The 1,153,433-nt window shown below is 46.7% G+C and overlaps 3 protein-coding genes and 1 pseudogene across 8 annotated transcripts; 2 read left to right on the top strand and 2 right to left on the bottom strand.

The window, feature by feature from the left end:
* Nucleotides 1–11,806: 11,806 nt before the first annotated feature.
* FBXO40 (F-box protein 40) lies at nt 11,807–94,006 on the bottom strand. 3 transcript variants are annotated; one of them, XM_069635825.1, is made up of 3 exons: nt 93,978–94,006; nt 70,543–72,438; nt 11,807–14,516 (listed from the first exon to the last, which is right to left on the bottom strand). In XM_069635825.1, the coding sequence occupies exons 1-3, from the start codon at nt 93,978–93,980 to the stop codon at nt 14,310–14,312; spliced, it is 2,106 nt and encodes a 701-aa protein (XP_069491926.1). In that variant the 5' UTR covers nt 93,981–94,006; the 3' UTR covers nt 11,807–14,309. The 3 variants fall into 3 exon arrangements, with proteins under 3 accessions (XP_069491926.1, XP_069491927.1, XP_069491928.1); XM_069635826.1 differs by lacking the exon at nt 93,978–94,006 and adding an exon at nt 72,721–72,952; XM_069635827.1 differs by lacking the exon at nt 93,978–94,006 and adding an exon at nt 72,814–72,952.
* Nucleotides 94,007–198,892: 104,886 nt separating this feature from the next.
* Nucleotides 198,893–933,944, bottom strand: NDC80 (NDC80 kinetochore complex component). 4 transcript variants are annotated; one of them, XM_069635822.1, is made up of 18 exons: nt 933,643–933,830; nt 916,973–917,078; nt 855,209–855,307; nt 801,741–801,827; nt 755,090–755,210; nt 725,048–725,220; nt 701,157–701,259; nt 638,782–638,862; nt 613,430–613,523; nt 576,267–576,373; nt 571,916–572,060; nt 529,457–529,662; nt 438,758–438,910; nt 405,836–405,925; nt 348,320–348,412; nt 273,285–273,415; nt 240,953–241,055; nt 198,893–199,363 (listed from the first exon to the last, which is right to left on the bottom strand). In XM_069635822.1, exons 3-18 carry the CDS (start codon nt 855,298–855,300, stop codon nt 199,223–199,225), a joined length of 1,920 nt encoding a protein of 639 aa, XP_069491923.1. In that variant the 5' UTR covers nt 855,301–855,307; nt 916,973–917,078; nt 933,643–933,830; the 3' UTR covers nt 198,893–199,222. The 4 variants fall into 4 exon arrangements, with proteins under 4 accessions (XP_069491923.1, XP_069491921.1, XP_069491925.1 ...); XM_069635820.1 differs by lacking the exon at nt 916,973–917,078 and having other exon boundaries at nt 933,643–933,944; XM_069635824.1 differs by lacking the exon at nt 240,953–241,055 and having other exon boundaries at nt 933,643–933,780.
* On the top strand, nt 701,909–702,389 carry LOC138526506 (cold-inducible RNA-binding protein B-like; annotated as a pseudogene).
* Nucleotides 933,945–934,494: 550 nt separating the features above from the next.
* Nucleotides 934,495–1,014,163, top strand: TAF13 (TATA-box binding protein associated factor 13). Its single transcript, XM_069635819.1, has 4 exons — nt 934,495–934,606; nt 960,615–960,693; nt 993,919–994,016; nt 1,013,498–1,014,163. Exons 1-4 carry the CDS (start codon nt 934,580–934,582, stop codon nt 1,013,666–1,013,668), a joined length of 375 nt encoding a protein of 124 aa, XP_069491920.1. The 5' UTR covers nt 934,495–934,579; the 3' UTR covers nt 1,013,669–1,014,163.
* Nucleotides 1,014,164–1,153,433: the final 139,270 nt, after the last annotated feature.

Genomic DNA, 1,153,433 nt, shown 5'->3' with positions numbered 1-1,153,433 from the left:
CATCCATAACTTCTTCCTCTCCCTCTTTCCGGTGTTCCCAAACAACCTCTACCCATCCAACCATCGGACCCTAACCCTCTTTCCCCCAAGGGTCAAGGCGGCCTGCGTTACTTGCTCCCAGGTACCAAGACCCGACGGGGAGGGAGGTGTTCTAGCCGCGTTTGTGCTGCCTCTGCGGAGAAGTAAGAAGTCTGACAAATTCTTTTATATGTCCAAATCCCTTATAAACTGTGCTTATATTTTATATGTGTGAAATGAAAATACTTTAATTTAAAGGAGCCAGTCTGGAGCTAATCAACTATTTAATTCTAATCTGACAGCCCAGCCTGGGAAAGATTCACACTTCAATTTGACAATCCCTTGCTACGGGAAGGCTAATGGCTGCTTAATGGTTCCCGCATAATGAAAACAAAGAGAGCATCAGACATTCGTCTCTGGCTGAGCCAAGAACAATGGCAAGCTGCCCAACTGATCTCTACAGGGGAGCTTCCCTCTCCAGGAAGGGGACACACCTCTCTGATCAAAGGACTGTGACAGCTGCTGCCTAGGAAGGGGAGGTTACAAAGGAGAACTTTGATGTTAAATCCTTATTTGTGATTAAAGTTTAAAACTCTTTAGCTGTGCAACCGAAAGAAGGATACATCTGAAAATGTGTAGAAATTAACCTAATTTCAGGCTTTTGATTTGAATACATTGATTAAACCTGTACCATTTAAGGAACCAAAGTTATAAAAAAAATCTTATTGTAGCAGAACTGTTAATGTTGCAAGCCTAAGATTGTATGTACATGATCCACTGATAAGCGCCCAGAGGTGTACCGAATTTGAAATTATGAATCCAAACTGTTATGATTAAAATTGATGAAATCCCATAAAACGAGAAAGACAGCTCTCACAGAAATAGGAATTGGACGCCAGGATAAACCATAAAAATGTAATGCATGTGTCTTATTTTAGTAGAGGACATAATTGTAAAAATGTGTATTTATGGGAAAGCTAAAGTGTGGTCAAAATCAATATGGGAGTTCCTAAATCCTAAATCGCATCATAAAGATGACAGCTCTGTCAACCAAAACAAAGCATGTGCCTCCACCACTCACAGCCATGGGGGTGTGTTTTGAAATTTTTGCCCACACGATAAACTTAGGTGATGGCATTTGATAGTATAAATATACGAACTTCACAACACATAACACACACTGCTTCCAGAACCCATCCAGATTTCCGAGCAGCACCTGGTTCCAGAACTCTTCATCTTGTAGCTGACTCCAGACTTCTTTGAAGATCCAGATTTCCTTGCAGAATCTAAACTTTAGTATTGCTGAACTCTTGCTAGCTAGACCCAATTTCAAAACATCCAAAACTTAAAAGAATAATTCTGATTCAGCTTGGCTTGCTACCATTAAGGCTTGCCCACTGAAATCTGCCGTGTCCAGTGACCAGAAGGGCCCATCCAAATCCAGTCTGAGGTGCAGTCCAAAATTGACCAGAACCGTGCCGCTGATCCAATCCCTCCAGAGGTGCCCTGCTGCTGGTAGACCCAATGACCAGAGCTGACGGTCCAATTTAATTACAAAGGACTGTAAGTATTAACAGGAAGAACAGTGACCCATAGTATATCTGCATTGTATCATCCCAATCTCAACCCATCCCATCTTTAAATTCAGAACCTTAGTATTGTTAGAATACTTCTTGCGCTGATTTTTCTCATCTGTGCTACAACACCATAGCTCCTTAGTGATTTTGAGTAACTAAAGTAAATCCCAGAACGAAATCAATAATCCACCACATGAATGGTTGCGCTGGCCACGTAGCTGTGAAGATTCATTTGTGGCCTCCACTTTTTCATAGTCATTAATATAGTGTAATAAAACGTATCTGTCATTTTTAAAACCGAATTCCTGTTCCATTTTCGCGCCTGTTTTGCAAAAACACCTCTCAGTAAAACCTAACTTCTTCAATTTTAAAGTTAGAAATGAAATTTCAACTCTCACTGATACCTAAGACACTTAGCTGCATCCACAACTAAAGAACGCATTGTGGAGCAGTGTATTTGACCCATTTGTCTCAAATATTGCATAGTAAAAGTTTGCCGCGAATTTGCCGTTTTCAAAAGTTTCCCACATGTCTTTTCCCATCCAAAGATTTCTTCAACCCCATCCTGATCTAAAGTGTGTACTGTTATTTATATTATAGTTCATTTGTGTTAAAACATGTATAGTGTTGCTTTCCTCAGAATTTTTCTCCATTTAAGCGTTTTTGCACCCTTTGCATTATTTTACAAAGCAATTTTCACCGGTCAGTTTAAAAATTTCATTTTCCAAAAACGGTTTTCTGTCTTAGGGAAGATTGTATCTAAACTCTAGACTTTGTCTTTCATTCATGAATATCTGCCGATTACTCACATTCCGATTACTCACATTTGTGTAGGATTGCTCATTTGTATTTAAACAAAACTTTGTAGGGGGAATATTTTCCTAAACGCTAGCTGTTCACAAACCAAAACTGTTCTTTTCCTGTTTTTTATTCTGCATCATTATAAGTGAATTCAATTGCTTTGCTCTTTTCTGAATTGCATTGTCACTGTTATATTGCTGTCCCACATATATATATATATATTAAACTTATGTGTGATTTGACTATTAAATAAATAAATAAATATTTACCTTTACAAACTAGCCTGATTCCTGATCCAGTGTGACGTAGGGGGTATTTTGAGATGGGTGTGATATGAGTGGTATATCATTCAGAATATTGAACTTATAGACAAAAATAAAAAAGGGTTTCATCGCGCACTACATGCTAGGCGAGACCTGGGTGTGTGCCTGATTGAAATCCCTTACAGAATCGTGGTAGGTGCATGGGAGTGCAGGGACAAGAGCAGCGGGGTGGAAAGACAAGTGCATAACGTCACTAGACGGGGCAAGGTGCTAAATATGATAATAATTGAAAGACTAGGCAATCGAGATTTAGTGACTTAAGTATATGTTATATTATGTTATTTGACATTTATATAGCGCTCTATATATCATTGGTATGACCTCAAAGCGCTTGTGGGTTGAACGCCCTTGGGGACCGCAGTCCAGGTCAGTCGAGAGAGTAGCGTATCGTATCGTAGGGTGCTTGCGTGGGTGCATTCAATATGTGTGCAGCTGGTGCGATTGGCTGATGGTAGCTGCATCCTAACATTAGGTGTGGTGGCATTGAGATCAGTCAAATGTGTGCAGTTTGGAGGTTATGCTCTGAGACTGGAGACTGGCTGCGTTAGACCTATGTAGGACGCTTATGTGTGCTGCTAGGCCAATGATTTTTCATGGGTATAGGTGCGTTCTAGTAGGATGTTGAGGTGTTCATGGAGTATTGTTCATATGTGAGCAGGTAGGCCGAATAGATCGTGGGGTGTAGCTGTGCTCTATTGTGTGTTGGTGTAGTGTAGAAAGTGAGCATAGTGATGAGAGAGGTGAGTTTCTGGAGTGGAGGTTTTATACTTACCAGCCCACTGCTCCGGATTGAGGTTGCTGTATTCACAATTCTATCTAAATGTGGCAATGGCTAACATCTACAATTCAATCTAAATGTGGCAATGGTGAGCATTCACAGTCATGTCAAGATGTGACACAGTATTCACAATTATAGCTAAATGTGGCACTTGCTCATATTCAGAATTCTACCTAGATGTGAAGCAAGCCAGCATTTATAATCCTGTCAAGGGGTGAGCTAATGTTCACATGCAAGTCTATCTAGATGTGGCACTGGCTAACATTCACAATCCTGTCTAGAAGTGACGCGGGCTAATTTTCACAATTCTATCTAAATGGCGTGCAGTAATAAAATTGCAGCAAAAATGTGGCCTGTGCAAAAAATCGCGGCAGAAATGCGTGATTTGACTTGGTAAAGGTGTACCCTGTTATACCATTTAAAGGGAGCTGGGGCTGCGGGGGTGTCCCCCATTCCTCTAAATGGTATAATGGGTTTGGGAGTTGCAGGGGTGTCCCCCGCATCATTTACATGGATTGCGGCGGCAAAATCACAGTCTTTTTGCCACGATTTTTTGTGTAAACTGCCATTTTTGCCGCGATTTTAATACATGGAACCATCTAAATGTGGCAATGATTAACATTTACGATCCTGTCTAGATGTGATGCAAACTAATATTCACGATTCTATCTAAATGTGGTACTAGGTAATTATATATTGTGTAATCTATATATTGGCAGATTGAAATGAGAGTTCATGGTGATACCAACATCGGCCCTGCAGTTGGGGAATCCCATGGGCCGCTCCACTATGTGCTAAACTGCCTTCCAGTAGTTTCTGACTAAAATAAAACACTCATTCACACACAACCAATTTAAAATAATCATGCTTTATTATCCAAAAAGATGGACTAGAGATACAAGACGTGTATACATTTAAACACATTTTAAAAATGTTAAACATAAGTCTTTGGCCTTTTGAGCAGTAGCCTGCATATTTTGCATAATAGGAAAAGTGCTTTTCGTAGCGTCCTAGTTGAGAATAGAAAATGTTGTAGCCTTCTAGCACATGCTTTTATGGATGTAGAAATGTTAGCCCCTTAAAGCATTGCCAGACAGCACTATGTTTGTAACTCAAACAGCAAAAGGAGGGTCAAATTGGCACTAGTATGGTATTTGGCAGCAGGGATTATTCCCACCCTTTGCCTAGAGACTAAATAGTGGCTGGCTGGTCGGTTAGGGTACCAAACAATCCTTTAGCCGGCATCTTAGTTTATGGGCTGGTCAGCAATTAATTTACCCCAGAACTGTGGGTAAATTAATTCAGAATCTTCAGAGGGGAGTGCAGGGTGATGTGGTGACCTCTGTCAACAGACTCATGCTTCCGATCTTGAACTTGGTATGGGGGGGTATTTGTGAAGAACATTTGTTTACCTGACTCGGGCATCTTGGGGCGTATAGACATTTGGGCAGTGTGGGCAAAAAGGAAAATCTTCCTTCTACCAGGGTAGTAGTGGAGAAATCTCCCCGCTGTCTTTCTTGATTTGTGGACAAGGTGCTGAAAAGCGTCCTCAACAGGTAGCTGTCTACTCTGGATGCAGCGCTGGCTGCTATTTGCTGTGGCTTTTCCAATAATTAAAGAGCGGTAAGCCCGAGTCAGAAGCGTTGAAGGTGGGGGTTCATCGATCAGTAATCTTCTCTGGCTTTATACAAATATCATGTCTCATTTTTGCTTTCAAATCAAATAGGTAGTGCAATGCGCTGGCACCTGTGAGAAACCTGAAGGTATGCTCACATTTTCTCCCTCTGGGTCCTTTGCTCAGGTGGCCAGGGAAGGGCCATCACACTTGGATCCTGAACCTGGGGGCGGACAAGTGAGGGAGGATCACCTGAGTAGAGGGTCCTTGGGGAGAGGGAAGAGCATGCCCGAGGGTAACAAACAGTATCCCCCCTTCGCAGTTATCCATCACCCTACTCTCCCTCAACCTTATAATTATGGTTATAATTGGTTATTTATAACACGCTAAATACCCAGAGGTTTCTAAGCGCTGACCGGGGATCGAACCTGTGTTGCTCCGCATTGTCTTGCTTCCAAGGCGAGCGTGTTGCCCCTGAGCTATCCTCCCGAGCTAACCTTCATGGGTAGGATGCGGTATCCCAACGGGATGATAGGCGAGGAGGAAGAAGTCCCTGAAGCCTTCATGGGATATGCAGGTTCTGCTGTCCCTGGCCCAAGAGGGAGGCCGGAGGATTGTCCCAGAACAAAAGACAGCCGTAAGGAGGATCAGATGGGACAAAGGCCTAGCCTTGACTTTAGAATATATCCAACTCCCCCTATTTCAGATCATAGGTTGTGCTGTGAAAACCAGTACCTTCATAACAGAATACCAGGGGCCGAGACTGAATTTAACCCTTCAAGCGCCAGGCTAATATGCAAGTCGATGCAAAAAGGACGACCATACTCATCCTTGGCACTAAAGGGGTTAAAACGGGAGAATCACCCCAGTCACAGAAAACCAATGCCAGGGGATTCCCTTTTCTCTTCTTGTCATCACCCTGTTTATTGGGCCCACAAACAGTTTCAATCTCATCCCATCTCCCCTCCCCTTTTCCAACTGGGACGAGGAAGAGGCAACCGAGAGTAATGAGGAGTACCCACAGGAACAGCATGGAGATGCAAAGAGGCTTACTACATAACATCATTAGGCTGTCCCACTAATAGGGTCAGGCACTTTACTACAACTGTGCACACCTGACTCCACTTGACTCCACTACACAATAAAATTTGTCGGTCTGCCAGAAGCAGTGAGCGGGCTGGCGTTGCTGGTTGGAATGTGGAAGCCAGGGAACAGTAGACGGCAGCAAGAGCAGCCTGGGAGATCCAGAGGAGAGTGGGATGTCAAGACACTGACCCAGTGTGTCAGAGGAGTTGCAGTGTGGTGAGGGAGCCGTGTCTCCAGGGAGCCAGAGTGAGGTGTGCTGCAAGCTGCTGGCTGTGTCCAGGCCAGTGCTTGTTCCCCTGTGATGTGTGCCAGTCCAAGGGGTGTCTGAGGGTCAGGTGGTAAGACCCTGATCTCAACGTACAGATCCCAATGACCTGTTCGCCAGTGCTGCGCTACCAAGGTGAGTTTTGCAAAGAAAGAGAGAAGCTCAGTAGTGTGCGGGATGGCTAGAGCGGGAGCAAAAGTGATGAAAGATTCAAGCAGCGTGTTAATCGGAAATCAGAAAGCTAGTGGGGAAAGCAAGAGAAACAGTGCGCTAGTGGAGCGAAGACAGAGTGAATTTAAAGGGAGCAGAATGCAAAGAGAGGGTGAGAGCGACCCGAAAGCAGGAAAGAGGGCGCAAACAACCCGAAAGAAGGATAGAGTGAGTGGAAAGCAAAGAGAGGGTACAAGCGGCCCAAAAGAAGGAAAGAGGGTGCGAGCTACCCGGAAACAGGAAAGTGGGTGCGAGAGACCCAAAAGTAGAAAAAGGAAGGTGAAAGGGTGCACGGTCAAAGCAAGAGGAGTGTGCAACAGGCACAATAAAGGGAAAATGAAGTGCAAGAGTGCACAACAAAATGGAAAGAAAAGTGAAAGAGAAACAACTGTATAGAGGAAAAGGCACTGGAGGAAAAAGGTGCCAGAAGAAAGATACAAAGTGTAAAGAGAGGGGTCAGAAATCAGAGTGGTCATGAAGGGGAGGAGCAAAAGCCTGACGTATTTTAAAGTCTCTGACACTGTCCAATGAAAGGACTATGTGTTGAAAGGTACATACTGACAAGGTGAACTTTTGTTTGAAACCAGAGGGGCCAAAGCTTGGGGAAGGGAACCCTGAGAGGTCCACAGAGAAATGTTGAACTTTGCAGTAGAGGCCAAGTGTTGAGGAAGGGAACCCTAAGAGGCCTAACAGAAACAGTGTCTTTTTGTTTGGAACTGGAAGGATCGAAGCTTGGGAAAGGTAACCCCAGGAGACCCAGAGACATTGGGAACTTTAATGACTTGCTGCAAGAGCCCTGTGTGGAAGGTTCCGAGAGCAACCCTTTTGAGTTGAACTATTTTTGAAACTGGCAGAACTACACCTGATGGTAAGGCTACCTGAAACCAGTCTTGGTTTGCATTTTGTTTTTTTGAGCTAGCATTTTAAGACCCCAGATCACATTTTGTTTAAGAGTGAGGGCAAGCATAGGTTGTGACACAGACAGATTTTGGTTTTGGATTTACGGACATCGACAGCCCTAAGAAACATCAGTTGGGTGAACAAACCACTTAGAGTTAGGGCCAGTAAGGCATTACACCAACCCAACAAAGTTTTTTAATAAAGGTTTGGAAACTGTTACTTTTGAGTCTGCGTCTCTCTTGATACCATGCTCGTCTCACATACCCCTGTGGTGGGAGGTCACATCAACATTTGCTCCTCTGCAGAGAGTTGGGTTCCATGAAGACGCATCCCTGCAACAGGAGATGGCATCGGCGTTCTCTCCTCTGCCAAGTGCCGGGGGGCAGCATCCTTGAGTAGGATGGTGAGCAACAGAAGGGTGCCACACGGATTGGCCCAAGAGATACCAGAGCTGACGCTGCAATGGCAAAGAGGTTGGGAATGCCCATCGCCTGAAGCGTAAGCGCCCCAAACACTGGCACTAGAAATGCTGACTCCTTCACAGTGGTTCCAAGAGCTGAACATAATCCCTGTGGAGCACATCGGGAGATGATACTTACCTGTTGGGTGGAGTAGAGAGTGGTTCCTGAGCTATAACCCTAAAAAGAACCAAAGAGGAGGGCACAGCCAGAGAGGGAAATCCTTCCTTCCTTCTGGAAACCAAAGTGGTCACACAGGATTTGTACATCTGAGGACTTCTGGGGGGGGAAAGGAAGGTCAGGCCCAAGAGCGAGGAATGTAAAAAGAACCGTCCAACCAATGGAGGGTATGGAAGGAAAAAGAGCACCAATAGCAGGGAATCTGGGTGAGGCAGACATGTACAGGTAGTTCCCAGGGGACAGAATGCCAGGAGGTGTTGTAGGAGAAAGGAGGCAAAAGCTCAAATCAAGTGTGTTTTTGGTGCAAACTACATCCTCTAGGTGATGTTATCTGGCATCTGAATAAATGCCCTTTCAGGTGAAGATTCTGCCGGAATAGTGAATTCCAAAACCAGCTGAAGCCAGATCTCATGGGTATAAGAGACCATGGTTTCTAAGACCAACGCCTCCGCCTTGTGCCATGCCGAAGGAGAAGGAAATCGCACTACTACCAGACCCTTTATTTCCAGAAGAAGCAGGTCCCATTCACTTTGATCATTTCGTTGGCATCTCTTTACATCGCTTCACTAACATCTAGGTGTCTTTCCAATCAGTGCACTTACATTGGTGCATTTGCTTATTTTTTTTAATCTTTTTTCAGGGAGCACGATGTATACATATAAGAAAGGGTAAGTGGGCTTAGCTGGAAAAAAAAGAGGAAGGAGCGTTGGAGAACCCCCCCCCCCGCCCCAGACCACATTTAGAGAAAAAAGACAAAACAAATGCCCTCATGTAAATGCTCCGATGGAAAGACCTACAGATGTGACTACAGCAATGTAAAGGCATTGGACCGCAATCTTCTAAATATGTCACCAACGATACCAACATCTGGTCACTGGCACCTTTTTCTTTGAGAAGGTAAAGACACCACTGGCGACAAGTGATATTGTCAGAGTTTAGGTGATATAGTGCTAAATGCCCAAAGGTAACACTCCGATCCAGGCAGGACGGGGAAAGTTGGAATATGATCATTCTTGAAAAAACTGGCGAAGAAAATCCAGTTATATATTAATGTTTAATGCACAGGATATTTTGCTGGTTTATAGTCAAAATATCGAAAACAAAATAGTCGAAAGTCAAAATATTGAGAAAAAAAATGTCAAAAAAAAGTCGCATTTCTTTTTTATTACGTTTTTTATTCGAAATGGGGGGTTCCCCCCAGCCCCCCTTTTTTTGTTACCTTTTTTTTTTTACACGCGAGAGGCAAAAAATAAATATAAATAAAAACATTTTAAAATCTACTTTTTTTTCGGCATTATTTTTTCGATTCTTTTTTTTGTTTTTTGTCTTTCGACATTTTTTTTCGATATTTTGACTCCACACCTATTTTGCAATCAGAATAGTTAACACTAATCGATAGAGAAGAGGTTCCATTTGTCAACAAGGAGTAACCTCTGAAAAAACTCCATGGTGAATCCAAGCGAGTCAAAAATCCTGTTAGAGGTTTTGGAACAATGGGATACAATTGTGGATAGTTACTTTAACCTGTTTTCGTCGGCATCACAAAGGAGTACAAATTCGATTTTCTCTTGCACTGGAGTCTAGTGGAAGGAGAGTCAGGCAGGGCTAATACTGCCCCACCATTGGACGCAGTGGCTTCTCTTTGTCCTATGAAGATTCAGCACCAAGCAACCTGGGATCTTCAAACTCCTTCCTATTCTTGCAACAAGATGAAGCCTTTGGAAGTTCCGCAAGCAGGTAGGGTTAATTTGGTGAATTAAATGACTTCCTTGCTAAGATTAAATTAACGTGCCATTCCATTGGCAAATTGCTTTCCAGGCGAACGTCTATTGTTTAAGGGTCAAGGGTGATGAGACGGGATTCAGTTATCATCTAAATGGGAAATCTCCCTACCGCGCTCTAGAAATGGTAAATGGTTGTGCCCCTTCTATGGTCCTAACACTGTCGTTTCCTTGGCCCCATAACCTCTGAGTCAATTTACCTAACTTTTGTGATGATCTGCACCCACTTTCAGAGTGTTAATGTCATTGAAAAAGCAATCAAATAGGCAAAGGGCTTTCTGCCACACAGTAGCCATGTGTGGGTTCAAAAGGGTTAACGGGCCCTTGTGGAGACTGAGTGCCAGTGTGAATGATGTATAGCGGTCTGGTCGAATGATAGGTTGAGGGATAGAGATGCATTGTGTTTGGGCTCTGAGCAGGGGTCTGCAACCTGCAGCTCTTCAGATGTGTTGGACTGTGACTCCCATGATCCTTTACCATGGACTATGCTTGGTAGGGCTGATGGCAGTTGAAGTCCAAAACTTCTGTAGAGCCAAAGTTTGCAGACCCATGTCTTAAGAAACTGAAAGGAAGAGAAATTTAAATGTTTGGGGCAGGTAGGTATTTTTTGAACTGCAACATGGCCCTGCTGTTCAGACAATAACAGAGTTTTCATTTTGGGGAAGGGGCCTTGTCTCCAATCCTGTATCTCCCCCAAAGAGCCAGTAACGACTCCAATGAGAAATCTGTGCCACGCAAAGTTGATTTCCTTGGCCCCCAACCAGGCATATGACCCCCATATGCACATGTTCGATAGCCAGTAAGGCGGGGCGGATCCCTAGCGTTCAGCGACAATCCGACATAATATAATTGAGAGCCAATGGAGTACAGGGTCCATTTCTGGCACCCATTCCATAAAGTTAAATACAGCTGAAATGTTTAGTAGAGCAAGGTGGGCAATATACCAGTGGCGGAAGTCATAGGAGACCCTTTAAAATACCCAACCAGAGATACCTTGGTCCCCATCCCTATCTTGACCATCTTGAGTCAATCTGACCATATTATTATTTTCTGAATGTGTTTGCTGTTACAAATATGAAATACTATTCTGCAAGACTAATTTATCCACATTTGGTCATTTAGCAGCCTCTTTAAAGTGAGGCCCAGGGTGCAGTGAACAAGCTATCCACCTGTTTTCTACGCTGTAGGCCACTTTCATGGGATTTCGTGAACGGGGCTAGGGCCTGGTGTGTAAAGTCCTCTCTATCTCTTGCTGAAGCTCCGTCCAGGACATGTCTCTGCCCTCATCTAATTTTGATACAGGCAGACAGTCTTGAATTCCTTTGGATTGCGCCTATACATAGGGATTCATTTTAATGCCGGCTGCCGTGCATGTGGTTTAGGTCTATTTCATCGAAAATATTTGACCTTTTCCAATTTGACCTAATTGTTTTGGGTCGTTTCTTTGGTCGAAAATGCAGAGGGAAACTCCCCGTAACCCCCACCCACTTACACCCACCTTAACCTATTCCCTTACCCCTGCCCATTTACTTATTTTATTTAATTTGACTGAAACAACTATCAAAACATTCAAACAAATTGAAAATGTCAAATGTTTTTCGATCAAGTATGTTAATACAGTGCATGTACATGGGATCCAGCATTAACACTTCTTTGGTGTTTGGGGAGTCAAAGGGTGTGGCAACCTAGGACCTCCTGGATTTCCGCACCTTTTTTTACAGCCCTAAAATGAAAGAATCAAAATGACACATAGGGCCTCATTACGAGTTTGGAGGCAGGCATGCCCTTAAGAAGGGCATGCCTGCCTCCAAACTCGGGTCCGGGTTCCCTGAATGGGGAAATACCGGGCCATTCCGACCTTGGAGAGCCCGGTATTGCTCCATTCAGGGAACCCGCACCCGGACCATCCCCATTCCCATTTGAGCCCCCATAGGGGTCAGTGGGAATGAGGAGCATGCCAACAACAGGCCCGTTAATGGGGGGCCGTTGTTAGCATGCTGGCCCCCTCACGGGACCCGGTAAGGACGTCTGGTAAACCCAGATGTCCAGAGCAGGTCCCGCAAGGGGACCTCGTAATAGGGCAGTAGGGGGGAAACGGCTCCGGCGCCTTTACCGGTGCCGTTAACCCTTTACCGCCGAGCTCGTAATGAGTCCCATAGAAGTAGAAACACAAGTTTTAGGGGCTGTGGTCCTTTCTTTGAAATATAGACCACGTTTAATATGACCTTTATAGATGTGAGTAACTATGACCCCAGATTTCAACTGATCTCATTATTGCTTCTGTATGCCAATGGATATGGTATCCTGTGTTTCAACACCATGAATTTACTTGGAAGTAATGACTGGCGTTGAAATTACATGGAACCCTGGATACACTGAGCATGATCTAAAAACAAGCCCACCTTTGGTGCAGCGATAGCAGAGACTACCCAAATAGTGGATAGAGCAAACAAAGAGGGATGGAGAACCAGAATGGAAATGCGACAGCTGATAACATTTTGGAGACGTTGGCATACTGTCACCCATTACAATGTTTCCATGTTGCTCGGTGCTATCACAGTACCCCTTTCGGAGAGAAGATGCTGCTGGGGCCAGCTTGGGGTGGACCTCAAATTCTCACCCCTCTCAAGCTCTGAATTGGAGCAGGATGTTTTATTTTCAATGCACCTCATTAGCATTGAAGAGCATGACTTCAAAGAATTGGCTCCATAGACAATGTCATTTCAATGGCTTACCTTGGATAGGTTCCTTGACGTAGGGCCTCATTACAGCCTGGGTGGTCATCTTACAACTGGCAGCATTTGCTAAGTACCAGCTGTTCTACACCCTCTGCATTGCAGCTCTGGTTGATAATACCACAGCTGGTATTTTAAGGGAAAGTCACCAGCGATAAACTCTGCCCTATTAAAAGGTGGTATTTCACCTGGAAAATATGCCAATTTTGACCTCCATGCCAGAGGTGGAGCACACATTGTACAAAGTCCCCAGAAGTTTTCAAAGGTTTCTCTTTCCTCTACAGGATAGAAGTGCAATCGCTCTGCTTTAATAAAGGGGGGGAAGACATTTTGAATGGGTGGGGAGGTGCGGGGGAATTGTAAGGGCACGAAAACGTGGACATCCTAGATGGCCACCTTCTCACAGTTGCATGTCATTTGATCGTGGGATGTTTTTTCGAATATTTTTTTTTTGAGGGGGTTCCTCCAAGACCCCCATCGCCGTTGTGTGCTATTCCCGAACACCCACACCCCATATATATATTTCTCTAACCCCCTCCTAAAAATATCTGCGTTTTTTCGTTAAAAACACTGCTGTAAAAACTCTGCTGAAAACACATCCCACGATGAAAGGAAGTCGTACCCTTCTCACCACCTTGTAGCAAGTGAATACCACAGTGGTAATCCACAAGAAAGCATTGCTCCTACTACTGGGGGAGTTTGAATTCCTCAGTTGGTCAGGTTTCTTTTAGTACCACTGGCAGTAATGTCAATTCAGGCCACAATATCCACCCTGGAGGGCTCAGGACGGGTACCAATACTGCAGTAGCTGCCAGTGCCTTGCGATATTGCCGCAGGGGAGATCGAATGACCTATCACTGTGCCAGATGCATTCTTTAAGGCTGTGCCTTACTGCCCCTTGATAACCTAAATAAAAGCTGTTAAAAAGTGGCACTCACTTTTAATTTACAAACCCTGCATCATCCAGCAGACCTCCAGCTGATCTTCAAAGCTAAGGGTAACTATGAAAAGGCTAACCTGCAAACGTAGTGTACACCGGGACCTCTCCTATGAGGATGGCATCACTTGTTCTAGAAGGCATGGTCATGCATTTCATCTCCACTAAAAGGCACAACCCATTCGATGCATGTCTGTTTGAGTGCAACCTACTGTTGCCCTTTGTGTCTTAAATTCCACAATGGGTAGGAGGTGCAAAGCTGGGAAACGATCTATGCTACAGAGTTTATATTACAAGGGGTGTTATTGGCAACAATCATACACATTGATTTTTGAAGCGTACCATAGTTTGCTCCTTCCACCACCGCTTCTGTCTTTTAGGAGCAGTATTTTAAGGTTATTACCCATTGTCGTCATTCAAAAGCAAGCCATACTTTGTGGTGTGCTTTTTTCATGGCTAACCTAATACTCGTAAATGTCATACTTATGCAGAACCAACCATAAGGCCAGGTCCATGGCAGAGTAAAATGCAGTGTGGGTCTTGTCAGAGGTCTACACCAAAGAGATGTTGAATGTCTTCTTTGTTGCTCTGCTGCCAACTTTGCTTCCGGCGTCTGACACAGGGAGTCCCTCAATGCCTCTCTGCCTATACTCTCTGCCTGAAGTTGACGAGGCGGTCCTTGAAAGGTCTCCTGGCCCGTTCTTTGGGCCCGCGCATGCTTGTTAGTGGGAAGGGATCCGTCTTGTGTTCCACAGCATAAAACGGGCAGGTCTTGAGATGTTCGGACATGGGCGGGATGTCTTCAAACTGCCACTTGGACACCGTAGAGAAGAGGCTGCTGAACTGCCAAACCTGGTTGGAGCAGAAAAAAAGTCTAAGTAAGCTCAGGGAGACAGAATGAAAATCATTTAGCCTGGAAGCTTAAGGATAACAGTGACCCTATATCTTCTTGCTTATTGATAAATAACATTTTTACTCAACACACCAAGGGAGTCAGCGTATCAGAGGCAGATTTTTTCTTATCTTATCCTAAATGATAACACAACAAATCCACAACACTAATCTCACTGGGTGTATACATAAACCACGTCCAACTGCTGGGATATAGAATAAGGAAAAGGGGGTTAGTTGAATCAGCCTGGGAGAAAAGCTCAAGGCAAGGATCAATGGGTTGCGTCAGAATGCAGCTTCCATTCATTGATTCTAGCGTTGTAGCGCTCAGTAACTTGGATTGGACAAATAGGCCTTAAGCACCTGATCCAAATCATTTGTAAAAGTAAAACCTAGTGTTGGGGGGAAAAAAAGGTGACATGGGGTCATTTGGTCACCCTTCAGACACGTGGCTTTGGCAAAACTGTACTTTTCAGTCAGATGACAGTCGAAAGTACTTGGAGTTTCACAACCTATGACCTGTTTAGCATAACAGGATTCCTAGGTAACTGGGAGCCTGATGGTGAATATTTGTGCAGATAGAGGGGTGTCACTTTAATCTACTACTTGATGAATGGGTAGCCATGTACAAAATCACTAATAAAAACATAACTAATCCATAGTGTGGTTGTTCCAGTACTGACAACCAATACCTTGTCATGGATATCCTACTGGTCGATTTCACAATTCTCACATTCCTATATCATTGCCTCGGTTCTCCATTTCTGCCTTAATGTGCAGGTTCACCAGTTGCAATTGTTCTTCCCGGAGCTGCCCTTGGCATTTATTGACGCCTAGATGGGCTGGGACCGGCTTAGAGTTTGATAGAATGTGTTGATTGGGCTGTACAGCGAGGGCATTGGGGATCTGTGGTCCAGGCGGCCAGGACACAACCATTGCTTTTGGATCCAGTTCCTGGGGCTGGACCAGATCGGGAGGATCACCTGGTTGAGGGGTCTTTGGGGAAGTGGGAGTGGGGCACCGGAAGGCGAGACGTGGTATCCCTCCCCCTGTAACACCTTTATCCCATCCTACCAGATGTACCGGAGTATTTGGCTGCTTGGCATTATCTCCACTCCACGGGTTTCAACCATTGCCAGACCACTCCATGTCTATTTGGCAAGAGAATTTGCTGCCCCATATCAGCTGAGAAGAGTACTATTAGGAAGGGCCCCCTTGGTCTAATGAAAAGTACATATCGTTTCTGTAGCATTGCATAAACTTGCCAAAAGGAGAGGTGTGGGAATTCCATATGGCCGTCCATATATATTTGTAAAATGTCATGGGTGCCTCTCTCACATGATCAGTGGATAATGTTCTGGTTCTCTGAGAAGATGATCTTTTCGATGATGGGATGTTCCGTCAATGGAAGATGTCAAGTGGCGTGGTTGAATTTCTGTGCTTGATGCATTTGTGTACTTACCTTAGGAATATTCGTGCTGAGATTTGCATCTCAACACAGCATCTATGAACCATTAGCACTGATTGGGCCTCATTACGACCCTGGCGGTAAGGGGTTAGCGCCAGCGTTAGCTGCGCCGACCCCTTACCGCCAATTACGGGGTCCCTTAGCGCCATGGCGCTTTCAACACCTGCTTTTAGCGGGTGTTAAAATCCATGGCGCTAAGGGACCATGGAGTTAATTACGCCACCGTAATTTACGGTGGCGTAATTAACGCCTTCCCCACTCCCATTATGCCCTATGGGGCAAAAATGGGAATGGGGAAGGGTAAATGGGGATTGGGGACTTACCGCCCCGCCAACCTCGGAATGGGGCGGTAAGTCCGCCAACCACCATGGCGTAAACGTAGTTTACGCCATGGTGGTAAAGTCACGGCCCAGGCGGTAACTTACCGCCTGGGTCGTAATGAGGCCCATTGTCTCAATGTGAGGTAAGTGCAGACTGATGTTCAGTTTAGATAGATTGCTAATCGCCTGGTGAGAGGTCTCACCTGTGGATGAAGGAGGTATGGGAGAATGACTTAGGCACTGTGTTGGGACAGATAAAAGAACTGTCAATGCATTCGTTTCCTTTAAGCTTATGCCCAGAGTTTACAGTCAACCCTGACCTTACTATCCGCAACAACAGACTAGGCACCAGACTCCCCAGAACACTCAGCAAGTCTTCTGCAACACCCAAGATTAAGGCCAACAATAAGGACACCGCCTCTAACAAGCCCAAATCCTCCCACTTAAAAGGTGCCCTACTTAATGTCAGGTCACTTGTTGCTCACCCCACAGAAATTGCCGACATCATCCTATCTGACGATTTGGATTTCCTCGCCTTAACAGAAACATGGCTACATGAGGCAACAGGACCGTACCTAACCCTAGCTGTTCCCGACAATTACTCCATCCTCAGAGCTGACAGACCGAATGCTCGAGGAGGATGTGTAGCTATCATCTTTAAATCCTCACTAGACCTCAGATCAGTTACCTGCTCTCCACTTAATTCTTGTGAGCAAGTTACAAACCACCCCTAAGAGCACGATCACCATGCACTTAGTATACAGACCCCCAGGTCCGCCTGGAACCATTGAGGAAGACTTCACCTCCCTAATAGCTGAGAACTCTAAACCCTCAGAACAAAATATTATCCTTGGAGATTTTAACCTTGACCCCAATGACACCCCAGCCTCTTCCCTGGCTAATGCTCTAGCGGAGCACGGCCTCACACAATTCAGCTCTCAACCCACTCATCAGAAAGGCAGAATCATTGACTGGGTAGCAGCTCTCAATTGTAACCTCACTTGCAAAGCCCCCCAACCTCTTGCATGGACTGACCACCACCTTATCTCTTTTGATATCAATATCAACAACTTAGCTCCTAAACAGCGCCCCCCTGCACCAGCCTGTCCAACTAGGAATAAACGTAACATTACCGCTGAAGCCCTCATCCCTTTGTCCTTCCCACTCTCAATGCTCACCCAGCCACTGCTGACCTTAATTCACTGGTTAACATTTACAACGACTCCATGGTTACCGCCATTGATACTATCGCCCCACTAAAACTGCTTAAAGGCAAACCCAGAGCTCACTTGAACTCCTGGTACACCCCTGAACTCAAAATACTGAGGAAAAAGAAAGCTAAGCTTGAAATACTATGGAAAGCGACACCTTCGACTGAAAACAAAACCAATCTTACGTCTATCTCCTCCCTATACAAAAAGGAGATAATTTGTACCAAGAAAGAAGCTTACAATGTTAGAATAAATCAGGCAGGATCGTGTACTAAAGAACTTTTCACTATCCTAAGGAATTAGAAAATCCCAACCCACCCTCTTATACTTGCTCGAAAGACAAACCTTGGTGCACCAGTATCCAGAATGCCCTTGCCAACAAAATCACAGGGCTCAAAACCAAAATTGAGGTTAAATGACAACAACTTACCAGTAGCAAGCCCACTAGCCCAAGTACACCACCACGCTCAGATATAAACTTAGGCTTCATGTTCAAAAAGGTAACTATACCAGAAGTCCAAAAAATCATTACCTCTTTAAAACCTTCTAACTGCATAGGGGATAGCTGACCTGCCCAGATTATAAAAGATGCAGCTAAAGAGCTCTCCCCTTTCATCACTAAACTATTACATTTCTCATTCTCCTGTCCCTAATTCAGACCCAGCAATCTGAAACAATTTTGGGTCCTCCCACTCTTAAAAAAACAATCACTAGACCCAGCTATTCCCACTAATTACAGACTCATCACCACGGTTCCATTCTTGCTAAAAATTCTTGATAGAGTGGCCTACCTGCAAATTCAGGATTACCTAGAGACTAACCAGCTGTTTGGAATACATCAATCCAGCTTTCAACCTCAACACAGAACAGAAACTGCCTTGTGGACCTCAAAAGTCAGATTGATGATATTAAAGATAAAAGTAACACCGCCATCCTACTCCTTCTAGACCTCTCAGCAGCCTTCAACCCTGTCGACCATAAAAGTCTCTGCAACCACCTCTCGTCAGCTGCTCACCTCTCCTCCTCTGCCGTCATGTGAATACAATCATTCTTGGCTAATAGAACCATGAGGGTTTTTTCCTCAATGGCGGCAGCAGACCCCATCCCTATCACCTGCGGTGTCCCACAAGGTTCCTGTGTCTCCCCCACTCTGTATAACATATTCACAAACTGGACCATCTGGGTGTCACCTACACCAATTACGCAGATGACACCCAGATACTCCTCACCATTTCAGGTAACTATAACACTGATGTCACCCGGATCAATGAAATCTTCTCCATCATTCAGGGATGGATGGCCACACACAGCCTCTGCCTGAATTATGAGAAAACTGAGCTTCTCCTTATCGGCTCACCTCATAACCTGCTGAAACTTAGCCCCAATTATAATAACATCATCGTCAATGGTAACACAATTCCCATTGTTAAAAATGTAAAAACCAGGGGGCGCTGTTGAGCAGCCGACAAGATGGCCGCCTAGCTACGGAGCTCCGAGACCCACAGATCTACATCGGCGGACAACGGCGGAATCCGTACATCTCCGACCCAGATAACCGTACTGGATAACTCCCTTAGCCGCGGGGCACATACTGTGAAAAATCAGCTGCCTGGGACTTAGCTGCTGCTGAGATACGACCGACTGTGCCGGCCGGCCCTGTACGGCTGTTGGGCCCGCCTCCTGGACCTCGGAGAGCGGGGCACTGTGGCACCCGTGTGCGCCGCCGCCGGGCCGGAGACCGCGCTCCCACCCTGGGACAGCGGGCAGAGGAGGTGAGTGCCTGGGGGCGGGTTACGCGCTACCAACCATCCTCTGCCTCGCCGGATCTCCCGCGGGCCCGGCTTCATCGCTGAGGTGGCTGCGGCTCGCTCCCATCTCCCCCCTCCACCTCGACATTACCTGCTGTTCCCCCTCTGGGCGCGGCGGTGGTTTGTCGTACTCGGTGGCTGCTCCCCGACCCTAACGCCATTGGAGGCAGCGATGACCGCTGCCGCATGAAAGCCTCCCCAGCACTTCCGGACTGGGATCACCACTTGAACAATCGCGTGACTGCTCCCCACGGCGTGCAATTCCTTTAATCCACCTATGGGACATATGCAACCAGGGAGCTGAAACAGCACTATAAACTACGAGGGGGGAGGGCACCCTTCACTATTAGTGGCTACAACTGGTATCAAGAACGACACTACGCCCAGGAGGGCCCTACATTCATTGATCTTACCCAAGTGAGCCTCAACACCACCAAACACATTTCTGGCTACTCTGGAGCCCATCGAACCTCTCTCCAGCTATCTTCGCCGACTGTACCTTCGGCGGTCACAGTGATCCTGCTAACCCCACTTTACACGCCAAAACTGCTGGTCAGCTGCCGCCCCCACTACTGCACTCCTGTACTGAGTTCACTACCAATCTGCCCATCTGAGACAGCAATGTCGAACAGAGCAAGAGGAGCGAACAAGATAGGCGCCATGGACAAGTTCACCAAGGCGGCGCCCAGGTCACACCAGGCGTTGTCCTCCATGGTGCAAGAAGATGGCGATGCCCTGCCGGATCCACCTCTGCCTGACTTAACTGTAATGATGGAGTCTATGGCCAAAAACTTCGCAGCCTTCCATGAAAAACTGGACGATATAAACGCTAACGTAGCCTCCCTCAGAGCCAAACTGGACCAACATGGTGCAAAAATCACGGAGGCAGAGCAAAGAATAGGAGTCAACGAGGATAATGTTCACACCTTACAGGGCACCGTCGCAGAGCTCGTCCGAGATATGAAACAGGTCAAAGCCAAGTGTGATGACCTCGAATCGAGGTCACGGAGAAACAATATACGCATAGCGGGGGTTCCCGAAATGGCTCTAAAGCGTCGCATGGAACTGGTGGTCGAACAACTCCTCAAGGACCTACTTGGCAACCCAGAGCTATCGCCATTCTTCACCGTGGAAAGAGCACATCGCTCCCTGGCACCCCGACCTAAACCTGATGACTTTCCCAGACCAATAATTGCAAAACTGCTAAGCTACAAAGACAGAGACCATATACTCCGATTAGCCAGAGAGAAAAGGGAACTAAGGCTGGACTCACAAACAATTAGAATCTTCCCTGACTTTTCTGTGGGAGTGCAGATGGAACGTCGTCAATTTGGAGGAGTCAAAAAGATGCTGAGAGAGAGGAAAATAGAGTATGCGATGCTCTTCCTGGCTCGACTAAAGTTTGCCCATCGTAACAAGATATACTTCTTTACTGTTTCAGATGAGGCAGTTAAATTTATCGAGGCGCAAATCCCGTTAGCTGACCAAATGGAGGAACCAATGAATGATAACTGACACTCAAGGCTGTATGACCTTACTATTGACTTTATCAGCTATGCCTCTTCCAACTGGTCTCGAACCTCGTCACCTCAGCCTTCCTTGTAACCCTATGTTTCATTAGCCGTATAAAATATTTATTATGTATCATCATAACATGTGTTAACAAATGTGGGTCTTCAGCAGCGGTAGCCCCCACTGCAGCTGCAATGCCTTCTGAGGCGAAGTGTTTATGGTTGAGCCCCCGTTGGGCTGTTAGTCAAGCGTTGCCAAATTGGTAACGGCACGCGGTTGGTTGTATTGGGGGAGGGTATTATCACACTGCTAGTTCCTTCCGGGCGGTGAGGGTGGGGGGCGGGAAAGTTGTGGGAAGTTATAAGAAAATCGGTAAGAAAGTGAGGACTAGGTTCGAAGTGAGGCGCAACAATGCCACAGCTGCACATCTTTTGCTAAACAGACACAGATTCTTAAACTCTCACAATTGGGATGTCCCATAAAATGTCAACATGGCTATTAAAATGTTAACATGGAATATCTGGGGACTGACAAATTTTACAAAGTCCCGTAGGATCACAGCATATGCACAAAGACACGGGATTAAGGTACTCCTGCTGCAGGAGACACACGCTCAGAAACTCCTAGCATCCAACCTTGCACTATCCTGGGGCCCCAATAGATTTTATACCCAATTCTCCACTCAATCCAGAGGAGTCCTAACACTCATTCACAAATCGGTGAAATTTAAACTCCATGCATCCCACATTGACACGGAGGGTAGGCATGTGATCCTTCATTGCACCCTGGCTAACGAGGAATGCCTACTCGTGAATTCTTATGCCCCTAACACCGACTCCCCCGAATTTATAGATGCTGTGACCACCATTATCATGAAATATGTGGAAGTTCCCATTATATGGGGTGGGGATATGAATCTTATACTTGACAATGACATGGACAGGACAATCTCGACCCGTAGGAGCGTGTCCCGAGCCGCCAAACGGCTCCTCACACATATGAATTCCCTGAACTTACATGATATGTGGAAAACGCATCATCCCCAGGACAGAGATTACACCTTCTATTCCTCAGTGCACGATAGCTCTTCACGAATAGACTTGTTCTTATTGTCGGGGTGTCAAGTGGGTAGGGTGTCAGATGTTAAGATTCTCCCCCACACACTCCCCCGTGCTGCTGCAGATCCAAATGGGTAACACTCCAGCCACAAGATCAGCCTGGCGCTTTAAGCCGGAGGCCTTGTCTGACATCGTCTTCAAAGCTGAGATATTATCGGACATAAACACCTTTTTCGAAAACAATAACACGCAAGACACACCTGAGGGGACCCGCTGGGAAGCATTTAAAGTTTACATCAGAGGGATCTGTATCTCGAGGGAGGCTGAGGTTCTTAGAGCCATAAGGCAAGCCCTACACTGCTCCAAAACGAAGCTCAAAATCCTAGAACAACAACATGCTTCTGCCCCAACCCCGGCCACCCTTGCAAAAATTACAACAGAACTAGAAAGGTTTGAATCCCCCGCCTTGAGCGAGGTGCGTTATTTTGCTCGCCCCGTGGCCGCCCGACGGTACGGCGAGGGCGACATACCTGGCAGAACCCTGGCCAAACTGGTACGTGCGGAGGGTGGCAGATCCCGGATAGTTAGCATTCTAGATGAACAAGGCGAACGACATTGGTCCGACCAGGCCATAATTGACATCTTTGCTGGCTTCTATGCCAGGCTCTATGGCCCCCAACCAGAACACAATGCTCAATCTAGAGGACATGTTAGAACGCATCCCTATGACCCTCATCTCCCAGAGTACCAGGGAACAACTTGACATCCCGTTCACTCTGGAGGAGATAGTCCAGGTGATCTCTGACCTTCCGAAAAATAAGGCTCCGGGTCCCGATGGGCTCACATCTGAGTTCTACCGTGAACACATCGCTGTCCTAGCCCCCATATTGCACGGGGTCTGGACCGAATCCCTTCGATTGTCCACTATCCGCCCCCTCTTTAAGGGAAGCCCTGATCACCGTTTTTCCCAAACCTGGGAAACCCCCAGATGAATGTGCATCCTATAGGCCCCTATCACTTATCAACACGGACATGAAAAATGTTGCCAACATAATTGCGAATAGATTCCTCCCATTTATGCCCCATCTGACCCATGCAGACCAAAGTGGATTTGTTCCAGGTCGATCCACTGCTCTCAACATCCGCCGATTATTCAATATAATGTCCAGAATTGACCCAAAGGCGGACGTAGTGGCGGTAACACTAGACGCCCAGAAGGCATTTGACATGGTTTCCTGGAAATACCTATGGGCCATACTGGAAAAAATGGGAATAGGTCCGAACATGCTTCCCTACATAAAATTGTTATACACTAACCTGAGGGCCAAGGTGCTTGTTAACTCCATCGTCTCCTCCCCCTTTGTGTTACACAGGGGCACCCGTCAGGGATGCCCGTTCTCCCCCATCCTTTTTGCGCTAGCCATCAAACCCATGGCAGATCACATCAGGGACAGACATACTCGCAAGGGTATTCGCCTACAGGGCACGCCGGAAATGATCTCATTGTATGCCGATGGCGTACTTCCATATATCAGAGACCCCTCCACACATCTTGACCCGATTATCCGAGACATAACCAAAATAGGAACGTACTCTGGCTTTACCATCAATTATTCTAAATCCGAGATATTCCCCCTTACTGCAGCAACCCAGCCGCCAACATGTGAATTTCCCCTACGAAAACCCCGGGAGGCATTAGGTACTTAGGGGTACAAGTTTCACTGACCAAAGCCTCCTTACTGGCTGATAATTATGAGGCAACGGCACAGCACATTGAATCTAAGCTGCTCAAATGGCGCAACCGCCCTCTGTCTCTGGCAGGCAGACTGTCACTAGTCAAAATGATTGCGGTCCCTAAACTCCTTTACATTTTTGCTAATGTTCCAGTCTGGCCCGGGAAGCAATATTTTAAGAGACTCCACGCTGCGTGTGCCCAGTTCCTCTGGCATTCTGAGGCAGTCCGCAAAAAGTGGTTACACATGACCCCTCCCTATGATAAGTGGGGTTTCTCAGCCCCAGATCTAACCCTATATTGGATTGCGGCACAGGCCCATCACTCCACACCTGAACCCACCTCCACACGTCAAATTGGAGGAACTGGCGGGGGACGGGATCAATATTATGACCCTGTTGTTACACCATACGTTCCAGACCGAAGCACCTGCAGACCCTGTGGCCACTACGATTAGAGCATGGAATATGATTTTGAACCCAGCACAAGGGCACCGCCCATACTATACATGGCTACCCTTACGTCAATTCCCAGGTCTCTCCCCCACGCACGATCACCATTTCATCCAACACTGGGAAGCCCTGGGATACTGAGCACTCGCAGACCTGTATCCAGATGGTAAATTCATCACCCCCCAAACATGAAGACCCGGGCACTCTAACTTAGCACTTGAGCTACTACAATACTTTAGGGTAAGGGCGGCGGTCCACAGGTAGTAGGGATATAGTGTCCTCCCTGTATAAAATGCAGCTAACCAAGCGAGAGAACACGTCCCTCAAACCACGGGAAGCCTGGGCCAAAGAGCTGGGATTGGAAATAACTGATGGCATGTGGTACAACATATGCGCGCACACGCGCAGAGTCTCCCTAAGTGCTAGATTCCGCTTAATACAATATAAATTACTCAATAGACTTTATTACACACCGCTCAGAGTAGCGAACTTCACACGCTCCCCTACCCACAAGTGCCCGAAATGCAACTCTGAAGAGGCAGATCATATGCACATGTTTTGGTCCTGTACTGTGCTGAGGGCGTTCTGGCTGGAAGTAACGAGAGCGCACAGAGATAATTTGGTCCCCAGTAGACCTCGACCCGCTGGCCCTGTTGTTTGGAATATGGTCTGGAGAAAATGCTAAAAAAATGTCTAAATTCTTAAATGTGTGTGCTATTGTTGCTAAAAGATGTATCTTGCAAGGTTGGACAGGCGGCTCTCCCCCCACCTTTGGAATGTGGTTGAAGGCCCTCACCTGGATACAAACCTATGAGGAGGAGTATATCGGATCCTTGCCCAATCCATTTCGTCCAAAGAATGTGTGGACGGAATTCTGCACCTATCTGAACAATAAAGACGAGGTTGAGTGGGGCCCCGCTCCCCCGCCGGATCAGCCTGACACACTACCATGAACTAAACATCTTGCCTCCCCTCGAGTTGTCAATACCCCCCCAACTCTGGAGCCATCTCAAAATGTATGATATAATTCCCAACTGTGCTGTTGTGATTTTTGTGTATCTCTGTGCAAATGTGCTATTCCTGTCTTAACTTTCTGCCAATAAACAAAAGGTTAAAAAAAAAAATAATGTGAAAACCCTTGGTTTTTATCTCAACGCCAACGCCAACCTATCCAAACAAGTCACTATGACTGCATCTCCCACTGCCTACACTGGCAAATTGATCAGGGCTTGCAGACCTTTCTTGTCCACTAATAGTTGCCTCACGCTGGCCAGGGCTCTAATACAGTCTAAACTGGATTATTGCAACAGCCTCTACCTAGATGCTAACCAATCCATAATTAACAAACTAAAGGTACTTCAAAACAACGCGCTACACTCAGCATTAAATATCCCTAGGCGAGAGCACATCTCCACCACCAGAAAATTCTGCAAATGGCTCTCTATACAACAACAAATCGACTTAAAAACCATATGTCTCACATATAAAGCCCTTAACCATCTAGCCCCACCCTACCTCACCAACAAATTTACACTGAAATCGGCTACCAGAGTTACCAGATCTTCCAATACGCTATGCCTTACAGTGCCCAGATTCACCTTAAAAAGAGCCAGAGGATCCAGCTTCACGGTTCTTGCCTCCCTACTTTGGAATTCCCTACCATTCAACATTAAATCGATTGAATCCTTTCAGTCTTTCAGGAACTATGTTATTAGATGGTTACTGGAGAAAAATTAAACTTCTCCACCCTCTATCTCATATGCTTATTGCAAACTGTATAAACTGTACATATTTCATAAATGTATATCTGCAAACTGTATATACTATGCTGTAACCTGCCGAAGCGCCCTACTACCTCTGGGTCTGGAGCGCTATACAAATAAATAGAACAAACAAACAAACAAACCACTCTTCCTAGAGTTCGCATAAGATTTTCCCAGTGGTAGTGGATAATTGTGCTCATTGTGGAATGCTGAATAAAGGTTTTTTACTTTTGACATGGGCCTGCCCAAATATTGCAGAATTCCAGTGTGGGGTGTACAAGGTTATTGAACAAATTGTGTGGTGGTGAGGCATATTACACTTGCCTCCCTGTTCTCATATTAAGCTTTAGCAGTGATCTCCCAAAGGCTTTCGAGGCTAGTGGGACTTGATTGCCTACTGGCAAAGGGAAGGGTGGTCATGCCTTGGTATCATGGCCCTGTTCCTAACCTGTTCCTAACCATGAAATTTGGCTGAAGGACGTCACCCTTTGCCGTTCAACTGTGGAAAACTATTGTTAACCGATTCCCACTGTGTAGGCACCCAAAGATACGTGACATTTGGTAATGTAAATGTCATTAGCATGAACAGAATAACAAGCAGTCCTTTTTCCCAGGTTGGAAACAGAATGGGAGGATTTTTTTTATTGTGTATGGTTTTAAAATACCTTTCTTTTAATTTATTTTTTAAACATTTGTACAAAACATACAGAAAAGTATCTTAATAAAGTCTAGATTAAAACGTAATTCTTGTACACAAGATTACAAACATTTCCATACAAACTACATATTAATAATATACAATAGAATCCCAGTTTCATAAAAACGAATATCACACATCATAAGCATTTTGAACTCTTCAAAACAAATTTCAAAGTGTTTTAGTGCAGATAATTCTGAGAATTTTCAGAGTTACTCTGAATTTAAAAGTTACTCTACAATTTCCAAGTTAAAAAAATGATTAAAAATAGGAGAGTCCATAGGTACAAGTACCTAATGAAGTCCAGCACATTAACTAACTCCCTAAAAGATCCTGCATCCCTCTTAATAAGGATCTGTAGCATCATTTCCTTGTCCCGCTGAAGTAACTTTGGGCTTTGACTTTTACAAAAAAAACATAATCTTTTTTTATTTTCTTACACATGCGTACTTGTACTTCAACTTGATGGGTGAAGGATTTAATTTCTCTAATGGACTCATTTCCCTCTTTTTAGCTGCGAATTGTTCATCAAATGCACGCATATGTTGTTTTTTCATCTTCCCACTTTTTGATGATCTTTTACTCATTACATTATTCAACAACTCAATCAGAAAAGTATCGAAGTTATCCACGTGAAACACTGCTAAGTTCCATTTGAACGTGGATTTCATCTTTGTCCTGGTTAGATTTTGATTTAGAAGTCTAATATTGTCTGGTGTCCAGCGAATACTATCCCACCCACCATTTGTCCTCAGTGGCAGGATTGTAGATTGTGTCTGACAAACCTATGAGTAACAAATACAGATTCTGTTCCTCTCCCTTGACAAACACCAGTCTGTATTGAATCCACACCGAATATTGAGTTGTTGAATGTCCTCCACTTCAAGCCACTGAATCGGAGAAGGCAAGTTGGAAATCTGCAGAACATCAGCTTCACCACGAATGCCTTTTTATGATCGGAGAGATGGGGCGTGATCTGCAGATGACCCAGCGTTCTGCCTGTTCCATGAGCTCTTTGGTCCACCGGCCTAATGCATCATCAATGTAAACTGAGACCACACAGCAGAACTGTGAAGGACTCTGTTGGCAACTGTGACACCCTTATTGGTGTTTGTCAGCCCAGGACCCTCTGCAGCACACCAAGGCTAGACCACCATAGAAAATGAGACGGCACTGCCCCCAAAGAGAGTGGGTCCAAATCCACACACCTATGGACCTGCAAGCTCTGGTTCATCTTATTTGAACTCACGCAGGATGCTATCTTGAAGATGATGGAGAGAGCCGTGGGCGCATACCCATATCTGCTAAGCACCTGAGAAAGGAAAGCTCCAGGGCAGTGGAGTTGGGAGACCCACGACACAGTACTGGAAAGTGATTGTGTGGGCAATGGAGCAATTGTCCAGGGGCAGCAGTGCAGCGTTGAGAGCAGAGGCACCAGAAGAGGCATTGGCATGTGCCCCATTTTACCCAGAGATGCCATGCAACAAAAGGCAGACAGCTGAGAACACCAGGCATGCAGCCACCACAAGGGATTAGAAAGTCTCTGTTTCTGTACCAAGCGAGGCACTGGAAGGGGTTACACCTGGAAGTGGGACAAAGTGTAACTATCTCACAAAAAGGCCACTTGTGCTGATTCTGCTAAAGGGGCCTACATTATGAAGGTGCTGGCGTGCAACCCATTGAATACAATGGGTGACAATTTGATAAGTGGCACCATTGATGGGGGGTTATAGTATATCGGTTCCCAAACCCAAAACAGAGCGCTTCTGGGTATGTAATGGGTGGAGCATGCTGGGCAGAGTAGACCTGGAATTGCTGTAGGACCAGGGTTGCCTTGGAGACCCAAATAGATGGGTGACTGAGGAAGATGGCTCCAAGCATGGCACACCCTCATCACTTTTTTGGGTATAGTTTGTCTCCCTGTGTGATCGAGGGTATGGCCAGAGGTGGGTCCCTTGCTCGCTGCACCATAGGGAACCAAGCGGCACCTCACTATTGAGGCCCAACAAGGCCAAAACATGTCTGGGGCTACTCGTTTTTCCATGCTGAAGGGACCTGGTCTAGCAGTTCAAGCTTCAGTCCCATTGGTGGCAGTGCCTGACTGATTTGCATATGGCCGGATCCCTTTTGCAATGGTGAAAATGGGCTGAACAACTGTGGTGTGGAAAGTTGTCCAGAGCAGTGCCAGTGATTCAGATATTATTCCAACCCTCCACCCATCACTTTTTTTTCGGGTGCATCCTGGGGCCTCGACAAATCATGCAACATGGTTACATTTCTTTATATCGAAACATTTTATAAAGAATGAACATATATCAAAACTTTTATAATGATAAATATCACAAATATTTTTTTCCTACCCCTAACCCCCCCAACCGTTTCCCCACAACATTTAACCCTTTACCCCACCCCTAAATGCATTCTTCATAATGTTTTTCGTTATATGTTCATTCTAAGTGCCAGGCTATTATGGAAGGCTATGCAAAAAGGACGAGCATAGTCGTCCTTGGCACTTAAGGGGTTAAATCATTTTCTATACAAAGACTGCATACCATGAAAAACATACCCGAGAACTGCGAGCTTAAGCCAGGTTCACCTAAGGACTTTCCTTAGCCAAGAAGAGTAAACGACAATGTAAACAACAATGTAAATGCAAATGTTAGGGCAAAGCGTGTCACATCCACCTTTACTTGATCCAGTGAAAATGTCACTCCCAACACTCCCACTGACAGCCACTAGCCTACACTTTCCACTTGCTCCTTCCTGATTTCGGTGGATTACAAATATACAAATTGCGTCAATGCTCGACCTACAAAATATGCTAATAACAACAACATCTCAATCACTGATCCCATTGTGGGATGCATTGACCCACTAGGCACTGCCCTGTGACTTCACTGTGTGCTGGTGGCACCAGAACCAACAAAATGGCAGCAAAAAGGCCTATGCGCGCTAAACCTCTGAGAATTGCGCCGTGAAACCAGAAAGTTGGCTGCCAATCTACTTTGCCTGTGTCAGTAGTGGAACAGGAGATCACGCTACTGAAATCTGTCATTGGGCTGACCACAGAGTGAAAATGGAAACTACATGAAAGGCAATGCTTCATTGCAAGGAAACCCGGAAGTGCTCTAAAATCCGTTTTTCCTCTGTTGCTGAAATCACAAAATAGTGGTTCCCAGACATCAGAAAAGATCCAACATCCTTGCTGGGTGTTACCCGTCACTGTATTTAAAGAATCCACATAAGCACACAATGTCAGGAGAAGCAGATTTCATCACAACAATATTCACATTAAAAAAGGTGCTTGCCTGTGAAAATCTGTAACATATGGGCGCAGTACCGCCGGCCGCCTGTATGAAAGCTGTCATTTAATTACAATGGAAGCTTGAACTTGTACAGTAAAATCAAATGGTTGAAATGAAGTGGCTTGCTATCAAAAGCAATATAGGTTGCAACTATTTAATTTCTATGTTTAATAAGACTGGAATTAGAGATTTGTTTGCCTGTTTTAAAAATTGTAACTTTCATTTCAACAAAGAACAATGTAACAATTTACTTTAAAGTAACCTGATTCAGCAAAACTTCAAAGAAGCTTCCCCCACTGGGAAACACACCCTTCTGCTTCTCACCAAAAGGACAGGAACTCCTATTTATGTGTTGATGAAGAGGGGAGGAGGTTTCACTCTGCTGTTCTGGGGAGAGACAAAAGACTCCCTTGATTGAAAAGATATGCAGAAGCAACTGTCAACAGAAACTCCTGCCAGGGGATTGGAGGCGGGACAGACAGTTATGTGTATTCTTATAGCACAAGAAGTATACTGACAGAGGACTGTGCAAAATTGTAAAAATTTGTAAAAGAACAGTATTGTTAATATGAAAATTCTGGTCACGGTTTAAAACTACTCAGAACTCTGTGCTATGTTCAGGGACAAGACTACAGAATTTGTAGTTCTGAGCAATTGTGGTGATGCCAGAAACATGAATCTTCACATGATTATGCCCAGATGTCATGCACACATATGTGTAAAAATGTGGACAAATCTGACATTGGGTACCGGACCAAAAGTGCGAAAAATTGCCAAATCTAGACCCAAGCTCTCACCATGACGGGGCTCGGATGAATACCTGCTCCAACAAATATCTGATATAAATATGCTATTGGTATTAAGGTTGCAAAATTGTAAATATGTCTTGTATGAAAAATAGATTTCATGTGCAGAAACAAAGGGGAGGTTCTCCCTGGATTATAAAATACATTGTCATCATGACACCAGGTTTTCTTCTCAAATCAGGGGAGAGGAAATACCCTAACCAATAGAATATCTAGGGGGTGTGCCTAGTAGAAGTCAGCATACCCACCCTTTTGGAAAATACATAAATAGAGACAGTTTAGGACCTAGTGACACACACATCCACTCCCCATCCGATTGCTGGTGAAGCACTTTGCAAGAGAAATCCATATTCCAGATTCAAGAACTTTGAAAGCAGAAAGGCCCACTTCCAAAGCTGAACCATTCTCGCTTGGCCTTTAACAAATCCTGAAACCAGATTTTACCCCAGACCTCCAAGGGGAACAACAAAAGAAACAGCCTGGCTGAGCTGTGCGGCTTTCTTGCTAAGAATTCTTGCCAGAATCCAGAGATCTGACCCAGTAGAGCAGAGCTGTGACCAGATAGCTGTCAACCAGAACCAACCCATCAGATCCAGTCCAATATCGCTGTGCAGTGTCCAGAGTGCCGTGCTGAGTGCAGAACCAGAGCGCCTTGAGTCCAGTCCGGTGTGCTAGCAGAATTCCAGTCCAGAAAGTATCCCTGACCAGATCTCTCACGGGTCCATTCCAAACAGTGGTAGTGAGTATCCATAGCACAGGATTGTCTCTAGCATAGGTATTATCCATAAGTCATCCCTATCCAAACCCACTCTCTTATATCCAGAACTGCATTGTAGAAAATCTTGGATCTTACCTGAATCTTTCTCTCATCCCTATAGTCCTTTGGTAATAGTAGTGTTAAAATCATCTTGGCGCTAATATATTTGCTGAAGAAAGACAAGCGTCTCGGCGGGCAAAACCAGCCAGAGGCGTCACTGGACTGGTGGCTGTGCTGTCGTTTAGTTTGTGGCTTCATAGTCTCCCTAGTATAAAAAACCTTGTTTGTAAGTTTAAAAAGCGCAACCTTGTTTTACGAATTTTGACTCTTTCTGAAAAAACAGGCTTCTACAAAAACCTTCATAACTAACATCCTCAGCTTTCCAACGAATCCAAAACCGCATCACAACTCCTTATAGTTTTTCCGCAATCGCACTTAGCGCACGTGGAAAAGTTTGACGCAATTATTTTGTTTGGCTCAAATCTATCACGTGTGAAACAGCTGTACATTGCATCCGACCTCAGAATTAAGTTTTCAACTTGCTAGTTACTCAATAATCATTGCTAGTGTTTATCTGAAACTATACAAAGTGGCTCCCACTAGTATTGAATCAATTTTAGTGAATTAAATCCATTTTCAGTGTTTGTACCGTTCCATTCAAAGCCACATTCAAAACCATTTTGACAAGTTGCAATCATTCCTGTTTTTCTCTGTGTTTGCTGGGGGAAATTGGGATTGATACTGTATTTGTTGAGTGTGTATTCCTGAAACCTGTTTTCTCTCCTTCTATCTCTTTCTATTGCATATTGGGGGGATTGAGAAAAAGAAGAGGATAATAAATTAATGTTAAATTAATGTTAAAAGACCTGGACACGCAGGCAGAATTTGATGAAGACCGCCAGAAAGCTGGTGCACTCCAAAGACAGAGGGACAACCTGGCTGCACAGAGGCAGTCTCTTGTTCAGGAAAGCGGCACCTTAGGCCAGGGGGCCAGTTACTTAAAAGAGAAGATAGAAGAAAATCTGGTCCTTCAGGGACTGGGTGACCTCCAAAAAGACCATGAAAAATTGTTAGAACACACCAGGAGGGCGGAAGAGGCTCTAGCAAGGAAGGACCAGGCCAGTATTGACAGGACTCAGAAGGTAACCCTCCTGCAGCAAAGACTGGCCCAGTACTCTAAAACAACACAGGAAGCACAGAGAGATAATGAGGCTCTTTGTGAGAATAATGACACGCTCCACAGACAGGTAGCTCTGCAAGAGCAATTGATAGAAACTAGCAAGGCCTTGATAGGGGAACAGAAAGCTCAGGTTCTTGCATAGTAACAGGGAGCAGGGGCTGAGAGAGATGAGGTTCGCTGGGAAAGGGAAACACCTGAGCATAACCTCAGGAATCATAGTACCAGAGGCCTTCATCTCTTCCAATCTCTGGACTCTGCCAACCCCATGTGCACTGGCACTCATGAGCCAAGGGCCACGGGGATGGCAGACTTCAATCCAATGAGGAACATGGGCTCATGGATCAGCGCCTCCCAGGAATGGATGGGCAGGCATCTGGGTATGGGTTCCCAAGTACTGTGAACTTTAGTGGGGGAACTCCATGAGTGTAGGCCCACTAAGGGCATCCTGAAAACCTCTGCCCAGCTAGGACATTGGGGGGGTGGTGGTACTCATCAAATCCTGGGAGCAAGGAGGAATCAGAAGACTCCTCTGAGCGCCCCGGGACTCAGGAAACTAGCCCCACATTCTGCCAGCCATTCCCAGGCTTGCAGAATCCGGGAGAGCCTAGGAGACCAGACGGGCACCTCTGGGAGCAGTGTCTCTGAGTCAGAGGAGGAGTGGACCAGGGTCACCCGAACCAAAAAGGACAATGAGGTAAAAAGGGCCTTGCTCAAGGATCACCTAAAACAAATCAAAGCGATAAGGAGCGTCATAACGCCCTAGTATAAGAACGCAAAATATTCTGTTTGGGAGCACCTAGAGCTGAACATATGATGGAAACTTTCCATTTCAAGGACAGCAAAAGCTGTATTCAGTATGTGAAATGGACCTTCTCTCCAGAGTACTCCAGCTTCTTTCCGGGGCTGGAGGACCAAAATCATTCTAGATGGTCCACCTATAGGGCGGCCATCTTGAAACATTTTTCTGTGCACAGAAGTCCTCAGGAGGCTCGCAAGACAGCCTACAACTTGCAATGTGGGGAAGATCAGGCACCACAAGAATTTGTTCAGGAATTAAAGCGTGCCTTTGCGCAGACAACCAGAAGGGTGCGCACTGACAGCAAAGAGTTTGTGAATACTTTTTTCCACGCTCTCCCCAAGTACATCATGACCCAGCTAGTGGGAGACTTTCATGAGAAAACATCACTAGACTGGGTCATTGAACAGGCCACACAAATTTATGAGGTGCAAAAGCCCATAGAAAACAAAAATATTCCAAAAAGCCCCAGACCAACCAACACCCCTGCTGCTGCTAAGGTGGCAGAGGTGAAGGTTGCCCCCATTTTAGATTTAGAGATGGGGGGCATAAAAACCTGCCTGCACAGAATCAGAATAATCCCAAGCACAGAAGGCCCTCGGGCCTGTCACAAACAGGCAGCCAGGGAGGCAATCACACAAATGGGTCCCCTAACTCCCCTGACTACATCAGTCCCCGTTACAAGGGGAATAGACCCATCCTGGGTTATGTGTGGACTCCTCCAGCCGAAGGGGGAGGGTATCTAACCAAACAGCAGCTAACCCAGGAAACTTCCCTTCTCACTTCCCCCAGGAGGGCAGTAATTCCCCAAATCCTGGACAGAACTTCTTCCCCAGGTACCCGCAAAACTTTCAACCCCAGAACAATCCATCCTTCTTTCCCCAATTTCCTGAGCCCAGACAACCAAATCCTGGAGAGGGGAGGCCAAGGGTGGAGGGGTACCCAAATTTTCCAAACCCGGGGTATTTTGGGAGAAGGGATAGCTACCCTTCCTGGGATCAGCCCAGGGGAGAAATGAGAACCCTGTATCAGCCTGAGCGGGTGTCACAACTAGAGCGCCAGGTCCAAAACATGGCACAGGATTTGGGACGCATGCTGAGGGCTCAACAGAACCCTCAGATGAGCATGGCGGAGCAGAATGCCTCAAACTCAGGACCCGGTGCTCCAGAGCAATGAGGGGGGAAGAACCCCGACAACCCACCGGTTCCCAGGGAGGAGGCACAAGGGGAAGGGGGGTGTAAAGCCTTGGAGGAAGCTTCCTTCCCCACTTGTCAAAAGCCCCTGGAAACCTAGGAACCGGAACCAAAATCTCATGCCCCTGAAAGTCTGCAACCCAAGGAGCAGAGGGGGTTGGGGGGTAGGAGAAATAAAGAGCCCAAAAAGACCCATTTTGAGGAAGAGGTACACATCTTCCAATGTGAAGGAGAGGGATCCTCAGAGGATCATGAGAAAAGGATCTTCTCCTTCAGAGATGGGGAACTCTTCCCGAAGAAAAATGGGTCCCAAAAGATCCAAATCTAGACTGGGTAGATGTGGGGACTGAGCTAGCGCCGCCCATCATCCAACCCCAGAACCAACAACATGAAGATCCCCTGGTTCAAACCCATCCGGGTGACTGCCTCCAAAAGGGGGGAGGGCAGCCCAGAACCAGAACCAGGGGAACCCAAAACCTCTCCCATATCTAGCTGTCACCTTTTCTTTTCAGATTCCAAAGACTCCAAACTGAATTCTGCCCAAATCACCTCGCTATCCGTATCCAAAACCAAGAAACTAATCCACCAGTTGTCCAAAAATGTACATTATCTGTGCCCCCTTGAGGAGAAGGAGGGAAGATTCTATGCCCCGGTCCAGATACTGGGGCAGTGTACAATTTTGGCACTGGTGGACACTGGATCCCATGCTAACCTTCTGTCAAAAAGGGCCTTTGATAAACTTAATTTGGGAAGGGGGGAGAAATACCAAATTCCTCTCACCCCTCTTCCTGGACAATTTCAGAACTTCGACAGGAAGGAAATTCCCATCGAGGGGACTGCGGATTTGGACATTAAAATTGGGCAACTCAAGGTGAAGCACCCGGTCATATTTGTAACTCCAGAGGGCACATCTTGTTTACTAGGGAATGACCTCCTGCGAAGGTTGTCGCCCTTAATAGATTGTGTAAACAAGGTTCTCTGGACCCAGACTAGTCAACCAATAAAATTAAACAGAGTGTCAACTATGTTCGTTTAAACGGCACATGCCACATGGTTGAGCAAAAATATGACCAAGTAGAATTTCACTTCCAGACAACCAAATCCCAGACGTGACAGTAATAGCAGTAGGACAACAAGCTGGTGATGGGGGTCCTCTCAATTTCTGAAAATCAACCTTCCTTCCAGTCTAAGGTGGCATTCCACACTGGAAGGAAACACTCTGAAATTCTTTACAACTTCACAATCAGAAAATCCCACTCCTATAGTCCAGAAAGATGAGAAATCAGCTCAGAGCCTGGCTGATGTTCAGAAAATTGGAGAGCAGTTGTTCATCCCTGTTCTGTTGAATGAAGGGAAGGACTCTGTTCTCGCCCGAGTGTGTGTGAACAACGGTAAGAGCTTCATCAGCAAGGCCATGTTCCGCAAACTCCCATAAGATCCAGCCATTCCCACATTTAAACTGATAGACAAATGGGAAATGGATCTGGAAACACCAAATTCCAAACATCTCCTACCAAGCAAGTGTATGCTCAAAATCTCCATAGGCAACAATAGCATAGTCCATAATTGTTGGGTCGTGCGACATGTCACTGCCGCCTTTTACTTAGGCAGTGACATTCTCAATCGCTTTGCCATTCGTTTGGACCTAATAAACTTCAAAGCTTGGTCCCGACTAGCGGATAATCACATGGGCTTTGATGACCCAGAGAAAGCATTTAGGTCAGCTCAATTGCTGCCTTATGCAGTTGAAATTCAGATTGGAGAGGAAGGCACCATCCCAGAAAGGACATGACAATTCTCCCTGGAAGTGAAAGTTAAAAGAGGACAGAAATTGAAAAACCCTGACGCCTATATTCATCTTAATGCTTCTCTCCAACAGCAAGGGTTGGGGGTAAACCCAACACCACTAGTCAATATAGAACATGACACTATTCCAATAGAGGTGGATAACAGCGACTTAAAGGGTATAACTATAGCCGCAGGCACCTTTATTGGAATGGTGGTTGATGACTGACATTTGTCCATAGATTTACGCAATTAACTGTTAGGACCAATCCCCAAGGACAGTTTTGACAGTGATAGTGATGACCACACAACACCAGACAGGATCTTTACCCGGCATGGGGGGAACTTCCTGTTGTACACTTCCTGCCCTTATGGTAAGGAAGATGTGACCTGTGACTTCAGGAGGGATGAGGTGATTTTCCAAGTCCATGAGGACTGTCTTCCCCACCTGAAGCCACCAGTCCAAATCAGCACTTTGACTAGGGACTTCTCCACCCAGCTGGAGGAGGCCGCTGAGATAGCAAAACCGGAAGTCTTTCCAGGCTTCATGCCGATGGTTGAAGAGAGGGTCAACCTAACTGATGCCTGTGAGACTCTGGAGCAAAGGCAAAAATTGAAACAAGTTTTCTTAGATATTCAAGATCTCTTTGCGGTGGACTCATATGACTGTGGTCGCACCGACCAATCCCCAAGGACAGTTTTGACAGTGATAGTGATGACCACACAACACCAGACAGGATCTTTACCCGGCATGGGGGAACTTCCTGGTGTACACTTCCTGCCCTTATGGTAAGGAAGATGTGACCTGTGACTTCAGGAGGGATGAGGTGATTTTCCAAGTCCATGAGGACTGTCTTCCCCACCTGAAGCCACCAGTCCAAATCAGCACTTTGACTAGGGACTTCTCCACCCAGCTGGAGGAGGCCGCTGAGGTAGCAAAACCGGAAGTCTTTCCAGGCTTCATGCCGATGGTTGAAGAGAGGGTCAACCTAACTGATGCCTGTGAGACTATGGAGCTAAGGCAAAAATTGAAACAAGTTTTCTTAGATTTTCAAGATCTCTTTGCGGTGGACTCATATGACTGTGGTCGCACCACAGTCCACAGCACCTTCAATAATACGGTGCTGGGGATTTTGAAGCCAAATGGCCAGTGCAGACTTTGCGCCGACTTAAGGGAGCTCAACAAACGGGTCCATACTTCCCGATGGCCTCTTCCCTACATAGACCAAGGGCTGGCCCAGATCCAGGGGTCACAGGTTTTCACTGCAATAGACCTGACCAATGGGTACTGGACTGTACCTGTCAGAAGGGAGGACCAATACTAGCTGGCTTTCACCTTCGGGGGGCAGCAGTACACATGGACCCGTACTTCCTTCGGATACATCAACTCCGGCAATGAATTCAACATTTTTCTACATAAGGCCATGCCCGACCTGGGTGCGAGGGGTAACCTGGCTTATGTAGATGATGTTCTCATCAAAAGCTCAACTGTGGAGGAACACATAGCGGATATCCGTTATGTTCTGACACAGTTGAGGGCTGCCGGAGTAAAACGTTCCTTCCAAAAGGCACAGTGGTGCAGAACCCGTGTCAATTTCTTGGGGCATGAGATTACTCCTCAGGGTCTCTGCCCCCAGGAAAAGAAAGTGGAAGCACATTCCAGAAATTGAAAGACCCCACAACTCTGCGGGAACTAAGGAGCCTCCTTGGACTGACTAACTACAGCAGAAAGTTCATTGAGGACTACGCAGAGATCACAAGACCCCTGATCCATCTTTTGAAGGGGGGTCAAGTGGGAGTGGGGTCCAGAACAAGCCGAGGCAGTAAGACAACTCAAAAGAAGCCTCTCACAAGCGCCTTGCCTCACCTACCCTGTCAAAAACAAGGAGTTCTTCTTGGAGACAGGGTCGTCAAATACATGCTTGACTGCAGTATTATACCAAAAGCATGACAAGGTCAATAAAGTAATCTCCTATGCGAGTAAAACGTTATCCTCTGTGGAGGAAAAATTCAACGATTGTGAGGAGGCACTCCTGGCAACGTTGTGGGCATTGAAGAATTACCACTGTTTATCCAGGGGGAACATATCATCGTGGAGACTCCACACCAGCCTTTGCAATATCTCCAAAGTGACAGAATCCGGGCCGGAAATGTAAGTAATTCCCGAATTACTTCTTGGATTCTGTCAATGCAAGGCTTTCCTGTGGAGGTCCGATATGGCCAAAATAAGAAGAGTCTCCTCGCGCAAGGTCTGGCTGACTTGCATGATTGTGCCAGAGAAAACTGTCTCGAGGACGAAAGTCTAAAAATCAATGACAACATGGAGGCATACCTTAATTCCCCAAACAAAGTCTTTGAAGAAGACAAGTGTGAGGGAATGCCCACTGTCTATGTGGATGGATGCTCCTACCATGTTGACAACAATGGGGAAAAAGAACTTGTGGCTGGCGTAGGGAATGCCTGGGTGAATGAGGCCCCAGAACCCTCAGCTGGGTACAATATTGGTCCCCGAAGTAGTCAAGTGGCACAGTTGATGGCTGTGCATCAAGCCATCCTCACTGCTGTTCAACACCAACTCCACGAACTGGTCATAATCTGTAACGCTCACCTGGTTCCCACAGAGGCGCGGCGTCGAAGGCGCAGAACTCTGAAGATGGACAGGAAGGGCCCCTCTATTCTGGCTTCCCTGGCTCGTTGGATACCCTCCTGTGCGTGAAAAGGGAGTATTACCAACTGTGGAACAATGCTCAAGCCTCCCACTCCCTTCCAACCCTCCACGATACCTCCTCCACGATTCCCCGTGAAGCCTCACCTTAGGGTTTGGAAGGATGAGCTCTCCATCCTTCTTCTGATGCAGGGGCGCGTTGAAACCCAGTTACTTCACTGGATTGAGGATTGATGGGAGTTCAGGTAAGCTTGACTGTTCAGGTAAGGCGCTGTAAAAGTTCTGTTCAAAAGTTCAAGCTTAATAATAATGTTCGTTGTCTAATTGCAGCAAGCGCTAATGCTTATGTCTTTTTCCCCTTAGGGGCCGGGGTTCGGAGTGCCGGAGATATGGCGCCGACCCGAAGTGAAACAGCTCTGGATGAGCGCTCAGGTAATGTCTTTGCATTCGCTCATTCAATGTCTTTGTCTTTTTTCCCCATAGGGGCCGGGGTCCGGAGATGCCAGGAAGCGGCAGGACCCGAAATGCAGTGGGAATAATCCAACAGGTAAGACTTAAAAGGAAACTGAGCTTTCCTTATTCCTTTTCTTCCTCTCACCTTTGTTCTGGTCTTTTTTCCTCTTCTCCCTCTCACCTTTGTCCTTGTCTCTTTTCCTCTAGGTGCAAAGGTGAGTAAAATGCAGCGCTGCAGCGATCGAAACGAAATGCCTTTAAAATGATGTCTTCCTTTTCAGGGCCGTTGGAGAAATGACTCCGGGATGCAGATTTAGCAGGTAAGGGCTTTTCTTCTCCTATTCTCTTCCTTTCTCCCCTTGCAGGTGTTCCAGGATGCTGGCAGGCGTGGCTGAAGTCTGGATGCAGGAGCTGACACGGTGAGCGTCCAGCTGCTAGGTGCAGAACAACGCGAAGCATGTGTGGCTGTTCGGGTGGGGTTTAAATAGCCTTGGAAGAAGTTCCTGGTATGTATCCTTCCACCAATCAGGTATGTATCCTTCCCCGACCACACCCGGGTGGTGAAGTAGTCCTACAGGTTAAGTAGTCCCATTCAGGCCTCAAGAGGGCCTGGATGAAGCAGCAAGGTCTGCATCAGGTAAGTGTGCACCCAAGCACTTAAACACATGTCCTCTTCTATGAGCCTGGCGCCTAAGGCGCCAGGACTGGGGTCCGCTATGAGCCTGGCGCCTAAGGCGCCAGGACTGAGTCCAAAGGGCCCCGACTTGGGCCCGCTGAGACTTCCCTGGGGAAAATGATGTCTGCCTCTGGGGTTGCTGGGCCCGGCCTGGCTCCTTAGAGGTAGGCATCATGACATAATCACTTATTCGGATTATGTACGGAACGGGTTTGTGGAGCACCTGGTTAACTGGAAAACCTGAGGCATGCTATGTGCTAATAACAAACCATTGAAACATGGGAAATTAATCCAAAATATTGATGATCTGGTCACCTCAAATGGGATGACCATCTACTGGAAAAAGATCAAGAGTCATTCTAAAGTAGAGGGACCAGACAAAACTGGAAATGACCTAGCTGATCAGCTGGCCAAAACCGGAGCCATCCAAGGGGATCTACTTGAGATCGAGTCCCTGTTGGGGGAAATCCAGGTCACTGATATCACTAGGTCCCAGACAAATGCTCTCAATGAACTCTCAACTGCACAATGGAGTAAGGAGACCCCAGATTCTGATTTGATTACGGCTCAAAAAGGGGATCCAATAATTGGTAAATTGTATCAACACATTGAGGACCCTGAGAATTTTCCCCTGATGGATACAGATTACATAGGGAAAGAGGACCTCAGAGTTTTGATGAAATGTCCAAAAATGTTCCGAATCCAAGACGGTTTGTTGGTAAGGAAATCCCTAGCTGGACATGATCAGTGGGTGGTCCCTACCTCATTCTGAAGCCTGATGTTAAGTCACGCCCATGATGCGGCCACAGCCGGTCATAGGGGGTTTCATATAACACTTGAAATCTTAAGAGAGGTTGCATACTGGCCACACATGGGGCAGGACCTCGACCAATACTTGAAGGAGTGTCTTGTGTGTGCACAATTTCAGCCAACATCCCTCACACACCGTGCACCTCTCCAAAAGAGGGGGATGACACTGCCATGGATAGATTTGCAAGTCGATTTTATCGGGCCCGTGATTCGCTCCTCTAGGGGGAACAAGTACATGTTGACCGTGACATGCTTGTTTACTAAATGGGTGGAATGTCTCCCGGCCCCAAATTGCAAGGCAGAAACAGCAGCTGCCCTGATAATCAACCACATCTTCTGAAATCTGTAATTGGGCTGACCACAGAGTGAACATGGAAACTACATGAAAGGCAGTGCAAGGAAACCCAGAAGTGCTCTGAAATCCGTTTTTCCTTGGTTGCTGAAATCATAAAATAATGGTTCCCAGAAGAAGTCAGCATACCCACCCTTTTAGAAAATACATAAATAGAGACAGTTTAGGACCTAGAGACACACACATCCACTCACCATCCGATTGCTGGCAAAGCACTTTGCAAGCGAAATCCATATTCCAGTCCCCAGAACTTTGAAAGCAGAAAGGCCCACTTCCAAAGCTGAACCATTATCAGCTTGGCCTTTAATAAATCCTGAAACCAGATTTTACCCCAGACCTCCAAGGTGAACAACAAAAAGAACAGCCTGGCTGAGCTGTGCTGCTTTCTTGCTAAAAATTCTTGCCAGAATCCAGGGATCTGACACAGTAGAGCAGGGCTGTGACAAGATAGCTGTCAACCAGAACCAACCCGTAAGATCACAGTGTTTGGCACTTGGCGCCATTATGCCCGACAGCTCACAAACCGGTCCTCAGACACGGTTCAAATCCCTCCTTTCCCGTTGGAAACATCTGCCGAAATCCTTAAAGGAGGTAAGACAAGCTGATTTGATTGATCTTGAGGATGGAGCAGAGACGGTGGGGGGAGTGGTTCCTTCCTTAGCCTCACTGTCTTTAATATCATTGGGTGCCATCGGCCTTATACCCTCAACGTCTTTTGACTCAAAGTTTCATCATGGCGGCAGAGGCGCTGGGAGTGAGAAGGAGTTGGCCGTGCTGCCGTCTCCGTCTGTGTATGTTGATGCTAGTGATGTGGCACAGGTTTCTCCTTTTGAGCTAACAGACTCTGATCTGCTTGCTATTAATCTCCCGAATGTCTTGGGCCAGGTGGAAGTATTTGTACCTTCGCCACTACCTGCAAAGTTGAGTAACTCACATAGCTTGGAGGTGCTGCCTGAGCCTCATGTTTTATGTTCTTCCTTTACCCCAAGAAAGTTGACAGCGGTGGATTTGCCATTGCTGTATGTGACGAGTATGGCAGATAATATAGTCCCATCACCTGAAAAGAGACAGGGGAAGGGAGACATAGTGTTCCCCAAAACGCTGAACTGGTTAAAAGCACAGCGCATGATATGGGAGTGCCCAACAAGGCTAATGTCATTGTGGTGCCAGAGACCGACTTGAATCAGATGCTGCCTCATAGTTTAAAGACTACCACCATGGACATGTCATCTGGAATGACCCTCCCAGATGGCGTTACTACTGAAATGTCAGCGCGTGAAGTACAGCTAACAGCCAGATTAAAAGCTGATTTTATGGCTATGTATGAACATCTAAACGACAGCTTCTTGCAGAATTATCAGACACCAGCAAAAATAACGGCGCACAGAAGGAGTAGCTCTCCAGCAACCCCAGGTGACAAGACATTTGTGCCTCTGTCTCAGAATACATCAAAGACGACATCGTGCGCCAGACTATGTAGAGACAGGGAGGCCAAAATTGTCATGGAAGTTGAGAAGTGAGCCACAGCGAAAGACCCCAACGTGGCAGGCTTAACGCCTGAGCTCTCTACCAACAGCACACAGGATAAAGTGGCCTCAGAGGATGCAAAAACTGACATACTTTCCAAAAGCTCCGTATCTACGGCTGCTGGTATTCAAATACATAATAATGTGCTTGCTGCAACCTAAATCGCTTTATTGCCCTTCATGAAGCTCTATGAATCCCTACATGATGCTGTTCGCGATCAAACGGCTATGCTAGTTTCTATCAATAACAAGATCTCAACCCTAGAAGCTTTTTCTGAAAAAAATACGCAAAGACTGGATTACGAAGCTGAAACTTCCCTAAAATGGCAAAATAGATTGTGTGATCTTGCTCAGCAGTCGCATGGAGATCAAGCAGCCCTAATGGAAGCGGTCATCGAATGTACTAAATGGATGCGCTTCAACACCACCTCAAAAAAGCGAGTTGAACATGACACTCATGAAGCTCTTGTAAGACCCACAGATGCTCCAAATGGGATTTCTACAGTGGCTCATAAGGCAACTAACATGGTTCATCAGATGGATGGTGTACCAATTGGTGGAGTGTGTCCAGGCAGCTCGAAGAGCAAATCAACAGCTCCCTTAAAGGCAACTTCTAGCCTTCAAAATGGCAGTTCATTGAGAAAAAAAAATGGACCCAAGCATAAGCTTCCTGGCACCTCTCATGAAATGCCAACACAGCCTGACAGTGACATATTAAGAACGGATGGAACATTACCTGCCTCATCCGCGCAGAGCATTGAAAGCAGCAACAAGCTGCCTGAGCCGCGGGTGGTTGTTGTAGAGCCAGATTCCTTAACAAAGAAACTATCGTTTGGCATTTTTAATAAATCAACCACACCGATGCAAGCAAATGCTCATCAACTACAACACAAGAATGGGCGTCCATACGTCCACCAGCGACGGCCAATACTGATACAGGTAGCAAAACGAGCACGGACAAGTGGTGTTAAAATATTTTTAAGGAATCTCTCTACTCCTCCTCATCCAAAGTTAGTTTCTCAAGCCGAGAAATTAAATGAGGCACCACCAAGTTCTATTAATATTCCTGAAACACTAATCTCTCCACAGAACTGTGCCAAAAGAAATAGAGATACCTTTGAAGATGAAGATGAGGCAATCTCCGAAGACTCGCTAGAGCCATGCGAGTACTCCACGTACTCAATTGATGACGATGTCGAGGTTGCTGCAGTCACTGTGGCGGAAGGCTTATCTATTGCATTAGATAAAGCTAAGACTATCATACCCGTGGCTGCAGATGTGCAGGTTGCCTTTCCTCGAGGGGGCGGTCTGGTAAAAAAGCAGAAAATGATGCCGCTCTCCTCATCATTGGTTGTCAAGGATGCAAAGATACAGAGTGGAGAGGTGAGAATCTCGTCCTCCCGTCTAATGTTCTGTGTGAAATACTTAATCCGAAACAGACGAGAGCTCAGGTTGAAAAACTTGAACAGAGCTCAAGTGATAAGATCACAAAACATCACTCATCATTAAATCATGGGTTGTGGCGAGTCCAATTTAAAAACATCTTGCCGGAACAAAAAGAAGTGAATTTGAATCGGCAGAATATTTTAAATCTGCTTTATTGTATTCCAACTCTGCATGCAACAAAATCGGAGGATATTGTAGTGGTTGAATACATGTCCGAAGATCATCTGGACTGGGTGAGGCTTCACCTCAAATCACGGTCCTTACTGTCGGCCATAAAGGAAGCCGCTGAGGATATTCTGTTCTTTGGCTTTAAAGTTCACTGTGAGGACGACCAAGATGATGAAAGAGAGCACTGTTCTCCAGTGGATCTAACTGTGAATGAATCAAGGAGGAATGAGTTATGGGCCCAGATGAGCTTTAAGCCTACACCGAGCAGGAAGGCCCCACCCTATAACAGCAACTAGCAAAAGGAAAATAAGACGGACGCCTTTCATCAGCTTCTGTCGTGGAACACTTGCGGATTTGTGCATCTTTTTCAAGACCAATGGCTTTTCCCGGACCACGTTTCCATATTGTGCATGCAGGAGACTTGGCTATGTGAATGTCCAGTATGCGATGGCTATACTGTTTTGCTGAATCCTGCAGGCAAGAACCTGTTTGGGCGCCCTTTTTCAGGTCTTATAACACTGGTTAAAAACAGTCTGGAATGGAAGATTCTTTCCTCCAAAAACACGAATATGTTTGTACAAGTCACAACGATCCAAAAGAGCGAGTCAATAAGCACACATGATCAAGTGCTATTGATAATTAACTTGTATTGGAACCCGGCAATGATTTCACAAATTGCTTTCATTGCGGCGGTTATGGCCGCAGTTGACGAGTGTCTATTGTCTTTTAGTGACCCAACAATTTTGATATGTGGAGACTTCAATTACGCTTGGCTTAACAACCAATTGATGAAAAGTAAAACATCTGATTGTAAATCAGGAACTACATCAATAGACCAAGTTACCCGATGGATAAACGAAATTTCCCGGAGAGGTTGCTCAATGTTGAATGGATGTACACAAGGCGACATCCCCCCAGGGTTTACCTGGAAACGGGGAATGAGTAAGAAGACACTTGATTATATCTGGTCGTCCAGAAACCTTCTAGATCTGATCATAAGTCTAAAAATACTAGAAACTGACAATAGCGATCATGATGCGCTGGTGTTGTCCTGGTTAAAGGAACCAAAAAAACAAAATATTAAGTATAGTTCCAACATCACAGTAAATAATCGAACTAATCATTTACGAATGAATGCTCCTCAGTTGGCCCAGATGACATCGACTTTTCTACAGTCAAATTCGTCCCTCTCAAGGATAAACTATCCCATTTTGCTGCATCAATATAAGGTGATGACTAAAATCCACAATGGTAATGTGACAGAATTGAACCACCCTTATAGTGCGGCAATAGGGAGAGCAAAGAAATAACTACGAGAGGATCTACGTGTCCTGAAGCAAACCCACCCCAGTAACATCCTGGATTTAATTAAATCTCGGTGACAGCAATACCGTAATTGGATAAAATCCTTCAAAACGATCAGAATTCAAGACCAGGCCGAACAAATGTTAAAGCTAATCTTACAAAAAGATAGTAGACACATCTGGGAGATTATCAACACAGGTGGCGTAAAACATTCTTACGCAATGTCAAATGGTGTGAATGGAGTTACATGGGTGGAACACTTCTCTAGGGTATTTGACGACCACAATTGCATTGATGTTCCATAATTGATCTTGAATACATCGAGGTGGAACGTGGCCGACTCTGAAGAGGATATTGAGCGGGCAATCCAAAGATTAAAGTCATCACGAGCAGTTGGTCCTGATGACATCTCCAATGTGACATTAAAAACCAACAGTGCCTTGTGGGCAAATTTCATGGCCATCCTCTTTGAACGAATTGCCGGCGAGAAAGTGCTACCTGATTCTTGGCTGAAAGCGGTAGTGGTGCCCATTTTTAAAAAGGGCAATCGGGACGATCCTAACAACTATCACCCGATTGCCCTTTTGGACACAATCGGCAAAGTATTTTCCTCTTTCCTTCAGAAACGGCTTGCGACATGGGCCAATGATGTGGGAGCGGTTGACGTACGTCAAACAGGATTCACAAGAGGAGTGGGTGTAGAGCTCAATTTGGTCCTCTTGAACAGTCTGAAGCTTGACTCCTTGATGCGGAAAAGAAGCTTGTTCTTCGCCTTTATAGATCTGAGTCAGGCGTTTGACAGCATAAACCGTAATCTACTATGGAGGAAATTATACGACTGGAAATGCCCTAATGAGTTGTTGTCTCCGCTGATTGCGCTCCACACAAAGACTTCAATTAGAGTACGGCTAAATGAGCAAGGTGACTTATCTGATGAAATCTTTACTAAAAGAGGAGTGAAACAAGGTTGTCCTCTGGCGGCACAACTATTCAAGTTATTCATCTCAGACCTGTCGTTGTCCTTAATTGGTCAAAGGGTGTTCCCACCGTTAGTAAATGGGCATCAACTAAGCTGGGCCATTTACGCAGATGACATTGTGCTAATAGACTCTACCCCAATAGGACTCCAGCGTTTGCTTAATGCATTTCAAGAATATTGGATGCATAATGATTTACGGATCAACACAAAAAAGTCAAAGATCATTGTGATGGGTAATTGCAACTCGAAGAAATCTAATAATTTCTCTTGGAGAATAGCATATGAACTTCTTGAGGTGTCAAATAACTTTCGGTATCTAGGGGTACTGTTCAATACTTCAATACGGGAATGGGACTGGACCCAAGATCTGTTGGCCCGTATGCAGATGTTTGCGTTGCAGGGAGCAAAATTGCACGCAGAGTTTGGAAAATTTACCCTTGGGCCAGTGTTATCATTTTACCTTCAGAAAGTGGTGCCAGCAATAACATTCGGTAGTGAATCAGGTTGGAACATCTCCCATGAATTGTGGGATAGGTTAGAAGGCAAATTCTGGCGCAAGGTTTTAAGATTGCCAAAAATCATGTCAATTTCTGCAATACGGTATGAGCTATGTATTTAATCTCTTTATGGGGTTGTTCAGTGGAAATCTGTTTCCACCCTAAGAAAAATGCGGTTGAATCCAGTTGCTAAACCTTATGAAATCTTGCATACAATTTCATCGCACCCCTTGGCTCATTTGTTGAATGAGTGGAAGGCAAGACTGATGTATGCTTTGGATAAAGTGGATGTCACCATTGAATCAGTGTTGTAAGGCCGCAAGAAGCAAAAAAGAAACTGCGGTTGGGAAACTGGATAGCAAACGAAGAAAAGCGGATGAAACTTGCAACATCGCTCGATTTGGGTAGTGTCTTGAACCAACTTGCTGTGCTCCTGAAATATTTGAAGCAATTTCCCTCTAGGTATCATCGAGATATGTTCCTTCGGTTACGTCTTAACCTCTATTACACCAAAGATATACAAATGTTGAAACGAGACCCGAGTGTACATGACTCATGGTGCCGGTATTGCAAACAGGAAGTAGAATCTTTGAGACATTTAATCACCAAATGCGTGAAGATTACAAGTCAGCGCTCCTTCCATTGAGCTCAATTTGCACCTCTGTCTGGTAATATGGATGCATGGTGGAGCTATTTGATTGGAGGAGGTAATACTCAGTTAATATGCGCCACAATAAAACTTTCTGGATGCCCTTATGCTAAATAATAAGGAGCAGTAAAGTCTCAATTTTAGGGAAGTAAAAGGACAATCATAATAGGTGTAAAATCTTGAAAGAATTAATCAGAAAATATTGTTTTATATTTTATGGTTGGATGAACTGTAACTTAAAGTTTTTCTTTTTGTATTAAAACTAATGTTACAATAAAATAATTAAAAAAAGAATCTTTCTCTCATCCCTATAGTCCTTTGTTAAAAGTAGTGTTAAAAACATCTTGGCGCTAATATATTTGCTGAAGAAAGACAAGCGTCTCGGCGGACAAAAACCAGCCAGAGGCGTCGCTGTACTAGTGGCTGTGCTGTCGTGTAGTTTGTGGCTTCATAGTCTCCCTAGTATAAGAAACCTTGTTTCTAAGTTTAAAAAGCGCAACCTTGTTTTACAAATTTTGACTCTTTCTGAAAAAACCGACCTCTACTAAAACCTTCATAACTTCTTCACCGTGTATGCTAGAAACGAAATTTCAGTGTCTACTTCAAGCTAACATCCTCAGCTTGCCAATGAATCCAAAACCGCATCCCGTATAGTTTAAAGCCTTGTTTTACGGATTTTGACTCTTTCTGAAAAAACCGGCCTCTACAAAAACCTTCATAACGAACATCCTCAGCTTTCCAACGAATCCAAAACCGCATACCAACTCCTTATAGTTTTTTTGCAATCGCGCTTCCAGTGCGCGGAAAAGCTTGCTGCAAATTTGTCGTTTGGCTCAAATCTATCACGTGTGAAACAGCTGTACATTGCATCCGACCTCAGAATTAAGTTTTCAACTTGCTAGTTACTCAATAATCATTGCTAGTGTTTATCTGAAACTATACAAAGCAGCTCCCACTAGTATTGAATCCATTTTAGTGAATTAAATCCATTTTCATTGTTTGTACCGTTCCATTCAAAGCCACATTCAAAACCATTTTGACAAGTTGCAATCATTCCTCTTTTTCTCTGTGTTTGCTGGGGGAAATTGGGATTGATACTGTATTTGTTGAGTGTGTATTCCTGAAACCTGTTTTCTCTCCTTCCATCTCTTTCTATTGCATATTGGGGGGATTGAGTAGTGGGCAGGGGGAAAGAGTGATCACATTGCATTTTTGATTGAACTCACACAAAGTATTATTCTATGCTGAATTATTTTCCTTATTATTACTCCGTGTGATTAAAGAGATTTATTGTGACATCACCCCATTGGTGATCATTCTATAAATATTAAATAGTGTGATATATATATTGTAAAATACATAAAATAAATCCTTTTAACTTTGCAAAACAGCCTGCTTCCTGGTTCAGGGTGACCGGGGGGGGGGGGATTCGAAGAGAGGGGCGTGATATAAGGGTATATCATTCAGAAACAAAAGAACTTATAGACATAAATAAATAATGAAGGGTTCCAGCTATGCATCACACGCTAGGCATTGACTTAGGTGGAGTGCTGGGTTGAAATCAATTACACCATGCATGAAATTGCAAGAAGCCCTAACAGAGACAATAAAGGACCAAGCAACCCTACTTGCATTAATACATTCTAAACAAACTTGCCAGGATACATACATGAAGAAATTACAGGAGCGCCTAGACATCAAAGCCTATGCCAGTCAACTTTGGCAATCCTGACTAATCGACATTGCAAGGAGCGAGAGAGCCGAAGAATCAGATCAAACGCATGCCCTGATAATGATGATGACTAGAAGGAATAATCGATCAACTCAAACTAAGAATGATAGAACAGAAGAAAATCAAAGCAATAAGTCAGCTACAAACAAGATACAAGAAGTGGCGTTAGAGACATTGTGCAAGGAGACTGAACGGGCACACAAAGAATCACACAGGACATTCTAGTAGAAAATCTGATAGATCTGACTGAAAATCCAAGTAGCCTCACAAACCCTGGGGAAATCAAACTGGGGAAACCAGAAAGCTATGACATTTTCAACAAACGAAACAGAATAACAACAGAGAAAGATAAGCTAAAAGTAGGAACTAAAAATAAAAGTAAAAGACAAACAGGCTTGCGTGCCTTTTTGAGAAACCTCACTATTCCAGCAAAAGAAATGCCAGATAAAATAAACAAAATGGAACAGATGACAAAAATCCCCCTACAACTGAAAAAGAGGGAGAGCCCGACAAAAATAAAACCGCCACAACAGGAAGAAAATACGGAAGAAAGAATAGCAGAAGAACTAATGGACATGTCAATATATGCGGAAGAAATTAGCAACTTATCTGAGGAAGCTCAAATTCAAACAAGTAAAGCCTCTATGATCAATATGAGGAGAACCACCTACAGGATTCCACAAGATATGACTACACACTTGATGAAATTTCAAATGAAGACTTAAAAGACGAAACACAAATGACAGATAGGAACGAAACAAGTGCGACAAAGGACAGCACTGACGAAGGACAAGGACTAAACAAGGGGAAAAAGTACTACAAAAAGTGAAAAACATCCAAGAGTGAAGAACAGAAATTACAGCTTCTGACCTTCATTGACCCATTGAAAAAATCTAAAACCCGGGAGTATAAGATAAAAATACAAAGAATAGAGAAACAAAATGACAACTTAATATTAAATCGTACAAATATATTGAGGCTGATGCACGTAATACCGAAAATGAAAGAAATTTCGACCTAGCATATTGATACCATTGAATTCATAGACAGTGCAACTACGGATCAAGTATGGATCGACTTCACCAACATAAAAGCTCTTATGACAACAATCGAAAATAGGGCAATCTTCGAACAACTAGGATTCAATCTTGCAGTCAACGACCAAAAAAATGAAGACGGAAGAGAACAAACACCCACCTTGGATAAACAAGTGATGACACACCAAAAGCACCACGAATACAAGGAAAGAAACGAAATAGAATGCAGAGTAAAGGAGGTGTACCAAAAAAGGAGAGATAATGAAAATGGAAGAAAAGAAGTAGAACACCAGTCGAAGTGGCAAGACCCACGCAACAAACAAGGATTATGGAGACAACTTGACGAATCAAATTTGACTGAGCAAGAGAGTCCGAACCAAAGAAGATAACAACTAAAGAAAGAGAGGCTAACTACGCTCTCACTATGTTCATGGAACACGCGTGGACACAGACATTTATTTAGAGATACAAGAGAAGATCAGTACAAATGCGATGTAGTATACATACAAGAATCATGGCTAGTAGACCAACCAATATGCGACGAATATGTGGTCCTGTTCAATCCAGCGATCCAAAGGAAAAATGGGTGCCCATTAGCCGGTCTCTTGACCATGATAAAAAGCGCAAAACAAATACAAATAATCGAGTCGGAAAATACACTTCCGTGGGTTCAAAAAACCACAATCAAAATTAATGTAACACACACAAAAAGTGACTCAACCAACCGTCCTGGGAAGATCCGAAGATGGCGCATTATTAACGCATATTGGAACCCAGCCGCCATAACAGAAGAATCCTTTATCGATACAGTGTTCTCCGCAATAGACCAAGCCAAAGCAAGACACGCCGAAACTGAATTCATTATATATGGAGAATTAAACATCCATCTATGCAATAAAGATGCCGAGGAAACAGTAGAATCCAGATTGGAAGCAAGAGCTAACAAATGGAACAAAGAAATAGCAAATAGACAACTGCTCAGATCAGATTGCCATGACAAAGGAAGTGGCTGCATGACGGAATCCTGGGCAAACGCTAAAACAACCGCAATAATTGATTACATCTACATGTCCAAAGGAATACATGAAGAGTTTAACAACGCTACAAATCTTAAAACCTCGAACAACGACTGCCGATAAGAACACTGAATGCTGCTGCAAAGAAGAACGAAGTCAGTCTCCTACCGTGCTTGGAGATAAATAGTGGAATTAATAGACTAAGGATTAGTCAGTACAAGATCGGAAAATTGCCAAGTATAATGTCAAATGCAAACCTTGACGATAAACAAAAAATGAACTACGGATGGTTCCTCCTCCCATACAGGAAAGAGATAAAAAGAAACCAACTACCAATACAGAACCAACCTGCACGCGTACAATCCTCAAATTGTACAAAGGAAGAAGGAGCTTAGGCAGATAATAAAAGCCATAAATAAAGACAACCCAGGAGACAGACAAAAAAAATTGAAATATGCAAAACAACAACACAGGAATTGGATGAAAAATAACAAAGCAAGGATACTGCAAGAGGACACGGAGACAATGATACAAGCCACGAAAAACCGGAACACGAGACAATTATGGACACTGTTAAACGCCAAGAATCAGAACCAAGATGCCATGATCACCAATGTCTCTGAAGCAAGCTGGATACAATATTTTACGGCCCTTTACAGTGATAATCCATAGAATGAAGACAATGAAAAACGACCAAAGAATGCTTCATAGCATTTTATCTGGGACTTGGACGACATAAAGGAAGCAATCAAGAACCTGAACACATCTAGAGCACCAGGACCCAACGGCCTATCCAACATGATAACCAAACAGAACCCGGATTCCTTGAGCTCAATATGCGACAGCATATTCACACTTATACAGAAGACCAAAAACATAGCAGAAACGTGACAGCAAGCAATCATAATCCCAATATTTAAAAACAGCCAAACAGGAGAGCCATGCAACTATCGCCCTTTGGCCCTATTGGACACATTAGGAAAAATATTCGCGAAAACAACTTGAACAACTGGGCCACCAGAGAAGGAAAATACGCGAAGAGACAAACAGGATTCGTAAAAACCTTAGCAACAAACATCAACCTCTTCATCCTAAATTTGTTAAAACAAGAAGCGATACAATCGAGAACACAAATATACGCAGCATTTATAGACTTGAAACCAGCTTTTGACTCTGTAAACAGAACACATCTCTGGAAGAAACTAAATGCATGCGATTGTCCGAATAACATCCTGGAACCGATCAAACTATTATACCAGAACACTACCATAAGTGTCAGAATGTTGAAGGAAGGCGCACTCTCAGAGCAGATAAAGACAAGTAGAGGCCTAAAGCAGGGCTGCCCTTTGGCGACCACTCTGTTCCATCTATACATCTCAGACTTGGAAACAAATATATACACACCACAGATGAATCCCCCGAAACTAAACGGCACTACGATAACATGCATCATGTATGCTGATGACATCGTAGTACTGGCCAAAACACCAAGAGGGCTGCAGATCGCCTTGCGAAAACTACAGACTTACATGGCAAACAACCAGCTTGAAATAAACGTGAAGAAAACAAAGATTATGACACTGATGAAGCAAAGCAGAAAGAAAGGGGCAGCAGCGGCTTTCTACATCGGAAAGGAAAAAATTGAAGAAGTAAAAAAGGTCAAATACCTTGGAGTATGGCTAAACCAATCCCCAACAGAGGCAGACATGATACCGCTCCTCAAGACCAAAGCACTATTACTAGCCCGACAAGCAAAAATGATACATCTGAAATATGGAAAGTTCTCGATGATTCCAGTAATATCGTATTACAGACAAAAAGTGATGGCAATTCTGACTTATGGCGCAGAAGCGATGATAAATATAGAAAATACCATTTGGATACAAGTGGAAGGACAGTTTTGGAGGAAGGTTCTAAATCTACCAGCTTCATTTCCAATGCCTCGCATTCGGGCAGAATTAGTGCTACAATCACTGCATTCCATCGTTGTATGGAAACAAATGGATCTATACAGGAAGATATCGAGTGATACTTATGCACCACCGATATTAATCATACAAAGAAAGACCACTGGGAAACACAAACAACCCCTGCAAATATGGAAAAATGCAATAGAAGCAAAATGTGAGGCTGAAGGTATTTCCAGAGGCATGCTCCTTAATAGACGACAAAGGGCGAAAAGAAGACTGATTGAAAACGACTGGATAAAGACAACTGAGATCAGGTCAAAATATACGCTGGACATCCCCTGCAAACTGGACATCAGACCAATCAAAAAACTACCTGAATACCTAAAATCGCTTTCCTCTTCAAAAATCAGAGACACTTATATGAGAATGAGACTGAATATACTGCCCAGGCGTGAAATGATGGCAGCCAGGAGAACAATTTCTGATAATGAAAAATTCTGCAGGTTTTGCGGTGATGGGGAATCGATTGAAAGGCTGCACCACATTATGATGCTATGCCCTGCACTCAGCGAGAAAAGAAATCTAGCCAGAGGCTGGTTCATGCAGAACCAAATGGTATTCTCACCTGAAGATCGATGGGCACTAATATTAGCTGGAAATGAGAATAAATTGATATACGCGGTAGTAGCATTCTGGAACAACATCATGGAGAACGCGCAAAGTGGATAAGAAATGAGAACAAAAGAAGATAACGCGACAGGCCACTCACTAATGAGCGCACGATAACATTTTTCTAATAAACACAATGAAACACATGAAGTAACACTTGGGTAAACTGACAAGATGAAAGGTTTGAAATGCAAACCAGAGCATTTTAATAATTAAAAAAAAATATATACAAATTGCAGTTTCAGAACAACTCCAGGACTCCAGGACTGAGACAAATGCAAAAGCTTGACAGGACCTAGCGCAAACCATCAACACTTTCAACAAGCACATGGAGGAAGCTGAAGGTAGAGATGGCTGCTTTAGCGAGATAAGAGGAGCAAGTGGGGAGAACTGGAGGATGATGGGGCGCATGGAAGGAATCGAGGGCCGGGGGGATCCTTCCAAACTTGGCTGAGGAAATATCTTCGCACATAACCCCTGACTGTAAGCTCAAGGCATCTCAGCCCACCCTATCTATCTATCTATCTATCTATCTATCTATCTATCTATCTATCTATCTATCTATCTATCTATCTATCTATCTATCTATCTATGTATCTATCTATCTATCTATCTATCTATCTATCTATCTATCTATCTATCTATCTATCTATCTATGTATCTATCTATCTATCTATCTATCTATCTATCTATCTATCTATCTATCTATCTATCTATCTATCTACCTATCTATCTGTATTCTTGTATTGTGTCACTAACCCTAAGGCCTCAGAGCGCACGCCCTGATGTCCTGATGGATCTCCATTTGTACATGGTCCATGAAAGGCTACAAGAGAGAAGGGTCCTGTGACTTTCAACAGGCACTCTATCGCCTTTTCCAGGCAGTCCCAGAAATCATTCTTCAATAGTAATAATATTTATTGTGATATAGTTTACGTTCAAACTTTACACATGAATACAACTTTTACATAAAAAGAGCAAAAAAAAGAACATATATAGAGTAAAAATTATCATTAAAAAAAAGGAATATATACCAATTTATCATCAAATTCCCTAAACAATCAAGCCATCATATCTTCATCCCATAGCTTTAGGAGAACAATAGTTACAGTTTAAAAAAAAGCATATAATGCCTCATAGTAGGAGCTAATCTTCAGGGCGAGCTTCCAGCATATAGTTAACATAGTAGTTTTCCGTTATAATAGTTTTTGCTTAGATGCACGCCCATAATAAATGTCAGAGCCAAAATAGGCTTAAACAGTAAACAAACAAATCATCCTTCAGAAAATGATCTCTGGGAGATATGCCTACAGGATTTTAGTTCCCATGGTGTCTTGCCGCAGGTCGGTTTTACAGAAGCCGGTCTTTCGAGACCCAGCATTCCTGCCGCAGCAATACACCATTTTAGCCACCTGCTTCACCCCCATATACCAATGCAGGGGACACCACATAGAATCCCTGTTCTAGGTTTCCCTAGTTGAGTGAGGGAGTCACCTCAGGTCTCCGCCACAACTGATAGTATTTCCTCCTTCAACTCGTGCCCTTCCCCATACCCCCTTCGGCCCAGATCACAATGCCACCCCCATTAACATCTACCCAACTCCTCCACTCAATCCCGTACCCCTTCTTACCTTACCAGAGCCACTTTCTGCTCCCTTCCATGCATTCATGATTAACACAGGGAATATTTCCTGGCAAGCCTCTGTTTGGGAAAGGCGGTCTGTCAGGAAATGGTTTCTGGCATAGCTGGGCTAACCTGCCAATTGTTTCTTCTCCCTCTCCCCTGTTTTTTGCTTCCCACTGCCTTGTATTGATCCCTTGCAATCTGCTTCCCTCCCCCTTAACTTCCCCCTATGACTTGTAAAGCGTTCTATCACTTCCTGTAGCTAGGTTCATGCTCAATAAATACCCTCATCATAATACAGTAATTACTGAACCTCATAGTGTCTCTATGGACATGGCGATTAACAGGGATGTCTGCAAAACCTTTCTGGTTACCCTACATTTACTTCATGCAGTAACAGAAAATGAGATGGATGGTATTAGCAGAGGTACTACCGCCAAACCTATAATCAGACCATATATCTAGGTGGATATATGACCAATCTCATAGGAGTAGATTTCCTGCTCACCCGGTCACTTGTTTTTGGCGAGTTGATATTACAGCAGTTTGTTGCCTTCAGCTACAAGACCTCACATCAGAGAATGGGAGGCAAACTCTTACATGAACTAGGACTGAACTAAACAATAAAACTATAGATTTCCTGGACAAAAAGGGCCAGGATGGGTGATTTGACTTAAATCCAGGGAAATGCCTTTGCTGAGAGGACCCTGCCTTCTTTGTCCAAAGCAGTGTCCCTATCCTTCTACATCACAAGCTCCTGGAGCGTCCGCAACCAGGAGAGCATCCTTCAAATCACTCAGTCTCAGGGAAGCTTTACACGCCAGAGCACGCTTCTTCGGCTTGGCCTTATTAGTTGATCCTGAAGTTGGGTAGCCTCCTGGGATGAACTCAAAATGGGGCTAGACTGGTTTCATTACACCTCTTGGCCTGTGGGGCTTTTCAAGCTTTACCAAGGAGAGACCTCTAGCTTTGCCTCTTGCCCTGTAGGTTCTTGATGCTTTACAGAGGAAAGATCGGTAGCTTCCCTTCTTGTCTTGTGGCTGCTTCTAGGTAGGGTTTTCTTACCCTACCCACGTATTTGTCGGGCTACAGTAATTATGACCCCCGCTCTCTGTCCCAAGTCCATGTTTTCTTCCGAGAATGCAATGCCTTAAATTGGCGCTGGTGGTTTTGCAGCTACTGTGGCAGTATCTGGGGTGGAGGGTAATCTCCAGCTTTGCCTTTTCCATTCCTGGTTCCTGCCAGCCTTTGGACCATGGATTTCTACAGACGTTCTGCTGTAGCCTTTACTCTAAGGCAGAGGTCTTCAAACATTTTTATGCTGAGCCCCCCTTGAGTAAATCTGTTGTTTCCGGGTCCCTCCACAAGCCGTACATGCTTATATTTTCTATTAAATGCTCATATTTTCTATTATAGTCACTGTAATCTCATTTTAAAGAGCCTTGCACCCTGCCCCACATAATCCTCCCTGGACTTCCTTCAGGACCCCTAGGAGGCCAGCTCCACATTCTAAATACCACTTCTCTAAGGCTTGCATGCACTACAGTGGGAACCCACTTGGCTTACCCACCACATGTTTTGAATCTCTATGTGGTAGATTGGGGTTGGCTACCATATGTTTTCTCTCTCTGTATCTCTGCTACACCATTGACACTCTGAAACACTGTCCTAACACCCTCAAAGTCAGAAGGCTTCTACCTCTATTTACAGGTCAGCTTTGGCAATAATTGCTTTAAAGCGTGTTCTGCCTTGTTGCACCTGTTTCTCTATTAAGTTTGGTGTTTGTGATTGATGCATACCTAATAATTCCACCTCCACCACAGATGGCTACCCCGTGGTTTAACATATGGTCAGTTGTTTTGTACGTTTCAATAAGCTTGTTCAGTCCTTGCCCCAGTCCTAGTGGTCCGAGGTCTGAAATAGCATGTCGGCCATCTTGGGATCAGGCAAAAGTGTCACTGAGGTGAAGCAATGAAGTGTTCCCATGGACAGCACTGCAAATGAGAATGCTAGCTCACGAGTAGTGTGTACGCAGAACGTGTTGCTGACTGGCAGGGTCATTTTGTAAAATGTGTTAACTTCATGCCAGGGGACCATGATTGTTAGCATTACATGCTGCTTGCTCCCGCGCATGCAAGAAAAACAGGCAATACATCCCTTTTTTCGAAACTCTAAGTATCTTTCCTGGCATGGGTGTCTGCAGGGCATTTAACGGGGCACTGGAGGGAGGACGTGGAGCTCTGGGCGATCCCACATATACCTCTTCTAGCGGGTGATCACACAGCTAGTGGCTGCACCAGAGTTCCTCCATTACTCCGTAATAGGCACATCAAAGGCACTTCAAAGGTGACGGTCACAATACTTATCAAAACCAGCCAGTGAGCAGTGACTCCAAGAAATATTTTTCATTAGCCGTTACAGTCTCACATAGCCATTACATTGCAACTCTGTGAGAGATTTGGTTATTTCCTTGTTACAGTCGAATACATGTTTGCGGGACATCTGTTTTATATGGCCACACAAAATAAGAAAAGGAGGTAGGGTTTGAAAGGTACTTCCTCTCTTGAGTGGAGATAGTGCTTTGCTTCCTGGATGAACCCCCCAGCCACCTAGTGACATGTATCCCTGCAGAGAATGTAGGAAGGAAAGGGGGAGGCCTTGAGGAAACAGGCCAAGCACAGCCAAATGGGATCCCTGTGAGGTAATTATATTGGACGGACCTTAAGAGGCAAAGAGTTGGTACATCTGCATTCAGGTCTCTAGTAGGTAACCATAGCGGGCTGGCCTTGGATCGTACAGATAGGATTTCTTTTCACCTTTTTCTGTTTGCTTTGCAATAGTCCGGTTATTTGGCCCCTGACTCCTCTGGGTGGCACAGTCCCTCCAGAGACTCTGCCTGGGGGGCCTCCAGACAACTTCTCTCTCGGCTGGCTCTCCAGGTAGGTCAAGGCCATGACACAGCTCTTGATAGTATCCCTAAAGTAGCAGAGATGGCACCAGGCTTTCCATTATGGGGGGGTCTCTATCACAAGCTTTTCATTTGCCTTCACCTTCTGCTGCAGGAATCATGGAGGGGAGGAACCCATGGTCAAAGCTAAAACGCCAACCTGATGCTCCAACCCTCTCTTGACTCAGACTCTATCTCCTTCTCACACACACATCAGCACACTCCCTTAGGCTTGGTCATCCCACCCACATATCTGAACAACCCAGACTGCTCCAGGCTCCCCTACATCATCTGCCAGGATGTTGCTGGGGAAATTACTTCACATCCTGATCTGAAACAGAAACTCTGGTGGAACACTGACTGCCAACCCTTACATGAAAACCCAGACCTTCATTTCTGGAGCAAGGCTCTGCAAGCAGACCAAACAGGTACTCCGATGTGCCACTGAACATTACAGGTAACTCCAAAGACCTGCTAAGGCCCAGACATACCTTCCTGCAACTACCAGACCTATATCGAGCAAAGGTTACAGTTCTAAGGTTAAACATTAGGACACACAACTCCCTTATTAAAACAATTAAACTCTTGAAGGTCCTTCAGGAGTAGGAACTCAATGTGGCGTTTAGAATGAAGGGAGTTGGCATGGTATTATGCAAATATTTCCTGTTGGCCCTGAAGGCGAATATTTAGGTCTAGAAGATGAGCTATATAGTAATCAAGTGGTACTAAGAGGGGTGTGTGTGGGGGTGGTGGTATATTAATCACTATATACTCCTAACTCTACCCAGAGGAATTCTTTATACAACTTTTGCTATCGTAGACTTTGTCCGGATAGAGATTAAATTAGGTAAGAATTGTAATGTGATCATTAATGCGCAACTGGACAGGGCGGCCAACAGGAGATGGTTGACCAGGTTAACAGAAAAATAAATAAGAAATTAATCACGGGTAGTATAGATCAGTAGCAATGTGCTTGTCTTGGAAGCAAGACGACACAGAGCAACACAGGTTCGAATCCAGGTCTGCGCTTAGAAACCTCTTCGGTATTAAACACGTTATAAAAACAATTCTAATTATAATCAGAGAAATAGTCTGGTTAATGTCATGAGGGAGTTCTACCACTGTCAATAGAACTTTACGTGTTTCTACCATTACCTCAATTCATAACCTTGAATTACTTATTTGTTAATAAAGAAATAATGGTCCAGGAATTTAAGATCCAAAGTATCACCCTCTATGATTCCATGTATTTGCTCGGTATGCTTTCGTGCCTTGAAACACTTGTGTATAGGCGCATTATAAATGCCATATCATATCATATCATGCTTATTTTCTGTGTATATTCAATGTTATTTAATTGCGATTTAAAAAAACAATAGGGGTTCAGTCACGCAACCTCTTATTCACTGTCTATTGGGGCCAGACAGGGTGTTTGCTACAGTGCAATATTTTCTAAACACAGCTATGGGGCACCACAACAGTCATTCCACATATTAAGTGTCCTCCCCAGCCCCCACCGATTAGGAGCAACATCTTCCCATTTTCCCAAGGAATGGATGGTGCTAAGGCAGAGTATTCCCTTAGAGGTGCAGATGCAAGGCAATAACTCTTGAGAAAGACTGCTGCCATTCAACCAATGGAACTGGAAGAATGGAAGATCTGATTATTTCCGGATCTGAGGGACTAATCGAAGATATTGGACTTGTGGAAACAGTTGACTGAGTTACGGGGGGGGCATCTGTGTGGAAACCAGTAAAGCCTAGTAAAGCCTAGTGGCTACTGGGGCACAAGACATTCTGGAACCTGATGTGGCTGAGGACTTTCTTTGGGGGTTTGTCTGAAACGGAGTCCGGTGGGGGAGGCTATTTTCATTATAGTGCCGCCTGATAGGCAAGATGGCTTCATTTGGGTTGAGTGTGTATATTGTTCGACTTGGACAAGTTATGGTGCTGGAGATCCTTTGATTTGGGGGGTATGTTCATGATACTTTGTTTTGTTCTGTTGATTTCCTCCTCTATTAGTTCACCTTATCCCTTTTACTTTCTTTCTTCACCTTCTCAACATCGTCTACTCTTTGGTTCCCCCTCCCTTTCCTTCTTTGGCATTGTTGCTACTTTGGAGGTTGAGACCATTTTGCAACAGCTTCACTTTAAATAAAATCCAATCCAGCTGTACATCTGCTGAGGGCTTTCCTATGCCTAATGAAAACAGTTGAAAAAAAAAACATGGCGGATGAGACTTTTAAGAGTATAATCGTGTTCTGCTGTGTTCCTGCACAGAAACATTGACCACAGGTGTGCAGGAACAATGTTACCAAGCAAACCAATTGCAGTCCCCTATGCCTAATCTGGTGTGGCCCTCGCTTAGGGGAAACACAGCCCAGAGGGTGTGAGAAACCGGAAGGCACTCTCACAGCTACTCCCCAGGGATCTTCTACTCAGTTTGCCAAGGAAGGGCCACAGCTTTTGGATTCCGACTGTGGGGGCGGACAAGCGAGGGAGGATCACCTGGGTGGAGAGTCCTTTGGAAATGGAGAGAGGGTGCCGGATGGCAAGACATGGTATCCCACTTTCCTAACACTGGCTTGCCTTCCCTTCCCTCAGCATTCATGGGCTATTTCTGCTCATGTCCTATTTTTCCCCATAAGTTCCCACAAAGTACTGAGAAGAGGATAAAGCCTCGAAGAGAAATTAACACTTCCCATAGAAAACACCTCTCTAGTACTGGGACGAAGAAGAGGGATTTGGGGGAAGTTCAGGCATATCCCATTCATTGTACTAACTACAAACAGGCAAAAGAGGCCAAGGACTCACAGCGGAAACTCCTTGATAGGGCGCAGGTGCATAAAAGGTAGAGCACCCAGCAGAAGGGAGTTCATCAGGAGAGAGCAGCAGGGAAGCCGGTCCAGCCTGTAGTAAACCTGTGGAGAAATGAGCGCCGGGAAGCTGAAGATGTGCAGAGTGTGGCAGTCTGCAGAAGTGGGGCAAAGGAGCGTGTGTCCAGGGTACTAGCGAGGTCGGAAGAAGGGAACCGTTGTGATTATCGCTCCCTTGGTTGTGGCTGCAGAGTGCTTGTTTACCCAGGTGGAGGAACCGACCCAGGAGTGTCTGAGGGGTAGGAGGTGAGACCCTAACGTCAACCACAAGACATTGGGGGTCATTACGAGGTTGAAGGTAGCCATGGCGCTAATAGCACCATGGCTACCCCCTTACCGCATTCCGGGTCTGGGTTCCCGGAATAGGGACTTACTGGGTCATTCCGACCTTGGAGGACCCGGTAAGTCCCCATTCTGGGAACCATTCCCCATTCCCATTTGAGCCCCAATAGGGCTCAAATGGAAATGGGGATGGAGCTAATAACGGGCCCGCTATTGGCGGGCCCGTTATTAGCTCTGAAGTCCCTTAACGGGTCCCTTCCATAACGCCTGGTAAAACCAGGCATTAAGGAAGGGACCCCCTAAGGGACCTCGTAGTAGGGCGGTAAGGGATTACTGGCACCGGTGTCCTTACCAGTGCTGGTAATCCCTTACCGCCCACCTCGTAATGACCCCCATTGTGTGAGAGGAGAAGCCGTGGGAAGCAGCAACGCGAACAGTGAGTTTCAAGTCATGCTAGAAACCCGGTGCATGAATGCATGAAAGCTAAAGTGGATTAGATTGTATCGGAGTGGTCGGGTACAGTATGTTTTTTCTCGAAAGCCTATGAACAAGAATAATGAGAGAACAAATCAATGTGAGGCAACCAATGGACTGTCTGGAAACTACGTAACAGAGTGGCTACAGATAACAAATGTATATGATGTGATATGATATTTATTTATTTATTTGTATTCATTTATTGCATTTGGTTACACGCCCAAACCCTTAGGTATCACAGCGTACATACATCTTATACATTCATCTTACATTGCTTAGTAAAAAAAACTTTGTTTACAAACAGCACGGATATGTTGCATCTTATTCATACATCTTAGATTGCATCATCATAAAATCTTTGGTTACAGGCAGCGTGGTTATATTACATAGTACAATCAAGTAGTTAGCGTTGGCTTAGGTGGCTAGTATTTATTAAATAGCCAGGTTTTTAGTTGTTTCTTGAACTTCTGGAAGGAAGTCTCGTTGGTGAGGTGGGTGGAGAGTGAGTTCCAGATGCACAGGGCTGCTATGGGGAAGCTGGTGTTGCCTGCTCTGGAGGTGGTGAAGCGTGGGATGTGGAGGTGTGTATTGTTGCTGGATCTGAGGGTTCTAGTTGTGTTTTTGTGGGAAATGCTATGACTGAGTCCGTGTCCCAAATGCATTTATGGGTGATGGTGAGTGTTTTGTGAAGGATTCTCGCTTGTACTGGTAGCCAATGAGCATCTCTTCTATGTTGGGAGATGTGTTCTTTTCTATTAATACCTAAGGCTGCTCTAAGGGCTTTATTTTGAGGTGCCTAGCAGTAGAACATTGCAATAATCTAGCTTTGTGAGGATTAGTGCGCTGGCGAGTGTCAGGCAGTTTTTGGGGGAGAGGAGGGGTCTACTAAGGGTAATGAGTTTGGCTGTGTATGCCGTGGAGGAGGCAAGAGCGCTAATATGGTTTTTCATAGTGAGATTGGAGTCGAGGTGAACTCCTAAGGTTTTGACTTTATGTGATATAGTGATGGGGGTGCCATCTATCAGGATGGAGGTGTAGTCAGGAGGGAGTTTGCTGAGTCTGGCTGGGGAGCCGATTATGAGGATCTCAGTTTTTTCTCTGTTGAGGCAGAGACTATTATTCGCCATCCAATTTTGGATAAGGGAATACTTTGGGTTGATACATGCTGTATCCTGTTCAAGGTTACCAGAGATGGGGATAAGTATTTGGGTATCGTCGGCAAAGTTTGTGTAAATTACTCCCATGGCATCTTGTGCCGTGAAGAGTGACTTTGTGTACGCATTGTATAGCGTTGGGGAGAGGCAGGAGCCTTGTGGTACTCCCAGTGGTACGGGATGGGATCGGCTGCTTCTTCTCCTAGGGCAACTCTTGAGGTACGGTCTGAGAGAAAGGATTTTATCCAAGTTGTGGCTTTCTAGGAGAAGTGGAAATTGGAGGATAGGGTAAGGCATAATTTGTCGTGGTCGACTCAATCAAGCGCGGCAGAGAGATCTAGTAATAGTAGGGTGCCCAGTTTACCAGAGTCCATCTTGTTTTTTAGGTCAAGGAGGGCGGTCTCCGTGCTGTGGCTGGCCCGGAATCCTGATTGTCTGTCCCCTAGCAGATGGTTCTGTTCTAAGTGGGTTTGCACTTGGGTGTAGGGTATTTTTTCAATGATTTTAAGAAGGAATGGTACCGTTGTTATGGGCCTATAGTTCGTCGGGTTGGTTGGGACTAGTGTAGGTTTTTCAAGTAGGGGTGTGACCCATGCTGATTTGATAGATGCTGGTATTTTGCTGGATTTGAATGATTTATTAACAAATTTGGTGATGATGGGTGATAATGTATTGGTGGTCTTTGACTACTTTAGCAGGGATGTTTTCTCCTTTACAGTTGGATGGCTTAAGGGAGGCTATGTTTTTAAGGACTTGATCATTGGTAACTTGTTTAAAGTGGAATTCAGGTACATCCGATCTTGTGATGGCGACTGGTGGATGGGATGGATTATTGATAAGCTTAAGGAGTTTTTTTTGTGAAGCTATTTTACTTTGGAGTGTGTTCACTTTGGACGATAGAGCATCCTGTATGGTTGTACGCCATGGTTTGCTGATGGTAATGGCGCTGATGGGTTGGATAGGGGATTCAAGTTCTTTAATAATAGTGAATTATTCTTTAGTTTTTGAGGCTGCGTTGGCAATCCAATTATTAAGTGAATCTGCTTTTTGGGAGAGTACGTTATGTTTGTAGGCTTTGGAGATCTGTTGCAGTTTGATTTGGAGTTCTGGGGAATGGTTTTTTTCTGATTAGGTGTTTTAGGGCTCTTTTTTCCCTTCTGAGTTCTATGAGCTCGTCATTGAACCATGGGGAGCGGCGTTTGGGTTTGGGCATTTTACTTTTGGGAGGGGCTACTTCGTCTATTGTGGATTTTAAGCACTGGTGGTAGTGGTCTGAGATGCTTTCGATATAAGTGTAGTCTGAAGGTTTGGAGTTCAGCAACTTGCTGAGTAAGGTGTTTGGGTTTTCAGGGGTACGTTTGCGTGCATTTCTGACCTGAATAGGTGCTAGGCTAGGAGTTTTTGTTATTAGAGTTTAGGTTTATGCTGAAATGGATTAAATGGTGGTCGGTCCATTGCATCTTGAGGATGTCTACTATGGTTACCGTGGTGTTCAAGGTAAGTATCCTGTCAAGGATTCTTCCTTTGGAATGGGAGGGGGCATTCACTATTTGAGTGAATTGCATTTCACAGAATGCCTTGTGGCAAGCTGTTGCTTTGCTGTCTTGGGGGTCATTGAAGCCTAACTTGAGGTCTCCTAGGAGTATATACTTGGTTTTGGGTTTGAGCGTAGGTGTGATTAGTAGGGGTAGGTCTATGTCAGGGCTGTTTGGGGCACTTGGTGATCTGTACACTATTAGGAATTGGCATTTATAACGCGCCTATACACAAGTGTTTCAAGGCACGACAAGGCAAGGGAGGGGGAACAGAGGGAAGACAGAGACAGCGACCTTACTAGGTCAGGTGACATTGAGATTGCGCAAGTGCAGGGGATGGGGGAAAGGGGAAAAGTGCAGGGGGAAATGGGATGGGGCAGTGCAGTACATAGGATAACAGTAAAAAAAAAAGACAATAAATAAAAAGTGCGGCCAAATGGTGGCAAGTGCAAGGGTAAGGGCATACATCAGGTGTCAAGTGCTGGTAGGGGGCTATAGGGATACAGAAACAGTCCCCGAGTGCAAAGTTGCCATGGGGCAGTGCAGGTGTGCAACTGGTGGGGAGGGGACCTTGGCCCGGGATTAGAGGGTGGCCAGGTCACCAGTTAGGTTTCAGTTTCAACAAGTCTGAAGGCCTTTGAACAATTGTCTGACAGTGAACGGTGTTAAAGAGTAAGAACTTGATAAAGAAGATGTTAGTAAACAGCAGAAGGGTGAGCGGTGAAGTGTGAGCAAACATTCGGTCTGTAGAACCCATTAACCCGAATAAAGGGAGTAAGGGCCTAACAGTGGAAGCCGGAAAAATAGAAAATATAAAAAGAGTGACCAAGAAAGCCAGTCATCTAGCAGTTAATATTTGGACAAAAGCTTGGGCAAGAAAGAAGCCAAGTAAGGAAGTTATGAAAGGAACTAATTAAGAAACTACAAGGGCAACTGGTTGCGCAACTTGTAGTGGGTGAACCGTGCGGTCTGTCAATTGTGCTAAGGCCAGGGAGCCCCAGCCATCCTATAACAGATGTTAAAGGAAGTCATGAATGCTGCACTTTAAGAAAGAAGTGTTTTGAGCTTGGGAAAAGTAACCCTGAGCTCTTATGGAACTTTGTGAAATGAACTAAACATTGTACGTCAAGAACACATGTGTTTTGGACTTGGGGAAGGGAATCCCAAGGTTAGGCGAATTGGCTGACACAAGCATTTGATGGAACTGTATCCTGAACTTGGGGAAGAGAGCCAGAGGCAGCTCCATCTTTGTTTCTGGATACTGTTTAGTTTAACTAGGAACATTCCTACACTGTGTTTAGTATTAGACGTGAGGGCAAGCATAGGCTTTGACACAGACAGCTTTTTGGATTGGATTTACAGACACAGTTTATTTAACACAGTTAAATAAACACAGACACAGTTTATCCTTAGTTTATTTAGGTAGGGAAACCCCAACCTTAGTCGTATGGTAAGATCGGCTTTATACCAACCTAAAACTTTCAATAAAGGTTTTGAGAAACTGTTACTCTTGTTGTCTGTGTCATCTCTTGATACCATGCCAGTCTCACAGGAGGGACAGAGGTTCAATAGAAAGTCACAAAGCTCACAGCTTCAGTGCGAGTTTGAGGAGCTGGAGAGAGAGGAACAGAGATTGCAGGAGAGGGAGGCTATAGAAGAAACCAGGAAAGAGGTGAAAGGGCTATGGAGGAAAAAGGCTTGCTGGAAGAAGGAGAAGGGTGGAGAAAACCTGAAGGAAGGTTGAAGAGAACAATAAGGAAACAATGGCTAGGTGTTGTGGTGAAGGGGCCCATGGAGTTTCATGAAGGATGGAGGAGAAAAGCACCAGAGAAGAGCTGCCAAGGAGTTGTGGAGAGCAGAGCACCAGAGAAAAGATGACAAACGGTTGCGAGAGTTGTGGTATAGGAAGACCGGGAGAAGGGCTGCCAAAGAGTTATTAGGAGAGTGGTGGTGAGAGAAGCAGAGAAGAGGTGGCATGGAGTTGTGAGGAGTGTCGTGATGGAAAAAGCATTGAAGAGGAGGTGCCGAGGAGTTGTGTGGAGGATGGTGGAAGGAACGTGGGTAAGAAGGTTGACAAGTGCTGTGAGGAAGAAGCTAGAACACGAAGGAAGAGGAAGAGGCTACCAAGAAGGAGGCTGGTTGGAATATAAGGAGGAAGTCTGGAGTATTTTATGGGCACGGATGTTACTTCCCACCGCCTCCCACAATCAAAAAACCTCCCACCCAGTCTCCTGACCTCCGGTACTGAGTGGCGGGAGGTAGGGGCACACCCTTTATTCCGGGATGGTCCTGAAAGAGTAGTAGAATCATTACTGTTGAGAAGTGGTAGCATTATGTATCAAAAGCAGCTTATGCAAGTGAGCACTGCTAGACCGCAGGGCAGGAGCTGGTGTTAGCCCGCACGACCACTATGGAGCAAGGGCCTGTTGTATTGGAAGAACAGTTTTAGAAAAATGCTGCTACACGTTCTTTGCTTCAGTGTACACATTTGTTGAACTCCAGAGAAGCTGATGTTCGGAGGCTGTCCAACCAACTTTGTAATGTATTGTTCTGTGTGAACGCTAACAAACAACCACACATTTAGTAAACCATGTGCGCATGTTGTGTTAAGACCCAAGAAACGAAAGGCAGAACCTATGGGAGTCGACTTCAGAGAAAGACAAACTAGAGGACTGGAACTATTTGGATCTGGTAATCTAAGACTTGGAATCCAGCAAAAGGAAGGTAGTAGACACGCTTAGTTTCTTAGCCACAGAGTAGGTACGCAGGGGCAAAAATGTACTTCACGTGAATGAGTCCGCGTCTTCTATACAAAGAGGTCCTATTGCTTCTAACGCTGCAATGCGATGGTCCTTCTGGGAAAGCTAGCCGGAATACTGATAGGTGATGCTCAGATATAAGTGCTTTGGGCGCCATTGAATAGGGCGGAGAACCAAACTCTAGAATTCTTGAAGAAGTTGGACCTGTCATTCCAGAAGATGCCCGTGGGAGGAAACAACTCCAGATGTCTTCCTAGGTTGGAATGGAATAAAAGTCGATGCACGGCACTGGAGCTTGTACAAGAAGGAGGCTGCCTCCTGTTGCATTATGAACTACCAATATGTCGGTCAATTCTCCAAGGCTTTCTAAGTGTCCCTCTCCTCTTTCCTGCTAAGGAGGAAATGTCCCAACTCCTGGTGCCATACAAGAGGTGGTACTAGCACGGAAACTAACATTTTCCATCGGCATGGATTTAAAATGGTTCCAGTGTTTTGAGACACAGGTTAAGGTTGTCAATGCCGGATATGTTACTTACACTCTTGCAATTTTTAACTGGAAGAATTCTTTGAAAACACAATTTTGTGTTTTTGGTTCACTGGAACACTATAAAGGGTCACCCAACTTCTTCCTACAAACCTAGTAAACATAAGGTAGCTTAAAGAGCCAATCCAATATGAAATCTAAAATATTAGAGGCTTTGTAGGTTCCATTGGCACAACTGCATGCATCAAAAGGCCCAACATCCATAGGTATCCAGCCATTATATCAAAAGGAAAGCCCATCGTTGGGAAATGGTCTTTTTTCTCTCCCACTGTCCAGCACTTTCTCCACATATTCTAGGACTGGCGTCAGTTAATATAATTACCACAGTCCTAGATTATGTTGAGATTGCTGATAAGTAATATTGTTGATCCGGAAAACGTTTTTTCTGGGGATGTAAGGACTTTGAACTGAAACCATGACATGTCTTTACATCAGTGCTAAGTATGAATTAGTATTAGTATTAGTGTTAGAGCAACAGTGCCGGGGTATTGTTTCTCATATTCTTCAAGGAACAAGAAAATAGATAGGAAAAAGGGTGGGGGCCGTAGTAAAATAAAAGGGAGAGTGTACGGCAGGTAGCCCTCCCCCCCGCCATTTTAGAAAAAGAATGGATACCCCCGGACTGATGTTTTTACACTGATTCCAAGACGTAGCAACATAAGGACATGGAATCCCTAAATCAGTGATACCCAGCGATACCATCACCGCAACAATTGAAATGAAATGAAATGATATTTTATTTATATCGTACTCATACACAAGTGTTTCAGAGTGTGACCAGGCAAAGGGAGGGGAAACAGGGGAGAACAAAAAAAACAACGATCTTGCTATGCCCAGTGAAATTAAGAGCGTGCAAGTGCATGGGAAAGGCAAAAGGGGGAAAGTGCATGCATGGAAGGGGGGAGATGTGGAAAGTGCGGAACAGAGGAGAGAACAGAATTATTAGTAGGCTAAATAAATAAATAAATAAAAGTGATAAACGGTGGTAGTGCAGCCAGCAAGTGGCAAGTCCTAGGTTAGTCAGATAGGGTATATCTGATAAGTGCAGAAGAAAAGTGGGTCGGGGACTGTATGGGTACAGATACAGACCCCAGTGCAAGGGAAGGCCCGGAGGCAGTGCAGGAGGGAGGCAGGGTGATCAGGTACCTAGACCCGAAGGACAGAGGGTGGTCAGGTGCACGGTGCCGAGAGAGAGAACAGATCAGCAAGGGGAAAGGCAGAGCCGAAGAGGAAGGTCTTGAGGAGCTTCCGGAACTAGAGATGGTTCTCCTCAAGTTTCAATGTGGCAGGGAGACTGTTCCAAAGGGAGGCCCCAGCCAAAGTCAGAGATCTACCCCCGGCACGTTTCTTAGAAAAACAACTGACCCTGAGGGATTTAGAAGTAGAGGATTGAAGGGCTCGAGAGGGGAGGAAAATTAATAATAAAAACATTGATATAGTACCAGCAGCAATATTTTTATTGCTTGGGTATTTACCCACAAATTATTCCATAATCACAGACAGAAAAGATATATATTTCTTTTTAAACAAAAAGATGGTGAGAAGGATGGGGATCCAGGGGGAAAAGGGGAGTCTATTGGCACTATAAAAAAACAGGTATAAAGAAATACGCTCACCACGATTTTTGAAAAATGGCTAATATGAGAATGTCCATACTGATAATGGGCAAACCAGATATTTTCGGGTGGGACAAACCTGCTCGCCATTTTGGTCAAAAGTAAATTGATCAATTTTGTTTGTTACCAAATGTTTTACAGAATTTCTTTATACTGCAAATAGGTAGATGGTGGATTGGGGTTAGGTATATAGAAAAGGGGGTGGGGTGTAGAGATGGGGCGTGTTGGGGGCTCCTACCCACAGTTTGCACTAAAAACCTAAATAGAACACAAAAATCTACCAAACAAATTTAGTGATCTAACATAGAACCGGATCAATCCCTTCTAGAAAGTAGATCCTTTGAATGTGTTACCCTTGGGTATTGGTGGATTTGAATCATCAGCATATGCACTATAGCAGGACATTAAGGAGCTTTCCATTCCCCTATTGTGCTTGCTCACCTTTGAACGTGGTTTCCACGAAGCGCCTCCGTGGGAGTAGCTCTTCCTCTCCCACTTGAGAAGGACCATCCCTCTCTCTTGCAGCAACACAGAGCTGACATCTCTCATCAGACAAGACACCTGCGACAGCTGGGACAAGCTGAAACTATCCAGGAAACTAGCAATGTGGTGCAGGATCTCCAGCGGTAGGACGCTCAGCGCGTCCTTGCTTTTTCCATGACGGCTCCTGGAAAGGTTGGCCTTCACACCCTGGCAGAGGACTGGTGAAACGTGTGGCTTATTAGCAAATGTTTGGACCTCTTTGCTGTAGATAATCTTTGATCGTTGCCCCGAAGGGCGGAACTGGTTCTGAACGAAGGTGCATCCCAAGTAGGAAAGTGGGCAACGCAACTGGAACCAGCCATTGAGAGAGGATTGGACGTCAGAGTGGACGTTCTTGAAGTGGGACGGGAACTCGTCTCTTCTGAAGAAATGATTGCAGGTGAAGGTGAAAGAAGAACTGTTTTTGTTATGCCTTCTGGTCACACACTCACTCTGAAGTCCCAAGTGGAGCCTGTGGCTGTTTTCGGTGTTAACATCAGCGAGGACTGTCGTAGGCAAGAATGGTGCCAAGCCAAAATCGTACGTCTGGGTTGCAATATCAATTAGCAAACCATCCATGACGCTCATCTGAGATATTGAATTGACTTTAAGCTCTTTTTCCAAAGAACAAATCAATGCTGTTTTGATGGCATCACATTTAGGTTTCTCGTCTTGCGTTATTACTAGGTCGGAAGTGTCTACGCCTTTGTGTGCCTTCTTCCTCCTGTAGCCCTCACTGCCTATATGTAATCGGCAGCCGCTCCTGTAGCTGGTGGGAACTTTGAAGGTGGAGACAGTCTTTAACTCTTGTGCCTCCAGGTTGCCATACACAAAATCTTTCTCTTTGGGGGTGCAGGCCGCCATCTGTCCAAAATGAATGAGCATCCGTCCGTGATGGACAAGATACATGTTGTATTCGCTCACAGGAGCTTCTTTTTTTAACCTGTCCAACACCCCATCTTGCCATGGTGCGAAACCTGTTTTCTCTACCTCAATGTTTCGTTGCTCCTCTATCTTGGGTTCCGCGGCAGTAGGTTCTGCCTCCTTTTTGCTGATGTCTTCACTTGCACCTGGAACATTCTTGGTCTCATCCTTTTCCTTTTTGGAATTTGCTTGTTTGCTGAAGTGCTCTGCTGCGGAACGCTCTTTACTAAATATCACCTCCCATCTCTGGTATTGTGAGAGGTCCATTCCTTCCTTGCTCGCGGCCAGTTCTTCGTAGTCCGACTGGCTGAGCTCAGACTTCATCTCCAGGCCACCAGCTTCATCTGGGCCACTTTCTCCTGGTGGATAAGCCGTACAGCCGGTGGCTCCTTCTTCTAGGTCGGTGTCTCCATTGATATCTTCCAGCTTTGAACTTCTCTCTACAAGCTCCGGAAAGAGGGAAGACATTGTCAGGGACTCAAAGAGGGTTCTCTGGTCCCTGAGGGCCAGGGCAGTGTCCAGGCATTCCTCAGCGTGCTCCTCCCGCATGATATTCTCATGCAACGTAACACACGAGTCTATGTTGGGGAAGCGGTTCCACTCCATGGAGCAGCACACCACGCTGGCGGGGCAGACCTTCAGGTGCTTGGCGAGCTTGTAGCGGAGCATGGAGAAAGGGCACCCATAGGCCGAGTTGATGCATGGGACCTGCACCATGGGGCAGAGCAACTGGTGCTCCTCCTCTTTGCACAGGTGGAAGGTGGCGCCGCAGTGGGAGCGGCATTTGACCATCACGCAGGAGACGGCAGGATCCACTGGTGCTCGGCAGTGACTGTTGAAGCATTTATCACAATGCCGATGCTGGCCCGGATAGGTCCTCTGTGCTCTCCCCTAATAACGAGTAAAAGAAGGAAGGAGAAAAAAAGTGAGTTGTTTTTGTGGATTTGTGTGTTACACTGCGGTTAAATATTGTGGTCTTATTTTTTATTTTATTTTATTTGGTCAAAAATATCAACCTTTCAAATCTCGACATACAAATAGAAATGTCATTACATTCAAATTTCAACAATCAGTATTATTATAATTACAATTAATTGTGGTCTTATTCCTGTTTATAATATTATGCTATCCTCTACACATTTGCCTAAGGTCATGTCCACCTGTTGGACTTACCCTATTAATGTTTTCGCCCTCCAATGAAAATGATTAAGTGGACCACCAGAGAAGTCCAAAAACAATTCTGAATTCTAAACTGCTCAGACGCACCTTGGGGTCTCCCACTTCGAGGGCTTTTCTCTTTTTGTATCTTGCATTCAAAACGGCAGTAAATAAACATATGTTATAGTGGCGTTTTTAGAGTTCATTGGAAATTGGCACCCTTTAGAAGAAGAGATGGCATTGAACTGGCGCAGCTCAGTGACGTCACTACACGCGCTGGGCGTCACAATGCCCTTGCCATGCACATCACACTGCATTGTCCCTACTGGGGGTTGTGGATGGCACTCTCTGAGAACTCCTGTTCCTGTAAATGCTTGTGGCCACACAACAATGAAGCGATTCTTCTAAGTGTACACGCAGCTTCTCCAATTGTAATTGGTTATTTATAACGCGCTTAATACTCAGAGGTTTCTAAGTGTGGCCCCGGGATCGAACCTGTGTTGCTCCACATATTTCTTGCTTCCTAGAGCAGTGCGTTGCCCCTAGCTATCCTCCTGAGACAAACCCACTCGCCCATGCCTATAACACCCAAATCCCTGGGTTCTGGGAGGGTTTCATATGTTATATGCCATGGATATGACCATGTATTCCGCCCTGTAATTGAAAGCTACATATTTGTAATTGTCAATGAATGCCATACTTACTTCCCAACCCTATCCATATATGGCCCTCGCTGCCATTATACTAGTTAAATAATGGCCTGTGGGCCTCATTACGGGTTTGGAGAAAATCCTCTGAAATACCACCAAACTGATTTACCGTTACTGCCACTTGGTCTGGTGGAATTTCCGCCTGATCACAAGTGGTGGTAGTGTTGTAAATCCCCATTTATTTTGGGTCCTTTGGGGCTTTTTGTTGCGGAATTACCGAGGTGTATGTACCGCTGCAGCAATTCCGCCAATTCTCCCGATTTATGGCCATTGAGTGGCAAGATTTACCTCCAGGGTTTTGCTGGAGGTAAATATTCCACTCAAAGCCAAACCTCATGATTTGGCATAGTGGTAAAATTGGAGGTAACTCAGTTGCCTCCAATTTTACCACTTTTTTTTGCCTATGTAAATTACTTGCCTGAAGCATCCCATTCCGATTGTTCTGGTGCTGTGTTTCCTCCTTAACTCTTTCACCGCCCTTAGGACTTACGTATACATCCATTCTAATTTCCACAGGAACGCGTTGACATCCCAGCAGTGAAAGGGTTAAGTTGGTCTAGCCCTGTGTTCAGGTGATGCACCTCTCCATGCGGTGCTAAGAAACTTTTTAGGCTATGTGATGTGACTTTTGCCACCAAATCCTGCCCCCCTCTTCCCTAGATGTTGGGATGTATGTGTTGATTGCTGTGTCTTAGGCAGCTGCCTTCCATTTCCTTGCCTAAGCACCGGCCATGCCTCCTTGGACCATATAGGGTTGCTTCTCTTCCCTTTTTGCATTTCCCAGGCACTGCCATCCTGCAATTAACTGGCCATCAACGGTGGCAGCTGCAAAGTGGTGCGTGTACCTGGGCATCTAGTAGCAGTGCCTGGCTATACGCAAGTCAAAACTGTTGTCTTTGCCAGACCTTGTTTTTAACAGGAGTTCGGTGAAGGACACGCATAATGCTTATAAATCGAGTAGCTGAAGACAGACCTAGTTAAGACCTTTTTATTACACTGGTAGAGCCTTTACAGCTCAAATTAACCTCTCCAAAGACTGCTTTAAAAACCCTGTCAGGCACTTCCAGCACAAAGGTGAGGTTTGCTAAAGCTAGCTCAAAGAGCCCCTTTGAGGATGCGTTTTGGGCTGGAGAGGGGCAGGAAGTGGGTAGGAATGTCCACAGGGATTAGCATGTCCATGGGCAAGCAATGGGTGGGTAAATAGCTTGCACTCAATGAATGCCTAAGGAATTGCAACATGTGCCTGACACTTAGGTTTACATGGCAACACCACCCTGCCTTCGTAGCCCTCCCTGGGGTTCAAGGTCAGTAAGGAGGTCTGGACACAACAGGGCTACACGCAGTGTGCATGACTGTAACAAAACAAATGCACCTCACTAGTGCAGGGAGCTGTCAAACGTGGTGCATCTCCATGCCAGTGCCTCTTTAGGGAGCCATTTATGCTTAGCAAGAACTCACACACTGATGACCCTTTAGACTAGTGGGCTCCCCTTTGTGGCAGGTCTATGGCAAGGGAAACTCCCAGAAGTCTTACAGGAACTGAGGAACTCCTCAGCTGCGTGCCCACGGCGTCAGATGTGTAATCCTGCGGCCACGAGGAAGAAAGTGTAGATGATTTAGTTTGATAGGTTATTTATAACGCGCTTAATACCCAGAGGTTTCTAAGCGCGGACCCGGGGATCGAACCTGTGTTGCTCTGTGTAGTCTTGCTTCCAAGGCGAGCACATTGCCCCTTGAGCTATCCGGCCGAGAGTGGCGTTCTGAGAGACCTTACCAGGACCCTGGAACAGGGAGAGGGCAGGACAGTGGAAGGAGAGCCTTGAAGCAATCTAAGGTTACTAGTCTCCCTGGTGGGCGCTATGTAGTTTCACCAACCACTATTCTGCACCAGCCGCTAGCCTTGTACATCCCTCATGTAAAGACAGACGGGGGGCCCAGAGATATGATAGGTTATTTATAATGCACTTAATACCCAGAGGTTTCTAAGCGCGGACCCGGGGATCGAACCTGTGTTTCTCCGACGAGCACGTTGCCTCTGAGCTATCCTCCCTAGACAAGCAGGGAAAGGAGCCTTACCAAAATTGGCAATGAGAAGCAGAAATCCAAAAGCCTGACACATGGAGGAAGTGTGGGAACAATTAAAACTCCGAGGACTCTGAGCGACTTTGAACTAATCATGAACCAGGGAATTAAACTGGATTTCGATTTGCTAGTTAGGATTTGAACTGTTCATCCCAAGGAGAACCCATCCTGGTACTGTTAAAGTTTTATATTGCATTCATCCTGTTTGCTACTTCCCTGTAACTTGCCCTAAGAATCCATTGTGGGAACATAGGGCCTCATTACAAGTTTGCCGGTGCGGGAAAAGTGCAGGTAAAATTGCCGGTAATTCCAGCACTGGCACTTTTACCGCACCAGCAAACTACAAGTACAGCTCTTGGCTGGAGGTAAATCAGTCAACCCCAACCGGCAAAAAATAGCCAGTTTTACCAGCGGCCTATGGACGCCATGGAATGGGGATTTACCACCCTTTCCGCAGCTTGTAATATCCTGCTACTTGCGGGATATCAAGCGGTGGAATCGGTAGATGCAGTTTGCCGGTATCCGGCCAGAAGTACCGGCGGGATACCGGCAAATTTGTAATGATGCCCATAGACCCTTGTGTGTATCTCGTGTTAATCCTCCTTAGCTTTCCGACACAACGCATCGCCACTCCTGCCTATTCTATGGCAGTTGAGTGGCACAGAAATAGTCAAGAAAAAAGGGGTGTACAGATGAAGGCAGACTACTCAGATTGCCGTCCTCACCACCCATTATCTAGAGGCATATGTAACATAAACAACTCCCCAAAACGGTATTCATCTACTCAGCAGTCGCGGTTCCATGTAATAATGTTGCCTCAAAAATATCGCCATGCTTAAAAATCGCTGCAAAATTGCTGTTTTTTGAAGGGACATTACCATGTGGGGACACCCCTGCAACCCCCAAACCCGTTTTTTTCTTTCAAGGGGCTAAGGGGGGACACCCCCGCAACCCCTGCACCCTCTGTCCCTAAATATATGGTCACCTATATATTGTCGCCACAAACTTTTACCGGCGACATTATATATGGCGACCATATATATAGGGATATTACCTGATACCGCAGTCGCTATATCTTGAGGCTTGGGTACCATTCAGCAAACAGCAGGTTGCCAGGAAGACAGCTTTGCAAGATGGATGCTGGACCGTCTACTTTTTTTATTTTTTTAGACAATTGTAATTGTTTTACATGGATCAAAACATTCACAATGTATCAGTTTATGCAGTCACATCTCTTGTGTATCAATTCGACCAGTCTAATAGATTTACAACATGTACATTCTGTTATATACCCAACCCCACTCCAAGTAGTAACCAACTTCCACTAGCCTCTAATAGTTCGTAACACCGAAGTCCCTTTTTTTAAAGTGGGAAATAGGTGTTAATTCCTAGGTAGTTTCATTTTAGGATTCAGCCTTCGCAGGTGCAAACATAGTCTGTGTTAGCATTCGCTAGGATTCAATATCATCATTCAGTTCTTTCCGTCTCTGTTGTGCTACCCTCCGCCAGACAGATGTGTCCACTACTGTCCATTTCTGTACGTCTTTCCACCACATTTCCATCATAGGACCTTTCTGAGACTTCCATGCCATTGCTATTCTGCGCTTTGCCAATATATATATCAGATCTTTCATTTTGTTTATATATTTTGTATTTTTCGGGCATGGGAAGATGCCCAGGAGACATGTTGCTGGGGATTGGTCATTTAGTAATATTCCGCAAACGGACACTCTGCCTGCTGTTTCGCCCCAGTATCGTTGTGCTGTCGGGCAAGACCAGAAAACACACCTGAGGGTTCGGTATGCACGTGGTGAAGAGTAGCAGACTCGGGCATAGAATGAGAAAACACAAGAAGAGGTAGTACTGCTACTCAGAAAGGCTCAAACCAATTTTTGTCAGTGAATGAAACAAAACATTTAGGTTATATTGGGGAGTCTTTGCCAGTTATACTAATGGAATGTATCCCAAAGTTTGTAGCCCATGAAATTGTCCAGGAAGAAAAAAAAACACACACACATCCGGGGCTGTGAGTATAAATTATTTGTATTGAGACAAAAAGTTTTCTTGTGAACACTTACATATATAACAAAATTCCAAATTATAGACGAAAACATATAATGGAATCACAAAAATAAAACAATGCGAACCGTGTTGTGACCCTTGAATTCTCAACATTTAAGCAAAAGGTTTCAAAATCACAGCAAAAAACATAAAAAGAACATGTATAGATCAAATGCACAAGTGATTCAGTGCCTGTAAGAATCTGTGAGACTCTTTGTCTTTAAGGTAATGCCCAGGTTTAAAGTATCTGGGACATAACGTAGCATGGGGTGGATGAACGTAGCAGGGGGTAACTGTTTGGATTCATTACCAAATATGCTATAAACACATGAAAAGTATTAGTCAAGATCCCCCAAACAATAGGTTAATTTGTCCCCCTTGCATGAATTTGACGTTTCGGCAGCAAACATATCCGTCTTGGAGCTGCATCAGAGGGATGTGTATTTGTATATGATAGCCGCCTCCATCAGGGCGAGTAAGCGGCCCCACAGAAAACTTGTGAAAAAACTCTCAGTGGGGCAGGCTCCCTGGTCGGGAGTCCACAGTCAACAGAACTGTTCACCAGAGTTTGCGGAAGAGCAGCCACGCTGATCTGGATGGAGAAGCGCGGGTCCAGGGTCAGATTCTGAGTTCTGTAAATCTGGGACAAAGTGGGTCCACTCCTGGATACTCGTGATATCCCTCAGTCATGGGAGTCGGGACAAACCTCAACTCTTGTCTGGATGTCAGGGAGGGGTCTTTTGCTCCAGAGACTCACGGTCTGTGAACCCCTGGGAGAACTCGGGGGCGTTTGTCCTGAGTCCTGTCCTCCAGCGAGGCTGACTGCGTGCTCCAGAAGGAACACAGTGCCGAATGCGCCCGCGGTGCTGGTCGGTTCTTGGGAGCTGTGAGGAAAGCGTCAGCAGTGCAAGACCAGAACATGCGTATTAATCCAGCGTTTTCATGTTGACATTGAGGGCAGTATTGTGTGCTTGAGCCCATACAACTGGAAATCTTTTGAGGTGTTAAGTACGCTCTGTGTGTAATCTGTAATTGTATAAATTGCAATTTGGCATTTATGGAAACCTGTCTGTGGTATTGTAGTACATTCCACCATTCACTATCATTGAGGGGTGTTCCCAAGTCCTTATCCCATTTCTGTCATACATTCAGTTCCTCAGAGGACTGGGCGAGCGAGAAGTAGGTCATATATTGCAGACACAACATGACCTCCTTCAGACATATCATACATAGTTTCTACAGAAGTATTTGTGTCTATGTGGTCAAGCAGTGACAGCCATCTTTGTGTAAGCGTGTTCACTTAAAGTTGGGAAGTCCATCAATATGTCTTCATGAAATAGATTGCCCACAGTCACAACTCCACAGGGCTCCCTGTGTTTGTGTATACTTAGCGACCATTGTTGTCTCCTTGCCATCCATGCCACTTTAGGGATCTGTGGGGAAAGGGGATCAGCGATCCTGAGTATCTCATAGGTTCTTTGCCAAAGTTTTTTGCCTAGACTCAGCAGGTGTGGTAGTTGACCCAAGTTGGAGTTCACCACTCATAGAACCTCCTTCTAGTAAAAGGGCCTCATTCCGAGTTTGGAGGTAAGTAACCGTCCTTACCGGCCTGGAGCAAATACTGTGTCTGTGTAGTCAAGAGCCCGCTAATAGAGGGCCATTATGAGTATGCGTGCACAAGCTTTGCGCCATGCCGGTAATGACATTACCGCCATGCCGTTAAAGTCCTAAAAATGGCCCTTAGCGACATCATGTAACGCGCAGACAGCACTACCAGCATAAATCAAAACGGCATTAGCGGCGACCGCTAATAACGGTCACCATAAATAAGTGGAACCGGAAGTAGCGTCATCGCACAGGAATGGGAGAACGGCGGCCATCTTTAAAAACACAATCCATTGCCAACCTCAGTACCCAGGACCTGGAGTATATTGCTGTGTACCTACATCCACCCAGAACAACTATATAATGCCCAAGGCAGTGAAAAAAGGGTCCTCCCGCCAGCGCAAGGAGCACTTTAATGAAGACGAGCTCACCATGTTGGCTGAGACCCTGGCTGAGAATGCCGATGTTGTACTTGCTCATAGCCTCAAGAGGGAGGCAGACATCAAGAAGAAGGAGATCTGGGCACTAGTTGTAGAAAGAGTCAGCGTGGTAGGCAAAAACCCCGCACAACTAAGGATGTCCGCAAGAGGTGGGATGACCTGCGCCTGCGAGTCAGGAACATCCTGTCCGCAAACGGGAGCCAGGCCATGGCAACTGGCGGAGGAGCAAGCTCACCGATAAAGCTGTCCGGTGGGAGGAGGTATGTGCCAGCACGATTGGCATAGAGGCCATCGAAGGCGTGGGTGACATGGAGTGTGGCCCACCCCATCGGCGGAAGGAGGTGAGTGTCCTAAGAAAACACTGTAATGCAGTCTGATGATAGTCCACCAATATGTCTGTCTAAAGAGGCAAGCCATGCCGCAATACACACACATTCCCAGCCTAGTTGTCGTCCGCAGCACAGACACATGCAGATATCTGCAGCAAGGCAATGCCATACCTGACACACACTACACTAAGATGTTAATGACCTAAGTCACGCTGCATGCAGGCCGCAACAGATATGCATGTCACATATCGTACGTCCGCCCCAACATGAGTGACCCCGACGGATGCCTGCATTACCCACCCATATAGCAAGCAACGTGATCATCCAAACTGCACTGCCCATTCCCCTCTATTGTGTAGATGAGCAATTATACAAATGTATGCATGGTGCTTCTCAAACCATCACTCATGCCGTCCCTCTCTTTGACCCCCACAGGCTCAGATCCTGACAGCGAGGCGCGGGACTCACCCCCACAGCCGACTACACCCCGGAAGAGGGCCAGGGATGAAGGCAACAGGCCTTCCACCTCCAAATCCCCACACAAGCTACGGCAGGCGCTGAAGAACAAACCACCTCAGGATGCCACGGCACTGGTGCCGCCAAGGCCCAACAACACTGTACCCACAACTCCTGTGACACCGGCACAGGAGACAGTTGAAGTGGCACTCTCTGCAGAGAACAGCTCTGTCAGGGAGGTGGCAGCTACAGCATCCCCTGACTGATGACGACCTGCAGGGACAGGTGTGTGTGTGCCCGTGGAGGACGACTCCTCCGACCTGCCTGCCACACCAAGTCTGGCACCATCCCCCCAGCACACATCAGTCGACTCCGACCACGGCACCACCCCGGAGCAGTCTGGCGGGGAGTACATCCAAGGGAGCATGAGTCCCATAGAGGACCCAATTGCAAGTGAGCATGACACACAAGCACCCTCCACCTCCACTGGTGTACCGGCGGGGGTGCAGCAGGCAGGGCAAGCTTTGCAGCGGCAGGAGGAGCTAACTGCCCTGGTGAGACAGTTTGTCACAGACAGTGCACAAGCAAGGCATGAGTGATGCGAGAGCACCGCCTCCCTGGGTAAGATCATCACGGATAGCACTGGTAGATTGTGCAAGGAGGTGTCTGCCCTGGAGGCTGAGCGTCCGGCCCCCCGAATGGAGCAGGCGGCCACCCCATCTTCCTCAAGCTCCACGCAAACCAGCCCAATACACAGGTCGGTGCGCACCCTGCACCCCCCAGACATGCCGCCACCAGGTCCAGGGAGTGGCAGGATGTAGACTGGCCATCCTGATGAAGGCTATAGACAATTGCTTGGACACCATGTATGGGGGAGTTGTGGGGGGAGGGGAAGGGGGTGAGGGTGTGTGGGAGAGTTGTGGGATGAGGGGGAGAGGGGTGAGGGTGTGTGGGGGAGTTGTGGGGGGAGGGGAAGGGGGCAGGCTGTGTGGGGGAGGTGTGAGGGGAGGGGGAGGGGGGTGATGGTGTGTGGGGGTGGTGTGAGGGGAGGGGAGGGGTGTGTGTGTGGTGTAGGGCTAGTGCACTATCATCTTTATTGGACAGTTAAATACACCCGTTGTGTGAAAAAAATATCTTGAGTGGACATTCCTCATTGCGCATGTGTTAGAAATATTGTGCAATCACTGACTGACGCACAGCACGTCCCTCCTGTGCATCGGCACCGCGATGATGTGCAGCCACATCTTCTTCATCCCCTTCATCATCACCAAGTGGTAGCAGTTCAATGTCAGGGGGCAGGGGCACGTTCCGTCGGATACACGTGTTGTGCAGCATGACACATGCCATGATGATCTTGGCCACCTTCTCCTGACTGTAGAGGAGTGCCCCACCCTACGGGCTAAGGCAGCGAAACCGTGCCTTCAACAGGCCAAAGGTCTGCTCAATGACCATACGGGTACAGGTATGGGAACGATTGTAGTCCTCCTTGTGCCTGTTATGTGGGTTTCGGACAGGGGTGAGGAGTCACGGCTTCAAGGGATAGCCACTATCACCTGCATGGGAGGCAATGAAAGGTATATGTCAGTCGATTCATGATATACAGCTGTACTAGTCACACATGCCTGCAGATTATCGTTGGTCACATGCACATGTCCTTGGTTGTATGCACGCCATTTTAATTCCCTCATTGTGTCCTGTGCCATGGACTTATGGTGTGGGTTGCTTCTCCAAGATGATACACGGTGTGCACTGCCTTTGTTGTTCATGCATCGTGGACACATACAGCTGTGTTTGTGTCAAATTTGTGATGTGTTGTGTTCTGTAAGATTTTCTGACTGGCAGCGTTGGCAGTAGGCTCTGCAATAGTAGGCATTCAGCGCTCATTTTTCCCATGGTGACATGCTGCACTCCTGTGGTTGTGGCGGCCCTGTGACAGACAATGGATTCCCTTGGTGTTTTTGTTCAATGCACTCCCATGGATGCTTGTCCTGTGTGGTGATTTGCTGGAGACAGCAACATAGTGCATATTCACTGCATGTTGCTGGATGATGTTACGGAGGGTGAGGTCCGCTGATGAGTGGTGCACGTGTTGCAGGATGTCGGATGGTTTACTGTTTGGCATGTTGTGATAGGTGTCCACCTTACTTCATTCCTATGGGATTTGGTTGTCATGTTCTGTTTGGGATGCTTTGAGGCACAGTGTTTAGTGATGTACACATCGTGCTGTCACATCATCAATGACACCATGGTGGTGTGTGCATCTCTCCCCGCATTTCACTGACATGTGCCTGTCATGCAACTTACCAAGCAGCCAGGCACGTCGTCCTGCATGTTGCTCCATGTAGCGTGTAGTTCCGCAGGACCATTGAGTCATGAGTTGATCTGGGATATTGGGCACAACAATGTGTGATGATCTTGCTGGCGTCACATACCATCTGCACATTGATGAGTGGTATTGCTTGCAGTTGCGGTACACCACCTCCATAGCATGCGGGATCACCAACTCCACGTGGGTGCAGTCGAGGGCACCTATACAATTTGGCATGCCTGCCAGTGCATGGAAGCCAACTTTTGTATCAGAAATCTCCTGGGGAGTCCGTGGTAGGGATATGTAGTCCCTTGTGTGCTTGAGGAGGGCATCCTGCACTTGGTTCAGAATGCAAGAAAATAAGGGTTGTGATATGCCATGCATGTGCCCCACTGTGTGTTGGTAGGTGTCTGTGGCAAGGAAGTGAAGCACCAACACTACCTTGAGTAGAGGGGGGGTGGCGGTGCGTATTTCAAAGAGGCTGACAATGTCATTGTGTATCATGTCCACGATGGTGGCGATGGTGTCCCGGTCCAGACGGTACAGGGTGTGGATCTGCTCAGGAGTTAGGTTGAATGGACTGGCTCTGATGCGAGGGATAGGGGGCTGCCTGTGTGGTACCACTGGCTGCACTGGTGGGGCATGCTGGGCCTGTCTCACCCTCCTTTTCCTCCTGCGTTTCCTCTGTGGTGCCCGCTGTTGCTGGTGTTGTTGTTGTTGGTGTAGCAATGCATGCATGTCCTCCACCCCCAGTATTGCTACTACTAGTGGAATCATTTTGGTGTGGGAAGGGGTGTGGTGTGTGGGTGTGCTCATTTTGTGCTGGCCCAGACTCCATTGCCTCCACCTGTGCTGATTGTGTGCACCTGTGGCAGTTGGGAACACGGCACATAGCATTTTATGGTTGGGTCACGATGCCGGTATTATCGGCATGCCGGTATCCCCTATAAGCGCCTTCTTGATGCCGGTATTTGCATGTCTGCCTGACTTGTGATGTCCTCCCATTAGCGGCATGCCGGTATTGGTGGCATGATGGGCCGCGTGCCTGCGCCCTTGCCGCTATTAGAGGCACCGTTATGAACGGTGCCTCTAATACCGGGGTCTTAGGTCGGAATAGCCCAGAGCGGTAGTCGATGCCGGTAATCCTTTACCGGCATCGTTTTTCCATTACCTCCAACCTCGCAATGACCCCCAAAGTGTTTAATGGCTGGTTGCAACAGTGAGATATCCAATGTTGGTTCATCGGCTAACCAGCCTGTTACAAATTGTAGCTGGAAAGCTAGGAAGTAGAGCTCAAATTGGGGTATTCTTATACCACCTTCTTCGTATGACCTCTGGAGTGTGCTCAGGGCTATCTTGCATCTATTATTCTGCCATAGAAATCTTCTGCATAATGTGTCTTGTGTGTTAAAAAAAAGTGCTTAGGTATGTTGTATGGGATCTTAACAAAATAATGTAACAATCTGGGCAGACCACCATTTTCAGCAGAGCTGATCTCCCCATTACTGATGAGGACAATCTAACCCAAAATTCCATGGATCTTGTCACACCGTCTAGCGTTTTTTGTGTATTGTGAGTGTGTTCCAGAAGAGGATCATGATATATATCTATTCCAGATACCTAAATGAGTCTGTGTTCCATTTCAGGGATAGGGTGGTTAGTATTTTTTATTTTTTTTCCTAGTCAGGACTGCTAATGGGAACAGACATGATTTTTCCTTGCTGACAGTGATACCGGAGGGTGTCCAGTTAAAGGATCGAATGTAAAAGGATCGCGCAATAGGGCCGAAAACAAAAGGATCGAATGTTTTTTTTAATTATATTTTTTTTGGTTTTCGTATAGTTAAAAAAAAGAAAATGTTAAAAAATAAACATTTTTTCGATCCTTTTTTTTCGATCCTTTTGAATCGATCCTTTTACCATTCGATCCTTTGACCAACAACCATACCGGAGAGTTCTGCTAATTTATCTAGAACGTCCAGTAAGTACTGCAAGTTAGTTTCTGGCTGTTGTATATAGAGTAGCATATAATCAGCGTACATGGATATTAAGTTTTGTACCCCATTTATACTAATGCTTGCGTCTTGTCATTCATCTCTGAGGAACACCCCAATGGGCTCCAAAGCGAGGATAAAAAGCATTGAGGATAATGGGCAACCCGGTCTCGTACCCTTTTCACATTCCCATATCTCTGAGAAGTGCTGACCAGTTTTTACTCTGTCTAAACTGTCTAAAGGTTTATTGTATAGTAGTTGCACCCACTGGGCGTATCTTTGACCAATTCCGAATCGCATTAAAACCACATACAGCCATTCCCATCTAATGGAATCAAATGCTTTAACTGCATCCAGGGAAGCCACTGCGTAATATTTAGTGCTAGTTTTAGCACAATCTATAATATGATGTAAACGCCATAAATTCCATGATATGTTTCTGCTTGGGACATAGCCAGTTTGGTCTGGATGTATAAGGTTTGCTACTACTTTTTTGAGTCTATTTGCTAGTAATGCGTTGTTAGGGAGAATTGTCTGTAAAGGCTCATTTCCCAAACCTAGTGAGTCCCCCAGCAGCTTTGCTGGATTTTTGGGGTTTATTTTTTTCTCTCCTGCTAAGAGTGAGATTCTTTTACTCCCACTCTTAGACATGATTTGAGGTGTTCCTTTATCTTTGCATGTGTTTTATGGGCTACGGCGTCTTTTACTTCATAGGGTCTCATCTGTTTTTGATGTGGGTTACACAGCACCTCTGTGCCGTAACCCAGGGGTGTCGTAGCGACCCCCCAACATAGACTCCATACCCTGGGACTGACTACTGTCTCCCAGGGCATGTAAAGTCACCATTGGCTTTACTAGTCCCAAATTATGAACAGAAACCAGTACAAACCATCATATTGTGGATGTACTGGTCGGGGCAATTCGATTGCCCCTGGGTCTGTTGTTCGAGGGGGCACGTCTCCGTCCCCCCTGATCAAGTTTTGGCTGGTGGCAGTGGATACTACTTTTTATATTCGACCGCGAATATATCTCTATGGGATTTTCCCATTGTTCGAGGCTACCAACTTTAATTATTTAATTCTTATAGCCTCGAACATACCGCCGGTTTATTTAATTAATATTAATTCACCGGTTGGTATTTTCTGAAATTCTAAAATGGTGTTTGTGTTCTCTTCTGTGACTCCAACCCAAGTCGAGCCCGTTGTTCCACTTTTTGGCGGGCTTCTCCACAGAAGCCTCCAAAAGTGGTGCCACTCTGTCTGGGTACCACAGGAGATGTGGGAGGGGTTTAGGCACCCTGGACTGAGTTAGCTTGGTAACCCAAGTCGCACTCTTGTGTGATTGGCCCAAGTGGTGAGCCGGCCGGCTCACCACTTAGCATGTTTGATTGACAGCTAGGCTGAGTGAATGGGGGTGTGCTGCATAAAAGCAGGGCTTTGGGGACTGGAACTTGAGAAGTCACCACAGGACCTAAGAATCCGAGGAGGGAGAAGCTGCGCCGACCTGCAACGCCGACACCACCGGTGGAGCCCTGCTGAACCGTCTCACCACTTTTCCCGACGACAGAGGAGATCTCCAGTTAGGGGAGTCTTCTTCCTTTGACTGTTGGGGATAACCAGTTTTGCCTTCTTTTCACCTTCCTGGAGCATCTCGTGGCTGCCTTGCCCGTGCCAAGCACCCCGGCAACCGGAATACCACGGTTTACCACTACAGCGAAGAGAAGGGTAGTACCTTTTAACCGAAGAACTCCGCGGCTGGTTTCTTCCCTGGCAGTGCAACGACTTTCATCTTTCCTCCACGGCGAGACCTCTTCTTCCTCTGGACGAAACGCCGACTTGCACCTGCTGCCAGGAACAACTGCCCCTGCTGGAGCTTCCCTCACACTTAAGGTACTGTGTCCCGCCTGGCGTCCCTTGCGACAGATCGTTCGGGGTGACAGTAAAGCCTCGACTTTCTAACCTGGGCTAGCCTGGGACAACCTAGCTAACTTAACCTGACTTTAATTTCATCCTTTTTGTGCGAACTATCTACAAGACTCTTTGGGCATAACCCCACTGTGTGAACCTGGACCCCTTCTGCTTCTGGACCCCTTCTGCTTGCTCTCTCCAAGAGTGGTCCTTGCAATTGACTTCCTGGCTCTCAAGTAGAACTCTGCCTATCCTGCCTTACTGTGGTTCTTTTTAAAAGTGTTGAAACGTGTGTGCTTCCTTAACTCTGCCTTTTTCCCTCCCTTTCTTTATAACTTGTTAGAGTGTCATCTTATGTTAAGCGCTCACCTCTGTCTGAAAATAAGTGGTGTTTCTCACTAAGACTTGTCTAATAAGTGAATAGGGTTGTATATATATGATAGTGACTGTGTGCTGAATTTACTTACCTCGTTTTTTTGCTAGTGTAAATCCCAAGTGTGTCTTTAAATAAATAATGATATCTCTTTTACACCAAGCCCTGGCCAGTGTTTATTTGTTCTACTGTGTTCTTTTGACCCATTGTGAATACTCTGTATACTGCCTAACTCTTCTTGAGGGAAGTCTGACTGCTCAGCCACAGCTACCAAGTGAATCCGTTTGGTACAGACTGCTACCAAGTGGGTTTACTGCCAAACACCTGTAGACTTAAATCTTTTGCAGTGGTTCCTAAGGGAACTGCACAGGTTTCTGCCTATTATGCGGTGAGTTTCTTGATATTCTGATTTAATAAGTACAAGGGTCTCTAGGAGCCACGCTTCATTGTGGGTCTGTTTGGTTTGGGAAGGGGTTTTATTACTGATTCCTGCAGACGTGTGGAAGGGAGAACCCAGCTCGTATCCTTCAGTTAGCATGTCTAGTAGCGCCAGAGCGAGAACATCTGCAAAATCTTAGTAGAATTCGCTTGGTAGGCCATCTGCACCAGGGGTTTTACCCGTTGGTAGGATTTTGATTGTGGCCAATATTTCTTCCAAGTTTATAGGGGCATCTAACCGCCCCGCTGCCTCTTTATCTAGGCAAGGGAGGTTAATCTGGTCTAAGGCTTCTATAATGTCCGAATGACTGACAACCGATTTTTCTTTGTGTAGAGAGCTATAATAATTGAAGAAAGTATTATTTACTTCCGCTTGTTTATTATTGGGGATGCCGTGACTATTCAGGATCGAGAATATCATTTCGCGTTTGGTGTCGCTTTCATAAAGCCATGCAAGAAGTCTGCCTAGGTTGTCACCTTCGGCATGTCGTTTTCAATGTATTTTGTGTAATTTAATCTTCCTAGTTCATCCCAATGTTGTAAACACTTTTGTCTTGCCTCTATATTCTCCTGTAGGCCAAAGCACATATTATCCGTACCCTTTTCCAAGTTTTCCAGGTCTTGTTCTGCTTTGGACAGGTAATGTGTGATTTCTGCTTGTATACCTCCGGATTTGGGAAAGGCCTCACCCGTGATCACTACTTTAAAAGCTTCCCAAAGTGTGGCCACTTTATTAACACTACTGATATTCTATTTGAAATAGTTTTGAATACATTCTTTTAAATGGTCTCTACATATCCTGTCCTGTAAGGACTTCTTAACTTCTATGTTGGTATACTTGCTCTAGGCGGGGTCACTTGACATGTAATAAGAAGTGGGGCATGTTCTGCAAAATGCGTGCTCTGTATTCTGCAAAAGTAAAGTCGCTTGCCGATTCTGTGCCCGTGAAGTAGTAGTCTAATCTGGTATATAAATCATGTGCTGCTGAGTAATGGGAGTAGCCACGAGATGTTGGATGCAGTACCCGCCAGATGTCAGATAGTCCAAAAGATTTTATTAGGGTGTTTAACGTGTTGATGTGGGGGCAGGCAGCGTACATTTATTGTCTGATCTATTTAAGATTCGACTTAGAGTACAAATAATATCTCAACCCCATATTTGGATGCTGCTTCAAAAGCGGCTTAGTCTAGCGTACAATGATCGGAAAAAGGTAGTGCCATCATGATTCGGGGCATATGTATTGATGATGCATATTTCTTTGTTTTCTAGGAAACCGTACATTAGGACCATCCTACCTTCGTTGTCTGTTTTAGTCTGTAGCATCCTGAAGGGTACTGATGGTGCCACCCAGATTAGAACTCCTCTGCCATAAGTTGAGTATGTTGAGTCTGCAGTGCTTCCTCCCCATTTCTTTGCAAGCGTGTCTTGTTTATTCTTAGTAAGATGTGTCTCCTGTAGCAGTGCTATGTCTATTTTGTGTCTGCGTAAGTATGCCATCACTGTATTTCTTTTAATGTAACTGTTTAGACCCTTAACATTCAAGATCACCATCCTTATGCTATTCGTCATCGTGTGCAATAATAGTGGGTCTTTTGAGTCAGAACCTTGACTATTCCTGAAGGTAACCACTTTGGGCCAATAGACAAGCACACATGGCAACTCTGCCCCTCTGAGTGTCACTCTTTTAATTTTGCAAGTTTTTCAGCGTCCATCCAATCATGTGAATCTTCGGGGCTATCAAAGAAAAATGAGCGTCCTTTGTGTAGGACATTTAAACGAGCGGGGTACATAAGCATGTACTTTAGGCCAGTTCTTCGTAGTCGTTCTTTGGTGGAGCTGACTGAGCCCTACGTCTTTGTACTTGAAGTGTGTAGTCAGGATAGACTGCTAGTTTCGCCAATGCTCTTTGGATTGCATCACCTGATCTCGAGAATGCAAAAATGTTTTCTCTGTCTTTACGGCCTGAGGGTGCTCCATGTGGAGGCTTCTTGGTGAAGGATCTGTGTAACCGCTACACTGTAAAACCTTGGGTAAGATTGCCCGGGTCCATGTCTTGCAACAGTATATTATCTACGTAGGCTGTAGGGTCTGCTCCTTCTGCCCCTTCTGAAAGGCCAATTATTCTGATATTATTCCCTTGGGTGCGACCTTCTGCGTCTTCAGTTCTTCAGTTCTGTTTTCCAACATTTTCACCTTCTATTGCAGTAATTTGACATCTCCTTGTGTTGTTTGTATGCACTGCGTATTATCCATGATTTGTTTTTCTATTTTTCTGGTTCTTCATGCTAGTGCTCGGACGTCTTGCCACAAGAGTCCTACATTTATCATTACAGCGTTTATTTTTTATTCCAAGGAAGATTTTTAAAGCTACAATGGCCGTGAGAATTTGATGGTCACTCTGATTTCGCTCTTTTGTTCTTTCCAACTGTGGTATCATCATGTCCCCTTCTTGCACAGCTGGCGTGTTTTTGGTGTAGGTTTCTATCGTGGTCTGTATGACCTTACCTTTGGCAGATCTATTAGACATGAGGAGTGTGGGGTGCCTGTGAGCGTGCTGCCGCTTGTTGGAGATTTGTTTGGTTTTGCTTTAAAGGTGCCGATTCCACGGCCTGAAGAGGGGTGACTTCCTAAGAACATTTGAACCACAACAGTGCAGATTCCCCGGACATGAAGAGAGGTGAAACCCTATGAACACTTGACCTAAAATGTGTAGCTGCCCTGGGTCCTGAAGAGTGGGTAAACATTGAGACGACTCAAACTTGAGAGATGCAGATACCATGAACTTGATGGGGGCAGAACCCTGAAGGTGTTTGAATCTGAGAGATGTTGATGCCCAGAACATGCAAATTGTAAACCCAGAGAGGACTTGATCGTGAGAGGAGAGGTGTGGTTGCCCAGAGTCCAAAGGGTGGTGAAACCTTGATAGCACTTGGAACTATTGAGAGCCCTGGAACTTTAATGGCCTGATGTGCTAAGACCTTGAGAAAGACTGGTATGTTGGTAAATGGCATGAACAGTGAAGATCATCAATGGGATTGAGAATCATGGCCGAAGCAAGACGATGCAGAGCAACACAGGTTCGAATCACGGGTCTGCACCTAGAAACCTCTTTGATATTAAGTGCGTTATAAATAACCAATTATATTATATTTATATATTATAACACCTTGTTACAAGCTGAGTGGTAGCTGTAAAAATAGGCAGTAACACTGTGTTCACCTGTTTTTAACTATCCACCTCATTATAGGTTTGATTTACAACCACCTAGATGTGCATGGCTGTAAAACCTCCAAATAAATGGCGGCAATGGTACTGGTAAAATATACCATCAGCGGCAATACCCTCATTCGATATTGAAGTCCAAAGGGACTTTGGAATGGGGAATGTCGAATGTCATAATGAGGCAGTTACTCCACTATTTTAAATGTGACTGTTAAGAATGCCAGATAGTGAGACGGGGACACAAGGACCTGCTGCTGAGATCAATTATGTGACCCTATCTTTACAGAATAGTGGTCCTAGAAAAGTTCTCCAAACCTCGGCACTATAACCTTGACAGCTGCAGTCCCCAAGCCACTTGGAACCTTAGATCCGCTGAGCGCCTCGGTGTCCTTGCCTGCCCTGCATACCAAGCGAAGGATGCAACAGGCTCCATTCATATCTATGTGATCCAGAAGGAGAAGATGTTTTGGTGGAGCGGTGACTCTACTATCCACAAGAGATGGACATATCCGTGTACTGGAATTAAACACAAGCTGTTGTTACATTCTGTGTCATGTCGCCCGGTGCAGTGCAGGTGTGAGCCCACTCCACTTCATTTGCACCCTGTCTGCCCTTATCAAGCAGACGAAGGACTGGGGATGTACCGGAGAGCGTGTTACTATGTGGTCTGGTCTGAACCTCAGAGATCCTCAGCTCCTGGGCAACAGCAGCTCATCATTAAAGGTGGGGTCTTCCACCTTCTTCTTAGCTGGTGCTAGGGGCTGGATTTCTTCTCCCAGCAGGTGCGGCGGAAGTAATGTCATTCTCCCTGTTCAAGGTGTGGGCTGAGGACTGCACAGGTGCTGGGCAGGAGGGGATGGCGCGGCACGGCATGCAGTGATTCTGCACTGGCATGGTTACACTACAAAGCTAGGCAGTCCCGAAGGCTGGATCCCGGTCAAATTTCCTCCTAGCCGCATCGCTACTTGTGCTCCACATGACGTGTGCTGGGATGGGGTGCTGGACTTCCCATGTGTCAGGGATGCCTTCATTTTGGAGCCCCATGTAGCCATTTGAACCCCGCTTGGGAGCCCCGTTACTGGACAGGCCACACACTGAACTACGCATGCACAGTGGGGCGGTCTCCAAATATCGCTCACTTTGCACATGCACAATACATTCTCCATGTTCATGAGACGGGGCATGATGAATAAATGAATCAGGCTTATTGTCCCTCACAGACATAGAATAGACATCACAGGGAATGGGAGTATGTCATTACTCTGAAAATATCCTTGCATGATGAATATAAAAAAGAAAAAAAACTTTCTGACACCAAATCTGGACTTTCTGATCGAATAAAAAAAGATAACTCATAGACATTCCCCTGGAAACCATGAACACAGTCTGATGTACAGTGATAGCTGGTTGCGCCATGGTAGCGTTTGCTGATAAGTCGACCGATGATATCATGGACACAATATTTTCCTTTGGCATTTCAATGTCCTGGATTACTTAACATAGCAGATTGAGGGGAGCTGGTCTGGAGCTTCAAGCCTTAGACAAGCAGTGGGCATGCACCTGTCCTGAGTGAAGCTTGCTTGAGGGTAGATGTTCCGTGCCTGGGGTTACGTACCATCTTGCTTTTCCCCAAAGGGAAACCGTCAAGATGCTTAGGCAAACACCCCCAGTCAGTGGCCACGGTGAAGGTGCAGAACCAGCCAAGCAAGGAGTCCTGGTGCCCGGCCCAGTGTCGACGGCAGATGCACACTAAAGGAGATGATAGTGCCTTTAGGAGCACGGTGGAAGGGGATATTATTTATTTCATTTCTAAAGCGCGCAAAAACCCGTAGGCATCAAAGCGCCTATATTACATCAGGCTTTCTTGGTCATCTACATATGTGTCAAGAGGGGATAGAAGATTCTCGGTTTTTGGACCTAGACTTTGGAACAGCCTACCGAGGGAATTTAGGACTATGGATAAACTGTGTCAATTTCGTAAAGCCCTGAAAACATTTTTGTTTATATAAACTCTAGTCAGTTTTGTACAATGGTCATGTCCTCTGGACGTAACTGTGCTGCACTTATGGATGGAATGTGATACTATTACAATTTTGGATACTCGTTTCAGCAAAAGTCATCTGCGCCATTATACGGTTTGTTCTGTTTTGAGCGCATTACAAATTCCCAAAATCAAATTTAAAAAAATCAGTCATTGAGTATGTAATTTCATAGCACTCGAGAAGAAAAAAACATTGGTGCAAAGCAATGTAAAGCTCTTGTTCAGTTTCTGCTCCACTCTTCTCTACTGCCCAATTACTCTAAGCAGATGGCACTTCAGGGGCAGGGGAGGATTGAGTTGAAGTTGTTGTAAGCCATTATATTCTCTTCCTCCTTTCTCCCCCTTGTGGCATTTGCCACTTGGGCGCGTATCCTCTGTCCCCCCGGCGAGCACTTCTACCTCTCTGCACCAAGAACTCAAAATGATCTGCTTGATGTAGTCCCACTTGTATCTTGTCTTCCCTTCCCCAACCCCCATCCACTTGGGACGTCATACAATTCAACAATAAGCAAATAAAACCATTGGCTAACAGCAACAATGAGAAATACTGAGCCGCTTGGTCTCTACTGCTCATACACAAGAGGTCTTTGATAACAATCCAGTTGGAAAAAGGTTGGAACTCTTAGTTGGCACTTACTACCATGCTTTAGAAATTCCACCCTAACCTAGACAGGAGGAATCAAGCCTCTGCCTAAGAACACATTGACCGTAAAGACCTTTTCCAGGAAGTACATTCACTGATCAGACAGTGGTCTTCAAACTGTGGGGCTGGCCCTTCAATGGGGGCCTGAAGGATGCCTGGGGGGTGCGAGGGTCTTCAAAAAAGGGATTACGGGGATAGAAAATATGGCAGATTTGGCATGTATGGGACCAGCAACAATACGTTTACTCAAGTGGGGGCTCAGCATAAAAAGGTTTGAATACCACTATTGGAAATATGACCCCAAAAAGATCTATCGCTCTGCAAGTGTCATGGTACCCCGGCCATTCCCCAATGGGCAAGCATGGGGTGGATTGAAAAGAGGCCTGTGCAGTGAAGGGTGAGGATCAATAGGGCAACGCTTGGCAGGTACAGCCTACCCTGGGCATAAAACCCTTTTCACTGACCAGATTCTAGGATAGCATTATTTTACATGGCCCAGGCATGACACATGTTTATGGGTAGTGTGCCTGTGAACATATCATCTAATATCTGGAGCATGTGCAGCTCCCTTCATTGATGTATGCCTGTTCACTGTGCCAGAGCCTCCGTTGCAATCACCCGTCATCCGCTCTTCCCAAGACACCATGAGCGTGGTGGCACTTACCATAGCGCCGGCCGTCTGGCGATCATGCGACCCCTGTGAACCAAGATTGGAAGACATTAGTGGATGGAACTCACAGAACTCAACGTATGTTCTTCAGCACGTCATGGAGGAACATGTGTTTAGTTAAAAAGGTCATTTCATCCAATTAAAGCCATGCCAACATCAGAACATCTGGCATCGCACACACAGCTAACCTGACCAGCATGTGAGCCGCTGCCCCTTTAAATGAACTAAGGCTCATAGCTCACAGAAATGGTCACTCCTTGAGAAGATGGCCCACAAACTCAGCAACATTTTGGAAGGAATATAAACATTTTGCCGTAGTGTCCAAAGGAGTCGCTGGAGGACTTTGTGAGGTATCTGGTCTTTCCTTCTAATGCCATTGCATCTAATTTTTTCCATCTAAATAAATATGCATCTAATGCATATTTTTGGGGGGTAAAGGGTTCATTTTTGTTTAGGTGCATTATAAAGGGTAAAAAACAAGGGTTTGGGGGGACCCCCCCACCGCAACAAAATAAAAAAAAAAATGCATTAGATGCTAATTTTTTAGATGGAAAGAATTTGATGGAATGGCATTAGATGGAAAGACCATAAACCCTTTGCGATAGTGAACAGCTTGGAGTCATGTGGATTGTATCATCCTACACAAGACATACACTTCCGTGCAGCGCAATACGCTTCTGAGTTGGCCACCTCATACACAGGTTATTCTTTTCCTCATCATTGAGACACCTGAAAGAAAGCTATCTGCACCTCTTCTTTCTGTCTTGCGTCATGGCGCTCCACGCAAACAGCGCTGCACTGACACTGTCGCATTATCTACAGGCTTGAAGTTTAGGCACGCCATGCCTTCTCCTAGATGTGCCCTGGTGTCTAGTGACATCCCATACTGTCTTTGAGCTTATGTATTCTCTTGTGTGCTTCTCAATCAGAGCATTAGTAGTCTACAGCCTTGAGAGTTGGCTTCCGAACCTCTCCACTAGTGCTTTACCTTTTCATAAAAATGTGAACCGTTACAAACTAAACTGGCCCACAATAAAATAACCATAATACAGAAAGCTGAACCAAATTACGATTTTATATCTTAAACAATGGACGAAAACAAAAAGGAGTAGCTACAGCCGATGGGTTCAAACATCTGCACCACTGCTCGACATTTTTTCCCTTACTTTGTTAATGCAAAGTGACCACCTGTCAAATTGCTGTAATTATGCAAGGCCATCTTTGGAAATTAAGGGCACCAATTTGTTGCAAGAATCCTTCGCCAGAACACATTACTGTGTCTGATGAAAGGACTAATCTCCTGCACACTCTACTGCAGACCCCCTCGGCTTCCAAAGCTCCAGGGGCATGGTAACAATTACCTTTACTAAAAGGCCTTTAGCAAATGTATTCACCGGTCTGGACCCATGGTGCGGCGGACATGTGTTGTGACTGGTCCTGCGGTCACACAGGGCAGTCCGTCCATAGTTGGGGGCACCCAGCACATACCTTGACATCATTGTTGTGGGACTGGTGGGGGCACTCACCGTGCTTAGTTGATGGGTAGTGATTACACGGACCTGGACAATGGCCTGGGGGCACCCAGGCTGACACACAGGATAGCACCAGAATTGCCCAGCAGGAGCTCTGTTGGTTAACGCAGGTAGAGTTGCCCAACAAGGGCTCTACTAACATGAGTGTGAGCCATCATGGACAGTGATGCCGAGCAGGAGCATTCTTCTGTTGAAGGGCCCTGCAGGGAAGGCCCTCAGCCAGCCACGCAGTGCTTGCATGGTGCTGGCAGTAACGGCACTGCACACCAGGGTCAGTTGGTCCAAGACTCACGAATGGGATACGCTCATTCCTTTTATTAATCAGGCCATGTGGTCACTGACACTGCCATGAACACAAGCCCTGGGAGATACCATGCTCCCAGGAGGGGTGACACACCATAACATGGCCAGTCTTTTTCAACACTCCTGATCTTTTCCTTCCAAGGGTCAGCGGGATGAGCAGAGAAACTGACAAGACAGCACTGGAAGGCATAATGAACGGGGTGATGGCATAGACGCCGCTTATGTTTTTTGCCAAATCAAATGTATGATTTGATTGCCGGATTTCTATCTCCCCACTATTCCAGGGAATCCAATATGGCACCTTCCTTCTGCGTTGAGCTGAGTCGTAGGTAGTGTGAGAAGCTGTGGTAGCGCTCTGTGCCGTGGCTTCCTGCCAGGTGTCGCGGTTGGGCCTTCATAGAGAAATGCCTCCCATCATGCTTCTGTCTTGTCTGCATCCTTGCAATGGGCCTAGGGTTCAAGCCGATATAATGTCTTTTCCACCAATCAGTAATTTATTTGCAGGTAACTAAATTTACTGCAAGGGCGTGCACCCTTCTTTTAGTGATAGGTATTATAACGTAATGGTGGTCATTATGAGTCCGCGGTAGCCGTGCCGGTAATTCATTTTATTTTTCGGTGCCCAGCAATGGAGACCTATCGGGGCATTACAGCCCCTGTGGTCCCAGTAATTCCCCATTGCCGGGAGCCAGAAAATATTACTCCCCATTCCCATTTGAGTCCCATTGGACTCTATGGGAATGGGGAGGACGGATGCACCGGCACCATTCATGAATGTGCCGGTGCATCCTTGAAGGTCTGCGAGCAGTTGCCGTTCCGCCCGACAGGTCAGACCTGGTGGGTGAAAAGTCACCAGCTTGCAGAACTCGTAGTTTGCTGGTCCGGAAACAACGGTACCGGCAAGCTAGTCGATTACCGTGTTTCCGGTCCGGCAACCTTACAATGAGGCCCAATGTGTTCTCTGGTAGCATTTGTCCCAGGAGGATGGCTCAGTGGCAACGTGTTTGCCTTGGAAGCAACACAGGTTCGATCCCCAGGTCCGCGCTTAGAAACCTCTGGGTATTTAAGCGCGTTATAAATATGCAACTAAGACAACAACAAAGCAAACAATTCTGTAACAGCGCCTCGATGCCCCCGGGCTGTGTGAGTGCTTTAAAAATGCAAATAAATAAAAAAAATATATATATATATATCTTGCACTGCCAGGTGAGTTTACAGTGTGAGGGAGAAAGGGGATATTGCCGGCCAACTCGTGTTGAATAATGTTACCATGGTTCTCAAAGGTGCGATAAAGAATTACTGCCAGTATATTTGTCATAGTAATGCCTAAATGTTTAATCATTTTGTATTCACATATAAAGTGTGTGGCACACACTACAACCTTTCTGATCCCTTCCCACTCACATTCTCACAAGCACAAAAGCAACATTTTATTGCGACTCCAAAAGGCCCTTGAAATCCTGTTATTTGCATGGATATCTGGAGACTGGCAGCTGAATGAAAGTTCTAGGATTGGCTAGTGGGCCGTTGCCACCTGTAATGCCATAGACAGAACTCTCTGTACTCTCCTTCAGCTGTCAACCTCCTCCGTTATACAGAGCTGCTGCTCCTTGGAACAGTGGATCCTGGCTCTCTTCACATTAAAGCCCCAAGTTCGCAACCTAGGAGTTACCTTCGATAACAAGAAAATAGTACGGGGGCCCTAGAGGCGGAACCAACCTTGCTGAGATCTATTTTAGTATGTTTGTTTCGTGTGATTATGGTGGCAAGGTCACAGGTTTATGTTGAGGTGTAGCCCACACCTCATTTGTTTAGTAGAGCGAACGGGGTTTAACCTGGATATCTCGCATCTGTTTTTTCAAAAAAAGAAGTAGTTTTTCCACGCAGTTATGTCACGTTTTGTACTTGGTAGCAAGGGGGTTTTTGTTTAATTTCGTCTTATTGTTTTGAGAACACCTCTTATAAATACAGTGGCGGTTCTTATGTCCCGAATGTGGTCAGCCGACACGTGTTTCGACCCGTAGGTCCTTTTCAAGGCTCTGTAATGCGGTCCGGCGCCCCCTATGGGGTCCTTGTGTGATAAGTTGCGTAGGTTCCTGTAATTACAGCTGGGCTCTTGTTGGGCCCTAGTATTCCATGTTGCTCCGCGTAGTTGCGTCCTGCATGAGCAAAACCCCTCTTGCTACCAAGCACAAATCGTGAGATAACTGCGTGGAAAATCTACTTCTTTTTTGAAAACACAGATGCGAGATATCCAAGTTAACCCCCCCTTCGCTCTACCTTTGATAACAACTTGACCTTCACACGTTACGTGAACGCGGTCACAAGGTCAATTCAACCGCTCTTCAGAAGCTCTTGTGTGGGATCCTCCTGGTTCTTTGGTTGTCTCAAAGAACCACACTTGCCGATGCAGTTTTTATGTCCCGGATTCATTATTACAGTCCTCTCTACTTTTCCCGCCTCATGTTCAGTCTCACGAGAATCAATGACACCACTCAGGCCATGAAAACCCTTCGGTGGTTACTGACCAACCATTGCATAGAGTTCAAGATCCTGTGTCCTGCCCACAAGCTTAACACATCATTGCCTCACCAAAGTTCTACCAATCAATCATCTGACCGGACGGGGCTAGCTCACTTTACCACAGAAATGTTTCTGCAGTAAAGGCTTTCACGTCCCGATTTTTTTTAAAGTGCGTCTCGGGCATGTCCCATGCAGTGGGAGGGCGGTATGACAGGTGACTCCGGCCGAACCGTATAGGGGGAGGCAGGAAGTGGAGCAAGGAAAAAAGTCCCTGAAACAATGACTGGCAAAATAGTGACTCCAATACAACCAATCACCCAGGATCAGCTTCCAGAATCCAACTGGTATGACGCTTGCTGTAATGTGGTTGTATTGGGGTAGATCCCCTCCCCTACCAAGGCCTTTGCCTGTGAAAGGCTTTATTGCTGCCTCTATGACTAGAACCTGACCATATCAAGTTTTGAGAAGCACACAAGTCTCAACAGCAGCATATTCTTGCTAAACTAGATATTTATTTGCCTTCCCCTTCTATACCCACCACCCCCTCTCTCCTGCCACATCCTTCCCTTGGAGTTTGCATTGACTTGATGTGACCTGCCTTGTTACAAGCCTCAAATCTTGCTGGTTTATGTTTATTTTCAGTTTTATGTTTTTTTTAAGAGTACACTACAGCCCCTACCATGCTTCTTGGCACTTGAAGGAAGACGCATAGAAATGACATGATTGTAACTGAAAGCACGAGATACAAAATGAGGCAATAGTGAAGACTATGCAATGATAACAAGTAGAGGAGTAAAAGAGTTCATGTGAAAGGCTGCAGTGGTGATAACATCGTGGCTTCCCCCCCGGAATATATGATCGGAGAGTAGCCCCTGACCTTCGACGAAGCTGACATACGAACCGTAATCCTAAAACTCGAAAACTCTAGGGACCCTGGCCCCAATGGTTTGGCCAATGTGGTACTAAAACAGAACCCTGCTCAGTGGTCCAGCATATTAAAAATCCTTTTCGATAAGGTATGTGTGACACAAAGTATCCCGGTATCTTGTCAGAAGTCTGTACTTGTCCCGGTTTATAAGAAAGGAGATAGCTTATTGCCAGAGAATTACAAGCTGCTGTCATTATTAGATGTAACAGGGAAAGCCTTCTCAAACTTTGTCCTGAAAGCGCTTCAGCACTGGGCAGAGGAGTTCCAAGTACTGCAATTTATGCCGACGGGATTCCGCCCAGGCTGTTGCACGTCGCATAACCTCAGGATCTTAGATTCGCTGATTAGGGGGACATTGTAGTCTGGTGGGCCCACATTATATGTCACCTTTGTCGATTTTAGAGCAGCGTTCAACAGGGTCAACTGTGTGAAAATGTGGGGCAAATTGTTATTGTGGGGGGTGCCCTAAGTGGCTTGTAAATGTGTTGAAAGGTCTACGCTTGAATACCCAAGCTCATGTTTGCCTTAATGAAGAGTGGGGAGTGTCTGCCCCAGTTACGATCGGTAAAGGGGTGAAACAGGGCTGTACGATTGCAACATTGCTGTATAATCTATAAATGGCTGATCTTCCAGCCTGTTTTACACCAGGTATTGGTTGTTGCCCAAAAATAGGGGGTAGGACTATCCTCTGAATGCTTTATGCTGACTAGCTAGTTAAGCTAAATTATACTTATAGCATAGTTAAAGCTGAGTTTCATACCGTGATTAATTATGCGGCAGAAAATGAGTTGAGTATCAACATGGGGAAGACAAAGGTTTTGGTAGTCTCCTCTAAAAAAGGTGAAGTGCCCCAGTTCTATTACTCTTCTTGGAAAGGTGGATTATGTTGTATCATACCCTTACCTAGGCTTGGATATGAGTAGAAGTAGAACCTATACGTACATAGTGGCAGCCAAGAAGGCCAAGGCCTTACGTATGACCCAGCAGATTCTTAACTTTGCGAGAAATACTGCTGGATTTTCCCTCGAGGGGATCATTATTCTCTACAGACGGTGCTTCTGCCCCATGGTTTTATATGGGTTGGAGGCGTTAGCTATGGGGGATTTGCACTGGCTGGACGTTATCAAGGGACTCTTCTGGAAGCGTATTTTCAGGCTATGTGCTTCAACCACAATTGAATACATCCGGCTAGAGGTGGGGCTGGTCTTGCTTAAAGGCAAGCTGCTTATTAGACGAGGACTATTACATATGAAAACTCATATGAAACCTAAATGTCAACTGCTCTTGTTACTGGGGCAGGGAGATAATCGGTCCTATGGCAGTGGGGAAGAGAGATTTGATATAAGTTAACTGCTAACCATTATAAGAGCATTGGATGGTTCCCTGACTTCCCTTGAGGAACAAACTAGGGCATTCTAAAGCACATTTTTAAATGCAGAGTTAAGCAGTGGGCCTGGATTCATAACTATGCGCATTTGGCCTCACTTTGTACTTATTCTTATGTCTCAGGGGTGGTGCATAAGGATCTCCAACCACAGAGATATTTAAGACAGTGCCCGAACCCTTCGGTGCAGAATGTCCGTTTGAGGCTGTGTATAAACCAGTTGACAATATACGTTTTCCTTGCCGCCCACCTGGGGATTCCAGTTAACGGTGCTGCCGTATTTGTAGAATTCCAGGAAAAGGGGAGACGGCAAAACATCGCTTTACTCAATGTGCAGCTTTGGGCCCTGAATACATGACCATCCTGGGTAGTCTGGTACATTGCTATGAGTCGATAAGGGAAGATGCCTTTTGGAACTATTGCCTCAATACCGAGACCAAAAGCGTACACATTACACTGTATCGACTATGGGGTATTATTAAAAAACGCCTGCCCAATGGTAATTGATTCAACTGATTCATGTGGGTTACCATTGAATTTTACTTGAATTTTATTTGAATGGCCTTAGGCAATGTCAATATTTTATAATTATTTACTGTTTTATAACTTGTATAATTTGTGTGTATTGTGTAATAACTGGAATGCTACGATCATGTAACACACTAGACTGTAGATGGTTATAGGCAATTTCTTTTATAATACACACAGATGTAGCAGCAAATGTCGTGAGATCCTGATTTTAAATTTTTTAATGTATTATATTGACTATTGGGCATGGCCAAACACCTAACATCAAACCCCTAACACCAAATAAAGATAGTCATGTGTTATGTACAAGTGTATATGGTAGTACGCTCTTTTGGTCTGCATAGTTCATGTTGACCCCTGAGGACTCTGTGAATCTGTAATTTGCAACCTGCAATTTGTTTTATATGTACATGTGTATTGAGATTTTATATTTTGTAAAAGTTCTACTGGAACTAAATAAAAATAAATACATAAAAATTAAATTAAAAGAGTTCATGTCACATTTGATACTACAGGCACAGTGAATGGGAGCAGTTAATGTTAAAGGATATTTGTACCGCGCACTATCACCACCGGAGTGGTCCTAAGCATTCCCGGGGAATCCTGAGGTTACGTAGTTGGCAAACTAGGTACGAGCAGGTAGTTGAATAGTCACTGTTGATTCCGGTGACATAATCACATTCCTCAAATAATCAAGCGTGATGAGGGGCCCATGGTGGCAGATCATAGTTTAGTGAGGCAGGAGGTAACCATGAAGCAATATGGGGTGGAGTGGGAATAGGAAAGTGAGGAGCGGGATAGAAGTACTAATGTATAGGAAAGTGAGGAGAGGGATAGAAGTACTAATGTATAGGAAAGTGAGGAGAGGGATAGAAGTACTAATCACAAATCCTTCAGATCTCTTCATGCAATCTGGGAGAACGTGGCGGTGGGGGAAGGAAAGAGCAGGACACAACAGCAGTAGGATCCATGCACATAACTAGTTCTAATGCCATTGTCTCAGTGCATTCTCCACCTCACGCGTAGGTTTCACAAATCCTACATCTATTAGTCATGGCCCAAGCTGCCAGAGATGGCTGCAGAATCTGCCAGCGCTCAGGGGAATCCCCCAGGTAGCAGCAACCGTACAACCTGGCCACTACGGGCCAGCCTGTAGTCCATTGATGCAATCAACTAGCACCTCCAGCGCAGCACCATGCATGTAGATAAACACATTAACACATCCTCCAAAGAACTGCTGCGTGTTTCTGCACCATGTGAGAAGCTGGAATCAACCAGTTCCCCCTCCCAGTGGCCTCCTCCAGACATCTTGCTGGACACCAACACCTCTATCCCAACCATGAAAAGGCAAAATCATCATCACAGAGATGCCGCAGCAGCTTGCAGACCTCTAAAAACCAGCAGATGCCGAAGCCACGACCGAAACAACCATGCAAAATGTCTACAGTGGAGGGGAATATCTTTCTTGCTGAACATTCCTCCATTTGAGTGTGCCTGCAGCCTTTGGCTACTGGCGCAGTGCTTGTCCCCCTTTCTCAAGATTTTGTTTCCATTAGAAACTGCAGTGGTCCCGGTTTTTTATAGTAGGTCTTCATAGCTGGCAGGCAGGAATGCTCAATCTCGCACAGAAGAAATGCTGCGTTTTACACCTTAAAATAGTGTTCGTTTGTGATAAATACATTTTAATATGTGTTTATTTGAACAGTAATACTTAAACCCCCTTCTCCCCCAAACTCTACTGAAGTGTAGTGACTTGACAACCACTTTCAAGAGTTAGTCCTACTTTTATGTTAGTTACCTTGTCTCAGTTTTTTACTTTTTAAATCTGGTCACCCAGAGCACTCCTGTGTCGCTTCTTCCCGATTCTCACCTTACTAGTGCAGTGCACAGCTAACCCCCCCCCCCACACCTCCACACACACAAACACAGATGCTCTGTAAATTCCTGCCTGCCAAGATGGCCGATTTCCATCCTCTGTGTTGTGCAGCTCTCGCTCTATCAGATGGCTCCCCAAGGAGCCCATCAATTGCTTATGAGGGGCCCAGTCTCCCTTGAAACCACAGGTACCTCATAGGCTACAGGGTCCAGTGACGGTTGGGGCAGCAGGCTCTGGGATGTATTCTCAGCATAGAACCTACATATTGTGAAACCAAAAATCCAGCTCTGCTACTTTGGCACGAGACAGGGCCCCTTTATTTCTCACCGTTTCCTGCCTTTCTTACCTGACATTTTCTCTGACGAGCCCTCATCAGGGGGCCTCATTTGAAAAGCAGACACTGCAAGTGGCCCCTGTGGTACCCTGCGTTTCCTGACTGGGTTTCCTGGCAGGGTTGATTGTATGGGCTTCACAGAATGGCAGCAGCCTCTTCCTCATTCTAGGGTGATACAGTCTGCTGCTCCCTAGGGAGCCCATGAAAATCCCAGTGTGGAGTTCAGCAACCAGACATTGTTCCTGTGAGCCAGTGAATGGGATACAGATGTTGTCATACCTGCATGGCTACCGCCTCACTCGTAGACCGAGGGGTTCAGCTGCTGCCAGGGCCACCTCGGCCAAGTTTGTGAATAGTGCCTGGGACTAGAATCTAGATGCACACCTGGGAAGCCCGGGAAGGACCCTGTGATTGGGGGGCCTCCACAATGTCCAAAAGAATGTAACCCTCGGTTGAGGCCTAGCTTCCCCCTCTCACCTAACACAAATTCCTCATTCGCATGGAGGGCTTGACCCATTACTATGTAGAGACTTGGGATGAGTGCTGAAACAGAGACGACGGCACCAACGCAAAGATCAGATCTGAGGAGGTCCTGTTGAAGCCTGCATCCTTCAAAGACACTCGTAATGGCAAAGCTCTTTCCCATAAAGGCTCCAAAGTGGAACTAAGGCTGGAGCTCTCTTTCTGTGACCAAATAAACCCCAGCTAAGTCACAAGCTCTGTGCCCCACCCGAAATATTGCTGTCAGTTTCCTGCACAGATAGCAACACAAAAAGGCAAGTGCACCAGCAACGGACATCGTCTGAGACTTACAGCTACTGAAAACCAGGGACTGCAACTAACCTACGCAAAAGAACCCAAAGTGAGCATCAAAACTCTGAGGAGTTCTTCACCTTATACCATCGGAGCTGCACCTCTCCCGATACTAGAGAGCTTGCACTGAACCACTGCTTAAGCAGTTACTCATCTTCAGTAAAACCTCATCGCCAGTGTCTCCTCAGCTGTCCTTCATTGAAGATCCTCCAAAAGCTACACCATAAACCATCACCGTGGGCCGTGATCTTGTACAGACCATAGCGATGACTGCCTGTTGGTCTCAGCTCTACTACTTTGACCCATGTTGCTTTTTGCTTTTTCACCTCCTATCCCCTTCACCCCTTCTCACAAAGTGCCTCAGCCCCAGCTTACTCCTTGCCTTAAATCTCCCCGTATTTGATGTTGTAAAGCTAAATGCACATGGAAGAACACCCGAGCTCTTTCTTTTCACTGTCTTCCTTCATCCCTGTCTTTTTTTTTTAACTCTTTATTTAAGTTATTCAAAAATAAGTACAATTCAGAACAGGCCATCAAAAATGGAACAAATAGAGCATAACAAAATATCAAATGTGATAACTAAATCAAGGCAAATACAGTGAGGAAAATAAAAAAACTCTAGAAACTTTAATTGCCAATTCACCACTAACCAATTATCCTAAACAGCACTTTTACACTTAACTAACAAAAATACAACATCAAGGACACCACAAACATAAAGACACCACAAACATCAACCCTCCCCTCCCACCTTCCACTGCCCAAAAAAATAAAAATAAATAAATAACACATTCTGACAAAGCATCAGTCATAAAACTCCATTGTTCATTGTAAATTTCCTCTTTGTGTAATCTACCCAATTTCAATTTCTCAAAACGAGAAAGAATTTGAAACTGAACTAACCAATCATCTACACATGCTCCCCCTGCTCCAATCATAGCCCTGCCCCTAACCAATCATCTACACATGCACCCCCCCTGCTCTAGGTAAGCTACTACTGCTACCGTGCCGCATAATCGACCATTAGTTGGAACCCTATACCTCCTTGTTCCCACACATAATGCAACTCCTCACTATACTAACTAAACTCTACTCTAGGTTACTCATTCACCCCCTGTGCATTCTGCTAGTGACCCATTGCCTGTGCACCCTGCTATGTTTTGTGCCTGAATTGCCAATATCAAATCTAGGTGACCCACTGCCTGGGCACCCTGCTATGTTTTGTGCCTGAATTGCTAATATCGAATCTAGGTGACCCACTGCCTGTGCACCCTGCTATGTTTTGTGCCTGAATTGCTAATATCGAATCTAGGTGACCCACTGCCTGTGCACCCTGCTATGTTTTGTGCCTGAATTGCTAATATCGAATCTAGGTGACCCACTGCCTGTGCACCCTGCTATGTTTTGTGCCTGAATTGCTAATATCGAATCTAGGTGACCCACTGCCTGTGCACCCTGCTATGTTTTGTGCCTGAATTGCTAATATCGAATCTAGGTGACCCACTGCCTGTGCACCCTGCTATGTTTTGTGCCTGAATTGCTAATATCGAATCTAGGTGACCCACTACCTGTGCACCCCGCTTGCGCCCTGATTACTATAATCAAATTTAGATGACCCACTGCCCGCGCACCCTACTAGCTACCCAGGCTGATGCTGTGCTTGCATTAGAGCACTGCCTGCCTGCACTGGTTTATTGCTCCCAGTCCAGGTGCCTAGACAGCTCACTGAACTCTAGCTCTACCCACCCAGCACCCACTAATATAATGCTAGCACTCCTCACATTCATCATGTTCCCTTTTTGCATAGTCCCTAATGTTACACCATGCACCAGAGGACACTTCATCAAGGTTGGCGATGGATTAGTTAGACCAGGTTGTCCACGCCACTTCCCCATCCCCTGCCCCACCCCTTTCCTCCCCACACTCCCCCCTTTCCCCATACCATCTCCTCAGACCCACACCATGCCCATCACCATCAAGAAGGCAGCAGCCTCAGACATCCCGTGCCTTAGTCCCAACCCGCCTACATACAATCACACCATACCCATCTGCATTAATGACACAACCACACCCATCCTGGGCATCGAAAGACTCAATAGACTCATGTCTAGAACCCAAATGTCCCTACGAGCTAACTCCCTCACCACTTCACCCAATACACTGATCAAACCAAACACCACGCCCACCAACTTCCAACACATAAGATTCCACAACGCATCACTCAAACACCTAACCAATAACAAAACCGCTGACTGTTCCCCCATCAAAGATAACACACCACCCCCTGCCCCTACCTCCACCCTCAAAACTACACTCATCAATGCCCGCTCACTAGGTGCCCATGCTATAGATATCCATGACCTCATTGTAGACCAACACCTTGATATGCTGGTGGTCACTGAAACCTGGCTTCACCCAGCAGCAGGACCACTTCTAGCCCTTGCCATTCCCCCAGGATTCAGCATCCTGAGAACAGACAGGATAAATACCCAAGGAGGCGGAGTTGCCATAATAGCCAATACCACCCTGGAAATCATAGCATGCCCAATAGAACAGATACAAGGTTATGAACTCCTACTAGTCAAGTATACCTCCAACCCCAAAAGCACCACCAACCTACTAGTGGTGTACAGATCACCCAACAAAAACACACACCCTGACTTGGACATCCCACTACTCCTAACGCCCCTCATCAAGCCTAAAACCAAATGCATAGTCCTCGGTGACTTTAACCTAGGATACAATGACCCCCTCGACTCAGAAGCATCTACATTTTATACAGCCATGTCAGAGATGAACTTCATACAACTGGTAGATAAACCCACCCACTCAAAAGGAAGAACCTTAGACTGGCTTCTCACCCTTAACTCTCTAGTCACCATTGACTCCATCCTACCACTCAATTGGTCAGACCACTATGCAATTAACTTCACCATAGACAATGCCAGTACCGAACACATCACCCCTAAAAAACCAGAAACATTTGAGACTAGAAATATCAAAAAGCTCTCTTCCGACAAACTCACTCCAGCCCTGTGTGCCTCCTTTGCCCATATGGTTCTAGGCACCAACAACCCCTCCTATCTAGCAGAACAATACCAACAATGCCTCACCCAAACCATCGACCTACTTGCACCCATCACCACTAAAACCCGTAGACCTGATAAACGCTCCTGCTTTTGGTTTAATGAAGAACTTATAGCCTTAAGACGCACTAAAAGATCACTTGAACACCTCCATAAGAAAAACAACACCCCAGATTCGGCATCAGCCTTCGCTGAAGCCAACAAAACTTACAAATCAGCAATAATCACTCAAAAAGCCAATGCCTTCAACCTCCGCATTGCTAACGCGTCCTCAGACAGCAAAGAACTCTTTACCATTCTTAGAGAGCTCGAAAACCCCTGTCAAATCTCAGCACCTTCAAACGCTAGCAAAGACTGGTGCACCACCATTCAAAACGCACTCTCATCCAAAATCCTCCTACTACAAAACAAAATCGATAGTAAAAAAACACACCTAGCTGACAAAACTCCACCCACCATATCAACGACCATCTCAAACGCCACTACTGGTCCCCCATTCCAATTCACACCAGTGACTAACAAAGAAGTTTTCGACACTATAATGAAACTCAAAGCCTCCAACTGCAAGGAAGACCAATTCCCATCCCATCTAGTGAAGCTATGCGCCCCCACTCTCACACCTATCATCACTGAATTCATTAACGCCTCTTTCCTCACAAACACAGTCCCCACCAGCATCAAAAAAGCTTGGGTGACACCACTTCTAAAAAAACCTTCCCTGGATCCAACAATACCCACTAACTACCGACCCATTACAACGGTCCCATTTCTCCTAAAAATAATCGACAAAATAGCCTACTGCCAAATTCAGAACCACCTGGAACAACATCACCTACTAGGAGACCGCCAGTCAGGTTTCCGTCCCAACCATAGCACAGAGACAGCCCTCCTTGATCTGAAGATCCAAATGGATGCCACCAGAGAAGCAGGTAAACTCTGCCTTCTGATGCTCTTGGACCTCTCGGCGGCCTTCGATCTGGTTGACCACGACAAACTCTGTAACACTCTAGCAAACAACTTCAACCTAGCTCAGAACGCTACCAACTGGATCAAATCCTTCTTGGCTGACAGAACTTCCAGAGTATCCATCGGCAAAGAATCAGCAGACCCAGTGTCTGTCCCTGCAGGTGTACCGCAAGGCTCCTGCCTATCCCCCACTCTGTATAATGCCTACACCAAGCTATTATTTGCAGCCTTGGATGCTCTGGGTGTCATCTATACTAACTTTGCCGACGACACCCAAATCCTCATTCCTCTCACAGGTAACCATGAACAAGACTCCCTCCTGGTTAACCAAATCTACTCACTCATCCAAAACTGGATGGCTAACAACAGCCTCTGTCTCAACGACGACAAAACCGAGCTCCTCATACTAGGCTCCTCCAGCAAAATCAACACCCTTGAGCCCGCCTTTAAATCATTCACCATCGATGGAACCATAATCCCTGTTCTTAAACAAGTCAAGACCCTCGGCGTGTACTTAGATGCCACACTATCCATGTCTAAACAAGTAAACACATTAGCCTCATCCACTTCCTACACCTCTAAACTCATCTCCCTCAGCCGTAAATTCCTCTCTACCAGCAACTGTGTTACTCTAGCCAGAGCACTCATACTGTCTAAGATAGACTATTGTAATATCCTATTCCTTGGCACCTCCAAAGCCAACATAGCTAAACTTCAACTCATGCAAAACAAAGCCCTCAGAGCAGCTCTAGGCATCAAAAAATCTGAACATATATCCAACACCAGAAGAGACCACCACTGGCTCCCCATACAAGCCAGAATTCTATTTAAAACCCTGAGCATCACCCACAAATGCAGGGCTAACAAAGCGCCCAAATACCTCAACAACACAGTCATGATGAAGCCCCAGACCAGACTCCTAAGGTCCAACAAAAACGCCTTCCTTGAAACCCCCAGATACAAAAGAGAGAAAGCAGGGGGCAGCAGCTTCAAAACACTGGCCCCCAGACATTGGAATGCGCTACCTACCCACATTATGAATGAAACCTCATTCCCCAAATTCAAAAGCCTTTTGAAGACTTGGCTCTTCAACAAGTTCTAACTGAACCAGTGCACTAATCCCCTCCAATCAACTTTTTTACCTGACTGCTTTGTATATTAGTGTATTTTATTGATTCCTATTATTGTACATTTTTGATTGTTATACTTTTACACCTCTATGTTTATTCTAAGATTGCATTATCCCATTGTCTGTAACTACGCCGTGATACCCCCGTGTCTGGGCGTATAACAAATGTAATAAAATAAAATAAAATAAAAATAAAATAAAATAAACACATGGCTTTTTCCTAGTCTTCCAGACTCGTAATATCAGTCTGACAGCAACTAGAAAGACTTTATTAATCCAACACAACGTCCGATATGCAAGATGTCTCACACAACTCCAAGATTTCAACTTTCCACATACTTTCCCAATCATTCAAAGGTATAACCTCTCCAAGTTCCTCAGACCATGTGCATCTCAATTTATCCCAGAATACTAGGGAACAATTTTCAGTCGGAAAGAGTTTTAAAAAACTAAACACCCCATGAGGAACAATAGAGAGAAAATCACACCTCTCAGGTCTCTGCAATAGAGGCAAATCAATCATCTGACTCCTCTCCATCATTAAAGCAGCCAACAAATTATATCTCTGTAGTTCCTTTGGATGCAAATCAAACATAACCTTCAAATCCTCAAAAGACCTCATACCCCCATCATACCAGATATCTTGTAACAGTAAAATGCCCTTATTAATCCAGCTTCTCCAACACAACATCCGATTATTAATCTGCAAACCCGGATTCTGCCAGATGGAAGCTTCCTCATATAAGTATAATCCTTGTCCACCACCGGTAATCAGAGAGATAATAGCATCTTTAGTGACCATCACAGATTGCAATTTAGCCACTTGCCTAGGCAACCTACCAAAAGAGTATAAACTTCCAATATGGAAAGGACTCAGTATATTTTCTTCAATTCAAGCCCAAAGTGGAACCATAGGACTATTCATAGAGAAATACACAGACGATTTCTTTAAAAGAAAGCCATTGAAGTAATTCTCAAGGATGGGATATCCAAAACCACCTTCAGAAGTCCCCCGAATCATTAGACATCTCGGTATCTTGGGCCTTTTCTTAGCACCCCATAAAAATTCCTGAAAAACTTTATCTATTCGACCAAGAGTTTTTTTAGAAAATCTTAATGGAAGAGACTGAGTAATGTATAAAACCTTAGGTAAGAGTACCATCTTGATGGCATTAACTTTAGCCCAAACCGTCAATGGTAGCCTTTCCCATTTACGAATGTCCTTCTGAAGGGTTTCAATGACTTTATCAACATTGAACTCAACCATCCTCTTCATCTCTCTAGCGAGATATACCCCCAGATATTTCACAGAACTATTTTCCCATTTACAATTCCAATTTAACAATTGATCACGTACAGGAGTGTCACAGACCGGGAAAACTATAGTTTTTTCCCAATTAATCCTATACCCTGAGAGTTTACCCACCTCCTCAACCATATCTTGAAGTATATTACCACCCGTTTCAGAATTACCAAGGATGATGGTAACATCATTAGCGTAAGCCAACACCTTAATCTCAATTTCTCCCATCCTAAATCCTGAAAGGTTCTTAGATTGTCGAATATAAAGCAAAAACGGTTCCAAAGCCAAGTTAAAAAGGTAGGGCGATAAAGGACTGCCTGCCTTTTCTTTGATCTGCACTTCCCACTTTCTCTTGGTGTTCCCGACCCTACTTGCTTTTCCTATCTCTGCCTCAGATTTGGCTTTATCTTTCACCTCTAAAACTAAGAAACTTCTATCATCTTTCGCTTCTCCCTCACTGCCTCAAACTCCATGTGCCCGCATTCAGGTACTTGCTTCTTACCATGCTTTTCCCCACTGCCTGTCTCAATTGAGCACGTCTCTGCTGCTCCCACTGATCTCCTTCCTTCCACCTTGGTTCTTGACCCTTTTCCTTATCTGCTCTTTTTTAACCTGTCCCTCTCCTTTAATACTACACTCTCCCAAGCATCCTCCTGGTCTTCCTTTTGTCAAAACATTTTGCTTGGACCCTTAGTCCTAGGCTAGCTAATGTGGAGGGAAAATACAGTTGTATGTAAATGAGGGCCTAAAAGAGCATATACTGAAAAGCGATTGTAAGTAACTCTAAATGAAAAAGAGAAAATTATAATCATGTATGAGAACTAGGCCCTACACTCATCATACAGGCCTAGTGTAACTTAGGGAGACTTCACTTTGAATCCTATGCATGCTGTCAGAATGGAGAACAGAAACCTGGCACACTGAAGCCACATTATACTGGCACACTAGCTTTCTGCAGCCTCACCATATGTTTTCACAAACTCGCTTACACTGCGAGGAATATATTTTTGTACTACCCAAAAGTGCTTCAAACGAATAGTGATGAGAATGTGTGCGCCTTAGTTGAATTATCTCTCAAAGGCGGCGGGAGTTCCATTGGAAATGCCCATTGTACTAATTAGAAGGCATGAGATCCTCCCTAGTGACGTTATACAATCTTCCCTTCACTGCATAGGAGCCCATGTACTTAAACATCTATTTAAGTTGTAGTGATGGGGGTAACACAGCGTTGGGATTGTTTGTAGATCATGTACTTTCCATTTTTGTGTCCACCCTGCAGTGCGGCTATTAAAGATTTGCTGAATTAAGCTCACCCAAGATTCGATTTCACAGTTGGATTTCCTGTACACTACCATCCCATATCTCTCCTCCACTTCCTTTCTAAGCGTATTGAACAGGCTGTCTATAGCCAGTTAGGATGAAGTCACATTAGGGGTCTCTAAGGACCAGAGGTGCCCACCTGCCGTGCAATGTACTACCACGCAGAGGGAAAATGGGGAATTCCAAGAGCCCTTCCCCTTGTTTTTCATTCCACCCAGAACAGATATTGTTAAAATTTCCCAGCATGCCTGTTTATGCTTTAGTCAAAGTGAAGGCCTTTCCTTAAGCCCCTTTTCACATTGCTATTTGGTGGCATACTTCCATGTTCTCTCACTCTCCTGTCAAGGTCTGTGAATCTCTCTTGCATGTGTAAAGTTTATATTCCTCTTTGTTATTGGTTGGGGGTTATTTCCCCAGCATGGGTCCCAGCCCCCCTTCACTTGTATGTTCTCACAGTTCTCTTTATTTATAGACCACAACCTTGGTTTACTCTCCTGCCAAGGTCGGTGGGTGCGTCTTAAATATGCAGAAATGTTATTTCTCACTGTTCAGTGTTTACCTTCCTACCATCCTTCGTGTAATGATTCAGCCTCTTTGCTGCCTCATACATCTTGCCTCCTGCCCCATCTGATTCGCCCCAACCTTGGGGTCAGCCACCCTGGCACTTGTAGGGTCTGGGCTGTCCCTCTCGGGTTGCTCGCAGGTCTCTGAGGGGCTTCAGCGGCTTCCTGGGCTTTCCGGCATCTTAACCGACCTTCTGCGTGCTTCTTCTGCTGTTCGGCATTCATCTCCCTGCACTCTCGCGGCTCTGGTTCCCAGCAAGCAGCTTTCCTTCGCTCTAGTCTGCTTCCCGTGCTGCAAGCCTTCTGCGACACAATGTTCTTCTCCCAATGGCCGGCCTCCACGGCTCCTCGTGGTCCACAGCGGACCAAGAACAAAGATGCCATCCTGCAGTTCCCTCTCTGACAGCGGGTCAATCGGGTCCTTGCAAAGGCTAGAGCATGTACTGTCGTTCGTGTTGGTAATCATCATTACTCGTTGCCTCTTCCTCGTCCCAGTAGTTATTACCTGGAATGGGTTTTGAAGAAGGGTATGGGGGAGGGATATTGTGTTCTCCCAAGTTGGTCACAACTATCAATGGGGTCCTCCCTCCCTATGAGATCCTCCTGCTAAGCACCACCCCCAGGGGGAATATCAGGTAGCGCCCTCACCTCCCTGGCCTCATTGAAAGGGGCTCCCCCATCTAAAGCAGTGACGACCCCGAGATTCTTCACAACAGCTGGGACTGAGCGTCCAAGGAGCGAGAAGAGCACTATATCCCAGAGACTGTATATTAGAGGGAAGACCGCTATTCCCTTAAATAGGCCCTTTCTGCGTTTTGAGTGGTCGCCTCCTGCCACCTTTGCTACTGTGATGCTTATTATTTCTAGTTGGACAATATTATTTCTAGTTGGACTATAGGCGGTGATCCCACCCATCCTGACCAGGTTTATACAGGTCTGTTGAATGTCACATGTATCAATATATAGTTGTTATGTGTTCTGTTGAACTTGTATCACACAGCTGTCTAGTTAGTTGTGCTGTACTTGCGTTTCTCTTCCCTTCAATCTGGCTCTCGTCCGGCTCACTGCCGGGCGACTGCTCTTCTCTCGGTTGCTAACCTTAACATTCGCTTTCTGTAAACCATTCTGGCCTGCTTACTATATGTCATCTGTCTGCCTCTATGGGTATGGACCATTCTATTATTTACTTTTCATTCTCTTGGCATCTCAAGCTCATGTCTTCTCCTGGCTTCACTCGTACACTCTCTAACTGCCTCGCTTGTCCCGCTTCTACTTTTCAGTTCTGGGTTGCCCCTGGGCCCTCTCCGCGGCTTCCATTTATTGTTGGTCTACTGTACTACTCAGGGTGCCATCTTTTTGTCTTTTGGTCTTTATTCTCAATTCTGTGCAGACGACACACATATTTGTGTCATTCTGCCCCTAGTATGACTTTCTCTGCACTACTAATTCAAACGAACTCCCCGCCATGCAGCACTCGGTGGCCTTTCACTCCATTAAAGGAAAATTCATCTTTTTCCATATCCCACACCATGGTATCCAGTTACAATTTCGAATGAACAATTTCGAATGCCTTTTTGTCGAAAAAAAAAAATGTTGAATATATTTTTTTGGGTTTTATATTTTTTTTGGGTTTAGTTAGTAAAGAAAGGGTCAATAAAAAAACAGGCGGTTGGGGGGAACCCCCCCCATTAAAAAAAAAAAAAAACATTTGACATTTTTATCCCGGCATTTTTCATTCGAGAAAAAGGCATTCGAAATTGTGACATTCGAAAATGTCACTATAAACCCCACACCACACCTCTTCTCCACCTCAATTTATTGCCTTTCCCCACCCTCTTTGCTCACAATCTCGCCATCCTCTTTCTCTTTTTTATCTCACATTTCCAAACTCAACTCTGACATTTCTAGCTTTACAATATTAAACAAAAAGCACCCTTTTCTAACTTTCTCCGCGACTAAAACACTTACTTTAACCTTACTTTTTCCCTTGGCAGACTACTCATATGCTCTCCTTTTTGGCCACCGGGTTAGCATACTGGCATCTCTCCAAGAAATATGCAATTCCTTTTTCACCTTCCTCCCATTGCCAACAATTCCCCCAACTTTTTCCTCATCCCATAAGAAGGGAGAATGAAGGATTTGGGGGTGGGGGCATAAGGGTTGTGTGACATGACCCTTCCCTCATGCTTCCCCCCTGACGATGTTTAAGGGTCACGACTGTCCCACCTAGCATAATTAGAATTGTTCTTTTATAACAAAGACCAGTTTCAAAGTGCGAGGCCGGGATTCGAACCTGTGATGCTATGCGTTGTATAACAGATATGGGGAACTCGAGGCGCACATACTATATTGGGCAGGTTGCTGAGGGTCCAGAAGGGTCTGTGAGGCACAGCCATTCTCCAGTTAGAAAGAAACCCCAAGAATATATGCCCCTGGAAATGTGATGTAGATGTCTGAACTCCAACTCATTTGCCATACAGTTTTGTTCCCAACCGCGCTCCATGTCAGGAGCAGGACTTGTTATTTTATTGTTCTCAGATCTGTCAATAAATAGGCAATACTTTTTCTGTACACAGTTAAAATAAAACCAAGAAATCATCAATATGACAGATAAAGTGAACAGGTGCAATGACCACTCCTGTGTGATTACCATTTCATAAACGACACCAGAGACCTGTGGAGTTTAGAGTTGCAGGTGTGTATACAATTGTCCTTACTAATCTGTGTCAAAGGTCCTGAGATTTTGTTAGCATTTTATGATATCATGTTTTAAGGTCTACATCACTGTCGAACATTTGCATAAACGGTGCACTCGCCTTCTCCCAGGATCCCCGACTTCTAGGGGGGCATTAAAGATTGCATCTGAAATGCATGAATGTCGTTCTATACTTTCAATCTGGAAAATATTTAGGAAAAGAAGCATACTTTCTGGAACATTCCTATATTCCTTTCATAAAGCATACTTATAAAGCGCCTCTTTTGTTTGCACCAATCATATTGTTGTAATGTGTGTTTCACCTTACTTGGATTGCATGCCAACAACTCCATGCTGCACCCTTTTCCATGAAGTACCAAGGAGCATGTCCTCTTAAAGTTATTAAGTAACACAGATGTGCCATTATTTAAGAAATGGAGCGATTCATATAGAGTACCTTTGTGAGGATTTAAAACTTTATGCAAAACCATTAGCTTCTTAAAAAGAACAACACAATAAATCAAGTGGAGTCCTGGTTCTAGTCCGATTGCAACCATTCTGAGGCATATTGGTGGATTTAGTATATTTTTCCAAATTCTGCCGGCCAATGCATTTTAATTTTCTTCCCCTTGTGTATCCACCATTTCTAATCCATAAATAAGTTAGAACAATTTTGGATTTGTAAAATGTTAATGAAGACAATAATGAAAAGGAGCAATATTTAGATTTCATTTATTTTTCATTTGGACTATTAGCAGTGTGAGTTTTCATCTAATTCTCTCTATGGCTGCTTTAGTTTTTATTGAACAATGAATAGGATAACTTTCAAACATCATCGATAAATAAAAATCAGAACAAAGGTAGATAATCTTCCACCGTTCATAATCAAATAAGAACGTGATCAAATAGATGAAAATTGGCAGAAATTGACTTAATGCTATTTGAAATTGATGCTAAACCATATAAATTCACATAAATATAAACATATCAAATAGAGGCATAAACATAAGATCTTATTGTGTTTGCATAGAAGCGTGCAAATTGGTGCACATTGATGCAAATTGGTGCCAAACTAAAATAGAGATAAAACGTATCACACTTCCCTAATTGGCACTATCCCAGTACAGCCTAAAGGTTTTAACATAGTAATCGTCACACTCACCTTCTGGCCACTAACGACCCGGTGGTCAACTAATTCAAATTATGTACAAATCTATTAAAGAGCCTACATCTCATGTCGTGGATGGCCATATATTCCGATAACAAATGTTCTTTATTCTGGATTACACCTGCCACTTTACACAATGGACACCGCTTAGTCAATGGGGGTCGCCCCAGAACATATGGAGACAATTTCTTCGGTCAGGATTACATATATTTGGAACCTAAGGAATTGCAGTCTCCAAAATGGGTTCGGAAACTTCTCAAGATATTTTGGTAACTGACCGACCGGTTTATCGTAACAAGATAAGTTATTGTAAAGTCTATAAGTCCTCATATGACTAATTGTGTCTGCCCAATCTTTGCGAAAGAAACATTTTATTGCCAAACCCAGGACTGTCACCAGAATATCAGGGATGACACTAATATCAGCCCGAATGGAATTGGCAAATATACAGAAAGAACTAATTGGGTCACCCACATTTTTCTCTTGCACCTCCTTTAGAAAGACATCAAACGGGGACCCCTCAGGAGGCAGTTACAATTTTCTGTATATTGTTATCTTGGAAAGCAAGCGGGTAAGTTAAATACTTTACGCCCAATAGGAAACTTAAGTCACCTCCTGGCCATATATTATTGCTGGTACAGTTTTCAATTTATAGTATTCCAGCAATATTCTACTTGTAAATCGACAATATCTGGAATGCAGCCATTGTAATTGTGACGCATCCTGTAAAGCTTCACACCTATGTCTATCATTGGCTTTGCATTTTTCCATAACAGATGAGAACACGTCCCTTAAAATGTTAAATCTGGTGAAGGAACAATGATAGAATCTTCCACCTTCCATGCAAAGGCATAGGTTCTATTAAATCGACTAGAAAATCCGATAAAAATCGTTTTTTTGCTGCTGTTAATCAAATCATTTTCTCTGGCCTATTGGATGGTGTCATGTATTAGTCTCGGTAGACCTATCTGGGTTTGGTCCGTCAGGATAACGTTGTCTGTGTTTTGGCAGCGTGAAAGCAGTTACCTGTCATGACTTTAGATCAGCCAGGTAGAGGGTGAAAAGGTAGGGCACCAACCTACAATCCTGATGGAGTCCTCGAGATGTTTTAAATTCCTCTGTCAGGTGTCCCTGCCCATTCAACAAAAGTATTTGTAGCACTGAGGGCCACCGAGTACAGTAGCAGTTTCATCTAATATAAATATCCCAGATAAGAAAGATGCATTGACAGTGTTGCAAGTCAACTAGCTGTGCTGTCTGCTTTACAAACAAAAAATTAGTTCGCTCCTTGTTCTAAAAAAACTCAAGCAGAAATCTCACTGTTGCAATGTTTTTAGTCTAAAGACACGAATGTCCTGTTATATGCTTCCGGTCGTCAAATTCCAATCCCATTGGGCAGACTAAATCTCTCATCCTGCACAGGTTAATTAAAACGTACCAATAAACTTTGTATCCCATAAACATGATGAGTGCAGCTCATGGCGTATCAAGAATGAGACAAGAAGACCTCTTAAGGAATGTGATTGTTATTGACTGTGCCCGCTAGGTCTTGTAAGGGTGCAGAAGATGGAGACTGGCACACAGTGGCATGTTTGTTGGCATACACTTTTATTGTGTGAGAAAATAAAGAGAAAACCTACCTCTCTCTGACTCTATGAGGGGTTTCCCTACCTCAACTAAAATACTAAAGATTCAGTCAGGATGTCTGTGTAAATCAAGAGTTCACCATCCTGTATCTAAACCCTGCTTCTATCCCTTAGTCTTGTAACTAAACTAAAGAGGTAGTGGATCTTCATGGTCCAGAAGAATGACTCATTTCTTCTGGACTATGGATCACAGTTCCAATTGTAGGTGGGACATTTACCTGAGGGAATGGCTTCCTTGGTCAGGTCTCAATCCCTTTTCAGGATACACAACAACATTCCAACAACATTCCATCAGTTCAACTCAAAGGAGTACAGTTCCAGTTTACACAGCAACATTCCTTACTGCCCATAGTTATTTTTGACTACTGAGTTGCTCAATAATGTATCTCATCTTCAAGTATCTTGTAAACTTGAATTACAAGAGAATGACTCACTTCCTCTGGCTCGCTGTAATTTCCTTTGCATGCAGTCAGGGGGAATTACTCTTCTCCTGGTCTCTCTCTTCACTTGGCTTCGCATTTTTACAATTTCAGGGTAATGACTCCCTTCCCCTGGCCTTCCTTAGCTGTGTTCTCTGACTTTCTTGGGTCTAACTTTCACAGTTTATAATGCATGGGGGAATGACTCCCTTCCCTGGTCTTTCTCAGGATTCTTAGCACAATTCACAACAGCTGGGGAATGCCTTCCTTCCCCAAGCCCTTCTCAGGCTTCTTATTACAGTTCACAACCGTAGGGGCAATGTCTCCCTTCCCCTGGCATTTCTCAGGCTTTGGCAGACCTGGTTTACTGCCAGGTACTGCCTTGAAGATGATGACTGGCAAAGGTTCCCCTGGGTTTTGGCAGACCTGGTTCACTCTCCTGCCAGGTACTGCCACGAAGAGGATGACTTGGATGACTCTTTTTGCATTTTGGGTGTGTGTCCCAAACCCGTATTTGGTTTTTTTTCCCCAGGGTTTCCGTTCTCACCCCAGTTCGGTATTTGTGGAGTTTTTCACAGCCCCCTTGCACACTTGCCAACCTTCCCAGCAACCCAGATACCTTTAGGGTTCTTTCTCGCTTCCTCCAGTTGACCTGAGGATCTCCGAGCTTCAGCTTTGGTCTTCACCTGGCTTCTCTGGCTTTCCCGGCGGGCTGCAGTGTTCCCACAGTGTGCCTCTTCCTTCCACGTGCGTGTTACAGCTTGCGCGTACCAACAATATTCTTCTTGCGCCTGGACCTTTTCCTGGCCAGGCTTCTGTTCTGTTCGTCTTCACTCAAGGGAACTGTGATGTCTTGGTTCTCTCGTTCATGCTGCACTCGCCTGCTTGTTCCGGTGCTCTGCCAAACCGCTTCCTCACGGGCGGGTAATCTAGGGAGGGTTTCTCAAAAATCTAAGTCCTTCTTTGGTTTTTATGTTTGAATTATCAAAATGACTAGAACGTGTGTGTACGTTCTCTTGAGGGCTTTGTATGTCCTCCTCGTCCCAGTACCATCCAGGGAGATCTTTCTGAGGCCAGTCCGATTCTTCCTCATTCCAGTATCTTCCAGGTTATAAATGCTACAGAAACAAATGGAAGTGTGGGATACAGATGGTTGAGTGAAGAGAGAGGAAGATGTTTAGGAGGTGAGTGGAGGTGATGAAGGGTTGGAAGGTCGTCCTTGTCCCTAGAAGCATAGTCTCTCCCCATGAGCTCCTCCCACTGAAGACCACCCCCATGGGGACTATTGGGTAGCAGCCTCACCTCCCTGGCCTCATGCGTAGGGGCTCCCCCTTGGGGAGAAGTGAGGACATCCAGGGAGTCATCACAGTCTACACAATAGAATACTACAAACGAAAAGATGCAAACTTTTAGTCTGAATATTTACTATGTGGGAAATACCCCAGAGGTGGAATTGAAAGGGGCTTTGCACTTCTGAGCATGTAGAGATGTGAATCTCCGGGCTGGTTTTAGTGACCTCCTGTTATTACTGCTTTTTGGTGTTTTTTTGTGGTCAAAGCAGGCATCTTCTCTCGGACTGGCTGGTGGGGAGGGCGGGGTGTCGAGTGTTAGTTGAATTGAGATGAGTTGCTCAGTAGGTGGTCACATCTGACACGTGGAAGTTTTGCAAGACGGGCACAAGTACCAGTGAAACCTAAAGCCTGCGAGTGAGGAGTTCTTCTCAAAAGTGTGTGTGCTGAAGGACAACTCCACTTCCCTTAGTGTTCAATAAAGGTCTCACAATTTACTAGGCATGCTGATCGCCACCTCCTCCTCCGCCGCCGCCCCTGCGCTTTGCACATGGCCACGGGCCAGTCCACTGTAAATAATCTGATACACTTCCACATCGGTGGCGATCATTACAAAGGTGTGATGAGGCATTGCCATAATTTAAAAAGCCACTTTGGTTTTGTGAAACACTTAAGGAACATTTCAGGTTTTTGAAGTTTAAATTAGTTGTAGAAAGATATGACTTAAAAATCAAGTGGCAGAAGGTGCCCTTGGTTAAGACATTTTTATTACACAAGGAGTGGATTTACAGCTGCAAACAACCCATTACTTTTCAGAACCCTCAGAATCAGATCTGCTTCCTCATATGTAACATATAACATTTGTGACACCCCCGCTTATCTCGACCGCCTCCTTTTCTCCCAACTTTTTCCCAGTGGTTTAGCACCAATTTTATAGTCTAACACCACCATAACACCCGTGCCCTTCTGACCCTTTTACCCGACAGACCTTCAAGGAACTTGTACCTCTCACCGGATTCTACCACTTTTCTCTTTTCTGCTTGTCTCCTTGTCTCTCTCTCTTTCTAGCAATATTTACAGCCTGCTTCAAGGTTTCATCAGTTTTACCAATCCCAACGAATCCCTATGCTGACCCCAATAATCCTGCCAACTATTTGCCTGTATCTCACCTCCCTCACTATTCTACAATCCTTGAATGACTCATCTTTGACAAGCACTCCGCATAGCCAGACACTAATGACCTCCCGGATCCTCTATAATCTTGAATCCGCATCAGTCAGTCTGCGGAAATCACTCTCCTCCATGTTTCCAACTTTCTTGATGGTTATTCACTACTTCATTATGTTTACCTCAGCTGCATCCAAGATGGACCTGATTATCAGGAGAATCCACCCTTCTCATGTTCAGGTTTGCCTCAACCTTCATACGGACCCTGGTACTCAGTCGCTGGGACTACTGTGCCAGCCTCCTCCTGTTCGACAAAGCACTCCACTTCGCCACCCTTGTACTTGACAATCTTCAATGCTCTTCTTTCGCCTCCAGGCACTGCCTCCATGCTGGTTGCTCCATGAAACATTGGTCCCTGTATAATTTGCTTCTCCTTGTTTTGAAATCTGTGTGTAGGATTGCACCCCCTACCTAACCAGCCCTATCTTCTGCTACTCTCCTCTGTGCAGCTTCTTACCTTTGTTCCCTAATCAGTATGCATTGCCGCCCGCCTGGACCCCGTTCCAGTTGATCTCCCTTCCTTCCTCCCCATGTTCAGAACTATTACTATCCATTCCTATAAATTGGCACTAAAGCATAGCCTAGTCAACCATGAAGGTGCACTCTTTATCACTATAACATTACTCCATACCCTGATTACCCTTTACACAAGTCCATGGATTACCACCATCCATGCATTCGGTCCCCTTCCACCAATGGCTACCAAATATCTTTTTTAGTCCCTGGTTTCTGAAACATGCATTCTCCCACCAGCTACTGGTCAATTAATGTACGTCACCTGATCCAGGATTGCTCTAATGTACGTTTCTTTTTGTTCTTGTTTCTGGGCAAACCACGGTGGTCCCTAAATAAATAAATATTAATAGAAGACGGACTAAAAATAACAATGGCATTTTCGCAACAGTAAATAGATGACTGTGAAAGGAGACCTTTGTGAGGGTGGTTTGGGTTGCAGTGGGCCCAAAAAGACATTGCCGTCAGCATGCACAAAAGTGTGCTTATATACCGAAACACCACCTGTGTATCCCCCCTCTCGTGCCATCTTCCTGTAAGCTTCTCTTCCTATGCCAATAGTTTTGGCTCATAGGTGCTGCATGAACACCATCGAATAGCCACAACTAAAACCCGATTTTCCTTTTATGGGAATTGACAGCTACAAATTCATTTGCTAAATGAACAAATCAGATTTTTCCAATTAAAATGTATTTTTACTTACCTGAATATATGTCAATCAGGAATCAACCAAAATCTGTTTACTCTTAACTTGCCAAAATAGGGAGCAAAACTACTTTTTGAAATTCTTATCTGGAGCACTGTACACCACAATTCCGATGACTTCCGGCTATAACTCTAGATCTCCCAACCACTTGCCTCATTCTCATCATTGCCTTCATTGAGCTAAACCCCACTTTCACACAGTGTGTGGACCTTTCTAATGCCAACAAAACACCACCATCAAAGCAGACCTTGATGACCAGAGCCTGGACTACCTCACCCCACGCCCTTGCCATTGGGTGCCAACTCCGACCTCTATCACAAAAGAAGCTCCAACATCTTGGTTTCATCCAACCTTGAACTTCCAGGAAACTCTCCAGCTTCTCAAGCCATCTCATACACCGACAGCCCAAGTTCTCGCCACATTGCACTGTACCTCTCCCGCCCCCTGTCCTGCACCAGCACTTGGCCACATTCCGGCTGCACATAAATGGGACCATAGAACCTCCAGACTTCTTGGGCTCCTAATTGGTCACATTCCACAGCACTTACATTCTTCAAAGCTTCTTAAATTCTCCTAAAGGGGGTCTCTACCGAGAAATCTGCCCCATCGCTCCAGTACACGCAAGGTTTGTGAGGGCTTGCACTCCACTCGCAGCAAAGGAGGTGTAGTTGAATGCCTATTGTGAAGAAATTAGGGTAAACCCTCAGACCTTCTCCAGCTGTGCAGCTGGACTGTGGACCTCTTTTCCCTGCTCCTTCAGCCTTCGCCCCTTTACTGAACTCCAGGAAATAAATAAGAATCCTGCTCTTAAGGCAACATCCCCTTGGCCTCATGCCACTCAAAGAAGTGTGATGCCCTGCATGAAAGCCCAACACTGAACTCTCCCCTCACCAGTTGCCATGCTGTGGGTCTGGTATTTTTTCTTCTGCTGCCAGCTATTCTGTTGTACACACATCTGTTGACCATCCTATCGTGTCTACAGTTGTTACACAACAGGCGCAGCTATACTTAAGAACCTCTATGGGTAAGGTTACCAAGTGATTATGTCACCCCGGCAACCTATTCTGAGCTCTGCTTTCACTTTCATCTATTTTATGCAAATGGTGTGACCCAAGCCTACAACTCCCAGAATGCAACTGATGGAGAAATGCAAGCCCAGGACTGGAATATGGTGGCTCGCAATTACTTGGAGTCATCGGGCAACCTCTATGGACTGCCACCATGTCCCACTGCCTTCACCAGTGTACAAAATCCCCTGCCCTCTACAAATGTAAACAACCACTTGCATAGCCCCTTTGCACGATTGGCTCCCTATGCAAAATGTTACCGACCGCCAAGTCATAGCACTTCCCTGTCTCCATAAAACCCCCTAAATATTGAATTAATAAAAATAGAAAACCATCCTGTGCTAGTATACAGCAGTCTGCAACCTGTGGGATCTCCAGATGCTTGATGCTTGATTCTGCACCATTTGGCTGTGCAGACTAGGGCTGATGGGGGTTGCAGTCCAAAAAATATGCAGAGTCAAAGGTTGTGGATCCCAGCGTACCACAGTATGGTATGTGCCTCACTATATGTCACTCATTATTCACCCATCACATTTACCAGGCTCATGCAGATGTTCAGAAGCACACGAGAAGTCCATTACTAACGTGGAAAAACTAAACTCGAAAGATCCCCACAGACAAACAACCTTCCAGAGTGACATGCAAGGAAGGCATGGTATCAAACACTACGACAGACACAAGTGATCACAGTTCAAGGGTGTTTATTGAACTTCAACTGGGTTTGAAAAACATGCATCTAATCCTAAATCTAAAAATGAGAGCAAGCTACGACCATCAAATGATAATAACGCACTTATAGTGGTGTCTTGTCAAAATAAAAGGGCCTATACTAATAAACCTATTGCCAATCCTTACTTCTGAATACAAATAGCGTGGCAAACAATGTTATGCAAAAGAAAAGTGTTAAAGGAAATATATGTCTGGATATTCAAGCCGTTGGCTTCCTTTCCCCATGTTTTCATTACGGGACAAGGTGGCACACTTGAGCTTTGCACAGTCTCTGGCCTCTCTACCACGAGGATGCAGTTCAAATCTCAGTATCAGGGCCTTCTGTACCAAAGTCTCTTTGCCATTTAAAGTCTCTTACTTCAGAGGGCCTGATACGACAAGCATTCAAAAGTTCCTTTCTCCTTAGGATTCGCATGTACAACTTCTTGGGTGATTTTCGATTCACCCTGGTCCCCCTCCATCGGGCTCGGACCCACTTTAATACAAAATCTTCTTGAGTGATTCACTGTTCACCCCGGATACCCCACTGCCGGGCTTAGACCCACTTTAACACAAAATCTTCAATTGTTCTCCCTGCGCTGGGCTCGGCCCAGATCCGTCTATTTTTCCAAACGTTCTCTATTTCATCAAAATCAAACACTTTCGACTGTGCTTTGGATTTTGCTTGACCCGTCGCAGGACCACTTCGATTCACATTGATTCGTTCACTTTCAAATGATCTCCCTCTGCTGTGCTTCGATCAAATGTATCTACTTTCGTTACTCCTCAGCTAGATACCTTACAGAAACCTTTAACTGAACACCCATGCGGTGCCGGACCGGACCACTCTGTTAAAGGTATTGTGGCTTGCTTTAAAGTTCAATCACTCATCAGCAGTTCAGCTTTACTTGCGTCCCTTATTACATGCATTTTAACAAGGTTCCTTCCAGCACTCGCCATACATTGTTGCTGCTTGCAAACTTGCCTTCAACACCGACTGGTCTCCCCAACTCACCAGCTGTGTTGTTTTCACTTAAGTGGATTTGTTCTTGGAGTCAAGCACAGTACAACGGTGGCTGGTGATTCTCTCCGCCTTCATTATTGACGTGGGAGGGCCCTGGGTATCTCTGACACACAATGCAGGTTTCTTCAGCCTGGTCTTATTCTTTCCAATCTCGAGGACTCATGCAAGCAACAGTTCCTTGTTAAGAAGGTCAAGGGTACTTCGCTCTTCGTGATCCCTTTCTGTTTCGCCATATTTCTTCTCCCGTTAAACTGCCATCTCGGAATTGCTGTTTCCTTGTGTGTTTTGGCACGCGTAGAGTTTGCGCTCGTGCTCTGCCTTTTATCCAAGTGGGGAAGTGTAATGGAAGTCAGGTGCGAGTGAGTGTCGATGATTGCCTGAGTTCGCATGACCATAGTATTGGGACGTGTCAGGTACACGGCTCAGGTGTTAGTCTGTTTTCCCTTAGGGCAGGCTGGCAGTGAGAAAGTGTTTGTGTTGTAAAAGGGGTTGGGGTAGAGTTCCTAAATATCCATATCCAACCTAGTAGGATGGGGTAAAGGTCTTATGGGGAAGGGGATACCAAGTCTCACCATCCAGTGTCCCACTCCCCGAAGACCCCTCACCCAGGTGATCCTCCCGCAGTGGTCCACCCCCAGGAACTGGATCCAAAAGCGATGCCCATGTCCTGTCCACATGGATGACAGATCCCCTGGGACTAGTGGGTGAGACACCTTCAGGTTTCTCACATGCCCTTCCCTATGCAATGTAGCCGCATCTGTTTCACAGGGAAACAGAGAAAGGAAAGTGACATTCCCCTGGTCTTTACCTTTTCGGTGCTCCACAGTGAAAGAGTAGTGTTGCAGGTCTAGGAACCATCGCATGACTCGAGGGTTAGAGTCCTTTCGTTGGCTTATCCACACTAGTGGAGAATGATTTGTACTACCTTTATGATCGGGTTCTGGCACAGGGTTTGTCTTAAGTTGTTGTAACATACATCATCCTCGTCAGTCCAATTAATCTTCTGGGGTTCGGCGTTCTTTAATTTGTCTATCAACCTAGCTGTTCTTTCCAAGAAATTAGGGACAAAACAACAGTAATAACCAATTAATCCTAAGAAGGCTCTGAGCTCTCTCTTGGTTTTAGGCGTGGGGGTATCTAGGATGGCTTTCACTTTTTCTCGTTGAGGCTGGACACTGCCATTCCCTACAGAGAAGCCAAGGTATTTCACGGCTGATTGAGCCAGTTTATGTTCGGATGCATTGGCAGTTAATCCTGCTTTTCTGTGGGCTCTCATAATGGTAAAGAGATGGAAAACATGGTCTTCCCATGTTTTACTATAGATGTCGTCAATACAAGCCCCACATAAATCAGAGTATGGCTGTAATATCCTGTCAATAAGCCGTTGGAAAGTGGTGGAGGCCCTGTGTAAACCAAGAGGACTTTGAACTGGAATAGTCCCAGGGGTGTTGAGAAAGCCATCTTTTCCTTATCAGGTCCATTTACTGGGACCTGCCAGTAACCCTTGGTTAAGTCTAGGGTTCATAGGAAGGTTGCATTTCTCAGTTTATCAATCAGTTTGTCAATGCACAGCATGGGATAGGCATCAAAGTTGGAGATGGCATTGACCTGAAGGAAGTCTATGCAAAACCTACAGGAATTATCAGGTTTTTTTACCAATACTATAGGGGAGGACCATGGGCTTGAAGAAGGTTCGATAATATTTGCCCGTACTATTCTGTTCACTTCCTCAACCACCATCTGTCTATGGGTTTCCGGGAGTCTATATGGTTTCAAATGGACCACCTTTCATTTTGGAGTTCTGATATAATGCTATGTGCCTTGTACTCTCTGTGGTTTCTCACAGAATACACCAGGGTATGTTGTAACTAAATCTTGTAAGTCTTCTTGCTGTTGACTAGATGGCTCTTGGGGAATTAAGTTGAAATGATCTATATCCTCTACTCCAAACAAGACAGTATCGTGGCAGTGGCTTTAGTGGGATTTTCTTTCCATTCTTTTAAGAGATTCACGTGGTTGAGGTGGGTATTTTGTTTCCAGTCATGTACAGGTCCCCGTTTACTCTAATATTTCATATGAGCCATGCCACTTTGAGACAAGTTTATTTTCGGAGGTAGGTAAGAGGAATAATACCTTTTGTCCTATTGAAACAGATCTTAAGTTTACCTTTTTGTCATAGGTGGATTTTTGTTGTGCTTGGGCTTTTTGCATGTGGGTATACACTAGGTTTTAAACAAGTTTCATATGCTCCCGCAATCTGGTAGCTCTTTGTGAGAGGCAAATAGGTGCCTCTTCTCTTTCTTCCCAGGTCTGCCAAAGCATGTCTAGGAAATTTTTTGGTTTTCTACCAGAGTAGTTTAAAAGGAGAGAATCCAGTGCATGCCTGGGGGGTCTCTCTTACTGCATGTAGGACCCAGGGAATCATGCGATCCCAGTCCTTCCAGTCCTTGTCTACCAACTTTCTTAGGATCATCTTAAATGTTTTGTTAAATCTTTCTACCAATCCATCCGTTTGTGAGTGGTAAACTGAGGTTCTTAAATTGGCAATATGGAGCAATTATTTGACTTCACCCATGTGTTTGCTCCTAAAATTGAATCCCTGATCCGTTTGAATTTCCTTGTGAAAACCAACCCTGGAAAAATATGGCAATAGATGTTTTAAAATCTGTTGAGTTATGTTATTCCGCATGGGGAATGCTCTAGGTATCGGGTGGCATAATCAACGATCAAGAGGACATACTTGTTACCCAGTTTATAGGTTTCCAAAGGTCCAATGATATCTATCCCAATCCGGGAGAAAGGGTTTTCCATTATTAGTAAAAGGTTCAGAGGGGCAGGTAAGGGAATATGCGTACTGGTTTTCTGACATATTTCACATGTCTGAATGAAGTTCTTCATATCAGCATGGATACCTGGCCAGTACAACTTCCCACTGATGTGCACCTGGGTTTTAGATTGTCCTAAGGGTCCCCCTATCAAATGTAAACGTGCAATCTCTAGCACAACCTACTGATGGGTTTTGGGGATTACTAACTGTGTTTTACTTAGGCCTTCTGTGGAGATTTCCTTTCTGAACAGTAATCCTTGTTCTAGGAAGAAAAAAAGGACTTCCCTTCTCCAATCCTTCCTCTTCAGGGATTACCTGTAAGAAAGCCTCTGCGAGTGCTGGATCATTTCGCTAGGCAAAGGCTTGGTCGGCAAGGATGGTAGGTTCGTCTTCCTTTTTTGCCTCTGTGATAGATGGTTCATCAGCTTCCCCAAAGCCTAAGGTACTTCTCTCAGTTTCATCTGGTTCACTCTCTATAAAACGGGTAAATAGAGCCCTTTCAAGAATTCCCTGTGCAATTTTGTCGCCACGATGTACTTCAAACAGACTTTCATTATGGTCTGTCGGAGAACCTTTATGTCTACCCAGAAGTCAGGATCTATGACGCCCGCTAGGACATCCAGACCGAATTTCCAGGCCAGGACAGAATTTGGAACCAATCTTATAAAACACCCAGGAGGGGGTATCAAGACTACGTCTGTGGGAATCATTCCCCGTTTCCCTGGATGGATGGTAGCTGGATTCTTTCATGGTGATAGAGGGATCTGAGGCTCTATGACTAAGCTTCTGGAATTTTAGGGTTCCTCAATTTGTCTCAATTGAGTCATATCCCACTGTTAACACCATATATAAGGAAGGCATGGTATCAAACAGTAAGACAGACACAAGTGATCACAGTTCTAGGGTGTTTATTGAACTTCAACTGTGTTTGAAAAACACCTATCTAATCCTAAATCTCATGATGGTAGCAAGCTACAACCATCAAATAATAATACCACGGGAGGATAGCTCAGCGGCAACGTGCTTGCCTTGGAAGCAAGATGACTCTGAGCAACACGGGTTCAATCCCGGTCCGCGCTTAGAAACCTCTGGGTATTAAGCGCGCTATGAATAACCTATCATATCATAACACAGTCCTAGTGGTGTCTTGTCAAACTAAAAGGGCCTATACTAATAAACCTATTGCCAATCCTTACTTCTAAAACCAAATAATGTGGGAAACAATGTTTTGCAAAAGAAAAGTGTTCAAGAAATTATATGTCAGGATATTCAAGCCGTTGGCTTTCCTTCCCTATGTTTTCAGCACAGGACAAAGCGGCACCCTCGAGCTTAGCACAGTCTCTGGCTTCTCGGCACGAGGATGCAGTTCAAATCTCAGTACCAGGGCCTTCTGTACCAAAGTCTCTTTGTCATTCAAAGTCTCTTACTTCAGAGGGCCTGATACGACAAGCAAACATTCAAAAATTCCTTTCTCCTCGGGATTCTCATGTACAACTTCTTGGGTGATTTTTGATTCACCTAGGGTCCCCCTCTACCGGGCTCAGACCCAGACCCACTTGAATACAAAATCTTCTTGAGCGATTCACTGTTCACCCCGGACCCCCCTTTGCCAGGATCAGACCCACTTTATCACAAAATCTGTAATTGGTCTCCCTTGCCGGGCTTGGCCCAGATTTGTGTACTTTTCCAAATTTTCATTAAAATCAAACACTTTTGACTGTGCGCAGGATTTTGCTTGACCCGTCGCAGGACCACTTTGATTCACATTTATTCATTCACTTTCAATTAATCTCCCTCCGCCGAGCTCAGATCAACTGTATCTACTTTTGTTACTCCTCAGCTAGATATCTTACAGAGACCTCCGATTGAGCACCTGCACGGTGCCGGACCACTCTGTCAAAGGTATTGTAGCTTGCTTTAAAGTTCAATCGCTCATCAGCAGTTCAACTTTACTTACATCTCTTATCACACGCTATTTAACAATGTTAGTTCCAGCGCCAATGCCATAAAATGTTGCTGCTTGCAACCTTGGCTTCAATAGAGACTGGTCTTATATCAGTCTCCCCAACTCAACGGCTGTGTTGTTTTCACCAAAGCAGCTTTGTTCTTGGAGCCAAGGACAGCACCATGCTGGCTGGTGATTCGCCCCACTTTGATAATTGAGGCGGGAGGGTCCCGGGAATGTCCGACACACAATGCAGGAATCTTCAGCCTGTTTTCCTGGTCTTATGCTTTCCAATCTCGAGGACTCATGAAAGCAATAGTTCCTTGTTGAAAAGGTCAAGGGTACTTCCCTCTTCATTATCCCTTTCTGTTTCGCCGTCTTTCTGGTCTCATTAAACTGCCATCTCGGAATTGCTGTTTCCTCATGTGTTTTGCCTTGCTCACAGTGTACTCTGTGCTCTGCCTTTTATCCGCGTCGGTAAGTGTAAAGGAAGTCAGGTGTGAGTGATTGTTGATAATTGCCTGACCTTGCCTGACCATAGTATTGGGACATGTCAGGTCCATGGCTTGGGTGTTAGTCTGTTTCCCTTAGAGCAGGCTGTCAGTGAGAAAGTGTTTGTGTTGTAAAAATGGGGCGGGGAGAGTTCCTAAATATCCTGGTAGGATGCGGGAAAGGTGTTATAGGAAAGGGGATACCGCGTCACACCATCCGGTGTCCCACTCCCCGAAGACCCCACATCCAGGTGATCCTCCCGCACTGGTCCACCCCCCAGGAACTGGATCCAAAAGCAATGGCCGTGTCCTGGCCACCTGGATGACAGATCTCCGGGACTAGTGGGTGAGACACCTTCTGGTTTATCACAGACACCAAAAAGGAGGAATGTTCCAGCATCAAGCAAAGCACAGGTGGCATGTAGAATTTGCAGTCATAGCCTAGACCACCATAGCCCAGATACCATCTGTCACCCTCAAAGTCTTAATCTTTTGCTGGTCTAGTCCCACCCGTAGATCACCCTCACTATATTTCACATTCTCAGAGATAATATTCAGCAGGCAGACTTAACAAGACCACACAAATCTGTTCAAAACCAAACTAAAAGCATGCCTCCTCACCTCCGATTTATCCTCTTATGTTACCTCTGGTTCCTAGTCATTGCATCGACTGCCAAACCGTTGAATGCCATACCATTGAAAAAAATGCATCGGAAAAAATGCATCGAATGCTTTGTTTTTTATGGGGGGGTTCCCCCTAGCCCCTGTTTTTTTAACCTTTAAAACCCATTATGATTAAACTAAACCCTTTACCATTTAAAAAAAATGCATTTGAGGCTTTTTTTCGATGCATTTTTTTCAATGGTATGACATTCTATGGTTTGGCAGTCAATGCAATTACCAGATACCCTTGACCTCATCTGCCTGCTAGCTAACATTATATCCTCGCCTCTAACCTGCCTCTGTCTCTCACTTCCTCTGCCTCCATTCTAGCAGTTTACCCATCATAGTCGCAACTTAAGGACAGCTGACCGTACCGCCTATCTGCACTTAAAAATGTCCAATGTTCATTGCCCTTAACCTACGTATGTCCACTAATGTATTATCCCTGGTGACTGTTCCATTTACTCCCTTCGACAACCTGGTCAGAATGTCCCTCTAACTCGCCCCATTTTAAGAAGCTCCCTGTTTCCCATCAAATCTTCTTATTTCTTATCTACTGTACGTTCTTTTGAGATCAAAAGAGCATTGTTCCTCTTGTATATATAAATACATACATACATACATAAACTAGAGAAGCTTCTAAAAGACCAAAATGTACCACTGAGTGATTGTGGATGGTGAAAGATTTACAAAAGATCAGACACTGTATTTTACTGCTGAGCCGAGGCTTGTATTTAATGTGTCAGCGACCATGCACCCTCTTCAAAGAGGGATTTAAATGTCTCTGCCTTTGTGTCAACCTTGACTGGGTAAGAGACCTACCCTTATGCTATAAATGAACAACGTAGTCCTTCAAAATGAAGGACACAACGCAAACTGACAGTCAAAACGAAAGAATAGTCAAAAACATAGGGCAGCTAAAATGCAAGGTAATCCCATCAAAGAACTGTCCAACTACAAGGCTATCAAAACAAAGGACTACTTAAACAAAACTCCCAAAAAAACAGGAAAGCCAAAGCAAAAGAGTGTCTACAGACAGGGTGAGCAAAGTAAGGGGAGACAAAACATGGGGGTACCAATGCACAAGACAACCCAAACACAGGGAAAACAAAGGAAGGCCAAAACAGAGCATTTAGAACAAAGGACAGTCAAATTAAAGGACAGCAGATGAAACTCAGAAAAACCAAAACAAATGACCATTGAAACATAGGACAGGCAAAACCTAAGCCAAACAGGGAACAGCCAAAACAGTAGTCAGTTAAAACAGTGTACCAGCAAAACAGTTGACATAAAAACACAGGGCAACAAAAACATAGGACTGTCAAAAGACAGAGCTTCAAAAGAAGAGGAGCGCCAAACACAGACCATCAAATTGCTGGAGAAGAAATACACAAGGCAGTCGAAACAATGGGAAACTAAAAACTGTGCAATCACAAACAGCGAAGTAAAATAATAAGCTAATCAATGTACAGAACTACAACATGGAATAATCAGATCACATAACACATAAAACGCAGGACAATCAGAAAAAAGCCAGCAACCACAGTACAACCAAACAAATGGACAAATAAAACAGTGGAGAGTCCATACATTGGAAATTAAAGATAAGCAGAGTTAAACCAGTGAACAGTGAAAACACTCAGTTAAAACATATGGCCATCTAAACATAGGACAGTTAAGAAACAGGAGTACCAAAAACCGGTCACGGCTATAGAACAAAAACAAAGAGCAGTACAAAAAAAGAGAATCAATACAATTGCACATTCCAATCAGAGATCATCCTAAAAACAGGACAGTCCAGGAGTAGTTCAACTGCAACACATGACAATCAAATTAGGGAACAGGTGAAACACAGGACAATCAAATCAGGGGACGATGAAACACAGGGCAATCAAATCAAGGAACAGGTGAAACACAGGCCAATCAAATCAGGGGACGATGAAACACAGGGCAATCAAATCAAGGAACAGGTGAAACACAGGACAATTAAATCAAGGAACAGGTAAACAACAAGACAATCAAATCAGGGAACCAAAACAAGACAGAAGGGTCAAAATACACCATAAAGAGCTAAACCAATAATACAAAGACGGAAAACAAACAGGTCAATCAAAAAAAAGGACTGGTAAAACCACAGTATGACCAATGTACAGCGTAGTCACTCTATATTAAAACAAAAACACAGGCCAATCAAAATATGAGACCACCAAAGCATAAGAGAACCAAAACAACGGACAGTCACGTTGCATTACAACAAAAATACGAAGCAAGGCAGTCAAAATAGGGGGCAGTCAACACACGCCAAGCAACTAAAGCACGGTGAGAACAACTGCTATTTAAATCTCTTAGGCCCGACAGCGTTGCCACCATTTAAACACGATAACAGGACTGTTTTCCGCAGTAGAGTTCATTGATTTTTGTAATCGAATTTTGTCCAAAATATATGGGGGCGGGGGAGGTTTAATGCAAATAAAACATGTAGGGGGATCAAGGGGGGGGCTGCAGAGGGTTTCCTTATGCATATAATGGTGGCAAAATCGATCCGTAAAAAAAATATTTTCGATGAATTATTTTCAATAAAATCTCATAGAACCCGAAACCCGCGTCCAGGGTTTTGGTTGGTAGTCCGCCCAGGGTTTCGGTTGGTAGTCTGCCCATGGTTCTGGTTGGTAGTCCGTTGCAGAGGAGATTACCTAGATTTGGGTGCTAGATTGACTTTATGGGCGAGACCAGACTGATATGCAAGTGGTTACTTCTCCTCTGGAGAGGCATGGGGAGCTAAAATGTGTTTATAGACCCTCCTGAGTGGCCACCATCTCATAGAACAGGTCATTGGGCCTTGTTAATTCTTAGTAGAGGGCCGCTCCCACCTTTGGCAACCACCACAGGTGAAAGGGGGAGACCCCCTAACTTTGCCTTAGATTAGTGATTAGCTGTGGATTTCAGGTCAGTGAGATACACAGCTTCTGGGAACAAGGCCACCGTGAGAACACACAGCCACAATAACACCAGCTCCACTGCTGGCAGGTCTCCTTCCCTCTGAGATGTCAGACGTGCATCTCAACAGCCAACGAGAGCTACGATACCATGTCAAACTCGGTGTGTTCCGCCAATGGCTTCTGCAGGTCTTGAAGCCCGACGGCGATGAATGCGCACTGTACCGCGGACTTGCATCTCAACAGCCAACGAGAGCTACGATACCAGGTTAGACTCGGTGTGTTCCGCCAATGGCATCTGTAGGTCTTGATCCAATTAATTGACCTTGAGGGAGAACTTCTGTTGATGTATTGGACTCAAATCGATTACCCTTCTTCTCAATCTATTTTGTTTTCCTGTTTGGTAACTATGTATATACTATTTTAATTTTCTCTTAGCATCTTCTTTTAATTATGTGAATTATGTGATTACTTGAAATAGTTTTTTGTAAAAGTTTGAACTAACCAAATACAATAAAAATATGTTTTTAAAAAGTAGCTCTTGGACCCCAACATCGATGAACGCGCACTGTACCGCGCAAAGCAGTACCATGGAATACATCTCAAACCAGCCGCCTGCTTCCTTCAAATCTTCCGGAAGCCTTTCCAGATTTACGGGGGGATTTTCAAGTATTTTTGCATGCCACTTCGTTAGTGGGTCTATCCCATGGCCAAGCAGGTCCATACCTTAATAATACATTTTCGAGCGCTACTTTCTGGAGTCCTGCCACTTCTAAGTGCTGTAAAAACAGCTGTGACTTCTGCCCAATGCAACGGTACTGAATGTGCCCACCTCAGAGGGATGCAGGGCTGAGCTAGGCCTGCTGCAGGATTCGGACTTGCAAGGTGCAAGGCTGGTACCGGGTTAGAGGAGAGCCTTTACCTTGTGTGCCCTCTGCCCGGGCCCTATGCCCTTCCAAGGACAGCCTCCTCTTTTAATGGCCACATACTGGGATCTATGTGATTTTAACGAACTAAAAAGCAGAGTATGAAATAACTAAACTTTTATAACAAAATATCGTTTTTTAAATGTTTTATTTATTTGGTGTCGCCTCCCCATCCCCCAAAGACCTCCATGTCCCCATGTTAAACCCACCCTAACCCCCTCCCCATCTGTTTTAACCCCTTACCCCACCCCTATATATATATATATAATTATTTTTTTATTTTATTTTGATATCGATATTTTGTCATTATTAATGTTATGCTTTGTTTTCTATTCGGTATAATTACTGGATACCCACATACAGTGATCTATTCAAGATGTCCCAAATTCCAAACGGGTCTTGGAGTTTTAGGGGTCTTCCACTCAAACCTGTCAATGCCCAATGAACGTTTATCTTTTCATCCGTGCTATTTTTTAGTGGACTTTGGCAAAGGGCCAATGCAACTTGTCCTTTTTTTAAAAAAACGTGTTTTTCTACCGTGTGGTTGGTTTGAAGCGACCCAGGTTGAATGTGCACAGTAAAAAAAAACACTGGAAAAATGCATCTGTATAATGACAGGTCACCAGGAATATTTTCTTCTGATCACATCTGTTCTTAGTTCTCGTGATCGTGTTTGTGTGTGTAGCACCTTTTCCCATTAATATGGTCTCAAGGCACTTGCGGTCCTTCACACAATACCCCCAATACGTTTTATTTTGTTAACTCTTCCTTGGCTGCGGCGATCCCTCCCTGTTGTGATAACGTCTCACTGGTTTAACACAACCCAAGGGGCATAACCTGAGCAGACGTGTGGTGGTGGTCCTGGTGCTTGCAAGATGACAGAAACTCAATAGAAATGTGCCCAACATGAGATCAGATCACAGAAATGTGTACCCTGGTGCAAAAACATTGGGGCCGTATTAGAAACCCTTTGCCCCGTGGCAGATGCATTTTTGCATGATATTATAGCACTACTGCAAAGTTTGCCGTTGAGCAAAAAAACGACCCATGTTTGCACCAGGGCAAAGTTTGTCCTGGTGCAAAAATGCTTTGAACGTATTGGTTTTTAACAGCGGGGCAATGCTTGCTCTGGTGCTAATATCATGGACATGTGCACTTGCACGGGGGCAACGTTTGAGTAATCTGGCCCATTGTACTCCAGCATCACACTCAGCTCATCACATTTCTAGCACCAATGCCTAAGGAATTTAGAAGTCACTGGCAGGCCACTATTCCAGTCATTGCCTTGCATTTAACCAATGCATCTTGGGAGTTGTAGTCTTGGTTAACTTCAACCAAACACTGGATAGCAATGATTTGTAACGAGGGTTCGATGAGTGGTTCCCTGGCGACCTCATGTCATCAGGTCACGTTAAACATGAAGAGTAGGCCTGGTGCGTGCTAGGACCTTTTATTCTCTTCAAATGAAATGGACCCCACTCCTTATGTGGGGGGTGATTCTGGTCAAGAGTCTTAAGTGATGTTTTGGGGTTTCAAATTCTCCGCTGGCTGTCGCTCGGCCTTCTGCTGTTCAGAGGGCAATAAGCCTGTCCATTGATAATCTGCAGCCACTAACTCCCTCCCTGCATTACTTTATCTAGGATTTTTCCGAGCCATGAAGCGCAGGGTGGGGCTCCTGGTATGCACATAGTCCCTAAAGAAGCACCAGTTTTCACAGACTAAAAGTTGTGCAATTTTAAATGTGTTTTTGACAGCCAAAGGCAAACCTCTCAATAAGGTGTCCAATACTAACTGACCAGTTTTGCCCTGCTTTTAGCTGTCGAGTGTAGGGCAGGGACTATGCCTGGAGGGTAACGAAGCTCAAAGTGGGGATCCTGGTATGCAACCTCAATGATACAACCTGGGAAAACACCCCTTGGAATGTGCATTAGAAAACATATTCTGTATAATAATGTCTGCACAGCACAGCTGCCTCCACAACCCATGTGTGGTTGTGTTGAATTCATTCTTCCCATTCCTACATCATACTGATTGTGTGATTCAATGTGTGCTCCTGGGGATGCAAAACTGCAACCCCCGAAACTGTTTCGCCTCAGCGTACTTTGATTGGATGAAATCAAAGCCCTACGTGGTTTTTAAAGATTTTTTTTCTGACATGCAAATGAACTGTGCTTGATTTCACTATTTTTATTTTTTTATAACAATACCTGAGTTCGTTTTCTAAGCACGGATCCAGGATTCGAACCTCTGTTGCTCTGCCTGGTCTTGCTTCCAAGACCAGCATATTGCCCCTGTGCTATCCTCTGATCACGAATACTGTCATGGAATATGCATTTGTATAGCACCTAATCCCACCAGTGGCGCTTAACCTTGAAGAAGCAGGTAGACCCTTACTCAGCCAGAAATAGGGGCAAGCCCCAGGACCAGACTGGGTTCCAATCGATCTGTGTACTAGCGAGCCAGCCATTTGGATCCCATACCTAACCAAAAACCATTGAATGCAGTCCTTAAATACAATCTTGTCCCCGCATCATAGGTCTGCCCAGAGATAGTCTGTCCCCATATACAAGAAGGAAGATCGAGAACTCCCTGCTAACTATCATCCAATGTCGTTATTGGACGCGTGTGGGGAAAATGTATGCAAGGGCAATATTACTCCACCTTGAATCCTGGACCAACGACAATCTTATCAAGTTATTTTGTATCTTCGTCAATGGCGTAATTGAAGAGATGTTGGGCTCACAGAGATGCCCCTATGCCAGTTGGAGACAAGATCCTGGCCCTATTGTTTGCTGAGGACGCAGTCTTGCTGTCATTAACACCTACCGTTGCGTGCAAACACCTGGGGATATTTGTAGATTTCTGCAAGAAAAATGGTCTGGCACTGATCGTAACCAAAATGGAGTCCATGATATTCAGTACCAACACCAGGGGGAAACCCGGAGGACTTACACTGGCTCTGGATGAAGGGTCAAACAGGTACATTTTTACGATTACCTGGGGATGAGTGTAATGGCGTCCTGTAGTTGGAGCATGCAACTGGACTAAGCCAGGGTCACACTGGTCAGGTACAGTGGTGCCCTTGCTAGGTTCACCACCGAACAGGGCGATGGTGCGGTTTGTGTCTCGCTTGTGGCTGCAATGTATGGGGCAGAGCTATGGGGGCAGATGAGAACTGCCTCCCAGGCGACCGTGGAAAATAAGTACCTCAAGAATATTCTGGGGTTACCACTTTCCATGCCCAATTTACCATTACTCCTAGAAACAGGCATGCAAAGTATTGAGCCCCTTTGTCAACTTTGTCCAGTGTTCTACTGGGTTCGGTTGTGGTCGAATGGTTCCCTATCTAAATATAGCAAAGCATTGATGGATGTAATTACTCAAGCAAGGGCTTCCTCCTTAATGTGCGCTGTCCATGTCAAGAGACTGCTGGGTGACCTGGGTCTTAGAGAGTATTGGTCTAATCCAAGCGTTATATCCAACTCTCCGAATGCTGTGATAAAGACCTCAGCGTGGGAAAGGCTTCTGGCTCATCGGGCCTGTTACGTTAATGTAGCATAAGGTGAAAGAGGGTTAGGAGGATTATTTTAACCCAAGATTTGAAACCACCCCATTTACTGAGTTGAGTTTAGGGATCTTACCAAAAGCAAGCCTTAGACACAAATGGAACAGTAATGTCCCTTCCGTGTGCCTGTTGTGCGACAGTTCATCTTTTAATGATATGCTCATTTACACTGCTGCTGAGGAAACACTACTTTAAGCCATTGTTCCTGGCTCAAGGCTGCCGGACGGCAAATGGGGCCAAGCAATCTGTCTCAATTCTAGCGATACGCCTGCAGTTTATGCTACTAGAAAATATCTATTGTCGGCATGGAGATTAAGATTGAAGAAGGTATCGATGAATTCTTAACGTTGCCAGGATATAACTTTTTATTGATGACGTTTTAAGGAATTTTATATCTAGTCATTGGGAAGTCATCCTTTTTTTTTTATGTGGATTATTTTAATGAATTTTAATAATGTACGATTGCTTTTGGTTGAAATAAAGCGTTATGTAATGAAATGATTTGGGCGTCATCTGCGTACTTGCAGCAAGACCGGCCATGCGAGCGAATGACAGCAGAGAGCGGGCTCGTGTAGAGATTCAAGAACAGAGGAGAGAGAGGCGCCCTGTGGTACTCTGTGAGAAACAGGGCAGGGAGTCGAGGAGAAGGGAGGCATGCGTACAATTTGGGATTTGTTGGAGATGAATGAGGAGATCCACTTCAAGGCTGCATCCCCGATGCAGAGCGAGTGGAGTCTGTCCGTGTGGGTGAGGTGGTCAATGGCATTGAAGGCAGCTGAGAGATCGAGAATGATTAGTGCTGCACAACCTTTTTCGTCTGAGGTTCCCTTTGAGATCATCCCAGATGGAGACTAGGCACGATTCAGTCCCTCTAAGGGATCTGAAACTAGATTGGGCAGGGTCGAGGAGGTTGGTTTCTCTGAAAAGGCATAGCTCTGAACAGGCTGTTCAATTAGTTTAGCTATGAAACGGTTGTTTGAGATAGGTCTGTAGTCATCTGGAAGAAGGTGGGTCAAGGGTCGGTTTTGTGGGCAGAGGTTTGCTGCACAATGTTTGGACGGTGCCAGAAGTGGAAGATGAGTTAATGATCGATCATGCGATGTTGCCGGCACAGGTGGAGTATAGGATTTCTTTTGGGAGGGAAGAAGTGGGCCGTGATCTCCAGGGGATCTTGAAGGTCGGCTGTTAGCTAGTAGCTCGAGACATTTCGGGTGGGTGATACGAGAGCAAGAAGAGAAGAGCGAGCGGGTGGTAGGTGGGTGGGTCTGAGAGCCCAGATATGGATCCAGGGGGTGGGGTGAGAGAGATGCTATTTTAGTGCTAACAGTGAGGTTTCTTTCCTGCACTATGTTGTGGAAGTGGTCAGAGAGAGCCACAAAGTGTTTGGGTGTGTGATGGAGAGGAGACGATGCAACAAGGGGCCTGGAATTTGGTGATAATCTTGTGGAGTTCCCTATGGGTGTTTTGGACATTGGTCCTTCTATTCTAGTAAAAGGATTTTTTGGCCTTGCTTATATCCGCCCTGTAGGTTTTGAGCTTCTGGGCGTAGTCTGTTCTGTTCAGCAGTGATGGGTCAGCTCGCCATCTGCGTTCAAGGATGTGGTTCCAAAGGACATACAATAGACACATTTACCATTTCCACTGCCTGAAAACAACCCCAGATCAGTGTAGTTTTGTTAACATATGCAGGAAGTATTTCCCAGCTCTACTCAAAGGGCCCCCCCAAACTTCATTTTGAAAGAGAAGGGGGACTTGGACTAAGGTGTGCCATGTTACTTGGATCTTTGTCAAAATCAAAGGAAAACGCCTATCCCGCCTTACTGCTAATAAGGGAGGTTCCCTGCCTTACCAACTAAAAGTAAGGGTGCTCTTCAAAGTCCAAAAAGAAAAAAAGTCCTTCGTCCAAATCCTACAAGCTATCTAGTCCCTACCCCTTCAGAAACATACAACAGAAAAAAGGAAGCCCAGGCAATGGGCTCCGTTTTAGGCTTCTGCCTGGCCCAATCACTTAGATCTCCTTCCCAGGACATTGAAATGTTCATCAATTGTTCACAGTACCATCCGCAACCTGTCTGAAAGTTTGTATGGCAAACCTTGATTCCATACGGTTCCTTCTTTCCAGGAAGAAAGGTTTTCTTCATACGATACCCCCAGCTTGTGACTTGGGCCTTGACAAAGTTCTGGTCCACTTAATGACTGGAACCCTCCAGGATCTCCCTCTCATTCTCTCTCTCTCTCTCTCTCCAGTCCGGACCGTCTCTGTTTGGCAGGGCTCTCCAAAGCCCAATGGCCCTCTGTTAGATTTGCTTTCTTTCTATTCGGGGTTACCTGGTTTCCGCAACGCTTGCAGCTTTCCCAGTCTCCTCAAAAGTCTCTTGGTTTCTCAGAGCTCTCCAAACTCCTTGATAGGCTTATTTTTATCTCTGTTCGGGTTCATCTGGTTCCCGTAACCTTGGCAGCTTTCCCAGACTCAATAATCTCTCAGGACTCTCCAAAGTTCTAGGACCCTCTAGTAGGCTTGCTTTAAATCTCTGCCTGGTTTGGTCTGGCTCCTGTAACCTGTGTGGCTTCCCCAGCCTCAAAAGTCGATCTTTTTCATGTTTTATTATTTCTTTATCTAAGTGCATATGGTCAAGAAACAACCTTTCACACTACACAGTTAAAAGAAAACAATATACTCCAACATTTCTTCAACAATATACATTAATAACATTATATTTTATTACACCAATATCATATTAATCATCTACTAAGTAAAACACTGTACAGCACCTAAGAAACCTGAAAACAGTTCAAAACTAATTTCAATTGGATGTTCTCAGCTACTCAGGGCTCCCCAAAGCCCACTGGCCCTCTGTCGGGCTAGCTTTCACAGGGCCTCAGCCCGTTCGGGTTTTCCAGGCTCCTGTAACTCTTGTGTCTTGTTCAGTCTTGAAGGTCTATGTTCGCCTCTCCCCACGGCGGTATGTCTTTGGCAGCGTTTGCTTCCTTTCTATTGTTTGGCTCTGCAGCGAATATACTTCTCGAGCGGGGCTCAGCGGTCCAGGCTCTCTGCTGCATTCTGGTCTTGGTGTCTGTTAACGGGCCCCAGGCCCAACACGTCTTCCGTGTGGTCATGGCACCAGACCAGACGGTCGCTTCCCAGTCTCCGTCTCTCTCCGACACTGGCTTCTCAGTTGGTCAGGACGCCACTGTCCATGCTCCCGCTGGCTTCGCATTCTAGCGCGGCTCTGCCCCTCCAGAACATCCTCCTGTTAGAGGCTCACCTCTGCGTCGGATTCGCTTTTCCCGATTCAAAGTTGCTCATGGTTTTATGTACATCATTAGAAACAAAAGGCGTGTCACCGCTCTTTGATTTTGTGGAGTTCAGATGATAGCCACAGAGTTTGAGGAAATGTCACCGTTTGGTGGAACCATCTTTCACATTCTCATATAGGCAGATAATGCACGCTGGACCGGAAGTTCCTTATTGTAATGGGAGTTCTGGTGCCCAAGAGGGAAGTCACTCCCAGAGAGGTCCCACTTGCCATGACCGCTAGGGAGGGTCTTGCATAGCGGGTTCACCTCCCTAGCCTCGAAGAGGATGGCTCCCCTCTGCGGAGAAGGGACGAATGGTCCAGGTTCATCACAGCCCCCACCCCTCGTCAGCCCAGTCCCTTTGGCTGTCCCTCAAGGCTTGTGGGGGTGGAATTTGGCTTTGGGCACCCCACGATTGACCAGCTGTCCTCTCTTAGTGCTGCCTGCACACAAACGATCAGCCAGTAACATAGCTCAGCAGGTTGAGCGCTTGCAGCTGCGATCTGTAGGTCACGTTTGAAATCCAGCAAAGCCAACTCAGTCTTTCATCCTTCCAAGGTCGATAAATGAATACCAACTTCGGTTGGGTGACATTGCATGTAAATACGTTCTATGTAAAGCGCCTAGGCAAAAGCGCTATACACATAACACACATTACACTATGGCCCTAGGCGAGAAGTACCAGAGAAACTGTTCATTTAACAAAACGAAGTTAGCATCTCTAAACTCAGCCTATCCAAGTCTATCCAACTATGCCCTCCACGGCAGAATCTCAGTGTCTCCTGCACTCTGGGTTGTGTTTCTTTTTGCAAAGCAATTAAAAGCTGAAAAAAGTCATTAAGAAAACGCAATATTTTGGAAACACTTAATGCCTTGAGTGCTGAAGGCGTGCATATAAATTGTCCTAAAGAACATGACCAATCACTGACGTATCACACTTAAGAGGTTAAAGCTCCTAGAAGCAGAACCCATTCCCTCGGCAGAAGCCGGCGCCTCGCCTGAGCCGACAGGTTCCCTTCAGAGCGGGCTTGGCAGTGCACCTCTGAGGTTACACTAGACTAGGTGAAAGTGAACCCCGACCTAGCGCTTCGTGGACGCTTCATTTCCCCCTTTCAGGAGCCTTACCTCGCAGCCGTGCACCCACACTCCCGTCCCTCTGCCTCGGTGCAGGGGTTTCTAGTGCAGCAGCGGCAGCAGAGCAGGGAGGCGAGGGTGACAAGTGCAAAGTTATTTCGAGTGTTTCTGAGGTTAAAAATAATCGGGGCCCGCCGAGCAGCGTGACCGCGCGGCTCGGTTTACCGGCTATTCTTCTGGGCGCTGTGCATTCACGCGCTCACAGTCGGGGTGGCGCTTGCCAGGGACGCAGGGCATATCTGGAACAGCGTCACGAGGGAGGATGGAGAGCAGGACACAGGCCGTGCTGCCAAGCTGGGCCCGCTGCCACATACCCAGCCGGCAACGTAGCCCAATGGAAGTCCTCTGTGCCCTCTGCCCAGCCAGCCTCTGCTTCTGGGTGCCCTCGCCACCCATATCCTTTCTGATACCAACAGCAGGCTTCAGCCGCCCTCACCCCGTGCAGGATGGCAAGCAGTGCCACTATGTAGTGCTATAGGCCCTGTGCGATGGGTTATCTTTGTTGGAGGTAACGCAGTGTGGGCTCCCCTTGCTCCCATTGCCAGATCCCTACCCAAGTAATAACATCACAGACCAATTATGTTTGTGGAAAATGTTTCCTTTTCTTACAGTAAATACATAACAACAAAGCAATACACAGTCATATGCTTTTGGGCACCTTGTGTCCAGTTTCGGAGTTGCCCAAGGCTCCTCCCGAGTCCTTGTTACCCTTGGGCCTTCGTTCCCGGGCACATACCACCTACGACGTGCTTTGGAGAAGTACTCGGCGTTCCTGCTCCTGCCTGCTTCCTTCTTCTTCCGTTATCTTTCTCCCTTATCCAGGTCCTAGGAGCTTACCCGAGAGAGGTGAGCTCCTTACCTGGTTTGTACGGCCTCTCCTTTTCCCGGGTTACTTATCCCCCCCCCCCCCAAGACCTTATGTTCCTTCCCTGGGGGCTGGGGCTTTCCCCAGCCCCCTGCTGTTACACTTCGCACCTTTCCCAGGTGCTGTTTCCTGCCCTTTCCTGGGCTTTTGTTTTTGTGGTGCCATTCGGACGCCCCTCCCTATGGCTTTTACACCGTTTACCCCACACCCCGCACCTAAATTCCCAGGCCCTCCATCAGCCCGCATTTCATGCGACCCAGGGCCTGGGGCATCGTCACCAGAAGCCTTAATTACATGTTCCTGTATTGAGAGCAGGCACCTTCCGGTCACTTTCACCTTTGGGCAAAGGACCACAAACACAACCCAACCAGACTCCCCCCCTCCCCCCCCGCTGCGCATAGAGGCGACTGCATGCAATGCAGCGCTACAGAGAGGCCACCCCTTCTTCCACGAAGCAAAGGCCCACAAATAAGGTGTCGGAAAACAGCACGTGTGGGCGGGAGGGGCTAGGGCGCCGATAGAATAGTTGACAGAGGAGTGAAAGAACGAACTGCCGCTGCCCCCGCCCCCGCCCCACTATAACGAGGTCTTTCCAAAAAAGTAACAGTGAAAGAGTAGCAGCCCTGAACTCCAAGCTTCTGGACTGCAGGCCCTGCTCTCCAGTACAGCACTGCGGGTAGCTCAGCAGGCTCTTGCACCTACGTCCCTCCCTCCCAGGAGTGGAAGGCCGAGGAAGTCTAGAAGCTGGTGTTCACATACGTTCGCCCAGATCGTGACAAGGTGTTTGTCTGGGCCTTGGCTGCATACTCTCAAAGTGCAAGAGAGATATCAAATCTATACTGGATGGAATCTGATGGCCCAGTTCCGGCATACCATAGGTGTACTACCATAAAAGAAGCGCGCTTGAAATGGCCTCGACACTCAATGGGTAATGCTTTATTCCATGTAATATAACATACAAAGTGTCAGCAGGGGAAGCCAGTGGCCAGCCGTCAACCAGCAGCAGCCACCAAAGTAAGTGTGGCATGGGTGGAGTAGAGCAATGCCGGTACTCCAGAAAACCCCTGCCACTCGACATTACCCTACCCCAGAACTGTGAATACTAGCATGTGCCACACTTTGATAAACATTGTGAACATTAGCCTAAGCCACATCTAGATAGGACTGTGAAAGTTAGCAAGTGCTGCACTTAAAACTGTGAATACTACCATGTGCCACACTTAGATATCGTTGTGAACATTGGCCTGTGTCGCATCTAGATAGGACTGAGCGTTGGCCTGCGTCGCATCTGGATAGGTCTGTGAAGGTATGCCTGGTATGGCCTCCGCCTCTGCCTATCATATGCGGAAACCCGCTTATTGTGGAACCGGGGCCTTTGTCCCATTTTACAGGAATCTCAACTCAGGGTATAGCCTCCATCTTTGGCAATTGTATGGTGAAAAGTAGTGCATTATGAGACCTGGGCCTCTGCCCCACGACACAGGATTCTTAACTCTAGGCACATGGCCAAACTGCAAAGGTCAGCTTTGAGACATATCACCCACTAACCAAAAGAAAAAGATCAAATTATGCATACCTAACTCATAGAGAAACCTACACAACCACCTCTCGCACAGCAAGACGCACGCACTTCACCAAACAGCAACAAACAACACATAAGCCGCACCAACAGCATACGAGGCCTGGCTTCGATCCGATACTCACACCAAAGCTCAGCGCCCAGTGTATACCGAAGTGAAGCCGCCAACAGGACACCGCTTCTCTCACTATCCTACTCCCTCTTCACCTTACTAACCCAACCCGCCTTCTCGTTTACAGATCCCCCTGAGCGTCTGGGGACCAATTCTGTTTTGGACAGTGCGCTATACAAATACCTTTAACATTAACATGTGCGAGGACTGTGTGTCGGTAGCATGCCCTCACATGCCAGCGCTACTGTGGCATGCATCAGGCTCACTGCTTCACATAGGTTGAATGGGGGGTGAAGAGACCAGTGACCTCAAGAGTTATCCATTTACATGATTAGTTAATTGCACATCAACTTCCCTGGACGAGGCTGGGTGTGGCATTTTATTGGCTACATTTCGATGGACATGTTACCATGGAGACTGAACTTGACATTTTGAAACAGTGGTTGCACCCTAGTTTTTCTTCCTCCAGGCCCAGGAACTATTCGAGCCACTCACACCGTGCTATTTGTTAATATTACATTGTGGAATCCACGGCTGTCGGGTAGGCAGTTTTTAATCTTTATCCTGGGTAGGGCGCTCACAAGAGAACAGGGGGTAGAGACCCCCAGATGCTTCCCATTCTAACTGCCCCCTTAGTTTCAAACAGAACATCACCGTCGGAGCAACGATAAGGCATTATAACATGGAACGAACGGTAAACCAGGTTTTATACACCACACTGTTCAACTGTGTAACAGTTAAGCACAGCCCTATATAAAAAGGAGACAACTTGGAGTCAGATTCTCAGGCGATGCACTATGCAGGAGTCCTCAGGCTGCCATCTTGTTCAAGCAACGACAGCGAGGCAGGCGTCATTACCGCGGGCAGCATCACGCGCAAGAATGGATGGTTTGAAATGTCTACAACTGGAAAAGGTAAACAGTGTCCGATGTTACTACATAATGGGGGTGTCGAGCAAGAGCTGAATGTCCACCAGTCCTTATCAGAATTAATTTCTCTCAGGATCCCACCCCATCTTCAAGATGCATGCATCGCCAAAACAATGCATGACTGGGGTTATCTCCCGACTCCTGCTGTGCGACCCCGTTAATGTTCTTTCTATGGATTCTCTGCTCACAGATTCCTCATTGGACTAGAGATCTTCAAGCGCCTGCTGTTCTTGGAAAATCACAGCAGGGGGCGTAGTGTGGCTGGACAACATCTCATTGGCTCTCGAACACCACGTGACACTGATGGTCATACAGCATGCATTACACCCCCTCTCTCAGTTACTCACCTTTTCGATCTGTGCTCAGCAGCCTAGGAAATCAGTTGCCGAACAGAGGAAAAATAAAATGTTGAAAAATTTGGAAACGCTGCTCTTTTTTGGTGAGGTACACTCACCAAACTTTATAGCCAAGTACCATCCATTCCAAACTGGTGCAACCTAAACACACGAGTCAACCACAAAAAAACACTATGTGAAAAAGCTTGGGAGGGTGATGTGAAATCTCAGAGGAGAATCCATAGAAAGAACATTACCAGTAAGTAACCCACAGATTCCCACAGATTCCTCATCCGGATAGGCTCCCAGAGCAGTAAAGCCGGAGGCGGGCTGAATGTTTTACACTAGAAAGCTTTGCAAAACTGCCCTGCCAAAGCAGCCATGAATGCTCCTGGACAGAGCCAAGTTGTTATATTTTATGAAAGTATAACGCGACAACCCATGTGGCGGACTGGCAGATTTCCTATCGCGATTAATTAGGCGGTCACTTCCAACACAGGGAGTCCCACTCCCCCCAAAGCAAGGTGGAACGCACCCAAAGCACTTATACAAATTCAACTTTAGAGAGGCCTCCCACTTATTTTGCATCACCCCAACAAATACCCTGTGTACCACCAATGAGCTAGGAACCAGGCTGGTGTATAGTAAGAATATAGATTTATTTAAGGTTTGACAACAAAGATTAGCAACCAAAACTTCAACCACCAATGCTGTGGCACTACACAATATCGCACATTCAAAGTTCTTGCACCAATTGACTAACATATTTCTAATGAACTTACAGATACTACAACACACAGGTACACTTTAGAGATGGACAGTTATAACTGTACATCAGATTTATTGCAAATTAAACACACAGTGATTGTTTAGTTTGACACAATACTCCTTTCTCCCAGCAACCTCCACCCTCCAGGCATCAATTAGATAGGACTCCTCTGATCTGAAGGCAAGGTACAGGGAGTGGGAGCCAGTAGCAACATTGTTTTGGGGTTTTTATTTGAAAGGCAAAGTCAAGAAAGGAACTCAATGGGAAAATCGATTTTGCTGTCTGTTTATTTGCATGAAATGCAGGGCTTTGGGAAAATCGTTTTGGGATGCAAGTAAATGAATGGGAAATTTCGTTTTGCACACATTACGTTCACTTGCATGCAGTGTTTTAGGGTTCTTTATTTTGGGATTATGGACAATCCCTTCTGTACAAAAAGGTAGTCTCACCCAAATACTTTATCGTCTATACCGTATCTAACACACTGGGCATGAACTCTGTTAGTTTGGAACTCTATTAACACTTATTCCTGTGATTTTCTATATAGGAATTGATTTAAATTAAATTCAATGCACTAAGGATCTAAACAACCCCCCCCCCTCCCCACATTTAATGGAAAGGATTAAGGCAGGCATTTCCCAACACAATTCAATTTAAATGGATAAGGTGATTTTCTATAGTGGAATTCATTTGAGTTGGATTTAATGAAATGTGCCAAGGGTCTCCCCAGTTCTACCCTCTCCCCGGTATGCGAACTGGAGATAAAGGCTGACAGATTCACCCCACGCTTTTGTTCGCATTCAGATTAATCTGCTTACATGGGAGGCTTTGATTATCAGGCATCTAGGGAAAAAGCAGGGCTCATCTGAGGACAGCACAGATATGGTCACAGGCTTCAGTCAAGGGTAGTCCCCAGCACCCGGACTTCCTCGGACTCCTCAAATGGCAGGCCCAATTAGCTTCTAGATTCCCAGTCTCTGTCTCCCATGCAATGCTTAAGGCCCAGCAATAGAGCTGGAAAGTCAAGGGAAAAATCAAAAGTCAAAAGAAAGGTCTCAAGAATCGAAAGGTCAAAGAAAGATCAGCAAGTCAGTCCCTCGCAGATAGAAAACTGGCCTCTCATAGGGCTGGTGACACTCCATTATTATCACTCCATATATTTCCCATGCTATGGATTGGCCAGTTTTCTCCCTTCACCTCCCAAAAAGACACCCACTGGCTGCTGATAGGACCAGAAGTTAGAGGCTATGGGTTATGGAAGCTGAGGGAGAAGGAAAAAATACATCATTTCAAAATGGCAGGTAGTTTTAAACTTTTGGGTTCTGAAAATCTAACAACTTGGCAGCTACCCTACTTCTTCAGACAAATGCTGGCCTATATATATATTTTTGAGTTCTATATTTTATGGCGAGTCAGAAAATACACATTTTATTTCAGCACGCCCTTCCTGGGTGGAGCTACCATTTTTCACAATTTGCTCCTGAGCAGTAATAGTCACAAATCTGCCCCTTCCTGATTCAAACCTTACTTCCATAACCTATCACCACAACAACTTTACATTCCCTCGGAATTATGAGAAGGCCGGAATCATAATTCTTCTCATAACTCAAGTTGTATACATCACACAAAATTCATTTTTACATGGTCCTGACTGGCTTTTTATCCCCTTTAAAATGAGTCTGGGGTGAACTCAGGGAAACACATGATGCTCTTCATTTAAGAAAATGTGTTCAATGTTGAACATATGGCAATGCATTACATGTGAGGTAACTCCATATCTAGCACCCACCTATTCTTAGGTTTCATTTCCCTTCTATGGCCTGATCAGGACATCTGGCTGGCTTATGTGATCATGCCCTCCCCTCCTGGGCTTCAACGGTTTTTGTTCGAAGCGAATGCACAGTTAATGGGGAGACCTGACCTTAAAGGTAATTTCTGCTGGCTATTTTATCTGCATCACCGTAGTTCAAATCTCTCTTGCAACAGTTCTTTATATTTTTAACTGAAGCTCCAGGTCTGTTTCCTGTGCATGGCCTGTCACTATTTCTTAACAATTCTGTTTCCTTGATAAACCCATCCCAAATTGTCTGGAGGGGTCACCGTTCCAGATACAACCAGTTCAGTTAAATGCAAAATTCTGAGAAATAGCATGTACACTTAAGAAACATTTACACAGGACATTGTGTATTGCATCCAGGCTTGCTGGCAATAAATAAACTCTTTCTTTACAGAATGCTTGAACAGAAATAAGTCCACTCTTGGTATTATTTACACGGATAGGCCATAGTTACATAAGAAACCAGTGTTCACTGCTACAAAAACGAAATAGGCCTTTCTCTTTACAGGCTGTCATTTTATATGATGAAAATTAAGTCTTTATTCCTGATAAATGCAATCTGTCACTTGACTTTATTTCTTAAATGCCAGGCATCATTCCTCCTTGGTATTTTTCACATGCCTATCGTTTCATAGTATATTTTCACATGTGTACTGCAGCAGTTTTGAATTTGCAAAAATGTGCCTTTTCCCAGTTTACACATAGTAAGCATCTGCAGCACCTGTGTCTTTTTGTTTGCCTCCAATGGACACACTTACAATTACAGTTCTAAGGCACACTCTCCTTCAACTCAGAGTCTTTGTATTTTACTGAAGTTGCAATAGGCCCCTTTTGTTAATTCACTAGCCTTATATCGGAAAACAATGTTTTGTACTGGCTTTTATATTTCAATGGAACGCCACATTAGCCTGCTTCATTCACACAATACGGGCCTAGCATGGCCTCTCCATCTCTCGCTCTGGGGCTGTCTTTTTACCCCACACTCCACTGGCACCCCTCTTTGCAGAGCAAAGGAGGTAGAGACCACACTTGGGAAAAGGGCCAGGAGACCCAATGGAACCCCTCTTCCCACATTTTTGTAACACTGTTATGCATAGGATGATCCATCGAGACATGGTCTGTTTTGTCACCGCATGGCGAACCGTGCATGCAAAAATGCTACAAACAGCATGTTTCTGGGTACAGTAGCTCAAAGCCAGTTTTGGATCCAGTCTGTGGAGCCTCTCCTCCCCTTTGGATGGGCGAGGTGGTGGAAAAAAAACACTAGAAAATTGATAATCTGGGAAATATGAAATTCTGAAACAACCTTTGGCAAAACTTTCTCTTAAAAAATAAAATGAAGAAATGGGGCCTTACATGTCAGTGCCTGCAACTTACTTACACATCTGGCCAATGTAACTGCCACCAGAAACATAGTCTTCAGCATGAGACTCCTGATCAACGCAGAGTGCAAGGAATGGCTGTTAAAACTAGGACATTCTTCCCCCAAAGGGACGGTGCAAAAGCCATCAGCCACAGTCCGACAGCTCACAGCCCCAACAGATTGATGTGCCATCAACACTCTACCTGGGACCAAAGACCGCTAATGAACTATGACCGCAGTAAGAACCCCAGATTTTCAGGACAACGTCCTTGATAGCTAGGATCCCCAAAATGTTTCCCCTGCCATCATATACTACAGGACAGACCACCATGACAGATTGGTGGCCACTGCCCTCCAAATCCTGAGGAAAACCGCCACCATTCACCTCAGAGTACTCACTGTAGGGGATGCATCATCAGCCTGCCCACTGGCATTATGAAAATGCAGGCTTCCATGAGAACCAGAAGGTGGAGAAAGGCGGAGGCTGGTAGCTTGTTTGAGTTCTGGAACAGTGTGACCATTTGACCAATGCTGGTGACTCTTTCCTCGGGGAGCGGAGGGGCATGTGTTAAGATGGATTTCTGAACTCTGACCTGGTGGACAGATGTTCAGAAGGCCAGCCTAGTTTCTTGGAACAGGGTAACCTCTGGACAAGCCAGACCAATCAAGGTACCTATTGCAGGCGGTCAAGACTAAGTCTCAGGAGGGGTGAGGGTGACTGAAAGACATCAATGAGCACACAGAGCAAGGACACTTACAAATTACTTCAGACAGGTTTTATATAAAAAATATAGACACATTTATTACAAGGCCTTTGTAACATAGACCATAGCAAAAGAATCACAGTAACACTAAGTAAACCAACTCATCACAATCAATACAATATATATACACAAGACCATTGGGGTCTAAAGGGTTAAAAGCACAAAATATGTCGACAACCTAGAGGGGAAGAAAACAGGCAGTGCAGATAATCTTTAGGCCCAGTTCGTCATCAACAATACACCTAATTAAGAGGCAGTCCAAGCGTAAGAAGAGAGGAGCCTTGTGCTCAATAGTACATGCAATGCAAGTGCATGCGGTTTTGCCAATGGGCAGAATAGGGTCTCTTCAGGGGTCTCTAGCAGCTCGGGAAGGTGGATGAGGTGATGCAGAACAAGGTCCCACTATTCAAGAAGGACCTCTACTTGAAGGCAGAGGCAGTTCGAGAGTGCGAGATGGAGTCGCTATTTCCCAATAGCGGTGGAAAGGAGAGGGACCCTCGAGGGCCACTCGTGTGTAAAAATGGGCCCTTGCGCTAGGGACCACTGGTTGGGGTATGGGGTACTCACTTGTCCCCGGCACAAGCGGACCCAAACGTCGCCAGTTCAGGCCACTTCGCTTGCAGGTTCGAATGCGGCAAAAAGACTGTCTCGACACCTTTCAGTCCCTGAGATATAGCGATGATTCCCAAACGGGACAGTGGCGATTTCTCTGCTCCGGGTGGATGAATCAACCCAGTTTTACTGCAGCAGGCTTCAGGGGCAAGAGGGTCACAAATGCAGCAGACTTGCAAAGGACGTTGCCGCGACATGGCAACAGGGTAACCGCGTTCACTACGGTACAGGCGCCCTCGTCTCTCTTCGGACCTGGGAACGCCAAGTGTACGAAATTCGGTGTGAGGGTGCCGGGGACACAGAGCTAGCAGTATACCAAGTTTCGAGAGCCTCCTCGAAACGGTGGCGGCGACAGAGCAAAGCAACTGGGTAAGATGGTCGGTCCACTGGTTGGCCCAGGGAAACTTCCGAAAGAGCTTACTTGCAGGGTTTGATGAAGGTGCCGAGAACAGTTGGTCCCACTATTCCAATGGGTCTATGGGCCATGGGCTGCGGCCCTGCTTGAGAAAGACTCAGACACACGCACAGGCAGGTGAGGTACCCTACTGTTTCTTAATGTTTGTTCTGCCTCTCAGTCTCTGGGGCTGCAATAGCCGAACTGGGGTACAATAAGAGCAAATTGAAGCTGTTGGAAGTTCGTGTATTGTAGGCTGACCATGCTCATATCCAGCTGATTTGGTGTTGTTTACATCCAGTTGGCATTAACCAAGTCCAAAACCCCAGAATGCATTTTAGTTTCATTGAATGAGGAGCAGGACTATGAGCAGCGCCATGGAGTTACTTACCTTGGCCTCCGACCTATGATCCGGTGAATTAGTATGAGGGAGATGTTTACCCTTGTACATTCCACCTGCGTCTGCTCAGTCTACATACCTTCAATGACTGAGAACAATCTTAACTCTGCTTTAGGCCCTCTGTAAATGAGTGTTCAAGCTGGCAGGGCTCAACTTCGGTCCAACACACCCAAGGCTGTCAACGTGTATGGGTGTTCGGTGTAACTGGCACTGGCAACAGTGGTTGTAACTGTCCCTCAGTTGGTTTATAGCTGATGTTGAGTGAAGCTTTGCATCAGGCATTAAGCCCAATTAATTTTGCATTAATTTGCTTTGGAATTGACTTTGTTGGTGAGATTTTATCTTAATATCTCATAGCGGCTCATATGGCTAAATGAAGGGACAAGGCCGATACAATTGTAACTTAACTAACGTGGCCTCAAAGGTAAGCATGAGTGAGCTGGTTTAGACCACACAAAGTGGGAAACAAAAATTCCTAATGAGCTGCAATATCAAGTGAGAAAAAATTCGATTGGGCCACAGACATTTTACAAAAAGCGCACCAAACCAATGCTAAGGTTTTCGGATCAAACCTTCCAATATGCTTAGCCCTCTGCACTTTAGCTTTTTCCAAGAGCTGCCCCAAGGTGTCCTGGCTGCATCTGGACCTCACTGATCAGATTGTATTAATTTTGCTTTTTAAAAACAACTGTCCAGTCACTCACTAATCATGAATTCCTGTAAATGGTGTTGGTGACTATGTCGGCATTTTATTTAACCCTCTACATCTTCATTCCCCCTTTTGACTTTCCCCTTGAGCATTGCAGGATGCTTCCTTTGTCTGCATACAAACTTACGAAAGGTAATGACTTGATAGCAGATGTAAATCAGATTCTAATTTAACCTAAATGTCATAAGCAAGACTGCCTTCTGGTACTAGAGTTAACCAATTTGCGTGCTTGCATTCAATTCCTGTTAAAATGAGCTTTAGCAAGGCCTATAGTGTGACGATTTTATAGAAACATATCATTTGCCTGGGACTGTCATCATTTGCACATAATCCAAAACTGTTGGCTTGGACAATGCTTAAACGTGAGGCGCACTGGTTTAGCCGCGATCACCGACATCACGTTTCCCTTGAATGAATCTTTGGAGACTGTGTTCTCTGACAAACGGTTCATCAACGCATCCAGTGCGATGCTAGACTGACCTACAGGGAACTCCCGAGATTTCTAGGTTGGCCTCTGCACTGTGGGCCCCTTTTGTGAAGAATTTTTTTATAAAGCTTCCAGTATGTTGTTCCTCACTCTTAACAAATGTTATATTGCTCGTTTTTCTGCGAGGAAAGTAATTTGACAATCATATGAACGTTTTGTGCTATTATTTTCTATTTTGTAATCCTTACTAGGACAAATGTGCTTCAGAATTCACTATTTAGACTCATTTGTCTAAATGTTATTGGACGAGATCCCCCAAGCCCTATTTAGAAGGGTTTTGCTTGTTTGTACGGTGTAATATGTGACCCCTATGAAAAACATTTCCACTGCTACTTTTGATTCACAGTACATCACTGATCCAGTGTTTCCTAAAATTCTGAAACCGCTGCACTATTAGAACGTGGGCAGAGAAAATCAAATGTGTCGGCAAAAACAGCTTGAAAATGTGATTTACTATACAAATGCTAGCATACTTTTACTTGAACCTAGTGCCGAAAGAAGCCAGGCGAGCAAGTCACTAGACGCTTTCGTGATTGCCCCGTCAACAAGTCACAAAGACATAACTACTCAACCTCTAACCCAGAGGAAGACTCCCATGATGAAGAAACCTTGTGCTCGCCAGCATACAGCAGTGACAAGGAACACAATGGGCCTCCTTACAAGTCCAGCAGTAACCCTGCCGGTGCTTCTGGCGGGTTGCCACCAGACTCTTAACATTTTACCAGCACCTAGCTTCCCGGTGCCATTAGATAAGTCCCGGCGGACCGGGAAGCTAGGTGCCCGAAAATGTTAGTCCCGGTTCCCATGGAGTCCATAAGATTCCATGGGAATCGGTTAACGGAAGCATCAGCACCGTTACGAACGGTGCCAATGCTTCCGTGACAAGTCTGCCTACCGGGGCTGCTGCGCCCGACAGGGTCAGACCTGTCTGGCGCAGCGGCCCCAGCAGACAAACTCTTAGTGTGGTGGTCTGGAAACAAGGGTGCCAGTGAGCTTACTGGCACTGTTGTTTCCGGACCGAGACACTCATAATGAGGACCATAATATCTCCATAATCTCAAAGGTGAGCAGGAAAGAAGAGACAAAAAAAGTAGGAAGAGAAGTAATGAGGAAAAACCAGGCAAGACCATCAGATGATGGAATCGACCCAGACACACCAATGCACCCAAGATCCTCTGAGTGGGAGACACCTGAAGAAACAGCTCTGCACGGCTCTCAACCATGAAGCTAGGAACAAACATGCGGCAGAGTAGCCAAGGCTATTACTGGACAAACTGCTGGACGTAGTCGGCCTCCTCCCAGAAATCCCCCAAATGACACAAGAGACTGAGCCACCAGTAGATCCTCACATCCTGGGGATTTGGGTGCAAAGACAAGGACTTCACTTCCTGTTTTTATTTCTCATTAAAACAAAAAAAAACATGCCAGTAGTGAGGACCACAGAATTAATGCCATTGGGTTCGGAGCACCTTGAGAGGGCATTTGTGGCAAGCCAATGTCTACTGGCACTTGTGGGTGACAGTGGAAGGAAAAGGCAAACTAAGGTGATTAATTGCCACTCAGGGGTGGGGTCCCCTGGAGTGCACACCAATATTAGCGGGATGCCACAGAGAGGCACAGTACACAGGGCATGGCACCCAGCTCATCAGATGCGGCAGGTAAATGACGCTCTAGATGGGCTGCAGGCTTGCTCCTGGGCCTAGGAGCCTTCTCTGCTCCAGGGTGGACAGCTCCAGGGCAGGTCTCAGCATGGCAGGGGAACAGTGCTTCTTCTGGCCATCCAAAGACTAAGGCTATGGGAATATCTCAGATACCGATCAAGATCATTAGGAAACAGAATTTCAAGACAATGAAATAATGACTCACACAATTTATGACCAAATGCAATCCAGTCCAGGGTCGTGACCCAATACTGTTAACATGTAGTTGTAGATGCGCCAGTTTCCAATGAAGCATGGAATACACTCATAGCAGTGAAGTATGTGGCCCCTCATGATTGGATGTTAAATGCAGCTATGAAGAAAGCTTATGCAGGGTCTCTGGTCTTCCTGGCCAGAAGTTAACAGCCCAGGCTATTCATAAAGTTCTCCAGACGATTTACTCCATAATGGAGAAGAACAAGTTACTTTCTTACCTGGTAACGTTCTTTCGATGGGATGTTCCTCCGACGTATTCCTTATCTTTGATGTTATCCATTCCAGCTTGGTGCTTAGGAAATATTTTTCAGTAGAGGGAGCTGCGCGTCGACGTCCTTCGAGTCGGTGTCCCTCGACAGCCTCCGTATCGGCACCAACGTCATCATGAGTATAAATAGACTCATGCAGCGTTCGTTGCTCAGTTCCGTTTTGAAGCTTAAATTTGCTTCGCATTAATTGGTTAGTAACCTTGAAGGAGCGTAAACTGCAACTACAAGGAAAGTTTTACTGCAGGGATGGATGGGAGGGGCGATGAGGAATACGTCGGAGGAACATCCCATCGAAAGAACGTTATCAGGTAAGAAAGTAACTTGTTTTTCAAAGGGATTGTGTCCTCCGACGTATACCTTATCTTTGATAGACTCCCATAACAGTAGTGTAAAGAGGCGGTGGGAGTAAAAATTAAATATTTCCCTTTAAAGATGTACAGAATGTAACACAGCTTTTCCAAATCTTGTCTCCTGGCTAGAGGAGGAATCCAGGCTGTAAAATTTGGTAAAGGTATGTGCGGACGACCATGTGGCAGCCGCACATATATCTTTAATTGGAACCCCTCTTTGGAGAGCCGAAGAGGCTGCGATACTCCTGGTTGAATGAGCCCTAAAATGTTGAGGGGGTTCTTTTCCTGCCAATGTGTAGCATTCTAGAATGGTTAAAATGATCCACCTTGAAATCGTCAGTTTCGTGATTGGCAACCCCAATTTGTGTCCTGCGTATCCTACAAATAATTGGTCTGCTTGCCATCCTACAAATAACTGGTCTGCTTGCCTTATCCCAGTAAGTCTGCTAATATAAAAACTCAAGGCACGCTTTGGATCCAGCCTGTGTAATCTCTCTTCCTCTTTCCCTGGATGGGTAGGAGGATAGAACGAAGGTAAGGTTAGTTTCTGAGTAATGTGGAATTCAGAGACCACCTTTGGGAGAAAATTAGGCTTCACTTGTAAGACAACCTTGTCTTTATGAAAGATTGTATTAGGAGGTTTGCAAGATAGAGCTTGCAATTCGCTCACTCTTCTGGCGGATGTTAGAGCCACTAGAACGACTGTTTTAAGAGTGAGAAACCGTAATGAATGGGAGTGAAGTAGTTCAAAAGGAGTACCCATCAGAAATTTTAAGACTAGATTTAGGTCCCACAATGGAACATGAAAAGGCTTTGGGGGATAAACATTAGTTAATCCTTTCAGGAATTGGATTACCAAGGGTAATTTGAAATATGAAGGCTCCTCAGCAGTACGCTTAAAGATTGACAGCGCTGCAGGGTAGCCCTTGATCGTACCAATTTGAAGACCTGAATTTGCTACACCATCTGCAAACTTTGTTCAAACGGCAGCGGTATGAAGTCTTTATTGCTGGCCTTCTGGCTGAAAGCAACACTTCCATGACGTCATGCGGGAGATCCCAATCCCTGTATCTCAGCCTTTCAGAAACCACGCGTGAAGGTTGAGGGTCCTGATATCCAGATGGAGAACCCGACCTCCCTTCTGCCAGAGAAGATCCTCTCTTTGCGGAAGACGAATCGGAGGGTAGATGGACATACCTAGAAGGTTCAGGTACCACGTTCTCCTAGCCGAATCCGGGGCAATTAGGATCATGGCTTTCCGGAATCTTCTCAACCTCCTGATCATTTGAGGAATGACAGGGACTGGAGGAAAAGCGTACAGAAGTGGAAACTCCCAGTCCACTACGAACGCGTCCCCTAGAGCTCCTCTCGGGGGAAATTCCCTTGAACAAAACTGATCGCACTTCCTGTTGATGCTGGTGGCGAACAGATCCACTTGAGGGGTTCCCCAAAGGGGACTTCCTGAGCTAGCTCCCACTCGTGGGAGACTGTGCTCTGCCTGCTCAGAGCGTCCGCCGTCAAGTTCTTCTCTCCGGCCAGGTGAACTGCTGATGGAGAGATTCCTTCTTGAATTGCCCAAAACCAGAGGTGCATTGCATCTCTGCACAGTGGCAGTGACCCTAAGCCTCCTCTTTTGTTGAGGTAGTGCATGGCCACTGTGTTGTCTGTCATTATCAGGACATTCTTTCCCTGTACTGATGGCAGAAAAGCTTTCAGCGCTAGTCTGATTGCTCTCAGCTCCAACAGGTTGATATGTAGTCTGGACTCTGATGGAGACCAACGACCGCTGATGGTCAAGTCGTTGGCATGGGCTCCCCACCCCGTGAGTGAGGCATCCGTGACTACTGTTCTCTCCGGCCATGGTTGCCAAAACTGTTCTCCTTTCAAGATGTTCTCCCAACACGCCCACCACTGAAGGTCTCGAGCTACTCTGTCCGGGACTTGAAGGAGATTTGACATTCTTCCTGAGAATTGCGACCATTGGGGTCTTAGTGCCCACTGGAGGGATCTCATTCTCAGGCGAGCCTCTGGCACTAGGAAGATGCAGGATGCCATGAACCCTAGCAACCTCAAAAAGTCAAAGGCTGGTAAACGTTGGGCATTTTGAAACTTGGTGACCATCTGTAGAATATCTTGAGCCCTCACCTCTGGTGGTGAGGCTTTTCCCAGGGAAGTGTCCAGGACTGCTCCAATGATCTGGAGTCTCTGTGATGGTATCATCTGTGACATCTTTAAGTTGAGGGAGAAGCCCAGCTTGTGAAGGAAGTGGCAGACATAATCTAGCTGGATCTGAGCTTGTTCCGAAGATACTGCTCTGATCAACCAATTGTCCAGGTAGGGGTAGATGTGGATCCCTTACCTCCTTAGACTTGCAGCCACTACCGACATTAGCTTGGTAAAGGACCCTCGGGCGGAGGTCAGCCCAAATGGCAGAACTCGAAATTGATAGTGAGAGTTGCCAATTGTGAACCTCAGGTATTTCCTGTGTTTGAGATGGATTGGCACATGGAAATAAGCATCCTGAAGATCTAGAGATACCAACCAGTACTGAAGCTGGAGGGCTGAAGGATCTGAGAAAGGGTTACCATCTTGAACTTGTCTTTCCTGAGGAATTTGTTCAATTCTCGCAAGTCCAAGATGGGTCTCAGTCCTCTGTCCTTCTTTGGTACTAGGAAGTAGGGGGAATACCAACCCTTGTTCCTCTCCGCTACGGGTACCGGTTCTCTAGCAGGTCTACAATCTCCTGCATAAGGAGCGGGTCTGGAAACTTCCAAGAGTTGTTCCCCGGTGGATGACTGAGGAATGTGTAGGAAGGGCAGGCAGTAACCTTGGGCAACTGTTTCCAATGCCCAAGCATCTGACGTAATAGCCTGCCATTCTGCCAGATGTTGAGTTAACCTCCTCCCTACTGCTGTCTTGTGAGAGGAGACCTCAGAGCGGTTTAGGAGCGGCTGACTCAGATGCCGAGGGTAAAGTGGCACCTGCTGCTGCGGCTTTTGTACCTTTGACCCGTCCACCACGGGTGAATCATTTCTGGCCCCTTTGAGCTGGCCGTCCTCTGCCTTTTCCGAATGCAGAGTAAAAGCGAAAGGACCTACCCCTCCAGGAAGCTCCTGAGGGGCAATTTGGAGTCTGCCGGATTGCAGCCCCAAGCAATTTCGCTGCTGCCTTGGATGTTTGTAATCTCTCCAGGCTGTCGTCAGTCTTCTTACCAAATAAAGAAGTGCCGTCAAACAGCAAGTTCAGAAGTTTGGCTGTCAGCAGAATCAATGTCTGTTTGGAGGCACTCGCACATTGCATCCTTTCCATCCCTGATGATGTTTAAAAATGCTTCCTTTTGGCTTACTGCACAAAAACCCAGACTCATTTAAAGTGGAAAAGGTTGCTTTAATGTGACAGGCCAAAGCTTACAATTAACCGGTTACCTGGCTCCATGGCCTTACAGACTAACAATATTTAAAACAACCAATTCATGATTAAACATTTTCATTTTCCCCAACAATGAAATAATTCCACTTCCTCCCTAACTATCCCTTGGACCCTACCGTCTCCTTACCACTTCTCCAGGCGTCCCACTTCCTCCCCGGGGCCATGCCCCTCCAGGTTCAATACCTGTTCCCCCGGAGTGGCCCGCTTGTGTAAACAGCACCACCCCATCCTTTCCCGCGCCATTCCCCCATTGTGCTTCCCTCCCCCCACATCTAAAGGGGCCATGCCACCGGCAACCCAAACAACTTCCAAACCCTTAAAAAAAAACCTCTACGCCAATATCCCGCTTCCTATGACCTGCAGCCAGTCTGACCTGCTACAATAGCAACAAGAAATTTCACATCACAACTCCATTAGTGCCCTAACCGTTCACACAAAACTACAAAACAAAGACCTTGAACAGAAACTAGAAACCCCGTAACACCTTGACATGGAGGGGATAACCCAGAAGAAACCCAACTACATGGACCCCCCCCCCTAGAGAGTAAAACCAGCTACCTGTCATAACCCAAAAAAGGGGGTGGGAGGGCAGGTCAATCTCACATCCAACTGTCGCCTGCTTCCCGAACCTTTCCTGCCACCTTAAATACCCCCCAGAGACGCTCTTCCCCACCGGCCAACTCGCTGGCCGTGTGCAGCACCAAAATATACCCCAGGGGGGAAACGCTTTGCCTTCCCTCCGGGGTCCCGCTTTTGGCTTACTGCACAAAAACCCAGACTCATTTAAAATGGAAAAGGTTTCTTTAATGTGACAGGCCAAAGCTTACAATTAATCGCTTACCTGGCTCCATGGCCTTACAGACTAACAAAATATTTTAAACAACCAATTAATAATTAAACATTTTCATTTCCCCCAACAATTAAATAATTAAATAATTCCACTTCCTCCCTAACTATCCCTTGGACCCTACCGTCTCCTTACCACTTCTCCAGGCGTCCCACTTTCTCCCCGGGGCCATGCCCCTCCAGGTTCCATATCTGTTCCTCCGGGGTGGCCCGCTTGTGCAAACAGCACCACCCCATCCTTTCCCGTGCCATTCCCCCATTGTGCTTCACTCCCCCCACATCTAAAGGGGCCACGCCCCCGGTGCCAGAAAAACCCTCCCCGAGGTGTTCTTTCTGCCACCCCCCCACCATTCCTTTATACTTCCAACTCTTTACCATATCTCTCCCCACCAGATCAATTCCGACAAATAATGAGTATTTCCAAAAAATGGACAAATAGACCCCATCCTCTCTAAATATCATGAAGCCTTCTTAACTACTTCCTTGTGGTCCCAACCTGTACCGCTGCCGAGGCCCAAAACTTTACCAACTCTCTGTTTATCCCCTTCCTTGCCCGACCTAACGCTCCCTCACTTCTCGTTCCCCTCCCACCTCTCCGAGGAAATAACTTCATCCAAACTACACATGTTTGAGGCCCCATTTCTCGGACCCCTAGCAAATCCCTTTTCATTTTCTAAGGAGAGCCACACCTGTATCTCTTACCAAGACATTTTCCCCCTGCAAGAATGAACACCCCCTCTGGAGACCCCTAGCGTTCCCTCAACCCCTCCACCATAGGCAGCAGCTGATCCCATCGAAGCCCCCCTAAACCGAACCATCTTACCAATGCCCTTTTGTAGCTGCAACCCAATTGCCTGCCAAAAGACCCTTTTCTCTTCCGCCTTCCCTGCCCACTGAACAAAAGCGTGGCCCACAAACCAAGGCTGCGGCATCTCCCCCGAACTCAAACAGAAATTACAATGTCACTATCCATTCACGACCACCCCACCACATTCTGCCCACCCCCAGACCCCTGACCGTATTTCAAACAGCCCCCTTTTACCCAAGCCTTAATATACCCTGTACTTCCCAGACCTCCACCGACCTAAAGTCTTCACCTTATGAACCGATAAGCCCCAACCAGCTAGTTTCAGGACCCTTACTCATTCTAAATAATGAATTCCACACTCCTAACCTTTCCCACACAACTAGTAACACCTTCCTCAGGAACCCATTCTCACCTGGCCATCTCCTTATCCCTCTACGGAAACACCTGCGGTCCTCTCCTACCTGTCCCACTATATTTCACACCTATCCTTTAAACAATGCACCAAATCCCACGTAGACCTCCTTTCTCCTCTATCCTATTACCCTCCTGCTCACCCATTGCCCCACCACTATCCCTCATCTCCCTACTACGGCCCTGTGTTACCCACCCGGCACCGGGGGCCCACGTGCACCCCTGTCCATGCAGGCCCTTTCTTTATTACTCCTCTCCGCCACTGCACCAGGGGTCAAACCTGCGCCCCTACCTATGCAGTCCGTCCATTCCATATAACTTAATCTTCCAGCTCCTTGCGTCCATTACCCAGTTTACCACCTGCACCAGGGACCCTAGTGCACCCCCGTCCATGCAGGCCCCTTTTCTTCCTTACTCCTCTCCACTGCTGCACCAGGGGCCAAACCTGCGCCCCGTCCATGCAGTCCATTACATATAAATTACTCTTCCAGTACCTTGCTTCGTTGTTCAATTTTTTTTTTCCTCAGCTGAACCAGGGGCCTAGTGTACCCCTGTCCATGCAGACCCATCTCATCACTTCCCCCTGCTGCACCAGAGGCGCTCCCACACCCCGTCCATGCAGCCTAAAGCTTACCTTGTCATGCGGCAAGCGTGAGGGCTTTGCCACCGTTGTCCATGCCCTCCAAACGACGGCCACCACCCCTTAAGATTTTCCAGTTACATCCCCCTGCGGCCCTCCCCTGCCCTACCCAATCGTCTTCCTCCTCACCCCTCTCCTATCCCCTTTGGATCACCCCCAAAACCTCTCATCAAACCTTGTGCCCCCCTCCTTTTCCGATAAACTGAGCGTGACCTACCAGAACACCCCAATTTAACTGGCATGCGGTCCTTCCCCCCCCACCTCCTGGCCCCGCTCCTCACCCTGACCCACTGTCCCCTGCCTGAAAATCTGTAACCGGATGCCGACCCGCACACCTGCTGCACACGTGTTTAAATTTGCACACCCACCTCATGCAGCCTTCTTTATTGAAAGCCCAACATGCTGCTGAACGCTGACCCCTGCCTCCTAGCCCCACCCCTTCTGGGGCGGGGCGACCAAGAAAGGGCCGGTAAGGCACGGGTAAGCCGCTTGCCATATGTACCGTTGGAGCTGGCCTCGTCGGCGCCATCCATTGCAACCAGAGATCCATATCTATCTCCCCCCAAACTGCCTGACTGTCCTCTGCAAACCTTGCTCTAAACTCCTCGTCATACCTGACCCAAGCGAAGCCCCCAAAACTCGTAAATGCCTTCCTAATTACATCCATATATTTTAGCAGAGCCACGCATCGCTCCGGGAATTTCTCACAATATACATTGGCGTAAATAATAAATGCTGATGTCCAAGTTTCAATCGTCACTGGGACCCTTGGGTGCGCAGCCAGATCCCTCTCTTCTTCCTTAGACCCCTCCTTTGCTCTCACTTCCCTATGGAGCAGCTTAAAAACATCCAACAAATTCCCCCACCTGAATCTTAGCCCTGGTCGCTACCATCAAGTGTTCCCCCAAAGGTTTTGTGATACCCATGTAAGGTAGTTTTTTCCCCTTGCCCTTCACTTCAACCTCCTTTTCTTTTGCCACCTGTACCTCGAGCGCCAATGGCTCCACCAACTTGTCCGTTTGAACCTCCACCGAGCAATTGCCCTTCTCATCCCCCAAGGCTCCAATAGCCTGTAAACCAATCTCCCTCCTTACCCCTTGCAAACCAGACCCTTCATTTTCTGTCCCGCTTCTCGAGTCCCCCCTCTGCCATGCAGATGACTATTCCCTTTCCCGCTCACCTCTTTCCACTCAGCCCGTCTGCCCTCCACTCTGCTGCTCATCTCTTTTCTTAACGGGCTCCTACTGCGGGGACAAAACATGTCAGCAGTCTCACCCAGCCAATTGTTCCCTCGACCTCTTGCCCCCCCGACCGCCCTGCACCTGTCTTTCACAATCCCACCTCAGACTCCTTCTCTCCTCCCCCCTTCTCCTTACAGCCCTATAACCTTCTTCCTCCCACTGCCCCACATAATCCTCCAATCCAGCTTCATCACCCCTTAAACACCATTGTTGATGCAAGCTCATGCTCGGGTTGAGTCGATCCTCTTCTTGCGAGCCCAGGGCGTCCGCCCCACCACTCCTTTGATGTCTTCTCGGCGGGGCCTCAGAAACCCCTTCCTGGTCCTCTTCTCTCGGGCAAGGTGTGCACTCCTCCACCCTGTAATCTTCATCGCTAGGGGCCGTGCTGCACCCTTTAGACTCTCCTCTCGCTGACCGAGGAGGGGCCGTTCCTAAACCCTCTCCGTCCTCTTGACCAGTGGGGGCTGCGCAGCACCCTCTGCCCACACTCCTCCCAACCGGGGGGGGCATTCCGCACCCCTCCCCAACCTCAATTTATGGGGACCTCTCTCTCCTTCTCCCACCTGCACGCTTCCGCAGGTATTTACCCCCTTTTCCCCTCTGCCCTGTCAGCCCCTTCTGCACCCCATCACCCCCGCACTGGGGTTCCCATGACCCACCCCTTTTTGAGCACTCCTAACCTCCCCTAGCTCCCCTTAGCCATCATTGACTCCATCCCTCTCTGGCTCCCCACCCGAAATCATGTCTCCCCTAGATGCTCTCCTGTCTATCTCCCTCCTCATCTTCCCGCCCCTGTATTCCCAAACCTCCCCTCTCCCCGCCGCGGGGGTGCAAGCCACCACTGCCACGAGAGCCCCATCTGCTTAGCTCTACGCTGCGGCCTACCACCACCCAACTCCACCTCACCCGTGACCTCCACCACCGCCCCTTCCAGCTGGGCCTGAGATGCCCTGCTGATAATTTCCAGGGCCTCCCTTAGAGCCCTATCATCCATCAAACCAGTCTTACTAGCTCCCTGGCCCACCATCATGCACTAATACTCTTAATGTGCACTACAAATATGCCCCTTGCAGCTCCACTAGCTAAGCTAAGCCCCAGAGCCAGCACCTACCCGTGGACAAATACCCCTAGGAATGAGAACCCAGCCAAGAAAATTGTGCTCTAAAAGATAATCTCCCTGATAAGAGTAATTAAACACTATAAATCCTAAAATATGGAAATATTAACAATTATAAACCTAAATGGATTCTTTTTTAAAAAAATATATTTTTATTTACCCCCCTACCAAAAATACCCCTGTCCTCAAACAGCCCCCCCTTTGCTTCTGACCTGCCCCCAGAGAAGAGACACTAAAAATCAGAAGCCCACATTCACATGGGGCCAAAAACAAAATTATCACACTGCCCCCTAGTGTCTCGCCGGCCGCACCGCACTAGTAAAGAAATGCAGCTGTCCCATTAAGGGAACTGCAGTGCCCCCTCTGCCGAAAGCCAGCTACCGAAAAGAAATTAAATTGCAATAGCTATTTATTTTTATAATACCCCCCAACAACCGTGCCCTTGCCCTGGAAAAACCCCTACCCTATCTCCTAGACTGCCCCAGGTGCCAGAACACCCAAAAACAGAAGCCCAGTATCAGTTTAGGCCAATAAAATGGCAGAAAAACACTGCCCCCTATCGAGCGGGGCGGCCGCACTGAAAGGCACTGATAACTGTAGCGGTCCCTTTAAGGATATCACACTGCCCCCTCTGTCCTTTTTTCCGCTACCGCACCGGAGCCACAAAGCCCGCAGCAACTCCCCACGGGCACCAGACAGAGGCTGAAATAACTCCCTTACCCACCGGCACAACGAAGACCCGGGACAGGGAAGTGCGGGCTCTCGCTACAACTGAAGCCGCTCCTGCCAAAACCCACATTCCTGTATGTTCTACCTACACAGGCGGCCACAACACGTATAGCCTGTCACGAAAGACCCCGCACCCACGACCACGGCCACTACCTAAGGAGGGATGGATGCGGTAAGAGGGGGGGGGGTACCTTATCAACGGTACCCCCAGCTATGAGGAATTTTTTTTCTCTAAAATAAAGATATGCTATTATAATTATAGTATTATAACTATGCCTAACCTCCCCCAATGAACACTCTAACCCCACCTCACCTACACTACCTCCAGCAACGAAGGCCCAGCTACAGGGAAGGCTCGGGAGCAGGCAACCAGGACTGATCAATCTCACGTCCAACCGTCGCCTGCTTCCCAAACTTTCCCTGCCACCTTAAATACCCCCCGGAGGCGCTCTCCCCCACCGGCCAACTCGCTGGCTGTGTGCAGCGCCAAAATATACGCCGGGGGGAAACGCTTTGCGTTCCCCCCGGGGCCCGCCCTTTCTTCTCCTTCTGGGAGACAGTCAGCTGCAGATGAAGCACACTCCCAAAGTGTGTGGCTGAATCTTGCTAGCGTGCAAGTGGTGTTGATAGACTTAAGCGCCATGCTACATGCCGAAAAGACTTTTTTTGATATGGAATCAAATCTTTTATCATCCATGTCCTGTTGAATAGTAGGGTATGCGGACCTACTGTTGGATGAAGTTCCTGCTTGTACAACTAAACTCTCTGGAGTTGGATGCTTGCTCAGATATTCAGGACAGCATCTGAGGCGGATACCCTGTATTTAGCAGAACGTTTTTTATTTACTGCAGGGATAACTTCAGGAGTTTCCCAATTTGCAGACATTTTTCTTTGCAGAGCAGTATGAAAAGGAACAGTATCCTCCGGTGGACCCTTATCTAAAATATCAGTAAGGTCATCCTGCTTAAAAGAAGGTTTAGGTGTAGACCACCCCATGAATTCAATTATTCTGGCCATCAGAATCCTATAAGGGGTCTCAGCATGCTCTCCAGGGTCTGGTTTAGCAAACTCTACTTCTGGAGAAGTATCTAAACCACTTGCCTCATGTACAGTGTCTTGGAGGTCTTTTAACCTGTTCTCCTCAGAGATTAATTCCTCTGGCATGGGTATTGTAGTCCTTTGTAAACCAAAGGGTCTTTCATAGTCGGAATCCACCCCTTCCTCATATATAGAGGACAAGGCTCTAAAGTAGTCAGACCTAGGATATGGTTAAAAAACCCATTTCTAGAGCAGAGGGAGCTAAATTAGTTGTCACTGCCTGAGAAAACATCGAGGTTGTCGACGTGGAAGTCATAGGCTTCAACAATCTTGAAAAAGGCGGCGAGAAAGTTTGAAGAGACCTCGATGCACTCGAGAGGATCGGAATCCTACTCGGCGTCGTCGAGATTGTCGATGGCATAATCGACGTCATGGTCGAAGCTTTCGACACCTCTACTGTCTGACGTAGTGACAGTTGTAGGTTTGTATTTTAACGGAGTCGACAGTGGCATCGAAGAAAGCGTTGATGCAACCGATTTATGCGTCGAAGGACCCTTCCACAAAGGCATCGATGACGCAGATTTGTGAATCGAAGAAACCTTCGATGACGGCGTCGATGATGCGGTCTGACTGCTTTTACTCGAGGGTTCATGACGCTCACAAGTACTTTCGCCGGGTTCAACGACTCGCAGCGTTTTGATTTTTCATGTCTTTCACCCAGGGTATCACCTTTAGACGTCTCCGAGGGGGTCAAGGCCACTTTCTCGAAGACGCTAAGCATTTATTTACGGAATTCCTCCCACTTAGCCAGAGAGCTGTGTTTCGTGGGGCAGGTGACCCTTTCTGGGGAGGTAGAGGAAGAAGGAGATCTACGACGCCTCTTCTTAGAGTGTTTTGATCTCGTAGACTGATGAGAACCGCTTCGAGATCTTGACCGGGAATGTTTCTTTTGTCAACGAGGAGACGAATGTCTCAACTCAGCCGAAGAAACTTTCGAGGGAGTAGAAGGAAGTAGAAGTTTTAAAGCCCTTACCTCTTTTTAACTTCCCCTTATGCTCCTTCAAGGCTTTCGCCGTCATGGACATACAGTCATCACATTCCAAACAGTGATGCTCCGATCCCAGGCACCACAAACAGATACTGTGAGGATCCGTTAACGACATTTTCTTCCCACAGTCACAACATTTTTTGAAACCGGACCGTGGGGTTGATGGTTCGGATGAAGAAGCCATCGTTTTAAGGTAATAATCTTCGAAGAATAAGAAGGTTTTTTCTGAAGAAAGGAGTTGAGCGTTACGTATACGAGGCCCACGAAGCGTGGAAAAAAACTGAACTGAACAACAGACGCTGCGCGAGTCTATTTATACTCATGATGACGTTGGCGCCATTACGGAGGCTATCGAGGGACACCGACTCGAAGAACATCGACGCGCAGCGCCCTCTACTGAAAAAGTTTCTGAGGCAGCAAGCTGAAATGGATAACATCAAAGATGAGGAATACGTCAGAGGACACAATAACTTTGAATGAGGAGGGCTGCAGTAATATTCTCCTCCACATTGAGCAAACATCTCAAATAGTATCCAATACCGAAACTGACTATTTCAGCAGCTGCCCCCAATTGGTTTTGTAACTTCACTGGTTCTCGAATTAATCTAATTCAGGGACTGGAAGACTGATCAAGGCAAAAAGAAGGAACATTGCTTTCCATTAATATTCTTTCTATGGATGGTTCGCCCACAGATTCCTCATCTTGATCGATATTCCCATCAGCGCCAGCTGCTCGGAAAATTTCGATAGGGGGCGTTGTGCAGATCGACACCATATCGATTCCATCATGACTTGACACCTTGATTCTAGACATATTGGCAACCCTACATGTAGTATGAACTATGCCCCACACCTCAGTTCCCCACTTTTTGCCCACCCTCCTCCCTGTATTCAGCAGCAAGGGAAAACAGTTCCCATAACACAGAACTCGAAAAAAGACTTGATCTCTTGCTTTCTCTTTTTGAGAACCAACCAAACTGTTATGAAAGCCCCCAAAAAGAGGATAGGCAACAATGCGTTCAAACACACAACTGCACAAACCACTCACCCCAAAAAAGCATCAGAAACTTTCAGAGCAGGTAAAGAAGGGAGAGCAATGAGGAACCTGTGGGTTAAGAAGCCATAGAAAAGCAGATTTCTGGTACATCAATTTTCCTTCAATGGATTGCTTTCTCCCAAAGATTCATCTTGACAAACTTCCAAAGCCGTCACACAAGATGGAGGAGGGCTGAAAGCTCTAACCCAAAAACACTCTGTAAAATTGCCCTGCCAAAATGGCAATCCCTGCCACAGGCAAGATAAAGGCTGTAATGCTTTGAAGTAGTATCTAATGAAACCCACCTGGAGGACTGACCGATGTCCTTCCCTTGTAACCCCCTGTGCAAGGATGAAGCAGCTACCCCTCTAGTAGAATGCACCTGTAGGTCCAGCATCACTTTCATCCTGGCCTTTTCATAAAATTCTCCTAAACACACCACAATCATACAGGAAATGATTTGCTTAGTCACTGCCGGACCCATTCTTGATTGTGACAAAGCAATGAGCAGTTGATCATCTCTTCAAAAAGAGGCTGTCTTTGAGCCTCTGTTCCACCTCAGAGGGGCGAGGTGGTGGGGTACTTTAAGAAGAAATTTGGGTCTAACTTTCAAAGAAACCGTACCCTTAAATATAACTGGAGGCATGGTGAGCACGCAACACCTGCAACTTGCTCACGCATCTGGCCAATGTTGTGGCCACCAGAAACACAATTTTCAGAGTGAGAAGTCTGATGTATACTGAATGGAAAAGGCTCAAACAGAGCCACTACGATCAGGAAAGGGAACCAAATGGAGGTCCTCCGCTTGGATGATAAAAGGGATTGGAGTAAACATTCACTAGCCCTTTCAAAAATTGGACCACAACTGGAACAGAAAAGAAGGAACCTTGTCCAGGAAGCCTCTTGAAAATCAACAAAGGCAGGACACCACGTAATCATGCCCACCTGTGTGAGCAGGGACAGTAAAAACGTCCTAATCATTGACATGGGACACAATGAGTCTGTGCCTCTCTCTGTACACCATGCCACATACCTTCTCCATCTGCATGCAGAAGACGACCTATTAGAAGGCCTGCATGCAGCTAATGACACCTCCAGAACCTCAGTCATCAAATCCTAGTCTTCATACATCAGCCTCTCAAGAGTCACATATGTTGGTTGAGGGAATCCGTGTTCTGGTGAAGTACACTTCCCTTCAACTGGGACAAGAGGTCCAGCCTACGAGGAAGCTGGCGAGGTGGGAAAACAGCCAGCTCCAGAATGTCCGGGTCCCAACGTTGTCCCTGACCAATCTGAGGCGATTAGGTGAGCACAGAACCTCCTCAACCTCTGGAGAACTAATGTAATGACTGGAATTGGAGAGAATGCATAGTGAAGGTCGAAGCCCCACTCCCCTAGTAAGGTTTCCCCAATGCCCTGTTTGGGGGAAATTCCCTCAAGCAGAACTACTTGCACTTTGAGGTGTCCTTTATTGCAAACAGTTCAAATGATGGTCTTCCGCAAAGAGCAAGGCTCTCCAAAATGACCTCTGGCCATATTTCCTACACAAGAGAAACCAAACCCTGCCTGCTCAGGGCATCCACCAATCCATTCTTCATCCCAGTTAGAAGAGCCTCAGAGATCTAAATCCCCTTCTCCAGCAACCAGAACCAAATCTGCATGGCCTTCCTGCACATGGGCAATAACCACAAACCCTGCTGCTTGTTGATGTAATGTTCACTGTAATGTCAGTCAAGACCAAGAAATCTTTTCCAAGTAGGGATGGCGCAAAAACAGTCACTGCTACGCTGAGTGCTTACAGCTCCAGCAGATTGATGTGTGTTAGGGAGAATTCTCGGTTTAGGCTGAATTTCCTAACCTAGTGAGTCCCCCAGCAGCTTTGCTGGATTTTTGGGGTTTATTTTTTTTTCCTGCCAAGAGTGAGACTCTTTTATCCTCACTCTTGGGCATGATTTGAGTGTGTTACTTTGAATCTAGATAAGTTTAATGGACTAGGGGGTCGTTTACTCCATAGGGCTTCATCTGTTTTTGTGATGTGTGTTACACAGCACCCTCAGTTCAGTAACACAGGGGTGTCATAGTGACCCCCCAGTATAAACTCCATACCCTGGGACTGACTACTGTCTCGCAGGGCATGTAAAGTCACCATTGACTTTACTAGGCTTAAATTCTGAACAGAACCAGTACAAACCATCATATTGTGGACGTACTGGCTGGGGCAATTCAATTGCCCCGGGGTCTGTTAGTCGAGGGGGCACGTCTCCGTCCCCCCTGATTGAGTTTTGGCTGGTGGCAGTGGATACTACTTTTTATATTCAACCGCAAATATTTTCCTATGGGATTTCCCATTGTTTTAGGCTACTATCTTTATTTAATTATTTACGGTAGCCTCGAACATACTGCCGGTTTATTTAATTAATATTAATTCTCTGGTTGGTATTTTTTGCCAAAACTTGATTCTAAAATGGCGTTGGTGTTCTCTTCTGTGACTCCAACCCAAGTCGAGCCCTTGGTTCCACTTTTTGGTGGGCTTCTCCACAGAAGCCCTCCAAAGTGGTGCCACTCTGTCTGGGGTACTTAGGAGGGGCGGAGGGGAATTTAGGCACCCTGGACTGAGTTGCCTAGGCAACTCAAGTCGCACTCCATCCTGATTGGCCCAAGTGGTGAGCCGGCCGGCTCACCACTTAGCATGTTTGAGTGGCAGCTAGGCTGAGTGAATGGGGGTTTTCTGCATAAAAGCAGGGCTTTGGGGTCTGGAACTTCAGAAGTCGCCACAGGACCTAAGAATCCGACGAGGGAGAAGCTGAGCCGGCCTGCCACGACACCACCACCGGTGGAGCCCTGCTGGACCGCCTCACCACTTTTCCCAACGACAGAGGAGATCTCCCGCCGGAGACTCTTCTTCCTTTGACTGGTGGGGATAACCAGTTTCACCGTCTTTTCGTCTTCCCGACGTACCTCGTGGCCGCCTTGCCTGTGCCAAGCACCCCGGCAACCGGGATACCACGTTTTACCACGACCGCGAAACAAAGGTACCACCTTTAACCGGAAAACTCCGCGGCTGGTTTCTTCCCTGGTAGTGCAACAACCTTCATCTTTCCTCCAAGGTGAGATCTTCTCTTCCCCTGGACGACGACGCAACTTGCACCCTCTACCAGGAACAACTGCCACCGCTGGAGGATCCTTCCCACTTAAGGTACCGTGTCCCGCCTGGCTTCCCTTGCTACCGACTGTACGGGGTAGATTTAGCCCCCGGCTTTCGAACCTGGGTTAGCCTGGGACACCCTGGCTAAACTTTCCTAAGCCTCTCTAAACTCTTTTTGAACCCTCTGCAAGACTTTCTAAGCCTAGTGTAACTGTGTGATCTTGGGCGCATTTGTGCTCTGCTCTCTCTAAGAGTGGGCCCAGCCTTTGGACTTTGGCTCACCAGTGACTTTTTGCTCTTCTGCCTTGCTAACAGTGTTCATGAACCTTAGAGTGGTGTATCTTTCCATATTCTGTCTTTTTCCCTCCCTTTCTCACAAACATATTGGAGTGCCATCTAGTAAAGCGCTCACCTCTGTATGAAAATAAGTGGTGTTTTTCAGTGACTTATCTGATAAGGAAAAAGGGGTGTATATATTACAATAGTAACTGTGTTTAGAATATTTTACAATAAGAGTGCTGGAGTGTTTCAAACAGTGTGTTTTTAAATAAATAATTATATACTTTGATACCAAAGCTCTGGTCAGTGTTTGCTTGTATTATTGTATCTGAGTGCCTATTGTGTATACTTTGCATACTGCCTAACTCTTCTTGAGGGAAGTCTGACTGCTCAGCCACAGCTACCAGGTAAATCTGGGTGGTACAGACTGCTACCAAGTGGGTTTACTGCTAACACCTGTAGTCCTAAATCTTTTGCAGTGTTCCCTAAGGGAACTGCACAGGTTTCTGCCTAACGATGTGCCACAGGCACTCCTTCTGGGACCAAAGCATGCTCATCTGCAAATTCCTGCAGTGAGAACCCCCAGCATTTCAGGGATGTGCCAGTGATCACTTAGACCTCCAGCCAGCATGTCCAGAACGGCTTCCCTGCCATGATCTACCTGTTGGCGCACCAAGATGGGTCAGCCAGAGCTCTCAATATTCTGAGGGTATCCAACGTGTTGCTGCAGCACTACGACCACTGGCCCCGAAGGGACCGCATCTCTAGCCTGGTCCCTCGAATCTGAAAAATGCAGGAAGCCATTTGACCAATGCTGGTGACTCTCCTCGGGAGGGGATAAGGGTGGGCGGTGGGAAAGTGTACAAGACCGCTCTGATAAATTGGAGCCTACTCCTGGAGTATCTCAACTCCTTCCTGACCACAGAAGCCAAACGTAGTTGACTTCCCCCCCCCCACATTGTTTTTTAAATTTTTATTTTAATTTACATAGCACCAGTAGCTTGCGAGCATCAGGCGCCTTCACATAAACACAATAAAACATAGGTGGCTTAAAACATATACACACGACTGATGGTAAACCTCACAAAGAATGGGTGTGTGTCTAGCTAGAGCAGGGGTTAAGATCATTTAAACACATGGGTCTTCAGTTTTTTACGAAAAGTTAAGTATTTTGATTCCAGTCTTAGGTTTGGTTGGCACAGGCTCTGGATTCTTGCTAACAGATAACCTCGAGGCAGGAAGAATGTTATGGAGAAGTGGATAGGGAAGGGACTGTTAGGGTTACAGGAGAGGGTTAGGATTTGTGTAAAGGATGGGTAGTGGGGTTTGAAAGGAAGGAAACACAACATAGACCATGAGAAAACAGGAATAACCCTCTTAATCCTTGGGTTTCTTAATCCTGAACACACACTCCTATTCAGCTGAACACACTCCTTATTTAGGAATGTGCCTGTATTATATTCCTACATTCAATGAATCATAACCTAGCTTGTAAGCGAGTAACATGAGCACATAGCATCCAGGTACCTGGACAAAAGCAATAGCACAAACAGAAACAAGAACTTCAGCATGACACTTGAACATGACAGTTAGTTGAGCAACCTGCCCCAACAGACTCCTGAAAATGCTTTCCACGGGAGCTAGTTCCACTGCTCCATAATCCTCCCAAAAGCAAAGTATGTGTGTAGCAAGCAGCGGCAAATATAGCGTGCCCTCAACATATGTCTTAACTCGGCATTCTTTCCAGTAGCATTAATACGCTTCCAGCAATATTCTTTCCCCCAGTAGCGTTCATGCGCTTCCAACAATGTTGCATTCCCCACGCAGTGTTCATGCACCTCTGCATTTCTCTCTCCCCCCTCCCGCTCTCTTTGCTCGTTCATTAATCACAAATTGTAGACACTTAACTGAGACTTGGGGGGGTGGGAGGATCCGGATGGCCCCACCCCAGGCGAAGATGAACTTGCAGGGAAACCTTGCGGTCTCATCAGCGTTAACCTCTCATGCAGCAAGGGAGGGAGGGATAGCGGATGTAGCCTGTCATTCCTCACTGTGTCTCCAACACGTCAGCCTCCTTCCATGCTCACCAGCAACCCTTCCGGCTCTCCTTCATGCCCTCCCCAAGCCCATGCCTGCAAATGCCAAAATCACCAACAAGTAGCACGGGCTGAGGAGGATTTTATAGACACCAGCATTGTGCGATTGCGCGCACTCCAAAACGCCCATGATGCTCATGGGAAATTGAGTCTTTTGGGCTTCTCGGCCCGTGAATGGAGTTTCCTGCCCCAGCAGACCCCAGATACACCCTAACCCCCATTTACTCACATTACCATCCTCCCCCAGGCTCCTTTTTTCAGGACCTGGCTTGTCTAGATGAACATGATGAAAATCCCTCACCAAGCGTGTGGCGTGAACTGCCGCCAAAGGCTCCCAAAAGTCATCTTCCGGACCATAACCTACCCAGGAAATCAAATACCAGAGTTTCTTGTAACGCCACTTGGAGTTTAAATTCTGCATACCTCAAAATCTTCCCGACCATCCTCCACCACCCCAGGAGACTTCTGTGTAACTACACCAGGAGTTGCGGGTTTAACCAAAGAAACATGGAAGACAGGGTGTATCCTCATATGAGAGGGAAGCCGTAAATAAACAGCTGTTTCTGAAATGCATTTCACACCATAAGGACCAATAAATCGAGGTACAAAATGTACTACAACAAAAAACTTGATATGTTGAGTGGACAACCAAACAATTCCCCACAGCATATTTGGGATTCTCCAGTCTTTTCCTGTCTGCTTGCTTCTTATAAGCCACCTTTGCCCTGTGATATGGCATGCCCTCTCTCTTATGTCCAGAAGCTTCTGTGTACGCTCAATAAGAGCGGGATTCTATTGTTAGCTGAAAACTCCTCATGCAGCAGCTTATGTTCTCACCCATACAAACAGAAATGTGGAGACATTCCTAAAGAATCATGCTTCGTATTGTAACACAAAATTCCACCAGCCCCAAGGTCCGGACCCATGATGACTTGCCATCTGCCATAAAACAGCACACGTATTGCTCCATTGTTTGATTACCTCTCTTGGTCTGCCCATCTGTCTGGGGATGGTAACTTGTTGATAGAGCACAGGGGATTCCGAGCATTTTGCAGAAAGCATGCCAAAACCGAGATGTAAACGGAGATCCTTGATCAGATACTATGGCCCTTGGCAACCCATGCAACTTCACCACATATTGTAAAAATAACTCTGCCAACGTTCCAGCACTTGGAATCCCTTCAGAGAATGAAATGTCCACAACCACCAAGATTGTGTCATAATTCCCATCTCTGGACAGTTCTGTAACAAAATCCATAGGCAGGTCCAAGGCCCTTCAGGAGGGAGTAAAGGTTGCAAATACCCTGCCTTTTTCGAATGATCTGACTTGGATCTCACACAAGTCTCACACAATCATACATAATCATGAACATCAGCAGTTAATCATTCCAACCTAAAATAACGTTGCACCATGTCCCAAGTCTTTCTGACCTCTGCATGGGCACTTGTGGCACCAAACAAAGCCTTCCTTCACAATGTCTCAGTGTGGCGACCCAATTTCCCCTTATGATAGGGCAACCCATCCCAAATGCCCCTCACCTGGTTTCCCCTCATCCATCCCAGCTACTCCTTCCTGTGGAACCCTTTGCGTACTTCATAAAGCATATCCTTCGTTACTGCACCCACAATCTTCTCACATGTATGATGCTTCGCTCCACCAGAGTCTGACCTCACATAGTCTCCTGTCTGGACAGTGCACCTGCCTTCCCATTGCTTGAGTGGTCCGTGAATGGAGTTTCCTGTGTTTTCCTGCCCCAGCAGACCCCCTATACACCCCCAAACCACATTTCCTGACATGCATGCAGTGATGTGTGTCATTTCTGAAGATTCAGGGTGAAGCACTGAGCAAGTAGCCTCAAGGTGTCACGGAAACTGCTCTGGGGAGCAGTTTAGCCAGTCGTCCACTTCTGGGAAGACAACAATCCTGGACCTTATGAGGTGGGCCACCACTACTGCCATCAGATTGGTGAACACACTCAGTGCAGATATAAGCCCAAAGGGGAGCTCTTTGAGCTGGAAATGAGTGTCCCCCAATAACAAATTTCAGTAAACATCGGTTTCTGGTGAACCGGGGTGTGAAATTCGGCAACCTGTAGGTCAGACGACTCCAGCCAATCCTGCAGTTGTAGAGCCTGGAGAATCTCTCATAACATCACCATGTTGAACTTGTCCTTTCTCAGGGACTTGTGCAAGGCCTGAGGTCCAGGATGGTACGAGTCTTCCCCCTTTCGTGTGCACCAAGACGTAGTGTCAATACCAACCTGGTCTCTTCTCCCTTTGTGGCACTTCCTCCATCACTCCTTTTTGCAATAGGGATTTCAGCTCATCTTGGAGCTCTCACTCCAGTTGCCAAGAGAAAAGCCAGCAGTCTGTCCAGGGTTTTTCTTGGGAGGGCAGGCAATATCCCCACTTGAACACTTCGAAAATCTATGCATCTGAGGAAGATCTCCTTCCACCTGTCATTATGCCAGGAGATTCTTCCTCCAACTGAAGAAGTATGAAGAGAGAAGTCAAAGGTTTCAAAGCTTGTGGCCAGGGCACAAGAACCTCATCTGGCTCCACTTTACTTGGAGCAACTGCACACTGCTCACAAAGAGGGTATAACAGTAGAAACCTTTGCCGATAGAGCCTAAGAAGGTTGGATCCGTGGTAGGTTGCTGGACTACTAGTCCCAGTGACTTCACTGTGAGTCTTGACTTCTTAAGCTCATCTAGTGACTCGTTAACCTTGGGTCAGAAAAGCTTCTCCCCCTTGAATCCTAAACTGAGGAGTTTTGACTGCACCTCTGTTGAGAACCTGGAGCTTCGAAGGCAGGAAGCCCTACAGCAGACGGTCAACATCTCCATTGCTCTTGTGACGCAGTCCACCGTTTGAGACCAGCCTGAAGGGCCGGACAAGCCGTCTCTTCACTGTCATTCACAATATCTTCGCTGACTTCGCCCTCTTGCAGGTGTATGGCTGCCTCAGAGACCACGTTTCAGAGCACATTGGAGGATTTAGCCAGTGTGCAGGAAGCGTCAATCGCCCTAAGTGCCATGCTCCTGGGTGCAAAAATATTTTTTGCCAAGGTAACCGGCTTTTTCGTGTCCCTGTCCGCCAGCAAGTTTGACTGCGAGAGACTCCATTTCCCATTGCGGTCTGGACCACTAGTCATTCCAGGCTTGGATGCATCAAAGGAAGGGCCAGTTTCCCTGAGCGGGTTTGTACTTTCTAGTCGGTTCCCTGTTGACCGCAGTCATATAACACATCATTGCCACAGGGCCAGAATGGGATCCACTATCACTGCGTTAAAAGGAAGGGCCGTTTCTTATCGTGGGCCCTTATCGGAGATGTCCATTCGTTCATATTGCATCAAAAGACTTGATGGAGCTACCAGACCAAGAGCTACAACCACTCAAGATGACATTAAGTAATCGGGCTTTTGTGTGTGCATACAGCGTTGCTTACTGCAACTAGATGCCGAGAGAAATATCCAGCCTGCTTGCATCGTTAAGGCCCAATACCAGCTCCATGAGGTCTGCTTTTTCTGCCATAAGGTCCAGTCCTGCTCCTGTTAAGGGTTCCAACTCAAAGGGGATGGTGTCTCACTCACCATCAAAGATGGACTGGAAAAAGTTTATCCTGGACTCGAGTGCATAGCTCTGATCTTGCAGTGGAGGTAGTGTTGAATGGAGGTTGCCTGTGGTTGAGCCCAAAGCACCTGTTGTGTTTTGAAATTCTCCAGCTTGAGGGCATGTGACCTTTCTTCACCATCTTTGCAATAGTCACCCCATGCTCAGTCATCGGTAGCATCACCAATGAAGTCTAGGCCAAAGCTGTACCAGTCACAGCTTTGTCAAATAATTGCAGCATTTCTTTTTTAAGCTCCTCCCACTCATTCAGTGCAATCTTAGTGGGATTAGACTTAACCCTTTCCTCAGACAAACTGGAATTTTCTCACTTGTATTGAAGTGTATAAGAAGGAAAAGTGGCAAGACTCACTTTGGGAATAAGATCTCTTTTTAGATCTTTTATGTCACCTGTCTTCCTGCTCATCTTTTTTCTCGGGGTGGGTTCCTTGGACTCTGCCCCAGAGGATTTAACAGCCAACTGGTTGGACTACTTTAAAGGGGATCTTCCAAGCACCGGTTTATCCGAGCATTCCCTCAAAGCATTTGGGTTCGACTGACATTAGCTACACCTGTGTGTCATGTTTCACAACTAAACGTGACACAAATGTTGGGCAGATGTAGGTAATGGACATTTTGGAGTTGCTGTCTTGGCAGTGTTTGAACCACGTAGGCCTGGACCCTGAACACACGGCCAAAGGAAGAATTCATATGAGCCATGTTCTGAACAGCATGTTGAGCGTGTGGAAAAAAGGAACTGAGGTGTGGGAGCATAGTGCATACTTTATGCAGGGGTGCCGTTGTTTGGTCCGGAATGGAGTCAAGACACAATGGTATCTAGGAGATGGTGTTGAGCCACACTACGTTCCCTGTAGACATTTTCCAAGCAGCTGGCTCTGATGGGAGTATCTATCTAGATGAAGAATCTGTGGGAGAAGGCAATCCATTTAACATCTGACTGTATATGGCATTTCTGCATACCATCCTGTTTGGCCTAAAGCTAGATACAACTGTTAAAAAGACATGTGGATCACTTCTACTTGCAATCAATGCAAAGTAAAAGGGAGGAAGCTTCCGCATAGGCAGAATAGACCCATTTGTAAAACCAGAGGTTTTCGTAGGGCCCAGACTTGCCCAAATTTCAGAGGTGGTAATCTGCCTATTAGGGTATTTATTTAGCACAGACCTAGCAACAGAGCACTTTACAAATCACAGTTGGAAGAACACAGTGAGGGAAGCAGAGATACAAGTGGGGAGCTAACTACAGGGGAGAGGGAGGTCAGGCAATATGGCAGCAAGGGCTCTACAAGTAACAAGGAGGAAACCAAGAGGGCAGTAGCTGATCACAGTCTCAGGTTGGGTGGGGAGTGGAGGGCGTGTGGTACTTTGTGTTAGGGAGAAGACAAGAGTAGTGTCTTCAGCTCTTTCCTGAAATGTAGAAGCAAGGGGGCATTTGTGTTGTCTGTTGAATGGCATCAGCAGTGCAGAAGGCTTGTCAACCCTCTACCAGTCAGATGTACTATTATCAGAGCTTCCAAAGGAAGCCCCTATATGGGAGGATTAGACAAAGTTGCCAATTTATCAAAAAACAGGGTGTTCAAGAACAATGATCAAAGAAAATGGCACATTTAATATAAAAAAGACTAAATTCACAACAAAGCCGAATTTTGGCACAAAGGGGAAGACGATTTAAGAATAATATAGCACGTACAGTATGACGAAGTAAAAAAAGCAAAAGGTTATTTACAGCTTGCACAAGTGTGTCAAAACCTTGATAACAAAACATGTGAAGCACAACAGTTATTCTGAATAAATGAGAAGCATCCAAAAGGAAGTCAGGAACACAGTGTAATGTAAACAAAAAACAAAAAAAAGACAGACTGTCGATTTGAATATAGGGGGTTTCAGCTACATGGGCCTACATGACATATGGCAGGTCCATCCTTCTTCAGGATAAACATGAGTCTAACTGTGAAGCGTCCTTCTGGTAAGTCGTGAAAAAGTTAAATGTTCTGAAATAAAAATTGTACAGGGAAATGTAGTCCTATATAGTCGTGCCACGGTTTGGGAAAACAGAATGCACACAGAATGTAATTAGAGCACTTACTGTGGTCGTCCATGTTCAAAGGGCCCCATGTGGATCCCCTATGTGAATGAACCAAGGGTCTCCCTCCCTTCAGAGGGTCTAATGAGAGGGAGGTGAGTGGGCACCAACAACTTTAAAAAATAAATATTACATGAGACGTCTGCATGTACAAAGTTAGTAACTGAAGAATGGCAGATAACCCAGTGGTGTTCGCGGTAGAGAATATGCACGGGAGATTATAGCAGAGTGGCTAGAAAACCGCATGCTCACACCGCCTGCATTCAGGCCCAATACTATACCAATTTAAACAGGTTCATAAGAACATAGGTAGCAACATGCCAACAGAAATGGAATCAAAAACCCATTGAAAACAAATAAAAGGTAGAGGGAAAACATAACAAAGATGCCAATGCGTTTCGGACCTTCCAAAAAATGCTTCATCGGGGCCTATCTTGAAATGGGCCTCCCAGCCAGACCGCCCCCCTCGCCCGATTGGTGGCTGTTCTGTAGTGCTTTGGTCTACTGTCCCTGCAAAGTGCCCCTCTCGCCATTTCTGGAGTTCAGCAGGTGAGCAATAGAGACCCTCCTGGGCCTTTAGTGATTTTGGATTTTTCAAACTCACGCTCTCAGCACTGTTATTTTTCTCCCTCCCACACCCTCTCCTGCATCCATTTTCCTGTTCTGATCCCTCCCGCCTCCTCCCTCGATTGGTGTGCTTGTTGGTCATCACTGACCTTCCCTGGGCAGCCCCTGTGGCTAAGGGCCCCAAGGCAAAGGGCGGCTCCTTCAGAGGCGACTCCAGCTAGTGCGTGCAGGTGTCAGCAGGGGAAGCCAGCGGCCAGTCGTCAACCAGCAGCGACTAGTAAGGTAAGAGTGGCCATGGTAAGGAATAGAGCCTTACTCCACCCTGAATACCCTGCCACACAGCAACCTCACCTGCACTAGAATAATACTGTGTTTTGTTAGCCAGTGCCACACTGGAATTGCGCAACTATTTAAATTTGTTTGTGAAACCTAAGCATTTCTCAACTTTACAGGAGTCTCAGACCTAGGTGTGTTTTTATTTAGCTGCAATGTGAAAGTATTTATATTGCTTTGCGAAACCTAGGCCTTTCTCCCACTTTACAGGACTCTTAGACCCAGGTGTGCTGTCTCTGTTAAACTATATTGTGATAGTAGTGCTCTTTTTGGTTGTCTTCTTAGCAAAGCGTTCACCTAGCAAACTCTTCTACTACTGTCTGAGCCCTTGTCATTTTGTTCAATTGTCTACTATTGTCTCGTCTGCTTGCACCCCTCCCTGCGTCCTTCCCTAGTGTTCCCTCTTCTATCCTCTCCCTACCTACCTACTCTATGAAGCTCTCAGTCTCTCCCATCTTTTCTAACTGCTTCTCTATCGACTATCCTGCTCTCCTCACCAACTCTGGTAGGAAGAAGTTTAAACAGGACATCCTGGTCTCCAACCCAGGCCTCACTATCGCTGACGCCTATACCAGTGCTCACTCTAGGCAAACCCTCACCGACATCCTCTGTCGTCCCCTCGCCAGACTTATGGACACTTCATATGGTCTCTGTGCTTCCTCCTTCCTCTTCTTCTCCCATTAATGGTGGCACCCGGTGGGAGGTCCTCCTGGCCTCTTTCGACTCCTCTAAGGTCATCATTAATGTTTAGCTTAATGGCACCGTCTTGGTCCAAGGCACTCAGGCCAATCTTCTCCTCTTTGATAGACACGTCCCGCACCTCACAATTTCATTCCTTCTCCTGCTGTCCCCGCCACAGCTTCCTTGCCTCCCCCTGCTGCCTCTTCCTTGGCTACCTTGCCCTCTCCTGCCCCCCCTTGGGCTCCTTCTACACCTCTGCAGGGCATACCTCTGATTTGTACCCCGCCCTGGAAGTCTTTCAAGGACGGCAACCTTCTCCTTATTGCCACTCTCAATGCTCACTCAGCTGTCAAACACTCCTATGACATCTGCCATCTCCATGAAGAACTTGACATCGATTTCACCGAGACATGGTTCACGGCCAGCTCTGTCACAAACTTTGACACTCCTCCCTGACTGCTACAAGATCCTCTCCGCGCCCAAGTCCAACCGTTCCAGAGGGGCTGTAGCCCCGATCTTCCCCGAATGGATTTCTGCCTCTGTCATTCCCACACAGGCCTGTTCTTCTTCCGAATTCCTCGTCTGCAGGCTCTCTCTCTCCTAGCCATTCCCTTACTGTGGCTACCATCTATCGGCCACCTGGTCAGATCTCCTTCCTCTCTGAGTGGGCAGACCTCTCCTCTTCTCTCCTGGTCTCGACCATTGAACTCCTCCTTCTTGGAGACTTTAACATCCACCTGGATGCTTCCAGTCCTTCCTCGGGACTCTTGAGACCTCTACGACACTCTCTCACTCGCTATCCTCCCCTATGGCCCAACTCACTCTGCAGAGCACACTCTGGACATTCTGATCTCTACAGACCTTCCCCTTTCTATCCCTCTCACCACTCCTCTCTTCCCGATCACTTTCTCCTTTCCTCCCAGCTCACTCTCCCCACCCATCAGGCCAAGCCAACTCCAGAACTGCCACCTACCTTCTCGGTTATCCAACCCATGAAGCGTGTGTCAGTTGAGGCTTTCGCCGCCACTTTCTCACTGCCCCACACCACCTTTGGCTGACTCACACCCTGACACAACCCTCTCCATGCTCCACTCTGCTATATCTGATACTCTTGATGTTCTTGCCCCTGTCATGAGGATCCACTTGAAGCCCAAAGCCAAGTGCAACTCAGTCCTCGCCATCCTTCAACGCAAGTGCAGGGTGGCTGAGAGGAAATGGAGTGTTTCCGGTACATCCTCTGACAAACTGGCCTGCCACCTGCTCCAAACGCAATACCGGCTCTCTGTCTGCACCAAGAAGAGAGCCCACATCCAAGTCTGCATCTCAGCATCTAACAACTCAGCCAAACCCTTTAAAATCTGCAAGGAGCTGGCCAATCCTGCTGCAGTCTCTACCTCTTACCTCTCCCCCCTCTCCCCTGAAGCACTCCCTTGTGCACCCTCTTCTTAAGAAACCCTCTGCTGACCTGTCCTGGCCGGCTACCTATCACCCAATTTCCATCACTCCTTTCCTGGGCAAACTCCTGGCAAAGCTGGCCATCACCCAGCTTAATCGTCACACTGAATCTGTTGGTGGTTTCCCTGACCATCAGTCTGGCATCAGAGTTGCCAGAAGCATGGAAACTGCTCTCCTGAACATCTGTGAAGACATGCTCTCCAACCTGGATTCCAACACCCCCTGTGTCCTCAACTTACTTGATCTCTCTTCTCCCTTTGACACGGTCAACCATACCATCCTGCTCAACAGTGTCTGTGATAACATGGGTATCACTGATCAGGACCTGGCTTGGCTGACCTCTTTCCTCTCCGATCGACACTCCCAGGACCAACTTGGGTCCTTCCTCTCCTCCATCTCTACCTGTGGTGTTCCCCAGGGGTCTAACCTCCATCTAACTTCCTGGCTGTTCAACCAATACCTGGCACTTCTTTCTCACTGCATTGCCGCTCTCTGCCCCAACATTCAGTGCTATGCGGATGACACTCTGCTCATTTTCAGGCTCCCATCCGTGACTACTTCTACTCTCATCTCTGACTGTCTGCTATCCAGGAGTCGATTGCCGCCAATGATCTCTGCCTTAATGCCAGTAAGACGAAGATTCTCCTCATCGACACACCTGCTCCATCCTTTTCTGTCGCTCTCTTAGCACTCTTCCTGCTCCCACCTGTGAGGCAAAAAACCTTGGGGTCATCTTCGAGTCCACATTCTCCTCTCCCCACATCTCCCACGTCTCTAAGAAGTCACACTACCAGCTGCACCTCCTCAGAGGTATTCTTCCTTTCCTCTCCTTCCCCCAGAAGATCACTGTCTCCAGAGCTCTGGTTCTCTCTAGGCTGGATTACTACAACAGCCTATTTTTTAAATCTGCCTGCTTCTACTCTGCAACTCATCCAGAACAGGACTGCGAGACTCGTCCTTTGCCTCAAGACCAGGGATCGCAACTCTCCAGGACTGAAATCTCTGCGCTGGCTCCCAGTGGCTGCGATGATTAAGTTCAAAACCATCTGCATTGTGCACAAGGCCTTCTGGGGCCCCAGTAGGTGTCGAAGATGAAAACATTTTTGCAAATGAAAGTATTGAAGCGTGCAATAGTTCTTGAAGCGTAAGCATACTCGGAAAAAGTGAACTGATGTCAACGGGTGCTGCGCGTGCTATATATGCCTTCAATTACATCATCCTCGAGACAGAGCCCCTTGAGTGACATTGAGTCGGCTGCATCGACGCACATCACCCTCTGTCAAAATAAATTTCTGAAGCTGGATATTGAATATCAAAGATGAGGAATACGTGGGGGGGGGGAGGGAGGGAGGACATCCAGTCAAAAGAACGTTACCAGGGGTAAGTAACTTGTTCTTCTATGCCAACACCGGGGCGGAACGACACACCAAAGGAACGCACAGCAGGTGCTGCATATGACAACTCCCATTTCTGGCAGCCCTAGATACATACCACTGCTTTAAGAGATACATTCCTTTTAATGATGGGCTGCATCGGTAGACCCTACTATTTGCGATGGGAGGCATGGTAGATCAATAGTCAAGTAAGTATACCCCCTTGCCAATTGTGATTATTCCCACCTGCATGTGGTTTGTTACTTACACACTACAAACACGCTTACAGTGCCTTTGTATGTGCTTTCTGTTTACAACAAGACACAAACTACAACTCATTGCTGTTATTGCTGCATTCACCACCAATGTCCCTAATTACACCAGATCCTATTCACTGCACGGTGTAAGCGCATCAGGATAATGCAGGCAGTGGCTTGTCATCTTTCCACCCATTCATGGACAGTCTAGTAACCTTTTCACATGTTTCTTTTCTTCCCCATCATATTTTGCCCTCTGCCGCCTCCCTTCCCGACACCTTCCTTTTCTCCTCATCTATGGTATTTTAATTTCCTACACCAGTTATGTAACACACTACGGAAAGAGGCTCCGAGTACTGAGCAGACACAAGCAGTAATGCCATGCTCAACGGCTACGCATGGCTCCATCATGCAACCATGAGGAGCTTTGAAGAATTCTGACCAGCAGCTCGAGTCTTTAGCATTCTTGGCCAATGAGCCGATCTGCTCAAACTACACCACAACTGCAGGAGTTTGATAGTGAATTGAAAGAAAATCTCCCAAACAGTCCAGAGCCAGCCAGAGATGAATTCAGCCAGATTAATGAATTGCCCACTCTGGACGCTGCCCTAATGATCTGATATTTATAACGCACCTATACTGAAGTGTTTCAAGGCGCGACGAGGCATGGAAGGGGGAACAGAGGGAAGACAGAGACATCGATCTTACTAGGCCACGTGACTTTGAGATCACTCCAGTGCAGGGGGAGGGTGCAGTGCAATACATGGGATCGAGAGTAAAACAAAAAATGATAAATGAAAATAAGTAAAAAGCGCAGCCAGCTGGTGGCAAGTGCAGGCAGGGGACTGTAGGGATACAAAAAACAGTCCAAGTGCAGGGATTGCCAGGGAGGCAGTGCAGGTGTGCAACGGCGGGGGAGGGGACCTAGGCCCGAGATCAGAGGGTGGCCACATGACCAGTGCAGTTTTAGTTTCAGCCAGGAATTTAGCAGGGCAGAAGAGGAGAGAAAGCCGAAGCAAAGCGGAAGGTTTTGAGGTGCTTCCAGAACCGGAGATGGTTCTCCTCTAGTTTCAGGAAGGCAGGGAGACTATTCCAGAGGGAGGCACCAGCCGATGAGAGATATACCACCAACCTGTTTCTTGGAGAATCGTCTGACCCTGAGGCAGTTGAAGGCGGATGAGCAAAGAGCTCTAGAAGGAAGATATTTAGGAAGAGAGAGCTACCACGAAGACCGGGTTTAAGAAGGGTCAGAAATGCGGTTCCAAGATGTTGATAACCAAACCACATTGAGTATGCTTGTGGTGTCTCGGTGTGAAGCACAAGGCCTTTCGGCCTGCTCGAAATGCCAGGCGATGACCAGAAAAGCTCTGAAGCAGCAAAAGGGGAAATTGGTGGTAGGTAGAAACCCCAAGAAATCCCCAATTGAGTAGCCAGTCAAAGAAACCTTCTTCGGACGATGGGAGAGGCAACCCTCCACGAAGCTAGAAGGTGAAACGGTCAGGTGGAGGAGTGGCTTCCAACACTCCTCATCGTCATGGAAGTCGAAGAAGAGGCAACAACATGTCCTCCACTTTGACTTCTTCGTCAGACTCCACTCCTGAGAGAGCTATATCCTGTCCCACAAAGGCCTCCACTCCAGCCAAATGGGAAGCATTTAAAGGTTAGAACTGCTAAAAATATTGGAGGAACAAAAACCCTCGACAAGCAATGCCCCTACCGTGTCTTCTAAAGCCAGTAAGGAAAGGGCTCGAGCCAAATCCTGCATGCCCTCTAGTCCGGGACGAAGGCCAGACCCACATTGAGAGCCGTCAAGGCCTTGATGCGATGAGAAATCATCTAAGGATCCTTCGAGCCATAAAGGCAAAGAATAAGTTGAGAACATCGACGCCAGCTGCGCCATCAACACCAATGGCACCTTCAACACCATCTATGCCATCGAAGTCAAAAACTACTTCATTGAAAATATCGACGACTCCGTGAGCATAGAGTTCAACATTTTTGAAGCCTTTGACGCCCTCGAAGATGAGGATTACGTAGGGAGGACATGATCCATTCGAAAGGAGACTGGTACGTTTGTGCTAGACAGAGACATGGAACCCTAGTGTATGAAAACAAGGTTTTTCTGAAGACACCATGTTGGATAAGTGCCGGATGAGGGGGAAAAAACTACGGAGAGCAATGCAAAGAACATATATAAGATAAAGCCTTCACAAATGCAACAAAAAGTGTGACTTAATATGTAGAGGAATCTGTTAATTCAGACCTTCAGCACGAGTGCATAATCTGAAAATTCACTTTGTTCAAGTTTAGCAAGGCAGTTAATGTTGCTGTAATTGTTGAGATCTGGTTGCACAGTGTCAAACTATTTTAAGTTTTCTGCACCGTGTCCAAACTCGGAAGTGTTTCAATAACAGCACTTTTATGTTACAGTTTAGGATCAGAGACCGATGGTCAAAGATCCGAATAGGTGCATTACAAGTAATCATCCCAACATACAGCAGGTTGCTGGGGCAAGAAATAATGTCAATTACATTTTGTCTAGCAAGTAGTTAAAGATCTATGTTGCTATGTAATCTTCTCATTTGTGAATGATTTGGTCTTAAATTGTAAAACAGGCAGTACAATGTACACATGGAAAATGCCCTGTGGGTGGTGTTGAACCGGAACCAAAAAATGCTTACATCTCATTGGTGTATTGTGTTTGTAATATGTTGGGCATGTATCAGTTTGTCCTTGACGTTCGAGCCTCATCTGAGTGCAAACATACGTTTCGACTTTGTTAACGCGCTCAAAGAGAGAGTTGACCAAAAACGACTAATATCTTTTTTGACTTACAGAGTAAATCTGGAGTAAGTTGCGACACAGGCACTGAGGGGATGAGTGGAAAGGATCTTTTGAGAGTGTAGAACATCATCTCTGGCAATGTGCCAAACCCATTTTGCTGTTCGTTCCAAGTGCTTAACTGGACTGTCTTGTGCAATATAAGCCAAGATAATACCTACTATGCTCAGAAGAGTGTTTTGGTGGTGCAATTTCTGTGTAAATTGGCTAAATGGCAAGTTATCACTGGGGTTGCTGGCTCATGTAATGTAGGATGGTATTCGTGACGAGTGCTTTTTAAAAATGTTTTACTATGTTAATGTTATGTTAAAGGATATTTGTACCACACACTATCACCACCGGAGTGGTCCCCTGGTGCTCTGGGGGCTCTGAAAAGGGAAAGGGGAGAAGGGGGTGGGGGTGAGTTAGTGGAAAAAAGCTGGAAAAGTGCAAGAGAGCAGTGATGTGCTGTTGGCAGCCTCAGCCCGGTGGGTCTGTTGGCTGGGCTTGGGGTGTTTTACAGTCGGTAGGCATCGTGTGCTGTTGTGCAAGTCTATGTGTGGTTTGTTTTGTTGTTGTAGTGAAGTTTGTGCAGGTTGCTGGGTTTAGGTTTGTGGTTGTGTTTGGTTAGAGTTTGAGGGGTGTATGCAGACTATCAAATTGTTAGTGGATTGGTTAGTTGGTGTTGCTGTCCATGAAATGGTGTCTAGGTGTGATGCTTGCTATCATACACTATTCCATCCGGATGTGGCACTTGCTTATCTTCAATATCCTGTCCAGATGTGAGGCAGGCCAGTGATCACGATTCCATCCAAGTGTAGCACATGCCAACATTCACATTTCTATGTATATGCGATGCGGGCAGAGGTTAAGAATGCCATCCAAGTGTGGCGCATGCTAACATTCACAATCCCATCCAGATGCGACGCAGGCTAATTTCATCCAAGTGTAGAACATGCTAACATTCACATTTCTATCTAGATGCGATGCAGGCTAAGGTTAAGAATGCCATCACAGTGTGGTGCATGCTAACATTTACATTTCTATGTAGATGCGACGCAGGCTAGGTTAAGAATGCCATCTAAGTGTGGCACATGCTAACATTCACAATCCTATCTAGATGTGATGCAGGCTAATCTTCATAGTTCTCTCTAGGTATGGCACTAGTTAACATTGGCAAGTATATTAGTATGTAATGCGGCAACATTTACAGTCCAGCCATGAGTAGATTTAGGCTGGTGGTCACAAATCTCTCTAAGTATGCATGGTGTAAGTCTATGGCAGTCTACGTTATGGAAAGGTAATGTAAGGTAGAGTGGCAAGCGTTTTCTGGAGTAGAGTAATTGCTCTACACCCCAACCATGCCACACTTACAGTTTTTGTTGGTGTCTGTTGACTGCTGGCTTCATTGGCTTCCCCTGCGGACACCTGCAGACATGTCTTGGAGCTTCCAATGTAGAAGCTACCCTTTGCCTCGGGGTCCTTAGCCGCAGGGGCTGCTGGGCAAAGGGCTGCCCTGGGTGGGTGTGCTAAAAAGGGGCGACTAACCAATCATGGTTGATAGGTGGGAGGGTACCGGTCATGGCTGGTACGGGTCCTGTTTCGAGCTGGATGGGCCAATCACAGGGGGGGGGTGAGAGCTGGGAGGCGAGTCCAGGGACGGAAGGGGAGCGAGGAAACGGGGCTGCAGGCCGGGGCCCCCAAAATGTTGTGTCTGGAAGTCTGTCTTGTGACCCAACTCACCTGCAACGCGGCTACAGGGAGTGGGGCTCCATAGCGAGGCTCAGCGTTAGGCTGCCCAATCAGGGATCAGGGGCTGGGAGGCGGGTCGCGGGAGGGAAGGGAAGCCAGGAAACGGGGCTGCAGACCGGGGTAAGAGGCCCCAAACAAGCACCAAAATGGTGCGTCCGGAAGCTCAGGAGGGTCTTCTCGTGCCCCAACTCACGAGCAGCGCCAGATGGAATGGCGGCTGCAGGGAGTGGGGCTCCATACGAGCCTAGCGAGGCTCAGCGTTAGGCTGCCCAATCAGGGATCAGGGGCTGGGAGGCGGGTCGAGGGAGGGAAGGGAAGCCAGGAAACGGGGCTGCAGGCCGGGGCAGGGGGCCCCAACCAAGCACCAAAATAGTGCGCCCGGAAGCCCAGGAGGGACTTCTCGTGCCCCAACTCACCTGCAGCGCCGGATGGAATCTAAAACAATTTCTAAAAGAGTGTTATATAATTTGGTATTGCTGTCAAGGAAAGCAATTGAAGTTGTAAAATTGGATAGACATTTTCAAAATGGGGATTTAGGCTATTGATCCAGTTTGCAAAGGTGTAGAGACAACCTACCATGCCCTCCCAGATGAGAAGGAAGTCGTCAATATACCTACTTCAACTTTTTATGTTGGAGGAGTACAGATGATCAGCAAAGATAAATGCATCTTCAAATAATGCCATGTAGAAGTTTGCTATGCCAGGAGCAAACCGTGCTCCCGTAGTAGTACCTTCGATCTGTAAATAACGCTCGTTACCGAATGTAAAGAAGTTTCTGCCCAGTGCCATTTTTTGACGTTTTATTAAAAATGATGCAGGCACTTCTTGGGGTGTTGGCCACTTAGTGCGCATTCCACAACCTCTATGGTCTCATTCTGAGGGATGTTAGTGTATAAAACACTGCCATCAAGGGTGACAAGTAGTTGCTGAGAAAAATCAAACGGAAGGTGTTCTAGGTTAATGACGTCCCGTGTATCTTCCAGAAAAGCTTCAGTGGTAATTGTCAGAGGCTGGATAAAAAAGTCCAGGTATTTTCCTCTGCATTCTAATATGGATACACAAAGACGATCGGTCTACCTGTAGATTGTTAATGGATTTTGGGAAGGGTGTAGAATTTAGGCTCCTAACATCCAGTGGTAGTGAGCTTCTTTTGGGCTCAAGAAGCCCTTGCGAATGCCACCCAAACATAAGTCTTGGATAAAGATCATAATATCTTCTGTTGGATCTTTGGCCAGTGTGGTGTAATGGTGTGGGTCAAGTAGGAGGTTATGCACCAAGTTCATATTGGTCCGAATTCATTATCACTATACACCCCTACATTGTTGGTGGGTTTAATCACGATGTTGGAGTTTTATTCAAGAGAAGTGTCTTAAGTTCTTGTTTTAAGAGGTTAGGTTTGACAAAGGGTCTGTGATAGAAAATCGTAGGTAACTTGTTGAGAATACATGTCAATTTTAGAAGATGTAAAAAGGGATATGTCAGATAAGTTGGTGAATGCCACCGATGACTCATGTTCAGAGTGTAAAAAGGACGTCCTAAATCGAATTGTCCGAAAGAATTTGTAAATTTCACTCTCAGTTTGACCCACGGTAACTGACTGTTGGAACAAAGGATAATCTTTTTGTGAGAACGGTCAGGTGATCATTTGCGAGTTCTAAGGAGGACAAGTTGCATCTTGTAGATTCCATCTCGGGTAGGCTTGTCTCCTGGTTTGAAAAGTATCTTGACTGCCTCTGTTGGAATTGAGGTTTTGTGGCTGCTGTCGTCTACCATGCTATTGTCCGCGGCCTAAAAAAATTTAGTTGTGTAAAGTGGGATTTTCGTATCAGTCTGATGAGGAGCTGGAGTCTGAAAAGGTTACCCATGTTTTCTTTTTGTTAGAATGTGGGGATATGCCTGTAGAGCAGTGTGTTTACGTAGTATAATCTGCTGTCAGGTAAGGATATGCCTTTTCTCCAGAGAAGGACGCAATGTCTTTATTTGTTCCGCTTTCCTTATCAAGTTGAATTTTTGGAATTCAACTTCTTTGTTGACTGCCTCCAGAGTGTACAGCCTTGGCTTTACATCCTCCGTCTTGCGCCACTCCCGTCCATGGGTTCCAAAAGGGGTTGGCGAGCTTAACATTAAAAGGTCCAACAGGCTGCTATAAAGGCTTTTAGGAGCTCTTGGGTAGAGATGGGAATTCTAGATCATCTTCCACAGGTAAGGCTTTCATCCTTCTCAATCCATCTATGTTCTTCAATGTGACCGTCCACCCTCCTTGAAGCTGGAGGCTTTGACCTAGCCCCCCTTGAGCCTCTAGAAGTTGTTGAGTTGGAATGGATAACTTACAAGACCGTTTTTTGGTTGCCATTGATTCTATTAGCATGTTGTGAGACCTGGAAGCTCTTCGGTGTAGGTCTCTTTTTATATATTATTCCAGCAGGCTTTATTCTTAAGCCAGGCCAGGGTTTTCACCAAATATTTGGGATGCTTTCAACCTGGATCTGAAAGTAGTCCCTCTGGTCCTGGGCTCTTTAGAGGGGGGTCAGAAAATTAAAGAAATGTAGTCCTCCTTTGCATTAGGAAAGCAGTGCTTGATTACCTATATAAAACTGAAGGGTTTTGGTCATGTGACAATCTATTTGTGACATTTTGGAAGTACAGGAAGAGCAGTAAGGCTGCAGTGTCGAGGTGCATCAGGATGATTTTTAAAGCCTACGAATGGGCAGGCATAGCCCTTGTATTCTATTCTTCAAGGGAGATCCTCTCGGGCTGTGGGTGGCTTCTTGGCCAGAAGCCACAGTGGTTCCCATGAGTGATAATTATAGGACATTAACATGTGCCTCCCCCTTCACATTCTTCAACCATTACAAGATCTAGGTGCCGAGGAGACTAATGTGAGCATCTTAATATTTTAGTCTAACTGTTTGAGAGGCACTTCAAACAAAGTGTTGGTGTTGCAGCATATGGTTGAAATGTATCGTTTTCCTTTATGTATCCGCCAAATGCAGGTTTTCTGTATTTCCTCTCATGAGAGGGATGGCAGCTGGGGGCAATCCCCATTACCTCAGCAACCATACCTCGCCACCTTACTCGCATCCCTCAATGTACTCCCCGGTGGGTTTAACAGGTCTCTGCTGTATGACCAGAAGTGAAGTCAGTATGGGTATTCCTATCAGCCCTGGAATAAGGGGACTGTTACAGGTTGGAAGAGGTGAAATCTAAAATTTCTCAGGAGAAAACCCCCTCCTGGCACCACCACCAAAAGGTGATGAGGTATGGTAGCTGAGGTAATGGAATAATCCAACTGAACCTTAGAATTCTCCTCTAGGTGAATGTTCCTGGGTGTGCTTGCACATGGCTTGCTGTTTCCACTAGGCCCGTCTCCTCTTCCCTAGGTTCCCTCTTACTCTGATCATTACTGTTGCCCTCAGCCCCCAGGACATTTGCTCGCTAGGTTGAGCTGGGCCTGGTCGGCTCCCACCATTGTCTCCACTCAGCCTGTTCCAGCCCTTGTTACTCATCTCTGCCTGTGCTTTGTTTCCCATTTTTCCATCTGTGTAGCCGCCCTTTCTCCCAGATCACCTCCTTGTGTACCTGGTGTGGCGTAGCTCTTGTGCAGCGTTTCCTTCTCTTCTCCTCCTCTCGCCTTCCCTTTCTCTTTCCTCCATCACACACACTATGGTGCTGTAAATTTCCTCTATCTTCTCCAACTGCTTTTCTATCTCTTATCCTACTCTTCTCACTAAGACTGGAAGGAAGACGCTCAAGAGGACAGCTTGGTCTCCAATCCAGGCCTTCCATTGCAGACACCCATGTCCGTGCTTCCGCCAGACAGACTCGCCAACATCGTCACCATTCCTTCTCCCGACCTATAGAACCTTCATTTGGTCGCATTTCTCTCTTTCCCTTCTCCCATTAATAGTGGCACGCGGTGGCAGGTACTCTTGGCCTCACTGCAGTCCTCCAGAGTCGTCATTAATGTCTATCTAAAGGGCACAGTCATGGTCCAGGGCCCTCATCTCATCAACTTCCGTCCCTCTCCTGCAATTCCTGCTACCAATTCTCTGGGTCCTCTGCCACCTTCGTCCTCCACCTCTCTGGCTCCCTTGCCATCCACAACCTCTCTGGCTCCTCTGCCATCTCCTCCATTCACTTCCTTCCACCCATCTGGCTCCTGGGCTACCTCTGATGGGTACTCCTCTCCTCTATACATCTTGCCGGAAGCCCGGACGTCTTTCAAAAATGGCAACCTGCTGCACGTGGCTACTCTCAACTCTCGCTCTGCTGTTACACACTCCTCTGACATCTGCCACCTCCTTGAACTCCTGGACCAGGATGTTCTTGCTCTTACCGAGACATGGTTCAAAGTCAGCTCTGTCACAAGTTTTAACACACTCCTCCCTGAGGGCTTCAAGATCCTCTCCTAGCTATCCTAGCTAGCCCAGGCCCAATAGGCCCAGAGGCAGAGTGGCCCTGGTCTTTCCCGAGTGTATCCCTGCCTCCATCATCCCTACTCAGAACTATTCCTCTTTTTAAGGCATGGTCTGCAGGCTCTCTTTCTCCTGGCCACACTCTGACCTTGGCCACCATCTACAGGCCACCTGGCCAGCTCACCCTCTTCCTCTCTGAATGGGCTGACCTCACTTCCTGTCTCCTTTCCTCTACCTCCCAACTTCTCCTACTTGGGAATCTCAACATCCACCTTGACTCCCCCAGACTGCTCTGGGCTTTTTCCTAACCTGCAAGTCTCTTTTCCCCTCTCCAATCTACCCTCTGGTCTGACTCACTCTCTTGTTGGAGCATCTTGGATGCTCTCATCCTTTCAAACATCCCCCTCTCTGATCTTCTTACTACTCCCCTCTCCTGGACTGACCACTTTCTTCTTTCTTCCTATTCCCTTGGCAAAGGCCCACCCAGCACTGCCACCGTCCTTCATGGTCATTAGACCTATGTAGCGAGTGTCAGTAGCAACCTTTGCCTCCATTTTCTCTGCCCCACCTACTCCTGCAGCTGATTCCCATCCTGACACAGCCCTGTCCTTCATCTTTCCATGTCTAACACTTTGGCTATCCTTGCCTGTGTCATGAAGATCTGCCTGAATCCTGCCACCAAGTGCAACTCTTGGTATAACTCCGATTTGGCCACTCTGAAACGCAAGTATTTGATAGGAAGTGGGGTGCTTCAGGTGCACCCTCTGACAAACTGGCCTGCCGCCTGCTCCAAAGACAATACAGATGCCATCTTCTCCAAAAAGAGGGTCCATATTCAAGCACGCATCTCTGCAGCCTCTGACATCGCCGAACTTTACAAAATCTGCAAAGAGCTGGCCAATCCTACTGCAGTATCTACACCTACACCTAGCCAGGCCCTCTGCATGGCTCTGGCTTCTCATTTCACCACAACCCAGGAACATCCCGTCCACACACTCCTCTTCTCATTTCTCTCCATGTACCTCTCTTAGGCCCTCCTTTGCCACCCCCACTCCTCTCCTGTAACACCTGATGTTTCTAGGCAGGTCTGTTCTATGACAGTCTCATCTAAACAGGTGACCTCCTGGTCCTCCAGAACCCTTAAGGACAACATTGGTTCTGTCGCTCCAGCCTTGGCAGATTTCAGTAATCACTCCTTCGCCACTGGATCCTTCCTCGCTCTTCTCCAGCATTCCTTTGTGCAGCCCCTACTAAAAAAGTCATCTGCCGACCCATCCAATTTGGCAAACTATCCCCCCCGATCTCCATTGCTCCTTTCCTGGGCAAGCTCCTGGAGAAGTTGCCTATTCTCTCAGCTAACCCACCACGCTGAATCGGTTGGTTGTCTCCATGACCATCAGTCTGATTTCAGAGCAGCTAGCGGCATGAAAACTGCACTCCTGAATACCTGTGAAGATCTGCTCTCTAATCTTCACTGTAGCTCTCCTTATGTGCTCATTCTCCTCAACCTTTCCTCTGCATTTGATACATTTAACCACAACATCTTGATTACTCATCTCTGCGAGACCCTGGGCATCACAGATCTCGCTCTGGCGTGGCTGACCACCTTCCTCCTGGACTGACCTTACCAGGTTTAGCTTGGATCTTTTCTCTCCACCACTTGTCTCTCCACATGTGGTATTCCCCAGGACACTATCCTGTCCCCCTGGCTCTTCAATGTCTATCTGGTCCCTTTGGCCCCCCTAATCTCTACCTTTTCCTCTAACTTTCAGTGTTATGCGGATGACACAGCTCTCTTTCAGGCTACCCTCGGCCTCCTCCGCGCTCATCCCTGCCTGTCTAGCCGCTATTCAGGCATGGTGCACCTCTAACAATCTCTGCCTTAATGCCAGTAAGACTGAGATCCTTCTCACTCGGACCCATGCTCCCGCTTTTCCTCTGTCACTCTGGCCGCCCTCCTTGGGCCCTCCGCCCTCACCCTCTTGGGAAGCAAAAAAGGTTGGGATCATTTATTTATTTACATTTTTAAAGCGCTCACACAGCCCGCAGGCATCGAGGCGCTGTTCCAGAAATTGTTTTTTTTTAGTTGCTTAATTGTTTTTTTTTCTTTGTCGCTGTATTTATAACGTGCTTAAACACCCAGAGGTTTCTAAGCGCGGACCCGGGGATCGAACCTGTGTAGCTTCGTGTCGTCTTGCTTCCAAGGCGAGAACGTTGCAGCTGAGCTTCGACTCCACTCTCTCCTTCTGTCCACACATTACAGACTTTGCAAAGAAGGCCCATTTCCAACTGTATCCTCTCAGGGGTATTCTCCCTTTTCTCACGTTCCCCCAGAAGCTCACTGTCTCCAGAGCCCTGCTTCTCTCTAGGCAGGCCTACTGCAACAGCCTCTTTCTCAATCTGCCTAACTCTACTCTTCACCCTCTTCAACTCATCCAGAACAGGACCGCAAGACTTATCCTTGGCCACAAGCCCAGTAACCGCATCTCTATGGCCCTGAAATCCCTCTACTGGCTCTTGGTGGCTGCAAGGATCACGTTTAAAACCCTCTGCATCGTCCATGCTTTCTGGGGCCATGACCCTCACTACCTTCAACTCTCTCTGCCCAAGTACCTTCCTCCTAGAGCCCTCTGCTTGTCTACGTCCAATTCTCTGCAGGTGAGTAGCTTCTCTAAGCAGAAAATGGGTGGTAGATCTTGCTCCTCTGCAGGTGCCTCCCCCTGGAATGACCTCCCTGACTCTCTCCGGCTAGAGTCGGATCTCCTAAAGTCCTGCAAGCTCCTCAAGATCTTTCTTTTCTCCTCTTTCCTGCTCCGTCTCCCCTGATAACCTTCCCTTGCTCTGGCTGCTCGGTGTCCTCTGGGTCTTAGAGGACACCAGGACCCCCCCCTGACCAGTCCCCCTGCACTTTCCGTCTGGCCCACCTTGCACTGCCACCAGTCTAACCTTGCACTACAGGGGTGGGATTGCTCCCTGTAGTCCCAGCCTTCCTTGCACTTACCCAAGGGCCCTGCTGCTCTGCGTGCACTGCACCTTGTACCCCCTCTGCCCTGCACTTCTTGTTGCCCACTTGCACGATCTAAATGACACCAGGCCCAGTAAGATCGTTTGACTTGTCCTCCCTTTGTTACCCCCTCCCTTGCCTGGTTGCGCCTTGAAACACTTGTGTGTAGGTGCATAATAAATAACAAATCAATCATTATTCCACATTGCCAGGTTGGGTAAGTAGCACGGGGGTGCCGCCTTCATGGAGTGTCAGCAGCACCTTAGAGGGAGCTCTTACGGATCTAATCTGGCTAACACCACACCCTTTTTTTATACACAACGTCCTGCAAGACCTGCTGCTTAAACCAGTAATGTGAACACCTGAACTACATTTGTCCTATGATAAAGTTCAGTGTACACTTAGCTACAAGTGTATCGAACAATCCTTTACTTGAAGAAGTGGGCATCTAGTGCGGAACATACGTCCAAATACGGTTAACAGATTCAATCAGGCAAGGGTAGGCAATCACACAATTCAGATCACCTTTGTAGGCTGTGTGCTGGAGATACTTAATCAATTGCAACATATATAGCTTGCCTTTAAGTATCTGTTGCATGTGTGACCTAGGTGGCTAGCACCTATAGTTTCAGATTATGTTAATTGCTCAGAGATAACCATTAACATGCGCATGAATCCCCAAACAAATTGAATATGCAGTTTGCGTATGCAGTTGTTTTGAGAAAAATGGTTATAGGGGTGGGCAGGATTGAATTTTGAGGTGGTCAGAGTAGGGCTGGTAGTGGTTGGAAATGGAGGTATGGGGGAATCCCCCTATTAAAATAAAGACATTTGTAGTGATTTTGGTCAAAATAAATTATTCCGAGTAAGTTACTTCAATGAAACGTAGAACCTGCTGTTTGATTAGAAAAAATTGGAAGCAGCTCTAAAAAAATAAAAGAGCAATTCTGCCTGATCCAAATTCTTCTTGCGTTTCCATGTCATGGATTTATTGGGGTAAGGCTCAGGAGAGCTGTGGTCTATCAAACCGTATCAAATTAAACATATCTGGCGTGATTGCTTGTTACTATTTTATAGTAAACCTTTGCAAGGAATAATGTTTGCATGATAAAATACTGTGCCCGTGAAGTTGCATTGTATATTTATTGTGTGCTAGGACCTGATCTCTAAGAAACAATAGATGCTGATCAGCTGAAAAACCTGTGCTTCACACTAAATCTACGCACCCAAATAATTATAAGGGAGCAGAGAGGGTACTGCATAGGGACAATAGTGCTACTTGGAATTTTAAAACACAATTGCCCCCTACAAAACCCTTAAAAGGCTCCACTATCAAAGAAGAGCGGTAATACTATGGGGTGTGTGTGTGTGTATATATAATAAGTGAACAAAATGTTAAAGTTATCAATAAAAAGTAAAATGTACAATTGTTGGAATTACCAATGTTGAGGTTACTATATAGACATCCTATATGCAGTAAATATTCAAACAAGTATCTTGCCCTACAAATGAAAACTCACCACAACTCAACTTTGTCTCTATGCAAGACATATCTTAAATCAGTGAGATTTTAGCCTATTTCTTAAATCCTACCAGATTGGTTGTGATTTAGAGAGGTCTGGAAACCAATGCAACCATGCTGACGCCATTCAAGCCATCTGCTCCTAGGACCGACCGTCCTCCAGAGATGGGCATCTTTCTGGCTAAGTGAACGGTGGCACGGAAGCAAACTGCTTTAAAAGTATAGCAGCCCACTTTGAGGATGGGGTGATAAGGTCATCGTTCCAAGGTGACTGCTGAACTCAGCACAATATGCCCCATCTTATGCCGACATCAAGCAAGGCCCAAAATTATGCAGCACCAATATGGGCTGAGCTACTTGCAGAGTAGACTCATGCCAGGTCTTTGTTCCATGCACCTTTCACGGTCAGACTATCAAGGCCTGTGATGGAAAAGTAACTTCGAGCCCACAATCTGGAAATCCCTTCCTCTGCCATCATCTCCCATTAAGACTAAATATGTGCTTCTCCGACTGTCCTTTCTTTGGATTAGAGTGCTTTACATATTCCACCTGTAGTAAATCTTTCTTAAAGTGATTCACATTATGTTGGTGTTGGGACTAGACTACAAGGGAAAACCCAGACACGTGTTAGTTATTTACAAAGTCCCTTCCAGACATATTTATAAGCACAAATACCACTCAATTCCTAGAGGTCATTTGGCATGTACATAAAAAAGGCTGCTCACAGGAAAAGGGGTAGAACACAACTGATGTACAATACAAGCAACATCTCAATAACTGATAAAAGAAATCCTTGGAAATAGGAAAGTGATTAACAAGTCCAGCCCTCTTAGTGGGCATCTAGCTGAATCAGGTGCAACTTGCAGATGGTCAAATTAGTCCGATAAAGGAATGCGGCAACAGTGTATCCCCAAGAACTGAAGATCTATAGATGCAGCGGAAAGTGTCAATGTAAAGCCTGTCACTTTGGTTGAAGAAGCAGGTTTTCCGTCATCATTTTCTTATATCTCTCGGCGATCTCTCTGAAATCTTTCAACAAATCTTCTTTTTGGGTCTCTTCAAGCTGTTTTGCAACTTTAGCATGATTATCATCCACATATTTCTGAAGAAAAAAAGTGTAAAAAACTGAGCACAAGTTGTACATTTATGCAAGCAAATATTTGTGTTACAATATAGATATGTAAGGAACGTTGCTCCTTTCACAGTATGTTAGTCCACAGTGCTCAGAGAAGCCAATAACAGGTTAAAAGGCATCAGGTCTCAGCTTGCTAAGTGAGGCAAAGAATAGAGAGGGGGCGAGAGGGAGAGTGGGCGAGAGGGCGAGGGAGAGAGAGGGAGAGGGAGGAGAACGTGAGAAGGAGAGGGTGACGGAGAGGGGGAGAGAGAGCCAGAGTACAGCTGGAGAAAGAAAACAAGTGACGGGGTGGAGAAGGAGAGCAAGAGTAGGCGGTGATGGAGGGGTAAAACCTGAAACAGGAAGATGTAGGGGTAGAACAACATGAGGACGCCAACGAAAACATGAGCAAAACAAAAGAAAACTCTGGAGCGTTAACATAGACCAGACCCAGTGACCAGGAGGGGCTCAGCTCCATGCAGCCAGAGTGGGCCAAAACCCAGCTGCGAAGTCCAGGATATGGCTGGAGGATCTGGGGACAGCAGCTCACAAGGACCAATCAGAATATTAGGAATGTTGCTGAAACAAGTCAGGGGTGCTATATCTCCTGCATTGGCAATACCAGAACAAAAATGTGGTGTTCCGACTAAGGTGAAGGTGAACAGACCATTAGCACGCCCCCAGAATTCGTAGTATGGCAAGGGGGCTAGGGGAGCAGGAGGGGAGCCCAATCTAGATCAACTTAGGTGGGAAGCGGAGAGGGCATATGTGAGGTTTGGAAATACAACCCAATTTGTCCCAGCTAAGTACAGGCAAAGTGGATCCCTAGAGCAGAAGAACAAGTTACTTACCAACTGTAACGTTCTTTCGACTGGATGTTCCTCCCACGTATTCCTCATCTTGTGATAATTCGTTATCTCCAGCTTTGCTGCTTCGGAAAAAAAATTCTCGGCAGAGGGCGCTGTGCTCGAGGTCGTGGCGTCGATTGTCCCTCGACGTACTCCGTACTCTGTCGACGTCACCGATGGTATAAATAGCTCGAGCCGCGCCCGTTGCTTCAGTTCTGTTTTTTCGATGATATATATATATATGAGGAACACCCAGGCGTGTCCTATGACCGATACATTCTTCATGAGAGGAAAGTGTAAGAAAATGTAAACTGTACTGTGGGGTAGAATGGGAGGGTCGATGAGGAATATGTGGGAGGAACATCCAGTCGAAAGAACGTTACAGTTGGTAAGTAACTTGTTCTGCGAATGGATTGTGTCCTCCCACGTATTCCTCATCTTGTGATAGGCTCCCATAACAGTATCAATTTTTGGAGGTGGGAGTGCTAATTTCAGTTTTCGTGGACAGAATACAGAACTGCCTTTGCAAATAAACCCTTGTTAGAGGAGGCAGTGTCCAAACAATAATGTTTAACAAACGTATGCATTGTTTTCCAGGTTGCAGCTGCACAAATATCTGCTGCCGGTACTCCCCTCTTTAGAGCTGCAGAAGTAGCCATTCCCCTTGTAGAATGGGCACGAAGCCCATCTGGTGGTTCTTTCCCCGCTAATCTGTAGCATTCAACTATGGCTAATATGATCCAGGGGGAAATGGTCTGTTTTGTTACAGATAAGCCTAATTTATGACCAGTATAACCCTCAAACAGTTGGTCATCTTGTCTCAATTTAGCCATCCTAGAGATGTAAAAACTAAGAGCCCTCTTGGGATCTAATCTGTGTAATCTCTCCTCTTCTTTGCCCAGATGAGGACGAGGATAAAAAGTTGGTAGTACTATGGAAGTCCGAGACTACTTTTGGCAAGAACGAAGGTTTAACTTTAAGGACTACCTTATCTTTATAAAAAATAGTATATGGTGGTTTGCATGAGAGAGCCTGAAGTTCGCTAACCCTGCGGGCTGATGAAAGGGCCACAAGGAGGACAGTTTTTAGAGTCAAAAGCCTCAATGGACATGAGTGCAGAGGCTCAAAAGGTATGCAAGTCAAGAATTTTAATACTAAATTTAAGTCCCAAGTTGGTACATGAAAAGGTACTGGAGGGTATACGTTAGTAAGCCCCTTTAAGAATTGAATTATTAACGGTATTTTGAAATATGAAACTTCTTCCGAGGAGCTCTTGAAAATGGACAGCGCAGCAAGGTATCCTTTGATTGTTCCTATCTGGAGCCCCAGATTGGCTAGATGTAACAGGAAAGAAAGCACCATTGGGGTGCCACACTGAAAAGGGTCCACATCCTTGTCTTTGCACCAGTTACTAAACCTATTCCAGCGACATTGGTACAAAGACTTTGTTGCTGGTCTTCTGGCTGAAAGCAAGATTTCCATTACGTCATCCAGAAGATCCCAATCCTTGTATCTCAACCTCTCAGAAACCATGCGTGAAGGTTGAGTGTCTTGACCTCTGGATGGAGAGCCCGACCTTCCTCTTGCGAGAGAAGATCCTCTTTGCGGAAGACGTATTGGAGGGCAGATGGACATGTCTAGAAGGTCCGGGTACCACGTTCTCCTGGCCCAATCCGGGGCAATTAGGATCATGGTTTTCCTGAACTTTCTCAACCTCCCGATTACTTGAGGAATCACGGGGACTGGGGGAAACGCGTACAGCAGTGGAAACTTCCACTCCACTACGAATGCGTCTCCCAGAGCTCCTCTGAGGAAATTCCCTTGAGCAGTACTGATCACACTTCCGGTTGATCGCGGTGGCAAACAGATCCACTTGAGGGGTTTCCCAAAGGGCGAAGATCTCCAGAAGGAATTCCTGTGCCAGCTTCCACTCGTGAGAGACCGTGCTCTGCCTGCTCAGAGCGTCTGCCGCCGTGTTCTCCTCTCCGGCTAGGTGAATTGCCGACAGTGATTCCTTCTTGTATTGCCCAGAACCAGAGCTGCATTGCCTCTCTGCACAGTGGCAGTGACCCTACTCCTCCTCTTTTGTTGAGGTAGTGCATGGCCACCGTGTTGTCCGTCATTATCAGGACATTCTTTCCTGAGCTAGTCCGATTGCCCTCAGCTCCAACAGGTTGATGTGTAGTTTGGACTCCGATGAAGACCAACGACCGCTGATTGTCAGATCGCTGGTGTGTGCTCCCCACCCCGTGAGTGAGGCGTCCATCACTACCGTTATCTCCGGCCATGGTTGCCAAAAAGACTCTCCCTTGAGAATGTTGTTGTTGCAAGCCCACCATAGAAGATCCTGAGCAACTGCGCTCGGGACTTGCAGAAGATCCGACAGATTCCCTGAGAACTGGGACCACTGAGTTCTGAGTGCCCATTGAAGGGATCTCATTCTCAACCTGGCCTCTGGTACTAGGAAAATGCAGGATGCCATGAGGCCGAGCAACCTGAGAAAATCGAAGGCCGGTAGATGTTGGGCATTCTGGAACTTCGTTACCATCTGCTGGATGTGGAGAGCTCTCACTTCGGGAGGCGAGGCTTTTCCCGATGAAGTGTCCAAGACTGCTCCGATAAACTGGAGTTTCTGGGATGGTATCATGTGGGACTTCTTGAAATTGAGGGAGAAGCCCAATTTGTGGAGGAAGTGGCAGGTGATCGAAAGATGTTCCTGAGCTTGTTCTGGAGAACTTGCTCTGATCAACCAGTCGTCCACGTAGGAATATATGTGAATACCTCCTCTCCTGAGACTTGCTGCCACAACCGCCAACAGTTTGGTGAAAATCCTTGGGGCGGAGGTCAACCCGAATGGCAGAACTCGAAACTGATAATGAGAATTGCCAATCGCGAACCTCAGGTACTTTCTGTGCTTTGGATGGATTGGCACATGAAAGTAAGCATCCTGAAGGTCCAATGATACCAATCAATCTTGGAGTTGGAGAGCCAGAAGGATCTGAGAAAGAGTCACCATCTTGAACCTGTCCTTCCTGAGGAACTTGTTCAAGTCTCTCAAGTCCAAGATGGGTCTCAGTCCTCCGTCCTTTTTTGGGGATGAGAAAATATGGGGAGTACCAACCCCTGTTCCTCTCTGCTACAGGTACCAGTTCTATGGCACCTTTCAGTAGCAGGGTTAAAATTTCCTGCAACAGGAGCGGATCCGGAATTTTGGCGGAATTGGCTCCCAGTGGATGATTCTGAGGCCTTTTTAGAAAGGGGAGACAGTAACCTTGGGCTACTGTTTCCAGTGCCCAAGCATCTGAGGTAATGCCCCGCCATTCCTTCAGATGTTGAGAAATCCTGCCTCCCACTGGTGTTTTGTGTAACAAGGTCTCAGAGGGATTTGGAGGCGGCTGCAGGAGTGGCTGAGGGTACAGATGCTGCTCCTGAGGCTGATTTTGCACCTCTTCCTCGTGCTCCACGAGGGAAGTTTCTTTTGCCCCTTTGAGAAGCCTGTCCTCTTCCTCTACCAAAAGAGGAGTAGTATCGAAAAGAACAACCCCTCCACGAAGATGAGCCGGAATAGGGTTTTAGAGGCTGGCGCAAAGAGGCGCTAATTGATTTAGCTGCCGCTTTCGAGGTCTGAAGTTTTTCTAGGCTTTCATCAGCCTTTCTGCCAAAGAGCCTCGAGCCATCAAAGGGCATGTTGAGGAGTCTAGCTTGCACGTCCGGTGCAAATCCCGACTTCCTCAACCACGCAAATCTGCGTAGCACAACGCTTGCAGCCATCGATCTGCTGATACTATCAGCAGTATCCAGTCCAGACTGGAGGCATTCCCCCATTGCCTCCTTCCCATCTTTGACTATATTCAGGAAGCCTTCCCTTTCCTCGTCTTCCGGAATATGATCAGCCGCCGCCGAAATACAGGGTATGGGTAAACCTGGCTAGGGTACAGGTGACATTTGCCGATTTAAGTGCCATAGTGCCTGACGTGAAAACTTTACGTGCCCAAGAATCAATTTTTTTATCCTCTCTATCTGGAGGGATAGTTGGATAAGCAGTTTGTTTTGAAGTAGATGCTGCCTGAATGACTAAACTCTCTGGAGTCGGATGTTTATTCAAATATTCAGGATCCGTTCCAGCCGGTCTATATTTTCTTGGAAAAGTGTTATCTGCAGCAGCAATAGTTTCTGGTTTCTCCCAGTTTTTCTCCACAGTCCTTTGAAGAACCCTATGAAAAGGGATAACAGGATCTTTCTGAGGTCCCTTGACGATTATATCCGTCATGTCATCTTGTTCAAAAATGGGTGAAGTATTACCCCAACCCATATATTCAACTACCCTGGTCATAAGACCCCTGTACCCAGCATCTGCATGCTCTGCAGGATCAGGTTTGCCGAACTCTAATTCTGGGGATGTGTCAACCCCACTGGCAGAATGTAGAGTATCACTCAGGTCTCTCATTCTAGATTCCTGGTCAATAAGTTCCTCAGGAACTTGTCTTGTACCATAAGTAACTCCCAAAGGAGTAACCTCGTCTTCTTCTGAAGCAGACTCTTCATAGATTGCTGACATAGATTTGAAAAAGTCTGACCTGGGCAAAGGAGTGAATCTCCTTTCTTCCTCTTCCATCTGCTTCGAAGGAAATGGCAAATCCCTCGAAGTTTTCGAGGGAGTCTTCGAAGATGACTTCGATAATGGCGCCAATGACGCATTTGGCTTTGGCGTCGAAATTATCGACGTCGAGGGCGTCAACGAAGTTGTCGAAGTCTTCGACAACTTGTGTTTCTTGCACGGCACTGGAGAGGTGCTCGACTCTCGAAGAGTCTTCGATGGTTTTACGTCGACTCAAGGTTTTTTGTATTCCTCGACGCTACTGGTCTTGGCCATGGTAGCCTTGGACTTCCCTTTGTCGTCCAATGGAGCGACTTTAGGGGTATGGCATTTTCGAGGGTCTTTCGAGGGGGTCGGGCCGCATTCTCAAAAACCTCCATCTTTTTGCGGAATTCTTCCCACTTAGTCGGACAACGAATTTCTTCGGTCGACTATGAAGAAGATGATGAGGGAGATCTAAGTCTCCTCTTCATTTTTTTAGATGACGACGAAGAGTGTCTTGTTCTACTCCTAGATCGAGATCTCTTCGAGTGCCTATGGCGATCCGATTCCTTAGAATCAGTCGCTTTCTTGTGTCTTTTCGACGAAACCTTTTTTGACGCCTCCCTCTCCACCGACAGTTTACCCCTCCTCTCACGAAGAGCTTTTTCGGTCATCGATTGGCAGGACCCGCAGTCGTCGGTTCGGTGACTGGAACCGAGACACCAGAGACAAATCCGGTGGGGATCGGTGATCGACATCTAAGATCCACAATCTGCACACTTTTTAAACCCAGTTCTGGGTGTCGAAGGTGTCGAAGATGACAACATTTTCTTCACAGAAAATAGAAGCGCGCCGTTCTCGATAGCGAAGCGATCGGAAAAACGGAACTGAAGCAACGGGCACTGCTCGAGCTATTTATACCATCAGTGACGTCGACAGAGTACGGAGTACGTCGAGGGACAATCGACGCCACGACCGAGCACAGCGTCTCTGCCGAGAATTTTTTTTCCCGAAGCAGCGAAGCTGGAGATAACGAATTATCACAAGATGAGGAATACGTGGGAGGACACAATCCATTCGAAGAGAGAACTATGCAACTGCCACATCCAAGCCCTAGAGGACCAAAGAACACTGTCGGTAATTACCATCTGAGGAGGCTACATGGCCTGGGCACTGATGGCAAACTATGCCCAGAGTCTCAGAAACCAGATCCTCCACCCCCCATCACCACAAAAAGAGCCCAGTATCCTTTATTTAGCAGAGACTGACTTTTCAGTGATCACACAAGAAACTTGTTTTCTAGATAAGTGCCTGACATTTAATGCCAGGCAGTACATCAGTCTAGAAAAGGGGATAGACATTATTGCTTCTCCCATCTCAGTACGCATTTTCTTTTGTCTGGAAAAAGCCTCAAGTACTGTTCCAGTTCTCCCAACCTCTCCTTATATTTCTAACTATTCGGGCTCTCTGGGCTTGCAGGGTGTTTTGACAGACAGAACTTGGTAAGAGAGATTGTAAGCAGGAGAGAGCTTTCATAGTTTTGCAAGTTACTAAACCGACACCCAAAGGGCTTTCGACTAGTATTCATAGAAGGGGTCCAACAACTCTGGAACTTTCAGGTCTCCGTTTTTCTTTACAAAGCAGTCTCTGGTGGCTCTGTTCCTCCCTCGCCGACTGGTGCCACAGCAACAGATTGTATTTCTATTGGTTTTAGACGTGAACTATAATAAAGAAAACTAAGACTGGTTTTAACAGTGCCAGGCAGCAGGAGAGAGATCGCGCGAGAACTTCTATGGGTGCTCAATCAGATCTAGATGGCCATAAAGCCTCATCCACTCAATTACACTAAAACTGCTTCTGCAAGATAAATCCCTTACAACTCTAGCTCTTCGCGCCTCCACCGTCAACTCCCTCAGGGTCATTTGCTTCTCCAAGCAATGAGTTGGGGATAGATCTCTTTCTTTGGCAGGGGCCTCCCTCTGGAACAGCCTCCCTGCCTCTCTGAAACTTGGGGAGAACCATCTTCAGTTCCGGAACCACCTCAAGCCCTTCATCTTTGCTTCTGCCTTCTCTCTTCCTCTCCGCTGCTGATCTCTGTCCGTTTCGGCACTGGGCACCAGGCTACTCTCCGATTCAGGTCCAGATCCCTGCCCTCCAAGCCGCTTAGCCGCACTGCCTCCTGGCAATCCGTGCACTTGGGTTTGTAGCTGCAACCCTACAGTCCCCTTCCTGCACTTATTAGAAACACAGTTTGTCTGCACCTTATTATTGCACTGCCACCATCTGGCCACACTACCTGTTTAGATCCTGTGCTCAGCACTATCCACTACCCCCTGACCTCTTGCACTTTCCCCCCCTTTCCTCTCCCCAGCACTTGCTTATTCTCAATGGCACTGGGCCTAGTAAGATTGTTGTTTTGTCCTCCCTTGTAACCCCATCCCTTGCCTTGTCGCGCCCTGAAACTCGTGTGTATGGGCGCGATATAAATAAAATCTATCAGAGACCCAGGCATGGTGAAATGCCAGCCATGAGTGCACACAAGCTCCAGAGATCTATGGTGAAAGCTCATTGCAGCTTCTGACAGTGAATCCCCATTTTCCATGCCTAACAAAATCATGTGCTTTCTGTCGCCCCACAGTGGATTTCTAGGCCACCATAATCAACCTTGTGGATAGGAGTAACACAAAGTTAAAAAACACGCAGCCAGAAACAGGAGTCTTCTCTCTGGGGAGTTGCCTTTCTAAGCACTATCGAGGGAAGCAGGGCATCGGTCAGATTTCCCCATCAGTGACATAGTGACCCGCAACAAAATGCTTTCATTGATGGACAAGACCATATCGTGTGACGCTAGGGCTGTGTACAGTGACTGATCAGGTGTATTTCTGCACATGCGTGTCCATGTATGGTATATATTTGAAACTACCTTTCCTGGTGACGACCCCGTTTAAATGCTTTGTTGTAAGCCTAAACAAGTTGTCGAATCACGCTATTAAGTGGCTTTGATTCCATTCTATCAGATCGCCAGCAACAGTTGCAGTTGGGAGAATTTCTTTCAGACCCATTACCCCGGGGATGTAGTGTCCCTCAGGGGTCATCACTGCCTCATTTGTTTTTTAATTTGTATTTGCAACTGTTAATGGATATCCTCAAGAGACACAAGGTCGGCTTTCAATCATATGCCGTCAATACTCAGGTATTCATTAAAATTGATGACTATGAAGATTCTTTTCATAGGGTTGGCCAGTGTCTAGAAGACATCAGTAAATGGATGGCGTAATAGCTGCAACTCAATCCTTGCAGAATAGAAGTGGCCTTGTTTCAACCAAAACAGTCTGCATGGTGACAAACGCCCACATCCACTGTGCTTTTTGGGTTACAGCCTTAGTTTTGCCACCAAAATGAAAAATCTTGGATGTAATATGGCAAGACGATTTGGGCTGTGAACCTCAGGTTGGGTCCAAAGTACAGTCAGTGTTCTATTCCCATATGCCTGCTGCAGCATGCCCCCCCCATTTGTTCGGGCTGAGGACCATGCACTTGTGGTAGGCGCTTTAGTTCATTTTTAGCTGGACTATTGGAACAGTTAACTACCAGGCATTCCAAAATAAGAGCTGTATCAGTTGCAGAAAACACAAAATGCAGTGGTTAGGCAGATTTTTGGAGTTTATTTTAATTTTTTTAAAGCGCTGGCACATGTCAAGGTGGACTGGCCTCAACCAGGTGCATGGCCTACAACCTATCCCTTTGCGCAGGGCAGTTTTCCACTGCGTACATATGGTCCGGGTATGCAGCGGCTCCAGCAGCTCCCGACTACCCAGTCTGTACCCCCCTACCACCTTCTTCCAAAGGTTCCACGGGCTCATGAAGTCACCTCGGATGGGGGTTATCCTCAAGGACGCCATCAGGGAGGTACTCCCTACGATGCTACCGGCACCACAAGCTCATCTGCCAGCACCACCGGTCCCAGCGCAGCCGCTGCCTCCCCAGCCGATTCCTCAGGCTGTTCCGTACCAGCCTCTGCCTCCTCCTCAGCCTGTGGGCCTCAGAGCGCACAAGGAAAGAGATAAAAACAACAAAGCAGGCAGGGGAAGTTCAGAGAGGGAAATAACTAGTCCGCTGAATAAAAGGGGAAGGTTTTGGTGGTTTTCTTGAGTATGGACAAAGATGGAGGATTTGATGGAAGAGGGCAAGGGATTACATTCTTGAGTAGCACGGACTTCAAAGCTTGTGCCTCCGAACCACTCGAAAGCGAGGTTGGTTCAATGAGTTGAGTTGTTAGAACGCAAGGTTCTGGTAGGCTGTGAGGAGGAGATATTATAAGTTACTGACCGTGGTGACTAGTCCCTAGTCCCCTTTCCTTCATACTGCATGGGCGTCCCTTCCAGGGGATGGGAGGCGGAACATTTTTCACCAGAAAAAAACTTCTTCCCCTTTAAATCTAGAGGCGCACGGTGGTGCGGCCCAGGGAGCATGCGCTGCCTTGACTCCGCCCTCCGGTGCCACACCCCCATTAACACGTTGACAATAGATTTAACATTGCCTAAGGACACCAGTATTAGGTGGGAGGATGGTGGGACGTATGGAGGAAAGGGGACTAAGGACTAGTTACTACGGTGAGTAACTTATAATTACTCCCGTCCCCTTCCCTCCATACTGCATGGGCGATTACAACTGAATGTAGCCCCAGGGTGGAGAGGAGACACTCCTCAAGCAAATAGGTTCCTGAGACCCGCCTGGAAAAAGCTGCGTCAGATCTATAGCTGGCATCCAAACAGTAATGCTTGCAGAAAGCCGAGGGAGTGGCTGCCCTGCTTATGACCTGCCCGGGGACATGGCGCTGGAATGTGATGGCCGTGGCCTTGGCCCTGACTGCTTGGGCGTGCATGTTGGCTGAAAGCGGCTTGTGCTGGCCCTCGTACGCTTCCAGTGGGATATGGAGGCTTGATAGCTTGAGCCTCCGAAGGTGACAAACAGGGTGTCCAATTTGCGGAAGCCCTTGGTGTGAGGGAGAATTCTCTTATAAGGCTAATTTCCCAAACCTAGTGAGTCCCCCAGCAGCTTTGCTGGATTTTTGGGGTTTGTTTATTTCCCTTCCTAAGCGTGAGACCCTTTTCCTCCCACTCTTAGGCATGATTTGAGGTATGTCTGACGTGTTTATGGGATATGGGTCTTTATACTCCATAGGGTATCATCTGTTTTAGTGTATGTGTTACACAGCAACCTCAGTGCAGTAACACAGGAGTGTCATAGTGACCCCCAAACATAGACTCCATACCCTGGGACTGACTACTGTCTCCCAGGGCATGTAAAGTCACCCTTGACTTTACTAGTCCAAAATTATGAACAGAACCAGTACAAACCATCATATTGCGGAAGTACTGGAAGGGGTTAATTCGATTGCCCCTGGGTCCGTTACCAAGGGGGCACTATCCAGTCCCCCCTTGTCGAGTTTCTGGCTGGTGGCAGTGGTTACCACGCAAAATATTCCACAGGAATATTTCCTATGAGATTTTCTCATTGATTTTAAACGCACCACTTTTTGGTGCAATGTTAAAGATACCGCCAGTTTATTTATTTAATATAAAATCACTGGTTGGGTCTTTTTGCCAGAACTCTTTTCTAAAATGGCGTTCGTGTCCATCTCTAACTCCAACCAAGGTCGGGCCCTTTGTTCCACTTTTTGGCGGGCTTCTCCACAGAAGCCCTCTGACTGGTGCCACTCTGTCTGGGTTCCACAGGATGTGTGGGTGGGGGAATGGGCACCCTGGACTCTGTTGCCTTAGCAACTCAAGTCGCACTCTGTTCTGATTGGCCCAGTGGTGAGCCGCCCGACTCACCACTTAGCATGTATGAGCGACAGCTAGGCTGTTGAATGGGGTTTTTCTGCATAAAAGCAGGGCTTTTGGGGCTGGAACTTCAGAAGTCTCCACAGGACCTAAGAAATACAAAGAGGGGAGAAGCTGCAACGACGACACCACCGGTGGAGCCCTGCTGCAACGACCTCACCACTTGCCCAACGACAAGAGAAGATCTTCTGCTGAAAGAGTCTTCTTCCTCTGAGCTGGTGGGATCAACCAGTTCGCCATTTCGCCTTCCAGGACGTCTCTTGGTCGAAACGCCCGTGCCAAGCACCCCGGCGGCCGGATAGCCAAGCTTCACCACTGTGACCGCAAATAAAAGGAACACACCTTTTAACCGACGAACTCCGCGGCTGGTCTCTTCCCTGGGCAGTGCAACGACTCAAAGTTTCCTCCTCGACGAGATCCTCTCTTCCCCTGGTCAAAACCACGAACTGCACCCGCTGCCAGGAACAACTGCCACCGCTGGAGCTTCCTCAACTTTAAAAAGGTACTGTGTTTCACCTGGCCTCCCTTTCTACGGTTTGCTAAAGGTGACCCTTAAATCCTTGGCTTTCCAACTGGGTTGGCCCCCAGACCTTCTAACCTTACCTTCTGAATCAACCCAACCTCTTTTGAACATTTTTTACAAAGACTTGAATGCATTTCTAAACGGTGTGATCCTGGGCACATTTCACCTTGCTCCATTTAAAGTGGACCTGGCCTATGAACTTTGGCTCTACATTAGACTCTGCCTTCACTAACTTGTTTTGGTCTTAGAAAAGTGTTGGGAACCGTTTTATTTTCATGACCTGCCTTTTTCTCTCCCTTTAACTTAATTATTGGAGTGCCATCTAAGTTACGCGCTCGCATCTGTTTTGACAAATAGTAGTGTGTTGACTTAGACTTGTCTAATAATTCTTACGGGAGGTGTGTATACTTTTTTGATTGTATTTGAACTTGCTTTGACTTATAGTGCTAGTGTATTTCCTAAAGTGTGTGTTAAATAAATAATTATATACTTTTGATACCAAGCTCTGGTCAGTGTTTGCTTGCTCTGTGTTTTTAGCCCTATTGTGTATCCTCTGTATACTACCCTACTCTTCTTGAGAGAAGTCTGACTGCTCAGCCACAGCTACCAGGTAAATCTGGGTGGTACAGACTGCTACCAATTGGGTTTACTGCTTACTCCTGTAGTCTTAATCTTTTTGCAGTGTTCCCCAAGGGAACTGCACAGGATTCTGCCTAACACTTGGTCCTGTCCAAGTAAAATTTCAGGGCACGCCTGACATCCAGAGAGTGCAGCACTTTGTGCTTCGTCCTTGGGATCAGCAAAGAAGGTAGGAAGGACAATTATTCCTCGTTCAAGTGGAAAGCAGACGGTACCTTGGGCAGAAATGCCGGTTGTGTCCGTAGGACTACTTTGTCCCTGTGAAAGGAAATATATGGTTCTGAGGCGACCAGTGCCTGTATTTCACTGACTCTACGAGCCGAGGTGAGGCCGACTAGCAAGGCCGACTTGATGGTGACCAGCCTGATGTCCGCAGACGCCATTGGCTCGAACGGTTTGTGCGCCAGAGCGTCCAAGACTATGTTGAGGTCCCACACTGAATACGGCCTCTTGCGAGCCCCCGTCAAATGTTTCTGGACAGGATTGGAGGAGGAGAAGATCCCCCCCTCCTCCGAATTCCTGTAAGCCCCGATAGCTGCGAGGTATGCACGGAAGGTGTCCACCTGCACCTCCCCTCCCACCCCCCCGAGTGGGCGAGGTGCGCCGAAAAGGAGAGCCCGTCGTCCAAAGTGCATGCCAGGGGGTCGATTTCCTTGGAGCCCAGTGGCAGAATCTGGTCCATTTACTTTTATACTTGCTCTTTGCGCCCTGTATGATTTCCAGATTAGCCTGGGAGAGGCTGAGGTGCCGCAGCATTACCTGATCAGGTACCACGCCCTGAGGGCTAGTTTCTGTGGTGTTGAGTGGATGACCCTGTCCCCATGCTGCGCCAGAAGATGAGCTGGACCCGTCGAGAGGTGAATTGGCAGCATCTCCGAGAGGCAGAGCAGCTCTGAAAACCATGGCCTGGCCGGCCACCAGATGTTGAGTTGGCGAGACTCCTTGATCTTGCAAATCACTCTGTGAATCAGCGGAGGGGGCGGGACGGCGTAAGCCTTCATGCTGTTCCATTGAAGCCGAAATGCGTTACCAAGGGAGCCGGGGCCCTGTCCCTGCCAGGAGGCGAACTGAGGGCACTTCCTGTTGCGCCAGGTGTCAAAGAGATTCACCTGGGGATGACCCCACCTGTAGAAGATCTCCTGAATGACGAGGTTGTTTAGCTGCCACTTGTAATTGTCTGTTCCCAACCTGCTGAGCCTGTACGCCTCCAGGTTGGCTTCCCCCGGGTGGTGGACTGCCGTGAGGTAGATGTTGTTTTCCAGGGCCCAATCCCACATGCTGATTGCCAGTCTGCACAGAGGAGGGGATCTGGTGCCTCCCTACCTGTTGACGTTGTAAATGCTGGTCGAGTTGTCTGTCTAGATGAGGACAACCTTGCCCCTGAGAAGTGGTAGGAATGTTCTGAGCGCTAGCCAGATGGCGTTCAGCTCTAACCAATTGATGTGGTATTCCTTCTCCTGTCGAGTCCAGGTGCCGTGAACAGAGATCGTCCAGGGTAGCTCCCCAGCCCTCGAGCGAGAAGTCTGTGGTGAAAGTGGTCTGAGGAGTGGGCGGCCGAAAAGGGCTAGCCCGTCCATAGGTTTCAGTCCCTGGATCACCATGTTAGGTCCGGGTGGAGAGATGGAGGAACGTTAATCCTCTCGGATTGAGAGCCCTGCTCCCGGTTCCATGAGTCAGTGAAGTGCAGCTGAATCTTCCTCATCCTCAGTCTCGTGTGTGGGAAAGCTAATAGGACCTCCGCCAAGAGACCCAGGAGATGCTGGTACCACCAAGCCGAGGTCACCTCTCTGCTGAGGAAGTGGGCGGTGGCCTTCTTGATGGCTGAGGTCTGGTCTTCCGACAGAAATACCTTCTCGGAGCATGTGTCGTAGAGGAGGCCCAAGAATGACAGTCTCCGTGGGCTGCAGCTGCAACTTCTTGAGAATGAGCGAGAAGCCCAGATTGTGCTGCGTGTTCATAAGGGCATGGGAGGAGTGGTGAACTGCTTCCGGAGATGCAGCAATGATGAGTCCGTCACTGAGGTATGGGTAGATGTGGAGGCCCTGCCCTCTGAGGAGGGCAACCACTGTATTCATGAGCCGGGTAAATACCCTGGGGGCCAAGTGGAGGCCAAAAGGAAGGACCTTATATTGAAAATGGTAGCCCATGATCCTGGACCGAAGGAAATAATGGTGCTGCCAAATCGGGAAGTGTAGGTATGCGTCCTTCAGATCCAGGGAGCACATCCAGTATCCCTTGCACAATGTCTCTGCTATAAAAGCTGGCATAACCATCTTGAAATTTTGCAGGGTTAAGGAGAGTCTGAGGGTGGAAAGGTCCAGCACAACTCTCAGGCCTGCCTGGTTCTTCTTCTGAAGGGTGAAAATCTTGGAGTAAAAGCCCAAGCCTCGCTGGGAGGCTGGGACTTCCTCCACTGCCTGGCTCTCTACGAGCGTGCATGGAGAGCAAGCCTGCCCCCCACTGGAGACACGTGGACCCGGAGGGACATGTCATGCCTTCTTTCCCTCGGAGGCTGTCACAGAGGAGGGGGAGTGGAAAAAGCCCTTACTCTTCCCCCTCACCCCTCATTTGTTGCTTGCGCCGGTTCTGAGACGGTGAGCGGTCAGGCACCCTGGATCTCCGTTCCTGGAAGCCACAGAACCCTCCGTACATACGCCCCGTGTCGGAGCGCTGCTGTGACTGGGTGTACGAGTTGTGCATGGTCTTTGTCAAGATGGATAAAGACTTGGCCGTTTGTGAGCTGTTTTTCTTCTTGTCCAGCTCTTCGTCCGTGGAGGAGTGAAGAGGTCCCTCCCCCTCAAACTGTAGATCTAATATGCGTTCCTGGACATCTGTGTTGAACTTCGTTGCCCGGAGCCAGGCTGTCCTTCCTATGTTCGTGGCGATACAGATGGCACGGCTAGAGTTGTCAATATGGACCACAGTGGATTCCCTGAGGTCCTGCGCCACCAGGTTGGCCTCAGCCAGACTAGCCTTAAAACGCGATTGGCGCAGTGTAGGGAGTTCCGGGAGAAAGTCTGCAATTTCCCCCCATAACCTTTGGTTAGCAGCAGCCAGCATGTCATCGGCCCGACAAAGATGCAAGGATGCCTTGGAATACAGCTTCTTCCCATACACCTCCAAGATCTTCTCCTTGCCTAGCAGCGTCGACGAGGAGGAAGAGGCTGAGGACGACTGAGGCTTGGAGTATAGTGATGCTGCAGCAATCACCGAGGAGTGTGGCTGAGGATGGGCCGATAGCAAGAGTGTATCCCCCCTCCATCTACCTGTACTTGGCGTCCAGGCGTCGATTGACCGGCTGGACCAAGTGGGGCTTGAGCCAACCCTTCTTGGCCAGGGAGACTACATTGGTTTGCAGTGGAATCCCCGTTTTGGCAGAGGGGCATTGTGTGAGGACTTCCGCGAGAACCCCCTCTGTCAGCTGTTCAGCCTCGGGTTCAGGTACTCCGCCAGCCCTGCAAGACGTTTGTGGAAAGCCCTGGCTGAGGATGGCGTGTCCGGATCCTCCTCCTCATCCGTATCCTGTGGATCAGGAGGATCCTGTGGAGGTGGAGGAGTAGCTGGAGCCGGAGGCTGGGGAACCAGTGACCACGGCCGGAGGCTGAGGCTGGTACGGAACCGCCTGAGGAATTGGCTGGGGAGCCAGAGGCAGCGGCTGCGCCGGGACAGTGGGAGCCGGCGGAGGAGATTGTGGTGCCGGTAGCATCGGAGGGAGCACCTCCCTGATGGCGTCCTTAAGGATAACCCCCATCCGAGGTGACTTCATGAGCCTGTGGAACCTCTGGAAGAACCCCTCTTCACTGGTCGGAGAGGTGGTAGGGGGTACTGACAGGGTAGCCAGGAGCTGCTGGAGCCACTGCATACCCAGACCGTATGGACGCAGTGGAAAACTGCCCTGCACATAAGAAGGATAGGCTGTAGGCAACAAACCTGGTTGAGGCCAGTCCCACCTCGACACTTGTTCTTTGCCAAACTTCTGGAATGGCGGACGGGTGACTGTATGGCGCGGTGGCCATCTTGTCGAGCTGCCTGACACGTGCCTACGACGTGTTGCTCGGCTCACTGGGCCCAGCCTCCTCCAAGACTCTTGCGTGTGGATCACAAGGCCTACCCTGCTCCTCGGGCCTAGACCGGGTAGGTGTGACAACCTCAACCCACGGGTCAGTAGAGCTGCGTTTAGGCGCCCCCTCAGACGCATTGCCGGTACTGGGCGTAGCCCCTCCGATGACAACTGCCACCGGGAGGATCCCTCGGCCGAAGGCCGGTAGCTGTAGCAGCCTTGGTGCATGTGCTAGTACAAGGACATGAACGGTCCCTCCCGCACGGGAGAGTCCTTGGGAAGGAGTCTCCTTTGCGGGGTGCGATGGAGAGTAGCGGCCCTACCTTGGGTCTGGCTCAGTGATTCACAAAGTTCATGAGGTCTTCTGGAGGCGACTTCTGGAAGAGCTCCCTCCACCTGGCTAGTCTGTTCAACGATATCGATGACCGTGAGTCACACGCTGAACAAGCCTGCCAACCGTGGTCTGGGCCAAGGCAACGCAGGCAGAGGGGGTGGGGGACTGAAGTTGGCAAGAGCCCGTTGCAGGATGGACACCTGCTGAACCCTGTGGAAGTCAACATGCGCGGGGAGGAGCGCGACGCTCGAGGACCGAGGACTTGAATTACAAAAAAAAAAAGAAGTATCCGCGTGTGGAATTACATGGCCGAAGCCAAACCCAGGAGCGCTGGTGAATTCGGCCTGTTCCCATCGACACAGAAAAGGGGACTGAGGTGTGGCGCCAGAGGGCGGAGTCAGGGCAGCACATGTTCCCTGGGCCGCGCCTCTAAATTTTAAGGGCAAGAAGGTTTTTCTGGTGAAAAAGGTTCCGTCTCCCGTCCCCTGGAAGGGAAGCCCATGCAGTATGGAGGCAAGGGGACGGGACGTAAGAGTATCTTCTTTACAGGTATTGCGGTGCAGCAGCATTTTGGCATTTGTAAGAAAAGACAGTATCTCGTGTCTGAATCTCTTGAACAGGAAGCCAGTGGAGTCTCTTCCTAAGGTCTGGGACAGGATCACCCTTGGCTAGTCCAAAGATTGCCCTAACGGCGCCATTCTGCAGACCATTCAGTGGTCTGCAGGAGTCTATGATTGGCTTTAGAGGTGTCTATAAGTAGGCTGTTAAACTAGTCAAATCGCGAGTTGATTAACGCAGTGGCAAAGAGATCAATTTTTTGTTGTAAGGTAGGACCTGATCTGGTGGAGGAGTTTAGTAACGTATTCACAAGAAGAGCAGCCATTAGAGAGATGTTTCATACATAGTTCAGAGTGCAGTGTTACACTGAAGGTTTTCACTGATTTGCTGACTGGAATCTGATCACGCACGGTCAAAAGGTGAGAGTACTTGGCATCGATTTTGCTTTGATGGGGGTGCCTGAGTCAAAAAGGATGAACTTGGTTTTGTTATTTAAGGCAGGGGAGTTATCTTTGTAGATGTTATTCACAGTTGGATTCTGTGGCGTAAATCTCCCCAAATTTCAACACTGCACCTATCCATCCACTGGCTGGCAGTGGGGGAGAGAATCAACTTCAAGATCCTGGTTCTGATTTGTAAATGCCTAAATAATCAGGCATCATTATATCTAAAGGAAAAGCTGATTACATATCAACCCAACCGGGATCTACGATCTGGGGACAAACTGCTGTTGGTGATACACTGTCAGTGTCTCTCTAGAGGAGATAGAAGGTTTAGAGTGTTTGGTCCAAGGCTGTGGAATAAGCTTCCCTGGGAACTCAGGAAAATGGAATCATTGTATCAGTTCCGTCAAGCTCTTGAAAAACATCTTTTTAAATGAATTAGGCTGATAGTACGGAGGGGGTGGACACGATCATGGGCAAAGCATAGCAATTCAGGTTTTCCTTAACACTCTGTGCCTAGATGCGGTTTAGTCCTTTCAGTCGTGCATCATAAATACATCAAATATCACCTTGTTTACTCCTATTTAGTCTTGGTCTTTTGCAGAACCAGGATATTGGCCGTTCATGCCTTAGATAGTCTAGACATTACATTGCCCTTGGAGCTCAGATCAGTGATGATCTGGTAAACTACTGAAGCTCGAGGCTCTTTAGGATGCCCTGGCAAGCAGTCCCCCCCAATGCTATGACCATATTGCTGGAACTGCCGAAGAGAGGGTTCATATTTTTCCCCACTCTTGTAATGCTCAGTTTTGATCATAAGAAGTTCCCCATTTGAAGTAAGCCTTCTCTGTAGACCATCTTTGCTGCCTTTAATAAAACCACTCTTCACTGGCCACTCATCACAATATGTCTTCAATAACATCTAATACATAAAAGTATCTGGCATTTTTAGGGCTCGATTTCTGCTCAGTCAATTGATACAGGTTATTGACCTGCAGCTTCACCCTTAGAGTTCACTTTTGTCGCTTGCACACAAAAATGAGTCCATATACATGAATGGTAACCCAAATGTACAGCAGAAACCACACAGATTTAGCAATATTGTTTTGTAATATCTATTATGTTATCCATCTTATCCTACCTTATCTGCTTGCTAGCCAACATTTTTCCCTCGCCTCTCACCTGCCTTTGTCCCTCACTTCCTCTGCCTGCACTCTAGCACTTCACCCATCATGGCCAAATCCCACACACAGCTGGCCATGCCACCTAGCTGCACTTAAAAATGGCCAATGTTCATTGTCCTTAATCTGTGTAAGTCTACTTATGTATTTGTCCCAGGTGACTGTTCCATTTAATCCCCTCAACAGGCTGCTTAGAATGTCCCTCAAACCCAATTGTAAGAAGCTCACTGCTTCCCGTCAAATGTGATTTCTTATCAATTGTATGTTCTTTTGTGATCAAAAGAGCATTGTTGTGTGTGTGTGTGTGTGTGTGTGTGTGTGTATAAATAAATATGGTTGTAACATGTTTAGTGTTTACGTTAGCAAGGGTGAGAAGTTGCTGTTCAATAACATCTTTTGATTTACAGGGATGCAATTAAGCAATAAACTGTCACACACTTTATGCACACATTTTGTATGTTTTCCAGGACATGCAAGTAAGTTATTGAGAACATGTGTGGAGATTATGGTAGTGCAGTGTGGTTTGGTCTATCAGACCCAGGGCATAACTTGTCATTAAACCAGGACGATTACAATGAGATCACCATTGGCTTAGCAAAAAAGTTATTTAGGTTGCAATTCTATTAAAAGATACTTTAACCGTTCCGTTTGATTAGCATCCATTAATACGTTTAATACAATGGAGATTTGTTCTGTCTGATCACACACACAATACACATACCTAACTTGCTTCTGGGATAGAGCTCTAGCGGTCTATATGTTACAGAAAGATGCTTTACTGTGCAGAGCATGTCTTAATTAGTGCAAACCACACATACATAAAGTTAGGCAATATTCCACAGGAATGATTGGTGCAAATACATCAGAGCCCCCTAACTCACGAGGCAACACTGTTCTAATGGGTTATCTGTGGGACTTCCTTTACAGCATCAAACGGTTTTTAATGGCATCCTTGTGATGAGGGACTTCACCATCTGGTCCTCCCACAAAACCACTTCATTATTTCTAGATTCCTGGGATACTCATCTTGAAGGTTTCACAGTCTTTCCACTCAATATCTCCACCACAGACCTTCTATGTACTGACCAATTCCTCCTAATAATGCATTTGACTTGACCAAACAATGTGCTGCCGCTCAGCTCTCACAATCGGCCAAAAATCCTCAGACCCATTAAGAGGGTTTCAACCACCACCTTTGCTTCTACCTTTGTTCCTCCTAGACTTTACTTGGTCATCTTGTCTCTGACCCTGATGCTGACCTTATAGACCACTGTCAGATACATATAGAACGCTGTCCCTTATTAACCCTGAAATTAAAATCCGAAATACAATTTTTGTCACTAGGGTGGCAAATATTGTGCCTTTGTTGACTGCAGAAGACCAGGCCAGATTGATTCATCGAAGAAACCATTCTCTCAATTTACTTAGGCTTTTTCTTGTACTGGACTTTTCAATGCCACTCCTAGTGTTTGCCCGTCTGAATGATGAGAAAGCCTTTGATTCAGTTATGTGTGCAACTCTCCATCAATTCAGAATTGGGCCACTAATGCTGTGATAGATGAAACTACTATACAACAAAGCCACAGCCTAAGTTAGAACTAATGATAATTCTGATAAATTAGTAATTGGAAGCGGTACTAGACAAGGTTGCCAGTTGTTGCCCTTGTTTGCTTTTATAATAGAGCCACTTGCCACTAAACTTAGATCAGACATTTCCAACTACGGTATATCCACTAGCGCAATTAACCATGTATCGTTGAATGCAGATGACATCCTTTTATATATCAGAACCACACACTATAAGGCCACCTGTCTGGTTTACGATTCAGTATTACAGTGAAGGGTCTCTTCATTAACTGGTATAAGTCAGCATTATATCCTTACCAGGCTCAGATAAAACCAGAGTGGAAGATCTGAGCCTGGAGTGCCAATAAATACTAACTGATGTAATATATCAAACAAATCTAGAAAATATGATTATGTTATGTTATATGGCACTTGTATAGCGCCTACTGCCATTGGTATGGCCTAGAAGCGCTGTGGGGTTGAACACCCTTCGGAAGAATGTAGTCTGAGATGTAAGAAGAGGTGAAGAAAGCGTTTCTAAAATGCGTTGTGTGTGCATTTTTAGCTAGCACGAAGGTGGTTAAGGAGTGGCTAGATCCTTGCAGCAACCCACAGTTATTAGGTGTGCGAATGGATGCCCAGGCAAATTGTCAGGGGAGTGGAAGAGTAAGGAGGCTCAGATTAAGTGAATGTTGTCCTGAATTTTGCATAGATCTCAGCTGTATTCTATTGGAGGAGGCGATGCGCCTTTTGGGTGTCTGTAATTGAGAAGTGTTTAGAGATGCCAGGCCTGGCTCAGAGTGGTGGGGTTGCAGTGTTGGAGGGTGCATGGGGGAAGGGGTCCCAAGAGGGGGAGGGTCTGGAGGAGGGGGCAAGTTCTTTGAAGACAACCTGTGGCATAGAGGGAGGGTACTTCAACGAATGGGTGTTGCAGGAGGGAAGTCTTGGCTAGAAGGGGGTGGGGTCAGGACGAGTCATCCCATTGGTGCTAGGTTGGGTAGATGGTGGTGGCATGTAAGGGTGAAGTCTTCCCGGGTCAGTGGGGGTGTTTCTGGTTCACCAGTTGGCGCATCTGATCTTGGTGCGGATAGACATAGCGGGAACAGGCACAGTGTAGCCTTAGCGCATTTTCCATCCCGGATCCTTATGGGAATGTGGCAGTGGAGAACAGTAGCACAACTTAGTAGGGATACCCACACCATGGACCCCAAGCAGAAAAAGGCAAGCTTGACAGTGGAAAACAGTAGCAAACAAAATACAGTTAGGAAACCTACACCCTGGACCTTAATGGAAGAAAGTCGAGTATAGCAGTAGAAAACAGTTTAAATTAAGCAACCAAGTGGATTCATGGAATATTTTACCCTTATAATTGATGGGGAAGAGCGCAATTGTTAAAATAGTGATACTGCCCACACTAATATAGTATTTTCATGTCCTGCTATTATGGGGAAATGGATCCCTCGGATTGCTTGATTAACTATGAAACCAGGGGAATAGTATAAGAACTTTGGCTATATCATTATGCAGTACAAATACAACACATTGTTACATTGTGGGACAAGGGTATGCTAGATTTGTCTAGCACAATTCTAAAGGAGCTGTTGAAGGATCAAAACGTAACATTTTGTATGGGCAGACATGGCCACAACCTTGAAATCCACTTGCATGTCTAATTCATGATATATGGTCTAGAATGATAACGTAGGAAAGGACCACCACTGGTTTCATACAATATTCCATTTTGGGGCAATGCTAACTTTAAATACCCAAAGGGTAATGTTCGTCATAAGATCATAAGATCTGAAAATTCGAGGTTGTAAAAAGCTTGCTGATTTATACGGAGAAGGGGTGGTGGTGCTGTCCTTTTAGGATTTTTGCATGAAATGGAATATTCACAGCAGTCAACCCATCGACATGCAGCATCAGCTTGAAAGATTTAGATACTGAAATTGATTACGCCAATTAGAATCGATTTTGCCATGTTCTCCACCACCTTATACAATATACGTTTTTACATAAAGAGTATATTGAACACCTGCATGGATGCTTAGGTTTGTACTGTTGCCTGAGATGTATAATACAAAATGCTAATTTTATACATATGGTTTGGGAATGGCGGGGGGGGGGGATTCAACCATTGTAGCAACTGATTGTAACATTTTTAACAGACATAATGAAATGGAATCTGTCACAACCCCCTGATGTAGGTCTGAAAAGAAAGGAGGTACTTTATTATCAAATGTATTGCTTTAGGTTTGATGCTTAATAAACAATGTATTGTTTTATAAGTAGAAAAAGGATTTTGTAAAATGGTCAACAGTAGAAGTGAACCTACATGTACACAGTTTTATGAGAGCTGGATAGGATGAGTTCCATCTGATATGGGGACCTTAAAACATGCGCTATATTTTATTAATGAGTTTATGTACAAGAGCGGTTTGATTTGTATCTAATTAACAGAGTGGTTTTATGAACTGTACCAGCAGATTACATAAAGAATGTTGATGATATGTCCACTAGTTGCAGACTTAAACCACTTATTCGTTATGCATAAAGATTTTCAATAAAGTGAAAATAAACGTAAAACAAAATTAACCTGCAGTAAAACATCTTGTTTGACCCTATCCTGGCGAACATTGAAAGAAAACAATGGATAGAAAACTTGAATGCTGTTGCCAAAAATCCAAATCCAGGGATGACAAACTGGCTAGGCTATGCCACCAAAAGGGTTCTCATGCCAGCATTAAAGGGAAAGTTTGATCACAAATTTTAATGGCCGAAGCGATCGGGCATGTATTTTTGAGCATACATCGATCGTAAAATAATTAAGTTACTCACCGTAGTGACTAACATACTCCTAAGTCCATAGACCCCTTTCCTCCACACCGTATGGGTGCCCCTTTCTAGGGACGGGAGACCAAACCTTTTTCAACCCCCTGACCCCCCCCCCAAAAAAATAATCACCTTCCCCTTTAAATTTAGATGCGTGCGGGGGCGCTGCCCTGGGAGCATGCACGCCCCTGACTCCGCCCACGGGTGCCACTCCTCAGTCCCCTTTGACGCGTCGACAATATTACCATTAACTAATGACACTAGCTTTATTAGGGGGAGGATGGTGGGACGTATGGAGGAAAGGGGAATGTGGACTAGGAGTACGTTAGTCACTACAGTGAGTAACTTATAATTACTCCGACGTCCTGTCCCGTTTCCTCCATACTGTATGGGCAATTACAACTGATTGTAGCCCCAGGGTGGAGAGGAGACCCTCCTAGGAAAATAAGTTCCTCAAAACTGCCTGGCCAAATGCTGCGTCTGACCTGGAGCTGCCATCCAAGCAATAGTCCTTGCAGAGAGCCGAAGGCGTAGGCCATGGAGCAGCCTTGCTGATGACCTGCCAAGGGACAGGCCTCTGAAAAGCCACAGCCGTGGCCTTGGCTCCGATAGCGTGGGCGTGCATATTCGCTGGAATAGGTTTGTGCTGCCCCTCGTAAGCTTCCTTGATGGCCGCAACCATCCATCGCTATGGAGGCCTTGGAAGCCTGATAGCCTTGTCTTGACCCACCAAAGGTGACAAACAGAGCATCTGACTTGCGGAAGCTCTTGGTTCTGTCGAGGAAGAATTTTAGGGCTCGCCTAACATCCAGACAGTGTCGAACCCTCTGAGCATCGTCTTTAGAGTTCACAAAGAAAGTTGGCAGGACTACCTCTTCATTCAAGTGAAAAGAGGAGACCACCTTAGGTAAGAATGCTGGGTGCGTTCTAAGCACCACCTTGCCTCTATGGAAAGTAGTATACGTCTCTGGAGCCTGAATTTCACCAACCCTGTGTGCCGAGCTAAGGCCCACTAGAAGGGAGGGCTGTCTTAATGGTGACCAGCAAGATGTCCGTGGGTGCCAATGGCTCGAATAGTTTATGCGCCAGGGCGACGGTAACCACACTGAAATCCCACACCAAGATCCCAGACTGGGTGTGGCTTGTTGATAGGTGGGTAGAGCCAGGTCAGGCCCGCCAAATGTCTTTTAACTACTGGGTTGGAAGAGATAAAAACCTCGTCCTCCGAGTTCCGGTAGGCTCCAATAGCCACCAGGTAGGTGCGGCATGTGTCTAAATGCACCCCCGAGTGAGCGAGGTATGTAGAGCAAGATAGCACGTTGTGAAACGCGCAGGTCTGAGGGTCGACCTCCTTAGAAGCCTCCCAGTGACAAAACCTGCTCCATTTGCTTCTGTACTGTTTCCTGGTAGCATCGCTCCTTGCTACTTGTATGATGTCAAGGTTGGCCTGTGACAGATGCAGTTGCCTTAGTGTGACCTGTTCAGGAACTACAATGCGAGGGATAACCTCTGGGGAGCGGGGTGGATGACCGTGCCTCCCTGCTGTGATAAAAGATAAGCTGGGCCCAGCGGAAGGTGTATTTGTATTTTATTGAATTTATATAGCCCTTTAATCCAAAGTGCTTTACATGAGAACACGCATAATACAACAAGCATAATATGGTAATTGAATCATAACTTGAAAACAGTGTAAAGAACAATTTACAATATTGCAGAGGTGAGGAGGGAGTAGGGAGGGGCAGAGGTGAGTGAGGGAAAGGGAGATGTTAGTGGAGGTAAGAGCAGGAGTAAGAGGGAATGTATGATTGTGAGAGGAAGAGAAGGGAGAAAAGTAGGACTAGAAGAGAGCAGGGAGTGGGGGGGGAAGGAGGTAGGGAGGTATAGGGAGAGTAGTGGTAGGAGGTGAGGAATGAAGAGGAGGGGGACGAGCAAGAGGAAACGAAGGGGGTTAGGGAGGCGAGTGGAAAAGATAAGATTTGAGAGAAGAGCAAAAGGATAAGGTGTATCAGGGACTGCTAGGAAAGGCGGAGTAGTTTCGAGAACCAGGGCCTGGCTGGCCACGACAGAAATGAGGATGATCCGTAGATACTTGGACTCCTGTATCTTGCACACTAACCTGTGGACCGGGAGAGTGGGAGGAAAGGTATACGCGTGAATGTTGTTCCAATGAATCTGCATCACATCACCCAGTGAGCCCTAGCCCTGTCCCTGCCACAACGCAAACTGGGGGCACCTCCTGCTGTGCCAGGTGGCGAAGAGGACCACCTGAGGATGATACCACCTGCCGAAGATCCCCTGAAGGAGCAGGTGGTCCAGTTGCCACTCGTAGTCTGCCCCCAACCTGCCGAGCATGTCTGCCTCCAAGTTGGACTCCCCAAGGAGGTGAGTTGCTGTCAAGTGAGTGTTTTCCAGGGCCCACTCCCAGATGCTGACTGCTAGCGTGCATAGCGAAGGAGACCCGGTGCCCCCCTGCTTCTTGATATAATACATGCTGGTGGAGCTGTCCTCCTGAATGAGGATCGACTTGCCCCCGATCATCGGGAGGAAGGTTTTGAGAGCGAGCCAGATGGCCATCAACTCCAGCCAGTTGATGTGGTCTTCCAGCTCCTGGCGGGACCACACTCCATTGACACTGGTTGTCCAGTGTAGCCCCTGCTCAAGTTGACGTCCGAGCCCTACCAGACCAGATCCTGGTAGAGGTGCTGTGGGATGCTAACTGATTCCGCTTGGGAACGCCTCTCCCGATTCCAAGAGGTTGCGAAGTGCAGCTGCAATCTCTTTGTTTTGAGCCGTGTGTATGGTACTGCCAGGAGACATGCCGCCATAATGCCCAAGAGTTCTGCTGAGAAAATGCCCTGTGGCCCTCCTGATGGCCGTGATCTTGTCCTTTGAGGGGAAAATTCTCTTTGAGCTCGTGTGCCAGGTGCGACCCAGGAAAGTTAAACTCTGTGCGGGCTACAAATGTGACTTGACATTGATGGAAAATCCCAGCTCGTGTAGTGTATTCATAAGAGCGGAGGCGGTGTGGGTGGACTGCCTCCGGAGACCTTGCCCTGGTGAGCCAGTCCAGGTAAATATGGTGCTCTTGGGCCCTGAGGAGGGCCGCCACCGCGTTCGAGTGTTGTAAAGACCCTGGGGGCTGAACTGAGGCCGAAGGGTACAACCTTGTATTGGAAATGGAAGCCCCTGATCCTCAACCTCAGAAAGGACTGATGGGGCTGCCAAATCAGGAAGTGTAGGTACGTGTCCTTCAGATCTAGGGGGCACATCCAGTCTCCCTTGCACAGTCTCTCAGCGATAAGCGCTGGGGTAACCATCTTGAACTTTTGAAGAGGGAGGGAAAGGTTCAAGGTGGAAAGGTCCAACACAACTCGCAGGCCAGCCTGGTTCTTCTTGCGTTTGGCGAAAATCCTAGAGTAGAAGCCCATACCGCGCTGGGAGGCTGGGACTTATTTTACTTCCTGACACTCTACGAGCAATCACATTTCTGCCACCACAGTTGCTGTCCCAATCTGTGGGAGAGGAAGGGAGGAGAAAGTGGAGGGAGGAACCGGTAGCCACTGGACACTACTGAGAGGATCCAGGGGTCCCCGAACCTCCTGCGCAATATTGTGCATGAAGGTCAAGCCTGCCCCCCACCAGACACGTTTACCCGGAGGGGAGTGTCGTGCCTTCTTTCCCTCTGAAGCTGGGGCTGAGGAGGGGGGACTGAAAGAACACCTTATTCCCCGCCTTGTGCCTTTTCCGGCGGTGCTGACTTGGGGATCGTCATGTTGTCTTGATATGCATTCCTGGAAGCCCCAGGATCTGCCAGAGGCCCGCCCCTTGTCTGAATGCTGATGCGTCTGGCTGTACGTCTTGGGCATGGACTTTGTGAGGATAGATGAGGAAAACAGCTCCCAGACTGCAAAATCCTTATCAATTCCTCATCGCTGGTGGAATAAAAAGGTTGCTACCCTTGAATGGAAGGTCCAATATGAGCTCCTGGATGTCCGGGTTGAACTTGGTAGCCCGTAGCTAGACATTCTCCTCATGCCCGTAGCAATGCAGATGGCACCGCCTGAGGTGTCTATATGCGCCACTGTGGACTCCATGATGTCTTGAGACACCATCTTTGCTTCTGCCAGCCCGACTTCGAAGCGTGCTCAACTCTGCACTGGAAGTTGTGGAAGGAAGCTGGGTATTTCCCGTCAAAGCCTTTGATTAATGGCTGTGAGTATAGCATCCGGTTTAGACTGACAAAGGTTCAGCGAGGCGTTGGAATAGACCTTTCCATATGCCTCCAAGATCTTCTCCTTGCCTAGGAGTGCCAAGGACAAGGTAGCCGAAGTAAGACTGCGACTACGAGTAGGGTGAGGCAGCGGGAATCACAGAAGAGTGTGCTTAAGGGTGTGCCGACAACAAGTGTATAATCTCCAATTGCCTGTACTTGGCTTTGAGGCGCCGAATGATATGTTGCTCTGAATGGGGTTTAAGCCATCCCTTTTGGCTAAGGCGACAACGTCCTTCTGCATCGGAATCCCTGTTCTAGTCGCGGGGCGTAGAGTGAGGACCTCGGCCAGGACCACTGCTTATGCTTGATCAACCTCGGGTTGTGGAAGCTCCAAGTATTCGGCCCAACCCACGAGCCGTTCATGGAATGCCTTGGCAGAAGATGGCATGTCAGGGTCCTCCTCCTCATCTGTGTCCACCAGGGTGTCCTGCTGGTCCGGAACAGGTGGAGGAGTACTGGGCGCCAAAGGCTGAGGTGTGCTGACCGGAGCCGGAGGCTGCTGTGGAGGCATGTACGGAACCACCTGGGCTGCAGGAGGCAGGGGCCCCTGGAACCGTGGGGCCCGGTGTGGGCAGTTGGGGCTTTGTGTGGGCCTTAGGCGCTGGAGCCATCGGAGGAATAACTGTGGGCGCTAGCGGCAGGACTAGAGGGAGCATGTCCCTGATCACATCCCGAAGGATGGTTCCCATCTGACGGGACCTCATAAGTGTGAGGAACTTTTTTAAAAAACCTGTCCTCAGAGGTCAGTGGGGCGCTGGGTGGCGCAGGAGGAGTAGGAGCAGGACCCTGCGGTTGCTGAGGCCTGGGCAGACTCCGTCTAGCGGCATGCAGGGTTTATCTGCCCTGCGACGCTGAACGATATACTGTAGGCCACATATCTGGCGAAGACCAGTCCCACCTGGAAATTCGTTCTCCCACCTGCTCCCCAAAGGGGGTGGGAGGTAGCGTCGGATAAGCAGCCATTTTGTTGGGCTGCATGCCACGTGCCTGTGTCGGGGTGCTTGCCGCGCTGGGCCCGGCCTCCTCCTGCACTCTTGGCGGTGGAGCTTGAGGCAAAACCTGCCCCTCATGCTCTCGGCTGAGTCGCCGCTAGTGCTGCATACAGGCACCCCCCTCAGACGTTTGTCCGGTAGTAGGGCTTGTCCGGTAAAATAATCTTGCGGTCCCTCAGCGACATCCCCGGTAGGATCTAGTGACACCCTCAGACTGGCGGCTGGTAGCTGAAACAGCCTCGGTACCCTGTGCTGGTGTTAGAACCTGAACAGTCCCTGCCGCTCTGACGTTTCCTGGGGAAGGAGTCGCCCTTGCAGGGGGCAGATGAAAAAAGTGGCCCTAACTTGGATCTTGACTTGGAGGCGATTCATCGAAGAGCTCTCTCCAATCCAACGAGCTAAAATGTTCAGAGCGCGCAGTGCATTGCACGCGGTACAACCATCCCAGCCGTGATCAGTTCCAAGGCAGCGGAGGCAAAGAGTGTGGATGTCGGACGTAGGGAAGAGCGCCTCGCAGGCTAGACACCTGCTGAAGCCCGCTGACGTCGACATGCGCCAAGGATGAGCGTGACGCCAGAGGACAGAGTACCTGGTTAAAGACCAAAAGACAGTATCCGGGGAAGAGCGCTTGGAATTACAAGGCCTAAGCCAAAACCAGGAGCGCTGGTGAAAGCGGCCCGCTCCCGTCGACGCAGAAAAGAGGACTGAGGAGTGGCGCCGCTGGGTGGAAGCAGGGAAGCGCGTGCCCCCAGGGCTGTGCCCCCACGTGCATCTAAATTTAAAGGGGATGATTTTTTTCTGGTGAAAAAGGTTCCGTCTCCCGTCCCTAGCGAGGAACGCACATACTGTATGGACGAAAGGGGACAGGACGCAGGAGTATATTCAATGCACATTACCTTAGTTCTTCTCACATTTAAACGTGCGAAACAGACAGGTCGAGTACTGCCATCTTTTACTAAACCTAGCCGTAGAGCCATCGCCCTAAGTTCAAGTGCTCTCGCAGCAGTAATTCAGATCACCCGCCCCTCAAACTGACTTCACTAGACACTTTTTCCCCTTTTCACAACGCCAACACACATCTTAGCATGTTCATTCTCCAGCATGTGGCCTGGCATGGATCCACATGCTTATGCATACGATTATACAGCAGTACATATACACAACCACGGGAGGTGGCAAGGCTCAACAGAAGCAATACACTTACCTCTGGAACAGACTCAACCCAAACAAACAGGTTGCGTAGCACCGCCTGGCTGACCCTGGACTCCTCCCTGGAATCCCTCTCAACGTAGTAGAACCTCGTGAAGGTGTGGGTAGATCTCCATGTAGCAGCAGTGCAGATATCAAGCAGAGGAACACTAGTGAGAAACGATATAGTTGCTGCGATGGCTCTGGTGGAGTGGGCTCTCGGCCGGCTTGGTAGCAGTGTTAGCCAGACGATGATAGTGCAAGATGGAGCTGGAGAGTCACCTGCATATGGAAGCCCTAGACAGGGCTTTACCGTGATTCACAGGTCCAAAATGCACAAAGAGTTCAGATGTCTTCCGAAACGTCCTTTCTGCGTGTCACATAAAACCTCAAGGCGCGCGCATCGTCCAGTGAATGCAACGTCCTTTCCGCCGGCGTAGAGGGATTCAGGAAGAAGACTGGCAGAACCAAAGGCTTGTTGAGATGGAATTCTGAAGAAACCCTAGGCATAAAAGTGGGGCATGTTTACAGCACCACCCTCGTAGTGTGGAAAGACAAGTACAGCTGCTTGCAAGAGAGTGCCTGGAACTCCCCGACCCGCCTGGCCATGGTGATGGCCACTAAGAAAGCCGTCTTCTACGAGAGAAACTTCAAAGGGGCCTGATGCATTGGTTCAAATGGGGCACCCATGAGCTTATTCAAAACCACGTTGAGCTCCCAAGACGGAGCAGGAGCCTTCACTGGTGGAAAAGTCCTGAGGAGGCCTTTCAGGAACTCCTTGACAATCCTATGCGGCCACAGGGATGACTTACTCCGGTGCCCGAGTTGGCCGCTGTCGTGAAGGGTTCGATTTGTGGTTGACCGCCGCTTTGCTGAAGAGAAAGTGCACTTGTTCTTGCTGAAGCTCCCACTCGTGGCAGGACCGCAGCTCCCTGCTGAGCGAGTCTGCGATGGTGTTCTTGGTGCCTGTCAGGTAAAATGGGATGAGGAACATGTCCTGAAGAATGGTACAGGGCCACAGGCACTGATCCTCCAGGGAGAGCGCCGGGGAGCGCATCCCACCCGGCTTTTGGGTGTAGAACATTGTGGTGGTGTTAGCTGTGAAGATCATCACCAACCTCCCCTGCAGTTGAGGCAGGAATGACTTGAGGGCCCAGAAGACTGCCTAGAGTTCCAGAGTCGATGTGAAGGTCCTTTTCCTCTGGGTGCCAGAGGCCTCTGGCGTGCGACTGCCCGGTGTGGGCCCGCCATCATTCCAGAGAGGCATTCATGGTGGCTGTGGCCTGGTACAGTGGTATCTGAAAAGCAGCACCTTGCATCAGATATGGGCGCATTTCCCACCATCGAAGAGCTTGTCGGAACATCAAGTTGAGGACAACCTTGTACGTCCACAAGCCTGTGTCTTGCAGCCACCGCGCATCCAGGAACTCTTGAAGAGGCCTCATCTAGAGCCTGCAGAATGGAAAGAGGTGGATGCAGGAGGACAGCATGCCCAACAGCGACTTAATGGCTCGCACAGTCGCGGATTGCGCTGCCAGGTTCTGCACCTTCCCCAAGATGGCCGACTTCCTCTCCTGCGAGAGGGTAGCCAGGCATGCAACCGTGTTGAGACATGCACCCAGGAACACAGAGTTCTGCGATGGATCCACACAGGACTTCAGATAGTTGGAGAATCGGAGCTGTGAGAAGGCGAATGGTCTCTGCTTTGTGCTGGATTGCCAGCATGTGAGCGGATGATCCAGTCGTCCAGATAAGGGTAGAAGTGGGTGCCCTCGAGATGTACGGCTACCGGGGTGCAGCACTTCGTGAATAGCCTTGGTGCTGACTTCAAGACGAAGGGCAAGGCCTTAAACTGATCATGCCATCCCTGGACCACAAACCGCAGGAACTTTCAATGTTTTGGATGAAAGTAGGCGTCCTCCAGGTCCAAGGTAGGCAGGAAATCTCCCCTCCTCCAGCTGTTCGAGCACATGCCGCAATGTGACCTTCTTGAACTTTTGGGATTTTGAATACTTGTTGAGGCACCTTAAGTCTAGGATTGGCCGCCACCCTCCCAACTGCTTCCGTACCAAAAAAATCAGGAGTACACGCCAGAGCCACTGAGGGACAGGCTCTAGAACCCCCTTTCTTAACATGGCCTGAACTTCCTGCAGCAGTTGGGCCATGTGTAGTTCTTGAGACACCACAGGAGAAATGCAAGGACGGAATTCCAGGGTGTGCCTCTAAAGGACATCCGGCACCAATTTGTCTGTTGTGATGGTCTTTGTGATGACAAAGGTTGCTAACGCGCTGCCCACTGGCCCAGATTCATGGCCAGTTCAGGCCTGCTCGGGCGTCTGCGTCCTGGCCTGTGGGCGACAACAACTCTGTCCTCCACTGCCAAAGGCTTGCTAGCAAACCCTTTAGGCTTCTGGGTGGCAGAGCGGGAGAGCTGGCGATAGGCAACATAGCACCCCTTGGAGGACCTGCCCGACTTGCCTCTTGAGGAATGAAAAGACAATTACCTCTGCCTCAGTCAGTCTTAATTGACTGGAGCGTCTTGTCCACAGCCTTTCAAACAAATTGTCCCCATCGAAAGGCATGTCCACCACTTTTGACTGTACGTCTGCCCTGAAATCCATAGCTTTCAGCCAACTTTGGTGCCGGAGGGCCACCCCATTGCCCATCTGATGGAGTCTGCAATATCCAACGCCACCGAGATGGCATGGTCCGAGGTCACTTCGCCCACCTGGAACAGGGCCAAAGCGTCCGGTGTTAGGCAGAATCCTGTGCAGTGCCCTTAGGGACTACTACACACAATTAAGACTACAGGTGGTGATACAAGTTTTACCTTTGGTACAAGCCTGTACTACTATGTCATAGTGGTAGCAGTGGCGGAGCAGCCAGGCTTATCTCAAGAGTATATGAGCAGTAGCAGAGATTACATAAAGGGACCACGATTACTGTGACTCAAGCAAACACTGACTCAAGGTAGAAAAATATTAGTACATTTATTTTTAAACCATTCGTTATAAACACAACACTTCTATTAAACTTCAATAAAAACCACACGTTAAATATACTACAACTAACCAATTCACTTTGTACAGTATGTCTCAAGGTAAGTACCCTGTGTTGGAATGAATGGGGGTTAGGCACAAAACACGTTACCGCGAATACGATTGTGATCACTTTTTGACAGTTCGGTCTACTAAACAAATGCGTATCCGTGACATGAAATGCTAGCGGGGCAAAAACACACTTAGCATCCGAGATACCCAGAGGGAGTTGGAGGCAAAAATCACAGGCAATATTTTGGTTAGGCAGGCAGAATCAAGAAACACTCAGAGACAGGAGTTCAAAAGTCAAAGGGCCGGGGCCAGTTGCCGAAGGTCAGACAGTTCACGATTCAATGCAGCCAAAAGTACTTCGATATTGTCAATGATCGGAAGCAAAAGTTATAAGGAGCGAGGGAAGACAAGGGCAAGCCTTGAAAATGAAGAAAAGGGATTCACCCAGTTTCCTCAACAGAACAAGAACCTTGTTCCAATGGTGCAGCTGGTGCCCTGGCAGTTGTTCTTGTTGGTTTCCCGCAGACCCACGATTCCTGGAGCTTCGTCGAGAAGGACGACGTCTGAAGGGGGTCTGCACCACACAGGTATGAAGCCGGCAGCAGCGACACAGAATAAAAGGTGCGCTCCTTAAAAACAGGAGAGGCTCTTCAGGTGGCTATCCGGACCACTACACCAGTGTGCAGCGATTTCGACCACGGAAGAGGATCCTCTGGCTGAAGAAGATGAGCTTGTTATCCCCACCAAGCTCAAGGGAAGAAGACTCCGGACTGGATCTTCTCTGAGTCGTTGAAGGGCAGATAGCTCAGGACTGCAGCAGGGCTTCACCGGGATGGGGTAGTTGCAGCAGCCGTCATACTCTCCGCTTCTCTTTGGCTCCTTGTAGTTCCAGTGGCGACTCTCTGACTTCTAGCTCAAGAGACCTGCCTTTTATGCGAAAAACCCCCATTCACACAGCCTGGCTGTCAATCACCCAGCAGGGGGGGCTGTCCAGCCCGGACAACTACCCTGGCCAATCATGCCAAAGTGCGACTTGGGTTTCCTAGGATACCCTGTGCAGGGGGTGACTACACCCTCCCTCACATTCAGCCCACCTAGACACCCAGGCGCCTTGAGGAGGGCTTCTGAGCAGAAGCCCGCCAAAAGACAGTGAACAAAGAAGGCAAACCTAGTTTGCTGCGCAAAGTAAAACACAAGAAGGACTTTAACAAAAAGAAATGGCAAATAAACCCAACCGGAGCCAAAAGAAAGATGATTTGGTCAAGCGGGTTTATGTTCGAGGCTAATATAATAGCCGAGAACAGTACCACGTTTATCTAATATAATCGCGGTATAAAAGTTAGGGTAGATACCACTGCCACCAGCCAAGTCTAAACGTTAAATGAGCGAAACAATGCTCTAGGAGGAACAGATAGAGATACGAGTTAACCCTTTCCAGTACTCCATGGAAGATGGGGTGTACTGGATCTGTGGTAGATTGACTAAGTAAAGTTAATGGTAACTTTACCCTTTTCTGGGGGACGGTAGTCGCCTCAGAATTGGAGTCGAAGGAAGTCTCAAAGACAACCCTGTGCCACAGCACTGAAGGTGCTGGGTGACGCACACAAAGAAGGGGGCTACTGAAGTGGTGTACTTCAGAGTCCACAATCACAAAAACAGATGTAAACACATAGCAAAACACAGGTAAGAGTGGGGGAAAAAGCTCTCACTCTTAACAAGTGGAAAGAAATAAACTCCAGAAGTCCAGCAAAGCGGCTGGGGGACTCACTAGGTGAGGGAAATTAGCCATAAATGAGAATTCTCCCCAACATCCGGCAGGAAGTCAAAGCTTATACCAGTGCTCCCGGTCATACCAGGACATGATGGTCAGGGCATTGGTGGTGGAAGCTGCAGCGGAAATGATGCACTTCCCTGCTGCATCAAGCTCCTTCCCCTCCTGGTCCAGAAGCATCATCAATGAGGACGATGGGTTTGACGAGTGCTTCCAGGTGGTGGCAGACACTACAAAGTCAGCAGAAGGTTGGGATCCCAAGCACCTCAGGGCCGAGTCTGGGACCCTGTGGGTCTTCTCCAGTCTGTCTCTTGAGAGGAGCGGTACTTGCAGTCTTGATCAGGGCCAAACACTCCTCCCAGATGTCGTTCAGCAAAGGGAACCATTCCTTCCTTTTCTCCTCCGGCACCAGATTGAAGAGAGCGGATGCCCTCAAGATCATGGCATGAAAAGATCCAACCTCGTCCACAGGTGACGCCCTGTCAAGCACCTCGGCACTATGCATCTCCCTGTCCACTGGGACAAAATCATGCTCATCCGTATGTGTTGCTGTAGTGTACGTGTCAGTACCATGGCCGGTGCGTGGTGGCTGGAGTTAAAGGCCTCTGGGGTGGTGTTGACTGCGGCGGCACCGGCCAGCGATTCGGCTCTGCAGGGCTAGGCTGCCGCTTCGAGCCGATCAGGCTAGGCAGATACCTTGTCTTGGAGGACTACACCTGGGAGGACTTCAGGCTGGTGGTCTAGGAGGGCTATAGACTGGGCCAGGCACAGGGGCTGCCAGCAACCTCTGCTGCATTTCCAACACCAAGGTGTGAGGGTAGTCAGAATGTCCAGTGACTTGTCCCTGTGCACTGGCTGAGGTACAAGAGGAGCCGGTGGCAATGGCGCAGTGGTGGATCAACCGGTAGATCAGTCCCTGGTATATCAATCCCTGTTGCAATCGCGCTTTTGTTCTTTTTCTTTGCTAGCTCCGCTTCACTGGAACGCTCTCCTTTTATCTTCACTCTATTGATTCTTATTCTCTTTTTCGTTCCTCCCTGAACAACTATCTTCTTCAATCTTAACTGGACAATCTAACCTATTTTTTCTTCTCTTCGATTTCCATGTTAAATCTTATTCTTTTATCCATTATGTATTGCATAATTATACATCATAACCATCGTATTGTAAATTGGCATATGTACAGCGCTGTTCTGTAAAGCGCTATATAAATAACAAATACATACAAATCTGGCTCTCTCCGAGGGGACCCTCCCGGGACATGAGAACAAGACCTACTTCATGATCCAAATCGTAGTCTTCGAGCAAATGTTTGTCGCCAGAGCTTGTATAGCTGTGTGGGGACCACATCAGCATTGTCGGGGACATCCTCACTGGCTTGGGGTGGAAATCAATGGGAGTCGGTAGCTTCTTGATCTTGCCCGAATCCTTTGTGAATGAGGTGACGATGGGCACCTGCACCCCGACAGGCCCGTACACCGCGGTCATTGAGCCACTGCATCAGCTTGAGGCCGAGCCATCTGTGGGGTAGCCGCCGTCTTGACCGTAGACACCACAGACAATGCACAATCTCCCCTCGACAAACAAATGATGGTCGTTGGCAGCAGTAGGCGAGGTCATCGACGAAGTCGTGGTCGTCGACGGGGCAGCCGTTGACAAGGTGGGTGTCCTAGAAGACGAAGACATCATCAATGAGGCAGTGGTCTTGGTTGACAAAGGGGTCATCGACTGGGCTTTCGATGGCCCACCTGAAGACCCCCTCCTTCGTAGCCTTGTCCTTGGACAAAGATCAGTGCTTCGAGGGGTCAAACTGGTAGGCTGACTGTGGAGGGAGATCGAGACGGGGAACAGGCTCTACCTGAACTAGGTCTTGCAGCAACTGTAGCAGGATCCTCAGCACAGTGTTTAACTTCTTTTGGATCCCCTGCGAAGGTGCATCCTCAAAAGGACCTTAACCTCTTTATCAGAGGGAGCATGATAGTTGGACCAGCCGGTCCAGGAAAGGGCATGACTGCACGCAGGGGCTGAGTCAGAGGCCTTCTTCTCTTTGAGCCACGCCACCAACCTTCGATAGCGGTCCTGCTTCAACTTTCCCCAGGAATCCACAGCAAATCTTGCATCCGTCCTCGTCGTGGTCTGGATGCAGACAATATAGGCACTTCGACGCGCCAATCCCTGACGTAGACGTTCCTTAGTCCACATTTCACACAGAGTTTGAAGAGACTTCGCTTCTCCTCAGACATTGTCGAGCTGCGAAGTAGGCCCAAGCCTGGACCTTTCCGAAACTTTAAAAGACAATCCGGTGATGAAGTCAGATCTTTGCCTACAGCTGACGGTAGTCAGTCAACGATAGAAAGTTTGAGAAAAAATATCAATTTTATTTTAAAAAAACAGAAAAAACGAGAAAATACTAGAAGAGCAAGACGAGAGGACACCCAGCACCGAAACGTGCAGTAAAAATCTAAAGAAGGCCCACCAGGGGTAGAGCTTAGGGAGACTGTCATTGCATCACACAGTATTATTCAAAGGACAGTGATTGGTTATAGAGGAGAAATGAAGTTTTCAGGCTAAAGCAAAACAGCTTTTTTTTATTACTGAGGGAATATTTATGAGCATGTGTATCCATGCTGGAGAATGGGTATGAGACGTGAGACTTTATTGAATATTAATAATTGTTGATTAATAAAATGCTGTTTAAAAGTAATAAGAAAAGTGATTATTTACAATTAATTTCGACAAATTGGAAAGCATTCACAAACAACCTTGTTGTGTCATTCACCCACACACATGAAACAATGACAATACATCCAAAAACTTTGATTTTAGAAGAATTACATGGAATCTTTCTCTCTCTGAATGGTCTATCTATGTTTTAATAAACTGTTGCTGCCTACCCAAAGCTTAATAGATAAAAAATATATAATCGAACAAACCGTTGAAAGCAACAATTTATTCAAATTCTTTTGCAAGATGATCTTACACCAATTCCCTGTGACTTCTTGCCAGCTCACTCAGTACAATTTCAAATATTTGTTTTAGACGTTAGATCTACACAGTGTTCGACCAATTTAAAATGTTTGCACAAGTGTTTACTAAAACATTTCTTCCAGTGATGTACTGTCTCTATTTTCTATGTATAACTGATGTTGCATAGTCGACAATCATAAAAACTAAATTCTCAAGATGTATTTTTTGAGTTCAAAGATTTTAACATTAAATTGTTTAACCATTAAACCATTTTTTTAAATTTGTTATGAGACATGAACCTGAGGTATACATATGATATCGTAAACGATCAGTTTTCCATTTTTCTTTCCATGTAATTTTTATGATGTGATAATGGTTTTTTATGCGGAAATAAGGTTCCATTTGTAATTGTACATATGCATCTTGAAATGGAAGGGTAAAATTCTTGGTTTCTACATTTTTAAAATTTTCTTTTTCAGTTGGGTGATGAAATCGGCAAATCAACATTCCCTGTACAAAGGCACACTAGGAAAACAAGGGTAAATAAACAGGTTTTTGTTTTTTTAAAGGGGTTGTTTAGAATGTATTTAATTGATATTTAATTTTGAGCTTGAAATTCATATCTTCTGTAAGTGTGCTATATGCATTTTTTTTAATCGATTGGAGGCCTAGGAAGTCGAGAAGCAGAAAGACCCAGACCACACCACAAAGTAATGATGTAGCTTGCCAAACCAATTTCACTTGGAAGAAATTACATTTTGAGGCTCGGTATGCTCGTCTCAAGATTCAGAGTTGGGATGCAGATGTCCAGTTGCCGGAATTTGAACTGAATGTCACCAGTGACCCAAGGAAAGTAACCATGGACCATTGTTACAGCACCAACGTCCCCCAGAAGAGAGAGACAACTCAGAAGATGTTTCAGAATTACTTGCAAACCCGCGCACACAATTCACATCTTCTAAAAAATATAAATCCAAGAAAGACAATGTTCCCAGAGTTCCCCAATACAGTCTGAAAATCTGTAAATATCACAGATTGAAATAACTGAAGCATCTTCGGACTTCATCGACAAATGTGTTCATGATCCAGACCTCACTCTTCCTAGTGTGGAGGACTTGTACACCACCATCGAATCACTATCCACTGTACTGAAGGTCGATTGGCTATTTCGACTGATGCCTGCTACAGATTATCAAAATGATTAAATGCAATCATAAATTACATAGGGGGATTTGTGGGGAGCCACTATTGAAGTTTACTCGTGTAGTCAAAAGTACCAACCTGAAGATCTAGGGTAGCTGTGTCCACCAACTTAACACATTTTCATGGTCCGCTCAAACTATCCTTGGAAAAGTGCCTGTTGGAAATTGACTTTGTTCTTCTGCTTTGTTGTTTGGTGGATCAACGTTCAGTAAAATTTCAAGTTTCTGTACATTTGTGGGACTGGAGTTTCTTGCAAAAACCGCATACGCCAAATATCAGAAACCTCTTGCTCCCCGTTATTAGCCAGGCCTCAAATCTCAAACAGATATCAATGGCCAATGCTCTTGCAGGCAAAAGGCTCAGGCTTGCTGGTGATTGACAGCGCGACAGTCCTGATCTTGCTGCAAAATACTGAACTTATCACTTCCAAGACATGGACAGCAAAAGAATAGTGAGTTCAGTTGTTGTGAAGATGTCTTTATGTACATCTCCTGTTGCCATGGAGAAAATGGCTTCATTAAATCCATTGAACTTCTGCAATCAAGGACCTTTGCTGCCCAAGTCAAAATGTTGATTCTCCCATGCCCCCCACCTGCAACTAGCAGAGTCCACTGCTTCCCTTTCCTCCTTCAACCTGAGCTAGCCGACAGACAAACCCAGTCAGGTTTTGCCCTGTCCAGCCAGAACGTGTTAAGATCTATATCAAGGGCTTGATATTTAACATATATCGGGCGCTGAGCGGGACGCAGAGGGCGTGACATAGTTGCAGAGGAAATTACGCTTATTGGCAGAGGATAGATACAGGAGGGCGTGAAATGTAATGACAATACCAGTTATTCTCTTTTTTGTTGAATTACATGACATTTGAAAGAGCTATGTATTTTAGCGGTGGCAATACCTTGTGTTCAAAACTAATGAAAAGAGGTTTAAAAAAACAAACAAAATTAATTACAGAAATGTGGGGGAAAATCTGAAGTAAAATGGAAAGATTGTGCTTTAAAGCACAAATTAGTCAACTGTGGAAACTCATAGTATTTGACATTAGGTACGTGAATGTACATGAGCCTCGGATGGTGCAGAAAAGCATAGGGAGTTGTTGTGCCCTAAATTCAGATTGGCTGGCATGTGCACAGGTTCCGTAACACTGTGCGAGGATAAAATAAGTTCTTGCCTAATGCCCAGGTATGACTGCCTACATGCACATTAGATCGCTAATGTAGGATTAGTTGCTTAGAACAGTAATAATTACCACATGATTACAGAGTCTTCAGTTGTTGTACCATTAGGTACGATAACACCACGGGATCGATTACGATGCATCAGTGCTCGATTTTTTCCAGCACAAGAATATTATTCATGCCAAGTGGTGCTACTTTCGAACGCATAAACAGCAGGGCAAGTTTCTCAAAAGGTCACATACTGACTTGTCAACACCTGAATGTATAGTGCACCATGGACATGCCCAGGGAGGAACCTCTCAGAAAGAACAGTTATTTATCGCAGTAGGCCAAGTCTGCAGCTGTGTTCGCACAAGCTGCACATTCTATTGTGTGGTTCTCTCCAAAGGTAGACTGCACACAAAAAGGAAGGGAGCTCAGTGTTCTCCGTGTATTTGCCTCTTTTTCTTTCGTCTTTATATAAATGCAATAGTGCAATCACTATATAGAGTGCGTCTGTTTATCCAGCATGTGGTCAGAGACTTCAGAACAAAACCAACACCCCTTGCAACAGGCTATAAAAAGTGTTTCAGTACTAGGGGATTTCTGGGGTTTAGGAGGTGCAGTGACTACTTGCAAACTCAATGAAAATGCACCTTTGAAATAGGCAGGTGGTCTAGAGACAAAGATGGATAAGATGACCAAGGATTCCACAAAACTGGGCTAAGTCCAGCTTCTTAGCAAATGGGCTAGGAGTAGTAGAGACTAAGAGAACCGGGTCAAATTGCCAGAGCTCTACAGTCCATATTAACAATCTGTCAGTCATAGGTTCATCAGTAACATTTTGTGTACTTTAAGAAGTGTCTCCTATAAAGGATTGGCACCATTGATTTTCTCCTTTGAGCTGTGAGTGTCTCAAGAAGAAAATTGGACTGAAGATGGTACCAGCGAGTAGAACTGTATACCGCTTTGGTATTGCAACGGTAGAAAAATTTGCAGCCTTTCAAGTATGAAAAGCTATTTGAAATTGATTCCGGCTCCTAAAAAATGACATACGTAGGAGGAGTTACATTGTCCTCATTGAGGTTCCATTGTCTGGATCCTATGACAATATCCTTTTGGTGTACACAGGTTTGTGTTGCACGGGTCCCCTGCTTCAGCATAGGCAACCAGAGAGGCTTAGGGAAGTCAGATAGGGGAAATAATACTTTAAATATCGGACGATTGGATTGGGTCACCTTTCTGATATTCAGAGTCGAGAATGCAAGGGCACTGATAACATTAATGCTCAAAAGTAATTCAGTAATTGTTAATCTCCTGTGCTGTTAAAGTACTCGGATGCCAAGTCAACAAACCCTCTGACTGTCAGCTTGTCAAGTAAGCGAAATCAAATTATTTTATTTACTTTCTAGTGTACATGCATCATGGCAGCCTAGTTCTCTTTTGTTAAGTATAGGTCGGTCCTTCAACGGTTTAGCATACATTATATAATTAAGTGGCAACAAATAAAACAACACATTGAAAAACTGATAATCTGTAAATGTCCCATATGCTCCTTCAGGTGTACCTCAATTGCCTCCAAGTGTCCGGTGATCGCCTCAATTACTCGATTTAATTTATTCCACAACTGCCTTCCCTCATCAGTTGCTTGTTGCTCTGCCAGCTGCAGTCTAAAAAAATTGATAAGAAAATAGTTGGTATCCCTTTACTTGAAGACATTTATTCAAGACAACCGTCCTTTTGACGAACTGCCCTGTATGAGAAGGACTGAAAAAACTCATAAGAATTGTGAACCCCAAACAAGATTACAGAAGTTAAAACAATAACTTTAATGGCTATTCAGATACTCGCAATACTACACAAATTATTAGGAAGCCCGCTCCTGCAGCTGGCCTGCCTGGAAAACTTCTCCAAAAAGGCTGCCCAATACCTAACAAGTAGGTCTTATGTTCTGATATGCAAATTTTCCATCAGGTGTCCATGCACCACACTTACCGAGTTGACCAACTCAGCAACCCAACTGCTATTTCCCCAAGTTATTACACCAAGCAGCAGTGTAATAGAATGGCCATATGCGCAATGCGTGTTTGTGCCAGAGTTGAGGAGAGAGACGTACAGACTAATAGTACCTGAATCACCAATATGACACATATGCGTCACTCTTTTGTCCACATTGTTCGCCCTCATGCCCAGGTTGTGCAGCAATGATTTACTGGGGAGGAGGTAACGGGCTTCAAGGAAATCGGTTAAACAGTATCAACTCCGGGCTAGAAAAAGCATCCTATCTCTTTAGATCGCTTGACAACGTATGTAGACTCTGGACCCGGAAGGCCATGCAAAGTGTGTGCCTATGAAATGCACAACACAATCCATCCAGCAATGGGTCCAGGTAATATAACTTCATGACTAACAAAGATAATTTGATATGCAAAAAGGTGGTATCCAGTTCAAGTAAATCTTTGAAGTCCAGAGCACATACACATTTTTCACAACCACTTTTGTTGACAAGTAACATGGCCCAGGCAGAAAAACAGATAAGTGTGATGAAGTCCCATGTCCGAACATAGTGAGGAGGGAAGACAAATAGACCAATAAGAATCTGGGGGGCAAGGGTTGTCACCAATCTTTGATGTGACCCATGGAAGATCTTTACAGAGTCCTGCACAACCTTCTCTGCAAAGGCAGCTCCATGTAGGCTGAAAACCCTAGATTCAGACAGGGTGGCTAGAACTGGCTACAGAGACAGCATTAGGAGAAAGCAGTTCACAGATTGCAACGGGAGAAGAGTGGCGGGGCTGTGCTGGTGCCATGACAGTTCCATCATGTAATTATTGGTAATGTAGCGGAGGGGAAGCCACACATGGGGATGTGAGGAGATGAGCACATGGGGCAAAGGCCAATCCCATGTGTCCACAGTTAATGGGGAAAAGGTTTTAAATAATTCAGGGCATTATTGAGACACTTAGACCAAGCTAAATAGTAGAAAAGGGTACAGAAGCAAACAATGGTTGATAGAATTAGGACGATGGTCTAGAGAGACAACAGGGAGCCATACTTCATTGAGAACTATATATCAATCACTGACACTACTCAGCCAACAAGGACAAAACACTACAGAGGTACCTGCGACCACAGACCCTGGCAATTGCCAATGACCCCGTTAGGAAGGGGCCACAGAGCGAGTCTGCTGTGGGAAGAAGCCTAGGAAGCCGACCCTTGGCAGGTGGGTGAGAAACCTTCAGTCTGACAAGCACCCAAACTGGTTGGTGTGGGGAGCAAATTATTGCTAGTTACCATGTAACTTAAGTTAAGGGTGGGTGATAATGTTATATACCTTCAGCAAAACGCTGTATATAGAAATTATACAAATATTACCGAAATTGAATAGCAGCTTGCCCTTAACCCCCTGATCTATGCTGACTGCTATAAGAAGTTCTTGCTGGTACGGCATATTGCATCAACCTTCAAAAAGCCTGGGAAGCTAACCTGCAGGAATAGAATCCTTAAGGATGATCCAGGGAATCCTCCAGACTGAACGGTTTTGAGACTGGGTACTTTTTGGTAGGGGCAGAGAAAATATTTTTCATGGTCAAGAGACCGTCCTCCCAAATCTCTTCGAAGAAAGGTATGGCCACCACAGATTTTCCTGTGTGCTCTCTCTGCTGGTATAAGAAACCTTCCTTCTTCTGTTCCTCCAGAACCAGATCAAACATTTTTCAGCCCTGGAAATGAGGGAGTGGAAGGAACCCATGTCATCAGGGGGAGAGACTGAGCAGAGGATCGTCCGGTTCACCATCCACTGCTATTAGATCATCAAATTCGACAGTTGTGATTGAGGGAGTAGACACACCACCTTAAGCAATGTCATCTTCAGAGTCGGTATCCGTGAGATTGACAGAAGGACGACGAACAGGCGCAGAGACGTGCGAGGGGCGTCCCAGTGGAAGAGCAGGTCATGGACCAGCAGGAAGATCCTGACGAGGAAGAAGAGATTGAGCAAGCAGCCAATGTTGCAATTCAGAGACCAATGTCTGCAGTGTAGACAAAATGTCGATAGAGAGGACACAAGTCTACGGTTGAGTAGAAGCCTGCGTTGGAGGTTGACCAGTAGTAGCAGAACTGGCAGCGGTGGCAGCATGATTGCTGGAGCAACAACTGGACTAGATGTTGTAACTTACACATTTGTGATCAGAAAATACACCTTCAGGACCCTCAAAGTCTGTGTCAATGATATGTTTAAATAGTCATTGGGCGGGGGCTACGGAGGGACCCGGAACAGCAGGAGGTACATATGGAGCCAGCTTAAATAGTGATACGTAGGCCTTGGTAAGGCTGAAAGCATAGATGCCGAGCTTTGTGATTGAGAAACCCCTCTCAGAGGTGCAGACAAGGAGGCATGCAACATGGCCGTGGACAAGGTGGTCGCAGCTGTCAATGTAGGCTGTTTCACTGTCAACAGTCGTCCAGGAGTGGGCGCCGCCGGGACAGAAGACTTGATCTTGGAAATGTTAGTTCCCTCCTCGGGCTTGCTCTGCCCAAAGGAAGCATGACTACGGGTAGACTCAGAGCACCATCGTCTAACCAAGCCACCAACCATCAGTGAGGTCCCGGAACGTCTTTTGTTTGAAAATGAATGGCAAATGGAGCAGTCGTTTATCAGGGTAGACAATAGTAGCTGTCCTCATGAACATCTTCAATATGTATGTTCTTCAGATGTCAAGGAGAACATGCCTTGAGAAGATTATTTTTTCTGGTATCAAGGACACTATCCAAGAGCCTCAACGAAAAGGAAGCTGAAATAGCCCCTACTGAGTCGTTGAGAAGCTGGAAAGGAACCGACGACTCGCTGAGGAAGCTCTCAGCTTCTTAAACGCAGATGAAATACTAGATATTAACGAAGAAATCTAATCAGAGGATGAAGAGATTCTTTATTTTAGGCCTGACCGTGCAGTAAAAAAATCTGAAGATGTCCTGCAGGGGTGGAGCAAAAGGTGACCGGTCTATTTGCTGTGGGGCACAATGACAGTCAGTCACTATAATAAAGCACTAAAGTAGTAGCAGGTTTTAAATTTAACTGTAAACTGCATTAATGTTACCGATGATTCCCAGCCTGATGGGGGAAAATTCAAATGTCATTGCTCATAATTAATATATCCTACCTGTTATTAAATCGATCAGGCAAGCAACCCATGTGTAATGTTAGTGTACATTTCTATATATGCTCTTTTTTTCTTTACCCACATTTTTGATTAAATAAAAACAAATATGAGCACTTGTACTATTCTGAATTCGGACATTGTTTCTTGGGGTCACACCGAACTCTGTCAGACGAAGGAGAATGCAGCTCAAAAGAGATTGTAAAAAAGTTGATGGAAATCGCACAAGCCAATGTCCGCTTACTGTCAGGATCCGGCTTGAACGAATTCCACAGGAGCTGATGCTGGTCCCACAGACCCTCACTAGGAGTTCACCTCTCAACCCTAAAGTAAAGCTGAGCTGAGAACCCCAAGAAAGGGAAAGGGGAATTTGGATAAAATAACAACGGAGACACTGCAGCCCTGCAACCGTCTGGTAGGCTCTGGTATCTGTAGTAAACACATACACTTAGTTACTTATACATTAGTGTAGACTTCTCATCTTAAATTATTTTGGAAACAACTCTAACTTCTTTACCTCTTAAACCTCCGTTTAAGACTTAGAGGTTAATTATCTGCATGGAGTATAGAACAATTGTAGTACTTTAGAGCATATTGTCACTAGCCATTCAAGTCTCTTTAGAATCCTAAGTACTGACTCTTGCAAGCAGTTCACAGACTTAGATATTCTTGTTTGCTCATTAAGAACATTAAACTCTGTGGAGATTTGAGTTTCAAATGCTTTTAAAAAACAATGCAGTCTTTTCTAATGAAGTATTGAATTCCTTTTGCGTGAAGGTTACTTAAATGAAACTCGTTAACTTTCTTGAACGCTGCTGCTCCTGCGTTTGCGTGTGAATCTTTCCTTTTTACAAGTGCAAACGTTTTGGGATGAAAACGCGAATTCACAAGGCGTGAAAATTGTCCTTGCGCTGAAAAAAAAAAATCACACGCGCACTGTATTAAAGAGAAAACACGTACACGCGCTAAAAGCACACGCACACCTTAAATAATTCACGTATGCGTGTAAAACGTGCACGCGATTAAAAATCACACGCGCACCGTAATAAAGAGAAAACACGTACACGCGCTAAAAGCACACGCGCACCTTAACTAATTCACGTACGCTTGTAAAACCTGCACGCTTGTAAAACCTGCACGCAATGAAAAACCACACGCAACGTAAAAAATGCACTCGCGCTCTATCGCAACCAAACACCAGCAGTCGTACGCAACGTCACTCACGCGAAAATTGTACACGCGCTAAAAACAACTTGCGCTCTGTAAAAATGGGCTCGCGCTCTATCGCTCTGCATACCCGCGCGCTTCCATAATGACGTTGCTGAAGTCACGAGGCCTCACGCGCACGCTAAACAGTCTTGAAACACTTTCCATGTAATTTATAACCTTAAAACATGCGCCCAGTCTTTACACTTGTCTGCTTACTGTATTTAAACTGTAAACTTCTCTCAGTTAATTTTAAACTTCTTAACACTTTTAACTTCTTATTAGAAAAGTGGAAATTCTCTGTGAAAATCTTTAAGCTTTAAAAAGAACGATCCCACCTGAGGTCTTCTTGTTCACTCTGGCTCAGCAAACGATTCTCTTACTTCTCTGGTAAATCCTCTGAACTCTGAAAGGCCTTACTTAAGGAGCTTCACAAATGTACAACCAGCCACTGAATTTCTTCAGATGATAGGCAGTTTAGAATCTTGCTCACCTCACAAGAATCAAACCCATTGTCCTTTCCACCAACCAGGCAAACCAAACATATCATTGTTCCTTTAACCAATCAGATTAAGTTTCTTTCTCTCCATCTTGACTTGGGCAAGCACAATGTTAATTCTATGTACAAACTCTTTCTGACTACTACTCAGCCAATTCTATGTACATACTCTTTCTGATTACTAATCCAGCCAGCCCCGACAGATGTACATACTCTTTCTGATTACTAATCCAGCCAGCCCTGACACTTACAAGAGGTTTAATAGTTCTACATTAGATACAATAGTCCCCATACCTCGGTTTGAATGACATCAATCCTTGCAATTGGAAGGGCACAGATATACGGCAGCCATAGAAATGGACACAGTGGGCACAAGATTCAAAGTTAGCTGGTAACATTACCCCTCAATAAAAGCAAAGAATACCGAAAGCATGTTACGCTCCTGTGGTGGAAAATGGCATATGTAAACAAAAACTGACCATGCACTACATCATTCCCAGATTCAAGGTCAAAACCGCGAGAAATAAAACCAAAGACATGATCAACCATGTCCAGATAGGTACACAATTATGCAAGGGTGCAGTCAGCTGTGACAAGATGGAGCAAAGGAGGTGGACGGGGGAGCAAGGGTAGGACAGTATTGTCTCAAAAGCAATATTGAAGAACCCTGTGCCGTGGGTTGGGGAGTGCTTTATTGTGACGTGCAGACAGCATGTACGCCAATCAGAAAATAGGTTGGAATTTGCAATATTTAACTTATCCAGACAATCTTCCAGGTTCTGAAAAATAGTTGAAGAGATTCGAAGTGCCACTATTCCTGCCAGTACAAGTCTGAACTCAGTATTTTGCCAGACCTAAACTCTTAAAGGCAATGTACTCTGAATGGAGACCAAACAGCTCAATAATGGCATGTCCACCCAAAAGCCAAAGCAAAGAGGAAAAACAAGGTTCATGCGCCAGGATACTTTTCAATAGACTCTGCAAGCGGATGTGTCATCTACAATGTGCAGGCTTTAACTGAACAGACTAGGACTGGCTCTTTGGGGAATAAGCGCATTGCCAATACGAAATCGAACTTCCGGCGGTCTGTCTCATTTGGTACTGCATAGGCCATTTTCTTTTATTACTCATTTAAATTAACACTAGCAAAACATTTGTGTGTTTTATTTTCTTTGAGGCAGGCATCTCTGGTGCAGGTGTTAATTGACAACTTCAGGTTGAGTCATACATGCTGTACAGGTGCCGCCAGTCCAGCTCAACATTGATATAAATATTCCAACTTGCTATACCAGGCTCGTACTGCACTTTTGTGCTGTTATGCATGTTCAGCAGGCCCACCTTGAAAATACCACGTGCCATAGGGGCAATTTGAGCCAGCAGAGACTATAGAGAGCCAGCCATGGCTAGCCTGCCATGTAGCAAAAATCACTGCCTACCCCAAGACTGATGGTGGCCATGCAACACTGCATTCCTGTCATGTGAAATCAAATGTGTGCCTCCAAATTTAAAACAAGGCGAGTACCAGTTCAACACTCCCAGGATTGGCTGCTTCAAAACATGCAGGAATAGCTGTCAAATATCATCTGCTTGTCCTTGTATTAATGACAAAATATGGACAACCTTCCACACTGAGTTTAGGATGTTGTGCTATTTGTATGTTGTGCTGTGCACATCACCATAGCGGTCTTAGAGTGCTGGGCCGTGTAAGTGTTGAGGTGGATTGTGATGTTGCCCAGGGTGCCAGCTAGACCGTGGTCTGTGGGGTGAAAAGGAAAGGAGTGAGGAAAAGAGGAAGAATGGGAAACGTCAACGAGACAAAAATGTACAGACAGACTTGTGCGACTGGGTCATGACCATGTAAGGAGGCCTGGGGGATATGGACCTTGTGTAGGCAGCCTATCAGCGTGTCTACCAGAGCCGGAGTAAAATAGTTTAGGAAGGCCCAGACTCTGCCGCACTGGAGTGTGCACTGTATGTGACTGCTGGTACCATCGTCCCTTCCACAATACCTACCAGCTTCTATTTTGGCTAGAGTTCTCTTGTCTTTTTCAGAAACACCATTAGCAGAATGCAGCTGGATACAATCAAGAAACCAGAGAGGGGAATGGAATAGAGATTAGACATGGAACATGCTGTTATTTTACCTGCCAGAAAGGGATTAGACACCAACCGCATGATCCACCAACCCTGGACGGAACCCAAGGGAATGGTGGAGCAGCAGAAAATGCAGGGGGGGCACAAAGCTCACCAGCAAAGGAAGAAAGCCACCAGGAAAACTGGCAACCTGAGCACGTGGCTGCCACCCCAAAAATGTACACTATGAAGGTGGTGGGGCTAAAAGACTTCTTAAAGCCTTCCAGAGGAAGTCCCAACCTTCAGAAGGATAGCTTACCCAGAGATTTGCCAGGTGGAGAATGTGACCAGGGAGTCCAATGGTAGCCAGGAGAAAGTGGGTAGAATGTGCTATAAAAGCACAGTTATCACAGAGAAGATTGACAGATGTTTGGTTGAGGTCAAGTGGAACAATGGTGGACCAAGATGCCAGGCTGCAGACACACACAGCGCTGAGGAGACAGTGGCAGTGTTCTTTAGTCAAAAATATTTTTTATAGATTTCAATACAGACAATTTAGGACAAAAAGCACTCCATTATTAACTTCCTGCAACAGCCTCTGCATATGGCTGAGACTCTTGTGCACTGATTCCCTATCCCCAACCGCCCCCTAAATCAGAGCTGCAAGGAATCGGCTCATCCATATACAACCACAATCAGATATGGACCACCTTCTAGCTCCCCGGGCAGTAATCATTAAGAGGGAGAATTGTATGTTTCAAACAAGCTCAAGGTACTCATTCTGTGGGGGCATGTATCCACCCTACAGTCCTAAATCATACATTTTCTTTTATAAATGCTGAATTGCTATCAGAGAGATTCACAGTCATTTTCTCTATGGCCATTATCGACCGCAACCTCATGCACCATAACTGAATTCTGGCAGATCCGTAACCCAGCAATGTGCCAGCATTACCAGTTTTGCCGTCAAAAGCATTGTCGTGATTATTTTCCTTTTTCTGGCATAAAGGGGTAGACCCCCTTTGACCGATCTCCCCAGCAGAACACTCCCCAGGTCGAAAGGGAAATTCTGCTCCCTCACTAGTGACACATATGCCCGAACATACACCCAGAAGTGGACTATTCTAGGGCACTCCCACCAAACATGCAGTAACGTGCCCCTTCCCCCCACAATCCCGATATGTTCTTATTTGCCCTATTAAGGAGTGACTGTGTAACATACCACCTATATGACCTACATTACTCACCTTAATCGTATTTCTGGTGCTTTTATCCGATTAGATTCACATGCTGTGCATACAGTCCGACATCTAGTGGTAATTGCGGAGTACTGCATCTTTCTTTTGAAGATCGAAAAGGGACGTCGACGTGGGTGTGACTATAACACTATCCTTAATGTGGTGTGAAGTGTACCCAAAATCCATCACGCGTCCATCTGACCGGTTGTTTATGTTCTGCCATGAGGGAGCCTTCTCGAATGCATGAGTACAGACGAAATGAAAGTGTAAGATGTGTATGTTCCTTCTACAAGCACCAGAAATACCATTACGGTGAGTAATGCACGTTATCTGATGCCTGTGAATATGCTTAGAATCACATGCTGTGTATATACTTGCGAGCAGTACACCAGGAGATGCTGGTGGGATGTGTGAAGGAACAGTAGCAAAGAGATGTCTTAGCACCACTTGTCCCACCTGAGAAACAGACTTTGTGTGTCTAAGCACTAATGCTGAGTGAAAGTGTTAACAGAACTCCAGGTAGCTGCTTTGCAAATAGAATCAAGAGGGACCATTTGCAATAAAGGCTATAACTCTTGTGCCTCGAGTAGAATGTGATCTCGGCATAAAGGGTAAATCTCTTTTAGCAAGAGAGTAACAGTGTGATGCATTTAACAATCAATTTAGATATGGCCTACTTCTACTAGTAGGAAGACAGAAGGAATAAGTTACTTACCTGTAACTCCGGTTCTCCAGCATCGGTATCTTTCATAGATTGCTGTGACTATTCCCCATCGTCACGCTGGGAATCCTCTGTAAAATTGAGCAGTTTACGCTTAAACTGAAAACTTTCAGTCCGTTTTGCACTCTATTACAGTCATTTTGGATAATACTGTCCATAGCCAATAGGAACCCCTCCTTTAGCTCCTCCCCCGTTGGCCATCTTCAGATGTTGGCAAGCGCACGTGAGTGGTAGTAAGAGCCAAAAGACTAGTCATGCAGGGTAGACAGGAGGGTCGCATGTGAATCTATGAAGGACAGCAATGCTGGAGAACTGGAGTTACAGGTAAGTAACTTATTCCTTCTCCAGCATTGGATCTTTCATAGATTCACATGCTGTGAATAGATTACAAAGCAGTATTATCACAAACATGGGGCGGAGGCAAGCTCCCAGCATAACTTACCACTGGAGAACTACTAACCTCACGCAAAATGGTTCTGCAGAACAGATTGCCTGACTCTAGACTCTTTCAGAATCTCTATCGACACAGAAGAACCTGGTGAATGTATGCACGTATCTCAGGTGGCTGCACGGCAGATGTCAGGCAGGGGGATTCTGGAGAGAAAAGCAGTAGTTGATGGCAGAAAGAGACGCAGGCTGCAATCCACCTTGAAATGAAGGACTTGGAAAGAGCCTCCTCTGGCCCGAAGGTCCGAATAAAATAAATAGCTGATCCATTGTACGGAAAGACTTAGTACGTGCCACACAGTACTTGAGGGTGCACACAACATCCAGCGTGTGCAGGGTTCGCTCTGCTAAAGATGGTGTGCCAAAAAATACTGTCAAAACCAGATGCTGATTAAAATGGAAAGAGGGTGGCACCTTTGGCATAAAGTTTGGGTAAGTATGCAGAATAGCCTTGCCCTTGTGAAACGTCAAGTAGGGCGGCTTGGATGAAAATGCCTGGATCTCACCCACTTGCCTGGCTGATGTGATGGCCACCAAGAAAGCCATTTTCCAGGAAAGGTGTTTAATGGATGCTTGGTGCATAGGCTCGAAGGGTGGCCTAATGAGCCTTGCAAGTAGCACATTTAGCTCCCATGACGGAGCAGGGCGACGGACAGGTGAAAAAGATCAGGACAGCCCACGCAGGAACTGCTTCACCAGCTGATGGGACCACAGAGATGGCAACCCTGGGCAGCGGCTGTACCTGGAGATCGCCGCCAGGAGCACCTTAATGAAAGAATGAGTCAAGCCAGACTGGGCTAGCGACAACAGATAAGGCAACAGGTCTTCTGGCCGAATGGTTTGCTGTCGCAGTCTATGGTTCCTGCAACATAGTTGAAATCTTTTTTACTTGCTTTTGTAGCACTTCAAGGTGGACAGAGCTCTTGCTCTGGTTAGGACCGCCTGCAAATCTTGTGGAAGGGACAGAGCCACGAATTCTAAGGACACAGGAGCCAGGCCGTCAGAATGAGAGAGGCTGGGTTGTGGTGCAGCACCGCCCCCTGGTTCCTGGAGAAGAGCTATTGGTGCGGGGACAGGTCGATCAGCGCCACTGGCGAGAGGGCAAGGACGGAGTACCAAAACTGTCTCGGCCACGAATATTAGTTTGCACTGATATGGTCTGAAGGTGTGTAGGACTCGAGGCACCAGAGGAATTGGGGGAAATGCATACGGAAATGTCCCCTCGAATGGAAACTCAAAAGGCGCCCCCAGGCTCTACGGGTGGAGAAAGCAGCAGGCAAGTCTTGCAGTGACTGTTGTCATAGGTGGCAAAAAGGTTGATTTCTGGAGTGCCCCACGTCTGAAACAGGTGAAGCTGATCATCGTGCAGCTCCCACTGGTGACAAAAGTGTACCTCCCTGCTGAGGAAGGGTCTAACAGAGTGTTCTGAACACCCGGTAGATGAAGGGGGATGAAAAACATGCTGTGCTGCAGAGCCCAGTGCCACAGAGCTTGGGCCTCTCTGGAAAGCTGTGGGACCTTGTCCCTCCCCGCTTGTGGACATAAAACATTGATGTTGTGCGTCAGTGAAAACCCAAACCACCTACCCTGTCAGGAGGGGGAGGAAGGATTTAAGGGCCAAAAAGATCTCCCGTAGCAGGTTGATGTGTTGGCTCTTTTTTTTTAAAAAAAAATGTATTTAAAATATTTGTTTTTAGTGTAAAACACCTTTACAAAATCACTTCATTAAAATATATTTTTGATAACAAATACAACAAGTATAAAGAAAAATTAGGCTTATATCTGCTCATTATAAAACATGTAAACCTACATTGTACCAAATGAATTTCCCTCAATACATAGTTCATCAGTTAGTGTTTGATCTAGTTCATAAAACACTCTTTTTCCATTTCTTTTCTAATATGCTTAATCAGGCGTACCGTTGCTATTATGGCCGTATTACTCGCTCCCCACATGCAGTGTTTCCAAATACAGTTTCTTGCGAAAATCGTGTTGGCATCTGTAAATTCTTTCAACATGATTACTCGTATATTTTCAAAGTAGGGACAGTATAAAAAAATAAAAATAAATGTTTCAGCGATTCTTTGCAGAATCTACAATCCTGGTCACTTCTCACATTTTCATCATTATTCCAATATCTTGTTCTTACTTTGGTGTGAATTAGATCCATTCTGAATAACATTCTACAAATCATTTTATCTGGACATAACAATAGGTATTTCAAGCGAGGACTTTGGGCGTGAATAAATCCTGCATATTCTTCAAAGGATGTATATGAACGAACTTGTATTATGCATTCTACCCAGTCACATTCAAATAGTTTTTTGTGTTCTGTACGTTTGCATCCAAGTCATCCACTCTCCTATTGATTTTCAACAGGAGATTGTCCATTCTTTCTTTAAATTTTAAATATTGATAGGGGATGATTCTGGGTTAGCATTTTGGCAAATTCTATATAAATCAAATTTCGCGGCAGATCTAGCATCTTCAGATAGAGTGAAAGTAAACGCCAATGATAGCATGCTGCTAAAGATGTTATACCCAGTTCGTGTCTTAGGATGGCATTTGGGAGACTATGAGGCAAACCTAGGGCATTTTTCCATAGTATTCCTTGTATACGATTGAGACAAGGTCCCAGGTCTACTAGATTTAATTCAACCCTGTATAATAGAATTGCTTCTACTTTCTTCCCATAATATATGTATAGGGGAATCAAGGAGAAGGTACAAAATTTATGGTATATCATTTTCATTTGCCCTTTAAGAGTTCGCATTTTCTCCATCAATAGATCTTTAGCTTTTTTTAAGGAGGTATTATTGGAGACCTTATAACCCAAATAGAGCATTTCTGAAACAACGTTTATCCATGTTGTTCCAATAGTCCACGTAAAGTGGCATATTTTCTTTCGATTCGCAAAAATCATGATGTTAGATTTCTGTGGGTTAACTTTGAGATTGTTATTGTTGCAGTACGACTGAAAACTCTCTAGTTTTGCCTGCAGTCCCGCCTGTGTTTTATCGAATAGAAGTATGTCGTCTGCATAGGCTAACCATGATAACTTAAGGTTACCTAATCGTACTGCAAATGAGTCATTTTCATTCCAGATCATGTCCAAGTCAGCCATATATAAGTTAAATAAAATCGCTGCCAGATTACATCCTTGTTTCACCCCAATCCAACTAGGGATAGCATCCGTTAAGGTTCCTTCACAAGTTATTCTCACCTTAAAATTTGTTTTGTGGTGAAGCATGGAAATCAATGTTACTAGGTGTCTTGGAAAATTGGCATTTAGCATTTTTTTCCATAAGATTTCTCTTATAACACAGTCGAAGGCCGCTTTGAGGTCAAGAGAAGCAACAAAGATGGGACTTTGGTCAGGTGTTTTACAAGATGCAATCAGGTGAGCCAGGACACTTGCATTCAATGTAGTTCCCATTGCCTTCCGAAATCCCACTTGTGCTATGCTTAGACAATCGGTGTTACGAATCACTGTCTCAATTTCTTGCAACAACAATATGGAAAAGATTTTGGCAGACACATCCAACAAGACTATTGGCCTAAAATTATTCGGGTTGTCAATGGTTCCTTTTTTATGTATAGGTATTATTATTGATGTACGCCATGAGGATGGAATTGATTTGATGCAAAATATCGTCTGAAAGTTTTGTAAAAGTATTTGTGCCCAAAATAAGGGATCATCTTTAATGACACACATGGGGTAAGCCATCAGGCCCCGCACATCTAGACGCTTTCAACTTATTTATCGCATACAGTATATGTCTTTCATGACCCAAGGACAAATAGCTGGAATATTTCCCATCCTGGGTGCTTTTTCTAAATGAGAAAATGCCACCGGCATAGTATATTTATGTAGGAAAAAGGAAGTCCATGATGCTCCATCAATAGCCGCTTTGAATTCTAGGTTTTGGTCTTTGTGGTTACCTCTTAGATGTTTCCATATGTCTCTAGTGTTACGTTTACATAACATTCTTACCATATTTTTGTTTTGTTTCAATAACTTGTTGGCACAAATTCACGATAGATCGATTTTTAATTGCATAATTATTTTTTTTTATATTTGTAAAATCAATCGCTTCATGGAGCATAAGTGACTTCCTTATTTTCCTTATTTCACTGTTTTTTTGCATTTAAGCTCAGAGATCTCCATTGAGCCTGGGGCCTTTACATATTTATTTGGGTCTTGAGCTGTTTGCTCGTTAGCTATAGAAGTTATATGACCTGATATCATATTTAGATTCCATTGCATAATAGCATCCATCTCCTTTGGTATCTGTTTATTGCTTGTCCATAGGTCTCGATTGACAAGGAGGATATTTTCCTACAAGTATGTTGGTTCCAATTAATAGAAAGCCTTGCTCTGTTGCTTTGAATCAATATTAGCGTAGGGTCACATGCATGTTTGACATAGCTACATCTCATTAAGGAGTTAATCATTAAGTGGTCTCCTACTGCAGGATCCAATGTGCAAGAGGGAGAAATCCACCCAGACAAAGTTTTGGAACCTATCAAATAATCAATTTGTGAAGAGGATGAACCTCTTTTCCAAGTATATGTCTCATGAGTAGCATCCGGTTCAATGGGATAAGTCATAACTTTCTAAATATTGAACCCACTTGTCACCCTTTTCATATGTGTTTCTAGTGTGTGTTTCCAATTTTTGAGTAATCTTAAGTTCTGGAACAGGTGCAAGCATAGCGTTAAAATCACCCCCAATCAAGATTTCTGCGTGTGGGGATTTTTCATATGCCTCTTGTAGAACTACTTCAAATTTTTCGCAAGCTTGTATAAATGACATATTAGATGGGTTCCAATAAAGTGATATTAAAAAGACATTAGAATTGTAAAACTAATCTATTGTCACATCTACCAATAGCAACAGATCTGAGTGGTAGATATGATTCACCTTAAAAGAAAACACATTGTTAATGAGGATAGCTAATTCCCCTGCTGGTCTGCCACCACCTCCAACTACTGCTTGGTGTACAATAGAGGTATAGCCATCAAATTTATTTTCAAACATCGACATGGTTTCTTGGATCAAAAAGATATGTGGCAACATCTCACCATGAGCCTGTCGTAGCCACCTCTTAAGATTATTGAAGCCACAGCAGTTCCACTTGATGATTCTCAAGTCTTCCAATTATGAAGGTGCTTGCGTTAAACTTATTGTGGATCCAGCTTTTATCAAAGGTTCTAACCAGGATAACCCATTGAGTACCGTGGTAAGAGAAGCTAAATGTTCCAACATTTGTTTAGATATATCTGTGTTGGAAGTAACTTGGTTTGTGTTAATTCCCAAAGTTGGCATTGTTGGTGGTTGGAAGTCAAGAAAATCCATTGCCTCCTCTACTGCATAAAATGCGTACAGTTCCAGCCCTAGCATCATTAGATCAGATTTATGTTCCCAGAGTAACTTAGCAATGATAGGAGAAAGCAAGGTCGAGAGCATTTGATTATTATTTATATTAGATAACTGGATACTTTCAATATCATCGGAAACCAAATTTCTTAAAGGAAATATTTTGTAGATGGATTTCATTAGAAAGGAGCGATTGATCCTTTCTTTTCCATTGGTATTAGGATCACTTTGCGAACCAATTGTGGTTTTTATAGCCTCTGGAATTTTGTTGAATGCTATTAGAGTAGCATCAATGATGGTCAAGGGCTGAGAAATTACTTCATTCTCTGCAGTTCCCGGTATTCTATTATTTGACAACAGATTAGTTTCTTGCATATGACAGATAGATGTTAAGTTGCTTGCATCTTGTGGGACTCGTGGTATTATAGAACTATTTTGTGTTTGAATTTGCATATTTGTGGTTTTTCTTTCCAAATTATTCCCATCACTAATTTGCACAAAGTTGCTTATAAGTGTTGGCGCTTGCTTGTTTAGCATGGCTTCAGTTACATTGGGTACTTGTTGTTCTGTCAAATTCACGTGAATTTCAGCACGTGTTTGTACCAGCGTTGGCATTGTCAGGTCTTGGTTCGTCAAGGTATTTAAAACTGCTTCCTTGCTCGTAATGAGGGTGATTTTACATATTCCAGTTGACTTTCTGTTCTTTCTATATTGTCAGTTTTTTTTTATTGTGCTTCGGGAAAATATGCTTTCATTTTTGTTTGTATTGCTTGTACCACCTTGTTTTCTTCCTGGATCGAAGATTCATCTTTTTTCTCCCATATGCAGTTCTCATTCATTTCTTGTGGAGGTGCAATACTATCTTACTTTCCTCGTTTAATTGACTCAGGTTTAAGGCATAGTCATCAGAATTTGTAGGGGTAGGTTGTTTTTGCGTTTTGCCTTTCTTTGCAATTTCATGGAGATTTTTTTTATCTCCATGCTGTCGTCTCAACTTTTTTCTTGTGCCTTCTTTTTAACGCTCTTTGGTAATTTTTTCTTGCTCTTCTCGATATACGATATACCCCTTCTACTGAGTTAATTGTGTTCTCTCCTTCGTCAGTTATTTTTTCCAGCTCTAACTCCTTATCGATTATTTCTACTATCGTTGAAGGACTATCAGGAGAATCATTCTGTATTTCTTGCTCTGGTTTTAGTGGTATCTCCAATTGGGAGTTTTTGTCATAATGCAATTGAGGATTGGTTTGATACACAAATTGTTCCATCTGTAACAGTCATTCATGTTGTGCTTTGGCAATTTCCATGAAATCAATTTGCTCTCCATTACCTTGCATGTATGTGGTTTCAGCTTGTTGACTTGCCATGGTTGCATAGGATTTGGGAACTCCATGGTGCAGTAATGAATCGTTATTTGTTTGTGTCCCTATGGAATTACAAACAAGTGACTTATATGCACTGTATTCTTGTTCAAGTGTTAGCTCCTTACTTGTGGGGCGTTCTGAATGAAATTTGTGGCAAGTTTCTTGTGCAAGGATATATCCTTCTACTTTGCATAATTTTTGGGAGTTAAGCGAGATGTTGTTTTGTATCTCCCTCAGTAGAATATGTGTAAGGTCATGTCCCTTGTCTAATAGGTTAAGGATTCTTGTTATTACTGGAAAGCCATGCGTTTCTATCTCTAAAGCTTCCGAAGCTTTCTCTCTGCCTGCGCTGAAGCCTCCAATGAGGGATTGTTGCTAAATACAGGGAATGAGGTTTGTATATAGCCTGGGGGATCCCTTTCTGATGAAGCCATTTGTTTCCTTCCCAATATTACAGTTGGTGAGCTAGTCGCTTGATATGGGATTTTGTCATTGGATTCCTCCCCCTTTTGGAAGAAGCTGTGTGATAGGTTATTATGCTCTTGCGTGTCTAACTTGTGAAAATGGACATGTTCTCTAAATTGCCCAAATATGGATACTGGTGTCAAAGGGCCCAATGAAAGAAGTACTCTTATCTAAGTCAGCTACAATCACTGGGGCTAACATGGATATATCTGCAGCAGGCATAAAACTTTTCTCTCGCATGTCTACAACGTGTGTGTTATTATTTTCTTTTATTATTTTTTTTTGGCAAATGGATCATGGGTAATATTATTAATCTCTTTCAGCGAGCATATTGCGATATGTTCCTGAGTCTCAGCATTTGAATTCAATTCACCCATATTGTCAGCAGGTTGGCTTGACATTGAAAGAAATTATGGTTTTTGTTTAGGAAGACTTACCGTTTTTTTTTGTGCTAATGGGGTTTATGCCCAGAGGCTCTTGTAAATCAGGTTCCTTAATTGTTTTTCCATTACGCAGTGTGATTTCCATCTTTCTTTTAGCCCTTTACTAAACGCTAGTTACAGTATTTTCTATGTTTTAGATCACTCAAATGCGGGAACTCTTAAGCCGGCAAATGCGTTGGTACACGTGTTATGGATTAGAGCCGTCTAACATTGCTTTTAAGGAAACCACCAATACATGTAAAGAAAAGAAAGATTAGTCACCCCACCAGACCCTGAACCACGAACTGCGAACAGCTAACAGTACTTCAATGTACTTCGCAGGTGCGCGCGCAGGTGCGCTGGGACCAAGGGTTAAGTAGCACAGAGAAAGAAAGCGTCACCACGCCAGGGGGGCGGGTACGCGTGCGAGAGGCGCACCTTGGAGAAGAAAAGGAAACAAAAACAAAGAACGTATAAGTACACGTTTGTTTTCACATATTACAACTAAGCAAGTATGCATGGGGCTGTGGTCAATGTTGCTGAGAAACCACAACGTGCATATCCATTTCTCACAACGTGCAGATGTCCAATGGGATCTCAGTTTTTATATGTGAGAGGATTGGGTACAACGTGCAAAAGTCAAAATCAGTAGTCCGCGCATGAGCCGACAAAACAAATCAGTCACCTCTTTTCCTTATCCTAGGTCAGGCGGCGGGTGTCACGTTTAAATACCTACTCCTCAATCTCAGAGGCAAGTTGAAGGTGCTGTGTTCATAACAGAAGCCGGCACTCTGCGGGTAATCAGACACACGTCCACCATCGTCTCCTGCCAGCTAACAGTACTTCAATGTACTTCGCAGGTGCGCGCGCGGGTGCGCTGGGGCCAAGGGTTAAGTAGCACAGGGAAAGAAAGCGTCACCAAGCCAGGGGGGCGGGTTCGTGTGCGAGAGGCTCACCTCTTTTCCTTATCCAAGGTCAGGCGGCAGGTGTCACATTTAATGACCTCCTCCTCAATCTCAGAGGCAAGTTGAAGGTGCTGTGTTCATAACAGAAGCCGGCACTCTGCGGGTAATCAGACACACGTCCAACGTCGTCTCCTGCCAGCTAACAGTACTTCAATGTACTTCGTAGGTGCGGTGGGTTGGCTCTTTTCTCCATCCGACCAAAGGCCGCTGGTGTGTTGGTCCTGACCTTGCGCCCTGCATCAGATGTTCTCTCACTGGCCACCAGCGAAGACTCCAGCTGAAACCCAGCGTAGGGGCAAAGTGGTCGTCCCAGGAGCCGGAGGCTTGGATACAATGGTGATCAACGGGATGCAGGACAGCAGCATCCGAGCAGTTGCGGATTGGTGTCACTTGGGTGCCGCTGAGCTAGTGCTCCTTTTCCAGAAGAGCAGCCACCCTATCGTTCAAGGGCCTGGCTGTGCAGGTGTCGAGTCTTGCTCAGAGATGGAGTGCATGCTGCAATGGGGAAAGTTGATGGAGAAACCCAGTCATTGTAGACACTGAATGGAGGTTGCGGTGTTGGCCTCTGCCAGCGGATAGGAGGGGGCTCTCACCAACCAGTCGTCTAGATATGGGTAGACGTGGATGCCCTCCGTCTCAGGTGCGCCACCAATGGTGCCAGGCATTAGGTAAACACTGGCGGAGCAGGCCGAATGGAAGGGGTCCGAATTGATAGTGCTCTCCTGCCACCACGAAACGTAGGTAGCGCTGGTGTGAGCGGAGAATAGGGATGTTAAAATAGGTGTCCTCGAGCTCGAGGTACGCCAAGAAATCTCTTTGTTAGTTTGGACACCTGTTGCAGTGTGACCATGCAGAACTTCTGTGCCTTGAGGAACTTGCTGAGCACCCTTAGATCAAGTACGGGCCTTCACCCCCCTGTCTTGTTGTGCAGTGATTCTTCACTCACTAGGAAGTAGCGGCCGTAGACTACTTTGCCCACCATTCCCTAGCAGGCGAAACCCAGTATCTGCGATGTCCACTGAGACCGTTATGGCATGGTTTGACGCGAATTCACCCTCATGGAAGATGTCCATGGCCTACCATTTCTTGTCTTCAGGAAGAAATTCTAGCAGGGGACCCATTTCGTACCATAGTTCATGGTCGTAGCGTGCTAGCATGGCAATTGCATTTGCTGCCTTGATAGTCGTGGCTGTGGTGGCAATAACCTTCTTTCCGAAGGCGTTGAGGCGTTTGCCTTCCTTATTCAGAGGGACAGAGGAGGTGGACGATTGGTAAGCCGACCTTTTCCTGGCTGCTGAAGAGACAAGTTGTGGTGTGGGTTGGGTGCAGAGGCAGGCAGCAGCGCTCTCCGGGGCCCGGTACTTTTTGTCAAACTGGTCCTTTTTTACCACGGCAGTAGTAGGATGTGCCAAGGTGACTAGGCCATCTTCCCAGAGGTCTTCTAACAGCAGCTTGGACATTACATATTTCCTGCGCTGCTCTCTGCGCTGCTACATCACGCTCTCTTTTCGCTGCCAAACATCTTGGCCGCTCTGGAAATGAGCGTGTGAAAGGCCTCCACCTCATCCGGTGGCGAGCCCTTGAGCAGAATGTCATCTGGTTCCCAATCACCTCTGACGAAATAATCAAAATTGATCTGTGAAGGACGAATGCGTGTCAGCCACGTCATCCAACTGGTCAGGATCAGTGTCAGTCCGAGTGTCCGAAAGCCTTTGTGGTACTGGCTGGTGTCCACCCCTTCTGGACATATGCATGAGCACACCTATGATGCATTGAAACCGGGGCTGCTGCAGGCAGCCGTTGTAAGGTTGCCACCAGTGTGGTCAAGATAGATAGAATGGCAAGTGAAATTTTTGTGGCTGCAGTACTGGAGCTTGCTGCATTACAGGCAAACTGCCCTGTGCCGAGGATGAATACAAAGGAGGTAAAGGTAGCAATCTGATCAGGAGTACCTCACACAGCAGTGAACTTGATTGCCTTCTGGGAGACGTTGTGCATGGTGGCTACAAATGATGGTCTCAGCCAGACCCTCCGATAGCGAAGGACTTGGATAGGATACACAGTACCTGCAGGCAACACAGCCACTCCAACGTTAGGGTATGAAGCCCGTGGACAAGCTGTTAAAGCTAACACTGTGCTGGCATGGGTGTCAGCAACATTCATCACAATGGCATTGGTAACCACCCAACGAGAAGGTGCACATTTTGCCCCAGCGAGGGAATAGCAGCCATGGATGTAGATGCTGTCAAGGTTTTCAATGATGCAGTCGTCGACGGTTTGTGTATACAATGTAGTAGTTCTAGTCGTGGCCGATGGCAGCTTAGTCGGCGGGATGCCAGTGGACAGCATCAACTGCTTTGGGGTAGACGACCTGGAGGAAGGCCTGGTCATCAAAAATAACGTACTTGCCTCTGATCACGACGACAGGCCAGCTTTTGAAGCTGAAGGCAAAGAGTGGCCCCCAGATTTGGACGTGGACTTAGATGATGTGGCCTTGGCCTTCCTTCCCTGTCGGCACCTCTTGGGCACAGACCTTTGGAGAAGAACGGTCCTTGTACAAGGATCTTGGTTCATCGCCTGAGGTCTCCTTGGGTCTCCTTTTGCTAGTGGCCTGGAACTTGTGCCGGCTGGACCTCTTAGCAGAGGTGGTTCGGTGTGCCGTTCTGCCGTGTCGTAACAAGGCACGACTCCATACTGAAGCGGAGTCGGAGGTCCTGCCGGCGTCCTCGAGCCACGCGACAAGACGATAATCTCACACCGTCAAGTTTGAAAACGACTGCCAGATTTCGCAGTCCTTGATAACGTGGTGCGGATTAAGGCAGTAGAGGCAGTTGTGGTGATCCTCCACATAGACGTTCCAGTCCACAGCGGGCACAAGTGATGAACAGGCTCTTCCTTGTGGATTCAGTCACCATGAGGTAGGCCCAACTGCGATTACCGGCGGCGGGAACGGTCTATGGAGCTCATACTATCACTGCGCATGCCGGTCATCAAGTGGACGTCAAAATTATATATATTTTTCGTAGAAAGATGTGAAAATGTAAGTTTAATCATAGAAATGTTGAGGAGAAGACTTTTCTGAAGACTGTCGACAGGGTGGGGGGGGGCGCTAAGGGAGGTGTTCCTATTGGCTGTGCGCAGTATGACCCAAAAGGACTAATCTAGCACAAAAGTGACTGAAAGTTTTCAGTTTAAGTGTAAATGCTCTATGTTACCACAGCATGTGAATCTATGAAAGATCCAATGCTGGAGAAACAATTGGTTTGCCTTTCTTTGTGGTTTTGTTTTATCAAGGTAATATACCACTGCTCTTCTAACATCTAGTGTATGGGGGCTTCTTTCAGCTGCGTTCGTGGAATACTGAAACAAAGTTTGATGTTTGATGGATTGGTTCACATGGAACTTTGAAATGAATTTAGGTGCAAAGCGTAGGTGTGTGTGCAGTACCACTGTCTTTATGAATGGTAATAAATGGGCCTTGAAATGAAAGAACCTGCAGGTCACTAACTCTCCTGATAGAAGTAATAGCCACTAGGAAAACAGTCTTATAGGTGAGAGCCTTAAGAGTAGCCTTGTACATTGGCTCAAAGGGAGGTCCCATTAGTCTTGTAAGAACAACATTCAAGTCCCAGCCGGGAGTTGGGTTTGAAATAGAAGGGAGAAGTATTTTTACCCATTCCATGAATGCCTTAATTACTGGCATATTTCACCAGGAAACCTTGCTCTGAGATGCGGTGTACACAGAGAGGGCAGCAAGGTGGACCTTAAGAGAGTTGAAAACAAATCCTGAATCTAAGAGGTGGGTTAGATAAAGGACTATGGGGGTCATTATGACCCAGGCGGTAGGCGTTTAACGGGGCCGGTAGAGATGCCGGCCCCGTTAAACCTCTACTGCCTCATTCCGAGGTCCGCTCGCGGGACCCGCTAAGGACGCCTGGTTTTACCAGGAGTCCTTAGCGGGACCGGCGAGTGGCCCAGCATGCCAACAATGGGCTCGTCATTAACAGGCTCGTTGTTAGCATGCTCCCCATTCCCATTGAGGGGCTTGAAAGGGAATTGGGATGTACAGGGGTCGGCTTCCCTGAATGGGGAAATACTGGGCCCTCCAAGGTCGGAATGGCCCGGTAATTCCCCATTCAGGGAACCCGGACCTGGTACCCGGAATGGGGGTAGTAGCCATGCCGCAAATAGCAGCATGGCTACCTCCAAAGTCATAATGACCTCCAATATCTTTAGGAGAAGAGTCAAAAGGGTGGATGTTTTTAGTATTGCACCGGATGACAAAACGTTTCCATTTATTGGAGTAACCATGTCTGGTGTTAGGTTTCTGTGCTTCTCAAAGAATGTCCATGCATCTTTGAAGTAGTTGGAGGTGCCCAGACTATATAGGTTTGAGCATTTGAGGGCACCGGTATAGCATCTTCCCTTGGTCTTGTGACAGCATGTTGTATGAACAAGGCAGTTTCCTGGGTGGGGAAGACTGGCATTTTCATGCGATGAGAACCATGGCTGTGGAGCCCACATTGGTGCTACCAGGATCAGTGTGACTTGTTCCTGTTGCATCTTCTGAACTTTCCTGCTGAGTAGGAAAAATCGGTAGGGGGCGGGGGTGCGTAGGCAAATCTATTAGGACTGTTTGAGGGTATCTGGAAGCGTAATCTAGGCATTGAGTGTTCTGCTGAGTTGCAAACAAGCCGATGTCTGGATGACCCCATTCTGCAAAGATGTTGTGTAGAATGTGTTCTTGCAAGCACCACTTGTGCTCTACGGGTAGGTGCGAGTCTCTGCTGAGTATGTCTGCCAGAAGATTGTTCCCCCAGAACATGTTGTGATAGGAACATATCGTGTTTGAGTACCCATTTCCAAATGTTCTGAGACAGTTTGGAAAGCCCTGGGGAGTGAGTGCCCCCTTGTTTGTTTGTGTAGTAGATGTCTGTGGTGCCATCTCTAAGGACTAGAATGGTCTTCCCCTGTAGGTGTGTTTGAAAAGCTTTTAGGGCTAACACTGCAAGAGGTTCCAAAAGATTGATAGGTTTGGTTGCTACTGAGGAGACAATATGCTGTGCGATGTCTGTTCTTGGCGATGTGCTCCCCATCCGGACAGGGATGCGTACGTGTTGCGAGTGGCCTCTACTGCGAGGGTGGTAAAGGTTTTCCCCTTCAGAAGGTTTTCCCTTGACCACCACTGCAGAGACTGAACGAGGGCTGTCGAGATAACCACTAGATGGTCCCACTGACCACTTGCTGGACACAATTGGCTTGAGAGCCACTCCTGCATAGGGCACATGCGCAGACGGGCCTGAGGAAAGAGGAAGATGTAGGATGTCATCCCCAGCATCCACATGCCTTTCCGCAAGGTCACTCAATGACTGGCTACATACTGAGGGATCTGAAACTAGTTTTGTAATCCTCTCGTTGAAGCGGAAGACTAGGCAGTCTTCAGTTCAAATTAGTGCTCTTAAAAACTGTTTGACTTGACTGGGGTCCAGACTACTTTCTCGTTGATTGAGAACTCTAGGTTGAAAAGAAGATCTACAGTCTTTTGGGTGTTCTCCAGGCATGCCTGGTGCGAGTTTCCAGTTATGAGCCAGTCATTGAGATAATGGTACACAGGGATGGATTGCATATGCAGGTGAGCTGCTTCCACTGCTAGTGGTTTTGTAAACACCCTTGGAGCTGAAGCAATGCCGAAGGGGAGTACCTTGAAGTGACAGCAAGTATTCTCCATCTTGAACCGGAGGTACTTTCTGTGCACTGGCAATATTGAAATATGAAAGTATGCATCTTTCATATCCAAGGTGGCCATGTAACCCCCTCTGTTGAAGCATCGGGATTACCTTCTGCCGAGTTGTCATCCTGAACTTTTGAGGCTTGGCATACTTCCTAGGGTGAAAGTCTAAAACAGGGCACACGGTTAGATCTTTTTTGGGTACAAGGAAATATATTGAATAAATAACCTTGTTTACCAGACGATCTGGGACAACCTTGATTGCTCCCTTTTGCAGCAGGATCCGGACTTCTTCTAGCACGATGTGTAGATGTTCCGGCGACAGCTGTCTTCTCTTCGGTGAGAGGTATCGGGGTTGTTGCTGGAATTCTATGCAATAGCCGTTGCCAACTGTTTTGAGCACCCACTGATCCGAAGTGATGCTGTCCCATGCGTGGGTGAAAGAAGTTAATCATCCCCCTACCAGGGAAACATGGGAGGGGACCTACACCACCAAGTCTTTTGTTGGCTGGGAAGCATCTGGCTGCTGAGTTTCTCCCCCTACCCATGCCACGCCAAAATCCCTGTTGTTGAGGGGTTTGGAAACTGCTGGAAGTGCCCTGGCTGAAACACCAACAAGACCCTCCTGTTCATTAGGCACCTTGAGAGGATTGCCACAAAAGGAATGGCGGGTGTTAAAGACTCACCGTTGAAAAAAAGGCTTGGCCGAGATTTTGCTCAGTGACTTCAGAGTTTCGTGTTCTTTCTTTGCAATTATGAGGGCCGTCTTCAACAGCTTTATGAATAAGAGAAGCCTGTGTTTTGGGCTTGAAGCCAGAGGTTTTGAGCCATGCATGGCGCTTTAATAGGGTCCCGCCTGCTATTAACCCGTCCTGCTGTCTGTCCTGAATCAAGGATATTTTTTGGTATGTTCTGCATCATCTGACGTCGTCATTCACTACTGCCAGAAGCTGTGATAGAGTAGGCTCTGGAACATTCTGCAGGCCGTCTCGCTCTAGCCCCCACTGTACGTTGTTATAGCTAGCCAGGAGTGTTATTAGCTATACGAGTGCTGAAAGCAGCTGATGTGGCAATATGTTTTCCAAGAGCGTAAAGCTTCTTGCACTCCTTGTTGGGGGAGTGAGGGTGACTTGGATAAGGATCGGGGAACTCCTGCACTTTTTCTGGTGGTTGTCACACCATGGAGTCCAGCACAGCATGTCCTCTGATGTATGAAGAATCTGCGGGCGCAGAACAAACAGTTTTTTCGACTCTCGGGTTGACGGCCCGATTGAGGGTGTAAGTAAGGAGGGGGCAAAAGGGATGACCTGACAGGGAGTTTCTCTTTGAGGATATCCTCAACGAAATCAGAGTCGGGCACCGTCTCTTGTGTCATGATCTTAAAATGGCCAGCAGCCTTTCTGAGAAGGGTGTGCAACAACATTTGGCGGTCAATTGGCAAGGCCTCCCGGGGCTGAGACACAGGAGGAGCATCCAGGAAGATACTGTCTGGGTCAGGCTCATGGGCAGGGGTATTGGGCCAAGAACCCTGGTGTTTAGCAGGGGTCCAGGTATCTGGATCTTGAGAAATTACGTCTCGTGTAACCTGATCCCTATCCGGGACATAAAAGATATCATCTGGGGTCATCTTGGAATATGTCCACAGGAGTCTCAGGTAGGCGTTGTCTAGGTGGAGAGGAAAATGTAGCCTCAAGAGAGGAGTACCTTAGGTACTTTGAAGGTCTGGGGCAGTTATTCATAGACTGTGGTCTTTTTAGAATATCAAATTTATCGGAAGATTTGACACATTCAGACATTTTCTCCATGCAGGCTTCCAATCATTCCCTGGTCCATAGAGAGGAAGAGGATTCATCAATGGGAGGGAAAGAAGGAGTGGTTGGAGCACAGTCCTGCTGTGGGGCTTGAGATAGGGGAGGAGAGGCTGGAGAACACCACTCGGTTAAAGGGGGAAAAGCCTTCTTGAGGCCAAAGCCATGAGAATGGGTCTTGAAAAGCTTCTTGCAAAGCTTTGGAAGTGTTATAACTGGAGAGGCCCGTTTTGGCGCATTCCACAATGACGCCGAAACCTGTGCATCTGTTTTATGGGAGGTGCCCGGTAAGGTCGAAGCCTTAATGGCATTGCGCCAGCCGCAACGTTGGGGGCGCAGTACGCCCTGAACCCAGAGGTTCAGAAGGTCCTGCCGAAACCGTTGATGGGCCTACGGGCGTCAATGGCTTCTTCACACACCCTCGGCCTCCCTCAAGGGATTTGTTGTGCTTGGTTTAATGGGAATGGTGCGTGACTGTCGCCTGGTGTAGACTCCCAACCGCACTGCTGGCAGCATGTTTATTGAGGCTGGGACAGACATGCAGGAATCAGACTCCACGATCACGTCTATGGGCTCCGAAGCGGAGCCATAGCTGCTTATAGGCTCCTCCTCCGAGCCCTGCATGATGTAGTTGACCCAACCTTTGGTGCGCCTTAAGGCTTTTAGGCTGAAAGAGCTTACAGGCCTGGCAATGCTGTTCGTCGTGGTCACGAGGGAGGCACCGATTACACTCTTTATGAGTGTCCTGTGAAGGGACTTTGCCCTTACACGACGGACGAAATTTAAAAGGAGTTTGCTCCATAGTGGAGAGAAAAAGCAGCCAGACGAAAGGACGAGTAGGAGAGGCAAGGAAAAGGCATTCTTAAGAGAATAGTCAGTATAAACAGGTCCCCACTCTCCCCACTGTAAGGCCAGGCGGTCAATCCCGAGAAGCAACAGTGTCGAGTCGCTGGAAGTGTAGCCAGCAAACAGGATCAGCCGCAGAGAGGGTTGTCGAATAATAGTCAAATGGTGTAACGCAAGGGAGGTAGTCGCCAGTATTTATTTGATCATAGTCCTAATTCTGTATGATTTGCTATTCGTAAAGAAATGTATTGGCATTCAAGTAATCCAAGTGACCCTGTCACATGGTCTGAGATAAAAGTACAGAGGCACAGTTACAGTGAAAAAGTTAAGTGGTCTCCAACAAATGCAAACTTAAGCTAGCCTTGTTTCATTGGCTATATCATAGAATGTATTTCATATTTTTCAGTGCTGGTTGTAGGACAATAAAGGTGGTAAAAACCAGTATATTTTATATAAACAAGTGTATCAAAGATACTTTTCATAATTGCAGTGAACGACATTTTAGACAAACAGTTTGTGGCTCCACATTTGAATAAAGGCCTGTACAGGTGGAGGCAGGTGCATACCATAATTTAAACACTATAGTTAACATACAAAATAATGTTAATTACCCAGTGCCTGCTTTGATAGTATTGAACGGGATCTTAATCCCTTGGCCAGAATTCCCATTTGCAGTCCAAAAACGTCTTCACCTCGCTATTCTTAAACAGGTCAGAAATGAAACACCCCCTGTTCTCTCTCCATCTATGCAAAGCTCCTGTCGAGTCTGCTGGGCAAAGTCTGGGCTATCGTGTAAGGGCGTGAACGGCGACGGACATGACATGGAGTGCCGAGTTTACACTATCCCATGTATGTTGACCTACCCCATGTAGTTAGGGTTGACCTAGTGATCGGTTTTAAAGTAGAGAGATTCCGGGCAGTCCATTTTGGAAGGGAAGCCATAATGCCCACCAGAGAGGGATTCCACTAATCGACGTTTTCATCCCCACCACTGCTCGGGAGAATTCAACCAGACACCATTCCCGGAGAATCCCTAAGGTGCGCTGTGTCACAATACACCTGGAGATCAGGGCAGCGAAGTTGCCCTCTTTCCAGTGGTGCAGTAAGGACATGCTTGGAGACACTGCTCCTCCCATCCCTCCAAACGGAGCCCACAACCTCTCTCTGTAATTTCTTAAGTTCATGTGGCAGTGTTCTGAGAAAGTGCGGGTAAGGTATTGTGCGAGAGAGTGGCACCGATCGAGTCTAGGGTGGTGAGGGCTGCACAAAATTAGAGCGAGAAATTGAAGAGGAGAGATTTGTAGGGGGGTTTAGAGAGGTAGTGACAATGTAAATGATAGGGGCTGTGTAGTAGAAGAGTGGTGAGTGTGCGAGGCAAAATTTTAAAAATTCCAATAAAAAGCAATTGATGTAGTGCACACTAGGTTCAAACACTCCTTAATCTAACAAGTTAACATCAGGTAGGTGTTCATCCCGCAACCACCACTGTTCAAGAGAAGGCAGTGTCTGAATGTCTATTTGCCTGAAAGGGCTGTTTATGTTTCACTCTCCAGGGACAGAACTGCAGTGCCACAGCACCAAACTGTAGGCCCAAGCCGGGAGAGGGAGATCATCAAGGTGAGAGAAACATCATGAAATACGTTGCTTATGGGAAGTCCTACATGTCCTTGCAGAGGGGGGAAATGTCCTGCCCAAGAGTTCACAATCTCCCCAAAAAAACCGAGAAACTAGAATTAGACTCTTTGAAGATGAGTGAATAACACAAACTGTGCAGTATATGACATGTGCTGAATAGGTGGTTTGAAACCAATTGTGGTGAGCAGGCTCAAAAAAGTCCGTCGCCCAGATGAAACGCGAGTACTACTACCCAAGACAGGTGGCCACTTCAGCCAGAAACTTGCCCAAAACCCAGAAAGGATGGTAAAGTGCGCAGGCCTACTGCGTGGTAGTGGATCCTTCAGATCCCAAACCTCAAGTACTGCCCATGCTTTGTGTGGATCAGCAGATGAAGGCAGGCAATCAAGAGATGCAGAAACAGACCGTACTGAAGGACCAGGGACTGAGGGATCTGGGCAGGGGTGACCATCTTCAACTTGCCCATGTGCAGGTACCAAAAATAAGGGTAATAATACTATCCCCCCTTCCCCAGCTTCAAGGGAGGCGCCAGCTCTATGGCAGCATTCACTAGGAGTTAGGAAATCTCCTCGAGCAGTGAGCTATCTGAGGCATGGCAAGGCATGGGGTGTTCTTATCCACGCTGGGAGAAAACACCCACTCTCCTTGCGACATATCAATCAGAGATAAATGATGGAGGGGTAATTTAATGAGGGTTGAAGGTGGAACTATTGCCCCTGCAGATAGTTCTCATTTGCTGGGCCTCATGCAACAGCACTAGTGCTGCCTACCATAGGCAACCAGAGGCCTGCATCTGTGGGCAAAGGATACAAAAGGAGCAAGAGGAAGGAGCATATGGGCCAACCTCTAACAAAAGATGGAGGGTTGCTGAACCACCAGGCCAAATGACTTGAGCCTAGCATCGATGCCTTAATTATTTCCAAAGAAACATTGGATTCAGAACGAACAAGATTGGAAAAGAGCATGTCCAATTCTCTAGCTTAGTTACTGGGTGCAAAAACAGCGGTACATGACATATGAAGAACCGCAGTGTACACAGAGTCTTCTATGCAGTTTGTCATGCTTGGACGCATTTGCAAAACTTATTTGGAAGCCTCCTTGCTGTCAGCAACCAGTTTAGTAAAGGACCCCTTGCCTCTGTGGGGGCAGGTTTACAGTAGCCTATTCAACCACAGACCCACAAGGTGCATGAGTAACAGGTTAGGGTGCAGTACGCATTAACCACACACAGGGCCAAAGTGCCAGAGGTGAATATCTTCTTGCAGATCGCATCAGGTATTTGGCTCTGTACCTAGGTCAAGTTAAGGGATATGGCCACACGGACCCCCGCATTAGAAGCTTATATCACCAAATTCTCAAGCATAAAATGAGGCAACAGCTTCGGATGGCGGCGGCAGGGTCAGAAATGGAAAGAGGGTCTCCCTGGAAGGACACTAAAACGTCTGCCAGGTTACACTCTTATGGTCAACAAGGGGGCAGAAATCTCCAGACAGGGGCCAAGCCATGACGACAGCTTCCATTTTATAAACTTCTGCTGAGGTGTCAAGGCTACTTGCATTACGAAAGTCAGAGGTTCAAACAAACTAGATCCTGCTCAAAATCTTCTCCAGGGAAGTGCCAATCTCCCCCTCTTCTAGGGACCCCGGTCAATGGGGACCAGATCCCTTCCTTGTCAAACATCTAGCCAAATCTAATTCAGACATTGACTCCTGGAGGCTGCAGTAGATTTTAGGCTCTTCCAGAGAAGAACTGATGCATAGGAGAGCCAGTGCTACTACACTGGAAGGTGGGGCGGCACAGCAAAGGGGGTCCGAGACCCCCCCCAGCTCTGAGACCTGGACATAGTTAGCAAGCATGCATTGGCAGGCTCCTCTCCTGACCTTGGAAGGTGAAGGGCCCTTGGTTCCATCGCGGGCACTTCAGCAAACACGTCCAGCATTTTCTGACCGAACTCTTTCCATAGCACCAGCAGAGCCATGGTAAGAGGCAATGACGAAAGGACACGCGCACCAACTGAGATTGTGATTCCTCCATTTCCCAATACAGAGAGTGGTTGAGCTGCCAGCGCAAGGATGAAGATGAGCGCGTTAGGAGGAAGATGAGATTGGGGGATAAGACATCTTGCGCCAATTGCAGTTCTTCTCAGACCCCACATAGGTGTATTGTAGCTTCCCCGGATTCATGAAAGATGGACGGCCTCAATTGAGCAGAGGACTTGGTGGGGGGTTTTGCCACTTTTGTGCAGCATGATGAAGTTTTTGGCAACATGCTCCGTAACAGCCCTTGGGTACATAGATTTACCGGATACTCGGTCCGTGGAGTGTTTCAGGGCAGGGTACCAAATTCATCACCAGTGTGTGTCTGACACAGACTTCCCAGAGTCTTCAGGGGATGACCCGACCGTTACATAACTAAGCAGTGGTGTTCCCAAAGCAGCATGTGAGTATAAAAAGGAACGGGGGTTGCGAGACGCTGCTGGCTCCACACAGAACAAGACATCACACCCAGAGTCATGCGTGTGAAGGATGACGAGCAAAGCAGATGCAGAGTCATGGTGCAGTCGCTGGTAGCTGAAAAGTTTCTAATGGCAGATTTGCACCCTAGAGGAGACGAATCTGTGGGAGGAAGGAATACAGTAGAAAGGTTGCATTTTCTTGAAATCACAAAATCAAAACACATTAACATTATAGGTCATGCTCTATATAAAACTAGCATTGGCAAAACCAACAGTTTTGGTTTTTCTAAATTCAGATATTCTATTTTCAGATATTCTAAACATTACACCTTTTATCAATGTTCAAAAAATAATACCAATAAATAGCGGCGGATAATCCATTACCATTGTGACAAACTTTTACAGTAAAAAATGTTACTTTTGCCGGAACCTAAGACCGCTATATGGTGGGGATTTGAACAGTATAAAAACCTTTATAATATAACAAATGTAACAGGACCCTAGATATGAAGCAGCGGAATGGCTACAATTAAACCATTTCCTTTCAGATAGAATAAATAACTTTAAAATCAGCTACACATGACAGAAATTTCAGTAACAGAAGGTTCTACTTGTCATGGGACTGGCATATATGCTTAAGTCCACAAATGCCAGAAGAAAGTGGCAAGCCAATATATTCTTCCTTTGGAGGCAACAATAGAAGATAGTGTTGCAGTTCAGACACCAACATTTGGCCTTGTTACAGCCATATCTGTGTGACACTGGGTAGTAAATGTATAAAAAGCAACACAAATCAGATTCCGTGTCTGCACATCTTGTGGGTGACTGAAACCATGTGCGTGCTATGGAGCACCTCACCTAACGTCTTAACGTGGTCTTGCGTCAGACTAAATCCAATTTAGTGTGCAGCGGCCCTCTATGAAAAACTCGTCACATGTACACAGCCTTGTCTGAAATAGCCCTTTTTGAAAGACTTTTCCATAAAGGGTAATCAGGCTAGCATTTACTGGACCCAAGAAAGTGAGCTGCGTATGGTCAACAAGCTTGGGAACCAGATTGGCTATTGAAAAATAACCATACAACAGAAAAAGGTGGGAAAAATATTAAGTGACCGGGCAAGGCGTGCTGTTTTCCTGGTGGAAAATACAGATGTGCGCAATGAATTGCAGAGCTTATCTGAGAGGAGTCAAGTCTCGGCAAGTAGACAACTGTGGAGCGAAAGCCAAAGGAACAAGGAGTAGTGCAGAACTTCACGCACAGGTGCAATCTTCATTGGTTATCAGATATGCTCAGTCAAGAGGCTGTACAGTACAGGTGTAAGGCACATGGATACCATGCAATATTTGGAAAGGTAGACCAGGACACGAGAGAAAGAAGGGTACCTGCGCTTTATACATTACAGCTGGCTTGAGGGCCTGTAGGCAATACGTTATTTTCTTAAAAGACAGTCTGGCTGGAGTTCTAACAAACCTTTCGTTGCAACAGAACACTTACTGCTGCTGGGCTTCTTGTAGCGTTTGCTGTGCCTCCTCAATTCCTTTACTGAGCCCAGATTCAAGAATCTGCCTGTGCTTCTCAAGGGATTCCATCTCCAATGCAGATTTTTTCTGCTCCTCTTCAAATTCCTGTGAAAATGTTTAATTATATAGAGTAAACTGAAGGATAGGCATAAGGGTTTTTAGAAAGAAAATGCTAGCCTACATTTTTGGCAAACCATTCTATCTTGCTGCGGAACACAATTCGAGAGAAGATTTTACTTTGCAAAAGGTGCACTTCTCTGGTAATGAGTGATCTAATTTTTAGTTCCAAAAGCTTACTTCCATGGCTAATAGTCTGTCATATACATAAATAAATTAATTGCATAATTAGGTAAGGAGGCTCTGTTCCTCAGTTACAACACAATCCTACAATTTGTTAAACCTTAAATTCTGATAAAGTACAATCCCGGAATCAGCATGATCACTTTAAATGGTGGCGTTTAGTGGCATGTTTGGGGTAAGGGTGTAAAAGGGACTGCTGTCAAAGTCTGGACTAAGCAATAGATGAAGAACCACTGGTTTTCTGTGTGTCTGTCAACCACTAGACTAAACAGCCATGTAGTCCATTAACCTTTGGCTGTTTGCTAAAAAAAAAACATAATGTGACCTTTTTTTCAAATCAATGTGTAATAAGGTGAAAATAACTTTTTACAATACAATATTAAACAATCACTTATTCCTTCAAGGCATAAAATGTAAACACGCTTCAAAATAAGTACAAATGGTTATAGATGTGATGTGTTTTAGCGAGTACAATTATATACCCACCCATTTCCACTTCAATGCAATCCGAGCCTGTCATACAATTTGGCATTAGGTCTGCTATTGTCACTGTGATCATTAGATGAGGATCATTAACAATTTTCACTTCAATGTAGCACCAAAACAATTATTGCAATGTGCTTGGCATACTTACAGCACCTGTATTTTGATTTTTGTTATGTTCAATGATTCTCTTTACATAAAGGCACATCACAATTGCTAATGGAAAAAAAATCTCTACAATTTCTTGTTCGAGGATATTCTTTTTGATGTCATCTTTTGGATCACTAGGTAAACACTGAAGTCCACTTAGCCCATGCCAACACTTGCTTCAAGCTTATCCAGGCACGTTTGCAAAGCAGTGAATTAAAGTACCAAAACCAGAACTTTCTAAATATCTTCTTTTGAAATAAGTCCCATTAAAAAATGTATTCTCAAACAAAGTGTTCCAGATGCCGCAAATAAATGAGATCTTTAATCAAATTATGAACAATTGTCAGGACGACCTAAAACAAAGAAAAACTCATTTTTCAGGGATTAAAAATATCACAGAGAAGGAAGGCTGTATGCATTCCAACACATCCGATGATATTAAAATGGGAATAACTACAAAAGACTATGCGCACAATGTATCCTCTGCAGGTTCACAATGCAAATCTAGTGGGAGTGATTAAAAGAATCTGAAAGTTCAGGAGAAAAAGTGGCACAAAAAGTTTCTCTTTTAGAGCCAAATAGCTGGGGTACCCTGTGCTGCCTGTGTCCTGAACGAGTGGTGTCTCATGTGCCCTGGAGGATGTAGCTCTTGTCCTCATGTCAGCAAGTCTTGCTCCAGTTTGCTCTGGCATCTCTTTTGCCCTAGGGAAAGTTGCTCTTGTCCTCTGGTTGGCAAGTCGCGCTGCTGTTTGTTGTTGCGTTTCAGAAGCTAGATACTGATTTTCGCTTTGCATCAGATGTAGCTTTTCCAAGTGATGTTTGTTTCTGCGACATTTTTCAGTCACTTAATGGCTTCAGCACAATTGAGTAAATGCCAAGAAAAATTGATTGATTGTGCTCTCTTCTAGTGAATGAACTTAAGTAAACTGTACCCTTGCCATTTCCCATATTTGGAGTGGCGTGATAAAAAAAGTGAATTCTATTTTTAAATTCCATTTACAAATGCTTTTATAAACAGTTTCAAACTGTATGCAGTAGTAATACATTTTAAAGGAATAACCAACATATTGAACATTCTGCTTCAGACACCTTTCCAAATGTTGCCTCCTAATACCTACTGTAGTGAATTGGGGTGCGCATCACTAAATGAGGGTGTGTACAGAGTACATTTTTTGCATCCAAACAGACTACAATCTTGAGAGAAATCCATGCAAAATGTGGTAGCAGTTGGTTCAACGGTGTGGATTTGTATAGCCGGACAAACATACACACACATACAGCTTTATATATAAAGATAAAAAGATATTGCAAAGGCAAACAGCAAATATCAAAAGCATATCTTTCAAAGAACTAGTAGAAACCCAAGTAATTGGAGAAACAGAAAGTAGAGAAGGTAGGTAATGAACAATAAATTCTAAGTACAGCAAACCCAAGTGGCACTGATTGTCACTGAGCAAACATCAAAACAATTGGTGCTTTATGGATCCCACGCACATTGTAATAAATATGTTGTCTGGCTCAAGTTTTTGGTGCCCAAACAATTGGGAGAACTGTCTGCCCCTAAAAGACCTGGAAATAACAAGCAGTCCAATGTTTCCTTTACCTCTATCTAGGGTTTAGCTTATTAAAAGGTATTGCATGCAATCTCCAATTACAAGATTTACTTTCCCATAGTTACATACAATTCAAGATCACTGTTCCATCAGCACATTGTTAGGCAGAATCATCTGCATTACCCTTAAGGAACACTACAGACAATTAAGACTACAAGTGATAGTACAATTTCACCTTTGGTACAAGCCCGTACTACACAGTAAAGTGGTAGCGATGGCTGAGCAGCCAGACTTATCTCAAGATCAAATGAGCAGTAATAGGAATTACACAAAGGACTACAATTACTGTGACTGAAGCAAACACTGACTCAAGGTTTCTGGTTAAAAAATATAAGTACATTTATTTTTAAACCATCTGTTCACAAAACACTTCACTTCTATGAAATAAAACCACACTTTAAATATACTAAGCACAAACAATGTTTCTGGTGTAGGTCAATTCAAGGTAAGTACATTAGGATTTGACAGACCGGTGTTGTGAAACAAAGACGTTACCGTGGGTTAATATGCGATCACTTTTTGACAGTAATGACAGTCGAGTCTTATGAAAGAAAAGCGTACCCGTGGGGAGAAATGTAACCGTAGTCAAACACACTTAGCACAAAGACTTAAACAAAGGGAATAATGGATAAAAATCATAGGCAATACTTTTGTCAAGGCAATAGAATCAGAAGACGTGTTCTAAGAGGCAGATAAAAGTCAATAGGCGTGCGCCAGTGTCAAATGGAGCAGGGCTCTGTTGTCGAGGATCACACGGTGAGAACAGGTTGAGATAAACGTTGCCAGGAGTACTGGATATTGTCAAAGGGGAAGCAAAAGTTATAAGAGGGAAGGAAGAAAGGACAAGCCTTCAGACAGGAAAAGGGTTCTCCCCGATTCCTCATGGTCGGACAGAGAGAACGACCAAATGGACACAGTACCTTACTCAAATGAATTAAGCTGGTGCTACGGCAGTTCCTGGTAGTTCCTGCAGACTCACGGTTCCTGAAGCTTTAGTCGTGTGGACAAGGAGCACGACATCTGGAGCAATCTGCACTACCCAGGGATGAGGCCAGCAGCAGCAAAGCAACGATGAATAAAAGGTGCGCTCCTTAAAAACAGGAGAGGGCTCTTCTGATGGCTATCCTGACCACTACAGCTCGGTGCAGCGATTTCGACTCAGAAGAGGATTCTCTGGCTGTAGATGGTGAGCTGGTTGATCCCACCAGGCTCAAGGGAAGAAGACTCCGGACTGGATCCTCTCTGTCGTTGAAGGGTAGATAGCTCAGGACTGCAGCAGCCGTCTTCTTCTCCACTTCTCTTCGGTTCTTATAGTTCCAGTGGCAACTCTGATTTACAGCTCAAGAGTCCTGACTTTTATGCCAAAGGAGGGCTTCTTCACAGAAGCCTGCCAAAGGACGAAGAACAAGGAAAGACCTTTCCAACACGAAATGTCGAAAAACCAGGCTAGGACCCAAAATAAAAATGATATGGGGTAGCGGGTTTTATGTTCACGTCTGTCACCACAGCCAGAACATTAACACGGGAATCTGTGTGAAAACTATAGTTACCACTGCCACCAGCCATGTCGAGTTGGGAAGGGGGACACAAAGTGCCCCTTGAGGTACAAAAAGACAGGGGAAAGATATTTCTCTCTAGTACTCCATTGTAAGATGGTTTGTACTGGATCTGTATTTAAAAAGGACTAGTAAAGCCAATAGTGACTTTACAGGTTTCTGGGGGACAGTAGTCATCCCCAGAAATGGAGTTCACAAGGGAACTCTAAAAGACATTCCTGTGTCACTGCACTAAAGGTGCTGTGTGACACACAAATAAAAAGATGATGCCTAGGGAGTTGGCGACACTCCATAGCCCATGAGTACAAAAAGTACAACACACAAAAATACACTGCAAGAGTGGGAAAAAGGCTCACACTCTTACCAGGTGGAAAAAATAAACCCCAGAAATCCAGCAAAGCTGCTGCATGACTCACCGGGTAAGGGAAATTAGCCATAAATGAGAATTCTCCCTAACACACATGCTTCTCCAATTAATCATAATTTCATTACTGCCTCAGCGCATCCCAAAAATCTTCCATTGCACGTTATTGGGCGGAGAATAAAACATCAACTAGTGCTTGGAACCTCTACAATACTTGTGACAAGGCCAGTCCCCTGGGGAAAACTTTTTTTCGCCAGATTAGGGGGGGAAGGGGAAGGAGGTAAGAAGAAATCCAGAGCTAGCCCTAATGCTTAAGGATAACTGAAAGGGCCCCAATTCCTGCATGCACCCTTATGCCAGTATGTTTAAGTATAGCCCATATTCTACTCCAGCCATAGTACCCCCGGTAAAATACTGATCAGTCTATCGCCAGAGAAATTTCCTAGAGAATAAACAAGAATTTAGTACAGAGCGAGGCCCCACAGCAACAGAGAATCCTAAAGCAGGCCCCCAGGCAACCAGCGTGCATCCTTCTCCAGAGTGGAAGAAGAGAGACCCACACATCTATACATAGTAGCAGAAACAGACTTGCAGTATAGTTCAGGAAGCGCAGCGTTGAGACAAAGCGGTCACTGGCTTCCCTAGACCACCACCAGGTACTTGTGGGGAAACAAACCCCCATACATACTTGGGACTTACCGGCAAGGCAACAAGACTGGCTGCAACTAACGCCAACGGAGACAATGGCAGGTCTGTGTGACAAAGGTGGGTGGGGGATTAGCCCGCAATTTCAGAATTCACATGAAACAGCACTGCCCCAGATGGGGGAAGATAGGGCCAGACTGACCAGCGAAAGGAGACAAATCTCAACTAGAAAGGAGGGATAGAAGCATGGAGCCTAGGAGGTGTGGGTTATTTTTGAGTAATAGTTCAATGTTTGTTTTTTGGCTAAGGCACATAGAGGGGTCAAAATCATCAAGTCATGTACTCCATAGGTGTGCTTTGAGGTAGACAAAATGGAAGCTTCCAGCATCTGCTTTCCAGTTTCTGAAGCCAGGATTCACCACAGAAAGCACAAGTTGTGTATTATATAATCTTGTTGGACAATTCTTTCTTGTACGCCTTTAATAAGCAGCACGAGACTATAACCTGTGTGCTTTGGGAAAGAACATCAACGCTTTCATCTGCAAGGCAGCCCTGTTATGGGTTGATTGATTCCATGTGGTGATTCCAATTTAGGTTACTATTTGAGGTTTAGTTAAAAGTGATCTTAGTTAAATCCACTCTCGGGAAGGTAGGAGTAACAAATGTCACTTGTGAGCTACTGGTATAAGGGAAAACACCCTACTATTGGCACATCTGTCAGCACTGCAGTACAAAGGGTTCCATGTTAAAGAAGTCAGTATAGTGGGCGCAGCAATAATAAAGATGTAGGACTTGAGAACTGGGATGAAGTCACATGCTTGAGGCTAGGGGCGAGACAGGGATGACCCTGGTTGTCAAAGAATCAATTTATGTGTGCTGCTCCAGGAAAAAAGTCACAGACCCCCAACCAGTTTGCAGGTTCCTGCAAGAAACAATTCCAGGCGGAGATTCAGAACGGATGGGCTTGTGCCCTTCAGGGATAATTGCTGGAACGGGAGAAGTCAGAGTTCATGGGCACAGGTGCAGTTTAGAGTGTGGGGCACAGAGGGGGAGAAAAACAAGATGGAGCAGGGAAATGGTGATTAGAGCGAAGGAGAGTAGAGAGAAGAAGGCAGAGGGGAAAGAAAAAGGAGTGAAGGTGAGTGAAGTCAAGGTAAAGTGGAGGATAGAGAGAAAGGATGGGAGGAAGTGAAGTAGAGAGGATGTAGAGGAGGTGGAGAAGGGTAGCTGAAAGAGCAGAGAGGAGTAGTAAACCTTGGTGGTGGAGAAAGGGGAGCATGAGGAGGAGAGACAAACAAATTAGGTGGTGGCAGGAACTGTAAGAGCCGAGGAACATCCAAGGAAGGATAAATGCAAGGAAGTGCAGGAAGGAGAGGTTATCTTGAGGAACAAATGGAGATACGGACAGATAGGAAGGTAGTCTTCAACATAGACAAGGATGAAGGGAGACAGTTGGAGAGAGGGAGAAAGGGGTCCCCATGAAAGAAGGCCAAGTTTGGGAAATCCTTCATAACTCAGATGACCAAAATAGCCAAGGTTGGATGGGGACAGAGAGTAAGTGCTTGAATAAAAGTCAATACGTTTAGGACGACTTGAGAAAGATGTTGGTATCCTCATCAGAAGGGGAATGGTGAGAGCACTTTGGGGTCTAATCACCACCAATTTGCCCAGCGCCATACCCCCGGAAGAAGACTTAAGGGAATTAGGTGTGTGCGCCTGGTAGGAGAATCCTGCATTATCAATGCGTGACATTGAGGTCATAGGCCCATCCGCGGAAGACAAACAAGAAAGAAGTGTTTAGTGTACTATAAACCCCGAGCCTGCGTAACTGTTTACCCACTGAGAAGGCAGCGTTGAACAAGGGAGAGAGGGAAAGACTGAGTACTATGTCCCCGAGGAGATATTTGACAGGTGCTAGCCGTAGCCCCATCATGTGGGCTCAGTCAAGTTTTGAGTTGTCTGTGAATCTCTCAGCTGTGCCAGAATTATTGAAAATTAAAGAAATTAACTTCTCTTTTAATATGCCGGGGACTAGCCTGCAGATTTATCATGTCATTTTAACCTATTTGTACAATCCTTTTGATATTATTCCTCCTTTTGTACTTGTTTTATAAGCACATACTTGTCGGGGAACAGCATTCTTAGGCAGCACGATAATCGTGTGCAGGTCGAAAAATAGGATTGGGTGCCATTGTCAGGAAGCCCTTTTTGTTATTCACCAACGTAATCATCAACCATCTGCCAACACTACTTCCCTCTGGACTCCTAGACCATATATCCTTAGCAAAAGACCTGTCTGATATACACAAGGAAATTGATTTCTATTTGTTTTTCCGAAGCTGAACATGCAGCGCCTCCTCATTGTTTCATCCTGGTCTTATTTGTAGTGCTTTTTATTTAGTACATCATTGTCTTCTTCACTATGGCTTCTAGAAGAGTCACTGCTCCTATTAGGCAGTCTGGACCCCTTTTATGGGTTCAGAACATGTGATCTACCATTAGGGTTATTTCTTCATGCTTTGTTATTTATTTAATTTAATTGTTTTCTTATAATAGCAACAGGAAGTTTTGTACTCCCTATTGCTGTTGCCTCACCATGGCTCCTGAACCTCAGAAAAAGTATGGCTGTCATTTAAACCTGCCCCAAGTGAGGGTTCTGACATTTACAACTGCATTTCCAAAGGGTCCACTTACGATTTGGTGGAATAGGAGGAGGATTAAACTAAAGGGACTGAATACAGGACCAATTCTGGTTCTTGTTCTTTGTGCTGCCATTATAATTCTTCTCAAAGCTCTAGTCAAGGTCTGAAAATATAAAAGCAATCTAGTCTGACTTGGCAAGGATTTCAGGAAGTTTTCATATTCACTATTCCAATCAAGGTCAAGACATTATCTCCTTATTCTTTACACTTGTACGTAATGTCAGGAAAGTGTTAGTTGAGCTGGTTTCACTCCCCTTGCACTACAGCCCAGTTTGATCTTTAATTTGTATATGTCACGTATGGGAAACTGGACTGTCTTGCTGCAGACATCAGGTTTATTTCAAACCCTCCATCCATGCTCGCTGCAGGCAGTGTCGCTGCAGCTGTGCAAGGCCTTCACCTCAGAGACACCTACAGTTTCCTCTCCCAGCAGTGTCTTATGCCCTTCCTTTCGCAAATCATCAAGTGTGATCCAGATTGTTTGCTGGCTTGCCAGAAGCACATTGAATTGCTGCTGGAATACAAGGCCTGACAAGTGCCTCTTTCTATTTCCCCAACACTTCCCATTTGCATCGTTCTTGCCCGTCAGATTTCTACTTTTACCTGAAGCATCTTTAGCCTAACATTTGTACACTTATTATTCAGTCTATGTTGAGAGAGTTGGGCCTCTGCCTCATTTACTTCTGATGCTAGGGTCAACATGCTACTGATAACTATCCAATTTCACCAGTTTTGTTCAAGTGTCACTAACCTATCAATGCTCACCGCAATTCCTAAAGTGGTTGTAACATGCTGCTGTTGCTCCGAGGTAGCCTTCAACCAGGTCAGCCTCTCTTTTTCAGAGCTCAACTCTTGGCTGCTTTTTTCAGCGTATGTCGACCTCACTATTTTATCAATCAGGACTCAAGTTGGCTTTCCACATCATGCAATAGTTCCTCCAGCAGAAACCATAATTGAAACTGCAGTTAGAGTCAGAGCAAATGTGGTGCAGGAGTTACTCCAGGAGCCACAGTCTTGTGGATGGGTCTGCTCCATTTGAAGACAGAAAAACAGGATATGCTTTTCGTCAGTCCTGTGCCAAATTTTAAGTCCACCACAAGTCTGTAGTCCGATATGATGGGACACTGGGGTGAAACGATCATCAAGTCTCCAGAGCATAAAGACAGCATGATTTCAGCAACAGAGAAAGACAACCTTTCCAAGCACCACAGCATGGATAAAATAAATATCTCAAGCACAATTCAGGATCAGTACTCTAAACCTCCATCTCAGGAGCCACCATGCTCCCTGGCCCTCTCTTCCCATCTGTTATTCCAATACATATGCAAGGTGGTACACACACCTGAATTATTTGGGGAATGCTCAATTTAACACAACTTGAGACAAGACGAAATACAATAGTCACACGAAATGCCAACTAATTCAGTGCCTTAAAGTCCTGACGATGGACTTTGTCCGAAATGCATTGGCATCTATAATTATGGCACTGAGCAGTCAGGCACACTTTATGCCTCAATTATTAAAAATGTAAGAATATGAATGTGGATTGACCACAATACAGACTGGATTGAAGTTTATGAACATTTAACTTTTTATTCAAATTTACGAGCAACTCCGGAAGGAGGACAAGGAGTGAGCACACTCAGGAGCAGATTGAATTCTGCTTCTTACTTTGATATGTATCCTTGAAGATGAAGACACATTGTTTGATAACCAAAACCCTGTACAAGTTGTGAAAAGTACAACCAAAAAAATTAAAATAATTTAAAAAAAAAATTAAAAAAAAGATCAGCAAACTAGTTTCATTTTTTTTAAATCTTGGATATTTAAGGAAAGCAAACCTAGTTTAGGGAAACAACACCTTTCCATACGTTGCTAAGGGTCGCAGTCACACAAATGGTTACACAGGGAATAAGCTGTACAAAACAGCACATACTACTGGCATACCACTTAGGCCAGCAGGGAAGAGGTAACATTTACAGATTGGGGGGCGCATGCAACTGTACTGAAAGGAGTGGGGGGGGGGGGAGGGGATTAGATGTAAATGGTGGCAGTCAGGAGGATTGGGTGAGATCACGGGGGTTCTCCTAAGGGTAGTGAAGGTGCTCCTTAATGAGGAAGGTCTCTATTTCGTTTCTGATTTACAGGGAACCGGTGGGGCTGTAGGGGAGTTCTAAAGTGGATGGGTAGGCTGTTTCACGGTCTCGGGGAGTAGTAAGAGAATGCAGGTTTAGTGGTAGTGTCCTTTTTGCATTTCTGCTGCTCCAATCTGTCCAGTGGTCATGACCTCTTCTTATGCACGGACTGCCAGAGATGGCGACTCACTGCCACGTAAGGAGGAGCGTCCATGGTGCCAGAGTGCATACAATGCAGGTGGCTTTGAGGGCGATATGTGCTTGTAGGGGTAACCAGTTAAAGTTCAAGGAACAAGTGTTATTTGGATCTATTTCCAGAGACCTCTGGTGAGGCAGGCAGCAGCACGATACGCTGCCCTTTGGGGCTATGGTGGTGGCGGGGAGTCCAACGAGCAGGAGGTTTACTCCATTCTGGTGAAATCGGTCCCAGGCCTAGTCCTTACCACTCTGTCAGTTTCAGTTTTCTGCAAAAAGTGTGTTTTGAAGGAGAGGAGACTATAAGGAGTTCACAGACTTGATGCAGGGTGTCAGCTGTGAGGTGTAGTGCTTAAACTTCATAGCAGACTGTCAGGTCAGCATGTGGGGCGTGCAGAATTTGTGAGGAGCAGGAATCCAGCCATGGTGGGATTCATAAAGTAGTACGTGTTGGACATCCAGGTCTGGATCAGGTTGATGCAGGCCTTGCGTTGGTGGATATCTTTGATGGGTATTTTCAGGAAGAGTTATGCATCATCTGCATATTGGGGAATGTGGATGTTGTGGCTGGCGAGTAGGGTTCCCAGGGGATCCCCAAAGGTTCAGGATTGTGAGTATGAGGATAGATTCCTGTGTGATCCACAGGTGGAAATCTGGAGGTATCCATATGGATGAGGCAATCTAGCAGAGGATGTTTGCTGTGAAGCTCATGCTCTTGTGCAGTATGTTGAAAAGGTCTTGGTGGTCTGCCGTGTCGAAGGCTGTGGAAAGCTAGAAGGGTACAAGGAGGAATGGGTGTCAGTCATCAATCCTATTTGATTGGTTAGTATGCTGAACTTGGCATTGATGCTGGTATGTGCTTGAAGTTAGGTGGAACCCCCTCATAATGTGGAGGCTGTGTCCTTATTCCGGACCAATCAGGTATGTCGGGCATGATCGGTGGACACAGTGAGTTTGCAGCCTAGAAAGTATGTGAGGACCTCCATTGCCCACTTAATAGCCAAGCAATCTAGAGCGGTTTAACATGAGCAGTTTTGGACCCGAGATTGATCCTAATCCTACCTGGGATGTAACAGTTTGTAGGATAAAGGATTCCTGAAAGTTCAGCATACTTAATGGATGGCAGCAGAGTGAGATTTGGTGCTTGAAGGCCATCCCAGCCTGATTGTCCAGCTGATCAGTTGAAATTGGACCCCTTTAGTCGATTGGTGACGAGTCAAGCGATTAAGGAATAATCTGGGATGAACCTTGTAGTAGCCTGTGAAGCAAAGGGAGGCTCTCGGGTCTTCGTCTACCAGAATACTTTGGATATTACTGCCTTGAGGTTGTACCACTCCCTTTCCAAAATGGAAGCCTAGGTACTTGACTACGGCCATAGCCAGATGACATTTTGTAGGGTTGGCTGCAAGTTCGTCTCTTCTCAAACTTTGGGTGACCAGGTACAGATGCTCCAGGTGTTTCCTTAACTGGTGTTTGGATGACTCATCCAAATAATAAATGCAAACCTTTGGTAGGGTCACAGAATCTCACACATCCGTACAAAGTTGAGGACAATAAACAAAGTCCCATATGGATGAGGAACACTGGTTTTAATTTGTTTTCTTCAGCTAAAGGGACCTACCAATACCACTTAGCTGTGTCCAGGGTCGATATTTACCTGGCTTGTCAAACTCTATAATTTCAACCACGTTGTACATTACATAGGCGTTGAAACGTGACATATCTTTGAATTTTCTGACGTCAATACAGCACCTCCATGATGGTTTCAGTAAAATAGGAGCGGATCAGTGATTAGTAGATGGTTCAATTCAGCATGCACTGCACTTCTACCACTTTCCTTCTGGCATCGGGCAGAAGGTATGGTCTCAAACAAACTGACTTGCCTGGGGGCATCTCACTTTGGTGTACAAACTCATTTGTTCTTCCTGGCAGGTTAACAAGTGTTTCAACTAGTTTGTTGAAATATCTGTAGAGATGAGGTCCAATTTAGAATCTTTCTGCTTCAGACAGAGTCTGGATATGTGCCATCAGTTTAGGCTCCTTGTGTTTAACCGTGCCTTTTGCCAATTTATAGGGTAGACTTTGGTTGTCTTCCTTCGATCATTCGGCTGGACTTGTGCGTTCAGATCCAAAAGACCCCCCTTGCCCACATCTCCACCCAAGGTGAGGGCCATGGCTCATCGGGCGTCCCCTCCTTACCACCAGGGCCCAGGTGGTGGATGGCTCACCTGCTGAAGACATTGCCCGCACGTATTGAATTTAGCTAGGCCTCAGAAACCATTTTGTCTACTAAAGATGGTGTGAGCTCAGCGCACTGTAGCGCGGCCCCCACCCTCGGAGAGTCCCAGTTATCCCTGTCGCCGCAGCACCCTGGCAGATCCGCTGCGAGCCCGTTCCCACGAACAAGACGGACATGAGCTAGCGTAATACATTAACATTGTAACATTTCACCTTCCGCAGTGTATCATCGCTCCCAGCATGACCCGGCCAGCGGGCCTGGGCGATGAAAAGAACGGTAAAATGGTCATCAGATGGCAGAAAGTCTTTACATATTAATGCCAAGACCACTTGCAAAGTATGCTTTTCTCCACAAAATGTCTTATATTACAAAAACCTGTAAAATGTATAAACATAGAAAGCATGCTTCCATGATATAAGCAATGGCGAGCCCACACCACTGGAATTGGGTACTAATAATGAAGGAGCGTTCCAGGGATCTATTTGGCACGTGTATCACTGGGAAACTTACACTCCATGGTTTTTGCGCCATAACCGAACTAATGCTGCTAGAGTACACGAGGAGACGAATGTAACCATACAGAGGGCTCATGTGAAGGATGCGCGAGAATGCACTTGTCATGTGTGTATGTCTAAGCCCCTTATGTGCCACCACCGTCACGTACCGTGGCGGGTCATTTTCTATGTACTCCACCCACCACACTACTACCTCACTTACTGCAAATGTATATGCATATAACTAAATACTGTAGTTGTTAAAACATAGTGTACGAATAAGGTGCTCAGGCTGGATATAATCGAGACACATCCAGCAAAGTTGAAATGTATGTTTTAAAGTGATTTGAATAAGTATTATAGAGTGCTCAAATGTTTGTGATGTTTTTACCTAAAGTCGGCAGCATACAAGGAAGATACCTTTTTGAAAATATGTGCAAGGCCATTCCCCCTCCCACCCTGCGAAGACTGCCAACCATGAGAGCAGAGGCCCGCGCCGTGCTGCTCCACCTCCCCCAACCAGACTGGAGCCGCTTCAAAGATTTGGAGCCCCCTCTGCAGCACCCAAGGCCACGGCCCGCCACCTGCATTATTTATAGCACAGCAGTAAACCTCTGCCTGAACACACACTTCCAAAAGGCGCCCCCTCGTAAACCCCACAACCCACCGGATCATCTTAGACTTATGGCCCTGTGCAATCAGGACACCCAATACTTCGACAACACACAGCGGCACATCCATAACAACTTCTAACAAGACAGAAAGACCTGTACCGCCCGTCCCAGGCCCTGAAGCTTAGCACCTCGACCTATGGCCCCGGTCAACAGGACACTGGTAACCATGTCCTGACGTATTACCATCAGACCCCTCACAAGGTACATTCCTCCTGTGTTGCATTAACCTGTAGAATAACCTATCGGAAGATTTACTAAAGAAGATAATATTGCAATGACTGAATGACTGCGGTGTGCATGGCCTAGGGCAAATAAGTCAGGAAAAGACATTCATCTCCAACACTGGCCGCGATGGCACAACAACACCGCCCGGATGAACTCAGCCAACCTGCCAGGCCCAGCCCAACCCACGAGGCTGACCAGTGACGTTCTCCAGCCCAGACCAACCACCTCGCAGCAGCACCTATAGCTAGTCATCGCCACCCAATCCCATTGAACTTGTGCCCCCTATAGTATGTAGGTTCTTATGACGTTTTTTGTAAATATATACGCCTGTCTTTGCTATTGTCAGACAGAGCGCTCTCAGAGTTTGCAGAGTTCTTTGCATGCCCTATTCTGATTGATAAACTCCCATTTACGCTCACCCGCACTCTTGTCTTGGCTTTATTCCCGACTTGGGAGAGTCCTTCATTGTCTCTCATTGCGGGGAGGATCGTGCTGGTTGGGGACGCTTGCCTTCAGTGGTGACCCCGAAAGCGTGATTATTACTATTATTTTTTCCCGACCTAACATTACCGTCCCCTTTTGGCACGAGAATCTCCGGTCGAAAAGGGATACGCACGGTGAGCCGGCTCCGGGAGGCTGCCCGCCAACGGCGACCGGTACACTAAGAAGTGCGCACTCAATAGAGAGAGGGTACGGGATCCCGGTTGAAAAATCCCCTTTGAGTACCGCTCACCGGAGCCGGGGCTGACTGTTGAGCTGACGGCAACACTGCCTGGATGGACCCAGTTTCGGAGACTATCGGTTCAAGACGGGCACGTGAGTATTGAGTGTGAGCGATCATAAAGGGGGTGCAAGAGGAAATTTAGGACAGGGAACGAGGAAGGGTAGAAAGTGGGGCACGTAGGTCTACTAAGGACCATCTTAGACTTTCTTTGCTTTTTCTTTGCATATGGCCATTAGGATTAAGAGGTGAATAAGAGATAAAAGTGACGGGAACCTAGCTCCGAAAGGGGGTGGAAGGCGGCGCCGCCGCATAGTGCTATCTTGACTAGTACTGGGAATATATGAAGAAGTGGATAATAAGTTAAAAGTGTCTGGCAAAGGGGGACACAGAGAATATATTAGTGACTGCTATTCCTTTTTTCTATTCTTTTCTTTAGGGTTGGGGGGGGGAAATAAAGGTGAGATCAGTACAAAACGTTAGAGAGAAAGTAAGAGACAGAGAGTTCTACTAGAAGAGGGAAGAGTAGATCAAAATATATATATATGCGCATCAATATATCTGACTAAGACGGACAGGGACAGCCGGCTAGGGAGGACAGCCTAAATTGTGAATAGAGTGTTACAGAGAGGTGTGTGCACCTCGTATGCGTCAGAAGACAATTTGGTACCGTGAGTGTGTAAAATGGCTATAAATGCATAGTAATTGAATGGTCATGGTAAGTGTGGCCGGATAAAGCTTCTTGAAGACAAAAATGACAAGGTGAAGTGAGTGTGTACCTTTTTGATTTCCGGGTTGATATTGTCAAAATCACTGATGGTTTGCTCTTGTATGTGCCCCCCCCCCCCCAAAGAGGATAGAATAGAAACTGTGTACAGCCAGTTTTGTATTGTGCAGGCAGGGGGAAGAGCACAAAGGAGTCCATTATTGAATGTGAAGTAGAAAACGAAAAATAATATTGGTAATACATCTACATTATAGTAGCGGACACACAGAGACACACAAGTACTAGGAGGGCACAAAGATGGGGGCCGAAACACCCTTATCACATATTTGTAAGAACCTACCAGGGTACGCGGAGCGAATTAAGAAATATCATGACCAATGGATAACAGAGGTGAAGGGAGAGGGGTTACCCCAGATATGGCCCGAGGGAGGGTCATTTGATAAAAGCATTCTGGATATGGTGGCCACATGCATTTATTTGAAATACAAGGGGAAGAAGTTGCACAATAGGAGGGAAATATTAGATCTCTGGAGGTTATTTGAAGAGATACCACCGCCTAAAGCACCAGCAATAAACCCTGACCTACCATCCACCACAGACAATCCACTGATGATACAGAAAGATGCTAAAGAGTTGTCAAATGTAGAGCCACCAATAGAGGTAATAAGCTTGTACCCGATATTAAACAAGCCTGTGCCCGCAGAGGGGTACAGTGACCCCACTTATGTGCCTCCCCCGACAACTACTACACCCCACCCACCAACGGCACCCCCGCCATATTAAAGTACAAGAGAGCGAGCCCAGGCAAGTACACAAAGGGTGGACATAGAAAAGCTAACAGATGATTTACAATCAAGGCTCTCAATAGTGAAAGATGAGCTCTCAAGGATAAAAGACATATGTGAACAAACAGCACTTAATGCAGTAAGATCAGGGCGCACGTCTAGAGTGCCGAGTGAGAATAGAACACTTGAAGACGGGTGGAAAAAAGGTGAGATACTGTTCAGAATTGAGGAAGAACCGACACGAATAATCGAAGTAGGGACACGAGAGGGAGGTATTGATAATGAAGAAAGGCCTATAGGGGACAGAGAGGAACTACTATGTGATATAAGGGACGATTTAGAAGAAAGCGACAGGTTGAGCATGGCAATGGGATGAGGAAGTGAAGGGGTGGATGGTACATGTTCAATGAGAACACTGGATGATGAGTGGACGGGACGATTAAGGAACAGGGTGGGGAAAATGGCATCACTGGGAACATCAGCAGCCAAAACGGGTGCAGATACAACGACAAAAGGAAAGCTATAGCTCCCATTAATACATAGGGGAGGAGGGAGGCCGAATTACATCCCATGGGCTCAGATGGATAAAGCCAATTTATTAAAGCTATTGCCCCCGTTATCGGGAGGGGCAAGTAAATGGATATACGCCTTTGAGAAACACACTGCCGGGGTACCCCTAGCAATAGGAGATGTGAAGAGTTTGCTTGTATCAGCAGTGGGGGATCAGGCTGATAGAGTATGGGTCAAGGCTGGTTTCCCGGGAGTAACATTAGACTGCGACCGCCATGACGGAGCCTCCTTTAACAGAGTGCGTGCCAGGGTGTGGGATGCCTTGCGAGAAACATTCCCAGATACGCCAGACTTACAGTCAGTAATGCAGTGTACAATGAATGATGGGGAGGAGGCTATGGATTACATTTTTCGGGTCCAAGAGATGTGGAGAGCAGAAACGGGCACGCCCTGGTATCAATCGACATCTTTATTTTACTTCATTATAAAAAGAGGGCTCCCAAAGGAAGTGCAAAAAGCGCTCGACAAGATAGCAGGTATTGAAGCAAAGGGATGGCCTGAGATTCAGAGCATAATAGTGCACCATTGTAAGCGAATAAAGGAAAGGGAGAAGGAGGTGGCGCAGAAGAGATTGGCAGACGAAGCAAAACTAGTGCAGACAAAGTTGGTGAAGGTCGCAGCGGCTGTAGCCGCGCTCCCACACAGCAGGGAGGGAGATGAAGAGGAGGAGGGGCTGATAGCAATACAAGGAAGGATGGCAACTAATTGGGCAGGAACAGGACAGCGGCAGTGGAACGAGCAGGAGCAAGGCGGAGGTCAGCAGTGGCAAGAGTGGACCCCTCGAGGGGGACGAGGTGGGTACAGGGGCCGAAGAGGAGGTGGACCGGGGTACGGGGGAATGGGAGGAAGTGGATGGCAGGGTCCTAGAGGTGCACAAGGAAGCTGCTGGAACTGCGGGAGATGGGGGCATTACTCTAGGGAGTGCAGAGACAGACCAAACAACGGGTTCCAAGAGGTAGAACATTATGGCCATCCCCACCCGGGGAGCCCATATGGTCTCCCAATGGGACAACAACAACAACCGATAAACCCAGGCCAAGGAAACAATGAGCAACAACAGAGACAACAGTATAGAACACAGAGCCACCGACAAAACAATGATAATATGCAGTATACGCCAGGCAACCCTTTTGCGACAACAGGAAACGAGGCCCCCGCACCAGCACCCTATAGCGGCGTATCAGTGGTTTCAGGGAGTGTCTTTAATCAAGGGGGGGCGATGAGACACCCCGCATAGGACAGCCCACAGTGAACACTTGCGTGTCCAGTTCTATCTACCACCTACGATGCAGCAGAGGAACCATTGGTAGGGGCGCAGATAGGAGACAAGCAGTTCATATTCATGGTTGATTCGGGAGCGGAGAAATCATGCATCAGAGAGGGCCGGTTCCCGTTATCTAACCGGAAGTTAGAGACGCAGGGGTTCTCTGGGGCTGTAATTGAAGTTCCTTACACAGAAGCATTGGATGTAACAGTGGGGGGTAAGACTGTGAAGACACCTTTACTGTATTATGAACACTCACCAATAAATTTATTAGGGAGGGATCTCCTGAGTAAACTCAACATGACCATATCATTCACTGAGAGGGGTATAGTGTGTTCAACACCCGGAATATGCCCATTGCGTGCAATGTTGTTAGTACAAGCCCACACAACCACACAAGTAGTACGGGGGTTGCCGGAAAACGAGGAAAAGTTTATCAAAGGGCTAAAGACATTGGCCCTCACAATTCCAGAGCTGAGAAAAATGGAATGGAGGATTCCAGCAGAGTTCCTCTTCCGCCCCATAGGGTGCCCCGATACAGCACCAGGGTCAGTGGTATCATTAGACCTGCACGCTGTACAGGTATCGGAGAAAAGGATTGCTGTGATTGGATTAGATATGGAAGGATGTGAGTGGCGTACAGTACTGTGCACGGATGCCAATATCGCCCTAAGAGACTTAACAGACGAGGATCTCTTTTCAGATACAGAGGGGGATGGTGAAATTGTAATGGAAATAGCAATGCCCTGTGACATTTTGATTCAAGCTAGGGAAATCCCCGCTCAACTGATGGCAGTGGTAGGAGCACCGCCGTCATGTTTCGATGATGACATGAGACTCGTACCAAATAATTTGTGGACAACAGGCCCCCATGATGTAGGGCTGTTGCATGGAGTACAACCTGTGATAATAAAACTAAAGCAAGGAGCAATTCTACCACGGGTAAAACAGTATCCATTGTCCTGTGAAGCTGAACAAGGGATAAAAGAAACACTAGATGCACTACTAGCACAAGGGATAATAGTGCCCTCAAATTCCCCATGTAACACATGTATTTATCCAATCAAAAAAGCAAAGGGAGGGTCTTGGAGGATGATACAGGATTTACGCCCCCTAAATGATGTAATTCAGAAGGAGTTCCCTTTGGTCCCGAACCCTGCATCAATATTATGCAGCATCCCAAAAACGTCATCACATTTCACAGTAGTGGACTTGAAAAATGCATTTTTCTCAATCCCCCTGGCTGAAGAGAGTAGATACCTGACAGCATTCACACTGGGGGGAAAAAGATATGAACACTGCAGGTTACCGCAGGGATACTGTGAGAGCCCAAGCATATTCAACCGCATATTGCATGAAGACTTGGGAAACCTATCAGTTGAGAGTACAATCATTCAGTACGTAGATGATTTACTAGTGTGTGCACAAGACAAGGACACATGCAGAAAAGATTCAACAACACTCCTAACACTATTGGCCAACAAGGGGTACAAGGTAGACAAGGGAAAGCTACAGTACTGCATGACAGAGGTCTTATACTTGGGACAGCTGATATCAAAAGATGGAAAAAGAATAATCCCCGACAGGGTAGAAGCGATAAGATCAGTAAGAGAACCCAGCACAGTGAAAGACATGCAGAAATTCTTGGGAATGTGCAACTATTGCCGGGCATGGATATTAGACTACGCAGCATACACGAGGCCCCTCCTACAAGCACTCAAGGAAGCACAACAGGAGAACAAAAAAATAGAATGGTCAGAAGAAATGAGCGCGTCATTCCAATCACTAAAAGAGTTAATTTCAAGTGCTCCAGTACTAGCAAATCCTGATTATGGACGCGAATTTTACCTATTTTCACACTGCAAGGGAACACTCATGACAGCTGTACTGACACAAAAGACGTCCCTAGGACACAAGCCTCTGGCTTACTATAGTGGTACTTTAGATGCCGTGATGCAAGGCCATTTCGCGTGCGAGCAATCGCTCGCTGCAGCCGCGTTCGCGATTGAGAAAAGTGCCACAATAGTAATGGGTTGCCCTGTGACATTGTTTGTGGAACATTCATTATTTGCAATACTCGAGAGGTCAAAAAGCACACTGACAACACAGCGGGCAACAGCCTATGAGATCATATTGTCTAGCGCCAATATCCATGTGGTGAGATGCAAGACAGTGAACCCCGCAACATTCATTACTGAAGCATGCACACTAGAGGACATGCAGAACCACGATTGTGCAACTTACACAGGAGAAAGAGGGGAGGACACAGTGGTGTGTGAGAACGCTCTGAGCGAGGGGGAAGTGTACTTCGTGGATGGGTCTGCATCGATTGACATGGACACGGGAGAGAAACATGTTGGTATGGCAGTGGTGAGGTTAGAAGATGGTGAGTATGAAACACTAGTACAGTACCGCCTCCCATCACATTACTCCGCACAAGCAGCAGAACTGATTGCGCTCATAGAAGCACTACATGCAGCAAAGGGCTGTGCAGTGACAATATACACAGACTCAGCTTACATGACAACAACAGTACATGGAGGTCTAGCAAGATGGGGGCGGAGGGGATTCCGACGGGCAGACGGAACACCAGTACAGCATGCAGAGTTATTGAAAGAGCTAATTGAGGCCCTACAAAACCCTACTGCGGTAGCAATAGTGAAGTGCCAAGCACATACATCCAACACAGACTTTGTGTCTTTGGGAAACGCGGCAGCGGACGTTGCCGCCAAGGAAGCTTCCTATTTTCAGAAATATGAAGCAGGTGAAAACATGTTGCAGCACAAGACAAACGAAGAGCTTCCAGAAGGCTACAGCATGATGCCTATATCACAAATACTAGAATTACAGGAAGGAGCTAGTGCAGACGAAAAATTGATGTGGACAAAAAGAGGGTGCAGCAAGTCGGCAACAGACTTACTGTGGCGACAAAACAACTCCGGGAAAGTGGTAATGCCAATCAAGTTATTAGAAATTGCGTTTCAACAACTACACTTCCCTGCACACAATACCCGACAGCACATCGCAGCAGAAATACAGGAAGAATGGTTCGTGCCCTGTCTCCAGGAGCACGTATCTCGATTAGCGATGGAATGTACAACGTCAGATATACAATTCAGGAATGACATTACGCACACTCCGGGGAACAATTCCAAAACCCATTGGCCCATTCAGAGAGTTACATATTGATTACGCGGACATGGGTGAAAGGTGTAATGGCGCACGATACATGATTGTGGTTGTATGCCTATTCTCAAGGTGGGTGGAAGCAGGACCACGTGCACGACCTGATGCCAAAAGCGCTGCAAAGTTCCTAGTGAGGGAAGTGTTCCCGCGCTGGGGAATTTGTGACGTGATTCGCTCAGATAATGGCACTCATTTTGTAAATGAACTTTTCAAGGAAGTTACTACATTATTGGGAATAAAACACAAGTTGTGTTCGATTTATCATCCTCAAAGTAATGGCGTAGTGGAAAAGATGAACGGACTGTTAAAAGGCAGGTTATCAAAACTATGCTTCTCACTTAAAAAGAATTGGATTTACTGTCTGCCCCTTGCGCTATTTGAGCTGAGGAATCAGCCAAGCAAAGACCACCATTTGTCCCCGCACGAGATCGTGACTGGGAGACGAATGTGCACAGCACACTCTCCACTGCGCGAACACTCAGATGCACACAGAAGCGCTGCGATATTGGGGGATGAGTTTACAGACTATTTGAATAAATTGACAAGGGCAGCGCGCGCGATATCAAAGCAGCTCTCTCCACCCTTCACTAGAGAGGAGGGAAACATAGCAGGGTCTGTCACGGAGCCTGAACAACAGCTACAGCTGATGCCGGGCGACTCAATTTATATCAGAAGTTTTGTGCGTCGATGGAATGCACCACGGTTCCATGGCCCTTACGAGGTAGTGTTTTGCACGCCCACGGCAGTGAAAGTAAAGGGCTTGAGGTACTGGGTTCACTTGACAGATGTACGAAAAGCATATAGTAAAGTGCAGGAGGAGGTAGATGAGGAGGCACAGACAACAGCAAACAATGCAACTGAGCAGGATATCTGAATATGAACTTGTGTATGTGTGTTAGTACTGGGCCTGAATGGGAAAATGACTGATGAGTATACTTGCATTCTTTTTAAGATGTTACTAGAAAAAAAAAAAAAACGTTTTTCCTTTTTTATCCTGCGGACTTATATGTAATTAATAAAGTGATCAAATTATGACATGTTTACACCCTTGTCTGTGAATACCCTTCCCTGCAACCCTACCCGCTTCCATTCCCCGTCAATATATATTGGCACTAATGGTGCCAGCAAAATGTTTACATGCATGCACTTAATGCACTTTTATATCTCAAACAGGAGCTACCATGGCATCTAACGGGCAGCCTGCAACGGATAGAATTAGTAGAATGAGAGAATTAGTACATGAGAGATGCAGATATTCGTATGAGTGTGGACTATCTGTGTGCATTACGTTGTTTTTTATACTAATGTTTGGCCTGGTTACATATTGGTTTGTAGCGTTCATCTCTATCGAGATGAACGAGGGGGGAGGGATTAACAGTACTTGGATTAACAGCACTACTGGGACCAATACAACTGCAAGTGTCAATACTAGGGAGGGTGATTTTTTGGTATGGGACGGAACTAAACTTGTATGGGGTTATCATACCACACCATCCAAAGCTGTCATCTTACAAAAGAAAGAGCCACAGGGTGGAATGCAAAACAACACAGTGTCTCCACCAGGGATATCTAATTACAATGCCCGCAGTTTAAATGACCGAAACCCGTCTGCCATATCATGGTTGTATAACACCCCCACCAGCCAGCCTGCCCCCATACTAAAAAACAACCTGCAAGATAACGTCAGGGACGAAAAGAAAAAGCTGCTAGCAATACACGAAATATTATATGATGCATGGGCCGAGGCGGGCGGGAATGAGAAAGGGGGGTCTATTTTATCCCTCGCCCAGGAAGTTGGGAAGTACATGAGGAACAAGAACAACAGACGAAAGAGGGACGCAGGGAGAAGGAGGTATGACGAGTACTATGGGTTAGGACTAGATAAAATGGAGGACCCACGACACCCCCACCAAACAAATAAATGGTATGCGGATATGAGTGCCACAGCTAAACAAACAACAAACGAGAGCTGTTATGTCTGCTCCCTCATTCCTCACGCTTCAGGTACACCCAAAGTATTGCTACCCAAAGAGTTGCCAATCCTAGATGCCCAATGTCTCCTTCATCTCACGTTATGCAGGATTAAGAACACCTTCCAGGCACATCAAGTTACTTTTGAAATACTGCAGAACGGGAAAACGTGCTATCCAAAAACGGCAGGGGTGGTATGTCTGGAGGAACCATTTTTTGTAATACAAGGGACACTTTTTTCGGACAACAAATGGAAGGATGAAGAAGTAATGTGTAAAGCTGAAGCACTGAGAGGTGTGGCACCAGAGAAATTGCAGTGGATAGAAGCAACATGCACACCAGTGTGGAAGGAACACATTTCTAAACTAACTTGGGTAACCGCCATTGAAAAACCCTTCAAACTGCAGAACGAAATAGACTATGGGCCTCATTACACGGAAGGCGGTGGTCCAGGGTGCTATTAGCACCCTGGACCATGCCGGTAAAATACCTGCACCGCCTTGGCGGAAAGGGGATTTACCGCCCCATTCCAAGGTTGGAGGGGCGGTAAATCCCCTTTCCGCCATTGCCCTTCCCCATTCCCATTTCTGCCCCATAGGGCTCTATGGGACTGGGGAAGGCGCTAATTACGGCACCGCAATTTTGCGGTGCCGTAATTAGCTCCGAGGTCCCTTAGCGGGTTGGTATTTAACGCCTGCAAAAAGCAGGCGTTAAAACTCCAACCCGCTAAGGGACCTCGTAGTACGGCGGTAAGGGTTAACGGTCACCGTTGCCATTAACGGTGACCGTTAACCCTTACCGCCGTCCGTGTAATGAGGCCCTATGAATTATGTTTTAAAGGAGAGGGGAAAACCTCCATGGGGACAAACAAGAACTGTAACAAGACCCTCACCATCCCAGATCTGAGAAAAGGGACAGCGGCCCTGATGGACACGTACTGGGTATGCGGCAACCAGGCATACCTGCACCTCCCCCCGTCATGGAGTGGCAGCTGCTCAATGGCCACTCTGCACTCAGCCCTAATGGTAATACCAGAAAGCCACATCGACGGGAGCAAAAAGACACAGGAACGCATACAACAGAGTGCAGCCCAGCCGACTGCGGAGTCACAAATGTATGTCCTGTCTTCCGGAAACAAGGGAGAGGTGCTGACCCGTAACAGACGAGCATCAAACTACATATCAAAGGCATCATCAGAACTATTGGCTCAGATCCCAGACAAATATCGATTATTCAGCTCAGCAGAAACATTCTTTGCTTCACTCATTTCAAGTGTCCAAGCAAGAGCAAACGCCAAGTGGCTCCAGATAACACGCTGGGAATTGATTCAGCTGGCAAATGACACTGAAGAAGGGTTCAACGTAATAAAAGTGGAACTAAGGGCTTTACGGCTGATGACCATGCAAAACAGGTATGTCCTGGACCTGTTGACGGCGATGGATGGAGGCGTTTGCCGAAAAATAGGAAGTGCCTGCTGCACTTTCGTACCTTCTGAAGACGCAGAGAACGGCTCCCTGTCCCATGTGATCGAAGCAGTCCACAACCTAGGAGAAAAAATGAAAATGGAAGGTGGAGCAGAAGACAGCACGTGGTTTGATAACATCTTCTCCTGGGTCCCCTCATGGCTTGGAACAACTGTGAAATTTTTGATGCCAGCTGTGGTATTCCTCCTTTTAATTTTTTGCCTGTGCCAGGTGGGTCTTCGAGTTTGTGCTAACGCAGTACCAAATGGTGCAATGATGATGGTGACAATGGGCAACACCCGTGGGACAATACAAAACATGCAGGAAGTGCAGGTACAAACAGGAACAGATGACACACCAAGATATCAGCTAGTGCCTATCTATCACGACAAAGATATCATAGATAAAGCATGGCACACCACCATTAGAGAGCCCCGTGTACTAGAATGGTACCAGGAGGTGTGGGTAGATTTGGCGGGAGATGGCGGATGTATATACCTGACTTGTACCCCAGATGAATATGCCAGAAGAGGGGAAAGCTTACGGGGGGTGTGCAGAGCATGGATGCCCATAAAAGGCACACCTGCATGGGACGAGGCAGTGATGGACGAAGCAGAATGTAGAAGGCTGGAGGACTTAAAGTATTCGTTACTTAACGAAAGGGGGGAAATGTAGGGGAGGAGTGGTCCAAAAGACCCCCCTTGCCCACATCTCCACCCCAGGTGAGGGCCATGGCTCATCGGGCGTCCCCTCCTTACCACCAGGGCCCAGGTGGTGGATGGCTCACCTGCTGAAGACATTGCCCGCAGGTATTGAATTTAGCTAGGCCTCAGAAACCATTTTGTCTACTAAAGATGGTGTGAGCTCAGCGCACTGTAGCGCGGCCCCCACCCTCGGAGAGTTCCAGTTATCCCTGTCGCCGCAGCACCCTGGCAGATCCGCTGCGAGCCCGTTCCCACGAACAAGACGGACATGAGCTAGCGTAATACATTAACATTGTAACATTTCACCTTCCGCAGTGTATCATCGCTCCCAGCATGACCCGGCCAGCGGGCCTGGGCGATGAAAAGAACGGTAAAATGGTCATCAGATGGCAGAAAGTCTTTACATATTAATGCCAAGACCACTTGCAAAGTATGCTTTTCTCCACAAAATGTCTTATATTACAAAAACCTGTAAAATGTATAAACATAGAAAGCATGCTTCCATGATATAAGCAATGGCGAGCCCACACCACTGCAGTTGGGTACTAATAATGAAGCAGCGTTCCAGGGATCTATTTGGTACGTGTATCACTGGGAAACTTACACTCCATGGTTTTTGCGCTATAACCGAACTAATGCTGCTAGAGTACACGAGGAGACGAATGTAACCATACAGAGGGCTCATGTGAAGGATGCGCGAGAATGCACTTGTCATGTGTGTATGTCTAAGCCCCTTATGTGCCACCACCGTCACGTACCGTGGCGGGTCATTTTCTATGTACTCCACCCACCACACTACTACCTCACTTACTGCAAATGTATATGCATATAACTAAATACTGTAGTTGTTAAAACATAGTGTACGAATAAGGTGCTCAGGCTGGATATAATCGAGACACATCCAGCAAAGTTGAAATGTATGTTTTAAAGTGATTTGAATAAGTATTATAGAGTGCTCAAATGTTTGTGATGTTTTTACCTAAAGTCGGCAACATACGAGGAAGATACCTTTTTGAAAATATGTGCAAGGCCATTCCCCCTCCCACCCTGCGAAGACTGCCAACCATGAGAGCAGAGGCCCGCGCCGCGCTGCTCCACCTCCCCCAACCAGACTGGAGCCGCTTCAAAGATTTGTAGCCCCCTCTGCAGCACCCAAGGCCACGGCCCGCCACCTGCATTATTTACAGCACAGCAGTAAACCTCTGCCTGAACACACACTTCCAAAAGGCGCCCCCTCGTAAACCCCACAACCCACCGGATCATTTTAGACTTATGGCCCTGTGCAATCAGGACACCCAATACTTCGACAACACACAGCGGCACATCCATAACAACTTCTAACAAGACAGAAAGACCTGTACCGCCCGTCCCAGGCCCTGAAGCTTAGCACCTCGACCTATGGCCCCGGTCAACAGGACACTGGTAACCATGTCCTGACGTATTACCATCAGACCCCTCACAAGGTACATTCCTCCTGTGTTGCATTAACCTGTAGAATAACCTATTGGAAGATTTACTAAAGAAGATAATATTGCAATGACTGAATGACTGCGGTGTGCATGGCCTAGGGCAAATAAGTCAGGAAAAGACATTCATCTCTGACACTGGCCGCGATGGCACAACAACACCGCCCGGATGAACTCAGCCAACCTGCCAGGCCCAGCCCAACCCACGAGGCTGACCAGTGACGTTCTCCAGCCCAGACCAACCACCTCGCAGCAGCACCTATAGCTAGTCATCGCCACCCAATCCCATTGAACTTGTGCCCCCTATAGTATGTAGGTTCTTATGACGTTTTTTGTAAATATATACGCCTGTCTTTGCTATTGTCAGACAGAGCGCTCTCGGAGTTTGCAGAGTTCTTTGCATGCCCTATTCTGATTGATAAACTCCCATTTATGCTCACCCGCACTCTTGTCTTGGCTTTATTCCTGACTTGGGAGAGTCCTTCATTGTCTCTCATTGCGGGGAGGATCGTGCTGGTTGGGGACGCTTGCCTTCACTTTGATGACCCAATAAGGCCCAAACTACTTTGCCAGTATCTTATTCTCAGGTGTAGGTAAGAGGAGTAGGACTCCGTGGCCTACCTGACATTTTCTCAGTCGTACAACAATTGGTTTGAGCCACTTTTAGACTTTGTGCAGCTAACTTTCTGATCACTTGTATATGCGATACCAGACAGCACAGAGGATTTCTTGGGAGCCGCAACCTCGACTCTCACCACCCTCCCAGGACTCTGCCAGAAGTTGTCACTGACATCCTAACAGTCTGCTGCGGACCAGTTGCAACAGGGAACCCTGTGGAAGCTTTAGGAGTCTTGTGCGCAGCAAACAGGGCCCAAGATCTCATCCAAAACCTTTGCATCTTCTGCACCAGCTTTACTGACTGGTGCAAGGTATGACTGAATCGCTCCACAAGCACATCTGTATGAGGTCAGTAAAGGTACAATGAAATGGTGTCCATATGTAGCAGCTGCTTGAACTCAGACCTTCAATCGGGACACAAATGGGGTGCCCAATTTGGTTAGAATTTCTTTTGGGAACGTGACAACGAAGACAACTGGAGTAGAATTGCACAGATGACGCTGTACAACAGAGGAGGATACTTACCTACATATGTGGTGGGAATGCCTTAAGACAGCTTTTGGTTTAATGTAACGGAAAAAACAAATTGACTATGTACAAAAGACGATTAAGCAATGGCTATTGGCTCTGCTTCCATGTAAAAAAAAAAAAAGGTAAAGATGTTTAATACATTGCTGACCTTGGGATTGGTCCTGGCAAAATGCTGGACAACAATGGCATGGGCGAATACGGATGGTCCAATTTATAACTGTTTAATTCGAGATATAACAAAATGGATAAAGGCAGAATAAGCTGTTAAAGAGACACTGGTACAAACTCCATCTGAGGAGGGGGATATAACATCTGGCATATGGTGCTGGATAGGTTGCATTCTCCATTTGAAACCGTTGTGATAAGTGTATAGATATTGAACTGAAAATAGGCTAATGGACCAATGAAATGGTTATTATGAAATGTTACTCACCATAGTGAATAAACTAATCCACAGTTCACTTTCCGCCATACTGTATGGGAGTTTCCACATTGGGACAGGACCGACTGGAACCTTTTACCATCAAAAAAACTGAGCTTTCCCTTTACATTTTCTGGAGCACGCAGAGGCGCAGCCATAACCATGCCTGCTAGCTCTGCCGCCTTAACTCGCCCCCCTGCCCCCTTTTTACATGCCAGGCACCATTCATTCGTGGCTGTGGACACCATTTGCTTGCTTTATTATGGGGGGGTTGGATGGTATGGAGGAAATGTGACTAGGAGTATTTAGTAGTCTCTACGGTGAGTAACATTTTATTACTCCGACGTCCTGTCCCTTTTCCTCCATACTGTATGGGTGATTCCATCGTAAGCCTTAAACTGGGGAGAGGGTTTTTTTATGATCCCTTGCTAGCAAACAGATTTTTCAACACTGCTTGCCTAAAAGCTGCACCAGATTTGGTACAGATATCCAGGCAGTAATGCTTGCAGAAAGCAGATGGGGATACCCAGGTATCTTCTTTGCTAATGACCTCTGTAAGTAAAGAGATCGACCCAGGTGGTATGCTTTGGCCTATAAAATTTTATTGATAACAAAAATGGGATTTGGAGAAAGATCCCAACTTGCCCTAACTCTAGGAGGGGTTTCCCCTGGCTCAACAAAACAAATTATGTCTGTGTCAGAATGTCCCAAAAGAAAAGTTGCCCGTATTGTGTCCAAAATCCAAACCTGACCCTCTCAAGCTAAACACAATATAAAGTGAACAGGGAATTTCTGCGGGCCACTCGCAGCTCTCTTCAAAGTTTCCAACAAAGTTCAAAAGAAGGTGCAAAAACCAAAACAAAGTTCCAGTGGACTACAAGAAAGTTCCCACTTGTACAATCCAAGGTGCCAAAGGAAAATGGGCAAAAAACAAAGTTCAACTCTCAATGCTCTTACCAAGTGAATGGTTTGTCTCTCAGTTTCCTCCACTTACTAAGGTTTGGTTACTGACTTGTCTCCTTTAATTCAATTTCATTGGCTTCTCTATACACAAAGTACTCTGATAAGGAAGATAGCTAGCAATGATGTCCTTTTCTTGCAATCCAATTTAGAATGTAATCTCGGGTTCCCCCAGTGGTTTCCTGATTTTTAGTAGAATTGATTTACTCGCCTGCCAAGTACTACTTATTTTCTTCTCAAAATGGCAGTAGAGGAAGAGCAAGGCTGTTAATCTTCATTGGAGTTCCAAACTCCCTCCCCCCCTCTGGGCTTTGTTTTACCCCATACAATCCTTATGGATTCCCCTCTGCACTGGGAAATCCTCCTCAGTTGAGTAGTATATTTTCCCCGTTTGTACCGTGCTGCCTGCTTTGTTAATACAAGGTTTTAGAGTTGCGTGACTCATGAAAGTCAGGTTTTATGTCCCCAGCACTGCCACCTGACTGATTTCTGTTGGGCTGCTTCTACCGGGTTCTGCCCAGTCTCTAGCCACCCTCTGAACCACTTCCCAGTCTCTGGCTTCACTGACTTGGTGACCTTCCCAACTGCAGCTCACATTCCAGACCAAGTCCATTGTGGTGCTCCGGTGTTTCACCTCGGGGTGGTGGCCCCTCCACTCGAGCGGTTCCCCCAGTGGTACAAGCTTCACGTTCTCCCTCCAGTTGTCCGCTTTGGTTGGGGATCACGGACAACTGCAGGTTTTTCCTTTTTTCTCTCCCATTGCCTTCGGTTCTGCACTCTACTGCCACGGTTTCTCTGACTCTGCTTGCTTCTCCAACTGCTTTCCCTTGGCTCTCGTTCCTCTTTATTCCATAACTGCTCTTACTATGGGATAAAGACTAGAGCACTCATGATAGTTATTGTGTCTCTTCCTTACATCCCCAGTGAGCCTCATCTCAGTAAGTTTACCAAATGTATATGGTTCTATTTTACAAACATATTGGTTACTGCGATTTTTGACTTGATAGAGGAAGGTATGGTGTGGGAGCTTTAAGACCATGTCCTGTTTTTACTGAATGAGAAGGATCTCCTCTCAAGAGATGGGGAAATATCCTTGGATTTGTCACACCTCCCAGGATGCATGTCTTTGGAACCCCAACAGCCGTCGCTTTTGCCCTTACGGCATGCGCATGTATCCCTCTAGGGACCGTCTTGTTCTGTGCTTCGTATGCTTCGTCAATAGCCGAAACCATTCACCTGGCTATGGACGCCTTTCATGCTTGCATGCCTGCCGATGACCCACCCAAAGGTCATGAACAGCACATCAGATTTTCTGAATGACTAATCTGCTGATGTAAAACCTAAGTACTCTGCAAAGGTCAAGAGAGTTCAGAATGTGGATTTGGACAAAAGACCGGTAAACAATTTATCTCCTGGTTGATATGGAATTGTGATACTATTTTAGGGAGGAATTTAGGATTTTGATTTGTTTAAGTTACAGCTTGCACATGACAGAGCAAACCGTATAGAGGCGCAGATTTACCAATCAGATGACCAGGGGCTGGAATGAGATCCAAAAAGTGGATGTGTTCCAAGGACCCTTATGAAAAATCGTCAACAGTTAATATGCCGATAAAGCCTGGATCTTACTAATTCTTTGTGCAATGTTATGGCTAATAACACTGTTTTCAGCGTGACCTATTTAAGGTTTACAGATGCCATGGGTTCAAAAAGCTTATGAGCTAAAGCTGTTAACACCACATTTAAGTCCCATACCGGGTGAGGCCGATGAACCGGAGGAAACATCCTGGACAGACTGAGTAAGTTTTCGGATTGGCAGTAGAGAAGATTGCCCCCTCTGAATGTTTATTTGTTCCAATGGCCGCTAAATAAGTGTGGCAAGTACCAACCTTCACCCCTTACTCTGCCAGGTAAACTGACAACAGGACATAATTTAGGGACAGGTAACCGGATCTACCCCATTATCTTTAGCCCAGAAGCAGACACAAGTCCATTAGCCATTGTATTGGGCGCTGGTTGAACTCTTCCTTGTGCATTGTATAATTTTCAGATGCGCAGATGGCTCCAAGTGGCCTAAAGTCAGCTGATCAGGAGCCAGGCCGCTAGAGCCAGAAACCTCAGGCAGGGTGCGTCACTGCTCCCTGCTGCTGTGTCAAACTGGTGCGATCCAATCGGAAGGAAGCATGGACAGAGGCAGTAAATCAGAGTACCACACCCAAGTGGGCCAGAGGGGAGCTATCAGAATCATACTGCAACCTGCAGTTGATCTGAACCTGCAAATCAACCTCTGCAAAAGGGGAGTCGGGGGAAATGCCAAACACTGTAGGTTATCCCATGGTAACTGGAAAGCATAGGGAGGAAGGATAGCTTGGGGGCAATGAGTTTGTCTTTGAAGCGAAGCAGCAAGACATTGCAGCGCCACACAGGTATGAATCCAGATCCCACACTTAGAAACCATAAATGAAATATATATATATATATATATATATATATGGGATACATTACTCACCGTAATCGTATTTCTGATGCTTGTATCTGCTTAGATTCACATGCTGTGCATAGGCCGACATCTAGTGGAAGCTGCGGAGTATTACAGTTTGTTTTTCGAAACTCGAAAATGGGCGTCGACACAGGCGTGCCAGTAATACTATCCCTAGTGTGACGTCCACTGTACCCAAGATCCCTCACGCGTCTAGGATCCTCAGATTGTATTTTTTCTGACATGAGGAAGCATGAGGAGTAGCGTGAGTACAGATAATCCAAGCAGATAGACAGAAAGGTAAGACTACAAGCAATCATGCGCCTTCTCTCGGAGGGGAGGAAGGGTGGGTCGCATGTGAATCTAAGCAGAAATACGATTACGGTGAGTAATGTATCCCTTCTGAGGCTTGTGGAATCTGCTTAGATCACATGCTGTGCATAGATTAGCGAGCAGTACCAGAAGAAGGAGGTGGGATGTGAGAAGGGTCATGAGCAAACAGGTGTCTTAGAACCGCTTGTCCCACTTGTGTATCTGTCTTGGAATGAGTGTCAATGCAGTAATGCTGAGTAAAAGTGTGAATAGAGCTCCAAGTAGCTGCTTTGCAAATGGTGTCGAGGGGAACATTTGCAATGAAAGCCAGAGTGGCCCCAATTCCTCTAGTAGAATGGGCCCTTGGCGTAAAAGGCAGAGTTTTTTCAGAAAGAGAGTAACAGCTGTATACAGTTGATAATCCATTCCAGATCGCGCCTTTAGAGACGCGATCCCCCTCTCTGCCTGTAGCTACGGAGACAAACAGTTGATCTGTTTTCCTTAGCGGTCTGGTTTTATTTACATAGTAGAGGACCGCCCTACGCACATCAAGGGTGTGTAGTTTCACCTCAGCTGAGCTTTGCGGGTTCTGGAAGAAAGCCGGAAGCTCGATGGACTGGTTTACATGGAACTTAGATATAAATTTAGGTGAGAACCTAGGGTGTGTGCGTAAAACCAGTTTGTCTTTGTGGATAGTAAAGAAAGGATCCTGCACTGACAGAGCCTGAATTTCACTGACCCTTCTTATAGAGGTAATGGCTACTAAGAAGGCCGTTTTATAAGTCAGGTGTTTGAGACTACTTTTATGCATGGGTTCGAAAGGGGGGCCCATGAGCTTAGCTAGCACCACATTGAGGTCCCATCCTGGCGGTGGGTTCGAAATAGGAGGGTGAAGTCTCTTTACTCCTTCCATGAAGGCTTTAACTACTGGTACTTTCCACCACGATACTTTGTTATGGGATGTGGTGTAAGCCGAGAGGGCTGCCAGGTGTACTTTCAGAGAGTTAAAAACCAAACCTGTGTCCAGCAGGTGGAGCATGTATGTTACAACGTTGGAAGGAGTGCAATCAACTGGGTTGATTTGTTTATTCTGGCACCAAATAACGAATCTCTTCCACTTGTCAAAGTAACAGTGCCTTGTGTTTGGTTTCCTGGATTCTTTTAGGATGTCCATACACCTCTGTGGTAAATTGAGATGGCCAAACTCTATGACCTCAGGAGCCATGCTGCCAGGTTCATTGAGTTGGGTTCCTGGTGCACTGTTTGACCTTGTTGCTGGGACAGTAGGTTGTACCAGGCTGGGAGTTTGATGGGCTCGCACACCGCCATCCTGCGTAGGTGTGGAAACCATGGTTGTCTCGCCCACATGGGAGCAACTAGGATGAGCGTCATCGATTCCTTGTTCATCTTGTACACCACCTTCCTGATGAGAGGAGTTGGTGGAAAAGCGTACGCAAACATCCCTGACCAGTTCATCCACAGGGCGTTCCCTTGGGAGTCTGGCTGGGGGAACCTGGATGCAAATCCTGGGCATTGTTTGTTTTCGCTTGTGGCAAATAGGTCTATAGTGGGGAAACCCCACTGAGAGAAGAGATCTTCTACGATATCTCTGTGAAGGACCCATTCGTGTTCTTCTGGGAGGGAGTCTCTGCTTAGGGCATCCGCTAGGGAATTGAGCTCCCCTGGAACATGTTGTGATGACAGGAAGATGTTCCGTCTGAGTGCCCATATCCAGATTTTCTGGGCAAGCTTGGACAGATTTGGCGAACGAGTCCCTCCTTGTTTGTTCAGATAGAACATGGCTGTCGTGCTGTCCGTCCGGATCTGCACCGACAAGTTTAGCAGATGGGGCTCGAACGCCCGAAGCGCTCGGAATACTGCCAGAAGCTCTAGCAGGTTGATGTGGTTCTTGGCTACTGAGTGAGACCAGAGACCCTGAGCTGTGTGGTGGAGATGGTGAGCTCCCCACCCAGTCAGGCATGCATCTGTAGTCACCACTGCATGTACTTCTGGATCGTAAAAGGGTTTTCCCCTTGCGAGATTCCTTCTTGTCCACCAGTGTAAGCTCTGTACGAGTGTTGGCGAAACGACCACTAGATCGTCCCACTGACCACTTGCCTGAGACCACTGTTTCGCCAACCATTCCTGCATGGGACGCATGCGCAGACGCGCGTGGGGGACCAGGTAAATGCATGACGCCATCATGCCCAGTAACCGCATTGCTTTGCGTACCGTTATTTGTTGACCTGACTGATAATGTGGAATTTGCAGTAGTATATTCCGAATTCTCTCTTCCGAAGGAAAGGTCAACCCTTTTTGAGTATCTAGGATTGCTCCTAGGAACTGTTTTGAGGTGCTTGGCACCAGACTTGACTTCTTCTCGTTGATAGAGAAGCCTAATTCGTGGAGGAGGTCGATAGTCCTCTGAATGTTTGACCTGCAAATTCCTGGGGTTTCCCCCGTTATGAGCCAGTCGTCCAGATAAGGGTACACTGGGATTGCCTCCCTGCGTAGGTGTGCAGCTGCCACCGCCAGTACCTTGGTGAATACCCTTGGTGCTGAAGCTATCCCGAAGGGCAGTACCTTGAATTGGTAGTGGCGACTGTCCACCTTGAAGCGCAAGTATTTTCTGTGCGCTGGGAGCATGGAAATATGAAAATAAGCATCTTTCATATCCAAGGTTGCCATGTAATCCCCCTTTTTTAGGAGGGGGATTACCTCTTGTAGCGTGGTCATACGGAATTTTTGGGGCTTGACATACTTGTTGGCAGGCCGTAAGTCCAATACTGGGCGCATTGTCAAATCTTTCTTTGGCACAAGGAAGTAAGTTGAATAGATACCCTTGTTTACCTGGTGTCCTGGGACGAGTTCTATCGCGTCCTTTTCTAGCAGAATGGCGATCTCCTCGAGAAGGATCTTCTGATGTTCTAAGGAGTGTATTCTTTGTCGTGGAGGGTGGTTCCGGGGACGCTGCAGTAATTCTATACAATATCCTGTGGACACTGTTGACAGCACCCATCTGTCTGAGGTGATCCCTTCCCAAGCCTGGGTGAAGTTGGAAATGCGTCCCCCTACTGGGGTTGCGTGAGAAGGGACCTTGAACTGAGCGTCACTGCTTTGGTGGAGGCGTGCCACCTCCCTTGTTGGGGCTGCCTCTGCCTCTTCCACGACCTCTCTTGTTACCCCTGCCGTAACTTTGGGTAGACTGCTGGTTGTTGTTCCATTGTGTACCCTGTCCTTGGGCATAGTTGCCTCTTTGTGAATTTTGGCCGCGTGGGCGACGAAAATTACTGTTCCCCCTCTGGTTAGGGGGTTTGTTGGTAAGCTGGCCAAGGGATTTGAGAGTCTCGTATTCGTCCTTGGCATTCTTAAGTGCGTCTTCGACCGCTTTCCCAAACAATAGATCGGGTTCCACCGGCTTGTCTATTAATGAAGCCTGGGTTTCTGTTTTGAACCCCGACTGCCGTAACCACGCATATGTCTCTTGATAACAGTACCTTCTGCTATCAATCTTCCTGCGTTGTCCGCGGATTCGAAAGTTGCTTTTAATATGCAACCAGACACGGCTCTCCCTTCTGCCGAGATCCGAGCCAACTGGCCCTTTAACGGTTCAGGAGCAGAGGCTATGAGCGCCGCGACCTCTTCCCATTGATGGCAGTTGTAACTTGCCAACAGGGTGGTGGAGTTTGCAATCCTTGCTTGGTAGGCGGACGTTGAGGCTACCTTCCTGCCAAACCCGTACAGTTTTTTGCTTTCCTTGTCGGGAGGAGCTTCTGACGACGATAAGGGTGTCCCAGCCCTCTTCCGAGTGTTGGTAACCACTAGGGAGTCTGGTTTAAGATGTCCTCTTATATAAAGAGGGTCAGACTGGGCTGCCCGAAAAAGTTTTTTGACTCTGGGGTTGACGGCTCTGGTGAGGTTAGGATTCACCAGGGATGGATTTAAGGATAGGGATGGTCTGAGCGACCGGCCTCCTCTCTCCCACCAACTCTTCTGCGAAGTCCCTTTCCTCCTGTACACCGTGGGTGTCGATGTGAAAATGTTCTGCTGCGCGAGCGAGAACTTCATTAAGGAGGGGCTGGTTATCAACTGGCGAGTCGGTAACTGGGGCTTCGCTCTCTACCGGGGAATCTACTCTGTAAATTTCCTGCTCATCTTCTACCTCCTCCAGGTCCTCATCATCCGCATAGTATTCAGTCCCGGTTTGTTCCTCCATAATTCTAAACTCCTGGTCCCCTTCAGGGAAAGGCTGTCCTTGGTATCTGGGGTGTGGAGTAGAGTATGGAGTAGAGTAAGGCTGCACCTCGAAGGGTTCAGGTCTTTCGAACCGGGCCTTTTTACTTAGGGGGATAGGATCAGAGGAGCCTGAGGGTGTGGCCCCTTGAGGGTCATACGAAAGGAAATGTTCTGGGTTTTTGTCATAAAAATCAGCTAAGGAAGACATCCTTGACATGACCCTGCCTATGTCTTCCCTGGCCCATTCTTTGGAACAGGGTATGACTTTAGTAGGCAACTTAGAGGACTTATCAAGGGTACCCTTGCTGGATGTTGATGTCCCAGTAGATTTGTGTTTGTCTGTCTGCTTAGGGTGGAAGGATGGTCTTACAGGAGTGGAAGGCTGTGCTTTCCGCTGTTTCCCCCCCCTCCCCGTGCGTGGAAAAATGTTTTCCCTGCCCCTTGGAGGCCCCAGAGACTTTCGACGCCTGGCGTCGAGGGTCTGGAGAGGTATCTGTGTGTTTCGAGCGTGGGGCCTCGCTGGTGTTAACTGCGGCCTCGGTCTCCTGGAGCGCGGCCTGGGGGTGGAAGTCGTCTTCGTCTTCCGACGATCGAACTTCCGTTAATCTAGGGAGCGAGGCACTCTTGGCAAGAGTGGATGATTGCCTTGCGTCATGAGGCGATCTCGATCGAGAGCGCCCAGAGGACACCGAGTCGGACCGTTCTATCTGTGCCTCTTTCCGAGAAGTCGACGTCGTCGAGGTTCGGTTGGACTTAGTGTGCTTAGTGTGTGTAGGGTGTGTAGCGCTTGCGTCGCCGGGGGTCTTCCCCATAGCCGCCCTGCCGGACAACCTTCCGAGGTCGGGGACCTGCGCTCGGCAGTCTTTCGACGCCGTAATGCCCTCGCCGTCCGAAAGTACGGCGTCGCTGCCATCGCTGAAGGCGCCCTCCGCTGCCATGGCCGCCTGCCTGGCGTGGTGGGCCCAACGCTTTGTCGAACGGTCCTTAAGTGTCTCAGGCTTAAACCTACTACACGCTCTGCAGTTTGCTTCGGGGTGGTCCCTCGGCAAGCAGAGATTGCACGTGGCGTGCCTGTCGACCCAAGGGTATTTGCGGTTGCACTTGGGGCAGAATTGGAAAGGGGTACCCTCCATACGCACCTTGAGGCAGCGGGCTGGTAAGTGTAGGAAATATATAAGGTGTACCTATATACCAAGAGTGAAGAGTATGTACCACCCCCCACTCTCCCTACTTGCAGGGCCGAGGCCAGCGGCCTACTAGGCCCAGGCCGAGGCCAGCGGCCTTCCGAGGCCCAGATCAGTCGTGCAGCAGCCGACGGTCGATGTCTTCTCCAGCCGTCGTCGAGGGTCGACGTTGGGGTGGGGAAGGATGTTAATAAATAATTTTAAACTTCAATAATTAGCAAAAGTATGGCTAAGGCCAGGGGACTCCGCAAGATGCTTCCGACCAGTATGGCGGAAAAAAACAATCTGAGGATCCTAGACGCGTGAGGGATCTTGGGTACAGTGGACGTCACACTAGGGATAGTATTACTGGCACGCCTGTGTCGACGCCCATTTTCGAGTTTCGAAAAACAAACTAATACTCCGCAGCTTCCACTAGATGTCGGCCTATGCACAGCATGTGATCTAAGCAGATTCCACAAGCCTCAGAAATATATATATATTCATAGCCAGTCTGCTCAACCTGTCGCCTCAGTGTTGCTGTCCCCTGGCAGGTTCGGTGAACCACTGAGCAGAATTCTCTGAGTGAGAGCCCATTCCTACATCTCCATAGCCAGCAGGGATAACAGTGTGGACCTGGATCCCCCTTGTTTGTTTATATAAAACATTGATGTCGATCTGTCTGTCCTGATAAGGACAACCCTGCCTTGTATCCGAGGGAGAAGGCCCAACCCAATAGCCATGAGTTCCAGAACATGCATGTGCTGCTTGCTGGCGGTCTTGAACCAAAGTCCATGAATGGAATTGTTCTCCAAGTTGGCTCTCCAAACCTCTAGGGTTGGATCAATTGTCACTACTACTGAGCATTCCGGCTGCCATAGTGGAGCACCAGCCATCACATTGCTCTCTCCCAAACAAGATCCTGATTCAGCGAGAGTGGAATGGATAACCTGCCCACTTGGGACCCCATTTCCTGGTCCCAGGATGCTAACAAATGAATCTGAAGGCACCTCATCATAAGCCTGGAATGTGGGACCGTTAGAATGCATGATGCCAAGTGCCCCAACAGGTGCTGATACCACCATGCTGGCATTGCATCTCTGGTCAAAAAGTGTCCGACAGCCTTTTGAATATCTATAAATCATCTTGTGGGGAACATTTTTCCCTCCAGTGTCCGATCCGACACCCAGGAAAATGATGTTCTGCATTGGAGTCAGCTCTGATTTCCTCAGATTGTATGAAAACCCCAACTCGTAAAGGACATCCAACAACCTCTGGCAAGAATGATGTGCCCCCTCCGGTGAACTGGCCCATACCAACCAGTCGAGGTAAGGATATAGGGGGTGTCACTCGTTCCTGCAACAATGGTGTTCATCAATTTTGCGAAGACACCAGGCACACTTTGTAGTGGAAATGTCGAACCATTACCGTGAAACAGAGGAATTTCCTGTGCATTTGGTAAATGGGGCCATGAAGAAATGCATCCTTCAGGTCCAGGGAGCACATCCAATCTCCCGACCACAGAGACTCTGCTATATGAGCTGTGGTCACCATCTTGAACCTTTCTAGTGGGAAGGAAAAGGTTCCGATAGGATAGGCCCACAACCACCCTCAGGCCTGCCCTCTTTTTATGGGGGAAAATTGCGACGTTTCTGGAATAGAAACTACTGCCTATCCTTCATGAGTTGAATGATTTCTGCAAGTAGTGATAGGGACCCTATCTGGAATAGAAGAGGGGACTCCAGGAATTGTGGTGGGAGGTGGAAGCCCATGGGATTCTGAAGAGATGCCAGTTGCTCAAAAGGAGAGTCAATCTGCCCACCACAGGAGAGCTGTGGACCTGGACTCTGATGCTTTTGCTTATTGTATCAGAGGCTGAGTGAGGGGGTGGGGGTGGTGAGGTGTTAGGGGGGGTGGAGTGGAAAAACCCCTTATTAGACATGCACGGTTTTCTCCAGTGGGTACTCGGAGAGCCGTCTGGCTGGCGAGCCCTACAGATATCTGCTCAGATCTGCCCTGCGACTAAGTGAAGGTTTGACACTGGTTTAGTGAGGATAGACAGGTACTTTGCTGTTTGCGTGCAAGCATTTTTCTTTGCGAGTTCCTCGTCCGCTGAGGAATGGAACAATTCTGACCCCACAAAGAGAAACTAGAATTCTGTCCTGCACATCTGAGGAAATCGTGACAAGCATCCACTGTTCTTCGTATGTCCCCTCCCACACGCACTCTACTGATGGTGTCCATATGAGCCACAGTTGATTCAAGGATGTCTTGTGCCATTACCTTAGCCTCTGAAAGTCCTGCTCTAAAGGCTGCTTGCCTGCCCAAAAGTAAATCTTGGAGAAAGTCTCCAATCCCCCACCACAATTTTTGATTGAAGCAGTGGCCCCACGTAATGAGGCGATGGGTGTACCATTGCTGCAGAGGTGACCCCTCTAAATACAGCGTCTCGAGGGGATTTGTGGTCAAGAGGATGATTGCCGCCCTGCTTGCATCGCCCATTCTGAAGGGAATGACACGCATGACGTGCGGGACTGTTGCTCAGTAACTGTCCTCAAAGTAGTGTTCAGAATAACCAACATTTTACCGACTTGAGGAGTAACATAAGGATTGCGCAGGAAACTGGACTCCAGCACAGGGTCCCTGCTGGTAGGCCTTTAAAGATCTCAAATGTTATTCTGGGAGGTTCTACATCATCAGTCGAAAGACAAAGTCTGGCTTGAAGTGCGTTTAGGTGCCTCCTCAGGCTTTTGTCCGGTTAAAGTGCCAGTTGGCCCTTCAGACATACGTCTGGTACCAGAGCCCTTAGGTCCCTTGGTGCCAGTCACAGAAGGAACACCTGTTTGCACACTGCACAAGTTCATAGCTCTAGAAGCCTGGGGTCTGGCACTGGCAAAAGGATTCAAAGGACCCCTCCCAGCCGAGTAACTCCTAGGGAAGGAATTCCCCTGCTGGGGTGCTTTGGAGAAAAGAGGAATAACCTTGTCCTGCAATTTCGACAATTTGCTCATGAAGGCCTTGATGTGATCCAGCGGTGACCTGGCAAATATTTCTAGCCACCTTGCTAGCCTATTCTTGAGGTTCCAGACAGAGCGCATGGGGGTCCAATGCCAGGAAGGAGCGCTCCCATGATGCTAATTTAGGAAAGCCTCCCGTGACCAACATGCACCGGGGAGGCAAGACACCAGAAGTCGGTGAGTAGTAGACAAAAATAAAAAAGCAAAATGTTTGAGGAAGCTGTTGCGCAGCAAAAAATACTCACGCCAACGCTGGATGGTCCATTCCCGTCCACACGGAAAAGAGGACCGAGGTAAGCCGTCGGGGCTAGCAGACGTGGTTACGGATGAACATTTGCATGCGCTTCAAGATTTAAAGAGGACGCTCAATTTCTTTGCTGGTAAAACGTGCCGTGCTCATGCGGGGACATCCATACAGTATGGAGGAAAGGGAACAGGACATAGGAGTATGCAAGATAATGCACATAGTAAGTGATATGTAAAGATGCTACAGAGAAGTGCACAATACATATGTGAATGTTCATGATATTTGTATGCATTATAACTTGGTTATTGCTGTAGAGAAAAAAAGACCATGTGTTGCCCTGTAAAATGCAGTGATAACTCTCTAGGTCGCAATGCTTATGTTATTGGAAGTATTAACGTGTGACAAGCTGTTAAAGTTACGTTTGTTTCTGTTTCTTTTATGAAAACATTTAGAAAAAAAGATGTTAAAAATTGAATTTCTTTTGGGAATCCTAATGTGCCAAAAGAAAGGGTCCAACTGTTTCAGAAGGTTTTTAGCGGTGCTGGCCCTCATAAGGGAGGCTTCTGGAAACTGTGTTGCATACCCATTAATACTAGGCTATAGATGCCCCCAGAGTTGAAGGGACTAAAGGAAACCATTAAGTTTATCCGTATTCTCTTGTTTGGTATTTCTATAATGGAGAGGCTGTACGGGGGGCCCTTCCCTACATCATTTCAGGAGGTGTTCCGACATGTAGGGAGCTCTGTACAATAGCGATGGATGGCCTTGTGAACCCCCACCCAGTAGAAGCAGGCTATGTTGGCGGTGCTTTTGTGACCCCCTTGATGCCCTGCCAACAGATGGGAATAAACAAGCTCGAGAACAGCAGGTGAAAAGTGGCAACAGATGTTATAAGTGGGTCTGTCCATCTGCTAGGCCCTGAAGACCCTTGCGCATGGAAACAAGGCACAATCAACATACACGTACTGATACGACAGACACGAGGTTCAATTCCCAAAATCTAGGGTTTATTGCAAAGCAAATATTCTCAGTCAGCCGACCGGGTCTCACGTCTCACAACGTAACGTGTGTCACCCAGACGTCGTGAGACGCAAGAGAGCGAGCATTCAACAACAGTATCATATATACAAAGACAACCGTACAATCTGTTTGTGACACATCAAAAACCGCCCATAATGTATCTTCTTGAGCTAGGCTTCGGTGATTTACAATGACAAATATGACAAGGTATTTCTGAATCTATATTACTTGGTTTAGCAACAGTTGCAATTTGCAGGGAGCAGATATGTTTCTTTGTTATGGAGAACATAAAGTACTTGTTTAGCGAGCAAACTATGTTCGTAGGAGACACACATTCCAAAGCATGCTATCGTCTAGTTTCTATTTGTGAACTAGGGGTCAGCCTGATTTAAGACGGGCCCAAAAGGGGGGCTGCTTGAAAAGTATAATTCATGCCTTTAACAGCCTGTTTCTGCAGTTTCAGCGAGACCGGCTGGCACCTGGCTTGGTGATTAAATGCCTCTCTGCTCACCTTCAAGGACTTGTGAGGGAGGAAAACAATGTATTTCTGTACGGCTTGGCATCTCCGTCTAGGCCAGTCTCTCAACATGTCACTGGAGGCCTTGCTTCCAGTTAGAGCAGAACAAAATGAAATACATTTTGCAAAGCGTTTGAACAGAAAGGGAAGGAAAGCAAATGGCAGATCTAGAAATAAAATGGACGCTCTATGGTTACGCTGGCGATTCTGTATTGGTGATGTAGGGCATATGATGCAATTGATTTTCGGCCAACATAATATACCATCTATGCTTTGGTAGGGTAATTTCTAGACTTACACATCCACATGCTGATAGCATTGGCACAATACAGAGACCCATTCTGTTAAACTAATTATGGGGCCCCGTTTGTGATGGTCCTCCAATAATATGGTAGTCTGGAAAGCAGAAGGCAGCGAGGGGGCTGCCCTCTGCACTTCAGCAAATTATGGAGAATAAACCCCTGGGGTGGCTGTAGGTTCTACCTCTGGGGACTCCTCTGCATCAGGAAATAGACAGATTGAACGAAAGTCAGCAGTGCACCTTTCCAACATAAGGCGGGTGCACTGAATACTGCAAGTAGCAGCCTGATGGCTCCCTCAGATTCTCTTAATCAACCTACAACTATCAGGGTCGAGACCAATTCTAATGGTACTAGAGCGGTCGAAATTATGGACATTCCTTGCCGGCAGGAGGTGACCCAACTGGTTGACTGCTCTTGGCTTTCTGGTTCTCTAACCATTTCTTGAATAGCCTGTGATCAGTACATACTCATATATATATATATATATATATATATATATACATACACATATAGATATATAGGACTCAGGCTACCCCTCTCTTCTGACACTGATGGATGATATTCACCACACTTAACAGATATTCATATTTGATCTGTACATATAATAGACCACAATTGCATTTCACAACATATTTTTATTTTGGATAATTTTGTTGTTACCATGTATAGGCATGTAGTCCCTGGATTGAACCGTTATACCATTATAGGCACTAAAAATCAAACAAATATTTACATTCATCTCACACAAGTTTTGATAAAAACCACTGTGAAGGTGTTAGTATTTTTTGTGACTTAGAGTATAGCAATAATGTCCATACGCCTATCTAGTCGGCACCTATAGTGTTTCAAGAACGAACAAGTATTCACTACAACTTCTGTAGTTGGAGTTCTGGTGCTTTCCTCAGGACTGTTGGAGAATGAGGTTGGGGGGGATGTGCTGTAATCCTCCACACTGTTAGTCTGATAGGGAGTCTAAAGTAAACGAGAGATAAAATTAAAATTTACTGTTAAAAAGTGGTGTGTCTATGACGCTGTTTTTAAGAGGCCAGGAGTGTGTGGCGGGATCATACCCATCTCAGGTTGTTTCTGTGCCTTAGGTATACGTTATTTTCTTCCTTGGACCGCCTACAGTGCAGTGTGCGGGGCTCTGTGGTCACCTCTGATGTAGTGGACGCCAGATCTCTCCAATCTGTAAGAGATGGTGCCACTGGCTCATCAGCATTTGTTGCATTGCAGCTACATTATATTGTTTTCTTTCATTTCACCTGTGCGTGTGAGTTACACAGGGATTTGTGCCCGGGAGGTGCAAGGATAACTAATCCGGGTGGAGATCAGCCTGCGGCCGGCTGTGCGCCGTTTACTACTCGTGCCGTGTGCTGAGAATCATCTCTCGGATTCCAATTAATCACTGTGCTATTAGCGTTGTGCGCGTCTGAGGGGGGGGCCCAAATTGGGCTATTTCGCTTACCTGTGCTGGCGCAAGGGGCTGCTGGAGCTGTGCTGCCGAGGAGACGTTTGGCTGTCTGCGTGCATGTGCAGAGACAGAAACACTGTTCGTCCTCTGTAAATGAATGGTTGTTTAGGATGCGTGACCTGGTTGGAGGGTTCAACGTGGCTGCTTTTAGTAGGCGGTCCCGCTGGGCATGTACACTTATGCGCTGTGTTGTGCAGGATCGAATGACCGTATGGTGATCTCTTGCTCTAATCGCGGGCATGCTGTGCCCTTGTATGTGTGCGTGCCTCACAAGGGGTCTGTTGTGAACTTTGTTGCGTGCCGAATTCCATGGTGCGGACACGAATGCTTCACACCTAAAGGACCTAGCATGCATTGTCTAATCCTGTCGTGTACAAAACACTGTAGATGCCCGTATAGAGCAATATAGTTCAAGGGGCCATCCTTGCTGCATATGGTGCATTGGCAAGTGGAGTGTTTATAGTGATGCTCATCTTACGGTGCATTTGTGGATGAAGCCATATTTGTCTTGACAAATCTTTGCAGTGAGCCAAACAAAGGACATTTGTGTAGCACCAAAAATCAAAGAAACAGACATGCAGGTCTATATTACCATTTCGGCCCAATCAATGTTTACATATTCACTTCAACGCATGGTCTGTTACGGCATATATCAACAAGTTATACATATTAGCACCATTTATGGATGAAGCCATATTTGTCTTAACAGATCTGACCAAGGACATTTGTGTAGCACAGGAAATTAAATTAAATAGACGTGCAGGCCCAGTACATAATTAATGTCGGCCCAGTCATGTTTACATATTCATTTCTGAACAAAATCTGTTAAGGCATATATCAACAAGTTATACATATTCGCACCATTTAACTGTTGGTACCGGTTGGCTCATGTGACTCTTGTTAAATGCTGTGGACCTCTGGTTGTCACGCATGGAGATCTCTGTGTGTCCCCGAGGTGGTCCCTAGGTGGTTAGGAGAGAACTGCCTTTCGTGTAGGCTGGCTATGTGGCTAGTCTTGGTGGTTGTGGTGTGATGTTCAGTACATTAGAAAAGAATGTTCCACTCGATGGAGCCATTGAGTCCGTTTTTGACTTTGTCCAGCCGATGGATATATTTCTGTTCCAATTTCCTTAGTTCTAGGTCACGGTCTCCTCCTCTAGCTTTGGCACCGACTGTTTTGATGATGAACCATCGGAAGTCTGTATGCTTGTGTTTTAGCTTCACAACGGTTGCTTCCATGGACAAACGTCCTCTATTGAGTTTTTTAGGCACGATCTGTGTTCACAGATGCGCTGCCCAATCTCCCGTTTGCTTTTGCCTATGTACAGTAGGTTGCACGGGAATTTGATGGCATAAATACTCCATTTGGTGAGGCAGTTGGTGAAGGTTTTGTGTTTCCACAGTGTCCCGTTAAGTACGACTTCTTAGCCTGTGATCAGGCCTTAACAATTCTCTCATGAAACACTCTTATTGCACACCTTCTTGAGGAGGATGGACTGTTTAGCAACCCGACTCTATTCAGGGTTATTGCTTTGCAGGTGTCAGGGATGGCTGGCTGAGTAGTAAATAGGAAGAGTATGTACATAGAATTAACATTGTGGTTGCCCAAGTCAAGATGGAGAGAAAGAAACTTAATCTGATTGGTTTGAGGAACAATGCTATGTTTGGTTTGTCTGATTGGTGGAAAGGATAATGGTAGGATTCTTGGGAGGTGAGCAGGATTCTAAACTGCCTTTCATCCAAAGTAATTGCGGGTGGTTTTTGGCGCGTGTATATTTTTCATGTGAGCAACGTTAAGTAAGAGCGTGTGCTGGATTGCGATAGAGCGCAAGTCCATATTAACTGAGCGTGAGTAGTTTTTAGCGCGTGTATATTTTTCACGTGAGCAACGTTAAGTAAGAGCGTGTGCTGGATTGCGATAGAGCGCGAGTCCATATTAACTGAGCGCGCGTAGTTTTAGCGCGTGTTTCGGTTGGCGATTGCGCGCGTAGTTTTTTCAGAGCATGCACATGTTTCACGTGCGCATGAATTTGTTAAAGCGCGCGTGTTTCACGTACATGTGAATTGTTAAAAATGCATGTTTCACGTGCGTGTGTAATTTTTAGCGTGAGGACAATTTTTCACGTTTTGTGATTTTGCGTGTTAATTGCTTGAATGCAGTGAGAATTCAATACTTCAAGAAAAAACTGTATTTCTCAAGAGTATTTGGAAATGTAAATTTTATGGAGTCAAGTGAACTTAAAGTCAAAGAAGAATATCTAAGTTTGTAAGGTGTTTGCAAGAGTCATCTTCTTCAGAATATTAAAGAGACTGGAATGGCTAGTGACAATATACACCGAAACATTACAAAAGTTTTCAAGATATTCTCTACAGACAATTAACCTCTAAGTTCTAAACAGAGGTATAAGAGGTTAAGAAGTTAGAGTTGTTTTAAAAAGAATAATTTAGAGAAAAAGGTTTACACCGATGTATAAGTAACCAAGTGTGTTTGTTACTACAGATACCAGAGCCTACCAGAAGGTTGCAGGGCTGCAGTGTCTCAGTTGTTATTTTATCCAAATTCCCCTTTCCCTTTCCTGGGGTTTTCAGCTCAGCTTTCACTTTAGGGTTGAGAGGTGAGCTCTTGGTGAGGGTCTGTGGGGCCAGCATCAGCTCCTGTGGAATTCAGTCAAGCTGGACCCTGACAGCAGGAAACCTGGCTGAATGAGGAGGTGGCACTGGATGGTATGATGTGTGTCATTTATAACACGCCTGTAGCCAAGTGTTTCTAGGCGCGACCAGACTAGGGAGGGAAGACATCGGGAGGACAAGACAAACTATCTTACTAGGCCTTGCGTCATTCATATCTCCAGAGATGGACAAAAAAATATACATGTCAGTGTTCAATGACTGTCCTCCCTCCAACTGCCCCCCGCCTCGCCAATGCCGTTAATCCACCTTGGTGAAACAATCCTCGCAGTTCTCCCATGAAGTTTGACTAATCTTAATGTCTCCTCCGAGTAAGTCTTGGGAGGGTTATTAACTGGGAAATTGGCAGAGGGGCAAACATTTGTATCTCTCATGTTCCACCGGGACAAGCACATAAGGGAATTGAATCATCTCATTTTTTTAAATTTAATTACCATCTATTGTGGTGGTAATCAAACCTTGTTGATGCGAGATGTTAATGCTATAATTCGCCCTAATTTCTACTGCCTTCCATTTGTTCCAGAAGCAGAAATGTTACAAATTAAAACTAATCTGAAAGGAATGGGATGGGATGCTGGGTACAGTGAATTTATGCATGATGAATGGCAGATGTACACATGACTATCCAGGCAATTGTTCAAGGGTCTAAAAGTACGGCAACTACTACTGAATATTCGTTTGTTAATCTTCAATGATGGATAGATTTGGACCGGTTAGTTCTTCATAGAGAAGAGAGATCGTTTTCCACTCTTGATATTGTTTGATTTTGACATCACTGTTCCTCTGCTTGACAAGTGTGGGCCGGTTGACACCAGTTTTGGTAAGAATCGTATAGTATAGAACGCCACGAAACGCCAATTGGCCAATCAACAAATGATGGACTTTGACCTCTGCGACTCCTACAGACTTCTGGAAAATATTATGGATCCTAATATAGAGAATACGAATAACACTATGGTACATTCATCGGCTAGTACCCTAAATGAGCTGGCCGAATAATATGCACTAATGACTAAGTTCGTCCTGGATTACTCCAGAATGATTTCAGATATGTTAGACAATTTGGCATCTATGTTGTGTAAGGGTGCAGAAGGCGACGCGGGACACGCTTGTTTGCATAAAATTTTATTTAACAAAAAAATAAGGAAGAGCCCCATCTGTCCCTATAACTAAGAGGGGTTTTCCTGCCTCAAATACAACTAAGGATGATGTCAAAACATCCGTCAAAATCAAGTAGTCCACTGTCCTGCGCCCCAAAGCTATTTCCGTCCCTTACACTTCAATATAAAACTATAGAATAGGCTACACCGTGATTCCAGAAGGGTGGTTCCCTCCTTCTGGATGGTTTTAGGCAGTTCGTGAATGATGGGGGGAAATCCTCCTTCCCCTGGCTCTCACTAGGCTTTTCTTTATAGTTCCACACAGATGGGGCGAGGGGTGGAGGGGTAGGAGCGGGTCTCCATTCCCCAGGCCCTCTCAGGCGATTCTTTACAGTTCAAAAAAGGTGGGGGAAATGCCTTCCTTCCCCAGGCCTTTCTCAGGCTCTCCATCAATATTCTCAATGATGTTGGGATTTTTAGCAGAGGATAAAATGCTCTTCCTGGTCTTCTCTCCTTTTCTCAGGTTTATAATGTCTCTTTATCCAAGCCCGGTTCACTATCCTGCCAGGCATTATCTGGAATATACAATTCTCCAATTCTTTCAACATCCGGGTCCCAGACCCTCATCTCTTGTGTGGTGTCTTTGGGGTCCTCTTACACAGTATGTCTGTTTTGTTTCTGCAAGGAACTCATGGTGGCAACAGTAAAGACAGACACGTGATCACAGTTCAAGGGTGTTTATTAAACTGTATGCAGGTTGGAAAAAAACCTAATCTAAACCTAAATCTAAGATGGGAGCAAGCTACAACTTATAATAACTAATAATAAGGCAGTCCTAGTGGTGTCTTATCAAATATAAAGTGCCTATACTAAAAATAACTATTGCCAATCCTTACCGCTAAGTTACAAAAGAGTGTGGAATAATGTTCACCAGAAAAGAAAGAAGTGTTCACAAAATGATATGGATGGGGTCTCCCTTCCCCACGTTTTAAGCACGGGACAAGGCGGGACTCCTGGGCACCACACACTCCTGGGCCACTCCAGCACAAGGTTCACAATTCCATATAACTATACCAGGAACTTTCTAGGGCCAAGTCTCTTGCCTTAGAAGGCCTGCTGGCCCAAAAACAACGAAGTTCCTTCAATAAATATTCATGGGGCGATTACTCTTTGCCTTTGGATCCCCTCAGTCAGGTACACTATGGCCTTTCACTCAAATCGTAATATTCAAACATCTCAATGTCTTTTTAAACAAACATTCCGTATGGCCATCCCTCAGCCGGGTTCACTCTTGTCAACACAATGTTTGTGGGTGCATTCCTACTCACCATGATTTGCAGGCATACCTCAGCCAGGTACACGTTTGCAAACACACAGTTCACTTTAGTTTTAACACAATGCAGGATTCACTCTCCTTCACTTCCCCTTGGCATCCCTTTGTCAGGTTCACATAGCCATCTTTAACAGTTCATGATTTTCCAACACAGTTCATGATTTGCACATCTCATCAGAAAGAAGGGGTTCCCTTCCCCTAGCTTTCTCTTGGCAATGGGACAGACGTTCGATTGTATAAGGGATTTGACGTGCTCCATGTAGGACCACTGACACCTCACACCGCCCTCTCCTATGGCCTTCAAAGGGGCCAGCCAGAGTTCTTCGAATGAGCACTCATACGGCGCCTGACCTCACGCAGCTGGCCCTTCTCTGGGCTTTGCCAAAAGTTCAAACAGACACAAATTCTTTGCTCACAAGTTCCTTGCGTTCATATAATGTTGCCGATGGCAACCTTGGGCTCAACACAGTTCGATTTGCTATCAGCTTTCTCCGACTCACCAGCTATGCTGAACCTGTTTGCTTGTCTTGCTACTGGAGTCATGGACGGTACCACGGGAGCCAGCGGGCCTCTCCGCCTGTGCTATCAATGCGGGGAGGTCACATTGACATCTGTTACTCCACTCGTCTCCTTTAAATCCCGGACTTATGTTCCTTTTTTTGGAGGCTTTGCAGGTCTGGGTTGAAAAGGGCAGAGGCACTTCCCTCCTTGTCTTTCTTGTAGCTTTCGCCACGTTTCTTCTTCGTTTGAAGTGCCGCCCTGGAATAGCTGCTTTCTCGTGCGGTTGGCCTTGCTCGTAGTGGGCTTGCATGCTCTGCCTTTTATCCCTGTGGGGAAGGTAAAGGGGCATCAGGTGTGTGTAGTTATTGTCAATTGGCCGACTATGCCTGACCCTTGTGTTGGGACAGGTCAGGTAAACGGCTCTGGGGTTAGTCCGTTGTTTGTTACGGTGTAAGCAAGTGTTTGTGTTGGCAAGGGGAGGGGTAGAGTTTCGGAATATCCTATGGGGTAGGATGGGGGAAAAGGGGTGGTATGGAAGGGGGAAAAGGGGTGGTATGGAAGGGGGAAAAGAGGTTGTAAGGAAGGTGGTACAGCATCTCACCCTTCAGCACCCCACTTACACTTCCCGAAGACCCCATGTCCAGGCCATCGGGATTATCGAGGCCGTCCCCACACAACCCCCCCCCCCCCAGGACTGGTAAGTGAAACACCTTCAGGTTTCTCACATTTCTCTGCTCAGTCCCACTGGGACAAGAAAGAAGGGTCTGTGCTTCCTCACAACCAAAGCCCCTAGGGCTTTCCAGCACCTTCCCGGTCCCCCTAGGCGTACCCTCTAACTTAGTCCACGAGTGTTCCGGTCCTCAGCAACCCCGGCAAGCTTTGCTTTTCTGGCTTCCTCTTGGCTCTTGCGGTCTGCTTTCGGCAGAGCTGCCACGCTGGTTGTTGCCCACACGTCAGGTCTCACCTGGACCACTCAGTTGGCTTTCCTGCTGCCACCGGGCGCAGGTTTCCCAGCCTTCAGGTGAATTTAGGCTTCCCTCAGCCTTTTCAGACGCAGACTTCCTTCTCCAAGCAGCCGGGTCTGCAGCGCGTCCTCTCTGCACAGCTTCGCTTCCCAGCTCGATGCTCCTCTGGGGCAGGACTGACTGAGAAAAGTCCTTAACAGTTTTTATGGTAAGTCCGTTCTTGAATCTCGGATAGCATGTTTGTCTTGGTTCCACGTAGGGCTCTTTGTTGCCCTGCTCTTCTTCATGTCAGTACTTGTGGAGCCATCTACTCCCATACTTTCCTCACTCTTCCTCGTCACAATACTGTCTGATAGACAGGATTACTATGCATGAAGTAACTAACAGAAGAAAGAGGAGACATGGAGGATGGGATGCCCTATCATTTTTTTTTGGTGAATAATGTAGGGTAGAATGGCATACTGCGTTCTCCCCCGATAAGTCTTCCCTTCACCCGCAAAGGGGATTCCATCCCATGGTCTTCTCCCACTGAGTACCACCCCCAAGGGGACTATCGCTTAGCAACCTCACCTCTCTGGCTCCATGGGGAGGGCCCCCCTCCCGGGGAGAAGTGACGACACCAAGGGATTCATCACAGTTGTCTCATGGTACTCAGAAGCATAACAGTGGTTCCCATAAGCACAATTATGAAGAAAATATATTGTTAGCCAAGAGAATTTAGCGGAGGGAGTTAAGAGCTATTCTGTCCCAAAAACACGAGGGGCTTGCTGTTGCAGGACTCACAAGGGCAAGGAAGGCACAAGTTACTTACTTGTAACTCCTGTTCTCCAGCATGGGGTCTGGCATGGATTCACATGCTCATGAATATTTCCTGTCAGGCTGTGAATCCTTGGTAAAAAAGACAGCAGTTTCGCTTTAGACTTAAAACCGCGCGTCTCCTCTATAACCAATAACTGTCCTCCGATTCATACTGCCCCCGGCCAATGAGTCTCCCTAAACTCCACCCATGGTGGCCATCTTCATATTTGGTAGAGCATGTAAAGTGGCAGTATGAACCAAGAAGAGCCACAGAGGGGAAGGAGGGAGGGTTTGCATGTGAATAAATACCAGACCCATGCTGGAGAACAGGAGCTACAGTTAAGTAACTTGTTCCTTCTCCAGCATGGGGTCTGGCATGGATTAACTTGCTCAAAAATACGATTTCACAGTAGCACATAAACACAACCATGGGAGGTGAAAAGAATCAACAAAAGCAATACACTTTGAACAGACTCACCTCAAGCAAACAGGTTGGTAGCACTGCTTGGCCGACCCAGCAATTCTTCCCTGGAATGCTTACCGATGCAGTAGAATCATATGAAGATATGGGTGGACCTCCACATAGCAGCCCTGCAGATGTCGAGTGGGGGAACACAAGAGGGAAACGCGGTCATCGCTTTGGTAGAATGTGCTCTCGGCTGGCCTGGAAAAGGTCTGTTGGCGAGACAATGACACTGTATGATACAGCCAGAGAGCCACCTGGAAATGAAAACCTTAGACAGGAACTTCCCATGTCCCACTGGTCCCAAATTGATGAACAATTGAGAGGTCACCCAAAAATCCTTTGTTCAGGCCACATAAAACTTTAAAGCACTAGCAACGTCCAGCGAATCCAATGCCCTTTTAGCCGGTGTTGAAGGGTTCAGAAAGAAAACTGGAAAAACCAAAAGCTTGTAGAGATGGAACTCCAAAGAACCTTTGCCATAAAGGTGGGGTGGGTCCGTAGCAGCACCACCCTTGTAGCATGGAAGGACAAGTACGTCTGCTTGCAGATAGGGCCTGGATCGCACCAACCCGCCTAGGAAAGCAGTCTTCCACAAGAGAAACCTCAGAGGGGCCTAATACATGGGTTCAAATGGAGGCCCCCCATTAGCTTAGTCAAAACCACACTTTGCTCCCAAGCTGGAACAGAAGCCTTCACTGATGGAAAAGTCATGAAGAGGCCTTCAGGAACTCCTTGACATGCCAATGCGATGTACCGGGATATGGCTGCTAGATGCACCTTGATAGAAGCATGAGCCCGGCCCGCCATGGCCAGTGAAAGCAGATATGGGAGCAACTGCAGATGTGTGATTTGCAGAAGCGTAAACTTCTGAGCCCTGCACCACACTGTGAAGCGTTTCCATTTATGCCCGTAACAAGATAGCATAGAGAAAGCTCTGGCCAGGATCTTCTTGCATCCAGCGGCAGGGAATAATGCCCCAACTCTAGGGCTGTAGGAGCCAGGCCGTGAGGCTCGGGAACACTGGGTCGTGGTGCAGTATTGTTCCGTTTCTCTGGAGAGAAGATTGGGAAGTGGAGGCAGTCAAATGGACCGATCCAATGATAGATGGAGCATGTACGGGTACCAGATCTGCTGTGGCCACACCAGAGCAATGAGGATCACCCTGCAATGACAACATCTGAGTGTGCTGACCACACGTAGCAGGAGTAGAATTGGAGGGAAGGGTACAGGGCGAGCCTGTCCCACAGGAACGAGAAGGCGTCGCCAGGCTCCTTGGCTGAGAATACCTGCTGGCGAAATTCTGGCACTTGGAGTGCCGCCATCACGAAGAGGTCGATCTGGAGTTGACCCCACTTTCGGAAGAGAAAACTAGTTACTTACCCCTGGTAACGTTCTTTTGACTGGTTGTTCCTCTCACGTATTCCTCATCTTTGATATTCGATATCCAGCTTCAGCTGCACTTTGGAATATTTTTTCCGGCAGAGGGCGCTGTTCGTCGATGCAGACGACTCGATGTCCCTCGAGGACCTCAGTCTCGAGGATGTCATTGAAGGCATATATAGCACGAGCAGCGCCCGTTGGCTTCAGTTCTGTTTTTCTTACAGTAGAAACTACCCGCATGACCGTACTCAACTTTAAAGGAGCGAAAGCTGTAACAGCATGGGAAATTCTACTGTGGGGCTGGATGGGAGGGCGATGCGGAATACGTGTGAGGAACATCCAGTTGAAAGCATGTTACGAGGGGTAAGTAACTTGTTCTTCGAATGGATTGTGTCCTCCCACGTATTCCTCATCTTTGATAGACTTCCAAAGCAGTATTTGATTTGGTGGAGAGATTAAAAATTTAGTTTTTAATGGTTTTCATGAACCAAATGCAGGACAATTTTCCCAAAGCTTCCATCCTGACCGAGGGAAGAGTGAAGGCATTCATGTTTTGTGAACATCTGAATAGTAGACCATGTCACTGCCTCAAAAATATTTTTAATCGGTACACCCCTTTGCAGGGCTGTAGAGGCAGCCATGCCCCTGGTAGAATGGGCCCTTAATCCTTCAGGAGGATCCTTGCCCGCCCATAGCATTCCGAAATTGCCAGAATGATTCTCCTGGATAAGGTCTGTTTTCTAACAGCTGCACACAGCTTGTGACCTGTATATCCTATAAAAAGCCGATCATCAATATGGAGTTTTGATAGCCTAGATATGTAAAAGCTCAGAGCTCTGCGTGGATCCAACCTATGTAATCTCTCCTCCTTTTTGCCAGGATGAGGTGGAGGATAGAAAGTGGCTAACACAATGTTTTGCCCTACATGAAAAACAGAAATTATTTTGTGTCGAAATGAAGGCTTAACCCTTAGAACAACCCTTTCCTTGTGGAAGATAGGTAAAGGGTGGCTTGGATGAAAGTGCCTGCAATTCACTTACTCTACGGGCTGAAGTTAATGCTACCAGAAGAATGCTTTTAAAGGTTAACAACCTTAATGGTAAAGGTTCAAAGGGTGCACACATTAGAAATGTTAGTACCAGATTGAGGTCCCAAACTGGAACTTGGAAAGGATATTGAGCGGGGTGGCGGGGCTTGGGGGGCGGTGATACACATTGGTGAGTCCCTTTATAAAATGTGTCGCCAGTGGAATTTTCAAATATGAACTTTCTTCCGACGAGCGCTTTTAGATGGATAGAGCCGCCACATAGCCCTTCATAGTTCCAACCTGGAGCCCCAGACTGGCTAAGGATAATACTTCCTGTGTTTTGCACAGAAAAGGGTCTACATTCTTGTCTTTGAACCAGCTGCAGAATTAGTTCCAATGGCAGCGGTTCAAGGACTTAGTTGCTGGCCTTCTGGCCGAAAGCAAAATCTCCATTCCGTCATCCGGGAGGTCCCAATCCTTGTATCTCAGCCACTCAGAAACCATGAGTGAAGGCTGAAGGTCTTGACCTATGGATGGAGAACCTGACCCTCCTCTCACGAGAGAGGGTCCTCTGTTTGTGGAAGACTCATTGGAGGGTAGATGGACATGTCCAGAAGGTCCGGGTACCACATTCTCCTGGCCCAATCCGGATCATGCATTTTCCGAACTTTCTCAACCTCTTGATCATGTGAGGAATGACGGGAACTGGGAGTAAATCGTACAGGAGTGGAAACTTCCCAGTCCACTACGAACGCATCCACTAGAGCTCCTCATGGGGGACATTCCCTGGAGCAGTACAGTTTGCATTTGCTGTTGGAACTGGTTGCGAACAGATACACTTGAGGAGTTCCCCAACGGGTGAAGATCTCTTGAAGGACTTCCCGAGCTAGTTCCCACGAGTGGGAGACTGCTCTGCCTGCTCAGAGGGTCCGCTGCTGTGTTCTGTTCTCTGGGTAGTGTAGGGGAGGACTGGTCCAAGAAGACCCCCCTCGCCTACGCTTTCTCCCCAGGTGAGGACTATGGGTCCTTTGGGCGTCCCCTCATGCTACCCGGGCCCAGGTGGTGGAGGGTTCACCCACTGGAGACATTGCCCGCACGTATTAATTGCCCACACGTATTAAAATTTTGCTAGGCCTAGAAACCATTTTGTCTGGTAAAGATGGTGTGAGCTCAGCGCACTGTAGCGCGGCCCCCACCCTTGGAGGGTTTCAGTCCTCCTTGTTGCCGCAGCACCCTGGTAGATCCGCTGCGAGCACGTTCCCACGAACAAGACGGACATGAGCTAGTGTAATACACTAACATTGTAACAGTTCACCTCCCGCAGTGTATCATCGCTCCCAGCGTGACCCGACCAGCAGGCCTAGGCAAATGAAAAGAACAGTAAACTGGTCGTTATATGACAGACAATCTTTGCATATTAATGTTGAGACTACTTGCAAAGGATGCTTTTCTTCCATAAAATCCCTTATATTACAAAGCCTGTGAGATGTATAATTACAAGAGATCATGCTCCCATGATATAAGCGATGGTGAGCATATACCATTGCAGTTGGGTACTAATAATAACGGAACGCACCAGGAATCTGTTTGTTACGTGTATGACTGGAAAACTTACACCCCATGGGCTCGCGCCATAACTGAACTAATGCTGCTAGAGGACACAAGAAAACGAATGTAACCATACAAAGGGCCCATGTGAAGAACGCACGAGAAGGCACATGTCATGTGTGCATGTCTAGGCCCCACATACGCCACCACCGTCACGGACAAGGGGCGGGTTACTTTCTATGTTCTCCACCAATCCTAACTCTACCTCACTTACTGCAAATATATATGCACATAACTAAATACTGTACTTGTTAAAACATAATGTATGAATAAGGTACTCAGACTGGGTATAATCAAAACACATCCAGCAAAGTTTAAATGCATGTCTTGTAATGTTTTGAATAAGTATTAGAGAGTGTTCAACTGTTTGTGATGTCTTTACCTAAATCGGCAACACACGAGGGAGATACCTTTGTGAAATATGTGCAAGGCCATTCCCCCTCCCACCCTACGAAGGCTGCCAAGGCATGAGAGCAGAGACCGCGCCGCGCTGCGTTACCTCCCCCACCCAGACTGGAGTCGCTTCAAAGATTTGTAACCCCCTCTGTAGCACCCAAGGCCACCACCTGCCACATGCATTATTTACAGCACAGCAGTAAACCTCTGCCTGACCACACGCGCCCCCTCGTAAACCTCACAACCCACCGGACCATCTTAGACTTATGGCCCTGTGCAATCAAGACACCCAACACTTTGACAACCCACAGCGGAACATCCATAACAACTTCTAACAAGGCAGAAAGACATGTACCGCCCGTCCCAGGCCCTGAAGAAGATAATACCAGAATGTTTGAATGACTGCGGTGTGCACGGCTTAGGGCTAACAAGTCAAGAAAAGACATTCATCTCTGCCACTGGCCGCGATGGCCCCACAACACCGCCTGGATGAACTCTGCCACCCTGCCAGGCCCAGCCCAACCCACGAGGCTGCCCAGTGACGTCTTCCAGCCAAAGCCAACCACATCACAGCAGCACCTATAGTTAGTCATCACCACCCAATCCCCATGAACTTGTGCCCCCTATAGTGTGTAGGTTCTTATGACGTTTTTTGTAAATATATACGCCTGTCTTTGCTATTGTCAGACAGAGTGCTCTCGGAGTTTGCAGAGTTCTTTGCATGCCCTATTCTGATTGATAAACTCCCATTTACGCTCACCCGCACTCTGTCTTGGCCTTATTCCCATCTTGGGAGAGTCCTTCATTGTCTCTCATTGCGGGGAGGATCGTGCTGTTTGGGGACGCTTGCCTTCAGTGGTGACCCCGATAGCGTGATTTTATTTCTTTCTAAACTCGTTATAACCGTCCCCTTTTTGGCACGAGAATCTCCGGTCGAAAAGGGATACGCACGGTGAGCCGGCTCCGGGAGGCTGCCCGCCAACGGCGACCGGTACACTAAGAAGTGCGCACTCAATAGAGAACGGGTACGGGATCCCGGTTGAAAAATCCCCTTTGAGTACCGCTCGCCGGAGTCGGGGCTGACTGTTGAGCTGACGGCGACACTGCCTGGACGGACCCAGTTTCGGAGACTATCGGTTCAAGACGGGCACGTGAGTACTGAGTATGAGCGATTGTAAAGGGAGCGGGGAGAGAAGTGTAGGACAGGGAACGAAAAGGGGATACGAAGAGACACTAAAAGATTATTCTAAAATTTCCTTTCTTTTTCTTTGCATATGGCCATTAGGATTACGAGGTGAATAAGAGACAGAAGTGACGGGAACCTAGCTCCGAAAGGGGGTGGAAGGCGGCGCCGCATAGTGCTATATTGACTAGTGCTGGGAATATATGACGAAGTGAAATATAAGATAAAAGTGCTCAGCAAAAGGGGGCACTGAGAATATATTAGTGATCGCTATTACTTCTTTCTTTTCTTTTTCTTTAAGGGTAGGGGGAGAATAAAAACAAAGATTAGCACGAACTTGGGAAGAAAGTAAGAGAAAAGGGGGCCTACTAGGAGGGGAAGAGCAGGTTAAAACATATAAATATATGCACATGCGCATTCATCTATCTAAGTAAAACAGACAGGGACAGCCGGCTAGGGAGGAAAGGGAGGGCAGCGTGAATGGTGTACTGAGTGTTACCAAGAGGTGTGTGCACCTCGTATGTGTCAGGGGACAATTTGAGGTTGCGAATGTGTAAAACGGCTATAAATGTATAGTTGTCAAATGGTCATGGTAAGTGTGACCGGATGAAACTTTTTTGAAGGCAACGGTGGTACAGTGACGTGAGTGGGTACCTTTTTTTGATTTCCGGGTTGCTATTGTCAAAATAAATGATGGGTTGCTCTTGTATGTGTCCCCCAAAGAAAACAAAGTAGAAATTGTGTACAGTCAGTTTTGTATTGTGCAGCCAAGGGAGGGAAAGCCCAACCGAGCATAACATTGAATGTGAAGTAGAACACGAAAAATAATATTGATACTACATTCACATTGGAGTTGCAGACACACAGAGACACATAAGCACTAGGAGGGCACACAGAAATGGGGGCTGAAACACCCTTATCACATATTTGTAAAAGTCTTCCAGGGTACGCGGAGCGGATTAAGAAATATCACGACCAATGGGTAACTGAGTTGAAGGGAGAGGGGCTACCCCAGATATGGCCAGAGGGAGGGTCATTTGACAAAAGCATTCTGGATATGGTGATGACATGCATTTTCTTGAAGTACCGAGGGAAGCAGCTGCAGAATAGGAGGGAAATATTAGATCTTTGGCGGTTATTTGAAGAGGTACCACCGCCTAAAGTGCCAGCACCAAATCCTGATCTCCCATCCACTACAGACAATCCACTGATGATACATAAAGATATCAAAGAAGTGCCAAGTGTAGCGCCACCAGTAGAGGTAATAAGTTTATATCCGATATTAAAGAAACCTGTACCCGCAGAAGGATACAGTGATCCAACGTATGTACCTCCCCCGACAACTACTACACCCCACCGGCCCACTGCACCCCCACCATATGAAAGTAGAAGGGAGCGAGGCCAGGCGAGTACACAAAGGGTGGACATAGAGAAACTCACAGATGATTTACAGTCAAGACTCTCAATAGCAAAAGATGAGCTCTCAAGAATTAAAGACATGTGCGGACAAACAGCACTTAATGTGACTAGATCAGGGCTCACGTCTAGAGCGCCAGGCGAGACAAGAAGAGCTGAAGAGGGGTGGAAGAAAGGTGAGATACTGTTCAGAATTGAGGAAGAACCAACCCGAATAATTGAAATAGAGACACGTGAGGGAGATCCTGACAATGATGAAAGGCCTATGGGGGATAGAGAGGAATTACTATGCGATATAAGGGACGAATTAGAAGAAAGTGACAGATTGAGCATGGCTATGGGAGAGGGAAGCGAAGGGGGGGATGGCACATGTTCAGTGAGAACACTGGACGATGAGTGGTCGGGACGACTAAGGAACAGAGTGGGGAAAATGGCATCACTAGAAGCATCAGCACCCACATCGGGTCCGGGTGCCATAAAGAAAGGGAAGCTACAGCTCCCGTTGATACACAGAGGAGGAGGGAGACCTAACTATATCCCATGGGCACAAATGGACAAAGCCAACCTATTAAAGCTATTGCCCCCGTTATCAGGAGGGGCAAGTAAGTGGATATACGCCTTTGAAAAGCATACTGCTGGGGTACCCCTAGCTGTAGGAGATGTGAAAAGTCTGCTCGTATCAGCGGTGGGCGATCAGGCTGAAAGAGTATGGGTTAAAGCCGGTTTCCCAGGAGTTACGTTAGATTGTGACCGCCATGATGGGGCCGCCTTCAACACAGTGCGGGCTAGGGTGTGGGACGCCTTGCGCGAAACATTCCCAGATACACCGGACTTGCAGTCGGTGATGCAATGTACCATGAATGAGGGGGAGGAGGCTATGGATTACATTTTTCGGGTTCAAGAGATGTGGAGAGCGGAGACGGGCACGCCCTGGTATCAATCGACATCTTTATTTTACTTCATTATAAAAAGAGGGCTCCCCAAGGAAGTGCAGAAAGCGCTCGACAAGATTGCAGGCGTTGAAGCGAAGGGATGGCCAGAAATCCAAAGCATAATAATACACCATTGTAAAAGAATAAAGGAGAGGGAGAAGGAGGTGGCACAGAAAAGGTTGGCGGACGAAGCAAAGTTAGTACAGACAAAATTGGTGAAGGTCGCAGCAGCAGTAGCTGCACTCCCACACAGCAGGGAGGGAGACGATGAGGAGGAGGGGCTGATAGCAATACAAGGAAGGATGGCAGCTAATTGGGCGGGAGCAGGACAGCGGCAGTGGAATGAGCAAGAGCAAGGTGGAGGTCCGCAGTGGCAAGAGTGGACCCCTCGAGGGGGACGAGGTGGGTACAGGGGCCGAAGAGGAGGCGGAACGGGATATGGGGCAATGGGAGGAAATGGATGGCAGGGCCCTAGAGGTGCACAAGGAAGTTGCTGGAACTGCGGGCGATGGGGGCACTATTCTAGAGAGTGCAGAAGCAGACCCAATAACGGGTTCCAAGAGGTAGAACAATATGGCCATCCCCACCCGGGAAGCCCATATGGCCTCCCAATGGGGCAACAACAATTAAGAAACCCAAGCCAAGGTAATGCCAGCCAGCAACAGGGACTCCAGTATAGAACACAGAACGGCCCACAAAACATGCCTAACAACGACAGCATACAATATACACCAGGCAACCCTTTCGCGACAGCAGCAAACGGGGCCCCCGCACCAGCACCTTACAACGGCATGTCAGTGGTCTCAGTTAACGTATTCAATGAAGGGGGGGCGATGAGACACCCCGCATAGGACAGCCCACAGAGAACACTTGCGTGTCCAGTTCTATCTACCACCCACAGTGCAGCAGAGGAACCATTGGTAGGGGCGCAGATAGGAGACAGGCAATTTGTATTCATGGTTGATTCGGGAGCGGAGAAATCATGTGTCAGAGAGGGCCGGTTCCCGTTATCTAACAGGAAGTTAGAGACGCAGGGGTTCTCTGGGGCTGTAATTGAAGTTCCTTACACAGAAGTTTTGGATGTAACCGTAGGGGGCAAGACTGTAAAGGCACCCTTACTGTATTACGAACAGTCCCCGATAAATTTGCTGGGGAGGGACCTTATGAGTAAACTTAACATGACCATATCATTTACCGAAGGAGGAATAGTGTGTTCTACACCCGGGATATGCCCCTTGCGTGCAATGTTGGTAGTGCAAGCCTACACAACCACACAGGAAATACGAGGGCTGCCACAAAATGAAGAGATGTTTATTGAAGGGCTAAAGACTTTGGCCCTTATAGTCCCAGAGCTAAAAAGCATGGATTGGAGGATTCCAGCAGAATTCCTCTTCCGCCCCATAGTGTGTCCAAATGCAGCACCAGGATCAGTGGTGTCATTGGTTTTGCACGCTGTGCAGGTATCAACGAAACGGATCGCTGTGATTGGAATGGACAGAGAGGGATGTGAGTGGCGCACCGTGCTGTGTACAAACGCCAACCTCGCCCTACGCGAGGTAACAGATGAGGATCTCTTTTTAGACACAGAAGCAGATGGTGAGATAGTAATGGAAATAGCGATGCCCTGTGACATTTTGATCCAAGCCAGAGAGATCCCCGTCCAATTGATGGCAGTGGTAGGAACACCACCGTCATTTTTTGATGACGACATGAGGTTAGTACCAAACAGATTATGGACAACAGGCCCCCATGATGTAGGGCTGTTGCATGGAGTACAACCTGTGATAATAAAACTAAAACAAGGAGCTATCTTACCCCGAGTCAAACAGTATCCATTGTCCCGTGAGGCTGAAGAAGGGATAAAAGAAACGATAAAAGCACTACTAGTACAAGGGATAATAGTGCCTTCAAACTCACCATGTAACACATGTATTTATCCAATCAAAAAAGCGAAAGGGGGGTCTTGGAGGATGATACAGGACTTACGCCCCCTCAATGATGTAATACAGAAAGAGTTCCCTCTAGTCCCGAACCCTGCATCAATACTATGCAGTATCCCAAAAGCAGCATCACATTTCACAGTAGTGGACTTGAAAAACGCATTTTTCTCAATACCCCTGGCGGAAGAGAGTAGATATCTTACAGCATTTACACTGGGGGGAAAAAGATATGAACATTGCAGACTGCCACAGGGATACTGTGAGAGCCCGAGCATATTCAACCGCATATTGCATGAAGACTTGGGAAACCTATCAGTAGAGAGTACGATTATTCAGTACGTGGATGATTTATTGGTGTGTGCACAAGACGAAGCGACATGTAGAAAAGATTCAACAACGCTCCTGACTTTACTAGCCAACAAAGGATACAAGGTAGACAAGGAGAAGCTACAGTATTGCTTGACTGAGGTCCTATACCTGGGACAGCTCATATCAAAAGATGGAAAGAGAATAATTCCTGACAGGGTGGAGGCAATAAGGTCAGTAGGAGAAACCCACGACAGTGAAAGACATGCAGAAATTTTTGGGGATGTGCAATTATTGCCGAGCATGGATACTAGACTATGCAGCATACACCAGGCCCCTCCTACAAGCACTCAAAGAAGCACAACAGGAGAATGGAAAAATAAAATGGTCAGAAGAAATGAGCATATCGTTTCAATCACTGAAAGAGCTAATTTCAAGCGCTCCAGTACTAGCAAACCCTGATTATGGACACGAATTTTACCTATTTTCCCATTGCAAAGGAACACTTATGACAGCAGTACTAACACAAAAAACATCCTTAGGACACAAGCCCCTGGCGTACTATAGTGGTACTTTGGATGCCGTGATGCAGGGTCATTTTGCGTGCGAACAATCACTCGCAGCAGCCGCATTCGCGATTGAGAAAAGTACCACAATAGTAATGGGATGTCCTGTGACATTGTTTGTGGAACACTCATTATTTGCAATACTTGAAAGATCGAAAAGCACACTGACCACACAGCGGGCAACAGCATACGAGATCATATTGTCCAGCGCCAACATCCACATAGTGAGATGTAAAACAGTGAACCCCGCCACATTCATTACAGAAGCATGCACATTAGAGGATATGCAAAATCACGACTGCGCAACCCACACAGGAGAAGGAGGGGATGACACAGTGGTGTATGAAAACGCTCTCAGCGAGGGGGAAGTGTACTTTGTGGATGGGTCCGCATCAATTGATATGGACACTGGAGAAAAACACGTCGGCATGGCGGTAGTGAGATTAGAGGAAGGTGAGTTTGAAACATTAGTACAGTACCGCCTCCCGTCGCATTACTCTGCACAGGCAGCAGAACTGATTGCGCTCATAGAAGCACTACATGCAGCGAAAGGCTGTGCAGTAACAATATACACAGACTCAGCGTACATGACAACGACAGTACATGGAGGTCTAGCAAGATGGGGCCGTAGGGGATTCAGACGGGCAGACGGAACACCAGTGCAGCATGCAGAATTGTTAAAAGAATTAATTGAGGCCCTACAAAACCCTACTGCTGTAGCAATAGTGAAGTGCCAGGCCCATACAGCCAACACAGACGTTGTGTCTTTAGGGAACGCGGCAGCGGACGCTGCCGCCAAGGAGGCTTCCTATTTTCAGAAATACGACACAGGTGAGTTTATGATCAAGACCACAACAACCGAAGAACTGTCAGAAGGGTACAACATGATGTCCTCATCACAAATACTAGAATTACAGCAAGGAGCGAGTGCAGAAGAAAAATTGACATGGACAAAACGGGGATGCAGCCAATCAGGAACAGACCTACTATGGCGGCAAAATAACTCAGGGAAAGTGGTAATGCCACTGCAGTTACTAGAAGTTGCATTTCAACAGCTGCACTTCCCAGCACATAACACTAAACAGCACATTGCAGCAGAAATACAGGAAGAATGGTTTGTGCCCTGTCTCCAGGAGCATGTGTCTCGATTGGCAATGGAATGTACAACATGCCAAATATACAACTCAGGAATGACATTACGCACACTCCGGGGAACAATTCCAAAACCCATTGGCCCCTTCAGAGATCTGCATATAGATTATGCAGACATGGGGGAAAGGTGTAATGGCTTGCGGTACATGATCGTGGTGGTGTGCCCATTTTCAAGGTGGGTGGAAGCGGGACCATGTGCGCGACCTGATGCCAAAAGCGCCGCCAAGTTCCTAGTAAGGGAGGTGTTCCCGCGCTGGGGAATTTGTGACGTGATTCGCTCAGACAACGGCTCTCACTTTGTGAATGAACTATTCAAGGAAGTGGCCACATTACTGGGTATAAAACATAAATTATGTTCGATTTATCATCCCCAAAGTAATGGCGTAGTGGAAAAGATAAACGGCCTGTTAAAGGGCAGGTTATCAAAACTATGCTTCTCATTGAAGAAAAATTGGATTTACTGTCTACCCCTGGCGCTATTTGAACTAAGAAATCAGCCAAGCAAAGACCACCATTTGTCCCCGCACGAGATCGTGACTGGGAGACGAATGAACACAGCACACTCTCCACTGCGCGAACACTCAGATGCTCACAGAAGCGCCGCAATATTGGGAGATGAGTTCACAGACTATCTAAGAAAATTAACAAGGGCAGCGCGCGCAATATCAAAGCAACTCTCCCCACCCTTCACTAGAGAAGAGGGAAACATAACAGGACCTGTCACGGAACCAGAGCACCAGCTACAGCTGATGCCAGGGGACTCAATTTATGTCAGAAGCTTTGTACGTCGGTGGAATGCACCACGATTCCATGGTCCATACGAGGTAGTATTTTGCACGCCCACAGCAGTGAAGGTAAAGGGCTTGCGGTACTGGGTGCACTTGACCGACGTACGAAAAGCATACAGCAATGTACAGGAGGAGATAGATGAGGAGGCACAGACAACAGCAAACAATGCAAATGAGTAGGATGTCTAAATATCGACTTGCGTGAGTGTGTATGTCAGCACTGGAATTGAATGAAATAATGACTGACAAGGATATCAAAAAAAAAAAAAAAAAAAAAGTGTGTGTGAGATTTCCTTTTTTTTTATCTTGTTGATTGGTATATAATTAATGAAATAATACTGTTACAACTTCTATATACCCTTGTCTGTGAATACCCCTCCCCCCACATCCCCACCCGCTTCCATTCCCCGTCAAATGTATTGGCACAGATGGTGCCAACAAAACATTTACATGCATGCACTTAATGCACTTTTATATCTCAAACAGGAGCTTCCATGGCATCTAACGGGCAGCCTGCAACGGATAGAATTAGTAGAATGAGAGATTTAGTATATGAGAGATGTAGATATTGGTATGAGTGTGGATTATAAGTATGCATCACATTGTTTTTTATGATAATGTTTGGCTTGGTTACATATTGGTTTATAGCGTTCATCTCTATCGAGATGTACGAGGGGGGAGGGAGTAACAACACTACTCGATCAATTAACAGTACCACCGGGCCCAATACAACTGCAGGTGTCAATACCAGGGAAGGTGATTTTTTGATATGGGACGGAACTAAACTTGTGTGGGGGTATCATACCACACCATCCAGTGTTGTGGCCTCACAAAGAGAAAAGCCACAAGGTGGAATACAGAGCAACACAGTGTCTCCACCAGGGGTATCCACTTACAATGCCCACAGTCTCAATGACCGAAAACCGTCTGCCATATCATGGTTATATAACACCCCCACCAGCCAGCTTGCCCCCACCCCAGAAAACAATCTGCCAGATAACGTCAGGAAAGAAAACGATAAGCTACTAGCAATGCACGAAATATTATATGATGAATGGGCCAAGGGGGGCGGGAATGAGAAAGGGGGGTCTAGTTTGTCCACTGCCCAGGGGGGTGGGAAGTACATTAGTAACAAGAACAACAGACGAAAGAGAGAAGCAGGGAGGAGAAAGTACGATGAGTACTATGGGCTAGGTCTAGATGAGATGGAAGACCCACGACACCCCCATCAAACAAATAAGTGGTATGCAGACATGAGTGCCACAGCTAAACAGACAACGAACGAGAGCTGTTATGTCTGTTCCCTCATCCCCCATGCATCAGGTACACCCAAAGTGTTGTTACCTAAAGAGCTGCCTATTGTGGATGCCCAATGTCTCCTTCATCTCACGCTGTGCAGAATTAAGAACACCTTCCAGGCACACGAAGTGACTTTCAAATGCTGCAGAACGAGAAAACGTGTTACCCAAAAACAGCAGGAGTAGTATGTTTGAAAGAACCATTTTTTGTGATAGAAGGGACACTTTTTTCTGACAACAAGCGGAAGGATGAAGAAGTACTGTGCAAAGCGGAAGCACTAAGAGGTGTGGCACCGGATAAATTGCAGTGGATAGAGGAAACATGTACACCAGTATGGAGAGAACACATTTCAAAGCTAACTTGGGTAACTGCCATTGAAAAGCCGTTCAAACTGCAGAGCGAAATGGACTATAAACTATGCTTTAAAGGAGAAGGGAGAACCCCCATGGGAACAAACAAGAACTGCAACAAGACCCTCACCATCCCAGACCTAAGGAAAGGGACAGCGGCCCTGATGGACACGTACTGGGTGTGCGGCAAACAGGCATACCTACACCTCCCCCAGTCATGGAGTGGCAGTTGCTCAATGGCCACTCTGCACTCAGCCCTAATGGTGATACCAGAAAGCCACGTCGATGGGACACAGGAACGCATGCAGAGTGTGGCTCAACCAACTGCAGAGACACAAATATATGTCCTGTCTTCTGGAAACAAGGAAGAAGTGCTGACCCGTAACAGGCGAGCATCAAATTACATATCAAAGGCATCATCAGAACTATTGGCTCAGATCCCAGACAAATATCGATTATTCAGCTCAGCAGAAACATTTTTTGCCTCACTCGTCTCAAGTGTCCAAGCACGGGCAAACGCAAAATGGCTCCAGATAACACGCTGGGAATTGATTCAGCTGGCGAACGACACTGAAGAAGGATTCAATATTATCAAATTTGAACTAAGAGCTTTACGACTAATGACCATGCAAAACAGGTATGTTCTGGACCTGTTGACGGCGATGGACGGTGGTGTTTGCCGAAAAATAGGAAGTGCCTGCTGCACTTTCGTACCTTCTGAAGACGCAGAGAATGGCTCCCTGTCCCATGTGATTGAAGCAGTCCACAACCTAGGAGAAAAAATGAAAATGGAAGGCGGAGCAGAAGCGAGTACATGGTTCGACAACATCTTCTCCTGGGTTCCCTCATGGCTTGGAACAACTGTGAAATTTTTAATACCAGCTGTTGTGTTCCTCCTTCTACTTTTTTGCCTGTGCCAGGTGGGTCTTCGAGTTTGTGCTAACGCAGTACCAAATGGTGCAATGATGATGGTGACAATGGGCAACTCACACGGTACAATAAAAACGATGCAAGAAGCACAAGTACAAACAGGGATAGATAACTCGCCCAGGTACCAACTGGTGCCTATATACCACGATAAAGATATTGTAGATAAGTTGTGGCACACCACCATCAAAGAGCCCTGTATACTAGAATGGTATGAGGAAGTTTGGGTAGATTTGGAAGGAGATGGTGGGTGCATATATCTAATGTGTACCCCAGATGAATATGCCCGGAGAGGTGAGAGCTTAAGGGGGGTGTGCAGAGCATGGATGCCCATCAAAGGAACTCCTGCAGGGGATGAGGCGGTGATGGACGAAGCAGAATGTAGGAGGATAGAAGATTTAAAGAATTCGTTACTTTAGTAACGAAAGGGGGGAAATGTAGGGGAGGACTGGTCCAAGAAGACCCCCCTCGCCTACGCTTTCTCCCCAGGTGAGGACTATGGGTCCTTTGGGCGTCCCCTCATGCTACCCGGGCCCAGGTGGTGGAGGGTTCACCCACTGGAGACATTGCCCACACGTATTAAAATTTAGCTAGGCCTAGAAACCATTTTGTCTGGTAAAGATGGTGTGAGCTCAGCGCACTGTAGCGCGGCCCCCACCCTTGGAGGGTTTCAGTCCTCCTTGTTGCCGCAGCACCCTGGTAGATCCGCTGCGAGCACGTTCCCACGAACAAGACGGACATGAGCTAGTGTAATACACTAACATTGTAACAGTTCACCTCCCGCAGTGTATCATCGCTCCCAGCGTGACCCGACCAGCAGGCCTAGGCAAATGAAAAGAACAGTAAACTGGTCGTTATATGACAGACAATCTTTGCATATTAATGTTGAGACTACTTGCAAAGGATGCTTTTCTTCCATAAAATCCCTTATATTACAAAGCCTGTGAGATGTATAATTACAAGAGATCATGCTCCCATGATATAAGCGATGGTGAGCATATACCATTGCAGTTGGGTACTAATAATAACGGAACGCACCAGGAATCTGTTTGTTACGTGTATGACTGGAAAACTTACACCCCATGGGCTCGCGCCATAACTGAACTAATGCTGCTAGAGGACACAAGAAAACGAATGTAACCATACAAAGGGCCCATGTGAAGAACGCACGAGAAGGCACATGTCATGTGTGCATGTCTAGGCCCCACATACGCCACCACCGTCACGGACAAGGGGCGGGTTACTTTCTATGTTCTCCACCAATCCTAACTCTACCTCACTTACTGCAAATATATATGCACATAACTAAATACTGTACTTGTTAAAACATAATGTATGAATAAGGTACTCAGACTGGGTATAATCAAAACACATCCAGCAAAGTTTAAATGCATGTCTTGTAATGTTTTGAATAAGTATTAGAGAGTGTTCAACTGTTTGTGATGTCTTTACCTAAATCGGCAACACACGAGGGAGATACCTTTGTGAAATATGTGCAAGGCCATTCCCCCTTCCACCCTACGAAGGCTGCCAAGGCATGAGAGCAGAGACCGCGCCGCGCTGCGTTACCTCCCCCAACCAGACTGGAGTCGCTTCAAAGATTTGTAACCCCCTCTGTAGCACCCAAGGCCACCACCTGCCACATGCATTATTTACAGCACAGCAGTAAACCTCTGCCTGACCACACGCGCCCCCTCGTAAACCTCACAACCCACCGGACCATCTTAGACTTATGGCCCTGTGCAATCAAGACACCCAACACTTTGACAACCCACAGCGGAACATCCATAACAACTTCTAACAAGGCAGAAAGACATGTACCGCCCGTCCCAGGCCCTGAAGCTTAGCCCCTCGACCTATGGCCCCGGTCAACAGGACACTGGTAACCATGCCCTGACGTATTATCTCCAGTCCCCTCACAAGGTGCATTCCTCCTGTGTTGCATTAACCTGTTGTATAACCTATCGAAAGATTTACTAAAGAAGATAATACCAGAATGTTTGAATGACTGCGGTGTGCACGGCTTAGGGCTAACAAGTCAAGAAAAGACATTCATCTCTGCCACTGGCCGCGATGGCCCCACAACACCGCCTGGATGAACTCTGCCACCCTGCCAGGCCCAGCCCAACCCACGAGGCTGCCCAGTGACGTCTTCCAGCCAAAGCCAACCACATCACAGCAGCACCTATAGTTAGTCATCACCACCCAATCCCCATGAACTTGTGCCCCCTATAGTGTGTAGGTTCTTATGACGTTTTTTGTAAATATATACGCCTGTCTTTGCTATTGTCAGACAGAGCGCTCTCGGAGTTTGCAGAGTTCTTTGCATGCCCTATTCTGATTGATAAACTCCCATTTACGCTCACCCGCACTCTGTCTTGGCCTTATTCCCATCTTGGGAGAGTCCTTCATTGTCTCTCATTGCGGGGAGGATCGTGCTGTTTGGGGACGCTTGCCTTCAGTAGGTGAACTGGCGATAGATTCCTTCTTGAATTCCCCAGTACCAGAGCTGCATTGCCTCTTTGCACAGTGGTAGTGACCCTACACCCCCCCCCCCTGTTGAGGTAGTACATGGCCACCGTGTTGTCCGTCATTATCAGGACATTCTTTTCTCGTACAGAGGGCAGAAAGGCCTTCAACGCTAGTCTGATTGCCCTCAGCTCCAAAAGATTGATATGTAGTTCGGACTCCGATGGAGCTCAACGACCGTGGACTGTCAGATCGTTGGTGTGGGCTCCGCCCGTGAGTGATGTGTCCGTCACTACTGTGATCTCCAGTCATGGCTGCCAAAAGGGTTCTCCCTTCAGAATGTTGTCCTTGCAGGTCCACCAAGGAGATCCCTTGCGACCCTGCTTGGAACCTGAAATAGGTCTGACATCTTTCCTGAGAACTGGGTTCCGAGGGCACACTGAAGGGATCTCATTCTCAGGTGGGCCTCTGGCACTGCAAAAATGCAGGTTGCCAAGAGGCTGAGCATCCTCAAAAATAAAATCAAAGGCCGGGAGACGCTGGGCACTCCGACACTTGGTGAACATCTGCAGAATGTCTTGAGCCCTCGGGTGGCAATCAATTGCCCAAGGATGTATCCACTACTGCCCCGATGAACTGGAGCTTTTGAGAAGGTGTCATTTGGGACTTCTTGTAATTGAGGGAGAAGCCCAGTCTGTAAAGAGAAGGTTGTATACAAATTGTTCGTATTACAACTGTTCAAATTACAATTGACCTTTTCACAATTGACTGAATTGTGAAGGTCAATTGTAAATATATTTGTGAAAAGGTCAATAGTGACCCTTTAGAATCGGCCAATTGTTCATTCGAACAATTGTAAATCAACAATTTGGTGTATACCAAAGAGAATGGTATGTCACGCGGAGATGATGCAGGACTTGTTCGGGAGAATGCACCCTGATCAGCCAATTGTCCAGGTAGGGGTGGACGTGAACCCCCCCCCTCTCCTGAGACTCGTTGTCACCACCGCCATCAACTTGGTGAAAAACACACAGGCAGAGGTCAGCCCGAATAGCAGAACTCGAAACTGATAACGAGAACCGCCAACGGCGAACATCAGGTATTTTCTGTGCTTTAGATGAATTGGCAGATGGAAATAAGCACCCTGAAGGTCCAATGACACCAGCCAATCCTGGAGTTGGTGGGCCTGAAGGATCTGAGAAGTGGGACCATCCTGAACTTGTCCTTCCTGCGGTACTTGTTCAAGTCTCAAGTCCAAGATGGGTCTCAATCCTCTGTCCTCCTTGGGGGATTAGGAAATAAGGGGAGTACGAACCCTTGCTCCTCTCTGCTACAGGTACTTGTTCTGTAGCACCTTTTTCTAGCAGGGTCAAAATTTCCTACAAAAGCAGCGGATCTGGAATTCTGAAAGCGTTGTTCCCAAGTGGTTAGAAAAGGAAGGAGGTTACCCTGCCGTACTGTTTCTAATGCCCATGCATCTGAAGTAATACCCCGCCATTCTTGCAGATGCTGCGAGATTCTGCCTCCCACTGGGGTTTTGTGGACTAAGCCCTCAGAGGTTTTGAGGCAGCGGATGCAGCGGTTGAGGGTAAAGTAGCCAGTGCCTGGGTGGTCTTAGCACCTCTTCCCCGTCCACCACATGGGAATCTTCTCTGACCTCTTTGACTCTCAAGTCCTCTCCCTCTTCCAATTGAGTAGTAAAATCAAAAGGACCAGACCCTCCAAGCTGTTCGACTGGGGCGAGTTTACAGTTGTCTGATTGCTGCAGCAAGGGATTTGGCTGCCACCTTGGAGGTCTGCAGCTAGGCTCTAGTCAGCCTTGCTGCCAAATAAATGTGTGCCATTAAAGGACATGTTAGGAAGTCTCAATTGCGCATCTGGCGTAAACCCAGAATCTCTCAACCAGGTAAATCTGCGCATTACAGGGCTAGCCGCCACTGCTCTGCTGATACCGTCCGCAGAGTCAAGACCAGTATGAAGGGATTCGAACATTGCATCCTTCCCCATCCTTAATATTGAAAAAAACGTCTCTTTCTTCCCCTTCTGGGATATGTTCAGCCGCCATTGATATGCATTGTCATTTGGTAAATGTGAATTTAGCCAGTGCACAGGTGGCATTTGCTGACATTAGGGCCATATTTACAGCAGAGAAGACCTTTTTTGCCATGGCATCATAGCGTTTATCATCTCTGTTGGGGAGAATCATTGGGTATGCAGTCTGTTCAGATGTGGCGGCTTGTACCACCAGACTTTCTGGAGTAGGATCTTTGCTTCAGTAAAAGGGATCACTGCTTGAAGCTCTGTCATCTTTTTATTTACCGCTGGTATTAACGTTGGTGTTTCCCAGATGGTATTGACCCACTTTTGTAAGGCCACATGGAAGGGAAGAATAGGGTCCTTCTGGGTTCACATATCTAAAATATCTGTAAGATTATCCTGCTCTAAATGTGGTGCAGGTCTACTCCATCCCAGATAATCAATAACTCTAGACATTAATGGTCTGTACGACCCATCAGCATGGCCTGAGGGATCTGGTCTTCCAAACTCAATCTCAGGAGAATGATCTTTTCCAACCTCAGTTTGTAGAGTCTCATATAGATCTTTTATCTTTGTCTCCTCTGATATGAGAGCCTCAGGAACAACTTGTGTCCCATATTGCAACCTAAAGTGTTGTGAATCAGGTGAGGGTTCATGTTCTTCATAAATAGAGGAAAGTGACAAACTTTCCTTGGAAGTAGGAGAAAAGAATCTAGTTTTTTTCCACTTCCTTCGAAGGTTTTATCACATGCGTCAATGACGGCGAAGTCTTAGACACTGTCGAGGGCTTTGACAACTGATGTTGAAGATTTTCCCTTCAAACAAGTTTTTTCCTCAACTTAATGGAACCTCCAAAGGTTCGAGGAGTTTTCTCCTAGACACCCGGGCCTGAGGGCGCATGGTTTTGTCCTTTGCCTTCTCTTTGTCGGGTTTCTCGACATGGGCATGACCCTTGCTCTTCTTCTAGGGGGTTGAGGCTGCATATTCTAAGACCTGAATCATTTTCAGTCTAAATCTCTCCAATTCAGCCGGTGAGGCCAATTGGTTGGGCAAGCAACCTGTTCAGGGGAGGAACTCTATGACGAAGACAGCAATCTGGGACACCTTTTTTTCGAACGCTGTGAAGACGAGTGGGGAGACCCACTCCTAGATCGAGATCTTTCAGCTATATTCCGACTAGTAGAGTCTCACTTCGACTCGTCGGAGGATTGCTTTTTCGACAGAATCATCAAAGGTGATTTATGTGACCTACCTGCAGCTAATTTCCCTCTACGTCCTTTCAGGGCTTTCACTGTCATCGATAGGCAGGATCCGCATTGCAATGTCTTATGATCAGATCCCAAGCACCACAGACACCACTGATGGGGATCTGTAAGGGACATTTTCGCAGCGCAGTCGTGGTATTTTTTTAAACCCTAATTTTGGAGTCTGTTGCTGACGAAGCGGCCATTATTTTTCACTAAATTCGATGGGTTTCTTGAAGGAACCAAAGCGTGCCAACCTTCCGAAGTGATGGGTCTCGTGGAAAAACAGAACTGAAGCCAGCAGTCGCCGTGCACGCTATATACCAGTGAGGACGTCGACATCGATACAGACACCCTGGGGACCTTATGCGCAGAGCCCCCTGTTGGATATGGATATATCATAAAATGAGGAATACGTGGGAGGACACAATCCATTTGAATGGTAATTTATCAAATGGTGCGACTTTGTTTGGAAGTTTAAAAAGATATTGATGCTGGATCATATATCACAGGTGAAGGGCATTGAGCTGGACAAGGACCCGATTAAGTACATTGACTAATGCCAGTTATTGTCCTTTACAGATATAGAATTCTGTCTATTCCATCCCCCCCACTAAGAAGCCAAACAATTGTGGCTCTTGAGAGTGCAGCCTTTTTCATCTTCCCTCCTGTGTTCCCCGCACTCTCCTATGCATGTCTAATTCTTGGCTCTGGCATCTCTGCCAGTTGACTGATACTCCATGCAAACGGGGGCGTTATGTAAACTATCTGGCAATGATGCCTCGGCACAACAAGGGAAAATGTGAGCACATTTAGGAATTCCTCACAAAATCACTGACCCTCCTCCAGTACCACTGGTCAAAGTATGAGAATTTGCCATTACAGAATATGCTCAGGTTTTTTATGGCCTTTATCTGAGCAGCATTTTGTTTGATCCATTATCAATGATTACACACGCCTTCTTACCATTGTTATTACATAATCCCCCACTCAACCCCCAGTGTTTCTTATCATTTGTATGCCTATTTGTACCCCAAGTCCTCCTCATTTTACCTCACCTCGGCTCCTTACTTTCTTCTGCAGAGTACTGTCTGGTTCACCCTCGACAGGTGCACAATAAGCTACCTTTCGTGTAGCACAAATACATCACAATTTATGGACTGTTGTCAAAGCAGCAAGATATGTTCAAACACCAGTCGACCTAGCAATGGTGATGGCTAAGCAAGACATTGAAAAGGAGTTGACTGATCCAATGGGCTACATACGGGGTTACGATCACAGGGAGCAGAGCACTGAATGGAACTTCAATGAGTGGTGTAAAGGAATAAGAGTGGCAAAGAAAATTGAGACGATATGGGACATATCACATTGAGTATAGGCGCATTATAAATAGCCAATAAATAAAATATATATGGCTAAACCTAGGGTACTGGATATGGGGCGCTGGGGAGGATCGAAAGAACAACTCGAGTTAAAGATACACAGGACTTGCGTTGATTGATTTATGGTTCAGAACAGCAGAACTGGAAAACCTGTAGTTGCTGGTATAAACTGGGTCAAATTGTCTGGCCTGCATTGGATGGTAGATAATGGACGCAAACACTGGACCCATTAATGCTACTACTCCTGTGATTGTTAAGGGGTCTATTAATGTAATCCTGTGTGGTATTGCCTTACAGTATGCCACTACGTTACTCCTTTTTGAAAAAAAGGCAAAAAAAAGTTGAAAGACTGGATTTGGCACTTACCCTACCTACAGCCACCTCATGACGAAATGCAAGTCTTGGCAGCTATTCCAAATTTACCAGAGCCCAGAAGCAATATATACCAGAGTACCATCCAACCAAACCAAGATGATAAACAAGCAACATCGTAGTGCTCCGATAAGTACCCTTAAGTACTGAGGTGCATATTTGTGCACAACAAAAATAAATACAGTAGCAAATGATTGGTAAAAGACATACCAAACCCCTTAAAATGTGGAAAGGATTATTCTAAGGTATTGCAAATGGCAGCATATTTAGAGATTGGTATCAAACGGGACAGTTGAATGTTTAGGTTGCAATATCAATGAGTGGCTATGGATTTTGTGGATGTTGGGGAATACTACATACAATCATGTGAGCATAGAAAACTGAATAGGGAAGCATCTCTGTGAACTAATGCAACTTTTTCTAATCATCTTTTAATCTAATTCTGCCATCCTTACCTCAACCTTCTGCTGATACATCTCATCTAGCTTTTGGAATTCTTCGGTGAGTAGTTTCACATCATGTCTCTTTTCGGCTACCATTGTGTTTACCTTAAAAAAAGGGAAAAGGAATAAAGAAAACTGATTTAAAAAAAAAAAAAAACAGCTCAAACTTCCAAACACCTAATCAAAATAGTGCGTTGTACATCATTTCATATTATAGACACAATGGAAGAAAAGGATATCTGTCTATCCTTGCATCTCAGATTTTTAGAGTGTACATACATCTCTGCTCATTCAATCTCAAACCTGTCAATCTGGAACCCTTCCAGTAGCAGTTTTGTAAAAATGAAAAAGACGCTCTGTATGAATTTATTTAATATACTTCACTCCTCCATTCCTCGAAACTCCCTGTTGGGGTCTACAGGCACTGGCAACAGCTTCTTTCTCCAGACTAAATCTTGAGACCACGAGGAACAAGCCAGTATCTCAAAGCTGTCGACCAAAGGCCAATAATCTGTTTAAAACATTAGGCTCATGGATACTTACTTGGTCCTTGTTATGGTCAGTAATTGCAGAAGTTATGTGCAATCTATCCTAGGCGAGGACCTGCATGCAGGTCTTCAAGCAAAAGAAGCATCCAGCTCTAATAGCAGCAGGACTTCAGCATTAGCAAATGGATTAAGTACGGGAAGTATGCAGGTTTCATACGTTTCAACCAAAGTATGAGAATATTGCTCCAAGACAGAAACCAAGTTCATCTAATATCACACCGGCTAGTTCAGATCCTGATTCTGAAGATCTCTATGATTCAGGTGCTAGTAATAAGGAGGATTTCGAACCAACAACTAAGGGAGGACAACGTTTTTTAGATCAAATTTGCAGACATCAAAAAGGCAACCAAAGATTTACAAACTGCAAACAAGTCAGATTTACAACTCAACTCGTGGCATCAGCCACCAACACCAAATGCCGTACCAGGGGGAGCAGAGGGTGGGGGGGGGGGGGAGTGGAAGTGGAAGCTCTGACGAGGATCACGGTCGTCCAGGGATTCTGACCAGATCAAACTCCAAGAAACGGCAGACGAAATAACTCAGTCTAATTTGGTCACTAACCGGTCAGATAGACATTTAACAACTGTGGAGATTTCTGTGCTTAATAAAGGTATTTCCTTTTCACCCAGTGTGGGTACTGACTGTCTACATTTTCAAATAGATTTCCAAGTTCTTGAGAAAATTGAAATTGAAATTTTTTTTGCAACGAAAGTCCAGACATTTGTGCCCAAGGCCACACTGAACCCTCTTAGCTCTTAAACAATATCAGACATTGAAAACAGAGACTTTAATTACACTTAATCAAGAAACCCCCACAGATACTGATGATATATGCAAAAACGTAGGCGTTAATGTCAGACACTTGGAGATACGAGAACTCATTCCCAAATCCAAGTTCACTCCCCAATTAGGGACGGACAATGTGATAGATACGTTTTACAAAGCAGTCACTAAAGACATAATTGAATATCTGGACAAAAATGTGCATAGCAAAAAGAAACGCAGATACAATCTCAGTTGGGAAGAAGCTAAAGCCCTAGAGGATTTAGCCAAAGATAAATCAATAACAATTAAAGAAGCAGATAATGGAGGAAACATAGTGGTGATGAACACTACAGATTATGTTTCCATGGTCATTTCACATTTGAATACGCCACAATGCTAAACACAGCTAAGAGGATTGTAGCTGGGCTTATGAAACTACTACAACTATGGTACAGTAATGGATATTTATCTGATGAAGAGAAGTCTTTTCTGAGTAATACAGAACCCACTATGCCCACCCTATACTTCCTACCTAAAATTCACAAGCCTTTTGATAATTTACCAGCAGTTAGACCTATAATGAGTGGTATAGGGTGGGCAACAGAGGGCTTATCGCAATATACAAAGCATTAAAACCATGTTTTGCAAATGAAATCCCATACTACAGACGGCACACATATTTTGCAATTTCTCAATACTTTGAAATGGGAGACTGATTTTTTGATGGCCATATTAGACATCTCTGCTTTATATACGAGCATTGACCATGATTTGGCGATACACACAATAGACTATATTTTCAGAGACTCATCTGCATCCTATTTACAACACATTAATGTGATCAAAAGTTTTTTGAAGTTCACGTTGGACAACAATGTGTTAATGTTTAATGATGTATGTTATGCTCAAGTTAAAGGAGTTGCCATGGGTGCCAAGTCTGCTTCATCCCTGGCAAACCTGTTTATGACCTACTTTGAAGAAACCTATATTTATAATCAAGAAGCCTTCAGAATTAATCTTATAGCATGGAGACGTTTTATAAATGACTTATTGAGTGTATGGAAAGGGGCATTGGATTAATTTGGCACTTTTGTTTCTCACATCAATGTTAACAATTTTGGTATTCATTTTACTGGTTCCGCTAGCTCAGCATGTATAGACTTTATAGATCTGCATATTTTTGTGGACAATGGACTGCTACAAACTAGAACCTACCGCAAACCCACAGAAGTGAATTTGGTACGTTTTGGTCAAAGTAGCCACCAGAAGTCCACATTTGACAATATTCCTGTAGGAGAATTTTACCGGGGTCGGAGAAATTGCAGCGGAGATTCAGACTTTGACAAGAATCCAAGGTTCTTACTAGTAGGTTCTTGAATAGAGGTTATCAACCCAATAGCATTAGCAAAACGTTGAACAAGTACACTGACTCAAAGCAGCAGGATTTGTTGAGCGAACACATTAAGTTAAAAGCTGAAACTAAACTTCTTGCTATCATTACCCAATTCTCTCAAGATTCTTCCACTCTGTATTAATTGTTCTCTAAACACTGGAATATTTTGAAACTGGATGAGGATCTGCTGCCCTTTTTGTCGGACACACCTAAAATCACATTCGCAAGGGCACAGACGATCAAGCAGAAATTGAGCCCTTCATTTCTGGTAACCAAAGATGTTAGGCTCAAAGGACAAATGGCTTAGTAAGAGCAATGTTTTTTTTTTACAAATGTGGGAATTGGAATTATTGCAAATATGCCTTTTCCAATTGTAAAATATTCACTAACACCAAGGGGACAGAAATCAAGATTAATGAATTCATCAATTGTAAGAACTGTTATGTGGTTTATGCTTTATTTCCGTCTGTGGGAAAATGTATGTTGGTCGTACCATAAGACAATTAAGAATTCGAATTAGGGAACACTTAGCGAATCTTAGGAGTGTGGACTCTAACCACTGGCCATTCATTGGCAGGAACAACATCAGTGGAGTAATAAAGAAGATATACGATTCATAGGATTAAAGCTAGGAAGGGAAAAAGGTGGCAATTTAAGACTCAAACTAAGGCAATTGGAAAGTAAATTAATGTGTTTTACGATGCACACAGGTTGGCCTCAATTGCGACCATGAAATGCATGTTTTTCTGTGATTTCCTTAGAACCGAGATGCTATTAATTTCAAGGAGTGTGATTACACCAACTATTCTTATGAAATCACTCTGCCTATCCCAAAACATTACCATGTAGTGCAATATGATAAGTAAGGAATCGGACAAAAAGAACAACTGTTCACTATGTTTATCATTTAAGGGACAGGGTATCAATAATTCCAAACAGTGCAGCCATCGGGGTACAGCAAGGTGTGGAACCTATTTGTTAACTCAATTCTGTTCTGCAGATTGGGAGCTGCCCCGTGGCACATTGTTATATTTAGAGTATGATATTAGCAATCTCTTTTTATTTGTCAAGGAAGTTTAAGAAATAATAATACAAAATAAAAGTAAACATTTTCCGAATTGTTTAATTAATGGTCCAATCAAAACTGCTGAATATCTCAGTAGATTCACTTATTGACATCAGATTTTTAGCAACACCTTAATGGAAGCTTTATCAGTGCGATTTTGACTGGACTGATTCGATTTTCTGTTCTATTGAATTAAATCCATTCTTTATATATTGCACTTCATTTCAAAGGACTAACATCTATGGCATTACCTGACATCATTCTAATACATGAATGTAGGGTTACATTTAATATAACCTGATGCCATTTACTAACAGTAAGTGACGTGGGCGAATTGGTATAAAAGGAACAAGTTACTTACCTGTAACTGTTGTTCTCCAGCATGGGTCTGGCATGGATGCACATGCTCATGAATATTCCCCGTCAGGCTGGGAATCCTCGGTAAAGAAAAAATCAGTATCAGTTTTGTTTCTGATCTGTCTTTCTTTGTAGTAACCAATCACCGATCTCTGGGTCATACTGCCCCCAGCCAATGACTGCCCTCTCCCTAAACCCCGCCTCTGGCAGCCATCCTCAGATTTGGTAGCATGCCAAGTGGCAGTATGACCAAGTGAAGAGCTGCAGAGGGGTAGGTGGGAGGGTTTGCATGTGAATCCATGCCAGACCCATGCTGGAGAACAACAGTTACAGGTAAGTAACTTGTTCCTTCTCCAGCATGGGGTCTGGCATGGATTCACATGCTCATGATTAAATACTATATAGCAGTATACACATGCACAACCACGGGAGGTGGCAAAGGCTCAACATTAAGCATTACATCCAAAACTCAACATTAAGCAATTCTTACCTCCTCACCAGGCTCACCTTAGGCGAACAGGTTGCGCAGCACTGCTTGGCCGACCCTGGACTCCTCCCTGGAGTCCCGATCGACGCAGTAGAATCTTGTGAAGGTGTGCGTCGACCTCCACGTAGCAGCCCTGCAGATGTCCAGCAGGGGCACACCAGACAGGAACGCCGTGGTAGCAGCAATCGCTCTGGTCGAATGGGCTCTCGGACGGCCGGGCAGCGGTCGGTTTGCCAACCGGTACTAGTAACAGGAGGGATAGCCCAATTATGTCAGAACAATGGGCTAGAAATAATTGGTTTACAATTGGGGTCTGTTCTGACATGTGATATTTCAGGGGAGCTACTAATTGGTTATAGTAGACCTTATAAAATTTTTTGTGTCTCAAAAAAATACAAAAACGCAATAAATGTGAAGATGTACAATGAGAAATTCAGACAAGAATAGATATGATTCGGACAGCTTTTTAAATTTATTTTGCTGTTTGATGCATTTAGTCGTCATGCAAAATTAGTATTCAAAAAGAGAAGTATTTGTAAAGATAACAGACAAAAATGCAACTAAATTCTTCACAAATACTTGAGTATACAGGGAGGTTAATTCTCAGTTTTAGCCTAACCCTAACACAGTTATAGCAAGGTAAATTGCAAAATAAAGTTGAAAGAAAAAAAACGTTGAAAGAAAAAAACACAAAATAGTACTATAAAGAGCACTATGTAACCACCACCTTTTGTGATAAGCGATTAATGTGTATTTAATACAAGACAATCCAAACAGAAGCAAAAGATGCGAAAACTTTTTGTTGTCTATAGCCAGGCTGAAGGGTGACCTCATACATGGTCGAGTATACAGGGAGGTTAATTCTCAGTTTTAGCCTAACCCTAACACAGTTATAACAAGGTAAATTGCAAAATAAAGTTGAAAGAAAAAAACACAAAATAGTACTATAAAGAGCACTATGTAACCACCACCTTTTGTGATAAGCGATTAATGTGTATTTAATACAAGACAATCCAAACAGAAGCAAAAGATGCGAAAACTTTTTGTTGTCTATAGCCAGGCTGAAGGGTGACCTCATACATGGTAACAGTGCATGATGCAGCCGGAGAGCCATCTGAAAATGGAAGTCTTCGAGAGAGCCTTCCCTTGATTCACAGACCCAAAGTTCACAAACAGTTGTGACGTCTTCCGAAAACTCTTTGTGCGGTCCACGTAGAACTTCAGCGCTCTAGCTACATCCAGCGAGTGCAAAGTCCTCTCGGCCGGCGACGAAGGCGACGGGAAGAAAACTGGTAACACCAAGGGCTCGTTGAGGTGGAAGTCCAACGGCACCTTGGGCATTAAGAAGGGATGCGTCCGCAGCACCACCCTCGTGTCATGAAAAGTCAAGTATGGAGGCTTGCAAGATAGGGCCTGGATCTCTCCCACTCGTCGTGCGGAGGTGATGGCCACTAGGAAAGCTGTCTTCCATGACAGGAACTTCAAAGGCGCCGAATGCATAGGCTCGAATGGGGCCCCCATGAGCCTGGCCAGCACCACATTAAGCTCCCACGCCGGGGCGGGAGCCTACACCAGCGGGAACAATCAGAATAGTCCCTTCATAAATTCCTTCACCAGGCGATGAGACCACAAGGACGCCCGTCCCGTAGTCCTGGTATATCGGGAGATGGCAGCCAGATGTATTTTGATGGAGGCGTGAGCCAGTCCAGCTTTGGCCAGCGACAGTAGGCACGGCAGTACTTGAGGGGCCGTAATCCGCAGAGGGTTAATCTTCTGTGCACGGCACCAGACAGAGAACCTCTTCCATTTATGACCGTAACACGAGAGTCGAGGATGCCCTGGCTTTTGCGAGAACCTCTCTGCAATCAGCCGGTATATCGTACCCTCCAAACTCTAGTACCTCAGGAGCCAGGCCTGCAAGTTCAGCGACTGTGGGTCGTGATGGAGAATGGCGCCTCCTTCCATGGAGAGAACATCCGCGTCCACCGGCAGCTTGACTGGTGGGGACGTTGACAAGTTCAGAAGGTTTGGGAACCAGATCTGCCTCGGCCACACTGGTGCGACGAGGATCATCCTGCACCTGGACTTCTTGAGCTGGTTGATGAGGCGGAGCAGCAACGGCAGCGGAGGGAACGCGTATAGAAACAGGCCGTCCCAGGGGAACGAGAAAGCATCGCCCATGCTCCTCGGGTGTGGGAACCTGCTGACGAACCTCTGGCACTTGGAGTTCGTCGCCGCCACGAACAGGACGATCTGGGGTTTGCCCCATCGTTGGAAGAGCCGATCCACTTGATCCTGTCGCAGTTCCCACTCGTGGCACAAGCGCAGCTCCCTGCTGAGTGAGTCGGCGATGGTGTTTTTTATTCCTGCCAAGTGGAAGGGAACCAGAAACATCCCCTGGGTGATGGCCCAGTGCCACAGATCCTGGGCCTCCTTGGATAGGGCTGTGGATCTGGTGCCCCCCTGCTTCCGTATGTAGAACATCGTGGTGGTGTTGTCAGTGAAGATCCTCACCACTTTGTCCTGGAGGGATGGAAGGAACAACTTGAGCGCCCAGAACACTGCTCGGAGCTCCAGGATGTTGATGTGGAGAGACCTCTCCTCCGGGAGCCAAAGGCCTCTTGCGTGGAGATCTCCGGTGTGGGCCCCCCAACCCTCCAGAGAGGCATCCGTCGTCACCGTCTCCTGAAACGCTGGGGTTTGAAAGTCCGTGCCTGTAGTGAGGTGAGCCCGGGTGCCACACCATAGGATCGCCCGACGGAACTCGTCGTCGAGAGGGATCCTGTCCTCGAAGAAGCCCGTCGCCTGAAACCAGTGGACGTCGAGGAACTCCTGTAGCGGACACATCCGAAGTCTGCAAAGGGGTACAAGGTAGATGCATGAGGACATCATCCCAAGAAGGGACTTGGTGGACCTCACCCTGGCCTCATCCGTGGCTAACAGGCGCCGCACCTTGCCCAGGATGGTCTTGGTCCTCTCCTCTGAAGGGGAGGCCAATTGCCCCACTGTAGCGAGCGTTGCTCCCAGAAACAGTGCTACTTGCGATGGAACCAGGTGGGATTTGGGGTAGTTGAGGGCGAACCCCAGCTCCGTGAGTAACCGGACGGTCCTCGCCATATGTTCGACGGCGAGTTCACTTGTCCTTGCCCGGATTAGCCAGTCGTCCAGGTAGGGGTAGACGTGGATCCCCTGCAGGCACAGCCGCGCCGCCACTGGTGCCAGGCACTTGGTGAAAACCATGGGTGCCGACTTTAATCCAAACGGTAGGGCCCTGAATTGGTAGTGGCGTCCCTGAACCACGAACCTGAGGAACTTCCTGTGCCTTTTTAGAATGGGGATGTGGAAGTAAGCATCCTCCAGGTCCAACGACGATAGGAAGTCGCCTTCCTCCAGCTGTCCCAGCACGTGCTGGAGGGTGACCATCCTGAATTTCTGTGCCTTGATGTATTTGTTTAACCGATGCAGGTCCAGGATGGGGAGCCAACCGCCTGTCTTCTTTCTGACGAGGAAGTACTTCGAGTACACTCCGGAGCCTCCTGGGGACGAGCTCAATGGCACTCTTGAGCATCGCCTTTACCTCCAACAGCAGTTGAGGGATGTGATTCTCCTTCCTGGCCACGGGAGGGATGCGAGGGCACTTTTGGAATTCCAGCGAGTGCCCGTTGGCCAGGGTGTCCAGCACCCAACGTTCGGTGGAGATGGACTCCCACACGCTGACTAACTTCGTCAGCCGGCCTCCCACTGGGGTGCTCCGGTGGGGGCCCGACAACCCGGCCGGGTCAGTCTTGCTTGGAGGCGGCCTTGCCGGCTTGGCCTCGTTGGCGACGACGGCGGGATCCCCCTTGCATACCGCGACCTCTGTAGGCCTCCTGGGAAGAGGAGCGGGCCCGCCTGGCGGTAAGTGGAGGAGCCACCACTGTATCCTTTCGAGGCACCCTGTCTGCCTCCGGAGCTCCGAAAGGGCCGTCACTGTTGAAGCACCCCAAGGGCCCGGGCCGTCTCCGAGTCGGTCTTGATGGCCTGTAGAGACTCGTCCACCGCCTTACCAAAAAGGTTGTTGCCGTGGAACGGCATGTCCAACACTCTGGTCTGGACTTCCTGGCGAAAGTCTGTCGCCTTGAGCCATCCTTGTCGTCGGAGGCAAACTCCGTTGCCCAGTTGGCGAAATCCGGTATCGGCAATGTCCGTTGCCACCGTTATGGCGTGATCCGACGCCACCTCGCCTTCCTGCAGAATTTCTAGGGCCTCTGCCCTTTTGTCATCAGGCAGGAAGTCTAGCAGGGGAGCTATCTTGAATCAGAGCTCCCTGTCATAGTGGGCCACGATCGCTAAGGCATTGGCCGCCTTAATTGTTGGCGCCGCTGACGAGATGACTAGTCGTCCCATAGAGTCCAACTTCTTGCCCTCGCTGTCCGGCAGGGAAGTGGAAGTTGAAGCCGCTGCGCCCGCTGCCTTCTTCTTAGCCACTGCCGAGACAACCGAGTCCGGCGTGGGCTGGGCCCTGAGGCACAAGGGGGCGGCATCGGGGACTCGGTACTTCTTCTCGTACCTGTCCCTCTTGGCGGGTGTCGTGGAAGGGTTGAGGACAGCAAGCCCCTCGTCCCAGATGTCGTCGAGTAAAGGCACCGCGAGGACAGTCTTCCTCTTGGCCTCTCGTCGTTGGTACAGAAACCCCTCCTTTTTCTGTTCTTCAGGGTAGAGCTGGAAGAGCTCGGATGCCCTGGTCATCATGGCATGGAAAGAGCCAACCTCGTCGGCTGAAGACGCCTGCGGGGGGGTGGTGACGACGGGATGTCTGCTGTGTAATCGCCGCCGTCATCGTCCGTCCCCCGTCGCTGTATCCGACGCTGTATCCTCTCTAGGGTCGGCGAGGGGGATGAGGGGTCCACCGGTCTCGCAGGTATGAAGGGGGAGCGGGTGGACTCTCCTCCGCTTGTTTGGAGGGCATCCCAATGGGCCTGGTTCTGGCTCCTCCGTCGGGGTGTGTGGTAATCTCGTCCTTATCTCGGTACATAAGGATTGGATTGCCAACAAAATGGCCGCCGAGCTATCCTGGGGCTCGGACAATGGCTGTGACGGACGGGATGGCCGCTACACTGGGCCCTGTTCGTCTTCATTGTCGCTATCTTCAATCACGTCAGCAGGGACTGTCCCCTGGGATCGAACCTTCTCAAACCTCTCGTTGAGGCCTATGGACCTTTCGTTGAGGCCCTTCTCGGTTTCCACCAGTTCCTCCTCAGAGGCTGATTCCGAGTCCGTAATGGCCACCGCCCCCCCCCCCCCCTCTTTTTCAGCCAGGGGCTTCACTGGGGTCTTAGCGATGGGCTGGAAAGAGGATTTCCCTCCGCCAGGGTCGCAGCGACCACTTCGGTAGAGGCCTTAGCTGGGTGGATCAAAGCCCTCACTACCTTAGATGCGTCCTGGGCCTTCGCCTTGGGGGGAGGGTCAGCGCCTCGCTCCCCCTTCGAGATCGACCGGTTCCGCTCCAGCGGCCTACCCGGGTTCTCGGACTTCCTCTTCCCCGAACCAGAGCGCTGGCTCGTGGTCGAGAGTGCCGAGGAAGTAGTGCCCTGCTTGGCAACCGAAGAGCCCGACCTTTCGGCGCTCCCGGTGCCCGCGGACTCGTGGTGCTTGGCCTTCTGTTGGGCCCCCGTCGCCGGGGTGCACTCACAGGACTTAGAAGCCCGCTCAGACTTCTTCGCCTTCTCACCTGCTGTGCCCTTCTCCAGCCAGGTGGCGAGGCGGGAACAACAATCTTGTTTGGTCCGTTCCGAAAGGTTCTTGCAGAACGCACAGTCTTTCTCCACGTGCGTTTTGTCCTCATGAAGGCAGTAGAGACATTGCGAATGCTCGTCCTCCTTGAAAACGTTATATAATCCGCATGCAGGGCAGTTCCTGAACAGCTTGGATCCGGGCGTCAAGCTTCCCTTGTCCTGGGCCATGTCCGTTGAGGTAGGCCGCAGATCTCAAGAAGTGTAAACTCGACGAAAACTTCACCCTTGAGGGGCGTAGAAGAATTCCGAAACGGGTCCCTGTTATCGAAAGTAGAAACGGTGGAGCTTGAGGCTCGATTAAACCGAAAAAATGAGAAAATCTCCTGAAAAAGCGTGAAAAAAACGAGAGCTAAACACGAGGACTCCCAACACTTGAGCGTGCAGTAAAAATCTGAGGATGGCTGCCAGAGGCGGGGTTTAGGGAGAGGGCAGTCATTGGCTGGGGGCAGTATGACCCAGAGATCAGTGATTGGTTACTACTAAGAAAGAGAGATCAGAAACAAAACTGATACTGATTTTTTCTTTACCGAGGATTCCCAGCCTGACGACGGGGAATATTCATGAGCATGTGAATCCATGCCAGACCCCATGCTAGAAAAAATACATAAATATCTAAAAATACAAATACAAAATAGGTATTGTTTACCACTGACGTCACGCGCGGCTCCGTCAACACGCACGCGTCCGCGATTTCCTTTTTCACAGCAGATTTAACTTTTGGTTTACTAGCGTTGGGAAGGAATCAACCCTACAAGTTGCCATCGCATTTCTGAGTGGGGATCTATCCCATATAAAGTAAGTATGCTCTTTTCAAGCAGGAACATTGTGCCACTTCTTAGTAATTAGTTATCTACTTTTAGTAATTAATTGGTGCCAAGGGGATTCCAGTCCACATTGTCTGTATTGTAGCTCAAATGCTTTAAGTGGTCAGATGATCACAATTCAAAACTATATCTCGTTTTAAATAGCCATGGAACCCCAAGTGGTATCCAGTTTCAGGAATCTCATAGTCAATGGGAAGAAACCAATGTGTTGCCAACTGGTCATGCTGACGACTTAGGATATCATTCTATATTTCTTTAGGTTCTTATGTATGGAAGCTGATCCATGGACATATGCTAACAATCATTTATGACTTAAATGGACAACAGAACTTTAGTTTCAACATAACACTTTCTAAGATGAGATATCTTTCCATAATTGGTTACTATGGTGTGGGACACACACAGGGGAGAAAAACATTTTTGCTAATTAGTCAAGCTGGATATTTAGGACTCCAATCTATATTTCTTCAGGTTCTTGTGTATGGAAGCTGATCCTTGGACATTTGCTATTACGCATTCATGACTTTTTTTGGATAACAGAACTGTCATTTCGATTATTACACTGTTACGCTCACCTGGTTCCCACAGGGGCGTCGATCGGACCCGGACAGCTGCGGTCTCCACCAACGTGATGCGTAGTGAAGAGATGACAGTCTGGACTGGCCCGCCTAATTCTGTCTGCTGGACTCTTAGAAGTATTCTCCTGCAAGTGGAGAAAGGGATTTAGCCACCCGTGGACTTTAGTGATGGCCTCCCACCCCCCCAACTGTTCTCGTTCTCCCCACTAATCACCTCCAATATCCCCTCTTGGTAACCTCATCTTATGTTTTTAAATGATGAGCTCTCCATCCTGCAAGGCATGCAGGGGCGCGTAGATACCAGTTACTTCACTGGTTTGAAGATACTGGAGGAGTTCCGGAGGAATATTGACTCCAGTGTCTATAAAGTTCAAAGAGTTCAATATGTCCGATGTTCACTCTTGTTCCATTCCCTTGTTAGGTTGTAGCTGGGTCCAAAAGAATATTGCCTGGAGGCAGCTGATGGCGTTCAGGTAAGAGTCTGTATTACCAAACACTGTCCGGTAAAAGTTGCACGAGTTTAACTTGCTGTTTTCTCTCCCTTTATAGATGCGGCATAGAAAGATGCAGCAAATTAAAGGATAATACCTCCGGTGGTAAAGCAGGCAAGCCTATGGTGGCAAAGAGATTGTCTTTGTCGGTTTTCTCGGCTCAACTTGTTATTCCTTTTGTTTTCCCCCCAGGTGCTGGGTTTCGACGAAGAAAATGATGGAGGCAGCGCCGAGTTGAAAGATGCGGTGGACTGGCGAGTATAACGCGGCGCTGCTGCTGGCGAAGCGACGTGTGCTGAAATAATATCCTTTCCAGGCTCGGAGATGTGCTGGGTCCGGAATCAGGTAAAGAATCAAATAATGTCCGTGATCTAACCTCTTCTCCTTTCTTTTCCTTTTGTCTAGGAGCTCCGGATTCGAGGCGGGCGTGGCAGAAGACTGGATGCTGACTTGCAGACACGGTGAGCATTACGCTGCTGGATGCAGAACAACACGAAGCATGAGCTGCTGTTCGGGCGTGGTTTAAATAGCCTGCAAAGTAGTCCCAGGTAAGAAGATCCCCAGAACCACACCAGAGTAAAAAATAGTCCCTGTAATAAAATAGTCCCATCCAGGCCTCACGTTGGCTTGGACTCATTTGCAGCATGGTCTGCATAAGGTAAGTAAAGTCTATGAGCCTGGCGCCTATGGCGCCAGGACTGAATCCAAACAGCCCCCAGCCGGGGCTGTTGGGGTTTTAATGAGTATCTGGATGCCTGCTCCCGGGCTGATGGACTCGATCCGGATGCCTGGGGGTAGGCATCATGACATACACCTTCTATGGTGAGATTTCTCTATGCCATCTGTTATCATGGTGTCAGACACTCGAGTGCTATGTATATTCGCATAGAATTGTCCAATGAGGAGTCTCTCATTTTATTATATACCAAGAACGGAAAACCTATGATTGATAGATTTCTCATTTGAAATTGCATGGTATTCGGATACCACGAACAGCCAATACTTAATCCAGAGACAGGAACTGTAGAAATTTTATATTGGGTAAGTATTATATGATACCCCATATACTAATCTTGTTTCAAACTCACACTATGTGATACGACTATTTTGGGTACAAATGGTGAGCATTACTAATATTTATATTACCTCCAATGAGACCGTGGAACTGAAGTCTCTAACATTACTGTACTCAGAATCCTATGACAAGAATACTGAGGTATACAAGTGGTTATCATTGGGCCAGGCAGAATGGTTTCACCAGTCCCCTTTATTAAGTGATGCATGTATTGTTGGCACACATTAAAATTGGGTGTTCAAATGGAATTGTTTCACTAGTTTGCATATCAGCAACCAGCATTTAAATGGCCATTTTAATTAACTTGTGGATTTTCCACTTTCTTATTTCTGTTAATTTGCTATCCAAACAATCTGCTTCCACATGTCATGGTGCGTGCTCCGAAACCCCTGGAACTGTTGGGCCCACCCCAGTCCCCGTCACCCAGGAGGACTTGTCAGGCCCCAAGGGAGTGCCCCAGAGCCTCATGGACTCAGTCCTGGCGCTGTTTGCGCCAGGCTCATGAAATGGGCTGATCTTATGGAACTACTTAATCTGCCCAGTGAGGCTGAGCCTTCTGTATATCAAGGGTGTGGCAGAGGGACTACTTTTCCTGAGAGACAGGGTGTGGTAAAGGGACTACTTTACCTGGAACTACTTGCAAGGCTATTTAAGCCACACCCTGCAGGCAGAACACGCTTCGCGTTATTCTGCACTCCTGCAGCATAACGCTCACCGTGTCTGCTCTGTCCTCGAGTTTCTACAGCCACGCCCGTCAGTGATTTCCATCCATCGGTGCCTGGAAGAAGAAAAGGAGAACAGGTGTTACTACAGCGACAAAGGCCTTACCTGCAAATCCATCCATCGGTCTCGTCTCCAGCTGGTCTCCTGACCGCCGTCCCTGTTGGGAAAGGACTTCCGCGCAGGCATCCAATACTCACCCGGTATTCTGCATTCCTCTGGGTTACTTTGTAGCAGTTCTTCCATTCTTCATCTTGGGGCCGCGCCTGCAAAAAGGGAACAGAAAACAGCAGCTTAGTCGCGCACAATACAAAATGAACAATTGTTCAGCCATCCAGCCCCACTCACCCGCGCTAATACTCACCTGGAGGCAACCAGTTCAGCATCCTAGGAGAGTCAATTCTTCTTCTAGACTTCCGTACGAAACCGCGTCTGCAAGAAAGACAAGGCACATTTAAACCTCGGGACAATAAGACAGAGCATCTAAACCAAGCTGTCATTGGGATAGAGACTCACCTGATTAGTCCAAGCATTCCCGAAACACAGCAACAGCCACTCTGGAACAGTGAAGTAACTGTGCCCAGAGAAAGACTGAGCCTACTGCGCCCCTGCTGAAGGTCAAGCAGGACGGAGAGCCAACCTCACCAAACTCAAAGGTGAGCAGGAGAGGAGTCGGGCATCAGGAGGTTGCAGGTAGTGGGACCAATCCAACCCACTCATTAGCTAACATCTTGTTTCAACATTGCAGGCTAACGCCTCCTGGGGAGATAACAGGGGAGAGGATACCATCAAAACTACACCAGTACAGATATCGGTCATACGACTATGTGCTACGCCCCTGTGGAGACCAGGTGAGCGTGACAGAACGCGAAGCCTTGTACAAATTCCCTACCTGGGCGTCATGGAAACCTCAGAGACAGACCAACTAGCCCAGCTTTTGGGGGATCCCAGGGCCGAGGTAAATTTGGCCCGGCAGGAGACCAATGCTTTAAGGAGGGAATTGATCGTGGCTAAAGATCGTACCGATGAGCTTGGTAAACAATTGCTTCAATCCCAGGCGGGGCAAACACCGTTACCTGGATTGGGGTGAACGGTTCCGACTACACCCAGCAATCCAGTTCAAGTGGTCCTTCCAGGAACCGTACCTTTGGCACCTCCAGAACGCTTTGGAGACCCAAAAAGGTATGCGGTTTTCATGAACCGGTGCCAACTACATTTCCCATGTAGGCCAGGGGCCTTTCCAAACGACCAATCAAGGGTAGCCTTTGTATGGTCTTATCTCAGTGGCAGTGCTGCGGACTGGTCGGTACCTCAAGTCAATCTGGGCGATCCCATCTTGCGAGACTTCCAGAGGTTCCAAATGAATATGGAGAAGTTGTTTGCCCACCACACTCAGGGTCAGGCATTGGATAATGAACTCTTGTCCCTGCGCCAAGGCAATCAAGATCTGTTGACGTACATCACAACCTTTAATAGACTGATAGTAGAAACTGATTGGCCAGACGACAAGAGAACAACTCTGTTTGACTGGGGCTTGAGAGGGGAGTTGAAGGATGTTTTAGCTCAAGTGGTCAACCCTCTTAGTGATTGCGCGGAATACATAGATCTGGTGGTTCAGCTTGATCATAGACTACAGAACCGTAAGGCAGATCGAGCTAGGATGGACACTCGGGTTTTTGTACGCCCAAAGGAGAATGCATCCAAGACTTCCGACTTGGCCGAACCCATGCAGATTGGAGGAGTGCGAGAACCGTTAACCAAGGCTGAAAGAGATAGAAAAAGACAACAGCAGCTATGTTTGTATTGCGGCTCAGCCGGCCACTTCCTTCGAGACTGTCCTGTAAAACCACCCAAGAAGGCAGTCGGAGTTGCCAGCAAAGTGGAAACGGAGCCGGAGTCGGAAAACGTCCTCGCCCGACAAGCTATATCGATAGCGGAGCCATTGGAAATTATATGGATCACGATTTGGCTACAAGGATGAATCTTCCTCTGTGCGAAAAGGCAACTACAGATTTAGTCACCACTGTCGATGGAACTGAGATCGCTTCGGGTCCAGTAACGCACTCGACAACAGAAATGACACTTTTGTGCCAAGACGGACATCGGGAAGACATCGTGTTCGATCTAATCAAGGCTCCAAAATTTCAAATAATTCTGGGAATGACATGGCTAGAATCACACAATCCTTGCATCAACTGCCGTGCTCAGAGGCTGACCTCAGTCAAACGTGCTCGTACCGGTTACCAAACAAAGGAATCTTTGGTAAAGGAAGTCGCAACTATCATGAATCTGCCTAATCCGCTACCACCGGAATACCAAGACTATCAGGATGTTTTCCAGAAGGACCAAGCGAATACTCTTCCTCCCCATAGATTGTACGATTGTCAGATCAACCTTATACCTGGCGCACAGATTCCATGTGGCCGAATCTACGCACTTATGGAACCTGAAAATCTGCATTTAAAAAAGTATCTGGACCAATACCTGGCTAACCGCTTTATCCGCCCATCCAAGTCCCCGAGCAGCCTCGCCCTTGTTCTTCGTGCCTAAAAAAGGAGACCTTAGGACTTGCATCGATTACCACGCATTAAACCAAGTCACAGTTAAAAAACGTTACCCCTTGCCACTAATTCCTGAACTTTTGGACCAAGTTAAAGATGCCTGAATCTATACCAAGCTAGATCTTAGAGGGACATATCTGGTGCGAATAAAAAAAGGGGATGAATGGAAGACCGCCTTCCGCACCAAATACGGATTATTTGAATACCAAGTGACGCCCTTTGCAACACCCCAGCGGCATTCCAGTATTTCATGAATGACGTCCTGCGTGAATTGATTGATGTGTGTGTCGTAGTATACATAGACGACATTTCTGGTATATTCATCGTCTGAACAGGAACATGTGAAACACGTCCGTGCAGTTTTGGACAAACCTCGACAACACAAACTGGAAAAATGCTTCTTCCATGTTACGGAGGTCGAATTCCTTGGGTTTCTCCTAACCGCACATGGTGTACGCATGGATTCACGGAAGGTTGACGCCATTCTCAACTGGCCTTCCCCAACCTCGATTAAAGGAGTTCAGAGTATGCTCAGATTTGCGAACTTCTATCGCCCCTTCATTCCGGGCTTCTCGCAGCTAGTACATCCCATTACCACTCTACTGCGAAAGAACAAACGTTTTCAATGGTCAGAGGAAGCCGAGAAAGCATTTCAGGACTTAAAGCAAAAATTAATCTCAGCCCCGATCCTGAAACACTCACGCCCAGACCTACCGTATGTGGTTGAGACCGACGCTTCCAGTTCGGCAATGGGAGCGGTCCTCTCGCAAAAAGATCCTGAAACGGGTCAACTCCATCCAGAGGCCTTCTGGTCACGGAAATTCACGGCACCAGAATTGAATTATGCCATTACGGACAAGGAACTTATGGCCATCAAGGCTTGGCGGCATTACCTTCTGGGAGCAAGACATACAATTACAGTAATCACTGACCACCGCAATCTACAGTACTTGAAGGTGGCAAAGGCCCAACCTTCCCGCCAACTCCAATGGGCATTATTTTTTGCTGAATTTGACTTTGTGATTACTTACCGACCTGGTTGTCGAAATGGCAAGGAAGACGCTCTATCTCGCATTGGGGTAGAAGAGGAATCCACCAACCCAGACCCAATGCCCATCATTCCCGGAGAAAAGATCTTAGGCGTGACAACGTCTCTAACCTTAGATGATATCCACAAAGAAATCACACATCTCATGGATACAGACACTCTGAGAGACTGGTCTACCAAAAGTGTTCATCATTCTGACTCAAACCACTTACCATATTTTCAGGGACATCTCTACCTACCCAGCAAAGAACTTCAGGAGAGGGTCATCTCGGATTACCACGAATCACTGGTTGAAGGTCATCCTGAGATAGCTAAAACCAAAGCCAAGATCAAGCAATACTATTGGTGGCAAACATGGCGTAAAGGCATCAAGCAATTTGTATTATCCTGTGGAATTTGCGCACAAAACAAGGCCTTGAAGAAAAGATCACCAGGTCAACTGCAACCACTGGATATTCCGCCTACGCCTTGGCATACGTTGTCTCTTGATTTTATAACTGACCTTCCTCCTTGTAACGGGTTCAACACAATTTTGGTGGTGGTGGACTCGTTTTCGAAGATGGCTCATTTCATTCCACTGAAGGGCTTACCCTCAGCTTCAATCTTGGCTAAAGAATTCTTAGAGCAGATAGTCCGGATACATGGATTCCCTTCCATCCTAATTTCGGATCTTGGCAGTCAATTTATCTCACGATTTTGGAAAAAGTGTTGCAAATTAGCGCACATTGATGTAAGACTTTCCACAAGCCACCATCCTGATGGTCAGACTGAGAGGACCAACCAGACTCTAGAACAATACCTCAGATGTATGTTACACCAAACTGAAAGCAGTTGGGAAGACATATTATGGATAACCGAGTACAACAATTGCCCGCACTCTAGCATCGAACAGACTCCCTTCGACACCATTTACGCGTTGCATCCACAAACCTCCAATCTTGACTCGCCTCAACCTTTGGAAATGCCAGCAGTAAGAAGTTTGCCCACTACTATTACTCAAGCTTTCAAACAAGCAACGGATCATCTGAAACAAGCCAAGGAAAGATACAAGAAGTCAGCAGACATCCATAGGAGTGAAGCTCCAAAGTATCAAGTTGGAGATGAAGTCTGTCTGGCATCGAAGCACATACCAATGAAAGGAACCCGAACCTTCAACCCCAGATACAAAGGTCCATACACCATTAAGGCCATCATCAATCCGGTAGCTGTGAAGTTGAATTTACCTTCGCACATGAAAATTCATCCCGCGTTTCATGTCTCACTTCTGAAACCAGTGCAACCAGGAACCCGAGTACTGAAACCACCAAAACCGATCATGGTCGACGGAGAACCCGAATTAGAAGTCAAGGATATCCTGGACTCGAAAATCGTCAAATCAAAACTGTTTTATCTAATAGACTGGAAAGGATATGGACCACATGAAAGATCATGGGAACCTAGTGAACACATTCATGCACCATGGTTGTTTAAAAGGTTTCATCATAGTCACCCGAACAAACCAGGACCGAGGGGAGATCCCGCCATTAGCGGGGATCTAGAAAGGGGGGTGGTGAGTGCTGTCATGGTGCGTGCTCCGAAACCCCTGGAACTGTTGGGCCCACCCCTGTCCCCGTCACCCAGGAAGACTTGTCAGGCCCCAAGGAAGTGCCCCAGAGCCTCATGGACTCAGTCCTGGCACCGTTGGCGCCAGGCTCATGAAATGGGCTGAACTTATGGATCTACTTAAACTGCCTAGTGAGGCTGAGCCTTCTTTATCTCCAGGGTGTGGCAGAGGGACTACTTTTCCTGATGACAGGGTGTGGTAAAGGAACTACTTTACCTGGAACTACTTGGCTATTTAAGCCACACCCTGCAGGCAGAACATGCTTCGTGTTATTCTGGACTCCTGCAGCGTAACGCTCACTGGGTCTGCTCTGTCCTCGGGTTTCTACAGCCACGCCCGTCAGGGATTTCCATCCATCGGTGCCTGGAAGAAGAAAAGGAGAACAGGTTTTACTACAGCGACAAAGGCCTTACCTGCAATTCCGTCCATCAGTCTCGTCTCCAGTTGGTCTCCTGACCGCCGCCCCTGTTGGGAAAGGACATCGCGCAGGCATCCAATACTCACACTGGATTCTGCATTCCTCCGGGTTACTTCGGAGCGGTTCTTCCATTCTTCATCTTGGGGCCGCGCCTGCAAAAAGGGAACAGAAAACAGCAGGTTAATCGGGCACAATACAAAACGAACAATTGTTCAGCCATCCAGCGCCACTCATCCGCGCTAATTCTCACCTGGAGGCAACCAGTTCAGCATCCTAGGAGAGTCAATTCTTCTTCTAGACTTCCGTACGAAACAGAATCTGCAAGAAAGACAAAACACGTTTAAACCTTGGGACAATAAGACTGAGCATCTATACCAAGCTGTCATTGGGATAGAGACTTACCTGATTAATACAAGCATTCCCGAAACACAGCAACAGCCACTCTGGAACAGTGAAGTAGCTGTGCCCAGAGAAAGACTGAGCCTACTGCACCCCTGCTGAAGATCAAGCAGGACGGAGAGCCAACCTCACCAAACTCAAAGGTGAGCAGGAGAGGAGTCGGGCATCAGGAGGTTGCAGGTAGTGGGACCAATCCAACCCACTCATTAGCTAACATCTTGTTTCAACATTGCAGGCTAACGCCTCCTGGGGAGAGAACACCATAATACCATCAAAACTACGCCAGTACAGATATCGGTCATACGACTACGTGCTACGCTCCCGTCGAGACCAGGTGAGCGTGACACCACACCTCCGTCTATGACCTGACCTATGACATTGTATGGTATGGTTTTAAACTTTTCAAATTTTGACACACTTTTGTTTGAATGACCTATACTATAATGGCATGTCATTGTATGTGAGGACTATATAATTTCAATTTTTGGCTGAAAACTTGCCATTAATTCATTTTGTGTGATGTGAACAATGTTAACAGCCCTGAGAACGACCTGTGGGGTCGAAACACGTGTCGGCTATCCACAATTTGAAGAATACTTACCTCTTGAAACAACTGACTCTAGTGATATATGCCTTATACCAGTGAACTCTTAATTACAGGGTTGTTTTTAGTGCGAGCATCCTTCCCGTACTTAATCTATTTGTTCATATATATTGAACTCAGTGGGAAGCTTGAGGGGAGTAGATACTCTCTGCCACCATCACCATTTACTGCAAAAGTACTGAATACTCTTTTTCCTTTGTTATATTTCCTTGGAAGATTGAACTGAACACTTATTAGTCGAGAGTGGTAACTAGCGCACACCCAAAGATCGATCCCACACTAACCTACAGCATTAGCACTCTGGTAAAGAGGGCCTCCATGCAGTTCTGGACCTTTGGGTGGATGTTATGGTAATCAAAAGGCAGGTAGACTCAGATTTCACACCGCCAGCAAAGTTCCCATGCTGTTACCTCTTCCTTGTTAGTTCCTGTGATGAATCTGATGGAGTGATCACTGTTTTCCCGGCAGTGACCTCCCCCCATGTGGCCAGGGGATGGCAGTCGCTACCTGATCCACCCGTGGGGGCGGCTGCATGAGGAAGGATCACATGGGAGGAGACAACCTCTGGGAGGGAGTGGTGGTATCCATGGATGAGACATGGTATCCCCTTTCCCAATGGATGAATCTTCCATACAAAAACACCTAAATGGCCTACTGTGATTCTTTCCCTGCTTCTTCAAAGGAGAGTGCTGAATTTCTCTCAATCTAATCTGCAGATCAACTTTCAAATACGGACTTGCCCTCAAAGCATGATAAAACCATTCCTCCAACGTTTTCGTGTAAGTTAGTTAAAAGGAACTGCGGTTCCCAGAAACACCCTAACACTGCAACGACTAAAGGTAATAAAGGAGTACAGTGCAGGAGAAGCCCAGAGTAAAGGCAGCGCTCTAGTTGTTGGGAGCATGCACCTGTGCCCGGGATGTTTAAAACAAGATTGCCAGAAGAAATGGCAGACTGCTCATGGGAGCGGGCTGCTGCTGCTTCATGTTACTGAGGAACGGAGGGAAGGACGTTGGAGCCAGTCGGGTCAAATATTGACCAGAGGAATGCTGCGCGAAGAAGATTCCTCGCATGAACGCCAGAACCAAGTGCAGGGCTCCTGGGTGTTCACCAGTGGAATGAAGCAGGAAGACACTTACCAGGGACCTGTGAGGGGGAGAGAAGCCCAACCGGAATTAGGGGGAAGCAGAAAAGCCAAAAGCCAGGCGGCGCGAGGCAGAGTGCATCCAGCAGCTGTCATCAGTGGGCTACAAGCAGACCGGGAAATGCCACCAAGAGCCTGTGAGTCCACGCTGGGACAAAGGGAACAATGGGGCGTATTGGAGAGAATGCGCATGTTTAAAGTTGAACAACCCAAAACAGATAAAGAACGTAAGCAGTTTGTTAACACCGAAAGCAAGAAAGTAAAAGTACATTTACCACAAAAGGGAATCTTTTAAGTTAGTCCCTATGGAAACAGAATATGAAACAGTAACAATTTAGTTTTTACCAGACAATGTGAATTAGCCGAAAGAATAACCAAGATTGAAAGTGTGAGCAAAACACTAACTAGACAATCTACTAGGGACAAAAGTAATTAGCTAAAAGGGCTAATGTGGTGAATTATCAAAAGTGGAGTTGCAGAGACGGCAAACTACAAGAGTGTGAATACAGCAAGCCCTGGCAGGGGGGAGTCCCAGGCAATTACAGATAAGCGAATACAAGAAGCCATGGTAGGAGAGCATACCAGGCAATTGCAAGTGTGTGAATATAGGGGAACCGACACACGCTGGCAAGAGTATACCAGGTATTCCAGCAACCCAAAGGCTAAAAATAATTGTGCCTAATTTTGGTATTGATCAAAAAGAAAGATCAGAATTGATATTTTCAAGAAACCATGATTGAGAATCCTGGGGAAGGGAAGCACCCTCTGGATTAAACAGCAACATCCTTGAAAGATTTTTTGTTGAAAGTTATTTATTCGAGAAAAGATAAGAACGGTTTGTAAGAAAACAGGGAAACTGATCCAGGGGAAGGGAGCTATCCTCTGGATTGAGGAGCAATATCCTTGAATAGACTTTTTGTTGGAGTTATTTCTTTCTTTTCCCATTTGAAAATCTTTGAAACACTGAAGGTCAAAGACATTATCATTTTCACTATAAGATTTATTTCCTTAGAATGTGAGGGTCAGAACAGTACTTTGGACACAGGACGGTTTTGTTTTGAACATTCTGACACAAACGGATCCTTGGTTTTTAGATTAGGTAGGGAAACAAATCTAGCACACGGACAGCAAGGCTTTTTTCCAACCCCTTTTATTTACCAATAAAGGTCTTTAGCCAAAACAATATCTAGGAGTTTCATTCCTGACTCATCACAGTTCCGTACAAGAAGTAAGCAAGGCGTCTTGAGGGCAGACATTTCTAGACATGGTTGGCCCCTCCAAGTCAAGGGAGCAAGCATCATCCTTGCTCTCACTGTGACAAACTTGAGGGTGTCCTCACATTTACTGCTCTTTGATCCCCTATTCAGGTGGCCAGGGAAAGGCCATCGCTCTTAGATCCCGATCAGGAGGGTGGAGAAGCGAGCAAGCATTCCCCGGGTGGAGGGTCATTGGGAATTGGGGAAAGGGTGACCCTAATGGAGGCGCGGTACTTTCCCTTTCCATTCCAATATGAACTGTGTGAAACCAGAGGGTGTCTCACCCGCTAGTCCCCGGGAATCTCTATCAGGTGGCCAGGCACGGCCATAGCCTTTGGATCCAGACCCTGGGAGTGGACCTGTGTGGGAAGATCGCATGGGTGAGGGGTCTTCTCATAATAGGGGTGAGATAGCTGATTGTAAGATGCAGTATTTCCTCCTTTTTTGTTCACCTACCCGATTCTATTTTCTAGGATTTTCTGAAGTCCCAACTCACCCACCCACTTTTTACACAAATACTGGGCCGATGAAAAGGGTGACAGAGTAACCAGACTAACTCTCTCACATTGCACTGGACATGTCCCGTTAATCAGGTCAGGCACTTTGCTCTAAGTGCATTCACCTGATACCAATTAGCTCTCCTCACATGAATAAAAGGCAACACCTAAAGACACACTGAGCAAGGCGGAACACGAGAACAAGTAGAACTTTCGGGACGAAGGCACACCTAATGGAGCAGAGCAGCAACCAAGGAACGAGAACAGCGTGCTGAAAACCCCAAGGCTTCCCTACTGGAGGTTGTTACCTCTGACGGACTGCGAAAGACACATGGAGAAGGCCAGATTCCACAACTGAGGATTGCGTGTTTCAAGGACGTCAGAGACCCTCTCAGGTGAGTTGGGGAGGTGAGGTCAAGCCTGTGGTACTACGCTGGACTAAAAAAAAAAAAACAACAAAAAAAACCTAATATCGGACAACACAAAACAAAAAAGAAGCGCACACAGCCGCAACCCCGGAGGTCTCCCTTGCTACCCCTGAGGACTCCACTGCAACCCCTAAACAAAATTTCTTGGGAAAAAAAACGTACCAAAAAAAAATAAAAAAAATACATGTTTTAAATGTAAGCTCCTGGGTGGTGGCCAGCGCCATGTGGCTCTTTATTTTTGGAGTGTCTGGCTTTCTTGTTCAGGCGGGTAACAATTTGAGCAGTGATCCTAAAGAATAGGAATAACAAAAAATGTGTCTTTTTGGAATTGTATACAATAATTGCTAGACTCATTAAAAGTTTATTTCAGGCACACTTCAGGGCGTGAGTCACAGATTTAGTCAGTTCTTAAACACCTCAACTCAGCTTTTCTTCATTCTGAGGTCAATAAATTGGTACCAACACAGGTTGGGTGATATTGTTTGTTTATTTGTTCTATATAAAAATCTTAAGCGTAAGTGCTATATAATAACGGTCCCAAGTGAAAACAGTTGTCACTGGACCAAAAAAAAAAAAAAGGATCAATTTAGAATGACTGCTCTGTGACCGCACAGAGCGGTCATTCTAAATCGAGCTGTCAGCCCCTGCCACACATTAGTGCGCGCAGGGGATGACTGGCTGTCAGGTGAGTGTCTGTGTAGGTGTTGTGTGAGCATATGTGTGCAGAACTGGTGTGTGTTGTGCTGGGGGAGTTTGGGGGCGTGAAACACCCACATTTAACATGCAAACCGGCAGGAGAGGGTGCAAGTGGTTATGAGGTCATCGTGGGGGGCAGGGCGATGTCGTATTGCCGCATTTAAAAGCCAACCCAAAAACAGCCAGTCTTTTAAATGCAGCATTATCACATAGAACCATAATAACACATCATTATTATTTGGCCTTGGACGACTGCTTGCATTCACAGTAAATTGGTAATATGGGCCTATACACACCGATATTAATGATGCATAAATGGTGATCCATTCTTGTATGAAATGTAGAACGATGTCCGCTCATTTGGTCGAAAAAAAAAAAAAAGATCGAATGACCATTTGGTCGAAACCAAATGGTCGAAATTTTTTTTAAAATTTATTTATACATTTTTTTCATTTTGTTTGGTTAAAAAAAATTTAATATATAAAAAAGGGGGTTGGGGGGAACCCCCCCCCCATCCAAAAAAAATGACTGGTAACCATGTAGAACGCAGTGATATCAACCATATTTTCGTAGTGTACTTCCTGTGATGCCACTTCCTGTTTTGTCAAGGGGCGAAAGGTCGTGTTGCATCACGTCCCGTGATGACACTTCAGGGTGGGTGTCAAATGACAACTTCCTGTGATGTCAAAGGACGTGTCATGTCACTTCTGTTACCCCAGGCATTTTGGTGAAATGACGTCCCTGTACAGCCGCTGTGTTGGCAAGTGACCTGAGAGACCCGTGTGTGTTAAAGTGAATGAAGAGGCATCATCATATCACAAGATAAGGCTGCACATGTGTTGATGAGACACGAAGAAAGGCAGACCCGTGAATGTACTTTAAAGAAAAATACAGCTACAAGATCATCGATACTTAGTAACGGAGTGGTCCGGTGAAAGGAAGTAGCCCATTTGAAAATCTCAATGAAAGGTGAATTGTTTGAAGCTAAAGGGTGATAAAAACCAGCAAGAATGAAAGTAAACAGTGAATGATGAGTCCAAGTGGTCCTGCGGTAGTCTTGAAAAGCCACGCACATTCGAAAGACTGACATCCAAAAGTGGTCCGAGCCCGGCAGAGGGAGACCTGAAGTATATTAAGCTTGGGGAATGGAGCCCACTTGCAACTTTGTGTGAACTGTACTGTGAGGTCTGAGCCCGACAGAGGGGGATTTACGAAAACTCTCTGGTAAAATGTCTGTGCCCGGCAGAGGGTGAACGTTTTGGATTAAACATTATTTTGAAAGTCTGAGAAAGGAACTTTAAACATGGAAGGCCAGACGGGCCTCGATTAACGGTTTTGAACGGTGTTCTGTGTTGGAAGCCGGGCCAGAGTGTGTCATCCTGCCTACAAGAATCGCCTTACGCCGTGAGGCCCAACGCGGGGATGAGAGTGGTTCAGCCACATTATAATTGTCATGATCTCTGCTTCCAAAAGGTCAGGGTTTTCCCAACTCCCTTGGAAGCAGATCCATAACCCAGGTTCCGAGTGCCAACCAGTCCCAATTTGGACCAGTGGCACCAGGCTCATAAATATGCCCAGTCCCAGCGCTGGAAGCGCCAGGCTCATAATGCTTGGGTGGACTTACCTGCAGCAGACCATGCTGCTTACTTGCCTGCCAGTTGAGCCTCTGATCCTCTTCTGTTTGGAACTACTTTTCCTGTTGGGTGGGGCAGGAGCCACTCCCTAGGTTCAGAACACTGGAACTCTTCTGGAAAGCAGGAACTCTTTTCTTACCTAGGCCTGGCTGTGGAAGGAGACACCTAAGCACTACAGGAGGCTATTTAAACCACACCCGATGGATGAATCTTGCTTTGCGTTATTCTGCATCCTCTGCAGCAGAACGCTCATCGTGTCTTCTGCATCTGATCCTGGGCCTAAGGAAAAAGGCTTACCATCCTGAATCCAGTCTTCAGCAACACCTATAAAGACAAGAAAGAACAGGTTAGCATTACGGTCTTCAGTGACAGCTCTTCACTTACCTGGTCCATCGGCTGTCACCAACGCCTCGCGCTGCATTCCGACATCTGAAAGACAAAGGCTTACCTACTCTTCGCACGCTCCGGAGGCCTTCGGCGCTGCATCCCGCATCTGAAAGACAAAACAAGGTGCGTTTAAAGACATTGGGGAACTTTAATACTCACGTGCCATTACTCCTTTCCACATCTAACCCAGTGGGTATTCCGGCACCCTGCAGCCGCTCCGAACTTGTACCTGCAAAATAAAAAGACAGTTAGAGCGCATCGTGAAGCAGGCAACAAGCGCTTACTTAAGTGCTTCCAGGCGCTTCTATTCATCACACGGGCTCCATCTTCAACTCACTTCAGCCGTCATCCACCATCGCCGGAACCCTGCAAAACAAGAGACATCATTACTAAAGACTTTAAAGACATTAGAATTACTCGAAACTTACCGTTCGTGCAGTAAACGACGGACAGCAGTCCTCTGAAGTCAAGAGGCCTGCTCCCCTTATCCAGTGAAGAAACTGGTTACAGCACCCTGCCCCGAGGCAGATGGAGAGCACGGTGTTCACTTACCTAAGGTGAGAGCGTTAACCTTCGGGGTTCTACAGGAGAAGAGAAAGGGAAGAAGAGAGAGACATTTAATAACCCAGTACATTAATCCCATATTTTCTATCTGCAGACATCTTACCCTTCGTCAGACATACAGTGCACAGAGGTCCAGCCCAAAGAGCCAGCCGTGTGTTACACATCACCTTTGAAGATACGGTATACGCCCAGTCAAGACCGGCGCCTCTACGGGAATCAGGTGAGCGTTACAAAACGCAAAGCCTACCACAAAACTCCCGTCCAGGCGCTATGGAAACCTCGGATACCGACCAACTAGCCCAGTTACTTGGGGAACTAAGGGCAGAAGTGCATGCAGCCCGTCAGGAAACGAACGCTCTAAGAAGGGAACTGATTATTTCCAAGGAGCGAACAGATGATCTCGCTAGACAATTGCTACAGCCACAAGCCGGACAGACCCAGTTACCCGCATCTGGGGGAAATCTTCCTTCTACATCCTCTATGAATCCAGTGCAGATCAACCTACCTGGGAATGTACCTCTGGCTCCGCCCGAACGATTTTCTGGTGACCCAAAGAGGTTTGCAGTATTTATCAATCAGTGCCGGTTGCATTTCTTATGCCGGCCAGCAGCCTTTCCAACTGATCAAGCTAAAGTAGCTTTCGTACCTTAGTGGCAATGCGGCAGACTGGTCGATCCCTTTAGTAAATCAAGATGATCCGGTCCCCCATGATTTTCAAGCTTTTCAGCTCAGTATGGAAAAACTGTTCGCAAGACATTCACAGGGGCAAGCCTTGGACAATGAGCTTCTTTCGTTGCGACAAGGTAATCAAGACCTTTTGGCTTATATTGCGTCTTTCAACAGACTGATAGTGGAAACTCAATGGCCTGAGGACAAAAGGATTACGCTGTTTTATAGAGGTCTACGTGGAGAGCTCAAAGATGTGTTAGCCCAAGTAGTGAATCCCCCACAAGATTGTTCGGACTATATAGACTTAGTCGTTCAAATAGATCACAGACTGCAGAACAGGACGGCCGATCGTTCCAAGTTTGATGCTCGAGTATTTTCCAAACCGCCAACTCCTTCCAAGGGAGTAGACTCCGGGGAACCCATGCAAATAGGGGGTCTGAAAGGTCCTCTAACACAAAAGGAGCGGGAAAGGAGAAAACAGTTGCAATTATGCCTCTATTGCGGAAACTCAGGGCACTTTCTTCGAGACTGTCCGGTGAAACCTGCCAAGAAGGCAGTAGGAGCTGCAGTTACCAAAGTTACAAACTCTGAGCAGGGAAACGACCTCGCCCGACAAGAATAGAGGTCCTCTTGCCGAGCTTGAAAACCAGTTCCGTGACCTCGCATTTCGTGATACCTATGGGTCCTCATTAGCCCTGATAATCCGGATCGATTACATGCAATTGAAGCTTACGTCGACAGCGGTGCCATCGGCAATTATGTGGATCATGAAATGGTTTTGAGGATGAATCTAACTCTTTGTCCCAAGGCTGTAAAGGACGTCATTACTACGGTGGATGGTACGGAGATAGCCTCCGGGCCAGTAACGCATACCACTCAAGAGGTGACGCTAGTAAGTCAAGATGGACACCATGAGAAGATCGTGTTCGATGTGATCAAGGCCCCTCAGTTTCAGATTATTCTAGGAATACCTTGGTTAGAGAAACACAATCCTCTGATCGATTGGCGAGCAAGAACGGTCCAGTTTCCAGAATGTGTCTCTACTTGTCACCCTCCACCTGGTGCTGCACTGGCAGCAATTTCTTCAGAGACTCCCCAGTTACCTCCCGAATACCTAGAATACCAAGATGTTTTCCGGAAGGATCAGGCTAACTCTCTACCTCCTCATAGGTCTTATGACTGCCGGATAGACCCGATACCTGGATCTACTCCTCCTTGTAGTAGAATTTATGCCCTCACCGAGCCTGAGAACCTTCACCTTCGACAATACCTGGATCAATACCTGGCAAATGGGTTTATTCGTCCTTCCAAGTCCCCTGCTTCTTCAGCTTTGTTCTTCGTTCCAAAAAAGGAAGGAGACCTTAGAACTTGTATAGATTATCGCTCCCTGAACCAGATCACCGTTAAGAATAGATATCCGTTACCTTTGATCCCTGAACTCCTGGACCAAGTCAGAAAAGCATGCATATATACAAAGCTGGATCTTAGAGGAGCTTACCACTTGGTACGAGTAAAAGAGGGCGATGAATGGAAGACGGCCTTCCGCACCAAGTATGGACTATTTGAATATCAGGTCATGCCCTTCGGACTTTGCAATGCCCCGGCCGCCTTTCAATATTTTATGAACGATGTCCTCAGAGAGCTCATAGATGTGTGTGTTGTTGTTTACATTGACGACATCCTCGTTTATTCTTCATCGGAATCTGAACATCGGAAACACGTGAAAATGGTCCTCGAAAGATTGCGTCAACACAAACTTTTCGCTAAGTTGGAAAAATGTGTTTTCAACGTGATTGAAGTTGAATTCTTGGGATTCATATTATCACCTGGCGGAGTGCGTATGGATTCAAAGAAGGTCGATGCAGTTCTCAAATGGCCATCACCATCCTCCGTAAAAGGTGTGCAAATCATGTTAGGCTTTGCTAACTTTTACCGCAGGTTTATCCCCGAATTCTCTCGAATAGTCCAGCCCATCACTGCCTTGTTAAAGAAAAACAAACGTTTTGAATGGTCTATCGAGGCGGAACAAGCTTTCCAGGATTTGAAGACTAAATTTATCTCTGCACCAATCTTAAAACACCCTCGCCCCGAACTCCCCTACATCGTGGAAACTGATGCTTCAAGCCTTGCCATGGGGGCAGTTCTATCACAAAAGGACCCGATAACCAATCAGTTGCATCCCGTGGCATTTTGGTCCCGCAAATTCTCGCCTCCTGAAATCAATTACACGATTACTGACAAGGAACTTCTGGCTATCAAGTCTGCCTTTAAGGCTTGGCGGCATTATCTGCTGGGGGCCCGACACACTGACTGTGATTACGGATCACCGAAACCTGCAATATTTGAAAACAGCAAAAGCCCAATCCTCTAGACAACTCCGTTGGGCATTATTCTTTGCCGAGTTTGACTTCATAATTACCTATCGACCTGGTACAAAAAACGGTAAAGCTGATGCCCTTTCTCGGATGGGAGTGGAAGAACACTTGATCAACCCTAAACCTGTACCAATCATTCCCGAACAAAGAATTCTGGGTGTAATCGCCACACAATCCATAGAGGAAGTTAAGGATAAAGCCAGGCAACTTGTAACTCCAGCAGACTTACAGAATTGGCATCTGCAGGGAAAGGACTTTGCAGTAAAGGACAACTTATTTTATTTCCAAGAACGATTATACCTACCCAGCACAGATTTACAGAAAAAAGTAATCTCTTGTTATCACGATTCTTTAATGGAAGGACATCCCGGTATAGCCAAGACCTCGGAAAAGATCAAGCGCTACTTCTGGTGGCCGTCTTGGAAAAAAGATATCAGAGACTTTATAATGTCCTGTGGAGTATGCGCCCAAAACAAGAGTCAAAAGGAAAGACCAGCAGGCCTCTTACGCCCTATTGACATCCCACCTCGCCCTTGGCATACGCTTTCTATGGACTTCATCACCGATCTACCTCCATGCTCCGGATACAATACGATTCTAGTAATCGTGGACTTATTCTCCAAGATGGCGCATTTCATTCCGCTCAAAGGCTTGCCAACAGCAGCAACTCTGGCCCAAGAGTTTCTCGAAAACATCGTCCGACTGCACGGTTTTCCTTCGGTTCTAATTTCGGATCGAGGTAGTCAATTTATTTCTCATTTTTGGCGAAGTTGCTGTCGGTCGGCTCAAATTGATGTGAGACTATCGACCAGTCACCACCCTCAGACCGACGGACAAACCGAGAGGACCAATCAAACTCTGGAACAGTATTTACGCTGCATGCTGCAACAAACTGAAAAAACTTGGAAAGACATCCTTTGGATAGCCGAATATGCCTACAATAACTCTGTCCATTCGGAAACTGGGAAAACCCCGTTTTTTCTTTTGTACGGCAGTCACCCTCGAACCTCGGAGTTGGATCCTCTCCAAGATCTTGAAACACCAGCAGTAGACTACCTGCATTCTACAATCACCCAAGCCTTTAAGGAAGCTGTTTCTCACCTTCAAAGGGCTAAAGAACAATACAAGAAAGGAGCAGATCAACATCGGAAGGAAGCCCCTCAATATCAAGTAGGGGATCAAGTCTGGTTATCCACCAAATATCTACCTCTAAAAGGGCCACGCACATTCAACCCAAGATACCTTGGTCCCTATTCCATCACTACCATAGTAAACCCAGTAGCGGTCAAGTTGGACTTGCCCCCGCACATGAAGATACATCCGGTCTTCCACGTCTCTCTATTAAAACCCGTGCAACCTCAAACCCGACTAACTAAATCTCCAAAACCTATCCTAGTTGATGGAGAACTCGAGTTTGAAGTCAAAAGCATTCTGGACTCCAAGATCTCCAAATCTAAACTATTTTACCTAATTGACTGGAAAGGCTACGGCCCCCAAGAGAGATCCTGGGAACCTGCTGAATATGTCCACGCTCCTCGCCTAATCAAAAGATTTCACCGAACATTTCCTGACAAGCCAAAACCCCCGGAGAAGCCCGGTTTTGGAGGGGCCTTGAGGGGGGGTACTGTCATGATCTCTGCTTCCAAAAGGTCAGGGTTTTCCCAACTCCCTCGGAAGCAGATCCATAACCCAGGTTCCGAGTGCCAACCAGTCCCAATTGGGACCTTTTGGACCCAGTCCTGGCGCCAGTGGCACCAGGCTCATAAATATGCCCAGTCCCAGCGCTGGAAGCGCCAGGCTCATAATGCTTGGGTGGACTTACCTGCAGCAGACCATGCTGCTTACTTGCCTGCCAGTTGAGCCTCTGATCCTCTTCTGTTTGGAACTACTTTTCCTGTTGGGTGGGGCAGGAGCCACTCCCTAGGTTCAGAACACTGGAACTCTTCTGGAAAGCAGGAACTCTTTTCTTACCTAGGCGTGGCTGTGGAAGGAGACATCTAAGCACTACAGGAGGCTATTTAAACCACACCCGATGGATGAATCTTGCTTTGCGTTATTCTGCATCCTCTGCAGCAGAACGCTCATCGTGTCTTCTGCATCTGATCCTGGGCCTAAGGAAAAAGGCTTACCATCCTGAATCCAGTCTTCAGCAACACCTATAAAGACAAGAAAGAACAGGTTAGCATTACGGTCTTCAGTGACAGCTCTTCACTTACCTGGTCCATCGGCTGTCACCAACGCCTCGCGCTGCATTCCGACATCTGAAAGACAAAGGCTTACCTACTCTTCGTGCGCTCCGGAGGTCTTCGCACTGCATTCCGGCATCTGAAAGACAAAAGCTTACCAACTCTTCGCACGCTCCGGAGGCCTTCGGCGCTGCATCCCGCATCTGAAAGACAAAACAAGGTGCGTTTAAAGACATTGGGGAACTTTAATACTCACGTGCCATTACTCCTTTCCACATCTAACCCAGTGGGTATTCCGGCACCCTGCAGCCGCTCCGAACTTGTACCTGCAAAATAAAAAGACAGTTAGAGCGCATCGTGAAGCAGGCAACAAGCGCTTACTTACGTGCTTCCAGGCGCTTCTATTCATCACACGGGCTCCATCTTCAACTCACTTCAGCCGTCATCCACCATCGCCGGAACCCTGCAAAACAAGAGACATCATTACTAAAGACTTTAAAGACATTAGAATTACTCGAAACTTACCGTTCGTGCAGTAAACGACGGACAGCAGTCCTCTGAAGTCAAGAGGCCTGCTCCCCTTATCCAGTGAAGAAACTGGTTACAGCACCCTGCCCCGAGGCAGATGGAGAGCACGGCGTTCACTTACCTAAGGTGAGAGCGTTAACCTTCGGGGTTCTACAGGAGAAGAGAAAGGGAAGAAGAGAGAGACATTTAATAACCCAGTTCATTAATCCCATATTTTCTATCTGCAGACATCTTACCCTTCGTCAGACATACAGTGCACAGAGGTCCAGCCCAAAGAGCCAGCCGTGTGTTACACATCACCTTTGAAGATACGGTATACGCCCAGTCAAGACCGGCGCCTCTACGGGAATCAGGTGAGCGTTACAATAATTTGAACACCGACTTTTCCTTTTGCATACATTTTCTCCTTTTTACAGTTTTTGTTCAAGAGATAGGGCAGGCATTAGGTTTTTGTTGGCATAGGCCATTTTGATTTGACAGACTCCACTAGGACTGTTTTGTTGATCATTTGACGATCAAGACTACTAACATCTAAGTTAAAGGGCAGAATAGGAGTTTCTCCAATTCAACATTGTGAATAAAGGTTTTGCAAATTGTATCCATTGTGTCAGTGTCAATACTTGTGATACCATGCCTTCCCTACAGAACCTATAGTCCCAGAAGCTTTTGTGGGATGTTATCCCATTTCTCTTGGTCAAGATAGCATCAGGAAGAATTATAAACCTCGTAGACGCCCAAAGAGAAAGGTACACACAGCCGAGCCATGGCATCCCCCTTTCCCTAGTGACAATCAACCCAACCTTTATAAGCTATTGTAAAACCTAGACTCATCATCACCATGTTGACAGAATAAAACACCATTATAGTACTGGGACAAGGAAGAGGGGATCAAAGGAATACTGTTCTAAAGACCAGGCATCTCCACTTAGGCTTAAACAGACAGGCAATGTTCAATGTAGATGTGCAGCTACAGCCAGGTAATCATGAACAGGTGTATAAAGGATGGAAAAACAGTCAGAGGGGAGCATGGAGAGGGAGTAGAGACGCTGAAGGGTGCAACCTGTGAAAACCCGAGACACAGAGAATTGTGAATGCTGAAAGTCTGAGGGGGTTTGGCAAAGGAGAAACAGGATCTCTGTGGAGCTGGTGCCCGAGTGAGAAGGGCGTCAAGAGAAGGAGTCGTCCCTTTTGTAAATTCGCGAACGGATGTTTTCCCGCAGCGCTAGCCAGGTGCAGGAGTGTCACAGGGGTAGGCGAAAAAAAAAAAAATACGATTGCCAGGAGCCTGACAGTTGGCGAGTGGAATCTGAACAGGCTTACAGGGGAGCCCGTTGAGTGTACTGAATGTCAATCCCCAGTACAACTCATACTGCAAGCGTGCCCTGATGCTATCTCATTGTTGAACTGTGAAATCCTGAAATACAAAGTAGCGGAGTAGTCACGTGATTGATGAGTTACCAGAAATATGTAGTAGAAAGTCTCAGAATTCTTAAAGAACGTTCAATTGTGCAAGAGAATGCTGCTAAAGTGGCTGTGCTCCTCAGTGAGAGGAGGGCACATACAGAAAGCTTAAAACAAAGTTTCCCAATTACAGAGACACTGAATATTGTGAATAGATGAAACCAGCGGTCTTGAAGTTTACAAGAGTACGAAAACTAGAAAAGGGGAGTAAACTGTGTGACCTGTAAGGGGTAGACTCTGTAGTTCAATAACTGTGCAAAGGCTGTATACCCCAAAGACACTATCTAAAACCACAGAAGCACACTAAAAAGATTACAGAAACTTGCTAAAAGTGTGGGGGTAACGAACAGTGCCCTTTTTGGCTCAAACTGCTTATGATCATGGAGAAAGGAACCCCACTATCTTTTTGTTGAAAAGACTTGGTTTATAGTCATTAAATCGAAAGCAATAATGTCGAAAGTCAAAATATAGAAAAAATAATGTGGAAAAAAAAAGTCAAATTTCTTTATTAAATTTTTTTTTTCAAAAAACCCCCTTTTTGTATTTATTTTTATTTTACCCCCTTTTTTACTTACTAAACCCAAAAAATACATATAATTAAAGAAAATAAAACAAGACTTTTTTTTTCCGACATTTTTGACATTCGACTTTATTGTTTCGACTTTTTGACTGCACACCAAAAGACTTATGGAACATGCAGTTAAAGTCCAACCAGTTTGTATATGAATCTAGCATTGCCAGAGAAGAGGGGCATTGTGAAACTGTAGTTAAAAGTAACATGTTTTGAATATCAAACCACATAAGAATGATGCAAATGCTTTTGAGGACTGCATTGATCGAGAGAAAGTCAATTACATGTGAACCGTTCAAGAAAATAATTACCTTTGTTTTGTGAGCCATTTCAGAAGGGAACTACCTTTGCTTTATGAACTATATGCGAAACGAGGTGTAGGGAAACCCCAATAAGGAGAACCATTTCTGTTTTGGTGAACTGGTTGGAACTCCTTTGCCTTTAATGTGATGAAACTGCTTAGAGAAGGAAATTGAACTTTGGAATCTGGTTTTGAGCACTATTTTGTTAAAACTAACATCCTTGCACATTTTTGCTTAGTTTATTGTGAAGGTTAGGATAGGTTTGGGCACAGACCGGTATTTGGTTTTGGACTTTTAGACCCAGACTATCCTTAGTTTACTTTAGGCAGGGAAATCCCACCTTGGCATAGGGTAAATTAGGCGTTACACCATCCTGTTATTTGAGTTAATAAAAGTTGTAAAACTTGAATCTTTTGTCCATCTCTCCTTCCATGATGCCAACCTTATATTACCCACATAGAAGTACAAGAGTTTATGCTGCGCCATAAGGAGGACCCTGGAAGAGTTCAGCAGGGTTTTTATATTATGTTTTGCATTTTTATGGGTTCCTCATGTCCAAACATCAGGTTAGCATCCTCTGTTTTCCAGTGATTCTTCTACAGAGTTCTAGAAGGAACTTTTATGGATAGTTTGGCTTCTTGTTTCACCTCCTCTGTGGCCCTCAAATCTTTACGGTTTTATTTAGTATTTCGATCGCCACTCAAAGGACAGCGGCAAAGAAACCATGTGAGCTTCTTCACAGTCAAGCTCTACAAGTATGGAAAGAGCCATTGATCCAGACATCAATCATAAACCAGTCTTATCTAATAATGGCCATTGCTGCTGTGGTTCTACAAAGATGGCATAGCAAGAACCAGATTGCATTTTCCAGACCGCTGGCCCGAAGTGGGACACACGTCGGCTGACGCTCAGTAGGTCATGCTTCCGGCCAGCGGAATGGAGACCAGAAGGAATGAGCAGGGGCCAGTGAGTTAAGTAAGGAGAGTGAGGAACTGTAGGGGAGAGGACAAGGGGCTAGGATCTTGCGCAGTAGCAAGTGGCTGCACCCCTCCCCCAACCATCTGAAATGGACAAGGAAAGGGGGCAGGGGTGAGGCGAAAGAGCGACCTTGCGGGAGCAGCCTTTAATGGGCAGCCTTTCACAATTTCGCTTTCATAAGAGACATTCAGACCCAGATTCCAACAACCATATAACTACTCTTAACCCATTTGCTCTCAGATAGGAGTTTGTGCTATAATTTACAATGGGGTCTCTGGCAGGTGTATCGAAGGGAGTACAGCAGGATGATACTCCTTGAAAGTATCGAATGGGGGTATGTATCCTAACAAAAAATAAAATAAATAAAAAAACATCTATGCCCCTGTCCATCCCTCTAGATCCACCAGAGTCGGCCTCTGTCTATGATTACCCTTCTGTTTCTCTATCACTATGCCCACTAGTTTGCAATATTTCTGTTCTTTCTGTCTGCCACCTATTTCTCCTGATCATGTGGGTGTGCCCCATCTTTCTGTGCACCTGTGAGAAGTTGTTATAACAGAGCTTGGGGCTAAAATGTCCTTTGTGACGAGAAGGGCTTGAATGGTATGTTGGGATTAGAAGCTACTAACAGCTGTATCTCTTTTCCTGTTTTTTGGAAATAAACCCAGCAGGGTAGTTACAGATTAGTTACAACCTTTGTGGCCCTTGCAGTGCAGCAACTAGATTTTACGATATTATGAGTAACCAAATCTCTGGTCTGCGTATTAGGTCTGAACCAGCACGTACGTCCAGGGAAGGAGCCGTTTTATGTAGGTACTGGTTGAGGAGCAGGTTCAGAAAATCAGTTGCAAGGTCTGGCCAATACTACTATCTGTTAGAGGATGAAGAGGGTGGAGGTCGGCACTGGGCAGGATGAGAAAACTGAGGCCAAGGGATCGAGAGGGGTGGGTGACTGGGACACTAGGAGTACTGTTGGGAACCTGGCGATCTGGTTAAGAGGTTAGTTTTAACCAGAGAAGGTGGCTGGGATGGAAGGAGGGATCGGAAAGCACTGACCAAGGTTGCATACCTGTACAGTTGCAATGGTTACTAAGTCATAATGAGGTGATCAGAAAGATGCTCACAAACCTCTCAGGGGAAGAGCACATTGCTGCAAAATACCCAGGAATTCTGTGGCTCAAGGAATGAATGCGGATAAAGTAAAGAATTTTGTGTACCTATGGGACACCTTCCCAAGTTAGAACACCCAAGACCCCAGGAACAAAAAGACTGCAGAAAAGCTTGGCCAGTGAGCCCAGTGTCACAGTCTTGCAACGTCAGTGGGTTCCATTTCCTCAATATTGACTAGCTTTTCAGGGCAAAAGCTGTAGGCTTGTATGCATAAGGGGCACACATCTAGACAACCAGATTTCCCCCTATCAAAGTAGAGTGTGCAAGGAATGTCTCTTGGCCCTACTAGGGGTCCCCAAGAGTACCCCACTGCCAGCGGCACAAAGAAAGGCTGCAGAAATAATGGGAGGCATTTTTTTTCATTAGGCCTTTATTATGGGTACACCTATAGTCAATCCCTCATATCACCGACCAGATCCTGATTAAGCATCCACTTTTACACTCTACTAGCAGATGAAAAGCCTGCATGGCTTTCAGAACCTGGACTTGCTTAGAATACTCTCAGAAATTTGGTAGAAGCACACCCCAGAGCGAATAGGATCTCTTTGAAAAACAAGGTGTAGTATTTCCCTCAAACCCACACCACCTCGGCAGCAATGCTAGTGGAACATGCCCCCCTTGTGTCCAGATGGTGGTAAAGCCGTTCCCCAAAGGCTGGATAAAGAACACAGAAAAATTGGGTTTAGCAGAAGGTTCCCCAAAAACAGATATGAAATTACTACAATCAAAAGGTTTGTAATCACTTTGTAAAGTAAGGAGAGCGTCTTGCAAGAGAAGGATAGAAAGGCTGACTGTAGTCATTCCACTAGAGCGTCCAGGAATTAGTTTGACCCGAGATTGCATGATTTGGGTCAAGACATGTGTAAAACAGCAAAAGGTAATTCCTCAGAAATTGCAAGAGGGTCCTTTAGGCATGGAGTCAGGATTTCCAAATATGGTACTTTACCTTGCTTCCCGTAGCACTCTGTGCTCGCCAAGGTGTGCAAGATATCGTATTTCCCTGTGCCTTTATCGCTGCCAAGGAAAGAACCTTCAGTTGCTGCGCCAAAGTACAAACCAGTTAGCAGTTGCGGGCGCATGAACCCCCCATTCCCTTCCAGGGTAACCAGTAAACCCCTCATGTAGTAACAGGGAAAAGCATAGGGGATCCCAACAATAGCAAACCTGTGGGAAATCCCTCATGTCACAGTCTACATTCTGCTGAAAGCCTCCACCTCACAATGCTCTCTCATGGCAGATAAAAGGCATGCATGGACATGCTCCTCGATTTTTTCTAACGTTATCCGGGCCTCTTGGCACAACCTAACTGGGCGTAGACGCCACGTGTGTTGACATAGTTTAGCCAGAAACCATCTGGAGAACCGGCCCATTGTTCCAAGTGTCAGAAGATTTATGTGGAATCTCAGATCTTTATGATCTAATGGACATGTGGTAAGGGGGTGCAGGATCCCTACAAGGAGGAACTGGGCACTATCAGTTTAATGAAGTCTGTAAAAGCAAAGGACATTCTAACCAACACATTGACCACTTGGGTCCACTAGAGTTTCACTCACTAGTAACATCTACCAACAAGTTTATTGTCCATGTCCACATAAAAACCCCAACTACCCCTGGATTTATCTCATCTGGAGCCCTTCACATAGAACCAATAGAAGCCAGTAGAAGCCAGTAGTGATTCCAGCATATCACCAGAAACACCACCACCATTAGAAGCAGATTTTAATGTTTTAAACTGGGAGAACATTTGAGATTGTACAGCCGGGGCAGTTTCTAGGGACAGGTAATCCGGGCAACGCCATGGTGTGCCGAGTTGGAACCGACACTGCAAAGGCAGTTGACAATCAGTACTTGGACTGATGTTTTTACACAATTAACATTGTAATCTGGCAGTGGCAGAGGACAGATGCTTGCTTAGGTCGGTCTGTTTCACTGTCAGCCTACAGCACATGCAGGCAGCATAGCCTTAGTACATGCACCATTCCAAACATTAGCAACTCCAGCATTGTAAATGACCCTAAAATGTGGATGGGGTAGTGCAAGGTATGGCGACTAGCACCCTGGGAAAACTTGCCAGTACAAAGGGTGGAGGACTGAAGGAGAGCAAAAGAGCATTTGTTCAGAAAAAGGCAAGAAAGTCAAATAACACTAAAGCCAAAGTAAAGTGAGACAAGGGTAGGGGACAAGAGGTTGGAGGTAGGTGAGAGCAAGTGGGGGCAGAACACAAAGAATGAGGTTAGAGTCAAAAAGGAAAGGAACAGAACATGAAAACAGAAGAAAAAGAAAAATAAAGGAAAAAAGCAAGGGGTGGAAATAAGAGTGAAATAAATGTCACATTAAAGAAAGCAGATGGGTATAAGAACAAATGAAAGAAGGGGAATTAACAATAAATAAAAGAAAGGGAGAGCAGAAAAAAAAGTTTGAGAGAAAGAAAGCTGCAGAATGTAAGAAAGTATAGTAGAAAGGGGCCAGAAGAGTGGGCTCTAGGTAAGAGGGATAAAGGGAAGGAAATATGAAAAATGTCCTTCATGACAATACAGGTTATCTAAGTCCTTTGCTCTCCCTCCTTTAAAACTGGCTGAGACTCCTGCATGCACAGACGGGTCGGAAAAAAACCTGACTCCAAAAAAATAGCTATTTCTTAAAGCACTTTATTAAGTTATGGGACCCTTTTACATCCGTGCGTGCCTCCATCGTGCGCTAGTCCCACCCTTCACCCCCACGTCACCAACCACCACGGCCAGATGCCTTCAGTTTTTTTCAGTTTTCACCTACTGCCGGTTGTGATCAAGTATATGCTTTGACTGGTGATGGCTGGGTGGATGTTGTGAAGGAGGGAGAGCATGGACTAAGAACCTGAATCGCTACAAAAGGTAATTTTTAATATCTGTCGTCCTGTACCCCCCTTCCAACAGGTTGGGACCAGATTAAAAAGCCGTGGAGAAGACGGCATACATGAGAATCAAGCGAATACATTGAGAATTACCTTTTGGCCAAAAGTAGCATCTTTCCTAGAAGATGCACCTAGAGATTAATGCTTCCAAAAGGCAAGAGGAGCAGCCAACTTGCAGCCCTACACATTTCTGGAATAGGGATGTGCCTAATAAATGTTACTGATGCTGTCATGGCTCTTAGGGAATGAGCCCGAAGTCTCTGCTGAGCCGAAAGCCCACTCGCGTCATAAGCCTACGCAATGCACGACACAACCAAATCTGACAATTTAAGCTTTTGCAGCTTTATTACCAGGCGAAAGACCACCATATGTGGCAGTTGATGTGTTTTTCTGAACAGTTTGGTCCTTTCTAAATAAAAATGTACAGTCTGATACGTCCAGATTATGGAAGTCCTCCTCAGCTGGTGAGGAATGTGGTCCGGGATGGAAAATTGGAAGCAGAATATCTTGGGTCAGATGAAACTCCGACACCACCTTCGGTAAGAAGGAGGGCACTGTACAAAGGACCACCTTATCCCTAAGAATAATTGGATAAGGTTCCTTTGATGACTGAGCCTGAAGCTCTCTTCGTTGATGGAATAGCAGCCAAAATAGCGGTTTGCCACGTTAAGAGCCATAGGCTCCGAATAGTTTGTACATCAGCTGACATAAGCATATTTAGATCCCACTCAGGTGGATTGTCAACAGGTGGATATAATCGAAGGAGCCCTTCAAAATGCCTCAGAATTGCCGCATTTGATAATGAAAAAGATTTCTCTTCTCTATTCAAATAGGCACCTATTGCTGATAAATAATGTTTACAAGTATCCACTTTCACCACTTTAATTGCCAAAGATGACAAAGGACATTACGTCGTCGACAGACGCTTTCAATGGGTTTAAAACTGATCTAGAGCCCAATGGCAAAACCACAACCATTTGCTTCGATATTGTTTCCTGGTGGATGCCTTCCTGGAAGCTGTCATGATTTCTGGATTCTGTTCCGATAAATTCAACTGAGCGATGGTCAGTTCTTCGGGAACCAACCCTTCAAGTTCAGTAATTGAGGAAAGGGGTGAAGTGCCTGACCCTTCTGCTGAGATTCTGATACCGGTAGATCTACACTTGCTATCACTAAATCCAGTAGATCCACAAATCAAATCGGACATGGCCAGAAAGGGACTAAGAGGATAATTGTATAGTTCAGAGTTGTTTTGAACCTCGGCAGCGTCTTGTGAATCAGGAAAAGTGGAGGAAACACATACCAACGTCTTGTTCGTCAAGTCCAGCTGCAGAGTGTATTCCAAAGAGTGACGTCCCTGTCCCTCACTCGATGCAAATAGAAAGCAAAGGACACTGGGTTTGTGAACAGCTCCACCGCTGGGCGGCCCCACTTCTGGAATAGTATTCTCACAACTGATGTTTTAAGTTTGCTTTCGCCTGAAGCGGATTCGAGTCTGCTCAGTTTGTACACTAAGACTTTTTTCTATCCCTTTAGATGGGACGCTGTCAGAAAAAGATGGCTTCCTATGGCCCAATACTATATTTGTTCCGCCAGAATACAAAGAGAGATTGGGACAGAGTCCCGCCTTTCTTGTTCACGTAAAACATTGCAGTGAATTGTCTGTAAAACGTTTGATCTCTTTTCCTTGAAATGAGGGAAGAAATTTCAGAGCATAAGAAATTGCTTTCAGCTTTAAAACATGTATGTGGTCCTTTCTCTCCTGTTGTGACCAAAAAAAACCTGTAAGCTGTCAAATCAGGAAAAAGAGCATACCACCCGTATTCTGAAGAGTCTGTCGTTACTGCAACCAGATGATGGAGGTAGGAGACATGGGGGTTGAAAAGGAAAACCTATAAACAGATTTCCCGAAATGTTCCACCAAACCAGGGTTTCCTGAACGTGAATCGGTATCGAAATCTCCATGCTCTGGGGATCCAATAGTTTATTCCAAATGCTGGCAAGGTGCCATTGAATGGTTCTTAATCAAAGTCGGTAGTACCACCAGGCCGACAGTGCTTGACTAACCATGAAAAAGGAGATTTCTTGTTGTATTTCCAAAACCCTGTGCAGGGCGGAGGGGCAAGACCTTTTTTAGAGTGGTATCCATCAATGCTCCAATAAACTGAATCCTCTGGGATGGGATTAATTTTGATTTGGCCACATTTATCGAGAATCCCAGCTCGAACAGTCTGTCATTTCAACTGCACCTTATGCAACACTTCTTCCAGGGATCGGGCCTTTATCAGCCAATTATCTAAGTATGGGTAGAGATGTACCTTTCTCAACCGCTGGTGGGCTGCCACTGCAGCCTAGAACTTGGGTGAAGACTCTCGTTTAGTTTAGATCAAACGGAAGACATGTGTACTGGCAATGCACTTTTCCTTTGGCAAACATCTGGTATTGACAGTGTTACCTCAACATGGGCACATGAAAATATGCATCTTGAAGATCTAGAGATGCCATCCAGGCGTTGTGCTGGTGTACTGCTAGAATATGAAGTACTGTTACCATGTGAAATGTTGCCAATAAGGTGAATTGGTTCAGATCTGAAAGATTTAATATTGTCCATATTCCGCCCTTTTTTGGAATTATAAAATACCGGAGGAAAGTCCCAGACCCATTTCTTGATCTGGAACCAATTCTATCGCCCCAAAGAGAGAAGTATTTGAATCTCTCTGAGAAGCTTCGGAGAGGACTTCCGGATCTTTGGTGGGGAACATGGGATGTAGCAGGAAGCAACCCAGACAAATGCCGTTTAATAACAAATCCTCTTGCGTGAGGTTTTCCCACTGATGTAGGAATTTCACAATCCTTCCTGCTACCCAGGGTGTAGTCTCCTTGATGCAGATTGGAGCAGATGGGTTGTACATCCCCGGATGAAGTCAGACTTCTTTGTATCCTGAGATATAGATGTTGAAGGTGTCATTTGTTTTTACCTTCGGTCTGTATCTTCTCTTTTTCAAAAAGGAGTAATAAGGCTTGGTCATAGGTGGAGCATTGACACTACTGGTGGTACACGTTTTGAACAACCTGAATTTTGATGGTAAGGTTGTCTGACTGAAGTGGAACTTAAATACTTCGCTGCATTCACACTTGCCTTACATTTTTTGCAAAATCCCGACAGTTTTCCCATCGAAGGGTAAATCGAACACCTTCTTTTGAACGCCCTGGTGTAAAGAAGTAGAAGACAAATGTGCATATATACGCCTGAAAACTGCCCCTGTCATAGCCCTTACTGTGGTATCAGTCAAGTTTTTGTACCACTAATAGCTGTTGTATAGCAGCCTCTCTCCCTTCTGATACCCATAAGGTGAACTTATCTGCCACATCTTGAGTGAAAGTCTGCAATGCGATCTACATTTTTCCAATTCAGAATAATGAATACTGAAAGTACTGTGGCAGCATTTATCCGTCCTAACTTAAGGGAAGCAAGAGCATACGAAATTTTACCTTGGGTCTCCCAGGCGTTGGCATTCTTGTCCAACACTGTTGAAGGTCATGTGTTGGCCCTTTGCCTTTTGATCCTAAGGCTGCAGACACCACTGAAGACTGAGTTGGTAAGTTTACCATTAGTATAAAAGGATCATCCTTTGGAAACTTGTATTTGGCATCCAGTGCTTTAGAAACAAGCACATCTGAATGGGGTTTTTCCCAATGAATAAACTTGCTTCAACACTGAGGTTTCCATATGTAATAAGGACTTGGCTTGCCTAGAAGGCAGTTTCCCAAACACACTGTAGTTTCCGGATTGACTTTTGGCATAATTTCCACAACTTGCATGGCCTCTGCCAAAATATTGCGAAACAATTTCAGAGGCGAAACAGATGGACATTCGCTATCAAAATCAGTGTCTGTCTCTCAACATTTTCTGCTTCTTGTAAGGAGCAGCATCCCCCCCTAGTCAGTGATTGCTGTTGTAGGAAGTGGTGGTGTTTCTACAGAACCCACCTTTTGGGGGACCTCAGGATATGTCTATCTTGCTCTTAATCCATTGTGCAACATCTCTAGGAAAGATTCAGACAGCATGGTCTTGAGTACAGTAGCTGTGATGTCCTAAGCCATTTCAGAGGGCTCACTTGATCTTTCCCTGCTTTCATAGGAGATGTAGAGGATTCTATCCTATTCAGTGGATTTACTGTATTTGAAGGGTTATAAATATTAAATACCACATCTCGTACCTGAATATTAGTAAACACCAATTGTGGTGCAGAATGATTGGGTTCAGTCAACATTTCAGGAGTCTCAGGAGAAAACTAGGGCAATGTTGCCACGGTTTTGCACATCATTTGAGTGACAAACAGATCCTCAGGTGGAACTGTAAAGAATTTTGGTGGATCGAATTCCTCAGAATCTGAAATAATATCTGTTCATCTGGAACCCACGTTACAGATACAAAATCTGAGCATCTCTCCTTTTTTTCTTGTGTTTCTAAGTCGGTACAGAGCTCTGTACCATTCGATAATGCTTCTTGTGCCTCCTGCAAGAGGTTTTTCCTTTTTTTCGGTACATAAGAACTTGGAGATCTTTCTGCTGTAGACAATTTGGATACCAATGCAGATACAGAGGAGTCAGTCTGTACCAATTCTACCCTGTAGGATCTTGCCCGTTTGGTTGCTCTCTGAAGCACATTAGGCTTTCCCCACACTGTACGATTTTGTCAAGAAGGAACAAATCCTCTTATACGAGGTGGATCTTTTTTGATCCCTTCCCACCTAGAGATGAACAAGTTACTCTCTTACCTGGTAACGTTATTTCGATGGAATGGTCCGACGACGTATTCCATATCTATGACAGTAATCACCACAGCTGTGCTGCTTCGGAAAATCATTCGGTGTCAGCGTCCTGCGTCAATGACGTCGATACGCCGCCCTGGAGGACCTCCTCCGACAGCCCACGTCACTGGATGTTATAAGTAGGACGCACAACGCCCGTAGCCTCAGTTGTAGTTTTTTCCCCAGAATGTGTGCCACCAGTCGTCTGCCAGTCTGACACACAAAGCCTTGCGGAAACGTAAGCTGCAATCGCATAAGAAATTCTGTAGTGGGGAATGTAGGGAGGGAGCGATATGGAATAAGTCGTCGGAACCATCCCATCGTAAGAACGTTACCAGGTAAGAGAGTAACTTGTTCTTCGAGGGGATTGGGTCCTCTGACGTATTCCATATCTATGACAGACTCCCAAAGCAGTACCAATGCAAGGAGGTGGGAAAAGAATTTAGAAAACAGAAATTTAGCCTGCCCAATCAAATTGCAGAGCAAAGGACCGTCTATCTAAAGGCCAGATCCTGCCCCTGGAGGGAATAGTGACGTACAAAAGTATGTACCGAAGCCCAGGTGGCTGCATCACAGATGTTTTGAATAGCAACACCCTTCTGCAGGGCAGTAGAGGCAGCCATACCCATGTTAGAATGGTCCCGTAAGCCTTTGGGCGGGTAAGGTGGGTCCTTCCAAGAAGCAACAATCGCAGGAATAAATGAAGACAACTTGAAATGAAGACACACTTACTGAAGGCAATTAGTGTCAGGCGATGATGGCTCCGATACAGCCCTTGTGGAAGGAACCAAAGAGCTACAGAGCATAGGAAAATGACTTCTGACAGCCATCAACAATCCAGGAAACGTTCTGAGTCGTAACAGCGTGTAGAACCAAAGTCAACAGGGCAATCCGTGAACAGTCCGAGTGGAAGGCAAAGTCGAAAACCAGGGAAACTAAATTGGAAGGTTTGAAGAAGGAATTAGCTCGAGGGCTAAACACGTAAGAGTACGTGTAGACTACAATTAGCAGCACTGAGCCCCGAGAGGACCCGGATTAAGAAGGCAAGGGGCGGGGTATCGGTGTACGCATTGTGCGTAATGCGCGTGTCAGCTGACACGGCCGATACTGATGCCGACGTCCATACAGTCTCCATGGAAACTGATAACGCTGCCACAGCGAGGTCTTTCCCCGGACTGTGTGAGCCGGTGTAACTGCCGAGGGAGACTGACGAGAGCAGCGCTGCCGGAGCGTAACAGTGCCAGTCCCACCCTTCACCCCCATGTCATCAAACGCTACACCCAGTTTCTGCTTTTTTATTTCCCACTTACTGGGCAATTTGTTGGGTTATTACTTTTTGGCTGTCCTTTTTTACTCCGATTGGTTTGTTTTTATTTTATTTTTTAGCGTGGTGCCTCCCTCTGATTCATGCCGTTAACTACAGGTTTGAAGCAATGCATCGGTTGTAGGCAGCATTTCTCTGCCGCCAATCCTCATTATGCCTGCGTCCGATGAGTGGGGATTTATCACCCAGTGAGTTCCTATGTATTTTGATTTGGAATTCCCCTGAAGTCTCTGCAAAGTTAACTTCTGTCCATGGCACAGCTGGGACTGGTACCGAAGGCAACCGAAGGACTTCGTAAGGACCAGAAAGGAGGCTGACATTGTTAAAAGGGAGACCATGTCGGCAGGTGCAGTACGTGTTTCGGCGCCAGCCCTCGGTACCCAGGTGAAGACCGCCATCCCAACAGGACTGTTTAGGGGGAAATCCCAGGCATGTATCTTGCCTCTTTGTGGGAAAACATAAGTTTTGAAGGGATTTGGTCCTCCGACGTATTCCATATCTATGACAGTAATCACCACAGCTGTGCTGCTTCAGAAAATCTTTCTGCGTCCTGCGTCGATGACGTCGATACGCCGCCCTCGAGGTCCTCCTCCGACGGCCGACGTGACTGGATGTTATAAGTAGGACGCACAAAGCCAATAGCCTCAGTTCAGTTTTTTCCGCGAACTCTTTGGAGTTTCTGTTGCTTTCTCAGGTTCTTCGAACCTGTTTGTGAAATATTTCTTCGTGAAAATGTCTACCTTGTCTTCCACACCGCGTCCCGGATTTAAGAAGTGCGGGGACTGTGGGTCCAAGATGTCTGTCACGGACTCGCACAACGCCTGCCTCTGGTGCCTTGGGGAGGCACATGACACGGATGACTGTGTCAACTGCCAGTCGCTCCCGTCGAAAGCCTTGCGGGAGCGCAAGAAGAAGTTATCGGTAGGTAAGGTGTCCAAGCCCCGGAAGTCGAGGTCTGCGGGGCTTTTGACGGACGACTCGAGGGGCGACTCCACGTCGTCGTTGGAAGTCCAGTGGGTCTCGGTCCAGGAGTCGGTCTCGCCACTCCTCTGCCTCTTCGAGGCACTCCCGGAAGCGCCGTCATCGGTCGCCTTCCCCGTCCTCATCCGAGGACTCCGCCCGTCGGCGGGTCGCTCACCCCACCAAGCATGCGACACCGGAGGAATGGGCTTCCTTCGGGAAGAAAATGTTGGCGATTCACGAATCGCAGGGCACTGGTCCGGCCGCGCCTCAGAGTGGGGTCGGTCGTGATCAGCCGAGAGACGCAGCTCGCACGCCTTCGGGCTCTGGTGGTCGTCGCGATTCGCGGGAAGGGTCCCGCTCGGACAAGGGGAATCTTTCTCGGCATGCCCAGTCCAGGTCCCAGTCCTCGATGCGCTCAAGACCGCGTGAACCTGTGAAGTCTTCGAGGAAGACATCGATGCCTGTGGTGCCGAGGTCGTCGACGGACTCTCTCGAGGCTCCGCCTCCGAGGAAGTCGTCGGCGCCCAGGATGTCGAGGGACACGCTCGGGGCTCCGTCTTGGAGGCCTGTATCAACGCCGTCGATGCTGTCGGCGCCTCGTCTGTCGTCGACGCAGATTCTCTCGACGCCGGCGCTGATTCACTCGCCGCCCTCGATGCCGTGTCGACGGGGGTACCCCGTGGCTCGGGGGAACCACCTAGAAAGGCTCTGGCCAAGGTCAAGCCTGGATTTGGTTCCAGTTTGGTGCCTTCTTACCGCCATCTGGAGTTCATTTCAGAGGTGGATGAGGTTTCTGATGATGGCATGGTGCCCGACAGGGTGCCTGACGAGATTCTCTCGGGCCATAGCCAGTTTGAGGACCTGAGGCAGTCCCTGCATGATGCCAGTGGGCTGGACACCTCTCCGGAGGTGGAGTTTTGTAGGCCTGAGCCTGGCATTCATGCCGATTCTTTGTACCAGCGCCTTATGTCACAGGTCACAGAGTACTTAGGATGGTCTGCTCCCCCAGGGGAGTTTGTTCAGGATGACCTTACGGATATCCTCGACATTGGTCCACTAACTGACCCGGTACTGCCATTCCATATGGCTCTGCAAAGAAGGGTGGCAGCGGCTTGGACTGCTCCGGAGAGTCTCCCGGCAGTGAGCAAGTCTTTGCCGCGAAAATACCGCTCAGCCAGTAGTGACCCCTGCTACTTGTCCAAGCACCTTACTCCGGAGAGTTTGGTGGTGCAGGCGGCTACGGCCCCAGCAAAGCAGGCGTTGTACCCTACCATCCTTCCTGATAGGGACAACAAGCGTTTTGACGGCTGGGCAAAGAAAGTGTTTTCTGCAGGGGGTATGGCGCTTCAGGCGGCCTACTCCATTTGTGCCTTGTCTCGTTTCACGCACACCCTGTGGAACTGTTTCCTTGGCGGTTGAACATATTCCCGAAGGGGATGAATGGGATGGTTTCCTTGCCATGGTTCAGGATGGCAAGGATGCCATGTGTGAGGCCGTTCAGTCTGGTTTGGACATGGCAGATTGCGTCAGCCGGTCCATGGCAGCGAGCACCGTGATAGGCAGGTTTGCATGGTTGCCGAAGTCGGGGTTTGCTCCTGATGTGCAGGCCCGGCTCCTCAACATGCCCTTTGACGGGGGAACATCTTTTTGGCAGCAAGGCTGACGAGAGCCTTGAGAGGTTGCAGACCTCAAAAGCTGCAGCGAAGTCGTTGGGCGCTGCAGTTCGACAACCTCTGCATTTTCGTCCTAGGGGACAGCAATGGAGGGGAGGTTCCTTTCATTATTACTCATCCTTTGGTAAAGCGAGAGGAGCTGCCAGTCAAAGGGGCCACCGTAGGAGTACCAGAGGTGGAAAACAAGGTACTCGAGGTGCCAGGGCCGCTCGGGCTGTTGCCTCTTTGCCCTCAGGCAACCCCGCAGCCTCTTCAGCTCAGTCATGAGGCCATGTCTCATGGTTCGCCGGTTGGGGGAAGGCTGGCGCAGCATCTTGCAGAGTGGCGCGCCATTACTTCAGATGTGTGGGTTCTGGAGATCATAACCCACAGCTACTGTCTTACTTTCCGACAGAGGCCTCAAGACAATCCACCGGGGAATCTCTCTTTGAAGAGTCCGGATCTGCTCCTTGCGCAGGAAATTCAATCCCTGCTGGAGAAAGGCGCCATAGAACTGGTGCCTGTAGCGGAGAGGAACAAGGGATGGTATTCCCCTTATTTTTTGATTTCCAAGAAAGATGGGCGATTGCGACCCATCATGGACTTGCGCGGTTTGAACAAACTCCTCAGGAAGGACAAATTCAAGATGGTTACTCTCTCTCAAGTCCTCCAGGCCTTTCAACTTCAGGACTGGTTGGTGTCTCTCGACCTCAAGGACGCTTATTTTCATGTGCCGATCCATCCAAACCACAAGAAGTACCTGAGGTTTGCGGTTGGCAACTTGCACTTTCAGTTTTGGGTCCTGCCGTTCGGATTGACCTGCGCCCGAGGGTCTTCACCAAGCTCATGGTAGTGGTGGCAGCGCACCTCAGGAAAGGGGGGATTCACGTCTTCCCCTACCTGGATGATTGGTTGATCAGGGCGTGCTCTCCCGAGCAAGTCCTGGATCATCTGTCAGTCACCTGCCACTCCCTTCACAAGCTGGGCTTCTCCCTCAACTTAAAGAAGTCCCATTTGACACCAACTCAGAGGCTCCAGTACATTGGAGCAGTGCTCGACACGTCCCTGGGGCAGTGTTTTCCTCCCCAGGTGAAGGCTCATCACATTCAGCAGATGGTGCACAAGTTTCAACTTGCCCAGACTCTCCCAGCGTTCGAGTTGAGACTGCTCGGCCTCATGGCATCCTGCATTCTTCTGGTGCCAGAGGCCAGGTTGCGGATGAGATCTTTGCAATGGGCACTCAAGCTCCAGTGGTCTCTGTCCTCCGGCAGGATGTCGGACCCTGTTCAGGTGCCGTCTTCGTTCGCCCGAGACCTTCTGTGGTGGGCCGACGAAGGCAATCTGATGAGGGGGGCTCCATTTTGGCTGCCCTGGCCGGAGGTGACAATCGTGACGGACACATCCCTCACAGGATGGGGAGCTCATGCCAACGAGTTGACAGTCAGCAGTCGTTGGTCTCCGTCGGAGTCCAGACTCCATCAATCTGTTGGAGCTGAGGGCCGGCAGGCTAGCCATGAAGGCTTTTCTGCCGACTGTGCGAGCAAAGAATGTCCTAATCCTGACGGACAACACAGTGGCCATGCACTACCTCAACAAAAAGTGGGGGGCAGGGTCACTTCCTCTGTGCAGAGAGGCGATGCAGCCCTGGTTCTGGGCAATCCAGCAGGAATTTTCGATCTCTGCAGTTCATCTGGCAGGAGACGAAAAAGAGACGGCGGACGCTCTGAGCAGGCAGAGCGCGATCTCGCACGAGTTGGCTCAGGAGATTCTCATGGAGATCTTCGCTCTTTGGGGGACCCCTCAAGTGGATCTCTTCGCCTCCAGTGTCAACCGGAAGTGCGAGAGGTTCTGCTCGCGGGAATTTCCTCCAAACGGAGCCTTAGGAGACGCGTTCGTGGTGGAGGCATTCCCACTGCTGTGCATGTTTCCTCCAGTCCCCGTCATCCCGCAAGTACTGCGGAGGTTACGGAGGTTCGGTTCCCGGATGATCCTCATTGCTCCGGCATGGGCTCGGAGGACGTGGCTCCCCGGAGCTGTCCATCTGTCTTCCACGTCGTCTTCCCTAGCGAGACGATCTGCTCTCACGGGAGGGGGGTCAGGTTCTCCATCCCGAGGTCAGGTCCCTCAACCTTCACTCTTGGTTTCTGAAAGGTTGAGGTATAAGCATTGGGACCTCCCTGAAGATGTGATGGAGGTGTTGCTTTCGGCCAGAAGGCCCGCAACAAAGTCCTGTACCGTTGCCGTTGGAGAACGTTTTGAGACTGGTGCGGGGTTAAGAATGTGGATCCTTTTGCATGTGAAATTCCCATGGTTCTATCTTTTTTGCTGTCTTTGGCCCACAGGGGCCTTCAAGTGGGTACCATTAAAGGATACCTGGCGGCGCTGTCCATATTTAAGCGCTCGACTGAAGAGTGTTCCTATTTTAAAATTCCTTTAATTTCTCAGTTTCTGAAAGGGCTCACTAATGTGTTCCCTCTGTCACCTTTCCAGGTGCCCAGTTGGGATTTGAACCTTGTTCTCAAGTTTCTGATGGGTGCTCCGTTTGAGCCTTTGCATTCATGCCCTTTGAGACTGTTAACTCTGAAAACTGTATTTTTAGTTGCGGTCACTTCCGCTCGCAGAGTGAGTTACAGGCACTTTCAGTTAAGCCACCCTGCACTGTGCTTCATAAGGTTCGTCCTTCTTTTCTTCCGAAGGTGGTAGCGGAATTTCATTTAGGCCAGAAGGTTGTTCTTCTGGCATCTTATCCTCCTCTACATCCTGGTAAGGAAGAGGCTCCATAGGCTTGATCCTAGGAGAGCGTTAAGCTTTTATATTTCACGCATAATGTACCTTTATTGGCATCGATATAATAAGAACATCTAAATAGCACTAATTGCACAAAGTAAGGCTCACTTCTTGGGTTGGGCTACTGTGTGACTCATATCTCTGAGCACATATTGATCTACACTAAGGTAAGGCAACAGATGTTTTATCAACCAACTGATATGTTTTACACTGAGATGTTTAGCTTAATAGATATAATTACTGAACTATATTTTTGTGGATTGAATTTTGGACAGTGATTCAGCACAGTGAATACACAGTAATACAAGTATGAACACAATAGGATTATAATTCTCAATGAGCTACAACACTGTTAAACTAAGCCATTGATTCATATTTCTCTCATTTGTTCTTTACTTATAATCCACAAATCCTCTTATGGACTACCACTATGTTCGGGTACGTGCAATTTCATAAACTGTCTTTATATTATTGATAATGGTACACTGTACATATGTACAATGGGATATATTGAAATGACTTTGGTCTGGACTTTAATGTGAATATTCATGCAATAGCATAATGTGGACACTGATATATTGAGAATTGATGATTAACAATCAGTGCCTAGCAGCCCTGACGATTGACACAGTCTGAAATGCATTGGCAATGAGAAAACTGGGCACTGAGTTGTCAGGAATGAAAGAAATAAACTAAGACACTGGAATGTCACCATAATGATATATATCATGCTTCACTTTGTTTCATTCAATCATTTAGAGTAAATCTAAACTAACATTGTCTTTGAAACAATCAAATATAACGAGCAGTAACATACTCCGGAAGGGGTAATACGAGTGAGCACACTCCGGTACGGAAGGTTCTCCGTTCTTATGTTTCGATATTTTTGTTCATAACTTGATGCCAACGCTACAGGGTGTGCTTCCATTAGAATTAGTATATACGAAATATTAAGCCGATAGTACTTCAACATTTCTGAATATTGCGATGCCCACCCTACCCCCCCATTTCTACCCATGATACTTTTGCCACTGTCATGAGGGCCTGATTGAAGCCTTCCAAAAAGTGCAACATTTGGTACAACTCTCATCTGGCAGCCCTTCAACGCAAGTGTAGGTCAGCTGAGCAGAAATGGAATTCGTCATGCGGATCCTCTGACAAACTGGCCTGCCGCCTCCTTCAAAAGCAAGATCGACTCTGCATCCACACCAAGAAACGTCTTTATTCAAGCCTACAGCTCCGCGGCATCAAACAACACAGTCAAACCTTTCAAAGTCTGTAAGGAACTGGCCAATCCAGCAGCAGCCTCCTCTTCTGTCACACCCACCAAGGGCCTTTGCTCGGCCCTGGCAGCTCACTTCACTGCAAAAACCCAAGGAATCGTTTCCTCTATCACTTCCACACAACATCATACTCCAACACCTCTAGAGCCTCCCTTGGCCCCTCCACCATTTCTCCTCTCTTCTCTCACTCCCATCACACCTGATTAGTTCCCAGACAAGGCCGGTCTATGAAGGCCTCATCCAAACAGGTGGACTCCTGCCCCGCCAAAACCATTAAGGACAACATGGACTTGCTTGCTCTAGCCTTGGCTGATCTCTGTAGTCTCGCTTTTGCCACTGTTCTTAAGCACTCCCTTTTGCACCCTCTGCTTAAGAAACCCTCTGCAGACCCCTCCATTCCGGCAAACAACTGCCCCATCTCTATCACCCCTTTCCTGGGGAAACTCCTGCAGAAGCTGGCTTTCTCTCAGCTCACCCTCCACCCTGAATCTGCTGGCTGCCTCCACGACCATCAGTCTAGCTTTAGAGCATCCAGAGGCACTGAAACTGCTCTTCTGAACACCCGTGAAGATCTGCTCTCAAATCTTGACACCAACACTCCCTCTGTCCTCATTCCTCTTGACCTCTTCTCTGCCTTTGACAGAGAAAACCACAACATCCTGATCCCATGTCTTCGGCTCCGGCTTTCCCACTCTCTGGCCAGCCTCCCTTGTCCCTGCACCCGCACCCACCCGCGAGGCAAAAAACCTTGGGGTCATCTTTGATTCCACTCTCTCCTTTTCCACTCACATTTCGGACATCTCTTAAAAGTCCAACTACTAGCTACACCTCCTCAGAGGTACTCCTCCTTTTCCCACCTTCCCCAGTGGCTCACTGTCTCCAGAGCCCTGGTTCTCTCAAGGCTGGACTACTACAACAGGGTCTTTCTCAACCTCCCTGCCTCTGCTTTGCGCCCTCTGCAACTTATCCAGAACAGAACCGAGGTACTTATGCTTGGCCTCAAGCCTAGGGGCTGCATCTCGCTGGTGCTGAAATCGCTCCAATGGCTCCACATGGCTGCAATGATCAAGTTCAAGACCCTCTGCATCGTCCACAAGGCTTTCTGTGACCGTCCTATCTGCAACGATGCCTATGTTCCCGAGCCCTCCGCTCATCTACCTCCAACCTTCTGCGTGTGAGCCGGTTCTCCAAGCAGAGATTTGGAGGGAGATCTTTATCTGCAGCAGGAGCCTCCTCCTGGAATAGCCTCCCTGCCGCCCTCTGTCTTGAGCCTGATCTCCTTAAGCTCTGGAAACTCCTTAAGGCATTCCTCTTCTCCTCCTCCTTCGCTCTCCCTCTAGCCTGCTAAACTCTCTCCCTCTGCTCTATCCCTCTCTTCCTCCTTTTTCCACACAGCTTCCTGATCGGCAGCAGGGTGTACCTCAGTCTCACAGGTCCCTGGCACCATCACCAGTCCACTTGCACTGCCACTGGGCCTGCACTTGTCTCATCGATACTGCACTTGGTCAATGACCGATGAGTGGCATTTCTCAGCACTTATCCCAGTTTCTGAGTGGGCGCACTTTGATCCCCCTCCTACAGTACTCCTCCCCCCACCCTACCCGTTGGTCCACTTGCACAATCTGAACGTACCATGCCTTGAAGATTATCTATCTTCCCTGTCTCCCCTCTAACATGGTGGCGCCTCAATGCACTTGGAAAAACTGCACAATCGTCATCAGACCTATTTGCTGTTATCTACACTATTAATTGTATTATATGCACTTACTCTGCCTGTGCAGACTTGTATCGTTCGGAAATTTAAGGGCTCTGAATGACTGTATTTTCCCCTTGTTCCCGCTCTACTTGAGCGCTTTGAAACACTGCCCTGTGTATAAGGCGCTTTACAAATAAACATTACCATTCCAGAAAGGAGGCAAAAACAAAAAAAGAAACTCAAGTGAGACAGTGGGGAGTCAAGAGTGGTGAAAAGCGAAATGGGCTAGGGAGTAGTCGTGTGGCAGGGCACAGTTTGAGGTATGAAAGTGAACTGCATCTATATGGGGTGCATTTTAGGGGTTTGGATTACCCACCATATAGCCTAGAAACTGCCCTGGGCGCACCAAAGACATGCCCTTTCTGAGTCCAAACAGCTTCCCTTCCAGACAAAGATTTTATTAGTCAAAAGTCGAGAGAAGGATACACTGCAACACTGTATAACCTCATATGGGCCACTGCCAGCTTCTATGGGGGCTGCACGCCCTGGGCCATACACGCCTCAAGATACTTATTTGGCTCATCTTTCTGGCTAACTGCAACTTCCCCCTCCACAAAACCTTCCTTTAGCAGAGTCTGAGGCATTGTTGAGCCATATACCAGAGACTTTGGATTCAAGGCCAACAACCTAGCTGCCATCTAGGCGCCTTGAATCTTTCCAGGGTGAGAGTACCTGCCTCTCCAAACAACGTAAACTCCTAAAGGAGTACTGTTAAACTTTGCAAGGCAGGTGGGAAGCTTGACAGCCTCAGGCAGCCATGAACAACTAAAAGCCTCAGATTCAAATACACTAACCACTTGTCCCGATGGTTTTACCTTAAATCCTTACATGGGCTGGATTACCTTTCTTTATAGCTGCCGCAAGTACTTAGATCTAAATAAATGTCCAGTTCTATTTGCAGACAGCTGAGCAAAAGAGCCTCCCAAACAAAACCTTTCTATGGCATCCATTGTTTTGGACTCCCAGTATGGGGCCAATGATGGCAAGATATTCAGTACACAGAGAGTAGCCGCATGAATCAATACATTTTGCATTGGAGGGTCAAAAAATTACAGGCCTGTACTTTCTCAGATTATTCCCGTTTATGAAGCCACACAAGTGGATTTCTCCCAAATGCCCACAGTAGAATTTGTAGAAGATTCTGCAGAAGGACAAAAGGAGACTCTTTGCTTTCTGAAATACATCTGAACGTATGGTCCTACTAACCAGAAATTCCAAACATTGTGCGCTCCTCATCAAGGCCAAATCACAGGTAACCTCAACAGTGGGTATGCTGGGTACCTGCTCTTTCAAAACTGAGTTAGCAGCATGTTCAGCCCACTGACATCTTGCAGTACTGCAGTAGCACTCATCCTGCGGAGGGTCTTTATGAAAGATTTTCTGACCTTAGTATTACAACCCCCACAGTCATCACATGCTATACTCTACCTATGGGGAAGAAGGAGAAGACGTTCCCCTCATCCAGGATCTTTCCAGTCTTCAGGAAAACGTCCACTATCTTCCTGAATATGCAGTGAGCATTCTCAAATGTACACCCCCTCGGCATCTACGACTACGCTGGGATCATCTGAAAGCCATTAACTGTTCAGCGCTCCACCTTTTCAGGACCTCGTACAGCTTTGAACACAGGCATGCAAGTAGGCAGTTTTCTCAGATTCTGGAATATGGAGAGCATCTCTCTATGTGAGCATGCCAAATCTGATGCTGGGACTTTGTCTTTGGCCCTGCAGCTCTTGCTGCGCATCAACATGCTCCTTGGTGGCCGGAGCCCTCTTTGAAAGGACTATGCAAGCGGTTTCAGAGTTCCAATTCTGAAGGGGACTTTTCTCCCATCCAAAAGACTAGTCATGCGTTCCATTTCTCGGAGGGCAGAAAACAGGACTATTCCTGCCTATCCAGCTCTGATTTTGCGGTTTGGGCAGGAAGCGAGGCATACATGTCTTCCATTCCTTTAAGCGTACAGACTAGGAGGGTAATGCACAACAGGTCTCACAGTTTCTACTGCCATAAATGACACACAAGCACTACATATAATGATCGAGGGCAGTCCATGACATGTGTGGACTTGGCGTAAGTTTCGAAGTTCCGTTGCATGCGATAGAAGAAAATAAAACTATCTTGCATGACAAACCAGTTATAATGAGAAGCTTAACACTGCCAGACCTGTGTACCAGAAAAGAAAAGGTTCGACTCTGAGTAAGTGGTGCCACGTATGCCGTATGATGTTTCAAATCTCAGCGGCACAAAACACCAGTGTGGCACCGTTGGATAGAAGTGGTATTTCCAGCAACATGAAAGTGGAAGAATAATTCTGAGGTTCAAGCAAAGCAGGAGGGGCATCTAAAAAGAACATACAGAGTAAACAGCATCCATCAGAAACATTTTAGGAAGAAAATGTTTTCGTCACCAAACCTTCCCCTGCAGAAAATTGATATATTTCTTCCATTTAAAATAAAACTCGTATCAAGCAATACCACATTCTGCCACAAATGTACAACTCACCTGTTCCAGCATATCTTCTAAACTTATTTTACGATTGTTGGCTGTTGCAGTTTCCCCTTCGATGTGGCTCAACAACTGCATCAGAGGAGCCTGGAATTGAGAAAATGGGAAGATCTAGTTTACAGTGTCTACCTTTCATATGCCAACTTTACTTTTTGTGCATATACAGTATTGTACCACAAAGAAACATACATACTGGATAAGGTGATAAACATGGGTGCATCGTAGGTTGCGCGCAGCAGTAGCTCAGACTCCATTTACTAGCCCCTTGCTTCGGCATACACAGAATTGCCATTTCCTTACAAGGATGGGCCAGGATCACTGGACTAGCACAGAAAAATGAAAGCCAACATGCTCATACATTCTACTCCTCTGAATCATTCCCCCACACATACAGCAGTGCCTCAAAGCCCCCGTTACTTTATCATGCCACTGCATTTACATTTAATGTGCTCTTTATAATGCAGACACCAATAATATCTGCTTTTGCTAAACAACAAACATGTAAATAAAGAGCAAAAGGAATGGCATGGAGGAAGGGAGGCTAGTGGGGTCCAAAGCACAAAGGTTACTATGATGAGCAACAAGTAACACTCAGCTTTGCCTCTCCCTATTCCACTCTAAGCTCCCTTTACTACACATGGGAGGATTCTAAAGCAAGAAAGTCTATAGAGGGGGCAGCCGAGACCACGAAAACAGCTATAGCTGGAATAGGTTTCAGCATTGCAACAAACTTATGCAAGGCAGCAGAAAGCATGCAGTGTAGTCCAAGTCTCCTCTTTGCTGGCATCATTGATTAACTCTAACGGCCCACCCATCTTACACATCTGTTCATGAAGATAGAGGAATGGATTGGCCAACATATTACTCTTTAGAATACAACCCAGAGGGTAAAAGCACACCTTGGTGACATTCTTACTAGTAGAACATGCCATTTAAGCTAAGCTAAAAAGTCACGTATGCACACCTCCATCTAGCAGCCATTACTGGGTTCAGCTCCAGATCAGAGACACAGCAATGCACTGTGGGTGTGGGCATTAGCTGGAAAGTTTGCTTTTTACCCCCATATGAGAAACTTGTCGTCGTCGTCGTCTTCTAAAGCATTGCTGTATGATGCATTGCTTGGCCAACCCAATACTTACAGCGCTCATGGATGCAACATTCAAAGCATGGATCTGGCCTGGAGTTGAACTTTTAAGTGATGGCTACAAAGTGGTGCAGGGCAGGAGTGGCTTTCAGCCTAAGGGTTTCTTTCTTGCTTGTTCCCACCAGACCGCCAACTGTCAGTACCCTTTGTGATGGGATTTGTTTTTTTTTAATGTATCGCGCGTAAGCTTGCGAGCTTCGGGGCGCCAACATAAAGAAGTGGGACAAAACAAACGTAGCAGGTCACAGGACAACATAAATCATGTTAATAGTGTCATAAGGGCATTTGATTGACTCCAGGGAGCATTACCTGAAAAGATGGGTCTTGAGTTTTTTTACGGAAGATGGTGATTTTCTGTTCCAGCCTGATAGATAATGGAAGATTATTCCATTTGGAGGCAGCTTTGATGTGAAAAGCTTTACAGAGTCCGTTTGCTTTCTTGAAACTTGCTCTCTCTATTTGGCCTTTAGAATCTGATCTAGGCGCGCGGCCTGGCACATAGGCGACCAGTTTCCTTTTTAGGCAGACTGGGTCTTTCCTGTGTGTTAGGGAGAATTCTCTGTTAAGGCTAATTTCCCAAACCTAGTGAGTCCCCCACAGCAGCTTTGCTGGATTTTTGGGGTTTATATTTTTCTCTCCTGCTAAGAGTGAGACTCTTTCTCCCACTCTTAGACATGATTTGAGGTGTTCCTTTCACTTTGAATGTGTTTTATGGGCTATGGGGTCCTTTACCCCATAGGGCTTCATATGTTTTTGGTATGTGGTTTACACAGCACCCTCCGTGCAGTAACCCAGGGGTGTCAGTGACCCCCAAACAGACTCCATACCCTGGGACTGACTACCGTCTCCCAGGGCATGTAAAGTCACCATTGGCTTTATTAGTCCCAAATTATGAACAGAAACCAGTACAAACCATCATATTGTGGATGTACTGGTCGGGGCAATTCGATTGCTCCGGGGTCTGTTGTTCGAGGGGGCACGTCTCTGTCCCCCCGATCGAGTTTTGGCTGGTGGCAGTGGATACTACTTTTTATATTCGACCGCAAATATTTTCGTATGGGCTTTTCCCATTGTTCGAGGCTACCACTTTTTAATATACCCTCGAACTTACCGCCGGTTTATTAAATTAATATAAAATCACTGGTTGGTAATTTTTGCCGAAACTCTGTTCCAAAATGGCGTTTGTGTTCGCTTCTGCGACTCCAACCCAAGTCGGGCCCTTTATTCCACTTTTTGGCGGGCTTCTCCACAGAAGCCTCCAAAAGTGGTGCCACTCTGTCTGGGTACCACCGGGGGTGTGGGAGGGGGTTTAGGCACCCTGGACTGAGTTGCCTCGACAACTCAAGTCGCACTCTTGTGTGATTGGCCCAAGTGGTGAGCTGCTCGGCTCACCACTTAGCATGTTTGATTGACAGCTAGGCTGAATGAATGGGGGTTTGCTGCATAAAAGCAGGGCTTTGGGGATTGGAACTTCAGAGGTCGCCACAGGACCTAAAGAATCCGAAGAGGGAGAAGCTGAGCCGACCTGCAACGACAACACCACCGGTGGAGCCCTGCTGAACTGTCTCACCACTTTTCCCGACGACAGAGGAGATCTCCAGCCCGGAGAGTCTTCTTCCTTTGACTGGTGGGGATAACCAGTTTGCCCGTCCTTTCACCTCCCCGGATCATCTCATGGCCGCCTTGCCTGTGCCAAGCACCCCGGCAACCGGGATACCACGGTTTTTCCACTACCGTGAATAAAAGGGTCTTACCTTTTAACCAGAGAACTCTGCGGCTGGTTTCTTCCTTGGCAGTGCAACGACCTTCAGCTTTCCTCCACGTCGAGACCATCCCTTCCTCTGGACGACGCTGTAACTTGCACCTGCTGCCAGGAACAACTGCCCCCGCTGGAGGATCCTCTCCACTTTGAAGGTACTGTGTTCGCCTGGCCTCCCTCGCAACGGTCTGTGTGGGGGTGACTCTTAAAGTCTCCACTTACCACTTGGGTTGGCCCTAGGCTGGCTAACTGAACTTTTCTGGGCTGACTTAATGCTTTTCTGAACTCCTTGAAAGACTTTAAGACTAAGACTTTTTAGCTGTGTGATCTTGGGCGCATTGGTGCTCTGTTCTCTCTAAGAGGGAGCCTGGCCTCTAAACTTTTTGCTCACAAGTAGACTTGACTTTCCTACCTTGCTGGGTGCTTTTAAAGTATTGTGTGCTTTTCCTAACTCCTGCTTTTTTCCCCTGCCTTTTTCTTAACTTATTGGAGTGCCATCTTTAGTTAAGCGCTCACCTCTGTCTGGAAATAAGTGGTGTTAACTAAGACTTGTCTAATAAGGAATAAGGGATGTACATCTAGTAATAGTGACTGTGTTGAATTTACTTACCTCTTTTTTTGTGCTAGTGTAATTTATAAGTGTGTCTTTAAATAAATAATTATATACTTTTACACCAAAGCTCTGGTCAGTGTTTGCTTGTACTACTGTGTCTATGTACCTATTGTGTATACTCTGCATACTGCCTAACTCATCTTGAGAGAAGTCTGACTGCTCAGCCACAGCTACCAGGTAAATCTGGGTGGTACAGACTGCTAAATCTTTTGCAGTGGTCCCTAAGGGAACTGCACAGGTTTCTGCCTAACACTGTGTAGGCACCCATGTGTCCGAGTCAAGGCCTTGAATTGAATTCGATCCTCCAAAGATAACCAGTGCAGGTTTCTTCTATCTTCACTGATGTGTTCCTTTTTTGTTTTCCTTTTTATGATCCTCACCGCGCTGTTCTGGGTTATTTGGCACTTGGCAATGTGCCCCTTGTTTGCCTCCAGCATGAGCACATTACCAAAGTCCAATGTGGACAATATGGTTGCTCTTGCAATTGTTGAACAGTTTTCCTCGCTCAGGTAGGGACGGATTGTCCTGAGGAGCCTGAGATAATACGAGCAGTTCTTATTTAGTTGCAGGACCTGTGCCTCTGTGCTCAAGGACGCTTCCACGTGGATCCCTAATGTTTTTACTTTATTAACCACCTTTATTTGGGAATTGTTCATGAGAAAGTATTCATACTGGTGATTAGGTTTGGCCCTAGCTCGGTTTGTACCGAAGAACATCAACTCTGTCATCTTAGCATTTAAGCACAGCCAATTGTTGTTCATCCAATTCTCTATTGATTTATAGAGTGCCTCCACATTTGCACGGTCTTGTGAGTATTTTCCACTCAGTTCAACATCCAGCTGGGTGTCGTCAGCGTAGTTTGTGAAAAAAGCTCAGATTTCGTCAAGGGCCACACATAGGAACCTGGAGTATATGTTATGTTATTTTGCATTTATATAGCGCCTTAGTACCATTGGTATAATCTCAAGGCGCTGGTAGGTTGAACGCCCTCGGGAACCGTAGTTCAAGTCAGTAGAAAGAGAGAGTCATAAGTTGCGTGTGAGCATCGGATATGTGTGTAGCAGGTGTGGCACTCGTATGATAGCTGCTTCTTAGCGGTAGGGAGATCAGGATTATGTGTTCGTTCTGGCAGGGTGTTATCCAGACCGATTCTGCCCTGAGGAGAACACCTAGGCTGGCGGGTGTGTAGCCAGCTGTGTTAAGTTAGGGTGATGGGGAGTATGTGGCAGGTATTGGTATGAGAACAGCTATAACGAATGTGTCATAGTATCGCTGTGTTCTAGTCGAGTGGTGGTGTATAGAAGAGAGTAAGCGTGGTGTTATGATATGGTGGTTTTCGGTAGGTGCTTGAGATCGAGCGCACATCTGAACCATTTATTCAATCTGTTTTATTCACTCAGTCTGTTCAATTGGCTTCATCTGTTCACACATTTCGCCTGGTTCTTTATTTGGTTGATTAGTCATTCCATTCAATCTATCATTCGATCATTCAACTACATAAGCTGTTCGGCCATCTCCATCTGTTCTATCCATCCGTTCCGCCATTTCGGTTCCATCCGTTCCGCCATTTCGGTTCCATCCGCTCCATCCACTCTAACCGTCATATGCATTCTAACCGTCGCATGCAGTCCATCCGTCCCATGCACTTCATCTGTCACATGCACTCCATAGGTTCTAAGTACTCGTCATTTCATGCATTCCATCAGTTACATGATCTCCCTCCATTTTATGCACTCCATCCGTTCTATCTGTAACATCTACTCCATCCGTTCTATCCGTAACATCTGTTCTATCCACTTTATTTGCTCCTATCGTTCGAGGCACTCCATCCGTTCCAGGCACTCCATCCGTTCCAGGCATCTGAGTGTATCTGTTCCATACACTCCATCTATTCCACCCGTTGGAACCATTCCGTTAGTTCCATTTGTTCCCACTATTCTGTCCGTTCGATTCCTCTATGCTTTCCATCACTCGATCTGTTTCACCACTCGAACCGTTGCGTCTACTCCAGCCGTTGAGTCCGTGCCATTCGTTGTGATTACTCCATGCGTTCCATGCATTCCAACCATTTTTGCACAATTTCCATTCCATGCCCTCTTATCAGTTCCATGCATTCCATTCACTCCACATCCGCTCCACGCTTTTCTATCCGTTCTACCCACGTCATTCGTTGCACGCACTCCATCCGTCCCATGCACTCCATCCGTCCCACGCACTAAAATCCATCTCAAGCACTTGATTCATCTATTCCGTTCATTCCATGCACTCTGTCATTCCATGCACTCTATCCGTTTCATGCACTCTATTCCGTGCACTCACATCCGTAACCTGTACTCATCCTTTCCATCCTCTCGTCCACTTCGATCATCTCGTCCATTTCATTTATTTCATCCATTTCCTTAAATTCAACCACTTCACTGCTTTCATACAATTTATTCCTTTCTTCCACTTCACTACTTTCATCCACTTCACTCGTTCTTTTCAGTTTATCCGTTTGAATTTACATTAGCGGATATTAGTTTCCGATTTCTCACTCGGATCATGATGCTGGATTGTTGTTTATGATATAGCAGCTTTGGGCTATGGTCATTGAATTGCTGTTATACAGTTTGAGTTGAGTCGATTTTAGGGGAAGAGCCATGTTTTTTATTTTTTTTATTTTTTATTTTATTTGGTTTATACAAACCTTTAAAATATTTACAAACAACAAAACAACATACATCAATTTCCGTCATTCCACAGCCTCCTCCACTCCTCCCGCCCCAGCCAACGTCTATAGAGTCCAGTCCTCCATTTGGCCAGTGCCTACGTCCTGCCATCATCAACCAAGCTAAGTCGCACTTCAATTATTCGTAAGAAGTTCGTCAGCGGAATTAGCAGTTTTGGATCAATTCCATTGAACATATGACCCCACCAATCATCCGCGCACAATGTCGGATGGCATGCGCTCCACGGACCCAAGTTCAAACTTCTTTCAGGTTTTTGTAGAAAAGGACCAGATGCTTCAATGTTTCTGGGGCTCTTGAGCAAAATCTGCACAAAAGATTTGCGTTTTTGCTGCATTTCCACATCTGTAAACGCTCTTTGGTTTTAAATAGATTCATGCGAAATAACATGAAGCGTCTACATGCGTTGGGATCTGGGAATAAACTGATGTGCGTTGTGCCGTATTGAAGGCATGAGCTTCAGCCGGTACATCTGTCATCAATTTTGCAGCTGCTCTTTGTGCGCAAGTTCTCTCCCAATCTATGCCCAGATTTTTATTTTTGCTGCGTCCGGATTTTCGTGGAGCATATCAGTCTTGATGTCAAATTCAAGTAGTATGCTTTCGCATCTTTGGATCCGCAGAGCCACTAAGAGCCATGTTTTCAGTAATTTGCGGAAAGACATGAGATCCTCCGTGAGTTGGATGTGAGGTGGAAGTGCGTTCCAGAGTGGGGGCCAGGGCTGAGAATGATGAGAATGACCTAACCTGACTGAGTTGGTTTTTGGTACGACTAGGAGGCCGGCAGAGCTTGATCTTAGAGTACGTGGAGGATGATAGGGTTTTAGTTTGTCTTGAAGATATTGAGGTCTGGTTTTATGCATTGCTCAGTGAGAGATGCATAAGGTTTTGATGGTCACCCTTCGGGCAACCGGAAGCCAGTGCAGAGTTTTGAGGGCTGGGGAGATGTGATCTCTTGGGCCAAGTGCTAGTTGCAGTTTGGCTGCGGCGTTTTGTGCTCTTTGTAGTTTAGTCAGTTGGTACGCGTTGACTCCGAGGTAGAGGGGGTTAGCATAGTCCAGTCTTGACATAACAATTGATTGGACCGCGGACGGTCTGTTGGGAAAGGAGAGGTAAGGAAAAATGCTCCTAAGAGTTTTGAGGTGGTAGTGGCAGGACTTGAGACGTTGTTGACTTGGAGCGAGAGGGTTAGGTCTGAGTCTAGGGTGCATCCAAGGTTCGTTACTGAATTAGAGGGTGTTGGCGAATTGCCCATGGCAGATGGCCAGGGTAGCGGGTGCGGAAGAAGTTTTGTGTTGCCACATACCATCATTTCAGTTTTGGAGGGGTTTAGCAAGAGGTGGTTTGTAGTCATCCAGTGATCTATGTCAAGGAGGCAGGAAGGAAGGTCGGGTTGGCAGTTGGGTTTTGAATTCAGGAGTTTTAGGGTTAGTTGTGTGTCATCGGCATAGTTGTAGCACAGGATATTGTGCGAGCGGATTATTCGTCGGAGGGTGGCCATATAGAGGTTAAACAGGAGGGCTGATAGGCATGCTGCTGTTTAGGCATGCTTGTAGAACATAGCCTCCACCCGAGACCACAGGCCCTGCACGCCGTCTAGGTGTGCCCCCCCACCCCAACTGGGAAGTGTCTGTCACAATCGTAAACTGGAACTCCAGTACCAGCAAGTGCATTCCCCTCACCAGATTGGTCGTGCATGCCCACCAGCGAAGGGCGTCCACCGACTTGTCTGACCACAATCCTTGACTCTGCGACCATCTGTCCGTGAAGAATTCTTGCACCGGCCTCATGGAGAGGGGGCATTTGGGCAGAAGAGGGATGCACGATGCCAGAACTCCCAACAGCAACATGTAATTTCAGACCGATACCGCTGCGCCCTCCTTCCACTCGCTTGCCTTGGCCTGCAACTTCCGCACACGCTCGTCGGATGGCTTCACCAATTATAGGTTGAAGAGAAGCTGTGATAGGCTTGCCCCTTGAGGTACTCCACAGCTGAGGATCTCTTCAAAAGAGAAGTTACCACCCCAGTGGACCTTGGACTTTCTGTCTGTGAGAAATTATGTTAGCCAACTGATTGCTTCTTGGAGCAATTAGCGACCTTCTTAAGTGCAAGCTTGAGCCGATTGTGATCCAAAAATCGAACGCTGCACTGAGAGCGATAAGTATAAGTAGCCCAGTGCTCCCCCTATCCACTATGCTTAGCATATGGTACAGTAGGTCCAGCATTGAAGTTTCAGTGCTGTGTGCTGCACGAAAACTGGACTGCTGGCTGTGTAAGATGTCGTTAGCTTCTACATATGTCTGCATTTGGGAGGTGGCGATGTTGTCTAACACCTTAAGAAGGAAATTGCAATTTGTAATTGGTCTTAAATTTCCCAGGTCCCTTTGATCTAGCTCCGGTTTCTTTACCAACATGTAATAGTAAACGTTTTGATTTTGTCCGTGACATGGCCATCCCGAAAAGATGCATTCACCATCTTGGTGAATAGTGGGGCAAAGATGTTTGCATTTTCCATAATGGGTTTGGGGGGGGGGGTGAAGATGTTTACGGCGCATGTGGTGGGTTTAATTGAGTTTAGGGTTCTTAGCATTTCTTCTGTGGTGATTTTTTTGAAGTTGAAAGGTTCCCGATGGCTTGGGATCACGACTCCTAATATAGGATCTGTTCGATCCAATGACTCTTTTTGAGGCTACCTTAGAAAGTTCCTGGCTAATTGTACTTTATCACAGTCTTCATGGGATGGTGAGAAAGATGGACCTTGTGCTTTAGGCTTCAATTGTTTTAAGAATTTCAAACAGTCTACTAGTTGCGTTTTCTGCTGTCTTTATTTGTTCGTTAAAGTTTTTTTGTGTGTTACAAATACATTTTCTGTAGGTTTTCTCATTTTCTTTCCACCTTTATTTTCCTGAGATGGATTTTTTTGCCATCTGTCCCCTCTTCTCTTTTTTGAGTGCAACTAGGGTGGGGTTCAACCATTTCTGAGGGTTAGTGTTGGGTCTTACCGACTTAGTTTTTAGAGGAGCTTTTTGTTCCACCATTTGTTTGGCATGCAGTAGGAAGTTTGCAACCAGTTTGTCACACACATTTTCCTCTGTATAATCTTGTAGTGTTTTCTCAATGCATTGCTCTAGATGCAGAGTGTTTTTTTTATAGTTCCTGTTACTGTTTTCTTTTTGCCTCATTCCCCTTGTTATCCCTCATGGGGATTTTTATGGTCAATGAAAATATCACTGCAGAGTGGTCCGACCAGATGCAAGGTTTGGTTTCGAAGCCATTGGTCTCCAGGTTATTGGTAATAACCCAATCCAGTTGATTGCCATTTTTTATAGTGGAATCAGAGTTCATAACCCTAAAGTCTTAATTGCCTCCTTATCCTTTGTGCTCCCATATCATCTATTGAAGTCTCCTAGTAACAAAGTTGTGGTATAAGTCTCTTTTTAAAGAGTTTAATTGCTGATTGATATCTCCATTAAACTATGAGATGAGAGACAGAGGTCTGTATAGTAGTATGATGTAGATTACAGCAATTATCAGTGGGGGTGTGTCTAATGTGAAGTGTTTTGCAGCCCATGCTTGAGGTGGTAGATGGAAATATATGGATGGTGTCTCTGACAATCATGGCGACCTCTGCCCCTCCCTGGTGCCCGTCTCCCTGTCTTTGTGGTATAACACAGCCGCCTCGGACTGCAATGGAACATGTAGGTCTTATGGTTCCTGCAGCCATGTCTCCGTGATGCAAGCTATATCTATAGCTTCGTCTGTTATTAGGTCATGCACGTCTTGCGCATGTTTATTTAGTGATCAAGTGTTTAGCAGGCAGACTTTTAGTTGCCTTCGATTGCCTTTATTATAAACCCGTAGGGCTTTGTTAACTCTCACAGCCTTTTCCTTATGGTTTTTTCCATGGTGTCCACGCGTTTTTGTCAGATGTGCTGGAGATGTTTTACGAGAGGCTAAGCTGTAAATCTTTTCCATGGCCTGTAGCGCGCAATTATGCACCATTTCTATGCAAGCGTAACGAACAGGGTCAGACCCCGGGGTATTGACGTATTTAATCCCCGTTCTTATCTCTTTATGAGGGGGATTTCAGTTGATGGTTCTTTAGAAAGAAGAACCAAGGTCTGTGGCCTTTGGACACCGTTGACAGCGAGGACCGGCTTGGCTTACGAAGCGTCTGATGTTTCGTGAAAGCCAGGTAGGTATTCTGGGACTTGAAGTCCTTTAGGTGGAGTCACACGGAAGGACTCCAAGGAATACAACCTCTGCTGATGTGCTCTCTAGTTGAAAGTACCGTCAACCTGTGCACTCCGATTATTGTCCAAGCCTAGCGTATAGAGCCAAGCAAGCACACAGGCACTAATACAGAAAGCAGATCACAAATAAATGACTAATTCAAAGTTGCTAGTTTGAATTTTACGACGCACGAGTTAAAGCAACACAGTGCTTTAATTATTCACAGCGCGTGTGTGCGGGTGAAATGCTAAATATTTTCTTTTAGTAGTGGGATGGATGGATCGTATGTTCCCTGTACCTCAAATGTGCAGAAACCTGCAATCCTCCTCAAAATACTGCTATATCCTGACAAAAGTAAACAGGCTCACCAGCGTGTTGCCTAGTGACCCAGACAAACAAACTCCCCTATCAGTGAAGCCTGGCAGCCTTAAAGTGATAGTTTCCCAACCTTTCACAGTAGGCGCCAGATTCCTAGTCTAAGATTCCTAGTCTAAGTTTTCCCTATGTGCACACACTGCACGTTTACAAGTACAAATACAGTCTGAATGCTTCATGGATTTGTTGAAGTTGTGAGGTGCCAGGAATGAGACGCAGAGGACCCATGGTTTTGGTTATACACTTTCATTCAAATCAAAAAGGGGTTGGAAAATGTCTCACTTCCCTAACCTATGAGGCATTTCCCTACCTCAAACAAAAACTAAGGGTGATGTCCTTTGTCAAGTTGTCCAAAGCAAAACATGTTCTGTGTCCGTAATCTATTCTGGCCATCACACACTAAACTAACTCTAAGGTGCAAAAGCAATTGTCTCCAATTCTCAAAAGTGTAAAAATCCAACATAAAAGGTATGATTCAAACCAAAAAGTACTAAATGGACAAGGTTATAGCTCCAGGGAACTTCTAGCTTCCTGTTCATCAATATGCAACAGTTCAAACAATCAATAAGTAAGCTCCTTGTAACGGTGGCTCCCTTCCCCAGATTCCTCCTTATATTCAAGACAACTAAAGATCCCAAAGGCATGAATCCTCCTTGGGTTTCTCTTTCCGATATTTGCAAAATTGGGTGCAGGTCACCTGGTATACTCCCCAGTCAGGTTGGTGTATTCTTCTGCCAGGTCTTGGATGCAGTTTTTCTAATATTTAACTTTCCCTGCTCTACTCTCCTGCCAGGGCTTCTATGTAATCTTTCAACCACTTGACTAGAAGGCTCTGTCAAATGCTTTACTTTGCCTGGTATACGATCTTGCCGGGACCTACATGCAGTTAGCCTTGTGCCCCCCAAAGTGATGTTTGCCCACTGTTGGCTTATCACCTCCAGTTTCATGAAGTTAGTTTCAACATTGAACTTGTACTTTTGTATTTTCTTTTTTCAGTTATAGGCCTAGTGACTCATTTGAGGTATGGTTTAAGACAACGCTAAACCCTTCACCGGTTTCATTCAGCGTTTCTCTCGTTACTTTCAAGGAGCAGCATGCATTCTTAAGCACCTCAGTAACCAGTCAGTCTTACCAGGGCTTACTGGGTGCTTTGAATGCTTCTTGCGCCTCTTCGTTTCTTCTCTGTGCAGCTTGTTGGCTCAGCGGGCGTCCCATCCACCGCTGTAGCTTCGCCGCATTCGGTTAACCTCTGCGCGGCTCCTGCTGACTCTCAGACACAGGCGGCGAGTCCTCTGTCACTTTGTTTTCTCTCACGCTGTCAGGGTTTGCTCAAGCTTCGCTTCCCAGGGTGTGCGCTCCCGTAGCGTTTGTCCGGTCTCTGCGCGGCTTGCAGCATTAGCCAGCTTCTGCAGTTCTCTCTGCACAACCTCTGTCAGCTGTCGTGAATTTAAACCTCCCGTAGAATGGAGCAACTTCCAAAGACTAAACCAATGTATGCTTATCGGTCCCAGTCATCTTCGTTGTTCTGTTTCTCTTTGTCATCTCAGATGTGGTCACGGTGTCCTAGTAGAATATTGAGGAAGCTGACAATGGAACCGACTGGGGAGTAATCTCTACTGCTCCCTGCCTCTTCCTCGTCTATTAGCATATCACTCCATGTCTGATATTGGGGACTGTATGAAGTAGACCTGGCAAGGGTTTGAAGGAGAGGGTTACAATATGCCATTACGGCATGAGGAGGAGAAGCAACATCCCTAAAAGGAAAAGGGGGTGGGGGAGTTATACGACCTACTCCAGCAATGCCATGTCATTCACCCTGGGGTCGCCTCCCCCATGTGCTCCTCCCTCATATAGCCACCCCCAGGGTCAGGATCAGGTAGCGGCTGCCGTCCCCCGACGGCATGAGGAGAAGCCACCTCCGGAGGAAGAATGATTACATCAACAGATTCATCACAAAGTGCATTTGTGTATTCTGAGTACATTTGCAGCTGAGGCGTATGCATCCCGAAGAACGGGCTATACCTCCAGGCTTTGTGGCACTGGGCACAACCAAGGGCACCTGGAGTTCTTTAAAGAAACAGTTATGCAACAGTGAGCACAAATATGTTGCGAGTCATTGCCAGGTTAGACGCTGAGCTACAAATCCCACAGGTCTATTGCTGAAAGGCCTGCAAAATGGCCAGTCAGAGCAACGAACAGGAACCAGATCCGTTAGACCTTCATCCTTCAATATCCTCAGCCCAGTCGCTCTTCTCTTCTGCTCAAAACCCAATGCTTCATTACACTCCTTGTACTCCTTACCAAAGAGCCGGTTTAAATCGGTCTCCCGGGAACACAAACATGTAATATTTGAGTAATTCATAGGACAATCATTACATACGAATAAATATTGGAAGTTAATGGATTTCCCCCCTATACAGTGTACACCTACAAAGTGATTTTCCTCAATAAAAATAGCGTGTTTTAACGTATGCTTAACCAATGCTGTATTACAGCCCATATTTTCATTATTCATAAGGTGCCTATACAACAAATAGTGTTTCCAGGTTCCACAAGACAAACGTGGGGAGGAAGCTATGGGAGTAAATAGGCAGCAACAATAAATATACAATATCGATCCCACTCGGCCTTGTGCCATTCGGAACGTGCAAGTGCAGTGACCAGAGGTGCAGGAGAGAGGGAAGGGACGGGGTAGAAGGGATGGGAGGATCAGGGTATTGGCAAGTGGTAATGGGAGCCCAGGAGAGGAAGTGCCATAGGGTGCCAGGGAAGGGGGCCACAGGCTAAGTGCTAGGGGGGAGGTGTACCAATGGGGGATGCCCAGCCGTACAGCAGTCATGCGGGGGGCCCAGGGGGTAGTGCTGAGTGGGGTTGGGCGCTGATGTCGACTGGACAGAGAGCCTGGTAGCCTATAAAACTCATGAAGGACTGGACTGGCAGTCTCATCGGCATTGGAGGAATTAGCAGGGGAGAAAAAGCGGGGAAGAGGTAGAGAAAAGAGTGTTGAGGAGTTTCTGGAACTTAAGGAGGTTTGGCTCAAGTCTGAGAGGGGCATGGAGGCTGTACCAAAGGGTAGCACCAGCTGAAGAGAGAGATCTACCCCCTACTCTCTGCTTGGAGACACGTTTGATGTGAGGGTGTTCTGTGTTGTGGACCTACTCTGCCAGAGTCTTTCTACCAGCTCTACTTCAAGGGGAGGTGCCGCACTTCTGGGACGGTTTCCTACTTCTACTGCTTGAGCAGAGTGTTCCGTGTTCCCGGGGCTCCAGTGAATGACTACTCTATAGAGAACGTGGACAGACTACTTCGCAGTAAGTCTTGCGTGGGGTACACAAACCCTATTATGTCAGCGGCCATAACAAACTGTACTGATGACAATGCCGCGCTGCTGCCTCAGATGCCAGGGTCCACGATATACAAAAACAGCGTGGCGGATTTGGAGGGATGGTCCTCCACAGTGACACATTCTGAAGATTACGATGCCCAAGTTCTGGCATCAGAATCTCTATCTGTATCTAAAGACTCATTGGTCAGTGTGTCTTTAGGGCCTCTGACCTCTGCAAAATCCAACCATGATCCTATACAGATGGTGCGCTTTGAGCTTAACAATTTTGGAAATAAAGAGCAATCCCCCATTCTCTATGAATCTTTCTTGCGGCTGTGCCATGATATGGAGGTTTCAAACATTCTTAATGAGGAACGTATTCTCAGAAACCATGTCAGGCCAGTGGTCGCAGAGCCCCCAGAAGGTATTATGGATCAGGAGGGAATCTTTACTCAGAAATGTACCAACTTCAATCAGTTCATGCCTTAAAATATTGGGATGCGCAGACAAACATCTTGCCGAGTGTTGATATGTTAGGTCCCACATCCATCTCGGCACTTCATCTAGTATTGTAATCAATGCTCAGACTGTATGATAACATCAAGGATATGGGGGGGCGTGGCCAGCGCTGATGGCGTAAAGACGTGACTGTGTGGAGCTCCCGTCTCGATCCTGGCCTAGATCCTTTATTCGACCTATATTCTTGACCCGATCAAGAGCCAAACTCACACCCAGGAGGGGGAAGTGATTCCGACCCCACCCGGCGCGGGATCGAGAAGAATCGGAACCGGCGTTCCCGAAAACGCAGCTTTTGTATCGGTGCCCCCGGGTGAAACAAGATGGCGGACGGCGGCAGGGCCTGACGGAGGGACGGATCGAGCAAGCAGCGAGGCATCAGGGAGACAATCCATTGGGCGCCTGTCCCTGTGAACTGAGCGGAAGGTCCTCAGTGAGGACACCGCCCGTAAGACCGGACACACTTGCGTCTCCCTACTCCTCGGGGGACGTCCCGCTGCCGGGGACCCCGAACACACGAGATACCCTCTGCATTGTCCAGGGGAGCGGAGGGAGCCATATCCGCGGCTCCGGGACCGTCGCGGAGGAGACGCGGGGTGCGGCCGGACCGCTGCCGCCACCAGGGATACCCGTCGGCGATCTGCTGGCCGCGGGGTGCTGCGTGGGTCGAGGCGGCGGCGACCCGGGCGGGCCCCTGTCGCCGCGGCGTACTACGCGGGCCCTCCTCCTCTCGCCCTGAACGGTTAACCGGGCGGCCGAGGCGCGAACAGCTCATACAAGGATCCACTGGTAAGCCTGCGGACCCCAACTACTGGGGGAATATTCTGAACCGAGCCACACAATTAGCTACACCCCTTGTGCCGCCAAAGAATACCGCTGAACTTCACTGAAACACGCCGTTCTGTGTGGCTCACTTTGCCTTACACTGCCTGGGCGCTGTTTGGGGGCCCATTCCTGCCGCCACACCACCAGGAGGGTCAAAAATGTCTACTTCTCGCAGCAAGAACAGGGGTGCAACAATCATGGACTCGTTCTCAGGGGCCAAACCCAAACTGCCCAGCCAATTTGAGATCCCCACACAGACTGAACCCCCGACAACCGCTGCCGACCCCAGCAACGCCCAGGTGCTACAGGCTATCGCAGCGCTCCAAACGTGCATGGAGACCAGGATAGATGAACTCAAGGTGGACATGCAGCTCATCCGTCAAGACGCCCGCAACTTAGCGGAAAGAATGGGCAAGGTGGAAATAAACTTACAGGACACCACAGATACTGCCAAGGACTTAAAGCAAAAAGTCATCACACTTGAGAGACAAGTGGCTCATCTCGAAGCGAGATCGGAGGAGGCAGAGGGAAGGGCACGCCGAAATAACATCAGAGTCCTTGGCGTTCCGGAGGGGATGGAAGGCACAGACCCCACAGAATTTATCGAGTCCTTACTTATGCAGGAAGTCGGGGCTGGTAAGCTCACACAGGGCTTCTCTGTCGAGAGAGCCCACCGCGCCCTACAAAAGCGACCCCCTCCGGGATCGCACCCTCGCCCAATGATCGCCAAGATCTTAAACTTCCGTGACAGGGAAACGATCCTCAAATTCTCGAGGGAAGGAGGTGTGATCAGACGAGAAGGATCCAAGATCGTAATCTATCCCGACTATACCTCGCAAGTGCAGCGAGCCAGGAACTCATTCATTCCCGTCAAAGCCCAACTGCGGAAGCTTGGCCTCAAATACATGCTCCTGTACCCCTCGCGCCTCAAGATACTATACAAAGGCAAAGCCGTCTACATGGAGACCCCGGCCGCGGCCACCATGTGGATGGAACACAACAATTTGGCAGAGGGAGAGGATTACATCCCGACACCCAACGGCTAACTCCAAATAGCCCTTTTTTACAGCGACAATTGACTGGCTCCTTCAAAGACGGGAGCTCTACGGACCAACCCACGAGCATCGCCACAACCCACCCCAAGCATGGCTGGCCCAAGGCCTACACCACAAACGCACCACATGACCTGGACAGGCCGATGGGTAGCGGTAGCCCCCGAGCGTTGTCCTCCCAGAACAGCTGCTGGGGGCAACACACAGTTAACTTTCTTGTTCAATCCACCTGTTCGAGTGGGAGTTAAATTTGTTCATAAGTCTCCGATTGGCACACCAACGCAACAATCAAGGTCAGCAGGAAGATTGCAGAGCACAGACCCAGGGGGCAGCTGCACAGCGCATGGAGCTGGTTTGAGGAGGGTTGAGACCGCCACGGGCTCAGTGCCCCAGCCCCTTTGCCACCATCATGTCCACACACCTTAAAATCGCCACCTGGAATGTGAGGGGTTTGGGTACCTACTTACGCCGGAACAGAATAAAATCCTACCTACACAGAAAAAAGATAGAGGTGGCCCTATTACAAGAAACCCACTTAACCAAGGAATCCATGGCGGCACTTGAATCATACTGGGGCGGACAGGGGTTCGGGTCCACATACTCCAAATTCGCCAGAGGGGTGTTCACCTGGATCAGTCCCCACATCCCCTTCCAGCTCACCAAGGCTGAACTGGACCCTGATGGAAGGTATGTTATACTCTTGGGCCACATTGAACAAACAGAGATATGCATTGTAAATTCATACCTCCCCAACAACAACATCCCCGCGCACCTCACTATGCTATGCACAAAGATTGCGCCCTATAGAGATGCATTCCTTATCTGGGGAGGCGACTTTAATTGCGTCAGCGACCCTGTGCTTGACAGGTCGGCCCCCCCCCCTTGGCGGGCCCCTCAACCGCTACCACCGCCATGAACGCCACGCTACACCAACTAGACCTGGTTGACATCTGGCGGGAACAACACCCCGGGGATCGGGGCTATTCCTTCTACTCCTCGCCACATAACCTTCACACCAGAATCGACTATCTCTTCACCGGCAGAGAGAGATTCCCCCAGATTGACTCCTCTAACTACCTGGGTCGCACCATCTCCGACCACTCTCCCCTGGTAATTGAATGGAATATCACTGGACCCAGATCTCCCATACCTACATGGAGGATGCCCACCGAGGCACTTAAAGATCCGGAGTTCAAGGAAAGCCTCAGAGAATCTCTAGAGAACTACATCAGTGAGAATAAAGACAGTGTTGACCACCTAAGCACGGTCTGGGATGCCCTCAAAGTGGTTGTAAGGGGAGAGATCATAGCAAAGGCTGGAGGCATGAGGAAACACCTCAGAACCGAACTTGAATTATTAGAAACTGAAATTGAACAGCTAGAATCCAACACCCTGGACTCCCATCCACAGGAGGACAAGCTGGCCAGTGCTAGGGCCGCCTGTAAGGAAGCTTGGGACAGGCTGGCCAAATTTGATTACATCACCAGAACCAACAAAGCGCATGCCCATGCCGACAAGCCGGGTAGGCTACTCGCCTGGCTGTGTAAGAAAGAACACCCTAAGTACTCGACCACAGCCCTAAGAGATGCCGATGGCAAGCCACAACGTTCCCAACAGGGAATTAACGACACCTTCGGGCAGTTCTACACCCGACTATACTCCCACACTGATATGGTGCCCCCCGAGGAAATCGCAAACACCCTGGATGAAATTGGTCTGCCCCTACTCCCGCTGCCACATAAGGAGGCTCTGGATGCTGATATCAACATAGATGACATAAAAGACGCCATCAAGTCTCTGGCTACCTGCAAAGCTCCGGGTAGCGACGGGCTACCCGCCGAATTTTACAAAACCTACGAGCCAGAACTGTCCCCGCTGCTACACGAGGTGTTCTTAGAAGCTTATGAGTCGGGCATCCTGCCTGGGAGCATGCGCGAGACTTTGGTGGTTCCGCTCCTCAAGCCTGGTAAGCCTGCAAATGACTGATTCCTATCGCCCTCTCGCCATGCTCAATTATGATGTTAAAATCCTCACAACCATTCTGGCTAAGCGGCTGTCCAGGGTGATTGGAGAGGTGGTACACCCCGACCAGAGTGGCTTTGTGCCGGGCCGAAACACCACTGCCAACCTGCGCAGATTACAACACGTATTATCACATCCCACTCACACAGGGAAATCCCACGCTTTGCTCTCTTTGGACGCCATCAAAGCGTTCGATTCAATTTTTTGGGAGTGGTTGATTGCGGTACTTAGGGAGTTTGGTTTCGGTGAGCGATTCATTCGATGGATCACAGTTCTCTACACCAAACCGCGAGCACGGGTGAAAACTGGTCGGCTCATCTCCACGGCATGGGATATACAAAGGGGCACAAGGCAGGGCTGTCCGCTCTCCCCCATGCTATATATAATCGGGCTTGAACCCATTGCTATTTACTTTAGGAAACAATTCTTTGATGCTGGTATAAGGATTGACGGGGTGGACCACATAATTTCCCTATATGCGGATGATGTTCTCCTTTATGTGAGGGACCCGCAGCTGAATGTCCCAACCATGTTGGAGGTCCTCGGCAACTTTGCCAAGGTATCAGGAATACACTTCAGCAAACACAAGTCTTGCCTGTTTCCGTTGGGCACCCTCCGGAATACACATGTTGCTGAACTCCCCTCCCTGGGTATAGGCTGGTGTCCCACCACTTTCCGCTATCTGGGCATCAATATTTATCACACGCCTGAACTCATGCACGCCAACAACACGGTAGCGGCGCTGCCTCCCTTGCGCAAGTCAATTGGGTTCTGGGCTCACCTCCCCCTATCCATGATGGGCAGGCCTGCCATCATTAAGATGATTGTTCTCCCCAGATTCCTCTACGGGTTCCAAAACATTTTTTACTACATCAGAACTCCCTTCTTCCGTCTTCTAGGAAAGATACTTAAAGACTTCCTGTGGGGCACTAGTAGGCACAAATTTGCATTATCCACGCTGACCCTCCCTTACGAGCAAGGAGGCATTCGGCTCCCTGATCTGGAACGTTATTACCTGGCTGCCCAACTAAGCTTCGTGGCCAAATGGCTAGATGACGATGTTACCTCCGAAACACTGCTTTTACAACACCCGATTGCTCCATTCCGATTAAACGAACTCATTTGGGCCCCTCAACGTCTTGTAGATGGGATTCCTTTCTTAGCTACCCTGGGCCGTCAGGTATGGCAAAGGGTTAAAAGTCTTCTTCACTTGAAACACCGATATAACCCGGACAAACCGCTCTTAGCCGACCTATGCCAGAACTCGGTGGACCTTGCCTCCATTCGACACTGGGAAAGGATGGGAGTATACACTTGGGGGGATCTATACAATGAGGGCACTTTCCGGGATTTCTCCTCCTTGCAATCTGACGATGGCGTCCCGGCTGGTCAATTCCTCTGGTACATAAAGATACGTAAATTGGCTAAGACTAAATGGGACACGTGGCCTGAGGAGCCTGAAACTGACCCCTTCATAACACACCTATATGGCCTGAGGGATGGATGGAGGCCTGTCTCCCGTATATATAGTCACCTAATTGACAGGCCCAACCCCCGTAGTCAAGATCTCAAAACCAAATGGGAGAGAGACCTAGGTCACGAACTGTCCGAAGCCGAATGTGGCAGAGCACTAGCGTTCCCTAATGCGGTATCCAGAAATTCCAGATTCAAATTGATACAACTCAACATGCTATACAGAACATACTTGACACCGCTTAGAATAGCCAAAATATATCATCTACCCCAACATAACTGCCCATGGTGTGGCAAAGACGGAGCAAATCTTTTACACATGTTCTGGGGATGTGTCAAGGTCCGTCGACTTTGGGCGGGAGTGGAACTCCTATGTAGCGAGGCAGGCATGACCAGATATGAATGGACCCCGAAAGAGTGCCTTCTTGGAACGTATCCCAGACTGGCCAAGTTCAAACACTCAGTCAAGCTTATGGACCTGGTATGCATTCTGGTCAAAAGGACCATTGCTATGGCCTGGAAGCGACCTGGAGGCCCACAATACCAGGTATGGCACAACGAACTGGAGCGCTGGATAGAGGCAGAAACCTCAGCTTGGGAGAACGGCCTCACCACATCCCCTGAAGACACGAGCTTGGGACTTGCTGCCTGGAAAACTCTTACCTGGGCCTTACTTAACCCCTCTAACGATGATAAACCCCCTTGAGCAACTAGCCCCTGTTGACACAAGATATCTGGTAAATAATACTGGCACAGCTCCTAACCTGTGCTCACTTGCTGCTCGACCCCCCCATGTTGCTTACATCATTGACCATATGGAGACTTGTTAATGTTGTTATCGTTTTGTTTTTTCCGTTTAATCATTAATGCACAAGTGGCCTATTTTGATTACTCCTGATTATTACCATTGTGATTGCTTGACTCAATGATTCAACTGTTTTAATACATAAATCCCAATAAAGAAATTTGAAAATAAATCAAGGATATATTAATGAAAACAGTAAAACTTACTGCAGTGGCGATTAATATTCTTTAAATTCATTTGGTTGCTAATGACAGAATTGCTCAACCAGTTTTCCCAGACAAAGAGAACTTGCTACCTGTTGGACTGGAGGTTCCCCCGGGTGAGAATCCTGTCCTTATTACACAAACGCCAAACAGTCTGTTCGTTCTGGCCAAGCAAGAATTCTAATTAAGTGCTTCTCCTGGCTTTTTCGATTCCCCAGAGCCTGAGTGAATTAATGCTCTGGTGGAGTCCGAGAGCCCTTTGAAAAAAGAGGCTCAGGAATGTTTACCACAAGAGGGATACAAAAGCAAACCTAACAAAAAAAAACAATAAAAAGAGCAAAGAAAAAACGAAAATATGCCAGCGGCTAAGGACAGGAGCTCCTCTAACAGGTTTACATCAACTGCCAGTGACTGACAGCATTATTGACTTGGGATAAATCTGAGGAGGGAAGAGACTGGATTCATCTATCTATTTGCCCTCAAATACATGGAGATCACCACAGTGTAACAAACACTGTGGCGACCGGTACTGATCCATGTTTGCCAACCGTAACCGGGTCACAGAGGGAATTGAATATGCCTACGAGTCTTCCCAATTTGGATACCCCGACTATCTTGAAACACTCAAGGGGCCAACATTTTTGGAACTGCCCACAAAATTCAAATAAGGCACAGACTATAGTTAAAGAATCATTATAATTTTGACTCCGGGAGCAGACTGCTCTCAGCTCTGTCCTGGCCTTCCTGGGCTTCAAAGTTGGTCGTCCTGGATGGCTGCAGTTCTGGCATGCAGTGCTTCTTTGGTCTTTTGTGCGTAAGCAGGACCACGCCTCCACAGAAGTCTATAACACTTCAGTTCATTCTTAGTATTTTTTTCATTGATCTTGGTTATATCCAAAAACCTGGAAGGCAGCACTTATATATTCAAAAACATTGGAATCCTAATGGACAACGCACTAACACTAGAACCACAAGTAAACACAATAATCAAGAAATGCTTCTTCCTCCTACACTCAATAAAAACAATCCAACCGTTCCCGTCATTCACCCATAAAACAATGACAATCACCCTCATGTCAAGAATGGATTGTCAACAGCCTCTACCTCAGAATGCCGGAACGCTTGCTAAAGAAACTGCAACGTATCCAAAACGCAGCAGCCAGACTTCTCCTTAAACTATCACAAAGAGACCACATCACCCCAGCTGTAAAAATGTTACACTGGCTTCCCAGTTCAAAACAATGTGCATAACGCACAGAGCAGTCCGCGGCCAAGTAGCAGAATGCCTACAAAAGAAAATAACCATTTACCAACCGACAAGACATCTGCCTGCAACCAAAACCATACACAAGAGAAAAACTTGGGGGCTTCTCTTTCTCTCACCTGACAGCAAAAACTTTGAACACCCTCACAATAGAAATACAAAATACAAAAATGACCACCTTAAATTCAGCAAACTACTCAAAACCTGGCTCTTCAACTCAGAACCAGATGGAACAAAAATAAAAAATGTGATTCAACCACCCCCCCAAAGCCCTAGAACAGGGTCTGTAGCTGGAGACATAGGAGCATTAATCACCAAGTAGCACGCGACAGAACAGGGAGCGCTTAGAATTTGCAGGGAGCGGGACCGCACCCTAGGAGCTAAGTGAGGTGATGCCAGGTAGAGCCTGCTTACGACCAAATAGCAACCCACAACCTTAACAATCTCAACCCGCATGGTGCCGACGGGGAGTAGTCGCCATTATACCCTCTAAACAGTTTGTACCCACTGTGATATGTCAACACCACCTCATGTACTTCACTATGTCAGCTTCCTATCCGTGCCTATCACCCATAGTCAGTATTTAGCTCATTTGTACAAGGTAGCCATCTTGAAATCAGCCTCATTGTGTGAGGTGACCACACTCTACATCATGCCAATTGTGTTATCTCAGCCACAGTTTGCATTTGAGCTAGTAGGAATGGGATAGAATTGCGTATATAAACATACATCACATCACATCTAGACATAATTGTGGAGAAAAGCTTACGTCATATCTAGACAGAACTGTGAAGATAACCATGCGTCTCATTGAGAGAGGGATGCCAGTAACCAACCGTACAAAAAAAAATCTCACCCTTCTAAATCCACCTCTCAAACTCAGACTAAATACAACCATACCTCTTAAAAGCACACCAAACTGCATGCACTTCACTACACTGCAATAACAAAACAAACCACACATAGCCCTGCACAACAGCACAGGACGGCCGCTGACCAAAAAGCACACCTAAGCTCTGCGAACAGTGTTAACCGAACTGAAGCTTCCAATAGGACATCATAGCTCTCTTGCTCTCTCCCCCACTCTGTCCTACTAACTTACCCTACCCGCTCTCCTTTCAGATCCGCCAGAGCGCCAGGGGACCACTCTGGTGGTGATAGTGCGCAGTATAAATATCCTTTAACTTAACAGGCTGGGTCCCACCTCGTCCCAGTACTTGGATGAACTATATTTCGGATGTTGTTCTTCGTCTTAGTACTTTCCAGGACCTTGAGGTAGTCTACAACAGTACAAAGGCCTAGTCTCTTCAAAGAGTATAGCAGAAGGAGAGATTAGTGTGTGTGAGGGCCTGATGTTATCACAAGTGCTAGACCCTAGATGTCGTCCACCCGGGGGGCTGGATGGGGAAGAGTCCCTCCTAATGAGATCCTCCCTCAGTATACCACCCCCAGAGGGAGTATCGGGTAGCAGCCTCACCTCTCTGGCCTCCTGGAAACGAGCTACCCCTCGGGGTGAAGTGACAACATGTAGTGAATTATCACTATCCTCTGGGCTTCCTGATATGCTATGCACCAGTTAAAGACATCTCCCCCGTAATTAACCAGTTTCCTTTCCTACGCTGCATTTTATCAAGTTAAAACAAGGCCAGAGAAGATAGTGAAGTTTTCTACAAGAGGAACATGGGTTCTAAAATAGGATGAGTGTGCCTGGCAGTCTAACAGATAAGGAAGCTCTCAAGGGGTAGTTGAAGCAGGGCGAGAACGGGTAAGGCAAGCATACACGCCCAGGTCAATACGATGCTGCAGGCGGCCTCAGGTGCGACCTCCCTCAAGTGGAGTGTATTTTACAACTCTTGGGCTCACATGCTTGATCATCTTCTTGCAGCTGTGCTAGATTTCATATTGCTCATAATGGTCCGTTCTATAATATTATAATTGGAAGCTTGTTCAGAGCATGTGCTCCTAAAAAGGTTTACAACCTAATCTCCCCCCACCCCCTGTTCCGCTGGGTCAGAAAAATGCTTATTCAGACAATGGCAAACATATATACATAGGCAATATGACTTAGGATTTTTTGAAGGCTCGGTCTGAACTGCTCGTGTTGGGTAATTGAAAGTATTCACTCAGGGTAAAGATGTGCAAGTTCAAATCGATGAAAGCTTGGTCATGGAACATTTTGGTCCTAGTTCCAATACTTCTATGGTTATTACTGGCAAATCTGTGCTCATGTATGAGAGGCATGAATTGCACAGGGTTGTGCTTTGCAGAATGCATTAACGCTGCGACTTCTGTTCTTGCATCTTCAGGTTCTGGGGCAACTGCCCAACAGCTGCTATCCTTTTCCATCCTAGGTTCTGAAGATTGCTAGTCCAGCTTACTACCATAATTAATAACAGAGGTTACCTGAAAGTAAATTGCTAGAATGAAGGTCCAACATTGCCTGCCTAAAGGAGACTCAGGGCAGACTGTTGCCGCATTTAGTCAAGATGGTGCCTGCATCGATTTTTCAACACTACTGCTGATAAGAAATGGGGAGTGGCCATTTTGATTGAAGATAGACTTCATTTTAAGAAACTATGATATTATCAGGATAGAGTACTAGAAATTAATCTTCAATGTGTGAACCAAATCAAAAGTGAAACCTCTGTTCCAAAATGTTCAGCAAATTATTTAAGTTCAAAAAGGAGACTAAATTATAGATGGGGGCTTCAATATAGCACTTCAGCCAGACATAGGCAATTTGCATTTGACCAATTCTCATACTGCAAATTCTCATCGTCTCTTCAAGAAGCCACTTATGACATAAGCTTGGTTGACATCTGGCGGCAGCTCAATCCCACTGTATTGGGCTACACCCACATTTTGCATGTACACCAGATTTTCTGCCTTATCGACAATTTTTGGATATTGCAATAACTCTTACCTTTTATATTATCCTCCTCAAATTAACTCGAATCAGACATTGATCTTCAACCAGTCATGTTATCCCTCAGCATGAGAGGACCCTATACCCACAAAAACTTCCATTGGCACAAACCATTCTATTCTTTGAGATGGTTATCATGGCTTCTCTGGGCTCTGAAATTATGCAATATTTTAACAAGAACACGTGTAGCGTCTTCTTTTGAAAGCCTTTGGAAAGCATTGAAGCCCACTATCGAGTGGGAATCAATTAACCTGGTCTCATATAGGAAAAAAAAAGACATCACAGATCAGCAAATTGAGAAACTGGTTTTAGCCTTGGAATTCCAATACAAAGCCAATACAACCTGGAAAATGGACAGATTTACAAACTACCAGAAAAGCAAGGAAAGCCTTTTGTGCACCAGAGTTCTCATTCAGACTTCTGAAAAACAAGAAATCCTATTTTAGCACCTCAAATAAAACTGCTAGACTCCTAGCAGACAAATAAAAAATGCACCAAACCAAAAACACAATAGATAAGCTCCAAAGTAACGGTGACCAACTGCATCATTCAGACCCTGCCAACCTAAAGATACTTTCCCAATATCATTCTACTCCAGAGGCGTTCCTGCAGAATTCCTATTAACAGACTATTATAGCTCGGGATTCCCTGACTTTGGAAGTTACTATAACTCCTGATAAGGTGATGTTCGCGACAAAAAAATCTCCTTATTAATAGAACACCTGAGCCAGATGGGTTTCCAGCTGTCTTTTATTAAATATTTCCAACACTCCTTATCCCCACATTGGGTCTCGCGCTCTCTAACAACTTCCTAAACACCAGGGCAACAACTCAGTCAATTGGCGAGAGGATTCTTACATTCCTAGCAAAACCAGACAGAGCACACATTATGAATCCTATAGCCCTATTGTTATCCTAAACTACGAAGACAGACTATTTTCCAAGATCTTAATAAATGGTTTGGTAGCAACCCTTCCATATTTAATGCACTCTGATCAAACCAGGTTTATCCCAGGTCGCCAGACTTCCAGTAAGGTCCGCAGAGTGATAATTATAGATCATGGTAAATGACAATTTTTAACAACTTTTTGCCCATTCTATGGAGCCACTAGTGTCATCTAAAGTGAGTACGCTTGAATGAAGCCATTCAGAGAGAACCTTGGTTACTCGCAACATAAAATTGCCTCACAAGCCAGGACAACCTACTCTTTATGCATAATTCCATTTGTATTCATATTTATCCCCTCTGCATGATCTCTTACTTCAAGATGAAATTACATAAAATCACAACAGTGGCTACCATGCAACTCCTATAAACTTCCAGTGGAAAACGGATACAATTAAATATATAGGGGTTATCATTTGAAAATTCACTTTTTTATTTTTAGACAACAAAGCAAAGCTTTTATTAAAGAGGCAATGTGACCTTTCGAAATGAACTAAACAGGAAGCAATTAAAATGACCCTTCTTTCAAGGTTTTTATACACACATCAGACCCCCCCACCCCTCCAAAGGTAATTCCAGAAAAGACCATATATGAAATACAAACACATACTACATTTGTTTTTTTCTGAAGAACCCTTTAGAGTTCCATGCAGCACAATGCTTTCATTCAAACCCAACAGGTCGTCTTGGGAGTCCCAGACTTAAATGCTCAGATGTTTGCTGCCAAGCTGGCTACAGCAGTAGAATGGAATCTTAACGCAAGCACTAAACGCTGCCTAGAATTAGAACACATGCTGGCATGCAAATTGAATAAATGGTGCTGGCACCCCAGTTATATGCTGATCGAGTGGTTATTTGCTCCCATCTACAAACATCACCTTGCACTATTGGGCCCACAAAGCAAAGAAATATGGCCCAATCTTCTTACCTTCGCACCTCACCCCGGTATTGGGAAACTTGGCTTTCTCTCTTGGGCTACTGCCTGTACAATTCTTAAAATGGATAATGTGCTGCTTGGAAACATTGGGACAGCTTTATGAAGAAGGGATCCCCCTCTAGACTTTAAAAGGTTGTAAGCAAGCTTTTTTCGTTCCCGAATCAACTAGATTCACTTACATGGAAAGCAGAAAATGGATCACTAATCCAAATGTCAAAGGAGCAGAGAGGTGGGAAGGAAAGAGACCATCACATTTGAGGATTTAATCATAGGAGACCCCCCAAATTGAAAGATTTCTTCTTTCTACGCCATTCTAAATGCCACTCACAATAAGTCGTTGTTAGGCAGAAACCTGTGTAGTTCCCTTAGGGAACACTGCAAAAGATTTAGGACTACAGGTGTTAGCAGTAAACCCACTTGGTAGCAGTCTGTACCACCCAGATTTACCTGGTAGCTGTGGCTGAGCAGTCAGACTTCTCTCAAGAAGAGTTAGGCAGTATGCAAAGTATACACAATAGGCACTCAGACACACCAATACAAGAAAACACTGACCAGAGCTTTGGTATCAAAGTATATAATTATTTATTTAAAAACACACTGTTTGAAACACTCCAGCACTCTTATTGTAAAATATTCTAAACACAGTTACTATTGTAATATATACACCTCTTTTTCCTCATCAGATCAGTCTTAGTAAAACACCACTTATTTTCATACAGAGGTGAGCGCTTTACTAGATGGCACTCCAATAAGTTTGTGAAGAAGGGAGGGAAAAAGACAGAATATGGAAAGGTACACCACTCTAAGATTCAGGAACACTGTTAGCAAGGCAGAAGAGCAAAAGTCACTGGTGAGCCGAAGTCCAAAGGCTGGGCCCCCTCTTAGAGAGAGCAGAGCACAAATGCGCCCCAGATCACACAGTTACACTAGGCTTAGAAAGTCTTGCAGAGAGTTCAAAAAGAGTTTAGAGAGGCTCAGGAAAGTTTAGCCAGGGTGTCCCAGGCCAATCCAGGTTGGAAATCCGGGGGCTAAATCTACCCCGTACAGTCGGTGGCAAGGGAAGCCAGGCGGGACACGGTACATAAGTGGGAAGGATCCTCCAGCGGTGGCAGTTGTTCCTGGCAGTGGGTGCAAATCGCGTCGTCATCCAGAGGAAGAGAAGATCTCGACTTGGAGGAAAGATGAAGGTCGTTGCACTGCCAGGGAAGAAACCAGCCGTGGAGTTTTCCGGTTAAAGGTGGTACCTTTTTTTCACGGTCGTGGTAAAACGTGGTATCCCGGTTGCCGGGGTGCTTGGCACAGGCAAGGCAGCCACGAGGTACGTCGGGAAGGCGAAAAGACGGTGAAACTGGTTATCCCCACCAGTCAAAGGAAGAAGACTCTCCGGCGGGAGATCTCCTCTGTCGTTGGGAAAGTGGTGAGACGGTCCAGCAGGGCTCCACCGGTGGTGTCGTCGTGGCAGGTCGGCTCAGCTTCACCCTCGTCGGATTCTTAGGTCCTGTGGCGACTTCTGAAGTTACAGTCCCCAAAGCCCTGCCTTTATGCAGAAAACCCCCACTCAGCCTAGCTGTCACTCAAACATGCTAAGTGGTGAGCCGGCCGGCTCACCACTTAGGCCAATCAGGATGGAGTGCGACTTGAGTTGCCTAAATCCCCCTTCACCCCTCCTAAGTACCCCAGACAGAGTGGCACCACTTTGGAGGGCTTCTGTGGAGAAGCCCGCCAAAAAGTGGAACAAAGGGCTCGACTTGGGTTGGAGTCACAGAAGAGAACACAAACGCCATTTTAGAATAAAGTTTTGGCAAAAAAATACCAACCAGAGAATTAATATTCATTAAATAAACCGGCGGTATGTTCGAGGCTACCGTAAATAATTAAATAAAGATAGTAGCCTAAAACAATGGGAAATCCCATAGGAAAATATTTGCGGTTGAATATAAAAAGTAGTATCCACTGCCACCAGCCAAAACTCGATCAGGGGGGACGGAGACGTGCCCCCTCGACTAACAGACCCCGGGGCAATTGAATTTCCCCAGCCAGTACGTCCACAATATGATGGTTTGTACTGGTTCTGTTCAGAATTTAAGACTAGTAAAGTCAATGGTGACTTTACATGCCCTGGGAGACAGTAGTCAGTCACTATGGTCACTATGACACCCCTGTGTTACTGCACTGAGGGTGCTGTGTAACACATCACAAAAACACATGAAGCCCTATTGGGTAAAAGACCCCATAGCCCATTAAACACATCTAGATTCAAAGAAACACACTCGAATCATGCCCAAGAGTGAGGGTAAAAGAGTCTCACTCTTGGCAGGAGAAAAAAATAAACCCCAAAAATCCAGCAAAGCTGCTGGGGGACTCACTAGGTTAGGAAATTCAGCCTAAACAGAGAATTCTCCCTAACAGTCATCTCATTCATACATGCCTCAGTAGGAGGTCGACCCAAGTATCTCAATTGATGACCTTACTTGGCTTGCAGATATTGTCCTAGTGTCAAGGTGAAAAGAAGGCTACACAATACTTTGATGCCATCTCACTTCCTTGCCTCAGAGTAAGATGTTCTCCACAGCTCCTACTCTTTGTTGGCACTGCTTGTGTCAGGCTCCCACTGAGCATTCAAGCTAAGAGAAGGGTCTTGGTACACAAGGGATGTGTGAGGCGCAGGAGAGGTGCAGGGGTCAAAGTCTGTTTTTGAGTATAAGGTGATTTTTAAACATTCTTTTTTTCCTTCACATTAGCTATGTAGGAGAATGGTGTAGTCCCTGCCCAAGATGGTGGGGATGACTGTCAGTGTTGATAGGAATGACAGAGTTTGGAATCTTATAAAAGATTCTAAACTGCCTGTCATTCAAGCCTTGAACAGAGAAGGTCACAGCTACCAAAGATCCAGAGAAATATAGAGGAAAATATCAAGGAAAGTCATCTTTAGGAGAGGGCAATGCAGAAGAAGTTAAGCAGGGCATGTCGGAAGACTTCGGAGGGTTCCAGCAAGACAGAGAAGTTCTGGAATTCATTCAATTGTTTGTAGTTGAAAAAGTTAACAAAGCTAGTTGCTTGGTAATACAGAGCGTTTAAAAAAAAAAAAAAAGTGTTAGTGTTGCAAACCTTTCACATTAGGAACTTAGTGGAGATTATCTGTAAATATGTATTTTCTTGCAAAGCATTGGAGGCGGTGCATGGGCTACCATACTCAAACATCCTTCCCCTGCGCGCAGCGAGGAGTTCGGAAGCTCAAGCAACCAAAGCCGCCCTGCACGCAATGTCCCCGGAAATGCTGCGTCCATTTCTGTGTAAAGGACACATTGACGTGCGCACAGTTCCAAAAGCCCCGAAAGAAGCACTAGTGGCAAGCACACAACACACCCAGCGGCATGGAAAGCACTGTCTCTTCAGGAGAGGCAACCTGCGCATGCATTGGGGTGACAAGTAGCGCGGTAAGCGACGGTCACGCAGAACAGCGCTAGCAGATTCCTTAAAAGTAATACAAGGTTCATAAAGGGAACTTTAATCTCGAACTGTGCAAGAGTCAGAAAAGGCAGAACGTAAAAAGATTCTAGCAGGTGAAAAAAACAGAATTGTGGAGGAGCACAAAATTTACAAAGGATCCTTCTAGCAGCTAGGTAACCAAGAGTACTATTAAATATCATATTGGGAGGCCATAGACATTAGAAATCATTGTACTAACCAATGTATTTATTTTTAGGTCTGTCCCGGTCTTAAGTCTGTGTCCGGGAATCTTCAGGGCAGCAAGCAGAGATCTGACCTTTTTTATTTTATCCACTTCCCCCCCCTTTCACACCAGGATTGCCAATTCTGCAATTAGTAAACCAAGGCTTGTAGAAAAAGCGAGTCCAAGTGGTCTGGAGGATTCATAGTCTACTCCTGCAGGACTGATGAGCTGTGACCTTACAGCTCACTAGCCCATGGTACACTATCTCACATTGTGGCATTGTAGAAAGGACAATTGACATTTTATCTCACTTTAAATTGATCACAGGCATTGATGTTTCATATGACCCCTGTAGGCATTCATTTAGGACTGGAAGTCTCATGGGCACTATCGGATTATGCAACAATTGCTTTAAATTGCTTACTGAGACGAATCTGGTGATCTTGTTGTGATACTTCAGATATGTGTTACTATAAAAATGAGGTCTCAGCTGTCTTCTTCACCACTTCCATTCTTCAAGACATAGTTCGTGACAGCGAGGGAAAAAAAACAAACAGGTAAGTTTTTATTGTGTAGAATGTTCATTTAATTATTTCCTTCCCTATTGTCTTTATTCCAGACTTTGTACTCTCTTTAGTTCTTCTTTTATCAGTCTTTCATCTGTCTTTCATCTGTCTTTTCTGCTCTCAGCTGCCTTTAAGCTTGTTGTTCGTCTCTCCACGCCTTAAATTACCTTGTTAAGGAAATTAGTTTTCACCTCTATACTGCTACACTGAGTTCAAATGAGATAGTACTCTTTCATTAACGCCGTTGGTTTAGGAACGGCTCTGTTGTTAAACAGTCTGCAATATCAGCTGACTCGGCGTGTTTGACAGCTTTTACTGCGTTCCCCTTCTTTGAAACTCCCCTCTCACTCTTTGGTGCTCCGGCCCTACGTTCACTTTTGAGCGGCCGTTCCTCCCCTCATACGTGGCTTCGCCTCTTCGGTCCAACACAAACTTTAGTTCGCTACAATCAGTCTCTCATGCTCCTCTTTCGGTAAGAGTTCATTTAACCGGCTCTCTCCCCCTCCGGTATTGTATCTCAAACTGGTTCTCCTCTTTTCACTCAAGCCACATATACATTACAGTTTTCGGGATGCGTGTGACTCGTCTCCTTTACAACGCAGACGGCAGTCAGTGATTCGGCTCCGCCCCTCTGCCGTTTCTCTGCGACTAACCTGCCGAGCTTGCACTTCTTCTCCTCCAGTTCGGGTAGCCGACTTCGGTCTCCCCTTTCAGGACGCTCCTCTCCTAAGTGACGAAGCGTCACGCGCCATCTCTTTATCTGCTGCCATACGAGCAACAACGGTCGCTGTCTTACTCACTATGTTCGAGCGCAACGGCGCTGCTCCGCTTATTTAATCTCGACGACTTCAGTCGTCATTTCTTTACCGAAAAACCCCAACAGCTGAAGTCTGCGCAACGGCGTAGGCTTAGTCCAGCAAACCCCTATACTCTTCCCAGCTGTTCCTCAATACGCCCAGCTGTAACTGTTGGGATCGACCTCCCCCTCGTCAGCCCTTTGTTTCCTAGGATACTACAAACAGATCTGATTAGAGGAAAGTCCATACAGGTGTTACTTCCTGTATCTATATCCAGGCTCTAATAGGGCTTTCCCACTGTACAGAAGCATATGTAGAGGCATGGACAAACCAGCACATTGTCACATACTCCTGCAGGACTGATGAGCTGTGACCTTACACCTCACTAGCCCATGGTACACTATCTCACATATTGTGGCATTGTAGAAAGGACAATTGACATTTTATCTCACTTTAAATTGATCACAGGCATTGATGTTTCATATGACCCCCGTAGGCATTCATTTAGGACTGGAAGTCTCATGGGCACTATAGGATTATCCAACAATTGCTTTAAATTGCTTACTGAGACAAATCTGGTGAACTTGTCCTGTAACTTGAGGTTCTCATTGCTCTCAAATAGGACCGAGCTAATCTGCGTTTAAGTCAGTCTAGATTTTCATTGTACATGTTTTCAGCTCATCACTCATTGAAAAGTGCAACATATAAATCAAACAAATAAGCTCCCATTAACACGTACATTAATGCTTGTCCGGTACTGCGTGAGAGAGGTCTCATTGCTGTCTGGATTAAAACTGATCTGGAAATCTTGACCATTGGCATTTTCTGCAGTTGAAGGAATCAGTTTTAGTTTCCGGGCCATTTTATGATACTCTATCAGGTGGGCTTCGATCTGCAGAGGAAAGATCACATTTAACAAGGTGTTAACACAATCAGAAAAGCAGTAAACCTATTAGCATAACAAGCCTATAGCTACTAAAATACATGATTATCTTAGAAGCATATGCTCACTTGACACCTTATTTTTTATCTTCTATATCGCTCCTCAAAACTAGCTTGTTCCACTGCTTCAACTCTTGCAATAATTGCAGCAACGTCTTGAAGTGGTCATCGGGTCATTCAAGTGTGCCATATAAAAGTAACCACTTCACCCGATCCAGTACTTGAGCAATATGTCAATTAAAATGAATCTACATATTCATCACTCTGTGACCAAGTCTGTCACCATCATCAAAATAAGTGTATTCAAATAAAATTAAACTATGCATATTTTAAAATTATACTAAATTCACCATATGAAGTTATCATACAAAAAAGTTCAAAATTAACAAATCTTCATTGCATATGCCATAATTTCAAAATTGTTCTGTAGTTTCCATTGTAAACATTGTATGCCAGTCTACAATCCAGCAGAGATACATTCCTAAACACAGGAACAATAAATCTCTGTAGTGCTCTTTAAAGTGCAAAATAAGAGAACATGCAGACTAGATAGATCTGCGTGAGACTCCATCACATTTGTATCTAGAATAGTATTCACTAACAGCCTTTGAACCAATATTATCTGCTGGAATGTGATAAAAATCACATTTTTGTGATGAATGTTCTTAATCTGTGATTAGTTGTAATATTTAGGATCAATATTTTCAATGGTTGGAATACATCATTCATATAGTATGTTCTTACTGTAATTTAAACTGCATAACACTTGTTACAGACTGATCATATCTATAAATTGTTTTTTTCAAGACTTGTATGCTTTCGAAATGTCATACTTATTACAGTAAATTCTCTCCAGCACCACGGACATTACCCAGTTTATTACCTTTATAACACTTGTGTCGGTACATTTTGCTAAAGTACACTTAGGGTTGGATTCTAAAACTTATCTCTTGGTTTCAGAGCCCTAACATCTAATATAGGCCTGTCCTACCCAAGTTTAGTAGAATGGCAGAGCAGCCAGGCTTTGTGAGCTGTGAGGAATGTGAGCTGTGAATCAGTACAAAGAAAATCAGAAGATGCATAGGTCCAAAGAAAGGTTATATCAAAATAAATATATATTTTTTTGTATACCTACAAGGCAATGGGTATCAGTCGAAATGCAGTATCAACTAATAACATTAAACGCACACCAGGATAATAGGAATAAAGCAGGTGGGTAAATCACAATATACTCTTGCAACCAGTCATGAATGACTTCACTAGGTAAGAAAGCATTCTTGGAATAACTCAGCAATACTTTGTTGTAGGTAGTTCAAGAATGGTAGAAACCAACATTAGCAAGTACTGTACCAATTCTTCTTAGGAACTTGTGAGGCTTAAACAGTTTTTCCCTAACTAGAATAGAGTTCTTCAGTTCCGGTTTTGGAGGGAAACCAGCGCTGCCAAAGTCAATAGGAATGGAAGGTTTTCTGTTGGGGAACACGCAATGCCAAAGTCAATGGGTATGCAGAAGTTCTGATGAAAATGTTCTCTTTACAGGTAAGTAACAAACTAGTTAAATTCAAAAAGGACAAAGGGACTTCTGGGAATTCTCCCTGTAGGCTCACGAGCTGTGGGGTGTGGGTCGACTGAATTTGGGAGCTCACCCAACTAGCAGAAACATCACTTCAAAAAAATGGCTCAAGTTAAGTTTACGAACGAAGGACTCAGGCTTGGGCCCTGCATCAGTAGTAAAGAGAGGGACTTGCTAGCAGAGGATTTTTCGTACTCCTGCGTCGTTGGGGTTTTTGCACCTTTTTATCAGCACCAGGAGCGAATGAATGATCACTGCTGGTTGGAATCCTCAGGTTTACTCGGTCCTGCACTCTGGCGAGGGCACTCTGAGGAGAGGGTTCTTGCTTCTGGCGGTTCACACGGATGCCACTGAAGATGCAGGGAGATTCGATGACGGTCAAGACTAAGCACTGCAAGATGGTTGTGGTATCCCGGGTATTGGGGTTGTGCAGCCCAGGAAGGTCGCAGGACGTCGGGGACGGCTCAAATTGAAGGTGGTTGTGAGGCTGGTTATGCCCAACAGAGGAAGTCGCCCTTGCTGGAGCTTCCCTGTTCATCTAAAAATGGGGTGCGGGCAGCAGCAGTGCTTCAGCAGGTGTTGGAGGTGCTGCAGGCAACTCTGGTCGTCGTCTTCGGAGCTTCAGTTGCAGTGGAGCTTAGCCCTCTGTCCCAAAAGCCTCACCTTTTATGCAGGAACCCATTCAATCGGTCCCATGCAGCTGCCAATCACCAGGGGATGTCTGTCTTTGCAGGACAGCCAGCCTCCCAGTTAAAACTGGTTCCAGCGAGGCATACCCTCAGACAAAGGCCAGCAACGTTTTGGGATCCTCCCTCACTTCCTGCCTCAGCAGACACACTGGAGCCCTGGCGGGCTTCACAAAGGAATCCCACAAAAGGCAAAACTCAAAGAAGACCCAGCCCCACCTGGAATGGTAGAAGGGCCAAGAAGGAACACACAAACGGAAAATGGCAAGAAAAGACAGGGGGTATTTTGGGAAAATGGTCACCCATGGGTGCTTCACTGGATCTGTGGAAAAAGCCTGCAAGTGAGTTGCACATAAATGGTAGAAACATGTATCCACTGCCACCAGCCATTTAAGTTTGTTAATGTAACTAAAAGGTTACAGGAGCAGTAGGAAAGGAGTGTAGCCCCTCAGCACTCCACAAAAGGTGGTGTGTGCTGATCCCACAAAAGAAAAGGTAAGATAAAAAATCTCACGACCCCTGAAAAAATGGAAAATAGAATAAAATAAAAAGGGATGCCCAAGGGACTCGCCAGCAACACTGCACATAGGGTGCTTTGTGCTGCAAGAATCAATTACAGACGCCTGTAGTAAAATACATGGAGAAAAGCATGACTCCATTGAATTAAAAATACATTTCAAAAGCAGTGAAACAGGGTTCCCATGTCAGAGCAAAAAGAATGAGTGGATGGGAAACTGTTCCACTCACTCAGGAGAACAGATAAAAAAATGTGCAGTACAAGTGCTGGTGGGTGGGAGGGAATATCTTAGGTTGAGGAGAATTGGCACAGAAAATTAAAGTTTTCCCTAACACACTCATCTTTAGGACATCTTCTATAAGAAGGTTGTGGATTGGACCAGAGAAATTCTGAGACCAATGTTAACGTTACTTAATTTGCCATAGTTTAAATATGGTGTTTGACTGCATTGTATGCATTGTCAAATTCTGGGCATATGTCCGCCATTAACAATTGTTAGTGAAACAAATAACGAGATAGTCAAAGGCGTCAACTTCCTACAATTTAACTTTCTCAATGTAGAGTGTTCTTAATAGCACGCGCCTCCGATTCACAACAACCATGATTTTAGATTTTCACACATTTATTTTCATCTCATGTGCCGACACACTCATCCAATAGCTTTTGCAATGCTATTGGGGTACTCCCGATTAGTACGATATTTGCGACTCCTATGCATGGAATTAGGAGTCGCTCCACACATGGACATCCGATGTCAATGATGGAAAATGAAAGGACAATAAGATACTAATTAAACAGCATTGGGGCTATTACACACCCTTTCCGGACACCACAGTGTATTCCAAAATTAGCAGTTCTCCTTCCTGAATTGTGCTAAAGGACAAATTCATTATCTTTTTTTCAAAGTTTTTTTAAAGGACAACAGCTGTAGTTTTACAGTACAGCAGTTTAATTATACTAATATCTGTTTATATTTAAGGATGTCAAATTATCCTAAAGCAACGAGCTATGTACTGTATCAAATGCCATGGATAGGCCTATAAAAGCCAAATACAAGAAGGTTCCATTGGTTTCCACATATTTATCAACAATTATAGACAAATGCAAACATTGTTTGATGGTTCCTGCTGAAGCACAAAGGCCTAATTGCATGTCCGATATTATATCTCCAGCTTCAGCCCATTGGCGCAGCTCCTTGAACACAAATTTCCGCATGAATTTAAAAGAGACATCGCTCATGGAGATTGGTTTGTAACTCCTATCTAGAGCGGGCTCCCTTTTTAAAAATTGCAACTGTAGCAATAGATAGCCAAGTAACCGCGAGTACTCATATCTTTAGAAACAATTTAAACAAATAAGATTACACTTTGGTCTAAAGAGATGGGACCAATTTATAGATCTCACCAGGAACTCCATGTGGTCTAGGTGCTTTATTCCATGCTAGCTTCTTTACATTACTTTCTATAACTATTGGGTTGATTTCATCATTTAGTACCCGGCGGGTGACAATGGGCTTGTAACAACCAAGCTCAATGGCCATCGTCAGGTTGTTACCAGCCCGACAAAGTCTCTGTCGGGCTGGTCGTAACCACGTCCTGGCAGCCATGGAAAGGCAGAAGGCACTACATGTAGCTCCTTCTGTCGGTTTCCTGGTGGGCAACTTACATTTTCTTTTATTTTTCTCCTTTTTGAATTGCTGCTGTGAAAAGGGAGAGGTCTACGTATTGCACCTTCACCCCGCTCAATGGCAGCCATCTTTTTTCTTTTGAGTTGCGAGACGTATCACAACTTTAAAAAAAAACACTATTAATACCCCGGTTTTATGGACGGGGTTACTAATAGCAATAAGCCCCTCGTTGGGGGGGGCATGAACGCTTCAGGTAATGCCCCAGGGCCAAGGCACTCACTTCGCTCGGGCCTGTAACTATGGGCCGTAGAGCAATAACTGAAGCGGTAATGCCCCCCCCCCCTCCCCAGCTCAGTGCGTATTGCTTAAATAAGTAATCGGGTACAAGGAACAAATTCTGCTTTTACCAATTCGGTCTCATTATTCATACTGGACTCCTTATATATGTTACGGTAATAGTCAAACCATTAGGGTTCTTTAATATTGGATTCTATTATACCAGGGACAGTCTCACCAAACATACCTTTCATAACCAAATTCCAGAAATTCCTTGAATCTTTATTAATACAAGTTCTCTTTAGTTTCTGCCATGTTTTTAGTTGAAAATCTCCGTCAGCTCTCTCGCGTACAGTCTCTGAGCAGCCAGTATTTACTGATGAGTAGCTACGTGGGAGTACAGTTAGGAGCAGGTTTTGTTTAGAAACCTTAAATCAAATAATTGTGATTTCATAAAGTTTGCCTTACTACTATTGAGTATGTGCTGTGAGGGTTATTCATTAATTTCCATAGGAATAACTCATTACTAATTCATCCTAATTCATGGGTAATAGGATTTTGCATGGCTTCTTCCGTAGCAATTGCTGCTCTGTTAGTGCAATTTATCCCACAGAGGGCAGTGTTGCGCTTCGTTCACTCTGTCTCGACAGGCATGTTTTACACTGCTTATTGTTCTGTTCCCACTGACCCGTGACCTTCATTATAAGACATATTGATGTACTGCTTAGGAACATACATGGTTATATCTCTTTTGAACACTGGCTTGGGAACTTGGCTAAGCCAAAGTGTTTTAACCAATCAATGTGCAGTGTTCTGTCTCTTAGCTCTGGGTCTGCAAAACTCTTTGTTGCTCTTTTATGACCGCACTATCGCAACTCAAGCATGGGAAGATATTCACCCCCCCTTGATTAACCTATCACTGTGCAGCATTGTAGTCCTTTGGAAAATTGCAACTTGGTGTGTGTGTGTGTGCGCACTTCTCTCTGCAAGGCCCTGGGCAATGTTTTCTGCTGAGCAGATGGGGTTTTTCATCCTTGTGTGGTGTCCAACTGGATCTTGAGGCCTACATGTACTGTTTGTTCAGTTAGTGTAAAGGGTTACTGTCATTCGTTATATACCTTTTTCCGGATAGAAGCTCCTCTGATCAATTACAATCAACTTCATTTACCATTTCTCCCATATTGGATTTCACAATTTGATCCATTTTAGTCAATAGAGATGTCTCCCAGTTCCAAAGTTCATCTAGTGTCTTAGTGTCAGGTTTCCTTCTCTTATTCAAGTTTCCTTTTTATTATTTATCCTTTTCAGATTAGCTTTGTGTGGGTGGGAAGTTTTCCATTATAGTTGGTTAGGCCTTAACTTGTTGATTCAGAATCCTGGTTCTGACCCAAGGCAAGATGGAGCCTCACAGTGACAACTCTGATTGGCTAAAAGACAATGCTGAACAACAATGAACATTCTAAACTGTCACTCTGTGCCTTTCATCATCAAAACCCCATCTGAGAGGACGTGTTCAGTGGCTGCTCCTGCTTTAGTATTAGGCCTGGTGGATTTTATCCTTCAGATCTCAGCAGTTGAGCGGCTACTTTCTTGGGGGTTTCAGGAGAAGTCTTCAGCTGGCAGGAATTCGTTTTTGAAGATAGGAAAAGCAGGAAATCTTTGTGAATTCGCTCAGGAGATAAGTGACTTTATTTTTACTGTAAATCTGTTCATCTTAATAACATTCTCATTGAAAATTCGTTAAAAGTAGTGTTTCTACTAAAACTATTGAACTACCGGAGTGCGCTTGTGTTTCCAGTGCGGTGTTCCTTAGCGCGAGATTTTGACTGTCGCGTGCGAATTCAAGTGAGCGCGTGCTTTCTAGCGTGTGTATTCCGAGCGCGAGTAGAGGTTGGTCTCGTGCAATTTTAAACGCGCGTGTGTTTTATTGCGCGGGTGATCCTTTGCGCGAGAAACTATACGCTGCGTGAGAACTACAAAGCGCGTGTGAAATACAAAGCGCGTGTGAAATACAAAGCGCGTGTGCTTTTAAGCGCGGGTGTACAAAGCGCGTGTGAAATACAAAGCGCGTGTGATTTTTAGCGCGGGTGTACAAAGCGCGTGTGAAATACAAAGCGCGTGTGATTTTTAGCGCGGGTGTACAAAGCGCGAGAATCTGTTCGTCGCGTGCCATGTGAGTGCGCGTGTGTTTTTTCCATCGCTAGTGATTTTGCGCGTGAGAATCACTTCGTCGCGTTTGAACTCAATAGCGCGGGTGTTTTTATTTCGCGTGTCTCGCAGGAGAACATTATTGCGCGTGTGGACTATTGTGCGTGTGGATTATTGCGCGTGTGGATTTTTAGCGCGTGTGGATTATTTTGATCGCGCGTCTTCATCCGTTTGCGCGTGTTCTTCAACCAGGAAGATTTCTATGAAGTTCATCGATAATTTAAATGGAAATAACCTGCGTGTGCATTTAGCACGTGTTTCCTCTTTCTTCAAGGATTCAAAGACTCAAGATAATTATAAATAGTTTGAAAAGTTTTGAAATGACAAGAAAGAACATTTTAAAGACAATCTAATTGAACTACCAGTGCATGTTGGAAAAAAGACAAACAAAGAGCTAAGACTTCCAGTTTTGCCTAATGTAAGAAGTTGCTGGGAATTTCTAGTATCGCAAGTAAGAGAGATTTTCAGCTTCTTATCCGCTTCTCTAAGAAATTTCAAGAGAAGAACCAGGTAGGATTCTCAATTATTAGTTAAGGATTAATGTCTTCCCATTCATAAGGTTAAGTAAGTGAATTAAGGAAGTGTATATGTTATTCTTTATCCTCTGCAGGTTCAGCACTGATTAGCCTTGACGCAGTCTGCCTGGTGTTGTTTTGTTGTCCCATTCCCCCTTTCCCTTTGGGGTGTAGTTTACAGAGCTGTATTGAAAACTAGTTCTGGGAAATACATCTCAGGGGGATTGTCGGGGGTTCAGCAGCTTCCGCGGATACAGGACCTCTCAGCTTGACACTTAGTTAATGCAACTTTGGAGGAATCACCCAGAAGAATTTCTCCAAAATTACATAGAGCCGTTAACATGACCTTTAATGGTCAATCGTTGACTCGAGTTCTTGGATAATTCCCTCCTCCCTGGCCCTCCAGTAAAATCACTCATTCCATTTCTTAGTTCCATATTAGCCTCATTTGAAAGAACGCATAGGGTTAGTTGTGGCTGCTTTTGGAAATATAGCATCCTCCTCTTGTAGGTCACTAATTTAATAAATTTTAAGTAACTCACCGTAGTGACCAACGTACCCCTAATCCATAGTCCCCTTTCCTCCATACTGTAAGGGCGTCCCTCGCTAGGGACGGGAGACAGAACCTTTTTCAGCAGAAAAATCTTACCCTTAATTTAGATGCGTGCGGGGGCGCAAAGCTGGGAGCATGCGCTCCCCTGACTCCACCCACCAGCCCAACTCCTCAGTCCCCTTTGACGCGTCGACAATATTAACATTGCCTAATGACACCAGTTTTATTAGGGGGGAGAATGGTGGGACATATGGAGGAAAGTGGACTGTGGACTAGGAGTGCATTAGTCACTACGTTGAGTAACTTATAATTACTCATATGTCCCGTTCCTCCATACTGTATGGGCGAGTACAACTGAATGTAGCCCAAGGGTGGAGAGGAGCACTCTTAAGAAAACAAGTGCCTTAACACTGCCTGACCAAATGTTGCATCCGACCTGGAGCCGCATCCAAGCAGTAGTGCTTGCAGAAGGATGAGGACGTAGCCCACGTAGGCGCCTTGCTGATAACCTGCTACGGGACGTGCCACTGGAAAGCAATTGCTGTGCATTTAGCTCCGATTGCGTGGGCATGTATATTTGCTGGCAGAGGTTTGTGCTGCCCCCTCGTACGTCTCCTTGATGGCCGTAACCACCCACCTTGCTATGTAAGTCTTGGAGGCTTGACAGCCAGGCTTTGGCCCACCAAAGGTGACAAAGACGGTGTCTGATTTTGTAGAAGCTCTTGGTCCTGTCCAGGTAGCATCTCAGCACACACCCCACGTCCAGACAGTGCAATACCCTCTGAGCATCATCCTTGGGGTCAGCGAAGAACGCTGGTAGCACCATCTCCTCGTTTAAGTGAAAAGAGGAGACCACCTTAGGTAAGAATGCGGGGTGAGTGCTAAGCACCACCTTGTCCTTATGAAAAGTAGTACAAGGTTCTCGAGCCACCAGCGCATGGATTTCACTGATCCGGCGTGCCGATTAAGGCCCACCAGGAGGACTGTCTTAATGGTGACTAGACGATGTCTGCGGACGCCATAGGTTCGAATAGTTTATGCACCAGGGTGCACAAGACCACATTGAGGTCCCACATGGGTGTGGTTTCTTGATAGGCGGGTAAATCCTGGTCAGGCCCGCCAAGTATCTTTTAACCACCGGATTAGAGGATGAAAACACCTCCTCCTCAGAGTTCCTGTAGGTTCCAATGGCCGCCAGATAGGTGCTGCACGTGTCTACCTGCACCCCTGAGTGTGCGAGGTGCGCAAAGAAGGAGAGCATGTCGTCCAGAGTACAGGTCAATGGATTGACCTCCTTTGTTTCCGCCCAGTCATAAAATCTGGTCCACTTGCTTTTGCACTGGCTCCTGGTAGCATTGCTTCTAGCCCCTTGTGTAATGTATAGGTTAGCGTGTGACAGGTGCAGATGCCTCAGTGTGACTTGTTCAGGAACCATGCCTTAATGGCTAACCTCAGGGGGTGTAACGCTCACCTGGTTCCCACGGAGGCACGGCGTCGAAGGCGCAGAACTCTGAAGATGGACAGGAAGGGCCCCTCTATTCTGGCTTCCCTGGCTCGTTGGATACCCTCCTGTGCGTGAAAAGGGAGTATTACCAACTGTGGAACAATGCTCAAGCCTCCCACTCCCTTCCAACCCTCCACGATACCTCCTCCACGATTCCCTGTGAAGCCTCACCTTAGGGTTTGGAAGGATGAGCTCTCCATCCTGCTTCTGATGCAGGGGCGCGTTGAAACCCAGTTACTTCACTGGATTGAGGATTGATGGGAGTTCAGGTAAGCTTGACTGTTCAGGTAAGGCGCTGTAAAAGTTCTGTTCAAAAGTTCAAGCTTAATAATAATGTTCGTTGTCTAATTGCAGCAAGCGCTAATGCTTATGTCTTTTTCCCCTTAGGGGCCGGGGTTCGGAGTGCCGGAGATATGGCGCCGACCCGAAGTGAAACAGTTCTGGATGAGCGCTCAGGTAATGTCTTTGCATTCGCTCATTCAATGTCTTTGTCTTTTTTCCCCATAGGGGCCGGGGTCCGGAGATGCCAGGAAGCGGCAGGACCCGAAATGCAGTGGGAATAATCCAACAGGTAAGACTTAAAAGGAAACTGAGCTTTCCTTATTCCTTTTCTCCCTCTCACCTTTGTTTTTGTCTTTTTTCCTCTAGGCGCCGGGGCGTAGCTGAATCCGGAAGATCGCTGCTGAAGATGGAAGCGCCTTGCAAAGGTGAGTAAAATGCAGCGCTGCAGCGATCGAAACGAAATGCCTTTAAAATGATGTCTTCCTTTTCAGGGCCGTTGGAGAAATGACTCCGGGATGCAGATTTAGCAGGTAAGGGCTTTTCTTCTCCTATTCTCTTCCTTTCTCCCCTTGCAGGTGTTCCAGGGTGCTGGCAGGCGTGGCTGAAGTCAGGATGCAGGAGCTGACACGGCGAGCGTCCAGCTGCTAGGTGCAGAACAACGCGAAGCATGTGTGGCTGTTCGGGTGGGATTTAAATAGCCTTGGAAGAAGTTCCTGGTATGTATCCTTCCACCAATCAGGTATGTATCCTTCCCCGACCACACCCGGGTGGTGAAGTAGTCCTACAGGTTAAGTAGTCCCATTCAGGCCTCAAGAGGGCCTGGATGAAGCAGCAAGGTCTGCATCAGGTAAGTGTGCACCCAAGCACTTAAACACATATCCTCTTCTATGAGCCTGGCGCCTAAGGCGCCAGGACTGGGGTCCGCTATGAGCCTGGCGCCTAAGGCGCCAGGACTGAGTCCAAAGGGCCCCGACTTGGGCCCGCTGAGACTTCCCTGGGGAAAATGATGTCTGCCTCTGGGGTTGCTGGGCCCGGCCTGGCTCCTTAGAGGTAGGCATCATTACAGGGGGCAGGGTGGATGACTGTGCCCTCCTGCTGAGAGAGTAGGTGTGGTGCGCCCAGTGGAAGGTGCACCGGGGTCTGATCTGATAGGCTGAGTCGTTCCGAGAACCATGGCCTTGCCGGCCACCATGGAGCCATCAGGATGATACGGAGGTGCCGGCTACCCTGATCTTGCATACTACCCTGTGGACCAGGGGAGTGGGAGGGAAGGTATACACGTTCATGTTGTCCCACTGGATCTGCATCGTGTCGCCCAGAGAGGCCCTGCCCTGTCCCTGCTAGGACATGAACTGGGGGCACCTCCTGTTGGACCAGGTGACGAAGAGATCCACCTGAGGATGACCCCAACTGTCGAAGATCCCCCTGAAGGACCTGTTCGTCCAACTGCCATTCGTAGTTGTCAGTACACAGCCTGCTGAGCCTATCCGCCTCTAGGTTAGACTCCCCCCGGGAGGTGGATTGCTGCCAGGTGCATGTTGTTTACCTGAACCCACTCCCAAATGTTGACTATTAGAGTGCAGAGGGGAGACCACCTGGTGCCACCCTACTTGTTGATATAATACATGTTGGTTGAGCTGTCCGTCTGAATCAGGATCGCCTTGCCGCTGATGATTGGGAAGAAGGCTTTAAGAGCGTGCCAGATGGCCATCAACTTGAGCTAGTTGATGTGGGCCGCCTGCTCCCGATGGGACCATACCCCATGGACACTGGCTGCCCAAGGTAGCTCCCCATCCCTCCAGGGATGAGTCTGTGGTGATGGTGACCTGAGGTGCTGGTTGACGGAAGGGACTTCCTATCCGCAGGTTGTTGTCCATGCTCCACCAGACTAGGTCCTGGTGGAGATGATGTGGGATGCCGACCTGTTCTGCCTGGGAACCCCTCTCCTGACTCCAGGAGGCTGCGAAGTGCAACTGCAATCGCCTCATTTTGAGACTTGTATGCAGCACTGCCAGGAGACATGATGCTGAAGAGGTTTCGTTACCACCATGCCGAGGTCACTGCTCTGCAGAGAAAATGCCCCATAGCCCTCTTGATGGCTGTGATCTTGTCTGCTGAGGGGAAAATCCTCTCGTAGCCCGTATTCTAGATGAGGCCCAGGAAGGTTAGACCCAGATTGAAGGAAAATCCCAGCTCGTGCAGTGTATTCATGAGGGCGGAGGCAGTGTGCTGGACTGCCTCTGGAGACCTTGCCCTGACTAGCCAGTCATCTAGATATGGGAAGATGCGATACCCATGCGCTCTGAGTAGGGCTGCAAAAGCGTTCATCAGTCTTGTAAAGACCCTGGGGGCCGAAATGGGGCCAAACGGTAGAACCTTGTATTCGAAGTGAAAACCCATGATCCTGAACCTCAGAAAGGACCAATGGGGCTACCAGATCAGGATGTGCAGGTACGCATCCTTTAGATCCAGGGAGCACACAATGTCTCCGCTATTAGCGCTGGGGTAACCATCTTGAACTTTTGGAGAGGAAGGGAAAGGTTCATGGTGGAAAGGTCCAACACAACTCTTCTTTTTGTGTATGGCAAAAATGTGTAAATAGAAGCCCAGACCCTGCTACGATGCTGGGACTTCCTCTACTGCCTCCCAAAGAGCGAGTGGATTATTCGCCAACAGAGTTGCTGTACCAATCTGTGGGAACGGAGGGGAGGAGAAGGAGTTGTAGGGAGCCGGAAGCCAGTGGATCCTACGGAGAGCATCCATGCGTCCATGAACAATGTCTGCCAGCTGGAAGCGTGAAGGGCAAGCCTGCCCCCCACTGGAGACTCGTGGATCCTGATAGATGTGTCACAATTTTTTGCCCTCCGAGGCTGAGGCTGAGGAGGGGGACTGAAAAAAGCCCTTGTGAGCCGCCTTGTGCTGCTTGCGCCTGTGCTGGCTCAGGGATCTGTCCGGTTGTCTGGACCGCCTCTCGTGGAAACCCCTGAAGTCTCCGTCTGAGCACTGGTGCACTTGGCTATATGCCTTAGGGGTGGACATGGTGAAAATCAATAAAGACTTCGCAGTCTGCGAGCTATTCTTTTTCTTATAGAGTTCCTTGTCTGTTGAATGAAACAAATCGCCCCCCTCGAAATGAAGGTCCAGTATACGTTCCTGGACGTCAGGGTTGAACTTAGTTGCACTTAGCCAAGCCGTCCTTCCCATGTCGGTGCCAATACATATGGCACAACCTCAGGCATCGATGTGAGCCACGGAGGACTCCATTATGTCCTGTGCCAAGATTTTGGCTTCAGCCAGGCCAGCCTTGAAGTGAGCCTCGGCGCAGGAAGCTGTGGCGTACTGACTATCAGTGCCAGAAGCTGCTGCGGCAGCGTGGCCGGTGCTGCCGTGACTTAGACAGGCATGGGAGCCGGTGTTGTGGGGACTAGAACGGGCGCCTGGGACTGCGGTGGACCCAGAGGAGCTGGACCCAAAGGCGGCGTGGCCGTGGGTGCTAGTGGCTGTACCAGAGGGATCATGTCCCTAAGGATGGTACCCATCTGTGGGGAACTCATGAGAGTAAGGAACTTCTCAAAGAACCTGTCTTCACAGGCTGGAGGACTGCTGGATGGAATAGGCATAGGTGCAGGACCCTGAGGTTGCTGAGACCTAGGTGCGCCCTGTCTCGCTGTATGGGGCGAGATGCATCTGCCCTGGAAAGTAGATGGGTATGCGTGGGCCAAGTTACAGGCGTTGCCCAGTCCCACCTGGAAACTTGCTCCCCTACCTGGTCCCCTGAAGGAGATGGTGTCGGGCGAGTCGCCATTTTGTCTGGCCCGGCCGCCATTTTGTCTTGCTGCATGCTACGCGCCTATGCCGTTGTACTTGTGCTGGGCCCAGCTTCCTCAAGTACTGCATCTGACCTGGTGCTTCTCAAGGAACTCCGAGCAACCCGCCAACACCTAATCAACACAGCCAAGGCCTACTATCAGAATACCATAGCAGAAGCTGACAACAAAAGCAGAGCCCTCTTCAAAGTGGTCAAGCACTGCGCCAACTCTCTACCCAACCATGCCATACCACTCCATTGAAAAATCCACTGCCATCAACACCTTTATCATAAAATAAGTAAGTCAGATTCGCCAGCACAGACGCCAGTTCTGCATCCACATACCCACGTCATGTCCCTCCTCGCTCCACACCCTCAACAACATTCAAGACACTATCGACAGAGGACGTGGTAGAAACCCTGGCCGCCCTCAAAGCTGCATCGTATACACATGACATCCTCCCAGCATCCATCCTCAAGACCCTCCCCACAGTAGCTCTCGCTCCCAACCAGGAGATCATCAACAGCTCCCTAACTCAAGGCACCTTCCAATCGACCCTATAAACAGGACAAATCTTCCCTATACTAAAGAAACCCACTCTGGATCCCGACAACCAAGGTAACTATCGCCCCATCACCCATCTTCGCTTCCTAGGAAAGATCATTGAGAAAGCGGTAGGTGCACAACTGCAGCAACACATCGACGCCAACAATCTCCTCCAAACCTACCAATCCGTTATTCAGACCCTGATGCAGCACGGAGATAGCAACCATACAGAGGGTGGACTACACCCTCAACATCCTTGACAGCCATCCCAGTCTCCTGGTTCTATTCAACCTCTTGGCCGCTTTCAACACAGTAGACCACCAGGTGCTTACATATACCCTACACTGGTGCATGGAGATCAGCAAACTTGTCCTACGCTGGAACAAACTGCTTGCGGTTGGTGAGGTAGGAACCTCACCAACCGCAAGCAGTTTGTTCAGATGGACTCCTCTAGATTGCCAATGCTACTAGTCATCTGGAGTCCCGCAGGGTTCCATCCTCTCCCCAGTGATCTTCAATCTATACATGGAGCCGCTGGTAGCCCTCCTAGCCACACAACGTCCACATCCACCAATACGCAGACGACACACAGCTATAGCTCAAGATCGACTCCATCAATCTCAAGGACATCCATAGGCTCAAGACCTGCCTCTCGCTGATCCAGTCTTGGATGTTCAGTGCATACTTGAAGATCAAGCCCTCCCAAACCAAATTCCTACTCCTCACCAACAACAGTGAACACCCAGTCATACATACCTGGCTATCAACCATGAACTCCGAGGGCTTCACAACCAAGCTCACCTCCTGTGCCAAGTCCCTTGGGTGCCACATCGACAAACACCTTTCCTTCAAGACACACATAGCTAAGAAAACTCAGACAACTTGGTATCTGCTCTCCCTCCTTCAAAAAGTCAAGCCCTGGGGGGCGCCGACGAACATGGCCGCCTAGCTGTGTAGCTGCGCCACATACAGAAATCCTTTTGATCCCATCCTGCGGAGCGAGACCTACTAAAGGCAAAACTTGTCTGGACTAAGACTGTTAACTTTGGTGTATGCGGAGCTAAATTTGGGTTCCCGGCTAAGCTGAGACAGCTGAAATACAGCAGGTTCGCCGTGAGTCGCTGTGAGCACAGAAGCGAACACAGGCCGTGGGCCCCACTGGCTGCATCGCAATATTCGAGCGTCGCACTGGGAGCTCGACATCGCCTGCCCACACATTCTGGATTAAGGAAGCAGTGCTTTCGGAAAACAGGACACGGCAGGCGAGCGGCTGTGAACACATGGGTCCTCCTCCTCCCCGGCGCCCGCCGTGTGCGCTGTGTGCGAGCGGCACAGGCGGACGGGTCGAGGGGTACCCAGTGTGTGTAGTCCTCATCCTACAGCGGAGGTACGTGTTGCTAGTCCCCCCCCTGGGCTGGGAGTGGGGCAAGAAAAATGCTGCGGCCTGACGGACCCACTTGAGAGCGGGGGGAGGGGGGGTCGGGCGCTAAACAGTGGAGCTATGGGGCAGGGAGACTAGCACACCCGGGACTGGTGGGGGCCTGCTACACGGGGATCACAGGGATGTTGATTCAAGGCTAGAGCAGTGGTGGCCTCAACACTGCCACCTACTGGTCGCAGCAGAATTGTCTACATTGCAGACCCCAGCGGGGTCAAACTGCATACGTCTGAACTGCGGATGTGCCCGCAAAACCCTCGGAGCGGATTGTTAGGCAGAAACATGTGCAGTTCCCTCTGGGACCACTGCAAAAGATTTAAGACTACAGGTGTTTGGCAGTAAACCCACTTGGTAGCAGTTGTACCACACAGATTCACTTGGTAGCTGTGGCTGAGCAGTCAGACTTCCCTCAAGAAGAGTTAGGCAGTATACAGAGTATTCACGATAGGTCAAGAGAACACAGTAGAACAAGCAAACACTGACCAGAGCTTGGTGTAAAAGAGACATAATTATTTATTTAAAACCACATCTAATAAAACACACAGGCACTAATATTAAGCAGTTCAAAAACACGGTCACTAAAAGATATACACTCCCTTAAAAGAATATTAGACGCGTCTTAAGTAAAGCCCCACTTATTTTCAGACAGGGGTGAGCGCTTAACGCAGATGGCACTCTAATAATTCGGTTTAAAAGGGAGAGAAAAGCAGAGTATAAATTGAAACAGATCCCAGTTCAGAAAGCCGGATCCACGTTAAGAGGATCAGAACGAAATGTGTCCAAGGTCACACGGTTGAAAAGTGCACAAAAGTCTCGAAAAAGTTCAGAAAGAGTTGGACTAAAAGAAAGGGACCAGTTAGATGGTCAAGGCGGCCAGCCCAGTCCAGAAGGTTAAGGGATTATTATTACCTTGTAGCAATCTTTAGAAAGGGAGGCCTGGCGGACACGGTACCTTAAAGTGGTGAGAAAACTCCAGCGGGGGCAGTTGTTCCTGGCAGCAGGTGCAAGTTGGTGCTTCGTCCGGGGGAAGAGAGGGTCTCATCGGGGAGGAAGACAGGAGTCTGTTGCACTGCCAGGGAAGAAACCAGCTGCAGAGTTCTCAGTTAAAAGGAGTGGTCCTTTTATTCGCGGTCCAGTGGTTAGTGGCTATCCGGTTGCCGGGGTGCTTGGCACGGGCAATTCGACCACAAGACGTCCTGGGATGCGAGGAAAAGAAGGTAAACTGGTTGTGCCCACCAGTCAGGGGAAGAGGACTCTCCAGCCGGGAGATCTTCTCTGTCGTCGGGAAGCGGTGAGTCGGTTCCGCAGGGCTCCACCGGTGGTGTCGTCGTAGCAGGTCGGCTCAAATTCTCCCTCGTCAGATTCTCAGGTCCTGTGGCGACTTCTGAAGTTCCAGTCCCAAAAGTCCTGCTTTTATGCAGCACACCCCGATTCACTCAGCCTAGCTGTCAATCAAACATGCTACTCACACCAGAGTGCGACTTGAGTTACCAAGGTAACTCAGTCCAGGGTGCCTAAACCCCCTCCCACACCCCCTGTGGTACCCAGACAGAGTGGCACCACTTTTGGAGGCTTCTGCGGAGAAGCCCGCCAAAAAGTGGAACAAAAGGCTCGACTTGGGTTGGAGTCACAGAAGATAACAAAAGCCATTTTAGAATCGAGTTCTGGCAAAAAATACCAACCGGCAAATTAATATTAAATAAATAAACCGGCGGTATGTTCGAGGCTATGAGAATTAAATAATTAAAGTTGGTAGCCTCGAACAATGGGAAAATCCCATAGAGATATATTCGGGGTCGAATATAAAAAGTAGTATCCACTGCCACCAGCCAAACCTCGATCAGGGGGGACGGAGATGTGCCCCCTCAACTAACAGACCCTGGGACAATCGAATTGCCCCGACCAGTACGTCCACAATATGAGGGTTTGTACTGGTTTCTGTTCATAATTTGGGACTAGTAAAGCCAATGGTGACTTTACATGCCCTGGGAGACAGTAGTCAGTCCCAGGGTATGGAGTCTATGGTAGGGTGTCACTATGACACCCCTGTGTCACTGCACGGAGGGTGCTGTGTAACACACATAGTAAAAACACATGAGACCCTATGGAGTAAAGGACCCCATAGCCCATAAAACACATTAACAGTCAAAGGAACCCCTCAAATCAGGTCCAAGAGTGTGAAGAAAAAGAGTCTTACTCTTGGCAGGAGAAAAAACAAACTCCAGAAATCCAGCAAAGCTGCTGGGGTACTCACTAGGTTAGGAAATTCAGCCTAAACAGAGAATTCTCCCGAACACGGATCATATATACACAAACCTCAAGTGGCCATATTCCATAACACTGCATAACTGTGCGGGTTCTACCTTTCATAATTGTAATCCCCTGGGGTACAGCGGCTGGCCTAATTTGTTTCATGTAACAACGTTCTGTAGCTTAACACACAGAGAACGGCACCTGAATTCACCATCACTACTGGAGCAAGGAGGACCCGTCAGACACACTGACGTATCCGAATAGATATGCCCAGGGGCAATAAGAGTGGTAGAAAGGGACCCATGGATGCCTTCACGAATGCAAAGGCAGAGTCACAGGCTGATGACACACACCTACCGACCACTGCCAATGATCAACCCCCTGCTGGAAATACCTCAGACCCTTACTTGACAGCCCTCCAGGCTGGCTTTGCTGCAGTCAATAAAAAGCTAGATGAAATAGGCAGCACTATCTCCTCCATTAAATCCGACTTGGAACAAGTAACTACCAGGGTGACAGAGGCGGAAACTAGAATAAGGGAATTGGAAGACACCTCGGCTAAACAGGGTATGGACATGGAAGACATCAGGAAGAATCTAAAGTCAGTACAGATGAAATGCGAGGACTTGGAATCAAGGTCATGCCGGAACAACATTAGGGTGGTTGGCCTGGCAGAGAAACCCCTTAACGTCACCATGGAAGGGTTTCTGGAGGAAGTGATCCACTCTGTGCTCCCAGAAGCCCAATACTCTGTGTAATTCCTAATAGAGAAAGCCGACAGGTCCCTCGATCCCCCCATACGACGGGGGCGCCTCCTCGAACTGTGATCGCCCGCTTGCTCAATTACCGAGATAGGGACCTGATCCTGAGGATGTCTAGGGCGAAAGGGACCTTGTCCTATGACTCGGCCAGAATACATATATATTCTGATTTCTCAAACGGAGTACAGTTAGCCCGCCGCTCATTTGATCAGGTGAAGAGAGCGCTGAGAGCCCGTGCCATCCTGTGTACCATGCTATTCCCGGCCAGACTTCGGCTGCACTACTCAGGCAAGGCACCATTTTTCGCCACTCCCGAAGAGGCCATGAACTACATTGTACAAAACATTGTGCTGCCCCCAGAGAAAAATCTCCACTCCACTACACAGTGGCGTGGCGGCCTCCGGGACGGTCGGTTTGTCTTAGGAAAGGGACGTCCGCACAGAGCCGGCCTGCGCTACATATGTTGACACTGTTCCTAGGGGCTACACTGTCCAGTTGGGGGGATGGTGGAGGAGGGTGAGGGAGGGAGTTGGGGGTGGGAATGGGCCAGTTGCCCAGTTGGAAGCAATTCCAGTTATTGTTGGGAACGAGAGAAGTTGGTTGAAAAGAAGAACTCACTGACAGAAGCAGAGAAGACACGTTATCGCACCTGGGGAAATCCCCCAATGAACAAGAAACAACTTAGCACCGATTCCCTCAGCGAGAGAAACACAGGGGATTAAACTCCTCACATGGAATATTAGAGGCCTGGCTTACCCCATCAAATGGAGGAAACTTGTAAGCTACGCCAACAGGCACAAAATCGACGTTTTGCTCCTACAGGAGACTCACGCCACCAAGAAAATTACAGATACTGTTGCCCAGGCATGGGGCCCTATGAAAATAGCCACCAACTACTCAACTCAATCAAGGGGAGTGCTTACAGTGATACACGAGCATGTGAATTCCCAGCTAATCAGAACTGCAACTGACGATGAGGGCTGCTACGTGATCATATGGGGCAAACTTTATAATGTAGAAACGATCATAATAAACACCTATGGTCGTAATATAGACTCTCCATGCTTCTACTTGAAGATCCTGGAACTAATAATACTGATCGGCCAGGCCAATGTATTATGGGGTGGCAATTTAAACATGATCCTTGATCCCAGGCTAGATAGCACCACGCAGGGTAACAAAACCTGATCCAAAGCTGCTGCAACCCTACTACAAGGCATGTCCACGCTCCCCATAGCAGATGTATGGAGAGAACTCCACCCACAAGAGAGGGAATACACTTTCTAGTCAAGTGTGCATGGTTCATGTTCACGTATAGACTACTGGTTGTGCTCGTCGAGTATTATTACAGATGTTAACGACTGCAGGATTCTCCCGAAAACAATGTCTGACCATTCCCCGGTCCTCCTGGAACTGATCCAGCGCAACTTAGTAGCTAATCCCCGTAATTGGAGAATGCCACCGGCTTTACTTAGAGAAGACAATACAGTAGAGATGCTCAGGCCAGAGATAGTGGAATTCTTCGTAAGAATTTCTGGCACCGTCGAATCCTGCACCACGGTTTGGGAAACCTTAAAAGTGTGGCTGCGGGGGATGATGATGTCGCGTGTGCATGGCGCATTAAAAGAAATAAGACAAGAGTTAGATAACACCGAGCACAAGCTGAAGCAACTGGAAGTGGCACAAGCACGGAATAACAGCAGCATCTAACTCCAGGAAATATCTGAACAGCTTACGAATTTTAAATCGCTAGCATAGCGCAAGCTCTTTTATGTGTCTCAGCCGGTGCGAGCGAGGAAATACGGCGAAGGGAACAAAGCTAGCCGGACCATGGCCAACCTAATAAAAGCAGAACAAGGGGTGAGGCACATGACCAGCATAATTGACACTGATGAGACTGTACGAACCAATCCGGGAGACATAAAAAACATATTCCGAGACTTCTATATGAATCTCTAAAGTGACCCCAGAGGGACTACGAGAATACATGAGCTGATTCCCACTGCCAAGCCTGAATGAAACAGATAAAATTGAACTTGATCTTCCCCTGACTGCCGAGGAGATAGAACAAGCTATCATGGACCTGCAAGCGGGTAAAACCCCAGGCTCCGATGGGATCCCAGTAGGGCTATATAAAACATTCAAGGCAGAGCTTGTCCCGAAGTTGCAAGAGGTATAGGAGGAGGCACTGACAAAAGGATCAATGCCAAGCACCATGAGAGAAGCAATAATCACGGTCCTCCTTAAGCTGCAAAAACCACCTCAAGACCCTGCGTCCTACCAACCCCCATCTTTAATTAATTCAGATGCAAAAGTATATGGTAATGCAACCGCTAACCGTTTAGTAAAATACATGAACAAATTAGTCCACCCCGATCAATCTGGGTTCATCCCCACCCGATCCACCGCACTAAACCTAAGGAGGTTCTTCTCCATCGCCTCGCAAATGGATCCGAAAGCCCAGACCATAGCTGTCACCCTGGATGCCGAAAAAACATTCGATTTGGTGTCGTGGAGGTACATGTATGCCGTCCTGGATAAAATGGGCTTTGGCCCAGTATTCATCAGGTACATTCGGGTCTTACACACCGACCCGAGAGCTGCTGTCAGGACCAACAATTCCCTATCGGCAAGCTTCAGGCTTGGAAGAGGGACCAGACAGGGGTGCCCGCTATCTCCCCTCATTTTTGCACTTACGATAGAGGGTATGGCAGCTAAATTGAGATACGAACAGGCATGGAGGGGGATTCGTATAAGGGGACCCCCCCCAATTTGTTTCCTTGTATGCAGACAACACCATAATATACCTCAGAAACCCTGCAGTTCACCGGCCATCAGTGATGCAGGAAATTCAGACTTTCACCAAGTACTCTGGGTATCGAATCAACCAGGCTAAATCTGAGATAATCCCTCTTACACCCACCACAGTACAATCCCCAGCCACGACACAATTCAAATGGTCACCCATCTCCGCCGATACTTAGGAATTATACTTTCCACAGATAAACAAACCCCAATGGCAAATAACTATGACCCCTACTTGGAACGTCTAGTACATAAATTTAGGGTATGGTACAAACTCCCGATATTGTACGGGCGCATTGCCCTACTGAAAACGGTGGTGGTACCGAAGTTGCTATACCTATTTTGTAACATCCGAGTATGGCCTGGTAAACCGTTTTTTCAAAAACGGCATAGTATGGCAAGTAACTTTCTATGGATTGGAGGAACACCACAATTCCAATGGCATAAAATGTGTGAGAGGTATGAAACGGGCGGTCTAGCTGCTCCAGAGTTCCCACTATACTTTCATGCAGCCCAGGCACACTTTGCTAAATACTGGGCGGCGACTGCGGAACCACATGCACATATACAAGCTGAAAGGTTTTAAGTTGCCCCACTAAACCTAAGAGCAATGCCGTTTGCCAAAGCTACATTCGCTAGGGGGGAGCTGGACCCTGGTAGCCTTAACAGTACGTGCCTGGGCCCAATTATTTAACAGGATAGATTGGCAGAAACCATTCTGGTCCCATACCCGTTGTGGCACTACCCATACCTGGAGCCTACCCTAGACACTACCCTGCAGAGGAAATGGGACCCAGAGAAAGAAATGCGGGTGGGAGACCTATTCCCGGACGGGAAGTTTGCTGCTCTAGAAATTGTTCAGGCAAAAGTAGGAACAGGATTGACGACAACACAGTATCACAGGATGAAGGCGGCATGTAAAAAGAGGTGGTCTTCCTTCTCAGAAATTACCTCGGCACACCCATTCCTAACTGAAATCATGACACCGGAGGGATTTACTGGGGGTGTCTCCATCCTCTACAGAGCCGCTCAGAGACATACCCCATCTAAAAATACCATGAACGCTAAGTGGGAAAAAGACCCGGGTATACTTGTGGAAAAGGCCCAATGGGAAAGATACTGCCAATATACTAAGTCGGCCTCTTTGCGCGCAAATTGTAGGCTGATTCAATTCAAGATATTAAATCATTTGCACATTACACCGAGCAAACTAGCTAACTTTGACCCCACGTCAAATCCGAAATGTCCCAAATGCCAGACCCCAGCAGCAGACTCCTTCCATATGTTCTGGGACTGCCCTCCAATCCAGCAATTCTGGACCGAGGTGGCTGAAACGGTGAGTGACATCATTGGTCTTCAGATCCCGGCCACCCCTCTAAAATACTTGTTGGAGGATATAGGAAAGGTCCCAATCAAAACACGTCGACTCTTTGCGGTGGCTGGTATGGTCGCCAAGAGAAATATCCTTAGAGCCTGGAAATCCAAATTGCCCCCTACACCAGGCTTGGCTGAGACTTATGTCAGAAATATAGCAGCCTCCTGTCGACCAAAGGACATATGGGCCCCCTTACGAAACTATTTAAATCCAGCCTCAGACTTATCAGACAATGAATCAATGAGCGCAGGACCCAACTTGCTTGACAAGTCCATGTGAGAGAATGTACCACCGGTTTTGAGAGTGAGAAAAGGTCCTATCCGTACTGACTACCCCAGAAAGATAGGTGTTGAATACATTGGTCTTCCCTCAAAACTCGAGAACAATATATACTATGCAATATGTGTATTGAAGCTGTTTTGCGACTGTCAGTGTAAAATGAAGCGGTTAATAACAGGGGGTGGGAGGGAATGGAGTGGCAAGATAAGGGAAGAATTGTTATGTATGTTGTAAAGCTAATAAAGAGAAGTTTAAAAAAACAAACAAGTCAAGCCCTTCCTCCCGCCGGACAGCTTTAGATCCACTGTTCAAGCACTGGTGCTATGCTACCTGGATGGGGGCAATGCACTCCTCGAAGGCCTCCAGTCCTTGTGTCCCTGATGGTGTCCTACACGTGACCATATGCTCCATCAAAGGTCTACGCAGATACGACCACATCATCCCGGCTCTCATCGACCTTCACTTGCTCCCACTGCACGCACGATTCGCTTTCAAGTCTTGCTGCATCATCTATAAGGCAGTCGCCCTCAAGTCACCCAGCTACCTTGCAAAGAAGAAGTTACTTACCCCTGATAACGTTCTTTCGGCTGGATGTTCCTCCAACATATTCCTCATCTTTGACATGTAATGTCTAGTTTTGGAAAAACATTTCGGCAGAGAGGACCCAGCTTCGATGGCGTAGAGTCGATGTCCCTCAAAAGCCTCCATTGAGGGTGACATCAGATGTTAGAAGTAGCACGCATGGCGCTCGTTGGCCTCAGTTCCATTTTTCCCCTCCTTGTGTAGCAGATATGCCCATAAATACGGTCAGGACAGTACTCCGCCTTGTGGGAACGAATGCTGTAAAAGCATAGGAAATCCGACAGAGGATTAGGCTGGGAGAGCGATGAGGAATACGCTGGAAGAACATCCAGTCGAAATAATGTTACCAGGGGGAAAGTAACGTGTTCTTCTAATGGATTGTGTCCTGCAACGTATTCCTCATCTTTGACAGACTCCCAAAGCTGTATCCTTGACAGGAGGAGGGTGAAGAATTTAGACATACCAAATTTTTAAAAGGCAGAGTAAAGGACTGCCTTACCAAAAGCAACATCCTGAGTATGGGAAGTATCCAGAGAATAATGCTTACTAAACGTGTGTATTCTGCAGGGCTATCGATGTGGCCATGCCCCTGGTGGAATAAGCCCGTAAGCCCTCAGGAGGGTCCCTGCCTGACAGTCTGTAGCATTCAGAAATAGCGAGGATGATCACCTAGGCAAGATCTGTTTGGAAACAATATGGCCTAGTTTGTGTCCTGTATACCTCACAAAGAGCTGGTCGTCCACTCTCAATTTGGACATTCTGGAAATATAAAAGCTTAATGCTCTCCTAGGGTCCAACCTATGGAGCCATTCCTCTTCCTTAGTAGGATGTGGAGGAGGATAGAAGCCAGCAGCACCATTGTCTGACTTAAGTGAAAGCACGAAACAACCTTAGGAAAGAATGAGGGTTTCACCATCAACACAACCCTGTCCTTGTGGAATATAGTAAAGGGTGGCTTGGAAGAAAGTGCTGCAACTTGCTCACTCTACGTGCAGATGTTATAGCAACCAATAGTATTGTCTTAAAGGTTAACAACCTCAACGGACATGTGTGCAAGAGTTCAAATGGTGCACACATCAGAAATTTTAAAACCAGGTTGAGGTCACAAACCAGAAACTGAAAAGTAGATGGCGGGAACACATTTGTGAACCCTTTTAGAAATCGAGTCACATTGGGATCTTGAAATAGGAGCATTCCTCTGATGAGCGCTTAAATATTGAAAGCACTGCCATGTAACCATTAATGGTTCCAACCTGAAGACCTTTGTGTGCTAATGAAAGCAAAAAGGATAGAACATCCAGAGTTGTACACTGAAAAGGATCAACATTCTTTTCTCTGCACCAGTCGCAAAACATATTCCTACGGCAACGGTAAAGAGATTTTGTTGCTGGCCTTCTGGCCGAAAGCAACACCTCCATCACATCATCCGGTAGGTCCCGATCCTTGTATCTCAACCTTTCAGAAACCTCTGGATGGAGAACCCGACCCTCCTCTCGCGAGCAAAGATCCTCTCTTTTTGGAAGACGTACCGGAGGACAGATGGACATGCCTGGAAGGTCTGGGTACCACGTTCTTCTGGCCCAATCCGGGGCAATGCAGAGCATGTGGCTCCCGAACTGTCTCGACCTTCTGATTACTTGAGGAATGACGGGGACTGGAGGAAACTGGTACAGTAGTGGGAATTCCACATCCACCACGAACCCGTCTCTTAGAGCTCCTCTTGGAGGAATATTCCCTTGAGCAGTACAGCTTGCACTTCCGGTTGACACTGGTCGCAAACAGATCCACTTGAGGGGTTCCCCAAAGGGCAAAGATCTCTTGAAGGACTTCCTGAACTAGTACCCACTTGTGGAAGACTGTGCTCTGCCGGCTTAGAGCGTCCGCCGCCGTGTTCTCCTCCCCGGCTAGATGAACTGCTGATAGGGAGATTCCTTCTTGAATAGCCCAATTCCAGTGCTGCATTGCCTTTCTGCACAGTGGTATTGTCTACGCCTACTCATGTTGAACTAGTGCATGGCCACCATATTGTCCGTCATTATCAGGACATGTTTTCCCAGTACAGATGGCAGAAAAGCCTTCAGCGCTAGACTGATTGCTCTCAGCTCCAAACGATTGATGTGTAGTTTGGACTCCGATGGAGACCAACGATCGCCGATTGTCAAATCGTTAGTGTGAGCTCCCCACCCCGTGAGTGAGGCGTCCGTCACTACAGTTATCTCCAGCCATGGTTGCCAAATTGTTGTCCCTTAAGAATATTTTCCTTGCATGCCCACCACAGAAGATCCTGTGAGACTCTAGACGGAATCTGAAGCCGGTCCGACATCTGTCCTGAGAATTGGGACCATTGTGTTCTGAGAGACCAATGAAGGGACCTCATTCTCTGGCAGGCCTCTGGCACCAGAAAAATGCAGGACGCCATGATGCCAAGCAACCTCAAGAACTCAAAAGCCGGGAGGCTCTGGGCACTCTGGAATTTTGTTACCATCTGGAGAATGTCTTGAGCCCTCACCTTGGGTGGCAAGCACTTTCCCAAGGATGTGTCTAATACAGCCCAGATATGCTGGAGCTGTTGGGAAGGTGTCAGATGGGACTTCTTGAAATTGAGGGAGAAGCCCAGCCTATGAAGAGAGTGGCAGTTAACGTTGAGATGATCCAAGGCTTGTTTCGGAGAAGGCGCCCTGATCAGCCAATCGTCCAGTTAGGGGTAGATGTAAATCCCCCCCCCACACCCCACTCCTGAGATGCGCTGCCGCCACCACCACCACCATCAGTTTGGTGAACACCCTCGGGGCAGAGGTCAACCAGAATTGCAGGACTCGAAACTGATAGTGCGAGCGGCAAACATCAGGTATTTCCTGTGCTTGAGATGGATTGGCACATGAAAATAAGCATCCTGAAGGTCCAATGGCATCAACCAATCCTGAAGTTGGAGGGCCTGAAGGATCTGAGAAAAGGTGACCATCTTGAATTTGTCTTTCCTGAGGAACTTGCCAAAGTATCTCAAGTCCAAGATGGGCCTCAGTCCTCCGTCCTTTTCAGGATTTAAAAATATGGGGAATACCAACCCTTGCTCCTCTGCGCTACAGGCACTGGTGCTATAGCGCCTTTCTCTAGCAGGGTCAAGATTTCCTGCATCAGGAGCAGATCCAGAATCCTCAAATAGTGTTTCCCCGGTGGATTGATCTGAGGCTTCTTTATAAAAGGAAGGCAGTAACCGTGGGCTATTGTTATGCAGCTGAAGTAATGTCTTGCCATTCTTCTAGATGCTGACAGTCTGCCCCCCACTGGTGAGCTGTGACTCAAGCCCTCAGAGCGGTTTTGAAGCGGCTGATGCAGAGGCCGATGTTAAGGAGGCTGCTGCTTGAGCTGGCTTGGCACCTCTCCCCCGTCCACCACGAGGGAATTTTCATTGGCCTCTATGACTGGCCATTCCTCTCACCCTTCCACATGAGGAGTAGTAGCGAAAAGATCTACCCCTCCAAGGTTGTCCGCTAGGACGAAAAGGCTGCGGTTGCCCAACAGCGGCGCCTAAAGACTTGGCTGCCGCCTTAGGTCTGCAACTTCTCAATGCTCTCGACAGCCTTGCTGCCAAAAAGATGAGATGTCAAACGCTGCTGGTAGCCATGGACCGGCTGTTGCCATCTGCAGAATCCAACCCAGACTGAAGGGACTCACACATGGCGTCCTTGCCGTCCTTAATTGCCAGGAAGCCGTCCCCTTCGGAAATATGCTCTACCGCCACAGAGAAGCACTCCCACAGAGTGTACGAAAAGTGGAGTTGGCAGATTTCCACGCCATACTCCCTGCCGAAAATACCTTTCTCGCCCATCCATCTACATGATTATCGTCCCCATCTGGAGGGATGGTAGGGTACGCTGCCTGTTTCGAGGTAGCCGTAGCTGCCTGGACCACCAGACCCTCAGGAGTGGTGGGGTGTTTTGAAAGGTAGTCGCGCTCGCTACTGGAGGGGCAGTATTTTCTTGTAAGTGACTTGTCAAACGCGGGATTACTTTCCAGGGTCTCCCAATTTCTGGCCACCCTTTTTTGAAGCGCCACATGGAAAGATAATACTGGATCCGTAGGTGGACCCCTGTCCAAAATGTCGGTTAGATCATGGTGATCATAAGATGCTGGAGGTGTAGACCAGCCCAAATATTCAACAACCCTAGATATGAGTTGTCTGTACGAGGAGTCAGCATGCTCCCCCTGGTTCTGGCTTGCCAAACTCCAGCTCGGGAGAGGTGTCAATACCACTAGCATTATGCAAAGTGTCACAGAGATCTTGTATTCTACCCTCCTCTGAAATGAGGCATTCAGGCACATTAGGCGTCCCATACTGGAGACCAAAAGGGGCATCTTCCTCATCTGAACACTCTTCCTCCTCAAAAATGGAAGTGAGGGACTTAAAGAAATCCTGTTTCGGTAGTGTGGAACATATTTTCTCTGGTGTGGCACCCAGAGGCTTTGAAATTGTCATAGGCGTCGACTTGGACTTAGCCACTGGCTTTTTCGGAGGGTCAACAGGCACTGGCGGCTGAACCGACTAAATTGGCACAGCTGGAGTCAACGGTTTCGGCGTCAACATCAACAGTGGTGTCGAAGGCCTAACAGGAGTCGAGGGCCGATGGGCACTATCGACGGCAGTGGCGCCGAGGGCTTCGATGGCTTTGAAGGTGTCGATGACCTTGACCTCTCGCCATGTCTCGAGTGATCCTTCAATACTTTTTCTGACCGAAGCCTCGTGGGCTCTATGTGGATCACGCCGTTTACTCTGGTTCGAGGGCGTGCAAGTATCTTGCCGGGTTCCTCAGAAGGCACAGTCGGAGCACGAACCTGTTTGTCAAAGATTTTGAGCATTTCCACACAGAAAGCTTCCCATTCTGCCGGCGTCGACTTCTTGGATGGGCACGTCACCCTCTCGGGGGGAACTGCCGGACGAAGACGACGACGAAGGCGACCGGCGGTGCCTTCTCCTCCATCTCTTCGACGAAGAGTGGCGGGAACCAGAGCGATTGGCCTTCTTCTTCCGAGGACAGTCGCCTCTCGACTCGTCGGTCGAAAGCCTAGAAGGTTGGGACTTAAGGGGCTTGGAAACTTTACCTACCTGAAGCTTCCCCTTTCGTTCCCTCAAGGCCTTTCCCGTCATGGCTTGACACTTGGAGCACGTATTCATATCGTGGCCCTCACCGAGGAACCACAGACAGACTCTATGCAGGTCTGTTATGGACATCTTGGAGCCACAGTTCTTACATTTCTTGAACCCGGACCAAGGTGTCGTTGGTGTAGATGACCAAGACATTAGTCTTATTCGAACAGAACTGAGGCCAAAGGGCGCCGTGCAGGCTACTTATAACATCCGATGACATCACCCTCGATGGAGGCCTTCGAGGGACATCGACTCGACGCAGGGCGCCCTCTGGCAAAAACGTTTTCCGAAGCTGGACATTACATGTCAAATACGAGGAATACGTTGGAGGACACAATCTATTCGAAACTCTGCATCTCCGGCGGACAGAACACCACCAGTAGCCAGGATATGTGCAGACTTGAAAGCCGCCGCTGCAAAAAGGAAAGGACCAGAAAACAAGCCTTCTCTGCCTATGCACCAAGATTATGGAACCGCCTCCCCGTCGGCATCAGACTCGCCTCCACGCTCCTACAATTCAGAAAAGAACTCAAGACCCACCTCTTCAAGGAGTCTCTCCTCCACAACACCTAGGCTATCATGTTGCACCTCTCCTCGTCCCCACCTGGTACAGCTGTACCCCTCCTCCATCCCCTTCTGTATCCTACCCCCGCTGTGTATCTGTTCTGCTGTTTCCACAGAAAAGCGCTCCGTTATGCATCTGTAATGTTATACACCTCTGTAAAGGGCCCAGTTATGTACCTGTATTGGTGTACACCTCTGTAAAGGGCCCAGTTATGTACCTGTATTGGTGTATACCTCTGTAAATCTCTGTTGCTTCTAAAAGCTAGGTCCTGGCTCAATAAATAACATAATAATAATGCACGTGTATCAATCAGTGGGCTATTGAAACAGGGTGGGCCAGTCTTATGGACTTCAATATGTAGTGTAAAGTTCCTCCCTCCTGCCCTTGTCTACATGGTATTTCATACTTATCAAGTGGGTCATGTTCCACCTGTTTAGAACCAGAACTCACTGAACTATGAAGTGGCGTTTTAGAGTCAGTTGTAATAGGAGTGAAGAGATTGGAACATTTTGATTGTTTGGCACCCCTTTGATCATGATCTACATCGTTAATAGGTACCTTTGTGCATTCCGAATCAATCGCCATATTTAATGGATTTAAATCATGCAGAAACTTATCCATCTCCACAAATAAATAATTTGCTCCAACAATTGAAGCATTTGTTTTTTTTTATTTTTGAGGACGCATCAACGGTGGCAATTTAATAGCTTTTCTTTTCATTATGAAATCATGTGGATAGTATACAGCGTTTTAGCCAACTGAAACCAACATTTGATCATGGATATCCCAACTGTGAAACAGAAATGTATGAGTTATAAATAATGAACAAGTCATTATTCACAATAAAATAAAAGCATAAAAAAACACATTAAGATCAGTTAAGATTCAAATCTTGCCTCAGATAAACAAAAAATATTGGCTCAAAGGCCAATGCCCAGAATCATCTAAACTTAAAATTCAGTTAAATCAATTGCCAATAACAAAACCAGGAAAACAGATATCGAAATTACTGGCTCACAGTCGCCAGCACTTGTTAGATATTTGGTTGATGAGCAAACTCCGGACAAAAGTATGCTAGCCAATGTACTCGCTCAAAAGCTCACAGTTAAAGCGTCACCCGAGCTTGTGAAGGTCTGCCATTCCACTATTAACGTTCCTCTTATTGTTCCAGTCATTTAAACATGACAGCATGTTTTTACAATTATATAAGCAAAATGTAGGGAAACAAAGTATGGATTGAAGAACTGGTGTATTGGCCTGTGATTCAAATATATCTGCTGATATGAGCTGGTTTAGGGAAATATTAACAACTCCAGCTCAACCATATACTGTACAATACTCTAGTCAACAATATCTACCAATATCTACCACTGCATTGGGTTTCATGAGTGGTTAGCCTTCTTTCCTAATAGGCAAGCCCTGTTTGCCAAAGTCGATCCCTATACTAATTTAGATGTTACATTATGTATAAGCTGCTAAAGATTCTGTTTTGCTTCAGTGCCTTTACGATATATAATGAAAGGAACGGCAGAATTTTGCACTTGTGAACCAAAGACATAGTGGAAATCTTGAAGTCTGGTATGTACTGGTTCAGCTGGAGTGGGTTCAGAGTTCCATGTCAGCTTTGCCCATTCCTGCTGAAAAGATGTGTGAATGGAAACCTAGGCATCTTTCTGGTGCGCCAGCCTATTCCAGGACTACCATATTATAATATGCTCTGGATCACCATACAGTATTCTTCCCTGGTGGTACTTGCTAGCTGGTGGGTTCTAGGGTAGGTAAAGGAAGACAGGGAAGTCTGTACCCTTGGGTTTGGAAGGCCAACCAAGAGCGAATAGGTATTTTCTACCATCCACAGATTTAGCAAGAATAAGAACAGACCAGGGCTTTTGGCATTTTCAGAGATTTATTTCACTTTATGTTTATATGCACGGATGCAATAAATACTGTGGTCGAGCTGTGTGGCAGACATGTTTGTCCGCGTACAAAAAACTGTGTGGTGAACTGAGATTTGTCTGAGTAAAGCGCTTCTGTGAGGTCTGAAGGGGAGTAGGTAAGTTGCATGCGTTCAGATAGTGTATGTAGAGGGTGGCTGGTAGGTGGGCGACTGGGGATTGTGTGTTGGGGCGAGTTTGTGCATGTGCTGGGAAGTTTGGCTAGTAGGAACATCTTTTTTAAATGTATATTTTATTTATCCTCAGTGTGATAGATAATTTAAACTTTTCACACCTTTAAATTTGATACATACAAATATAATTCATGCAGTTCATATTCATAAATATGCACAATTAGTTTTTAATTGCAATCTCAGTATAAAATGTCAATTCATTTCAGTGTCTTTTCAATTTCTGTCCATAGTCTAGCAATGGCTAAAACAAATGACGTCTAGGTCCCCACCAAGTCCCGATTCCAGAATGATTTTATTTTAATTCTATCAGGGCTATGACAAATGTGTCCAAGTACCGCACATGAAGGTCTTCCAGGGACTTGCAAACCGTCAGAACTTGTGTTCAATACTGTCATTCATGTTCTTTTGCTTGCACACCCTAGAGTACATATTTTGTATCTCAATTGTGCCATGGATCACACACTGCAAGGGTGGGAATCAGGTTAATTCTTAATTGCATTAACATCCTCCGACAATAAGGTGAAGGAAGTTGTATTAAATATGTCTGTGGCTGCGGGTAAGAAACTTAATTTAGGCAGCTCACATAAGGTCATCAAAAAGGCCACGTGCTGATGATCCTACACCAATCCCATTCTTTAGATTTCCGCATGAACTCCTGATTCATAGTCAGGAGCCAATCCTATTTCTTGAAAAAAGGACATTAATATTCCTAAATTCATTAAGAAATTGAACCCGGTTTCCTGCTAAAGGAGTCCCAAAACGAGTTCATCAAAGGGCACATCCAACCAATCAAAAGCATTTATATACAACAAATACCTTGATATGCACTGAAACACAGCCATAGTAATCCTATTTCTAGTCGAATAGCCTCTGTTGGTGTCCCGTGGGGATAATCCAACAGTTTACGCCATAAATAGATGTCCTTCTAAATTATTTAACCAGATGTCATGCTTGTCAAAAGTTCCTTCTAGATAATACAGTATAGTAGTCATGACTCTTAACAATCGAGTACAATTCCATGAAGGCTATATCCTGCAGCCTTCATAGCAAAATCTTTATGTTAGACAAGCGTGTGAAAGCCCTCAGCTTTTTGCTTTCAATTATCTCTTGATTGCTAATGTTATCCGCAATGATGCAGCTATGAATAAACTCACTCTATAACCCCTTTTGGGAAAATTATCTGTTTGTGTGCATTTTTTTTACTCCAAAATACATAAACTTCGTTTTTTTAACAGCCTGTTGGTCATTTTGTTCAGCGCTTCTCACTAGGCTGGCATACCGGTGATCTATTATTGTAGCACAATTCACGTATGCTAGTCATGGGACATGCTCATTACCAAATTTAGGAGGAAAATGATTAGCGCTATTAAGCATCTCAGAAAGGTCCGATATGTTTGTTTATTTATTTATTTGATATAGCTCTGCCAAACCCAAAGGTAGCTGGGCGCGAACATTACAAGTATACTTATAGCTTAGTTACAGATATAATAACAAATAGGTGATACAGTTTTGGAGTTGGTGGTCACATACATGTATAAAAACATTAGTTGTAAACAAAAGGTGGAAGGTACAGTACAAGCATAGTATTCATAGAGTAGCAGGTAGCAGAAGTCCAGGTAGAGAAAGGAAAGGTGATTATGGATAGGTTTGGGAGTCATTGGTCCGGATCCATGTTAACGTTTTTCGGCTGAAACGGGTTGGTCAGATCTCAGATCATGGGGAAGTGTGTTCCATGTTTGGGCAGCTATAACTGGGAAGCTAGAGCCGCCAGCTGTAGAACGTTTAAATCTAGGGACTTTGAGGGTGTTGATGTTGGCAGATCTCATGGGACGGGCAGTGATTCTCCTATTGGTTCTTTCAGCCAGATAGGGTGAAGCTATGTTGTTTAGACATTTCGGCGTGAGGGAGAGTGTTTTAAGGAGGATCCTATCACTAATCTTGAGCCAGTGGACATTTCTTCTGAATCTAGATATATGCTCTCTATTAGGGATATTTAAGGCTGCTCTAAGAGCATTGTTTTGGAGTCTTTGCAGTTTGACAGTAATATATTTATTAGAACCTGCATATAGGGCGTTGCAGTAGTCCAATTTAGATAGTACAAGTGCACAGGCCAGTGTGATGCAGCTTGTTTCAGAGAGAAACGGCCTGCAAGCTCGGATCAGTTTACAAGTGTAAGCTGTTGAAGATGCTAGTGAGTTGACTTGCTCCTTGAGGGTGAGTGCCGAGTCAAGGTAGAAGCCTAAAGTTTTGACTACGGGCATTACTTTGATAATATTGTTATCAATGTTGAAGGAAGCATAGCTAGGGTTAAGTTTTTTAATAGCCATCTCTGAACCTAGGATCAGTAGCTCCATTTTGTCGTCATTCAGGCAGAGGCCATGGGAGGCCATCCATGCCTGAATAAGGAGGTATATCTTGTTTACTAAGGCTGTGTCCTCCGAGAGGGGAATGAGGATCTGAGCGTCATCTGCATAGTTAGTGTATAAAATGATTAGCGCTATTAAGCATCTCAGAAAGGTCTTGTATAAAATGACTAGCGCTATTAAGCATCTAAGAAAGCTCTTACATAAAATTATTACCGTTATTAAGCATCTCAGAAAGGTCCGTTATAAAATGATTAGCGCCATTAAGCATCTCCGAAAGGTCCGATATATAAAGACTGAATAACATGAGATCAAGCACACAGCCTCGCTACAAACCTCTAGCAGTGTTTATTTCTTTAGACAAGGTTCCCAGGCTACTCAATCTCACTTGCACTCTGGTGTCTGTGTGCAATTGTATTTCAGTAAGTTTAGGGGTCCTGCAGGAATATTCCATTTCTTTAGCTTATCTCATAATATGGATCGATTTACGGTATTGAATGCTGCTGCAAAGTCCATGAATAAAACATTCAGCAGCAAGTTATTTCTGACCCTTGACTCTTTAACTAGGGTATTTAATAAGATGTTGCGAGTAGTCACAGAGCCTCTCGTAAAACCTATCTGAAAACAACTCAATAGCGATTCCTTACACAATCAATATTGGACTTGGTTAGGGACCAATGTGGCGATAAATGTACTATGGACATCAAGCAATGCTAGCCACCTATAATTTGCAGGTGCAGTGGGGGTAAAGTAGTGGCAGGCCAGTTAAAATAGCACTTGGACTACCAGCATTCACTTTGCATTTATATATGTGCCGTTAAGTTGCAGTTGTGGGTCTTCATCGGGGCAGGTGTCGGATGCTCACTGTTTCCACCACTCTCAGCCCCATCGCAGACTACAGTATCGGCAGAAGACTCAACATAGTGGGCAGCTATAAACTGCAGGTATATTTTACAAAACTCCCAGGTGGGAGCAAAACCTACAACACAGGTCGATCTAAAAAACGCCAGCGCAGCAGGTCGGAGTAAAACACAAATAGGGGAATATGTTGTTGCAGCCCTAACCTAAGTAGGCAGTGGTCTTTAGTCCAAGTGCCCTGGCCTACAACAGTTTGTATTCAGGGGACCACCGTGAAATGAACAAGTTACTTACCAACTGGTAACTTTCTTTCAACTGGATGTTCCTCCATCGCATTCCACATCTTTGACATGTAAAGTCCACAGCTGTGCACTTCGGAAACTTTTTCGGCCGAGGGCGTCCTGCATCAATGGCGTCGGGTCCATGTCCCTCGAGAGCCTCCGTAGAGGACAACGTCACAGGATGTTATAAATAGGACACACAGTTCCCGTAGCCTCAATAAGTTTTTTCCCCCAGAACGTGTAACACCATTCTGATGCCTGCTGGACTGCACTTAGCCTTGCAGAGACGGAAGCTGCAATCACATAGGAAATTCTCCTGAGGGGCAGGCTGGGAGGGCGATGTGGAATGCGTTGAGGAACATCCAGTCGAAAGAATGTTACCAGTTGGTAAGTAACTTGTTCTTCGAATGGATTGTGTCCTCCAGCGCATTCCACGACTCCCAAAGCAGTACCAGTAAACGGAGGAGGGAAAAGAATTTAGAATACCCAATTAGACTGCGGAATAAAGAACCTCCTTCCCAAAGGCCATATTCGGACCATGGATTGTATCCAGGGAATGTTTTACAAATGGATGGATGGAAGCCCAAGTAGCGGCATCACAAATATTCCTAATAGGAACACCCCGCTGGAGGGCAGTGGAAGTAGCCACGCCCCTAGTGGAATGAGCTCTCAACCCTTCAGAAGGGCCTTTACCCTCCAACAGGTAACTCTGTAATGGTAAGGATAATCCACCTGGACAAGGTTTGTTTGGTAACAGCCTGGCCCAATCAGTGTCCAGCATATCCTACAAAGAGTTGATCGTCCACTCTGACCTTGGACATCCTAGAAATGTAAAAGCTAAGAACTCTCCTAGGATCTAACTGACGGAGACGCTCCTCTTCCTTACCAGGTTGAGGACGAGGGTAGAACGATGGAAGAACCACCTTCTGACTCAAATGATATTCAGAGACTACCTTAGGTAGAAAAGAAGGACGTACTCGCAGTACAACCCTGTCCTTGTGAAACACAGTAAAGGGTGGCTTAGCTGAAAGAGCCTGCAATTCACTCATTCTGCGAGCAGAAGCAACTGCAACCATGGGCGTAATTTTAGGGCGGGGACAGGGGTGTTTGACCCCCACCCCCAACTTTCATGACACACCATTTTGTCCCCATCCATTTGGCTGGGGCACCTTTTCTTCAGATGTCATGTCCCCCTCAACATTTTCAGCAAAGTTACTCCACTGGCCGCAACCAAGAACACAGTCTTGGAGGACAGTAATCTCAAAGGACAAGAGTGCAAAGGTTCAAACCGAGCACCCATGAGAAATCTCAAAACCAAATTCAAATCCCAATTCGGCATCTGGAAAGGGGACGCCGGGAATAAATTAGTCAGTCCTTTAAGAAACTGAGAAATCAAAGGAATCTTAAAGTAAGAACATTCTTCAGATGAGCGCTTAAAGATAGACAGCGCCGCCAGGTAACCTTTAATGGTACCCACTTGAAGGCCCCTTTGAGCCAAAGAAAGCAAGAAGGACAAAACCATAGGAATGGAGCATTGAAAAGGATCAACATTGTGATCCCTGCACCAGTTGCAGAACTTACGCCAACGGTACAAGGATTTTGTTGTAGGCCACTAGGCCGAAAGCAGCACCTCAATCACGTCATCCGGGAGGTCCCAATCCTTATACCTCACCCTTTCAGATACCAAGCTTGAAGGTTGAGAGTCTTGACCTCTGGATGGAGAACCTGACACTCACCCCCCCCCCCCTCACGTCCGAGAGCAGATCCTCTAGGTGGGGAAGACGGCATGGAGGGCAGATGGACATTTCCAGAAGGTCCGGGTACCACGCTCTCCTGGTCCAATCCGGAGCAATGAGGATCATGTGGGAACCAAACCTCTGCAACTTCCGCAACACTTGAGGAATGACGGGGACTGGAGGAAACGCATACAGCAGTGGGAATGACCAATCCACCACAAACGCGTCACCTAAGGCTCCTCTTAGAGGAAATTCACTTGAGCAGAATCTCTCGCACTTGCGGTTGACACTGGTGGTGAAGAGATCCACTTACGGGTTCCCCAAAGGGCGAAGATTTCCTGAAGGACTTTGAAGGCTAGCGTCCCCCAGATAGCACGATCCTCCCCGTCTATGAGAGACAATAATGGACTCTCCCAAGATGGGACTAAGGCTAAGACAAAGTGCGGGTGAGCTTAAATGGGAGTTTATCAATCAGAAGAACAAGTTACTTTCTTACCTGGTAACGTTCTTTCGATGGGATGGTCCGACGACGTATTCCATATCTATGACATGTAATCACCACAGCTGTGCTGCTTCGGAAACTTTTTCGGCGTCTGCGTCCTGCGTCGATGACGTCGATGCGCCGTCGTCGAGGACCTCCTCCAACGTCCGACGTCATCCGATGTGATAAGTAGGACGCACGACGCCCATAGCCTCAGTTGTAGTTTTTTCCCCCAGAACGTGTGACATAAGTCAACTGCCAGTCAGACACAAAGCCTTGCGGAACGTAAGCTGCAATCGCAAAAGAAATTCTGCAGCGGGGAAGGCCGGGCGGGAGCGATATGGAATACGTCGTCGGACCATCCCATCGAAAGAACGTTACCAGGTAAGAAAGTAACTTGTTCTTCGAGGGGATTGGGTCCTCCGACGTATTCCATATCTATGACAGACTCCCAAAGCAGTACCAAAGCAAGGAGGAGGGAAAGAATTTAGAATCAAAATGTAGAATAGCCAATCAAATAGCAGAGCAAAGGACCGCCTTGCCAAAGGCCAGATCCTGTGCTCGGATGGAATCAAGGGAATAGTGACGTACAAATGTATGTACTGAAGCCCAGGTGGCTGCATCACAGATGTTGCGAATAGGAACACCCCTCTGCAGGGCAGTAGACGCAGCCATACCCCTGGTAGAATGGGCCCGCAAGCCAGCCGGTGGGTCCTTACCCGCCAAACGGTAGCACTCCGAGATGGCCAAAATAATCCAGCGAGACAAAGTCTGTTTCGTCACAGCTTGCCCCAAACGCTTACCAGCGTAACCAATAAAGAGTTGATCATCCACTCTGACCCGGGACATGCGTGAAACATAAAAGCTTAAAGCTCTCCTAGGATCAAGCCTATGGAGCCTCTCCTCTTCCTTACCAGGATGCGGAGGAGGATAGAATGCCGGAAGAACAACCTTCTGGGCCAAATGAAATTCCGTCACTACCTTCGGAAGAAAAGAAGGACGAACTCTAAGGACAACCCTGTCCTTGTGAAATACAGTGAAGGGAGGCTTAACTGAAAGTGCCTGTAACTCACTCACTCTGCGAGCGGAAGTAACCGCAACTAAAAACACAGTTTTCAGAGTCAACAGCCTCAAAGGGCAAGAATGTAAAGGCTCAAACGAAGCACCCATAAGAAACTTAAGAACCAGGTTTAAATCCCAACCGGGCACCAGGAAAGGTGACGGAGGGAACACATTAGTGAGCCCTTTCAGGAACTGTGAAATCAAAGGGATTTTAAAGTAAGAACACTCTTCAGACGAGCGCTTAAAGATGGACAGCGCCGCCAGGTAACCCTTAACGGTACCCACTTGCAAGCCCCTGTGGGCCAAAGAAAGTAAAAAGGACAGAACCATGGGGATGTCACATGCAAAAGGATCCACATTCTGAACTCTGCACCAGTCGCAGAACTTACGCCAACGGCAACGGTACAGAGACTTTGTTGCCGGCCTTCGGGCCGAAAGCAACACCTCCATCACGTCCTCAGGGAGGTCCCAATCCCTATACCTCAACCTTTCAGAAACCAAGCGTGAAGGTTGAGGGATCTGACCTCTGGATGGAGAACCTGACCCCCCTCCCGTGAGAGCAGATCGTCTCGGTAGGGAAGACGACGTGGAGGGCAGATGGATAAGTCGAGAAGGTCCGGGTACCACGTCCTCCGAGCCCACGCCGGGGCAATGAGGATCATCCGGGAACCGAACTTCCGTAACCTCCGCAGCACTTGCGGGATGACGGGGACTGGAGGAAACACGTACAGCAGCGGGAATGACCACTCCACCACGAACGCGTCTCCTAAGGCTCCTTCTGGAGGAAATTCCCGCGAGCAAAACCTTTCGCACTTCCGGTTGACACTGGAGGCGAAGAGATCCACTTGAGGGGTCCCCCAAAGGGCGAAGATCTCCAGGAGAATCTCCTGAGCCAACTCCCACTCGTGAGAGATCACGCTCTGCCTGCTCAGAGCGTCCGCCGTCACGTTTTCGGCACCGGCCAGATGAACTGCCGAGATCGAAACTTCCTGCTGGATGGCCCAGAACTCGAGCTGCATCGCCTCTGCACAGAGGAAGTGACCCTGCCCCCCCCTTTTTGTTGAGGTAGTGCATGGGCACTGTGTTGTCCGTCAGGATCAGGACATTCTTCCCTCGCACAGACGGCAGAAAAGCCTTCAGGGCTAGCCTGAGGGCCCTCAGCTCCAACAGATTGATATGGAGTCTGGACTCCGACGGAGACCAACGACCGCTGACTGTCAGCCCGTTGGCATGAGCTCCCCATCCCGTGAGGGATGCATCCGTCACGATCGTCACCTCCGGCCAGGGAAGCCAAAATGGAGCCCCCTTCATCAAGTTGCCTTCGACGGCCCACCACAGAAGGTCCCGGGCAACCGAGGACGGCATCTGAATCGAGTCCGACATCCTGCCGGAGGACTGCGACCATTGCGTCTTGAGTGCCCACTGCAAAGATCTCATCCGCAGGCGAGCCTCTGGCACCAGAAGAATGCAGGATGCCATGAGGCCGAGCAACCTCAAGAACTCGAACGCTGGGAGCGTCTGGGCATGCTGAAACTTGTGCACCATCTGCTGAATGTGAAGAGCCCTCACCTGGGGAGGAAAACACTGCCCCAGGGAAGTGTCGAGCACTGCTCCGATGTACTGGAGCCGCTGCGTTGGCGTCAAATGGGACTTCTTTAAATTGAGGGAGAAGCCCAGCCTGTGAAGGGAGCGACAGGCGATCGATAGATGATCCAGGACTTGCTCGGGAGAGCTCCCCCTGATCAACCAATCGTCCAGGTAGGGGTAGACGTGAATCCCCCCTTGCCTGAGATGCGCTGCCACCACCACCATGAGCTTGGTGAAAACCCTCGGGGCGGAGGTCAATCCGAACGGCAGGACCCGAAACTGAAAGTGCGAGTCGCCAACCGCGAACCTCAGGTACTTCTTGTGCTTGGGATGGATCGGCACATGGAAGTAAGCGTCCTTGAGGTCGAGAGACACCAACCAGTCCTGAAGCTGAAGGGCCTGGAGGACTTGAGAGAGAGTAACCATCTTGAACTTGTCCTTCCTGAGGAGTTTGTTCAAATCGCGCAAGTCCATGATGGGTCTCAATCCCCCGTCTTTCTCCGAAACCAAAAAATAAGGGGAATACCATCCCTTGTTCCTCTCCGCTACAGGCACCAGTTCTATGGCGCCTTTCTCCAGCAGGGCTTGAATTTCCTGCGCAAGGAGCGGATCCGGACTCTGCAAAGAGAGGTTCCCCGGTGGATTGTCGCGAGGCCTGTGCCGAAAAGGAAGACAGTAGCCGTGGGTTATGATCTCCAGAACCCACACATCTGAAGTAATGGCTTGCCACTCTACAAGATGCTGCGCCAGCCTTCCCCCAACCGGCGAACCATGGGACATGGCCTCACGACTGAATGGGAGCGGCTGCGGCGTTACCTGAGGGCAAAGCGGCAACTGCCCGAGCGGCCTTGGCACCAGGGGTACCCTGTCGTCCACCTCTGGTACCCCTGCGTTGGCCTCTTTGACTGCCAGCTCCTCTCGCTTTACTGAAGGATGAGTAATAGCGAAAGGAACCACCCCTCCACTGCTGTCCCCTAGGACGAAAAGGCGGAGGTTGGCGAACTGCAGCGCCCAACGACTTCGCTGCAGCTTTTGAGGTCTGCAACCTCTCAAGGCTCTCGTCAGCCTTGCTGCCAAAAAGGTGTTCACCATCAAAGGGCATGTTGAGGAGCCGGGACTGCACATCAGGAGCAAACCCCGACTTCCGCAACCACGCAAACCTGCGTATCACGGTGCTCGCCGCCATGGACCTACTGACGCATTCAGCCAAGTCCAGACCCGACTGAACGGACTCACACATGGCATCCTTACCATCCTGGACCATAGCAAGGAAACCATCCCGTTCAACCCCTTCGGGAATATGTTCAGCCGCTAACGCAACACAGTTCCACAGAGTGTGCGTGAAACGTGACAAGGCACAAATGGAGTTGGCCGCCTGAAGCGCCATACCACCAGAAGAAAACACTTTCTTCGCCCAGCCATCAAAACGTTTGTCGTCCCTATCAGGAGGGATGGTAGGGTACGACGCCTGCTTTGCCGGGGCCGTGGCCGCCTGCACCACCAAACTTTCCGGAGTGGGGTGCCTGGTCAAGTAGCAGGGGTCGCTACTGGCTGGACGGTATTTACGCGACAAGGATCTGCCCACCGCCGGGAGACTCTCCGGAGCAGTCCAAGCCGCCGCCACCCTTCTCTGTAAAGCCATATGGAACGGCAGTACCGGGTCAGTTGGGGGACCAACATCAAGGATGTCCGTCAGATCATCCTGCACAAACTCCCCTGGGGGAGCAGACCATCCCAGATACTCAGACACCCTAGCCATAAGGCGCCGGTACGAGGAATCGGCATGGGAGCCAGGCTCAGGCCTACAAAATTCCACCTCCGGAGAGGTGTCCAATCCACTGGCATCATGCAGTGACTGCCTCAAATCGTCAAACTGACTATGGCCCGAGACAATTTCATCTGGCACCTGACTAGGAACCAGGCCATCAGAATCCTCATCCGCCTCCGAAATATATTCCAGGTGGCGAAAAGGCACCCGAGAGTGCTTGCTCTTAACCAGAGCCTTCCTAGGGGGTACACCCGTGACACGGGGCACCTCCGACACGAAAGGCGTCGATGGCGTCGAGCGAATCGGCGCCGACGCCGAGAAAACCGGCAACGGCGCCGAGAGGATCGGCGTCGACGTCGAGGAAATCGGCGTCGTCAGATGCAGCGCCTCCAGTATCGGCGGCGTCGACACAGCCCTCGAAGCCGGAGCCCCGAGCGTGTCCCTCGACGACCTGATCGTCGCCGGCTTCGACGAGGCCCTCGAAGCCGGAGCCTCGAGAAAGCCTGTCGACGCCCTCGACGCCTCAGACGTCGATGTCTTCCTCGAAGACTTCACAGGAGCACACGGTCTCGAACGCGTCGAGGACCGGGACCTGGAACGGGTACGGCGAGAACGAGCCTCCTTGTCCGAACGGGACCGCTCCCGTGACTCGTGCCGACCACTCTTGCGAGCAGCGTCTCTCGACCTCTCACTGCCGACCCCACTCGGGGGCGCGGACGGCTGAGTACCCTGCGACTCAAGAATCGCCAACATTTTCTTCCCGAAGGAAGCCCATTCTTCCGGCGTCGCACGGCTGGTGGGGTAACCGACGTGCCGTGCAGAATCCTCGGAAGAGGACCTGGAAGGCGACCGGTGACGGCGCTTCCGAGAATGCCTCGAAGAGGCCGAGGAGTGGCGAGACCCACTCCTAGAAGAAGACCGATGAGACTTCCGACGATGACGCGGAGAGTCACCCCTCGAATCATCCGTCGAAAGCCCCGCCGACTTCGACTTCCGGGGCTTGGACACCGGACCTACCGACAACTTCTTCTTACGTTCGCGTAAGGCTTTGGACGTGAGCGACTGGCAGTCGACACAGTCATCCGTGTCGTGGGCCTCCCCGAGGCACCAGAGGCAGGCGTCGTGCGAGTCAGTCACCGACATCTTGGACCCACACTCCCCGCACTTCTTAAAGCCCGGACGCGGGGTTGAAGACGAAGTGGACGACATCGCCGAAGGAAATTCACAAACGAACAGGTTCGAAGAACCAGAAAGAACAGAACTCCAAAGAGTCGAGGCTTAGAACCGAGAAACACGAAGCAACACGTTCGCGGAAAAAACGGAACTGAGGCTATGGGCGTCGTGCGTCCTACTTATCACATCGGATGACGTCGGACGTCGGAGGAGGTCCTCGACGACGGCGCATCGACGTCATCGACGCAGACGCCGAAAAAGTTTCCGAAGCAGCACAGCTGTGGTGATTACATGTCATAGATATGGAATACGTCGGAGGACCCAATCCCCTCTAATAGGGCATGCAAAGGACTCTGCAAACTCCGAGAGCGCTCTGTCTGACAATAGCAAAGACAGGCGTATATATTTACAAAAAGCGTCATAAGAACCTACATGCTATAGGGGGCACAAGTTCGTGGGGATTGGGTGACGACGACTAACTATAGGTGCTGCTGCGATGTGGTTTGCCGTGGTCGGTGGACGTCACTGGTTACCCACGTGGGCTGGGCTGGGCCGGGCAGGTCAGCTTGGCTCATCCGGACGGTGTTGTTGTGCCAGCCGTGGCCAGTGTCAGTGATGAACGTCTTTCCTGACTTTCTGCCCTAAGGCCACGCACACCGCAGTCATTCAACATTGCAATATTATCTTCTCCGATAAATCTTCCAATAGGTTATTCTACAGGTTAATGCAACACAGGAGGAATGCACCTAGAGTAGTGTCTTTTGGTGATACATCAATACATGGTTACCATCGTCCTGTTGACCGGGTATCATAGGTCGCGAGGTTGGGTCTCAGGGCATGGGACGGGCTGTCCGAGTTATCATGTCTCGTTAGAAGTCATTATGAATGTGTTCCTGTAGTGTTGCTATAATATTGGGTGTCCTAATTTTACAGGGGCCATTAACCTAAGGTGAGCCGGTGGGTCGTGGAGCCTAAGAAAGGGCGCCTCTGGATCTGTGTATTAAGGCCGGGGTTTACTGCTGGGTTGTAAATAATTCAGGTGGCAGGCCGTGGCCTTGGGTGCTGTGGGGGAATGTGAATGTTTGAAGCGGCTCCAGCCGAATTGGGGGAGGTCGAGCAGAGCAGCACAGGCCTCTGCTTTTTCGTCTGGCAGGCTTCAATGGGAGGAAGGGGGAATGGCCTTGCATATGCTCATAAAGGTATTTTCCTCGTGTGTTGCAGATTTAAGTGGAAGAGACATAAACATTCACATAATATACAATACTCATTGAGTCTTTTCAAAGCTTATGTTATTGACATTGTTAGTGCCTTTCACATGGCCATTTCAAACGCGTTACCTATACGCAAAGTATTTAACAACCACAACATTTTGTTACATTTCTATACATGTGCGGTAAGCGAGGTAGTAGTAAGGTTGGTGGAGCACGCAGGAACAACCCGCTAATAAGGCTGACGGCAGTGACACAGTGAGCTTGGACATACATATGGTGCATTTTCGTGCACCACTTACATGAGCTCCCAATAGGGTTGTATTTGTCTTCCTTTGCACTCTAGCAGCATTAGTTCAGTTATGGCATGGGACCTTGGGGTGCAGTCTTCTCGGCAAAACACATAACATGAAAACCCCCGGGACACTTACTATTTGCGCATAGCTACGGGGATGTGGGTACTTCATCCCGAATGTCATGTAAGCACACATTCTGCCATCTTCATGGAGGTTTCAGGTTTTTAGTCAGAAAGGTCATGGAGAGAAAATTTTCATCACAGGTGGTTTGCTCATTAGTATTTGGGGACTCTGCTTTTGTCAGGGGACCATTTTACAGTTCTTTTCCACCCCGGCCCTGCAGGCCGGGTCATACTGGGAACAGCGATACACTGCGGAAGGTGAAATGTTATAGTGTTGGTATCTAACACTAGCTCATGTCCGTCTGTTCGTGGGAACGGGCTCTCAGCGGATCTGCCAGAGAGCTGCGGCCACAGGAATAAGTGAAACTCTCCAAGGGTGGGGGCCACGCTGTGGTGCACAGGGCTCAAACCATCTTTATTTCACAAATTGGTTTCCAGGGCCTAGCTAAATACAGCATGTTTGGTCAATGTCTTCAGCCAGTGGCCCACCCACCAGCTGGGCCCTGGTGGCAGGGGGAACCCCTGACGAGCCATGGACTTCACAGGGGGGAGAGGATGCAGGGGAGAGGGTCTCTTGGACCAATCCTCCCATACAACTCCCTGAGCCAACTCCCACTCATGAGAGACTGCTCTGCCTGCTCAGAGCGTCCGCGGCCGCATTTTCATCGTCGGCCAGATGAACGGTCGAGATCGGAATTTCCTGCTGGATGGCCCAGAACCAAAGCTGCATTGCCTCTCAGCACAACGGGAGTGACCCTGCCCCCCCCCCTTTTTGTTGAGGTAATGCATGGCCACTGTGTTGTCCGTCATGACCAGGACACACTTCCCCGTATCGAGGGCAGACAAGCCTACAGGGCTAGCCTGATGGCACTCAGCTCTAACAGATTGATGTGGAGTCTGGACTCCGACGGAGACCAACGACCGCTGGCAGTCAAGTTGTTGGCATGAGTGCCCCATCCTGTGAGGGAAGCATCCATCACTACAGTCACCTCCGGCCACGGTTGCCAACAGGTTCCCTTTGTTCACCCACCACAGAAGGTCCTGGGAGACCGAGCGTGGGAGCTGAACAGGATCCGTCATCTTGCCGGAAAACTGCGACCACTGCATCTTGATGATCCATTGCAGGGATCTCATCCGCAGCCTTGCCTCTGGCACCAGAAAAATGCAGGAAGCCATGAGGCCGAGCAACCTTAAGAATTCGAAAGCGGGGAGACTCTAGGCATGTTGAAACTTGTCCAGCATCTGCACAATATGATGAGCCCTTACCTTGGGAGGCGAACACTTCCCATGGACGTATCCAACACAGCCCCGATGTACTGGAGCTGTTGGGAAGGTGTCAGGTGCGACTTCTTGAAATTCAGGGAGAAGCCCAGCCTGTGGAGGGTGCGGCAGGTGACACCAAGATGATCCAAAGGTAGCTCGGGAGAGCGCACCCGGATCATCCAGTCGTCCAGGTAGGGGTAGACATGAATCCCCCTCTCCTGAGGAACGCTGCCACCACCACCATGAGCTTGGTGAAGACCCTCGGGCGGAGGTCAATCCGAACGGCAGGACCCAAAACTGAAAGTGCGAGTCGCCAGCCGCAAACCTCAGGTACTTCCTCTGCGCGGGATGGATCTGCACATGGATGTAAGCATCCTTGAGGTCCAGAGACACCAACCAATCCTGAAGTTGAAGGGCCTTAGAGGACTTGAGAAAGAGTGACCATATTGAACTTGGAAGGAAGGGAAGACAGTAGCCTTGGGCTATGGTATCCAACACCCACGCATCTGAAGTAATGGCCCGCCATTCTTCGAGATGCTGAGACAGTCTGCCCCCAACCAGCGAACCATGGGACACGGCCTCTTGACTGGAAGCGGCTGCGGCAGTGCCTGAAGGCAAATAGGCAGCTGCCTGAGCGGCTCTGGCACCACAATGTCCCCGTTCACCACGGGTACCTATTCGCTTGCCCCTTTCCTATTACCAAAGGAGGAGGAGTACGGAAAAGAACCTCCCCTCCACTGCTGTCTCCTAGGACGAAAAGGCAGAGGTTGACGCACTGCGGCGCCCAAAGACTTCACCGCAGCTTTTGAGGTCTGCAACCTCTCAAGGCTCTCGTCAGCGTTGCTGCCAAATAAATGTGCGCCATCAAAGGGCATGTTGAGAAGACGGGCCTGCACATCCGGAGCAAACCCAGACTTCCGCAACCATGCAAATCTGCGTATAACGGTGCTCGCAGCCATGGATCGGCTAACACTGTAGGCCATATCCAAACCTGACTGAAGGGATTCGCACATGGCATTCTTGCCGTCTTGCACGAGAGCAAGGAAACCATCCCTTTCTCCCCCCTCGGGAATATGCTCAGCCGCCAAGGAAACAATTTCAAAGTGTGTGAAAACCTTGCCAAGGCACACGTGGAGTTGGCCGATTTCAAGGTCATGCTCCCAGCAGAAAATCCCTTCGGTGCCCAACCGTCAAAGCGCTTGTCGTCCCTAGCTGGAGGGATGGTAGGGTACGCCGCCGGCCTCGAGGTGGCCGTAGCCGCCTGAACCACCAAACTCTTAGGAATGGGGTGAGTAGTTAAATAGCTGGGGGCGTCGCTAACGGAAGGGCAGTATTTCTTAGTTAGATTTTTATTCACAGCCAGAAGAGATTCCGGGGACTGCCAAGCAGTTGCCACCCTTTTCTGCAAGGTAAGATGAAATGGCAAAACAGGGTCAGAGGACGGACCTTGATCCAAGATGTCCGTCAGATCATCCTGCACGAAGTCTTCAGGAGGACTAGACCAGCCCAGATACTCCGAGACTTGCGCCATGAGTCTCCTATAAGAAGACTCTGCATGAGCCCCAGGCTCAGGTCTACCAAACTCTACTTGCGGTGAAGTGTCCAGCCCACTTGCATCATGACGGATCTACCTCAACTCCACCAACTGTCACCAGAAAAAATTGGATCATCATCAAGATCACCAGGTTACTCAACCTCAGACCTTTCCTCCTCTTCAAAAATAGCATCCAGTGGGGGTTGGGAGGCCAAAACTGGCCTCACCGACTTTGACGTAGCCTTCCTTGGATGATCCACGTTATCCAGGTACTCCAACGGCAAATTTCGAGAAATAATTCCCGAAGGTGCCGATAGCGCCGAAGGCTTCGATGTTGAGAGCGTTGACAACCTAGACATCTGGATCGCTGAAAACTCCGACGTCGACACAGGAGCCGATGGTGCTGTGGGCTGATACGACAGCAACGAGTCCATATCCGAATCGGCCGGACACGGTGCCGAACGAGTCGGTGCCGGCCCGAGCCCGCAATAGGTTGCTGCGGTCTCGCTGGGAATGAGGACCGAGACCTAGAGACACGTCTCTTGCAACTTTTCGATTCCTTGTCCGTACAGGACCTCGACGGCTACCTATGAGTGTCGCGTCGCAAACCCGAGCCTGAAGGCGTGCGAGCCACAAAACGAGACCGATCCTGGCCGGCTTCGTCAGAAGGTGCGACTGGACCAGTGTCCTGCGATTGGCCATCATTGATTTCTTAAACGCTGCCCATTCCTCCGGAGTCGAGGACTTTGTAGGGCACAAAACCTTCCTCGAGGCACTATCCTCCGAGGAGGACGGGGAAGGCAACAGGTGACGGTGCCTCCTTGAGTCCCGGGACCAGGAAGACGAGTGGCGGGAACCACTCTGGGACCGAGATCCCAAGGAATCCTTCTGACACGGAGAGTCGCCCCTCGAGTCGTCGGTGGAAACCCCCTTGGACTTGGAAGTCCGGGACTTAACAGGCTTAGAACCCCTACCTACCTGGAACTTCCCCTTCCGCAAGGCCTTGGCAGTCAGCGACTGACATTTCGAACAGTCGTCGGTGTCGTGCGACTCGCCCAGGCACCACAAACAAATGCGATGGGGGATGGTGAGCGACATCTTGCAGTCCCGGCAGGTCTTGAAGTCGGAACCGCGGAGTCGGAGGGGTCAATGAGAAAGACATCTTCAAGGAAGAAACCACACGAGGCGCGCCGAGTCCCATGAAGTTAACACGTTCGCGAAAAAAACTGAACTGAGGTTACAGGCACCGTACGTCCTATTTATAACATCCTGTGACGTCGTCCACGACGGAGGCCCTCGAGGGACATGGACCCAACACGATCGACGCAGGAATCCCTCTGCTGAAAAAGTTAACAAAGTGCACAGCTGTGGACATTACACGTCAAAGATGTGGAATGCGCTGGAGGACACAATCCATTCCAATATAAGTTAATCACCGTAGTGACTAACATACTCTTAGTCCATAGTCCCCTTTCCTCCATACCGTATGGGCGTCCCTTCCAAGGGACGGGAGACGGAACCTTTTTCACCAGAAAAACCTTCTTCCCCTTTAAATTTAGAGGCGCGGGGGCGCGGTCCAGTGAGCAAGCGCTGCCCCGACTCCTCTGGCATCACACCTCAGCCCCCAATGACGTATTGACAATAGATTTAACATTGCCTAATGACACCAGTATTATTAGGGGGGAGGTTGGAGGGACGTATGGAGGAAAGGGGACTATGGACTGTTAAGCAGAATTCGCCTTCTATGGCTAATTTCCCTTATCTAGCAAGTTAATCAGCAGCTTTGCTGGATTTCTGGAGTTTATTTTTTCTGCTTGGTAAGAGTGTGAGCTTTCCCCCACTCTTACCTGTGTTTTGCCACGTGCATTTCATCTGTTTTTTTTATTGCCGAATCTGGAGTACACCACTTCAGTAGTCCCACTCTGTGTGTTACACAGCACCTTCAGTGCAGTGACACAGGGTTGTCTTTTAGACTTCCCACCGACTCCATTTCTGGGGCGGACTACTGTCCCCCAGAAAAGGGTAAAGTTGCCATTAACTTTACATGTCATTTAATCACAGATCCAGTACACCCCATCTTACATGGAGTATTGGAAAAGGTTAACTCTTAGCCCTTTTTATCTGTACCTCCTGGAGCATTGTTTCGCTCCCTTAACATTAAGACTTGGCTGGTGGCAGTGGTATCTACCCTAATTTTCCAACCGCGATTATATTACATAAGGTGGTATTGTTTTAGGCTATGTTAGTAGCCTCGAACTTTAAACCCGCTAGCCCAAATACTTTTTATTTCAGCTCAGGTTGGGTTTAATCGCCATTTCTTTTTGTTAACATCCTTCTTGGGTCTTTCTTTGCGTGGCAAACCAGGTTTGCCTCCTTTGTTCGCCGACCTTTGGCAGGCTTATGACCAGAAGCCCTCCTTTGGCATCTGGGCGTCTAGGTGGGCTGAATGTGATGGAGGGATGTAGTCACCCCCTGTACAGGGTCTCCTTGGAGACCCAAGTTGCACTTTGTGTTGATTGGCTGAGGTGGTTGTCTGGGCTGGACAACCCCCTTGCTGAGTGATTGACAGCCAGGCTGTGTGAATGGGGGATTTTGGCATAAAAGGCAGGACTCTGGGGATAGAAGTCAGAGTCGCCACTGGAACTGCAAGTAACCGAAGAGAAGCCGAGAAGAGGACAGCTGCTGCAACCCCGAGTCCCGGTGAAGCCCTGCTGCAGTCCTGAGCCATCTACCCTTCAACGACAAGAGAAAATCCAGTCCGGAGTCTTCTTCCCTTGAGCCTGGTGGGACCAACCAGCTTGTCTTTTCTTCAGTCAGAGAATCCTCTCCTGGCTCAAAATCACTGCTGTGCTGTAGTGGTCCGGATAGCTATCAGAAGAGCCTCTCCTGATTTAAAGGAGTACACCTTTTATTCAACGTTGTTCTTTTCGCTGCTGCTGGCCTCATCCCTGGGTAGTGCAGATCGCTCCAGACGTCCCCCTTGCCCCAACGATTGAAGCCGCAGGAACCGTGAGTCTGCAGGAACTACCAGAAACAACTGCCGTGGCACCAGCTTTTCTCCAACGGAATAAGGTACTGTGCACACTTGGTCATTCTCTCCGTCTGACCAACCGGAATCGGGGTGAACCCTTTTCCTCCACGAAAATGTGTTTTCTTCCCCCCTTCTTATAACTTTTCCTTAAATCTAACAATTTTACGAACAGCTCGAATCACGAACTGTTCAACGTGTGATCTTCAGCAACTGAGCATATGCTCCATTGACACTGGCGCGGGCCTATTGACTTTAATCTGCATCTTTGAACAAGTCCTCGAGTCTCCTTGCCTTGTAAAAGTATTGTCTGATTTTTATTCACTTTTCCCTTGTTTGAAATTCTTAAGTACAAAGTGTGTTTTCACTTCTTTAGCATTTCTATCCGCGGATACGCGTTAGTATCGCAATACCGGCCCTGTCAAATGCTAATGTACTTAGCTTGAATTTACTGGCACAAGTGGAATTTTACGTGTGGTTTCGGATTCATAGAAGTGAAGGGTTTTATAGCAGATGGTTTTAAAATAAATGTACTTCTATTTTTTACCTGAAACCGAGTCAGTGTTTGCTTGAGTCACAGTAATTGTGGTCCTTTGTGTAATCTCTGCTACTGCTCATTTACTCTTGAGATAAGCCTGGCTGCTCCGCTACTGCTACCACTTTAACATAGTACAGGCTTGTACCAAAGGTGAACTTGTATTAGCACTTGTAGTCTTAATTGTGTGTAGTGGTCCCTAAGGGCACTGCACGGGATTCTGCCTAACATGGACTAAGAGTTTGTTAGTCACTACAGTGAGTAACTTATAATTACTTTTGTCCCGTTCCCTTTCCTCCATACTGTATGGGCGATTACACCCGATTTTAGCCATGGAGAGGAGACCTCCTTAAGCAAATAGGTTCCTGAGAACCGCCTGGCCAAAAGCCGCATCAGATCTAGAGACGGCATCCAAACAGTAATGCTTGCAGAAAGCCGAGGGAGAGGCCCAAATGGCCGCCCTGCTTATGACTTGCCAAGGGACATGGCGCTGGAATGCGATGGCCGTTGCCTTGGCCCTGACTGGGTGGGCATGCATGTTGGCCGGGAGCGGCTTGTGCTAGCCCTTATATGCTTCTTTGATGGCAGAGACCATCCAACGGGATATGGAAGCCTTAGAGGCCAGATAGCCTGGCCTCGAGCCACTGAACATGACAAACTGGGCGTCTGACTTGTGATAACCCTTGGTCCTGTCCAAGTAGAATTTTAGGGCACGCCTGACATCCAGGCGGTACAGCACTCTTATGCTTCGTCCTTGGGATCGGGAAAGAATGTAGGAAGGACTATTTCCTCGTTCAAGTGAAACGCATGACTACCTTGTCCCTGTGGAAGGTGGTATATGGTTCAGAGGAGACAAGCGCCTGAATCTCGCTGACTTTGCGAGCCAGGGTAAGACCGACTAGTAAGGCAACCATGATGGTGACCAGCCTAACGTCCACGAACGCCGTTGGCTCGAATGCCTTGTGCGCCAGGGCGCCCAAGACTATATTAAGGTCCCACACAGGGTGCTGTCTCTTGGATGGCAGGTAGAGCCTAGCGAGACCAGTCAGGTGTTTGACGATAGGGTTGGAGGAGGAAAAGATTCCTTCCTCCGAGTTTCTATAAGCCCTAATGGCAGCAAGGTATGTACGGCAGGTTTCGACATGTACGCCCGAATGAGGGAAGTGCGCCGAAAAGGAGAGCACACCGTCCAAATTGCAGGCCAAGGGGTCAATTCCCTTGGAGTTTGCCCAGTGGCAGAACCTGGTCCAGTTGCTCTTGTACTGGGCCCTGGTGGGTTTGCTCCTGGCGCCTTGTACGATTTCCAGATTGGCCTGTGAGCGGCTAGCTAAGGTGCCCAAACGTTACCTGCTCAGGTACCACACTGTGAGGGCTTGTTTCCCTGGCGCGGTGTGGATGATCCTGCCCCCCTGCTGTGCCAGAAGATTTGCAGGGCCTGTCGGGAGGTTTATCGGAGGCACTACCGAGAGGCTGAGGAGCTCCGAAAACCATGGTCTGGCCGGCCACCATGTAGCAATCAGAATAATGAGGAGTCGGTGCGACTCCTTGATCTTACAAATTACCCTGTGGATCAGGGGAGTGGGCGGAAAGGCGTAGGCCTTCATGCCCGTCCACTGCAGGTGAAATGCGTGGCCCAGAGAGGCGGGGCCCTTATCCTACCAGGATGCGAACTGGGGGCACTTCTTGTTGTGCCAGGTGGCAAAGAGAGCTACTTGGCGGTGACCTCACTCTCCTGAATAACTAGGTTGTTTAGCTGCCACTCGTAATTGTCTTGAGAAGTGGTAGGAATGCTCTGAGCGCGAGCCAGATGGCGTTCAGCTCAAACCAATTGATGTGGTATTCCTGCTCCCATCGAGTCCAGGTGCCGTGGATCGAGAGATCGTTCAGGGTGGCTCCCCAGCCCTCGAGCAAGGAGTCTGTGGTTATGGTGGCCTGCAGAGAGGGCAGCCGAAAGGGCTTGCCCGTCCGTAGGTTGCAGTCTATGGACCATCAAGTTAGGTCCGGGTGGAGAGATGGAACAACATGGATCATCTCGGATTGCGAGCCCCGCTCCTGACTCCATGAGGCCACGAAGTGCAGCTGAATTCTTCTCATCCTTAGTCTCGTGTGCAGCACGGCTAACAGAACCGCCGCTACTAGACCCAGGAGATATTGGTACCAGCATGCCGAGGTCACCTCTATGCTGAGGAAGTCCTCTAACGGCCGAGATCTTGTCTTCCAACAGGAAAACCCTCTCAGAGCATGTGTCCCAATTAAGTCCCAGGAATGTCAGACTCTGCGAAGGAAGCAGCTATGACTTCTTGAGGTTGAGCGAGAAGCCCAGGTCGTGCAGTGTGTTCATAAGGCCATGGGAAGAGTGGTGAACCGCTTCCGGAGATGTAGCCCTGACGAGTCAGTCCTCGAGGTATGGGTAGATTTGGAGGCTCTGCGCTCTGAGGAGGGCTGCTACAGCGTTCATGAGTCTGGTAAAGACCCTGGAGGCCGAGTTGAGGGAAAACGGGAGGACTTTGTATTGAAAATGGTAGCCCATGATCCTGAACCTTAGGAAAGAAAGAGGGGGCTGCCAAATCGGGACGTGTAGGTCCGCGTCCTTCAGGTCCAGGGAGCACATCCAGTCTCCCCTGTTAAATGTCTCCGCTATAAAAGCTGGCGAAACCATCTTGAATTTTTGCAGGGGTAAGGAGGGGTTGAGGGTGGAAAGGTCCAGCACAACTCTCAGGCCTGCCTGGTTCTTCTTCTGAATGGCGAAAATCCTGGAGTAGAAGCCAAAGCCTCGCTGGGAGGCTGGAACCTCCTCCACTGCCTGGCTCTCTACGAGCAACCGGATCTCTGCCAAAAGTGTTGCTGTCCCAACCTGTGGGAGTGGTGGGGAAGAGGGAGGAGAGGCTGGGATGGGAAGGCGGTACCCTGTGGATACTATGGAGAGGATCCAGGGGTCAGCGAAATTCTGGCGCCAGAATTGTGCCTGGAGAGCAAGCCTGCACCCCACCAGAGACACGTGGACCCGAAGGGGCGTGTCATGCCTTCTTTACCTCAGAGGCTGAGGAGGGGGACTGGAAAAAGCCATTCCCCCACCCCTTTTTGTTGTTTGCACAGGATCCGAGGCGGCAAGCGGTCCGGCTGCCTGGATCTGCGTTTCTGGAAGCCACGGAACCCTCCATACGTACGACCCTTCTCCGAGCGCTGCTGAGATTGGGTGTACGATTTTGGCATGGTCTTTGTAAGAATGGATAAAGACTTTCCCGTTTGTGAGCTGTTTTTTGTCCAGCTTTTCGTCCGTAGAGGAGTGGAAGAGGACCCCCCCCCCCCCTCCAACGGAAGATCTAGAATGTGCTCCTGGATATCTGGGTTGAATTTCGTTGCCCGAAGCCAGGCTGTTCTCATGTCCGTGGCAATGCAGATGGCTTCCACTGTGGATTCCATGAGGTCATGCGCCACGAGCTTGGCTTCCGCTAGCCCCACCTTAAAGCGTGATTGGCATTGAGTGGGGAGTTCCGGGAGGAAGTGCGCAATTCCCCGCCATAACCGTTGGTTGGCGGCAGCCAGCATGGCATCTGCGTTGGCCTGACGCAGGTACAAGGAGGCGTTGGAGTAGATCTTCTTTCCGTACACCTCTAAGATCTTTTCCTCTTTGCCTAGCAGCGCCGCAGAGGAGGAGGAGGCTGAGGACTGAGGCTTGGAGTAAAGTGATGCTGCAGCGATCACCGAGGAGTGCGGCTCAGGATGGGTCAAGAGCAAGAGTGTTTCCCCCTCCGTCTGCCTGTACTTGGCGTCCAGGTGTCGGTTGACCAATTGGACCGAGTGGGGCTTGAGCCAACCCTTCTTGGCCCGGGAGACTACATCGGTTAGTAGTGGAATCCCTGTTTTGGTAGTGGGGCGCCTTGTGAGGACTTCAGCCAGAACCCCCTCCTTCCGGTTGTTCGACCTCGGGTTGGGGGTGGCCCAGGTACTCCGCCAGGCCAGCAAGACGTTCATGGAAGGCCCTGGCTGAGGATGGCGTGTCTGGATCCTTCTCCTCGTCTGTATCCTGTGGATCTGGAGGATCTTGTGGAGGAGGAGGGGTAGATGGCGGCAGAGGCTGGGGTACAGGGACCGCAGGCGGAGGCGGCAGAGGTTGTGGAATCGGCTATGGAGCCAGAGGCGGCAGCTGCACCGAGGCATGAGGGCCGATGAAGGAGTCTGTGGTGCCTTTAGCATGGCGGGGAGGACTTCCATGACTGCGTCCTTGATGATTACCCCCATCTGAGGAGACCTCATGAAGCAGAGAAACTTCTCGAAGAGCACCTCCTCGCTGGCCCAAGAGGTGGCAGGGGGTACCGACAGGGTAGCAGGGTCTGCTGGAGCCGCTGCGTACCCTGTCCATATGGACGCACGGGAAAGTTTCCCTGCGCAAATAAAGGGTAGACTGTAGGCCACGTACCTGGTTGAGACCAGTCCCACCTTGACACTCGTTCTTCGACGAATTCATGGAATGTCGGACGGGTGCCACTTTCCGGCGCGGCAGCCATTTAGTCGAGCTGCCTGCCACGTGCCTGCGACGTGTTGCCCAGCACGCTGGGCCCGGCCTCGTCCAAGACTCTTGCGTGTGAATCATGAGGCCTACCCGGCTCCTCGGGTCTCAGCCCGGTAGGTGCGTCCGAGAGGATCCGAGGACCCCTCGACCCGAAGGCCGGTAGCTGTAGCAGCCTCTGTGCATGTGCCTGCAGAAGGACCTGGCCGGTTCCTCCCGCGCGGAGAGTCCCTGGGAAGGAGTCTCCCTTGCGGGGTGCACTGGAAAATATCGGTCCTACCTTGGGCCTGGTTCGATGCTTTACGAAGTTCTTGAGTTTCTCTGGAGGCGACCTCTGGAAGAGCTCCCTCCACCTGGCTAGTCTGTTCTTCAGCACCTTCGAAGACAGCGAGTCACACGCCGAACATGATTGCCAACCGTGGTCTAGGTTAAGGCAGCATAGGCAGAGGGAGTGGGGGTCTGAAGTTGGGAAAAGCCTGTTGCAGGATGGACACCTGCTGAACTCTGTAGAAGTCTACGTGTGCCAGGAAGGAGAGTGATGCCTGAGGACAGAGTACCTGAATGATAGAAAAGACAAAACAGACAAAGAAGTATCCGCGCGTGGAATTGTCAGGAATAGGATTTGGGGCAAGAAAACGCACATTTATTGCAGAAAATAGGTTGGAACTACATTTCCCAGCAACCTGTGGGCTACATGTAGTTCATGTTGAGTTCGCGCAGGGAGCCAGCTGGAATGAATGAGGCAATTATGTGGCTTACTAAACTGCCAGCCACGGTGTTCAAAAGTGAAGAAAGCAGGATGACGCATGGAGCTGGAGGAAAGCTGTTTCCAGAGCCCGGCCGCGGCAGTGTCGGCCTTGGCGGTTACCTCGCTTCAATTCTCTACGTCCGGGTGTACTCGCGAGGCATCCGGGCACACAGTTAAGTGGCTAAGCATTTCCTACGTTATGGGGAGTACAAGTGTTTCCCGTCTTATATTTTGCTAAGTGCATTACACGGGGAATACATGGCGGTATTGGCGATCCTCTGTAGCCAGGATATTAGCACACTGAACTGTTGGCTACACTGTTTCTTTTGCATTATATTCTGGCGGGTTTTCTATCAGGCGTTTATTGTCTTTATGGCAGTAGCGACAAGGCTTGAGTGTGGATGACTCCTTATGCTCTTTTCAGTTTATGAACTCTGGGGGCAACTACCATGGCCATCTGATTACAGCACGCCATTAGTGCTGTTCTAGAACATTATGGTTGTGTTATTTTGACTGCATTACATGATGGACTTGGGGGCTCTTCTAGGCATTCAGGAAGAGTGTTGCTAAATGTAATGTTTTTGTGTTATTGTTGCTAGCCCACTGGGCCACGTGTCTTATGTCTTCATTACAGGGAGACTACCTTGTTTGTGCCATACAGCTTGCTGTTATGTCTTGCCTTGTGGTCCTCACACGCTTTATGTCTTGATGTATTTGCCCGCGTGTGAATGTTAGCAGGTACCTGGGTACAAGGGAACATTATGTTTAGAGGGAGTTGATTTAGCATGTATTAGGATTCCTTGGTTACGTAGAGCATCAGGAGTGAGGCAGGAATAGGAACTAGTTGGTTCTGGAGGTTAGGTATGGAATACAGGATTGTAGTAGACTTTGATTATTATGTACATGCATGTTTTCTCGTCCCCACCTTTCCCTTATCTGTCGACACCCTTTCCCTAACTCCTTCTTCCCCCCCATTGGCTGCCACGTGGTTACCCGTGTTTACCAATATCCAGGCACCCGTGCCAACCACGGTGGGAGGGTCAAACTGTTTGGCTTCTGTGGGGTCGGGAGAGGGGGTTGACAACCTTTCATCCCTTTGGTTTTGACAGGAATTACATGGCCAAAGCCAGGCGCGCTGGTGAATTCAGCCCATTCCCGTCAACGCGGAAAAGAGGACTGAGGGGTGGCACCAGAGGGCGGAGTCAGGGCAGCGCATGCTCCCTGGGCCGCGCCCCCGTACGCCTCTAAATATAAAGGGGAAGGTTTTTCTGGTGAAAAAGGTTCCGTCTCCCGTCCCTTGGAAGGGACGCCCATACAGTATGGAGGAAAGGGGACGGGACATAAGAGTAAGACTCCTATACAGTCACTCGCAGTTGCTTTATGGTCACAAAGGTCCAGGGCCCCTGCTGCATCTGTCCTGCGTGGATTTTCAGGCGAAAGTCCATCTTAACAAACACACCCACCACCAGCAATCTGTGTCTCAAAGTCCCCCTGCAACTATCCCAACTTAATTTCTTCAACACTTTTCATTGGTGGATGTATAAGATTCACCAGAATCCCACTGCTCCAGACTAGCCTGTCCGTGTCAGTCTTTCTCGTTCGCTGCATATCTAAACCTTTTAGCTCTGCAAATGCCTGGGCCCAGGTTAACAAGGCTTTAGCACTTGCTCCCGCCTTTCCTCAAGTACAAGCCCGACCGGTGTCACTGTCTACCAAAACAATGTTCAGACCTTGGCTTGGACAAAGCTGGGTTTCTTCATGGGACCCCTTAACTTCCTCCTCCTCCTCCTCTCTGACCCCCCCCCCCATCTATCTCTCTCGCACCACCTGTCAACTCTGTGAGACCCCATCTCAGACTACCCCTCCATTCTCAACTCCTCCCTCTCTCTCTCTCTGACCTTCCCCTTCAGATGCCCCCTTCTCACGACAAAAACTTCCCCATCTCCAACCACCTCCTCTGACCACTTGCCCCCCTTCTCTCTTCCTATGCCTCCCTATCTGAAACCACTATCTGACCACTCTGAATCCTCGCTCTTATCTCCCTCTATCTGACCCCCTCTGCCTGAGCCCCCCTATATACCCCTTACCCCCGTGCCCTCTCTCCCTCCAACACTCCTTCTTACATCCCTCCGTTTACAATGGCTAGCCCCAGTGTATGCTCCCTGATCAGCTGTGCTAGTCCGATAGTGAACTTCAATGATGGCCCCTCTCAAACTTGTCACTTGTGAGCCTTCGGTGTACAGTGCTCTTGACTGTCAATGGTGTCCAGGCCGCAGGAATCGAGACTTTTTTGTAAGGCTGGCATGCAAGTCAGGTGGCACTTCCGGGTGAAGAGAGCAAGAGCAAAGCTTTGTCTTACTGGTGGAGGTAGGTTCTGTACCAGCTAGTATTAGAGCATAGCTTCATCATCGTGAGGGTCTTGAAAGATTGCAGGTTTATGCTGTAGCATGGCGTATATAGAGAGGGACAGAGAAATCAGTGCAGAGGCAGTTTGTGCCATAAGAAGGAGCTCAGGAATGTTGATAGAGCTTTGGCGAGCCCCAGACTGTGGAACGGGGCCAAGCAAAGGTGAACTGCAAGCCACTGAGATTCAGGCAGAGCCAAGAAAAGGTGAACCACAGGCTGTTGAGAACGGAAAGGAGCTAAAGCACCCCCCCAAGAGTGCACACAAGAGGAGCTGTGTGCAACATGAGGGGACTTTGTGCAGAGCTTAAACTAAGTAATCAGGAATGAAAGTGGACATGCCCACCACTGTAGGCGGGAGAAGGGGTCACAGAGAAAGCAAAGGATGGACAATTTGGGGGGCAGGGTTTTCTGGACTCAGTCAGGCTGCGCAGTGACAGGTGTGGCCTCACCTTTTATGCTCTATACAGCTGCCCAACCCCACGACCACAATCTGCTGGAAGCAGCAGAAATCACCTCCCTCTAATGATGCATGTTGTCTTCTGTATTAATGCAGTTTGTTTCTCATTTCAAATGCCTGCGGCGGGAGTGACAAGTGTGCATCCATGTAACAAAAGTGCTGGTTGAGACCACAAGTGTAAAGCGCAGCCAAGAATCAGAGCATGGCACCCGGGTGTACAAGACCTTCGCTGAAACCATGGGGCATTGCAATGTAGAATTATAATGATATAATTGTAGGTGGCAGTCTCCACCCCTCCAATTGCCTCCCAGGCTCTCTGCAATGCCCTTGCCTCGCACTTTAGCTCTAAAACCCAGGACATACTGTCCACCCTCTCCTCCCCTGCCCCTCCTATTCCCTCTCAGTCTGTGCTTGCAGACCCCCCTTTAACCACACCCACACCGTCCTTCTCTTCCTTTCCGATTTTGTCCCCTGACAAGGTCGCTAGACAAGTCCGATCTATGAAAGCCTCACCAAAACAGGTTCATGCGTGTTACTCTAAAACCATCAAGGACCACATTGACACCCTTGCTCCGGCCCTTGCCGATTTCTGCAACCACTCCTTTGCCTCAGGATCTTTCCCCTCCCATCTGAAGCACTCCCTTGTGCATCCTCTTCTCAAGAAACCCACAGCAGATCCTTCCTGTCCGGCTAATTATCGCCCAATTTCCATTACCCCCTTTCTGGGCAAACTCCTGGACAAGCTGGCCATCTCATCTTAACCTTCATTCAGATTCTATTGGCTGTCTTCATGACTACCAGTCTGGCTTCAGAGCGGCCAGAAGCACGGAAACTGCTCTCGTGAACATCCGTGAAGATCTGTTCTCCAACCTGGACTCTAACATTCCCTCGGTCCTCATCCTTCTTGATCTCTCCTCTGCCTTTGACACGGTCAACCACACCAACCTGCTCCGTGATAACCCGAGTATCACTGACCAGGCTCTGGCCTGGCAGACCTCTTTTCTCTCTGATAGATGCTCGCAGGTCCATCTCGGGTCCTTCCTATCATCTATCTTCCTCTCTACCTGTGGGGTACCCCAGGGGTCTCACCTCTCACCCTGGCTTTTCAACCAATACCTGGCAACTCTTGCCCACTGCATTGCCATTTTCTGCTCAAATTTCCAGTGCTATGCTGATGACAACACATTTTCCGGCTGCCCTTAGCCACCTCCTCCCCCTCTCTCATCTCTGACTGCCTAACTGCCATTCAGGATTGGTGTGCCGCCAATGATCTTTGTCTGAATGCCAGCAAGACTGAAATCCTCCTCATCGGTACACCATCTCCATCCTTTTCCTTCACTCTCTGGCCTGCCTCCCTTGGCCCGCCTCCTACCCCTACCTCCGAGGATAAGAACCTCAGGGTCATCTTGACTCCACACTTTCCTTCTCTGCCCATACCTCTGAGGTCTCTAAAAAGTCAAACTTCGTACTGCACCTCCTCAGTGGTACTTTGCCTTTCCTCTCTTTCCCTCAGAAGCTCACTGTCTCTCAAGCTCTGGTTCTCTCTAGGTTGGACTATTGCAACAGCCTCCTTCTAAATCTACCTGCCTCTACTCTCCGCCCTCTGCAACTTATCCAGAACAGAACCGCGAGACTTGTCCTTGGCCTCAAGCCCTGGGATCGTATCTCTGTAGCTCTGAAATCGCTCAATTGGCTCCCAGTGGATGCAAGGATTAAATTCAAAACCATCTTCATTGTCCACAAGACTTTCTGGGGCCTGGGTCCAAAATTTCTTCAGCTATAACTCTGCAAAAACCTCCCCTCTCCTGCTCTTCGCTCCTCTAACTCCCTCCAGGTGAATCGTTTTTCAAAGAAACAAGCTGGGGGCAGATCTCATCTTCAGCTGGGGCCTCCGTCTGGAACAGCCTCCCTGCCACTCTAAAACTTGAGGAGAACCATCTCCAGTTGCGGAAGCACCTAAAGACCTTCCTCTTTGCTTCTGCCTTCTCTCCCCCTCTCCCCTGCTGACCTGGCTCTTGGCACTGTGCACCAGACCACCCTCTTTCCCCTGGGTCCAGGTACCCCTGCGCATCCTGCCGCCCTCCTGCACTGCCTCCCGGCCACCCCTTGCACTGAATGGACTGTATTTGTACCCATACAGCCCCCCATCCCATTTTCTCTTTTCTGCACTTATCAGACTTACCCAGTCTGTCGCTGTAAACAGCACTTGCCACTTGCTGGCTGCACTATCACGGTTTATTGCCTCCATTCTATTTTTTTTATTATTTATCTATCTACTCTCCCCTTCCATGCACTTTTTCCCTTCCCATGCACTTGCGCGTTCTCACTGTCAATGGGCCTAGTAAGATCGTTGTTTTTTGTGTTCTCCCCACTTTCCCCTCCCTTGCCTAGTTGCACTCTGAAACACCTGTGTACGAGCGCGATACAAATAAAATATCATAACATGTGGGGGGGATTGTGAAATGTGAGGAAAATAGCTCCCGGCCACGGGGACAAACTGTCCACCACAGGTGATAATGTTCATGCAAAGGGGAGAGGGTCAAATAAAGAAAATGGGTGAATGTGTGTGTCTGTGTGTTTTTCCCCCCTCTTCTCTTTTTCTTTATTTTCTGGACCTCAATTAATATACAAGTACATGAGTTGTGCTCAGAGAGTTGGCAACAGTATAGTATTGATATTTTTGTTAGTTAATTTGGTTATATATTTAAAGTTCTTTAGGCATTATTAACTTAATGAATTGAAAAGTCTATTATATACAAACACAAAAAAATGTACTTCCAAACTTAGAGGTGAAACGCCAGAAAACTATTTAAATAGTAGCAGATATACAACTTTGTCATTCACATTTGTAAAATAAATTATCATTTGCACATAAGAAGAAAAAAAAAAAAGAAAAAGGGTGAAAAGGCGAAAGGTTGGGCCAGTGAAGGTAGGATTTTCCAGTTAGAGATTTTAGTAAGGGAAGAGGTCGGTCAGAGGTTCCAGCGGGAAGCTTCAATCCCCGCCCAAAGGACTGCTCAAGCGGCCGACCTTGGGGCCGTTGCTCAAGTGACCGGTGAGGAGGCCAAGAATTTCTTCCCTTCCACAGCCAGGACACCAGTGTAGCATACAATTCGGATACTAACGTCATTTACAGAGCATCTGTAACTCCTGCTGTAAGGAACTCATGGTGTCAACAGTAAAGACAGACACAAGTGATCACAGTTCAAGGGTGTTTATTAAACTGTAAGCAGGTTGGAAAAATGTCTAATCTAAACCTAAATCTAAGATGGGAGCAAGTGTCGACCATCAAATGAAAATAAGGCAGTCCTTGTGGCATTGTGTCAAATAAAAAGGGCCTATACTAAGAAACCTATTGCCAAACCTTACAACGAATACAAAAAGGGTGAGGGATGGTTTTCAAGAAAAAGAAAGAAGTGTTCACAAATAATATGTCAGGATGCGGTAGCGTGGAGCTCCCTTCCCAGCATTTTGAGCACGGGATAAGGTGGGGCCTTGGAGCACAGCACACACTCGAGCTATCTCGGCACGATTCGACAGTTCCACTTGCCGCCATCAGGACTGTCGAAGGCCAAGCCTTGTTTCTCCTGAAAGTCTCTTGCCTTTGAGGGCCTGACATCTTCAATAAAAAAACAAAAGTTCCTTTGACAAAATGAAAGTTCCATTCCTGGTTTTACTTAGGGTGAGGATTCTCCACCACTGGGTCCCCATCTTCCAGGCGCTGACCCTAAAACAGTACCCATCTATATCAAGGCCTTCGGTGGTTGTCGTTTCCTGGTCCTGAGGGCCCGATAGGTTAACCAAGAAAAGGACCAACAAATAAAACACAAAGTTCTGTTCTATGTATTTCCCCTGGTCCCTCTTTTCCGGGCGCTGACCCTTCACGTATCGTGTTCCACAAATCAAATAAAAGTTTCTTCATAGACTTTGGGTGATTGCTTTTCACGCCTGATCTCCCTCTGCCGGGCTCAGAACCTAAATAACAAGCGCAATAGATGGCTTCCTCTTGCCTTAAAATGTCTCTTGGTTTCTCCCTCGATCGGGCTCGGACCCCAAATGGCAAGAGGGATAGTGCACTTCTGCATGTCTTTCTTTGTCTTTTTAAACACAGTTCCCTTGTGGATCTCCCTCGTTCGGGTTCATTCTTAACACACTGTATTTTGGAACTTCAGACTTCACCGCTTCTTTATCGGCATCCCTGGGTCGGATTCACCCTTGCCAACTTCGCCTTCGCATTCACTTGAACGTTTACAGGATTTACTTAACTTGCTTTCTAAGTCGTGGGATTCACTTCCCTAGTTTTCTTTAAAGTTTGTAGGTCAAAGACTTTCGACTGTACAGGGATTTTGCTTGACCTCCTGTATGACTACTTTGACCTATTTTGGCGGCTCTCTTACGGCCTTCTGGTTTCTGTAGTTTTACTCAGATGGGGATAGACCAGAGTATCTCGGAGGAGCACCCACGTGGTGCTGGTTCCCTTCTGCAGCTTGTCTCCACTTTACAATTGTACAGTTCTTTGAACATTCTCCCATTGCCACTTTGCAACTTTCATTCACCAGAGCCCAGTTCTTATTGGTTCTCGCCTCGCCGGCTGTGATGCACCGATTGGCTTTCCTCTTCGTGGGAGTCAAGGCCTGTACCACGGAAGCAGGAGTGTCTCTTGCTCCGGCTTATCGCCGTTGATACGTTCTGTGTACTATTGACATCTGTTGCAGCACACTTAGGCTATTGTCCTCAGTCTTATGTTTCTTTCAGCAGAGGCTTCGCAGGGTTTTGTCGAAAAGGGCACGGTTGTGTCTCTCCTTGTCAGCTTCTCGATATTTGCCGCCTTTCTCCTCCTCTTGAACTGCCGGGTCTGGATAACTGTCTCGTTGTGCGGTCTGCCTTACTCGTACTGTGCCCTCTTGCTCCACATTTTATCCCTGTGGGGGAAAAGGAAAGGGTTGTCAGGTGTGTGTGATTCAGGTTAACTGCCTGACCTTGCCGGACGCTGGGTTTGGGACATGCTGGGTAAACAACTCTAGGGTTAGTTCTTTGGTTTTCATGTTGGGGAAAAGTGTTCGAGTCAGGAAAGGGGAGAGGTACAGTTTCTAAGTGCTCTGCATGACAGAATGGACAAGAGGTGTTATGAGAAAATTATAGCCTTCCTACTAGGGCGATAGGTGATTGAGGGTTTGTGGGGCAAAAAGGAATAACCAGGATCGTGAAATGAACAAGGGGGATTATGGGAGCAGTAGTTTGTCATAATAGATTTGGTGTTCTGGAAAGAATAACCAGAGGAATGTGGAGCCGAAGGATGGGGAGTATCCAAATGGAGACCGGTGAAAAAAGGATTCTGGGAGTTAAGGGTTTTCAGGGTGGTAGGATGTTAAGGGAACTTCTTTGGATGGAAGGGAGGTAGATGTGGAATAACCAAGGAAGAACTCAGAGACTTCGTCCCCCTCACACTCCTCCTCGGTATAATGCAGCGTCTCCCTTTGGGTATTTCCCTGAGCATCACCCCGGGCTCCCTTATCCAGGTGATTCTCCTCATTCGTCAACCCCCATGGTTGGGATCAGAGCACGCCAGCCCTCCCCTGCCCACTTGAATAAGGGTCTCTCGAGGTCAACTTGGGAGAATACCCTCAGGTTTCTCACACTACCTCGTAGTAAAAGCACGCCGCAGGCACTTTCTTCCCACACACCACTTGCTTGCCCTGTGTCTTTGTAGCCCCACCACACACCCCAAAACCGGACAAAGTGTTGGGGAGGCTTCATTACATGCATGAAGGTGGTATATTTCACCCTATAGCCTTGCGGCAGGCAGGTGTGGGTTGCTGCCGCGAAGTGTATGTGAAGTACAGGCAAAGCAGTGCCAATGCAATTACAAAAATCAACTCGAGAACCATTAGACCCCGATCAAATAAAGGGGGAAACACTACTGCCTAGTCAAAGAGCTCCACGACAGTTAGCAGATTACAGAACATTTCGCAATTGGAGTCATACATCCCACAGAGTAGACTAAGTCCACTTACTGTTTGAGGATAAGATTATATGAGAGAAGACCTGAGCCCTTTGTTTGTAATAAAAGTGTTATGTTAACAGCCCTGTGTAGCCAAAAGTCTCAAAGCTAGTGCTTAAGAATGGTGTCTGGCGCACCCATCTCTCTTTCAAATGACTTGAATTTTTTTCCCTGCACTCACCCCCTGGGCCCCTTCTAAAACCAAACCCCAGACACTTTGCTATCCCTGGGCTTCATTTTTCTCTGATCCTCTGTGTGAGATGGTAAGATTTTCCACGCATTTCTCTGCACTTTGTAATGGGATTTTGAAGTGGTGTGGAGGAATGAATGGACTGTCATGATAGGCATACCTCTACGTGATGCCAGGGATCAACATATTGATATATATATATATTTTACAGGGCCTGCGGTAGCGGCCCTGTAGTTATGGTTAAGTAGCTCAACCCATAGGAAGAGCACTTTTTGGGCGGCTTATAACTTTGCTCCCCCTGGATGAATCCATACCAAACTTTGCAGGAAAAGTATATGGCCGCCTGAATTTTACTGCCAAGTGTGGTGAGGTTTCGTCAAAGGGGGAGGTGGGGGGATAAAGTTGTAGGGGGTGGGCAAAGTTTCTGTTTTTTCCACAGACGCAATGGAGAAAATAAATGTGCTCACGTCTACAGCCCAAACCGCTGGATGGATTTTCACCAAATTTGTGGCAGGAGCGCCAGCTTGGTCCCGAAAGCGTCATTTTGTAAATTTGGTGTAAATCCGTCCAGTAGTGTTTTTTTTTTTTAAAGGCCCAAAAGTAGTAAAAGAAAATTAGTCATATATGGGTTCGGTCCTCGGACTCACTTCCCTGTTCGGTCCGCGGATGGGCCTTCAATTGGCCAAGAGGGCGCTGTGATGTCTGCGGACATCGGACGTGTCCACTGATTGAATGGTGAAAAGCATGAAGTGCATCAGATTTTTGGCAACGCCCACCATGTTGGATTCGCGGACATCCAGCGGTGTCCAGCGAACATCGCAGTAAAAACCTATAAAAAAACACAACATTGCACTTGTCAAACTCTGTCAAACAATCTCTGAGGAGGTGGGGGGTGATGAGGATGTGATGGGACATGGCCGTAAGTAGTAAAAAAACGGGTGTTTTTCATCCCCGAAGTCCATGATCAGTCCGGATGTTTGGGTACAGTCCTGTGATGTTCGCGAACACTTCAGATGTTCAGGGACATCTTTGCCTATTTCTGCTTTACTGGGTTGGTGAAAAGCAGTTTTTTGGATGGCTTATAACTTTGGCGCCCCTCAATGAAACTGCATGACATGTTGGAATTGTATTCTAGACCCGATTCTGAGTGGTTTTGGAAAATGTGGAGCTGTTTTGTCAAGAGGGAACAAAATTAGTGGGGGATCTCAAAATATTGTTAAGGCTTATAAATGTGGCGTCATTCGACGACTCTACAAAAAAGTTTGCAAAAAGATTTTAGATGTAGACATACATGTATTTGTAAAGTTTTGTGGGATTTTGTCAAGAGGGGGCTAAATTAGAGGGGGTCTTAACATTTTCAGATGGCTTATAACTTTGTTGCCGTTTGACGAACGTGGACAAAGGTTTTCAGAAAGATTATAGACCCAACCTTGAGTGTTTGTTTAAAGTCTGAATGGAATTTGTCAAGTGGGGGCTTATGTATATGACTATTGTATGCACATACATTTTTACACTTTAAAAAAAAAAAAAAACATGGGCGAATTTCCAGCAAACTCGTGTAAGGAGCATTGGCAAGGACTTTAAAAGCATGGTTTGGCAAATGTGCCTGTGTTTTATTTTTTGACAAGTGTCATAATGTAGGTACAAAAAATAGTGATATACCTGACTGAGGTATAGCCTGTGGCCATGGCCAGATTGTCTGGGTCATGGCATAAGGTCTTGACTGGGACAATCTGGCTACTGGCCATGACCACGAGGGATGACAAATGGGGTTAAAGTTGCCATGTCCACCTGGGACCGGCTATGTGGTGAAGTTATTCGAAAGTTGGATAGGTTTGAAAAGGAAAGAAAATGTGCTTGTGGTAATATGGTCATAGGGTTCCCTCTTCTCCTTCTGCAGGCTGCCATGGAACGGGAAGATGGGCTCTGTACGAAGTAAAAAGAAAAATCCCTTTTTTTTTTTTTTTTTTTTTTTTTAAGTACCCTGGGTTCCCGCCTTGGGAACCCAAGGTGCTAATGGCTTTCATCCCCCATTGCAGGGGCTAGAATGGGGGATGACAGTCCGGAGCCCTCGCTATCCGCCTTCGCTTGGGCCGATAACTTGGGCTGCCGGGCCGTTATCCCCCATTCCAAGGAGAACGCCAGATTATTCCCATTAACATAACACAAAATGCTAATGGAAATGCTGGAAAATCGTATTGAGTATGTACATTACTGAGAAATGTAAAGTAGATGGCGTCTATAAGATTTTTTTTTTGTTCTATTTTTTAACTGTGAAAGGTGGTTCCTAAAGGAACCTTTCTTTTGTTGTTTTTTGATGCATTTGTTTTTGCAGGATAGGTTAGAACGTAAGGTGGGGAGGGAGATGAGGGAAGATGCACCAACCACTAATATGGCGGGGCAGGTGGACAGGGGAAGATGTTGGGCATGTGTTGCTTCTAAGGTTGTGGGCAGTGTTTCTCATGCTCCTTGATTACAGCTTCAAAAGCACTTCGAAATTGCTTCCCCCTGCAGAGTGGTGTGTTGCAGTGTATGCATGTCATGAATCCGTTCGGATGGCGGTGGTTACCACGGTTAGGGCTTCGCGGCCAGCAGCAACGTGAGAGGCGTGATCGGTGCCATCACGCCTCTCACGTTGCTGCAACTTTCTAGTGGTTTTCCTGCCCGCCTCAGCCGGAAGTATTTCTTCCCAGCTTTCTTTGCGGTCTGTGCGTTGCAACCGTCTTAGCTCTGCTCCTACGGTCACACGCTAGTTTTCTCCACTTTCGCTTCACACGGAAGCCTGCCTTTCTCTATTGATTTTCTGTACCTGTTCTCTCTGCCCTTCTTTTCCCTTCAGTTCGGCACGCTCGCCTTGCAAGTTTTCCGCTCTTTCCTCCTCTTGCCTCGTACCTGCTCAACTTGTTTACCCTTTTCTGTTCCTTTCTGCCACCGCCCTTGCTTTCCCCAGCTCGGTATTTCCTTTCCGCTCTGTAGTGGAACTTTTGCGTCAGACACTGCTCTGCACATTGTTGTGCTCTCTTCCTCTTACCGCTACCAGCCTCCGGCTCCACTTCAACGGGGTTCTACATTCGGCGTAGCCTTGGACTTCGGATTCAACTGTACCTGTTGGCCAGCAACGAGGGATATTCACAGGGTTTTTTTTCCACCTTTGGCTTTTCCCCCATACATTTCCTGCTTCCGGGACTGAAGTTGTGGAGTGGTCCAGTTTGGGATCCACCACAGCTACTTCTCGTTACAGGATCCAAGCATCAAAATCGAAGGAGGACTATCTGGCTCACCGACAAGGAATCAAGGAGACAGACTCCGAACAATCAGGTGAGGAGAGTGGTGATTCGAGGGAGGACATTGACAATGCAGAGGACCGTTGTCTTCGAAACATATGGATCAACAGCCTCTTTTATTGCTTGCAAGGTAGCTGGTGGGATTTTGTGTCCTACAGAAGTAGGCTGTGTGGTAGGCTGTGTGGTTACAGTATTGGATGAGGAAGATGAGGTGGAGGAAGTCAGCCTACTACTTACTAAGAAAGTAACAACCTTTCTGAGAGCATTGGGTTGGTTGGATTTGGTATGGCAGCGCATGGAGGTGGTCCGGTAGGAGTACCGTCCAAGTATTCCGAGACTGATTACCAAGTTACACTCGGGGCATTTCAATTTGGTAGCTTTAGCCTTTGGTACATTCCCAACATTGGTAAAGAACTGCCCCACCCATGATTCTTTCTGGCTAGAGCTAGGCACTTCCTCTACCTTATGTTCTTGGTCCTCTTGATTGTCTTTAGAAGTACTGCACTTTTTTTGCTGTGTAGGTCCTCAAGCTGGTGCCGATGGTGGCTCTTGGGGAAGAGGGATGGCAATAACTGATGCCATTTATAAGATAAATAGCAGATTTGCAAATATTCTTCCAAGTATGTGCTTTGTACTAGATTGTTAATGGATGAGTAAGAATAGACGTAGGAGCTCTGCAAGAGTACATTTTGAACTTGAAAGTTCCTAGATCAGTAGTAAATGCAGTTCTGAACTGTCCTTGAAGCACGGACCAGATCGTGAAGTGAAGACGCATTTGCTGGCATATCATGCCGCGCGCAAGCGCATGGTCATGCGGCACTGACCGGAAGGTCTGCAATTACGTCAGACGTTCGCAGATGTCGACTGACGCAAAGACAGTGAAAAAAGTGAACAGTGTTAAATAATTATAAAAGTTACTCACCATAGTGACTAAGGTACTCAGAGACCATAGTCCCCTTTCCTCCGTACTGTATGGGCGTCCCTTCCAAGGGGCGGGAGACAGAACCTTTTTCAATAGAAAAAACCTTCTTCCCCTTTAAATTTAGTGGTGCGCGGGGGTGCGGCCAAGGGAGCATGCGCTGCCCTGACTCCGCCCTCTGGTGCCACTCCTCTGTCCCCATCAACTTGTCGACCATAGATTTAACATTGCCTAATGACACCAGTATTATTAGGGGGGAGGTTGGCGGGACGTATGGAGGAAAGGGGACTATGGACTACGAGTACGTTAGTCACTACGGTGAGTAACTTATAAATTACTCTTGGGTCCCGTCCCCTTTCCTCCATACTGTATGGGCAATTACAACTGATTGTATCCCCAGGGTGGAGAGGAGACCCTCCTTAAGCAAATAGGTTCCTGAGAACCGCCTGTCCGAAATCTGCATCAGATCTAGAGCCGGCATACAAACAGTAATGCTTGCAGAAAGCAGAGGCAGAGGCCCACGTGGCCGCCCTGCTTATGACTTGCCAAGGGACATGGCGCTGGGATGCAATGGCTGTTGCCTTGGCCCTGACTGAGTGGGCATGCATGTTGGCCGGGAGCGGCTTGTGCTGGCCCTCATACGCGTCTTTGATGGCAGAGACCATCCGGCAGGATATGGAAGCCTTAAATCCTGATAGTCTGGTCTTGAGCCTCCAAAAGTGACAAACAGGGCGCCCGATTTGCAGAAGCCCTTGGTCCTGTCCAAGTAAAATTTCAGGGCACGCCTGACATCCAGGCAGTGCAGCACTATGTGCTTCGTCCTTGGGATTGGAAAAAAACGTAGGATGGATTATTTTCTTGTTCAAGTGGAAAGCAGACGGAACCTTGGGCAGAAATCCCAGGTGAGTCTGCAGGACTACTTTGTCCTTGTGAAAGGTAGTATATGGTTCCGAGGCAATCGGAACCATATTTCGCTGACTCTACGAGCCGAGGTGAGGCCGACTAGTAAAGCCGTCTTGATGGTGACTAGCCTGATGTCCAGGGATGACATTGGCTCAAACGGTTTGTGCGCCAGGGCGCCCAAGACTGTGTTAAGTTCCCACACAGGATGCGGTCTCTTGACAGGCGGGTAGAGCCTTGCGAGTCCCGTCAGATGTTTGACGATTGGATTGGAGGAGGAGAAGAAGATGCCTTCCTCAGAGTTCCTGTAAGCCCCAATGGCTACGAGATATGTGCAGCAGGTGTCTACCTGCACGCCTGAGAGTGGGCGAGGTGCGCAAAGAAGGAGAGCACGTCGTCTAAGGTGCATGCCAGGGGGGTCGATTCCCAGTATGATCTCCAGATTGGCCTGTGAGGCTGTAGTGTTGAAGCATTACCTGCTCAGGTACCACGCTGTGAGCGCTAGTTTCCCTGGTGCCGGGTGGATGACTCTGCCCCCCTGCTGTGCCATAAGATGTGCTGGGCTTGTTGGGAAGTGAATCAGGGGCACCTCCGAGAGGCTGAGAAGCGTCCAAAACCATGGCCTGGCCGGCCACCATAGAACTATTAGAATGATGAGGAGTTGGCGAGACTCCTTGATTTTGCAAATTACCCTGTGAATCAGTGGTGTGGGCGGAATGGCATAGGCATTCGTAAAATGTGTCGCCCAGAGAGCCGGGCCCAGACCTTGCCAGGATGCGAACTGGGTACACTTCTTGTTGTGCCAGGCGGCAAAGAGATCCACCAGGGGGTGACCCCACCTGTTGAAGATCTCCTGAATAATAAGGTAATTTAGCTGCTACTCATAATTGTCTGCTCCCAGCCTTCTTAGTCTGTCCGCTTCCAGGTTGGATTCCCCTGGGAGGTGGAATGCCTTGAGGTAAATGTCGTTTTCCAGGGCCCACTCCAACATGCTGATCGCCAGTCTGCACAGAGAAGGGATCTGGTGCCATCCTACTTGTGGACGTATGTTAGGCAGAAACCTGTGCAGTTCCCTCTGGGACCACTGCAAAAGATTTAAGACTACAGGTGTTTGGCAGTAAACCCACTTGGTAGCAGTCTGTACCACACAGATTCACTTGGTAGCTGTGGCTGAGCAGTCAGACTTCCCTCAAGAAGAGTTAGGTAGAATACAGAGCATACAGAAGAGGTACAGAGGCACAGTAGCACAAGCAAACACTAACCAGAGCTGGTGTAAAAGTATATAATTATTTATTTAAAAGACACACTTGTAAATTACACTAGCACAGAAAAAGGTAAGCAAATTCAAGACAGTCATAATTACTATATGCACATCCCTAGTTATTTGTTGGACAAGTCTTAGTTAACACCACTTATTTCCAGACAGAGGTGAGCGCTTAACGTTAGATGGCACTCCAACAAGTTAGTTAAAAAGGGAGGGAAAAGGCAGAATTAAGAATGCAATACAGCAAAACACTTTTCAGAGAACCACAGTAAGTATTTATAGAAGGCAGTCTATTGAGGAGCAAGGAAGTTCAGTGCCAGGCCCACTTTAGGGGGAGCCAGGCCAAATATGCCCAAGATCACACAATGTCACAAAGTCTCAAAAGTCTTTACAGGTGAGTAGAAAAGTTCTGTTAAGCTTAGAAAAGTTTAGTTAGGGTGTCCCAGGCTAACCCAGGTTCGAGAGCCGAGGGCTAAATCTACCCCGTACAATCGGTGGCAAGGGAAGCCGGGCGGAACACAGTACCTTCAAAATGGAAAGGATCCTCCAGCGGTGGCAGTTGTTCCTGGTAGTGGGTGCAAGTCGCGACGTCGTCCAGAGGAAGCGAAGATCTCGACGTGCAGGAAGGCTGGAGGTCGTTGCACTACCAGGGAAGAAACCAGCCGTGGAGTTTTCTGGTTAAAAGGATGTTACCCCTCTTTCGCGGTAGAGGTAAAAAGTGGTATTCCGGTTGACGGGGTGCTTGGCACAGGCAAGGCGGCCACAAAATGCTCCAGGGAGGCGAACAGAAGGCAAAAACTGGTTGTCCCCACCAGTCAAGGGAAGAAGACTCTCCGGACTGGAGATGATCTCTGTCGTTGGGAAGTGGTGAGACGGTTCCGCAGGGCTCCACCGGTGGTGTCGTCGTGGCAGGTCGGCTCAGCTTCTCCCTCTTCGGCTTCTTAGGTCCTGTGGCGACTTCTGAAGTTCCAGTCCCCAAAGCCCTGCTTTTATGCAGCAAACCCCCATTCACCAGTCCTAGCTGTCACTCAAACATGCTAAGTGGTGAGCCGGGGGGCTCACCACTGGGCCAATCACACAAGAGTGCGACTTGAGTTGCCACGGCAACTCAGTCCAGGGTGCCTAAATCCCCCTCCCACACATCTTGTAAACCCAGACACAGTGGCACCACTTTGGAGGACTTCTGTGCAGAAGCCCGCCAAAAGCGGAACAAAGGCTCGACTCGGGTTCAGGGTTACTGAAGTGAACCCAGACGCCATTTTGGCGGCGAGTTCTGGCAAAAAATCCCAACCGGTGAATTATTAAATAAATAAACCGGCGGTATCTTTAACATTGCACCAAAAAGTGGTGCATTAAAATCAATGGGAAATCCCATTGGGAAATATTCCGGTGGAATATTTCCGTGGTATCCACTGCCACCAGCCAGAAACTCGGCGAGGGGGGACGGGACAGTACCCCCTCGACGAACAGACCCAGGGGAAATCTAATTGCCCCTACCAGTACTTCCACAGTATGATGGTTTGTACTGGTTCTGTTCACAATTTAAGACTAGTAAAGTCAATGGTGACTTTACATGCCCAGGGAGACAGTAGTCAGTCCCAGGGTATGGAGTCTATGTTTGGGGGTCACTATGACACCCCTGTGTTGCTGCACTGAGGGTGCTGTGTAACACACATACAAAAAACAATGATAGCCTACGGGGAAAAAATACCCCAAAGCCCATAAACACATTACAAGTCACAGGAATCCACTCAAATTATGTCCAAGAGTGAGGGTAAAAGAGTGCCACTCTTGGCAGGAGAAGAAAATAAACCCCAAAAATCCAGCAAAGCTGCTGGGGGACTCACTAGGTTAGGAAATTCAGCCTAAACAGAGAATTCTCCCTAACAACGTAGCACATGCTGGTCGTGTTGTCCGTCTGGACAACCTTGCCCATGGGAAGCGGTAGGAAGGCCCTGAGCACCAGCCAGATGGCGTTCAGCTCTAGCCAATTGATGTGGTATTCCTGCTACTGTGAGTCCAGGTGCCGTGGACCGAGAGATCGTTCAGGGTGGCTCCCCAGCCCCCAAGCGAGGAATCCGTGGTGACGGTGGCCTGTGGAGTGGGCGGACAGAAGGGCTTGCCCACCGTAGGTTGCAGTCTCTGGACCACCAAGTTAGGTCCGGGTGGAGAGATGGAGGAACGGTGACCAGCTCGGATCGAGAGCCCCGCTACTGGTTCCATGAGGACGTGAAGGGCAGCTGAATACTCTGAATCCTTAGTCTTGTGTGCGGAACGGCTAATAGGACTGCAGCCATTAGACCCAGGAGATGTTGGTACCACCATGCCGAGGTTGCTTCTCTGCTGAGGAAGTGGGTGGTCACCCTCTTGATAGTCGAGGTTTTGTCCTCTGAAAGAAACACCTTCTGTGAGCAGGTGTCCCAGATGAGGCCCAAAAATGTCAGTCTGCGTAGGTTGCAGCTGCGACTTTTTGAGGTTGAGAGAAAAGCCCAGATCTTGCAGTGTTTATAAGGGCATGGGAAGAGTGGTGAACCGCTTCCGGAGATGTAGCCCTGACGAGGCAGTCGTCGAGGTATGGGTAAATGTGGAGGCCCTGCGCTCTGAGGTGGGCCGCCACTACATTCATGAGCCTGGTAAAGACCCTGGGGGCCAAGTTGAGGCCAAACGGAAGGACCTTGTACTGAAAATGGTAGCCCATGATCCTGAACCGGAGGAAAGAACGATGGGGCTGCCAGATCGGGACGTGCAGGTACACGTCCTTCAGGTCCAGGGAGCACATCCAGTCTCCCTTGTCCCATGTCTCCACTATAAAAGCTGGCGTAACCATCTTGATTTTTTGCAGGGCTAAGGAGAGATTGAGGGTGGAAAGGTCCAGCACAACTCTCAGGCCCGCCTGGTTCTCCTGAATGGCGAAAATCCTGGAGTAAAAGCCAACGCCTTGCTGGGAGGCTGGTACTTCCTCCACTGCCTGGCACTCTACGAGCGACCGGATCGCCGCCAAAAGAGTTGCTGTCCCAACCTGTGGGAGTGGAGGGGAGGAGAGGCTGGGATAGGGAGGCAATACCACGGAGAGGATCCAGGGGTCAGCGAAATTCTAGCACCAGAAATGTGCATGGAGAGCTAGCCTGCCCCCCACAGGAGACACCTGGACACAAAGGGGCGTGTCATGCCTTCTTTCCCTCGGAGCCTGTCGCAGAGGAGGTGGAATGGAAAAAGCCCTTACTCTCTTCTCCCCCCCCCGCCACTTTTTGTTGCTTGTGCCGGTTCCGAGACGGCGAGCAGTCCGGCTGCCTGGATCTATGTTCCTGAAAGCCTCGGAACCCTCCATACGTACAACCTCTCTCAGAGCGCTGCTGAGATTGGGTTTACGCTTTGGGCGTGGTCTTTGTAAGGATGGATAAAAACTTGGCCACTTGTGAGCCGTTTCTTTTTGTCTAGTTCTTCGCCCGTGGAGGAATGAACAGGTCCTCCCCCAACCCCTCGAACAGTAGATCTAGTATGCGTTCCTGGACGTCCAGGGTTGAATTTTGTTGCCCGGAGCCAGGTTGTCCTTCTCATGTCCGTTACAATGCAGATGTCACGGGCAGAGGTGTCAATATGGGCCACTGTGGATTCCATGAGATTGTGCGCCACCAGCTTAGCCTCGGCTAGCCCCACCTTAAAACGTGTTTGGCTCTGGGCGGTGAGTTCCGGAAAGAAGCCTGCAATTTCCCGTCATAATCTTTGGTTGGCGGCAGCCAGCATGGCATCTGCATTGGCCTGATGAAGATGCAAGGATGCGTTGGAATAGAGTTTCTTGCCGTACGCCTCCAAGATCATCTCCTCCTTGCCTAGCAGCGCCGCAGAGGAGGCGGCTGTGGACGACTGAGGCTTGGAGTACAGTGATGCCGCAGCGATCACCGAGGAGTACGGCTGAGGATGGGTCGAGAGCAAGAGTATCACCCTTCATCTGCCTGTACTTGGCGTCTAGGGACCAGCTGGGCCGAGTGGGGCTTGAGCCAACTATTCTTGGCAAGGGAGACTACATCGGTTTGCATAGGAATCCCCTTTTTGGCAGAGGGGTGTTGCGTGAGGACTTCACCCAGGACCCCCTCTGCCGGCTGCTCTACCTCTGGCTAGGGCAGACCCAGATACTCTGCCAGCTCAGCAAGACATTCGTGGAAGGCCCTGGCTGAGGATGGAATGTCAGGATCCACCTCCTAATCCGTATCCTGTGGATCTGGAGGATCCTGTGGAGGAGGAGTAGTTGGTGCCGGAGGCTGGGGGTACAGGGACATCGGCCGGAGGCTGCGGAGGCTGGTACGGAACCGCCTGAAGAGTCGGCTGGGGAGCCGGAGTAGGCGGCTGCACCGTGGCTTGGGGCGCAGACTGAGGCATCTATGGTGCCGCTAGCATTGCGGGAAGGACTTCCCTGATGGTTTTTTTGATAACCCCCATCTGAGGTGACTTCATGAGGCCGAGGAACTTCTCGAAGAGGACCTCTTCAGTGGCAGAGGAGGTGGCTGGGGGTGCTGGCAGGGTAGCAGGGAGCTGCTGGTGGCGCTGGATACCCTGTCCATATCGACGCAAAGGAAAGCTGCCCTGCGCATAAAAAAGAGGGGTAGACTGTAGGACACGTAACTGGTTGAGGCCAGTCCCACCTTGACGCTCATTCTTTGCCGAATTCCTGGAATGGCGTCGGACGGGTGCCTCCGTCTGGCGCGGGGGCCAATTTGTCGAGCTACCTGCCACGTGCCTGCGACGTGTTGCTCAGCCCGCTGGGCCCGGCCTGGTCCAAGACTCTTGCGTGTGGATCACAAGGCCTACCCTGCTCCTCGTGCATAGGCCCGGTAGGTGTAACACCCTCGACCCAGGGGTCGGTAGAGCTGCGTTGAGGCGCCCCCTCGGACAAATTACCGTTATTAGAGTGTAGCCCCGCGGACATGGGGCCGGTACAAGGGCGGAGCCCCTCCGGTGAAGACCCAGTAAAAGAACCTTCCGGTCCTTCAACACTGTTACCAGGAGGATCCAAGGATCCCTCTGCCCGGAGGCCATTAGCTGCAGCAGCATCGGTGCACGTGCTGGTTAAAGGACCTAGCTGGTCCCTCCCGCGCAGGAGAGTCCCTGGGATGGAGTCTCCCTTGCAGGGTGCGATGGAGAATATCGGCCCTACCCTGGGCCTGGTTCGATGTTTCACGAAGTTCTTGAAGTCCTCTGGAGGCGACTTCTGGAAGAGCTCCCTCCACCTGGCTAGTCTGCTCTTCAGCGCTTTCAAAGACAGCAAGCCGCACGCTGAACAAGCTTGCCAAACGTGGTCTGGGTCAAGGAAACTTAGGCAGAGGGCATGGAGGTCTGAAGTTGGAATTAGCCCGTTGCAGGCTGGACACCTGCTGAACCCTGTAGAAGTCGACATGCGCTGGGTAGGAGCGTGGGGCCCGAGTACCAAGTACCTGAATGACAAAAAGACAAAGAAGACAAAAGAGAAGAAGTATACGTGTGTGGAATTACATGGCCGAAGCCAAACCCAGGAGGACTGGTGAATTCGGCCCGTTCCCGTCGACATGGAAAAGGGGACTGAGGCGTGGCACCGGAGGGTGGAGTCAGGGCAGTGCATGCTCCCTTGACTGCACCCCAGCGCGCCTCTAAATTTAAAAGGGAAGAAGTATTTTTCTGGTTAAAAAGGTTCTGTCTCCCGTCCCTTGGAAGGGATGCCCATACAGTATGGAGGAAAGGGGACGGGACGTAAGAGTATGATGCTAGAAGGTGGAAAATGGCAGGGTTTTAAGGTGAAACTTTGTAAATTGGGCAAAATTGTTGCTATATCGGGGTAAAGTATCATATAAGTAAATTGTATGAAAATAATATGCACTGGTACAAACCCATGAAATTCACTGAAAAAAACGTTAAAAGGGCATTATGGTCATGTTCCACTAGTAAAAACCTATGACATTCACTGAAAAAACATTGTTAAAAGGGACGTTATGGTTATGGTAAGCTAAGCAACCATAACTCGCGCCACCACCGTGCACTGCTAAGACTAACACCCGGACATCAAAGAACGACATCACAAATGTCATTAATGACATCAAATGTCTGGGCCACTTGTTTTTGTTCACCAACATATCTAGGCCAGGTGGTTTTGTTCACGGACAGTCGGAATATTAAAATTCAAAAGGTGCTATATATCTAGACGTTAACCTGGTAATATGTTCTCAAAGTACTTTCCTTAGGGTTGTCTCAGCTCATGGTGCACATACATGGGGAAATAAGCAGGCTTCAAACACACAATTCATTTCTATACATGAAGATAAACTTTAATGTTATTAACATTTTCTGATAATGCTGTTTCTTTCTTCCTTACTTTAGTTTCCCTGTATGTGCCTCTGATTTGTATGCATTGTGGGTCTTCATATGTATTGTTTGTACTAGCACAAGTGTGTAGTAAGTCTTGAATTGTTAGCTAGTTATTACATGTTTAACATTACTCAAAACTCTGATAAGGTAGTATTCATTATTGTACTATCCAAGATTCAAGATTATAAATATTGTATTTCTATGGTGCATGCTGCAGCCTTCGCCTATGTTTATGTATGATTAGGTTCCTGTATCAACACTCCAATGCAATGTTGTTTAGAGGAGTACATTTTTTAATAGATGAAGTAGTTCATGATAGGTCTCCCGATCACCACCGACATCTTGTTACCAACATTATTAACACATCCCCTTGTAGCGACTTCTCAAAATTTATTTCACATGCGATATCATCGATGTCCTGGGTGTTAGTCTTCGCACTGCACGGTGGTGGCATGAGTTAAGGTTGCTTAGCTTACCATAACTGGTGAATTTCTGAGGTTTTTCGGTTTTACTTCTAACCATAACGTCCCTTTAACAAAGTTTTTTCAGTGAAAATATATATATGCACACACACGTTGTGATGACTATATTCTGACAAATGTAATAAATGTATCAAAATGGCAAATATACAAGTGAAAAGAAAGAACTGATGTTAATTTTATAAAGTTTCAGAAAATGCAACAAAACGTCAAACATATTGTGTTACCAAGAATTCATGAACAAAAAACTATTGACGCTGCAGTCTAGGAAATAGGAGCAGTACCGATAGCAACACTAGATAAAAGAACTTCTGACACAGAATTCTGGGGGGAACTAAGTTAGAGCAGGAGCAAGTTACTTACCTGGAACTTGTTCTCCAGCATGGGTCTGGCATGGATTCACATGCTCATGAATACAATTATATAGCAGTAACCCGATACACAACCACGGGAGGTAGCAAGTCTCAACAGAAGAACAAACGCAAATACTTACTCCTGGAACAAACTCACCTCAAGCAAACAAGTTGCGCCGCTTGGCCGACTCTGGTCTTCTCCCTGGAATCCAGGGCAACACAATAGAGCCTTGTGAAGGTGCGCGTAGACCTCCATGTAGCAGCCCTGCAAATGTCCAGCAGGGAAACCCCAGAGAGAATGCCTTAGTTACAGCAATGGCTCGGGTGCAGTGGGCTTTAGGTCGGCCTTGGAGTGGTCTGTTGGCCAGCCGATGACAGTGCATGATGCATGATGCAGCCGAAGAGCCAACTGGATATGGACGCCTTTGACAGGGCATTACCCTGATTCACAGGTCCAAAGTTCACTAAAAGTTGAAGTCTTCTGAAAAACTCTTGTGCGGCCCACATAGAACTTTAAGGGAAAAGCAACGCCCAGTGAATGCAGTGACCATTCAGCAGCAGAAGCAGGATTTGGAAAAACTGGAAGCACCAGGGATTCGTTAAGGTGGAAATCAGACGGAACCTTATGCATAAAGGAGGAGGAGTACGAAGCACCACCCTTGTAGAATGAAATTAAAGGCAATGGCGTTTGCAGGAAAGTGCTCGAATCTCCCCGACCTGTCTGGACGAGGTGATGGCTACCAGAAACATTGTCTTCCAAGAAAGAAACTTCAGGGAAGCCTGATGTAACGGCTCAAAAGATGGTCCCATGAGCTTGGTGACAACAATATTGCGCTCCCACGCTAGGGAAGAGGCCTTCACTGGAGGGAAGGATCTGAAGAGGCCAGTCATGAATTCTTTGACAAATCTGTGGGACCCCAAGGATGGCATGTCCAGCGGGTGTATCAAAAAACAGCTAACCGATGCACCTTGAAGGCGTGGGCCAACCCAGTCTTGGCAACCGACAGCATGTACTGCAGGAGCTGTGGGGCCATGACGCGCAGAGGCGTAATATTCTGTGGCCTGCAACAAGCCGCGAAGTGCTTCCACTTCCAGTAGAAGACGCCCTGGCCTTGGCAAGAGCTGTTCTACATTTCATAGGAAAGTCATAGTGGCCAAACTCGAAGGATGCTGGAGCCAAGGTGTGAGGTTCAATGATGCAGAATGGGCCCTCCTTCTCTGAAGAGGGGGCAGCCTGATGGTTGGAGCAGGTCCGGATACCAGATTTGGCAGGGCCATGCTGGGGCGATGAGTATTATCTTGCAGCGACATAGCTTCATTGTGTTGATGACCTGCAGCTGAATCAAAGGAAAGGCGTACAGAAAGCGACCCTCCCATCTGAGTGAGAAGGCATCCCTCCAGGTTCCTTGGTTGGGGGAACCTGCTGGCGAAAAACTTGCATTTCGAGTTTGCTGCTGTGGCGAAAAGATCTATTTGGGGATGGCCCCATTGCCTGAACAGGCGAGACACCTGCTCCTGCTGCATTTCCCATTCGTGGTCGGACCGCAGCTCCCTGCTTAAGGCATCCACTACAGTGTTCTTGGTGCCCGCCAGTTGAAACGGGACAATGACCATGTCTTGAAGAATTGCCCAGTGCCACAAGGCCTGAGCTTCCAATGAAACAGCATTGGATCGGGTCTAACCCTACTTCCTGAAGTAGAACATCGTGGTGGTGTTGTCTGTGAAGATCCTCACTACTATACCTTTTAGAAGAGGCTGGAATTACTTTAAGGGCCCAGAACAAAGCCCGTAGCTCCAGCACATTGATGTGCAGATTCTTCTCTTCTGGCAGTCAGGGGCCCCTAGCGTTGGACTGACTGGTGTGAGGCTCCCATCCGTCCAGAGAGGCATCTGTACTGACTGTTGCCTGGGACGGTGGAATCTGAAACGGGGTACCCTGCGTAAGGTGTGAGCATAGCCTCCACTATCGTATGGACTGCCTGAATCCTGGGTTGAGGGGCATTTTGTCTGTCCATTTCCCTGTGAGCTTGTGCCACCTGGCATCCAGAAACTCTGGAAACCTTGAAAACGGGCATGCGAGCACGAAGTCCCTTGAAAAGGGTGAAAGCTGCGCTTCCTACAAAGAACAGACTTGCTTTGCATGTAAGCTCCACACCTAGACGTGGCGAAAATAATAATGGTTCATTGGGGAACACGGACACCCGAGAGTTCGTATTACCTTAGATGGTAAATTATCACCAGTAATTGTAACACAACGAGGTCTAAAACAGGGGTGTGTGTTGGCAGCCTTTCTGTTCAACTTATTCATCATAGATCTGGGTAGGGAATTTGTAAATTGTAAGGGGGATGCTCCCAGATTAGGTGACCAGAAAATACCATATCTTCTATACGCGGATGATCTTGTTCTGCTCTCACAAACGCCGCAGGGCCTCCAACAAATGCAGTTACGCTTGGGGGACTATGTGCTTGGGAATAATTTGGTGATTAATATAGCGAAAATTCAAATAATAAGGTGCAAAGAGTCAGTCGCTCTCATGGAAGCTTCAGGACACCAAATGATTAAGTGTTACCCAGTATAAATATCTAGGGGTATCAATTAATAATATAAAAAATAGGAGTGATGACAAGGTAGCACCCCGGAATATACTTCAGCATTTCATTTCCCAGTCGCGAATTCCAATTAATAAGTTTGGGAAATTTTCATTGAAACACATTGTGTTCTATAAAATGAAGGTGTTGCCCATCATGTTATATGGTGGGGAGGGAAGGATGCCGGAAAAACGAGAGTACTGGGACCCACTGGAATCCATTTATTGGAAGCAGATATTATCTCTCCCAAATAGCGTCACTATAGTGGTCATACGCCATGAATTTGGGTTGCTATCCCTTTATTCCCAGGTATTGTGGAAACAGTGCACGTTTTTCCGTAAACATTTGTTGGGTTTAAATAGTGGAAGCATCATGGAGGTAACAGCCTACAATCTGCTCAAATCAAGAAGTGCATTTCCTATGATATGGCGGAACCATGTGATGGATAAGCTGGTTGAGGCGGTTGTGACCATAGAGTTGTTGTTATGCAATCCTGATCGAGCAAAAGTCAAAATGTATCTAGTAGATTGGGCTACGAATGTAACAAGGTGCACCCAATATGAAGGCTTTAAGATCTTTACTTTTGGAATGAAAAGATTTGGAACTATGGCGTCTTATCTAGTGAAATGCCTGTCGCCTAAGGTCGGTTCGGATTATCTAAGGTTTAGACTCAATTTATGGTTCACTCGAGATGTCCTTTGTAAAAGGAAAATGTTGCCTCCAGAACAAAATTATTGTAGACATTGCCTTGTACTTCAACAAAGAGAAACATTACAACTTGATAGTGGAATGTAAAGCCTTAAGTGGGGCTAGAGCAAGATGTTTTCAATACATGAGATGAGAGTGACCAAATATGGCATTTGCAGTTTTCAAACACACGTGTAAGGGTGCAAATAGCGTTGGTACAATTCTTACAAATGGTGCTACCATGAGTGAAGGAAATGCAAAATTGTAATCAATTTAGCAAGCAATAGCTGAGAACAGTGGCTATTGCAACTGTGTATAGGTTTGATTAATATTGGTTTTGTTTTTCTGTATGTCTATTGGTATTTTAGGTCTTTTTATGTGATTGTGGTAATATATGTTATTGATTTTTAGTCGTTTAGTTTTAAATCTGTAAATTGGTTCTGATGTACTTGTTCCTTAATGTAGGTTTGTAGTCTGTAATTATTTGGTTGGAATGTTAAAAGACTATGTATTAAAATATTTGAAAAGTTGCTTTGGCAACTAGAACAAATAAAAAAAAAAAAAAACAACAAAAAAAACTCCTGAAGAGGCCTCATCTCCAGCCTACAGAACGGGACCAGATGCGTGCAATAGTACATCATGCCTAGTAGTGATTTGATCACTAGGATCGTCACAGATTTCATTGTGGATAGCCGAAGTACCTTCCCCAGGATGGCCACAACCCTGTCCTCCGAGGGTTATGCCAAGGATGCCAATGTGTTGAGGCGGGCACCCAGAAAAAGAGCGGCCTGCGATGGTACTATGCAGGATTTCGGATAATTGATGGAGAATCCAAGCTCCGTCAGTAGGCATATGGTCTCTGTGTGTTGTATCACCAGGTCCTGAGAACACAACCGGATGAGCCAGTGGTCCAGGTAAAGGTACACTGGGGCCAAGCATTTTGTGAAAACCCCATTTAGGCTGAAGGGCAGAGCCTTGAACTGATAGTGGCGTCCCAGAACTACAAAGCGCAGGAGCTTTTGATGCTTCGGGTGTATGGGGACGTGAAAGCAGGCATCCTCCAGATCCAGCGTGGTCATGTAATCACCTTCCTCCAGTTGGCCGAGCACTTGCTGCAATGTGACAATCCTTAAATTCTAGGATTTTAGGTATTTGTTGAGGCGTCGCATATCCAGGAACGAGCGCCACCCTCCCGATTTCTTTTGGACCAGAAAGTATCTTGAGTATACTGCGGAGCCCCAGAAGCGCTGGACTGGAGAACTTGTTCTATTGCCCCTTTTGCCAGCATGGCTTGCACTTCTTGGAACAGCTGGGTCATGTGTAGCTCCTTCCTCGCTACAGGGGAAATACGAGGGCACCTGTGTTTGAACTCCAGAGTGTGTCCCTGACAAAGTATGTCCAGCATCCATTCGTTGGTAGCGATGTCTTTCCACGTGTTGATGAAATTTGATACACGACCCCCCCACTGGGGTGTGAAAGTGGGGGTCCCGGCCTTGGGCCGAGTCAGGCTTGCTTGGGTGTTTGTGTCTTGCAGGCATCTGCAACCCTCCTCCGAAGGCCTGTGACCGGCCCGTGTATGCTTCCTGTGCCGTGGAGCGTTAGGGCCGACTGTAGGAGGTAGAGGGGCATCCCCTGGAAGATCTGCTGAAATTTCCCCTTGAGGATCAAAAGGATGAGGACCGCTGCTGTTGCAGGGTCCCTAGGGATCTTGCCGTCGGTCTGTTTTTATCAGCTGCAGTGTCTTATCCACTATCTTTCCAAAGAGGTTATCCCCATTGTTAGGGAGAATTCTCGTTTATGGCTAATTTCCCTCACCTAGTGAGTCCCCCAGCAGCTTTGCTGGACCTCTGGAGTTTATTTTTTTCTATTTGGTAAGAGTGTGAGCTTTTCCCCCACTCTTACCTATGCTTTGCCATGTGTATTTCTCTGTTTTTATGATTGTGGACTCTGAAGTACACCACTTCAGTAGCCCCCTTCTCTCTGTGTGTCACCAGCACCTTCAGTGCCGTGGCACAGGGTTGTCTGAGACTTTCCCCGACTCCATTTCTGGGCTGACTACAGTCCCCCAGAAAAGGCTAAAGTTGCCATTAACTTTACTTAGTCAATCTACCACAGATCCAGGACACCCCATCTTCCATGGAGTACTGGAAAGGGTTATTTTGTATCCCTTTTTATCTGTACCTCCTACAGCACTGTTTCACTCTTTAAACTTTTAGACTTGGCTGGTGGCAGTGGTATCTACCCTAACTTTCCTATCGCAATTATATTAGATAAACGTGGTATTGTTCTTGGCTATTATATTAGCCTCGAACATAAACCCACTGGACCAAATCGTCTTTCTTTTGGCTCCGGTTGGGTTTATGAGCCATTTCTTTTTGATAAAGTCCTTCTTGTGTTTTACTTTGCGCGGCAAACTAGGTCCGCCTTCTTTGTTCACCGTCTTTTGGCGGGCTTCTGCTCAGAAGCCCTCCACCAGGCGCCTGGGTGTCTAGGTGGGCTGAATGTGAGGGAGGGGTGTAGTCACTTGCCATGATTGGCTGAGGTGGTTGTCCGGGCTGGACAACCCCCCTGCTGGGTGATTGACAGCCAGGCTGTGTGAATGGGGGTTTTGCGCATAAAAGGCAGGTCTCTTGGGCTAGAAGTCAGAGAGTCGCCACTGGAACTACAAGGAACCGAAGAGAAGCAGAGAACGGCGGCTGCTGCAACTAACCCATCCCGGTGAAGCCCTGCAGTTGTGTGCTATCTACCCTTCAACGACTAAGAGGAGATCCATTCCGGAGTCGTCTTCCCTTGAGCCTGGTGGGGATAACCAGCTCATCTTCCAGAGCCAGAGGACCCTCTTCTTTGGTCGAAATCGCTGCACACAGCTGTAGTGGTCCGGATAGTCATTTGAAGAGCCTCTCCTGTTTTTAAGGAGCACACCTTTTATTCGTTGTCGCGGCTGCCGGCTTCATCCCTGTGTGGTGCAAACCCCATTCAGGCGTTGTCCTTCACAACGAAGCTCCAGGAATCGTGGGTCTGCGGGAAACCAACAGGAACAACTGCCAGGGCACCAGCTGCACCATTGGAATAAGGTACTGTGTTCTGCTTGAGGAAACTGGGTGAACCCCTTTTCTTAATTTCCAAGGCTTGCCCTCGTCTTCCCTCCTTCTAATAACTTTTGCTTCCGAACATTGACAATATCGAAGTACTCTTGGCTATGTTGAATCGTGAACTATCTGACTGTGTGGTCTTTGGCGACATGCCCCCGGTGTCACTTGACCCTGGCTCCGGCCCTTTGACTTTTGAACTCCTGTCTCTGAGTGTTTCTCGATTCTGTCTGCCTAACCAAAATATTGCCTGGGATTTTTGCCTCCAACTCCCTCTGGGTATCTCAGGTGCTAAGTGTGTTTTTACCCCGGTAGCATTTCATGTCACGGATACGCGTTTATTTAGTATACCGAACTGTCAAAAAGTGATCGCAATCGTATTCACGGTAACGTGTTTTGTTCATAACACCGTTTCATTCAAACACAGGGTACTTTACCTTGAGACTTACTGTACAAAGTGAATTGGTTAGCTGTAGTATATTTAACGTGTGGTTTTTATTGAAGTTTAATAGAAGTGTTGTGTTTATAACGAATGGTTTAAAAATAAAATGTACTAATTTATCTGCCTGAAACCTTGAGTCAGTGTTTGCTTGAGTCAAGGTAATTGTGGTCCCTTTGTGTAACCTCTGCTACTGCTCATATACTCTTGAGATAAGCCTGGCTGCTCCGCCACTGCTACCACTCTGACATAGTAGTACAGGCTTGTACCAAAGGTAAAACTTGTATTGCCACCTGTAGTCTTGTGTGTAGTGGTCCCTAAGGGCACTGCACAGGATTCTGCCTAACACCCGTCAAAGGGCATATCGACCACCTTGGCCTGGACGTCAAGTCTAAAGTTGGTGGCTATCAGCCAGCCTTGGCACCTGTGTGCCACACCATTACCCATCTGACGTAAACCTGAATCTGTGACATCCATGGCTACTGTGATGGCGTGGTCTGATGCCACCTCTCCTTTCTGAAAAAGGGCCTTTTTGTCATCGGGCAAGAAATCTAGGAGTGGACACAACTTAAACCACAACTCCCCATCATTCCCGGCTAGAATGGCCAGAGCATTGGCGGCCTTAATGGTTGATGCTGCAGTGTATATAACACGCTTCCCCATTGCATCCAGCTCATTTCCTTTTTATTCTGGTGGAACCATACTTGGAGGACAGGTTAGCAGACCGCTTGCTTGCTGAAGCTGACACCACGGAATCCGTTGATGGATGTGATTTGAGACACTTGGGGGCTGAGTCTGGCACCCTGTATTTTTTCTCTAGCCGGTCCCGTTTTGCTAGTGCAGAGCTTGGGGTCTTCATCGGCGCGAGTCCTTCCTCCCACACCTCGTCAAGCAAAAGGGACAGACAATATTGTTTTCCTTGCCGATCTGCACCCCTGTTGAACAAAACCCTCCTTTCTCTTTTTCTTGGGTGTGAAGTTAAATAGGGTAGATGCCCTCGCCATCATGGAATGGAACAACCCTACCTCATCGGGGGAGAAGCCCTGGGGTATCATCGACAGCCATTTGGTCACCATCCGTGGGAAAAAAGTCGTCAAACTCATCCATGGTCTGTGGTGTCGGTATCAGTGACCGTTGCAATATCAGTCTGCTGTGCGTCCCCTGCTGGTGCCGCTGGAACGGTTGGTGCTGTTGGTGGTCGCCTCGGGGTAGCCGAGCGATACCTGTGCAGAGGTCTTGGAGGGCTGTACCGGAGGTTGCTCCCAGACAGGGCTGCTATTGGCGGCAACCGCTGTAGTACTCCAAGACCAGAGAACTCCGCACAGTTAAAATATCTTGAGACATGTCTTTAGAGGCTTGTGCAGGGGCCACAAGCAGGAGCACTGGTGGAGGGCTAAAACATCTCACTGAGCTAGTATGCCTTGGTGACTGCATGCCTGCCTATCGGGCTGTTCCCACCTGTGTCCAGACCTTCCTGCAACATTTCCTCCTCAGAACTTGTGTAGATCGTTGTGATCATGCCGCTCGCAACCTCCTTCCAACCACCTGCCCCTGCTTTGGGAAGAAAATCTGATGATGCCAACAGATTCTTTGGTCTTGCCGCTGCTTCAAGCCAGAAGACACCATCGGAGCCTTTACCAACTGGGTACTGGTAGTTGACAAGGAAGTAGTCATGGCTGTGATGGTCGTGGGTAGCAACACCCAGGATTTTCCCCCGATCGTTGACAGGGTAAACGCCAAAAACGTCGAAGACGTAGCCCAAGGCATTGTCGATGGGGTTCTCTGGTGCGGCATCGCCGCCGATGAAATCATAGACTAGGACCTTGACGTGGCCTCTTTACAGAAATGCTTTTTCCCAGTTATCCTTCAACGAAGGGCAATGCTTCGAAGGTCTCACAGATGATACATCACCCATCGGCAACCTTACTGTGGGGAGGCATGTAGATGGTGTGTCTGGCGGAACTAGGACCCGCAGCTGGTGCGTCTCTAGATGGCTCATCATCATGACGCTTGGGATTACGGACACCCTGCGGGAATACATCTTCAGTTGATCTCTACCTTTAACTGGACGAAGAGCGTTCCAGGGGCCGACTGGATCTGGGAACCCACCTGGGCGTGCCCAGAGGCCACGGCAGGCACCCATTCTTCTTTCAGCTACGCCACCTTCAGCAGATGTCGCATCAGTCTTCCTCATGGTCGGGATGCAGACAATAGAGGCACCTCGTATTCCTGTCCTCCACATAGATGTTCCTCAAACCACACCTGGAACAGAGCCTGAACAGACTCCTATTGCCTTCCTCTGACATGCTGAGACGCAAAGTAGGCCTCACAAGGCCTTCAGACAAAGATCCGATGGTGTAGATGTCTATCTTCACTGGCAACCGTTCGCTACTACCGGCACTGACTACGAGTCAGCGGAACAGAGATTTAAGACAACAATTTGAATCTTTGTCGAAAAAAACAACAATTATGAAAATTAGCTCGAAGGGCAACTCACGAGGACTCCCTGCACCGAAACATGCGGTACAAATCTGAATATGGACGCCAGGGGCAGGACTCAGTGTGACCATCATTGGATGGGTGCAGTAGGACCAGTCTCCAGTGATTGGATAATGAGAGAAAGGCAGTGTTCAAGCTTTTAAAGCAAGACTGCTTTCTTTTTCTTACTGAGGAATCCCAGCCAGACAGTGGGGAATATTCATGAGCATGTGAATCCATGCCAGCCCCCATGCTGGAGAACCAAAGGAAGCAGACACATTGGGAAGAAATGACGTACAGTAAAATACTACAATATTTGAGTGAAAGTAATCATCCCAGGATATTACAGATTAAGAATCATGACCACAGGTGATAGCTTGAAAACCTGATTGAAGTTATTTGTGGTTTCCGTCAACTTCCTTGGGATCTTTTACCACACCACATATATGGCCGCACATCAATAGCTTATTGACCTACTCACAGAAATGAAGTCTGGATATCAGGCTCAGTAATTTACCTGGAGGCCCCCAGAAAGGACAACCCTGGGGTACAGCAGGCTGCACTCCCTAGAATCACAAAAGGCTTCCATAATCCAGGAGAGCAGAGAAAGCAAGCTGTGCAAGAGAATACATAAGGAAAACTGGGTACATGATGTGCCCTGAGCATAGCATGGCTAATGGTGCAGGGGAGACACAGGTATTCTCTTTAATGAGAGCTCATTGAGTGGCGAGGGGTATGTGCGGGCGGGGGAGCTCGGGGGGGGGGGACCGTGAGTGAGCCAGGTAGCCCAGTCAGGGAACATCAAATAATGCAGAAGGAAAGGATGGGCCTTTCAGTTTAACTAAGGTGGCCTCTTTGGCATCGGCCAAGTCTGCCCTCCCAAGTGTATTTGCTTTTAAAAGGTTAGGGACAGAAGGTCTGTAAGCTCTAGCCCATAACGCTGCTGAAGGGATGCTCAGGATTTCACCTTGGGTATAATAGTCCTATGCTGAGCCGAGCTGTGATGAGGCAATCCCATCTTGCCCGCTGCAATTAGAGGTGGAGAAGGAATTGCTCCATGTCTACAGGTCATGCAGCAGATCGGAAGTGCATGGCTGACAGAGTGAAAAGAACAGCACTCCATTGACATTCAAATGGTTTAACAGGTTTATTTAGTTATCAGACATTTTAATTCATCTATTTGCATGTAACATACATTGTTATTTAGTACCTCTGGTCATTTCATTTATGCAATCTCAATTCAATGCATAGGGTTCCTTTTGTTATTTTCATTCAATCAATTGTGCATTTTTTTTCATGTTCACGTCAAAGTTATTTTAACACGGTCAGAAAGTTTTACCCTCATTGTATGTTCTTCTGATTTTAGGGGTACATTCCCATCGTCTGGTCAGCTACAGTTCCTTCAATACAGGTTGGGCTTCCAATAAATGAACGTATTCTTAAATGCAAATGGAACCTAATCCCAGATTATTTGAAGCAAATGGGCACACATTCCAGATTAAACCAAATAGGCATGAACCGTTCATTTGGTAGCTGTGTTTCTTGTTGCAGTATTCTCACTAGCAGTTCCGCACTACTGTTTGCCATCTTCTTCAACTCCATTTCCCAGTTAGTCACTTTATCAAATTGGTTTCGAAGCGGCTAATCCCTGGCGGTGCACGTTCATTTTGAATGTGATCTTCCATTGCGTCTGTCACTTTCCTATTATTTCCTTTTTTTATATGCTCTGTGAGCAAGGAGAGGAGCCATATGGTTAGTTAAGTGTCTCATGCATGGGGATAGTTGCTTCCTGAATGTGTGGTGGATGCCTGGTATGGTTATCTATGTTGGATGGGATGCTTGCACTTTACTGAAATAGTGTAATTCTGTATGTTCGGTGGATTGTCTGCCTGTTAATGGTTAAACGGTTGCATCTGTTGTAGGGCTGTATCCTCCTTTTTCACTTTGCTGGAATGTAGATTATTGCTTGTGGTAAGAATGTGGAAAGCTCTCAAGTAGGATGAAAGCAGAGTAAACATGAGTGCTCCAGGAATGTTAGTCGGCGGCAGATGGTAAAGATGGACGATGTAGTTGGTTCCCTTGTAGAGAGCCTCTTGCTTTCACTTACCTGTAATGACATACCTCAATAAAAGACTCCTTGTCCTCACTTCTGGAGAACTAGCTGGATTATGTTCAATCACCTATCATCCGCCAGGCAGGATATCAAACAGAATGCTGGGAACTATGGCTGAAAACCTTAGTGACAGCATTTATTCTGGCACTGTTTCCAAGACTCAACTAGAATGTGTGGTCCCAATTCTCACTGTCAATAGCACAGAGGTTCTTTTAACTCTCCAAAGCCAAGAGAACTAAAACATGTGATCTCAACTAGCACTGAGCCACATGCAACTGTGCAGAAGCAGAGAGCTTGGATAATGCCCAAAAGGTGCCTGCCCATGTTGGCAAACATGGGCTAGGAAACTAGGTCACCTTTTATTACACCAATGGAATGTTTGTAAAAGCATAACTAGAGTTATTTTATGAAGAACTTTGCAGTGGACCCTGATCTGGTCAATTTAATCACAATACTTGCATATCATCATTTGAGTTATGCTGCTTTTATTGCCGTAACCGGCTGAATGGTAAGGAAAGGAAAGGTTGGACTTACATTTTCTCTGATTTTGGCATATCGCAGCTCCTCGTTCCATAAGTGTTTTCGGTCCTCATCTAGTTCCTTTGTATGCTTGTTAATAGTTTGCTGTAGTTCATTTTGTTCATACTTGATTCGCTCAATGTCTGCCACAGAGTATTTCTGGTTGTCTAGGATGTTCTTAAGACGGATATCTTCCATGCTCAACGCTTCATACTCCAGTACTTTGTAAAACAAAAACAAACTACGCTTAGTGAAAGGGTGGCCAAAGGAAAATAGACATGATACTGTGAATGGGCCTACTATGGAAATGAAGTAGGCTACAAAACACATCTCTGAAGTCGTTGTCGACAACTACAATATCATTCATGGACAACAAAAGGTGGAATGCTTGTGTGTGACATCGCAGCAGTGGAAGCTACGATCAGGCACTGCCTCTGGAGTAACCAGAAGAGGATAGGAAGTTCAGAAGCAGACCATCTGAGGTAATCTGTTAGTTCAGAAAGTTATGGTGGGTTTAAAAAGGCTTGAACGTTAAAGTAAGATAGTACGTTCGAGCCAAGTCACACATGCCATAACACCTCCAGTTCCGAGCCACATCAGCAAGGCGACTTGGCTCAAATGGACTATCTTGTTTGGACATTTCAGATGCAAGAGATTTTTTTCCCAGCCTTTTTAAACACACCATAACTTTTCTGGTACATTGTATACATGCCCCAATGCTTCACCCACAGTGCTGTCAGTACTATACTGCAATGATGATTTCTAATACGGGTGAAACCAGGTTTGTAGTTGTCCCGACAGCCTTGCAAAATCCTTTTTGGGTTGCTTAATCCAAGTATAAAGTAGCACTGCCCTCTAAGGAAAGACTTTCCTGGAGAAAAAGGTTTGCATTTGAGCTAATTTGCGTACCCACAATGCCTTGCTGATGTGCTTTGGAACTGGAGGCGAACCTCCAGCGAAGGTTACTAAGTGGGGTTGTGGAATCGGACTTGGCTCAAATTGACTATCATATATTTTTACTAAAGGCGCAAGTTATTCTTCATGATAGACCAACTTTCGCAGCCATTCTCATGCACTCCAGCTCAGCCCACCAACTGACACACACCAAGCATTCATCAACACTATGCTGAGCAGTCAGCCACACACTTGCATCAATCTACCAGCATTCAAAGATGGCCACCAGGACAGCCAGTCACTACACCTCCCTTCTTTAAAACACATCTATAGAAATGTAACCACACATTCAACTCGCTCTTCTACCTACATACACACGAGCAAGTAGTTGGACACAGATCACAACGTTACATCAAGAACTGCAGGAATACACTCAAAGGCATGGGATTATGACATGGAGGGAGCCACAGGTCACCCAAAAACTGTACCAGGATATACAGGAAGTAGAAAAGCAGACCTTGTGCATGCTGACCTAGACAGCCCTATGCCCAAACTACACTAAAAGGACTAGAGTGGAGATCTGAGCCTCCAGTGCAAAGCGAGATTTATCAATGTAGCCTTCACCCATCCCTTGAGGAAAAAGCAAACCAGTGAAACCATCCTCACTAGTAGATAACACTCGTATCAGTAGAATACTCCTACCCAACTGCTCACAATGCACTCGCATTGGACTATGTCCCATAACTATAGCAACCACTTGTTGACCCACACAATGGGAAAACCCCACACAGCATACTCCCCCCTGCCCCCTCATCTACCATGCACATGCATATTAATCTGTCACAATACTCCAGAAGCCACCAGGAGCACAAATGCACATCACCAGACAAGCAGAGTCACTAGACACTCAGATCTCCTATGCACACGAACAGCATGCACCTGCTCAAGCAGGGATGGCACCCGGGCCTTTCAACCTTTTCAGTTACAATGGGCCTAGAGCCAGAGGCGGTCTCCCCTCCACCTCTCCCCAAGCAGCTTCTCCTGTGTTGGAAGTCTAACAGACAGCAAAATATTTATATAATTCAGTAGATTAAATGTACACTTAGCAAACTTCCCTTGGCCGTTCTCGCTAGGCCCTCTTCCAACAGAAAATAGAATCTGGTTTGTACCATGGATGCAGATCTATCACTCTCACACCACATCAACTCTATCTAAATCTTGTTATCTACACCTCTGCATTCTCAGACACATCTTACCTTACTTCTCCTATCCCCACAGTCACAGCTATCATGACCATCGTCCTCTCCCGCCTAGACTACGCTTAACTCCCCATCCTGGGGACCCTGCCCATCAACTCAGAAAGCTCCAATGGGTCCAGAACAATGCTGCTAGGTGCCTCCTAGCACTTGGCCCCAGAGAGCACAACACAGCCGCCCTCCATGTCCTCCTGTGGCTCCCCATCAGCCGATGGTCCACTTTTAAAGCCATGTGCATCACCCACTGTGCCCTGCACAAGCCAGACCCAGAATACCTCTAACACAAGCTCACCCCATACCAACCCAACAGAAACCTGCGATCAAGCACTGCACTCATCCTTGCCATCCCTCCCTTCAAATAAAGAACAGGAGGGTCCCCCTCCTCCGTCCAAGCCCCCACAATCTGAAACACATTTCCCGTTAGAATCCACCGCTTAGAGTGTCACCTTGCCTTCTGGAAGGCCCTCAAGACCTGGCTTTTCCCCGCCGCATCCAGACGATCCCATGCAGCACATCAGGCTATCTAACCCCCAGCCATATAGGCCCTGGCAGCAATGAACCCCTCAGAATGTACTGAGAAACGGTGGGAATATACTCCAGCAGACCACAGGACAGAATCTTCGCCATGTCTACGAAACCAAGAAACCAACCTGGACACACAGGTTTGTATCTTAAGCCAGATCAATGGAAGATATCCGCAGGCACGCCCCCCCGACCCGCACGCATCTGCATTCATACACTTTTTCAAGACACATTGTACAACACCTCTGCCATTAGAATGCAGCTACATCCCATGACAAAAAATTTGGTCTAGCTGGACGCAAGCAGTCTCCTGCACTCGCATCCTCTTCTGACAACCTCACAGCACCCATCCACAAGCCTGCTTTACATAGGTAGCAGGGACTTTGCCACCCCTACCTTCGTATTGGCTAAAATGCACACATGCATTCTAAACTCCTCCGACGAATTACCCATACCTTGGACTTCGGTCCCCCAAGGGCATTCACCTACAGCACTTTGAGGCCATACCAATGGGAAAAGGCGCTATATAAATTACATATTCCATTATATTACACAGACTGCCTTTGCGGGACTGTCAGGCCATCACCTCCCTCATGCCTGCAGTACCAAGCAGTGTTCTCATCTCCTTGTTTAATAGCTTTTCAGTTGCCATTCAGTGTTCAGCTCTCTGCTGGCTACCTGTAATAATCTGCAGCTATTCTCCCCCTCCTTTGCATTTTCTCATCTCTCCCTTATAATCTATACACCACACAGGAGCCTCGTACTGGTTTTCTTAGCTGTTGGCAAGGGGGACCCGAAGCCATTTTGAAAAGGAATCCCACAAGCCCCCACATCTTAAGCCAGCCCTGCACGCACCACACTCGTATATTTAAGAAGCACCAAGGGGAATGTTAGTACCTTCTGGAGTGGTACTTTAACTGAAATGTCCTTCAAATAAATCAAAAGCTAATAAGGATCCTGTATTACACGAACCGCTGGGCTTGGAGTCTAAACCAAACATATAACCAATTACCTGCAAGAACCTACATTTTGCCTTCCACTATAAGAACTCTCCCATGCCCATAACATTACAGCATGTTACGAACCTATACTAAAAGATGCTGCAACAATAGAACACTTCATACACACGAACAAGACAATGGCCTTGCAAATAACAAGAGCTCAGGGGGAAAGCCAACCACTATCCCGAAAGTAATGATGAAGAAAATGCACTGGAGATGCAGGTAAATCCTTTTATAAGGTTACATATTAATTAAGAGCAATGATGTATAGGTCAAACCCATTGGTGACCAGGAAACTGTTCCCAATAACCACTGGAGGAACAGTAGGGGTAGGGAGAAGCCACAGACTCCCATGATATCAAACAATCTGACATAGCACTCACAGAGAAGCACACAGACAGACAGGAACCGGGGAAGCCAGATACCACTGCTAACCTATAAATAAACGGTGAAGACTTAAAACCCAAAGCAAGTATCACAACCTCCAAGCAGGAATGCTAGCAAGCGAGGCCTGTAGCATGCCTATCCATAACCTAAGTGAAATTAAACCTAACAGAAACAGTACATTCACTGTATTTATTTCAGAAATATGTAATCCACAGACTACCGAAGGTAATCCTATTGAAGACACTTGCTTAATTCAATTTGAGCCTTTATGGATTGCCTAGCGTTACTATTGCTCAATATTTACTTCTCCAGTTCCTTGTTGGTTGCAACCAGTTGGCTTGGAGGTACTTACCCTGTTAATTATGAAATTAAAAACATTTGCGCTTCAGAACCAGATGGGGTACCCAATAGTGTTAGGAAATCTGCACCTACCTTATGGCCAGAGATTCTTACGACATTTAACGAGATACTCCTCTAATAGATATTTCCAATTTCTTATTTAGAAGCTCATGTTGTCCTTATTGTTAAAAAGGGAACCCCGTTATCGCCTTCTAATTATCGTCCTATAGCACTGCCGGACACAACCAGTAAGATCTTTGCTTTGCTAATTTAATTGGAACTCAAAAATGGGGTCCAAAGGACCAGAAGAATTGAGAAATTCGAAACTGGTTTCAGAAAAGCTGTTGGCACTCAATAAAAATGTTACATTCTAGCATGCCTGCAAAAACAAAATTGGCATAAGGACACCTATCTTTTTATTGCCAGTACTGATCTGTCAGCAGTGTTTGACTACATCAATCGTTCAGAAGGATTTTTAAACAAAACTGTAGATTATACAGTTGTATATGCTAGTTGAGCAATCTGAATAAGATTGGACCGACATGGGGCCCGGACCAAAAGGTTCTCTACCTTTAGAGGAGTATGGCAAGGTTGCGTTCTCACCCCATGTCTTGTTAATCTTTATATTTGGGATCTGAGCTCAGCTTTTGCAACTGCTCCATTCCTGCCTCAGCTTGGTAAACAACGTATACAGTGGCTTGCTTATGCGGATGACATGGTTTTGCTTGATTAAACTCCAATGGGTCTACATCGTGCTCTTAGTTCTTTACAGGTCATTCTACTGGAAAACACACTTGAAATAAATAATCACAGAGCAAAGATGCTGCATTTTTCTACCCCACGGAAAACACTGAGGTTTGCTAAATCAAACATTCATGTTAACCATACATTTATGTAATTTTCCAAAAAATGATCATAAAACACATTTCTGTCTACACACACATGCATTTTTGATATATATTTATCTTTTATTGTCCCCTCTTCCCCTGCCCCCTAATTTTGCTGTATATTTCGTACGTATGAATTTCGATCTCTCCACCTCCCCCCTCCCTTACCCTAGCCCCTCGTCAACCCCTACCTGGGATTACTGACAGGTGACCATCGCTTCAGCGTCGAGCACACGCGTGGTGGCTGTTGCCGCATCACACAGAGGTTAGCCTTTACGGCCGTACATTAGTCTGGGCTCTCTGACGGTGCGTCCGTGGGCCTGCCCCCAGTTGCTGAGTACAGTGGACTCAACAGTTGTGACTAGTCCTCAGGGGCTGCCAGGTCTACTCATGGACGTATTTACCAAGGAACACGGCCCATTCCATCTCTCTGGACGGTTTTCAGTCAAGAAGTGCACCAGTCAAATTCTTCATGTCATAGATAGCCCTCGCTTTTACCACCCAGTGCTGTTCAGTTGGCAGAGCTGGAGGCTTCCATCCTATTACTATACATGCTTGTGCTGCTAGGAGTAGGAAGTGCACCATGTGCGGGATCCAGCCCCATTCCCAATCTCGTACTTCTATGCCAAAGAGAAACAGGAGTGGCTCCAGCTTACTCTCAATCCTGTCTAGGTCCTTTATCTGCCCCAGGACACCCCCCAACATCCGCAACTTCAGGCAGGCCCACCACCTATGGTAGTAGTCTGCTTTCTGCCCGCATTACCATAGCACATTGGACCAACTCCTGAGAACATCTTGGAGAGGCGGAAAGGATCTAGCTGCCACCTAAATAGCAGTTCAATGCTGTGCAGATCGTATTGGCACACTATTGAAGTCCAGTAAGCGTTAGTGCACAGAGCTTTCCATTGGTGTTCTTCAAACTCCACCCCTAAATCCCTTTCCCAGCTTTTCTTATATGTTTCTACCACCCCTTTGCGCTAATGCGCATTGGTACAGCCTAGATATCAGGCCTCTTGTGGACATTGGAGTGCTAAGTGTGGTCTCAGTGGGTGTTGGGTCTCTTTGGAGCCGATCCTTCCACTTCAGGGACATCAAGACCCCTTTTAGTTGCAGGAATTAAAATCCTGGGAGCGGCCTTATACCCAGGCTTTCTTCCAGGACCTCCAGCTCCACATATTCTGTCCCCTTTATCACCTGTCCTACCGTCTTGAGGACCGCCTTGTACCAGTCCTGGAACCGGAGCGGGTTTTGTATGTCATATCGGGGGTGCCCATATGTGGCTCATCAGGGGGGGGGCATGTTGCGACTTCTGCCATTTCCCTTTTGCCCTCCATAGCTCCCACAATGGGCCAAGAATCATGTGGTTGCAAACTGTGCGCAGAACAGCAGACCATTGGGCCCAAAGCCACTCTACCACCTTCACTGGACAGAGGAGATAATTCTCTATGCTTACCCATTGCTCATCTAAGTCTACCCGCAGATGTGGGACTAGCACCCTTAACTGCGCTGTGGTATACCTGCATTTCTGGTAGCCTTTGGCTGTATCAGAATGTTGTATGCTACTCTTTGCTTATGCCCATCCCACAAGAATCGGTTAACCCTATGCTTCAACTCTAGGAAACGCTCATCCAGTATTGCCATCGGTAGAATTTGTCACAGATAGAGGACTTTAGTATGTAGTGCCATTTTTATTGTGTTGAGTCTCCCTAGTTGGGACAGCATTCGTCGCAACCATGGCTCTATGCCTGAGAATATCTTCTGCAACAGCGGGAGGAAACTTGCTTTGTACAGATCTGCTAGGGTCTTTAATGTTCCGCCTCTCTACTGGGATCCCCCAACTCATCGACGCGAGTAAATTCTCCTCTCTCCCACATGGGAAGAGGGTGGATTTGGCAGTGTTGATCTTAAATCCTGACACCCTTCCATAGTCCGGCAGGACTCTTAGTACAACTCTGGCTGAGCTTGCTTTGTCACTCACATGAAGCACATTGTCGGCATACATGCTGAGCTTGTACACCCTCTCCCACTTTGATACCGTTCGTCACTCCTCAGTTGAATCCTGATCACCTCTATTGAAAGGGCAAATAGTAGAGGGGGGACGGGGGGCAACCTTGCCTGGTGCCTCTCTGCAAGCAGAATGCTCGGGACGTTTTGGCCATTTACTGCCTGCACGGTTGGGTCGACGTAGCACACGGATGCCTTTTTACGCCCTTCCCCTAAGCACAGTTTATCCAGGACTACGAAGAGTAACCCCCATTTGACGACCTCAAATGCTTTTCCCGCATCTAGACTGATCAGCGCGTAATCCCCCTCCCCAGGTCATGTGGTCCATCAGGTTCAGGGTCTAAGGCTTCGCAATTTGCGCCCTCTCGCCCTCAGATAAAACCGAACTGGTCAGGGTGCACAAGATAGGGCATCATCCCTTCCAACCGTGTGGCTAGGATTCGGGTGTACATCTTTTCGTCTAGGTTAAGTAGGGAGAAAGGGCGGTAGGACTGGCACAAGGCCGGGTCTCTGCCTTTCTCAGGTATGAAGAATATTAGCGTCTTGCTGAAGGATGGGGTGCCTCTCCGGTTTCCAATTTATTAATACAGAGTTTGGCCATGTGTTGGAAGAGCACACCTGCAAAGTGTTTGTAGAAGCCTATTGTGTACCCATCCTCACCCGGTGCTTGCCAAGTAGGGAGCCTGCTCAATGCCCCGGCTATTTTTCCTTCGGTGATTCTCTAAACTGTCCATCTCCTCTCTGCTGAGCTTCCCCAATGCTAGGTCTCCGAGGTATTCCTTGGGCCTGCTCTCTTTGTATTAACTCCTGTAGAGCTTCTCGTAATTGCAAGCAAAGCTAGCCACAATCTCAAAGGGTTTTGTTCGGGTCCCCCCCCCCCTTGTCTCTTCACTGCAGTGACCCATCTCTCTGCCCTCTGAGCCCTCATCCTTGCTGCCAGCAGTGTGTCCGCCTTATTCCCCTTCTTATAGATTTTTTTGTTTTAGAAACCTTAATTTACGGAGAGTATCTCCTAGCCCACATGCTTTTAGCGCTGCTCTTTTAAGCTCAAGTTCCTGGAAGTTGTGATTCCATGTAGGCCACCTCTGATTGCATCCTGTCCTCCTGCCCTCTAATTGCTTTCCTGAGAGCTTTCTCTGTAAGTCTCCTCTCCCTCTTTTTTTCTAGCACCCTCCCTCATAAGGCATCCCAACCACGTGGCCTTGCCCACTTCCCAGACTGTTCACTGCCAGCTCCCCCGAGTCATTCATTGTAAAATATTCCCTTATTTCTGATCAGAGTTGCTCCTTTAAGATCTTGTCCCACCACATGGTTTCACTGCATCTCCATTTCACTTGGAGTCTGCCCTTCCAATTCCTGCCACGTCTATGTGTACGTGCACCATGTTGTGGTCTGTCCAAACCACCGGTCTGTGTTCACACACCGTGATCCGCCCACTCTGATCCACATTAATAAGTACATAGTAGATTCTGGGGTAGGTGGAGTGTGGTCTGGAGTAAAAAGTGTACCCTCTCTGACAAAGGTGGGTCTGCCTCCATGTGTCGATGATCCCTTTTGCTTCTATGGCTAGGCCTGAGGCTCCCGGCCCTCTCTGCTCCCTCTATTTTATGTGAGTTTTTCATCAGAACTCTGTCCAGCTCGTCACCCGCCCTGAAATTAAAGTTCACCCCCACCCCTTATAATCGTATGGTCACCATCTAGTGCCAGGACTGCATCCAGGGCCGCTGCATTGAAAGGAGTCAGGCCCTGGTTGGGGGTATAGATCGTAGCCAGCACCACCCGGGTTCCTTCCAGGTCCCCCTGCATCATTAATAGCCGACACTCTAATTTCCTGGTTATCACCATGCCAGATAATTTCAAGTATTTGTGCATCATTATTGCCACACCGCCTCCCTTGGCCTCCCCAGAAGCCATGTGCACCTGTCCCACCCCTGATAGATCTATTCTCTGTATCGTTACTGCGTCTCTTGTATGAACAATACATCCAGCCCTGCTTTTAGAAATTCACCAGTGACCTCTTTGTGGGTGGAGTTGAGGCCCTTAACATTGAGGGTGCCCACGGAGAGAACAGAGCACCCCTGCACCCTCCCCCCTCCACCCCGAGCTGTGTCATCATTCTTCCCTCTCTGGCATTCGACCTTCCATCCCTCTCATACATGCTGACCTGCTGCTTTCCTCCCCTTATGTGGGTGCGGACGCTGAGATAAACCGCTCCTCTATTCCCCGGACACTATTACTCCCTGCTGCCCCTTCCCAACTTATAACCATTAAACAGAACAATGGGTAAACCATTAAGAGTTATTAGATGGCCCATCCTCCGTCCAGGGCCTTCTGGGTCTTGGAGCCCTCCGGTCCATATCAGCGTTCACATGTGGAAACAAACAGTACCAGCAAACTCATGGCTGCAATCGTTCGATACCTGTATCGCTGTCTGCCTGACGCGGGCTTCAGGCGAGCTTTTTCGGTGAGTGGCCATTAAGCCTCATGAATATATGGCCACTCCTGCCTCGTCCAGGGAGCTGCGGAGCAGAGCAGCTTCCAGCTCACTCGTCCTTGTCCACTACCTCCTTGGATGCCTCCGTAGTTCACTACGCCATTGAAGTTAGGTGGTGCATAGCTTGTTTCGCCTCCTACACCGATGTTATCCAGTAGTCTACTGACCACCTGAAATTGCAGCGTAAAGAGGTAGGCCCAACGGTGGTATATCCCCTGTTCTGTAAGCGTTTTGTTAGCGGGCAGCAGTCCCACCTTCCGATTAGAGTCCTGCTTCAGAGGTCTTGAAAGATTTTGATCATAGAGCCTTCAAAGTCAAGGTCTTGATGCACCATTGCTCTGGCCAGTACCTTAAACCGGAGGAATTTTTGCAATGACTGGCCTAGGGAAATTGCTGAATGGCTTTCCTCCCCTGTGGGCCTCTAGTTGCACCTCCTTTCCGCCTTCCAGATTAAACATGAGGTTCACGATTCCCTGTACTGCACACGCCACGACCGCTAGTGTTTCTCTGTCCTTCTCCTTCAGCCAGACTATCCTGATGATGTTCCTTCTCTCGTGGTTTTCGAGATCGCCTAACTTCAGGGCCACCTCCTCTTCCCGAAGTTTCAGACCTGACATGCAGGCGTCTAAGCCCATTTCTACTAGGCACACACTCAGCTGAATGGACTCTACACCCTCCATTTCCCCCTCGATCGTAGTGTGAGGCTGGCATGGCATCACAAGTAAGGACACAGACACAAAGAAGTTTCAACACCTTTATTAAGTTTGACTGGGGCTGGAGACTTCCTAACTGGCCCCAATTCTATAATGGGAGTAGTCTTGACCATCAAAGTAAAGAAAAATTGTTCAAGTCAGTCAAACAAAGGTAAAAGTCTGCCAGAAACCTATACTTGCCCTAACATTTCACAACAACGAAGTGTGGGAAAATGGATGAAAATAAAGAGTATTAAAAGAATGTCAGAATGGCAATGAAAGTGGCTCACCACTTCCTTCCCCAAGTTCAGTTCAATAGGGTTCTTACAAAGTTCCTTCAAGGTGGGTAGTATGTACAATTCAAAGATCTCTCAAATCCATTCGGCTTTAGTCGCCTATTGCAATGTCAGTTCAATATGCATCACAGTTCTCTTCAATGGATTCTTTCGGGCTTACCTCAACCGGCTTCAAACAGCTCCGCTTCTCAGAGCTTCACAGGCTGCCCTTGCCAGTCTTCAAACACTTAATGTCTGAAACACTTTCCAGCTAAACAGCTCCGCTTCTCAGAGCTCGGACAAAACATTCTTCCCCAAACCTTTGTACTCTTCTTTCACAACAGCATAGTATTATCACCCCTATGCGTGACAACCCTGACAATACGGTTGGATTTGTATCATCTGTGCCTCTTGCACTTTGTTTCACAGAACTGGCTCACAGGCACTCTGTTCCTTGTTTCACAAAAATGTCCATTCACTTTCACATTAGCCTTTCGGGATGTCTGCACGCTCTCTTTCTCCTCGTGCCCTTCCTTTCAATGGCTTTCAACACATTTCATAATTATTTACTGTTCTTTTATCTTTCACGAAGCGTTCAACAACGTGCCTTCTCACACGGCACCACTCTGTTTCTTTGTTTCTCATCGGCCCCCTCGCCGGTTAAAAGCTTTCAATTCAATGTCTTTATGCTTCGACGCATAGCCTTGCATTTAACACTAACTTTCACAATCGCACGTTTCACAAACCGGGCTCTCCCTTTCTTTGACCTCACAGGCTGCGATTGCTTTCACGCATCCTTCAGTTTTAAACTCGAGGTCAGGGTCTTGCCCACCGGCCCCTCAAACACTCCCGGGCGGCCTTGGGGCCCAGGCGAGGAAACAAGCAGTTTGCTGGTGCATGGAGGAAAGGGGACCAGTCGGCCCCTCGGCTCCCGTCTCTGAACTCTTCTGGCTTCTTGGCGACACGGCTCCCTCGCAACCCGTTCTTCTGCCTCAGCTCGCAGCATGTCAGCATCTCGGCGTCTGTTCGCCCTGGCCTGGTTCTCGGCAGCTGTCTCTCGGCTCCGCCTCCGTCTCACCATCCAGCTTGTGTTGCTTCTCGGCCCCTGCCTTCCTCCCCGCCTCTTTCCGTGCTCCACCTTTTATAGTTTGAAAAACGGTCCATGAGTTTCAGGTGCGCGCGATTGTGACTGAATGCCTGACCATGCCTGGCCTTATTAGTGGGACAAGGCCAGTAGATGTTACTAATGGTAATCTTCATAGTCTGAGTCTTCCTCGTCTCAGTAGTTGGGCTGATAAGGAAAAGGGGGCGGGGCGGAGGGGAGTTATGGGAGTTGTAGTGTCCCATAAAGGTAGAGGGAATATGGGGGATACCATGTCTCACCTTCCAGTGTCAACTCCGCAGGCCCCAAGGACCCCCTACCCAGATGATCCTCCCTCGCTTGTCCACCCCCAGGGTCGGGATCCAAAAGCGATAGCCCTTCCCTGGCCACCTGAATATGAGATCCTCGGGGAATGAGTTGTGAAACACCTTCAGGTTTTTCACAGTAGCAACTCTCCCCTTCAAATCTGAGCGTGCGGTCTGTATATATCGTTACAGAGTGCCCTGATCTTAGCTGAGATGCCTCCCGCGTCCTGTGGAAAAATTGCCATATATCCACCTCGATTGGGAAGTTCGCCATCCTTTCCGTGGGGGGATGCCCTCTTCTCTCCCGGCTCCCTTTGCTCTTCCAGCCTTGGTTGCCCACAGCTGCTTGCCCTGGGTCTCAGACCGCTCACCCTTGTTCCTAGAGTGCTTCCAGTGAGGGGTCAGCACAGGTCAAGCCCACTGCACGCCTGGCTCACTCCTCACCACCGCCTGATTCTTGGAACACTGGGGGGGGGGGGGGTCTGCACTTGTTTCTCCTCCTGCTCCCTGGGCTTCCCTGGTGGCCTTGAGTGTGGCTAGGCTTTGGTTCCTTTTCTGATTAGGGCTACAGCAGATGGGGCAGCCTGGGCACATCGTTTCCCTGCGCTGCTCTTCTTCACTGGCTCTGGTCTTCCACACCAGCCCAGGGAATCTGCCCAATAGCTTCCTTGTCTCTGGGCCCTGAAGTGATTACTCTGGCTCCTAAGACCCTCCCATTGCTCCTTGTAATCTCCCCGTGGCATGGCAGTGGGTCATCCCTCACCTTCTACTCCTCACTGTGCTTTTGCAATTTGATTCTCCTGCACCTCTACTCTCAGTGCCCTCCACAGCCTGGATGGTCTGTGGGAGCTCCTTTGCTATCTACCCCCCTGGCCCAGCACTCAGTGGGACCCTACCGGTGTCTGTGCATAGTGGGACTTGAGCAGGGTTCACTCAGGTGACGGCGCTGAAGGTCGGGCCGATCGCTGAGCTGCAATGACCCCGGTATGCCCACCGCAGCTCTCTCTGCGCCTCTCTGATTTCACGCTGCCCTTTTCAGCGGCTGTGCATTCAGACATGCACTCGACCTGTCCTCTCCTCTACGGACCACAGAGGTATGCTTTTTTTTTATACAAGCCATGGTTCCGTGGCCGCCTCAGACAGCTGCAGCAGGTTCCTCGATCTTCAATCTGTCTTGTGCCACAGCTGTTGGTCGGGGGCACAGGGTTGTTCAGCTGTGTCATCTCTTAAATTTTTTTATTTGTGTGTTCACATGAACCTTTACAATAAACAATTTTTTAGATGACATTTGGTTTATCAAAAATATATAGACATTATGAATATAAACGTGTTCATAAAAGACAAAACAGAAAATCTTATACAACAATACACATAATAAAAATACATTAAATATTGGTAGCACGTCATCTATACTTCAAATGAATAATTGCCCTTGATAAAGTTTTTCCTTATAACTAAAACACAAACACAAATACTGTGGACCATATTGAACTCAAATTAGTTATTGTAGTATGAATCCCCAGTAAACAAGGTGCCTACTCAATAACATCTAACAGAGCATCCAAATTCATATAAGCGAGGCGGAACACTTGTACATCACTATTGATTACCCGTCATCCTAGGGAACACTGTGGAAGGTGCCCGGGTTATTTAAGCTCTAGATTTAATCCACTTTACTGCGAGGACAAACTCCATTGGTGTGTACAATAATGTACTGACTGTCCCATGCCACTAGAAATTTGTTATTGAATACTATACAATAGACGAGTAAGTGACAAAATCAGGGAGTTGGAACTGCCCCACATACATCGTGTCCACATTAAGTTGCGAGAGTTTGCAGAATCACTGCACCAATGTCTACCAAAAGCCAGTTTTCTTGTGTGTTCCGAGTGGTTACAAAACATTACCAAATGCTTTTAGTGTTTCCATTGCACTTTCGCAGTGCAGAACCGACAACCGCCATCAGAACATACACCTTGTTTTAACATTCAGCTTTTTATGCGAGCATTTGTATAAAACTCATCCAATTTAAATCTAAGGTAACAATTGCATGCTTTATGACATGGAAAACATAAAAGATAAGGCAATTTATGGAGTCTTTTTCACAAGACATGATACGCAAGTCCCTATTTTTACAAATCACTTTGACCCAGTCAAATTCATGGTGCTTTCTTTTTACCAGACCGGGACGCTGCCAGAGATCTATAGGCTTCATCTCAATACATTTGAGCAATTCTGCCATTTTACCATCAAACCGCACAATTGATGCTGGACACGACTTAACATCTGCAACAAATCTTATTGTGAGTTTGGTGGAGGAATCAACATTTTGGAATAGCTGGTTAGAAGCCGCCAAAATAATTTCGAGGCTGAAGAATTGAGTCCAAGTTCATGAATAATGATCACATTAGGTATAGATTTGGAGAGATGCAGTACAATTTTCCAAATTTGTCCTCGAATGGCATTTAAGATATTACCAATATCCATTAAACATAGATCAAGGCCAAAAAGTAGAATTGCTTCAACCTTTAGTGTATAAAATTCCAAAATTGTCTTGAAGGAAAAGTTACAATATTTTTGCATGATTACCCTCATTTGAGAAATTAAGGGTTTTGCCTTTAGTTCAAGGGTACGCTTCCACATGGCAAGAGAATTAACATCTGACAAGTTTTAACCGGGGCACCTTAAAGACAATACACGCTCAATTTCCATACTTCCCATAAGCCATTTGAAACGTCGAATTGTTTTACCATTCGAGAAGAACATTATTTTTGATTTGCTGGGGTTTATCTCCAAGTTATACCTTTTAGCATAAGCAGGAAAAAGGGTTAATTTATTTTGGAGTCCATCTGGTGTACGATCGCAAAAGATGACGTCATCAGCGAAAGCAAACCGGTTAATCCGTAAACCCCCTAATCTAACAGCAAAATGTTCCGGACTTTTCCAGAGTTGATCTAAGTCGCATAACTATAAATTGAACAAAATCGATGCTAGGTTGCATCCCTGTTTTACTCCTACTTCTGTAGGAATAGGGTCTGTAAGCAAACCATCTTGATCTAATCGTACTCTGTAGTTAGTCTCGGTATGTAGCATCCCTATAAATCCTATATGAAGGGGAATACCAAAGGAAGCCATTTTATTACACAAGTGTACACTTATGACTGTCGAACGCAGGGGACATATCAAGTGACGTCATTAATATGGGACCCCCCCTGCGATTGTTAAGATGTTTCTAGTAGATTGTGCTAGTAGGGTGGCATTTAGGGAGGTGCCCATAGATTTACGAAATCCAACTTGGAAACATGACAAGGTATGATGTGACGATATAAATCTTTCGAGTTCATTTAAGATAAGAATCCAAAAACCTTAGCCGACATGTCCATAAGCACAATAGGCCTAACATTTTTGGGATCGGATATGGGGCCTTTCTTGTGAATAGGAATGATAATAGCAGACAGCCCTGAAGTAGGCATCATTTCAGCTGAAAAAAAATATTCAAACGTTTTTGTCCGAATGTTTACCCAAAAACAGGGGTCGTCTTTCAAAACACATGCAGGTATCCCATTCTGCCCAGTAGCTTTTGAGTTTGCCAATAGCCCAAATTACTGCCAATAGCCCAAATTACATCCTCTCGAGACCACGGACACTGAGGCAATATAATATTAGCAAAGTGATGGGAGAGAAGGTAAATTATATTTCTCCTTCATAAATTCAGTCCAAACCTCTGCTGAGATAGACGAAGAAAAGCTACACATGACCGTTTGTCGGATTTGTCATTATTGCCAAGGCATTTCTATAGTTCTGCCTGCAGAGAAGGTGGATCATGTTCTAGTTGTCCTCTGGATTTTGCTCAAAATGAATTTGTTTGCGCTCCCATTTGAATTTTTGCAAAATGTGTTTCTTGGATGCTAAATACGATAAATGTGAACACTTCAAAGCTTTGATGTTTCGCAAGTCCTTCTTCACACGTTTCACGGCAACTATTTTAGTGCTTTATTTGTTAGTGTGAAATTGTTTAGAAACAGTGCTTTGTTTAATAGCTAAACTACATAGATGGTTTGGATCATATTCATATTACAGATTTCTATCATGTGCAAGGACAGACCTTTTGCAGGATCCACATTCTCTTCTAGCAGATCACGGCTAACCAAGGCAGCTAATGGTCTACAAAGTTTTGTATTCCATTGAATTGAGAGTGCATGCCTTCCCATCTCTATTAGTGCTAAAGATGTTACCCGTTGATGGTGTTCTACCAGAATTAGTATCCCGACAGACAATCACGTGGTCACCAAAAAATGTATTAATATTAACTGATTCCCATCAGGTTACTGGAGACACCCAAGAAGTAAATAAACGACTTATTGTTGCATCTTTGCAATGTATAGGAGAGTTGAGTCGATCCTTTGGGTATAATGAGGATATCCCACTCTGCCAAAAAGTTGGCCCAACGACGCACAGTGGCAACTGAGTTCCTAGAATATGCACCCATTGCTTTGCACAGAGGTTCACCTAGTGCAGAAATTAATGTTGAGTTGAAATCGCCTCCTATAACTAATTCATACTGCGGTTTCCAAATGTAAGCCTCTGCAAACACTGAATTAAGATTAGCCATTATGCTGGATTGGTTTATTTTGTTAGGATTCCAGTATAAGGAGATGATTAAAAGGCTGCAAGGGAAGTCATGAGTTAAGTTTAAGTCTTCGGTGACGAAGATGCACTTGGAGGAAGCCTTCAAGCTGTTGTGTATCAGAATAGCCAAACCCCCAGAAGGACGCCCAAAGTGACTACGACTCGCAGCTTGGGAGTAGGAGGTGTCACCATTAATACAAAGCTTTGTGGTTTGCATTGTTTCTTGAATGAGGAGCATGGAGAATGTACTAAATGAATGGGCAGACTTGAGCCAATTGATGATTGTTAAAACCACACCAATTCCAGGAAATTATTGAGCAAACTAATTTGCTAGGTATGTGCAGGGGTCTTGGGGTCATTTATCAAGGACTCCATGTACGGCTCAATCCAGGCAAGACCCTTTATGGCATTTGTGAACGAAGACACTTGTGTTAGCATAGACTCATTTGAGGAGCTAGAGAAAGGGGTTATGACAGTCAAATTGTCTGTGACTGGATCAGGAGTGGGAATAGTTTCAATGAAAGTACGAAATGCCTCTACGGAATTGAAGACCAATACTTTAAGACCCAAAGTTGCTAGGTCATCGCGTTGATCCCATATCATTTTAGAAATTATGAGCGATTGTACCTTACAACATTCTATTATTGTTGTGAAAGGATAATTTGATCCACTCCACATCAGAGTTTAAGCTACGCAACAGTGGAATTTGTTGAAACCTTTTTAGCATATAAATCCTATTTAGTCTAGTGCGATCATTAATGGACGTCTCACTAATCCAACCAATGATCAAATTCATTTCTAGTGGAACCTCTGATGGAGTGAATGTAGTATGTATGACAGGTGTTTCCAGTTTCTTAGCATTGATAGTCCCCTTTGCTTTCATACCCGTATCTTCAGTGATTAAGTCTGTGACCTCATTGTCATCAGGAGCTTTAAACCTGACGAGTTTGTCACAACCGGCTTCTTTTAGCTTGTTCTCAGGAGTTTTATCAGACTCTACCGGTTCCTGTGCCTGTAGGTCAGTCTTCCATTTTATTGATATGTGACATTTACAGCTGCTGCTGATCTTTTCATCAACAGCAATCATTTCTTGATGAGCTGCAATCGCTCTACCCTGCGTTTCAACAGCCTTCTGGGCCTGTTGCGTTGCTTTGTTATCTGTGATGTTTCACATGCATGTTTTATCTACTGGGCATTTTTTCATCAATGTGATTGGATAAAAATTTCACAATTTGGTCTGTGACTGGGGCAACAACATCTAGTAAATAAGGAACTTGCAGTTGTTCAATCGATGTAGGAGAATGATCGTGTGTTCTATCATGCTCTTTGATCTTACGGCTAATTTGTGTGTTTGCCACTTGATTGGTGGTTGTGGCCTGATAGGAGCTTTAACCTGATGCAGAGCATTCTTTCACCTGTAAGAGGGCTTTTCTTTCGGTGTTGAGTTGGCTCAGGTCCAAAGGAACTTCTTCAAGTGACAAATTGCATAAACTTTTTATATTTGAGTTATGACTTTTAATCTTGGGAACCGGTTGGTTTTTAGATTTTTTTTCTCCAGTCTCCTTTTTGTTTTTCAGACGTAGCCTTCTTTTCGGAGCTCTGATTTTAAATCGCTTCTCTACGCGCGATAAGAATTGTTTACCTTGCTGGCAGTTAATGGGCTCTAACGGGGGCTCTTCAGGGCTAATGATGGTATTTATCGGAGAGTGCGTTTTGTCAATTAATTCGGTGAGGAAAGTGGGACTGTGAGGCGGATCATAAACCTGCTTGTTGCCCACATTCTCAATCTTTTAAATTTCCTTCAATATTTTATTCGGACCAGTACTGTAGACTCGATCCAATTGGAGATGCTGTTCAATGAATAGCAGTCTTTTGTGCTGCAGTTTGGCAACCTCAGTGAGATCAATCTGGAGATCTCCATATGGCTGTTTGTTACTGCTCACAACACCCTCAACCACATTATCATAGGATCCCCCATGCAAATGTGAGTTATTGTTAATGACGTCACTTTGAATAATTATTTTCCGTACCTTAGTGGGAAAGGTTTGAGTGGCTATAGTCCTTACTGAAGATGTTGATACAATTTCTTTGGATGCTGCATGCTTTAGGCAAAATAACTCCTGCACTAACATGTAGCCTTCTATCTTATCACGTTTCGCCAGGGTATCTTCTAGTGAACCTTTAACTTCTCTAATCTCCAAGTGGGCGGTGTCATGCCCCTTTTCTAATAGATTGAGGATTTGTGTGATCACTGGAAATGATTCCGTTTCGGGTTCATTGAAACCATGCGACATATTAACGTGACGAAAAAGATGTATATTCATGTTCTGTCCTACTTTGACGTAACTGTTCCTCATTGAGCCCGTCTTCGATATTAGAACCAATTTGTGCTGAAAGTTCATGTTTGAGGCCATCAGACGTTAGTTGTGATGTAGGAGAGCTTGCCGTCATACCTGTTGCAACAGGTGCATGTGCCATAGTGTTACTAACGTAAAATGCAGTAAGGGAGCATGTGAATTGTGATGTTTGTGTAAGTGTACTTCTATCTTCGCAGAAGACCTAGTAGCAGGAGAAGACTGTCCTAATGACAGTCTAATTCGCTTGCCGTGCTCAGCCATAATGGCAGGCGCAAGCATCGAGATGCCGGATATGGAGGCATTGAAACGTTCATCCGAAATACCAGTAATGGAATTGTTGTGGCATATCGGATTATGCAAGCTTTCTAATGCTAAAGGTTGACCATCATTTACTTCATTAAGTGTGAGTAAGTTGGTTTTAGTCTTAGTGGAGCGTGGTGCGTGCACTTGAGCTACACTTATCTTGCTTCCCAGAGGGCAACTAGCATGACAACACAAGTGAGCGAGCAAAACTGGCATTGACACCCAAAGATTTTTGTGTGCAGACCCACACTCGTTCTCGTCTGAGGAGGCAATCATGGTATTTGTTGAAGGCATCTTTACCTTGAATTCCACTGTGTGAGTCATTCTAGAAGGCGAGTTAAGAGACGGGACCTTTAACAACTTGCCACTTCTCAGGCCGCCAACCATGTTCAATATCGTATCCCTTCAAATGTGACACTACAAAAATTGTACGAACGGACAATAGGCTAATGGAGTATTCACACGTGGACACCTAACAGGGCAGTCGTTACTCAGGAGTTAAAATAAGCTTTCCATCAAATCTCGTTGTATAACTGCCGGTAATGCCCTGAACCCTGCGACAGCTCTGCTTCAAATTCACTGTGGTTGCACTTGGTTGCTTTATTTTTGTTTAATGGAATGTATTATTTTTCTTTGTATGCCACTTTTTGTAATGAATGTATCGTCCATTTGTAATTGTGATAATGTAATTGTAAAAGGTTTATTAAACCATAATACATAAAATAAAATTGTATTTATTTTTCTTTAGAACAGTAAGGTTCACCCTATGAATGGGCTTGCATGGGCCACTGCCAGAGATGCAAGGAACCTCACTCTGTGATTAGATTGGTTCCATGTAGGATCCGGTGTACCATGGGGAGGTGCTTGAGGAAGATTAACACATTTGTCATTGTCCAAGTACCTTGACAGGCGAAAAAGACATGATATATGATGCAGCATTTATAACGCGCCTATACACAAGTGTTTCAAGGCGCACAAGGCAAGGGAGGAGGAACAGAGGGAAGACAAACAACGATCCTACTAGGCCAGGTGTCAATCAGAACATGCAATTGCATGGGAAGGAAGAGAAGTGCGGGAGCGAAGGGGGAGAGAACAGTACAGTACATGGGATAAGAAAATAAATAAACAATAAGTAAAAGTACGGCCAACAGGTGGTAAGTGCAAGGGTAAGTGCAGCCATCAGGTGTCAAGTGCTGATAGTGGGACTGTAGGGATACAGAAAACAGTCCCCTAGTGTGGGGTTTGCCAGGAAGGCAGTACAGGAGTGCGACTGGCGGGGGGGAGGGTACCTGGGCCCGAGATCAGAGGGTGGCCAAGTAACCCGTGCAGTTTCAATGTTAGCCAGGAATTCAGCAAGGGAGAGGAGGAGAAAAAGCAGACGCAAAGAGAAAGGTTTTGAGGTGCTTCCAGAACCGAAGACGATTCTCCTCAAGTTTCAGGGAGGCAGGGAGACTGTTCCAGAGGGAGGCCCTAGCCGAATAAAGATCTACCACCAATTTGTTGCTTGGAGAAGCGACTGACACGGAGGGAGTTTGAGGAAGATGAGCGGAGAGCTCAAGAAGGAAGGTATTTAGGAAGAGAGAGTTGAAGGTATTGAGGCCCCAGGCCTCAGAAGCCCCTGTGGACGATGCAGAGGGCTTTGAACTTAATCCTCACAGGCACTGGAAGCCAATGCAGAGATTTCAGTCCTGGAGAGATACGATCCCTAGGCTTGAGGCCAAGGACAAGTCTTGCAGTCCGGTTCTGGATAAGTTGCGGAGGGTAGAAGCAGGCAGATTAAAAAAAAGGCTGTTGCAATAGTCCAGCCTAGAGAGAACCAGAGCTCTGAAGACTGAGCTTCTGGGGGAAGGAGAGGAAAGGAAGAATACCTCTGAGGAGGTGCAGCTGGTAATGTTACTTCTTAGAGACGTCAAGAGATGTGAGGGGAGAAGGAGAGTGTAGAGTCGAAGACGACCCCGAGGTTTTTAGCCTTGCAGGTGGTAGCAGGAAGAGGGCCAAGAGCGGCCGGCCAGAGAGCTACAGGAAAGAAGGGAGCGGGTGTGCCGATGAGGAGAAGCTCAGTCTTACTGGCATTAAGGCAGAGGCTATTGGCGGCACACCACTCCTGGATAGCAGACAGTCAGTCAGAGACGAGGGAAGTAGAGGAGGAGGCCGAGGGTAGCCTGAAGATGAGTTCGGTGTCATCCGCATAGCACTGAAAGTTGGGTCAGAGAGCGGCTATGCAGTGGGCCAGGAGTGCCAGGTATTGGTTGTACAGCCAGGGAGAGAGGTTGGACCCTTGGGGGACACCACAGGTAGAGAAAAAGATAGCAGAGAGGAAGGACCCAAGTTGGACCTGGGAGGGTTGGTCAGAGAGGAAAGAAGTCGGCCATGCCAGAGCCTGACCAGTGATACCCAGGTTATCATGAAGACGGTTGAGCAGGATGGCATGGTTGACAGTGTCAAAGGCAGAAGAGAGATCAAGCAGGATGAGGACGCAAAGGGGTGTTAGAGTCAAGGTTGGAGAGCAGGTCTTCATGGATTTTCAGGAGAGCAGTTTCCATGCTTCTGGCAGCTCTGAAGCCAGACGGATTGTCATGAAGACAACCAACAGATTCAGTGTGGAGATTAAGCTGGGAGATGGGCAGTTTCTCGAGGAGCTTGCCCAGGAAGGGAGTGATGGAGATTGGGCGATAGTTATCCGGGCAGAAGGGGTCGGCAGAGGTTTTCTTAAGAAGGGGGTGCACAAGGCAGTGCTTCAGGGGGGATGGGAAGACTCCAGTGGTGAAGGAGTGATTGCAGAAATCAGCCAGGGCAGGAGCCAAGGAGTCTATGTGGTCCTTGATAGTTTTGGAGGAGTAGGGGTGAACCTGTTTCGACGAGACTTTCATAGATCGGACTTGTCTAGAAATTGTCTGCGGAGAACAGGGGAAAGCAGATAAGGAGGGAGGGGAAGAGATGGCTGCAGAAAGGCCAGAGGAAGAGCAGGGAGTGGGGGAAGGCAGGGAATAGGAGGAGAGAGAGGACAGGATGTCCTGAGTTTTAGAGATGAAGTGAGAAGACAATGCCGTACAGAGGGCCTGGGAGGGGACAGGAGAGGTAGAGACTGCGCCAGGATTGGCCAGTTCCTTGCAGATTTTAAAGAGTTCAGATGAGTTGTTAGATGCCACACAGACGTACTCTCTTCTTGGTTAGGAAAGAGCCGGTATTGCCTTTGCAGCAGGCGGCAGGCCAGCTTGTCAGAGGATGTACATGAAGCACGCCATTTCCTCTCAGCCACCCTACTCTTGCGTTTTAGGGTGACGAGGTCTGAATCGCACCAGGAGTTGCACTTGGCTTTGGGCTTCAGGCGGATTCTCATGACAGGGGCAAGGATATCAAGAGTATCAGATATAGCTGTCATGATGCCTACCCCCGGAACACCAGGCCAGGCCCAGCACTCCCGGGAGCAGGCTTCACACCCCCGGGTAAAAGCCCAGCGGCCCTTTATAGGGGCTCTTTGGACTCTGTCCTGGCGCCGTTGGCGCCAGGCTCATGTTGGACATCAGTCCTGGCGCCATAGGCGCCAGGCTCATAAAGGGAAGGGTTGGGTGCACTTACCTGAAGCAGACCATGCTGCACACTCACCTGATGCAGACCATGCTGCATGAAGAACCAAGCCAAATGAGGCTTAGGAGGGACTATTTTTCTGAAGGAACTATTTTGTTACTTGGGTGGGGCTGTGGAAGAATACTCACCTGGAACTTCTTCCAAGGCTATTTAAGCCACACCCGGACAGCCACACGTGCTTCGCGTTGTTCTGCATCCCAGCAGCTGAACGCTCACCGTGTCTGCTCCTGCACCTGGACTCCAGCCACGCCCGCCTCGAACCTGGAACACCTGTAAGGGAATAAGAAGAGAAAGGTGAAAACCAAGAACTATTTCAACCTTCTTACCTGCAACCTGCATCCGGAATCTTCACCCCAGCATTCCTGAAGGAAGACTTCCATTTAAAAGCACCGCGTTGCTCGCTGCAGCGCCGCGCTTCACTCACCTGTTCCCGAGACGCCGCCCGGCTCCATCGCGACTCTCAGTGCCGGTCGCCACATCCCTGCACCGCACCTAAGGGAGAGAAGAAGAGACAAAAGGTGAGCAAGGGAATACAAGAGGAAAGCCGGATTTTCAGCCATATTACTTATCGGCTATTCTTGGTGAATCATTCCCTATCTCGGGTCGGCGCCACATCGCTGGCGGGTACCGCACCAAGGCCCCTATGGGGAAAGGACAAAAGACATTAATGGGGAATTATAAAGACATTTAGAGGGGTCGCCCTCATCACTGACTCACCTGATTTACCCCGGCAATTTAACCTCTCAACGCATCGCCTTTGTTCTGCACCTGAAATAAAGGACAGAAAAAGACAGCATAAAAGGAGGCTCACACTTGAACTTTTGCATCTTCATACTTACGGCGCATCGCTCAGTAAAGTCAAGTGGATTTGCCAACGCCATCTAAAACCAGTGAAGTAACTGGACAAACGCGCGCTCCTGCACCAGAAGCAGGATGGAGAGTTCATCCTTCAAAACCATAAGGTGAGCTTAAACCGGGGGTTTTGGAGGAAGTCAGAGGAGAACGAAGAGGGGAAAGGGGGGAGCAAGTACATTATTCAGCAGACAGTTAATCCCCTTTCTCATCTGCAGAAGGATATTCCTACGGGCCAGACAAGCAAGATTTGGGGGTCCAGTTCAATCGGTGGTCCGAATTCTGCGCATCACGCTTGAAGAGGCCACAGCAACCCAGACCAGGCCAGCGCCTCAGTGGGAGCCAGGTGAGCGTTACAATAGCAGAGAGGCGCGTGGAGAGGGCTGTGTCAGGATGAGAGTCAGCCGGAAGGGGACGAGGGTGAGAAGGTGGCGGCGAAAGCCTCAGCTGACACGCGATTCATGGGTCGGATTACCGAGAAGGTGGGTGGCAGTGATGGCAGTGGCTTGGCCTGAGGGCTAGGGAGGGTGAGGTGCGAGGAGAGGAGAAAGTGATCACTCCAGGAGTGAGGAGTGGTGAGAGGGACAGAGAGGGGAAGGTCTGAGGAGATCAGACTTCAAGAGTGTGCCCTGCAGAGTGAGTTGGGCCAGAGGGGAGAATAGTGAGTGAGAGAGTCGCAGAGGTCACGAAAGAGTCCGGAGGGAGGACAGGAGGCATTCAGGTGGATGTTGTAGTCTCCAAGAAGGAGGAGTTGAGTAGTTGAGGCCAGGAGTGAGGCAGAGAGGTCCGCCCACTCAGAGAGGAAGGACGAAATCTGACCAGGTGGCCGATAGATAGGCTGGAATCCACTCAGGGAAGATGAGGGCTACACCCCCACCAGGCCGGTTGGCCCTGGGTGCTCAGAGGATCTTGTAGCCATCAGGTAGGTGTAACGCTCACCTGGTTCCCACGGAGGCGTGGGCGTGGTCTGGACGGCAGTGGCCTCTTCGAAGGAGATGTTCAGCACCCTGAAGATGGAGTGGGCTGGGTTCCCAAATCCGGCTTGTCTGGCTCGGATGAATACCCTTCTGTGAGCGAAAAGGAAGGGTTAATACTCTGCGGGTTTTGTGTTGATCTCCCGTTCCCCTTCTCACCCTCCTTGCAACCCTTCTGTAATTCCCTGTGGACTCACCTTAGGGATTGAAAAGGCGAGCTCTCCATCCTGCTTCTGATGCAGGGGCGCGTTGGGATCCAGTTACGTCACTGGATAGTAAGTTCGAGTTCGCTTGTCTGTTCCGGTAAGTACTGTAAATGTTTATGGCAAGCTTGAGTCTAAACTGTTCCTCTTCTCTTTTGAAGGTAATGGAAGACTCCGGGCTGAGGGCGGTTTCCGTCGAAAACCTGATTTCAGGTGAGTTTTGGTGTAGGCCCACTACTGTCTTTTCCTGTCTCTTTTTCCTTAGGGGCCGGAGTTCGAGAATGCCGAAGAAATAGAGCCGGTACGAAGCAGAAGCTGAGTCCGACCTGTAAGCAGGTAAATTTAAAATAGTTCGTTTGCTACGGTTCTTGCATTCACTAATGTGATGTTTGCTTTTTCCCCATAGGGGCCGGGGTGCTGAAATGTCCAAGGAATGGCATCGACCCGAAGGTAAGAAGAATTAGCTTGGCGGGTAAGTGCTTCTTGGTTATTTTCCCTTCGTCTCCCCGTAGGTGCTGGAATGCTGCAGGAGATCCGGATGGGCGTCGCAGAGCCGAAGGCGCCACGTGCAGGTAAGAGAAGTGCGCCGAGATGTATGCGACACGGTGAGTATTTAAAATGATGTCTTTTTGCAGGAACGTTGGCGCGCTGAATCCGGAATGCAGCTTTAACAGGTAAGGTCTGTTTTCACCTGTTTCTTCTTCCCTTTTCTATCCTTAGGTGTTTCCAGGATGCTGGCAGGCGTGATCGAGGACTGGAGCAGGAGCAGGCACGGTGAGCGTCCAGCTGCTATGAGCAGAACAACGCGAAGCATGGTTTGCTGTCTGGGCGTGGCTTAAATAGCCTTTCAAGTAGTCCCAGGTATGTATCCTTCCACTGAAGGTATGTATCCTGCCACCAGCCACACCCGTGTGGTTAAGTAGTTCCTTTTTCATCTGGAAGTTGTAGAATGATCTGCCAGGTAAGGAAATTGCAGCATGGTCTGCCAGGTAAGTTTGCACCAAACACATTTCCTTCCATATCTTGTATGAGCCTGACGCCAACGGCGCCAGGACTGAGTCCAAAGAGCCCCTATCTGGGGTGGCTGGGACTTCCCTAGCATACATGTTGCCTGCCTCTGAGGGTGCCAGGCCCTGTCTGGCTCCTTGGAGGTAGGCATCATGACAGTAGGAGCGTATCAAAGCTCGTGATAGAGCTGGCCGTGAACCATGTCTCGGTGAGACCGATGACACCAAGGTGAAGTTCTTCCAGAAGGCGGCAAATATCAAAGGAGTGTGACGACAGAGCGAGAGTTTAGAGTGGCAATATGGAGAAAGTTGCCATCCTTGAAGGACTTCCGGGGAGGGGTACGGATCAGAAGTACGCCCTGCAGAGGTGTAGAAGGAGCCCGAGAGGGCACAGAGAGGAAAAGGGAGAGGGGACAGCAGGAGAAGAAAGGAAGCTGATGAGGCGCAGGAAGCGTCTATCAAAGAGGTGAAGGTTGGCCTGAGGGCCTTGGACCAGGACAGTCCCATTAGAGTAAACATTAATGATGACCTTAGAGGAATGGAAGGATGCCAGGAGGGCGTCCCAGCGGGTGCCACCATTATGGCCAAAATCCACAATGCCCATCGGGCAGAAGACTTTGCTTTGGGTGGCAGCGGAAAGTTCCTGGAGAAAACAATGCCCATGTGTGATCCTGGTAGTTATTTTAGAGCTGGTGCCTGAAAAACTCACCACAGCAGTGGAGCTTTGCATGGCAGCACTTCTTTGCTTTATTTCCCATTCTGTGAGGGACCGAAACGCTGTGACTATCAACACGGAGCATAAGTGTGGGGGCAGTTGGTCTCTTGTGAGGCATTCTTCAGTTATCATTTTGAACAAGGCAACTGGGATGAGCAGAGTACCCAGCTGTGCTGAATAAACACTGACTCAACACTGCCAATGCTTCACCATTTGAGGAAGCTATGCTGTGCTTTCAAAAAAGGTGCAGCGGCTTGTATATGTTGCATGGAGTAGTGCTGTAGTTGAACGTGTTGTAAGAGCATGTGTTGTAGCAGCATATGACAGAAGAGTAGGTGATAACAGTGCATGTCATAAGAGTGCATCATAAGGAATGTTTTATAAGTGTGTTGTAGGAGCACATGTAATACGAGTGTATGTTACATAAGCATGCATCATAGGAGTGTGTTTTGTAAGAGGGTGCGTAGAAAGTTTATGAGTGTTCATAGATAAAATGTTATCGTCACAAACATAAGTGTAGGGTTTTAATATAAATTGCACCTTTATTCTGCTCATACATAGTATGCCTCCCAAGGTTTACATTTTCGTATGAAAAGTGTGCATTTATTCCATCACTTTAAAACAAAGTCAGCTGTCACTTGCTTTTGATGTGAGTTTTTAGATGTTAATTGTGCAATCTATGAACTGTAAAACTCATACACTCCGTCTACAGTTTGTATGAGTTGCCTTTGATGTGACTTTTCAGGAGATGTTCATTTTGTCATCTACCAACTGTTAAACTTACACGCTGTGCAGATGTGACTGGAGCACAGGAGAATGTATCTTGTAGGAATATGTGTCATAGCATGTGTTGTAGGAGTGGGTCGTAAGTGTGCATTGCAAGAGTGTGTGGTAGAAACGGATTGGGGTTGTTTGTGTGAGATATGATAGCGGAGAACTGACATAAAAAAATATGCTCAAAGGAGCAAATTGTACGTACATTGAAGTGAACAATTGAGAAGGCTTAATACAATTAGAAATAGCTGTTGAGCAGCCAAAGACAGCAAATAATACGTTTTAAAACCCCCATGCCCTTCTCTTACTTACCTGCTTGCTAGCCGCCACGTCCCCTGCACCCATGCAGCGTCATATCCGTCCCTCTAACGCGGGTCAGATCCGACGCTGCAGGGGCCCTTTTTCTTTTTTATCTTTTCGGTCTCCCGCATCCAATATTGAGGAAGCGGGTGACAGCCCTGCAACCCTCGAAGCGCAAAAATACAGAACATGGGGTGGTGGGGGACACCCCAGCACCACATGTTCAGTATTTTAAAAAAAGTGATAGAACGGTATTGTCTGAATTCAGGCAAATGTACCATTTGAGCGATTTTTAACGAACAAATTGGGTAATTCCGTAGGAACATGTGCAATAAGAACATGTGTTGTACAACTACGTTATGTGTAGTAGGTGTGCTCGTCTTCAGAACATGTATTAAAGGAACACATATCTCAAGAGCGCATAGTGAGACAGGCATAGTGAGACAGGCATGGTATCAAGAGAGAGACTCAAGTGTTAGTTTCAAAACCTTTATTAACTTTAATGTTGGGGTTGGTGTAATACCGAACTGGGCCTAACTCTGACGGGATTGTTCCCTCAAGTGATGTTTCTAAGGGCCGTCAATGTCTGAAAGACCAAAACCAAAATATGTCCTGTCCTCACTCTTTGATAAAATGTGGTAGGAAATCTCTTTAAAGAAAAATAGTGATCCAAAAAGAAATACATACAAGGCTGGTTTTAGGTGGTCTTCTCACCAGGTGTGGCTCGGTCAGCATCATCAAAGTTCAGCACAATCAAAAATAGGTTGTCCGTTAACTCTTCTCCACAAAGTTGTTGCACTCTGTTTACACAACTCCCAATGTCTTTAGTTCCAGGGGATTCCCTTCCCTAAGCTTCAATCCTTTCAAGTTTCAGACAAAACAAAAATATAACAGTTTCTCTCAGGCTTCTCAGGGTTCCCTTCCCCAAGCGTATGCCTCCTTGTTCACCAAATAAGTATTCACCTTTGTTAGGCCTCTTAGGTTCCCTTCCAAGCTTAGGCCCCTTCAGCTTCAAACACAAAATTCAACTCATCAGGATGTATCTTTTACTTATTTACAGTTCCTTTCACACACCACCTTCTCATGGGGTAAAATCAGAGACTTCAAAAACACTTGGTGGTTTGCTCCTCCTAAGCGTGACCACTCTGATCTTTGGTCCCTCTCTGTATTTCCAGTACTTGCCTTCTATCATTTCATCTTCAGGTGCTTCCTGCACCCCTTTGTTATCTTCCACTTTGCTGTGCACACTTCCACCTTCTTTGGCTTTCTCTTCTTTCACCTTGTCATGCACCCTTGCACCTGCCTCTTGCACACTTATTCCACTCTTTGGTGCTCTCTTGCACCTTTGCTTTACATTCGGGTCACTCACCCTTATTATTCACTTTCAACCTTTTGCTTTTTTTCTGCTCTCTTAGCGCCTTTCTCTCGCCTTCCATTCACTTTCTGCTTTCTCACTTGCTTTCTGCTTCATGCCGCTTTTTTTCTCTTCTCGCTCCAGTTAGCCGCACGCTCCTGAGTTTCTCCCGCTTACTGAGTTGAAACTCACCGGGTAGCTTTGCGCTGGTGAGCGGTGTCTCCGAACATATGGGATTGAGATCAAGGTCTCACCACCTGCCCCTCACACCCCTGAAGACCGGCACACATCCCAATGGAACAAGCACTCTTCCGCACACCGCTAGCAGGACACTGGCTGCCTCGCTCCGGCTCCCTGGAGACACGGTTTCCTAGCCACGCTGCAGCCCCTCTCAAACACGGGGCCAGCGTCTCGGCACACCGCTCTCCTCTGCATCCTCCAGGTTTCTCTCCCTGCGCTTCCTGCTCCTTGGCTCCGATCAGGATTCACAACTCGCTCCCTTGATTGTGCAAAACCACACCTTTAATACTTAAAACAGGAATTAAGTGGAGTCAGGTGCGAGTAGTCAGTGTTAAATGCCCTACCCTGCCGGACTATTGATGGGGTGCAACCTAGTGGTAGTAGGTGGCTGTCAGGTCCATGGGTATTGAGGCTTTTAAACTGTTTTAGATGGAGTTTGGATTGCGTTCATAGTTTTTTCCTTAACTTCATGTTAGCCAGCTGCAGTTCTCCCAGACCAAGATGGTCTACTTCCTGCTTAGCATTGATTGTCAACTGTGATGTAACAGGGATGCAGTTTGGAACCTCAGGAGAGGTTCTAAACTGCCTTTCATTCAAGATCCCTAGGAGTGTGGTCACAGCACTCAAGTGAAAACTAAAGAAACCAAGAAAAGAAACCATAGAAGACACATTGCCAGGAAGATCTCTTCAGAAAGAGCCAAAGACTTGTTACTCAGATAAGTCACTGAGAAAGACTATTAATTAATACAGTTAAAGTCAAAGAGAATTGTATGTACAGTATTTATTCAAACTGAGGAAGAAAGGTTTTCAATAGAGATTACAAGTTGTGTTTAATACAAGTTCTTAAAGTAGATTTATTTGTCTATTTTTGTTTACAAATGGAATTAACTTGTGCATGTCAGCTTTTCTGTTTTTAAAGTGAATGAAACGTTGTTCCTGCTCGAGCGCGTGTTTTTCCCCTAAAGCATTTCAATGTTTTATTACATGTGGTGAATCCAGCCGCATTAGAGGAGCGTTCTAGCTATGCGCCCGTGTACGTGAAATAGAAGTCATTGCGAGTTAAGGCGGAGTGTTTAGCCTACGCAGCTGTTTGGTGCAATACAGAAAATGTGTTATTCCGTTGCTGATCTGATTCCGTTTGCAAGCGATCAGCTGAGGAGTCGGTTTGTCTTGTGTGCGCGCTGGGAGAAGGTTCCTGTTTATAATTAAGAATCTGGCGCTGGGAGACAGTGTTTTCTTGCGCGGATCCAGCTCGGTGAAATAACTTTTCTTCAGTAAGTAGCAGTGCATTAAATCAAGATGTAGACTGTGTAGCATGTTAATCTCCAAAGAGCAACTGCAGAGAATATTCTTCTATGAAAAGGTGCAGAGTTTAATAATCTGATAAAGCAAATACAACAGTAAAGTCTTCCGGGCAATTCAGCACAGAAATAGTGACAGAGAATGAAAGTAAATTGCTTGCAAGCAATAGAGCTGAACCTTGTAAAGAGACTCATGTTAAGCAAAAAACAATTTAATTGAAAGCTGATACTGAGGAATTAGAAAAAAGATGAGAAATGGAAGTTACATGCAAGAGAGCAACATTTGGAAAAAGGCATGAGAGTCAAGAAGGCAGAGCAGCAGCCTTTAAACAGAGTACTTTAAAAATACAAAACCATTTAAATTGCTTCTAGGCAATTAGAGGCTGTCCGGTAAGAGAGGGAGCTGAGAAGAAGAATATCATTTATATACTGGTGTTATGTGATTCATTCTAACCAATGCTGTATTACTGCAGGGTATACAGTGTTCCAGGGCATCAAAGAGAGTGAAGGGAACCAGAGGAGTCCTGACCGTTTGTTATTTTCTCCAAATCCCCTTTGCCCCAGTCTGGTCAACTCAATAGTTGTTACAATTAACTGTTGGGTATACCTGTTTGGGGGATTTGGTGGACAATTTGTCTGCTCCTGCAGGATCTCAGTGCTGGGACCCGATAGCGGCAGTCTTCCTTCTGTTTCTCAAGGTGTTTCTTGCAGGTAATCCACACTACTCCCGGTTGCCTCTTCTTCCCAGTATTAGTCGGAAATGGGGAGGGGGAGATAGAATGGGATTGAAATATCCCATGAAGGCAGATGAACGGGTTTCTGATAGAAAATGGGGAGAGAGGGAATACCATTTCTCGCCCTCTGGTATTCTCCTCCCAATCCCCCGTAATCCTCCCTCGCTTGTTCACCCCCAGGGTCGGAATCCAAAAGCGATGGCCCTTCCCTGGCCACCTGAAAGAAAGATCACGGGGGAGTAGGTGAGAACACAATCAGGTTTCTCACAGCATGTTCTAGGAGCACATGTCGCAAGAGCACATGTTATAGCTGCGCACATCGCAAGAGCGTTCATTTCAAGAATGCATGTAATGGGAGCGCGTCGCAAGGGCGCACAATGTAAGAGCGCACAGTAAATGTGCGCTGTAGGAGCACATGTCATGGGAGCAAGTGAGAACAACTGTTGTATGTCTACATGTGTAGTAAGTGTGTGTGTGTGTGTGTGTATTAGTTGCGCATTATCGTAGGACCACATGTCATAGGAGTATGTCACTAGAGTGTGCAGTATGATATGATTATTTATAAAGCGCCTATACACAATGTGTTTCAGTAACTATGTGCAGATGGAACATGTGACGTAAGAGCACATGTCGTAAGTCCACATATTACTTGTAGTAGGCAAGCTTTTTATCTGAACATGCATTATGGGGGGAGCCTCTTCCCATGAGGCGAGGGAGGTGAGGCTGCTACCCAATAGTCCCCCTGGGGGTGGAACTTAGCTGGTGGGTAGGGAAGGCCACTATGGGATTAGTGACGACCTGGGGAGGACATGGTATCCCCATAGCCCACCTAACCCTGACACCTTCCTATACGCCCTCCCACAAGTACCTTCCCTAGTGTATCGATGTACCTTTGCCATACCAGCCAGGTAGGAAGTACTGAGACGAGGAAGAGACCAACTGACTCACTGGGAGTCCTCCACATCAGTAGTGGGACGAGGAAGAAGTGCAGAAGCATAAAGAGCACTTCTACTGAATGGTTTAGTTATAGGATTCCTATTGGTCGAACTACCATTAAAAGAGAAGATGGAATTCTAAATGAGAGGTCCTTCCCGGAGGAACCCGGGAGATTCGAGCCCTGTACGAAGGAAGAAACCGCAGAGGACGAGAAAGATACCTGTCTGCAGTTATGGCACCAGAAGTTCTGTTGTGGAAAGACTAGAGCGGGTTGGAATTAGATTTATCTTTATTCGGGATTCTAGAATGGCTGGCAGCGGAGTAGCAGCTTAACTCAACTGCTCTGGACCTCTCCCCGAAGATATTTATAAAAGAAATAATGAGTTCCAAGAAAGAGATTGGTGAAGCGGAAAACCCTGCCTCTAAGAAACCCAAGCAGGTTCCTGAGATGGAGGATACTCCAAGCCTCTCTGATGTCTACAAGACTATTCTTCAGGTGGCTCAAGATGTTAGTGATATTAAGTTGTCTATGGCTGAGCTTAATTTGAAAACTGGACAGCTGGACAGCTGGATGGCAGGGTTACTAACTTGGAGAAGTCCTCTCTAACTATGAGCTCAGAGATTGCTGGCAGCTTCAAAGCATACAAAACCTGAGGTCTGATTTGAAGAAAGAAAAAGAACAGCGCTTGGATTTTGGATTTAGAGCTAAGGATCAGGGCAAGAAACATCAGATTGGTTGGTGTGAAGGACTCTGCTGGAAATGATGAGGATTTGCCTTCTCTGGTTTTTCAAGTCTTCAGGGACAGTTTTCATTGTACTACTATCAAGTTGGAGGATGTTGATATCATCTTTCGAATTGGCAAACACCTGAATGATAAAGCAAGGCACATCTTGGTATCCTTTTTGAATCTCAGGTCTAAGGAAAGCTTGATGAGAGCTGCCAGGCAGGTGGGAAATGCTACACACAAAAGGTAAAGCTGTCTTTATTTACCCTGACTTTCCTAAAGAAATCCTGATTCTGAGGAGGTCCTTTCGGGGGGCTAAAGAATTGGCCAGACAGCTTACACTGAAGGCTTTTCTCAGTAAGAATAATTTTTTGACAATTGTTTTTCCTGATGGAGAGAGAAGCACATCTGATTCTACCCTTGCTCTTACGTGGCTAGAAGCATATAAGAGGAGTCTTCCTGGGCCTGCCCATGATATGGAGTGAACTGAGACCAGCATATACCCCCCCCCTCCCCCTTAATTTTTTAATTTTTGATTTTTATGGATATGTTCATTTTTCACAATATTGGCAATCATTTTTTCAACATCAAAATGGCGCCGTGCTCAAGTGGCAGTTAACGTATTATTTACACTTCAAATGAGGCCTTGGAACTTATCTGGCCTTTAGTTCGCTGGTGTGTTTGTAATATATTCAGAATTTCCCCTCGCGGCTTCGGTCCGCGCTTCGTGATACTTTTGCGTTGATTTGGAGTAAAGGACCTTCACCAGTGTCATGTGCCTCGCAAGTATGCACGTCAGCTGTCAGCCAGCGTGCGATCCCTGGCAGGGAGTGTTCGCTTTGGAGGTCGGCGGCAGTGCGGACCGGCGCTGGCACACGGACTGCAAGCTGGGGTGTTGCAGTCACCAGATCGGATTCCCATGGCAGCCGCTCTTTATTTATTCTCATAGCCACCGGACACTGCCTGACACAGACTGCGATACGAGGTATGTCATTGCCTTGTAGAGTGGAACTGAAACTTTAACCAGTACGTAGGACTTGCGTCGGCCCAGGTCTGTGATATGGACCTTCATCTGCGCCAGGAGTGTAATGACTATTGGATGAACTGGGCGGGTGGAGCGGCTCTCATTTTTAACACTTTTCATGTAATGCGGCTATCTTCACGTGGTCTGGTGCGTTACATCTGCTAAACAGGATAAACACCAAATGAAGATAACTTCACTTTTCGCAGCTCATGGGTGTGCAGGTTCAGTGCATGTTGGTTTGACTCATTATACACAGCCGGGTTGCTTTCTGGTGTTTGATGAACAGTACTTGCCAGCTGTATTTGATTCAAGTACTGGGCAGGTCAATTATAGGGAGTTCCGTGCTCTTTGTGGCAACATCTGGGCACTGACACGCATTATGTTGGACATGCTTGCCAGCCTGGCTCTGTTTGGTCGACTGGTGTCTTCATCTGAACACCTTCATTGTCTATTTTTGAGATCATTACTTGTCGATCATACTTACTCTCACAATTTAGTGTCACAGATCACCGTTAGGAATGCTTCACTGTTCCTTGCCTTCTGGATGTGACAGTGCCAGTGCTAGTATGCGTTGGAACCTTTTGGAACCTGATCCACTCCTTAGTTAATGGAAGGCAAGCTTTGTTTGGAGTATGGATGTCGGAAATTATGAAGCACCACTTTTATGATACAGAGACACTGTAATGTCTGTCCTGGTTTGTTCATTCTCCAGGATGCTGGTGCTTCTTGAGCTGCATGGCCTTCTCCTAAGGCCATCATATTACGTGTTAGACTCTAATGTCGGTTGGACTAATAAATGAAGGTGACATTGGTATTTGGGGATTTTCAGGTTCTGCCTAATGGGATGTTATGCTTATACTTATATGGTTAATGATAAATGCTGTCTACGTTTTCATGCCACAAGCATGGGGTTTGGCACTGCATTTTTCTTTTGGCTGTTTTTCTCTTAGCATTTTTAGGGTTCAGGTACCGTGTTTGCCTTATATTGTGCATATAATCCTGTTCTGGGTTGCAGTACACTGCCTGATCGTTCTACACATTTTTTGGGCGGAGGGGGGTTGGTGACTCCGGGGTGTGTATGCAATTTTCTCATAAGGTTTTTTTTGATCTAGCCTTTTATTTTTGGTAGAAGCTACTTTTGATGTACTATTAAAGGGACTCGGGGTTCCTTGGGAGAGGTCCTGGGTATGGTTTGGTATGTTGTTTAATTTGTTTTTTGGGCTGAATAGACTTTGCAGTCTTATCTGTTTTTTGTTTTTCACTCTTTGTTTTTTGTTTATATTCAAGTGTATGTAATTTATCTGTTTTTTTTGGTACTATTTTTAGTTCTGAGGTTTTTGACCTCCGTGGTGTAATGATGTAATGATGACATCACTCACAGGTGGAGCAGACAATGATCTGTGTTGTCTCATGGAATGTGAATGGGGTCAATAATTTACTAAAGAGAAAGAAAGTATTTCACATGTTACAGGACATGCATGCTAACATATGTTTTTTTACAGGAGACTCATTTTAGTGGATGAAATTTCTAATTTTGAAAAGGAGTGGGTTGGCTCTGCTTATGGCTCTTCATTTACATCATGGTCAAGGGGCGTTACCATTTTGTTTCGGAAGAAACTGCCAGTTAAAGTTTTAAGAGAGTGTGCGGATAAGGATGGTAGAATGATTGCTCTGTTGGTGGAGATTCAGGGGGATCTGTGGACGCTTTGCAATATATACGCTCCAACAGTAGATGATGGCTCCTTTTTAAGAATGGTAGCTCAGACCCTTTTGGATTTCAATAACCCTAACATTCTTCTTGGGGGGGACTTTAACACGGTGGTTGATCCTATGCTGGATAGGAGTCAGGTCAGGCGAGTGTTGCGTTGTGATCATCATCACCGAGCACTTGGATCCCTCTTGGAGGAGCATAATCTGAAAGATATGTGGCGCCTGAAGAACTTAGACAAACGTCAATACAGTTTCTTTTCTAGTGCTCATGGTGTGTTTTCCAGGCTTGACATGTTTTTTACTAGTGGAAAGGTGGCGGAGAGTATTCTCTCGTGTGATATGGGTAACATTGTATTGAGTGATCATGCCCCGGTGGTGATGCAAGTGAGACTTAAATTTCGGTGTGTGAGAACTTTTTCATGGAAGCTGAACACCTCAATCTTATTGGATGACGAGATATTGGAAAGGATTGTTTCGGAAGCAAACTATTTTGTAGTTGAGAATCGTTCAGAGGAAGTCAGTGTGGCAAACACGTGGGACGCTTTTAAATGTTGTATGCGAGGTGTTTGTTTGGGGCTGTCTAGTGGTAAACGGAAGAGGGAGGAGAGAAAAAGACATGATCTTGACCTACGTATTGGGGAACTCTCTCGAGATCTAATGCTTGATCCTACTGACTCAGTTAAATTGACATCGTTGAAAAAGCTTAAAAAAGAAATGGAAGATTTTTTGTCACAGAGGGCTGAACGTGACTTGTTCTATTCTAAGTGTACTTAATTTGAAACGGGTGAACGTTGTGATAGATGGCTGGCATACCGGTTGAAGAAAAAGATTTCAGAGTCAGCAATTGCTTCTATGGTTGACCGTGAGGGCAGAATTACATTTGATCCCGTTAGAATTAACTCAATTTTTAGAGACTTCTATGAGAATCTGTATAGTAATGAGGCAGGTCAGTAATACCTGCCTCATTGCTTTACAGATTCTCATAGAAGTAGGGGTGAGGACTTTTTTGGAAATTTAAACTTGCCTAGGATTCAGGATGCTGAAAGTGATCTTCTTGGTGATATGATAACGGTTGATGAGATCAAAAGTGCTATTTCAGGCTGAATGTGGGTAAATCCCTGGGCCCAGATGGTCTCCCATGTGAGTTTTATCGGATCCTCCCGAATTCGGCCTTAGAACTGTTGAGAGATATGTTTTTTTCTAGTAAACTGGTCGGGACGCTACCTAAAAGTATTAACCATGCGGCTATTTCAGTATTTTTGAAAAAAGGTAAGGACAGTAACCTCCCGGCTAGTTATCGTCCAATCAGCCTTAATCAACACCGATAATAAGATTCTTGCCAAGGTTCTGGCTACGCGCCTAGTGAAGTTTTTGCCGGCTTTAATTGGTGTAGAGCAGTCTGGATTCATGAAAAATCGGCATACATCCAGTAATATTAGGAAACTGATACTAACCATGGAAATGGCGGATAGAATGGACTGTGATGCGGCTGTTTTTTCTCTTGACGCAGAGAAAGCTTTCGACAGGGTAAGTTGGGATTATTTGTTTTCAGTACTGAGGAAGATGAATTTGGGTGAGGATTTTGTTTCTTGGGTAGCTCTTCTATATGCCAATCCAACTGCAGCTGTTAAGACTAATGGGGTGGTATCGGAACCTTTTTGTTTGTATAGAGGCACGTGCCAAGGTTGCCCTTTTTCTCCATTGTTATTTCTTATGGCAATTGAGCCTCTAGCAGTTTGCATTAAAAATGAACCGGTTTTACAAGGTGTTAATTGTTAGGGTGTCATGCAAAAGGCTTGGTTTTATGCGGATGATCTTTTGTTGGTGCTGCAGAATTTAGAAGAGTCCCTGCCCTGTCTGATGAGGATTTTGTCCGATTACCACGATTGTTCAGGATACAAGATTAACTGCTTGAGTCCGAAGTCTTGCCCCTATCCAACAGGTGTGATAAGGCTCTGGTCACGGGGCTAGGGTTTTCCTGGTGTGATGTGCGTATGCGCTATTTAGGGGTGTGGTTGACGCATCCAGTCTCCATTATGGTTGATGAAACTATGAGTGTACTCATTCAAGATTGTAAGATGGATTTGGAAAGATGGTCGCTGCTTCATCTCTCACTGTGGGGGAAAGTTAATGCCCTGAAAATGAATATGACGCCTAGAATTAACTTTGTATCTAGCATGCTTCCGTTGAAAATTAAGAGTGGTTACTAGAGAGATTTGGATCGTCTAGTACAGGAATGTTTGTGGGACCGAAAACCTCCAAGACTTAGTCTATGGAAATTGCAGCTTCCAGTCCATTTGGGTGGTTTGGGTGTTCCAAAATTTAGGGCCTACCATTTGGCCTTCTCGGCTCATTTTTTTGTTCCGTTTCCGACTGGTGATCTAGATGGCTGGGGGGTGGCGGAGTCAGGTGCCTATGGGCCGCTGGGCCCGGAAACCTTGTTGACAACTAACGCAAAGATTCTTGGTGGCAGTCTGTTGGCTATGTTATTTTTGCGCAATTCATGGATTGAAGTTTTATCATTGCTGGGTTGCGATGCATTTAAATGTAGGAGTGCCTCTATCTGGCTGAATCCCAGGATTAGAGATAATTCACAGACAATTTTTCGGCCTGATTGGTTCTCGTTAGATATTAAACTGGTTTCTGATTTGGGGAATGAGGATCAGTGGTGGACTGCTGCAGAACTGAGGGAAAGATATAATTTTGATGGGCTATCTGACTCTGCTTATAGACGCCTGAAAAAGGCGGTTGGGGAGGTGGACTGGTCTGACTCGTGGGAGGTGAGGGCTTTCATGACAGGTTCGGATGAGGAGAGGGATGGATTGGCCAGTCGACTGTACAAGCTAATCGTGTCACATTATCAGAGTAATGACAATTTACGGACAGTCTGGAGTGAGAGGATTGGGTCAGAGATAGACATTGATGCCTAGAAGAATGTGTGCGCAAATGTCTCGCTGTGTTCGCTGATTCTGAGTGAAAGGTCTCGCCAGATAAAGATTCTGAATCGCCTATATTGGTGCCCGGAAACACTTCATAAAAGAGGCATGTCTGACAGTGCAGATTGTTGGGGATGTGTTCAAGAAGTTGGGTCACTGGAGCACATGCTATGGAGCTGTGTGAGGGTGAGAGAATTTTGGATTAAGGTTTGTGATGTATGTGACAGGATAACTGGTGGTGCGTCTGTACTGGATTTTAGGACGGTAGTCCTTGGAGATGATTCTGGGATGGCCGAAGTCAGCTCTGCACTTAAAAAGTGGTCTTTCATTGTGGCTAAGAGACTGATTCTCCTTGGGTGGAAAGGTCGGGTACCTCCTTCCTTTGAGGATTGGATACAAGAGATGCATGACCTGTCAAGAACTGAGAAGCTGATATATAAACTGAAATGTAAATTGTCATCATATGAGAAGATTTGGAACTTGTTTAATGATTTCTATTAGATTTTTATGTATTTGTTGTTTTCTTGCAATTTCTTGTATAGATTTAAAGGTAATGTTTCTGTATCCATGTATATATTATAAATAAATAAACAAATAAATAAATAAAAGAAGTCTGGAGTGATCAGGTGGAGGCCCGGAGTCCACAGGGAGCCGCTGCAGTGCCTAGAAGGATCAGGAGATGGTAACCAAAGCCGTACGTAATGCAGAGACATTGGTAAGCACCCGTAAGAGGGTGGAGAAACCGGGACAGTTGTTGGGGCCCCCCAAAAGACAGAGGAACCTTTGCCAAAGGGCTCTGGGCCACAAAGGAGAGAAGGAACCAACACAAAAAGGGGCCTGCGAACCGAGACGAAGAAAGAAACTAATAAGGAGGGTCTGTGACCCGACAAGCGGGGAATGCCTGGCAGGATAGTGAACCGGGCATAACTCCTGAGGAACAAAAGGAACCGAGAAGGGTCTGGGAACCACAATCAATGACAAATTGCCTCCAAGGATCATCATAGTCCCAGTACCTGGTACGGTAGTGTACCAGGTAGACTGAATATGGTGAACAGTGAAGATCCTGAAGAGCACTTTGAGAAAGGCCAGCGGAAGGGAGAAAACCCTCTTCGTCTTATGAACATTGTTGAACCAGCCAAGAAAAGGGAGCCATTCGCTTTGCATCCTGAGGAGCTTTGAGAAAGACCTGGGGAGGGAGACATACCCCTTCCCTTGGTCTTAATAAAGATTTTGGAAGGAACCAAGATGAGAGAAGTATTCTCTTGGCTTTGTGAAATATCTGATAAATGATAGGAGAAGAAAGACGCTTGTCCTGGCATTGTGTGAACCATTGTGAAACCAAAAGAAGGGTGGGGGTGTGGGGAATCATGCCCCCAACGATGTGAAGATACAAGACTTTTTGTGTGTATTTTGCTGGAATACACTCAAAGAACCCTTATGAGACTTTTGATTTACATTCTTGGAGAAGGCAAATGTTTGCTTCACTCAGAAATTAATTTTGGATGGTTGTCCAGAAGAAAGGAGCCCTTCTTCTGGACCAACAAGACCACCCGTCTTTCTTAGTTGAGTTTATAGTGTAAGGGATGGAATTAGGCTCATGACACAGGAGACGGTTGACTCTTTGCTTTTGACTGACATCCAGGTAATTTCCTTAGTATTAGTTGAGGCAGGGAAACCCTCTTAGAACTAGGGTCAGACAGGGTTTTCTCTTATGTGCCTACTAATAAAAGCCTATAACCAAAGAATGCCACCTGTGTGCCTGTCTCCTACTTGTACACCCTTACAGATCACATAATATAGCAGCACGTGCAGTAAGCGTGCGCAGTAAGACTGTCCTAGGAGCATGTGTCCGTGGTGCATGTGTTGTACGTCTACAGGTTAGGTGTAGTAAGTGCTTGTGTAGTTATTAGTGTTCATATACACAAGATTAATATCATAAATGTACATGTAGGTTTTTAATATAAAATGTATCTCCATTCTCCTCATGCATTGTATGCCTCCTAAAGTGGGCATTTTCGTATGACGTGTATACATTTATTCCAGCACTTTAAAAGAGCTCCAAATGTGCTGTCACCTGCGTTTGATGGGAGTTTTTAGAGGTTAATTGTGTAATGTACGAACAGTAAAACTCACACACTGTGTGCAGTCTGTAAGACAGTTTTTAGGGGATGTTAATTTTGTAATTTACAAACTGTAAAACTCATACACTCTGCGTACGTGACTGCAGCGCATGGTATGGGCTCCTAAGTGGTATGAGTATGTGTAGTAGGTACGCACGCATGCAGTAGGCGCATGTGTAGTAGCTGCATAAGTTGTAGGAAGGAGTGTGCACTGTAGGATCGCATGCTGTAGGAGTGCGTGTAGTTGGGAATTGTGTAGTTGCACGTCACATAGGGACATGTGTTGTAGGAGTGTGTCGCAAGAGTGTTTGCTAAGTGTGCATCATAACTGTGTGATTGGAACTTGTGCCGTAAGAGCATGTGTGGTACACCCACATGTTTTATGTAGCAGCGAGAGTCATACATCCACATGCTATATGTAGCAGTGCGGGTGCTGAGAGCACGGTTCAGTAGAGTGCGCATAAATGTGTAGTGTGTGTGGCAGGCACATGTGTGGAAGGTGCACGTGAGCATTTCTCGGAAGTCTACATGTTGTGTAGTAAGCGCGTGTGTATTAGATGCGCATGTCGTAGGAGAATGCTTTTAGTGTTCATATACACAATGTTAATATCACAAATGTACAAGTAGGGTTCAATATAAAACGTACCTTCATTCTACTCATGCATTTTATGCCTCCTATAGTGTACACTTTCGTATGAAGCACACATTTTCATATGGAAACTTGACATTTATTCCATCGTTTTAAAAATGACAGTCAGCCGTCACCTGCATTTGATGTGAGTTTTTAGATGTTAATTGTATGATGTACAAACTCTAAAACGTATATGCTCCGTGTACAGCTTGCATGAAATGTGCACACATTCATTCTGCGCATGCGTCATTTATAGATGCATTTCAAATGTTTATATTAGTCCCGGGAGGATAGCTCAGCGGCAGCGTGCGCGTCTTGGAAGCAAGACGACACAAAGCAACAACAGGTTCGATCCCCGGGTCCGCGCTTAAAAACCTCTGGGTGTTTAAGCGCGTTATAAATACGCAACTAAGACAAAAAAAAAAAAAACACAATTACGCAACTAAGAAAAAAAAAAAATCCCTGTAACAGCGCCTCGATGCCTGCGGGCTGTGTGAGCGCTTTATAAATGTTAAATAAATAAATATCTCAAAGCTGGCTGTACTGATTTTCAATTTTCTTTTTAGTGCACCAATTCCAGATGAAATCTAGGCAGCTGCAAAAAACATTGTACCAAGGCATATATTGCAAAGATAGACTGGATCAGAAATACTCGTCCCATCGCTGTCGCCATTTTCTTATGGGTGGTGCACAATAACATGTTTAAATAAAGGGTAACAATGGGCAACATTTGAGTGAAGGAATCCTACAATTTCTGAAACCTAAATCAAGAGCTGCTAATTTACAAATAGTCATATTTTAATGGACAGTTTAGCATATAAGATTGTACGTCCTCACAAATGTTGCCAGAGACAATAAGAGGGTCGTTGAACACAATCATAGAAAAGGATTTTGAATGCCAACCTGCCGCCTCCACATCTTGTGTAATGCATTCCAATTTCTGTTCCAAATTAGACAAACGGCAGCGTAGTTCTGTCAAGTAGTTCTCGTACGTATGGATATCCTTTTCAAGCGATGTTTTCTGCTTCTTCATGGCAGCCAAACGATCCTGTAAGGGGAAAGGAAACATGATGCACATTATTCCTGCCCTGGGTGTAGCCTAGTTAAAGGTATACGTTCCACCAAACTATGAAAGGTGGCCAGGTTGCTGAGTAAAGCAGAGAAAACATACTGGATGAACAGGGTAGTGGTCCTTGTAGAAGGCAAGATGAGACTAGAGTTAATAATTGGAGGTCAGTTAATCTTTAATAATGGATTACCAAGAACCCAACCTCAGGGCCATTGGTGGCTATTAACTCCAAATGGAATCTATGTAACTAAAATCCCAGGGGTTGGGAGGTAGTTTCCCTCATAGGTTATGTAAACAAAATTGTAAAACATTTAAATTCAATAAGAAATAGTTTGAGTTTTATACAATCATGGACAGATAAATGAATGGATGCCAGTAAACTGACAAATGGGTGATCCATTTTAAATGGAAATTAGAGTTAATCATTAAGCAAGCCCAATAACAATATCAGAGGCACTTGCTTTTAAATTCAGACATAGCGGGGGCATCCAGTATGTCTGCATGACTACCGGATTGCTGTTCGCAGCACTTGAAATGGATGCAAATTAAAGCTAAATAAAAGGGCTGTGAGCTGCCAGCTAAGCATATGTGGACAGGATAGTGACTCTGCCCTACCCTCTGGCAGAGAGGGCCACTTAATAGAGTAAGATGCAAAACCTAAACTTTAAGCTGGAAGCAGGATGTGCAATCAACACATTTGACTGGTCCACAAGGAACAAATAATATGTAGCATTATTGCACCCAACAGGTGGGTGATCTACGGAATGAAGAGTGAAGGGGTGAGGGGAGCACGGCTGAGGGGTGTGATGAAATAACCTGCCGGGTTGGAGGAACCAGCAAGGTGGTGACTTAGAAGGCCAGTTGCCAACCCGAGCAAGGGGACACCCGCAGTTACAGTCCGCTCTTGAGGGGAGGTTGGAAAGCATTGATACTGCCCAAAGCCCTTATGAGTCCTTGAAAGGCAATACAGAAAGATGCTCCCCCTTCCCAACTGTGATAGCCTGAAGCTTTCCATAAGCAGGAAACACATGGCAGTTCTACATTAAATCTCACAAAGTCTTCCCATCCAAGCTCCAGCTCTACTCACTGGAAGAACTCTAGCAAAAGACATGAACTCTCATTAGCATAACTAGCATCATTTCTATCCTAGAGCGTACAGAAGGCAAAACATTAACAATATTAAAGTCTTTATAGAACGGGTTAAAGATGCAACCAAAACCCTTAAGGACGTTTTTAAAATCCTTTCTGCCCAACACCTTCTACCTTCTTTAAATCCACCCTCCGCCAGAATCTGTGAAAAACTGTCCAACTTACTCTGTAAAATGTGTATAATTCGCCACAGTATTCTTCCAACTATCCCAGCTCCTGTAGCTCAAACGTTCATCCCCACCTCTCTTTCAGAGCACACAAACTCCATTTAACCAACCTGAGAACATGAGCACCTCAATCTTCCAAGCTCCACAAAGAACTCTGGCCATCTATCAGAACTCTTTAAACTCACCATTCTGTCGCTGCTGTACCCTGCCACTACTGTCCACACCACCAATTAATCCCTGGTTTCTCAAACTGTTCCTTCATCAAGCCAACTGTTGCCATGCCACTTCTGAAAAAAGCTTTCCTGGCCGCCACCGGTTTAACCAACCAACCAACCACATACACACACACACTCCCACCTACACCAATTCTAGAACATCTCTTTCCCAGCCCAAACAGTGACTAACTTGAGGGATAAACAATACTCTGGACACCAACCAATAGGGATTTAGATTTTCACACAGGACTGAAACCTTTATCATTTCAGTCGATGATATGTAAATGCTTGATGGCATAGCCGACAACAGCATTCTACTGGACATCCTGCTTGTCTGCCTACCATAAATGGGGTAAGGAGGGTGCTGAAGGTTTTATAGAAGCCGACCGTGTATCCGTCTTCTCCTGGGGATTTGCCTTTCGAGGTGGGCAGAGTCTGGGGCGCTACTTTAGGGAGAATTAATGTCATCTAGGTAGGTGTCTATCTCTCTTGAGTCCGGATCTATTTCTGAAGTATACAGAGATTCATAAAAGTTAGCAAATATTTTGGGGATGGAGGATTCATTTTGCTCATGGTCGGGCGCATTATTTGTTATCTCTGTCACCCTACGCTCTGCTTGTTGCATCCCGAGCCTGGCTGCCAACAAGGAGTCGGCTTTATCTCCTTTTTCATAAAATGTTTGTTTCAATAAGTGCCATTTACGTACTATCTGGTGATGTTCTAGGTGACGGAGTTCTTCCCGTTTTTGTCTGGCGTCTTGGATCTTATTGGGGTCTGTGGTGTCCCATTCCCTGGCTTCTTTATCGAATTGACATATTTCACCTCTGAGCCGGTTTTCAATGAGCACTCTTTCTCTTTTCTTTCAGGCCCCCTCCCGTATGAGAATCCCCCTCCAAGTTGCCTTGGAAGCCTCCCACATCCCCTGTTTGGAGACCTCGCCGGTGTTGTTGGTTTTGAAGTATTCTCCGATCTCCATTTCCAATTCGTCTTTAAAGACCGAGTCTTTCCACAGGGCCTTGTTACATCTCCATTCCCCTCCCTTGGCCAGTAAATGTTCCCACTGTATGTTGACCGTGACCATGTCATGGTAGGACCATGTTATCGGGGTGATTTCTGAGTGCAATGTATTGGTGTAGAGTTCTTGTGAGAGGTAAATATAGTCTATTTGAGTGAAAGTGTTGTGTGGGCATGAGTAAAATGTGTATCCTCTTTCATCAGGGTGCATTCTCCTCCACACATCAACCAGTGCATATATTTGCATCATGTTCACATAATCATTACAATCCCCTCTTGTTCCATTATCATGGTTGGGTTACCTACCTTCCGATCCAAGTCGTAATCTGCCCAAAGGTTAAAGTCCCCGCCCAGCACAATGTGTCCAACAGCCTCCAGCATTATTTTGGGGATAGTTCTAGAGAGGAATCTGAGCTGCCCTACATTGGGAGAGTAGATTGCGGCCACCATCACTTCAACCTTCCCAATGGTCCCCGCCACCAGCAAGGCTCGCCCCTCCGCATCTGACCAGGTCTTAGTGACATGAAATTCGATTCCCTTTTTCATCAGGAATTTAATCCCCTTTTGCGCAGTGCACCAGAGCCCCAGCACTCTAAGCTGAAAAGTTTCCCCAGGATGGGTCTCTCTTCCCCCCTCATTTATTTAGTTTCTTGTGAGAATAGGATGTCAATTTTGGCTCTTCGAAACTCTTAGTACGACCTCTTGGTTGGCGAGTTAAGCCCCTTAACATTAAGCGTTCCCACTTTCAAGGGGCCCCTTTTGCTGACTTCAAGAGTGGCCATCTATATGTGACATTGAGGTATCCATGACAATAAGCCGCCATCCCTTGCGTTTTGCCTCTTCAAGCATTAATATTTTACCCTCCTCAGCAGTGATTGAAAAATCGGTTTCAGTTTCTACCTTTCCAGTGTCTTGCAACCTCACCCACCCCCCCCGTCCCCGAATGTGTCGGCGTCCGAGCGGATCCAGTTAAATACACTGAACCAGCAACGAACCACCAGCAGGGATCGTTACCTCACGGTCCTTCAGCTAAGAGTAACTATCATAACTCTGAGCCCTCACTACACCCCCCCCTCATTTAAACCTCAACTTACAACAGTCGATCGTGGATTTAACACCGGACCAAAAACAGCTGCCAGTTAGAGCGTTGAAACATTACAGGGTCTTTTGTCGTTGATCTGGTTCATTCGCCCTCCTCCGAGGAGACATTGCCTCTCCGATATTTTCTCAATCCCTTAACTCTTTGTCTCCTAGGGCCTTGGAATCTCCATTCTCTCCCTTTGCCTCTTGGTACATCTCTGTCGTTCCTTCACTCACTTGATTCTATGAGTTCAGATGTACATGCCCTTATTTCTCTCTCTGATTGCAGTTTGATCTTTGTGCCAATATGCTCAAAGGAGAGGGGAAAAAGGGTATCCCCATCTGTATCAGGTGTCACGTTCCTTCAGCCATTTCATTAGTGGGCCACACATCCTTCTGAGGGCTAGCGTCATGGTGGATAGATCCTGGTATATAGTTATTTGAGCTCCGGTGAGGAACTTTTAACTACAACTTGCTGCTTCTGCCCCACCGCACCCCCCAATTTTGGGTACAACACCAAGAAACCGTATGGACATTACAACAAAATTCACATTACTTACCGGCTCGCTATCTTTCTCTCGTTCAAGCCTTTCCAATTCTTCAATTAATCTTCTATTTTCCTCATAGAGGCCTTCCAAATGGGACTCACTCACTTTATAATGGTCCTCTGCAGCCAAAAGGAAAAATTATTAACATCGCATATAGCCACTTAGGGCAGACAATATTTTTAGCAATGTAGAAATGAAAAACACAATAATTGTGCACTCTGGAGGGGCTATTTCATTGCAGAAATAAAAATGATTCAAAGTACCAAGGAATGCTTCTCTGTGACAATCTATAGCATGGGAATCTGCTAGTTACACAGTTTGTTTTCTTCTGAAATTAAAAAGCAACTCAGTATACTTTGATTTTGATAGTGTTAATTGAACAATGCATGTGACACACAGTGGTTACACAAAATGGAGATGCCGGGAAACAAATATTACGTCCATCTTTAAACCCGCCACTAATAGCGCACCTAACTCTTAAGCACTCAATTTGAATATATTTCAAACCTAACTCCTATTTGTGATGAATCTGGCGATTCATATGTGAGGGGTCAGAAATGTGAGGCGGACAACTTGATAAAGGATTTTCACAATTAACTTAAAAGGGTGCGATAAACGTCTCGCTATCCCTAACCTTAAGAGGATTTCCCTGCCTATCCAACTCAGACTAAAGAAAAACACTAACAAAAGGAATCTGTCCCTCACGCTTATACTTACATCAAACTCATAAAAAGGTATACTATGTCACTTCAGGATGAACAAAATACAGTTATGCTTAAACATAAACAGGTATCCTTGTAACCAAAGTCGGATGCCCTTCCCCAGGTTCAAAGTGGGATTTTCCAATTTAAAGTTCAAAATAAGAAAGTTCCTTTTTGTAGCCAAGTTCTGTTTTGAATACAACACAAAGTTCTTCTCACTCCAAAAGTCTTTCACTTGGCCTTTGGCAAAGTTTTCACCAAAAGAAAATACTTTACTTACAAATTGATAGTCAATGTCTCAATATCACTTCTCCTTGAAAACCAAATATTTCCACAATTCTTAATCATCAACATCTAGTCAGGATGATTTTGTCACAATTCATCAAACACATTAGTGGTCTTGCCATTTTCTTTCCATCACAACGTTCAACCACAATACAGTACTTCAATACCTTTTCCCTGGTCCACTAACCTGTCAGGACAACCACAAATAATACCGTTCCTGGTATATTAGCCTGTCAAGATAACAACTCCTAAAGCTGCTACAATTACTCTGTGGTGAGGTTTGTTTCACACTTTTAGAAAGGTCTTTGACTTTCAACAACATTGAGATTCATGACCTTCTGTGTGAGGACAAAGTACACACTTCTGCCGTTTATTCCACTGATTCATTTGCCACATGCAATGCAGGTTATATGCCTCTCCTCCTTGATACCTTTCACAGGTAGGGCTTCTCTCCTGCCACTACTGATTTCCTACTTGCACATTAAGTAACTGTTGACAAGGTTTCTTTATACGTGCCCTTCTTTGGCTTAGGCTATGCTTGTTGGTGGCTTGCTAAACTATTGCCTCTTCTTTATGCTTGTAAAAAGGGTTACAATCTTTCTGCAATATTGTTCTTTTTACTTTGCCAATATGAAGTATTGCTCCCTCTTTACTTTGCGGTTTATAGTTTTCCTTCAGTATTGCCACCTTTTTACTTTGCCAATGCGGGTTTCTATCTTGGTTAAATAGTGGCATCTCTCTGTTTTGGCAATACTCTTTGTTTTGGAAATAATAATTATAACCTTTCTTTTCTTGTTCTCTTTCAAATTTCTTAGAACTTCAATGCGACTTTGTTACATTAGTTTGGTATTCAAAATAATGATTAGCAGCCAACGGTCGATTACAGAGCATTCTGGGATTACCTAATTAAGGTAAACTCGCCAGTTTCTTTGTACGGGTACGCTTGATTCGCTGCCGCTGCCCATTCTGCTTCTTCTGATGCTTCCTGAACTGACTGCTTCGGTTGCATTCACACAGCCTGCGCTGATTGGGAAAGGAGCCTCCTTTGCTCCTCTTGTACGCCGGTGTTCGCAAGCCACCAAGACCAGGTATGATATAAGGAGAGCCTCTCTCTCCACAGGGAAAGCCTTTCAAAACACTGCTTCCTGCTGCACGACCTCTGCACTTCAGGTTTTCAATAGCGAAGGCCCTCTCAGGACTGGCATCTGCTTCAAAGATAGCAGCGGCTCTGGCGTCTGTGCTTCTGCTGATGCAACTGTAGCTGGCAAGTTCAACTGCTCCTCCTGCTTGTTCTAATGGCCTGCACCTGAAGGGGCTTTAAATATTCAAAGGCCCCGCTCAGGTGTGGGTCATTAGAACCACTAGACTGCATACTGCAAGTCAGTCCCTCTTCTTCGTCCCGGTACTTAGGGCTTTTACATCAAAGGCCTCAATTTCACAATAGGCCATCAAAACTGTAGGATCTCTACGGAAGTTATTTAGAGGATTCTCCCAATGTTCCCCGCTCTGAGCCTCCCCCATCAATGTGATCCACCCGCAGACCACCACCCCCAGGGTTTGGATCAGGAAGTGTCTGCGCTTTTCCCTGGCCACAGAGACAAGGGTCTTTGGGATAATCAGCTTTGATACATCACACATCACTCCTTTCCCGGGGGAAATCTCTACCCATGAGGCAGGGAAAGGCAGATACTGCCCAAAGTCACCAGTGAAGACCGGTAAGCCCAGTGAGAGCAAATGGGACACTGGGGCGCTTCAGATTGAATGCCGCGTTCCGTTGACAGCGCAAGAGAGCCTAATTAAAGGAATTGGAATGGGTAATACGAACATTGTTAAGAAATGGTCGGTGACATGGTACTTGAAAAGCATTATTTTCTGGATAGTTAATGGACAACTGAAAAGCCCTAGCAGGATAGAGATACAGGCAAAAGGGAGTCTGGGACTCGCACCCATGAAAAGATTTAAAAAGCTCTGGCAGTAAAGTAAACCAGGCAGTGTGCGATAACGTGGCAGGAGAGTAAACCAAGGTTAAGAGGAGAAGTGAGAAAACGCAGAAAAAATCCAGTCTTGAAATTGTCAAACAGTGGCCATCAATACTAAAAGGGTGGAACCATACCTCTTTGAAAGATAATTGAAACCCTGGCAGGAGAGTACACCAGGGGTAGGAAAAGGATTGAGAAACCTTAAGGGTCAAAACCCTCCCTTGAAATTGTGCAACAGCGACAATAAATGGAAAAGGAAGAACCATACCCCTTTAAAGATAACGGATCCAGAGTGAGGGATTGAAACATTCAAAAGAACTGTGTGCTTAGGGGAGTCTTCCCCCTTGATACTGAAGTAAAAGATTGTATGGAAGGAGAAATGCAAGGGAAGAGTCATTCCCCTGCGATGCAGTGGGCATTATTGACTTTTTCCAGAAGTACCGGATAGACAGTGTGTTAGGGAAAATTCTCACCCAAGTGCTAAACTCCCTCTACCTTAGAGCCCTCCAGCTCTTTTGCTATATTTTGGGACTTTGAACTTTTCATTTTCAATGCGTTTTACTCTTGTCTTCTTTGGTTATGGAGTTTTAGATAACCCCATAAGGCATCATCATTTTATTGTTGTTCGACACAGCACCTTTAGTGCAGTGGCACAGGAGTGTCCTTTGGACTCCCCATGGTTTAAATACTTTCTTTGGGATGAACTACTGTTCCCCAGAGAATGTAAAGTTAAATTGACTTTACTAGTCTTTTTAAATTCATAGACCCCGCACAAACTATCTTCCTATAGAGTGCTGGAGGGGTTACTTAGTATCCCCTATTTGTATTTATTTTATTTGTAGCGCACAACCTTGCCCTGAGGCATCTGGGCGTGTGATTACAAGAAGGTGGTTACAAGCAAGCATAATCTGTTCCCCCAAGGGAGCAGTCTTAACAGCGATGATACAAAACAACTTAAAAACAGAACTTAAAAACAAAACAGTGCAGGTTACACAAAATTACTCCAGAAACATATAAAGGAGACTAAGGCTGATGTAAGGGGTGCAAATGAGAAAGAGAGGTAGAGAGAACATAGCGAAAGTAGAAAGGGGTAGGAAGTGCTAATGTAGTTGAAGGTAAGCACCTATGGTGACAATGTATTCGGCTTATCAAGCTTGTGAAGCCAGAGTTTGGATTTGGTTTTGAAGGAGTGGAACGTGGGTTCTGATCCGAGTGTGGAAGGGGTGGTGTTCCACAGTTTAGCTGTGAGGATTGGGAAGTCTAAACCCTGGGGAGGACTGAGGAGGACTGGGACTATGTCTAAACACTCCTGTAGCTGTCAAAAGCTACCCTTTCCTATTGAAATGGCTGGTGGCAGTGGTTTTATAACAAACTACCATGATGTTTCCCGCCCGCAAACTCTGGTAGCAAAAAAAAAAAAAAAAAATCAGAGCTGCCATGTTTTTCAATATGGCGCCCAAGACCCCTCTGTAAAAACAGACTCCAGTCATCTTTTATCGCCGTTACTTTGTGGAAAGGTCCTTCTGGTGTTGAACCAGGTTTGGTCCTTTTGTTTGTGAGCCTTTGGCGGGCTTCAGGACTGAAGTCCGCCCATGACGTCCGAGTGTCTGGGATGGGCAGGAAGTGAGGGAGGTGCCCGAAACTCCCTGTGCTTGGTCTCCTAGGAGACCCAAATGCACTCTGGCATGATTGGCTGGCTGACTGTCGGGCAAGGACAGCCACCCTGCTGGGCGAGTGGGAGCTAGGCTGGAATGAATGGGAGAAAACTGTTTAAAAGGCGAGTCCAGGACTGGAAGGCAGAGTCGACCACTGGAACGAAAGAATCGAAGACGAGCTGGAAGAGGACGGCTGCAACAACCACTGGACCGTTGGCTTGCCCGGTGAAGCCCTGCTGCAACCCCGAATTGCCAGATCTCCAATCGACAGAAGCTCCTTCAAGGACGTCTTCTCCCTTTGAGTTGGTGGGACCAATCAACTCAGCAAACGCCTGGATACCATTCTCAGAGCTGGTTAAGGTTAACCAGGGGAAAGGAAACCAGTTTGTGTTTGGAAGCCACAGCTACTTGAGCTGAAATGACACCATTGCATGAGTCCCCCGACGTCCAACCTCTTGTCCCCACGACGGAGGCTTAGGAACAGCGAGACCTGCAGGACTTGCCAGGAACCAGCATCTTCAGCTGCATCTTTTTGCTCCACTTCAAGGTACTGTGCCATATGGTTGAGAGATCCCAACTCTCGCGGTGAAACTTTCCCAACTTGCAGGTCTAATCAGCTTGTGACCCAACATATCTTGCTTTATCGTCTGAACTACTTCTAAAAACATTTACAAAGACTTCTCCATTTGTACCAGAACTGTGCTGTCCTATCCAAGAACACTAGACTATTGACTTTGGCCTGGGCTATTGAATCGAACTGACCCTCCTAGTACATTAGTTGATTTCTACTAGTGAATGTTTTCTAAATGACTGTGTAAATAAATGTTTAAGTATTTTTTTTACCAAGAAACCTTGAATGTAAGTGTCTACTTGAACCACTGTTATTGTAATACTTCTGTGTAACTTCTGCTACTGCTCACATTCCCTCTTGAGATAAGCCTGGCTGATCAGCTCGCTACCAGAAGTGTGTAGTACAGACTTATACCAAAGGTTGGTTTTTACTTACACCTGTAGTCCCAATTGTGTGTGGTGTTCCCAGAGGGTACTGCCTGCAATTCTGCCTAGCACAGTGGAAGACCCGAAGAAACATAGGGAAAGGGCGGACCATTTTTGCTGGTGGAACTTTATTTCTTTTCTGCACCTTAAAACCTCATGTTTTGGAACTTTGAAAGAAAGCTCAGCGCCTACCCTCTACATGGACTCAAGCGATAACAATCCCGATCTATAAGAAAGGGGATAGGCTGGAACCAAGCAGCTATAGACCCATCTCACTGCTTGATGTTCCAGGAAAGCTGTACTGCCGACTAATCCTGCGGGAACTCCAAGCTTGGGCGAGCCGAATGAAACTGGCAGATCCCCTACAGGCTGGCTTTATGAAGGGGTTGGGAACAATCCCCAATATTATGCTACTTAGGGTAATTAAGACACAGCAAGCTGAGAGATCCCAGCCCCTATATATGGGATTTATCGATTTTAAGGCAGCATTCGACTGTTGACCGTGAGTTGCTGTTCTGAAAACTGAAGGCCTATGATTGTCCTACGTCACTGTTGTCCCTGATCATCCTGTTCCATACTAAGACAACTATGCACGTACGCATTAGCCTGGATGGAAAACTGTCACCTGAAATTGTAACCAAACGTGGCTTGAAATAAGGCTGTGCGTTAGCAGGGTTCCTGTTTAATTTTTTTATTCTCGATATTGGGAAAGAATTTGTTGATTGTAATGGGGATCCCCCCAGGTTGGGGCTTCAACAAATCCTGTTTATGTTGTACGCGGATGATTTGGTGTTACTATCGCAAACTCCACAGGGGCTACAGCGTATGTTGGGGAAGTTGGGGGCTTATGCCTGCAAAAACGGCTCGAGTATCAATGTGGGTAAATCCCAGGTATTAACATGTAGTCCAACAGCATCTAGTAAGAGGTTTTGGGCCAATCAGAAATGGCCGATCCAAGACATAATGCTAGAAAAAGTTTCTGAGTATAAATATCTGGGAACTCTAATCATGAATAGGCAATGCAAGGGCGACGAATGTGCAAGGTCTCTGAGGAAACTATCACAGCTGACCTCACAGACGCGAATAATAATTAAAAAATATGGGAAATTCAGGCATGAGAGTTTGGGCAATGCCGGCTTGTCCAATTAAAATACGTCGCCCAAGTGCACCAGGATGTTCTCATTGATTACAGCTTTTAGGAGGCAGCAATGGGACAGAAGCATCACCTCACTAAAACTAGTGTGGCCAGAAATGATTGACTACAGTCCCTCAGTTCCATCAACTGTGGATGCGATGTTAAACCCAGGAACCACAAACAAGGCCCGGGTTTGAAGTCTCTGAAGTTGACACGTTGCATGCATTCAGCCCAGGGTAGGCTGGGGGCCAGGACGACTCCAAAGTACAGTGATTAAGCATGAGAATGCACTCGTATTACTGCTCTTGGGCCCAGGCAATCCACTGAAAAAGCTCAAAACACCAGAGAGGTCCCACCCAGTAGGTTCAGCTAGGGAGCCTTATAAATTAGGATGCCAAACTGCCTTAGCCCATGCTAAAGTATAGGGAGGAGAATTAAGAAGCTGCAGTAAGCTCTGTGTACATTTGTGGAAACATTTAGTGAAAACCGGGGTCCTGCCTCCCAAAGCTCACAAAGTGGACAGGCATAGTGCTGAAAGAAAAAAACGGACCACTTGAAAAAAGAATGTGTGCATAATGGCATGCTAACGAGCATTCTGCTCAAGGGCATTGGCAGAGCATCAACCTGTACAGTGCCACACATCTTTGCCAAGCATAATGTCCAAGCAGGGAAGGAGACTAGTGGCAGGTGGGGTTGCAAAGCCTTCTTAGAAAGGGTTAAGAATCATTTACTCAACAGAAACATGCTTGCTTGTTAATCTTAAATCTATGAAAGAGACGAAGGCTACGGAAAGTTCTCTCAACTGAAACAAATTTTTGGTTTTGGTATGGGTATCTTAAAATGAATAGGTTCCCCGCCCACCGACCATTATGAGGCTTAGCAGAATGTGGAGCATGTCAGGGAGTTTTTAGAGTTGTTAGAATCTTAAGATAACTTTGGGGGTAGAGCTTCAGGAATAACCACAACATTGGACCATGGGAAAAGGGTGTGAAATGAGATGGATATGCTACTCAAACTGCTGTTTGATGGTTCAGGGGATATCCATCCAATCAACAGCACATTAGCAAAATAGGTGGATCTATTAACAAGCAAGTGCTGGAGAACGTCACTTCACCATGGAAGTGCAAGGGACACAATCCTTACTGTAGTCACTAGAGTACACTCAATCCTTCAACTCCACTGAGGCTCCTGGAACGATGGTAGTGACAGAAATGGAGACTGCTTTTTTGAAAAATGACACTCAGGTTCCACTTATCAATACTGCCTCAATCTTACATTGCTCTCAATCTGTATCATAAATGTGCAGAATGGGTGGACGGAACTAGAAGGTGGTTCAAGGCTACACAGGAGAGACAGTGAATAGTTTATACTTGCTTATCTTCAAGCCACCTTAGCCCCACACAAATTAAGATTTCAAACGTATCAAGAGAGCGAGGGTCTGAGATCTTCAAAGTGGATATCCTCCATAAAACATTAATATGTATAAGTCAATACATTTCACATTACCCATGTCAGTTTTTGGGGGGGGGGATTTACACAGGCTCAAGCAAGGTTGACCCGGTTACACCACACCAAATTCCATTTCACATGTTCAGGGCATGTCAAAATGCAACTATTATAGGTATATTTGTGGAATCCAATTAAGTTGCATGTTAATCTATAAACAGATACCAATGCTCACTCACCATAGTGACTACAGTATCCCTACTCCATAGTCCCCTTTCCTCCATACGCCCTCCCATTTTTCCCTGCTGAGACTCTGGGCATTCAACACATGTACAAGGTCTGGAGGTTGAGCGGGGATCATGCACAAAGGAGGGACTGCGTGAGGCACATGCCCCCCACAGTCTTAATTTTAGTGCAGCTTCCTATTAAGTACTGGTCCAGTCCTACCCGGGTATGACATCCCTCAATTACAGAGGAAAGGGGGTCAGATAGTAAGAGTACCACAGTAATGGGTAGTTTACTTAATTTTCTCAAGCATAAGACTTTTTCTGGGATAGGATATGGAGCAGTACAAACCCATGGGAGCCACTGGGAGGCTGTATGAATAAAGGAGTTCACTTGCCACCTGGCTAGGTGCGATTGCTTCAATTTGGCGACAATCAGTGAAGTAATTCGCCACAACGCCCTACCACAACCAACTTGCATATATTGCAGGGTGTTACTGCACCACAGGGCCTGGAGTTTGACCACTTCGCTTAGCCACCTCCAACACTTATTTTATTTTAATGTATTTCATTGTTTTTTTATAACGTGCCTAATACCATACCGGAGTTCGGTTTCTAAGCGCGGATCTGGGATGCGAATCTCTGTTGCTCTGCGTGGTCTTGGCTTCCCAGACCAGCACGTTGCCCCCAAGTTATCCTCCGTTCAAGGCTCGAGATCAGAAAGTTCAACAGACAAGAATACAAGTATGGGCTACAACAGGAGAGTCCTGCTCAGAGCAGCAGGGACTACTTCAAGGCATCCTGTTGGGCTGGTCGTGGTGCAAGAAGTAAAAGGCAGAGTGGGGCATGAGCTCTGGAAAGAACTATGGCTTGTTGTACGAAAGGTTTCAACACAGCCATCTTCCCCAGGGCTAGATCTGCTATTTTGGCTCCATAAGAGTCACACTTCCTGCCATCCACATGATGCGTTCCTGTCTTATGCACCATACTTTCCTTTATAGCTGTCCGCATCCTGACCGCCTTTCCTGCCAGCATAGACTGCATTGGCACCGTTCGCAAAATGCACATATGCAAGCCATGACTCTTCAGAGTGCTCAGGTACTGCACTGCTATGATTTGTCCGCACATGGGGACAAGCCCACATCATGCACCACATCTACCCACCAATCTCCACCAACTCTACACCCGCCTCTCCTGTGAGACATGTCTTCGTTTGGCCCCACTAACATGGATGAGTTTTTTGACCTTCTCCTCAAGGCTAGCCCTTCATGTTCCCCAACCGACCCTCAATCCCCACACATAGGGAAACATGACAGCTCCCAGTGTTGCTCCATTTCTTACTTTCCTATTCAACTCTGACAGGGCTACTTTACATCATCCTACAAGCGAGCTATTGTCATCCCTATCCTTAAGGGACCTGACCTATATCCAAACTGTTCTACCTCACTTGTAAAATCCTATAGGGTGGTGTTTTCAACAAACTGAGTTTCTTGACACAAACACAACCTCCAGGATCCTCTTCAATCTGGCTTCCAACCTAGTCGGCTTGTCTCAATTTCAGAAACTACATCTCTTCCGCTCGTCATGCTAACTGCTATTCTCATTCTTCTCAACCTCTGCTGCCTTCGATACAGTCCACCATTCTGAACTACTCTCATCACTATCTTTCCAAGTCATCAGGGACATGGTCCTTGCTTGGTTTACTTCATATCTCATCCCCAACACATCCAGGTGTCCTGGAACAGCCTTATCCCCCACCACTCACCCCCCCTTTACTGTTTGTGTTCCCCAAAGGTCAGTCCTTTCCTGCCTTATCGGATGAGCTAGATTAAAAAATGTCTAACTCTCAATCGCTCTGTCAGGTTCCATAGTAAATAGGTGGTAATTAAAGAATTATTATCCTTATGTTCTTTGTTTATTTCATTGTTAGGTTTAAAAACTAAATATAGTCCTTTCACTGTTAAAATGGTTGGGCCTTAACTTCCATATTCACAGTACTGCAGATACCCCAAGCCAAGATGGAGGGCAGAGGCAGGAGTTCTGATTGGGTGGCAGGTTGACAATGGTGTGACTCCCAACATTCTAAACTGCCTTTCATTAGTTTAGTTTCCTGAGCTGGTCATGTTTCTGTTTATCTCCTATGTTTTGGGCCTTGGAAAACTCTTAAGAAAATATCTTCAACACTAAAAGAAAAAGAAACAACTCATTCAAGTTACATCTACTCTAAAGAAATTAATTTTCCCTGTGGAAGAAAATGCTGAGAGGTCTTCTAAAGCAAAAAATAAGCTAAGTACTTTTTATGTAATTAATCTAAATGAACTGCCAAAGTTAGCCTTATCTTCTGTTATTTTCTCCTCTGAAGTGCAAGGATTAAAAGACGTCGTGTTGTGAAGCCAGTGTTTTTACATGGCAAACTCATTCATCAGAGATTAAGTCATGAAAACATGATATTTAAAGGCTATTAAAGTTAATGACTGCACAGGCAACCTTGTTTTTTAAAAGCAGCACCAAGAAGGATATTTATTTTTGAGCCAAGGTATTTTTAACAAAGAGGAAAATATATAAGACTTGTTTACCATATTATATGAGGAATCTTCCAAATGCATCTCATTACATGCAAAGACGTTTTTGAGGAATAACTTTACTTTAAAACTGCACTCACCATTAAATGGTATTTCCTTTGGTTGTTGAACTATTTCCATAAAGAGAGGTAAATGAAATGGAATGAACTGATTAAGGAAATAGTATCATTTTAAGGAAAACAAAAGATTATTTCTGTGTTTTCAACTATTTTTTCAAGTGTGCTTCATTCAAAAGACTCATCTTCTTGAGACATTCTGGAGTTTGTGTTCACAGTTTTATTGACATTGTTTGGAAACACATTTTCTTTTCTTCAAGTTCATTTATTTCCACAAGGAACCTCCATCAGTTTAGTCATTTGTAATGACATTCAGTTCATTGGTTTTCAGCAGCACAGTTATGAAACATGACCACCAAAGTTTGCCTTCAGGGTAAAAGAGTTGGAGTTATTTCAAAACTAAAAAAAATATATAGAAATAATTATCATCCTCTGGGCTTTTTGCAGAGGGTATTCAGGTAGGATTGTTGATATTCATAAAATAATAGTTGTTTAGTTTTGTAATATTATTTAATGCTTAACAATTTTCATTCATGCAGAGACCGGATGAAGATAGAAGATCCAGTGTCTGATTTGTTATTTTATCCACTTTTCCCCCTTCCCCCCCAGGGGTGTCTAGTACTCAGCTGTTCAGTTTAGTTGTGAGCTAGACATCTTAGTGGGATCGTGGGACTCAGCAGCTCCTGCGTTGGATGTGGATATTACCAGCCTGACACGCTGATGCTCAACTGCACTAAGACAAGAGTTCTTCACGTCCCATCCAAACAGGCCCTCTTCCTCTCCCCCTCTTCTATTCTGCTCTACCGACTACCTACCCTACTCTGCTTATGCTCACAAGCTTAGTGTAGTCTTCGACCTATCTCACAACTTCACTCTCCATCTCCAAATAAGCCACTGCGGCAAAACTTAATCTCGTCAACATCAGAAAAATAAGACCTCTTCTTCCCTTCAACACTGCTAAGGAACCCCTTAGTACTCACTCAATCTGACTACCATGCCAGTCTACTATGGCCTTCCCAGCTGTGCCTTTTCACCTCTCGACAAAGTCCTCAACTTTGCTATCCATACACTCTTCAATTATCCCCGATTCACCTCCACTTCCCCATCCCATCATTAGTTAGGCTGGTGATCAAAGAGTGGGAAAACTATAAACTCCTCATCTTCAAAACTATACATGGATTTGCTCCAGCCTACCTATCGGCCATTCTCACTCCCTACTCTCCCCCTCGTTCTCTACGATCATATTCGGCTCACCTCCTTACCACTTTACGTGCCCCTTGCGCTCCCCTCTCATTTCCCACTCTCTTCCGCTCCTTGCTCCCTTACTCTCTTACTCTGGAATTCTTTTCCTCTCCTTCACATTACTCCCACTCTCTATTTAAATACAATCTCCTAGGTCTCCTCCTTTCTGAAGAACCATCTGCATAGCATTCTGCACCACCAAGTCTCCCTGTTCTCCTCGCCCCCTACTTCTCTACGGCAACCCCACAGCACTTATCCCTCACCCCTTCATCCTAAAACATAACACTTCCTTCACTAACCAGTTCCTATATGATGCTCTACTATACTTGTCCCTTGTTCACGTTTCTACATCCACTGCATCATCTTGTCTTATATCCACATCCTCTCGCCCACTGTTAAGGGCACTGGCCCTCCGCTCTGCAAATCAATGTTAAGAAGATGTTTAAGCATTCCTGTACCAAAATGTATTTTATTCCCTGTACTTTTCATGACATAAATCTGATAACGGGGTGCCTGCTGCCAGGCGACCAGATGCCTCAGAGACGACTGCTCCATTTCTAGTCAGAATCTCCTGTTTGTTCCGATGCTGCTACACAAAGGTGGATTTACCTGTTCTTTGATGGCTTTGTCAAGCACACACCTTGCTCCTATTGACCCCATAGCAAAACAGAAAAGACTGAAGGAATGCCAGAGATGGGTGAAAAGAAACACTACTACATAATGTCCTAAAAGGCCATTTCCCTGCCTCCATATTAGGATTTTTACACAGGACTGACTCTACTGGAGCAGGTGAGCTCCTCGCAGTAAAATGTAGCATGTAGGCCTAGCTCAGTTTCTTCCTTGCCTACTGAAAAGTTATACCCTAGAAGAGACAGAAATAAGAACTTCAGATTTACCTGGAGGCGATCAGTGGTACGTGGATTTGCTGCAGCAAGGTAAAAGGCATCCTACATGTATGTAGGCCGTGGCAAGAGGGGAACGATAAAACTCTGAACCCACATGAGAAACTCTTAGCCAAGATGCACAGTAAGTATGTCACAAAGGGTAATGCTATAATGGAATGGCACAATTTCTTTTCCAGTTAGCCATTTCCGGGTGAATCGACCGATTCATTTGTCATGGCGAGAAACACTAGAAGCCACTATTAATATCAGTCAGTTTAACAACAAAGTTATCATGGATTAGCCTGTGGCCCACATCAGCAACCCACACATGAGGGAACGACTGTGGGAAGAGTCTGAACCATCTTGAGAAATCTCTTAAGCTGGCAAAGACCATCGAGTGGTCAAAGAACTACAGTAAGGCCTGGCTGAGGTATGGTGTGCACCATTACAGACAAGGACAAAATAATATCACACAAGAGAAATTCACATTGCACAGCAAACGTCCAGTGTTACAGGTGTGGAGATCAGGATCATCTCGCCACCTGACCAGCAGGGATCTGTCGAAATTGAGACAGCACAGGACAACTCAAAATTTAACATGTGCCCAGAACCATTCAAGGCACGCCTGGACCAAAAATGGACAGGTAGGAACCTCTGGATGAAGGGGATGCTGGCGCTTCGGTAGACAGAATTTGTGACCTTATTCGTCCTCATTTTTCAGATATAAAACAGCGTATTGTCCGTGAAGGTCCATGCCATTTTCTCTTCCAGTTGAGGGAAGAAAGATTTTAGCGCTCAAAACACAGCCCTGAGCAGAGTTTCTCCTTTGTCGACCAAAGGCCCTTTGCGTGTAGATCTCCTAGGTGGGCTCCCCAGCACTTCATGGATGCTTCCATTACTATAGCTTCTAAGTGTGGTTATGTGAAAAGCGTTTCTCCATTAAGATTGCACTCTTCTTTCCAACAAAGACATTTTACAATGTAAGAGTCAATGAGTTCAACTTTGTTATTCCACCTGCTGGAAATGTGGCACTTGTCCCAGCTTTGCCACTAAATGCTCTAGGCACAGCACACTTTATACACCACCTTACCAAAACACAAGGGGATAACACTCTTGGAGGTACCCAACTCCCTAGGAGCACTACATGCTGAACTACAAGTGCTACATTTACATGCACCAATCATAGGAAACCCCAAAGTTAAACATCTTCTAAGGAGGAGAACGTTCACTATTATTATTTGGTGAGGAAGAGAGAGTTTGTGGGGGTGCTTGACTGGGCCGAGAGAAGAGGGTCAGGCGTAGACTACAGATCCTCTTGCGGATCAGCGGGCAGGCCTCTATAATAAGAGCGGTGTGAACTGCAGAATTGAGCCTGACCAGAATGATCCCAGAGTGGGGAAATGTAAACAATAGGAGTACGCGCACAGACGCTAGGTGGGGACGAAATGTACCTACATTGTTTCCAGCACAAACACTGAGCTGCACAGCCACCATAAAATTATGGCCTGATCCCAGGATATCCGATTACCATTTAGCACAGAACATTGCGCTTTCAGCCTTCTATCCACCTCCTCATCCTGGAAAGTAAGAGGAAAGATTTCATCGACTATATCTAAGGAGAGCTCTAAGCTTTTATGTTTCAAGAATGGCAAAGTTGTGACAGCACGACCAAACAAACTCCATCCAGATGGATCATACTAGCTGGGAAAGATCCCCCAGAAGGCTTGCAGGCTCATTCCACTAGGGGCATGACAATTTCCTATGCCCTTCAGAGGGGAGTTGCGATAAAGTGTTTCTGCGAGGCAGTTACCTGGTCCACCATCCACACGTTTACAAAACATTATTTAGACACCGCTAACAATGAGGGAAGATTTGGGAAGGCAGTTCTGTGCTCCATTCTTGACAAACAATTCTCAAATTCTTACTCCCGCCTTCAAAAGAATGTAATACTGCTTTTGGAGTCTTTCATATGAGGAATACGTGGGAGGGTACAATGCATTCGAAAAACAAGTTACTTACCCCTTGTAACATTCTTTCAACTGGATTTTCCTCCCACGTATTCCTCATTGCCCTCCCAACCTACCCCACTGTAGAATTTCCGAGCTTTAGACTTTACGCTCTTTTAAGGTCTGATAAATTAAAGGCACTGATCAACGACGGTAATTCTGCACATGGGTGGCGAAAAACAGAACTCAAGCGAACGGGCGCTGCACGTGTTATATGTACTAGACAATGACGTCAACCGAGATGGAGGCCCTTAAGGGACATCAGGTCGACCATCTCGACGCACAGCGCCCTCTGCCGAGAAGTATTCTTTTTCCGAAGCAGCCGAAGCTGGAGACAAAGCTATCATAAGATGAGGAATACGTGGCAGGACACAATCCATTCGAAGTAAAGGTTATAACCATAGGAAAAAGGTGCAGCTATTAGGCATGCACTATAAGGACCACCTACACTAAAGGGTAAATTTACAAATCCATCAAAACACCCATTGAAACAATTTGTGCCAAAGCCTAACAAAAAAGCAGCACCCTCCAGGTTTTGAGGGAGTTAGGATGGCATACAAGTGTTGATGTGAGTAGAGTGACGATTTGCAAGGTGTCGTCACTACTCCCCATGGGCGAGCCCATTGTCATGAGGATAGGGAGGTGATCCAATAGTCCCCCTAGGGGTGATTTTATGCAGGACCTCCTATTGGGGAGTGACTTCCCCTCTGGGGACAAAGACGATCATCAGGGTGACGCCCATTGAGCCACGTCACGCCCAAACATTCCATAGCACCCTCCTTCCAAACCAAGCCCTTACCTAGAGAGTAGACCCAACTATTTCTGTAGCACATGGGATTTTGCAAGAACCGAACATACTGAGACGAAGAACAACTTCAAATACTGTTTGAAGTATAGAACAAGAATCGTTTTTGAAAAATGATTCACATCATTGATTGTAAATATCCATTTTGTCTAGAAATTGTCCCTGAATATGGTCAAACATACCGAAATAGATTGGACACCAATTTCTCAGGCCTTTTTTTCACCTGTTTTGGAATGAAAATATCCTACAGACTTTCAAACCACTTTGAATTGCAGTATAATTTTTTCAAAAAAGTGAATTTACCCGACCCGAACAAAGAATAAATAACGAGCAAAGAACATTAAGTGGAAATCCACACAGGTCCTTCCAGTCATCTGGGTTACTATACCTAGACACATTCAGTCAATTTTACGTACCACTCAATTGTGCAAATGGAGAGTTATCTGGCGACAGGACCAAATAATGTATAAAACAATGAAACATAAAACATTGTGAGTACATAACAGTGCCTGCTCAACCCCACCTGGTCTAACCACAACCATGCCACCTTTGTGTCAGCTTCCTTCTTGGACACCCTTAAAAGGAGAAACAGGAGGTGGCTAAGCCAAACGGATCACACTATAAGCGTTCATAATAGCAAGAGAAACATGAGCAAAGGGACGACTGGTGAACTCTTCCCAGAAACTGGCAGGATCCTGGATTTTCTAGAGAACAAGACAGAATCAGCTGCTGGTGTGCTAGTCCAGATCCTGGCAGTTACTTAAAATCATCAGAGCTTAGGGAGAATCTTTATCCCCAAGAGCGTGACCAGAGTCTGCTGTGAGCCCAATCCCAAAAGGATTGTCCTTGGCTGGTGGTGGCATAATTACTGCAGCCTGACAAATACCCAGGTAGTGGGAAGAGAATCCTGCCCATAAGAGCCCATAGGGCAAGTATTAAAAGTTACAGGCATCACCTCAGTAAAAGGTTAGAGTCTGCTAGGGAAAGCAGGTCGAACATTACAAGGACTTGCCTTTGTAGCAGTAAGTTGCAGATTAAAAAGGTACCAGAGGTTTTTACATCTCGGGTTCCATCAAAATGGATCCAGTTAAGAGGTATGCTGGAGCAATAATAAAAAAAAGTTAAGAAATAAATAAACCTGTGACTGAAACGAAGGACTGAGTGTGGTCGCCCCTGGATCGGGTGGACTAAATTGAGGCCATAAACATTGGATCCTAGGTCCTTTAGTTTATGCTCCTCAATCCAGACACTGTTTGCCAAGAACCACCATATTTCTGGTCGATTTCTCACCCTAGTAATATCTTTCCATAAACACCTCCCTGAAGAACCAATAAAGATGTTGAAATAATCTGGTGTGTTCCATGAGATCCACCCTGTAACAAGATAGAGTTCCATCACAGAAAGCTGCAGCAAGACCGGTTTGATACAAAAGCTCTAGTAATCGTCAAGTGAGCAAAAGATTGAGACTGCCTCACAACTGACATACTTTACAGAATCAGATTCAGACTAATTTGGGGCATTGAGGTACAAGGCTAGGAAGGCTTGAGCTGATGGATATGTTAACTATGTTTTACAGTGGACCCTTCACTCTGATAATCAGAAATATTCAAAGAAGCATGATAAATTATAAACGCACTAACTCATCACCGCTCTTCCAAATAAATGGGAGGGAAAAAGTTTGAAAGACTAGCTTGGGGAGAATGGCAGCAACAGAAAGGAAATGCTCAGATTTCCACGCCATCCCTTAACTGGAATCCAGAGAATAATATTAATTGAAGGCACATGAGTCAGGCAACATAACTGCCTAGCGCCTCTCTTGTTTGATTATTTACTTCAAACAGTGCTAGCAAATGGAGGGCCACAGAAGCTGCATTTGTTTTGACCAAATGCACATGCATACCCTCAGGGAAAGAACAGCCCAAAGCTAAACACTCCAGTGTGCTATGAAGGACTGTGGCTACCCAACAGCCATAGCTAGAGTCAGCATGAATGACCAAGAACCTACTGGAGATGTTCTTTAGAACAGGTCAAAGCACATTTAGGGGACTCCAATTACATTCATATTAAACAAGATCCTTTATGCCTTTCGATAGGAGTGTGGAGGGATGGTGGAAGCTGGTATAAAGGTTCCTTAATTATATGTGAAACACTGCAATATGCTCAAGAAGGAATTTGGAGTGGGTACAGAGTTCCATCCTATCCCTCAATAGAAGGGTTGAGGACTCCTCGGAACAAGGAGCCTAAAGCTTACTTACTCCTCTAGCAGAAGTAAGAACAATAAGGAAAACGCAACTTCAGATAAACTAGATCTTGATCGCAAAAGGCTTGTGAGCAAAGGCTGTTTAAAATGTATTTGTATTCCAATTTTTAGTGATAGCAGAAAGAAGTTATAGACTAGCACAGAGATACCTTATTAAGAGTGGCAACTAATTGTGAATAGATGAAATAAAGAACATAAATGAAGCCACAGAGGGTTGACCATCTAGTCTAATGTCAGAACCTGCTCCCCCTCGCTGCCCAGCTGAAAGCCATTAAAGATGTTTAAGTCCTTAGGGACTAAACAACCAAAGGCATAGATTGTGCTGGAAGAAAAAGCAAAGAAGAACGACACCACCTTATTTCACAAGTATTTGTTTGGCGAAAGGCCAACTAAGCCTCTTTGGGGAAGGAAGCAGTTACAAACCTTCAGCTCACTACATGAAGAGGAGACAAGTGATGCCCTAGTACAAATGACAGACATAAATGTACATTAGAATAGCTTTTTTAGCAGATAGAACCAAGGATGCACTCTTCCTAACGATGAAATAGTCTATCACTGGCATGTATTCCGCATGTTCTCTTTATTTTATTGCATTTGCCACAGTCGTCTCATAGTTGACATTTTATTGCGCAATTTGTTTTAATTCAACAAAGAAATACCCCCCTATACATTTAAGCACTCTATGTATTGGAAAATTGTTCCAGACTTGGGTGGATAAAGACATGCATTCATTTGCATAGATGACACCATGTCGACAAGTGTGAAATTCCACAATAGAATCTGAGAAACAGGTTTCAGTTTCGGCATAAAGGGGGATTCTAATGCAGGGTGATTTGGGCAGACCTACAAAATGTTGCCAAGTGGAGCTTCGTATTAGGGAGGAGGGGTAGTATGGAATACACATGGGGAGGAAGAATAGCGCAGGGGCACCACATTTGTCTTGTAAGCAAGAAACCGCGGCGCAACACAGGTTTGAATCCCGATCCCAAGCTTAGAAACCATACATGGTATTAAGCATGTTATAAAAGAACAATTATAATTACACATGGCAATGTAAGTGTCCATCCTTAAGCATCCCTTGTCTAGGAGGCCAAAACAAAAATAAATGAAAAAGGTTGGCAGTTATTGTAAAGCATTATTTACTCGCACAGGTTAATCTGAAGACCTACAAATGCTTCCCATTAAGAGTCTAAGGATACTGTAAGAAACCAGAGGGTGTCTCACCCGCTAGTCTCCAGGGATCGATCTCTCAGGTGACCAGGGCACGGCGATCGACTTTGGATCCAGACCCTGGGGTGGACCAGCGTGGAAGGATCACCTGGGAGGGAGGTCTTCGAGGAGTGGTGGTGAGGCAGCCGATGGTGAGACGCGGTATTCCCCCCTTTATTGTTCACCTAACCCATCCTATTTTTTAGCACACACCGAGATCCCAACCCCCCTCCTTTTTTTTTACACAAACACTGGGCCGAAGAAGAGGGTGACAGTAAGAAGACTATATCTCATACATCGTACTGGACATGTCCTGTTAATCGGGTCAGGGAAAGTCAGGAACTTGACTAAGTGCGTACACTTGATACCAATTAGCTCTCCTCACACGGATAAAAGGCAGAACCTAGTGACACAATGAGCAAGGCAGAACACGAGTACGAGCAGCACTTCCCGGGAGAAGGCAATCCTACTGAAGCAGAGCAACGGACCAAGGAACAAGAGCAGTGGGTCGAGGACCACTAGTTTCCTACTGGAGGTCGTTGCCTCCGACAGGCCGCAAGAGACACATGGAGAAGGCCATATCCCACATCAGAAGGCTGCATTGTGTTCCAAAGACGCCAGCAACCCTCCCAGGTGAACGGCAAAGTTGGGGAGGCAAGGCCAAACCTGTGGTACTAACCTTGACTCGTGAATTAGAAAATGTAGAACCAAGAAAGAAAAGCACACAGCTGGTGAGTTGGCAAGTGACCTGCGAGACCGGTGTGTGTTAAAGATTGAAATGGCAACAGTACTTCGCAAGTGAAGGCTGAATGCGTGTGTATGAGATGGGGGAAGAGGCAGACCTGTGAATGAACTTTGAAGTGAGGACAGCTGAAAAATCAGCAGTACTGAATAACACAGTGGTCCTGTGAAAGGAAGTAGCCCACTCGAAAGTCTCTGTGAAAGGTGCATTGTTTGTAACGATCAAGTGAATGAACTGCAAAAGCGAAGAAAGCAGAATTATCTCCTAGAGAAGGGGAAGTGAAAGTTGAACCTTGAACTGAAATTCAAAGTGTTCCTGCGGAGGTCTGTAAAGAGAACCACACACTTTTGAAAGTCTTCAACATCCGAAAGTGGTCTGAATCCGACAGAGGGGAAGTAACGTGAAGTGTAATAAGCTTGGGGGAGGGAGTCCCCTTGCCAATCTTCTTGAATTTGTCTTGAGGTCTGAGCCTGACAGAAGGGGACCAGAATGAACATTTTGTAAAATATTGTTTGAAAGGCTGGGAAGAACAACTTTAACATGGAAGGCCAGGCGGGCCACAATCCACGTCTTGAACTGTTCATGTGTTGAAACCCCGAGCCATAGTGTGTCATCCTGCCTACAGGGAATGCCTTACTCTGTGTGGTCCAACGTGGGTAGGAGAGCTGATTCAGCCACATTTATTCTTTCTAACACTGATTTTTTCTTTACATCCATTTCTCCTTTATACACTTTTTGTACAAGAGATAGGGCAGGCATTAGGTTTTGTTAGCATAGGCCATTTTTATTTGACAGACTCTACTAGGACTCTTGTTTATAAGTAGGAGTTTTCCCAACCCCAGAAACTTTATTAAAGGTTTTACAAATTGTACCTATTATGTCAGTGCCATGCCTTCCCTACAATACAGATTAAAGTAACATGGATTTAATTAAAATTGAATCCACAGATGGAAAACTCTACTGATTCCGCCTCAGCTTTCTTCGTACTTTAGTCAAATGGATAAGGTCCCACAGACATTTAGGTGCCTTTGCACTGCAAGCCAGCCTACCAGTGCTAGACTGCTAAGCTTCACCACTTGAGGCTTGAATTCAGATTCTCTCTACAAATTGTGCAACACAAAATAAACTAAAGAGACTTTCAAGGGAAGATGGAAAATTACGTGAAGCAATAAAAAATAAAAAAAACTAGGAGTTGATGTATTCTTCTCTATAAAAGTCTGTCTTTGATAGATTAGCATACCTTAAAAATATATTAAACCAACCTGTCTGAAAAGCAGTAAGACACTGCAAACGGAAAACATTACAACCAATACGCTCAGCACATTGTTTCATTTCTGGTAAGAAGGACAGGAGGCCAGTCACAAGAGATCCTTCAATGGATGACTGGAGCATCTTCATTTGCTGTTGTGCGCAGACAGTATAGCTTCCCAAGGTAACACCTTCAGCATAGGTATTTTACAGATCCAAGATGAGCGTTGGAAAATAAGGTGCAAGTTGCTGTCTTGTATCTCATCCAAGGAAGGATTGCCTATCCGGACAGTCATGCAATACAACTTTATACATTCCACTATCCAGTTATACATTTCCTATTCAGATATAGATGGTGATTTTGCATACTCCATTTGCAACTGATCCATACGCCTAAATTATTTTGTCCTTTCCAAATGAAATTCTCTTTAAGCAGCAAGTGTGTGATGAGCACTGTCTTGCTTGTATGGGCTTTGCACGAATACTGGTATCGAGATATGGCAATTTAAACAAAACATTGAAAATACTGGGACGAATCTGTGGATGTCGTCCCTTCCCCCCCCTAGGGGCAGACCTTTCCCATGGGGCGAGGGGAGTGCGTCCACAGTAAAATAGTCCCCCTCAGGGTTGTGCACAGGGAGAGGATCACATGGGAGAGAAAGCCCCTTAATGGGAATAGGAATGACCATCCCCTGAGAACACGGTAAACCTCTGCTTTGTTACACGCACCCTCTTCTCCAAAGTCAAGCTCTACTGCCCTCTTTCCAACCCGTGCCACTGAAGCTTTCCTAGGCTTATTGTGCAGGGTGTCTTGATTCTATTAAAGACACAGATGAACATTCTGCTTCAACTTCCTTTATTTCCACTCTTCATCAGTTTTATATCTTTGAAACGTACAAAATGTCTCTCTTGTAATTTATTTTTTTTTTAAACATAACTTTAAAACTACAAATCCCTACCAGTCCTCGCACTTCTGTAGTCCCTTCCTGCTCCTGTACCTCACACCCTACTTCCTGCCTAGGTCCTTTCCTCTTCCTTGATGCTCTGAACTAGCGCCCTGCAGGAAAGTCTTTTTTAGGCAACTTGAGAAGAAAGCCAACTTCCAGATATTCTGAAATCCTCCAAACAAACTCCGAACTACGGGTTGTCCCCAGACAATACTCTGCTGCTCCCACTGAACCTGCCCTTTTCAGCCGTTCTTCTGGTCTTCCCCAGCAAAACGAGAGAGCATGAGGGAAGGCATATGCGGCGCACCTCACAACACAGATCTAGCCAGAGGTACTCATTACAAATGTGCATTTGCTGGGCGGGAATAATGCTCGCCTCTGTGTCTTTAATAGAATCAAGACGCACTGTGTTGTAAGGCTGGGTAATCTTGATTCTATTTCAAGACCAGAGGCAAGCATTATTCTTGTTCAAAGCTGCAAACTACTGCATCCGCCACTGACTATCGGCCTAAAGTAGAAAGCTTTAAAGACTCCATAATTAGACCAATCTTCTGCTTGCATAATATCTTGTAGGCTGGATCCGGCCGTATAAACCTTGGAATACAACGCTCCCCTCACTGAATGAGCGCTGAACAGACCTATCTACGCCTGCCCTGGGTCATGATCTCACGTACCCCACCTGGCTATGGTGGCCGTCACCATCACATTGAATGGTTTGCTGCGCGCTGTCAATCACTGCGTCTCGTCTACTGTCTCATGTTGCATGTTCTGTACTCGTATTCCCTAATGCAAGAGGCTAGACAAAGCTGTGGTTGACTGGGTAAATAGGGATATGAGACGGAAGAACAGTTAGCATTAGTCCTCTTCATCAAAGTCACTCCTTCAGGACCGTATTCCTTCCTGTCTATCTCCAACACCTTAACATCCAAGACCCTTTTACAAGAGACTAAACATAGCAACATTGCCAGCTTACCCGACAACTTTGCTAAAGACAAATATCTATTTGATGGTTAATTGATGAACAGGACCACCATGTCGACGTCCCCTAAGGACGTGTACATTGGCCAAGGACTGTTGCTCAGTTCATCTCCCCTGGCGAGACGTACAACCGTCGAATGCTGGCCCACTGAACTCCAGTCGACGAGGCAATGCCCCGCTGATATGGCCGATCTGTAGACTCCTAGAATCCTAAAAGCTTTGCTGGACACGTTACTAAGGAGGCAAGAAAAGTGATGAAGACCCTGTCGTTTGACGCAAGTCCTCCCACTTATGCCACACAGTATTCTAGCTCCTGGGGGCACCCAGGATTCTTTGATAAGCTGATCAGCATGGCCAGAAATGACCAGCAAACTTTACTATCTTCCGACGTCCTGCATGCTAACAGCGGAAGTGCCCCCGTCGCTACCAAATGATGACACTGTCCAGTCAGGTCTGTGAGCAGATCCTGCCTCAGAGAGAGAGCTGGCAGGAAATCCAAGGAAAGTTGCCTGAGCACTGGAACCATGCGTGTGAATTCCAAGCAGGAGCCACAATCACTACTTGCACCTGCTGTCTACAAATTTTCACCAACTCCCTCCCTGCTCATCATTATGAACAGAGGGAACGCGTACTGGAGATTGCCCACTGTGCAGAAGCGCGTCTGTACCTAGTTCGTCTGGATCTAACCTCCAGCTGAAAAATCTGGGAGTCTGTGCGTTCAGTCCAGTGGTAAAAATATATGTCCCCAGGTGTTCCCTTAACCTCAAGAAAATCTGTCCAGCTTCCAGTCGCTGGCGTCCATTAGATGCCGGGAATTCCAGTCTGCTACAATGTTTAGCACAGCTGGCAAATATTCCGCCATCATGAATATCCTGTAATCCAGGCAGAGGTGCCAGAGGTCTTTTACCAACTCTGCCAGAAACCGTGACCTTGTACCCCCTAGATGGTTTATGTAGCGAACCGCTGTCACATTGTCCATCCTGAGTAGAATGCAGCAGTCCGCTCTGTCTTCTGTATACAATTTGAAGGCGAATGACCCAGCTAAAGGCTTGAGACAGTGTATATCCAAATCCATTCTTCCAGAGACCACTTTCCTCCTGTCTACATCCATGCATCCTGCTTCCAGCCAACTCTCCTGTCTGACTAACTCTGGAACGTCCCGACAATTGCTTGGCCGTTCCATGCTTCCATGCTGCGAAGCCACCACCCGTGTTCTGTCCTCCCTTCCTGGCCTAACCAAATCAACGGATGATACTTCAGACTCTGTATAAGTTGTCTGATCTTTAGTCCCTGTAGTGCTCGGTAACGTAGAGACCTTGGAAAAATGGCCTGAATGGACAAAGCCAACAATTCTACGATCCTGCCTAAAGTCCTGAGTGATATTGACAGTTTTCTTGACACACCCTGATCTCCTTCCTGATATCCCACAGCTTCTGTGCCTACTGTCGCTTTCCTGGTGATTACCACAAACGCAAGAAAGTCCATCCTCCTCCAGGGCTCCAAGTTGGATTTCTCCAGGTTGATCAGAAACCCTGAGGATACCAGAAGATTTTTCATCCACTGTCTGTTCTACCAGCTTGTCCCTTTTTGCCAGGATCAGAATGTTGTCCAGGTAAACTATGGTCCCGATACCTCTCTCTGATCACTGCCTTAACAAGCTGCGTCAGTCTGGTAAAGACCCAGGGTGCTGAGGAGAGTCTGAATTGCCAGATCTGCTCTCCCCATCTGAAGCTGAGCCATGGTCTGTGCTCCTATGCCATTGGGATTGTGAGATATGCGTCCTTCAGGTCTAGACTGGTCCGCCAATCGCCGCCTTGCCTGAGAAAGTATCTGGGGAGGTTGATGCCCTCCATCTTTAAATGTCTGTTCACTATACACCCTTTGTGTTCCTTCAGATATAACAGACCTGACCTTGTCCTTCCTGTGGACCAACAACATGTTGATGATGAAGGGTGTGTGGACTCTCACTCTGCTGAGCTGGAGCAATTCGCTGTCGAGCAGCTGTGATTCCCTCTGGGATATGTGCATGTGAGGGGGTATTCACGTCTGAGGGGGCATAACTTTTCCAGTCTGAAACCTGCCACGGTTTTCAACACCCAAGCATCGCTGAAGAGCTCGCGCCACTAGCAAACACACAGAGCCATCCTCCCGCTTACTGGTGGGTAGGTCTCCCTCGGAGGCCCTACCTGGTTGCACATTCTGGAATCTGCCATAGCCTCTACACCTCTGCATCCTCTGATATTTGTTCCACATGTTGGGAAAAATGAGACCCCCAATATTGAGCCTCAAGGTCTTCAATGAGAAGGCTATCGACTGGCTGGACGACCTCTGTAGCGGCCGGTCCCAGCAAAAACTCGGCTCAGGAAGATCTTTTTAATGGATGATTGGGCTTTTTCGAAGGCAGAGTAGGCCCTGACAAATTTCCCCATTTCCTTGGCAAATGCTTCCCCGAATAGGAGGCCTTAAGCCACTACCCCTGCTTCATAGGACGCCAAGTCACCTAGTTTAGCATCTATTTTGAGCAGTAGGCCCTTACGCCTCTCGAAGTATAATGCACAATTTGCATTCCCTAAAAGAGACATTGCTCTCTGTGCCCAATTGGCAAGAACATCTGGGTCTACTGGTTCGCCCGCATCTCTGGCTCCTTCGGCCAGGTCCATGATCTTGGCCACTGAAGCCGTTAAATCTAGGAGCTTCTCCTGTCCGCTCTTCCAGGACCTGTCCATCCCTCTACGGAGGTCCTTCACCACCTTGATAATCATACAGGGATAGAGTTCCGGTGTTTCCGCAACCTTCCAAGACAATTCTGGGTAAGGGCGCTCTGAATGTATACCCAGCCTTGTCTTTTTCCAGTAGCTTTCTCAGCCTTTGCACCACAGATAAGGCTACTCTTGGGGGAGGGTTGCCAGTCAGACGATTTGGGGTTTCTAATTGAGCCTGGGTCGAACATATCAGACAATTGTGCTTATGTGAACTCAATAGGTTTCTCTTGCCCAACTTTCTTTTAAATCTGGATGGGTACCTCTTCAGTCTCTGTAAAGGGTACATTGTTATCCGTGGAAGTGTCCGTCTCCGGGGTCCCATCCGTACCCCTAGGGAAGAGCGTAAGAGGCATAGCACTACTGACTTCTGTAGGAAAGCCTCCTTGAGCTTCCCGAACGTATCAGTTGCGTCTGCGACCCTTTCTATGTCCGTGATGGCTTGACCGAGGAGGGTAGAAGGGGGGTAGAAGAGTTCTTCCTCTTCTGGGTCAGGTTACACTCCCACCCGTCCCCCCCAGCTTGTCACCCTGCAGCCAGGGACTATTGCGAGCAGATTCCTCTCGATGTCACTCTGGACGAGCTTATCGCTATGCCCTGCCCCAGCAGGGTCTAACCTCTTGTAGGGGTTGGGCCACAGCCTCAACCAGTGAGTTTACCATCTCTTTTTAAAAGCTGTGCGCCAGGTCGCTATCAGATCTGTCTTTCTTGGCTGCCCTCACTCCAAGAACAATCCTCCTTAATGCACTTGCCACTTGCTTGCGCAGAATGTACTTTGCGCTGGCGGAGCCCTTGCCTCAACTTGCAGTCTGAATGCTGCACCCGCATTCACTGCAAAGGGCTATCCGTTATAGAGATTACTTCTTTCTCCTGTGTGTTATTTTTCTTTTTTTTTTTATGACCTGTATTGTCTATGTGGCTGAGGTTAGGTTCAGTTTGCCAAGATCTATGAACACTGTCCAAAGCCAGCTTGCACATAGGAATGAGCCCTGCAATCCTCTGTTGAATATGGGCAGAAAGCAAAGTGCTCTACGACCCACGTTACACTCCGAGAGCGTTTTTCCACTCTTCCGGAGGCACTGCATCCTGTGGGTACAGCACAGCTTCCTTTGCGCTGCGGCTCATGCATGCACCGAAGCACCATGGCTTGTTGCACCGTTCTGCTGGAGCAGCGGCTGCTGGCACTCGCCCGAGGGGGCAAACAGGCCCCTGACAGTGCTCTGATCCAAGCACTGCTCATGTTCGCGCCCTCAGCGAACCTTTGGTTTATTTCTCCTCACTCTCTCTGAACATAGCAAAAATTTATGTGTCTTCAAGAATAACGCATGCTCGAGCTTACACTATATATACTTGAGCTCAATGCACTCTCACCATAATAACATTTCCATAAGAAGACCGTATGCATCTCAGAGAAGAGCAGAAAAGGAAGAGGAAAGGACCTAGGTAGGAAGTGAGGTGTGAGATCTAGGAGCAGGAAAGGAATACACGAGTGCAAGGACTGACAGGGAGTTGTAGTTTTTAAGTTATGTTTAAAAAGAACAAAATAACTAAACAAAAAAAAATAGATATTTTGTACGTTTCAAAGTTTGAAGATTTAAAACTGCACAAGAGTGGAAATAAAGTAAGTCTAAGCATAATGCTCACCTCCTGTATTGACATAGAATATCTTTAATTGTAAAGTCAGCCAACCTGGTATGTTAGACACGACTAAGGCACCAGAAAAAACAAACAATGTGCTTTCCACATAGTTCCAATATAAGTACTATGAAGATGATGATGACCAGGAGTATGAAGATCACACCAGAGAACCGGAGTTAACGGTCCAGTCTCCAACGGCACTGGTGTGGTCAAATGCAATACAAAATAGCAAAGGGAAACCAACATGGAGAGCGCCATCATCCAAGGAGAAAACCCAGGAGACGCTGACCCGCCGAACAGGGAAGCACACCATGAGATACAGTGCACGGAGGCGAATGGGAGCACGACAGTAGTCTAAGACGAAGGAACTAAGTCGATCGCTGCCAAAGAACCCCTGCGGGCATCCCAAGGAGCTGCTAGAAACCCAAACCGCAGCCTAAGAAGAAAACAGTAACCGGAGGAGCAGCTGCTGACGAGAAGAAAAAACCAGAGCGCTGTTGGAGATGGAAAACAGCCAGAGAAAGGAGGAACCAACAGCAGAACCGCTGCCGACCTGAGAGAGCACCCGAATGCTACCGGAGCCTCACAGCGGAGCACCGCTGCTTGGAAGACGAACTAAACAAACATGTACACAGGCAGAATGAGAGGTGCTGGAGTTCCGGGAGTACTCAGGGAGGTTCGGGGGTGGTGGGGGGAGGGGGGTTTAGAACAACTGCAGAACACAAGTTAAGGGGGACTGGGACCCTGAGAGTAACAGAGAATCAAACGCTTGGCAGGAGAGTAAGCCAAGCAGGCAAGAGACATTATTGCGAGACTGGGACCCGCACCCATATGGGTGCCAGAGAATAAGAGGGTCTGGTACCCTGAGAGAAACAGACAGTCCAGAAGGAAATATATGCTTGGAAGTAGAGTACAGCAAGCTGGTATAACAGATCATTGCAAGTCTGGGACTCGCAACCATATGAAGATCTAAGACTAAGGTGAAGCTCATTCAAGAGAGTCAGCGGGGGTCAGGGACCCAAGAAGATAAAAAGGAGGAGATAAACAGTGACTATCAGTGGGGACACTGTTGCGCACTGAGCTGGTGGGATCTATGTGATCACTGCGCCGCCCATAATGTCTACTTTCAAAAAGCCGACTTCCATTATGGCACGGCCACTTACCTTTTTGGCAGCACACACAGAAGTGTGCCATCGTCTCAACTGTATCCCTGCAGCATCAGTTCTGTCCCACTTATGTGGGTCTGAACTGGTGCTGCAGGGTTATTTTTTTGTTTAAAAAAAAAAACATGCATCTTTATTGTCCCCCGCTACCATGTAATGGATGCAGATGACACCCCCACAATCCCTGACCCCCATTACTCCGACTAACGGGAGCAGGGGACAACCCCGCTTCCATTAGTCGGAGTAATGGGGGTCGGGATATTAGTACGGTGCAAAGGTGCCATATTCGGTATAGACAAAATTTCCAGCTGGTGACTACCTGATTATTGAAGCTCCAACCCGACATTAATCCTGCAGACATTTATCCTGATTCGGAGCCAACTACGATCCAAATAACTAGATTTACTTGTGGCCGAAGGACCAGGGGGTGACTGGCAGAAATCCCCTGAAAAAACAGATCGATACGGCCGAGAAAATCTGTGGTAACAGCTGACCGGGTCTGTGCTGCGCCGCAATCTGCTTCTGAGAACCAGGCGATTCGATACCAGAGGCCGCTGAAAGGACTCAACTGCAGGCCCTAAGGGAGAGGAGCTACCAACAAGAGACTGGCGCCAACTCGCTACGCAACTTACTCGCTGAACAGACACCACAGTAACGGCAAATGTTACCGGGAAAGCACGGACCGTGAATGCCAAGTCGATGAAGTGAATAAATCCCCAAGTTGCACCCTCCTGGGTGACTGCACAAGGTGAAGACCGTGTTGGGCTGCACCTGAATACCCATGGAATCATAGCCGCTGCCAGAGCGATATAATGGGAACTAGCTACGCCAGTGACCCAAATACATCCTGTCGCTGCGAATTGGAAGGAGGGCGCAGCGGCCGTCGCCATGGCCACCTACCCGGGTAAGTAGGGGAACATTGGCAACCCACGACGGCCCGAGGTGCGATACTACGCACAACCGCAGTAAACTGTGCGGCCATAAAAAGCTGACGAGCCGAGGCCTCGCCCCGTTCTGAGTGTGCATGTGAACTACAAGCGGCCGACCTCAGGGGCCCAACTGCGCTGACTGATTACCTGGCCCTGTACCACTAAACGACAACGCATGATTGAGACCAGGTGCTAGCCATTGTATCAAGGGAGGTGCTGCAACCCAGCAGAAAGGAGAGAGTGGGCATCACATCTGACACAATAATCATACTATCACACTGCGAACTTTAATAAATGTGATACCTCAATATAAATACTGCCTGAACAATCCTGATTATATAAGTGCGGTACAAATGAAACGGAGTGCAGAAAGCTTGTTCGAACAAAATTGAGTTATTGATGAGGAAAACGTAAGGGCAACCGATATAAGCTCTGTGATACATCTCAGGACATAATCAGCCCTTTGATTTGAAAATACGTATGGACGTGCGATACGCTTGTGCCATTACATATCAGACCTTCCTGATACGTAAGAAAAACCGAAGTCCGGCTTTGCAGGACGGCGGTGGGGCTTCCACTTGGTTACCCAGGCATAACTCTGACTGACGCACCAGACCACTAAAGAGCAGCCCTACACCACAGCGGTGAACACGATAAGGGTGGCGACCTAAGACATTACATCCTGAATCCCACCGCCAACGTATAAACGGGAAATAACCGCAAAATATCAGCGGTGTAAGGCTGCACACGGATACAACTAATCCTAAGTGTCCACACGACGTGGGAGAACACAATCCATCTTTTAGGTCTGGGAAAATAGTGGATACGCCCTGACCCACAATAGGCCAAGTGTGGAATACGTGCGCCTGGACACGGGAGTTGAAGGTTGTCTGAGGCTGCCCCTACCCTGAGTGCCCACTGACATACCGGGGCCCATCCCAGCAGCACCCGGATCCGAGGCACTGCCCGGGGCACTCCCTCTCTTCCTCCCACGCTGACGCTGGCAGCCCTTGATATCCCCCCAACCTGACGGGAAGCACCAGACCGCACCCAACTACTCTGCACACGACGCACAGCCCCCATGGGTGCCGACAGATTGGGGGTGAGTGATCCACCCTGGGTGCAACCGAGAGATGCCTTATTGCTATCAGAGCGACTACACGTCCTGTTGCTACCACCGCTCCTGACCCACTTCAGTATCGATAGGACCTAGACACACGCACAGCTCCCCAACGCCAGGACCCATCAAGAGACTGATAAGGCACATTTGGGCCCAGCGCCTCACCGAGACCGCACAACAGCTCCATGGGTAAAGATAAGGTCAAAAGGCAGGCCCTACAGAGCAAAATTGACCTTTTTAAACGATAGGGGCCCCTCCCCGACACACAACGCAAACCCCTGATGGTGGAGAACCCACGGGGGAAACCCAAACTCTCCAATTTCACTTACCAACGTCATGAAGGCGATTGGCGACTCGAGGACGTCTCTACAGCTGAGGATAGGAGGGCTGTCCCCGGACGTTTCCTTCCTCCGCCAAGACCTACACAACCTGTCGTCCAGAGTTGGGGAGTCGGAACAAAGGATATCTGACACGGAAGACACAGTCCGCCAATTGGAGAAGCAACTGGCAGCAATTTCCAAAAAAGTCGACCAACTCTAATACTGTGCAGAAGACAGCGAGGGAAGGTTGCGATGCAACAATCTAAAGATTCTCGTGTTCCCGGAAGAAAGAAGGCGGCCCTAGCGTTGAACTTTTCCTGGACTGGCTTGCCCATATCTTTGCTCCCAAGAAGCTGTCCAAGTTTTTCTCCATCGAGCAGGCGTACAGAGTACCCACTGGGCGGGCCACCCCTGGGGCCCCACCAGGGACAATTATTGCACGCCTTTTAAACATCCGGGATGCTATCCTCCAGATGGCCCGCGCCTCCAGCCCCGTCACATACAACAGATACCGCGTGGGGTTCTATCCGGACTACACTCAGGAGGTCCAGAAGGCCCATCAGTCCTTCAACTCTGAAGAGAAAGCTCCAATTCTTGTCAATTAAATATGCCCTTTTCTTCCCGGCACTACTCAAGGTCCATCATGAGGGTGCCACCCATCTGTTATACACTACCAAAGAAGCATGGGAATGGCTCAAAACTCAAATCCTCAGCGGCCCTGGCCCCTGTCGATCGCCTCCTGGGCCATCCGGACAAAAACCTAGATCCGAACAGACCCCACACCGCTCAACCCCTGCTGGCCCAGAATCAGAGTCGGCGCTGCACCCCGGTAAGAGCACTACAAAGAACAGATGAACGCTCCCACACTGTGATGCCCGGGTGGCAACACAACTACCCAAGGGGTCTGACCCTGCGGCCGCCACCTGCAGCCCAGAACAGGAAGCAAAAGCAGTGGCCTAACCCCCAGGGGAGCTCCATGAATAAGTTCTTATTGTTTATGGTTATATGTTTGGACAACAGGTGCTTCCGGTTTGGAGGGGAGGGTGGGAGATGTACAGGGTTGGGGGGAGTTCACAGGTGTTGGCTACCAAGAATTACAGATCAAGAAGGCAAGGTAACTGTTGTTGGCGGAGGAAGTGCAGACACTTCATCCGTTGGGATTGGAGCACCCAAAATGCCCTGGTTCAAGGTTCGCAGTTACATGGCAGCCTCCAAACATGCCCTTGAAAATGGTACATCCGGAAACTCAGAGCTTATATCACATACCCACATGGCAGCAGCGGGACCAATGTGCAGGGGACACCGGGACAGGGGACGGATGATCCTTTTTGATATTTCAAAACGCTGCACACGCGCTTAGGACGCACGCTGATAAACTGTCCCTATTGACCTGGAACTTCAATGGCCTTGGTTCCTGTGTCAAATGCAGACTAGTGCTCCAGTACCTCAATCGATAGTCACCAGATATAGCCCTCCTCACAGAAACTCATTTGATCGGAACCGGCAGTGGCTTCTTTAAAACGTCCAACTACCCGCACACATACCAGGCTGCGTTCTCAAGAGGTGCCAGGGGCACGATGGTACTCATTCACAAACGAGTGCCGGCGCGTAGTATGGGAGGGAGGCATTGGACTACCATGCATTTGCATACTATTTAGCAGCACAGGCGGGGGTGGTAAACGAATGGCTACATGGTGATGCGACACTACCACATAGCCACATAGAGACAGCGGCTATGCACCCCGTACCACCCCTCCAGGCCCTATACGCTAACAACGGAAGAGTATCGAAATTACCAAGAATGTCACTTCATACCCACCATACCTGGAGGGAAGCACTCTAACATATTGGCTGGGGAGCAAAACCAACATTACCCCAACCCTTATGGTACAATGCGCACCTCCCAGTAATACAAAGAATGGGCTGTTTCGAGAACTGGGAAAAGCAAGGGATATGCACACTGGCACACATAATCCAAGAGGGATGCCTACTAGAGTTTGAAAACCTGAACGACAAATTTGGCCTGATGCCTATGGACCGGTTTAGGCATGCACAACTTGCTCATGCCATACACAACCAGTTCCCGGACATAATTACTATACCTCCATTCATGTTCCAATAATCCAACATTCTCCCGCAATGTATCAACCACAAAGTCACTGCCACGCTTCACCAGGCACTTAACTCTTTTGGAACTAAGGAGCTTACTAATTTGAAGGAGAAGTGGGAAAGGGACCTGGGTGAGCTGGAACCGGAGGACTGGGTAGATGCACTGATGTTCCCCCGAGAGATAGGTATTGAGGCTAAACTGAGGCTGATAAAACTCGGAATACTCCACTGCTCCTATTATCATCGGACAGCCCTTGCCGAATGGGGAGGGACCCGGGTTGAGACTGGTCTCTGATGTAAATGGGGAACGGGCACCTTCTTACATATGATCTAGGACTGCGACATGTTACAATCCTTCTGGGACGAATGCACCAATAAGATTTCCATCATAATAGGATCAGCAATTCCGAAGAACCCCAAAATGACACTCCTGGGGATCTGAGGAGAGGTAGAATTCACCAAATATGAATAATTGTTCCTAGCGGGGGCATTGGGAGCGGAGAAACAGCAGATTGCTGCAACTTGGGGTTCAGCAGAGTTAATCTGCCTGAACCAATGGATCAACGAAGTAAGTAGGTGCGCATCTATGGAACGCCGCATCTAAATGCGAGAGCCTGCCCCCGGAAATATGAGAAGATATGGGGGAAATGACTAGATGTGTACTGAGAAATGTCTCACCCCCCTCCCCCAAGAATCCCCTCCCTCCTTTCTCCCCCCGCTTGGACATCCGATGTACTTGGAACTGCCATCCGTTTTCGTTTTTCTGATATATCCAATGTACCCCCCTGACCCTGCTGCCTCTTCCTGTCATTTCTGCCGTAACTTTCAGTTGAACGCCTGTGTTCATGGTGTTTTGTTGTATAAACCCAAATAAACAGTGTTATAAAAAAATTACAAAAAACAGTGACTATCATTTATAATTTCCTGGGGTGTGTCCGGCAGGAGAGTGAACTAGACATAAAACCTCTGGGATGTTCACAGGCTCTCTGTTTTTTTGTCATTTTGCAAAAGTAATGGAAACCACATAAGGAGGAGACGAATTCCTAACTTGCCGAGTACAACCAGAAGGAATCCAGGGGAAAGGAGCTAATGCCTACTCATTGGAATACTACATTGTGAAAAAGGAACATTTCTTTTGTTGTTTTTGACAACCTGAGATATTAGGAACTTTTCTGTTGGCAAGAACTGTCCTTTCCATTTTAGTTCTGAATATAACTTCTTGCACATTAGATTTAAGCTATTAGTGTCAGGGTCAGAAGCAAACATTTTGAACACAGCAGTGACTATTTGTTTGACATCCTGACATTTACTTTGAGGCAGGGAAATACCTCTAAGCTTTAAGGTTAGAGGTCATTTTGCCAACCCTTTTACTGTTTAATAAAAGTTTATAACCAAAACTATGTCACTTTTGTGGCCAAGCCTTACTTCTGCACCTTTCCAATATTTTCAGATTGAAACGAGAATTCATCCTCAGGACCACTTTTTCCCTGAAGAACTTCAATAAGAGTCTCTTGCTGATAATGTCTGGGTTTCAGAAAACCTTACTGTCCGATATAATAAATGGCACTTTCCATGGTGAAAGATTTAACTCACAAGAATACATTGATTCAAAGAATTGACTTATTTTGATAACTGTGACAAAGTCCTCTGTCAGCCCCTTGCGGAGATGGTTGGGGTGGCCAAGGGGACCTGGCACCACCAACTGCAACATAATGCTGGGCTCTGGTGTGGCATCGGACAGTTCACTGGGCAACTTTACCATGCATTGGCAAGGAGTCAGGGTCTTGTCACATTGAGCCACAGTATGGTGCCATATCTTTAAAGGACACATTTAAAGAAAATGTCTCCCCAAGTTCTGCAGCCACAGGGAAATGCTAATAGGAGTTTAAAATGCACCAAAGAAAATGTGCACTCCAGCCAACGAGGAGATTGGAGACTGGCCAGCACAGAAATGCAAAGGACAATAAGGTACTGAAAGGAGAAGTGCGCACGGGTATCCATGCTTCAAGATATTCACTTAGGTGGGAGAGGGAGATGAGTGGTGGTGCTCCGCACAGCATCACCCATCCTTGCATGCTCAGAATCCAGATCCAAGATGTCACATGCGGCACGGCGGGAGGAACACAGCCATGTAACAAGTCCAAACCAATCACAAAACATAGCAAAATATCCAACACACCTGAAAGACAAGCATCATGGGAACTGCCGTGAGGTGGGGGCAAGCATCTATTAAAAGAAAAGTAATTATCATGGGGGTATGGTTGTTAGAAACAGCAGTGAGTTTGGAGGAAGCTGTAGGAGAGAGCAGAAAGACTGAGCAGTGGCAAGAGAGGAGGGTGAAATGGGAGTAGGAACATCAGTTTAAACAAGGAAGGCGACATGAGGGGAAGATCATCAATAGGAGAGATGTGGAGGGTTGAAGGAGACGAGAGGAAGAACATGTGACATAAGAAGAGACATTGAAGAAGTTAGAGGCGGTACTCAGGAGGAGTAGAAACACTAAGAGGTTGGCAAAAAGAAAGATGTTGGAGGAGAGGGTGTGCCGAGCCCATAGTTGAATGAATTAATACAGGTTAGTAGGGTGAGCCCAGAGGCTGTGAATGCGATCCAGGGCATGGTGGAGGAACAAGCATATGGCAAAGTGTTGAGGAGGTACAAGTGACGCATGAGAAATGTGGGGAGAAGAGATGGACCAAGAAAACTTCCTGTGTAAAACCACATGGCAAGATATCGAGGACAACCGTAAAGGACAGTACCCTGAGGCTCCTACATATCACCCAGTGAAGGCAGCCTGATAGCCCCCTATTTGGCTAAGAGTATAGGCCCAGGTGTAAAATCCCACGTAATCCAATGGGTGACTGCCAGATCCGGAACAGAAAGCGAGGAGACGTTCTCACCACTAAAGTAAGAGCAATGAGAAGAACTGAAAGCAGGAAGATCAAAAAAGAATTCTAGGGCCACTTCAAGCTGAGTGTCGAGGGAGTAACCCATTTGGAGAATTCTAGACATGTTTATATATCGTCTAATAAAAGCCTTGTACTAATTGAGCTCTGTGCAATCTACATTGCTTTGTGACAACAATGTCCCCTCTTCCCCCCATGTTGCAGATTGATTACAAACTGGAAGAAACTTGAAAAGCAAATCATAAAAAGACTCCCTCATTGCAGGATAACATTTGAAGGAACTCACAATAAACCTGCCATGGGAATATGGTTTTTGTGCAACATCCAATGATTTTTGATACGGATTAAAGATGGCCAAACTCTGACTTTTGGATTCACCCTCCATATTAGGGGATGCAGCATTGTGATGAAATAGCCTGCCTTAGCATGCAATGAGGAAAGTGGAGATGTGGCTCTAGAAACAGCAGGATGCAAACTGCACCAAGAACCAGTGGCCCACATAAACATATCACTGACAATACACCAAGAAATCTTCCTTCGCAGCATGCAAAAAAAAACCTATTACACCGTGCAGTGGGACTGTACAATTTCGCGAAGGCATAAGGGCTGAAAACTGGGCACATTCTTACAATGAGGTAGAGAGGCTAAAACTGGCAATGTTAATCAAAACCTCTCAGGACGTTACAAGATTTACCAACATGCAAAGATTCCATGCAGAGACTCCAGTTTCAATCACAGAGACTTAAAAAGGTTAACACAGAACCATAGGTACTTTATGTCAGAAGTCGCTCAAATGAAGAAAGTGAAGTCATGTATAACCAAACAGTGTCACCTCCCATTCAGATATGACTTACTTAGTTTGCTGCAGGTTTCATTACTAATTTCATCAAAAGAGTCACCACCTTGCATGAACAAGGAGTAGCATTTTGTAGTAAATTCCAGAAAAATCTGAAAGAGATAGATGAATTTCAAAACTTAAAAGCAAGTTCAAAACATTGGAAACTATATACCTGTACAAGAAACATGATAGCCTTTTGCCACATCGATAAACAGATTTCTAAAAGGTATTTTTCAGACATTTGTCCAGAATAAAAGAAATAAAGCAAACAAGCATCTACAAAGGTAATAGTTTTGGCTTTTGTATAGTCAAAGGTATTCTAGGTTTCAAGACACTGCCACCAAATACCCAAGAGCGCACCATTTGCCGGGTATTAGAACTATATGCCCAGATATTGACACAATATGGCAACTTTACCATCTTCCTACAATCATTTGCCACACTTTGCAATCATCTGACCTAGGTATTAGTATCATATTCAAAGTATTGCCATCAAATGCTGAATTACTCCTACCATTTAGGTAGTCCAACCTACCACCAGGTATCGTCATGAATTTCCAAGGTACACATCTGGCAGGAGAGGGGGAATGCAATCCTTTTCTTATGCTCCTATTGGTCAGCAGCTTGAAAAGAAAGGAGCATCCCCCTAACGCGTGCCCAGTCAGATTGTCAACCCTGTTACTAATGTAGCAGGTAAAGAGGCAGGCAGGACAGTGGAAAAGCAGACCATGTGCTCTTCTCTGCCGGACAGGGGCTCTGCACTTAAGTCACCAGGAGGTGCAGTTCACTCTGTAGCAAGGGGCTTGTGTAACGCTCACCTGATTCCCACGGAGGCGCAGGTCTGGCTTCGAGTGCTGATGCTTCTTCTATGGTGAAGCGCAGGACTCTGAAGATGGACTCACTGGCTCGCAGGAATATTCCCCTGTGTGTGAAAAGGGAGTATTACCTACTGACGGAATAATGCTCAAGCCTCCCACTCCCTTCCAACCCTCCACGATACCCTTCCTCGATTCCCCGTGAAGTCTCACCTTAGGGTTTGGCAGGACGAGTTCTCCATCCTGCTTCTGATGCAGGGGCGCGTTGAAACCCAGTTACTTCACTGGATTGAGGTTTGATGGGAGTTCAAATAAGCTTGACTATTCAGGTAAGGCGCTGTAAGAGTTCTGTAGCAAGTTCAAAAGTTCAAGCTTAATAATAATGTTCATTGTCTTATTGCAGCAAGCGCTAACGCTTATGTCTTTTTCCCCTTAGGGGCCGGGGTTCGGAATGCCGGAGATATGGCGCCGACCCAAAGAGAAACGTGCAGTTCCAGTAAATGACAGGTAAGTTCTGGATGAGCGTTCGGGTAATGTCTTTGCATTCGCTCATTCAATGTCTGTCTTTTTTCCCCATAGGGGCCGGGGTCTGGAATGCCAGGAAGCGGCAGGACCCGAAATGAAATGGGAATGACCCAACAGGTAAGTCTTAGAAGGAAACTGAGCTTTTCCTAGTCCCTTCCTTCTCTCACCTTGTGTTCTTGTCTTTTTCTCTCTAGGCTCTGGGAAGTGGCTGCGGATCCGGATGATCGCTGCTGAAGATGGAGGTGCCCAGGAAAGGTGAGTGAAATGCAGCGCTGCAGCGATCGAAGCGAAATGCTTTTAAAATGATGTCTTCCCTTTCAGGATCGTCGGTGTGAAGTCTCCGTGATGCAGCTTTAGCAGTACCTTTCTCTCCAATTCTCTCTTAGCAGGTGACCCAGGATGCTGACAGGCGTGGCTGAAGTCCAGATGCAGGAGCTGACACGGTGAGCGTCCAGCTGCGAGGAGCAGAACAACGCGAAGCGCGAGTTGCTGATCGGGCGTGGTTTAAATAGCTTTCGAAGAAGTTCCAGGTATGTATCCTTCCACCGATCAGGTATGTATCCTTCCCCGACCACACCCAGGGGAAAGTAGTTCCACAGGTAAAGTAGTTCCATTCAGGCCTCAAGAGGGCCTGGATGTAGCAGCATGGTCTGCATCAGGTAAGTGCACCTTAAAACACTTGAACACATGTCTAGCTTTATGAGCCTGGCGCCTAAGGCGCCAGGACAGGGGTCCAACATGAGCGTGGCGCCTAAAGGGCCAGGACTGTGTCCAAAGGGCCCCAGCTTAGGCCCGCTGGCACTTCCCTGGGGGAAATGATGCCTGCCTCTGGGGTTGCTGGGTCGGACCTGGCTCCTTGGAAGTAGGCATCATGACAGCTTGCAGCCTGTGCTTCCTTCCATAAATTCAAAGAAGCAGCCAGAATACAAGCACATCTACATAAGAAACCAATACGAAAACTGGTGGGTATACACAAACGGAATCATGAAAACAAAGTGAAGCTGTGAGAATACCTTTTGAAAATAATTCCCTAAACATGGTGGAATAAGAATAGAAACAGATATTTAATTACAAAATAAAATACAGCAAAACAAAAAAGAAAATCAAGCTAAATAAAACATTTCGTTATTGTGACTTCCTTCATTTAAAACATCTGCTCTGGGATGCAGCAGCGAGACACAAAAACAAATGACATTGTTTTCAGCGTACCACAGACCAATTTGTTCTTATAGGATGAGCCAGGATCCATTTCATGGGACACCAGAGCGCAATGCTGATGTCAACACTAAAAATGACTGTTGGGTTATATGTTGCAAGTCAAAATCACTTGGGCCAAGACAAAGGGGTGCAGGGAGGCTGGAATCTTCTGGGGCAAAGGAGAGACACTAGCTCCATGGTACGACCACTGGAGGCAGTAAATGGGGATTTCCCCTAGCTGTCCAGTGCGTTTTAATTTGCCAGGAAGCACCAAAGACCATCCAGTCCAAGAGCAGATGCTCTGTAGCCCCATGAAGAAATGTGCCATCAGGATAGGATGCAAACAGCCAGTATAAGAAAACACACTCACTAAATCATTTACACCCAGTTTGAGAGGCGCGGGAGACTCACATAGGAATGTGCCAGTTGAGCAAAACTAGGCATGGAGCATGAACCAGGTGCAATGAGAAATCCTGTGGTAGCAATTATAGAAATAGGGGAAGGAAGCTTGTGCTAGATATGCAGCAGCGCCCGCTGCTTACACTGGTGCATGCAGATATCCAGGAAGGGGGGCCTATTCCTTGCTGTTCTGCCAGGCACAATGCTTGAGTGGGACGTCGCCACAATTCCCTGCCTCACTGACAGGGTGGACCCCACAGGAACCACATTAAGGAACACCAACTCCCCACACCTGGTGACATGAAGGGCATATAAACAAGGAGAAGAGGTGGGTCCATGAGTAGTCAGAACCCAAGGGGCCTGGGAAGAAACAGGTCAGCAAATCAAACATTATTACCACAATTACCCAAATCAGCCACAATAAAGGGAAATGTGCAGAAATAGCTGTGTGGGGCAGCAGGAGGTGTTCCAGAGTAGTGTGTGTGTGGTGGAAGAGAAGAAAGATTAGTGGTAGAATGAGCAATAATAGCACAAACGTTGTGGTGGCCATTCCGAAGAGCAAGAGTCTTACAGCGGTCAGCATATGAACCCAGGCTTGTACAGGAGTCTTGTTGAGGAGTTGGGCCCAGGCCTCCCCACTTCCAGGTGTAGGCAGATTATGACCAAATCCTACCAGAGACACCAGCTAGAGTCCTGAATAAAGACGCAATCTCCAGATTTGATGAAAAAAAGATCAACCACTATCTTTGCTCGAATCCCACAAAAACTGAAATCACGTGTGGGGGCGGGGGTTTGGGGAGGGTCCTCCTAAAATTAAACTAACACATTTCCATTTCTAGTTGGACACGATACCAAACTAGGTCACTGAAAATGCAGGTTGTCGAAGCCCTTCTGCTTTCCAGACTTGGGTATTGCAACACCATATAAACTGGTTTCAGCAAGGAGTCAATCCGTAATGTATATCTTTTTCAGAACAAGGATGCTAGACTTCTCCCTTAAACCGTAGGACCTCACACCCAGGGCATTGAAATATCTAAAAAAGCCACATGTCAAATAGATATTCATTTTTAAAACCCTTTGCACCAACCACAAGAGCATTTGCAACCAATACCCAAACAAGCTCTCGCAAAGCATCAAGTAGCACTTGCCAATCAGAAGCCAGAGTTCTGCATATCTGCACTGGTTAAGCCCACCCAAGCTTTTCAGAAACCATCATATTAGCGGCGTTCGGCCTAAAACACTGAAACATGTCCCTGCAGATAACCATTTACAGCTCACTATAAACTTAAATCCTCTCCAATGGCTACAGACCTCCAATAACCGGCCTTGCGTCTTCTTTCCTCTAGAGCTGTAATTTCCTTGTAATGTGTCTTGCTCTTACACAAAGGAATGCGATTTATACTGTGATCTGATGTGATCTTAAAGCCCCACCAGTGCTCTAAAGCAAATTCCACCGCAATTTGGAACATTACAAAGTTTAAGTATCTTGGTTCTGTAAGGAAGGCATGGTATCAAACAGTAAAACAGATGAAAGTGATCCCAGTTAAAGGGTGTTTATTGAACTTCAATTGGGTTTGAAAAACGGCTCTCTAATCCTAAATCTAAAGAGGGGGGCAAGCTACGACCATCAAATAATAACAACTCAGTCCTAGTCGAGTCTTAAGGGTCTATACTAATAAACCTATTGCAAATCCCTACTTCTAAATACAAATAGTGTTCAAGAAATGATATGTCAGGATATTCAAGTCATTGGCTTCCCTTCCCAATGTTCTCAGCACGGGACAAGGTGGCAAACTCGAGCTTAGCACAGTCTCTGGCTTCTCTAGCACATGGATGCAGTTCAAATCTCAGTATCAGGGCCTTCTGTGTCAAAGTGTCTTTGTCATTCAAAGTCTCCTACTTCAGAGGGCCTGATGCGACAAATAAACATTCAAAAGTTCCTTTCTCCTCAGGATTCTCATTTACAACTTCTTTGGTGATTTTTGATTCACCCTGGCTCAGACCCACTTTAACACAATGCTTTCAATTGATCTCTGTCCGCTGTGCCCGGATCAACTTTAGAAATCAAAGACTTTCGATTGTGTGCAGGATTTTGCTCAATCCGTCGCAGGGCCACTTTGATTCACACTTACTGGATCTCTCTCACTTTGCCAATTGTTAGCTGGATACCTTACAGAGACTTTCGACAGAGCACCCATGCAGTGCCAGACCACTCTGTTAATGGTAGTGTGTTGTGGTAGTGTATCTTGCTTTAAAAGCTCAATCACTCATCAGAAGTTCAATTTTACTCGTGTCCTTCATCACACACGTTTTAACAATGTTTGTTCCAGCGCTCGTCAACCTGGTAGGATGGGGTAAAGGTGTTACAAGGAAGTGGATACCGCGTCTCAAAATCTGGTGTCCCACTCCCACAAGAACCCTCACTCCTGTGTTCCTCCCACACTCCGGCATCTTTTAATTCACAAAGTACAAGCCAATCAAGTACAAGCGCACCCATGGATTCCGATGACATCTCAACTTTCAGTCGCCAATACGCATGCAGGAGATTCAGTAGAAAGTTCTTAACTGTTGCCTATAGGCTTGGCATACTTTTCTGCCTGGAAAAGTGAAACTATGGATCAGCCATTTTGCTAAAAGAATGAGGTGCTGGGGGTGGCCACGATGCCATTTAGGTAAGCAGAGCTATGCTTTCAATGTTGCACTGAATCCCACGTGTCCAAGACAAAGAATAGTTGCTGTAAAGGAAGCCACAATGCCAGTAATGTGATTGCGGGGAACAATGAGGTTGTAAAGTTTTGGATTTGATTTGGTACCAGGGGCACCGCCTTCAGAAAGGAGACTCTTAACAAGTTTACCAATCTACCAAATTTGAGCTTAAAAGCACTCAAATTGCTGATCAGAGCTGTAGCTAGGGGGTGGACCTTGAGGTGCCCAGCCAGCCCCAGTGTCTCTGCTACAGTCCATATAGTTTTCTTTTTCATTGACAGGCACACAGTGAGATGTGCACAGAGAAATGTGTTAGGGGGTAACTGAAGGGACAAAAAGTACAAAGTGTACTGTGATAAATCTGGTGATGTCCTCGCTTCTTTCCCTGAGGAGGCCTTCCCCCATATGGCCGACGAACGGCAGCTGCTACCTAATCCTAACCCTATGGGGTGGCTATATGAAGGAGGAGGATCTGGGGGAGGTACACCTCGGGAGAGTAACATGGCATTGCTGGGGGAAACCACGTAACCCCGCCCCTTTCCTTTCAGGGATGTTTCCCTTCGTCCCCCTTGCCCTAATGACATATTGCTACACTCCTCCCCAAACTCCAGACAGAACTTCCGTTATTAGTCCCAAAAATCCCATTACGGATAGTACATTGACAAATAGCTGAGGAAGAACAGAGTACTGAGGATCACAAGGACCGGGCGACCAACACAGTGGTCTAGTTGTTGGGAAATGATTAAGCAAGATGGAGAGAAGAGAGAGAAGAGGAGAGAGAAGAGGAGAGAGAAGAGGAGAGAGAAGAGGAGAGAGAAGAGGAGAGAGAAGAGGAGAGAGAAGAGGAGAGGAGAGAGGAGAGGAGAGAGGAGAGGAGAGAGGAGAGGAGAGAGAAGAGGAGAGAGAAGAGGAGAGAGAAGAGGAGAGAGAAGAGGAGAGAGAAGAGGAGAGAGAGAGAAGGGAGAAGAGAAGAGAGAAGGGACAAGTTACTTACCTGTAACTGTTGTTCTCCAGTATGGGTCTTGGCATGGATTCACATGCTCATGAATATTCCCCGTCGTCAGGCTGGGAATCCTCGATAAAGAAAAAATCAGTTTTGTTTCTGAACTGTCTTTCTACTATTAATCAATCACTGGCCTCTGGGTCATACTGCCCCCAGCCAATGACTGCCCTCTACCTAAGCCCCTCCTCTGGCAGCCATCTTCAGATATGGTAGCACGTAAAATGGCAGTAAGACCAAGAGAAGAGCCACAGAAGGGTAGGGTTTGCATGTGAATCTATGCCAGACCCATGCTGGAGGACAATAGTTACAGGTAAGTAACTTGTTCCTTCTCCAGCATGGGGTCTGGCATGGATTCACAAGCTCATGATACAAGAATACATAGCAGTACACACATGTACAACCACGGGAGGTGGTGAGGCTCAACATTAAGCATTTCAACAACTCAACATTAAGCTCCTAACCAGGCTCACCTTCAAGCGAACAGGTTGCGCAGCACTGCCTGGCCGACTCTGGACTCCTCCCTGGAATCCCGGTCAACATAGTAGAATCTCGTGAAGGTGTGCGTCGACCTCCACATAGCAGCCCTGCAGATGTCCAGCAAGGGCACACCAGACAGGAACACCGTAGTAGCAGCGATCGCTCTGGTTGAATGGGTTCTCGGACGGCCGGGCAAAGGTTGGTTTGCCAACCGGTGACAGTGCATGATGCATCCGGGCATCCGGAGAGCCATCTGGAAATGGAAACCTTCGAGAGGGCCTTCCCATGGTTCACAGGTCCAAAGTTCACAAACAGCTGTGATGTCCTCCGAAAACTCTTTGTGCGGTCCACGTGGAACTTCAGTGCTCTAGCCACATCCAGCGAGTGCAAAGTACTCTCAGCCGGCGACAAAGGCGACGGGAAGAAAACAGGTAACACCAAGGGCTCGCTGAGATGGAAGTCTGACGGCACCTTGGGGATAAAAGAGGGCTGGGTCCTCAGCACTACCCTTGTCTCCTGGAATGTCAGATATGGAGGCTTACAGGAGAGGGCCTGGATCTCTCCCACTCGTCGTGTGGATGTGATGGCCACAAGAAAAGCGGTTTTCCACGATAGGAACTTCAGCGGTGCCGAGTGCAGGGGCTCGAATGGCAGACCCATGAGCCTGGTCAGCACCACATTAAGCTCCCACGCCGGGGCCGGAGCCTTCACTGGTGGGAACGAGCGGAACAGTGCTTTCATGAACTCCTTCACCAGGCGAAGCGACTACAGAGATGGCCGCCGCAGAGTTCTGGTGTAGCGGGAGATAGCCGCCAGATGGATTTTGATGGAGGCATGTGCCAGCCCCGCCTTGGCCAGCGACAGCAAGTACGGCAGCACTTGAGGGGCTGTGATCCGTAGGGGGTTGATATTCTGTGCACGGCACCAGACGGAGAACCTCTTCCACTTATGTCCATCGCACTCAAGAGTCGAGGATGCCCTGGCCTTTGCATGGACTTTCTTGCAGTCCGCCAGGATGTCTTAGCCTCTGAACTCTAGTGCTGCAGGATCCAGGTCTGCAAGTTCAGCGATCCCGGGTCGTGATGTAGGATGGCGCCACCTTACCCGACATGTCCAGAAGGTCCGGGAACCATATCTGCCTCAGCCACACCGGTGCGACGAGGATCATCCTGCACCGGGCCGTCTGAATTGACTGATGAGATGCAGAAGCAAAGGCAACGGTGGGAACGCATCCAGGAACAGGCCGTCCCAGGGGAAGGAGAATGCATCACCCATGCTCCCCGGATGGGGAAACCTGCTGGCGAACCTCTGGCACTTGGTGTTTGTCGCCGTCACAAACAGATCGATCTGGGGACTGCCCCACCGTCGGAAAAGGAGATCCATTTGATCCTGCCAAAGTTCCCACTTGTGGCAGGAGCTCAGCTTCCCTGGATAGGGCTGGGGGAATCTGGTACCCTCCCTGCTTCCAGATGTAGAACATTGCGGTGGTGTTGTCGGTGAAGACCCGTACCACTTTGCCCTTGAGGGAGGGCACCGCGAGTATATTCCAGAGCCCAGGAGCCTCTTTGGGACGAATTCTAGCACTCCCTTTCTCAGCATGGCTCGTACCTCCAGAAGCAGCTGTGGAACGTGGTTTTCTTTCCTGGCCATAGGTGGGAAACAGGGGCACTTCCTTTGGAACTCCAAAGTGTGCCGTGGGCCAGGGCATCCAGTACCCAATGGTCGATGGAGATGGACTCCCACACGCCGATTAAGTTCGCCAGCCGATCACCCACCCGGGTGCTTAGGTGGGGGCCCGACACTGGCTCCTCACAGTACCGAGAGTAAAGTGGAGAATTATTGCAGTGAGAGAAACAAGAGCAAGAGATAGGCAACATGCATAAGGACATGCATTGCATTCATAAATGAGTCATAGATAAAGACACGGACATGGGCAGAGGGAGAGCGTGAGGGCAGAGATCAAGATGAAGCAAAAAGAGTAAAATTGCCTGAGCGATCAATCTGTACAGAGAAAGACAACGGCTCAGATAAATTTGTGCAAACGTGGAAGAGCAAGGGAGTAGAGGGTGAAGGAAAACAGAGAATGCGCATGAAGCAAAGATCATTGAAAGTAAGGAAAATGGAGACCGACAAAGTAGCCTAGGAGTGAAAAACAAGTGGTTGGGAAAGACCTTCCGCCTTACTAGGGTGAGGCAATGGGTAAAATGAGAGATATGGAAATCCAAAACTACCTTCGGTAGAAACGTAGGTCGGACTCTTAACACCACCTTTTCCTTGTAGAAAACTGTAAATGGTTGCTTACATGATGAGGCCTGCAACTCGCTACCCTGCGTGCTGAAGTTATAGCCATTAGGAAGATAGTCGGTAAAATCAGCAATTTCAAAGGGCAAGAATGAAGTGGCTCAAACGGCTTACACTAGATTCAAATCCCAAACGGGAACCACAAAAGGGGTTGGAGGGAACACATTTGTGAGCCCTTTTAAGAATTGAATTACTAGTGGCATCTTAAAGTAAGAGGTTTGCTCAAAAGTGCGCTTAAAAATAGTAAGCATCGCCCAGTAACTTTTTGACAGTGCCAACCTGGAGGAATGATAACACCATAGGTGTGTCGCATAGAAACGTGTCCACATTCTTCTCTTTGCATCAGCTGCAGAACTTGTTCCACCGACAGCGATAGAGAGAGATTTAGTTGCTGGCTTTCGGGCCAAAAGCAAAATCTCATGTCTTCCGGGAGGTCCCAATCCTTGTATCTCAAGCTCTCAAAACCATGTATGACGGTTGAGAGTCTTGACCTCTGGATGGAGAACCCGAGCCTCCTCTTGCGGGATAAGATCTGCTCTTTGGGGAAGATGAATTGGAGGGGCAGATGTCCAGAAGGTCTGGGTAACACGTCCTCCTGGCCCAAGCCGGAGAAGAACAAGTTACTTCTTACCTGGTAACGTTCTTTTGACGGGATGTTCCTCCGACGTATTCCTCATCTTTGATAATACGCTTCCAGCTTGCTGGCCTCGGAAATTCTTTCTGTAGAGGGTGCTGCGCGTCGACGTCCGCCGAGTCGATGTCCCTCGACGGCCACCGTATCGGCGCCAACATCACCATGCCCATAAATAGCCACGCGCTGCGTCCGTTGCTCAGTTCCGTTTTGTAGCATAAGAAAAGTCATGCCTGAATTGGTTAGTGACCTTGAAGGAGCGTAAGCTGCAACCACAAGGGAAGTTATCACTGCGGGGATGGTTGGGAGGGGCGATAAGGAATATGTCGGAGGAACATCCCGTCGAAAGAACGTTACCAGGTAAGAAGTAATGTAATTGGAGGTGGGAGTGATAGTGATATGTATCCCTTTAGGGATAGACCGAATGTAATACAGCCTTGCCAAATCTGGTCTCTTGAGCAGTGGAGGAATCCAGATTGTAAAATGTTGTGAATGTATGTGCGGACGACCATGTGGCAGCCGCACATATGTCCCGGACCGGTACCCCTCTTTGGAGAGCCGAAGAGGCCTCGATACCCCTGGTTGAATGAGCCCTGAGATTTTGGGGTGGCTCTTTCCCTGCCGGTTTGTAACATTCCAGAATGGCCAAAATAATCGACCTGGAGATGGTTTGTTTTGTTATGGGTAGTCCCAACTTGTGACCTGAGTATCCTACAAACAGTTGGTCTGCTTGCCTGATCTTAGCCATTCTGCTGATGTAAAAGCGGAGAGCTCGCCTAGGGTCCAGCCTATGTAGCCTTTCCTCCTCTTTCCCCGGATGGGGAGGAGGGTAGAATGAAGGCAAGGTAATTTTCTGAGTAATATGAAATTCAGAAACCACCTTTGGGAGGAAATTAGGCTTCACCTGTAGGACAACTTTGTCCTTGTGGAAGATTGTATGTGGGGGTTTACAGGAGAGAGCTTTCAGCTCACTCACCCTCCTAGCAGATGTTAGTGCTACCAATAGAACAGTTTTAAGCGTGAGAAATCTCAGCGCGCAAGAGTGAAGTGGTTCGAATGGAGTGCCCATTAAGAAGTTTAAGACTAAATTTAAGTCCCATAAGGGAACCTGGAATGGTTTTGGAGGGTAAACATTAGTTAGTCCCTTGAGAAATTGTACCACTAGAGGAATTTTGAAATACAATTGTTCCTCCGCAGTGTGCTTGAAGATAGAGAGCGCTGCCAGATAGCCTTTTACAGTGCCCACTTGAAGGCCTGAGTTTGCCAAGTAGAGTAGAAACGATAACACCGTTGGTGTACCACATGAAAAAGGGTCAATATTCTGTTCCCTACACCAGCTGCAAAATTTGTTCCAACGGCAGCGGTATAAAGACTTTGTTGCTGGTCTTCTGGCCGAAAGCAACACCTCCATGACGTCATCAGGGAGATCCCAATCCTTGTACCTCAACCTTTCAGAAGCCAAGCGTGAAGGTTGAGGGTTCTGGTGTCTGGATGGAGAACCTGACCTCCCTTCTGCGAGGGAAGATTCTCTTTGAGTGGAAGACGGATTGGAGGACAGATGGACATATCTAGAAGGTCCGGGTACCACGTTCTCCTGGCCCTGGAATCTTTTCAACCTCCTGATCATTTGAGGAATAACAGGGACTGGCGGGAACGCATAAAGGAGTGGAAACTCCCAGTCCACTATGAACGCATCTCCTAGAGCTCCTCTCAGGGGAAAATCCCTTGAACAGAACAGATCGCACTTCCTGTTGATGCTTGTGGCGAACAGATCCACCTGAGGGGTTCCCCAAAGGGCGAAGATCTCTTGAAGGACTTCCTGAGCAAGCTCCCACTTGTGGGAGACTGTGCTCTGCCTGCTCAGAGCGTCCGCTGTCAAATTCTTCTCTCCGGCTAGGTGGACTGCCGATAGAGAGATTCCTTCCCGAATTGCCCAAAACCAGAGCTGCATTGCCTCTCTGCACAGTGGCAGTGATCCTATGCCTCCTCTTTTGGTGAGGTAGTGCATGGCCACCGTGTTGTCTGTCATTATCAGGACATTTCTCCCCTGTACTGATGGCAGGAAAGCTTTCAGCGCTAGTCTGATCGCTCTCAGCTCTAATAGGTTGATGTGTAGTCTGGACTCCGATGGAGACCAACGACCGCTGATGGTCAAGTCGTTGGCATGGGCTCCCCACCCCGTGAGTGAGGCGTCTGTGACTACTGTTATCTCCGGCCATGGTTGCCAAAACAGTTCTCCTTTCAAGATGTTCTCTGGATAGGCCCACCATTGAAGGTCGCGGGCTACCTTGTCCGGAATCCGGAGGAGATCTGTCATTCTCCCTGAGAATTGTGACCACTGACTTCTCAGTGCCCACTGAAGAGATCTCATTCTCAGGCGAGCCTCTGGCACAAGGAAGATGCAGGATGCCATGAGGCCTAGCAACCTCAAAAAGTCGAAGGCTGGGAGACGTTGGGCATTTTGAAATTTGGCGACCATCTGTAGAATATCTTGAGCCCTCACCTGTGGTGGCGAGGCTTTTCCCACGGAAGTGTCCAGGACCGCTCCAATGAACTGGAGTCTCTGTGATGGTATCATCTGTGACTTCTTTAAATTGAGGGAGAAGCCCAGTCTGTGAAGGAAGAGGCAGACATAATCTAGCTGGGCCTGGGCCTGTTCCGAAGATACGGCCCTGATCAGCCAATCGTCCAAGTATGGGTAGACGTGGATCCCTTCCCTCCATAGACTCACCGCCACTACCGACATCAGCTTGGTGAAGACCCTCGGGGCGGAGGTCAGCCCAAATGGCAGAACTCGAAATTGATAATGAGAGTCGCCAATTGCGAACCTCTGGTATTTCCGGTGTTTGAGATGGATCGGCACATGGAAATAAGCATCCTGAAGATCCAGAGATACCAGCCAGTCCTGGAGCTGGAGGGCCTGAAGGATCTGAGAGAGTTACCATCTTGAACTTGTCCTTCCTGAGGAACTTGTTCAATTCTCGTAAGTCCAAGATAGGTCTCAGTCCTCCGTCTTTCTTTGGTTTGAGAAAGTAGGGGGAGTACCAGCCCTTGTTCCTGTCCGCTACAGGCACCGGTTCTATGGCACCTTTCTCTAGCAGGTCTATAATTTCCTGCAAGAGGAGCGGATCTGGAACTTTTAGAGAGCTGTTCCCTGGTGGATGACTCTGAGGGATGTGTAGAAAGGGTAGGCAGTAACCTTGGGCAACTGTCTCCAATGCCCAAGCATCTGACGTTATAGCCTGCCATTCCTTCAGATGGTGAGTTAACCTGCCCCCTACAGGTGTATTGTGTGGGAAGGCCTCAGAGTGGTTTGGGGGCGGCTGATACAGATGCCGAGGGTAAAGAGGCACCTGCTGCTGCTGCGGTCTTAGTACTTTTGACCCGTCCACCTCGGGTGGATCTCCTTTGGCCTCTTTGAGCCGGCTGTCCTCTGCCTTTCCCGAATGCGGAATAGTAGCGAAAGGACTTTCCTCTCCTAGAGGTTCCTGAGGGACGAAAAGGAGTTTGGTGGATAGCAGCTCCTAAGGATTTTGCTGCTGCTTTAGAAGTCTAACTTTTCCAGACTGTCATCAGCCTTTTTCCCGAATAATGAAGAGCCGTCAAAGGGCATATTCAAAAGTCTGGCCTGTACATCAGGGGCAAAGCCCGACTTTCGCAACCACGCATGCCTGCGGATTGTTGTACTTGCCGAAATGGCCCTGGTGATACTGTCAGCGGAATCGATGCCAGTTTGAAGTGATTCGCACATAGCATCTTTGCCACCTAGAATGATGTTAAGGAAGGCTTCCTTTTCCTCTCCTTTGGGTATGCAGTCAGCCGCTGATGAAGCACACTCCCATAGTGTGTGACTGACGTTGATGGACTTCAACGCCATACTACAGGCAGAGAAGACTTTCTTTGCCATAGAGTCGTACCTCTTGTCATCTCTATCCTGTGGGACAGTAGGGTAAGCGGTCCTACTGCTAGATGAAGTTGCCGCTTGAACCACCAGGATCTCTGGGGTCGGGTGTTTTGACAGGTATTCAGGGTCAGCAGCCGCTACCCTATACTTGGTTGACAATCTTTTATTGACTGCAGGGATAACTTCGGGAGTTTCCCAATTAGATGCAATTTTTCATTGTAAGGCTGCATGGAAGGGGACCACGGGTCCTCCTGTGGGCCCTTGTCCAATATATCTGTTAGGTCATCCTGTTGGAAAACAGGTGAAGGCGCAGACCAACCCATAAACTCAATTATTCTTGCCATCAGGGTTCTATATGGTGTTTCGGCATGTTACCCTGGGTCTGGCTTAACAAAATCCACTTCTGGGGAAGTGTCCAGCACACTTGCCTCATGTAGTGGCTCCTGTAGTTCCTTCAGCCTTCTTTCCTCAGAGGTGAAATCCTCTGCAGTAGGCAGTGTGGTCCTCTGTAATCCGAATGTTTCCTGGTCAGAATCTTCCCCTTCTTCATAAATTGAAGAAAGTCCAGTGTATTCTGACCTCTGAAATGGAGTAAAACCCATTTCTAAGGCAGAAGGAGCCAAACTCGTCGTTATTGGACAAGAAAACGATGTCGTCGACGCCGATGTAACAGGCTTCGAAGGCGCCGAAAACGGCGTCGAAAAAACTGGAAGGAGTCTCGAAGAACTCGAGAGGATCGGGATCCTACTCGAGGGCATCGACGACGGTCTCGGCGTCATGCCGGAGGCTCTTGAAATCACTGTTGGCTGTGGGGTGGCCTTGGTCCTCTCATCGGCGTCGAGTCGATCGAACGATGCATCGAGGAACCCTTCTAAAACGGCGTTGATGCCGCCGATCCTTGCGAAGGAATCTTCGACGAAGGAATCCTCGACGACGGCGAAGACGGTGCCTTCTTATCCGATTACTCATGGCGCTCTCGGGTGGAATGTTTTGCCGGGTGCCGCGACTCGTGGCGTTTTGATTTTTTGGGTTTTTCACCCGGGGTATCACCCTCAGCTGTCTTTGAGGGGGTCGAGGCCGCGTTCTCGAAGACACTTAACATTTTTTTTCCGAATTCCTCCCACTCAGCGCTTGAGAACCGTGTTTGGTGGGACAGGAGACTCTTTCTGGGGACACAGAAGATGACGAGGAATGGGACCTTCGACGTCTCTTTTTTGAGTGTCTTGATCGCGACGAATGGTGGGAGCTGCTTCGAGATCTAGAATGGGAATATTTGATGGCGAGGAGACGAATGCCTCGACTCAGCCGACGAAACTTTCGAGGTGGTTTTGGCTGACTTACCTCTCTCGAGCTTCCCCTTGCGCTCCTTCAAAGCCTTCGCCGTCATGGACATGCAGTCCTCACAATCCGAACAATGGTGCTCGGATCCCAAGCAGACCCTGTGTGGATCCGTTATTGACATTTTTTTACCGCAGTCTCGACATTTCTTGAAGCCGGATCGCACCGTCGTCGGTTCTGATGAAGAAGCCATTGAGAACGATAAGGAAAATTCGAGTAGAAATAGATAGATAACCTGACTGAACTGAGCAACGACGTTCCGAGGCCCCACGAAGCGCGGAAAAACGGAACTGAGCAACGGACGCAGCGCGTGGCTATTTATGGGCATGGTGACGTCGAGAGACATCGACGCGGCGGACTTCGACGCGCAGCGCCCTCTGCAGAAGAAATTTCCGAGGCCAGCAAGCTGGAAGCGTATTATCAAAGATAAGGAATACGTCGGAGGACACAATCCCTTCGAAATAAGGATCATGTATTTCCCGAACTTTCTCAATCTCTGATCACGGGAGGAATGACGGGGACTGGAGGAAACGCGTACAGGAGTGGAAACTCCCAGTCCACTAAGAACCTGTCCCCTGGAGCTCCTCTCAGGTGGAAATTCCCTGGAGAAGAACTACTCGCACTTCCAGTCAACACTGGACGGGAACAGAACTACTTGAGGGGTTCCACAAAGAGTGAAGATCTCTTGAAGGACTTTGAGCTACTTCTCACTTGTGCAAGACCGTAGTATGCCTGCTCAGAATGTTCGCCACTGTGTTCTCCTCCATGGCTAGGTGAACGGCCAACAGGGAGATTTCTTCTTGAAGTGCCCAGAACCATAGCTGCATTGCCTCTCTGCACAGTGGCAGTGACCCTACACCACCTCTCTTGTTGAGGTAGTATATGGCCACTGTGTTATCCGTCATTGTCAGGAGATTCTTTCCATGTACAGTGGGCAGAAAGGCCTTCAGCTCTAGTCCGATTGCCCTCAGCTCCAAAGGGTTGAGGTGTAGTTTGGACTCTGATGGAGAACAACAAACGCTGTCAGACCGTGGGCTGACAGCGACTGAGTCATCCGTAACTACTGTTCTCTCCAGCCATGGCTGCCAAAAAAGTTCCCCTTTCAGAATGTTGTCCTCACAATCCCACCACAGGAGACCCTGTGCGACCCTGCTCGGAACCTGAAGTAGATCTGACATCTTGCCAAGACGACTGGGACCTGAGGGCACCCTGGAGGGATCTCATTCTCAGGCAAGCCTCTGGCACCAGAAAAATGCAGGGTGTCATGAGGCCCATCATCTCAGGTAATCTAAGGTTGGTAGACGCTGGGCATTCTGGAATTGGGTGACCATCTGCTGAATGTGCTGAGCACTCACCTCCGGTGACAAGGCTTTTCCAGAGGACGCATCCAGGAATGCTACGATGAACTGGAGCATCTGGGAAGGCATCTTGTGGGACTTCTTGAAATTGAAGGAGAAGCCCAGTTTGCGGAGAGGGTGGCAGGTGATGCTGAGATGTTCCAGGATCAGTCAATCATCCAGGTAAGGGTAGATATGAATCCCCTCCTCTCTTGAGACTCACTGCCACCACAGCCATCAACTCGGTGAAAACCACCGGGTCGGAGATCAGTCCGAATGGCAGAACTCAAAACTGATAGTGAGAACCCCAACAGCGAACCTCAGGTACTTCCTGTGCCTGTAATGGATAGGCACATGAAAGTAAGCATCCTAAAGGTCCAATGAGACCATCCAACCCTGGATATGGAGGGCCTGAAAGATCAGAGAAAGGGTACCGATTTTGAACTTGTTCTTCCTGAGGAACTTGCTCAAGTATCTCAAGTCCAAAATTGGTCTAAATCCTCTGTCCTTTTTGGAGATCAAAACGTGAAGGGAGTACCAACTCCTGCTCCTCTCGGTCACAGGTACTGCTTCTATTGCACCTTTATCTAACAGCTTGGAAATCTTCTGCAAGATGAACGGATCTGGAATTTTGTGGGCGTGGCACCCTGGCGGATGATCCGGAGGCCTTAAAAAGGGGAGGCAGTAAACCTGGGCTGTTTGCAAGGCCCAAGCATCGGAAGTAATGCCCTGCCATTCATCCAGATCCTGAGTGAGCCTGCCTTCCACCGGGGTCTTGTGAATTAAGGACTCAGAAGTTTTGAGGCAGCTGAAGCTGATGCTTGGGCGGACTTAGTACCGCTTTCTCATCCACCACAAGGGAATTTTCTCGGACCTCTTTGTCTGGCCAACCCTCTTGCTTTTCCAAATGAGTAGAAATAATGAAATGACCTATCCCTCTAAGACTGTGCTGTGGGGTGTGATGGTTGCAGCTGTGTGATAACACTAAGTGACTTGGCCGCAGCTTTTGAGGTCTATAATTTCTCAAGGCTCTCGGCTTGCTGCCAAAAAATTGAGTGCCATCAAAGGGCATGTTGAGTAGTCTGGACTGCACATCAGGTGCAAAACCGACTTTCTCAACCAGGCAAATCTGTGCATAACTGTACTCGCCGCCATGGCTCTTCTAACACTATTGTCAGAGTCCAAACCCGAATTGAGAGACTCACAATATTGTCTTTCCATCCTTCACAATATTCAAGAATCCTTCTCATTCCTCACCTTGAAGGTGTGGGTACATTTTGCAAGAGCGCAAGTGGCATTGATACATTTTAAAGTCGTGCTGCTGGCTCAAAAATACCTTTCAGCCAGTGCGTCGAAACGCTTGTCTGGTGCGATGGTAGGGTACTCTACCTGCCTTGATGTAGAAGTTGCAGCATGTACCACAAGGCTTTCCAGGGTAGGGTGTCTTGAAAGATATTCTGAACCAATGCTTGAGGGTCTGTATTTTTTTTGGTTGGATTTTTAATGATGGATAGGTATGTATCTGCATACTCCCAGTTAACCATACCCCTTTTTTGAAGAGCTGAGTTAAACCAGGTTTTTCTGCAGACCTTTATCCAAAATATAAGTCAGATCATCCTGCTCAAAGGGTGCAGCTGGTCTCTCCCAAACCAGGTATTCTGTTACGTTATTCATAAGCTGTCTGTAAGATGCCTCATCATGCTCTGATGGATCAGCTTTCCCAAATTCAGGGGAAGTGCAAAGAGATTTTTGTATAGATCCTTCATTCTCGACTTCAGATATTAAGGCCTCAAGAACATTGGGCGTTCCTTACTCCAGACCAAAAGGTGGAGTGCCTTGATCTGAAGGTTGATATTACTCGAAAATTAGGAAAAAGATTTGAAAAATTTGGTTTAAGGAAGTGGCTTGAAAGACACTTCAAACTCCTTCAATGGCGTTTAAGGCTTCAACACCTTCGACGTCAATGGACTCTCAAAGGGTTGGCGGATTTTCACCTGGGCTTGAGGGCACACAAGTGCTAGCCTTTTTGGTCTCTTTTTCGGCCTTAGTAGTTTGACAGATTGGTGGCCTTTCATCTCATCTTTCGAGGGGGATGGGGTCACCTTCTCAGAGATTATCATTTGAAGCCTAAAGGCCTCCTATTCAGCTTTCGAAGTCGACTTACCTGTGCAGGCTAATCTGCGGTCAGGCGCGAAGGACGAGGACAGAGACTTGCAACGTTGTTTCTTTGATTTTTTGGAAGACTAAGAGGAATGGCAAGAACCACTGAGACCGTGAACGTTTCTTTGAACGTTTCCCTCTGCGGTAAATCACACCTTGATTCGTCCGACGAAAGTCTTTTGGAAGGTGTCGTGGAAAGGGATTTACGAGGGGGCCTACCCGCAGCTATCGTCCCCCTTTCGCCCTCCTTGAACGCCTCCCCCGTCATGGACTGAGAGGATCCACAGTCAGCCATGCTGTTGTCAGTGCCAAGGTACCATAAACAGATGCAATGAGGGTTGGTTATGGAATTTTCGACCCACAGTCAACATTTTTTTAACCTGTTTTTCGGGGTAGAGGATGTTAGGGAGAATTCTCTCTTTAGGCTGAATTTCCTAACCTAGTGAGTCGCCCAGCAGCTTTGCTGGATTTCTGGAGTTTGTTTTTTTCTCCTGCCAAGAGCAAGACTCTTTTTCTCCCACTCTTGGACATGATTTATGGTGTTCCTTTGACTGTTAATGTGTTTTATGGGCTATGGGGTCCTTTACTCCATAGGGTCTCATGTGTTTTTACTATGTGTGTTACACAGCACCCTCCGTGCAGTAACACAGGGGTGTCATAGTGACACCCCACCATAGACTCCATACCCTGGGACTGACTACTGTCTCCCAGGGCATGTAAAGTCACCATTGGCTTTACTAGTCCCAAATTATTAACAGAAACCAGTACAAACCATCATATTGTGGACGTACTGGTCGGGGCAATTCGATTGCCCCGGGGTCTGTTAGTCGAGGGGGCACGTCTCCGTCCCCCCTGATCGAGTTTTGGCTGGTGGCAGTGGATACTACTTTTTATATTCGACCGCGAATATATCCCTATGGGATTTTCCCATTGTTCGAGGCTACCAACTTTAATTATTTAATTCTCATAGCCTCGAACATACCGCAGGTTTATTTATTTAATATTAATTCGCCGGTTGGTATTTTTTGCCAGGACTCGATTCTAAAATGGCGTTTTGTGTTCTCTTCTGTGACTCCAACCCAAGTCGAGCCCTTTGTTCCACTTTTTGGCGGGCTTCTCCACAGAAGCCTCCAAAAGTGGTGCCACTCTGTTTGGGTACCACAGAGGGTGTGGGAGAGGGTTAAGGCACCCTGGACTGAGTTACCTTGGTAACTCAAGTCGCACTCTTGTGTGATTGGCTAGCATGGTTGATTGACAGCTAGGCTGAGTGAATGAGGGTGTGCTGCATAAAAGCAGGGCTTTGGGGACTGGAACTTCAGAAGTCGCCACAGGACCTGAGAATCCGACGAGGGAGAAGCTGAGCCGACCTACCACGACGACACCACCGGTGGAGCCCTGCGGAACCGACTCACCACTTCCCGACGACAGAGAAGATCTCCCGGCTGGAGAGGCTTCTTCCCCTGACTGGTGGGCACAACCTTTTTACCTTCTTCTCTTCGCACCCCAGACCGTCTTGTAGTCGAATTGCCCGTGCCAAGCACCCCGGCAACCGGATAGCCACTTACCACTGGACCACAAATAAAAGGACCACTCCTTTTACCTGAGAACTCCGCGGCTGGTTTCTTCCGTGGCAGTGCAACAGACTCCTGTCTTCCTCCCTCAACGAGATCCTCTCTTCCCCCGGACGAAGCACCGACTTGCAACCGCTGCCAGGAACAACTGCCCCCGCTGGAGTATTCTCACCACTTTAAGGTACCGTGTCCGCCAGGCCTCCCTTTCTAAAGACTGCTACAAGGTAGTAATAACCCCTTAACCTTCTGGACTGGGCTGGCCGCCTTGACCTAACTGGTCCCTTTCTTTGGTCCAACACATTTTGAACCTTTTCAAGACTTTTGTGCACTGCAACCGTGTGACCTTGGACACATTTCGTTTTGATCCCCTTAATGTGGATCCGGCCTTCTGAACTCTAACTTCACGGTTTTACTTTGCCTTCCTCTCTTGTTGTGTTCTTGTAAAGGTGTTGGGACCTGTTTCAATTTATACTCTGCTTTTCTCTCCCTTTTAAAACAAATTATTAGAGTGCCACCTGCGTTAAGCGCTCACCGCTGTCTGAAAATAAGTGGGGCTTACTTAAGACTTGTCTAATATTCTTCTAAGGGAGTGTATATCTTTTAGTGACCTGCTTACTATTAGTGCCTGTGTGTTTTTCTAAATGTGGTTTTAAATAAATAATTATATCTCTTTTACACCAAGCCCTGGTCAGCGTTTACTTGTTCTACTGTGTTCTTTTGACCTATTGTGAATACTCTGTATACTGCCTAACTCTTCTTGAGGGAAGTCTGACTGCTCAGCCACAGCTACCAAGTGAATCTGTGTGGTACAGACTGCTACCAAGTGGGTTTACTGCCAACCACCTGTAGTCTTAAATCTTTTGCAGTGGTCCCAGAGGGAACTGCACAGGTGTCTGCCTAACAGAGGATTTAGACATTTTTTATAAATCTTCAAAGATTTATCATAAACCAACTGCGGCGTATCCGAAGTGAAAGCTTAAGCGGAAAAAAAGGAACTGAAGTAACGGGCGCAGTGCGTGCAATTTACACTGTCGATGGCATCAACCTCAATGGGGGACGGAGGCTGTCGAGGGACATTGAGTCAACACCGCACTGCACCATCTACCGCAAAAAGAAATCCAAAGCAGCTGACGCTGGAATCGAGAGGTAAGATGAGGAATACGTGGGAGGACGCAATCCATTCGAAATGGCTCTTTCGGCTTTAAAAACACACTGTGCAGGTTACATATATTGTTCCATGCATTTATTTTAAATTATGTGCACGTAAAGCAAGTGCTAGCATTTATTTATAGTCTCAGCAGAGAGTTAAAGGATCAACTGGTCATGAATTCAGATCCCATTTATTTCATTACTTACCATGTATATAAACACTTGAGTTAAGTGTGTTAAACTCTCAGCACTGCAGAACAGATATGTCTGCCTCAATGCCAGAACCATATGAAACGCACCAAGAAACTGGATCCTCAGACAGAAGAAAGCATGACTTAATTTTGACAGAAAACCCTAGGTCAAGGATGTTGCACATTGCATTGGGCGCTATAGCTATTAGCACCCTATGTTTTCAATCTGGAAACCCAGACTGCTGAGAGCAATATTATTTTGCATGAATGAACGGGACGAGCTTGCGGCGGGCGTCTCATTCATTCATACAAAAATACTAACCTAAGATGGCAGCCATGGAGCAGGAAGTCATAATTTTTTTTTTAGACACGGCCACGGTAGGAATGGTTAAGTTTCTGTTTCCATAGGAAGAGCACTTTTTGGGCGGCTTATAACTTTGCTCCCCCTGGACGAATCCTCACCAAACTTGGCAAAAAAAAGTATATGGGCCACTCTGAATTTTTTTGCAAAGTTTGGAGATGTTTTGTCCTGGGGGGCAAAAGTTATAGGGGGAGTCCCAAAACGTCTTTTTTCCCATAGACTGAATGGGGGAAAAACTATGCGCACGGCTACAGTTCAAACCACTGGACGGATTTTCACGAAATCTGCGGCAGGTACAGGGGCTTGGTACAGAAAGCGTGCTTTTGTAAATTTGGTGACCTTCCGTGCAGTACTCTTTCTTTAAAACTATCAAAAAGTAGGTCTGAAAGAATTAGTGATATCTATGTCCGCTTCGCCGTCACACTTCCCTGTTCGGTCCACGGACAAGATACCGATTGGCTAAGGGGCTGGCGTCATGACCGCGGACTCTGGCCTGGAAAAAGGAAGTAGCCCATTCAAAAGTCTGTGTGAAAGGTATAGTGTTTGAAGCTGTAAAGCAAACAAACTGCAAACGTGAATTAAGCAAGAGTAAACGTGAACTTTGAGTCAAAGTGGTCCTGCGGTGGTCTGTAAAGAGCCACACACATTCAAAAGTCTTGGACATTTGAAAGGGGTCCAAGCACGATTGAGGGAGACCTGAAGTACAATAAGCTTGGGGAAGGGAGCCCGCTGGCAAGTTTGTGTTGAATTGTGACGCGAGAGGTCTGAGCCGAAAGTCAGGAAAGAGACTTTAACGTGGAAGGCCAGGCGGGCCTCAATCCACGGTTTGGAACGGCTTAGAGTGTCAGAAACTGAGCCAGTGTGTGTCATCCTGCCCACAAGGACAGCTGGTTCAACTACCTTTATTCTTTTGAACACTGATTTTTTCTTTGCATACATTTCTCCTTTTTACACTTTATGTATAAGAGATGGGGCAAGCATTAGGGTTTGGTTGGCATAGGCCATTTTGATTTGACGGACTCCACTAGGACTAGTTTATCGTTTGATGGTCGAGACTACTCGCATCTAGTTATAGGGCAAAATAGTGTTTCTCTGACCCCAACATTTTCAATAACGGTTTTACAAATTGTATTCATTGCGTCAAGTGTCATACTTGTGATACCATGCCATCCCTACAGTACTCATAGTATCAAATGCAAGGAGAACGTTTTCTATATAAACCCCACAACAAGGTACAGGCTTGCATGCCAAGTGAAGACTCCTGTGCAACTGCAGCTATCATAAAACAGGTGCGCACATGCGCACAGACACGCTCGGTCATGGCATCATATGTATGGAGGAGTCCCCTATATCTAGATAAAAAGCTCACCTGCCCAGGTACAGCCTTGCATGACAGGTGAATACCCCTATCAAGCTACAGCCTGGGTCATAATGCCTGAAACACTCGCTCAGACATAGCACATGTAAGGACAGTCTTCTAGATCTAGATAAATCCCAGACAGCCAGGTACAGGCTTGATTGCCAGGTGAAGACTCCTGGCCAGCTACAGCCATCATAAGTCTAGCCCATTTATGTATATAGGTATGGTGACATATTTCCTCCAACCTCCACATCAATAACGTTTTCACCTTATTATATTATCGTTTGGTTTATAAGAAACCTTTCACATTAATTCTGCACAGCATTACATACACATGTAAGAAAATTAAGAAAAATGGCATAACCTATCTTCACAAAACAAATTCATCCAGAGTCACAGACTAATATTTACAATTATTTCCTAAACATCTTCTAAAAATCTGATAGTCGCAATCAACAGTGGTGTTGGCAGGCCTAGATTCAATGCCACAGGGTCATCAGTTAAAATCTTATTTACAAAACGAGTAAACATTCCAAAAGCATGGCCCATCAATTTAGGACCACATAGTACTAGATGTTTTAAAGATGCCTATCCATTTACGGACTCAATACCAGCATCACATGCATTCCCAACCTTACACCCATAATGTGTCTAGTCTAGTTTAAGTTCAAACTATATCTTGAGCACCCTGAGACCTTTGGGTTAGTGTTGCGCTATACAAGAATTTATTTAGTTAGGTAGGTATTGCAATTTTATTTTTGGCCACAAAATGGTCTCAAACAATTTGTTATAGCGCCCAAACTTTCCCCCTCTCTTGCAAACTAGCAAAAAGCTTATGAGATTTAACCTTGCTTATCGTCCAATCAGTTTCTTTTTTTAGCTTGTTCGGGGTGCAGTATACATACAGAAAGCTTTATTCACATTTAGGGCCCACAAGATGGTCCAATTTCGTAACCCATTCTAATAAAGGTTCTGATGCCCCACTTCTGTAGAACTCAAAATATCTATGAACAGCAACGCTTTGGCCGGATCTAACATCTTGGTATATAGCTGTAGGCTCTCCAAGCAAGAATCGCAGTCAAGGATATCCAACCCAGTTCATGCCTTATGACGGCAAAGATGGAATTCCTTTCCAGATAAGCCCCTCCATATTAACCAGAATTGAGTTGCCAATACTGGGGTTAAAATTGTAGACCATAGATCAAACCCGGAACTACCTTTCTTCTGTAGTAATTTAATACCGGGGTTCAGTGAGAAACTACAATATCGCCAATTGTCTTTAGTTGGGCTATGTAAGGCACAAGCTTGAGTTTTAGCAATTTATTAAGGGAAGCCTTATTTGGTTTCGTTTGTATTTGGAAACCCAATTTTTAGCTGTCTTTCCTCAATATACCAATTTACATTATTTTTATGGTACCCGGTGCTGGTCATTGGGACGGCTCTCGGCGGATCCAAGATCCAGCACCAGATGTGTAGCCGGGTCTCGGGATCCGGCCAGAGTCAGCCGCCCAAGACCATGAAGCCCGCTGGAAAACTTAAATTTAAAAAAATGAAAATAAAAAAAAGCGCCCGCGACGGCAGCATTGCCTTTTACCGCGGCTTTGGCACAGGGGTGTAATGCACAATGCTTGCTAGATGTACAACTGATTCCTACTTCTCTGTAGACCTATTGGTGTCTGGTCAAATAATATAATTTCAGCATGGCCAACAATTGGATTAAAATAATATTTCCTGGGCTTGGTGGAAAAGATCTATGCCAAGTAAGGGTCTGGTAAGTAGAAGTTAAATAACCATGGGGCCAACATGAATCCCTGCCGAAGGCCCCCAAATGTAGCAGTTGCCCCTTCTAGGTCCCCCCTATCATTTAATCTCACATTTGGATGTGTTTGAGTGTAGCATTAATAGATTTAACAGAGTTCTAGGGACTTTCGAGCAAGTTTCACCTGATTATGCTCAATGCCGTCTTCCGTTTCTTCTTCCCAGGACCCATATGATAACTGTGCCTCCTTCTGATGAATGCGCAACTGAAAAAGAAACAAGGAGAAGAGATGAGAAGAAAAAAAAGGAAACCAGTGTTTTTAAATACTAAAATAGCCACAAGTAATTAAAACCAGACCCAACAAACCCAGTGGCATGTTAAAAGACGGAGTAAAAATTTAGACCCACCCTCAACCTGTTCTATGATGGCGTTCTAAGAAATAAGTTCCTTTCCTACATCAGTAGTTGTGAAGGGTTTTGACCCATGCTGAATCAATAGACTGGGTAGATGTGGGGGGATGAGCTGTCGCCGCCCATCATTCCATCCCAGAGTCCAGGAGAAAACGCGCAGTTGTGCACATACCAAAAGCGCCAGGGGTGAAAGGTGGTGCCAAAGGAAAAATAGCAGCATATGTCAGAGCAAAAGTGCTTTTAAATCACTTGTGTTTCTTTGAGGGCAAGCTCCAAATGTCAAGTTCAAACATTGCAAGATAGCTAATACCGGAGACCCACTTTCAAAACACATAAAATGAACATTGAAACCCAGGTAGAGGATTCAATTCCATTTTCTGCGGGACGCTCTGCCGGGAGACTCCAGACTTCACATCCATAAATCTCCAGAGACCAGAACTTTACTTCAGAAATTAAAGCAAGGGCCTAAACCCACAAACTGAGAACTCTTCTCAGCAGGCCTCAGCATCCTTAACATCATTTGCAAACTATTTCACAGCCGAGCGAGCTGCCTGAATTCTTTGCCAAGAACTTTTGCCAGTACCCAGAAAGCAGTGTTACATCCAGAATCCACTTGATCCGGACCGGAAAGCAGAGCAGTATCCAGAGCCAGAGGCTGCTGTATCCAGAGAGGCTAGACCAGCAGAGCAGAGCTGACCCAGACGCTGTGAGCAGAACCGCCCGAAGTCCAGTCCAGTTGACCAGATCCGTGACGAGGCCCATTCATTTCAAAATTAGGAGTGAGTATCTGCCAGAACTGTGCAGAACCCAATTTCTTAGTTAAAATAATCTAATCCAAACTATTTTAACCTAAGTAGAACTGCCTCCTAGTAATCCTGTCATCTGTCATTCTAAAGCTGCGAGCTGTCATCTGTCATTCTAAAGCTGCAAACTGTCACCTGTCATTTTGAGTTTTACTTTAAATCCGAAAAACTACCTTTACTATCGTCCGTATCTCTGGAACCATTTGCTTTCATTTAAAAGCTAAGATTCTAGGCTTTCCAACGAACCTAAAACCGAGTTGCTAGTCCTTATACTTTAGCCGTAATCACGATTCACGCACTCGCAAAATTTTACCGCGATTTGGCCCGATTTCTTCACCTGTAAAAGTCAGCATCTCCTTGCTTTCCTTGGCTAAAATCTGTTTAACCTGCTAGTTACTCAGAGCATTGCTAAAGGGAGCCTGAACTAATATCAACTAGATATCACCCACCCTGAACCTCCTGCAGGGAATTAAAATCAATTTTAGCCTCTTTTCACTTCATTGCCACCACATTTCAAAGTAATTCGCCTGTGTTTAAAACTCATACCGGTTTTCTCTAAGCTTGCTGGGGGAACTGGAACTGTGTATTGCATTATAAAGTGTGATTTGTCGGGATTCTTGATGACTGTGTGCTCTCCTTCCATTTCTTACATTGCATAGGAGGGGGGGTGAATTGCCAGAGAAAAAAAGTGATATTATCTTTTGCTAAAATCATATCAAGTTATTTCCGTACTGCATTTTATTCCTCATTGCTTTTCCCTTGAAACCATAAAAGTGTTTTCGCTTCCTTATCCATCCTATACCAACTCCTCATTGATTGTAAAGAGGTGTGCTAGTGTCAGATTACCCATTGTTGATCAACATTATATTCATAAGTGTGATATCAATTATTAATTTACTATAAAAGTGTGATATATATATTGTTTAATTTTTCAAATAAACCTTTTAAATTTGCAAAAACAAATCTACTTCTTGGCTCAGTGGGATTCTAAGAGAGGGGTGTTATACAAGGGTTCATCATCCAGATTATAACTTGCCATAAAAATATATAAATAAGGGCTTCCCTTGGGCATCCCAGACAAGGCACTGACTTAGTGGGATTGCTTGATTGGAGTCACTTACATAGTTTAGGAGATTGATCTCCGGTACACCATGATCTGGCGCAACACTTTCCACGCTGGCTATTTGGGCACAGGTCGCTTTTTAGGCACACCCTGTTGGCCGCGGCTACCAGGGCACAGGGACACGCGCGCCGATATATATGTTTTGCTTAAATTTATTGTTAACCGAATCACCGAAAAATGCAGTGCTTCTGTTAAAAGCATATTTTAGCCGCTCCTTAGATGGAGCTGTACTGCACCCTCCAGGAACAAATAAGTTGCTGCGTCTTGCAAGTTAAGTTCGCAGGACACAACAGCCTATTTGTGTATGGAGCGTGCATTCACGGGGGAGCTGTACTGAGCGGCTACAGTTTGCTTAAATATATGGTTAACCAAAGCAGTGCATTTTCCCATGATTTGGCTGACAATACATTTAAGCAAAACAAATATCTAGTTGCGCAGGTCCATGTCCTGCTTGCCGTGGCGAAAGTGCTGCGCCGAAAGCAACGCACCAGAATGTCTGACTTAGTTTGATCTCGGTACACCCTCTTTTGGCGGTGCCGTTTAGCCACGGGCCGGTTTGGCGCAGCCACTTTGCAGCAGCGGCTAATTTGGCACGCCCATTTTGGTGCAGGAGCCTTTCTGGCACAGTCGATTTGGCGCAAGGGACGTGGCTGACATTGCAGCCACGTCTAAACTCCCTCAGGTAAAATTCTAAACCATAATTCGTTGCAAATGCAGCCCGTGGACAGGCACTGTGCCTGTTAACGTGTTGCATTTGCAAAGAATGATCCGCCGCTGCCGGGACGTTTATCCCAATAGGCGGCATGGCCAGATGCTAAATGCTTGTTGGGGAGAATTCTCCAAAATGGCTAATTTCCCTTACCTACTGAGTTCCTCAGCAGCTCTGCTGGATTTCTAGGATTTATTTTTTTCACCTGGTAAGAGTGCGAGCCTTTTTTTCCCCACTCTTACCTGTGTTTTGCTGTGTGTGTGTTTAACATTTTTGTGTTCATAGACTGTGGAGCCTCACCTACTCCACAGGCATCTTTTTACTGTGTGTTACACGGCACCTTCAGTGCAGTGACACAGGGTTGTCTTTTAGACTTCCCAACTCAGACTCAATTTTCTGGGACTGACTACGGTCTTTCGGAACATGTAAAGTTGCCATTGACTTTATTAGTCTCTTTAAAATCCACAGACCCAGTACAAACTATCTTACATAGAGTACTGGAAAGGGTTAATACATATCCCTTTTTGTCTGTTTCTCTTGGAGCATTGTTTCGCTCCCTTTTCATCGAGACTTGGCTGGTGGCAGTGTTAACTACCTTATTTTTCCTACCGCGGTTATCTTAAATAACCTTGGTATTGTTTTAGGCTATCTTGGTAGCCTCAAACTTAAACCCGCCAGACCATATACGTTTTTATACGGTTCCGGCTGGGTTTATTCGCCATTTCTTTTTGAAAGTGTCTTTTTACTCCGTTGTTTTATTCCGTGCACCAAACCAGGTTTGGTTCCTTTGTTCAGCGTCCTTTCGCGGACTTCTACGCAAAAGCCCTCTTTAGGCGCTGTAGGGGAGGATTGGCCCAAAAGACCCCCCTCCCCTCCATCTTCTCCCCCGGTGAGGCCCATGGCTCGTCAGGGGTCCCCTCCCTACCACCAGGGCCCAGGTGGTGGATGGGTCACTGGCCGAAGACATTGACCAAACCTGCTGAATTCAGCTAGGCTTCGGAAACCATTTTGTCTAATAAAGATAGTTTGAGCCCTGTGCACTGCAGCATGGCCCCCACCTTTGGAGAGTTTCAATTATCCCTGTGGCCACAGCTCTCTGGCAGATCCGCTGAGAGCCCGTTCCCACTAACAAGACGGACATGAGCTAGTGTTAGATACCAACACTAACATTTCACCTTCCGCAGTGTATCGCTGTTCCCAGCATGACCCGGCCAGCAGGGCCTGGGTGGAAAAAGAACTGTAAAATGGTCCTCGGACAAAAGCAAAGTTCCCCAATACTAATGAGAAAACCACTTGTGATGAAAGCGTTCTCGACCACAACCTCTCTGACTAAAAAACCTGTAAAATGTATAAACATGGCAGAATGTGTGCTCATATGACATTAGGAATGAAGCACCCACATCCCCGCAGTTATGCGCAAATAGTAAAAGCGTCCTGGCGGTTTTCGTGTTATGTGTTTCGATGAAAAGATTGCACCCCACGGTCCCGCACCACAACCAAACTAATGCTGCTAGAGTGCAAAGAAAGACATGCAACCATATTGAGGGCTTGTGTAAGGGGTGCACGAAAATGCACCATATGTGTGTCCAAGCCCAATATGTGCCGCTGCCGTCAGTCTCATTGGCGGGTTGTTTCTGCGTGCTCCACCAACCTTACTACTACCTCACTTACCGCGCATGTATAAGCATATAACAAAATGTTGTAGTTGTTAAAAACATAGTGTACAAGTAATGTGCTCGAGTTGACCGTATGGATGGCACTAGCAATGTCAAAACGTGAGCTTTGGAAAGACTCAATGAGTATTGTATATTATTTGAATGTTTATGCTTCTTCCACCTAAAGTCAGCAACACACGAGGAAAATACCTTTTGTGAACACATGCAAGGCCATTCCCCCTTCCTCCCAGTGAAGCCTGCCAGACGAAAAAGCAGAGGCCTGTGCCGCGCTGCTCCACTTCCCCCAACTCGGCTGGAGCCGCTTCAAAGATTTGTAGTTCCCCCGCAGCACCCAAGGCCACGGCCTGCCACCTGAATTATTTACAACCCAGCAGTAAACCCCGGCCTGAAAACACAGATCCAGAGGCGCCCTTTCTTAGGCTCCACGACCCACTGGCTCACCTTAGGTTAATGGCCCCTGTAGAATTAGGACACCTAATATTATAGCAACATTACAGGAACACATCCATAATGGTTTCTAACAAGACATGATGACATGGAACGCCTGTCCCATGCCCCGAGACCCATCCCCACGACCTACGATACCCGGTCAACAGGACGATGGTAACCATGTATTGATGAATCGCCAACAGACCCCACTCTAGGTGCATTCCTCCTGTGTTGCATTAACCTGTAGAATAACCTATTGGAAGATTTACCAGAGAAGATAATATTGCAATGGTTGAATGACTGCGGTGTGCGTGGCACTAGGGCAGAAAGTCAGGAAAGACATTCATCTCTGACACTGGCCACAGTTGGCACAACAACACCGCCCGGATGAACCCAGCTGACCTGCCAGGCCCAGCCCAACCCACGAGGGTAACCAGTGACGTCCTCCAGCCACGGCAAACCACATCGCAGCAGCACCTATAGCTAGTCGTCGCCACCCAATCCCCACGAACTTGTGCCCCCTATAGTATGTAGGTTCTTATGACGCTTTTTGTAAATATATATGCCTGTCTTTGCTATTGTCAGACAGAGCGCTCTCAGAGTTTGCAGAGTCCTTTGCATGCCCTATTTTGATTGATAAACTCCCATTTACGCTCACTCGCACTTTGTCTTGGCCTTATTCCCATCCTGGGAGAGTCCATTATTGTCTCTCATTGTGGGGAGGATCGTGCTAGCTGGGGACGCTCGCCTTCAGCGCCTAAATGTCTGGGTAGGCAGGGTGTGAGGGAGGGGTTTTAGGACCCCTGCCATGGGTTCCCTTGGAAAGCCAAGTTGCACTCCTGTTTGATTGGCTAGGTGACTGTACCGCCAGGACAGACACCCTGCTGTGTGATTGACGCCAGGCTGTGTGAATGGGGGAAAACTGCATAAGAAGCAGGTCTCTGGGGCTGGAAAGGCAAAGTCGCCACTGGAACGAAAGAACCGACAAGGAGCTGACGGAAGAGGACCCCTACAACGACTGAACCGCCCAGTGAAGCCCTGCTGCAGGTCCGAATCTTCAGACTCCAATGACAGAAGATCTACCAGGAATCTTCTTCCCCTGAGCTGGTGGGACCAACCAGTTTGCCCAAACTGCAAGGCAGGACTCCCTCCTCTGCTCGAATTTGCTGTACAGAGCTACCGTGAACCGGATATCCAGGAAGGTCGGACCCTGCTTGGGTTTTAAGGAGCGCACCTTTTATTCGTTGCTTTGCTCTGCTGCTGGTTTCTTCCATGGGCAGTGCAGGACCCTCCAGTCTTCCTACTTCGTGTAAGTCTGACAGTCGCTTCAGGAACCGTGAGCCTGCAGGACCTGCCAGGGACGTCCGCCTCAGCTACAGCGTCTTCTCCATTTAAAAGGTACTGTGCAATTCTGGTTGTTCGTTTCGTCCAGCCGCGGTGAAGGTGCGTGAAACCTTTCGCCAATCCGAGGGCTTGTCCTTCTCTACTCTTTAAACTAACTTTTCTGCCGACCAACTTCGTCCGGAACTCTTGGCAAAGACTGAACCGTGAACTACCCTGAACTGTGTGATCTTTAGCAAAAGACTTTGTCCTATTTACTTTGGCCCTAAGCCTTTTTGATTCCATCACTGTAGTTCCTCTTTCTAGATTGCCCTGCTTACTTAACTGTTGGTGCTGCTCAATTTGTGTCTAACTTTGTCTTTCCCTCCCTTTTAAATTGCTGGAGAGCCATTTTGCTCACACTTCATTTATGAGCTTAACTTGTCCAGAATCTATTGGGAGTGGTGTGGTGTATTAAGAGTGTGATTTTTAAACTGCTTTACTTTAGTGAGATGTTATACAACTGAGGTGTAAATAAATGTATATTCTTTTACTCAAACCTTGAGTCAGTGTTTGTTTGAATCATAGTAATTGCTGTCCTTTGTGGAACTATTGATACTGCTCACTTGCTCTTGAGAGAAGTATGGCTGCTCAGCCATCGCTACCACTTTTACTGTGTAGTACAGGCTTGTACCAAAGGTGAATTTGTAATGTCTCTTGTAGTCTTAATTGTGTGTGGTATTCCCAAAGGGTACTGCATTTAATTCTGCCCAACAATGCTGGCATTTAGCAGCTGGCCTAAAACACAAAAGGATCACGCTTCGCAAACGCGAGTTGCATTTGCAAAGAATGATGTGCCCCCCCCCGGGACATTTGTCCCAAGGAGTGGCAGGGTCAGCTGCTAAATGCTGGCATTTAGTAGCTGGCCAGAAAAGCCAAATGCCAAATGAGCGCAAGTATTGCAAACAAAAAAAATAAAGAAACAAAATCAGCAAGGTGCAGTCTTTAACTCTGTTCTCCCGGAGTTTAAAGCACAGCATCTAAGCACTATGGTTTACTATTAACAAGTTTCATATTTATCCTTTAAAAACGAAAAATACCCAGCAAGTAAATATATATTTACTTTATTTTATGTTTTACATTTGTAAAGTGCTTAAGCCCTGGGGCATCGGGGCACTGTTATGGAACCAGTTACACACAGAGACATAGGCAGGCAGAAAGAGGGGCATATGTAGTATATGGGCATATATATATTTTAGAAGACAAAATAATATGAATGTATATACACAAATATATATTTGTCTACCTTTGCAAATAAATATGCCAGTGCAGTGTAAGTATACAAGGACGACTGCTTCCCCTGCAGGGGTACACATGTAACTTGTACACTTACCCCGCAAGGATATATATATCAGCTATTGGAATGTGTTTTGAGCCCCTTTCATTTTCTGTGTTTTCCCAGAGGGCAGCGTTCAATGAGGGCATGTGAACACAAACACGCGCAGGAGCATGCTAGCTGAGATACACAGTGGTGCAAACCCATGTACTGAGCATACATAAAACCTGGGTTAATACTTCAGAATCTTACTGTGTGCCCTGCTATAAATACCCATGCGCCTATATCAGATTATCAAAATGTTCAGCCCAACTTTCTATTGCGCTCAGTGAAGGGCCCACACTGATGCATTTTTTGGGGTGATACCTGGAGGCAAAAAGGTGGGAGGGGCTGTTACTTTGCTGGAATGTACTGGGATAATGAGGCACTAACAAGGCCTTTTCACGCCACTGCCATGGCACTATTTAGGGAGGCTTGGTACACTGACATGTTGTTCTTTAGTGTGCTGCACTGAGAGCTGTGACACAGCATACGAAGGCCTGAGCAAAAACCTTTCCTCAACTTCTGCATCCAGGAGAAGGGCTGGCGTACTTTCCAAGTGTGGCAAGCGATGTTTCTCAATGAGGGTTACCAGTACATCTTCGATAGGCACAGCACCGACCACTCAAAGATATTTGGGCACTGTGAGGAAATAGACAAATGCAAAGCGCGCCGGCACACTGCCACAGTGGATGACCAGGTGTTGAACAGGATGCATGGGCATAGCCATGGGAGTGATGCCACTAAAGGGGAAGTGTGCCTCATCCTGTCGGGGATCAAGGAGCGGTCGCTGGGGACAGTGGAGCCGCCAGCTTCGATCATCAATGGAGCTCTGCAGGGAACATCAACAGTCGTGCAGGGGAAGATGTCAAGGAAGGACGCGATTCGCAAGGTGATCCAAAGATGTCGCAATGCAGCCCATGCCGTACCACCTCAGCCACAACACAGAGCGGCGATCAGGATACCAGACGCCTACAGGATCTACCATCCCACACCAAAGCAGACGGAAACGCTTTCTCCTTCGGGACTCAGGGGGAGAATGAGAACCACATTCTCATATTTGGCCGTGAGTTGCACAGGGAATGGGCTGGCGAAATGGAGAAGTACGTAGATGGAAGGTTCAGCCTGGTCCCAGCGCTCTTTGCGCAGATATATGTGGTGATGGCAGAGCAGGGAGGATTTGTGCTGCCCGTCCTCCATGTCTTGCTGCCCAACAAGAAAAGGAGCACTTACAAGCGCATGTTTGAGGCGGTCAAGGACATGTGGCTAATCTCGATCCGGCATCCATTTCGATGGATTTTGAACAGGCTGCCACTGGGCGGCAAGAGCAACATTTCTGGGCTTGTGATTGCATTGCTGCCTGTTTTATCTACCCCGGAATGTCTGCAAGAAGCTTGGTGCGCTAGGTCTACTCCCAAGGTACAACGCTGAACCCAAAAACGCACTGGCAGCACGCATGATCATTGCGCTTGCCTTTGTGCCAATTCATTACCTAGCCAGAGCAGTGGTCATAATGGACAATGCAATGCCTGCAGAGTTGGTGCCAGTCCTGCGCTGGTTTAGGACAATTACATATGGCACCAGAACCCCGACTACAGCTGCGCTAAATTGCCACCAGAGATGTGGTTGGTGTATGAAAGAACTCGCCAGGACCAGGCATGGACTAATAACTTTGCTGAAGCTTCCCAACTGTATGAGGAATACATCTGTGGCGAATGCCCGCCTGTAAAGCGGAAGCAGTACATGAACCAGAACAGGAGGGTGCAGAACATTGTGGCGAGCTATGGGGAGCGTGATGTTTTGGAGTACCTGTGCGGTCTTACACCCCCACGCCCCCCGTGTATCATTGCTTGTGGTGCCCATTTAGAGGGTTTCTGGATAGACTTGGAGCGCTTGCATTTCAGACCCCCGGTGCCACAACTACACAACTGCCCCCATGTAATTCCACGGGCTTTGTACATGTCTGGGTGGTGGAAATATTCGGCGACCATAATTTTCCATTAGCAGTGTCACAAGGAATCCCAAAGTAATGCTGAGAGGTAGCGGATATAGCACCTTTCCCTCCTCCTTCAATCTCGTGCTTTCTGGGGCCAAGTCCTCTCACCAAAGCCTGAAACGCTTGTCTCGTGGGGGTGCTACCTCCATGGTATCATAGCTGCCAAGTTTTCCAACTTTCCCAGTTGCATGCGAGTTTCAGTTCAGATTTCCCCAGTCCGTGGCAGAGCATATTGTGAAAATACCATTGTTTGTACTCAGTCAACAAGTACAGGGTGTGTATCATCGGTACAGCACTTGAAAGAAAATGTATCTGGGCCCAGCATTGGATTGGAGTACAAATTACTTCCAATTACAAATATTGTACTCATCAGCTGGTAAGCGGGCTCACTGGGTGGAAAGTCATTGCCCATTTCTGGGCACCATCTGCCTCCGCTTAGTTACACCACAGCAGGTGTTCTCCCTGAGCTGGGCACCCTGCAGTTAGCCGCACTGCAGGCGGACCCCCGGCCAGGGCCGTCTAGTTCTTAGCCATCAATACACCTCCATGTAACATATGCAACTGAAGAGTAACAGGCATTTTATTCAAAACCTTGAAGAGAAACTTTCTCAATTTTCTCGCAATTGTGAGAACTTATTTGCTACTTGTGCACATTAAACAGTAGCACCCGTTTGGCCTTGTGGTCAACACCTAAGTCTTACAGTCCTGCATTTTGGAGTTCCCGGGTTTGGCTCAGTTCATTTTTTATACATATTATTGAAAGTGTTTTAGTGTTAACATCCCATTTTGCCTTGTGCCAAAATATTCTGGCGCCATAACATCCCAGCGGCGAACATGTTGAGCTGAAATGGGTATGCCAAAACGGGCTCTGCGGCCAATCGGCCGCCCAAATCGTCCTGCTCCCAACGAGAGTGCCCGGTTCTTTCAAGGCTGAGTGCTGCATGGAAGGCAGCGAAAAGGCCAGAAGGTGTACTCAGTCAGTGGTCGTGGGGGTGGGAGCGGTGCACCTCTACTTTTTTTAAAATTAAGTTTTATTGTTCCTGCACTTTTATTTTAAAAATAAACCGTTCAGGTATGGTTTTGTTTTAAAATAAAAGCGTAGGAAGAAGTTGCATGCATCCTGAGAATGGCATTCCCCAAGTGGTAAAAACAGCAAAAATGCAGTTGTGAGAGTATGTATCTCATAAAAACAAGAAATACTGCACACTGTCACTGGCGCGTATTACCTGCACCCAAAAATATATAAAAGTGATATTCATGATCATCAGCGGATAAAACAAAATACATATAGACTACCGAAATACATCAAGTGTTACATGTACAGTTTACTAAACACATTCAACATAACAAGGGTGCAGCAGATTGAAACCTGGGACAAAGTTGATTTTGTGGTCACCCATTTGTTGAGGTGTTCACCCATTTGATGAGGTGCGCATCATGTTTGAATCCTGGTCCCCAATCTATCAGGGGGTACAGCACATAGACGCCCAAGCCCGCAACCACCACTGCTACAGAGAACCAGTAGCGCAGAATGGTTGTGATCTTGAAGGATTGTCCACGTCACACTGGTTTGTCAGAACCGGAGCAGGAAGGTGCAGGTGCTTGGACCCCATCAAATGGAAAGGATCCATCCACTGATGAAATGATCTTGGAAGTTATGTGCCCCACAAGTAATGGAGAGAAACTGAGCCCACAATAGTGTCAGGATGTGTGGGGGGGTGGGAGGGATGGTTGATATGGCATATAAAAAGAGACCTATACAAATGTTGCCCTTACGAACAGTACATGCAAGAAAACCAAAGGGAAACAATGAAAGGAACTAACAACTCCACCTAAAAACTCAACAAAAAGATGTGACACAGGAGGCAACAATTGTATGGTCTGCATTATATTGCAAATACAGTTCTGTATAAGTTGTGAACCAGAAGCAAAGTTGGTTCATATGTCACTTGTGCACATGCAAACTACAAGATGAGTTTGGCCTAACGGGTAAGTCATCCATCCCAGAGACTAGCGTGCAAAACATACCATTATTCTTATTTTAATGAAAAAATGTATGCTTAGTTCAGCCACGAACCTTGGCACGAAAGCCTCTCGGGTGGCCCACAAGGCCAAAATCATCTTGTAGTTTGAATGTGCAGAAGTGACACATTTGAACACCATTGTTCAATTTATGAAATAAAAAAAAAACAGTTACATATTTCAGTATGTTTTAGCGCGACAGCTAAAAAAAAAAAAAAAGAAAAAAAAAAAAGGAGAATGAAAGCCTTGCACAAAACATACTGCCGTCGTACTGTCCCCACGCCAAACTGGCCACGCCAAACCGGCTCCTGTGGCGAAATGACTAAGTTAATAACTGTAGTGACTACCTAGATCATAGTCCCCTTTCCTCCATACTTGTGGGACATTCCGTCCATCGGAAAAGACTGGAGCACTTTAAGCATCAAAAATAACATTGTACTTTTATCTTTACGCGGGCCACCACACATGACCGCAGCCCCGCCTTCCTGAGCTCTACCCCGCACATCGCCCTTCAGTCCTTTTCTATAGCCAGGTCCAGGACCATTTAGCAACAATAGAGGATACTTCTTAGAGGGGACTGAGGTCAGGCATATGGAGGAAAGGGAACTATCCCGTGTGTGTGAAAGTGCCCCCCTTGCAGCCCCCTGCCCCAGTGTGTAAAAGTGCCCCCCTTGCAGCCGCCTGCCCCAGTGTGTGTGAAAGAGCCCCCCTTGCCCGTGTGAGAAAGTGCCCCCTTGCAGCCATCTGCCCCTGTGTGTGTAAAAGGTCCCCCTTGCAGCCCCCTGCCCCAGTGTGTGTAAAAGTGCCCCCCTTGCAGCCGCCTGGCCCAGTGTGTGTAAAAGGTCCCCCTTGCAGCACCCTGCCCGCGTGTATGAAAGTGCCCCCCTTGCCCCTGTGTGAGAAAGTGCCCCCTTGCACCACCCTGCCCCAGTGTTTGTGAAAGTGCCCCCCCTTGCAGTCCCCTATGTGTGAAAGTGCCCCCTTTGCAACTCGTGCGTGTGAAAGTGCTCCCGCCTTCCGCCCTTCACCCCAACTTGTCTCTCTACCCCTTCCAAACTCCCCCTCCCCCTGCGTTTGTCTTGGTTGCCCCTTATTCCCCCTCATCCTTTCCCCTCCTCCTGTCTACGTCTGACAATAGCCCAATTGCCGTCAAGCATAGTAATTGTAGCCGCCTGCCTTTTACAGCCCCCTCCACTTTCCCCCCCCCCCTTTTCCCCCCTTTCCCATCTCCTGCCCAAGTCTGGCATTACCGCAATTGCCGTCAGGCACAGTAATAGTATCCACCTGTCTTACAGCCACTCCCCTCCACCCCCTGCTCCTTTACCCCCTCCACTTGTCTTGCAGCCACTTTCCCCTCTCATAGCACTTACTGCTATCAGTTGTCCCATGACCTCTGTTAGCAGCTCTTCTGCCCCCCCTCCCTCCTTGTCCTCTCCTCCCACCTCCCCAGACTACTGTGAATCATCATCCGACCTTCTACTTTAGTCTCCTGTTTGTTTCCTCTCCTCCTCACTCTCTTCACTCCCCCTCCCCCTCCGCCTCCCCCTCCTCCTCCTCCTCCAATTCATGCACTACAACAATTGTCATCAGGAATAGTAATGTTACTGCTGGTTTGTCTTCTTCCCTTTCCTGTTTTTGCACTTGCACTATCAGAAATGTCACCAGGCTGATTGTGATTGTTCTATTTTTCACATTCTAATTTGTTTCAAGGACTTATATGAATGTAACCATTTTCCCATTCTCCCTCCTTGAAGCGCTTTGAAACACATTGTGTCTAGGCGCTATATAAATAAAAAATCAATTCAATTATAGACTAGGAGTAAGGTAGCCACTACGTTGAGTAACTGTCATACTCTTACGTCCCGTCCCTTTTCCTCCATACTTGGAGATTCCCAAGCACTGACCAAAGGAAAAAAGGGTGGATGGAAATTTCCCTTATTGGAACAAATTCTTAAGAACTGCCTGGCCAAATTGGGCATCACCCCGGGAGCTCAGGTCAAGACAATGTCTGCAAAAAGCCAAAGGGTAAGCCCACGTAGCAGCCTTGGCTATGGACTCCCAAGGAAAGTATTTTTGGAAGGCAACATGCATGCCCCTTGGAGGAAGGCCTTGAATGTTTTAGGCCTCGTAAATGCATGAAGCTATCCCACGAGAGATGGATGCTTTCAGGGCCAGTTTCCCTTTTGGGTCACCAAACTTAACGGAGTTGTGATGAGACCGGGGTCAGAAAGAAAACTGGTAAAGATATTGAGTGGAATTCAGACACCACTTTGGGAAGGAAATAAGGGTGACTGTGGAGCACAACCTTATCCTTGTGCAAAGTTAGGAACAGATGTTAAATAGAGAGCTTGAAGCTCACTTATTCTTCTTGCGGATGTTACAGCAATCAAGAAAGCCATCTTCCAAGAAAGGTACTTGAGCTCGGTAGTGGCCATGGGTTCAAAAGGCTTATGACACAAGGCAGTGAGGACCACATTCAGATCCCATTTGGAATGAGGAGGCCGAACAGGTGGAAATAGATGAAGACCTGCAAAATGTCTCTTGAAGACTGGGTTTGCCAGTGAGAAAGAGCAAAGGCGGATAGATATGTTCTGCATGATAAGACGTGGATGCCAGAGGCTGCAAGGTCTGATACAAAAGAAAGTCAACAGAAGCCTGTCAGGGATCAAGCTGTTTAGCTAGACACCAATGACAAAATCAGAGCCATTTGCTCCTGTACCGAGCCCTCATAGAAGGTTTACGTGCCGCTTGAATTATGCGTATGTTATCCTCAGATAGGTTAAACTGCACTAATGATCGGAACTCAGGTACCAGGCCGCCAAGCTGAAGAATTGTGGGGAGGGGTGCCACAACTGGTTATTGCTCTGGTGAAGAAGATTGGGAATCTGCAGCAACCTGATCGGGGAGCACACAGACAGGTGCTGCAGTTCCGAAAACAACAACCAGTTTGGTCACCAAAAAACCATGAAGAGGAGAGTGCAGTTGGAAGCACTCCTGAGTTTCCAGAGCAACCAATGAATCAGCGGCAAAGGAGGGAAGGCATAAACCTTCATGTTGTCCCAAAGGATCTCAAAAGCGTCCCCTAAGGAAGACACTCCGAGACCGTCCTTGGAAGCAATAAGAGGAAGTTTCCTGTTGGTTGAGGTTGCAAAGAGGTTCACCGCTGGAGAACCCCATTGCTGGAAGATCTTGGAGAGAACATCGGCATTCATCTCCCACTCGTAACTCACAGCAGATTGGCGGCTGAAGGTGTCTGCAGCCACATTGATGTGACCCGGAATGTTCTCTGCCTGAAGCCAGACATTGTGTTGGATAGCCCAATTTCAAATTTGGATAGCTCGGTCCACCAAAGACGACGACCTGGTGCCCCCCTGCTTGTTGATGTAGAACATCGCTACGGAATTGTCAGTGCAAATTCGTACCACACTGTTGATGATAGAGGGTTTAGAAGCCCTGAGTGCCAGAAACACTGCCAGGAGCTCTAGGTAATGGATATGGGTACCGCCTGTCCTGGTGCGTCCACAAATTGTACACCTCGAGGTGAAGCAGTGTCGCTCCCCAGTCCAGAAGGGAGTAGTCTGAAGTAATCATTACTCGTGGGCAGGGCTCCTGGAAGGAGGTCCCCATTGAAAGGTTGCTGGCAGACGACCACCATTGAAGATCCGCCGTCATAGAGGATGGAACTGGAATCATCTTCGAGTCCACATCCGTAGCCTGAGACCAGCAGCTCCGAAGAGCAAGCTAAGTGCGCCTCATTTTCAGTCGTGCAAGAGGTATAGCTAACACACAAGAGGCCTAAGGCCCAGGAGTCTCTGGAACCACCAGGCCGAAATGAAGGGAGGTCTGCAGGAAGATCTGGCACGTGGTTGAAAGGTCTGCAATCTCGTCCTCCGTCAGGAACACTCTGGTACTGACGGTATCCCAATGGAAACCTAGAAAGATCAGGACTTGAGCAATTGTCAGATGATTTCTGCCAGTTCACAGACAGCCCGAGGAGCTGGAGGAGTGACTGTAAATTGGCAGTTGCGGCTGGTCGGCAAGGACTGCGTAGGAGCCAATCGTTCAAGTATGAATATACATGAACTCCCTGCAGTCTAAGGAATGCTGCAATGACTGCCATCATCTTCATAAAGGCACGCAGCGCCAAGCGGAGATCAAACGGTAGCCCTCAATACTGGAAGTGTTCAGTTCACACAGAGAACCGCAGATATTTTCGATGCAAGATCCAGATCAGGATATGCATGTAGGCGTCCTGAAGGTCTACTATGCTGAGCCAATTGCCCTTCCAGAGAGAGGACTTTATCTTGCTGGGCGTAATCACCTTGAATTTCTCTTGGGGAGAGAGATTGAAATTGGAGAGGTAGAGTATAGCGCGCAGACCAGCCTGGTTGGGTTTGGGCACTGTAAACAGACAGGAGTAATAGCCCTCCCCTTGCTCCCGCAAGGGAACATGCTCCACTGCTCTGAGGAGTAGAGGTTTCTGTACCTCAGCTCTGAGGGAGGGCACACAGTCTACTGGAGAGGGTGAGAGGGTGAGGTAAGGGAGCAGGGCAAGCAGAAGCCCGCTCGGGCGACAGACAAAACCCATCAGTCTTCTGTGATGGTCTGCCACACCTCCATATGCTTGCCTAGGTTTTGGCGAGTTCCTGATCAGTGGAGGAATGGAATAGCTCCTTACCTTCTCTCAGGTATGACAGGTTGGTCAAGTACAATGTCTATACAACTAGCCTCACTAGCCCACTCCTCACCTGATGAATCTTTAGGGGATGCAGTAGATTCGTCTGTAGGACTGTCCTTTTCTCTCCAGGTGGTTCTTGTGGACTTCGTGCCGATCTTGCTCTTGGGTTTGAAGAGAGAAGGACAGGCTCGCCTGGAGGCCACTTTGCCAAAGAGGCTATGTGCCTGGCAGCGGGGACTCCGGGGAGCCCACCCCAAACCAGGGAAAAAATGGATGGAAAAACCCTGGTAGATCTTGCTATGGATGGTAGCTGATGCAGTCCATAGAGAAATCCAGTAAGAGCGAAGGCGAGAGTACTATTGCCTACAAGTACCAGAATGCACTGGTGGTTGTCGTAGTAGGCGGTTGCTTGTTGTTCGGGTAGAGGTCCAGAAGGCGTGCGGTTAACACGCGGAGAAAATGTAACACAAGGAAAGGACCGTGTGTCAGGATCACACGGCTCCGACGGTAGACGCCGCTCACAGAGAACAATGAAAGCTGGGGAACCGCCCAGCACGGGAGAGAGTACAGCAGTAGCAGGAAGGGCTGAGAGAGAGGCATACAGGTTACGGCGACAGAGGCCGCGCAAGCGGAGAGGTAAGTAGTCCAGAATGGAAGGAGGCAAGGAGCCGTTCGAGTGGAAAGCAAAACCCACTGGAAAACGACAAACAAGGTAAGCAGAAAACGGGGAGGGAATACAAGAGGGCAAAATTGTGATGCTCATGCTTTTGGATCTCTACCGCGTTTGATCTTGTGGATGAATTAGTTACTTACCCTTTCTGGTAACGTTCTTTCGATGGGATGTTCCTCGACGTATTCCACATCTATCACAGGTAATGACCATAGCTGTGCTGCTTCGGAAAATCTTATGGCGTAGGCGTCCTGCGTCGATGACATCGATACGTTGTCCCTCGAGGGCCTCCGTCGAGGGTCGACGTCACCGGATGTTATATATAGGACGCACGGCATCCGTAGCCTCAGTTGTAGTTTTTTTCCAGAACGTGTGGCACCAATCTCTTGCCGGTATGACTGCAGAAAGCCTTGAGGAAACAAACTGCAATCGCATAATAAATTCTTGTTGTAGAGGGGCAGGCTGGGAGGGTTCTATGTGGAATACGTTGAAGGAACATCCCATCGAAAGAACGTTACCAGATAGGGTAACTAACTAGTTCTTCGAGGGGATTGTGTCCTCCGACATAATCCACATCTATGAGAGACTCCCAAAGCAGTACCAGCGTATGGAGGTGGGAAACAGAATTTACAAATTTAGAATTTTAGAATGTCCAATGGAACGGCTGAATAGAGGACTGCCTTACCAAAGGCCAACTCCTGCCCATGGATGGAGTCCAAGGAATAGTGTTTCACAAAAGCATGGACAGAGGCCCATGTGGCTGCTTCGCAAACATTGCGAATCGGAACACCCCCCTGTAGGGCAGTGGAGGCAGCCATACCCCTAGTAGAGTGAGCCCGTAAGCCTACCGGAGGGTCCTTTCCCGTCATCCGGTAACACTCAGAGATGGTCAAAATGATCCATCTGGACAAGGTCTGCTTGGAAACAGCCTGACCTAAACGTCTTCCAGCATAAGCAACAAAAAGCTGATTGTCCACCCTGACCCAGGACATCTGTGAGAGATAGAAACTCAAAGCTCTCCTAGGATCCAACCTATGGAGCCTCTCCTCTTCCTTACCAGGATGTGGAGGAGGATAAAACGCTGGAATAATTACATTTCTGGCTCAAATAGAATTCCGACACAACTTTCGGAAGAAAAGAAGGACGAACCCTAAGGACAACCCTGTCCTTATGGAACACAGTGAAAGGTTGCTTGGCGGAAAGTGCCTGCAACTCACTCACTCTGCGTGCGGAAGTAACCGCAACTAAAAATACAGTTTTAAAGGACAACAGTCTCAACGGACAAGAATGTAAGGGCTCAAACAGAGCTCCCATTAGGCACTTTAAAACCAAATTCAAATCCCATCCCGGCACCTGGAAAGGCGACGGTGGAAACACATTAGTTAGCCCTTTTAGAAACTGCAAAATCAAAGATCTTAAAATAAGAACATTTCTCGGACAGCGCCGCCAGGTAACCCTAATGGTAACTACTTGCAGGCCCTTGTGGGCTAAAGAAAGCAAAAAAGACAAAACCAAAGGAATGAAACATTGGAAAGGATCCACATTCTGTACCCTGCACCAGTCACAGAACTTTCTCCAATGGCAACGGTACAGGGATTTCATTGCGGGCCTTCTGGCCGAAAGCAACACCTCCATCATGTCTTCGACGAGGTCCCAATCATTATACCTCAACCTTTCAGATACCAAGCATGAAGGCTATGAGACTTGACCTCTGTATGGAGAACCCAACCCCACTCCCGTGAGAGTAGATTGTCTCGGTAGGGAAGACGGCGTGGAGGGCAGATGGACATGTCTAGAAGGTATGGGTAGCACGCTCTCCTGGCCCATGTCGGAGCAATGAGGATCATTTGGGAATCGAACCTCCGCAACACTTGCAGGATGACGGGGGCTGGAGGAAACGCGTACAGCAGTGGGAAGGACCACTCCACTATGAACGCGTCCCCCAAGGCTCCTCTTGGGGGAACTTCCCACAAACAGAATCTCACGCACTTCCGGTTGACACTGGTTGCGAAGAGATCCACTTGTGGGGTTCCCCAAAGGGCCAAGATCTCAAAAAGCACTTCCTGAGCCAGCTCCCACTCATGAGAGACCGTGATCTGCCTGCTCAGAGCGTCTGCCGCTGCGTTTTCGTCTCCGGCCAGATGAACTGCCGAGATCGAAATTTCCTACTGGATGGCCCAGAACCAGAGCTGCATCGCCTCCCTGCACAACTGGAGTGACCCTACCCTCCCCTCTTTTATTGAGGTAGTGCATGGCCACTGTATTGTCTGTCATTCTTCCCCCGCACAGACGGCAGAAAAGCCTTCAGGGCTAGCCTGCAGGTCTAACAGATTGATGTGGAGTCTGGACTCCGACAGAGACCAACAGCCGCTGGCTGTCAACTCGTTGGCATGAACTCCCCACCCCGTGAGGGATGTGTCCATCACGATCGTCACCTCCGGCCATGGTTGCCAAAACAGAGCTCCCTTTAACAGATTTCCTTCGACGGCCCACCACAGAAGGTCCTAGGTGACCGAGGGCGGAATGTGAACGGGATCAGACATCCTGCCGGAGAACTGCGACCACTAAATCGTGAGAGCCCACTACAGAGATCTCATCCGCAGCCTGGCCTCTGGCACAAGGAAAATACAGGATGCCATGAGGCCGAGCAACCTCAAGAACCAACGCCGGGAGACACTGAGCACGTTGAAACTTGTCGACCATCTGCAGAATGTGATGAGCCCTCACCTGGGGAGGAGAACACAGCCCCAGGGATGTGTTGAGCACTGCTTCGATGTACTGGAGCCGCTGGGTAGGTGTCAAATGGGACTTCTTTAAATTGAGTGAGAAGCCCAGCTTGTGAAGGGAGTGGCAGGTGACATACAGATGATTCAGGGCTTGTTCGGGAGAGCGCTCCCTGATCAACCAATCGTCCATGTAGGGGTAGATGTGAATCCCCTCTTTCCTGCAATACGCTGCCACCACCACCATCAGCATGGTGAAGACCCTCGGGGCGGAGGTCAATCCAAACCGCAGGACCCGAAACTGAAAATGCGAGTCGCCAACCGCGAACCTCAGGTACTTGTGCTTTGGATGAATCGACACATGTAAGTAAGCATCCTTGGGGTCGAGAGACACCAACCAATCCTGAAGTTGAAGGGCCTGGAGAACTTGAGAAAGAGTTACCATCTTGAAATTGTCCTTCCTGAGAAGCTTGTTCAGCCAACGCAAGTCCATGATGGGTCTCAATCCCCCGTCTTTTTTCGGGATCAAAAAATAAGGGGAATACCATCCCTTGTTCCTCTCCGCTACAGGCACCAGTTCTATGGCGCCTTTCTCCAGCAGGGATAGGATTTCCTGCGCAAAGAGCGGATCCGGACGCTTCAAAGAGAGCTTCCCCAGTGGATTGTCGTGAGGCCTCTGCCGAAAGGGAAGACAATAGCCGTGGGTTATGATCTCCAGAACCGACACATCTGAAGTAATGGCACATCATTCTCCAAGATGCTGCGCAAGCCTGCCCCCAACCGGCGAACCATGGGACATGGCCTCATGACTGAGGGCAATGAGGCAACTGCCCAAGCGGCTTTGGCACCTCGAGTACCTTGCTTTCCACCTCTGGTAATCCTACATAGGCCCCTTTGACTGGCAGCTCCTCTCGATCTACCAAACGAAGAGTAGTACCGAAAGGAACCTCCACTCCATTGCTGTCCCCAAGGACGAAAAGGCGGAGGTTGATGTACTGCAGCGCCCAAAGACTTGGCTGCAGCTTTGGAGGTCTGCAACCTCTCAAGACTCTCGTCAGCCTTGCTGCCAAACAGATGGTCACCATCAAAGGGCATGCTGAGAAGCCGGGATTGCAAATCAGGAGCAAACCCCGACTTCCGCAACCATGCAAACCTGCATATCACGGTGCTCGCAGCCATGGACCGACTGACACAGTCCGCTGTATCCAAACCCGACTGAACGGCTTCACACATGGCATCCTTGCCGTCCTGCACACGAGGGCTACAAAACCATCCCGTTCCTCCCCTTCGGGAATATGCTCAGCCGCCAACGATACACAACTCCACAGAGTGTGAGGGAATCTTGCCAAGGCACAAACAGAGTTGGCTGCCTTCTGTTAGGCAGAATCCTGTGCAGTTCCCTTGGGGACCACTGCAAAAAAGATTAAGACTACAGGAGTAAGCAGTAAACCCAATTGGTAGCAGTCTGCACCACCCAGATTTACCTGGTAGCTGTGGCTGAGCAGTCAGACTTCTCTCAAGAAGAGTAAGGCAGTATATAGAGTATACACAATAGGACTAAAAACACAGTGGAACAAGCAAACACTGACCAGAGTTTTGTATCAAAAGTATATAATTATTTATTTAAAACACACTTTAGGTAATCCACTAACACTCTAAATCAAAAGCAAGTCCAAACACAGTTAGATAAAGTATAAACACCTCCCCTGATAACTATTAGACAAGTCAGAGTTAAAGCACCACTATTTGTTAAAACAGATGTGAGCGAGTAACCTAGATGGCACTCCAATAGTTAAGTTAAAAGGAGAGAAAAAGGCAGAGCATGAAAATAAAACTATTCCCAACACTTCTCTAGGTCCAAAGCAAGTCAATGAAGGCAGTATACACTGTAGAGCCAAAGTTCATAGGCCAGACCCACTTAAATGGAGCAAAGCGAAATGTGCCCAGGATCACATGGTTTAAAATGCACAAGTCTTTGCAGAGTGTTCAAAAGAGGTTGGGGTGATGCAAGAAGTAAAGTTAGAAGGTCTGGGGCCAACCCAGTTGGATAGCCAAGGATTTAAGGGTCACCTTTAGCAATCCGAAGAAAGGGAGGCCAGGTGGAACACAGTAACTTAAAGAGAGAGGAAGCTCCAGCGGTGGCAGTTGTTCCTGGCAGTGGTTGCAGTCGTTGTTCCGACCAGGGGAAGAGAGGATCTCGTCGAGGAGGAAACTTGGATTCGATGCACTGCACAGGGATGAAACCAGCCACGGAGTTAGTCGGTAAAAAGGTGCGTTCCTTTTATTCGCGGTCAAAGTGGTGAAGTTTGGCTATCCGGCCACCGGGGAGCTTGGCACGGGCGATTCGACCAAGAGACGTCTTTGGAAGGTGAAATGGCGAACTGGTTGATCCCACCAGCTCAGAGGGAGAAGACTCTTCCAGCAGAAGATCTCCTCTTGTCGTCGGGAAAGTGGTGAGGTGAGGTCGTTGCAGCAGGGCTCCACCGGTGGTGTCGTCGTTGCAGATGGCTTCAGCTTCTTCCCTCTTCGGATTCTTACATTCTGTGGCGACTTCTGAAGTTCCAGTCCCAAAAGCCCTGATTTATGCAGAAAAACCCCCATTCAACAGCCTAGCTGTCACTCAAACATGCAAAGTGGTGAGCCGGGCGGCCAATCAGAATAGAGTGCGACTTCAGTTGCTAAGGCAACGCAGTCCAGGGTGCCAATTCCTCTCCACACACATCCTGTGGAACCCAGATAGAGTGGCAACATTTGGAGGGCTTCTGTGGAGAAACCCGCCAAAAAGTGGAACAAAGGGCTCGACCTTGGTCAGAGTTACAGAGACGGACACGAACGCCATTTTAGAAAAGAGTTCTGGCAAAAAGGCCCAACCGTGAATTTAATATTAAATAAATAAACCAGCGGTATCTTGACTATTGCACCAAAAAGTGGTGCGTTTAAAATGAATGGGAAAATCCCATAGGAAATATTCCGGTGGAATATTTTGCGTGGTAACCACTGCCACCAGCAAGAAACTTGACAAGGGGGGACTGGACAGTGCCCCCTTGAAAAGAGACCCAGGGGCAATATAATTAACCCCTTCCAGTACTTCCACAATATGATGGTTTGTACTGGTTCCGTTCATAATTTAAGACTAGTAAAGTCAATGGGGACTTTACATGCCCTGGGAGACAGTCAGTCCCAGGGTATGGAGTCTATGTTTGGGGGTCACTATGACACCCCTGTGTTACTGCACTGAGTGTGCTGTGTAACACCTACACAAGAAATAGATGATACCCTATGGAGTAAAGGACCCCATAGCCCAAGAGCAACACAAATAGTCAGAGGCATACCCAAAATCATGTCTAAGAGTGGGAGAAAAAAAAGGAGTCTCACTCTTAGCAGGAGAAAAAAATAAAACCCTAAAATCCAGCAAAGCTGCAGGGGGACTCACTAGGTTTTGGAAATTAGCCTTATAAGAGAATTCTCCCTAACACCTTCAAAGCCATAACCCCAGAAGAAAATCCTGAAGAAAATCAACAGATGGAGCAGACCACCCCAGGTATTCAGTCACCCTCGACATGAGACGCCTATATGAGGATTCGGCATGCGTACCAGGCTCAGCCCTGCTAAACTCCACCTCCGGAGGGATGTCAAGACCACTGGCGTCATGCAAGGACTGACGGAGTTCTTCCATTTGACTCTGACCAGACAACAGGTCATCAGGGACTTCGGGAGGCACAACCATCTCCTCATCAGACCTTTCTTCCATCTCTGAAATACAATCCAAAGGTTGAAACAAATCCAATCTGGGTGGGAGAACAGGGAAGGGCTCAAAAACAGGCCTCATGGAGTTACTGAGAGCCTTCCTCTGAGTTTCCATAGCCCTCCAGGGCACCTCCGGCAAACCCTCCACAAAAGGCGTCGAGGGTGCCAATGGAATCGGCGTCGACCGAGGCGCCAATGACTTCGATAACTGCTTTGAGGCCAGAGTCCCGAGAGTGTCCTTCGACAGGCTCGGCGCCGATGGTGTTGACGCCTTCTTGGAAGGCCTCACAGGCTCCGACGGTCTCGATGGCATCGAGGACCGGGACCTGGATCTGGCACGGCTATGGCGATCAACCTTGTCCGATCGGGACCTCGACGGCTCCCGATGATCGCGCTGACCGCCCGAGCCCAAAGGCGTGCGAGTGGTGGCTTCTCACGAAGGCGCGGGCGGAACAGTGCCTTGCAATTTCGAAAATCGCCATCATCTGCTGGCGGAATGCGTCCCATTCGGCCGGCGACGAAGACTTGGTGGAACAAGTCAACCGCCTTCTGGCGGAGTCCTCCGACGAGGATGGGAAAGGCGACCAGTGGCGGCGCTTCCGAGAATGCCTAGAAGAGGCAGAGGAATGGCAGGAACCACTCCGAGAATGAGACCCCCTGGACATACTGCGACGCAGAGTGTCGCCCTCGAGTCGTCGGTCGAAAGCCCAGCAGATTTCAACTTATGGGGCTTAGACACCCTACCTACCTTTAATTTTTTCTTCCGTTCCTGCAAGGCCTTCAATGTCAGGGACTGGCAGCCATCGCAGTCGTTGGTGGCGCGGCTTTCGCCTAGGCACCAGAGGCAGACGTCGTGCGGGTCCGTGATGGACATTTTCGACCCGCAGTCCCGACACTTTTTAAAGCCCGACTTCGGGGTAGCAGAAGACGAAGACCTATTCGCACATAAGAATCGAGCGTGCCGAGATTCCGAAGCAAACACGTTGTGGAAAAAACTGAACTGAGGCTACGGGTGCCGTGCGTCCTATATATAACATCCGGTGACGTCGACCCTCAACAGAGGCCCTCGAGGGACAGCATATCGGTGTCATCGACGCAGGACGCCTACGCCGAAAGATTTTCCGAAGCAGCACAGCTGTGGTCATTACCGGCCATAGATGTGGAATAGGTCGGAGGACACAATGCCCTCGAACACGTTATTTTGGCAGACAGATTACAGACATCAGTGCATTTCTCCGAACCAGCGATGGAATGGGTGAAATCTTTCCTCACGGATCGTAGAGCTACGGTCTTTTCTGACAACGCCATGGCTGAGGAGTTCTCCATCTTATGCAGGGTCCCACAGGGCTCATGCGTGGCACCCACCATCTTTAACATCTTCATGATTGCTCTATTTGAACTAGATAAATTGGTTTGGTGTACGCGAAGTATGCGGATGATACACAGTGTCTTGTGCCCATGACTGGTGATTATGTGCGTGACTGTCTCGCTTAATTCCATCTATGACATTTTTACAGGCATGGATGCAAGTAAATAAACTAGTCCTTAATAGTTCAAAAAGGGCATTTATGATTCTGGGCACTGCAACACATCTAACAAAAAGCTCAATTCGAAAATACCTTTCCTTTAAAATTGCAGATTGCAATATTCAGACCGAGAATAAGATCAAGACACTGGGTGTGATCTTGGTTGAGGAATTGACCATGATGAATCAGGTCAATTATCTTGTCTCCAGCACATGTTATATCAAACTTCTAGCCCAGCTACGGCCCTTTCTGTCTTCAGAGAATTGTGCCGCAGTGGCTCGTGCCATTATAGGAGCCAAGATTGATTACTTTTCCAGTCTACTGCTTGGTATTGCCAACCAGGATCTGACCTGGATGCAGGTGATCCAGAATAAGGCTGTGCACATTGTGGCATGGCTACAAAGGAGAGACCATGTTACATCGGCTAGGAGAGCATTACATTGGCTCCCCATTTGTAGCCGTATCATCTACCGTGTGATGTGCATTATGCATAATTGTCTTTCAGGGCAAGCCCCCAAGTATCTGGCCAGTTGTATTTTGCACCTATCGGCGCGTAGAGTATTGAGGTCTAACAATAGCAGTCTATTAGACACACAGAGAGCGCATCTGTCCTATGTGGAGCATAGATCTTTTCCACATGCTGCTCCACGGTTGTGGAACTTGCTTCCGCTAAATCTTAGGTCATATACCAACCTGCAACTTTTTAAGAGCAGATTGAAAACATATCAATTTGAATAAGGTCTGCCCAATAATCTGCACATTTCCCTAGAACCTATTTTCTCTGCTGTCTGCTTCCTGCGGTTACTTTCTGTTGCGGGTTTGTTTTTGTCTTGTTGTGCTACCATGCCTCCATGCCTCATATTTATTTAAAATAAATAAATACCCACCAGGATTGCAAAGAGGATGGTTGCCAGGAAGGCCCTCTGCCAACTGGATCCACGTAAACCAAAGGAGCGGATGTAGGAGGGAGCGAGACTGGCAGCAGAAAACTAGCACGCCAATCCTTCGGAGGGCGGAACAGATTCTTACCATCCACATTACGTGGAAAAGGCTGCTCTACCCCAAAAAGAGGCCCCTCGAAACTACCCGTCGAGAACCTTGGTGTGAGAGAAGTAGTCAAGATGGCTCCCGCAGACCGCAGGGGTTGGACTGCCATTTTGTTACTGCCTGAGGTGAACTGCGTCATAGGTTTAAGTGAAGCTGTGTCACCACAGGGGCAATAGGGGACTTGTGTTCTGTTTTAGCCCTGCCACAGGGAACCTCGACAGAGCTGTCGCTAGTAGATATAGAGCGCTTCTGCGAACCCTTAGAGTCCGCTGCAGAATTAGCCCTCAGTGAGGGGCCTTCAGTGAGGAAACCTCAGCAGCGCCGGTACTTTTTAAGCGCCTTCTTTGCCCCCTCAGCAGGATCGGTTCGACCACAAGCTTGTGTGTCGGAAGGCTTAGGGTCACCCCTAGTAGCCAGAGCCTTTGGAGAAGACCCCTCAATCTTGCCATTCTTAGATCTAGCCCCAAGTCAGGAATCCTCAGCGGTAACCCTGGTACGTTTAGTCGGTTTAACGGAAACCTTGAGACGAGTCTCGGTAAACTTAGCTCCAGAAAACCTCTGGAACTACCCGGTGAAAACAGGCCCAGAAGTACTGGGCTTAACCTTAGCCTCCAGATGGGGAACCTCGGATGAAGATCCAGTACCGGTAGCCGCCTTACAGGGATCCTGAGGAAACTCCAGAGTCCAGGTTAGATCCCTTTCAGGACACCTCAGAGAGAACCCTGGTACCAGAGCCACTTGGGCCCCTCCCAGAACGAGAAGACCCAGGATGGAGTCCCCTGGCTGGGGTGCCCTGAAAAGGAAGGAACTTAACAGCGTTTTACTTTTTTCTTCAATGAACTGCTGCAAATGTGGAGGAGGAATCCACTGGAACACCTCTTCCCACCCAACAAGTCGACACTGGAGTGCCCGAATGGAGAGGGAGTCGCAGTAGAAGAAAGAGTCCCACCGGTGTTCCGGGTCCAAGCACTCCAGACAGAGAGTGGGGATCCGTCCTCACGGAACTACGTTCGCACGAAGAACAGGAGAGGAATCCCTGACGCTCTGGCATAGATGGAAGAAAGACGACCGTGGAACCGGAGCAGGAATATGAAGGACAAGGGAACACAAAGAAAAAATTCCTGAAGATGCAAGTTGTCCGACCGCGACCGTGCTAAGAAAAGGACTGGCGGGCGATGCGCGGGACAGAGCTCAGGAAGGCGGGCTGCAGTCATGTGCGGTGGCCCAGTGTAAAAATAAAAGGACAGTAAAGTTTTGGATGCTTAAAAAGTGCTCCGGTCCCGTCCCGATGGACGGAATGTCGTAAAGGTATGGAGGAAAGGGGACAGGACGTAGGAGTAAGTCTGCAACAAATTGGCCGCGCCAATAAGTCCTGCTCCGGCTTTATCTGTGTTGTAGAGTGAAATGCTGTGCACAGGCTGCCTTCTAGTGGCAGAATCTGCATATATCCATCGCTCTTTTATCCCCAACATTTATGTTATGTTAGTATTACTTCTAGAGCACACGGTCACCCAGGGGTATCTTGGTGCTGAGGGAGGGAGGCCGCAGCCAAGCTCAAAGTGTAACTCTGCCTAGAAAAAGTATGTTTTTAACAGCTTTTCTGAAAGTTAGATAGTTCGGTATTTTCTTAATGACTATTTATAATTACATAGGCGACAACCGTTGGCCTGAACACCATCTACAGCAATCGGGCATTAACACTGTGTAGCTATGGGCCAAATTGAGAAAGGTGCTCAATTTACGAAGTACAGTCCACTCGGCTCACTGTCCGAAGGCACCACAAGTTGTGAATGAAGGTCCTACCTTTAACATTAGACCAATATCTATCGTTAGGATAAAACACAGATTAGGGCCAGCTGGCATAGCCAATCAGTCAACATTGCTACATTGTTTTCTACGAGAGACTACCCCACATTTGGAAACGGAGGTACCACAGGGACATCCTGTAATATAACCCTTATTTTGATTCTTGTGGATTTGACCTTTGCAGTTAACCCTGCTGGACATTAAGAATTAAAGAAGGTGCTTCTCTAAGAGCTGATACTATATAAATCTATTTTACTTAACTGACTAGTCTCACCTATATGCACCTTCAAGTACCTCAGAGAAGACATGCCTTTATTCAAAGTACTACTGCATGAGCCTGCACTGCCTCCTGAATGTGTGCTTTGATCATTCGACCGCAGATACTCTTGGCAAGCTGTTAGGCAATGTTTAAATGCAGTACCGTCTGGGAACACCACAAACAATTATGACTACAGGTATAGGCAACCTAACCTTTGGTGTAAGCTTGTACTACACAGTTTTGGTAGCGTGTTGAGCATCCAGGCTTGTCTCAAGAGGGGAAATGTGAGCTGTAGTGGAGTTACACAAAGATTCACAGTTACAGGTATTCAAATAAACTCTTACACTCAAGGTTTCTTGCATAAACAATTTATTTTTCAGTCCGTTATAAAGCCTTCTTTAGAAGGGAGCAATATAATAGTAACATACAAATACACTTCAATACTGTACACTGAGTTTCTGAATCAAACAAGACCCTTTTGGGATGGCCCACAGACACAACCTACACCCACAGGTGAGTTCAATGACAAGGGTGCTGGAGACATTGATATCTTACTGTTGCCATTCAGAACACTCTTAAAAGGTTGGTAAAAGGCAAAGGTTATTAGCACAAAAGAAATTACAAATATGCATAAGTAGGGCAAATATTTTATTTGGCCAGCGACAGCATACCAACCAGAGGATATGGATGAAGTTAAAAGCAACCCCACCTAACTGTGTTGTTCAGGTAAAGTAAAAGTTGGAGGAGGCTCAGGGCGAGAGAGAGGGGAGACAGGTTCAGGGCCAGGGGGAGGGGGAGGGGAGACAGGCTCAGGGCCAGAGGGAGAGGGAGGGGAGACAGGCTCAGGGCCAGAGGGAGAGGGAGGGGAGACAGGCTCAGGGCCAGAGGGAGAGGGAGGGGGAGGGGAGACAGGCTCAGGGCCAGAGGGAGAGGGAGGGGGAGGGGAGACAGGCTCAGGGCCAGAGGGAGGGGGAGGGGAGACAGGCTCAGGGCCAGAGGGAGAGGGAGGGGGGGAGACAGGCTCAGGGCCAGAGGGAGAGGGAGGGGGGGGAGACAGGCTCAGGGCCAGAGGGAGGGGGAGGGGAGACAGGCTCAGGGCCAGAGGGAGAGGGAGAGGGAGACAGGCTCAGGGCCAGAGGGAGAGGGAGAGGGAGACCGGCTCAGGGCCAGGGGGAGAGGGAGACAGTCTCAGGGCCAGGGGGAGAGGGAGAGGGAGACCGGCTCAGGGCCCGAGGGAGAGTGAGAGTGAGAGGGAGAGGGAGACCGGCTCAGGGCCCGAGTGAGAGGGAGAGGGAGACCGGCTCAGGGCCCGAGGGAGAGGGAGAGTGAGAGGGAGACCGGCTCAGGGCCAGGGGGAGAGGGAGAGGGAGAGGGAGACCGGCTCAGGGCCAGAGGGAGAGGGAGGGGGAGGGGAGACCGGCTCAGGGCCAGAGGGAGAGGGAGGGGGAGGGGAGACAGGCTCAGGGCCAGAGGGAGAGCGGGAGGGGGAGGGGGAGACAGGCTCAGGGCCAGAGCGGGAGGGGGAGGGGGAGACAGGCTCAGGGCCAGAGGGAGAGCGGGAGGGGGAGGGGGAGACAGGCTCAGGGCCAGAGGGAGAGCGGGAGGGGGAGGGGGAGACAGGCTCAGGGCCAGAGGGAGAGCGGGAGGGGGAGGGGGAGACAGGCTCAGGGCCAGAGGGAGAGCGGGAGGGGGAGGGGGAGACAGGCTCAGGGCCAGAGGGAGAGCGGGAGGGGGAGGGGGAGACAGGCTCAGGGCCCGAGCGAGAGGGAGGGGGAGGGGGAGACAGGCTCAGGGCCCGAGCGAGAGGGAGGGGGAGGGGGAGACAGGCTCAGGGCCCGAGCGAGAGGGAGACAGGCTCAGGGCCCGAGCGAGAGGGAGACAGGCTCAGGGCCCGAGCGAGAGGGAGACAGGCTCAGGGCCCGAGCGAGAGGGAGACAGGCTCAGGGCCCGAGCGAGAGGGAGACAGGCTCAGGGCCCGAGCGAGAGGGAGACAGGCTCAGGGCCCGAGCGAGAGGGAGACAGGCTCAGGGCCCGAGCGAGAGGGAGACAGGCTCAGGGCCCGAGCGAGAGGGAGACAGGCTCAGGGCCCGAGCGAGAGGGAGACAGGCTCAGGGCCCGAGCGAGAGGGAGACAGGCTCAGGGCCCGAGCGAGAGGGAGACAGGCTCAGGGCCCGAGCGAGAGGGAGACAGGCTCAGGGCCCGAGCGAGAGGGAGACAGGCTCAGGGCCCGAGCGAGAGGGAGACAGGCTCAGGGCCCGAGCGAGAGGGAGACAGGCTCAGGGCCCGAGCGAGAGGGAGACAGGCTCAGGGCCCGAGCGAGAGGGAGACAGGCTCAGGGCCCGAGCGAGAGGGAGACAGGCTCAGGGCCCGAGCGAGAGGGAGACAGGCTCAGGGCCCGAGCGAGAGGGAGACAGGCTCAGGGCCCGAGCGAGAGGGAGACAGGCTCAGGGCCCGAGCGAGAGGGAGACAGGCTCAGGGCCCGAGCGAGAGGGAGACAGGCTCAGGGCCCGAGCGAGAGGGAGACAGGCTCAGGGCCCGAGCGAGAGGGAGACAGGCTCAGGGCCCGAGCGAGAGGGAGACAGGCTCAGGGCCCGAGCGAGAGGGAGACAGGCTCAGGGCCCGAGCGAGAGGGAGACAGGCTCAGGGCCCGAGCGAGAGGGAGACAGGCTCAGGGCCCGAGCGAGAGGGAGACAGGCTCAGGGCCCGAGCGAGAGGGAGACAGGCTCAGGGCCCGAGCGAGAGGGAGACAGGCTCAGGGCCCGAGCGAGAGGGAGACAGGCTCAGGGCCCGAGCGAGAGGGAGACAGGCTCAGGGCCCGAGCGAGAGGGAGACAGGCTCAGGGCCCGAGCGAGAGGGAGACAGGCTCAGGGCCCGAGCGAGAGGGAGACAGGCTCAGGGCCCGAGCACGATGGAGGAGAGACAGGCTCAGGGCCCGAGCACGATGGAGGAGCGACAGGCTCAGGGCCAGAGGGAGAGGGAGGAGCGACAGGCTCAGGGCCAGAGGGAGAGGGAGGAGAGACAGGCTCAGGGCCAGAGGGAGAGGGAGGAGAGACAGGCTCAGGGCCAGAAGGAGAGGAAGGAGAGACCGGCCCAAGGCCAGAGGGAGAGGGGGGAGAGACAGGCCCAGGGCTAGAGGGAGAGGGAGGAGAGACAAGCTCAGGGCCAGAGGGAGAGACAGGCTTAGGGCCAGAGGGAGGAGAGACAGAAGGAGGGAGGAGATAGTAATAGTATTGTGAAGGAAGGTCAAAAGGTGGAGGCAGGACTTGGAAGGAGTGAGACATGGGACAGAGGAGGAAGACGTAAGGGATAGAGAAGGCAGGTGGAATTGGCAGAATGAGTGTAGTGATAAGGGAACATTGGGAAGTGGGACGGAGAGATGCGAGTGTAATAGAAAGGCAGCCGTATCTGGCAGAGAGTGTGAAAGGCACAATTCAATATCCGTTGCCAGTAACTGGGCCCAACAGCCACCACAAATGCAGTCAATGCTGGTGCTGACTTCACTGTAGACCCTTTTCGACTAGGAAGTACATGAGGGAGATTAGATAGGTAAGGTGTTTCAGCTGTTCGGTCACCACCCCTAGCATTAGGAAGAACCCAGACATTAGGGGGGGGCAGTATTCATTATATACTGACTTGGGTAGTAGGGACGCCTGGGCTAGGGAGCATTGACGCTTTCTAAGCGAGAGGGGGGCAGGGATCCTAAGAATTTGGATAAAAACCCTTGAACTGTCTCAGAGATTCATAGTATTGTTTGAGCCATCTGTGACTGTATGGTGAGCTTGCGTCGTCTCCAGCTTGTGTTGGATGTCAGACTTTGGCTTTCTCTTCCTGCTACTGGAGTGCAAATCAGGACCTTGTGCAGAAGAAGTAACTCTTTCGGGATTCAACCAAAGCGTTATGCAGAATGCCAGTGCCTTCCCACCTCCAGTAATAAGGCACCTGTCTGAGGAGGTGCACAGCCTCCTCAGACAGGACCGGTGGTAAAACCCCTTCAAGTTTGAGTAAGTGAGCAAAGGTCTGATCAAACCCACAGCGGGCAAGAGCAAAACAGAGCTGAAATGGTTACTCTTCGGTACCGTAATAACTTTGCTGAGAAGGACAAGGGAGTCCGATGACAAAGGAGCAGTGGTGGTCTCACCATGTACATTTGGAGGCCCAATGAGGGCCTAAAGCTGTGGAACCAACAGCCAGCGGAAAGTCCAGCAATCGTGGATGTGGCTTTCTTCCTGATAATAAAGGTCTCTTACCAGAACCACTGCCGCAAGCACTAAGCCTGCAAGGGGAAACCCCCAACCGACACACAAAGCAGGACAAAGCATGGCGACGGAGGAGGAAATCCGATCCTCTAGTCCACTATTGGACTTCTTTTTGCCATCATAAGACAAACACAGAGGCCATGGCATGATCGCTCCCACAGTAGTCATAAGAATAAACTGGATGTAGGCTGCCCAGCCATCTGAAATGTTTCAAGCGTTAAAAAAAAAAAAAAGGAAACGTTTTCTTGAGTTAATCTTGTTATAACAAAAAAAGTCTAGCATAGTGAACAGAAATGTAACCACTGAATAAATGGTTTACAGCAGAGCCAAGTCCGCTCAAGCATACATAAATATGCAAAGTGAGTCATCAATACGAGGACTTAATTAAAATCCAAACTCAGAAATTTATGGAAAAAAAGAAAGGAAACATTAGGCGTGTAAACATTAACTTTTACAAAGGATCTAGCAAGATGAAAATCTGTCAAAGAAATTATATAATCTACTGAATGAATTGACAAGAAATAAATTGCTATTGCAGTTTTACCCCATCTGTCCATTGACATTTGACAATGTTTTTCTCCTTGTATGAAACAACCACCTAAAGAGGCAAAATGACTGCTTATGACACTTTTGTGGCCACTTTACTCTTCCCAGATGAAGAAGGGAAGACTCCTATATCACTTGTTACAAATTGGGTGCTGCTAACCGATGCAGAGTTGCCCAAGATAATTTAGTTTGCCAACGCCGTAGACGCTCATGATCTGGGCCAAGCAAAAATAATGAATTCCAATCGCTCACTTGAAGTCTGATTTTTGTTTTGTATCAAAAGCCTCATTGAGCTGAGGATATGGTCCCAGGAATCTCAAGAAAGCAGTTGTAAAGCCACTTTTAAAGTAACTATCTCTCTATCCCAATACTCCCTCTAGCATTCGAACAAGTCCCAAATTCCCCATCTGAGACAGAGCTTTTTTACAGATATTGTGGAAGAGCAAAAACAGTTGCATAGCCAACAGTTCACTTCCAGACTTAGTAAGAGTACTGAGGGTGCGTCGGTTAGGGTTTTGGATGATTTTGGCAGCATTGCTGTTGGTGAAGCCATTGCATATTTTGTCCTGCTGTACCGGACTGACACTTACCATGTGGTCCAACATAAATTGCTAATGGATCATTTTTTAAACCTGGATACCATTGAAAGGTACATGACTGGTAAGATCATATCTTGGAGACAAGTCCCCATTGTATCCATTAGTCCATCAGAATCAGTTTATCTGACAAACAGAATGCTCCAGTGTTCCATTATGTCCTCATTACTCATTCTTTCTAACCCGCTCTTAAAAAGTTCTGATCGAGTCACTTGGTCTTTATACCTACACACGTAAAACACCAATCCACACCAAAATAAATGACAAAAATCAACATCAATTAGAAAAATGTAAATCATGTCCGATAGAAGTAAACAGATGGATGCATTTACATCAACAAATCAAATGGAGAGAAAGCGGAATTTCTCCTGCAATCAGATAAGCGAGACCTCAGATATCCTGCATAGTGGCCAATCTCTATGACACTCTGCCCCAAAATAATATAAATTGTGAAAAACCATGGCATCTAAATTGATGTCACCTTATCTTTGAAGATGGCAACAACTGCCTTGGCAAAGACAGCTTTTTCACGTAAAGCTTCTGTGTCAAATTTTCAAGTACTTCTCACACGATGTAATATATTTGGGTTTTCAGGACAATGACACACAAACTTCAGAGTGTCCAACCTCTATCAGAGAGCCATACATGTTAACCTAGGACCCACAGACCATAATCTCCTGCATACACAGATTTCTGTGGCAACCAGAGCAACATAAATAAAAGTAAAGGCCATTAGGCAATCCATGGTAGCAAACCAATATTCCTCGCCTAGCCCATACTAAAACTGGCCTCAAGCCTCTTGCAGAGTCAGATTGCCCACCAGATTGCAAACGGTGAAATTCACTGCAACTGCAGATTAGAAAAACCTGCAGACTTTTATAAATCCCATAGGCTGTTGAAAACCCTGCCTTTTCTCTTTTTTAACCTGTCCTTGAGGCAAATAAATCTACCAGCGTATCATCTCCCAAATTGCCTTTCTGCTTTACTTGTACATTTAGGTTATACTATCAAAGAAACCCCAAGGTGTACAGTTCGGAGTGTACATAAATAAAAATGTGATTCAGGGTCTGTAGCGGTCAGCAGCTGAGAAAAGGCACAGGCGCCAGGCACACCTTGAAGCCAGTGACAAGGAGCACGAGATCCTTTCACCATCAGGAGGTATTCAAAGAAGATTTTCTTTATAAAACAAGAATTATAAATTAAGTAATTTCTTTGTAAAACATAAAGGGGCAGGGGGCATTATGCCAAAATCCCACATCCCTTGAGAATAGAAGGAGGTGCCCCCTGTTTAAAGAACTCATAGGGACTGCAAAACAAATAGAAAAAAAACACACACCCAGAAAGAAACAAAAGTCATTTTCCGCCCGTCCCGCCAAAAAGAAAAACACCAACAAGCAGCTGGGCTCAGTTATATAGGAGAAGAGTTTCTGGTGTATGTCGGGAGGCTTGTGTATTAGGGATTCTAAACTCAAAGTTCTGGAGCCTCATTGGGCAGCAAGTTTGTTGATATTTTTCAGCATGTCATGTTGTAGGAGCAGGCTTGCCAAAAAGAAAGTAAGGAGAGCGTCAGACATGAGAACAAAAAGTTTTATGTGTTCCAGTCACTGTCCTGACATCCATGTTCAATAGGGAGGAAGAATAAACTCTGGATTATCTGCCACTACACTGAATATAGGTGCACTGTATTGTTGGCTTAAATAGTACACACATACTGAACTAGCCATCGTCTTCATTATTCTATTTTTTTTCCAAACAGGGCCAAACTGTTTTATTTTTTATCGATATTGATACAGCTGAAATCAACTTTTCAATTTCCTCACATGGTAAAAACAGAAGATATAAAAAGAAAATATATATAAATGTCAAAAGAAATGAAAAAAGCTTTTCCAAAATCATTCTTTCCTTTCTTTTTAACTCAATTCAAATAGAAAAGAAAAGAGAAGGAAAAGAAACGCCTCAATCATCTTAAAATGATGACATGAATCCTATTACGCACTGTTATTACAGACATTTCAATTAATTTCAAGTTTCAGAGAATCCAAAAAGTTCACAGTTGCAACTTGTAACATTTTATGTAAGGATCCTGATATATACGACCAACACATCTGTTCATTCAAGGATCCTAAATAAAAGAGACTTTTTTAAAATGTGTTAGTCTTTGGGGGATTAAAGCTTGACACTTCACAATCAGATGTTCCACTGATTCTCCCACATAACTTATCTGACAAAATCGACAAACATTTTCCTGTTTTGAAATGAGTCTGGGTTTGTAAAGCAGCTCTCTCGTTGGCCATAGATTAAAGCAAAAGCTGAGAATTGCATGTCTATAATACACAGCAGGCATCTGTTCAAGATATTTTTCAGGTACATTCATATGTTTTGAAGAGAATATTTCAGGTGAGATGGAGTGATATCGTAAACAAGCATTGCGATTGTCAATCCAATCCATCCTGAAAATGTTCAACTTTGCCTTGTCCGGATTGGTTAGTAGTAGTTCAATAGAAATATCTGCATGTATCAAGATACGATATATATCGCTACTAACCATCTTTGTACAAAGAGAGGAGTACTTGAAAATATATATTCAGATAATTTTCTTAACATAATTGGTTTCGTTGTTGAGATCAAACATTTACGAAACAGCGCACATACTTCCCAACAATAGATTGCATATACAGATATCAATCCTAATTCATATCGTATCCAAGATATTGGAATACATTGCGGTAAATGCAATTTTGTTGCCAGAATTTCTTCTCCCATTTGTCACAGACATTAAGCAGGATAGGACTATCTGTTTCCAGACCATACAAAATCATTGGTTTTACTTTTGCTTTCCAATATGTGAGGGCCGGAGCTAAAGTAAATTTGCCAAACCGATGTAACATTATCTTTGGCTGAGACACACCTGTCAATAATTTACATTCAATACATCTTTGTTGCCCCTTAGCTTTTACCACCCCTTCGAAACACATTCCCAAGTAGGTGTAATCAGGTACAATCTTTAAAGGCATATTGTTGATCTTCCACCCTTTAAGTCATGGTCCACAGATTGTAGGCCTATATACAACTATTTGGGAATTTTCAATATTGATTTTTAATTCATTAAGCGTGTTGTATTGTTCAAATGCTGTTAGAAGCTTTTGCAGTCCCACTGGCATTCTTGCTATGAGGACTAATTTATCTCCTTCCTGGGGGACCTGCAAACAACATTCCAAGATGTCCGCTGTTTCCCACCAAAGTTGGGCGACACCCACGTGAACAGAATCCTATACGCAGACGATCTGGTCCTTCTGGACCACACTCTTGTGGGCCTGCAGCATCAACTGAAGAACCTCTCGGAATACATGGCTGACAACAAATTGGAGATAAACGAAAAAAAGTCAAAATTTATGATTCTGTCTACAAAACCAAAGAAGATGGAAAAAACCGCTCTGTTCTTGGAAAAGCAGCGGGTCGAAAAAGTCTCAGAATTTAGATACCTTGAAGTGACACTTGACTGCTCAAGAAATTAACTGGCAATGCAAGCCCACCTCAAAAGAACAACGAAAAAGTTGATTGCACAAGCCAAAGCCATCAACAGAAAATGTGGACGCTTCTCTCCAATTCCTGTTGTAGATTTCTACAAAAAAAAAGTTATTCCTACCTTGACCTATGGCGCCAACGCCCTTCCGAATTTAACCACTACCGTGTGGCCGAGACTGGAAGCGATGTTTTGGAGAGGGACACTGGGTCTCCCTAATTCCACCCCAGTGACCGTCATAAGGAAGGAACTCAGCCTGCTATCACTCGGGGGAACAGTGAAATCTAGCATGCTCATGCTTTATCGCAAAGCCAGAATTTCGTCTGATCCATCAATTTACAATCTAATCAAGAAAGAATGTGAAAACGGCCAAAGCAACATGCTAAATCGCTGGACAAAAAACAAACCAGGCTCTGTTGGCTACCACAGAGTGTGACGAAGAGACACTCGTCAGAAACCCCACAAAATTTTTTTAAAAAACTGAAAGAAATCGACTGGATCCAAACCAGCGAGGCAGCTCTAAAGAATAAATTGACACAGCACCTCCCGTCAAACATCAGAAGATTCAACGATTTACAACCGTACATCAAAAAGTTCCCTTCTAGACACGCTCGCGATTTAATAATGAGAGCGCGACTAAATCTCCTGCTAACCAACGAAATCTTAGCAATTAGAGGGCTTTCTCCATCGAACGAGTGCCGATTCTGTAAAACGCCGGGAGTAACAGAGTCGATTAGGCATTTGCTCTTAGTATGTCCCCGCACAGCCAGGATCCGAACAATCTACCTGACGAAGATCTTTTCGGAGCACATTTTAAGTGACCAGGACGTTTGTTGGTCTAGATTGATGGCCGGAGACAGACCTTCGTGGCAGCTGCCCACCTATAAAATGTTGGTCTATGTAAACACAACTTCTCAGTCGACCGTCCTCAGGTTGATTGGTCCGCCCAATGGCCTTCGATGAGTTCCGGCCTCAATACTTCTCCCGATCTTATCACTGACGATTCCACTTGCTACTGTAGCTTCTACTGAAAACGAAATGTTTTCTTTTCTTCTTTTGTAAAAATCTTATTGATTAAAACAAAAAAAAACAAAAAAACAAAAAAAATAGTCCAGATACATAAGTGCTTTGATCGCCACTCCCTTATTTTTTTGGGGAATCAGATTTAACTACCTCAAAAGTTTGTTTAAGATCATGTATGAAGTAGTTAAACACTGCAGAAGCCAACAGACACCCCTGTTTTAGTCCTTGTGAAGTTGCTATAGGTACTGAAAGCAGTTCCTGCAGGTTTAGTCGAAAGCAAAACAGAGGAATTTGAATGAAATTCATGTATTATATCGCAGAGGGTGGGCGGGCAGTAATCACGATAAAGCTTCGATATTAGCAAGGTTCTGGAGACGGAATCAAAAGCAGCCTGCAGATCCACAAATGCAAATAGCAGCTCTTGTTTTGATTGCTGATATGATGTTTTAAAGCATTAAAGCACAACAGGTTTATCCCAGTACCTAATCCCTTCACAAATCCTGTTTGTTGCGGATCACGCAGACCATAAGACATAGTCCATACATTAAAATCTCTAAGGACACATTTGACAAATATTTTGCCCAGTATATCCAGCAGGGTTTTAGGTCTGTAATTTGTTGGTCTACTATAATCGCCCTTCTTAAATATGGGGAATATTATTGAGGTCTGCCATGATTTTGGAAGTGATCTATGCTTAAGGATTTGTTGGAACATAGTATTCAAAATTATGGACCAAGCAAGATTATGGCTATGGTCTTAAAAAAAGATTTCACTGTCATGATTGAATAATATTGCTCTACGGGCACGAATCCAGTTGGTATATCGGCATTTAGCTGATCTTAACATTGCTTTTATTGCCGGTGTATTAGCATTTAGAATTATTTTACTTTCCCTGCAATATGCAGCTCTTTTTTCCCCCCACACTTCAGAATCATATCTATGGGTGTGCTTCACCATTTGATTGTTCTTAATTATAATAGTATCTTTAAATTGTTCTAAGATTTGTGTATATTGATTTAGAGTATGATGATTAGTATAGGCTTTAATAGAATTATTAAAGGCTTGCAATTTAGCAACCGACCAACTAAATCTTGTTCTCGCATTATTGATCACCAATGATTGTTGGAAATATTGCCGTTCTTCACTCCCACTAGATTCTTCCCATTCAAACTGCATGGTTAACAAATTGTGATCACTTGATACTTGGGTAGTTACATTTAATGAAATTATTCGGGAAAAGCTCCTACAGTCCACAAATATTTGATCAATAATACTGTGGCTATTATTTGTATGCCAAATTGGTTCGGCGGGTAGATCTCCTTTAGCTGAACCATTTCTTTCGGACATGAAACCAAACCATCTTCTCGCCTCCTTAGTCGGCTGCCCTTTTTTCTTGTTATCACAATCTATATTAGAATCCCCTAGTATGAACGTTAAAGTTATATCTTTAGCCACTGCTATTACTTCCAACATTGTTGAAAGTTCACGATAGAAAATAGCGTCCGAAATTCCATAGGGGTTTCGATATACATTTATCAAACCAATTGAGCCCACCGGACTAACCAATTTGACCAGTTGTAGAAAGCTACTATACGACAACCAAGGTTCTAATTTGAAACCACACCTCAAGCGAACCACTACCAATAAACCAGAAGAGGGTCTGCCTTTCAGTCCCCTGACCGCAGGTACAAGTTCAGCATGATAATTATCCCACACAGGAGTTACAAGTAACCAGGTCTCCTGAAAAACCAAAACAAACAGCACTCTAATTTTTTTCATCAAGGTCTCCAGATGACAATGACCTCTTGTATTCCAACAGCCGACAGAGATATGAACCGCATCTTCCTTTTTATTTAGTTATGCTCTGGCAAACTTCCACTTCGTACTGATTTATCAATGTTCTTGGTTGATACATATATAGCATTAGCGTTTTGCTTGAGTGCTCTAACAGGGTCTTGCGCTATTAAAAAACCCATTTCAAACAACTCATTTTAGCTCTCCATAATGCATTTAGAACCAACCCTGAAGGAATCCAAAGTCTTACTACACTTAGATTTTCTCCAGCTATAAATGCAATTAGCTCAATATCTCTAGAGGTGATACACTAACTACACTAAAGATATTTAAAACACTTTTTCTATTTAAGTCATATGGAGTGACTTGCCCTCTGCGACATTTCATTATTATTGAATGGCAATTCTGACTGTGCTTAAATTGCTTAGGCTGTGTAGCAGGAGGCTGAAATGCATTTACTTGGTTATGCGCTGATTTCGAAGCGGTACAAGGGGTTAGTATAGCTTATTTATACAGGTGTAGTGTCTCTTGGTTACGCAGTAAGGTACAACCCATGTAGGATGCTTGTTGTGCGTTCGCATTGGTATACAAATTTTGTGGGCGTTGCCTAGGCTTATATTGTGGGGTGTTACTACCTCACCATCAACATGTTGCAATATTGAAGCCCTTTCATCTACGACTCCCCTTGGAAGCAATCTATTCTTGTCTGAGGCTGCTTAAGTACCATATGAGCTTGTATTTGTATTATTTATAACGCACAAACCATTAGGCCCGGAAGCAACAGGGCGCAAGTATTCTCTTTGTATTCTCCACTATATGTTGCACGGGCCCAGGCTCTGATGTTAACATCTCGGTCACTTTAGGTACCATCAGTTCTTTAGTTCGCTCAGCCAAATACGCATCAACCATATTTTTCATAACTTCAATCGAGTTAACTGGTAGCACGATGGTAGGCTTGGCCGGAATGGATACAGAATGAGCCTGCCCACCGCCCCCCGACCCCCACACTATGCACAGAATGGGCCACACTGTCTTCGATAGCATGAACTAATTTTTTCAGCGTCGAGTATGAGGCCGGCGCCTTCAGGCCCTCGTTGGTTATAAACATTTGCTCGCTCACTGTATCAGGCAACTGGTCAGTCAGAGTGGATGATTTGCCCTGAGTTGTCTCCAACTCCGCCTCTATTGCCAAGATAGGAAACATTAATCCTGTTTCTTGTCTACTTTGGACACTGCTGTCAAGGCCTTAAAGAAAGAAGTCAACTTGTTCTTAGAAGCTTTCACACATGGCATATTTTTTTATTTTTTTTATCACCGAGTGTTTTAGCCCCCTTGTTTTCTTTGTCAGTTGAGACTCTCTCTTTTCCTCACTCACTGAGGATGGCAAGTCCACTATTTCGAATTCATTCATCACCTCATTCTCAACACTCACCCATGATGCCTTCGCTGATCTTATTCTGACCGGATCATCGACTATCTCCACTGGTCGAATGATTTCAGAAATTTTAGGTAGGGGACCCGCATCAGATACATGTATGTGTATATATTAGATGTACAACCAAGCGTTAAGTCTTGAGTTTGCCGCATCCACTTATAAATTGCATCAACCTGATCAGCCTGGAGCATACGTTTTTGGTCCAATTTCTCTAACAACTTAAATAAGCTCATAATGGTGGTATTTATGGCCGACAAGGTTACTTCAAGCATAACAGACTGTGGCATATTTCGCTGCGGCGACTCACTATTGAACATTGGAGCTTTTGGGCATTGTCTAGGCGTGGGATGAACATATGATGAATTGCCAGCCACCGACCGGTCACTAGTGTGCAGATCATCCTCTAAGGAATGATTACTGCAAATGGTGATTGGCGATTCACATTGACTGGCATATTTCGATATATTTCCCCCTTCATGTTGATCAATGACTGAGCTGTTCAAATTGTCATATTGAGGTGTCATCATTCTATCTGACAAGTTGGATAAATTGGGTATCTCTGAAGAGGCAACATCCTGATGTAGTATGGTAATATCTGATATTGACTGCAGCATCGGGGAGACAGCATCGGGGAGACAGCAGCAGAGCGTTAACAACTCGCCACTGTTGGGTCCTGACCCTTACCCGTTACTCGCTTTGCAAAAAAGGGCACAGTTTTTGCCACTTCATTCAACCCTTTCCCTACCCCCTCCACCCCCATTGAAATGCTTTGTGAGCATCATTTACAATGCTCGACTTCAGGGGCTTCAGTGTGGCAGAATGAGTCAATGGGATAGATGTACATGAAATACACGGTTTTGTAGGATCCGCCATTTTTACTGTTCGTGGAAAATCTACTAGGTTTGTTGGCATGCACGTCGTTAGAGTATAAAGTGTGCTAAACATAAAACTTAAATAGCTCACACGCCCCAACACAGCACTTACTGTTTTAGGTCTGAATTAATACTGGCAATGAACAAACAAAAACACGTAATATACACACACACACACACACACACACAGTTCCTATCCTACCCAGCACCCGGACACCCTGGGCAAAGCGGGTCAAGTGGTACTTCAACAAGGTACATCGCTTGCAAGTTTTAGCACCGATGATGCAAATACTGATTATATGATAAAGGGCAGCTAGGTAAGGTTTTAAAGTCTAGTTTGGAAATTAGATTTTTTTGTTCATTTTTAGAAAGAGTTGGAGATACCACCCAAAGACCGAATTATTCAGCGTTTCTGAAAATTAGTTATTGCTAAATGTAAAACCTCAGTTTCAGTTTCCACGTCCTGAGGTTGAGTCCAAAGTGCCACAAGGACAAGGAGGGGGCGAGTTGGAACAAACAGCAGGAGTTGCCTTAAATTTAGGATACTATTCTGTAGCATGCGTTAGAACATATGCAGTGATGCAGAGCTGACCGGTGCAACAGTCCTGCATGTCAGACCCTCTCTGGGGACACTAGCACACCTTGGGAGGCAGGATGAATCAAAAACGAGCAGCTGATGACCACAACTAAGCTGGCTAGGAACATCAGTTAAAAATGATCCCATCTGGTGATCGGCCACCAGGGGGTGCACAGACGATGTCTCCTTCTGTGTGCTCTCCTCAAGCGGTCCGTAAAAGTGTAATGAGCCCCCACTTCGGGACCCACCCAGAGCCCGAGAACAGACAGACTACTGCATAAAGACCCCCCCTCCCCCCACGGAGCGAAAAACCCGACAAAAATCGGGGACGAAACAACGGGGAACCAACAGCCCCAACTCCTGTGAAACCTCGGCCCTACGCAGCCGTAACTGCGACAAGGGCCCTCCCAGTCAACGGATCGAGGAGCAACTGACGGGCGCAGGCTAAGTGAACCTTGCAAATGCTTCCTCACTTGCGCCAGAGCACCCCAAAAGACGAACTTTAAAAGGCGATCTGCAAACTGCCACCCCAGCCCAGCAGACGCATGGGAGCCTCGGCGCTGCACTAAAGCTCTGAACCGCAGCCGCGGAATTAACCCCCCCCCCCCACCCCCAACACACCGCAACGAAAATGCACCAAAACGGCGGTGAGAGATCCTTCGGCACGGACTATCGGCAGAGCGGATCTGCCCCACTGTCAGACGCAGTGCACCTCCAGAGGCTGCAGAGAGCTCGTATAACGACCAAACATCGGAGGTAAGAGACGTTTCTGTGTAACACAGTGGCAGAGCCAATCCACGCTACGACCACACGCGTGAGCTCCCCGAGCCACCGGAGTGCCCTCACAAGGCCCACATAACGGCGGCAAGGAATCTCCAAGCCTGCACCGCTTACATACTCGGCGAACCCCCACAGCCCCCAGAGTCCCCCAAGACTGCAGAAAGACCCGAGTGTTTGAGCAAGACCCCAAAACCTCCAGCTCACGGCAGCGGCTAGGGCGCGCAAATAAGTGATCTACCCCGCTCCCGAGCTGACAACAGACCCCCAAACCCCTCTCTATTAAAACGCGGGTCGGGCTGCAATATCAGAAACTGTGAACCCTCAGAACGCCCATATAATCACCGAATATTGGCGGCAAGAGGCGTTCCTGCGTAATACAGTGGTAGAGTTGATCCACACCGCGCTCACAGGCAGTGAGCCTTCAGAGCCTCCTAAACATTGTCACAAGGCCCAAATAACGGCGGCAAGAAACCTCCAAGTGCAAGATTAAGGCAGAGTTAACCTCGCACCACCAACTTACCCGGTTAGTCCCCGGAGCCTCCAAAGCCCCCCAAAACTGTGCAAAGACCTGAGTGGATAGAAAATATCCAATAACGGCAGCACACAGCTGTGGCGCTCGGGACACGCAAGTAAATGGCCTAACCCGCCCCCGGGTGGACGGCGGAACCCCAAGATCTCCCCTGCTAAGCTGTGGGTTGGGGTCCTGCACTGCAGGGCGTGTGCCCTCCACGAAACCAACACACAGTACAAACTTAATCCCTCTGACACCAAAAACGCCCACTGTGAATCATACCTCGTCAACTGACAGCTCTACCCAATCTATCGGTTGCAACTTTAAGGACGAACACCACCATCCGCCCTCTGACCATACACCAAGGAGGGCCACCTGTCCTGGTACCCCAGATACCCGGCCCATGGAGATTAAGGGGAAATTGGCAGTATATCAGTTCCTGCTATCAAACGACAGTCATCGCTCACCTGAGGCCACAATGACCTCACAGAGATCTGAAGCAGCCTCCACCAAGGCGGATATTGCCGACATCCTCACCGAGATGAGGAACATGAGAGCCGATATTGGTGGCAAGATTGATAAAATTACCCAAAGGATAGACAAACTCAAAGACAGAATAGAGGGAGTTGAGCACAATCGATCATTCCTTAACACTTTGGAGACTCAAATGGATATGCGCATTGCCGAACTGTAAGGAAGAGAAGAGGAATTTTGCCTAAAGATCAATGACCTAGAAAACAGGGAACAGCGTAACATACACCTTTTCGGTATCCCAGAAAAAGAGGGCGAGACCGACTCAGACCTAAAAAGAATCTTACACACCATAATGAAATCAATATTCAACAATGACTCGGTCGACGAGCCCAAAATTCACCGTATTCACAGAGCTGGTGGTAAGACAGGTGGCCCAAGAACAGTGCTTGCCCGATTCCATAATTACGCACACAAAGCTAGAGACCTGGAGAAGGCCAGACATGTCCCACAAGTCACGATAGGGGCAGCAAATATCTCCACTTACCAGGACCTGTCCTCCCTCATGTTGGCAATGAGGAGAAAATGTCTCCCACTCACCAAAATGCTTAAAGGAAAAGACATACGATACCGTTGGGGCTACCCCTTCTCGCTTGCCTTTGAGTGGGAGGGTCCTGCCATAAAACTGATCTCTGGAAAGGACATCCGATACTACATTGCCGACCTACTGGGTGTCCAAGAGGAATAAACGCCTCAGACCGAAGAGATCCGAGGGCAAGGAATGGCATACCAAAGGTCCACGACGGAAGATGCAAGGCTCTAGGAAGTACAGGAGGATGAACAACTCCCCGGACACTGAACACTGAATTCGCCATCTTGATGCCCAGCAGTTTTTCCATGGGTGTACCCGATGACAGGTGCTGGGTCGGTCGGAAGACAATGTCAACAACGGAAGAGTAGGTGGCGCTGTTGAGCAGCCCAAGATGGCTGCTTAGTCCTAGAGCTCTGTGGGGCTCCGGCCGAAATCCGCCATCAACTGCGATGTTACATAATCTTGCAGCCCAACACTTTGTGGATCTGTTTATACGCCCGTTCTGCATGCCCCACAGCAATCCCGACCTGAATCGGTCCCGGGAACCCGACGAACTGAGCATCTTGACCAGCTGACGGTCGGCCGCCGGGGCCTTCGCGCGCGCCCAGCTCCCGCCGCCTCCTCCCTGCCGGATCTCGCAGAGGCAGGCGGTGACCGCTGGGCGCGACTTGAGGCCAATACCATCAGGATTTTCCCAGACTTTTTGATAGCTGTACAGCAGGAGAGACGCCAATTCCTCGGGGTCAAGAAACTGCTCAGGGAGCGTAATGTCCCATATGCCATCCTGTTCCCCGCACAACTTAAAATCACACACAATGGCAAAGAACAAGTTACTTTCTTACCTGGTAACGTTCTTTCGATGGGATGGTCCGACGACGTATTCCATATCTATGACATGTAATCACCACAGCTGTGCTGCTTCGGAAACTTTTTCGGCGTCCTGCGTCGATGACGTCGATGCGCCGTCGTCGAGGACCTCCTCCGACGTCATCCGATGTGATAAGTAGGACGCACGACGCCCATAGCCTCAGTTGTAGTTTTTTCCCCCCAGAACGTGTGACATAAGTCAACTGCCAGTCAGACACCAAGCCTTTCGGAACGTAAGCTGCAATCGCAAAAGAAATTCTGCAGCGGGGAAGGCCGGGCGGGAGCGATATGGAATACGTCGTCGGACCATCCCATCGAAAGAACGTTACCAGGTAAGAAAGTAACTTGTTCTTCGAGGGGATTGGGTCCTCCGACGTATTCCATATCTATGACAGACTCCCAAAGCAGTACCAAAGCAAGGAGGAGGGAAAGAATTTAGAATCAAAATGTAGAATAGCCAATCAAATAGCAGAGCAAAGGACCGCCTTGCCAAAGGCCAGATCCTGTGCTCGGATGGAATCAAGGGAATAGTGACGTACAAATGTATGTACTGAAGCCCAGGTGGCTGCATCACAGATGTTGCGAATAGGAACACCCCTCTGCAGGGCAGTAGACGCAGCCATACCCCTGGTAGAATGGGCCCGCAAGCCAGCCGGTGGGTCCTTACCCGCCAAACGGTAGCACTCCGAGATGGCCAAAATAATCCAGCGAGACAAAGTCTGTTTCGTCACAGCTTGCCCCAAAAGCTTTCCAGCGTAACCAATAAAGAGTTGATCATCCACTCTGACCCGGGACATGCGTGAAACATAAAAGCTTAAAGCTCTCCTAGGATCAAGCCTATGGAGCCTCTCCTCTTCCTTACCAGGATGCGGAGGAGGATAGAATGCCGGAAGAACCACCTTCTGGGCCAAATGAAATTCCGTCACTACCTTCGGAAGAAAAGAAGGACGAACTCTAAGGACAACCCTGTCCTTGTGAAATACAGTGAAGGGAGGCTTAACTGAAAGTGCCTGTAACTCACTCACTCTGCGAGCGGAAGTAACCACAACCAAAAACACAGTTTTCAGAGTTAATAGCCTCAAAGGGCAAGAATGTAAAGGCTCAAACGGAGCACCCATAAGAAACTTAAGAACCAGGTTTAAATCCCAACCGGGCACCAGGAAAGGTGACGGAGGGAACACATTAGTGAGCCCTTTCAGGAACTGTGAAATCAAAGGGATTTTAAAGTAAGAACACTCTTCAGACGAGCGCTTAAAGATGGACAGCGCCGCCAGGTAACCCTTAACGGTACCCACTTGCAGGCCCCTGTGGGCCAAAGAAAGTAAAAAGGACAGACCATGGGGATGTCACATGCAAAAGGATCCACATTCTGAACTCTGCACCAGTCGCAGAACTTGCGCCAATGGCAACGGTACAGAGACTTTGTTGCCGGCCTTCGGGCCGAAAGCAACACCTCCATCACGTCCTCAGGGAGGTCCCAATCCTTAAACCTCAACCTTTCAGAAGCCAAGCGTGAAGGTTGAGGGATCTGACCTCTGGATGGAGAACCAGACCCCCCTCCCGTGAGAGCAGATCGTCTCGGTAGGGAAGACGACGTGGAGGGTAGATGGATAAGTCGAGAAGGTCCGGGTACCACGTCCTCCGAGCCCACGCCGGGGCAATGAGGATCATGCGGGAACCGAACTTCCGTAACCTCCGCAGCACTTGCGGGACGACGGGGACTGGAGGAAACGCGTACAGCAGCGGGAATGACCACTCCACCACGAACGCGTCTCCTAAGGCTCCTTCTGGAGGAAATTCCCGTGAGCAAAACCTTTCGCACTTCCGGTTGACACTGGAGGCGAAGAGATCCACTTGAGGGGTCCCCCAAAGGGCGAAGATCTCCAGGAGAATCTCCTGAGCCAACTCCCACTCGTGAGAGATCGCGCTCTGCCTGCTCAGAGCGTCCGCCGTCACGTTTTCGGCTCCGGCCAGATGAACTGCCGAGATCGAAACTTCCTGCTGGATGGCCCAGAACTCGAGCTGCATCGCCTCTCTGCACAGAGGAAGTGACCCTGCCCCCCCCTTTTTGTTGAGGTAGTGCATGGCCACTGTGTTGTCCGTCAGGATCAGGACATTTTTCCCTCGCACAGACGGCAGAAAAGCCTTCAGGGCTAGCCTGACGGCCATCAGCTCCAACAGATTGATATGGAGTCTGGACTCCAACGGAGACCAACGACCGCTGACTGTCAGCCCGTTGGCATGAGCTCCCCATCCCGTGAGGGATGCATCCGTCACGATCGTCACCTCCGGCCAAGGAAGCCAAAATGGAGCCCCCTTCATCAAGTTGCCTTCGACGGCCCACCACAGAAGGTCCCGGGCGACCGAGGACGGCACCTGAATCGAGTCCGACATCCTGCCGGAGGACTGCGACCATTGCGTCTTGAGTGCCCACTGCAAAGATCTCATCCGCAGGCGAGCCTCTGGCACCAGAAGAATGCAGGATGCCATGAGGCCGAGCAACCTCAAGAACTCGAACGCTGGGAGCGTCTGGGCATGCTGAAACTTGTGCACCATCTGCTGAATGTGAAGAGCCCTCACCTGGGGAGGAAAACACTGCCCCAGGGAAGTGTCGAGCACTGCTCCGATGTACTGGAGCCGCTGTGTTGGCGTCAAATGGGACTTCTTTAAATTGAGGGAGAAGCCCAGCCTGTGAAGGGAGCGACAGGTGATCGATAGATGATCCAGGACTTGCTCGGGAGAGCTCCCCCTGATCAACCAATCGTCCAGGTAGGGGTAGACGTGAATCCCCCCTTGCCTGAGATGCGCTGCCACCACCACCATGAGCTTGGTGAAAACCCTCGGGGCGGAGGTCAATCCGAACGGCAGGACCCGAAACTGAAAGTGCGAGTCGCCAACCGCGAACCTCAGGTACTTCTTGTGCTTGGGATGGATCGGCACATGGAAGTAAGCATCCTTGAGGTCGAGTGACACCAACCAGTCCTGAAACTGAAGGGCCTGGAGGACTTGAGAGAGAGTAACCATCTTGAACTTGTCCTTCCTGAGGAGTTTGTTCAAACCGCGCAAGTCCATGATGGGTCTCAATCCCCCGTCTTTCTTCGAAACCAAAAAATAAGGGGAATACCATCCCTTGTTCCTCTCCGCTACAGGCACCAGTTCTATGGCGCCTTTCTCCAGCAGGGCTTGAATTTCCTGCGCAAGGAGCGGATCCGGACTCTGCAAAGAGAGGTTCCCTGGTGGATTGTCGCGAGGCCTGTGCCGAAAAGGAAGACAGTAGCCGTGGGTTATGATCTCCAGAACCCACACATCTGAAGTAATGGCTTGCCACTCTACAAGATGCTGCGCCAGCCTTCCCCCAACCGGCGAACCATGGGACATGGCCTCACGACTGAATGGGAGCGGCTGCGGCGTTACCTGAGGGCAAAGAGGCAACTGCCCGAGCGGCCTTGGCACCACGGGTACCCTGTCGTCCACCTCTGGTACCCCTGCGTTGGCCTCTTTGACTGCCAGCTCCTCTCGCTTTACTGAAGGATGAGTAATAGCTAAAGGAACCACCCCTCCACTGCTGTCCCCTAGGACGAAAAGGCGGAGGTTGGCGAACTGCAGCGCCCAACGACTTCGCTGCAGCTTTTGAGGTCTGCAACCTCTCAAGGCTCTCGTCAGCCTTGCTGCCAAAAAGGTGTTCACCATCAAAGGGCATGTTGAGGAGCCGGGACTGCACATCAGGAGCAAACCCCGACTTCCGCAACCACGCAAACCTGCGTATCACGGTGCTCGCCGCCATGGACCTACTGACGCATTCAGCCAAGTCCAGACCCGACTGAACGGACTCACACATGGCATCCTTACCATCCTGGACCATAGAAAGGAAACCATCCCGTTCATCCCCTTCGGGAATATGTTCAGCCGCTAACGCAACACAGTTCCACAGTGTGTGCGTGAAACGTGACAAGGCACAAATGGAGTTGGCCGCCTGAAGCGCCATACCACCAGAAGAAAACACTTTCTTCGCCCAGCCATCAAAACGTTTGTCGTCCCTATCAGGAGGGATGGTAGGGTACGACGCCTGCATTGCCGGGGCCGTGGCCGCCTGCACCACCAAACTTTCCGGAGTGGGGTGCCTGGTCAAGTAGCAGGGGTCGCTACTGGCTGGACGGTATTTACGCGACAAGGATCTGCCCACCGCCGGGAGACTCTCCGGAGCAGTCCAAGCCGCCGCCACCCTTCTCTGTAAAGCCATATGGAACGGCAGTACCGGGTCAGTTGGGGGACCAACATCAAGGATGTCCGTCAGATCATCCTGCACAAACTCCCCTGGGGGAGCAGACCATCCCAGATACTCAGACACCCTAGCCATAAGGCGCCGGTACGAGGAATCGGCATGGGAGCCAGGCTCAGGCCTACAAAATTCCACCTCCGGAGAGGTGTCCAGTCCACTGGCATCATGCAGTGACTGCCTCAAATCGTCAAACTGCCTATGGCCCGAGACAATTTCATCTGGCACCTGACTAGGAACCAGGCCATCAGAATCCTCATCCGCCTCCGAAATATATTCCAGGTGGCAAAAAGGCACCCGAGAGTGCTTGCTCTTAACCAGAGCCTTCCTAGGGGGCACACCCGTGACACGGGGCACCTCCGACACGAAAGGCGTCGATGGCGTCGAGCGAATCGGCGCCGACGCCGAGAAAACCGGCAACGGCGCCGAGAGGATCGACGTCGAGGAAATCGGCGTCGACGTCAGATGCAGCGCCTCCAGTATCGGCGGTGTCGACACAGCCCTCGAAGCCGGAGCCCCGAGCGTGTCCCTCGACGACCTGATCGACGACGTCCTCGAAGCCGGAGCCTCGAGAAAGCCTGTCGACGCCCTCGACGCCTCAGACGTCGATGTCTTCCTCGAAGACTTCACAGGAGCACACGGTCTCGAACGCGGCGAGGACCGGGACCTGGAACGGGTACGGCGAGAACGAGCCTCCTTGTCCGAACGGGACCGCTCCCGTGACTCATGCCGACCACTCTTGCGAGCGGCGTCTCTCGACCTCACACGGCCGACCCCACTCGGGGGCGCGGACGGCTGAGTACCCTGCGACTCAAGAATCGCCAACGCATTCTTCCCGAAGGAAGCCCATTCCTCCGGCGTCGCACGGCTGGTGGGGTAACCGACGTGCCGTGCAGAATCCTCGGAAGAGGACCTGGAAGGCGACCGGTGACGGCGCTTCCGAGAATGCCTCGAAGAGGCTGAGGAGTGGCGAGACCCACTCCTAGAAGAAGACCGACGAGACTTCCGACGATGACGCGGAGAGTCACCCCTCGAATCATCCGTCGAAAGCCCCGCCGACTTCGACTTCCGGGGCTTGGACACCCGACCTACCGACAACTTCTTCTTACGTTCGCGTAAGGCTTTGGACGTGAGCGACTGGCAGTCGATACAGTCATCCGTGTCGTGGGCCTCCCCGAGGCACCAGAGGCAGGCGTCGTCTTGGACCCACACTCCCCGCACTTCTTAAAGCCCGGACGCGGGGTTGAAGACGAAGTGGAAGACATCGCCGAAGGAAATTCACAAACGAACAGGTTCGAAGAACCAGAAAGAACAGAACTCCAAAGAGTCGAGGCTTAGAACCGAGAAACACGAAGCAACACGTTCGCGGAAAAAACGGAACTGAGGCTATGGGCGTCGTGCGTCCTACTTATCACATCGGATGACGTCGGACGTCGGAGGTCCTCGACGACGGCGCATCGACGTCATCGACGCAGGAGCCGAAAAAGTTTCCGAAGCAGCACAGCTGTGGTGATTACATGTCATAGATATGGAATACGTCGGAGGACCCAATCCCCTCGAATTATATTTCTTTACTGTGCCTGACGAGTAAAATTCATTGAACCACACATCCCTCTCCATGATCCAGCTGGTGGACACGCCGATGGAGACTGACCTAATGTATCATATCCTAATGCGGCCTAATCAACCTATCTAGCAAATCCCCTTTTTCCTCATTAACGTAAATGTGTCACTAGCAATAATGTAGTGCAAACTCAACATGCTTGGCCCGATATATAGTCATCTGGCCTCATGTTCACCGCTGGTACTTTGGACACTGATCTCTGTGCGTTTTCAGAGCATGGACCTGATCATGACCACTTGGTGCTCCCTAGTTCCCATCCTGCTTTCAATGGCCTGTTGACCTTGGGACCTGACACAAGATCCGCTTACCGCAGAACCTGCACTGGACGGCTTCCGCTGTCCTACATGATGCTTAAGTGGCCGTCCTCACGGCAACAGCACACCCCACTGCAATGGCAACGTTAATGTTTGGTTGGGTGTTATTGATGGCTGGCCCCAGTTGGGCCATGGCAGGGGCACATCCCATTGGATGATGTCCTTTGAAATCTTCTGTTTCACCTGCATTGGGGGGTGGGGGATCTACACTGCAAGTTGGGGGTGGGCAGAGAGGGTGGGGGGGTGGTACTGTTGGGGATTGGAGAAATGTTAAAGTAAAAGGCGGAGGCGGATTGGCAGACCGCATCACATTGGGCCATCCGCATTGGAGATGGCTCCGTCTCGCATCTGGATTACAACAGTGGTGGGATGTACATTAGACTTCTGTGATGCCTATAACTGCGATGTTTAGAAAACTATGAGCAACCGTGTCAGGGCTCGAGAGGTTATGGCACACGCCAATAGTCATGGGTGCAAATACTACCTATGCAAGAAATGAACCCCATGGGCTCTTTGTTTAAGTGTCTGTTATTTAGATCATTAAAATGCCGGTAACGATAATGTTCTGGAATGTGCGGGCCTAAGTAATTACACCAAGGGTCGCAAGATTATGGCATATGCCAGCAGGCACGGCTGCCAAATTCTGCTCCTGCAGGAGACACTGCACGGGCCCACTGGCTAAAAGTATAACGCCAACCTGGGGGCCTCACAGATATTTCACCTCATATTCCACTCGTGCCAGAGTGTCAGAACACCATCTCCTCCTGCAAGTTCCCGCTTACCAGGCGGACTCTCGAGAGTCAAATTAGCTAGGAACAGCAGCAATCGCTTCCATTCCTTGACAGGTTTGTTTCAAAGGCATTGGAGGTTGCCATGGCGACGTTGGCCGCGAGTACGTCTGCAGTCACGTGTTGCTCCGGCTTCCCGGTCACGTGACTCTCGCGTTGTGGCCACGCATATTTAAGTCCGCCCCGTTTGCCGTTTCGGTGCTTCTGATTGTTTTCCTCGGAATTCTACAGTGGCGCTTGTTATTTGGATCTTGTCCTTTCTCGACCTCTTGCCTGTCCATTGGATTCCTCTTGTCTTGCCCACGGTACTGCTTCGACCCTGACTTCTTTTGACTTCGATTCATGTCTCTTGTTTCATTTTGTCTGCTTACCTGGTTTTGAACCGGAACACTTGGATTGTTCTACAACTTCACTCAGAAGAAGGATCTCTCCCCTTAGGCGTACGCGTGCCGGCGGGAATAGGAAATAAGTGCTGGACTAGAGACTGCCTTTAGCACTTTTGGGACCTCGCTGTACTTCCTAGGCGTACTCGTGCCGGCGGGAATAGGGTTGCACCGGACTCAAGAAATCTTCAGCATCTGTGAGACTGTGTTCTTCTCGGACATTCCTTTTGGAGCCGTTTGGGAGCTTATTCATCACATCTTCCTCGTTGCAGTCCTTCATACGGATATACACGTAAGAATTTTCATTTAGTGTTCATTTTTTAGTTATTGGCTCTTACGTTTTTCTTTTCCTTATGTACGTTCTTGTATCATTACAGAAAACTGTTTAGTTCCATTCTACTGTCGTTTTCCTGTCGGATTTGTACTGCATCTTATCCTACTGACGACTAGAGAGCTATCAGTGTGTCCTGTACAAATTGCCACATATCTGGAAGAAACTTGCAGTCACCCAGAGTTCCAGAGTGTCCTGTTCCTTCTTCAAACATCTTTCAACCAATTGAGCGCTCAGACTGTTTTTATGCACAACTGAGTGTTACATTGGTGGGAAGAACATATTACTGCACTACGGGTTCAACAGCTCCTCTTCGATCACCAGGCGCTTTTATCCTGTTAAGGTTCACTGATCTGACACAGAGGAATGTTGACATTGATCCATAAGTCACTTAAGTTTGTTCTCCACAAGAGTTACATAGACCCTGAGGGGAGATACATTGTGTTGTATTGCGCCATTGCCAACAGGGACTATTTGCTGGTGAATACCTATGGCCCTAATGTTGATTCTCCCGAATTTGTTGATCAGGTGGTATCCATATTATTAGGGTACGTGGGGATGCAGATCATCTGGGGTGGGGATATGAACTTCATTCTTGATACCATGATGGATAGGACTAGCACAGCCTCCAGACCCTTGCCAGGCGCAGCTCGTAGACTCCTGACCCACTCTGCGACACTCGGCATTCATGATGCATGGAGGGCATTACATCCGCAAGCGCGGGGTTCACCTACTACTCATCAGTGCATGACAGTTCTTCGAGGATCGATCTGTTCCTATTATCCAGCCCTATGGTGGCCAGGGTCGTGGAAAAACATTTACTTGCACGCACACTGTCTGACCACTCACCGATTTCGATATCCCTAGAACTAAGAATTCCGGCTCCCACCATCAATACATGGCGCTTCAAAATCGCCCGCTCTGCTGGACATTGTGTTCAAGGCGGAGATCCTTGCTGATATTCAGTCCTACTTTAAGCACAATTTGCCACAGTCCACCACCCTAGGGGTCCGCTGGGATGCCTTCAAAGCCTTCATAAGGGGGGCGTCCATCTCCAGGAAGTTGGGAGTCCTCAAAACCATAAGAGCCGCCCTGTACCGCACTGAAACTAAACTACGGGACCTGGAGCAAGCCCACCCGGCCTCTGTTGACCCAGGTGTCCTCTCTCAGATCAGTGAGGAGCTCAAGACCTTCAATGAGCAGGCCAATAGGGAAGTCCAGTACTTCAGCCGCCCGCAGGCTGCACGCATATACAGAGAGGGTGACAGACCCGGCAAAACACTGGCCGCCTTGGCGAGGGAGGAGTGGGGCCAATCCCAAATTACCTGTGTTAAGGACAGTCAGAGGGCGATACAGTGGTCCGATCAGCATATCCTTGAGGTCTTCACAGGCTTCTACTCTGAACTATACTCTCAGCCCTCCGAACACAGTGACTCTCAGATGCGGGAGCTCCTGGAACAGATTCCCACCACTATCGTCTCCCCCGCGACGAGAGACCAGTTAGACTCCCCCGTTACATTGGATGAGATAGAGGGGGCTATCTCTAGTCTCCCAAAAGGAAAGGCGCCGGGCCCCGATGGGCTAACGGCGGAAATCTATCAGGAGTATGTGGCTATACTGGCCCCAGAATTGCTTGGGGTGTGGAATGAGTCACTCCGATTGGGATCCCTTCCCCCGACATTACGAGAGGCCTTTATTATGGTCCTGCTCAAGCCTGGTAAGCCTAGCGATGACTGTGGATCATACCGGCCCCTTTCACTCATGAACTTGGATACAAAAATCTTTGCCAAGGTGATCGCTAATTGCTTCCTACCCGTTATGCCATACATGGTGCACGACGACCAGTCAGGTTTTGTGCCCGGGAGTTCCACGTCACATAATATCAGGAGGCTTCTCAACGTTCTGGCACAAATTAATCAAGATGTGAGTGCAGTCGCGGTCACCCTAGATGCCCAGAAGGCCTTTGATATGGTGTCCTAGAAGTACATGTGGTTGGCCCTGGAGACCATGGGCATTGGGCCTAGGATGATTGCATACATCAGACTGCTGTACACCTCCCCGGTTGCCAGGGTCCGTGTCAATTCTCAAACGTCCGCCTTGTTCCCTCTCTTCAGAGGCACCCGCCAGGGATCCCCGTTCTCCCCGATCCTGTTCGCAGTGGCCATTGAGCCTATGGCGGACTTCGTCAGGGAGCGCCACTCACGCAAAGGGATACGACTATAGGGTACCCCCGAAATTATCTCACTCTATGCAGACGACGTACTACTGTTCGTCAGAGACCCAGATCTCCACCTTGACCCTATTCTGCGTGACATCACCCGTATTGGTACATACTCTAGCTTCACCATCAATTATACCAAATCCGAACTCTTCCCCCTCACGGGCTCCACGATTCAACCTGCCACGGAGTACCCGCTCTGTTGGTCCCCTGACGGGATTAAATATCTGGGAATTCAGGTGTCCCTGACCAAAGTAGCTCTCTTAGCTAACAATTAACTGGCCGCGGCAGAACTGGCGGAGACCAAGAAAGCGCGCTGGCGCTCTCTCCCGTTGTCACTGGTGGGGAGATTATCACTGGTTAAAATGATTTTACTCCCCAAACTGCTGTACACATTCACGAATGTCCCCATATGGCCAGGCAAGAAGTACTTTGCAGATTTACACAAGCTGTGCACGCAGTTCCTGTGGCATTCTGGAGCAGTGCGCAAAAAATGGGCTGCCATGACACTTCCCTACGAGAAAGGCAGGTTCACTGCTCCTGACCTGATGCGGTACTGGATCGCAGCGCAGGCACAGTTCGCCACCTACTGGTACCCTGGACCCCCCCCCCTCGCCCGCATGTCAAGCTAGAAACCTTTGCTGCCTCTGGCACCAATATAATGACCTTAATTCTACACCGACAATATGAGCCAGACTCACCCAAAGACCCAGTCCGAACCATATCGTCCTGGAGGCGGATATTTGCTGCAGGCGTTGAAGAACGCCCATACTACAAGTGAGTCCCCGCCTGGCAGTTCCCCGGGTTGGAACCCACAAATGACATAGCCTTGGCACGACACTGGCGGTCCCTGGGATACCTAGCCCTAACTGACTTCTACCCGGATGGGCTATTCATAACACCACAGACTTGGAAACCGGGCCACTCGGGATCACCGATGGAAGTGCTACAATACTACAGAGACTGCGCTGCATTCCGCGACGCGTGGCCTGAGTTTCCCAACGAACCCCCCCCCCCCGCCTCCCCTGGGATTTCCTACATCGCCAAATCGGGTGGGGCCCGTGGGGTGGTGGTATCATTATACAAACTCCTTCTCACGACTGCCACACCGCAGCTCTCTAGGGTGCGGGACTGGGCTTCCGAACTGGCGATAGAACTCACGGACCAACTATGGGGGAAAATGTGCTCCCACACTAATAGGGTCTCCCTGAATTTTCGATACCGAAGTATAAACTACTGAACAGGCTATACTACACCCCTCACAGGCTCTCCAGGTTCGCCCGCTCCGACCCACGCTCTGCCCTCGCTGTGGTGCGGAGGATGCAGGCCATTTACACATGTCCTGGGACTGCCCGCGGCTAACCCCATTCTGGGAGGAGGTCCTGAAAACTTTGTCAGAAATCTGCGATACTGTTATTGAGCCTGATCCGCTGGGTGTACTATTTGGGGCACGGGGGGGGGGGATGAGGGAGCCAGAGGGGCGGCTAAATTCTTAAATGTGTGCTGTAGAATTGCCAAAAAGTGTGTTTTACCGAACTGGAAGTGCTCCGCTCCTCCTACCTTCCGGAAATGGCTGAATTTATTGACTTGGTCTCGGAACTGCGAGGAGGAATACATTAGTGCCCTCCCGGCCCGATCCCGACCTAAAAACATTTGGACTGCCTTTAACAGTTATTTTAATGGCCTTGATGCCATCTCCTCTGTGGATAACTCACCGTAATTATTATTGTCATGTGCCTCGACACCAGATACTCCGTAGTGCTGCAATCTCCATGTAACTACTTCTCATTATTCATATGTGCCACTGTATTCTGTTGATTATCCAGATTGTCATTTCATAGCTGCTCTGTTGTGTGCGTATGTCATTTGCCTCTGCCAACTAAAATAAAAGTATAAAAAATAAAATAAAAAATAAAAAACGGAAGAGCACCGACCAAGCAACGATAACTGACTTACCCCATGCGTCGACTCATCTGTTGCAAACGATGCATCTGCAAAATGGCTAAAGGTAAGGTCACATTCGCATGATGAAAGCCAATGTACTACAATTGGCACCGAGAGCGGGTGGGAGGCTGGAGAATGCAGGCCGCTCGGGGAAGGAGAGACAATAAAAGGGTCAGGGAAACTAACAAAGACACTATTACTGTTCATATAATGTTTTGGAGTTGAGGGCTCATTGTTAAGATATATTAATACATGGTTGGGACCGTTCGTTGTACAGTCCCCCGCTGGTGGTCTGAGAGCGACTGGGTGAACATAACCCAGCCAAATAGGACGACGTGTGGTCAGGGGGGAGGGGAGGGGGAGAAAATAAGACAGGAATGGGAGGAGGGGATGGACGGGTGGGGGGGGTTGCAAGGGGGAAGGGGCACTATGGAAACTGCCGACTGTGGGGCACAAAGAACGTACTACAGCGACCCTCCTAGGGTCAGACAAAGCCCAACTCACTGGTAAAGAGTCGGGCATATGGCCGGAATCTAGAGCAAAGGCACCGAGGCAGGCGCACTTAGTGTACAACTATGCACTCGATAGTAACAATGGCGACAACACCTAGAAAACACACACTGCGTATATACACACTCAATGTGAAAGGCTTGAATTCCTCCACCAAACGATCCATGAGAGAACTCAAGAGTTCAAATATTGATGTCATGTTTCTACAAGAAACGAGATACCAGAAAGGAAACGAGAAGGGGATCCCCAGTAGTCTAGTGGAGCATACCTTCTGGAGCTCAAGCATTCTTAAAAAGGCAGGTGTGGGGATCCTGATCCGGAAGAGCCTCTGCATGAAGATCCTAAAATCCTGGTCAGACACAGAGGGAAGGGCCATGCTAGTGGTGGGATTTATCGGGGACACAGAAGAAGTTTCTCCACAAAACGTCTGAATGGGTGTTTAACAAATCACAAGATCACACAATACTTGGAGGTGACTTTAATACATGGATGAACAGTGCCATGGAGAGGCAAACCGCACGTGACATTCCCCCATACCCCCCAAACACAAGAGCATGCAGAAATCAAATGACCCTTACCCTATACGGTCTCTCAGATAGCTGGCGCCACCTACACCCATTAGACAGAGGTTTCACTTTCCGCTCCATCCCCCATGACACTCTTACAAGAATAGACTATGTGTTCCTCTGAGGGACTGATGAGTACTCCAGAGCGCGAACATACACCCCATTGCTTGGTCGGATCATGACATGGCCGTGGTAGACCTAGACTGGGACGGCCTCACCCCTTGCAGCTCAAAGTGGAGATGCAACGAAACACTGGTCTGACACTGTCTTCAGGGAGGAACTAGAAAATGAGATCAAACAATTCTTTGTCACTAATGACACAGGTGAAGTTGCGAAAGTGAACCTATGGGAAGCCGCTAAAGCCACTTCGGGGGACCCTAATCAGAGAGGGTGCAAGGAAAAAGAGGGAACGCACCCTGATTGAGAACAACATCAGAAGGAAATTAGACACAGCAGAAAGGCTAGCCCAATCATCTCTGCAAAACAGACCCAAACATCTCGCAGAGGCCAAGGAACCTAGAGAGGAGCTCAAAGCCCTAGAGATAGGTAAAATAGCGGAGACCCTGCAATACCTAAAACAGAAGTATTATGAAAAGGGAGACAAGGCAGATGCCCTCCTCACAGCGAGGCTTCAGGCGCAGAGGGTAGAGAGGTGGGTAGATACAATAGTGAGAACAGATGGTACTCTTACAGACAACATAATCCTCCCCAGAAGGGATACAAGAGGCGTGACTTGTACACCAACGACCCACCTCCCCCACCGGGGAGTGTAGATGCCTACCTTAAAGAGGCAGGTCTCCCATCACTGTCTCACTCTGAAGCTGAAGCCCTTGAAGCGCCGGTCACTGGAGACGAAGTTTCCGACGCCATAAAGTGTCTCAAGACAGGGAAGGCGCCAGGGGACGACGGCTTCACCCGAGATTTCTACAAAACGTTCACCGCATTTCTTACCCCTTTTCTGGTGACCCTCTTTAACGATGTTTGAGACAGGCCGAGCACCCCCATCATTTGTGCAGGCCCTTCTGACGGTTATTCCAAAAGAAGGCAGAGACCCAAAACACTGTGGATCGTACCGCCCCATCTCACTCTTCAACAAAGATGCCAAAATATATGCAAGAGTAATTGCAGCCAGACTAGAAATACATTTAACAAAGTTAATACATACAGACCAAGTATGTTTTGTAATGGGACGACAGGGAGCAGGCACAATGAGGAAAACGTTACACCTGATATATGAGGCACAAGGGAGGACTGATGATCCAACCCTCTTGTCACTAGACGCCGAGAAGGCATTCGACAGTCAACTGGGATTTCCTTGACGGGGCTCTAGTCTCGATAGGTCTAAGACCAAGGCTCCGTCGTGCCATCAAAGCAATATACTCATCCCCTAAAACCTCTGTGGCAGTGAATGGTGGTTATTCGAGGTGGTTTGCATTGAAAGAGGGACTAGACAGGGCTGCCCCCTATTCGCAATATTATTTGTTCTATCCCTTGAACCACTGGCGCAGAAGCTGAGGCGCGACAAAAGGGTGGAGGACATTAAAGTAGGAGACCAAGAATACAAATTAGGATTATATGCCAATGACATTCTACTGCATACGACCAACCCCCTAAGCTCAATACCAGCTGCAATAGAAATAATTGAGGAATACGGCCAACTGGCGGGTCTAAAAATTAACATGGGAAAATCAGTCCTCCCGATTGATAAGAGCAAAGACTCTGAGGTGGGACGATTTGCACCTCTAGGGATGAAGGTCAGCCTTACTACACTGAAGTGCTTGGGCATCAACGTCACCCGAGACCTGGGTGATCTATATGAAGCAAACCTCCCCCCAATGTTACACGCACTACGAACAGACATTGAAAGGTGGTCCAGACTCACCATATCATGGATGGGCCGCCTGAATGCCATCAAGATGGTAATTCTCCCAAAGTTACTCTACCTATTCCAGATGCTCCCAATTCAATTACCCAAAGAATACTTTGTAACCTCCAAGAAAGTCCTCCACACCTTTTTATGGCAAAATAGAAAACCTAGGGTTCTCAGTGTGCTACTCCATCTCCAGAAAGATAATGCAGGGGTGGTCCTTCCAGATATAGAACTTAATTACAGGGCAGCCCAACTGCGAGTGCTAATCCCACACCTCAGACAGCAGAAAGACCCCCAATGGATAGGCTTGGATAACTATCGTCTCCGACCATTTACCGTAGGAGAATGGTTATGGGTACCGGGCCCTCTACTACGAAACAGCATTAAGAACCACCCCATCCTTGGAACCACATGGGCCATGTGGAAACCAAACAAAGGAATGAAGGGTATTACAACATGGCCCTCCCCCTATCACACTTATGGGTACCGCGGATCCAGGATGATATCCCTGACCCGGGGAGCTTCCAATCATGCTACGAAGCAGGGCTTGAAAGGGCAGGGCAACTATGGCGAAACAAGATGTTTATCACCATCCAAGAGCTTGAGGAAGCCCTGGGCTTAGGCCCACGTTTAGTGTTCCAATACATGAAGTTAAAGGGTTTCATGACGCAAGAGGTCTGGAAAAAAGCATTACAGAGACCTTACCCCGTTCAAAAAAATCCTCGACGCACGCATGGGGGCTCCAGGGGCCTCATAAGCTTGAGAACTCTTTTTACCAGTTTCTGGGGGAAAATTGATGCCGACCACATTCCTAAGGGGAGGGGGTAGGGGGGAAAGCAAGGGATATCAGTTAATTGAAATGTCAATGCAATACGTCTTCTTGGAAGGATGACAGCTGGAACTCTGATTTCAACTCTTTTCACTTTACATGTCAAGTTGATTCATTATGTTTGTATTGGAAACTGTATTATCTCCTTTAAAAACCAATAAAAAAATAAAATAAAAAAATAAAATAATAAGTATCCCATCCGCTTGCATACTGTAACCCCTGCACCATTAATAGAATGGCCGACCCAGATAAATGTCTATAGAAAATCTTTTGCTTCGAAATCCTCTTTTTGAAAAGCCTGGCAGAGATATGCTCACCTATGCCAGCAGCAGGCTCTTTATGAGCAAATCTGAGCATAAGAATTCTAGCACCCATGATCAGTCACAACCCTTGACCACAAAGCGCAGTGCCTGTATCCCATCCACCATTTAACTCCATCTCATATCTAGGGGCCCCCACATGAGTAAAAGCGTACATTCATGGTCACTGGGTCCAAGCATCATCCAACATGCCATTTTGATACATGGCTACCTGGAAACAAGTACACGAAAAGGCATGCTTTAGCAGAGCTTTATTTACAGTGATTGCTCTCAACATTCAATTTGTACCCAGAATACCAGCTCACAATCTCAGGAAAGAAAGCGCATTAGTTTCACTAGGATCGTAAAATTATAGATTATATAGTGTTGTGACGGCTGTGTGCATAAGAAAACAGACAATTTAATCAAATTACTAAAACAGTACCTTCACACACTCTGTGAGCCAAATCAAGGCTGCTACAATGTGGGGCCAGGTGTGCGGTGCACCTACAGAATACATGGAGCTTTTTGACAGTGGAAATGGATACCTGAAAAGAAAAACCAAAGAGAAAACAGTTTAGGAAATTGACAAAGCATCATTATCATTATTTTTTCATTGAATTAAGCACAATAAAAACTGGCTGGCCTAGAGAAGCATGCCAAGCCATTTCAGGATCGTCACATTTTCCCTAAAATGATCCATCTTTAATTTATGATGAGATTCAGCAATGCTTCAGGGAGAGGGTTCAACAGTTCAGCCCCCTGCATAGTTGGGGAAATGGGACGGTAGTCGTGGATTTATACTCTTGACTGTACAGCTACACACCTCTCTTGGTTTGACACCTCTAGCAAGGATCACCTTGTGTAACTAGGAAAGAAAGCAGTGAACTTGAAATAAATTTAATGAAACCGGTGTTATTAGCAAAGTCAATGGCACACATTATGAAAGCGTTACTCACCATAGTAATAACTGTACTCTTAGTCCAGCGTCCGCTTTTCTCCATTCTCTTAGGGCATACCACATGTTTATGTTTATTGGGATAATAGAGCGCTTTACACCAAAGCGCTTTACAGAATAACGGGTACAATAGTGAATGAAGCATAATATACAAACATGAAACAAACCAGACCATCTTGCACCGGACCTTCACCACAGACTTGGACCTACAGTAGCGGCAAGAACACAGAAAAGATATTATGTCTTCTGATGATGGCAAACTCTTCGTTGGTGGTCTGAGCTTTGAGATGGACGAGCAGAACTTGGAACAACAGTTTGCCAAGTATGGGCAGATTTCGGAAGTTGTGGTGGTGAAGGACAGAGACGCAGTGTTCCCGGGTCTTCGGCTTCGTCACGTTTGAGAACCAGGAAGACGCTAAAGATGCGCTGCAGGCTATGAACGGAAAGACTCTGGATGGTCGTTAAATTCGAGTTGGCCAGGTAGGCAAATCGGAGCAAGGTGGTCGCGGGGGCTACAGAGGAGGGTCTTCCGGCAGCAGAGGTTTTCGTGGAGGCTGAGGTCGAGGTGGCGATAGCTATGGTAGCAGTCACTTTGACTCCCGGAGTGGAGGCTATGGAGGAGGTGGATATGGTGGATCCAGAGACTATTACAGCAGTGGCAAAAGTCAGGGTGGATATGATCGCTCAGGTGGATCCTACAGAGACAGCTATGATAGTTAAGCTCGCACAATTAAAAAATCCTTCCTGTTTACAGTATTCATGAGCCAGTTTTAAGTTATGGCCACTTTTTTCGTTTTCTCTATCAGGATTATTTGAATTTTTGTTACTGTTCTAAGAAGGTTGCAAACTAGCTATTTAATTTATCTTATCAGTTTTATAAACTTAGTGTATTAAAGGTTTGGGTGTAGCCATGGCCGCTTGTAAATAAAAAAGAGCTTACCCTGCCTTGTTGCACATTAAGAGTTGGGAAGGGGGGGGGGCTTTCAGGGAAGAGCGGATAGAGAGAGGTAGGGAGTTCCAGTGGAGGGGGGCCAAGAGTTATAACTATCAGTCTCTTGTTGGACTTGGAAATGTATTAGCGGGGAAGGCGGCATGGCATATGGAGCAAAGGGGACTGTGGGCCAAGAGTACAGTTGTGACAGCGGTGAGTAACCTCTTTGTTCCCAAGAGTCGTCCACTTTCCTTTACTCTGGGACATTAAACACGCATTGCTATTAACAAAGGGGTGATTTGCTGGATTGTCCAAATTCCCTTTTTTTATCTTTTGCTCACTTAACCGCATGAGGAAGCAGCAATACCCGAGGCGGCAGTTTAAACAGAGGAGAAAGGCGGCAAGATGAGAGAGGACGACAAGGAGGGAATTACCCTTTCCCTTTTCGAGAAAGGACTGCAACTTTCAAGAAGCCTTGAAGAAAAGAAACATAAAACCCGGAATTGCAGCTGACGAACGGTGTAGTGTGTGTCAAAAGGTACACAAGGGGATTCAAGATGGCCGCCTGCAGGGAGTAGCCGTGCTGGTGGAGCTCCCGTGCCCCGGACCTGGGATTGTGCCCAACACCCGGTCTACTTGCTGAGTTTTGCGTGGCCCAGCGAAGCGGAGGGGCCCTGGAGCACTGGCACACCGAGCAGCGTGGAGAAATCAGCCGCGGGCTGCTGTTTGCGGGGACCGTGGTGTTGGCCCGTAACGTACTTGGAGCGGGAGGAGAGCCTGAGACCTGGCAGGCGGGGCCGGCTCGCCCGCGGCCGGGGAGGAGCGAGCTCGGCTGCGGTAACACGGCGCACCGAGCGGCCCTGGAGTGACTTGGAGGGGGCGCGCTCCTGACTCGCCTGGGAGTTGTGGCGGCCGAGCGGCTATGCGGCGGCTGACCCAGCGCTAGGGACCCGCGTTTCAACAGCGCTGCAGTGGAGCGGGCGGGCGGATCTCCATCCTGCCCCCGCCTGTGAAGAGGGAGCGGCATGGCCTGGTGTTGTGGCTACCCAGCGGGAGACTGAGCGGGAGACGGTGAGCGGCAGCCCAGGGTTGGAAGGGCCCGCCTGCGGCTGGTGAGGAGTGACTTTGGCCGCGGGTGCACTGGTGTGACGAGCGGCCCCTGAGCAACTTGGAGGGGGCGCGCTCCTGACTCGCCTGGGAGCGGCGGCTCAGCGGCTCTACGGTCCTGAGGCAGCTGTCCCGGCGCTGGAGACCCGCGTCTCTGTGGAGCAGCGCGGGCCGGCCGATCCCCATCCTGCCCCCGCCTGCGAAGAGGGAGCAGCATTGCCTAGTGTTGCGGCTGCCCAGAGGGAGACGGTGAGTGGCAACCTTCGATTTGGAGGCCCCACAGTGGGAGTGCCAGCACCCGGAGGAGGAGGTGGTGAGGGGCCTGTTTGGAGCACCGGACGGCTGCGGTGGAGTGCCTCCTCCCGCTTGGGACCCGTGTCCTGCTGGAGATAGCACGAACAACCACAGGATAGAGAGTGTGGCGTGGAAGGGCCGGGTGAAGGAATCTTGGGGGGAGTCGATCTGGAGAGGGCTGGAGGTGGGCTCCCGGGAACCCATAGGCGGCGGTTTGGCGGTGCGCCCCACGGACAATTGCTAAGACTTGGAAAGAGTGTGGCCATGGTGCGGGACCCGACTTGCGCCTTGTTGGGGTCCTGATCGTCGTAGTGGGAGGGGCAATAGGACGCTCAGAGCCGGGCACTGAACCCACAGTTGAGAATTCCCTCAGCAGCCAAGACCCCAAGTGCCACGCGGAAGTGAGAGGAGCACCTCTTCGGCTGCCTGGGACCCGCGCTGGGGGGTGCCTACATCTGAGAGGTGCTGGACTATACAATAGGCGCTGCCCTCTGGTGGGACAGCCTGAGTGAGCCAGAGAAAGAGGAGGGGGCGGCAGGAGGTGGATCAGACACCCAGACACAGGTGGTGACAAAAGCAGGCCGGCGGGGGGTGGGACGCCTGGTCATCTGGAGCGGCTGCACCTGGCCCCTAAGGAGGTAATCAGCAACGAGCGGTGGTGGCATCCCAGTATCTGTACTTTATATTGGGATGGCTACCAAACATAAATGAAAGAGCGAGAAAGCTCCACAGACTCCGGGGGATGCTTCGGGCACCCTTCCCACCATCTGGCCTTTGCAAGAAAGAAGAGAGACGGCTAAAAATATGCCTGATGGCCCGGTGGACACGGATATGCCACTCAATGGGGAAGCGGCGGCCATGCTCTCGAGGCAAGACATCAGGGGGGAGATGCTCGCCCTGCAAACCAGCCTGACGAAAACATTTGAGGAACAGTTTCAACTCTTACAATCAGACCTCAACTCGGCCCTGGGGGAGATTAAGCAGGATCTGCGGCTGCAGGGCGAGCGAACTGACCTCCTGGAGAGGGGGGTTGCAGGAAATGGACAAGGAGGTGACGGCGCACAGTGAAGCGATCGAAAGACTAGACGTAGCCACACCGAACCTAGAGACCCAGATGGAGGACATGGAAAACAGGTCCCGTAGAGTTCATATACGGATTAAATTGCTGCCGGAAACTGTCCGAGACGGGGAACTCAAGGGGGTGTGGGAAAAAATTTTTGCTAGGATCCTGGACGTGTCACCCCCAGATGCAGTGGAGCTAGACAGGGTCCACAGGGTCGGCAGATGGGGCGGAGGAGCGGCGCAGAGGCCTAGGGACGTCCTGGCAGCTTTTGTCAGGAACGCCCAAAAGGAAGCAGTCCTTAGAGAGGCAAGGAAGCAAGAGCCAATACAGTACAATGGTCACGGCATCGCTTTATTCCAGGACTTGGCGAGCAGCACTCTGCTAAAGAGATGCCCGATGGGCCCGGTCCTTAAGGAACTCAATAGCAAGGGGATTAAATACAAATGGACCTTCCCCTTTGGTCTGGTGTTTGAGTGGGAGGGGGCTCAAAAACGAATAAATATGCTGCAAGAAGGCGCGGACATCCTCCATCTGGATTTTGAGGAGGCACCCGCTAGTGCGGGGAGACGACCCGCGCGCACTGGGGTAGAGCTAAAGCCCCGGCTGTGGTCGACGGTGGGAGAAAAGAGAAGGGGGTCGAGGTTGGGCGGGAAGTTGTTCAAGGAGAGGAACATGAGCAATCCGATTGATGAGGGGAGGTGTGCTCAGGGGGAAATATAAGCCAGGAGGGGGCGAGAAGGGCAAGCCCTTCGAGAGGGGGGGGGGGGAGACAGTTGGTTGGGGGGGTGTTCTTGGGAGGTGGGGGGGATGGGGGTTGGGGGGTAAACAGCAGTAACTTGGCTCGAGTACCAGGCCCGGAGGGGGGCCAACGATACCATTGCAGGAGGGAACAGGAGGGCGGCGTGCACAATGGCAAGGCAAGCCCCAGGTTCGTCGGGTTCGGTGTCAGGAAGGCAGGGGGGAAAGGGGCGGACTGTAGGCTGTGGCGGTATGAGTGGGTTTCAAGTGGCTGACGAATAACGTGAGGGGTTTGAATACCCCTCTCAAGAGGAAGAAATTGGAGTAATTTACTAGAAAAAAGAGGGGCCAGATGTTCTGGCCCTACAGGAGACGCATCTTCGACAAAAAGACCAGGGGCGTTTGAAGTTGCGGGGGTTTGGCCAGATCCTACATGCCTCGGGGAGCAGTAAGTCGGGGGGCGGGGGGGGGTTGCTTTGGCCATTAGAGACTCGGTGGATTTTAGAGTAACTGACATTATAAGGGACAAGAAGGGAAGGTATATTATGGTTAAGGGCTCTCACCAAGATGACCCATATACATTGGCGGTGGTTTATGCCCTGAATTCGGGCCAGGAGCAGTTTATAAAGCGGGTGCTGGGAGTTTTGGAAGAAAAGGCCTGGGGGCAAATCATTCTGATGGGGGACCTTAACTTAGCTTGGGAAAGGGACAGGGACAGGTCGGGGGCTCCTGCGAGAGGAGGGGGGGCCGTGATGTCATCAGGCCTGAAGGAGAAAATAGGTGGAGTAGGTCTACGGGATGTATGGCGGGAGCTAAAAGGGGGAGGAGGAGGGCTATACTTTTCTATCCGGGGAACATGGGTCCCAATCTAGGATCGATTATATATGGGTCTCCTCTAGCTTGGTGGGTAGAATCAGGGAGGTTGTAACGGGCCCCATTGGCATAGCCGACCACAAGGTGGTTTCGATGCGGATGCCCCTGGGTTCTAAGGAGAAGGGGGTATGGTCCTGGAGGTATCCAATGTATCTCCTCAGGGATCCCACGGCAAGAAATAGAGGATAAGATCAAGACTTATTTTGAGCTTAAAAAGAGGGGAGACACGGGGGATGGGACGAGATGGGATGCTTTTAAGGCTACGCTGAGGGGGGAGCTCATTGCAGCGGCGGCGCAGAGGAAGAGGCAACTGGCGGTGCTCGAAGCTCGATTAGAGGGGGAAGTTGAGAAGGCTAGGCAGCAGGCGGGAGCTACCCCGTCCAGGGTGGCTATGAGGGAATATCGAAGAGCTTTGGGGCAGTTGGAACTTCTCCGTACTAAAAAGGCTGAAGGGGCGCTTCTCAGCGTCCGCCAGAAGTTTTATGCAAAAGCAAATAAGGCGGATGCACTCCTTGCGCGCCTGCTGAGAGGAGCCCAGTCTAGGAATGCAATCACGGTCCTGAAGACGGGGGCAGGGGAGCGGGTGACGCGGCTGAGGGAGGTGCAGGAGGTGTTGTTACAATTCTATGAGTCTCTCTATGCATCGTAGGGGCCCCGGCCGATGCAGACGGATTTCTTGGACAGAATAGAGCTGGGGAAGATCAGGAGAGAGGAGAGGGACCTGCTTAACATGGAAATCTCAGAGGAGGAAGTGAGGAAAGTGATTTGTGCCCTTCCTCCGAACAAGGCACCGGGCCCAGATGGATATACTGCGGCCTTCTACAAAACCTTTGCGTCCGTCCTAGTCCCACAGTTGATCGACCTTTTTAATTCGTTCAGATCGACGGGGAGGATATCCCCGTCTATGGAGGAGGCGAGACTGACCCGCATAAGGACCCAGAGGAGAGGGCATCTTATCAGCCAATAGCGCTGATTAATATCTACGCAAACATTTTCACGAAGATCTTGGCCAACAGATTGGAGGGCTTGCTCCCGAGACTGATTCACCCGGACCAGGCAGGGGTTTATAAAGGGCGGGCAAACCGCAGACATCAGGAGGGTGGCTCACCTAGTGGAAAGGGCTGACAGAACAGACACCCGCGGTACTTTTATCCTTAGACGCAGAAAAAGCGTTTGACTGTGTGGAGAGGTCTTTTCTGTTCAGGGCAATGAAAAAAATGGGCATCGGCGGAGAGTTCCTGCGTATGATCCGGGCCAATTATCAGGTGCCAACCATGAGAATAGCGGTGAATGGGGTCATGTCGCGGGCCTTTATGCAGAGCAGGGGTACTAAGCAGGGCTGGCCCTTGTCCCCAATGCTTTACGCAATTTATCTCGAGCCTCTACTACAGGCCATTAGGGAAAGCCGGGTGATAAGAGGTATTCCATTTGGAGGGAGGGAACAGAAAGTTGCAGCATTTGCTGACGACATGCTGCTTACACTGACAGCACCCCGGGAATCGATCCAGACAAGCAGGGCGTTATTGGAGGAATTCGGGGAAGCCTCGGGCTTGAAGATTAATCTTGGCAAATCAGAGCTCCTGACTACACCCAGGGGAGCGGGAGGCACTTCGAGTGGCCACCCCTTTTCTGTGGAGTCCGGGTGGCATTAAATACTTGGGAGTGACGATTACGCCAACGTTAGCTGGCTGGTATCAAGCCAACTATCCACCATTGTTGAGGGAGTTAAAGGGGGATTACCGGCGGTGGAGGGCACTCCGGGTTTCATGGTTGGGTAGGGTAGCTGCGGTTAAAATGGTGACTTTGCCGCGCCTCCTGTACTTCTTCCAGGCAATGCCGCAGTCGTTACCCGTGGGCTTCTTTAAGGAGCTGAGTTCCCTGACCAGTGAATTCTTATGGGTGGGAAGGAAAGCCCGGGTTAGCAGGCAGCTGATGATGGCACCCAGATGGGAGGGGAGCCTTGCATTGCCGAATTTCCAACAGTATTACGAGGCGGCGCAGCTGCGGCTAATTAGAGAGTGGCTTCGGGAAGGGGAGGCTACATGGGATAAACAGTGGGTGAAAATGGACAGACCGGTGGCGCACCATAGTCTTGCGGAGGTGTTGTGGCTCCCTAGGCAGCTACGGCCTCTGCATCTTTATGAAAGCTCCATAACGAAACTGATGGGAGATAACTGGGATAAGCTGGTGAGAACAAAGGGGATTACGACCTTCCCATCTCCTTTCACGCCTTTGTTTGGTAACAGGGATTTCACTACGGGTTTGGAGGGGGGTGCATTTACGCAGTGGCAGGAGGGGGGGGGTGTACTCGACTGGGCAAGTTATTCTGCGGGGAAAGAATCCTTTCATTTGTGGAGTGCAAGAGAGAATTTGGCGTAACAGAGGGGGACAGGCTCAGATATGCGCAGCTGCGGCATTGGGCATTGAACCCAATCAACAAGCAGGCGGCGACAAGAGAAAAGACGAGCTTTGAGAAGTTTCTTCTGTCTAATGATGGGTCCAAGGGACTGGTGTCTAATTTATACAAAATCCTGGACAATGCTACCCTTAGGAGCCAATGGAGTTACATGGGTAGGTGGGAGCAAATCATAGGTAGGGACATTGAGCGTAAGGATTGGGAGAGGCTATGGCGGAACATCCCCAAGCTGGCCAGAGCGTGCCAACTCCAGGAAATGTGGTACAAGATTTTGTTTGGGTGGCATTATACCCCCACGGCCCTTCGAGAGATTTATCCTGACACTTCGGGGAGGTGCTGGAGGGGTTGTGGTCTAGAGGGCACGGCGCAACATATTTGGTGGGACTGCCCTGCAATCAGACCCTTTTGGCAGGAAGTGGCAGAGGCCCAGGAGCAGGCCGTTGGGGCGGGGGGCAGCAGACAGCCAACGCTCTCGCTCCTGGGGTTCTGAGGGGATACTACCTTGGGGGAGTCTAGAGCCAGGGAGAGGGCAAGAGTGATCCTCATTCTCGCAGCTATGACTTTAATAGCGCAATGATGGAGAAGTGCTGAGGTGCCCCTCATGAGGGACCTGTTGCGGAAACTCTGGGAAATTATGGCTCTTGAGTGGGCAACTTATGCAATGGACGATAAACTCCCTGCTTTTGCAACGGATTGGGAGGAAATTATGGTATTTCTCAAAGATGATTTCCGAATTGGGTGGCGCCTGCAGCGCCTGCGTCTCCTGGACTTGCAGTAGACTGTGTGTTTTTTGTGGAGATGATGGCATAGGGGTTACTAAAGGGGGGGATGAGGTAAGGGGAATTGGGGGGGGGGGGGGGTCATGCTCGGGATGGTGCCAAATCAAGTTTTCTTTTGCTTGACTTAGGGTGTTTGAGCTCGAGGACCGGCTAACGCTGTGAGCGGGGGGTAGGGGGAGGTGGGGTTTGTTTATTTCCCTTTTGTTGTTGAAAATCAATAAAAAAGTTTAAAAAAAAAAAAAAAAAAAAAAAAGGTACACTAGGCCCTCCCGCATTGATAGTCAAGGCATGGAGAAGCGGTTGCCACCGTGGTACGCTCCTCGACTATGATAGCAAAACAACGCCTGCAAGTTAAGCACTGCCAGCGAGTTGGAGAAAATGATAGACTGGACTATGTTATGCTCAAGGTTGCAAGCGGCAACATTGTATGAACAAAACTTGTATACAATTGAAATTTATGAAACCGAAATAGGTACCAGAAACGGAGTGGTCCGGTGCCACGTGGGTGCTCACTCAAAGGTCTGTTTGGTACCCCCTGGAACGTGTATGAATTATTGAACTGTGAAATCGAAGTGGTCCTGGAGCGGGTTAACTTGAATCTCGTGCAAATACGAAAGCCTTCGATTGTCTGTAAACTGAAATTGGTCTGAGCCCGGCTGAGGGGGACTAACTGTAGAAAAAGGGGTACGAGCCCAGAAGAGGGGGATCCTAGGTGAACAGTAAGTCACCCGAGAGGTTATTGCTGTAGGAAGTGTGAACCCGACTGAGGGATGCCTACGAATATGGTTGGTCTGAGCCAGACGGAGGGAAGCCAATTGTGGAAAAAGGATCCGAGCCCAGCTGAGGGGGGATCCAGGGTGAAGAGTGACTCGCCCGACTTGAATATTTGGAAAGGAACTTTTTTTGTTGTTTCTGGTGCATCAAACCCTCTGAAGCAAGAGACTTTAAATGAAAGAGACCTGTGCACATAAGGCTCTGATGTTGGTAAAAGGAACTGTGACCTTGTGCTGAAGAAGCCCAAGAGTGTGCTGTGCTCGAGTGACCCACCTTGTCCTGTGCTAAAAACGTGGGGAAAGGAAGCCAACGGCCTAAACATCCTGACTTATTTTGTGAACACTTCTTTCTTTTTGTGAACATTATCCCACACTATTTGTAGCATAGCGGTAAGGATTGGCAATAGTTTTTTTTTAGTATATGCCCTTAATATTTGACTAGGCTCCACTAGGACTGTAGTAGTATTATTTGATGGTCGTAGCTTGCTCCCATCTTAGATTTAGGTTTAGATGGGCGATTTTCACACCCCTGATAAACACCCTTGAACTGTGATCACCTGTGTCCGTCTTACTTTGATACCATTCCTTCCTTACAGCATGCAGAGAGTGGGGTGTGGTCCTGGTGGGCGCCCTGCATATCTCCTACAAAGGGGCATGCATATTGAAGGCAATCTAGGCAGATTTCGCCCTTAAAAGGTGAACATGGATTCCCCTTTGCAGAAACGACATTCCCGCTGTGACTGATTGCCATTTGTAGGAGCCCCACCTTTGTTGATTTCTATTAATTGAATAATGATGCAGGCAATTCCATCTCTGGAAGAGTAAATTGCTGTTCAGATTGCCCTTTGATAAGCTCCATGCCAAAAGCAGTGTACTTGTGCCCTGCTGCATCAGTAGCCTGATCTGCAGCATCCGCTCTACCAGTGGCACAGAGCAGGTTCAGAGTTCACAGGTACCCATTTGACAGCTGCAGTGACAGCCAAGACTTTGCAGTGCAGGGTGTGCATTTATGATATGTACCTCTGTTCCAAAACCCTATAATTAAGAGTCCACCTCCTGGTGGCAGAATAATCTTTAAATATAAAAGCCATACCAGAGTTATGGCATCATGGTTCGTATACTCATAATTATTACAGCCACAGCAATTAGATATCACACATGTGTCAGCCATGTGAACCCATGCTCTGCATTGGAAGGATTATGTGTATTCTCCCCAGACAGGCTGGACACGGCACTCCTGGCAGGACTGTATCCTGTGGGGGTTGGGGAGAATTGCCTCACTTTGTTCCTTTGTAAGGGTTGGCCACTCCCTTCCCAGAAGACAGCCACTCCACAGTAAGTAGGCCTAGGAACAGTAACCAAATGGCACAACCATTCACAAAAAGCTTCTCCTCACACCTGGGTGCTTAATTTCGAAGGGCCTTTGATCCAGATGATAAGGTAAGGGGGTGGAGTTAGTGTAGACAGTTGTACAGATTAAGGAAGATGATGCCATCTTGTTTTTCTCGGCCTCTGGTCCCCGTTATGACCCCTCCGCTTCCCTTGGTGGAAAGCACTTTGGGTGCTATGTCAGAAGGGCAACATCCACTTATTTTAAGATCAGGGATTGCACCCCTAAAGCAGGCTAGCTTTAGTCCAATCACCTGCATCACACCACCACTTTGTCTTTGATTCACCCTTGAACATAAAACTGAGGAAGAATTCACTGGACCTCTGTTGGTAGAGTTGAACTCTCCTAAATCCTCCGTTAGTGAGGTGAAAACAGTGTCCAAGGCAAAAGCAAGCTCTGTCTCATAACCATGCACATGGACCATTAGGGATGGCTTGCTGCTGGGACAAGACCTGCCTCTCTGCCAGCAACAGTACCCAGGACCTCACTGCCTCGTAGAACTCCTGAAGCTGTGGATCAACCTCCCTAGTGCTTGAGGAGAATAAAAACAAGGATCAAACCTTATCCATGTGCCCCTGGATTGGGACTGCCAGCCAGGAAACATGTGTTCCTACCGTTGAATCAATTCAAGCCAGTTTGACGCCTCCAAACCCACAGGACCCAAAGGGAGCCGTTGTTGGCACTGTGCCTCCATGAACTGTCATCCCACATGTTCAAACATGTTCACTGCTGCAATACACAAACCAAGGGCATCACTGCATCTGCCGCCTTCGAACCAACACTTTTGCCATCACCAGTTGAACAGGCCCTCATCGCCAATCGAACACTGCATCAAGCCTTTTGAAGCTTATACTCTTTCTTTCCTCTGGGGTTGGTTTTGTGTATGGTTGTCTATTTAGTTATTTTGCAGATGGAGTGTTGAAGTAAATCTATTTTTTACAGAACCTTCATTGCACATTCCCTTTCTTTTGGACTGTTCTGCTTTGCTGCTCAAATCGCTACTGAATAACATTCAGACCCCTCGAAAGAATAGCATTACCTCTGCCAATGTTACATCAAAAAACAAAAGGAGGTATATCTCTTAACTGTGCCTGGTTTACCTTTATGATTGCATTGGCTCTTGGTTTGTAGCAGTGTGAGGGCTGAGTTGGGAATTTAGCCCATACTCCTACTTTTATTTCTGTATGGCACCTCAGTCCCAAGCCCTTATCTTTTTCCGGTAGAACTTCATGGATCGAGCGATGTCCACGGTGTGTAGTGTCCTGTCTGCTTCCATGCTTGGTGCCCAGAGGAAGACCAGCAGTGAAATCGCTTGATTGTGGAAACTAGAGACCACATTAAGAAGGCATTTGGGGTAAGTTCCCAGGACAACCTTGTCCCTGTGAAATGTAATGTACAGCTCTTCCAAACACAAGTCCTGAAGATCACTAATCGGCGAGAAGAGGTAATGGCAACTAAAAAAGCTGCATTCATAGTCACCCAATGCAGTCCATTGAAGCCATGGGCTCAGATGGGCGCCACGGGAAAGGAGAGTGAATCACAGTCAGATCCCACTGTACATGGGATCTGCTTCTAGGCGGGTAAAAGCTCAAAAGTCAATTGAAGTGTCTAGTTACGATGTGTTCACCAGTGAGACTGCCCTTTGTATTGTATTCAAGTATGCCCCCAATGTCACCATATAGGACCTGCAGGAGTCCACAGACATGGCATTTTCTGCTAAGTGAGTGGCAAAAGAAAGCAGGTCTTCCAAATCCGCACCAAGGAGTTTCTTTTTGCTCCCCAGGCACCAACGACTGAATCAAGTCCACTTGCTGCCATATTGTGATCTCATTGTGCTCTTTATCACTGCTCCAACGATTGCCATGCTCCTCTCAGAAAGACCCAGATGATCATAAACTAGGTCCCAAGGAACCAAGCCGATAAGGAAAGCAATTGTGGGCTGGGGTGCAGAATTATCCCACCGTTAAAGCAGCTGATCAGGTCTCAATGGCAGAATCCATAGCGTCTCACTCCACAGTGCGTCGAGGTACGAGAACCAGACCCTCTTGTGCCAATTTGGGGCAATTAGAATAAGATTGAAGTTCCTTGCTTCTTTCCGTTTGCACAAAACATTCGTCGTCAATGGTAGTGGTGGGAATGCATAGAGTTTCTGGCCACCTCCTTAGGAGGAGGAATGAGTCCCCCCTGTGACCACACATTCACCCTTGCATGAGGCCTACACAGAGGACTTTGTTTGGGTGAGTCGCTAAGAGATTAAGTTTGTGTACTCTAAACCCTGAAATTTGGGAACACCTTGTGTAGCTCCCACTCGTGAGGGGCATCGGACTGCCAAATCAGCCCAACTGCTTGGACATGCTCCTCTGTCAAGTAGGAGGATACTGGGTGAATCTAGTATTCTAGACACCAGTTCCAAATCTCCAAGGCTAGTTGAAATAAGGGGGATAATCTCATGCCACCCTACTTGTTCAGATAAAACCTAGCTGTGGTGTTTATTGTGTACATCCGTATGCTGTGACCCTGCATGTGGGGCTGAAAGGCATTCATTGCCAGGAAGATGGCCTTCAACTTTAGTAAGTTTATATAGCACAGATCTCGCAAATTCCAGGAAGTCGTGGACTTGCCACCAATCCATCACCGCTCCCCAACCTGAGCGACTAAACCATGGAGAGGGCCCTGGAAAGGGGAAGATGGCGAGTACAGGACTCTATCCAATAGGTTCTCTGCCCTCAACCACCACCACAGGTCCGGTATCGAAGAGACCGGGACTTGGTCACGGGTGATGCAGACGCAAATGGGCCCGATACCATTTGCTGCAAGATGAAGCTGTGTCATCCATGAGACAGCGGGCTATCAGAGCTAGCAGTCGCTGAAAGTGTATTTCCAGTTGGTGCGTGCACCCCAGGAATTCTGGGATAATACAATACCATTACTGCGACTTCTTTTTTCTGACCTCCCTTTACAACACATATATATGTGGGACGGGGTATGGGTATATAATACAATTGGGGTGATTGCGGGAGGGGGGGTCTCCCCTGCAAATATATGTGGTGTAAAGTGGGTCGAAATTAAAAGAAAAGGGTCTGCATTTTCGATGTCGCAGTAATGGGGGTTGCAGTAATGACAGATTTGGTATTCCTTGCACGCAGAGGGCACCAATTGAACACTTTTGAATGGGGGTGGAAACCCTGCCCTGTGCACAATCCCACACCGGTCCAATGTATTGAATCTGAGTGGGGATGAGTGTTGACTTGTCTAGGTTGCTAGCGAGGTCCAGTGCATATGCCAGTCAGATAACTTAGTTGACCGACTGCACTACCCGAAAGGGTGTGTGGCAGCACAGATCAGCCAGTCTAGGTATGGGTAAAGGTGGATCTCCTGGAGGCACAAGTGTGATCTGATTAAGTCCATCACTTTTGTGAACACCCTTATTGTGGTGCTCAAACCGAAAGGTCTTCAGGGAACGCCTCAATTTCTCTCCACAGCTTACTGTTGCAGGTCAGCAATATTGCATCACTGTTGGCTTGACAAAGATTCAGGGATGCCTTTTTGTCCACTGTATCCAATGTTTCATCCTCCCTGTTCGGCAGAGTAAGGGAGATGGTGCCTAACCAATTGGACGAGGTTGAATGTGCTTTCCCTTGCGCCAAAGTTGCAGACAACACCAGAGAATGGAGTATCAGGCTAGATCTGATGCAGAGTTTTGCAGGGATCAATAGGTGAAGAGCAGTTTGTGGGGGCCACATTGTGCGGCTTCTCCCAAATCTTCCTCGCTTATGCAAAAATGTCTTGCTTGCTGCAGGTTCCCTGGCCTGTCTGGCTTCCTGCAAGTGGTGCCAGTTTCTGCAGGGGGTGCTTCTTGGATAGTCTGCTCCAAGAATGCTAGAATATCCACCACCCTTTCGTGGAAGTCCGATGGCATGCAGAATCTCATCTCCGCTCTTCCACAACGCATCAGTGGGTTGTTGTGGTGCTTCAGGGGTCTTTCTTACTGTCTCCAAGTTCCTGGCATGGACCGGCTGAATGGTAGCAGGAACGTCTCTGGAGCTGCCAGTGGCTGTCCAATGACTGCCTGTGCCAGGGAAGAATCTACTTCATATCCTTCAAAAAGTAACTCACTTTCCGGGATGGTCATAAAATGTTTGCACCGGTTCATTAGCAGGTCATCTGCCGGACCAGGCAGGGTTCGTTGACCTGCTCCAGCCACACACATGGGTTGCTGGGGTAGCACTTGAATACTCTGGCCATAGGTGTAAGGATGGGTATGAGCGTGTCCCAAGGTAGGGCACCCAAATCTGTGCCATCCACTAGAACCGCGGTTTGAATGAGTGCAGGAGCAGGGCCTGGGGTAGGGCCTTGGACACCTTTGTCCATGCGGCGTGGCAAATCCAGGCATCCCTGGTATTCCCGGGGCCTGAAGGGGGGTCCGTGTTTTTCCTCCAGTTTGGGGGCATGCCCCTCGGCTGCCATAATGTGTCCCTTTCGCGACTCTCCCGTTTGCATAACTCACATGTAGAGCCGTGCTTGCTTGCAGGGTTACCTCGGTCTTTGCATGTGAATGCTCTGCTGAAAGCAGATTCCTGGTGAAGATGACCATGTGTCAAGGGCTCTCGCACGTTTCTGACTAAGCTGCGAATGGGGCCCGAAAAAAGTGTGTGGCGTATGCGTGCATGCAGAATGCTTGCTTTTTTCTTCTTGGATGCAGGGTCAAATTCACACAAGAGTTACGTTCCAAATTTGGAAAATCCTACATGGGCTTTGATCGGAGGTTGCTCCCGGTGGGTAAATGTCATATCGTTCCGAAGGGGAAAAGTCTTTGCAGGTGCTAGTAAGCCGTTTGTGGAATAGGCTGACTATATATCAGTGATTGTCCTTTCCCAGAGACGTTCAAGTGTTGTGTAAAACATGTGCACTTACTACAAGTACTCTGAAGTAATGCAATCTGACTTATAGATGAGGGTTTGACAAGAGATTTGCATATTTACCCCAAAAATAGGGATGTGATTGATGGCTCTTGATCATCATTCCTTGTTCATAACTAAAGCAAATCATGCACGCTGCTACTGCTCCGCATACCTGTGCATGGTCTACTGTGCTCTAGCATGACTAAACACAAATGCCAGGAAATTATAGCAAACTCGAGTCACCCTTATTTAAGATAACAGTTGTGAATTGTTGTATAAATAAATGACACTTGATAAGAGAATACATAATATGATTTAATGTAGTCATCTTCTCAAAGCATGTGTGTTTATTATACAAGCTGCAATAACAATAAAGGCATAACAAGCAGTCAGTGAACAGCAGATATATGACATACACTATAGTAATTATGGGTTAAAAACAACCAACAGTTTTATAGGTTAAATGCATACAATATTAAAAGCACATATTTCCTTGTACATCACGCTCTGAAACAAGCTCAAGTACAGCAAAGCAAACACCATTGTACTCACGTGGGAAAGATAACCACCTCAAGGAGAACAACTTTCCTTCTATCAGCTCAGATCATTTATCATCTCATCTACTCTCCCCAGCCACCAGCGAGGCTCACGCCGTCCAAATACAACTGCTGTGTGTACACGGTCTCATTAGATGTGGCCAATATATTACAGTCAGAAATAGTCCAATGCCCATTCTATAAGTCAATCAGTCCACATAACCTCTGTACAGAGTAAGGCATTTTGAACCTTGTATTTTTGTATCTTCACATTTTCAACTCTTCATGCTGTCTGGGAAAAGTCCATTACACAGAATGTAATGCAGCTCTTGGGAAACGTACTTGTCTAGCAAGTGAACTAAACTGCAAAGTTAGTGTGAGGAATCAGGAATGATACTCTGACACAAGTTAGACACGATTTTGGCTAAAGACTTATTAGAACAAAAGGGTTAGGGAAAGTACTCGCTGTCCGTGCACTAGTGAGGTTTCCCAACCTAAACTTAAAACTAAGGATCTGTCAGTGTAAGAATGCCCAAAAGAAAAGCGCCCTCTGTCCAAAGTACTATTCTGACCCTGACACTCTAAATAAATTAATTCTAAGGTGAAAGGGATAATGTCTTCGGCCTCAAGTATCTTGTAAATGTTCAAAGGAATGGTGATAAAGTAATGTTCAACTTCAACAAAAGACTCCTTCAAGAATATGTATCCTTGCTGTATCCTTGCTACAGAGGGTTGTTCCCTTCCCATGGATTATTCAGCACTTTGGGATTTACAAATAACAGTTCTTGACGTCCTTTTTGATCAACAACAAAAGTAATCTTCAAGCGGATTGTCTTTATGTATGGTTGGGATACCTGGTGTACTCTCCTGCCAGGATGTTTGTTCCCAAGTCTTTTAAAACAACACAGTCTGCTAGCTAATCCATGTATCATATTCACTTCCAACTTGCCTGGTGTATTTCCTTACCAAGATTCCTTTCACAAATTTGCAACAGACTGGTATATTCCCCTACCAGTGCTTCTTGAAAAAACACACTTGTAATTGCCTGGTCTACTTTCCTGCCAGGGATTGTTTCAAGTATTGTACTTGTCATTTGTATAGCGTCTTTTACCACTATTATAAGCGCAAAGCACTGTTAGTGGGAACGCCCTCGGCAGACCGAAGTCCGGAGTATTGGAGGTCATGGAGCAGGATTAGGATGCATGTGTGCATTTGACCAAAAAAGGCTTAGCACAACTAGCCAGCTCCATTCGAGAAGCAACCCATGCGGTCAGGCATGTGGATGGGTGCTGAGGAGTAGGGTGTTGTCAGTGCCAGGGACTCGCTTTATGTTCAGCGTGCCCAAATGTGTCATAGGGCTGCGCTGCATTCTGCTTTCAGAGGTGTTGAGACATAGTCTGGTGTAAATAAGCAGAGAATTGTGTGAACAGCACAACCACATTTTGTCATAGTCCTCGCTGTAAACGGATGTGTGTGGATAGCCAAGCCTGCGGCCAGTGGAGTGGTGTATTATACGTACCTTGTTGCCATTGATGGCGCTTTGTTGTTAGGGCGACCGCTCAGGCACTTGGCTCCTTCCATCTGTTCTTGTGGCAGTGGTAAAAAAACAGAAGCAGCGACAGTCTATAGTCCGATTATTTGCTATAAGAGTCCCACGGGCTGTGCTTCCAGCGTCTCTAGTTGGGTTGGGTGGGGAATCTACTCAGATATCGAACGCTTACTGTTCATTTTAAGGAGGTACTTTTGCCAGGTGATTGCGATGGTGGTGGTTCTATCACACCACTGTGCTTCTACCCCTATTGTTGCAATTTGCCCGTTTTCTCTATATGCCTGGTGCAGCCATTCAACAATTTTGTGACATTACATATTCGAATTCTGTGATTCAGCAAATGGTGCTTGAAGGGAAGCAGGGTCATGATATGCGTATGATAGTGTGTGTGGTCCGGGCCACCATCTGGTTTGAGCAGGTCGGTGACGCCATGAACGCAACCAGCACTTCCTGGGGAGACTGTTCATATACTCAGGATTTGAAGTTTTAGGTGGTTTTCATGATAATGCAGCAAATGGATAAGTTTTGAGGGCTTTTTTGAAGGAAAGGTAGTTTTCGGTGTGGCGGATGTCCAGAGGAAGAGTGTTACAGATGGTGGGCCCTAGGACAGAAAAAGAGGAGCAGCCAACTCTAGTGAAGTGGTGCGTTGGGATAGCCAGGAGGAGAGCAGAGCCCGATCTGAGGTTTCTGGGGGGCTTGTAGTTGATGATGATTTTGTTCTGAAGAAACTTGGGTCCAGTATTAAGGAGGGCCCGATGTGTGATGCACATGGCTTTGGCGGTTGCGCTTAGGCCAACCGGGAGCCAGTGAAAAATTCAGAGTGCAGGGGTGATATGTTCTCTGAGCGAGAGGGCAAGGGGCAATCTGGCTGCAGCATTTTGGATACATTGAAGTTTCCTGAGCTGGCGTGCAGAGACACAGAGATAGAGGGAGTTGGCGTAGTCCAGGCGGGAGATAATGGGCAGTATTGCAGAGACTCTTTGAGGGTAAGAGGTAAGGAACGATTCACTCTAGGATGCGTAGGTGGAAGTGGCAGGTTCTGGATACAGAGTTTATGTGCTTGGAGAGGGATAGGTCTGCATCCATGGAGGTGGAGGCAGCAGGTAGGTCTCCAAGGGAAGCCAGCCATGGTAAGGGTTGGGGGATCAGAGCAGTTTCGCAACAAATTAGGATCTCCGATTGTCCTGGGTTGAGGATTAGGTAAGACATTCATTCATCGCCAGTTTGTTCCGCTGAGATTTTTTACCACAAAATATTTGCCAAATTAAACTCATTAAAATATATTTAGGGGTGGATTGAGGGGGGACAAGGGCATATAAGGGGTGGGAGGTTTGGGAATAAATAAACTAAAAATGTGATGAGTTTTTTCAACGAAACAAATGTGGCAAAAAACTCCACGAAAAAATAAATGGGGTTGAGTGAACACGAGGATTAGGTGGTTGTTAATCATCCAATGTTTGATATGCGAGAAACAAGAGGCGAGGTCAGGAGGCTTGGATCTTGAGGATTTTTAAAGTGATCGGCATATTGTCTGCGTAGTTGTAGCAGGTAAGGTTGTGTGAGCGGATGAGAGCTGGCGGTGGGCTTAGGTACATGTTGAAGAGAAGTGGTGAACAGGAGGCTTCTTGCTGCACACGCCTTCTGTGGCTGGGTGGGGTGGGGCGAAGGAGAAAGGGGGGGGAGGAGAAAGATTTTTCAGTGATTGGAAATAAAGGAATTGATCCAATTAAGGCCAGTATTGGGTGGTCGATTGTATCAAAGGTCGCAGAAAGATCCAGGACGATGAGTGTGGCATACCCGTCCGAGTCAGCAGTTCTTTTGAGGTCGTCCGAAATGGAGACCAGGGAAGATTCTGTTCCATAGAGGGGTCGGAACCCCGATTGGGCTGGGGCGAGGCCAAGTTGCTTATATGCTGCACGGTCAACTAGTTTGGCAATGAAGCAGGTATTGTAGATTAGTCTGTAGCTTGATGGGGAGAGTGGGTTGAGAAGAAGTGGTTTTACATGAGAGGTTTTGAAGACATCTGGGAAAGTGCCTGATGCGAGCAAGTTATTTATAATGGAGCTGCCAGCACAGGTGGCGGTAAGGATCTTTTTATTTTTTTAGAAGGTGCAGAGGGCAAGGGTCTCCAGGCGATCCCGAGGGTCGATTGAGTGCTAGTAGGTTGGCAAAATCGGCCTGGGAAAGAGGGGCGAAAGGAGGTCAAGAGGGCACGTGAGGGTTCAGGTTTGTTGAGGGTCCAGATGTCAGTGGCGTGAGCAGAGCTAGTTTTGTGGTTATTGTACAGTGTCTTTCAAGCGCAACGTGATCAAAGTGGTCAGAAAGTTCATCGCAGAGAGCTTGTGATTTTGGGGAGGATGGGTGGGGGGTGGATTAAGGCACATGGGGGAAATTAATTCCCCCAAAAATATTTGTGGAGTTCCCTGCATGGAAAGTTTTGGAATTGGAGATTCTGTTCCCATACTGTTTTTTGTTTTCGGACAAGTATGCCCTGATCAGTCTTGCAAGGACATTTTGTTAAGAGGAGATGGTGTGGTCCTCCAGGATCGCTCTAGGCGATGCTTGAGGGTTTTGACCACTGAGTGAGGGGTCCACCACTTTTGGTGTGGGGTCAATCACCGGAAGGGGTGACAGGATGGTGGGGGACAGGGGGTCATAGCTTTGCAGCGCCATAGTTCAAAGAGCTCGATGGAGAGGTATCCTTCCTTGCAAAAGTGATCTGGAAGTGTTTGAAGTAGGGAATTGCCAGGTCTGAATTGATGAGCTTATTCCAAAGAGGGAGGGAGGGAGGGGTAGTTGAGGGATTGGTTGGTGGAAGTGGTGGGGGGAGTGAGGGGGGGGCTGTATTGAAGTGAAAAAGGGATAGTGTGGTGATCCGTCCTGATAAGTGGGGGAGGCGTCGGATGGGGAGCCTTGGCCAGATGTGCAGAAAAGTGCAGCTAGGGTGTGTCCTGCAATGTGAGGCAGTGGGAGATCAATTGTGACAAGATGAGAGCTCCCAGATTGTCCGCAAGGGAGCAGGTCATGAGGTTGGCGGGGACATCAAACTAGATGTTAAAATCTAACAGCGAGTAGAGGGTGCTGGATCAACGTGGGTGAGAGAGTCAAAGAGAATCCATAAAGTGTCAGTCTTTGCCAGGTGGCCTGTATAGGAGAAGGAAGCTGTGGGTGACTGAAGTTCAGAACTTAGCAAGAAAGGATTCGCATTTGGTGTCGTCAGGAAGACTCTCTGTGGAAATTACCAACAGGTGTTTGTGTAGGATGGCTAGGCCCCGCCACTCTGCTGGGCCTGTTGTGTAGGAGCATGGAGTAGTCGGGAGGGAAGGCTTTGTGTGTGATGGGGTTGAAATCACTGGATAACCAGGTTTCAGTGACGAATAGGAATTGACGCTTTTCAGTCAATGAGGTCAAAAATGTTGGGTTTATTTTTGGCAACCGAAGTGGTGTTGATGAGAATGCAGGATAGGTAGGCTGGGATGTAGGCTGTGGCTTTGGACAGGCGGGGAGCGATATGGGAGGACAGGCCTGTAGGGTATTGAGGGGGAGGGTTGGGGCGAGTGGTGTGCCAGTGGTCTGCCCGAGTTGCCTTTAGGGTGGCGAAATGTCAACTTCGTGGGGGGGGGGGGAGACTGCTCAGAGAGAGGGGAGAGGATTGGGGCGTGGAAAGAGGGCGGAAGATGGTGTTGTATGTCCTGGTTCAGCATGGCCAGGTGGGTAGAGTAACCAAGAATAAACTATGGTACTGCACTTTGGCAACAGTAACCAAGAAACCTCGGAATGCACTTTGGCGCAACAATGGACAACTTATAAATCAACTTTGGCACTAATGTGGTAACGCCTGGATTTAACTGTGGCAGAGTGAGGGACGCCTACAGTGTAGACACCTAGGTTCAACTATTTTTAGTGAGGGGAAAAAGGCCTAGATCCAACCTTGGCAACAGCAATGTAAACACCCAGAATTGACAGACACACTCCGAAATCAACTTTGGAACTGCTGTAAAAACACCTAGATTTAAATATGGCAGTGACAGAGAGAATGGAGAAACGCCTGAATTTGAGACAGCAGGAAATGGAACACCTAAATTGGAGTTATTTGAGCAGTGGGGAGAAAACAACTACATTTCGGACTCAACAATAAATGGAGGAACACCTAAAGTCGAGAGGCTTGAGTAATGGAGAAATGCCTAAGTCCGAGACACTGCAGTGATTGAAAACAAATTCTTATCTGACTAACATGGGTGTGCTATGTTATGTAGGGTAAGAAGAGTGGTAGGGCTTTACTGGAACACAGTAATTGCTGTACTACCCATCCAAACCATGCTTACCTTGTCAGTCGCTGCTGTTTGAAGGAGGCAGGCCTCCAAGGCAAACACAGGCAAACAAACTGGAGCTGCTTCTTCAGGAGCGGTCCTTTACCTTGGGCTCCTTCACTGGGGCTGTACGGGCAGGGGCAGTCTAGAAAGTGCCCGTAAAGGGCCTTACTGGCCAATCAGTAGGCAGATACGTCGTAGAGGGCTTTAACTACCAGTCCACTGATGGAGATGCAGACGTCAAGAGCTTTAAGGTTTTATAGTGCTCCTTTCTCTTAGATCACCCAGTGACATGGCTGTACTTGACAGGTGGCACTGCCTCCTTTGTTTGTAACTTAGTTTTTGCAATCTTTTGCGGTACCAAGGCTGGAAGAGCCAGGGGAACCACTGGGGCTGTGCATTTTAGATTCATCTGCCACACTTCCACTGTTCGTCTCTGCCCCACCACGAGAATCAGTCAGTCATATGAGCTCTACTCAAGGGTGCTTTCATCTTTAGATCTTCCTCTCTCGCAGGGCTGTAGCCTAAAATTAATCCTCTGCTACACAGCAGTAACTGTGGCTATCTGATGGTTTCATGACAGTATTTAGCAGATGAGTAATCCCCACAGTTGCCTGCAGGATTAAGGCAATAAATGAGAGACCCTTAAAAAGGAATTTTCAAAAAAAGGCCTTTCTGCCAAACTTTTTGCAACCTTCAAAAAGAGATTTCCCCAGAATGATGCCGGAAGATGTCCCAAAATGATTTAAAACGATTAAAGTGGGCTGCCATTTGAAGAAAAGACTTCACAATACATCTGGCAGGAAAAGCTGTACAGAATGAGTCAAGCACCAAAAGATATAAAAGAACACGTTTTTGCAGCTAAGAGACGCATAATAAGTATAGGGATTTGCATGCACAAGACATGTGGTTAAAAATTTGAAGATGGCCTGAGGGAAGCCTACAACCTACCCACCTCACTGGTCAGTTGGAAAAGGATTGCAACGAGTTGGGTAGGTTGTAGAATTTAAGACTTAATACTACTACTTTTTGGACAGGAACACATTCAAAGCAGGGAAATAAACAAAAGGTCAAACGCTGGATGATTCTGGTATTCTGGAGACAATAGATACAAAAGTGCTTCAATGCAATCAATAGGTGTTTTACAGCTCAAAGGATCAAAGCTGGCATCCAGGAACCGTCAAAGAGTGATGTGGGAAAAGGGCATTTGTAGGCCCACTATAATGGAGACGTGTTGCTGAGCAAAATTCTGACATCTCAGGGATTTCCACTTCACATCTCACCCTTCTTTTTTGTACTTTGAAAAAGAACGGCGAGATGTAAAGTGGAAATGATATATTCATTTTAAGTCGCGTTCATTATGTGATGACTGTTGAATTTATAATGGGTTCCTGTCAAGCTACAGTGACCTAAACTAGATGGTAGGAGATTCTTGCCAGATCACTGGAATGGACTGCAGTCCTATAAGTAATATCAGAGACAAGTGGCAGCGAGGGGGCCATAATCAAGAGCTACCAAATTACAACCTATGACCAATATGAAGGAAATAGATGCAAAAATGACATCTCCCAGTCCAGGAGACTCCTCACCTGAGGTGCAATTGTATTTTCTGGTTAAAAAACAAAACACTATTATATATTATTTAAAATATCTAAAGAATCAAGATAAATATAAATTTAAAAACAAAACAATGAAAATCGAAATTTCGGGATACATACCCAAGATCTTTAAATATCCGCGGGATTTCTTCTTCAAACTTGGTGAGTGGAGCCTCATATCCTGGTGCCAGGCAGTTGTAAATGAAGGCAAATATCCTCACAAAGTCTTTTGACGAGGGGGCCTGGAGAGACTTCACAGATATATTTTGGGAGAAGCCGTTCTCTAAAAGAAACTGCAGGAGTTCTGGAGGTTACTTTTGAGTTTCTGACGTACACTCCACCAGGACATCGAAAAATGCCCTTATGTTTTTTTTTTATTTATTCCAGTTTTGTTGACGAGTCTCCAAGTAACCTTACAGCCAACGTCTAACTTTTCAAATTAGAGTGCTTTATGATTCAATGAACATATACAAGTGCAAAAAAATAAAATAAAGCAAGATGGTGCACATTATGGGTGATGTGTGTCATTTGAGTGAACGGTTAGCATCCCAGGTAAATTCCCAAACAACCCCATCCCCCCCCCCCCCCCAAAGTACTGATGCTGGGAAAAGGTCACTATGCCAACTAACCCATACCATCACTACACCACACCAATGTGATATCTAGTTCATTGCTTCAAAATAGACTTGCCAACTATGAACATGTCAGCACAGCGTGTCAGTAAAGAGGAACAGAGATTGGTTAGCATAAACTAAGAAAGGCATCACTTTTCATTGCTGTGGCAGATTAGTACTATACATTGCTTCTTCAATTGTAGCTAAACTTTTCCTGCAAACCCTTTGCATACGAAAAGGAGACAATGCATGGCCAGTCACTCAGTGACAGTACACTGGTGTTCAGCAGAAAGGCATTTCTACCACACGGTGTAACCTCCACTGCACTTTTTGCTGGCTTTTATAGGTTTTGGACTTTGTTTTTCTCCCAGCCAGGCTTAATCCAAAGCCTGATTAATGTACTCTGCCTCAAAAGCCATTATGACTCCTAGGGCAGCAGTACCCCAAAGGTGCCCCATAGTGTTCCATGAGACTAATGGTGGCTTTTAAGAGTTTACAACTGCTACACTGGGTGAAATTACTTTTATTTATTGAATATTTATAAGGCGCCAATGGTGTTTGAAAGTGCCACAAGACAAAAGGGTGTGTGGGGGGAGGGGGCATGGGGTTGGACAGGGCAGATGAATAACAGTCCTACTAGGCCTTGTGACATTCGGGTCGTGCAAGTGCAGTAACAAAACATGCAGGGGGGAGTGTGGGGAACTGAAGGTCAGGAGAGGCAGCATACAATGCAGGGGGTGATGGGGTGCGGGGGGAATACCCAGGGGCTCGGCAAGTACTGATGGGATGCCGTTGTAACTGCCAGAGGATGCCGGGTGGGAGGACCAAGTATGAGGACCAGAATCAGGAGGGATGCCCAACCCACCAGACTAGTAAGGGAAGGGTGCCCGGGAGAGCAGTGCTGGTATGGGGTAAGGGGTGCTGGTATAGGCTGGTCAAGGGGGCCTAGTACCCTGCAAGTAAGACTCATAAGGGACCAGGCCCCCAGTCGCAGCAGCAGATGGGGCATTAGCAAGGGAGGGCGAAAGGGATGGAAGTAGAGAAAGGCGGGGTCTTGAGAAGCTTGCAGTACTTAAGGAGATACGGCTCAAGCCTGAGATGGGCAGGGAGGCCATTCCAGAGTGAGGCATCGGCCAAGAAATCGACCCCCCCACTCTCTGCTTGGAGAAACGTCTGATCTGCAGAGAGTTGGAGCTAGAAGACTGAAGGGCTCTAGCAGGGAGGTATTTAGGGAGAGAGCGTTGGATGTAGCAGGGTCCCAGGCCACAGAAAGCCTTGTGGATGATGCAGAGGGTCTTGAATTTGATCCTTGCAGTCAGTGGGGATATTGTAGGGCTGGAGAGATGCAGTCCCTGGGCTTGATGCCAGGGATAAGTCCTGCAGCCCTATTCTGGATGAAGGGGCAAAGAAAGGAAAGAGGCAGATTGAGGAGCTGTTGCAGTAGTCCAGGCTAGAGAGAACCAGTGCTGTGGGGACATTGTGTTTCTGGGGGAAGGTGAGGAAGGGGAGAATGCCTCTGAAGAGGGGAAGTTGAAAGTGGGCCTTCTAGGAAAGGTCTGATGTGAGGGGAGAAGGAAAGAGAGAGGAGTTAAAGATGAAACCAGGGTTTTAAGCCTCACAAGATGGTGAGGGGAGAGGACCCAAGGAGGGCAGTCCGAGTGCGAGTGAAGCTGGGGTGCCAATAAGAAGGATCTCGTTCTTACTTGCATCAAGACAGAGATTGTTAGCCTGTGACCATGCCTGAACAGCAGACAGACAGGAATGAGCAAGGAAGAAGAAGTGGTAGTGGAGAAAAGCTTGAAGGAGAGAGGTGTGTCATCAGCATAACAGTGTAAGTGAGGAGAGAAGGAGGAGATCAAGTGGGCCAACAAGGCAAGGTAGATGTTGAAGAGCCACAGCGATAGGATAGAGCGCTGAGGGACGCCACAGGAAGAGAGTGAAGTGGAGGAGAGGAAAGGGCTCAGTTGCACATGGGAAGGTCGATTAGATTGGAAGGAGGTCAGCCAATCCAGTGCCAGATCAGTGATGCCAAGGGTATCGCAGAGCCGATTTATGAGGGTGGTATGATTGACATGTCAAAGGCAGAGGAAAAATCAAGGAGAATGAGAACGGAGCAGGTCTTCACAGTTGTTTAGGAGAGCAGTATCTGTGCCTCTGGATGCTCTGAAGCCAGACTGGTGGTCATGGAGACAGCCAACAGATTAATTGTGGTGGATCAGTTGGGAGATGACTAGGTTCTCCAAGAATTTGCCCAGGAAAGGTGTAGTGGAGATAATTAGCTGTTTTTTTTTTTTTTTTAGGAAAGGGAGCGCTTGAGGGGTAGTAGAAAGGAGCCAGTGGCAAAGGAGCGATTGCAGATTATCAGCCAAGGCAGGAGCGAGAGAGGAAATGTTGTCCTTGATAGTTCTGGAGGAGCAGGGGAGAATTTGTATGGAGGAGACTTTCAAAGAGCGGACAACTTTAGTGACCTCATGTAGTGCTATGGGCGAGAAGGAGGAGTGTAAGAGGGAGACGGGGGGCAGGGGGGCAAAGGGAGGCCTAATGGCAAATGGGGAAGTAGGGTGGAGAGTGCGGACAGGATAACCTGGGTTTTGGTAATGAAATGGCAGACCAGTGCAGTAGAGAGGGCCTAGGATGGAAGTGGAGACTGCAGTCGGATTGGGGATTTCCTTACAGATTTTGAACAGTTCATCCGTATTGTTGGTGGCCCCAGAGATGCAGGTTTGGATATGGGCCCTCTTCTTGGAGCGGATGGAGAGATGGTATTGCCTTCGGAGCAGGCAACATGCCAGTTTGTCAGTGGATGTGCTTGAAGCCTGCCACTTCCATTCAGCAACTCTGCACTTGTGTTTCAGTGAGGCTAGGTCGTGATACCAGCTGTTGCACTTGGAGGCAGGCTTCATGCAGATCTTCAAGACAGGGGCAAGGATGTCAAGGGTGTTGGATATGGTCAGTTTAAGAGTCAATAGCGGTGGTGGGATGAAAGTGGCAGCAAAAGCAGCGACCGACACTCGCATCATCGGTCGATTGACCGAAAAGGAGGCTGGCAGTGCAGGCAGAGGCTTATCCAGGGAGCCCAGAAGCTCCAGGTGAGAGGAGAGGAGAACATGGTCAGGCCAGGAGAAAAGTGTAGTGAGAGGGTTAGAGATGGGGATCTCTACTGAGATGAGCACATCCAAGGTGTGTACTGCTGAGTGGGTTGGACCGGAGGGAAGAATGGTGAGGTAGTCAGTGAGGTCACGGAAGAGTAAAGTGGCCACTTCAGGAGAGTCGAGATGAATGTTGAAGTCTCCGAGGAGGAGAAGCTTGGAGGCAGAGGTCAGAGAAGCAGTGAGGTCGGCCCATTCAGAAAGGAAGGAGGAAACCAGGCCAGGGGGCCTGTAGATAGTGGCAGGAGGGTAGGAGAGCCCCCAAGCCTGCAGACGAGGCATTCGAAGGAGGAATTGGGTTGAGTGGGTATGATGGTAGCAGGGACCCATTCAGGAAGATCAGGGCACTTTCAACCTTGTCTCACCCCCCCCCCCCCGCTCCCCGAGAACCAAAAAAGATTTGGTCAGTTTATGGTTTTATAGTACTGGAGTAGCAGATTTTGGCAAACATCCCCCTTTCAATGTCAGCTCGGTAGTACCAGGACTCTGGAGGGTGGCAGAGGCAACCTCAAAGACGGGCACTGTATTATACTTTTTTAGAGGCCTTGTGGTCCTCACAGTGACTTACCTTTTCTGATCAAAGCAGGGGCAGGAGCACTCCTCTGCAGTAACTTAACCCTTATTTGGAGTAAAAAGGTTGTCCGGTAGGAAGCTTTGCAACTTGGTGCTTTCCCACCGAGAGGTAATTACAGATGTGCGAGGCCGGGGAAACTCCTGAACAAGCGGTGGAAGATCACTCTGGTTCCGAGGTAGCAGCTAACACAAGTGCTGCAAGGGGATGCTGAATCAGAGCGATGGCTTGTGCAATTTGACCCTTCTTGAGCATGGAGACAAAAGCAAGTTCTCAGCGATCTCGGTCTGATTCCAAGACAAAACTGAAAGGAATTTATAGGATGGACGTTCCAGGGACAGCTTACACAGGATCTGCGAGGGTCAGCCACCTAAAAATGCTCATTGCATCATTCACTGCTTGAAACTCATCAACAGCATGCGCAGAGGAGGCAGAAATGTGGTGAAAAATGTGAGCAATCTATATCCAAACATACGCCTCTCAGGGATGGGAGACATTAAAAAAGTTAATGCAGACGCCCCAAAGAAGAGAAGCTCTCACTGAACCGAATAGGTGAAAACAAAATACAGATGGCAGTTGGCAGTGCATGCAGGGGCTGCTTGTGCATTCCGAGGTTCATTTTAAAACTGTTAAATGGGACAGCATCCTCTTTTGAAAAAGCTTTTTCCTGCCTAGCCAGTTGGGCAGGAGGGGGGAACACTGTAGTAAGTGCGGATTCATTCCTGTGTGCAAGAGACACCCTCAGAATGCACGTGTGTGCTTGGAGAGATGGTCTCCAAATGGCTGACCACTCATCTGTTTGAATGATTCTTTGTATGTGATTGGGTGCTGTGTTCACCCACTGACAACACTTGGCCAATGAACAGAGTGATTGAAGAGTGGAAGAGAGTTTCCGGACTTCAAACTCACTAAGTGGCTTTTTTCTACATCCTTTGGGGAGAAGAAGATAAAAACTCCCACAACCCGCGGAGCGGCCGCGGAGTCAGGTCGCAGAGTCTTAGGGTCTTTGGGCTCTTGGGGCGACCCTGCGACTCCACCTGACACCCTCAGTTTCTTTTTTTTTTTTTTTAACTTGACTTGTGGCAGAAGTGCGCCTGCACGAATGCCCGTGCTTGGACGACTCTCTGGAATAAAGTCACAACCTTTCTTCTTTTCGGAAACCGTATGAGTCAGAAGAAAAACAGTGACAAATCGAAACAGCCTCCCCTTATGCCCACTGCATCTAGACCCAGGACCCGTTGAGAGGAAAAACTGAACCGAATATCTATTCTGATATGACACCTAACAAGAAACAACCTTCCATTGCACAAGCCTTTGCAACATTATCCAAAGAAAAAAGCACGACTCAACACTTGCTTCGTACCAAGAACAATGTGGACATTGCGACGCGGGAAAAGAAGGTAAGCAGCCTTAATGCAACAATTGCGGTCTTTGACCCTCGCCCTAACAGTAAGTGCAAGGATCTGAAAAATACAAGTAATACACCATCCCCAACCAGTTCCTGTCTGCAACTGACATCTAATACCAATTCCCCATCGCATAATACATGTGCTAACCCGGAGTCCCCCCCCCCTCCTAGCCCCCTCCTACCTGGCGGCAGCTCGGTGCCCCCCTGCACGGGGGTGTTGCTCGGCGGTCCCGCCGCTGCCCTGGCTTTAATGGCGGGGGGCGGGGCCGGGTGTCCGTTAATGTCTGCTGTGGTCCCCGATGGAGTTGGGGGGTGGGTGGATACCCCCCCGGCTGCTGGGCCCCCCGTGGCTGCAGGGACCCCTGATAGGGGAGGGACTGGTGGCTGTGGGGGCGCTGTGGGGATGCCCTTTCTGAGCGTTGAAGATCGGACAACAGACCCGGACTATCCACAGAGCTCGAAAGCTCTGTCAACACTGCCCTCTGGTGCCGCTGATGAGGAATGGCATCCTCCTTCTCCGGTGCTAAAGCAAGGAAAAGACCCGCAGTCACTTTGCCACGACGTGGAAGTGGCATGTAAAGCAGCGATTACTCCGGAACTCTCTACTGGAACTGGAAAACAAGATCAAAGTGTGAAACATAACACAAATGTCCGCAAACGAAATTTCAAGCCAAAGGAAAGCAAAGGCTATACGTGCAAGAGCATTATGGGTGCAAGTTCAAGAAAAAAAAAAAATGGGAAAAATTTCTCATACACATGAAATTGAGCAACAAAAACCCTTTAGAGCAGCTCGCCTGTCACTGGACATGATGGAACTAAACTCATTAATGACTTCACACGAATTATCAGTTGAGCAAGATCAAAACCACAAAGATTTAAATACAAAAAAATGATGTCATACATCAACACCGGTGCCAAAACCGAAAGATGCTAACTCTGTCTTTGCTTGGAAAGCAAATCCATTGGAATATTTTGATAAAACGCACAAGGTAACAGAGGATAGACAGAGGCCAGTAAAGATAGAATACCGGCCCCCATCAGACCCCGGCATATCTGACCACAGAATGCCAGAAGAACTGAAAGTGTACCCGAATATGGCCCTGTCTACCAACAACAATGATGGAATTACAAAATGTATTGATTACAACAACATCACAGTCATTGATCCCCGTTCTTAAAACTACATGAGACAAATGTTGACGCCATTAAAGAACAAGCCACTCTGATCGCGCTGATGCACACTAAATAGATTCATATTGAGAGCTTCATATGCCAAATACAACAACGTTTGGATACTGAGGCTGAAATGTGGCAAAACAGACTAGCAGAAATTGCTAGTGCAGATCGAATGGAACGTATACAAGGGAATTCAGCTGTTATGGCACTTATGAATGAGATGGCAAAGATAACGGCAAAACTCACAGAATTGTCTTTACCACAGAAAATACTAGACCAGAATGTACAGAGACAACAAGAAGTACACTCCGAGAATATAACCTCGATGGCAACGACTCCCAGAGAGACAAACCATGCAAAAACAGCGACGTTACCTCCGCAAAGATCGGATTCCTTACCCTTTGACCCATTTCTAAAGCCTGATGACAGAAAAAAATATAAAAATAAAGGTCATCAATGAAGGAAAAAATAAGAAACGACAAACAGGATCCCGTGCGTTTTTAAGAAATCTGACTACACCCCAGCAACAGGAAGGGTTACTGAAAACCCAAATCCATACACAGAAACCAGATAACCAAACAAGTTAATAACCAAAGAAAAAGACAGATCCCTCCATCGACACAAATGGAATCACAACAAGTGGAGGCAAAAAATGAAGCTGAACTGTTAGATCTGTCCACCTACCCAGATGGCAACCCTCTGGATATTTCCGCTATAGACCAAGATCAGAACATCAAGGACATGATTCTTTTAGATCAATATCCAAACCTTGATCCGACTATCAACCACCGAATAGAGCTCTCCTGTATTGATATATGGAATGAAGAACTAGAAAGCAATTATAGCATGGAAAAACCAAAACCAAAGGAAAAAAAAAAAAACTAGAACCGATGACCATAAAGCCTTAAGAGAACACACAAATGATTTGTTGATATACAGTCCGCGTCAGCCGACTGATGATGAGAGGAGTTTTGCTTACCCATTGCTGAAAACACCTACATTTGTCGATCCCTTAAAACGTCAAGAGAAATACGTAATTTCAATGACACATTTACAACCAAAAGCAAAGGAAAAAAAAAAAAAACTAGAACCGATGACCATAAAGCCTTAAGAGAACACACAAATGATTTGTTGATATACAGTCCGCGTCAGCCGACTGATGATGAGAGGAGTTTTGCTTACCCATTGCTGAAAACACCTACATTTGTCGATCCCTTAAAACGTCAAGAGAAATACGTAATTTCAATGACACATTTACAACCAGCAAAGCCGGCGGTCATACTAAACCGTACTAACAGTTTAAGTGTTATCCAGGCTATCCCAGAACTGAAGCACATTACCACAAAGGACAAATCTGGTCAAATTTCTAGATGATGAGAATCTTGATACAGTTGAAATACAGCTTACGAACCAGAGAACTATGCAAGAAATCCTACAAGCTGACATCCAGTTACAATATATTGGCTTTAAATGTATTAAGAAGAATACAGACAACGGGTCAACTCACGATACAATGATGAAAAATAAAGATGACCAATTGCCATTCAGACGCGAATACGAGAAATCAGATCTGTGCCTCGCCTCTACAAGAAATAATGACTCGGCTTCAACAATTATGTCCTATAGCATGGAAGAAGAAATTCAAGCTAATCAAGGACTGTCTACATCTAGATATATCAGAAGAGAATACACACTTCTTTCACAAGAAAATGAAAGTATTCTATCCGTGTCATCATAACAACGAGTGGAAAAACAGAATGTACCTATCCTATTAACATCATGGAATACAAGCGGTCATGGACACCTATTCCACTAAACTCATCCTAAGCTACAACAATCTCACATAATCGGTCTTCAAGAGACATGGTGGTCCCATCCCCCTACGTGTGAAGGATATAACATCTTTACTAATCCAGCCATCACACAACAAAAAGGAAGACCAGCATCAGGACAGATTATGATGATAAAAATTAACTCCCTTTGGACCCCGGTGGAAGCAACAAACTTGAACCCATGGACCCAATATGTTGTGGTAAAATAAACCCTTCTGTAATCAGTCACCTTGGATCATTATATTTAACATATATTGGAATCCTCTAGTGCTAGATGAAACCTCATATCTAGACACATTCTTGACAGCCCTCGATGAACTTGTCATTAAGTTTCCAGTAAGCGACATAATAATATGTGGAGATTTAAACATACACATCTTTGATAAAGCCGGAAATCAAAAAGAAGACCGCTCTCTCCCAGAAAGCCAAATCTTGGATGAAAGAAATGAAAACAAGGAATCTTACTCTGACTGGAAGCTATCAGAATGCTAACTTCCAATTAATTCCAACTTGGTCACAAGGGACATCGGAAGCAGCTTTGGACTATATATATATTTCGGAGAAGATTGCGAATGCAATGACGATAACAGAAATCACAGAATAATAACAGCGACCATCGTATGTTATCAATCACATGGCAAATGCAGAATCTAGACAAAGAGCAAACTACACTGCCTGCCATGGAACTGAATGCTAAAGCTACAAGACTGCGACTGAAGACTGTTGATGTTCTGGGTATAAATCAGAAATTTCAGGAAACAGGGAATAAAAAGATCGACAAAATAAATTACGAATGGCTATTCGAACCACACTATCAACCGCATAAAGATTGGAAAAAACAACAATTGCCTCATATTCATACCTATGATCCGTTGATTGCAACGAAAAAAAGGGAGCTACAAAAATTATGTAGACAATTAAATAAGCTAAGAACTAAAGAATCGCACCTTGCAACCAACACTGCCAAACAAAAATACCGGAATTGGTTAAAATCTCATAAAAGTTCCATGTTGTAGCAAGATTCGGAGCAAATGCTAGCTTGCCTTAACAATCGGAACACTCGAGATCGATGGAGTTTGTTAAACCCTACGCAAAGTGTTCAACATCGAAGGATACAAAATGTGACTGAAGACCGCTGGCTAGAACATTTTGCCGGTCTATACAAGAAGAAAGATGATCCCGAACTCCCATTCCAACAGAAAATGAATAAATGGGAAATTACCATTACCAGACAACAAATTTTACACATAATTACAAAATTGAACAATTCAAGAGCCCCAGGTCCGGATGGCCTCACGAAGGCTCTAATTAAAGCTTCTCCAGCGATATGGGCGGACATGTTATTACAAATCGTTACATTGATTAATCAATTGAACCAAATACCTTCAACGTGGAAACTAGCGGTCCTGATCCCAATCTTTAAACAAGGAGACAAAGAGCCCAACAAACTATAGGCCCATTGCATTATTAGATCCTTTGGGCAAAATTTTTGCAACCATACTATTGAGGTCACTAACGGCATAGGCCACAGATAATAAACGGATTGCGACCAGCCAAACTGGCTTTGTTTGCGGAGTCGGGACGAACATCAACCTATTTCTGCTGAATCTTGTAAAACATGAAGCAAAGTGCTCAAAGCAACAGGTCTGGATAGCTTTAGTGGATTTACACCTTGCTTTTGATTGTGTGAACCGACAATTGCTATGGAACAAATTTGAAAAATGCCCCCCTTATATACTGCAACCAATAAAGCTACTCTACTCTTCAACAGAAATACGAGTAAGGCTAACCAAAGATGGGCAAATGAGCGCTTATATCGAGACCTGGAATAGACTGAAACAGGGGTGCCCACTTGCAGCCACTCTTTTCAATCTCTTGACATCAGATCTTCCATATGAAATGAAGTCAGACAGAATATACCCTCCGAAAATAAACTCAGTAAAAATACTGATAATGATGTATGCTGATGACATTGTTCTAATTGATAAAACACCGAAAGGCTTACAAGAGAGTCTTCGAATGTTGACAGACTACATGGAAAGAAATGAGTTGAAAATAAATATAGCAAAAACAAAAGTCATGGCGATTATGAAACCGAAACAAAATGAAAAAACACAGGTGACACTCATTAACAACTCCATTATCAACATTGTATCATTGTACAAGTATTTGGGTATTGTGATCAGTCAAACAATGATCGAAAAAGAATGGGAGATACATCTAAAAAAAAAGTCATGGTTTTGGCGAGGCAAGGATATGTACTCCATGAAAAATATGGCAAATTTTCTTATCGACCAATCATTACATTTTATAGGAGTAAGGTCATTCCTATCCTTACATACGGAAGCAAAAAATTAATTTGTCAGAAAAGATATGGCCAATTCTGGAAGCTACCTTTTGGCGGAAAATAATGAGGTTGCCGAGATCCTTCCCTACAAGTAGTATCCAAGCCGAAATTGCAGTTCAATCGCTTGCATCTGTGGTACGCTGGAAAAAATTCGACCTTTTCCTAAAAATAACATGGGAACAAACAGTACCAGCGCTAGAAATCTTCCTACCGAATACTGATCCTATAAATGCTAGGGCCTTGTTAAAATGGAAACAACAAATACTAATATCTTTAAGAAACTAAGATATAACAGAAGAAATGCTACAAATGAGGCCCCAACATGCCAAGAAACGATTAATGTATCAAGATTGGATAAATACGAATGAATTCATAAGCCGATACAAAGATAATATGGCAAGTAAAACATAAATCAGAGCCATCAACGAATTGCCACCATACCTGTTTATATTTCCTGATAAAGAAATAAGAACGTTTTTTATGAAATTTCGGTTGAACATATTACCCACTAGGGAAAGACTAGTAAGAATTAAACAGCAAGATAACAATGAAATCTTTTGTCGGATATGCAAAAATCAAGACGAAACTGAACGTTTTTATCATCTGACGATGTTATGTCCTGCCCTTGCTAAAGAAAGAAGTGTATGTCGATCTTACTTTGAGTCTACACAAAAGACAATGAGCTCTGACCAAAGATGGGCTTGGATACTGTCAGGGATTGAGAAACGAATGATATACATAATTTTTCATTTTTGGAAGATTATGGAAAGAATCGAAAACGGGAACCGATTGAAATGAATTACTAAAATGCAATAAATCTGATAAGACAAAATGAAAAGTTTACTGTAAACTCAAACATTTTTTTTTGTAATAAAAATAAATAAGTGGCTGTTCCAAAACACAAGCTTCTTCTTTATGGATACTTTTATTGGCTTTTCCATAAGTGGGGGGCAGGGGGTAGGCGCACTTGTCGGACCACCCATTACAGGTCACGCAACTGATACCGCTTCTGATCTGCTTTCCATCAACAACTGTCCACTGTTTTACTTTGTCAGTGAAGCTTGTTTCTTTCATCAGTGTCCCACTCTTCTAAAACTTTAGTGGCTTGTTGGCCACCATGCACTTTGTTACACGTTCTGTATTCTTCTGGCTCTTCCCAATACAGGTTTCCTCTTAATCTGCATTTCCTTGAACTCTTAGCTTTGGCCAATACTTGGTTTCTCATCTCATACCCTTCTTGGTATTCTCTTGGCTTTGCCATCAATTGTCTCTCAAACAATGCATTCTGTGGTATCTGCCGCTTGCACCACCTTGTTTTCAATCCATTCACAAGTACTCATAACTTGCTTTTGCTCTGTGCGGTATTCAAAAGTATCTATAATGTCTTTCAATTAGTTTGTTATTCTGAAGCACTTGTTTCAGCATTCAAAAGTGCTTCTAACAACTTCCAATTTGCTCGATATTCAAAAGAGTCTGTTTCCTGTTCCCAGAGCACCCCGGTATGAGCGTTTCCCTGTTTTCACTCAGCGGTTTCACACAGCAGCTCCCTTTGACTCCTTTCCACTCCTCGCTCTGCTTTCCGGCTTCCAATCTCTGCTCTTCCCTCTTGGAGGCCATACAGAGCACTGCTCGCTCTCCTGGAGTCTCACAGCGAGTGGAGTGCTTGGGCACCCCACAACTCCTGCTGCGTGCATCCGAGAAGGAGGGCTTGCACGACTTCCAAACCCTCTGGCGGCCGGCCTCGGCCTCTGTCTCTCCTGCCCGACATTGCTCCTGGTTCGAATGTCTCCCACTCCTCTTGCTCCAGTTTGCTTCTCTCCAATCCACTTCAGCCTGCCTCCTCTTCCAGCTGTGCAGCAAGCATTTTTATACTCAGTGAATTGTTAAATGACCACAGGGGTAGGTCATTAATTGCCTGGCCATAGTGCATCCCATTCCATTAGGTGGACGTGCCTGGTTGTTCCACCTGCAGACTTCCATAACCCTCTTCTTCGTCTCAGTACCAGAGTGGTGTTTGGGGAGGTTTGAATTAAAGGAAGTGTGCATAACTCGGTCGTCTCCTCCTCGTCTTGGTACTTAAATGATGTGTCTGCACTACCAATATAAGACTGATATCTGTTTAAATCACCAAAATGAGGATAGTCCTCATAGTTGGTCTGTTCCTTGTCCCAGTGTTGTGGTGATGTATTTGGGGGGCATTTTGAAGGGATGAAAAGGGAAAGGGCTGACAATAGCCTACAAAGGCTTGAGGGACAGAGGGCGCATTCTGAAAAGGGAATGGGGGATACCATGCCTCACCTAAGGATGTCCTCTCCCCACACCCCAAGTTCCCTCCACCTATGTGATCCTCCCTCGCAAATCCACCCCCAGGGTCGGGATCCAAAAACAATGGCCTTTCCCTGGCCACCTGACGAGGATGATCCAGGGGGAAAAGAAGTGAGGACGCCCTCAGGTTTCTCAACACGTAAAACAACGGTTTGGTTGATATGAAACTCAGTCAATACTTTGAGCAGAAAAATAGGGATGAGATTGTATGATCACTTTATCCTGATGCAAAGATGTGAGAGATTCCTCAGCCTGTAATTCGCTTCTTGCTGAAGCGTTGGTGACCAGAAAAGCCACTTTCCACGAAAATCATTTGATGTCAATGGTGGCCGTGGGGGGAATGGCTAAGGCACCATGGGATATGACGTGTCTCATGGCGTTTACTGCAGATCCTTAAACATACTGGTGCACACCAGCTCTGAAACTGTTGAAAACGGCACACACATAAACGTCACCTCTGCTGGGAGACTATGTGAGGAGGAGGATGGCATCACTTTGGTGAAGATCCGAGGTGGACTACAAAAGTTGTGGGGATGAGAGCCGCAAGGGACTCCTGTGAAAAATACCTAAAATGGCATCCTGCATTAGAACAAAGGTCGGTTATATGACCAGCAGGAAAAACGAAGCCGGACCGCAACCCGACCGGCATGAGAAGCACAACTGCAGACTACAATCGATGCATAAGTGAAGACGGCCGTGCGAGCTTCCATGGCCCCCCGACGCCTGTTCAGGCCAGAACCAGAAAGAACAAGGTGTGGAGATAGGGGCCCAAACAACAAAGCACATAGGGCGTGGAAGTGGACTGCGCTTCCGAGACACGGAGGGACTGAATGGGAAACCGGGGTCATCCGAGACGAGAGCCCGGACCGGAGGCTGCGGCATGACAAGTAAAGAACAGATACGGACGCTAGACCGTGGCACAGCGCATCCGGGAGGAGCGGAACGAATAAAGAGGTAACACTGGCTGGGCTGCAAAGCTGTGCCATCTGGGACTGAAACCAGCAGGGGGGGCCAACACAGAGCTGCGAGAAGCCGCGAAGACCTCGGGACCAGACCTGCAGCTAATGTGTTCCTCAAAGCAGTGAAACATCCTCCAAGCCATTAAGGCAAACGGAGCAGAGCGGAGCCGCTCCGGGCACAGACGGAAGGATACTATGTTAAAATCAATTGACAAACATCATTAACTCCAGTGTGGTTAAGGATATGTTGTGGCGGCTGGGTACATGGCTACTGAAAAGGCAAAACAAACACTGAGGACACACTAATGCATGAAGTGTATGAAGCTGGTGCCCAGCCCACTTCATAGAATACAGCGCCGAAGAAAAGCACAACGTGCGGCGGAGGGCACCATGAATATAATAACGTGGACTAACGACTAGTGAGAGATGAAGCGCCACAGCCAGCCTCTGGTAACGGGCACATGAGCTGACTGGCCAGAGTGTTAGTTCTCCTTGTGTACGCCCTCAAACACAAGTAACAGTGCCGCCTAAACTGCCCCACCTGCAGCCCTGTGGAGGCAGCGGATAATAGCACCACTGCGAGGGCTGCATGCAGAGAGCACTGGAAGACTGCGGTGCCCATAGGAAGAAATTGCATGTACACAGAAAAGTTCTGGCCGACTTGGGTGGGGGGGTCCCCCAGCACCATACTTGGTACACGTCAACACTGAGCGCCGAATACCTGAACGGCAAGTGGAGGGAACACTACTGCCATTGACCAAGATCAAAACGACGGCTCTCATTGAGGTTCTGTAGGAAACCGACACAGCACAGCAGACAGCCGCACACTGGCATGTTATGGCCCTATACTGAAACATCACCAGTCCACGGACAAATGAAGGGGTAAAATCACAGCCCTGGCAAGACCAGCAGTGAAGACTATAGCATAATAGCACATCTGAACTGTGTAACAGTTAGAACTGTATAGCCCCCGTCTTGAGCCCGGCGGCCCCCGCCATTTTGGGTGCATATGAGGCACCTCAACATAGATGAACAGACAAACGCACCAGTCGGCTTAACAGGAAGCCATAGCGACCGCGGGCTGTGGGGTCACACAGAAGCGAATGGAACTTACCAGCTAAGCCACAGGCATGGAGGATCATAGCAGAGCTACACACGGAAGAGGGGACGGCGTCTAAAATAGGCAAGGCCAAAGTGAAACAACCTACCATGGATATTTTCACTAAAACCATCCCACAAACCAGAAGCGGCCACACATGCAGGGGGAGATGCGCGAGAAGCAACGAATCCAGTGCGCAGTGATCAACAGATACTGGAAGCCATTGCAGGACTGACATCCTCATGGGAGTGTAAAATCGATGCAGCTATGGCCGAATTAAAATCTTCGCTGGAATTCAAGATATATGCAGACAGTGTGGACGATAACCTCCTAAGGCAAGATGTGAGAGCGCTGGCGGAGAGTACAAGCGGACTCGAAAGCAAGGCGAAAGCCAACAAAGACATCAGCATGGCCAACACCAAGGAGGTCACTATATTGCAACAACACGTGCGCAATCTGGAAAGCCGAGCCGAGGAGGCGGAAGGACGAGCAGGCCAAAATAGCATATGCGTGGTGGGGCTTCCGGAAGGAGAAGAAGGCACAGACCCGACAAACTATATAGAAAATATGCTGATACAAGAGATAGGCGCAGGAGCGCTCACCCAGGGGTTCACGGTGGAGAGTGCGCATAGAGCCCTAGCTACAAGGCCCCCACAGGGTGCCCCTGCCCGACCGATCATCGCCAAGATTTGAAACTATAAAGATAGGGAAAAGATCTTGGAACACTTCCACAAAGGAGGGACGATAAGCATAGCGCCTGCAACGGTCACAGCAGAGCCGGACTATACCTTTCTGGTACAGAAACGGCTACACTACGTGGCAGTCAAGAGACGGCTGCGTGAATCCGGCTTCAAATACATGCTGTTGTATCCAGCAAAGTTGAAGGTTATATACAAGAACAAGGCGTTTTTCTTCGAGACACCCGAGGATGTGGGGGGCTGGCTGGCCACGCTATGCTGCCCGGCAGGAGCAGAAGGCCAGTCGCAGAGCAGACAGGTAAGTGAACCTGCATTCCTCCTGTAATGTACTGTAGAATAATACATGTAGGATATATTTACCCACTCAGCAGTACTTCCCCACATCACCAAGCTGCACTTCAGCAGAACCAGCAAAATGGTTGTGCTGGCTCCTGCGAGCACCATTGCATCCAAACTGCTTTTTGCAGTGACAAAAGGAGGGCTGCACTGTTTTGCCAAGCACCATTGGGCAAGATGGAACAGGAAGCACCCAGAGAAAAGCTACTATGGTGTGTTCTTGTTTGTCTTAAAGAAATGGAGTGAAAAGCAGCACTGTTTTGCTGCAAGCCCCAGTTCCCATTGAAAAAGTGAATATTACACCTTTAAAATGTTGCTGCTTTGATGCTATTTTTCCCTGTTCTTTCATCACACTACCTTTAATCAAAAAGACTGTCATGCCCAGCCATATTAACATTGTGCTCCATCAGAAAAGAGCATTATTCCTGAATGGCAGGTTGTGCCAGCCAAATCTGAGAAAATCAACAAAAGCTTTACTTCAGCTGCACAGAAAAACGCTTAAACTTTTGCTACAAAATGTCAAAAATCACTGCTTGAAAAGAAATTCTAGCTTTCTGTGCACATGTCAATTTCAGGAGACCTTTGCCCTGCACAGGCTGTTGTGTAAAAGGAACCAACTATGTATACAAAACAATGTGGAAATCTAGATAGAAAAACCAAATTTGAAAAGAAAATGCTAGCTTTCCCCACAAGTGTCAAAATGGGCTTTTGCAAACCAAAGAAGAAAATACCAGTTGTAAAAGTGTATGTTGGATAAGTCCCTGCCCTTATCTAGCAATGTGAAGGGGGTTTTGCTGTGAAAGATATATGAGGGATGTTTTGGCAAAATTGGATTTTGGCAAAAAGGACTTGGGATGGCTTTTTACCTCATAAAATGCAACCTCATAAACTGGGACTCCTCATCGAAATTAGGCAGTCCTACCCGCTTCTTGGGGCTAGGCCTAGCTCAGATCTGCCCACCAATAATTCTGTGATGTCACCAGGCTCTATATAAGGGGTGGTTGACAGAACTCTAAAAAAGACTGTCTCCTGAATTTCCTGTGCTGCGTTCCTGATCTTCCATTCATCCTGCCAGACTGCAGAGCCCACTGCAAAGCCAAAGCATAGCCGATTCCAGATTTCACTGCCAGGCCATAGCATAGCTGACTACTCCAGAAAAGGCCTGTATTCCGAAAATCCCACTAAAATCCCATTCAAAAGGGGGGAAAGCTGTGGTACCCTTTTTGGGGAGCATCCTGAAACCAGACCGGCTTCTTGCCACTACCTGCATGCCCGCTAACCTTTATTATCCGGTGACCAGACCTTGCCCAGCTGTCTTGCCAGGAGAGTCCGCTATCCGGTGACCAGAATCTTTCGTGACCAGAACCCGTTGACTGTCCAAAATCCCAGACTCAAAAGTGGACTGAGTATGATGCCCATCCCAGAGAAAAACAACAGTCTCCCCATCTTGACCCTTTTGTCTTTATTCCACTTTCCAAGCAATCCTATTCATACCCTGGTAACATGTTAAAACTGTTTGAAGTCTCTGTGCATCTGGTCATCTATCTCCAAGCATTGGTGTCACTTTCCTATTCCTTTTTATCCTACATAGATCATAAGCCCTCAGTCATATTTAGAGTAATTTCCGCATAAAGTTGAACGCTGGGTTGAAAGGGTTGAAGTCGCGAATCAACCTTGGATCTTACTGTGTCCCTCTTTATCAATATAGTCTTGATAATCTAGTTTAAGTCAAACCTGTACTTTAATCCGCAGATTTTCTTTACTCTTTCACGGCTTCATTTTACCCAAATCAAACCTTTTTCTATCTTGCATATCTCATTTTATAACTAGAGACATTCTGTCACTTCCATATTGTCCCTGTGATATACATATGTCTTCCAACCCAAAAACCGCATTAGAAATCAGAGTATTTCACCTGTTTTTCATAGAATTTGTTTATGTCATTTTAAACTGGAATTGAGAAAATGCAATTTTCCAACGTGTGAATGCGGCTGCAGCATGTTCTAACTTTCCACTTGCTTTAGAATTATATGCCTTTTGTTGATCCATTGCCTTGTGATTGCTAGTGTTTATGCCTTACTGCCTTTGTGAGAAATCATATGTGCCTCATACATTTAACCACACATTAATTATTTGTCAATTTCCGAGTGTCGTTTTATGCCATTGCAAAGGGTTTAAAATCCTCTGCCTCTTATCCCAGACTACCTGCTGCTTCTTTCCACCCACTCAGAATTTGATTATTTGTGGGTTGAAGGAAAATTGCAGGGGGAAACCTTAACTGGGTGCCATCTATCCTAATTCAAAAAGTGTTCCTACTCACTTGTGCTTTGGATATTTTCTACTAGAAGGTTAACCAAGTTCATTGTTTCAATTTCCATTGTAATTATCACACCATTGGTGATTGCTGCCCAATATCAAAATGTGTGATTTTTGTGAATTCTAAAAATAAATAAATCTGTATTTTCATCAACCAGCCTGGTTCATAGTCCATCGTGACCCGGGGTATTTGTAAAAGGGGGTGTGAGACGGGTCGGGTATCGGCTCAATTTGAATTCATTGAAATTAAAGAAAAAGCATTCCTATTGAGCGCCACATCACAAGATAAGACCAAGTGTCCTGGTCCAATGTGTGACGCCCGATTGGCATCCTTAACATACAGTTGCAGCTAGGTAGCAGTAGTAACATTGACATAGACTTGGAGTAGGAATGCAATCCAGGGAGAATTACAATACATGTAAAATGCCGGGGTAAAGATTGCAGCCATCAAACTATTGTGCAGAATATTGATTGCTAAGGGCAGGAGGCGAAGGTGCTGCCTTATTCTGCATGGCATTAGGACACACGCTATCATCCCCGATAGTTAGTTTAGTTAGGATACTGGTAGTGCAGTATACTCCTGCAGCGTGTCGAGTACCAGTAGCGGGAAAGAGGCGAGATGCGGGGTAGCTTGAGATCCAGGGATGGAGCTGGGCAACAGTTGGGGTTGGCTGGGGAAATGGGAAGGAGGGGAGTTGGGGTAATTGGGGGGAGGAGGGCCTACATATATGTGCAAAAGAAGTGAAAGAGGAGGGAAGAGTAAGAAGGGGTTCGAAGCGGTCTATGAAAATGGGTGAGAATTGGAACATGGAATGTCAGAGGGCTAAATAGCTATATTAAGAGAAACCGAATTATGGCATATCGCAAGTGCCAGAAAGTTGATATAGCGCTCCTACAAAAGACTCAGCTTGCCAGGGATAAATTAGATACGCTGACAAGGAAATGAGGGATATTACGTTGGCACGGCCTACTCAACATATGCAAGAGGGGTATTGATCTGGGTGGTACCAGGGGTTCCGTTTCAGGTCCTCCAAACTGTAGTGGATAATGATGGCAGGATGTCTATTGTCAGAGGCATGGTAGAGAACAAAGAGATAAGAGTCATAAACACGTATTCCCCGAATCAGAACACCACGGCTTACTTTAAGGCACTATACCCCAAGATCAGCCCGCATAGGGACTGTGGGTTCATATGGGGGGGCGGTAGGGAGATTTATAACTGCATGATAGGCCAGACAAAATACAGGTCGGACGATAAGTTCTCTAATCCACCCAGAGCGGCCAAAGCACTAAGGGGGTTATACGGGACCTGAAATTGACAGATGTATGGAGGAAATTGCACCCGCTAGACCGGGTATACTCACATTACTCAGCCCCACAACACCTACATACGAGACTGGATGTGTTTGCAGGGGACGAGGGGATGCACGAGTTTACACATTCTGAATATAAAGCTAGTGTCCTGTCCGATCGCAGACCGCTGGCCATCAAGGGGCAAATACGGCCTCCCCGTGCGAGGATCCCTACCTGTCGACAGAGTGGAAGCGTTAAAAGATACGGGGTTCCGGGACCATATGCGATCGGTGCTGCAGGAGTATTTTACGCACAACACCGGTAGCATAAGTTCGGCCAGTGTACTGTGGGAAGCATTTAAGGTACTAGTGCGGGGAGCAGTAATAGCCAAGTCCAAAGGGTTACAGGAGGAAATAGTGAGAGGACTACAGAATACAGAACAGAAATTGGAGACATGATGAAGACTGATCGTGGGACGCAAGAGGAAGCAGAAGTGCTACGCCTCCAGCAGGAATGCATGGAGCAGTGGGAGAGGTTGGGTAACCAGAGTTATAAAAATAGCTATTGAGTGCCAACATGCAGAAGTGGATAAGCATGGCCGCCGACTGGCATGGTTATATAAGCGCAAGGTCACACCACAACCAATACGGGCGTTGCAAGGGGCAGATGGCCGCTGTCGAGAAACCCAAGAGGAGGTGAGTAAGTGCTTCTATGACTTCTACAGGGACTTGTATAGTGAGCCCACGTGGGAGGAGGAAGTGGACATACAATAGGCACTATCGGAAATGAGTCTTCCCCGACTTACTGAAGAAGACGGGGACAGATTAGAAGTTCCCATAACGATTGATGAACTAGAAAATGTGATTCAAGATCTTCCTACCAATAAAGCTCCCGGGGCGGATGGGCTCCCCGGCAAGTTTTACAAGGAGTATAGGGCAGATATCCTCCCCCCTTTGATGACCATGTTAAATGAGGCACTAGAAAAAGGCAAGGTGCCCGAATCACTAAGGGAGTCAGTAATAGTCCCCCTCCTCATAGCAAAAAAACAAGACACTGACTGTGGGTCCTATAGACCCCTGACACTATTGAACCAGGACGGGGAGATCCTTGCGGCGGTCATGGCAATGAGGCGGAGATCGATGATAGGCAAGATTATCCACCTCGACCAGAAAGGGCATGTCTCACATAGGAACACCACTGACAACCTGAGGAGGCTGCATCACATAATAGATTACATGAATGGGAAGGCAGACGAGGTGGCAGTGGTTTCGCTTGATGCTTTGAAAGCATTTGATTCAGTAAAGTGGCCCTGACTGCTGGTGATTCTGAAGGCCTTTGGCTTGGGACTCACGTATATATCAAGGGTGAAATTACTGTATAGCGCCACGCTGGCCAGAATTAAGGCGGGCTCCGTGATCTCGGAGAGGTGGCAATTAAGTAAGGGAACGAGACAGGGATGCCCATGGTCACTGGTGTTCTTCATACTTGCGCTAGAGCCACTGGCGGTTTACTCGAGGGAGGAATTTGGGGAGGTGGGAGTGAGCACACAGGACGGGAAATATTTGGTCTCCCTTTACGCGAATGACATGCTGCTGTATCTGAGTTATCCGGAAGAGAACCTACAATATGTCCTGGTATATCGGTGAATCCCCAGAAATCTAGTTTGTACCCGCTGGGGGGTTACAAAGGGAAGCCCATACATAGTTTGCCGGTGCTGCCTATCAAATGGGAGGTGGTCACGTTTAGGTACCTGGTAGCAGATATATACCATGATCCCAAAGAGGAACATAAGCACAACACAGAAAAAACAGTGGAAAGGATAGAGAAGAGCATAACGTTCTGGGGGAGGTTGCCGCTGACCATGATGGGGCGGCGGCGCTATTGAAGATGGTGGTGCTGCCGAGACTACATTATTTCGCCAATGTCCCCTTTGCGATCCCAAAAAGGTTTTTGGGTAAATTACACGGGGTATGCCGGAGCTTCATTTGGCATAAGTCGCGGAACAGAGTGGCATTATGGAAGCTTGAGAACGCATATGAACAAGGGGGTATCAAATTGCCCAACCAAATAGCCAGTTAGTTACAGTATGTGGCAAGATGGCTGTCGGACGAACCAACCACTGAATTAAGGCTGTTGAAAACAGTGGGCAGACCGTTCTTTTTGAAGGAAGTGATCTGGCTACCCGACTTGCACAATACCAGTGGGCACCTCCTGCTGCGCATGGGCTGCAATACGTGGCGTAGAGTACTGCAGCTGCTGGGTTCTACGGCACTGTATTCCCCACAAGTGCCGCGGTTGGCACTAGCAGGCGCAGATGAACAGACCAGTAAGAATGTCCGGAAGAGTTGGGAATCTATGGGAGTAGCCACAGTAGGAGACATGCTTAAAGAAGGGAAGCCCCAGAGTTTTGAAGAGCTGGTAGTAGATACTGGGATACATAAGGGTCAGTAAATCACACACACGTCAGGCTGCTGAAAGGCTTGAAATTGAGAAGGCCAGATCCCAATACGCACATGCAGCCGAACAATATGATAGAGTCCTTTTATGATGTATCGGAAGGGGGACATGAAACTTCACGTGTATATGAGTTATTGATGTCCACAGTGGGAGGGGGAAATGGATCAAATCAGGAAGAAGTGGGAGACAGACCTGGAAGCACCACTGTCAGATGGGGAATGGGATAGAGTGAAAAGGTATCATAAGACAGTATCGCGAAATGCAAGATTCCAGCAGATCCAGCTGTATGCGACACATGGAGCACATCTGACCCTGAACAAAATAGCCAAGTTCAATCGGACAGGGAACCAGGTGTGCTTGAAATGTGGTGAGAGGGATGCTAATTTGGTGCATATGTTTTGGGCATGTGTGGAAATTAGTCGATTCTGGAGGGAGCGGCACAGCTGCTGGCGAATGCTGGGATTACGTTGGACGTACTCTCCAAAAGCCTGCCTGCTGGGGTGCTTCCTGAGACCCAAGCGGGCTAAACATGTGAGTAAGCTGAAAGACTTGGCGTACGTCCTGGCGAAAAGGAGAATAGCAATGGGATGGAAAGCATTGGCAAGACCGGTAGCACAAGTTTGGTGGGGGGCCTGATGAAATGGGCCAATGTGGAAACGGTGGTGTGGTCAGAGGTGGCCAGCAGGGAGGAAGAACCAGGGGTGAGGGGAGTTGACATGTGGAAGCAGCTTATAGCAGATTTGGCTGCATCAGTACATGGTACTCAAAATGTGGGGAAGACTCCTCAAGGCAAATAAGTTGCCACTGTCCAAATGGCATGGACAGAATAGAGACCAAGATTAGAAATATAGGGTAGGCCCGTAGGGAGGGAGTGGGAGTTGCTAAGCATTTAAGTGTCTCCGCTTGTGATTATTAAAAGTGCACATGGTTGTGCTCGTTTGGTTGAAATAAAAAATAAAAAATGGTGGCCATGGGCTCAAAAGGTTCATAACCCAACGCATTAAACATCACATTAAGATCCCATTTTGCATGAGGGGTTTTAATGGCCAGATAAAGAGAAGACCATCAAAATGACGGTTCACCACCAGATTTGCCAGGGAGAAAGAACAAGAGTCTGAACCCAAGTATGCTTCAAGGGATGAAAGATAAGTCCTGCAGGAATATATTTGGTTTTTTGTGGCAGCAAGTCTGAGATGAATGGAAGAATTTAATCTAAGGAAAATGAAGGGGGATTGAATCCGTTTTTCAAACACCAGTAACAAAAAATAGAACAGTTTGCTTGAATACTGGGCTCACATAAGATGGTTTGCATGATATGAAGATTCTCATTGTAAAGGCCAAGGTGACCTAATGACCCGACCTCAGGAACCACACAACTAAGTTAATAGATTGTAGGGTAGGGGTGCCATACCAGAACGTTCTGGTAGAGGAGGTTCAGAATCTCTGGTAAATGTACTGGGGGCCGACCGAAAGACTCGTCGGGTCCGAGAACCAGAACCTGGCTGGCCACCAATGTGCTGTAAAACAACAACGTAGTTCCTTGAATTCCTGAGCTTCAAAAGTGCTCGATGGATCAGCAGTGTAGGTGGAAACACTAACGCTGTCTTGTTGTCTCAGCATCTCCAGAGAATCTCCCAGAGAACTTGGGCCCAGTCCTCCCTCTCGAGATTTACAAGGGATGTTTGTTGTGAACGGGTCGACCTGGGGAAGCTTCCATTCATGAATAATCTGATTGAGTACTTTGTTGTTTAGTTCCCATTTGTGGTTTGCCATTGCACAGTGAATGAGGAGTCTGCTGCTTAATTTGCAAGACCCGGAATATGAATCGCTTGTAGCCATATTACTCTCTGGATTGCCCACTGCCATATCTGTACTGCCAGCAGTTTTGGGTAAGATTCGGTTCCTTGCTGCTTGTGAACTTAAAACATTGATACTGCATTGTCCACTCAAATGCATACCATCTTGTTCGAGATGCGTCTGCAAGGCTTTTAGAACCAGGAAAAAAACGCTGTTAACTCCAATAGGTTTATGTGTTCTCTTCGCTCCATGGGAGACCAGAGGTCAAAGACCTCTAGATGATCCATTGTTGCTCCAAAGACCAGCGAAGAGGAGTCAGTGGTAATGGTTACTTGAGGGATTGGTTCCGAAAATGGGGTTCCAAACATTAGGTTCCCACGAGTCTACCACCAAATGAGGTCATCCCTCATCTTCGACATAATTGGAAATTAGCAAGACGTAGGGTCTGATGCTTGAGACCAAGCTTGACACAAGAAGTCATTAAGCGAAACCACCATTCAGGTTGATTTCAGGAAAAGAGTAAACGTCTGACAGAAGTCGCTCAAAAAACCAGGCCACCGTCGTATTTCACCTAAACCCTATGAAAATCAGGTCCTAGGAGGACGTCAGGATTTTTTTCAGTTCAGTCAGACCAAGATGGTAAAGTGGACTGGGGTATGGACTGGAGGTGGAGATTCACACTCTGTGGACAATGGCATCTGAGGATGGCTACTATTGCTGACATTTTGGTGAAAACTCACTCTAAGAGGAGACCTCGGACCGAAAGGAAGAACTCTGACCTGGAAATGATCCATTGAGAAAACAACATTTCTGATGTTGGGGCCAAATCAGAATTTAAGGTAAGAATCCTTTAGATCCAGTACACAGAGCCAATCTTGATCATCTTGAATCTCTTGAGGCTGAATTCCAGCAGGTCCGATATTTAGCGCAGGCCAGCCAAGTTGGATTTGGGCACTGAAAAGACGATAATAAAACCCTTGCCTGTCTCGGTCAGTGAGTCTTTCTAGTGCCTTAATAGTGAGAAGTTTTGAATCTCTGCAAGGAGAGCTGGGATCCACTCTGGGAGAGATCAGGCGGTAGGGATGAACAGGGATGAGAGAAGGCAGTAGCGTTTGCAAGTCACCGAAAAGACCCTTGTGTCCATTGTTATGGCCCGCGATGATTCCAAATGGTGAGAAATACACCCCGCCCCAACCAGAGTTCCATGGGACCATTCCGAACCATCCCTTTAAGCTTAATCAGTGGTGGCAGAAGATCCGCCTGTGGGCGATGGAGCGGTGTCGGAAAAGAAACCACATAGAGTTGTGCAGATGTCTAGATTTGCGGTCTTCGAAGCCGTGAATCACGCAAAGGACCTTGAGTGAATGTCAGATGTTTGAAAATAGGTAAACTTCGGTTCAGTATGTTTAAGACCGATCGGTTTTGCCGTTAAGGCACTTTTCCTCTTTGTGAACTCCTCATCAGTTGAGATAGGAAAAAGGTCTTTGCCTTCAAAAGGCTGAGCAACTCATTCTGAATGTCCTTTGCAAGTCTGACTGCATGGAGCCATGCGTCCAAATACTATGGCTAGTTCTCTAGCAGACCTATCCACACGATGAGCAGTATTTTCTTGTGCTTGAATTCTAGCATCCATTCAACCAGTTTTGAAAGGTTCAAGCTTGCGCTGAGGAATATATTGCTTGAAATAAAAACTACTTCAAAATCTTCAAATTGAAAGCTTCCAGTATGACCTCCATGTCAGCCTGCCTACGTTGGAAAGCTGAATTGGACAATATAGTCTTTCACAATCCTTTAAGGCTTTTATCCTCATTGAGTGGAGGTGCCACTGAAGTAGAGGCCAAGGACCTTATAGCGTAGCAGCTAAGACTCTTCAGGATGGCTTGTGGACAAGTTAATAGTACTTCCTCAAGAGGACAGAATCCTAGATCAGGAATCCATCTTCTTTTTAATGTGTTGTTCCGAATGTGGCCTTTCCCACAACATTCTTGCCTCTGCACATCCATTTGCAAGAAAAGCCCTGAACGGTCTGATGTTTTCAGGGATAAGGCTCCCGCTAATACGCACTTAAACAAAAAGGGACCGCCCTGGAACTGGGAGGACAAAAGGGCTGGGAAAACACTGGAACGGGGGGGGGGGGGGGGGGGTTGTCCTACCCTTTAGAATTCAAATCTATGCAATAATTAGATGCAGCGATATTCAAACCCTTATGGAAAACCACACCTATGGGCACTGAAGCATTTGTCCCATTGGAAAGCAACCTGGAAATACACACATTCTGTTATATTCAAACAGCTTTTTATTATTTAGCTGTTTGGCTTATTTAAAGTGACATGTCATATAAACAATTGTGCCCATAGTGTGATGCTAGAATCTTGAGCATCGAAAGTAAACATACAACTGTAGAACACAAATTAGCAAGGAGTTCACATTAGTTGAATGACATGTGGGGCGAGAACCAGATAGACTTGGGGACCATTGTATCAGTCTAAGTAAGTACTCTGATAAGGAGACCTCGGTTGAGGTTCACCTATGCCCGGCAGGAATATGACCTCATGATAGGTCCAGTTTATATGCAGACTTCAGGTCGGGGAGAGTCTGGCTTTGGAATACAAGACAGACATGAGATCCAGAACTCGGCCGTAGACCGCATGGAATGAAGCTTAAGGTTCATACTCCTCCTGTGTGTCGGTTCTCCCTCGTCAGTCGGAGGTTCTATTGGGCCCACCAGTTGTGGAGTCTGGGGGACCAGTTCAGGCTTGTTTGGTTCTGCTGTGTGCTCCACCTGTACAGGGAGGTGAGGGTCAGGGGCAGGTTCCGAAGGGTCTAGGCACCCATCGGTGCAAAAAGGTCCCTGAAGATCTAGAATTCACTTATTCATGGGGTCCAAGTAATTGAGTTTTAAAAATGTTGTGAAAAAGCCTCTTCAAAGGACTCGGTTGGGGAGTTGGTATTGGTCTGCTGAAAGGGTTCAACAAACACCGGCTGCTATTGATTGATGGATTGATAATTTATATTGCGCTCATACACAAGTGTTTGTGAGGAAGGGATATTGTTGAGGTCAACGACATTCTGGGGTGTGGTATCCATTCAACTCTAACTCAAATGGGTCCCAGCCAAAAGAAGCATTAGGGGCTGATGTAGGCCTGGTGTCAATTAGTATGGAGCAGAGGATGTTGAGAAAATGGCGGACGTCTAATTCTGAGAAGCTGCCATTTTGAGAGCTTCTGTGATGGGAGTGCATCACAGATTTTTCTGATGAGTCATATAGTTTAGAGGCCTTAGCCTGGTTTCATAATGTATGTTTTGCCTTTGATGAATTGTCTGCAATGTTTTGTGTTTTCGAGCGAACCGCTTAACCCTTGCAGGATCCTCGCCATTACAGGTGGTTTTCTTAGCCCCTCGGCCCCTTGGATGTTACTTTGGTACTTTTAGCCCCATATTGGGGATCCTCTGCTCTGTCAGTAATTGTTTTAGCCCCCATTAAGGGTTGCTTTCAGGATGCCCCCACTTCTCCAGTTGAACCCACTTAAGGGTACCTCTGAGCAAACCCTGGTAGCACTAGGATAGAAGCAACCCCTCCCTGATCCAGGTGCTCCTGGAAAGAGGTCACCTGGCTATGCTGTCCTAAGAAGAAAGGTACTCACCGGAAGCAGGCTCTGTCTAATATAAAATCCTTCAGGTGATTCAGAGGGAAGAGATGAAAAACATCCTCCCACCTGAGAAGTCTACTCTCAAGTGACCGAACCAAGATCAAGTTGCAGTAGAAGCAGGAGCTCCAATGGCGTTCTGACACTAGAAACAAAGGTTATGGGGATCCGCCACAGCGTACCGACGTCCACAGGGGGGACACGACAAATCCTTCACGCTCCAGCATAGGAAAAAGACAGATCAGGGGTAGCAGGCAGGTAGTCAAATTACGCTGTCCTGCGCCTAAGCAGGTCTTTTTAAAAATGAGGACAAACACTCTTTGGGAGCAAAAAAATAAAAATTCTATGTTTCTGTCCTGATGAACGGAATGTCCCATAGGTATGGAGAAATGGGTCGGGACATTTATGGTCATGTTCAAATTTGCTACTGTTTATGGTTGGAATAAGAAAGGAAATTAGAATAGTTTGAGTCTCAGAGCTGCTTATTTACTCATGTGCTACTTGAAGATCCCCTACTAGTCCAAGTGGAGGCACACCATACCTACAGCATGGGGTTTCTGAAATATTAAATGGTTCAGGTGCCAACGACGAGCCTTCGAGTCTAGGTGCAGCGCAGTCTCTCGTCGTCTAGGAACAACATTCAAGCAGGAAAGACAGACTAGAGACGAAACAGTATTAGGTTGGTATGCTGTTCTTTATGCCTGACTCTGTGAATAATGTAATGGGGTTCTTGCAATGGACTGATGAGTGAATGAGTTTCTGAATGTTGTAAGTGTGCCATTTGGCGAGAGGCTGTGCCAGTTGGTTTAAAAGGTATTTCTATGTGGCCTACCAGTTATGCAACTACAAGATTAAGGACTCCCTTATATTCTGCAGGTTTATGTGCACTGTGACACTGGAGGAACATTCAAAACGCAGGAACAGACTTTAAAGTTTGATTGTACCTGCCCCACTGAATGGATGACCACCAAAATGTTTAATAATGTATCCCTAGGATTAGAAGCAGAGTTTCCCCCCATTGCTCCCATAAAGGGCGGGACTGAAGCATTATATTGTGCCATGCTGGGACAAGGTGATGTGCCGTTCACCCTAGACCAGGCCCCTGGAACCAGAGAAGAACCTTGCGTCAATGCCTTGCCCCTTTGACTCTGTAACTGACCAATTTACCAGCTCTAAAAGACTAACGCCCAAGAGAGAATGAAGGAGCCCATGTTCCAGAGGGGCGATAAAATCCACCTTCCATTAACGTCACACCCCATTTTCAATCATGTGTATGGCAGTGCGGAGGAGCGAAACACACCTTGCATTTCTGGCACCTTCCTTCCTCTTTGCCATACAAGCGCTCCAGCATTTGCGCTGGCATGGATTTTCATGCCAACACAAATGCTGGAGAATCCTATGGCATCCGCCGGTTTTATACAACAGTACAAAGCAGGACAGACCCCCATGGGAATCCATTGTACACACTGCCCACTTTGCTCGCAAGACAGGCAGCTTGTACAATTAAACACTGCCCGACATGGGAGCAGTGTTTATTAGTTACTGAACATGCGTGCAAGGCAAGCAGCGTTCATAACTGAGGAAACGCTGCTTGGCATTCTCACATGTCAGGCCACGTTTATTCATTTGCATGGCAGAGAGCAAATGTGCAGGGCAAAAGAATGACAACAATTTGGCAGCAGGGACCTAGCTATGCCTCAGTGTAAACGTGGCAGGTGCCGGCCATCAAATTACAAATAGGAGCAACATCAGCTCCTGAGGCAAGGGCACAGATACAAAAGAGCAGCAGTAACCAGATAGACCAACAGGTCATACTACGCCGATTACAACTGGACATTTAGTCTCCAAGAGAAAGTTGGCCGATAGGACGGGACATTTACACCCGCTTACGTGTAGCTACCGATACACCATCCAGTCACTTCTCAGAACAGAACAAGGCTCATAACTTAGGCAAGAGACTTCGTCTTGCAAATCACACAGAGAAGAGCAATGTCATCAAGCCATCGAAGACCCTCTTCACAAATTGTGAAATAGAAACCCCCACCAACAACAAAACGTGCTTCCTAAGTTGAAATGAAAACCTCCAATGATTCAATACTAACAAACAAAACAGAGTCCATAAAGAGAAAGGCGAATACCTCACAAAGTTGTCTAATGCACTGCTGAATGTAGGCTTTGTCATTGATCGGTCTAGGCTCCTTTATCTTCTCAGGACCACCAAAGGCACCGTACTGGCTGTTTCGAGTCCCAGAGCTTGATCTGATGCATTTTGATATTTCAAAAATAAAACAAAAAGTATCATTAGCAAGATGTTTTTGTAAACATACAATAAACTTGTTCAAACTTCACTCATTGCATTAAAAAAAAATGTCTAAAAAAAAAAGAAAAAAAAAAAAACTATGAAAACGATATAGGCGCCATGTTAAAAAGTGCTATGGTTTGCCAAGAACTTCCATAGATAGAAAATTGGAAAGATTTCATTCAGTTCTAAAAACCAAGTGTGAGCACATGCTAGCCTTCCCTAGGAACCCGGTTAATTCCCTGCACAAATCACCCTCATATGAGGCAAAAACGTTCCCTTCTCAGTCTCAGGATAAGGTCTACTGGAACTCAGAAGACAGACACCAAAGGTAAAGTTGATAACGTCCACCTCTGACAGAATAGTGATCTGCTGATTATGTACTGTTTGAGTGGGGAGGTCTGGTTCAGAGTTACCGGAGTCTAGGATGAAAAAGGTTACTTACCTGCAACTACAGTACTCCACACAGCATTGGTATGCTAAATAGATTCACATGCTTTGAATATTACCAATCTTGAGACTGGGAACCCTCAGTAACTTTAGAAAGCAGTTGTACATATACAAAAGAAATCCTGCTCTCACTTCTGTGATCTATTCACCCAATTTGGGGTTACCCACTGGCCAATGAGGTGTGCAGCCCATGCACCTCCTACAGAGGCCATCTTCAGATTCTACTAACGCACCAGTGCTGAGCCTCAGAGGGGTAGAAGGGTGGGTCGCATGTGAATCTAGGAACGATACAAACCCTGAACATCAGCAGTTGCAGGTGAAACACTCCTCTCCTTCTCCAGCATTGGTTCTTTCTGCAAGGGAGGAGATGAATGCGCTTCTTGGACCTTTTTGCAAGCATAAAGTGGTACTTGGTGAGCTGATGCTCCATCTTCCAAATTGCTGCTACGCAGCCGTCTTCTGGGGAAACCCATAAAGCAATACTGCTGCGGCCACCCCGGCTCTGGTAGAAAGAACTGCCTCTTCCACGGAGAGTCCTTTCTGTATTTAGTGGCAAAAATAGATGCATGTTGACATCCAACTGTAATGCCATCTTTTGAGATTCCTTTAGCAATGCCATTAAGGCCAAGGCGCCAAACGAGTTGGGAACCATCACATTATTGCTCTGTTCATTAAGGGTTATTATTTATTTTTGATATCCTGGGAGTGTAAAAACCTCTTGACGAAGGAAGGAGGACAGTCAGAAGGTTGCTAGCAGGGCTGGTTGAGACAAGACACTAGAAATTACGAGTCGCTATGTACCCATATATTGACTCTATGAAATCTGCGCAAAGGGTTATGGACGACAAAGGCTCAGGGAAGAGAAGGGTGACCGGGCACAGTTTTGCAGGAGGCAAAATGGAGATGCAATGCTGCATAAGCTTGAACAGATGGCATATCAGTTTCAAAAGGCTCAAATAATTCCCATGAGGATGCAAATGACTAGAGGGAATTTTGAGAAAGACATTTCCTTAATATTCTTTTAGAGTAAAGAGACAGCGCCTCAGAGTGAGCAGAAAGTGTGAAATTGGGGATAGGGATAATTATATAACCTGATTGAGGCGTGTGTCAAACAGCCTTCTCTATGTCTAACCGAGGGGTAATACCTGGTGGGAAGACAGACAAAAGGCCTGAGTGCATACTCCAGAAACTAAAACCTTTGGATTGTTAGAAGTTGCAATTGCCGTTGTACCCATTTTCAATGATTCTGCAAATACCCCCCATCTGCCTGAATTCCCACACTTAGGAGAAAAGCTTTCGGAGTGAGAGAGTTGGGTCGTCTGCCAGATGCACTATACAGGATATGGTGATGAGGCTGATGCTCCAGAAGTTTGTCCAGGATAGCTGCCAACAATCCACGACCAAGCACTGCTAGGCTACAAAATGGGGCCACAGGCATTAAGCAGCTTGGCTCTTAAAGTAGCTTGTGTAACACACTTAGGGGAGGAGTTTTCGGTTAACAGCGGGCAAGTTGAAAGCATTCGAATTTTCCCAAGGAGTGAACAGCTTTTCGGACTACCTTTCCACAAGCATATGTACCTCTCGGGAAACAGGGGGGGTAGACAGAGGGTTGCTGACCCTAATTCTTAATTTACTTTCAAACGCCACCACATTTTCTGTACACATGGAAGTAAAATATATGTACTTTGACATATAAGGACGTGTTAGCAGCTTGTAGTGCACAAAAGGGTGCTGATGACTGACTCACGATTTATTTGTGGTCCTGAACAAAGCTGCAAAAAGTAATACAATGCAACGCTGAAACCCAGCTGGCCTTCGTGAAAGGGGGATGTCAAACAGTGATCATTAAAACAGTACTCCAAATTTTTAAATAGGGGCTATTATTGAAGGTCTCCTAAGGCAGTAATAAAAGCAAACAACTCCCCACCTGTCGAGAAGGCATCTCGTAGAGAAGGTTACTTATTAAGCCTCTAGTAGATCAGGCTTCTTCTAGATAAAACTGTTATGTCCCAGGCTCCCAGTAGACTAGGCCTTACGTTGAAAAAGCCTCTCTCAGGTGAAGCTGTTCAAGTTGAGTTTAGTAGAAGAGTGTTATTAACTATGCTTTTTATTGACTACGCCAATAGGAGACGAGTCGCTTGTAGAAGAGTGTCTTCTCATCGACTAGGTCCATAAAAGGGCCCTGGTGGATGAAACGGTCATAATGTAAGGCCTGATTAATGAGGCCTCTCAGAAGAGGCGTCTTGAACACAAAGCCCCTTGTTGACCAGGCTCTGTCAGACGTGGATCCTCCCCGATCAGACCCCTGGTAGTCTAGCTCTTTAATATATGAGCCCTCTCGCAGACTGGCCCTCTTATATACCAGTCCTCTGGAGCCTAGGCCCCTCACAGACTATCTCTTATAGACAGGTGATAGGACAGTTTTTCCAAAAGTCCAACTAAGGGCTTCACAAAACCATATCTGAGGCAGTACAAAACTCGACTATTAGTATAAAATTGTACCACCTGAGAACATTTGGTAGCGTAGATAGAGCAGCCAGGCTTATCTTAGGAAGGAGAGAGGGCCGTAGCTTGGTACAAAGACATTGTAGCATACACATGGTCCAAAGAAACACTGAAACACTATGTATTGTAAAAATTATTATATATACACGTAGGCCAAGCTAAATCTTGAGAAAGGTAAGTACTATCACATATCATATACACACAATAATAAAAACCAACTCAATACTTATGAAACCAAAGTATGATATGAAATGATTGGTTATTTATAACTTGCTTAATATCCAGAGGTTTGTAAGCGCGGACCCGGGATCGAACATGTGTTGCTCCGTGTAGTCTTGCTTCCAAGACAAGCACGTTGCCCCTGCCCCTGAGCTATCCTCACAAGACATATATAACCTTATTTAGAATACAATCAGCAGTCAAGGCAAGTCAAACCTAGAGTTATACATTCATAATGGCACTAGGCTATTCCTGGGCAATACGACCATGTTAGCTATACTTTTAGAATACCAGTAGCAGTTCAAGGGCAGCAGACCCTATTGGCCAGAACATAGTGTTATTCAGTTATAGACGCACTTAATTACACCAACTTGGTTACAAGTATATCTTGCAACATATGTAACTTTCTTCTATCAAGAATGGATATAGTTACACCACCAATGTTACTTTTAAGAACACAGTTCAGATAGAGTAACTGAACGTGTATACTTTCTAGAGGGGCATTAAGCTACTCATGGACAAGAAAGAGCCTAGTGAAACTATTTTAGAAGTGCACTAAAGCAATTCTGGGAAAGCACAACCCGAACATTTCAGTATAAGAAGAGCAGCAGCTATTCAAAGTCAGTATAACCTATTGGTATTTAAACATTTTACACTACTACTATTATAGGAATAGACCGTTTAACCAAGGATACTTTTCTGAAGTGTAGAATGCAATTCTAGGGTAAGTAAGAACTCTTAGCTAGCTTTTAAGAAGGCAATAAGCAATTCAGGGTAAGTCATGTTCCATACACTTTTCAGAGGGGCTATGAGCATGTCAAAGACAAGTGTTAACTCTGACTGTTTTAGAAATGCACTGAAGCAAATCAGGGAAAGCAAAACCCAAATGTACACTTTAAGAAGAACACACATTCAAGGTACGTAAACTATATTGGTAAGCTTTTACACTCATTTTGTTGAGAATAATAAAACAGTACCAACACTACTACTTTTAAGAAGAGTGGAATACTATTGAGAGTACGTAAAGCAGCCTATATACTTTTTGAAGGAGCAACCACCAACCTAAAGGTAAGTAACTATTCTGTAAAACAACCAAAGTTACTCAACAACTCATTTACAAGTAGGTACTTTCAATACCTGTTATACATTTCAAGACAGGGCCTTATCTTTTAAATTATTTCCCTAGTCTATAGCACGGGTTTTCCCAGAGGCAGAAGAGGGACCCCGGTGGTCTAGGAGCCAGCTGTAGGCAAGTTGGGATAGGGTTCAGTTGCAGGAAAGCCAGAGTTCCAGACAATAGTTGAAAAGTGGTTAAGGACTTTGCAGAAGGCTCCCTATATGCCTTCCAGCAACAGGCCTGAGAAAACGGTATGGGCAAACTTCCAAACACACGATTCACCCACTCAGCCTCACAGGATTCACACAAGACTTAAGGTAAGTATTACCCAAGCCAACACAGTACCTCAGCAAAGAAAAAAAGCTTCTGGGTGGATGCCTTCAGGATGTAGCAACACAGGACACAGTCCTTGGGTACTTGGTCTGGAAACTGAAGAAATGGACACTGCAGGGAAACTGGAGCAGACATCAATGGGGGAGGCTTCCAACAAAGGATTCTTCACGGCTTCTCGCCGCTCAGTCGATTTGGCACCCTTAACAGGTACCTAACGAAGAACAAATATCGCTGGTCGGATTCTCTTCACTCTCTCGGTCCTGCACTCTGGTGAGGGAATTCAGGGATTCAAATCATGTCTCTGGAGGTCCAGCAGGAGTCCAAAGTTTCGGCGGGAATCAGACTTCAGAAGATATTGAACTACACTCAGGCTTGAGGTCCCATGGTATTGGCGTTTTGCAGCCCAGCAAGGTTACAGCACATCGATGGATGGCTCGTTATCCAGGTCCTCTGGAGACTAGTGGATCTCACCAGCACTGTCTAACATGTTTATTTACTACAGTTGATGTGTTTATTACAGTTGGCAAAACAGGTTTGTCACAGTTGGTTTATTACATGACCTTATATAGTTTAACATATAGTTTTATATATGCCTATACAATATATTGATAAAATGCGCAATTTGTAAATCTTTAAAGTGACCAAGTTCGACTATATAACACATCTGCTTCAAAATAATAGGTTTGGGGTGGGTTGGGGGATGTTGAGCAGCCTTGAAAATGGCTGCCTAGCATATCAGCTCAGCATGAAGCTGACAACAACTCTATAATGGTGGTGGTTCTATAGATCCCCTGACTTTAAGAATACACTCACTAAGTGCTGAAGGTGGGGGTACACCACCGGACCACATCTTGGGAAGTTTGAGCACCCCGGCGCGAAGATTAAGCCCCAGGTGCCATGGTGCGCAGAGCGTGGCTGAGATTGGCCCATGCGCCACCGATGGTGATACGTGGCTGGGACCTCCGAACGGGGGGCTGCCTAGAACGGACATCTGCTTGCTCCGCCAGGGTCAGACCAGCAACCCGGAGAACACCCACCAGCCTTCCCCTCCTTTGCCAGGGGACCCGCATTGAGGCTGCTGTACACCTCATGGAGGCCTGTGCGCTAGCTGGGCATGTGTAGGAGTGTCGCCCGGCTTGGCCGGTGCCCCACTTGCCTCTCCCGCCAGCATGCCTACACAACGCCATAGAGTACGGCCCTCACCCTCCACCTTGCTCACCGGCAGTGACGGTGTCAGCTGCGCAAGTGGCATAGCAGCTGCCAGAGGCCCAGAAAACGGACATCCATACCAGGCGGCGGGAGGACCAGGCCGCGGTAGGTCCTCTGCCTTGACACTATGTGCGGGCAGATTGGAGCTCTCAAAAACAATGCGAGGACCTGCGACATCCTTCCACCTTCATCCTACTGCCTCGACTGGATTAGGGATTGCTACTCCCTGCCCTACAACACGGGGGGCGAAGCACACCATCTACTGAGGAGGCGCTGGGCCCCCGGTCTTGAGGGACGACTGACCGTGGGGCGGCCCTCTCGTGTGTACCTCAAAGCTCAACGAGACCAGGACAGACACAGCCACAATAAAACTGGTGCGACACTGCACGCTGCAGGCGGCGCGGCCCGCCATCGAGGCCATCTCTTCCCGCTGCAGCATGTGCGGGGAACTGGTATGGTGGGGTCCCTTCCTGATGCCGGATATCCTCTCTCAAGAGACACATCACTGATACGATTGCGTGGCTGATCCAACGTCTGCTGACTGCCTCATCCACACCAAGTAAGTGAGGTGGGGGTGGAACACCGGCATGGTGCACCCCGGGGTACATGCTGTGTGTACTAGGGACATAACCTTGTGTTATACCTCACCCCCACTGGGCCTCCAACCACCTCTCCCTTGTGACTCTTGTAACTCCATCTACCCCCTTGACACGACAGGTGATTGCCATACGCCATGGGATGACCAACACTAGAGACCTCACCACCTATACCACTAGACTGGGATCCGGGATATCAGTGTACTAACCTACCGCCCTGAATGCCTCAGTGGGGTCGACCCCAGCTGCATAGAAAAAGGGGACATACCTCTGCCACAAGGGCAACAGGAGGTTCACCATTTCTCCTTTGGCCCACCACCCCCCGTAATTCTCCTGGCCGGCTTCCAATATACACCCTGGCGCCCAGCGAGGTCCCCTTGGAGAGCTCTACGTACCTAGCCTCATCTACGGCGCACTTGAGGGACCTCAAGCACGCTCGGGGGATCTCTGGAGCGTGCTGAACACTGTTCTATTCATTTGTCCCAAAGTCCTCATACTACCTCACTCGGTACATTGCCCAGACCCACATTGGGACACTACCTCCCTATTCGTCTGAGGTATCTGGGATCGGACCCTGAACTGTGGAGATGAGGAGACGGCTGCCCGCCCAAAGAATGCCCAGTACGGCCTGGGGTGCTAAGAAGATTGGCGCCATGGACAAATTCACAAAAGGCAATGCCCAGGCTCGAACAGGGGCAATCCACACCATACCAAATCAACACTTCAATGCCCGGAGCCACATCTACCCCTGACTTTACCAGCATGATGGAGTCCACGACCAAAAACTTTGTGTCGTTTCATGAAAAGTTACACGACATTAATGCAAATGTTGCATTACTCAAATCGTAATTACATCATGCGGGCCCAGAATCACTGAGGCTGAAACCAGGATCGGAGCAAATGAGGATGGAATACACGTACTTCAGGATACAGTAGCTTCCCTCACCCGCGATATGAAATCTGTCAAGGCCAAATATGACGATTTGGAATCCCAATCACTCAGAAAAAACATTGAAATAGTTGGAGTGCCAGAGGATGCACTTACGGGAAAGATGGAGCTAGCTAATGAAAACCTGCTTAAAGACCACCTGGGCAACCCCGATTTGTCTCCTTTTTTCACTGTCGAGTGAGCTCATCGCGCACTAGCCCTGAGCCCCAAGCCTGGAGACTTTCCACGGCCCAAAATTGCAAAAATCCTGAGCTACCAGGACAGAGATCATATACTTTATTTAGCACAGGAAAAGAAAGAACGAAGACTGGGCTCCAAGACCATCAGAATTTTTCCCGGCTTCTAGACGGGGGTGCCATACTATTCCCAGCACGCCTCAAATTTACCTTTAGGAGGTAAACTCTACTTCTTTACCATCCCGGATGAGGCAGTGAAATTTATTGGAGGCACAAATTGCACTGAACAATCCTGCTGACGATAGTAGGGAAAACGACTGAGGCGGACGCCCTACCCAAAATGTTTTAACCCTATTATCCTACTGGTCATGAGTTGATAGTGGCACATGCAACGTCAACCGTCCACCGTATGTTACAGTAATTGGTGTTACATCCCAGATCCTAAATTGCTGGTTGTGTGGCAGCAGCGTACCCCTTTGCGGCTGCAATGGTTATCTTTGAGGTTCTGCTGTGTACGGGTCCCTGCAGAAACAGGACCAAGGGGGGGTGGTGGGACTACACTGCTTGGTGGGAAGGGGCAGTGAGGGAGGGAGGTATGTTGGTTGGGGAATGTAAAGTTAAAAATGGCGGAGGTAGCACAGCAATTCACACGTCGGATGGGTGGCATGAAGATACAATTGAGACAATACCCTATGTACAGAGGCAGGAAATATGGGATATACCCTGAAAAGTTGAAATGGCGACAAAATTAATGTCATGGAATGTCCATGGGATTGGTAATTTTACAAAGGCACGCAGAATCATTGCATATGCTCAGAGGCATGGTGTAAAGATTCTCTTACTGTAGGAAACCAATGCCGCGAAACACATAGCGACTGGCCTAGCACCTACCTGGGGGTTGAATAGATTCTACACCACCTTTTGGACACAAGTAAGGGGAGTATTGATACTGATCCACAAGTCGATTAAATTCACACACACAAAAAAGTTATATAGAGGCAGAAGGCAGATATGCAGATATATCATCCTGCACTGTATGATTGCTAACAGGGAATATCTAGTGGTGAATACGTACAGACCTAATGTCGATACCCCACAATTTTTCAATGCAGTGGTCTCCATTCTCATGGGATACGCAAGGGTACAGACCATTTGGGGAGGAGATATGAATTTGATATTAGACACTGACCTAGATAGAACAGGAGCCGCACCAAGGGCCTTGTCACGGGCGACTCGAAGATTAGACCTACACATGACATAATTAGGCTTACGAGACACTTGGAGAACTCTTCATGCCCAGGAGCGGCGCTAAACATTATTCATCAGTACAAGATAGTTTGTTGCGGATTGATATGTTTTTAACATCAGGCGATTTAATAGGCAAAGTTTAAAATGCTGAGACACTTACTCGCACATTGTCGGACCATGCTCCAGTGATGCTATCCATAGTGCTGGGGTCATCTCCGCCTGCCCGCACCGCCTGGCGATTTAAATCGGAAGCTCTCATGGATATAGTATTCAAAGATGAGATCCGATCTGATATTGAGACATTTTTTTAATGCAATACACGACATGACAACAGCGGGGGTGCGCTGGGAGGCCTTCAAAGTGTACATAAGAGGTATGTATATATCAAGGGAGGCGGGAATACTGAAGATAATTATGAATTATCTTAAGCGCTCTGAAACCAAACTTAAGGGTCTCGAACAGGAATGCGCAACAGCAGCTACCTTGCTTAAATTAGCACAGATATGGGCAGAATTGGAGATCTTCGAGTCGCATGCCCTGTGAGAAATATGCTACTTCTCACGCCCACTGGCAGCAAGGAAATATGGGAAGGCGAAAGGCCTGGTAGAACACTTGCTAGGTTGGTGCGGGCGGAGGTCGATCGGTCCCAGATTGAGTGTATCACCGACGAACAGGGCACCCTGCAGTGGGCAGATCAGCAAATACTTGAGGTTTTCTACAAGTTCTACACTGATTTGTACGCATCAGCCCAACCACACGACATACACGATATACGTGAGCTACTTGACCACATTCCAATGACCACCATCACCCACTCAACTAGAGATCTCCTTAACAGCCCGATCACGTTAGATGAAATTATAAAGGCCATAACTGAGCTACCGAAGGGTAAAGCCCCTTGCCCAGATGGCCTCACTTCAGAATTTTATCAAGAACATGTAGCACTCCTTGCACCACAACTGCTGGAGGTTTGGACAATCACTTTGCAAGTCTATTCTCTCTCCCTCCCTACGTGAAGCGACCATAACCGTCCTGAAACCGGGCAAACCCAGTGCAGAATGCGGTTCGTACAGGCCCCCTTCACTTATGAACAGATACAAAATATTCGCCAAAACAACAGCAAACAGATTTCTGCCAATCATGCCCTATCTGGTACACCAGGACCGGGGGGATTCGTTCCTGGGCGATCGGCGGCCCTTAACATCAGAAGACTCTTTAATGTACTGTCCAGAATTGACCAAAAGGCAGAGGCTGTGGCTGTCACGCTTGATGCCCAAAAGGCCTTTGACATGGTCTCATGTCATTACATGTGGGAAGTCCTGGGAAAAATGGGCGTGGGAGCAGACACGATTAAATATATTAAACTATTATATACATGCCCCACAGCGAGAGTACTGGTCAAGAGTACTGGTCAACGGTCAAACCTTAGCATGCTTTGTACTGAGCAGGGGCACCCGGCAGGGCTGCCCGTTCTCCCCCCCCCCCATCCTTTTCGCACTGGTTATTGAACCAATGGCAGACTGTATCAGAGCATGACACGCCTGAAGGGGAATATACGCCTGAAAGATAATCCGAGATAATATCCCTATATGCAGATGACGTACTGTTGTAAGTCAGGGAACCCATCCACAAACCTGGACCCCATACTGAGGGATGTGATCCGGACAGGCACCTTCTCCGGATTTACGAGCAACTACAGTAAATCTGAGATATTCCCGATCACCATGATAACCCAACAACCCGCATGCGAATACCCCCTCTGATGGTCACCGGGCGGAATCCGGTATCTGGGGGTCCAAGTGTCTAGATCTAAATCGGCACTGATAACTATGCTACTACGGAACGATATATTCAATCCGAAATAACGAGATGGCGCTCCCTCCCGCTTACACTGGCTGGGAAACTGTCCCTGGTGAAAATGATTCTGGTCCCTAAACTCCTGTACATTTTTGCGAATGTCCCTGGCTGGCCAGGAAAACAATACTTTGATGGATTGCACAATGCATGCGCACAATTTTTATGGCACGCAGGGGCGGTTCGCAAAAAATGGAAACACATGACTTTGCCCTCAGAGAGGGGGGCTTCACCGCCCCCAACCTCAAACTATACTGGATAGCAGCACAGGCCCAATTTGCCACGCACTGGTATTCAGACTCTGCTGTTCCCCCTCACGCCAAGTTGGAAAGCCTGGCAGCGGGCGAAGTTAATCCTAAAACATGAATCCTTTATCGAATCTACAAGGACGACTTGCCACTAGATCCCACAGCGACCACACCACTAGCATGGGATCGGCTACTACACCCAGTGTCGGAACTCCGCCCTTACTATAAGTGGCTTTCGTTCTGCGGATACTCAGGACTTTAACCCACACACGATAGACTTCTGTCCCAACACTGGCAGACACTGGCATACCTAGTGCTGAATGACCTATTCCCGGAGAGGAAATTCATTACTCCACAAACGTGGTAGCCCGGACATTCGGGGTCAGCACTGGAAACGTTGCAATATTATAGACTCTGTGCCTCTGTCTGAGCTATGTGGCGGTGCTGCCCTGACGAACCCCCTGATACACCTGAAATACACTACATAGCCAACTCAAGCGGTGCCCGGGGTGTGGTCTCCTCACTATACACGATTCTACTAGCAAAAACCCCGGATCTACCCCCTAAAGCACGAGACGAATGGGCGAACGAACTAGACCTTGAAATCTCTGATGAGATGTGGAAAAAGCTACGTTCACACACACGTAAGGTTTCCCTTCACTTCAGGTTCCGCCTCATTCAATACAAACTACTTAATAGATAATACTACACCCCCCCATAAACTCAATAAGTTCAGCCGGCAATCGATACACACCTGCCCAAGGTACCAATCTGAGGCAGCTGACCACACACACATGTTTCCAGCATGCACTCTCAGAAATGTTAGGTACCACAGTGGTCCCTGCCCCGACCAGTGTGCTGTTTGGGTTATGGAACAACTCCAGTATTAAGAAAATGTCTATTTCTTAATACAAGTTGTATGGTGGCAAAGAAATGCATCTTCCAGTGCTGGAAACGACCCTCCCCTCCACCCTTTACGATGTTGTTAAATGCACTTACCTAGACTCAAACGTGTGAGGAAGAATACATGAACTCCCTTTCAATACAATCTGGCCCAGAAATGTATGGTCTCAATTCCGCAATTACCTTATCAATCAAACCTAAAGTGACCCGGGATCAACTGTACCGAACATGAATGGAGGGCCGAACCATACGGAGTTGTGAGCATGGAACACTGCATTATGAACGTATACCCCAATGTACTGTCTGTTACTGTAGAAAGAGAAATGCGTCTGTGATTCTATAATGTAAACCTTTCCAGACTGTGTGTGCTGTAAACTTCTGCCAATAAAAGCAAGTTTAAAAAAAAAAATGAAAAATGATGGGTGTTGAATTTGTATACAATTTTGTCTTCCTAAGAACGTCTTATAAGGAGAAAAATAATTCGAGCTCTCCCACACACGACGTGCAGTAAAAAAAAAAAAATCAGAAGGCGGCCTAAGTCGGAGGAGCTTGGGCTGCACACATTGGCCAGAGGAGTAAAAGAGCCAAATGAGGTGGATAGATCACTGAAGTGCATGCAATTTTCCTTTTTTAGATGTGCAACTGCTTTGTAAACTTACTGAGGTTTCCCAGCCCAACTAAGGGGAATATTCAAAGCATGTGAATACAATGCTGGATAATTTCACTGCTGCCCTGTCCTAACCTCTGGGTTGAGTCAACTTTCTGCATTGCCGCACCAACAGCTCATTCACACTCACCCACCCTAGGTGCCACCTCTTCAGAACAGGCTGTGCTCAACCCCAAACCCTCTCACTTCCAAACTTCTCTCCTTACACTCTCCTCCAACAATCATTTTGACTGCCTCCTTCTGTATGTAACCCAACCTCCTTAAGACTCCCTCCATCTCCTTGCACTACCTCCTCCACCTCACTCTGCTCCCCAAACCACTGTAGTTCTACTCATCGCTTTCCAACTCTCTCAACACACAACAGAGTAGTGTGCTGCCTTGCAAAGTATCACAACCCTTCTCTTGGGCTTCCTCTCAGCGTTAAGGATTGCAGCTGTGCAGGCAGAGAAGGGATCATTTGTGATTGGTGCACAATACTTCCTTCTTGTACTTACGCAGGGGGTGTTGCCCTCACAGGAACAGAGGCTATATTAGGTAGGGTGGCCCTCTTAGCTTCCAGTAAAATACGTGAGTCCTCTCTCATCTGGCTGACAGTGGTTTTCCTCTTTGAATGTTGTGTGGGGGAGGGTGGGCGGAGGAGGATTTCTCTCCAATTGCCTTACCTGGGTCTCCTTCATAAAACCTCACCTGCATGCTGGAGGACTGTTCTGTGCCACCTTTCCGTCATAGGTGATGTTTTGGTGTTTTGCAGGTGCAAGACTACTTCGCAGGTGCAAATCTGGGAATTGCAAAATCAATATGGAACACCAGATTTCCCATTATAACTTATCCAACGGTTTAGCAGGCATTTCTCTTCTTCGAAAGAACAGAAAACTGCCGGTCTACCCTATCTGTCGAAAAAGGCTCAGTGCGTAAATTCCTAGCAGAGTATGGGGACTGTAGTTGTTTCTGCCACCCATGTGGGTTACATGGCAGAGCAGAGACATAGTTTTCCCTTTGCGACTGGTGTCACAGATGGCCTCAAGAAAACACCAACTGGCACGATAGGTTCAAGGGTTTTCATTAAAATAACAATGGAAAGGTGCTTGTTAAGGGCCGTCTCACTCTCTCGTCTAGCTCGGGCAGTTACCTCCCTAGCACAAGTGTCCCACCATCCCAGGATGCGATCTAGGGATTGGTAATCCCTACGGTCTAAAATGTTGACTGGCTGTTTCTGATGGCCTAAGAGCAAACACCCCTTCTATCTGCTTTCCACGGGGAATATGGGTGAATCCTAACCTAGGTCCCACAATGCAACGTAGTTCAAGAAGAGGTGCCTTACGGACACTCAAGTCCCACCCCATTACGATCCTATACTCCTCACTCTGATGTTCTATGCTTCCTCTTCCTTACTTCCTTTGCTCTTCCCTTCGGTCCCTCCGATGTGTTCTCTACTCCTCTGCACCATCCCTCTCCACCCTACCGCTACTCTTGCACCATCCCTCTCCACCCTACCGCTACTCTTCCCCCCTCCCCTCCACCCTACCGCTACTCTTCCCCCCCCTCCACCCTACCGCTACTCTTCCCCCTCCCCTCCACACTACCGCTACTCTTCCCCCCTCCCCTCCACACTACCGCTACTCTTCCCCCTCCCCTCCACACTACCGCTACTCTTCCCCCTCCCCTCCACACTACCGCTACTCTTCCCCCTCCCCTCCACACTACCGCTACTCTTCCCCCTCCCCTCCACACTACCGCTACTCTTCCCTCTCCCCCTCCACACTACCGCTACTCTCCCCCTCCACACTACCGCTACTCTCCCCCTCCACACTACCGCTACTCTCCCCCCTATCCGCACCTTCCCCCAGTCACTCTCAGTCTTGCACACATAAGTAATACTTTTTTCCCACCAACCAATACCTCACCTTGCACACTCCTTCAGCAATCCTTGTCCTCGCTCCTCTAAACTGTTCTTCCTCCACTTGGCCTCTTTGCCCTTCTCCTCCCTGGACTTCACCCGAACAACCCACACCTTCCTGTTTCCTGTGCCACTTTTTGGCCCCTGCCACTCAATCACTCCCTCCCTCCCTCCCTCAGCTGGTCACACAGAACAAACTGCAACCTTTCTTCACCCCAAGTGTGGTACGGTATTAAAAAGGTAAGGTGTTCAGCCCTACCCCTTTTGGTACCGAAGTCCGCCAACATTTGTGAATGGCAAACGTGTGTAGCCACTCACCTCGCCATCTTGGCTCCTCGGCGCAGGTGAATGGTGCTTAGAGACCCCGGCCCCATTTTCCTCTCCCCATGAAGCGGTTTAGATGGTGTGCAGGTCCCTTATCGAACCCCCCCCCCACCAGACCAGCCCCTCTCCCGAGCCAGTTTAGGTGGTTGTCATGGCGTAACCACACCCCCAACTCTGACTGGTCCATATCCCCATAACAAAGATTGTGCTATGGCAGCCCAATGCCCGTTGCAGTCCCTGCAGCAAAGGACCCAGAGGCAAAGGGCCGCTCCTGCAGAGACAGCTCCAGAAAGTGTCTGCTGGTGTCAACTGGGGAAGATGGCAGCCACCTATTAACAAGTGCCCACCCACACTGCCCAAAGGAACCACCCCAAACAGCCACACTAGCATACTATCCTTTCATTCTCATTCATCCACCGAAAAGCAAATCACAGACCCCTCCCCCCCCCCCCAACCACTGCCACTTGAGTGGACACATCTCAACATTACCTAAATCTCAAGGCGCAGGAGAGTGGTGTCTTGCACCTCGTGCCCCCTGTCACTGGTGTGCTGCCTTTGATTCCCCTCCAAGCAGCAACTCATCATGCTATCACACTCTCCCCACTACTCTTCTGGGAAGTCCCCAAAGCATAATCCCACCCAAAGCCGTGACCAGATCAGAGGCCCACAAGAATTATTGCACTACAGCAACTCTCTGACCATTGCAGCCCCTAAGGCGGAGAAGCCAAGACAGGGTATTAGTCCTGTAGAAGCGGCTCCCAACAATGGCTGCACGTGTCCAAGGGGAAGCGAGCAGCCGTCACCCAGCAGCGACTAACAAGGTACATGGGGTGCGGCCGAGGGAGACATCAATCACTGCACCGCATTAAACTGAACCACCTCTCCACTTATCTTTTTTTTTTTTTTAAATCTTTCAATTTAATTTGTATCCTATAGCTTATTCCCAGGTTTAGACCGCAGTGGTATGGTAGCCTTCACTCGCATTTAAACCATTATGTTAGCTAGCCAGGCTATAACCAACCCTCATACTCTTACCCCCCCCCGCCCCCCCACTCGAGCCCCCCGGCACTTAGCCTTGCTCCCCTATCAGTCACAGCCAGCTTTCCTCTCACATCTATAAGGTTAGCCATCTTGTAACCAGTCTCATCTAAATTGAATTGTGAATTTTGCCATGCACCACATCTAGATAAAATTGTTAAGTTTAGCATACACCGAGTCTAGATAGAATTGCAAAGTCTAACAGGTGTCACATCTAGATAGAATTGTGAAGTTTCTCACTACCATTTGTGAAACCTAGGCATTTCTCCCACTATATAGTAATTCTGAAACCTAGGTGCGAAACCCTACTACCTTTTCTCATTGCCTACCATTTGACAAAGAAAAGAACTACTAGGAAGCATAGACCCAGCAGGAAACAATCCCAGGAAAGAACCCATGACCTCTACTCAATCTTACTAACCAGAGGGTGCACACATACCGCTAGTCCGAGGTAAAGTTCCCCAACGGGATGGGCAGAGAGGGACAGAATGTTCTAACCTATAGTTCGCCAACACAGGGCGGGGTAAACACGCCTACATCAGCCAAGTACACATACCACTAGAGTAATAGAGGACAACCGCCACTCCCAAACATCACAACCAACTAGGCGGCCAAACAACAATCCCAATAACACAGGATAATCAGAGATGTTGAGCGCAGAAACGCAAAGAAGGAAGAAAAACCTGCTAACGAAACTCTAAAACCTCAACTTTCCGCATGCACTCCGCATGCAGAAACTCACAACCACTTCGCTGTACAGCAATCCGCACGCAATTCACCACATTGCAACAGACTAACAGCACAACGGAATTCGCACAGACCCGAAGACCGCATCCAACCCCACCCTTTTTACACACGCTCCATTTCAGATCTGCTAGAGTGCCTGGGGGCCACTTCGGTGGTGACGGTGTGCGGTACTAATACCTTTAACATCAACATTAGCAATGTCCCAGTCAGTATTGCGCCTCGCACTTTGGCTGCCCGCAGGATATGTGGACCGCTCTGTGGCCCCTTTGAAGGTAACCTGAATGTCCCAGTCTGCGTTGAGCAGAGCATGTCATTGCCGCTTTGCTGTTCTGTTCTCTCAGCAGCCTACTGAAAGTCTGTGGCACAGAGAGCTGGGATTGCCACTTTGCTGTGTGGGCCATTCCGCAGCACTCTTGACAGAAAACTAGGTCTATCGCGTAGGGTCCTGGAATTGCGAATGATGGAGGCACGCTATGCCTGTTCACAGTTTATAACAGTCTCTTGATGGGTTGGGTTGCTTACTCTCTTCCAGCCCCAGGCCTTCTTGGTATGTAGTCCTACAGGACAAACAATGGCTGGCGAGCATTGTGCAATACAGGTCCGCCCAACTCACCCCCTGCGTCTGCAGCAGAGCTGGCTCAGGTGAAAACCCTGGTAGGCCTCCCAATGCAGGCCGAGAGGGGTCCCCATCATCTCCTATCTCGGACCAAGTCACACTAGTCTGTATTAAGCTAAAGGACCACAGCACAGTGCCAAAGGGGAATGCCCTGCGCACTTCCTCCGAGTCAACTATCTTGAAGCAACTATCCTGAAGCAAAGGGGTGTCTACAGCGCTACGGGCCGCGTCAATGCTAACTCCCAGTTCAAGTAGGTAACTCTGCCACAATAGTGACTTGTCTTCCACCAATGAAGTACATACAAGCAGAATTGAAAAGTATGAGAAGGGGTGCAAGTCATATAAAGAGTAGCAATGAGGAACTAAGGATGAAAGTTAACAGAGTAAAAGACCTTTCAATAGTAGGTCATCCCGCTCCTTGCTTTCATAAATCTGTACGAAGACTCTAGAAAATTGCCATTTTATAGGAAAGAGAATCAAATGCAGCAGAGATCCCCTAATCATGGCCTTCTGCATGACACTTTTTTACAGTATGGATTTTTCCTTACCGTGTTCTAATCAAACGGCAGTATCAGAGTGCAAATGTTAGTGTGTTGACTAAGATCAAAGTACTGGCTGTGAGGAAAGCCTGCTGGAACATGCCACTTTACAAACCACGTTCGACAGCAAAGCGCTGCTTGTAAATGCAGGAACAGGGCTTTCAGCTACCAAGGTGAAACTGGGATGGTGCACAGTCCCCTTAACGGATCAACCTTGAGGCCTGTACCAATCTGAAGTCCTCAATCTGGTTAACAGTGGGACAGAAGTGGGCATGGTCAGCAGCCATGCAGTGAGGCAGCAGAACCTGTGTGCTCCCGCCAGATCTGTAGATATTATCCTAAAACCGGTCCGTTTTGACAAGGAACTCTGAGATATTGTGTTGGAACACTTCAGGAGCAGCTGTCTCAAAAACCGTGGCGCGCAGGAGGGGTTTGCACATAGGAATGAGAGCGGAGTGCCTGCATCATGGAGAAGCCGGAAACAAGATGGCGGCGGAGTGCTGACCAGGCCGCAGTAAACACGGAGTGCGGTGCGCCAGCCAGAAGGCAAGCAAGACGATCCAGTGACCAAGGAGCTGACAGGTGAGGGGGCCAGTGCTGCTGAAGGCTAGAATCTCGGCACAGTGGGACGTCTGCGGACCACGTTAACTGCACAGTCTGCCCGTAACAACGCGAGCCGTAGCTCAACAGACCCTTGAACTATGTGCCACCCACAGCCGGTGCCGAAGGGTCCTAGATGCACGTCACGCAGCAGGAGCACATTGTACCGGTCGGCACTGAAACTGGTGCACACAGCAAGAGCGCATTTCAAAAAACGGCCACCCCCTTGTAACAAAAGGCGAACAGCCCAGAGTGCACCCGTAAGGAGCCCATATGCTGCTCGAGTCTGCAGAAACATAAGGACTACCAGGAAGCGCAGCCCCCCTCCCCCCACGCCGCAGCCACATTGAACGACTTCCGACTCCCAACACAACCTGACGGACACAGAATGGGGGGTGGAGGCCTTACTGTATAAAGTCTTCTGAAACACCAGATTCCAACTAACGCAATTATAAGTAACACAGTGAGCATACGGAACCACAAACAGGCTATCTAAGATGGGAAACGGGTAAAGACAGACATGTCCGAGATGCGCTATGGATGATGCAAGCATGCTGCACATGTTCTGGTCCTGCCCGGTGATCGTGAAATTCTGTGAGGAGATCAAAACAAGAGTGGCCACAGGCGGCATCCACATGCATAGCTAGCCGCCGGAATACTACTTTTTGGGACTATTCCCAAGAGGCAACTAGTACACTTGGCTAACATGAAGGACTTAATGTGCATCCTGGCTAAAATGCAGAATTGCGATAGCCTGGAAATCAAAAGCTGGCCCGAACATCAAAGCATGGTGGGAAGAGATGGTCACTGGCAGAATCGGCTGTCTAGCACAGGGCACTACAAAGAGGGATGCACAAAAGTAGTGAAAGGATCGACACACGAGTACACTGGTACAGACAATGTTTGCCCCCTCGGCAGAGCTTGACCCGGAAAGCCCAGCTGAGTAAACAATAAAAACAGACACCTCCCTGGACAATCCAGTGGCCCAACACCCAACCGGCCCATTGATTGCTGAAGACGGACAAATAGAAGCCTATCCCCCTCCCTCCCTAAGGAACACCCCCCCACCCCCCACATGATACAGCAAACGTGGCAAAGTGCAAAGATTCAAGAGTGCTCCAAGATGCTATAAACTGTTGCATGATACACACGCCTATTGATTGAATGGTTGTACGGTTGTTATGTTTGTTAAACAGGTTGTAAGCAAATACCAATAAAGTGGTTTATAAATAAAGCAAAGGCACTAAATCATGTACATTTTAAGATGGTTAGAGCTATCATAGATGGGCATAAATGGGTTCCCTCTCCAAAGCTCGACCAGGTCTTGCCAGGACTCGTAGCACCTCTAAAGACAAGTGAGCTCTCTGAGATGAGAGGTTAATCTGTCCATTCAAGAGACTCGATAAACCTGAATAATTTGGAGTGGCAGATGTTCGGTTGTTGTTTGAAGTTCAGAAGGGGAAAGGCTGTCTGCTTTTGCATTACATCGTAATGTAATTAACGGTCACAGATTCTTGCTACTCTTCTAAAAAGAATGTGTGTGGGAACCGTTTCTTCAGCAATAACAAGATGCACCGGCAGCTGTGCAAGCTGACTTGAACCCTAAACACAACTACCCTTGTGACTAACTGGATTCTGCTCTTCAACCTTCTACAAACCAAAAACGCAATCATTAAGGTAAACCAGGGACACTTCGGAGATAGACCTCCTTTGCCTTTTGTGGCAACATGGGCAGAGGGGTGTGAAGGTAAACCAGGAGTGACCCAAACAAAGCATTACAGTTCAAAATAAAGGGACTGTCCAATCAGAGTTCTATAAAAGTATATAGACTTTATTCAAAAACACCATCTGCACATAGAATTCACCCCAAAGGAAGAAAGGAGAAGATGCAACAGAATGGAGAGAATAGCACTCTGAGCGGGGGTTCCAGGGGCAGTAGGTTATTCTTTAGCCACAAAAAGGATATATTAGAACAGAAGCAACAGTAACCTAACAGTCTCTAGGATCCAAGTGCACCGAGGGGGCAGTTCAGAGTCAACAGTACCTGGATTTGGTTTGTGGTGGGTTTATGAAGTAAGACCCAGTGTTGAACATAGATGGGAGCGGATCAAGCTCAGTTCCGGCATGTTTGATCGTGTGGGCCGAAGCAGAAAGAGGGCGTTGAGAAGGGGAGAAGACAGTGCCATGTACAGTAGAAGGGATGCTCTCAAAGACTCAGGTCGGACCGGTCCCAGGAACACTTCGCAGTTGAGCCAGGCCGCGTCAGGCTTTAGGTGCAGGGAGGGGGTTGATGAGTGATGCTCCAGCGGTTCGAGCCGGCGGGCGGCGGTCAAAGTAGTGATTTCTGGTGCATCAATGCGCGTTCAATGAGCTAGCTACGTTGAGTCGTGTTTGCAACCCCTGGTCAGGTCGGCATGCGATTCTCTAGTGATTCGGTTCGGGTCCCGGCATTGAGTGGTCCCTTCGCGACTTGCAGGTGACGAGCTTTCGCTAGGACACAATGCAGTGACAAGCTGGTTGAGAGGGAAAGCAAGTTTGAAGTGGAGGAGCGCAGCAACCAGGGCCAGCAATTTCCCACTTGATCAAGGTGCAGTGAACACAGAGCGACCGGTTCAGTGAAACTGGAAGCTGGTCTGGTCCGCCGGTTACTGCGAGGCCCACTCAGGGGGACTTGAGGATAGGGTAAGTCCGTTCAGGGTCTGCTCTCCCAGCTGAGGACATTCCAGTGCAGAGTGGTAGGTCCTGGTCCACAGCAGAGGTCTCTCCCCTGTTTGCCCTAGGAGTGGGTAGGGAACAGATTTTTCTTTCTTGGATGATTTCTTCACCTCAGGCTGAGGGCTTTGGAAAGTGCAACTTTCCCAAAGAAGTCCAGTGAGACCTTCAGAGCAAATCTGCAGCCTTAAAGCATCCAAGAAGGTCTAAGCTAATCTGAAGAAGGGGTGGCAGATCCCTTCTTTTTAAGGCCGAAGTCCTCAGGTGACTGGACTAAAGCTAGCCTGCTTTAGTGGTCCAATCCCTGGTCTTGAATGGAGAAGACTTGGCCCATCTGATGTTGCACCCAAAGTGCTTTGCTATCTGAGGAAGTGGAGCAGACAGAAAAGAGAGAGGAACAGTGGGAATCAAGATGGTGGAAGTCGTCTTTCATTGACCAAAGCACTCCTGCCTGTAGACATTTAGAGATGCACACCCTGGGGTGAGACTGCTCCTTTTGAATCTGGGTGCTCCTTTGATGGCCGTGCCCAGGACATCTACATGCTGTGCAGCTGTCTCAGGCAGAGGGTGCTACTTGCCCTCACAAAGAGATCAAAGAGGAAGCCCGGCTGTCCAGGTTCCTGTCCTGCCATTTGGAAGGCTACACCCGGCTGGCCAGAATACACATCACCTTCCACAGCAGAGCGGACTCACAGGAGCCGACATGTGCAATATCAATTGCAATGTGGCGGCCATGATCATAAGTAGTACCATGCACTATGCCTAAACTCGGGCATAGCTTTATTTTAGAGATTATCCTGCCACCATCATGGGCTACTTATGACCATCATTTGGGTTGAGGGGTGCACATCTTAAATGCCACACCTGCGCAACAGAGCCTTTTCTGTCACCGTTGCGGTCAACTCTGGACCTGCTCTGTGCCATGGGTAAAGCAGGCGCTGCGACTCAGGATACGGATACAGCAGGCCACAGGATACATACTATGCGTTTGGGAAGGAGCTGGCGAAAAGGGATTCTGGTCAGCAGCTTACCCTTTCTGAGATGCACTACTGGAATCATTTTATTATTCAAAAGAAAATCAGGGGTCTGCACCATCGCCAGATGGCAGTTCCTCACAATCCTTGCAAGGTACAGCACACCAGTGTGTCTCCTCGTCCGTTTCACCATAGATGGAGCTTGTGCACACCTCCACACCCGTAGCTCTGCTGCAACAGTCTGTAATATATCACAGCTTCTGTGGATTTGTTCTGTGGGGCCCCAACTAATTCTCCATCACAATTATCCGACCATAATATTGCCAAACCTCTGGGACCCTCAAAACTGACCCTGCAGACCCTAATCTAAGTGTTGCACAGCTCCAGTCAGAAAACACCGAAACAATAGGGATCAAAAGGTATCCGAACATTGACAGCTTCGCCATAAGAAGCACCTGGAATCCAATGAACAGTTCAAAGGAGCAGATATCCAACCATAAATGTCTTCCAACAAGATGTAGTTGCAGAAGCAGCATTTTCTTACAGGGGTGACTATGATGAGCCAAGTCTTGAGGACCGAAGCAGCACAGAACTAGGCTCTAGCTCAGAAACCCGATCTTGTGTCCTTCATAGACCATCCATTTTAGTTTCTCAGCATCAGAGCCCTCTCCATCACAGCCAATGACCTACCACCCAAGCTAACTGTGCTGCATCCTTCATTAGTCCAAATCATGAATGATCAGAGAGTGATATAATGTGCATGCCTGCCGCCATCAACTGCATATCGAATGTACTGTGACGCAGTAAGCCCCATGACCACCCATGACTTTATAGATGATGCTAAAATACCATTTAAAAAAGCACAATTTAATCACCATAGAGGATACTGTACTTCTAATTCATAGTCCACTTCGTGCCATACGTTCAGGATATCTTCCTCCAGGAAAGAAATAGGATTTGGGCACTATATTGTGCCCAATTGACTGAAAGAGTGCATGCTCTGTACAGTCTGCATCTCCCTCACGCTTTTCTCTTGGCACCAACCACCAGATGAACATCTTAGGTGCTACTAAAAAAGTCAGATGACTGGGCATTCACACTATGGGGTGAGATTTAATGCAAGATGTGTCCTCACTGCGAAACTCAGCTAAAAGAAGGTATATGACTCAACCTGAATGACAGAACTGGACAAACTAGATGGAGAATGCGAGTCAGGGTGGAAGGTCAAAAATGCAAACTTTCCCAAAGTCACAGTACCACATTTTAACATAAACCGAAAAGAAAGAAGAATATCCCATTAATGTAGCTGAAACTCCAGCGCAAGGTGTGGCAAATACAAGAGCAATAATGATTTGGTCCCCACAGGGAGCTCAGAAATGGTGCTGCGCAGGAGGTGAATAAATGTATATTTGGTTTGCTAATCAAGGATTCAGGAGTGAAGTTATACAAACAAATCCCATTACGGCAGTAATATCACTGCCCATTCAGAATACAATCTTGCTGCATGTTGTCTACTCCCTGCAATTTGCCTAGATGAGGTATATCTGAATCATCACTTATTTGTGCGTGGTTGTGTACGACATTTGTAACAGTCACAATGCATTGGTGTATTTGGGACCAAGAGGAGCAGAGACAAGACATTGGTGCAGCGAGTGATTGCACAAGCTATAAAAGTTCCATCCGCAAGCCCCATACATGCTCCAATATCGGTTTGCGGATGTAACGCGATTTAGAGTGTAATTCGGGGCAATCCAAAACAAGAAGTGTATGGTAACCAAATCCAGGGACTTAGTCCATTTGTCCCAAGGGGAACTATCCTCTTTTGGGACTGGGGCGGTGAGCCCGCTATGCAAAACCCTCCTAGTGGACAGGGCAAAGTGGGATCCCACTGAAAAGCCCCAACGACCGAACATCCGTCCCGCCCCCTACTGTTTGTGGGACATATGACTAAGCAGTACCATTATTGTACAGGGCCCCTTTAAGGTGAAAGGTTGGGTTTCTGACCTGGATATGGTGCCGCCATTGACTTAACACACGGTCCAAACAAATTGTTTCTCCCAATCCATATAGGAACTTAAAATCAGCCACAGGGCCAAAAGGAGAACATCCGCCAAACAGGACGAAGCTCAGCTGAGTTGAACCCACTTGAGTGAGTAGCCCAGTGCAAGACACACGCTGCAGGAAGGTGGGGGTGAAGGAGGGAGGAGGACATCTAAGCTCAGACGAAGGCAAACGCCCCCAGCAGCATGGGATTGCTGAGGCAGGGAGCACCTTCCTCACCACCAACGAAGCCAACTCGTTTCTGTAGACACTGAGGCTGCCAATTCCCACACAGGGAAGCTAACTTAGTCGGAAGCTTATGACAGGCAAACTGATGAACTACCAGTGCCAGTGTTGCCGATGGCCTGATAAGGGCCCCACGAGGAACGGCAGGGGCAAGACACGTCAATAGCTCGCAAGGGTCAAGTCAAGAATCTGCCAGGGTTAGAAGAACCAATAGCCCAACCGAAACCCAACGAGGAACTGGTGAGGCGAGAAACACCCATCGTCCCCGAAGGACAAACTGCGAACGGCCGCCAATGTCCATAATAGCCTGTGAGAGGCTAATCAAGGAACCACCAGTTTCGAGAAGAACCGTAACCCGTGAAGGGCCAACCGATGAGCTGATGAGGCGAGAGACACCAAAAGCCTCCAAAAAGACCTCACCAAACTTGCTGAAGAAGCCCATGGCCTACTTGAGGCCAAAGAAAGGGAAGAATACAACCTAGGAATATTGAACCAAGCAACGACACGGGCCGCAAACTGCCGTAACCCATGAGGAGTTAACCAAAGAACCGTAGGGGCAAGAGAGTCACCCACGAGTGGGGCTGGAGAATCCTACCGCCTGAGGTCAAAGACCAAGAACGGTCAGGAAACCTTAGATCTGAACTCTTGGAAGTCACCTTCCCCAGGACCTAAATGACAGATTCCAATATCCCCAGCGACGGGATACATTTCTTACATTTTGTTTATTTGAAAAGGCACTTTCCTTTCAACATTAAGAGACTCTCAGTTGGTCGTGAAGAGAACCTACAAGAGTCTTGAGAGACTAGAAGGTGACTCACCCGCTAGTCCCGGGGATCTGTCATCCAAGTGGCCAGGACATGGCCATCGCTTTAGGATCCAGTTTCTGGGAGTGGATCAGTGTGGGAGGATCACCTGGATGAGGGTTCTTCTAGGAGTGGGACACCGGATGGTGAGATGCGGTAGCCCCTTCCCTGTAACACCCTTTCCCCATCCTACCAGGTAGGATACTTAGGAACTCACCCCCGTTCCTGACAAACACTTTCTCACGGACAGCTCACTGACAGAAAACTGACTAATACCAGAGCCGTATACCTGACATGTCCCGACACAATGGTCAGGCAAAATCAGGCAATTACTGATCATTAGACATGGTCCTGCAACGGGTCTAGCTAAATCATGTGCACATTCGAAAGTCTTCGATAGCTAATACGAACTGCAAATGGTCCAAGCCCTGCTTAGGGAGACTAACTGTGTAAAGAGGACGGATCTGAGCCCGACTGAGGGGGATCCGGGGTGAACCGTGAATCACTCGAGAAAGAAAATTCTCTGAACATTGGAGAAGGGGATCTGAGCCTGGAAGAGGGGGATCCAAAGTAACGATTGTGGTATAAAAAAGGAATCCAAGCCTGGCTGAGGGGGGATCCAGGGTGAAGAGTGAATCACCTGACGTGAGCACTTGTAAAAGGAAAGGAACTTTTCATTTGTTTTGGTGCATCACGCCCTGTGAATCAAAAGATTTAATAACTTAAGAGACTTGGGCACAGAAGGCCATGATGCTGGTAATGGAACTGTACCCACGTGCTGAAGGAGCTCGGAAGTGTGCAATGCTAGAGTGAAGTGCCTTGTCCCGTGCTGAAAACGTGATAAGGGAGGCCAATGGCCTGAACATCCCGACATATCATTTTTGTGCACACTGCTTTCTTTTTCATGAACACTACCCCAGACTACTTGTATATAAATAAACTATCATATCATATCATTTAGCGGTCAGGATTGGCAATTGTTTTTTTTAAATTTAGTATAGGCCCTTTTATGTTGACGAGGCTCCACTAGGATTGCATCATCATTATTATTATTATTATTTGATGGTCCTAGCTTGCTCCCATCTGCAGATTTAGGTTTAGATAGGCGTTTATCACACCCTTGATGAAGTTCAATAAAGACCCTTAAACTGTGGTCAATTGTGTCAGTGTTACTATTGATACCATGTCTTCCTTACAGTCTTCAGAGACGTCATGCACCAGTGGGTGGGGAGTCAGAAACCAGCCTCCACTGAAGTTTCCTGGGTGGAATAACCCTGAGAATAGCATCAGCTTAGTCTTCTTTTCTATCTTCTTTCTTTCCAGAGTAGGTTAGTGATAGATCCGTTTAGGATTTGGGCCGAAGAATTTTACTTACATTAAACATCCAGGCGTGCATCCTTTTATTGTTTTGTAGCGATCAGGATTTCATCTTCGCGATAGAGTCTCAAGCAGGTTATTCTGTAAAGTTCCAATAAAGGTCTTTTTGAATCATGTCTTTGTGTTTGTCCCCTATATCTGGTTTAGCACAGCACGTTCAGCTAGCCAGGCACTTCCACCTAATCATTCAAAATGACAGTTAGTGGCTTCCAATTCCGAGCCAGACACTCAGCAAGAAATAATTTGGTTCCAATGAAAGGGGAGGAAAGGAATATTACCAAGTGAAGAACAAAAGTGGGGACCCAACATCAGAGAATGTGGATAGGCACTCAAGACAAAACCAACCGCAAGCCAGGAGGACAAGGGCAATAGAAGTACACCAGTAAAGGGCCTTTTTGGCATACCAAGCCAACCATTAACACTATAAAGCCATTAGATGCGTGAAGCAAGTGAGAATGGGTATCGAAACTTGAGTGAAGCAAAAGTCGAAGGTAACTAATAGACCAGATCAAGAGGGGAAGAAGCAACAGTGAGGCTGCAGAAGATATAGATCTACAACAATGGCAAGGATCAGAAGAAGAGTAACAAGTAAAGTTCCAAACCTGTTGATTATCTTACACACTAGCAGAAACCATACATAGAGGAAGAAAGAAGGCCACACGTCTGCTGGAAGGACATTGGATAGATAAAGAAACAAACACTGAGATTTATTATCAACCAAGGAGGCAAGGAGAACCTGTTGAGGTTACAGACCCATATCCAGGGACCACTAAATCGGCCTCAAGAAAAGCAGAGGGAATCGCCAACACACAAGACCACACAGCCCAAACATTTCTGAAACTTCTGAGCTGTGGTGAAAGAGTGAGATTTACAGAAAAGAGTCAGGCTACCAAAGAGAGGCTGCCTTATGTGACAGAGAAAAGGTATTCGCTAGGATGTGCAACGTGGCTCAATGAAATGGGTCCTTGCAGCAGACCGCATCAAAGATCTTGCTTGAGTGAATGGAATCTGAGGACTAGTCCAGTCCTGGGGACAAAACTTCCTCGTTGTCAAGGTATGGATGGGGTTGGATACTTGCCAACACTGCTAAATAGCAGTAGTAAAGACACAGGGAGCTGATGGCTTGCAAGACCACTGCACGATGGCTTACTCCTGCTGTAAATCAGAAAATCTCACCCAGGCTCTATAGAGAGAATCTGGGGGCCATCCTATGTTACCAAGCTTAAGTCAGCATTTATTTCTGCACTGAGGGACTATACAACTGCCATACATTTAGCCCAAAGTTGTGTTAAGCTAATCAGGTCAATCATGCCACAACCAGTATAAAGTATTGGTCATTATCATGAACAAGAGTAGAAGTCCCCCTTGTCTGTGTTGATGTACCTGAAACCGTCCACACTAACATAATGAAGATCCTGGAAGATTTAATAGCTGAACAATGGAAGTGCCCCATTTCAGTGCAGTGCCCTTCCCGAAATGCTACTTTGGCAGAAAGATGCTCTGCCCACTTTCATGCAACACAGAGATTGTAAAAGGGACATTTACGCGGTCAGGTGGGCTGCTGGAATATGGGCCGGGGAAACGAACAATGCAGAAGAGTGGTGGGTGAGGTAAGGCATTGCTAAGGGGAGTTTGCTTGCACAGGCCTAACCCGTACAGAGGAGAAATGAAGGGGCAGGCGAAGCAACAAGGGAGCCCTATAGGAGTGTCCCCTGCCTGGTGAAGGTGTCAGAAAGGAAGAAATGAGAGTAGCCGCAAAGGAGGCATGCTGCCATGCAAACGAGAACAATGCGCAGCAGCAGGGAGGGAGCAAACCGCGCGATTGGACAAAGTAGGGGCAGTGTGGGAACAGAGGACTTGCGAGTCATGTGCAAATTGCAGCGCAAAAGAAAATATGGATGGAGGAAAAATATAATGGAACCTAAACTATCACCCACCATTCCCTGACAACAGACTTCATTCATCTCAGGCCTTCACGGTCTTCCCATGAATCAGAATTTGCACTACTTTCCTGTGCCACATTCTTGGAACTTTTACAAGTCAGCAAACATTCTAGCTCTAGACCTGGTCTGCCCAAAATGTATAAACTGTCAGTTCCCAGCAATGCAACAAGCTTACTGCAGATCATTACACCTACTATGAGCACAGAGGAGCTCTTGACCTTTGATCTAAAAATCTGACTTTTATGACCAAGTTAATTGAGAAAGCAGTTCTTTTCCAGCTCCACAATCATCTGCAAATCCAGCAGTATCTAGACCTGCTCCAAGTATGCTTTCATCCAGGCCGGGGAACAAATATGGTTGCATCAGCGATGCCAGATGATCTAACGTCACAGTGGTGATCTGCAGCTTTGATCTTTGACCTTGTGAGCCACAATATATTTTTGCCCATAATCCAAAAGTAGTCAACAATTGAACATCCTTAAACTGGTCATTTATTACTTGCAGGTCGCACTGGGTCTGCTGCACATCTCATCCTCCTCTTCTCTGCCACTATCACGCTCACCTGTGGTGAGACCACCAGGATCGGCTTGATGACCAGTATTTTCATCTTTATACTAGGCCTGATCCATATTATCTGGTCCTATCGTTTGGAATGTGCAGACAATACCGAGATTAACTCCCGACATGGTGCAGACTCCACTGTGTGATATTGACCAACAGATGACCAAAAATGTATTGCTGCTCAAACCCAATAAGTAAAGTAGCATTGTTGCCAATGGTTGAACTCCTCTAAATTTCCTTTTTTGACCCAAGACCTCTAGTCCCGCCCAGACGCAAAACTTCGAGGTTAAAAACGTTGGTATTTGTCTCAGACTGTAAACTGTTACTCACACTCCTGAAGTACCCCAAGTATTAAAACCGATTAGTTCCACTTGAAAACCCTTATCTGGAGACTTCTCATTGCATCATTGTGGTCTTGGTCTTCTCTCTAGACTAGATTTTGTAAACGGGTGCCCTAAATACATGCTGGACTGGCTGCAGTCAGTACCTGCTGAACTCCTTCATCTACCCTGGTACACGTCAGGTGCAGATGTCCATCAACTCCCACTACAGGCTGCCCATCAGGAATCACATTCTTATTAGGATGTTCTGTAAACTTTAGAAATCCTTGCGGCAGGCCACACTTGCCCTTCAACTCAGAACGATTTCGTGCCTGGGTGATTTAAGGTGCCTCGGGGTCTTTCAGTACTTTTTTGATGGAGGAGCCGATTCTCTCGCCATGTAGCGGATCCTATAAATAAATCCTTTCAAGAGTTTGGATAAAATATAGCTCATAGCAAAACTTACATTTTGTAAAGCTATGTGGGCCTTTTTCCTTTTCAAACTATATACTTTTGTGTAGTGTATTTTGTTTACAGTTTTAAACCTTAAATGAAAATTGAATTACATAGAAAAATATAATCACACTTATAACAAATTTCATATACAATAATTATCCTTAGTCACTTCACTTACAACAAAAGAAAAACAGAAAAAAACCTAAGCACATGAGAAAGCCAGTCTTTGACCAATGAATACGCAAATCCTCCCGCCATAAACTTCCACTATTTAGCATTGGAGAGTATATTTAAGTCCTTTGTCTAAGAAGGCAGTGCTAATTTATACACAGCTTAATCAACCCAAGACAGACATTTTGCAAGGCTGTCAGGACAACTACATATACCCGTATCAGGGATCATCAATGCCGTATAGTCCTGACAGCCTTATGATTGGCCAGGTTTTCACAACACCAAGAAAGTCATGGTCACATTTCAGGTGAAAGCAGTGCTCCAGATAAGATTTTGAAGCGGGAACATTTTACTCCCTACTTTTTAAAGTTGGGAGTAAAACGATTTTTTAGGGAGTACAAACATAAGTCCAGCTCCCAATGGGAGTATTTTATAAGTGAGTAAAAACATGTTTTAACTGAAAAACAGAAATATTTTTGTAATATGCATTACTTTGCACCTAGTTACTCATTCACATTAAAAGATGCATGTGTATTTCTTCTAATTAGGCAGTAAGATTAGTAGTTTCTTCCTGTGTACAACATGCACTACTGGTCCATACATATCCATAGATCTGTGAGGGTGAAAGCGGGGGTGTGAGGAGGTCAAAGAGGCAATAGAGATAAAAGACAGCCCCATTCTAACTTTCAGACCCAGCACCCAAAATGTTACATCAGCAGGACAGAACAAAACTACATGTCCCATAAACCACCACGGGAAATGGAGACCAGAAGGGGGAAAAGATAAAATGAACAAAGGGAAGCAGTATAGATACAGCCCTGTCATGCGGTACAGCGACAGATACCCACATAGCAGTACAGGTTGGGATGGGCAAACAGTGCATGGAGCAGGGGGGAGATATGAAGGCAAGCTGGCTGCAGGTGTGGGACAAACCGTACATGGAGCAGGGTGGAGGAGTGAAGGCAAACTAGCTGCAGGTGTGGGAAGTGGGCAGGAAAGGCGAGTGGAAGCTGAGAGGAGGGGAGGAGCAAAGTATGAGCTAAAAGAAGCCCCGGGAAACTCATCAGCTGTCTCTCATTACAGCAGCAGCCCTGGCCGGAGAACACAGGAGTGGGAGGAATCCCCAGGTGATGTACATTGGGCGTACTAGGAGGCTGAAGGCTCGGCACCGCGGAGATCCTTATCAAGAGGCAGAGCCTCCGCCAGGAGAGGCTCGAAGAGCGGCAGCGCCGAGGGGCACTACTGAAGCGGATTCACCGACAAGGAAAGTCTGGCTGTAAACCATTTTCAAAGGACAGTGTTTCCGTGGGTTTACCCTCTCCGTTTTCCTTTTTTTCAAAACCCAATTTGGACAGCTGGCGAATGAATGGAAAGCTAGTGCCCGGGGAAAGGAATGTATGTGACCGGATTAATTTTCTTTCAAAGAGGAGCCAAGCTTAAGAGGACATTCATGCAAACTCTGAATTGATCCACCCTTTTCCGAGCAAGCCTGCTGAATCACATTTAAGCATGTTTTGTTGTTTATAACGAGAGGCTGTGTTAAAATGTAACTCCGCAATAAATCATACCTTGTGAACCCTGCATTCCGACTACAGTCTACTACTTTACAGGGGGCTCGAGGTCCACCGGGTCTATTTGCTATTTTTTGTTGGGAGTATTTTTACTCTTTATTTTAATTTTTGGGTGAATTTGCCTATTTTTTAGGGAGTAAAAGTGGTTGATGCACCCCTTCACTGTAGTGCTGGGTGAAAGTTTTATTTTTTCCCCAAACCTTATTAAACCCACCATTTAACGTTCAGGGGGCAGGGAGAGAAATGCCTTTACATTAACATGTGAAGTCACTGGGTTGATGAACTCCTCAGCTTCTTTATTAAGGACACCAAAAGATCCAGACAGAAGGACATTGAAATACTATGCAGGACACCCGTGTAGTAGATCTTTGTAAAGGTGTACAACCAAAAACTAAATGTATGTCCTAGCTTTGGATTTTGTGCAGCAATTCCGCTTCTCCTTCGTCTTCTGGGACCACCGGCCTTATGTTTGGGATTGAATAGATAATCTGGCCGTGGGATGTGAATGGACTGCAGTTTGAGACGGGTTTTGTGGGTCGGTGCAGGCATTTGCCCTGCATGGATTGTGCCCAGAAGGCCAACAGTCAGATTTCTCCAGGTTGCTTTGAAGCCACAGGTCCTGAGCGACTCGTCTAACAATCTTTCTACGCCTTCTGCAAGCAATTTTCACCATCAACTAGTCCTCCACATAAGATCAATACATACTTCCATGCCTTTACTTGGGCGAACAGTCAGTCATCCCCACCTAGCGTTTGGAGACCACACGGGCTGATTTGAGCCAAAATGGGAAGTAGCTTTTACTCCAAGAGTTTGGTGTTTAACTAACATCTCAACCCTCGAGATGTTTCCCTGCAGACGGAATGTGTAAATATGCATTTCGAATATCTGCGTAGACAGGGTAGGACCCGAGAGGGCAAGGAACAACCAACATCTGTAAATGCCCACACACTGCGGTGGGCACAACTACGTTATCTTCAGGCCACACGTGTTAGGCAACCCTGGCTAGCCTCCGACTAAATCTCCTTACAGAATTTCTGCAAACATTTGGTGGAATGGCAACCTTTTTTTCTGGTCCATTTGTATCCGACGAATGTTGCAGTTTTTTCTAAATCCACTAAGGGGCGATGCAACATTAAAATCGTCCACAGCATGCGCTCGGTGATCAGGGCATTTCATCACTGTCAATTGAAAGGGGCCTGGAAACACTCAATCCATGCTGGTTGAAGACTCAGCCATGCCCTCACCAAAGTAAACCTGCAGTTTACTTTGCTGATTGCAATCAGCGAGATTTCAGCTTACGCTATATATTTAATATAAATGTAAAGGGAAGCTTTAATTGCTTTTTGAGACCAGCTAGTAAACGCAAGAGCTCAATTCCGATTTAGAAAGCCTCATTATTGAGGTGGTGAAAGGCAGCCACATTAAACGCCCTAAGCTTATCACGTGTAAATCTACAAAACTTTTACATAGAAGGGCTCAAGGTGGCCATTTATTATCCCAAACCACAATGTTCTGCTGGTTTTACTACAGTGACCCAAAGTGTTAGGGGGCAAAATATACACTCTTCACATAGCTGCGCAAATAAAAGGCATAGGACCTCATAAATTGGGCAGACTTTTCCTTTACAGAAACACCACCTCCGCCGGTTTGCCACTGTGGAGGTGGTATTGCAGAAACGCAGTCAGTGGTTACCCAAACAAGGTATATAATGTACACGTTATTTCTACATATTCAGGCCTAGAAAATGTGCTTACTTTACCTACTCGCCCCTCCAAAGGTGTCCAATTTCCTAGACTTTTAGTTAAATGGTGCGTTTCACCATGAATACATATATTTTGTGCAATGTGTTGTAAGGGGCATCCGTGTGTGTATGCAGCAAGGTGTGATGGAACCTGGAGTGTTGGTGTGACTGGGTTTTATGGGTTCGTACAGTGACTTGGCGTTGCTGTGCTGGCTGGGGTGGATGTCCCAGTATTTCGGTCCATTTTTTTACCTGTGCTCACAGTCCGTGAATAATTGTACCCAAGAGCTTACCCTCCTGACTCCAGCGTGGTGTGTACTTCACAATGCTGCCACCTACTGGCCTGCCACACACAGTGAAACGTTTATTTGCCATTTACTGCAGAGAACGTTTCTGTGCAGTAAATAATAAGTGAAAGGTTGCTACATCCCTGGACCCCTCGCGAAGGGCGAGAACAATGCACACTGCCCTCAGCCTTCATAACATCTCCACGCGAGCCCCGATATTGCCACCTTCCATGTGAAGGTGGCAATGGATAGTGCGCACTAGTGCTTCATACCACAAGGGTACATTTTACTAATACACCAAAGTGTCTTTGCTGACCGTTTTCTGCATTATATGTGAAAAATAGCTCCTGCATCAAGGGGGTGCGCGTGTTGCTCTTCTATACTGGTAAGTTATGGGGGCATTCTCAAATATGTACCGTTACAACTGGAAGTACAAAATATAGCCCCCCCTACACCCCTGCAATAACCCTGGCGGTATACCCTTGGACTACCACCGAGGTTTTGCCTCCAACCCTGAATCAGGCGGATGGAGATTCCAGTGCTATTTGAGAAACACTGCCAGAATTACTGTGAACGCCTAACCCAAAATGACCCCCCACCAATTAGCAATTTGCATAACCTTATTATAATAGGTGTAGTCTAATAAAAGCGAATAGTCACTCGCCTGCAGTGGCCTGTAACCTCATAGGCTAAGTAACGGTGTGAGAATAAAGGTGAAGCCCAGCATCGGTGATTCGGTTATCACAAGGGCAATGTATGGAAAATGCTCCTTAATAAGATGAATACAAGTCAAATCCTATGCATTATATATCAATCAACACAATTATATGTGGGCGGTGGGTGCAAAAGAAAACTTGTCAATACTTTAATTAGGCTAACAAAGACAGTATATCGCAAACCAACCGACCATGCCAGCTACTTAAAAGTGACATCTGTGAAGCGTTTCAAAGTCTTCATTCAATCCCTGCCGAAGGAAGTGGAGACATTGCACAAAAGCTCACAGAGCAAAATAATTGACTGTTAGCTTAATTAAGGTACCGACTAGTTTTCTTTTGGATTAACATTCTCTTCAACCCTTTGCTAACACTGTACAAATGAAATATAACAGACAAGTATAAAGTAGCGCTGCCTGTAAGAAAGAATTTCCTGTAGCAAAATGCTTGCATTTGGGTAAATTTGCAGAACCGCAATGCCTTGCTGATGTGGGTCAGAAATGGAGGTGCCCTTCCAGCGATGGCTACTAGGCGGCGTTGTGACATTTGTGACTTGCCTCAAATGGATTATCCTACTTTCACATTCCGGTGAAAGGGCTTTTTCAAGCCTTTTTAAACCCACCATAATTGTTTGGGGATTATATATATAACGAATGCCTGGATGTCGTCACTTCACCCGCCCTTCCAATTAAGCCAGGGAGGTGAGGCCACTACCCGATAGTTCCCCTGGGGGTTATCAGGATAAGTACAACCATCTAGGGTACAGCCTTTGTAACATCAACACACCCCCCCACACATTCCAACCTCTCCTGCCTCGAAGAACCTCTTTAGAAAGTAGATCTATGGTTGAGAACTATAGGGAACCTGAAAGTACTGTGATGAAGAGGCATTCAGACATGACAATCACTCTCCAGAACCAAGGGCAGCAGTCTAGTGCCTTGCAAGGAAATTAACATTTGAACATTAAGAACCGAAGAACAACAACCAAAAAGGGAGAACCGAGAGGGCAAGCCATACAGAGCTGGGACGCTGCAAGACACAGGAAGTTGGAATCCTGAGACCAGAGGACGCTGGCAAAAAAAGAGAGAAAAGCTTAGTCCAATCCCAGAGGAGAAAGACAACGCACATCTCTGGCTGCCAAGAGGAACGGTAACACTGCCTGGGAGGTCGGGCCAGCAAGTCCTTGGCAAGTGTTGAGATAGTCAGCAGGAAGACGCTGTGAGGAGCCAGCAATGAGACGCGGACACAGTGGGTTCACGGTTTTGGTGAGAGACCTTTGATAAAATAAAAAGGGGTTGGGAAATGCCTCTCTGTGCCTACTCTGAACGAGGTTTGCCTGCCTAAAACCAAAACTAAGTCTGTCCAATGTCAAGATGTCCAAAGCAACCCGCCCTCTGTCCAAAGTACTATTCTGGGCCTTACATGTAGGAAAAACAACAAAGGTGAAAAGGGAAAACGCCTTTGGCCTTTACTAGTGCGCAACTATTCAAAAAGGAAATGCGTAACTCCAACACAAAAAGGGTCCAGAAGGACAGAGTTACTTGTTCCAGAGGGTGGTTTCCTTCCCCTGGATTTCTCTTCACTCTCTCCTGTATTTTCAAGAATGTCAGTTCCTCAAGTTTCTTTTGATCAACTACACAAAACAAATGGTCTATTCTTGCTAGACCGGGTATATCCTGTATAGTACACACTGTTCAACTTGACCATGCCTGGTATGGGCTTTAACATGTGTATATTCTTGTACTTTTAGTTTTCATGGTATACCAGGGATTTCTCATGTGAGCATTGCACACACTTGCAGACTTGATAGTCTCAGATGTATGGTCCTCGAGTCCCCCTGGTATACTATCCTGCCAGGATTTCTCCTGTAGGTGTATTGCACACACTCACAAACGAGAGTCTTTACAGGTCCTTCATTCTGTTTTCTTTAAGCGTCTGATCTTCTTTTGGTTTCTTTTGCTCGATGAAATAACTTATAAATAAAACAGCTTGTAACCTATGTTTGCATGGTATACTCCCCTACCACGGATTTCTCATACAATTCCTTCAATTTACATTCCCATGGGCATGGTTACTCCTTGGCTGTCTTTTCAGACTTGGTTTTTGCCTTGTATACTCTCCTGCCAGGAATTTGTCAGATCGTTAATTTTACACACTTGTAAAATGTGGCTGTGTCTCCTTAAGCGGGTCCATGACCCTCAACTTGGCAATCCTTTAGTCTTTATATTCACTGGGCTTCGGCCTATTCGTGTAACCTCTCTAAGCTCCCCCGCCTGTTGAATGGTGAACTCCACGCATACCGCTCAGCATTCCACCCAAGCCCCTCTCCCCGGTGGATGCCTCGGCATACCTCGCGCAGCACCGGCTTCTCGGTAACGCATCGATCGTCCACTTGTTCTCGCCTTCGGTCTTCAGCGTCCCCCGTCAGCCACACGCCGTTGTCGACTCTTCCTCACCAGACCTCTGCTTTTCCAGCTCTCATGGAACGTATCCCTGAGCCGTCCGAGCTTGCGTTATCTTGCAGCTTTTTCCCCCGCTCGCCAGGTCTCTTCTGCAGTCCAGCTTTCTGTCAGTGGCTATCGTGAGCCGATTGCTCCCCTCGTGTACCTTCCTACAGTCAGGTACCCACCTCCTACAGCATCCGCTGTTGCAAATGTAAATGTCCCGGCAATATGCATCCTCTTCCAACAACTAAAGTGTAGTGTGGGCTTCCACGCTCTGTAAATCTTCATACCTCAATTTCTCTCCCTCGTCTCAGTACTTCGAAAGGGTTTATATGAATGGAGTAAATAGTTTGCTCTTGTAATTTTGTTCTCATCATATTGTGGGATTCTATCCATACGTTTTGTACGTTGTGAAGGGGGTTTACTACAAAGCCTCTGCCTCACCCTGGCCACACGAGGGAAGGTTACCTCAGGGAAAGGAGTGATGACATCATTGGATTCATCACACCGCTGACCCACCGGAAGGACAGACGAGAACATGAAATACCAGCGAAGCCAACAAGACACTGCTTCTAGTCCCAGTGAGGTCCGGAGATGTGCTGCAAATGCCTACAAGGTAACGGGAGGTATAGGTCTGCTGGCCAGAACACAAGGGAAGTGAGAGGGTCTCTGTGTGGTCCCTGGTATAATTCCTGACATGAACATTGAGAGAAGGGGCACAAAACCCAAGAGTCAAGAGGACTATTTGTGCTTCAGAGGAAGTCTTTCTTGTGCCAGTGGTAGAGCCTTAACCAATGACCGCCAGAGAAGGGTCAGGGACCACGAGGGTCCAGAGGACTGTTTGTGCACCAGAGGAAATCTTCATCTAGTCTGTGGAAGAAACAGAACCACTGGCGATCAGAGAAACCCAGGTCGTGGATCCAAGCCTAAACAGAGACATGAGTCATCTTCCTCGTGGCAGTACTTGCCAGATTAGTGAAGCAGGTCTGCCAGCTCAAAGAAAAAGAACCTGGGTCTGCGACAAAAGCACAATTGGAACTTTGTGGTATTGAACAGAAGTATCCAGGGGAGTCATTCCCCCTGGGTCTACTGTGATTGGCACGTTGTAACGAGAAGCATCAGGAGGACGGAGTCATCCTCCTGATAACAAGTGGGAGAAGTAAGGACAAGCCAGGGGAAGGCAGGCATCACCCCTGATATAACGACCCAAGACGAGAAGGGCTATTGAAATTCCTGAAGTGAACTTTGATCACAGACCCGGGAGAAGGGATTTTCCTGGGCATATACTTAATATACAAATGCCAGACGGAGACGCTGTAAGGCTGCAACGCTCTAAGGCCGAAGAGGCAGAGGATGCGTGGAGCAAACCGGACGAGACCTGGAGGCGCGACCACATACAGAACGTGGTGGACATGGAGCCTACAAAACAGACACCGAGTTCAGGGAGAAAGGGCGGACTGGGTCCTGCACTCTCAGGCCGAGAGCCAACGACAGAGAGATAGTTGAGATAAGAGGAGCTTGAAGACCGCTAGCATCCAGTACAGAAGAGCAGCAAGCCTTTGAGAACGCTGCCGTCACTGGTGCAACTGACCCTCACCATAGAAAGCACCGCAACTCGGGTTGATCAGGTTGGAGGGAGGAGAGTATGAGCAGGAAGAGGGCTACCCTAGTCCTTTTCAAGAGTCACAGGTACCTGCAAGACTAGAGAGAATGAGACCAGGAAAAGGGTTACGGAGCACGACAAACCAGAGCACCATAAACCTTGACAGGTCACAGGGTCACAAGAAAATTAAGAGAAGCAGTGAGGGGTCATAGGAACACTAAAGAACTAAGATATTTGGTCAGAGGGCCCTAAAGGAGCCACAGGGGCATAATGAGCAGAGTGAAAAGCAGATATCACAGGAGCACAGGGACACCCAAAAGTTGGTTGAAGTGTGGAGAAATCGACCAAGTTGGTGGAAAGGGATCGAGGAAACATCCCTCCATTTAAAGATGTTGTAACATTTTATTTTTCCCGGAACTGGATTCTTTTTTCAAACTTTGGGGAATTCTGAGGAACTTGTGATAGACTGACCAGAACGGTTTTCTTTGAACTAAACTTTTTTTACTTCTAACCTTTGGATCCAGACCTAGGAAGGATTCCTGGGACAGCTGGAGCTACATTTGTGAAGAACCAAGAGTGGAGGACACTAAACTGATTTCTGTTACGTTTTTGCTAATTAGTAGGGTCAGTTTGGAGGATAGGTTTGGACCGAGGACCATTTTGTTTGGACTATAGACAAGCACATTTGTTAAGTTAGGAAGGTGTGATGAATCCAACAATGTCATCACTCCTTTCCCAGCATTAGCCTCGACCCATGTGTCCAGGGGATGCTAGCCGCTTTCGGATCCTGACTCTGGGGGTGGCTATATGAGGGAGGACCGCATGTGGAGGCGACCCTCAATGGGGTGACACAGCATTGTCAAATAGGAACTCATATCCCCCTTTCCCTTTTAGGGATATTCCCTCCATGTCTCAAGCCTTTATGGCTTACTGCGATAGTTCCCTTCCACTACCCACAACTAATATCACATTGGGACGAGGAGGCTGAATGGAACAATGAAGTTTCATGAATGTGAAAAGCATAAGACGCGCTCTAGTTATGAGCATTTGATAGGTGCCTGGACATTTAAAAACCCCATTCAGAGAGCTGTTGCCAGGAGGAGACCTGTGAAACCGAGAACGCCGAGAGGGAAGGAAAGGTAACAAGAGGGAGATCTGAGGAGGACCATCTCCTGGACACGCTGCCTGAAGCAACCTTTTGGGCAACCTCAGGCTTGTCTGTGGCCAGGGAACGATATCCCAACCGAGAAAAGAGACAGAGAAAAGATATAGCCAGGCCCCAGAACCCAGACGCAGGTGGAAAGCCGAGCGAGGAGCAAGCGGCAGGGAAGCCGCTGACTTCAGAAGGCTTGCAAACGCCACCGACTGATGGGAGGAGCCGCACTCTCCCAGAGTGCCGCACACCAGAGAATCAGGTACGTGGGCAGAGAGATGGGTGCTGAAGGTCCGGGAATTCACGGGAGGCCCTGCGCGAACAAGATTATTGGGACGAGCGACCCCAGGGGAGAAACCAAACCAAATAAAGCACACCCAGGGTTGGCAAAGAGGGGAGCCACGTTGTAACGGAAATAGGCGAATGTTACGTTTTAAACCCGTCTCTAAGTATTCTTGTGAACATTGCATGAAGAAGTCCTGGCAGGAGAGTAAACCGATGCGGCGAAGGCAGTCTGCGTTCTGCAGACGCTGAAGGAACAGCTCCGCTCCGTTTTTCCATAACGGTAAGCTATTTTCATCATGTGCTGAGACACTTTGCTTGTAATTCAGGCTCTGTAAGGCCCCCTTATACACATCATCTTCTTCACAGACGCCGACTTCGGTACAGCGGTCCGTTTTCTGATACGCCATCATTTACATGTTCCAGGTAATGGATCTTTTTTCCTTTCACCTTGACAACAGAGTTACACGGACCATTTTCCTTTTACTTTGGTAACATGGGTAAATGGTATTTATACTCACTGTAGTACTGATCTATTTTTCTTTTTCTCTTTTTTTCCTTGATTCCTAATTGACCTGCTTTATGATTGTGCCTACATCACGGCTGGGTATGTGCAGCATTGTTTTATCTTATACTTATGTTGACTGTTCATGTTCACACACACACACACACACACGTGTCCTTTTGAATTGAATCTATATGGATATTAATCATGATATGATTTACATGTACATGTGATATGTATAGATTAGACTTGCCCTGATGAAGGAATTGTTGTATTCCGAAATGCATTGGCATTATATAAGTCTATGGATGAAGTGACTTGTGGCATACTCTTCCTCACTAAGAATACAAATAGTGACTACTTGTTACCTTTTTCTGGAAACTTTGGTTTGACAGATAAAACCAACATTTAAAAACTACTACTTGATTTTTTTTCATTAATGATCTTTAATGTTCACACTAATTACAAACAGCAAATTGCAACTAACGTAAAACCCGGATCGGGACTCCAGAGAGCGGCTGTATGATTAGGTATCACCTAATCTTTTGCTTCTACTGTTTTGGGTTTGGGTGTCTCCAAACCTTTTTCAGCCGGCTCCTGTAAAAAGTACCAAACTTTTTTTGAAGACTCTTCATATCAGAAACAATTAAGGATATCAAATAGATGAATGCCCGTGTGGTACCCACTCACATTTGCTTCCAGGCGAGTAAACCAGGACAAGCCAAGTATTTGAATTAAGTCACAGTGAATATGGAGAAGTACCTGGCAGGGAAGTACACCAGGGATCACCCACGGATACCAAACTTTTACACGCTTCCCAAAGTACACAAGGATCCACGTAAACCACCGGAGAGACCTATAGTGGCGGGCATCAATATCCTACTACAACCATTGGGGAAATATATTGATTCGTTTTTACATCTGCTGGTTAAAAAAACCAGTAGTTACATAAATAACTCATTTTTTTAAACATCTAAATAGTATTCAGTATAATCCTGAACACATTATTTTCACTGTGGATGTTAGAAGTCTTACTTCCACACCACACAACCTGGGAATTGAAGCAGTAGAGTGGTTACTACTAAAAGGAGACATCCCGGCACAAAAAGAATGTAGGCACTGTTCCAGTTTGTAGCAGATATCCATTTCAGATATAAAGATCCGTTTTCTACAGGTAGCAGGAACCTCAGTGGGGGCCACCATGGCACCAGCATATGCAAATACATGTATGCATACATTTGAGACGGACCATGTTCTAATGCACCCGATATGGCAACAATATATGAGAATGTGGACCAGGTACATAGACAATACTTTCGGTATATGGACCAGTACAGAGAATAAATTGAAGGATTTCTTGATGTACCGTAACACAGTGTATCAAAGAATTCAATTCACCCATGAATATACAAAGACGACGATCCACTTCCTGGATGTTAACATTGAATCCACAGGAAACGGATACAAAACCAACATTTACCGTAAGGAGACGGATAGGAACAATCTCCTACATAGGTTCAGTTTCCATCAACCGAGCCTGATAAAAAATGTACCCTATAGCCAGATGATGCAGTGAAACGCATTGTTAATTACCCTGAGGATAATGCCCATGAACTGACGGAGATGGGTAATAAATTAATCAGCCAAGGATATAAAACAGGAGGTAAAGATGGCTGCAATACGAATAGAAAGCAAAAGAGGAGGATCTGCTTACTACAAAAGAAAGGGATAAGTCTGAGCCACCACTAGTATATGTTTCCAAGTACTCTACTCAAAGCAGTAGACTCAAGAATATAATTAAGAAAAATTGGAAAACACTGATATGTGACCAACGAGTGGAGCATTTGTTTAAAGAAGGCCCCACATTTGCTTATCAAAGAAGCAAGAATCTGAGAGCCAGATTGGTACAGACAAGATCAACAAGACATGGAGCATGAACAGCACACAAAGGAACGTTCCCTTGTTTACATTGTAGTAATTGCGGGTATGTGCAGAAAGGAGAGACTATCAATCATCCACATAATGGAGAAAAAAATCAAATTGAGAAATTACGCGACATGTGACACACAAAGCATAATCTATTCGAGCAAGTGTCCATGTGGTCTGTACTATATTGGCCAATCAAAAAGGATGGCAAAGCTCAGATGGAATGAGCATAGGTCCTGCATAAGAAACTGTAATGTGAACTCAGCAGTGGCCAGGAACTGGCAGGAGAAACAATACAACATTGGCACAGGTACGCTTCCAAATTCTGGAGGTAGTCTCCAGAATTGATCAACATGAGGACATACAGAAGAGACTTGATCAGTGGGCATACTTTTGGATAGATCGACTTGGAACACCGACCCCACTGGGGTTGAATGAAGAGCTAAATTTTGTCTGCTTTTTGTAAATACTATTTGGTAGTTATGAATATACTGGACTACTGGTCTGAATATGAAGTATATGCATAGTACATAGCAGGTGTGTATCAGTGGCCTATGTTTTATTATATTATACACCGTTCCAATTTTAAATGTGCAAGTCCAAATATATACATATGGGAATTGCAATACAGAACGTCATATGCCTGGTTGCAGGATACGTTGCACTTTAGTACCTACTTTTATTAGTAGGAGTTACGACATTGAGGCTTTCCTAATCCTAACTGGAGTCACTACTAGAGGGTAATAGTAGGATATATGCAAGTCTTTTCTAGCTTGTATTGGTTAGCAATGTTTAAGAAGTGATGCCCTAGTGTGTGTACAGGATCGACAATTCTTTACAGTTACAAGCACACATTCACGTAGACGTGTTTACTAATAAGTATATCCTACCGTGTTTATAGCGAGAGGCTCTCTGAATATGGGAGGAAGGCTATAAATATGCAAGCGGGTAGTCACATAAAGAAGAGGCAGTCTTATTGGAAACAACTGAACGTAGCTTTATGTTGGTGGGAACTTGATAGAGAGGAAGGAGTTAACAGGTATTGCTGTTGCACGCATTAGGCTATCGCAGCCTGATGGTAACCATAGAAACACAAACAATTAGACCTAATCCCGCCCTCCCCTTTCCATGGTAGGGTGGGATGCGAGGTGCCGTCTCGACATCACATCTGCTGACGTGACACCTTGCCAGGTCTCCATAGCAACCATATAACGCTTCGCTGCGATGCGCACCCACGAGGGTAGCATGGACTGTGATGAGCGTGCTGTAGCTGCCTTTGGTAAGTAAACGCATCATGATATGGACAATAATTTATCCACATATGGGAAGCAAGTTACTTAACACAGATCTTTATCATTATTAACTCTACAGTTTACGGAGCGATCCCAAAGAGTAAGATTGGGTTACCTAAGGTAACATATAAACAAAGGAGGGTAATTGTTTGCAAAGGTGGCTAAGATACTAATAGGAGGCTTTATGCATATATGCTTTTGATTTACAGCGACAAGGCTCACACAATAAGTGATTTACACACTGCTATATAACGTATCGTTCAAACACAGAAGTATGGATAAAAAACTAACGCTATTTACTGTGACATTTCTTTTTCTTTTCTTGTTATGAATTAATATGGCGGACATTGGCATGTATATAATACTTAGTTAAATATCACATGTTTTGTTTATTCTACAAATGTGGTTTTAATAATGTAGCCCTGAAGATGGAGTAAGACACCGAAATGCATCGGCTTTGAGCCACATTGTGATTTAAGAAACTCTTCTGCAACAAAGTAGCCAATCTATATATTGGTCAAAGTTGGAATAAAAAGTTTTTCTTAAGAAACTTTTTCGCAATTGTACATTTGATACTTATTGATTTAAAGATACTACAGAGAATTATGAGATGAACGTATTGAATCACAGAAAAGGAATACTATGAAATGAAACGTCACAAATTATTAGCTCTTTATTGGAGCACAATGAGAGCATCGGGCATTACTGGGTGCTCACACCTGGTTTTTGGGTTTTGAAGTACACCAGGCCACCCATAAAGCTGGGGCTTGCATCGAAGTTGCGTTGTATTTAAATTGTTTGTTGACCAAAGAACCCAAAGGAATATTCATGCCCTTAGGAATTTGGAAGTATCCTGAACAGGCCTGTGGAAGGGAGAACATTAGGCAAGATATCCTCTGAGGTTATAAGAACATTTGTTGGTGAAGAGAGACCTGGGGAAGGGAGCCAGTCCCTGGAACTGTGAGCATTATCCATTAGGAACGTTTGTATTGGAATTGCATCTTTCTTTAAACATGTGTGCGCCTTTCAAGGCCAATGGAAGTACCCCTTAACATTTTGGAGTTACTTTAGAATGTGAGGGATAGAATAGGATTTCGGACACAGGACACTTTATTTTTGGACATCTTGACATAGGACAGACCCTTAGTTTTGGTTGAGATGGGGAAAATACCTCAGAGTAGGCACAGTGAGGCATTTTCCAACCCACCCTTTTCTGTTAATAAATGTGTTAATTAAAGTGTACAACCAAAACATGAGTCCTGTGTCCGCGTCTCATTACTGGCTCTTCACAAAGGGAACTCTCTTTTCAGTACTAGGGTCTGTGAGGCGTTTTCTTTTAATTTAACTAAAACTACATTCAAACATGTCCTCTGGTCCAAGTCGTTCTGCTGGCTTGCCACATCACCCATTTTCAAATTCTGAATTTGACCCCACCAGCCCAGGGAGTCCTAGATATCTGGCAAAACTGGAACTGACAGTTCGTAATCCCTGGATGCGGGATATAACAACTGAAGGAAGTGGTGGAAAATGGGTGCGGGTGAAATTGGGCCAAGGGACGGTGTTGGTGCAGGCAACCATATCCCATCAGCCAGATCTGTGCTCTAGGAAGACTCAACCAGTGTTCCAGATGGCTGAAGCTTGGCCACCCTGGCTAACGGAAGGAATGCCCCCTGCAAACCCGTCTGGAAATGAACCCCAATAAGTTGAAGATCCCGAGGCGGGATAAGAGACGATTTCCCTGAGGTTGATCCTTATGCTGTGCGAACAGGAGTATCGTGCATACCCGGGCAATTTGTTTTGCATGCAGTTCACTTGATGGGGCCTACACCAACCAATCATCTAGATAAGGGTGTAACAATGGCCTTTACAATAAGTAAACACAATAGGTGCGAGAAGTAAAAGGAACTGGATGATGCTTTGATCCACCACAAAGCTTGGAAACATGTGGGACCATGGAGATGGGCATCCTGCAAGTCTATGGCTATGAGTCAATCCCCTTGGTGAACCCCAGCAATTATCTGCTGTGAAGAAAGCATCTGGAAAAGTCAGTAAGCTATGCAACAATTTAATCTCTTGAGGTCCAGGATAGGCTGGTAGACCCCTGAACGATTCAGTACCAAAAAGGAGGATGGAAAATAATCCAGACTTTGTCAGAGGTGCAGATAGCATTCCTAGCCAAAAGTTATCTGACCCCTTGAGGAGGGTCATGCTCTGCTCATTAGGCAACTGACTCCACATTACTCTCGACTTTGAGGCTTCATCTGGAAATATCCCTCAGACACCACTTCCTGGGCACAGGCATCCCAAACTTCCAGGCAGGCTTCCTTGAAGAGGAACATTCAAATCCCCCCTCCCCTTATGATCGCTTCAGTGTAAGCGATTGCACTGCGAGTCCTCACTTGCATTGTCCAGATCAACATAATCTTCACCAGCATTTTAATCTCTGTAGTTCTTAATATATACATTCCTAGTACACGGATGATGGGCTATAGCACTGTAGACCAGACACTGCACTGGCACAATAGTACAAGTTTAATTATTTGGGACATATTTGTATTAAGCAATATCAACTGGCAGAAAAGCTTATACCAAGAAGGCATTCCCTAGTCAAGAAGGAGGTGGGGTCAAAGGGCATATACGTCAAATCCCCCCACCGTAGTATTGGAGCACCTAGGCTTCTCTATCGAGTGGCGTACTGTCCTCCCTGCCCTCCCCCCCCCCCATCCCCAGGGGTATTCAACTGGAAGAAAAACAAATGAGAGCTGGAAAGATAAGAGGATGGAAAAGAGGGAAACTGCGGGCTGTGGGGGAGAATTCAACAGGGTAAGAATGTTTTATAAATCAATTGGGTGCGTGACAGTCCCGTTAGGGGGATCATGGTTCTGCAAAAAGGAGGGAGCGGATATGTCCTAAATAGTTTGAAAATTGGCTTCAAGTTTCTAGAAGCAATGATTTATGTAGCCTTGTTCTGCACTGAACATCAGAAGAGGTTACTACCTAACACATAGATTAAAAACACCATAGTGGGGAGAGTCTACAACATGCCACCTACTGAGAACACACCGAATGGGGCCGCTCGACTCTGTACAGACCACAGGTGAATGCACATAGGCGTTATGACAGGACATTACATACCTTTTTCCAAATAGATTAGAACTCCTCTCGGATTTGCTTGAGCTAGGCCTTGTTGAACTCAGCTTCCCAAAGCCTGGACGTTCTTTACTAGAAGAGAACACATGGGTTAAAAATACTTGATTACTTTTATAAGACTTTTAAGACAATTAGATATACTAATCAGTATTACGTGACATTTAATCTAACATACCTTGCCCCAATTACTGTTCACTTTTGACCAACAATGAAAATGCCTAACCTCTCCCAGCGTGCAAACTACCCGACTGCTATAAACTGAGAAAGCCAAGATTCAATAAGTACTGCAAATGAATGACAATGTTCAAGGCCCTCCCATAACTTACCTTTTACAAAGGGAAAAGGGAATGTTACGCATCTTGAGGTCCATAGCCCCACTTTGCTCCTTACTTACGGGCTCCTCCGTCCTATCTTGACAGGACTGGAGTGTGATGAGGGGCAGCACATTCAAAAAGAAAAAAGATAAGGCACCACCACAACGCATGTGCGCTCCACATGCAGACTTCCCCACACCAGCGCGCACCTTCAACCGGCAGTCCTTTTTGTTGCATCCACAAGAGGAAACGCACATTTAGAGTGCGGGTGTGAAGCTGGCTGTTGCCTGTTGAGGCCTGATGTCTAGCCGGATCTTTCCTTGTGATTTGTGTCCTTTTCACATTTGCACCATTAACAGCTAGTATCTCATTCAGTTTTCCTTTACCCTATGGTCGTATTCATTTTATATTTTCTTCGAAGGTTCCGATAGATACAAGAGTTTAAATGGATTGACACTGCTGCGATTGTTTGTGGTATCCATAACCCCTTCTATATGCTGCTAAGTAGGTCTTTCAATCATAATGCTATTGTATACACATATGGAGTAACACTCATTGGATCATATCCCATCTAACAGATGTGACTCCTTGTGTCATAAAAGATGGTCTGCCAAACAGTTACCACATACCAATCCGAACAGTCTACTCTTGCCCCATGCCCAAACCATAAACGTGCATCTTTACCACAGGCTGACGAGCCGGTCAGGACCTGGAATGAGTGATCATTCTACTCCACAGTTCTGCCCATCTTACTCTGTGGCTTGCTCTAAAGCATATATCATGACACCCATCCTCCGAACGCCCTTCAATACTACTCTCCTCTGTGGGCGCCTTCATTAAACCAAAGCTTGCAAATTCCGCCCAACCTGTTCACTATTCTAGTAAATCATAGGAGAGGGAGTTGCCTTGCTCTCAGAAAATCATTTGGAACTCACTCGTATTCCTGGCCTCGAGCCTCCTGGTTGCGAAGGACTTGCTGCTGCACTTAATATCTCTCCCTTCCAGCACATTTCACATTGTTATATACCACCACCCTCTTATGGCCATAATTTTCATCTGCATTTTATTACAATAGATTCAGTTTTTATGTTAACAGAACTCCACATTGATTATATTTGGAGACCAGAATCTTGAAGCCCTGGTTTTATATGAACTTATTGAACTTGATTTTATTTTTTTGCACACCTACTCATACTGAAGGCCGTACACGTGATTGGATTAGCTCTTGGAATGTAAATATCGGATACTCCCCCATTATTCATTTGGATTGGTCTGATCATGCTGTTCTTTTAGGTCCATCTCAACTTTCTCCTAGTCCGGTTGTCCCAAATAAGCACAGCTATAACCTTTCAAGATGAACATCTACTCTGCCAGCTTGCTGGGCCCGGTCTTCACTAATCCATCAACCGACCTTGGCAGAGATGCCAAAACTGCTGATATTGTAGATTGTAATCATTTTCAGATGCTGTCAATTTAATTACGCCCCAAAAGACTAAACTAATCAAAGTTAACCAGCCTGGATATTTATATAAATAGAGATAGATATATCTCCATCTCGGACGGCTTAGATACTGTTTTTATGACTGGTGTTCCTAAATGGTCTAAAGATAGTCTTGAAAGTAAAGGACTCCTTAAAGAATAAGTGCAATCACTGGAAAAGACATGCAAGAGACTGCCTGGCTCTTGTAAAATCAAATATTGATTGATAGGTTATTTTTAATGCGCCTATACACAGGTGTTTCAAGGTGCAACCAGGCAAGGAGGGAGGGGGGGAAAAGGGGGGAGAGCAAGGCAAACAAGCTTATAAGGCCTAGCATCATTTAGATCGTGCAAGTGTGCAGATAGGAAGTGCAGGGGGGAGGAAAGGGGGAGAAGTGCACCCAGTGGAACAGTGCCCTGGGTTTAGGCAGGGCCTCCAAGTGGAACATGCCCAGGAAGTGGCAGTGTAGGAGGGCCCGAAGGGAAGTGGGGGTGTCCTATATGACTCAAAGGAGCACCCTGCAGCCGTTCAACGTAGCATGAAGAAGGGAAGGAGAGAGAAAAGGATCTGGGGAAAGGTTAGCAGGGGAGATGAGAAATTAACCATAATTGGAGATCCTAAAGCAAATTGCTTTGACGCAATCAAACTTTTACTATCTAAGCCTGCCTCCTGCACATTCTACAATATAAATTAGGATGGCCAACCCATTTGCTTGAGAACTTTTGCTAGGCGATGAAAGGGAATCAAGACCCTATAGATAGGAGACCAGGTCCAGGAAAAATATGATATATTAATCACCTCCACCATGACCCTGGGCCCATCCAGGCTTCATCAGTGGGCAACGGTATGGCCCCTCTTGGCCTTCAATCCAAAAGCGGGGGCTTCCATGTCATTAGCCTACAGGAAACTTGGGCCAACAGGGACATTCTGAAGCTTGGATATGCTACTTACGCTGTCCCAGCTTTCAGAGGAGGGGATGTGGAAGATCTAAAAGGTGGACTTGTAGCCTGGGTACGAATTGATATGAATATCAAAGTAGATGTTATTGATTCGAAATTCCCCGATACACATATCTTTAAACTTAGTCTTCCCGATGGTCTCCCGAATATACTATTCATTGTATATATCCGGTCCTATGTCATACCTTCTGCTATTGCTGCAATTGCTTCTCTTGCACATTGGCTGGACTCTCTCCAAGCTTCCAGGCCTGGAGATAGAGCCAAGGACTTCAAGGTTAATGGTGATTTTAACGCTCAGCTAGAACTCCATAAATGGCTGAAGGACTTACTGGAAGTAGAGGAGAATTGTGGGGATCCCAAGGTCTTTGGCTACCATGTCCAAAGCACAATATGGCTATGATAAGCAAAGTTAACACATTCAGCTAATGCGGAGGGAAATTAAACAAGCAAAGTTCATGTGTGCAAGACATAGGAGGTGAAAGTGAGTTTCAGAAGCACGTCGAGAAGAGGCACAGAGAATCTGATGCAATCAGATGCTACATGAAAAAGGTGGTGGTGAACCATTCCTTTTGAAGTAGATCTGATATAAATGTGATAATTAAGGTTTATTCTGCAAATATCAGTGGTGGACGGAGACTACTGCCCGTATCCCTACCAGGATGAAACATTTAGAATAGATCCAGATTTTTTTTTTCACGAGATGATGTATAAAGAGATAAAATAACTAAAGAAAATAAGATACCCATTATATTTCGGTATCTTGTTTGTAAAGCATAAGTTGTTTGTCGGTTTCTAGTCCTGAAGAAGACAAACATTAGTCCAGGTACAATTAGATGAACATTTCGTCGAAACTCAATGAAAAGGAATAGTCAGAAATAAAATAGACGAGCATTGATTATGTATATACACCTCTAAAGAATACCTCTAGTTGACTTAAAACTTGAAAAGATTGTACAAATTGAGAATTCAGATGTTTTGGTAGATGGATAGATAGGAGAATTGGTGCAGGAAATGAACAGGGATTATGTTTTCCACAAGCAAACATTGCATGTACATGTTCTGCGTATTTTGCACATTGAATATGTTTCCAGAATATGCTTCTGTGTGTATATATATGTATGAAATAGGTGTTTTTAGAAATGAGATATGTACAATGATTTGAGACATTTAATGAACATATTTTTAATGTATTTCTTAAAATAAAGTAAGTAATTTTTATCATTATTCTTCACTGACCCATCACACTCTTCATTGCAGTCTGATGTCCTGAATATGATATAATTGGATGAAATTATAAGTTCCGTGAGGCATCATTTGTTGTGTTTTTTCTATATGTCCAGGAGCTGATCAAACTTTTCACTGAAAGAGGCTTAAGGGCATTAAATGGCCGGCTAGGAGGTGAAAGCCTGGCTAAACCTATATTTGTGCCGATGAACATCGCTACTCTGATCGACAAGCCTGGTAATTCATTTAATTTACAAACAGCCCAGAGGCATAGAGGCGCTGTTACAAGAAACCAGTTACACAAATTTAAGGAGATGCATCAGTCAGGCAATTTAGATGCAGGTACAGAGCAAAGAGAGCGAGCAGACTAGTCAAACAACCAAGTTTTAAGGGCTCTTAAGAATACCCAGTATGACGGTTCAGCTCTCATGGTAGAGGGGGAGGGCATTCCACTGTTGGGCTGCAATGTAAGCGAAGCTCGAACCTCTCGCTTTAGCACATCTGACTTTTGGTTGACGAAGGTGATGAACATAAGGGGTTCTGGATGGTCTAGATGAGTGGGCTCTGTCAAATTTCAGGGAGAGGCAGGGGGCATTACTGGAGAGGCACTTATGGCTAATTGAAAGGGTTTTGAAGATATACTGCCAGATGGGCAGCCAGTGTACATCTCTACTGGCTACTGAGATATGATCCTTTTTGGCGATGTTAAGGGTTGCTCAGAGAGCATTATTTTGTATAACTTGCAGCTTCTGGAGGTTTTTGGATGAAGCACCAGCAAAGAGGAGGTTACAATAGTCAAGCCCAGAGACGACTGCTCGAGCGATGGTTAGGCAGCTATCAGTGGATAGAAACGGTCTGGATGAATTTAACAATTTGGTTGCGTAACCGCAGAGGAGGCGATAGCGATAACCTGGCGGGACATTGAGAGGGTGTTGTCAAGGTAGACCACTAAGGTCTTCACTGAGGACGAGACCGTAACTAGGATATCATCAATGTAGAAGGCAGAGTATTGGACATTGAGGTTTATTACTGCTGGCGACCCAACAACAGGATTTCTTCTCCCCATTTAAGCAAAGGAGATTCCGCGCAATCCAGGCCTGAATAGTGGAGTATGCGTCAATAATGGTATTGGAGTCTTCGCAATAGTTGCCTGAAAGGGAATGAGAATTTGTATCTAATCAGCATAGTTGGTGTAGTCTATGCCGATTTGAGTCCAAGATATCAAAGAGGGGCCTGTTGAAGATGATGTAGAGCGTAGGGGATATGCAAGAACATTGTGGAACCCCCGTTGGTGGGGCACTGGCATTGTCTGAACAGTCTCATGACTCTCCCTTCTAGAAAGGAGGCAATCCAGGTCGTAACATCCAGAGAGAGGTTAGCTGAGGTATTAAGGTGGTGAGCGAGGATTATGTGGTCGACCAGGTCGAAAGTGGCTGACAAGTCCAGAAGGAGGAGGAGGGCAGGCTTTCCCTTGTCTCTGATCTTGTCCAACTGGTTTTTAAGTCCAGCAAGGCTAACACTGTACAATGGCCTGGGCGGAATCCTACTGGTGCTTTCTTAGGATATGGTAAGTGTTCATTATTGCCATTTAAGACGTTACATGTCAGAACGTAAAAGAAAGTGACCATAATGAATTATGATTTAGAGAACAGTCTGCAACTTATGATCCAGACATAGTAAGTTCAAACAATGGCCGTTATATTAGATGGGACACTGAACAGAGCAGTCATCTTGCAAGCGCAATTATTAGAGCAGTAGCTTTAACCTTCCCGGCACCTATCACATGATATATCTTTGCCTGAATCTCATGAACGCTGCCATTATGAAAAATTAGTAGACACTGCACACACTTTTTTTAATTTGACCACTGACTCAGCACAGAGGCCAGAGGCGATGTGGACGTCAATGTTGGGTTGACGATGGTCTGACTCCCCTTTGTTTTTTTTCATTGGAGAAGGCAACTATAATCTCTTATATGCAAAAAGAAATAAAGCACCAGGCCCGGATGGCCTTCTTATCAAATTTTTCAAGGCAGATCCTTCCTTATGGGCTCATCCATTACAAGAGTCTCCAATTCAGTAAACAAAATTTCATAATCCGCCTGTCTCGTGGAGACCGGCTACAATAGTGCAGATTTTCAAAAAAGGAGATGGGAATAACCCCTCCAATTATAGACCCATTTCATTGTTATTGCCTGGGGAAAGTGTACGCCAAAGTTCTTGCAAACTAGCTTTTACAATATATTGATGATTTTAAAACTTCACCACACGCAAGCAGGATTTTGTAGAGTCATGGGTACTGTTTAACAATCCTTTTGATAGTCGATTATTAAAAAATATAAGTTGCGCAAAAAGGAATGCTCCTGCAGATGGCATTCATTGACCTGACGGCGTCATTTGACAACATTGGTCATCTTTTATGGGAAACATTGCCTGCCTTGGGCCTTCCACCTCAGCTACTTTCGTGTATCCAGATATTTTACACCCACAACCATGCTACTGTACGTTGGGGCCACCACGGTGAATTAACAGACGAATGTCCCGTTAGAAAAGCGGTGCATTATGGCTCCCTATCTTTTTACCCTCATCATAGATGGCCTTGCAAGATCGCCTTTGGTGAAAAAAAAACGATGCCCCTCATAAGAAATAAAAAAAAGAATTTAAATTGATTTATGGTTTCAAAAAGCATTACATGCTACTCAGCAGTGTCGAATAAGGTACAAAAATAAACAGTAAAAATCCAGAAGGATTAGTTAATCAAGTCAAAGCCATCTTTCAGAAACTGCAACAGGTAGACAAGCTCTCTCCTCTCAGCAAAAAATACCAAATCTCCCTCTCATCCAGTGTCCTATATGAATCAAATTTTTTTAATCAAATGTCTGGTTCTTAGATCCGTCAGACCTTGGCAAAATGATGACGCATGCTTCAATGATTCCGTAGTGTCTTCTTCCGACAGAATCTACATCACTTTGCGACAGCTTTCCCATAGATATTTAAAAGTTCCCAAATATCTGAAACGAAGGAATCGATCTCTGTACCAGCCATTAGGAGCTTTGGCTAGGTATTTTGGGAGGACTCTGCAAGCTTTCATTTCTTCAATTAAAAAGTCCATAAGGCAGTGTGAATTTCTTTACACCAGGGTCTTAATCCAATCACTTTGCCAAAGCTTTATCTTGACCTTTTCAGGGAAATTACACACTTCCTGCCCGTCTGATGGCAGATTTTTCAAATGTTGTCGACAACAGTCAGACCACTGCGTCATTAAGACCCATCTGTTTCCTCTTGCTGGGATTTCAGAACTTCATATGGAATTAAAGTTTTCCGATAAAGTCACAAAGATGTCCATGTCACTCAACCTCTTAATGAAATGAGCCCTAATTCATATCCAATCATGGCCGTCGAAACAATCCTCGGCAGGCTCAGAATTTTCCTCCTGAAGGATCCTTCCAAGGAGGCTCACAGTTCCCAGGGGGTAAGAAGAAAAGCCTCAGCTCCAAAAGTCAAAAGAAGGTACTACCTTTAGACTATAAAATAATAGTATTGGCTGGATAGAGAACTTTCATACTTTTTGTGGATCTTTCTCCCCTATTCTTTGGCCTTCAATATGCCACTTGAAAACTGCTTATGCGTTATATCTTTGAGGTCCCAGCATCATGATACTAGTCTTCTATAAATTCATGGAAAGGCCATTTTGCTGCAAAAAGTTACATAATGCTGCCAGCAATCTCTGAAGTTCAATCAGAGTTTTGTCCATCAACACGATGCCATCCGCATAAAGGAGCCTTGAGAATTCCACACCCCCAATAAATGGAGGGAAAGATTTAGCTTTAAGTGATCAATCATGTCCGATAAAAAAAGGCTAACAGAGCTAAACGGACATCCCTGCTTTGGGCCCCTGAACGTAGGAATAGATTTGGTCAGAGATCCTTCATCATTCAGCCGGACTTGGATATACATGGAGTCGTAGAGCTTTAATTGCCGCCAGCAAGGGGGGGCAGTTCCACGACTCCATCTTTCTCCAAAGAAGCTGACGGTCCATACTACTGAAAGCTTTGGACAAATCCACAAAGGCTAGGTATATCTTAGATTTTCCATTATAAGCCTTTCCCTTCAGTATGTTGAGCAAAGAAAGATTGAATTCCGTCCCAGTTTCCTTCAAAAAACCTGTTTGTCTCAGGTTAAATCTAGTTGATTGAATCCAGCTTTGTAATTGTTCTAGAAGAAAAGCAGAAAACAATGTGACCATGGCATCCAAAAATGCGATTGGACGATAGTTGGACGGATCCCTCCTACTTCCAAGATTCTGGAATTCGTCTAGATTTAAAGATTTGATGAAAAACATCTAGAATTAACGGAATATATGATTTCAGGCAGGAAAGGAGCATAGTTGGAATCACCCCCTTTTTCAAATTTTCTGCAAAACAAGCATTTAAAGAAAGAATATCTTGATTTTTCAGTCTCAAACGAGTACCACCATGAGTGGTCTCAATGTTCAAAAAAAAAAAACCTTTTCACCCACATTTTGGCAATGGCGATTCCAAGTCAGGTGCAAAAGGGCATGATCACTTGTGTCTCTATTAATCACCTCAAAACCAGTGACTCGATGCATCACTGCCCTTGAAACAAAGACATCATCCAATATACTAGTTTTATCTATACCCGACCATGTGGGTTTGGCTGAAATGTCTCCACAAGTTTGACCATTCAAGATATGCAGAGCTTTGTCCTCCATGAATTCCAGTAATCTTTCAGTCTTACTTGAACCCAACCCAGGACCCACCATAGTTGCCGGGTTATTAAACTCTATTGAGCACAAACCATGGCAGTTAAAAGTCTCCTCCCACAATAGAATTGGGGAATCTGGGTCAAAGAAAGGTCATCCATGGAGTCCATCATTATGCTCAAGAAAGCTTCCGTAGTCAGTTTCAGGGGTTTCCAGTAGACGTTAATAATTAGAAACGCTTCCAAGGCCTCAGAGTCTTCCTTCTGTATGGATAGGGTCACCAATTGTACAAAGGGGGATGGGACTAATAACCTCCGTTAAGCTAATCCCAACTATCAGCTTCACAAAGGTCAATAGGCCTGCCGCCGGACGTCCTCTCCTGCCTTTATATGCAGGGTTAAGGAATGCTGCATACCCATCCTGAATCAGAAGTGTAGTAAGCCAAGTCTCTTGAAGACAGATGACATCAAATGTACCACAGATGATCATAGGGTCAGAACTTAAATGAGTAAACCCCCTTGTGTTCCAAAACGCCATATGAAATTGCAAAGCTCATTGTTAGTTTGGGGAGAGCAGCCATGACTCAAAACTCCGAATATAAGCTCGCTCTCTCCCTCGGAATTGAACAGGACGCTCCGAGACTGAGAATTCTCTTAAAATGCAGATCTCTGGTGACTGATTCATCTCTCTTTTTTGTAGACCCACCTCATCAGATCTCATCCATACGGGATATATGGGTTTGCCCCGTTTGACGACTAATCGAATTCTCAATGCTAATGTCCTTGTCTTGTCTTTTTGATAAAATAGTTTTACAGGGTTGCTCCAAATGATTGTTCAAGCCTTGAAGGGGCAGACTACCCGCTTCATCTAGGGTATCCAACAAGTAATATCCCATAGGCAAAAGCAGATGTGCCGCCTCAAATAACTCAGTTTTCACACTGCTTGTTTTTGAATGAAGAATCCCTCTGTCCAGGTAGCCTTTTCTGGGAAACTCCACAATGCAAATGTCAAAGTTTTTAAAATGAAGGATAGGTAGTTGGTGTGTTACTAGCATCACATTTGCACGATTTAGGATGAAGCCATCCTGCCAAGTCCACAATCTAGACAAAAGCACCTTATATGTGACTTTTTCAATGGCTTGGTATTTTGATAACCATCGTGCACTAGGCTCCCGCCTATCAATTAACACACCTCTGACTAAGTAGTTCTTATCCCACCTTCATGTTTCCTGCTCATGAAAACTTGTCACCAAGGAAGGTCTATCAAGGAATGTTGGTTTACTGTTAATAGTAAGCCTTTCTCGTCTTTCCTCTAAAGTCAGAAACAGGGGCTGTTGATCCCCAGGATACAACCTTTTAGTGGACAATTGAAGAGTCAAAGGCCAACTCCACTTCTTGGATAGGTAACGAGGTCTGACAGGAGTCAAGGTTCTTACAAGGTTCTTACAAGGTTCAGCCTTGTTCAGACCGTAAGGTAGTGGGTCTAAGGTGGTCCTCTCCACAGCGTCAAAGTTTTCTTCCTCTATAGAATAAGTAGAAAGGTTCATTGAGTCTAACAGGAGAATTCTCCTTTAGTTGACCATTCGTCTTAGCCTCTTTCTGCTTCAAAGTAAGGGTGTCATGTGTTCTTGGCAGGGAAGGGTTTTGAATATGCAAAGCCGGGCCAAATGGAGTAGGAATATGAAGGTTTCTCAGGAATGCACGGCTGTTATACCTATTTCGGTTACGAGGTAAGGAAAGATTCTTGATTTTCTTTGTTCTAGGTGCTGCTTTTGGAGGGCAGGCCGATTCCTTATTTTTCCTATCTTTGTGGAAAATCTGAAATTACTCTGTGTTTTGTCTGCAATCTCTTGGCCAGACGTCACAAATTTTCAAATGAGGCAGAGTCTAGCAGAGTCTTGGGAGTTTGTCAAGTATGGAGAGAAGAGAACAGACAGCGGAGTATTCTTTCCGTTTCTACTGTTTCAAGGCGTGACTCTGCTAAATACTGACTTGCACCGCAGAGCGGTCACAGAGTCTAGCAGAGTCTTGGGAGTCTTGGGGCTCGCCTAGCGTTGCCACTCAATGTAGGGAGTGGTCTCTGCTGCTGCGCGAGAAAATAAAACTGCTCCAACTGCCGAAAACAAGATCTCAATTACGACGGGGGCAAGTGGAGCCTGAGCCGGTGGAGCTGCAGCTAAGTCAAGTAAGTGAACCCCCCATGGTGCTGGATCGAGTTCTTATACAAACTCAAACTCTTATTACTCCTCACCCAGTTATTAGAGGGATAAATGGAAGCGCTGTCATACCCAAGGTCTCTTCCGATGTCCCCGCTGTTCCCCTCAGCATTGCTGCCCCTGTGATGAAGCCACAAGTTGACATTTCTGACTTTAATGAGGTGGACTGCTTTGGAAGCTTTGACTGCCAACACATGCCAAAAACTTGCAATCGACTGAAGCAGTCAATGAGTTATGAGAACCATGAGAACGGCGCCAAGGGAACAGCCAACATTACAGCGGAGGAACGTCTTACGGATGGGTGTATAGCAGCGCATGGACCACAGGCTGCCAAGCTTACCATAATTACTCAATTGAGAGCGATTGCTTGGCATGCACATAAAGGCGCAAACCAGGGCACTCTCATTGCGACGCGGATAACTCCAGAATCTTCTGTTGCACAAGATTTTCATCAACAGGGGCTGTGTACTCGAATGTCGACACAGGTCCCGATAACGGAGCGGGTGCTGCTCAATCACTCATAAAGGGTCTGGATGCAGAGTCAGAACATCAAACTCGGAGCAAAACAATAGTGAACACAGACTTCTATGAAGACTATGTCTTTCTTGTTCACTTAAATCAAGCGGAGGGTGCAGTCAGGCCAGTAAACGTACATAAAGGCACGAAAGCCTTATCAAAGGGTTCAAAGGGTATTGAACATCATTCACCTCGTGCACCCATTGGTTCCTTTATGCTTGATACGAATGATGATAAATCGAGCTCCTGAACACATGACACATGCATTAAATCAAGTATCTTTCACAGACAACCTGGCAGTGTGTACAAACTCTGTTAAATGAAAGATTAGTCAGACGAAACTCAATTGAAGTCGTCAACGAGTTATTACACGACTTGACAAAAATGAACACGGAGTGCAGCCTCAAAAATAGATGAGATCTAAGAAGACAGGACGCTGAGCGCGCAAAATGGGACTGAAAGCCTCATGACGACTGAGATTTTGCCCATGAAGAGGTGGCTAAGTGGTCAACAAAAATCGGAGCAGAATTGAGGCTAGCCTCTAACCTAATTTAAGCTGTTCACAACAGAAAAACAAGGACGCCCCAAAAAAATATTCAAGGTGGCAGGGATTGCTGCACGGAAGCAACAAAATCAAGGACTGAGTGACGAGCAAGTGCCTGACCTGGGCATTCATGGTGCCCTTCTCATAAAGAGACATCATCCTCAGAAGAGTCCTCTACTGACTTACCCAAAATAAGGCATATACAACCTAGAGGACGTGTAAGAACTGATGGCCAGGAACATGAACGTGGAGAAATTATACAAATTAAAAAAAAAAGTCCTACAGGAATCACAACCTACATTGATGTCCTCAATGTCAATAACCATTTCTCCGCTCATAAAACTTTATGAACAATTGAATGACAATATCAAGGACTTAACCAAACTGGTCACTTTGATGAATTCAAAAATAATGAATCCAGAACCTGACAGCACCCTTTTTAAACAAAAATATCACAAAATGAATAAGAGGATTGATTTTTCTTTGAACGCTCTTGTTGAACAAAAAAGAAACAGCGAAGACAAAAAACTGCTTGCTGAAGTGGCCAAAGATGCGTTGGGATTACTAAAAGTTACTCAATCACCCTCGAGCTTGACGTGCATGCATGAAAAGGGGAATCGGTGCTATTCACAGGCTGAAAAGGGTCAGTTGAGGCAGACCGGCTGTAGCAAGAAAAACAAAATTCCTTGTGCAGCGCAAGAAGAAATTGGCTTCATGAATACCCAGTTAATCACCAACATGGAAAAGGACAGTTATGATCAGAACCAAGTCATCAACTCTGCGATCCTTTTGGACTCAGAAGAGCAGAATTCAACTCATGAGGATTATACCAAAACATTTACCTTAACGCATGCCATTGGAGAAGTGTCAAACTCCACGACTACTGCTTTGACACTGGTTGGAAAAGTAGTTGACCCGGCAACGAATATAAAATTGAGGATCTTACAAACTCAGCACAGGGCATAACGATAGCCTCATCTTTTGCGAGCGCAGTTAAAAGTAGTTTGCAACGAGAAACTTCGGCTATTAAAGACCTTCAAAGACCCATGACTTCAACTAATGTTGAAGGGCTAACTAACAAACCGTGTGCTAATAAACCGGAAATGGAAACAATGATGGATGGTTAGCCATTTTCAATGCCAAGAATTTACTAAATGGTAATAAGTCAAAGGCGACTGGTGGCAAATTACCTCAAGTATAAAAAACAAAGAAAAAATCATGAGCAAGACTCAAGAAAATGTCTACGCAATATTAAAACTGTTAATGTCACCGTAAACACCAATAAAAGAAGTAGAGACATTGTTGGAAAACGTAAAAAAACAAAAGTGAATGCACAAACAGACAAACACAAGAACACGGCACTTGTGACAGACTGCATTGAAGAAATATCAATTGATCTCCTAAATATGTCGACATATGAAGATGATCTTGCGGATGAACAACCACAGGTGGCCGCAGTAGAAATGGGCTGCAATCAAAAAGTGGAAGGAACGTGACCACGGAAGGTGTTAAAGATGGGATTGATGATAACCTACTGAGGACTTGTACTCTAATACTACCCTCGGTACCAGCAGTAAAGGAACTGATTCACCCCACTAGTCCAAATTTTATCACACTGGGTGACAAGTGTAAAAAAAGTGGCAGGCGTTCAGACACACCAACGCAAACATAGGGAGTGTGGAAATATTTCCTGCAGTAAACGATAAGGCTGTAGCATCCGGCTCGACATCCAGGCTACAGCGTCAAGTAACACATCATGTTAGCTCACAGAGAGACTCGGAAAGAGACATCCAAGGGAGAAGATCTGACAGCAGTAAAAGTGCTTTATCTAAGTCCCACAAAAAACCACAGTCCTTATATAGTCTCATGTTAGAACGCATTACAACGAGCAGCGACGGCTTCATTCTAAATCGGATGAATGTCTTACGCCTTCTGCATTTTGTCCCAAGTCTCAGGACCATAGAATCGAATGACAGACTGTTGAGTTTGTCAAAGAATCGCAAAATGATAAAGTGAGGCTGCACATTGACTCGAGAATTATATGCAACATCCTGCTTGAAGCAGCTCCGGTACTCTCGTCACTGAGATTTGACATCACTGAGACAAAAGACGAATTCACCTGCAGTGATAAGGACAAGTGTCAAAAGCTAAAACCGATGGGTGACGAGTATCAAACGCAAACCCCGGATGATACGCTTAACACGAACATTACAAAGAGGATGAAGGAGTCCAAGTTAAACAATCCTCAAACCGATTGGCTGTTCTCCAAGGGCAGTAGAGAATACAGTTCAAGAGGCGCAAACTGGTGAGCAAATTAGAATAACCTTTGGATGTGGAAAGAACTGTCAGCGGAGTCCCACACAACAAAGGAACGTTGTGTGAAGCATCGGATCCAAACAACTGGCATTGGTTGGTTGAGGCATTGACAAGGACCAACCAAAGCTGATGTCAGAAAACAAGAGAGAAGACCCTGTATGCCCTCGGATCCTGGAATAGCAGAGGTTTTCTGAACCTCTATTTTGTTTTAATATTCATATTGCGCCGGTAGCTCGCAAGCCTCGGGGGGCAGAAACATGGACACGAAGGACTTTCAAAGTAACTTGCTGGATGCCTTAGATCTAGCTTGTTTACAGGAAACCTGGTTGGAGGAATGTCTGCTTTCTGAAGAATGTGATATTGCGATAAATCCAGCTATCAAAAAATCAAAAAGGTAGACCAATAGCAGGTCTGCTAACTTTTGTCAGGAAGACTTCCGGCTACAGAATCATCAGTTCCAGGAACTTATCTCCATATATTCAAGTAACATCTATTGAGCAGGTGGGCAAACTGCACATGAATTGTGGTCATGTCTACATCATTAATTTATACTGTCAAAACCCAGCTACAGAGACAACTGCCTTTATAGATCAAGTTTCAGCATTAATTGATGAGATTCAGGAAGAAGGCAACTTGCCTGGTATAATCTTATGTGGTGACTTAAACATTAACTGTATAAATGTGAGTCACTCTAGTAAATCTGACATGTCTCAAAATGATCAGGTCGCTAAATTGTGGTGCCTTGAGATGGAAGCTAGAAACAGGTCTATGCTAAATGGGAACACAATTGGGGATATCCCTGCAAACCCAACTTGGAGTATAACCTGGCAAAAATCCACCATAGACTATTTCTTTGTATCTGACAGCGTACAAGAACGAGTAGCATCTCTAGAGGTAATTCCTAAACCACATAGCGATCATGACTTGGTCAGGTTATTCCTAATTGTGCGTAAGAAGAAAGTTACTGCAACATGGAACCACAGTGTCACAGTGGAACCTAACAGAGTTAGACTTCATCTTAATGAAGCTGAAGTAGATTTAATCACAGATGCATATTCTGGAGAACGAGACCAACTTGAATATCAACATCTGCTAACTCAGTTTGTTGAAAAAAATACATGGACTACAAAAATGTGCATTTAAACGTAGACACTGCTTTGATTTAGAGATCTTAAGGAAGAAACGACAAATGCAAATGAAATCAGGCACCTCAAGGATGGACATAACATCTCTTCCAGGAAAAAGAAGAGGTGTAATGCAAATATATAAAAACTAGCTGAAATCATATAAAGCAATCACTCTACAACAAGACGCAGAGTCCATGATGACCAAGTTAAGGAACAAAAATTAAAGCGAATTTTGGAGAGTGATAAACAGCGAGAGTGCGTCACAGACCTCAATTCAGCCAAATAGGGTTTCTGAAGTAGACTGTCACATTACAGTCAGCTGTACAGGAAAAAGGGGATCATCAATGACCCAGTGCTACCAAGTCCAGATCATTGGGATCTTAAGTTTGCAAAGGAGGAGATCTTAAGCGTCATCGTGAAGACAAGTTCCTCGAGGGCCCCTGGCCCTGATGGCTTCACCAACTTTACCTTAAAGAAGAATCCAGAGAAATGGGCGGAACTCTGTACTGTTCTGTTCACTAGAATCACCTTGAAATGTACACCACCTCTCTTATAAAAAGGGCAATAGAGCCAACCCTAAGGACTATCGTCCGATAGCACTCTTGGAAGTGCTGGAGAACATATACGCAACACTTCAACAGCAGCTACTCAAATGGATCACCAAATATCAACATATTGACCCGAGACAGTCAGGTTTTGTTAAGGGTGTAGGGTGCGGCCTGAACCCCCTAATATTAAACCTCATGAAAATGGAGGCTATAAGAACTGGGAGAAAGGTGTATATGGCTTTCATAGATTTTTCACATGCGTTTCACAGCATAGACCGTGAAATTCAGTGGACCAAAATGAGCAAGTGAAATTACCCTACAAGTCTTCTATTGGCCATCAAAGAACTACACACCGATACCAATGTCAGGATTAGATTAGACAGCGCAGGAACTCGATCATCCACAATAAGAACCTTTTGCGGGTTCAAACAGGGATGCCCCCTAGCAGAAATCATCTTCAATCTGTTTCTGTTTGACATTGGGGAATATGTTGAGAGTGTAGCGTCATTTCCACCAAAAATACATAGGTCGACGTAAGTTGGATCCTCTATGCAGACGACCTGATCTTGCTAGATCCAACACCAATAGGTCTTCAGCGTAAACTGTATGCTCTCGAGAACTATGTTAAAAAAAAAAATGGCCTGTATATCAATACAAACAAGTCTGAGATCTTGTCACATCAGGACATAAGGACCAACAGAAGATGTAATAACAAAAAATTCTGTTGCCACCTGAAAAAGGAAATCCTGAAAGTTTCAACTGATACCAGATATCAAAGTTGCAACCGATACCAGATATCTGGACATGAAGATCAGCTTGAATCTGAATGATGGACCATGGACCGAAAACGCTAAAATCAAGTGTTCAAGTGTTGACAGCTGGCAAGTCAAGCAGTTGTCCTAAGCAAGAAATACTCCCTAAAACCCATGGTTAATTTCTATAAACAAAAAGTGGTTCCAGCGTTAATTTACGGAGCGGAGTGTGCGCTAGGATGCTCACATGATCTATGGGCCACTTTGGAGAACACTATTTGTGCCAAAGTGTTACAGCCCTCCAAGGGAATTCCGACAGCATGTATTCGTTACAAATTAAATCCGACATCGATAAAATGCACACATCTGTTGGAACATGCTAGCACTCTATCGTAAAATGACGATGGAAGACATCACTCCAGAATTTAAAATCTTGCAAAACCCGGGATATGGAGATTCGCCAAACCTTGCGAAGATCTACTAAAAGAGTCCGATATTGAGATAGGCACTCTCCATTCCAATCCAAATCTGGCGAAGAATCTATGGAAGCTCGATGGATTCGGACTGGAGAACAAAGAATGAACCATAGGATAATGAGGAACGCCTCATGCAAAGCAAAAGCATTCCATGCACTACATAATTACCTGGATCTCTTTCCTGATCAGTATTGCAGAACTCTGTACATGCACTTTCACCTAAATGCATTTAAGACCAAAGAAAGGCCAGGTACATGGGCAAAATACGCAGAAGTGGATCAATCCTGTAGGCTGTGCAACCAACAAGATGAGACACTAAAACATCTTGCGCTCCACTGCACTGTGTTCAGAAAGAACGAAACATCTGGGAAGCATAATTGCAAAGAGACGGACCTGTAGTGCTGAGGTCTGGTGGCAGGCCATGTTTGAGGAATCTGATCGAAAGCTGACATTCGCCTCGACTTTCATTTTGGAAGACTTAAGGAAACGTCTGGCACAAGCGAGCGACGATCTATAGTGACTAGGAGTAGTGACGATCAAACAATTTGCAATCAACTATCCGTCGCTCTCTCGAACTGTAGAGGTTACAGAACACTTATGACATCGGAAAAATGTGTGTTGTAATTATTTGCTGTCATTTCTTTTTATTTATTTATTTATTTTTTAAGGTTTGTACATCCAGAGCATCCTGCAATTTTTTCTGGACCATATATGCACACTCAGCTTCATGATTCACCCTGTATTGCATAGAAGCAATAAAAGATTCAATAAATATTACTTTAGAGTGGATCATGGCCAAGAGTGTAGCCTGATCTTTTACATTGTCATTCAAGGTCTCATGTAGTTTCATGTAAGGGGCCAATGCCATGGAAAGGGTAGACAAGATTGTCTGTTGCAAATTAACTGACCCCAAATGCAAATCCACACCCACTTCTTCCTTCTTTAATGTCTCCGCTATCTTGAGTTTGCCCATCTAACTGGGGCCAGTTAGCCTGTGAGATGGCCGGAGGAGTATTTTTCAATGTGTAGGAGGGAGACGCATACTGGGAATAATTCTCTGGGGCCTCCACTGGAAAGAGCGTAGGGGACGCCAATTCCTGACCCTCTTCGATGTAATTAGCAATATGGGGAAAAGTAGAGATCTCTACCATATGATGGTTCTTAGAGGAGCTAATGAGGTTCCCCAATTGTTCTTTCTTTGTCCATGGGGAATTCTGTAGGGTTACCAACATTTCTCCAGCAATCGACCCATCCGCTCCACCGAGCTAGTCAGCAGGCAGAGGTGACTTAGTAGGTAAATGAATCAGAGGAAGTTGATGCCGCGAACACTTCTAAATTTTCTGATAGCTGCCCCACGCTATTACGGTCAAGGTTCATGCAAGATGAAGTCACTGAGCTATCAGACCCAATTAATTCGGCATGTCGCAATGGAGGGGAAGAAGACACCACTGCTGCCTTCATCACAAAAGCAGAGATCTAGGAATTTAATTTCTCGCTTCTCCGTTCATTACGGAGACTGTGGAGATTAAGTCTTCTCACTTTGTAGAATTTCTGCATCCGTAAGGTCCGCAAGGCCTTCCCACATAGGAGGCAAGGAAAAATCAGATGCATTAACTACACGGCCAAAGAACTGTTCAGAGGGTCATGAAAGGCGGATAATCTGTCATGGTTCAGATGAGGGAGGAACGAGAACTTCAGGATGGTTTTGTTTTTCCCCTTTTAAAGGACATGCATCAAACCCCTGCATTGCACTCCCCCTTGGAATCCTGCGGCCAAGTCTTTGCGTCCATCATGGCGACGGAAACTGGGGTATGCCTACCCATAGGAAGTGTTCCAGGGGTGGGTTCATTCCTCTGCAAAAGACTCTCCTGAGTTAAAGGCGGAGGACCACTCACCTGGATCTTAGTTCTGAGCTTTGAATGTGGCATAGGAAAATAAACGCAGCTTCTCCATGTTCCAAGTAGGTGAAGGTCAATGTAAGCGGCTTATATCGGGGCACCCAGGCACCCCGCCAACAAAAGCAACACTCCACTCCACTGCACTCCGCATCACTCCACGACAGTGCAGGAGTATTTGTGAGCTGGCTCATCCTTCGCAGGTCATCAGCAAGGAGAAACTCAGAAGGCAGAACGACTCACAATGGAAAACGATACCAGAGTTTTCTGGCAACAAGCAACACTCCACTGCACTCACTGAAGATAATAATATACTGCTATTTGCAGACAATGCAGTGTTATCTACATCTACTCGGGGTCTAAAAAACCTTTGATGAATTTGTAGAATTATGTTAAGATAACTTATTAGTTATAAATGCATTGAAAACCAAACTGTCCAGTACTAGAAAACCACTACCTGTATTGAATAGTGAACTGGATGGCTTACAAATAGAAAAAGTGGAATTCTAAGATTATCTGGGGGTCAGCTTTGAAAATGTAGGCTCCTGTAGAACCCAGAATAAAAAGTGTAATTGCAATTCTGAATAGAAAATCTAGTCCCCTGTTGAATTCAGGGTCCGGCCACAAATGACTCTGACACTCAGTGAACTGTTAACTTATTTACTTAAGTTCAGGTACATCAAATACAGTTCTTAGAGTCAGGTAAGTAAAAGGGGACATAGGACACCCACCGGCATCCTCTCTCAGGGCTTACATCCTTGCAACTTACAAACCTGGAACTCACTCATAGATAAACATTCTAAGCCGTGCATTCCATCTCAAGATTCTAGTCACTTGCACCAGATGAATGCAAAGTTAATCACAACACATCTTTCCCCTATAGGGACAACAACAAGAACAGTAAAGTATCGGTGGCAAGATCAATATTTCATCAAAAGATTTGTCCAGTAAAGTCCCACCTGAAAAACAAAAGATTATTCAAAGCATTTCACATATAACCACAACCAACTCCAAAAAGTTTAGACCTTGTCACCACTTCAAAATCTATTAACATTAACGTCAATGTCCATCTGTGGCTTAAAATTAAAAGTCCACCTGTGGAGAGAACATATTAATCTGCCTACATAGAACAGCTAATGATGAACACTTATCAACTTAATAACTCTGATGAAGATATAATCAACACTCAAAACCTTAATATCTTATCTCACTCCCTTCACACCACATCCACTGAAACTACACCTCATACCCTCAGAACTTAAAGATCCATGCACAGCACCACTCCATACTCCTGCTACATCACAAGTAACTTGTTTACATATGCATTGCCGTATATCACCTTGTTCTAGCTCAATTTAGCCATTTGCTCCTCCCACGTTCCATGAAAACGAACGCTCACTGTAGTGACGTCTACACTACAGCAGAGAAATCGCCAGCACCTCTGCATTCTCTCCTCCTTCACCATTGCATAGAGAGTAACGGAGGAACACAGAGCTCCCATCCCCATCAAACTTCATAAATGAGTCAGGCCTCCCGCTGCAGCACTCATGCCGAACTCCAGGACTCCACTCAAGCCAACCGCAGAAACCTTCGGTTCCAGTCAAAGGTAAGCGCTGACATCGCATAACTGTCAGTGATCTCAGCTGCCTTCACTATGACCAATAGCTTGTAGCCTTGGCGCAACAGATGTTTGCACAGTCCATGGGCCCCAGGCTCCTCCTAGATCCATTAACAACTTCCAGCTCTTCTGAATGTTTGTACAGTCTCAATTCTCTTAAATGCTTTATGAGAGACTGCCACCTTGAACTTCACCATGCCACTGAATGAATGAACCTTGCTGCTCCAATGAACCTCACAGCTCCTTCTAATAACCATAAGTCTCACAGAGCCCACTGCACTTTACAGCAGACCGTTGTACCTTTCAACACTAGAACTTCTTGTCCCCACTGCCCTTTGCGGCACACCCTTGTCACTGAAGTGCCTCTTCACTCCCTATGCAGTGCCTCTTCACTGCCCCGTGCAGCACTTCACTGCCCTTGAAGCGCCTCACCTCTTCACTGCACCCCACAGCACTTCACAGCCTCTGCAGCGACCACTCACTGCCTCTTGCAGTGCCTCTGGACTGCCTCTTGCTGGGCATCACTGCCCTCGCAGCACCTTAACATAGGGGCTAACTTGCCACTACTAAAGCACCTCTTCACTTCAGCAAAACGACCAAAGCTCCTATTCACATCTGCAGCGCCTCTTAACATTTGCAGCACCTCACTGTGCGATACAGCACCTTGCTGTCTCTGCAGCACCTCTTAACTGCATCTTGCAGTGCCTCACTGCCTCATGCAGCACCTCTTCACTGCCTCACGCAGCACCTCTTCACTGCCTCACGCAGCACCTCTTCACTGCCTCACGCAGCACCTCTTCACTGCCTCACGCAGCACCTCTTCACTGCCTCACGCAGCACCTCTTCACTGCCTCACGCAGCACCTCTTCACTGCCTCACGCAGCATCTCACTGCCCCTGCAGCGCGTCTTCACTGCCTGTTGCAGCACCTCACTGCCCTTGCAGCACTTCTTCATGCAGCGCCTCACTGCCTCTGTAGCATCTCACTGCCCATAGCAGCGCTTCACTGTCTCTGCAGCGCCTCTTCACTGCCTGTTGAAGCGCCTAACTGCCCTCGCAGCACCTCTTCATGCAGCGCCTCACTGCCTCTGCAACATCTCATTGCCCATTGTAGCGCCTCACTGCCCTGGCAGAACCTCTCCACTGCCTCATGCAGCACCTTTACATCCATAGCTGCTCTGTTATTCCAGTGCCTTCGTAGCGCCTCTGTCTGGGCCTTTATTGCCCCCTCTGCCTCTGTAGCACCTCTGTCTGGGCCTCAATTGCCCTCACTGCACTTGCAGTGCTTCACAGCCATCCAGCACTCTTACCTGAGAAGAACTAGTTACTCTTACCTTGTAACGTTCTTTCGATGGGATGTTCCTCCGACGTATTCCTCATCTTAGATATAAATCCTTCAGCTTTGCTGGCCTCGGAAAATTTTTTCGCCAGAGGGCGCTGCGCGTCGATGATCGCCGAGTCGATGACCCTCGACGGCCTCCGTGCCGACGTCGACGTCATCCTGCCTATAAAGGCCGCGCGCAGCGTCCGTTGCTCAGTTCCGTTTTGTAGTCCCCAGTAATGTTTTTGGATTAGACTAATCACCTTGAAGGAGCATAGGCTGCAAACCCACAGGAAGTCATACTGCGGGGATGGATGGGAGGGTCGATAAGGAATACGTCGGAGGAACATCCCATCGAAAGAACGTTACAAGGTAAGAGTAACTAGTTCTTCGAAGGGATTGTGTCCTCCGACGTATTCCTTATCTTAGATAGACTCCCATAGCAGTGGTATTGTGACTGGAGGCGGGAGTAATAAAAGTTATGTTACCCTTCCAGAATGGACAGAGTGTAACACAGCCTTGCCGAATCTAGTTTCTTGACTAGAGGAGGAATCCAGGCTATAGAATTTGGTAAATGTATGTGCGGACGACCATGTGGCAGCCGCACATATATCTCGAATTGGCACCCCTCTTTGAAGGGCTGAGGATGTTGCGATACCCCTGGTAGAATGAGCCCTTAGATTTTGAGGAGGCTCCTTTCCTGCCAATTTGTAGCACTCCAGAATGGCTAAAATAATCCATCTGGAGATGGTTTGTTTTGTTATTGGAAGGCCCAACTTATGTCCTGCATAACCTACAAAGAGTTGGTCTGCTTGTCTGATCTTAGCCAATCTGCTGATATAGAAGCTCAAGGCTCGCTTAGGGTCCAGCCTGTGCAGTCTCTCTTCCTCCTTCCCCGGATGAGGAGGAGGGTAGAAAGAAGGTAATATAATCTTCTGAGTGATGTGAAACTCCGAGACTACCTTCGGGAGGAAGTTAGGCTTCACCTGAAGAACAACTTTGTCCTTGTAAAAGATTGTATGTGGAGGTTTACACGATAAGGCTTGCAACTCGCTAACCCTTCTAGCAGATGTCAATGCTATTAGCAAAACAGTTTTGAGGGTGAGAAGCTTCAATGAACAAGAGTGTAGTGGTTCAAAAGGGGCACCCTTTAGGAAGTTTAAAATTAGGTTTAAATCCCATAAGGGAACTTGAAAAGGTTTCGGGGGATAAACATTAGTTAATCCTTTTAGGTATTGTATTACCAATGGAATTTTGAAGTATGAAGGCTCCTCTGCAGTGCGCTTAAAGATTGATAGCGCTGCGAGATAGCCCTTAATTGTGCCAACCTGTAGGCCTGAATTAGCCAGGTAAAGTAAGAATGACAACACCATAGGTGTACCACAAGAAAAGGGTTCAATATTCTTTTCTCTGCACCAGCTGCAAAATTTGTTCCAACGGCAGCGGTATAGAGTTTTAGTTGCCGGCCTTCTGGCCGAAAGCAACACCTCCATAACATCATCCGGAAGGTCCCAATCCTTGTACCTCAACCTTTCAGACACCAAGCGTGAAGGTTGAGGGTCTTGATGGCTGGATGGAGAACCTGACCTTCCTTCTGCGAGAGAAGATCCTCTCTGTATGGCAGTCGAATTGGAGGGCAGATGGACATGTCTAGAAGGTCCGGGTACCACGTTCTCCTGGCCCAATCCGGGGCAATTAGGATCATGGTCTTCCGAAACCTTCTCAACCTCCTGATCATTTGAGGAATGACAGGGACCGGAGGGAACGCGTACAGAAGTGGGAACTCCCAGTCCACTACGAACGCATCTCCTAGAGCTCCTCTCGGGGGAAATTCCCTTGAGCAAAATCTGTCGCACTTCCTGTTGATACTGGTGGCGAACAGATCCACTTGAGGGGTTCCCCAAAGGGCGAAGATCTCTTGAAGGACTTCCTGAGCTATCTCCCACTCGTGAGAGACTGTGCTCTGCCTGCTCAGAGCGTCCGCTGTCAAGTTCTTCTCTCCGGCTAGGTGAATTGCCGATAGAGAGATTCCTTCCTGAATTGCCCAAAACCAGAGCTGCATCGCCTCTCTGCACAGTGGTAGTGAGCCTACGCCTCCTCTTTTGATGAGGTAGTGCATGGCCACTGTATTGTCCGTCATTATTAGGACGTTTCTTCCCCGTACAGACGGCAGAAAAGCCTTCAGCGCTAGTCTGATGGCTCTCAGCTCCAACAGGTTGATATGTAGTCTGGACTCCGATGGAGACCAACGACCGCTGATGGTCAAGTCGTTGGCGTGAGCTCCCCACCCCGTGAGTGAGGCATCCGTGACTACTGTTATCTCCGGCCATGGTTGCCAAAACATTTCTCCTTTCAGGATGTTCTCCCGACAGGCCCACCACTGAAGGTCTCGGGCTACTTTGACCGGGATCCGAAGGAGATCTGTCATCCTTCCTGAGAACTGTGACCACTGAGTTCTCAGTGCCCACTGGAGGGATCTCATTCTCAGGCGAGCCTCCGGCACGAGGAATATGCAGGATGCCATGAGGCCTAGCAACCTCAGAAAGTCGTAGGCTGGGAGATATTGGGCATTCTGAAATCTGATGACCATCTGCAGAATATCTCGAGCCCTCACCTCTGGTGGCAAGGCTTTTCCCAGGGAAGTGTCCAGGACTGCTCCAATGAATTGGAGTCTCTGTGATGGTATCATCTGTGACTTCTTTAAATTGAGGGAGAAGCCCAGCTTGTGAAGGAAGTGGCAAACATAATCCAGTTGTCTCTGAGCCTGTTCCGAAGATACAGCTCTGATCAACCAATCGTCTAGGTAAGGGTAGACATGAATCCCTTCCCTCCTTAGACTTGCAGCCACAACCGACATTAGCTTGGTAAAGACCCTCGGGGCGGAGGTTAGCCCAAATGGCAGAACTCGAAATTGATAATGAGAGCTGCCAATTGCGAACCTCAGGTATCTCCTGTGCCTGGGATGGATCGGCACATGGAAATAAGCGTCCTGGAGGTCTAGAGATACCAACCAGTCCTGAAGCTGGAGGGCCTGAAGGATCTGAGAGAGAGTCACCATCTTGAACTTGTCCTTTCGGAGGAATTTGTTCAATTCCCGTAAGTCTAAGATGGGTCTCAGTCCTCCGTCCTTCTTCGGTATTATGAAGTAGGGGGAGTACCAACCCTTGTTCCTTTCCGCTACAGGTACCAGTTCTATGGCACCTTTCTCTAGCAGGTCTAAAACCTCCTGCAAGAGGAGCGGATCTGGAAGCTTCAAAGGGTTGTTCCCCGGTGGATGACTCTGAGGGATATGTAGGAAGGGCAGGCAGTAACCTTGGGCCACTGTCTCCAGAGCCCAAGCATCTGACGTAATAGCCTGCCATTCCGCCAGATGGTGAGTTAACCTGCCCCCTACTGGTGTTCTGTGAGGGGAGACCTCAGAGTGGTTTTGAAGCGGCTGATGCAGTTGCCGAAGGTAAAGTGGCTCCTGCTCCTGCGGGTGCGGCTTTCTTTCCCCTACCCCGTCCACCACGGGTAAATCTTCCTTGGCCTCTTTGAGCCGGTCTTCCCCTGCCCCTTCCATATGAGGAATAGTAACGAAAGGACCGTCCTCTCCACGATGATCCCGAAGGACGAAAGGTATTCTGACGGATAGCAGCTCCCAATGACTTGGCTGCTGCCTTGGACGTTTGCAGTTTCTCCAAACTGTCATCCGCCTTCTTTCCAAAGAGGGTAGAACCGTCAAAGGGCATATTCAAAAGCCTGGTCTGCACGTCAGAGGCAAAACCAGACTTCCTCAACCACGCATGCCTGCGGATTGTGGTACTTGCCGCCATGGCCCTGCTGATACTGTCAGCAGAATCTAGGCCAGTTTGTAGGGTCTCGCACATCGCATCTTTACCATCCCTGATGATGTTTAAAAATGCGTCCCTTTCCTCTCCTTCTTGGAGGCAGTCAGCCGCTGATGAAGCGCACTCCCAAAGGGTGTGGCTGAACCTAGCGAGCGTACAGGTCGCGTTAATAGACTTTAACGCCATGCTACAGGCAGAAAAAACCTTCTTAGCCATGGCATCATACTTTTTGTCATCCCTATCCTGCGGAGCAGTGGGGTATGCAGATGTGCTGCCTGATGAGGTTGCAGCCTGTACAACCAAGCTCTCAGGAGTAGGGTGTTTTGACAAATATTCAGGGTCAGAACTAGCCACCCTGTATTTTGTTGACAGTTTTTTATTTACTGCCGGGATAATTTCTGGCGTTTCCCAGTTTGTCAAAATCCTTCTCTGTAGAGCAGAGTGAAATGGAACCACAGGATCCTCCTGTGGGCCCTTGTCCAGTATGTCAGTGAGGTCATCCTGCTGAAAGGCAGGAGAAGGTGCAGACCAACCCATAAATTCTATGATTCTAGACATCAGAGCTCTATATGGAGTCTCCGCATGTTCTCCTGGGTCTGGTTTGATAAATTCTGCTTCAGGAGAAGTGTCCAAGCCACTAGCTTCCTGAAGTGCATCCTGAAGATTTTTTAATCTTCCTTCCTCAGAGGCGAAAGTCTCTGGCTCTGGTGATGTGGTCCTCTGTAAATCAATATCTTGGTCTGAATCCTCCCTTTCCTCAAAAATCGAGGTTAAAGGGGGATACATTGGTTTTTGGAATGGTATAAACCCCATTTCCAATGCAGAAGGAGCCATCATCACAGGCCTTGAAAACGTCGATGTCGTCGACACCGACGTGAAAGTACTCGAAGGCGCCGTGAAAAGCGTCGAGAAATGTGTACTAGGCCTCGAAGAACTCGAAAGGATCGGAGTCCTGCTCGAGAACGACGTCGACGTTCTCGGCGTCGAGTCGGAGGTCTTTTGTCTAACCGTTGGCTGTGGAGTAGCCGTGGTTCTTTCCTTCACCGGCGTCGATATCGGCGTCGACGTCGGCGTCGACTCGATCGACTGATGCGCCGATGGATCCTTCGACAACGGCGTCGATGGCGCCGACCTCTGTTTCGAAGGAGTTTTCGACGATGGCGTCGATGATGCTTTATCTCCCGATGGCTCGAGGCGCTTTCGGGTTGACTTTTCCGCCGGGTACTGCGACTCGCGGCGTTTAGATTTTTTGGGTTTTTTACCCGGGGTATCACCCTCAGCTGTCTTCGAGGGGGACGAGGCCGCTTTCTCGAAGACGCTTAGCATCTTTTTCCTGAATTCCTCCCACTCAGCTTGCGAGCTGCGTTTTGTGGGGCAATGAACTCTCTCAGGAGAACTCGACGAAGATGACGAAGGGGATCTCCTACGTCTCTTCTTCGAGTGTCTCGATGTCGACGAGTGGTGGGAGCCACTTCGTGATCTAGATCGAGAGTGTTTTTTATGGTGAGGAGACGAACGTCTCGACTCTACCGAAGAAGCTTTCGAGGAAGTTAAAGTTGACCTACCTCTCTCGAGCTTCCCCCTACGCTCCTTCAAGGCTTTCGCCGTCATGGAAAGGCATTCCTCACACTCCGAACTCTGGTGCGTGATTCCCAGACACCACAAACAGACCCTGTGAGGGTCCGTCAACGACATTTTCTTCCCGCAGTCTCGGCACTTTTTGAAACCGGACCGAGGGGTCGTCGGGTCGGAGGAGGATGCCATCGATATCGAGGTAAATAGTAGTTATTATATACGTTTATCTTGACGAGAACTGAGCAACGGTGTTCCGAGGCACAACGAAGCGCGGAAAAACGGAACTGAGCAACGGACGCTGCGCGCGGCCTTTATAGGCAGGATGACGTCGACGTCGGCACGGAGGCCGTCGAGGGTCATCGACTCGGCGATCATCGACGCGCAGCGCCCTCTGGCGAAAAAATTTTCCGAGGCCAGCAAAGCTGAAGGATTTATATCTAAGATAAGGAATACGTCGGAGGACACAATCCCTTCGAAAGGATCACTTCTCTTAGGGGGGCGGTGGGTGTCTCCCTTTGGTGCTGTCCCCCCAGCACAGCCAGCTTCATCCTCGTCGCCAGTGTTGAATTCAGGGTCTGGCCACAAATGACTGACACTCAGTGAACTGTTAACTTATTTACTTAAGTTCAGGTACATCAAATACAGTTCTTAGAGTCAGGTAAGTAAAAGGGGACATAGGACACCCACCGGCATCCTCTCTCAGGGCTTACATCCTTGCAACTAACAAACCTGGAACTCACTCATAGATAAACATTCTAAGCCGTGCATTCCATCTCAAGATTCTAGTCACTTGCACCAGATGAATGCAAAGTTAATCACAACATCCCCTTCTTGGCTTCACAAGTGGTGAAGGGCTGGGAGTATAGGCATTACTGCACTCCATTACAACCCCACCACTCTTATTACCTATTATAAATATAGCGTAACCATGTAAAGGTATCCATATTTTGCATTTTTCCAAATTGTGTAGGGTAGCCTCACCTCGCTTATAGCCCATTTGTGTTAGTCAGTCATATCTCGCACTTATCCTATTTTGTGTACAACCTCACCTCTCCAATTAACCAATATCAGATGCTTTTAGCCTAATTGTGCCAGGTAGCAATCCTCTGATGTTAGCCCATTTGTGCCATTGAGCCACACTTTGCATTTAGCAATTGCAGGGACCACCCACACGTCTCACTTAAATAGAATTGTGAAGATTAGCCACGTGTCATATTTAGATACATTTGTTGAAGATTAGCATGTGCATCACTTAGACTGTGAACTTAACCGTGTGTATCACTATATAGAATTGTGCAAATTAGCCACATAGAAGAATTTAGAGAGTAGCCAATGTACTAACCACCCGCTCCTGCTTCCAGCACACCACCAACATACTATACACACCCACTGGACTAGCCAACCTACACACTAACACACACCCAACACAAGTACCACAAGCTTACAACAAACCTGGACACTGGACCTTACGGATACAATAAGACAGTGCGCACAACCTATAATACCATCCAATCTACACATAAAACACACAGACACAATCCTAGATAACACACAGCAACAACCCAGGGATTGGATCTTACCCTTACGAATACAATCAGCCAGTGCACACCACTAACAATCTGCAAGACAACACGCACAGACACCAGCTTCTCCTGGTTCTGGACCTATCCCCATCACTCTTCCCTCACTAACCAACCTGGTCCTCTTTCTTGCAGAGCCATGTTGAGTGCCTGCATACTGCCCTTGAGTGGTAGCGGTGCGTGGTATAAATCAAGATAACAGAACAAAAAGGTTTGGTAGTGTGGCCATTGAATCCACATTGGAAGTTTACAGGATTTAGGCTCTTTCAGCCACATTGCACACCGCTCTGCTATCAGTCGCTGTGGTATTACTTCCCTAAAAGTTAGTGAGAACACATTTTTAAAGAAATTGTTGGGTTCACCAAAGGCACTTCAAGTGCTGCAGTAACCCTGGCATTAGGACAAGCATGCATTAGTTACCATGCTCAACTGTAGCCAGTCTCATTTTGGATCACACTTTGTACATCCAGCGGAATTGTGGGGTGTACAAAAAGGCAGTGCAAGATGTCTTGAGTAATAATTATTCTAAGCTTTGGATATGGTTCAAACATGTAAAAACGGTGTTGTAGATTTGTCTAAGTGGCTTCTGGTTTGCTCCGGAATCCTTGAAGCTGGCAAGTTCACAGATTGGGAAGCCAGTGTACTAGGAATGGCCATTGATGGACTTACTGCATGCCAAAGAGCCTAAAAGGTCTCTTCCAAGTTCTTTCCCCGCTTCGATCCCTCGCTCCACTTGTGGTGTTCCCCGGGGGTCTAACCTTTCTCCCTGGCTTTTCAACCACTACCTGGCACCTCTTGCCCACCGCATCGCTACTTTCTGCTCCAATCTGCAGTTTTATACGGACACCCAGCTCCCTTTCAGGCTCCCCTCAGCCGCCACTGCTTCTTCTCTCATACCAGAATGTATGGCCGCAATTCAGGAATGGTGTGCCGCCAATGATCTCTGCCTTAGTGCAAGTAAGAATGAGATCCCCCTCATCAGGACACCTGCTCCCTCCTTTCCTCTCTCTCTCAGCCCGCCCACTCTGGGCCCTCTTCGTGCTCCTTCCTGTGAGGCTAAGAACCTTGGTGTCATCTGACTCCACCTTTTCCTTCTCTACTCACATCTCCGACGTCTCTAAGAAGTCAAACTATAAGCTGCACCTACTCAGAGGTATTCTCTCTCACTTTCCCCCAGAAGCTTACTGTCTCCAGAGCCCTGGCCCTCTCTAGGCTGGACTACTGCAACAGCATCTTTCTGAATCTGCCCGTCTCTACTCTTCAACCTTTACAACTTATCCAGAACAAGACTGCAAGACTGGTCCTTGACCTCAAGCCCAGGGATCGTATCCCTCCAGCTCTGAAATCTCTTCACTGGCTCCCTGTGGCTGCAAGGATCATGTTAAAGACCCTTCGGATCGTCCACAAGGCTTTCTGGGGCCTGGGACCGCACTATATCCACCTTTCTCTTCCTAAACATCTTCCTTCTCGAGCTCCCTGCTCTTCCAACTCTGTGAGGGTCAGACGCTTCTCCAAGCGGCGAGTAGGGGGCATATCACTCTCCTCGGCTGGGGCCTCCGTCTGGAACAGCCTCCCTCTCTCAAACTTGAGCCGAACCACCTCCGGTTCTGGAAGCAATTCACAACCTTGCTTTTCACCTGCGCTCTCGCTCTTCCTCTCTTCCTCTCCCCTGCCGATGTCCCCGACTGCTCAGCGCACTGGTCACCTGGCTATCCTGTGAACTTGGGCCCAGGCTCCTGCATGTCCAGTTGCCCTTGAAATGCCTCTGGTTTCCGACCAGCACTGAAGGGTCTGTATCTGCAACCCTACAGTCCCTTCTCTTTGCGCTTATGAGCCACCCTCTGGCTGCACATTGGGTTACCTGCACTTCTCCATTCTCCCTCTATCCTGCGCAATCTGAATGACAAGGCCTAGTAAGATAGTTGTTTTGTCTTCCCTTGTCTTCTCGTGCCTAGAAACACGTTTACAGGCCTGCTATAAATGCCAGATCATATCAAGTTTACACGCATAATAAAGAGTAGAATTGGCTTAAAACGATATCTCAGCGGGATCACAAAACCTGTGCAGAGGTCTTTGTATATAAAGCTGCGCCTTGGAAGCCTCAAACTAAAACATTTCACAAAGCATCGCTCAAAGGAGAGAAATGGCGGTTGTCCAATGCGTTATGTAAGGGAGGATGTATATAATTGTATGTTCTGCTGTCCTTATTTGAAACTTTACGGCAAAAAGGGCTTGTACCGCTTCTTAAATTAAACTACGGTAATTGGGGCCTTGGATTTTTGTAAAATTCCAATCAGCATTTGTAGGGTTTATGCAGTTTCAAGCTGCCGCACAAAAGATTGGAGGCTAAGAAAGAATGATTGAAAAATAAAACTACTTTTGTATATATCCCTGCAAATAGCTGCTTTTGTTTTTAAGTGTTCATCTATCGCACTGCTATGAAGACTGACACACAATGCTTTATAATGCTTGTAATTTCTTCTTTCTTTGACTAACATCTGCATTATTTTTTAATGATATAAAATTAACGAATGAATTCATAACGAAACATAAATAACAAAAAAAACGATTGGTAAAGAAACTATGTGTGAGGGTGGGGTAAAGGGTTAAATCTTGTGGGGAGGGGATTGGGGTAGGTTCTTAGCAAGTGGAAACAGGGGCTTGGGGACCCCAGCCCAAAAAAGAGGGAAAACATTTACTTGATTTTTGTGTTGTTATAAATTCATTTGTTAAAAAGACATGGAACCGCAAAAGACTAGTACTTAGAATCTTGGATTGTAAATATCTTTTTTATATGAACTTCCCTTCATCAGCTGCATTTTTACCATTGATGTGTTTATGGCATTTTACTAAAATGGAAATGGACCCAATTTATATTGTTTAACGAATACAACCATTGCAGTGCTAAAACAAAGCTTCCCATACCCCCACCATTCATACAATGTAAGGTACAAAAACAAGAACGCAATGTGTGTTCCTGGACTGGACTGGACAGCAATGCTTTGATCGAATAGAGGGGCCTTTGCCAAACCAACAGACCATCCCCAATGCATTCTCTAGACATATGTTAAACAATATAGGCTTCAAATTGACAGCTCCATTACACCTTCATTGTTCATCCGGTATATGAGAAGGTAATAGGAGCCATCCAAGTCAAGACAATACAGTGCTATACAAAATATTATAGCAATTGGAAACTTCTTTCCATTTCCCTTAGATGGGGCATTCCAATCAATATACATGTCCCTGTCACATTAGAACTAAATTGAGAAATCTAATGTAAGCAACCTTGTATAGCAACTGTGCCACTTTTTGCGGCCTTGCTGCTAGTGGCTCTTTAAGAAGAAGGGGAGTTATAAGTGGGACAATGGGAAAGGAAGATGCACACGTGGAGTTGATGGGAGCATTTCAAAGTACCCAGTTCCTGTGTAACAAAATTGCTTTTGATGGCTTTGGAAGAGACTTGCAAATATGCTAGCCATAGTTAAGAGCCCAGGATCTGATAAATATGAGGTCACGTAGTCCCAGGAAAAGAGTCAACGGCAGGACAATCACATGCCAGATGTAAAAATAAGTGACCACCTGCCAACAGCACTTGCACTGGTCATATTTCTAAATATCAATCTTGTAGTTTGTGGTGTTCGATAGAACAGACTGATGAATCTGGCGATGTCACCACCATCGCCCTTCGGAGAGTCTCTGCCAATATGGCCAGGGAAGGACAGCCGCTACATGATCCCGACACTGGGGGTGGCTGCCTGAGGGAGGACCATGTGGAGGGAGACCATCCTAGTGGGAGTAAGGTGGACTCACCAGATGGAACACAGTATTCCCGCCAATAAAGGGATCCACAACCACCTTCCTATCATCCTAAGACCAATCATACGTTGTACTCCTCTTAACAATTCCCTAAAAAGTACTGGAACGAGGAAGAATAAGTCACCACAATGAAGATCACTTTTACAGTACTGTGACGAGGGAGAGGAGTGGAGGAATACAGAGCACAAGAAGCCCCAAAACACAGGCAACACTAGTTGTTGGGAGCGTGCACCTGTGCCTGGGATGTTTAACACAATTGCCAGAAGAAATAGGAGACTGCTGGTGGAAGCGGGCTGCAGCTCTCCGTGCTACCGAAGAGCTACGAGAAGGATGTTGGAGCCAACTGGCTCACATACCGACCAGAGGAATGCTGCGCAAGGAAGATTCCACGTAGCAATGCCAGAAGCAAGTGCAGGGCTCATAGGCCTTTGCCAGTGGAAAGAAGCAGCAAGATACTTACAGGAGACCTGCAAGAAGAAGAGAAGCCCAGCTGGAACCACAGGAGGCCGAAAACTGAGCAGCTCGAGGAAGAGAGCATCAAGCAGCTGTGAAAAGGTAAGCAACACAAAACGGATAAAGAAAGGAAGCCATTTGTTAAAACTGAAAGTGAGAAAGTTAAAAGTGCATATACCACAGCATATACCACAGAAGGGAAACTTTGAAGCTTGGCCCTTTGTACGAAGATGAAACAGCAACAAAGTATTTACTGGACAATGTGAATTTGCCAAAAGGGTAATGTGGTAAATTCCCAAAAGTGGGCTTGCAGAAGCAGGCAAATACAAGTGTGTTGAAAGTGTGAGCAAAACACTAACGAGGCCAGATATTATGAAAAAAAGGAATTAACCAAAAGGGCTACTGCGGCAGAGACAGACAATCACAAGTGTGTGAATATAAAGTAGCAGAATGAACCCTGGCAGGAGAGTATACCACTTTGATACTGATCAAGAAGAAAGGCAAATATTTTTCAAGAAACTTAAGAGTTCGGGGGGAATGGGGACCCCCCCCCGGATTAAGGAGCAATAACCTTAAGACTTTTTGTTGGAATTATTTAGCCAAAACCATGTCTAACTTGTGCCCGTTCCCGACTCCTCACAAGACGTAAACCCTCAAACTGAATCCTTTAAATCTAGCACTTGCAGATACATGTTTTACTAGTCTACAAAATGGACTCCATTGCAATTAACTCCACTGATAAATCCTGGCCTCGTCATACTTACTGGGGTTTCCAAAACCCACCACTCTTGAAATAGTTGATATACTGAAGGTAACTTTTTGAGTCTCAATCATAATTAAGTCTAATAAGCCCTTCAACAAGAAAAATAGTCAGCTGGAGCAATCGAAAAAGGTGGAAGAGACAGACACATCATAACTCTTAGATACACTTTTCAGTGTATCCATAATAGATCAAAGTCATCTTTGAAACCTTATGAACATAGGAAATAAATGTTCCATCAACAAAGCTATCTGCTACAGTAGAGCGACATACTGCTGTAAAACTTGAATTTCCCCAATAAAGTACCGGATGTCCTAATATGGGGAATAAAAACAAATCTCCCAAGGGTGTTCCCAATACTACCAAAAGTTACACCCACTTTCTTTCATGTATTAACCAAGTAACCTGCTAAACTTTTTAAGTTGGTCTATGGTAATCTCGCAGTTGGCACATCTTCACAAAATAAAGAGTAGGTAAGCATTAACCAGGTACAGAGGCTTCCACAACTTTTATGAGCGGGTGCTTCAGAAGTAGCCTTAAAGCAGGAGGCCATATTTTGTAATGGGGAAGATCACTAGCATTTGACCAGATTAGGAACCAGCTAGATCATAGTCTCTGCATGATTTGACACAAAACCCATGGTGACTTGTGGGCCCACACAAATTGACGAAAAGGTAGCATGTAATTTGCATAACAATGTTCCTCTATAGAGTAAGTGAGTAGTAAAACATCTATGTAACAGTTTGGGCAATAGAGCCATCTTTAGTAAGGAATTCCAGCACAACAATTAAAACGGTAAAAAGACCCACCTTTCCAATTCATAAAGCATCTGTCAAGTACATTCACCGACGTTCAGAAAGTTATCCGCATTTGAGAAAATAAACATCCCCAGGTATCTAAAAACCATGCTCTGCCCAACATAACATAGAATCTATATCAGCTGGCCCAATGGTAGTATGCTTGAAGAACACTTGAGACTTAGTATTAATCATCAGTCCAGATGTTGGGTGAAACGTTATATGGTACAAATGATTCCTCGGATTTGGGCAGGTGATTTAACAGTCAAAGGATCATCAGCATATGAAGCAATTGAACCCGATTGATCTCCAACCTGTATAGCCAACTGAGAAAATGTGTGTTCAATAGTCAATCCTAATAGTTCAATACCAATGGCAGGGAGGGTGGGAACAAGGACACCTCTGACAAATGCCTCTGTGTAGCCGGAAGAGGGCAGATCTAGACAATTTGTACTTATCCTAGCCACAGATGAAACACAAAAACTTGACCCAAGCAATTTACAATCTCAAAACCCATCTGGGACATAACCTTATAAAATCATTCCCAATTTAGGGAATTAACTGTATCCTCAGGATGTAAAACCGCAATTACTGTTTCAACAATTATCTTCCTATCAATTTCAGTCACCAGGATTGGCCTACAAATCAATCTATGTCTCTATCTGTCTCTATCTGTCTCTATCTGTCTCTATCGGTCTCTCTCGGTCTCTCTCGGTCTCTCTCGGTCTCTCTCGGTCTCTCTCGGTCTCTCTCGGTCTCTCTCGGTCTCTCTCGGTCTCTCTCGGTCTCTCTCGGTCTCTCTCGGTCTCTCTCGGTCTCTCTCGGTCTCTCTCGGTCTCTCTCGGTCTCTCTCGGTCTCTCTCGGTCTCTCTCGGTCTCTCTCGGTCTCTCTCGGTCTCTATCGGTCTCTCTCGGTCTCTATCTGTCTCTCTCGGTCTCTATCTGTCTCTCTCGGTCTCTATCTGTCTCTCTCGGTCTCTCTCGGTCTCTCTCGGTCTCTCTCGGTCTCTCTCGGTCTCTCTCGGTCTCTCTCGGTCTCTCTCGGTCTCTCTCGGTCTCTCTCTGTCTCTCTCTGTCTCTCTCGGTCTCTCTCGGTCTCTCTCGGTCTCTATCTGTCTGTCTCGGTCTCTATCGGTCTGTCTCGGTCTCTATCGGTCTGTCTCGGTCTCTATCGGTCTGTCTCGGTCTCTATCGGTCTGTCTCGGTCTCTATCGGTCTGTCTCGGTCTCTATCGGTCTGTCTCGGTCTCTATCGGTCTGTCTCGGTCTCTATCGGTCTGTCTCGGTCTCTATCGGTCTGTCTCGGTCTCTATCGGTCTGTCTCGGTCTCTATCGGTCTGTCTCGGTCTCTATCGGTCTGTCTCGGTCTCTATCGGTCTGTCTCGGTCTCTATCGGTCTGTCTCGGTCTCTATCGGTCTGTCTCGGTCTCTATCGGTCTGTCTCGGTCTCTATCGGTCTGTCTCGGTCTCTATCGGTCTGTCTCGGTCTCTATCGGTCTGTCTCGGTCTCTATCGGTCTGTCTCGGTCTCTATCGGTCTGTCTCGGTCTCTATCGGTCTGTCTCGGTCTCTATCGGTCTGTCTCGGTCTCTATCGGTCTGTCTCGGTCTCTATCGGTCTGTCTCGGTCTCTATCGGTCTGTCTCGGTCTCTATCGGTCTGTCTCGGTCTCTATCGGTCTGTCTCGGTCTCTATCGGTCTGTCTCGGTCTCTATCGGTCTGTCTCGGTCTCTATCGGTCTGTCTCGGTCTCTATCGGTCTGTCTCGGTCTCTATCGGTCTGTCTCGGTCTCTATCGGTCTGTCTCGGTCTCTATCGGTCTGTCTCGGTCTCTATCGGTCTGTCTCGGTCTCTATCGGTCTGTCTCGGTCTCTATCGGTCTGTCTCGGTCTCTATCGGTCTGTCTCGGTCTCTATCGGTCTGTCTCGGTCTCTATCGGTCTCTATCGGTCTGTCTCGGTCTCTATCGGTCTGTCTCGGTCTCTATCGGTCTGTCTCGGTCTGTCTCGGTCTCTATCGGTCTGTCTCGGTCTCTATCGGTCTGTCTCGGTCTCTATCGGTCTGTCTCGGTCTCTATCGGTCTGTCTCGGTCTCTATCTGTCTGTCTCGGTCTCTATCTGTCTGTCTCGGTCTCTATCTGTCTGTCTCGGTCTCTATCTGTCTGTCTCGGTCTCTATCTGTCTGTCTCGGTCTCTATCTGTCTGTCTCGGTCTCTATCTGTCTGTCTCGGTCTCTATCTGTCTGTCTCGGTCTCTATCTGTCTGTCTCGGTCTCTATCTGTCTGTCTCGGTCTCTATCTGTCTGTCTCGGTCTCTATCTGTCTGTCTCGGTCTCTATCTGTCTGTCTCGGTCTCTATCTGTCTGTCTCGGTCTCTATCTGTCTGTCTCGGTCTCTATCTGTCTGTCTCGGTCTCTATCTGTCTGTCTCGGTCTCTATCTGTCTGTCTCGGTCTCTATCTGTCTGTCTCGGTCTCTATCTGTCTGTCTCGGTCTCTATCTGTCTGTCTCGGTCTCTATCTGTCTCGGTCTCGGTCTCTATCTGTCTCTGTCTCGGTCTCTATCTGTCTCGGTCTCGGTCTCTATCTGTCTCTGTCTCGGTCTCTATCTGTCTCTGTCTCGGTCTCTATCTGTCTCGGTCTCGGTCTCTATCTGTCTCGGTCTCGGTCTCTATCTCGGTCTCTATCTGTCTGTCTCGGTCTCTATCTGTCTGTCTCGGTCTCTATCTGTCTGTCTCGGTCTCTATCTGTCTGTCTCGGTCTCTATCTGTCTGTCTCGGTCTCTATCTGTCTGTCTCGGTCTCTATCTGTCTGTCTCGGTCTCTATCTGTCTGTCTCGGTCTCTATCTGTCTGTCTCGGTCTCTATCTGTCTGTCTCGGTCTCTATCTGTCTGTCTCGGTCTCTATCTGTCTGTCTCGGTCTCTATCTGTCTCGGTCTCTATCTGTCTCGGTCTCTATCTGTCTGTCTCGGTCTCTATCTGTCTGTCTCGGTCTCTATCTGTCTCGGTCTCTATCTGTCTCGGTCTCTATCTGTCTCGGTCTCTATCTGTCTCGGTCTCTATCTGTCTCGGTCTCTATCTGTCTCGGTCTCTATCTGTCTCGGTCTCTATCTGTCTCGGTCTCTATCTGTCTCGGTCTCTATCTGTCTCGGTCTCTATCTGTCTCGGTCTCTATCTGTCTCGGTCTCTATCTGTCTCGGTCTCTATCTGTCTCGGTCTCTATCTGTCTCGGTCTCTATCTGTCTCGGTCTCTATCTGTCTCGGTCTCTATCTGTCTCGGTCTCTATCTGTCTCGGTCTCTATCTGTCTCGGTCTCTATCTGTCTCGGTCTCTATCTGTCTCGGTCTCTATCTGTCTCGGTCTCTATCTGTCTCGGTCTCTATCTGTCTCGGTCTCTATCTGTCTCGGTCTCTATCTGTCTCGGTCTCTATCTGTCGCGGTCTCTATATGTCGCGGTCTCTATATGTCGCGGTCTCTATATGTCGCGGTCTCTATATGTCGCGGTCTCTATATGTCGCGGTCTCTATATGTCTCGGTCTCTATATGTCTCGGTCTCTATATGTCTCGGTCTCTATATGTCTCGGTCTCTATATGTCTCGGTCTCTATATGTCTCTGTCTCTATATGTCTCTGTCTCTATATGTCTCTGTCTCTATATGTCTCTGTCTCTATATGTCTCTGTCTCTATATGTCTCTGTCTCTATATGTCTCTGTCTCTATATGTCTCTGTCTCTATATGTCTCTGTCTCTATATGTCTCTGTCTCTATATGTCTCTGTCTCTATATGTCTCTGTCTCTATATGTCTCTATATGTCTCTATATGTCTCTGTCTCTATATGTCTCTGTCTCTATATGTCTCTGTCTCTATATGTCTCTGTCTCTGTATGTCTCTGTCTCTGTATGTCTGTCTCTATATATCTATATGTGTCTATATGTCTCAAAAGGGGTGGTACCACCTTCTCCAGCATTCTAATCTCAGCTAGGATCTTAAGATCACAATTCAACAAAGGCCTGTGTGATTAGAATTTGATAGGTTTTTTTCCCCACCTTAGGAAGGTTTGCAATTGTATACCACAAGGGTCATAATTCAAGTTAAAAGCCACAAGCCAGCCATTAAATAAAACCTGGTGTTCCAATTCTACACAATGTTTGCACCCTGCATACCACATGCAAAGACAGCAATTCACCCAGCTGCTCTGCCTTTATATAGCTAGCCAACATATCATAGGTTGACAAATTAACCTTGGTAAAATTCTGCTGTGAGGCCATTGAATCCTGGTACCTTACCCCTGGCCATTCCTTTAATGACCATAAGGATTTCCTGATCATTAATATAAGCCTCAAATAAGATATGAATATCTTGAGGAATGTTAGCTAAGAACAAACACTAAGTACTGATGCATCAAGTCAGCAATTGCAACAGGACCTCCTTTCATAAAAGGCAAGAGTAATAGCCCTTGATTATATCTTTCAACATTCGCTGTCCTCCATTGCCCAGTGTTCGCTACCATTTCACTATTTATTCATGAGCCATTTCACTATTTATTCATGAGCCTGTATCCTTCCGAAACAACAGGGTTGTACCTTTGATATGCTTTTGTTTGGGATTTGATTTCTATATGTACTTATCAGCCTTGAAAAAACAGTGCGTGAACATGTGATGGTTACATTTAAATTGTTTTGTGATACTGAAGAACTATCTTTATTTGATAAGAGTTGGCTTTTTTGTCTATCAAAAATAAGATACAAGGCACAAAACGTATGGAGTACAAAACAGATGTCCACAAACTTGTGGAACCCTCACGTCCCTTGCACACCCTATTTGTGTAAAGTAACTACAGAAAAAATTCCTTTAAAGTAAATATTTAATAAAAATGATATATACATTTTCATAATAAACAAAATTGTTCCTGAGAAATATTCAATATTATATTCAGTTCTCAATTGTCATATTGTTTAACCAACAATTAATTTTCTGAAGAATTTGATCCAACAATAACAATTCAACAAATCATAATCATCAATTCTACTGTTTATTCCGATATGAATGTGCTTGACGCGTTTCAGGAGTATAATCCCTTCTTCAGGAGATTTTTGATTCAATGTAGCCCTTTCTCTTGCTTATTTCTATAAAGACTTATACAAAGGATAAGATCAGTTAAATTCTCTCAATTCCAATTAAACAAATTCACAGTCATGTTTATGGGAGTATAATCACCTGGATGGTGTTCTCAATTCTCGTATTATTCAACTAATAGATTTGAAGTTATAGTTTCCCCAATTTGTCTGATCTGGTGTGCAGTCCACCGACACCTCCCATAGGAAGAAGTGTAGCAGCTGGAAGAATTAAAAAACATACATGTGTATGTGTGTCTTTCTCTTCATATAGAAAGAGGTCTCATCATGCAGTTGGCATAAACCAGTTAAAGCCAAAATGTTAAAACCTATCTTCATGTACCTGTGTTTTTCCCTCCTTGAAAGCAACCTCTTTGTTGGCCCAAGGTAATATGTGATTTTAAATTTCTCTTCCCGTTAATTCTCGTCATCTTCAGGCTGTTCGGTTTAGAAGGAATAGGCGTTCCTATAAATCTCTGCTTGCTGTGGCGTAATTTACAGTCTATGTAGTAGAGGTAACGCTAATAGAGTCTTACCCAATCTTTGCTTTCAAATGACTGGCCCTTTGTGATCCATCCTAGTTAACATGCGTAACCTCGTGTGATAGTTGCAGCCACTCGGTCCTACGATCTGAAAAACAGATCATTCAGTTTGTTTAGGCATGTAGTTGTAATCAGGTTAGGGCTGGTTATGTTCACTATAGAGGATTAATTTCATAGTTGGCTTACCTTTTCCTTCCAATCTGATAAGGAAATGTGTCCCGTCAGCGCAGTGAAAAAAAGGGATAAATTCCAAGATGGCCTTTGTTTATATGCGTCATCACGTAAAAATGTGATGACGTCATATTTCTATGACGTGACCTTGTATTTTGCTACGTGTAACTCCCAACATTTTGGATGAAGTAATTGTGTAGGTTAGCCCTTACTGTGCAAATTTAATAGTGCAATCTTTACTGTTCTAGTGTCTGAACTCGTATTGTTTCAATATTAATAAGCATGTCTTTTCTCTTATAAGTTAAACTGATATACAATTGAATCTATATTCGAACCAACTGGGAATAGAAACCATCTGAGATATGCGATAATATAATACACTAATCTATATCCAAACTAACAATAGAAAACATCAGAGACATACACTTGCACATTAGTAATGGATAAGAACACCACTATTTTCTTTGTTTGCAGATTGTATTAATTAACTTTAAATTACAAGAAACTATTCTGAAGGAAAATTAGATTGTGTTATATTGGAAGATTATAAGTAGATGAGACTGAAGGTTGCTAAATAAAAGAAAAGATGCCAAGTGGATGCATTATAATTCTGCGTAGCAGGTCGGAATGTATTTGTCCATACTCATGAATCGTTTACACATGTGAAGAATCCAGTAGTTACAGTGTATTATATCCTGATAGTTCATGACTGAGAATGTAAGCATGTTATAATAATCACTTGGATGATGGGACCCATAATCACCCAAATGGATCTACAGCATTAAGAGACAATGAAAAATGGACCAATGTACATTAGTTGGGTTATGGACTGATCTATTTGATTTGATATTTTATTTCTATCGCGCTCGTACACAAGTGTTTCAGACCGCAACAAGGCAAGGGAGGGGAACAGGGGAGAACAAAACAGCGATCTTACTAGGCCCAGTGACATTGAGAACGCGCAAGTGCATGGGAGAGGGGGAGGGGAAAAAGTGCATGGAAGGGGGGAGAGGTGGAAAGGGCGAAGCAGAGGAGAAACAGATAAATAATAAATAAATAATAAAGGCAACAAACAGTGGTAATGCAGCCAGCAATTTGCATGTGCTAGGTTTAAGGCAGCAGACAGGGTAGGTCTGATAAGTGCAGGAAGAAAAAGCGGAGGCTGTATGGGTACAGATACAGACCCCAGTGCAAGGGGTGGCCCGGAGGCAGTGCGTGTGGGTAGCAGGATGAGCAGGTACCTGGGCCCAAAAGACAGAGGGTGGCCAGGTGCACGGTGCCAACAGAGAACAGATCAGCAGGGGTGAGGGGGAGCGAAGGCAGAAGAAAAGAGGAAGGTCTTGAGGTGTTTCCGGAGATGGTTCTCCTCAAGTTTTAGAGTGGCAGGGAGGCTGTTCCAGAGGGAGACCCCAGCCAAAGACAGATCTACCCCCAGCTTGTTTCTTAGAAAAACGACTGACCCTGAGTGAGTTGGAGGTAGAGGAGCGAAGAGCTCGAGAGGGGAGGTATTTGCGGAGGGATAGCTGAAGGTATTTTGGACCCAGGCCCCAGAAAGCCATGTGGACAATGCAGAGGGTTTTGAATTTAATCCTTGCATCCACTGGGAGCTAGTGGAGAGATTTCAGAGCTGGAGAGATACGATCCCAGGGCTTGAGGCCAAGGACAAGTCTTGCAGTCCTGTTCTGGATTAGTTGCAGAGGGCGGAGAGTAGAGGCAGGTAGATTTAGAAAGAAGCTGTTACAATAGTCCAAGCTAGAGAGAACCAGAGCTAGAGATACCATGAGCTTCTGGGGGAAGGAGAGGAAAGGCAGAGTACCTCTGAGGCGCTGCAGTCGGAAATGTGACTTTTTAGAGACCTCAGAGATGTGGTATTCTATACTTAGAATACCACCTTAAAATATAGCCACTACCTCTAGTAACAAACATGAGGTAACGAATTTGCGAACCATGCTCGCACTAGAATATTGAGCAGGAAAACTGCAATGCAAGACAGGTATTTTCCTTTGACTACATCATTAGAAGACATATTTAGACACATTAACTTAGAATCCTGACATATGTGGACGGAAGTATTATCAGTGAAAATATCTTTAACAGACTGCTATAAAATAAGGGCCATAAAAATAAAAATGTTTTTTGGTTAGGATGGAACTACACGTGTTTTAAGAACACCTAAGAGTGAATGACGGACATTACATATTATACCCACGTTTTTCTAATGAAGGATCAAGAGATGAGACACATTCCCATTCTAATCACATTAGAACATTCAAACACACAAAACATTCAAATCACATTCTCCGTTATACATTGCCTTTGAGACGGAGCTGGAGACTGCCACTGATGACTTCTTTACACTAAACACTGGTTCTGTCCAATCGCAGGCTACCCTATTGGAGTCGTTCAAGTTCTACATTAGATTCCAAAGAGTCAATGATTCTTAAAGTGATCCGGAGGGGCATCGCAGATAGTGAATCTCTACTCTCCTGCTTTGAAACCCAGTATGCTTTCTCTCATTCACCTAACACCCTTTGAATTATAGGCACGGAATTAGACACATTCCGCTCACATGCAGAAACGGGAACAAATGTTTCTGGATGACCCCCATTCTGCTCGTAGATACAGAGAGGGCAAACGCCCTGGTCGTGTCCTGGCTAGGCTGCTCCGCCAGGAGTCTGGTTGGGCCCACATCCCAGCCATAGAGAGGGCCGACGGCACCCTGGCCCTGTCATCACAAGACAACGCAGAATTCTGCCTGTTCTATGAAGCTCTATTCCAATGCTGACAACATCTCTACGGCGGATACTGAGGCATACATGGACAGCCTCCCGCTCTCCGTCCTCTCCACCAAGACCAGGGACACCCTAGACAAACCAATTACGCCTGAGGAAATTTCTAAGGCTATTGATGCCCTAGCCTCTGGAAAGGCCACTGGTTCCGACGCCCTTCCTGTCGAATTTTACAAGCGCTATAAAGCCTGCCTGGTCCTGCACCCGACTGCCCTCTGGGAGGAATCTTGTGAATTGGGCGTTCGCCTCCCCCTCCCCTCCCTTCGAGAAGCCATAATATCTGTATTACTCAAACCAGGTAAACCTCCCACAAAATGTGGTTCATACCGCCCTCTTTCCCTAATCAATTGTGATGTAAAGATCTATGCCAAGGTGCTGGCCTTGAGACTGGTCCTGTACATGCCATTTATCGTACACCCAGACCAATCGGGGTTTATCCCGGGGCGCTCCCCCTCGTTCAATTTGTGTTGGCCGTTTAACATTCTAGCCCGGGTTGACCCGAACATACAGGCAGTGGCGGCCACCCTCGATATGCAGAAAGCATTCGACTCCGTCTCCTGAAGCTACCTCTAGCGGGTCCTCGAGTAGTGCAACTTTGGTCCGCATTCTCAGTCTTGGGTCAGACTTCTGTACTCTTCTCCTGTTGCCAGGGACCGCACTGAGGACCGATGCTCGGCCCTTATCCAAACAGCTCGAGGCACGAGACAGGGTTGCCCCTTCTCGCCCTTAATATTTGCTATAGTCATCGAACCCTTAGCCGACAGGCTGCGCCAAATGCATGCACATAGAGGCTTGAAACTATCTGGCTCCCCTGAGATCATCTCCCTATATGCTGATGATGCCCTCCTTTTCATCCGCTCCCCTGCACAAAACCTCGACCCTATTCTGGAAGATGTCTCTCTCTTTGGCGAGATATTGGGTCTCAAAGTAAACTGCTTCAAGTCTATACTGTTTTAGTTAGCCGAGGTCACCACCCCACCCCCAGACCCTCTAGGCTTCACATGGTCGCAGGCTGAGATCACCCATCTCTGAGTGGTAGTTGTGCGCCAACAAAATCCCCTATATGCTGCCAACTTTGGGAAATACCCGACCACCCTTGCTCGAAAATGTGCAGGTTGGGATAAATTACCAATCACCCCGGCCGGTAAGATCGGCATCCTTAAAATGATTGTGCTGCCCCAACTCCTATACAGGTTCTTGAATATTCCCCTATGGCCGGGCCACAAATTCTTTCAGACACGGACCCTTGTCTATTCCTTTCTCATTCCGGTGCGGTCCGCACAAAGTTAGAAACACTAACCACCCCAATGTCTGGGGGTGGTTTTGATGCTCCTAACTTCGAAAGGTACTGGATAGTTGCCCAAGCACATTATGCCTTGCACTGGTTTATATCCACAGACCCCCCACTGCATACTAGGCTTGAACACTTAGCTGTTACTGGCCGCGATATCCGTTCTCTAGTTCTCCCTTCTCAGCACATTGAATTCGAACCCCTCGGCCCGGTCTGCTCCACGACACTTGCCTTGACTAAACATTGGAAACGTGTTAATACCCCACACCCCTTTCATGGTGACCTTCCCCTTTGGAACTTCCTCCCGGAATCTCCACGTGTAAACTTCGCAACATCATGCCTCTGAGCTAATGCAGGTCTTGAATGGCCAGATTTACCAGAGTCCCTATGTAGGAAACCTCCCCTGCCCCCCATTGGCTGCAGTATGCGGGTCTCTGCTGCACCGCAATTTCCTCAGATGATCCTATATTGTCTGAACTCCTGAATAACATGTCCCTTAAGGGGAAGGTCTCCAGATTGTATGCCCTTCTTCAATTCAAGGGGCATCCCCCTTTCAATAAACTCAGACGCACATGGGGAGAGGACCAAGATATTGAAATTTCTGACCAACGCTGGGATTGCATGTGTGCCCGTATCCATGAAATCTTGTTCAATTCTCATTTAAAACTCATCCAGTTTAAGGTACTCCAGAGATTCCGTTATACCCAGATTAGACTGCATTATACGTCAAAGGACCATCCCCCTGGGTGCCCTAGGTGTGGCTCCGATGCCGCAAACTACATACACTTGATGTGGTCCTGTCCACGCCTTTCCCAGTTCTGGGAGGAAATATGCTCTATGTCTGGAATCTTAGATTGCACTATCACCCCCAATGACATGTCTCTTTCATGAACTTCACCGACTGGGGCGTGACTCCAGGAAGTTGGCTGGTCTATGTATGTTGCTGGCAGTCCACTGCATCCTACTGCTCTGGCTCCGTCCTAGGGACCTTACACACGCCCAGTGGCTTTGGGCCGTCACCTGGGCCTCAGACACAGAGGTGGTTTGGGCAGGACAGCAACCTCTAGCGTCTAGACCTAGAAACATTTGGACTCCATTCCGCTCCTATATCTCTTCCTTGTCGGCTGATACGGATGATACCAGCGATCTTCCCTCCCCAGTTTTAATACAAGTTTTATTCCCGAACCTTAATTAAACATTGTAAACCGTTTACCACCGATTACTGCATCACCTGTTGGCTCACTGCTACCATGTACAAGCCGTCATTCTGTGTATGCTGATCATGTACCTTGTCAATTATCTGAGTTTCTCGCTTTCTCGTAATGTCAAGCACCATAAATAAAGTTAATAAGAAAAAAAAAGAAAAAATAATGTTTGAGGCAGGCTCCACCCTCTACCCTCACATTACCAATGGCCACACCCAGTTCCAGCATCTTTATTCCACCTGTGGCAGTTGTTAATGTTAAAGGATATTTGTACCACGCACTATCACCACCGGAGTGGTCCCCTGGCTCTCTGGCGGCTCTGAAAAAGGGGAAAAGGGTGCTGGGGGGTCTGTTAGTGGGAATAAGCTGGAAAAGTGCAAGAGAGCCGTGATGTGCTGTTGGCGGCCTCAGCCCGGTGGGTCCGTTGGCTGGGCTTGGGGTGTTTTACGGACAGTAGTTGTCGTGTGCTGTTGTGCGAGTATGTGTGGTTATTGATATTTTATTTCTATCGCGCCCATACACAAGTGTTTCACAGGGCAAAGTTTGTTTTGTTGTTGCATTGTAGTGAAGTTTGTGCAGATTGCTGCGTTGTAGGCTTGTGGTTGGTTAGAGTTTGAGAGGTGTATGCAGAGGGGTGAAATTGTTAGTGGATTGGTTAATTGGCATTACAGTACGGAAGTGAGGTGCTAAATTTCCGTGTCATCTCCAGGCAGGGTGCAGGAGCATCTCTGAGTCTGTTCTGATCTGGTTCGGTAAGGGGTCAGAAACTAGACAGCATTCCTTTTGGGCAGAGGTCTTATTCTACTTTTAATGTTAGGCTTTTTGTGTTCATCATGGTAGGGACAGTAATCTGGTTAGAAAAGGTTTTCTTGACATTGGACTTTATTTTATTTGATGGACATCCTGACAGCACTCCTTTAGAAGTAGGACCAAGAACCTTACGGACAGCATACGTTTTGGGAGTTCTAACGTAACCTTTTGACTTAAAATGCCACCTTATCCATCTTCCGATTCAGACTTACCACAAGAAGCACTTAAAAATCATGACGACCTAGTGATTTGGAGAATATGGTCCTTGGCGGACAGGAGATTGACCACTAGAAAAGGAATTGGACTCTGATGCCAAGTCCTGTCAGAAGAGCCTCGTCGGAGGTTGTTTTGTTCCCATTTATCTATCAACATTACCTTAGAAAATCCATTGTGTAGAAGTAACTTACTACATCCTGCACAAAGTCTTCAGGGGGACTGAACCAGACCAGATACTCCGAGACCCTTGCCATGAGCATCCTGTACGAAGACTCTGCATGAGGCACATACCTACCGAAATCCCCTTCCGGACAAGTGTCCAACCCACTGGCATCATGGAGGGTCTGCCGCAACTCCTCCAACTGACTAGGTTCCAAAAAAAGTGGAGCCTCATCAAGGTCACCAGGGTCCTCAACCTCAGACCTTTCTTCCTCTTCATAAATGTCATCCAGAGGGAGTTGAAGCCCAGGCCTGGGGACAGAAGAGGACCTGGAGGCCAAATCTGGCCGCACAGACTTCCCAGTAGCCTTCCTTGGAGGATCCACGAAATCTGGGTACTCCAAAGGCAAATTTCGAGAACAAAATCCCCGAAGGCGCCGCACGCGCCGAAGGCTTAGACGCAGAGAGCGTCGACAACCTTGATGTCGCGAGCGCCTAAGGCTTTGGCGTCAACAGGTGCCGACGACGCTGTGGGCTGGTACGATGGTAAAGCGTCGACGTCCGAGTTGAACCAAGTCGACGCTGGCATTGAGCCCTCAATAGGTAGCTGTGGTCTCGCTTGGGACGAGGACCGAGATTTAAGAGACAGGTCTCTTGCGACTTTTCAAATCCTTATCCGTACGGGACCTCGAAGGCTCCCGATGTGAGTCGCAATGTGGACCCGAGCCTGAAGGCGTGCGAGCCACGGTAAGTGACCGATCCTGGCCAGCTTCGACAGATGGCGCGACCGGACCTGTGCCCTGCGATTGAAAAAGAAAAAAAAAAAAAAAAAAGCTCTAAGAAGATTCTTCAAACGCCACCCATTCCTCCAGAGTCGAGGACTTCGTTGGGCACGTAACCTTCCTCGAGGCACCATCCTCCGAGGACAGGTAAGGCGACCGGTGACGGCGGTTCCTAGAGTGCGGGGACGAGATCCCCGGGACTCCTTCCGACGCAGGGAGTCACCCCTCGAGTCGTCGGTGGAAACCCCCTTGGACTTGGAAAGTACGGGACTTTGACAGGCTTAGAGCCCCTACCTATCTGGAGCTTCCCCTTCCGCAAGGCCTTGCCAGTCAGCGACTGGCATTTCGAGCAGTCATCGGTGTCGTGCGACTCACCCAGGCACCACAAACAAATGCAGTGGGGGTCGGTGAGCGTCCTATCTAACATCCGGTGATGCCGCCCTCGACAGAGGCCTTCGAGGACATCGACCCGACGTCATCGACAAAGGACACCCTCTGCCGAAAAAGTTTCTGAAGTGCACAGCTGGGACATTACATGTCAAAGATGTGGAATACATTGGAGGACACAAACCATTCGAAAGGGACGCTTGACACAGGATGGTGGACGCGTTAGTCACAAGGAAATCCTGACAGACCCAATTAGCACTTCAGTTGCAGCAGGGAAACCACTCCTAGATATAGGCAAAAAGGTAGGTTTTCTCTTTATTTTCATCTTAAATAAAAGTAAATAGAAACCACAATGCCACCTGTGTGTCAGTCTACTCCTTCTGCAGCCTTGCACAGGGAAAAACAAGGATGGGCAGCAAGCAAAAGGGTACTAACAGAGTGCAAACAAACACTGGGGAATTGGCAACAGAAGCTTCAATACTACTGTAGTGTGAAAGCGAGGCTCCCTGGTGCACCCAAGTCTCACTGTGAATGCGCGGAACCCAGGCCCCTGCGCATCCGTATTAGAAACATGGCGGCACCCATGCACCAGCACCCCAGTCTAGAGTGGATCCTCATCCGTCCAACAGCAAAACATCACCGGGGGGCGGGGGGGGGGGTGAATGGATGGATGGATGCCAATGTGATTGTTATGTCTGCACGTGCAGTGTTACCTGTGGTGTGTGGAGCAGGGCGTAAGGCGTGCAGCAGGTGCATGACACTACTGCTGGAAATCCCCATTTGAGAAACATTTTTGCAACGGATCTCTTTAGTTGACATTCACGAGGAGCGGAGACCAGTCTTTTAGATTTGCTACCAAGACATTTTCTTTTCTTTCAGATGGGACGCTGTTAACTGGGTGGTCACCAACAAGTCAGAGACCAAGGAAACAATTTTACAGAGTAGGATTTTATTTATTTATTCGTATTTTTAAAGCGCACATCACCCCAGGGGTGATTGTGGCGCTAATGGAACTTTGCTTCTGGTTACAATTAATTGCATTGTAAGGTGTTCCGTCTCTGGATCTGTTCACAGTCCTCTTCTAACTTCCATTCAGGCCTTAATTCTCTGTTTGGATCTCTTCCTTCAATATGCCCAAGTAAAGTGCTGCTGCACCCACAAATCGGCCTCCTTCAAAGGCTGGCAAAGGAAAGACAAACAGTCACTACCTGTCCCTTTAAATCCCTTACCCATCTCCGATGGGTTGTGGTCTAGAAGGTCCCACCCCTGATGTGAGTTGAAAACGGCTGGCTCTGTCCCAGTTTTTCCCTCTAAGGATACCTGTATGGTTTGGCAGTACTCCGAATAGGTAAGATTATGTTTATACATCTTTCACCCCTTCCTTGTCTGGTTTTATCCTAATTACCTGTGGACCTGAGCCTAGGGTCAGCCTTGTCGGTAATTTCCTTTCCAGATGTCTTGTAGCTTGCCGAGGCTTGCCGCATTAGTTTCCTGCATGAGGATTCCCATTCGGTCAGCAACGCTATAGGGGAGCCGCGCTCCTCGTGGGAGTCAGTCTGTCTCCCGATGGCTTGCAGCGTCATGGGTTAACTGTCCTGCGGTGTCCCGCCCTTTCCTCGCAGCAACTTCTCCCCGCCACTGCAGCTGTTGAACCTCCATATAACGGGCAGAGTTCTCAGCTCCGGGCGGGTTATATTCCTGGCACAGCTCAGTCCCTGGCAACCACCTCATCTGTATCCAGCCAGGCGACGTTTTCCCCAGACATGGCTCCAACACCGCGAGTCGCTGTGGTGACTTGCTGCCATGTGTCAATTGAAGGAGAGAGACATCTTCCCTCGATTTTTCAAAATTCTGAATGTTTGAGTCGAACAGACAATGGCCAAGCTATAGGACCGTTGCCCTTTGTACCCAACGGTGCTCACTACTGTAGACTGCACAGATCATTGCCCATTAAAATAAATAAAAGATTCAACTGAGGAACCCTATATTTAGCGTCAAGCGACAACAGCAAACCTCTGACAAGTGCAGTCAGCTGCACTTGTAAAAGCGTTGCTGTGGTCAGGAGTCTCCAGAAGCTCCAAGTTTGGGTAAAGAGTAATGAAACCACAAGGTGGGCGCAGAGGCCCGAAACCCCAATATGGGGTAAAAGACAACAAATCCCTATATGGGGTGTGAGACCCAAGGGCCCAGTGGGGGGTAAACCCCAGGTGATTATTTTCTGAAGAGATTATTAAGTTACTTGGTGGGGTAAACCAAGAAGAATACCTAGTGTGGATTTAGGAACCAGGCGGTTCCTAAAGATGCAAGCAAACCATGAACTGAAATAAAGTGATTGAGAAAAATATTGGTTCTTGTTTTTTACTGTGCTATGGGGCAAGGAGCCCCTTTGTTTTGATATAAAGAAACATCCAGCTGGGGTCAGAAACCAGACAGCATTCCTTTTGGACAGAGGTCTTATTCTTTTAATGTTAGGATTTTTGTGTTCATCATGGTAGGGACAGTAATCTGGTTAGAAAAGGTTTTCTTGACAGTGGACTTTATTTTATTTTATTAGATGAACATCCAGACAGCACTCCTTTAGAAGTAGGACCAAAAAACTTACGGACAGTATACGTTTTGGATGTTTTTCTGACAAAAAACCTTTTGACTTAAAATGCCACCTTATCCATCTTCCAATTCCGATTTACCACAAGAAGCACTTAAAAATCCTGACGACTTAATGACTTGGAGAATATGGTCCTTAGTGGACAGGAGATTGACCACTAGAAAAGGAATTGGATTCTGATGCTAAGTCCTTTCAGAAGAGCTTCGTCAGAGTTTGTTGTGCTCCCATTTATCTATCACTATTACCTTAGAAAATCCATTGTGTACAAGTAACTTACTACAATTTAGGCTCAGGAGGATAGCTCAGGTGCAACGTGCTCACCTTGGAAGCAAGACGACACGGAGAACACAGGTTCAATCCCTGGGTCCGCACTTAACCTCTGGGTATTAAGCGCGTTATAAATAACCTATCTTATATCAATAGGCAATCTACGCCTGTCCTCTTGATTTAGAAAATGAAAACCTGGGGATTGTAAAACCTAAGCAGATACAGACTGGAGACAGAGGGGAGGCTTACCTTCTCCACCTAGAGCGGGATCTGAACTTCACCACCAAGGAACACGGGGATGCCCTTTGTTTGGTTTATTGTGTTGCAATGTAAGGCAGACACAAGTACCACAGTTCAAGGTTGTTTATTGAACTTTATCAAGGGTGTGATAAACGCCCATCTAAGCCTTAATCCAAGATCAAATAATAATAATAATGCAGTCCTAGTGGAGTCTCGCTAAAATAAAAGGGCCTATACTAAAAAACCTATTGCCAATCCTTCCTGCCAAGTTACAAATAGTGTGGGGTAATGTTCATGAAAAAGAAAGAAGTGTTCACAAAATGATAAGTCAGGAGTCAGGATGTCCAGGCCGTTGGCCTCCCTTCCCCATGCTTTCAGCACAGGACAAGACGGTTCACTCGAGCATAGCACACTCTTGGGCTTCTTCGACGCAAGAACAGTTCCATTAAAAGCGGCAGGGCCTTCTATGCCCACAGTTATCAAAAGTCTCTTGATTCAGAGGGGCTGATGTATCTAACAAACGAAAAAGTTCCTTTCCAAGTATTCAAGTAGGACAATTCACTCTTCACCCTGAATCCCCCTCAGCCAGGCTCATTAGTCTCCCTCAGCCGGGCTCGGACCAATTACAGACATTCGAATGTGCACAGGCTTTGTCTTGACCCATTGCAGGGCCACTCGATTTCACAGTTCACAATTTTACACTCTCAGATACCTAACAGAGACCTTCGAATGAGCACCCATGTGGGGCCGGACCACTCTGTACATGCATCTTGGGTTGCCTCCCAAAGTTTAATCACAAAGTTCAATTACTTCTTTGGTTCCAATTATACTTGAGTCGCTCATTGCCAATGCCTCACACACGGTTCTCTTTATACAAAGTTGCTTCTTGCAATCTTGGTCCTAACACAGACCGGGCTGCTCTCAGTCTCTCAGACTCACCGGCTTTGCTGACTTTACTGGTGCCGCTTTGTTGTGGGAGCCAAGAACAGTACCACGGCGGCAATCGCTCAACGCAGGAGAGCCCCGGGGACACACAATGCACCTTTCTTCAGCTTTAATTGCCGGTCTTCTGTTTCTTATTCTGAAGGGCTGGTGAAACGAACTGTTTTTCTCCAAAAAAGCCAAAGGCAATTTCCTCCTTGCAACTCTTTCTGGTCTTGCCGTCTTTCTCCTCATATTAAACTGCCATCTCAGGAACTGCTGCTTCCTCGTGTGTTTTGCCTTGCTCAGAGTATGCTTTCGTGCTCCGCCTTTTATCCATCTGGGGGAAGTGTGATGAAGTCAGGTGTGTGTAACTATCAGTAAGTGCCTGACTCTGCCTGACCCTTGTGTTGGGACAGGTCAGGTATACAGCTCAGGTGTTAGTCCGTTTTCTCTCACAGTGAGCGGTCCGTGAGAAAGTGTTTGTGTCGGGAAAGGGGGAGGGGGCGGAAGAGGGGTTGAGTTCCTAGGTATCCTACCTGGTAGGATGGGGAAAAGGAGTTATAAGAAAGGGGATATCGTGTCTCACCCTCCGGTGTCTCACTTCCACTCCCCGAGGACCCCTCAGCCACGTGATCCTCCCGCACTGTTCCACCCCCAGGAACTGGATCCAAAAGCGATGGTCGTGTCCCGGCCACCTCGATGACAGGTCCCCGGGGACTAGCGGGTGAGACACCTTCAGATTGCTCACATGCACCTACTCTTGGTTTCCCAGAATATACATGGTTATAACAACATTGTGTACTCTGTTCTGCTCTCCTCTCCTGATGACAAACCTCACGATTATTTTACTCGACAGTCCAGTGCCAGTTTACAGCTTGTCCAATGCAAACACAGAGAAAGCAAAACTATTATACCCACATAAAATCAACTGAGGTATACTCGTTTTATCGAATACTGAAGTTATACTAGACAGGGAAAGTTACAAAGAAGCTCCTGTTGTGTCAAAAAAAGCTCAAGTGTTCCTTCACATACTGTCACACCCGGTATGGAAGTTTCTCAAAGTCTTGTTAGAGGAAAAAATTCAATAGCTCCAAAGGAGCTCACAGGTGAAAAAACTTACTTCTGAGGAGTGGTGAGGCCTGGCCGGTTTGTATCCTGCACTCTCAGGGGCAGCAAGGACTGCCTGCCATTGCTGCTTGAGCTGCGACTCATTTTTCAGCTGGAAGAAATAAAAAGCAGAGAATTACCATATTGTATTGAAAGCTTTTCTTTACGCACCAAGCTTTGTATCAGAGTTTCACACGTTTTGAATCCTCTGAATAATCTGATCAACTCAACAGGGCCAAGGTATTAGTGATTCAACCGATTGGGATTGTGCGATTTACACAGCCGCAATTGCAAGATCGATTTTGATTATTTAACTAGACAGCATTTGTCATCGTTTCATTACAGTGCTGCTAAAGAGCATACAAAACAAACATTTTATATTTATAAAAGAGATTTAAAAAAAACCTGACCTTCGTGTGAAAGAAGTGAATGTGAGGTTATTGAACCACAAACTACTGTGCAACTACTGCCCCCTTACCTTTGCATCCTGGACCGCTGTCGCACTGCTCCCGCTCAAACGCCCATTGTGCTCGTAAACCGCCATGCAATGTGCACGTACAATTTGATTCTACTTAACTCTGCTACTCACCACTGCATCATATTCAATGGTCTTTGGTTCTTGTACCATACTACCAAAAATATCTAGCCGATTCTTGTAGTAAACTTACCAACTGAAGTAGCCCACCCCTGCATTGCATTAGCGAAGCTGAACTAGCCTACTTTGTCATTGTGCTAGCTAAGTTGAATCAGCCCATTTTTGCATTGTATCAACTAAGCTGAACTAGCCTACTTTTGCACTGTACTAGCAAAATCCGAATTAGCCTATTCTTTGCATTCTATCAGCAAAACGAAGTTCAACCTGGCTGCAATTGCCTACGGTGCCCACCTGCTTGCGCCCAGCCCTTAACCCCTAACCTTCCTTAGCTCAAACTGGCCACACTACCTCGTACTCACAATTATGTTCCCTTGGCTCATTCTCATCATGTTACCTTTTTGTGTCCTGAACAACAATACACCTTGTAGCTCAATGGACTAGCCAAACTCAGCTGCCCAAGACACTACCCCATCCCCTATCCCACACCTTTTCTGCCCACCCTACCGCCTTTCCCCCTTATTGTCTACAGACATCACTGCCAAAGCTAGCCCCACACCAGTTAACACTCCACTCAACACTCCCAACCAAAAATGACTACACGGATACTAACACTAACCAGCCCAAACCACCAGGTTACCGGCCAGCAGCCAACCCTGACCTCTCTACCAGCAATAACAGACTTGGCTCTAGACTCCACACCATACCTAGTAAGTCGCCCGTAATACCCATGACTAAGGAGACCAATAAGAACGATACTAATACTACCAATATTGCATCTCTAAAAGGAGCCCTACGCCAGGTCAGATCCCTTGTTGCTCATCCCACTGAAATCGCTGACATCATCCTCTCAGCTGATCTCGACTTCCTTGTTACTACAGAAACATGGTTACATGAGGCAGCAGGACCCTATCCAACCCTTGCTGTTCCCAACAATTACTCTATCCTTAGAGCAGATAGAGTTAATGCTGCGGAGGAGGTGTAGCATTCATTTTGAAATCCTCACTCGACCTCAGATCCATCACTTCCCTTCCATTCGAATCATGTGAGCATCTCACCATCAAAATACAAACCACCCCCAAGAGCTCAATCACCATGCAACTTATATACAGACCCCCAGGTCCCACAGGTACTTTTGAGGAAGACATTACTTCATTAATAGCGGAGAACTCTAAGCCTCTTTCACAAAATATTCTAGGAGATTTTAACCTTGGGTACAATGACCCTAACGACACTCCTGCCTCATCCCTCGCTAACGCCCTATCAGAGCATAACTATACTCAAAGCAACACAAAACCAAGCCTGCGCGCCTGCCTGTCTAACCATAAACAAGCGCAACATTGCAGCGGACACCCGTACACCATTGGTTCTCCCCCTCCTAAACACGCTTCCAGCCACTGCTGACCTCAGCCTCCTAGTCAGCAACTACAATGACGCCATGACTAACGCCATTGACGCTGTGGCCCCTCTAAAGTTACGTAAAGGCAAACCTAGAGCGCATCTGAACTCCTGGTACACACCTGAACTCAAAATCCGTAGAAAAAAGAAAGCCAAGATGGAAACCATATGGAAAACTACCCCATCAGCTGAAAATAAAACTAATCTCACGACCATCTCCTCCCTTTACAAAAAAGAGATAATCCGCACTAAGAAGGAAGCCTACAATGTGAGAATTGATCAGGCAGGATCCTCTGCTAAAGAACTCTTCACCATTTTGAAGGAATTAGAAAACCCTGATCCACCAACAGACACCTGTGTGAAAGACAAACCTTGGTGCACCAGCATCCAATATGCCCTTGCCAACAAAATCAGTGGCCTTCAAACCAAAATTGAGGCTAAAGAACTACAACTATCCAATAGCAACTCCTCCACCCCCAGGATATCCACCCCCACCAATACCACCCCTGGCTTCACATTCAAAAAGATCACTATACCGGAAGTCCAAAAAATCATAGCATCCCTCAAACCTTCTAATTGCAAAGGGGACAGCTGCCCTGCCCAGATTATCAAAGATGCAGCAAGAGACCTATTCCCCTTCATCTCCAAACTCATAAGCCTATCCTTCTCCACCAACTCTATACCCAATAACTTGAAACAGTCATGGGTTCTCCCTCTCCTGAAAAAACATTCCTTAGACCCAGCCATTCCCACTAACTACAGGCCGCTCACTACAGTCCCCTTCCTGCTAAAAATCCTTGATAAAGCTGCCTGCTTGCAAATTCAGGACTACTTAGAATCCAATCAACTACTAAGGTTGCGTCAATCTGGCTTTCGACCTCAGCACGGAACAGAAACTGCCCTTGTTGACCTCAAAAGTCAGATTGATGACATCAAAGGCAAAGGGGCCATCCTGCTCCTTCTAGACATCTCAGCAGCCTTCGACTTGGTCGACCATAAAATACTCTGCAACCACCTCTCATCTGCTGCCCATTTCTCATCCTCGGCTGTCATGTGGATACAATCCTTCTTAGCCAATAGAACCATGAGGTCTTTTCACCTGCGGCTGCAGCAGACCCCATCCCCATTACTTGCGTTGTCCCACAAGGATCTTGTGTTTCCCCCACCCTTTACAACATTTTTACAAAACCTCTATTTGACAAACTGCACCATCTGGGTGTCACCTACACAAACTACGCGGATGACACCCAGATACTCCTCACCATGTCTGGCAACTACCAGGCTGACGTCACCAGGATTAACAAAATCTTCTCCATCCTTCAGGCCTGGATGGCCACACAACTCACAGAAACCCAGCCCTGACCACACCAACATCATCATCATTGATGGTAACACCATCCCCGTCACTAAAAATGTGAAAACCCTAGGCTTCTATCTTGATGCCAATACTAACCTTTCTAAACAAGTCAACATGATCGCCTCAACTAGCGCCTACACTGGGAAACTAATTAGAGCTTGCAGACCGTTTTTATCCACGAACAGCGGCCTCACTCTGGCCAGGGTGCTCATACAATCTAAGCTTGACTACTGTAATAGCCTTTACCTAGGTGCTAACAAAGGTATAATCAATAAACGTGAGGTTCTCCAAAACAATGCCCTGCGAGCAGCACTAAACATCCCTAGGAGAGAGCACATCTCCCCCATCAGAATTTCTTGCAAATGACTCTCCATTCAACAAAAAATTGATCTAAAAACTCTTTGCCTTGCTTACAAAGCCTTAAACCACCTAGCCACCCCCATATCTCACCAACAAACTCTTTGAAGCCGAACACCAGAATCACTAGATCCGCTAACACTCTTTGCCTTACTGTGCCTAGATTCACCTCTAAAACAGCTGGCGGCTCAAGCTTCACGGTCCTCGCCCCTCAACTTTGGAACTCCCTGCCGCTGAATATTAAAATCGGCAGCATCATTCCATCTGTTCAGAAAACTAGTAATTGATTGGCTACCGGACAAAACCAATCCCAAGTCCAACTAAGACCACGATTACTGTATATACTGTACATACTATTCAAATGATTTAATTGTATGCTCCGACTACCGCTGACTGTATATATTGTATATTACTTACATAATGTATAACTGCAAATTCTATATATATATATATATATATATTGTACTTTCTGTAACCTGTCTTTAAACACCCTTTTACTCCAAGGTATGGTGCGCTATATAAATAAACAAACATAGAACAATGAAACCAAACTATTTTCTATTGAAAAAAATACAAAATAAAATGATAAAACAGAAGCTGCCTCAACCACTTGAGCCATGACATCAACTAGCTTATACGGTTTTGCGATATGTGGTTTCTGGATAATTTCTGCTTCTTCCTAAACAGCTCACTATTCTACTTTCTACCTCATATGATACTGCTCCTGTGTGTCCCAGTGTGATTCTGCCTGCTGGTATTTGCTTCCATGTGTCCCACTATAATTCTGCGCTCAGGAGCCCCACTGCAGTTCAGCTCCTGGGTATCTTTGTTTTGAGTACAACTAAAACCATACCAAGAAACTTATATGGTTTAAAGTTAAAATTACTAGTTACACAACAATTACAGTACCACCAGTGTCTTCTCTCCCTCTGCCTTTGCAGATCCTATCCCCATCCTCTGTGGGGTTCCCAAGGGATCCTGTATATTCCCAACTCTATATAACATCTTCACGAAGCTCCTATTTGACCGCCTTGACAACATGGGTATCATCTACACAAACTACGCGGATGACGCCCAGGTCCTCATCACTGTCAGGACACTACGCCAACGACACCAAATTAATTAACATCTATTTGGAAATCCAGGCATGATGGCAACCCACAGCCTATGCCTTAATGACGAAAAAACCGAGTTCCTGATCGTAGGCACTCAAGCTCGTCTGAACAAACTTGACCCTCAGTACTCGTCCATCATCCTTGATGGCAATACAATCAAAGTTGCAAAAGAAATAAAGACGCTCAGCGTCTACCTCGACTCCACCTCATCTCTAAAAAAACGAGTGCCATTGCCTCCTCACCTGCTTACAAGCTAATTAATGCCTGTAAATCCTACCTATCCCCTACCAGCTGCTTGACATTAGCCAGAGACCTAGCTCTATCCAAAATAGATTATTGCAACCCGTGCTCCAGATAAGATTTTGAGGTGGGAGTATTTTACGCATGATTTTTCAAATTAGAGAGTAAATTCAAAAACAAGAGAGTAAAAATTAGTTTTCTCCTCTGCAAGAGAATAAAACATATCCAACACATATACCCAATGCATATGTAAAATCAGACCCGTAGACCAAAAGAGTTGTAGATCAAAGTTGTCTGGCTTGCGCAGAGCCCGTCACACCACATGCAAACGGCATATCCTGTCTGAGCACATAGTAACAGCACATCACTCTACTTGATAATGGTATACATCCTCCCTGAACATGCTAGCTACACATCTCCTCTTGACACATACTAACAAGTATGACACGTACTCTGTGCACATGGTAAAGGAACATCTCCTTTCAGCATTTTCAGAGATGGGCTGTTAGCATTTGAAGAGCAAATGTGTCATTTGCATGTGTAAATTGCACCTTTACACCGTGCGCATGCTAACAAGCACATCTCTATGCATATGCTAATGGCAGACATTGTTTTCAAGTATTGATAGAACACGTTCTGTTTAGCAAGCCTGATATTTGCACACGTTGACAGGACATCTCTACCCATAGCGACCTCAAATCTCTTATCTGCGCATGCTATTGGCACATCTCTTCTCATCTGCTAATGGTGCATCTTCTCTGCGCAGATACTAGTGGGACAGCTCTCTGTACATGCGTGCTAACTGCGCACATGTGCACAGAGGAGATGTGCATGCTAACGACACGCCTTCTCTTTGCACGCTAATGGGACATACCCTCTCTGCACATGCTAACTGCACATCCCATCCCTGCACGTACTAACTGCACATCCTGTGCAGCGACGGGATGTGCAGTTAGCATGTGCAAACTCCACATCCTGTCTCTGCAAATGCTAACAGCACATCTCGGCTCTGCATGCTAATTGCACTTCTGTTCCATACTAATGCCACATCTCTTCTTGGCACATACAAATGACACATCTTTACTAAGTACATACTAGGGGATATTTCTTGTCTTCGAGTGCTAACGTAGCATCTCCTCTGCCCATGCTATAATGGCACATCTCTCTGCCAGTCTTAATGGCAGGGCTCCCTTCTACACAGGCTAATGTTGGCAAAACGCATGCCAACGTTACATCCAAAGAAAGGCTGGAAAGCTAACGGGCAAGAGGGCGGCCTGCACTTCCCAAGTTCCAATTACGTGGAGGGCTGACGCAGCCCTGATGGGTGTGGCACAGAGGGAAGACCGCAGAGGAGTCGCTTCTTTCTTACAAGACATGCAATAATGAAGAATAACCGTTCACACAAGTTACTATCGGTGCTGGAAATTGACAAAATGTACTGGGGCCAAATGTGCCTGATTTTCCCCCTCCCCTTTCCTTATTCAGCCTGACTCAAACACGTCCTCACCAGCCCCCACTAAAATGCCCAACAGTGCTCCCTTGGCATTCTGCTTGGTTTTGCCCTAATAAAATTCAAACTGGGATAATAACGGTTACCACAGTGCTTAAAAGCTGAAGGAATTTTGCTAAAAGCGCAATATAAGAACACATACTCCCTTTCCACATGTTATTGGCATAGCCTCTGTACACATGCAGCAGCACATCTCCTATCAGCACATGGTAACTAAGCATCTGTTTTCTGCATGTGCCAGTGGCAAATGGCCTCCCTGCATGTGCTAATGGCAGATATATATTCAGTTCCCGAGCTACCCCGCATCTCTGGTGCAGGGTAATGGAACCGTTCATCGCTGCATGGGGTAACGGCCCATCCATCGTGGTATAGCCCACCAGCAAGCGCACGTCTTACTACAGCCAGCAAAACTTTAATTATACATTACAGAGCAGGTTTGCAACGGGCCATGGTGCAGCAAGAAAAGGAATTAGTGCAGATGTGTTGGCTCCTGCCGCTTTATTTCAGCACTGAGGGGAGCGGTGGGGGTGGCTGGTGGCTTGTGAGAGTGAGCCGACCTACCTGAACTCCTTCCCATGCCAGGGTGCAACAAAACCTACATTTCGGGGGGGGGGGGGGAAGATTAAGTCGTGATGGGAGGGGCCACTAAAATAGGCAGGGCAAACTTGGAGGCTCTGCCCTCACTGTTCTACCCACCTCCCCCCATGGTCTGGTGTGGGGACCAATTATCGATTAGTATATTTTAAAACGCAATATGTAGAGAGGTGACAGAGGACTATCTTGAAAGTAACAGCTTTAAAGTTTTACTGTGTTTGTTCAAGTACAGTTTTCTGAACAAACAGTAAAATTAACGCCGTCAGTTTCGGGGAAAAGCTCACCTCTCTGCCTAACAAAATGCAAGTGCGCCCATCCAGGAATGCACCTAGGCTAAAATGTAGGGGTGGGATAACCCTTCAAATGTTGGGAGAGGCACTAACTTCAGAGACTGTGGAGGAGTGGCAAACTTACTTGTGTAGGGGCATCTACCTTCATTAACCGTTGTAATAAGACTATTCTAGTGCAGCTTCAATGTTACAATCAGTTAACTGCTCTCTCCTTTGAGTCTGAAACACCCACTTCTTGCAGATCCTGAAGGTCCTAGAAAGTGTGAAAATGGCAGATGGTGTGCAATGAAAGACTCAATATCATAGCAAAACAGGACAATGCAGAGTGTGGGGCAGTATTCTGGACGGGCCAAGCAACTTCAGTGGCTGGGAGAAAATGTAATGTTGGTTCTATCGCAGTCCGCTATAGCAGAAACTCTGGTGCACTGACTGGTTGGTGAGACTATGTCGGCCTGTCAAATACTGTGTTACAAGACTGGGGTAGGGCCAGTGCAGCAACAATGCAATTCTATGCAGCAGTATTGGAACCACTAGCAGAGGAGCACCAGAATACACCAATGTGTCCCTACACTTATTAAAGCGGTCCTATTATAAGGGTGTAAACTTCATCATTTATAAGCACTCCAATTTTTGCAATTGAAGTCAGGGTGAGATTACATTATTTGCTCAGGATCACACAGTTACGCTAAACAGCAAAGCTTTGATTTTAACCCACTCTTTCAATTTGGGAACAGCCACCTTCTTCCAAAACGCGGAACAAAAATGTAAGTTTTGGGTGTCAAGACCTACAATAATACTGTCCTATAGAGTTTACTTGCAAAATAAACAAATTGCATAGTAAAGCATCATGGCAACATGTAAATGCTTATAATAGCATGTTGGGCCGAAATAATATCACTGTACCTTCTATTTTCTACATCCTGAAAGGAAAAATTTGGTAAGATGCAAAAGGAAAAACATCCTGATTTACCCACTTTATTTTCAGGGCTTTAAAAACACACAAAAAAAGTTCGGCCATAAACTCACTTAGGTTTGGCGATTCGTCACAAACCGCCACTGTGTTGTTATGTATGGTTAAAGAACATTCAACTAAAGACATCGAAGTAAATTTTACTTTTTAGCATATGAAGCTATTAGACGTTATGGGCAGTGCTCCAGATAAGATTTTGAGGAGGGAGTATTTTACTCCCTGATTTTACAATTGGAGAGTAAATGCAATTTCAAGCAAGTAAAAATGTGTTTACTCTTTCACAAGAAAGTAAAATGTGTCTGAAATGTTCAGACATTTGGGGAATAAAACTTCAGTCGCTGCATTCAGCCAGTGATAGAAATGAGGACTTAAGGCAGGATTGCAGGCCTTGACTAACCAATCAGTCAGCACTGAGATGGTAACTGGACCATGGTGTGAGGGGTGAGGCGTGGTAAGCTGCACAGTGGAATGGTTCCTGCGCCAACAGCATGCCTGAATTCATGGAAAGGCACAGTGTACCCAGGCAAGGTTTCCCAATACAGAGAGGAAGCTAGCGCTTTTAATGACGGGGAAAAAAAAGCAGACTCATCCTTGCCAAGTTCCAAACGCACCAACCTCTGATAAAACGATCTCTGCAGCAGGTGCATTATCCCATTCGGTTTAATGCGTACCCTGCTTCAGTATTCAGGGTGCATGCAATACCATTCTAGACAGACACACACATATACATGCACTTGCCAGTGTACATATTTGTCTGGTCTCCAAGTCGTACCAACTGCCTGAAAGTGGACTTTATAACAAAGCCCTGCTATCCGCTGGCTTCACTTAATATAGGAATCCCAATGCACTTTGGTACTTAATGTTTCACCTGATGTTTTAACAACACGCGGTATAGGAATAATCAAAGATTAGAAAGATGAAAGGCTGAGCCAGCATTGAGGGCCTAGACCCTGCGACCTGCAGGATACATGCAGCTGGCGCTAAACCAATTTAGCCGTCTTAATGCATTACCAAACAGGTGCAGGATTCTCAAAATACCTTTGCTTTCTAGAGCAATGCTGTACAATAGGGCACATCTTCTGCTTCAATCCTGAAAATATACAGTGTCTCGTGTCCAGCAACAAGTGGCAAAAGCACTACAGAACATGAGCTCACTCACGGTATCCGGAGACCGAACCTTGTAGCAAAATCCTGTCACACCTCCCCCGCTTATAGTTTTCTCATCAGGTTGTATGAATGATCAACTGATACACAGTGAAATAGAAGAGCAATACAATACACTGGAAATACAGGGAAAATCAAATGGAGTACTGGTTGTAGAAAATATCAAATTACCTCTTGCACAGAACTTGGTGAACACACACCTTCAGTGAGGGAGCCTCCCTAAGGGGATACAGGGAGTCCAGGCATCTCCCGTTACCTCCATGGCCCCGGGTGTTTGGCTGTCCACTGAACTCAGACTTCTTCTGGAGCACAGTTTGGCCAGTGTTCGAACTTGATATAAATATATGCACAGTGCATTATGCACTGTAAGAACACAGAGGATGCCATTGCCAAGTAGGGCCAGTATTTCCCAATGCAGGAGCACCAGTGCTGCCTGTGCCCAATTACACCATTACTGACACTATAAAGGACACACTAGTGAAAGGTCTTTGTATGTACCACCAACCTTGCCCATCCCACTGTGTGAACACTTGTGCGGGATGTGCTGCATATGGGCTGCACATTCTACTTACTGTAAGAAAACTTGTGCTGTGTGAGCCCAGTAGTGCCGTTATTTGCCTCAGTAAGAACATGCATGCTGCCCCTTTCCGTAAGCCTCTCTTCAGGCCCGGGTCAGACATTTGCTGCCATGGTGGAGTCACCTCCCATAATCTAATGTCCTAGGTGCAGGGTACTGCCCATTCTGCACAACAATTTGATTCAATCTTCAGTTCCACCCTTGCAGCTCATCGCCCTCTCGTTCACCTGCTCTGATCCACACCAGCGCTCCTCCCTGCTCCCTCTTGCACTTTCACTTGCATGTATCCTTGCACTTTCACATCCTTTACACGCCTGCATACTCGCACACCCTTGCTCATTATCACACTTGTGCTAGGTCTCACGTAGCCTCACATCTGAACACCTGTGCACGCTTGCACACTTACTTTTTATTACTTATGCTTTTCTTACACACCCTTGCATCCCCACACCCATTTTCAGACCACTGCCGGCTAGTACAAATTGAGGTTTTAAAATCGTTCCGACAAACAGGTTTAATAATTTGCATAAACGGCAGGGGATCAGCACACAGATGACTGTCGGCCCTGCAGAGTGTCCTGTACAAGAGAGTAGCAGATCTGAGTGCTTTGGCTCCAAGATCCTTTGTCTGCGGACACAATAATTAAATTTAAAAAATGTGCCATTTCAATTGGGTGTGAATGGGCGAGGGCCCCGGTAGATCTTGCCACTACTGGTAACACAAAAAAAAAAGTTAGAGTGAGCTGATTATAGACAATGACGGTTGGTAATGCTTAAAGTTCAGATCACCATGTATTCCTTGACAAATGATGACAAGTCCAAAATAAAAGGGGGTTGGGTACTTAGGGGCGAGTAAGAAAATGTTGCTTATTTCTACGCAGCCCACCAAGTCCAAAGCAATTTCGGGAGTCTTCTCACGAAGCTCGTGTGTGCATAAACTAATGGTTCATACTGCAGTGCCATCTACTTGCAGAAAGAGGAATTTTTTTAATAAAGAATTACAGTGACAATCCTGCATAAACGGTACGCATTTAAAAGTGCAATGCGGCATACTGGCAAGATTTAAATGTGTAAAAAGGCCCATAACGCCCCTTATCTGGAGGGCTGATTGCAACACACTCTTCTCAGGCACCTCTGATGAATCTCAATAGACTCCGCGTCTTACAGAATAACTCCTTACGATCCGCCCTAAACATCCCAAGATCCAACCACATCTGCAGCAACAGACAACATTCTAACTGGCTCCCAGTGCGTGACAGAATCTCACTCCGCACCTTGGCAATCACCCACAAATGTAACTCACACACCACTCCTAAATACCTCTGAGACAAGTTCTCCCTACATCACGCCAACCGCCCTACCAGATCATCCCACACTCACCGCCTCACAGTCCCCACATTCAACCTCAAAACCGCAGGAGGAGCAAGCTTCCCTGTTCAAGTGGCCAACCTCTGGAATTCAATACCCCCCCTCCATCAGACTTGAACCATCCTTCAATGCCTTCAAAACTAACGTCAAACTCTGGCTCACTGATAAGCCCACCAGCTACTGAGCCCAAATGATCCTGCATCATAGTGATCCTGCTTCACAGCCCTTGCTTGGCCCAAGTATCCCGTTGCTCCTCATCTCATCCGAACCTGTCTTAAATTGTCAGACTGATATGTAACCTAGTCGACCTTTTCACTATTATTGTACATAACTGTACTTACCTTGAAGGTCTGACCAATATGTAAATTGTAACCTAGGTCGAACCTTCTGCCATTACTGCGTTTATCCTATATGTAAATATGTACGTACCTTTGTTTTCTGCCTGTAACATGGCAAGTTTTCCAGCGCCCAGTTACCTCAGGGTTAGGTGCGCAATACAAATAATAAACAAATTACAGCAAGACAACAAAGAAAAAAAAAAAAAACAATTACGCTACTAAAAAACAAACAATTCCTCTAACAGCGCCTCGATGCCCGCGGGCTGTGTGAGCGCTTTAAAAATGCAAATAAATAAAAAATAAAGAGCCAAAAATAATTTTTATATATATGCAGACCAGCATATCGCCTAGAAACACTTGTGTACAGGCGCGTTATAAATGCCATATCATATTCAGAGATGCCTCATGGATGTTGCTACATTGTGGCAGCCGATCCACGGCTGCCGGGTAACTTCTCTTCCATGGGATAGTCATAACCTATTCTAGGTACAATTTCCTTTTGGCAGATGGATTATTGCTGTAATTAAGTAGACTGGTTTCCGGAGCCTGGAGCTTGTGGGTGCTCTCACCACGCCACCATGAGGTGACGTTTGACTGTACATACAGTGAACGCTATGGACCGATTTCTTCGCCATTACATCCTTTGAACACTCTTTTTGACCTAAGGAAGGCTGTTTTGTTTTTTTCCTATCGGTATAACCCGACAGCTGAAACTCGAGTTGGCCAGAAAAAGACTTATCCATTAGAAATCTTAATCATACACTAAAGAATGGACTTGGCCGTAGGCACGTAGCCTTTGGACGTGGGGCATGTTCATATCTGCACACTATAATTGAAGGTTTTGGTGATTTATCACAGCTAAAAGTGCTTACAGCACTTATTGGGTCATTTGCACTAAATGTAGCATTTGCACAGTAGATTATATTTTGCACAATGTGTGTCTATAGACTTAATTGGGTGGTATGAATCGTAGGATACAGCTGGTACAGGTCTTGAGTGAGTTAGGATATGTTGGTCAATTGTAATTATGTGTAGTAGTAGTATAATGGTTTACTTATACATTTGCTGAACAATCAGTTGTGTCTGACTGACATTATATAAATCAGATTGTTCCTGTTCTTTTTGTATCTCTTATAAATTGGTTTTCTATGTAAAATTACATTAGACCTATTTCCATTGAATATTTACCATTTAGCAATGCGTCTTATTAAAATACACACAACGGGCATTTGAGCAGTATTAAGTAACCGATATAGCAATAGGCTGTTTGTGTCTGTGGATCTCTATTTTGCCTATACCAGCCTAGCAGAAGGGAGGCGGGCCTCGTGTTCTTGGTTGTCAAAGTAGAAAAGGGGCAACCAAAAGCCATACCCTAGGATGTAAAACAGTGGTTTTTGCAATAGTTTCCTATAAAACGTGTTAGATATACAAAAATTCCAGGATTCAAATCTTGGACTCCAAGCATACATAATGGTAAGAGTGTTTCGAGCAACGTTCCTGTGACTGGCTGCGAAATAAAGACCAACATCCTTACAATAAACTTTTAAATAGCTCAGAGATTCACCCAAAGAAGCAGAGGACACTTTTACATTATTTGCCTTTAAGGGGTTTAATATCTGAACGCATGTGGTGTGACTGAACTCTTATTGTTGTACACAAAATCAACATCTTCTAAATAATATCGAATAGTTGCAAGCAGCTATATCTAAAACTAGGAATTCAGACATTTGTAAGTTAATAAATCAAATCCCGCCTGGGGAAGTATCAACGGGAAGCAAAAAAATAGAGGCAGCCACAGAATGCAATGTGGAAACAACGAGGGTGGCTGGTCCCTGATTGAGGAATGCCAATAATGACATCCTTTTCAGGCAGTTGTTGAGTTTGTTTAGACCAGTTTTTTTTGTTTAATCTCATCTTTTTGATAAAATGTTGAGCATAAGGAGAACAAAAACATAGTACAAATCATAAGTACGACGGCATACATTATGGAGTCTCAAATCTGCAAGCACACCATTGGACGTTTTCATTATCAACATTCCCTCACCCCCAGCTTTTGCACATATTGTCAAAATGAGCATTTTAATTCATAGGCCATCAATGTGACCAATACCATCCCTATCCCTTAATATACATGTAGTTGCATATCCCTGCTTCCCAGGTACAAGGTGGTGTATTGTATTGTATTTCGCCCCCTCCATATTGACTATCGGCATACGAACACAGGTGTAACAGAGCTCAAATGTCTATAGAATGATGTCAATTAAATCACCGAATTTGTCTGCACGAGACTGAGACAGTGTCTTTTTTTATTCTGGCGCATTCTAAAGCAGTTTTTTGCTAACCGCCCCAACCATTTTTGTTTATCCGTTGCCGCCACCGATTTGCACCCCATCAAGATGGCCTTCCTAGCAGAAAATAGCACATGATGAACGTTAGAGAATCCTTGTGCCATTTCTCCTGTTGAGGCCAAAAATCACTGTCGCCGGTGCCGTGGAGACACCGCAATTTCTGATTTTGGACAAGCGACGCAACACAAGACTGCAGAATGGTTGTATAGCTGAGCAAGTCCAAAGATATGGCCAATGGAACCCACCGTCCCACAATTTCTCCAGCAAAGGGGAGATCGGGAGAGACCCATAGGATGCAATTTAGAGGGTGTGTAGTATGCCCCATTTATATTCTTATATTGCAACTCCCTCGTCTTTGATTCTAGGGCACGTTTTTGATTGTGTCAAAGGCATCATCCATGTCCTCAGCGCATAATGGAGTGTCAAGGTCTTCAGTCCAGATCTCTGAAAATGTAACGTTTCTATTGAGGTTCTGTGGTATAAAAAAAAGTCATGAAAAGTCTGGAGTCGGGGGTAACTCAGATATGTCGCGCCCAAATTCGGCCTCAATAGCCGTTTGCTCCCTGACCCTAGACTACTCAGTAGTAAACTTTAATATGACCAATGGTATGGAGAAGTACACCAGCCAGTCTAGGGCCACAAGACCCAATAACCCCCCCGGTCGGGAACGGTAGAATTGTTTATGGATCTATGCAATGATCAGACCTTACGTTGCTCCAGGCAGTATTTAGTCAACTATGTATCTGCACGGGAGACCCAAAGGTTAGCAGCGCCTTCAGGCTAATCCAGGGCAGGATTTCATGGACGTTCGACCAAGTTAGCGTGTGCATACGGTGCCATTGCGCCAAACTGGGGCCTATAATTGGATGAGTCTTTAGCAGGTGTGGTAGTCTAGGTGGTATTTCCTCTGGTGTGAACGGGCTCACCACCCTCAACTCGATCGCTCGCCAGCTGGTCACATCAGTGGTATTCAGCCATTGTTTGGCACAGAAAACCTGCGCAGCCAGGTAACGGGTACTACACGCCAGGAGGGATAGACCACCATTAGCTTCAGATGCTTGGAGGATAGACTTAATTTAAGCATGCTTTCTTGCCCCCCCAGATACATTTTGTCATTGCCTTATCTTAGTCATCATACAGCCATCTCGGTGGGGGCATAGGTATCATAGTGGCTAGATAGATAAGCGTATGCACCAAATTCATTTTGATTGCATTAATCCTGCGGGTGAGCGAAAGTGGTATTGCCTGCCATTTTTCCAGGTCAGTGTTTCTTTTTTGCAGCATTGGGGTGGGGACAGGGAAGTTCAGATCGGCCAGCACGGATAGGCATGCGCTTACATAATTACTAAGTATTTGATATGTTGGCCTTGCAGCCAAAAAGGTTCAACTCCACCGGGATCCCAGGGTATATCAGATTGTAGAGGCAGGACCTCAGACATATCCCAGTTTACACAATAGGCTGTGGCTGCTCCATATTCCAAAAGAATAGCTCGTATTCTGGGCAGAGATTGGGTGTAGTTATCAATAAACAATCAAGATATTGTCTGCGTAGACAGAGACTATGTTCCACAGCTTCTTTCACAATCCCAGACCACCGCATATCTAAGCACAACTTCATAGCCAATGGTTTGAGAGCAGGAGCATACAGTAGGGGGTGGAGGGGGACAAAGGGCCTCCCTGCCGCGTGCCTGTATGCAACAGGAAGGGCTCCGAGGGGTGGCCATTGGTGACCACGGTGGCGTGGGGTGCATCATAAAGCAGGTGGATCATGCGTAGGATCCGTCCCAAGAAGTAAAACCCTGAAGAACCGATATAAATTGTCCGACCACAGCCTGTCGAAAGTCTTAACATCCAATGATAGGACTGCATCATCTGGGTCGTACGGTCCCTCAATTATGTGCAACAGCTGCCGCAAGTTATCGGAGGAGTGGCGATGGAGTATGAAGCCAGTCTGGTCCTGGTGTACCAGAGTGGGCATAAGCCTTTCTAGGCGTTTTGCAAGGCACTCTGCAAGAATTTTCGCATCAGTGTTTTTCCTGTATGTGTATGGCGCCAGACGTAAATCATTCAGGTCTCGGTCATCAGTGAAAGAAATGTCTGCGCTTTTTTCGCCAGTTGTGATGTAGTGTTTGGTGCGCTCTGCCTATACATCGTCGGATCAAGGGTCACGTTAAGGTCACCGCTGATTAGCTAGGAAGGGAGCACAGATAGCTAGCATATGGGTAAAAAAGCCTGGTGTTTGTGGTCGGAACGTATATATTCAAGAGGCGATGCAGAATGCCATGAATTAGCACAAATCTACCCTCTTTGTCTGTCCAGGTATCTAGAATGGTCAGGGCAACCCATTTGTGGACTAGAATGAATACATCAGCGTTTTGCCTGGTGTCTTTTCTCACCAGGACTACCTCATGCAAGTCACTTTACACTCTTGCCACCTTGACTGCCTGGTATACTCTGCGACTTACTTTACACACTTGTAAACTTGTCTGTGCCTGGTATACTCTCCTTCCAGGGCTTTACACATTTGCAAACTAGTATATTTCTCCCATTCATTCCATTCCTCTTTTTCCATCTCATATTCCCTCTCATTTGTTCTAATGTCCTTTATCCATCTTTGGCAGCGTTGCCGAAGCGCCCCGGTGTCCCAGTTCCCCTCTGCAGGACTCACCGGCTTCTTGTGGCTTTCTTCGGTTCCTCTGCGGTAAACAGGAAGCAGCGTTTCTACCTCGCAGGCTTCATCCGCGGGATTCCATGACCTTCGCAGCACCCGCTGGTCTCCTGAGCCTCTGTCCGTCTTTGGGCGGCTTTGAGGATGCTCCCTGGTTCCTGTGTCCGTAAGGAAATCTCTTCTCTCCTTCCTCCCACGTTTGTCGCACAGCGAACCGGCTTTCGCAGTCCTCAGTCTTCTGCCTTCTCCAAGAGCTGGCTGGCTCCACAGACTTCTTGGCTCTTCGGTCAACACTAGGAGGGCAAAAATGCCCCAAGCAGTGTCCCTCCCCATCAGCTGATTAGCATTTTTAAATGTCCGGGCACCTATAACGCGCTCGCAACCACTAGAGCGCATCTTGTGCTTCTCGCCTTTGCTGATCCCTATTCCTCCATTCAGTTTTCTCGTCGCAGTACTTTCACATGCATGTAAATAATATTCAGTTCTTGGTAACTTACGGGAAGGTATTCTCAGTAGCTTCCAGGGGTGGTTGAAGGGACAATATTCCATTAAGGCATGGGTAATGGAGGGGGTATCCCTAAAAGGAAAAGGGGGATACCATGTCTCATCTGTTGAGGTCAACCTCACGCCTCCCATCCGCGTGTGATCCTCCCTCATATAGCTGCCCCAGGATCATGTAGCTGCTGCCGTCCGCTGGTCAAAATGGTATGAGGCTACGGCCGGGAAAGCATTGATGACATCAAACTCATCACAAAGCTTTTGAAGTGGAAGTACTCAACTCGTGATTTTTTAAAGTTGGAAATAAAATTATTTTTTAGGGAGTAAAAAGTCCCTTTCCCAAAGGAATTAATTTATAGGCATGTAAAGGTTTGCATTCATTGTAGAACTGAAACATATTATAAATAAGTATTTTTTTTGCATTTAGGTATTTATGCACATTAAAAGATACGCTTGACCTATTCAGATTAGGCTGCAATAATAGTTTACTACTAGTCCAAACATATGCATCGAACTGTGTGGGTGAAAGCAAGAAGGACAGGGTCCTAGGTTTGTTCCCCATTTTTTGCTGAGAAGATTTTTATTCCATATTTTTCTTTTTAGGGAGCATTTTCATATTTTATAAGGGGAGAAAGGGGATTTAAACTTCACTTATCTGTCAGGTTGCACTAAACATTTGCCGTTGCTCGGATTACTTGCTGGTAATATTCATAACTCGTAGACCTACTCTTCCTCATCGTCTGGCGCATCATGACTGTCAAATTAGTCATGAGGCACCAGCCTCTTTAACAAGTACTCCAAAGATGAACCAAAGAATGAGGGGGTGTCCCCTTTTTGTTTTTTAAAGACAAAATGTCACTGGAGATGGGTCTAAAGCAATCCTGCTGTGGGGGGGAGAGGGGTCAATCCAGCTTGTTTTAACAGTGCCCTTTGCCTAATGACATCACACACACAGACATCCCTTCTCGGCAAGACAATGAGTAAGGAAAAGAGCCCTAACAGAAATCAAGATAATGGGCCTACCATCCCTCTCTGGCTACTAAAACCACCGCCTTCCCATGACTGCTGACTTCAAAGGGACTCCAGTGGTCAGATGCCGGGTATCGGGGAGGCTATTAGTAGGGCAGTGCCTGCCTTTGATGCATGGTTCTTAGGGCACCTCCTCGGGGAAGTGCTTATCCTTCGTGCTGGAGAAACAAAGGGGCAGTATCCTGGCTATTGTTCCACATGACAACATTGGAGACAGTCAGCCTAGATCCCAATATACATCAGCCCTGTCATAGTTAGCCCTCCCTTCAGAGCCGACGCCGATAAGATATCAAATGGCTGTGGCTGTATAAATGGGTATCGTTAACAGTCATGCCACAACCAGACATGGATTACATTTAAAGATTTACACGCCACCATATGGACTAAGGGATACAATGCTCATGATTTAGATCAGAGGTGCACAAGATTATTTTTTAAAACCTCTGCCTGCAGGGACTGTGTCCCAGGCTTTGTTAGGGAAGCACATGTCACCTTTGAACCCACACTCTGCCACTGCAGAGGTTGGGCTGTAGGTTTCAGCAAACTGGTTAAAGCAATGGCACGCTCATTATACCTTTAACATTCATCAATTATGAAAGTGTCCGATTAACTTTTGTGGTCAGTTTGTTTCTCCTTGTGAGAGGGTATGCCCAAACGTGGGTCCCTTGCTCGCTGCGCCACAGGGAACCAGGCTGCACCTCACTGAGGAGGTCCAACAAGGCCGAAACATGTCTGGGGTTGCTTGGTCTTCTGTGCAGAGGGGACCTGGCCTAGCAGTTCAGGCTGGGCTGCTACCTTCGGTGGCAGCAGCTGCTGACTGATTTGCACATGGCTGGTCCCCTTTTGCAATGGCGCATACGGGCTAAAAAACGGTGGTGTGGAAGGTTGCCCAGAGCAATTGCCAGTGGTTTAGATTCATTCGAAACCTTCCACCCATCACTTTTGTGGTCAGTGTCTGATTAACAGACATCCCTTTCAGAAACAGAAATAAAAACCTGCATCATGTTATTTAATTACAAAAGCCAGGTCTCTCACCCCTGTAGATGGGAAAAATGGTCACAGTAGATACTTAGACAAGGAAGAGTACGAGAAATGAAAATTACTGATAAGTAATCCAAGCATTACCTTTGCATCCCTCTTACTAATCCCAGTACTTGGTATGCGATATACTACAGTTTGTGGTGAAATGGACCTAGGCTTAAACAAAAACAAAAAACTGACCAATCTGTATGGTGGCCATACTTCCCCCTGCTCCACCCCAATCACAAATTTCACTTCTACAGCATTTACACATTTCGGTGTGCCAGCTATAAGAACATTTGTGCCAAATGAAGCAGACCCCAGTCTGTGTAAATTCAAAATATAGTGTATAGTTAATGTGGTTGCTTCTGGCTAAGTCACACCCTAATGTCCCGTATGGACAACCATTGGGCCTCTGCCTATCAGGCCAACATCTTTCTTGTCCACCTGCCTTGAACTGAAGGAGGAAGGAGACTGCTGTGAAGACACAAACAACTGATTCAAAGTTCAAACAGGAATAATGGATTAACTCAAATGTCAGGATGGTAGAAGGTCCAACTTGCCCAATGCTAAGGTGGGATTTCCCTACCTGAATGAAACTAAGGAAAGTGAGTCAAAGAGTTCAACTTAAAAGTATGTCTGTGTCCAAACCCTATGATTGCCCTCACAACTTAAGCTAATCAATGTGTAGGGATGTCAATAATAAAAGAACTAGTGATTAACAAAGTTTTGAGCTTCTTCCAGCTCTTAACTTCCTTTTCAGCTCAATTCCCCAAGTTCAAGAAAGTTCCATTAAAGTCTCAAGATTACCTTTCCCAAGTTCAAGGCAATATAGTTCCACACAATTGTCAAGGTTCCATTCACCAGCGTCAATATAACAGTTCCAACGAAAGGGGTCATGAGGCTTTTTTCTCAAGACAACATTTGCAGTTCCTCAAGTCTCGGGGCTCCCTTCCCCAATACTTTAATTCAGCCACTACTTGTTTTAGTCTTTTCAAAAGGTTCAACATAACTAGGTCAACCTGACCCTCCTTCTGGATAGCATCATCAGTTCTCTTACAGTGCCTCTCCTTAGCTCGTTTCACAAGGTCTTTGGTTTTCACAATTTAGGGCTCACTGGTCTAGGTGCAGCTATCAGAACGCACAGTCCAACCATCACAGGTCGTGCAACCAGGGTCCCTAGACTGATCATCCTGCACAGGTTCTTCTGTACTTGCCCCTGTCAATCACATTCACTTAGCTTCTCTTTGTTGGCCCCTCGGCTTTATGTGCAGGTTTACACTCTTCTGGCTTCTACTAGTTAGCCCCTTGGCTCTGCCACAACGTGTCACACATCTCTTGCCAGTCTTTGGCCTTGGCGCACTGTACCCATTCATAAAATTTGCTTTATGGTGGTCTGGTTTATGCCACGCCTTTCTTTTACACTGTCACAGTTGCGCTCTTTTCCGCATACTTCTTTCACTTGGGCACTTTCCCTCTTTGGCTTTCATCGGCTACTTGCTTTGCCCATAAAGTTTAATTTCATTTCAGTGTTCAGAAGTCTTTATTTCAAGGTTTCTTTCAGTTCAGTATTCAATATGTGTATTTCAGCTTAGTTTCAAAGTTGTATTCGGTTAGTTATTCAATATGCATAATTAAACTTAATTTCAAGTTTGCATTTAGTTCGGGATAACGTTGGTTATATGCGGCCCGCTAGGAGCACCTTGGCTCTTGAGTGGCTCTCCCAGATACACACCTGTCTTGGCGTTACTTCCCAGCAGCTCCTGCTGCTTCCTTTCTCGCTCTCGTTCTCAGGCTGGTGGGCCAGCCTCTGCGAGCCCCACTCACATGCAGTGTTGCCTTGTGTACGCCGGCATTTCCGCTGCTCTTTCCTGCTCGCTCGCAGCTCCGTCTGCTCGATCTTCAGCCCAGAGGCTCCCACACCTGTGGCTGCTCAATGGCCCACTTGCCTTAGGCTCCCAAGGTCCTCTGGGATGTTGGCCGGAGTCCTGGCTCCTCCTGAGGTCCCACCACGGCTGCCTCCACACGACACTGGTCCCCTGCTGGTCTCTCCCACACAGGCCTCTTCCTCTCTGTGCTGCTCAATTCTCACTTTGTACAAATGGAGCCCCTTGACAGGTTGCAGGTGTGGACTCAAAATTGGTCTTGCCCGACCATAATTAAAAAGGGACATGCCCGACCCTCACAATAATATATTTAAGGACAGTTGTATGACGCCTATACATCAGAAAACGTTTCCGGGCACCACAAGACAAAAGGGGGGAGGGGAGAACTGGGAGGATAAAACAGCAGGAAACAGTCCAACTAGGCCTTGTGACATTGGGATCATGCAAGTGCAGTGATTAAAGTACATGGGGGGGGGGGGGGTAGGCTCCAGGGATGAGGCAGGGTAAGTGCTACAGGAGCCCATAGGGGCAGTGCAAAGGGAGGCAGGGCTAATGTAAATGTGCGAGGAGCAGGAGTGGACCAGAGTTGGAAGGCTAGTCAGGGAGAGGTGCCCGAAGGCAACTGCTATTCGTGGGATGATGCAGAAGACTGGTAGGGGAGATGGCCTGGCCCCAATAGGACACAGAAGGGACCAGGCAGCCAGTCAATTGCAACGGGGGGACAATTAGCAGGGGAGGGGGGAGAGGGAAGGAGGAGGAGAAGAGGAATTTCCTGAACTTTAGGAGATCCATCTCAAGTCAGATGGGCAGGGAGGTCATTCCAGAGGGAGAATCCTGCTGAGGAAAGAGATCTACCTCCCACTCTCTGCTTGGAGAATCGCTTGACCTGTATAGAGGTTGAACTAGAGGACATAAGGAGTCTGGCAGAGGTATTTAGGGAGGGAAAGTTGGATGTAGCGTGGTTGAGGAAGATACTGAGAAGATCATCCAGGGGGGGGGGGGGGGGGAGTAGAAGTGAGGATACCCGAGAGGGGCGCTGTTGCGCATAGAAGGAAATGGCAGCATCCGTGTGAGCTCCGGCTGCATCTAGGGCCGAAAAGCCTAAATAACCATTTATTTACTCCGGTTTGGTGCAATTTTTACACAGAACGTTTTATTGAAGCTCTGGATAGCCCATGTGAAATCTGGACTCAAACAGAGAAACGGGCGGCGAGTTGTGAGTCCGGGAGTCGCCTGAGGCACCGCGGAGAGCGCTGGCTAGGGAGTGAGGGGAGGAGCTCGGCGCTGGAGCAACTCGAGTGGCTGCAGTGACTATCGAACCACCCACTCGAAGGGGAAGAGACGCGGGCGCTCCATCTTCGTCGAGCGCCTGCAGGGCCCCCCTCTGCCAACAACGCTGCAATGACGCGTACAGCGGGAGGAATCGCCTGCCCCCCGGCCTGCAACACTGAAGGTAGGCCGGGCACGGACCGCATCACCGTACATGACGCTGTGCCCTCCGCTTGGTTCGTGCGCGGAGCGGCGTCTGCTGGGAACGACAGGAGGGGTGCACGGGCATTCGGCCCCAAAACACGTATCCTGCATTGCCACATGGAACGATTAGAACGTACGAATGGGAGCGGTGGGGAGCGAGGTGACTTCAGCCCGCCCCTCCCCCCTGCTCCCATCACCGTGTGGTGGAGGCCCTGGAGGATCGGGCTTCCCTACTCAAACACTCCGTGCCCGAGCCGCCCGAGCCCCACGTACTTTTACCGCGGACCTGCAGAGGCATGGGACCACACAACAAGCTGATACACTGGGGGGGTGAAGCAACCTCCCCATTACACTCGCAATTGTAAAAACATTAAAAGTGTCCACAAGAGCACTGGATAAATACCGGTCCTGCAGCAAAGCATTTGAGGTGGCCCAGACACCGGATACACGTTATTACTACCTTCCCCACCCCTGGAAAAGGAGGGTGCAGCGAATAGCGATATAACCATACCTCCATGAGCCCAACAAAAAGAAGGGAACAACAGGGCGAGATAACATCCACCAGGCACAGACACCCTCACCCTATAACAGGCAGCTGATGGGCACCATTCTAAATGTACTTCAGCCATAGAATCTGATTGGGCAATCTCCAGCAACGTATAATAATACGAGGTACAGTGGTAACTGGACATTGAGTCAACTTATGCCGCGCATGCTACAGCTGTACTTCTGAAATACAGTGCAACCAGAAAACAACTGGCAAGGTATTCGTGGGAAAAGACACTCCTCCAGGCACACGCTCCAGACCCGGAACTATGCTCAAAAGCTAAGGCCCTAAAAGGAACAAAGGGACTATTGAAAAGTTCACAACCACAATGCAAAAAGACGCTGAGCCCGTAAGGGAGGTAGAAACACCTGCGCAAGTGGAACAAACCCCCCCGGCCACCATGATGGACCCACAGGCTGTCTTCCAAGCCATGCAACAAGGCTTCGCAGCATTAACAGACAAGCTGGATGGCATCATGGCCAGTGTCGCGAATATAAAAACGCAACTCGACAAAACAACAGCTTGCATGACAGAGGCGGAAACAAGAATATCGGACACAGAAGACGCAATGGAGACCCTGAAGACAACGGTATCGACGATGGTCATCGAGCTAGGGACAGTTAAATCTAAATGTGAAGATTTAGAAGCAAGATCTCTAAGAAATAATGTATGTATTATAGGTGTTCCGGAGGAGGCTATTAAAGGATCGATGGAGAAAGTGGTGGAGGATCTACTGCGCACACTGTTGGGGGAACCGGGATGGTCACCTGTGTTTATGGTGGAGAGCACACACAGATCTTCAGCACCAAGACCGAAACCTGGAGCGTACCCCAGACCCATAATAGCACGTATACTAAACTACAGGGACAGAGACTTGGTCCTAAGAACATCAAGGGAGAAACAGGAATTAAAATGGGAAGCCAACATTATCCGCATCTTTCCAGACTTCATTGTGGCAGTGCAACAAGAGAGAAAACAGTTCTCTGGAATCAAGAAAATGCTACGAGAGCTACAAGTACAATATGCAATGCTATACCCCGCAAGACTTAAGATCCAACATCAAAATAAATCATATTTCTTCACATTCCTGGAAGAAGCCGCAAGCTTCATAGAAACACATATTCCCCCAAACAATGGACGTACCTGATAGAAGAGATATTGAAACAATCCTAGGGCAAAACCACCGCCGCTGCGTATAAGAAGTAAGACGACATGGCAAAGACATAGGATTCATGGAGAACCCCATATAGAAGAGGATGAAAGACTATGGCTCAAACATATTGAATGCTTTTATCCGATGCAGTAGGAATAAATGAGAGTAACAAGCCAACCGAAGGTAACACCTGTCAGCGATAAGGGCTTATGCACTGGAGACGCCGCAGCCACCCCTGTAGGAGGTGCTCATGAGATTATCAGGGGGAGAGGGGGTGGACTTAACGGCACAGTTGAAGCTAGGGGGACTGTGAGGGAGCGGGGAGGGACTGATATGGAGATGTTGGGGTGTTATGAAAAAAGGTTAACACAAAAAGCACACAGGTTCTACGCACCGAAAAACTTAAGCATAATGCAGAGAAACATTGGTGTACATATACATTTAAACCCCCCATAGATAATGGCTAAACCTGATAGAAGCGGTATTAATGTGCTGAGCTGGAATGTGAGGGGGCTAGGTTCCAAGATCAAGGGAAGGAAGATCATGGTTTATCTTAACAGACAGACTGCTAGGATAATTTTCCTTCAGGAAACCCACATAGGGCCCCGACAGGGTGAATAGCTGATAACAAATTGGGGGACTCATCAATACTTCACAACCTATTCTAGCAGAGCGAGGTGGACCGCAATATTAATGCATAAGGCGTTGCCGTTCGTTTGCAACAAAGTCGAGTGCGATCCAGACGGGAGGTATGTTTTGCTTCACGGTAATCTCTATGATAGGGAAATAAACACTGACCAACCAGATTTCTATTCCTCAGTGTTTGAAAAGCTAGCAAGATACCCTACGGCCCGGGTGTTGTGTGGGGGGGATTTTAATACAATTCTAGATGTACGACTGGATCGTACATCAACACAGTAGAACGCTAACCAAAGCAGCACAGATGATACATACACATATGACAGATCTACATTTAAGGGACGCCTGGAGAACAATGCACCCCGGCAGGAGGGAATACACTTACTACTCAACTGTCCATGACATGTATTCCAGAATTGACCTGTGGCTGATAGACGCAGATAGCATGGCATGGGTTACAGAAACACACATACATCCGAGATCTTATTCAGATCTCTCCCCGATGCAACTAACTGAAAATCCCGGACAGGACTAGGGACCGACCACCTTCGAGATTCAAACCTGCGGCCTCAAGAGATCTAGTGTATAGGTAATCAATGGCGTAATATATACAGGAATATTTCGAGATCAATGACCCCTCGGTATCGAGTCAAGCTATACCATGAAGGCGTTTAAGGTATGTCTGAGAGGTCAGTCGATATCCACAGAGGGGGGAATTCTCAAAGACATTTGTGCTAGACTGGCTAGGCTGGAGGCACAATTAACATCAATGCAGGATCGATATGCTCAGTCCCCCATCCCCCCACCTGGGCACGGAAATAAAGACCAAACTAGATGAGTTTCGAGAAACAGCAGACCAAGAGATTAGATACTTTGATAGACCCACAGCGGCACGCAGATATGGAGAAGGGGAACGTCCAGGGAAATTACTAGCTAGAATGGTGCACGGAGAAAGAGCCCCCACGAACATACCCTGCATACAATTAACAGATGGTACAATGTCCACAGATCAGAATAAACTAAGAGACATTTTATGCATTTTATAAAGACCTATATTCCCCACAGTGTACGGTCACAGATGCTGAGATAGAACAATACCTCTCCCAGATACCGACAACGCTTAAGCAGAAGCGACTAGGGAATCACTGGAGGAACCCACAACAGTGGCTGAAATAACCAAAGCCATAAAAGCTCTCCCCAATGGGAAAGCCCTGGGCTCTGACGAACTGGGAGCTGAGTTCTACAAAGAATTCAATCTATCACTGGCCCCCAGGCTGCATGCCGTCTGGATGGAAGCATTAGATAGGGTGAACTACCAGAAACTACTAGAGAAGCAATAATCACACTCTTACTTAAAGCAGGGAAACCCCCAGGGGAATGTGGGTCGTATCGTCCATTATCCTTAATAAATACTGACGCCAAAATCCTAGCAAAAATACTAGCGACTAGGCTCACACCATTGATGCCCTATATGGTACATGGGGACCAGGCGGGATTTATAATGGGTAGATCCACAGCTACAAATGTAAGAAGATGCCACCAAATAATGGCCGGGATACCCCCCTACAACTCAAGGAGTAGCAGTCTCCCTTGACATGAGGAAAGCGTTAAGTCTCCTGGCCCTTTCTCTTCTGAGTTCTACGAAACTATGGGTTTGGCCCACGATTCATTAAATGGATCCGAATATTATACACAAGACCCCATGCGAGGATCAAAATTAATGGGTCCCTCACAGACATATTAGAGCTGCGGGGGGGGTACCAGACAAGGTTGCCCACTCTCCCCACTACTCTTCGCTCTGGTTATAGAACCTTTAGCAGATATACTCAGATCGCGTTACAGCACGTTTGGGTTAAGGCTAGAGAGCACGCTCCACATTATAACGCTATACGCGGATGACATTCTATTATACCCAGAACTGCCCAATTATCGCATGCACTGAACTACACTAGCCGAGGCACTGCGTGCCAAAATGAACCCCTGGAGTGCGCTACCCATAACAATGGCCGGGAGGATAGCCTTGATCAAAATGGTAATATTGCCGAAACTTTTTTATATCTTCAGAATGGTGCCGGTATGGCCCGGCCGAGCACTGTTCTCCAAAATCAACAGCGCCTGCACAACGTTTGTATGGTGAGGGCATCCCAGACTGAGTTGGAGGGTGTTAACAGACACTCATCCCAGAGGAGGGTTGATGGCACCGGACATGGAATTGTACTACCTGGCAGCGCAGGCACAACACGCGGCTGGTTGGCCACATGCTTTCTTAACCCTGCCCCCCTACCCCCCTCCTTAAGGGAGCGCGAAGCAACGCTAGTTCTGCATAGGATAAATAAACCCACCCCCACACACTACAATACGAAAAACCCATCCAAGGTTACCATCACAGCATGGTCCAAAATTGCAGACTTATTCAGAACCAGGAAGCTATATCACCCGAGCATGCCAATATGGGGGGGACCCACATACAACCTTTGCTACTGAGAGTGAAATAGCAATGCATTGGAGTCCTAGAGGCGTTACCCAGTGGGGTCAGCTGTTCCCAGATCATAGTTTTATCCAATGGGAGGATGTTAAGGACGTAGTGGGTAACACAACTGCACATAGACAACAATATCACAGGGTGGCGGCCTTAGCACAACAGATGTACCCGACCTTCCCAGAGGAACCTGAGATAAATATGGCATTGGGTTATATATTTACAGGAGGGACCCAGAAAATGACTGCCTCCACTCTTTACAAAACTATACTACAAACAAGCCCAGTGGTAACACACACGGGTAAGGGCAAGTGGGAACACGACCTGGGACAACTGATAGAAGATCAAGAATGGTCCCGGATCTGCGCAATGACCAAATGGATATCTTGTAATTCACGTTTCAAACTGATTCATTATAAAATAGTCCATAGGACACATTACACACCATCCAGACTTAAGCAAATATATCCCACCTCGGCTGGGGTCTGCCCAAGAAGTAACTCTGAAAACGTGAACATATTTCACATGCTTTGGGACTGTTAAGTTGAGACAATACTGGTCTGAGGTTTGTGGGGCACTAGATAAGATGGCAGACCTGCCGGTGGAATGGACACCACGGATCTGCATGTTGGGAGCGGAAGGGAAAATGAACCCAACATGGCGGAAACTACTGAACCTAAGCCTAATAGCGAAAAGGGTCATTTTGATGAGATGGAAAAATGCGCCATCACCTACAATAGAAGACTGGAACAAAGACATGGTGTGGGTAAACGATACCGAAGAATTGTATATAGACTCAGTTATACTACCCTGCAGGCCCAGGAACATATGGTCCAGATATAAGCAATATCTGACGGAACTGACAGACGCTGAGAATCTAAGCACTGATGGAAATTGAACTGTATAAGATAAATGCTTGATTAATTGAATGTTATAAATGTATGTGTATAACCTGTGTGCAAATATAAATAAAGTTGTAAAAAAAAAAAAAGTGAGGATACCCTCAGGTTTCTCACACTGCAGACTCAAATTGGAGAAAGTTTTTTTTAATGTACCTGCTGATTGACAGGCCTGAACCTTTTCCCTGGATGTGCAACACCAATGTGGAAGCTCTCTCTAGATATTTGTACAGTTTGTTCCATTTGGATTCCTTTTGAGAGGAGGGAATCGGAAAGATGACCAGGAAAACAATGTTCTGGGATTGGTGAAACCTTGACCTAATCTTGGGGACAAATGAATTGGCACCACCTCGCACTGGTTCTTAATCAATTGTTGGTACACTTGCTATGCAGCTCAGAGCGATGTATTGGAACTGTATTTTCTATGGAGTCTCAAATGTGCATGCCTTTATCAATTTTCAAAATGTGCACTCATCACTAGCCACTGGCAAGATATCATAGTCTCCTTGCGTGTGAGCAAATAGGTGATGTGTGCATGAGGAGAGGATAAGAGACAAGTGGCTCTATGCCTTGCAAGTAGCTTGCAACTTGAAATGTGTGCCACTGCCTCTAACACTGAACCAGCCTCGTTTGCCAAAGCCATCTTGTAATAACTGCTAGTCTGATCCGGGCACGTACTGCTCCCGTGGCGTAAAGCCTTGGCACAGGTGCGGCCCCTAGAAGAAAAGAAAAAGGACCCTGGAAGAAAAAAAAAGAAAAACAGAACATCTCAAAAAGCCTTTATGCAGTCACGTGTCGCATTGGAAGTTCCCCTCACCTCCAATGTAGAACAGCAGCATTTTGAAGTTTACACTTTATTATCCATGCTTGTGGCTTGCATTCAATGATTTACATTTCAGCTACACCAAATTACTTTCTACATCTTGGTGGAAGTAGAACAGACATCATCCTCTACATCAGTCACATTAAGTAAAAATGATATATTTTACGGATGCAGGATGCATTGTTGAGGGAATGCATAAAGGTATAAATGGACTTTTAACTGAAATGTTTTGGACTACAAAAGGATCTGTAGTGGTAATGTCTGTATTCCACTAATTGTTGTCATCTAATACACTTTTTTCTTTAAATGGTAGTTAGAATGTTCATTAACATGCATGTGTAAAAATAATAAGCATTTTGTCAAACTCTTTCATAATTTGTTTGTTTTACAAACGGCACAATTATCATTCTTAAATAATGTATCCACCTTTTTGCTAATACTTGGTTTCGCTATACTGTTTCTTACAGGTCGTCAACAATCAAGATCTTTAGCAACATACGCCATGTAAACACGCTGCATGGTGAAATGAGCATGTTCAAATATCACTGATTACATCACAATTCCCAGAAAGATACATTCTAGATGTTTCGGAAGTGTTGAAAGTATTGCGGATAATAAAGACGTGGGCGCGGACTAGTCTGACCAGTGCACATGCAATTACTAGTTTAAAGCTGAAGATAATGACTAGCCACATGAGGGCCTGTTGTATATAGTTTGAGCGCTGCCTGCTGGAGATTTTAAAGATGTTGAAATACACCAGATCACCTAATGTTACTGCTTGTGCACTGGCTCTTTTTCAAGTAAGTGATTTTGGACCCAACTTAAAAACACAAAGGAGTAAGTTGGCTGTACATGAAGAGGTGGGAGGCGACTCTGAGGGTGGAAATCCCGCGCACTCACTGGGAGAGAACCTGGCGCATTTTGGTCACCCTGACAAGCTCCATTCACCTAAGAGAAATGTGGCAGAAAGTACTGCTCCAATGGCACATTACCCCTAAGAGGCTAAAGGATATTTATCCGACCACGGACAGACTCTGTTGGCGGGGTTGCCGTCAAGTAGGGGACTGGAAGCATTTCTGGAAAACATGCCCGAGTATCATTCCTTTCTGGAATGAGGTCAAGGTGCAAGTGGGGAAAATGGTCCAAGGGGCAGAAGGCCTAGGAGATAGCGTATGGCTAGCCGGTATATGGGACCCCGCACAGAAAACGTACTCTAAGCGCCAACAGAAGGTGATAATGGTACTACTGGTGGCGGCGGCGGCCTGGTTTGTTATAGTTCAAGGTTGGAAGCAGCAGATGCCACGACCCAACTTCAATGGTTAAGAAAGGTGTGGCTCTTTAGAGGGGGTAGCATGTAAATTGCAGGACACCACCGAGAACTTTCATACAAATTGGGGTCCAATCTTACAATATCTCCAGAGTGACTATATGCTCCAATGGTGCCCTCATAATATTCGTATACTTAATTTGTTTTGAAGTCGTAAGTTAGTGTCCTTGTCGTAAGAAAGGTTGAAAAGCCAGGTTATCTCGAGCCTAAGGGAAGGAGGGGTTGGGGAGGGTAAGAAGGGGGGATGTTGGTATTAGTTGTTTTTTGTAGGTATTAAAATTCAATAAAAAGATTTTTTTTTTTAAAACAAAAAAAACACAAAGGACCTCTGAAGACAACCACAACAAACTTTCTTGGTCCACACAACTGTTTCTTGGTAATGTTGCAGGGTGAAGTTTGCTTAGTTTGTGGGCAGATTTATATACCGGTTCCACCTTCACTACCAAATCAAACCTTTGATAATTTGTACGACTAGAGTTCCAGGAACGCCCACTACAAATACCAGATGAACTAGCTCTTCCCTGCAACAGACAAAGCATGGCGAAAAGAAAAGGCAGCACTGGAAAATGCACTTTCAAGAAAAAAGGCTTTGGGTTGCTAGTGATGGTTCAGTGCAACAGCCCGGATTTAGTGCCAAATATTGCACTTATATTTTGATCTGAAAATTATAAACTGTGGTTACAGAATGTGCTTCCTCTTGCAAGGCAGGGCTGTACAAAATCAATTGAACGGCTTCAATCTCAAGGGTTTGAAGTTGCTGGTAGCAACCGACAGACATGCAAGAACACCCAAAGTCATGCAAGAGAAGTTCCCACAGATCAGGCATCAATTCAATGTTTGCAAGGTTTCTTAATCAGAGAAAATATGGGTTTGGTGATGTGGACACACCTGATACTGTGGAGTAAGTCGTATGATTATATATACACTTTATATTATCGGGGAATGCTGCAAGAACAAAATAAATCCAACCAGGCCCAATGCCACTATTTTGATACACTGTTGTCCATACTAAGAAATTGTGTTCACATGCGCCAATTGCCTTAGAGATATATAGATGAATTGTTCAGCCTTAATAATACTACAGACACATTTCCTTACGTTGATATGTACCAGGCTAGTAGGTTTATTTCTTTTCAAAAACCCTTTAAAACTGTCAGACTTGTTTCCAGCTTCTTGGTCTTTATCAAGGCTTAGATACAATTCTTTAAATTCAATCACATGTTGAAAACACCAAATTCTATATTAATATTGTACAATAAACTGAAATTATGCATAGGTGGTTTAAATTATCCCAAACATATTTAGCACACATGGGTGTAATGAAAATATATATTAGTTGCATAGTATTCAATGAAACAAAACCCGAGTCTGAGACAAAGAATTGCCACAATATCATAAAAGATTAAAAATATGGATGCACATGGTTAGCATCAGACATCTGCATATCGATATACCACAGGCAAGTGGAGAGAAAAAAGGGAAGAAATGAATAGGATTCATTATTGCATTTCTAAATTATGGCAATATGAGTTGAAATGTTCATATCTTCTAAATTACCGATTCTATGCTACTGCACAATTAGATTTTGATGTAAATGGATTGTTATTGGATCGATTCTACCAAGCGTACTTGGGTCTCATCTGTAGTACTGACCTAAAATTGTAGAATTTTAAGATGAGTCACTGACTCCATTCATTATAATAATCGAGAATAGTTACGCAATTCCCTGAAAATAAAGGAACCGTTTACCAATACATATGTCAATTCACTGTATGGCGGCATGGAAATTTACTGAAAAGTCGCTTCTATGCATTAGGACTTGCAAGTCTCTGCTCAATTTCTTAAAATAAAAACCGATACGGTTCAAGAACAGTGTCAATCATATATGTGGTCTATAGAGTGATTATTAGTGCAATGGTCCCAAATGTGTGCAATGTTTAATGCAGCTGCGTGTATGGTTATAGAAGCACCAACATTTTACTTAAGTGTAGACTAATGTAGAAACCAAGTGCCTAAATGGTTGTGTAGTGATCGGATTTGAGTCCCATTTTCATCCAAAAGTTTGATCATAGGAGAAATGTGGTGTTGGATCAGGTATCCTCCATATATATGGATGGGCATCTAACAAGATTAGAGTGTGTGTACTAGAATTAGAAGGATCCATTTCATTATTAGATGACTAATTAATATCAGTCTTTAAGTAAGAAGCAGTATGAGCCTAAGTGATATAGTATCTGACTGCTTGTCATATCTTTCCAAGAAAGTTGAAATTGCTGTGTTTGGCCTTGTCTTGTCGCAATATTTAGTTTCGGCCGCCATTTTGATATTTTGTTTAGATAATTGCAACGTCATAAGTCGTATTTGTGATGTCAAATGCGAACCCAAGTCATGATGTCAGATTGTTGGTTCACAGCGATGAAAAAACGCTTCTAGAGATGTAATGACAATTTTGCCAGTTATAACATAGGCTGCCCAGCTAAGCAATTATTCTAAAAATAAAATGCTGCTAATCTAAAATAATTGAGTAGTTTGCATCTTTGCGAATGGACAAAGAGTGGTGTTGTAGATGTGAATGGTATCCTTGCCACTGTAAAAGGGTGTCACCCTCATTAAACCTACTGCATGTGTGTATTCCCAAAACAACTCCACTATTTTGATGCATTCTATAGTGGACCAATTCAATATTCCTGCATAGTCTAAGGGAACCACAGCCCACTGTGCTAAGTTTGACAATTTGTGCACCTTGCTCCACAATAGCGATTCCTGTTAATATGATTTAGACAATTTACAATTTCTTAGCGATATATTATTCTCAAAGGTAACAAAGAAGAGAAGGGTGAATAAATAGTTAAATATTGAGCAGGGTTACAGTTAGAATATGGTTGTCAAGGACTACGTTGTTTTTGCTTGGTTTCTTGATTCCACTTCCTCAGACTCTGGCTCCTCCTTGTTCGGCCACCTTGTGATTTAGCACAGAGGTATCGCTAAAGATCCACAACTGCGTGGGAAACCAGGAATCCCCCGAGACCCCTCATTGCCATGAGACCCTCTTTCCCCAATTTATGTGGCAGTAGGACAGGGGAGTCAAGTCGAAATGGTGAGAAATGGAAACTAACAGGCGATGTGCAGGGCACTGGCAGGTGGAGTACAAGGCAATGTGCACGCAGCAGCCAACAGGACGTAGAAGACACAGGATCGCTGGATAGGCAGAATACAGTACAAGGACAGCAAATGCACAGAAGGATTGGCAGGTCCAGAAAAGGGGGCAATGGGCCAAGGAAGGAGCACTAGAAAAATCAGGGCAACAAGGGACTGAACTAGTACAGAAGAAAAGGAAGAAAGGCTGGACTGAAAGGACAGAACAAGGAACAAAAAGGTTAAAAGTAGAACAACAGGAGTCAGAGCACAGGGCAGGGTACTATTGGGGCATTGAGACTAACTACTACACAGCGGAAGCCGGTATTTATGACTGGAAGGCAGGATGTGCACATCACCATGGCAACTAGTAAACCAAGCTGGGAGCGAAGAGCGATGCAAGGGGGCATGACAGTGGTGCTGTTGTATTAATCAAAGTGCAGAACTGCAGTCAGCTGAGGGAGGCTGACCATGACAGAGCAATGTTATTGGAGCTCAGGGTCTACGAGCAGATGACTGCCCTATTACTTTGCTGCAGGAAGTGGCCCTTTAAAAACTATGCAGTTGGCAGACGCGAGAGTCCGGTCATAGTAAAAAATATAATCAAGTAAGCCGACTTTTTTTTAATAATCTGCCCTCACTGCTCTCAATACCGGAAAGACTTCCTCTACTCTCCTGCTGGGAAAAAGTGTAAAGGCTTAAACGCGACTTAGCCTTTGCACGCCGCCGCTTTGGTTATGTCTCCAAATAATAAAGGCCCTTTACAACTCCTGAGTTCCTCTAAGCCAACAGGCACGATAACTACTTTACCCGGTCTTCAACAGGTAGAGGAAGAATGGGGTGAACCAACACATACAACGCAAGGAAGCCTTGCTCAGGATAGTTTTGACAAAAATCGTTATCCATCAAAGTCATTACCGCCTCTTCATAACAACAATTACTAACGAGCGCTCTATAAAATCTGAAATGTAAATGATATGCCGGCTTTGCTGTAATCCACTTATTGCAGCACCCCACCGGTGATCAGGGCATTTTTGCGCACCCTTTCTCAGCAAAGCACAGCTGTGCCGATTCAAAATTCGATCATGGCCATCTTTTCCATCATGGCCACCGCCGCAACTACAGGTACTGGAGTGCCTGTCCTACCCGCCCATCCTCTGCACCGATTGGGCCCAGCCTACATCTTTAGGCCCATTCAGGGGATCCAGCCAGCGAAAGTCAGACCCTCCGTCAAGGCCCTCTCCTAAGGCCCTGTCTGGTCGTGTGCACCCCCTGCCATGTTCCCCGTATTCCACCCACACCTGCCTTGAAACTAACATCCCGCACCCCGGCTAAGCCCTCAACATCCTCATCACTTGCGCATCTCATGTTCTATCTCTCCCCATCTCCCTCATGGTCTACTATAACCTGCCCTCTCTCAGTTGCTCACTCCGACCCAGCGCTGTTGGCATTACACTTTCTGCCAGGACATGCTTGCAAACTCTGTGGCATCTACGTTGCTCTTGCGATTCTCACACTTTGTGCCATTTGATTTTTGTCTGTACATCCCCACCTGAACTCACACAGAAGACGTTACTCCCCTCCCCCCTCACAGTGTTGCAGAACCTTGTGCCTCTGTGTTTTAACATTGCTTTGACACGGTCTTCCTCCCCCACTACTCTCTTATACAGCCCTTGCCCCTCGTCTCTCCTATTTTCCTGCTAATATTTGTTGCCTATATTCCCTTACTGTTTATGCAGATTAATTAAGCCGTTCTACTTCCTTTTCTGCAACCTGAATCTTGTTATGTCTTAACCTGTGCTTTAACTTGCTTTTGTGCTGCATTTTAGGGCTTCACTAGAAAGTACCTCTTGCATTTTGTGTGCTAGATATTTTGGTCATTTTCTGTGTGGAACATCTGTGCTCTGCCAGTCATTGTGTATGTCTGAACCTTCCTTTCTTGTGCCTCTAGGTCTGCTGGCCTCACTGAGATACTGTTATTAGTGCTTTTCTCCTGCTCCGTTTGGCTATTAGGCCGCCAGGTGAGTTATATCATGCACTGTGCAGTTCGGTCCATCTCCCTCTGTGCGCACCCCCTAATCCTCTGCCCCCCTCTCCCTATTCTGCTCATCTCTCCTATATACTCCAACTGCTTCTCCATCACCTATCCCCCTCTCTCTCGAAGTCTGGAAGGAAGGAATTTTAAAAAGTCATAGTCTCCAACCCATGTCTGCCCATTGCAGACACCTACATCAATGCTACCCCCAGACAGACCGTCACTGAAATTCTCTGTCGTTCCTTCTCCTGACCTATGGACTGCCCATATGGTCTCCGCCCTCTCCTTTCTCTTCCTCTCCCATTAATGGTGGCACCAGATGCAAAGTGCTCTTCTCACTTATCATCCAGGTGCATCATCAATGTGGATCATAATGCACTATAATAGCCCAGGGCTCTCAGCCCAATCTTCTTCTTGACAGGCGTCTACCGTCTCTTTTCAACTCGCCCAACCCCTCATCCTGCTGCCCCACTGCCCTTTCCCTCCCCCCTTTTATCCCCCATCCAGTGGTGGTACCCCCCACCCCTGTACCCCACTCAGAAAACATGTAAAGGGAGTAACCAGCTACACTTAGCTACCCTCAACTCTTGCTCTGCTGTCAAACACTCCTCTGACATCAGTTTCCTCCTTGAAGACCTTGTCCTAGACGTCCTTGCTCTCACTAAAACATGGTTCAAGGCCAGCTTTGTCGCGCTTTTGACACCCTTCTCCTTGATGGCTACAAGATACTATCCAATCCCAGGACAGCTAAGTTTGGGGGGTGGAGTGGACCTGATTTTTCCTGAGTGGGTTCCGGCTACCATCTTTTCCACTCTATCCTACTCCTCCTTTGAATGCTTTGTCTACAGGTTGTCTGTCTCCTACCCTCTCCCTCACTTCGATCTACAGGCCCCACCATCCTCTCCAAGAAGAGGGCTTATTTCCAAGCCCGCATCTCTAGGGCCACCAATAACACGGCTGAACTTTTCAAAATCTGCAAGAATCTTGTCAATCCTTGTTTCCTCCTCTCCTCTTCCCTCTCAGAGCCACAGCACTTGCCTCCCAGTTCTCCAAATCTCAGGACATCCTGTCTGCATAGTCCTCAACACCCCTTCTCACCCCCTCTTCTCTTGCCTACCTTGCCCCCCCCCATACTGTCCTCCTCCTCTCCCACTGCAACGGATGAGGTCTCTAGAGTAGTCCGCTCCTCTCCTTCCCCCAGAAGCTCACTGTCTCCCGAGCCCTGGTTCTCTCGAAGCTGGACTACTGTAACAGCCTCTATCTTAATCTGCCTGCCTCCACTCTCCGCCCTCTGCAACTCATCCAGAACAGAACTGCGAGACTTGTCCTTGGCCTCAAGCCCAGGGACCGTATCTCTCCAGGACTGAAATCTCTACACTGGCTCCCAGTGGCTGCGAGGATTAAGTTCAAAACCCTCTGCATTGTCCACAAGGCCTTCTGGGGCCTGGGGCCTAAATACCTTCAACTCTCTCTTCCTAAATATCTTCCTTCCAGAGCCCTACGCTCATCCGTCTCCAACTCCCTCAGGGTCAGCCGCTTCTCGAAGCAACGAGCTGGGGGTAGATCTCTCTCCGCGGCAGGGGCCTCCCTCTGGAACAGCCTTCCTGCCTCCCTGAAACTTGAGGAGAACCATCTCCGGTTCCGGAAGCACCTCAAAACCTTCCTCTTCACTTCTGCTTTCTCTCTCCCTCTCCCCTGCTAAATTCTTCACCTAAACTGCACTGATTCTGCAACTGGGCCACTCTCACCGACCTCGGTCCTGGGCCCAGTCACTCTTCACTTGCACTGCCTCCCTGGCAACCCCTGCACTGCGGGACTGTCTCTGTATCCCTACAGCCCCCCCCCCAGCACTTGTCTGCACTTACCTTGCACTTGCCACCAGCTGGCCCTATTTATTTATTATTTTATTTCTACTCTACTTATTTGTACTGCACTCCCCCACCCCTCCCCCTTCCCCTTGCACTTTTTCCCTTCCCCCTACCCCTGCACTTGCGGGGTCTGAATGACATCTGGCCTAGTAGGATCCTTGTCTGTCTTCCCCTTGTTCCCCCCTCCCTGCCTCGTCGCGCCTTGAAACACTTGTGTATAGGCGCGTTACAAATGCCATATCATTTATCATATCAAGGTCTCCTCAAACCGGTGCGCCCCAGCTCCTTCGGGAACTATCTAGGACATCTCGGACATCTCCATCCCCATTGCCCCTTCCTTGGCTGACCTCTGTAACCACTTGGTTACTACTGGCTCTTTCACACAACCCCTCAAGCACTCCTTGTGCACCCTTTCCTAAAAACGCCATCTGCAGACCCTTCATGCCCAACTAACTCACTCAGTGGAGAAGATGGTCATCTCCCAACCCACCATACCAAACTGGCAGACTGCCTCCACGACCACCAGTCTGGTCTCAGAGCATCCAGAGGCACAGAACCTGCTCTCCGGAACACCTGTGAAGGTCTGCTCTCAAACCTAGATTCAAACGCTCCCTCTGTTCTGATCCTTCTCGATCTTTTGACACGGCCAATCATGCCATCCTCATAAATAGTCTCCGTGATACACTTGGCATAACGGACCGGGCACCGGCATGGCGGACCTCCTTCCTTTCAAACCGACCCCATCAAGTGCAATTGGGCCCTTTCCTCTCCTCCACCTCACTCTCTACCTGTGGCGTCCCTCAGGGCTCTATCCTATCGCCATTGCTCTTCAATATCTACCTTGCCCCTCTGACCAACTTGACCTCCACCTTCTCTCCTCACTTCCAGCTATATGACACTCTACTCTCCTTTGAGCTCCCTTCTACCTCCTCTCCTTCCTCTCTCATACCCCATTGCCTGACTGCTATTCAGGCATGGTGCTCTGCTATAGATCTCTGCCTTAATGCCAGTAAGACCGAGATCCTGTTTATTGGGACACCTGCTCCCCATTTTCCTCTCCCTCTCTGGCCACTGTGAGAGACCTGACGGTGTCTCACTTACTATTCCTCGCGGATCTGTCATCCAGGTGGTCAGGACACGCAGATCGTGATTGGATCCAGTACCTTGGGGTGGACAAGTGCGGGTTCACCTGGATGGGAGGTGGGGGAGGCAGGTTCTTCGGGCTCACCTGGATGGGAGGTGGGGGTGGGGTCTTCAGGAGTGGAAGTGGGACACCGAAGGGTGAGACATGGTATCCCCTTCCTTTTGACACATTTTTTACCCATCCTGTCCAGTAGGATACTTAGAAACTCTACCCCCGCCCCCTTTTCAACACTAACACTTTCTCAACTTGTGAGTGACAATGGACTAATATCAGAGCTGTTAACCCAACAGACAGAGTCAGGCAACTGCCGACAACTACACATACCTGACTGCACTTTCCCATCCCAACTGGGATAAAATGCAGAGTACAAAAGCACACTCTGAGCAAGGACGAATGCATGAGGACACAGCTATTCCAGGACAGCAGTTCAAACAGAGGAGAAAGGCGGCAAGACCTGAAAGGACATCGAGGGAGTTGCCCTTGCCCTTTTCAACCCAGACCCGCAAAGCCTCTGACCCAAGAAATTTAAGACCAGGAATCGCAGCTGGCGAATGGCGTGACAGATGTCAGCAGTACCTGGCACCCTCCCGCACTGATAGCCAGGGCGGGGAGACGTGGTTGCCTTTGTGGTACTGTCCTTGCCTCCAGTGGCAAAAGAAACGCCAACGAGTTCAGCACAGCCGGTGAGTCGGAAGAACTTGATAGTGGGCCGGACTGTGTTAGACCTAAAGTTGCAGTGGCAACATAAAGAAGATTAAGAGACAGAGGTCTTTGTGAACAAACTTGGTACCAGAGATAGTGATCCGACGCCATGTAGGTACTCATTTGAAGGCCTCATTTTGAAGGCCTCGGGCTGGTACACCTCTCCTGAACAAGGATGGTATTGAATGTTAAAATAGTGAAACTACAAGTAACAAGAGGCCATAGATATAGCCAGCTTGAAGCGTCAAGGTGGTCATACAAACGTCAGGCCAAACCCCTAGAAGCTGTGAACTGAGGGAAATTGGGGAACTGGCGTTTGCACCCGGCTGAAGGCGAACGCCGTACCAACACTGATTGTGAAAGCACGCACTTGCCATAGGCTAACGAAGTGACCCAGCGAGACATGATCGCCCTTTAGAAATCTTTGTTTTAAAGGTGGAAAATGCTGTGGAAGGTCCTAGCCCGGATGATGGGGACATAACAAAAGGTGGTTTTTTAAAAAGACATGGAGACTTTTGAATATTACAAATAAGGAACTTGATTGAAAGACTATTAACGTAACAACATTTTGACGACTGAACCCTAATGAGGGATGTCCACAGTGAATGGCTGGCCTGAGCCTGATTGAGAGAGGCTAACCACCAAGAGGAGGATCGACGCCCGGCTGAGGGGGATCCAAGGGTGAAGAGTAATCACCCTACGTGAAGGTTAATCAAAGGAACGTTTGTTTTGTTGTTTTGGCGGAAGAATAATCACTCGACGTGAAAGTTATCAGAAAGAACAATTTTTGTTTTGTTGGTTTTGCAATATCAGGCCCCTCTGAAGCAAGTGACTTTGCATGAGAAGAGACTTGGGCACAGAAGGCCCTGACATAGAGGAAAGGAACTGTAAGCTTGTGGCAGGAGCCTAGGCGTGTGCTGTGCTCAACAGTCCCGCTTTGTCCCGTGCTAAGAAATGTGGGGAAGGGAGACCCCGGCCATAACATTCTCTCTTTTCTTGTGAACATTATCCCACACTATTTTGTAGCATAGCGGTAAGGATTGGCAATAGGTTTTCTTAGTATAGGCCCTTTTTATTTGACTAGACTCCACTAGGACTGCATTATGTGATGGTCGTATCTTGCTCCCATCTTAAATTTATGTTTAGATTAGGCGTTTAGCTTACATATTTTACAGTTTAATAAACACACTTAAACTGTGATCACTTGTGTCTTTCTGCATTCGTCCTTTCCTCACCTTCCCCCAGAAGCTCAATGTCTCCAGAGCTGTGGTTCTCTCTATGTTGGACTACTGCAACATCCTCTTCCTCAATCTGCCTCCTTCTTCCCTTTGCCTTAAACTAATCCAGAATAGGGCTGCAAGACTTATCCTTGGCCTCAAGCCCAGGGACCGCATCTCTCTAGCCCTAAAACCTCTCCACTGGTTCCCGATGACTGCAAGGATCAAATTCAAGACCCTTTACATCATCCACAAGATTGTCTGGGACCTCCCTACATCCAGCTTTCTGTCCCTAAATACCTCCCTGCAAGAGTTCTTCAGTCCTCTAGTTCCAACTCTCTGCAGGTCAAACTTTTATCCAAGCAGAGAGTGGGAGGTAGATCCCTTTCCTCGGCTGGTTCCTTCCTCTGGACCAGCCTCCCTGCTCCCCTCAGACTTCAGTCGGATCTTCTTAAGTTCCAGAAACTTAAGAAGACTTTCCTCTTCGCCTCCTCCTTCCCTATCCCCCTCCCGTGCTAATCTCCCTCTGCTGCCGAGAATGGCGCCTGGTCCTTTATGAGTCTTACAGAGGCCAATGAAGCAGGAGACTAGATGGCAAACCTAGTCACACAGCCGCTCACCGTTACACCCAATACGGGTAATGCAATTTATAGCAAAAAGTTCTTCCAATATAAAGATGCTCTCCTCTTGGGCAACTTATGTCAACTTTCAAAAAAGTTCCCAAAGAAAGTGCGAGTCTTGATTAGATGGATAGTTGTTTATCAACAAATAAGTTTAAAAAAACAAAACACTAATTCAATCTTAGTGGGGACGCGGCCAACACATCTCATGGTGAGAGTAGACTTAATGTGCCAATGCATTTCGGAGATTTAATCTCCTTCATCAGGGTTGTAATATTGTCATATCATAATGGCAAAACAAATAGTAACATAACCAAGTCATAGAATGTGGAGCAGTCATACCAGAATATAAAGATTAATACAGTAACAATGCAAAACACGCAGTCAAAAAATTGAAGAAATGAAAAAAATAAAAAAATAAAAAAGACAAATCACATACCAGAACGTAGGTAAACTCAAATAAAGTTGGAGAGCAATATGGGGAACAAAAGAAAAGGAAGAAAACAATGAATGTAACAGTTCTAGATAGACATGGGTGACCACGTAGCTGTTAAAGAAAGAGGAAGTATACCTCTCGCGTTGTGTGCAGCCAAAAAGTTACATGGGGCTATGAAAATAGCAGGCGTGTGGTCTTCGAACGGAACACACGATCCAACACTGGACACAATGGCAATCTGTGGGTGTAAGGCCAAAGTAAATAAAAGGAATGAATATCAGGAGATCCTGATTATAGAGGGAACTGTTGGCGAGCATACCTGTGATCGCAGTACGAGAGCTGCGGCAGCCAAGGAGACGCCGCTTAGCATCACCGGGTTAGAGGCATTGCTATGGAAACTGTTATAAATATAACCACGTGACCGCATCGCGTCTAAGGAATGGCGCGATGCGGATGATTCTTGAAAGGTCGCAGCATGTGCGGTTATATGGCTAGCAATGAACAAAAAAAAAAATATGTGTGAACTCAAGACAGAAAGGAATTATGGAATTTGTACAAACAAAAATAAAAATAAGGAAAATCATAGACATGAAAGAAATACTCATCCAATGAAAACGCTAAAGACATGCGTGTGTGCAAGGGAAATGCTAGTAAAATGCTGGTAAAGTAAAAACGCAAAATAAAAACGCAAAAGGTGTATGTGTATGCAAGGGACTAGTCAAACGACTGAAAATAGGTAGATACTTTGGAGCATGCATTTATGTCGCGGGTGGCGGCAACCGTGGATGCCACCTTCGGTCCCAGACAAAAAGTCAGGGAATTGCGACATATGTGCAAAGGCGCAGAAAAGCACTGAGTACTAATCAACAGATGGAATGACAGATAACAAAAAACAACTGTAGGTGTCATTGAACAGCGTAGGCATACTACACATGAAAAATGGTACAACAGGTTAAGACAATGAATCATCATTTTGCACGAGAACAGAAGCACTTATGAACTGAAAAACTCGGTAGTGTATACATGTGATACAGTGAAGCAAAACAACTGAGGTATCATACACAATGTGAGAAACCAACACATAGAATACATAAGTACATCAGGTATTAAATATAACAATGATAGTTAATCTCTTCGTTGAGCCCATTGGGATAAAGGCTCCCAAGTCTATCGATCCAAAATGTTTCTCTTCTATTGAGCCACAGGCCCATATCCTCATGTGGATTGACTTTGCTCAACACTTCCAGTATCAAGAACCTGATTTGTGTCAGGTTGTGGCGTTTCTCACTCCAGTGACGAGCCACTGCTGAATTAGGATTTGAGTTACGAATACAGGAGCGATGCTCGTTCCAACGTACTTTTGCTGCTCTCGTGGATTGGCCTACGTAATATTTCCCACAGGGGCACTTGATGCCATCAATGATATTTACACTGTCACAAGTACCAAATGTTTTAAGAAACGTTTTTTTGCCTGTGTGAGGATGGTATACGATGTTGCCCTTTATTACCAGATTACAGTTGGCGCAGTGCAGACAGGGAAATGTCCCGGTGCGTTGGGTAATAGGTTCTTTCATAGGGGGTCTTGTATGAACCAATTCATCTCGTAGATTCCTACTCCTCTGGTAAGCAAATACCGGAAGTTTGTCAAATAAATTCTGTAGAGAACAAAGTTATGGCAGAAAAAGTCACAAGTCCAGAGCGCTTATACAGTGATTAAGAAAATAAACATCTTTTTTTTTTTTTATTGTTATAACTGAACTGAATCAGCTTTACAATATTTCAATATTATCAATTCTACATTTCCATATTTCTAAAAAAAAAAAAAGTACACATATACCTGCATACATTCAATAGGGTTAAATTGACTATCACCGTTAGACCATACATTAGAAGGGGTCATCTAATCAAACATTGTAAACATTGCAAACACTGCCGTAAGGGCTTTATAAAGTAAAATAAGTAAAATAAGAAAAGGGGAGCTGACATAGTTTTTAAAATTAAAAACACTTGAAATAGTTACACTTAAGTCACAACGGAATAGAGGTCAGAGACACCTCATGCCCCTTTAGCACTTCACTTTAAAAACCAATAAAATTGCTCCAAGCTGCCTTACAATTTGTTTCTTTACAAAACCCTTTCAATTCTTAGGTTCTGATTGGTCAGGTCATGCCCATCTCTGCAGAATCAACATCTGTTGATGTATATGTACTTAACATTTCAGATATGCGGATAGTAGGTCATCTTTTAATCAGTTTCCTAATAAACATCATCTTTACCAAGGAGTGCTCATCTAACTATTTCCTCATTATTCTCTTCAATCCGGGTTTTCTTCCTCATTTTAACTTTCTTCCTGATTACTTGTCGTCTAATCTTAGATCATTTAAGAAAGAAATAGTAGCAAGCCTTAGAGTGGTTGTACGTCCACAATAAATTAGCCACCAAAGGGATTCTGTTGTAATTTGTGTATATTCATATAGCAGTGGTTTAAAATATAGCTCCTGTTTTTGTTTAAGAGCTACACATTCTGTGAGAAGATGGCATAAGGTTTCCGGTATATCATTAGTCTTACAGAACCGGCATACATTTCTCTCATTTGTTATCAGTTTGCGTTTGGCTTCCAAATCTCTTGTCTCATATAAGTTAAACCTCAATCTCATGAATTTCTTTCTGTGTTCATATGTCGGAGATCTGAGTAGATACGGTTCCACTACAGCACACCTTTTATGTAAGAAGGCGTTTTTCGGGAAGTCGAGATAACTCATACATGTCTCTCGGGTGCGAGACCAATCTTGAATAAATATCTTAGTTTTTACTCTGCCTGGATTCATAATAAGATCGTCTAGAGAGAGTTCAGCTTCTGCAAGAGCTTCAATTGTGATATGGCGCCATTTCATCATAAACTGATCGTTGGTTGTAAATACATAATCGGCAAGCGTGTTTAACAGTTTAGGTCTACCAGAGGCTAAAATGCATTTCCTGAATAGTGATATCATTTGCCAGGTGTAGCGCGCATATAGAGATATCAACCCTATTTCAGTCCTAATCCAAGCTATAGGTACACATTTTGGTAGACCTAGAATTCGTTTCCAGAATTTACTCTCATAGCGCTGCCATATATTTCTTACTATATAAGGCTTTGTTTCAGCTCCATAGAGTAACACTGGGGTTACTTTCTGCTTGAAGTATGTTAGCGCCGGGATAATAGTGAATTTACCATATTTGCCCTGAATAATTAGGGCCTGTGAGATCATCATATCCAATTTCATATTAAGGTTCTGTAAGAATATTTTGTTACTTGGACCATCAATAACAACTCCTAGATATTTATATTGCGTTACTCTTTCTAGAGCCTGGTCTTGTAAGCTCCACTTAAGTGTTTTTTGTTTCTTATTTCTAGGTCTTCTTATAGTTGGATTACAGATCATTACTTTAGTTTTATTCATGTTTACAGTTAGCATGTTCTTAGTAACATATCTTGCAAGTGCATCAAGCAGATTTTGTAGGCCGCGGGGTGTCTTTGATATTAGTACCAAATCATCTGCATACAACAACGCGGCAATTGGTTTCCCTGCCAATTTTGGAGCATCGGACATTACTTCCTTAAAGGCTTTGCATATATCCGAGATAAAAAAATTAAACAGGGTTGCTGCTAGTATGCAGCCTTGTCTTAGCCCTCTATAAGTTGTAATCTCCGAGGTAAGCAGGCCTTCTAAGTTCAGTCTCACTCTTATGGTGGTTTCAGAGTGTAGCATATTAATCAGAAGATTAGGTACAAGGGACATTCTTCACGGTCTAATTTATCCATTAATATAGATCTTACCACTGAATCAAATGCTGCTCTGAAATCGACAAACACAAAGTAAAGCGGTTGTTTTTGCATATTGTGATGTTGGATTAGAGCAGTAATTGTCAACAGATTTATTGACGTCCCCATGCCTGGTACAAATCCTGTTTGATGCGGATCTTGTTTCTCGCATGCTTTAACCCAATTGTTAAAGTCTCTCAGGATAAACCTACAAAAGATTTTACCCGGTATGTCCAAAGTGCTATGGGTCTATAGTTAACAGGTTTGGATCTATCGCCTTTTTTAAAAATAGGAACCACCACGGACGATTTCCAGGATTTTGGAATGCAGTTGGTTTGTTGTACGTGTGTAAAGATATTATATAGTATCATAGCCCAGATCTCAGGGTGCTGTTTCATCATACAATTGGTTAGGCCATCAGGGCCCGGAGCTCTTGAATTGGTGGCTTTTGTGATATACATCAATATATCTTCTATAGATATTTGTAATAACTTCATATTATCGTTTGCTGACACAGGGCTATTTTGCTTGACCTTTGGATCAGCATAGAGCTCTGTGTAGTATTGAACCCACACTATTTCAGGTACCCCATTGATCTGTACCGGGCCCTGTTTCAAATGTGTAGCCGCATTAAGAAGGGTCCAAATTTGGGCTATATTTTTAGTCATAATTTCTTTAAGAATTTCTTCCCCATCAGTCTGGTATAAAATGCATTTATGTCGGCGTACCCATGCTGTATATGCACGTTGAAGCTTACGAATTGTATCGAACCTTATACTTATTGGCAGTAATAGTGCTACTTTCTTATCTCGTCTCAATGTTGCTTTCCGTTTTTGCACCTGTTCATTTAGACAATGTCTGGGCGCAAAATACGTATGCGTACGTGTCGTCGCGTGCACTCTAAACATTTGGAGTGTAACATTATATGGCTCTTTAGTCCACAAGTTACCCATCTGTTTTCCCAATAGTTCTTTGTTCAATTCAGTCAGCGAGAGGTCATTCCACTTAAATCGTGTTCTAGAGTTGTTTGCTGTTAGATGAGTTACATAGCGTTCTGTTTCTGTAATTAAAGGTTCTTTTATACAATTCCATTGAACAGTTAACATGAAGTGATCACTCACTTTCTGTGGTATCACTTTAAATGTAACAATATTTTGGAACATAGTTTTATCAGTATAAATGTAAGCAATAGTAGAGCCACTAGACCCCCTACGCCAAGTTTGACTAAAAGGTATATCATCAGGTATAGCGCCATTAAGCATCATCATATTTCGATTGCACATCACATTCGCCCATGTTTCATACATTGGTCCTTTTTTCATATTGGGTACTTCCATACATTGCATATTTAGGTCACCTACGAGAATAACATTTGTTATTTCTGGGGCCATGGAGATTAGATTAAAGAGATTCTCCAGTTCTTTAATGAACGTCTTATCAGTTATTGCAACTGGATTCCGGTAAATATTAATAATAGCAAAACACCCACCAGCGTATGAGATTTTAGCTAGTTGCATAAATATATTGGGGGCCGCCCATGGGGTGATAGATAGTCCTCTTCCCATTTTAGTGGCAATCAACAGCCCAGCCGATGGTCGTCCTTTTTTATTTGCTTTGGCAGCCACGAAGGCTATTTCGTGATTGTTCCATACTGGACAATCCACCAGCCAAGTCTCTTGTAGAGCCACTATGTCGTAATCATTCAGTGTGTTGCCATCTTCTACCAGGAGATGGGTATGACCACAGGTATTCCAGCTAGCTAATGTCAACATGACAACTTGTCGCTCCTTGCATTATGATCTTTGGTGATCATTTCTATAGTCATTATTCTCTGGTCCTTTTATCATCCTATTTGGATCTCCTATATTTTGCTTGTTGTAAATATTTAGAGTTCTCGTTGTTACAGTATCATTTGGAGCTTGTATTTGTTCAGAGTTCATTTTAGTTGATAGGGTTGTAGGATCAACTGCTAACAGAAATCCCATGGTAAACAGTTCCATCCTTGCTTGCCAAATGGTATTTCTTACAAGATTGGATGAAATCCATAAACGTACGGCATCTAGCTTCTCCTCATTTAAAAATTCAACTTGTTGTATATCAGTTGATGAGATGTCTCTCAGCTCTTCAATGTCTTCAAATATTGTTAACACACTTGTTCTATTTAGGTCATACGATATATAAGGCGCAGGGCGACATTTAAAAATGAATCTATGAAATAGTTTAGGATCGAGTGCATGTTTTAGTTTCCTTTCTACCTCTCCATTCCCGCGTTCTATCTCAAGTCGTGAGTTGGATCCAGCTTTCTTCTCACCAATTTGTGTTACGTTTGGTTGCAATGTTGGGGTATTGTTAGTAAATTGCACTTGACCCTTCTCCACTCTGGTGTTTATTAAAGGAACTTGTTCTTGTTTCCATCTTAGATATTCATCTATCGATCTTTGAATCGTCTCTCTAATATCTTTCATAATATCTACAGCAGTTCTTTAGTTAATATAATGCTTGGATTTTCAGTCGTTGTTATATCACTGCTCTTTAAAGAATTTTCTTGAGCAGCTCCCACCAGAGCTGCTGTAGGTGTAGCATTAATTGCCGGGTTACTCACAATTCGTTGTGCTTGCAGTTGTTCCTCAATCCCTTTTTTAGCTAGTAACGACACTAAGTGATCTAATGGTGCATAGTCATTGGAGGGTGCAGCATTGAGAAGTTGACTGGATACCGGTTCTCTAGACTGTCTTAAGTTCGTACGATTAACATTTAACCCTTTCGTACCAGCGGCTCTAGTTTGAGTGTCAATTTGCAGTCGCTTCAAAAATTGGTTAGTAGCGGCTTTCGTGGGTCTCGAGGTATTATTTTGATTCTTAGGGTTTTTTTTGGTATTATTAGTTTTAGAGACAGCTTTCTCATTTTGCTTAAATCTAGAATCAAATATGTTGTAAACGCCGTTTCCATCACCAATAAAACTCACAGCAGTTTTGTCTACATTCGTTTTAGCAGATGTAGAGTAGTCTACTGAGACCAATTTGCTGTTAACATAAGAAGGATTTTCTGTTGATACCCGTTCTTTGTTGGCGAATGCAGAGTGCTCTACTAATGTTGGAGCGCACTTAGTTGAACCACTGGGGACTTCTACATCTTCGGTTGTAACTGGACATATGATAGCATCAAATAAGGGCAAGGCCATTATTACATTGGCAGATTTGTCATTCCCAGTTATCTCAGGTGTCACTGGCATACATTCACACATTCTCTCATCTTTCAAAATCTTGCATAATTCCTGGGCACCCTTATCTATGTAGCTAGACATTTTGTCTAAATTCTTAGTGATCACTTCTAGTTGTTCAGCCTGCCGATTTAATTTTGTGTCTAGGGTCTCAAATAATTTAAATAAAGACATGATCGATACATTTATGGCATTCAGTGTTATTTCGACCAGCGAGACATTGTTGTTTTGTCTGGCATTAGTGTCTTCTATTTTCCCCAGGTTCATATTTACTTTCTTGTAAGGGGCACGTGGAGTTGGGTACACAAAGGATGATGTCAGATCTCTTGGGCACTGTGTATGTTGATCGAAAAGACACGGCGAACCATAGAGACTACCATCATTTCCTTTAGTTCTGTCATTAACAATGGGGGATTCAGACCTCTCCATACAAGTTCCCTCTTCATTGCTATTGGAATCATCTATATTAAGACTATTTGACCCAATGGGACTTTCAATAACTTCCTGCGTCTCTTCGTTCGCGTTGCACAACCAACCCCCATTGTGTGAGGCTGTGACTCCAAATGGCACAGAGCACTGGGGTTTTGTGTGGTTAAATCAATCAGGGGACATTCCACTGTTCCATTAGACTCTTGTTGGGTTATGCATATCTCCTCTGCAATAATAGTGTCTGAAATAGAGGTGTTGAGATTTATAAGTTTCGGGTGAGGTACCAGAGCTTCACTTCCCGTTTTAGTAGACCACTCAAGTCGAGTGTCAATACACATAGGGGAAGGTTGCTCCAGATCATCTCTGAGTAAACAAAACCCTCTGATATCACCACTACGGATCCTTTGCTCTGGTAACGTGGTAGGCATGCCTCCTATTTTCTTTTTAAGGGCAATGGTCGGAGAGGATTTGGGGGTTACAGCCTTAAGATTTACAGAGGCTCTTGTAACAACAATGTTAGCAGGCATCCCAGACGTCAGGGTGTATGTGATTCCTTTCATTCCAACAGTTATCAGGTTATTGATAATCGGCAAATAAACAAAACCGCTCAATGTTTGATCTAAGTTGGCAGCTCTCGTCCAATCACAATCGACTTCACAGTGGTAGTAACAATCTCAAATCTAAATTACCAGGGCACGTATGAAATATCCGTTTACACAGTTACCTAGAGAATAACACGGGGAGTTACTTTTATAGCCCTGCGTTACCTCATGAGGGCCCTAGCTAAGTTGGCTCACTGTTCAATCAAGGGTGATTACGATCCAGGCAGTCACCAACTTCCTCCCACCGGGGGCAGGCTCCAATGTTAGATCAAGTTGCTTACCGCATACCAGCAGTCAAACAGCGTAAAACAGCGTTCTAATGCGCCCTTCACTCCAACGGGCTTAACGCCACAAGGGCGCTCAGGTCAGCCTTTTAACCTGCTTCCGGGAGGGCGTGGCTTGCTGACGTGGGTCGTTAGGGACGCTCTCCTCAACTGCTACAGCTCCAGCTGTAGTCTTACGCGAATCGGCGCGTCTCTGCAAGGAAAGTGCGATGGCTCGGGTCAGTTTCAAACAAGCTCGGGAAGAGCTGCAATGCCACCAGGCAGCGTAAAACAGCGTTCTAATGCGCCCTTCACTCCAACGGGCTTAACCATCCACTATATTTAGTCCTACCTTTCTTTCGTGCATTGTGCAATGGTAACACGAGTAGACTGAAACAAGCGGTCATTGAGGTAGGTCTGCTTATTTTGCTCTTCCCATGTTGTAGTTTTAACTTTTAATTGGCTTTTTTGGTTAACCAGTCAGGAATTGTCCACAGTCCTTTTGAATCACGAGTTAATTGGAGTTAATCTAATGGGTACTTTAGTGGTTTTTTGAATACTAATTTGAGATTTATTTTCTTTTCCTGGTTTCTTTGGCTAAATTAGCTTTCCGCAACTGCGAGGCATTTTGAGGTATGTTTTTATTGATTTTATTGACAGCATTACGGTTTGTTTTGGTAACTTACGTAATATTTTTCTGCAATTGGCTTTCCAGTAATTACTTAATCTATCTGCCTACAGAACTGTATATGGCATTGCCTACTCTAGATGTGGAGTTCTTATTGCTGCAACCTAAGGTACTTATTTTTGGAATACATTACAGTCTCTGATTTAAGACTTAGCTTACTAAGTGGAACTTGATTGCGCTGCTATGGCCAACTTTTGTTTCTAAAATCATGTCTTTTTCTTCTTTTTTTGTTTGTCTGTCAACGGACTACTACGAATGAAATTGGTTAATTTGTGGTAAGTTAATTTCTACTTTTTTACTCTTCCTACATGTGATGTACATGTGTTATATTTTTTGTGGTTGCATCGCGCCCTGGACTGCTTGCTCACAACTTGTGCCTATGTTCTTTATGAAAAAATTCTTTGCACAAAACAATTGTGTATGTTTTATTTTTAACTTTACCCAATTTGTATGGTAATGATGTACTATGCAATTTAAGCCTCTGATGAAAAGCTGTACACAGCTTGAAACACGCGTCAGGCTTCTCTTCGCACAAACAATAAAGGCTTTTCTTCGCACAAACAACTAATTATAATTTCTTGGCGCAGTGAGACTGGGAACATCCTTGTTTTTCTTCAAATAAATTCTGTACTCTTACATCGTTCTTAAAGATGTCCCAATGTTTTTTGGTGGAATTTTTAATCTTGTTGCTCTGAACAGAAAATCTCAAAACGTATACTGGCGATTGGAGTTCTCTTGGAGATTTGATGGGTGTTAGACAACAGGGTGTCGCGGTCAAGAGCATTCACTCTCTTGGATTCTTGGTCCCCCCTTTCATGAAGACACACACAAGTGGAGGCACACATTGATTTCAATTTGTACAAACAATATGTCCTTTGAAGACATCGAAGGACTTTCAACTAAATGCGCAGAAACCCTAGGGTTCTCCACCGAGGAGGCGGCTGCCATTCTCAAACTGATCAGTGAGACATCTATTGGCACACATGCAACCACGACTTAAGATCCAGCTAAACTAATTCAAACAACTTGAATATTTAATACGCAAGGAGATAAACCGCAAACTTCACGCAATCAAATTGGGTCGCCATTTTAAGAACCAACGTATCCCGAGAGGTTTGCGCATTCAACTGCGGCCGGCCCTCTGCAAGGAAATCAAAGAGTTTGTACGCAAGTGGGCAGCCATTTTGAACAAATGCTCTTTAGACCTCATTTTGTTAACCATCCAAGAGCTGTCTAAAAATGTGATCTCCCTCAACACTGAAATCCAAGACATTGAGAAAGAACTTGTAGGTTCATTGGGGAAAGAAGAATATGATATAATTCTAGCGGATATCAATAACAAACTTGAAGACTATAAGACAGTTTTAGAGCAGAAAAAAGTGAAGAAATTTAAACGTGATACCTATGACTATCAATGAAGAGGTATACACATGGATGGAAAAATATGGACCAGTAGTACCCAAAAAAACTGTACAAATATCCACTGGATAACACATCCAGTTCTGACTCAGAAGCACATAGAGACCCTGACGTCCCAGCAGAACAGACATCAAATGATCCTAACCGCACGACAAGCCCATCTACACAAACGACCTCAGCTTTTTTAGGCGCTCGCCCAAAAGAACCCGCAGGGGGAGGAGGAAATCTCAAAACAAGCCACAAACGAGACTGCAACTAAGGAAAACTTAGTCATTAACATATCCCATAAAACATGGAGTAAGACTGAAGAGGACACACTCCAGAAGGGGTTAGGTTTTGTGCCTACACACAGCACAACACTGTTGGACACCAAGATTGAACTGTACAAGTTTGTAAGAAAATGAAACTTAAAGTTTTCTTTGAGGAACTAGAACCTCATGAGAGCACAACTAATGCTCCTGACTTCCAAGAGTTCAGAGCCAAGAGTGGTTTCATACCGCCCATCTCAGTACCATCGATCGAAATCTTTCAACAACTAGTTACCAGAGATCCTGAGCAGATCAGCTATAAAACTCCACCTCATAAGAATCTCAAACCGCATGAGGTGAAAACCATTAGGGCGCATTATTGTGGCAAGAACATAACAATACGACCAGCTGACAAAGGGGGTGCCTTGGTAATTATGAACACTACTGACTATGATGCAGAATGTACAAGGCAACTACAAGATCAAACCATCTATGCACCCTTGGATCATGATCCCACCATGTCTATTAAACAAAACCTTGAAATACTACTTGACAAAGCCATGGAACTGGACTGGATTAATGACCATACCCGCAAATTCTTGAACAATAACCATCCCAGAATTCCTAATATTTACACATTACCCAAAATCCATAAAGATTTGGCTAAACCACCAGGAAGACCAATAGTTGCAGGCATGGACAGTATTAACCAACCGCTGGGAGTTTATATAGATTTCTTCCTTCAACCATTAATACAGAACACTCCTACTTATATCAGAGACACCACTCATTTTCTACAGAAGCTCAATACCACAACCTTCCAACATGATCACCTGATGTTTACTATCGATGTCAAAAGTTTATATACATCCATACCTCACGATCTTGGCATAGAATCTGTAGAATGGATATTACTGGAAACACCAGCAGTTCGTGCACAAAAGAATTCCTATTGCCAATATCGCAATAAGTTCTTTCTACAAATCTCGGGAACATCGATGGGTGCCACTATGGCACCATCGTATGCGAACTGTTTCATGCATAAATTTGAAATGGATCACATACTCAACAACCAAGCATGGAGCCAAAATATACACCTGTGGTCACGTTATATATCGATGACATTTTTGGAATTTGGACAGGTACTGAAGCCACATTCAACGACTTTTTTGAATATCTTAGCATTGACCAGTGCATTCAGTTTACCAGCGAAACATCCAAAGACAAGATCACATTCCTTGATGTACAAATAGAAAAGAAGGACACTTGCTACAGTACTACTCTGTTTCGTAAAACCACTGATCGCAATAATTTACTACATCGGATAGGTTTTCATCAACCCAGCCTACTCAGGAAATTGCCATATGGTCAATTACTGCGTGTCAAAAGAATTGTCAGTGATCCTGAGGACTGTTTAGTTCAACAATCGATAATGAAAGACACATTTTTGGCACGAAGCTATAAAAAGGCAGAACTCGACTCAGCATCCTAGAGAGTGAATGCTCTTGACCACGACACTCTGTTGTCGAACACCATCCGATCTCCAAGAGAACTGAAATTGCCAGTATACGTTTCGAGATTTTCTGTTCAGAGCAACAAGATTAAAAATTCCATCAAAAAACATTGGAACATCTTTGAGAACGATGTAAGAGTACAGAATTTATTTGACAAACTTCCGGTATTTGCTTATCAGAGGAGTAGGAATCTACGAGATGAATTGGTTCGTACAAGACCCCCTATGAATTACCCAATGCACCAGGACATTTCCCTGTCTGCACTGCGCCAACTGGGATCTGGTAATAAAGGGCAACATCGTATACCATCCTCACACAGGCAAAAAAATGTTTCTTAAAACATTTGGTACCTGTGACAGTGTAAATATCATTGATGGCATCAAGTGCCCCAGTGGGAAATATTACGTAGGCCAATCCACGAGAGCAGCAAAGGTACATTGGAACGAGCATCGCTCCTGTATTCGTAACTCAAATCCTAATTCCGCAGTGGCTCGTCACTGGAGTGAGAAACGCCACAACCTGACACAAATCAGGTTCTTCATACTGGAAGTGTTGAGCAAAGTCAATCCATATGAGGATATGAGCCTGCGGCTCAATAAAAGAGAAACATATTGGATCGACAGACTTGGGAGCCTTTATCCCAATGGGCTCAACGAAGAGATTAACTATCATTGTTATATTTAATACCTGATGTACTTATGTATTCTATGTGTTGGTTTCTCACATTGTGTATGATACCTCAGTTGTTTTGCTTCACTGTATCACATGTATACCCTACCGAGTTTTTCAGTTCATAAGTGCTTCTGTTCTCGTGCGAAATGATGATTCATTGTCTTAACCTATTGTACCATTTTTCATGTGTAGTATGCCTACGCTGTTCAATGCCACCTACAGTTGTTTTTTGTTATCTGTCATTTCTTCTGTTGATTAGTACTCAGTGCTTTTCTGCGCCTTTGCACATATGTCGCAATTCCCTGACTTTTTGTCTGGGACCGAAGGTGGCATCCACGACATAAATGCATGCTCCAAAGTATCTACCCATTTTCAGTCGTTTGACTAGTCCCTTGCATACACATGCACCTTTTGTGTTTTTATTTTGCGTTTTTACTTTACCAGCATTTTACTAGCATTTCCCTTGCACACACGCACTTCTTTAGAGTTTATTAGATGAGTATTTCTTTCATGTCTATGATTTCTTATTTTTATTTGTACAAATTCCATAATTCCTTTATGTCTGTCTTGAGTTCACACATTTCTTTTTGTTCATTGCTAGCCATATAACCGCACAAACTGCGACCTTTCAAGAATCATCCGCATCGCGCCATTCCTTAGGCGCGATGCGGTCACGTGATTATATTTATAACCGTTTCCATAGCAACGCCTCTAACCCGGCGATGCTAAGCAGCGTCTCCATGGCTGCCGCAGCTCTCGTACTACCAGTTTTGGATCGTGTGTTCCGTTCGAAAAAAACACGCCTGCTATTTTCATAGCCCCATGTAACCTTTTGGCTGCACACAACGCGAGAGGTATACTTCCTCTTTCTTTAACAGCTACGTGATCACCCATGTCTATATAGAACTGTTACATTCATTGTTTTCTTCCTTTTCTTTTGTTCCCCATATTGCTCTCCAACTTTATTTGAATTTACCTACGTTCTGGTATGTGATTTTTTTTTTCATTTCTTCCATTTTTTGACTGCGTGTTTTGCATTGTTACTGTATTCATCTTTATATTCTGGTATATGACTGCTCCACATTCTATGACTTGGTTATGTTACTATTTGTTTTGCCATTATGATATGACAATATTACAACCCTGACGAAGGAGATTAAATCTCTGAAATGCATTGGAACATTAAGTCTACTCTCACCATGAGATGTGTTAGCCGCATCCCCACTAAGATTGAATTAGTGTTTGTTTTTTGAAACTTTTTTGTTGATAAACAACTATCCATCTAATCAAGACTCGTACTTTCTTTGGGAACTTTTTTGAAAGTTGACATAAGTTGCTCAAGAGGAGAGCATCTTTATATTGGAAGAACTTTTTGCTATAAATTGCATTACCCGTGTTGGGTGTAACAGAGTGGCTTTGTGACTAGGTTTGCTATCTAGTCTCCTGCGTCACATGTTGTTCGAGTCAGGGTGTCTCCAGACTCAATACAGCCAGCTCCTGTAAATGTTTCTTGATTTTGCAATACTTCATTCAAGATTTTTACTTTGCAGAATACCGTACTTAGAGTATCTACCCAGTGGTGCCCACTTATCATTTTTTTGATTTAGAGAGGCCTAGCCCTCCTTGGCCAGTCTCCCCCAGGAACCCTACCAGAACTTGTCTTTGGGCTGCCTTCCCGGACTAGCCTGTGTCTGGTTCACCCCATCCACAGCACTTGCCCTCCCTCTCCCACTTTACCCCAGCACTTGCTGTTGTGGCTCACCTTGCACTTGCTCATGCCCTGGGCTCCCACTCTTGCACCCTTCCATCCTCCCCCATCCAAGCCCTTTTCCCCTATTCTTGTGGCCAATGCTGGATTTGACTTTTATGGACTTCATTCATTCATTCATTCATGGTGCGTCAACCTTTCTCAACTCTCATGCTGGACTTCCTTTGCATCTCGTACTCATGGTGACCCTGAATCATGCTGTTCCCATCTTCATCTTGTACCCTGGCTTGCAACGTTATGTGTTACTACTGACCTCTGCAATTGTATTCTCTCCCCCTTGCTTCTCCATTGTTTTGACTGCTAACGCTCTGTTCTCTCCTCCTTTCCGTTCTCCCTTTTCCCATCTCCTGCCCTTACTCTCTTCTATGCACTTACTCTATCAGAATTGTCCCTGGACCTAGTTTGATAGCAACCTCGTTTGTCTCCTCCCTCTCCCCTTACTGGTTTTTTCCTCCCCATGCCCCTCCAGCACTATCTGAAATGTCGTCAGGCTAGTATGATAGCCGCTTGTTTTGTTCCGCCCCTACCTTTCTTTACCCCTCTCCCTCACCTCTCGTTTTTCTCTGGCTCTACCAGAAATGTCGTCAGGTCTAGTACGGTAGTCGCCTGTCTGTTTCCATTTCCTTCCCACTCTCCCCCTCCCTTCCTTATCTATGTCTTGGCTCTTGCACCATCTGAAATGTTGTCAGGCTGAGTATGATAGTTAATTTCACATCCTTACTGTTCATGGCCTGTAAGAATGTCATTGTATTTTCCCTTGTTCCCTCACCTTGCCTTGAAGCACTTTGAGACACGTTGTGTATAGGCGCTGATAATCATATCAATCATATATTCCACCCTACCTTGCCCTTCTTGTCTTTACACCTGCATGGTAGGAATGTCACAAGGCCTAGTACGACTGTTACTGCCTTTTTTTCCCCTATGCCCCCCCCACCCCCATTTTGCCTTCTGGCGCATGGAAACACTTGTGTATAGGCAACGTACAAATGTTCAATAAAATGAAAAATAAAATGAATTCCCTCTTAAATCTATGTTCTAGCCTCAAAGGGGAGGCTATGTCATCGGTAGACATGGAGGGGATCTCAATGGAGAACCCCTCTGAGCTCTAACTTGATTTTATTATGGCCTTGTCGGCTAATTCTTTTTAAAATGGGCTATATTTTGGCAGTGGGGTCGCCCTAAGTTAAAGTAACTGAGCCTTAAAGCAAAAAAGGTGATGGCTGGAAGGTTTTGAATTAATCATAAAACACTTGTGTATAGGCGCGTTATAAATGCCATACATCATAACCACGGGCATAACTCTGGGCAACCCTCCAGACCATCGTTTTTCAGCCTGCCAAGCCATTACAGAAGTGGAAAAAAAACATATGCAAATCAGGCTTGGTCCTACCCCAAACGGGGCAGTCCAGTCTGAACTGCTAGGTCACATCCCTTCTGCACGAGACCACAAGCATCCCCAGACATGTTTCAGCCGATCAGGGCTGCTCCCATTGGTGGCAGTGCCTGGCTGATTTGCAAATGGCTGGACCCCTTTTGCAATGGCGCAGACTGGCTAAAAGAACTGTGATGTGGAACGTTGCCCAGAGCAATGCAAGTGGTTCAGATTAATTCAAAACCTTCCACCCATCACTTTTTTGGTTTCAGAAGTAACTGAGCCTCCATGCAATAGGAAAATCCTGGTAGGGAGGAAGATGGGTTGCTTGTGCGATGGAGATGAAAGAGCCTGGTCGTCCTGGGGGCCCGCCTCCTACTTCGCTACCAGGTAAGTGGGTTTGATTCTCCTTCCCACTCACAAAAAACTGAGTCAAGCTGAATGAATCACTTAATCCCTGTTCGATACGTATTAGGAGTTGGAACACTCAAGGACATTCCCACCTCTTGCGTGGTAAAGCCAGTACGTCTAGACTTGAAGAAGCTGATGTTTTCTTAGTTCAAGAAACAAGGTTATCTTCGTCATTCACCCTTGATGGATATGTGTTTTTAATACACCTGCTTCCAAAAGTGGGGTGGCCTGTCCTAGTGGGGGACCCATTATGGGTGTGAGGAATGGCCTTCAGGCATGTGAATTTGGAATAAGTTTGATTTACCAATATGTGCTATTGGTTCATTTGCAGGGTTTGAATTTAAAAGGAACCTTGCCTGTTGGACAATCTGATCACTTTGATGCTTGTGATTAGTCACATAGGGACGTTTTCCCAGATATAAAGATCCAAGAGAGGGCAAGACGTCTGTATAAAAGTCATGCTTGGAATGATCTGGATTATGAATTGCCAGATTCAGGGCATCAAGAGACGCATTTGACCATTTAAAGCGTGTTTTCGCAGCATTTACACATTCCACTTGGGTGGACGAGTGTTGTTTGGTCAAATTGTGAACAGCGTCTCCTTGCCAGAAAAAGGTCAGCATTTGATGGTCACTGCCAATTGTGTCAGAATTTTTAATTTGACAGCCCTACGGAAAAGAGTATCTGAAACAAACACATAATCAATGATAGAATTTAAGATCCCTCTCTCCCATGTCGACTTGGGAGGTATGTCACCCACGATCGATCCATTGGCCATATGCAAGTTATGATTTGCGACAAATTTAAGCCATCTTGTTCTCGCAAGCATTTGCAAAGTTTTCTTTGAACGTATGCAATTAAGATTTAAGTCTCCTACCAGCATTGTGGCGGTAATAGACTGGTCACAAGAAACGACTTCCAAAAGCATGGACAAGTCTTTGTAAAAAATATCAGCCAGACCAAAAGTGTTACGATATAAGAATTAAGGCTAAAGTTTGGGCAGCAGAAGTTATTTTCACTAACTGAATGAAATTGTTAGGTGCGGCCCAGTAACTAATAGTTAGTCCTTTGCTAGTCTCTACTGCCACCATCAGGCCAGAAGTGGGTCTTCCCTTGACTGCTGTTAGAGTAGGTAGCAAGATGACATCGTGATTGTCCCACAGAGGGGTCTTCACTAGCCACGTCTCCTGAAGAGCTACTATATCATAGTCATTGAATTCATGGGGCGAAGACCATTGTAGGTGAGAATGACCTCTGGTATTCCAGCAAAGTAACGAATAATTAATTTGAAGACTTTCTGTTAATGGTTATGCTTGTGTAAAGTTAACTCTTTCTTGTGATGGAATTACAATGGGGCGACAATAAGGACATGCACACACCGGAGGACCTTGCGTGTGTAATTTGGGTATCTGGGGTTGTTCACAATTTTGTGATTCTGCTATAGGGCGTTCTGGATCTTTAGCAATCAAAAAACCCATTTTAAACAAATCCATTTTTTCCTTCCATATTGAGCTCAATGCTAACCCAGATTTAATCCACAAACTGACAATTGCTAAATTCTGGTCACACACAAATTCAACTTGATCAATATCACACAAGGCGATATCTTGCAGGTTATTAACATCCCCAAAAGTATTTAATATACTTGACCTGCATAAATCATATTTTTCAAATGGAGCATCTCTACATTTTAGGATGAGAAAATGACAATTTATAAAGGTATTTCTGCACATTTCTTTGCCTGTTCGTAAATTCTCATTCTTGCTTGTAAGCTTTGTTGATGGCTTAGTCTGCTTCATTTCAGAGACCGAACAGGATTTATTCCATTGATTGTGCATCTCAGTGGCTAATTTGGACTTTCCCACCATCATGTCAGTATTTAAATTAACCTGGGTGTTATTAGGGACAGGGTCATTCCTAGACACAGTCAAAGGATGAGGAGGTAAAGCTAAGGCCACGCGTTCGTTTAGATAAACATCAACTGCAGCATTTGAGACCATACGATCTCGTACACCAAGTTCACCTGATAAGACAATTGCATTAATAGGGCTTGGTACAGCTTGAGAAGGTCTAACGCAACTCAAACCTGTCGAGGACACATGGGCAGCAGGCATTGCCGATGGAACTGCGGACACTGTTGTTTTAATTAAATCAACAATCTCTGAGAGCGGAGCATAATCAACTGGAATACATGTGGGAATAGTAGTCGTCTCCACCACCTGCGTACCCATTGGCGCAGTGGTCAAGTTCCGAGAATTCATTAACAGCAGAGTTACGGGAACTTGCAAAGGAGATGAGGAAGTAGCAAGCGGCACTATGGGTAGTTGAGTAACCTGCGCCTGTCGCGCGACTCGGGGTTGTTTTCTCGTCGCAGGCTTAGGCACATTTGGTTTTAGACCATGTGCTTTAGAAACGCTTTGAAAATCGATAATGGTACAACCTGCTTTCACAATTGGACAAGCCTTTTTAGGACTCCTATCAGAACTGATCCAAGAGTTGTTTAAGTTTATAACATTTGCTACAGGGGAAGTATCCGAGCAGATGAGGTTAGCAAAAGATGGTAATAACGGTTTAATACTGCTCTCGCCCCTTGTGCCTTTTTCCCACCTGTAGGATTGCTAGATCCATCAGCAGCATTTGCAACATCTGCAATTTTCCAGGCCACATCTGTTGCTGATAGGTTAGCTATCCAATCAACAATTTGCTTGATCTGACCAGCCTAATTGGAAATCTTTAAATCAAGAGATTCAAACAACTTAAATAAGCTGGCTACTGTGGCGTTTACAACAGCCAGTGTGATTTCTATTAAGGCCAGATTTTCCAAGGCATTTGTTGAATTATTAAATCGGTGTGGCGTAGGTAATAGAAAAGAATCATGAACGGATTGTATTGTTGAGCCCATCAGTTCTTCTATTGCATCTTCACACGCAAGAACCTCATGAGATATACTCATGTTCCCTTCACTTGCGTGAATAGAAATATTGGACACATCCGCCAACTCAGGGGGATGAATGGAACTTTCATTTACCGTGGGTAAGTATTTGCAATGGGTAGATGATTTCTAACATCAGGGAAAATGGGTTCTGATTGTGCATTTGCCAAAATAGTTCTATCAGAGACAAGAGGCGGATGAAAAAGTTGGTTGGTAATTGAGTAACCACATTTTGTAAAGCCACACCAGAAAGTGTTTGTACAGAAGGAACTTCATCCACCATACACTCTTAGTTTTTCACAGAACATGCAAATGTCTTTGTTCGCCAATGTGGTTTTAAGAATGGGGTAAGAGTGATAGATTTTTTTGAAACGCGAGAGAGTTTCCTTTGTTTTGGAGTTACTATCGGTGTGTTACACGGTACACCAGTAGTGTCTGGCATGTTAGTTTTCAATGTGTAAGGACAAAAAAGCACAAGTAACCGTTACTATTGTTATTTTACCAGACAATCAAAGATACAGTTACTGTGGGACAAAGGTAAGGTAATCAACTCTGGCACTCTAAAGAACTCTAGAAAACACTCAGAAGTCAACATTGAGGTGGAATCCACCAAACTTACAAATTAGGCACCGTTCTCTCAGCCTCAGCCTGCAGCGCTGCGGGACTTTCTCTGGTGCGCGCGATCACAATTTTATAGTCACGCCCACTGGCGTGGTTTACACAGCCTAAACAAAGGTAAAAAAGAAGTTATAAATGTTCAAGTTATAGCTTAGGCAAAAGTATACAAAGTCCTTGATGTGAGTCTTCACCTTATGAGAAACAGAGTCCTTGCAGTTAATGCAAACGCTGAAAAACAGTAGAATGCGAGCCGTCCAAGTATTGATCATATGTATATATATATATATATTTTCACTCACACACACTTCTGTGCGAGTATCCCCCACCTGGGCAACCTGTAAATAAAGTACATCAACAAGCCCAGTCCGTATATCTTTAAAATAGTCTTGTTTCCTTCTAAAAAGAGTTTCGTCTGCAGATTCCTCGTGCGCGAACTCCCTTCAAAGCAGGAGCTACTGTCAGCGAGATGCGGTGAAGAAAAGGTGAACACCATCGTCTGGACAGCAGCTTCGGTTTTTGCGGTGCTCGTCGACGATCGGTCGTGGACGTCCTGCGTTGACGAGGCGTGCGGTGCACCTCAGTGACAGGTGTTTGTTGCCGCAAAGCAGAGTCAATGAAGACTGTAGGCCAAGCAAGGCCGACGGGTTGTCGGCGATCGTGACAACCACGGCTGGCTTTCGGATCTTCGTCGGCGGCTTTGTGGACTTCGGGTGGCAGGAAACGCACCGGCGGATTCTCCTTGGTTTGTCAGCAACATTGACTTGCTCCGGCGGAACAAAGCGGTCGACGAGGTTGCAAGGGGGTCCTTGATTTCAAAGTGTCTTAGGCAATTGAGCGTTGCTGCTCCAGTCGACAAGGGTACAGCGGTCCTCTGAACCACGGTCGTCGGCAGTGACAGTGGTCGATGGCCTGGGGCTTCCTTCAATGTTTCTCAACGGACCCAGTCTCTGGCTGACAGCTGTTTGGGACTGACTTGCAGGGGTGCTTTGATGAAGAGGAGCTAGTGCACAATGTTCACTCGTAGTTCGGAAAGAGGTCTCCCAACCAGGTCCTCTCTTGGATCAGTCCTTGACAGACACGTCAGCTTTCACATTCCGTCGACAGTGAGCAGCAGCAAACCTTCAGCTGGGCATCAAAGGATAAGTAGCTTCAAGTTTCAACTTCAGCTTCTGAACAATTTCCATCAGTGAGAGGTCCCCAGATATACTGTTTGGTCTCTCATTCACTCTGCTGGGTCACACTCAGGCAACCAATCATTCAGAAGGGCATTCATGCAGGCAGGCAATCAGGCTCACAGTGCATTCAGGCCATCCTCTCCCCTCCAGACAATCACAACAAGGAATGTGTTTTGGGACAAGTATCCAGCCATTCAGCACTCCAAACTGTATTCATACCAGTTTCGGGCAGGGCCGTTTCAGTCATTGTGCCATACAGCAGAAACTAGACACCCATAACATGAAATGTATATTGGTCACACTCTCCATTCACCCAGGTCCCACATCCACAACATACAGTCATTGGGAAAGCTCCAGCCAGTCTGGCCTGGACTTCCCCACAATACCATATATGGAACTTCCACCCAAAAGCCAGTCAGGGGAAGGGCCAGAGTCAGGGCTTGCCAGGACATTGGGAAAACAAGGTAACAGGTAATTCATTAAGTTCACAGAACTTCTACAACTACCAACACAACAAGTAACAGTATATATATATATAGAATCTCTTAGTACACAATACCCTAAATATTATATATATTGGTTTTTTTTTTAATTTGTTTTGCCTCAAAGAGCCTTTACAAAAAGAAACCAAAAAGACAAACAATGATACAGATTATTTCACAGTTTTGCAAAATTAAAACAATCCTTTTCTTTACCAAAAAAACCCAGCCAAATTTCAAGTACTATCAAGGTGCATATTATTGTGATGATCCATTTCCTGAATTGTTCAAATTAAATGACTATTTCACAATTTTTTAACACCTGTAGAGCAGCCAATGACAGAGCAGCGTTTGTGCCAGAGACCAGTCTGTCCCAAAAAAAGTCTGATATGATGTCTTCCTCTCTGTGCACAAAGTTCTTAAAGAGTCTTACACGATGTGTCCATGAACCTTCGCAGTCCATTAATAGGACTGCGAAGTCCTATTAATGTTTTAATGTTTGCTTGGCAGGGTTTATGCAGATGATACACAATTTTTTGCTTTATTCCCTTGTTTTCGCTTTTCTAATATTGCCCCGCAATGAATCAGATTTAATCTCATTCTAAGAAGATTTGAACGGAGCTTTCTATTAGGGAACTTCAATAGATAACTCGAAAGACAACCAAGCTTTCCCCCCTCACCCCCCCACCCCCAATCAAAAAAGTACTTTGGAATGGGTCCGATCTGACATTTTCTATCGTTCCAATCCGGTCCAAAAGTTCCAACTTTCTTTTAATTTTAAGTGGGTTTAAAATCAGAGAATCCACATCAAGCTCCATTTCTGACAGGGCCTTCGAAACTTTCCACCCCCCCAATATGGACAAAAGAGAAGACTTACCCTGTAGTTTTACAGACCTTAAATCTCCATATAGGGTTGTCTCCTTGCCCATAATTATTTCTCGAAACAGGGAAATCAGTTTCCAATCCGCCATGCACTTTAGTGACTTCAAACCCAGCTCAAATCTCAAGCTATTTATAGCTATGCAACTTGGAAGACCCAGAGCTCTTTTTCAAAGTCGACCCTCATACGTTTCCCAGTGCTGCCCAGGGGCCCGGTTTAGCTTCCAGGCCATAAAGTATCACTGGTACCACTTTTGCTAGGTAATACTTAACTAAGGGTAAAATGGAAAATGTATAATTCAATTTAACCATTTGGGATCCAGCTTGTGTTACTTTATCCATTACCTCAGAGTCTGCCTTGTATTGGGCTGGGTGGGCATGTATATTGTAACCCAGATATTTTATGAATTCTACAACTCTAATATATTTCCCCCCCCCAGTTTCCAATTGCTGTATTTGGCTTTTGCCAGTGGATGTTTAAAGATAAGAATATTTGATTTAGCAGGGTTTACTGTAAGTTTGTTACAGTGTACTCAGTCTCGATAACAGATGTTGCAGACAGATTGGTGTCCTATCGAGAAGCACTATATCATCTGCATAGGCCAGCCAACAGATCTTCCTCCCATTTAATGTGGGACTGACCAATGCAGCAGATTCCAGAAAAGCTCCCATGTCTGTCAGAAAGAAGAGTGGGGCTCCTAGGCACCCTTTACCTCGATTAGTTTTGATAGGTGCCCTATTGCATCAAGGCGGACTCTTAGATTTGTAGACTTATGTAGTTCCACTAAGATTGATAGTAACGTTTCTGGCATTCCCCACCTTCTCAGTTTTTGCCAGAGTAATGCTCTTTCAATTTGGTCGAAAACCTTCGATAGGTCGATCCAAGCTCCATATAGTGGGGGCGAGTTTTTACTCTGTTTGTTCATTCAATACATTTAGGATCAGACCATTGAATGACCCTTTCGAAATCCTGTTTGGTAGCGTGATAAAACTTCAAAATCTTCTACCCACTTTGAAACTTGCTTTAGGAGAAGTGACATGAATATTTTGCTTTCGATGTCGAGCAGCGCTATTGGCTTATAATTTGCTGCTGCTCGCCGATCACCTTTTTTAAAGAATGGTATTACCAGTGCCGTTTTCCAAGCAGTTGGAAATTCTTGTTTAAGGATTTCCCCAAAGAGACGAGATAGTAACTTCGACCAAAGTTCTGGTTCTTTTTTAAGTGTCTGATAAGTCAGTCCATTTAATCCTGAGGCTTTAGATGTTGAGGGGTTAATTATGATCTCATAAATTTCTTCTTCATTGATGTTAAGTTGCCACAGTGTATCTGGAATGGTCGAGAAAAGGGAAATTCTGTCACTCTTATAGGTTTCAGTCAGATATTCGACCCAGTCTTCTTCAGAGACCAGATTGCAGAGAGAGTTGCCTGTTCCTCCCTCAAATTGATTTAGTGCTTCCCAGAAGTTTATGCTGTTTTCTCTTAGCATATTGAGTATCTGTTCCCCATCTGCTTGCATCCGGATTTCCCTTTGCGAGATTGACCATGATTTCTAATTGGATTTTTCTCTTTTTATTTCTAATTGATCCACCGGATATCCTATTTTCTTAATTTCTCGCAGTGCTTTCCTGTGATCTCTTTCTTTTTTGAGTTGTTTCATCTAAGGCGTGAAGATGTTTTTGTTTAGCTCTCCCTGCTAGATCTTCAGGAGCCTGTGTTGACCAAAGGAATTGGTTAAACTTTTGCGGGTCACATTCCACTTTCCAGATAGACTCGGGACTCTCTTTTAAATCGCTTGTTTAGCTTCACTCCCTCGTTCTTATACTTTCTAATTCAGATTTTTCCCTTTTTTCCTTTCAAGTTCTGCAGTTCTCTTTCTGTTTTTATTCCTAGTATTTTTTGGAATGTTAATACGAGTCTGGTATGGTCACTGCCCCCGTCCCGTTTAATAACAAGAAGGGAGGGTGAGGCATGTAGATTTTTAGAGACAAAGATAAAATCTAGAGCAGAGGATGTTTGCTTCTATGCCATGTTGTGTATGTTCCTTGATCACTCTCTTGTAGGCTGTTAACCATTTCAAGGTCTCAACGTTCCATAAAGTCTTGCCACAGTTTGCCCCTGCTGGTCTTCCCCGCATTTGATACTTTTGCCTCACCCTTTTGTGGGTATAGACAGTTTGAGTTGAAATCTCCTGCCAAAATGATGTTGCTAGAGGCTGAGTTCAATTTCACTGCTTCGAGTAATAGACCCAAACTTTCCAGAAAGATGTACAGGGATTCCAATAAATATTTATCAAAACCCAAGTAGTAGCTTTCCCTTGTGAGTATGTATTTGCTCTGCATGCATGAAAACCTATTTTATTTTTCCAAATTTCTACTATGTTCTTAAAGATCTGATTCTTGAGTGCTACAAGTAATCCCCCTGATGGACGCCCCAATGGTTTTTGTGATGCTGATAAGCAGAAGACTGTGTATCCTTCTCTACTCGATGGATTCACCAACCAGGTTTCTTGTAGTAAGATGACATCGCCCAGGTTGAAAAGATGTGCCCTCATTTCTTTTGCTCTTATTGAGCTGGAGCCCCGCGAGTTCCAGCTGAACACATTTAAGTCATCTTTTCTAAAGTTGATGCGTGCCCAGTCCTAACTTCTGCAGCACTTGGGTAAGGATCTCTGGAAGAAGTGTAAGGGTGTTTTCTTTTAAGCTTGATTCCTTCTCTCTGCTTTCCCCTCTTATCAGATTCCGTTCATTTACAAATTCCCTTCCCTTATTTATTGGTGTTGGTACATTGTGCTGTTTGATGATGACGTTTCTTTCTGACTCATTACATGAAACTTCCAACCCATAGGATTCTAACTCTACTGATTCTTGTAGCAAGATATCTTTTGCATCTTCTGACGTTAGGACCAGCTCCACCAGGAAGGGATCTTGTGACATTGGAAATTTGACACTTTCTATGTCTTCTGACAATAAACAGTGAAGATTTCTCACTTTCTTTGTCATGCCCAAGATTACTGCCCGGCTTAGTGATTTATGATGCCCTGTGTTTGAACGCAGTCTTGACCAGACTCTTTGGATGGCAAATTTTTTTAGATTGTCTGGATTAATATGTTCGCTGGTTTTTTAAACTGACCGTTTTCAAGCTGGTGTCATCCCGCTTGCCTGGGCTGTTTAGTTTGACCGATTTTCCTTCCCCATTTCGAATATCGTCGTCGTTGGTAATGTTTATTTTTGTTTTGTTCGAGGATAAGGCAATGATCAAATTTTTCGAAACATCACTCGGTTCCTTGCCGATCTTCTGACTCTTTTTTTCAAAGATAGGAGCCATTTTTTTATGTTATGTGTACCCGGCTCCGTTGCGATGCAAACCGAACAGTTGCTCTTTTTTTGCTGATTGAGGATCTTCCTTTTTCTGAAAAATTGAGGCCCACTTTTTTGCTTTTATATCAGCATTTCTTTGAAGGTCTCCTAATAGTTCTTTGTTTGTTGTTTTCCTTGAGTGGGTAGATCTTTCATACTGCTCTCCTCATTTTTTGTCCTTGGATCATTGCCCTCCTGTGCCTTATTCTCAGTTTGTAAACCTATGCTTGCCTTCGTAATTGCTACAGCTTCTTCGGGCTTGTTACAATTTCCTTTCTTGAACATTTGGGAGGTCTTTTTGTTTTGTTTCTGGATTCTCTTCTCTTGGTTAGTTTTTCTTTCCCCCCCCCCAAGTGAGTTTGTAAGTTTCCAGTATCGCTTATTTGAGAATCCTGCTCATCACTTTTCGCAGAATGTTTAGTGTTTATCTGAGAGTTTGATCTTTCTTTTGCTTTCCTAGAAGACTTGGTTTCTTTCAGTTTTTTATTTTGACTTTTCTTAGTTTTGGGGAGTACTGTCATTGACCTCTCTTTTCTTGCTAGACGTTTCCTTGTCTTTCTCCTGCCTCTTGATGTCTGGTCATTTGGATACTGCCAGTTTTGGTGTGTCTCCGTTTGCTTCACATTTGCCTTTTCTGGCTGTATTTCTTGCACCCCTTCTCCAATTCTCCTTCTACAGCATTTGCCATTCTTTGAAATTCTTCCAACACTGAGTCTGAAAGCAGTGAGTCATCTAATGAGTGTTCAAGTTTTTTCCTTGTTTCCCTCTGTTGGATTTATTTTCCAGTTTCCTTTCAATAAAGAAAGCACCTCTCCTAACAGTTCATTGTTTTGTTTTTCCATTTGACTTTTCTCTTTCAGACTTTGCTCTATGGAGGAGATTTCTAGTCCTTGTTTTACCATTTCCAGGTTTAAGTCCCGGAGTGGCTTAGTCATATTAGTGTTGGTTGCAGTTACGAGGCCAACTAAGGATGAATCACACAATGCTATTTCTTTTGTCATCTCCAAGAGTGTCCCATTTTGTGCTTGCACCTCCATTTTTAGCATCTCGAAAACTGAGACCAATGAACTGAGAACAAAGTTTTATGCTTTCAATGTGTCTGGGTTTGAGTCCGTTTTTATTTTGTGATATTCCTAATGGTCTATGTCTCTTTTACCTTCTGTGGTTCGTCCTATGTTTTCCAGTAGTTGTCTATCTGGAACTGATGTTAGCACAACATCTTCCCCTTCATTTGGTAAGTCAGTTTCGTTCCCCGATTTTGCTGGTGAAAGGGGGATTTCCATGCTAGAAGATGGGGTATGGGGTTGTCTCGGGTTTTCCTACAGAATGATTGATTCTCCTTCAACATCATTGTGGCTTTTGTGTCGTTTTTTTCCAAAGTGATTTTTGATTTTTGTTGGATTCTCTTTGTTGTTGTGTATTCCAGTCCCCGTTTCCATTTATTTATGATTGCAGTACTGATGTTCTTTTCTTTAGGACTGCCAGCGAAGTGGACCGGTAATTCTTCCATGTGTACTTGAACATGGATTTGCTGAGGGGTATTAAGGTTCAAGTTGTCATGGTTTAGAGTGTTGGCCATAATGTTCGGTTCCTGGCTTCCACTCAAATATGGCCCATCCTCTTCTGTCTCCGTGTCTTTTGTACTGCAAAGTTTTATTTAAAGACTCCGATTACAATTGTGGGAGTGATTTCCTTTGAGTTAAGGAAGTCTTTGTCAGTTTTGAGGTCTGAGTTGGTTGTAATTACTCCGCTGTTTTATAATGCGAACAGGATCAAAGGAGTTTCCCCCCGCAGTCTCGTGCTCGCCAAACACTTGATGGTTTTGTTGATAACAGCAGTGTTAGTTGTGCTGCTTTCTTCCCCTTTTCTTAGTTGAAAATTGTGCTATTGACCAAAAATATTTATTGATATTGTCCCATTTTAAATAGCCTCTCCGACACAGTAGAGACACAATAGAGATGGCAGTTTCTGGCTGCTCAATCTCGCAATGTATGCAGCTAATCCCTGGCCTGGCTAACCTCATCGCGCTAGGAAGCATCTCGCGGAGGACCACGGGTGGGATTCCGAACAAACGCCTCTCCTTTTTTTTTTTTTGCCGCTTTCAATCAAGGCGCCTCTCCCTCCCAACTACCTCCCAAACTACCAGGAGAGGTACAAGTTCACTCGGGATCCAGTGCCCAAGGAAGCTGCCAGGCAGGGGCAAAGGGGGAAAGAGGCAAAGGTGGGGCAGGGTGGGGTAAGGCTCACTGTTCACGGGCTTACTGTTTATCCCGTCACCCGCGTCTTGTCTTGTCTCCGCTAGACGCGAACCTCCGTTGCAGCTCCTCTCCTCGTTAGAGAAGAGCACCTAGCAGGCTCACAGAGATCGCGTTGGACGCCGTTTACAGATCGACAAGCCGCACTGACTCCAAACTCGCTCCCTGTGTGAACGTCAGCCGCTTCCGACAATCAGCTTTCATTCATACACACAATACACCCAAAAAAAAAGATTCAAAATTACTTAGAAAATGTCAAATTGTGATCGGTATACAGATATTGTAAGGGGTACATCAACAAACAACCTTATCATTTAATTGGATTCCATAACAAGAGCAGATGGTATTATACAATTGTCGACTCAATGGCCACCATTTTCTTCCAAAAGAACTTTGGCTGCAGGCCATACTCGGTACAAAGCTATTAAAAAAGCTTCAGAGACAGAATTCAAACATTGTTGCCAAAAATGGTTAGATGAAATAAAAGCCCAATTATGTACATAACGGCCATAATACAAAACATAAATAGGCTTCATTATCATAAGGTTTGTCAACACGTGTCTCACTGTTTCAGTAACATCATGATTATTGCATATCCGACAATGGCATTGGCCATTGGCTAATTTCCATTGAATACCACAAGTTGCATGCACAAGTAGTTGATTGGTTCTCATGAGTAATCAAACATGTGCATTGTTGAGAAGGATTTCTGAACTCTGATCTGGAGGGGCAAAGGTTCAGAAGGCCAACCTAGTTTCTTTGAACAGGGTAACCTCTGGACAAGCCAGACCAATCAGGGTAGCTATGGCAGGCGGTCAAGACTAAGTCTCAAGAGGGATGAGGGTGACTGAAAGACCTCAATGAGCACACAAAGCAAAGACACACTTACAAATTACTCCAGACAGGTGTTATATTAAAAATATAGACACATTTATTACAAGGCCTTTGTAACATAGACCATAGTAAAGAATCACAGTAACACTAAAGTAAACCAATACATCATAATCAACACAATATATATACACAAGACCAAGGCGGTCTAAGGGGTTAAAAGCACGAAATATGTAGACCACCTAGATGGGGAGAAAAACAGGCAGTGCAAGTAATCTTTAGACCCAGTTCAAAAAAAAAAAATCAAGAATACACCTAACTAAGAGGTAGCCCTACAAAGAGAGGAGCCTTATGCTCAATAGTACATGCACGCGCTTGTGCCAATGGACAAAATAGGGTCTCTAGCAGCTCAGGAAGGTGGATAAGGCGATGAAGAACAAGTTCCCACTATTCAAGCAGGACCTCCACTTCAGGGCAGAGGCAGTTTGAGAGCGCGGGATGGAGTCACTATTTCGCAATAGCTGTAGAAAGGAAAGGGGCCCTCAGGGGCCACTTCGTGCGTAAAAATGGGCTCCTGCACTAGTACAGTCCACTTCGCTGGCAGGTTCAAATGCGACAATCAGGACGTCTCGACACTGTGTAGTTTCCGAGATACAGTGGGGATTCCCAAATGGGACAGTGGCAATTTCTCCGCTCCGGGTGGAGGAATCAGCCCAATTCCACTGCAGTAGGCTTCAGGGGCAAGGGGGTCACAAATGCAGCAAACTTGCACAGGTCGTTGCCACAGCAGGGCAACACAGTAACCTGACCTGGGAACGCCAAGTGTACGAAATTCAATGTGAGGGTGCCGTGGACACAGAGCAAGCAGTATACCAAGTTTCGAGGGCCTCCTCGAAACAGCAGCGGTAACAAAGCAAACGTCCCGTGTAAGCTGGTCAGCCCACTGGTTGGCCCAGGGACACTTCTGAAGAGGCTTACTTGCTGGGTTTGTTGAGGGTGCCGAGAATAGTTGATCCCACTATTCCAATGGGTCGAAGCGTCTTCGCAGACCTAGGAGGATCAGATGCAGAGGGGTCCCACGGGACGACAGCGGGCTCAGGGTGCCAAACATTCCAGCGGGTCACCAGCGGTTCCTTGACTCGGCTTCTTGTTGCAGGATACTTGGCTCCTTATACCTTGGTCGGTGTGAACTCAGGATATCGACATGGTAGTGGTGTTTTCGGCCTCCTCTTATCCAAAGTTCCCTTCGCGCCAAAACGGAGAGGACCCAATGGGAGATATGCTCACACTCACTCCATACGTGGACCAATCACGGACCACAGTGGTCCCAGTCATTCAGGACACTCCCGACTCTCTGGCACCCAGGATGTGCATTGGGAACAGACATCCCAGCCCACATCCTAGAGGCACACACACAAGGCATGTAGAAGCCCGCAAAAGCATTGGGTTTCGCGGGAAAGTGCATGACCAAATAAGGACTGACCCGGGTCGACTCGACCTGGGGAAGGTGAAGGGGCAAGATGGCCAAAGGACAGGACAAAGAACCTCGTGGCATTGCCATTTTGGAGCCAGGCCACCTATTCATGCCAAACGCGGTAAGCGCAGTTAACATGGCAAGAAAGGGTTAAAAAAGCTGCCACCAGTCCTGTCCATGACACATCTGCACAGTTCATAAGAAGTCCAGCGATAGTTTGTAGGTCCTTTGGAATGACTAGAGACCCAAGTGTACTGTAAGGTAAGTTACATTGCACACTTGTTACATGTTGCACAAGTGTTGCAACATGAGGAAAGGATTAAGGGTCTCCCAGTACTGACTGTCTTAAGGGCATGTCAGTTTCCCCATAAAAAGTGAGCGAAAGCCCAGAGGAGTGCAGCTGAGGGCTGTGCTTCTCTGGCAAAGTTTAGTTCAGGGTGTTTAAACAGCAGCAAAAGGTTTGGGGATTGACACATGGAGGGGAAATGACATACAATTATGAAATGTTTCCTAAGATGCGTATTGAAGGGTCAGGGCAACGCAAAGGATATGGCTGGGGGCGTAGGTAAGTATACCTTTAATATACTTGTAATTATGTAGTTGATGCATTCGATCAAAGTTTGTCACCCAGTCATTAATGCATACTTTATGTTTAAAGGCGGATTTCACGGCTTCATAAAAACTACAACAGCTCTGCTCAATATCCCATCTAAGTTCAGAGAACAGTGTGCCACATGAGTGGACAAACCTATTCGAGATGTCAGGTGTTTTCAAATTAATCATGTTTGACCCAATCAAACGCAGGAGGTCACTGAGGATTACATTTAGCTTTTGCTGTTGCAACACAATTGATTTAAGAGACTGAAGGCCAAGCTTGATCCTGATATATTGAATTGGGCATGATGGAGGTAATGCCAAAACGTTACGCCAAAAGGAGCCTTCAATTTTGTCGAGCCATGATAAATTTAACATGGACATAGCTTCAAGACCATAAGTTACAACAGGAGTTAACCATTGCTTATACAACAGAATAATTACTTTCTGAGAGTATCCAGCATGGTGATTTACAAAGTTCTTTATTAGGAGCGTTATCTTTTTGGCACGCCGAGTTTTACTACTTATTAACAGGTCAAATCCGCCTATGTTGCTAAACATTATTTTTTTTTGTATTTTTTTATTATTTGTATCGCGCTCCAAACTCAGGAATAACTGGGCGCTTGAAAAACTTGGGGTTACAGACATGGATAACAGTAGTCAGAACATATATCAACAACAAAAAGACCCTGGTTACAGATGGGTCAAACAATAGGATGCAGGTATGAAATGCCACAGGTTGGTAAATGCTATTATGATGAATGCATTGTATTCAGCCAGTTTTTTGTGTTGGCTTTAAAAGTGAGAAAAGAGGGATCGTGTCTGATGGGTATGGGTAAGGAGTTCCAGCGTTTGGCTGCTTGTACTGGAAAACTGGCTCCTCCTGCTGACTTAAGATTGAATCTAGGGACCACTAGCCTGAGGGACTGAAGATCTTGTAGAGCGTGTGGGTTGGTGGATGCAGACTTTTTCTGTCAGGTATTTAGGGGCAGTGTTAGTTGGGCATTTGTATGTGATTGCCAGGGTGCGCAGAGTGATTCTTTCTCGGATGGGTAGCCAGTTAGCGTCTTGTCTGTGAGTGGAGATGTGACATGATCTGGGGAGGCTGAGTGCGGCTCTTGATGAATTGTTTTGGAGAACCCAGAGCTTGTTTAGGTTATGTTCTGAAGAACCTAAGAAGAGCGTGTTGCAGTAGTCGAATTTGGATAGGTCAAGTGCTCTGGCCAGTGTTAGGCAACTAGCTGTGGATAGGTAATCTTTACAGCTATAGATCAGTTTGTTGGTATATGCCGTGGAGGATGCAATACTATTAACCTGCTTTTTGAGAGAGAGGGTTGAGTCAAGGTAAACCCCCAGCGTTTTTATTTCTTTAGAGACGTTGATTGTATTGCCATCAATGATGAAAGAGGAGTATTTGGGATTGAGTTTATTCAGGCGAGCCCGAGTACCCACAATCATTAACTCGGTCTTATCATCATTGAGGCAGAGGCCATTGGTGGCCATCCAGGCTTGGATTTCAAGATAGATGTTATTTAGCAATTTGGAATCTTGGTCGTAGCAACCAGTGAGGTGAATGAGGACTTGAGTGTCGTCTGCATAGTTTGTGTAGACGACACCCAAGGTATCCAGGCGGTCGAAGAGGAGCTTCGTGAAGATATTGTAAAGTGTGTGTGATACACAGGATCCCTGAGGCACACCACATGATATTGGGGTCGGTTCAGCTGAGGCTGAAGGAGAGAAGACTCTGGTGGTCCGGTCAGCTAGGAAAGATTTAATCCAGTCAGAGGTGTTAGAAGAGAAAGCTGCAACTGTAGTGAGGTGCTCGGTTAGGATTTGGTGGTCGACGATGTCGAAGGCTGCAGAAAGGTCAAGTAGTAAGAGGAGAGCTCGCTTGTCCTTATCCTTCGCCTCATCCATTTGGATCTTTAGATCCAAAAGTGCTTTCTCCGTACCATGTCTGGGTCTGAAGCCAGATTGCCTAAGGCCCAGAAGGTTGTTTTCCTCTAGATATTTCTGGATTTGCAGATATGCCACGCGGTCTAAGATTTTTAGAAAGAAGGGGACGTAGTGATGGACCTATAGTTGGTGGGGACATTAGGGTCAAGGTTAGGTTTTTTTTTTTTTTAGGAGAGGCATGACCCAGGCTTCCTTGAGGTTAGTAGGAACCTGATTGGAGGAGAATGAGGAGTTTATCAGGGAGGCGATGAAAGGGGCTAAGTCTTTTGCTCCATCCTTGATAATCTTGGCAGGGCATACGTCACCTTGGCAGTGGGAAGGTTTCAGACTTTTTATGATGACTTCTACTTCCTTAGGGGTTACTTGTGAGAAGGAGAAAGGATTGCAGGTGTGGGCGGAGTTCTTTGGGGTAGGGTGGGTGGTTTGGGAGCCTGTGAGATTAGCCTTTTTAGCTTTTATCTTATTTTGGAGTCATGTTATTTTGTCTGCAAGGGCTTGTTGGATTTTGGTGCACCAATCGGCGTTTTTGTTGCAGTCTTGTGCAGGAGGCGCTGGGGATTCAAGCTCTTTTAGTATACTGAAGAGTTCTTTGGATCTGGATTTGGCATTTTGGATTCTGGAGTTGTAGGTGTCTTTTTTTGCGGCAAGTATGGCCGCTTAATAGATGGAGGAGGCTGATGTAAAGGCCGTTTTATTGGAAATGGAAGGTGCTTTGCGCCAAATAAATTCAATTGTTCTTTTTGCATTCCTGAGTTTTTTTTTAGTTCTGGGGTGAACCATTTGTTAAGGTGGGCCAGAGGTTTGGCTTTCCTGAGTTTAAGGGGGGCTGCGCTGTCTAGGGCAGATTTAAGGGTGTTGTTATATAGGTCTACCATATTGTGGGGGGTAAGATTATTGAATTTGGATTCAGTCAGGATATCACTAATGAGGGGCTGGATGTTATCTAGTGTGATATCACGACAATTGTTGGAGAGCGAGGGGGTTAATAGAGTGGTTTTGACTGGGATGGCTTCCGGGATCAGGTGGTGATCTGAGCAGGCGACTGGTTAGTTTTGGGTGATGGCAATGGCATAGTTGAGATCGGCGACCCAGTCAAGCGTTCTGCCTTTTGAGTGGGTGGGTGTTAGGACTGTGTATGAAGCCTAGGTTGGTGATGGTATTGTCGATGGCCATGGCAGGATGGTCATTGGGATCCTGGAGGCCCAGGTTTAAGTCTCCTAACAAGATGGTTTTGGATCCGAGTTTAGTGTGTGTGGATAGGAGGGCCAGGATGTCATCTTCAAAGGATGACAGTGGGCCCGTGGGCCGGTAGATAAGGTGCATGAGTATAGTTTGGGAGGGTGATAATGCTAGTTTCACTGATAGGAGTTCTGCGGATGGGAGACTTGTATGTGGCAAGGCTCTGATAGATAGCTTGGATTTGGCAATGAACGCCACTCCACCACCTTTGCCTGAAGTTCTGTCGGCTCTGATGATGGTATATCCTTCCGGTAAGGCTAGGGAGAGTGCGGACCTGCTGCTAGGTGAAGCCATGTCTCAGTGACTGCCAGGAAGTCTAGGCTATTAGTGATAATGAGGTCGGCAATTTCAGGGGCATGAGCGACAATAGAGCGTGCATTGATGAGGGCACCCTTGATGTTGGTTGCTTGTGGTTGGGGGCTGTGGTTGTGCGGGTGTAAATCTGTGAACGGTGCTGGACTGGGGTGCGACTGGTGTTGATCAAAGGTTTTTTGATTGTGTTGGAGGCTTTATGGTTGGGGAAGCGAGAGCCTAGTCTTTGGTTGCGACAGGGGGTCGAGAGTGGGATGAGAGGTATATGCCCAAATATTTATAACTGCTGGTACACTCAATTGTACCCCAAGACACCACCATTTTAGGTCTATTAACATGCTTAGATGAAGAAAGCATAGTTTGGGTTTTCTTAAGATTGATAGTTAATAAAAATTCAGGGGCAAATTGACCCAATTCTTCAAGAATAGACTTCATGGCCGAAATAGTGTGATCAACAAGTACTAGGTCGTCAGGGTAAAGTATTGCTCTAATTTGTTCTTTACCATATTTAGCTGTACAATTTTCTTTGGTTTTTAAGCGGCCCACCAACAAAGTTATATACACATTAAAAAGAAAGGCAGCTAATAAGCACCCTTGCTTGACTCCTTTGTTGACTTTGATGGGTTTGGTAATGCGACCATGATTATCCAAACAAACCTGTACAGTATTTTCGGCATGAAGTTCTTTCAGAATATCAATTAACCACAATGGACACGATAGGTCTTTAAGTAGAGCCCACATCTTAGAACGGTTAACACTATCAAAAGCGGATTGAAAGTCTATAAATGTTAACAGGTAATAGAAAGCAAGAGGCCACGGGGCCATCTGGTCTCCTATCAGGAAGTAACTGATTCCAATGGCAGGGCCTGGGTATCCCAAAATGGAGGATACTCAGAGCACCTGTCAAATTCAGCATGGAGCTGCCACCCACCCCCTGCTCTGTGTGCCACACACAGGTACCCAAAAACACACTAGGGGTACAGGGTAGTACCACCACATATGGGTGCCATAAGGGTATCCCATGGGTCTGTTCACCACAACCAAAAAGAGGAAAAGCTGCACTGCCAGGAGTCCCACATGGACTCCTATGCAGAAAACAACACAGAACACACATGAAAAAGTAGTACAGGACAAGGACAGGGAAGCCCTGTCCGTCAAATGCATTTCCAGCATCACTCCCTGCTAGACACCGGGGATGTCCATGTTTTGAAGTGAAGCCACCAGCTCTCAAACAAACTAAAATCTTGACTCACCCTTCAGGACAATGACCACAGTCACACTGGATCATTGTCTACACTACATATCAGGAACATAGCAAACTCTTTTTCCTTACCCATTCATCCCCATCAAAGCTAAGTGGAAACACGACACTGGTAGGACCACCAGTGATACATATTGCCCGTATATATAGACCCAAAAAGTCACAGCGTGCAAGTCCCTAAACATTCTCCTTGCTTTGCTACCTCCAACCTATTAAACCATCCCGTCAGAGCTGCAGCTGGAAAGAGGCATGTGAATGGCATCACTGACAAATAATGGCTGCAAGGGCACAAACGCATTGAGTCTGCTATGGGAAGTTCTTCATCCACATGGAGTTGTGACTCTGAACATGCCTGTCACTCCCTCACACTACCGTATAAACCCCTCCCATGTCTTGACTTCAGCTGAAGATGTTCTCGGGCACATCCACAGGCCAGTATATGGGCTAAGAGACCCCAGCGCATATCTCGCGATTCTTTCAGCCTGTAAGATGTTCTGATGCATAGAAAAAAAGTGGCCTGACCAATACTGTCATTTTCCTACCCTGTCAAATTCTTCACATTTTTCCTCAGTTAGAGAAATTCTGATGGGGAGAAAAAAAAGCATTGCTGTTACTGTCAACATTCCCTATCCTGTTAACAGTTCCTACGGCTGGCCTTTTTACGTTTTCCTGCAGGTGGGAATTTCTGATGGGTAGGAGAAAATTACAAGACCTTTGCTGTCAGATTTTCCTACCCTGTCAAATGTTCCTACCTTTGTATTTTTCACGTTTGTACAAGTAGTAACTGATGGGTAGGAGAAAACAGCAAGACCTTACTCACGGTATAAGCCCGTACAGACACCAAAAGAGATGGTCGTACCTGAACCAGCCAACAGCCGCCTGCTGTGCCAACACAAGAACAATAACGTGCCAGCCCTGCTGCAACGACCAAAAAGGCCCGGACTCCTCCGAATCTGCACACACGCAGCCAGTTCTCTCTTTAGAGAAAGTTCCACGACATTCGAAAAATCCCGCCGCGAAAAACCCAACGACAAACACACTCAATAAGAGCCCGCCCTCGCCCCGACTAACAGATGACAGCTCAATACAGCAAGGCGGCGAAAGGGGCGAGCGGAAGCGCGCACGCAGGCAGCCATCTTGGAAGAGTGTGTGTTTAACGGTGCGATATGGTCTCGTTGACAGTGGAAAGAATGTACAGGCGTGGAGGGGGCACAGTACATACTGTATGTGAGGAATTTGTATGTTCAATGAAAATGAGTTTTCTCTAGTTATATAGGGTGATCCAATACCGTTTCTTGTACGTTCCTTAGCAAAAGGATTTGAATGACGGCTCCGACAACCAATCAAGAAAGGCCCGGCTTAAGTTGCATGTCTTCTCAAGCCACGCCCAGGCGGAAACGGTATATGAATAACCATCCAATAGGAACGCTGAACGCGAACGACCTTAGCCAATGGAAAACGCCTTTAGGTGAGGACCCAGAAGACGGCCTGAAAAGAAAGAAAGAAAGGAAGGAAGGAAGCAAAGGGAGTCGCTTCAGTCTATTATACATTGAGAGTGCGTTCATAAGACCGATTATTTTCCTCGGATTGCACCGATGGGAGATATTCATGTCATAATGTCCAACACTGAAAAATAAGGGTTTACGTTAAAGTCGGAGCCCACGATATAACGAGTAGATACGTGCAACCCTTCCACGTCGTTGGGAGGGTTGGGCTTGTTTTATATTTCTGTTGGAGGGCGATGGGCCGTGCGGGGGGATAATAAATATTACAAGCACGTTAAGCGAGCACAGAAGATGGCAGATGAGGATGAGGATCAGACAGTGAGTGACGTTAAAACAAGCATGTTTGCCTTATATCATGGCCGGCATCAGAGTTTAATTACCAGGAATTCTGCAATCCCCCCTCACCATATGAGAGATTGGTTCACAGGGGATGGGCTGTTGTAATGATGAATGGGGCAGAAGGCGGCACAGCTGCTCCGTGAAGTGCTCGAATATCGTCGAGTTTCATTCCTTGGAATCTGGATTAACACGTGATGTCTGAGAATGACCCCTTTCATAGCTTTCCTGAGCAAGAGCTTGAAGCCCTTTGGGTTTCTGGTTATATCATAGGTTACTCGTGAAGCAGGTACTTTTGGGGGATGAGGTCCCATAGTATGCCTCAAAAGCAACTTCTTCATGAGGTGCAAACTATAACGTTTTGACCATTGCATAGGACCCATTGGTCTTGTGTCATGATCTGCCTCCATACACGTTGCACAAAGAGTTAATGTCAAGTATATGTTTGTCATGATCCAGAGTGGAAAAGTAGCTCCTGGTATAGCCAGTGGAATCAAAAGTAGCTCCAGGTAGATGTTAGTGTTGAGGTAACCAGACTTCTAGGCTATGATCAGGCGCTAAATAGCTGCTACAAATTTGAAACCAAGACTTACCAAGGTTTAGCATCATTTTAGAATGTTGGTAGCGACTCAACAAATCAGGATGCTGGAAACCCTGGCACTTGCTGATAGTTGCAAATTAACAAGGCGGGTCCTGGGAGTCCTTCTGCCAGACATTAGTCCTTGTTATGAGAGACTTACCCAGAGTCTTTAGCTCGCTATCTTTCACAGAGAAGAAATATCCCAAACATATCAGTCTTTGTCCTGCCCTGGGGCAGACCAGCACCGAAATGCTAGGCATTTCTCCACTGAACAAGAGTACCAACAGAAACCCCAGACACGTGTTTCAGTCTGGCTGGACCTCATCAGTAGGGTGGATCTATGGCAGGACAAAGACTGATATGTTTGGGATATTTCTTCTCTGTGAAAGATAGTGAGCTAAAGACTCTGGGGAAGTCTCTCATAACCAGGACTAATGTCTGGCAGAGGGACTCCCAGGACCCCCTTGTTAAGTTGCTGATAGTTGTCTAGAATTTCTGCTTCACCGTGGCCAGATGCACCCAACGTTCTGAGCCTCGCCCCTGGTTATTCCAATCGCACCATTCCCACACGTATATTCTCCCCTCTTCACCGACAAGCTTACCTCGCATGGTGGTTCTTCTCTTCTGGGTTCTCCGGGGACTGTATTGTGCCGCACCTTGCCCTGCAGTGGACAAAAGCACACTGCACACCACACCTGTCTCCCTCTCTGTGCTTGCATTGACTGTGCACTTCCTTTCTTGCCTTACTCTCTGCAGAGCACTGTCTTAATTTGCTCGAATTCAAATCTGCTACAGGAGCGTCTTGAACTCTATATTTTATAATATGTCTTTCCTAATGTTTCCTTTGCTTGACTTTTGGTTTCACCTTGATTTTTGCTTTTGTACCGTATTAAACATCTACAGTGCCTTGGATAAAGACGATATATAAACGTTGTTATACATACAATTAAAATTAATGTCTCCATTGCATCATGGTATAGAAAACCAGAAACTCTACCCTTCTTTTTTTGTTGGTGAAAACAGACATAGACACCTACAACAGCTGCTGAAAACCTTGGGTGTTCACAACCCTCCTTAATTGTCCTCGCTTCGCTCTGAGCCATTAAGACAGGCTTTCTGGGCACCTAAAGGCAAGTTTTTGTGCTTCCTCGGGCACTACAACTTTAACATTTGCTATAATTGGGTATTTAATTCCATGATGGAAATCCAGTTTTATGCTATGCAATATAAATTGGGAGCAGAACTGCCCCCTGTCCCACACCATCATCTGAGCTTCGTTTCGACCAACAATACAACTTTAATATAATAGTAACATTTACAATTTATACAGCACACACCCCAAGCAGAATGGGATCCTGGAGCTTTATAATAGGTGGTATTATTACCCAACTTAATGGTACTCAGTTCATCAAACTCCGAAGAAGGGAGCATTGAATCTACCCTGCTGGGGGTTGAAACCTGTGACTGCTGGTGTTACACAGATATCGGAGGTGAGCGCTTAACTCGCTGTGCCATTTTACAGGTTATACTACAATAACATGGTATTGGGTTTTATATCTCCCACGGCTGAAATGTGCATGGTCTCGTGGTGCTCTGGGTTCTTTAGTAGGGTCAGGGAGGAATGCAAGATTGCTTTCCTGTAGTGTTGGTGCATGCACCCCATACGTACCCAGGCTGTGTGTAAAGGTATGTTTATAAGTGATTTGTGTCGAGGGCACTAGATGTATGTGTATCCAGTAGGGAGCCTCAAGTGCCCTTGTGTTTGAGGGTGGGCTGGGACTGTTATACAAGCTTCTGGGAGGGATTGCATTCTGATGGTTTTAGCGTGTTTTGTGTGTTTGATGCACCGGTATCATTACCTCAGATAATAAACGCCACCCTCTAACAGTACCCAATTCATTCCTGGTGTTGCAGAGAACCTACTTAGATGTGTCCTGTGAGAAAGTCTGTAAAGCTAGGTGTTCTAAACGTGAATGTCAGGATGAGCTTGATGACAATAGGATCCAGAAGAAGGAACACCTGGCCCGTACGGCACAAGGGTGCAATATAGGGAGAGCAAGAAGATGAACAGTACTCTTCAATCCATGGAAGAAAGAAAAAAGGTCTGTTTCTTGAGGGGCAAATCCGTAGAAAGAAACATATTCACAAAAAAACAAACCCAAGTTCACACAAAAAAGAGTTCCTGTCCAGGCGAGGTGGAAAGAAGAAACAGAACGGGAAGCCAGATAATCCAGAAGCAGAGGAAAAGAGTCCAGGTCGTAGACAATTGGAGGATCAACCGATAGCAGTCCGGGATGCGACAGCTGAGGTCAGAGGAAGCCAAAAGAGCAGTCCGTGATAAGAGTAGACAAGTATCGGGGCAAGCAGGGGCACAGCAAGGCAATCCGATGAAACAAAGCAAGGGTCAGAGATCCAGAACAATCGAAGAAGGTAACAAACAGGAAGGGCAGCTCACCAGAAAAACGCAACGGTTAAGGAGTGCCGCACAGCTGACTTGATCTGTTTAATTACACATGCTGATACGATGTAACACACATCCGGGTCTCTTTGGCAGAAACACACACGTAACCAGTCATGTGTGCACGGCCCTTGGGTTGTCTGGGTGTTAAGAGTTTGCAGGTATCACTGCAGCACTTTCTGTCCTAGAGCAACAGCAGCCGCCACTGCATGCCTCGCAAGCAGACGGAACGGGGGGCGATGAAGGCAGGCAAACCGTGACAGAGTTGTACTGGAGCAAATTACAGTGGGGTTCACCCCGGATGAAATTAATACAGTAACTACATTTGTCAGATGGAATCAAGAGTGATGGATTTGTAGGGATAATATCCCTCCCCTGTTTGACAAGTCTTTTTCCCGGCCATTGGGTGGCAGCAAAGGGCAGCACAGAGAACTAGCAACTGTCCATTGCCGACTGCCTAGTAAGGCCTACCTTGAGGTACCTGTTGTTGTGGTTGAGCGGCGGTAACATGACTCTGGATCCCTATCAGAGGCCGCCGGTGCCATGGAAATTATGGAAGCAGTTATAATGTCACCAAAAAACGTACAAAACAATCCCTAAAAATTGAGCAGAGAACCGTCCATATAACCATGTGTGCAAGTGTGATGGATTTGAAACTGCTAGGAGGAATAATTTAGCTTTTAAAAAAAATTCAGGAGCTATAGTTATGGATTCTGCCATTAAAGTCAGTTCTGCTAAACATTGGTGGGTTTCTACCTAGATGTGCATGCCAGCCACTGGGTGCATTATTGAACTTGCCAAAATCCACAAATAAGACGCCCCTGTATATCTTCTGCTGGGCACAAGTAATTGGCATGCCGAGTGCATGCATAGCTGCAAGAGGGCTTCACTGTTAGATAGTCAAGCTTGCTTGTTCAGTAAACATTGTGAACCCGATTTTAGTTGACTTAATCTGTCATAAAAAGTCTCTGCAATTTATTTTTATTGTTGCTCAAAAGGGAAAATTAAACCTTGGACAATTAATAATTTATCATTACACACTAACAAAACACATTTGTGATCTGTTCAATTCGAACACATTTTAGTACCTTATCATATATTAAAATAATTACATTATCAGTAGACCATACATTCCTTGCGCAATCTCCAAAACCCGTTTGGCAAATCTAAGAACTTAGCAAATTACAAAAATGTGTTTCCCACTTAAAATAGGACACCAGAAAGCTTCCTTGTTCGTTCTGATAGTGCAATATGCACATTTGCCGAAATAAGTATTCTCTTGTCATCTAAATGTATATACTCTGCACAGATGTGAAACAGGGTTTCCTTTTTCGAAGCAACTTTGCAATAACAACAAACACTTACTACTCTAGTTCCCCTACCCCCAATACTCAGAATCTCTCTGGTGGGCACTGGGCAATGAGTTTGGACTGAATCTCAAGAATTGATTTCTACAGGTAAAGTTGGGGAATTGAACTACTGAGGAAGGACATCAACCTTTTTCTCTTTGTTTGCTACACCTTAGTACAATTTAAACATTAGTGTTGAATCTTTCATCGCGGCCCATTGAAATTCTCGAAGCTTTTTCTTTACTTTCACCTGATTGCTGATTAACAGCTCAGCTTCTACATCTGCACCCTCTAAAATGCCAGCACAGTCCTCCATAAACTACAATTTAATCTGGAGGATACATTCAGGATTATCCCTTAAAGATTCCCTCCAAAGGATTTTACACCTGGCATGTGAGGAACTCAAGTTATTCTAATTTTCACATTGGCCTTTTTGCAGTAAAATAACGGGAATACTTTTGAAAGTGAAGAAGCAGTTTTCTAATAGTAATTTCTCATTGTATGAGCCCAGATGTCTGGTGGTAGATTAAGAGCTAACTAGAAGCCATGTCTGGTTTTACATGGTGACTGCAGGGATTACACAGCCAAACAACCACAAGCAATTTATATTAATTCTTTTATCCACTTGGTTACTAGTGACTTTCCTGGTCAAGGCCCCATGTGTGTTCACCGGCTGGGGCAGAGTTCACCCAAAACAAGCCATCTGGGTTCAGCTCCAGCTATAGCTTTTTCTTTTCCCAGGGAAGCAGCTGCCATTTTCCAGGAAGGTACTAATTGCCTACAGGAGAGGTTCAGTGCTCTAAAAGGCCAGACTCTACTAGGCCAAAGTAACTCACACCAGGGTGTTGATTACTGGAGTCCTTATTAATGTAGGCAGGCAGAGCAAAGGGGCGGAGTCAGTGTAGCCCAGGTGAGTGCTACAGTCCACAGAGAAGTCCCGCTACCTTGGACTTTCCAAGGGCTCCCAAACTTCTGTTCCTCTTCCCATATCGTGAAGACACCGCCCTCTGGATATGAGCTCGCCAGGCAAGATTTTGAACTAGAAGGAAACCAATACACTGTAGTCTTTTTCCTATACAAGGTGTGTGTGGGGGGGGGGGGTCAGAACTGAGAGGCTGACACAGAGATATAATTCTCCACATTAGCCATTTTATTAATAAAAAGGGGTTTAGATAAAGGCCTAACTTTCCCTGTCCTAACAAGAATGTCCCTTCCTATAAAACTAAAACTACAGCAGGTTGACCTTGTGTCCAAACTCAATCTAACCCTCGCAATAATACATACATAAATGTGCAACGTAAATCTTTCAAAGTTCAACTCAACAGAAAAGTGAAATAACTCAAACCTATAACTTCAGCAAAACACTTTTTATCCAAGGGTTGGTTCCCTTTGCCTGGGTAATGTCAAGCAAACAATTCACAATATTCTGTGTCAAGACCAGTCTCTTAAAGGCATTACAAATGTCTTTCTACCAATACTCTCATCAAGATGATAAACAAATGTTCTTTCCATGAGACTCATATGATATGATATGATATGGCATTTGTAACGCGCCTATACACAAGCGTTTCAAGTGTTTCAAGGCGCGACGAGGCAGGGAGGGGGAAACGGGGGAAGACAGACAACGATCCTACTAGGCCAGGTGTCATTCAGATCGCGCAAGTGCAGGGGAAGGGGGAAGGGACAAAGCGCAAGGGGAGGGGAAGGGGCAAGTGCAGTACAAGGTAAGTATATATAATAAAATGAATAGGGCCAGCTGGTGGCAAGTGCAGACAAGTGCTGGGAACGGGGGCTGTAGGGATACAGAGACAGTCCCACAGAGCAGGGGTTGCCAGCGAGGCAGTGCAAGTGCAGAGTGGCTGGGCCCAGGACCGAGGTCGGCGAGAGTTGCCCAGTTGCAGATTCGGTGCAGATTCAGCGAAGAATTAGCAGGGGAGAGGGAGAGAGAAAGCAGAAGCAAAGAGGAAGGTTTTGAGGTGCTTCCGGAACCGAAGATGGTTCTCCTCAAGTTTCAGGGAGGCAGGAAGGCTGTTCCAGAGGGAGGCCCCTGCCGCGGAGAGAGATCTACCCCCAGCTCGTTGCTTCGAGAAGCGGCTGACCCAGAGGGAGTTGGAGACGGATGAGCGAAGGGCTCGGGAAGGAAGATATTTAGGAAGAGAGAGTTGAAGGTATTTAGGCCCCAGGCCCCAGAAGGCCTTGTGGACAATGCAGAGGGTTTTGAACTTTATCCTCACAGCCACTGGGAGCCAGTGTAGAGACTTCAGTCCTGGAGAGATACGGTCCGTGGGCTTAAGGCCAAGGACAAGTCTCGCAGTTCTGTTCTGGATGAAAAAGAGGAACTCTCTCCTGATCTTTCAGAACAGCAAAACAAAATATCCTTTGCAGTGTGGTGGTTTGAATACTGTTAAGGAACGTCTTTACTAATTTTCAGGATGGCAAAACAAATATCATTTTCGGAATAGGGGTTCAAACATGGCAAAAGGCACGTCTTTTTAAAGTTTCTGATTGCCAACATTTTCAAAGGAAACAGGAAAGATGAACAAATCCCTTTTCAACATACCAATTCAAAGTGAGTTTCCCGATACACACTCCTGCTGGAAACTCATCAACTGTAAACTCTTGATATCCTGGTTTACTTTCCTACCAGGTATCCTTGTCCAAAAAGGTTTCACTACCCGATATCCTTATCAGGCTTCTGCACATTCAATTTCACCTTAACTGTTACCAATTTCCCCTCATACTGTCATCCAATATCTGAGGGTTTATTCCTTTTAATAATCTCTCCTGACTCTTGGCAATGCTTGTTCCAAGTATCTCCCAACTGACCTCTTTAAGTCAGGAGAATTACACCATAGTTGCCCCTTTTGTTATTTTGGCAATGTCTCTTCCCTTAGGCAGTGCTGGTCCCAGGTTTCCCCCAACTGATATCTCATGTCGGGGAAATTGCACCACATTCACCTTTTCCATTTAGTTCCGTTAGGTTGGTACTCAAAAGTCCTTATCAGCATATCCGCACATCCAAGGGCCCCCTTCACTATAAAGCTGACTCACCAGCTCTTCGTGCTGCGGGTGAGAGCTGCTTGCGAGGGGCTGGCTCTCCACGTCAGCTCTTCCAAACTTGGCTGCCAAGATCGGCGCTGCTATTAAGGACCGTGTCTCCACTGCGCACCCTCTTCTCCATCTTGACCGGAGCTCCTCTCCGAACGCTGCAAGCTGACTTCTGGCGTGCTTCTCTCCACACAGTCGTTTGTGGGATTTCTTCTGCCACCAGCCACGCTTCCTGCTCTGCGCATTCTGTAACCTGCCTTCTCTCTCCATTCATGTTACCGTGTCTCTTCCGGTTCTTTCAGCTGCTGGTGTTTTGGGCAGAATTGTACAATCAGACCGAGAGAAAAAAAGTCAGACTGTACAGATAGTCCGAAAATGCATACCACCAAAAGTTTGAACCTTTGGTGGCATGGATTGTAGGGGGGAAAAAAAACTGCAACACCCCGCTCACTATACTGTGTGGTATAGTGAGCAGGGTGTTGCAGGGGACAGCCCCACAGCACACCCGAGGGGGGGAAAAAAAACTGGGGCTGCGGGGGTGTGAGTATAGTGATCGGGAGTTACGGGGGAAACCCCTGCATCCGCCCGTTAAAATAAATAAATAAATAAATAAACACCATGCGGCGCCGGTTCCCGATAACGGAATTGAAAGGGAACTGGTACTGCAGGGACACAGAGTGAAGAAAACGTAAGTAGGGTTTGTTTATGTTGGGGGTGTGGGTGGGAGGGATGTTGTGGGTGTGTGTATGTAATGATTTGCAGTGTTTGATTGCATGGGAAATGTAGGAATATTTCCCATGCAAACTTTTCTGTCACAGACTTTTCCGTGATGGAAAAATCACGCAGATCCGTTTTGAGCATTTAAAAGTCTGGCACTTTGTGAAGGCATCATGAAATAGTCGCAGACAACTGAATTAGAGTTTTCGGCTGTAAGCATTTATTCAGCACAAAGCAGGTTGGAAAAAGGCCTGCTTGCCCTATACTAAGGTGGGATTTCCTGATCTAAATAAACTATGGATAGTCTGCGTCAGGAAGTCCAAAGTAAGTCTGTCTGTGTCCAAAACCTAAGCTTGCCCTCACAGCTATTTGTATACAATGTGTGGGGATGTCGGCGTCAAAACAAGAAGTGTTCTAATAAAAGTTCAGAGCTTCTTCCAGCTCTTGACTTGGAAAGGGTTACACTTCCCCAAGGTACAAGATAGTTCATAATTCAAACGGGTTCCCTTCTCCAAGCTTTGTCTTTCAGCTTTTCCAAAACACAGTTCTTTGTGATATATTGAAGGCTCACTCCCCGACTTCTACATGCAAATACAAATGAATATGACACACCCCAATGGGGAATGAGTCTAGGAGAACAGGCTGCGAGAATTAAGTTTTGTTTATGTAAAATTGGCATCCAGAGAACTCTGATGCCCGAGAGCGCTCTGGCAAACATTACATTTGCAATTTATTATAAGGGCAAAAAGCGTCATCCGTGATGTCAGCTACGAATGTTATAAAAGTTCATTATGATTGGACACAAGACTACAATGTATAGGTGCCTGTAGGCGCTGCTCCTCCAGAGTTTGCTGCTTGGTTGGCGGGAGGGTGAGCGTCACAAGGTCCATCTGTCTGTGTCCAGGCAGGGTGAGGGTCAGGTCGCGATGAGGTCGGGCGGGCCCTAACTAAGCTAACATGAGATACTACCATTAGACATGCACTAAATAATGGTCACTACAACTCCTTTGAGTATATTATCATAAACCTATAAATTGCATACATAAAATTACAGCATCATCATTGGGACTTATATGAAGCACAGGGCTTAAAGTCTTGGTCAGTGAGATAACATCGATTGTGGGTTGGGTCCAGGCTCATCAAAGAGACTATAAGACATTCTGACATTTGTTAGTTCTAGGGTGCAATATACTGTGACAGAGGTCTGATAAGTTGGGGGCACACTGGGGTGGGCTTCACAGCAGGGTCATACTTCTGGTACATCAACAGAATACCTTCGTAGGCCACAGGGTTACATTTAGCAGTAATTTTCCAACAACGGGGTGAGAGGGCACAGGCAGGTTTTGTGGAGATGGATGAGCTACAAGTCATGTTTCAGGCCAGTTCACACACAGGACAGTGATCTCAGAGGAAGAGTGAAATGTTACATTGCTGTATTTGATTCAATTATCACCGGCTCATCCGTGAGAAATGGAGCTGCAAAGCTTTCAGACAGAGTGAGAAAAAGGTGGGATCCATGTGCGCGGCCCTGCAGAGGGGAGAGAATCCTTTTCGTATTATTGCAGTGAGGCCTAGTACAAAGATGGAGTCGAGGGTACACAAAATGGAATCCAAGTGTCCCGCACAACAACCCTGCATCTGCCACTGTTAGTGGGCATCCGAGCAATGGAGGCGTCCCCCATTATTGTGCAAGCAAGTGGTTTACATCGTGCTGAATGTATGAGAGGGGGGCCTAAACGACCCCTCACTCCAGCTCTTCTGGTTTGGTTAACTTTCACCAATTTCACTAAGTACAGTTCCTTAATTTCAGTTCACACCAAGTTTCCTTTATATTCAATTTCAAGCTTCTTTGCAGGTATTTTAAGTGGCTTTCCCATAGGTAGGTGTCCTCAGTTTAGGTGGAAATGTTGTACCACACGGTCCACCGATTACAGGTTGCGCAACCAACACACCTGTCTTGCCTCTTCTTCGTTGTATGCACATTGCCACTGTTTCAGCTCTACAGTGGTACTTGGGTTATTCCCATTTCACATCCTCATGATGCTTTACCATTGCTTGTTTTGCCACTATTCACTCGTTGCACTTTCATATCTTTCTATGGCTCTTGCCAATGCTTGTTCTCTCAATGTGCACAGTTCATTTATACCATAGGATTCCAGCACACTGCTTTCATTCAGTTTTCAACAATACTTACTTTCATTCGAAAAAGTGCTTATTTTCTTGCTTTCTTGCTTGTTCGTTCTTCACTCTTGGCACGGCTTAAAACCTCCTCTTGGCACTTGACAAAGCTTGCTTAAACTCACTTTCCCTTAATTCACCCTGGTTTTTTGCTCAGCTCCAGGTTATCCTTTCTTTCATCTCTTTTACAGTTCGGTATTCACAAAACCTTTCACTTTGTTTTCTTAGCACTTTCTAGTCATCGTGGTTATCAAAAGTGTTTAACAATTTGACTGAGCTGAAATTCGACTGGCACTCATAACGCCCAAATGCTCTCACTCACTTGCAAGCGACCCAACCTGCAGCAACCAAGCGGTCTACACGTCAGTGTCCCAAAGTCGATCAAGCTTCTCTGACTCACTGGGTACGCGGTCTCCAGGTGCTCCATCTCCGTGACGGCTGGGTCGCTGTGGCTGTGTCAGAATTCAGGAGCTGTGTAGACTAGGAATACCTCCGTCCCCAAGCACCGGTCAGGGAGATGCGAATAACTCGCTGACCAGTTATTGGGGCCACAGGTGACTGTAAGGAAAACAGGCAGTCAAGAAATGCAATGAACATAAGACTGTTGTACTGAAATGTATACAATAACAAGGCACCTACCACAGGGATGCTGGGAAGGACGTGTACCTAGGGAGGCGGATGGACTAGTCTCCCCTATTCGGTGCAAGGCTTGTTCCCTAGGTTGATGTAAGGCAAGTGTTGTAGAAACCAGCTGGCAATGGGTCATAGAGGCACTTGCAGGTTTGTCACCAAATACAACAGTTCCAGGAAAGTAGTCCCAAGGATATTGGAGGGCACACAGTGGTGTCAGAAGCAATCCCAGTGAACAGGAAGTAAGGAATGGGACCAAAAAAGCTCAGGACATAGGAAAAAACGGCATAGCAAAATCATTATTCCAAAGGCAGTCCGTGAGGCAAAGCAGGACAGGAGCAGTTCAAGGCATCCAACAGGAGAGTGCGCCGTGACTAGGGGTCAGGCAAATGGGAATCCAAGAAAGCGTAGCACGGTCAAAAGTCCAAAGTCAAGAAACGCCACTCGCAGGAAAAAACACAGCTTAGAAGCGCTGTTCCGGATTACGGGCATCCATTTAAGCTGTTGCATGGAAGCACGGCAGCGTGAACGGGTTCTTGTCACGTGACCCTGCTGTTATGCGAGGCGTGTCCTGCACAATCCCCATGGCATCCGCCAACGCGGCCAGAGTCGCCATTGCCTCCGCCTCCGGATTGACGGAGCAAACTGGTTACTTGTGTGACCGTACCTACGTGCCGTTTGGACACCATACCGCAGTTGGGTAAGGCGTGCCTGAACCCTGTAGTCAGGAGTGTGTGCTCTGTGTCGGGAAGAGGTACCCTGATTAGCCGTGTGCATAACAGGCTGTAGCTCGGCGTGTCTCTCCTCCAGGGTCTCCACCGCCTCTGCTGTACAGAGAGCGAGTCTCAGACCAGCTCTGCTACCAGAGACCGCTCGAAGGCTCCCGCCACAATCAGCTTCCGCTGCAACAACTCTGCAGCTCATAGGCACTTCGAGCACGCGTCTCTCTGGCTACATCTCCAGCAAGTGTTCCACTGATGATTCTCTTGGCCTCACCTGAACAGGCAATTTATACCGTCCCCTTGGCTTCAGGTGTATGCAATGTTCATTCATTACATAACGATCTTAGTACTTGGCATCCCTCTTCCTCGTCCCAGTACCAGCGTGGTGTCTATTGGGGAAAGATTCTCTGGAAAAATGGGGGGAAAACTTGACAACAGCCTATAAAGGCCTTGGGAATGGGGGACTCATTGTTAAAGGGGATTTGGGGATACTGTGTCTCACTCAAGGGTGCCTCATCTCCACTCCTCAAATCTCCTCTACCCAGGTAGCCTTCCCTCGCATATCCACTCCCGGGGTCAGGATACGATAGCTGGCCACCTGACGGGAGGATATATTGGGGGAAAAGTGAGGACGCCCTCCGGTTCCTCACGTACCCTTTCCCTATGCAGGTAGGATCTTGGTGTTTCACAGGGGATTCGAGAAAGGAAGTCGACATTTTCTTGATCTCAACCCTCCCGGTGTTCCACGGTGAAGCAATCTGGTTGGAGATTGTGGAACCACTGCATAACACTCGCATTTGTATCCTTCCGTTGGCTAATCCACGCTAAAGTTTAATGGTCTGTGATGAGTCTAAACATCCGCCTCAACAGATAGTATTTTAGGTGAACAATGGCTGTGAGAAACTAGAGGGAGTCTCACCTGCTAGTCCCCGGGGATCTCTCTCAGGTGGCCGGAGCACGGCCATCACCTTTGGATCCAGACCCCGTGGGTGGACCAGTGCGGGAGGATCACCTACAGGGAGTGGGGGTGGGGCGACCCATGGTGAGACACAGCATTCCCCCCTTTCTCGTACACATGACCCATCCTATTTTATAGGATTCTCCAATGTCCCAATGCCTCCCCTCCCCCTTTTCACACAAACACTGGGCCGAGGAAGAGGGCGACTGAGAGTAAAGAGGCTAACGCATCTCATTGGACATGTCCCTCTAATCGGGTCAGGCAAAGTCAGGCACTCGACTTAAGTACATATATCTGATACCAATTCGCTCTCCCCACACGGATAAAAGGCAGAACATAGAGACACACTCCGAGCAAAGTGTGTCACACGCAAGAGCTGAACTTCTTGGGCAAAGGCAAACCTACTGGAGCAGAACGACGGACAGAGGGACGAGAGCAAAGGGTAGAGAACCCTAGGAGTTCCCTGCAGATGGTTGTTGCCTCCAAAAGGCTGTGAAAGACATGTGGAGAAGGCCAAATCCCAGACAAGAAGGTTGTATTGTGTTTCAAGGATGCCATCGACCCTCCCTGGTGAACGGCAGTGTTGGGGATGCGAGGCCTAGCCTGTGGTATTAAACTTGACTCGTGAATTAAAGCTGCAATGACAAGGAAGGAATGCACACAGCTAGTGAGTTAGTGAGCGACATTGAAGACTGGTGCATGTTAAGCAAAGATTGAAGTTGCAACAGCATATCGCACAATTGAAGGCTGCACGTTTGTGGATTAGACCCGAAGGAAGGCAGACCTGTGGTGAACTTTGAATTACTGATAGCTGTGAAACCAGCGATACTGAGTAGCGGCGTGGTCCAGCGAAAGGAAGTAGCCTTTCGAAAATCTCTGGGAAAGGTGAAATGTTTTTGTCATGAAGTGATAAAGTGCATGAACTATAAGAAGCAAAGTGATCAAAATTAACCCAGGGGAAAGGGGGAAGAAGTAAAAAGGTGAATGTTGTACTTTTGTGCTTAAGACATCCAACTACCCAGACCAAGAGACACTTGGGCAAATAACACAAAAGTGTGAGTTGAATGGAAAGTCGAAATGGTCCTGCAGAGGTCTATAGTAAAAGCCACGCACATTCGAAAGTCTTCAACATCAGGAAAAGGTCAGAAGATGTGAATTAAGCTTGGGGAAGGGAGCACTGGAACCCTTAGCAATATATCTGAGGCAACAATATGAGGTGGGGATCTACACGAAAGGAGGGCACATTTAATATCAATGTATGCTGATGATATGCTGTTATACTTGAAGTATCCTGAGGAAAACCTGCAATATATCCTAGAAGTTATGGAGCGATTTGTGCAGCTCTCTGGCATTACTGTCAATCCTAAGAAATCATGCATAATTCCCCCTGGGGAGATATAAGGGGATTCCGCGAGAAAACCTACCAGTATTATAAATGCATTGGGAGACTAGAACCTTTAGATACCTGGGGATTGATATTTGTTATCACACGCACGGTAGAGGATGAATACAAACATAACACAGAGAAGGCAGTGGCAAGCATAGAGAATAGTATGAGATTCTGGGCTAAGCTCCCTTTGACCATGGTAGGGAGGGTGGCATTGTTGAAGATGGTGGTATTGCCGAGGTTGTTAAACCTTTTTGGGAATATACCATTTGATACCCAAGAGATTATTCGTTAAACTTCAAAGCATATGTAGAAGGTTCATATGGCACAACACCAGGAATATAATAGCCTTGTGGAAACTGCAGAACATGTATGATAAAGGGGCCATACAATTGCCCAACTTTGAGGTCTATTATTTGGCCAGTCAACTACAATATGTGGCTGTGGTTAACGGAAGACTCAACATCAGAGTCCAGATTGTTGGGGTCTGAATGTGTCCCGTTCTTTTTGAAAGAATGGATATGGCTGTCAAAACCAGAACTAAAAGGCTGTACGAGGATGTTAGAACTGGGATGGAAGATGTGGTGTAAGGCATGCCAGGTCATGGAGAACCCGACCCGTGCTCTCCGCAAGTGCCGCTAGTGCCATTGACCGGAGAGGACGAGTGTCGAGACTTGATAGTCGTGTAGATTATAAAGACCTCCCTCCCCAAGTACCATACAGGAAGGTATCAAACAACTCCCTGTGCAATCTTTGAGGCCACAGGTGATGGGTACTGGAACGGCGGCAACCCCGGAACGCCAGAAACCCCAGGCCGCTGCAAGGCAAACAAGCAGTTAACACAGAACACCAATGAAAGGGAATATCAATAGGGACAATTGAATACAGGCCAATATGAAATAGCTTACCTAATTGTGGGAAGGGTGCAACTTTGACAAAACCAAGGGCTCGCAGGGGCAAGTACTGTGGTAGGCGTTATTGGTAGTAGATGCCTGAAGTTGCAATCGGGAATAGGAGGAAGGAGTACCTTGAGGCGTTGTGGTAAAAGGGAGGAGCCAGTAGAAGTCCGTGACACAGATCTGAAATCGGGTTAATCCGGGAAAGACAGAAGACCACAACAAATCCGAGGAGCAAAAGTAATCCAAGTTTCAAAATCCAGAGGTCGAGGCAACAGGAGATCAGTTCAAGAGGCAATAATCCAAAGGGTAAGGCAAAAGGAAGCCCGTAGTCCGTGGTCGAAGAAGCCAGTAGTCGAGGTTCGAGAAGTACGCCAAGCAGTGCTAACAGGAACAGCTGTGAAGCACTGGAGAGCGCGGGACCAGGGGTTTTAACGTGTCGCCATGGGGACTACGTCACGTGAGCGGGTCTTCCATGTCACGTGATCAGGGACAACAGTAGACTGAGGGACAGAGTGCATGACAACGAGCAACTGAGGAAGACAATTCGTAAGCACTGGGAACCGGTGGGCATTGCAATGCTGGGAGATGTATGGCAAGATGGGAAGGTAATGGAATTTAACGTAATGGTGGAAGAAACGGGTCTACACACAGGGCAGTATATTACTTACACCAGACTGGTACGGCGGGTGAAAGAGACATGGTCCAAAATAGCGCTGGAAGACCAACCCGACACGGCCAAGGAAAATGATTTATGATATCTCAGAGGGTGGGCACGAGGTCTCCCGGATCTATGAACTGCTAATGTCCAGGGTGGGAAAGGAGGTGACCCAGGTAAGACGGGACTGGGAAGAGGAAGCCAGGGAACCCATGAACGACTGGTTGTGAGTGAGGGTTCAGAGATACCACAAAAAAAGTGTCCAGGAATGCGAGGCTGCAACAGATCTAGCTATATGTTACACACAGAGTGTACATGACCACCCCCCAAAAAGGATCGCTCGATTCAAGAACACCGGAATACAAACATGTCCCAAATGTGGGGAAGTGAACGCAGGGATGATGCACATGTTCTGGGCATGCCCGGAAATTGGACATTTCTGGGGAGAAGTAGCCCACTGCTTAACCGATAAAGAGATCACGCTGGATGTGGAATCTGTGTGGGCATGCATGGTAGAAGGGTTTTGTAGACCGCGCAAACTGAAACGCGTGAGTAAACCCAAGGACTTGCCTATATACTTGCCAAACGCAGAATAGCCATGGGTTGGAAAGCAAACAATAGACCAAAGGTAGAGGTTTGGTGGCACAATCTCCAGAAATCGGCAGAAGCGGAAACGGCGGTATGGAATGAGGTGGCCAATAGGGGGGGGGTGAGGAAGCGGAATCTCTGATGGCCTGGAGACACTTAGTGGCAACACTGTCTGGGTCCACCCAGGCCTGCCTAAGCAAACATGATTCCTCTGAGAATACAGAGTGGGAGGTACCCCTAGAGGAAACACCGGCGGATGGTGAAGTGAAGTAGGCTCGAGTTGGGGGGGGGGAGGGAGCTTAATGGGGAGGCAGTGGACATTTCACGGTATTGAATATGAAAATTAATAAATATAGTTTAACAAAAATAAAAAGCTTGGGGGGGGAAGGGAACCCTTGCAAGTGCTGTGTTTGAGAGGTATGAGCCCGATCGAGGGAGACCATGTGAACATTTTGTTGAACTGTGTTTTGAAAGCTGGAAAGAGAGACTTTAACGTGGATGACCCAGGCGGGCCTCGTTACATGTTTTGAACTGCCTTTGTTTTGAAATCATGAGCCAGAGTGCGTCATCCTGTCTACAGGGACCCCCTTACTCTGTGTGGTCTAACGTGGGAAGGAGAGCTGACTCGGCCACATTTATTCTTTATATTCTAATATTGAGTTTCCTTTGCATACATATTCTCCTTTACATACCTTTTGTACAAGAGATAGGACAGACATTAGGTTTTGTTAGTGTAGGCAATTTTGATTTGACGGACTCAACTAGGAATGTTTTATTTATTATTTGATGGTAGAGACTACTCCCATCTGAGCTATATTGCAAAGTAGGAGTTTTTCCAAATCTGAAGGTTTTACAAATTGTACGTTGTGTGTCAGTGTCCTACTTGTGATACCATGCCTCCCTTACAGGCCTTCTCCAATTATACTGTTTCCCCCCAGGCAGCCTCCTCACCCACTCCCCTTGCCATTGGCAGTCCTCCACTGTTCGACCCTTTTCCCACTCCAGCCCCCTTCTGTTTCTGAAGGGGGTTGGGGTGGGAGACAGGTGGTGGCTCTGCCCCTTCAGTTGGTGGCTCTGCCCCTTCAGGAGTCCAGGGCTTCTTTACTCCTCTCCCTTGAGGAAAACCAGAGGGTGTTTATCTGCCTAAACCCCGGGGATCCCTTATTCAGGTGGCCAGGGCACGGCCATTGCCTTTGGATCCAGACCCTGGGAATGGACAAGTGCGGGAGGTTCATCTGGTTGCGGGGTCCTCGGGGAGTGGGGGAGGAACAACTGATGGCGAGACATGGTATTTCCCCCCCCCTTTACAAATACCCCTGTCACATCCTATTTTATAGGATATTCCAACTTCCCAAATCCCCCCCCCTACCCTACACAATCACTGAAGCGAGGAAGAGCAGGTCTGAGGCTGAAAGGAGTACCACCCATGCAATACTTTGAACATGTCCCACTAATAAGATCAGGTTGGATGCTGTAGAAGCAGCAGGATGAGAAAGAAACTGAGGTGCAACATTTTACTGTTGTTAGGTTTGATCCCGATAAAGGGGAAACCTGGATGTGAGAGATATCTTTGAACTGTTAGGTTTGATCCTAGCAGAGGAAAATCTCACTTTGAACTTAAGTTTTGTGCTCGAAACTACATTTACCAAGAGACCTTGGTGTAGGAGAGCAAAAGTGATGTTTTAAGGTCGAAGTGGTCATGCCGAGGTAAGAGCAAAAGCCTTGAAATTTCGAAAGTCTTTGACAGCGGAAGGAGGGTGAAAGGAGGCTCAAGCCCGACGGAGGGAAGCCTATGAAAGTGCGATTGTAGCTTGTGGAAGGGAGACCAACAAATTGTGATCGAAAGGTTTGAGCCTGAAGGACGGGAACATGTACTGAATTGTGGTAACCAGACGGAAACAAACTTTTGTTAAACTAAAATGTGACGTGGGCTGGATTGAGAGAAAGCCGAGAGGTCCAGTGGATAAACTAGTGACTTTTCGTGGAAGGCCAAGTGGGCCCTGGTCCACGAAACAAACTGCATCCTTGTGTCCGAAGCCAGAGTGTGTCGCAAGGTCCAAGAGTGCAGCCTTTCCCATGCTCCAAAACATGGGTAAGGTGTTGTAGTGTAGTGTAGTGTAGTGAAGTCGTGTCTTGTCACTGGCCTGGGTGCTTGCTGTTGAATGTTGGTGCATGGATGTAGAATGCAGCTCAGGAGAATGTTGGGTGGATCTGTGTGAGAATGTTCTGTGAGTGTCAGTTGGGGGTCTGGGCTGGGTTGAATGGATGGCCGGTGGGTCAGCTCCTTTATAAGTTAATGTTATACCTTCCCATGTTCCTGTCCATGTCTACGCGTGCTGTAGGTACTGATAAGAGTAACTGGAGTATTTGTACAGATTGTACATATGTGAATAATGCCTACCTGGAACCAAACCTAGACCACAGCTGGTCTGTGATTCAAAAGTGCACTCTGGATGACTAGCATGAAGGCTTTACAACATAAGGGAGTTTACTCAGCCATGCTGACGTTTCTTTTGAATACTGATTTTCCTTTTTGTATTATACATGACGTTTACACATTTATTGTATTGGAAAGAGGGCAGTAATTAGGTGTATTAGTATAGGCAATTTTATTTTGAATAAGTACTGACTAGGACTGTTTTCTTTTTGTTTGATGGTCGCAAATACTACCATCTTAGTTATAGGGGAAGATGGGAGTTTTCCAACCCCTTTTAAACCATCAGTAAAGGGTTTGAAACGTGCAGCTCTTGTGTCAGTGTCTACGTGTGAAACCATGCCTCCCTCGCACCATCCAGGTCGCGTGGCGCTCCACCCACCTCATGATGCTTGTTGCTTCTCCCAGACGGTGTCTGCTCCTTCCAGTGCATTTCCAGTGACCCCAGGTTTTTAAGTAAGTTTGTTTAGGGCCTTTGTCGTCCTGTGTGGATTGATATTTTCTTTGTCCCACCGCCCCGGCCGGTGTCTTTCATTCAAACCCTATCTGACTGTTCTCTTGGTTAATGTTGCGGCATGGTGGGCTGGCGGTATCTGGGTTCAATTTGTGACAGTTTGCTGGGTGGTGGGCAGGTGATGCTGGGGTTTGTGTTTTCGGACAGACTCGCCAGACTTTTCCCACTCTCCTTGTTCGTGTTTCTTTTCACCCCACAGTAACAGTACATGGTTTACCTTCTAACCTGGACGGGCGGGTCACATTTCTCTTCTACACGGACAAGGCTACAGTGCTTAATTTGTAAGAAAATAGGTGCCAGGGCCCAAATATTTTCTAGCACGCCTGTTAAACATTGGGGTGGACAAATTCCCGCCGGATCTATTCAATGTTAACAAAGGAAATTACAGAGAATGCTTTTTTACAGATACTTTTTTAATGAAAAAATACAGAATTATTACTATATTTTTATTTGGTGGGGTCCCTCCCCCAAGCCCCCCATTTGCCTCTAATTTTAAACTCTACCCAATCCTTTTTAACCCACCCTCCATATACATTTCGGCCAGTGGCAAACCTGACGTGGCCAACAAAAATGTTGTAAAAAGTGGCTTGTTCCCAATTCCAAACATTTGTAGATAAGGAAGACTTGTTGGACAATCTTCAGTCAAGATTTCGTCCGAAGCACGGCACAGAGTCAGCTCTTCTAGCCGTACATGATGACTTGCTCAAGGCTGTGGATGAGGGAAAATCAACAGTATTGCTCATGCTGGACCTGTCTTCGGCCTTTGATACTGTGAACCACCAGATAATGGCACAACAGATTGGCAAGTGGGAAAAGCATCTAAGGAAGTGGTGATATGGTTTGAATCATTTCTCAAAAGATAGATCACAAAGGGTTGTACTGGATGGATTTATTTCTCAGATGGTGGAGCTGGGATGTGGGGTCCTTCAGGGTTCTTCCCTATTTCCCCCCCCCCTCATTTTCAATCTGTATTTCCACCCAGTTTTCTGAATATTTAAAAAGTATGGTTTGCTGTTTCATTCATATGCAGATGATACAGCTATATATGGAACTCCAGCATAGTCAGGATGCCTTTGAAAAAATAAATCGATGCATGGAAGAACTTAAGGAGTGGATGACAGCTACAGTTAAATGCAGCAAAGACAGAAATTACACTGTTCGGCCCAAAGAGTAAAATGTCACAGGATAGACAAAATCCCCCACCACCGATTCTAGGTGAACAATTGCAGTACGCCAACAAAGTTAAAAACCTAGGCTGCTGGTGGCAGGAGAATTTGGGGAGTGAGAGTCTGATGGGAGCAAAGGTAAAAACAGTACATTTTGCATTGCGCTCACTACGGAGTATATTACCCTATATTCCACTGGAAGACAGGGCGGCTGTGGTGGGGGCAATGACTAAACACCACTTGGACTACTGCAACAGCTTGTTAGCGGGAATCCCCAAAAAAATAAATGGACAGACTTCAGAGAGTGCACAATGCAGCAATTAGAGTAATCGGGAACCTTAGAAAACGGGATCATGTCTCATCAATGCAGAGATCCATCCACTAGTTAAGGGTGTAGGATAGAATTAAGTTTAAGATGGCATGCCTAGTCTTTAAATGCTTGAAGGGGCTGGCACCCGCCTATTTGGCTGATAAGATTACACCATATCATCCCAAAAGGAACTTGCGTTCAGAGGATACATTCCTGATTTGTAGTCCACGGACTAAATATGTATCAAGAGGAGATAGAAGTTTTGGAGCCTTTAGCCCCAAAGTCTGGAATGAACTCCCATTGGAAATCAGAACGTGTGAAACGTTGGACATTTTTAGGCAGAAATTGAAAACTTTCCTGTTTAAATAAAGGAGGAAAATGACTGAATTAGAACTCTATTGTTAGTTTGCCCTTTCTGCTGTTTAATACTGATCTTAGTTGTCATCTGCGCCCGAATACGGTTCATTCTGTCCGGTGCGCGTTATAAATTCTTCAAAATCAAGGACTGGATGCAGGAAAGCAGTTTTGGATGACAGCCACTGATGCACAGCAACGCAAAGGGTTTCACTTGCTGTGGCTAGACCACCTCCTATCTCGGGTCCCCTTGATGCTAGGACCTCAACATTTCCCCACGGTAAGTCTTATGGCACAAGCTGAAGATCCCCCAAGTTCCAGGCTTCCACTCGGAACAGCGACATCTGCAGCACGGTAGCCCAACTCCGAGCTGGTCAGCCACTGGGCTGTCCAGGGGTACTTGTGAAGGTTCTTCTTCGTAGGACTCTGAGCTGACCTCGAGAATGGATGTTCCCTCCACGCCAAGGGTCGCAGCTCCTTCGCAGGTCTGCTGGATCTCTTCCACAAGGGAGGGCTCTACCAGGACAGCAGCAGAAGTTAGTGGCCAGGTCTCCTTACAGGTCTTGTAGCTGGACAGGATTCTTGGCTCCTTTGGTTTCTTCCAGGAGTTCTCTAGAGTGAGTGCAGGGGTCCTCTTTTTATCATAAAAGTCTTCTAAGAGCTGAAACTCCCACTAGCCAATGACAGAAAACACACACACACAAGCACGCACGCACACACACACGCACGCACACCCCCCCACTCAGACACACCTCACTCAGACACACGCACACCCCCCACTCAGACACACACACCCCACTCAGACACACACACCCCACTCAGACACACTGTTAGGGGAATTCTCATTTTATGGTTAATTTCCCTTACCTAAAGAGTCCCCTAGCAGCTTTGCTGGATTGAAGGGTTTGTTTCTTTTTACCTGCTAAGAGTGAGACTCTTTTTCCCCACTCTTAAGCATTTTTGTTATGTGTGTTTTTGCTATGTGTGTTGTAGGCTATTTTTGGGTTTAATGCCTATGGGATCTTTCTCAACCCCATAGGAACCATCATTATTCGCATGTGTTAAACAGCACCCTCAGTGCAGTGACACAGGGGTGTCGTAGCGACCCCCAAACATAGACTCCATACCCTGGGGCTGACTACTGTCTCCCAGTGTATGTAAAGTCTCCATTTACTTTGCTAGTCAAATCCTATGAACTAAACCAGTACAACCCATCTTACTATGGAGGTGTTGGAAGGGGTTAATAGTTTTTCCCCTATATTCATTTTCGAGAGTGTACCCTACAGTACCTCTCTCAAAAGTTTCTGGCTGGTGGCAGTGGTTACTACCATAAATATTCGACCGCAAATATTTCTCTATGGGATTTCCCCATTGTTTGAGGGTACCACATTTTCTGACAGCCTCTAACATACTGCCGGTGCATTTTAATATTAACTTTGCACCGGTAGGTTTTATTTGCCAGAACATTAATATAACTTCTTTCTTGTGTTTTTCTCTACAATCCTAACCCAGGTCGGGGATCCTTTGTTCGTCCGTTTGGCGGGCTTCTGCCCAGAAGCCCTCCTTCCGGCGCCACTGAGTCTGGGGTGGGTCCATTGTGTGGGAGGGGGAGTAGTACCCCTGGACAGGGTTGCCTCAGCAACCCATGTCACACTTTATCCTGATGGGCTGGAGGGTCTCCTGCCAAAATGACCACTCCACTGTGTGAGTGACAGCTAGGCTGTATGAATGGGGATCCTTTTGCATAAAAGCAGGGTCCTGAGGACTGGAAGAGCAAGACGTCGCACTGGCACTAAGAAGCCGAAGAGGAGAGGAAGCCAAAGACATCTGCAACGACTAAACCACCGTTGAAGTCCTGCTGCAGCGTCTCACCCTTTTTCTCCACACGACGAGAGAAGGTCTTCACCTGCGAGAGCCTTCTTCCCTTGAGCTGGTGGGGCCATCCAGTTTGCCAATCGCCTCCCCGGACCTGCCTTGGTCGAATCCCCTGTACCCAGTACTCGGAGGCCGGATAGCCAGGCACCAGTCCACCCGGACCGTGATTTAAAGGAGCATACCTTTTATTCGTCGGGCAGCACCATGGCTGGTTTCATCCCTGGGTAGTGCAATAACTCGAACCTTCATCCACGACGAGAGCCTCTCTTCCTCTGCCAGATCACCCGAACTGCAGGAACTACAAGGAACAACCACCACCGCAGTAGCCAAATCTCAGTTTTAAGGTACATTGTTCCGCCAGGCCCCCCTTTCTTCGCGGTAGTGCTAAAGGTGTTTTATATCCTTTACCTACCTATTGGGTTGGCCGCCCCTCTCTCTTAACATTGTCTTTTCAAACTTTTGCAACCACCTCTTCAAATATCGTTAACCAAAGACTTGACTGCAGCTACAGGAACATTTTTCTCCTGGGCCCTTGCCCTGTACCACTAACTCTGGCACAGGCCTATTGACTCTGGTCACATTGTTAGACCTTCCTTCTCAAGATTGATTCTCCATTCGAACTGTGTGGTGCACCCCTTTCTTATAACTACTCTTTCTTCCCTCTGCATAATCATTGTGAAATGCCATTTTGCTCAGTTTTCATTTTAAGTATTGCCTACACTGATGCACTGTTTTGCTGAACTGGTTCACAACTGATGGGAAGTGTTGCTAGGGTGTATAAGAACCTATTTCTGAATAACCTTTGTTTTCCCTCCCTTGTGAGAAATTGTTAGAGGATCCCTTGTGTGTAGTTTTCACTGTGCTGTTTTGCTCAGTTTTCACTCTGGTTCACTTGGTCTACAATTCATATAGGGAGTGTGTATATTTTCGCTTGACTTAATTTAACCTGCTTGATACTTGTGATAAATGTGTTTGATTAGAAGTTCATGAATAACAATGAGCTAGCCAATGTAGAACCCTGGCCAGTGCACACTGCATTGCTCGAAATTAAGGTTCAATGAGCAGGAGCTAAAACCAGCTCCTGGGTGTCAGGCATCAATCACCAAGGAGGCAGGAGCTACGCCTCGATAAACAGTAGCGGGTATGCAGCGTACCACAAATCGTAACACATGAGTTGCACAGTAATGTTTTGGCTATTATGTATGATCCATTAGGTTTAAATGTGTGCTAGATGTGTCCTGGTTCTTCTTTACTAACATTTTCAAACACTCAAAGTTAATGTCACATATGCATGTTTGTAAGGCACCACTTGGACTGTGGAGCCAAAAGTAGTTCCTGGGTGCTGTTGATCTCAAGGTAACCAGGCTCTCCTAAGGTAGAGGTAGGAGCTAAATAGCTCCCAGCTGTTCCGAACCTTGCACTGGTGTTATATTACTATGACTGACTGACTTAAAATAATAAAGTTGCCAAAACACCACAACAAAATCAATCTGGACTCAGCAATAAGTGCAGGGCCTCAGGAAAAAAATTCCAGGGCTTAGACCTGACCAGCACCCCCACAAATTGAGCACTCCAAGGCTCAGAACTTTAAGACCACTACGGTGGTGATATGCGTGGTAAAAAAGATTAATAACATAATACACAGTGATTTGATAATGTCCTATTATAAACTGGCAAAGAGGCGCTAAATGGGTTTGCCGGAAGCCGGCAATGATGTGCTAACTATTTGCTAGCAAGGATCAAATATACCTAAATACAGGGATAGAATATTGTTTATGCATCAAAATCGTTGGAGCCTTATAGTGTCATTCACACTTTAATTGTGTAACTTTTGTACAGATTTCGTTTTCTGACAGAAGATTTCTTGTATGTTTCAAGGTACATTTTTTAAAAAGCATGCACATTTCTGCCAATTTAAATGTGCTATCCTGAAGGCAGCTATATTTGGATATGAAGTGCCTTCGTTTCTGGCAAGCAAATTTAATGTGTGGAGTTTCCCTGTGTCTTACTGGTGAATCCAGACCATTATACAAATACTATAGGCCTGCTACAAAGACGCATGTCACAAAGCTCCCGCCCCTGCACACCGTTATATTATCTGAGTTTCATACTCCGGGGCTCTTTCTCCTATTACGGTGGGGCAATAGCACTACAGTTTGTCCTACATTATGAATCTTTGTCAAACCTTCTTCCCAAGTGCCCTGCTGAAATGATGGATGTAGTAGAGCTGACGCGAGACTTGCATTCCCTTAGTGTGAGGCAGGGTTTGGCACAGCTCCACTCTGTCCTTGCACACCTACTGAAGTCATGGGGAAAGAGGTGGACAGAAAAACGGGCTCCAGTCTCGCCCACTGCACCATTATCCAAGCATCTTTCCATGCTCTCTGCTGTAAAAGGGGGTGTAACAGTGCAGGATCCACTCCCTGAACGTTGCATCAATATTAGAGCTTCATTACCAATAATCCTGCTACTCCAGGGACGTAACCCCTGCCTTACATTGTGCATCATTGTCAGAGGTGGCTTCCCCGGAGACCTGCTGTAATGGATGGAATTTAACTGCTATGGCCCCTGTGCACCACACCGTCACCAAAGCTTACTTGTCATGGCCCCTGCTATAACTGGGGATGTAGCACCCCATGGGAATCATTACGAGTTGGGTGATATTCCGGTGGTATATCAAGAATACCGCCCAACAGAATTAGCGTTGCCGCCACTTGGTCCGGTGGATTTACTGTGGATTACAAGTGGCGGTGGTGCAGTTAATCCCCATTTTTGGACTCTATGGGGCATGTTCAACAGAATAACCGCTGGTTAATTTTGCTGATTTACCCCCCACCCAACTCAAGGGCTATACTCGTAGTATGGCGGTGCAGGAAAAGTGGCAGTAATTCCGTTAGTGCCAATTTTTCCCCGCACCGCCATAATTGTAATGAGGCCCAAATGTCTTTGCAGATCTATTTTCTTACAGGCTCTGCTGCAGTTAGTACCATAACCCCAAACTCTGCACCAGTCCATTGTCATAACTTGGAGTAAGATCTCTGGTGATTAATAGTAGCTTTGCAGCCCACAGTGGAGCCTGTGCTTACAGTCCTGTTTGCTTACTTACATTGCTTCTTGTTATCTACTAAACAAACTTCTTTTATTTTTTGCTTCTGCCCATCCTAATAGTTTGAAGAAGACAACGATGACCTAGGAGGTGGTGCAGAAGGTGGACAGGGACGAAGGAAGAGACTATTTTCAAAAGAATGTAAGCTTCAGCAGCCCTGAGTGTTGCAAGTTATTTTGCAGTGTGATTTCTTCTTCCCAATGCAAGAGGTGCCATTGCCATACAGGCTTCTATAATGTATAAAATTCATGACCAGCTTAGTTGTCACATTGTTTGAGTTTTTTTTTTTTACATACATTGAACTGGTTGGTGCATCAGGTTGTGCTTCACTTTACAACCTCTCAATTGTGGCTCGTTCTTATAGATTTCCCATGTCATAAGGGTTACCATCAACGTACCAAGATTTATTATGCTTACAATGCTTTACATTCTAGGACGTTGAGGCCCATGTTTAACACTGCAAAATGAAAGTTCAAGTCTCTGTCCGACAAGTCACGCTCCAGAAACTGAGCTTGTTCAAATTTACAGAAAACAGACTAAAAATATGGGAAGCTGTCTTCTATGTTGATAGCGCCGCAGCTGAGGCGAGCCTAATAAAAGAAGGATCCACAATTGTGCACGAGCAGTGAAGGGCATACTGGGAAGGTAGTGCTTGCAAAGGAGAGTGAGTGACAAGAAGTAGTACAGGGCATAAGGTTATCCGGAGAGAGAGTCTCAACACTATACCACCTGTCGGAGCGGAAATAGCAGGAGTTCTTTTTTAGTTTTTAGTGTTAAAAAGATGGTGTAATTCGGCCTCTGAGAGAGAGGTCTACAAATCAAGCTTACTCTCAATACCCTGTGACAAATCTGGCACTATCGTCACTGATTCTCTGGAGGGAAGCTTGCCTTACCTGGCCAGGGAAAGGCAGAAGCTACCGGATTGGACACTGGGGGTGGCTATCTGTGGGAGGACCACGTGGGAGGAGACAAGCTCCAGAGGGATAAGACAAAACTTGACCGAAAATGTCCTAGTCAAGACACCACAGTATTCGATGACAACCATGCACCTATACAACATACCCATATGGCCTATTGTGATATAGATATATGATAGGGTATTTATGTTATGATATGGCATCTATGAAAAGCATAGGTATTCCCCGTCAAACACATTATTAGTACTGGGACCAGGAAGAGTGATGGAGCAAGTAAGATGGCTACGACCAGTAAGCCAACACAACGCTCTAATCTTGCAGGACGGGGAGGTTTAAAACTGCGACAGTTGATGAAGCGAGGGGAGAGAGTCAGAAACCTAGTGAGTTGATGACTGGGTCTGCCGCTGAAGAGGACACTGTATGCGAGCGAAGCGAAGAGAGAGCAATTGAGGCTGACAAGGGAGACGTGGGGGGGGGGGGGGGGGGAGCAAAGCAAAGGAGGCCCATGGCGTGGTTGCCCACCGGAGCGGAAGCCGTATGCTGCAGAAAGCCGCAACGCAAGGACCGCTCGGCTGACAGAATGCACACTGTGTCAACGAAGAAACCAAAGAGACTGAGATGCGAGAGAGATGACAGACGCCCGGTAAGCCTTAGGAAGCTGAAATGGCTACCGGAGCACCTGCAAATGAATGCTGTGTTGCAGAGGTAACGCGAGGAAGGCAAAGCCTTTGAAGAAGTTGGGATATTTGCAGATAATGTTGAGAAAGGGTTGGCGACCCAGTACATGAAGAGAGGAATTAATGTGAATGGTAAAAAGGGGCCAGTGGCTAAAAACTGTGAAAATAGTGTTACGAGCTTGGACAAGAGGGCAACCCAATATTGGATAAGCCTAAAATTGTGGATCAAAGACAGAATTATCAGAGAGAATAAAAGCCCTGGCATAATGGTGAACCAGGCAAATGGGGAGGCTGGACTCAAAACTTACTGGAGTGAAAGAAAGACCGAACTTGCATTTATGAAAATAGTGTTAACCTGGCAGGAGAGTAAATCAGAAGTGAGAATAGAAGTGAACTGGCATTTATGAAAACAAATAATATCCTGGCAGGAAAGTAAACCGGAAGTAAGAAAGAAAGTAAACTTGAACTGTGGGGAAAAAGCAACAGGGGAGTACACCAGGAGTGGAAAGCAGAATACACTTGATATAAAACTGTGAGAAGCAAAGTATAAAAGGGAGGAAGCCTGCCCCTTTTTGGAGGATCAATAAGAAGGACATAAACATCCTGGCAGGGTAGTATACCAGGAGTTTCAAGAGGAATAATTATGGAAGAAGGGAAGTGTTGTAATCCCTTTTTGAAAATACAAAACCTGAGAGAGTACACCAAAACTATGATTGAATAACCTTTTGATTACCAGAAGAAATCTGGCGAAGGGAAAACCCCTTTCCTGCTGGAACGTTGTTATTCTTTTCCCTTTCACACCTTACAACCTTTTTCATTTGGAACTTGGAAAGAAAGCTACAAGTAATAGCTTATGTGAATTCCCTTGTACGGATTATATTAAGTTTAGAATGTAAGGGTCAGTTTAGGGTTTGTACACAGGACAGCGGACGCTTTTGTTTTGCTTAACATCCTAACACAGGCGTTCCTTCGTTTTGTTGAGGCAGGGAAACCCCTTGTAGAAGTAGGGCTAGGTAGGATTTCCCCCAACCATCTTACTATTTTGAGAAATAAAAGTCTTTAACCATAACCAAATATGCCACTGCGTATGACTCTTTTTTTGTCCCTTTACTGCCTTCTGCCAAGGGCACTGTTTTGCCTCTATCACTGTCTAATGACATCCTCCAGCAGCTTCCCTGTAGTGGCAACAGGACGGGTTCAAAGGTCGCGTATGCTTTGCTAAACACAGCTGCTTGAGCCCAAAATTCTAAGACTCATGGGCGCTTTCTAACTGCAAGCACACCAGATTCAAAATTAGAAGACTGGTGAAAGCTGGTAAACATTAGATATAAGCCATGTCTGGTTTTGACATGGCGACCACTGGAATTAATTAATTCTTTTTTTATTGTTGTTTTTTAGTCTATAAAAATAAGCCGTTCACAAACAAATACAGTAAAATAATAAAATTAAAAATCACACTGAAAGAAACTTCCAAGTTAAAAGGAAAGAAACCTTTTGATCATTAAGCTGCCCATCACAATTAAATTAGTACAAGATGGTTTTCAGCACAGTTTATCAGATCACAACCCACCTCCTTAAGAACAAATCGTCCATGAGAAACTATGTAAACTAAGACTCTGCTAGCTTTTTGATGGCAGCACACAGAAATGCGTAAAGAGCTACAATCTGTTTCACCCCATTTCTCCCACATGAGTCTGACCCAGAACAGCTCTGAGAGTTCTAACAATCCCAGATAACTCAGCCTCACATCCCCAAAAGATGCACGATGCAGAACCATATGTTTCAGAGATTCCTCAATTGAGTGCTCCGTACAGAACCTGCAGTCGATGTTTAGTGTGGAGTTATCCCATTTGCTCCTCCACTCAAGAGTTGGACATTGGTTTAAGGGGAAGCGGATGTAGACCCTTTGGATTTTGGCACAAGGAAATAATGACACATATTGAAGAGTTTCCCCTCTCTTCCTTCAGAATTTTGTGTACTCACTATAAAGGGAGAACGTAGCCAGTAAATCGGAAGTTTCACACCAGTCCGCCATGAACAACTTCTTTTTCACTAAGTTCAGGGTGATCTTTGGCTCTTCTGTTGATGAGCCTATAAGGTGCAGGATCTTGCACATTTCTCCCTTGAAATCATTGATTGAAGTTGCTGACTGTAAGGTGTAAGCTTCCCCCAGGTTCTTGTAAAGTGAGTTTTTTGGAGGCTTAAGTATTTTATCATAATCTGCCAATTTCTTCCACAGAGCCCTTCGGGCTAAAGAGACCAGGCCCAATTCGTGCCTTATCACTGCCTTTGGTAACAAGTTTGTTCAAGCCCAAGGTTTCTTTTCCATAGGCCCTGTAGTATGTTCAAGGGGGCCCCCATGTCAAAAGGTACTATGGCCAACCTGTACAAAATAGTCGTCTCGACCCTCTGCAAATTGAACTTAAGCAGAGGAAGAAGGGAGTAGCGGCACAACTGAGAGTAAACTCTATTCATTTATGCTAATGGAGTACAATCGCCCTTCAAGAATGTTTTGAACTATCTCTAGAGGCTGCTCACCCACCTTCCAAACAAAGCCTCTGAGCGCCATTTAGTTGAAAACATGATGACCTTGGATTTATTCCCGTTTACCTTCAAGTTGTTATTCACGGCAAGTTGTTATTCACGGCGTTTTGGTGGAAAAGAATCAACTTCCTGTAGAGACCTATTGGTGTTTTATCGAATAAAATGTCATCAGCAAATGCAAGCCAGTTTAGTACCAAGTTGCCAATTTTCACTGGGAATGTGACTCCAGACTCCATTCAAAATAAAGTCTGAGATATATAGGTTGAACAAAGTGGGGGCCACAACGCAGCCATTCCTTAACCCTACAAATGTAGGGACCTGGGGCTCTAGATGCCTTTTGCGTGCCCTATAGCTGTGAGAAACCAGACGGTGTCTCTTCCTGGGGATCTCTCTCTCTCCGGTGGCCAGGGCACGGCCATCGTCTTTAGATCCAGACCCTGGGGGTGGACCAGTGCTGCAGGATCACCTGGGTGAGGGGTCTTCGGGCAGTGGGGGTGAGATAGCCGATGGTGAGACGCGGTATTCCCCCTTTTTTTGTTTTGGTCATCTTCCCCATCCTATTTTGTAGTTTTTCCCGAAGTCCCAACCCCCTATCCCCCTTTCTTTACACAAACACTGGGTCGACGATGCGGTGACTGAGAGTAACCAGACTAACCTCTCACATGACACTGGACATTTCCCGTTAATTGTGTCAGGCAAAGTCAGGCACTTTACACTAAGTGCATACACCTGATACCAGTTGGCTCTCCTCACACGAATAAAAGGCAACACCTAAAGACACACTCTGAGCCAGGCGGAACACGAATACAAGCAGAACTTCCGGGATGAAGGCACACCTACTGGAGCAGAGCAACAGACCAAGGGACGAGAGCAGCAGCCCGAAAACCTCAAGGGTTCCTTACCGGGGGTCGTTGCCTGCGACAGAGTGCGAAAGACTTTAGGAGAAGGGCAGATCCCACCAGTGAAGATTGCTTTGTGTTTCAAGGCGCCAGCGACCCCCCTGGGTGAACGGCAGAGTTGGGGAGGCGAGGCCATGCCTGTGGTACTAACCTTGACTCATGAATTGGAAATAGCCGGTGAGTTGGCAAGCGATCTGAGACCGGTGTGTGTTAAAGCGAATGAAGTAACAATATTATATCACAAGTGAAGGCTGCACGCGTATGGATGAGATGCAAAGAAACGCAGACCTGTGAAAGAACTTTGAAGTAAAAGGCAGCTGTGAGATCAGCAATACTAAGTAACGGACTGGTCCGGCGAAAAGGAAGTAGCCCATTCAAAAGTCTCTGTAAAAGGTACATTGTTTGAAGCTATAAAGTGAACAAACCGCAAAAGTGAATTAAGCGAGAGTAAATGTGAACTTTGAGTCAAAGTGGTCCTGGAGTGGTCTGTAAAGAGAGCCACGCACATTCGAAAAGTCTTCGACATCCGAAAAGGGTCAGAGCCCGATTGAGGGAGACCCGAAGTACCATAAGCATGGGGAAGGAAGCCTCCCTCCCAGCAATTTTGTGTTGAACTGTGATGTGAGAGGTCTGAGCCCGGCAGAGGAGGACCTTTGTGAACTTTACTTAGGAATACAATTTTGATAGTCAAGAAAGAGACATTAATGTAGAAGGCCAGGCGGGCCTCAATCCACGCTTTGGAATTGCTTAGAGTATTAGAAACCGAGCCAGAGATGCGTCATCCTGCCTACAAGGACAGCCGTACTCCGTGAGGTTTAACGTGAGGAGGATAGCTGGTTCAACTACCTTTTATTTTTATTCTTTTGAACACAGATTTTAGATTTGCATACATTTCTCCTTTTTACACTTTTTGTACAAGAGATAGGGCAGGCATTAGGTTTTTGTTAGGATATGCCATATTGGTTTGACAGACTCCAATAGAAACTTTTTGTTTATCGTTTGATGGTCGAGACTACTCGCATCTTATTTATAGGGCAAAATAGGAGTTTCTCTGACTCCCAACCTTTTCAATAAAGATTTACAAATTGTATCCATTATGTCCGTCTCATACTTGTGATACCATGCCTTCCCTACATAGCCCACAGAATGTCATCTTCCTCCCACGGGAAAGTACCCGTTGTACAAGTGAGAGGAATTCGACAATCCACCTTGTTCGCAGGTAATGCAAATGTTTCCCTATAATAGGCAGTCCACGTCTGCTCAACCATAGAAGGGACCATTCCATAATCAAGACCCTGCGTATGGGCCTTAATTAAGGTCCAGAAGTTGGCGTCATTGTTTTCCACCAGAGCCAGTAGAGTGTCCTGGTTTCGGTCAATGTGTGCCTACTTTTTTTTTTTTTTAATGATTTTAAAATTGGCTTGTGCTGGGAAATTAAAGATATACTGTAGTGCAGGCAAGGCTAACAACCTCACTTTTCTGCGGTATTGCCTTTTCATTTTCCTTGCCTGCACTATTTTGTCATCGTACCGTTGTAGATGATTCTTGGTGCCTGTATACTTTCCCAGAACAGCAAAACACTGAATAACATTTGGTGCTAGTACCCTCCCTCTTTGCCACCTGAGCCAGGATTTGAAGAAAATGTTTGCATGCGACTGGGTTCCATTTAACTGTCAGTCCACCTCTTGCTGGCGTAGCAAAAGAAAGTAATGTGATAACTGTACACATCAGCAGAGGCCCACTCAAAGTAAGTATCAGCGGACAGTGGTTGTTAGGGAGAATTCTCTCTTTAGGCTGAATTTCCTAACCTAGCGAGTCCCCCAGCAGCTTTGCTGGATTTCTGGAGTTTGTTTTTTCCATCCTGCCAAGAGTGAGACTCTTTTCTCCCACTCTTGGACATGAATGTGGTTGATTCCTGTGAATGTCAATGTGTTCTATGGGCTATGGGGTCTTTTACTCCATAGGGTCTCATGTGTTTTACTATGTGTGTTACACCGCACCCTCCGTGCCGTAACAGTGGGGCGTCCTAGAGGATCCCCACCATAGACTAGGACTGACTACTGTCTCCCAGGGCATTAAAGTCACCATTGGCTTTACTAGACCTAAATTTACTAACAGAACTAGTACAAACCATCCTATTGTGGACGTACTAGTAGGGGTACTTCGATTACCCCTGGGTCTGTTATTCGAGAGGGCACTGTCCCATCCCCCCTCGTCGAGTTTTGGCTGGTGGCAGTGGAAACTACTTGTTATATTCGACCCCGAATATAACTCTATGGGATTCTTCCCATTGTTGGAGGCTAATACTTTTTCCCGTTAGTCTCTAACATACCGCCGGTTTATTTGTCTTAAATAAATCTACCGGTCGGTATTTTCTGCCAGAACTCTGTGTTTAAAATGGCGTCTGTGTTTGCCTCTGTAATTCCGAACCAAAGGTTGAGCCCTTTATTCCACTTTTGGCTGGCTTCTACACAGAAGCCCTCCAGAGTGGTGCCATTCTGTCTGGGTACCACAGGGGGTGTGGGAGGGGGTTTAGGCACCCTGGACTGAGCTGCCTTGCCAACTCAAGTCGCACTCTGGTGTGATTGGCCCAAGTGGTGAGCCACCCCGCTCACCACTTAGCGTGTTTTGATTGACAGCTAGGCTGAATGAATGGGGGTTTTCTGCATAAAAGCAGGGCTTTTGGCACTGGATCTTCAGAAGTCGCCACAGGACCTAAGAATCCGACAAGGGTAAAGCTGAGCCGACCTGCAACGACAACACCTCCGGTGGAGCCCTGCTGAACCGACTCACCACTTCTCAACGACAGAGGAGATCTCCCGGCTGGAGAGTCTTCTTCCCCTGACTGGTGGGAACAACCAGTCCCTTTGCTTTTTCTTCGCTTCCAGGGCGTAGTGGTCGAATTGCCCGTGCTGAGCACCCCGGCAAACGGGTAGCCACTAGCCCATACCGCGACCAAAAGGTGGTGCCTTGTGACAGAGCACTCCGTGGCTGGTCTCTTCCCTGGTGGTGCAACGATCTTCAACTTTCCTTCGACGACAAGATCATCTCATCTCTTGGCAAAGCCCCGACTTTCATCCACCACCAGGAACAACTGCCCCCGCCGGAGCTGTCTCTCCACATACAAGGTACCGTGTCCACCTGGCTTCCCTGGTGACGGTTAGCGTGAGGAGTCTTAATCCTTGCCTCTCCATCGGGTCGCCTCCAGACCTTCTTAACTTTTTGTTCTAAACTGGTCCAACCTTTCTGTGACAATTTGCTACAAAGACTCGAAGTACATTTCGACTGTGGTACTATTTGGGACATATCGCCTTGCCTCTCTCCGAGTGGGCCTGGCCTGTGAACTTTGTGATCCACAGTCGACCCTGCCTTACTTGCCTTGCATTTGCTTCGTAAAAGAGTTGGTACCGAGTTGGTTTCATACCCTGCCTTTTCTCTCCCGTCCTAACGAATATTAGAGTGCCATCTAGGTTAAAGCATTCGCCTCTGTCTGCAAATAAGTGGTGCCTTTGAACCTAGACTGGTCGAAATATTGTTAGAGGAGTGAGATACTTATATTAATTGTAATTGAAGTTGTTTGCCGTATTAGTGCCAGTGTGTTTTTCATAGATGTGTTTTTATAAATAAATAACTATATCTTTACACCCAAGCTCTGTTCCGTGTCTGCTTGTTCTACTGTGTAAATTGCCCTATTTTGTATACTCCACATACTGCCTAACTCTTCTTGAGGGAAGTCTGACTGCTCAGCCACAGCTACCAAGTGAATCTGTGTGGTACAGGCTGCTACCAAGTGGGTTTACTGCCAAACACCTGTAGGCCTAAATCTTTTGCAGTGGTCCCAGAGGGAACTGCACAGGTTTCCGCTTAACAGTGGTAACTCCCCAGAAAGGGACCATGCACCAGAGGCCCACACCTGGAGCTCAAGGCAGAGGAAACATAGAAATGGTCAATCCATGACTGCCTCAACACCCTGCTCCAAGTGTAGAACTCCTGCCCATGCTCCTATCTCCCAGGCAAACCTATTTCCAAGCCCCAGTTTCGCAAATGGATATCCCATACAGCAGAGGGGACATCGTTGATTTGGAGGAAGGCGAGGGTCACTTCATTGTGGCCCCTGCTATATGGGGGGTCTGTGCAACAGGCATTAAAATCACAACCCAAGATTGTTCGTGGCATATTAACTTCCAGCCACCCCTCCAACACATCATCCAGAACCCTGTGAAATGCTGGCATAGTATATTTAGCCGGTTTCTAGTATATATTCACAAACGGAGCCTCTTCAACCCTGCCCACAAATGTCACACTAATGGCCAACAGTTAGTTGCATTCAGTAGTCCCCTCTGAGTGGAAGCTAGCTTCAGGTCTATTGCTATAGCCAGACCTCCCCGAGGGCAGCCCCTGCTGCCTCTGTTGGCGTTTTTGCAGTATGTATGAAAACCTTCCAACTGAGAAACGCTAGAGGCCATAGAATCCTGGATGAAAACTATACGGGCGTCTCTCACACAGCTTTCAGCGGCCCAAGCGAAGTTCATAAACCCACACACATTCCATGTTACAACTTTAGTTCCCCATCCCAAAGGACATTCCTGCCCGACTGGACTGTGGTGAATATTTTCACAGCCACTTCCAGCCAAGACCAGTCCTCCAGAGATGACTTTCCTGTTCCTCCGGACTGTTGGCATTTAGGTAAACAGTGGTGCTGTTACATGGTAGTGTTTTAGGGGCCAAAAAGCCTGTAGCTGCTTGCGGTGTATGCAAGTCATGTAACTCGTAGCCCAGGGTTTTCAACAGATGTCTTTCTTACCAGACTATTTGAGCTATAAGGTTGGATGTAAAGTGACATATTGATTTCTGCGCCCCCTGTTTGGGAAAGAGAACCCAAACTATGCCGGCAGAGCGCAAAGCGCGCAGCGATGGTATTGCTTGAAAACCCTTCATCATCTGACTTCTGTTCATGAACATTTGGTCGTTAGTCTGCGTTAATATCTCCCAGCCCATTCCTGTGCCCTGAAGTTGATCCTGCCTCTTTTGAGCGCAGGGGTGTTTGGTAGTTTCCGACTCCTGTTACGAGGGACAGGTGAAGGAATCTGGTGGTATCTACTGAACTGTGGTAGTGACCTGTCCGGAAGGCCCCCGAAGGTCCTCGTCCATCAATGTGGAAGCTGCCTCCTCCAGCGGCTCCGCCAAGCTAAGGGAAGAAACCAATGAACATGGTACTCTGTTTTCCAGAAATGTTGTGATCTTGTTCTGTCCAGTTATTACTTTCTTCTTTGATGTCGTGACCTGGGACATACTGTCCTCCTGAAGTAGACATACAAGCATTACTGGAGGAAGATTGGGCCAATGCCAAATCCTTTACAGAATCTGAATAAGACAGTTTGGCAATGAAGTTCCACACACGTTTGCGCTTGTTGAGGTTAGCGGCAGGCAGGTTTATTTCAGTTTTTTCTTGACCCTCCCTTTTCTTTCATTGTCTCCTGGGTTTTGCTCGATTAAAGAAGATCGTTATTGTTCGAAGAATGGGAGATTTCAATCGCATCCCGAGGTTGGATGTCATCTTCCTGGTGTGGTAAATGATAAGCCGCTAGAACTGAGCTTCCAGTAGCTTCCAGTAGTGCCGTAGGGGTGTCGGGTGTTGAGCTACAGCTTGCCAGACTATTTCAGCACAGGTCCCCATATATTCAAACAGCAAAATCAGGATGGGAGACCCACACTTTTGAGATTCAGGATAATTTAATCTCTGAATTTTGGTGATGATACATATAATATATCAATTGTTAGCATAATAACAGACAGACGGACAGTATACTTTTGATATGTAGGTGTACCACTGGGTACCACCCTCAAGAGTGTGGAGGGTGCAAGCCTTCTGATGGTGCAAGATCTCTTGGATACACAGTTAACAAGGGTTTACAACACAAGAGTGAATGCAGCCCAGGACCTCAGTTGGTCCATGGGAATTTTGTCATAGGGGGAAAAAAACAGGTGTGTACAAGTATGCAAGGGGTGGAGTTGTGTCATAGATTGACACTGTAGTGTTTCGGCCACAGGGTACGAAGACTGGACATAGGTGATTGGGATGGCCTTCTTCAGGATGGAGGTGAAGGAATGAAACCCTGTCTGTGGGGTATCTGTGGGATTCAATGACAGATAGTTTAGGAGGAGTGGGATCTCTAGAGTTAGTAGGTGATTTGCGTAACTTCTTAGTGACCAATTGGTGTCAGGACTGGTGCAAAGAGTAAACAAGCACCAGTGAACAGAAGCTTACCATGAACCGACAAGCGATGCGGCGGTAAGGGCTTCTGAGGCTCTTCAACCATGCGGGAAGTCAGGTGAAGACGGTGGCCCAGTGGCCACTGTTGCTGGTGGAATTAGTCCAAAGAACAGTATCTGGAACAGGGGTCTACAGATGGCGGTAGCGTCAATAAATGGCGCCAGCAACTGGAAGGAAAAGGCAAGAGCTACTAGTGGTTTTGGTCTTGTAACAGAAACGGTTAACCGGTCAGGGGTGGTACATACCTGATCAGGGGTGAAGGAGCCAGAGGCCGATTCAATAGAACCAGAGCGTGTGTGATGTCCGGTTCGAGTGGAGGCTATAGTAGCCTATATGCACCCAAGTTGACTACAAGGCAGGAGCCTCAGTGAGGTGCATTGTGTAGGAGACGCATGGAGGGAGGCATACATCATGGTTTGTGGTGCCCGTGTGGTTGAGCTGTGTGGTCAAAGTGATCCAGAAAAAATGACTGAGGAGTGCCGGGTGAAGGTGTCTGTATGTTCCAGAAATAGTCAGGGTCACTGTGCAGCAGAAATGAGAGAGCAGTGAAATGCCAAAAAATAACGGGCATGAGGTTGAAGGCTGGGCGAAATCGTGTGAGGTACGTGGAGTGTCCCAGAATGGACTATGGGCCAGCGAGAAGGTGAGAAACAATTTGCAATTCTTCAAAACTTACTTGGTTACCGGAGCAGGAGCGTCTAGCTGTAGCGTCGCAGCATGTGCAAATGAAAGTGAAACTTAAACTGCAAGTCACAGGTAGTACCCGCCCCCAGATCGGGCGGCCCAATCGGCTGTCAGCAAGTGGGCCAATGGGAGTGCCATGTGTTGGAGAGGGACAAGGCCGTCAATCAACGTTGGCTCCGGGCAGAGGATGCTGGGAATTGTAGTCCGGGGGTGTGGATGGTCGTGGTGTAAATACACCAGAACGCATGGAGTACTGTCAGGAGCAATGTAATGAAAGTTCATAGCAAGTTCAATAGTGACGTGACTGACCATGTTAATGCCACGAGTGGCGACTGTGCAGATGTGTGTGTAGCGAAGCTGAACACGAGCAAGGTTATGAAAATACAGTACAGGTGCAAGTCCATAGTGACTGACTTGGGTGGTGACTGGAGTGACAAATACAAGCACATAAAATGTGGATGAGCGTGGTATACGTTTTAAGAGCCATTCGATGTTCAAAAACCAGCATGTGCATATTTTTATTTATTTATAATTTTATTGGTTTTTACAAACCTTTAAAATAAGTACAACATGTACACACACATATTAACATATATCATATCACAAACTCCAACAAACCATCCATTTCCATGACTTCCACATCTAACATCAACATATGTTATTTCATCGAATGTTACTGTTTACGAGGAATATTCCTTCTGTTGGTGTCAAACGTGTTTCAATTATTTCCCACAACCGTGTTAAAGGAAGTATTAGTTTTAAATCAGTCCCCTGAAACATCAACTTCCTCCAGTCGTCTGCATACAAGGATGGATGGTTTAGGCTCCAGGGACCCAGGTGAATTGTCCTCTCAGATCTTAGTTTAGTACAAAATAGCACTAAATGTTTAAGTGATTCGTTTTTGCTAGAACACAAAATACATGTGCATATTTAGGGTGACGGTTTGCAATTCAATGTTCAAAAACAGGATGTACATATTCCTAGTTACTAATTGGGTGACTGTATCGGACAGTAGAAGAATAAGTCAAACAATTAGGGTGAATCTGTATAATATTATACTCTGTGCTTGTGCCATGGAGTGTCTAGACATTGGGTGGCATGACATGGTCTAGGCATAGTGTTGGAAAAACGGCATAGTCAAACAACACACAAATGTCAATTCCATTTGGTCATGGTCAACTCGTTGGGGATCAAAACCGTTACTGTTACCACATAGAGGAGAGCTAACGGTGTACACTGGTTCTAAATGGTAGAATGCAGCTAATGGACCTCTATTAGAGAGTGCAGGGTGGGAATAAAGAATCACACAGGGGTGAAAGGAGACAGTGGTGGCAGTTACGTCCAGAAATGTTTCCATTCAACTGTAATGCTGAGACTGTTTTTGTTTCTGTGGGTTAAGTTGCTGAAGGACCATCCACATGAATTGTTTGTTACTGTGTCCTTTTTTGTGAAAATGGTCGACTAGAGGTTTGTCTGCCACGCAATTTTTGATGCAAGACCTGTGTTCGCTGATGCGTTGCTTAATTGGCCTAATAGTTTTGCCAATGTATAGTAAATTGCACGGGCATTCAATGACATAGATCACATGTTTGCTTTCACAATTTGTGTGGTTCTGTAGGGTCCAATGGAAGTCATTGTGGTCAAAGGTTTTACTGGTTTTAGTGAATTTACAGGCCACACAATGTCAACAGCTGAAATGGCCGACCACGGGTGGTAGGTTCCATAGGGTGGAAGTCTCCTTTTCAGGCTCGAGAAAGGTATGGACCTAGGTGTCTCGGAGGTTTCTGTTTTTTTTTTTTTTTTGACAAAATATATTTTTATTGAAATATCATACAATCATGAAATCATCCAATACATTCATGTGGAAGAATATTAGGAACAATTACAAGAAATCAACCCAGCGATATTTCATCAGTATAAATTCATCAAACCATCTAATTCATGAATAACTGGCATCTTATGAGAGAGATTTAACACAAGCTGAACACTTTTAAAACAGAGATCGGATAAGAGAAGGAAAAAAAAAAACGGTCCATATTATCCACCAACTAAAAACACAGCCTCAGGCTCTGATAGCCCCATCTTAATTCAGGGACCCTCCTGGGTACTCCACCATGTCCATGTTAGAAGTCCATTAAGGTCTCAGAAGGTATTTGATCAGGCGAGGTTGAAAAAACATATGCTCCCTCTCGGCAACATGTTCTAGGAAAGGTCCCCAGATTCTTGAGAACTTAGCCATCTTTCTTTCCAATGTGGCCGTTAACTTTTCCAAGCCCAGTAAGTCCCATAGCTTAGCCCACCAGTATGCGAAATGGGGGCCTTTAATGTCTTTCCAGAATCTGGCACGAGTGAGCCGGGCTGCCATAAGCAGATGAGATTTCAATTCCTCTCTGGGACCTGACTGGGTATGTACCGTCATCTGGGGTAGCTCCCAGTGCCATTATCAGCGGATCCATGGGGAGAACAGTTCCACAAATGTCTTTGATCTTAGATCTAACATCCAGCCAGAAAGACTGGATGGTTGGGCAATACCACCACAGATGGCCTAGGTCCCCCCTTGCCCCACATCCGTGCCAGCAGGTATCGGGATAATTGGGATTAATAGCATGGAGATTCTGCGGGGAAAAGTACCAGCGAAAACAAATTTTGAGCGCACACTCCCTCACCGTAGTACATCTGGAGACTTTGTGGGCTCTTCCCCATAAGACTCCTGATTGATTTCCCTTCCTAGGTCTCTTTCCCAGGCCAACATATAGGGCATTTTCTCCTCTCCAGCGTCCTCCTCTAACAGGCGGTAGCATGTAGCCACCCTTTGGGTGAGTTGACCTTCCATCATCGTCAGCTCTAATCCTGTGGGGGATCTAGTGGCTGCCTTTTTCACACCTGGATTAGTTATCCAGTGACGGAGCTGGATGTACCTAAACCTTTCAGTCTCTGGAAGATTGAATGTTGCTTTGCACTGGTCGAAGGTTAGAGGGGAGTTGTTCTCATAAAGGTCACTTAGTCTCAGAGGTTTCTCTCTCAACCATAGAAGAAAAGAATTAGGTTGAAGCCCAGGGGCAAAAGCTGGGTTTTGCAATACCGGAGACACTGGGCTTTGTCCCGGCGCAAAACCTCTTTGAGCACAGGATCTATCCCATGCACGGAGTGTGGTTTTTTTGGGGAAGGGAGAAGGGATCCTCTGTGTATACGCGTTTCCCGAGGGAGAAAGGGCAGATGACTTGGGGGCATTTCGGTACAGTGTTGTTCAATGTCCTGCCATCTAGGGGGTTCTTTTGGGTAAGACCATCTCAGAATGGCGGCTAATTGGGAAGCACGGTAGTATCTAACAATTGAAGGGAGACCCAGCCCTCCCGTCAAGCTGCCGCGTGTCAAGAGCTTGCGTTGGATACGGGGAGTTTTGCGCTTCCAAACAAAGCAATATATTTCCATCTGAAGTCCTAAGAGATCTCGATCAGGGATCATTATGGGAAGTGCCTGGAATGTATATAGAAGCCTGGGGAGTAAAACCATTTTGATAGCGCTTATTCGCCCCAGCCAAGATATTTCCTGAAGTGACCATCTCCCTAGGGATTCTTTGGCTTCTTTTAATAATGTAGGGACATTGGCCTTCAGCAGACCCACGAAGGTCAGAGTTAGCTGAAATCCGAGATACCTAATGGAGGCGTTCGTCCACTGGAGGGAGCAGAGACTCTGCATAGCTCTCAGGGTCTCAGGAGTTTGACAAGTTTAACCCCATTGATTTGGCCATGTTTATTGTGAATCCCGAGATCTTCCCAAATTGAGCAAGGAGGTCCATGAGGGGCGGGAGTGAGGTTCGAGCTTCTTTAAAAAAACAGAGGATGTCATCTGCATATAACGCGACTTTGTGACATTGATTCCCGACTGTAAAGCCCTTAATCTTCGGATGTAGACGGATATGCTGGACTAAGGGTTCAATAGCAAGGGCAAAGACTAACGGAGAAAGGGGGCACCCCTGCCTAGTCCCCTTGCCCAGCGGAATTTGGGCCGACCAAAGTGAATTCATTCTAATTTGGGTTGAGGGAATCTGAAAGTTTGAAAGGATTAATTTGGAAAATTTCTGGCCAAATCTAAAACTCTTCAGCACTAAAATCAAATAATCCCAGGCCATTCTATCAAATGCCCTATGGGCATCTAGGGATAAAAAGGACAACGGGCCCGGGATAGTGGAGTCGAGGGCAACCAGATCTATCGCCCTGCGAATATTATCATGTGCCGAGTGCCCAAGGATAAATCCGGTCTGGTCTTTATCTATGATAGCTGGGAGCACCTCACCTAAGCGCTGGGCTATAATTTTGCTAAACAGGTTTGGATCTGTATTAAGTAGAGCTATAGGGTGGTATGAGGTACAATCTGTCGGGTCCGTCCCAGGTTTTAAGATTAGAGTAGTGGAGGAGGCTGCCATGGGACGAGTGACTGAACCCGTTTCCCATAAAAGATTAAATATGTCTGTGAGGTGAGGTGCAAGCTCGGGCGAGAATACTTTATAGAATTTGTTGGTAAAGCCATCTGGGCCTGGGGCTTTACCCAAGGGGGGGGTCTTAATAGCCAGTTCCACTTCTTGTGTGGTTATCAGGGTTTCCAATAACTCGTGCAAGGCTTTAGAGATTTGTGGGAGATTTGCTCCAGCCAAGAAGTCTTTAGAGATCTGTGGATTTCCTAGGTGGGGGGCGATTTGTTCAACAAAGAATTTCTTGACAATTTGGAGTTTGCCTTCCTCTGAATAGATATACTTCCCAGATTCGTGTCTCAGAGCGTCTATTCTGTTTTGTCGGTTCTGCTTTTTTAATTTGGCAGCAAGGAGTTTGTTCGCTTTATTCCCCTTCGAGTAAAAATATTGTTTGGTGAGCAGCATTGAGTAAGCCGCCTTACCCATGTGATGTGCTTCTAGCGCCCTCTTCGCTACTCGCATGTCCCTCAGGGACCGTCGAGAACCTTTCGTTTTATATATCTGTTCGAGCCTGCGAGCTTCCTCTTCTAAATGTTTTTGCAGTACCTTCCTGGCCCTTCCTCTCTGGATTGCCTGGTCAATCAGATGACCCCTGATTACCGCCTTGGCTGCATCCCAGAGTGTCCCCAAGTTCACGTCTCCCATTTTGTTCTCACGGAAGTAGGAGTCTAAGGTTACCCTTATGTGTGTGCGGACTAATGGGTCTTCAAGTAAAAAATCGTTCAGCCTCCAGGGGGGCTTCTGAGGCGGGGTCTCGTGGAAGGATGAAAACGTGAGTCTCGCAGGTGCATGGTCAGAGAGAGCCTCTGGCAGAATCTCCACTGCCCCTACCAGTGGGACCAGGGAATCGGTAACCAGAAACATAGCTAACCTAGAAAAAACACCATGTACCGCTGAAAAATAAGTGTAATCCCTCTCATTTTGATGACAATAGCGCAAGATCTCAATAAGGGAGTGTTCACGCAGTAAGGTAGTAAGTGCTCTAAAGTTCTTCTTATCTGCCAAAGATGGGGATAGAGTTTTATCTATAAGAGGATTTATGACGGTGTTAAAACCTTCCCCCAGGATGATTTCCCCATCCGCATGGTCAAAAAGGGCTTTGAATAGCTTTGCAAAAAATATATCTTGTTTAACATTTGGACCATATATTGAGACTAGTGTGACTTTGCGCCCATCCAACAGCCCCACAACCAACAGGAACCTCCCTTCTTCGTCTCGGACCACCTCCAGAGCCCTAAAGCGAGTACCTTTGCGAACTAGGATGGCGCCACCTCGTTTTTTGAGCCCACCAGAAACAAAACATTTTATGGGGTAGAGTTTATTATTAAGACGTGGTTCACCCGCAGGACATAATTGGGTCTCTTGCAGAAAAAGAAACTACCAAACAGAGCTCCCAAGTGTGACCAGCCCAAGAGGGGGTCCCCCACATGAGGAGTCCCAGGCTATCCTCCAAAGGAGAAGGTGAGGGGTAAATCCCCTCTGTTTGTCAAATCCAGGAGCTTGCATCGACTGAGCATTCGGGTCAACCATTCGCCAGGCCATCCCCCTCTGCCGAAATCTCATCGGGGATCTGAACCTCCACGCTCTCCATGTCTCCCACTTCCCGCTGAGGAGCCGGCTCCAAACGGCGCCAGCCACGGGGCTTCCTCCGCTTATCTCTTGGCGAGGGGGCAAAAGTTAATTCAGTCGAGGCCTGAGAGCAGGAGTCTGTGGAGCCGGATCCGGCTGCTCCCGCCATCAAGGCACTGGCCTCCTCCTCCTCCGATAAGATCATGTGATGTTGATTCTGGAAATCAAAAAGTAATTTACAGGGATATCCCCAGCGATAACTGATCTGCTTAGATCTCAGCCAAGACGTTACGTTGCGCAGCCGTCTTCTGTTAGCAAGTGTGTATGGCGAGAGATCCTGAAGGAGCTGGAGTGTCACGCCTCGGAATTGCACTGTGGAGGAACCCCTGGCGGCCGCCATAATCTTTTCCTTATCTCCACGCCACCTGGGCCGTCACAACACGCGCGAGGCTGCCGCCGAAGTCAGCTGCACAGCAGGCTCAGGGGATGTGCTCCGGCGCCCCGGACCCGTCAAGACGTTGTTTCCCTGGAGCGCGGTAACAGGCGCTCTGCTCCGGCATCCGGCGCTGGAAGGTCTTCGGGAGTACAGGGGGGAGGGAGAGAGTGCACCAGCAGTAGGAGTCAAGCCCCTAGGGACTCAGCCAAGCCACGCGCCCAGAGCCCCCAGAGCTCCCACAGGCCGCGGCCCCTCTCCTCTGAGTCTCCCCTCCGGCGAGGTCTGACAGACCCGCGGGGAGTCTCGGAATGCCCGCTCTCCCTCTTCTCCGCAGGCGATGCGGTCCGCTGCACCTGAGGGTACAGCAGGCTGCTCATGCAGTCATCAGCCGGCGGGAGACCTCCGACTGGTGCTCAACGAAACTCTCGGTGGGTGCCATTTTCGCTACTCGTCCCCGGGAGGATCTCGGACAGAGATACTGACTCCCACGGGCTTCAGGTGTCCCAGCTCGCTCTCCAAGGGTGCCACTTTGGGTCGCATCGTCAGCGGGCACAAATCAGCCAAAAAATTACGGTGTTAGGTTATATATGAATTTGGGCGCCTGCATACGGAGCTCACAGCAGGCACGTCCGCATGGCGTGTCGCTCAGCCGCACCCCCTGGTTTCTGTTTTTCTTAAAGGCGAAAAGCGGTTTCTTAGCTAGTGTGCCTTCATTTTTGAAAAGGTGCCAGTGTTTGTTGATCGCACATTTGGTTAGGTTGCTAATAGGACTGAATGTAGTAACACAGACACTTTGTTCCATCGGTTTCTTCTCTTTTGTGGTGAGGCAGATGGTACGATCTGTGTTAGCTGCTCTCTTTTTGGCCATTTTTACGGCTTTTTTGGGGTATCCGCTGTCGGTGAGACGTTGTTGGAGTTGATGTGCATGGATCTCAAAATTCTCTCTCTGTGCAATTTCTTCTGACCCGGAGAAATTGACCATACGGTAAGTTGTATTTGAGGCCGACTGGGTGGTAGCTGGAGAAGTGTAAAAGGGTGTTCCTGTCTGTTGGTTTTCTCAACAGCTCAGTCTTGAGAATTTTGCCAGTGCGATAAATGTGTAAGTCCAGAAAGTTGATGGTCTGGTGGTCCCATTCTTGAGTGAATCTGATGTGGGGGTTCCTTTGATTGAGCCAGTGATGGAAAGAAATGAGTTTGGTCTGACTTCCTTGCCAGATGAGCTCATCTATGTATCTGCGCCAAATTAAGATGTTGTTGAGGTAAGGATTGTTGCTGTTCCAAATGTGGCCGTCTTCATGTTTGGGTAACCACGCCCCCTGCCTCTATTTACCGTTCCGGAGGATTGTTAGCGACCATACTGAGTGAATCGGTAGGACGGATGAGAGCGATTGTACATTCACTACACAGGTGACCTTTTCTCAACTGATGTACCGAGTGATGCGTGAAGACAGACGGGAGCTAGATTCAGCTTTACATACCAGCAGTCTACTGTCTCCCCCCCCCCCCTTTTTTTTGGTAAACTGAGTACTGCGCTCGCTTTTGCTTTCCTTCTGCAATCTTGTAACCAACAACGGCAGTGTACATGGGAACCACGTTGTGGGCTGTACTGTCAAATTAATGTTGTGATCCTCCCCCGGGTTCTATTTCTAGAGCCAGGGTTCATTGGAACTGGAAAGAGCTACTTGGACTCGTCTCGACATCCTTCCTCCTTCAGAGGAATGTGTACAAACATCCACAGTGAAGACGTTCCCTTCTTCATCCTTACTTAACAGTATTTGCTTCAGCGAAACTGAGATTGCAGGTTGTCCTTCATTAAAGCCTTCAGCAACTTGGAAGCATCCCTACGTGGAGACATACCTCATCTTCTCCGACAGTTAACACTTGTCTTGGAATGTGTTTATCTTTTGTGTGTATAGCGGATTTTGCGGGTTTGATGGTAATGGTAATGCATTCTAGTGTATTTACACCACGACCATCCACACCCCCTGGACTACATTTCCCAGCATCCTCTGCCCGGAGCCAACGTTGATTGACAGGGCTTGTCCCTCTCCAACACACGGCACTCCCATTGGCCCACTTGCTGACAGCCAATTGGACCACCCGATCTGGGGGCGGGTACTACCTGTGACTTGCAGTTTTTTAGGTTTCACTTTCATTTCCACATGATGTGACTTGTTTTGGATCCCCTGATGAATTTCAAGTAATTTGGCTAATATGTTTTTTGAATGAAACATGTCGGGCATAAGAACACCTTAAATTATAAGGTGTTGTACATTGACCAATCTTGTGGTTACGGTCACCCAAGTAGCAACTGTAAGGGGTAGACAATTAACAGACAGTGGATTATCAACACACCTTTAACAAACCTAGAACAGGGGTTGTTTTAAAGTGCTACCTACCAAAAGCGTTACTATACACCAGGGTTTAAATTGTTGTTGTACTGCTTCGTTTAGATTTGTATAGGCAGGAGTTTTATTTTGGGTGTATAGGTGACACCTAGGCAGGTTTGTGAAAGTTTTCTTCAGAGTTTTATTTAAAACTGATTTAGAACTTTTATTGTGGTTTTTTTAACCAAAGTGCACTAAGTTTTACATTCTATTTAGATATGTTGACTTTTAAGAATACTATGTGCTATGTTTTTTCCTTCATAAAATTGTATTCTATTTGATTCTTAAAAACCTATACGCGGTCTTTATTTGGTCCACGGACCGTGTGTGGGAATAGGGGTAGAGTTTGGAGAATAAGCTGAAGAGAAAGACGGTTTGTTCCCTTTTGTTGAATATTGTCTATAAGGCTTTGAAAGGAGTTTGGGACAAACGTCTATAAATAACTCCATTGGTCTCTCTTAGTTAGTTGTTCTTCTTCATGTTGTGCCATATATAAGTTGGCCACGTCCGGGGCGAAGGTGGCGCCCATGCTCACCCCTTTGACTTGTTGATACAGCTGTCTTTCGAAGAGGAAAAAGTTCTCTGTCATGGAGAGGCGTATGCATTCGAGTATGAAGTTGGTGTGCGTGGTAGTGATGTCTGGTCTCTTTTTGAGCCAAATCATGAGTGCTTCTAAGCCTTCTTTTCGTGGAATCGATGTGTAAAGGGACTCCACGTCCATGGTCACTAAAATGCAATCTGATGTTAGAGTGACTGTTTGTAGGATCTTGATGGTGTCCGTTGTGTCTTTCACATATGATTTCATGGTCCCTATGAAGGGTTTCATAAAGAAGTCTGTGTAGAGTGACAGTGGTTCTAGCAAAGAATCGCATGCGGAGACGATGGGTCTTCCGGGTGGTTTTTCAGCATTCTTATGTATCTTCGGTAGTATGTAGATGGCGGGTATCCTCGGGTGGGATTTATTAAGGAATCTGCGCTCATCTTCGCATATCCAACCTTCTTCCTCGACTAGCGATTTCTTCCTTTAATCGTGGTGTTGGGTCTCTGGCGAGTTTTTTTGTAGGATGTAGTGTCAGCCAGGAGTCTGGAACATTCTTGATTATAGTCTTTGGTGTTAATGAAAACAATACTGCCGCCTTTATCCGCGGGTTTGATGGTAATGGTAATGCATTCTAGTGTATTTACACCACGACCATCCACACCCCCCTGGACTACATTTCCCAGCATCCTCTGCCCGGAGCCAACGTTGATTGACAGGGCTTGTCCCTCTCCAACACACGGCACTCCCATTGGCCCACTTGCTGACAGCCGATTGGACCACCCGATCTGGGGGCGGGTACTACCTGTGACTTGCAGTTTTTTAAGTTTCACTTTCATTTGCACATGCTGCAACGCTACAGCTAGACGCTTCTGCTCTGGTAACCAAGTAAGTTTTGAAGAATTGCAAATGGTTTCTCAACTTCTCGCTGGCCCATAGTCTATTCTGGGACACTCCACGTCCCTCACACGATTTCGCCCAGCCTCCAACCTCATGCCTGTTATTTTTTGGCATTTCACCGCTCTCTCATTTCTGCTGCACAGTGATCCTGACTATTGCTGGAATATACAGGCACCTTCACCCGGCACTCCCTCAGTTAGTCATTTTTTCTGGATCACTTTGACCACCAGCTCAATCACACGGGCACCACAAACCACGATGTATGCCTCCCTCCATGCGTATCCTACGCATTGCACCTCACGGAGGCTCCTGCCTTGTCGTCAACTTGGGCGCATATAGGCTACTATAGCCTCCACTCGAACCGGACATCACACACGCTCTGGTTCTGTTGAATCGGCCCCCTGGCTCCTTCACCCCTGATCAGGTATGTACCACCCCTGACCGGTTAACCTTTTCTGTTACAAGACCATTAGTAGCTCTTGCCTTTTCCTTCCAGTTGCTGGCGCCATTGATTGACGCTTCCGCCATCTGTAGACCCCTGTTCCAGATACGGTTCTTTGGACTAATTCCATCAGCAACAGTGGCCACTGGGCCACTGTCTTCAGTTGATTTCCCGCATGGTTGAAGAGCCTCAGAAGCCCTTACCGCCGCACTGCTTGTCGGTTCATGGTAAGCTTCTGTTCACTGGTGCTTACTCTTTGCACCAGTCCTGACACCAATTGGTCACTAATAAGTTATGCAAATCACCTACTAACTCTAGAGATCCCACTCCTCCTAAACTATCTGTCATTGAATCCCACAGATAACCCACGGACAGTGTTTCATTCCTTCACCTCCATCCTGAAGAAGGCCAACCCTGTCACCTACGTCCAGTCTTCGTACCCTGTGGCCGAAACACTACAGTGTCGATCTATGACACAACTCCACCCCTTGCCTACTTGTACACACCTGTTGTTGTTTTTTTTCCCTATGACAATACCCATGGACCAACTGAGGTCCTGGGCTGCATTCGCTCTTGTGTTGTAAACCCTTGTTAACTGTGTATCCAAGAGTTCTTGCAACATCAGAAGGCTTGCACCCTCCACACTCTTGAGGGTGGAACCTAGTGGTACACCTACATATCAAAAGTACAACTGTCGTCTGTCTGTTATTATGCTAACAATTGATATATTATCTGTATCATCACCAAAATTCAGAGATTAAATTATCCTGAATCTCAAAAGTGTGGGTCTCCCATCCTGATTTTTGTTGTTTGAATATACGTTCACCCTCCTGGGCATATAAGGACCTAGGCAGGCACCCTGTATTATTACCAGCACAGGTCACCAGACAATTTCAAGAACAGCCACCCTATATGCACCATGATTAGCCAAGATGTTATCCGAGCTGGTTGACTCCACATTTGGAGGTTTAAGAACCAAAGGAGCATTGTTTATTCCTCCCAGCAAGTAGGCAGCATTTGTATCAAGCATGGCCAACTACTTTGCATTGTCCTGCACAACATCATTGATGGTATCATAAAGTCTGAGCAATGATTGTATTTCAAGGTATAGTGCAGAAATAAATGCTGGCCCCAAAGAATCCATCTGGGACGCAAGTGCTGAATCACGTCTCAACGCTGTGTTGCGGGGGGTGAACAAATCTGCATTCAATGGGTGCTTGAGAATTGATCTTGGCTTTGTTGGGGAAGGAACCTCTGAGTTTTCTAGGAGAGGGCTAGAAGACAAATCCATTGTTCCGAAGAAAAATCCACTCCCGTAGAAGTTGTTCTGAAGTCTCTTTTGGCAATACCCTCCATTTATTGACAGAGACGTTTGAAGGAGTAGTCCAAGACAATAGATTTGTTCAAAATGGCCATGGAGGCCAAGCACAAGCCAGGCATGTCCCTCCACTAAGACGGTCGCTTCCCGCCCAGACAACTCCACACTTGTCCGGGTGATTGAAACACACTCAGAAGGACGGGAGATTGAAACACACTCAGAAGGATGGGGGTTAGTTTTGCAGTTCCGTTGCCAAGGGAGTACTATGGTTCGTTGTAGTGGGCTCCCTGTTCAATGGAATGATCTTTGGCCCCTCTATAGGGTGCAACGTTACCATTGATGTCATAAGAAACGAAGAAGGCAGAGTCTCCCCACTATTTCTGAGAAGAGGGGTGTGATGCAACATCAGACATTGCCACCCCCCCTTCACCCTTCTGTGTTGATGCTGACTGTACAACTAAGTCCTTATCCCAATTTAAGATCATCTCTTCCATTTCTGTTAGAGCCTGCCAGACCCTTATCCGTAATTAGAATTCTGCTGCTTCATAATTTCGCAGCTGCCATTTCAAGCACCAATGGAGGTTTGGGCTAGCTTTGTAAGAAATCCACCCCACCAAACCCGTCAACTGACTCAAACGCTTTGCGTTTACTGTGTTATGGGTAGATGAAATGACACCAAAGACTTCAGTTGAGACTCCTCTCACCCCTCGAACCGCAAGACTGTAAGACCATTTGCAACCACTTGTTGCTCTGTGCCGTGCTCCACGCTGGTCTGGAGGTTTTGAGATTTCGGAAGCAGAGCTCCTCCTCCACTACTGCCACTGAAGAGAGACTGAGAATTCACCACCACCACCACACAGCGTAACAGACCGTAAAACCACTTGTTGCTCCACCAACAGTTATGCAGCCACAAGAAATTGATATCCTGTTATTGCCAGTTTGGCAGACAGTGAGTCTTTCATAACGGGACCTTTTTGGTATTGAGCTGTTTTGGCTGCCTGTGTCCAAAACAACCATGTGGGTCACACCCACGAAGTCCCCTCTGTGATCCCCTTGAGAAGACTTGACACATTCTCCAAGGAACAAAAACACTCCCTGGTTGTTCAGCTGAGAACAGACAGCGGAAGGAGCAGAGTTAGAGGAGCCAAGGAGAGAGTTTCACTCTACAGAAAAATCCCATTATCTTGGATTTTGCTAGAACTCCCAAATTTCCTGTCTCCGCCCCCCGTCCCAGGCCCCTCCCCCCCACACACTTCCTGTAGACGGAGCAATCTCGGTATCACCTCAGAAGGGAAAGTACACTTGTTGGAGAAGCCTGGATTGGACCATTAACAGGAGTTGTATGGACCAATCCCTTGTGGCTGGAAGCTGAAATGGCTGGAGTGAGTGAAGCCTCCACTTAGTTGATTCATCATTGAGTCACAAGAGGAATCAAATTAGTTTTCAGTTTTTATTAAAAACTAAGCATACAAGAAAAAGGCAATTGGGGCTAGAAATCTAGGGTTGTCCCTGTATCCTGTGAAGAATCCTGCTGAGTCATCACAGAATCCCAGCCAAATGTCTATGCCCATGTGGCCAGGGAAAGGTAGCTGCTACCTTGATCCTAAGCCTGGGGGTGGTTTTAGGAGGCAGGGTCACATGGGAGGAGAAGACTGTCAAGGGAATGTGGTGACTCGGTCAGGAGAGACCTGGTTTTCCTCCTCTTCTGAGGATGGGGTTTCCGTAGTGCCTGAATATTTAATGGCATGTTTTTCATAGTAGATTGTGTTTGGATTATAGACCATAGACCTAAGCAAAAACCATTACTTCCTTTAAAATTTGCTTAAATATACATCCTATAAATAATGTAAAAACAGATAAGAACATTATGGACTTCAAGTCTCATAATGCTCTTAGTACTGAGATGAGGAAGAGGGATTCAAAGTTGCTAATCCGTAGTAAACGGTCTAGTTGTTATGACCCACACCTGAGCGGGACATTTAAACATATAAAAGCCTTTCAGGTACAGGTCAAAGAGAAGCAGCAGGAGGGAGCAGGAGTTGGAGCCACTGCTGTGCCGACAGCGGGATGCCGTGTAGAGAACGCAGTGAAGGGCGGGATTTCTGGTACATGCAGAGGATGCGCAGCGTGAAGCAGTATTGTGGCCAACTACCCTGTAGTAGACAGCTCTCTATGTCCTGTAATACGCTTCGTTGTGAGGTCTTCATCTGTGAGCGTTTGGAGCTGTAAACGCCCCATTGACTGTCAGCGCAAACAGTGGCAGGCTGATGGGAGCTGTCAAACGCTGTGGGAGTCCCGACAAGTGAAGAAGCAGAACTGGCAAGTCAGAAGGGAGACGACAGGTTGAAGTTAAACAAACTGGGTCCATATCTCCTATTAAGAGATGTCGAATATGGGAACATTTTAGCATTGCCAAAGCCAAAAGGGGGCAATACTAAAGCAAAGTAAATGCAACTTGCTAAAAGGGGCAAAATCCAATAATGAAATATTGTAACCCGCATTGCCCAAGTCAAAGAGAGGCAACAGTAAAACTAAGGGACTGCATTTCCACAGAAAGCTGAAAGTGCCACCAAGGCCATTTGAGCATAATAGTCCTAGAACAATATATCTTGAGGCAGGAAGTTGCAAAGCACATTGTCAACGGCCAAAAGGTTGTGTAAATAGAAATCAAAGACTGCAGGAGAGAAGCCCTCCTTGTAGAAAGGATCAAGGAGGAGAGAAATATAACCTGTATTGCCCATGGCTAATAGATCAATGTGAGAACTATTGTCCTTTTGTACAGTATGGTTGTGAAAGAAGCTGTAAGCCAATTGTATTGAAAGTCAAGAGACTAAACCAAGAATCAGTTGTTGATTCCACTTACCCCATTGAGGATTTAATTGTGGAAAGTTTGGAACAAGCCTTACCACACCGTACAAGTTATAGTAGTAGTACGAGTTTTATCCTGGCAGGTGAGTAAACCAGAAAGGGACAAATAGTAGTTAGCCCTGGCAGGCGAGTGGACCAGGAGGAAGATGATTTGAAGTACTATAAATGTGGTATAAGGTTGTGGTGGAATTGCACTATGGCTAAAGTATAAACTGTTGTATAATCATCCTGAGTAAAGTAGATCATTTTGAATTAACTATCCTGACAAAGATGTTGGATCATCCTGTCTAAGGTGTTGTTTATGAAGGAGAAATGTGATGTGATTAAAAAAAACGTGATTGGTCTTCAGAGTAAAGCTATTGTCTTCTGACTTCATATGTAAGAGAAAGTCTTTTTGGTTTGCCAAGCAGAAGGTGGCAGAAACTTTAACAATTGTTTTAAGTTTGAGCAAACCTTTTGGAACTAAGATAGCCACTTTGCCAAGTGAGGGACATATTGAATGAAAATAACGTTTGTATTCTAACTAGAGTGGAACCTGACTAGTGAAAAGAACTTTCCCGAAATTGAACATTGGTTTGAACCATCCTGAATTGATCCAGGGGAAGGAGGGAAGGGGGGGGGGGTCCAAACCTGGTCACACGGATTCTGGTTTATAACTTTTGTGTTTGAATGTACATATTATTTTGTGAAGTTTTAAACTACCAAATAATTCCTGTACGATTTTGTTGTATGTATTGGTGTGAGGGACAGATACTTTTGGACATTAGGTCATTTTCCATTTGCCTTAGTTTGTTAGGTAGGGACATTCTTGTTAGTTTAGGGAAAGATAGCCATTTATCTCACCCCATATCATTTAATAAAATGGTGACTTGTGAGAGAACTCTACCCAAGTGTCAATCTCGCATTACTGACCCCTCAGAATTCTTTCTCTCCTCTTTCGAAGGGGGCTTCTACCTCCTTAGCCCTGGATACTACTTAAACAGGTATTATAGAAATGCAGGTTCTCTACATCCCAGGCACCCTAGTCTATACCTATCCTAGGGAGGCCTAAAGTCCATAGTCTCCCTGATCTCTCAAACTACCTTAAGGACTTCCTTGGTGACATAGTGGGGTAGTCTGATCGTCCTGGCGTGCCTTTGCACCTTATGGCTGTTTCTCAACCTTTTCCCTTTGCCTTTCTCCTCTGTGCATTACCACTCTCTTTGTCTCCTCTCTCCACATTCTGTCCCCTGGTCTTATATATTCATCTCCCTTCTCCATTTCTCTCCCTCACTCCCTCCTCTCTACCCTCCCCTGGCCTCTACTTCTCCTGCCTCTCAAGTCCCTTCTACCCCTGCCTCTACTCTCCTCCACCATCTTGCCTCTCACTCACCTCTCTCTCTCTCTCTCTGTCTCTGTCTCTCTCTCTCGCTCCTACTCTCAACCCCCTCCTAATTACCCTTGCTCTCTCACATAAGAAGGGCCAGGCAGGTCCCACACTCAGTCTCAAAACCTTACCTTCTCTCTTTCCAAACACTCCTAAGATCTACTCCACCTACGGTGCCTTTCTCCGTTGTCTCTTGGTCTTCCTCCAGCTCCTCCAACTTCACCCAAACATGTCTCAATGGCATTTTATAGTCATCCCCTTTCTGCCTAGGCGGCTTCTCTGCTCCTATTAGGCATTCAAGTCTGCTACTTCCATGCGCCAAACTCTCCCTCTGAGGCGATGCCAACTCCTCCCATCTCTTGGCTGGGACTTGCCCTGGATGTCTTCATAAGGGCCTTTAGACCTGCCTCCCTTGCAGTCTCCATCTCTGCCATGCAGTCCATGCGGTCACAAGTTTGTTCTCTATTCCCCCCCCCCCAGTATGTCCTTGTCCATAAAGATTTAGGGAGTGTTCCCTTGTGTCCTCCCTGCTGTTTCCATCTCCGCAACTGCTAACCCACTTCTCTCCAATAGCCACTCTGTGATTTGTGGGGTAGGTGTTGGGTCTCCCATTTGTTTTGAATCAGGACAAATAGTCTATTCCCATTTGGGTGACCAGTCTGTTCCTCCTGTTCCAGGCCGGGAAATGTCTGTCTGGTCAAGTTTAATTGTGGTACTTGTACCTCCAGTGCTGCTTCCAGTGCTGCTTCCCAGGAGCCATTATCCATCACTAGGTTTGGACGTGTCTGGTGCATGCTGGTCATTGCAGCCTCTCAGAAAGCACCTGAAAGAGTAGAAAAAGAGGCCTGGCCAAGACAGAGACCGATGGGCATCTGGCCCAAGAAGTAAAGCACTAATATTCAGACATGGGTCCATGCATACCAGGGAGCCAGGGACCACCTCTGTCACACCACCACTAGGATAGGTCTCGTTCAATTGTTTCCCTCATAGGCCACCTACCCCAGGTTTGAAATACAGTCACATGGGTGACTGTTGTGGACTAAGGCCTCTCTGATGCCTGGACACTGGAACCAGGGTCCTGCTCAATGTAGGTGAAGGTTGCCTGCAGATGCTCTGTGGCAACCTTCCTTGTGTGGAAGGTAATGACTCACTTTGCCCATGGAGAACCTGAACTGGGTGTCCCAGCAACTCAGAAGGGCAAAAGAAGCCCAACGCCTCTCTCCAGTCGCTATATGCTTTTTGAGCCAGCTTGACCGTGCTCGAGACACTGCTGGACTGTGGTGCTGCTTTTTGCACCCAAAGCACTTTCATCTGCTTACCTTTGAGCCATCTGAACAATGATTCAGCCCATTGAAGCCCCTCTTGACTCTCCCGCTGGTTCGTTGCTTCTTGTGTTGACATGACTCGAACGCCAACTTCGCCCACTAGAAGCCATCCACTCGACTCGTCTCGAACGCTGACTCAACCCAGCGGAAGCATCATCTTGTCTCCAACACAACATGCTGAAAGCCATCAACTCGACCCATCTCTAACACCAACTGAGTCATCATGAGAGTATAACCAAGGTGTGCAGTGTTCAGCCTTGGTCCATAACCAAAGGGTACAGTGTTCGGCCGTGGTCCATAACCAAGGTGTACAGTGGTCGGAAATTTCCCAAAATACTTATAATACAGTCTAACTTGCCTTGAGCTGCTTCTGGTTTTATCCACCAGTTGGTCATTCGCTATGCCCATATGCTAATGTGTCATCTGTGTAAAGATGAAACCATATGAGTAGAAGAGAAGCCAAAAGAAGTAGTAAACCGGATTTGAGGCATACGCGTAAATTTAACAAGTCATTGTGAAAGTTGTGAGTATTGGGGTGGGGGGCACGCCACATGTCAAAATATTAGGCTTAACGGTTGTAAGCTTCAGTCTGGTTTCGCTTGAACAGGGAAGAGGAGTGAAGAAAGCGCTCTAAGAAGATAATCTTGTGCTTTTCCTGCAATCCCTGGCCATCGTGCCGCACATTAGAGCATGATGTTAAAATGCGCTGGAAAGAATCTTATCTAGCCTAACAGTTCCCTCCTGAACATCAAACGAGGCAGACCTAGTACTGCAAAGTGGCATGAACCTTGATTGTGTATCATCTGGACTAAGGGGCGTACATGGCTAAAGTTGCGCCACCTATAATCGCTAATCTAGATTTTGTTGGAGGCGTGTCTGTAATATGTGAAGGCATCATGAAGTAAGACTCAGAAACAGATTCACTTTTCTAAAAATGAAATGGTTTTATTTCTTAAATGTCAGGATGGAATAAGGCATAACTTGTACTTGGCTCAGGTGGGATTTCCCTACCTAAAGAAACTAAGGATAGTCTGTGTCATTAAGTTCAACTCCAGAGTCTGTCTGTGTCCAAAACCTATTCTTGCCCTCTCAACTAAAGATATACAATGTGTAGGGATGTCAGCAACCAAAGAAACAAGTGTTCAAAATACAGTTCTGGGCATCTTCCAGTTCCTGGCTTGTGCTTCAGCTTCCCCTTCCCCAAGTTCAAAACAGTTCCAAAAGGCCTTGGGGGTTCCCTGCCCCGAGTTCAACACAGTTCCAAAAGGCCCTGGGGTTCCCTTCCCCAAGTTCAACGCAGTTCCAAAAGGCCTTGGGGGTTCCCTGCCCCGAGTTCAACACAGTTCCAAAAGGCCTTGTGTTCCCTTCCCCCAAGTTCAACGCAATTCAGAAAAGGCCTCAGGGTTCCCTTCCCCGAGAAGGCAGCTCTTCTAGCTTCAAAGTCAGTCAATGCAATTCTTTTAACTTTCCATAAATATTCCAAATCAACTTTGTAACGTTTCAGGCTTTTCAACAGTTCACATGGCTTGTTCCTTTCATTAGCTACTTTAACACTTGTCGAACAAAACAGCCTCGGTCTAGGCGCAGTGGTCGGACCACACGGTCCACCCATCACAGGTCACACAACCGATAACCCTTTGCACTTTATGTTCACTTGTTCGCATTGGACTTCCTTGCCGACACAGGCTTCCTCTCTGAACCTGTGTCCTTAGTGCACTTACAATTCTGTCCCTCCTTGGCAGTTTCTTGACTCAGCCACAACGTGACTTTCACACAACTCACTTTGTGATGTTTGTCTCTTGTCACCACCTTGCTTTCACACTATCCAATAGTGCTTATCATCTACTTTTCACCTGCTTCATAAGCTTTCATTGCTGGCTTTCATTTAGCTCATATTTTCACTTTGTCCATTAATGCTTATCACTTGTTTTTCACTGTGGTTATCAATGCACATTACTTTCTTTTCACTTGTGCGGTATTTTCATCTTTGCATATCTTTTCCTTAGTTTGGTATAAAGTATTTGGCAGCTTGTTCGGTATTCAATATTCTTCCATTCAGTCTCCAGACCCATTCATTACATGTTTTCATTCAAACAGCATCTTCCTCTTTCCAAATCCAGCACCTGGAGTGCCCCGGCATAAGGGTTCCCTCTGTCACTCACCGGTCTACGGCCGCTCCCCCGGGTGCCTTCGGTTTCTTCTCTGGCTTTCTCTCACCCCCCCCTTTCACTTGTTGGGAGCTCAGGCGAGCAGCGCTCGCTTCTTCTGAAACTTTCTGTTGCAGTCTCCAGCTTCCTGGAGTCTTCTAGGTCCCACAGCCCTGGCTGTCGACCCTCTTGCGGCCCGTTCTGTCCTCTGCATCTTTCTCCCTCTTCTGCAGCGCTCAGCGCCCTTTTAACCGTCCCCTCTCCAACCTCCTACGTGTCGGGTTGCCGCCTCTGTCTCCAGGGTTTCTTCTTTCCTTTTGCTTGCCTCTCCATTTGTGCACCTGTAGCCTTTCAATTGGCTGCAGGTGCAAGTCCTTTGCATGACAATAGTTCGGGTTATTACTGGGACATGCCGGACTGTTATGTTGGTGCTTCACAATCCTCTTCCTCGTCTAAGTACCAAAGTAATGTACACAAATGGAAGTGTGCATTACTTCCAGTTGCCTCTTTGTCCCAGTCTTATAGGGATATGAATGTGGGACAGTGGGTGTGTGTCAAAGAGGGGAAGACCGATGATAACCTACAAAAGTAGGAAAGGGGGCGGGTGGGGGTGAGGATGCATTCTTATATTTTCCTGTATTAACAAGAGGAGGTGGATGTGGCTCTAACATCTCCATATAAGGAGGTATCCTCCTTATTGATTTCTTTCTTGACCCTCTATACTGATGGTATGTCTGAGGGTCATTTTTGAAGAATGAAAAAGTTGGAGTTTGACAGTACCCTATAAAGGCTTCTGGGACTGAAGGTTCATTGTGAAATGTGAATGGGGAATACTGTGTCTCACCCAAGGACATCGTCCTTCCATTCCCCAAATCTCCTCCACCCAGGAGAACCTCCCTCGCATCTCCACCCCCAGGGTCGGGATCCAAAAGCGACGGCCTTTCCCTGGCCACCTGAGCAGAGGATATCTGGGAGAAGGAACTGAGAACGCCCTCAGGTTTCTCACAGATAATGTTGTTCGTTCAGTGAAATAGTTAAAATTACACAATTAATAGTGTCAGCAACTATTTCTTGAGAAGAGCTACCAATGATGTTCGTAATGGATGCGATCACTGAGGAAATTCCTAGTTCAGTAGTAGCAGCTGGACACCGCTCTGCTGATGAAGACGATGGGCCAAAAGCTCATGCGTCATGAAAACTTAACATTGACCAAACCAGTGCCAAATCGTGGATGGCTTGGATTAGAGCGATTCATGTAGCAAATGTAGTTCCGACCTGGTCGTATTGATTTACAAACGGCAATGGTCTGACAGGTGTTAACCGGTTGTGTTTGGTGAATAATAGTGGAGTTGGCCTGCTTCTATGTGCAACCAATTTTGACAGCTCAAGCAACTAGGGCGCAGGTAGCGCTTTGCCCAGGATCGTGCAAGTCTTGGTAAAATTCTTATTGGAAAAGTGGTAAATCTTGGATTGCGATTGCAAAGTTTGGAAAATAATGCATACAAATGACTAATTTAACCAGCCTTTGTTCTTTTCAGAATTTCACTGTATTTGTGTGTGATTTGTCTTGTAAAAGTCACACTCCTCATTTTTCTTTCTCTTAGTGCGGTGTATGATGTATGGATTTGGGGACGACCAGAACCCCTATACAGAGTCTGTTGATATACTGGAGGATCTGGTTATTGAATTCATCACAGAGATGGTAAGTTATATTAGGAGTCCAAGCTTCTGATCATCCTATGCAGGGGCGTAGGAGACACATAAAATCTGGGGGGGACAGGGGATCTGCTGGAAAAATATATCACATGTTTGCTTACACCAAATGATGTACAAAGGAAAAAAAGATCCCAGGGGCTAGTTCACTAAATCTGCAGGGCATTTCTTTTATTGTTAAAATGAACGCAACCCCAACCTGCGCCTTTTCAAATCAAGCAAAGATCAAAAATCAAGGTCCACCACCCGACTACCACATCAAGCAAATTAATCCTTAAGCAAAATTAAGCCGACCGGTCTGTTTATAAACTGGAAGCGGGCCAGGTTGCGTCTCTATGGCTTTGTAAATGAAGCTCTTTAATTTAGTGTACGGTGGCCGCACTACACCCACAAAGATCTCAGTCGGACCCAAGACAGGTGCTTTTGCATGCTCCATGTTTTCCAATAGGTGTATTTACACCAGACCACAGATAGGTGCTTCATTCCTAGGTATCCAGAGAGATTTCCTAGTTCGACGCACCCAGAAATATGGCTTAATCTCAGACACCCAGAGAGCTGCTGGTTTAGCTCCAGAGGTAAGCATCATAGTTCCACATGCTCATATACATAGTCTTGGGTACCCAGATCAGAATTATTATAGATCAGATCGACGACCACCCGACGCTCAGATAGATGCATTGATGTCAGGCAGCCAGAAATATGATCATACTGTCAGAGACCCAGATAGATGCCACAGAGATTCTCTGATGCCATAGCTCCAGACACCCAAATGCATTACTCCCAGAGATGCCCAGATAGATCACATCGAACCGCACACCCAGTAATATGCCAGTTTCAGATGCTCTTATAGTTGCCATAGGGACAAATGCTCAGATGCCGTAGTTCGAGACCCAGATTGGTGCCATTTTTCCAAGACTGTCAGAAGAAGACCTCTGCGGTGCGATCCAGGAATACGTGGTGGACACGCACCCCCGGAGGGGCCCTTCGGGCCCGGGGGGGGACAGACCCGGTGACCCCAGCCCGTCGAGGGACAGGAGAAAGAGAACCGGGATGCGGAAATTTAGGAAAATGAACACCCCATCTCCAGCAAAGGAAAGCGGTCGGAACGATTCCGAGGACTGAGAACAGACTCGAACCATGATGATCTAAATGGCATTTGGAGGAGTCGGAGGTTTAATCTTTAACTGCATCCCCACGAACAGCAAGTAAATGGGTCTCACAAAAGGAATGCAGCCGTGGGAGGGTTTGGGGGGCTCAAGAGGATCAGCTTCAAGGGCGATTAGCCTGGCCACAGGGGGCAGGCTGGTGGTTCGGCCAAAAGCCAGTGTTGGCGGAACTATTTGGCTGGACGCCGGGGAGGGGGGGGAGAGGGGGTTCACGAAAGTTGAGGGGGTTCAGTTTGGATTTGGGGTAGGGGGGCAGTTGGGGTTTTGTTACATGTCCGCCCGGGGAGGAAGGGTGGGGGGGAAGTGGGGAGTTCAAAGCACAATTCAAGGAGCAACCGGGAATGAGCATTACAAAGTCGTTGACCGTGAGGGAAGATTACTTAGATCATGGCTGAGAGTCTGCCTGCCCTGGGTGTGGGTTCCTTCAATGTTCGGGGCTTAAATTCCCCCACGAAAAGATCCCTGATTAGTAGGGAGTTCCGAAGAGCCAAGCTCGACATCCTCTTCTTGCAAGAGACCCACTGGCCTCTGGGGAAGGAACCCGAATTGCGGGGTGGTGGGATTGGGGAGGTCTTCAGCGCTTCCCACAAGGGAAAGAAACGAGAGGTGGCTATACTATTAGCTAGAGGCGTCAACTTCGAAAAAGAAACCATATTGAAAGACCCCGGGGGGCCGCTATCTGCTAGTCCGGGGAGCCCTGCAGGGGGCCCCACTCACCCTGGCGGCCATCTACGGTCCAAACGAAGGCCAAGCACATTTCTGGGAGGAGATGAGGGATAAACTAAAACTTTTTGTTCACGGTACGGTGGTGGTGGGTGGGGATTTTAATATGGTCCTGGACCCAATCCGGGACAGGAAACGAACAGGCAGGGCAGCGGATGAAATCATGGCCCGAACCTTCCAGAGGGTTAATTCAGAACTAGGCCTGGTGGATACGGTCCCAACCCCTAGATCCGAGACCCCCTCCTTTACGTACTACTCAGCAATCCACACATCGTTTTCCAGGATAGACTACATCTTGGTGGACGAGTCCTTGTTCCCCTTTATATCGGGCTACGGGGTTTAGCCGGTCCCCTGGTCTGACCACAACCTAGTCAGAGTTACTATAGCGAGGGACGGGCTGAGCGACCGCGGGGGGAGATGGAAGTGTAATGACTTTCTACTAAAAGATGAGGTACTAGCGCAGGAGGTACTTGAGGCCATCACTGAATTTTTTGAGTTTAATGACAATGGGGAGGTAGGTCTACACACCCTTTGGGACGCCTTCAAGGCCACCTTGCGTGGAGTCCTGATCAAAATAGGAGCCCGGGAAAAAAGGGTAAGGGCCGTCCAGGAAAGGTGCCTGAGGGAGAAAATTGCCCAATTCCAACCAGGGGGTTCCCTTGCGGAGCCCTTAGACCGTGACAGGATAGCCGCCCTGGACGATTACAGGCTCCAGTTGAAGGAACTCCTCCTCCAAAAAACCGAGAGAAGTCTCCAGCTGGTCAGACAGAGGTACTATGAGAAGGGGGACAGGGTGACAGGATCTTAGCCTGGAAGCTGCGAGAGGTCCAGAGAAGCAAAATGGTGAGAGCAGTTAAAAATGAGGAGGGGAAATTAGGCCACGATGCATCCCACATAGGAGAGGCATTACGCAGATATTACGAAAAACTATACTCGTCTGAATATAACGGGGATGAGGAGGAAATCGAGGGGTTTCTGGACTCTATACAGATCCCAGCCCTTTCCAGGGAGATGGCGGAGGGGTTGGAGGGTCCGGTGACCGAGGATGAGGTGGAGCGAGTGATTAGCGGCATGAAGGGGGGTACCTCCCCGGGTGAGGATGGCTACTCAGTCTTCTTCTATAAAAGGTTCCGTTCTACCCTGGCTCCGTACCTGGTAAAGGTGTTCAACGCAGTGTTGGAGGGGGGGTCTCTCCCGGACTCCATGATGGAGGCGATCATAGTGGTGCTCCCAAGGAGGGTAGGGACCCCTCGGAGTGTGCCTCCTACCGCCCGATATCTTTGTTGAATACTGACGTGAAGATCCTGGCTAAGGTGATTGGGAGGCGGATAGAGGGGGTCCTGCCGAAACTAGTCCACGGAGACCAAGTGGGTTTCATAGGAGGTCGTCAGGGCTCAGACAACATCCGAAAAACTATAGATTTGTTCCACCATGCCCAGAGGTCCGATCTTGACGCGAGCGTCCTATCCTTGGACTCGGAAAAGGCGTTCGACAGGGTCGAATGGAGATTCATGGCACTCACCCTCCAGCGAATGGGCTTCGGGCCACAGATCCGGGACTGGGTGGCTGCACTATACAGGACCCCGAAGGTTAGGGTTCAGGTGAACGGCAGGCTATCGGACCCATTCTCCCTCTCGCGGGGAACCAGGCAGGGATGTCCGCTTTCCCCCCTAATCTACGTTCTTGCAATGGAACCCCTGGCCATCGCAGTCAGAGCTCATAGAGATATCAAGGGGATTAAGAGAGGTGAGGTGGAATTTAAGCTATCCTTGTTTGCGGATGATATCCTGGCTTACCTGGTGGACCTGCGGCTCTCGCTTCCCCCCCTCTTGTCTCTGATGGCCATATTTGGGCGCTTCTCGGGGCTCAAAATTAACACATCCAAATCGGTCCTACTCCCCATGAGAACACTCGACCCAGGCTTGGACTCCCTTACAGGTTGGAGGGGATAACAGTGGGGAAAATCTCTATCCGATACCTAGGTGTCCTCCTCCCCAGGGACCTTTCCAGCCTTGCCCCTATGAATTACTACCCTGTGATGGTGGGGATTACGGCAGACCTGAGGAGATGGGGCTCCATGATTCTGTCCTGGTATGGCCGCATGACGGCAGTCAAGATGAACATTCTTCCACGGTTATTGTATCTCTTTACCTCTCTTCCTGCGGTCGTCCCCGACCAAACTTTCAGGGTCCTCCAAAACGCGGTCCGTGAGTTTATATGGCAGGGTAGGACACCGAGAACCGCAAAAACTGTCCTGACTTTACCTAGGGAGGAGGGAGGGTTTGGGCTGCCAGATTTCCAGCTTTACTATCGTGCCGCCCAGTTGCGTGTCCTCCTGGAGCATATGAAAGAGGGGCTGGGCACATACTGGTCATATCTGGAGGACATGGATACTCATCCACTAAAGGTTCGGGACCTTCTATGGGCCCCACGAAAGTTTATTCTGAATAGATTAAAGTCCCACCCAACATTGGGCGTTCTCTGGGCGATCTGGCGGGAGGGCCCCCAGACAGCACACTTAACGTCATGGCCGTCCCCGATGTCCTCTCTATGGGGCCAACCCCTCAAGCTGGGCAGTAGGGGGTTCTGCGGTGCACAGTCCTGGTCCGACTCGGGGATGGAATGGGCAGGGAGATGTTTAGGGAAGGAGAATTCCTACCATACGAGGAATTGAGGGATGCTCTTGGTCAGGGATCACTATCCATTTTTAAATATCTCTGCTTGAAGGGCTTCCTATGTGACCAGGCCTGGGGCCAAGATTTGAAGAGACAACTGACCCCCTTTGAAAAGTTTCTTGATACAGCGTCCTCCAGGAAGGGGGCGGTTTCAGGGATGTATAAAATTTTGAACACTGTTAATGTGGGGGAGAGGAGGCGGTTCCGCTCTTTCTGGAACGAGTTGGCAGGGGAAGAGATCTCGGACGACGCCTGGTCCAGGATATTTAAAATAGCCTTCCACGGGAACTTATTTACCGCGGATATGGAACATAACTTTAAAATCCTCCAGGGATGGCACAGAGACCCTGCAAAGTTGTCAAAAATGTTCCCAGGTGTATCCCCAGCATGCCCAAGGGGTTGCGACCAGGTTGGTTCGAGGACACACATGTGGTGGCACTGCCCTAAGGTACAGGCATATTGGGAGGAGGTAAGGGGCTGGATCGCTGAAATCTCCGAGGAACTGCTCCCCCAGAACGCTCTGTCTATGCTGCTGGGCCTCCCCCCAGAGGACACGGACACATTGCGGTACCCTAGAATGTGGGAAACAATGCTACGAGCGGGAAGGGTTGCCTTCGCCCAAAAGTGGAATAGCCCAGAAACTCCCAAGGTGGAATGGCTACAGAAGGTTAAAAATATGTTCTTGATGGACAAACTGACGGCAATGGTAAACAATGTCTCGGCCTCCTTCCAAGCGAACTGGTACGGGGTGCAACAGACCTGGGGATGGGATATCCACTGATCCGTAGCGTGGAATTGGGAATGGTTTGGGCGCCCATGGCCCGGGAATCGGCAGACTGAGTACAGCCATACTAGAAGTCAACGCTCCTGCTCGCTCCCAAGCTCCAGACTAATAGAGCTTGCATCAGAAAGCCCCGAGAAGGGGGGGTTTTTGTTGGGGGGGGGGGGGTGGGATTGTATTCGGGGGGGGTGGGGGTGGGAGGGGCGGCGGCCTCCGGGCCTGTCACTTAATTACATGTGAATATGCTTGGTGCCCTAAAGTTTGTTTAAGAAAATGTCAATAAAACCAAAGTTTAAAAAAAAGAAATGCTTTTCATTTCCGCCCACGTGGACAATCTAATAAAAAAAAAAATGGCAAGGATGAAGTGGAGGTTGTGAAAAGCTGGCACTGGTGGACACTCTGAAAAGCTTGCGTTGGGGAAATAGGGGATGCCCTTGCATTGGTCGGCAGTGTGATGACCTTGCACTTGTTGGCTTCGTGAGAAGCTTGCACTGATGGGCACTGTGAGTGTGTACTTCTAAGCAGTGTGACGACTTTACTCTGGTGGGTAGTGTGAAAAGCTTTTAATAGTATCCAGGGACGCATCCTTGTACTCGTGGCATGTGCTGAAAGCTTGCAGAGGTGGGGACTGGAGTCTAATAAGTTCAGTGATATAGAGAACGTCACATGTCAGTGCTGGTCATCCATAACCTGTGACCGCGCTGAACGCACAGAAGATTCTGGCAGCACCACTGGAGCACGTCCACCTCTTTCGGCAAAACATCAGTAACACATATGACCTATTCAAAGAAACTTCTCAAAATACACCTCCTCATATGGGCCTATACTCCCCCAGGGTCCCTTAAACGCTGTGTCATCCCTGGGGTGGCCCCAAACTCCAGCACAACAACCTCTGTGGTCAAGAGTATATCGGTTCACATAGAACAACTGGGTTACGCGCTGACATCTATGGCTGTGCAGTGCATCATACTCCTAGAATGGGGCGGTGTCGTGCATCAGGGCCCACCATTGGCGTGACTTCGAGAACAGTCTCTGGTAATGCAATAGATGCTAATTTAATAAATTAGTTCTCTGTCTACATAATCCCATGGATGTCCCACTCTCACTTAAATATTAAACGGCAGCGCTGCTGCTGTGTATTATTTGTCTTCCCTCGTGGATTAGTGTTTACAATGAATAAATCCTCCCAATGCCAGGGGCACCTGGGAGAGGGGGGGCACAGTGTGTATAATTTATTCAGGCCCAATGTGCAGACAGATATGGTGAAAGTTAGGAAACGACTGTATCTGCCCAGCAGTGCCCGACACATCACACGCACTGCACACACACTATGACACTTCACATACCTTAGGTAGCTCGAGTCGAGTCTCTCCCAATCCCTCGATAATCCAGCCAAGCCTTCTCAGTCAGCACAAGCACACGTCGCTGCCAGGCTGCTCTTCCACTTGACTTCGTTCTGGAAAAACGCAGGCTGAGGCTGCGCAGGGGTACGTGCAGTTTGTTCCCCAGCCTGGGCACGTTCCAATGCGCAGGCACGTGGCACGCATCAGGGAACAGAAGTACTTTTCACCTGAAGACAGTCTTCAGAACTTGTACTTTTGCATGCTGACCGCTGCAGCCTGCAGATATATTTTTACATGCTGCATGGTGCAACTGCAGACAGTGCAGAGGCACAGTGCACTGCACTGTGCACGACAAAACACTTACATATTCTGGGGGGATCAATGCCATTATATCCCCCCACTTGAAATTGGGGGGGGGGGGCGGTTGTCCCCTTTCTCCCCCCCATGTCCTACACCCATGATCCTATTAACCTTTTCTCCAGCGAGATGTAGGCGGGCACACCCCGTAATCCATCCCTGGGTTCTGCAAAATGCTCTTTTGCCATGCGCCCACTTCATGCTCCATAGCCGTTGCGTGCCCACCTCGGCTTCCACCTCTTTTGCCCACAACACGGTACGCAGATAAAGCAGTGTGTACGCTAACATCCACCATTTTGTAAGACCTGCATTTGATCTCAATATCTGATCTGTAATAACTTTGATTTCCGTGCACAACAACTCCTTTCTGAAATTGACTTTTTCAAGGATCCTTTAAAGTTTGAAACTCTTATCTAGCTGGGAAAAATTTAATTATACACGCTGTTATTTTGACATACCCATGCAGTCCAAAAGTGTCAGCAGACATTTTGAATTTGCGCCATGATAAAATAAATACTCCATTAATCAAGAATCCCAGATGACCGAGGCTTCACTTAAGTCCCCTGGTCACAAATAATTCTAATTAAAACATTGAAGTAATCAACCGTAGCATCTTAGAAGACAACAACAGGCATGTAAAAATATGCCAGTTAACCTCTAGTTGAGCCACCTTTCCAACTGCCTCAGATGAGGCCATAACTCCTGTTTAAAAGAATCTAACAATCGCCCCAGGTCAGGGCGGGGGGGGGGGGGATAAATGGCAGTAAGCCTCGTTTGGGACTTCGCGACGGGCTTGGTGCTGTTACTGGCCCTGTACGCCACCCTGACCGGGAGCGATTGCTCTTCGCACCATGTGGTTCGTAATGCGCAAGACCAATGTTCCGTGAAAATAAACGTTGCCTGCTGCTGTAGGAAAAGGGACTTAATCCCTTTCTATTCCCATGGCGGCCACGGGCGGGAGTAGCACCAGGGCCGAAGCACAAAGCTCCAGTCCAGCAAGTAAGTGAGGAGGCAGGGAGGGGGGTGGAGAAAGGGTGCAGGATTTCTTTGGGGGTGTTGGTGGGGACATGGGGAGGCAACCGGGAGGGACTCCCTGTTGCCTCCCCATAATCAAGATAGTGCCACTCGGGGAAGGACCTCAGGTGGCTGGAAAAAGCAGCTGGTACACTGTTTGTTCACGTCTGTTTTTCCAGCCACCTAATTGGCTGAGCGCCCTCCCCCCTGAGTGCGAATCAATAATAGACTTAACTGGTGACTGCAGGACATATTCTATAACTTTGAGAGACTATTTATTTATTTTTATTTATTTGCATTTTTAAAACGCAGCAGCTGCCCTGGGGCATCGTGGTGCTGTTACAAGAAGGTTTACTTGGCATGTTGAATCGGTTACAGGAATGGCTGTGGTTCCAGGGTTACATAGGAACCATAGCCATGATACAGTAGTAATTTACAGACAATATTGCATGCGATACTATTGGAAACTGGGTTTCACTTAAATAGAGTGGTTTTCAAAGCTTTTCTGAAGGCTGTGTGGGATGTTTCCGCTCTTAGCTTGGGCGGAAGGGAGTTCCAAGCTTTTGGCGCTTGGACTTCGAAGCTCGAGCCGCCAGCTTTGACTCTGGTGAAGTTAGGGATTGTAAGTTGGTTGGCATATAGGTCCCATTTGGGTCTGAGTGATTGGACTGGTTGTATCCGTTCATTGAGGTAGCTAGGGGCGGTTTGGGCTATGCATCTGTGTGATTGTGAGAGTCTTGAATTGAATGCGCTCTTTAACTGGGAGCCAATCGGCATTTTGTCTTGCTAGGGAGATGTGTTCTCTCTTTGGTATATTGAGGGCTGCTCTCAGGGCATTGTTTTGTGCAATCTGGAGTCTGTGAATGTTTTTGGCCGAGGTACCTAGCAGGAGGACGTTGCAGTAGTCTAGTTTCGCGCCTATAGTCGCTCTGGCGATGTTGAGGCGGTTTGTGGTGGACAGGTGGGGCTTTACTGCATTGATTATCTTGGTTGTAAGGGCTGCTGAGGAGGAGATGTAGCTGACATGTCTGTCCATGGACAGGGTGGAGTCTAGGTATACCCCCAGAATTTTTACAGCTGGGGATACGGAGATTACTGAGTTCTCGATGAGGAAAGTACTGTATTTCTTGTCTAGCTTGTTGAGGGTTTCTTTAGGGCCTACTAGTAGGATCTCTGTCTTGTCTCCGTTGAGACAGAGGCCATTGGCTGCCATCCATGCCTGGATAATGGCATAAGTATTTTGTAGGGTTTTCAGGTCTTGCTCATAGTCACCAGTTAGTGGGAGAAGGATTTGAGTGTCGTTGGCATAGTTGGTGAACGTTATGCCAAATTCTTCTAAGTCGTTGAATAGTGGGAGTGTGAATAGGTTGTAGAGTCGGGGAGGTGCAAGACCCTTGTGGAACTCCACAGTTGATTGGCGAGGGGGTGGCTGACGCTTGGTCTGAGTAAACTCTCATAGCTCTGCCTTCCAGGAAGGATGAGATCCAAGCTGTGGCATTGGATGATAAGTGGGCCGTGTTGGTGAGATGTGTACTTAGTGTTTTGTGGTCGACTAAGTTGCACGCGGCTGACAGGTCAAGGAGTAGGAGGATGGCGCATTTGCCTTTATCCATGTTTTTTAGGAGTTGGTTCTTAAGGTCGAGTAGTGCTGACTCTGTGCCATGGTGTGGGCGGAAACCAGACTGTCTCTTACCTAGGATGTTGTGAGATTCAAGGTAAACTTGTATCTGTAGGTATGCGGCCTTATCGAGGATTTTCAGCAGGAATGGCACTGTTGTGATGGGTCTGTAGTTGTTGGGTGAGTCCGGGTCTAGCGTAGGTTTTTTTAGTAGTGGGCGAACCCAAGCTTCTTTGAGGGAAGAGGGTACTGTGCCGGTGGCGAAAGAGGCATTAATGAAGGTAGCAATGAAGTGGGCTAGGGGTTCAGTGCAGTCTTTGATTATGTTTGCTGGGCAGATGTCCCCTTTGCAGAGTGAAGGTTTGATTTGTTTCATGATGCGTAGGACCTCAAAGGTAGATACATTTCTGAAAGTGAAAGGTGGTGGAAAATTGTTGTTGTGTTTGTTTTGGGGGTAGGGCTTGGGGCTGGGGGCAGTCTGTGTTTTGTGTGGCGTCTGTTGCAAAGTAGTGCTTTACTACAGGAAACTTTTTCCAACTCTGAAAGGCAATGATACAATTCTTAAATTGACTGATTCACAAGCTGTTCATGAATGCTTTTTTCCAGAATTGGGACCTTCTTTCGATCAATAGTTCCATGACTTTTCCTCCCTCTATGTCTAGCTGCCATTCTCCCTTACCTCTGCCTACTCCTCCCACTCTGTCCTCTCTCTCTCCCCCTGATACTTCCTCTTCTATCCCTTCAATGTTCCTCTCCATAAATTATTCACTCTAGGAGGGGAAAGAGAAAAACACTGGCCAGAATGAGGCTGTGCAGGCATGTGGTGATAGACTGTGGTACTTCTGTCATTCAACCAGACACAGGGGAGATGGGGGTACTGCCATCATGCGACCAGGCACAAGAGCAATGGTCAGGAACTGGGTCACTTTAAACTCCCACACACCACCAATGGGGGAAGGACTGTCTGTGGTAGGCCTGGAAACCCAGACTGAGATGGGTCCCTACCGCCTGGTGGCAGGGTGAGATCTCTGGCCCTGTCACATTACCTAACTTGTCCTCATGCCCACAGCAGACCTACTGGGTTTTTCATGTTAATAATTCCTATGGGTGAAACATTTGTAAACTTTATAACTACCCAAAAAACTTATTTAAATTGGGTCCGGGGTGCTGTTGCGCAAGATGGCGGACACAATCTCTTCCGTCTAGCTCCGCTCAGTGTTCATGAGGCCGTAGCAGCCTCCAGACTAAGTAAATAGAGGCTGTCCAGGCAGGAGCAGGAGCAAGTGCCGGAATGTTGAGGGGATAAGCGGAGCCATCCTGCAACGTTAGGCGTAGCGGCAGCGGGAAGAAAACTGTGCTCAAAAGTGGAGTCACCGACACGGAACGCACACAGCAGTGAACACTGGGGGAGACTGACAGTGAGGCGGCCACTGGGGAAGCAGGGCGCAGGTCACCCCCACCCTACAGGAGGAACCAAGCAGAGCGAGCGGCAAATCAGAAACAGCAGCCAGGGTTCTGCGCGGGAGCAGAGAGAAGGTGAGCGCTCCCTGCGTGGCCCCGTTCAGAAGCTGGTGTGCGAGTCGAAAGGTGGGTGAGAAGGCACCACGAGGCTCCCATGGAACAGGACCCGGCGGGCCTCCAATGCACACCCCAGAAGGCCTGTCTGAAGTGGAAAGCCCAGGAAATACTGCATATGGGAACGTGAGATCAGAGGCCAATACCACCATTGAAATACAGGCCACTTAGGCAGGCTCAAGCCAGTGGGAGAGAGCACACCGGTTGGGTGGAGAGCGCTGTGCAGGACTCCAGTGACGAGAACTGGGCTGGCATTAGGAGGGGAGAGCCAGGCCATTTGGACATTGTCATTAGAGGACAGTAAAGTGAGAGCAGACCCCAGCCCAGGTGAAGTTGACCAGGGAGCTTCTCCGAAAGGGTGGCATCCGGTGCAGTGCTGCACCCGCTAGTAGGGGAAGGAGAGCATGGGGGCAAGGAAAGGAGAGGGTGATACCCTGGTGCTCACACGCAGGCAGGAGCGCCCGACAGGTGTGGGGCACAGACACACCCACCGGAGGGGACGAGACACAGCGGCACATAAAGGAAGCAAGAGAATGGCCAAAGAGAAGGGGAAAAATGCCTGTTCAGGCGAGGATGGATGCATTCACGGTGCCCCCCACGGGTCCTCCGGGCATTGCTTCAGGTGGGACCGGTATGGACGTGGGCATGTCACAAGTCACACACACTCAGCAAACTTCTTCTAGCTATCCAGGAGTCCAAATCCTTGCTGGAGGGCAACGTGAATGCAGTAGGAGCAGAGGTGAGCTTCATAAGGCACAATTTTCAAAAGATATCAATGAGTGGGTGAAGCGGAGAACAGGATATCCGTGGTGGAGGACACCATGCAGCCGATCCGAAAGGATATTCAAGAGTTGAAAAGTAAGTCAAAATATCTGCAAGAGCGGGTGGAGGATGCAGAGGGAACGGCCCACTGCAACAACGTAAGGATATTAGGCCTCCTGGAGAAAGTGGAAGGCCCATCCATGGAACTGTATCTTGAGGGTTGACTGGCTGAATGGATTGAACCACTGGGACTGTTGTGATTTCTTCTGTGTAAAGAGAATAACTGAGACTTAAGTATAAGAGCAGGGGGTATATGTGAGACAAAGTGAACCAGGTGAATGCGAGGGTGAAAGAAGGGTGACTAGAATGTAGTGTGGAGTGGTAGGGTAGTAGAGCGCAAAGGCGAGTATAAATACGAGAGAGAGAGAGAGAGAGAGAGAGAGAGAGACGGACACGCGAAGGAAGGAGAGGGAAGGCATGAGAGGAAAATACTAAGTAAGACCTGGGGAGATTTATGGGCACCACTGCTTGATAGCTTTGCTTTTTGTGGGACTACAAGCGAGGATCCACCTAAAAATTCCCAGAGGAGTCAGTTGGATACGGCGGTTGCCTTTAGGCCATCACTAACATGGAGAGTGCTAAGGGAGTCAAGAAAGTTGAGCTTTAGGGATGCCAGGGCTAGGGAGAGAAAGAGAGGGACAGCCATTATTGAGACCTGATCATTTCTTTATTTTTTATAAAAACCCTTGAATCGTCTTGGTGTGTTCTTGTCCATCACCGCTGTTCACTCTGTCCCAGAGGATATGATGGTATTATTGTAACCAGTTGTGATTACATAATTTTAACTTACTTTGTAAGGTGAACTGGGACTTATCCTGGGATGGCCAGGAAGATAGCTCAGGGGCAACGTGTTTGTCTTGGAAGCAAATCAATACCGAGCAGCCTGAGTCGATACCCAGTCCTGCGCTTAGAATCTGGACTCTGGTATGAAGCACGATCTAAAAGCCCAATTTAATTAAGAGTTGTGGCCCTTTGCTGTGTCTGGCTTTTATTTGCTTTTCCTATACTGTAAACCTTTAACTCCATCGTTTTTATTAGTCATATAGGCCTAGTGCTTCCCTGTCAAGGTAGCTAACCATATTGTGTTTTTGGAGTGAGATGGAGGCAATATTTTATTTATTGTACATTTGTATGGCGTCTATACAGCCAAGGTGTTACCAGGCACCACATGGCGGGGGAGACAAGACGACAAATAATAACGGTCCTACTAGGCCTCGTGACATTTGGATTGTGCAAGTGCAGAATAGGAAGAGCAAGGGGAGGGGCAAGGTGATGGATGGATGGATGGATGGATGGATGGATGGATGGATGGATGACAGGGGAAGTGTAGGGGGGGCACAGGGCTAGCCAAGTGCTAAAGGAGTCGAGAATGGCAAGTGCCAGGGGAGCTGGGGTAGGGGTAGACTAGTGCGCATAGGGTGGACCAGACTAAGTAGGCTAGTCACGGTGGGCTGCCCGAGGGCAAGTGCTTGTTAAGGGGGTTGGACGGGGACTGGTTGAGGAAGGCCTGGCCCCAGTAAGACTCATATGGGACCAGACAACCAGTCACAGCTGCAGGGGGCATTACCATGGGAGGGGAAGAGGGAAGGAGGAGGAGATGAGGAAGGTCTTGGGGAGCCTTCGGAAATTACAGCGATCCAGCCTTAAGTCTGAGAGAGGCCATTCCAGAAGGAGGCCCCTGCCGAATAAAGAGCTCTACCCCGCACTCTGTTTGGAGAAATGTCTAGACTGTAGAGATTTGGAACTAGTGGACCAAAGGACTTTAGCAGGGAGGTATTTAGGAAGAGACAGTTGTATGTAGCGGGGTCCCAGGCCCCAGAAAGCCTTGTGGATGATGCAGAGGGTCTTGAATTTGATCCTTGCAGCCACCGGGAGCCAGTGGAGAGATTTTAGGGCTGGAGAGATGCGGTCCCTGGGCTTGAGGCCAAGGATACGTTGGGCAGTCCTACTCTGGATTAGTTGAAGAGGGTAGAGGGAGGAAAGAGGCAGGTTGATGAAGAGGGTATACAGTCTTTTCACCGAAAGAATTTACTTCAAGAGCTTTTTCACCTAAAAACATTTACTGAAATATTTTTAGGCCCAGAGCAATACACAACCAAGGCACAGACTTCCTCGGAGACCAATTACACCTACATCAGCCAACAAGAACGCTCAGATCAAGCAACAACATCCGCTTGGAACCATAACCCTACAACAGAAGAAAACTCTGAGGATCCTGTTTCTCTCACAGGCACCGAAAACTTGGAACGATTTATCAAAGAATATACAGAAAACACAAGAAACCACCTAATATTCAGGAAACTACTCAAATACTGGCGCTTCACTGCGTAACTAGAAGACCGCCCACAGGGACACGCACACAGCTAAAACAATGATGAATGAAGATACCGATCCCGGTTCCCACCAAGCAATCGACTACAAACAGATTCTAAGGAAGACATTCCACGACATACCGAACCACGTAATGAGAGACCACCATGAGAGGAGGACACTAAAGACTGAATACACAGGCAGACCAAGACGGAAGCTCTTGGACGATTCATCAATAGCATCCTGGCCCTGTACCACACCCAACAGACCTATTTCTCATAGATAGCAAGGGAATAGGGACCACACCAATCACATTATACAAATTCCATTAGAATACAGAAGGGAGTGCACCACGCTAACACCCACAACAGTCAGATGCTCAAGAAAGGATAGTAGCAACTAATGCCACTCATAGTAATGCAAATTAAATTGAACAAGATGTGCCACAACCAGGATTCTCACCCCACTTACCTTACCTTCAAATCGCTGCATTCCTATCTCACCCGAAAATTCACACAACCAACTCTCGCCCAGCAAACCGCACGCACTTTACCACACCGCATCAACAACAAACCAACAACACATAAACGGCACCAACAGCACACAAGGTCTCACCCCGGTCCAATACTTAAACCAAAGCTCAGTGCACGGTGTATACCGAACTGAAGCTGCCAACAGCACACCACTTCTCTCACTCTCCTACTCCCTCTTATCCTGACTAAACCAATCCCGCCTGTCCTCTTGTTTACAGATCCGCCATAGCGCCTGGAGACCAACTCCGTTGGTGACGGTGCGCGATATAAATACCTTTTAACATTTAACTGAAAGAATTTTTCATCGATAAATCATGTACTGAATTTTTCAATGAAACATGCTTTCAGTAAATATTTTCAGATGAAAAAGGTCTCGAATGTTTGGGGGAGGGTTTTAAGGGCATAAAACGTGTTTTTTCAAAAAATTAAAACAGAAGTCATGGATGAGATAGCAGGAAGTAGAGGCAAGCTTGAAGGAGAGCTGTGTTTCTTCTGCATAACACCAGAAGTGAGGAGAGAAGGGGGAGATCGGGTGGGCCAAGGTAGATGTTGAAGATCCACTGCGAGGGAATAGAGCCTGGAGGGATGCTTCAGGTGACGAGTGTGATAGGAGAGAGAAAAGAGCCCAGTTGGACCTGGGAAGGTCGGTCAGAGTGGAAGAACAGTCTACCAATCTGGGGCCTGGGGCCCGAATACCTTCAACTCTCTTTCTAAATATCTTCCTTCTCGAGCTCTTCGCTCATCCCCCTCCAACTCCCTCAGGGTCTCTCCAAGCAACAAGTTGGTGGTAGATCTTTCTTCGGCTGTTGCCTCCCACTGGAACAGCCTCCCTTAAACTTGAGGAGAACCATCTCCGGTTCCGGAAGCACCTGAAAACCTTTCTCTTTGCTTCTGCCTTTTCTCCTTCTCTCCTCTGCTGACCTCCTGGCTGTAACCGGAACTGCACTAACTACCTGGACACCCTTGATCTCAGGCCTAGGTCCCTCCCCTGCCAGCGTCACACACCTGCACTGACCACCTCTCAACCCCTGCACTTAGGGACTGTTTCTGTATCCCTACAGACCCCCTACCAGCCCCTGACACCTGATACATGCACTTACCCTGGCACTTGCCACTTGTTGGCAGTTACTACCTGTTATCATCTTTTCCCATGTACAGCACTTGTCCCTGCCCCCTTCCCATGCACTTGCGCAATCTGTATGACACATGATCGTTGTACGTCCTCCCTTTGTTTCCCTCCCTTGCCTCGTCATGCCTTGAAACACTCGTGTATAGGCGCGTGATAAATGCCATATCATATCAATCTAATGCCAGACAATTTGTCAGGGTGGCATGATTGACCATGTCGAAGGCAGAGGAAACATCCAAGAGGATAATAATGGATGGAGTCGAGATTTGAGAGAAAGTCTTCTCGCGTGTTCAGTAGAGAGGTTTCGGTGCCTCTGGCTGCTCTAAAGCCTGACTGGTGTTCGTGGAGACAACCAACAGATTCAGTGTGTTGGATCAGTTGGGCAATGACCAGCTTCTCTAGGAGTTTGCGCAGGAAGGGTGTAATGGAGATAGGGCGATTGTTTGCAGGGCAGGAGGGGTCGGTAGATGGCTTTTTGAGGGGAAATACAAGGGAATGCTTGAGGGGTAGCAGGAAGGAGCCAGTGGCAAAAGAGTGATTACAGAAATCAGCCAAGACTTCCGCAAGGGAGGCAATGTTGTCCTTAATAGTTCTGGAGGAGGAAAGGAGCACCTGTTTGGAGGAGACTTTCGTAGAGAGGACTAGTCTAGAGACCTCATCCGGTGCTATGGGCGAGAAAGAGGAAAGTAGTAGGGAAGTGGGGGTGGGGGCCAAGGGAGACCTGAGAGCTAGGGTGGGAGGGTAGTAGAAGAGAGCGAGTACAGGATGTCCTGAGTTTTGGTTAAGAAGTGGGAAGCAAGAGAAGTACAGAGGGTCAGGGATGGAAGGGGAGAAATGGAGACTGTGGTTGGTTTGGTGAGTTACTTGCCAATTTTAAACAGTTCGCCCAAGCTGTTAGTGGCCCCAGGGATGCAGGCTTGGATATGGGCCTTCTTCATTGAGTAGATGGAGAGTCTGTATTGCCTTTGAAGGAGGCGGCAGGCCAGTCTGTCAGAGGGTGTGCCTAATGCCCGCCACTTCCGCTCAGCAACTCTGCGTTTCAGAGAGGCGAGGAGTCATACCAGGTGTTGCGCTTGTAGGCAGGCTTCATGCGGATGCTCATGATGGGGGCAAGGATGTCCAAGGTGTTAGTGATAGATGGGTGAAGATTAGTAAGGGCAGAATCAGAGTGGGAGTCCGTGGCAGGGGGAATGAAAGTGGTGGTAAAAACAGAAACTGACACTTGCTTCATGGGACAGAGAAGGAAACTGGCAGTGCAGACAGAGGCATAGCCGGGGGGTCTAAGAGATCCAAGTGAGAGGAAAGGTCAGACCAGGAGAGAGGTGTAGTGAGAGGGTTGGAGATGGGGATATCTGCTGAAATGAGAGCATCCAAGATATGTCCGGTTGAGTGCGTTGGACCAGAGGGATGAATGGTGGGGGAAAGATAGTCACAGAGGCTGCGGAAGGGTCCAGTGTTATAGTTATGAGAGTCAAGGTGAATATTGAAGTCTCAGAGGAGGAGAAGCTTGGAGGTGGAGATGAGATGAGAAGAGGTGAGGTCAGACCAATCCGAGAGGAAGAGGGCAACTGGACCATGGGTCCTGTATATGGTGGCGAGAGTCAACGAGAGGGTTGGAGAGACACCAAGCCTTCAGGCGAGACATTCGAAAGAAGAGTCGGTTTCAGTGGGAATGATAGTAGCAGGGGCACGTTCAGGGAAGATTAAGGCCTCTCCGCCTCTATTCCGGTTAGGCCTAGGCTTAGAGAGGATCTCATGGCCCTCCGAGAGGAGAGTGTCAAAAGCTATGACAGAGCTGGCAGTGCACCATGTCTCGTGAGAGCGAGAACGTCGAGGTCCACGTCTTCAAGCAGGAGACAGAAATCAAAGGAGTGTTTAACAGCAGAGCGAGAGTTGAGGGTAGCCAGGTGAAGCTGGTTTCCACCTTTTTGAAGGATTTCCGAGGAGGTGTACAGGGGTGTGGTACACCTGTCGGAGGTCGCAAACGGGTAAGAGAGTTGGCAGAAGGAGGAGTGACGAGAGAATGGAGGAAGTTGATGAGAGATGGAATACGACTATGAAGGAGGAGGTTGGCTGAGAACCCTGTGCTATGACAGTGCCATTCTGATAGACATTAATGATGTACCTAGACTTCAAACCCCCCTGGAGCCCTTTAGACTTAAAAAATAAATAAATAAATAAATAATGGGGCGCCTAGAGGATGAGAAGCCTGCCAAGAGAACTTCCCATCTGGTGCCATCATTATCAGGTGATGAAGAGAAAGGGGAAGAGGACAGAGACCATGTGGGGAGTCCATAGATCCAGAGAGGGAGCAACAAAGAGGATGCCTGTGACAGTCTGCCTGGAAGAAGCGTGGACCTAGGTGTCGGTGATGGACAAGCCTGGATTGGAGACCAGGAGATTTTTTTTTTAAACTTTTTCGTTCCAGGATTCGAGAGAGGGGTAGGATAGGTGATGGGGGAGCGGTTTGAGTAAATAAGAGGGATAGAGAGCACCACGGCCAGGAGAGGTCAGAATGATGGGGAGAGACAGTGAAAATGTACAAAGCATGGAGAAACTGCACAATGAACTCACCAGGCGGCCTAGAATCAGGAGTTTTGCAGACAAGTCAGGTGCACAAGATGTCACAGGTCGCCGAAAAACAGGGAGGGTAGCTTGGTGCATGGAGAGTCTCCCCTTGTTAGATGCATGGGGTAGCAGGGCCTCCCAGGCTATCTTGAGTGGTGTGCGCCATCAGGAGCCCTCCACCATTGGGGACACATCAACATGCCTGCAGCCAGCCAGTCTGCAAGACCCAGCGGAAACAACGCTGATTGTATAAGGATTTGTAAGTCAACTAAATCTGCAAAAGAGCAATGAGGATTGATTCAGAGTGAAAGCAGAACATGTATTAACTTTGTTTGCATACTGTTTTTGATTCTGCCAGCTCTGCCTGGCTCTGGTTAGAAACCCAGAGAATTGGGTAAATTCCTGCAGTGAAGGAGCAGAGCAGGTTCAGCATCTTTAGTTGTTGCAACATGGTCTGGAAAGTAATTGGTGACTAATCTCCTGGCAGCAAAGATATGTACGTGCAGAGCTTGATCTCGGCTCACTCTGCCATCTTGCGACATTGCCGGCACAGAGGCAAAAGCAGCCTCTCCCTCACCAGCATCGGCGGCCGTAGAGATGCGCTGGGGCTGGTGTACAGATAGTATCTGCTAGCAGAATATACATGAGGAAAGTGCTGAGCAAGCCAATTCACAGAAAATACAAGCCCTTTTCTTCTCTGCACACAGCCAGACACCACCCACCCTTCTCCCCCCCCCCTCTTTCCCTAGATCTTTCTGGTGTTAGGGGATATCATATTGACTAAGGCAACTCTCACGGAAGAGCATTTGTAATTATTTAATGTTTACCTTTCTTGTATATTTTTTGTACTTGTCAGACCCACAAGGCGATGTCGATTGGAAGGCAAGGACGAGTGCAAGTGGAGGACATCGTTTTCCTGATCCGGAAAGACCCGCGCAAGTTTGCCAGAGTTAAAGATCTGTTGACCATGAATGAGGAATTGAAACGGGCGAGGAAAGCCTTTGACGAGGCCAACTATGGATCGTGAGAATGTTGGCCAAAAAGTTGTAGTAATAAGCTGGTGGTTGGAGCTCTCAAACGGCACAATAGGTCTTTCAAATATTGCTGGCGGCAATGTATTGTGTTGGTCTAAGGCACTAGCATTGCCCAGTGCATTTTCCTCCCACCCACTAAGAATGTAATTTAAGACGGAAAATAGACATCTAAAGACTCTTTCCACTGGGAACATTGTATAGTTGGGGTAGAATGTTTGGTTCCCTCTATTCAAGTGTCTATTAAGACATTAGGATTTGAATAGTTTTAAAGTAAACCATTTGTTTTCTTGAGTTACTTGCCAGAGTAATGTTATCAACAATACATACATTCAGGTTGACAATTTGCTTTCAAAAGAAGTGTTTTTTCTTGGATTCATTTAATTTCTTTGTGTAACCCTTGTGTATGGTCTATAGAAAATATGTTTGCGTTTTAACAAAAGATTTTACCATGACAATAAAAGCTCCCATTTGTAAAACATTAGAAAAAATGTTTCTAGATGGACATACAAAACCATCGCCAAGGGAAGGGATGATTTGTTCTCAGTGGGTGTTGCATACGCTTTACCTTCCCTTTCCAAGTGTTTATGGCATGCGTTGTTTTGTGAGGTTTGTTTGTTTTTATTATTTATATTGCGCACCAGACCCGAGGGTATTAGGGCGCGAAGGCATAAAGAGGGTTGTTAAGCTTTACTCCTACGTCCCGTCCCATTTCCTCCATATTTGTGGGACATCTCTCCGTCCTGTGGGACGGGACCGGAGCACTTTGTAAAAAGCATCCAAATTTCTCAAAAAATGTGTCCTTCCTCCCTTTCCTGCACGGGGCCCGGCACGCAGCCGTAACCCCGCCCACCTTGGCTCCGCCCCGCGCATCGCCCCTCAGTCCTTTTCTCCACTCGATCGGGGCGGACGCACTTGCATCCTCGAAGATTTTCTTCCCTGTTTTCCTCTCTGGCTCTCGCTAGCGTTCGTCTTCTAGTCTGTCTATGTCTTTTAAATTAGACTTTCCAGACTGTTCTTCGTGTCATCGTCGCTTCGCGAGGGCGGATCCCCATCCTCTTTGTTTAGAGTGTTTGGGTCCGGAACACCGTTGGGACTCCTGTTTTTACTGTGACTCCCTTTCGGTCCGGACTCTTCAACGTCGGTTGGAACGGTGGGAGGAGGTGTTCCGACGCACTCCTCCATCTCATTTTCAGGCGTTCATCGACAAGAAGAAACGCCCGGTAAGTTCTTTAGTTTTCAGAGCACCCCGGCCGGGGGATACCTTCCCGGGTTCCTCTCGAGCCGGGAGTAGCGTTGATCGCTCTGTCACCGGGGTTCGCCCTGAGGTGCCTGTCGGGCCTAATAATTCTACCGGAGTTTTCTCAGAGGGTCTCCGTAAGGGGCCTCTGTACACCGGAGTAACTTCCGAGGCCCCTCCTGTGGGGGCTGTGTGTAGACCCAGTTCTGCTGAGTCACAGGGTACCAGAGCTTGCACTGAGGCCTCTTTCGGCTTCCCTTAAAAACAAGACCGGGGTGCGCCCCGAGGCCTTGGCTGGGCTTGTGTTTACCGAACGGATGTTCGAGGCCCGTGCCGATAAGGCTATTAACGGGCCTAGGCCCGAGGTCCCTCGTACAGAGGCTAAGGCTACCAGCAGTTCTGAGGGGCCGGGCAGGGCCCTGTCGGTGAAAGCGGTTTCTCACCGTTCCCGCTCTTGTGGTGATACCAGATCTGTTGAAGGGGCAAAGAAGCAAGGTTCTTCTTTTACCGGCAGTGCCGAGGTCCTTCCTTCGAAGGCTCAGTTGGCGGTTGGTATGTCGCAGAAACATTCCAGGCCTCATAGTACCGGCTCTGCCGAGGTTCCTTATGTTAAGGCTAAAATTAAGGCCCCTGATCCATCGACGGGGACCCCTGCCTCACCTCCTCACGTGCCGCAGTTCCCGTCAGATGAAGACAAAATGGCGGCCGTTCCCGCCACGACCACGGCGGCCATTTTAGGTACTACCCCTACAACTACGCCATCGGCCTCTGGTGTAGGGTTCAGTCCCTTGGGTGAACCTAAGGTCACTTGTGCGTATCCTTACCGGCCCGTTTATGATTGGACCGCCCGGATGCCTCTTCCGCACAATGTTTTGTTGCCTGCAGGGGCGGCCCCTTTGATTTATGTGGATACGTCGGCGGAGGGCCCGGCGTGGCACCCTTCTCCGTTACGTCCCTGGATTTGTCCACCTCATGAGAGGCCTCCTCAGGTTCCGAAGCAATCTCCTGAGGACGCTTTTTTCGGAAAATTTCAAGCGCTTATGCGCACCGACCCCATGAGGGAGTATTTCAAAGGGCTTTTTAAGGAAATCTGTCCACCAGCGCCTCCGGCTCCACCCGTTCCTCTGGTGGTTCCGCCGATGCCTCCTTTGCCCGTGGTGCCTGCCCCTGCTCTTCCGCCTTTGCCACCTTTGTCCCCAGTGGACAAGGCAGTGCCTGACACGGTTCAGCAGGATCCTGACCTGTCAGATGACCCTCAAGGCGAGCAGGACAACAAGGACCTTCCCCGCTCTGTTAGAGCTTTTCATGACCGGGTACTGGACATGATGAATTTCTTAGATGTCCCGGTTCCCGAGGCACCTGCTCCACAGGAGGGCGTGCTTTCTGGGGCGTTCACCCTGTCTCCTTTGGAGCGTACCGGCCTTTTCCTGCAGAAGGATGTTTTGGCTGAGGTCTGAAGAGTCTGGGAGAAGCCACACTCGGGACTTTTTGTCAATAAAAAGATTGATGCGAGGTACAGGCTGCACTCTTCGGAGGAAGTGGCCTTGTCGTCTTGTCCGCCTCCCTCCTCCACAGTGGTGGCTGCGGCCACGTTGCAGTCCAGACCTGCAGCATCCTCTTCCGCGACGGCTACTCGGGTCTTGGGAAAGGAGGACAAGCTCCTGGACTCCCTAGGGAGAAAAAACTTTGCCAATTCGGCCTTGAAGCTCAGGCAGGCCAATGCCGAATTGATTTTGGCGGGAGCTAACATGCGGATGTGGAAAGGTCTGTCAGAGTTTGAGGAGCACATACCGGTCGAGAAGTTGGAAGATTTCAGAGGTGGCCTTTCCGATGCCAGGGTCTTGGCCCAGGATCTCCTGGAGGCTGCGCTCATCACGTAGACACCTCGGCTCGGGGTTGATACCTCGAGGCAAGCGTGGTTGCATGCCACTAATTTTTCGAAGGAAGTGCAAGACAAAGTATTGGACCTTCCATTCGATGGTAAGGAGCTTTTTCATTCTTCTAGTGATGTAGAGCTCACCAAAACCAAGGATAGCACTCAGACGGCTAAATCATTGTCTGTTCTGGTTAAAGCTCCTTTCAAACCTCAGAGACCATTATCGCAGAGTCAACCTTCTTCTGGTTTCAGGGGCTTCCTCGACTGCAAATCGTGCAGAGTGGATACTCCTACGGGAAATAACCGCCGTAGACAACAGCGTACGCAGTATTTCTCCCGCTCCTCAGCCTCATCAGGTTCAGGTGGCACCGCCACCGATAAACCTGCCAAATGAGGTTTTTCCGTGCTTGCACCTTGCGTCTCATTGGGAGGCGTGGCAGACCATCACAGAAGACAGATGGGTCTTGTCAGTCGCTCGGGCAGGCTTCCGCTTACCTTTACCCCCTACCACACCCCTCAACCCTCCTTTTCAGCTGTCGGGCTCACCCTCCCTCAAGGCCGAGGTTCAGAAACTTCTGCTCCTCAGAGCTGTGGAACCCTTTCCCCTTGGGGAGCAAGGGGAGGGCTTCTACTTCCGGCTGTTTACAGTGCCCAAACCCAACCAGGCTGGCCTGCGCACCATCCTAGACCTTTCCCAGTTCAATCTTTCCTTACCCCAAGAGAAATTCAAGATGATCACGCCCGGCCAGATTCGCTCCTCGTTGCAGGCAGGCGATTGGCTCAGCGTGGTGGACCTTCAGGATGCGTACATGCATATCCTGATTTGGGCTCCACACAGGAGGTACCCCCGTTTCTCTTTGGGAGAGGAGCACTTCCAGTTCCGGGTGCTTCCTTTTGGCCTCAGCTCGGCGCTGCGTGTCTTCACGAAGATGATGTCGGTGATTGCGGCCTATCTTTGTCTTCAGGATATCCATGTGTATCCTTATTTGGACGATTGGCTTCTACGTAGTCCTTCTCCGCTGGCGGCAGCAGGCCAGTCTCTCCTTCAGCTCCTGTTCCATCTTGGGCTGTCGGTGAACGGGCGGAAATCCTCCATGACAGTCTCTCAGGACCTGATTTTTCTGGGTTTTCGTTGGAACACGATCGACTGCAGAGTATACCTGACCGGGGACATTATGGCGGATCTGTTGGCCTTGTGTCAGATGTTTGCGCAGTCGGATAGTATGTCGGCCTGGTGGTTCCAGAGGCTTCTGGGCCTCATGGCCTCAAAATGAGACGGACCCAGATGGCCCTTCGGAATTCATGGCGTCAGGCAGTGGACCCAGACTCCATGCGGATTATGATTCCGGATTCCATGAGAGTGGACCTGGACTGGTGGTCCTCTCTCAGCGATCTGTCTGGGGGCGCAGGGTTTCAGGACCTGATCCCTATGGTGACGATCACGACGGACTCCTCCCTCCTAGTGTGGGGTGCGACGTTAGATCTCCTTCAGGTCTCGGACCTCTGGTCGCCTCAGGCCAAGCTCCTGCACATAAACCATTTGGAGCTTCTGGCGATTTTCTTGGCGCTCAAGGCGTTCAGACCGGTCATTGTCAACAAAGTGGTCCGCATAAGAACGGACAATGTGGTGTCAATGTATTACATCAACAAGCAGGGGGGAACGAAGTCTCCCCCCTCACCCCCCGTGGACCTGTCCATCCAGATTTGGGAGTGGGCCGTGCTTCATGGTGTCTGGCTGCTTGCAGTGCACATTTCGGGCCAGCTGAATGTCACAGCAGATGCCCTCAGCCGGTGGACAGTGGTCAGCTACGAGTGGGAGTTGAAGGCGGAGGTCCTCTCAGGGATTTTCTCGCGCTTGGGGCACAACGCAGGTGCACCTCTTTGCGATGGCAGCGAACAAGAAGCTTCCTTGGGGGGCTGGGAGTCTCCTCTCTGGGGGATGCTCTAGAGATTCCATGGCACAACATGAGAGCTTACGCCTTCCCGCCTCTGCCTCTAGTTCACCGGGCAATTTGGAAGTTGAAGAACTTGGTGAACTGTTCTCTTCTACTGATAGCCCCATGGTGGCCGGCCAGGTTTTGGTTCTCAGAACTCCAACACCTGTCGGATTATCCACCGATCAGGTTACCGGTAACTACCGATCTTCTCCACCAGAGGGAGCAGCAGCTGTGGCACCCCTCTCCACAATCGCTCAGCTTGGTGGCTTGGTGCCTGAGTTCAGGTCTTTAGAGCATCTGAATTTGTCTGCGGATAACATGCGTATTAACCAGGCAGCCAGAAAACCCTTGACCAGATCTCAGTACAAGAGTAAATGGCTCAGGTTCTGTCATTGCTGTCTAGAGAAGAAATTGGATCCAAGGGGGGCCACGGTTGACACGGTGTTGTCCTTCGTGTCCTCCCTAGCAGAGTCAGGGGTTCATGTTCTGTCATGCAGGATTTACCTTTCAGCGGTCTCTGTTTATCTTTCTACGGATCAGTGTTCGTACTCTCTGGCTAACCCAGAGGTAAAGAGGCATTTCGCTGGTTTAACACGCCTTTACCCTCCAGTTCGTAATCCGCACCCGCCATAGGACCTGAATGTTGTCCTGACGGTGCTGTGCCATAAACCCTTTGAGCCGATGGCTACTGTGGACCTCAAGTACTTGTCTTGGAAAGTGTCCTTTTTGGTCGCCGTCACATCGGCAAGGAGAGTGAGTGAGCTCCAGGCATTGTCGGTGGAGCATCCTTTCTTGGTCTTTCACAAGGACAAGGTAGTCCTTCGAACTAATCCAAAGATAGTGACCGTATTCCATTTGAATCAATCGATCTCCCTACCGGTCTTTTTTGCGAACCCCGCCTCTGAGGCGGAGAGGGTTCTACACTGTCTTGATGTCCAAAGAGCTCTTAAGTTCTACCTGGATAGGACTTGCGAGCTTAGTTCTTCTCAACTTTTTGTGACTTTCGGCAACCCTCAAGGCAAACAGGCGTCTAAGGCAACTATTTCTAGGTGGATTGCCGCCTGTATCACGGAGTCTTTCACTGTCCAAAAGCTGAAACCTCCTAAAGGTATTCATGCACACCTGGTGCGGGGCAAGGCAGCTGCGGTTGCTTTTCAGAAATATGTTCCCTGGGAGTCCATCGCTAGGGCAGCTACTTGGGCCTCTCCATCTGCTTTCTGTAAGCATTACTGCCTCGATATGAGTTCTAGAGCTAATGCTCAGTTTGGTCAGGCTATGCTGAAGAACCTTTTTCAGTAAGGGGTATTTCCATCCACCCGTAGTTCCTGTAAGGAGTGCTTGGGAATCTCCCACAAGTATGGAGGAAAGGGGACGGGACGTAGGAGTATTACCAGGTTACTCACCGTAGTGACCACCTTACTCCTAGTCCATAGGCCCCTTTCCTCCATACGCACGCCCGCCCGCCATCCCCTCTAATAAGGTTCCTCTGTATTGGTAATGGGTCTCTGACCTGGCAAAGAAAAGGACTGAGGGGAGATGCGTGGGGCGGAGCCAAGGTGGGCGGGGTTACGGCCGCGTGCTGGGCCCCGCGCAGGAAAGAGAGGAAGGACACATTTTCGGAAAAATGTGGATGTTTTTTACAAAGTGCTCCGGTCACGTCCCACCGGACGGAGAGATGTCCCACAAGTATGGAGGAAAGGGGACTATGGACTAGGAGTAAGGTGGTCACTACGGTGAGTAACCTGGTAAATGTTACATTGGTACGCAGGATTAAAGTACAGCTATGGTTACAATGCTGTATGCATGATCAACAGGCAGAATGAAAGTTATACAGAAGTAAGTATGCACTGCTGTAGGACAAATATATACAATAAATGCAGTGGGTGCTAGGAGGTTGCATGTAATGTAAGGTCAGATATCGTGTTCCTTAAGCCAGTGGATAAGATTGGATCTGAATTGTAGATAAGGTAAATCTTCCCTTAAGGCAGGGGGAGGGAGTTCCAGTATTGTGCCGCTTTGACGGGGAAGCTGCTCCCGCCGGACTTAGTGCTTTTAAATCTAGGTACTAATAGAAGGTTGGAATTGACTCTTCTTAGAGGGCAGGTGGCTACTTGTCTAGTAAATCTGGCTGTGAGGTAGTGTGGGGCAGACTGGTGGAGACATTTGTGTGTCAAGGATGCAGTTTTGAGGAGAATCTTGTCTTTCATAGAAAGCCAATTGACAGATCGCCTGAGGCCAGATATGTGAGCATTTTTTGGGAAGCTTAGGGCAGCTCTTAAGGCATTGTTTTGAAGGGTTTGAATCTTGGTCGTAATGTATTTGTTACTGCCTACATAGAGGATGTTGAAATAGTCCAATATGGACAGGATCAGGGCTCTCGCTAAAATAATACAGTTGTTAGGTAAGAGGAAGGGCTTGGCTGCTCTGATTAGCTTGCAGGTGTAGGAGGTGGCCGAGGCCATAGCATTTACTTGTTTTCCGAAGGTTAGCGTACAGTCTATGTAGAAGCCAAGGGTTTTGACTGTCTTAGCCACAGTAATGTTGTTGTTGTCAATTTTGAATGAGGAGTAGTTCTGGCCTAATTTATTAATGTTGGATGGGGTGCCTAGAATGAGGAGTTCCGTTTTGTCATCATTCAGGCATAGACCGTGAGAGGCCATCCGTGCCTGGATGATGCTGTATACTCTGTTCACAAAGGCCAAATCCTTGCCATAATCCCCCGTCAACTGGATGAGGATCTGTGTATCATCGGCGTAATTCGTGTAGGTGATACCCAGACCATCTAAATCATCGAAAAGGGGCTTTGTGAAGATGTTATACAGAGTAGGAGATATGCAGGAGCCCTGAGGCACACCGCAAGAGATGGGTGTAGGGTCAGTGGTTGCTAGAGGAGAAAACTCGTATTGTCCTGTTATCGAGGAAGGACTGGATCCAGTCAACTGCCTGTTGAGAGAAGTGAGCCGCGGAATCCAAATGTTTGCAGAGAATCTTGTGATCTACCAAGTCAAATGCAGCTGAGAGATCAAGGAGTAGCAGGAGTGCCGTCTTGCCTTCGTCTCTTAGTGCATCTATTTGTGCCTTGAGGTCTATGAGCGCAGTCTCAGTACCGTGTTGAGGTCTGAAGCCAGACTGTCGAACTCCTAGAAGGTGGTTTTGTTCATAAGGAGCCTCCCATCGAGTCCTAGACTACTGTGAATGCATCATGAAGCAAGACACAGACAACAGATTCACTTTCTTAACAAAATGGGCTTTATGTTTGTGTCAGGATGGATTAGGGCCTAACTTGCCCTACACTAAGGTGGTATTTCCCTACCTAAAGGATCGTCCTTGTCAGTAGGTTCAACTTAAAAGTCTGTCTGTGTCCAAAAACTATACTTGCGCCCTCACAACTGAAGACATACAATGTGTAGGGATGGCAGCACCAAAAGAAATGTTCTGAGCTTCTTCCAGCTCTGGCTTGGTTCAGCTTCCCCTGCCCCAAGTTCAAATAGTTCCACAAAGAAGCAGAACTCTGGGTTCCCTTCCCCAAGTGTAACACAGTTCTCAAGTCTCTTGATATGTATCATTCTTGTCAGCTTCACTTTACACTCCTTTTAACTTGTATCAGAACAGATGCTTCTTCACTTGCATCCCACAGTCTGTCATTGAGTTTTTCTTGGTTCTTTCCCAAGTTGGTCTACTGGGTCTAGGCGCAGTTGTCGGACCACATGGTCCACCCATTACAGGTCACACAACTGATATCCCTTCGCACTTAGTGGTGCTCCTGGGTCTTCTTGATTAACACTGGTTTTCCACCTAGCACCAGTGTTGGCAATCAACATCTACTGTGCTTTCTCTCTCTGGCAGTTTAGGGGCTTAATCACCATTTGTGTCTTAGTCTTTTGGCTTTGCCACAACTTGCATGTCACCATTTGTATATTGACAGCCTTGCATTCACCATTGCCCCTCTTGAGTTCAACAACTTGCCTTTACACTTGCTTTTCATTCAGTTCATGCATATTCATAACCACTCTCCCTTGTTTCTCAATGCTTTTATCTAATTTCACTTTGTTCACTATAGCATGTTATCCGTCTTCCACTTGTGCTACAATTTCACATGTTTTCCATATCTTCTCTTTAATTCAGTATAGAATATATGCTGTTGTGTTCCCCACAATACTTGGAACCTTTTTCCATTATTCCTTCATTGTATTTCCCAAACCACTGTAATGGATTCACAATTCCTTATCACTTGATATGTTTATTCGGATTGGTACATCCATTCAACTCCACAATATAATAGTTAAAAAGAGCGTTATTGACAATAGCATTTCATACCAGTTTTAAAACATAGCAATATAATTACCCTACAATTTAATCCCTGTAGCATGGATAAAACCTGGCTACAGGGATTAAATAGGTCCTTACTAATCAGGTAAAAACAATTTCCCTGGTACATGGCCCTTTTCAAGTAAGCCTGAAGGGCCCAGGCTGGCCATGCTGAGTCTGCAGACAGTAGAAAAAGTAAAGCCGGCCGGCATAGGCGAATATTCTTTATTTTATTTTTATTTTTTTAATGTGTATTTAGTTTAATTACAAAACTTTAAGCACTTATCTTTGTAAAAAATAATTGCAATTTAAAAATGTATACATACTTAGTCATAAAGTAATAAAAGAAATTCGAGAACATATCTTCAAACACATATAAAAATGCATTGCTTTTGCACTAAGTTATTCTTCATTATCGCCATTTGAAAGTTACTAAGGTATCATTGTAACGGGGACTCGATTTTCTTTATAACAAGGTTCCATATTGCTGGAGCAACAGCAGTAATCACTACAGATTGGGCCCCAAACAATGTTGGCCATGATTGATTGTCGTGTATGTTATCTATACAACTGATGTATACCCTATAACCCCTCAGGTAACAGTCCTCCATAGCTGGGCAAGCGGTAAGAACATGGCGACTCGTTTCATTATCTGTTGACAAGAGTCTACAAAGAAGATCTTGTGATGGAGAAGTATGCCATGAACTTGCGTATTCTTTAGGAGGGAGGATGTTAAATCTGATGTACATAATGAAGCTCTTCAATTCAATGCTACAGATTTTAGTTGGATACCTACGCGGTCTGTTGCCCTGGAAACTCTGATAAGAGTATTGACTATACCTTTTATAATTCTGCAGTTTGTCAATATTCGAGGCAATATCCCACAGTTGAGTTTTAGGTTTAATTATGTTTTCATAGTCGGGACTATCTTCAAAGATTTCTAATTCGAGTCCCAAATTTACTAGATGGTTTTCAGTGAAGATTGTTAGCTCATCTATGAATGGGTTATTACACTCCTTTCTCCCAGGTGCTGTAACAATGTGTTTGAACTATGATCACATTTGAACTATTTGGCGTAGGGCAAAACTCTTTGAGTACACCATAACGAATTGTGATGGTAGACCGTATTCCAACCTTAGTACCTCGACTGGTACATCCTTAGGGATATTTATTATAGAGCGCAATAGTTTTGCCTCGAGTTTCCCCAACCAACTGCACGCCTCAAAATACTTCCAATGCATACATTATGGAGGTAATAATAATCATTCTGTATATTTCAACAAACCCCTCAATATTATGACTCCCACAGTGCTCTATGTAGTTCTTTATCACAAGCCATTTTTCGAAAAATGTTCTCAGTTACGAGGGACTCATGATAGGACGAGGATGGCTGGGTTTTAACCGGAAAAGCCCAAATACATGAATTCCTGTGTGCTTTCAAATGTGGTTTTATTGATACTCCATTTGAATTGCTGTCTAGCTGTAAGGGCCCCTCCAAGGCGCATCGTAATTGTCTTTAGTGTATTCATTATCATGTCATTTTCCTTTGCATATGCAGCTAAGGCAGCGATTGGATGTTGTGGGCCAATCAGACTTTGGTCAAAGAGTATTATATTGTCTGCATATGACAGGCTGATGATCTGTGTACCATGAATCTGCGGAGTAAAATTACAGGTTTGATGCAAGTTAGGCACTAAATCAGCGGTGTAGGCGTTATACAGAGTAGGGCCCAACACAGATCCTTGCTTCAGGCCCCGATTTGTTTGATAATAACCAGAGTGGTAACCTTCCGAACTGAGCCGTATTGAGATAGTTATTTGAGTATAATTGCTGGATGTAGTGCAGTAAAGTTGGATCTGTCCCCCATTGCTTCAGTTTTGCCCAAGGTTTAGGTCTACAGACAAAGTCGAAGGTCTTGGTAAAATCCACGAAGCAGCAGAAGAGATTGGAACCCTTCTTAGATTCATATTCTGTGATCATTGGAGTGTGCTGATATTTGTGGTTGTACTGAAAGTTTTTCTGAACTCAGTTTGGAAAATACTGAGGAGTTTTCTATCTTCTAGCCAGGTGGTAAGTTTATCTAGAATTATGTTGGCGAATATCCTTTGGTTTGAGTCTATCATTGCCATTAGGCGATAGTTTGATGGCTTACGTCGATTACCTTTTTTGAATATTGGAACCAATACCGATCTTTGCCAGCTCTCCAGAACAATACCAGTCTGCTCTATATGCATAAAAAGAGCCTTTAATACTTTCCCCCCATAATTCCAGCTGATCTTTAAAGACTATATAAGGAACTCCGTCCTGGCCTGGTGCCCGAGAAGCTCTTGTTTTACCTATTCGTCTAATAAGATTTTCTTCTTGAAAGTCTAAGTTGAAATAGTACTGTATCGTATTTACTTTTGTCAGTATAGCACTGTGCCCATCGTTCAAGGTGTCCAGTGCAGAATTATCCAAGATGTAATATAGCTTCTGAATATGTTTAAACCATACCTCCTGAGATATGGGATTCAGTTCAATTGGAGACAACGCTTTACGTAAATCGTTATATAACGACCGAAATGTGCTTGCATTATATGTTTTAGCCATTTAAACAACCTTTGCCAATTAGAACTTCTTGTAGAGTACTTGTGGTGTTTGAGCAGGTTTCTATATTTAATGGTCAAAGGATATTCAACCCACGATTGGCTCTAACACAACGGCATGCTCCTTTCAAAACAGACTTTTCTTGCCGTCTATGATAGAATCGAAACGAGTGCTGTTTTTAAGAATGTTGTCATTACTTTTCCATTTCTTTATTGGCAATTGCTGTGTTTTGATAGTAACCATTTTGCCAAGATCCCAGTCTGCCTAGCTCAAGGCTTCAACCAGGCTTAGATGGTCGTGAAGCAAGATGCCAATGTTCTTGGCTGACCAATGTAAGCGATTACCCTGGAAATTAGTAAAAAGGCGAATATCTATATTCCTAAGCACCGGCAAAACTGTAGACTCTCTCACATTTCTGTATTCCGGGCAGAATAGTACAAAGAGTTTTAGGTCCTCTCTTACCGGCCACAAGCTGGGCAACTCGGATTGTAGGAGAACCCTGGCCATTTTTCCATGTTCGCCCTCCGATTTAAACGGTGAAATCCGGCCCGCATGTTCAGCCACCGGTCTCTCTTTTTAGAACTCCACACAAGATATGGCGGAATCACATTTGCCCTGCTTATCACAGCGCAGTTTCTATCAGAGTTTGTGACAATTCCATACTCTCCCTTTTCTCCATCTCTGCACAGTGCAAAGTCTGCTTATAGTGTTTCATTTGCCTAGTAGACTGCAGACTTTCTGGAGGGTTAAGAGTCAGAATATTGCTGATGGGTCAGCACCTCATTGACCTATGCTAGCCAGGGAATTTACCGCCAATTTGCCTTAACCACGAGGCTCCTAACAATAAAATGGCATAGAGAGGCTCGCTCATTAGACCACAGGCAAAGCCGGAAAGTGCTAGGTGCTAATGCTCATTGGTCTTCCCAGACCTCCTTCCCAAGTGGACCGAGACACAAGGGGAGGAGCCCAAGAGTCCCAATAGCTGCCTAAAAAATGTATTTGCCTTCACCTGTATCTTTGCTGCATTTGTGTGCCCCCACACCGCCTTTGTCTGAGCAACATATATCCTTAAAACCAAGTCCAAGGGTTGCCCCTGACAGCGGGACAAAAAGCAGAAAATTCTGCCTACCTGCTGGCTCATCTTCATGGATTGCTTATTCACATGTGCGGTACCCGTAACTGACTCTGAGAATCTGACACCAAGATAATCAAACTCCCCAACTCCTGGGATGATATCCCCATTACACACCAATGGCCGCATTTTTGTGGGCCTCTTCCTTCCTACACACCCCATTACCGCTGACTTGGAGGTGTTGATTTTTAGCCCCAAGTTTTTCCATGAAGGCTGCATAAGCAACTATCAGGATCTGAAGGGCCCTTGGGGTTCCGGCTATTAATACTATATCATCGGCATAGGCCAGAACCAGAAATGCCCCCAACCCCCAATTCGGGTAGTCGGCCCCAGTGTCCACCAGGGCCTTAAAAAGCCGAATAATGTAGAGGGTGAATAATACTGGGGCCAGAACACAACCCTGGTGTACCCCCAAGCCCAACTTCAAAACATTCTGGGCAACCCCTCGACCCCTCCCAAACCCGCAGTCTGCTATGGACACAACCCCTATTCTCCATATGGAGTTCTCGCAACGCCAAGACCTCCTCAGGACTTCCTAAAGACACAAGAACGGCCCACAGCTTCAATCTATTCACTTTGTCGAAGGCTGTGCTAAGGTCCATGAATGCAAGATAGGCTGCCTCCCCTTTACAAAACACTGAATTGGCAATTAATAAATACAGGTTTAAACCCTGTTCCATTGTTCCCAGCCCCGGACGAAAGCCCAACTGGATGTCTGAAAGTACAGCCCCCTCCAAAAGCCAGGACTCAATGTGCCCCGACGGAACCCTTTCAAATATTTTAAAGGCAGTGTCTAAAAGGGATATATGTCTATATGATGTCAGAGACATGGGATGTCCCTTTTTAAAAATTGGAAAACTAATGGCAGTTTTTCATGAGGGTGGGAATTAGCCTGAATCCAGGCAAGCATTATATGCTAGAGTCAGCAATGGGGCCCATAGATCAATATGATCCAGAAACAGATCTGAAGGAATAGCATCCGGGCCAGGGGCCCGGTTACGGGCTTGTGCCCTAATAGCCTGGAAAACCTCATCTATTTCAAAGCGCAGGGAAGTGCTGTTTTCCTCTATCCATCGGAAACACATCTATCCGCAAATAGGGAGGCAAAGGGAGCCACCCAATTTTCCGCCAGTACGTGGGTGCCTCTCGAACCTTCTGACGGTTTATAAGGCGTCCCTCCTTCACAAATTTCCAAAAGGTTTTTAAGTAGTTTGCCTTCAAAGCTTTTGGGAAATCTTCCCACGCTTACTTCTCAATCTCCATTTTCCTTTTTTCCAGCGTGCAGCAATTGCGAGCTCACGCCTGGCTGATCTACCCTCTAGGTCTAACCGGAGATTTCAAGGCATTCAGGAGTGAAGTGTTTTTTTTTTTTGTTTTTTTTTTTTTTTTTTTTTTTTTTTTGTAGCTGCTGTGCAGTGTGGATCGAACCATCCCCTCCTCCCTAAACTAGCTTTTTGGGTGTGCTTGACCACAAAATCCTCCATAAGAGCCCCTAATAAGGCATTCCACTACCCGTTCTGAGCTGGCCTCGTTCTCTAGAATTCCTTCAATTTCCAAGGTTTTCCCCACCAAAATGCCTAAATGCAAACCAGACTCCTGGATTCTCTCCCAATTAATTCTTCTTTTTGAGACGACTCCTGCTTCAGCCAAACGTGATGGGCCGTCAAGCGAGCCTTCCCACCAACTAACCCCCTCAATTTCAGTGCTATAGGATTGTGGTCACTTCTGGGATCCACCACTACTTCAAAACTAGATATATTTTCTTACAGATCCAGAGATATGCAAAAATAATCTCTTGTGGAAGAACCCAAATGGTTATCGAAAGTCAGGTTTCCCGGTATATCAGGTGCAATGCGACCATTTACTGATTGCATCCCCCATTCTATAAGCCATGCGCTAAGCTGGAGTCCCTTCGCACACACCCGGGAGTCTTTCATTACGGGTTTTGGAATATTCAGAGACAGATCCTCCAGGGGGTCGAGGAGGTCTCCTGGTAGCCCTGAGTCTGTTCTAAGATTGAAATCACCACCCCATACAAACCTAGTTTGCAGGTGCCCTTCCTTCCTTAGATAATCACCCAGAAAAGCCATCAATTTCCCTAACTGATTCACCTCTGCCTTATGCAGGCTGTTAAAAAGACGTATAACAGCTATCGGGCCCCGCTATAAGGTAATAATAGCATCTGCAAAAAGTCCAACTTTGTCTCTACCACCTTAATCCTACAGTTCAATGAAGCCTTGATCAGAACAGCAATTCCCCCCGTAACATCTTCCCCTAGACTTTTTCCTGGCTGGTACCCCATACGATGCATATCCATCTAGGAGAGGGATGTGCAAGGCCCAGGTTTCTTGGGAGATAATTATTTCATGGGGCTTGAGGAATTCAATAATCTCCACCTTTTCCAATTCCCCGCACAACCCCCCGCCCCCCACAACTCTGGCTATATTCGACGACAAAAACCCCACCGCTGTTGATACCTAACCCTACAAAGCCTCCTCTCAACGCAATGCAGTTGGGCCCCCCCACCTCAGACTCAGCCGAGGGCTGCAAAGTGGCCAACTGTCAATCCAGTTCCTCCTATAGAGGAAAAGGATCGAACCGATTAGAGGTCCTCATTCCAGAGTTGGGAGCCTCACTACCTCTCAAAAGGCATCTGACCAGTGCTTGTGCCCTTTTGAATCCCGGAGTTGTCACGAGAGTGAGGTTTTGGATTAGTAGCTCTCCCCAGGCCCGGCTCCAGGAATTTTCATCTGGGTTGGCCAAGGTTGTGACCAGGAGGGCGCACATTCCATTGGGTGTGGGTCTAGGAGAACCCTATTCAAAGTGCTGACGTTGATCCAGATTTTGCAGATCTCCAAAAATACATTTGCACACCTCTATAAAAAAGTACATAGCAAAAGAGAAGCAAGGAACATCGTGTTGCAACATCAATCTACCTGTCTTCCCTTCCCATCTGCTCTCCCCTTTCTGTTATATCTGATCCTCCTTCACCTTTCACCATCCAGACACGTTCCTTCAGCTGCCCTATTCACTGTTCCCATTTACCTACCCTTTCACCTGTTCACACCAGCACCCAGCATGCATTTCCTGGCCTGGCTTAAGAGAATTCAGGGCGATGCCTCCTCCTCTTCCTCTGAGAGGGCTGAGCAGATGGATGGTGCCTGTGGCTACTCCCAGCTGGGCCCCGAAGAGGATGCTTGTGGTTCCACCAGCCTGTTGTGAAAGATAGACCCCCCCCACAATACTGAAGCAAGGAATAGGAGATTTTGTTTCCCACAAAATTACATTTTTTTTCTAACTTTTTTTTATTTCATGAACAGAACATACCATGCCCAATCAATACAGGTAGTCTTGTTGATCTTAACAATATTTAGAGCACAACAACATATCCTCCAATAACATACACATGTATACAATTCTCCCTTCACCCACCCATTCCACAAATGCCCCCTCCTTTCCAACTGAACCCCTACATTAGTCCCATTCTGAATGTCTCCCATCAATGGTTCATGTCCAATATTAAATTTGAAACACATTTTATATTTTGTTGCATTTTCGCAGCACATTTTAATTGATTTGAGAGTGCAAGGCTGTTCTAGGGTTGTAAGGGCTGCATCAGGAGGCAGACGGTGCTGGTTGAGGGTATTTCAGCCTCCTAGTATTGCTCCTGGTGGAATATGGCATGAAGGAGCGGGTCTTGCTCCTCTGTCATGCCCCTATACATCATTGTCTGGTACATACTGTTTACATCCTGGTTATAAAATGCAATTGTCCGAGATGACTCTTTGTTTGATTTGTTCACTGGTGATGAATGACACAATTTTGTTCAATAAATGTGGCCTGGATATTTTCAAAGTTAGATGTGTGTGTGTATCCTAATGCCTGTGCTGGCCATCTATTAAATCATGAGTGACGTTTTTTGGAATAGCTTGTAATGCAACCTGAATCCCTTCTAGGGGCACCTACTTTTAACAGGCAAGGCATAGTGAAATTAAAAAAAATATGCTGAGGATCACACACTTTGGTTGAGTGGTAAAGCCATAATTTCAGCATAGCCTGAAATATAGATATTTGACCAAACATCTGCAGAGCTCAAGTTGGTACAAATATGTGTTGAAGTTTGGCTTCCAATAACTAAAATAATACTAAATTGTATACAGTTTACTTAAAAAATGCACCAGTCACATGATAAACCAACTTGACAATGTATTCATCATTGTAGAAACATGTTGATGAAAAGATTAAGATGGGGCATTTTGTTTAGAATCCTGAACTGCATAGAGCAGAATTCTCCTGTTTGCGCTTTTTTGCAAAAGGGGCCATTCATTAAAGGATAGTTCCGGGACTTTTTTTTTTTATTGTCCCTACGGTTCGGCCATGTGTTTTTAAGCATAACTCGGTAGATCGTAGAAAACTTTCCTATGGACCTTACCCGACTTTTCGTCCATTAACGCACTCGAAATCAGCCGCCATTTTCTGATAATCCTATCATTTCCCCCCATCGCCCTGGCTCACCTGCTTTTGCGGCACTAAATCAAATCCCCTGCCCCTGAAACAGACTTTATCAAAACATTCATATTCCCCGCCTCTATCCGTGACGTGACTGAGCTGCATAGGCAAACGCGCCCAGGCGTCTTCTACGCGACTCCACACAGAACCCGGAAATCAACACAGATGAGCTCACACAACACAGCGCGCCACAATTGGGAATATGAAACTGTACTTTTAAATTAAGCCGCAAGATTGTAAATTTGGTAAAGTACATTTATTTGACATCAAATGTTTTGAGAATATTCAGCGATTTGCATTTTTATTTGCTCACGTTCCAAAAAGTTCGTTTTGAGGCACGCGATGTTCCTTTGCTGTACACAGGGTCTTAGATCATCTCACAATACAGCGCCACAATTCTGAATATGAAACTGTGGTTTAAAAGCAAACGGCAAGATTGTACATTTGGCAAAGTACATTTATTTGACATCAAATGTTTTGAGAATATTCAGCGATTTGCATTTTTCTTTGCTCTCGATCCAAAATAGTTCGTCTTGAGGCAAGCGATGTTCGTGTGCAGTACACATGTTCGTGTGCAGTACACAGGGTGTTGGTTTACGATAAAATAAGCTCTTCGGTCGCACTGATAATCGCATGGCTGTTCCAACAACGAGGCACTAGGCCACCACAACGGTCTGTATGTTGCATCTAGCCGTTAGTACCGCATAAGGGCATACTTGTACTTGGCGATCGTCCCATAAAATGGTCAGGGTGGTAACGTTGTTCACGCGGAGAAGCAACTGGCGGTTGAAAAAGCCATCCGCCGGTGTCTGGTACTCGTGACAGTTGTAGCAGGGGAGAGGGAGAGAGAAAGCAGAAGCAAAGAGGAAGGTTTTGAGGTGCTTCCGTAAAAGGAGATGGTTCTCCTCAAGATAGTGCGCGGTACAAAACAATATGCCACATAGAATGAACAAGTACAACTTAACCCGTCTTTAAAGCTACTGTATAGTAATTAAATTGCGGTATAAACTCATCTAAAGAGTTACTTGCATTATATTTGCATTTTCCATTGTGTCTGTGCGTAGGGCAGCCCCGAAATACCACTCCTTCTATGCCGACGTTATTTCTTCTAATGAACGAACATTAAATGGCTTTCGTTTCTGAAATTATATTCATTATCATTTCTTACGTTATTGCCACACACCCCCAAAAAGAAGTCTTTCGGGATGGTCCCGGCCTGTCAAGGTCAAATGACAATGGAACCTTATACTGAGTCGTGGGCCATTCCGGCACCCGAGAAAAAATCAAAGCAGCTGACCTTCACTTTGAACGAGCACACATTCCTAGTTAGCTACATTCAGTGTAAGGCCATCTCACAGGACTCACAGAGCAATCACTTTTATTTACACAATACATAGCTACACATATTCAATGGGCCTGCGACATGAGGAGACTCGAGAGAACAGACAATCAAATTACAATCATTTAAACCGTGATGTGTATTTCTCAATGAGCTCTTCTTTAGGTGGACATGGAACAGAGGCAATGTTGGGTGGCAATGCAGTTGTCCCCTGCACAGGTTCGTTCACAACTCCATGTATGTGCCTATCTAGGACATCAACAATAAGTCTCTCAATAAAGTCATATTGCATATCCTCAAACACTGGTTTGATAACCCATTGTTTACTTCTTTTAGTGAAGGCCTTATTGTAGCGAAGCGTCCCTAAAGTTCTGGTCGTCCTACTTTGTTGACGGCCAACATTATGGTTATGTGCCAAGACCGCTAGAAGAGTCCGATTTATCATGCCCTCCATGCCAAAATGCAATCGTTTTGGCCTGTACTTTAGGCACATATTGTGGAACACCTCCAAATCTCCTGTGTGGCAGAATTCTGTGAGTCCCCTCAAATTTCTTGTTATAGTTTTATCAAATACAATCTTTTCAATGGCTTTGTGAGTGGGTGATGAAGGAATCAACCACTTCTTCTTCCGTGCCTCCTCTGTGGACAAATGGCCATGTTCACAATTGTGGAAATGTTGGTTTGTGGTCCAGCGGTGAACGTTGCTACAGTGTAGCATTACTGACCGCCATTTTTCCAGTAGAATTTCCAATGACCCTCCACATGTTTTTGAGCTCCACCAAAGATGGTTGCTGATTGACTTGGACCACTGTGAAATACCTTGCATATCTTTTTTTTTACCTGCAGCCGACATTTTTTTATTGATTGTTTTTGCAAGATGCCAAACGTCAAATTGGTGATTTATATTTTTGTACTCTTCTCTCATTGTCTTGGCAATTGAAACGTGTCTGTCCGTGGCTATCAGGTCGATCACCATTCCCCGCGATTGTAGTTCTTGCAATGATGCTACAAAGCCAACTTTCTCCATGGCCACTGAGGATGTACTTTGTGACACCTGCACGACCACCGAACTCACAATTTTCTTACTTTCCATGTCCTGAAAGTGGTAGGTGCAGTACTTGGCTGAAAATCCTGGGCTGTCGCACTGTCCATCCCCGGCTAGCCTGAACCGTTTGCCCGCGAATGTACTATCAATAGACATTTTTTCCATTCTCCAAGCTTCGCTAATGGCTGGAAATAGATAATCGGTTTGGTATTTGTAGAACTGAGTTTTTGCAATGAAATGGATTCCCACAAACTGAAAGAAAGACTCTAACTTTTTAAAACTTGAACCACTAAAAAGTGCAGCCGCTGCACAAAGTAGATTGCCTGCTGGCAGTTGCCCCAGCATGGGTTGTGCAGACCATGAGAAAGGATGATATTTTGTACAGGTGGCATGTATTTTAAGGTTAGTGCCTCGAATTGCACGTGTCACATTAATCAATGGCTCCCCACATACTTCCCCACCAACCGAATGCCCACATTTCATCTGAATAATAATATCAATCAAACAACTATCGAATACAATGAATTTGGCCTCTTTCCTTATACTGTCACTCTGCATCCCAGCTGGTTCGGCCTGTAACGTTGAGGACATGTCACTCACATGAAAGGTAGAATTTCTGATATCGTCTTCCGCTATGTTCAGTGATATTGATGGTGTTTCATTGTCGTCCACTTCATTCTCTTCCATTGCAACATCTGTTCCTTCTCCGGCGATGGGTGAATAAAACAATTTCTTCAACTTTCTCGCGGTCTTAGTTTTTGCGGGTGTGGATTCTGTGAATTGATCTCCGACTGCATCCGAACTACCAGGAGGACATTCACTATCAATGGCTGGATGTGGTATAGCTCCGTTGTCAATCACTTCATATTCTTCCCATTGGCACGATGCATCTCCAGTCTCAAGTCCCTGCCAAAAGGTTTGACAAGCAACATCTCTTGTTCGCTTCACTGTCTGTGTAGATCTAGTTCGTACACCCACTCGCAACTAGAGGACAGATTGGAAAAGGGATGTTCAGTTTAAACACAACTTACAGTATTGAACTATTAACAGTGAAAAACAACATAATATAGTGACCAGGACACTAACCTTCTTTTGCTTTCTTTTCTTTGAAACTTTCTTGCCTCGAACTTCAACATCAGGACGCTGGTGGTCCGACTCGTGTGTGCATGTCTCCACTTCCTCTTGCGCTGCAACGACTATATTTTCATGATAAGCACATCCATCACGCACTGACGCTCCATCGACTCCCTGAAACATAGAACTTTCATTAGTATGTATAATAATATCGAAAACACAAAATGTACTTGGGGACCAATACCCACGTACATCTCAATAGCAAAACACGAATCAACGCTTTGTGTAGAACATTCAAACGACAATTATTCACGCATTGTTGATCTAGTTAGATGGAACTGTCAAGATCCATACCTCGGGCTCCTCATAGACTTCCATTGATGATATTATTGAAGATGATGCTTCAGTAACTCCCTGAAACACAGTAATTGCATTAGTATGGTTTTCTATTTTGTTAAAAAGAACATAAACTTTGTGCAGGCGTCAACGGCTCATCTAAATAGACCTGCACAAATGATCAGTTGTCTAAAATAAATAATGGATATGTAAATATGATTCGATTTGCTCAATCGTTGGAAGTGTCACCACCCAGAGATCTGCATCAACTACTAGGGGTGATGTTCTTGTAGAAGAAGCTCCGTCATCTCCCTGAAACATAGTACTTGCGTTAATAAAGAAGGAAGTATAGCGGATGTAATCACGTCATATGATTTCGCTTGATCGAACTGTCAGTATCCATACCTCGAAATGCATAAGAACATCAAGGGACGATGTAACTGCGGTGTACACTTCTGCAAGCTGTTGCGCCGACCCGTAACTGCATGCTCCCCCTTCTTCTTGGACTAATGCTCCATCGACTCCCTGAAACATAGGACTTTCATTAGTAATGAACACAATATTGAAAAAAGAAGACACATAGGAGGGCGACGACAGAAGGACATATCAATGGCTAAAAACGAAAGAAACATTGTGTGTAACAATCACGCTACAAGAATGCAAGATCTGATGATCTCCATCGATGGAACTGTCCGGAAACGTACCTCGAGCATCTGAGTGACATCAACGGTTGTCGTCAATACGTTGGACTCCTCAGCATCTCCCTGAAAGACAGTACTTGCATTATTTTGGATAACAATAATTATAACTGAAAACAAAGACTAGAGGACGAGTACAAGGGTGTACCATTAGGTAAAATAATTACACGATAAATTAAAACTATTGATTTACATGCCTAAAACAAGTCAGTGGCAGAATAGCCAAGTAAGATTACCCGATAGGCGCTTGAAGTGGCTGATGACTGCAATAACGACACGGATGGAGAATCTTCCGCCTTCATATTGAGTGGATACATAAATGGGGAAATTATTGTTAGCTAATGCTACACACTACCGCAAGGCCGAGAGATAAATACGTAAACTTGACTCACCAGTGGAGGGATGTGGACGAATAGAGTGGGAATAGCGGTTGAGAGCAATTTTTGCCTCGCTCGCGGTGTGTTCTTCTTTATTAGCAATGATGTGGAGTACATGTCTGAGCTAAAGTGCCTGCTGCAGATGCGGTATCGATCACCCCTCTTGTCCGCAAAGACTTCTAGGACTCTACTTTCAAGCTCAGACGGTGGATATCCGCAATATCAGACCCATTCTCTTATCTGATCTATTGTCTTAGGGAAAACATGCATTATAGTACCTTCAGATTTATTATGGGTCTTCGAAGGGCAACCGCCAATGGAACAGGCAGGCATTGTGGAAAGTTCTGAAAAGTAAAGATCAACAATTCTCTATGAATACCAATGTGTTGAAAAATTAAATGACACATAAAAGGTTCAATGCAAGGTTCGTTTTGGTTCTTGGAACTATACATGTTATTCACATGCGGATAAGTATTTGAATAACTTTAAAAAAATAGAAAGATAATTTGACTAAACTCAGAACATGTGACTAGTTCCTTGCATGTACTGTCTTGAACGAAAAGAAATTGGACGCAAAATGATTATGGTACATGGCCTTACCTTGACGAACAAACAGTTAGATGCAGGGATCAGAGTAGTTTCTTGTCGTAGAACAGGGAGCAGTTCACAGGTTGCAAACTGACGAGTTTCCTCGAAGTGGTCACGGAAGTTCACAGAGACGAAGAGCAGATAACCAGCACATTCACGGGTTGACTAGCAAAGCGCAAAGAAGTTCTCATTAGAAATATGAAGTGGGTTATAAAGAATTCGAAACAGGGGTGTGTTTGTGAATGAATGACGTGTATATGTCGTGGCATTATGCGGTTTGCAGGTGGCCGTCCAGCGTGAAGGGGGATGCTTGGCAGGAGACACAGGGTCTGGAGGTAGACATGGGAACAACAACCCATGCTCTATAGACCACTTTGAAGTGTACATGGTCTTTGGCACCTCTTGGCCTTTTTCGCTCCCTGACAGCTCCACTTGGCAGCACAAGTACCCCGGTGCGAACTGCCTTTGATAGGGCGGGGGGGGGTGGATTGGGGCGGTGGTCGTGCAGACAAGACACAGGAAGACTTGTGAATGGAGACACACTTATGTGGATTGCAGGGGGCCGTCCAGCGTGAGGGGGGATGCTTGGCAGGAGACACGGGGTCTGGAGGTAGACATGGGAACAACAACCCATGCTCTATAGACCACTTTGAAGTGTACATGGTCTTTGGCACCTCTTGGCCTTTATCGCTCCCTGACAGCTCCACTTGCCAGCGCAAGTACCCCGGTGCGAACTGCCTTTGATAGGGCGGGGGGTGGATTGGGGCGGTGGTCGTGCAGACAAGACTCGTTTGCCGCAGGGCCTCACCAAGGAGAGGCCATCTAACTGCATGTAAGAGGCAGGCTGCAGGATCTAGTACATGGAAGGCAGGGGGTGAGTTTATAAATACCTCACCCTCCCAGGAGAATATATGGGTGCAGTTCACCCTGGAGACCCTGGATGCCTAGGCAGTTAGTCAGCAGCAGGCTGGCCTGTGGTGGCAAGGCGGCACGGGCCAGAGGGGGTCATCTCTGTACCCGGTGCCCAAAAGGATGATTTATTATGATCAAGCATATTGATTATTTACCTATAACCATGTTTTGTATCAATAAAATCCAACGGCCTTCCTTTTATTGCCAACGCTTGAACAAAGTGGTGTGGTAAGTATTTTTGGGGGAGGAGGCAAGGCCGGGAGGCTTGATGCCAACCCGCAAAATAACATATGTATGTCTGCTGCATATGGGTTCAACGGTTATGTGGATTGAAGGTGGGCGGCCAGCGTGAGGGAGGATGCTGGCCGGAGACATGTGGTGTGACAAGACAAGGCACAGGAAGACTATTCAATGGAGACACACTAGATTCATTTAAAAAATCAAAACAACCATTGTTAAAATATATGTTGGGTTTTATTTTAGATCTTAATTTCAATTGAACATAAATAATAAACATTACACATTGTAAAGTTCCGGTTGCAGCACATCCAGGGAAAATCCGCGGTATTGTCCACTGTCGCTGGGGAAATGTTGTCTAATGGCAAGTACCGCACAGGCAGGTATTACTCTCCGAACGCGGTGTCCGAGCCTCCCGTGAAGCCACCAAGTGAAGCAACGATAGGCCACCAGCCTGTACCACCTGTGAAAACGAAAGATGCAAACTGTATTAAAATGACAAAACTTTCTTATCACTGTCGATTCAGGTAAAAAATGTCAATCAGCTTTGAAAAAAATTCTATCTAGAAAATGCACAATATGGAACCAATTTACATGCATTCGAATGATATGTAGATGTCATTTTATATGTGGGAGACGACCATGACATAGTAGTGGCATCACTGACATCAAAACCAGAGTATACTTACTCGTTACTCGGATTACGCGGACGAACAGTGCCGCGAAGTTCATGCATAAGCACCATCATCATCCTCAACGCGGTCCGTGAGAGGCAGGCTTCCCTGAACTCTGGCAGCTCGGTGATGCATTGCGGACTTGGCTCGCCTTCCGAAATGTAGGCCAAGCACCCGGAATTTTCACGGCAGCAGCAGTTCTCCTCCTCAGTTGGCATTAGCTCGCACCGATTGCACGTGCACCAGGTGGAGACGCCGTCCATGCGACATGGTCCAGGCTCTTCATCCGTTGACTGGTCCTCCCAACTGCCGTCCGAATCCCCATCGTTTTCGCGTGCTTGCCTTTCCAGTAGTTCTTGCTCGGTGTACTCGGGCTCGTACATATACGGCATTATTGTAGCCATTGTGTGGTAAAGAAAGTAAAATAATTTACAGAGATGGTACAGGTGTTCACAAGGCCTAGAAGCGGCGAAGGTAGCTGACCAGAGCACAGAAACGAGTCACAGAATACTCAAAGTAACACAGAGAGAGTAATGGAATAGAAAATCTGCTGCTGTGTGTTGTGAAACGGTGTGTTTATACTTATTGAGGAAAGAGGCGTCCTTCCATTTCCATGGCGACACTTCATTAGCTGAGGCGCAGCGATTGTTGACACGAAACGTGCTTTGGCGTTGGGAAATGGGCGGTACGCGTCTGCTGATGTCAGGCTCAGGGGCGGGGGATTTGATTTAGTGCCGCAAAAGCAGGTGAGCCAGGGCGATGGGGGGAAATGATAGGATTATCAGAAAATGGCGGCTGATTTAGAGTGCGTTAATGGACGAAAAGTCGGGTAAGGTCCATAGGAAAGTTTTCTACGATCTACCGAGTTATGCTTAAAAACACATGGCCGAACCGTAGGCACAATAAAAAAAAAGTCCCGGAACTATCCTTTAAATCTGGGGTCTCCTGAGTGCCTTTTGCTGCTAATCGTGGCATTATTCACGCATCTCCTTTTGTTCCGCATTTCCTCTCCTCCTTCGGATTGCCCTCTGCAGAGTTCTGCTGATTTCCTGGTTACGTGATCCCTGCTTACGCTTACTCGGACTGCCTTCGTGTTTTCCATTGGGTTTGATTGGATTGCTAAATTGCCGAAAACTGGCAATTTGGACTGCAATTTTATTTTCCCTTGTCTGGTGTTTGATCTCCTGGTGCCCGACTCGGAACGTCTTCCGGATTGCCATACACGCGCCGCGGGTGCTTCCTTGCTTCTCAGAGTGCACTGCATCACGCAAACTCCTCACGAATACTACGGAGTTCTTAAACTTACTTGGAAACATGAGTACTGTTTACTGTTGGTGTTGTGTTCTTCTGCAACGTTAAAGAACATTCCAACTACAATCTTGTGACAATCATTCACTGCCTCAACATTACCTTGACTGCTTCAGTTGTCATTCTTACCTGTACTGGGATTCTTGGGTCTCTTACCTAAAACTGTAAATTCCAGACATGCTGGGACATTTTCTTCTAAGTTCATTATTCCGAACGATTTCCTGTTTATGCATCAACCCGTACATAGTGCGACCCTTGTGCCGCCCGGGTATATTCTTCCCATACTAAACTTCCCTGTTTATTATTTTTTACCTTCTATTGTACTCCTTTCAACTGGAACCTTTAGGCACTTAAGAATCCCTTTCCTCAGGTCAGTCTTTGCTGTTTATCGACTATAGTGGGGTCTTACTGGCTGGGTTATTTACTCATGGTATTGGGGTTTGTTTCCTTGTAGGTTCAGGATCCATACCATATTCAGGGCCATTTATACCTTGCCCTAGGTATTCCAATTAGTGTGTTGTTGTTTTGTTCCAATTACATTCTTACCGTATTGTTTCTAACCATTTCTGTGATTCCTTTACAGCATTGGTTTGGCAGTGCGCGTTTTCCCTGCTCTTTTGTGCGATTGACACCTCTGTCTGATTGTACCTGAACAGCAGAGAGGTACATCGTAAAGAAGAGTCCCTCTTCCGGAGGAAGCCTGAATCTTAGAATTCAGGGGAGCTGGAGTCCTGGAGGCTGATTTCCAATCTACTCAGTAGTATACCACTCCTTTTGTCGAGGTCGTATTACCAACGCCCTAACCAGTATACGGTGTGGTGAGTAACAGAATTAGCAGCCCTACAATGTACACTGAGACAAGCGACGCCTTAGCACAGATTGTGCAAATGGTCACTGATCTATGAACAGACTTGACAAATGCGCAAGAGACGTTGCGTCAACGCATGGATGCAATTCAATCCCTGGTGACTACTCCGGCATCACAGCTAGCAGGCACTGGAGCTACGGCTTCGGGTCTGGTTTTCCTACGTCCAGTCAGGAACCAGCCCCTGTAATGCTTACCACTCAGTTTCCACTAGCCCCCCCAGAACGCTTTCTGGGTGACCCTAAGCAATACAGGACATTTGTCAATCAGTGCAAATTGCATTTTTTGTGTCGTCCTGCCTCCTTTCCCACTTCCACTACAAGGCGGCTTTTGTGTTATCACACTTGGATGGTACTGCCGCAGCGATGCCCTTCTCACTATGATGAGTAAAGTATTCGACACACGATATACTACTCAAGCCACTGATTTGGAGCTACTAAAGCACAGACAAGGGAATAATTCTCTACTGGTCTATTTAGCCCGCTTTAATCACCTAGCAGCAGAAACAGACTGGCACGGAGAGAAGAAGACGGCTGTTTTCGATCAGGGTCTTTCTGATGAACTAAAGGACATACTGTCCACAGTCCCTGTTGTTCCCACAGCATTTGGGGAGCTGCTTGACTTGGTCCTCCAAATCGATGCTCGCAAAGCTGAAAGACGTGGTGAGAAAAGAACGACCATACTCGCACCAGCAGTCTCAGAGTCCACAACCACACAGTTGCCTGCCCCAGAGCCTATGCAGATAGGGGCTGTTAGAGGTCCACTAATACCAGCTCTACAAGAGTATCGCAGGTCTCACAACCTGTTCATGTATTATGGAGCCTCTGATCATTTGTTGCCTGAATGCCCCAAAAAACCCAAAAGGCGGGAAACGGCAAATCCCAACAGTAGACGGAGTCCCTACGTCGGGAGCACCAATTCTGGACTCACTCATGCATGGTCCAATCCAGTTGTTTCATCTCCCTCTCGCTTTTCCTCGGCTCATGGAGTGTCTTTTAAGGCTATGGCAATTATTGATTCTGGAGCGACGGGTAACTATATTGATCAGTGTTTTGCCTCCATGTCAGGGACACCGCTGACTTGCAAAAAACAACCCGAAACCGTTAATGCAGTAGACGGTTCAACCCTTGCCTCTGATATGGTTACTCATCAAACGGTACCGTTGGTTATGTGTACCGATGAAGGACATACTGAAGAGATTTCCTTTGACATTATCAAAGCTCCTGCATATAAGGTCATCCTTGGTATCCCGTAGCTTCAATATCACAATTCTGCCATTGATTGGTCATCGCATCAGATCCAATTCCCTTCCACGGTATGCAACATACAATGCACTCCTTTGCATGGCATCAGACAGGGAGGACCCGCCTGGGCTCTTGTGTCTCCTTCTTTGCATATTGGGGCCGGCTCAAACAGCCCTACGCCTTCCCCCCCCTGAGTACATAGAATACTTGGACGTATTCGACAAAGGTATGGCAGAAACACTACCTTCACATCGGGTCAATGCTGCCCGATAGACCTAGTACCGGGGGGAAAGATACCAGCTCGGAGAGTGTATTCCCTCACTCTAAAACAAGACACAGTACTTAAAGAGTACATAGACAAGGCTCTTGCTATGGGGCTCATCCGTTCTTCAAAGTCTCCGGTGGCATCTCCCCTCTTTTTGTTCCCAAGAAAGAGGGCGATCTACGCCCCTGTTTCGATACTGGTCTCACTATATGAGACATAACCATAGTCAGCTTTATTAAATTGTGACCAGGTTGGGAGAGATGTTGAAACTTTAGTCCATGCTTCCTCTCTCCCAATTGAAAATCTTCAGCCAATTAAAGAGTGTTCTGTTGCAGCTCAACAGAAGCTAAGTAAAAGCCTATATTGCATTAACGAGAGCAGGTGAAGTTAATGATGAAACTCTGGAATTCATGAACTTAAATAACAGCACCTCCGCCTCTTTAGACGATGTTCAATTTATCCATTCAAATACAGGTGATTTGTTAGAGCTAAATGAAGTCTCGCCTATTCCTGACAATGTCACATTATTGGACTCTACACAGAAAGTTCCAAATAAGGTGAATTTCAATCAAACTAAGGAACATATACATTTTCAAACACCTGAAATTAATGATTGCTCCTTTCATCAACTGTCATCGCATTCCCTTTCATTTATCCTGCCAACTCTGCGGCATGTAAACAGGGATACAGGTACAACGAAATCAGTACAACAATCTACTAATGTAAATATACCCGCAGATGCGTATGCTGTAAACAACACACAGGGCCTCATCACGAGTTGGGATGTATTCCCGGCTGTAATACCGCCGACTGTCCTAGCCCTAGCACCGACCGGTCCGGCTGTATTACCGCCGGATCACGAGTTGGGTGTTAACGGTAAATCCCCATTCCCCATTGGGTCCATTGGATTCAATGGGGTATTTTCAGCGCTAATTATGCGGGCTAATACAGCCGGCGGTAATACAGCCGAAAACAGGGGATTTTCACCTCCAGAGAAAGGCTGGAGGTAAAACAGCCCATTTAGCGCCCAACTCGCGATAGGGCCAGCCCTTAAATGCGGCTGTAATACCGTTACCACCGCATTTAAGGGCTACAGCCCAACTTGTGATGAGGCCCAGTGTCAGCAATGAACACTGCCCTTTTAACACTAACCCGTTTATATGAGGCAGTTGATCAGAAAATTAATCATCAAACAGTTATGCTAACACAACTGTCACATGTACAAAATCAAACCAGCATTCAAAACGATAATTACCCTGTTTATGGGTCATATGAAATATTCAGGCATTGCAAACAGTGCACTATTGAGACCCAAACTGATCCCACCTCATACGAGAACACTGCACAACTAAACTCCGTAGTGAATGTACAGGCTCCTACACTGACTGCTAAAGACCAGAATCAGTCAAAGGTGATTACTCATATTGGTTCCACAATTGAAATTCCTGTGCCTCCATTGGAGGGAGCTCGGAACTTAAATAATTCTTCTACTGGGCCAATTACAGCCGTGAAGGGCCATATGACACTGCCAGCAATTGCCCCTAGCAAAGATGTGAACTTACCCAAGATTAACAGAAAACAATTACATCTTAAAAGCACAGAGATGAAAAGTTCAGGCAACTTTACAAAAATGGTGAGGTCTAAAACAAGACGCTTTATAAAAATTCTATTGACTCTTGGGGAAAAAACTTGAGGTGAAAAAAAAGCGGGAAATTGCTGATTTTATTAAAATACAAACTCAGCTAAGTGACAAGTCTGTGAAACACTCGGTCACAAATCCCAACAAATACCAACCGTTAGATGACCTAGTCAAATTATCCCAAGAACGTAGTCTATTAGAATCCAAAACAGCAAACTCACAATCCGCAGCCGTCGGAAAATAAACTTGCCTCAATCCCCTGCCATTCATTTGCCGACTCTGACATCTGAGCAGATAATCGATGAAATCAGGAATTCAGTGGCCCTTTATATTAAAACTAGACAAGATCCAGTTTGTGAGCCAATTCAACATAACGAAAGCTCCCTCGCCGTTCCGTCGTATCAACCAACCTTAAAAGGGAACCAGTTTGTTGAATTCCCTAAATAGAGAACCAACTCATTCACTTATATGCAACGAGCTAAACACACGTTCTGAAGCAAACAATTTGCCAGCCTTGAGTCTAGTGAATAAAAATAAAAACACTGTGGGACATAATGATCAACAAAAGTATTCAAATCATCATAGTTTATTGATCAAATGCCGTGGTCATCCGTTCTCAAAATATGACCTTAATTGTGCGAGCATCTTAGATATATGTGGTGAAATTCCAGACCTCAAAGATGTTACCACGACAGACATTGATTTGATAGAATTTGCAGATGATTCTGAAATTCCAAATGCGCAAATGGTCCTTCGTTCTGGAGTAGTGTTGAATATAATTTGGGGTGCAAGAGCATCCTTATATGATATTGGTTTCCTTCTAACACAAGAACACCAATTTATGAATAAAAACCAGAACCAGCCTGCTCCAAAAAGAGTGATGAGCGTATATGGAGCTGATCGTGCAAGCAACATGCAAATGAATAAGACTCCACATGATAACATTCAAAATGGGATGAGATACCTTCCTAATCAGGCATAACAATGACAAATAAACAAAACTGTCCATTTAATCTTGTGGAACACTCGCAGATTTCGTCATTTTATTAATGCCAAAGATAGTGATTTAAACCTCTATGACATAAATATTCTCCAGGAGACCCGGAAACTCCGGTGTGGAATGGATTTATGTCATGCATGCTGGACGTGGTCCTACCTCCTACGCTCGTAGAACAGCTAGACCGTTCTATTCCAAATGGCGGTTGTTCGATACGTTGCCGGGAAAACGACGTTTGCACTTTTCACGTCGCTAACTTCACGTGTATTCTGCTTCGTCACGTGAACTACGGCATTACGTATTTAAGCAGCGTGGAAACTTCACTCGCTGCTTCTGATCGAATCATTTGGCGTTGTGTAGCTGAACCTCCGGTCTGCATCCTTGCAGGTTACTACAGCTACTTTTTGGGCCTTCTATAGCGTGTTTTCCACCACACGCTGATTCCTGGAGCTGTTTGGTTGCGTGTAAATCCACACGCGCACGTTGTCTTCAAACGCGGCTGGCCTGGGCTGCGTGAATCCTGTTTGCGTGTAAATCCACACGCGCACGCTATCTTCAAGCGCTGCTGGCCTGGACTGCGTGAATCCTGCTCGCGTGTAAATCCACACGCGCACGCTATCTTCAAGCGCTGCTGGCCTGGACTGCGTGAATCCTGCTCGCGTGTAAATCCACACGCGCACACTATCTTCAAGCGCTGCTGGCCTGGACTGCGTGAATCCTGCTCGCGTGTAAAATCCACACGCATATGTTGTCTTCAAGCGCTGCTGGCCTGGACTGCGTGAATCCTAATCGCGTGTATAGAACCGCGTGTACTTTGTTTATATCTTAAAAGGAGCGCTATTTCCAACTCCTGCACCTGTGATATTAACAGGGGGATTGATTCATTTCTATACTTTACTCTACGTGGGAAGGAAGCTTTTCAAGGATAATTGGAAGGTGACAGTGAACAGTACTTTGGACGCTATCCTGTGGTGCATCAACCCGGTATCTAGCGTGAGCCTCGTTCCGTTCGGGATAAGTCTCCCTTACTAATCTTCCCTTCCTTGTCGTTTGTTCTACCTTGGATTCCCCAAGAGACTCTGCTGGATTCATCTGCCCTAGACTCAAGGTCAGTGTGTGCATTCATGACATTTTCTATTCCATCATACCCAGGTTGGGGCAGTTATTCATGATACTTTATTTTGTTCTAGGCTGACTTCCTATACCTTACCCACGCCCTTTCCAGTGATCCATCGCTCTGCCTGTTTTACCAGTCAGAGAGTTGTATCATTTGGAAGGTCTTAACTTGACTTCACAACTATCAAAACGCGTGAACAGGGATCCGGAAGACCCTACCACCTGTATCCTTTTGAGTACCGTATCCTTTTCAGTTAATACTTTGGTGCTCTCTGACAATTTAATGTTATAATAACCCCAGAAATTACTCAACCTAGAGGTCGCCCGATGGCTGAATTGTTGGTAGCCACTAAAAACTCTAAAGATTTTAAATCCCTTTCTTGCCCATGTCCTACGCCCTATATATAAGTTGTTAAAATCCAAAGGGATCCCTATTGCATGATTACAATTAACATATATTGGGGGAAGTCCCAATTACCACCTGATACTTTCTTTGCCCACATGGACACGATTCTTGATGCCAACACATTAGAGAAGAACATCAAAATCATCATGATAGTGGGTGATTTAAACCTTCACATAATTCCTACTAACTTTAATAAATATAATTCTGAAGAGGATAGATGGAATAAGTTAATGAAAGAAAGGCAGTATGTAATGCTCAATGGAGAATTACAAGGTGACATTCCATCTCAGCATATTTGGAGTAGAGATCCCGTTAAGACGACCTTGGATTACATTTATACAAACCGTGCGTCTGTGAATATGGCAACTTCTGTCATTATAAAATCTAACTTGATTAGTGACCATAACCAAATGTGTCTATCATGGTCATGACACATTAACAATAAATTGGTGAAAACTGAACAATTTAAAGGGCATGTCCTATTAAATAGTGGGAAAAATCGAATAAGATGGTCTGAGAAATCGCTGATAGACTTCGATTCAATTCTTACTCAACAAGGGCAATGCTATGTTACCGCTATGCAAAAATTCTCTCGGGCGTCAACAAGAAAGTCTGATCATACCAACAAACATCAGCATGCTTTTGATCTGATTATAAAAAATGCCAAAACAGTTATAAAACGTAAGATACGCCAACTAAAAGACCTTCCATTACTAGATAAGTTATCAAGAACAAAAAGTCTAAAATTGTGTTACAAAAATTGGTTACGCGGGTGGAAATTCATACAACATCAACAAGACAGTGAACTAATGCTGAAACGAATCATGTCCAAATCCACGGCAGGAATATGTGTTTTGATGATTGAATCCACTTCTATTAATCAAGACATTTGGTCTAAATACTATCACCAGATTTACCAGTCTCCATTGCAAAACTCATTGATGAATCTTGGTTCAATCACAGAGGACCACGTAGTGGATTTTGTCAAAGGTAACCTATTGTTCTTTATATCTAAGTTAAGCCGATCGCGTGCACCTGGCCCAGATGGATAACAACATGCTTAAAAATGATCCAGAAAGATGGGCATCCATTCTTGAAAAGATCAAGTAGATTATGAAAGGCCTTATTCCCTCATCTTGGAAAAAATCAATAATTATCCCTCTGTATATAAAAAAGGGGATAGGATGGCACCTATTTCATATAGACCTATAGCTTTATTGGACTGTCCTGGGAAATTGTTGCTAGGTTAATCTTGAGGGATTTTAATGTATGGCTAACCAACAACAAACTGTGGGACCCCTATCAAACGGGGTTTATTTCAGGTCTGGGAACCAGTGTCAACTTATTAGCCTTAAATGCAATCATAACCGGAAATCAGAAATTTAATCAGCCTGTCTACATGGCATTCATAGACTTCCGGATCGCTTTTGATTCGGTCCCAAGGGAAATTCTCTTTAATAAACTGATGAAATACAATCGCCTGTGGAATATCTTCAAGTGAATAATTCAGTTCCAGATCAGAATGAATCTAGAAGGTGATTTATCAGCTCCAATAACAACATCTCGAGGGCTGAAGCAAGGGTGTATCCTTGCTTCAGCCCTCTTCAACTTCTTCATTCATGATGTAGGCTTGAGTTTTGAGTGGATGACAACAGACTCTCCAAAACGTGGTAATTACGGACGACTGTGTCCTTATTTCAACAGATGTTAAAAGCCCTGGGTCAGTACGCTAATGAGAACATGCTCTCCATAAATAAAAATAAGTCACAAATAATACAATTCGGACCTACAAAATATCGTAATAAAAAGGTGAAATGGCAATTGGAGATTACAGACCTTCAGGCTGTTTCATCCTATATTTATTTAGGGGTGAATGTAAACAGCAACCATTTAGATTTGCCCTATGAAATGTCTTTGAAGCAGAAATTGAACACGAGTATATCACAAGTTCGTATAATACGTGCAAGATATTGTAAATTTTCCATTGCCCCATCCTAGGTTACTATAAACAGAATATCACACCTATTCTATTATATGGTTCTGAGTCAAAAAGATGGCAATCCAACTCGTTTTGGGATGTCATGGAAAGCAAATGCTGGAAAACCTTGCTAAACCTTCCATCATCCATCCCCATTGCTCTATTTAGACATTAATTCGGTCTTATATCTCTGCATGCCAACTACAAGTAGAAAATGTGCACCCTGTTCCGTAAATGTGTCTCTCAGGATTATGGCAATGGCCTGTTACAGTCTCTATCAGAGTATTTGCAAAACTCAAATGATAACTTCATACGATCGTGGAAACTAAACGTCCACGAGTATCTCACAAGAACTACTCATATCCAATCCCATGAGAGCAAAAACTAAACTCTGGGAAATTGATTGGATAAAGACCAGAGAAAGATGTTGGAAGTATAAGGACTTAAATAAAAATCAATGTCTGTTGAAGCGTTACGGCACAGTTGAGGCCTATCTAATTAAATCTCCTAATGCTGAACACCGTGGCGATCTGTTGAGGGTCAGGCTTAATGCATGGCATACCAAGGAAATTTTGGGCAGATGGTACCCGCTGCAAATGGAAAATACACTATGTCGATATTGTAGAATTTCAGATGAGACTTTGAAACACATTGTAGTGGAATGTACGGTATTAGCAGCTCAAAGCAGCAGACATGTCCGGAAATGTCTTGAAATCCATTTTAATCTAGACATGCAAGAAGCCTGGCAGTTAGTATTTCATATGAGGTATATATTAGTGAGATATGAACTCACAAAACTTCTTAGCAGAAGTAAATCTGGCGAGCAAGGAGTTTATGGAGTCAATTATCAAAAGTTAATTCTTTATGAACAAAGTCTAAATGTCTTAACACAAATTGTAGACATGATTATGGTGAAAGGTATTATTATTAGTATTTCTTTATCTTCATTTCTCATTGTAAAATAGATCTTAGCTACTGAGTTAGGAAACTTTATGTTTAGATGTTTTAAAATTGTTTAATTCGATAGAATATATTTTAAGTGCTTTTGATTTCTATGTCTGAAACATTGTAAGTAATAACATGTATATGTGTAGATTTTAATATTAACTGATGGCTTGTATTGAAAGGTTGATTTATCAGCCAACCAATAAATACATTTAAAAAAAAGAACTCCTCAGAATAATTGGGAATTCCTAAAACTGGAGCTGTGCATATTGCCTTTTTTAATTCATCAAACCGCTCCTCCATTTCCTCAGTCCATTCAATTTTTTCCTGTTTCACCTGTGCCTTTTACAGGGCCTGCAATAAGGGCCTCGTTTATGAACTATAATCAAATACCCCTGCTCTGACATAATTACACAGTCCTTAAATCAGTTGCATTTGCTTTATCGTGAGCGGTTTTGATGTTTTCAAAATCGCTTCAGCTCTTTCAGGCGTAACCTTCTTTCCTTCATGTCAGATTAACTGACCTATGTACAATACCTCTTCTTGGCAGTAATGCAATTTCTCTTTGTCCACCTTATATCCTTTCTCTGCTAAAATAATCATTAGCTGAATCGAGTCTCATCTGCACTCTTCTTCTGATGTGCTACAGACCAAAATATCATCTACGTATTGCAGCACGACACTTAGCAGCAAATCAATATTGCTGCGATCCCTCTGCAAGACCCTTTTGAAAATCAATGGAGACTCACAGTACCCCTGGGGCAAGCGTGTGCTTTTCAGCTTAGTCTGACGAAATGTAAACGGCGTAAGATCGTGGGAGGCTTTTTGTGCAACGGGATTGGGAGAAACGCATTTTTTAAGTAAATCACTGTTAAATATCGTGCCTCAACAGGAATGCTACATAGGATCATCGCTGTATTAGGAACTAGAGGCAATTCTGCCTCTACAATCTGGTTAATCGGCCTCATGTCCTGAATTAAACGCCACAAACCGGTGTCCAGTCAACTCGTCGAAAAAAAACTGGTCGACTGCAATTTGGTCGACGCAATTTGGTTGAAAACCAAATGGTCGAATTTTTTTTTTTATTTATATATTTATTTTTCGGGTTTTCGTTTAGTTGAAAAAGGGGTTTTTAGAGAAAAAAAGGGGGTTGAGGTGGGCCCTCCCCCCCAAAAAAAAAGGGTTAAAATAAAAAATAAAAAAATTTCGACCGTTTGGTTTTCGACCAAATTGGTTCGACCATTTGTCTGGTCGACCAATTTTTTTCGACGAAATGTCTGGCAACCCACAAACCCCCTTTTGATTTTTTTTTCTTCCAATAAGTTTTTATTAACATTTTGAATGAAACAAGTACAGAACTTCCTCGTGTCCCTCTGTCCCTCCCCCCCACCCCTTTTGATTTTTTGATAGGATACACCGTAGTATTGCATGATGACTCTGACGTCACTAAAATGCTGTCATACATCCTTCATCCCAGTCCTCTCCAGTGCAGTCCTTGCCCATTGTGCCCCAGGCTTTGCCCCACACAAAACACCAGACAGCACGCTCTTGTAGCCGTCACGTTACCCACCTGCAGTATCAGGGGCTCAAAGGCGCGCTGCCGGGTTCCCGCACACCATTTCTCCGTGCTTGAAGGCTTCTGTGGCGGCTCTGTGTGAAGCGAAGTCCCACCAACACAACATACAGAAAGAACGTCTGGCCCGGTAATCGATCACGTGATGTGGTTACTCGGACTGCTCCTGCTTATGCCTTCCCATCACGTGATGCACGCATTGGAAAACGTGATCTTCCAATCAGGAAATAAAACAGCTGCTCTCCCGGCGAGCGTTGCTTCTCAGCTGTTTTACTCGGCGTTTGGCGTTCTTGGATTTCGGATTGTGTTTTCTGGTTTCTACGACTACGGACCGTGTATTTTGGACTTCTTTTGCCTTATCCTTCTGAAACCTCGTACCCAGTGATTTCACGGCTAGACCACGGATTGTTTTCACAGACTGTGTTTGGTCTTCCCTTTGGTAACTTTGGATTCCTTCAGACTTTGAAACTCTGGCTTCCAGAGCTACGGGCTGCAAGTATCCCGGGTTCATTGACTCTGCCTTTCTGCATTCAGGAGTAGCTAGTGGGCTAACTGGTTTCTTTCCTCCAACCCGTGACCTTCCCATTCTACAGTATTATAGAACAGGACTATACACTGATACCCGACCTTCCATCAGATCCTCCCTCAGCTCCTTCACCTAGTAGGTGCTTGTTTATTCCATATCACTGATACTGCAGGACATATCTATGTGACCCGTTTGCTTAACCTGCCCATTTTCTTACAACAGCCACTCAGAGGACTCATTGTTCCTGTTCTTTCACCACCTGTGGCTCTAATCCTCAAACAGCGAGTAGTTTCTATTTTTTGCTGTTTGTTGCTTAGGGACGAGGTCCATTACTCCATGCTACAATCAAGTCTTGACAGACTGAGAAGCCCTTGCCTGGAGTATGGATCCCTCTGCAGGGGACCCAGTGGCTGCTTTGGTCCAAGCCATTGCGGTGCTTCGCTCCGATATGGCAGCGGCCACGGCGGCTATCCACCAACGTCTGGACACCATTCAGAGTGAGCGTCACGCTTTACCTGCAGACCCAGAATTCGGTGACCCAGCACCCCAACCTAGTGCCCCTCAAGCCACCCCTGCAGTTGTCACACAGGTGATTGTCCCTACACCATTTCCTTTAGCTGCTCCCGAAAAGTTCCAGGGAGACCCCCGTAAATTCCGGACATTCCTAAATCAATGCAAGTTGCACTTCCTATGTAGACCACAAGCATTTCCGGATATTACCACCAACGCCGCCTTCACTTTGTCACATTTGGGTGGCATTGCCGTCACTTGGGCCAATCCATTGCTTGAAAACGGCAGTCCCGTACTTTACGATTTCGACCTTTTGGTGGCAAAAATGACCAAAGCGTTCGACATTCGTCACAAGGCACAATCACGAGACCTTGAGCTCCTAAACCTATCGCAGGGCAAGTCATCCCTTATTGAATAAATCACCAGATATAACCAGTTGGCTGTAGAAACAGCATGGCCCGAAGTCAAAAAGGCTGTGGTTTTCTACAAAGGGTTAAGTGAGGTTATGAAAGATGCCTTAGCTGTGGTTCCTTCTTTATCCGTCCAATACCACAAGCTTGTGGACTTGGCATTACAGGTTGATGCTCGACGTTCTGAGCGTAAAGCAAAAGCCAGTTTTGGTCCCACCAAGTCCTTTACGGTCACTGAATCAACAGGAGAACCAATGCAGATTGGAGGGGTTCATAGTCCAATTACGGCCATTGAGAGAGAACGAAGGATATCAGCCAATGCTTGCTTCTATTGCGGTCTTAATGGGCACTATGTTAAGGAGTGTCCCCGCTGGCCTAAACTTAAAACACCAGGTTTTCCGAAGGCCCGTCCCTAGGTTCGGGGGCACGGACGGGCCAGGACTCGACCCCCATGCACTCCACCACATATTCTTGCGCCATGAAACCTCAGTACGTGCAATCTTGTTTTCCACACCCGACATGAAACATGATGTTCATCTAGTCATAGATTCTGGAGCAACCGGTAACTACATAGACATTTCCTTGGTAGCCACACTCAATTTACCTCTGCAAAACAAGAGCCACCCAGAGCCGGTGCAAGAGGTGGACGGAACATCTCTCATCTTGGGTCCCATAACACAACAAACAGCATTCATGACCTTAGTGATTCAGGACACCCATCAGGAATCTATCTCTTTCGACTTGATAACCAGACCACAGTACGGGTTAATCCTTGGAATCCCTTGGCTACGGGTCCATAACCCCGTTGTAGACTGGACCTTGGGTCGTTTGTATTTTGAATCTGCTCATTGCCAATCTGCCTGCCTTACGCATCCAGTCAACACAGACTCCCCTTCCCAAATGCTAGGTGCCATCGCTCAGCTCACCCTGGATGACCCTAGCTCCATGGATCTCGATCCACCTCAACACATAGTGGGAGCCACTGCGATAGCGGTTCCTTCAGAATACCATGACTTCCAAGAGGTTTTCGATAAAGGCTGTGCAGAAACTCTTCCACCCCACAGACCATACGATTGTCCCATATAACTCCTGCCTGCTACCACAATACCCTCAGGCAGGATTTACTCCCTTTCCCCTACAGAGGATCTAGAATACATACAGAATGCCTTACGCTTGGGTCACATTCGACCTTCTGTTTCACCTGCAGCCAGTCCTATCTTTTTTGTCCTGAAACGAGAAGGGGATCTGCGCCCATGTGTTGATTACAGGAAATTAAACGCCATTACCATCAAAGATCGGTATCCCATTCCTCTTATTAGGCCCATGTTAGACCGATTAACACATGCTTCTGTGTACACTAAATTAGATCTGAGAGGTGCATACAATTTGGTCCGAGTATGTATAGGCGATGAATGGAAAACAGCCTTCTGTACTAGGTACGGGTTGTATGAGTACAGGGTCATGCCATTCGGCTTGTGCAACACACCCGCAATGTTCCAACGATTTATGAATGACATCTTTAGTGACATCCTGGATTCTTTCGTTGCCGTCTACCTGGACAATATCTTGATATTCTCCCCGTCCATGCAGGTACACGTGGCCCATGTATGTGAGGTGTTGTCCCGTCTTCGTACGCATGCCCTATTTGCAAAACCTGAAAAATGTCTATTCCATGTGGACCAAGTGGATTTCCTAGGTTTTCATATTACACCTCAAGGGTTGGCCATGAACACCGCCAAAATACGCGCAGTTTTAGACTGGCCTGTTCCAACCTCTGTGAAATCCTTACAGTCAGACCTTGGTTTTGCCAATTTCTATAGGCGTTTCATCTCAGGATTCTCTACAATTACAGCCCCACTCACTGCACTCACTAGTCCTCAGGTCCCTTATGTTTGGACTTCTGTACATCAATCGGCCTTCGATACACTCAAATCTGCTTTCACATCAGCACCCGTTCTACAACATCCAAACCCTGTAGTGCCATTTATTGTGGAAGCAGATGCTTCCTCATTTGCCATGGGTGCAGTTCTTTCACAAGCCTGCCCGGATACCAGACAACTACACCCTTCCACCTTCCACTCTCGAAGGTTTAATCCTGCTGAAGCACACTATACCATCACTGAAAAATAATTATTAGCAATAAAGGAGGCTTTCCAGGTATGGAGGCATCACCTCCTTGGCACCACTTTACCATGACCACGGTCTACACAGATCATCGAAACCTACAAGACCTGGCATCAATGAAGTGCTCTAATAGCAGTCAAGTGCGTTGGCACCTGTTTTTTTCCGCTTATGATTTTGTTGTTAAGCATAGGTCCGGCAGGTCTCACGGGAAAGCAAACGCCCTGCCCCGATCCCCAGGGGGTGTTTCTCTTCCTGTCTACCCTGACACACTACTAGACAAAAAACACTTAATTTGCCTATGTACACCTCCGTCTGAACTCCTCTCTTCCGTTCGCAGTTGGGTTAATACCCATCCGGAACAACTGATCGAATGGGACTTTGTGCTCCATGACGGACTACCCTTTTTTCAGGAAAAGTTGTTCCTCCCCACTACAGACACACATCCCCAGGCCTTAGAGTGGTCCCATGACGCCCCTATCAACGCACACCCTGGTCAGAATCGCACCCTGGCGCTACTACAACGTTGGTGTTGGTGGCCGTCAACGTGCAGAGACGTTAAATCCTATGTCAATACCTGCTCAGTATGTGCTCAATGCAAAAATCGAAAGGGACGTCCTCTCGGCTTACTACAACCTTTGCCCATACCACCTAGACCTTGGCATACAGTCTCTATGGACTTTGTTACGGATCTCCCTAGGATCAATGGTTTCGACATAGTGTGGGTGGTAGTGGGCTCCTTTACAAAGATGGCCAGATTTGCTCCCTGTGCAGGCATCCCCTCTGCCCCTAAACTAGCGGGTATGTTCTTTAAGACAGTGTTTTTGTTTTTTTGGGTTACCATCAATTCTCATTTCTGATCGGGGTTCACAGTTCCCGTCCATGTTTTGGCGATCCCTAACCAAATTGCTCAGAATCGACACTCGATTCTCATCCTCGTCTCATCCAGAAACAGATGGACAAACCGAAAGAGTAAACCAGGCTATGGAACAATACCTGCGTTGTTTGTCTCTTCAAAACCAACACTCCTGGTATCGATTGGTACATCTTGCAGAGTTTGCTTATAACAACGCCCCTCATTCCTCCACTGGTTTCTCCCCCTTCTATTCCTTGTATGGCCAACATCCATGCACCCTTCCCTTCCCGATTCTACCTGTTTCCCAGACTCCTGCTGCTTCAGCTTGCATTAGGGATTTGTAACTGGTACATTCGCAGACACTCTTTCACCTACACGAAGCCCAGGAGGTGATGAGGGTCGCTGCTAACAAGAGACGCTCCCCGGCTCCCAATTATGTGGTTGGGGACAGGGTTTGGTTGTCTACCCGAAACCTCCATAACTCCGGTTGTAGGAAGTGCTTCCCAAGTTTGTTGGCCCCTACAAGATCACCAAGGTGGTCAATCCGGTGGCATTCCGCTTATCCCTTCCCATTTCTTGCCGGGTTCACCCCGTGTTCCATGCTTCTCTCCTTAAACCCTTTGTCAAGGTCACAAGAGTGATTTTACCTCCCGACCCTGTAGTTCAGGATGGTTCTGAGAATTACAAGGTCAGTTCCATCCTAGGGTCCCGTATATCCAACGGCCGTCTGTTCTACCTAGTTGATTGGTTGGGATACGGCCCTGAGGAAAGATCCTGGGAACTCGCTTCTGATGTCCATGCTTCCATCGGGAAAATCCATCCTGGGTCGTGGGCCCTTGGGGGGGGGGGGGGGGTTCTGTCATACATCCTTCATCCCAGTCCTCTCCAGTGCAGTCCTTGCCCACTGTGCCCCAGGCTTTGCCCCACACAAAACACCAAACAGTACGCTCTTGTAGCCGTCACGTTACCCACCTGCAGCAACAGGGGCTCAAAGGCGCGCTGCCGGGTTCCCGCGCACCATTTCTCCGTGCTTGGCGGCTTCCGTGGCGGCTCTGTGTGAAGCAGAGTCCCGCCATCACAACATACAGAAAGAACGTCTGGCCCGGTAATCGATCACGTGACGTGGTTTCTCGGACTGCTCCTGCTTATGCCTTCCCGTCACGTGATCTTCCAATCAGGAAATAAAACAGCTGCTCTCCCGGCGAGCGTTGCTTCTCAGCTGCTTTACTCAGCGTTTGGCGTTCTTGGATTTCGGATTGTGTTTTCTGGTTTCTACGACTATGGACCGTGTATTTTGGACTTCTTTTGCCTTATCCTTCTGAAACCTCGTACCCAGTGATTTCACGGCTAGACCACGGATTGTTTTCACGGACTGTGTTTGGTCTTCCCCTTGGTAACTTTGGATACCTTCAGACTTTGAAACTCTGGCTTCCAGAGCTACGTGCTGCAAGTAGCCCTGGTGTCATGACCGCAGCCTCCAAGGAGTCAGGTTTAGCCCAACTGCCTCGGAAGCTGGGTCACAACTTCATTTCCAGGCACCCATCGGCTCCCATAGGGGCCTTATGGACCTTGTCCTGGCGCCAGTGGCGCCAGGCTCATAAGGGGACTCAGTCCCGGCACAGGACGTGCCGGGCTCATGATGTAAGGAATGGTGCTTGGGTGGACCTACCTGCTGCAGACCATGCTGCTCACTCTCCTGCAGGATGAAATCCTCATCCATCCATGGCTGGAACTACTTTACCTTCTGGGTTTGGCCAGCACCACTCCCTGGGACTGGATACTGGAACTATTCTGGAAGCTGGGACTTCTTACCTGGGTGAGGCTGCTGCGGAAGGAGACACCTAAGCACTCCAGTAAGCTATTTAAACCACGCCTGATCAAAGCAACGTGCTTCGCGTTATTCTGCAATAGCAGCAGGACGCTCACCCTGTCAGCTCCAGAGAATCTTCAACTTCTGCATCTGGGGAAGAGAAATCCGCAATCTTACCTTCCGAAATACCATCTTCGTCTTCAGCAGCATCTGAAAAGGGAAAAGAACACCAGGTTAGCACGAGATAAAAACCAGCGCAGCACTTACCCAGTCCATCGGTGCATCTCAAGCCACGGGCTGCAGCTTTCCATTTTTTTCTGGCACCCTGTGGAAGCAAAGACATTGGTTAGTAAACCTCCGTGAAACTTTCCTTACCTGCGCTGCATTCTTCTCGCCTCCGCCGACGCTGCTACTCGCATCTGCAAAACAAAAGGACATCATTAAGAAATACAAAACTCCATCTATACGCACGTGTTTTGGGCAGCGCTCATCTTTCTCACTCCTCGGTGCATTCCTCGACATCCATTTTTCGACCCAGCTGCTTCTGCAACCTGAAAAAGGAAAAGAGACATTAAGAAGTGCTTTTAACTTCGAATTGACATTTTCTACTTACTTGCCTGCAATACCTTCGCCATTCCATCGCTCTCCGGACCTCCATATTCAAGCAACCGCCGTTCGTGCTGCTAACAACGGCCTTGCTCCAAATCTTCATCCTCTGCAACCAAGAGGCTGGACAATTAACCAGTGAAGTAACTGGCTTCGGCGCCCCTGCACAGACGCAGGATGGAGAGCTCCGCTTTCACCTACATAAGGTGAGCACCTTTAGCCTACGAACTACTTGGGAGTACCATGAAGGGGAGGCAGCTTACCCAGTCAGGCTTATATATCCATATTAACCCCTTGCTCTCATAATTGCAGACACCTCACCCTTCAGATCAAGATCTCAGTGAGGAAAGGGCCTTTCCAGGGTGGCATTCGAGGCCTGCGCGTGACCCTAGAAGACTCCGAGAACCACCAGCCCAGACCTGCGCCTCCGAGGGATTCAGGTGAGCGTTACACCTGGTTCATTGACCTGCCTTTCTGCATTCAGGTGCTGCTGGTGGGCTAACTGGTTTCTTTCCTCCAACCCGTGACCTTCCCATTCTACAGTATTATAGAACAGGACTATACACTGATACCCGACCCTCCATCAGATCCTCCCTCTGCTCCTTCATCTGGTAGGTGCTTGTTTATTCCATATCACTGATACTGCAGGACATATCTATGTGACCCGTTTGCTTAACCTGCCCATTTTCTTACAGCAGCCACTCGGGAGGACTCAGTGTTCTTGTTCTTTCACCACCTGTGGCTCTAATCCTCAAACAGTGAGTAGTTTCTATTTTTTGCTGTTTGTTGCTTAGGGACGGAGGTCCATTACTCCACGCTACAATGACGTCTTGACAGATGCATTGATCCATCATGGCTGATATAGTCTTGAAAATACCTTCATCTGTCTCTCGAGACATAGGATACTGCCTTGCTCGAGGTAAATTGCTCCTTATTTCAGTTGAATCTTAACTTCTCCCACCCCCTTTAACAGGCCTACGTCATAGGGGCCCGTAGTCCATAAAGAAACTGGCACTTTCTCCATATCTTCATCAAAAAGTGCAGGGCGCTGCCGCACTATCATCATTTTCTGTGAGATCTCTCACCTTTCTGTCTGGATCCAATACATAATGCTCATCTTGAACACTTCTTCGTCATCTGAGGGGTCGTCCCTAAACATATCCTTTCAGTGACGTCAGTCAATCTATATCCTTCCCCAATAGCAATCACTGTTCTCCATCGCCTGCCTCGATCCCAACCTTCAAGCATGGCCAATCTCCCTTGCACTGTGGCTGCCTGTAATTCCAAGGGAAAAACCCATCCCCCCTCTTCGTCCATAGGTATCTGTGGCCTGAACAAAGATTCATCAGGTCTTCTCATAATCTTATGCGGTAGCTACATTAACATAATGCATACCCCGTAGTGAGAAACCTCTGGCTCTAATGGCGTTCCTCGCAGAGCTATTTGCCCTGTAAATGCCATGATAAATTTGCCCATGTTTAAATAATGTATTCCTGGTGTTCAACACACTATGCCTTCACTATATTTAGCTTCGTCATTAGATCTCTGCCTAGTATATTAACTGGTGTCTGCCTTGAATACAACAATGGGACAGACATATCACATTCTCCTATAGAGACTGGTAATTTCTCAGTAAAAGGAACTCTACTTGTAGCTCCAGAGAATCCCTGAGCATTCATAGCATTTCCAGATAACGAAAATGTTCCCTTTCGTATACATGAGCTAGTTGCCTCAGTGTCTACTAAAAAAGAAAATGATTTGCCTCCTATGGTAACGTAAACCCTCGGTTCCTCTAGAGGATTGGGCGTCACCGATAGTACTGAACACATCAAGTCACCATGTGAGCTGTCCTATTGTGGGTACATACTTATTCCTGTGCCCGTGAAAGGATTCCGTCTCGTGACAGTGACACCCCCTACTCTAGGAGTCAATAACTGTCCTGTGTTTGCGCTCTGCTGTATCTGCATGGGTGCGTGCTGTGACTGCCCTTGCAGTGGATTCTATGGTGCTTACTGTGGTTGCAAAGCCTGTTGCGTTTACAGTACCTGTGCTTGATACACTGTCTGATCTTGGGTGAACCTGTCCCTGTTTTGTGGGCTATATGCTGGAGGATAAGCTGCCCCCCCTCTTGAGAATTGGCCATTCTGCAAATACCCTTGGCTCCCACATGTTTGCGCGCTGTGCCCTATCATTCCACATGTCCAACATACAGGAGGGAATCTCCTAACTTGCCCTCCCTGCATGCATTGACTATCATTTTGCATATTTTGAAACCCGCCTTGGTTATTCTGAAAGTTTCCCCGATTATTCTGAAAGCCTCCTCTTCACAGAAGCCTCCTCTGCCTTTCGGCATAAATCTGTTCCCTTCTTGATACAACTGCCGTTGGTTATTCACCTGTAGCATACCTGTTGCCTACTGTGATCCTGGCCTTTCTCCACTAGTCAACATTGCCCCTTCTATAGCATATTTGACAGTTTCTTTCACACTAACTTAGCTTCCTCGGTCTTCCTTGCATCCTCTCTCTTTTGATTTTTCTCTTTCAACAATCGGCAATGGTGCGCGATGGTCAGCTGTATTTCTGGCCATGGCTTTGCCTCCATACCCACCAGCTTTTTGAGCTATCTCTGTACCTGGTCTGGCAACCCCTGACATAGTATATGATAGAATATAGGTATCAATTTCCCCCTCGGCTCTCGAGTTTCCAAAGACCACTGCTCTTGAAAATTCTGAATGTAAGTAAGCGGATCCTCGCCTTCCTGCATCTTACGTGCCATTGTAACGCCCATATCCGACGTATCAGGATATTTTACTCTAAGCGCTTTCCAGACTGCCACTCTACAATTGTTAAATGGCGCTCCGTCATGTGCTGTGTTCTGTGCTGTGACACTTGCCTATCCTGCTCTCGTCCAAATGTCATCAGCCCTTTCCCCAAGGATAGCTGCTAGAAGACCCTTAATGTCTCCTTGTCAGGACTCTGTCTACATGTGTGCCTAGGCCACTTCATGCACGTACCAATTCTGCTGGCACCCCAAAGCGTCTTTTCTTGCACAGTACAGATTGCCATGGAAACTGGGGAAGCGAGGACAGGCACTTCGTCATGTAGTCAGCGCAAAAAGACAAGAATCGGCCAAGTCACGTGACAGGGCAACATAAGCATGCCCTCTGGCAAGTAACAGTGCTTCTGGTTGAAGTTTTACCGGGGAAATATTCTGGCGTCTCGTTCTGCTTTTGGATTCCTCATTGCTGACCGGTAATTGTTCTTGGACTCCGCTTGCCTCCTCCCACATCTGTACCTTGTTCCTTCTCAACGCCAAACCTCTTGCCTGCTCTACAGACTGCCTATCAGAACATTTTGCAAACCTGCGCCCGCTCAACACCAGACCCCTTGCCTGCCTCCCGGATTGTTCTACCTTCCTTACACCAAACTGTCACCTCTCCTGGACTCCATCGTCTAACCCTGTGGACCTATCGGTGGACCCCTTTGGACTTCCTTTTTTTCCGTGCACGGACTAGAGACTTCCTTGTGCACCCCATGAAAGGATAGCGGTACTCGTGCCATCGGGTTAGGTTGTTGGACTTACATCTACCGGATTCCCTGGTTTCTGCACTCTTCTTCTGGAATTCCTGGATTCTTCACATCCTCTGAATCGCTGCTTGACTCACTCTTGGTAAGAAACATTCCTTCTGTTACTTACTGTAATCGCTGACCCTTCATCGATCTTATGTGATATCTTAATGGTTATAGGCAATCAAAACTGGCTGAGAAACCGCTGAACCAACACTCTGGTTTCTGCCTGCTGACCCGTATAAGACACGCTCTGACCAGGAGGTTAGCCTGATCCTATATCCATTCCTTGCTCTTCTTGCTTGTGTTCTTACTATTGTACTAACAGCGTTTCTGGCCTTGCAGCCAGTGCTGTCGCTGTTGAGTCCTCTGTCATCCAATCAATAGACACCTTGGCTTGTCACATCTGAACAACCAAGGGGTACGTTGGTGGGAAGAACTCATCATCTATGAGTGATACAGCCTTCCTGGCTGGAAGTGGCGGGAAGTTCCGCTATTCCCACAGAGAGGCATTAAGGGGAAGGGGGATCCCTAACACCCCTATAGCTAACGGGTTTCCTCCTGTCATTTTGTCTAATTCATAGATCCATTTCCAGGCACACAAAGTCAAACTCATGAGCTTACACCTTAAATTATCCTTATCCATCTGGGGCCCCGGGATATACTGTGGTCTGGTCGCTCCTTTTTCTAACAAGGGAAACTGCAAAATCCCAAAATCTCAATCGGCTTCCACCGTCTACCTAGCCAAAGTAGGGCCAATGGTTCCTGATCGCCGTCTTCCTGATAATGATAAGGGGGCACGACTTCATACTCAGTCTGTTCACATAAGCTGGCGGGTCCTCCCTCTCACTAAGAGGTCACCTTTTTGATAACTCTGGCCGCGCCATAGGCGTAGGTGTCCTTTCTTTAGGCAGGTCCAAATCTTACCACCTCACTTCCTTGTCTATCTCAAAAAACACCCCTCGGGACCGCACACACCACCCTCCTCCCCACGGAAGGTTTCTCTTTCTTCGTCTGACAGACCTTGTCCCCAACTCGTGCAACTGTGCTCCTTCTTGTCTCTATTTAACGTTAGTCTGTCCAAAGACGGGTCTCTGTGCCCGATGCTGAACAGGCCTCCCTCCTTGCCTCACGGTTGGGCAATTTCAGATCGATCATCTTTTCCTTCATTTCTTGATTCACCTGTTTGCCCTCATCTCTTGATAGGCTTTTTCGATTATGTCTCCAATTTCTCAAAATTCTCCTAGATTTACTATAGAGGGTCCATAGGTTCTTGTGACGGGATGAACTCCTCTATGTCCATCCATGACACTACTGGATTTGGTTCCATTAGCTCTCTTTCATTGCGATCAATGTTGCATGTCCTCTGCCTTCTCTTTTGTGCCATTTCCTCATCAAATTCTTTTCATTTCTTTGCTTCCTCCCTAATCCTTTCTTCTTCCTGTCTTTTTGCTTCCCTTCTTTCACTTGCCGTACGCACCTCGTCATCTCTGCATCTTTGCATTCTTTTGTCTCTTAATTTCTGTTCTTCCTCTTCTTGTCTTCTCTTTTCTAGCCTGTCTAGTTCTTCAATTGCTCTCTGCCTGTCATATTTTCTTTGCTCTTCTGCCCTTTCCTCCCTTCTTAACTGTTCTTCCTGACACATTTGCTCTCGTCTTAGTCTACTCTTCCTTTTAGACTTGTCTTCTTTCAATTGTTTCTCTCGTTCCCTGTCTTTTTTATCTTGCTCGTCTTGATCTTCCCCTTGCCGAACTTTCTCAATGCTCTTCCCATGAAGTTTGAGCAATATCTGACTACCCATCCATTCGTTCTGTATGATCGCTATCTCGTCAGCTTTATTCTTTTCTCCTTTCCATATCTTAATTTCTCGTTCTATATCTAAGGTCATACTCAGTCGTTCATTTCTCTCTTTGTCCTGTGGGACTTTAGAGATCACATCCCTTTCTTGAGTTTTTTTCTGGACTCTTGTCACTACTATACACAGGCAGCTTGTGCGTCGGATTACTGTATCCTGCTGCTGCTTTAAGCTCTCAGTCAAGCAGCAGTTGGTTGTCGCTCTTCGACATTTCATCATTTCCTTAACACATAGAACACATGCAATATACAAACAGACTGGCCGGCCCACTAATACCGCTGCTAACGCTCCTCGTGGCTACTCTCACCCCTAAAATTACTCAGTTCAGAGTGAATTGTTTTCTTTCCCAGATCTATCTGTTTGTAGCCTAGGTATAGCTACACAAGAGGTTGAAGGGGGCAGTTCAGAAGGCTCCAATTCCTATCCTCTCCCCACATACCTGCATATATATATGGGGTACAATTGTGAGTCACCCCATACCTCTTCTTGTCAGTTTTTTTCCATTTCAGACAGCAAAAGCCTTGGGGGACTACCCGCAATATGACAGCCCATCAGAGCATCCAGGCAGATTACTCCAGGCACCAGATTGTTCTAACCAGTAGGAAGAAAGAGCAACACCAAGTGGAGCTCAAGAGAATCCACATGGCAGCACGAAGCACATACCATTAGATGACATCAGTGTACGCTACAATCCAACCGCCGTACCAGAGCTCTGCAATACTTACCTTTGTAAGGAACTCATGGTGGCAACAGTAAAGACAGACACAAGTGATCACAGTCAAGGGTGTTTATTGAACCTTATAAAGGGTGAGATAAACACCAAATCGAAACCTAAGTCTAAGATGGGAGCAAGCTACAATCATCAAATAATAATAATAAGGCAGTCCTAGTGGCATCTGGTCAAATAAAAAGGGCCTATACTAAAAACCTATTGCCAATCCTTACTACTAAGTTACAAAAAGAGTGTGGGATAATTTTCACCAGAAAAGAAAGAATGTGTTCACAAAATGATAAATCAGGATGGTTTGGCTGGGTCTCCCTTCCTCACGTTTTAAGCACGGGACAAGGCGGGACTTCTGAGCACAGCACACTCCTGGGCCTCGTCAGCACGAGGTTCACAGTTCCAGTTCAACTATATCAAAACCTTCAGAGGCTAAGTCTCTTTCCTGCAAATGTCTCTTACCTTGTTAGACCTGGTGATTCAAAATAACAAACAAAGACTCTTCTTTCAAAGCCTTGCGCTTTGGGTGATTGCTCTTCGCCCCTATGATCTCCCTCCGCTGGGCTCGGATCCTCCTTACAACATGGGCCTCCCTCCGTCAGGTTCACTACGGCCTTTCTTTAACACAGTTCATGTATTTCTAACACAGTTCATCTATTGCTCAGTTTACTAGAAAGCAGGGGTTTCCTTCTCCTAGCTTTCTTTTGGCATCCCTCTGTCGGGTTCACACTTGCCTTTCTTCACCGTTCACAACCTTGTCGGAAAGCGGGGTTCTCTTCCCCTAGCTTTCACCTTGCAATGGGTCAGAGACTTTCGATTGTACAAGGGGTTTGACGTGACCCTTGTAAGACCACTCTGACGCTTCAAACCGCCCTTTCAGGGGCCTTCTGGTCTTTGCAGTTTCAACAAACAAAAAGGGGCCAGCAAGAGTCCTTTGAATGAGCACTCCTACGGCGACTGACCACTCTGCATCTTGCCCATGTCTGGGCTTTCTTAAAAGTTCAAACATACACACAAGTTCTTTCTTCTTGTGTTCCAAAATGTTGCTACTCTCAACCTTAGGCTCAACACAGTTCGGCTTGCTATCAGCTTCCTCCGACTCACCGGCTGTGCTGAACCCGTTGGCTTCTTTGATCTCTGGAGTCAAGGATATTGCCACAGTAGCCAGCCTGCCACTTTGACCTACTTTATCAATGCGGGAGGCCCCCGTGCACCGTTAACATCTGCTGCTCCACATGCCAGCTGTAACTCCCAGTCTTATGATTTCCCTTTCAGAGGCTCCGTGGGTCTGAGTTGTAAAGGGCAAGGGCAGTTCCCCCTTTGACATCCTTCCAGCTCTCGCCACCTTTCTCCTCCGCTTCAACTACTGGTTTGGTGTAGCTGTCTCCTCGTGCCTTTGGCATTGCTCAAAGTGTGCCTTTGTGCTCTACCTTTTATCCCTGCGGGGAAGGTAAAGGGCCGTCAAGTGTGCCTAGTTATTGTCAAAAGCCTTACTTTGCCTGACCCGTCTGTTGGGACATGTCAGGTGTTTACACGGCTCTGGTGTTAGTCCGTTGTCTGTTAGAGTGTAAGAAAGTGTTTGTGTTGGAAAATGGGGGAGACAGGTTCGTGCTGATAAATATCCTACAAATTAGGAAAGGTGAAAGGTGTCACAAGGAAGGGGATACCGCGTCTCAACCCTCGGTATCCCACTTCCACTCTCCAAAGACCCCTCGCCCACGTGATCCTCCCCCGCTGGCCCACCCCCAGGAACTGGAGCCAATAGCAATGGCTGTGTCCTGGCCACCTGGAGGACAGATCTCCAGGGATTAGCGGGTGAGACACCTTCAGGTTCCTCACACCATGGACTACTTAACTGCGGCGCTGCCACCCTACACAAACTGGAACTCTTCCCAAAGTGGGCCACCATTTTCCAGGCACAGAGGACTGGCAACCCTACACTCCCTAAGAACTTGCCTTGTAGGTACAGCTTAGGATGTCATAGAGAGAGGTAAGGAGGTTGCCTTTATACTGTCGCTGACGGTGAGGCACAACTTAGATAGTATGGATTAACAAGATCTAGATACTAACCTGGGGAATAGTGATGCCTGGATTAGAGAGCACTGCTTCTTTTAGATGAGAGAGTGAGGGATAGCACTTAGAGCCCTTCCAAGAGTTTCTAATAAAAAACCCTTCAACCATCTCAGGGGTAGGCATGTTCTTAAGGCCATTTGTAACAAGGACGATAGATTGGTTAGAGTCCATAGGCCAAACAACTGCCCAATGGTGATGGGATGACCTGACCATTAACCTGCGCAAACAAGTCCCACTAATCAATAAACTGCGTATGGCCTGACTAGGTGACACAAGTATGCAGCTGAGTGGACACAGGAGAGTGGGCATTCCCAGGCCAGGTATTTTTGGGGACCGAAAACAAATTGGTTGAACAACATAATATGTCCAATGGCAGGTTAAACTGACAACTTAGTGAAAGTCCCAGAAAGGTCTACAATAGGAAACCTACGGGATATGAGAAATTGTAAGCAGAAATAATCTAATACAATAAGGATAGTGTGGCAGGACCCACTTTCAGACCCCATCAGGAGTGGGAGGGAGCAGTGCAACCCGTGGATACAGTGGCAGCCTGAGGAACTGATGCCGAAGCGGGGGCGGCAGAGCCAGAGCCGCAGTGGGACGACGTGGAGGGAAGGCCAGGCACGGTGGCCCGACAGAGACCCAAGCTACACCTCAATGATGACGCTGGAACATATCTGGGGTTGCTTGTGGTCTCATGCAGAAGGAATGTGACCAAGCAGTTCGATCTGCACTGCCCCTTTTGGTGTGGGACTAAGCCTGATTTGCATATGGTATTTCCCGTTTCTAATGGCTTGGCAGGCGAAGAACGATGGTCTGATGGGTTGCCCAGAGCAACGTGTGGCAGCTCAGAAGAAGTAATAAATAAATAATTGGTTGATCTTGCCCTTTTTCACAGTGCCTCATTGCCAGGATGGGCGCTGCGACACTGTCATTGCCGTGGGCTGGGATTCTGGACCACAGTGTCCCGATGCCAGGAGGGGCACCGTGTTCACTGCCGCAGACTCAGATCAATGATTCGCACTCACCACTGCCCACCTGCTGTTTATGCAGCAGTGCCTGTGAGAGGAGCGCTGCATGAATATTGCAGGCCCAATCCCATGCTAAGGTAGGCCCACAAAAACGCTGGCAGACGTGGCCTGGGTGGAGAAAAGTCCTTGGGGACCGCTGTGCTGCAATCAATGCTGGGCTGCACCTGGCATATGCAGCCCAACCATAATATGTTAAAGGGATCCACCCCCCATGCTGCTGCAAATATGCAGGGCAACCCAGTGGCATACGAAGCTCTGCTGCAAAGGAACTTTGGTGGCCCCCAAACACTGCTGCTGCCCCACCTGCCCTGCTCACCACCAGAACCCATCATCTGCAGCAGAAAGAACCTTGCGGCAGCCTTGCCAGTCTGTCTCCCAAGGATATACTGAATATACAAGAAAATATACTGGTTATGTCTGGGCTGGGCTGACTTTACACAAAAATCACTTAAAAGGACAATTTACCACCGCTCGTGTCTCACATCTCTGCCATTCCCTGGCTAAGCTGACACCTTAGGGTATGCTTTCAGGGTCTAGTTGGTTCAGCAAGATCTACAGAATTATGCAACGCACCCTTTAGCATGCTTCTCCTGGTAGCTTAATTCACCAGAAAGGAATTACACCATAATTGAAAAAGAACTTCCGGCCATCAAAGACAGTTTTATAATATGGCAACACCAATTAGAGATGGATTCTTCCTCCTATCACTAATCACGGCTCTCTGGAACGTAGGGTGCCCAAAATCAGCCAAAGCGGTAAACCGGCAGCAATCCTGATGGATTCAGGTCTTTGCCAGAGTCAACTTTGTGGTTACCTTTTGCCCGAGGAGCGAGGACAAAAAGGATGACTCCTTTATCCAGAACATGCCTTGATGACCATGAAGTGCAGTAAGAAATGTATCATGGCCTTAGAATTACCTTTAGTAAAATTATGCTCAAGCCCTTCGTAATTGTTACACTCCTACAATGAAAATTAAGCATTTCTAAAGAGGCCTAGGCACACTGAAAATAATGGGTTATTATTTTCAAATGAATGCTCATGGTTGTCTAGTGCCCACAGTCAACATTGCATGCAGAACTGCTGTCGGAAATCCCCAGCGGCTTGTCTTTATGTTATTAAAAGAACTCTGGTTTTAGTCAGTCACGATGGCTAGTGGGAATCCAGGAGGAAAGACACTACTGCCTATGTCAACAGTGATTATATCTGTACCAGGGCAAACGCAATGAGTCAAACAGTCGGACTGCTACACACTCTACCAAAGCGAAAAAGGGGCCCTTGTATTATGAATTTTGTTTTTGGATTCACCCAGGATGGCCCATGACACTGCATGAACCATCCTCAGTTCTTACACAAAACATGCCCCTTTCATCCTCCTAAAAGAGTTTCCACCATCACATTTGATTACCGGTAGGGGAACCCAATGTTCCTAAAGTCTGGAAAGGAGTAAGTAATTTGTTAGGATTGACTCTCTAGGTTATGTCAGCGTACCACTGTGACAGCCTTGCCAAGAGAGGCAGGCTCACCACAAAGCAGTCTAGAGCTAGTCTCACCTCTGGAGGTGTGTGGGGGAGGCAAATGAAAGGGTGTGCAACTCTTCCTCCTTCTTCTGGTGCCAGTTTATATGTTGGCAGCACATATTTGTCTCACACCATGCCTATACCCGCAGGATTCTCGCCAGTCTCTATCTTTCATAGAGCCTGTGAAGCAGACAAGCAGCAGGGCACTGAACCCCGACTAACGCACCATGTCAGTGACAGAGTCACAGAGACACAAATGGAAGCAACCCTTCGGGACGCCATGAATCTAGTGTCCTGCAGTGAGGAGAGCCTGTGAAAGGGAGTGGTGCTGCGGGACCCCGGCGAACACATGCCAATTAGCGTCTCACTTTTGCACCTAGGCGGGTGCTCCACCAGAGACTTATATTCAATCCTAGACCACCAGGGATATGAGAGGGGCCAGGCCCCTTCCAGAGACTATAGATTATCAGGGGAAACAACGCTATGGAAACCGTGACACAGATTGGAACACTGAGCTGACAGACCCACCATGCTTGGTCTGTAGTAGCCACTGCAAGAAAAGTCAGCGGGGCTTAGTTCCATTTTAAAACCTTTTCCTGAACATTCATGCCCTGGGAGAGAAAAGAGGAAAGCAGGTTGGCTAGGGAAAGCTGGCCAATGGAAGGAAGAGGGGAAATATAAAGGAGGATGTGGGTTGTCCAGGTGAGGTCAGAGAAGGATAAGGTGGTGGCCCAACAGACCAGTAGGAGGGAGGAAGGGGCGGCAGAGTGTGGAGGCCTTTCTTGGAAAAAAGTGAGGTACTGGCTTAGTGAGTCCAATTGTATTGCAGTGTGAGTGTGCGTTTGGAGTGGCAGGTGAATAGAAGTTAGCATAAAGAGTGAATGGAAATTAAATGATACTGGGTTAAATGGGGGCGTTTGTGTAGTAGAGTGGGAGGAGGTGGGTAGTAGTAACAGGGGAGGAAGGTAGTATGTGGAAGAAAGTAGTGCGAGTAGTACTAGTCGTGTGGGAGTATTAGTAGTCATGTGAGAATAGTAGTTGTGTGGGGGAAGAGTAGCAGTCTTGTGGGGAGGAGAGGTAGTAGTAAAGTGGGAGGAAAAGAGTTAACATCAAAGGGTAGAGGCAGCTGGACAGCAGAGTGAAAACTCAGGGGGACAGAAGGTTGGTGGGGAAGAGCAGAGAGAAGGAGGCATCCAGAGTATAAGGCCAATGTTAGTGTGAATGTGAGTGAAACCAGGTGAATCTTATTGAGGAACTGTAAGGCCCAATCCCTAACTTTTCCATTAGAACACAAACACCTGACAAGAGTAGGGAAAGTTGGGAAGCTCCTGAGGGAGTTAGATAGCCAGCACTTTGGGAAAACATCATTAGTCAAGGCTAGTGATTAGATCGTATGGCATAGCTCTCAACCATTTGTTGTGCAAAGGCGGGTGAAATCACCCGATTTTGTTTTTGGCGGGTGAGTCGCTCATTGGAATGAATGGGCGTGCAGTAGGCTTGGCGGGTGAGTCAGCCCTTTACAAGGCGGGTGACACCCGCCAAAAGCGTATGAGTTGAGAGCTATGTCGTATGGGTTACGGCTCCATAGCACTAACCAGGGGTACAGAAGCATGGGTTAGTGGGGAAATCCCATAGGAGAAAGAGAGAGAGGATGGACCTAGCACTGCTCCCCAAAACCCTTCCCCAGCTGGAGCTTTCAATCTAACTACTGACTTGTCTTTGACCTGAACAAGTGAACCACTGCTCCAAGGAACAGTCCACATACTGTTAGGCCCTACCTGCCTTTTCTGACGTTCCTATTTCCAGACCTTCCTTCTGACAGGTACCCTCAAATGCATGACCATTTCTGCATGAATACCGGGCCCCATGGAGGTTACGGTCTGTGGGACAATAGGTGTTCGGCTGAATACGGGCCGAGTACAGTGCTAGATCCTTCCATCTAAACCACGGCAGGACGTAGTGCGTGGCCGCAGAGTGAGGTCCTTTCCTCTAACCATCGGCCTTGTACTGCGTTCCAGGCACGTTGTGCCTCCGGTCTTCCTGGATTGCAGCATATTAGGCTGAAGCTCGCTACAGGACATTGTTCTTGCAACAGTCGTCCTTGCAGTACACAGAGCACCCTTGTTAATGTTAGGCCGGGAGGATAGTTCAGAGTCACAACACATTTGTCTCTGAAGCAAGACAAGGCAGAACTGGTGCTGTTCTTAGAGGCTGGTCTCCAGCATGAAGCTCAATATAAAAGCGTGATTACATTTATTAGTCTATTTCCCATAGTTTAAGTATTTAGAAGATTACCTCTTCATGTTATCAGTCCTACTCCCTTATCACCAGGCCTTGGACCCAGACACCTACCATCAGACACAGGAACCAGGAATCTTAAGGTAATGAAACATTATTTATGCTTTAATTCTGTTGTGGATATCTATTCTATACACGCATACTCTCTTCTTTCACAACCTTCCTGCAGCTTCTGAATCCATAATCAAAATACTAGGGGCGAGCAGGGGAGTCCAGTAGCACTCCCATTGTTTACATCAGCCTCTGGGCCGTTTCCTTGTAAATTTGAATATTATTGCTCCCAGAACTCCTGAGCGGTCATGCATCCGTTCCCCAGTCTTAAGTACTGGACACATACCCCTGTGCTATCTGTGTAATACAACTTTTAAAATCTCTTGTAGACTGACATATCCAGGGAATTTGTCCTTCCTTCCCAGGGGGGAGCCACCCCATTTGGGACTAAGAAGGTGAGCCTGCTACGATAAACACCCCCTAAGGAAAAGGGCTAGTGGGATCACACTGGGCATGACCCCCCAACCTCCGTAGTGGACAAGGAATCCCCAATCAAGGGTTTTACTACAGCTTCCTTTTAACACAGTGTTTGTTGGCTATATGGTAATTTAGCAGGGCAGTAATATACAGGGCACTGTAAAAGTGAATGATTAGGTTTCTGACCTGTATTTGTTCCTGTTCTTGCACAAAGAACCAATGGACTCTCCCATCTCATTCCAGCGAGTAACATAAAAGCTCTGGGACTTCGACACATCTAGAGAAAAGCAGCCACAGGGTGAGAGAAGGAGGCCTGTGTAGCCACGCAGATGAGGGAACATCTCCATTTTAGGAGGAGACTGGCAGCAGAGCAACGTAGATGGCATGGTGGGCACCTTCACTTCCAGGAAGGCGGGGAGCATGAGGAGCTTGGAGTCACCAAGGAGAAATGAAGTGAAGCCACGCTAGAAGCAGCATACTTGCGTTCTCCCTAGCCCACACAGAAGTCCTGTCAGTCCAAGACGGGAGGAACTGATGCAAGAGACTCAACAGCGAAAACTGAAATGAACTGGTGCAGTTTCTTACTGGCTGGAGACTGCCTTCCCCACTGAGCACCTCTGCCGAAAAGCAGGTATGCAGCACAGACTGAGGAGTGGGTGGAGAGGCCACAACAGAACCCACGCTGGGCTCAGAATCAGGACACCTACACAAGGGGGTGAGAACTGAGAGCCGAAGCAGGACTGAGAAGCCACATTTGCCACGCCAGGCTGAGAATGAATATACCCTACAAGGGGGTAAGAAAACCACAAACTGAAGCAAAGTTGAAAATCCACATAGCCTATAGGCTGAGAATTAAGATAACCCACGAGAGGGAGAGAGAAATTATAAAACGACGAAGGGCTGAAGAACCAGTTAACCCGAGGTGAGGTGAAAGACATTTTCAGTTACGAAAATACAGACGAACCAAGACCACTAGAGTCAGTTGTCTCCAATGGGTCGACACATCCTGGCACATTGGATAGACTTGGAACTGTTTGAACTGCCTAGCGTAGGAGATTGGCTGGGAGAAAGAATAAGAACATTTGGCTGGGGGCCTGCTTAAAACACCAACAGGAAAAGAGAAAGAGTAAAAGACATTTGAACTACAGCTGCAGGCCTGAGGCCTGACAGAGCACTGAGAAGGGGGCTGTAGGGGGAGGGGATACCTATTTCCTAGGTCAGGCTTATGTTATCTTTTTTTAATCGTGGTAGCGGTAGATGTTAGGTGAGATTAGATTTGGACTGAGGATGGAATTTTTGTAAGACATCCTCATGAGCACCCGTTTATTGTTTTCCTTGGAGGTTAGGGAACTCATCATAGAAGTAGGCATAGAAGGGACATTCTTTCCTTCAAAAAAAATACTCTGTTCCAAACTGGTCTTGTAGTAAGTCAAACATAAAAGATGAACAAGAAGATAGGTTTTACAAATGAGTTGTTGAGGCCGACTGTGAAAACCACCCTTGGAGTAATTGTCACAGGTTTCCTTTTATTCACCTGTTTTTGCTGCCTTGCGGGATCCTTCGCCGGGGTTTTCTTCTGTGCTGTTCGGGTCTTGTATAAGCCCGCTCGGCTGTCGTCGGATTCCAGGATTCGTTCAGCTTCTTCGTCCGGGACCACGGAACTCCAGGAAGACCAGGAAGGAAGGCCGCACGCGAGAGCGGTCTGCGCGGAACGCTGATGGAATACAGGTACAAGGGGTAGGAAGGAGAAGGAGAAGGAATGGGTCCGGGAATTCGAGTAGCAACTCAGCTCCAGGAGCACGAACTGCAACGCACGTCTAGCCTCAGCTAACGATAGCGTTGAGATGCGTTGAGACGCGCAGAGCCGCGGGGGCATGGTTCCTTTATGGAACGTGCTGCATGGACGTAAGGTCGATAGACCGCGTTCTGTGAATTCGGCCATGTTGGGTGTACTACAGCGAGTAACCCCCGACGTGCCAGGGACCAGGAGGACCAAAAGGGGCGTGATCGATGGATCATTTATTTATTTATATTTATATAGCACGCAAGCAGCCCAGGGGCATTGAGGCACTGTTATTGCAATAACTTAGTTACATGGTACAGGCATGATAGCGATTGTTGACACATTATAAATACTACAAGACATCATACTGTTGTTACAGATATTGCATTTGGTCGTATAACATATATGATAAGTATTCGTGCTGATGTGTCGGGACTTATGTGAAGAGGGTAGTTTTCAGAATTTTGCGGAAGGTGGTGAGGGAGGCCTCTCCACGGATAGTGGGAGGTAGGGCATTCCAGTGAGTGGTCGCGAGATAGGGGAAGCTGGATCCGCCCGCTTTTACTCTTTTTACTAGTGGCACAGAGAGCATGTTGGTGTACGGTGATCTGGTTGACCTGGTAGTGGAGACGGGGTGGATCCTTTGAGAGAGGTATGCTGGAGCAGTGAAGTGAATGCACTTGTGGGTCAGTGTTAGGGCTTTGAATACGATCCTTTCCTTTATGGGGAGCCAGTGGGCTAATTTTCTGGCTTCAGAGATGTGTTCTCTTTTAGCAATGCCTTGGGCTGCTAGGAGAGCATTGTTCTGTATTACTTGTAGTCCCTCTAAGTTTTTGTTGGATGTTCCTAGAAAGAGTATGTTGCAGTAGTCTAGCCTAGAGCCGGTGATGGCTCTGGCTATGTTGGTGCAGTTCTCTTTGGAGAGAAAGGGTCTGACTGCGTTGATACGTTTGGCATGATATGCAGCTGCGGATGCTATTGCGTTGACTTGTCTATCCATGGATAGGCTGGAATCCAGGTAGACTCCCAGAGTTTTGACAGAATCAGAGACCGGAATTTTAATGGAGTCAATGGTGAAGTGGCTGAATTGGGTATCTAGATTTTTTAGCGTGTCGGGGGAACCTACCAGGAGGAGTTCCGTCTTGTCAGAGTTGAGGCATAGTCCGTTGTTTGCCATCCAGGCTTGGATGGTGTTGTAGAGGTTGTTGAGGGTCAGGGAGTCAGTGTCATAGTTACCTGTGAGAGTGAGGAGGATCTGAGTGTCGTCGGCGTAGTTGGTGTATGAGATGCCCATAGCGTTGAGGATGAGGAAGAGGGGTCGTGTGAAGATGTTGTATAGGGTGGGGGAGAGCCAGGAGCCTTGGGGTACACCACAAAGTATAATGGTTGGTGATGCGGCGGCTAGGTCAGAGAATACTTGCATGGTTCTGTCTTGTAAGAAGGAGGTGATCCATGCTGTGGCCTCTGGGGAGAATTTGGCAGTGGAGGAAAGGTGGTGGCATAGGACACCATGATCCACGAGGTCGAAGGCCGCGGATAGGTCAAGGAGTAGGAGAAGTGCTGTTTTACCCATGTCTCTAGCATCGTCCATCTGGTTTTTCAGGTCAAGTAGGGCGGTTTCGGTCCCGTGTCTGGGGCGGAAGCCATATTGGCGGAGTCCAAGGAGTTTGTTCTCTTCAATGAAGTGCTGGACCTGCAGGTAGGCTGCTTTGTCCAATATTTTGAGGAGGAATGGGACAGTGGTGATGGGTCTGTAGTTGTTGGGGGAGGTGGGATCGAGAGTTGGCTTTTTCAGAAGAGGGCGGACCCCAGCTTCCTTGAGGGAGGCGGGGACTTTCCCTGTGGTAAAGGAGGCATTCACAAAGGCTGTTAGGAAGGGAGCTAGTGCTTCCGTGCAGTCTTTGATAATGGAGGCTGGGCATGCATCACCTTTGCAGTTAAGAGGGTTTGATGTTCCTCATAATGTTGATGATGTCTTTTTCTTGAATGGGTTTGAAGGAGAAGGGTAGGGAGGGATCCGGGGCAGGTGGTGGGATAGGGATATGCATATTGGGTAGGGCTTGTTTAGTGGCTAGTATTTTGCTTTGGAGGAGGCTTAATTTGGTTTGCATGGCCGATTGTATTTTGTCACACCAGTCTTTGTCTTTGGTGAAATTCTGGGGGGCGGGAGTGGGTGTCTCGAGCTCTCTGAAAATGGCGAAGATTTCTTTTGTGCTAGATTGGGCTTCCGAGATTCTGGATTCAAAGGATTTGGCCTTTGCTTGGGTGATTGCCTTTTTGTATTTGGTGGATAGGGCTTTAAAGATCATCTTGTCTTTTTCAGAGTGGGACGTTTGCCACTGTGTGAGTGCGGCTTTTTTCTCGTTGCGGAGTGTGAGGAGGTCAGGAGTGAACCAAGAGTTGGAATGGGTAGTGGGTTTGGATTTGCGAGGTTTGAGAGGGGCAATGGAGTTGATAGCTGCTTTGATGGCAATATCATAGGTTGTTGCGAGTGTTTCTGGGTCTGATGAAAAAGGTGGTCTGAAGGCTGGGCCTTGGAGGAAGGGCAGTAGCCTTTCCTTAGTGAGCTGGCGGGAGCTTCTGGCGAGGCAGGGTGGGAGCGGTTTCGGTAAGGGGGCAGCAGGGGAGCTGGTGGTGAGGATGCTAAAGGTGATGATGTGGTGGTCAGACCACGGGGTGGGATTGTTACCTGTGATGATGAGTGGGCAGTTGTGCTGTGCTATCCAGTCGAGCGTTCTGTCCTGAGTGTGAGTTGGGCTGAGGATGGTGTTCTTGTAGCCTAGAGTACTGAGGGCAGAGTCAAGGGATTTGGCTGCTACGTCCTTACTATCCCGGAGCCCTAGGTTGACATCCCCGAGGAGAATGGCTTTATATTGTTTTTTGAGGCTGTCAGCGAGGAGGTGGATGAGAGAGGCTTGGGAGTCTCCTGTTGGGCCTGGAGGGCGGTAGACAGTGTGCACAGTAATGGTGCAGTGGGGAGAGGGGGTTATTTTGACTTGGAGGTAGTCGCTGTTATTGTTGGTCAGGGATTTCTCCAGCTTTCTGATAGAGAGGCAGTCTCTGGCATTAATTGCTACACCTTCACCTTTGGAGAGGCAATCTTGTCCAGTTATGGAGTAGCCATTGGGTAGGGCGAGGGAGAGCGCCAGGCCGGAGGCCTAATGTAGCCATGTTTCTGAGATCATGAGTAGATCTAGGTCATGGGAGGTTAGGAGGTCGTGGATTTCTAGAGCGTGGGCATTGATGGACCTAGCGTTAATCATGGCGTATTTCAGGCGGGGTTCAGTAGTGGCTGGGGGAGGTTCATGATGAGAGAGGGTGAGGTGGTGGAGGGGGGGGTTGCGCATCACAGATTTTACACTGGGGGACTCACTTTCCAAGGTGGTGGACACAGGTGGCATAGCATTTGGCACAATAGCATTCAAAATGGTGGTAGAAGAATTGCACATCACAGATTTTACACTGGGGGGCTCATTTTCAGAGGTGGTGGACACAGGTGGCATAGCATTCGGCACAATAGCATTCAAAATGGTGATAGACGAATTGCACATCACAGATTTTACACTTGGGGGCTCATTTTCAGAAGTGGTGGACGCAGGTGGCATAGCATTTGGCACAATAGCATTCAAAATGGTGGTAGAAGAATTGCACATCACAGATTTTACACTTGGGGGCTCGTTGGAATGGGCTGTGAGCTGATGGCGGCTTGCAAAGTACGGGCGCGCAACCTGAAACGCCTTGAGGTACTGCATGGGTTGGATAGAAGCTTGCAAGGGTAGTGCTTCTTACCTTCTGAGTGCAGCATAGGTTTTGGGCAAACGACAGACGAGCAGCGAAGAGCTGCAAAGAACACAGGAGGCCCTTTCTCCTGGCCTTCTCTCGTCGGCTTCGCCTCTTGGCCCTCTCCCTCTCCATTTAAAGCAAGAGGGGAGGGGCGGGCATGTGGATACAGCGTATGGGAACCTGGGCCTGCAACGGTGAACTGCACGGCAGCAGTTGTTGTTGTGGATGCCTCCATGGTAACGGCATCCATTTTGGGGCTTCTCCACGCGGCAGGGATTTCCTTGGAACACACGGTTGTTCCGAATGAAAGGAAAACAGCTGATGCAGCATCCAGCTGGAGTGGGGGGAAACGTGCTCGCAGCGGAGCTGCAAAGAGCACAGGGGGCCTTTTCTCCTGGCCTTCTCTTGTCGGCTTCGCCTCTCGGCCCTCTCCCCCACCATTTAAAGCGGGAGGGGCGGGCAGGCGGACAAAGCGAATGGGAACCTGGGCCTGCGGCGGTGAACTGCACGGCAGCAGCAGTTGTTGTGGATGCCTCCATGAGCAATCTCTCGCAATCATCATCATGACAGTAATGGGCAGAGTGAAAAGCCAAATTAAACATTAGACTTGCTCCTGAATAGGCATTGTGACTCTAATCAACTAACAGTGAAATTGCTAAAACCTGCTCTCTGCCCCTAATTGACTTGGTGTGACTGTGTGAGCAAACAAAACAATCCGAAAATCATTCCTGGAAAAGTCTCTGCGAATTGGAATTGAATATCACAGCTGTTCCAAATTTGCCGACGTGCGACACTACGGATACCTGTGTGAGTCTTCTTGAAATCTTTGAAGGCAATGTTGAACACCCAGGCCCCATTAAAAGTGCCAAAGTGCCCCGCGTGGCAGAAAAAGATAATACACTTTTGCAAGGAAACAAGGTTAACTCAACATGGTTATCTCCTCACAAGAATGAAATAGCAAGGCAAGGAAACCATCGGTCTACACCTTTGAGCAATCTCTCGCAATCATCAACGAAAGCGCCAACATGCACTGAAGTTGAGCTAGATTTAAACTCCACTTTGGGTGTGACCAGAGAAGATTTTCTACCCGTGCCTTGCTCAATTCCGAGTACAGAGGCCATTCCCTCTAAGTCCAATCCCTCGTGTCCAGCTCTAGCTCTCTGTAACAATTCAGACATTGCAGCCCAACCAGCCAAAGATCTGTCAGGACTAACAGAGAAAATTTCAAAACATGTCCTATGAAGATCTTAACACAGCATGTCAAATCTGGGATCTTCCCTCTCTTCCCTACCCCACTCCTCCTCACCTGATTCCTCAGTGGAAGACTTTTTCTTCTGTGCTTTCTTTTTAGATGTTTTTTTCTTTGAGTAGAGGTACGGCCGTCCCCGGGGAGAAGCCACCCTGGTGCCCTTTATGGTACAGGGGACCCCTTGCCGGGAATGCCAAATGAGAGGAAAAAAATCAGTGCTTAAAAATAACCTCTCAGTCGGGCTGATGGGAGCTTTAAGTGGAGGACCTCTTCTTTCCAATCTGCAGAGAGCTTCTGTATTCAGGTAAATACCACCGAATTGGCGACCGATGAGTCCCCTTGATGGCAGATGTAAGATGTGATTCCAGGCACTTAAGGAAACAGCTTCTTCCAGGAATATGGTGGAGTCCAAGGCTATACGATAGGGAACGAAAACAAGACGGCCAGAAGAAGAACAGCAGGAAATAAACGGAAGTAAAGAAGAGTTCAAGAAACACCGAAGGCAAGCAACAGGGTAGAGTAAAGAGAAGTGTAGAGAGTCCAGATAGTAAGGGAAACAGACCAAACAGTACCCGGGAAGCAAGAGCAGAAGGGAGATAGAGAAAGAGAGAGAGAGAGAGAGCGAGAGAGAGAGAGAGAGAGAAAGATAGACAGAGAGAGAGACAGAGAGAGATAGAGAGAGAGAGAGAGAGGGAGAGAAAGCCGCCGTGCCCGTGAGAAGAGAGGAGGCGGGCCGAGCGAACGTGTAACAAGGAAAAAAAATAGCCTAGGGGTTTGGCGGAAGGCGAGGCAAAGGAAACAAAGGAAAGCAGCAAAGAAATGCTGACACAATAGATGCACGGAGTAGCGAGGAGAGCGACAGCACCCAGACCGTAGCGAAGGGTTGCAACACGTCAGTCAGAGTGAGGGGCGTGGCTAAATGCAGGAAGAGGAAACAAGGGATCCGGAAGACTAGACCGAAGAACAAGGAAATGGCAGTGCTACGTGGAACATCTCAATGGCCGCGGAGTCTCCATCTCCCCCACAGCCGCCAACATGGTGTGCACGAGGAGCGCATGACAGTATGTCCCCTCTTCAGGGGAAGTCCCCCCCGGTTTGCCCAGGTGAGCGCGATGGAACCGCTGCAGCAGCTGAGGAGCATGCAAATGGGATACAGGTTCCCAAGAGTCCTCCGAATGTGGAAACCCTTTCCAATGAATCAGGTATCCCAAACGCCCCTTTCGGTATCTTGAGTCCAGAATCTTGGCCACTTCATACTCTTCAGGGTCTTGGGTTTCAGAGATTGGCATAGGGGGAAGTCTTCATCTATAGGGATCCTCCCGATATTCCTTCAACTGTGAAGAATGAAAGATGGGATGTATCTATCTCATCTGTTTGGGTAGTTGTAGACGATAAGAGACCGGGTTGAGTCGGTCTAGTATGACAAATGCACCCAGAAATCTCGGAGTGATCTTAGAAGGGTGCAACCAGCGAGGCAAATATTTGGTTGCCAGCCACACCTTAGTCCCAGCGTCCCATTGAGGAGACGGTAACCGCCGGGGGTTCACTTGTCGACTGTAGCGTAGTTGACTGGTTCTTAAACTGTCCTTGGCGATTTGTTGAGCCTCGGCAATATCCGACAGAATAGCATCCACCAAGGGTATGACTGTGGAGGGAGTAGTCAACTCTGGAATAAATCTGGGATGGTATCCATACGAACAAAAGAACGGACTGAGAGAAGTGGCACTGTGTTTGGAATTATTATATGCAAACTCTGCTGTAGGTAGGGAGGACACCCAGTTGTCTTGTTGGACGTTGACAAAACAACAGAGATATTGGGCCTCATTCCGAGGCTGGCGCTATCCATGGAGTAAATAGCACCATGGTAAGCAACCATGGAGCTATTTACTCCATGGAAATCCGGCATGGTGAATGGAGTAATTACCGGTCCATTCCAAGGTTGGAGGGACCGGTAATTCCCCATTCACCATACCGGTTCCCCATCCCCATTCCTGCCCCCATAGGGCTCAATGGGAATGGGGAAGGAGTAAATTACGGCACCGTAAATTACTAAAAGCCGGCGTTAAATGCCAACCCGCAAAGGGGAACTCGGAATATGGTGGTAAGTGTTAACGGTCACCGTTGCCATTAACGGTGACCGTTAACCCTTACCTCCAACCTCGGAATGAGGCTCATTGTTCTAGAGATGCATTGGTTCTTTCAGTCTGGCCGTTAGTCTGGAGCGGAAACCCAGAGGACATGGCTCTCTCAATACCCAGGGTGTCACACAAAGCCTTCCAAAAGCGTGAGGCATCTTGAGATCCTCTGTCAGAGATGATCTTTCTGGGTAGTCCATGGAGACGAAATATGTCTCTAGCGAAAACAGAAGCCATCTCAGGGGCAGTAGGGAGACCAGGTAAAGGCGAAAAATGGACCATCTTAGTGAAACAATCCACGGTTACCATAATACAGGAGCACCCATCTGAGGATTGGAAATCAACAATAAAATCCGTGGAAATGACACTGCAGGGTACTTCGGGTGGAGGCTCTTGTTGGAGATGGCCCACCGGCTTCTGTGTGCTATACTTAGCTCGATTTCAGACTGGACATGAAATGACATACCTTGCCGTGTCCTTTGTCATTCCTGGCCACCAGAACTGTCGTTGGAGAAGATCAGAGGTGGTAGATGATCCCCCGGTGCCCAGCCACTGGATCATCTTAAAGCTCTCATGCGGGATTTCTGATCCAGTAAGTATAATTGCTGGTTAACAAAGATCAGCCCGTCAGTCCGGTGTAAGGTATTGGAAGACCTGATCTTTGGTTCGGAAGGCAGTTCCCTCGAAGCCTTGCGGACTTCCTGAAGAAAAGTTGACACCATCCCTATCACCTTCTGTTGAGGTATGGTTAAATTGGGATAATTCTCATGCACAACACCAGGTAAGGGTATCCTCGAGAGAGCATCGGCCAGTATATTCTTGATGCCTGGAATATAAGTTAACTTAAAATCGTATTGGGAAAAAGAATTAGCCCAGCAGGCCTGCCGAGAATTCACACATTCCATCTGCTGGATAGTCTTTAGGTTTTTGTGATCCGTCAGGAGTTCGAATGGATATGGAGCTCCTTGTAATAGGTGACGCCACTCTTCGCACGCAAGCTTCATGGCTAACAGTTCTTTTTCAATCACAGAATAGTGATATTGGCTTGGGGTCAGAGTCTTGGAAAAATAAGCTATAGGATGTTCGACACCTTGGTGTACTTATAGCAATGCCGCTCCTATCGCCGCTGCCGAGAAGTCTGTCTCTACGATGAATGGTTGTCCTTGGTCTGTTTGGCGGAGGACAGGAGCCGAGCAAAAGGTCTCTTTCAACTGCTGAAAGGCCTCGTTGGCTTTCGTGGACCAAAGAAAAGGGGAAGATGATTTCTTGAGCAAACTCGTGATTAGTACCACAGTGTCCGAGAATTCCGGGAGGAACTTCCTGTAAAAGTTTGCCAATCCGAGAAACTTCTATATCTCCTTCACTGAACCAGGAGTGGGCCATTCTAGGATAGAAGTAACCTTCCGTGGGTCCATCCTAAAACCTTCTGCCGAAAGAATAAACCCTAAGTAGGGTATGCTGGTGACCTGGAAAACACACTTCTCAGGATTACAAAGTAGTTGATTATCCTTAAGTCGCTGTAGAACTTCTTGAAGATGGGCCAAGTGTAGTTGCCTATCCGAAGAATACACCAAAATATCGTCCAAATAGATTATGGTGCACTGGAACAGAAGATCGGAAAATAAACAATCCATAAATCTTTGGAAAATGGATGGGGCGTTCACTAACCCAAATGGCATTACTTTATACTCATAATGCCCGAACTGAGTTCGGAATGCGGTCTTCCATTCGTCGCCAGCTCGTATCCGAAGCAAATGATAGGCTCCTCGCAAGTCGAGTTTAGAGAATATTACTGCCCCTTGAACCGCTTCCAAAATATGCTTTATCAAGGTCATAGGATAACGATCTCTGATGGTTATGTGGTTTAATCTGCGGTAGTCGATACAAGGTCGTAGTTCATCTGTGTCTTTTTCAGGAATGAAAAACAGTGAAGCCCCTGCTGGGGAGCGGGAAGGCTGAATCAACCCATTCTGTAGATTGGCATTGAGGTATTCTCTTAAGACCTTCCTCTCTTTCAATGATAAGGAAAACATCCGCCCGAAGGGGACAATGGATTCCGGTATAATCTCTATGGCGCAGTCCTCTGGACGATATGGAGGCAGGTCTTGAGGTACCTTGTCCAAAAATACTTCTCGGAATTGCCAAATGTCACTAGGGATAGTGTGAATCCCCACAGTAGTTGCAGGTTGATTCTGATCTTCTATCGCTTGGACGGTGGTGTATTGGGATTCTGGTAGACATGTTCGGAGACAATAGGGATCTCCCAATCAATCGTGGGGTTGTGTTTACGCAACCAAGAGATACCCAGAATGACCGGAAAGTGAGCTGCCCTTATAAGATGAAATTGGATCGTCTCGGTATGTTGTAATACCTTCATAGTGAAAAGAGGAGTTGTGTGTGTAATAAGGCCTGAACTAAGAGGTTTCCCATCCACTCCTTCCACTTTTTGATAAACCTCTTTCTCAAGCCTTTCGATGCCCATCTTATGGGCCCACACAGTGTCCATAAAGCACCGGGCAGGCCCGCAATCGATGAGGGCTAGTACATCAAATCTAGCTTTACGGAGAACCAATTCGATGGCTACCACCATTAGTCGATCATCCTCAGAAGGCGGAACTGAGATTACCGATATCGAGACATAGGGACTTGAACTTCTCCCTCGGTAACCTGTCCCTATTGGTTCCGAGGACGGGCGTTTCCCGACCTTCTTGGAGGTACATCCAGACAGTACCGCAGCTGGTGATGTTCAGAGCCACAGTACATGCACAGATTATTGTCTCTCCTTCTTTTCCTTTCCTCCGTGGAAAGCGGACTTCTTGTGCTGCCAATTTGAATCGGTTCTTCGTTGGAGCACTGAGGGGAGGGCGGAGAGGGGGTCGGTATCTCAGATGGGTTCTGCAGGGGCCGGCCCCTGTGCCGCTCAGACCTTCTTTCAGCCAAACAAAAGTCCAACTGTAACAGGGTGGACCATAGGTCGGACAAGGTGGTGGATCGGGGTAGGCGTGCTAACTCGTCCTTCAGCTCTTCTCAGAGTCCACGCCGGAATATAGTATACTGGGCAGTCTCCGACCAGCCGGTCTCTGAAGCAATTCATTTAAAGGCAGAGATGTAGCACAAAAGGTCACTGTTTCCTTGGCGGATGTCTAATAATTGTTCGCTGGCCACTTGTGCAGACACCTTCCTTTCGAAGGCTTCCTTAAATTGGGCTGTGAACCCACTATAGTCTTGCAGTAAAGGGCTGGCACTTGTTACTAGAGGTGTGGCCCAGGCCAAGGCGTTTCCTGTATGATTTGAGATTAGAAAGCCAATGCGGGCCTGATCTGAAGCAAAAGTCTGGGGTCTAAAGGTGAAATGAATAACGCAGGCTTCCATAAATACTTTAAATTTACGGGGTGATCCATCGAACTTGCCAGAGGCGAGAGGCAGAGGAGGAAGTTCCGTCTGAACTTTTCATAATTGTCTACCCTCTGCCGGAGGGTCGCCTTTTCGGCTTTAACAGCCTGGAGTTCTTGAGAAAGCCCTTGTACGGCGGTAAGTAACTCCTGGATTTGTTCTGCAGAGGCCATGTTTTTTGTAGTTGACGTTGCAAACTGTCAAATCTGGGATCTTCCCTCTCTTCCCTACCCCACTCCTCCTCACCTGATTCCTCAGTGGAAGACTTTTTCTTCTGTGCTTTCTTTTTAGATGTTTTTTTCTTTGAGTAGAGGCACGGCCGTCCCCGGGGAGAAGCCACCCTGGTGCCCTTTATGGTACAGGGGACCCCTTGCTGGGAATGCCAAATGAGAGGAAAAAAAGCAGCGCTTAAAAAAAACCTCTCAGTCGAGCTGATGGGAGCTTTAAGTGGAGGACCTCTTCTTTCCAGTCTGCAGAGATCTTCTGTATGCAGGTAAATACCGCCGAATTGGCGACCGGTGAGTCCCCTTGATGGCAGATGTAAGATGTGATTCCAGCCACTTAAGGAAACAGCTTCTTTCAGGAATATGGTGGAGTCCAAGGCTATACGACAGGGAAAGAAAACAGAAAAGGAAAACAGGACGGCCAGAAGAACAGTGGGAAATAAATGGAAGTAAAGAAGAGTTCAAGAAACACCAAAGGCAAGCAACAGGATAGAGTAAAGAGAAGTGTAGAGAGTTCAGATAGTAGGGGAAACAGACCAAAAGGTACCCGGGAAGCAAGAGCAGAAGGGAGAGAGAAAGAGAGAGAGAGAGAAAAAGAGAGAGAGAGAGAGGTGGGCCGAGCGGATGCTTAACAAGGAAAAAATAAAATAGCCTAAGGGTTTGGCGGAAGGCGAGGCAAAGGACACAAAAGAAAGCAGCAAAGAAATGCTGACACAATAAATGCACGGAGTAGCGAGGAGATCGACAGCACCCAGAGCGTAGTGAAGGGTTGCAACGCGTCAGTCAGAGTGAGGGGTGTGGCTAAATGCAGGAAGAGGACACAAGGGAACCAAAAGACTAGACCGAAGAACAAGAAAATGGCAGTGCTACGTGGAACATCTCAATGGCGGCGGAGTCGCCATCTCCCCCACAGCCGCCAACATGGTGTGCGCAAGGAGCGCATGACACAGCATCACTGCAAAGCAACACGAATAATCTTCATCAAGAGACGCTGCACAAATTAGTTCGAGAGAATGAGTGTCAGGAGGGTGGAGACTTAGTGCCATCCCTGCTTCCTCCAAATCAGGTTGCACAGAGTAGCCATTCACGTCCTTCTCGCCAAAACACCTCTAGCCCTGCCACAGCCGAGTCATCTGAAGACAGTCTGGATGAATACTTATTGGAAGAACAAAACTCTTTGAGTCAGGACAAATGTCTAAATGCTGGCATGTTGGAGACACAGAGGCTAATTATGGCTTCTCTTACAATAACATTAACACCTTTACCAAACTGTATGAGACTCTCAGTTATGCTCTTCGAGATCAAGATGCGTTAACAACTATGCTGCCTAAATTAAACGTGCTAGAAAGTATGACATTAAAAGTGGAGGACCGCCTCAAAAAAGAAGCTGAAACTTCTGCTGTATTGCAGAATCACCTTTATGATCTTGCTAGAAGATAGACGTCTGATAAATCTATGATGGAAGCCTTGATAGAAGATTGCAAGTGGATGCAAGCTGCCTGAGAAGGGGTTCAGAGTCAAGAAAATGTCCCCTTGATTAAAACAACACCTCCAATCGAGCTGCAGGTCCTAGAGAGTGAAACGATTAATATTCACGACCTTCCAGAAAAAGATGGAAAATGTTTTTTTCATCTTCTTTAATACAGATTCTGACTGGTGCAATGGGATTAAAGAAAAACATCAAATACAAGAAAAAAAGACCAAAATCAAACACTCACAAGAAAAAATAAGGGCATTTTTTCGAAACCTGAGAACTCCCCCACACTTAACCATTAGGCAGTCTCCCAAAAGACTGAGGAATGAGCTCACCTCTACCTTTACTACATTGAAAGAACCGAAAGACTCTCTCAGAACCTTTGAAAGAAAGAGCATTGCTCGAGAGAAGTCTAATGATAGAGAGAATGACACATGCTTGAGCGTTTTGGTGGAGATCCTAGAACAGGACAAGGAAGACGAAGAGTGGAACAATCTTTTGAACACAGAATGAGTTCGAAAAATTGGCAACAAGACCAGCTATTGATCTGTCCAATAAAAAAACAAGTGATTTGGCTTGGGACAAAAAGTTCTTAACGTTACAACAAAAGCGCTACCGATTGTCCCACTCCAAACTTCCATCCAAAAGTCTGTCCAAGCGAGCTCAAGCTAGCAGGCTTGTTTTTAGCTCTAAAATCGGTAAAAGGAATACATTTAAAATCCACTTAGAACGAATTGTAAGTGGATCACATGCACCCATACGAAATCAAACTAATGTTATGAAGCTCTTTCGTGATTTTCGAGAACTACGCTTTGTATCCTCCAATGACATCAAAGTGGTTGAGTTTGCTTCATAACAGAAAACGGATTGGGTTATTCTACACTTTCACTCAAAGAACATCAAAAATGCAGTCCTGCTTCAGAGCGAGAAACTACTTCCCCTTGGATACGATATCATGGAGTATGAAGGAATAGAGTGGCCCTCTTATGCAGATTTACAAAAACGTATCCATCAAGGGAAGCCTCATGAACACCAGCACAAGAATGTTAAAGTACTAGAAGCAGATAAGAGCCGTGAAAAGCACACACGTTTATCTAAGATTGATCGGTTAACCTCTGTCAAATCCTCTTGTGTACCACGTCCAGAAGAAAAAGACCTGCATAAAGTAAAATTCACGGTTGACAACAGCCGGAATGCAGTAAAAGCTGGACTGGAGGCTAAACCTGAGAACTGGGACTGGTTAGCGGGCGCTTTAGCGCGTACTAGTAAGCATTAGACCAGCACAAAGGAGGAAGGCCCCCTTATCCGTTTCTGCTCATGGAACACAAGAGTATTTAGTGCATTGTTGCTATCTCTTAGAGAGTATGATGTTATTTGTCTCCAAGAGACTTGGCTAAGGGATATTCCCTTTTGTGATGCTATGAGTGTTTCTTAAATACAGCTACTAAAGGGCCGATGGGTTGGCCAGCTTCAGGCTTATTAACACTCATAAAAGTCGATGTTGGGTATGAGGTATTGTGTAAACAAACTCCTAATCCCTATGTCCAAGCTCTCATATTATCAAAACCTGGAAAGAAACAACTAGAAACCCTGTTGCTCTTGAACTTATAATGGAGAGTCAGTTCCTCTAAGGAAGTTACATTTGTGCAATCTGTTATGAAGGTAATTGATAAAACAGTAGTAGAATGTGAAAATGTTATGGTGATGTTGTGCAGGGACATAAACATTAATCTCTTGAATGAAAATGGTCTGCCTAGACCAGGGTCTGAATTAAAAGACAGGGCCAGAGAATGGTTCCTCGAAACAAGTGCGAGAGACCTACACATGTTGAATGGACAGTCCAGTGGGGACATACCAGGGCCTTGCACTTGGGGTCGTGGGCCAAGAAGATTCTGCTTGATTATTATTTTTTCTCTTAAAGACAAAATAGACCATTTGAAAATTGTCCCTCAACCAGAGAGTGATCACGATCTAGTAGCCATTCGGATTATTAAACAGGACCCAAACTGAGGCAAATGATTAACCCAATTGAAGTGACCTGGACTAGAAATCAAATAAGGGTATGTAAGGAAGATCTTCTTTCAATCCGCATGTTATATAACAAGTCAGTTGACATGGATTATGCTTGTGTTGAATATAATTGGATGCTAAAACATTTTATTCACAAGCTGAAAAACTCCAAAATTAACAAGCTCCCTCCTAAGCATGCATATGATCCAATAGTTAGGAGGGCCAAACTCCTGCTTTGTGCTGACATAAAGAAAATTAAAATTCCCTCATACCTATGAGCTATGTCACTTGCAGAGGCAAAAATACAAATATTGTCTGATTGCAACCAAAAGCCAACGCTTGCAATCTGATGCAGAACACATGCTAAAAGTGGTTTGCCTTAAAAATACCAGGGATCTTTGGGAATTGAGTTAGGCGAATCCTAACAATGAAATGCACCTGGTGAGAGGCATTTATTGTTCCCATATACAAGAAGGGCGATCTAGCCGATGCCAAGAACTATCGGTCGATTGCCCTTCTTGATTCTATGGGGAAACTCTTTGCCTCCATCCTCCTATGTGATTTGACAAGGTGGGCCCTGAAGACTGGAAGGTCAGATCCCCGGCAAACAGGGTTTGTCAAGAGGGTGGGTACTGGCTTGAATCTCCTTATTATTGGAATACTCATACAAGAGGCATTAAAAATGGGCACTTGCGTGCACATGGCTTCAATGGATCTCGAACAAGCGTTCGATTGCGTCAACAGATCCAAACTGTGGGTTAAATTGAGAAAATGGCAGTGTCCCCCAATCTGTTAGACGCCATTCGAGCCTTGTATTCAGTGACATCAATACAGATAAGTCTCAATTTTACAGGGGTCTTGTCAGTGAAAATCTCAACTCATCGAGGCCTAAAGTCTGTGCCGTGGCCTAATTTTTGTTTAAATTATGTATCTCTGATTTGAGTGTTTCCCAGAGTGAAGTTGAGAGCTTTTCCACCCAAGACTAATGGAGTTCAAATTCGCAGGATCATTATGCAGACGATATCATATTCATGGACCATAGGCAAGTAGGCCTACAGAGGCGTATTACATGCTTCACGGACTACTTAAAGCAAAATGACATGAGAATCAATGTCCTTAAATCAAAAGTCCTGAATATGACGTCTGCGCTAAAGAAAACACCAAAAGACCAAGCATGGCGGGTTCAAGGAGAGAAAATTGAAGTGGTACAGACATTTGTGTACTTGGGCGTAGTAATCAGTAAAAACAGCGATGACCACGCCCACTTTCTCTCGCTTCACACTAAAACCATGCAGTTAGCGGCCCAAGGAATGAAAATTCTGCGCAGCTACTGTAAATGTTCCCTTGCCCCCCTGTAAGCCTTTTATCGCCAAAAGGCGTTGCCAATCCTGACATATGGCTCAGAGGGAATGCTCAGTTTATCCTGGAAAATGTAGGCTCTGTTAAAAGGCCTATTTTGGCGCAAAGTTCTCAGGTTACTTAACTGACTAGCAATATCGACCATTCGACATGAGCTCAGACTACAGTCTCTCAAGTCAATCGCCCTATGAAAGTTCATCTTGTTGTATAGAAAATATAGGATGGTGGAAAAAGGCCCTCCTTTGGAATTTTTTATTCCATCAGATAAACGTGCCACCAACACATTTAAACTCTGGGTTGAAAAAGCTGAAACTATACTAGATGAAAACATGGTGGACAAAGATGAGTTAATCTTTAATCCAAAAAAGTGGCAAACCAAATTTCAAGAAAATGACTAGATAGAAACCATTTGAAGAAGAAACCTAGAGGTGATAAAACATTGTCTAGAACTTGAGCAAAAAGGCTTAAACAAACCACCAGAATACCTATAAAAATCTCCCACTTATCACTATAGGGATTTATTGATGAGACTGCGACTAAATCTACTTGCTACTGAAGAAGTAAAACCGGCCAGGAACCAAATAATGCTTGAGCAATCATATTGTCGATTTTGTGGTTCACAAGAACAAACTGAGTCCCTTTGTCATTTAGTAACAGCTTGCACAGCTCTGAACTATCTGCGCACCAAGTATTTGCAAGCTCATTGTAACCAACATGTTATACCCTTTGATTTAGAGTGGTGGCAATGGGTCCTGATGGGAGAGCGGATGAGCTTATGCATAGCGGTACTCGCATTTATTGAGAACTAATTGCTGCTAAATGAAGCGATTGAATGATTTGGTTGGAGAAAATTTAACTGCTTTCGAATCCATAGTAATCTTAGTGGAGCAACCTGAGGTCATTGAATGTTCTAAATGTCCAAGCATTTGCTTGAAGTAGTTAGTGCTGTAAAGATCATGTTAATGTGAGACACTTTCAAAAGCTAACTTGATGCGTCACCTTAAGATAATTGTTTGTGATGTCTTGAAGATGAATGTGGATGTTCTGGTTTGTTTTTAAATGTAAATGGTTAATTTACTTAGTTGACATTTAAGTGTAACCAATACACATTTATAGAAAGAAAAAAAAAGGCCAATAGCTTCGATTCTTTATCACTGATACACAGGAAGATTGGTTTCATTGCTTCCTGTACCAGAATTCACTTACAATAATTCTGATCACACTTTACTACAAACTACCCCCTTACCTGTATCTCAAGCTTTCTACTCCACTTTATTATCCATCCAATTGTCACCAGTATTAACTGTCCCAGATGCCCCTGACATGGTCCCCAGAATACATCAGGGATTAAAGAAACCTCAGTCCACTTGCTCAAAGCAAAAGAAGATATAAAAATCTATGGAGACATACACTGTCTCCCTGTAACGGTATATACACCCCAATACAACGCTTGGTTGTCCATCTTTCATCTCCACCTGCTAACAATTTCTTGCAAATTAAAATTTGATTCAGAGGCCCAATTTGTAGTATAAAAAGAGTGAATTCAGTGGCTGTGAATGTCCACCCAATATTGTTGTTTTCCTGCTTAAACCTTACCTTTCAGACACAAAAACACATGTGCTGCCTCCATCTAAACCCTTCAACAGTAGAACTTGTGACAAAGACTTCTGCCTTATCCTGGATGTGGAAACAGGGGTAAGGAAGTGAGCATTGTGCCGCCAGCCACTATGTGAAACTGGGCGCTGTGGTGGAGGGAGGAGTATCCCCTTGGCTATTGTGGTCGGGTTAGAATGAGGAGGCGGACAAAGTGGTGTCATTCTTTTTTTTTTAAACACATTTTATTGATTTCCATATTAATTTGCATACATTGCACCAAAACATGGTGCTCAAACAACAATCCCCAAACTTTCCCCCTCCCTAGCCTCCCCCCCTCCCCTCCCCTTAGAGCCACGCAATTCCATCGCCTTCCTTACCCAACATGTGGGCGTGTCATTCTCCACACTTCCCAAGGAGCTATCTACTTCGAATTCCTCTTGTATAGACCCCGACAGTGAGGCAACCAAATGTAGCCAGGCTGTAAGTGTACTTGCTTCCTCCTCCCCGCCTCTGGCCACTGCTTCCCTCCACACCACTGTCTCAGCATCCGCCCATTTCAGGAGATCCCGCCACCAAGCGTCTGCGTTCGGTCTACTACTTGTCTTCCAGTCCATTGCTATCCTGCGTTTAGCTAGAATATACGCCAGATCTTTAAGTTTGCTCACATGTTTGAGTTTGCGTGGTCTCGGGAACCCACCCATCATGCACGCCCACAGAGACTCCACATCCAAGTTTATCCCTTTACCAGCTAAGAGGTGAGCAACCTCTTTCCAGAATTTCGCTATTTCGGGGCATGCCCAGAACATGTGTATCATCCCTGCATCAACCTCTCCACATTTCAGGCATGTCTGTGTCTTGGCGTTCTTGAACTTGGCAATCTTTTTCAGGGTCATATAGGCCCTATGGGTGATATATAATTAAATCTGCTGTAGCCTCACATTACTTGACACTTTATAATGGTATCCTTGCATTCTGATCCAAAGCCCTTCTCCTATTGTTTCCCCACCCTCTTCCTCGCAGTCTCACCTTAACTGAACTACCTCCTTCCCGACTCTGCCCATCATTAGGTCATAGATTCGGGAGACCTCATGGCCACCTTCAAACACAGCCTGAAACATTTCTATGGGGGCATCTGGTTGCCTGATCAGCTCCGCTTTCGACCATGTCTTCCTAACCATTGTTACCAGCCTAGCGTATGTGATGTATTTGTCATGAGCACTACTCCCGAGGGCCAAGACTGGCCCAGCGTCCCCGGAAGCAGGCTCATCATCCACACCCCCAGTTCCAGCAGACCCCTACAGGGGCCCTTTGGACCACGTCCTGGCGCCTCTGGCGCCAGGCTCATAAGGAACCACAGTCCCAGCGCCATGGGCGCCGGGCTCATATTCTTAAAGTGTGCAGTAGTGATTGGGTGGACTTACCTGTGGCAGACCATGCTGCATACTCACCTAGAACACTCCAAGCTGGGTGAAGTCCCAGCTGCTGGGAGGGACCAATCCTCTGTTACAGGAACTCTTTTCTTACCTGGGTGGGGCTGATGCTAATCCTATGACACTGGAACTCTTTTCTTACCTGGGTGAGGCTGGAGGAAGAATACGCACCAAAGCACTTCTCCACTATTTAAACCACGCCTGATAGAATTCACGTGCTTCGCGTTATTCTGCAACAGCAGCAGGACGCTCACCGAGTCGGCTCCTGCATTCCAGGTCCAGACACACCCTCAGCTTCTCGAGCAGCAACTTGTGGATGAGGAAAAGGCACAGGAACGTCTACTCACCAGAATTCAGCCACAAGAGTCCAGTCTCCGACAACCTGCAAATAAAGACATAAGGTTAGAAAACGGGCAACACGCTCGCAGCTGCGCTCGCTTACCTTATCCATCCGTGATCACACCGGAGTTCACCGCGGCCTTCGCTTCGGCAGCATCCCAGCACCTGGAAGACAAAAGACATTATTAGAGGTGCCCATTTTGAAGTGGCCACAAGTCAGTAATACTTACGCGCTTCTTCACGCGCAGCAGCGGCAGCATCGCCCTCAGCATTTCGGCACCTGAAAGACAGAAAAGGACATTATAAAAGGGTGCTCCTTCAGAAGCGGCCTCAGATCTTCTATACTCACGAGCCTCTTCTTGCACAGCAGTGGTGGTGTCGCCAACAGCTCCTCGGCACCTGAAGGTCTACTACAAGCCACAAAAGGACACTGAGCCTAAACACTGAAATCATCCAGTGACGTAACTGGATTCCACGCGCCCCTGCACCAGAAGCAGGATGGAGAGCTCGGCTTTACTAAACCAAAGGTGAGAGTTTGTGGAGACCAGTCGAGAACCAAGAAGTGGGAAAAGCAGAAGATTGGTGGGAGAACTTATCCAACCAGCTTGTAATTACCCATTTTTCTTCCACCTGCAGAAAACTCACCTTACAAGCCAAACAGTCAATATTCGGAGGTCCTGCCCAGAGCGTCTTCTGAGTTCTACGCCTCATCATAGTCATAGAAGCAACTGTAGCAGTCCAGTTTGGGTCAGCGCCTCCGTGGGAATCAGATGAGCGTTACAGAACGCGAAGCCTACCCATAATCTCCCACCCAGGCGCTATGGAAACTTCCAACACAGACCAATTGGCCCAGTTGTTGGGGGAATTAAGAGCTGAAATCCATGCTGCTCGCCAGGAAACGAACGCCCTTAAGAGGGAATTGATAATGTCAAAAGAACGAACCGACGATCTCGCCAGACAGTTATTACAGAGTCAAGCGGGGCAAACTCCTCTACCTAACTCAGGGGGGAATTATACCCCAGTTACTTCAACCAATCCCGTTCAAATCAACCTACCTGGAAATGTGCCATTGGCACCACCTGAACGCTTTTCTGGTGACCCTAAAAGATTTGCAGTGTTTATAAATCAATGCCGACTGCACTTTCTTTGTAGACCCGCAGCCTTTCCAACTGACCAGACCAAGGTAGCCTTTGTACTTTCGTATCTTAGCGGCAGCGCCGCTGATTGGTCGATCCCTCTGGTTACACAGGATGACCCAATTCTTCGGAACTTCTCAGCCTTCCAGGCGAGTATGGAGAGACTTTTTGCAAGACATTCCCAAGGGCAGGCCCTGGACAACGAACTCCTCTCCCTGCGACAGGGCAACCAGGACCTCTTAGCCTACATTGCATCTTTTAATAGGTTAATCGTGGAAACTAGATGGCCCGAGGATAAAAGGATCACGCTATTTCACAGAGGTCTGCGTGGTGAACTTAAAGACGTCCTTGCCCAGGTCGTGAATCCTCCTCAGGACTGTTCGGAATATATTGATTTGGTGGTCCAATTGGATCATAGGCTCCAAAACAGAAAGGCGGACCGATTCAGGTTTGAAACCCGAGTATTCACGAAAACACAAAGCAACGCCAAAGGGGTCGACACCGTTGAACCTATGCAGATTGGGGCCGTAAATGGTCCCTTAACCCAGAAAGAGCATGACAGAAGACGACAAATGCAATTGTGCCTCTATTGTGGAAACTCTGGACATTTTCTTCGAGATTGCCCGGTAAAACCACCTAAGAAGACAGTAGGAGCTTCTGACAAGAACTCTGAAAAGCCTGAGCCGGGAAACGACCTCGCCCGACAAGTGTAGAGGTCCGCTTGCCGAGCTTAAAAACCAGTTCTTTGACCTCGCACTTCATAATGCCTATGGTCCTCGTAAACCCAAAGCAACCAGAACATTTGCATGCTATTAAGGCATACATTGATAGTGGAGCAATAGGAAATTACGTGGACCGCGAATTGGCTTCCAGGATGAACCTACCTCTTTGTCCAAAGGCGGTTAAAGACGTCATTACCACGGTGGATGGGACCGAAATCGCCTCCGGACCGGTAACCCATACCACTGCTGAAGTGACGTTACTGGGCCAAGACGGGCATCGGGAGGTAATTGTGTTCGACATGATCAAGGCTCCTCAATTCCAAGTAATCCTTGGAATCCCTTGGTTGGAGAAACACAACCCTCCGATTGATTGGCGAGCAAAGACGATAATGTTCCCTGATTGTGCACCAACCTGCTACCCACGACCCAGCATAGGCCTAGCGTCAGCAATGACTGACGGTCCACAATTACCTCAAGAGTATCGAGAGTTCCAAGATGTTTTTCAAAAGGAACAGGCTAACACCTTGCCACCTCACAGATCATACGATTGTCAGATAGATCTGCTACCCGGTGCAACTCCCCCTGGCAGTAGGATTTACGCCCTCACCGAGCCTGAGAACCTTCATCTGCGACAGTATTTAGACCAGTATCTGGCCAATGGCTTTATCCGTCCGTCAAAGTCTCCTGCATCCTCGGCTCTGTTCTTCGTACCAAAAAAAGAAGGGGACCTCAGAACCTGTATTGATTACCGTGCTCTGAATCAGATAACAGTAAAAAACAGATACCCCTTACCTCTGATCCCGGAACTCCTCGACCAGGTGAAAAACGCCTGTATTTATACCAAGCTTGATCTCCGGGGAGCTTATCATTTGGTACGGATCAAGGAAGGTGATGAATGGAAGACAGCATTTCGCACTAAGTATGGGCTATTTGAATACCAAGTGATGCCCTTCGGACTATGCAATGCGCCGGCCGCCTTCCAATATTTCATGAATGACGTCCTCAGAGAGCTCATTGATGTCTGTGTTGTCGTCTACATAGACGACATTCTTGTGTACTCATCTTCGGAAGCTGATCATCGTAATCATGTTAGGGCGGTCCTTGAAAAACTTTGCCAACATAAACTCTTTGCCAAGCTCGAGAAATGTGCCTTTCATGTCACCGAGGTCGAATTTCTGGGATTTATTCTGACACCCAAAGGAGTCCACATGGACTCGAGAAAAGTTGAGGCAATCCTCAAATGGCCACCTCCTACTTCTGTGAAAGGCGTTCAAAGCATGCTAGGCTTTGCCAATTTTTACCGCAGATTTATTCCAGAGTTTTCACGAGTGGTACAACCCATCACATCCCTCTTAAGAAAAAATAAGCGCTTTGAATGGTCTGCAGAAGCTGAACAAGCCTTCCAAGAGCTAAAGGCCAAGTTCACCTCGGCGCCAATACTGAAACACCCACGCCCGGATCTCCCTTACATCGTTGAAACCAACGCCTCCAGCTTAGCAATGGGAGCAGTTCTATCACAAAGGGATCCAGAGACTAACCAACTGCATCCTGTGGCGTTTTGGTCTCGAAAGTTCTCGGCGCCTGAGATTAATTACACCATCACGGACAAAGAGCTTTTAGCTATTAAATCCGCCTTTAAGGCCTGGCAGCATTATCTCCTCGGGGCCAAACACACTGTTACGGTGATCACCGATCATCGAAATCTACAGTATCTGAAACCGCCAAAGCTCAATCCTCCAGACAGCTTCGCTGGGCTCTATTCTTTGCTGAATTTGACTTTGTGATCACTTACCGCCCGGGCAACAAGAACGGCAAAGCGGATGCTCTTTCCCGAATTGGAATGGGAGATAACGTTGTCAATCCCGAACCCGTACCAATAATTCCTGAACAAAGGATCTTGGGTCTGATTTCTTCGCAATCCATCGAGGATATTGAGGTAAAAACTAAACAACTTGTGACCCCATCAGACTTACAGAGCTGGTTACAAAGAGGAGAGAACTTCACCGTAAACAATGACTTGCCTTATTTCCAAGGACGATTATTCCTACCACACGCCGATTTACAAAAACAGGTAATCTCCTGTTATCATGATTCATTAATGGAGGGTCACCCTGGCATCGCCAAAACCACAGAAAAAGTGAAGAGACACTTCTGGTGGCCTTCATGGAGAAAAGACATAAAAGAATTTGTTATGTCCTGTGGTGTGTGCGCTCAAAACAAGGGTCAAAAGAAAAGGCCGGCTGGTCTTCTGCAACCATTAGACATTCCACCGTGTCCCTGGCATACCCTTTCCATGGACTTCATCACAGACTTACCCTCTTGTTCCGGGTACAACACTATTCTCGTTATTGTGGATTTGTTTTCTAAAATGGCCCACTTCATTCCGCTAAAAGGCTTACCTTCAGCTTCAGTACTAGCCAGAGAATTCCTTGAAAACATTGTCCGGTTACACGGCTTCCCGTCGGTACTAATCTCTGATAGAGGAAGCCAGTTTATTTCTCACTTTTGGCGTAGTTGTTGTCGGTCAGCTCAAATCGATGTAAGACTTTCAACCAGCCATCACCCCCAGACCGACGGGCAAACCGAGAGAACAAACCAGACTCTCAAACAATATTTACGATGCATGCTACAACAGTCTGAAAGCAACTGGAAGGACATCCTTTGGATAGCTGAATATGCATACAACAATTCAGTTCATTTGGGAACCGGGAAGAGTCCCTTCTACATCTTGTATGGAATTCATCCTCGAACCTCCAACCTCGACCCACCTCAAGATCTTGGAACACCCGCCGTAGATCAGTTGCACTCTGTTATTACCCAAGCTTTCAAGGAAGCGACTGCACATCTACAACAAGCTAAGGAAAGGTACAAAAAAGGAGCAGACCAACACCGAAGCGATGCCCCTCAATACCAGGTTGGGGATCAAGTCTGGTTGTCCACCAAACATTTATCGCTAAAAGGACCTCGCACCTTCAACCCCAAATACCTGGGACCATATTCAATTACGGCCATAATTAATCCAGTGGCCGTTAAATTAGATTTGCCAACCCATATGAGAATACATCCTGTGTTTCACGTATCTCTTTTGAAACCCATGCAACCTGGAACCAGACTGACCAGACCTCCAGAACCCATTCAGGTGTATGGAGAGCCCGAATTTGAAGTTAAAAACATTTTGGACTCCAAGATCATCAAATCAAAACTATTCTACCTAATCGACTGGAAAGGCTACGGGCCCCAGGAAAGATCCTGGGAACCCTATGACTACATCCATGCTCCTCGTCTAGTCAGGAAATTCCACCAAACCTTTCCCGATAAACCAAAACCCCCGGGGAGGACAAGTTTGTGAGGGGCCTTGGGGGGTGGGGGGGTGGGGTGGTGGGGGGGTCGGGGGGGAGGGGGGGGTGTTGTCATGAGCGCTACTCCCGAGGAGCCAAGGAACAGGCTCATCATCCACACCCCCGGTTCCAGCAGACCCCTACAGGGGCCCTTTGGACATGTCCTGACGCCTCTGGCGCCAGGCTCATAAGGAACCACAGTCCCGGCGCTTAATCTTAAAGTGTGCAGTAGTGATTGGGTGGACTTACCTGTGGCAGACCATGCTGCATACTCACCTAGAACAATCCAAGCTGGGTGAAGTCCCAGCCACTGGCTGGGAGGGACCAATCCTCTGTTACAGGAACTCTTTTCTTACCTGGGTGGGGCTGATGCTAATCCTATGACACTGGAACTCTTTTCTTACCTGGGTGAGGCTGGAGGAAGAATACGTACCAAAGCACTTCTCCACTATTTAAACCACGCCCGATAGAATTCACGTGCTTCGTGTTATTCTGCAACGGCAGCAGGACGCTCACCGAGTCGGCTCCTGCATTCCAGGTCCAGACACACCCTCAGCTTCTCGAGCAGCAACCTGTGGATGAAGAAAAGGCACAGGAACATCTACTCACCAGAATTCAGCCACAAGAGTCCAGTCTCCGACAACCTGCAAATAAAGACATAAGGTTAGAAAACGGGCAACACGCTCGCAGCTGCGCTCGCTTACCTTATCCATCCATGATCACACCGGAGTTCACCGCGGCCTTCGCTTCGGCAGCATCCCAGCACCTGGAAGACAAAAGACATTATTAGAGGTGCCCATTTTGAAGTGGCCACAATTCAGTAATACTTACGCGCTTCTTCACGCGCAGCAGCGGCAGCATCGCACTCAGCATTTCGGCACCTGAAAGGAAGGAAAAGACATTATCAGAGGCGCCCATTTGGAAACGGCCACAATTCAGTTATACTTAAGTGCCACCGCACGTGCAACAGCGGCGGCATCGCCCACAACATCTCGGCACCTGAAAGACAGAAAAGGACATTATAAAAGGGTGCTCCTTCAGAAGCGGCCTAAGATCTTCTATACTCACGAGCCTCTTCTTGCACAGCAGTGGTGGTGTCGCCAACAGCTCCTCGGCAACTGAAGGTCTACTACAAGCCACAAAAGGACACTGAGCCTAAACACTGAAATCATCCAGTGACGTAACTGGATTCCACGCGCCCCTGCACCAGAAGCAGGATGGAGAGCTCGGCTTTACTAAACCAAAGGTGAGAGTTCGTGGAGACCAGTCGAGAACCAAGAAGTGGGAAAAGCAGAAGATTGGTGGGAGAACTTATCCAACCAGCTTGTAATTACCCCTTTTTCTTCCACCTGCAGAAAACTCACCTTACAAGCCAGACAGTCAATATTCGGAGGTCCTGCCCAGAGCGTCTTCCGAGTTCTACGCCCCATCATAGTCATAGAAGCAACTGTAGTAGTCCAGTTTGGGTCAGCGGCTCCGTGGGAATCAGGTGAGTGTTACAGTATTGTCCGCCATGCAAACCGTATCCTCTCTCAGTGTATCGAATTCTATCTTCTCCCCTTCTTGCCACATATCTCCAATGGTTGTTACTCCCACTGGTTCCCTGTGTTCTCTAATAGTCCTCTTCAGTTGATCTACTCCCTTCAGCGCCACCAATGGTACCTGTGTGGAGCATGGGAGCGGGCTCCCCATCACCAGGCAGGCTCTACGCCAAATCTTCCTCCCTAGGTCTAGTTATGTGGACCCCCCCTTCGGCGATTCTGCTAGCCACATCCATTCATTCAAGAAGTAAGGTATACACTCCGCCGTCAGCAATTTAGACTCTGGCGTGGGGTCCTCGGACAACCATCTTGCCACATATTGAAGTTGGCCGGCTAGATAGTACACCTCAAAATTGGGCAGTCTGATCCGTCCTTGCTCGTACGGGTTTTGCAATTTCCACAATGCAATCTTTTTCCTAGAATTGTGCCAAATGAACCCTCTGCATATACTATGTATCTTGGTGAAGAACTGCTTAGGTATCATGTACGGCACATTCGCAAAATAGTGCAGTAACCTGGGTAGTACTATCATCTTCAGTAATGCCGCCCTGCCCATCATAGTAAAAGGCAACCGGGCCCAGAATACCATGCTGCGTTCGATTTTTCTTACCGCCTCCACCGTGTTATGTTTGTGTTCCTCCTCAACTTTATCATATATATCCACTCCCAGGTACCTGAAAGTATCAGTTGCCCAACCTATCTGTAACACTGGTAGCTCGTGCCATGGTATTCCCACATACCTGCCTAGGGGGAATATTATGGACTTTTTAGGATTGATTGTTATACCAGAGATTATAGCATATCGGTATATTACCTCTAGAATGTATTGCACATTTTCCTCATGGTTTTTCAGGTATAGCAATATGTCATCTGCGTATAGTTATATCAGATGCTGTCCCTCTTTCGTGCTGATTCCACCTGTTGCCTCAGATATATTGCCAAAGGTTCTAAGGCTAGGATAAAGAGCATCGGGCACCAGGGGCATCCCTGCCTGGTGCCTCTGCTCAGAGCCCATCGCTCCAAGGTGATCGGTCCTGTATGGACACGTGCTACCGGCTCACTGTACAGCAACTGGATCCACCTCAAATATATTGATCCTATCTCACATTCCTTCAGGACAGCCATTAACCACGGCCATTTGACCGAGTCAAAGACTTTTACTGTGTCTAGCGAGACTATCGACTCTTCTGGGGGCTCCCCTCTGTCTGGTCTATAATGTGGTGAAGCCTCCTGAGATTATCGGAGATACACCTGCGTGGGACATACCCCGTCTGATCAGAGTTGTTCAGTTTATTTAACACTGGCCTCATTCTGTTCACCATCACTGCAATTAGGATCTTATTGTCCTGATTGAGCATAGATAGCGGTCTATAAGATCCGCAGTCTGTGCTCGGTTTATCTGGTTTGAGGAGCGGGATAATAATGGCTTCCCTGAGGATCTCCAGCAAACCTACCCTTATCTAGTGCCTCATTTAGCATGGCCAACATCGGTGGAAGTACATCAGCCATATATGTTTTATAGAACTCGCTTGGGAGACCGTCTGCCCCTGGGGCTTTGTTAGTGGGTAGCATTTGGACCAAGCACTCCAGCTCCTCATGCGTAAGTGGGGCTTCTAAATTCTCCCTATCTGCGTCCCGAGCCTACGCAAAATGATCTCAGCCAGTGTATCCGATATATCAATTTCCTCTTCCTCAATCTTATTTGCGTATAGCCTCTGGTAATATTCATAAAAGCATTCATTGGATGGGGGGCGCTGTTCCGCTCGAAGGAAATGGCCGCCTGATTGTGTGTTCTGGAGCGTGAGGCACTATCCTGACAGAAATACAGCTCAGGTGCCCGGCTGTATTTGGATCCTGCCCTCGGACCCACTGCACCTACACTTGGGGAGTGTGCTCCCCGAACGCCGTCCTCTGGGATCGCCGGTCGGCTTGACTACAGCCTCCGCGGGCCGGGAGCCGGTGCTGCTCTGCCCCACCTCCCAGCTCCGGAGCAGTGAGCCTGCTGCGCCACGGCTTGGAGGCCTGCTGTGGGGGAGTGGCGCGGTGCGTGCCGTCCTGACCTCTCTCCCTGCTCTGCGGGACATGTTGGCGGCCCGGCGGGAGACACCAGCCCCCTGTATGGACCCAGGACCACCCCCTCCTACATCTAGAGCGGGCTGCTCCGCCGCCCCTTCTTGGGCGGCGTGCTGTTTTAAACTGGGGTCTCCTCAGCTGTGCCTCAGCTTGGGGGACGCCGTCGCATCCTGAACACCGGCGAGTCCTGCAGGCCCACGTGGCATCCAGCTCACCTGCTTAGTGGGTGCTCCAGTGCCGCCCTACGCTGCCTTTCTCCTTGCATCTCTGCCACCCGTGGCGCCTGCTGACACCTACTACAGACTTTCACCTCAGACTCACGGAGCCCTGACCCCCGGACTGTGCTGACACTGCGGGGAAGCCGCGACCTGGCGGTTAATGGACCCCCCTTGATCCTTTGGCGCGTGGTGCCGCAGGTTGCTGCTCCTCACAATTGCTTGGGATCTTCAGGGAGGCGCTGCGCCTCAGGCTTGATTTACCATCTGGGCTCCGGGGCCGCAGTGAGTGGTGGTTGGGGGGGGGCCCCGTCGGCGCCCTCCCCATTGTTGTGCGCTTGCTGTGACCCCGCTTGTACTACCCTTATCAGCTCGGCCAAGCCCCGGACACCTTGCCAGCCCTTGGAGGCCTGTGACCATTATGCAGGGGGCCCTGTCAGCCTGACCACTCGAGCTACAAGTGCACCCCCTATCTGCTTCACCACAGCGGAGTCCACGGCGGAACCCGCGGTCACTACACCCTCATCCGCTCTGTGTTGCTCCTCTACCTTCACCCCTTGCCTGTGGCCCCTTACGTGATCCGCCTGGTGGCCCCTCTCTTCGACCACCTTACAACCATCCGGTCTTAGGTCCAGAGGGCGAACATAACACTCGCACCTAGCCTCGGCTCAGCACCACATCCTACTTGCAAGGATCCTTCTTCACCAAGAACAGTTCGAACGGCTGTCAACAGTTCGAACGGCTGTCGGCCTCCCCTTCGGCATCTATCCCACCCGGCACCTCTACTGCCCCCCTGGGTTACTGGTCCCACAGCCCTGTTGACACCATGACCAAGGGAGCTGGAAAGAAGCAATCCTCGATCAATATGTTTACAAAGGCCTCGACGGGGCCAGCGGGGGAGGCAGCCGCCCACGAACCACCCAGTACGTCGGCATCTGACCCGGCTGAGACCCAAAGAATAATGGAGTACATTCGGGAGGGTTTCACTACGCTCCATAGCAAGCTGGACGACATGAACGGCACTATATCCTCCATTAAGGCCCATAAAAAAAGGACTGATGGCCGGGTTACTGAGATTGAGACACGAGTGAGCTCTACCGAGGATAGCTTAGGTTCACTCAGGGCTGAGGTCTCGACGCTCTCTGGCCGGGTCGCCGAGGTGGAGAAGAAAAATGAGGATCTTGAATCCCGTTCGAGGCGCAACAACCCCCGCATTATCGGGGTACCCGAAGATGGCATACAGGAACCTATGGAGGACTATGTCGAACACATGCTAATGCAACTACTAGACTCTCCAAAGCTCTCTCCTCAGTTTGCAATCGAGCGTGCACACCTTACTCTTACGGCAAAACCTAGAACAGGCGCACCACCACGCCCCATTATTGCTAGAGTCCTAAATTTCCGTGATCGTGACACCCTTTTCAGGGCAGCAAAGATTAAAGGGGAACTCCTCCTGGGCGCAGCAAGGATCCACCTCTATCCAGACTTTTCGGTGGCGGTTCAGCGTGAACGCAAAACCTTTGTGGCAGTGAAGAGGAGGCTTAGGGATCTGCAGGTCAAATATGCCATGCTATATCCTGCTAAACTGAGGATCGAACACTCTAACCGTGTGTATTTCTTTACAATCCCGGAGGAGGCCTCCAGATTCCTCGAACATTTTCCTGGCTGAACCTCCCCTGCAACACTTACTGTTTTTCACCATGTTATTGTATGATTGTTAATGGTTGGGTCCTTGTCTTTTCACAGCAAAGTCACATCCTTGATATATATTGTTATTGTTTAGCTCCTTGACTTAATGTCTACGAACTGATACACTGATTCACTACAGCATGTTTTACCGGTTGGAGGGATGTGGTTGGAGACCGCTCTCTTCACATATTATCATAACGTCTTTTTCATGGGTGTCGTTGGACCCACATACTGGCATGATTTGTCTGCTTAAGAAGCTAATTTTCCCAATGTTTGCGTAATTTGTTTTTTGATACCGCGACCGTGCCTTGGCTACCCGGAAAGGACCCTGCCCGGGTGGCACCTGTCATTGTATCTGGGCACCAGGTTTATCCTAATATTGCCTCCCAGTTTGGAGCGTCACCGCCAGGCCAGTTCACAGGCCCCCCAGGCGTTGATGCCGTTGGTTTGTAGTTGGTTGTTTAGTTATGGGGTTATTATTCTTCTGTTTGGGGGAGGGATGTGCGAGGGGGGAATTGGGTTTTATATTAAAAAAGGCTTGGTAGCGACGGAGGAGGTAGAGTGCAGGGTACTACGGAGTCACTGTTATTGCAGATCCATTGGCGCTACATATGGATCATGGGGGGCACTGCGCCATTTACCCGTAATTCCCGATGACTACCATTGGGATGCTGGGTGAGGATACCTTGACATTCATGAGCTGGAATGTTCGGGGCCTCGGAAACCACAAGAAAATGAGGCTACTAGATTTAGTACTTCAGATTGATGCTCGTAGGAGCGGAAGTGAAGGCTGATTTTAATTGATCAAAAGCTCTCTGAGCTTATGAAGACCATACAAATGGTACTTTGGCACTTGTCAGAGAGGTAAGTGGTGCAGATATTTCAGAAAACCCATTGATGAAGCGTCTATAAAAGTTTGCAAATCCCAGGAATTATTGTAAAGATTTGACTGAATTGAGCGCAGGCCATTCCAGGATCGCACTAATTTTGGATTGACTCATGCGCACCCCATTGTTAGTAAGGTCATATCCCAGAAATTCCACCTCTGAGGCATGAAATATGCACTTTTTGGCTTTAACAAACAATCTATGTTCCCTCAGACGTTGGAGTACTGTCTTGACATGTTTTTCGTGGTCTTCCTGGTTTTGAGAGTAAATCAAAATGTCATCCAGGTAGACAACAACAAATTGATCAAGAATGTCGTAAAACAGATCGTTCATGAAAGCTTGAAAGGCAGCCGGGGTATTACATAACCCAAAAGGCATGACAAGATACTGAAATAGACCGTAACGTGTTTTAAATGCGGTCTTCCATTCGTCCCCCTCTCTCATGCGGACGAGATTGTAAGCTCCTCTGAGATCAAGCTTAGTGAATATTTTGGAAGAACCCAATTGATCAAGAAGGACAGAAATCAGAGGAAGAGGATACTGGTTTTTTATGGTTGCTGCATTCAAAGCATGATAATCAATACAAGGACGTAGATCCCCTTCCTTCTTAGGAAAAAAGAAAAGTGGTGATGAAATAGGTGATTTGGAAGGACGAATGAATCCCATGGTCAAAGCCTTGTCTATGTAATCTTTAAGAACTTCGTCTTCTTTGAGAGTGAGGGAGTACACTCTCCCGGATGTTATTTTTACTCCCGGAATTAGGTCTATTGGGCAATCATAAGCTCTATGTGGGGGTAGAGTCTCTGCCATCCCTTTGTCAAAAAACATCTGTATACTCTGCATATTGAGAAGGTATCACAGAGGTAACGTTTTTAGAGACAGCTCCGATATGCATTGTAGGTGAAACTAGCGCCCTGACTGGACTATCATGGGTAATACCGAGTAATGTAGTACATCGAGTATTGCACATATTGGAAGGGAACTGAATCTGAGATGTCGACCAGTTGATGGCAGGATTATGAAGTTTCAACCATGGAATGCCCAGAATGACTTTGTAAGCTGGTGCTTTAATGATATCAAATGATATGTCTTCAGTATGGCCTTCATCAGTACTCGTATGTAGTGGAACTGTTTGGTGAGTTACCATTCCTGAGACAAGAAGTGAACCATCCACTGCATTCACTGTTTCAGGTATAGTTTTGCGAACCAGTGGTATTCTTGACATGGTGGCAAAACATTGATCAACATAATTACCTGTTGCACCTGAATCAATCACGGCTGTTGTCTGGAATGAAACACCATGATCTAGGAAAATGTAACAGGTAGGCGGACTAAATGACTCGGATTCTGTAATGTAGAGTCCAAGGGTGAGTTTCCCGACATAGGGACTCTGTCTACTGTCGGGATTTGGCGTTTCGCGCCTTTCTTTTAGGTTTTTTGGTACACTCAGGTAATAAGTGATCAGTGGCCCCACAATACATGCAGAGATTGTGTGATCGACGATATTCTCGTTGAGCAGGGGCAAGCGGTCCCCTAACCACCCCAAACTACATAGGTTCAGGCGCAGGAGATGACGAAGACGAGACCTCTGCTGAAACCGTGCTGAACAATGCTGTTTTCTTTTCGCCGCATCTTTCGGACTTACGAGCATCAATCTGAAGGACTAAATCACTAGTCTATGATCACTGGATAATGCTTTGGCATAAATGACAATTAATTCAGTATAGGACAAAGGGGGAAGGGGCACTTCTTTTCTGGAATGATCAAGCTTTGCGTCCTACCAGAAAACAGCCAGGATAGTCTGGGATTCTTGGGTTTTTCAATTATATTTTTGGAAGAAAACTGGTTTGTTGAGCTCCCTTGTATAAACAGATATGAAGTTGTATGTGAAAGTGTATTTAAGTAACAAACTGGTCAGGCACATATGGGTCAAGCCATTTATGCCAGAACACCACTGAAATTGAAAATGTGCAAAGTGTTTATGACCTCTTTGGGCTTAGTGATCACGCTAAGCATTACAGATTGGAGTCAGACAGAGGTTTGAAGGTGTTATTTAATGATCGGTAGAGTGGACTAAGATCTAGACTGAGGAATGTAAGAAGCATTGTTCCATTGACTGTAGAATTTAGGCAGGGATAGAGGTGAACATGATACCAAAAACAAATTACATCCACAACTAGGGCCAACTGCCTAAACGTACCTACTCTTCAGGGTAACGCACTCCTGTCCCTACCCAAGGAATTTTTAAATCCCAAAATTGGTCCGAGAATGCCCATTAACTCTCGATCTAGTGTAGGGTTCAACTGTCCTTGTCCTCTCAACTTGTGTGCTTGCTCAAATACAAGAATAAGAACTTGACCATGGCTTTCTGAGCCCTCTATGAAGAATTTATGGTGAATGATGGAGCGCATAGAATAACTAAAGAGCACAAACTGTGGATGCTTCGAAAAGGAATGTCATCAATAAACCGCTGTGATACAATTAATCTTGTTCGAGAATGAAATACAATCAGCTAAAAATGATAAGTCCTTACAAAACCTGCAACACTCACATGATGACAAAAATAAATAATAAATTAACTGCTAATAGTAATAGCTAGGAAGTATTTATCCAATGTAAGTGCTGTGGGAGAAGGACAAAAAAGATGAATATGAGCAAAACGAAGAAATACAATTTTGCTAACGCCCCAATGATATCGCATTAGCAAAAGAAATGTCTCCCCATCTAGCAGACTTTGTGATGGTTTTTAATGTTCTGTTGGCTTTGCCTTTTCTCATTTCCATAACAAACTCCTGGAGCATGTGTACCAAGGAGGACTAAAAACTACTGTCTTGCAGTAACAGGTGCAAAGGAAATTCTGGACCACTATGACTGTATAATCTGGTTATGTCTTGTATGGACAAAGAACTTCACAGACAGTGGGGATGTCGTCATGATGGGAAGCGGGACTCACCACTAGGCAGACACATTCTAGATAGTAGGGTAGTGCGAAAGAGGTATCTGGATGTAAGGGACAATAGTTAACCTGGTTCTGCACGTGATATAGCCGTATCCAAAAGGGAATGGATACCATTTAAAAGCAAACACCAGGATAACAAGGCTATTAAGTACAATGATGAAAGGTTTGGAGTAGAAGAAACAGCAACATATGGCAACAAAAAGTTAGTGAAACCAGAAGGTGATGGCTGGAAAGTTTAGAATCAATCAGAGTCCTCTAGTGACTGCAACGGCGGCTTGTCTGTCTACTCTGCTGCTCCTGGATTTCACTGAATAACCATTACCTTTCCTGCTCTAACTTCTGACTCCTCGCAGAGCACCTGGAAAGCTTAAAATCTTACAGCAGCGCATGCTCCCAGTGAGTGCTCCACGGAGAGCAACATCTGTTTGGTTGTCTACTCTGCTGCTCCTGGATTATGCTGAATAACCATTACCTTCCCTGCTCAAACTGCTGACTTCTCTCACAGCACCTGGGAAAGCTTAAAATCTTACAGTAGCACTCTCCCAGAGAGTGCTCTAGTGAGTGAAACGTGCGTTGGCGGTTCAGCTGTTTAGGAGGTTGTCTGCGCTGAACGTATTCAATTTGAAATTGGGAAGGCAGGTGTGTGAAGCCTAGGTTTGGTACAGCAATTAATTGACATTTATCAATATAAAGTAATTGCTATTATTTTGCTCTTGCCGGTCGCCACCTTCTCTGTGAACAATGCTGAATAAATCCAAGTTTAAAAAAAAGTAACTATAACCTCAGAAATAAAAGCTTTGCATGCTTAATGGTTGAGCCCACATCGGCTGTCAATACCAGTGCACAATCAGCCATTCCTGAACCATCCCATCCATGTGGTGAAAACATGCAGAAATCAGATGTACCAGCTAACGGGAAAATTGCATCTTATTTCCAGGCTGGTAAACCGGCCAAAGAAAACATGCCCCGGAGCGATAAGGGTGCAGGTTCAAGCTCTCTGAACAATTCTCAAACCTTCATGATTGACAATAACTGATCTGTGCTATTCTCTTCCATCTGAAATAGAGGCACATGTTGTGTTGGCAGATCATGGGAAGCAGCTGCCTTCAGTCCCTTCTGATACTGCTCCACCCATACAAACAGAATTCCCTCCCTCAAGCGAACCTGATACTGCTGTCACGACTACAGTACTTTACGCAGATAATGAGGAGGTTGAAGAATCTGTTCTCATAAGCGAGTGCTTGCTTGAGATACAATTTGCCACAGACATTCTACTGAAGCTATGTGGCAGAATGAACAAGGAAATATGTGGCCAGAGTGCAATTATACATCACATTGAATCATGGCTTAAACGGATTCCCCCTTCTAACTTAGTTTGTTTGTTTATTTATTTGTAACGCGCACCAGACCTGAGGGTATCAGGGCACGAATATAAGGAAGTTTTCAGCTTACAGAGTTACAAGGTATGACACAGGATATAGTATAGCTTACATGATTACAAGATATTACACAGATTCAATACAAAAGTACAATGTAGGTTACAATAGGGGTCACCACAATCATGTGATGCAGAATGTAGGATACCAAGTGCAGGGTTGGCGAGAGATACAGCAGATGGAATACAAATATTTAAGGTAGTTTCCGTGAATAGCAAGGTGTAAGGAATAGGCGGGTCTGGGGTTAAACATCATTGGCTTTAAACCAGTTGATAATATTTAGTCTGAAATGTGGGTACGTTTGGTTTGCCTTGAGGATGGGTGGGAGGGAGTTCCAAAGTTGGGCAACTTTGACAGGGAAGCTATTGCCGCCGATTGTCATCAATTTGAAGGAGGGGACTGTCAGGCAGTTGGTGTAGGCCGCTCTGGTAGGTCGGAGCGTAAGTCTTCTATTGAACCTCTCAGTCAGGTAGCGAGGTGCTGCAATATTAAGGCACTTGAATGTTAGTCAGGCAGTTTTTAGTTTAATTTTGTCCAACTGTATCTCAAGCAATGGGAGAAATAAGGTGATAAAGTGACCCCAAGTGAGAAGACTGAGGCTGTGGATAGCACAGGCACCTCCGAAATATACCCGACAGGGAACAAAGACGCAGAATGAAACAACAAAACACAAATAACTTTAATAAAGGCCACTCTTGTACTAATACAAAGTCTCCGGTTGGCAAGAGTGCATTTGAAGTACCAGTGATAATGTCCAATAAACGAGCATGCAAAAAAGCTAGTAGGAGGAAAAAGAGGGAAGCAAAGAAGACCAGGTCCCTCACAAGCTCGTTATTGAAAGATCAAAAGGAGGGTAACAAACCTGTTCAGGAAGTGGTCAGTTATCTTGACGAAACAGGATCTGATCTCGATTCCAGTTGTGGGATAATCAGGAACAGATTTTCCACTCCGGATCAAACTGTGATGTTACGCTCACCTGGTCTCTGCGGGGACGTTGGGGCACGGTTGGAGCACTCCCAGAATTTGGCTCCCCTGGATCAGCCTTTACCCCCAGCTGCTGTAGTGTGGACTGCTCTGGTTGCTGGCAATGCCCTTGGGAGAAGGTAAGAGGCAGTGAGAATGCTGCAGTTGAATTGAGATCCCCCTTGAACCCTTCGTTCCAGAACGAGATGAGCATGCGTTTTTCCACATGATCTCACCTGTTGTTTTGTAAGGATGAGCTCTCCGTCCTGCTTCTCATCAGCATGGGTGCCGTTGATGGACCTAGTTGCTTCATTGGTCCGTGTGTGTGGCAGCCCAGACCGGCTGTGACCAATCCACTTGGTAGTTAAGGGTTCGTAAGTATGATTATTGTCCGTATCCCTTGCAATGTCTTTTCCCAATGATTATTGTCCGCAATTCTTGTAATGTCTTTTCTCTCCCCAATAGGTGTAAAGATGGACACGCTGTGTCACGGTGTTGGAAGCGGGTCCAAACGGTGCCAGAGAGGAATTGAGCGGTCCCCACTCAAAGGTAAGTAGGGTTTTAAGGTTGTACACAAAGCTTATGTGTTGAACGGCCAAGCGTAAGATGTTTATGCAGTTGCTAACCTGAGCGTTCCTTTTCTCTTGCAGGGATGGCCTGGCGGCGTCTGATGGAGAGCGGCAATCCGAGGACCTGACGGCAGGTGTCAGATGGATGGATCGTGAGGATGCTAGAACAGATGAGGATGCGGCCCGACTCCGATGGCTCAGGGAATCGGGTAGGATGCTACACGCTGCAGGCGATGGGTTTGCAGAGATAGGTAAGGTGCACGCTGAAGATGCAGAGTTGGTATCAGATAAGCTGCGCTTCGAGCGATGGTATGGCTGGAGTCCGGTAAGATGCGCATTGAAGATGCAGAGTTGAAATAAAGTAAGCTGCGCTTCGAGCGTTGGTATGGCTGGAGTCAGGTAAGATGTGCGCTGAAGATGCAAGTTGGAATCAGGTAAGCTGCACTTCGAGCAATGGTGTAGCTTTAGTCAGGTAGGTGCGGGTGCGCGCTGAAGATGATGGTCCAGAACCTGATGAGGAGTGTGCTGAGCTGGAAACAGGTAAGAGAGCTTCAGACGGCAGTAAGCGTTATGCTGCACAAAGCAGAATAACGTGAAGCGCCTGCATGCGGGTGGGGCTGGCTTAAATAGCCTGGCCCAGCCACTCCCCTTTAACCCCGCCTTGAGGATACACCTTGCCACTTCCACAGACTTCTGCACATGCCTTCCAATGCTTCCCAATGGCCACGCCCGGCCTGGATGCACGTGCCCTAGACATAAAGTGTACAGAGTACATTTTCTTATGAGCCCAGCGCCAAAGGCGCCAGGACTGGGTCCATTTGGACCCTTTGGAGTATAAAGATAATGGCCCTTAACCAGTGGCCATGACATGTGACTGAATTTCCAGTGGTTAAAAAGGTCTGTGTCTCGAACGTTGTTGCAGACAAAGTGCTTTGCAATCTTGCTGATTTGACAGTCTACAATCTTGGTCGTAACTAGCTTGTATTCTAACAGTCGATACCATTTAATTAACCGTTCTATTTTTCTAATCTGTTACAACAAAATCCCCCTCTTAAGGATGACTTGTGTCCACTGTATAGCTGTGGTAATCTCTTATGAGTTGCTAAAATCACATGCCCATCCCCCAACTGCTATGAGCAAATTTGATAAGTATCCCCTTGCTAGGAGGAAAACAAGTAGGTCCTGCTTCTACCTGTCCAATGTGCCCAAGATGGCGCACAAACAACTACAGCCAAGGGACAGCCTAATACATAGGGTAATTCACTGGCTCAGTGCCAAGAGGGGCTGTTGTTCTATTATCAGAGAGGACATTGTTGCCTGCCAGTGATCATCGGTTTCCCCTAATAGGGATTTCATTGAAGTTCACCTAGCCTTGGTCCATCTGTTGGAGGGCATGCTGGGGGAGCAGGCCCTACCTCCAATGGGGTTGGAAGTTGCAATTACTTTGGTCTGTCCAGCGAAAGATTTTTTTTTTTTTTAGAATACATTTTTTATTGGTTTAAGCAACGATCACAATAAACAAAACAAAGTAACGACATACATCTTTCTAACAGTAGACATATGACTTAATCATGGCTACAATCACAAAAATCCTACATGCGAACACATAGGTATATTGCTCGAGTACCTCCCCTTGTATGTCAGGAGCTACTGAGTCTCGTGCTCTTCCCATTTCCCGCATACTTTGGAGGCTTTGGTGGGGCAGCCTCTTGCATTGTAAATCCTTTGCTTCACCATTGCACGTGTGTCCATATCAGCAGCCGATTCATCGAATGTCAGAGAGTCTGGGGCGCCCCATTTTTGTGCAATATTCATTTTCATCAGCACCACTGCTATGGATAGGAACAGTCCTTCCCACTTAGTAGCAACGTTTTCATCGGGTATTCCCAGTAGCAGCACTTTCGGATTTAGCTGTATGTTGCGGGCCAAAACCCTAGTTAGTTTATTGTAGCACCCGTTCCAGAAGCCCTGGATCCGGGGGCACTCCCACAGGATGTGTATAAAGGTTCCCTCCTCCTCACCACACGGGAGGCAATTTGCGTTTGGGGCCCGTTTCCAACCGTACAACACAGTTCTAGGATAATATATTCGATGCAGGATTTTTAATTGCACCAGGTGGAGTCTATAAGAGATAGCAATCTTCCCAGGATGCATTAGCACCTGAATCCAATCCTCTGGATCTATGGTGCCCACATCCTTCTCCCATTTAGTTTTAAGATTAGAGCGTTCAGGGGTGGCAAAGGAGGACATGGAATTATACAGAATGGAGATGCACTTAGTGGGAACATATGCCGGAAATATACTACGTTCTATGGGTGTGCTCTCAGGTACAGTGGAGTCTGCCGGGATGTGTGCCCTAAAAGCATGAGTCAGTTGTATATAATGGTACTGGTCAGTTGCCGGGATTTGGAATTTCAGTCATAGGGCATCAAATGAGTCCATTTTCCTATCTACCAGGATATCCCCGATTTTTGTGATCCTGGCCTCTTCCCATTTCAGCCACGGTCCGAGTTTTCCAATTTCAACCAGGTTACTATTATGCCACATGGGTTGCAGTGGTTATTTTGTTCTTGCATCCTACAAAAGCGTGTGCCTGCCTCCAAACCGTAGCAACATGTGCTGCGGTTGTCTGTAACTGGGATATATTAAGGGGCAGATACAGCAGATGTAGTGGGTCTGTGTCATGAATGGCGGCAAGCTCAGCCCTTATATGTGGTAGTTCCCGATCCCCGTGGAGCAGGTTGTTGACCACTGTCAGCTGAGATGCTCAATAGTAGTTCTGGAGGCGGGGTACTCCTATACCTCCCTCCCAAATTGATCTCTGCAGGTTAGCTAATGAGATGCAGGGTTGTCCCCCTCGCCATATGAGCTCTCTAAGGAGACTTTCAAGTCGGTCAAATTCAGGCTCAGGAATCTAGAGTGGGGCGTTTTGTAAAACATATAGGAATCTTGGTAGGGTCATCATCTTGAACAGGGCGGCCCTACCCATAAGTGTTGGGGGAAGGAGCTTCCAGTGACGAACATTGATAGCGAATCGGTCCATGATTGGCAGAAGTTTATGCGTTGTGTAACATGTTAGGTCCCCAGATACCCAAATCCCCAAGTATCGGAAGCTGTGTTGTTCAATTTTATATGGGCAGTTTTGGGGGATAGCCTGCGCTCTGCCCTTTACTGGAAAAAGGATAGATTTTCCCCAATTGATTCTCAGCCACTGAACTCACCAAAGCCAATGAGCATCTGCGTCACTATGGGGCAGGTCCGGCGGATTGGATCTCCCAAATACACCAAGAGATCGTCGGCATACAGAGACGCCCTATCCTCGTGGCCCTCCAGCCATCTAAATCCCGTCCAAGCCTTGCTCTGACAAAGCCACAAAGCAAGCATCTCAATCGCAAGAGCAAAGAGGAGGGGGGAGAGGGGTTATCCCTGCTATGTTCCTTTACCGAGGGGGAAGGGCTCAGAGGGCCACCAATTCACTTTCACTTCTGCCTGAGGATTTGTATAGAGTAGTTGAACCCAACCCAGAAAAGTGTCTCCAAATCCCATTCATCACATAGTTTCCCAAAGGCTGTCCCACCGGACCGAATCAAATGCCTTCTCAAAGTCAATTGCTAATAGTGTAAGAGGCGTGTCTATGATGGGAGCCCGCTCCAGTAACAGGTGGAGGCGTCGTATGTTCATTCATGTTGATTTATGTGGCATTAAACCACATTGGTCCAGGTGGACCAGGGAAGGAATGACCGACTGCAGCCGGTTAGCTAGGAGTTTGGCAAGGACCTTGGCTTCGCTGTTAATCAACGATATAGGCCTGTAAGAGGCGCATTGTTCCAGGGGTTTGCCCGGTATCGGAATGACAATTGTGGCCTTACATAAATCCGGTGGAAGGGTGCCTTGTTCTCGGGCCCGGATGAATATTTTGTGGAAGGGGGATGCCATTTTTTCCCCATCCAGCTTTTTCCAGGTTTCGACCGGGAACCCGTTGGGGACCAGTGTTTTCCCAGATTGTAATTGTGATATGGCCTCGGCGATCATCGATTCAGTAAAATCAGTATCACAAGTTTCTCTTTTTCTCACCTGTTTTTCCTTGCTTGTGGACTTCTTGGATGTGAGTCCCTTCTTTCTTGCTGTTCGAGACTTGTACAGGTTGGAGTGCGGCTCTTCGGGTTCCAGCGTGGGTAGCTGGCTGCCTAAACCGGACGGCGTTCAGTATCCAGGAAGGTAGTCGCGGATCCATGAAGGAGGAGCACAAGCTTACGCTTGGAGGTGTAGGTACACAGCACAGAAGGTAAGACGGAATTCGGGAAGAGGGAAATAACTTATGGGAAAGTAGCAATCTGAAAGAGGGTTCCAGGAAGGAGAAAAGAAAGGTAGAAACTGTAGATAGCACAGATAACGGACTCGAGCACACATCTAGCAGCTCCAAGCAGAAGCGTTGAGACGCGCAGAGAGCCTGTTTTCTAGAAGGCAGTGTGTTGCGCGTTAAGGCTAGAGCGCAGCATTTCTGCCCCGTTGGCCATCTTGGAGGGAACACTGAGTTTACGCCGTGGTGCATCATGGACCACGAAGTACAAAAGGGTCAAATTCGGTGGTTCATGTATGCCTCCTCCTGAACCCAGATCCACCGGGTTTGCCCGGGTGGACTCGATGGAATCTTTGTATTAGACAGGGGGCATTCATGTTTGATACTGGTTCCCAGGTACGCTCGCTGGGAGGATATCCTTTCCATTCAACCAAATATTGGAGCGGACCCTGTCTGTATCTGGATTCACATATCCTGGAGACTTCAAACTCAATCTGATCATTAACGAGCACAGGATTAGGTCTTGGAGCAGTTCTGGTGGATTGTACATATGGTTTCAATAAGGAATTGTGGAACACGGGTGAATCCTCTTCCAAGTTTCAGGAAGCTGGAATCGAAAGGCCACTGGGTTTATGATATCCTTAATGGAGAAAGGTCTATAATACTTGGGAGCCAGTTCATTTGGCCGCAGATGTCGAGGCAGAAGTTTTGAGGATAGCCAAACCTTATCTCCGAGTGCATAAGAAGGGCTAATTCTCCGCTTGGTATCAGCATAGCGTTTGACGTCCATCCTGCCTTTTTCCAGGTTTTCCTTAGCCTCTCTATGTACGTTTATCAGTGTTTCTATCCAGGAATCAACCGCAGGGACCGGGGTAGGATGCGGAAGAACAGATGGTAGGACTGAAGGATGAAATCATTGACTACAAAAGAATGGACTTGTTTTGATGGCTGAATGATCAGAATTGTCTTAAGCGAATTCAGCTACAGGTATCAAAAGTGACCAGTCATCCTGGACCTTGGTTGCATAACAGCGGAGATATTGTTCTAGGGTCTGATTTACTCATTCTGTTATCCCAGTGGTCTGAGGATGATATCCCGAATACAATGCACGCTGGATGCCTAATGTTTGGCATAGTTGTTTCCAGAATTGGGATATATACTGGGGTCCTCTGTCGGATATGATCTTGGAAGTTAATCCATAAGTCTAAATAAATGTTTTATGATTATTCCAGCCAGTTCAAGCGAGGATGGTAGTTTGAACAATGGTGTGAAGTAAGCCATATGAGTAAACAAATCGATGGTGACTGTAATGCTCAGCTGGTATCCACAGGGACGTCACTCAGCCTGTTCTGACCTCTTACGACCTCAAACCCTTCCGTGGAGGCTATTCGACTGGAGACTGGGCCTGAAACACAGGATTGGTAGAGTTTAACTCCCTATTGTCTCTGTGTGCTTGAACCCCTTCTTCCAAGGCGTCCAACCCTTCCCTTTGATCCACAGCTCACCTTGTTTTCTTGGATAGTGTGCTCTCCTTCCTGCTTTCAGCGCAGGGGCACGTTGATTGATGCGGGCTCGTTGCTGCCTAGTGTTACACTTCAGGCTTCCCCGCGGGCATCCTTGCAGATTACAACTTCGTTACAGGCTCCTCTATGGTCCCGGTACAAGCTACCATGGCGTCTGTACAAACATCGACGCACTACAGGTCACCTGACACGTCTTGTACGTGGAAGACGTACAGCAAGCCACGCCCCTCTTACAACTATAAAACCACTGTCTCCAAGGGGCTCGTTGCTGCTAATTAGCGTTACCAGCTACACGCGGTTTCATCCGTTTCCTCGCCGTGTCTCCCTACACGAATCCTTATCTGAACTCCTAGTTTTGACCTTTTGCCTGACTTTTGGATTGCCTCGTCTCCTCCTTTATTCTTGTCGTGCTCGTCTGGTTGTTGGACTCGGAACGCTACTGGATACGGCTCTCTTCTGTGTCTTGCGGTTCTTACCTGGTTGCTGCTCTGCACTTCAATTTGCTGTCTACTATCCGGATCATCTCAACAGCTACTCCGTATCATCTCAAGAGCTACTCAACTATACTCGTGTACTCGGGTACATACCTATTGTCTTCCATGGATATTGTCTTCTGTTGGATTCTGGGACATTGAGTGACTTTCCTGTGAGATTGCTCTTAAGTGCATATGAACGCCCTCCTGAACTGCACCAACCCGGCACTAGTGCGTCCCTCGTGCCGTTCGGGGTTACTTATCTATACTAACTTCCCTGTTTGTTATTTTCTCCTGTCGCTTTCTTCAGAATCCTGGACTCCTCTTACTCCATTTATCTTTACTCAGGTCAGTTGTTATCAATTCTATAGCTATAGTGGGAACCAATACTGATGTAGTTCAATTCCACTCATTTGTGTTATTCTTTGTAGATCATCCCGGAGAAACTCAACTCCACTCCAATATCTATCTGGGTAGTTTTCCAATCATTTCAACTGTTCTAATCACCTGTAATATCAACACTCTCTAATATCTTGGTATTCTTTTGCAGCATTGGTATTGGCGGTGTGTGTTCTCCCTGCTATTTTATTCAATTGACATCTCTGTCTGTTCTAACTGAAACAGCAGAGAGGTACATTGTGGAAAAGAGCCCCTCTTTGAGGAAGCCTGAGTCTTGTACTCAGGGGAGCTGGGATGGAAGGCTGAATTCGAAATCCTATACCACCAACATCTCCAAGGTAATTTTCTCTGCATCTTCGGCCTATTCGGAGTGGTGAGTAAGACCTAGTTATTTCACTGGCAAGAATCCGACAGGTAAGTATAATGAGTCTTTTGAACAGCTCTCTAACTTAGTTCCTTTCCTTCCTTAGATGATGGCCAGAGTCTGGGGATGGCGGCATGCTGCTGAGATGAGTAGCGCTGAAGTTGAGTGAGAGCGTGATGCGCGATGCACCCCTTTCGTATTTGTATTGAACTGAGTTCTTTTTCTGTGTCTTTTAGGTGCCACAACATTTTCAGCGTGGATGCCGGTTATGAAGAACAAATGCGGTGGGTAAGCGCGGTATGCGGCGCCTCTAGATGTTTCCACACTGACCTGGAGTGCCTTTTCCCTCTTGCAGATGGATGAGAAGTTCCGGATACAGAGTTCCCCCAGAGCAGCTGGGATTCAGGTAAGTGTTTGAAGCTCGTACAGTATTTAAAAATAAGCGATGATTTGCAGAATGCTTACTAATGCCTTTTTTTCTGGTCTTTTCCCTTTTCCTTAGGAAGCGGCGTGCCGGGATGGGAATGACACCCCCGAAGATGCCCGCAGAACAGAAGGAGCAATGAATGATGGGCAGAAGCGCCGCAAGGTAAGGCTGTTCCTAACGGTATTTTTGTTCTTGCAGGAGCTGAGTGCAGAAGAAAGTTGCAGGCCTACTGGAGACCATTCTGAACACGGTGAGTGTCACGCTGCAGGTGCAGAAAATGCAAAGCATGTTTCTCAGCCTCGGTGTGGCTTAAATAGTCTCTGGGTATCCCAGGTGTCTCTGGGCTGAACCACACCCAAAAGACTAGACTGCAAATGCAGTTCTGGGAACCGAAATATGTGGGGGCATCCATCTTGTCCCCATCAATACACTACAAGTCCAATCCCCAATGTTATCCTCTGGGAGTGAGTGAGTCTGGTGCCACAAGCGCCAAGTCTGACTCCAAGTGGGTCTTTGGAGGGATGGAGAGGCCCTTGAGGGCCATGTAGGTGATCGTGGCCTGGCTTCAGCCTGACATCTTGGAGGGCTGGGGACATGAGGGGCAGGAATCATGACAGCACTCCCCCCCGCCCCCCCCCAAGGCCCCTCTCAAGGTGGCTCTTCTGTCTGGTCCTGGTTTGGTTGGATGGTTTTGATGAAATCTTCTAAGCAAGCGAGGTGCATGGATGTACTCACAAGGCTCCAATGTCCTGTCTTGTGGACCATAGCCCTTCCAGTCTACTAAGTAGTATAATTTGGATCTGACATACTTTGAATCTAGGATGTCCTTGACTTCGAATTCTGGCTCCCTGGCGACTACTACTGGCTGCGGTGGCGTTGCTATCCGGGTCCCAGGTTGAACAGGTTTAAGGAGAGACACGTGGAACACAGGATGAATCTGCATGTTTGACAGCAAAGCTAGTCTGACCGCCACAGGATTTATCACGGAGGTGACAGTGAATGGACCCAGGTATCTTGGACGGAAAGTTTGGGTTCGTTTAATGGACATGTGTTTAGACACCAACCAGACTTTGTCTCCCACTTGGTAGTTGGGGGCCTTTGCTCGGTGTTGATCAGCAAACTTCTTTTGGCGATTCTTAGCTTGAAGTAGGTGTTCAGCTGCCCTTTTTTTTTTTTTTAAAACTTTTATTTTTGGACGGCAGAAGTACACAAGGCATACACAAGACAATAAATACATAGCAGTTACATCATGGAGCAGCACATCATAAAGGATACAGCAATCACAACATGGACAGCCGGGCGATATCTGAGAAGGAGCATACCAACCGAAAAACAGAGGAATGAAGTAGGGGCTCACACAGTGGGATCAGAGCCCGTTGGGGCAGGGGACAGACCAGATTCGGGGGTGCCCTCGCTTCGTATGCTAAGGTAAGCGTTAAATTCAGCCCAAATGTCCCTGGGGCGAGACTGAGCTGGGAGCATAGACAAGTACTCTTCCTCGCAATTGCGAGACCAGGTGAGTAAGCGCAACCATTTCTGAAAGACCGGGGGAGTGGGGCTTTTCCAGCTCTGGATTATACACTTTTTGGCAATCATACAGCCTATGTTTAGGAACTTAGCCAGGCGTCTGGTTTCATCGGTTTTCCAGACCCCGAACAGGATCGACAAGGGGTCAGGATCAACCACAGTTTCAGTTATGTCAGAGAGTGTTTTCAAGATGCATTCTCAGAACCCAGATAGCTCCCTGCAGGACAGAAACATATGCAGGTGATCAGCCTCCTCAGTTCCACAGCGAGGACACAGGGCCGCGGCGGCGCGGGCGAACGCCGAAGTCCTGTGTGGAGTATAGTAGAGCCTATTGAGGAGTTTGTACTGCATGGCGCGGTAACGGAAATTGAAGGAGACTTTTTGCGTGTGTAAGCACATTGCGCCCCAGTCGCCATCAGACAACTCCAGGCCCAACTCATTCGCCCAACCGTCGTGCGCGCCCCAAGCGCCGGGATTGTGACGGACTCCTGAAGGATCCTATATAGTGAAGAGACGACACCGCGGGCGCCGCCTGAGTTGGCAATGTATGCGATCGCCGGGTTATCCGGGGGTTCATCAGGAAATGAGGGCCATGCAGTACGGAACGCTGCCCGTAGCCTATAATATTGGAGGGTCTCCAAGGCGGATCTGGTGTGGCCTTGCTTCCATGTTTGGGGGTTAATGAACTTGCCTTCTGGGTAGAAATCGGACAGTGCTTGATACCCCAGCGTTCCCCAGTGTTGGGCCAAGGCGTTATCGTGCGTGGGTTCCAAGTCAGGCAGGCGCCACACCGGGAGCCATTTGTAGTAGGGGGGGGGACCTGCTCGACGGGCCTAGCAAGCGTTCCCATGCGTGAATGGTCGTGGCGACAGGGTCAATGGGAGAGTCAGGTGTGTAACGGCGATGTAGTATAAGGGACATCACGTTGGTGCCGGCGGTCGCTAGTCGCTCTAACTTGACATGTGGACGCGTTGGGGAGCCCGGGTACCAGTGGGTGGCATGTTGAGCCTGGGCCGCAGTCCAGTAGAGTAGCAGATTCGGGGCAGCGAGCCCCCCTTTTTTATAGGGGAGCGCCATGTCAGTCCACTTCTTACGCACTGCACCGGAGTGCCATAGGAACTGAGCGCATAGTATATGCAGTTTAGTGAAGTAGGCCTTCCCCGGCCACACGGGAACGTTGCTAAAAGTGTAAAGAAGCTTGGGGAGCAGGATCATTTTAATTAGGGAGAGACGACCAGCCATGGATAGTGGGAGCGATCGCCATCTTGACATCTTGGCCTCTGCGGTTTGCGCCGCGGTGAAGTAATTGTCGGCTAGCAGAGTGGATTTAGTCAAGGATATCTGCACCCCCAGGTATCTGACACCGTCCAGGGACCAGCGAAGGAGGTACTCAGTGGTGGGTTGTTGGGTAGATTTAGTGAGCGGGAAGATATCTGACTTTGAATAATTGATCGTGAAGCCAGAGTAGGTGCCGATGCGGGTAACGTCCCTCAGTATGGGGTCAATGTGGGTCGTGGGCTCTCTAATGTATAAAAGCATGTCATCTGCATATAGAGATATGATTTTGGGGTCATCCTTCAACCGTATCCCCTTGCGAGAATGACGAGCACGGACATAATCCGCCATTGGCTCAATTGCGAGGGCGAAGAGGATCGGGGAGAAGGGGCAGCCCTGTCGGGTACCCCTGAAGAGTGTGAATGGGTCGGATGTCAAGGAATTAGCCCTGACCCGGGCCACAGGGGAGGCGTATAGTAGTTTAATGAACCTGATCATGTTTGGGCCAACTCCCATCGTCTCCAGCACCAGCCACGTGTAGTTCCAAGAGACCATGTCAAAGGCCTTCTGAGCATCCAGAGTGACCGCCACGGCCTGGGCGTCTTGATTTATACGGGACATAACATTAAACGGTCTCCTTATATTATGAGAGGTGGACCTGCCGGGGACGAAGCCCGCTTGGTCCTCATGGACCAGATATGGCATAATGGGGAGAAAGCGGTTAGCTATGGTCTTAGCAATGATTTTCGTATCTAGGTTCATGAGGGATAGGGGCCTGTATGACCCACACTCGTCATCTGGTTTGCCAGGCTTAAGTAGTACCGTGATGACAGCCTCACACATGGATGGGGGGAGAATAGAGGAGTGGAGCGCTTCGACCCAGACCTCGAGTAACTTGGGAGCCAGTATGGCCACGTGTTCTTGATAAAACTCAGCCGTGAGGCCATCAGGTCCCGGCGCCTTGCCTTTGGGCAGGTTAGAGATGGCGGCCACTATCTCATCCAGCGTTACCGGGGAGTCCAGTTGGTCGCGGGCAGCAGGGGATATTTCGGTGGTGGGGATCTGAGCAAGCAGCTCGCGCATATGTCGTTCGGAGTGTTCGGGAGGCTGGGAGTAGAGGGACCTGTAGAACTCAGTAAATACCTCCAAAATCTGTTGGTCAGCCCACTGTACATTGCCAGATGCGTCTTTGATGGATGTGATCTGAGCTCGGCCAAGTTCCCCCCCTCACCACGCCCGCCAGAGTCCTCCCCGGTCTGTCACCCTCGCCATATTTCCTGGCAGCCTGTGGACGGCTGAAGTACTGGACTTCGTTGTTAGCGAACGCATTGTACGCCTGCAATTCCTCGCTGATTTTGAGAAGTAAGGCGGGATCGGCGCCAGTGGAGCATTGCTGCTCCAGCTGTTTTAATTTAGCTTCAGAGCGACCGAGGCTGGCTCGGATGGTTTTCAGTACCCCGGCCTCCCGCGAGATGGACATCCCCCTGATGTATACCTTAAAGGCCTCCCACCTAACCGCGGCTGAGGTGTCTTGGAGAGAGTTGTGGTCAAAGAAGGATATAATATCTGCGAGGATATCAGCCCTAAAAACAATGTCCCTGAGGGCCTCAGATTTGAAGCGCCAAGTGCTCAGTGTCGGAGTGGGTATACCCAGCCTCATAGAAAGTGTGATTGGGGCGTGATCAGACAGAGTGCGGGGGAGAATCCAGGACCCCTCCACCCCTCCTATGGTTTCACTGGACACTAAGAACAGGTCTATACGAGACGAGCTGTCGTGGACAGATGAGTAATAAGTATACTCCCGGCACAAGGGGTGTACTGTCCTCCAGGCGTCGCAAACATTGAGCGTCTGCATATGGCCACGCAACCTGCGTGCGGCACTGGTTAGGGCTCGAGAGGACGTGCCAGTCCTATCCAGGACAGTGTCAAGAATAAGGTTTAGGTCCCCCCCCCCCATACAATCTGAACTCCCACGTAGCCCAACAGTATAGCAGTTACCGCATCCAAGAACTCGGGGGAGTCAACGTTGGGGCAGTAAGTGTTAACAAGTAGGTATTCTCTATTCACCATCGTGCAGTGTAGTATAACATAGCGACCCTCAGGACATACGTAACTTTTGTGCAGAATGAATTTGATCGATTTATGGATCATTGTGAGGACTCCCCTGGATTGGGAGGAGTAGGAAGTAAAGAATCTAGTGGGGCCCCACGACGGGGCCATGGTGCCCGGAATGTGGCCATTGGAGTGTGTCTCTTGTAGGAGTAGTATCTTACAGCCATGTCTATTAGCAAAGGCCATGATCTTGCGGGCCTTGGTGTGGTTGCTCAATCCGCGAATGTTCCAGGACATTATAACGGTAGACATGTCAGTGGCGGATCTCTAATCCCGGCACACCCGCATCAGTGAACATCCCAGGTATAGCAGCAGTGTGCACCACCGGGGTTAAGGTCGGGAGTGCGCTTATGTTTTGCCAGTGTGCGTGCAGTGCGCCCTAGTATGCCGTTTTTTCCAAATACCCCATTCCCACCCACCACCCTCACCACTGACCCAACTTCAGTAGTGTGAACTACACCCACCCCCAACTGTGCAGAGCCGGGCCGGCCCCAACATGGCCCAGACTGCCCAAAAGCCCAACCGGGGCTGACCCACAACACGGGCATATCCAGGAACAGTGCAATCGCAGTGGGGTGCGCCGTTGCCGTGCGGAAGCACGGTAGGAACCAGCTGGTTCCGTTACAAAACGAACATTGTTAGCGGACAAAACGTGAATACCCCAGTCCCACCCAATGGAGCGCAGGGAGCAACACACACTTCACAGGGGTCCAGCAACCCAGCCTAGGCGAAACCATGAGAAGAAACATGCCCCAGTGCTCGTGAATAGAGGGCAACGGTTGCAACCAGACCAAGGGAGCTGAGTATGTCGGAGAGCAGCAAGGGTAAGTATGGGAGAATAACTTGGACGGGATAACAGGTGCTCCTCAGAGAGCAGTAATTAAACCCGCGTAGGAAAGCCTTGTATACAAGTGAACGCGGAGGTGTGGTTACTCATGGATATGAACAAAGAGTGGCAGGACTCGGTCTACATATAAGCATAGTATCAAGGCATCACAAAGCAAGCATGGAATTCACTCATTATTCATATTATCATCGGCCGGCGGGTGGAGAGGAACATGTGCCTCGATGAATTTGACCGCCTCAGATGGCACTGTAAAAAAGTATAGTTTGTCGTTGAACGTAAACTTCAAGCGTGCAGGGAAGAGTATGGCGTAGGGGATGTTCCTTTCCCTGAGGAGTTTCTTCACTCCAAGGAACTGGCGACGTTCCTGCTGAACTCCGGTGGAAAAGTCGGGGAAAATCCTGAGCACCTGCGAGTCCAATCGTAACTCGCCTTTTTCCCGTGCGAGGCGTAGAATTAGGTCGCGGTCCTTGAAGCTCAGAACCTTGGCAATGATGGGTCTCGGAAAGTCACCGGGTTTAGGCCGGGGTGACAGCGCCCTATGGGCCCTCTCGATGGTAAAGAAGGGAGACATGTCTGGGTTACCCAGTAGTTCCTTCAAGAGATCCTCGACCGCCAATTCCAGTCGACCCTTCAGCGCATTTTCAGGGACCCCAACGATGCGTATATTGTTTCTGCGCGATCTAGATTCGAGGTCATCACATTTGGCTTTAACCGCCTTCATATCCGAAACCAAAGTGGACACAGTGCCCTGGAGTGTAGATATATAATCTTCATTGGTACCAATCCTGCTTTCGGTCTCCGTGATTCGAACCCCCTGCTGATCCAGTTTGGCTCTGAGTGAAGCTGCCTTGGCATTAATGTCATCGAGCTTTTCATGGAAAGCTGCAAAGTTTCTAGCCATGGATTCCATTATCGCTGTGAGGTCAGTGGTGGGTGCCTCGGCGCATGGCGGGTCGTCAGCCGAGTCGCTTGGTGCGTGGGCCGAGTCGGGCCTCGGGGCGGCTTTAGCGAATTTGTCCATGGCCCCAGTTTTATTGTTATTCCTCGATCTGCTAGACATCGTAAATACTGTGACAGGGGGCCCTGAGTGGCCAGAGTAAAGACTCGAGTGAGGAGATGCAGGAGAGGTTCAAGGCAAATGACAGTGGTCCAGCCCGCCGATTCAAACAAATCCTGACAGAGGCGGCAGGAGCTGTAGCATCAGGGAAGTATAGAGTAGCAGCAGGGAGAGAGCGATCCAGCCGCCTTAGAGGGTGAGGGTGGTGTCCAGAACAGATCCAGGGTGAGCACCACAGAGAGCACCGCAGGAATGCAGGCCTTAGTGCATAAGCGGGTATTGCATGGGGCCGTGAAGGTGATGACCCGCAGGGAAGCCAGGCCGTGCCAAAATGTGGGCCCCAGTATCAATCCGGGGTGCAGGGACCTCGTCTCGCTGCAGGATATGGGCCCAGAGACCAACCAAGGTGGCGCAGGAGCCGGCCGGGGCCGCGCGGCTCGGGGAGAGAGGCCCAGATCGAGGATGGCCTGTAGTGGATACGGGGGCAATGTGGCTCCGGCGCGCAGCAGCCCCAGCAGCTCCTCACCTGGTATGTAGCCCGCAAGTGTCCTGTCAGGGAGTAGGTGCAGCTCCTCAGGTCCTCGGGCGCCGCCGGCAGCTGCGTAGAGCGAGAGGTCGTAGGCCGCAACCAGGCCGCGAATGACAGATCAGCGGGGCCCCAATCGAGTGCCGCAGCCAAGCCCGGCGGCGGGCGCAGCACCTCCAGGAAGGGCGCACCGCTCAAGTGTTGAGCAGCGCGGAGGAGCAGCGGTCCAGGGTCCCCCAGCACCGGGCTCTCCGGCCGGGCAGACCGGGCTCATCAAGGCCCGAGGGCCCCGGCCCCAGAACGGGGAAAAAGTCCAGGGCGACCGGCGCGAGGCACGGCCCAAGCAGCGGGCGCCGGTCCAGCGAGGGGCGCGACCCAATCCGCGGCGCCTCTAACGCGGACCGCAGGGCGCCTCAGCAGGCGGGCCAGTGGAGGGATGCGGCAGGGGAGGCCTTGGTGTGGTGGCGGGAGCCGGGAAGGAAAGTCTTCAATGGGGCGCCGAGCGCCGCGGCGGCCTCGAGGGTCCCGCAAAGTGGATCTCTGGCTCCCAAGGTCCGATCCGAGCCAGGATCGCAGCAACATGTAGCCACAGTAATAGGGATGCCAGTGGGTCGGTCGAGTAGGCGCAGAGCTGCATTCGCCCGCAGATGTCCTCGGATGAAGAGCGGCTGTGTACGGAGCTCAAGAGCTAGGCAGCCATCTTGACGGCTGCTGAACAGCGCCCCGTTCAGCTGCCCTTTTAAAGGTTTGAGAAATGGTCGTGTGCAAGGTTTTGACTGCTGGCATTTCCAGGGTTGTAGGAACGTCCTACTCAGAAGTACGTGGGTGCCTGCTGTACTTGGTATAAAAGGGTGTCTGCCCAGTGCTGGTGTGTAGGGAATTATTATAAGCATATTCAGCTATCCATAATAGGTCGAACCAGCTTCCTTCAGCTTGGCGTAACATGCAATGCAGATACTGCTCGAGCGTCTGATTTGTCCTCTCAGTTTGACCATCCGTTTGGGGATAGTGACTGGTGGATAGCAGGATGTCGATCTGTGCCATAGAGCAGCATTTTCTGCAGAGGTTAGATACGAATTGAGTACCTCGGTCTGATACCAAAACTGAAGGAAACCCATGGAACCGTACAATGCCTTCAAGAAATACCTTTGCCAGAGTGGAAGCATTTGGGAGCCCCTTAAGAGGAATTAAATGTGCCATTTTTGAAAATAGGTCCACGACCACAAGAATAGTGTTAAACCCTTGACTGGGTGGTAAGTCAGTAATAAAATCGAGGGACAACGTGTGCCAGGGTGCTGGTGGGATTTCCAATGGTTGTAATAGCCCAGCCGGTTTCTGCTTGGATGACTTGTTTTGAGCACACACTCCACAAGATAGGATGAATTGGATAATGTCTTTATGCCACGTGGGCCACCAATAATTTTGTTTTGCCTTGGCTATGGTTTTAGCGATTCCTGGATGGCCCTGTCGTAAATCTCCCCCCGTCTCACCTGTGATCGGGATCTCCCTTGTTCGGCCGCAGGACTCTTCCTGTGAGTGGTTCGGGTCTTGAATAGGCTCGCCCGAGCCTCGTCAGGTTGCAGGGCGAGTTCCGGGATGTTCGTGGTTCCAGGGTATCCAGGATTAGCGATAAACAAGCAAAGTAGGGGGGGGGGATCCAGGAACAGAAAAATAGGCAAGGAAGGAAGTAAGAGGATCAAGGAAACCAATGTAGAGAGTAAACACACGTCGGGTCACTACCGAAGATAGTGTTGAGACGCGCGGACCTGCAGGGGCGTGACCAATTTATAGTACGTGCCACGACGTGAAAGCTAGTGCGTAGCACGGAGCTTGGTACAGCCATGTTGGGAGGAACAAGGAGTACAAGCCCTTCGTGACAATAACCATGAGGTCCAGAAGGGGCAATTTCGCCGGGTCATGAGACGCCCTCGATCAAGGAATCATGATAACCGGACATGACTTGTTCTCGTAGTTCTTGGTTTGGTAAGAATAAACGATTCCTGAAGTAGGGCAACTGATCTTTTATCATGTAATGTTCTCCTTGTGACCTCCACGCTTGTAATTTCTCCGGACTCATCAGGTTTTGCATTTCTTCATGTAATTCTTTCTGAGTTATGGTTGCTGTGATTCCTATGAGCTTGTCACTCGGGATGATTGCTATTGGGTCAGGGTCTGATACCCTTGCTCTTCGACTCCCATACGGGAAAGGGCATCGGCCTTCCCGTTTTTCACCCCTGGTCGAAATGTAATCACATAGTCATATTCAGCAAAAAAAAAGGGCTCAACGTAGTTGTTGTGAGGATTGGGCTTTGCTGTTTTTAGGTACTAGAGGTTCCTGTGGTCAGTTATTATGGCGATTGTGTGTCTAGTGCCCAAGAGGTAGTGCCGCCATGCCTTAAAGGCTGACTTAATGGCCAGGAGTTCTTTGTCTGTGATGAACGTTGCAAACCTCTTCGGATCCCCCGTAAATCGTTCGAGCGGGGCCAAGGGAACTGCCCCAGGAAGGGTTATCTGAACGGGGATTGGCTGATGGCGCTGGCATCGAGGATACGCTTCCCTGCAATGGTGCATGCCCTGCCTGTGACTGGAGAAGTTGCTGGCTTAAATCATCAGTGTGTTCTTTGGCTCCTCAGGGTGTTGGTCTCCTGCCTGGCTGCATGTACTTCGGAACGTAGCTGCCCCAACATGTGGGCTAACTGGTCGGTTTCTGCCATTTCCATGACGCCTAGGTGGATTTTGATGTGAGGCTTTGCGTTCTGTAACGCTCACCTGGTATCCACGGGGACGTCACTCAGCCTGTTCTGACCTCTTACGACCTCGAACCCTTCCGTGGAGGCTATTCGACTGGAGACTGGGCCTGAAACACAGGATTGGTAGAATTTAACTCCCTATTATCTCTGTGTGCTTGAACCCCTTCTTCCCCGGGGTCCAACCCTTCCCTTTGATCCACAGCTCACCTTGTTTTCTTGGATAGTGTGCTCTCCATCCTGCTTTCAGCGCACGGGCATGTTGATTGATGCAGGCTTGTTGCTACCTAGTTACTTCACTGGCAAGAGTGTCACGCTGTTACGACGCTGGCCTCTCTGGCAGTGCCGCCGGGTATGCGGAGTGATACGATTCAACACGTCCAAGATGGCCACTGATTTCCGTACCGCTACTACAGACAGCGGTATAGACTCTGCACGCTCCCTAGAGACACAGATGGCTGCTCACGTGATCGCATATAGTGAAGGAAGTACTGCCATCCGCTGCGTCGCTACTGCTGATTTCGGCGCTCTGTAAGTTCTCTGCTAGGCTATCTAACCTCGCTGATTTATGTGAATTCTCACTCTCTCTGACCTCTCTCTGTTTATTCGTCTTCCTATCAGACTCTCTTCTCCTCTCTCGACTCGGCTTCAATACTGGACCTCGTCTTTTCCCGGCAAGTTATCTGCTTCCAACATCCATTCTGAACTCCTCGCACTCTCTACCTCCCCTTCCAAAGTAAGTTGGCGTTTTCTAAACACCAGCCCTCGGCCTTACTTTCCCCTGTTACTTCTGCAGGAAGATAATTATCTCTTTCTCTAAGGGTGGGCTCGCTTTCTCTGTTTCGGGACCTCCGTGTTGGAAATCCAGAGTTCCAGATCTCTTTATAGTTGTCCAGTAGACTCTGCAAATATCCACCAGTAAGTGCCAGTCTACCGTTTATCCTGTTTTTTCCTGGCTTTCTCCTGACTATTGAATTCTTACCTGTCGTGTCTATACCTGTAGAGAATCCATCTCCGCCACGAGCCTTCCACTGTACCGAAGACCTCTACTTAACCCAAGACCTCTTCCAGACCTCCTGCGAGCGGCATCGTCCAGGGTTTTCTTCCCCCGAGGGTTTCCCTGTGGGTTGTGCACCTTCCCTCATTGGTATATTATTATTTCCGGTGAAGGGAGGGCAGAACTTTTCGGGGGGGCTTTAATTTCAGCATTTGTATTCTCCGTGGAAAGTTTCTGTCTGATCAGGTCAGTGATACCTTTGATATTGGATTCTAACCTAGTTACCAGATATAACAGATAGCGACGCCCAAAAGGCAAAGGAACTAATACTTGAGCATACAGCATTCCCATGGAGCAACAAATGCAGCAGCTTATGGCTGCAATGCAAGCTATGTCTCTCGAGATGCAGTCTCTTAAACAAGATAACGCCCAACTTAAACAACAGGTTGCTAGAGCATTTTCCGAGACTCCTTCTGCAACCTTAAATACGGGCAAGTTTGATGGGGATCCTCACAAATTAAAGGAATTCCTGGATAGCTGTACCGTCCAATTTACCTTTAATTTCGTTTTTTTCCCACTGATAATGACAAGGTGGGGTTCTTAATATCTCATTTATCCGGACCCGCATTAGCCTGGGCAACACCGTTGGTCACCTCTGGTAATGCCATCCTTGATTCTTATCCGGCCTTTACTAACAGTCTAAAGTCAATGTTTAGTCGACAAGAAATATCGGTGACCACTCAGGAAAGACTACTTGGTCTGAGACAGGGTTCTAAAGACCTTATGTCCTACATCACTCAATTCAAACAATTATCCGCCGAAACGGGATGGCCTGATGATGGACTTCTCACTCTCTTCCGACGAGGACTGTCTGAGGATCTCAAAGATGAGGTTTTAAGGTTCCTCGCCCAGCAAACCTGGCAGATATGATTGCTCTCACAATGCAGATAGATTACCGTCTGCACGAACGCTATCATGAGAAAAAGAAGGGAAAGAGTGTTCAGTCAATGCCGGAATTTCATCCTCCCATTAACAAGCCCCCATCAGGGGACGAACCAATGCAAATCGGATCGGTTCGTGGTCCTCTTTCCGGTATTGAGAGAGAAAGGCAATAGACCCTTGGCTTATGTATGTATTGTGGGTCTTCTTCACACATATTACGTGATTGCCCCATAGTCCCACCTCACCGTGCGCCGATCCTGGTACCGGGAAATGCCAAGGTCCTGCCATAGAGGGGAAAGCGGCAGGATTGCAGACACAGGGTTCCCCACAGAGATTCGGAATATCGTTAGAACCACCTTCTGATAACCAAACCATGGTAGTTCTCTCCCTGACCATCTTGATACCAGACTTAATATTACGGGGTATACCTGCATTAATTGATTGTGGGGCAGCAGGGAACTTTTGGGATGATCAATGGGCTGCAGAAAGAGGGATAGCTAGAGTGACTAAATCTTCAATCACATCTATTCAAGGGGAGGATGGTAATCCCTTAAGCTCTGGACCCAGCCGAGAACAGACCAAACCAGTCGCCTGCATGATCGCTTCCCACAAAGAGTCTTTGGTTTTCGATCTGATCAAAACCGCCCACTTCCCAGTCATATTAGGTCTTCCTTGGCTGCGGGTTCACAACCCATATATTAATTTGACAGCGGGTAAATTATTTTTAGGCTCTGAACATTGTGTCAATCATTGCCTTTCTCACAATACTGTTGGGGTTCAGATCCTTTTGGAGGTGGTTCGTCTTCTTACGGTACCTCTGATCAGTCAGCTTGGACTTATTCCAGAATGCCACCAATCCTATCAAACGGTGTTTGCAACACCTGAATTTCCAACTCTGCCCCCTTATCGGAGAGACGACTGCCATATAGACCTACTCCTGGACACTCCTCTACCTTTTGGACGCATGTATGTGCTATCCCAATGAGAAAAGAAGACCCTCAAAGAATATCTACATACCAATATCCAAAATGGACTAATAACGGAATCCAAATCCCCGGCTGGAGCCGCTCTATTTTTCATTCCAAAGAAAAATTATGAAGAACTTAGACCCTACATCGATTATCGTGGCCTTAACAAGATCACTGTGCCTGATAAATATCCGATGCCGTTGATAACGGATATATTAGAAGCAGTTCAGGGGGCATCTGTCTATACAAAGTTGGATCTCCGAGGTGCTTACCATTTGATACGGATAGCTCCCGGTGATGAGTGGAAAACTGCCTTCCGGACACCGTTTGGGCATTACAAATATCAAGTTATGCTTTTCGGCCTTGTTAACGCTCCCGCAGTATTGCAGCACTTCATTGATCATTTGTTCGCTGACATCCTCCTTCACTTCGTCGTCATATGTCTGGATGACATTCTGGTCTTTTCTTCAAACAAGGAAGAACACATTTGACACATCAACATAGTCCTAGATCGCCTACAGTCCAACCTTTTGTACTGCAAAGCTGAGAAGTGCGCATTCCAGTGCGCTTCTGGGGTTCACGCCCCTAGATTTATACGTTGATTTTTTCGGTTTCACCTAGGAAAGCCGGGTTCACCCCCTTTGAGGAGGGGTAATACTGTCATGCCGTTACGACGCTGGTCTCTCTGGCAGCGCCGCCCGGTATGCGGAGTGATACGATTCAACACCTCCAAGATAGCCACTGATTTCCGTACCATTACTACAAACAGCGGTATAGACTCTGCACGCTCCCTAGAGACGCGGATGGCTGCTCACGTGATCGTATATAGTGAAGGAAGTACTGCCATCCGCTGCGTCGCTACTGCTGATTTCGGCGGTCCGTAAATTCGCTGCTAGGCTATCTAACCTCGCTGATTTATGTGAATTCTCACTCTCTCTGACCTCTCTCTGTTTATTCGTCTTCCTATCAGACTCTCTTCTCCTCTCTCGACTCGGCTTCAATACTGGACCTCGTCTTTTCCTGGCAAGTTACCCGCTTCCAACATCCATTCTGAACTCCTCGCACTCTCTACCTCCCCTTCCAAAGTAAGTTGGCGTTTTCTAAACACCAGCCCTCGGCCTTACTTTCCCCTGTTACTTCTGCAGGAAGATATTTATCTCTTTCTCTAAGGGTGGGCTTGCTTTCTCTGTTTCGGGACCTCAGTGTTGGAAATCCAGAGTTCCAGATCCCTTTATAGTTGTCCAGTAGACTCTGCAAATATCCACCAGTAAGTGCCAGTCTACCGTTTATCCTGTTTTCTCCTGGCTTTCTCCCGACTATTGAATTCTTACCTGTCGTGTCTATACCTGTAGAGAATCCATCTCCGCCACGAGCCTTCCACTATACCGAAGACCTCTATTTATCGCAAAACCTCTTCCAGACCTCCTGCAAGCGGCATCGTCCAGGGTTTTCTTCCCCTGAGGGTTTCCCTGGGAGTTGTGAACCTTCCCTCCTTGGTATACTATTATTTCCGGTGAGGGGAGGGCAGAACTTTTCAGAAATTGTATTCTCCGGGAAAAAGTTGCTGTCTGATCAGGTCAGTGATACCTTTGATATTGGATTCTAACCTAGTTACCAGATATAACAAAGAGTCCGACAGATAACTATAATGAGTCTTTTGAACAGTTCTCTAACTTCGTTCCTTTCCTTCCTTAGATGATGGCCGGCGTCCGGGGATGGCACCGTGCTGCTGAGATGAGTAGCGCTGAAGGTGAGTGAGTGCGATGCACCCCTTTTGTATTTAATAATAATAATTTGTATTGAACTGAGTTATTTTTCTGTGTCTTTTAGGTGCTGCAACATTTTCAGCGTGGATGCCGGTTATGAAGCACAAATGCGGTGATTAATCGCGGTATGCGGCGCCTCTAGATGTTTCCACGCTAACCTGGAGTGCCGGAGACAGAGTTCCCCCAGAGCGGCTGGGATTCAGGTAAGCGTTTGTAACGCTCACCTGATTCCCACGGAGGCGCAGGTCTGGCTTCGAGTGCTGATGCTTCTTCAATGGTGAAGCGCAGGACTCCGAAGATGGATAGGAAGGGCACCTCTACTCTGGCTTCTCTGGCTCGCAGGAATATTCCCCTGTGCGTGAAAAGGGAGTATTACCTATTGACTGAGTTATGCTCAAGCCTCCCACTCTCTTCCAACCCTCCACGATACCCTTCCACGATTCCCCGTGAAGTCTCACCTTAGGGTAAGGAAGGATGAGCTCTCCATCCTGCTTCTGATGCAGGGGCGCGTTGAAACCCAGTTACTTCACTGGATTGAGGATTGATGGCAGTTCAGGTAAGCTTGGCTATTCAGGTAAGGCTCTGTAAAAGTTCTGTTGCAAGTTCAAAAGTCCAAGCTTAATAATGTTCATTGTCTTTTTCCCCTTAGGGGCCGGGGTTCGGAATGCCGGAGATATGGCGCTGACCCGAAGTGAAACGTGCAGTTCCAGTAAATGACAGGTAAGTTCTGGATGAGCGCTCGGGTAATGTCTTTGCATTCGCTCATTCAATGTCTTTGTCTTTTTTCCCCATAGGGGCCGGGGTCTGGAAAATGCCTGGAAGCGGCAAGACCCGAAATGAAATGGGAATGACCCAACAGGTAAGTTTTAGAAGGAAACTGAGCTTTTCCTATTCCCTTCCTTCTCTCACCTTGTTCTTGTCTTTTTCTCTGTAGGCTCTGGGAAGTGGCTGTGGATCCGGATGATCGCTGCTGAAGATGGTGGCGTCCAGGATAGGTGAGTGAAATGCAGCGCTGCAGCGATCGTAGCAAAATGCTTTTAATAATGATGTCTTCCTTTTTAGGATCGTCGGTGTGATGTCTCCGTGGTGCTGATTTAGCAGGTAAGGTCTTTTGTCTCCCTTTGCAGGTGACCCAGGATACTGACAGGCGTGGCTGAGGTCCAGATGCAGGAGCCGACACGGTGAGCGTCCAGCTGCGAGGAGCAGAACAACGCGAAGTGTGAGTTGCTGATCGGGTGTGGTTTAAATAGCTTTGAAAGAAGTTCCAAGTGTGTATCCTTCCACCGATCAGGTATGTATCCTTCCCCGACCGACCACACACGGGTGGAAAGTAGTCCCACAGGTAAAGTAGTTCCATTCAGGCCTCAAGAGGGCCTGGATGTGGCAGCATGGTCTGCATCAGGTAAGTGCACATTAAAACACTTGAACACACGTCTAGCTTTATGAGCCTGGCGCCTAAGGCGCCAGGACAGAGGTCCAACATGAGCCTGGCGCCTAAGGTGCCAGGACTGCATCCAAAGGGCCCCAGCTTGGGCCCGCTGGCACTCCCCTGGGGGAAATGATGCCTGCCTCTGGAGTTGCTGGGTCGGACCTGGCTCCTTGGAGGTAGGCATCATGACAGCGTTTGAAACTTGTACATTATTTAAAAATAAGCAAAGATTTGCAGAATGCTTACTAATGCCTTTTTTCTGTTCTTTTACCTTTTCCTTAGGAAGCAGCGTGCCGGGATGGGAATGACACTGCCGAAGATGCCCGCAGAACAGAAGGAGCGATGAATGATGGGCAGAAGCGCCGCAAGGTAAGGCTGTTCCTAACGGCATTCTTGTTCTTGCAGGAGCTGAGCGCAGAAGAAAGATGCAGGCCTACTGGAGACCGATCCGAACACGGTGAGTGTCAGGCTGCAGGTGCAGAAAACGCAAAGCATGTTTCTCAGCCTGGGTGTGGCTTAAATAGCCTCTGGGTATCCCAGGTGTCTCTGGGCTGAAACACACACAAAAGACTAGACTGCACATGCAGTTCTGGGAACCGAAATGTGTGGGGGCATCCATCTTGTCCCCATCAATGCACTACAAGTCCAATCCCCAATGTTATTCTATGGGAGTGAGTGAGTCTGGTGCCACAAGCGCCAAGTCTGACTCCAAGTGGGTCTTTGGAGGGATGGAGAGGCCCTTGAGGGTCATGTAGGTGATCGTGGCCTGGCTCCAGCCTGACATCTTGGAGGGCTGGGGACATGAGGGGCAGGAATCATGACAGTGACCATTTTGGTTGTATATCCTCTGGATGGGGGTAATTCCACGATGAAATCAGTGGTGATGATTTCCCAGGGGCGTGTTGGTAACGCGGCTTGATGTAGAAGACCTGCAGGTTTCCTGTTGTCATGTTTGTACTGATTGCACACAGCACAAGTTTGGATGTAGGTTCTTATGTCAATAATCCTGTTTGGCCACCAGAATTGCCTCTGTATGAGGTGGAGGGTAGTAGTGATGCCTCGATGTCCTGAATGGAAGGTGTCATGACAGAGGTTCAGGATCTTGTCTCTCAGCGTTTGTGTGGGTATGGCCAGCCGTTTGTCTTTGAAAAGATAAACATTTATTGTTTGTGGAATATTCCTTCCAGAGATCGAAAGAAGGTTTTCTTGCACGGATGTCTTCCAGGAGAGAATTTGCTTGTGCTACAAACACTGTTTTAGAGAACATCTTTGGAAAGGCTTGGGCTTCTACATACTCGTAGTCAGGACGCCTAGATAAGGCATCAGCAACTATGTTACTAGTTCCAGGAAAGTGATATATTTGGAATTGGAATTGGGCAAAAAAAAAAGGCCCAATGGGCTTGGCGACTATTCCTGCATTCCAGGGATTGTAGAATTTGCAAGTTACGATGATCCGTTCGTACTTGCACTGGATGTTTAGCACCCAAAAGTAGATGACGCCAGTCGGTGAAGGCGTGCCGGATGGCCAATAACTTCTTCTCCAGGAAAAGAATAATGGTTCTCACTGGAAGTCAAGGTGCGGGATAGGTAGGCTATAGGATGTTCCATCTTGTCTTTGAGTTCTTGTTTTAAGACCGCTCCAATGGCATAGTCAGAAGCGTCTGTTTCCACCAAGAAGGGTCGATCAATGTCGGGTTGAGCCAGAATAGGACCTTGAGTAAATTTCAGTTTCAATTGTTGAAAGGCCTTTTCCTGAGCTGTGGACCATTTTAATGGTGTATTCTTCTTTAGGAGTGCCACTATGGGATGCACTATGTCACAAAATGTGGGAATTAATTTTCTGTAGAAGTTTGCAAGGCCCAAGAAGGATTGAATTTGTTTCACAGTGGTGGTGCCGGCCAGGAAAGTATGGAGTCGACCTTGGCCGGATCCATTCCAATTCCTTTGCAACTTAGCACATATTCGAGATAACAAACAGTTTGGGCATGAAAGAGAATTTTTTTCTGGTTTGGCCAGGAGTTTGTGTTCACGTAAATGCTGTAAGACTGCCTTGACATGTTCTTGATGGATCTGGGGGTCCTTGGAGTAAATCAGGATATCGTCCAGGTACACAATGACAAAGAGGATCAGCATGTCAGAGAAAACTCTATCCATAAATCGTTGAAAGACCGCAGGGACGTTGGCGAGACCGAAGGGCATAACCAGATATTCAAAGTGGCCAAAGGGAGTTCTGAAGGCCGTCTTCCATTCATCACCTTCCTTTATTCGAATGAGATGGTAAGCACCCTTAAGGTCGAGTTTAGTGAAGATGACAGCACTACGAACTGCCTCCAGGATGTCAGAAATGAAGGGTAGTGGATAGCGGACTTTGAGGGTACATTGGATGAGACCACGGTAGTCCAAACAAGGTCGAAGTTCTTTAGTGTCTTTCTTTGGAACGAAAAACAGAGAAGCACCGGCTGGAGATTTTGAAGGCCGGATGGTCCCATTTGGCAGATTGGTATCCAGGTATTCTCGTAGCGCCTTCTTCTCGGGTTCGGATAATATGAACATTCTTCCGAATGGAATCACGGCTGAGGCATCTGTGTCAATGGCGCAATCCTCACGTCTATGGGGCGGAAGAGCTTGAACAATGGCTGTTGAAAACACATCTGAATATGTTTGATAGATCTCAGGTACTTGGACAATGTTGGACACACTTAAGGATGATTGCTTGTGGTTCTGGGAGCACACTGGAAGGGTTTGCATTGTGTCTTAAGACAAACAGTGGTTCATACAAAATTCAGAACCCAGAAATAGGGATCCAGCGGCCCAGTTGATGTAAGGATTGTGCCTCTGAAGCCAGGGCATGCCTAGAACCATGGGATAATGTGCGGCCTTTATGATGTCAAATCAGAGACTTTCTTGATAGTTGTTTATAGAGAGTTGTAGTTCCTTGGTTTGGTGAGTAATGGGTCCAGAAGATAGTGGTCTGCCATCTATTCCTTCTACGGGTTGAATTATTGCCTTGGGTTCTCGAGGGATGTTATGAGTGACAGCCCAGTCATGATCTATGAAAATACCCATGGTACCGCAGTCCACTAGAGCCAGGATGGGGAAGGATTCTTTCTCAGTAGTTGTTAGGAAAGATTTCATATTAGAATGTAATTTTCCCTCCATGTATCAACCCCCAAACTTTTTGCTGCTGTTCTACACCCTGATCTAACCTTTGCCAGAGAAGTGCAACCCTCAGCCACATTCCTCTGAGCTTTTGCTCACTTCTTATGGGGAAACTGACATGCCCTTAAGACAGTCAGTACTGGGAGACTTCGTTTCCCTTAGTCCTTTCCTTGTGTTACAGCTTTTGTGCAACATGTAACAAGAGTGCAATGTAACTTACTTTACCGCAACCTTGGGTCTCTAGTCATTTCCAAGGCCCTAGAAACTCTCACTGGACATTTTATGAACTGTGCAGATGTGTCACGGACAGGACTGGTGGCTTTTGTTTTCCTTATGTTTTGAACCCTTTCTTGCCATATTATCCGAGCTTAGCACGTTTGACACGATAGGTGGCCTGACTCCAAAATGGCCATGCCACGAGGTTCTTTGTCCTGTCCTTTGGCTATCTTGCCCCTTCACCTTCCCCAGGTCAAGCAGACCCGGGTCAGTCCTTATTTGGTCATGCACTTTCCCGCGAAACCCAAAGCTTTTGCGGGCTTCTGCATGCCTTGTGTTTGTGCCTCCAGGATGTGGGCTGGGATGTCTGTTCCCAATACACATCCTGGGTGCCAGAGAGTCTGGAGTGTCCTGAATGCCTGGGACCACCGTGGTCCGTGATTGGTCCACGTATGGAGTGAGAGTTTGTGAGCAGATCTCCCAGATGGTCCTCTCCGTTTTGTCGTGAAGGGAACTTTGGATAAGAGGCGGCCGAAAAAACTACTACCATGTCCATCTCCTTAGTTCACACGAACAAAGGATAAGGAGCCAGGTATCGGCAACAAGAAACCGAGTCGAGGAACCGCTGGTGACCCGCTGGAAGGTTTGGCACTCTGAGCCCGCTGTCGTCCTGCGAGACCCCACTGCATCTGATCGTCCTAGGTCTGCGAATGCGCTTCGACCCATTGGAATAGTGTGACCAACTATTCTCGGCACCTTCATCAAACCCTGCAAGTAAGCCTCTTCGGAAGTGTCCCTGGGCTAACCAGTGGGCTGACCAGCTTACGCCAGACGTTTGCTCTGTCACTGCTGCGGTTTTGAGGAAGCCCTCGAAACTTGGTATATTGCTTGCTCTGTGTCCACGGCACCCTCACACCGAATTTCATACACTTGGCATTCCCAGGTCTGAAGTGAGACGAGTGCGCCCAGACCGGAGTAAACGCGGTTACCGTGTTGCCCTGCTGTGGTAACAACCTGTGCAAGTTTGGTGCACTTGTGAACCCCTTGACCATGAAGTCTGCTACCGCGGAAACTACACAGTGTTGAGACGTCCTGATTGTTGCATTCGAACCTGCCAGCGAAGTGGACTGAACTGGCGAAGTCTGGGTCTGCCTGCATCAGGGACCGGTGAGTAGTCCATACCCCAATGGGTGGCCCCTAGCGCAGGAGCCAATTTCTATGCACAAAGTCACAAAGTGGCCCCCAAGGGCCCCTTTCCTTTCCACCGCTATTGCGAAATAGCGACTCTATCCCGCACTCTCAACCTGCCTCTGCCCGCAAGTTGAGGTCCTGCTTGAATAGTGGGAACTTGTTCTTCATCGACCTTATCCACCTTCCTGAGCTGCTAGTGACCCTTGAAGAGACCCTATTTTGTCCCGTGGTACAAGCACGTGCATGTACTATTGAGCATAAGGCTCCTCTCTTCATAGGGCTTGGACTGCCTCTTAGTTAGGTGTATTCTTGATGTGGAACTGGGTCTAAAAATGACTTGCACTGCCTCTTTTCCTCCCCATCTAGGTGGTCTACGTATTTCGTGCTTCTTAATCCGTTAGACCCCTCTGGTCTTGTGTATATATCGTGTTGATTGTGATGTGTTGGTTTACTTCAGTATTATTGTGATTCTTTGCTATGGTCCATATTACAAAGGCCTTGTAATAAATGTGTCTATATTTTTAATATATCACCTGTCTGGAGTAATTTGTAAGTGTCCTTGCTTTGTGTGCTCATTGAGGTCTTTCAGTCACCCTCACCCCTCTTGAGACTTAGTCTTGACCGCCTGCCATAGCTACCCTGATTGGTCTGGCTTGTCCAGAGGTTACCCTGTTCCAAGAAACTAGGTTGGCCTTCTGAACCTCTGCCCCTCCAAGTCAGAGTTCAGAAATCCATCTTAACAGTAGTAGTCAAGAATGTCTGGAGAATCACTAAGGTATTCTGTCCTGGAGTGTTCAAGGAAGGAATGGATGCAGAGCAGGCATCTTTCTCCCGAAGCTGTGCTTCGCTTAGGATCGGGAGCTGGCGTTTCTCGAACGTCGGGGTGGCGCTATTGGGCACTCTCTCACAAGATGTTTACCAGAGGCGCAGTACATGCAAAGGCCGGTATTGATCCTACGAAGCCTTTCTTGCGGAGAAATTGGGCCATGGAAGGCACCCAATTGCATAGGTTGTGAGGCACGTGGAGCGAGGTTTATTTAGGACAAGAGTATTCAGCTGTTGCCCTTGGGGATGTTGTCTTAGTCTTCCTTTTCTCTGCCTTTCTTTCCTGGATCCTGAAGTCTGTCTGTAAGGAAAGGTCCATAAGGGCCTGGAATGAACTCGGACGGGCTACTCTGGCTAACTCGTCCTTTATTTCATCATTCAATCCCCTTCGGAAAAGAGTGAAACTGGCTTCTTGAGACTAATCGGCTTCCTTAGCTAATTGCTTGAAGCGGGTCACATAAGTGAGCATATCTTGACTGCCTTGTTGAAATTCAAGAAGTCCTTCTTGTGCACTGTAGACAAGTTCTGGTTGATCAAACATGGCCTTAAGGGCATCCACAAACCCGTCATAATTATCCAGGAGCGGGTCTTCCGAATTAACTAAGGGAGTCGCCCATGTTAAGGCATTGCCCGTGAGGTGAGATATCATAAATCCGACCTTCGCTCGTGGTGTGGAAAGGTAATAGGGCTTGAAGGTGAAGTGCACTAGACAGGAGTCAAGGAAGGAATGCAGGGACTTTGAAGATCCATCATATTTGTCCACTACTCCTCCTACCAGGACGCTTTCTTTGACCGCGGAATCTCGGGACAAAACTAGTTGTTATAATGCTGCGTTTTCTGCCTTGAGGTTCTGTACCTCTGTAGTTAATTCTTGCATACCTCTCATGAGGTCTTGGACTGCGGCTTCCATGTCTGTTTCAGTATCAAGTATTTGGCGTCTCAATCTATCACAAGTTTCCCTTTTTCTCACCTGTTTTTCCTTGCTTGTGAACTTCTTGGATGCGAGTCCCTTCTTTCTCGCTGTTCGAGACTTGTACAGGTTGGAGTGCGGCTCTTCGGGTTCCAGCGTGGGTAGCCGGCTGCCTAAGCTGGATGGCGTTCAGTATCCAGGAAGGTAGTCACGGATCCAGGAAGGAGGAGCACAAGCTTAAGCTCGGAGGTGTAGGTACACAGCACCGAAGGTAAGACGGAATTCGGGAAAAGGGAAATGACTTATGGGAACGTAGGAATCTGAAAGAGGGTTCCAGGAAGGAGAAAAGAAAGGTAGAAACTGTAGATAGCATGGATAACGGACTTCAGCACAAGTCTAGCAACTCCAAGCAGAAGCGTTGAGACGCGCAGAGCAGCAGGGGCGTGCCTGTTTTCTAGAAGGCTGGGTGTTGCGCGTTAAGGCTAGAGCGCAGCGTTTCTGGCCCGTCGGCCATCTTGGAGGGAACACTGAGTTTACGCCGCGGTGCATCATGGACCACGAAGTCCAAAAGGGTCGAATTCGGTGGTTCATGACAATTAGAGTCCAGATGTGTTCTCTGCTGTTCTGATAAACAAGGTAATGTAATATCGTCTAGGAGGGAGGGGTTCAGTTGGGATGTCGGGGTATGATACAGAGTAGTATAAAAGTTATCAAAAGCCTCTGCTATTTCACGATCTTACTGGCACTTCTCGTTCTGGGGAGTTATGATCTCCCTGACATGGCGTTGACCCTCGTCCCTTCTCTCAAGCCAGGCCAACATTTTACCCGCTCTGTCCCTATATTCATAGATCCTTGCCCTGGATTCCCAGTTGGCGTGTTTAGCGTTATCTAGCCCAATGTTCCGGAGTCGCTCTTAAGGGACCTATGGATCTCAGGGCTCGGATCAAGAATATATCTGGCTTCCCATTCGCCATTTCCACTTCAGCCTCTGATATTTTCTGGAGCTGCTCTTTCTTTTTGCTCGCCATCCAGGAGATTATCTCTCCCCTCAGCACCGCTTTGTAGGCCTCCCATATCGTCACAGGGCTGCTATCAACTGCAGTATTATTTATTTCGAAGTATTAATTGGTTGCCTCAGTGAGACGATCGATAAAGTAAGGGTAGCCAAGGTGATGGCTATTGAACCTCCATGACCTTGGAGGAGTTAAACCCTGCATGCGCAACACCATAATTAGCGGTGAGTGATCCGATATACCTCGGGGAAGCAACTGTGCGGCCGTCACCCTGTGTATATCGGTGCCTGGGAGGAAGAGATAGTCCAGCCTGGACAGGGAGCCGTGGGCTCCCGAATGAAACGAGTAACCTTTAATTCCAGGGTGAAGGTCTCTCCATACATCTCGGAGGCCCAGGGCTGACACAAACTTAGCTAATTTTGTAGGGATATTCGGGTTGCGATGTCTGATGCGAGTGCGATCCACGGTGTTACACATGGCATCATTGAAATCGCCCCCAGAATCCACATGTCAGGTTGATGCTTTGCCATAAGGGTGGTCAGCTCGTCTAGCAGTTCCTCTCCCAGCCCTGGCAGAGAGTACACCAAAGCAACGGCTAGTGGTTCCCCCCAAAGTGTACCAAGGACCAACACATAACGACCCCTAGGGTCTTGTTCCACTGTCAGTGGCACGAATGGAACGTGTTTGTGTACCAGGATCAGAGTCCCTGTGGATCCTATTGTGTATCCCGCATGCAACGCGGAACGATAGTTGGTTCTACGAAAGAAGGTGCAATTAGACCCTGCTAAATGTGTCTCAGTTATCAGGGCAACATCAGGGGAATGCCTATTCAAGAACTGCGTAACAAGACTTGATCCCAGAGCCCACCCCGTTCACGTTCCATATGAGTAATTTGAGTTATCTAGGATACTCAACAGGCAATGATCGGGGTTGTGTGGCTGCCATTCATAGCATATGGTACAGGGTTTGTGGAATCCATGTGGTCTAAGAACAGGGATATTGTGCAGCTATTTTTATTTATTTATTATTTATGTATGTATGTATGCATTTATAACGCGCCGAAAGCTCGCAAACATCAGGGCGCGGCAGAGACACAAAGACAGAGAGTTCAACAGGACAATACAAATAGAAAGGCAAGAGAAGAAAAAAGAAAGGAGCATTACAAGAGGGCCAGCATGGTAGAGGTCTTGATTATTTGAAGAGTATGTTCTTCAGCTGTTTCCTGAAGGATTGGATATTACTTTCCAGTCTGAAACTGCAAGGTAATTTATTCCAATGGGAAGTTGCCATGCTAGGAAATGCTCAACCTAGGCCTGTGGATTTACCAGGGAAGCTAGATTTAAGTAATTCTTGTTTTGTGAATCTTAAACTCTGGCTCGGCTCATACCAGCTGAATTCCTTCTTTAGGTATGCTGGGGCCGTCCCATAAAGACAGCGATGGACCAAAGTCAGTGATTTGAAAGTAATACGTTCCCTCACTGCAAGCCAGTGAAGGTCGTTTCTGTCCTTTGTGATGTGATCACGTTTAGACTTTCTTGTGATGGACCTAACTGCATTATTCTGAATGATCTGGCACTGTTTTATTCAGTTGCTACCAGCGCCAGGCATCAAGGCATTGCCATAATCCAGACGAGACAAAATAGTGTTCCTCGCGATCATGACACCATTTTTGATATTTAGTAAGGGTCTAATACGGCAGAGAAGCCTCTGATAATATTGACAGTTTCGCTTCAAGTAAGCTGTTTGGGCCTCGGCTCCTAATGATGATTGTAAGTAAATGCCGAAGGTTTTGACCTTGTTTGACACTGTGATAGAGGTGTCTTTTATACAGAACGAGGAGTAGTCTGAGCCTAGGTTGTTTAAGGCTTTTGCAGTGCCAAATGTCATAAGCTCCATTTTGGAGCTATTGAGGCACATCCAATGTGTTATCATCCAGTTTTCAATTGTATTATAGATGGCGGATAGCTTATCATTGTCGATAATATGGTTACCACTTAGCTCCAAGATGAGCTGTGTATCATCTGCAAAGTTGGTGAAAAAGATCCCGAGCTGTGATAAGAGGGTGCAGAGACAACGGATATATAGATTGAAAAGTAGAGGGGAAAATCTGGCTCCCTGAGGGACACCGCAATCCACTGGTTTCGGAGTGTTGGAAAGTCCTCCGCAAGTGATTTTAGAGTTCCTATCTTCTAAAAAGGATGATACCCATTCGATAGCATCTTGAGAACAATTTCCAGCTGTACCTAGTGCCTCTCGGAGCGTCCCATGTTCTAGCAAATCGAAAGCAGTCGAGAGGTCCAAAAGGATTAGCAATCCTGCCTTTCCTTTGTCAAGGATACTCAGCATTTTAGTTTGCAAATCCAACAGTGCTGATTCAGTGCTGTGTGCACTTCTAAAGCCTGATTGTTGCGGGTGTAAAAGGCTATGCTGGTCTACATATTCTTGTAGCTGTTTAGTAGCGATTTTATCGAGTACTTTTAATAGGAAATTACAATTTGTAATAGGCCTGAGCTTTGTCGGGTCTTGTTGGTCTAGTCCAAGGTTTTTCACCATGGGGGTGACTGTGACTGTTTTAATTCCTACCAGGACTTTCCGGTCCCTAAAGGAAGCGTTTGTCATACGACATAAAAAGGGGGTGAAGATTTCTGCGTTATCAAGGATCAGTTTCGGAGGTAAGATGTTTTCCGAGCAAGTAGTGCAGTTCATAGATGAAAGAGTAGCCCGCATATCTTCGGTCGAGACTGCCGAAAATGTAAATTTAGGAATGTTGGGCTCGAGATTCACTTCCTTGGATTGATAAGGTGGTAATGGATCTATTACTTTGCAATTTATGATGTTATCTCCAGCTTTTTTTATTTTATTCGAGAAAGCGGTTTGGACTCATTCACAGTCAATCAAAGTTGGCTGGAAAGGTGAAAGAAAGAGTAGGTGGTTTTTCAATGGATTTTAGAATTTGAAACAGTTTGCCAGTAGAATTTGAGGCACTAGTGATTTGATTATTATAGTAATCCTTTTTAACTTCTGCCAATTTGGTTCTGTATGAGAGATCACATTGTTTCCAAATTTCTTTGTTTTGTTCAGTAGGGATTTTATGCCATATTCTCTCTAGGTTCCTTTATATGCCATATTCTCTCTAGATTCCTTTTTGCTGTTTTGAGTGTACTCAATTCAGACGTGTACCAGTTTTGGTGGTTTGGATTTGGACAAACCCATTTGTTTTTGAGTGGAGCGTGTCTATCAAGTAAGTCCTGGAAATGGTTACTGAAATTGAGAGGTATAATATCGCAAGGATCAACATCAGTGGTTTTATTCATGATGTGTGTGAGTCCTTCTTTTAAAATGTCTGGTGTGATTTTCTTGAGATTCCTACTTTGGATGGTTTTGGGGGAGTTGTCAAAATAGTCAATTTTGAATTTGAGAGTGTAGCTTCAATTTTATAAAGGTGTGTCCCGATGCAAGGTATGGTATTTGTCACTGTTAGTTCAACATTATTAGTGACAATCCTATCAAGTTGGTTTCCAGAGTGGCTTGTGGGGCCCTTATTAGCAATAGAGTAATTGATGTTTTCCAGGCTATTTTCTAGGCTTATAGCATCTTTGTCGCTGGGGTTTCCTCGCCATCTATTTAGATCACCCAAGAGAACAGTTCCCAAATTGGTTCCTCTTAGGTTATTCAAAATGTGGCAGAGTTCATCATTAAATTCTGAAATCAATAATGGGTTCCTATATATAATGATGAGGTTGATGCAGTGATTATTAGAGGGCGTAAGTTTAAGATGAAGGACTTCACAGCCAGTGCAATGAATTCTGGTGGTGAATAGCTTCAAATTCTGTTTTGCTATTATAGTTACCCCTCCTCCTTTTCCGGTCGTCCTGTTTTCAAAGTATATGTTGTAGTTAGGGGGGACTGCATTATCAGTGGTTGGGCCTGTTGGTTCTTGTAACCCCGTCTCTGTCAGAAAGAGGATATCCAGTTTGTCGTCCAGAATATAGTCGTGTACGCCTTGAGAGTGCTTATTCAGTAACCTTGTGTTTAAAAGTGCAATTTTTAAGTTGTTACTTTCGGGACAAGGGGGTACTGGTAAGATGGTATCAGGCTCTGTTTCTCGTAAGCTGATATGATGAGAATGTGTTTCTGTCAGTGAAGTGGCTGTGTTTTGTTCCTTGTCAGGGATGGAAAGACTAGGTGATGTGTCTTTGTTGTATAGAAAACTTTTGACTCATTGTTAATTTTGCAATTTGTTAGCTTTAGTGAGCAGCTGCAAAAGATTAAGGAAACCCATTTCTTACCCGTCTTGCTTACCCTGTATAGGGGAAATTGGGCAGAGTGGAGAGCCGACAGCCGATGTCCGCCGTGGACATCGGCTGTCGCAGCAGGGATGTGTTGCAGGCAGGAGGTGGCATGAGACAGCGTATAGCAAGTAGTGTGAATGATTAGCCTTCTAGGTACATGGTAGCTTAGAAACTACAAAAAACAACGCAAACTTCTCCCTCCCGCCTCCCTATACTCCACCCCAACACGAAGTACCTGTCGCCCAAACATTGTTGACTGACATTCAAAAACTAGAGCCTCATCTTAACACGGTCAACGAAAAAAGATTATTCGTCCTCCGTTTATGTAACAACTTACAAGTCCAACTGGAGGTACGAGGTCTCAGGGGGTGGCCATGCCGGCCGCCAACATTATAGTATGATTATACAATGGGGGAAAAGGATACAGAAGAGTCCGCAGACCCCAGAAGGGTATATTTCCCACTCCAGCTCGGCAGGGACCAGAAGTGACTGGTGCCCACAAAACAGTGACAACCAGAATCCACAGCTCTATCCAGGTCCTAGTTCGTTCAAGCAGAGCAATGTGAAGATTGTCCTCACACAAGTGTATTGGAGTGTGGCCTCAGAGTCTCACTCCGGATTGCAACGTGCAGCATTTGCTTTACGGGTCTGCTGCCGCCATCGGATCAGGATGTTCCTGCGCTACAGGTTGCCGTGAGGGGTGATCCCTGCGTGGTCTACCGCAAGACCTTCCTCCGGGTTCCGGAAAGTGTGCAGTCCCGTCTCCTTCGATGTGGGTCTCAGCCCATTTCCAGGCTTCTTGCGGGTCTGTGAAATGCACTATTGTGCCGTTGACCTGGATCCTCAGCTGGGCCGGGAACAGTAGGCCGTATTTAACTTTAATGGAGTGAAGAATCCTCTTTAGATGTTCAAAAGATTGCCTGGCTTTTTGAACTTCACAGGTATAGTCCGGGAAGAATGCAATTCTGGTGCCATTATATGTGAGTGATCCTTTCGTCCGGGCCATTTGTAGTATTGCATCTCTGTCTCGATAGTTCAGGAGTTTTGCAATGACCATTCTGGGGGTGCTCCTGGAATCGGTCGGGTTGTTGGTATACAATGCACCCTCTCTATCGTGAAGAACTTGGGAGAGGGATTTAGGGGCAAAGAGATCTGCCAACCACTGCTCCAGAAAGAGTTCCATACTGGGACCTTCTTCGTTCTCCGGAAGGCCCAGAATGCGGTTGTTGTTCTGCCGTGATCTGCCCTCGCCTTCTTCCACTCGTGCTTCCAATGTTTTTAGGCGGACCAGTGATTGCGACAGTTGATGGCGCACCCCACCAAGATTGTCTTCCACCCCCGATACCCGGCGTTCCACTTCCCCGGTTCTGGAGGTCAGCTTCTGAAGGTCGTGCCGGAGGAATGATACCTCAGCTGAAATGCCATCTATTTTCTTCTCCATCGAGGAGCGGGAGTCAGCGATCGCCGCCATGACGTCTTTAAGTGTTAAGGTCTCAGGCGGGGGGGCAGAGGTCGATTGCAGATCCGTTTCTGGTGTGTGGTAGTGGTGGTGGCCAAGGTGAATTGGTCCATGGTGCTCTGTGTTGAGGCCTTTTTGGCCTTGTCTTTGCCCACGATGTCGACGACGTGTGTGCCGAGTGTACTAGAGCCAGCACTCGACTATTCCACTCTGTCACTGGTTCACAGTCAAGGCCGAGTAACACTAGAGTAAGTGCCAACAATATAAGTGAGGCCTAGAGTATTGCCTGTATGCCAAGGCGTAGCGAGCAGTTACAGTTTGATTTCCCTCACCCCAAAGGATCAGTGAGCAGCTTTGGAGAAGGTATGCCGGGTCCCAGGTGGTGGCACCCAGGAGGAGAATGGCTCACCAGTCAAGCCAATCCGGGTTGCCCCGATAGGCCGGTGATCGCACCAGTGGTGCTAAGTGTGTTGGGAGCATAGGGTGTCGTTTTGTCTGGAAAGAATGACACTCGACACAGTAGTTACCAGCAAGGGGAGGAAGGAGGGTCGTGTGTCCCAGTGAAAGGATTCCAGATGCAGGATTCGGCAGCCCCAGTTCAGCGGGCTCGGAGTGTCTCCAACGTGACTCTCCCTGTCCCAAGACAGTATATGTAGCCCGGTAGTACTGAGTGGTGACCTACTTCAGGCATGCACAACACTAATGTCCAATGCGGGCGCACATCCGGTGTGGGTTCAAAAGCGCAGTTAAGAAGCAATAGCAGCCCCAGTCTGGGGGCAGGCAATCTCTTTCTTGGACACAGAACAGTACGTGCTATAGGTGGTCCATAAATTCTCCCCCAGCACTACCGAGGAGTGTCATGAAGATGTGTGTCAGAAAAGTGGCAGCGTAGGAGTCGATTATCCTTTTACCCGCCGTTCTATCCAAGTATTAGTTCCCTGTGATGCCAGTCTATCTCTGTTCGTTCACTCACAGGTTAGCATATGATTATTAGTGGTCTTGTTCCCCTCGTGAGAGCCAGGGGGTGTTTGCAGCCGTCGTGCCGAGTCGTGGAATGGAGGAGTGTACATCCACAAGTAGTAGCCCACATCTGTGGTTAGGAGGAGGAGGTCAAGTTAACAGTGGACGCAGATTTCACTATCACCGTCATTTGAATGAATCCTGGGTGAGTCTAATACATAAACGTTCTATTACTGGCCTCCAGGAAACATGGGATATGGCAGTATCTAACATACAGGGGTATGCAACTTACTCTATCCCGGCCGTCCAGGGTAAAGGGGGGAGGCCAAGTGGAGAGTTACTCTTTTGGATTGACCCTTCACTAATCACATCTATTAACGTGGCAGATACCGGCCAATGGGATTTTTGGGAACTCTTATTAATAAACATGTATACCTGTGAAGCAGAGCATGGAGGATTTCCCCTCTTTATCCACCTGCAAGATCGTGTGGCTACTCGTAGGTGTAAGCATGGTGAGCTATCAAAGATCTTAGTCATGGGGGAGTTTAACTCGCAATATGAACCGGTTGAACGCAGGGTTGATATTACAGAAGATGAGGGCAGAGTTTGGATCATAGGGGAGTTGCTGGCCCCTGTCCCCACCGGAAGTATAAGAACTGTGAGGTGGTGGCTAGCTTACTGATCATGTGATGGCAGGTTCCAGCGTGATTCACCAGCGGGCAAGACGTTTTACTGTACCAACCGCTCATGCTGATAGATTATGTGTTGCTAAACTTGGAGGTATAACCGTTAATCATTGATGTGCAAGTATAGGCCGAAAATGAACACTATCCATTAACCAAAACGGCACTTTAGAAGCTATTTGGGATAAGGGAAAAGCAGGTTGACACCCCTCCGATTCCAATCTTAATCATTGGGCACTCTAGACGGGCATTGAAGTGGGATAAAATTGTTCAAAACCTAGCACTCCCAAAAAGGTATGTTCTTATTCTGCCAACCCTCGAGAAATATTTTGCCCTGCACTTTGATGCAAAAACTGTTGTTATGTGGGAACATGATGAATTTTTCTTGCGGCCAATGAGGAGCAATACATCCCAATCCCTACGTACTAACCCTTGGCATGACGGCCAGTGCAGACGGGCTATGGGTGTTTTTATTAGACAGGCTAAAGTGGTGGGGATAGAAGGGATGGTACCCTTGTAGGCCTCGAGGAAAAACTATATAGCAATCATTAGGGGTAAGAAACATGAATCACAGAATGAATTGTGGGACTCACTGTTACAGGCAATAGTGGGAATATGAAAAGAATCTAGGAACCTACGGGCGGAGTGTGACCCACTGATCAAAATCATCTCTTGGGGGCCATACACTAAACTATGTGGGTAAATCACTTCACAAGAGTATATGAGAAGAGACAAGCCTTTGGTCCGGGCCACAGGGGCAGTATACCTACTGGTCTAGCAGAGCCTGCTTTTGATTTTTTACAGAGGGGTAAATTAGGAAAACCATTGAGTCTCAGAAAAAGGACAAGACACCAGGCCCTGATATGATCCCAGCGGCTTTTCATGGTGACAAACCTTTGATCTGGGTCCCCTATTTAACAAGAATCTTCATCGTAGCGTTGAATATGAATAGGGTTCCAGAGTCTTGGACCCAGGCAGTCTTAGTCCCCATCTTCAAGAAGGGAGATAGAAGTCAGCCTGTCAATAACATGCCTATCTCCCTTCTTGACGCTGGAGGCAAGATATTTGCAAAAGCACTTCGAGTCACCTTGAGCAATGGGTGAGGGAGACTGGAACCTTGACCCACCTCCAGGCGGGCTTCCAGATTGGAATTAGTACTGTGGACCAGTGCCTAAGACTACATCTCCTCTGTGATAAATATACAGTCCTGAGGAAAATGCCTATTTACACAGTCTTTATTGATTTAAAGACAGCATTTAATACAGTATCCAGAACAAGGCCATGGGCAACTCTGATGGCTATGGGCATTCCTAATGAGCTATTGAATGCTATCAGGTGCCTGCATGTGGAAAATGGCACAAAGATCCGTTGGGGACTAGATGGAGCATTGTCTGCCACAGTGAAAATAGAAATGGGTGTCCAGCAGGGTTGAATGCCAGCCCCCCTATTGTTCTGCCTCTTCATAAATGGAGTGATTAATCTGTTGGCAGCTCCAACAGACGCGCCCTCATCGAGACATGACAATATCCCAATTCTCATGTTCGCAGAGGATGCAGTCTTCTTATCACTAACCCCAGTGGGACTGCATCAGCAGCTAAGCCTCTTTGAAGGCTTTTGTCAGGAGAATGGCATCTCTATTAATACCCAGAAGACCAAGGCCATGATACTCAGAGGGAGCAGGATGAGTAAACATCCTAAAGTTATACTTACCCTAGGGGATGCTATGATTGAACAAGTCCATGCCTAGGACTACCTGGGTATAAGAATCAAAGACGATTGTACATGGTCTGACCAATTGGGCAAAGCTGGTATGGTGCTTATTAGGTATAGTGATGCTCTATGAGGTTCACTAGAGAGTTTGGGGGGGGGGGTCTGTGGGGATAGCACTTGAGGCCTACAAAGCCCAGACCCGGCAGGCAGCGCTATATGGTGCTGAGTTGTGGGGCTGGATTAACATCTCACCCTTGGCCATAACTGAAAATAAATTCTTGAAGAATCTGCTGGGCCTACCGATTTGTGCCCCCAACATAGCAGTCGGACTTGAACTAGATCTCTATCCGTTTGGAAAAGCATGTAGGGCCAAATCATTACTCTACTGGGCCATTTACTGAAGCATAGGCATGCATTGGATGATGTGCTATTCCAGGAAGGAGTCATGTCTTTGCCATGGTTCTCATTCCTGAAAAAGGAATTCCGGGCTTTTGGCTTAACCGATTATTGGACCAGCCCTAATGCTATTGGTAGAGATTATAAAGTTTGTACTAATAATGCTCTGAACATGGCAAGGGAGGTGAATATTAGTGGGGGTTTGGTCACTTTGGACCTGTCCCTAAAATACTGGTCCCTAACGCATTCTATGGGGTATGAGGACTACCTGGACCAAATGCAACTCAAGCAAATGCGAACCCCGTTTATTGAGGCTTGCATGGGCATCTTACCGTTGGCTGCTTTGAGGGACACATGGAACAATAATGCAAGTCTGACATGTCCATACATTCTGGATGTAATAGAAGAAATGGTGTGTTTTGTCCTGCTGTGCCCACCCTACAGTGATCTGAGGAGAGGCTACTTAAAGCCCCTCCTAAGCGACCATGGAATATGTTGTGTGCCAGAGGCCTTGTCCTTGTGCCTAGCAGGTAAAGACAGAGCTGCAACCTTTGCTATGGGCTGGTAACTGCTGAGGGCCTGGAGAAGAAGATCCAAATGTATTATCTAGCCTAGGAAGGCTATCAGTAGTCACTTCTATCTGTATGGACTTCTATGTGAGAAATCCTACTTCCTGGCTCCTAAGACCCAACGTGTAGAAGGGGGCGTATGTTTTGATGAAATGAATGCCCCTGCAATGTAATGTATATTGTTTGACTGTGCTATAGATAGGCTGAAACAATTGTATATTTGCACCATAAGAACTGTTTTTAATGACTTAAAATTGTCGATCTTAGATTTTGATTTGTATTTTTGGTTTTTCTGTGTTTTTACTGTCTAGTACTGGATTTTATTATTGCTGATATTTCTATTGTGTTCTTACTGTTTCGTATTACATTTTCTGACTTTTATGGTATTTTTACCGAAATAAAGTATGAACAAACCGCATGCAACCAGCTTTCTCAAATTAGGATTTTACCTGGCTAATGACATATCAGTAATTAGGGTGGAGAGACCACCTAGAGAGGAACAGAAATTCTTGAGAACAAAAAAGATGGGTACCTTCCCGTGCCTAGCGTGTGCACACTGTAATAACATTATCAAGGGATCTGTGGTTACTCACCCATGCACTGGTAAATAAATCAAATTTAGAGATTACTCTACCAGCATCATGCAGGAGTAATCTACATGATTAAATGCCCTTGTGGGAAAGCGTATGTGGGACAAACTACGAGACCCGCAAAAGAAAGATGGACAGAACATAAATCAAATGTACGTTTTAACAACCAATGCTCACCAGTGGCCAGACACTTCACCACACACAATTGCTCAGCCTAAATTCCAGCGCTTGAGGTTGTTAAACGGCCCTCCTTTCAACAAAGAGAACTCTATTGGATTCATTTGTTGGACAATGTCCAACCCACAGGGTTGAATGAAGAATGTTCACTAAATTGCTATCTATGAATGTCTGTTTAATTGCTGTTCTTTCTGGGGGATCTCTTCTCCTACTGAGAAATTGGGTCCACTTCTCGTCAACAATGGATATCTCCATATATGTTGTGACTATGTATTTTATTGTACTGATCTACCGTTATAGGCCGTTTTCTCATGCCTATATTAATGTATCCCCTGACAATTACCACATTTTTGTGACACGTACAACTTGTGACGCATCTTATCCGTGAAATACATTGTAAATAAATGTATTGTTTATTAGATCATCATCACACTGAAAATGCTGATTCATTCTGTATACATACATGTCAACCTGAGGTGCAACCTGCTCATGTAACTGATTATAAATGTGCGTGTGGTTTTCAAACGAGTCAACATTATATGTTTTTGCATCTATTTATGCATTCCACATATGCAAGTCATCTTGGTGCAACCCGTGTCATAACCAATTCGGAATATATCCTCTTGTCTACTTTCAAATGATTTGGTCACCAACTTTTTATCATCATTCAACAGTTTTTTGTCCCCCACACATGGTATTCGGACTATTTACCTCAATTATTCATAATTGTGGTTTTTCTATATAGACTTCAACATAGATCATTTTGTCCACTCTACATTTTATTCTGCCTCTCAGCACCAGATTACTATACATTTCTTTTAATTCTTGGCATATTTATCTATAGTGTCTATCTCTATTGACCTGCGTTAATTAACTGCGGTGATTAATGCAATGGACTGAGCATCTATCAAGTCTTTTCCAAGACGGCCTCCTTTGATTCATATCCGACCTTCATCTATTCTTTCGTCTAATTCTTCAGTACTTCCTTTATATACTAGCCAAAGATTGCGCCCGGCGTTACCGTGGATACGGTAAACCTATTGCAGTCAGACCGTTCACCGCGTTTGCCTTGCTGAAGGTACGTGGTCCTGCTCAGTGCTTAGCTAGCAGGGACCCTCTCTGTCATGAAATTTCCTCTGTCTCACCTGAGTCCGCTTCTTGCAGGATTCCGCAGGGATATTCTTCTTGCGCACGGATCGGGTTTTGTACAAGCCCGCACAAGTCTCTTCTGACTCCAGCGTGCGTTCAGCGTTCCAGGATACTCGGAGGTTCAGGACGTCCAGGATAGGAGGAAGCATGCACAAAGGGGTACGTGCAATCCAGGAACAGGGTGGAAAGGAGAAGGTGGAAGGAATGGGAATAAAGATCCAGGAACTTAAGATAGAGGAATAGTTCACCAAGCTACAAAGCACACGTCTACTCCATACCTGTGATAGCGTTGAGACGCGCAGGGCCGCGGTGGTGTGGCCTATTTGTAGGACGTACTACGTCCGCAGTGAAGGCTGGCGCGAGGCGTGTCACGCGAGACGGCCATGTTGGAAGTATCAATGAATGCAAGCCCCGCTGCGATAAGGACCAGGAAGTCCAGAAGGGGCGCATTCTGTGATTCATGACACTCTCTAAACTATTGTTTTTTGACTAACATTACACATTTCCTTCTTAGTTTCTGTCTGCCCGCATTACACAGCTACCTCTTAGCACCTTTGAAGATTCTGTGACTTGCACTACTGATGTACCATTCATGCAGCCATATCACTATTGTTGGGATCTACCTCGGAGTGCTTCGATTACTGGGCTAAGGTACGTTGGTACCTATATTTACCACAGAATTGATGTCTGGTGACTATATAACTGCCCCACAACTGGGATTCATTTTCCTATCACTCGTGTTTTACCCAGGTTTACCTATTGTTGCTTCTGAATCACGGAGTACCGTTTATGGGTTCTCCCGCAGGTTACACCATTTCATGCTTTAAAGAATAATTGGCGCCACTGATGTTCCTAGGTGAGCATTTAGGCAATTATTTCTCTTTCTTTAGTCTTAACTTTTATTCAAA

Source organism: Ambystoma mexicanum, chromosome 7p (genome assembly GCF_040938575.1).
Source record: "Ambystoma mexicanum isolate Mex_15411 chromosome 7p, UKY_AmexF1_1, whole genome shotgun sequence".
NCBI classification, from domain to species: Eukaryota; Metazoa; Chordata; class Amphibia; order Caudata; family Ambystomatidae; genus Ambystoma; species Ambystoma mexicanum.
This window is presented reverse-complemented; position numbering and strand designations above follow the sequence as displayed.

Coding starts and splice junctions, on each gene's coding strand:
- FBXO40 (XM_069635825.1), bottom strand. Junction 14,517..70,542: donor CGTGGAAACCACGTTCAAAG/GTGAGCAAGCAC, acceptor TGCTCCAACCAG/GTTTGGCAGTTCAGCAGCCT.
- NDC80 (XM_069635820.1), bottom strand. CDS start 855,300: ATGAGTCGCAGCTCAAGCAGCAATGGCAGGCAGTCCTTGCTGCCCCTG. Junction 801,828..855,208: donor GGCCTCACCACTCCTCAGAA/GTAAGTTTTTTC, acceptor GTTCTCTTCTAG/TAAAGAACGTCCAGGCTTTG. Junction 273,416..348,319: donor TGTATCAGCAGAAGGTTGAG/GTAAGGATGGCA, acceptor ACATTTTCACAG/GAATTTGAAGAGGAGCAGAA.
- TAF13 (XM_069635819.1), top strand. CDS start 934,580: ATGGCAGATGAGGATGAGGATCAGACA. Junction 960,694..993,918: donor GAGACTATTTTCAAAAGAAT/GTAAGCTTCAGC, acceptor TCTTTCTCTTAG/TGCGGTGTATGATGTATGGA. Junction 994,017..1,013,497: donor TTGAATTCATCACAGAGATG/GTAAGTTATATT, acceptor TGTACTTGTCAG/ACCCACAAGGCGATGTCGAT.